The following is a 1,153,433-nucleotide window of genomic DNA, read 5'->3' on the forward strand; positions in this document are numbered from 1 at the left end:
AATCTCATTCCATTATTCACAATCTAATTTCACATCAAATCCAAATAATAATGCATCTTTAAATTCCAACATATTGAATTACATACAACCTAGAGAGATATATATACACACATACACACATACATATGTATATATACATATGGTATATATACATATATATATATCTCCAGAAACAAAGGACCAAGCACAATTAAAAGATCATATTCTTCCTATAGGATAGAGGGGCACAACGAACAACCAACCATATTGCCCATGTGTTTTCCGTAAATGACAGAAGGCATTGTTTTCCTATATGAAAACAAAATAATTTTTACTAAAAGATTAGTTCCTGTTTGTCTTTTATTTTAAAATTTACATGGGACCTCAATGCCCTCCCAAATCCTGTTTGAAAAAAGTGACAGGTCGATTATGCAATATACACCTTTCAGGATTAAGCTAATTTTAATTTTGATAGGCTTTGAATTATAACAGATTAGCTACAAAATGTTTCTGCCTTTTAATCTGTAACAGATGAAAATAAGGAAAACAGTATTTATGACATTGAGAAGTTCTCAATCTCTACATTATGGAAAGAAGGACTCTTACCAGAGTCCTTGGAAACCACAGAATTCAAAGTTTCGGGTCTTCCAATAAGATGTCTCAAAAATATTTAGTAAAGATGCCTTTAAAATATTTCATCAAATATATATTCACTTTCCTACTATCCAACTACTTACATATGTCTCTTCCAACCTATACGCCCTTCCCATCCTCCATATTGGCTTTTATCTCATTCTTGGTAAAATTAAAAAAAAACTTACGGAGTGACATCCTTCCCTTTCTACCACAAATATACCAACCTATCTGCACATTACACATTCTGCCTTCCTTTCATTGGAGTTCTATATTCCGGCACCTATCAAAAATTAACCTCCCTACTTATGCTTTAAATCGCAACCCCTCTATCTCTCAAGGCCTTTGTTACAATTATCATCTCTCTTGCATAATCAGTTTTCCCGTCTGCCAAGTCATTTTCATCAGTAGATAATATGCTGTAGCATCCTTAAAAAACAAAACAATTCCTTGACTTCCTTTCTCCAGCTATTATCCTATTTCTTTTGCTCCCTTTACATCAAAGCTTTTTGAGAGAGTTGTTTATAGATAGTGATTTCACCTCCTTCCTTTACATCTCTCCTTAATCCATGTCAGTTAGGATTTGACTCCACTATTTCATAGTTGATAGTTGACTCCACTATTTTCATAGTTGATGACCTTGTCAAGGTCATCAACAACAACAACTTCCATGTTGCTAAATCCCATGGACATTTCTTTGTTCTAATCTTGACTTCTTAAAAGCGTTTAATCCAGATGAGCAACTGCATTTCCTTTTTCTCTAGCTTACTTGATACTCCATTTCTTCTGTTTAATTCTAATTATCTGCCTATTAAACATTGGAATAGTATAGAGTGCAATCCTAGGCCTACCTCTACAGGCTTTTCCTAGGTGATTTCCAAACTTTAAATAGCATGTATATACTGATGCCTTCCAAATCTTGAAGTAGTGAATCCACCACGTTTTTGCTTGAATTACTCCAGTAGCCTCATGCGTATACCTTCTCCTCTTTTTGCCTCATTTCAGTGTACCAAGAACACTGTTCTCTACTCTCCAACACTCCAAATTTTCGTTCATTAACTATTCCCCTCTGCTTGTAATTTCATTCATTAAATTTTCTCTCTGCTTATAACGCTCTTCCCCCATATCTTCTCATGGATGCTTCCTTCATGCATTTCAGATATCAGTTTAAATGGCATGTCCTTGGGGAAGATTTCCTTTACCGCTTAAAGGAGTCACAGTCATGCTATGTGACATTTTTAATTATAAGCACAGCACATCACTATTTCTTCATTGTGTGTCTTTATCACTAGAAGGTCAATTCCATGAGACAGGGACTTTGCTTGTCTTGGTCACCATGTATCCTCAGTGCTTAGAAAAGGACACTGGTACATGGTAGTGTTCAATAAACAGTTGAATGGAGTGAATGGACTTACAGATAAATATATTTTAAAGGTATGTCAGTATATATATATGAAAATTTAGGAATTATACAATTTTGGACCAGTAAGGAGACATGATCTTCTTTAATTTGTTGTTGCTATGGTTATATTTGTTACATAGTTTAAAGAGGTAAACACTAAGCTTTGACTGATATTTTTTATTGTTATATTATAGATACCTTATTATTGCATTTAATGGTAGAGTGACCAAGCTTGTAAGGTGGAGAAAACGATTATTTTGTTTTCTCAAAGGTTTTTGGAAACTCTGAAGAAAATAAGCAGATTACATATAAATGGAGTAGCTTTTCACTCTTGTTTGAAGTATCCTACTTGGTAAGATTTTACAAACTGAATAAGCAGTAAGAAGTGAGAAGTAACTATAAAAAATATATGTTCTTTTTTTGAATTTATAACATCCAGTGGAGAATTTTCATTTTGTATTTCCATTCATGGGAAGAGTTTGCTTTCTCTAGCAAATTTTAGGGGATATCAGACTAACATTAAATAAAAGAAGAATAACTTCAAAAAGAATAACTTCTAGCCAGTGTGCTATGACACTTGGTTTCAACTTCTTTGAGAGTTGGAAACTTTCAAGCATAATGAGACCGAATGGAAATACAAAAAATACAATGGCTCTTTTTAAAAATACTTAAAACAACTGGAAAGAGAAGGCAATCTTCTTGAAAGAATATAAGCATTTAGAGATCAAAATATATTATATCACATAAAATTAATATGTAAGTACTATGTTTTTAAGCATTTAAGAGTATGTGTAAAATTAATATAACTGCTTAAAAAGACAAATTGATGCTAAAAGAAGATATCAAGTAAGTTCCTTTTTTATGCATCTTGATATATACTATTTTTATATTTAATGATGGCCGGAAAAAAATCTCTTTATTATCCATGGGATAATTTATTAATATGTTTAAAGTGCTATGGCAGTCCAATATTCAATGTATTATTATTTGAATTTTTTGGCAAATTCTTTGATTATATATGTCTTGGAAAACAAAGGATTAATAATATGGAAACGTTAAGAATTTTGATGACTTGTTCTATTACAAAACATTTTTAAAATTAACTTTTTCCTATTTTTGATATTTTGATGACATTTCTTTCTAATTTTATATATCAATACATATTTTAACAACTATTAGTGTACTCATTTATATTAGAGATTCCCCTCCTTGAAATACACTTTAGTTTCAAAATTACCAATAAGAGTACTGTGACATACTTTTTATTCACTCTTTTCTAACAGTTTTTAAAATGAGGTAAGTAACAACTTTAAAACAAACTCCTCTTTGTACTGTATTACCTTTTAGTGTTTTCCTTAATTTTGGTGGAACTTAGTCTGTTGCCATGTTCTGCATTCTTGCTTTGCCTCTGATTTTTTAAACAAATGAGGTTACTATAGCAGGTATACCATAATTAACATTTTAAGAAACAAAGACTGTTAAAAATTATTCCTTCAAAATTCAAAATTAAACTGTCAAAGTTTTCACTGTACACAAAATTAAAAATAAGTATAATTTATGTAAAATATCCCAAAGATATTTATATCCTGTATATATTCAATGTTTTTCAATGTCACAGTCCAGGGTGGAATGTGATTAACAAAATGAATAATAATGTATCCAAAATCAAGCACACACCATAATCTTTATATCAAGTGTTACTCATGTTCATATTTGTTAACACTGCTCAGATATTGTGTCCTGCTCCCTCCCCAAAATGCTCCCATTTCACATTTTGATTTTTTTTTACTCTAAGAGGCCTAAAAACCAAAAAATTTTATCAAAGCTACATTTTTTTGGTAAGAACAAAATGATATTTTTGCATAGCATGAATATATTAATACATTTTTCTTTGAAGACATATCTAGCATGGGAAGAAAGAGTATATTAAAATAAATTCCAAACTTCAATGACAAACATTTATACACATTAAACCTTACTTTCCATGCAGAGCAGCAATTTTGAAAAGCCCCAATCATTGTTTATTAACTGTATATGATATTCAGCATTGTCTTAAAGATACTTCGAGGTTATTGCAATAATAGCTCTTGATAATATACCAACGGATATTTAAACAAGTTATATTTAACAATGAGCATATCAATCACATTGACAGAAAAAAATAGCTTGTTCAGTTACAAGTTTGTTAGCAAGTTATTGGCCATTGATTTTTGTTATAGAGCTTCTAAAGGCTACAATTTTGAGCAGACTTATTCTGAAGACAAAAACAATATGGTAATAAATAAAGCATGCACAGTCAAAGAAAAACTTCCTCATGACTTTAATAATTATATTACTGGGTCGACGAGAATTCTAAAGATAGCAAAAGTTACTACTTTGAAAAATAAACGAATATGAAGAATTATATTATGGCTTCTCTAAGTGAATGAAGATGTGTTTAAATGTAAATTTAACAAAAGCAATTTCTATCTAAATGCATACAGTTCATCCTACAAATTACTAAAGGTAGAAAAGAGATTTTTAATTATAAAAGCAGTGGAAGAGGACATTTTACATACGGTAAAAATCTTAAAAGTGTAGTGTTTGCCTATCTTTACAAATTAGCATTCTTCTCCCTATCATGATTTTGAAAAATTAAATGATATTGAGTGTTTATAGAACAGAGCCAAATTAAGACTGTTCTAAGGATGAGCTACAAATGTGGAAAAACTTGTAGAGAAATGTTCACATCAATTTGCTTCTCATGTAAGCTCATATTTAACTCATGAAACAAAGATATCTATCCTCAGTTACTAATACCTAAATATACCAATTGAATGGAATATATGAAAAATGATTCTTATATCCTTGGAGTTTTCTCTACAATAATGTATTATTTTGGGATAAAGATAGTTCTCACTTCAGTGGGCGATAATGAGATGGAGACCCTGTTACTAACTAAATAGGAATCCTGAATTAGAGTTGTCCTCCTTTTATTATTTTGTAGAGCACCCTATCTATACTTGTATCTCAGTTGTTCTGATTTGTTGAGATTATAACTTATTATCTAACCAAAAATGAGTTTATTATGACAAATTAAAAATGGCCAGAGGTCACAAATAATGCAGAAAATACAAGTAAGAACAGTTTTACTTGAGGGAAGATTTTCACTAATTCTGATACTTTTCTAGTTTACAACTCCTGAGAAGATTGTGTTGTTAATTTATACCTTATTTTTTAATTAAATATAGGAGCCACATCTTTTTTTTTTTTTAACATTTAAGAGCTATTTTTCCTCCTCATCTGTCAAGTGATTTTTCTTTAATACCTTTTTTATTCTTAGGAATGAATTAGTTGTGTCTAGGGGTAATGGAATTCTTTGAGACTTTCTCTATAATGAAACAAATCAAAAGTTCTCTTAATGATGTAGAGATTTGTTACTTTGATTAATCAGTGTGAAGGTTCAAGCAAGAACTTTTCCATGTTTTGTTTAAAAGAAAACTTTGTGGCCGGGCGCGGCGGCTCAAGCCTGTAATCCCAGCACTTTGGGAGGCCGAGGCGGGTGGATCACGGGGTCAGGAGATCGAGACCATCCTGGCTAACACGGTGAAACTCTGTCTCTACTAAAAATATAAAAAATTAGCCGGGCGTGGTGGCGGGCGCCTGTAGTTCCAGCTACTCGGGAGACTGAGGCAGGAGAAGGGCGTGAACCCGGGAGGCGGAGTTAGCAGTGAGCCGAGATCGTGCCACTGCACTCCAGCCTGGGCGACAGAGCAAGACTCCGTCTCAAAAATAAATAAACAAATAAATAAAGGAAACTTTGCTTTCAATGGGACAGTGCAAAAATCACTTGATGTCACTGAGATATACAAACTTTGCAGTTGACAGATTCCTTTTTAAAAGGTAAAGTTTATTTATTTCCTAGTGCTTTGCCTGCCTTAGTAATTGAAAAGTTTTCTCTTTTTTTCATTTTAAAATGTAATTTTGGATTGCCACTGGCTACCTAAAGAAGTTCCAAATATACTGTAAAATCTCAAAAAGTAAATGCTAATAAAACAAAAACTCTTTCGAATTAAGAGCAAAGAATCCAAGTCTTTCCATTAAGCTATAAATCTTCTCCCTGAGCACAGTGGCTCACGCCTGTAATCCCACCACTTTGGGAGGCTGAGGCGGGCAGATCATCTGAGGTCGGGAGTTTGAGACCAGCCTAACCAACATGGAGAAACCCCGTCTCTACTAAAAATACAAAATAGGCTGGGGGTGGTGGCGCATGCCTGTAATCCTAGCTACTCGGGAGGCTGAGGCAGGAGAATTGCTTGAACCTGGGAAGCGGAGGTTGTGGTGAGCCAAGATTGCACCATTGCACTCCAGCCTGGGCAACAAGAGGGAAACTCCATCTCAAAAAAAAAAGATATAAATGTTATTTTTTATACATTTTCTACAAACTCATTGTTAATTTGAAGCTAATTTATTACTCGGAGAAAGATGATTTGTTAAAACTACATTTTGATGACCTGTATCTTTTTCTGGATCTTTTAATTTTTTTCCAAGAATACATGTATATTATGACACATCCACTTATAACAAAAAAAGTTAATTTTTATCCTGAGAAATCTTTGCTACATCTCATCAGTATTTTTTTTTTAACAGTAAGAAATAGATGGAGTGTTTACTTTTACACAATATAAGATATTTCTATCATTTCACTTAGTAATATGTTATAGTCAGGAGTAATCTTCTATTTCCCCTGTTAAATGGATGGAATTTAAAAGGATTTTATGCTACCATTGCAGGTCATACCTATTATTATGTTTACTAGAATGAGTGAATAAGCTTGAACAAGAGATTACTCCAGAATTGCTCTTGAAAAAAAAGCTAATGTTTTCTAACAGGAGGCACCTTTGAGGTAGTGAATCCATATACGAACTGATAGCTATGCTATCAGACAATAAAAATCTGTGACTCTTGAAGAGGATCAACTGTTAACGAGAGAAACTGTTTTAGAGAACCCAGGAAGTATGCTCCCCCCTGCCAGAGGGATTATGGAGTGTTTTGGAAGAATACTATGAGAATTTGAGGTCCAAAATATTTCTTTCCATTTGAATTGGAATTGCAAATCCAATTCACACTGGATGAAGATCCTATTTATTTCTTTATATTCTATGGAAAGTGCTATTCCCCGGTGACACGGCAACCATAGCAAACATAGCAAATAAAGCTCTAAATTTTAATAATGAGAGTTACTTGAAAGCAATGACAGCACAGCCAAACTTATCTTTGTAGTAAAATTTTGTGCATATAGGAGATATTCCATAGATATTTGTTAAGCTGAACTAGATAAAATCTATACTGTCTTTGCAGAACATTACAAAGATTGAAAAATTGTTGAAAATATTGCTTATAAAAACCAAAAGTTAGGTGACTTCAGTATCTTATATTCTGGTGGAAGAATACCATCCATTTAACCCAGTGAACTCTTCTACCTTTTGGAGTCTTCATATTAAAAAATATTAAAATATTTGTTGATTGAATGTAAAGTAATATGAATCTCTTCTACTTCACAGAATTTGAGATTGGAAAAGTTAAGATGCTCATACTAAAAGAAGTGATACATATGCTTCAAATCTCTTTGATATATAGAGACGTGGACACCAATTGTGAGTTTATAATAACAGATATTGATCTTAAAATACTAATTTTTAAAAATATTAATAATAAACTTCCTTAGTTAAAGCAATTGAAACGATCATCATCATCCATTTCAAAATTACTTTCCAAAAAACTTGATTTCAAGTTAAGGAAAAGCCAGAACCCATATCCTCTGTGATTACAAATGTTCTCAATTATGTGATAGAACCCAAAATATTATAGCTTTTGCAACATCCCCCTGCCCCAAGCCGCTTCTAAGGAAATCTACACAATCTTTTTAGATTTGTTGTGCTACCTTTTTTATGCTGATTGAGATAATGTGTGGCGTGATAGAAGCTGAGAAAGGAATAAAGAGAGAGGATGGGGGAATTAAAAACAGGGCTGAGAAAGTTTTAGAAAATTTAATAAAAGAGGAGAAAAGAAAGAACTAGTACAGTGAAAATTATGAAATGAGAGATTTAACTGACTGCCTTGTAGAGCAGAAATTTGGTAGGAAGAGACACCAAAACACATTTTTAAGAAATGTGGTTGGGTGATAAGTAAAATAATTCATTCTTTACCATCTCTTCTGAAGAGCTTCTTTAGAGCCTTTGCTTTTCAAGGATCGGATTTGGATTTGTTTTCCATTCATGGGCTGAGATAGGTTTTAAAGCTGTTGCTGGAAGGCAGTTTTATTCAGGTTATACTTTGATAGATTTTAAAGACGAATGCAGAGTGAAATAAGATGTCTTATTTTCATATGGAATGTAGAACATTTATCACCAGTTATAACTCATTGCAAAAGTGCTATAATTCTTGATTCGTGTTAAACCACAAAAATTTTGCAATTTGATTGCTTTTTAAAATGATTTAAATACTTTATCTCTCTCCTTGATTGTACATTGTTTTCACATTTTTTCCAAATATGCCTTCTACTATGAGATAATGAGTTCACCATAGACTGAAAATTGACCATCTAGAAATAAAATGAAAATGATTTTTTGACTGTCTGGTTTTAAAATCCAGAATACCCCCTCAGTAGCATAGATCAAGACGTTTAAAATAAAGTAGGTATATGAGTCTATATGCATATTTTAGGTATCAGAGATTATTCCTGAAGACTTGTGATTTATGGAAGTTACTTATTTTCTTTTTATAATTAAGTTTTATGCTTTGCATATTAAACAGATGTAATTACCTAAAATGTAAACTAGTAAGTCTCAAAATGTTTCATGTAAAATTTTCAGATGAATTTGGCATTTTAACTGTTAATATTCCTGAATATTATAATATTCCTGGGATCATGGGGTCCATGACTGGTAGGCAGTAAATAGATATCCTTATATTTTAATGTTTCTGTTTAATCTTGCACACATGTTTCAATCTTGCCATAACCATAATGAAGTTCAAAGTTACATTTAAGATTATCATGCTCACCATTCTGAAAAATAAAATTATAATTTAAAAGGAATTTTGAAGGAGACATGGGATGAGAGACAAAGCAAAAAGGTACTTTTATGATACTATAAAAAGATGTTAGGGAAAGAAAAAATAAGTACAAATTAACCAGATGTAGAATAGGATCATCAGACATTTTAAAAGAAAAAATTCTTAATCGACAACTTTAACCTTGTAATCACTGAATGCTCATCCCATAGAAGTTTAAATAACTTAATAGAATTTATTTCAAGGTACACAGATGGTGCCGACAGAGTCCTGTGGAAGACCATATTATTCTATTCCTTGTTTTCCTAAATACCTTTTTTGTATTATAAAAATAAATATATGATTAATAAATTTAATCTGTTTTACATCCGTTCTTATTTAATATATATTTGAAGATACGTAAATATGGAAATTTTATATTTCTTCTAAATGTATCCAGATTTGTGTAAATGTATCAAGCAAACTGCAGACAGTCTATGAGTGATGCACAACCATGCAGGTTGATGGCTGGAAAATGTAGCTAGCTATATCTGGCACACTTACTTAAAAAGTGATGATTTTCCCATCGCCCCCTACCTTTTTTTGTATATTTTAAGAAACATCTAAAGACTCTTCCTTCTAGCTTTGCTTTACACATTTGTTTTGAAATGAGAAGGATTAAGCTGTGGTAGGGAAAAATCAGGAGATAAGTCAGCAAAAGAAAATATGTAGAAGGGTCTAGTATAATGGGACAATCAACAAAATCTAAATATAAGAAAAAATGGCCAGGAGCAGTGGTTCACACCTGTAATCTCAGCACTTTGAGAGGCTGAGGCAGGCAGATCACCTGAGGCCAGGAGTTCGAGCAGCCTGGCCAACATGGTGAAACCCCGTCTCTACTAAAAATACAAAAATTAGCCGGGAGTGGTGGCAGGCACCTGTAATCCCAGCTACTCGGGTGGCTGAGGCAGGAGAATCGCTTGAACCCGGGAGGCAGAGGTTGCCGTGAGCCAAGATCGCGCCATTGCAGTCCAGCCTGGGCAACAAGAGCAAAACGCCTCCGTCTCAAAACCAAACAAACAACAAAAACAAAAGCAGTTTCCTTTATTTAAAAAAAAACAAACCACTACTATGACAAAAAATGAATTTAGATAGGAATTTGAGAATGTGGGTAGGTAGGGCACCATTATCACTGAGATCCAACAAAAGCTAATTTATTAAATCAGCATTTTTAGACAACCTACTCTGTGTTTTTCTCTCAACACATTTTACTTACTCTTCCACCTAAAACAGTCGTCATTTTTTTAGTTTTACAGGGAGCAGCTGATTTTATAATTTAATTTGTTCATAAGATATAGCACTATTTTGATAAGCCAACTCAGCTTCAATCACTTAAAATATATGTTTACCTTTGTTTTTTAAGCCTTTCAGAAGATTATGACAACAACACAGCTGTGTTCTCAATTTTATGTAACTGTACATTGGACCCAGGTTGACACACTATGCTCATGTGTAAGATCTGTTTATATGCTCTTTGGAGTATTCATACTTATTTCTTAGAAGGTGTGGAAAAGAGCTCAGCATGTTCATGTAACTATTTTTGCAAAGAAAACATAAGAACGCTTCAATTGCAAAATGCACCAATACCAAATGATCAGCTAAGTCTGTTTATTTTCTTGTGCCACCCTGTATCTATCATAAAGTTCTGTTTAAATTAAATTAATAATTTTACATTAAATCTAAGGGTATAATCTAACGTATTTTATTCAAAGCAATTCTACTGAGAATGACTAATTTTCTCAGTGCTTTGATAATTGCTTTTGCAAACTTGTGACAATGCACAAAGGAAATAGTCATGGATTTATCCCAAGCTTTTCTCTATGAAAGCCACTAGATCAATGAAGTCACCCTTGGTCTTTCCAGGAGCGGTCTTCATAAGGTAGTAGAGAAATATACTACAGTTAGTAAAAATAAATAAATAAATAAATAAATAAAAGTAGAGGTGAAAAGCCTTTAAACTACCACCTACTATGAAATATGTATGACATTATAAAGTTAATTTTTAAAAAATTGACAAACCCAGCCTCAGAAGATTTATAAACACAGTATTTTTTTCTCCCTCCCTAATAACCCCTTCTCACCATAGTCATACCTCACAAAAATTCATTACATGATATCACTGATCATTTCTGCAAATAATTCTAACAATATTAGGCACCAACAGTTAAAGTATTAAAAAATAAAGTAACAATACAACCAATAGAGCTGAATATAATTATCTAAAAATGAAACATTTGTGTCAGTTTGGAAGCTACTTGATCACAAAACATGAAAGAAAGGTCAACTAGTTCTTTCTCATCTACCATCACACTCTACATACATCACTAAGGAAGCCCCACCTGGATAAATTTCTTTAGGTTAAGTCCGTGAACACTTCCCATATACGGCTTATACAAAATTACACATCCATGCTGAGTTATTTACCATTGCGTAGCGATAATCTGCAGTGGGCCAGGGTTTTATTTGCAGGTTATTCAGAGCGGATTTATGTAGCATGATTTTAAAATCCTGGTTGGAAGTATAAACATAAGGTGTGTGCCTATAGTCTGAACAGAAGACTGCAGTTTGTGAAGTGATGTTTGGAGAATCAGAAGAGAGAGTAGTAGAGAGGATATCGTTCATTTTAGAAATGCTGAGGCACAAAACACAGGTGCTTGTGGTACTTTCATACATGAAATCCCTTCTCCTGTATGTGCATCATGTGTAAACGTAAAGTCTGTATGCTGCTGACTATTCGTCTCTGGTGTCCAATGAGTATGACTCCAATTCTTCTAATGTCACTGAGAGAAAGGAGAGAGCAAGAGTGAGAGCGAGAGCAAGAAAGAGAGAGAGAGAGAGAGAGATACAGAATATGAACATTTAGATCTGATAAGCATGCAAGATAAAATGAATACTCAAATATATTAAATAAGCACTCTGCCACAGTTGCCAAAAATAGTGTAGCTTACTTGTTAAGCAGAGATTTAAATGAGCAGCAAAAGTTTGTTTCTTTTTTTCCTTTTCTCTGGATCCACAGAATACATAATCTCAGATGTAATAATATATATTTTTCAATTTTATACACAGGTACTTATGTAATACTCAGATATTTCATAGGCATAAATGCTATATAATTTAGGTAATGATATACATTTGCAACAGCATTAGCAAAATGGTGATTATGTAGGATGGAAGGTATAATATGAACTCCATTTGATTTCTCATGGATTTTTGATATCTAGAAAAAATGCCCTTAGGTTGTACTGTATGAAATTGCCGTTACTGTCTTAAAACAATGGCAATTTAATATGGTTCAAACTAACAATTTAGTCTTTTAAGCACATGTTAAATATTTTCATTGCATGTAGGCAAAAGACAATCTTTGAGATAGTGGAAAATGGTTGACCATTATAATATCTAGAAGGAGCTCTGAAAATGACATGATAATATTGCATTATTTGATGAAGGTAATAGAAACTGATTATGCAATATTAATATATGTGAGTAATAATCTGCCAAGGTAAAATTAAGTTGACATAAAGTCTATGATTTGGATGAGAGTAACATGCATTTTAGAAAACATTTAAAAATTTTAAATAGCTATTTGAATTAAACATATTCTTTCAAAGAATAATAGCTAGAAGTGTAATGTCCAACTTCCACTAGAATGATAGTCAGAAATGGTGAGGAAAGACTTGAAAATTACCCACTAGCCTAAGGAAAGGTGTTCTTGATACAGCATTTGAACTTATAATCCCCAGCAGGACATCTCGTTACAGTAATAACCCTAGTATCACTTACTCAATGCTCATTCTTGAAATCAGGTCAAAAGTTGTAAACCCTGCTGCCACGAAGTTATTCTTGTATTGCCCCATCTTTATAGAATCTAGCCAGTCACCAACTGTGACAAACAAAGGATATTCCGGAACTTCACCAGGGGACTCTGGCATTCTGTAAGAAAACAAAACAAAACAAAACAAAACAAAACAAAACAAAACAAAACATGGAGAGCATTTAAAAGCCAAATAAAGCATAAATCATGGAACTTTATTTTTACTTTTACAATATTCTTACATCTAATGTTTTTATTCTCCGTTTAAAAGCCTCTGATTTTCCATCTTATTCAAATCAGTCACTTTAAAAAATAATTTATCAAATCAGTGACTTATCTGGTGGAACACTTTTGTCTTTTTGTGCTTTTTGCTATGACTGGGCCTTATATTGATCTTTTTTTTCTTTTTAATTTCTTTATGACGGATGTTGAGAGAACTCACATCTTGCTATCCCCCTTCTTCTTATACTTTTTTCTCTTGCATAAAATTTTGTTTTGAAACTTAAGGAATAGCCCATCTCTTATCCCCACAAGGAGAGTAGCCACAGGACGTTCATTCTTCCCCTGTCTGACCTACCGCTGAATCCATGTCCTTTTCTACATTTGCTGTGATAGTTCTCCTTCTTATGGTGAATTCATTGATCAAACTTCCATTTATCTGTTCTCAAACATTCAATAATAATTTATCATTTGTTAAAATGTAATTTTTATTGTCATAGAGTTCAGTTGCATGAATAAGATTTACACACATACAAGCTAGGGTAATGTCCCCAAAGCACAGATATTAATAAGGCACAAAACAACGCAAAATCAATGTTAGGTTGGGTTAACAAGAAAATGGATCTTAAAGGCAATGATATAGCAATCTTTATTTTTGTTTCTCAGATCTGATGCAAGGGACAGTATAAAGGTATTACTTTGGAAAGACTAGGGTATACATGTGCTTATATATACATTACATACACATATTTATATGCAATATATATGAAATAGTTATATATAATAGCTTAAGTCAGAGAGAATAAAAACAGAATTAATCTTATAAATTCTGGTAAAAGTAACTCAGAATTGTGTATTTAAGCCATTCTGACAATCAATTGTATTAGTTTCTTTACATAATTACATAAAAATACACATTAAAATATTTTGCATGTTTTAAAAAATACTTGGTGGTAAAAGTGCTTTTATAGTAATAAATGTGTTACGAAAGCTCTAGGGTAATAAATATATCATTTAAAGAATTTTTAGATCTGTAATTTATATTAACTAGTAAAGCATTAACAATCTTTAAAAAAAATTTAGTGTTTGAGTGAAATCGATATATTCTAAGTAATGAAAAACTTCCTTATTAGAAGTGAATCACTGAGTTATTTTTATTGGAATACTGAAGTTATTTCAACTTTCATTTACTTTGTTTTTAAAGTTTTATAAAGTTAAAGAATGAAAGAATCTACAAAGACAATTAGAGCCATAGATTTTAATGTTCATATTTGGACTATTTTATCAAAATGTTTTTGCCATTCACATTTGAACTACTTCAGCTTTAACTAGCAATTGATAAGCTATAAGCACACATGATTACACCATGTGAAGTAAGAATTCCCCTACTGTGAAGCAGAAGGGCATATATATGCTATATAACCCTGGTATTGTTCTACTAATAATATGGGAATTAGGTCCTAAGGTTGATACTTAAGGTAAAAACTGAAATTCCCTAACCATCAAAATTACCCTTAAAAATCCTTTAAATCACCCTAAAGTCACCAGGACCCAAGTCTTTTAGGAGCACAAGTTGTATATGGTACAACTCCTGAAGATTCTGAAAGATGCCCTTGGAAGGCCTAGGATTCATTTATTTGGTTTTCCTTTTTATTTCCCCCTTTTATGAAGTTTATTATTAATCTTGTCTTTTTTTTTTTTGGTTTTCCTTTTATTACTACATTGACCTACCTTTTTCTAAACTGAGGTCTAGCTGAAGGTGGAGGTGGGGTGAACAGAAATTACAGGGTGGGGTTGTACTCTTTATATACGATTGGAATTAACATAAATTAAATGCATATACCTTGTGATTGATTACACTGTAGTCAATATTGGGTCTGGTTATCTATAACAGTGACTTCTGTCCTTTTTAACACTACTCAATTCTATTGCATTTCATATTTGGAGGCTGTTAAGCTGCATTCTTTTTTCCTGTACTACAGATTGCAATGTTATTTTGATTGTGGGCTGTTTCATTTTAATTAACATCAAAATGATTCATGATTTGACCTAAAACAAAGATCAGTCATGTTCAAAGATTGGAAAACTATCATAGCATCTACCAACAAATACTTGAATTGTTGCTGTATATTCAAAGTTTCCTAGAGGTGTTTATGCTAATGAATATTGTCAAATAAAAATTCATATGTAAAATACAAAATAATAAAGGTCTTCATGGCAAAAACAGTGAAGCAGATTTTTAAGTTGTAGCATTTCTCAGAGTTTTCACTGCTCTAATGTGCATTGTAAATATGTAAGATAATTCAGAATAGCTTCTGCATCATTTTTCTAAATTATTTGACCAGTTTCAGGGGATATACCATACTTCACTGACCAAGTTTAAATATCAAAATGACCAGGATATCCTTGTTGCTTGTTAACGTAAATAAAACCGCATGTTAGAAAATTGAGTGTCCTATTTCAAAACAACATGACTCTCTTGTCTTTTAAATACTTGTCAAAGTAGTTCATTAAAACTGAACAAAATTAAAAGAATGTATTAAAGTGACTTTCCCTTCATACTCCTATGCCATTCTCGACGCACCGACATAGTCAGATGACTTCTACTTCTTTCTCCTGAGATAACACTGGAATCACTCTTGAAATTTCACAATTTCATATATTTGGTGAGTGGAAATGTAACTTGCTAATTTTATGTCCTTATTATAAAAGGTCATGGAAGGACATTCTGTATGTTAAATGACTTAAATAGCCTATTTCCCTTGTTGAAAAGCATCTGCTATTTGCTTCCAGAACGCTTTAATACCATAATTCCCTTTCTCTCCACGCATCTTCAGTGACCTAGTTACTCTTTGGCCTTTATACGACTGCCTTGGCAGTTGATTTAGTAAGGTCAGGGTCCCCTCATTGTTCACAGCCACTGTGCAATAACTTTTCTTTCACCTTATCTTCTAAGGAAGTTGAAAAATGTTGCTATTTTCTGGCTTCGAGGGCTTGGTACTATTATCCTCACATGAATTCTCTGGAATATTACCTAATAAACAATAAATGCCCTTTCTTATCCAACATGTACAATGATAAATTTAGTCTGCTATTTGCTAAGCATGTAGAAATTTGTGCTATTTGGTGATTAGTGAGTACTGCCCACCTGAAAAATATCTTTACAGCAAAACCTGCAGCTCACATTTTAAAAAATACTTATTGTAGAATAGAAGGTCAAGGATCAACTTTTTCCTCAGAAAAATGAGAATGGGGCTAGAATTAGGATATTTCAGGTAAAATTATGGTTAATTTAGATTATAGAAAGGGCTAGAGTATCGGTATTACAGGTAATGTTACAGTTTAGTAATAAATACAAAATTTCAATACAATAAAATATGTTTAAAAATGAGTAGCTCTGGTAAGAGTCCAGAAGTTTTTACTCTAATGAGCCCTTTGAGTTCACAATAGTACTAGCGTTTTAACTTAGAAATTCCTTAGGTAGGTCATCAATATGTATCAATACTACCATTAAAAAGCAAGAAGAAGTGTTTTATCCGCAAAGTTTTCCATGTTTTATATTCATCATATAAATATATAATAGTAATAGACATACTAAAATGATTCAAGAAAGGTTATATTTTGAGAAACACTATTGCAAGCTAAGATTCTGTTTTAACATGACACCCTCACATGCTTAAAGGCTTTTCTTCTCTTACACTCTAGCCCAATTTCTTGTTTCCCAGCTCATACATGTATATGTGATTAGCAAAAATGTACAGATAGGGTCCATTTTATTTTATATTGCCTTCATTTCACATATTCATGAATGTATCCCATGTTTCAACAGTCTTCATATTCAAATGGGTGCCTAATATTCTATATGTGGATGCTTAATAATTTGTTAATTCTCTAAAGTTAGACTCTTAGGTTGCTAAAAACATTCTTTTAGTAGACGTGAGTATGTGGTCTTAGAGCATGTTTCTTTTTGTTTCAATTGAATAACTTCTTTGGGAAAAATTCATAAGACAGAAGATTTTTTTTAAAGAATAAGTGAAAACTCCCTGATGGCAGGAACACATCTCTCTATTTTTGTGTAGGCACTCACATAATGCTGAAAACATTATAGGAGTTCATTAAATACGTGATGACTCAGACTTGAATATTAAATTATCTACAGAACAGTTTGGTCCATAACATGATGGCTGATTCATGATGAATATTTTCATTTAATTCCAATAAATAAAAAACCTAGAAGAGTAAGTACCTGTTGATATAGTGGTCAACTTATTAAATAATATGCTGTTTATTTAAATTATTCCTTGTATTGTGAAAATGTTTATTCTGTCTTTATAAGTTTTAGAGTGGAGAAAGAGGCAGTGATAGGTAGAGTTGGGTAGCATAGGGTTAAGGGTTCACCTGCAATTATAACCAGACCTAGAGCCACAACAGCACGTTGACTTAATGCAATACGGCTGCTTTTACATGAGTTCCTCATGGTGTGACTCAGGGACTGCACTTCACACTATTCACTTAATCCGTGAAATAATTTTGTCATGCATACACTATGTACATGCCATTTGAAGAAGAATTTACATAATCATATATTTTTAAAAAGTCATCTCTGCAATTAAGCCTAACATTCAATGTGAACACATTAAATTAATGAAAGAATTTTGATATTTAAAACATTTTTAAAGTGTAATTTTACTCAAAGGGCTATGAAACTTCAAATGCATAGAAATATACTATATAAATATAGATACAGATATTTTGTGCTTGTGGGTAATATATATTTGTTTCAAACAGTCTAACTCCACAGTGCTAAGGACATTAATTATCTTTTGTCAGTATTTTATCTTCAGTAAGTCTTCAATTGTTTTTTATTGATATGATTATTTAAACATAATAAGGCTGATAACTAGTGAAAAATATGAAGGAATGAAAATTAAAATTTCAAAGTAAAATTTAAAGTTGTAGATATGTTTGAACATTAAGAGGAACAGATGCAGAGTAGGGATAATACTTATAAAGAATTTCCCATAATTCCCAGTAGAGTACCCAGCACATGGTTCCTACAGCCAGAGTAATAGACCCCTGAACCTTAAGAAAAGCCTGCTTTTGTGAGGAAATAATCCAGGATCAGAAAATAGGTCTCATGTCACATGCCAACTGCAATTCATTGGCAGTGGTTGTCAAAATGTGGTCATGAGAAGGATACCAAGGCAGAATCTGGACTCAGCAGGAGAGTGTTGTGATGATTAGTAATATCTGCCATAGTGAGAAAAAGAAGCAAAACGTATTTATGCCCGCACCAGAAAAATTCAATCTACAGAAATTCCTGAGGATGTAATTCTGGAATTATGTGATGTTACTGCCATATTTTCCTCATTTCTCTATATTGTTGCTATTACTACTTTCCTTTTTCAAGTAATGTTCTTCAAGTGGCTGGGCATTGTGGGAGGGTGTTTGGGGGATATATGGACTACGTATTTTCTATTTATTCCCATGACTAGGTCATATTCTCTACATTCTAGTATTTGCCTACTGGGACATAAAATAATAGGCTGCTCTCCACTAAAAATTGTTTTTTGAATTTTAATAGACTCCATCTATGAAGTTTGACTAGTCCAGATAAAATCTATCTGGAAATGTGAAAATGTACCCCCTTTTCTTAGAATCATATTTTTGAAGCAGTGTTGTACTAGCAAACATCTTGCCTTTCTGTGTGATTCTATGTTGTATACTGGAAAGAGCAAGGACTTGGAGTCAGTGGCCTTCAGATTCCTGATCTACTCATTATTGCTGTGTACTCTTGGGAAAGTTAGCCTCTTTAAGTCTCTGTTTCCGTGTCTGAGGGATGGGAATAATAACAGTGAGGATTAAGTGACATAACCAATAAAAGCCCCTAGGACCACAACTGGCACATAGTAGGCTCTCAACAAATGGCAGTCATAGTTATTGTTGATAATATATATTAAGAGTTTGTATCAGTATTAATATGGATATTGACATTATATTATGAAGATCTTGTGCCAGCAGTTTATGGGAACTTTCTATTTTTCTTTTCTCTTTTTTTAGATACGGGGTCTCACTCTGTTGCCCAGGCTGGAGTGTAGTGGCATGATCATAGCGCACGGCAGACTTGAAGTCCTGGGCTCAAGTGATCCTCCCACCTTGGTCTCTCGAGTAGGTGGGACCACAGGCATGTGCCACCATGCCTGGCTAATTTTAGTTTTTAGTTTTTTGTAGAGATGGGGTCTCATTTTGTTGCTCAGGCTGGTGAACTCCTGGCTTCAGGTGATCCTGCCACCTTGGCCTCTCAAAGGGTCAGGATTACAGGTGTGAGCCACTGAGCCAGGCTGAATTTAGATTTTTCTAATGGGCAGGTAGAAGTTTCCAATCTCCTGATCCATCTTTCATATTCTGTCTTCCACAAAAGTTTGCTTATTATTCAATTTCAACATTGGTTTTGGCCAGCCAGTTATTTCTCTGTCATGAAAAGCATATTTAAAAGTGCTAGCAACAAGAATCAAAAAAAAAAACAAATAAACAAGTTGTCTATGACTTGGTGTATAGAGATAAACAATTTAGCAAATGCTGATTATGTATTGCCTATGTGGCATTGAACAAAATCTTCTCAAAATAAGTAGAAAAGTTTACATCAAAATGTTGGAAGTTATTGTCTTCAGAAGATAGCAGTGTTGGTGCATAATTCGCTAAATTGAGAGAGATAGTACTATTCAGTCTTACAGCATTATTCAGTTTTTTAAAGAAGAGGTTCTAAATAATGGTATTGGTATGGGCTTTTCCCTACCTTCGTGATTCACATATTACTGGAAACTAAGTGCTTTAAAGTTACAAGATAGATTAATATGTACTACAGAAGCTGGTAGTTGCAGTCGCTAAAGTCTTATAAGATCCCTAATTATGGCCTGGTGGGTAGTAACAATACACAGTACATAAGGCGCCTTGGCCTGGGCAAAGCATTATTTCTGAGGTAGCCAACATTGGACAACTGCTGCCCATCCCGGGATGCCACATTTGAGCTGATAATCAAGAAGCCCCTAATGTGTCAAATTCTTTGTCAGTGACATGCTGGGGACCTGGAGCAGGGATTAGAAGAAAGCATTATTTTCCCATTACATTGAAACTCTGTCCTAAAGGATACTGACCAGCTGACTACAGCCTGGTGCACTCAGTAGACTTCGGTGTGTGGAGTAATCAGGGACGAGGGTTGAAGACGATGCAGAACAAATGTGTAGGACAATGTGGGTGAGGGTGGGGGAGGTAGGACTGGGTGAAGGGTCACCGTGTAGTTACCAAGCCACAAAGTGGGAAAATACTTGGGGTTGGGAGCAGCTACAAGGTTGGTCCTGAGGGTTAGTGGAGAGGGAGAAAAAGGTGTTTTAAAGTGCATGGCCAGGCACTGCTCCAGATGCTGTTCTACACACAACCTTGGCCTTAAGCTGGGTCCTTTCTCCCAAGGGCTGTGCATGACATGACAGCTACAAATAATTATTTGAAAGGCGGTTATAAGGCATTACTGTAAAGTGAATGAATGTGAGGGTAGTTTGAAATTCACATTTATGAAAGGATAACTGCCTATATTAATAGAGTGGTTCTGCAGATTAGTTTTTTACTGTTAGTTGGATTTAGGGTTATACTTATAATACTGCCACATTCACTTATGTGGTATATCTACACTTTCTTGAGTAGGAGAGAAAGCAAGCATGTTGGGAACTGCACAGAGCTCTGAATATTTCCATGGGAGTGTGTCACACACAAGAATGTCTGCTGCACCAAATAATGAAAGCCTTCTATGACCAACATGTTTTCAATTTAGGTACTCTGACTTTTGAGAGGAACAATTGCAGATATAGGTTTGTGAAATTTCCAATATGTTAGTATAAAATTATTGCATTTTCAATATGTTGGTATAAAATTATTAAACTGGATTTCATGGTCTTCCTCATCCCTTTGTCACTTTGATTTCTTCCCCTCTTACTGCTCTATCAAGAGAAAGGATAACAGCTTCTCAGGTGAGTCTTGAGAAAAAAGCAATTAGAATGGAATAAAAACAATGGGGACCTAGCAGATGAGAGAGTAATATCAGCATATAAGTGTGAGAGAAATCTGGGGGTTGGGGATGCTACACAAAAGGAAAGTGCAGGAGAATTTAATAAGAGTTGCAGTGAATTATACACCTGGACTCCTTTTCAGGTTTGAGAGATACAGGAGAAAAGATGGAAATTCTACATATGTCATGTTTCGTTAATCCAACATCACTCTGGGGCAGACAACTGGGCTCTGCAATTTGGGAGATAGAGAAGGAGTGTCACAGTTTTATGAGCATAAAACAAACCAGACATTCTTTAGGTAATATTGCTATCCTTTAATCTACTGTGCCTCTTCTCCCTAAACAGTCTCAGTTCTCTGGAATCAGGAACAGAGTGGGTGGGTGGTATTGGAGGTAAGAGGGTGGAGCAGGAGAACCCATCCAGGCTGCTGTGAAAATGAGAACACAGATCAACGTTCAGACATGTGAACCTTAGAACACTGATTCTTTTTGTTTCTCAAACAAAAGTATATTAATGGCAAAAGCAGTATCATGTATGTCTTTGTCAGAAACAAGGATAGCAAATCAGTCACAAAAACTTCAATTTGGTTTCCCGGAGATCAGACTTTAGAATTGAATCAAGGTGCCAAGTTTATATAAAGCACCCAACTTTTGGCCTGCGTGCGGCAGTGCTGTCTCAGAGCTTGCCACTCATGGGGCTCTTCTGCTGGATTGCTGAACAGCCCACTAAATCACAGATCTCTGGCCCTCAGATACAGTCTCTCATCTTGACTTGACCTCTGGGTCCCTGTTACTTTTTGACACTTTCTCATCTTACATTCTTCATCAATATTTTCCAAATATGATGATCATTCATAATCTTGAAAAAGCAGAGAGGAAATTGTTTTATCTGCTTTTCTTTAAAAAGAAGGTTTTTACATGCCTGCTTCTATAGCTATAGCACAGTCAGACAGCTTTGTTGATGGGCGCTGATTGTGGTTTCTGTTAACCTTATACCACAACAAGGGGCCCAGATTAAAGGATTTCAGTTTATAGGTGCCAGTATCCTCTTCCATTAATGCAGACTCACTACTAGCTCTTTCTCCTCAATACTATAGCATGACCAAGTCACCTCAATAACTCATATAAAAACAAAAACCAAGAAACATTTCCTCTAACTACTTTCCTTTCTCATCAGAGACAGGTTTCTTGAAAAAAATAATGGTATTATGTATTGCTCCTTTCTCTGAGCTCATATTGACTCTTCCTCTATTGTAATCTGTCTTACACAACTGTATTGAAAATGCTGTATCAAAGGTTGTGCATGCACACCTGAATGTCTCATTGCTGAATCCAATGGAGACATTTCATGTTTTATTTTACTGCAATTTTGTGAAGGCTTGGACATTATACTCCTTGAAACTCTCTCCTCTTTTGGCTTCTACGATACTGCTCTTCCCTGTTTTCCTGATTACTTGTCTGGCTTCTCTTTTTCAGTTTCCTTTGGGTACTTTTTGTTCAGTTCATGTCTTAAATTAGAGGGTTTCATCCTTTCCACTATTTATTTGCATTCCTTATACTCTCTGTGGGCGATCTTAACTACAGTTAAAGCTTCAGCTATAATCTATATGCTGATGATCTTCAAATCTACATCTCTAGCCCAGATCTTTTTACCTGAGGTTCAACCTATAAATATAACTGTCTAGATGTCCCACAGGCATCTGCAACTCAGCATGTTCAAATGGTCTCATTTCTATTCCAAAAACTTGTCCCTCTCCCTCTCTCTGGGGTAATACCATCAGCCAGCTTGTATAAGAAAGAAACTTGACAAACATCTTCGATTCTTTTTCTCCTCCCTCCCTCCATATTCAATCAGCGACTAAGATGCATTGGCTTTCCTAATAATAAATGTTATTATTACATATTATTAGGAAATGATAATAATAATAAAATTCTCTTATCTTCTGACCCCCAAGCTCATTCCCATTTCAGAAGTCAAGCCCTGATCTTTTCTAGCTTTAGTTACTGAAAACATAAAACTGTTTCTGTTTCCAGTCCTGTTCCCTGTTTTGCACTCACAGTGTAAATCATCCCTAGAGTGATCTTTCAGAAATGCATATGTAATCATGCTATTCCCTTGCTTAAAATCCTTCCATGGCTGTCCATTGCTTTCATGATAAAATCCAAAGTTCCTTTCCTTCCTTTACTGCTTCCTGTGTTGGACTTCTTTAGGGAAGATGGGCTGGAGTAATAGTTTAATCTCTAGCTATTTCACGCTTGGCTTCACTTTACTGAGGCTGCCAATTAGTGATTTAGAGGTGAACTCTTAAGTGCTCTGCTGTGAACTGAGGTCTGTTTCAAATAGTCCTTGAAGAGCCTCGGCCTTACTGTCACTAAAAACCTGCACTGGCTTGAACCTGTGATCTGAAGTTGAATGTCTGAATAGCCCCCAGCCATCCCCTGAGTGAAGAAGGTGAGCTTTGGATATGCATTGGTTATTTCTAAGTCCAATTTTTTCTAAAAAAAGAAATATATTTTTAACTTAATGATATTTAAAATGTAATATTTTCAGAAATAGATGATAGTCTTTTTTTTTCTACTCTTCCTCTTATAATTGCTCTTCACAGGGAGGTGAGTAGATCTTCTCAAGTCTACTGACTTTTACAAAATGGTGTATGAGCGCCTCCATTTTCTTGTCTTGTTATCTGTTCTTTTCTGGTTTTAGGAATGGAGAGTGACATCTATTTAGGGATAGATGTGATCATATCAGCAGGAAATATTCTTCCTCTGGGCTGATTCACAAATTGCCCCTGTCTGGCTTGCCATTTCAAATTGAGGAACAGAACATAGAATAGGCAAGAAAATTAAAGGGGCTGCACACACACACACACACACACACGCACACACACACACTCTCTCTCTCTCTACTTCTAAAGCTAAGGAAGGATCAATCAATCTTAAAAGGCTATGTAAATATCAAAGACCCAAACAGGAAAAGATATAAACAAAATAATTCAGAAAGATTAGAGAGAGAGAAAAGGAAGGGGAATCTGTTATCTTTTTTTAAAAGAGTCCATTTTAACTTTAATGTTAATAATTCTTTTTTTCAGCTGATAAATGAAATATGGTTTCCACAAAGTCAACAACTAGACGGTTATCAAGGCATTTTTTTTCTTTCTACCTGTTATTATTATCTATAGCCTGAAAGAAACCATAATTGTCAAGAAGAAAAAAACTCAACATTATGCCTCTTACACAAGGATGTCCTCCACCAGGGTGTGAAGGGCACTGGGATTTCGGATCAGTTTGTCAAGGAAGCTGACAATGTCAGTAAATTTTGGTCTGTGATTTCTCTCCTTCTGCCAGCAATGGAGCATCAGTTGGTGTAGAGATGCTGGACAGCCCATGGGAGCTGGAAGTCTGTACCCTTCTTCAATGGACAGAATGACCTAAATGCAAACATATACAGATTACTCTCTTATTTTTAGGCAGTAATACATATGCTATGTTATAATTTCTTTTTATACAAGCAGAAGAAGCCAAAATAATGGTAAGCATGAAAACTACTTGTGAGTACAAGGACCTAAATAAGGATAAATACAAAAGCTGTGAACAAAAATTGCAAGTAGCTCCAAAGCATCTGCTCACCCCATGAGAGGAAAATATGTTTTAAAGATGTGCTACCAGTATAGAGGAGGTTAAGTTCCTTACAACCTTAAGAAATAATTTTTTGTGTGACTTAGCTGGAACATCTCAAAACCCAATTAAACATCAGAAAGTCAGCATTGTGATTGATGCATTTAGTGCAAATAACATATAACAAATGTCTTAAGTAAAAATTTTAAGAAAATTCTGCTGAAGCACTGATTTCTTGAGTCACTTTTTATCCTTTTATAATAATGTCAATGTGTACTCTGTTTCTAACCATCATCTGTTCTTTCTTCATCATTAATTTAATTACTATTCTCTTACATTTAGCTTTCCCTTAGTCTGACACTGACCTGATTATGAAGTCATAGTCCTATACCTCCTAAGGTCATTTAATCCTTAAAATGCTATCACTGGCTAGCTTAAGGCTATAGGGCAATAGGAGCATTAGCTTGAGTGTCCTCTGAGCTCGTGTGCTTCAGCAGAACTTCTGTGATGACAGAAATGTTCCCTCTCTACAACGTGGTAGCACACAGTCACATGTGGTTAGTGAGCACTTGAAATACAGCTACTAGAATGAAGAAACTGAATTTTCAACTTCAGTTACTTTTAATTAATTTAAATTTAAATGTACATAGCCACATGTGTCTAATGGCTACTCTATGGAACAGTGCAGCTCTCGGGAAAGGAATCTATATAAGATACCAAAGTTAAGAGTAACAAGATAACAATAACTATTTTTCTTGGTACTTAAGGAAATCACAAGATAAGGCAGGAAATTCATCTGTTTAGTGTATGATCCACCTTCCTAGCAATATGATAATACTGACCCTGAATTTATGTAGCCTAGGTTTTCATAAAATGTTCAAAAGTATTCATGTGAACATTTATTCTTATCTCCAGGGAAAAGATGAAAGAAAGTGTTTATTGTCACCATTGTTGAGTTTGGAAAACGGAGGAACAGACTAATATTTAAAGACAGGCAAAATTTAATTTCCCCTTCCTCTGTCCCTCTCAAAAAAACAGAAATATAAAAATGCGATTTGATTTATTTTAAAATTTACACTATTGGACATGACTAACACATTCTTAATTTATGTTAGAGGCTGTTTGTAAAAAAGGAAGAATATGTCTTCATGAACCTCTTTACTGCTAAGTTTTAGCTTTTTTAGTAACAGGGAATTTCTCATAATCCCATCATTGTCTCTTTGACCAGACCACTTTAGCCTGTCAGGATACTAGCATTTTTCTATTCACTTTATATTTTGTTACTGAACAGGATTTTTCTCATTTGCTTTCTGACTACTTTCACTACCAACTAGGCTTGGGTTTTAAGATTCTGTTACGTGTTTTATTAAAGCAGGATGTGTGTAAAACACTTGCAATGCATCAAAACTATTGTGGATAGCTCAGAGAAGCAACTAAGAAAAATAGCATAGAATTCCACTTTAAAACAACATTGAAATCCCACTCTAGGAGTGCTTGATAGTCAATTTTCCAGTTATCTAATTATAAATGCATGGAATAAAATAGGTGACAAGTGAGGTTATATTCTTAGAAAAAAATAGCTTCCTTTATTATCTACCATGTGCTATGCACTTTGCATATTTTATTCATTTACTGCTTAAAATAGCTCAATATGGTAGATATTATTATCCCCATTTCTTAAATGAGACAATTTAGACTCAGAGGAATAAGGAAACTTGCCTAAATTCACATAGCTAGTAAGTGGCAGGGTTGAAATTTGAACTAAATTCCTTTTAACTTACAACATCTTCCTCTGACCACTCCCCAGAAATGCTTTTTAGTCCTCATGATATAACATCTTCCTCTCCAATTTCTTATCACCCAATACAATTTTAGTAGTGATTACCATGCTATCTTTTGTCATGGCATCTGCTATTTGGACTTCAATGTTTTTACTTGGATCCTAAGTTTAATATTCTGGGTAAATAAAAATTATTTATTTCATAGTTTGCACAATATAATCTCAAACTGAACAGAGTCATTTCTTAATGCCTCTGAGTCTTGTGCATGTATGTATGATTGCATCCATAACATTATATTGTAATTTTTTCATCTGCCTTTCCTCTAAGGCTGCACATACCTGAAAGCAGGAATTATACTTCTAAATTTTCTATGCTTATCGTTTAGTACATTGCCTGACACATTAATAAATATTATTGACCTAAACAAATGCTATTAGAAGAAATTTTTGGATTTGTCTTGATAGAGGAGCAGATTCTTGGAAAACTTACTGTCTCAACCTATTCAAAATAGATTCAAAGTATAAGCATGATGGCATTTGAAGTCCTCTCTGAAGAAAGTGTTGATTTAAAAACTGCTGCATCAAGCAGCCTTGTCCAAAAATGATCTCATAATCTCACTCTGGCTTTCCTGGACAAGGAGCCAGATGAGACTGGAAGCTTGATCTTCCCTAAGAGGTAGGTACTTGACCTAAACCCAGCTTCTTGTAAGACTTGTGGCTTCTGCCTCCTGTCCAGAGGGTTACTATTTTCCATTGGCCCCAGGTCCTTAGCTTCAGACAACTCCTGTAGACAGTTGGCATCCAAATCTAGAATGCTTAGCATTAAGCAGGTTGCTTACGCCTCTTGACAAAGTTGCTCTCATGCATGCCTTGTAAGAGTGATGAGCGGGTAGGTTCCCTTGCCTGGAAATTTTACCCACAATGCATCCAGTAGAGCATGTGGTCCCGGCCTCTCTGTGGGGACAGTGGGAGGATCAGAAGACTCATGACTTTTCTTCTTGCTGACTTCTGGCTTATAAATTTCCTCAATTCTTGAATTTACAGCCTTGCAAAATCTGTCTTGAGCCCTGGCTCATGACAGCTGCCAAACACAAAGGGACCCATCTTATAGGAAAAGAGTAACAATAACAGCAAGAGTGACAGTGATAAAAACAGATTATTAGCAATTATTGAGAGCTCTTGAGTACTTTCAAGGCCAGTTCTAAGCGACGTTCATGTATTAACTCTTTTAATCTTCACAATAACTTTATGAGGTAGGTATAATTGTTATCTCCATTTTACAGACAAATAATCATAACAAGAGGTTTAACTTGCCCAAGATCACCCATCTGAAAATTGTCTTCAAAGGTAGTCAAAGAAGAAACTTATGTTTTTTAAGCAGTTCACAAAATTGCTTAAAAGATATATGTTTCTAACAGATTTTTAAGTTTATTCATCCAAATGGATAGATATTAAACACTTAATATGTACTATTGACCATTCTGTGTTCAAGGGATAACATAACAAGTCAGGTATATCTCTGTCTTTAAGAACTGTATTAACTATTGAGAGTGACCAGGGACTGTGAATATGAGAAGTGCCACATAGAACAGGCTGTTATGGGAGCATGTGGGAGAGGTACCTAACCCAGCCTCAGGAAGCCTTCTCCCAGGAGGTAACTGAACCTTAAGGGGTATGTGAAAGGGTGCAGGGCCAAGTGGGTGGGTTGAGGAAAGGAGATGTGATCTAGAATGCAAGTAGATTTAGGTGGCTATAATAGTCTTCAAAGAAAGGAATGGTGAGTTTTGAAGTTGGGAGTTTACATAAAATTACATTTCTTGAGATCATCAATGATTTGGCATGATATAAACTTAGATTTTATGCAAACGGGAAAAGGATTTTAGAAAGTAAACTATATTAGATTTCCCATTTAGAAAAGCTCACTGTGGCTGCAGTGCGGAGAGTGCACTGGGGAGTCAAAGGATCCAGGAAGGAGCTTTGCAGTGGTCCAGGCCTTAGTGGAGGCAATGGCTGTGGTGTTCAAGAAGTGAACTGTTTTGACAGGACTGGGCTGAGATTAGATATGCCAAGTAGAGGGAGGAGACAAACAACTTCTAGAATTTTGGCTTCGTCAGTTGGTAAAGAGAGAGGACAGAGGAGAAGAAGCAATCCTGGGGCTGGAGTGATGATGAGTTCAATTTTCTATGAACTTTCTGGTTTCAGATTCAACATGTATACCTTTGAGAGTTTATTACGTGTCAAGTTCTGAGCTAGGTGTTTTAACACAGTTTACCTAATTTAGGTCTCAAAATACTTTATTATTTGAGTATGATTATACACATAGGTAAGAAAACCAAAGCTCAAACTTATTAAAAGACTGGGTCAATATCACACAGCAAGTAGTTTCATGAATAATAGATTAATATTATCATCATGGTAGCCTCTCGATCACAGTAGTGGTAGAGAAATCTGTCCTGAGTCTTGCACCACATCTTGACTCATTCCCCCAGAATTAGATCTTGAGATCTCTTTGTGTGACTTATATACTCCGTGCTTTCACTATCACCTATCTGCTTATGGCCTCCATGTCTGCAGTTCTAGCTCAGCTTTCTCTCCAGATTTCTATATTTATCACCTATAGATGTATCACTTCATAAAGGTATCTTGGATTTATTTTGTGCAAAACTAAACTCGCTCCTCCTTTGGGATTTTTGTCCTTTAGGAAGGGTACTGCCATTCTTCCAGTGATTCAAGTTAGCGGTCAGGGAGTCATCTGGGCCTCTGCCTTTCCTGTTGCTCAAAATTAACTCATCATGCTGATTCTACCGCCTTCATAAAATTTAAATCTTTTTTCATTCTGTCTTCAAATGATTTATTTCCCATTTTGATCACTGCAAAGGTCCCCCTATTGGTCTCCTTGCTTCTCCTTTTCCTCCACCAATCATCCCCCACGATGCAATGAAAGTAATCCTACTGAAGTGGAACTGTGATCGTGTTCCTCCCACATCTGAAATTCTGCAATGGCTCACCATGTGCCTGGCTCTCAGTCCTCACCTTTGCTGTGTTCCATTTTACCCTTGGCTCCAGCCAATACAAAACATTTGTAGTCTCTTAGCTTGGGTGAACTGAGCTCCTCCAGAGCAGCAACTGTTTCTTTGTTCCACGTGTTCCCAGCATCTAGCACAATGCTTGTCAAGTCAAAGAATGGAGTGCCAACTGTCAGATATGTGATTTATGAAAGCTGAATTTTCGGAGAAGCTTGAGAAATCCTATATTAACCTTTATCTTCATAAACATTTTCTTTGTGGAAAGTTTTGCTTTAGAGGTATATTCTGATTCCCTAATTAAGGACTGACAGGGAGCAGCATATGGGGTGCTTTGTCTAAAGGACTAATTGAGGTTTGTTGTCTTAGGATACGAAGGGGTGATAATTAACTAGAGAGAATTTTTTAACAGTTCGGTTTTATGATATTTGTAGGCTGTCATCCTTTGGAAGAAGAGTTATACAAGGTTATAATGTAAGAAGAAAATTAAAATAATGTGAAAAATATGAAAATGACTGCAATGATAATTTTTATGAAAAGTTAGAAGGAATTAGATCCTGTCAGAAATTATTATCTTAAACCTGGTTGCTTATTCTAAATAGATCATACCGGTTTCCTGACAGTGACATCACAATTTTTAACAACCTAGAATCAACAGAAGGCTCAGTTGGGGCACGCAGCAGGCTGTTCTGCTCTTGCTGAATCTGATGAGTTTTCCAATTTTCTTGATGGTTTCTGAATCAAAGAAGGCAATGCACATCTTATATTAAGGAAAACAAGTATTAGACAGTCAATAAGAAGATATTGAGACATCTCTGAACAATACTATTGAGAAAGGGCTGCTTAGACTCTGCAGGGTATCACATTTTTATGTTATAAGGCTGCTAGGTATCTCCAAAAGAGAGGCACGTTGAATTTAGTTATTTATACAGTCTTTTAAAAAGAAACTGTCTCAAAATTTAACAAGGGCTGAAATGTACACTAGAAAATGGAATGTGAAATGATTTTATTTTTATCTTCCTTCTAAATATTCTTCACATCTTTGTGGAAAACCTATAATTTCAGGTAGAAGGGGCATTGCAAAGCAGAGAGTCACAGCCTATACTTACTTTTTGTGATAATGATTACTTATAAAGATTAGGATATTTATATTCATAATACAATAACACTGAAAACACTGGTAATGTATTTTCCTGGTGTGCAATATAAAGATTGTGTCTACATGAGCAAAAAAAAAAAAGGCAGAAGGAAAGTGGTTGTAAGTAAATAACACTTGTAATTTTAATTTTATACTTTCTGAAATGGCTTGGCCGTGTCCCTACCCAAATCTCATCTTGTACTGTAGCTCCGACAATCCCCACATGTCGTGGGAGGAACTCAGTGGCAGGTAATGGAATCATGGGGGTGTGTTTTTCCCGTGCTGTTCTCGTGATAGTGAGTAAGTCCCATGAGATCTGATGGTTTTATAAAGGGCAGTTCCCCTGCACATATTTTCTTGCCTACCACCACGTAAGACATGCCTTCACTCCTTTTTTGTCTTCTACCATGAATGTGAGGCCTCCCCAGCCATGAGAAACTGTGAGTTCATTAAGCCTCTTTCCTTTATAAATTACCCAGTCTCTGGTTATTTCTTCATAGCAGTGTGAAAATGGACTAATATACTTTCTCATTCAATATTTTTCAACATTCAGAATGTATAACTCAGTTAAAAGCAATCAAATGCCAAATGAAATTAGGTATACTATTAAAAAGAATTATAGAAAAAAGGGGTTACAGTGATGAAATATTTAGACACAGAAAACACTTTTTTCAGAGACTAATTTGTCATTTAGCCTAAGATTTTCTTTTTAAGATTTTCTTCTTAGCTTTAAGATTAAAAAAAAAAAAAAACTTTCTTAAAATCCTACACCTAAGACAATTCTCCATCCTTTCTTTTTGGAAGTCACAATAGCATGTCAAGGACCTATATAAAATGGAAAGTGTTGGTCCTTCAGGAGGTCTCCTTTTTTCGTATTGTTAAATGTGTGGACAAAGTGAGGAACAACATGTAGGACTCTCATATGTTAAAAAGTTGTTGATGACATGATTTATCATTTAAAAAATCTTTGTTCCTAACAGTTTAAAGTCTTATTCAGTTTAAGTCATGGAAACAACATTAGAGGAGTTGCCTGAAACTGCACTGAAGTCCTAAGCTGTCACTAACCAAGCTCTGCCTTTGGGCAAGTCTCTGACTCTTCATTGATAAAGGAAAGAGGACTGGACTCTGTCTGCAATAGTACATTTCGCCTCAAAAAATCTATGTTTCTGGTCATTGAAACCAAAGATTTAGTCTGTAGGAACTTTGGTAACATCTCTAGATCTGGAGTTTCTGTAAATTTAATTCTGGATTTGGCCTCCATTCTAAGGAATATTTCTCACAGAGTTCCAAGTGCTTAGATGGACCTCTATACTGAGACAAAAATACGGACAGAACCAGAGTATATCCTTGTAAAGTAAAGCTAGGAAGATTTGGGGCACCACGGTATTTCTTACTATGCCAGTTCCTGGACAACAAATTACATTTTTGAAAATATGAGGACACATTCCAAATCTACTTTTCTGAGACTATTTTTTTTTTTCTTTAAGAAGCTGATGCTCTTAAGACTTAGTGCCATTTCCCAAGCACTCTCTGGGAAAAAATGAGATTTCTTCACTGGTGGATCATTTTGATTTTAGAAAGATAGTAGACAACTCTAAATAATACATTTCCTGGCTCCACTAATAATATCTAAAAGCTATGGAAAAATAGATTATGACTACAAAGAAAAAGGGAATTTGAAAATGCTCTCTTTGTAAAGGCTCCAAAGAGCATGAAAATGAATAAAAATCATAAGTTCTAAAGCTAGTAAATATATTTCTTCCAAATAGAAATTAAAGGTATAATTAATTTTTTATGAAAATATTACCGGCATGTACACATTTTCCAGTTTTGTGGTCATTCAGTTAAAAAAATTTTCCCTTGAAAGTTATACTGTGGTAGTACCGTATTGGTTACTGGTTTCTTCTCCTTGAAACTTATTTGAATTATGATTGATTACATCTCGTAATATTCCCTATTATTCTTGCCTCTGTAACAGATGTACATCATACTCATGTAATCAGTATGTATTTAATTAAAATACTGCGATAACCTATTTATCAACAGTAGGAATTACTGAAAAGTTAGGAAAACGAAGGCCTTTTTGAAAATTCCTTTGGTAGAATACATATTCAAATAAATGTTAAAATTCCTCTGTAATATGGAAGGTTGAAATAATAGAAATGGGCTTTTAGCAATTTACTGTAGTGTCTTACACAGATCATTACACAAGGACCATTACATAATAAAGTAGAGTTTGGAAAATCTAATCAGAGACAAAAATTGGAAATGACTGGGATCTCTGAGTCATAAAATCATGCTGCATTTCAGGTAAGTGGATTCTACATATCCACTATTCTCGGCTGAAGGACTGACCCATAATTGAGAAAGGTTATAGAATTATGAGGACAAACAGGAAGTACAGTAAAAGGTTATTTTCTTCCTTCTTAAATTTGGAAAAAACAAATCAATTCAGCTAAGATCAAAAGTTTGTTTCTGACCATATCACCTATAAAAATAAAACTCTAATGATAAACTCCATATTTTCCCCCTCAGGTGAGTTTCAGAAAGCAATCTAAAGCAAAACTCATTATTATTTAAAAGCATTTGAAAAGCAAGGAGGGAAAAATAAATGAAAACAAAAACACCAAGGAAACATCCTGTTTTCTAGTAAACCTCAAATGAAATGCTCCCTGATAGCAGTTCTCTTTTTGAGAAACTGCACTAGTTTGGTAGCTAGCATATGCCTAAATGATACCATACCCAGGAGGCATTTGGGCTTCAAACTGCTTCAAGGTGATTTTTATTTTTTAACAGCATCATGTCAGGGGAAAGAAGCAAAACAAAACAAAACCCAAGACTGCAATCTTACATTTAGATCATTAGCTTGAGCTAAGTCACCTCTCATTTAAGTGTCACTACTTTTTTCCCTACATATGAGCTCTGTGGGGATTTGGTTATTTAATGTTGCCTGCTGTTCATGTTTTGCTTCCATTTTCTTCTGTTAAGTACATTACATGGTATAAGTGTTGGAGGGAAGAACCACAGTGCCCTTGGTATCATCTTTGGAGCGTGTGTAGCTCCAGCACTACAATGCACTTCCATTATGTAGTAAATAATAACTATTTTGAACTTGGATGAAAATAACATAAAACATTACCATGAAATACCTTATAAAAAAGAAGAAAAATCTTCATATGCTAGAAAACAGCAAGGGGCTATACACTTTCAAGGTACTTGTGAAATGTTTCTGGTAATAGGCTAAATATGTCAATCTTTAAAATTTGATTTTAAGCTACTGCCTTAAATATTTTTAAGACATATAGTAACGGTATGGTACATTTTATAAATTTTTAACATCAAGACAAAAATCCTGCAGAAAATATTTATATTTCCAAACAACTGGGAGTCAATCCACACTATTTTGCTAACAGGAAACAATAAAAATACTACTCTTGTGATAGAGCAGCATGCATAATTAAATGTGCTTTGATCTCATTTTGTAGAACCGTGATATGAAGATTCTTTTGAAAATTAGACTTCCACAGTAGAGCTTATTGGGTAAAAGCATGCATGTAGGAGTAAGCAGGGGGCCTGAACTTTGGTGTTATCACTAACCAGCTATGTAACCACGGGTAAGCTACTTGTGCTTTCTAAGCCTTAGTTATCTTATCTAGAAATGGGAGTAATAATGGTTACCTACATCAGAGAATAATCTTGAAAATTAAATGAGCTAATAATATAAAAATACTTGGCTCATAGTAAGACCAGAAAATGTAAGCTATTATACCATTGATTAAACACCTATGTACCAGATACTTTACATATATTATCTCTAATTCTTTCAAATTCCAGAGCTGGGTATTTTGGACCTCAGTATACCCAGTATCTCGGAAAGCTTAAACAACTTGCCTAAGGTTATATGACTAGTGAATTGTGGATCTGGGATTCGATCCCAGATCTTTCTGGCTAGAAAGCGGTGGCTCTTAACTGGGGGTGATTTTCCCCTCCATCTTATGTTGATGACGGGACAACATCTGGGACATTTTTGGTTGTCACAGTGTGGGAGGGTTTTACTGGCATCTGCTTCTTAGTGGCTGAGTATGCTGCTAAATGTGCTGCAAAGCATGTAACATATTTATCTGCAAAGAATTTTTTGGCCCCAAATGTCAATAGTGCTAAGGTTGAGAGATCTTGTTCTAAAGCCTGACTGGTCTTTTCAATATAATCTGCTGCCTCATTAGAATACAGTGATGCATAATGTTAATATTTTGCTATCATTTGATACTGCAGTAAATAAAGTTGCTCTTGAAAATGATGTATACCAAAAAAGTAATATACACCTTCTGATAGCATTGGGGAATTCCTCTCTCACTCGAGGTAATTATGGGGAAACTGCCAGTTACAATGCTCTGACCACCTCTAAGTGCACAGACTGGCATATAAACCTAGCTGGGTCAATCATAGTATCCATTTCCCTGGCATGGTTTTGGGTTAGTGTTGGGCAAGGTCCTAAGAAAGCCAGCCAGAATCTCCTCTGGGACTGGTGTATGAATTTGCCCAGAAAGGTCTCGTTTTGCTGGGGTTGCAAAGCTGGAATACTGAGCCCTGGAATGTAAAGAAGCAGACAGCGAAGAACTTAGCAGTAGGAGAGAATGAGGTCAATGCACCTAGCGAAGCACTAAAAATCCTGCATAAGCCTCTGGATTGAGCAATGCTGAACCACCTTCTTAGTTTCATGATGCAAAAATTTCCTAATTTTTGCTTATGTTACTTTGGGTTATGTTTCTTTCATTTGTAATCAAAAGAACCCTGAAAAATAGAGTCTGCAAGCTTTCTTGGCATATATATTTATTAAACAATAACTGTGTCTTCACACAGTATTGTTTCCATTTAAAAAACAAGTAGAAGGCACAGAATCTACCCTTGATGAGTCTACATTCTATTTGGGAGTGGGGATAAGACTTAAAAATACCAGAATTTTATCTCATTACCTACATAGTGGGTTCTTTGAGAGTGAAAACTGCATTTTCTTTTACTTTATTTCCCTTAAAAAAAAAAAAAAAAAGATACAGGACTTCACTCTGTCACCAGGCTGGAGTACAGTGGCACATCATGGCTCACTGTCACCTGGAGCTCTTGGGCTCAAGCCTTCTGAGTAACTATGACTGTAGGTGTGCGCCACCACACCCAGCTAATTTGTTCTATATTTTGTAGAGACAAGGTCTCGCTATATTCCCCACATTGGTCTGGAATTCTTGGGAAGTGATCTTCCTGCCTCAGCCTACCAAAGCATTGATTATATGTGTGAGCTACTATGCTTGGCCTACTGAGAACTGGATTTTCTAATTCCCCATCCCCACCCCGCATACACATTTGGTCTAATGACTGGCGCATGTTTAACTGCTGAATGGCTAAGCAGATGGCACCTGCTGTTATATTTTGTTAGGTCTTTTATGGACTAGTTCCGTGTACTCTTTTTTCCTCATTTCCTTTCCCTAAAGTATAATACCACTGACCTTTGGGAAACTCATTATATTATTCACTAAAACAGATTCTGCAGATTCAGAATTGTTCATTGTAATAAAATATACAACAGTCTGCAGAATGGAGAAACTCATAAAAACAATCTGAAATTTCTTAAACTAATTTAAAATCATAAAGCATGGTAACATTCCTTTTGATCTGTATGAATAGCCTTGTTAAACTCACCAAATTGTAGTAAAAATATAAAATATTCTCACAGAACATAGTCAAATTTGTATTGTCTATCACATTTTCATTTAAAAGAGGCCTTGCTTGGAAAAAGTCAAATGTAATACTGTATTTTGATCAAATAAATGAGAAATGCAGGACAGATAGGGAATAGCCAGTATTTGGAAAGAGCAGCTGGGAAGTTTTTGATTAAGCTATTTCTGCTTCCAAACAAAATCTTGGTTATAGGATCTGTCACAGTTATGCTGACTTCCAATATGTGACGCTAAACAGAATTTCAACTCTCTTTACTGCAGCAGCAAAAAATATTCACGAGATACATAAAAGATTTTAGCTCTTACTATTTTCCTGTAGTCTTGGATTGATGTGAGGACCTCAAGGTTTGGGTTTTTTTTCACCCCCCCAGGCCTCCATCCTCTTTTTTCCCCTTTTCCCAGATTCTTGCTTGAATATTCTTTGGTAATGCATGTCAAGACCATGACAATACAACAGCTTAAACCCTACCTGGTGGAAAAACAATCAAGCTCTGGGTGGAGGAAGAGTTCAGCCTTGTGCTGTGAGCATTGGCAATCCTGAACGAATGAGAATGAGCTTAATGTTGGAACTCTATTCCTGGCTGCAGCATCTTCTCCAGGTTCCAGATAGAGCCTCTGTGGCCAAATGAGGTTTAATAGACTAAAATCACTCTCTAAATGGTCGTCTTGGACACAGATCACCAATGTACATGGCCAGAATGGCTGGGCAAACTTTTGGGCAAGATCCAGGAAAGGATGGTGGGCAACAGGGTTTGGACTGCTTTAGGCTACAATTATTAAAAACAATTTACATTGTGGTCTATGTTGAAAACTACACATTTGGGCAAAAGCTGCTCTCCTAAAAAATCTATCTTGTGGTCTGGTATCTTCATTTGTCCTTCTGCTCTGTGGACATCCTATCTAATTCTTGGTACCTCTGCAGAGATTCGGGAAAGTCCTAAACATCAGAAAAGAATATTATGAATCATTTCTTATTCCATTTGCTGAGAAAAATATAATAACTATTTTTTCAGAGATTATGAAATCATAGCATGTTACTGTTAAAGTGAATATTAAAAATCATCTAACCCCTTTCTTGTACTTATTGAAAGTGAGGCATTTTTAAAGTTAAGTGTCTTTCATGGTTGAGTTATAGTCCACACAACTGTGGCCATGGTTACTAAATGGGTGGTGCCATAATCTGCGGGGCAGGAAATATCATGGAATTGCTTTTTATATTTATTTGTATCCTCCTATTATAAGAATGATTATTTATGAATGTCTAATTAGAATGATTATTACTTTTATGACCATAAAACAATGACTTTTATGAATATATTTTGCAATATATATATATTTAAATCAACACCCCAATATCTCTTATCCTCTTCTCTTGCTTTTTTCCGCCATAGCAGTGATTATCATGTTATATACTATGTCTCTAATTGATTTTGTTTATAGTCTGTCTCCCTCCCATTAGAAAGTAAGCTCCATGAGGGCAAGAAACCACTGGTCCTACGTGAGGAGCTACATGGACTGTAAACAAAACCACTATGAAAGATGCAATTATTCCCCTTCTGCTTGCCCATGACCTATTCTAGAAGTTTATTGGAATTATTTTCTAAGAGCATTAATAAGTCACCACTATGAGAGTTTAAGGAAATATGTCACTTCTCTATGCCTCAGTTTCATGATCAATAAAGGGATTGGCCTAGATAAACTTTACAGTCCCTTCCAAATGTAATATTTGTTCTCTGGTGAAAGCCTAGTTCCTAGAATGGAGAAGGCATTCACTAAATAGTTTTAACTGAATATATTAGTACAGTAGTACTTGTATATAATCTGCAAATAAATATACATATGCCACCTATGAATGCTCAAGAACTTCTTATTGATACCAGTATATTAGTAAAGTTTTGGGCCCTCTGATTTAAGTCTGCTGGGAACTGGTTAAGACAAGAACTAAATAGAATACCAATTAGGGAGGGTACTTGAGGTGCAGCCTCTTCTGTGCAGTGAAGACTGTAACTCATCTGGAGGAGAAGGACTTTTTATTCTGGGCATTTGCTTGAATGGCCTATTTTGGTTGTGTTAAAATAGGACAAGCAGGCAAGCATTATCTTGAGTTTAGGGCAGAAGAGGAATTATGGTGACTGAAACCAGGGCTTTTACTACCTAAGGTAACTGGTTAAAACAAACAAACAAACAAAATCTCCAAATATGGGTTCCTTTTGAAAGTGAAGGAACAAATTTATGCTTCTGGAATTCAGTTTTAGGAAAAACTAGAAAAGCAGTCAGGAACTGCCCCAAACAAAGCCCAGTGGCAGGGAAGAGCAAAGGGGTCCTTCAAATAAGATTCCCTGATGAATAGCAGACTGTAGATCCAAAAAATCTAAGTGTTGCAGGGGTGGAGCAAAGGTTGCTGGTTACGATGCACTTTGTCCTTAAGGCCAAATGCTCTGCAGGGCCCAGCCACACTGGCTTTGCAGTTCGATGTTGTGGATTGGAGAACAATGACTGAGCAGTGTGTTTGGCCTCAAACCTGCTGCTATGTTAGCTTCTGGACCTAGCATTTTCCACAGAGTCAGTAGACACCCACAGTACTAAGGAGTCAGTTTCAAAAGCAGTACTGTATGGCAGGGAGAAACACTAGCCATGGCCAGCCAACCAAAATCCAATCTTATCTATGCCTGACATTAGAAAAGGATAAATTTTCTCTGTGTTTAAGTCCTTAAGATACTCGGACAACTTGAGATTGGGATAGTATGAGGTATGGAGGTGTGTGTGGGTTGCTTAAGTTGTGTTAAAACTGGCAAAAATAAATGAGATGTGGCAATAGTGTTTAGGGATTATCTATAGTTACGTAGCCTTTGTTTTCACCTATGAACATTCAGAATCACATTATAGGTGATTTCTCATTACCATTGTATCAGAAACCATCATACAGTTTGAGAAGAACAGGTGAGTAGACAAAGCCTGAATTTTGAGATGAGAAAGTGGGAACTTAAAATATAATGTCAGCTCTGACAGCACACTTATTTGCATTGTAAGAGTACCTGCATCTTCTGAATACTGTCTCTATCACTGTGGATAGGTCACAGGGGTTAAATGTGTGAATTCTCCTGTTCTATAATATTATAGTATCAACCACCAAAGTAGTTTTACAGATAAAATAGAAACAAAACAGTTGGCATTAGGGGTCATGCATCTCAACAGAACCGAACTAGATGGCATATATTGATAATACATTGCCTGAAAGCATTCACTTTTTTCCCTCTAAGTGATATCTAGTCTAAATTAATTTGCTCTTTACAGTGCTGCATTGAATTGCCCTAAGGAAGAAACAAAAAGTAAACATTACTCTTTCTTTTGTCTTACTTGTAGGTCAAGGCTATTGCACAAACACAATCAAACTTCATTAGAACAAGCATGGAAATCTCAGATGTAACATGTGGATCAGGCACTCACATGGCACAGCCTGGCAGCTGTCCCTGAGGACACCAAATACAGCTCAGAGTGAAAGGTTACTCAGCTTCTCAAACTCAGCCATAGACCATGAGCAGCTCTCAGGAAGATAAAGGCCAATCTGAGTGAGGACAAAAGGCATATTTCCCCCTCAAGCTAATGTGTTTACATTCACAAAATGGCAGTTTAACTATCGGTAGCACTTACATCTTGGTTAGACATTTCCCAATAAGGTCTCTCTCCATAGGACATGACCTCCCACATGACAATGCCATAGCTCCATGCATCACTTGCTGAGGAGAATTTTCTGTAGGCAATGGCTTCTGGGGCTGTCCATCTTATGGGGATTTTTCCACCCTGGAAAACAAATTGGAGATTTCTTAGATGGCTTATCATTGTATTAAAAACAAAATGGTATTCCAATTAAATATTTTTTATTAGAAAGATCTAAATACTTCATAATAGCACTGGCATTTTAAATTAAAATCTAAAGAAAGCCAGAATAATGTTAAAACGTCAGAAATATTTCCTATAATTATTCAGTAAAAATAGCTTTAATGGGTAATAAGTCACACTTCAGAAATATTTTATTTCATTCATTAGAGAAATTTATTTTTACTTTAGATTCACACAATTAACCCCTCTATAATGCCATTTGAAGAAAGTTCCAGATTATAGGACATTAGAACTAAATATCATTCAACACTCATTAAACATTGTATTGCATTTATAAATAATAATGAGAATAATCCCTAACTTAATTGAAGACAAGTGCTTAAATACAGAATGGAAACATTCTCTACCTATTCAATACTTACCAGAATTTTATTCTGTTCCCTTTCTTTCCTTTACATCTGCTATGATTACATTTATTTTATATGAAAACATTCTTAACCAGTATATAAGCGCACCTTGAAAGGATAATCTTTCTTTCAAAAACTTTAATACAGTTTATATTTTTATTCTTCAATTTCAACTTAACATTTTAACATATTAAAGGAATTAAATTGTATGAATTTAATCTAAAGGTTCAAGAATTAAAGTCTGCCATTGTGTTACACTTAAATTTTATTAACATTTATTACCTTTTATCTCTTGAAACCCTCTATAAATCCCTTTTTACCGTAATGACAAGAATAAAACAATTCATCCATTTGATTTACAATTTTAAAATCCCTGCAGCTCCAAAGTGCGAGTTGAAGGGACGAAAGCAGCCCTAGCTCCACTAGATGGCGGAAGAGAACAATGAGCGGCTCCCAGATTGCTGTCTTAAACCGTGGAGATGGCTTAGGTTCATAACAAAAATTATTTTTGACAGTCAGAGCTCACCACAAAGGGATTGTTTCAACATTGTCCATGATCATGATCACATAATCTGATCACCCACTGTGTGCAAAGCCTGGTGCAAGTAGGGGTGGGAAGAAAAGTGTGTTCTTTGGCCCTTAAGGAATTTAAGTTAAATATCTTTAATGGTGAAACTATTAATTGAGTAATCTAAACATTACTTATTTAGTAACGTTTAGTAAACACTACTTATTTAGTAACGTTTAGTAAACACTACTTATTTAGTAACGTTTAGTAAACACTACTTATTTAGTAACGTTTAGTAAACACTACTTATGCGGGGGGGGGGGGGGGGGGGGAGGATTCATCCAAAATGGGAACAATTTAGGTTTTACAAGGCAAATGAGAGCATTAATGGAACACTCATCTCAAAGACTAGTAGCATGGAATTGTTAGAAGAAACCTTGGGGAAAACACCTTGAATCCACTCCCCTGATTTTGCAAGTGAGCAAACTGAGCCCAGGGCTTGGAAATTTCAAGGTTTAGAAATTTCTCACCATATTATTAAGTACCTTATGTATACTAATGCTGTCATATGATATAAAGATGTAATACTTAAGCACAGGGATTCTGTAACCACATATCAAAGTAGCCCAATAGAAGGAAGCCTGAAGCCTGAGGTTTTCATGCGTTGGGGCAGAGGTTAAAGGCAGCACCAAATTAAGACTGGGGAATTAAATTTACAAAGTTGGTGACAGTAGCTTAAGAGTGTTGGGGGGCAGGGAGTTGCAAGGGGAGAAAATTCATTCTTGAACCCAAAGTAGGGTAGCCAGACAAAATAAGGGACTCGTGGTTAAATTTGTATTTCAGATAAATAACAAATAATTTTTCATTATAAGTATGTTCCACAAGGGAATTTTTTGGTATAAGTACATCTCAAATATTATATGAGACATATTTATACTTAAAAAAAATCATTGTTTATCTGCAATTCAAACTTAACTGGGCACTCTATATTTTTATTTACTAAATCTATCTACCCTAATGCAAAGCACTAAAAAATTTCAGAAATGAGAACACTGCAAATGATCCAATTGGACATAAAGTCATGTTCTAAAAAATGGGTGTGATCTTCACAAGGGGGTAAGGATACCTCTACCTGTATTTGTGCACCAATACTAGAGTATTCTTGTTTTATTATGTTTGTGACTAAAGTGCCTCAGTCTTGTGGCTCTGCATATTGAGCTATTTAAGTAAGATTCAGGTTTGTTTCCAATATGGAAGCCACATTTTCAGAGAACAAAGACCAAATTTGTCAATTTGACCTGAGAACATATACAAGGGCAAGGGCAGCAGTCCCATCTGGCATTTCTCATGCTGGATCTTTCTTTGTTCCAGAAAACAATATGTAAAAGTATGACTTGCTAGCCTGCCTGGCTGTTCCTTTGCTAAATCTTTGTGGGTTCTATTAAGATAGGTCAAAAAGCAGAGTTAATGGTTATTTTATGTTCATTCACTCATTCACCTATAAATGATATTTCACATAAATTATTCACATATAAATTTATATTTTGAATAATTTGATATCACATATAAGTGACAACATTATCACTTTCCTTCATAAGGTTTTATTGTTTTCTTCAAGGGGAAGGTATTACAGAATATTTGATTAATGGCATTGCTCCCTGTTATGAACTGAATTGTGTTCCCCTAAAATTCATACATTGATGGCTTAACCCCCACTGAGACTATATTTTGAGATAGGGTCTTTAAAGAAGTAATTAAGATCAAATAAATTTATAAGGATGTGGCCCTCATCTAATATGACTGTGTCCTTTCCTTATAAGAAGATGAAAAGGTATCAGGCATGCAGGCACAGAGAAAAGGCCATTTGAGGCCATCCTCAAGAAGAAGTCATCTGTAAGCCAAAGAGTGAGGCCTTAGGAGAAGCCAAGGTTGTCAGCACCTTGATCCTGGACGTCCAGTCTCTAGAACTGTGAGAAATAAATTCCTATTGTTTAAGCCACCCAGTCTGTGGTGTTTTGTTATGGCAGCCCTAGCAGACTAATACACTACCACTATATAAAATTTTTTTTTCAAAACAATTTGTTAAAATGAACATTACAAAATGGACAGTGCAACTTTATTTCAAATTTTATTTCAACTGTTGCCTTTTTTTTTTTTTCTTTTTGAGATGGAGTTTCACTCTTGTTGCCCAGGCTGGAGTTCAACGGCGCAATCTTGGCTCACAGCAACTTCTGCCTCCTGGGTTCAAGAAATTCTCCTGCCTCAGCCTCCCGAGTAGCTGGGATTACAGGCACCTGCCACCATGCCCAGCTAATTTTTTTGTGTTTTTAGTAGAGACGGGGTTTCACCATGTCGGCCAGGCTGACCAACATGGTGATGATCCATGTTGAACTCCTGACCTCAAGTGATCCACCTGCCTTGGCCTCCCAAAGTGCTGGGATTACAGGCCACCACACCTGGCCAACAACTGTTGTCTTTAAATGGAAAGTATGAACTGGAATAAACCTTAAAATAAAACATGAAAAAATGGGACATAAGTTTAACGTAGGAAATAGAATTCTAATTAACAAAATGCATGATAATATGAACCTGATGGTATGCACAAACTGGAATAATTCTGAGCATACATGGAATAGGGATAGGGAAGCAGTCACACCTTTTGTTCCAATGGGAGGATATATACGGGATACAGTTTATATCTAATTGCAAGATGAGGCAGAAAGGAAGAAGCCCTTAAGGCACTGCATAGTCTCCATTCCTTACATTAGAGGAAACACAGAAGCACCTGGGTTTTTTCTTTTTCCTTTTTTAATTGAATGGATCAACTTAAACTTTCGTGGCTTGATCTCATCTACATATTTTTGCCTATGATCTTGAATCATATACAGAGGTAATGCACTAAGGTACTTTTTTTCTCAAAGCATTAACCACCAGATGTTTGCTTCAGGTTTCGAGAATGAACAAATAGTACTTTAGATTTGAAATCACAATTATTGGAACATTACATGTTGCTTTACCATATGTTTATGAGAGAGAAAAAAGTTACCAAAGATGCTAATCAAAATGACTGAATGTAACTCAAATGGCTTCTCATTTACTAATACTTCTCTTACAGAGCAAGCTTAATAACTTAGGGAACAAAAGAAAAAAAACCTTTTGTGTTTTTCCTGCTTTCCAAGTCATATTCAGAGATTGTTGTCTAATAAGTAGGTAGTTAGTTGTAGCTGAAAAAGTGCTGATGAGGGAACAAGGAGTACTGCATATTTGTATATCTTTGTCTACCCTATATCCCCAGAGTGGAGTTGTATTATAGGTGCATTTAACATCTGAGTATTACTACATAAGCCTCTAATCTTCAGAGGAAAGACCAATCAATTGAAATGTATTAAGGATACAGAGGCTTAATACTGGAACCAAATGGAAAAATTCTGTAGAGAAGCAAGAACACTTAAAATGTCTCTCTCCATTTCTCATTTACTGGATTTGATGGTTATCTTGAAGGTAAAGGTTTTGAATAGACAGTAATCTGTCTGTAGACTTTTCTTATGTTCTCAATCTATCTCTATAGTACTCAATTAGTGAGTATATATTATACTAAAGGATAATTTTAAAAATCCTTAAGAGCAATTTTGACTAAACGATATTTTTCCTTCTGAAATACAAATTGTAAGATGCAACTTTACTATAGTTCATTGTGTGACCTTGGGCAAGGCTTAATCCCTGGAGCCTTAGATTTCAGAACTGCAAAATGAAGGGATTTGAATTAATGACCATAAAATGGTAAACTATAATGAGTTTTGACATTTGCCCACAATTTCTCAGCTCCCATTAAATTGTAAAGAGATAGGCCACATGAGTTGGTACCCAGACCATGTGAGCAGACAGCCTGATGGCAGACAGAAAAGGAGGCAAGCACACTTTAGGTTACATCCTTGGCCAATAATTCATGGTTACAGTGGTGATCATGAGGGGTAAGCAAGAGGAAAAGTAACTTAAACACTGTGTTTAAGAAGGCAACAGCATGAATAATATATATTGGAAAGGTCTGAAACCAAGACTTTGACTTTTTCTTCCTTTTTATTTTTTAACTCTTAATGGGTAACCATTGGTTATTTGGAAATCTTATCATATCGAGTCTTACTGATGTCAGATAAAGAAGGCATTAATGTGCTTACTGGAGGATGACTTTAAGTCATAATTTCTTGTTGGTGGGATTATGTGTGGCAGAGGTGGTCTCGTTTCAGGAGCTTTTGTGGAGAGGTCAGCATTCTGGGGCCTTCTGCCTTAATTCACTATGGTGTCCCAAAAAGTCACAGCAAGTCACAGAATGATCTCAAATTCACTAGGTAGAACAGACAAACCTAACTAGGGGGATAGTCCTCTTACTCTTGAGAATCACTGATCTTGAGAAAGAAATCCATCTCTTGTACATCTCTTACTAGTTTCTATTCCCAAATCAACAAATTATTTTATTTGTTGTTTTGGCAATATTTATTGTTGTAAAACGGTATTATATTGTGCGTGTGTTTTAAAACTACGTGCCCAGCCTCTTTCAGAGAGGCATGTGTATTCCTCCTTTATTGAGATTTACAAATCTAGGGAAACTTTGGTACTCTGGAAAGTTTTGTCCTTTTCTGAAATATGGAGATAATATCTGTCTTTACTTGAAGAAAGTTTGAGGGCTAATAGTGGAATGAATTCATTTATAGTTACAAAGGAGAAACGTCTCATATTTTGGCTTCTAAATAACATTTACTAAGTGGATTAAATGAAATGGTATACACAAAGCACCTCTTAGCAGCCAGCACCCAGTGTACACTCAGTAAATGTTATCTGTTTCCTTAATTATGTATCCAAAATTTGTCTTTTTTTGGACTCATTTGGTTTCTAGCCCAGATCAGCATCTCAATTCCTTCATGTGCAATCACTGAACTCACCCCTACCATGCCCAGGCTTAGGTTTGATCTTCTCAAACAACAGATTTTAGGAGTCAGAGGTGCAAAGTCAATTCTGCTGATGGACAGTCTCTGACACAGTTCTAGTAATTTAGACCTTGTTTTGCCCAGTTCAAGGAAATCTGTGTGTCTTGGTCCAGTGAGTTTGGTCCCATGCTTAAACTCCTGCCATTGTCCTGCCAGTGCCCTTCCAAGACTGGAGACAAGTTTTATTCATCTTAATATTTCACAGGTAGAATTCTGTCATCATATAATATCATTTATGGTTGAATGCTGGCCGGCCAGACTTCTGTCTGCAGCTTGACTTGCCTGATAAGGATTGCGTCTGGATTGCTGGCTTTTCCTGTGTGTTTCTATTCTCTTTCTGAGGTCACGTCACACTGGGTAAGCTATGAAACGCTTGTCCTTGAAATACACATGTAGACACAGTCACATACGTACATGCATGCATACATGCATATGAGATTGTGCAGGTGCACACAATTTTGTTTCAATGTCTCAAGATTCACAGATGCCAGATTAAAAACACTCCTACCCTAAGCAAAAGAACCCTTTTTTGGCACAGTATTTTTAAAATATCGGTTCTTAATAACCAATTTGTATAAGCTGATAAGCACTGCAGAAATCGATGGTAAACAGCATTGTTTTAGGTAAAAAACATATGAAACTAACTTTTTAAAAAATCTTATATGAGATTTTTTATCCCTTGTTCCAGGTTTTCATTATGTGTGCTGAGGACCTTCATGAGGGTGTTCACTGAGTCTCAGGGTTTTATATTTCATGAACCCAGAGCTCACCAACTATTGGTCCTTGGGTTGAAAAAGGTCTGAATTTAGGCTTTTCATGGCTAAGTTATTTTTATTTTGTTTCCTTAAACTGAAACTAAATGTCTTTAGACAGGGCGTGGGCTCTCTAGAGCGTCTGCTCCACCCTCTCACCAAGTCTTTCATCAGACACACTTGACCTATTTCCATTATCTTCCTGGCCCTGTCGGTGTTGCTGCCCTATCCCTCCCCCACCCTAACTCTAACCCTACCCTTCCATCTGATTATGAAATACACAATTATCTACTTTTGAAATTTGTTTTACAGTGTATTTTTCATAGAGAATAGGGGCAGATGAGAAACAATTTCAAATAAACATGAATAGCTAAATCATCAGCTTTGTTTTCTACTTGCTAAAAAAATTCTTAACTATGGAAAGACTCTCCTCCTCCTCTCCTCATTTGGAATACTTAGAACTACACTGCATTTTTATTCATTGTTTAAATGTATAAGCAGCTCAGTGAATGCTAATTTTTTGTTGTTCCTATAATAAAACACTGCTTATCATGCTATTCAAACCCTGAAGAATTAGGATTCTTTTCACCTGCTTCCTCTTAAATTGCTCCTGAAAATAATTCATTGCCATCTATTTCTCAGTATTCTCTTTCACTGAGAACATAGGTGCTACATCACTAAGTGAGTAACACTATTCTGGGGGACATCCGTAAAATTGGATTTTCTATTTCATCCTATAAGGTAGATAATGTAGGACACAGTGCTACTGTAGTGTGGGAGAATAAATATGTACTTTATTATGAGAATTGTCATTGTATCTGAGTTTAGATAACTTAAACACTACTGACAGTACAGGCAATTTTTTCAAAACAACCTATCGCTTATTATGGTTTTGAAAATATACTACATGGTAAAGACTCAGGGGGATAGCTGACAATATGTTAAAATGAGTTAAAAATACTATTCCCACTCTTATCTGGACAGCAGTACTCTTCTCTAACATCTCTCTTGAGGTATTCTCTCTCTCCCTTTTTTAAACCCAGCTGTACAGAAGACTACCTACCCCAGCCCACCCTCCCCAGTGTATTTTAAATAATGATTTTTAAAGTTTCTTATTTGTAGTATTTATGGCAAAGAACTATGGAAATTAACACAAAAGTAATGGGTTTTCTTTTTAAAAAATGTACAACATAAATCATAAAGGGGAGTGAAAGATTAATTATTCCAGGCCATTGGCAATTGTTAATATTGAGATATTTAATACATTAAATTTTTAATGAAAATATAACTCTTCAGATATATAACATTTGACAGTTTTATAAAGCATTTTTATATCAGTGGTATCAATTTGATGTGTAACATTAAAGAGTGGGTACTTTGCTTTCTTATCAGACTGCACTGTAAGAATAATACTAATACAAAGCAATGATTAATCCCTATAGCATCTGTGATGATTAATTTTATGTGTCAACTTGACTGGCCTGAGGGATGACCAGATAGCTGGTAAAACATTATTTCTAGTGTGGTTGTGAGAGTGTTTCTGGAGGAAAACATTAGCATTTGAATCAGTAGATCAAGTACAGAAGCTTTCCTTGAGGACAGGCATCATCCAATCTACTGAGGGCCCAGATAGAACAAAAGAGTGGAGGAAGGGTGAGTTTGCTTTCTCTTCTGGAGCTGGGACATCCATCTTCCGCTGCTCTTGAACATCAGAACTCTAGGTTCTTAGAACTTTGGACTTTGGGACCTATGCAAGTTCTCCCCTGCCCCTGCCCCTTTCTCAGCCTTTGGGTTAAAACTGAATTATATCATCAGCTTTCCTGGTTCTCCAGCTTACAGATGGCATATCCTGGGACTTTTCAGCCTCCATAATCACAGGAATGAATCCCCATAAATATATATATATATATATATATCTCCTAATGGTTCTGTTTCTCTGGAGAATCCTGACTGTATTAGTCCATTTTCTTGCTTCTGATAAAGACATAACCAAGACTGGGCAATTTACAAAAGAAAGAGGTTTAGAGGACTCATGGTTCCACATGGCTGGGGAGGCCTCACAATCATGGTGGAAGGCAAGGAGGAGCAAGTTACGTCTTACATGGATGGCAGCAGGTAAAGAGAGAGAGAGAGAGCTTGTGAAGGGAAACTCCCATTTTTAAAACCATCAGATCTTGTGAGACCAATTCACCATCACAAGAACAGCACAGAAAAGACCTACTCCCACGATTCAACCACCTTCCACCAGGTCCCTCCCACAACACGTGGGAATTCAAGATGAAATTTGGGTGGAGACACAGCCAAACCATATCGCTGACTGATATACCATCTATCTCTATCCATGGTTGGATGATAATTATTTGAGGAAAAGATTTAGATCCTGTCATTAGGAAAATAAATTGCATAAAGTGAAGCATACCTATATTTATACTAGTAGTATTTGCAAACTCTGCTTAAAAACAAATATTCAAAAAGAATGGAAAACTTGTATAGTACTCCAAAGTATACACAAGGGTGATTCTCATAAATCCTGGGGTGCTTGTTTTGGACAAAGAGCATGCAATGTAGAGAGACAAAACAATGGTAGAGCTGAATCCTGGCTTCTTGGCCCTCTTTCTTCTCTAATCTGTTTTGTGATCTTAGGCAAGTTAGAGATTTTTCTGTAAATAGAGGGAACTGGACTTGTATCTTGTAGTTCATATGAAGGTCTAATATTCTATGATTTGTTAATATATGTAATACCCCAGTGAATTAAAACAGAGGGAACAACCTTCACTCCTGTCTAAGGAAACAGACAGAAAGTGTTAGTGCAGAGCTCAGTTGCTTCCTGTGCCATTGTTATGCCCACAGGCTCTTTATACATTAAGTTAGACTGTTCCTGACAGATCCACAGTTCTTGGAACATATCTGAGCAGCAGGTCTTCTTTTGTAGCTATTGCACGTAGTGTTGTGATATATTGGTTTAGAATGGAACAGTGACCTTAAATTACCATTGTCAGAAAGGCTAGCTCTGACTATCATCTGAGGAGGAGAGAAAAGATGAAGAATGACATCTTTAGAGGCAGTCTGTTTGGGGTCAGCTACTCAGTCTGAAGTACACTCAATAGGAAAGAGGGCACAGTCATCTGAAAGACTGAAGAACATCACTCTAGGGAAAGGATGGGGCTGAAGGGCTCACCCCCAAAGGTGGAGAACTTGGAAAAATGTCTGGAAGTCCCCGGAGCTGGATATACCAAAATATGTTTAATACAAATAAATCTATTTTAAAGGTAGACTTTGGCTGAAAGAATTATTAAAATGCTCATATTTTCTGTATTAGTCTGTTTTCATATTGCTATAAAGAACTACCTCAGACTGGGTAATTTGTAAACAAAAGGGGTTGAATTGACTCACAGTTCCACATGGCTGGAAAGGCCTCAGGAAACTTAACAATTACAGCAGTAGGTGAGGGGGAAGCAAGGCATGTCTTACATGGTGGCAGAAGAGAGTGAGAGTGAGGGAGCATCTGCCAAATACTTTTAAACCATCATATTTCATGAGAACTCACTATCACAAGAAGTGAAGCATGGGGCAGACTGCCCCCAAGATCCAATCACCTCCCACTAAATCCCTCCCTTGACATGTGGGGATTACAATTTGAGATGAAATTCATGTGTGGACACAGAGCCAAACCATATCAATCCACCCTGGCCCCTCCCACATCTCATGTCCTTTTCACATTTCAAAACCAATCATGCGTTCCCAATAGTCACTCGAAGTTGTAACTCATTCCAGCATTAACTGAAAAGTCCAAATCCAAAGTCTCATCTGGGACAAGCAAGTCCTTTCCACCTATGAGCCTGAAAATCAAAAACAAGCTAGTTACTTCCAAGATACAATGGAGGTGCAGGCATTGAGTAAATCTTCCACTTCCGAATGGGAGAAATTGGCCAAAACAAGGGGACCACAGGCCCCATGCAAGTCTGAAACCCAACAGGGCAGTCATTAAATTTTAAAGTTCCAAAATAATCTCCTTTGACTCCATGTCTCACATCCAGGCCACACTGATGCAAGAGGTGGACTCCCAAGGCCTTTGGCAGCTCGGCCCCTGTGACTCTGCAGGATACAGCCCCACTGGCTGCTTTCACAGGCTGGCGTTGAGTGCCTGTGGCTTTTTTTTTTTTTTTTGATTTGCACGGGGCCAGGTGTATGTAACACTCTGGGGTCTTGAGGATAGTGTCCCTCTTCTCACAGCTCCACCAGGCAGTGCCCCAGTAGGGACTATGGGTGGGGGCTCCAACCCCACATTTTCCCTCCACATTGCATAGTAGAGGTTCTCCATGAAGGCTCTGCTCCTGAAACAGACTTCTGCCTGGACATCCAGGCATTTCCATACATCTTCTGAAATCAAGGTAGATGCCCCCAAAGCTCAATTCTTGTCTTCTGCACACCTGCAGGCCCAATATCACATGGAAGCCACCAAGGCCTGATGCTTGCACCCTCTGAAGCAATGGCCCGAGCTGTACCTTGGCCTCTTTTAGCCATGACTGGAGCTGGCACAGCTGGGACACGGGGCACCAAGTCATTGGGCTGCACAGAGCAGTGGGGCCCTGGGACCAGCCAGTGAAACCACTTTTCACTCCTAGGCCTCCAGGCCTGTGATGGGAAGAACTGCCATGAAGATCTCTGAAATGACCTGAAGACATTTTCCCCATTGTCTTGGCAATTAACATTTGACCTCTCTTTACTTAAGCATATTTCTGCAGCTAGTAGCTTGAATTTCTCCCCGCAAAATGGGATTTTCTTTTCTACCACAAGGTCAGGCTCCAAATTTTACAAACTTTTACACTCTGTTTCCCTTTTAAACGTAAGTTCCAATTTCAGACCATCTCTTTGTGTACACATATAACTGTATTTGTTCAGAAAAAGCCAGGTCACATCTTTAATGCTTTGCTGCTTAGAAATTTCTTCTGCCAGGTACCCTAAATCATCTCTCTCAAGTTCAAAGTTACACAGATCTCTAGGGTAGGGGCAAAATGCCAGTGGTCTCTTTGCTAAAGCATAGCAAGAGTGACTTCAGTTCCCAATAAGTTCCTCATCTCCATCTGAGACCACCTGAGCTTGGATTTCATTGTCCATATCACTGTCAGCATTTTGGTCAAAACCATTCAACAAGTCTCTAGGAAGTTCCAAACTTTCCCACATCTTCCTGTCTCCTTCTGAGCCCTCCAAAGTGTTCCAACCTCTGCCCATTATTCAGTTCCAAAGTTGCTTTCACATTTTTAGGTATCTTTATAGCAGTACCCCACTGTTGGCACCAATTTTCTGTATTAGTCCATTTTCATTCTGCTATAAAGAACTACCTCAGACTGGGTAAAAACAAAAGAGGTTTAATTGACTTACAGTTCTACATGGCTGAGGAGGCCTCAGGAAACTTACAATCATGGTGGAAGGAGAAGAGAAAGCAGGGCACATCTTACATGGTGGCAGGAGAGAGAGAGAGGAACTGCCAAACACTTTTAAACCATCAGATCTCATGAGAACTCACTCACTATCATGAGAACAACATGGGGAAACTGGTCCCACGATCCAATCACCTCCCACCAGGTCCCTCCCTCAACATGTGGGGATAACAATTGGAGGTGGATTTGGGTGGGGACATATAGCCAAATCATATTGTATTTTAAGTAGGTTTTAAAGCTGGGGTAAATTGATTAAAAAATAGAAGACAGTTTACTTATCCTCAGGTTCATAGTTGAGAAAATTTATACAAACCTTTATTCTTCATTCCATTATTCCAACACAATATGCTGTATTTTCAACTTTTCTCATTTCTAAAACCAATGGAACCTTCAGATCCTTACTGGTTTATGATCAAAGTGATTATTCCTCTTATGCCTGCCTATAACACTTACTGTCTGCCTCACTCACTTTGCACCTAGCATCATGTAACCTCTATGTACTGTTATTTGAATTTTCAAAAGGTGAATGTACTGTCCTCCCAGAAAGTTTATAAAAGTTTTGGAGAGTCTTTTATTCTTCTTTTTACTAAATGCTACTTCACAGTATTTAGTATGGTGCTATGATTATAATGTAAATTTATTGATTATTTGCTGGGAGGATGACTTGGGATGAATTAGGAAAGTGGTGTAAAATGGAAGGCAGTCTCAGAACTATACTATATAAGTAGAAATCACATTTTGATTTTCAGTTCCTTTTTAGTCATCATTATGAATTTGATTAATGATAAGGAAAAAAAGAAAGCGGGGATTTCTCAGTCTAAATTTTCAATTTAAAAAGGGTACCACTAGAGAGGCACTGAAGGTCACTGGTGGCATTCATTCATTCATTCCCTTAGTCTTGAGTTTCTTGAACACATCTCACATGCCAGGTGCTAGAGTCACAAAGAAGACATGCTTCTTGTCCTCAGGGAGCTCATGTTACAGTAAGAGAAACATTGATGTAAATAAATAATAACAGCACAGAGGGTAAGTGATCTAACAAAAGTCTGTACCAGATTCAATTGGCAGCAAAAAAAAAAAAAAAAAAAAAAAAAAAAAAAAGGAGGGATCAGTTCTTTGGGATAGCTGCGTGAGGAGGCAAAAAACCTTCAGAATAGAGGTAATTTTTTAGGTAGAGCTGACAAAAAAAAAGTCAGAATTTGACTAGTAAGACAAAAAGACTAGGACACCCCTTCAGAAAAAACAGAAAGTTCACAGTAAGAGGCACAGAGGGGCGACACAGCATCTCATGTCCAAGAAATTGCAAGTTGTCTGAAATTGCTGCCACTAAGAGTCTAAGAAAAACTGATGATTGTGAAGTTGGAGACAGCAGCAATAGCCATGTCAGCGAAGGCTTGGTTAGACAACTAGAATAGCAGGCAGTGAGATTTCACAATGTTACCATCACTAGAAACGCATTCCTACAAAACAGATTTTATAATCTGGGTTGCATCTGTCACTTTTTTTATGTGCAAAATTATACAAAATTTGGTTTGATTTCTTTTTTGTTTGTTATTGTACTTTGTTTGTTGTGGCTTAAAGATTTGTATCTTGTGATCCAAAGTGGTGTAAATGAGTGTTTTTTTTCCTAACATAAAAGGATGACAGGGATCCTAAATCTCTCTTTTGACCTTTTGCACTAAATGTCTCATAAAAAGAATAAAATCACTTTAAATCTGGCAGAATCAACTACAGTAAATGTGTGCAATCATGCATCATACCAAGCAGGTTGAAAGGTCTAATTTTACTTGCATAATATATTCACTGTTTTATAGCAGATTTTTCCAGTGAATACATTTTGGCAAAGCAATGCGTTTTTAAACAAGCTTCCAGCTTGTTTTGCTCAGGTTTAAGTATATCATTTGGGTTCTGAAGCCTTGTTCATTGGGGACAGCAGATGGCTCTTGGAGGACATCACTGGAGCACTGCGTGGCATAACATGACAGTATGTGGATGTACTTGGCTGCAAGTAGAAAGAAGCGACAAATAATTTATATCATCTTCAAATGATATCACAAGCCAGTGGCAAAAGATGATTTAAAATAAAAGAGGGCTTATCCAATTGTGGAGTGAGGTCTTTTAAAAGATCAATCCAGATTTCTAAGAGCCCTTTCCATTTTTATCTTGAATGTCTCTTGGCTTTTTCTTATTTTAATCTATACTCTTCTTGATCTGTTCTTTTTCTTTTGTTCTCTACTGTCCTGTTTTCTTTCACTCACTTCTTGCTGCCAGATATTCAGTCTGTGTACAGAGTATAAATTCCCTGAGGCAGAGACTTTGTTTGCTTGGTTCTTTGATGTTTTCTCAGGGCTTAGAAATGAGCCCAAGCATAATAAGTGCTCAATTAATATTGGTTAAATGGATGTTAGAGATGTAGTGTACAATCACAACAGTGCTAATCATGTAACAGGCGATTCTAAACGATGCCATGAAATGTGGGAGGCCCCATGATAGTGGAGAGTCGGGGGAGCCTTCCAGAGAAAATGAAGACTAGGCTGGAATCTTATGAAAGATGAATAGAGTTAGATGAAAGAAAGAGGTGTGAGAGAGGAGGGGATGGGAAATGTGGGAGGGAAGACTGATCCAGGTAGAGAGGAGAATGTAAGATTTAGAGATACTGAGAGAAGTTGAGTTCAATCGGAGAAAAGAGGTGAGATAAAGGAGGAGGAGAGATGAGGCTAGAGAAGTAAGCAGGGGAGAGAGCATGAAGAGCTTCCTCGGGCATTAAAAACATTTGGACCTTGTTTTGTGGCAATGGAACACCATTGAGAGGCTTTAAGCAAGGGGATGATAAAATTTTTGTTTTTGTTTGGTTTTGTTATTTTTATTTTACATCACTTTGGCTACTCTGTGGATTGCTGATGGGGAAATAGAAGGAAAATAGGAGAGTAGATAAGAAAATCTTGCCGTGTCTAGAAAGTTAGTAGCATTACTTCATAATTCTGTAATATTCACACGACACCACATTTTTATACATTAAATATGTCTATTTCAGTCATGATTTAATATTTCCCATATTACAGATAAAAATGGGATGCCATTTACTCTGCTTTAAATAATCTAAATAGAGAGTCAAAGTTAGTCATGTAAAAGTTACAAGGAACATAATAAAAAAAATTAGAAAATTATCTTCTTGAAGACCATCACATACTATAGAAGCACCATTTACATTCACTTTAAATTTATGTATTAGGGAAAATACTCTATCAGTCAAGTTCTTCAGAGAAGGAGAACCAATAGGATATGGACAGATATATGAGGATATTTATTATGAGAAATGGCTCACATAATTACGGAGGCCTAGAAGTCCCATGATATGCCATCGGCAAGAGGGAAAACCAAGAAAGCTGATGATATAGTTCAGTCAGGGTTTGAAGGCCTGAGAATCAGGAGCTCTGTCGTCTGAGGAGGAAAAGATGGATATTCCAGGTCCAGAAGAGAAAGAGAATTCACCCTTCCTCTGCCTTTTTGTTCTATCCAAGGTCTCGATGGGTTGGGTGATACCCACCCATCACCCATGTTGATGAGGGCAGATCTTCTTTGCTGTCTGATGATTCAAATGCTAATTTCTTCCTGCAACATCCTCACGGTTGCACCCAGAAATGATGTTTTACCCGATGTCCAGGCATCCCTTAGGCTGATCAAGTTTACACATACAATTAATCATCACATCCTCTAAGGACTTGCTAATTAGACTATAAAGATTTTCATAGATATTTAAAATTAATAATGCCATATTTAAAAAACAATCCACTTTTTCCTACTTAATTCATATGTTTTATATAATTTTGTCTATATTAAAAATTCTAGTGTAAGTAGTTTACCTGAAGGGCAAGAAGGAAAAGTATTCAACTTTTGTTTTTGTTTTGTTTTGTTCATTTTGCTTTCTCACATATATATGTGTACTGGGCACGAGAAAGAAAGAAATTTCACTCAGAAAGGTTGTTTTTTAGTGTTCTCAGTTATGAAATTCTATATGACCAATTTTTACTATTTTCCCCCTGAAAACAAATTCGCTCAGGGCAAAGGACTTCACATGGGCTCAATGTTAAATGGACCCAAGGTCAAGTTGCTGAACCAATTCAAGGAATCAAAAACAGCAGTTACTGTTACCATGAACTTCATCCATTATTGAGGCACAAAACAAGATAATATATGTGATTGTGCTTTTGATATGGTGGTTTTCATCTATATACTTCAGCCTGATTTTTGTATTTTGTTTTGTTTTCTAGTTCACTGGTGATTTTACAGCCAATGTTGGCTGGAAAACTTTATATGATGTGTAAGTTGCTATTTATTCAATTCTGTTTGTCATATTATTGGTCTAAGTAAACAACTTTTACAGCATTAAACTTGTTCTCATACCTTTCTGGTAAACAAAAATGAACTTTAAGCAGAGCCCTGAGAATTCAAGAAGAAAAAAAATACCTACTTTTAGAAAAATACCTGAGGTGTTAAATCCAATATGCTGTTTTTAAAAATAACATCCTAATTTGCAGGAAAGCTCCTTTCATTTGAGGATAGCTATACTCCTATTTTTCACTTGAAACATGAGGTCAGTCATTTCCCATTAGTCTTGGGTAGACATTTGCTAGCAGTCCACAACCGGAACCGTTTGGCCCAGTTTTGCATTATCAACAGGCTCTTCCCAAATGGCTTCTTTTAGGAATCTAGAGGAAGTTTCATGTCAGCGCTGTAGTGCATTAGCGTAGCTGTCAGAAATGCTTCCCGAGGGCTGACTGCTTTCTGCCTGACTTCAGCCAGTGCCTGACTTACGAGCCCTAAAATGATCTCACCCTCCCTTCCCTGAGTACCTCTCAAAAAGAAAATATTAACTTGTATAATTTAAGGAAACAGAGACTTCTTACATTTAGTACAGTGGGTGTTCATGTTATTGATGATCAAATGGGGTCAATAGTCTAACTCTGTTCAAGTTGGGTTTCTTTATTTATGATTTTTGTTTGTTTTAAGATAACATCCTAGACATTTTAATAGTTCATTCTGTTAAATGATGGAGTTTACAATCTAACCTGTAAAAAAAATAAATAAATAAAAGTGATTCAATGAATCCATGGGTTGAAGCCGGAATGACCTGCATGCTACCTGCTAAAAGTACCAGTGGTTACGCTGGTATGATGATAATAAGAGAAATAGTGATTGACTTGCAGTACTGTTATATAACAGAAAAATGCAAACATTCATCATCATTAGGCATTATAATAAGCACAATTAGATTTAAAATGAATGGGGAAAAAGTTTCTCTCTGTGCTACATTTATGTCAGAAGTTTTAGTTTCTGTTTTTGCTGAAGAAGCATCAGGTTTCTAAGAAAATTCAAAGTTCCATATTTTTTATCCCTTTTCTAAGTGCTCCTCTATTTTGACCACATGCTTAGTTTCCAAAAGCATTATGGAATTTAAAGATTGCATCCATCCTTTACATAAAACTTTCTCATTTTGTCAAATGGGAACTTTCAATAAGTAATATAAAGGCTCATTAGTATTTCCCTTATACCAAATCACTTTGGCATTAAAGGAGAAAAAAGTTCTTTATTCTAACACATTGATCTTCACAAAAGTTGAAAGATAATAAAATACCTGATAAAAATGCATAGCTTTGACCCTCAAAATCCATGTAAGTGAAAGGGGAGTGAATATTTCTGAATGCTAAAATTTGTACCACAATCATATTTTCTTGGCAGACTGATTCAAAGAGCTTTATATGACAGGCAAGTTACACTAGCCTTGACGGTACAACTGGGTGAAAGATTCAGATCTGTTTTTATATTTAATGGGAGTGTAAGGGTCAGACTGTCAGAGCAGGATACTCTTGCCAGTTGTCAGGAATGGCTACCTTTGAGAACATTTAAATGGAAATGTAGATACCTGATATTATTTTCAACTTGGCACTCAATTTAGAAATTTGAGGAAATGGCTTAGAATCACTATACATTATTCCTATCACCTGTGATTTAAGGAATAGATTGCATTATATTTGGGGGGTTATGGAAAGGAAGAAAGAAAGGATTACAGATAAATCTGAATGTCAAACAACAAGTATAAATTATACTATACAATAGTCAAGAAGGTAGATATATATAAAAAAAGAAGGTAGGTATATAATTGTCAGACAAATGCAAATAGTACTCATATTACAGTTTACTATTTAAAATGAAATTATATATGTATATACATATATATGATCCATAATCCATGATGAAGATAAATATGTTAGACTATCAAAATATACAACAGAGTATAGAATTTTTATTAGTTGTTAATGCAAAATATGTATTAGATATCAGATATAGTAAGTGCTTAATACATTTTTTGCTGAAAGGATATAACTGTTAATGCACTCCAATTCAGGAAATTTAGTAATTAAATGATTCATCTGTCCCTTTAATCTGACTCCTTGCCCCCAAAGCCCTCTGATCCTCCCAAGATGGAACATTCAGCCAATACTAAGCTCTTTCTTAGGCTTTGGGACCCCTACTATCTCCAAACAGGGAGCCTGTAAAGCTGTAAGACTGAACACTGAATCACCATGTGGGTATCCTTTTGTCTATTAGCTCCTGCTTGGTTCTTTCAGACCAATCTCTGTCCATTTCTCATATACGGACATTTGTCCTCCTCTATCTGGTTTATAGGTTCCATTAGAATAAACTCATACTGGAATCCTTCACACTAAAATCCTTAGACTACGCGTAGTATAAAAATTGTTTGCATTCCTGAACAACCACTTATTACCCACTGACAGATGCTCCGGATACTGTGCTCTTCTCACCAACAGGGAAATCCTTCTCTTCACTCTCTGACACAACCTACCTACCTTCTGGCCTTTGGCCTGTGTGGAGTTGCCTAATGTTCTATTCCTTCCTAACGTCTTTCCCATTCTTTTCCCTGCTGTGTCAGGGTTGGCCTGCACTGGTCTACCAGTGATGGGAACGCTGGCTCTGAAAAACCACATCTAATTTGCAGAGAAAATTACATCTCTGTACATCTGTTGGCTGTGATTAGATTATAATATGCAGAACTGAATATTTTGTGATATCAAAGGCAATTTTATGTAATACATATGTATGCATATATTTTACATGTGTACTCTATGTGTGTGCGGTGTATTTCTTTTTCCTCCATATCCCACACTCTAGGTGGTGTTGTACCTTAAAAGAGATAGTTCTTTGTTAGTGGCCTCGACTTTAGATATTCTGTTCAGCTAAGCTAAAGATGATTTCCTAAAAGTTACACAAATATTAGGGAATAATGGGTCAGTTTACATTAGCTTTATCTGCTTCTTAGATAATACTTCCACCCTTGAGAGCTGATGGGCACTTGTCTTGGGAGTGCCAGGTTCACCTCTACCCAGCCAGGTCCAGCAGCTCAGAATTTGTGACTTCTACCACTTCTGGACTTCAGTGACACAGCCCTGAAGAATGTGATATCTGGCATCCCATATGGTCATCGAAGGAGACACTTCATTCAACTTGGAAGCGTGGGGGAATTAATTCATAATATGGCGAACTTTGGTCACTGGAGAACAGGAGACAGAAAAGAGTTCTACAGCAACATCTTTCTTGCTTCTTTCCATGAGTGGTTTTGAAGCACATTTTCTTCATACATGAAAGGTTTTGAAGCATGTTTTCTCCATACAGCCCATTTGGAGAAGTTCTTCATGGTTAGCGAACACATCTCTTAATTGCTGTGCTTTTTGTGGTCCACATGAAGAAGTAGCAAACATTGTAATATGTTGTGGCATTGCTTCACATTCTTTCTTGCTAAACTTCCATTTTCCCTCCATCCAGTTGCCCTGGTTTTGTACTTCCAAAATAAAGCACCACCATTTAAAATTCTGAAGTTCTGTTTTCCAGGGAACTTGGGCTGAGGCAATTGCCAAATAATCAATATTTCTGCCATCTCTTGAAAATTCAGGGAACTTATTCTAGTCATTAGGCAAGTTCGGACAAAGTAGATTTTGTTAAATGCTTATATGAACATGTGTTATAGAAAATTGTGGCATAAGGGAAATAGTGGTTAAAAAGGAGTTAATTTTCATAAGTTTTCTAGACGTTTCTTGGTCATTCTGTGAACACAGCTTATTCATACAGGCCTTATATTCTTGCTCAGTTTTAAGTTTTAATTTCTGTGTTGGACTTGGGAACTGTTCATCAGATTCCTGTTGCTGTGTCCTACGTTTCTCTACCCACCACACTGTGCAGTAAAGTACAGAAGTTAAGAGTTAAGATTCTTGAACCACACTGCTTACATCTGAATCCCAGCTCCACAACTTATGGGCTCTGAGGTTTTTAGCAAATTTCTTTACCTCTCAATACTTCAATTTTCTCATCTATGAAGTGAAGATAATGACAGTACCTATAGGATTGTTGGGTGGATTAAAGGAGAGAATGCACCTAAAGTGCTGGCAACAGTGTTGTGCTCATGTAAGAAGAATTATTAGTATTATTTCTTTTTCATATTAGTGTCTCTGCTGAACACTATGTAGAATATACTCATGAAAACATTTTTGAATTTCAAAATGAGAAACTATGTATTATACCTGTCCTATATTCTTTATCACCAAGAGGGGCTGCATCATAGTACTTGTTACTAATTGTCAGTATCTGCAGGAAGTGAAGAGGAGCAAACTAGTTATCGCAATGGAACAACCAGAAGTATGTGTTTCTGAACCCTGCTTGTCTATATGCATCTGGATATTCTCTTTTACAGTGATTAATGCTTCTGCTTTGGACTCCACATATGTCAGAATTTCCAGAATTTGATCCTGTTCTCACAGCTGATCATAGCATTTTCCTTACTGGTTGTGTAACACTGGGTCATTTAAACATCTTAAGCTTCAATCTGCTAATCTGTAAATGGGAGATAATAATTCTTCACAGACATATTTACTTGTCATGACAAATCTATTGGCAGGCACTGTTTCGCAGGCACCGTGCGAGGACTTGCAGATACAAAAATAAATAAGGCAGAGATCCTATACTCAGTTTACTTATGGTTAATAAAATAATTGTCACCATTTTCAGACAAGGAAAACGAAGGTCAGAAAGAGCAGGAAAATTGTCTAGGGCCACATGCCCGATAATTGCCATATTCAAGATTTAGATGCAGGCTTCAGAGTTCCAACTAGTACTTTTTCTTTATATAATACTGCTCTCCTTTTGTCAAAATGCAATAAAATACCGTGAATAAAAATGTTCTATAAATGTACAGAGCTTTACACATTAACTCTATTGTGTTATCCTGAAATTCTTTGTGTCACATTTTTAAGCACTAGAATTTCCTTTTTCAGCCTTCAGAGACAGAAGACAAGTTTAGGTAAACTTCCTTCCCACAAGGAAGAGGAATTTGTAGTTGGCAAAATATGGTTTTACAAAAAAAAAAAAACAACCCAACAAAAAAACCTTTAATTCAAGAAATAGATTGTGAAGCAGTTTGATTGCCACGCATTTCTTTCTTCTGAAGAAAATGTCTATTTCTTTATTAGTAAGTAGATGAAGAAAACATATTGGCTGCCAGTCACGATGGCTCACACCTGTAATCCCAGCACTTTGAGAGGCCAAGGCAGGCAGACCTGAGATCTGGAGTTCCAGACCAGCCTGACCAACATGGAGAAACCGCATCACTACTAAAAATACAAAATTAGCTGGGCGTGGTGGTGCATGCCTGTAATCCCAGGTACTCGGGAGGCTGAGGCAGGAGAATCGCTTGAACCCGGGAGGCGGAGGTTGCAGTGAGTCAAGATTGTGCCACTGCACTCCAGCCTGGGCAACAAGAGTGAAACTCCATCTCAAAAACAAACAAACAAACAAACAAAAAACATACATCGGCTATCTACTTTTAATGCCTTGCTTTTGTCTTTAAAAACCATTAATATTTTACTTCACTTCTCTTAACATGCCAATAAAACTAGGGCCAGGCACTGAGTATAAAACAAGTGTGAATAGTCAACCTATTTTGGGAGTCATCTTGGGAAGTTTTAGGTGGAAGCAGTTTGGGGAGGAAAGCCAGCAGCACCCTAACCTATGGGACAGATTGACATAAAATTATTGCTGGGACCCACAGTGTGCCACATCCTGTCAGCTCAGTCGAGTATATTAGATGCTTCAGAAATTGATAACACACCTCCAAGCCAAATTGAACAGTGACAGGTTGATGCCAACTTCATCATGATCTAACCAGCGGATCCCTGGAAGCACTCTAGCACAGGCTGCCCTGCTGAAATTGCACACATAAATCAACTGAAGTAAAAATGCCTTTCATGACCCTGAAACATTTCTTGAGGTCTGTGACACATTCATCTTTTAAGGTTTTCATGACGGACTAAGAAGCATCCCACTTGTTCCTAGAAGCCATACGTTCTCATTTCCTTGCCTTTTGGGTTACAGAAAATGTCCTTTATTTTTATTAAAGGATGCTAAAATAGTACTCTTTCTGTCTCAATTTTGGCAGAGGCTCCAAAAGGCCAAGGAGAGAAAAACTAATAATAAGCAAGTATTCTAAATTATAAACCTATCCTACATTATTCCAAGGCTTGAAAAGGAAATTTAAAAACAATGAAACTAATACACTGGTTTTGTTACCCATTGCTCCATACCCAGATCACTGTGGTAGAAAAGGCTGGGATATGAATAACTATTTTTGGAGAACACAGCTTGAGTGTTGTGGTGCCCCTCATCTCAAATTCAGTGAGGAGCTGTAATAGGACCACGGGGAGAAATTTCATTCACTGATGAAGTTTAGGAAAATACAATGAACTTGTTTTGAATCTATGCCTGGAAAAGCTTAAAGGTGAGGCACTGATTGATTAGTACCTGTTCTAATGATGAACAACCATATTTTGCTAGTTTTGAAACTAAATTTTGTATTGAGTGCTAATACTAAATTTACAATTATGTATCATAAAGAGCCTGCACACTGAAGCTGTGGTCAGCAATGGTTGAGGCTTGGCTTTCCCAACAGTGGGTCTTGTCACAGTGGGTAAATTAGTTTCTCTATGCCTCAGTTTCTTCACCTGTAAAATGAGGATAATATTACTACCCTCCTCTTTTGAGGAAGTTTAATAAGTTAATACATGTAGCAATGCTTGGACCATAGTACACACTCAGTAAAAGTTAGTTATTATAATTATTATTATGTTAGGATCTAGCTGTGTTTTTGCTAGAAGAATACATTCTTCTGTGCCAGAAGAATCTATTTTCTGTGAATCAGATATGGTTCTTATGAGTTGGGGCCAGCTTAGAGGTTTTTTTCAAAGGGATTTTGTCCAAAAGTATAAGATGCCTATTAGGGTAAGGTGATGCCAATACAGAAGGGAATAATAGCTGGAAAACAGAGATTAATGAGGTAAACATAAGTCATAAGCACTAAAAGGTACAGAATGTTATGACATCTTGAGGAAAAACTTGCATAATGATTGGGAGGAGGTCCTCAAAGAACCTGTGAAAGAATTCCATGAGAGAAAAAGTCAGTTTTAGTTACTCAGCAAGCTCAGAGGGCATCAACGCCAGATCAAGAGAGCACCAATGGAGTAAGATCTATCCTGCTCTCTGTTCTCCCTCTCATAGCCCCTCACACTATGAATGGGTCTGAGACCTTAGCTGGAAAGCAGCGGCAAGATGCAGAATGACTAGCTCATGAGACCGTGATGGAACAAGCAGTGCTGGGAAAAATGAAGTTGTTTTCTATTTGCAATCCATGGTGTCTGGCTATTCTAATTTAAGTTTGGTGTCAGACTTGTGATTTCTGTGATTTTGAATATAGAAAGTTATGTGAAAAATCATCAATTCAACTTGGCAAATATCTTTTCAGTGCCTAATGTGTACAAGGTTCTGTGCAAAAGAAGATGCTGTAAGAAAAGTGATCAGTTTATATCCTGAATAAATTAGCTGTCACTCAACAACAAAGTTTAGTGATCTGTCTGGTTTGGTTCAGTGATTTTGGGCATTAATGCATATCATTATAAAGTGTCACCTGGGCTGGGCGTGATGGCTTATGCCTGTAATCCCAGCACTTTGGGAGGCCGAAACAGGGGGATCACGAGGTCAAGAGATCGAGACCATCTTGGCCAACATGATAAAACCCCATCTCTACTAAAAATACAAAAATTAGCTGGGCATGGTGGCACATGCCTGTAGTCCCAGATACTCGGGAAGCTGAGGCAGGAGAATCTCCTGAACCTGGGAGGCAGAAATTGCAGTGAGCTGAGATCGCGCCACTGCATTCAGGCCTGGTGACAGAGCAAGACTCCGTCTTAAATAAATAAATGAAGTGTCACCTGTAGACTGTAGATTTATAGCATAACCGGTGGTCTTACAATAGATAGCTTCTTGAAAGAAGTTATCAGGCTTACAGATAATTAAGTAGAACTAAATCACTGTCAAACGTTTGAATAAAAGACAAGGGTGACTTTTGGTTTATACTTAACTGTACACTCTGTCTACAGTAATAGTATTTAAATTGACAGTGCTTTTACAACCTCACCTCATGGACTCATCTTTCTTTAACTTGTTTTCAGCTTCAAAGGACATTTTAATATACCACCATACATGAGTTCTGGCACTAGAATATCACTAACCCTATTAATCAAATGAACCTGCTTGTGGTTTTCCATGATGGTGTCATTTTTTGAGTAATACAAAATCAGATATTCTCTCACTGATGATGTATCTCACTAAATTATTCTCTGAGTGCTGATAACATAATGACAATAACATATTAGCATAATTCATCATCACATGTACCTTTGCTCTGGGGATGTTTTATTGTAATATGTAATACACTAGCTGTCATGCTGATGATGTATTACAGCAAGACTTCCTCAGGAAAAAAACACATTTTGATGGAATACCACTCATATCAGATGGTACTGCCCAGGGATAAACAGTTAAAAAAAGTTGATTCTATTTGCTATAGAATTCGCATGAAGGTCAAAGGCACTACAAATAGTAAAATCTAGTTTGAAGACAACAAGTATCTATGGCTCGGTTATAGAATAGCTTCTTAAAGTTCAATTTTAGTTCCAAGTAGGTTAAGCCACGTTTTTAATCCTTAGTAAATGTTTGATATCCACAACACTGACACTATACAATGGAAGTTTTTGCAGCCTGCAGTGCTACCCTTAAATGACACCCTTAAACAAGATGTGGATCTTGCTTGAGGCAGAAGTGAAGTGACTTCCAAGGACAGATTAAAAGTGAATGCAATATACTATAATGCTTTTTTCCTGAAATTTTGCCCCTTGAGCTACCCCATAGAATACTAGATATGAAAGGGACTCATAGGCTGGGTGCAGTGCCTCACGCCTGTAATCCCAGCACTCTGGGAGGCCAAGGCAGGTGGATCACCTGAGGTCAGGAGTTCAAGATCAGCCTGGCCAACATGGTGAAACCCCATCTCTACTAAAAATACAAAAATTAGCCGGCCATGGTGGCCGGTGCCTGTAATCTCAGCTACTCGGGAGGCTGAGGCAGGAGAATTGCTTGAACCTGGGAGGCAGAGGTTGCAGTGAGCCGAGATCAGGCCATTGCATTCCAGCCCAGGCCAACAACTGGGAGACTCCATCTCAAAAAAAAAAAAAAAAAAAAAAAAAGAAAGGAAAGGACTCATAGACATCTATTCTAACTGTGGCCCAGAAATAATAAGATTCTCTCTAGGTCATACAATAGTGAGTGGCAGAATAGAACTAGAAACTAGGTTTTCTGATGACTGTTCAAGTGTTTGCTATAAAATAATCAAAGTTAATAGGGGACCATTTGTGATTTAAATAGCTAAAATAAAGGGCAAGTATGGGGACAATATGCTGGATACAAAGGAGTTCTTTATTTCTATTACCTTTAATGAAGAGCTTCATGCAAATCAATCTAAACTTGACCAAGCACAATTACAACCATCAGCTGGAAGAAAACAATAATAATGATGATGATGATTATAATAATAGCTAACATTTATTGAGTGCTTACTGAAACCTTGCTAAACAATAGTCTTTTTTTTTTTTTTGAGACAGAGTCTCGCTCTATCACCCATGCTGGAGTGCAGTGGCACGATCTGGGCTCACTGCAAGCTCCGCCTCCCAGGTTCATGCCATTCTCCTGCCTCAGCCTCCCGAGTAGCTGGGATTAGGCGCCCGCCACCATGCCCGGCTAATTTTTTTGTATTTTTAGTAGAGCTGGGGTTTCACCGTGTCAGCCAGGATGGTCTCGATCTCCTGACCTCGTGATCTGCCTGCCTCAGCCTCCCAAAGTGCTGGGATTACATCATTTCTTCTTCCACACAAAATCCCAATTCGATAGTGAAACATACAAGGTTCATATGTTCTTGATGCAATCACTTTTGCTGATAATTACATTCATGAATCATCCTAATTATATTCTTCAAATACTAGAAACAATTGTCCTTCAGAAGAAGACTAAATATGATTTAATTTAATTTATTTCAGGCTTCTGATTGGAAAACTGTTTTATTTAAATATATACTGGCTCTGCTTAACCCACACATCTAAATTTCTCTGCCAACAATTTATGTGCCTCTCCCTGTTCAGGTGATGATCCTCAGCGTTTTTCCTGGTTGCCTAATTTAAATGATGAGGTACCCATCCTGCCAGGCCCTCTGCATCTCCTTATGTTCTTTGTAGGGCATAGTACTTCATATGTGCTCAATCTTCTTTACAGATGCCTATCTCACTGAACCAGATAGCATTTTCCTCATTTACTTTCTTTATTATTATCAGACCATCATGAGGACTTGTTAAGGGCCACTTACCAACGACACATGTCCTTCTCCGAGACACCAGCATAGCTGCAATGTAAACATTCCAGCTGACCCTAAGAAATGCTAATAATATTACAGCTTTTAATATCTCAATAGATGCTCATAATGCTCTCCTTAATTCTAAAGGTCAGGTAACCATTGGTAATGGCAGAGTGCACACAGGATAATGATCTATGGGTAATGTTATTTAACGTGTGACTTTGTCAAGAAACTGCCTATATGTATTTTTTAATTTGAAAAACAACAGAGCAGAAAATTGAGGTCACTGAAAACTGAGCCACGGTGATCTGAGTATGAATGAAAAACATAATGTTTCAGAAAAGTTTTTCAGCGAGTTTCCACTACTATGAAAAGATGTCACTATAAATTAAAAGCAAACGAGTCACACAGAGAGATGTTTCAGTGCTTTTTACAAGGCACTGTAAATCACATAAATTATTCAGAAATGGCAGTGAGGTCCAGTACAACTCCTGAGGTAGCTGAGGATTCGGCGCTGAAGGGTCAATTGGTTTGGGACAAGAATGGCCTTTTTGAGATTTATGACATTTCTGGCAACTGTACCATGAAAAGGCCTGAGTCAGAAAACATAAAAACAAAACCTTGTTTTTCAAATGCCCTCCAAGGATCGTCTTTAAAAATTCTGATCAAAGACTGATTATTTGCAAAAGGTTTATTACATATTCCAGAAGTCCTTCTTAAAAATCTATAATTGAAAAAGACTTACATAAGATTAGGGGAATTAATTATATTCACCCAGACAAACTTTGCATACCTATTAAGAACAGGAAAAGAAACGACAGATGAAAATAACCTGGCTTAACATATTTGCAGTGGGACACAATCTAAATAAAAAACAAATTATGCAACAAAAGAGATACTGAAAATAAATTCCATGTTTTATAGTGTAAATTCTCTAACTTTAAAGCTATAAATGTAAGTTTTTTAATTTCTTAGGGCCATGATCACTATGAAAGCTTCTCCATAGCACTTCTGTGCCAAAATAAACTCAGATCCAAGGAAAGACCATGATTGTTGGTCAAAGCATGAAAATAAGCAACTATTTCCCTAGTTTTGTGAATCCTTTCATGACTGTTATTCTCTCGTTTTAGGAGAATGGTTGCTTTTGCTAACAAAATAAGTTTTTGTATTTAAAAGTCCAAGGCAAGAATACTGGAAGGGGCCGAAAGTGAATTTTCTCCTTTTTCTGCTCAGGATGTCATGTGGTTTATGCTCTTCCAGACTTAATCATGTTTACATCAATGTTAATTTACAACTATTGCTTCAGTGGATATTTTAGTACAATCAGATGAATAAGTTGCTATATGAAATGGGTGTTAGGGTTATTAGAGTATGAAATTCAAAAATATACTTTTCCTTAAGCAAGAATTTTACGACAATATCTAAAGCTTGGAGGCTTGGAGATGTTTTAGTATGCAAATACATGTATATTTATAGAAGTCAATAACCCTTTCCCTAACCACACTCATTCAACTTATGAGATCAGTTACTAGGCTATGTGTAATTCAGGCAAAAAAAACCAACAACAGAAAAAAGGGGCTAGAAATAATTGTGTATTTTGATTTAAAAGTTAAGCGAAGATACAAGGGGCCCACAACAGCTAAAACAATCTTTAAAAAGAATAAAGCTAGTGAGCTCACACTAACAGACTTTAAAACTTGCTACAAAGACACAATAATCAAGACACTGTGGGACTGCATAAGAAAAGTCATACAAGTCAATGGAATAGAATTGAGAGTCTAAAACTTAATGGATATAAATAAATATTTATGGTCAATTGATTTTAGACAAAGGGGCCAAGATAATTCAATGGAGGAAATATAGTCTTTCAACAAATGGTGTGGGCCAACTGAATATCCATATGCAGTAGAAGAAAATTAGACTCCTAACTTATACCATATGCAATAATTAATTCAAAATGGATCATGGATCTAAACGTAAGAGCTAAAAACAATAAAAATCTTAGATGAAAACACAATAGTTAATTTTCGTGACCTTGGATTAGACAATGGTTTCTTAGACACAACACCGAAAGCACAAGTGGTAAAAGAAAAAATAAAATTGACTTTATAATAATTAAAACTGCTGTGTTTCAAATGGAACTGTCAAGAAAATAATAACCAATAGAATGGAAGATAATATTTACAAATCAGATACTATCTGATAAGAGACTTGTATCCAGAACATATAAAGAACTCTTACAACTCAATCATAAAAAGAAAATAGCTCAATTTAAAAAATGGGCAAGGCTGGGCATGGTGGCTCACACCTGTAATCCCAGCACTTTGGGAAATGGAGGTGGGCGGATCACCTGAGGTCAGGAATTCGAGACCGGCCTGGTCAACATGGCGAAACCTCGTCTCTACTAAAAAATTAGTCAGTCATGGTGGCGTGAGCCTGTAATCCCAGCTACTTGAGAGGCTGAGGCAGGAGAATCGTTTGAACCCAGGAGGTGGAAGTTGCAGTGAGCCTCGATTGTGCCACTGCACTCCAGCCTGGGCAACAAGAGTGAAACTCCGTCTCCAAAAAAAAAAAAAAAAAAAGGGCGAAAAGTAGACATTGTTCCAAAGAAGATAGATGAATGGCTAATAAGCACATACAATGTACAACATCATTAGTAATTAGGGAAATGCAAGTCAATATCATAATGAGATACCATTTCACACCCATTAGAAATGGTTATAATGAAAAAGATAGACAATAACAGGTGCTAGCCAGGATGTCCTGAAATTAGAACCCTCATCCCTTACCGGTGGGATGATAAAAATACTGCAGCCACTTTGGAAAATAATTTAGCAGCTTCTCAAAAAGTTAAACACAGAGTTATCCTGTTTAACTCTACCATGAGTCAGCAATTTCACTTCTAGGGATATACCCAAGATAAATAAAAACATGTGTCCACACAAAAATTTGCAAATGAAGATCAATAGCAAAATTATCCATAACAGCCAAAAAACAGAAACAACCCAAATGTTCATCACTGATGAATGAATAAACAAAATGTGGTATATTCATACAATGGAAGATTACTGGGCAAGAAAGAGGAATGAAGTATTGATACATGCTACAACACAGACAAACTTTGAAAACATTATGCGTAGCGAAAGAAGCAAGTCACAAAAGACCATGTGTTGGGTGATCCCATTTGTCCACCATTAGAAAACACATAGAAAGATTTGTAGTTGCCTAGGGATGGGAAAGAGTGGGAAGGGGATGGGGAATGACTGCTAATGGGTATGAGATTTTTAGGGGGGGTTTTGACAATGTTCTAAAATTAGAGTACAGTCATAGTTGCACAACTCTATAAATATACAAAAAATATCATCAAATGGTAACACTTTAAATGATTGACATTTCTGGTATGTAAATAATATCTTAATTGTCGTTAAAAACAAAATGCAGCAATGAGGAAGGTGGGCTCACTCAGCTTCTGGAGCTAGATCCTGGGTTCCCGGCCACTCAGCCATTGCAGGGAGTGGGAGCTAGGAAGAGCTAAAGAGGCTTCACTTTCAGGGCCATAGAGAGGCCTGCCTACCCCACTATAGGCAAGCCCATCCCCCAAAAAAATTACCCTTCTAAATAAAATCAATTTTTATATATCTAGCCAAAATCAAACTTAACATTTTTTTCCAGCACATTATCCATTTTGATGGAGTTGAACACACATGTTGCTCTTATACTCTATTATACTGGAAGGACAGATTATTGGCAGTACCACATCTCCTGGGACTCGTGAATGAGCCGAACATCACAGATGTTTGAATGAACACAAATTATTAGGCTGATCTCTAATATGAACATCGAAGTTTACTTATTATTCTGTGAACTTCCATATTACTTCACAAATTTCCTTAGGTGCAGATGGTATTATCTGGCAAAATGCATTTACTTCACATAATATCTGATATCTACAATATCTTTATAGCTGATATAATTCCAGCAAAATTGACAATGTGCTTGAAATATTACAGCAAATATGAGGCATGTCAAAGTTTATAGAGAGCAGAATTTTGAAGAAATAAAGGTAAAACTATATTGAGCATTTTAATGATAGGCATAATCTATACATTTGGTTTACTCAATGAATAATAATAAACTTAAAAATACAGAAAACATTTAAAAGGATTAGGGGGATAGCTCTTTTATGAATGAAAGGGGCTTTACTTTTTTAATGAAATAATTATTTCTTTCCTATATTTGGAAGTAGGCCAAGCACAAGTTAGTTTTTAAAAAAGTGTAATCCCATCTAGAAACAAAGTGGGTAGAAGTACGTTACTTTTTTTTTCTAGTTCTTTTTTTTTATTATACTTTAAGTTCTAGGGTACATGTGCACAACTTGCAGTTTGTTACATATGTATACATGTGCCATGTTGGTGTGCTACACCTGTTAACTCGTCATTTACATTAGGTATATCTCCCAATGCTATCCTTCCCCCCTCCCCCCACCCTATGACAGGCCCAGTGTGTGATGTTCCCCGCCCTGTGTCCATGTGTTCTCATTGTTCAGTTCCCACCTGTGAGTGAGAACATGCAGTGTTTGGTTTTCTGCGATAGTTTGCTTAGAATGATGGTTTCTAGCTTCATCCATGTCCCTACAAAGGACATGAACAAGTACATGTTACTTTTAACAAAAGTGATAATCTCATTTAGAAAGAATCATATTACTGGGTAGTTTTATATCAATTCTATTAAACTGTGCTAGAAACACAGTTTCTAGCACCTTTGATCTAGGTTGAAGGCATGAAAGACTAGTAGAAGTAGAAAATTACATACCAAATAACAGAAGAAATATACTCGAAGAAATAAATGTAGTTTTCTGGACATACACTGAAAGGCACAATCAGAAATTTCCACTGGCAATGATCACATCAGGGAAGACAGAGTTATAATTGATATTATGGTAGGTTGTATTATACACAATAATACACAATAATACTATCTACTTTTCTTCCCTGACTTGGCCATTGCTGCCTGGGAATGAAGCATATTTCCCCGCCTCACTGACTTGGAGCTTGGCAGGACACTTGGTTGGCCAATGGAATGTAAGGGAAGCAACACGTGTCACTTCCAACCAGGGCTTTAATGTGCTTGCATTGTTTGGCTAATCACTTTGGCATTCTTGCCTTGTACCTCCAGACAGGCATGCTGCAAGATACCTGCTGCTCCTGCAACCTGGGTCCCAAGATGAGAAATATGGAGCAAACCTGAACCTAAGTGACATTTTAAGTAGAGTTGCCATAGTGGACCTGCAGACTCACACATGAGAAATAAAGGCTTTGTATTTTCAGCCTCTGAGGATTTTGGGAGGTGGCCTGTTATGCAGCATTACTACACCAATAGCTTTAACAAATTATCTGTTTTGTTTACATTAATCATTTCAACAAAATTATATAGCATCTGTTGGAAAAGAAACTACGTGGAAAGTTGTACTTCATGCCCAGAAAGGAAAATACAGTATAAAAATAACTTAATTGATCCTTGATCTTTTGTCATAACTCCTCAGCGTCTCATTCTGAAATAGAGACTATGCTTATTATATTTCATCACATTACGATCTCTGACAATTTCCAATGGAAAAAAAACACCTTGCTTCCAGTTTGAACTTCTTGCAAAATGCTAGCATTTTTAATATGACATTATAGCCATGATGTCCAATAGTATGTTAAAAAATATATAACTACTTGTACTTCTATAGAAAAAACTGAAGACACAGATTGAGATAAAATAGACTCTAGACAGTTGCTGTAACATAGCACAAATGTTATCTTTGATTGTTTTTTTTATAGTGAAGGATCTACGGCAGACTAAAATATATAAAGCACTCGAAAAAGATGTAATTGGAAAAGAAACCAAAATAAGACTTCTGACACTGAGAATGGAGATAGGCTATCATGCCAGTAATTAAAGTTTGGAAAAGTAACTTTCATGAGCAGGAAAGACATTGCAGGGGAAAGGACTTTCATTTGTCCTCTTCATGCACCATAAGAGACAAAAAGCCTGACACACAAATCATTGCAGGTGAAGTGCAAGTAAGACTTTCTACCAGCTGGCTGTAAACAACTCTCAGAACTGTGAGACCCAGACAGAATTTTCCCCACAAAATATGGGAGATATTTTTTGCTGTGCCACCAGTAAACAATGTATACCCTAAAGCTGGTGAGGCTAGTAAGATATTTACTAACAGATGCCGAAGAACACAGGCTCCAAGATTCAGTGTTCCCTGATGGTTATAAATGCATCTCTTTACAATTATTCTGGGCGATTTCAGCGAAAACACTTGAAATCTTATCTAGGCATCAAGCTATAGCACCATGTGTCAGTGTAAACAAATGTGGGCACAAAAGCCAGGAAAGATAGTGCCTGTCTGCTGTAAACATACCAGTGAATGAAACCAAAAGGTCTTATGCAGTAGAGAAGATGTTAATAAATTCACAGGCTGAGAACTGTAATAAACATATCTTGGCAAATTACAGTCTGGTCCTGTGCTATAAAATCAGGCATATATGTAGAGTTTGAATTTCACAAGGTTTTGAGAGTGTCTCATTGACTCTTATATTGCATTTATGCATCTGATTTACTGCTCTGATTGTGGGTTCCCTAGGGATAGATCTTATTTCTGTTTATCTCTCCAATTCTTAATACCTGCCATCTACCAGGAATGCAATAAATTTTTGTGAAAGAGAAGATGGGAAGAAGTATGGGAAGAGGGAGAGAAGGAAGGAAGGAAAGGCAGACTATTGATCATTTGCAGTGAGTCATTCTAGCTTCTAGATGTCCAATAGCTGACCCTTTAATCTCTAGATAATTCCTAACTCCAGTTAGTATTAGAGAGTTCCTTTCTCTTATCTTTCTCTGTGAAATTGATGTAATAATGCATCACAAATGAAGTTATATTCATTTATAATTTCTAAATGTGCTTTAGAAACGTTTGATGAATGAATATAATGAATGAGAGTTTAAGCTACATTGCTCACTAAACTAGAAGATGTACAGATCTTGCTTGAGTTACTCATCATAATTTCTCACCAAGAATATAAGGCTTAGTGTAATGCCATTTGCCGTTCCAGGGCTCAGAGATTTACCAAAAAATTTACATTAAAGGAGGTAGAATAATAGTAAGATGCGGACTTGATCCTAGATATGAATCTTAGATTTGCATTTGATTATTGTGTAATCTTTGGCTAGTTACTTGGTTTTCTCCATGGTTCAGTTCTCCTATATATTCCCATGTGTTAAAAGTACCTGTAGTAATCATTGTTCGCCGTTTACAAATATATGTTCTTCTCTTTCTAAGTAAATGGAGGGATTGTTTTTGCCCACTACTTTGAAGTTAGGCATGGCCGTGTGACTTGCTTTGGTCGACAAAATATAGGTGAAAATGATGGGTGTCACTTCCAGTCAAAGTTTTTAAGAGTCAATGTGCTATCTGTCATTCACTTTCCTCCTGTTACAGTGACTGGAGATATTTCAGATGGTGGAGGCCTCTGTCATACTAAGTCTCTACGTTATGTCCACGTACAGTACAATTTCTAGCTACAAGATCTGAAGAACGAGCAAGAAATAAACCTTTACAAATATAGCGACTAAGGTTTGGAAGGTTATATGACACTGTAGTGTAATCTAGCTCATCCTGCTGATACAGTGACTTCTTCATGGAGTTGTGATAAATGTATTTAAAGAAATAAATAAATGCAAAGTCTTTAGAAAGCATTCAACAGGAATTAACTCTTATTCTTATCTTAGGTTCTTGCACTGAGACTACATTTTTGGATGCATAGACTTTGCTCACCTGTTCATTTGACAACAGTTTTATAGTATCATTTTCTATAACAAAATTGTTAGTCAAAATTTGGTTTTATTAATAGTAGTCTAGACAAATTTATTTCTGTTTTATTATTTTTTATGAGTGACATCATATAAATTTTTCTTGTGGTTGCTAAATTTGGGAAAACCTATCAAATTTCTTTATCAGCTGTCATAGGCAAACTTACTATAGCACTATCGCTATAGATTTGTGTCCTACACATAGAGGAATTCTGAGAAATTCCATTTCATATAACACCTAGTTTCGTGCAATACCTGTTGAAGGTGAAAACAAAGGTATGGGGTTTTTAAAACTGTACACGCTGTATTGTCACATTATCAAAAATATTTTTCACAGGAGAGATCTTCTGTTTTGACTGGATCTGTATATGAACTGAATCCTCTGCTTACAGTTTTACGTATCTGATGATTGAAAGAATTTTGTACAGACTGGTTTCTGACTCCCTCCCTTTCAATCTTTCTCTTTCGCTACTAACATTCTTTAATGACTAGATACTCTACGGCATATGCTCAATCACAACACCTCTGGCTCTTAAAAATCGCTTTGCCGTGATTCAGCATGGAGGGCAGATGGGTGTTTCTGGAAACCCTTCCTATACCAAGTGGTAGCGATAACATTATTAGACATGGAAGTGACTGAGAAATACACAAAAATGTCCCACTGAATTCCAAATAAATGTATCTCTAGCTCAGCTTTCTGGTCACTGAATTTCCAAAATGGTCACTTCAACACTTACAGAAATGTGGTGGAGGGTAAGTCAATCAGCATAGAGTCAGCAAATTTGGCCAGTTGTAGTTAAAATGTCTTATTTTTGTAAAATTTTTAATAGTAGATTATCATATGAGCACATTTCTAAAGCTTTTCCTAGGTCTTTCCAAAGGCCTTTAAATCTTAAGCTTTGTTAACTTCACTGTAAATTTGCTTCTTTTCTTATGATTATTTATTCTTATATTCATTAATTTACCCATTCATTAATTGAAAAATATTTGCTAAATATGAAACATGTGCTGAGCACGAAAAAGAATTAAGCACGTACAAATGTGGATATAAAGTAACATCCATTCTCAGTGAACGTATATTTTCATGGGGAGGTAGACATGTATATAACAAGCAGTACATAAACGGAGTAGCAGTTATTGTTTAATATCCATCTAATGGACATTCACCTATTATTTCTTCTTTTCAAGCAGAACCTAAGTGTGTTGAATAATCACCCTATTCCATACAGCCATAGTCACAAAATCCTTTGTGGTAATCCCATTCTCTTTGCCTATGATTGATTTAGGAATGGGCTTCAGCTAATGCAGCATGAGAAGTCAGCTGGGGTGCTTCTGGGACAGCTTAATGAACAATTCCTTTTCTTCCTCTGGAAATGTTAAGTCTGGGTGAGATGACTAGAAATTCAACGGTCATCTTGCAGCCAGAAAGAGAGCTAAACCGAATACAGAAGGGCAAAGGAGAAATATGGAAAGAAATACATGGGCCTTGTGTGGGGTTGGTGAGCAGCCGAATTTATCAACCCTCAAGCCACCCTGTCCCAAGACCTGCCATGCTTCAGGGAATCTAGAATTCAAAAAGAAAATTTTTAGTAAGCTAGAAAACTTCAAATTAAACCATGACAAGCTTATTTTTGCCAGCCACTCTCCTCTCTGTAAAATTGTAAGATTTCATTTTTCGTTACTTTAATTCTATTCCAAATATGAAAAGCAATTGAATACCTCAGAGGGTGATTTGATTATCCTTTTTATAGTTACTACATCTGTACTAATGTATAAGGGGTTATTATGCTGTTTATTTTCTGTAATTTTTCCCAATTAACAGTTATTACTAGAAACTATTTTTGTTAAATGAGTGGTACTGCATATATAAGAGGATGTGTAATGATATAAGGCAGACAACTACAGAAAAGACAACTCTTTTTTAATATAATGGTCAGGAAACTAAAATATCACTGTAATGCAATTAAAATTATACATATTTACAGGAGCATGGTGCCAATGAAGTCTGAGTTATCTGAAATTAGAATAATTTAGCTTAATTAAAAATTGTAATTCAAAAGCATTTTAAGACCTCTTTTTATTCTCAAAGGAGAAACAGTTTTCTAAGGTTTCTGACTGACAAATGCAGGTACATACAATAAAAATGATATCTAAGAAAGCATTATAAAATTTTCTGCAAATCTTAGAATGCGCTCAAAATAGAAAGGTTTTCGTTGTAGCTGGTATTTGTTATTAAGATGTAGTCAGGTTACAGCAAATTACTGACATTTGTTACATTTCAGCTGTAACTAGATGGGTCATCTCTCTGTTTATCAATTCTTATAGTCCAATATGGGAGAATGAATTTTGTTTTGAACAATTGAATAGTGACAGATAAGTTGTCCACAGAGTACACAGATGACAGATCAAGAGGAAAATAAGCTCTTAGCTAGTTTTTCAGTGCCCTTCACTGGAAAAATAGCCATGTGACATATACACTGTGCATGGTGGGCTTCTGTGTTAGTGTTCACACTGCTGGAAAATGTGTTGCTTGAACTAAACGCACCCTCTATTGAGCACAAATGATTCAACCACAATGTAATAGGGAGATCGTTACTTCTGCAAAAGGATTTTCAAGATGAGCAATGAAGGGTCATAGTCTATGGAGGAAATTGAGACATGACTTGCTCAGCATTGTAAAATTGTATGGCCTGATAGATATTGGTCTGTTCTTTATGTCAATAAGTAGAAGGGTCAATTATAAAAAAAAAAAAAAAAAAAAAAGGAATGTTTCAGGTGGGTTGTCGATACAATTCTAGATATCCTTATTAATCTCTAGGAATTATTTACTTCATTTAAATCATTTCATTTTTAGCTTCCAAGGGTGATTTGAAAAATGATCTATTGAGGGATCAGAGTTCTCTACTCATCTTCAACCTGTTTAAAGACATGACAGTTTTCATCACCTCATTCACTTTCCACTGATGATCAGAGTTTTACATGAAGTTTGGGTATACTGCCTCATAGCTTAACTGGTGATCCAAGCCACAGACTAGGCAAGAGGGAAAAGAGTAGACTTAATTAATTTTAATTACTTAATTAGATGGGCTTTCCATTCTTAAGGAACAATTTGGCTGCTTTTAGCTTCTAAAAGTCACTGTGTGATGCTGCTTATATCTCTTTAATCAGTTATAAATTTTCAGCTTGGCATATAAATATTAAGCTGAGCAGGCTTATATAATGGCTATAAGAAGCCGTCTGGTTACTAGAAGCAGACATCTTTCTAAAATTACATATGTAATACACTTTTGTTAACAGATTCAGATTATACAGAACTAAGTAGAGTAAAACATGTTAGCTCCCCTTCATCCCTCTCCCAATCAGTAGCAACTGTTGAGTTTAGTGAGTATCATGCCAGCTTCAGCATATCATGCTTCAGCATATGTAATGCTGCCTTTTTAAGGCACCATTTCTTCATTTATAATGAAGTATTGTATTAAAAAAGGATCAATGCACCACATATTTTGGTAGCTTAAAGAGCCTAAGTCACAGATTCGTTTATTCAATAAACATACATACATTTATATAGGTGGTATTATTCTCAAATTTTTAATTTCCAATATGCTTTTAATTTCTTCATTAAATAATATGTTTGGGAGATCTTTTAAAGTCAACCCACTGAAGCCTGCACTGTCCTTAATGGCTGCATAGTATCCATGCTATAAATGTATAATAATGAATTTAATATTCCTGATAGGAGGATATTTAATTTCCTTTTGATTTTTCTCTATCATTAATAATGCTTCTATCAATATCTGATACATAAGTCTTTATTCTCATGTGAAAGTATTTCTGTAGAAGAGAGTCCTTGTTGGCTAAAAGTTGCAAATTGAAAATTTGAGATACTGCCAGGTGTTCTTCAAAACAGGTTTATCAATTTATATTCTTACCAACAGTGTATGAAAGTGCTTATTTCCATTTATCCCTGCCAGCTCTGGATATTATAAATCTTTTTAATTTCTGCCAGTTTGATGGTTGAAAACACAGTTTTGTTTTAGTTTGCATTTTTCTGATTACTAGCAGGTTTGAACAGCTTTTCATATATTTATTGTCATTTGTATTTCCTCTTCTGTAAATTCCTCTTCCTATTTTTCACTATTTGGCTACTTGCTTTTTTCTTATTGTTCCACAAATCTAATGTCTTATCATTTTTGTCTTTACTTATTTGCCTTTTGTTAACCCTGATGTTAATTTTGTATATTTTCCTATGCTTGTGTGTGATAGAGCAGTTATAAAAAGTGCTTGATAGATTTTCATTACAAAAGTGAAACTCATGAAAGTACAAAGACTTTTTACTTGTTCACTTTTGTAAAAAGTACTTTTAATTTCATGTCCACTTTCATTTAAACACCTTGTGTGCTAAATATTTGAATGGCAAAGAGAGAATTTCCAAGTCCCAACATTCATTTGTTCTTCATTCATTTATTTAAAAAATGTTTGTGCCACAAGCTGGGTTTGACACTGGGGATATGATCTCTGCCATTAGTTTGGTCTTAGACAAAGGGACACTGATATGTAAAGTGTTCTTCAAAACATGACAATATGGTAAAAGTCATGTCTTGCCATTTTTATGTCAAATGTCTAAATCTGAAATTACTGAGAGGTTGGTAAACTCAACTGTTTTTCACTTTACACATTTGTTGAGTGATTCATTCATTTAGTCACACTTGAGTATCTATATTGCAAATAGTAGAGAAATATAAATAAAAGTGACATTAGATGTCTCCCTCAAGGAACTGAGAGTCTAATCGGAGAGACAGGCATGTACACACTTGTAGTGAGGTCCTAAAGAACATCAGCAATGGCTGGTGGTACGCTTGTGGGCTGGGCCTGACGTAAGTGTGTTTCCACATGGGAATCTCTCAGAGAGAGCATCGTAATAAGCCATGAGAGGATGAACATTAGGAGCCTGGCATGTTACCAAAGCCTTAGATATCAGAGAAGAGGAGTGATTCTGAGCACACATGCCTGTGGTTCCAATTTCTCAGTCCATTCCTACCACTACGTTTATATTTGAGTTGTTTGCAGATCTGAGCAGGATAGAAGGAAAGGGAAATCAAAGTCAAAATTGACAGAGATTTTCATTAAAACTCTATAAGACCTCAAAGACATAAGAAGTACTTTGGGAGTCCTGTAATAAAATGTAACTCTAAAGATGGGAAAGTGATTCCTTGAACTATTTTACAACAGAACACCGTGTAGCAGCATTTCCCAAAATACGTTCCACTGAAAATAAATTGCCTATGTAAGGCAAGCAAAAAGTTGCCTGGTCAAATCGCTTTGGGTCACAAAGGGTTAAACAGGTTTCTTCATGCTGGATCTTCTGAGAATCTTTAATAAGTTAACGTGTCTTTGTGAATCACCAAGAGTGTAATACTGAACAACTTAAATTCAAAACCCTTTCTAGGGTGTCCCAGGGAAGAATTTTTCCGGGAAATGTATTTTGGTATATTAAAGTGTTTGATCCTGCTATGTACATGCCACAGGTTTCCCTTTATTCACATTCAGGACAAGATGAAGGCAAAACCCAAAATACCTGAGGTTGTTTACTCTTAGGTGTATTTAAAAACAAACTATTGACTAGGGACTGAATTAAACATCTAATTATATTCCCCTTAATGATTCTTTCATTAAGCATGTGCCATATTATAGTACATTAATCAGGCATGAGATATTTAAAGATGCTTTTAAACAACTTCCTGCAACCTTGTTTTCATGCCTAGCAGTACCACAGAATGTACTTCACATATTATAAATAGAGATTTATTGGTTTAGGCACTTTGGAGGAACCCACACACTTCATATGCTACTCATTATGTTCCATGATTATTTTCCAGCTGAGGGAAACTACCTGACTGTGTGTGGGGACGCCCTCTGTGTTCCAAGTTCCCACTGAAATGAGGAAAGAGATTGAATAGATTCCAGATTATTTGCTAAACTCTTAGCAACTATGGGGAAAGAGAAGTAAAACCTGGGCAAATTCCATTCTCAGAGTGGGTAGGGATCAAAAATTCATCTAAAGAGCAATTGGAAGGAAATCATTAGTAGAAAAATTGCAATGTACAACTTAAGAATCACTAATAAATAATAAACAAGCAGAATTATTTTGACTAATATAACAAAACCAGGAACATAAAAACAAGAATTTGGAAAACTAAGATGGCAGAAATAACATTAAGCATATAGTTATCACAGTAAATAGAGATGGGTTAAAATCTTTATTAAAAGATAGACTTTCAGATTGGGTCTCATGCACAAACAAAAAAGGTACACACTAACTTAATTATGTTATTGGTAAGACATATATCTAGAACAACATGACTCATGCAGCATAAATATGCAAACCCATATAAAACTATTTCAGGACAATCAAAACAAAAGTGAAACCAGGGCTTGTATTATTCATATAAAAGTAATCATCATAATTTTTGTATATCAAATAGCCAATATCAAAATATATAAAGCAAAACTATTAGAGTTCTGACAGAAATTACAAAAACACAATCATATAGAAGACTTTACCTCTCTAGATTTAGATTCTAAACTTTCAGGTCAAGAGGCTAATAAAGTTATAATTAAATCACCTTTCTAGGATTCTCTGCTTTCACAGCAGGAGTGAAGAAGGGCTTCAGATACCCCTAATAGTCACAGCCTTGTCTCCACAATATGCATTAAGAACAGCAGGAACAGATCTTATTGGCCCTTTATCCCTGCTCTGTCATTCACCACAGGAAGCCCTCGTCTTCTGGGTCCATCCTCAACTTCTACTTTGTAGTCTTCAAATCTGAGAGCCTTCCAACTGCGCCCTCTGAACCTCATGGCCCATCATCAGTCTTTTCCCTAAAGTTTTGTTCATCTTACTGTTAACCAAAAATAAAGTTTTCTCTGAGAACACATCTTCCTCTGCACAATTTTCATGTCATGGCTGTTTTCTTTAGTCCTATATGCCATACACACTAGGCTGGGAGAGGTATTTCCCACATCCTATCTTAAAACATACTACTTTGAACCTCAAGGCACCAGATTTCCAGTCACTACCCTCTCTGTTATAGTCACCTATCAATACTCCAAGTCACCACCCCTCATTTCTTGAAGACTTTGCATCTGACTACAGTCCCTCCCTCCAGTAACTGAATACAGTCCCTCCCTCCAGGAATACAGTCCCTAAGAGTAAATAACCTCAGGTATTTTGGGTTTTGCCTTCATCTTGTCCTGAATGTGAACATTAATACGAATTAATGTCCCCTTAATTCATATTGCCATTATAATCTGTGTAATAACATTCCTGTTTAATTACAGTTCTTTTAACTCCTCTTCTTTTCTGCCTTATATTAGTCATTCACTTCCATGGTTATACTCTGGGCCTTGTCATTACCAAACTGCATTGCCTCCATAATCTCAGTTTCAAGAAGCCTACCCTCCAACAACCACATCTTTTTTTTTTAAGATGGAGTTTCGTTCTTGTTGCCCAGGCTGGAGTGCAATGTCACGGTCTTGGCTCACTGCAACCTCCACCTCCCAGATTCATGCAATCTCCTGCCTCAACCACCCAAACAGCTGGGATTACAGGTGCCTGCCACCATGCCTGGCTAATTTTTGTATTTTTAGTAGAGACAAGGTTTCGCCATGTTGGCTAGTCTGATCTTGAACTCCTGACCTCAGGTGATCCGCCCACCTTGGCCTCCCAAAATGCTGGGATTGCAGGCTTGAGCCACCATGCCTGGCCTCACATTTTGTCTTTATCTCTTATTCTAGTAGGATGTCCCCAATAATCCTTTAGCTCCACCAAATCCAGGAATCCATTGATCCTGTCAATTTTCTAGCAAGCACATTAAAAACAGAAAAAGGTAAAATTAAAATCAATGTTAACTTAATATATTTAAATATTATCATTTCAACATATAATGTAAACGTTAATCTGGTGTGTATTTTACACATGTAGCACTTCTCAATTTGGATATTAAATTTTCATTAAAAATGCTTGATCTGTATTTAGATTTTATAAAATTTGCAATTAAAAAACCAGAGTTACACACTGAAGCTTTTCCAAACATTCCTAAAGTTTTTTAAAAGTGAAAAATGAGTATCAATTTTAAAATCAAAATTAATTAAACTTAAATTAAAAAATCAGTTCCTCAGTTGCTCAAGTCACATTTCCAAGTGTTCAATAGATATATGTGGCTCATGGCTGCCACATTGTACGGCAAAATCCTAGATCACTTATTTTCCCACTCTTCTAGATGATTCTGTATCTTATCCTTTCTTCTAAACTGCAAACCTCTCCTTCTTCATCCTCGATTTTAGCTGATTACATCTCCGACATGATGGAGAAAATAAAAGTTATCTGAAGAGACTTTCAACAAAATGGTATGACTACATCTGGACCCAGAGACTCTATTTTCCTTCCAATACTAGAGATAAACAGTTATACTCCCATCTAAATCCAATCATTCCAACTGTGCACTATGCTCCAGCCTCTCTTCTCTACTTAAGGATATAATTTCAGTAAGATTGTCTTTCTTTTTCTGTGTCATCTATTTTTCCTTCCCCTGGACACAAGCCTTTCAGAAAGTTTTACTGATCTCATTTTTCAGGTGACCAGTGCTCCATTTCTCTGCTTACTTTCATAACAAAATTCTTATTTATCCTTCCTAGTTTCAGGGCGAATACACTCATTTTTCCATTCCAGTTAAACCTTTGTCTCTATTACTTCACCAAATCTATGCCTTCAAAGACATCAATGACCTACTTGTTGCTAAATTAAATGGTCAGTTCTCAGTCCCCATCTTCCTCAGTAACTCCTTCCTCTTTGAAATACTTCCTTCACTTGGATCCCATGACACCATTCATTTCTGGCTCTTTTTCTACCTCTTTGGTAATTCCTTCTCAGTATCCTCCTCCTCATATTCTCAGCCTCTCAGCTTGGTGTGCCCCAGCACTACTCTCCTCATTCTCTTGGCAATATCATTCAGTCTCATGGCTTTAAATATCACTGATGTGTCAGTGACTCCCAAATTCATATCTCTAGTGTGGATCCCTTCCTTGAACTCCAGCCTTTCTGCTCAATATTTTCACTTGGCACATCAAACTTAACACATCCGAAATTTAGCAATTTTTTCCCCCTCTATGACTGCTCCTCCCTGCATTCTTCCATTTCAGATTGCCCAGGAAGCCGTGGAATTTTCTGTCATGCCTATTTTCTCTCACTTCCAATGCAATAGGAATGCTGTTAGCTGTACCTTAAGAATATACCAAACATCACGTCACTTTTAATTCCTCCACTTTTTTTTAACTCCGCATACATTTTAGAATTTGCAAAAGGCAATCATTCTTTTACTTTTTGAAAGACTACAGGCTGACATCTATTATAGTCTATTTTTTGATGTAAGATTCAATTTATCTATGTAATTATTTTTGAAGTTAAATTAAAAGATCTGATGGAAAAATTAGTTTTGTTCTTATGAGATATATAAATATATATTCAGAGTTTATGGGGAACGACTGTTTCAGATCAAAGATTATTGCCACATGTATCATATAAGCAATTATAAAGTTAGGCTGATGAAGTTAGCTATTAGTCTTTTAAAGTCCAAAACAAGAATTATGTTATGTAGATTCTTTGGGATGTCACTTTCTATTTGGTTTTTATTTATTTACTTTTTTATATTAAGGTGGAGTCTCACTCTGTTGCCCAGGCTGGAGTGCAGTGTCAAGATCTCTGCTCACGGCAACCTCCACCTCCCAGGCTCAACTGATTCTCCTGCCTCAGCCTCCTGAGTAGCTGGGATTACAGACACCCACCACGCCGCCTGGCTAATTTTTTGTATTTTTAGTAGACATGGGGTTTCACCATGGTGGCCAGGTTGGTCTTGAGCTCCTGACCTCAAGTGATCCACCCGCCTCAGCCTCCCAAGTGCTGGAATTACAGGCGTGAGCTACCGCACCCGGCACTGTTTGGTTTCTGATACTTTAAATCATCATTCAAGTTCTGCGTGTTTTGTTTAACCATGAAACCAGAATTGATGCAGGTCTCTAATTGCTTTCTACATGTTTTGTTAGGTATAAACAGAATAATAATGTACTGTTGTTTCTTAGTTTGTTTCCTGCAAAGCATAGGCCCCTTAGATGTTATTTTCATCTGTTTGGGAGCAAAAATCACCCTAAGGCTGTGTGTCTTGATGTATTAGAATCTTGTACTGTTCAAATTGCTCATGTAACCTCACCCCAAATTCAGATGCACACTCCACCTCCTGGCTGAGAATTCCCGATGAAGTAAGTCAAAAATGGATATTTGTGCCACAGCCTCCAAATAGACAGAGAAGGGGAAAGATGTAGAGCCATTGGCTTACAAAGTTGTGATTTCAGAGATGCGCTTTAGATGATAGCAGTGAATAACAAGCACAATGCCTGCCTCAGCAAATGGTTTTCCTGTCTCCTTTAATTGAATCAGTCAGTTATTAGGCTCAAATAACCATTTCCTAAAGTGGTTGCAATAAGCAGAAGCCATTGTACTGTACTTTCAAAGACTTGATTCAAACTCAGTAATTGAATTGTCCTGATTCCTCTAAGTCACAGGGCTACAACACTGGCAGAAACCAGCAGAAGCTAGTACTGTCTAGAGAATATTTGTTTTCACCTCCTTTAGTCTGAAAAGGCAGACTATAGGTATAATTAATTAATAAAACAATTAGGTAAATTGTCCTATTTCCTAAATAGGAAAATTATTTTGTATGGCAAGAAGTACCCAAATATTCTTTAAAAAATGTATGTTCACGTGGATAAAACTGAATTGCTGAAAATAAGTACTTGCAACTGTTCTTGCCTGTTTTATGAAGCATTAGAAAATGAGCAGGTGTAACCAATGTAGCCTTATTAAAATCCTTAGGTGGGTAGTAGAATTCAGATAATATGTACACTTGGTCAGAATGTATTCCAGGTACTTAAAAAGGAAACACAAATACAGCCTTGTTAATATGCTTCCATAACCATTCACATAGATATTTCTGGGGCAATGAGTCACTACCTAATCATTTAGGTTTTTATTTTTCTTGGTATAGTGTTGTGCTTAGCTTTCAGGTTTCTTTCTGTCATTCTGCACATACATCATTTTAAGTACAGCTCTATCTTACAAAATGCATCTTTTTTCTTTGGAATCTTTTTAAAAGAGTTTTCCAGAAAACCTTTAATGCCATACTACTACAGAAGTTATGTCATCCAAATCAAGGATAAAATATAGTCCTGCTAATAGTAGCTACAACTAAAAAATTATTGAGAAAGCAAGAGGCAGTTTTTGTTAGACATTCAGATACATGACAGGCTAAAGCTGGCTAAGGAGGCCTTGGCCTGCCATACTGGGGCATGAGTCCTCCATTCCTCAATGCCCTCAGAAGCGCATCGAGTCCTGGACAAATAGGTTCTGACAAAGATGGACTTGGTCAATGGCCCGCTTTATAGTGGTCTTTGGAATAAAGTTTACCCTGATAGAGAGGGCTTCTTTTGGGGAAAGGTTGTTCGCTGTCCTCAAATTACAGTAAATCTGCTCTTACATATGACTCAGAGTAGAGTTAATAGCCTCATCTTACCCTTTTGGGCCTCTTCCACCACATCAGGTTAGGCTGCTGGCAGGAAACCTGAACCTTTGGCTGGATAATCACAAAGGAGGTTCATATTCTAACAACTGTGAATTCACCTCATCTTCCACAAGTGAAAAGTGAATGGGGATATATCTACTCAAAGCAATTATTTTATTTCCTCTTCTCATCTGTATTATGTCAGGAATTTGCTGGAATGTTCATGCCATCCCCTTCCTGAGAAACACCAGTTGCCTCTGCTTCTTCCTTTTTTAGTCTACCCTTTCCCATCTCTATGCCTCCCTTCTTTAAACTCTTTCACACAGAAGTTATCAAAATAATATCTCAGAATTGAATTTTTGCAAACCAAATACATTCAACTCCGACTTCAAGGAAAGGAAACAGAAACTGCTGGTGGGAAAGTAATGTAAGGATAATTATTGTTTAAAGAGGTTTCTTCATTTAAAAAGAGAATTCTCTACAGAGTTCTATTAATAGGCAGCCCTCCTAGGGATTTTAGGGCCAGATATACAGGCATTTGGCTTCAAAGAGGCTCAGTTCTACACACTTCTACTATGAGGTATGGAGAAGTTTTACCTGGTGAAGTTTCCATTTCCTTCTCACTACTAGAGATCATTTTCACTTTGGAGTGCTAATATATCAAAACTGAGATTTCAATATGAAAAACCTATTTCAGCAAAGGCAATTTTAAGAAAAAATACATAGTTCAACTTTTTAGAGCATGGAATAAACTTCTGCTCTCACATGATCTTGTGAGTACTCACTTATGCAAAATGGTCACAATAAAATCCATCTCACCAGCATTTAAGAAGAACTCATTCCAATATGTTCAAAGGGATTATTTCCTCTCCTTCCCTCCATTCCTCCCTCTCCCTTCTCTCTTTTTTTCTTTCCTTCTTCTCTGTCCTTCCACTTTGCCTTTATTTTAGAACTAAAGAAGAGTAGGGTAGAAATACATCAGGACACTTCCACTCTTCATCATGCATTTGGCTATTTTGACTCCACATGACCTTCACTGTTGTTCATTAATAGTGCAATTCTCCTTTTCACCTAAAGTTCCCCTAACTCCTCTCCCCACCTTCAACGCCCCCCACCCCCACCAACAAGTAAAAATAAACTCTTGGTCTTAAAAGCCAACAAAACCACTCATTTTTCAGAACTAATAATAGTTTGGAAAAAGGACCGGTCATAACAAAACACTGTTCGAAGAGAAGACAAAAGAAAGATAAGCATGGGATTATCATGATGAAGGCAAGAAATATGCAGGAGAAAGCAGCATTCTTTAGAGTTAGAAGCTGGAATATTATTTGGTAGCACTGTAAAAGCACTTTGGGTGATTTAATAGGTAAGAACCAGATCCTGAAATTGGAATTGAAAAAGACTTGTATAATTTAGTCCCTTTGGGCAGGAAAGGAATGACATAATTTTGGGTCTAAATTTATTTAGGATTTAACTAGATTCTTTGAAACTTTTTTGTTTTTCATCTGGAAAGCACAAAGTACTCATCCTTTCAGGAACAGTGATGGACTGCGCAATCCAGGAATGTATAGTGTATCCTAAATCAGGTTCTCGGCAGCCACAGTGGGGCAGTCAAAGGCATCAGACTGAAATGAGAATCTAAATAGCTTTGCAGTGTACATAGAGAAGTAGGTTAAACCTTTTGGCTAGAAAATGATCAACATCATAGCTTCTATTTCTGCTTTTTTTTTTTCTTTTTGACATTGAAAATCTATACTGGAATTTCATCTTTTGTCCCAAAACTTCTGCAGCTGTTTCTTAACAATTCTTGCTTACAAACAACACTTAAAACAAACAAACAAACAAACAAAGAGCATTAAATTATTTTGGCCTGAGTCTATCCAAGGCCACAGGTTTTTAAAAGTCAATCCTAAGCCAAAAGAACAAAGCTGGAGGCATCATGCTACCTGACTTCAAACTATACTACAAGGCTACAGTAACCAAAACAGCGTGGTACTGGTACCAAAACAGAGATATAGATCAATGGAACAGAACAGAGCTCTCAGAAATAATGCCGCATATCTACAACTATCTGATCTTTGACAAACCTGACAAAAACAAGAAATGGGGAAAGGATTCCCTATTTAACAAATGGTGCTGGGAAAACTGGCTAGCCATATGTAGAAAGCTGAAACTGGATCCCTTCCTTACACCTTATACAAAAATTAATTCAAGATGGATTAAAGACTTAAACTTTAGACCTAAAACCATAAAAACCATAGAAGAAAACCTAGGCAATACCATTCAGGACATAGGCATGGGCAAGGACTTCATGTGTAAAACACCAAAGGCAATGGCAACAAAAGCCAAAATTGACAAATGGGATTTAATTAAACTAAAGAGCTTCTGCACAACAAAAGAAACTACCATCAGAGTGAACAGGCAACCTACAAAATGGGAGAAAATTTTTGCAACCTACTCATCTGACAAAGGGCTAATATCCAGAATCTACAATGAACTCCAACAAATTTACAAGAAAATAACAACCCCATCAAAAAGTGGGCAAAGGATATGAACAGACACTTCTCAAAAGAAGACATTTATGCAGCCAAAAAACACGTGAAAAAATGCTAATCATCACTGGCCATCAGAGAAATGCAAATCAAAACCACAATGAGATACCATCTCACACCAGTTAGAATGGTGATCACTAAAAAGTCAGGAAACAACAGGTGCTGGAGAGGAAGTGGAGAAATAGGAACACTTTTACACTGTTGGTGGGACTGTAAACTAGTTCAACCCTTGTGGAAGTCAGTGTGGTGATTCCTCAGGGATCTAGAACTAGAAATATCATTTGACCCAGCCATCCCATTACTGGGTATATACCCAAAGGATTATAAATCATGTTGCTATAAAGACACATGCACACATATGTTTATAGCGGCACTATTCACAATAGCAAAGACTTGGAACCAACCTAAATGTCCAACAATGATAGACTGGATTAAGAAAATGTGGCACATATACACCATGGAATACTATGCAGCCATAAAAAATGATGAGTTCATGTACTTTGTAGGGACATGGATGAAGCTGGAAACCATCATTCTCAGCAAACTATCCCAAGGACAAAAAACCAAACACCACATGTTCTCACTCATAGGTGGGAATTGAACAATGAGAACACATGGGCACAGGAAGGGGAACATCACACACCGGGGACTGTTGTGGGGTGGGGGAGGGGGGAGGGATAGCATTAGGAGATATACCTAATGCTAAATGACGAGTTAATGGGTGCAGCATACCAGCATGGCACATGTATACATATGTAACAAACCTGCATGTCATGCACATGTACCCTAAAACTTAAAGTATAATAATAATAAAATTAAAAAAAAAATAAATAATCAAATAAAGAAAAAAAAAAGTACCATTTTCCATGCAAACAATAGCAAGATTACAGCAAGGAGATTTGATATTAAAGAATAATAAGGTAATATGTGAATTAAGCATATTATGTTTGACTTCTATCAAGGACTATGCTATTTGCATAATCTAATTGAATATGCTCTCACAAACCCATATTTTCCAACACACAGCTCTCATATGCTACTCTGCAATCAAACAAAAGACCCAACCAGGCTTGATTAAAAAGTATTACAGTGACTGGATAAGAATTTATCTCAATTACTACTTCCTTATGAACAGATTATAGAAGTCCTACGTCTTGTCATCTGTCATTATTCCCCTTCACTGTCCCCCACCCTTCATGAACTTGCTCCAGCCTTCCTGGGAATATAGAATTAAGAGAGAGAGGAGCAGGAGATGATTGGATAAAGTGACTGTTTGTGAACTTGTCATTATATCTCAAATCTCGTGGTCTGAGCCAATGTTATTTATGCTCACAGGGAGCTATTTGTGATACAGACTGGCCAAGTTTAGCATGAACCTCATCAGTGAGATGAAGGGTACAGTTACATTTTTACAGAAGGGATAACTGAGACTTTAGGAGATACACTAAAATACGTGTGGTCAGTGACTGACTTGACACCACATAGGAGCCACCAAGGATCCTGACAGAAGCTAATCTAGATTCTCTAGAAGATCCTCTATGATATTTTAAATATGATTGTTCGTGGAGGTCCTTAGCCATTCCACAGCTCCCAGATCCGATGAGTGAAATTCTCCTTTGTGGAAGGCCTTGGTGTCCTGTACAGATAATAGCAGCAGTCTAGTGAAAAAATTAGAGAAGCCAGCACAATATCTGTTTCAAAGAAAGATAAATAGAAGTGTGTGTGATGATGGTGATTTACAAAGGACCTATATGGATAGTAAACAGACTAGAGTGGAGTGCTATGCTGCCTGCAGAAAATTCATTAAAATATCAGACATCTTTCAAATCAGATTTTTGTTTCTGTTTGAAGGCATTATGAATTCCCATGCTTTGTCCATAATTACTTGACAGTGAGTGATCTGGGCCCTATGTGTTGCATAGCCAGACAGTTGCAGCTATGCAAGAGTCTTCCACTGAGTAAGAATAGTCCTAAAACATTAGTTCTACTGCATAAATTCAACAGGTTAGCCTGGGTTTGGCAATAATATCCTAGGAGACCTGAGAAAACTCTATGGAAAGAAAGATGTCAGAAGACATAAAAGAAAAAAAGTTGCAAAGTCCTTTTTGACCTGAGTACTAGAGATGGGCAAATGTATTTTCTACAACTGAGAAGAAAGGGTTGCTTTTGTCTATTTTTGTCAAATTTCTTCCCAATTTTGACTAAGGATACCAGTCAATGCTATTTTCAAACTCTTGTGGGAAGCCATTTTTTTAACCTGTGTTTAATCACTCCATAATCTAGCTATATTTATGGTGCTTTATGTGGACATTTAGAAACATGCCTTGTAACTTAAAAAGCTAATTTTGAGGTCTTTTATTTCCCAGCAAATGGGTCAAGTCAGTCTTTTACGCCCTTGTTTGGTTGGTGGATATTGTAGCTAAGTCTTCATTATCTATAGAAGAAATGATTCTTTTAGGTGGGGTATTTATTGAAGAGAAAATCCTCCAACCACATTTTAATATGCCTAGAATCTGATCTGGGTCTTTCATCAAACTTGCTAATAAGTTGCAAAAGATGAGTGATTTGTCCTCCACAGAAATAGGCAAATGCATTAAGGAAAAGGCAGAAGAAGCTGAGGGCCTGGATTATCCATCAGCTGTTAATTCACACCTGAATAATTGAGAGTTTCCTTTACAGTTGCTGAATATTTATGAAGGTTCCACAATGTGCTGAAAAGTAGATGTAACAAGTAAAAATAACTAAATACAACTAACTTGAACGATTTATGTTTAATAGGGTTCTTACTACTAGACTGGAACAAGCAAAATATAATTTGGTTTCAAACTTAAATGTGTATAAAAATCATGGGGTGGGGGGTGTCTGTTAAAAATTGCAGATTTCTAGATCAACCTCAGAAGTCTTCTTCTTTTTTTTTTTTTTTTTTAAGATGGGATATCACTATGTTGCCCAGGCTGGACCTGAACTCCTGAGCTCAAGCAATCCTCCCCTCTCAGCCTAAGCTAGGACTCCAGGTGAGTGCCACCGTGCCTGGCCATGGTCTGCATTTTTAACAATGTACCCTAGATTTTTCCTAAACGGGTGGTCTAGAGACTACTCTTGGAGAAAATATGATTCTAGATCATGACAAGAAAAGCTTATTTCCTGGGAGATGCAAGATAATTACTGATACACTGATCTACACAGTGAAAAAAGAGAAGAAGCCAAATGAGAATGCAAGGTAACATAAAGGATAACATGGGTATATATATTAAAAAAAAAAAAACAAAGTAAAAGAGGAGATCAACAATAGAATAATGGACACATATGAAAGATCTTAGTATTTTAGAGATTTGCTATAATGCTATGATGCCTATAATTTACTGAAAGTTACTTCAGAGCCTACAGTTAGTGTACCTTCAGGATCTCACAACTTGGACGACTCACTAACATTCTAAAAGGAAGCCCAGACCTTAGAAGGGAGTGATACAATGGAGTTGGCGATTTATACTGGATCAATACCAGAAGCTTTAATAATTAGCATAACGAATGTCAGAATGTTAGAAAAGGATTTTCATTGGCTGACTTAGTGAGACAGAGTCTCACTCTGTCACACAGGCTGGAGTGCAGTGGCACCATCTTGGCTCACTGCAACCTTTACCTCCCAGGTTCAAGTGATTCTCCTGCTTCAGCCTCCCGAGAGCTGGGACTACAGGCACTCTCCACCATGCCCAGCTAATTTTTGTATTTTTAGTAGAGACGGGTTTTTGCCATGTTGCCCAGGCTGGTCTCAAACTCCTGACCTCAAGCGATCTGCCCACCTCGGCCTCCCAAAGTGCTGGGATTACAGGTGTTAGCCACCAGGCCCAGCCAATTAGTGGATACTTAGTCAGCATAATGGGTATTAGAAGTAGGCCTTCACTGGTAGAATTAGTGGTATTCAAGACAACTGGCTAAAATATTTTAGAGATACTTCTTCCTCTTGCATAATCAGGGTATAGAAATCCACAAAAGCCTATGGTTAGCTGGTCATCTGAAGGAGGGATCCTGATCCCCAAATAATAACCAACGGTTCAAGCAGTGAATCTGAGGATTTCTGACATCTTGGACAGTAAGTCTACAGAATCTTGGCCCTGGGATGTTGTTTTGGCTTCTTTGATGCTTTTTCAGGCAAGATGTTTGAGGATCCCCTATAAAAAAAATCTGGGTGTCACAGGTTTTATTGAACAAATTATATGAAGGTTTTGTACTTGTTTGTTAATATTCATTTATTTATTTATTATTATTTGTTTAATAAATGTCGATATATGAGGCAGAATAGGTCTGATTTGCTCTTATTATACTTTGAAGCAAGATTATGAGGGCAGTTGGTAACTCTCAGCCATCTCAAGTATTTTGGTGGCTATAGTTACCTACCACAAAAACATTTTGTGAGTTGTCATAGACCAATTCCAAAAGCAAATGCAAAAAAATATAAAATAACACAAATTGAGGGAGAAATTTGGTGACCATTCTCTTGGTGATCTTTCTCTTGTGAGAAAAATTAACAAAGCAACTTATAGTTCATTTAGCGCTCTCTCTGTAAGGCAAGGGAATTTACTGTCTTGCTCTTTTAGTTCGAAGAAGTTATGAACGAGTCAACAGAGACTTGAACAGAATTAGCTTCCAAAAGGCAGGATGCTTCTGCTGGGTAACTCACTAGTCTAATTTGCTCCATGAAAAAGAGCAAATATGAGAAATGGGGATAGAATTTTGATCTGTCAGGCACTAGTCTGCTGCACTTTCCAATAGGCCATGCTTTCCAGGTTATTTAAGAGTTTGCCCAGGGTGTTCTCTACAAAGTACACTTTTTCTTATTTACATAAAGGCACTTAGATATAAAAATGTTCAAATGTATGATAATTTATTTTTCTACAGTTTAAATTAAATTGTAAATGGAAAAATGGAAATGTATCTATGTATTTTTAGCAACATCTTTCCTGAGGTGATATCGTATAACATAAATTCATAACGTGGAACCAAACACCCTTCCATGCTGAATGGCAAAAATATCTGTGAAGTCATTTCAAAATATTAAAGAATCAAATTATAGAGCATCAGATTAATTAAAACCATAGACATTGTAAATGCTTAAGAATCTTACTCTATAATGTCACATTTTCAATAAAAGTAACAGATTTAGTCTGGGTATTCAGTCACTTTTACAGTTATATGATTTATTAGACAATGTTAAGATGCAGAGAGAAAGTGGGAGATATCTATAAATAACTTTGTATATGTTTGCTACAACTTGCCAGCTAATTATCATCTTGAGATATGATGGTTCTGATTAATAAACCACAAGGGAAACTCAATTATGAATGCATGCAATCAAACTTCATGTGCAAGCCAAAATAAACCTGGCATTTGTAAGTCAAAAGAACCCATTAGGGAAACTAATATGGTGGTGTCCCAAGGCTACATTGTGTAGAAAATAATGCTCTCCAGTTTAATAAAAAGAGGTAGGTAAGAAAGTACTTAAAACACAAACTACTTAGAATAGGACATATGACAACAGTACACTAATGCAAATAAAGGGCTCAAGTCCAAAGAGAAATGACAATTCTTCAGTTGAGCTGAAGAAATATTTATTGAATTAAAAAACTAAAGCCTCTTCTCCAGAGGGCTGTGTTTAGATCAAGGAAAGACAACCTCTCATTGGTTCTGATCTCAGACATAGGGGGTTGTTATGGATTGAATTTTGCCCTCTCAAATTCTTATGTTAAAGTCCTTAACTCTTAGTGCCTCCGAATATGATTTGATTTAGAAATAGGATCATTGTAGAAGTAATTCACTAAAATGAGGTCATACTGAAGTAGGGTGGGCTTCTAATCCAATATCCCTGGTGTCCTTATGAAATGGGAAAATTTGGACAAAGAGACATGCACACAGGAGAATGCCATATAAAGGCATGCACACATAAAGGCAGAGATAGAGGTGATGCTTCTACTAGCCAAGGAACATCAAGGATTGCCAACAAACCACCAGAAACTAGGAGAGAGACAGAAAACAGATTATCTCTCACAACTCTCAGAGGAAACCAAGCCTGTAGAGGCCTTGATCTCAGACTTCTAGCCCTAAAACTTTGAGACAATAAATTCTGTTGATTAAGCCACTCAGTTTGTGGTGCTTTGTTATGGCAGCCTTGGCAAACTAACACAGTGATAGAAATAACAATAAAAGCACAATCTCTCTCCTCAAAGTGCTTACAAACAGTAGTTCTATTGTACAAGTTTGTAGATAATTCAAATTCATAGAGTTTTGCTACATAAACAGCAACATTCAGGAGTCTGGAAACAGAATCGGAAACAAAGGGGGAAAATGTGTTATCTAGGGCTGAATTTGGACAAAATTCAAGGCAATGCGTCAGATGATTCAAGGCATTAATGTGTATTCTTTTTTTTTTTTTTTTTTTGAGATGGAGTCTGGAACTGTCTCCCCAGCTGGAGTGTAATGGCGAGATCTCAGCTCACTGCAACCTCCGCCTCCCTGGTTCAAGCGATTCTCCTGCCTCAGCCTCCTGAGTAGCTGGGATTACAGGCACACACTACCACATCTGGCTAATTTTTTGTGTTTTTCATAGAGATGGAGTTTCACTATGTTGGCCAGACTGGTCTCAAACCCCTGACCTCGTGATCTGCCCACATTGGCCTCCCAAAGTGCTGGGATTACAGGCATGAGCCACCACGCCTGGCCAATGTGTATTCTTTAAATGGTGGACCATGTGACTCAGGCTGGGAAGACAGGTGAAGAAAGACATGTGGAAGGTGTGTGTATTGATGAGCTAGATCAAAACCAGGAAAAGTGAGCTCAGTGGGAGAAGTGGAATAATTGGTAGTTATGGAATTCTGTTTTAAGGGCTTTTCTTCGTTTGGCTCTAAATTTGGATACATGACCCTTCTATAAAGAACAATTGTGACAGGCTGGATCTTTTTTTTTTTTTTTAACATTTTTAATATGCTGATACATGTCTGAACTTTTAGTGACAAGCATATTGTTGCCTTATCAATCTTTCTAAAAATTTATTTTAAATAATATTATAAACTATTTGGACATGAAGTCCTTGCCCATGCCTATCTCCTGAATGGTATTGCCTAGGTTTTCTTCTACGGTTTCTATGGTTTTAGGTCTAACATTTAAGTCTTTAATCCATCTTGAATTACTTTTTTGTATAAGGTGTAAGGAAGGGATCCAGTTTCAGCTTTCTACATATGGCTAGCCAGTTTTCCCAGCACCATTTGTTAAATAGGGAATCCTTTCCCCATTTCTTGTTTTTGTCAGGTTTGTCAAAGATCAGATAGTTGTAGATGTGTGGTATTATTTCTGAGGGCTCTGTTCTATTCCATTGGTCTATATCTCTGTTTTGGTACCAGTACCATGCTGTTTTGGTTACTGTAGCCTTGTAGTATAGTTTGAAGTCAGGTAGCATAATGCCTCCAGCTTTGTTCTTTTGGCTGAGGATTGACTTGGCAATGAGGGCTCTTTTTTGGTTCCACATGAACTTTAAAGTAGTTTTTTCCAATTCTGTGAAGACAGTCATTGGTAGCTTGATGGGGATGACATTGAATCTATAAATTACCTTGGGCAGTATGGCCATGTTCACGATATTGATTCTTCCTATCCATGAGCATGGAATGTTCTTCCATTTGTTTGCATCCTCTTTTATTTCATTGAGCAGTGGTTTGTAGTTCTCCTTGAAGAGGTCCTTCACATCCCTTGTAAGTTGGATTGCTAGGTATTTTATTCTCTTTGAAGCAATTGTGAATGGGAGTTCACTCATGATTTGGCTCTCTGTCTGTTATTGGTGTATAAGAATGCTTGTGATTTTTGTACATTGATTTTGTATCCTGAGACTTTGCTGAAGTTGCTTATCAGCTTAAGGAGATTTTGGGCTGAGATGATGGGGTTTTCTAGATATACAATCATGTCATCTGCAAACAGGGACAATTTGACATCCCCTTTTCCTAACCGAATACCCTTTATTTCTTTCTTCTGCCTGATTGCCCTGGCCAGAACTTCCAACACTATGTTGAATAGGAGTGGTGAGAGAGGGCATCCCTGTCTTGTACCAGTTTTCAAAGGGAATGCTTCCAGTTTCAATGGCAACAAAAGCCAAAATTGACAAATGGGATTTAATTAAACTAAAGAGCTTCTGCACAACAAAAGAAACTACCATCAGAGTGAACAGGCAACCTACACAATGGGAGAAAATTTTTGCAATCTACTCATCTGACAAAGGGCTAATAGCCAGAATTTACAATGAACTCAAACAAATTTACAAGAAAAAAACAAACAACCCCATCAAAAAGTGGGCAAAGGATATGAACAGACACTTCTCAAAAGAAGACATTTATGCAGCCAAAAGACACATGAAAAAATGCTCATCATCACTGGCCATCAGAGAAATGCAAGTCAAAACCACAATGAGATACCATCTCACACCAGTTAGAATGGCGATCATTAAAAAGTCAGGAAACAACAGGTGCTGCAGAGGATGTGGAGAAATAGGAACACTTTTACACTGTTGGTGGGACTGTAAACTAGTTCAACCATTGTGGAAGACGGTGTGGTAATTCCTCAGGGATCTAGAACTAGAAATACCATTTGACCCAGCCATCCCATTACTGGCTATATACCCAAAGGATTATAAATCATGCTGCTATAAAGACACATGCACACGTATGTTTATTGTGACACTATTCACAAGAGCAAAGACTTGGAACCAACCCAAATGTCCAACAATGATAGACTGGATTAAGAAAATGTGGCACATATATACCATGGAATACTATGCAGCCATAAAAAATGATGAGTTCATGTCCTTTGTAGGGACATGGATGAAGCTGGAAACCATCATTCTCAGCAAACTATCTCAAGGACAAAAAACCAAACACCGCATGTTCTCACTCATAGATGGGAATTAAACAATGAGAACACTTGGATACAGGAAGGGGAACATCATACACCGGGGCCTGTTGTGGAGTAGGGGTAGGGGGGAGGGATAGCATTAGGAGATATGCCTAATGTAAATGACGAGTTAATGGGTGCAGCACACCAACATGGCACATATATACATATGTAACAAACCTGCACGTTGTGCACATGTACCCTAGAACTTAAAGTATAATAAAAATATATAAATATAAAAAAAAGGCTCCACAAAAAAAATTATAAACTATTTCAAACACACACAAGTCACATAAACACCAATCTGATGATAAACTATGTCTCCAACTCTTGGCTTTAAAAATATATATTTCTAATATAACTGAAGCCCCAGGGGTTCCTTCTCCAGATCTCTTTCCTTCCCCACGATCCCACCCCATGATACTTCCTACACTGAACTTAGTCTTTGTCATTCTCATGTATTTCTTTTTGCATTTCCCCTCAGAGTTGTTCAGAGGCAAGAGGGCTAAAGTCTTTGTACCTCATATCCTTAGTAGTAATTGGTCAAAGACTGACCCTGGTGAGATGTAAATTCCAAGTTGCTTCCCAGATCTTGTTGCCTGCAGGGAAAGTGAGTTCCAGCAGCCTTTAGGGTGGCCTCGACAAGGCCCTGGGTGCTGACTGTTGCAGTACATGCATATTGGAAGCCTGTGTACACAGAAATGGTAAAGGGATATGAAAAGCCCCAGGCAGCATACTGCCAGTGCCTGCTACATAGCTCGTCACTTGGATACAGCATACTTTATTTATCTATTTTTTTGTTGGTGGATATTTAGTTCAAGTAAATATTTGTTCCACTTGTTAACAGTAGGTGCTAGAGGTATGCCACAAAAATAGGCATCTTTAAATATTCCCTAAATATTATTTTATTTTGTGATTAAAGAAATAGTTCAAGTCTCCCACAAAATTCTTCTCTAAAGGGAAATTAGCTGAAGGAGGAGCGGAGAATATTTATTCTGGATTGTCAGAGATGAATTGAGCTGGGAGATGAGCCGAGATGCATTCTCTCAGAGGGTGGCTTGTTTTGTCGCCTTCAGTCTGAACGGTGCAGGTGAGAGGTCCTTACTGCAGTCTGGGACAGGGTCTGTGACTGGGCCTAAGATATTTTCACTAAAGAAGAATCCGTTTCTTCGGGCACCTCCAAGCCCTTTTTAATCTTCCAGTTTACACCTTGCTTAATCCTTAGTTATTTTGCATATTGTTTTAAAACGTGTTTCATCTTTATTGTCTTTTTCACGTGTTAAATTAGCATTTACTAAACATTTTAAAAGTGGGAATCAGGAGATATTCACATAAACGGATAGGCTGATTACCTAAGCCTAAAGCAAAGGAGGCTTGGTATTTATTCCTCCTTCCTCTTCCACCTTTTCTCTTTTCTCTTTTTTCCCTCAGCTCTTAGTTTTGACATACTGCTAAAAAGACCTCAATCTCTTATTTGAGCTACAAAGGGTCACCAGGACCTATAAGGAAGCCCTATCAGATAGGTTGGTGGCCTAAATCATACATAAACAATGCTTTTGACATTTCAGTATATACTGGGGGAAGAGGGATACTTTTTCACCAAGAGAGTGAAGCACTTTTTGCAAATTTGCTGAGCAGCAGTCTCAGAGCTGTGCTGATTTTGTATATGCCAATCATGCACTTTGTATACGAGGACTACCAGGACATCCATGAGAGGAAATCCAAAGGTATAACCCTCAAGCTTGTATACATTTGTGTAAGCCCCAAAGAGATATTCAGAAAGTTCTGACTGGGAAGGAATGCTTAAGGAGGACCACTGAAATGAAAATAAACCTCACTACAACTTTAATATCAGGATTCCTTTACTCAAGTAGGATTTTCCTTTTAATTATCTGGTTTAAGAATACCCACCTAAGATTCAATAATTACCATTGAAAGTAGAAACTGGTTTCACTTCAAGGCAGAATTTTACAATTCTCCCAGTTTTGTGTTCTTAAAAAGTTGCCTAGGTTAATGTAATTTCTACTAGGATTTTTAGTCTGAATGTCTGCAAAACCTGATTATTTTACTTAAAAATAGAAGAATTTGCATCTTGAAAACCATGATGTTTTATGAATTATAAGATGTCTCAGTAATAGTGCCCCACCCACATAAACGCTAATATTCTATAAAATTTCTGCAGTGTTCAAAGCCAGTAGAGGGGCTGTTGAACTACATTAATTTCTTTCTTAAGATAAACACAGGGACTTGAGACAACTCCAAGTAAGCTGACCAGCGTTAGGGAGTACAATCTTAGCTGCAATTCTTTTCACTCTGAAATTGCCTTGATAATGTAATACCAAAAATCCCTCTCAATATTTTCCATTTATATGAAAAATGCAGTGTATAATATGAGGACTCAGAAAGATACTGGAGGTGCTACAGCACCACACAAAGAGATGTTATTTCTGGATTTACAAAAAGAGCAGAGAAGTAATATTTTCCACTTTATTATAGGAAGTAATTCACCTTAGAAATTTCACCTTAGAAATTCAGTGGAAAATACTGTAACTGAAGTGTACTTTGAGCAAATGTATTTATAAAAATGACAAGCTATAGAAAAGAGACATTGAAAACTGGAAGAATTCAGATTAGAACAAAACAAGACTACTGTCTTAGATACATTTTACTAATTTTAATTAGAAGAAATTGGGATTTAATATTAGGATGTCTTTTTTTTGTATGTTGAGTAGGCCTATGGTTAATTTAATACATGGCAAAATGTTATTTCATTTTATCTTCATAACATAGGTTTAGGCTATTTTAAGTAATCCCTTTGTCATCACAATGAATCCAGAATTAAAGAATACTCTCCAGATATTGTCACCTGTCAATGTCTGTACTGGTGGGCCCTCTCTGGCTATGGCAGCTAAGATTCTGGGCACAATACAGGCAAATCAAGCGAGCTCACAGAATGATGTTTTAATGAGGCATATTTCTGTCAGAATGTGCCACATTTGTATTCCATTCTTGTTTGTCTCTTATAAATTGTGCCCCGCCTCACTTATCCTCTCTTTTATCTTGGATTGTTCCAGGCAAGCTAAATTCAAGCTACATACACTGAGGGACAGGAATTTTGCAATCTGGTCTCAACACCTTTCAAATTACACAGTTCAGATTCCTCTGCACTTCATTTCTTTCCAACGTGAATGGCAGGATGGCTACAATCTAGGGAGTAGCAAGACATGATGAGTTTTTAAAAACTTTCATTAGAAACTATATTGATGAAAATATGACCTAGATTAATCTCACAAATTGAAAGCTAGATAGGTAGTGAAAATGAATATACAGTGATATTAAAAAATCAAGAGAACAGTGCAAAATACTGAAGGGAGCGTAATGAATGCTATTATATATGGTTGTTACAATCCCCTTTCTGTCAATGTTTTATAGGGTTTCAAGAGTAGAAATTTTAAAAAAACGCACATAAGAATATGTAGCCAGAAACAGAATTTAAACGATCACAGAAAAGGTAATGTTCTGTTCTGGAGATTTCCTTATATTTCTCTATTTCAGAATAAGAACAATACTCTTTCCTGTATGATACTACTAGGTGCTAAAATGCCTTATATCTTTCTGCGCCATTTCTAGTACTTAAATAAACTGTAATGGTGGTGATAGAATGGGAGGCTCTTACTTGAACAAATGTGTTCTAAACTCTGTGATGATATATATTAAAGCATAATCTGTGGTAGTGCAGGAAAATAATTTATAATCATTTTATTCAAAATTCATTAATATATAAGCATAATAAGTACCACTTATTTTTCAAAGTAGTGCCTGCAATTGCTATTATGACCTCTGGTAACTTTCCCAATACAACAGAAAATCACTGTGGTACGTTATATTTTAATATTCTCTTCAGGTTTAACCTTTTACTGTTTTTCTCTTCCTTAATTAGAGTTCAATCAGGTTGTTGGGTTTGTATCTCTCTGTTTTTTCCCCCATGTGTATCAATTAGATTATGAAGTATAGGACATTTGATACAAGCTACTGAGCCAATATGTAGAAACTCTCACTGCCTCACACCTTGTTCTGAAATCATAGTTGCCCTCTTGCCCTGTGGGAGATTTTCATCATCTCTTCAATGTTCTCAAAAGCATAAATTTCATTCATATGCAAGATAACTTAGCATTGGCATTTAAAAATGTCACCGAAAAGCCTGCATGTTTTATTCTCTTTTCCACGTAAGTTTCTCTCTACTCCTTTCTTTCTTCTACCTGATTTGTTCTAAACACAAATTTTTTTCATTTTAATAATTCCTTTTACTAATTTTACATTTGATCTTTTTACTGGGATTTTGTTTCTAATTATATCTTAAATTTTATAGATGGAAACACTGACTAAATCAGTTTAAAATCCACTACTGGAATCCCAATTTAAGTCTGGGAAACTTCGCAGTTAAATACTAGCAGACAATTTCATTTTCTCCTTCCTCTCTGGGCAAATAGTTCAGGTTTATTAAGCTTTAATAAATATACATACTAAGTAAAATCCTGTTTTATCATGGCTTATTAATATGTACATTTTCTATCTCAGACAATATTAAACTAAGAAAGGAAAACCAAAATCAAAATTGCTCTTCCCTGATTTTCAGAACCCTTTCCAAATGTCCTGGGTTCCATTCATTCACCACAAGAGGGCACACCTATACAAATGTATCATGACCCTTTGGTAGCATGGTTTGATGATTTTGCAAAGGTGTTGTTTTCTCATGCTTTTGTCTTTTTTCCCCCTCAGCATGTGCAGTTTTAATAAAGTGATCTGGAGATTACTGTAGTTTCTAATGTTGAATGTGGAATATGAATTTCACCTTCGAACAAGGGGGATATTCTAGGTCAAAACTCTTGAAACTGCAATTCCCACAGTTTCTCCTATTTCCCATAAGGTATATTGGAGTTCAAGCAAAACCTAATCATTTCCAAGTGCCTTAAAACCCCATTGACTTTAGAGATATTAAAGTTTCAATGGCATAATCTGAAATAATACGTAATTGTTTTAAGACTCTGAGATAAAATTAAGCACCTGAGGCAACTGAATGACATTACTGTCTAAAAAAAGTTGTCTATGTTCTGGCCATAGGTTATAGTTATATCATAGTTTAAAGTATTTTCACAAAATTTTAAGGTCCTCAGTAAGTGCCATGGAAGGGACATACATTTCTACATTGGTCTATATTGGAGACAAGTAATTGTCATAGATACATTAAAGAGAAGAAAATTCAAGAAAAAGGTAGCAAAAGGGAAAATACTAAATTCAACAAAAGGAACACCAGAGAAAAAAATCAGGGCTCATAGTCTCAGTCTTCATTATAAAGCATGTTTTACATGAAAAACTATCTTATAATAGAAACTAAAAGTGTGTGGGTGAGATAGAATAAAATAATGCTAAGAATAATGCCAGGGAAATTATTAATTTATGTTGTACAGTATGCTTAGTGTAACCAGAACAGCTCTAACTTCCCATTGTTCACTCCCTTTCCTTCCTATTTCCGCCCCCTTTCCACTGTATTGACAATTATTTTACCTGCTTATGACTTCTGTCCTATGTAATGATGTGTAAGGCTGGAGGTGGAAATAATTGGATATGTCTAGATTGTAGTAGGGCAGTTAATCAAGATGGAACTCTTAGATAACCTGTTTCACAATCACCTGGGTGTTTATTAAAAATCTGAATTTCCAGATTGGAAATTCTTGCTATTCTTCCCTCAGACATACTGAATAAAAATGAATTTCGGGGGCTGAAACTGGAAATCTGCATTTTTCAATAAGTGTCTCTGGTGACTCCTATGCTGTTAGTCTCAACAGTGGCTAGGATCTATAATTTAGCTTATTTATTATCCTGTTGGTTCTTATAACATTCTGTAAAATAGAGTGGTCAGTTTTATTAATTCTGTTCAAGATGTGGAAACCGAGGTACAAGGATTTCAAATTAATGATCCGTGTCTGTTCACTGAATTATGGCCAAGCTGAGATTAAAATCACAGCTCTGACTTTATAACCTACTGTTTACTCTACCATATTATGTCTGTAATATTTCCATTTCTTAATGACTGCATATCCATATAGGGCTACTGAAATGCCTTCATTATGGAACCTATAGAGGGTAGGGTGGAGATGAGGGTGTAATAGTTTATTCCTTGACTTCTTTGTTAGTTTTTACTTTATATAAGAAACCAACTTGGTTCTATCAAATTTATCCTTTTCCCTTAGTGGCAATTATTTTAAAAGTAAATGTAGTTTCATCTTAACTAAGAAACACAGCCTGAAAATTTTCCTTAAAAAAAGAGCCTTTAGAAAAATACATGCTATAAACACAAATTTAAAATGTTGACTTCTCTTAAAAAGTTTACTTTTATAGCATACATGAAAAACAAACATTTGGACTACTAAAAGAACAAGGTAATGATTCAGCTTCCATAAAAAGAAAATTAAGGACCAGGACCTAAATTATGCAATATATACAGGCAGGCGTAATCTAGAAAGCATTACCTTTATGTATAATTCATTTAGCAGCTGCCTTTTTGTGACACATATTATACACTGATTAAGAGGATGGTTAAACAACTGAGTAATGTGTATGCTTCATATGATAATACCCTGTTCTTATTGCAAGTTTAAAGAAGCAAAACTAGGTACAGCGAAACTTTGTGTGTTTATGTTAATGTGAACAGGGAATGATATGAATATATGAAAATATTGATGGATCATAGATGCATTCAGAGCTGTTCCTTGAAGAGACAGAGAGGCCCAAGGGAGAGTTTGAGGAAAGCTCTTTGCAGTCATTTTTTCAGTGGCTTTCTTTTGCTTTCCTGCAATAAATCATGACTGCAAAGGTTTGACCTATATAAGCCTGATCAGTAAGTAGCTAGCACAGACCAATCAACGGATAGCCAGGTGGGAAAATACAGTAAATGAAAAAAAAAAAAGGCATTTATTTCTTAATAAGGATATGGATACATTTTTATAGTATTTAAAATTTTTTATCTTTAAAAAACACACTTTAAGATTCTGTAGCATTTTCTCTAGCTTCAGATCTCCTAATCATTATTTATAGGTTTGGAAAAGTTGATTCTAGGGCTCATGGTAGGCCCTATGGTGACATTGAGGAATAGGTATTAGATTTTAAACTCTGGGGAAGAATCTGAGGTTTCTTGGAATATTGCCCGGAATTCTATTTAAAAAATCAGTAGTAGTAATATTTATTTCCTTAATCTCTTTATCTTTCATTTAAAAATAAATGTTGCCTAGTGAAGTGACCTCCAGCCAAATTTTTGATTAAAGAAGTAGTATTAAAACAAACAAACATGTTGTTTAACGACTGACTAATACCAGAGAGAAGAAATTTTAATATACCAAACAGAAGGCTACCTTGGAACTCTGCCAGGAGCTATTTCTTTCTGTAGTTTTATAACATATATTGTTTTCTTTCCTTTACCATAAAAGTACAATACTCACTGTAGAATACTTTCCTTTACCATAAAAGTACAATACTCACTGTAGAATACTTTCCTTTACGATAAAAGTACAATACTGACTGTAGAATAATTTGAAAAGACTGGTAAGAAAAATAAAATAAAATAACATTTTGAGGTATGTTTGCATTTGTAACATCTATCACCAAAGACTAAGAGATCTTTCTCTTTTTTTTTTTTATTATACTTTAAGTTTTATGGTACATGTGCACAACGTGCAGGTTAGTTACATATGTATACATGTGCCATGTTGGTGTGCTGCACCCATTAACTCGTCATTTAACATTAGGTATATCTCCTAATGCTATCCCTCCCCCTCCCCCCACCCCACAACAGGCCCCGGTGTGTGATGTCCCACTTCCTGTGTCCATGTGTCCTCATTGTTCAATTCCTCAGGGATCTAGAACTAGAAATACCATTTGACCCAGCCATCCCATTACTGAGTATATACCCAAAGGATTATAAATCATGCTGCTATAAAGACACATGCACACGTATGTTTATTGAAGCACTATTCACAATAGCAAAGACTTGGAACCAACCCAGATGTCCAACAATGATAGACTGGATTAAGCAAATGTGGCACATATACACCATGGAATACTATGCAGCCATAAAAAATGATGAGATCTTTCACTTTTTTTCTCAACCTTCAAATACTTTCAACTGCCGATATCTATTGCCTTCTGCAAGAGTCTCAGAGGTGAGAGATTGAAGGGAGTTTGCATATGACAGAAGAGAATTTGCAGTGGAAACTACTGGGGAAGAAGGAGGATTTGATTGTGGGACAGGCACTTTCCCCAAACATTGTTACTGCAATGGCTAACTGACATAGTCTTCCATGGAATAGCCGTGTGACTTGTGTAAATCATTTCTTTGGGCCTCAATTTCCTCATCTAGAAAAACAAACAAACAAAAAACCCCCAAACATACACAAAAAACATATATATGTATGTGTGTATATATATATAAAATATATAATATATAATATATATATTTTCTCCAAGCAGATCTATTGCCACGAGATATCCCAAGTATCTTCACCACTCTTCATTATTTTCTTTACTGGCATACACCAAGGCACCATCATTTCCTAGGTTGTCTAGGGTTGTGCAAATGGATCTCTTTGCTGTCTCTCTCCCCTCCCCTCTGTAAATCAATCTCAACATACAGCCAGAATGAGCTCTTTAGAACACAAATCATATGTCACCCTCCACTTAAAATTTTCCAATGGCTTCCTTTTGTAGATAGAATATAATTTCTACTCTTTTCCATGACCTTTGAGTTCCTATAGCATCCGGCTCTTCTTTCTTTGTTTCCTTAACACTCTCCCCTACCTCTCAGAGTATCAACCATCCTGGCTTTATTCCTAGTTTTAAAATACGCCAAGCTTGTTCTCATCTTAGGAGCTATATTTGTTTTTCTCTCATCTTTGAAGATTCTGACTTCAAATCTTTTCCTGGCTGGTACCCTTACAATTTTCAGGTCTTACTTCAAAGGTGACAACCTTATTAAAGAAATATTTACTGGCCATGTCTTTCAAGGTAACTACTCACTTTTATTTTTTGTTATATATCCAATATTTATCACTATCTGAGATTATCTTTTAAAAATTATTTTTTATTTCTGCCATCCTCAAGACTGTAAACTGTATGAAGAAAGCTTACTTATTGGAATATGTCCAGTGACCAGAACAGTACCTACCAAAACAGTAGGTACTCCCAGATTTGTTGTACAGAATCTCCGATTGTAATTACTTATCCAATAGCATGATTATTTAATGTTTTCTCCCCAGCGCTTTTTAAGTTTTATTGAATATAATTGACAAAAAATTATCTATATATAAGGTATAAAATTTGATGTTTTTAATATGCATTGTGAAATCATAACCACAATCAAGCTAGGTAACATATTTATCACCTCACATATTTACCTTTATTTTTTAAAATTTCTGGTGAGAACACTTAAGATCTACCCTCTTAACAAATTTCTAGCATACAATATAGTATTGTTAACTTTAGTATTGTGTATTAGCTCTCCAGAAATATTCATCCAAACTAAAACTTAGTACCCTTTGGCCAACATCTTCCCATTTCCCTCTCCCTGCAGCTCTTGGCAACAACCATTCTACTCTGCTTCTATGAGACTGTTTTAGATTCTACATATAAATGAGATCATGTTGTATTTGTCTCTCTGATTCTGGATTATGTCATTTAGCATAATATCCTCTAGGTTCATCTATGTTTTGCAAATGGCAGGATTTTCTTCTTTTTGGGGGCTGAATGATAATTCACACACCACATTTTCTTTATCCATTCATTCATCAAGAAATATTCAGGTTGTTTTTGTATCTTGGCTATTTTGAATACTGATGCAGCACACACAGGAGCGCAGAATCTCTTCAAGATGCTGATTTCATTTCCTTTGATTATATACCTAGAAGTGGGATTACTGAATCATATGGTAATTCTATCTTTAATTTTCTGAGGAACTTCGAGACTGTTTTCCATGATAGCTGTACCAATTTACATTACCATGCACAATGTGCAAGGGTTCACTTTTCCCTGTATCTTCACCATCACTTGCTGTTTTTTGTCTTTTTGATAATCACCATTCTAACAGGTATGAAGTAATATCTTATTGCGCTTTTATTTGCATTTCCATGACGATTAGTGATGTTGACTGCCTTTTCATATACCTGTTGGCCATTTGCACGTCTTCTTCTGAGAAATACCTATTCAGGTCTTTTGCCCATGTTTAACCAGGTTATTATTATTATTGAGTTGTATGAGTTCCTTACATATTTTGCATATTAATTCCTTATCAGAAAACTATGGTTTGCAAGTGTTTTCTCTCATTCTGTAGGTTGTTTTTCATTTTGTTGATTGTTTCCTTTGTTATTCAGAAGCTTTTTAGTTTGATGCAATCATACTTGTCTCTTTTTCCTTTTGAGACTCTAAGCACTTTTATCCCCACTGCCTAACTTAGTGACTAATAATATTAAGAATATGTGTAAAATGAATAAATTATGATTATTGGGGCCCCAAACTAACTGTATGTTTATAGTATCCTTATACCTAGTTAGTTTGTGTGATTGTGGGGACACGTTAAACTCCTCATTTTATTATTTTTTTATTTATGTTATCTATTAATATGGAAGTTTTCATATTTGTTGATTACTATATCAGGTAGAATGTCTTCAGATACAAGTCATAGAGTCATAATACCCAATACTCAGATGCTTAAGCAAATAAAACAATTAAATTACAAATAAAAAACAGGAGTAAGTTTCTGTTTTGATGCAGAAATTCAGCAATTTCATCTGAGATCCAGGCTCTTTAGATCTTCCTACTTGGCCATCCTCAGCATTGGGTTTAAATCCTTAGGCTTGCTGCCTCATGCCTGCAAGAGGGCTATCACAGCTCCAAGCATTATGTCCTCCCAAATCCATATTCAAAGCAATAAAGAAAGTGAAAGGGCCAGTACTAGAAAGCTCCCCACTCAAACCTATTTTTGATAGATTTCAACTAGAAATTTTCCCAGAAATTCCTCATCTCACTTCTATTATATTTAAGTGACCGGGCAAAGTGTAAAACTTAAGTGTCCAAGGACAGTGGTATAACTATAACTGACATATAAATCCTGATTTATTTCTTGGATCTGAGCTCATTGTAAATATCCAAATTTCAAGGTTTCATCAGCCAGGAAGAAGTAACAAGAGAGGTTGAATGGGCAGCCGATAGGATCTGTTGCAAACAGCATAAATAACTGGTAATGTTTTCACTTTATTTGCCATTGATGTGAAGCTTTTTACACTGGGAATAAGTAAGCTTTCCCATGAAGATTTCATGTGGTTTGTCTGGTATTTATCATGTGTTTCTTCTTAGCTGTTTACTGTTGAAGGACAAAAGCATTCTTTTCACATCAGAGATGAAACTAGAGAGTAAGCATTAGTTATGACTTTATTTCCTCTGTTGGTATCTTTGAAACTCTAGATTTGACGTCAGTAGCTATGTTCTTTTAAGTGGGAGCAAAACAGGGACATAAAGAAAGGAAAAATAGACACCTGGGACTACTAGATGGGGGTGGGTTCAGGGTTGAAAACTACCTATTTGGTTCTGTGCTCACTACCTGGGTGGTGGGATCATTCACACACCAAACTTTAGCGACACTAGTGACACCCAATTTACCCATGTGACAAACCTGCACATGTATCCTCGGAACCTAAAAAAAAAGTTACCAAAAAAATAAAGTCAGCATGTTTGTGTACAGTTTTACTTTGTCTTTTTTTCTGTACAAGCAAGATGGGCCAATGACATTTTACTCTCTGCTTGCTGGACATGTGCTGATTGATCTCTCTCAGTAAATCAATATAGTCTGGGTTTGTTCTAAAATCATGGGAACAGGGAGAGTTTCTCTGAATTAGACAATGCTGAATGTTGCTAACACACGAACAAACAGCACTTGCCATTTCATGAGATTCTTAATCATCAAACTGTACGGAAAATATCTTGAGAACTGTGACTGGCATTTGATTATTCCTCACTGATTAGCACTTAGGCTAGAAGGACTAGATGTATTGCAGATATTTATAAATATTAAAATATTATGTATTCTGTGATTTTTATAAGTCATTTTTATTGGATCTTATCCAGGCTATAGATATCCTTTTGTGTTCAATATGCTTTTAGAGACTTTCCCCCTCTGCTTGTGAATTTTCTTGTCTGCTTGTGAATATCCTAACCCATCATTGTAAGTGCTTTAACATTTGCTACATTTGCTTCTTTCTATTGCAGATTTTTCATTGCTTTTGCAATATATTAAAGATTGTTTTAGGTTTACAGATTGGTGGGTTGTGATTAACAGTGATATCAGAGAAGAAATGAATGTAATTGTACTAAAGACAATGTTCTTATAATTTCAATCACTTTCTTTCTACCTATTTCTTATTGGTTTTATTATCAGCAATTAATAAAGAAGCCATTAAGTAGTATATTACTGTAGGTGTTGAGAAGCTTTCAAAAATGTAAAAGATAAAATTTCTTGCTCACCACAAATCTATAGGAAATGTTATCTTAGGACAAAATTGAAACAAAATAACCACTTGCAAGTGACACACCAAATCTTGAGTGCTGAAAAGAAAGTTGGAGTTTCTCAGTGTTCTCTTGTGTTAAATAATGATGACTTCCCAGGTCTATGTCTTAGAGTCATCTCCTTTTTTTTTTTTTTTTTTTTGAGATGGAGTCTTGAACTGTTGCCCAGGCTGGAATGCAGTGGCGCGATCTCAGCTCACTGCAACCTCTGCCTCCCAAGCAATTCTCCTGCCTCAGCCTCCCGAGTAGATCCTCTTCTTTAAAACACATATTGAAGAGACAAAAGGCTTACTACATGTAACAAGGACTTCTTGTTTTTGTTTTTTAGGTTCTTTTTTGTATGTGATTTGTACAAATAAAATACAGAGGTTTTCTCAAAGCTTGGCTTGCCTTCTTAATAGTACATATGACTGAGCCAGATGGATCCCTCTATTTTCAAAATTTTTGATGAAGCTACCATTTTATCAGTCATTTTTTCCTTTGTGTATGATAATCTTAAAATCTTTTTCATTTGTTTTACTAAAAATCACTCTGTAATGACCACAAACTGTTGTTTCTTAAGCTTCATAGATGAGGACTTTTCAGGAAATAATTCTTTATGCAGTAATTTCCTTTGGTATTGTATTAATCCCCATTTTCCATCATATGCTTAACATCTGCCATTGCACCTAAGCAGTATATTTCATAAGAGATTTGTGCCCTTCTGAAACTATCATCCCAGACAAGCACCATTAAGATATTAAGATTTTGGGTCTCTATGCCTATGATCCAAGCTGATGTTTATGGTGTTCACACCTCAAACAGTTATTGGAGAAGACTCTTACCACGCATTTAGCACATAGTCTCTCCCATTTGTTACGTGTGTTGCTCCTCCATCTCCATTGTTGTGGATTTGCTTTCTGACAAATGGGCTCAAGATGTGGAGACTACTAATTTTTAAGAATATATCTTTTGTATTAGATGATCAGAGTATCCTTTACAAAAAGTTTGTATTGAAAAAAGCATATAAAAACTGTCAAATTTTCTCTTCATGAATTAATCTATCAAACATTTGCTGGAGCAAGAGTACTGTTTTCCTGTGAATTTAGGAAACCTAGTATTGGCGCATCGATTTCTTCCTCATCAGCGAATTATAATGGTCAATACATTTGACTGGTTTTGATTGACTGCTAGCGTAGTATCTATCATAGAACTATTTCTTTGTGTGTGTGTGAATAGTCATTTTGTTGTTTTTTCCCAAGTGGCATAGCTCCTTTCTTAATAGATGAATTTGGTTTATCCAGCTTGGATTTTTATTGTTTTTCACTTTTCCAAGGTTTATTTACTTATCACCTTTTTTACTGAACAATAAGTTATTTAAATCTTCACATCATAGCGTTCAGATAATGCTGCTATTTTTCTCACTTTTCTTTATTCTTATGTGGCTGAATTGAGGTTTGCCTAAAAAAGTGCCATTTCTTTTATTTGAATTTCCCAGTGAATTCTCTGAAGGAGCTTGTTCTTATATTCTATTTATGCTGCTATATGTAGCTTTTTCTATGTTAGTAGATTATATGGTTTGGCTGTGTCCCCACCCAAATCTCACCTTGAGTTGTAATAATCCCCACATGTCAAGGGCGGGGCCAGGTGGAGATAATTGAATCATGGGGTGGTTTCCCCTATACTGTTGTCGTGGTAGTGACCATCACGAGGTGTGATGGTTTTATAAATGGGAGTTCCCCTGCAAATGCTCTCTCTTGCCTGTCACCATGTAAGACGTGACTTTGCTCCTCCATTTCTGCCATGATTGTGAGGCCTCCCCAGCCATATGGAACTGTGAGTCAATTAAACCTCTATCCTTTATAAATCACCCAGTCTCAGATATGTCTTTATTAGCAGCGAGAAAACAGACTAACACAGTTGGTTTCATGATTTTCTACCTAAGTGCCTGTTTTGTGCCTAAAGCAGTCAAACCCCCTCCATTTTTAGCTTGGTCAAGCCTTCAAGAAAAATTGAGTATAAGTAATTTTTCAGCTTAGGTCCAGTTGAACTAGGGTAGAGTTAGAGTAAAATGCATTTTACCACATATAGTATCTTAGCACAGTGTCAGCCCCACCACCAGTGACTTGATGACAGAGAATCCCGTGGTAGAATTTCAATGGATAAAGTTTTATTCTTTAGAATCCAAGAAATCAGTAATATTTTTCAGTGTGAGTCCTTTTATTCAGTGCATTGGTTATTATATAATTGTAATTGAAACCTTTAATTTTTTTTTCTGGCTGCAAACTTTTTACACCAACCCTTTAATTTAAGAGACAAAGTGAGTGAAAGTTCTGAGTATGTTTTACTAAAAGGTTGAGCATGATCTCCAGACAAATCTCATTTACTCATGTTAATGAAAGTACTTAAAGGCAGATCTCACTTGTGTTAAAATATTTATTCTTAAAGTTCTTAAAGTTGGACATGTTCAAGGCTTAAAAATTAACTTCAAAAAGTCAAGCCAATTCACAAACACCCAAATTAGGTGAAGGAGAATCTCTCCCAACTTTAAAATACACATTAAATACCTTCCCCTCATGCTGCTTCATTATTTTTTATAATTATCTCCATGTTGGGTGTAGGCTATGTCTTCTTAGATGGATAGAAAATTTGACTTTTCTCAGAATTTATGGAGAAAAGCAGAGGTTAAGTGTTAGAGTTTGGAAGAGGTCCTATGAATGCAAAGTAAACAGAATTAAGATGTTAACAGAACTGTAATTATGCAGATTATATATTGTCAATAATGAAGCTCTGTATTTCAACAAAGAAAGTATTTCTACTGAATTGCTGCTGTCAAAGAAACAAAACCAAAATTTGCTATGGATAACACAAAATCGATGCAATTGGAGGTTAAAATCAAGGACTCATAAAATTTTTAACGAGTATTGCAATAAATGATTCTTCTATTTTGCTTTGATCTTCAAAATCTAATAAAAGAAGTTTACTCATGAGAATTTTAAAAAAAATCTGAACATTTACTGCCATTATATTTTAAATGAAACTTATCTCTTAAAATGGATGAGTGTGCACCATAATATATCTTTTAATGTTCTTTTTAGGTAAATAGGATCTCATTCCCATAATTGAGAGCAAAGAGGCTTAGCATTTTCAATGTAAGTTTAAGACTGGGTTGCCTAGCAATATTCAAATGAGAGACTCCCTCCTCTGGAACTGGTTATAAAACAGTTGTCCATGTGAATGTGTGTCAAACTCAGAAAAGGCAGTGATTTCTTAGCACCTAAATTATAACCGGACAGGAGACCACGTAATCAGATGGAAACAATGTGAACTGTCAGTAACTTTTATGCAGATTAATTTAGCCATATAACACTAATTATACATGTATTGTTAGGTGCGGACCCTAATCATTCACTAATCTCTCATAAGTGCTTTGTAATCTCGTCATAGAATTGGCATGTAAAAACAAGGCCTCAGTTCTCATCTACATCCTATTTTTGTGCATTTATTTCCTTCTATCTTGGCCCACAATACACATTTCCTGGTTTTCATGCCATTATCAGATCTTCAAGTTCCTTTGAAAAAGGTTGATGTATTTTAGTTCAGGGCTTACATACTATACCAGAAAAATCTTCTGCTACAACTCTTGTTGCCTTTCGTGCTGTGCTGTCGACTCTTGGTGTCCATACAATATATGAGTTTTATTATATGCCTTATTTGTTTACCCTTGGTCTTATTCCTGTGTAGCCATGTATCTGTTTTCAATAATCCCTTTATTTTTGGTTAGTGGTGCAGTAGAGTTCTTTGAGTGGCCTTGGACCAACCCAGCTCTCTTTGCTTTCTTGCTTGTAGTTCTGAAGAATAACAGTAGAATGTGCTGGGAATGCAATATCCTCAGATAGGGAGGAACTGCCTGAAACCTGTCCCTCCTAGGAAATTGAATAGCTTGAGTTGGGAAGGAACTGCATGGGACAGACTGAGTTTTGTTCCTCTCTTCCCTGGAAGCCAGATGTCCTTTACAGCTTTGCCCAGTATGTCATGTGGCCCCTGAAGTACATAAGCCAGAGTGGACTGCCTTTCAGGGTCCCTCAGCTGTGAAAGTAAGAGCATTCACATCAAGACTACATCTTTCCTGTTCAGCTTTCTTCAGCCTTGGAGGAACCACACACAATGGATCCAAGACTTCTGTCCCTTGCTAATTATCTATAAGAAGTAAACCCATTTCACATAACTTGTGAATATGTTTTCTTTCACTGGATTTCGGCAAATAGGTAACCAGTGCATGGTGGACCTACACAGTAGCCCAGGATGCAGTGGGCATAAGTACACATGGACTCGTGTTTCTGGTGGTTGGCATAGTGATGATTGATCTTTTGCTGTTTTCCTCATGGAATGGGAGTCCTTTTTTGGGACTGATAATTAGCGAAGCTGTTTCACAATTGGCCCTCCAAAGAATAGTGCCTGAAATATGGTAGCTCTATAATAAACTGTGTAAAGCACACAGTGAATGAATATGTCAGACCTAGAGCACGGCATGCAAAACACTCAAGTTGAAGAAGAAAATATTAGAATTTCTACTTATATTTAGGTGTAAATCTCATTCTTCATTTACTTTAGTGTATTTTGAAATGTGGACAATACCGTCTTATATATTACATGTATATGATTTTTAAACGGGGCTCTGAAAGACTCACTGTTGGAGGGTAAACTCTCTTGTCACATTGCTTTCTGGTCCGGCCACTCTGGCTCCCATGGCCCTTCTGTTTCTCTTCCACATGAGGACCAGTCCAGTACCATAACCAGAGCTGGACTCGCACTGCTCACACAATCTTTCCAGACCATCTTCTTTAATCAGTTCTGATTGCTCTTTGCTGTGATTTGTGGGTCTCTAAATTGGCAAAGTCATTTTAATGGAAAATGCCTATTCTGCCCCTGATTAGAAAAGGATAGCTTCCATGTAGCATACTGTTCTAAGGATATTTTTTTTCTTGAAGATTACAAACCTCTCCCCAACAACTGCCCCACAAAACCCAAACTTTATCTATCGTGTCTTCTTGTTTTTAAGCCCTCACAGCCTCTCTTTCCTCCAAATCCTTCCTGACACAGATTATAAAAAACATTTACAAATAATGCGCAAATAGCAATTATAGTTACACAGCAAGAGAAAAAGTCAAAATCATCTAAGGTAAAATATATGTTCAAAGAAAGTTATATACAGATACAACTTAAAAAAACTGAATTATACATAAAATATATACATATCAAGGGAGTTTTCTCTTTAAAGTTATTTTCATGCATATGTTCTTATAAAACAAAGAATCCTTTTCATATAAATGACTATTCTTCCTCTGTATTTTATTATACAGGGTTTGCTTGAATTGACTTGTCTCTTCAGTAGGCAGGTTTCTAACTGTTTCATTCTTTTTAAGAGGAAATGTGAAAAGTATTTGGGGGCTAAGTACATTCATAGAAAGCTCTAAAATTTATAAACAAAGTTTCGACAGAATGCCAATGATCATTTGGCATTATCCTGCCTTTGAGACGAATATCTGTCTATTATAATTTTGTTACAATAGAATATCTTCTGTTATAATTTTGCTTTGTAATCTAATACCACTAGCCAGGTCATCTCTAATAGGGATTCTCTGTCTTGATTAACAGCATCTCCATTTAACCAGTTGTTCAATCTAGAAATATTAGTGCCATCTTTAAATCCTCCTTCTTCCTTACAATCACTATCCAATTAGTTATTGAATCATAATGAACATATAATGAACAACATATGTTAATTTATGTTATTTCTCTCCCCTCCTCTTTATTCCAACTGTCATTGCCCTAATTAAAGCCATATGACCATTCTGGTTTATTGCAATAATGCCTAACTGGTCTGTCTGCTACTAGTCCTCCTGTCCTTCAAACTCTCCTTCCTTTCTTCACACTGTTTCAATAATCTCTTTTATTTATTTATTTATTTATTTGGAAATGGAGTTTCACTCTTGTTGACCAGGCTGGAGTTCAATGGCATGATCTCGGTTCACTGCAACCTCTGCCTCCTGGGTTCAAGCGATTCTCCTGCCTCAGCCTCACCAGTAGCTGGGATTACAGGCATGTGCCACCATGCCTGGCTAATTTTTTTTTTTTTTTTTTGTATTTTCAGTAGAGATGGGGTTTCTCCATATTGCTCAGGCTGGTCTCTAGCTTCTGACCTCAGGTGATCTGCCCGCCTCAGCTTCCCAAAGTGCTGGGATAACAGGCGCAAGCCACCGCACCCGGCCCCAATGATATCTTCTAAGACATGCATCTATTTTTGTTATTTCCTGTTTAAATAAATCAGTGTCTGTCTCCTAGTGCTATACAAAAACCTTCAAATTTCTTGGAGTGCCACTCAGGTACCTTTACCATTATTCCAGGAAAATTGGCCCCTCCATTGCCCCTGGCCCCAAATTTTCATCGATAGGCCCATTCACTTTTTTGCATTTCCATGTCTTTTTACCTTCTTCTTCCTCCATCTGGACTACCTTCCCTCCACCTGTCAGCCTAATAAATTCTCCTAAGATTTGGTTCAAATTTTGACCTTTTGTGAAGCCTTCTTCAACCTCTGCTTTTTGGTACTTCTATACTTCTTTTTAAGACCCCCATGACAACACTTAATGTATTGAATTGCAAGGCAGCATGAGCCTTCTAACCTATCTAAGTATAAAGTCTTTAAAGGCAAGAGCTTTACTATTTTAAGTGCTGAATATCCATGTTCGTTATAAAGTCAGTCCTCTGAACAGTAAGTAGTTCTGAGACTTAAAAAAAAACACCTGATTTTATTACTTGCCATTTAATTGATACCTTCTAAATTCAGAGACTTATTTCTTAATCAAGACATAATCTACAGCTTTTCAAAGGCAGTTTTTAGAGTGTTAATATTCTGGTTACCTAATTTGCTATTTAAGTCTGGGGTCCAATCTAAATTTTAAACAGCACTGTTCTAGGACTAAGAGTCTTTAGAATCACATAAGACAGAAAATGCTTAGAGTCTGGTTGTTAAATTTGTTGTAACGAAACTTGCATATGCATAAAAATTTCAGCTATCTGCCAATTTCATCAGTATCTTACATTTAGTTATAAGCTTACTATCTTTAAAAAGCAGTTAAAATATTATTTTATTAAGTTTCAAGTCTATTTATATAGGCTTACTGCCACAAAGAGTCTAGTAATTTTCCATCATATTTTATTTTTTAGTAGATTGTATTTGTTGCAATTTTTATAAATATTACATTTTGAATATTTGTATAACACTTTTCAACATTATTCTTCAGCATTAGAAATAATGTGCTTAACGGAAAAATTTTATATTCATTGTTCTATAACTTCAAAAGTTGTTTTCAGTTATAAATTTGTAAAGATAAAAGAAAATAAAGGCCTTGAGAAAAATGAAAATAATTACGATATTTTCCAATTTAAAAATGGAGTTGAAAATACTGCTTTTTCTAAACTGCACAAATTGTTTTCAGAACTGATAGACTTTTATTTTTATGAAGCTTTTTGGTCAAATTAAAAGATCAATAGATACTGCTACACTGCTACTTTATCAGACAATGAGAGGTTAATTTATTTTCCTTAGAACTATATTTCTTTGTTGAAGAAACTGTGAAAAATATCATTGGTAAATTAATAGATAACATTTCTACAAAGCAAATATAGCAAGGCATAAAATATTCCATTCACAATATTAAACTTGCATTTTATTCTGGAGTAACTGAATACAGCAAAGTTTCAAAAAAACTCATAGAGCATGAAATAAAAAAGAACTCAATAATGAAGTCGCATCAAAAGCAATGGCAACAAAAGCCAAAATTGACAAATGGGATCTAATTAAACTAAAGAGCTTCTGCACGGCAAAAGAAACTACCATCAGAGTGAACCGGCAACCTACAAAATGGGAGAAAATTTTTGCAACCTACTCATCTGACAAAGGGCTAATATCCAGAATCTACAATGAACTCAAACAAATTTATAAGAAAAAAACAAACAACCCCATCAAAAAGTGGGCGAAGGATATGAACAGACACTTCTCAAAAGAAGACATTTATGCAGCCAAAAGACACATGAAAAAATGCTCATCATCATTGGCCATCAGAGAGATGCAAATCAAAACCACAATGAGATACCATCTCACACCAGTTAGAATGGCGATCATTAAAAAGTCAGGAAACAACAGGTGCTGGAGAGGATGTGGAGAAATAGGAACACTTTTACACTGTTGGTGGGACTGTAAACTAGTTCAACCATTGTGGAAGTCAGTGTGGCGATTCCTCAGGGACCTAGAACTAGAAATACCATTTGACCCAGCCATCCCATTACTGGGTATATACCCAAAGGACTATAAATCATGCTGCTATAAAGACACAGGCACGCGTATGTTTATTGTGGCATTATTCACAATAGCAAAGACTTGGAAACAACCCAAATGTCCAACAATGATCGACTGGATTAAGAAGATGTGGCACATATACACCATGGAATACTATGCAGCCACAAAAAATGAAGAGTTCATGTCCTCTGTAGGGAGATGGATGAAATTGGAAATCATCATTCTCAGTAAACTATCGCAGGGACAAAAAACCAAACACCACATGTTCTCACTCATAGATGGGAATTGAACAATGAGAACACATGGACACAGGAAGGGGAACATCACACTCTGGGGACTGTTGTGGGGTGGGGGGAGGGGGGAGGGATAGCATTAGGAGATATACCTAATGCTAAATGGTGAGTTAATGGGTGCAGCACACCAGCATGGCACATGTATACATATGTAACTAACCTGCACATTGTGCACATGTACCCTAAAACTTAGAGTATAATTAATAATATTAATAAACAAACACACAAAAATGTGTAAAGTGAGAAAATGAGAATATAATAAAAATCTTTTGAGTAGCTTTAATGACTTATTTTTCATTGAAACTGACTGCCAAATGAGTTAATGGTGAATGTTTGCTTAAAAAATAACAGAATATAACTTTATGAATTAGTAGCTTGAAGATAGCACAACAGAGACTTTGAGACCAAATTCCTCAAAACAATAACCAAAGAGATCAATGAAATGAATTGGTTTAGGACAGTCAGAAATATTTACACTATGAATAGTGTAAATATTCATAGGACAAATTGAACTGATATAATTTGTGGATGACAGTTTGGTTCTAAAGTTTTAAATTTGCATTTCTGCTCACATTTTCTCCAAGTATCATTTAGGAAAAGGTTTAGAGTGTATTTATATATCTCCAAAGAAACCCATCTTGTTCATTATAAGTATGATCAGATCATTCAAAACCATTTGGAAATAAAGTCATTTCAGAATCACTGGTTCCTCACTGTTACTGAGGTAGTAATTAATTGTACCATTTAGATACACAGAACTCTATTTAAAGAAAATTATTAAATCAACAAAGATACTTCAGCCCATGTTATAACATCCAGTCATGACATGGACGTTAAGCATGATATTAAAGTCCCAGGACAATGAAAGAAAGAAAACAGTCAGGCACGAAAGATTTGTGTTTTCTTTTTTGTTGTTGTTGTTATAAACTAGACACTCAAAGCAAATACTTCTCAATTAAATAATGATATCAAATTAGCAAAGGAATAAATACAAGCAGAAAATTAGGAAGGCAGAAACAGAATTACTCTAATAACATTAAAAACAATAAAAGTAAACAAACTATATCAGGAAAGGGCATATAAACTTACAGTTGTCGTATAAGCAGCTTCTGGATCATCTTCCAGCACTCTGGAGAGACCAAAATCAGAAACTTTGCATACTAAGTTGCTATTGACCAGTATATTCCGAGCCGCTAGGTCTCGATGAACATAACCCATATCAGAAAGATACTTCATGCCTGACGCAATGCCTCGGAGCATTCCGACCAACTGGATGACTGTGAAGTGGCCATCATGCTTCTGCAAGAGAATCACAATTGTGTAAATTGATTTATTTTAATGCAGTGTGTGTGTGTATTAAATAAGATCCTTACATTTATTTTATTGGATCAAATGAAGATAAGCATCAACTCTGGTGATCATTTACTATATTCATAAGGAAAAGTAATAATTTGTTTGACATTTAAAGAAAAGGGAAAATCTAACTGGAAGTAGTGAAGGACAACTAAACAAAGGACAGAAGGAAATCAACCAAATTGACTCTCAGAACAAAATTATTTCAAAATCTTAGGTAATAGGAGAGAACTAAAGTGAAATAAAGTAAGAGCAAAGGCTGCCAAAAAAAAGGCTACCAAACAAATAGAATCCACTTTCCATAGCTGTGAGCTTTGAACCAGCTGTACAGCTGGGTAGAAGGGCAGCAAAACCTAGGGCTGGGTAAAACCCGTGTGATAACCGGAGATACTGTGAAAAATAGTAGTCAGACCAGGTGACTCAGGAAAAAAAAAGTGATGGTATAAACAAGAAACAAGTATAGGAAAGCAGCAGAAGAATGAAAAAAAGCACAAGCAAACAGAAAAGAAATAGATTTTTCCATTTTTTTCATTATATAGGGAAGATAGAAAAGTTGTTAGCAATAGACAGAAAAACAAGACTATTTTAGCTCCTGATTGGAAGGATTAAATTAAATGATGTGGAGAATGAGTCAGGCATGGTATTAGTATCAATCCCATCTAAGTAATCAATCCCATCTTATTCCCTCCACCTTGATTTTAAAATAATGTTTTCATTTTAAAGAGTTAAAAAAATCCAATTGTTATGTGAGCAAAATGTATGCACCAACAAGACCAGATATAAATAGTATACAAATAGACCCTTGAAATTAGAGGAAATAAAAATAAAAATATTTTAAGTGTGAAAAATAATGCATATTATTCTGCCTAGTTATTTGGAGATTGTTGTCTTTAATGGAGTTACAGAGCAACATGAAAAATTCTTTTTTTATACATCAGGCAACATTTATTTATGAATGATGTTAAAAATGAAAATCTAGCAGTAGATTGTAGGGCTATATTGCTTTATGTTATATATTAGAAGCACAAATAAGAGAAATTTAAAAACTTTAAAAGTTAAAGCAGTTTTTATGAATACATATCTGATTTCAAACCATAGTGCAGCTTCAGGACAGAGATGATCTGACCCTAGCTGTCATGGTGACACAGTCTCTTATACAATGATGATTCATTGTTCAGGTAAATGAATAAGCTTATACTACAAATGAAATAAACTTTGTCTTGCTCTATCAACTTATCTCTCTGATAGCTCTCTGATAATATCTTCCAATTCAAGTGCAGAGTAAGGGAAAGAACCCTCTCTTAAAAAAACACACTTACAGCAAGAATATCCATTTAAGCCGGCACTTCTGTATAATTAATGTATAAAGGATGACCTGGCAAAGAAAATCTTTGGTGTTATTAGCTCTTTATGTTTCGAATCCATCTTCTTAGACAGTAAACTATTAGATGAAATCTGCCTCTTCTATCATGTATACTACCTACCACTCTTCTATTAGGAATCTTGAAACCTTTGAGTGGAATTGAAAGTATAAGTTCTTTCGACCTAAAATGAAGTACACTGAAGTTTAAAAGTTGGCTTTTTTACCTATTCAAAAATGGAGTTGCCTCCTATCATAATTCTTGTCAAGCAGAATTTCAAAGTAGTAGTGAATGTTAATGGGGCAGCTGAAAACTCGAGTGTCTGTTTCCTTATCTACATGATGAGAATAGAGTCATCTAACTCAGAATTGCAGGGAGAATCACATATAAAGCAGACAGCACAGCTACTCACTTAATTTAATAATAGTCCTTGTTATTATTGTTATTATATGTGTTTTTTTGGCAATTTTAATGAATCAGAAAATTCCCTTCTCACTTTCCTGAAAAATCACTTCTCAACATATGCTCCTACATATATGATGAGAAATAGTTACTTCAGACCAGGCTGAAATTTAATGTTCTATCTATGCTGAGTGCGTCACAAAGCACCAATTTGTTTTTTAATACTTTTATTGAAATATAATTTGTGTACCATACAATGTATCTTTTAAAGTGTACAATTCAGTTTTTACCTTATTCACTGAGTTGTACAACTATCACCAAAATCAATTCTAGAACATTTTCGTCATCCCCTCTGAAAAGGCCCATCTTTACTAACAATAACTCCTCACTTCTCCTAACTCCTCCCACCACCCTGGGCAACCAGTAATCTACTTCCTAGCTCTATATATTTGCCTATTCTGGATATCTCTTGAATGGAATCATACAATATGTGGTCTTTTGTGACTGTCTTCTTTCACCTAGTATGTTTTCAAGGTTCATCCACATCATAGCATGTATCAGTAATTTATTCATTTTATTGCTGGATAATTTCTACTCCTTTTGTGTATTCATCAGTTGATGGATATTTGACTTACTTCTACTTTTTGGCTATTATGCAAGTTATTTTAAAAATTAACCTTAAAATATTTTTGTCACCAACATTTGAAGATTTAGATTAACTGCTTTCATTTCAATCATCATGGTAATAACGGTTCTAATAATGGTAAATGGTATCATTTTAAAATTAAGATTTTGGTTGTGTTAAAAGAATCTAAACTACTTTCTTTATGTTCTTTTATAGAACTATAAATGTAGGGTATTTACTTCTAATCCATTGGCCAAGACATTCTCAGGGGTCCATGAAGTCAAAATTATTTTCATAACAGCACTAAGTACATGTTTTTGCCCTTTTTCACTAGGTTGATATTTGCACAAATGGTACAAAACTCTGATGGGTAAAATTGCAGGAGTCTTATCAGGAATCAAGTCAGTAGCACCAAACCAAGCTATACTAGTATTTTCATATTCTTCTCTGACACAGGCACTCACAGAAAGATTAAAAAAAAAAAAGCTAGTTTTTCTTAAGAATGTCGTTGGTGAAGCAGTAAATCTTATGAGTTTCATTAAATCATGATCTTTGATTACACACTCTCAGCATCAATACCTCTGAGGAAGAGAAGAAAGCAGGATTGGGCAGCAGCAGGTTACAGTTCAGTGCCTTCACCCAAAGGCCTTCATCTATTTTATGGGATGTTCTGGATAACTCCTCAGAGTTGGCTCAAACTGAGGAAAAAAAGACTGGGCCCCTGTTCTCCTACATCAATCACTGGATTCAGGATGCTCGTGTAAAGGGGCCATGGCCTTGGCTGAGGTAGCTTTCTTTGGCCAACAGCATTCCCTAGGGAGTGATTCGGTTAAGGGCTATCAGCTTCCAAAACTCTGGAAGCTATAGAAATAAGGAAGCTGATCCTGTGAGCCCTCCCAACAAAGTTCCTGCATGCACATCTTTTTATAATTTTCCCAGGGAACTCAACCTGTGTTATTTTATCTCTCTATCACTACAATCTTCTGTCTATTTATCCACGATCCACCTATCTATCCATTGGTCTATCTGCTGTTTATAAAATGTGGGCTTGATGAAAAAAAAGCTCTAAAAATAGTTCTATATGCTTTTGGGAATGCATATCTTAATTTCTTCCACATTATTATAGGAGAAAAATAGCTAATATTCATTGAACATGATAAGCCAGTGCCAGACTAAGGTTTTTACAGGTCTTATTTTATTTCATTCTCTCAATATTGATGTGATGGAAATGTAGTGTGATTATCTTCATCTTGTAGATGGTGAAACTGAAGGACAAAGAGATCTAATAACCTAGTAAGTGGTGGAGTCCGGATTTGAATCCAGGCAATGACAGAGCCTGTATTCTTATCTATTGGAGTTTTTGGAAAAACAACTGAACCAAATTTTACCTAATTCTGGGCTAGCTTGTGTAGCATAATTTGGCAAAATAAAGCAACGTGTAAAGACTTCTAAGGTCATTTAACGAAAAGCAAACAAACAAAAACACTCCAGATAAATCAATAAATGAGGATCTATTCACCTCTGTCTGGCTGAGAGGAATAGCCCCATTTATTCATACATGAGGTATATAGCACTAATCTATCTCTCTACAAATGACACAACTCTCGTATTCAAACAAAATCTATATTCCTTTTTCTGGTCTTCCTCAACATAGCCTCCTCAAGTTTGGTTTAGGACATATTGGTTTCCTTGAATATGGCAGATGGTTAATAAATGGTGACAGAATTAAATAACTTTTGATCCTATCTTGTGGTGCAATGGTTGTTATTGCTATATTGTTCCTATTGTCTTGTATAAAACAGACTGCTTCCTTTTCTTAAAGTAGGACATGAGTATTATCCCTTTATGTAGCAGTTCTATTACAGCATCCACTATATTGCCATGCATTGTGTTAGCACTCGATAAATATTAATTCAAATTGAATCGAATTGTTTATGAGGGGAGGAGAAAAATGTGAGAGCACTGAGATTTAATATTTTGGGGCTTCCTACTGAAGATTAATCTAAAATAAACTATGAATTTTTTTATGACATATGGTCTCTTCCCAGGAAGGCAGATTCAAATGAAAGAGAGTGAATATGGCATATTTATATACTGCATCTCAGAGATTAGTAGCTAGAATTCAGTTTGTCTTCATCCCTCTTTTTTTTGCTCTCTCAACGTGACTGCTGAGAAACATGGATTTTACCCTCTAACTGACAGAAAGGGTGAGCCTGACTGGAAGGGGTTTCTGAAAGCTATACATAATAATGCCTGCTGTTTCTAAAAGCTGCAGAGCTCCATCAGACTCTCTCAGACACCAGAACACAGCATCCCTAGATCTGAGCAGTAAATGACGTGTCGCATTGTCTATGTGGTAAACCAATCACTTCACGATGGTTGTCAAGGCCCTGCTTCATGGACTGTATCTACATACACTTCAAGCCTCTCAGTGTCCATTCATCTTAGGCTGAGCTCAAGTACTTAGACTGAGGTTATGACAAACATAGGATCTGAGTGCCAGGCTGTTCTGAAGCCATCACATTACTTTCTAACAAAGTTTTCTGTGAAAACACAAATCTTATGCTGTGACTTGCTTTAAACACTTCAATGATTTTCAATGACAATAAAGTGCAGTGTCTTAGTCATGAATACAAAGACCTGACCCTTGCTCATATCTTTAGTTGCATACCCTTATTCTGCTTTATTTATTTATTTTTTTTGCATGTGCTCAATTCACCCCTACAACATGCTGTTTTATATCTAATGTGTTTTGCTTATACAGTTTCCTCTTCCAGGAAGGTCATTCTAGTCTTTGTCACCTGAGTTTTTTTGTGACACGTATTATCTCTTCCAGGAGGCCCATGCTGAATCCTCCAGTTTATTCCTTCTAACAACACTCCCTGAGTATCCTATGGGCCAGTTACTGTAATTCTAGGTGCTAGGAGTCAATGTGGGAAGCAAAACAGGGTGATTTGAGAGCAATAGAGAGAGAAACTTGGTCCAACTTGGCTTTGTCTCTAAAATAGATCTCAAACCTTGGCTAAAACCAAATATGTATGTGTTTGTCTCTCCCACTGGATTGAACATGATCTTGAGAACAATGAGCATATCTTGTCTTGTTCACCCTTGTAATCCCAGGGCCTAGCACCTTGCCTGGCACAGTGGATATTTAATAGATATTCATTAAATTGAACTAAACTGAATTCATTTATTTTTCTCTTAAAGGAGTGAAGCTTTTCAAACTTTCAGTATGCGGTAAGATATTCTTTTGAAGTATTTTTAATGAAAAGTCATATTTACTGTAGGAGATTCTCTGCAAGGATCATGAATGAACAAGAAGTACTGAAGTGTTGACTACACTGGCAGCCATCTCCACTTTTGAGGACAAGACTCTGATTATGACTACTACAAAATTTTTATATTTTTGCTGAAGAGTGAGGAAAAGGGAACTAAATATCTTATATAGATATCTGCTATATTTCTTTCTAGATCTTCAATGGAGAATCACTGATGTCAAGCCCACCAACCAAATAGCTTAGAAACTGTCAAAGAACTATGGACCATAATATAAATCACTGCTCTCAAACTTTCTTGCTGAAAAATGTGCATTACTAAAGCAGATAACTCTGGTGATTCAGTGTCCTTAAAAGGTTAAATATGATGGTAGATGACACTATAACCGGTAGATGATAAGCTGCTATTCTTGAGGAGAATTAACAAAAATTGCATGTCACTGATTCTACAAACATTTAGAGGATACCCTTCACAATGTGGTGTCATGGGTACCTACAATAAACAAATTTCACAGATTCCTCACAAATCTGGTTCAATAAATACTATTGGATAATGACAATTTAAGCTAAAAAATGAAGTAATGGAAATTTGGTCCATATGTATTATCAAAAGCCTTTTTGGTTCACTAACTATGAATTATAACAAATGACACTAGCCTTTCAAAACAAAATGACAAAAAAAGAAGGCTAAGTGGAAGCCTTGTAAAATTATTAATTCCAAACCTTTAACTTGAGCTATAAAATGGCTACACAGGACATTTACCTTACTAGATGGTTTACAAAAGACCAAGGTACGCAAACACTGGACACTTCAAGCCTCTTGTTCCCATTTTTGTGTTGCTAGAGGTCATTCTCAAAAAACTGGATGTCAGAAATGCAAAGGGTTCTTAAGAGACAAAAGATGGGCATCTCTGAAGAGCCAGAACAACACAGAGAATCTGACTTTTGGGGTACTGATTGTCCTTTGGTACAAAAATATCCTCACCCATATTATCTGCCTATTTCCACTTATTTTTGTTTTGCTCTCTGAAATTCCTCTATTAAAATATTTTTTGGGGTTTACAAATGCAGTAAAAGATGAAAAATCATCTGGAGAAATTAGAATAGTATTTGTGAGTCACATACTCGCATAAATCAATCTAACTTTATATCCAGCTAAGATTTGTGCCAATGAGAAAATGGAAACTGAGATTAGGATGGGATGACAGTCCAGGTTACAGGTGATTTTATAAGGTGGAAAAAGACCTAAACTCAGGCAAGAGGGGATGAAGAAGTGCTACCACATGTGATTTCTCACAATAAAAGTTTTATATTTGAGGACTTGGAAGGAAGACATGAAGAAATAGGTAGAGACACATAGAAAAATTTCCTTAAAATTCTTGCCCAGGGCAAATCACGTAGAGGGAAGGGAAACACACTTTCCCCATTTTGAAGGAAACTTCCAGGCCTCTTTCCTATTGGATGTTTCATCTTTTAGCTATAGTCTGTGTTAAAGAGGCTTCTATAAGTCTGCCCAGGGACTTCAGCAATGTCTTTAAAAGAAATATTTATGGAAAAATGCATTTTAAGTTCTGAACAATTGATTTATAAATGACTTTGCAGAAAACAGTCCTTGGAGGATTACTTCTATAACTTAAGTTTAAAGTTAAATTTCAGTTTTTATATGTTTCTAAATCAAAAAGGTGACTATACTATGACTTTATAAAATAATGCTGAATTTGAAAAAGAAATGTCTGGGATTATTTATAGATTTGAAAACACCAAATCACTCTTGTTTTTAAAATAACCACCAAATAAATAAGTAACTATCTCCTTTTTATTGAAAATTGTCTTGGTTCTTGTGGTCTTCCCAGTTGAAAATCTTATTGTAATTTAACTTAACAAATCCTTCAAAGATCTTTCTCTTGTAGTCATCATACATTTTGAACTTCTGCTAGGCACAGTTATATTTTTAGTTGTAGTTGAGACAGGCCACCAAGAGTGAAATCAGTAATTTCAATAATAAGAAAACTAAAAATGTCATTTCTAATACACCTAAAAACCTAGGAAGAACACAAGTAGATATGGATTTGTGAAACATGGTGGTTGGATTTCAGAATTACATGTTAAGAGCTAAAAATGAATCTGAATATAATATAGCTTTCATTTACAAAGGTTACTACTGAATTTGCTTTGTTCAAAATAACTTCTGCTTAGATTTATATGAAAGTAATATATACTAGTTACTGTGTGCTATATTTATACAAAGTCAAAATTAAACTTAAACTTATTATTTGGGGCAGGGTGTCACAAAGTGCCATCATCTTGATGAAGCATCATTAGAGCATATCAGAATAATCCAGGAAAGCTTTTGCAGACCATATCTGTGTGTGTCTGTATATGTATCTGGTGAAGTCTCTCTAAGATGGTGATTCTGGTTATTGGGCATGGTTGAGAATTATAAATTTAGGGTTTAATATTCAGTTCTGTAAATCCAATATCTCATAAATGGTACAAACACAGGCACAGGAGTGACCATAGAGGAATTCAGGAAAAATACATAGAATTTCTTTATATATAAGTATAATTTTAAATTATATACAATCAAAAGATCAATGTCAAGTTTTGTATGCAAAAGAAGAATTAATGAGAATTATACATTATAATTTCATGGTATCAGTTAATACAATGTTTAAAGAGGTATACTCATGCTATTGAATATTGCTGCTGAAACTCCTAATTTACAAAAAAATGTTCACTCATCCATACCATATGCATGGTTCTAAGCACACCATGCTCTCATATATGTGCATGTCTGATGTCACATTATTTTTAGAATAGTATTTAGCATTAAGCTGACACAAGTGTAGTAAATGATAACATTCTACTGCATGAAGTTTAACCTATTTTTCTCTTAAAAATGTAATTAAAGTGTGTTTCAACTATAATTTTTATGGCTTAAAAACAGTTGGCCAGGCATGGTGGCTCACATCTCTAATCTCAGCATTTTGGGAGGCTGAAGCAGGAGGATCATTTGAGGCCAGGAGATTGAGACAAGCCTGGGCAACATAGTAAGACCCCATCTCTACAAAAATAAAAAAATTAGCTAGCACGGTGGTGTATGCCTGTGGTCCCAGCTATTCGAGAGGCTGAGTTGGGAGAATCTCCAGCCCAGGAGTTTGAGGTTGTGGTGAACTATGATCACGCCACTACACTCCAGCCTGGGCAACAAAGGCTCCAAATAAATAAATAAATAAACAGACAAACAGTTATTGGTGGGTAAATGCAATTTTCTTCTTTTCCACTGCTGAATATAAAATGAGTGTTATTTAGATTAATTTCACTCTTCTACCTCAGCACAAATATAACCACATGCACACAATTTACAAGAAAAGTGTGCTAATAAAATACAGTTCTCATTATTAATAAATAACTAGTATAAGGTGAAATGCCATCTTTACCAGATTTATAATTTGAGTACATAAATATTTAAAAGATCTCTTTAATTTTTAAATTAATATTTGCTTCGCATTTGCTCAAGGAAAATCTTCAGATGTCTCACATTGCTTTTGAAATGCTGATATGCACTTATATATGTTATTTCAATACTCATATTCCTGAAGTATATCTACATTTTTTAATGGTAAAAATTGAAACTATTTTTAGCCACCTGAAAAAACAGATCAGGAAGTAACAGACAATTTCATGACTCTTAGTGGTATCTTCTGAAATATAATAATAATAGATGACCTTATGAATACCTGATTATGTGGCAGACACTGTTCTAGGAGTTTTGTCTATTAGCCATTTAATACTATAGTGCAATAGCCTTAGGAAACAGTTATTGCCTATCATTGAACTTATTTTGTACGTAAATGTTGTCCTTGATTTTCTCTTTCTTTTATACACTTTATCCAATCCATCAGCAAATCCTATTGGCTCTACTTTTAACATACATCATAGACTTTGACCATTTCCCATAAACTCCACTGCAACGATCCTAGTTTAAAGCATCATTATCTCTTACCTGGATTATGGCAAAAGCCTCCTAATTTCCCTGCATCTATTTGTGCCACACTGTGGTCTCTTCTCAATACAGCAACAAGAGTGATCCTTATAAAATATAGTACTTAGGTCATCGTGCTATGCCTCTATTCCAAAGACTACACTGGCTTCCCATAGTACTCAGAGAAAAGTCAAAGTCATTATAGTGGCCTGCTATGCCTCATTTCAGTAGTTTTCCAACTTGGCTGCATATTGGACTCAACTGGGGGAACTTTTGACAAATATTGATGCATATGTCCCATCCCAAGAGATTTTGATTTCACTGGTCTGGGGTAAAGCCTGGAACTTGAGATTTTTAAAAGGTCTTCAAATTTAAATTATTGTAATATATAGCCAAATATGAGAATCATTGCTGTCCAAGAGATGTTTCCCTTTCTGTCTCCATCTGCTCTGACTTTATCTTTTACCATTCTTCTTACATAATCCTCTCTAGCCATAATGATAGGGTGACTATATATTGTATTATTCTAACTGCAGAGTAAAAGGCTCATGCAAATAATTGTGAAGGGACAACATGCATAATTTGGCATTGTTTTAGGAAAAACAGGCATTATGTTCATCAAGCATAAATACTTATTTGCAGTTCTATAGAAATAAAATGCCCCCTGCTTCAGAGAACTGGCACTTGCTATTACTCTTCCCTGAAATATTTTCCCTCAGGTATCCACTTTATTTGCTCCCTTACCTTCCTCTAATCTTTACTCAAATGCCATGTTTCAGTGAGACCTTCTCTGCCACTCAATGTAATCCTGAAACCCACTCTCAACTCCACTTGTCTTTTCCCTGCTTTATTTTTCTCCACAGTAATAATACCATCTGACTTACCATATATTTTGCTGAATTCTTATTTCTCTACCCCCTAAATTTTTTATTTCTCTTTTGCTTACTTCTGTATTCCAGGATCCAGAAAAGCACCTGGCCTACTGTAGTCTGTCAATACATATTTGCATAACAGATGAATAAATGATTTATCAGCTGTTTGACATTGGGCAAGTCACCTAACTTACCTTGCCTCAGTTTTGTCACTGGTAAAATGAGGGTAGTGGTAATAACTACTTCACAGTGCTGTTGTAAACAATAAGTGAGCTAATGCATGGGACTGGAATAATGCCTGACCCATAGAAAGCACATGTAAATGTTAGTTACATTAGTTTATTAGGTATATTAATCTCATCTTTACTTCAGCCACAGACTCCCAAATGGACATCTGGAAGTTGTCATTTCTAAAACTGCCTCACTTTAGAAATCTTAAACATCAACCTAGTATTACGGTGGTAAACCTGCTCTCTAGAGAAAAATAAGCCAGAAAGCCCTGATTTGTAGCATTTGCCAATTCCTGTGGTGTAAATACTCCCAACATAGCAAATTTTACGCTACTAACAGTTTATCAACCAGCTCTTGCAAACTGGTATGATCTGGCTTTAGCACACTACTGCCAGTACCCTACTTTCTGGCCACATTCTTCTTTCCCTTCCTCTCTTACCCTCATACAAAACTATACTTTCTCGTCTATGCAATAAAGACTTCTAGCCCATATACTTTCGATTATTTCTAGTCTATTAGACTCTTTATGTCCTTCTTTATCTAGCCTGGACTCATGGTCTGTTACCTGAATGATCCCTTCACTACCATCCTCAGCTCCCTTTTGGCATCCTTGTTTTTCTTTTGTACATGCTCTACAAACCATAGTGTCTATTATCTTCACTCTTACATTTGGGGAGTTGAGTGTTCATGTAGAAAATCACATAAGCATGCACATCACTGCCATAACACATTTATGTTCTTCAGCATCAGCTGAATGTTCAGCATGATTAGTTAATTATTTTTCTCCAGGACCAAGATGAGGGCTGGCAAGTTTGGGGAAAAAATATATACAACTAGCACATATAATTGGGCCAATAGGCCAAAAGATATCTCTCCTGGATACTTACATTGCATACAATTAATAACTTTGATAAAGATTTTTGGTTGGTTGCACCTGCTGGGGCCTTGAAAAAACAGTAGTAGAACTTGCTCTTCATGGTCCAGCATTTTCATGATCTACTACTTTTCTTTTTAATTTCAATAATTATTCCAAATATTCACCTTAAAGGAAAGTTTGTCCTCAAATTCCCATAAAAACTCTTCTACTACGTTGTGTAGAAATGCAATAGAATCAGGCATCATTTCCTTCAATTTATGCATGTTCCTCATAAAGCTATCTAGATTCACAACACTCCCGTCTTGGGAGATGTGGAGGCTTCTACTCTCCAAAGTCAATCCTCCACTAGGTTCCTTGATTTTATACCTTTTCATCTCCTTAAATCTTTTGTTTTATCAAGTTTTTAAATTCCCCCTTCTTCTTTTTCAGTGTATACATAGTCAAATTGTCATCTATTTTAAAAATACCCTTGATTTTAAGACACAACAATTACAAACATTAACATAACTAACAACAGACCATCAAAATATATGAAACAAAAATTGACAGAATTGAAGGGAGAAACAGACAAACATTTCAAAATCCCACTCTGAAAAATAGAACGACCAGAGAGAAGATAAGAATATAAAGGACTTGAACGGCACAATAAACCAACTAGATCTAACAGAAGTACACACTATACTCAAGAAAAATAGAACAAAATTTCATGTGGAATATTTTCTTTGATAAGCCATATGTTAGACAATAAATTTAAGTATCAAGAGATTTCAAATAGTAGATTTCATACAAAGTATGTTCTTTGACTACAACAGATAAAGTAAGAAGTAAATAACAGGAGAAAAACAGAAAAGTCCATAAATTTGTGTATAAACAATAAACTCTCAACCAACGGATCAAAGAAGAAATTACAAAGAAAATTAGAAAACACTTAGCGACTACTGAAAATGAAAGTACCTCATATTACAATTTGTAGGACACACATCCAAAGGAGAGCCAAGGAGGAAATGTGTGGCTATAAATGTCTGTATTGAAAAAGAGGAAGATTTCAAAACAACAACCTACCTTAACAACGTAAGGAACAAGAGAAGAACAAACTAAACCCAAGGGTAACAAAAATAAGGAAATAAAAATTAGAAGAAAGATAAATAAAATAGAGAATAGAAAAACAATAGAGAAAATCCACAAAATCAAAAGTTGGTTCTTCCAAAAGAACAACAAAATTAACAAACTTTTATCTAGATTGACCAAGAAAATGAAGAGAAGACTGAAATTACTAAAACCAGAATGAAGGTGCAATATTACTACCAATTCTACAGAAATAAAAAGGATTATGACAGTACTATAAATGATTATATGGGAACAATTAGATAACCTGAATAAAATGGAAAAATTCCTAGGAACACAAAACCTATCAAGACTAGATGATGAAGAAATAAAAAACATGAATAGACCTATAACTAGTAAGAAGATTAAATTAGTAATAAAAAATCTCTTGATAAAGAAAATCCTTGGACCTGATGATGATGGCTTTATGGGTGAAGTCTACCAAACATTTAAAGAATGAACACAAATCCTCCTCAAACTTCATCCTAAAAAATTGAAGAGGAGAGAGACATTTTGATTCATTCCATGAACTTTATCTTGATACTAAAGCCAGACAAAGACACTACAAAAAACCCCCACATTACTATAGACCAATATCCCTTAACCATTCATGAAAAAATCCCCAAGAAAATACTAGCAAATGGAATTCAGCAGCATATTAAAAGTATTATACACCATGGCCAAATGGAATTAATTCAAATTAATAATTTGAATGTCAGGATGGTTCAAATATGAAAGTCAGTCAATGTAATACACCATATTAACTGAATGAAGGGGGAAGAGCTCCACAATGATCTATATTGGTGAAGAAGAAAAAATTTGACAGAACTCATCACAGTTTCATGATAAAAACACTCAACAAGCTAGGAATAAAAGAAAATTACTTTGACATAATAAAAGCTATATGTATGTTTATATAACCCACAGTGAACGTCATACTCGACAGTTACAAATTGAAAGTTTTTCCTCTGAGATAATGAACAGGGCCAGGATGGCACTTTCACCACTTCGATTCAATATAACTAACAGAATTCCAACAACAACTTTTTTTTTTGGCAGAAACACAGAAGTCCACCCTAGAATTCACATTCACGTTATATTTCAAGGGACCTTAAATAACCAATAAAGAAGAGCAAAGCTGGAGGATTCACATTTCCTGATTTCAAAACTTAGTATAAAGCTACAATAATCAAAAATATTGTGGTATTTGCATAAAGACACATATATTGACCAATGGAATAGATTAGAGAGCCCAGAAATAAACCTTTTCATGTATGACTGCTATGGCTTGAATGTATGTGTCCTTTCCAAATTCATATGCTGGAATCTAATACCTAATGTGATAGTATTAAGAGTTGGGCTTTTGGTAAATGATTAAGTCATGAACACTCAATCCTCATGAATGGGATTAGTGCTATTGTAAAAGAGGGTGAAAGGAGGGTCCTAGCCCCTTTTTGCCCTTTTTGCTCTTCTGCTCTTCCACCATGTGAGGACACAGCTTTTGTCTGTTCTGTCATATGAGAATGCAGCAAGAAAATGCCATCTTGGAAGCAGATAGTAAGCCATTACCCTTACGCTTGGACTGCTCAGCTTCCAGAACTGTGAGAAATAAATTTCTATTATTTATGAATTATCCAATCTGTGTTATATTGTTATACAAGCAGGAAGGGACTAATACAATGGTCAAACAATTTTTGAAAAGGGTGCCAAGATTATTAAATTTGGAAAGTACAGTCTTTTCAATAAATGATGAAATATCAACATGCAAGCTGAATATCATGAAAGCTGAATATCAACATGCAAAATGATGAAGTTAAATCTTTACCTAAAACATATGTAAAAATTAACTCAAAATGCATCAAAGACCTAAATGTAAGACCTCCAATTATAAAACTCTTGGAAGAAAACATAGTGCAAAAGCTTCATAACATTAGATTTGGCAATGATTTCTTAGATATGATACCAAAGCCACAGGCAACAAAAGAAAAAACTGACAAACTGGGCTACATGAAACTTAAAAACTTTTGTGCATCAAAAAACATTATCTGCAGAGTAGAAAGGCAACTCACAGAATGGGAGAAAATGCTTGTAAATCATACATTCCTAAGGGAATAATATCCAACCTATATAGAGAACTCCTAAAATTCAACAAAAAAAAAATCAAGCAACCTGATTCAAAAACGGAAAATGGACTTGAATAGATACTTTTATAAAGTAGATATACAAATGGCCAATAAGCACTGAAAAGATCCTGAAAACCACAAATCATTACAGAAATTAAAACTTCATTGAGACACCACTTCACATCCATCAGGATGGCCATTATAACAACAAACATAAAACAAACAAAAACATCAGAAAATAACATGTGTTAGTGAGAATACAGAGGAATTGAAACTCTTGTACTCTGTTGGTAGGAATGTAAAATGACATAGCCACTACGGAAAACAGTATGGTGGTTCCCCTAAAAGTTAAAAATAGAATTAAAATATTATCCAGTAATCCCACTTCTGGATATATACTCAAATGAATGGAAAGTAGGGTGTCAAATTGCATCTATTCTCATAGTAGCATTCTTCACAATAGCTAAAGCATGAAAGCAATCCAAGTATCCATTAAGAGATGAATGGATAAGCAAAATGTGGCATGTACATACAATGGAATATCATTTATCCTTAAAAAGAAAGGAGATTCTGACATACACTTCAACATGACTGAACTTTGAGGTCATTATGCTAAGTGAAATAAGCCAATCACAAAAGACAAATACTATATGATTTCACTTATATGAGATACTAAAAGTAGTCAAACTCATAGAGACAGACAGCGGAATGCTGTTTTCCAGGGACTGGGGGAAGGGAGAAGTGGGGAGTTTAATGATTTTAAAGAAGTGGGAAAGTTTAATTACTTAATGAGTACAGCATTTCAGTTTTGCTAGATAGAGTTCTGCAGATGGATACTGGTGATATTTGCACAATGATATGAATGTACTTAATACCACTGAATTGTGCACTTAAAAATGGTTAAGATGGTAAATTTTATGTTATGTGTATTTTATCAAAATAAAAAAATTGAACAGAAATCCTTGATTTTTCTTATATTTTGGTCTACTAGCATACTAGCATTTGATTTATTGCTTGCCTTGACATCTCACCCACCTGTTCCCAAAGGAATCATCTCCACCTACAAATTCCTGTCAGTTGTTCATTCTCATTTTTGCTCTCTGCATTCTGGCTTCTGCTTGGGACCAGGCCATTGAAAGTGCTCTTGTTGAGAACACTGAGTCCCTCTTATGTGCTAAATCCTATAGATGTTTCTCTGTTTCTTTCAGAATTCCTCTCCTGAATTTGTCACAATTGGTTATATGCTTCTGACTTAAAAGCTGTATTCCCTTGGGTTTGGGGACTTCATGTTTTTCTCTCCTTCCTTGTTCCTCTTTGCCCACTCTTGCCTAGTTACCTTTGGGCATTCCATCCATGGGGCCTTTCAGATTGGTATGGCACAAAGTTCCACCCTGGTTCAACTTTCTTCTTAGGAAATATCATGGTTTGCATTTAGTAACTACCTTTATGCTACCAAGTTCCAGATGTTCAACTTTAGCCAAGATTTTTCCACTGAGCATCAGATTTGTATTTTAAATTGCTGTCTGGACATTTCCTTTTTTAAAAAAGAAATTCAAAACTTTTATTTTAAGTTCAGGGGTACATGTGCAGGATGTGCAGGTTTCTTAAATGGTTGTGTCATGGGGGCTTGTTGTACAGATTATTTCACCCTTCGGGTATTAAGTCTAGCATCCATTAGCTATTTTTCCTGATCCTCTCCCTCCCCCCACCCTCCACTCTCTGAGAGGCCCCAGTGTGTGTTGTTCCCTTCTATGTGTTGTCCTTGTGTTCTCACCATTTAGTTCTCACTTATAAATGATAACGTGCAGTGCTTGGTTTCTGTTCCCGTGTTAGTTTGCTAAGGATAACAGCCTCTAGTTCCATCCTTGTGCCTGCAAAGGACATGATCTCACTATTTTTCATGACTGCATAGTATTCCATGGTGTATATGTACCATATTTTCTTCATCCAGTCTATCATTGATGGGCATTTGGGTTGATTCCATGTCTTTGCAATTTCATATAGTGTTGCAATGAACATATGCATGCGTGTGTGTTTATAATAGAATGATTTCTATTCCTTTGGGTATATACTCAGTAATGGGATTGCTGGGTCAAATGTTATTTCTGTCTTTAGGTCTCTGAGGAATTGCCACACTGTCTTTTACAATGATTGAACTAATTTACACTGCTACCAACAGTGTATAGCCATTGCTTTTTCTCCACCACCTTGCCAGTATCTATTATTTTTTGACTTTTTAATAATAGCCATTCTGACTGGTGTGAGATGGTAACTCATTGTGGTTTTGATTTGCATTTCTCTAATGATCAGTGGTGCTGAGTTTTTTTCATATACTTCTTGGCCACATGTATGTCTCCTTTTACATGTCTGTTCATGTCCTTTGTCCAGTTTTTAATGGGGTTGTTTGCTTTTTTCTTGTAAATTTGTTTAAGTTCCTTATATATGCTGGATATTAGACCTCTGTCAGATGCATAGTTTGCAGAAGTTTTCTCCCATTCTGTAGGTTGTCCATTTACTCTGTTAATAGTTTCTTTTGCTATGTAGAAGCTCTTTAGTTTGATTAGATTCTATTTGTCAATTTTTGCTTTTGTTGCAATTATTTTGGTATCTTCATCGTAAAATTTTTTGCCGTGCCTATCTCCTGAATGGTATTACCTAGGTTGTCTTCCAGGGTTTTTAGTTTTAGGTTTTACACTTAACTCTTTAATCCTTCTTGAGTTAATTTCTGTATATGGTGTAAGAAAAGTGTCCAGTTTCAATTTTCTGCATATGGCTAGCCAGTTATACCTGTACCCTTTATTGAATAGAGAAATCTTTTCCTCATTGCTTGTTTTTGTCAGGTTTGTCAAGGATTAGATAGCTGTAGGTGTGTAGTCTTATTTCTGTGTTCTCTCTTCTGTTCCACTGGTCTATGTGTCTGTTCTTGTACCAGTACCACGCTATTTTGCTCACTGTAGTCCTGTAGTATAGTTTGAAGTTGAGTAGCATGATGCCTCCAGCTTTGGTCTTTTTGCTTAGGATTGCCTTGACTACTTGGGTTCTTTGTTGGTTCCATATGAATGTTAAAATAGTTCTTTCTAGTTCTGTGAAGAATGCCAATGGTAGTTTTAGGGAAATAGCTTTGAATCTATACATTGCTTTGGGCAGTATGGCCATTTTAACAATATTGATTCTTCCTATCCATGAGCATGGAAAGTTTTTCCATTTGTTTGTGTCATCTCTGATTTCTTTGTGTAGTGGTTTATAGTTTTCTTTGTAGAGATCTTTCACTTCCCTTGTTAGATGTATTCCTAGGTGTTTTATTCTTTTTGTGCAATTGTGAATTTGGTTCCTGTGTGATTTGGCTATTGGCCTGACTGTTGTTGGTGTACAGGAATGATCGTAATGTTTCCACATTGATTTTGTATCCTGAGAGTTTGCTGAAGTTGCTTATCAGCTTAAGAAAATTTTGGGCTGAGACAATGGGCTTTTGTAGATATAGGATCATGTAATCTACAAACAGGGATAAGTTTGACTTCCTCTCTTCCTATCCGGATGCCCCCCCTCTTTTTTCTATTGTCTGATTGCTCTGAATAGAATTTCCATACTATTTTGCATAAGAGTGGTGAGATAGGGCATCCTTGTCTTGTGCCCTTTTTCAAGGGCAATGTTTCCAGCTTTTGCCCATTCAGTATGATGTTGGCTATCAGTTTGTCACAAATGGCTCTTACTATTTTGAGGCATATTCCTTCAATACCTAGTTTATTGAGAGTTTTTAACATGAAGGAGTTGAATTTTATCAAAAGCCTTTTCTGCATCTATTGAGACAGTTATGTGGTTTTTGTTTTTAGTTCTGTTTATGTTATGAATCACATTTATTGATTTACATATGTTGAACCAATCTTGCGCCTTGGGGATGATCACCACTACTTGATCATGGTGGATAAGCTCTTTGATGTGCTGCTGGATTCAGTTTGCCAGTATTTTGTTGAGGATTTTTGCATTGATGTTTAGCAAGGATATTGGCCTGCAGTTTTCTTTTTTGTTGTATCTCTGCCAGGTTTTGGTATCAGGAAGATGCTGGCCTCATAGAATGAGTTATGGTGGAGTCCTTCCTTTTCAATTTTTTAGAATTGTTTCAGTAGGAATGGTACCAGCTTTTCTTAGTACATCTGGTAGAATTCAGCTGTGAATCCATCTGGTCCTGGGCTTTTATGGGTTGGAAAGCTATTTATTATTGCCTTAATTTCAGAACTTGTTATTGGTGTGTTAAGAGATTCAATTTCTTCCTGGTTCAGTCTTGGGAGGGTGCATGTGTCCAGGAATTTATCAATTTCTTCTAGATTTTCAAATTTATGTGAATAGAGGTGTTTATAGTATTCTCTGATTGTTGCTTATATTTCTGTGGGGTAATATCTCCCTTATCATTTCTGATTGTGTTATTTGAATCTTCTCTCTTTTCTTCTTTATTAGTCTAGCTAGCAGTCTATCTATTTTGTCAATTTTTAAATAAACCAGCACCTGGATTTGTTGAGCTTTTCAATCATTTTTCATTTCTCTCTAGCTCAGCTCTGATCTTAGTTATTTCTCATCCTCTGCTAGCTTTGGGATTTGTTTGCTCCTGGTTCTCTCATTCTTTTAGTTTTGATGTTAGGTTGATGACTTGAGTTCTTTCCAGATTTTTGAGGTGGGCATTTAGTGCTAAATATTTCCCTTTTAACATTGCCTTGGCTGTATCCCAGAGATTCTGGCACATTGTATATTTATTCTCATTAGTTTCAAGGAACTCCTTGATTTCTGCCTTAACTTCATTATTTACCCAAAAGTCATTCAGGAGCAGGTTATACAATTTCCATGTAATTGTATGGTTTTGAGTGTATTTCTTAGTCTTGAGTTCCAATTTGATTGTGCTGTGGTCTGAGAGAATGTTATGATATCAGTTCTTTTGCATTTGCTGAGGAGTGTTTTACTTCCAATTATGTGATCAATTTTAGAGTAAGTGCCATGTGGTGATGAGAAAAATGTATATGCTGTTGCATTGGAGTGGAGAGTTCTTTAGATATCTATCAAGTCCATTCAATCCAGAGCTGAGTTCAGGTCCTGAATATCTTTGTGAATTTTCTATTTTGATGATCTGTCTAATATTCACAGTGGGGTTTTAAAGTCTTCCACCATTATTGTGTGGGAGTCTAAGTCTCTTTCAAGGTCTCTGATAACTTGCTATATGAAACTAAGTGCTCCTGTGTTGGTGCATATATATTTAGGATAGTCAGCTCATCTTGTTGAATTGAACCCTTTACCATTATGTGATACCTTTCTTTGTCTTTTTTGATCTTTGTTGGTTTAAAGTCTGTTTTGTCAAAAACTGGGATGGCAACCCTGGTTTTTTCTGTTGTCCATTTGCTTGGTAAATATTCCTGCATCCCTTTATTTTGAGCCTACGTGTGTTACTGCATGTGAGATGGGTCTCTTGAAGACAGCATATCAATAGATCTTAGTTCTTCATCCAGCTTGCCATTTTGTATCTTTTAATTGAGGCACTTAGCCCATTTACATTTCAGATTAGTATTGTTATGTGTGGATTTGATCCTGACATCGTGATGCTAGCTAATTATTTTGCAGACTTGTTTATGTGGTTAATTTACAGTGTCACTGTTCTGTGTATTTCATTGCATTTTTTGTTGTGGCTGGTAATAGTTTTTCCTTTCTGCATTTAGTGCTTCCTTCAGGAGATCTTATAAGGCAGGTCCAGTGGTGATGAATTCCCTCAGCATTCACTTGTCTGAAAAGGACCTTATTTCCCTTTTCTTATGAAGCTTAGTTTGAATGGATATGAAATTCTGGGTTGGAATCTCTTTCCTTTAACAATGTTGAGTATTGGCCCCCAGTGTCTTGTGGCTTATAAGGTTTCTACTAAAAGGTTCTCTGTTAGTCTGATGGGCTCCCCTTTGTAGGTGATCTGGCCCTTCTCTCTGACTGCCATTAACATTTTTTCCTGTATTTTGACCTTGGAGAATCTGATGATTATGTGTCCTGAGGATAATCTTCTCATCAAGTATTTTACTGGGGTTCTCTGCCTTTCCTGTATTTGAATCTTGGCCTGTCTATCTTGGTTGGGTAAGTTCTCATGGATGATATTCTGAAATATGTTTTCTACATTGGTTCCATTCTCCTCATCTCTTTCAGGTACACCAATCGGTTGTAGATTTGGTCTTTTTACATAATCCTATATTTCTTGGAGGTTTTGTTTATTCATTTTCATTTTTTTTTCTCTATTCTTGTCTACCAGTGTTATTTCAGAAACCCAATCTTTAAGTTCTGAGATTCTTCCCTCTACCTGGTCTATTCTGCTATTAACACTTGTGATTACATTATGAAATTCTTTTATTGTGTTTTTCAGCTCTATCAATCAGTTCAGTTATGTTCTCTATACTGGCTATTTTGACTGTCAGCTCCTGCAATGTTTTATCATGATTTTTAGCTTCCTTGCATTGAGTTAGAACATGTTCCTTTAGCTCAGTGAAGATTTTCTTAGACACATTTGGAAGCCTAGTTCTGTCATCTCAGCCATCTCAGCCTCAGGCCAGTTCTGAACCCTTGCTGCAGAAGTAATGTGGTCATTTGGAGGCAAGAGGACACTCTGGCTTTTTGAGTTTTCAGTGTTCTTGCACTGATTCTTTCTCATCATTGTGGGCTTCTCCATTTTCAATCTTTGAGGTTGCTGACCTTTGGATTTATTTATTTTTTCCTTTTAATGGTCTGGCCACTTTCCTATAGGGCTGCTATAATTTTTGGGGGTCTGCTCCAGTGCCTGCTTGCCTTGGATTTTCCAGTACCTGAAGGTATCACCAGTGAAGGCTGTGAAACCGCAAAGATGGCCCTTCCTCTGTGAGCTCTGTCCCAGGGAGGTATGGATCTGTTGCCAGTTCCAACACACTTGTAGAAGGTGGCTGGAGACCCTGCTTGGGATATCTCACCCAGTCAGGAGGATTGGGATTAGGTACACTCTTAAAGAAGCAGTCCAGTCACTTTTTTGTAGAGTAGCTGTGTCCTGCTGGGGTACTGCTTCTGCTCCTGGTCAGCTTGGGCTCTCCAAAGCCCGGAAGCTAGAACCACTAAGTTGCAGGACAGCAAAGATGGCGGCCCACCCCTTTCTGGGCTCTCCATACCAGGGAGAATTCAAATCTCTGTTGGGCTGGAGAACACAGGAGGGGGTGGCTGGAGGCCCCAGTTGAGATGCCCCACCAGTGAGGAGGAATACATTGGTTAAAGAGGCAATCTGGACATGTTTTGGTAGAGCAGATGTGCTGCGTTGGGGGATCCCTTCTATCCCTGGTCAATTTGGACTCTCCAAAGCCCAGAGACTGAAATGGCTAAGTTGTCCAAAGAATAAAGATGGAGGCCTGCCCCTCCCTCCAGGAACTCTATCCTGTCCCAGGTAGGTACAACAATGTCACCAGGGGTTGGCTGGAATTCCAAGCCAGTAGGTCTTATCCTGTAGGGTACTGTGGAGGTGGGGCCTGCAGACCGATGCTGCTCTGCCCTCTGGATTCAGCTCCGTTTTCAGGGCTATGTATGGAAGTCCAACTTATCACCTTGCCTGAGTTGCTGTCACATTTGCCAGGGACCCCAGAGTCCATGTATATAAAGCTCCCAGGACTCTGTGAATCTGAAAAGCTTCTCTGCCAGGACTTCACACAGTTCTGTGTATCAGACTGAAGACCCTGGTGGAGTGGGTTCACAAGGGCATCTCCTGACCCAAGAGTTGCAAAAATCCATGGGAGAAGTGTGGTTTCCTGGGGTCACACATTCACTAACTACTTCCCAGGGTAGGGGAGGTTCCCGTTGCTCTGTGTTGCTCCTGGGTGGGTCATTGACCTTCTTTTCTCCATTCTCTGTAGGTCAAACTGTTTCCCTGATCAGTCCCAGTGCAAGTACTGGATGTTTCAGTTGAAGGTTCTGTATTATTCACCTCTTTCATTCCTCTCTGTAAGAGCCACACACCATAGCTTCTTCTAGTCAGCCATCTTGGTCCCCACCCACTGAACATTTTCAGTGGATGTTCCACAGACATCTCAAATGCAAAATGACCAAAATTAAACTTACCATTTCCTTCCAACTACCAGTCCATCCTGTTCTTCCTCTGTATATTTATTTCAATTGATAGCACCACCTTCTACTCACTTTTCTTGCTCCCAGCCCTCTTTCCCTGAGCATATTTTGAGCTGATTTCCTTACTTAATTAAATCCTTCTTGCTTTCTTTATTAATTTCTCCTAGATTTTTGGTTGATAGATGACCCCCTTTCTTATTTGCCTAAGTGGTTTGCATTGTAAAAAATATAAGTATAGGCCAGGCACAGTGGCTCACGCCTGTAATCCCAGCACTTTGGAAGGCCAAGGCAGGCGGATCATGAGATATGGAAATCGAGATCATCCTGGCCAACATGATGAAACCCCGTCTCTACTAAAATACCAAAAAAAAAAATTAGCTGGGTGTGGTGGTGCACACCTGTAGTTCCAGCTACTTGGGAGGCTGAGGCAGGGGAATCACTTGAACCCGGGAGGCAGAGGTTGCAGTGAGCCTAGATCGTGCCACTGCACTCCAGCCTGGCAACAGAGCAAGATGACTCTGTCTCAAAAAAAAAAAAAAGTAAGTATACCTTTTCTCTCATGAACACACCATCTTGCACTGAAACCAGTAGTATATTTAGTATTATATTTTGGTATAGCTGAATTTTGCAATATGATAAATTAACATTCAACAAATGTTATAAAACAAAGGAATGTTTTTGTGGTTGACATGTGGCATTTCAAAGTTAAAGTATTCTATAGCTGTACTTAGTTTAGATTGCTAATTAATATTGTTCTAAAAGATGGGAAGTTCTAATTGGAATGTTCTAAAATGGGAATTTCTAAAATTTAGAGGTAGGTGGTTTGCAGGTAAGTGCCACAAAAAGTATTTATGAAATCCAAATGTGTAGCTGGAAAAAGCCTGTATGGGGATAATGGTCAAGGTTATACTTAATTTGCACCAGTTGAATTTTAGTGAAATTAGAGAAAATACACTAGTGTGAATTAAGTGTAACCTTGACCACTATCCCCAAATGGGCTTAGAAAAGTTAAAAAATCTGCACACTGGGGAAGTTGTGCCTTCTGGGCAGCCAGGCTGCTGATGATTTGCTTGCTAAGTCAGAATGTATTCAATTTTAAAATTAAAAATACACATGGTTACACACACATCCCTTCTCTACACACACTTATATTTTCATACAGAAGCCCACACACACAGTTGACTACACTGCCCCTCTGCCGATATATATCTGGAAGAATGTCCACAAGGATCCCAAATTGTATGAGATTGATGAATCCAGTGCAATATGACAGCCAGCCAGCCACCAGCACTGACACTAGATGTAATCTTGTACTTAGTAGTGCTACCACTCCTTCATAATAAAATAACAAATTGAAGCAGTTTTCAAATAGTGTGGGAGACCAAAGGGAAATCATTTCTGCTTCCAGTAAGCACAGAAGGCTATTATGAGCCACGGATGGCTCCCCTACTACATAGTGCACTTAGCCACTTCCTCCTTCTTGTGCTCACATAAACTGTGATTATGTTCTAAAGTTGTAGTCTGAAAAATGGCTTTGCTTTTGAGAATGTATGGGCTATATATATTTATATATTTTATTTCTGCTTGTCATGGGGAGTTGAGTATCTGCTGTTGACATAAAGTTTGTAAAGCACTTTGAGCTTCTAAGAAGAGAGATGATTACAAAGAAGGGTAAGAACATTAAAGAAGAGTAAGTTGGAAGTATTGACCCTATTTTTCCATTCATTTGATTTTTTTTGCATTATAATAATGTGACTTTTAGAAACTCTATGTGCAAAGGGGACACAGACCACATGAGGAGACGGTAGTGGACTTACAAGGAAAAGTAGTAAGCAACCTAATAAAATGAATTCATAATGCATAAGAGCGTGGCTTTTTGAGTCATAGAGACTTGAGTTTGAATCCTTGCTCTGCCACCTGCAATATGTCACACACTATTCGACAAGCTTTACAACAATCAATCTTTGTAATAATTGTATGAGATGGATGAGTAAACAGAGGTACAGAGAATTTTATAGATGAGTAAACAGAGGTACAAAGAATTTGATACCATGCCCAAGGTCACATAGTCCATGACTAGAGCCAAAATTAGCTGAGATAGGTATTCAGAATCTCTGATAATGTCTTACATACATAGTGCATAATAAGAGCTGAAAAATATTAGTTTTTAAAATTTAAAGCATAAAATACACACTTCTAAACATGTAGTAAGATGTTTAGAAGTAAATCTTTTATTTATAACATATTATTGTTTCTTTATAACATTTAATTGATTCATTGTTCCACAGAATAAAATATATAAATTAGGTGAGAAGCTAATATTTCCCACCTTATTTGCTTGTGGTAGTCATTTGATCCATTTTTAGCAGCAATTCAGATTGAGTATCTGCTACATTGTTTGCCATTATATTCTGCTTTAGGATACAGCTGATACAAAAATAAAAAGAAGAAAATAAAAAGAAAACCAACCTAACCCAAGCATCATTAGATGATGAGTCATTTTGATATGTATCTGATAAAAATGAGTTTTTGAAGAAACATAATGGAAGGACATTAAGTATACAGCATTTCAAGTACTAAGTATACAGCATTTCAAGTACCACAGGTGGTCCTGATAAATTATTCTAAAATAATTTAGAACAGGATAAATGAACACAAGCTATAAAATAACACATTTTTAGAATGGCTACAGAGAAGAACAAACAGTTCATGTTCCCAAACACCTCTGAATTTCATTTTACCTTACAGAACACACTTGGTTGAGAGTATACACTGCACAAGCTGTATTGCTCTATAATAACTTGATGATTTTGCTGAATTCAGCTTCTAGGATTGAATCTGGACATCAAGCCCAGTCAGAGTATAAATATATCATCACTGCTAGCATTCAGAGCAGTTGGAAGAAGAAGGCCCAGAATCAAGAAAAATAAATGAAAATGAGATCAAGAGAGAAAGATGAAATGCAAACAGAACTTATTCACATAACATGGGGCAAAAAATGAAGTGAAGTGAATGCTTTATTTTCACATGAAAATGAAGAAGAAAAATAATGTAACATTCCAAGTGGCAAAGTCCAGACATTTTGTAAGTGAGAAAAACAGTTATATATAGATATATAGATAGACAGATAGGCAGATAGATAGATATTAAAAATACAGTGACATGCAAATATATGACCTTTGCTGGGGATGAAAAATATTTACTATAGCAGTTATTTTTTATATTTCACTTTTTTCACTATCAATTAATATTTTCATAGCACATGATGGTTTTTCAAATCTTAAATGTATTATAAATACACCTTGAAATATAACTTCCTGGTGCCTTCTCAGTTTATGTTTGTATCATTATCTATAATAAATTACTTTTTGTACATACTGCACTTTTAAAGACAAATAACTTTAAAAATAATGTTTTTGTAAAAGAAATCTCTGCTAAAGGAGTGTTATTCCTCCTCCTTTTGTTTTCTGAATAGTCAGCCAAATGAACTGAAGAAGGACAAAGTTGACAAAACATTTTCTGAAATGAACTTGAGTCATTGTTGGTAAATACAAATCAATTAAGGAGTTCAGCATTATAGATACTGCATGCAATATCATACTACATAGTTAAATGTGATAAAGCAAAATTAATGACTGTGAGGCAATTGAGTTTCATTTAATCTTTCCTCATGATAACATCATTTGGTATACACACACACATATATATACACACACATATAGCAAGTGAATTTATAGGAGAAATCAGTTACGTTATTGAGTGTACATCCTCCCCGCTTAGTAACACTCTAATGTATCACAGTATCAGGGAAATGCACCCTAGAGAAAACACTGCTATTCTTCACAGAAAATCCATGAATAACATTATGCAAAAATTAATTTATGATAAATGATTTAAATATAGAACTGAGAATAGCTTATTTAAATGCCATCAGAAAAAGAACACCTCACCCGCAAAAAGGAGTCTAGGGATCCATTCTCCATATATTCCACCACAATCATTACTGGTCTGCCTGCAAAAGAGCAAGAGAATACACATGGATTAGAGCAATTACAGAAATATGTGCTGCAGTTAAGAGATACCCAGCTGTGGCAACTAAATTATTTGTATTTTATTAATAGGAATTTCATTTTCCAGCCTGCCTCTATAAACGTGTTCATATTATACATAGGCACCTCTATATTTCTTTATAGCATTATTTCCTTTTGAGTTCATAAAAGGGACATGAATTACAATATAAATTACAAAGGAATTAGGTACTTCTTTTCCTAAAGCCCTGCAATCACTTGTTTAGATTATGTTCTTTTTGTCCTCTAGTTTTTCCTTAGAAAACAATCAACAAGCTGAAGTCAGGATTTAAGCCGTTATTATAGCTGCTTTTGCAGTTGTCGTACAACTTCTAAGGCAGTACAGCAATTTTGCCTGACTTATATTAGAGTGGGCATTTCTGAAATATTCCTAAGGCAAAGCAGAAAGGAGAAACTCATAAATTCTCTTGAAGAAATTATAAACCATCGGTCATAGTCTGATTTTAAGGGCCTTTAAGCAGAAAAATTTTAGATTGATGAATGCTACAGAGCTTGTAGGATTTGTAATAGTTCCTGATTATGTCTTCATTGGACATAGATTTAATCAACAGAGCAATGATGGCAGTACATGAAAAGTAAGTAACTCTGATTTTGTAGTCTGGTATAGAAGATAAGATCAGAAACTGAACATAATTTCTTTCCTTTTTTATCATATCAATTGGTACACTGTTACAGCTCCCAATACACCTCTATTAGGTAGAATATTCGACATAAATAACTGATTTATTTCAAAGAAGTGAATGCATTTGTTCTGCCCAATTGCCCAAGTTTAAAAAGATAAACTCATTTCAGATGCAGGGGAAATGGTATTCACCTGAAATAAGCATGTATGACATATTTAGTTTTTACTTCTGTATTTCTCACTTCTTGTTGGAATTTTTAGCTTTTCAATCTGCACTATGCACAGTGTTTCCTTACAAACACAAAGGAGATCTAGAAAGAACTGATGTGTACCAATGGTGGAAATATTAGATATTGTAATTCATGTTCCTTTTATGAACTCAAAGCCTTGTGGGTTAGAAAGGGTGACGGTGACTATTACGAATTAGTACAATGTATGTAAATGCTAGACTTTACATTTGAATCTATATTTTAAATAAAGATGTGCTAAAGGTTAAATGTATTAATAAAGCTCCCAATTTATCATGCATAAAATTAGAGCCCAAGGAAGTTTTCCATTTGTAGTGAATATTAACTTATATTCTATAATGTTCCTCAAAGTCATTAATTTTACCCAAATATGAATAAAGAACTTTATCAGCAATTATTGAGGTCACATGAACTGTCAGCACTCTTGTGGGCAGGGATCTAGAAAATTCAGGTTTTAAACCTTAAAGTGCATCATGAAATCTTTTATTTGGCTATAGTTTCAGAGAGCTTGGAGGTAGGAGACTGATAGAAACACTGAGGTAGCAAGGTGGGGAAAATAAAAGGTCATTTTTGTACTTAAATATAAAAATTCTGAGACCAAGATTCCATTTTGAGTGATGATGGATTTTGAATGTTAATGGGAAAAGTTGGGTTATTACAATGACTGGCTGATGTCTTCTTCCCCTGCCTGCGGAGTCACAACTTTTTAATCTGTCTTGACTGTTGCTGTCAGAGGAATACTTTTAGTTTTTATTTTCTTTAACAAACATTTATCCTTCCCTTAAGAATACCAGTCTTATTAGAATAAAAAGAGCTTGCAAGCATTTCACTTGTATTGCTACATGCCATAATTATTTTTCTTATGCAGATATGGAAATTGAGGGATAGAAAATTAAACTACTTGTCTAAAGTCAAATAGCTGGTAAGTGGCATATCAAGTAGTCTGTCTCAGAGTTTGAGATCTTAACCTTTATGCTATAGGTGCCTTTCAGACAGCACTTATAGATAAAAGCTCCAAGTCTCACCCTGTTAGTCAATTCTTTCCAGTGATGCACCTCATCTTTCCTAACTAGCCTTTGTATCCACGGCTTTAGCAGTTGTTATTAGTACTTGTATTTATTTAATCCTGTCTCCTTCTTCCTTTACTTTTGTAGTCACCTGCCAGGATAATCTCCCAATTTGCTTCTCTCTCTAATCTCACCGTCTCTCCCCACTCCCTTAGAATTTATACAACACACCTCTTGCCTAAAATTCTCTCACAGTGATATTTCTCATAGTTGCATTTCCATCACATCTGTTGTGTACACTATGAAATGTTGTGCCTGTTTTTATATTAAGTTGTTTTTCTTTCTTATTTTCCCATAATGCTTTGTATCCTCATTTACTGGGTTTCTCAAGGTCACTTGCCATAGAGTTAATCATAGTAGGTGCTTCATAAAAACAAGTTAACTTTTCTTGATTTCATAGTTCCTAAGAAAGTCACTCTGGAGTATTTCAGCAAGATCTGATCTATGTGAATATACAGTACTTCGAAATTAGTTCTACCTATAACTCTTTGGGAGATACTTTAGGTAATCTTAAAATTCATCAGTAACAAGTTCTATCTTCTCATTAAGAATAATAAAAAATCAAATGAAGACTTCCCTGGTTTCCTGTGAATTAGAAGTTTCACATTTGAACTCTTAATCTTTTGTATTTTGTGTAGTAGCATCAAATGAGAACAGCTGTTAATTGAACTAAGGAATTTTTTTTTTTTTTTTTTTTTTTTTTTACTATTGCTCCATCTAGCCTGTAATTTGTCTTGGTTTTCAACAGGGAAGAAACTAGTCATACTGTGACGATTATAAGCAACTTTACAATCCATTATTACATTTTATAATCAAGAAAATAGATAAGTACAGGGGAAACTATGAAAATTAGGATGTTAATCTTTAAATCTGTTTTAGGTGAGAGAAGTCTATTGGCAACAGTGTTTTTTGGTCTTTTCCAATATATAAAAATTATATACTGCATTATTGCTCTTGGAAGATATATTGGGAAGTAATTTATTATCTCTTTCTAAATTTTCAAAATGTTATACCTTATTTCTTTTTGTACAATTTTAGCCAGTCACCCCTTCTGCCTCATATCACAGAATCATCTTAGTATTTGCATCATACTAAAGTCAGTGGACAAACCAGGCTTCTTGAATTAGTCAATTCTTGAAATCCCCAGATCATTTTCAAGTCTCATGTATTTGATTTAAGAGACTTTCAAAGATACTTCTACAAGTCACACAAAGTGAATTTCTTAGGTTTTCCTTCATAAATATCCCAGAAATGGTTATGAATATTTTAAACTGCATTTGAATGAAGATCCTCTAAGAAATCAGTTACTGATATTCTGGAGACAATGGATTGCAAAAACCTCTTATCATCCTTTTCTGTTATAGACAAGAAAAATTATTTTCTTACATTAAGACTTTAAGGGAATATTGACCAATATATATTTTTCAAATGTTCCCTAATACTTATGATGATTTTGATAAAGGTGGTGTGGTAAACTATATAATCATAAGACTACACTTTTCTCATGCTGTTGTTAAAGAAAACAAAATAATTCTTTAAATGTTCCATAGATACCCTTGGTTAAAGTATTTTGCCAGTGAAATCTTTTTGTTTGTGTTTTTTTTTTTTTTTTTGCCTCAGAGAATATTTGTGAAAATAAGAGGATAACAGATATTTAACATTTTCATGTAATGAAATGAGTTTGTACTGGATGTAGTATTCTCTATTAGCTTGGCAATTTCTAATGTGCAGTCAGTAAAATGAAGAATCAAAACAAATCTCAACAACCTCAAAACTCTATTACAGATTTAAATCATTCAGTTATTTAACATACTATCAAGTTTATATTTTGTCTACCAGGCAATAAAATGTGTGGTGATAACTTAGACTGACAGTTAGAGTGCCTGTATTTTTTTCCCCCAGCTGCAATTCAGGACTCTTTGGACCAGTTATTTAATCTATTTCTACCTTCCATATTTCTGTTGTAGAGATAGTGAATTACAATTATAATCTCAAATGGGTTTGATAATAAATGAAATATTCTTATGCCTCTAAGGCACTCAGAAGATATGGATGATGCCATTTGAACACAGTTATATTATATTAAATCATTGTTTTTATTCACATAAGTACTCAAATTAAAGAACTGTTTTCCTCTTACGGTGTTGCCTGATGATTATCAGATCAGGTTTAAAATACATCTCATCCTCATTCAGTTCAAATCCAAACTTTTAACATTTCCCTTGAACTTTCTTTTCCTGTTATAATCCTTTGTTGTTAAAACATCACCATTCATCTAGTTACCCAGGTTTGAAACCCTTTTGTGACATTGGACTTCTCACTTTATTAAACCCTTTCTAGTTCATAAGTTATGAAGTTCTGTTGATTCTACATAAAATCTATTGCCACTGCCCATATTCTGCCTTTGCTTTCTCTTGCTCAATAATATTTTACTGCTTTCTTTGCTCCTATCTGGTTCCCCATTGTAAGCTAACTCTTGCAAAATCATTATTTTTGAACATTCAGTGATACGAAAAATTTTTTAAAAATGCCTACTAGGTAGCAAGTACTCTTCTGGGTTCTGGAGACATATCATCAATCAATATAAGATCTCTGCTCTCATGGGATGTATAATAGGAAGGGCACTAGAAATAGTTAAACAGTCAATTAGTATAAAGGGCTAATGCCTCATTCCCCTATTTTGAGACTGCATTGTTTATTGCAGAATTAAAGTCTAAATTGCTTGGTAATTAAGTTCATTTACAATCTCTTCTCTACCTTCATTTCTAGTTTTATCTTTTACTTCACCCTATTCCCATATCTCCTGTTTTTCAACTAATCAAGGAAGTGAAAGATGTCTACAAAGAGAACTACAAAACACTGCTGAAATAAATCAGAAATGAAATGAATAAATGGGAAAACATTCCAAGCTCACAAATTGGAAGAACTGATATCATTTAAATGGCCATACTGCCCAAAGCAATGTACAGATTCAATGTTATTCCCATCAAATTACCAACCTCATTTTTCACAGAATTAGAAATAAATTATTCTAAAACTCATATGGAACCATAAAGAACCCAGATAGCAAAGGCAATCGTAAGCAAAGAGAACAAAGCTGGAGGTATCTCATTACCCAACTTCAAACTATACTATAAAGCAACAGTAACCAAAACAGCAGGGTACTGGTACAAAAACAGGCACATAGACCAATGGAAAAGAATAGAGAATCCAGAAACAGCCACATACCCTAACCATCTGATCTCTGACAAAATTGACAAAAACAAGCAACAGTGAAAGGACTCCCTACTCAACAAATGGTGCTGGGATAACGGGCTAGCCATATGCAGAAGAATGAAACTGGACTCCTACTTTTCACCATACACAAAAATTAACCCAAGATGGATTAAAGATTTAAATGTAAGAACTCAAACTATAAAAATCCTGGAAGAAAACCTAGGAAATACCCTTCTTGACTTTAGCTTTGGCAAAGAAGTTATGGCTCCTTTTCAATTTCTCTCGGTGACTCATAATTTCCTGAATATTACTTTACTTGTACCTTCCTCTCTTCTTTGGAAGACTGCCTTCTTGTTACCTCTACTTGACAAAAATCGTGTACTTAAAAAAAAAAAGCAGCTTAAATATCATCTCCATTGTAAATTCTCCTATGAATTTCTCTGTTTTAGGAAGTCTCGATTGTTTACTTTCTCCTCCCTTTATATCTCAATCAATTTTAGAACACTTATGGTACAGTATTAACGTTAACAACATAGGTTTCTGTCTCCCATTCTAAAGTGGCCTTGAACTCAGGACTAAATGCCCCGTTCTTCTCTATAAGGTCACTATCTAAGCACAGAGCTAGGCACAGAGTAGGTATTCAATTTTATATTTTTTGAGTTGAATGTCAGAAGGAACACACACATAAGAATGTTCTCCAAGAACAATTCCAGACCTACAAAAGATTTACTGAAATAACAGAATGGCAAATTAATAATTTTTAATCCTAAATTAGTTATATTATCAAAACTATTGTTTTGAAGACAGAAAAATTCAAATTTCAGCTTCACTAACTAGTAGTTGCATGATCTTAGGGAAGTTATTTTAGCTCTTTCAGTTTTTGCATCTATAAAATAAGAATAATATCATGTTCTACATAAACTTTTTGAAATAATTGGATGAGAAAATATATAATTAGCACAATGTTTGTCACTAAAATGTTGATGTCCATCTACTTTCCTTTCCTTTTGTGCATAGGTATCTGCTTCTGTATTATTATGTTTGCACACTATGTCACGAAAAGTTTAAAAAAATAGAAAATTGTTATGTTTTATTGCAGATTAGTATTGACATGAAAATTATTTTATCATCTTTGGCTAAGTGAAAGTAAAATTATTGCTAGTTACATGTTTCATATGATGCAGTAAACTTCCAGTTTTAGCACTAAAATTCTTGTGTCCCAGGCAAACTAAGATGATTGGTTACTCTACATTTTGCTCACCCAGCACAGTACAGTTGAAGTTGTAAGATTAGAGTCACCTAGCCTGATATTGGAGAGGTTTTCCCCTTTGGACAAGTAACCTTTTATAACTCACTTTTCAACTCACTGTCTCTGTTTCCTCATTTGAATATTATATATTTCTCATTGGCATATTTTAATTCCCTCATTTGTACATTATTATTGATTTTATTATATATAGGTATATTATTATAGCCTCCTCCTTAGGGTGGTGAGATGAAAAGGATAATGTGTTTAAAACAGAGAATAGAACCAAATACTGAATATTGAGTCACCCAATTACAGCTAATTAAATGAATGGCTATATGTTGAGTATTACATGTTACCTGACTAGATGTTGAATCCTAAGCTAAGAAGTGGTTTGCAGAGCTAATAAGGTTCATTAGTAAAATGACTAGTGTTAGTAAATTTAGGAGCTCTCTAGATGGTCTCAAAGGTCCATTTAAATCGTATATGCCTGAAATTGACAGGTTTGAAATTGCTTTAATGAACAAGACAGTTTCTCTTAGGGTAGAGTAAAACAATTTATATGAGTATTTTCCTATTTTAAATAACATACTATAACATATAATTTCTTAACAATAACATCTGCTAAAAGTAGGTTCTTATTCCCGTTAACAATCTATGTTGCATCTTCTGCACTCTGTTTACAGATTTTTGCCTGTAACATGTTTTATGGTTAATCTAGAATTGACAGTTTTAATCTTAGAGCGATTTGAAAACCCTCAGTTTATATAGTCACTATGATGATTCGATTCCATTTTCCCCCTTAATTTATTTCATTTGCTTTTTAAAATTTAGTGGTAAGCCAAATACCCTTGGAAAAATGCTGAAAAAATACTTTATCTAGTGATAAAAGAGCTGAGCAAAAATTAGGAGAGGTGATCCGCATTTATGAAAATAGTAACATTTCTTAATCTAGATTTGTTAGAGTAAATGGAAGGTGTGAGGCTAGAGAAACAAAACATGATTTTCCTGCCGGTTCCAGAGAGCAGTGGCATGCCATCTGCATCAGTTGACCTCAGTAATATTCAGTGATGTCCTTCTTCCTACTAGAAATTACCATATAGGCAAAAAGGTTTCTTCTTAACTAAAAGTGTCTTGTTAACAATGAAAGTTACTGACAAATTTGCCTCATGTTGGACTGTTTTTACTATAAGATACTAACCATATTGAAAAATTTTAATAACAAATGAGTTTTTAAGAATGTCTTTCTTGATTTTGTATTACATTCACATTTAGAAAAGTAATGGTGATATAACAATCAAAAGCATATCTTTGGAAATTATTTGTGATTTTTGCTTCCCCAAAATTATGAAGGAAGTGGCTACGTAATAATTAATAGTTGAATTACTATTAGGAAGCAATAAAAAAAACACAGCAAGGAATTTTCACATCTTGAAATACTATATAATATCTAAGTTCAAAACTAAATTAAAGTACATGTCAAATAAATAATTACATGCTGCTTTAGTTCTTGGTTTTCTTCTTTAAAATCTATTTGTATAATTTAAAAATAGATACTACTCTAAATCAGCATGTAGGTAAGAATAATTTTTTATAAGTTCTTCCATGTGCTAGGCACTGTTCTATGAGCTTTACATGTTTAAACTCATTTAATCCTCATATTGACCCTTGTGGCAAGTGTAATTATTAGCTCAATTTAACAGGTAAGGTTACTGATGCACTGAGAGTTTAAGCAACTTGCCTAAGGACACACGGTGAGCAATTGGCAGCTCAGGGGCTTAAAGCCAGGCAATCTGGCTCCAGAGTCTGAATGCTTGGCCATCTCCTTATACCCCAAAGTAATGCTTGTCTCCACTAGTAATTTCAGGAGCATAAAGCATTACTCCAAATCTCCGTGTCTTATCCTAGAAACATCTGGAAGGGTATTATGAACTAGGCACTGTGTTGCTCCCTGGGATATTTTGTTGAGAAATTCCAGGATTTTAAAGGCCTACAAAGCTGTAAAACGTTCTATACAAACAGGAAATATGTACTAAGGACACTGGCTGAAAAAACCTTCAGATTTTGCTTTCTCAAACATCAGTTTATATTAATAATCTTAAGGTTCCATTAAAAATAAGTTTGTTTTATATTATATTAATATTCTCAAATTTGGCTTAAAAAGACAAGGCTTAGCAGTTGAAATTTCAGTTGTAAGAGGCATATATGGGAACATTTAAGAGCAGCAATGTTATATGCTTTTGCAAAAACTCTGGGGAAGACACTAGGGAAAGTGCTACATCCTGAATATTTTAAGAGAGTCCCTAAGCTTTTGGTAGAAAGCATCGTATTTTCCAGTGGTATTTCAAATGCTACGCTTTACTTCTGGCTTGAAAAATGTCTTATTATTAAATAAATGTTCAAATATTTTGCTTTCTGCTTTTCTGTATCATTCACTGTCAAAAGAAAATTATTAGAAAATTTAAAAATAAAATAAACCCCTAAACAGAGTATATTTCTTGTATTCTATGTAGGTAATTTACAGAGTGATTTTAATTATAATGGCAAAAACATTTGTTAAATAGTCATATATAGGACATAATTAAACCACTGACTACTTTCCTTCCCCACACCCCCAACGCACCAGGCAAGTAACTATTTATTTCTTAATGTTTTCTGCAACTCTTCCAAGATGTTTAATTTTTAAAAAGTTCAGCTTTGATAAATGCACTCTCTGTTAAGACCTCTGCGAATAGAAATATGAAAAGCCAACGTGGTGTCATAGGGCAGCTTCCACTGTGATTTGTCCTACAAAGCAAAACAATGAAGGCTGAGCCAACACATGTTTTACAGCAGGGCTGGTCTGTCTCCATGTTAGTTATATTTTTAAGTGGTCCAACATCCCATGAGGGCATGTAGGCTATCCTGTGCGGCTCAACATGGTTCTCTGGAGAGGAAGAGACAGCTGAGCAGCCTAGTTTCTTATTATCTTCCCAATTAAGGTGAAAACTCACTTACAGAAAAATACTAATCAGCACAAATAGTAAATACTGATTTACATGGAGACTCAGCTAACTTAGCAAGCCATGGAAAGATTTTCAGAATTTTTCTTTGTAAGAAGAAAATGATTTTGAATGCATCTTTTGAAAGTGCTGATAGTTTCTTTGAATAGGACCAAAATAAATGGCACAATCTGTAATAAGAAAACATGAAGATCTCTAGGGAGTAGGTATGTTCTCAATGGAGAATTTAAATAGCCATACATATATAGAGTATCTATTTTTAAGATTCAAACTTATTCAAATGATATTAAGATAAAAGAAACATTTATGCTAATAAGAAGGCTTAGTTAAGGCCAAAGGCTAGAACTATTTAAAAATTCTGAAAATAGAGAGGTGAAAAAGAACTACTAAAAAAATCTAGAGATTACTTAAAGGCTCTTTTAAGATTTTTCATGTCTTTCTTGCAAGAGAAAAATAGAAATTCTCTTTGTAATGCTCAAGAGCTTGATATCAAATGCATCATGCAGCTTTTTTTTTTTTTTAATGCACTGCTAGTCTTACACAAAGATGATGCTCACTTATGTCAGTTAAGCATGACTTTATATATAGAACATTGAATTCTTTAGAACCAGGGGTTCTTTGTGTGCAAACTTTCGGATGTCCAGAGACTTCCTAAAATTGTATGTAAACACTTACATACATGATCACATGTCCATTTTCTTGGGGAAGAGAGTAGAGCCTTCAATGCATTTTCAAAATCAGGGTTGGGGACGAAGGTTAAATAATGGCTGAGTTTTCACCTGGTTTATAATGAGGAGTCTCATTTTTGGCCAAGAAACAAAGTATAAAATCCAAAAAGAATCTGAGTTCATGACCTGTACCACAGTATCAGAATCATCAGTCCACAGGACTCTTTAAACTCATAAACTCTGCAATAAAGTTTTTATAAACTGAATGTTATTTGAAGGTTTAAATTATACCTTCCATTTTATATATGTTCCCATCCTGATTTTTCTTATTCCAATTGATATCTTGAACTTGCCTTCCTTAAACTCTGTATCATTTTGTAACATACCGTGTATTTCTCCTCAAGTAAGCCAAAGAACCAAAGGATGATGTACATGCTCTTTGGAACCCACTGACTTTAAGCAAGAGTGAGCCACCTGAATGCAACCTTGACATTATCCGGTTAGCTCCCTTTGCATTTGTTGTAGAGTATATCCTAAACAGACATTTTAAAATACTCCTCTAACCTAGCACCAACAGTGTTGCGAATATTTTAGAGGGGTTGAGTTGTGTAACTGGCACTCAATCACTGATGTCACCCTCCTTTGTGCTTTGGTTTGCCGATGTGTTCTGTTTGTCATTCCATCAGTGACCTTATCTTCTCTATCTTCTCCCCACTCCTGAAATAGCAATAATGTTGGTCTCTCACCCACACCTGGCTCAGAATCTCCATCCTAGTTTTATAACAGCTGCCATCTGCAATGTTTTCTTCTGAAGCCTGCAGCTGCGCAAATTTTAGAGGAGGAGAGCTCTCTAGGGAGAACTGTGCAGATGGGTATTAAATAGGGCCTGTATTGATGTTTTTGATATCATCTAAATGGCAAGGAATAAGGAAACTAGGAATTAGTAATCCAGATAAATATTTTATTTTTATTATATTTTATATTTTGAATGATTTAGTCAGGATTTTACTTTGCATATTTAATCTAGTTTTTCAGATTTCCTTTATAAGTAGTTTTGGTGTAAGTACGTACACACACTCACATATACCACATCCAGGGTAATTAGCAATATTCTCAACTGCAGAAATGTCTAAAATATGTACCCTTCAATTAAAAAAGAAAATTCCCCCCCTTAAAGATCTCTTGCTTAAAAAGTACGCCACTGGGGCCCGGTGCGGTGGCTCACGCCTGTAATCCCAGCACTTTGGGAGGCCAAGGCAGGCGGACCATGAGGTCAGAAGATTGAGACCATCCTGGCTAACATGGTGAAACCCCATCTCTACTAAAAATACAAAAAATTAGCCGGGCCAGGGGGCGGGCTCCTGTAGTCCCAGCTACTTGGGAGGCTGAGGTGACAGAATGGTGTGAAACCAAGAGGCGGAGCTTGCAGTGAGCTGAGGTGGTGCCACTGCACTCCGGCCTGGGTGATACAGCGAAACTGTCTCAAAAAAAAAAAAAAAAAAGTATGCCACTGTATCTTATGTTGTATAAACTTATTACAACAATATATTGTTAAATACAAAATATATGCTAAAGAAAAATACTTAAAAATAATTGGAAGAATTTAGTCAATAGAAATTGTTTTGTCATAAGTAAGTAATTTTGAAATGCCAAATTGTGAATTTAAAAATAGTACTGACTTTTTAAAGAATGTCTGAAAATATGAAGAAATAAAATGATCTACTTTGATTTTTCTGAAGTGCAATTTGATCATATTTAAAATGCATATACTTTTCCACTGTTGACTTTCCTTGGCATATTGAGTTTATGCCAATTTTCCTTAGCTTAGTGTACATTTCTCCAAAGTCTGCCACCTAGTCTCATATATTTGCATTACTACTTTTCTACAGTCCTCTATATGCATCAAAACTTGATAATATTATATCCACCAGATCCTAGATTTTCTAGAGCTTCAAACTTATTTATCATTCCTGGCTTACTTACATTCCATTTATAACATCTAAGCCATATACTTTCTGAATAAAAATATTTTTGACTGTATAATAGTGAATACAATATTTTCCCTGACTTTCAGATAAGATTTCACATGAAATATGGAAAGGAAAATATTGATAAACATTGTTAGTGGACTGTAAAGACATTTTAATGTTGGCTGAGGACTGTATGCCCTTTGCTATAGAAATGACATTATTGGATATGTGGTTTATAGAAATCTGGGTTGTTAAACCATTTTCTAACATGGCTACTCAGAGAATAGCAGTGAGGATGTCAAAATGTTTGGTATTTGAGTATAAGGCTCATCCAAATCTCTTTCCAAAGGATAAATAAATAAACAATATTAAACATTATTCTTCATTATATACTCAGTAATTGCAAATATAGTTTTGGAATACCCATGTGTTCATAATTTTCCTGTTATTTGATTCAGAGCAGCAGACAGGAAGTCTCATGCTATCTTTGCCATTTCCTTTGAACCTAACACAAGTCATAAAACAGAGAGAAGCTCAGAGTAAAAATGTCAAAAGAGGTATTATACGTATAGCATTGTACCTAAAGCACAGGCAGGCAAACAGAGAGGGCACCTCAGAAGAATATTCCTTCAATAACTAAAGAGCTTCTACGATTAACCACAAAGGAAATTTAGGGAGATATTCAACACTGATTTTATTCCCTCACAGCTTGTCTATTTCCAAGTCCCACATGCTGCCTGTTTCCTAGTTCTCTCTTTCATAGACTTCTCTTATAATTGACAAAACTTATTAGTTTAAGATATATATTTGAGTTTGGTCACCCAACTATTCCATATATATATATATATATATATATATATATTCCATATTTATATATATATATATTCCATATTTATCTATCTCTCTGTATGTATCTCTATATATCTATAATCCAATCTGGCATATATACACACATATATATATATATATATATATATATATATATATATATATTCCATAGATATATATGGAATTGTTGCTAGACCAAACTCAAATGTATAACTTAAACTAACATAATCCATATATATATATATGAGTTACTTCATTAGTAAAAAATATTATCAAGTCTCACAACTGATAGAAAACTGACAAAAAAAGTAAGCTAAAATTTTGTAGATACAAACACATTCAACCTTAAGATATGATTTGCTGAGTAATTAGCAGATAATAAACATGCCTTTACATCTTATAGGTAGGTCTAATTTTTGAGACACATTGTAATGGTTGCATTTTATGTAGATTTAAGATACTATACGATGTCAGATAGTTATTGCTGAGAAGTGACAGAGAAAAGTGAATTCATGAAATTTCTATATGTTACTCCATCACTGTTAATGCAGAATTTTATTTTTAATGCTTTATTATTCTCCTATTGTTTGTGTATGGCAAACATCAAACTGCCAAAAATATAGAGGATTTGAGTAGAGGTGAAATCTGTCATAATGTGATCCACTAGTCTAAGACTATGTATACTCAATACTCTATGGCATATAAAAATATTCTAAACCACTTTCGAATACTGTTTGACAACATAATTAAGTTAAAGAAATAATTACATGGAGCAAAGAGAGCAAGCTTATTATTTTAGAGAATATGTCTGATAACATATTTAAAAGAGGGACACATTCTTTTTAAGGAGGTAGAATTTGATTTAAATAGTAATAAATATAGTGGAGGAAGACTTTCCTTTAAAAAATAAAATTTTAGAGTTACATCATTTCTAATGTCTGTTCTCCTTCCCCATTCTCTTCTTTCCTTTATTCTCCCCTCTCTTTTCTCCTTCTCTTTCTCTCCTCTCCTCTCCTTTCGTCTCCTCTCCTTTCCACTCCTCTTCTCTGCTGTGATTTCCTTTTTCTTCTTTTTTGAGATGAAGTTTCGCTTTTGTTGCCCAGGCTGGAGTGCAGTTCCACCATCTCGGCTCACTGCAACCTCCACCTCCCAGGATAAAGTGATTCCTCTGCCTCAGCCTCCCAAGTAGCTGGGATTATAGGTGCCCGCCACCATGACCAGCTAATTTTTTTGTATTTTTAGTAGAGATGGCGATTCACCATGTTGGCCAGGCTGGTCTCTAACTCCTGACCTCAGGTGATCTACCTGCCTTGGCCTCCCAAAGTGCTGGGATTACAGGCGTGAGCCACCGCGCCCGGCCTTCTGTGATTTCTTCCTGTATCACTGACTACTGTACAAATGCATTCCGTTAACTGTATTGATAAACTTGCTATTCAATTTTCAGCGAATACTTCCTGGTGTTTTTCTCCATCTGAAACTAAGAATAATAACCCTTTATTATGACCTTTTTAGAATTGAGAAACTTATAAACAGTTGACAACTGTTGCATAAATACTAATTTCAGGCTTGTCTGCTTTCTGGGTCTCATGATTCAATGAATCTGTTATTATAGTTAGTGTAAAATTAAGTACTATAGAAATATTACTCTTTAATAGCACAGTGTGACGTGAAGCACAAAACTATTATATATAAGACATAGTCATGTATCTCTTTTAAATTTGATTATGATAAGTAATTGGGAACTAAATTAGCACTAGAACAGGTTTTTAAATTTCTTGACTGATACAGAAAATGTCTTATGTGACCCTTAAAGTACTGTGACCAATAATCAATTGGTAGAAAGTGAGTTTACTGCTGCCCAGCGGGCATCAACCTTCGCTGAGTGTTTAAAGTGTCATAGTATGGGCCATGGGAGAAACCACTCGCTGCCCTCAAGTTGATGTCTGAAATCTGAAGGGTATTAATTCAGCTATTAGATGGCAAAGAAATACTTTAGTTTTTTAAAAATATATAAAATAATAAAAACTTCTCATGATTACTGCTTCATTCCTCTTTACACAAAATATAAAAAAAAATTTTGGGAAATAAGCTATAGCTGAACAAGAAAGGATAAAAAAATTCTTTGAAATAGTAGCAGTCATTACCAAAAAGTATCACACAAAATGTACAGAGATGACTTATCAAAATGATATAAGCCAGGAAAAGTGTGTTGAGTTAATTTCAGTTTGTGGAAAAAGGGACAAGTTTAGATCTATACATTTTTTATGAAGCAATTTTGTTACACCTGATTTCTATGTAAGTCATGAAAACTGAACTGAGTTTTCTCTCCTATGAAAGCTTGAGGCAAATTTGGCTTAAAGCCTAGAAGAATAGTGCTAAAATGTTCTTTTAGATCCCTCTCTGGAAAGTTGTTTCTGTATGTGTTATAGAACAATCATCTTGCTTCTGTCATTTTCAGTAGCTAAATGACAAAGGTTTTTTGTTTTCTAACAGTGATGTTGAATAATTCAAGTCACTCTTAAACTTCATAATGTCATTTCTGCCAAACATATCTGACTTGACCAAGACTTGTCATTAAGAGTTAAGGGTGAGGCCATTAAACTCTACACAATCTGTTCATCTTCTAAATTCCAGTCACTGAGATATTAATTATATATGAAAGCTACATGTTTATATTTGCAGTTAACTCTGAGAGCTTGGCTTATATAGTTTTTCTTTCTAATCTTTTGCAACAACATCATCAACAACAAAATTTCTGTACAATTGGTATCATTTCTGTCTCTAAGGAGAAAAAGGGCAATATAACACCAAATAAAGTGAAAATTTATAATCTTTTAACTCATGTAATTTTGGTTTCTGCTCTTTCAGTGGTATTCTTGGCTACAAAGTATCTAACCACATCAATAAATTATCCAGTGATGAAGCTAAATGACATCAAAGCATATTTATATGTTTCAATTAAGTAGAAAAGAGTAATTGAAAAGCAAAGGAAAAGTATCAGTGTAGAATGGTCTTAAGACTTGTTGGTATAACTATGCTAACAAGGACAAGAAATGTGCATTGCTGGGATTTTTGTTTTTATTGGATTTCCCAGTCTTTTGAAGTGTTCCCATTACATTGCAGGCTGGGCCAGCTCTCCTGAATACATTGATGTCATAACAATAATTTTTTAGCATTATTATTAGTTACAATAAAAATCACAAGAATTATGATTTTAAAACTCCAAGAATCAATATTTGAATTCCGTTTTGCTAAGACACATATAAAATGTAAAGTAAGATTGCATCCTTTAGGTACAATGAAGGAAGGTAGCTGGATATTTTACTAAATGTCAGGGAAGAAACAAATTGTAATTACAATCATGCCATGGATAACCTGCAAAGTGTTTTAGTAAATTTGAAATTGCATTTTTAAATGTTCAATATCCTATGTTTTGTTTCTCTCAATAAAATATGGCTTTGGTCAGATTGGCATTTTTAGGGAAAAATGCATATTAATTTTTATTCTAAAATATGTCTTTCAGGTTGCTACTTTCTGGTTCTTCAAATCATTTTTTTTCCGTAATGAAAGGATACTTTAATTCTCTATCAACTCTATGAAATTACTCTTTCTGCCGAGAACACTTAGTTTTTAATTCACTTTTCTGGCCAATTCCAAGTGGCAAAGTGTCTGAAGTCCATCCTTGTTTATTCTTGAGTTACATATTTTGCATCTGAAGCTCTAATTCTTACTTAAGTAAAAATTTTCTCAGAAGAGGAGGCAGCGCTATGCGAATTAGTTGCTCAGAGTCCTTTCACTTCCTTTGTGCCATTTTCACAGCATTCAGTATTATAAATATGGTTTCTGCATTTAAGCAGTCACTTACATTTCTTTTCCACAATATATTTAAGCAATATTCATTTTGTATTTGGGGCCTGTCAACTATGAGCACAGTCCTACTGCTGTATATGGTGGCAGAAAACTTCACCTGAAATACCTACCAGCAGGAATCCTGGGGGGCAAAGATCCTCCCCCTGGCACTGGATGCGGGGCCTGGATGCTATTTAAAAACCCTGCCCTCAGGAAGCTGGGGCAAAACGCCTCCACCCCAATGGCCGGGAAGGATCCTTTTAAGAGATAAAAATTGACATTAATCAAAGTCTTCTTTATGGAAAAGCGTTGATCATTTACATGTAATAAAACCTAAAATCAACAAAGACATCAAATTTTACGAAGAAGTTATAAAATTAAAGGGATGGAATGCATTTTTTTACTCCATAAATTTATAAAATCCACTTAGTTTCTTGAAAAGAAAGCTACTCAACTAGTTACAATTAAAGCATCAGAGTGCTAGATACAATTTCTAAACCTACATTTAGAACATAAAGCTGTGCTATGGAATACCAAAATGGATATAATGCTAGTCATTGCTGTTGTTTATTTGCAGAATTCATGCCTACATGAGTTACAGGCACGCAGAAAATAGCCACGATAAGATCTGATATATGCTATATCAACAGGAGCAGTACTTTACTTTAGGTCTATCTCTAACAGTGCTTAAAATAAGGAAAACTTTTACATCATGCAGTAATTACACATTTTTGCAACAGGGACAAGAAAATTGATGTACACAATTATTAATTTGTTATACTTTTCCATTAGGGACAAGACATGAGAGTTTGCAAAGGTAAAACCACATGCTTTTTCATTTTTAAGAAGGATATTGTAAAGTAAAGAAAAAGTAAGCGGCTTGGAAATTTATCCATAAAATTATATAATGAATCATAGAATAAAAGAATGTCAGAACGAAATAACAGTGTAGAGATCATCTAGTTAAAAACACTCATTTTAGACCAACAAACTGAGACCTAAGGAGGGGAGTCACTGCCACGTGGTTGGCAGACTACCAGGACAAACTCTTCCCACCCTAGAATAAAAATAAATCACAAATACATTCTTATTTGGGAGATTGCTATCCTCTGAATATGAGTTAGAAACTCTGCATTTGGAATAGTAACATCATAATTTGGTGTCTTAATAACTTCAAGATCCTAAAATCACTCAGAAGAAAATTTAATACACTTGCACTATCAGTGAATGGGCATCACTGGTAACTGATATGGCCAATCAAAGGTAAATATTGCACTAGAACCCTCCCCGACCCACCAAAACAAAACAAAACAAAACAAGTTACACTGATGATTGTAAGGACTGTATTTCGCTCAAACACTCTGAAATGCCTCAGGCTGCATAGCTTCACATTTTGAATCCTGGGGTCTTTCCTTTCATGCTCAGATTTAGCAAGTTCTGTGTTTGTGAAGAGACCTCACTGTATCTTGACACAAATTCTCCACCAAAAATAAGTTAAAATTTGAGGCTTCTTTGAACTTGGGTCAGAATTAAAGGAACTGGGTACACTATATATATCTTGCTTCCATGGAGAAAGTTATTGGTAAAGAAAAGTTCACATCTCTTAGATCTTCAGAAATGTTTTCATGAAAGAGCAAAGTTACAATGTGTATTTTAACAGGTGAGGCCCATACAGTGTGCACTGGATTAAAGAAAGCTTAGAAAAAAAATTAAATACAGTGAATAAACTAGTTTTGTTGTTGATTTTATGGGGCCTTAGTGTAGGGTTCTGTCAGGAAGAGCTGGAGTCCCTTAAACATTAAGAGACAGGGCAAGAATGCCAAGTGGTAAGTCAGAAAGTGCTCCGAGGTAACTTACAAGGAGTAGTGAAACAAACTTCCTTGTGAATGCATGGAATATTTATCACTGAACACAAAGTTAATATGTGTCTGTGTGCAATGTTTCCCACACAAGGCATTTCCACATTGCAATGTTTCATCATTTTCTGAGATAGCACTCCTAATGAAGGTGCATCACTGAATACCAAGTGGGGTGATCATATATTTATACAGCAGTCTTACTTAAAGTTGCAAGAGTAATGGTATTGTTACAATAGGGAAAATAATGACAACAAATGCAGATTTTATTATATGCTGTGAAAAGCCAAAATAATGCAATTTTAGCTGATTATGGATTTATTGAAGCCAAGTAATAGGAAACTCAGTTCAAGAATATTAGATCATAAAGAAACATAATAGCATAGTCATGAAGAGCAAAGAAAAAATGATACAAATGAAATTAAAGGAAATTTGAAGAAAAACAAAAATATGTAGAGTAGTGGCTCTAGATAATGTTAATATGTTACACATTGAGATTTTTATCTGAGTTTTTCCTGTTTTTGCCAACATTATCCAAACTGTTAACTTAGAAAAGATGCCCATTATTTTAACTTTTTGAAAGAAACTAATACAAATATTATCTTATTGCTATGATTGCATTGATTACTGTTTTTGTTGTTGTGACAGCCTGTCATAGTTAATAGCAGCTTTCATTTTCCTAAGCTTCCTGCATCACTCATAATGTCTCTGCTGTGTTTCTTTACCATGGGTAAAAAAGGTCTTTCATCTATTGTGGCGTCTCTTCCTTAAGGAACTGTCATTTTTCACAGCTGAAAAAACAAATAAACAAAACAGAAGGACTGGTATACATGAATATATATTCAGGTGAGATATTATATGATAGTAATGCCTTATCATTTTTCTCCTTAAGGTCAGTTATATCAACAGAGATTGCATGAAACACTAAAGTAAGTTTTCACAATTTATTCAGGAGAAACAGCAATTCTTTGTTATAATTTCCTTGTTTCTTCATCCACCAGGTGTTAAGTTTTGGGGTTTGATATAAATTAGTTTTAGTCTGGTTTTCCCAATTGCTTAAGTTGCTAACTCTCTCTGCCTGTTTTCTTTTAACTGATTGTGGAATTTATTATTCAATGATATTGTAGCTAAAAAGTAAATGAAATCTAAAATGTGTAGCAGGAGCAATATCCACTTCCACGAATATTTTGTTTTTAGTTATGTTCCGTGGAGTATTTGTTAATATAAATTAGATTTTATATGTAATAAGAGTATTCCTCTAGCCGTTACAAGTTCAAGATATAAAATGTGTCATTTCACATACACTTTTCTAAAACCCTGATTTCCATTCTCTCCTTAGTGCAGTAGTTCTCCACTTTCGTGATAAATTTCCCAGTAGGGAGAGTCACAGATTAGGACTGAGGAAAGGCATTCCTAGTATTTAGTGAGTGGAAGACTAAAGTTGTTGAAATAACTGGTATAATCTCTCCAAAAAAAAAATTATTTCTCAAAATGCTAGTAGTACCCACTGAGAAACGCTGTACGTGAGTAAAGAATTACTATTATTATTATTATTTTAAAAAGGTTGCCAGTTAATAGGTCATGTAACAAGACAGTGGGAAAAAAGCAGAAGCTGACATGGCCTGCATGCTTCCCTCTGGCTTGATCAACCGAGGAAGCATTCTGATTACAGTAAACTGGCCCCTACAGCATGGTTATGCTGTAGTTTTGAAAACTGGTTACTTTTCAAATCATCCTAAAATATATATATTTAATCCGTAATAAGGGGTGTCCAATCTTTTGGCTTCTATGGGGCACATTAGAAGAAGAATTGTCTTGGGCCACACATAAAATACACTAACACAAATGAGAGATCATGAGCTAAAAAAAAAGAAAAAGAAAAAATCGCAATACAACCTCATAATATTTTAAGAAACTTTAGGAACTTGTGTTGGGTCACATTCAAAGCCACCCTGGGCCACATGAGGCTCCCAGGCCACAGGTTGGACAAGCTTGACTTAAACTCTGGGAAACAAAGTATCTTTTAAAATTTGATATTGTAGCAATCTCCCTTAAATATCTCTATGTTGTAAATTAAGGATCATTAAACATTTGTATATGAAACAAACCCGCACATGTATTCCTTAATCTAAAATAAAAGTTGAAATTATAAAAAAGAAAATAAATTTTCACATGTGCTTAACAAATCAGCTCTGAAGGCAAATTGTCAAAAAACATTTGTGTAAAAGATAGCAGACTAACAATGAGCTTAAACTATGCTTCAATTTCATCATCTGTAAATTGAAAATTATAACTGACTTTAGTGGGCTGTTCATGAGAATTAAATGAAGCAAATGATTATAAATATAAACCATTGTTATTATTTAGCAGTCTTAGTGTTTCTTTAAAAAGAAACCTTTAAGCATAAAATTGATAAAATTTCCTAATGCAGATTCCCCCACATACATATACAAACTCCTCATAGAAAAGATTCCCTTCTTTGAAGATTACATATTAATAATTTACTTTTGATGGCAAAAGTTTAATAGTAAGGATAATATCACTGTAATATAAGTGAGATATGACTTCTTCAAATTGTTTTCATTAGGTTGCATTTTTGTAAATACCCATTAAGATCTATAAGTAGACAATAGATACACTGACTTAATAAAAGACAGAAAATTTAGAATTGGAAATTTGAAATACATGCACACATATGTGTGTTTGAGGTGGTGCAGGAAGATTACTTGTTACTATATTTGGTCCTCTTCTGTTACACCTTGTACAGTAATGAGTTTACTTCATACTAGTGTTTTCCAGAATTGGGCAGGGGGGTATACCAACAGAGTGCATGTAAGATGGGCAGTAGAAAGAAAATCCTGAAAATTCCATTTATATTTATGCTTTTCCTCATCCTTTAGTAATTGCTATGTTTATTTTTTATAAATATATACAATATCATACTAATTGATACAAATAAATTATAAATAAAATATACTGATAATATCCCCTGTAAAACTTGCTTAAAAATTTTTATTGTTAGATGTGTGTGATCAGAGAATTTTGGTGATCACTTATCTAAGTAATAAAACAGTGAGAAAAATGCCAAAGGAAGAATGAAGTAAATAATTTACTTCAAGGGCTTGAACAATCAGGGCAAAGCTTTAATTTTACCTGGCCCAACACAGTGATCCGAGAAGACCATGTTTTTTCTTACATAGTGGTGTCCAACCTTGGATATTCATTAGAAAACACATAATAAAGGCCCAAGTAAGCAAATAGAATATGGAAAATCAATTTCTTCAACTCCTAAAATGAGTTATTCATCAACTACATTGTGAAAATAAGGATGGTATCTAAAAAGAGGAGGCCACAAAAAACCACTGGGAACACTATTAAAAGTACAGATTCCACCCATATCATAGCAAACTTGGCCATAAATATGTAGCATTTTATGTATGTTGTACCTGTTTGTAGTGTGATTATTACGTGAAATCAAGTATTGAAATAAAATGAACTTCCAGTCAGGCCTAAATTGTTAAATTTTGTACCAATAATATGTAAAGTGAATATTATTTGAAATATTTTTATTTTGTTCTTATTTTACATTTTGTATGTTTTATAATAAACATAAAACAATAATGAATAAGGCAGAACATATATATGATTTACAAATGAGTATTTATACAGTGGAGAGTTTGGGCCCAAAATATTTAATGATAGGAACATGAACAATAATTTGAAGAGCTGAGAATAGAGTGTATGCATTCAGAAGTAAGATGGTTTCTTTTTTTTTTTTGAGACAGAGTCTCATCCTGTTACCCAGGCTAAGGGGTGATCTTGGCTCACTGCATACTGCCATTCTGCTTCCTGGGTTCCAGCGATTCTCCTGCCTTAGCTTCCCGAGTAGCTGGGATTACAGGTGCCTGCCGCCATGTCCGGCTAATTTTTGTATTTTTAGTAGAGACAGGGTTTTACTATGTTGGCCAGGCTGGTCTCCAACTCCTGACCTCAGGTGATCCGCCCACCTCGGCTTTCCAAAGTGCTGGGATTGCAGGCATGTGCCACCACACCCTGCCCTTTCTTTATACTTGAGTATCCAGTATTGAGTTCTGTAACTGGCACATATAGTAGCCATTCCCTTACTGGTTTTTGGATGAACTATGGTACCTCTGAGCTACAGTAAGAATAACTTCAAAGTGCAAAGATAACTTAGTCTATTGAACCTAATGCAATGCCAAGGGCTACTTTCCCTGAAGAATGCTCATTCCTGAAACTTCAAACCTTATCTATCATCTGTCTGTCTATCTATCTATCTATCCATCCATCCATCCATCCATCATCTATCCATCCATCCATCCATCCATCCATCCATCCATCCATCCATCCAACTACTGACCTACCTACCATCTTTCTATCTTCTGTCTCCTATCTAATTTCATTTATCCTTACTTTGTCAGACTGTGTATTTCCCTCCATTCCTTGTGTAACTCGTATTTTGTTTCCTACATGCCTCTCTCTTTTTTTCCTAGTTATAGTAATTTATAACATTATACATTATTTCCTTCACTAACAGAACTAAGACCATAAATCTGTTTTGTTTGAGCAAATTCTTCTTTGTTTTCTGTGATGGCGGATGAGGCTAGAGATTCAATAAGTTTATGTCACCAGTGAGGAAGACCAATAACAATAAGAAACATTTAATGTAAAGCATTGGAAAAATGCATCTTTTACTCCATGAAGACCTTTATTTCGCATATCCTTAACTGATAACATGCAGTCTTGGGCAGACTATGCTGCTCTGCCTACTTTGGTAAAGAAAGGATTATTACTGCCTCATTGTGATGCATGAGGTGGGACGGCTGGGAGTTCGCTGTGGTCTCCTCTAATGTGACCAGAAGATGCACAGATTTGGGTTTCAATAAATGCAAGTTGAGTGAGTGGATACATAAATGATCAAATGAAAAGTGACAAATTGCTACTTAAGCAAATATTTTGCTAGGATCTAAGGAAGTACTCTGCCTGCTCAATTGCTTCCTAGGCCAAGAGCAACTTTCTACAGCTGGAAGGGAGCTAATTTTCAATTTCACTTAGAATGTGAAAATATAGCTATTCATGAATAACTTACTAATTTATGCTTTTATCCATTCACTGACTTAATTTATTCCATAAATATTTATTGCCACATCTTTTTTTAACCTATGACATACATTTTTAATATAAAAATAGAAAATCAAATAATTTTGATATGACAATATTATTTTCAGGGACTGAGTCTGACTAAACTAATCCAAAGATGCAATCACAGAACTTTGTCCATTATCTAAATTCTTGTAACTGGACATGCCCCGACAACTAAATTAGTATTTTCCTCTTTACCTGCACACTAACCCCAATCCAGAGTGTTCAGCACTAAATACAATTAAAGATAATATGACAATTACTGTTTTATTTTTAACTTAAAAAAATCCTTCAGGTAACTGTAATATGAATCCTATAGATATTTCATCCCCTTGTTGTTAAATAGGACACAATAAATGTATTGAAGCAAAAAGTGCAGTTTCATGGCTAGATTTTTATGAGGTATTTCTTTAGTCCTTTTACAAATAAATGTTCTATTTTTCCCCGAGTTATTTTTAAAACTTTGAATTTGTAGAATGCATATCAGAAAATTACAGTTGTTGTAAATTATATTTTAAAACTATAGCACTAGCAAGGAGAATTAAAATATTTTGGAGTTGATTAAGACTAAGACATATTGAAAGGTAGGTTTTAATTTGTATTTAAAATAGAAGTTCTTTGACTTTTTAAAAGCAAATATTTTAAATGCCTGAATTTTCTCACCTGCAAAATGCTGAACTTGGACTGTAACTTTCCTAAGTTTCCTTTAAGCTATAAAAGTCTATTTACATAATTTTTATTCCATTCGCTACACTGAGTGAAGCATGTATTTTCCCCAAGTGGAGGCTGTGACCAGTGGTTTTGCCTCTGTTTATATTCAGTGGAACTTGGACTCTTAATTACTGAAAAAACGTCCTGAATAAATCTACAATCTGCTAATACGTCCATCATGTTTAGTAATAAAAATGTCTAGGTTTGAGGTCAGGCAGAACTTTGAATTCTGACTCTACCGTTCACTAACTGATTAATCTTGGATAAGTTATTTACCTTCTCTTGCATTCAGTTTTCTCATTTGAAAAGTGGAGCTAATAATAAACATATTGGTTTATCATGAATCACATGAGAACTGCCTATTAGTGGTTGGCAATAAATGTTCAATACGTGGGGATAAATATTTTTCTCCTTCTCCTCCATGGAGACCATTTCATGTCTCCACGCCTTCGTGATGTTTCCTCTGTCTGGAAGTCCCTTCTGGTTTTGGCAGGTATCATCTCCCCTGTCAAAACGCGCTTGACACAGCTGGAGAGAACTTACTTGCTATTCTCTTCTCTGTTCCTCCATATAATTTTAGGTATTATAATAAAGGCAGAAGTCTGTCATAGCGGCAATATTTGTTTGTCTACAATTTCATGGTACCAAACTCAAATGCCTTTAAGGGTCCGTTCGGTGCAATAAGTAAATATATCTGGTTGATGACAAAGGCATTCTGTTGTACTGAAAGGTGAAAGCTCTGACTAATAACAATGAACTCAAATGTTTTTTAAAAACACTGCAGATATCAAATAAAATACATCTCTTGGATGATTTTAGCCTGTGGGCTGCCAGCTGGTGACTTTTAGCTTATACATTCATCTTTCTCACTAGGCTGTGAACTCTTAAGCATAAGGAATGAGTTGTGTATGTCTTATTCTCCTTGACATGCTCAGTCCCAGATCTTGTGCATGGTAGGAGCTCAAGGTAATATTTATTGAGTTGAATTAAAATCATCTTTATATGAACAATACAAAGGTAGTTTGACTTTGTAAAAATAACAGAGTTTTCTCAATGTCAGCGCTTTCAAAACAACGTACACTCAAATAATATAAATAGCATCAAAAATATATATAATTATTAATGTTCAACGAAATTGAGAACTTTCCACTTTATATGCTTATGATGACCCAGTGTTCAGAGACCAGGGGCAGACTAAATTTCCAAAACTTTTAAAATTCTAAAGTTCTTTTATCTAAGAAGTGATGGAAGGGTCGAGTGAACTTGAAAAAACATGTCCTTCCAATTAGCCACCATACAGGCTACCTTAGTTGGCAGATTCCTACCTAGCTGTTTTTTCCCTGAGGTCAGACTTTTAAACTACATGTTCTTTATAAACTTTCTCTATAAACTTTCTAGTCAGCTTGTTGATATCCACAAAGTAACTTGCTGGGATTTTGATTGACATTGCATTGAATCTGTTGATCAATTTGTGAAGAAGTGACATCTGAATAATATTGAGTCTTCTTATCCATGAACATGGAATATTTTTCTGTTTATTTGGTTCTTTGATTTGTTTCATCAGAGTTTTGTAGCTTTCCTCATACAGATCTTGTACATATTTTATTAGAGTTATACCAAAGCATTTCTTTTTTTTTTTTTTTTTTTTTGAGATGGAGTCTCACTCGGTCACCCAGGCTGGAGTGCAGTGGCACGATCTCGGCTCACTGCAAGCTCCGCCTCCTGGGTTCACACCATTCTCCTGCCTCAGCCTCCTGAGTAGCTGGGACTACAGGCGCCGCCACCACACTCAGCTAATTTTTTGTATTTTTAGTAGAGACTGGGTTTCACCGTGTTAGCCAGGATGGTCTTGATCTCCTGACTTTGTGATCTGCCCGCCTTGGCCTCCCAAAGTGCTGGGATGACAGGCGTGAGCCACCGCGCCCAGCCAACTATATGTTCTTTTAAAAAACTGTTTTACACCTCAGGTGCCAAGGAGTCAGCTAAGGCGTTGTTAAGCAGCATTTATCAACATGTGTGAGAGCTAGATCTATTTAGCTCTGCAGCCAAAGTGTGCTATGTATTTAATATTCATGAACTGTGGGTATATCTGTCACATTATTAAAGTGAGGTCTGCACTTTTAGCACACTAGATAAAGAGGTCATGAAGCAGGCTGCATCTGCCTGTTCGTAATTTTCCAAAGCTGCCTATAGACCAGACTGGCCATTCATTGCTAGTGTGAGTCTTGCTGTCACCTATATCACATTGTCACTTTCTCATAAACAAAGTTTAAAAGAGAATGTTCTGGATTTAGTTTTACTCACAGATATAATAACATCCTTGGCAGCACTATCTACGAACAAATGTTTTAATACATATCAAACATTTTTTATTTAAGGCTAAGATACCAGCTTTTTCAGGTCAAAATGGCATCTATATGGTGTGGATGAGATGGCAGGATAATTTGGTTAATTTCCATGTTACTATTTAATAATCACTACTTGATTAGTTTTGTAGATAATCAGGGAACACAATTAGTCTTGAAACAATTGAAAGCAGCCAAAGAAAATGAAACTAAACAAGGCCCTAATATGACTTTATATCCACTCTCATATGATAAATGTATGACATGTATGCAATGGTTACTGGTGGTAGGGTGGTGGTATGGCAAGATATGTCCACTTTTCCAGGTAGCTATTTTTTGCTTGAGGTAAGACATGAGATTTCCTTCCATGTCTCTACTTGCAAATGTGCATGGTGTAAACACTTCAGTGGATGCTTCCCTGAGTCCTCCCAGTTTAGATTATGTCACTCTTCAGTTAAAAAATTCCAAAATCTCCCTACCAGTGAGTATAAAACCAAGACATAAGAGTGGCTTCATGGCCAGGCGTGGTGGCTCACACCTGCAATGCTAGCACTTTGGGAGGCTGAGGCGGGCAGATCACCTCAGGTCAGGGGTTTGAGACCTGCCTGACCAATATGGAAAAACCCCATCTCTACTAAAAATACAAAATTATCCAGGCGTGGTGGCGCATGCCTGCAATCCCAGCTATTCAGGAGGCTGAGGCAGGAGAATTGCTTGATCCCGGGAGGTGGAGGTTGCAGTAAGCTGAGATCGTGCCATTGCACTCCAGCCTCAGCCTGGGCAACAAGAGCAAAACTCTGTCTCAAAAATAAAATAAAATAAAAATATAAAAAAGAATGCAAACATACAGGAAGATTCACTGTTATTTGAACGTGTTGTTCACTCCTTCTAGCACAAAGAAAGAATACCCCATATTGGCCTGACTCATTCTAAATACACTGCTCAAATGCCACCTCTTCTAAGAGGCTTTTTATTTGCCTGCTGCTGGAATCATCTTGCCCTTGTCTGTGCTCCTTCAGGAGGCAGCAAAGCTGCAATGGGAAGAGCACAGGTGTGGAGCCAGAGGGGATCCAGCTTCAAAACTTTGCTGTGCATAGCTTGCTGCATGACCTTATGCAAGTCACTTAAACTCCCTGAGCCTCAGTTCTCATTTTGGTAATGTGTGGGAAATTGGATGTTATGAGGACAATTATACAAAATAGTGTTTATAAAGTGCCTGGCACAAAATAGACCCAAGTAAGACCTTTCTCTGTGGCTCTTTTCTCTCTATCATGTGTAAAATTATCACATTTTTTACTTGTAGTATAGGTATTTCTTTTCATGTATCTTACAATAAATTATTTGAAGAAGCTTCTCATTTTAATACGTGCAATAGAACTTGGCATGGTATGTTGCATATAGGGGTTAATTGTAAAGGTAACATTTAAAAATGGGAATTACCACACGTACCCATGTTTTGCTTCTAAACTTCTTTTAAACTTCTAAAAGTAAAATGACAACATTCATGCAAGACAGTGAAAATATCACTTGAGTCCTAAAAATGTTCTGACCTGTCAAGTCCCTCTTGATATCTCATATATTCTTTCACTTGCAGACAGATTGGTGAACACTGAGTAATACAAACAGCCAGACATGGGCCACACATATCCTCCCCAACATTTATCCCAGGGTTGCATATGTGCCTTCTCATTTATGTATTTAAGAGACAGACAGAGAGACGATCTTGAGGGTGGAGCAATTTGGACTGCTTATGTAAGCATGAAAGACAAGGGAGGAACATAGCTAGGGATGCTATTCCATGAGGGGAGGGAAGAGACTGACTCAGCATTCATTCTCTGCAGGCCTAACTCTCCTATATAGGAGCCAGCCAATTTCACCTCAACTATGGCCTTGAAGCAAAGTAATAACAGTGTGTTGGGCTCTATTTTCAAATAAGATCATAAGTGTGAAATGGGTTTGAAAGAGGCAGGCATTATACACTTTCAAATAACTTCTAACTTTTAGTGAGGCTATTCCTTTTTGTAAGCTGGATGCCACTGAGGCCTATATTCACCTAATTTTCAAGTCTGATATGAGACAACACTCATTCCTGATAATAGGGAGAAAATGGAAACAGACTCAAAGAAGCCTGATTTTATGACTGTTTAGTCACATTAAAACTGGGCATGTTGAGACTGCCTGGAATAATATCTCCATTCACATCTTCCAGCCCCTTGCTGTGCCACCATTTTCAACTCTGTTTATCATTAGGCTATCCTTGAAAGGCCATTAAACTGAGTTCAAAATAAGGACCCAAATACATCCCGTCCCATAAGAATATTGTTGAAGGAGAGTCAAGAGAAAAAGTGAGGGATAAAAAGCAAGCAGGTGTTGTTCATTGTTGAAAATACCCCTACTAATGTATTCTTCAGAGCTAGTTCCAAGGCAATTTCAGACCCTTGTAGCATTAGATTATTGGTTCACTTAACATACACGCTTTTAATTTAATTTTAAACATTGGCTTGGATGTAAATTTGAGTAGTTTGCTAAAATGTTCCACTAGGGGTGGTGAATGATTATAGCTTCTTAGATACAGTGACAGTGTGAGAGAAACAGCAGCTTCTGACGTAATATATGTGGAGAGGAAAACATTTGGAAGCGGTTTGAGTGCATTTTATCTCTGCATGGACTCTTTGGGCACCCAGCCACTTTCAAAGTATTATTTAGCAAATTATGGCACCACAAAAACTACTTTATGCCCTAGATGTTAGTTTCCAAAACAGGATCCAATAAATGTCTGAAGTTTTAATATCCAAGAGAATAGGACTGAGTTAAAATTAAAAGAACATTTGTATTTGCAAGTGAAAAATAAAATCTTATTGCTTTCAAAGTATTATATTCAATTTTATTGCTATTTAAATAGCCATGTTTTATGTACATACTGTTGTCTTAATAGTTTTTTTTAAAGATGCTTGTTTATTGATATTTTTAAGGGGCTAAGCCATTTTACTATATGATGGTAAATTTACACTTGATCTTAGCCAAAAGGCTGAGAAGCAATATATGACAGTATATTTTACAGTTTCAGAATTTAGAGGATAGTGATGCTCTTTTGTTTATATTTGACTTGCAAAAAATCCAAACAAAATAACTTTCTCGTTTACCCTTTATATACTGGCGCATGTGTTCTTCAGTGGTGCAAATAATGGTGCAGTCTTATTGTCTGAGGCTGTGGGTAAATACTGAGTCATATGAATCACCCTATGACATCAATAAGGTAGGGCCAGTGGAGAATGAGGGGGAGGAAAGTACACCCTGGAAGGAAGCTGTTCACCCATGCGAGGCACATTTAGTGTGTTGGATGATGTAATTTACTAAATGGCACACTGGTGCCCTAGAAGACTTAATTCACCTCAGCTGAACGAGCAGTTGGCTCAGTCTCAATCATTGAGAGGTGCCCATTTATACTCAAAGTCATATAGATTTCAGATCGAATGTGTCTTAACTGAGTATATATACCTTCCAGGTAATCTGGGTATAAGGCTGGGAATATAAAAATAAGTGCAGCCTAATTAGAAAGCCCCATTTAAACTTACTTTTCAAATCACATCTTTACAGCACTAAGGGGCAGATACCTAAGGAGATTAGGTACTTTCAAGAAAGAAAAAAGCAAGTGACAATATTATTGCTTAATTACAAATCACAAACCTTAAGTTTGGAGAAAGTCCTAGAGAGTTTGTATTTATTTATTTATTTATTTAATTTTTTAATTATTATTATTATTATTATTATTATTATTATTATATTATACTTTAAGTTTTAGGGTACATGTGCACAATGTGCAGGTTAGTTACATATGTATACATGTGCCATGCTGGTGTGCTGCACCCATTAACTTGCCATTTAGCATTAGGTATATCTCCTAATGCTATCCCTCCCCGCTCCCCCCCGCCCCACAACAGTCCCCAGAGTGTGATGTTCCCCTTCCTGTGTCCAGGTGTTCTCATTGTTCAATTCCCATCTATGAGTGAGAACATGCAGTGTTTGGTTTTTTGTCCTTGCGATAGTTTACTGAGAATGATGATTTCCAATTTCATCCATGTCCCTACAAAGGACATGAACTCATCATTTTTTATGGCTGCATAGTATTCCATGGTGTATATGTGCCACATTTTCTTAATCCAGTCTATCATTGTTGGACATTTGGGTTTGTTCCAAGTCTTTGCTATTGTGAATAATGCCGCAGTAAACATGCGTGTGCATGTGTCTTTATAGCAGCATGATTTATGGTCCTTTGGGTATATACCCAGTAATGGGATGGCTGGGTCAAATGGTATTTCTAGTTCTAGATCCCTGAGGAATCGCCATACTGACTTCCACAATGGTTGAACTAGTTTACAGTCCCACTAACAGTGTAAAAGTGTTCCTATTTCTCCACATCCTCTCCAGCACCTGAGAGTTTGTATTTAAGTATAGATTTAGCTATAATCTAGCAAACTGTATTTATAGAAAAGAATTGCTGGCAAAGATAAATACTGGATAGTGGAACAGGCTTGTCAAGAAATAAACATGAAATAAAAGTGAAGAGGAGATAAATTTTTAGGTTAATGGCATATATTGATAGACCAAAGAAAAATGGTTGCATAAGGGCACGCATTCATGTGTGTATGTGTGACTGTATTTAAAACTATTGACTTGCCAAATTTTTAACACATTGATACACAAGAGATAAATGTATGACTGTTATAAAAATTCAGTTGAATGAAACAGAAGTTTTAGTTCCCTGAAATTTTTTAAATTTATGATGCATATCCAGTTAAAAAAGTAAGAATAATCTCCACTATTTGAAAATCTTCGCTCTGAAAAAATCTTTTTAAAAGGCCAAATCAGCCCCTAAAGTACATGGCAAGGTATCCTCCAAAAGGTAAAATCTCAGTTCATACTTGATGATTGAGGAAAGTCCTATACTTCTAGTCATGATCTGAACTCATGGTGGCAGAGACTGACAGTGGCCTTTCCATACCTGTTTCTTTCATCCCAGTTTCAAAACCCCTGATGTTAAGGGCCATATGGCTGGCCAGAATAAAGACCATATTTTTCCAGCTTTCTTACGCATCCAGATGAAGCTATGTGATCAGTGAGTGGAAATGGAAGTAGTGTTTGCAATTTCCAGGAAGTATCCGTGAAAGGAGGAAATGGGACTATATGTACCCCTTCCTCCTTCTTGAAAAATGCAACTTACACAACCATCCTGGGCAGTGTGCTGAAGACAGCTGTTCAGTATGTCGAAGGAACTTGGGTCTCAGAGGTTCATGAAGCTATCCTACTAGCTGTTGATTGCTTACCTCCGGATGTTGCTTATTTGTGAAAGGAATAATTTTTCTACTTTTTATTTGGGGTTTTCTGTCACTTACAACAGGATCTGACTCTATGCTGATAGTCTGGCTTTTCCTTTCTTAGCATTCCTGGTCCCTAAATTAACTGTGTCAATATCCTCTGATGACTCTATCTCATACTCAGATTTTGAAACAGACTTCATGGATGTAATTTTGGCTGTTCTAGCCTATTCTTTTTACTCTATCTGGGCAATTATTTCTGAGTCTATCCACCAACCCAGATGCCACTCATCTGCCTGGATTGTTCTCAGTCTGTCACTGCATCAGAAAATGAATGAGAAATGAAGTCACATTGAAACATAACTTCCAAAGACCCAAATATTACTCTACTTCCTTCTCTTCCACTAAAAAAAAAAAAAAAAAATGGGAAAAGATAAGATTAAGAGTGATATTTACATACAACTTCTTAATTTGCTTTTAAGAGAATTTGTACTTGATTTTTGCTTTTCCTATTATTTAGAAGTGAATAGCTAGAGATAAAAATTGTAACTGGTTATGTCATGAGGTACCTTGACAGTTAAGAGCATTGCCTTAATAGGTAATGAGTCCTGGAGAGTCACTGCCTCTGACTCCCTGGAGATAACATGAAAGAGCATAAAAATTGGGAACAATTTTTTGTCAGCTCTCTCAAGACAGGGGATTTTTTTTTTTTAATTCATAAGCTTAGCTCAATGCCTGATGCTTAGATGTATGATGAAAAGAAAGAGAAAGGAAGGAAAGAAAATTTCACAAATCAATGGCTTGTGTTCCTTCACTATTAAAAGAAAATTCCATCTTCAACAGTGAATAAATTTTTACTGTAGAAGACATTTCTCTCTATTTGTTTTTCTCTCAATATCTTTAGATTTGTTTACTTTGGATAAGTCTTATGCAAATTTTCTTTTCTTCCTTTGCAATTTTATTTTCTAGTTCCAGAACTTCCAACTCTACGTTTACAATTTCACTTTCAGTCAAGTTTTAAGAGTTTTAAAAGAAAAAAACAGGCTGGATGCAGTGGCTTTCAGCTGTAGTCCCGGCATTTTGGGAGGCTGAGGCAGGAGGATTGCTTGAGCCCAGAGTCTGCAGTAGGCCGTGATTGTACCACTGCAATCCAGCTTGGGAGACACAGTGAGATCTTGTCTCTAAATAAATGAATGGAAAAGAAAAAACAAAACAGTCCCCTCAATTTTGTCATCCTTCTACCAATGTGGGTGCCTTTGAGATGTGCTTCCACATTAGCCCACACTTTTGCTATCACAACCTCACCATTATTGTAATTTCCACAAAGGCCAATGTCATGTTATCTTGTTCATTATACCTTTCACACTTAAAAACTGATGAGTGACTGAGTTCATTTTTTTTGTCTTATACATCCTACCATTATGTAATAGAAAATTTTTTCTTTTTTCAAGGTTGAATTCTGATTAATAAGTGCAAACATTCCATGGGTCATCTCTAATCTAATTTTAATGTCACCGTTTTATACACAAATGAGGTTTAATTTTCATCTTTTAACAGTAAAACAAAGTCTATAGATTAAATAAAGATGGTATGGTTTGAACTTAGAAAAACAACTGGCATGCCTGGATGGAATCCTTCTTTCACTTAAGTTCTACAACCTTGAGACAACTTAAGGACAAAAAATAATCACTAACCCCCAAAATACAAGCTTGTCAAGACTTACATGCCAGTGTGCACTTAGACCATCCTGACAGAAAATATTCTCCCAGCTTTTGAGTGTCTGCCAGCCCAGTTGATGAGTGGGATGTAAGGGAGGTGGCAAGGGTGTAACTCTTTAGTGGACGACATTGATAAACCCTTTCTTTCACAATAGTAATATACCCATGACAAGTAGAAGTAGCTGCTCCCTGGACTAATCAAGGAAAAAAAAATGAATAAACAACTTTTTACAAAATCTGGAAATTTCTTGAAGCTTTATAGGATGTTTATATAGAGCTCATTTGCCATTAACCCCTTCTGTAGAGAAGAGGTAATTTTTCTTGGAAAAAAATATTTCACAGAAAAATTTTGAGATAACTTTCCTATTCAAAATCCCAAATTCCTTAGGGTAGCAAAGATCTAAGAATCCCACTTCCCTTAGCCTACCCCTTCACTCCCCACACTGTGTTTCTTATCTTCGTGAAAAGACTTGACCATTTAGCTAGCTGCTAAATTGGAAACTCGAGGTTCATTTAGACCAGTTCCTCAGAGTCATCTTCTAATCTCAGCTGGTGGTGTCCTGTGGTTTCTATGCAGTGAAAACTTGTCTTTCTTAGTCACTCTCTTTCTTCTGTCTTCACTACAATTACACAGCTTTATATAAGTCTACCTATATTTTTTACTCTGGATTATTGCCATCACTTTTTATTGACTTCCCTGTCTCCAATTTAATTTCCGTGCTTATATTTCCCCCTTATATTCAGCTGGCAGATAAATATTTCTAAAATGCGAATGTGCCTATGTGATTTCCCTGCTTAAAACCTTTCAAAGGCTCCCCACAGATTTAAAAATAATACTTATGATTTATATCACACTATAATACACAAACTATCATTATTAACATTTAAACAGCTTAGAACAATGACAATTCCCTTTGTCATTCATCTAATGCCAGCCCTCTGCTGTCATGATTTTGATGTGTAACCTCTCAGATGTTTTTTTACGCCAGGAATGGTTATATACATAGATATGAAATGAATAGTTTTGCTTTGTGAATTTTTAAAGTAAATGAGATTACTCTCTATATACTGCACTTAACTTGCTTTTGAATGTTTAAATTTGATTACATGTTTTGGAGACCTCTCATGATGTTAATCTACCTCTTTCTTTTCACTGCATCATAATGTTCACTAGTACATATGTACACACAAATTTATCCAACCATTTTCTTCCTGATGAGTATTAGGTTATTGCATATATATCTAGAATAGTTATATAGATATGGAGTTCCTGAGTTAAACAATATGTGCATTTAAAATATACTTCCAAATAGTGTACCACACGTCTATATCAATTTAAATGATTATCAAGAGTAAATGATAATGTTCTAATTTCCTATGCTCTTATTAACACAGATAGTATCACTCTCTTCAATTTTTACTAGATAGGTTAAAAAAGTGATCTAGTTTTGTTTTTTGTGTTTTATTTATTCATTAAATTAAATTTTAGATTCGGGGGTACATGTGTAGGTTGGTTAAATGGGTATATTGCATAATGTTGAGGTTTGGGCTTGCAGTGACCCTATCACCCAAATAGTGAATATAGTACCCAATAGGTAGCTTTTCAACCCTCTTCCCCTTCCCGTCCTCCAGTTTTTGGAGTCCTTAGTGTCTATTATTTCCAAAACTTCATTTAATTTTGGTTTTAATTAACATATCACTGGCTACTAGTGAAATTGAATATATATTTTCTTATTGTCATTAATCATTGTATTTGTTCTAAGAAAATTAGCTGCTCATATTTTTGTCTCACTTTTATATAGTGGGGTCTTTAAAAATGGTTTGTAAGAATTCATTATATAATTTCATAGTAGTCTTTGTTTAACAAATATTGCAGTATTTTTCCCTATCTTTTGCCTTTTCTCTATTGCTTGCATTTCAATTGTCAGTCTCTCTGGTCACATCTCTGAAAACTGGCTTCACACAGCTTTGACATCCACAGTAAGAAAATGCTAATAGGTCTATAAGCCTTTTCTCTTTCAAATCTGTGTAGCTTTTTCTTATATGTGTTTCCTGCCAATAATACACAGTTTCTTTGCCTTTCTAACCCACATTTTACTCATCCTTCAAGACTCTGCTTAAGTGTTACTCCCTCTAAGAAACTTTCTTTTATTCAAATAGATCCAGTGGGCCTGCCCTAAGCCTCATTCATTCATCTACCACATATTACTGCACTTACGGTATTAGCATTCTATTAGCTGCTCAATATATGTTTGCTGACTGAATGACTTTATAAATTCAGCCTTTAGGATAAGTTATCAAAACCATTTCTCTACTTGATAATAAAATTTAGATTTCTCCAAGAAGAAATTACAATTTTTTCTCAAACCAATGAAATAAAAACTTTCTTTTGAGTTGCTTAAAGAGAAAGAAGGTGAAAAGTGACTGGGTCCACATTACATGATAACAGATACATGTTAATAGATAAAATGGAAGAAGAATATCATAGCTATCATTCAAGCAAGGGATCTTAGAAATGGGAGGAGCCTGAACATCCCGGACATTTTGGAACTATTCTATTTGCATCCCTGTGATTAAGTTCTGTGCCTGTTTTATTCTGGGCTTTCTTGATTAATATTAAATCAATACAAAATTTGTCTTCAGGAAACAATTTATCTTCCATTCATTTGGTCTTAATTTTGCCCTCTGAATTTGCATGTGGCAATACAAATGATACTGAAGAGACCTATTCTTTTCCTTTCCATTTTCTACCTAAATTTTTGACTGTAGGCTAAACATGTATTGATCTATCAGACACTTATTTTAAAAATCTCATCATACTGGTTACCTTACTTTTGGACAAATTATACCTTAATAAAGCTAACCTTAAAATATATAATCTGGAACTGATCACTGTATACCAGATGTAAACTGCCCAAAGTAGACTATAAAATAACTCTTTAATTTTTTAAAAATGGTCTTCTTGTCAAATTGTAGCAACCTAAAATGCAGTTAGCCTTTTTGTATTAGCCAGGTCACACCACTGTCTATTATTGCACTTGTGGGCAACCAAAGCTTTACTCGACTTCATATAATCTAAAGGCACACTGCTTCGTATTTATTATTTTAGGTTCCTTTTGCTAACAGGCCCTCATCAGGCATAATGAATTCTTTGTACACAAGTAAGAAGCAGATTGAGAAACTCATTAACACCATACTTTAAATAATCCAACAATTACCAAATCAAGTCATTTGGAGACATAGTTATTCAACGCAGACACAGTTGTTACCAAAAAGCTGCAATAAGAGTTTAGCATTATTCTTTACTAAGAAACTTGACTGTTTTCCTGCCTTTTGCTTAATTCGAGAGTGTCACACATATAGTGATAAAATATGTTTTATATGGATTTTGTTAAGATGTATGTAGACAGAAAGTCAAAAATTCAACCAAATGTAATCAAAGAGCATGAGCTTTGGAGTCAGACAGACATGAATTCACCTCATGACTTTGCCACCTACAAGCTGTTTGATATTGAATAAGTTACTTAATATTTCTGATTTAAATTTCCTTATTTGGAGAATGAAAAAATTATAACAATTAGCCTGAGGATTAATAAAACTACATATAAAAAAGGTATAACATACTATCTGGCACATAGTAGGCATACAATGGGGAAACAAGGAAGACATCACCTCAGGAAAGTTGGTCTCTTCTGAGCCAGCTATACGACAGCACAGAGGAGTCCTAAAATAAAAATACGTTACACTTGTATACTTTTCTGAGACTTAAAATCTAAGAATCAGAAGGCCAAGAACCATGTGGAGTATCATTTACTATGATTATACTCTGTTACCTCACCAAGGGCTCATATTACCAAGAGTGACTTATAATCCAATAAACATGTTAAAATATCAGCATAAAACAAAGACAAAAAACAGGAAAAAGGAGCAACTAAGAGATCAGTGTATTGCCAGGCGCGGTGGCTTATGCCTGTAATCCCAGCACTTTGGGAGGCTGAGGCAGGCGGATCATGAGGTCAGGAGATTGAGACCATCCTGGCTAACACCATGAAACCCCGTCTCTAGTAAAAATACAAAAAATCAGCCGGGCGTGATGGTGGGTGCCTGTAGTCCTAGCTACTCGGGAGGCTGAGGCAGGAGAATGGCGTGAACCCGGGAGGCAGAGCTTGCAGTGAGCCGAGATAGTGCCACTGCACTCCAGCCTGGGCGACAGAGTGAGACTCCGTCTCAAAAAAAAAAAAAAAGAAAAGAAAAGAGATCAGTGTTTTAGTTGACACAGGCATTAATCAGAACAGTATAGATTTTTGGTCCATGAAAACTTCTACTTTAGATAAATTGCCAAGATAAAGAAGATAGCTTGCATATATACATACAATGCTGACTGAGGGAAAAAAGTAAAAATGGATCAAAACAACCTTATGGTTTTATAAACAGAAAGTGGCAGTAGAGGTATATGGAAAAGCTGATGGTGTGCTATACATTGCAATGATGGTTCTTGGCCAGCAAGTTTCATTGACCTTCCACATTTCACATTGACCTTGATGTTTATAAATGCTGCAAGCTTGGCAATTAGTCTTTTGTGAACTGAGAATTTGCTCTTTTGTAGGTTATTATTGTTTGATCTCAATTAAAAGCTATTTAATAGAAAATTCATGGTGAGTCTAATAACAGAAGAATTGAGGTCTAACGTGTGTCTGTTGTGTGGTATTTAACAAGAAAGAGGTTTCATTATGAGTTTCAAGGAAGATTTTCTTTTGGTCTTAGGGAAATAAGATTTATGACTTACATGTAATTTTGTCCTTTGAAGGTGACAATGTAATGAAACAATAAGAAAAAAATGGCATTTGAGATGATAATGCAACAACCAGGTCACTGAGAGAATGACTTTTCTAAAGGTACAAGAACTTCCTTGCAAGACAGCTTCAGAATCTATCAATTAGCACTTAAATTTTGGAGAAATTGCCTGACATATGCAATTGCTTCAAATGAAAGGGTTTTAACTTTAAAACTTTTTTTTTTTAAGGAGTGTTTTTCTCCTGAATCTTCTTTGTGTCAACCCCTACAATCTCTTTTCTACCATGCCACCTCTGGTCCTTATTACACTTAATTTTGACTACTGCAAGAGTCTGCTAATTGGTCCCTCTGCTTCTACTCTTTCCTGATTAGGGCTTATTGAGTTTCCAGGCCATCCTAGCAGCAGTATTTTTTAACAAGTGATATTACTGCCCTAAATGCTGACTCCTTGCCATGACATAGGTGATATGTTTATATGCAATAACAGCACCATACGCCCTCTTCTGTCCATCCCAGAATCCATTCCTGAATTTAGGCTTCCAGTTTCAGACTCCTCTTTTTCCTGACTCTAAATGTGAACTATTTTATTTTGAGCTTTCTCTTGCTGACCCTTTCACTCTCAACACACTCTGAAGATGACTTCCTATTGCTACATTCTGGTATCTAGACTCTACAGTGCTGGTGGAAGGGGATTATTTCCTTGAAGTCAGGCCTGAACTTAACCTCTAGTTTATCCAAGCAATTCTGCACACTACCTGCTTCAGGCAGCACTATTATCTTAAAAATCTTCAAAACTTTCTATTTCATTTTGTGTAGAGTTGTAATGTCATGGTTTAACATTTAAAGCTTCCATAATACTTTTTTTTTTTTTTTTTTTTGAAACAGAGTCTCACTCTGTCACCCTGGCTGGAGTGCAGTGGTGTGATCTCGGCTCACTGCAACCTCTGCCTCCTGGGTTCAAGCAATTTTCTGCCTCAGCTTCCAGAGTAGCTGGGATTACAGGTGCCTGCCACCATGCCTGGCTAATTTTTGTATTTTTAGTAGAGATGGGGTTTCACCATCTTGGCCAGCCTGGTGTTCAACTCCTGACCTCGTGATCCACCTGCCTCGGCTTCCCAAAGTGCTGGGATTACAGGCGTGAGCCACCGCGCCCAGCCCCATAGTACTTTTTAAATTTATATTCTGATTCCTCCCCCATATAAACCTAATGCTTAAGGCAGATTGAGGTGTTATCCACCTCCAAAATACAGGAATGCCTCTGCCCTTAGACTTGCTGACACCACTTCCCAGGCCTGGAGTGCCTTCCATACTGTCTTCTAGCCTGTTCCAATTCCCGGCATCTTCTGAATCCCAACTCATGTCTCTTTTTCTCCATAAAGTTTTCCTGGCCACTTGCTTCTATGAATCCCTCATATTTGGAATATTTTATTTTAATTATTTTTATTCTACTTACTATAAAACAAAATTGTACGTAGTTAGAATACAAAATCTCTGGTGGCAGCTGGGTAGTATAAAAATAAACATTCTTAGGGCAATAAAATTAAAAATAAAAATTAGTAGTACAACCTGGCAACAGTGTGAGTCGATTCTAAACATGAGAAATTTGTTTTTAGGCAAAATTCAACAAGGTTTGAATCAATAAGAACTATGGTGACTTACATAACCCCTCTCTGGGTCTTCATCCTATACACAGAGAGAAAAGCCATGGGTGTCAAAACTGATTGCAGCAAGCATTTGCCCAGCATGAACCAGGAAAAAAAGCACTTTGTTATTTTCAACAAATGCATGCATTTTTATGTGTACCTAGGAACTGAAGTACCAGAAACTACACAAATACTGTTCATAATTTAAGCTCAGAGTTTTCAATATATGCAGACACAAAGAATAAGAATCCCTTTCAATTAAAACAAAAGTTTTGCCTCTAATCTTTTGTCATTGAAAGTATTTTTGAAAATGTATATAGTAATAACCATATTCTCATTTACTCTTCACAATACAATTTTCATAATATAAATATATGTTCAGTTAGCTTTCCTAACAACCCAAATGAAGAAGGAACTATTACATACTGAGTTTTGCAGAGAAGTAATAATTTCCCAAAGTCACCTAAATAAGTAATTTAAGCTAGGAATCCAAGCAACTTGACCCTAGAGTCTGTTCTTTTAATCACTGCCAATGAATACAAAATCAAGCATTTCTTAACTTTTAAGTAAAATACTTCATTGGGAGACTGTTGGGCTCATTCACTATTTATTTTTAACATTTGATTATTCATTTATTACTTTATCTTTTTATTATTCATTAATTTAATAGGCTTTTATTGAACACTTATTATGTGCTATATGTTGAGATACATCACGGAGAATCTCTGCCTTTATGAGTACTTGGGAAGACAAATGCATATAAAATAATAGCAACACAGTGTTTTAGGAGCTATAGTGGTAACAAAGACTCACTCATTTGACCAGAACTTTAGTAGGCTCCCAAGCCCTTTCTGGCCTGACTTGATTTGGGGCCTTCATATCTATTCTTATAGAATGCAGTCTGAGCAAAAATCCTACTAGCCAGTTTAGCAAAAATCTCCTACCCTTGGTGTCTGACGGTTTTCAATATCTTATTACCCTGGTGTGTCTTCAGCAACAATCCTATCAAGTCAGTTTATCCAGAAACTTCTTAGCCTTGATGTTTCCTCTTAATAGTTTCCATCCAATGACATCCACTCTGCTCCTTGGCTATGTACATCCCCACTGTTCCTTGTTGGAGTTAAGTCAAATTTCTCTCCCCCACTGCAAGACCCCTGTGGAACTGGTCCCTATACCTACATTCATAACCCGCCTTGAATAAAATCCGCCTCACCATCTTAAACAAGTGTCATGAATAACTTTTCTTGTAACAGTAGATATTGGAGTAGACTACAGTGGGGAAAAAAAGGAGCTCATGATTCTACATAGAGGAGAAAAGTCTTGATTAAACCTAAAAGGGGCAATAGTTTACCACTGGGAAAGAAAAAAAGGGCATTGTAGGCATAAGGAGCTGCTCTGAAGAGCATGGTGCTCTCTGAGAGCTTTAAATGGTTTAATAGAACTGAAGCAGGCACAGCAATTAGCAAAAACGATCCCAGAAAGGAAGCAAGTGCCAGATCAATGGGGGCCTTGAATATTCTGCCAAAGAACTTGGACTCGTTCCATCAATCTGTGGGGAACCTTGAAGATGTATAAGCCAGGGTGTCATGTTATCTGTTTTGCATTTTATTAAGATCACTCCTACGGCAGTGCATAGGATGAATTGGAGGAGAGCAAAAATGGAGGTAGGAATAAAATGTGTGTCTCTGTAATTCTGGAAATGATGATTGATGTAATTTATTTAGCATATTATAAGTATTTTTAAATTTTTTGCATGTTATGATGATTTCACATGTTTTTTTTTTATTGTCTTATCATTATTTTTATTAGTTATAATTCTCATGTAAAATAGCCACAATTATACAAATCAGTATTTTTCACATGTGAAAAATCGTTCTCGCTATTGAGAGACTGACCCTCCAGGGCCTAGCCAAAACCTGGAGCTAGAAAAGGGCCCAGGCTTAGAGCAAGTCTTTGATATGTAAACTAACCAATCCAGACCCAAACCTCCTCTACCTAGATTATACACCCCAAATGATGACTTTTCTCCTCTTAATCATTCCAGGGCCAGGTCCCAGGCAACAAGGGACCACCCTTATAGCCCAAAGCCCACCAAAATCATTAAAAATGCCAATCCTAACCTGTTCACTGCTCTGCCATGAGTTTCCCACTCTGGCCTAAACCTTCTCCTTGCTCCTGTCTTCTGCCTCCTGAGCACCCTGGTGAGTTTCCCAGGAGGCCCTGCATAGCTTTCTGTGCCTCCTGTCTTCAGGACTCGTGAGTATAATAAAGTTTGTTTTCCTGAGCTGCCTCTTGTGGCTGCACGTTCATGGGTAGGAGGTAATCCTTAGTGTTCCTTGTATTGTGGATAAATCAGTCCAATCTCTGCCTCAATCTCTTCCCTATGTTTCTCCTGGTGCTCTCCTCCATATGTGTCTCTCTCCTTTATTTTTATTTGTACGCCAGTTATATTAGATTAATGTCCCACCTTACTCCAGTAGGACTTCATTTGTCATATTCTGGGGTATTGGGGAGGACATCAACATAACTTTTGGGGGCACACAATTAAATCCGTAACAGTGGCCAACACTGTGCTTGACACTCTCAAAATGTTTTCAGGCTAAATCTTTGTAAAAGAGCTATTATTAGCCCATTTTATAGATAACATTGCTGATTTTTTTTCCATTGTATTCTATGCGAATGATGTCCCCCGAAGTTGTGCAATGTGGCAGGCCTGGAGTTATTTTTTGACACACAAGCCTTTATTTGCCAAGTTTTTTTTTGTTCATCAAATCATTCATAGGATTGCAATGATGAACGTATTTTTAAAATGATTTACATATGAAGACAGTAGACTCAGAAAAGCTTAGCAGCTTACTCAAGGCCATAAAATTAGATCTTCTTGTTTCCATTCTCAGTGCTCTTTCTACACTACAATAATAAGTGTGTCAGATGTGAAATCATTTGTAGAATAAAAAATGAATGAACTGAAAATACTAGACATCTGCCTTTGCTGTGGTCTTGGAAGAGCACATTGATTTTCCTTAAAAATCACCTTTTCCCTTCTGTCAGTTCATGTGGTTTCTATTTCGTAGGGATGGAGTTTAAATCTACTCCTCCATTCCTGTTGAGTTCCAGAGGCGGACCTATGACATGCCAGGCCAATAAGGTTCAATTCTAGGACTTCGTTTCAACTATTAGGGAACAAAGACTATTATTCATTGGAATTGAATAGGGTAGATGGTTAGCCTCAAGATACAGAAGGCGTCCATATAGAAAAAGCTCACCCGATAGTAAAGCCATTATTGAAGAAAGCAGAGCCAATAGACTGAAAGCAACAAAGTCTTTTCAAAGAATCCTAGATCCAGCCATACCTGCAGCTAAATGATCCTGGATTTTTAGTGACAGGAGCCAAAACATTCTCTTTGAATTAAGAGAGCATGACTTGGGTTTCTGTCATTTCTCACTAACAGAGCCCTGACAAATTTATTTTGTAAATATACCTGGATAATAAGCACATAAAGTTGACTTCAAGTCAATATTTTCCAAGATTGGATCCCAAAGCAGCACTATTCATACAATTCTAGCATTAGCAACAAGTATATGATTTTTAGCAGAAACATTCTTTAGTCTCAGTTTTCTCAATGAAATTGAGGGATTTGACCAGATAGGTTGAGTACTGATATAGTCTGGATATTTGTTGCCTCCAAATCTCATGTCAAAATGTGATTCCCAATGTTGGAGGTGGGGCCTGATGGGAGAAGACTGGGTAATGGGGACATGTCCCTTGTGAATGGCTTAGCACCACCCCCTTGGTGATAACTGTGTTCTTGTTCAGTTAGTTCATGCAAGATCTGGTTGTTTAAAATTGTGGCACCTCCCCCATCTGTTGCTACCACTCTTGCCATATGATGCACCTGCTACCTTCCACCATGATTGTAAGCTTCCTGACACCCTCACCAGAAGCCAAACAGATGTTGGTGCCATGCTTGTGCAGTCACAGAACTGAGCCAATTAAATCTCTTTCCTTTTTTTTTTTTTGAGACGGTGTCTCGCTCTGCTGCCAGCCTGGAGTGCAGTGGCATAATCTCGGCTCACTGCAACCTCCACCTCCTCCCGGGTTCAAGCAATTGTCCTGCCTCAGCCTCCCAAGTAGCTGGGACTACAGGCAGGCGCCACCACACCCAGCTAATTTTTGTATTTTTAGTAGAGACGGGGTTTCACCGTGTTGCTCAGGATGGTCTTGATCTCTTGACCTTGTGATCCACCTGCCTCACCCTCCCAAAGTGCTGGGATTACTGGCATGAGCCACCACGCCTGGCCTAAATCTCTTTTCTTTATCAGTTACGTGTCTCAGGTATTCCTTTATAATAATGCAAAAAGCTGACTAATACAAGAGCTAACATTATCTTCTGGTATTTACTTGGTAGATTCTATCAAGACTCTTCCTGTCTTTGTGAGGTTTTTCAGTGGCAAGAACTTGAAATTTTAAAATGTTAATACATTTGAGAAAATATATATTTGTATTTATAATTTGTGAATTCCAATATTTTATCACACTAATATTTGATCCACTCAAGGTACATTTTGATATTCAGTTACCATTAGTGCTTCTTGACTACGATGTGTCACAGATCTAGAAAGCAGAATTTTAAAACTTTTTCTTCAGAATTTGTCATACACATAGTTATTCTAACATAGATTCCTCTTTTCAAAAACTGTAATCATAAATTATAATTATCATCTGTAATAACAGGGCTGTTATTACTACAAATGCACAATTGCTGTTTTTTTTTTCTTGGGGCTAATTTTCCTTGAATATTTATAGCATGTGTTTTACAAATCATGACATCTGGTTAATGTAGGAGCCTTGAAGGTGCTGTTCTGATGGCTCAGATTCCTTTTGATATTTATCCTTTTCTTTCTGTGCTTGTGAAACTAAATTCTCTTGTTTTTATTTATTTTGGCAGAAAACTCCTTAGATTTGATTCTGATCTTTATTACTTCTCTGTAAAGCATTTTCCCCTTGGTATATGGATTGAATATTGTGGATATCATCTCTGTGCTGGTGAGAGTTACTTCTATCCTTCATTTTCTATTCCCTTTTCTGACATTGGGAATAGAATGGTATATTTTTAAGTTTTTTCTGCTACTGAGGTGCTATATATGCCAGATATTTACTTGAAGCATGCCTAAGCTTTCATTCTCTTATGACCTCTGATTATGTAGCAATTGGCCTTAGAGTGTATAATAGCTGCTGACAACTTGTTTTTCAATTTAACATTAGCCTCAGAGATTTGCATGTTTAATAATAAATCTCCATATTTATCAAACCCAACAAAATGTTACAATTCACATCTTCTTTTCTTTTCCCATGTATACAATCCATTTGTATACATTGTTTACCTTTTAGGAAAAAAAATGTTGGATGGCAATTTGTATCATGATCTGTCATGGTTTTTAATACTCTGTGATTTCTAAATTTTGGTTATTTGTTGTTTCTTTAAAAGTCGACCCTTAATAAAGTCGACCCTTTAATTTAGCATCTAAAATGTGTATTTTGTCTATCAATTTAAATTTGATTGTGAGAAAAAAATAAGTGTAATGTTTACAATAGGATATCAACAATACAACATATTTTCTGTTTACAAGTTTTACATAACAGAATTATTATGACTATTATAAAGTATGGCAAGCACATACTTATAAATGCAATGCTTCAGAATGGTATTAAACAACAATGAAAAGGTCTACCAGCCCATGTAAACTTCTTGCTCCTTAAAGGTAAACTTTTTTGTACATTCATGATTTGTGCTTGTAAGAATTATTATAATAATAAATAATATGCTTTTACAAGTATTTCTTAATTTATCAGATTTAGATAGAATCAAATGACTCCCTATTAAGTTACTGACTTCTTCCTGAGTCTTATTAGTTTTATTAATTATTTTTAGTTTTCCCCCTACTAATTAACTTAATGCTTTTCATATTCACACTTTTTTAATTGCTCCATCAACATTTCACTATGTGAGATGAAAACATTTCATGTTCCTTTATTAGCCTCCACCTTCTGAATTATCAGCTATGTAATTACTTTTAAATGTGTATAAACTCATATTTGTAACTATTAAGTTGATTTTGTTCCATTCTTTGCTTATAGTGTGATTCTAAACGTTTGATACTAATAAACAGAATTTGTAATAGTTGGCTTAAATAAACATTATTTGTTGCAAAACTTATTATTATAATTAATTTGTAGAGAAGGAAGTACAAGTCTATCTCTAAACCTGTCCATTAAAGGAGAATGTTTCAGACCTCAAGGGTAAATAATGCTTAATTCTTATACTCCATTCACTGTAACTTTCAGTTTGTTCCATATTGGGACCAGGAACTTTCTGGTAAATATATTTACCTTTTCTAAAGCTGTTAAAGATAAATTTTACTTTGCTCTTGCACTCCTAAGATTAATTTGCCACAAAAACTGCTAAAGTGATGGTTTGAACGTATACATCTGATCATGTCACTCTCCATTCAAAAATTTCCCATCACCTCTGGGATAAAATTTTACATCCTAACCCTTGCTGGTATGTCCCTATGAGATTTAATTCCTGTTTACGTCTCTGACCTTATCTTCTGCAATGCTTCTTATTGGATGTTTCAGCCACGGTAGCCTTCTTGAAGTTCTGTGGGACATTCAGCATTTTTCCATCTCAGGGATGTTTTTACTTGACTTTCTGTTTACATGGAGTATACTTCCCACAGATTTTCACAGGTCATTCTACATCCCTCCAACATCACATTCTCCGGTAAGCCTTTCCTCACATCCGACTTCAAATAGTTTCCGGCCCTCACCTTCAACATACCTTTATACTTCTTTGTTTTTCCTTTTGGCAGCTGTCAATCCATTATATTATATTATGTATTACAAGAATACCTCAGAGATACTGTGGGTTTGGTTTCAGACCACTGCAATAAAGTAAATATTGCAATAAAGCAAGTTGAATGAATGTTTTTGGTTTCCAAGTGCATATAAAAGTTATGTTTGCAGTATACTGTAGTTTATTAAGTGTGCAACAGTATTATGCCTAAAAATACAAAATACGTATTTTGTATTTTGTTTAATTAAAAACACTTTATTGCTAAAAACTGCTAATGATCATATGAGCCCTCAGAAAGTTGTAATCTTTTTACTTGTGGAGGGTGTTGCCTTGATGTTGATGGCTGCTGATGTATCCAAACATTGGGGTGGCTGTGGCAATTTCTGAAAATAAGACAACAATAAAGCTAGCCACACTGATTGACTCTTCCTTTCATGATAGATTTCTTTGAACCATCAATGCTGTTTGACAGCATTTTGCCCACAGTAGAAAGAACTTCTTTCAAAACAGGAGTCACTCCTCTCAAACTCTGCCACTGTGTTAACAACTAAGTTGATGTTTGTTGCAGTGTAAACAATGTTCATAGCATCTTCACTAGGTGTAGATTTCATCCTCAAGAAACCACTTTCTTTGCTCATCCATAGAAGTAACTCCTTGTCCATTAAAGTTTTATCACGAGATTACAATAATTCAGCCCCATCTTCAGGCTCCACTTCTAATTCTAGTTCTCCTGCGATTTCCACCACATCTGCAGTTACTTTTTCCACTGAAGTCTTGAACCCCTCAAAAGCATCCATGACAGCTGGAATTAACTTCTTCCAAACTCCTGTTAACATTGAAATTTTGACCTCCTCCCATGAAATACAGATGTTCTTAATGGCATCTAAAAATAGTGAATCATTTCCAGAAGATTTTCAATTTACTTTATCCAGATCCATCAGAGAAATTACTACCTAAGGCAGCTATAGCTTTATGAAATGTAGTTTTCCTAAATAATAACATTGAAAGTCAAAACTTCCTCCTTGATCTATGGGCTGCAGAATGGATGTTTTCCAAGCAGGCATGAAAATAACATTAATCTCCTTGTATGTCTCCATCAGAGATCTTGGGTGACTAAGTGCATTGTCAATGAGCAGTACTATTTTGAAAAGAATCTTTTTTTCTGACCAGTAGGTCTCAATGGTAGCCTTAAAATATTTAGTAAACCATGCTATAAACAGATGTGCTGTCATGCAGGCTTTGTTGCTTCATTTAGAGAGCAAAGGCAAAGTAGATTTAGCATAATTCTCAAGGACCCTAGGATTTTCAGAATGGTAAATGAGAACTGGCTTCCTTTTAAAGTCACCAGCTGCATTAGCCCCTACAGGAAAGTCAGCCTGTACTTCAAAGCTTTGAAGGCAGACATTAACTTCTCTCTACTTATGAAATTCCTAGAAGAATCTTCTTCCAATAGAAGTATGTTCCAACTATATTGAAAATGTGTTGTTTAGTTTAGCTACCTTCATCAATTATCCTAGCTAGATCTTCTGGATAACTTGCTACAGTTCTATATCAACACTTGCTGCTTCGCCTTGCACTTTTATGTTACAGAGATGGTTTCATTCTTTAAACTTCATAAAGCAATCTCTGGTAGCTTTAAAATTTTCGACGGCAGTTTCTTCAGCTCTCTCAGCCCTCATAGAATTGAAGAGAGGGCCTTGTTCTCCATCAGACTTTGGCTTAAGGGAATGTTGTGGTTTGATCTATCCAGACCACTAAAACTTTATCCCTATCAGTAATAAGACTGCTTCACTTTCTTCTCATTGTGGAGTTCAATGGAGTAGCACTTTTATTTTTCTTCAAAATACCCCTTTGCATTCACAACTTGGCTGTTTGGCACAAGAGGCTTAGTTTACAGTCAATCTCAGCTTTTTACATGCCTTCCTCACTGAGCTTTATGGGCTAAATCATTTCTAGCTTTGATTTAAACGCGAGATATGCAACTCTTCCTTTCATTTGAACACTTAGAGACCATCGTAAGGTTATTAATTGACCTAACTTCAATCTTATTGCACCTTAAGGAATAGTGAGGCCTGAAGAGAGAGAAATGGGGGAATGGCTGATTGGTAGAACACTCAGAACACACACAACATTGATCAATTAAGTTTGCCATCTTACGTGGGCATTGTTCATGGCATCCCAAAACAATTATACTAGTAACATCAGAGATCGTCAGTCACAGATCAATATCAAAATGTAATAATAATAATACATTTAAATATTGCCAGAGTTACCAAAATGTGACACAGAGATATGAAGTCAGTGCATACTGTTGAAAAAATGGCACTGATAGATTTGATCAATGCAATGTTGCCACAAACCTTCAGTTTGTAAAAAACGCAATACCTGTGAAGAGCAGTAAAGCAGCATGCAATAAAAATGAGGTATCCCTGTATTTGTTTATTGTCTTTCTCTTAGATGTTAAGTCCTTAGAAGGACAAGGCCTTTACTCATTCATTATAGATGCTATATTCTCAGTTTGTCCTTTTCTTCAAAATGAACCTACTCAACGAATATTCTTTGAAGAATGAATGAAAGCAATAAGCTCACCATATCACCAAGATCAAAGCTGTTCACTCCAATTTTCAGCAATGATGAAAATATTCTATGTTTGTGTTGTCCAATACAGTAGCCACCAGCCACATGTGGCTATTGAGCACTGGAAATGTGGCTAGTGTGCCTGAGGAACCAAATTATAAATTGTATTTAAGTTTTATTAATTTCAATTTAAATCTCAATAAGCACATGTACCTAGTAGCTACCTTTAGATGCTCTAGTTCAACAATCACACTATCTGTTGAACAAAACCCACACTGTTCTTATATTTAAATACACTCTTGTGAAGGCCTAAGACTATATTTCTGATTTAAATCAATCGTTCTCAGGGCATTTTGCATGATTATCCTCCTGGAATTTCTTTTCTTTGTGCTTATGTACCACTTCTTTGAAAATCCAAATCTTTCTATTCCATGGATTCTTTTTTTTTTATTTCAATCATGATTTCGGAAAAACAGAGTTTCTTATTCCTGCACATGTTTAAACAGCTCTTCTTTGGTTTTTATTTTTTGACCCTCACTCTAGATAGTTTGGCTGGAATTTTTTTTGTTTTTTTCCTTTTAATGGCAATCTGTTCTTATTTTATGGATGCAGTATCTTTCCCCCTCTCTTTGAGAACATCAAATAGAATTTTTTAAAGGGGTTTTCTTACATTTTCTGAATAAATTTTATGGTGATTAGTTTTGTTTTTACTCCTTGTTACTTTTCGTTTGTGGCCTTGATTTTTATCAAAATCTGGTAAGCCTTATTGGCTCTTCACCATCTCTAGAGCTGCATCCCTTAATGAGATAGCTGACTAAGGGCTGTTGGCTGGCAGTTTTAACTTTAGGTTGCATTAATGGATTTGCACAGGCAAGTCTACCCACGCAAAAAATAAGGAAGCTTCACTCTTATGTGACAGCATACACATTAGCTCTATTGCTTTTCAGGTACCATGATTTACTTCTTTAGAAAGCCTGCTTCCCCTTTTGCCCTGGGGATATATGCCATCATTTCCAGTGGCTCTGAAATATGAGAAAGAAGTGAGTAGGTTAGGCAACACAGGTTTGGTAGAAATTCCTCCACTCAGTCACTCTGATTTCTTTGTGCCTTCTTAGCTCCACTCTGTCTGCTGATTCAGAATTTCTTTGTTCCTAGAAGAGTGGCTCCCAACTGTTTCTCTTGTGGATTTTTTGAGCTGTATGTCCTGCCTTTCTGGTTCATCAACCCATTCAAAACAATTCACTTTCTATTTGCACATATTCATCAAAATCTCTAGAGTTCTCTCCTGTTATTATCAATGCCGATTCATATGCATTGCCTTTCGTGCACCGTCACTATGATTTCAGTAGAATTATGGGAGTGAGGTAAGTTTTTGTCTTGCCCTTATTAATGGTTATGTATAGTTTGTAATTCTGGTTGTGTGTATTGTGAAATATTGGTAATACTAGCAGTTTCTTTTAATTCTACCTGTTTGGAAAAGTTCCTTTTGTCATCATTATACTATTTACTCTGAAGTCCTCAAAGTTTCTTATTCATCTTTATGCATGCTATGCATTAATTGAAAATAAATTCTGTTATTTCCAATATTTTTTAAATGATGACATATATTTTGTTCTTAACTGCATGCATGTCTCACACATATTGGTTACTTTACTGGCAATTTATATAAGTTATCAATAAGCACTATTTTAATTCTGTAAAACAAATGTTTTAAAGTGTATAAATAATATATTTTGGCTTATCATTAGTATGTGTAGAAATGTTCAATACAACAAAGACATTCATGTTCTAACTCTGGATTTTCTTTGTAAGTCCAGGGACAAAGTGGACCATGACACTTATTTTTAATTAACATATATCAAATATTACATGCAGATTGTCCATATATATTGACACCTTGTATTGCTTCCTAAAAGCACTTGAGTTTAAAGGCCTGGACATATTTTATCACATGCGTATTGCTTTACTTCTATTTTATTTTCTGAAACACATTAATATTTCCTTATACATGTGTATGCATGCATAGAGATAATTATGTATGTAGAGGGTGGAGGTGTAGCAGAAAGTTTAGAGAATGGGGTAAGGGGAAAAGACAAAACACTCACAGTGTTGGGAGAGATAGGAAATAACCATGAAGGGAAAACAGTCAATAATGTCTCAGAAGATTTACTCATTGACTGAATGGAAGGTAGCTAGGGGCCTGGTAGAAGGTTGACTCTTTTGGTAGAAACTGACATGAAAACTGTCAATCCTGAGACTGTCTTTGGAAGCCCAGTAGCTGAGTATATGATCATATCATAAGAGGGGAAGTTCTGTTTCAGCTAGCTGCCTGTGGATATGGGAATGCCTGACATTTCTGCTAGAGACAAATAGGCCTTCAGCTGGAAAAGGATCTTCCATCCACCTCACATGTGCAGAACCTAGGAATCAAATGGCCTGTCTTCCTCTACCCATGCCTATGTTTCAGTAGAAAGGTTCAACACTAGAAAAGAAAATCTTATTAATATGTTAGATTTATTAATCTTATTGATTGCCAGATCTACTTTACTTGTCCTGCCCCTGTACTTAGGGAACCCTCCATCTTGTGTCCACAAAGAAAAGTTAAGTGGAGTTGATCAAAGGAGACTGAGCTGAACCACCAGAGCAGGTGGCTCCTTGAAAGCAAATATAGCTAAAGAATAGATGAGTCATGAAAAATGTGTGATGAGAATTCTTAAAGGATTATAATGAGATATTAAGAAAGAAAAAGGAAAACATCCTAAAGAAAAATTTTTAAAACTCAATGCTCATTTTAAAACATATGCACAAGCTACCTTAAAATCACAGGAGAATGGAACCTCCTGTGTGAAGGTATGAAATATAAAGGGGATAGATTAAGGATATCTAGCATGCACACTCTGTGAGTTTCGGCAGGAAAGAAATAAAAATGAGGAGGAGTAATGTTCAAAGAAATAACTGAAGAAAACTACCCTGAAGTGGAGAAAAAGTGAGTTTTCTATTCTCAGGGATACATGGTAAGCTGGTCAGAATTAATATTAAAAAGACATATTCTTAGACATATATCGGGAACATATAAGATAAAAGAGACCATCTTATACATTTCCAGATAGAGATGGTAGGGTAATATTAATGTCCCTGGTTAATAATAGGTTCTATATCCCAGGCCAATAAAGAGCTAGGGACACAAACAGGCAATTGTCAGAAAAAGAGATGAAAATGGCTAATGAACATATAAAATAATGCCAGGCATCTCACATAGTCAAGTTATTAAAATTAAAACAATAATCAGGTACTTTTACAAATAATTGTATTGGAAAATATTAAAATGATATCCAGCAGATACAGCTAAGTAAAATCAATGGGCACTCTCATTCCTTCAGAAGAATTCTAAATTGCTACAACACTTTGGAAAGTAATTTTCAGTATTTAAAAAAAATCACATGACCTTTGTGATGTGAAATCACAAACTGATGTCAAATTATTTGACTCAAGAATTACACTTCTATGAATCTATCCTATGATAATAAAAGTATGATCTGGATATAAATTATAGCATAGTTTCAATAGATTGAAAGGTTAAGTAAAAGATAATACACTCATATAATAGAGGGCAGACACAAAAATAAAAGAGAAATATTTGTATGTACTATACTAGTCTGGAAAATGACACAGTTTTAGCAGAGGTTATCACCCCACAATATCCATTATTTAATTTTTATACTTTAGGAGAAATCATTGTTTTATTTAAAAATTTTAATTGAGATATAAATTCACACACCATAAACTTCCACTGTTTTAAAGGATATTTAGTTCTGTGATTTTTAGTACATTTACAAAGTTGTACAATGATCACTACCTAGTAATGTTTTAAAATGCACTCAGGATTTGGTTTGATCCTGTATAATAAGACACACTGATATTGTTTGGCTCTGTCCCCACCCAAATCTCATCTTGAATTGTAGTTCCCATAATCCCCATGTATCCTGGGAAGGACCTGGTGGAGGTAATTGAATCATGGAGGCAGTTACCCTCATGCTGTTCTCAAGATAGCGAGTGAGTTCTTAAAAGATCTGATGGTTTTATAATGGGCTTTTCCATACTGCTTCACTCTGCACTTCTCCTTGCTGTGCCATGTGAAGAAGGACATGTTTGCTTCCCCTTCCTGTCACGACTGTAAGTTTTCTGAGGCCTCCGCAGCCATGCTGAGCTGTGAATTAAACCTCTTTCCTATGTAAATTACCCAGTCTCAGGTATGTATTTATTAGCAGCATGGTAATAGACTAATGCACATACATACTTGAAAACGACAGTCGTGAAGGAAGTTTTTATATTCACAGATCTCTAGAAACAAAAGGGTCACATGAGGAAGCACCAGGGTTGATCAGAAGGCAGAGAGTGTGGGGAAAACTTGGACAAAATCCTCTCTTGCAGTTTTTTCCAGGAAGGAATGGGTAAAGCAGGGTGTAAGCAGGCTAAGTGGGTTTAGGGTTGGATAATTTGAATAATTTCAGTGGGCTTCACAGTGTAGGGGCTGGCCCTAGTTTTCCTATACCTGGGGTGATTAGGACAGGGTAATATTAGCTTGGTGTGTTAGAGCTCAGTAAAGGAGATGCTTGGGGACCTATTAGCTTTGGCGTGGGTGGTTTGCATATGAAAGGCACACTCACAGGTGAGCCCCTTGTTATCTCTTGAATTGTGTGATTCACAATTCACTGCCCCTCCCAGATAACCCCTGGGAGGGGCAGTCACTCCAAATTTAGCAAGTCTTAGATGTCAAAACATCAGAACATACAAAAAGCAAGAAACAGCAAACATGACCACCATGATACTGACTACATTTCCCAGCCTCCCTTGTACCTGTTCTCAAGCACAGCTTTCAGGAACTGTTCTTAATGTAACCTGCAAACAGTGTTCTATCTCCTGAGGCTGGAGGTTGGGCGGACAGGATAGATGGAGCTATGACAACATGTTGGACTATGAGTTTGAAGTTCTATGTTGAAAAGAGTGGGAAAATGACATAGAAGGAACCTGGCCACCCCCTGATTATGGACCCACCAAAAAGCTTTGTATTGCCATTTAGACTTTTATGTGAGCAAGAAACAAGTTTCTTTCTTATTTTAAGCCAGGATTCTAGTTGTTCAGTTACTCATAGTCAAACCTAAAAGAAATAGCTGTTAAATTAAAAAAAAAATGCAACTAACTTACATAGCATGATTCCATTTTTGTTCATAAAACAATATATAAGTGTAGATATAGATGTGTCTACATACCTTTATAGAAAATTTAGGAAGTCCATCTCTGAATTATTAACAAGGGTTAGCTCTAGGGAATAGAACTGGATGGCAGAAGGATAATCAGATTTTACCTTTAATAATAATTTTAACAGCAGGTTAATGATGTATTTTCACTTCTTATACTTTTTGTTTTGTTCAAATACAAGTTAAGAAAAAGAAAAAAAAATCCATTCATTTTCATAGCCCCATTTATAAGCAACTATTGAAAAAGAACTAAATTGTAGTTAATGAACAACCCAACCATGGTTACACTAAGTTGTTGCTGTTAATAATGTATTTTCTTTCATAAAATATTTGACTTATTTCCCATTCTCTTAGTTATTTCATGAATCATAAACAAGGCTGATAGTTTATATTATTGTTCTATATAGATTATGCATACAAACACAGAAGTAGTTATAACTATCAAAACCAAACAAATTGTTTTCCTAGAGATTTTTATGAAAGCCATACAGTAGACATCAATTACTTTCCTTTTGGGAAATGCCACATGATGATTCCAAGCTAGTCTTGTCAGTCTCTCCTTCCTTAGGGAGAGCAATGTAACAGCCTGACCAGAGCATCCCATCCATCAGAATACGATGTGATATGGTTTGGCTCTGTGTCCCCACCCAAATCTCATCTTAAATTGTAATCCCCACATGTTGAGGGAGGAACCTGATGGGAGGTGATTGGATCATGGGGGCGGTTTTCCCCATGCTGTTCTCTTGATAGTGAAGAGTTCTCATGATAGCTGATGGTTTTAAAGTGTGGCACTTCCTCACTCCCTCTCTCTCTCTCCTGCAGCCATGTAAGATGTGCCTTGCTTACCCTTAGCCTTCTGCCATGTTTGTAAGTTTCCTGAGGCCTCCCCAGTGACGCAGAACTGTGAGTCAATTAAATCTCTTTTCTTCATAAATTATCCAAAACATATAAAATAAGTAGTATCTGGGGTTGGGGAGGAGGGCTACTTTAGATTTAGGTAGGTTTTTAAAAGACAGCCTTGTGAGGACATGAGGGAAGGTCAGGGCAATCAACAAGAACACAGGAAAGCCCCAAAGCAACAGAGAGATTGGCTTGTACAAGGCACAAAGCTGGTCTGGGGCATTGTGGATTAGCAGGGGTGAATGGGAGATCACATCTGAAAGGTAAGCAGGATACAGATCATCTCATATGCCAAAGTGAAGACTAGATTTTTGTTGTTGTTTTTCCTAAGAAATTTGCAAAACATTTAGTATAAAGATTAATCTGGCTGCAAAAGTGAAGAATTGGTTGTGGTAGGGGCAAGACTGAAGGCAGGATGAGCAATTTTGAGGTAGTCGCATTTGTCTAGGAAATATTTCTTTAATCCAAGACACTAGTGAATCACAAAGTAGACACTAATATGTTCTCTAATCAGTTCATGTAATTGTATCTAATCTGACCATTGTGAGCAATGTTTTGTAAGACAAGGCTCAATTCAGAGAAGAAAAATATTGTTATGAAACATTTTCAAAAACTAATAAGTTATCACTTTACAAAATCAGAGTATCCACAATTTAAAACTAGATATTTGTATTTTATTATTTCTGTGTCAGTGAAGAGGTGCTTTATGGACAAAATTTGGAAATTACAAAACTAGTATTTACTGCAATTCCTTTCTTTAATGCTAACCACTGAGGTTACCATTTGAAGTAGGTTTGTTTTGTCTTTCCATGATTGGCTTATCAAGTTTCTAAACTGCAGCATGGCTTTTCTCATAATGTCCCTGAATAATACGTCCTTTTTTAAAAGAGAGAGTTGCCTATTTTAAGAGAGATATCTTTAACACATACAAAATACACTCCTCATTCCATTCCATTTGGAACTAGATTCTTTATAAGTCATTGCTGGGATTCAAACTTGATTTAGCAAGAGGTTTGCTCCCTTCAGGCCAACTTCCCTGCCAACCTGTGTTTCCTTTCTGTTTTCTTGGCTAGTTCTCAATTTCTTAATTAGGAAAAGAAGTAGATGCCTGTAATTAGACTGAAGGCTGGACCTCCTTAGCAATTAAGACTTTTTCTGTAGCAAAGATATGGAGACTATACCAAAGAACCAGTAGCATTATTTTGTTTCATCTTATAAAAATAGTACATTTACATGTTATGTAATTAAAACTTTCATCACTTGATAAACACAGTCTTCCACATTCTCTACGTGGAGGTAGCTTGTGTGAAATATTTTCTGACTCTGTCAGCAATCAACTCTATGACCTAGGAACACTGTTTCATTTAAGAAGAATAATTTGGAACATTACAGTTAACATGAGGAAAGCTTTTGTTTTTGTTTTAGCAACTTTATTTAACTGACATATAAGAAGTAATTATATTAATTATATATCCTCTTTTAGGGAAATAACTAGTTTCTCCATTTTGGAAACAAACCAAGAAATTTCAGTATACTCTCTCTTGATTCTTCTTCTCTTTAAGCAGCCTTTTTCTTTGCTCACGTCCCTCCAGTAGCTTTGTATTTCCTTTCCAGACCTGTATTCCCCAGAGAATGTCCTGGAATTTCTTGCAATGAGATATAGTCTATATTAAATAAATCATTAAATCACAGAAACTGTAGCTAATGGAAGGCATTTCTGTGTACTGTCATTTCAGTGTAATGGAATAGTTCAGCCATTAGTTATATAAAATAGTGACAAAGTCACAGAGGTGCTATAGCTCGTTGTATTTATGGAGAGCCATACTAAATACAACAGCATGTTATATATAATATATGGCTATGCTAGAATAAAAGCTGAACCTATTTCAAAAGAATCATGCTTGTCAATGTGTAGGGGAAAGGTCAATACATTATTTTCAGGGCTAAGAATCCTGAAACAGCAATTGCATGTAAATGAAAGGAGAAAAAAAATCACTGATATCTTTGTTTGACATTTGTGATGAGTGAAAAATGAATAAATATACCAACAGTATATTTATTGATATACTGTTGATATAACCTAATGAAAATGTCAATGAATTTATATCATTCTGTTGCTTTATCTCAATCACAAGTGGACTAAGGTTCTCAGGCCCAGAAAACAGAATACTGTGCTATATTTCTGTATTCATTTCACAACTAGGATTGAATGCCATAAAATACAAGATACAGACTAGATAATGTGGGGGAATATAAAGATGAATTAGCTGTGGTCTTACTTTCAAGTTGATTCTGGTCTATGTATAAAGGCATGTACCTAAATAATTATAATATAGAGAGTTAAAAGTTCAGAGGAGAAACACAGCTAAAATATGATTGCTGCACAGAGGTAGGAGAAATTGCAAAAGTATAGAGAAGCACAATTATGAGAAGAGCTTCTAATTTTATATAAATGTGACTGACATTAGAAAGTGTTAAAATTTAGAATTGAGCTTGAAGTCCTTGAAAAATTAGCTTCCTTCTTTCCTTTCCTTTCTTATTTCTTTCCTTTCCTTTCACTCTTTCCCTCTCCTTTCCTTCCTTTTTGTCTTTTATCGACATTTTCCTTCATCTATATATACTTACTGCTTAATGTGTGTTTAGCAATATGGTAGGGACCAAAATAAATAAAATAAAGTAGGTCTTCAACAGATCATGGTCTCACCATCTTAATATACCCCCATCTTAATATCACACAGGATTTCCCCCTCTATTCTTGAGTGTCTTCTTCCTGGTACCATTCATATACTTCTTGGTGACATCATCCCAAGCCCAAGCAAGGCTCTCGATGCAGTCAGAGATATTTTAATTCTTCCAGAATTGCATCAGTGTCTTCCCAGTGTTTTCCTTGGTTGCTGCAATAGCCTGAACAAAAATCCTTCATAGGTCGTAGGCCTTAAAAGCTATTAACTCCTTGAATCATTAGTTGGATTAAAGATTTGGTGTTCGGAGGAAGAGACACCACTTTAATATGAGGATGAAGATCACAAATAAAAAAAAGGATGTGCGGGAGCATTATCGACAATAAGCAACATCTTGAAAGGTATGTTATTTCCATACAGCATTTCTCCATTTTGCTGGAATAGCAATTCAGGAGGGCATCTTGGAAGAGAAACTGGGTCATCCACATATTCTTATTGTCCCTGTAGTAAAATGGATGTCTGTGCTTACTGATATGCTCAAGGCTTTAGGGTTCTCACTGTGACAGATCATAAAAAGTTTTGATTTTTAGCCTGCAACATTTCCCCCCAGCAAGACTGTTATCCTGCCCTTAAAAGCCTTGAAACCTGGAATTGACTTGGCCTCCTACAGATGAAAGTCCTTTCTGGCATCTGTTTCCAGAATAGAGAGGTTTCATCCATACTGGAGATTTGCTTTGGCAAATAATTTTCCTTCACAATCAGCTTATCTAGAGTTTTCAAAAATTATTCAGCTGCTTTTACATGAACACTCACAGACTCACCACTCACTCTCATTTTCACATATGTAATGAATAACGATTATTGAATTTTTAAGCCCCCAGAGCTAGCAGGAAATTCAACATAGGTGGGTCCAGACTTCACTTTATTTTATTTTATTTTATTTTAATTTATTTTATTATTTTGGAGACAGAGTCTCACCCTGTCACCCAGGCTGGAGTGCAGTGGCATGATTCTCGGCTCACTGCAACCTCTGCCTCCTGAGTTCAAGTGATTCTCCTTCCTCAGCCTCCTGAGTAGCTGGGACTACAGGTGTGTGCCACCATGCCCACCAGCCTTTTATTTCAACATTGTAAACAAACTTTTTGCTTTGGCCAAGATGATCAGGGTGCTGAGGGAGCTACATTTCTGTGTCTGGTGTTCAATCCAGAGTCATTAGAAGTTTCTTCACATCTGATATGGTCCTTCTTCAAGTTTTGTTAGTCTTGCTGCCTTCAATGAAGCAGATCCTTTAACAGATTCTGACATTTTGTTCTCATTCTTCAAGATCATAGCTATGGTGGAATGGGACATGCCTGATTGGTGGGCAACAATTATCAGTGATTTTCCAATTTTCTCATCTTTAATCACCTTTAGTGTTTGCAGGTCAATCACTTAATGTAGCCTCTTCCTGGCAACATTAGCAGTGGATTTTGCACATTTAGGGTCCATGATGAACAAAACCACACAAGATTAAATCAAGCACAAGAGAATATGATGTAAACAAGAGGCAGTAAACACATGATGCCTGAGGCTGCTGCTAGCATAAACCACAAAGTGTTTTATGGTAAACATTTTTTAATAAACAGGAGTACACTCTGAAATTAATGATAAAATATATAGTTAGTTAATACACAAACCAGTAACATAGTCGTTTATTATCAAGCATTATGTACAGTGCATAATTGTATATGCTAGACTTTTACATGCCTAGCAGTGCAGTATGTTTGTTTACACCAGTATCATCACCAACAAGTGAGTAATGCTTTGCACTATATTAGGATGGCTAGGATGTCACTGGGAGATAGGAGTTTTCCAGCTCCATTATAATCCGATGGCTTCACCATCATATATGCAGTCTATCATTGAAATAAAATAGTTATGGGGTGCATGATTATATATGTTTACATAAAAACCTGTATGTGATTGTTTAACAAGTTTTATCAATAATCACCCAAACTGGAAACATCCCAGGTGTCCTTCAACCACTGGATACAAAAACCAACTAGGGTGCTTGCGTACAACGGAATATTACACAACAACAAAAAATATGGATGAATTTCACATGTATTCTGCTAAGAGAATGAAGCCAAATCCAAAGGCTACATATCTCATAATTCCATTTATAGAACAATCTGAAATACAGCTCTTCTTTAGAGAAGAATTCTAATTGACAAATACTGAAGGCAAGAGAGAAATAGGAAAATCAACATTAGAATACAAAAGAAAATCATGGATGGATGATAAAATCAGTGCACAAAATTTGAGAAGAAATAGGATATTTGCAAAGCCTAAATTATCTCTCCCTGAAATATATATTTTTTACAAAAAGCGAAAAATAACTTTATAGTGTAGTAATCTAGAAGATACTCTCTTAGCCAAGTGCTCCATGCTAACATCCTCACGAATAAAGCATGTGGGCATCATGTGCCCCCTGATACAATGCACTGAGAACGGTGTATAATTTCTGTGATGTCCCTGCCAAAAATGCATAACCATAATCTAATCATTAGGAAACAAGACACACCCAAACTGAGGGACAGTCTACAAAATAACTGATTAGTGCATGTGAAAGCTTTCAAGGTCATAAAAGACAAGGAAAGGTTGAAGAATTGTCACAGATTTGAAAATACTAATGAGATGTGATAACAAAATGCAGTGTGGGATCCTGGACTGGATCCTGGAGCAGCGAAAAGGACATTAGTGAAAAACCTGACAAAACCTGAATGAAAGTCTATAGTTTAGTATCAGGTTGATGCAAAAGTTTTTGCAGTTTTAATGGCAAAGCCGTGATGACTTTTGCACCAACCTAATTAATACTACTGTACTAATATTTATTTATTGGTTTTGAAAATAATCTTATGATTATGCAAAATACTAAAATTACAGGGGAAACTTAGTGAAGGTTATATGGGAACTATAATATTTTTACAACTTTTTCTGTAAGACTGAAATTATACCGAAATGAAAATTTGAAAAATGGCACGGTAACACATTCTGACAACAGCAGCAGCAACCACAACAAAACTAGCATTAAAATGTCAGCATTGGATTAAATGAGGACCTTACCAGATTTTCATTTGTTAATTTCATGGATTTTTTTTAACTAGAAATTGCATTAAAAGGGGGTCTATTAAATTTTCAGTGATGAAGATTTTTACCGGTTTTTATCCAGCCCTATATAAGACCATTAGAAACTTGGTGAAGATTTCTCAGTGATGATTGATTGCCTTATCCTGCAGCCTGGCAGGTTGGTTCTTACTCTCCTGAATTCCTGGATGCAAATTCATGACTGTAATATGGGTTTATCTACAGCCCTTCCCAATTTGGATTCATCATACTCTTTATCTAGAACAAATCATATCATGAATGATTTGGGAGAAATTTTTTATTCTTTGAAAGTCAATAAGATTTCATCCTTTAGATGGCTTTATTCAATTTTATTCAGCAGTATAAAAGGAAACATTATGTATGTATAAAAGTGCATTTATATTCTCTTCTCTTTTTGGCTCTTATAGTTTATAATGATACCTTCACACTGAGAAACTTGTTACTAGATTTTTTTACAGCTGTTACTACACAGTGCAGTCTACCGGACAATTAGCAGCATAGTTTAGGGGCAGGAGAAAACCACAGAACTAGGGACTAGGTTACAGGTAATTCTAGGGAGGTGATTTGAATGAACGACCTTGAGAAAACCCAGATATTTAAACACTAGAAGGACAACCAATAAATTATTCCTGCATACAGAAAGAGTTTATTCTTTTCTTATAAGAAGGGAAGTGTGCTCTGGAAGAGAGAAAATAAGCTGGTGATTCCAATTATCCCTAGTCCTGCTTGAACAGAGTGTGATACACAGGGCCATCAGGCTATGTCGTCTTGTCACTGTGACAGTCACACTTAGCTCATTTTCTGTTTATCAATATGTGTACATTATAATTCCAAACGGCAAATAGTTCCCAGTAAATGTCCTAAGAATCCATCAAGCCTCTAGAAATTGCACAAGAATAATTTATTTTCTTGAACAACAGCAAAAAGTATTAAGGTTGGTAGAAGAGAGAAAGCACAGTAAATCACCATTTATTTTTTGAACAACAGCAAAAAGTACTAAGGTTGGTAGAAGAACACAGAAAGTACAGAAAATCACCATTTCTTCTCTTTCTGCTGCCTCCCAGTTTTCCCTTTTCCCTTGGATTTAATCTCTTCCCATTTTCATCCTATAACTCTTTCCCTAATTAATAACAGTGCTTTTTGGGGCAGCAGCTTCTGTCATGATTTCCAGGTTCCTGAATCCTCAGTGATGTCCTTAATCTTTCTATTATTTCCTGGTCAGCTTTCTTTCACATTCTTCACGGGAGCTACTTCAAACATTCACAAGCATCTCAGTCCTCAGTCCTGCTGTCCACAGCAAATGAGCTTGCTTCTCACATCATTGAAATAAAGGAAGACTGCTAACTCCAGTCTTAAAAGGAAGCTGAGTGGTATAGATGCCACAATCCTTTTCATATCAGAATCATTTACTTTTGTACCCATTTAGGATCAGCCTGGGACATTGTCTTCCAGCTCCTTGGAGATTTAGAAAAAGAAGAGAAACCTGGGAGAAATGAGGAGCAAGTTTGGAGACACCATTGTCATTCATCATGAATGCAATCTAGGATTCAAGAAGAATGGTGAACAGTGAAACCAGAGGAGGTAGACTCAGGGACCTGACCCAGGATGACAGGCACTTTGGCTTTCTTATTCACCACTGAACACCTAATGCTTAGAAAAGTGCCCAGAATGGCAGGTGTGGTGGCTCATGCCTGTAATCCTAGCACTTCTGGTGGCCAAGACAGGTGGATCACTTGAGGTCAGGAGTTTGAGACCAGTCTGGCCAACACGGTGAAACCCTATCTCTACCAAAAATACAAAAATTAGGCAGGCATGGTGGTATGTGCCTGTAGTCCCAGCTACTCAGGAGGCTGCCGCAGGAGAATCGCTTGAACCAGGGAGGCAGAGGTTGCAGTGAGCCCAGATCTTGCGACTGCCCTCCAGCCTAGGCAACAGAGGGAGGCTGTGTCTCAAAAAATAGGGAAAGAAAGAAAGAAAAAGAAAGAAAGAAAGAAAGAAAGAAAGTGTCCAGTATGTAGTAGCTAGGCAGTTCATAAATATTACTTAGATGAATGATTAACTGAAAAATGCTGAACATTTGGAATTTAAGTAAGGAATCAACCCAATCTAATCTGCATTTTAACATCTTTGAATCTGATTGCAGTGTGCACATATCTCACTCTAAATCCATTGCCATCTGGCCTCCACTCCCATGATATGCTTCATGAGCTGTGCCCTCTGCCCTATCCAATGGACGCTTCTCAATCCATCTAAGTTGGTTTCTCAGCTCATTTTATTCTATTGACCTCTCTCTCACTCTTAGAAACCTGTCCTTTGCTTTTCAGGTTGCTCCTCTGTCTTTTTCATACACTTCTCTTCTTCAGTTGGCCTCTTAATGCTAGTTCTCCTCAATCTTCTGGGTAATCTCATCCTCCCTATGACTTCAACTACCAACCATCAGCCATCTATCGAGTTCTCCTTATTTTGAACCTGCAGCCCACTCAGGCTCCAGGGACATTCTGGAAGTCTTTAAGTAAATGTCCCAGACACCTAAAACGTAGCATGTCCAAATAAGAATTCATTATTTTCCCTCTAGATCTGTTATTTCTCCAGAATTCCCTCTCCATCTTTTTACTTATAGAAACCATTCACTTGGAAGTCATTTGAAACTGTCCCATCATTCTCATTCCCCCTATACAATCAAGCAGTCACTAAAGTGTCTTAATTTCACCTAGGAAATAGATCTAGAATCTATCCCTTTCTTTTTCTCTTGACTTCTTTACTCTATTTTCTCCTTATTTTTTACTTGAATTACTACACTAGCCTCCTTATATTTTGTCTGCCCCTAGTTTCTCCTTTCACTATGTAATCCACACTTATTACTTTGCTTATTAAGTGCTCCTCTAACATGCCAAATTCTTTCTTAAAACAAAAGTATGGAACTAGTGGTTTCCTCTCTCTAGAATACTCTTCTATCACACCTAGGCATGGTTTGCTCCCTCCCCGCATTCAGGTTTTTGCTCTTTACCTAAAGTTACATTTAAATATTTAGATTTCTTTTTGTCTCCTCTAGCAGTTAGTTCTGTCTTTTTTCATTACTGTATTAACAGAGACAAGAGGCCAGGCGCTGTGGCTCATGCCTGTAATCCCAGCACTTTGGGAGGCCGAGGTAGGTGGATCACTTGAGGTTGGGAGTTCGAGACTAGCCTGGCCAATATGGTAAAACCCTGTCTCTACTAAAAATACAAAAATTAGCTGGACTTGGTGGCATACACCTGTGATCCCAGCTACTTGCTTGAACCTGGGAGGTGGAGGTTGCAGTGAGTCAAGATCGTGCCACTGCACTCCAACCTGGGTGACAGAGTGAAACTTCATCTCAAACAAACAAACAAACAAAAAAAAAGATGACTAGAAAAATGGACACTAAATAAATATTTGCTGAATGAATAAATTAAAAAATTATTGAATAATTATAGCCAAAACAGCACATGCCACACCATATTGGGAAATAATGACATACTTATTTGTTGCTTCCAGTGGACTGGCGCCAACAAATAAGCTACTCAAGAGCACTGAGTCTTCTTTTCTCTATCACTAGGTTTTAATCAGGAATAGGGCCTAATACCTGGTCATACTCAGTAAATGTTTCTTGGGTTTGGGGGAAGAACAAAAACCAATAGACTCTTAACCTACCTTAACTAGCAGAGGAGCTGAACCTCAGGGGTAAAAAAAATCTAATGTATATCAGTAAAATCAGACATACAGAATATTTTACCCCATATAATGTATATTATACATATCCCAACCTTGACTTTACTTACAGAAAAATTTTACCTACAACTTTTCTACTTTACAAATTATAAGTTGAAAACTTTATCAAAGGCACTGTTTTTTTCTTTGCTTGTTTCTTCCTGAACTTTTCTATTTTCTTATTGGGTCATCAATACGTACCTGAAGTTATAATAAAGTTGGAGGTGGAGTGATAAGTTATTACTGGCACAAATTTTCCTCACCAACATCTCATGACTCTTCTTTTAAAAACAAAATGGAATCACAAAATATTAAAGGTAAATGTGACCTTTAATGTTTTCTAGTCTAATTTGCACTTTTCATTTTTTTGTGTGTGGTGGTGAAAATTAAGGCCCAAAGTGGTTATAGGACCGGCCCAAATATAACCAGGTAGAGCAGCAGATGTCATAGCTAATACAGTAATACAGTAGCAGAAATTTTGGGGAATGCCTATTACTTAACAAGCAGAACAAAATTATGGAACCAGAGAAGCAGTTTTTGTGCAAGTACTAAAATGTATTTGGCTGGCTTGAATCTACTGTCTTACCCAGATCCCATGTGGACCCACTATGCCTCTCCAGAAGGAACCCACAATATTCTTGAGTACTAAAGGGGGTTTTGAGCAAGCGCAGCACTTTCTGTTATAACTTCAATCCTGTCTCATGGAATATTTAGGGAATATTTTTATGAAATGAAATTATGTTTGGGAATTTGTTTGCTACCCTGATTGGTTTCTATTGCTCTTTACTGGATTTAGGATTTATTTTAGATACAGTTGGCATATCTAAATTTAGTTGTTGCTGTCTAAGCTGGGAGGTAGGCACTTCATTTTTTCTCTTTTTGGTTCTTCCATCATCATAAATTCAAACTGCAGGGCCCAGTATTCTGAAGTGTGGTTACTGCACAGTATTTCTTCATCGTTAAACCACAGTTCTTGCCTTTTTGTAGAACTGTAGCTCTTTCTCTGTTGGTTATATAGTTAATGACACCGGTGTATGTGTTATCTGTTACAAATTGCTATTATCTGTGCTATTAATGGCTACAAGTCTGTCCTCTAACTTATGGCTTCTATTTGCTTCTTGGAGAAAAAGTATGTACTAAGCATATGGTTATAGGTCAATCAATCTCTTTTTATATCACTTGTATCTTAACAGGTTAATGAAATTGTGATGCATATCAAACAAATAGGTTCAACTCTTATCAAACACATTTTTTTGGATAATACAGCTTTTAATCATTTAACTTTTAAGTTTAAAATAATGCCCAAATATGAAAGAGAGCCAAAGTGTTCCCAAGAACTTTATAACACTTGTCTCTCAGAGATAAATCCTATATGAGATAAAAAATATGCATATTAAGAATTTGTAAAAGAATCTGATGAAGATTTTGGTCTAGATTTTGAATTACTTTCAACTGAGAGTCTATGAATTTATTTCTCAGAATCCCAGGATACTCTACAAACATGCCCTTATAAGCCTATACTGCATCTTTATCTTCATCAGTATTATCTTTTATGCAGTGGGTAGTCCTTTGGGAGCATTAATTGCTAGCCATCTCTTAGCTACTTAAGGGTAATCTTGGAATAATTACCATGAATTTATGGGAATGAGGCACTCATTTATTTATTGGCTTTCTTCTAACAGTCCCATAGCACTTGAGTCAAGATGATAACAATATAAACCTGCCCATTTATCTTTGTGAGGATTATTCCCTTCTCCATCTCTACAACCCACCTTGGTAGCTCCACACCACCCTATATGGGGCTCACTCTAACAAGTTAATGCTATAATGGTGATTGCCACTCAACAGTATACTGAATCTACCCTTTCTCAATCCGTTTTCCTATAACAGATATGAGATTTTTATTTTATTTCTTTTTTTTAAGAAATGGAACAAAAACCTTGACTTGTAGATCATATAAATGTGGCTAAGTAGAGGTCACTGGTCTCATTTCTAGATGAGATTCTTAGAGTTGTAAAGCAATCACTATGTTGGATGCTTATGTAAAATAAACCATTTCAAACTGGCAGGCAAGTACCACAGAATATCTTATTAAACATATTTAGTTGATGTAGGATAAATGATTCTCACTATTTCACAGGGATATACATCTTTTTTTCCTTTGTGTGTGTGTGTGTGTGTCTGTGATTGAGAAATGATATATGTGTAATGCACATATAAGAATATGTGAATAAAGCACATAGGAATATAGGAAAAAGGCATAATTTGATTTATTAAAGTAAGAAAATAAAGATATGACACTTTTTAAACCTTTTAATTTATTGTTGGACGCTCATTTCCAGATGTTTCATGCATAAACACACATCAGAGCACTTCAACATCATGCTTAAATTGTGATTTAAAATGTTCTGCAAGGGTTCATAACCCAACTTGAAAATTATCTTTTGCCTGACAGAGATATATAATACAGAAGGAATAACTTGAAATGTTCATGTTAAATTAATAACAAGGAAGTCAGAAAATATGAAAGAAATAATTAACATCTATTTCTTCTCTCTGTCTCTCTGTTTAAAGGTCATAATCTTTACCAGGTATTATGGCATAGTTGGCTCTTTCCAAATTTTATATTTTAGGGGCAATTAACATCACTCTACCCCAATATTTTTTTCCTATTCTGAAAGGCAGAATTATGTTATTTAATTCAGATTGTTATTTATTTAATGTTGTTCAATTCAAATAAGATAATTAAAGTATAAAACTCATTCAAAGGGATATACCAAAAGCAAAAAAAAAAAAGGGGGGGGGTGGGTTTTAAAGTGAGACAGACTTCATTTTGAACACCGGTCATGCCACATACTGTAGGTTAAAGGTCCTTATGTGGGTTAGTTAACCTGCCTGGGCCTTCGTTTCTCATCCATAAAATGTAGATAATGATATCAATTAGGGTTGCTGTGAGAATGAAATGGTAACATATACATATAAAGTGCTAGCACATATAGTCCCAATAAAGAATATCATTGAATGTGGTTTACAATGACGCACAAAGGGTGCTAAATGTATTACACATTGACAAATTTAATTCTTACAGCATTCCTGTCCCATTTTACAGATATGGAAGTAAAGGATAGAGATGTTAAATAATTTACCCATAGCTGCATAATTCTTAAGTGGCAGGAGCAGAATTCTAACTGGGGTCCATCTGTTTGGTTATCTATTGCTGTGCAACAAACCATCTGAAACTTAGTGGCTTAAAACAACAACCATTTAATCATCTTTTGTGATTTATGGGTTGATGGGATGGAGGTGCATGGTTCCTTTCCTGCACAAGGTATCAACCACAGCTATAGCTATCTAACAGCAGTGGTAGTGGAGTTGTAACATCAGAGATGGTTCACTCACAAGGCTGCATTCAGTGCTGACATTCTGCTTGGAGTTCACATGTGGATATTGGCTGGATCACCTCAGTTCTTTTCTTTGCAGTACTGCATGTGGCTTCATCTTATGGATTGCCTTCATTAGGCATAGAGACTGGGTTCCAGGAAAGAGTGTTGCAAGAGGACAAGCTCCAACGTACAAACATGTAAGATGCCTTCACTTGCATCACACTTGCTACTGTCCCATTGGCCAAAGTTCGTTACATAGAAAAGCCCAGAATCAACGTGGGAAAAAACTATACAATGACATGAACACTGAAAGGCTCCATTAAGGCCACTAAAGTAATAGTCCACTGCAACATCTGTCATCAGAAGCATTCTTTTCTGTCTTCCAAACTTTTATAGCTGTCAGTAATCTATTCATTTTGACTAGCATGTTGGACAATACCTTGTGAGAAGGACTTAGGGAGTTTCAGACACAGAGTCAATTGCATCTCTTTAGTAAGCTTTTATGCTTTCCTGCTTCCAAATATGACACAAAGTTTCAATTTTATTTAAAAGATTTTAAAATAAATGTATTTTTATGAAAGAAAAATGCCTCTCTCAAAGATTGAAGTTATTTTTAAAAGGCCAAATCTGTATTGGATTTTATATGTTATAATTCTTAGCGAACAAAGTAATGAGAAATATTGTCATATTTTATGCCCTATCATTATTCAAATGAAAGTGAATATATAGCAATCTGTTTCTTAGAGTATATTGCTAATTTTGGATTTTTGAAAATATTTCCTTTCAAAGGAATAAACTTGGTTCCATTATTTCTGTGAAAGAAGAATTTTTACTTGAGGAATTGTAAACTTTTTTCATTTTATATAAATTATAATAATTTACTTCTACTGCCATTTATATAGGTTCTATGCAGAATTTTTGTTTATAAGTTTTACTCCAGGTAAAGCATTTTATATTTGTATATGACATTTATTTCTAAACAGAAATATTTTACCTTAATGACCCAAAACACTGAAAGTGTTTGTTCTGTTACTATTGACATTTCAAAAAACAAAACAAAACAAAACAAAAACACATAACCCTTTACTCTTGATTCATTACTTCAAGTTATGTTAGGAATGATTTGCAGGTAATACCATGTCAAAGCTGTTTGGTGACCAATGCAAACTCTGATAATGTCACAGCCTAGGATCAAGACTCTGAGGGGGTGATGATATCTAAACTAAGTTATTCCTTTAATGACTGTGGTATTATTATGAAGATTTTTCCTTTTCTTAAAAAAAAACTGAGATAGGTGTGTGAAAGAAGTAATGAAGAAACTCAGTAACTTACTTTTTGTGACAACACCTTCTAGGCGAATGATATTTGGATGGTCAAACTGGCCCATGATACTAGCTTCCCTTAGAAAATCTCTTCTTTGCCGATCCATGTGGCCACCTTTCAAAGTTTTAATAGCAACTGGGATCTCTCTTTTCCCTGGTGTCTTCAAACGTCCACTACAGACTTCTCCAAATTCACCTTAAAATATGAACAAAAGCAGTTATTTGATTAACTTACATTTCAGAAGAGTCAAACTGTCATACATTGACATCCTTTTTTCACATAATGACTCTTAGGTATGTTATTTTCACATAAACATTTCTTTCTTAAAAAGTAAGTTTATAAGGATAATATGCTTGATCAGCAACACTTCTAATGAATAATGGAATGCATTTTCATGTGCTATATCACAGGAAATACTATTGATAGATATCCCCGATCTGCTGAGAAATTATGACTAGCAGAATGGGTAATGCTAATGTAATTCTATAGAAACGCAATCACAGCATAATGTCTCCTGTTCCTGTTCTCAATGCTGATATATGCCCCAAATGTTTACTCTATTCAGGGAATCCATCAGGCATGTGTAGTTAATTTGATCCCCTAGGTCATATGACTGGGCATCATTGACAGTTAGAAATTGTTAGGGTCAATTGATGTATGAACGTATTGAAGAAACCCACACTGAACTCCACCATAGTAAGTGATTATATAGGCTAAATTACAAGCCACATGGATGGAAATGCAGATAAGGAAGATGAGATATGTTTCGGCATTGTCTCCACTGGGTAATTAAACAATAACCAAATATTTAGCAAGCATTTATTATATCTATATCCAGTGCTAGAATGTTGTGAGTTTCAAAGAAGTATAAGACTCTGTCTCTGTTCTCAGGTGCTTATAATCTGGTAGGAGAATTTAGATGAACATAAATTAAACACTTAAGAACTTAATAAATTCCCATAAATGCTATATTTGTTAAGTAAGAACAGTGGGGGCTGGAAGACTTCCTGGAGGGGATGAAACTTATGCTAGACCTTGAGAGATGAGCAGGATTTAGGTATTTGAGAGAAGCAGGGACATTCAAGACAGGGTGCATAAAAGGAGTAAGGGAAGTGAAGAAAAACATTCAAAGTTCCAGAAACAGTAGAGAGAATGACATGGACACAGGGCAGCAAGGAGACAGGAGGGGTTATTGTGGATAAAAGGTAATGGGTTTTCTCAGTGCAATGCAATACATGCAACAAACTTTGAAATTCTAGACTTTTAATTTTTCTAGAGCTGATTACCTGCATTTCCTTAAGAATATGAAGATTGATTCCCAATTTATTAATATATAAAGTGAGAATAATAAAATCTTTCATAATTCTATAACCTCTCATTCCCATAAGGATATTGGGAAGATCAAAAGTGACAATTTATGTCAAAGTGCTTACAAACTGTAAAGTACTATTCATACAGTGTTTTAAGTTATCAAAATCTTTGGAAAGATGAAAGAAATTAAAATTAAAATATCTTCAGTTGGTCTATTAGCACTTATGGCCAACTGTAAGACACAATATAAGTTTAGGCACAGAATATTGAATTAGATTTGGCAGTACAATAGATTTCAATTATCCTTTCTTTTGACAATTTATCACAGTCAACTAAATGCTGACTATGCATGAATATTAACTATCTTTTGGTGTAGGTACTAAGATTTTTTTTAGGTAAAATAAATAACCAGGAGGGAAACAAGGTATAACTTTGCTTCCAAAAAATTATGTGTACACATGTCCATTAGAAATAGAAAGCAGTCTAACAAGATAATTTATTCTGTATGTGTTAAACAAACAAGCAAAGAAGCAAGCAAACAAAAACCACTGATAATTCAGTGCATATGATATTGGGGTTGTATAAATCTTGTATAAATTTGGCAACAAACACAAGAATAACTTCTTTTTTCTTAATGATGCTCTCAACCTCTTGGAGGATGAATTTCCTTACTTCACTGAAAAAAAAGAAGTTGTAGTTTTTCAGTTCTGCTTGTAATAATGCAGTGATTTAGGTAATACCATGTCAAAGCTGTTTGGTGACCAATGCAAACTCTGATAATGTCACAGCCTAGGATCAAGACTCTGAGGGGTGAGTATCAGAAGATGGTATTTGCACTAAGTTATTCCTTTAATGACCGTTGTATTATTATTACTAAGATTTTTCCTTTTCTTAAACAACTAAAGTAGGTTTGTGAAAGTAAAAGGTTTTCTCTTATGCATAAAAGTGCCAATTGATAGGAACTTTCAACATATTTCTATTGAGACCCTGAACTTTAAGAGAAGTGGGTATGTTTGTTTACACTAATGTCCAATACATCCAGGCCTATTAAGATACTTGAAATTTATCCTCAGATCACTCTGGTTTGTTCTAATGAATAGCCAGAACAAAACAGATATTTATTTTTTCCTTATTTTTTATTTTATTTTGTCTTAATAAATCTGATAGTATGGATAAAAATTCAGCAATATTTTAAAAACCCTCACCTGCCATGAGCCCATAATCCATATGATTTTTTCTGTTCACATTTCATAGAAATTCAAATAAACTTCTGAATGTCACGAAAATAATGAGAATTCTGTTGGTATTTTACCAAGATAGACAAAGTGGTAATTTTCTTTGGTTTTCTGTTGTCTGAAATTCATGTATCTTATTAACACCAGGCAGGTGTTTTCTTCATGTCAAGCTTTGCATGATCAAGCTGTTTTCACACTTATTTCAGTGGTACTAAATACGGTTGCCTCAATTAAAGATCTGAGACTCTTAGTGTATTCTTTAGGCAAAGTCCAAAAAGCTCAGTAACAGAATGTATTAAAATTGTTATCTACAGTAGGCTTGAATGAATCAGACATACCAAGCAGAAAGGAAAAAAATATTTTAAATTAAATGCATAGTTTCAGATTTTGCTAAAAACTGATTTATTATGTGATTGACATTGTAGGAAGAGGAGAGGCCCTGTATAGAACCATAAGTGATAGGAATTATTCCTCAATAAGATCTGTGAACATTTACATATACTGGTTAGTACATAATTAACTCATCAACTATAGGAATACTGTATTAATTACCTTTTTTTTCTTTTCCAATACATAGTTGTAATCATCATTACAAAGGTAGGTCTTACATAGTGTTATCCTGTGTCAGGTCTAAGAAATTACTATATATTTTATTCTTCCCAATAAACCTTTGAGGTAGGTACTAGTATTATCCCAATTTGTTGGTGAGAAAATTGAGGCATGTAAGCTAAGTAATGTACCTAACAGGGATACAACTAGAAAGTGGTAGTGTTGTCATTTGAACCTAGGCTGTCTGGCTTCAGAGTCCATGCTTGTAACCATTATTCTCTGCTGTCTGAGCTGTTTATCATCGTTAATATTTTCCTGTGTTGGCATATTAAATTCCCAGTTGGTAGCAATGGTGTCTTCAAACCAACTATTGTAATAGTGTTCAAATGCATGAACTGGATATGAACAGATGGTTGGAATGATAAAACTCATATCCTAGGAATACTTCACTATTAAATGGAAAGGCAGACCCTGCTCAAATATATGTTAGATGGTCTAGAAAAATCACTACAGTCTAGTTTCCAGAGAAAAAACAAACATATATAGGATAATTGATCTTCTGCCACTGACAGCACATTCACTAGCTAACAACCCCATCTATCTCCCTGGATGTTGGTAAAACATTCTTGGACAAGCAATTTTGTTGTATGTTATACAGGGTCATATTAAAGCATCAATTAGTATTCAGATTTTCATATAAGGTCCATATAATTGAACTAAATCTGTAAGGGAAGGGTACAGGCAGTGAGGGACAATCTGTCTTGGAGGACCACTGTATCAGGATCACTTTGATGCTTTCCAAAAGTTTACTTCCCATGTTCTGAGATTCTGGTACTTCCTCCGTATCCAACCCCTAGAGAGCACTGAAGCAAAGAGCCATGCTCTCGATGGTTTTTCTCACACCTCTTGGGTGTGATGAATTGTTTCATTGCTCATACTTGCTGTTTCCCTCAGACAGGAATGCTCTCCCACAGGTTGTCTCCCTTCCTCTCCTGTCTCTACTCTCCTCAGTTCTTCTCTATGTGTATGGCTCCTTATTAGTGATAAAAGCTGAGCTTTGATATCCCTCTTTCAGAAAACTTTCCTTGACCAACCCATCTGATTTAGTTTCCCAGCACCAACAGGCCCTTTTAACTGCAAAAAGAAAAACAAAATAGCAGCCTCTGAGATTTGGAATTTGGCCCAGCTCTCAGAGCTATGCTATTTTATTCCCCTATTGGAAATAGTACCAACTTCAGGCTACTTTGAAACCATGATAAAATGAGACAAAGTAGGGTCACTTAATAATTTTGTCTAAGTACAGACAAAGGCAAGGTCACTGTGCCACCCAAAAATACCAGAAATCCTGTCTCTTGTCTGAAATGAGTGCAACTTTTAAGAAACCAACTATAGCTTTATTCTCATATCTTTCCTTCCCTTCCTATAGCTAAGATTCATTAATATACTATGGTGCAAGTCCTAAGATTAAGGCCCAATATTATTGGCTTCTGTGATAGCTGAGGGCATCTGAAAGGGGTATAAATAGCCCTACAGTAAACATTATTCCCTACTCTGCTCCTGCAAATAAGGTTTCCTAGCCAAAGAATCTGCCTTATCAAATAGTTCAGGTCAAGTTCTTCCTCATCACTGAGAAGTAAGTTTCAGTTCCATGTCAGCCTGTGGAGCTATTCAAACAAGCCAATCACATCCTCCAGAGTATCAACGAGTACTCTGCCCTCTTGATATTACCAAACCTGCACCCCATACCCATGGTTGTTCACTTTTTTTCCCAAATGCAACCCCTATGTGGCCCTGCATGGTGTGTGGTGTCTCCCTCCTCTGGGCTGTAAGTGTATGTGATTAACAAATATGCATCAATCTCATCTGTCCAATGCAGGGTCTGTGTGTTTGGCTGTCTCCATAGGTATCTCTTGAGGTATGAAATCCTTCCCTCACCAAGAGGGTAAAGAGGAGGCAATTAAAACAGATATCTAGGGGATGAGATAAGATGGCAGAATAGGTGGTCACCCACTTGTATTACTCCACACACACACAAAAATAATGCTGCACCCATTCATGATCAAAAATTTCTTTGTGGGAGCCCTTGGATTAGGGTATGAGGTGAAACCCCAGTGGAGCCCAAGATCTGGGATTATTGTTTTGAGAGTACAGACCTGCACCTAAGTGGCAGACCCAGCAATTATGGACCCAGCTTCAGACCCATAAATAACCCATTTTCCAAAGGGTTTAGTTACAGCCCCGTTTGTCCTTGAGCCTGCTTCCAAAAGCATCCACCAAAGGGCTGGGAGGAATCATGCACATTAGTGCTTCACAGATAGACCCATCTGCTTCTTGCCATCCATTTTGTCTGTGAACCCAAAAGCTATCCTGTAACTTGGCTCCAGCTCCCTGTAGCTGTAATTCTAGCCTAGTATTTCTCACACAGGGACCTAGAGAGAGACTCACTCATCTATACCACCAGGACAGGCTTGCAGCCTCTGTCCTACAGCAGATCATGAAGGGGCCCTATCTCAGCTCTAGCCCCTCTCTGCCATAGCCTGGGAGTAATCCCATCCACAATAAGAACTGCTGGTAGACTCATCCATCTGTGCCACTAAAGACTGTCAGCCTCCATCCCACAGTAGGTCCTGAAGAGGCCCTGAATCTTGATGGTAGCCCTGCTTAACTACAGCCTGAGAATAATCCCAATGGCACAGGGCGACTAGCTCATCAGTGCTAATGGGCTTGACAACTTCCATCCCACAACAGATTCTGAAGGGACCCTTTCTAGGCGCCAGCCCTTCTGTCACAGCCCTGAAGTTATTCCACCATGCAAGGAACTGCTAGAGATGCACTTGGACAGTCTTTCTGGGCTTCATCCCATAGAACACCATAAATGGGCCCTGAATCTCAGCTCTAGCCCCTCTCAGATGCAGTCTATGAGCAATCCTGACCACACAGGGATCTGTTGGGGTTCCCACCCCCCACTGCCACTGGGTCAGGCTTGCCAACATCAGTTCCACAGCAGATTTAAAAATAGCCCTGAAGATTGGTTTCAGTCCCTCCCAGCTGTGGTGTTGAAGCAATTCTGCCCAGCTGGAATCCCACCAGGAGACATGTCTGTCTGTTTCCCTGACAGGCTTTGCCAACTTCTGTTCCACAATGGATCCTCAAATGGCACTGGATTTAGGTCCAGACCCCTTTTGTCTTCAGACTGAGAGAAGCTTGGCCTGCTTGGGCACTCACAAGAAGGCATGTCCCACAGTGCCCATTCAGGCTGAATCCTTCACCTCTGTCCCACTGAGGATCTTTAAATGGACCTATAAATTGGCTCCCACCTTTTTAAACTGCAGTCTGAAAGCAAGCTTGCTCACCCAAGAAACCACTGTACACATACCTATTCATGACCCCAGAGATAGGGCTAAAGATCTCAGCCTTGGCTGTATATCCTGAAACAATCTTATGTCTCAGTTTAAGCCCATCTCAGCCACCAACTTGTACAGTATGGCCAGGACAGGTACTCATTTAGTTATCCAACAGGAGTCCTGCCAGAGACCCAGTGGAAACCATATCCATCATTGCACATGGAAAAAGACCTGCAATCTGTGAATCCTGAAGCAGACCTTCATCATCCCAGAGCCAGACCCAAAGATCAAGGTCCTGGAGATAGTCCAGTCTGCCCAGAAACCAAATGGGACCCACACCAACCACAGCCTCTGGTAATAACCCTGCCAACTGCAGTTTCCACTGTAGACCCACTATCAGGCACAAGACCTGCATCCAATGTCACTCAATCATGAGCCCAGAGGTAATCTTATCAACCTGCAGACCCATTAGGAGAAAATTTTAGTTTGTCAAATCTATTCTATAAAGAGTGAAAGAGGAGTTAGCTCCTTCAAATGCAGACAGAAATGCAAGCCTACATGAATAACAAAGAATGAAGCAAACATGACACCATCAAAATAACCAAGGCTTTACTAACCAACCCCACCAAAATAGAGATGTACAAATTACTGGAAAAAGGATTCAAAATGCTCATCTTCAAGAAGCTCAAAGAAGTTCAATAAATACAGATAGACAACTAAAAGAAATAAGGAAAACAATGCATGAATGAAATGAGAAGTTTGATAAAATATAGAAACTGCGGAAAAGAACCAAACAGAAATCCTAGTGCTGAAGGATACAATGGCAGAATTGAAAAACTCTATAGTTTGAATAGCTGATGCAATCATGCAAAAAATTAGAAATTGTGAATTTGAAGAAAGATTATTTGAAATTAGCTAATTAGAGCAATTTAAAAAAGATAAAAAAAGAGTGAATAAAGTGTAGGGACATATGGGACACCATCAAATGTACAAATATAAAATGTATGAGATTATCCAAAGGAGAAGAGAGACAAAGAGACAGAAATCTTATTTAAATAAATACTGTTTGAAAAAATCCCAAATCTTGGGAGGGATATGAACATACAGATTCAGGAACCTCAAAGGACCCCAAGAAAGATAAACTCAATAGAGATAAACTCAATATTCTTGCTGCCTTAAAGCTTCTTTGTTTCTGACTTTAACATTATAATCAAATGATTAAAGTGAAAAACAAAGAAGCTTTATGGCAGCAAAAGAGAAGAAACTTAACACGTAAAAATGATCTCCCATAGGACTATACATGACTTCTCAACAGAAACCTTGCAAGCCAGGAGGGAGTGGCATGACATATTGAAAGTGCTAAAAAATAAGTTAACAAAACATACTACACCCAGCAACACAGTCCTTCACAAATGAAAAATGAGATCAAGACATTCTAAGACAAACAAAAGCTGAGGAAATCCATCATCATGGGACTGGCCTTACAAGAAATGCTTAAGGGAATTCTTTGAGTTGAAATAAAAGGAAAATAAGTAAAATATAAAAACATATGAAAGTAGAAAGCTTACTAGTAAAAGGTAAACATATACTCAAATTGAGAAAATATACTAAAACTGTAAAGGGGTTATGTAAATCACTTAGCATAATAGTTAAAAGACAAATGTATTTAAACAATTATAGCTATAAACTATGGGTTAGCATATACAATATAAATAGATATAAAGTATTGCATCAATAGCATAAAATGTGTAAGGGAAGAGAAATATAAGCATAGAGTCTTTGTATGCAATTGTAGTTAAGGCACTTTCAGCTTAAATTAGAATACTTTAACTATAAGATGTTTTATGTAAGCCTCATGATAACTATAAGGAAAAACCTCTGGCAGATATACAAAGTATGAAGAGAAAGGAATCAAAGCATATTACTACAAAAATACACAAATCACAAAGACCGTAAGATTGGAAGAAAGACACAAAATAACTACAAAACAGTCAGTAAAAAATTAACAAAATGCCTATAGTAAGCCCATATCTATCCATAATAATTTTAAATGTAAAGAGATTATATTCTACAGTTAAAAGAATGTTTAAATCGATTAAAAAACAAGATCCAACAATATTTTGCCTCCAAAAATCTTATTTTAGCTTTAGGGACACATATAGACTAACAGCAAAGGTATGGAATAAGAGGCAGATGGTAACCAATAGAGCATGGGAGTGATTATGCTTGTATTAGATTAGATCAGTACAGAGTGGGAGTGATTATGCTTATATAATCGTTATATTAGAATGACCTCCTTTTAGTCAAAATTGGGAAAAAGAGAAAAAGCAGGTCATTATATAATAACAAAAGGGTCAGTTCATTAAAAAGATAAGCATTTAAAATATATATGCATCTAACACTGGAGCACCTAAATATATAAAGCAAACATTAATAAATCTGAAGAGATAGACTATAATACAGTAATAGTATGGGACTTAAATACTGCACTTTCAACAATGGATAGTTCATTCAGACAAGAAATCAGCAGAGAAAGAATGGACTTCAACAACCCTTTATGCCAAATGGACCTAACAGGTATATACAGAATGTTTCATCCAACAGCACCATTATACACATTTTTCTCAAGTGCACACAGAACATTCTGCAGGATAGATGATAGGCCACAGAATAATTCTTAATAAATTTAAGAAGGCTGAAATCAATATCAAGTATATTTTCTGACCATAATGGAATTAAACTAGAAATTAATAAAGGAGAAATTCTGAAAAATTCACAAATATATGGAGATTAAACATCACACTGCTGTACAACCAATGGATCAAGGAAGAAATTAAGAATGAAAGTTAAAAATATCCTCAGACAAATAAAAACGAAAATGAAAATACAACATACTAAACTTATGGGATGCACCAAAGGCAGTTCTAAGAGGGAAGTTTATAGTAATAAATGCCTGCATTACAAAAGAGAAAAGTTCTTAAGTAAGCAACTTAATGTTATCTCAAGAAACTAAAAAACGAAGAACAAATGAAGCATGAAGTTAGCAGAAGGAGGGAAATAATACAGATCAGAATAGAAGTAAATAAAGTAGAGATTAGAAAGAATAGAAAAGATCAACTAGTTTTCTTTTGAAAAGATAAGGAAAATTGACAAACCCTTTGCCAGACCAGAGCAACTAAGAAAAAAAGAGATAAGACTCAAATAAATCACAAATGAAAGATGAGATATTCCAACAGATACCACAGAAACACAAAGGATCATAAGTGAATATTATGAACAACTTTATGCTTATAAATTGGATAATTTAGAAGAAATTGATAAATTCCTAGAAACATGGAATCTACCAGGATAAAGTTAAGAAAAATAAAAGAAAATTTGAACAGACCAGGAATCAAACTGAATCAACACTAAAAAATCTCCCATCAAAGAAAAGCCCAGACTTTATTACTTCACAGCAGAATTTTATCTAACATTTAAATAAGAAATAAATACCATTCTTTTTTAAAATCTCCCCTTGAAGAAGAGAGAATACTTCTAAACTCATTTTACAAGGCCAGCATTACCCTGATACTGAAGCCAGGCAAGAACAATATAAGAAAACAAAACTACAAGCCTATATCCTTGAAGGTAGATGCAAAAACACTCAACAAAATACTAGCAAATCAGATTCAACAGCACATAAAAATATTCAGTCACCATGGTCAAGTGGAATTTATCCCTGGGATGCAAAGATGGTTCAATTTACCAAAATCAATACATATGACACACGTATTAACTGAATAAAGAAACAGAAATCATCATCATCTCAATAGATACAGAAAAAGCATTTGACAAAATTCAGCATCCTTCCCACTACCGAAACGTTTGATCTTGGAGCAACAGCTAACACTTCCCAGCTGGGCATGGTGGCTCATGCCTGTAATCCTAGCTAATTGAGAGGCTGAGGTGGGAGGATCACTTGAGGAAAGGATGTTGAGACCAGACTGAGCAACATAGTAAGACCATCTTAAAAACAAAAAATAACTGGGTGTAGTGGCAAAGGTAGTCCCAGCTACTCAGAAGGCTGAGGTGAGAGGATTGCTTGGGCCCAGGAGTTTGAGGCTGCAGCGAGCTATGATCATGTCACTGCACTCCAGACCAGGGGACAGAGCAAAACCTTGTCTTTTTTTTTTTTTTTTTTTAAAAAAAAACGCTCCCCAGAGGACAGTTTGGTAGTCACTATCCTACACTTTCGCAGATCATATTGACCATTTCAGCTTTCAACTCCTTGTATCCAGGGGCATGAGACCTAAACTCACATCACCCAACCCTCTGAATTTGGATGCACTGTCACGCCCCATGGGGGAACGTGAGTACAAACCTACCCAACCTAATTCCACCACCACAGGGCCAGAGCTTGCCATCTGGAAGCCTGAATATTGGTTTGCTATGTCCAAATCCAAATCTCATCTTCAACTGTAGTTCCCATAATCCCCATGTGTCGTGGGAGGGACCCAGTGGGAGGTAACTGAATAATGGGGGTGGTTTTTCCTTGCTGTTCTCATGATAGTGAGTAAGTTCTCATGAGACCTGATGGTTGTACAAGAGGCTTCCCTTTTGGCTTGGTTCTCATTATTCTCTATCCTGCTGCCTTGCGAAGAAGGACATATTTACTTCCTCTTCCACCACAGTTGTAAGTTTCCTGAGGCCTCCCCAGTCATGCTGAACTGTGAGTCAATTAAACCACTTTCCTTTATAAATTACCCAGTCTCAGGTATGTCTTTATTAGCAGCATGATAACGAACTAATACAAATGGTTTTTATACAAGATGCAGAGATATAAATGTAAAGACACAAGAAACATGAAAAAGCAAAGAAATATGACACCTCCAAAGGAACACAATAATTCTCTAGCAACAAATTCCAACAAAAAAGAAATTTATAAAATCAGAGAAAAATAATGATATTAAAGAAGCTCAATGAGATACAATAGAACACAGATAAGTAATATAAAGAAATCAGAAAAACAATTCAGGATATGAAAAAGAAATTTACCAAAGAGATAGATATTATAAAAAAGAACCAAGCAGAAATCCTGGAACCAAAAAAAATCATTGAATGAAATAAAAAGATACATTCAAAAGGTTCGAGAACAGACTAGATCAAGAAGAAGAATTTTAGAACTTGAATATAGTTCTTTTGACAAAAACCAGTCTGACAAAAATAAAGATAAAACAATAAAAAATAATAAACAAATCTTATGTGACATATGGGACACCATACAGTGACCAAATATTCAAATTTTCAATGTTCCAGAAGGTGAAGACAATACTGAAGGGAGAGAAAACTATGTAATGAAATAATAACTTAATCCCAAGTTTAGCAAGAGATTTAGACAACCAGACATGGGATGCTTAGAGATCCCCAAATAGATGTAATGAAAACGGTCTTCTCCAAGGCACATTATAGTCAAACTGTCAAAAGTCATAGCAAAGAAGAAATTCTGAAAACAGCAAAAGAAAAGTGTCTAGTCACTTATAAGGGAAATCCCATCATACTAACAGCAGATTTCCAGCAGGAGTCTTACAGGCCAGAAGAGAATAGGATGATATATTCAAAGTTCTGAAACATAAAACTAGCAGCCAAAGATACTATACCTAGCAAAGTTATCCTTCATAAATGAAGGAGAAATACATTGTTTTCTCAGAGAAAGAAAAGCCGAGGGAATTAATTACTGTTACACTGGCCCTAGAAGCAATACCTAAGGAAGGTCTACACCTGGAAACGAAAGGATGATATCTACCATCAGAAAAACACTTGAACGTATACAACCCACTGATAGACGAAAATTGAGAAAGGTCTCAATTATTAGCACTACAGCTGGGCGTGGTGGCTCACACCTGTAATCCCAGCACTTTGGGAGTCCAAGGCAGGCGAATCATGAGGTCGGGAGATCGAGACCATCCTAGCTAACATGGTGAAACCTCATCTCTACTAAGAACACACAAAATTAGTCGGGCTTGGTGGTGGGTGCCTGTAGTCCCAGCTACTTGGGAGGCTGAGGCAGGAGAATGGCATGAACCTGGGAGGCAGAGCTTGCAGTGAAACGAGATCATACCACTGCACTCCAGCCTGGGCAACAGAGCAAGACTCTGTCTCAAAAAAAAAAAAAAAAAAAAATGCATCCAAACTGGAAAAAAGGAAATCAAATCATCTCTTTTTGCATATGATATAATCTTATATCCAAAAATACCCCAACCAAGATTTCATCAAAAAACTCTCAGATCAGATAAATAAATTAATAAAATTACAGGATACAAAATCAACATACAAAAATCAGCAGTGTTTCTGTACACCAATAATAAACTACCTGAAAAAAATCAACAAGGAAATGTAATTTCAAAAGCTAAAAAGTATAAAATAAAATATCTAGGTATAAATTTAACCAAGGAGATAAAAGATCTCTATGAGGAAAATCATAAAACACTGATGAACGAAATTTAGGAAGACAAAAACAAATGAAAAGACATCCCATGCTCATGGATTGTAATGATTAATATTGTTAAAATGACCGTACTACCAAAAGCAGTCTACAGATTCAGTGCAATTACTATCAAAATACTAATGTCATTTGTCACAGAAATAGAAAAAACAATTTTACGATTTGTACGGAATTAAAGAAGAGCTCAAATAGCCAAAGCAATCCTGAGCAAAAGAATAAAGCTGAAGGCATCACGCTACCTGACTTCAAAAGATACAACACTATTTTAAGCCAAACAGTATAGTATTGTTATAAAAACAGACCAATGGAACAGAATAGAGAATGTAGAAATACATCCACATATTTATAGCTGACGGAGTTTTGACAGATGCGCCAAGAACATACATTGGGGAAAAGATACCCTCTTCAATAAACGAGGCTATAAAATTGGATATCCATATGCAGAAGAAAGAAACTGGACCCCTATCTTTCACTATATACAAAAGTCAACTCTAGAGATATTAAAGATTTAAATGCAGGACGCACAGGTATAAAGCTAACAGAAGAAAACATAGGGAACACACTTCAGGATCCTGGTCTATGCACAGTTTGTATGGCTTAGTACTTAAAAGCATAGGCATCAAAAAGAAAAGTAGACAAATGGTACTATTTAAAATAAAAAGCTCTGCACTGCAAAGGAAACAATCAACAGAGTGAAGAGAAAACCTGTTGAATGGGAGAAAATATCTGAAAATTATGTACTTGACATGGGACCTATAGCCAGAATATACAAGGGACTCCAACAACCCAAAAAACAAAACAAATAATTTCATTAAAAAGTGGGCAAAGGATATGCATATACATTTTGCAAAGAAGACATACAAATAGCCAACAGCTATCAGAAAAATTGCTCAGTGTCACTAATTATCAGGAAAATGCAAATCAGAACCCCCAAAGAAATATCATCTTACTTCTGTTAGAATGGCTTTTATTATAAATACAAAAAATAATAGGTGTTGGTGAGGATGCAGAAAAACAGTTACACTTATACACTGTTGATGGGAATATAAATTAGTATAGCCACTATGGAAAACAGTATGGAGGATCTCTCAAAAAGAAAAAAAAAGCCAAACAAACAAAAGAACTACCATATGATCCAGCAATCACACTACTGGATATTTATCCAAAGGAAAAAAAAAATCGATATGTCTAAAGATACCTGAATCACCATGTTTATTGCAGCACTATTTACAATAGACACTTCTCAAAAGAAGACATACAAATGGCAGCAGATATATGAATAAAAAATGCTCATTATAACTAATTATCAGGAAAATGCAATTTAAAACCACAAGGAGATGTTACATGATATAATGGCCATTGTCAAAAACACAAAAGATAACAAATGTTCATGAGAGTGTGGAGAAAAGGAAAACCTTGTGCACTGTTGGCAGGAATGTACATGAATACAGCAATTATGGAAAATGATATGGAGGTTCCTCTAGACACTGAAAATAGAATTACTTTATGATCCATCAATCCCACTTCTTGGTATATACCCAAAGAAATAGAAATCAATATGCTGATGAGCTATCTGCACTCCAGTGTTCATTGTAGCATTATTCACAATAGCCAAGATATGGAAGCAACCTAGGTGTCTATTATTGGATGAATGGATCAATAAAACATGGTGTATATACACACATTGGAGTACTATTCTCCTTAAGAAAAAGGAAATTCTGTTACTTGTGCAACAGGGATGGAATGGAGGACATTATGGAAAGTGAAATAAGCCAGAAACAGTAAGACAAATAGCACATGATCTCCGATGTGGAATTTAAAAATATTGAACTAATAGAAGAAGAGAGGAGAATGGTGGTTACCAGATTCTGGCGGGGGGAGGGGGATGGGGAAAGGGAAGATGTTGATCAAAGTATATAAAGTTTCAGTCAGACAGTAGAAATAAGTTTTAATGATCTTTTTCCCAGAATGGTAACTGTAATAAATAATAATGATTGTATATTTTTAAATTGCTGAAAGAGTAGATTTTAAATGTTTTCACCATAAAAATAAGCGTGTGAAGTAACAAATTTTTTAATTAGTTTGATTTAATTATTCTACAATATGAACATCTACTACAACATCACACTGCATCCCATTAATATATACAATTATTGTTAATTAAAAATAACACTTATGAAAAAGAAAAAAAAAAACCCAGACATCTAACCATAGAATTGCCTTTGCTTTCTGATAGCATTCAATCTAGAGCAAACCCCTGCTTCCTTAGTCCCTCTTCCAAATCACCCATCAAAAGCCCAAATTCTATAATTGGTTCTTTCTAACACCCTCTTACTGACACACACTATAGTTCTTCCTGGTGTGTATTTTCTCCTGCTTCAGTAAGTGATAAACCCAATTTCTTCAACTGTAGTGTGTTCCTAGTGGACTCTGGCTTGACAGTATTAATATACTTACCACACAGCACTTTTTGGCTATTTGAAATTATCTTTGAATATCATTTTGAACTTGTCTATTTATTTATTAACTGTCTTCACATTTCATCACTTCCCCCGATCCCATCACATCTACTGTAATCTAAGTCATGAAGACATGACTAACCATGAAGACCTTCTAACATTGAAGACATGGTTTGTTCTGCCTTGAATGTCTCTATTTTCTGTTGTTTCCACAGCACCTAGTATATAATAAACATCTTTTTAATATTTGTTGCATGAATGAAATAAATGAATGAATGAGGGGGGAAACAACTCTTGACCCAAAGCTGGGATATTCTAGGAGAGATGTAGAAGTCAAGAAATTTTCCAATATGTTAACATTTTTAAAATTTGCATAGTATCTTTTGCATTCCTGTCTTCACTTTCATCTTTTTTATTTAATTTAACTGCACAAAATCCATTTTCCTATTGTGTAAAGGCAACAGAAAAAATATTTTAAAATGTCATATAAAGGAGTTATAAAAGAAGAGACGTAGAGAAAAAAAATACAACATTAGATTTTTAATTCAGTTCTAGACGGATGTGTATTAGTCTCTTGAAGTCTTAAAGTAAATTCCCTTATTATTAATGTTATCTGGATAGTCACCCATCCGACTGTATTTAGTGCTTGTCATTCAAGGATGAAATGCCGGTATTCTCATGATGAATTCTGTCTGATTTCTTCCTGATATATAGCATACCTTCTACATATGAAAGTGAACATTTTAAAGAAAACTTACAAGTTTCAAACATCAGCTGAATTGATATTTTAATGCTTCTGATTCAACTTCACAGAAAGGTTCAATATTATGCAAGATTTCTCATGCTTAACAAGGCTTGTTAGCAGGAGGAGTAGACTAACGCATTTGTCAGGACACGATCTTAGAAGTTAGGGCTTCTATTTCTGGTGTCACCCCTAACTGTTTTGTGGCATTAGAGGAAGTCGCTTTACATTTTCTTGCTTTAGTATCATTGTTAGTTGGTTAAATATCTACCACCTATCTACTTCTTGAGAGATACAGATTAATGTGTAAATATTTGCAAAGCTATGTGAGTCTTAGAAAAAGTTCCATGTAACCACTAAGTCTTTTAAAATTATACCGATACCATAAAGAACATGTTAAATATGCCACTCTGAATATCCTTTATTGCTAGGTCCGTAAGGTCTAGGCCAGGAAGCAGTATTTCTTTAAGACCTGAGAATGAGGTGTCTTTTTTTTTTTTTTTTTTAACTTTCTTATCATACAGTGGTTAAGGATTTCTTTAGTGAGGGAGTTAAGAAAAAACATCATTTTTTTTTCAAATTACACATATTTCAAACATTAGATAGCTTATTTTTCTTTTTGAACAAGTTTTTATTCTTTTCCACTAAAGCATGCCTCTAAATATAGCACTGTCCTCAAGGAGATTAAATTTTTCTCTTCACCTGAAATCATGAAGTCCGGTACATTACTCACTTATTGAATACTGTTATTCATAGAGTTTCAACTTTTCAAACTCACTGATACATCTAGCCCTAGAATGTTTTTGTGATCTAGTGTATCAGTCTCTACCAGATGGCCTCTCATACCACCTTGTTTCTTCCCTTGAGGTACATTGAAAGAGCTTCACTTTAGAGTAAAAAACATTCGCATTTCAAAACTAGCTCTGCTTAATGCACTGTTGAAATTGATTTTCCATTTCTTCCATCAGAAGAATCCTGTTAGAAATCAAATGTAATAAAATAATTTTTTGTGACCCTGGGAAACTTACTCAATGTCTTCGAATCTCAGTTTCCTTTATCTATAAAATATGACTATCTGATTAACAGAATGATAGGAAGTAAAGGCACATAAAACACCCAGCACTGTCTCTGGCAGCTTATGTTATTGCTACCGCCCACTTTCACTTGCCCTTTAGCCACACACACCCTGCAATTGAAATCTAAAACAAATTCAACCATCTGCTAGTCATTCCTCCCACAATCAGGCTACTGAGCACATTTGGAGAATTGGATAGTAGTAGTATTAGTGATGTATAGTTCTGTTCTCAGCTATATTCTATTTTCAGTCTACATACTATCTCAGGTTAATGTCTTTCATCACCACCAACTATTGTCTTTAGGCTGTGATATCCCAAATCTACATTTGTAGCTCGGACTTCTTCCTTGAATCCTGGAAGTCTTGTAAGGACCATCTCATTGTCATCTGCTGTATTAGTCTGCTCAGGCCGCCATAACAAAATACCACAGACTAGGTGGTTTAAACAACAGACATTTATTTTCTCAAGGTTCCGAAGATTGGGAAGTGCAAGATGGAGGTGCTGGCCAGTTCGGTTCCTGATAAGAGCTCTCTTCCTGGCTGGTAGGCAGCTGCCTTCTCACTGTGTCCTCACATGGCCTCTCCTAGGTGCATGAGTGTGGAGAGACAGGGATCTCTCTCTTCCTCTTCTATGAGGCTAACAGTCCTATCATCAGATTAGGATCCCACCCTTATGACCTCAGTTAACTTTAATTACTTCCTCAAAATCCTATCTCCAAACATAGTCACACTGTAAGTTAGAGCTTCAAAACATGAATTCTAGGGGGACACAATTCAGTCCAGAGAATCTCCGAAAACCCATTTTTCCTTCTTTATCCCTTAATTCATTATGGAGCTGTGGTTGGTTGGATAATGGCTTCCCCAAAGATGTCCACGTTGTAATCCACTAAATCTGTGAATATGTTATCATGTTTAGCAAAAAAGACTTTACAGATGTATAATAATCCTGAAATATGAAGATTATCATTAATTATCCAAGTAGGCTCAGTGAATCACAAGGGTACATATGAAAGGGAGGCAAGAAACACAGAGAAGGAGGTGGGAGGAGGAAAATAGAGGTAAGAGAGTCAGAGGGAAATTTGAAGATACTATACTGCTGACTTCAAAGACAGAGAAAGGCCATGAGCCAAGGAATGAAGGCCATCTTTAGAGGCTGGAAAAGAGGAGGAAACAGATTCTTGCCTGAAAACTTCGAAAGATATCAGTTTTGCCAACACCCTGATTTTAGCCAGTGGATCTGATTTTGGATTTCTGACTTTGAGAAATGCAAAATAATAAATTGTGTATTTTTTAAGGCCACTAACTTGTGGTAATTCATGGATGGCATAGGGCTAGGTGCAGAGTAAATTCTCAATATTAGTTTCCATTTTAGGCTGAATTATATCATTCTTTTAAGCACAATTTCTCAACACCCTCTGAAGCTCTCTTTTGCTGTTAATGGCATTTCTCTTAGCTGTAATTTTCTGTTCATTTTTCTCTCCCAGTGCATTGTGAAATTTTAAAATTTTATTTTTTATCTAATTGCTACATAATAATTGTACAAATTTATGGGGCATAGTATGATGTATATATATACATACGTGTGTATATATATATGTAGTATAGTGATCAAATCAGGGTAATTGGCACATGCACCATTCTCAACTTATTCCTCCTGTGTAACTGTAACATTGTACCCATTGGCCAACCTCTTCCCATCCCTCACCCCCTACCCACTCCCACCCCAACCCTCCCCAGTCTCTGGAAACCACTATTCTATGCTCTACTTCTACAAGATCAACTTTTTTAATTCCACATATGAGTGACATCATGTGGTATATACCCTTCTGTGCTTGGTTTATTTCACTTAACATAGTGTCCTTTAGATTCATCAATGTTGTCACAAATGACAGGATTTCCTTCTTTCTATGGCTGAATAGTATTCTATTGTGTATATATACCACATCACATTTTTAAAAATCCATTTATCTGTTGGTGGACACTTAAGTTGATTCAATATCTTGGTTGTCGTGAATAGTGAATAAACTATTGTGAATAGTGCTGTAATAAACATGAGAGTGCAGATATCTCTTTGACATACTGAAATCATTTCCTTTGGCTATATACCCCGTGGTGGGATTGATGGATCATATGGTAGTGGTATTTTTCATTTATTTAGGAACTTCCACACTGTTGTCTACCATGGCTGCACTGATTTACATTCCTACCAATATACACTGTGAAATTTTTGAGGACAAGGATTTTGTCTTATTTTTAATACCCTAGTGTTCATAATATTGAACACCATGGGTAGTAATATTACTTAATGAAAATATGTAACATTAGTGAAATATGGATTGATTGGACATATGTCCTCATGATAGACATCTGTGTCGGTATTTAACTCTCCATGTGAAAGTACACACTAGACATCTTCAATAGTTAATTGAGAAGGCAACCATGGGAGAATATCATCTACCCCAGTATGGGAGAATGTCTGCACTGGCAAAAATAAGACGTTTTGGAATTTAGTCAGGAAATAAAAATAATCAGTATTGGGCCGGGCGCGGCGGCTCACATCTGTAATCCCAGCACTTTCGGAGGCCGAGGCGGGCAGATCATCTGAGGTCAGGAGTTTGAGACCAGCCTGGCCAACATGGTAAAACCCTTTCTCTGCTAAAAATACAAAAATTAGCCGGGTGTGGTGGTGCAACGCCTGTAATCCCAGCTACTCCGGAGGCTGAGACAGGAGAATCGCTTGAACCTGGAGGCGGAGGTTGCAGTGAGCTGAGATGGTGCCACTGCGTTCTAGCCTGGGTGACAGAATGAGACTCTGTCTTAAAAAAATAATAATAATCAGCATTTGCATTGGAGGGCTTGTGTTTAGATAGCCACGTCTAAGAGGAGCTAGTGGACTGTCAGGTATAGTGTTCAAAGTGCTTCATAAAAAATAAGAGAAAAAGCATTTTTCCAAAAATTTTCAAATTATTTTGATTTAAAAATGAATGTCCTTAATTACTATTTATTATAAATGATATTATGCTAGTCCTTAATAGCAACAAATACTTTGCATAGTTTTAATATACTAAAAGTTTACAAATAAAACTATATTGTTAGATCATTTTATCTTAAATGAAAGAAAATACTCATAGATAATTACTAATACCTCTGTAAATTAAACCATGATTGAGAATTGTTGACATTTTAATGTGATCTTATTTATTCTCCAAGGACCATAACAGGCAGATGTCCTACTAGAAAAATAAATATGAAAAAGTTTGTTTTCATGTTAAAGCTCTGTTGTCACTAATGTAAACCTTATTATTTCAGGTAAAATCTCAGTTTGTTTGTCACAAGATATTCATCACACTTTAGAAAAGTTTATGCTTCATTATTTTATTTATTAAGATTATTGTGTTTCACCTAGTCCTAGATTGCAACGTATATCTTGAAGTATTATTATATATCCTTCTAGGAAGGAAATAATGCCATCAATTAAACTAAAAATGCTGGTAATTATAAGAAGCAATCCAAATTCAATGATGTTAAATGAGAAAAAAAAAATATGTTAGGACTAATGAAATATGTGCTGGGCATTTTTGTTAGGTTGGATATATCATTGAACACAATCATTTCATCACTTCTTTTGGTTTTGTTTCAATAAGAGCAATGAAAATGCTTATTGTTCATTACTATAATTGATTAAAATTTTTAACAAATTTTAGGTTGTAAAAATGTTATACCATAATTAGTCATATGGCATTCAATGCTAAAAGCAGGTTTATAGGGCTAGCAAGACGGCCTAATAGGAAGAGCTCCGGTCTGCAGCTCCCAGCAATATCAACGCAGAAGGCAGGTGATTTCTGCATTTCCAACTGAGGTACCCAGCTCATCTCACTGGGACAGGTTAGATAGTGGGTACAGCCCACGAAAGGTGAGCCAAAGCAGGGTGGGGTGTTGCCTGACCAGGGAAGCGCAAGGGGTCAAGGAACCCCCTCCCCTAGCCAAGGGAAGCTGTGAGGGACTGTGATGTGAGGAACACTGCATTCCGGCCCAGACACTACACTTTTCCCACGGTCTTCACAACCTGCAGAACAGGAGATTCCCTTGGGTGCCTATACCACCAGGGCCCTGGATTTCAAGCACAGAACTGGGCAGCTGTCTGGGCAGACACCGAGCTAGCTGCAGGAGTTTTTTTTCATATCCCAGTGGCACCTGGAATGCCAGTGAGACAGAACCATTCACTCCCCTGGAAAGGGGGCTGAAACCATGGAGCCAAGTGGTCTAGCTCAGTGGATCCCACCCCCACAGAGCCCAGCAAGCTAAGATCCACTGGCTTGAAATTCTCACTCCCAGGATAGCAGTCTGATGCTCCAGCTTGGTGGGGGAAGGGCTTCCACCATTACTAAGGCTTGAGTAGGTGGTTTTACCTTCACAATGTAAACAAAGCTGCTGGGAAGTGCAAACTAGGCAGAGCCCACCACAGCTCCGCAAAGCTGCGTAGCCAGACTGGCTCTCCGATTCCTCTTCTCTGGGCACGGCATCCCTGAAAGAAAGGAAGCAGCCCCAGTCAGGGGCTTATAGATAAAAATCCCCATCTCCCTGGGACAGAGCACCTGGGGGAAGGGGCAGCTGTGGGCACAGCTTCAGCAGACTTAAACATCCCTGCCTGCCAGCTCTGAAGAGAGCAGTTGATCTCCCAACACAGAGCTCAAGTTTTGCTAAGGGACAGACTGCCTCCTCAAGTGGGTCCCTAACCCCTGTGCCTCCTGACTGGGATACATCTCCCAGGAGGGGTCAACAGACACCTCATATAAGAGAGCTCCAGCTGGCATCGGGCAGGTGCCCCTCTGGGATGAAGCTTCCAGAGGAAGGAACAGACAGCAATGTTTGCTGTTCTGCAGCCTCTGCTGGTGATACCCAGGCAAACAGGCTCTGGAGTGGACCTCCAGCAAACTCCAGCAGAGCTGCAGCAGAGGGGCCTGACTGCTAGAAGGAAAACTAACAAACAGAAAGGAGTAGCATCAACATCAACAAAAAGGATGTCCACACAGAAACCCTATCAGAAGGTCACCAACATGAAAGACCAAAGGTAGATAAATCCATGATGAGGAAAAACCAGCATAAAAAGGCTGAAAATTCCAAAAACCAGAATGGGTCTTCTCTTCCAAAGGATTACAACTCATCACAAGCAAGGGAACAAAACTGCACAGAGAATGAGTTTGACAAATAGGCAGAAGCAGGCTTCAGAAGGTGGGTAATAACAAACTCCTCTGAGCTAAAGGAGCATGTTTTAACCCAATGCAAGGAAGCTAAGAACCTTGAAAAAAGGTTAGAGGAATTGCTAACTAGAATAACCAGTTTAGAGAAGATCATAAATGACCTGATGGAGTTGAAAAATATAGCACAAGAAGTTCATGAAGTGTACACAAGTAGCAACAGTCGAATTGATCAAGTGGAAGAAATGATATCAGAGATTAAAGATCAACTTAATGAAATACAGCGTGAAGACAAGATTAGAGAAAAAATAATGAAAAGGAATGAATAAAGCCTCCAAGAAATATGGGACTATGTGAAAAGACCAAACCTATGTTTAATTGGTGTACCTGAAAGTGATGGGGAGAATGGAACCAAGCTCGAAAACACTCGTCAGTTATTATCCAGGAGAACTTCCCCAACCTAGCAAGACAGGACAAAATTCAAATTCAGGAAACATAAAAAACACCACAAAGATACTCCTCAAGAAGAGCAACCCCAAGACACATAATCGTCAGATTCACCAAGGCTGAAATGAAGGAAAAAATGTTAAGGGCAGCCAGAGAGAAAGGTTGGGCTACTCACAAAAGGAAGCCCATCAGACTAACAGTGGATCTTTCTGCAGAAACTCTACAAGCCAGAATAGAGTGAGGGCCAATACTCAACATTCTTAAATAAATGAATTTTCAACCAAGAATTTCATATCCAGCCAAACTAAGCTTCAAAAGCAAAGGAGAAATAAAATCCTTTACAGACAAGCAAATGCTGAGAGATTTTGTCACCACCAGGCCTGCCTTACAAGAGCTCCTGAAGGAAGCACTAAACATGGAATGGAACAACCGGTACCAGCCACTGCAAAAACATACCAAATTGTAAAGACCATTGACACTATGAAGAAACTGCATCAACTAATGGAAAAAATAACCAGCTAGAATCATAATGACAGGATCAAATTCACACATAAAAATATTACCCTTAAATGTAAATTGTCTAAATGCCCCCAGTAAAAGACACAGACAGGCAAACAGAATAAAGAATCAAGACCCATCCATGTGCTGTATTCAGGAGACCCATCTCTTGTGCAAAGAAACACACAGGCTCAAAGTGAAGGGATGAAGAATATTTACCAAGCAAATGGAAAGAAAAAAAAAAAAAAAGCAAGCAAGCAAGGGTTGCAATCCTAGTCTCTGATAAAACAGACTTTAAACCAACAAAAATCAAAAAAGACAAAGAAGGGCATTAATAATAAAGGGATCAATGCAATAAGAAGAGCTAACTATCCTAAATATACACGCACCCAACACAGAAGCACCCAGATTCATAAAACAAGTTCTTGGAGACCTATGAAGAGACTCAGACTCCCACACAATAATAGAGAGAGATTCAATACCCCACTGTTCATGTTAGACAAATCAATTAGACAGAAAATTAACAAGGATATTCAGGACTTGAACTCAGCTCTAGACCAAGTGTACCTAACAGACATCTACAGAACTCTCCACCCCAAATCAATAGAATATACATTCTTCTCAGCACCACATTGCACTTACTCTAAAATTGACTACATAATTGGAAGTAAAACACTCCTCAGCAAATGCAAAAAATGGAAATTATAACTGTCTCTCAGACCACAGTGCAGTCAAATTAGAACTCAGGATTAAGAAACTCATGCAAAACCACACAACTACATGGAAACTGAGCAACCTGCTCCTGGATGACTACCGGGTAAATAACGAAATTAAGGCAGAAATAAATAAGTTCTTTGAAACCAATGAGAACAAAGACACAATGTACCAGAATCTCTGAGACACAGCTAAAGCAGTGTTTAGAGGGAAATTTATAGTGCTAAATGCCCACAGGAGAAAGCAGGAAAGATCTAAAATCGAAACACTAACACCACAATTAAAAGAACCAGAGAAGCAAGAGCAAACAAATTCAAAAGCTGGCAGAAGACAAGAAATAACTAAGATCAGAGCAGAACTGAAGGAGAAAGAGACATGAAAAACACTTCAAAAAATCAGTGAATCCAGGGGACAGTTTTTTGAAATGATTAACAAAATAGATAGACCACTAGCCAGACTAATAAGGAAGGAAAGAGAGAAGAATCAAATAGACACATAAAAAAATGATAAAGGAGATATCACCACTGAGCCCACAGAATACAAACTATCATCAGAGGACACTATAACACCAATAAACTAGAAAATCTAGAAGAAATGGATAAATTCCTAGACACATACACCCTCCCAAGGCTAAACCAGGAAGAATTCGAATCTCTGAAAAGATCAATAACAAGTTCTGAAATTGAGGCAGTAATTCATAGCCTACCAACCAAAAAAAGCCCAGGACCAGACAGATTCACAGCCAAATTCTACCAGAGATACAAAGAGGAGATGGTACCATTCCTTCTGAAGCTATTCCAAAAAACAGAAAAAGAGGGACTCCTCCCTAAGTGATTTTATGAGAGCAGCATCATCCTGATACCCAAACCTGGCGGAGACACAACAAAAAAAGAAAATTTCAGGCCAATATCTCTGACGAACATCGATGCAAAAATCCTCAATAAAATACAGGCAAAACAAATCTGCCAGCTCACTGAAAAGCCTGTCCATCACTATCAAGTCGGCTTCATCCCTGAGATGCAAGGCTGGTTCAATATATGCAAATCAAAAAACATAATCCATCCCATAAACAGAACCAATGAGAAAAACCACACGAATATCTCAATAGATGCAGAAAAGGCCTTTGATAAAATTTGACACCCCTTCATGCTAAAAACTCTCAATAAACTAGGTATTGATGGAACGTATCTCAAAATAATAAGAGCTATTTATGACAAACCCACAGCCAATATCATACTGAATAGGCAAAAGCTGGAAGCATTCCCTTTGATAACTGGCACAAGACAAGGATGCCCTCTCTCCACTCCTATTCAACATCATATTGGAAGTTCTGGCCAGGGCATTCAGGCAAGAGAAACAAATAAGGGTATTCAATAGGAAGAGAGGAAGTCAAGTTGTCTGTTTGCAGATGACATGATTGTATATTTAGAAAACCCTATCATCTCAGCTCAAAATCTCCTTAAGATGATAAGCAACTTCAGCAAAGTCCCAGGATACAAAATCAATGTGCAAAAATCACAAGCATTCCTATACACCAATAATAGACAAACAGAGAGTGAAATCATGAGTGAATTTCCATTTGCATGGCTACAAAGGGAATAAAATACCTAGGAATACAACTTACAAGGGACGTGAAGGACCTCTTCAAGGATAACTACAAACCACAGCTCAAGGAAATGAGAGGACACAAACAAATGGAAAAACATTCCATGCTCATGGATAAGAAGAATCAATATCGTGAAAATGGCCATAGTTCCCAAAGTAATTTATAGATTCAATGTTATCCCCATCAAGCTACCATTGACTTTCTTCACAGAATTAGAAACAACTATGTGGAATTAAAAAAGAGCCCGTATAGCCAAGAGAATCCTAACCAAAAAGAACAAAGCTGGAGGCACCATGCTACCTGACTTCAAAGTATACTACAAGGCTACAGTAACCAAAACAGCATGGTACTGGTACCAACACAGATATATAGACCAACGGAACAGAGCAGAGGCCTCAGAACTAACTCCACCCATCTCAACCATCTGTTCTTTGACAAACCTTACAAAAACAAGCAATGGGGAAAGGATTTCCTATTTAATAAATGGTGTTGGGAAAACTGGCTAGCCATATGCAGAAAACTGAAACTGGACCCCTTCCTTACACTTTATACAAAAATTAACTCAAGATGGACTAAAGACTTAAACGTAAGACCTAAAACCATAAAAACTCTAGAAGAAAACCTAGGCAATACCATTCAGGACGTGGGCATGCGCAAAGACTTCATGACTAAAACACCAAAAGCAAGGCAACAAAAGCCAAAATAGACAAATAGGATCTAATTAAATTAAAAGAGTGTCTGCACAGCAAAGAAACTATCATCAGAGTGAACAGGCAACCTACGGAATGGGAGAAAATTTTTGCAATCTATCCATCTGACAAAGAGATAATATCCAGAATCTACAAAGAACTTCAACAAATTTACGAGAAAAAAACAACCCCATCAAAACGTGGGCAAAGGATATGAACAGACACTTCTCAAAAGAAGACATTTATGTGGCCAAACACATGAAAAAAAGCTCATCATCACTGGCCATCAGAAAAGTGCAAATCAAAACCAAAATGAGATACTATCTCACGCCAGTTAGAATGGCGATCATTAAAAAGTCAGGAAACAACAGACGCTGGAGAGGATGTGGAGAAATAGGAACACTTTTACACTGTTGGTGGTGTAAATTAGTTCAACCATTGTGGAAGACAATGTGGTGATTTCTCAAGGATCTAGAACCAGAAATACCATTTGACCCAGCAATCCCGTTACTGGCTATATGCCCAAAGGATTATAAATCATGCTACTATAAAGACACATGCACACATATGTTTATTGCAGCACTGTTCACAATAGCAAAGACTTAAAACCAACCCAAATGCCCATCAGTGATAGACTGGATAAAGAAAATGTGGCACATATACACCATGAAATACTATGCAACCATAAAAAAGGATGAGTTCATGTCCTTTGCAGGGACATGGATGAAGCTGGAAACCATCATTCTCAGGAAACTAACACAGGAACAGAAAACCAAACACCACATGTTCTTACTCATAAGTGGCAGTTGAACAATGAGATCACATGGACACAGGGAGGCGAACACCACATATCAGGGCCTGTCAGGGAGTAGGGGGCTAGGGAAGGAATAGCATTAGGAGAAATACCTAATGTAGATGACAGGTTGATGGGTGCAGCAAACCACCACAGCACCTGTATACATATGTAGCAAACTTGCATGTTCTGCACATGTATCCCAGAACTTAAAGTATAATAATAATAAAACGAAAGAAATGAGAAACCTGAATTTCAAAGAGATTATATAACTTATCTAAACTCACTGATTTAGCAAGTCTACGCGCTTGCCACTCTACTTGGTGGACACACCTATGAGGATGCTGCCATTCAGACTGAATTGAACTTCCTCTATAAAATTCTGGGGATGACAAAGGTAACCTCATGTAACCAGATCAAATAAAATAATGTATGTATTAAAAAAAGAAAATATTTTTAAAAAGCAGGTTTATAAATAATAAAAAAATTGGGATTGATTTCAAGTTTTTACAAACAGATTTGTTCAGATAAGTTATATTACATGTAATAACATGGAAAATGTATATATTAGTAAGTGAATATAAAAGTGTGTTAAGTATATATGTAAAAATACTATAGGGTATAATTTCAACTTTATGAAAAGAAAAAATAAACTTTGTGCTTAGGAAATAGATTAGAAGGATATACACCAAAATGAGATTGTGAGAGAGGAGGAAGAAAAATATACCATCGGGCAGGCAGTTTAGGTGGGTCCTCAGTTGAATCCTTTCAAACAAAAGAACAGCCTGCAAGCACAGATGAGAGAACTTGCACAGTGTGGCTTGGCTAAAGAACGGCTACACAGGTGACTTGCTCAGACATGCCTGCAATGGAAAACTCTGTCCCCTGACACATATACAGTAAGGGAAACAAAGATATATAAAGTAACTCAAGCTAAGGGCCCACATGCACACTAGGAGGTTGGGGTGGAGCTAACAGAAATTCGCTTCTTATGCAAATGAGATGCTAGGCCTCATCATTTTCCTATAAAAGCCTTTGCATTCAACTGTAAAAACGGCAACCACTTCCACTTCTGGGCCCCCCATCCACTGCAGAGAGCTTTCTCCTCTCACTTATTAAAACTTTTGCTCCAACCTTAGCCTTTGTGTCCACACTCCTTAATTCTCTTGGTCCTGAGATAAAGAACTCCATCCAGCATGATACTTCACAATGAGAGACTGCTACATTGTGGTGCATTGGCAAGACTGTAACAATTGTATTAGTTATTTGGCCAGCAAGTGAGATCTTCTCTTCATTCTAGTTTTTGCTATTGTGAATTTTCTTTGCTATGTTAGAAAAAGATTAATCTTCTACTATTTTAATAGCTTATGACAAGTAAATAACACATTTTGGAAACAACTGTATAAAATATTTAAAATCTTGGAAATTGAAAGGATAACCCTAAATGCTCCACAGCATAGAATTGTTTTAGAGATTTCATTTCCCAGCATTCTGGAGAGTTGAAATTTTCCTTTACTTATCAAATTTAAGTCTTCCAATTGTTATAAAAAAGCAGTAATAACTAAAGAAGTAAAATTTTATAAAATTTAGAAATATATATGTAAACATAATGAAACTTTTGAATTTTTAAATAAGTATTTCCTAAAAGGACACGTTTTAAAATTCATACTTAACATAAAATGAGAATTTGGACAGTCATTAATGCCATCAGACTGTAAAACTCTAATATAGGGGAATGGCGACAAAATTAGTGACTTATCTCAATGTTTGAATGTGAAAGTGAAATATCTCCCAAATATGTCTCCAGTTTATTATGACACACTGAAATCTCATCATTAAAAGTTGATTTCCAGCAATAACAGCATTCTGACTGTTTAGTACCAGTTATTTCCCAAAGTGACTTCAAGCTTTAGTGCATGCTTTGTGTTTTGGTGCAGTGTAGAAGGAAAGGACTGGTTTCTAACTGAGCATAAAAAAATAAGAGGCTTAGGTAATATTAGATAAACAGTTTATGCTTTAGGAGGGAGAATGGTAAGTCAAACAAACTTTTTCAGCTCACAGTTTTACCTAGGGAGCAAAATTTTAATATTATTTGAATTTGTGTAAAATTGGATGTATCTGTTTTTTGGAACTATGTGTTCTGTAAAACTTTCAAAAAAACTCAAAATCTAGATCTGAAATTTCCTTTGCAGGGAAAAACACTGACACAATTTATGTAATGAATATAGGACAATTTAGTTTCCTATTTCTCCTGAGGTCAGTTTTTGTAATATATAATTTTCCAAAAACTTGTCTCTTTTATCTAATTTTTACATTTATTATAACAAAGATGTTTATAGTATTTTCCTATTGATTTTTAAATATTTTCATCAGCAGTTATATCTTCTTTTCCTTTTTCATCTGTAATATTGTTTACTTATACCTTATATTTTTCTTGATCTATTTTGTCAGAGTTTGAAAATTTTATTAGTGTTTTAAGGAAACAAATTTTAGTTTTCTTGTTATTTTGTTTTCTATTTGTGAAGGCTAAAGCAAATCCATCCTGTATAATAATCCACTATGTTGGCTTTTTTTTTTTTTTTTTTTTTTTTGAGACAGAGTCTTGCTCTCTCACCAGTCTGGAGCGTAATGACACAATCTCGGCTCACTGCAACCTCCACCTCGCTGGTTCAAGCGATTCCCCTGCCTCAGCCTCCCGTGTGGCTGGGACTACAGGTGCACGCCACCATGTCCAGCTAATTTTTTGTATTTTAGTAGAGATAGGGTTTCACCATGTTGGCCAGGATGGTCTCGATCTCCTGACCTTGTGATCCACCCACCTTGGCCTCCCAAAGTGCTAGGATTACAGGCATGAGCCACCACATCCAGCCCATATTGACTTTTGATTAATGTGTATTCTGGGAAGGCCACTAAAATTTCCAGTTTTATTGTTTCTTGTATAAGAGCAGGTACTTGCCTGGGCACGGTGGCTCATACCTGTAATCCCAACACTTTAGGAGGCCGAGGTGGGTGGATCACCTGAGGTCAGGAGTTTGAGACCAGCCTGCCCAACGTGGTAAAACCCCGTCTCTACTAAAAATACAAAAATTAACCGGATGTGATGGTGTGCGCCTGTAGTCTCAGCTACTTGGGAGGCTGAGGCAGGAGAAACACTTGAACCTAAGAGGCAGAGGTTGCAGTGAGCCGAGATTGCACCATTGCACTCCAGCGTGGGCGATAGAGCAAGACTCTGTCAAAAAAAAAAAAAAAAAAAAAAAAAGCAGGTAGTTACTGTAAATCTTGCTCTTAGGTCAAAACAGCCTCAATGTTATCATGCTCCAGTTGTCCTACATATCTCTTCCGAATCGCAAATAGCCTTTCTCTGTGGTACCTAAGCCCTGGGTATAGGGGGTAATGTCGTGAGGATCCATCATCTTGTCTTGTCTCCATGGAAGACACAGATATGGCCTCTATTTGTAAGTCTCCATTAAATATTCCTTTCTGAGAAACTGGACTTGCCAGCCTCTTTCTTCAGCCTCTCATCTCTCTCAGAATTTGGGGGTGGGTTTGCATAAGCCTGTGCACCCTGGACCACCATTTACTGTTTTTGATCTTATTTTTACCATTTCTTTCCTTCTACTTTCTTTTATTCCCTTTCTCTTTTTCTAAATTGTTAAGCTGGATTCTTAGCTCTTTAATATTCAGCATTTCTTTGTTTCTAAAATAAGCATTTTAAGGCTAGATATATTTACTTCTAAAGTCTCACATTAGTTGTGCCCTGTAAGTTTTAAGATGTAGTTTTTTTCACTATTATTTAGGTCTAGAAATTTTCTAAATTACATTAAAATAACCCATGAGTTATTTAAGTGAGTTATTTAATTACTTTGAAAACAATTCATGTGTTATTTTAAAATATTTTAAATTCTCTGTTTTTTAAAGTTACTGTTCTATTATTTATTTCTAACTTAATTTGGTTTAGAAATGTATTCTATAAAAATCTCAGCCTTAAAATTTGTTACAAATTTCTTTATGACCTGGGACATGATCAATTAAATTTTTTTGTCTGCTTAAAGGGAGTATTATTCTGCAAATTTGAGTTTATTATTCTTTCTATATATTCATAAGATAGAATTTTTAAATTGTATCATTCAGATCTTCCAGCTTTACTCAATCTCTATATATTCATCAGACAGCATTTTTTAAGTTGTATCATTCAGATCCTCCAGCTTTACTCAATTTATTCCTTGGGTAATAGAAGTTATTAAAGAAAGCACATCAAAACTTCTGCCTTATGGGCAGATTTCTCAATTTCTGGTTGTACTGTGACCATCAATTTTTCTTTTACATTTTTTGAATATGTTCTTATATACCTCATTTTTGAGAGGTACAGGAAGCTAAAGTCCAGAACTGTTATCCCAAATAGTAAGCGTTGGTTTCAAAATTATGAAAATATTACAAAGGGTAGGTAACCCTTTGAGCTTGGGCATAGCCACTTTAAAACTAGAAACAACATTGCTATTTGTTAATATACTTTTATTTATGGCCTCCTATTATATGAAAATAATAGTAGCTAAGAATTAGCTACCATTTTAAAGGTTTTACAGAAATTAATTTAACTATACTCCTTACTGAACTGATTAAGTATGAAACTAAAAAAGATACTAGGGGTTTCAAGCTTGTTTAAATGAGCCATTGATAATAATAGAATTAATTAATTCAGGTATATCCAGAAGATAGCTGTCATTTTGGAACCTTAGCAGGAGACAAACACACTCTTTTTCATAATATCTGCTACCATGATGTGGTTTGGATCTGTCTCTCCATCCAGATCTCATGGTGAATTATAATCCCCAATGTTGTAGGCGGGGCCTGGTGGAACCATGATTGGGTTATGTGGGTGGATTTCTCATGAATGGTTTAGCACTATCCCCCTGGTGCTATTCTCATAATAGTGAGATCTGGTTGTTTAAAAGTATGTAGCACCTGCCCCCCCCACTCTCTATTTTGCTCCTGTCCTGCCATGTGACATGCCTGCTCCCCCTTCCCCTTCCACCATGACTATATATTTCCTGAGTCTTCCCCAGAAGCCGAGCAGGTGTCAGCATCATACTTCCTGCACAACCTATTGAATTGTAACCCAATTCGACCTCTTTTTTTAAAAAAAAAATAAAATTACCCAGTCTCAGGTATTTATAGGAATGTAAGAATGAACTTACACATACCACATCCCGAAAGACCTTCCAGTGTGAGAAAAGATGTGGAGGTGGAAGACAGCAGTATTTGTGATCCTGATCTTGTGTAGATCTAAGCTCATGTGTATGTTTGTGTTTTCGTTTGTAACAAAAAAATTTAAAAATTAAAAACAAAATTTACAGAGAAAAAGCTTATAGAATAAAAACATAAATAAAGATAATATTGTTGTACGGCTGTACAATGTGTTCGTGCTTTATTCTGAGTGTTATAAAAGAGTCAAGAAGTTAAAAAAGTTAAAAAGTTTATAAAATAAAATTTATTAATTATTGGAGAAAAAAATTTGTATTTTATACATTTAGTGTAGTCTAAGTGTACAGTGTTTATAAAGTTTACATACAGTAGTGTACAGGAAGGTACTAGGCCTTCACTTTCACACATTACTCACTCACTGACTCAGCCAGAGCAACTTCTAGTCCTTCAAGCTTCATTCACGATAAGTGCCCTACACAGGTAGGGCACTTTTATACCACATTTTTATACTGCATTTTTACTATACCTTTTTGATGTTATTTTTAGATACACAAATACTTGCCATTGTGTTACAATTGCCTAAGGTATTCAGTGCAGTATGCTTTACAGCTTTGTAGCCTAGAAGGAATAGGCTATACCATATAGTTTCAGGGTACAATAGGCGCTGCCATCTCGGTTTGTGTTAAGTGCACTCTATGATGCTTGTACCACAATGAAGTAATCTAATAATGCATTTCTCAGAGCATACCCTTGTTCTTAAGTGGCACAAGACTGTATAATAATTTGAAAATATGCTGTCTGTATGTTTTGTATCTTGATTATAGGTAAGAAACTACCAAAGTATAAAACATAGTGCCTATATTTGTGGGAAGAAGATATACAGATTTTAATGTTTAAGTTATGAAGGTACCATCAATTATAAAGGCAACAATTATATTGAGAGGAAAGGAGATGTGGGTGCTGTAAGGAAGCTATATCTGTATCCATGATAACAGAAAATCAATAGGTAATGTCTAACTCAGAATTAAAAACAGAATCAGGTAAAAATCATTGCCACAGACAAACAAGAATTGAGGTTGGATGGGGAGTAAAGAGAAGGCATGGCATCCTTGTGCTTTCCATTATATGCCCTTTTAGTTTTTATATCTTTTCTAAAGATATATGTGTACATTATTTTAACTTAAAGCTTAAAAGTTTTAAAAAGACAGAAATAAATTAAAAGTTTCCATAATTGTAATGGAAGTCTGTCATCCTTCAATTCTTTTGATCACTGCTTTTGCAGAGTGCAGTTAGATCTTATAGAGTGGAGGTCCCCAACCTTTTTGGCATGAGCGACTGGTTTCACGGAAGACAATTTTTCCACAGATGAACGGTTGGGGGAGGATAGCTTCAGGATGAATCTGTTCTATTTCAGATCATCAGGCATTAGCTTCTCATAAGGAGCACGCAACGTAGGTCCCTCACATGCACATTCACAATAGGGTTTGTCCTCCTAAGAGAATCCAATGTCACCACTGATCTGACAGGAGGTGGGTGGAGCCCACAGCCTGGGGGTTGGGGACCACTGTTATAGAGTAAAGGAAAAAGGAACCACTGATCTCCAGCACTATAAACATTTGTTCCATCAACCAACTAGTGACCCTTACCAGGCCAATACATCAAATATAAGACAACATTCACACTAATTGTTCTTTCAAATTTACTGTTTTAAAAATAAAATTTAACTCTCTTCCCTACCCCTTTATTTTTTTCTCCTTAGTCAGGTAATGGCCCATTATTTCACTGGGCCCATGACCCAACAACGAGCTGAAAAAAGCCTCCTGGACTTGATGTACAACTCTGGCAAGCAAGACATTCCTGCCTGCTTTGGGACAGACTCCATTTTTTTTTTTGCTATTTTTTTTGCCACTTTTCATTGGCTATGCACATTCAGAAACTGGACAATTGTGTCTCTTGGATTTGCTTCTCACTAGGCAGAGCTGTACGTTACAACCAATCAGTTATAATCTAAGTTCATTCCTTGTCTTCATAGGAATTATAGATAATGGGGTAAAGAAGGGTTATTTAATACATCAAGAGCATAGTGATTTTTGTCAAACAAGAACAGAGACCAGACTTCCATTCTTGGCTTGAAAACCCTTGATTCTTCCACATTATCTGTCTGAACATGTCGAATATCCCAATACTCCTGTTTTTTTTTTTTTTTTTTTTTTTTTTACCTCAGTCATTCTGGTAAAAAACCTGAGACTTGTTCTGTTGCCTTGTTCTCATGAATCCCTGAATTCTTATGGGTTTATCTGCTGTCAATCACTGCTTATCTAAATCCTTCCTCCACACTGACATTATAGTGATCATTTTAATTGCAATCTATGTAATTCTCCTAAAATTCAATTAGACTTGCCTGCATTTTTTTTTCTGAGAGTCTGATGCATTCTTTTCAGCATTCCATCACAGCAATTAACCCCACACATGCATAAGAAGAATTATGATCCTGCTCCCTTCTCCTCAACCCTACACTAGGTTTTTGAGAATAAAGTCATTTAATAAATAAACACTTGTAAATTCTGTATCCATTAATTAAAATTTATATAGTGCCTACCACACGTCAAGTAGTGTTTAAAGGGCTTAGGGTACAGCAGTGAATTAGAAAGAGAAAGGGGAAGACAGACAATAGGAAAAACAAAACATATGTACATGTCAGTTGGTAATAATTACTGTGGAATAAAGGCAGGGTGAGAGGGAAGGAGAGTAAGGAAGGAGAATTGCTAGTTTATGAAGGACCTGAAAGGTCTCTGATAAATTTGCATTGTCATAGAAGTTGGACGAAGTGAGGGAGTGTGGACAGAGCCATGATGTTACTGGAGCTAAGAGCTTCCTAGTTAGACAGAATATCAGGTGCAAAGGTCTTGAGATAGGAGTGCATGTGGCAAGTTGAGGAAGAATGACACCATTGCTGCCAGAGCAATGAGTGAAGGAAAGGTTGGTGGAGATGCAATTGAAGAGGCAGCTCAGTAGGTGGCCAGGCTTTTACTTTGACCAGGACAGATCATGATTGGCAGGTTTTGAGCAGAGAGGGACACAATCTGGTTTACATTTCCAAGGGATCTTCCCATTCTAGGGTTCCATGTTAGGAGAACACACCACAGAGTGGTAGAAGAAGGGAGGCTAGGAGAGGTGTTGGTGGGTTGGCCAGGGAGGCTGTTGCAAAGTGGTAAAACGAGGTTGGATCCTGGGATATATTTGAAGGCAGGGCTGACAGGGTAAGATGATAAATTGACATGCCACATAGAACATGCAAATGATGCTACAAATGAGGGAAATTTGTAATCCTATCCTAAATAATGATTTCATGACAATAATCAATATTCACATTACTGTTGCTTCTGCTGAGGCAGTTGGTTTTCTTTTGGTGCATCAATGCACTTTGGTAATGGTAATTCACCTTCAGCCTAAAAATCACAGAGACTCAATCAGCAGCCAGAACACAGTCTATACATCATAGAGTTGGAAAGTGACTGCAGACAGAAAGACTGACAGATGGCCAGAATGAAAGCAAGGAACACAGCCAAATTCACCTAAGATAGGTGGAGATGGTTTCAGAATTATCAACTGTACAAACGCCAGAAGAAGATATTCTTATAGAAGTATGGTTTCATAAATATAAAGGGTTATTTGTAATGAAGTTGTGGTTAATAAAAGCATGAGCTATAACATAAGATTACTCTGGCTTCACTATTACAAGCTGGTTCACTTTGACCAAATAACTTAATCTCTTTAAATCTTAACTTTCATATCTGTAAAATGGACATATGTGATCCTTGTGATTTATAGAGTTGTGATGATAAAAGAAATAATAATGCATGTAAAGCTCATCCCAAGCAGATGAACGTTTAATAATTCTTGCCTGCTATTAACGGTAAAGACAGACTTTTTTTTTTCCTGATAGGCTGAAGCAAGGAGGAAACCATGGACAAAGATTTTGGCAGGAAGAGAATATCAGAGGTTTCCATGTGAACAAGGAACTGCATTAGACCACATGGAAAGTCCATGTGCTTCACACTTCAATCAATCCTCACAAAACACACTTTCTCATGCTGTGAATTCATTTACTCCACCATGAAAGCAATAAGAGAGAAGCTATAAAATCATAATTGCCTGCCTCGCTGCTGTGTCCATCTTTCAAAAAGTCAACAGAGCTGTTATTTTGATTTAGTTCTGAATAAAGACTGATGAAATGCAAGGGGTGGGGAAACTTGAGAAAAAATTGACCATTTTCACTTTAAGATATTTACAGTCCAGGGAAAAAGCACTGGCCATAACTATAGACATTAAACTTCAGAGTGGCAGTTAAAAAATGCACATGGATTGGGTACAATTTCTTGATCAGAGATTCTATAAAAAGTGAGAGATAGGCATCTAGAAAATACAGAATTCCAATAATGAAAAAACAATTGTCCCAATGAAGAAGAAAATTAGAGAGTATACGAAATGATTGCTGCACGGGGAGTGCTGAGCTCTTATGATAAGGGTACACAGCTAAATTGCAAGGCAGAACAAATCACAGATGTTACTGAGAAGGACAATAATTGTACCAGCTGATGTAATTGAGATGGAAAAAGACATGGACAGGTTGAGAAATTTTACTTACAGAAACATGATGAAATTTAATAGCAATATTTATGAAATGGGAATATGAAAAGCACATAATGTTTGTATAGACATGTAAACTATATATATCATATATTCTATATCATATATTTTATATATATACTAGAATTTGTATAGACAGGTAAAGAATATATCATGTATTCTAGTATATATTTCTAGAATATACATTCTTTACCTATCTACACAAATTTATATAGGTATTACATATCTAGATCATTTTTAACATATCTAGATCTATTCATATTTTTATATATGAATTATATGATATATATGGTTCATATTTATATATATGATTTACATATATATATAGTGTAGACCTATAAAAATATAATATTGCACTCAAAAGTAACAAAGTCAATTGACAAGTATAGAAATAGCCCTGGCTTAATAGAAACTCCTCTGAGAAAGACCGCTGGGGATAAGCTGGTGGTAAGCTCTCCCTATGCCAACAGTGCGTGGCAGCTGTTCAAAAAGCAAATGCAAACTCAGGATGCATTAATTGAGGCACAGCAGGAAATGTGCTATCCCTGTGTTCTCACATTGATTAGAAAATATTTGGAGTATTGGGTTTAATTCTGGAAAAGACTTAGAGAAAAACTCTAGATCTCCAGAGGAAGGTGGCCAGAATGATGATGTATCTAGACATCATGTCAGATGGAAATTGTTGAAAAGATTTAGACAATTCAGGCTGAACAAAGAAGATTTATGAGGTTTACATGTTGTTCTTTAAATATTTGAAGGGTAATGGTGTGGTGTGGAAGTAGGATTAGGTTTACTTTGTATAAGTTCAATTTTGCAGAACGAGTACCAGTAGGCAGTGTTGTAAGATCATGTACCAAGTTATAAGGAAGCACATTTTTTTTTTTTTTACTCACAAATAACCTGGATTTATTGGAACTGTTCCCAAGGGAACGGGCTATCATGGAGGAAGTGAACCCTTTCATTGGTGGTGTTCTGATAAATGCCGGATGGTCAGATAGAATCTACTTTATCTCATTTGCTTCTCACAACAATCATGAAGGAGCAAAGGTATTTTACTTTTATTTCACAGATAGGGAAATTACAGCTCACGAAGGTAAATTGGCTAGTTCTTGCTCTCAAAATTTAAACTGAATGTTCTCCCCCTGTGGATGAGATGTTTGAAGAACAAATATAAAATGACTCCAAATTTTAGGGACAAGATCAGGAAAAGATGAGACAGGTTAGAAAGTGTCACTTACTGTGAGGAAAATTTATAAGATTCTAACCAGAGATGGATTAACTGGTTATAAAAGGTGGAAATAACTTTTGGGGAAGAAATCCTCCTTATTTATGACACAAATATTATTTCCTGATAAGATTAAGGTACTTTTCCGTTGTAATCAGGGAACAGTGGATACACAAGTTATACTGATGTTAATAAAAGTTGTGATAAAATGTCAAATACTTGATTTTAAGAAAAGGTTCTAACATCTGTTGGAAGAACCTACTACAAAGATAACCCACAATAGGTACATCCTGGTCTAAGCACTTAGGCTTCAACTGCACATTTAACAGTTTGATTCTTAGCATTCAGATTAATTTTTTGATATCTTTCTTATAGTCTTAACAGCAATCACATCAGCATATTATCTGAAAAGTAACTGAAATTGTACCATCTTTATAGATTTTACTCTGGGAGACCTATTGCTCCTCTCTCTGTTTGCCTGTGCCTCCACCATCCTCTGTACACATGGTAACCATGAGACACTTTGCTTTAGCTCTCAGCCTAAACTCAGCTCTAAGTTCAGACAGAGCTCTCCCAGTAAGTCAAACCTAGCAGGCATATCCTTTATGAGTTTACAATTTTTATTCTTTCATTCAAAATTTACTCACGCAGACACTTGGATAACAGTGAGTAAATCTTTGATCAGGTAATATCTTGCTTTCTTCCTCACCCACCAGACACACACACACACACACACACACACACACACACACACACACAGAGGACTAAATTGTGTCCCCCAAAATTTATACATTGATGCTCTAACTCTCAATGTGACAGCATCTGGACATATGGTCTTTTGGAAGAAATTAAGGCTAAATGAGGTTTTCAGAGCAGGGCCCTAATCTGATAAAGACTGTGATCTTATACGAAGAGGAAGATACATCCCTTCTCTGCCATGTGAGGACAAGGAGGTGGATCTCTGCGATCCAGAAGACAGCTTCTCCAGAACCTGACCATGTAGGCACCCCATCTAAAACTCCAGCCTCCAGAACTGTGAGAAAATAAATTTGTGCCTTTTAAGCCACCCAATCTGTGATATTTTGTTATGACAGTGAAGCTAATACACACATACATACACACACACACATACAAACACAAACACATTTACATGTACATATGTATCCACGCACACACACATACAGATCCATACTCTTTTTTACTTTTCTTTGCCCAATAAAAGTAAAGTATCTTTCCTCTTTTCTTTAATCACTTTAAACTTTGTCATTAAAAAGTCAACAAACTAAAAAGTCACTAACCATTATTCATAGCCAAAAAGCAGGGCTAGAGTTACATTCACATCAAAAAAAAAAAGGAAAAGCTTATGTTTTGAAGAGAAATTAGATATAATAAAGATCCAGTGTCATCAAACTCTAAATACTTGAAAACGTCCTAAATTCCTCTTAATCTCCACACCATTTATTCTACCACTTATAATGCTTTTCCCATCTAAACTACCTTTTCTACAGCTTGACATTCCTTATCTTTAACAGTATATTTAAATGCCTAATTCAGTCTTTCTAATGAGATCTGATCTCCCAGTATACAGTGATCTTTACATTCTTTGAACAACAATTTATTTGCATGTTTTCTTCACTTATTATCTATCTTGTCCTTTCTTTCCTCCTTTCTACCTTATATATTATACTTTCCTTAGCTTCCTGCTTGAGTCTGAGATGCTCCATTATTCACGTTTTTTTTTGTTTTGTTTTGTTTTTGTTGTTGAGACTGAGTCTCACTCTCGCTCTGTCACCCAGGATGGAGTGCAGTGGCACTATCTCGGTTCACTGCAATCTCCACCTCCCTGGTTCTAGAGATTCTCCTGCCTCAGCCTTCTGATTAGCTGAGATTACAGGTGCCCACCACCATGCCTGGCTAATTTTTGTATTTTTAGTAGAGACTGGGTTTTACCACATTGGCCAGGCTGGTCTCAAACTCCTGACTTCAAATGATCTGCACGCCTCGGCCTCCCAAAGTGCTGGGATTACAGGTTTGAGCCACCATGCCCAGCTCATTATTCCTTTTTGTAAGCCTTTTAATACCTAACCCAAGGCTGATTAACTAATAGTATTAAGAAAACATTAATATCATTAATTAGCGGTGCAAAGCAAAAATAGTCTTAGAGACAAAATAGCAAATAAATTCATAATGTTATTCACATTAAGCTTGATAAAATAATGATTCGCTTAAAAAATCTATCAGCTATGTGGTAGATTGTAAAAAAATGGCCATGAATTCCTCCCTATCCTACATGTATGCCCCTTTGCAATGTAATTTTGCTGTTCCCATTGACTGGTAAAATCTATCTTTCTACCTTGTTAAATCGGTCTGGCTTTGTGACTTGCTTTGATCAACTGTAGGTGTCAGAATTAAGTTCAGAGACAGGACCTCCAGTGGCCTTACAACTCTTGCTCTCTACTGGAAACACTGCCTACGGACACACGGTGGCTGTGGGATTAATGGCAGTCCTATGGCCTACTCAAACTTCTCACAGGGCTGACATTAGGTGCCCTTAGGGGTATGATGCAAGTAGGCCTGGGGATGACTGGGTCTCTATGAAAATGAGACCTAAAAACCCTGGATACCCTATACACAAGGCCATCTCAGGACAGAATCTCAACTCTCATAAACCTTAAAAAAAAAAAATAAGCATACCCTTACAAGAAGAGACTAAACTCCCTTTATGAAAGAAACACGTAATAATTGACCCGCACTGAATACAGGTATAAGAAAGTGGGAGGAATTTCCTAAACTCTGAGAATAGTCTCCAGACAGAGACCCTCCTGGTCAGTTGATCATCTGACCCTCCAACTGTACCTGGCCCATGCCATTGGCCTGCTCCCCACTCTCCATTTTACAAGAACACTGCCAGAATAAACTGCTTGAGTATCAGAGAGTGTCTAAGACTCATCTTTGACATCTTTGATGTGAATTGGACTGAAGGGGAGAAATCACTCCTGGGAATGCTGGCTAATTAGGACCACCTGAGAGCCCCAAACATAATTAAACAATACTATACGTAGTAGGCAAACTTTTAAGATGGTCTCCAATGATCCCTGCATCCTGGTATTCCTGTCCTTGTGTGATCCCTTCCCTTCAGTGGGGGGAGGGTCTGGTATCATATTTATAGTCAATAGAATGTGCAAAGGTAATTTGCTGTCACTTCCATGATTAGGTTATAAAACACTGTGACTTCTGTCTTACTAGCAGACTCTGTTGTTGGCTTTGATGAAGCAAGCTGCCACGTTGGAGAAGCCCACATGGTAAGAATCTGAGCATGTTCTCCAGCCAACAGCAGTGAGGAATTAAGACTGTCTGTGCAACAACCCTCAAAGGACTGTATCCTGACAGCAGCTATATAAGTAAGTTTGGATGTGGATCCTTGCCCAGCTGAACCTTCAGGTGCGACCACAGTCCCAGCTAACACCATGATTGCAACCTTGTAAGCAACTGTGCAGGAGCTAAGCCATTCCTGAATCCTGAGCCACTGAAACTGTGAATAGTAATGTTCCTGTTTTAAGTTTTAGGGTAATTTGTTATGCAGCAAGAGATAACTAATATACTCTAGAAATATAAGGGCTAAAAGTTGTTGCTGTTGATATGTGGGTCTTTCTCATCTATTGTTTCTTAGCCATAAGAAAGAACATCATTCTAAGATGTACCCAGTCTTGCTTACATTCTTGGAGAACTCTTTTGAAAACAGGGATCAAATTTCCTTCATTTCACCTAATATTTTAGCAATACACAAACTAGAAGAAAAAAATAAAAACAAATTTGAAAAATCACTTCTTTGTAAGTTATAAACAACTCTTCAAAATTACTTCCCCTCTTACATAAACTCAATTCAAAATAAAATATCAATGTAATATTTTCTGTATAATTCTGTATTTTATTATATAAATGCAAAGGCATATAATAAATTCTATAATTTTGGTCTATCAGGTAAATTGTTAATATAAAGCAATGTAACAACTGTAATTCCCAAATGTCCTCTGTGAATTTGTTTTTCTTATTTTTATTTGCACATATTATGCAATTAATTTTATATTGTCATACTTCATTAAGATTTTTGTTGGCAACCAGATAAACAGTCATGTAAAATCATTACTTAGAATAATTCTATATCCTTTTGTCATTCGTTTATTTACTCATTATTTTTTAAATTAGTTTAAGAATTTTATTTATTTATTAAACAAGCATTTATCAAACAATGACTATGATGAGGCAACTTGCAAGTTTTGGAAATCTGTATATAAGATAGAAAATGTGTACTAAATGGTTCCAAATAAGATGTACGGTGTTGAAATGCAGGTAAACACACTCATGAAATTAACAAAAATTAATTGAAAGTCTATTAAATTGATATACAGTCCTGCTCCTGACAGTAAATCTACTAATTCCTTAGATGTACCAAGAATAAATTGATAGACTACTGTAGAATAGTTTTACGTTAAGATATTTAAATAATTTTTCCTTTGATTCTCATCTTAAGACTTGTTGAGTTTTTTAGCAAAAAATAAATTCCCTAACAAATATAACCTCCTAAATATAAAAAAATAAATTTTGAGTTTCTTTTTTTTTTTTTTTTAAGATGGAGTCTCGCTTTTTTGCCCAGGCTGGAGTGCAGTGGTGCGATCTGGGCTCACTGCAAGCTCCGCCTCCCGGGTTCACGCCATTCTCTTGCCTCAGCCTCCCGAGTAGCTGGGACTACAGGCGCCCGCCACAATGCCCTGCTAATTTTTCGTGTTTTTTAATAGAGACGGGGTTTCACAGTGTTAGCCAAGATTGTCTTGATCTCCTGACCTCGTGATCCACCCGCCTCGGCCTCCCAACGTGCTGGCATTACAGGCGTGAGCCACCGTGCCCCGCCTTGAGTTTCTTTAATTAAAAATAAAAAGAGTTTGTTGACATGGATATAACTCAACGTAGTAACAAAAATAAAATTTCATTTCAATTACTAATTTTCAATTAACTCTGAAAATCATAAATATTATTCCAGTTACCTAAGGCATTGACTATTGAATTCTGCATGGGCAGACATTCATACCACAAAGTATATTGAGGGTTGGGCAATAAGTGTTATTCATCTCAGCAGTCAAAACTGAATGTAAAAACTGTATTTATTTTTTAATCTAATAGTCATTTCTAATCCTTTTATTAATCCTGTAAGATAGCTGTTATTATAAATCTACTTTATACATGGAGTGACCCAAATTTCTGAACGATAACTGAATTGCTAAAGTTTACAGAATGAGCTAGTAGCAAAGCTGTGATTCATATCTGAGTCTGTCTTGCTTCATTCTTTGCTTTTTCATTCATATCATAATATAGATGGAGAATGGGTAAAGCTGATCTTTTCATTACATCATTTGATTTAGAAAGCTATGAAATTATTGAGTAAAAGGCACAAAGGCCTTGCCAAAATCTGTTGTTGATCTTATTCTCAGTCTACTCAACATGCAAAGTTTTCAAGAATACACAAGAAAATGAATCTGACCTCTACCATAAATCCTTTAAGTTGATGGACAAGAATGAATCTCATTTCTAAGGAGGTCATCTCATCTAAATATAGAGAAAATGAGTCATAAACACAAGATTTTAAAAAATATATATAAAGAGAATTGTGAAACCACATCTGAAATATTGCCTACATTTGTCACTGTTATGCTACAGGAGTGTATAACACAAATGTAAAAGACAAACAAAAATACAGTTTCTTTAAGATAACTAAAAAATAATATATTCTAGAGTAGAAAAGAGAGGTCTGCTGGGTTGAGGGTGGCAGGGGAATTAGGAGAGGCACATGAAGTGAACATTAGGCCTTGTATATCATCAAGGGGAAATGTGACTTCAAACAAGATGGAATAACAGAATCGAAATATTAAGCTTGACACTCACTTTTATATCCTTTTTGTTGTCCTTCTGACATTCTTTTACCTGCAGATAACTGCTGAGAAACCAACAGTTAAAACTTCCTGGACTATTCTAGGAAGAGAAAAAATTTGGTGACTCTAAGCCAGAAGAGAAGGCTGATAGTGGAGGCCATAATGAGTTTTGTATAGATAAAGGGATAGAATATGAATGACAGGAAGATATTATGTATTTCCATTAAGACTAGGGAAAGGGGGAAGGTCAAATTTAAGAAGGGTGCCCTATGGTCTTAGCGACACAAGAATCATTTTTTCAATGGAATACTGTTTCAAAATTATACTCTGCCAGGCAAGTTGTTCTTATACTGGTTTAGGTTTAGTAGTGCCCTGAAAGAGGGACAGCCTTTCAATGACCTTTTCAAGACCATGATTAAAATTGTTTACCATTTTCTCATATCTTGCAAGATATGTATAAAATAATGATTCTCCCCTAATCTGACTTGGCTATTTTAACCTGGGAATTTCTGTTTTACAGTCCTCTGTCCACAGAATTTCATTTTATAATGCAAAAAAGCCAAAGGAGATAGATGATCTTGATAGTCTCCTATGCAACAGAGCTGCTCACTTCATTTAAATGGAAATGTGCACTTTCATGGAAATTCAGGCCGTTATTGATGAACAAAGATAAGCTGCCAGTATTAAATAGAATAGTGATACACACACACAAAAAGTACCCTAGAAAACTTATAAAAAAAACCAGTGAAATTTATAGGGAAAGATGGAGAATGTTAAGAATATATGTACAGAAAAATTAAATTTTTATGGTTCAGTTGCACAGTATTTTGATGGTTACTAGTTGAAAATCTCAGGACAAAGATTGAGGAAGACAGCCTGAATACATATATCTGTAATGAGCATAGTGATTTAATAGGAAAAGATTAAGTGGCACATTATCTTTTACAAGTAAATATTAGCCACCTAACAAACATTGTTCAGTGAATGTGGTAAGAAATGTCACAGCTTAGGTGTGATATCATGCTTTTTGTGAAAATGTTAATGTGACTGTTTTACATTTATTTTTGATAACTCATTTAAGAAAGATTTAATGATTGCATATTGTGCTTTTCCAACTAGAAATCTGAAAAGTAATCTTAACTGTTGCTTTGCATGCAGGTCTTGCATCTATAAGAGGCGGAGGTCTCATATATTTTTCCTCAGCAATGAACTGTGAATCTAAGTACTCCTTGCCATTCCTACTGTCAATGCCTTAATTCTGCCTGAATATCCTGCACTTGACAATTGCCACAACCTGATATCTGGCCTCTCTCATCTTCTCTACCTCACTTCACCTCTGTCCAGCATCTAGACTACCACTTAAGTCACTTAATTTACATTTCCAAGGGGACTACCTAACGGACAAAGATGATGAAGAAATAGAGTCCCAGAAGAAACAATCAATAGCCGGGAAAGAAAATAAAGGATACAAAACAATCTAAGAAAGTATTTATAGTTACAAATTGGGAAAGTAACCAGTGGTACACAGATGTTACATAACGACTGGTTCTTCTTCAATTTGAGCAATGTTTTGTCCACACTGCTGCTATGGAATACATTCACACTTCACACATTCACAAAAGTAAAGTTTTAGAAACATGACTGCTATGGTTTGAATGTGTCCCCTCAACTGCACACACTGGAAACTTAATCCTTAATACAACCGTGTTTAGAGGTGGGACCTTAAAGAGGTAATTAGATCATGAGGGCTCAGCCCTCATGACTGGATTAATGCAGTAGCCTCATTATAAAAGGTGAAGTCAGCCCCCTTTTTCTCTCCCTCACCCATGTGATGCCTTCCACCATGTCTTGATGCAGCAGGAAGACCCTCACCAGATGTGGCCCCTCAATCTTGACTTCAGCCACCAGGACCTTGAGCCTAAAAACTCTGTTCATTATAAATTACCCCGTGTGAGGCATTCTATTAGAGCAGCATAAAAAGGATTATAACAATGATCTAAAGGAATAAATTAACAGAGCAGTATGGCCAGGGGCACAAAGAGGCAAGTTAGGTTATAATACTTTTGTCTCACATACCAGTTTTATTTTTGTTATTTTTCTGAATATGGACAGTAAAAGGACCCTTAGCATATTGTTTGAAAGCTGAAACAATCAAAGATCAATAAGGATTTAAAAAGAGACCCCAATCTATAGGAATAACTACATGGTTTAGATAGTCTGTCTTTGCCAAATGAGATAAACACCATTATGACTTATTAGAGTTCAGGGACAGCAGGTGGAAAAATGAAATTAAAATAATCTCTTTAGTAGTTATTTTTTGCTTTTGCAGTATCCATTATACTTTTTTAACAGAAAAATTTATATTTTAGTTGAAAAATATCTAAAAATAAAAGAAACATTTAATTTCTTTTTATTGTTTATACTTCAGATACTTAATTTTATCTCTCAACATTATGATTTCAGACACTGGCATTTTGTTATGCTGTAGCACAAAGGGCTGAAACAGAAAATGCTTCTCCTGTATCTATGTGAGTATTGAACAAGGCAGTATAAAAAGACATATCAGTTTTTCTCAGGTGCAAGAAGAAGAAAGCCAAACATCATGTACAATGGAGATTATCCAACCTCCTGTCTTCTCTATCCCTTTGCTGTCTTAAGAAAACAAACTCCAAAGCTAGATGAATATAAGTCAATCACTCTTCTCAATTATGCCTGCTGATGTGCTCTTTGTTCAGTGGAAGAAGACAGAGAATCTGGTTCCATTTCAGGTCCTTAATCTTTCTGATAAGGCAGCTTCTTTGGCTGAGAACATAAAGATTATGAACATAAAGGCCCTTGTGGCAGCTTTCAGAGGGAGACCCAGCCATGCAGGAGATGAGGTGATCTATGGTACATAGGGAATGGAGTGAAATCGGGAAGAACTCTGCAAATGTGCCTGGAATTCTTGAGGTAGTTCTACTTCTCTGTGTACCTGGGAAACAGGATTAGCTTCATGAGTATGTAACTTGTGCAGTCACACAGAGCCTTGATTTTAGGTGTGCCCTGTAGTTGGTTTAGTTCTCTGTTGTCATCTTCTTGAAATAACTAATAAATTTTTAACAAGGGATTCTGTATATTTCAGGGTATACTGGGCCCTGCAAATTATGTAGCTTGTCCTTCTGGAGGAAAAAGGACTTTGAAAGAAACAGAGGATCATCAGCTGCTTTCTTTTGGCCTTTGTAAAGACATGACACCTGGCTGGAATGGCCATGCTTGCATCTGTTCTGCTCTTTCCAAAGCATTAAACAAATCTCCAGCATCTAGAGGAGACCTATGTTCCTCATCAAGATCCAATATCCCTTGTCTATTTTAGGAAAACAGCCCCCCTGCATAAATGTATGCATTTTAGCTGCATACATGGCAGCCGTCAGCAATTCCATTTCCAAACTCTCTAGCAATTAAGTGTGTCCATGTTATTGTTATTTGGACCATTGAAATGTGAATACCGTGTTTCAAAGTTTCAGGTGATTGCCTTAAAAGCAAAACCAGAGAGACAGAACTATTTCCTTTTCCTTCTCACAGTCAGGAAGGCAGATGTACTGGTGACCCAGCTTTGGTCATTTAGAGGAGGATGGCATGCTAGGGGAAGGAAGAGCCAAGAACAGAAGGAACTTGGGCCTTGCAAGTCCCCCTGAATGAGAGCTCCTCTGCCAGCATGGACTATTCACCTTGGGTCAAGCATCTGAAAGAGGAATAAATCTGTATTCTGGAGTCTCTTTGTTACATTGGCTTAGCCTCTGCCTTAAGTAATGTACAGCATAAATTCCTGTGGGGTGATTTACAAGAAATTTGTATTTATTCAGGATAGTTGAATAATAAAATGTTCTAAGACTGGAAAATTCTACATAGGGAGAAATATTAATTTGCATTAAAATGACCTAAAACTACATTGAACCAAATTTTATCTTTGGTGATTCTCAGAACTTTTCTGTGTCTTGCAGAGGCTCATGGTCATCATTTTAAATACTATTATAATTATAGTGTATGTCTATAGATGTTGGTGCTCAAGTAAATCTATAACCTTATGACAAACCCCTAAAAACTCTAGTTTCATTGTAATTTATCTCTACTATAAAAAAAAGACTATAGAATGTTAAAAGTAACTTTTGTGAATGTTCTCATTGTTTGGAAACAAACGGACACTAAATGTACTTAAAAAAAATAACATATACAAGATCACGTCACTTCTCACTTGTTAAAACTTTTCAATGACCAAAACTGCCAAGATTTAAGATAGTATGTTGATAAACCAGTTACAAAGAAATTAAGGAATCTTTTGTTCAAAAGTGTAGATTTGACATTTACCTGCCCCAATGACTCTCTCAATACGAATTCTTGAGGGATCAATCTCCTTTGCAAATTCATGGACTGCTAGGGATGGGTCTTCATATGTATCTGGATCAATGTAAGTTTTAATTCCGGGGAAGCGTACTGCAACAACAACAAAACGATTGATTTAGTTTGAGTATCTCAGTGCTCTATATCTTGTGAACATTTAAAACCGGAAATGACATACAGAAGTAGTCAGTCTTGATAATGATTTAAAGTCTCTCTTTTCTTCCTGTCCCACTCTCTGCCCATATTAAAGCTTTGACTACGAGGAGGGTCAAAAATTTATTTACCTCACTGTTAATGTAGAATGACCTGGTGGATTTCTAGAAAGTGAGCTGACAGGTTCCAGAAAACACATGTCTCATATTTCTATAAAATGTTTAATCAGCTCACTCATTCACTATCCTTCCAAAACATTCCACATCTGCTCTAGCTTGGGGAATGGGGAAAATGAGGCATAAGCCTCCCTCCAAAGCAAGGAAGCCCATTAGGTTCCTCCTGGACTCTTTGTACTCTACGGCTGTAGGTTTCACGAACTCATGCCCTATTCCTGTGGTCTCCCCCTTTTCCAGAAAACCTCAAGCAGTAAAGAACTGACTTCATGGCATAGAAACAAGAAAGGCCAGTAGGGATAATGGCCATTTTCTGTATTCATGTAGTAGCTTCCATGGACTAACTGCATATAGTCCTGAATAGGATCAACTTGTCTATCCTGGTGGGAAAGACGGAAATCAAAGGGCAAAATCTGGTCATTGGTTGTGTATCTGTTGAGCTTCGTTGGTGAGAATGGAGCACTCACAGCCTACCGGCAGTTAGGATGATGAGAAAGGATGGCTAGAAAACATTAGTGTGTGGTTGTATGTCCATTTGTGAGTATCCGAAGAAGTCATAGACTGCCTCTGCCCATGAATATCCCTCTGTTTTTCTCATTTACTTATTTCTCTTCTTTTTTTAGAGAAATGGCAGTCTTGCTATGTTGTCCAGGCTGGCCTTGAATTCTTGAGCTCAAGTGATCCTCCTGCCTCCGCCTCCTGAGTAGCTGGGACTACAGGCACAAGCCACCAAGCTGGCTCATTCATTTCCATTTTCCATTTTAAATCTCTAGGCAGGAGGTCATTTCTTCTATATCTTTCTATTTTTCCAAATATCTTAGGTATGGTTTTACAGGCAATAATCACACAGAGAGCTTTTATTGAATACAAACTAGTAGGAATTAAAAGACCAATGTGAAATTTGTGGCAGAGTGGATGGTATTTGGTTTTGTTGCTTCTTAGATTTTGAAAGCCATATAATACCCAGCATTAACTGTTGTTTGACTCTCCTTGCAAAACAAACAAACAAAAAAATCAAAAGCAAACAAACAAAAGGTAATAAAGTTTAGAGGAGGTGCTGAAATGCCCAATATTAGCAGCAATTTGCTTCCTTAGTCCTTCTATGCCCATTGCCTTCATTTACACATTTTGTCTTCTGTCTTCTTAGTGCTGCATATGGACCATGAGAAAATTAATATTTCTCAAATTAGCACCAGAAAAGTATATTTCCAGGTATACCCAGACCTGATACTAATTTTAGCATGTCATGCTTTTCCTGACTTCTCAAAGTATACATTGAAGAAAATGAGAACAGATAGTCTGTACCTCTATTTTATATTCCATATGATATTTTTATAACAACTTAGTAGAATTTGTGATTTCAGACTGAGTTCTATAACCTCAAACCTAGTAGCCACTACTAATTATTAGTGGTATCTAATCAGATATGTGGTCATGTTGATAATATTATGCTAGGCACAGATAACAAGCATCATTTATTAACTCATACGTGGTTTTAACTATTAAACTATTCAATTATTTAAGGTGGTACACATTTCTATAGAATAAGATCAGTAAACATCACATTTTTTTCTTATAAACATATGTGTAGTAAAGAGGAAAATAAACAACCAAACTGAATTCCAATTTTGAATACCTGGTTACTAATTTAAACTTATCAACGTCGTCTTAAACATCAGTTGGTTAACTTTCTTCTACCTCCTTGGCTGTCTTGAGTTATTTTCATCGCTTCATGCTGGGCCCATCTGGTTTGGTTTATGCTAACCTGCCTCTTGGAAAACAGATAATAAATGCCTCAGGAGCACCTTTTCCCTCTGCATATCAGTACTAAATGCCCTGCAGTGAATCTTAAGGTTGCCCGGCGTAAGTCATCAGCCCAGGTGTCTGGATCCAGGTTTCTGCAATCTGTTTACAGCCTTTCCATGTTATCCCATGCCAGATATCAGTTCTCTCAGCTCTGCCAGTTCAGTAAGAGTCAGACTTACTGTATAAAAGTTCCTCACTTAAATCCTTTCCCTTTCCCGGAGGGTGGTACAGATTGAAACGTCCTTTATTATCTTTTGCTCAATTCGAAATAAAAGATAAAACAGTTAAGTTGCCTTGCATATTATCTCTACACTGTGGTTAATTAGAGAACATCCCTTTCTTGTTAATTCAGTGTCTCACAATAGAAAAACTGTCTTGCTGAAGTAGTTTGCAATTTGGAGGTGGAGGTGGAGGTGGATGTTGAGGAGGAGAAGTTGTCAATTATCAAACCAGCTATAGTGGTAATTATAGGTTGCTTGGGAATAGATCTCTCAAATGAATATAACCTTGTAGTCAGCCCAAGGATTTCATACATATTCTAAGAGTTAAAGAGCTGATATTCTTTTTTAGTATTAATGAATTGTAAATTGATTTGTTATATATTTAAAAGACAGTCCCTACAAGAAGGAATAAAGATTCCCTAATATTTATTTCTATGTCTAATGTTCCACTAGATAAAACCAACTCATGTTTTAGAGCCATTGTTAGTGGTAAATAACTTGATAAAATCAGTCAACTATTATTTTTAGCAAATTCAGTCTGTTGTGTTTTCCAGCAAACAGAATTGGGAACAAGGTAATGTTATTTAATGAGAAGCAGGTGCAACTTTCACCAACAAACCTGGAAACCAGATGAAAATTCTTAATGCTGAAAGGTTGGAAGTGATTTTTTTTTCTTTTTTTCTCAACTCAATAGATACAGTTTGAATGGACTCCTGAAGTGCTGGAACAGTACAAAATAATGAAAGAAAGTCACTGCGTTACTTACAATGCCCATTCTGTAAGTGGTTTCTTCTCTTCTCTTCTGACTTCATCTTGGCTTTTATGTACCACTGACATCTTTTAAAAAGATTAAAAAAAAACTTGTTTTAAGAAGTATGATGGATACAAAGCAAAACCAATTAAAATACATATAATCTATGAACAAAGTCTTGTCATAAAGACCACTTTTAAAATATCTTTATAACGTGAAAATATTCTATAGAAGGTTTTTTATGTACATTGAAATTAGCCCTAGAATAAAATACTGTCAAGTAGATGGATTCAAAAGACAGGAGTCTTAGAAAATATTTAATAATCTGCCATAACCATCCCTTATATGACTATTAATAGCTAGAGTCATATAAGTCAAATATAAGTCACATAAGTCAAATAGCTAGAGTCATATAAAAGTCAAAATAAAAAAAGTATTTTGAGTCAGAATTTCAGAAATGTATACAACTGTCTTCCATTTTCACTGCTAAACAGCAGGATGGTTCAGCAGTTTTATTTTTTAATGTGTGGAATTTGGTAGAGGCATGTTCTAGTCTCCCTCTGGATAACCACGCTCCCAAGATTTCTTCAATATGAGTAAATTCTTCAACGTCCATATGATTTGATGGTTTATCAAATTTCTAATGGCTAAACAAAGTATGTCTGTGTTACATAATTCAGTCTTTCCACGGGAATTTTGCCTCGAATTCTATGGCAAGTTGAGCATTTATTCAGAAATGTCTTACAGTTTTCATAGAATATTTTCCAATGACTGCTCCCCTACCAAAGTGCTTAAGCGATACTTCAAAATATTTTTTTTCTATTTTATGTAATTGAAATTGTTCTTTTCAGTGCATAGAATGTTAAAGCAATTTCTAATAAAATATAAATTGGCACACATAGAAACTGAAAGCTGAAAATAATTTAGCACAAATTTTTCTTCATCATTAAATTCTCTTTTTAAGTGCTATTTCTATTCTGCTCCAGGAATCCCAAATAAAGATAATATTTGAGCCCAACTCTCAAGTTTATTAGGCAATACTTATTTCACCTGCAAAGATTGAAATGTTTTCTTTTGTGTTTGTCATATTTATGTGTTAAGGAAATATTTTCTGATGCCTTAATGAAATGCTTTGCCACATGTGTATGTGCTATTTAAACCATTGTTTACTGAAATACTCTATGAAAAAATAAGGCCATAACTTATGTTCTACAAGATACATATAACTGTATCCAGTTTTGCAATATAGTGAATCATTATTAAATTTCTTTTAAACATCCAGAGGATTTTTTTCTATTGTAAATAATGCAATACTGATGTTAAATAAAATCACATTTAAGAAATTACTCCCTCCATAAACATATGTGTGCACAGGTACCAGAACTTAAGGTATAATAATAAAGAAAGGAAATTACTCCCTCCTTCAAAGTAACTTTGAAAATGGAAAACAAAAATATTTCTGAATCAAAATCAACCATCATACCTATTTTTTCACAGTATAGTTACATGATATAATTTGTGTCTTTGGAGTTAAGAACTCCTTAAAGTACAATGGAATGCCATTGTACTTTAATAACTAAATAAACTTTCTGGGCTCCAAAGCAGATTGTCTTTAAATTGTATATAACTTCATGATAATTAGAGTATTATAAAGATATCAGTGACCCCAGTTCAAAATGCATGGGCAGCATTAATGTTATAGAGGGTAAGGAATATACAGTAAGGTTTATTCTTCTATTTAACATTTTCCTAATAAAGTTTGCTAAACACGTAGCAATGCTAAAGTACTGGCAATTTGATTTTTTTAACTTAACCAAATTATCATTGTGACTTTACATACAACAAAATGCTTTTATTTTCTTTTTTCCTTTCTTTTTTAAACTTAAACCATTAACCCTCACTGAAACTTTCTCTCTCTGTCTCTCTTTCTCTCCTTCCTTTCCTCCCTCCCTTCCTTCCCTTCCTCCCCTCCCCTCCTCTCCCCTCCCCTCCCCTTCCCTTCCCTTCATCTCTTACTCTCTTTCTCTCTTTCTCTTTCTCTTTCCCTAACCATAACTCTCTTGTAATCCTTCTCTTTGCCAGATAGTCCAAAATAGTATGGGAATAATTTTAATCTTTCTCAGAAAACTTAGACCTCCACCAGGATGTTTAGGGGTTTTGTTTATTTTTTATAATCACTTTATTCTGGCTAGTGATTCAAGTTTTTGTAGGCCTTGTTTGATAAGCTGCAGTGTTGAACATTTTATCTTCAACCTAACGGTTAATTGGTTTAGAGATTCCAAAATTTGCTTTCTGTCCTCTATAAAAGATGAGCTATATCAAAGCTCTGATGATGGCAGATAGCTGTCAGAGGTTAGCCCTAAAAATAAAGGAAAATGGTTCTAAGAGGATGCTGGACAACAGTGCCTGATGGTGGCAACATGTTGTGCCCAAATGGGTGCTTGTATTAAGATGAATTTATCATTATTTCCTGCATTCTTTCATGTCTGTTTTTCCCTTGTTACTGTAGCTAGCATTATTCTATCAGCTAATCACCTCCCAAAACTAGAGACCCCCAAATACTCTCTCTTAATTCTAAGACCATTACTATATCTGTTTATATACATGAAAAACTTAAGTAAACATAGTTGTAAAGTTCTTTCTTTCCATTTAATTTCACAAATAAGTTATCATTTTTAACTCAACCACATTAGAATATTCACGCTGCTTTTTTCCTTGGTAAATTCTATAAAAGGAGGTTTATTACAACTATATCTAATACGCTGTTACTGAATAGCAGTTGTATATTTGTCAGGGACTCACACTTGATACATGCAAAGTACTTGTCAAGTTCTATACTTTTTGGTGTGCTGTCAAAATTGTAGACAATTTTTCATATGTGTATTAAAACTACCTCTGTAATCTTAAGTAGATTAAATTTTAATAAAATATTGGTCCCTAAGCAGAGTTTTAAAAACAAATAGTGTTTTGAGTTCACTGAAGGTGCTATTTATTATTTCTGCTCTTTCTGAGGTACCAATGTTTTCTGGCAGTGTTGGTGTACTTTAGCTGGAGTCAACGTGGGTGTGTACTGTTTGGCTGACATTCTTTTTGCAGTTTTAAATCATGATAGTGATATTTCGACTGCAATATTTTGCAGTAGATGTGTGTTTCAGATTATAAAAAATCTGTTGAGGTAGTCTTTTGTGCTCCTATTGATATCTAGATAGAATATTTTATCTTCTGGTTCTGATGGGTGGTTCTGATGGGTGGTTCTGAAGGTTCTGATAGGTGAAGCACTTGGACCAGCTAGTCAGGATTCAAATTTAGGTATTTTGTTATGTTAAATTTACTGTTAGTTTATATTTTATTCAAATTACTTTGAAGTATAGAAATATTGGATTTATAAAACCAATTAATATAATTCTAACAGACAGTTTCAATATTTAATTGAGAAAATGTTACATTTCTATAACACTAGGTTTATAAAGAGTTTTTCTATAAATTGTTCTGACTTTCCATTAAAATATTTTGTAAGAAAATTATTTTTTATGATGTAATTTGATTATAGTAAAGGAAAAACATGGAGTAACTTATTGACTATAAATTCATCATTCATAGCTTTCAAACAGCTTTAGTCATCTTCAGATCTTTCCATATTCAGGGACCTGTTGAAACAGAGAACTAATGATGGTTCACTGTCAGAGTGGATTCTTCTGGGATCCCTCTCGACCTCAGGTGTGCTTTGTTATATCTAAAAGCATTTGAATACGCAATGTATAAAAAGAGTGATTATTCATAAATCTTGGAAATAGTCTGGTATGTTTCAGTTACCTCCCAGTGATCAAGAAGAATAAAGTGAGGATGACGAGGAGAGTGAATCCGCCAACAGCGGCGGTGGCTATCACGAGAATCTGTCCTTGTTCTGCTGCCATGTCAGAAGCTGAAACAGAGATACAATATTAAAATTTCCCTGGGTGACATTTCACTATTAAAACCATTTTACAATTTAGTTTACACTAGAAAATACAATAACGGATGCCAAGCCCAGTATATTTGGCCTTTATTTCAGTATTTGACACGTATGAAGCAAACCCGAAATAAATGAGTTTTGACCCAGGGCTGAAGAGTTGGGGCCATAACCCACAACATAAACCTCTCCTCTTTCTTCAAAAAAGATCAATAAAGTAGATGAATTCTTAGTACCCCTTATTTTAAGATTACGTAAGTGCTGTAAAACTAAATCAGCAGATAGGCTAAAGAATTCTGTTTTATGTAATTGCTCACTGTATTTCCTCTTAAACACTGGCCAATAGACCAGGCTTTATAGACTGTTTTGACATCTCTTTTCACAAAGTAGAAAGACTACTGTATAATTCCTTTTAAGAATGATGTTCTTTATACTTCATAGAGCTTAATTCAAACACTAAAATTGTGGATTCTCACCTCCACAGCACGAGGATATACATAGTGGGTGCTTAGATGTTTAATCAGCAATAATTGGAAAAATGATATTTAAAGGCTTCCTTTTTTGAAGAAAAGACTAGATTATATACGGTAGCAACATGTTCCTTCTTTCACTGATAAAACTGTCTCTTAAAAGCACATGAGCTGCATGTTTTACTAATCTTCCAGGAATCTTTTAACATATATCATTTCAATTAATTTATTAGCACTTCTAATTTTTTGTATTAATAATGCTTTACTCAAATATAATTTTCAATGAGTGGAATAGGCAATTCCTTAATAATAGAGGTAAGAAAACAGAAGCACAGAAAAATTAAAGAAATTGCCCAAGCCCACATAGAACTATGACCAGAATTCAGTCTTTCAGGGTTTTGTCTCATTTCTCAATTTTTTTTACTATAACTTGTAGTAATAATTCAGTTAATCATCAATATTCTAAAAAACCAAATCAATCAGTCTCTTAATGTTCCTTAACTTAAATTAAACTTGTTTTTTATTTTGACTACTGAAAATAAATAACATCTATTAATCTCATCAGTTATTGGAAAAAATTGGATCAAATAAAGTGTATAACTGAGAAGCAAACTGCAGAAATCTCTTAACACAATAATTCATTAAACTTGAGTATTTTACAGCTTCCACAGAAGTAGATCTTTTTCTGGGAATTAAGTATGCAGTATACTATGTGTGAATTCATATCCAGAGTAATAGCATTCTCATAAAAATGACATATCTACAGCAGAATGTCTAAGCCTTAAACACTATTGTCAAGTCAGTAAGAAACCAGTCATAGCATTTTAGAGACTTTTACAAAAAATCTAAATGTAAATAAAAACAAAAGAGTAGAAGTCATTTATGTTCAGTTTTCAGTAAGGGAAATTTATTAAATCTTAGAATTAGAATTTAGTCACTATGATTCAATCAAGACATTTTCACGCAATGTACTACAATGTTAAGTTTTTCACTCATTATCTGTGCAGAGACAAGTTAAATAGTTGCACCTTATCCAATAAAAAATGTACTGAAGGTTTTTTATTAGGTCTTCACTGAATCTCCTAATCTTCAAAATAGCACTGATATCATGGGAATGAATGTTGTGCTCTAAAATGTCACATTTTCTCACTGAAAGTTATTGAATAACAAAAATGTAAGAAATAGTTGTTCCAGAAAACATTATCTTTTTGAAGATAAAGCAGATGGCATTTACCCAAAAAACATTATTTACTTAAAAACTGTTGTATCTGTAAAATATATAGAATAATTCAAGAATTTTGAATCAGGGGCATAAAGTTTCATAGTAGTTAGGTAGCTATAATTTGTTGAGTCCAAAATTCAGAGGGAGATTTTGTAATTGGGTACCTTTTGAAAATCAGATTACTTTGTTATAAAAAATGGTGTTGTTTGACATACATAATTACTGACTAAACTGCTAATTCTACAAATATGTCTCCTTCTGCACACTTGTTATTACATTTATAAACTTTGTTTTAATTAAAAATTTTAATTGGATAACAATCTTAAGTTATGACCCTTTGAAAAATGCATATTCCTGCATAATTGTTTCTTAAACTTAGGAACTGTAAACACTCCTCTGTGGAGTATAAAATATGTTAAATACTCTTATTAGAAAATAAATATGTTAAATACTCTTATTTTCTAATTAGAGTATTTAATGAAACACTATTTTACTGGGAGTAAAATGCTATAGATTATGAGGCTGGGATGATTATAAAAACCTCACCAACATTATCATCTTCAACAAGAACAGTCATTATTTATTTAATAGGAAACTATGAGCGTCAATTCATTATCAAAATTGTTTTCACAATGGTCTTGATAGGTACTATTATCATTCCTAGTTTAAACAGTTATATTACTTTCTCAAGGTTACATATCTTGTCAAGGGAAAGTCTGCAATCCAACCTCTTTTTGCCGATCTCCAAGCCCAAGCAATTGCCAGTACTTCAAACCATCATTTTTCCTAACAGAAGAACTAACTAGATCTAGAGGTTTTGGTTACCCTACAACAATCACAGCCTTGCTTGAACTTGATTTCATGTCTGTAAAATGATAATGTTGAATTAAACATTCTTGTCACAATCTTTCAGAGCAATTGTACTATGATATTGTGTTACCCATACAGGCTGCAACAAAATAGTGGAAAGAACAAGATTTGCCATATGGAAATAAAAACACTCAGGAGCTTGGTCCTGATAGGGATAATTTTTGCATTTTATCATATTAGTGTTGGTCCATCACAGAGCTCTGACTTCATCTCAGGATAAACTACAAGGCCCTTAACTTTGTTATCAAAGCTGTCTACAAATGGCTCTAGCATATGTCTTCAGATACATTTTATCATTCTCTAAGCATACTGAATTTCTTCCAAGTCCTTCAATGAGCCACACTCTTAATATCTGGTCAATTTCTAATCACTCCTCCATGAATATCTTATCATTTGGGAAGCATTTTTTTTTCTGGTTGTTTGGATTTGCGTAGGTCCCCAGACAGATGTTCCCCAAGATCCTTAAAAGATTTCTACCAATAAAACCATCACATTTTATTGAAATTACTTTTTATAATCTGTCTTTCTCATTTGATTTCAAATTCAGTGAGAGCAGGAACTATATTCACTATGATATCCATAGTGGGGTGAGTGGTGACAGCCTTTCCCCCTCCCCTCAAAAAAGGAACTTGCAGGTGTAATTAAGAAACTTGATTATCCTGGATTAAACAGGTTGTCCCATATCCAATGACAAGTGTCCTTATGAGAGACAAAAGCGGAGAAGACAAAGAGGAGAAGGCCATGTAAAGACAAAGGCAGAGATGAGTTATGCAAGCCACAAGTCAAAGAATAAGACACCAGAAGCAAGAAGAGAAAAGGAAGAAGTCTCCCTTAGAACCTTTGGAGGTAGCATGCTTTTGGTCTCCAGAGCTGTGATATATTGTTTTAAGCCACTGACTTAGTGATAATTTGTTTCAACAGTCCTAGGAAACCAATACAGTGTCCAGCCTACATGGTAGTAAATAGTCCTTTGAGTGAGTGGGTTGAATAATTATTTGCACTGGATGGTTCTGGTAAGAAAAGGTCAGGAGTAAGCCACATTCCCACCCTTCCCTTGATATGTGAGGAAGATTTACCATCAGTGTAGCTATACAATGTACGTGAAGAGAGTGTACCCAACATTAATCAGAAAAATCCAATTATTCTGTGTGCTTGGAGACAATGCTTTCTGGGAGGTAGAAGCTACTAGGGAATTCAGACTGCTACATTTTACCAAGTTGAGTGGATTAAAGCTCAGAAATATGAGTCTAAGGTTAAGAATTTGTTAGTTCATACAATTAATATTTATTGAGCAACTAGTATATGCTAGGCACTAACACAGACACAGGGTATACAGTGATGAACAAAACACAGTTACTGCGCTCATGGATTTTCAGTTCAGTGGGGAAGACAGACACTGAACAAGAAATTATAGAAGTAATTATTGTTACAAAAGGGAAACTGAACGGTGTTGGAAAAGAACAAGCAGCCTCTGGCAGTGAGTGAGCTGAGAGGGAATTTGGGAAAATGTAATGTGTTGGAAGAAGTAAGAGGAGGAACAGGATGATCACCTCCTTGGCTAGAGATCTCATTAGTTTGATTTATTTAAATAGACACTTAAAGAAACAAATAAGCAAACCATGAAATTATCTGCCAAATGGATTCCATGAAAATACAGTATAGCTACAAATGTCTCTGTTATGAAAACTTGTCTATGGCATTATCCATTCAGTTTTTTCAATCCTGAGCAGAAGTTTACTTCTCGTTAGTTTTGTAGGAGAAAAATGTATCATTTACTCACATAAGTAGCATCTGTTGAAAGCAAACTTGTCCCTAAAAAGAACCACACTGAAATCCATAGTGTAAAATAAAATTTATTTGTGACTCGCTGATTGGAAATGATCCTTTGTTTAATTGTGAGGTTGTATTCTTGGACAAAGATAGATATATTAAAATGATATATTTCATTCTACGATTTGGGAAGAAGTATACTTTCTTAAGAGGAAGCAATTATCCAAAAAGATTTGCAAAATTGTAACTGAGCAACAGCGCTTGGCATAAGTTGTGATGACATTATTAAGTGTGGTTTGTTTCCATCTAAAGAAAAAAAAAGTGAAATGCTTTACTTGGAATCTAAATACTTAAAAAAGAGATTTCATATCTTTAGGAAAGTGTTGAGAAAGGCAATTTGGCTATTTTTAACCAAAGAATTTTCTTCTATGGAGGCATATGATTTTGTCTCCCTGTAATCAAGATTATTCTAGTTTATATTTACATTTCAAAGTAAAATCTGTTATTTGTATTCTGTGTCATTTTCTGTGGAATAGATTTTTAAAGTTAACTCTTTTCTGTTATGAACATATTTTTAAAGTTATTGAAGACAGTAGTTAATACGAATTTTTAAATAAAGCATCTCACAAAAAATGCTGCTCAGTGAAATAAATTGTCTTCATCATTTCACCAGAATGATTTCTTTAAGCATAGCACAAATCTCAACAAAGCCATGAATTGATGATACCCAGTAAATTAGTTTTAAAGTTTATGGACAACCAATACAGGAAAATTCTCCTCTCAGATAATGTATAGAAATCAGAATTGGCTTAACTTTATGAGAATTTAGCAACACACAATGGAGATTAATTAATCTGCACATTCTCAACACCACATTCTCATGCAGACAGAAGAGTATGAGATACAAATGAAAGCTGGGGAAACATATCTTCTAGATGAACATAAACTTGTGACTTTGTAGATGATATTGTTATCATTTGGGCCACGTGGATTTGAAAGCATAGGGTTATCCTTGATTTTGCATTTTCCTACAACTCCAAGTCCAGAGTCAAGTTTTTCATCCTGCCTCTATTACCAGTGACACAGCCTACTGTGAGGCTTCAGCCCCGCAGGAATAGACTAGTTTCATCATTTGCTATTAGGTTGCCTTTCCACAGTATCTCTTCACAATCCATCCACATTATGTGGACAGATAATTATTCTTCACAATAACATTTTAAAATATTGAGAACATTCCCCATTGCCTAGAAGGTAAAATCATCCCTTTCCCATGTCCTATTCTCAGAGATGTTCAGGCAAGAAACCTTGGACTCAGCCCTCATCCAATTCTCTCCTTCGCCTTCCAAGTTTATCAGTCCTGTCCCTTATAATTTTAAAGTATTTCTTAGATTCTTTCTCATTCTCTCCAACTCCCACTGTATTTTCTTAGTTCAGGTACCCATATTATCACATGTATTTGAAATCAGCTAGACAGCAGGCTCAATTATGTGATTCAGTTGAATGATAGAAAGCAAGACAAAAAACAAATAAAAAAGATTCTCTAGAAAGGCATCTGACTGAGGTCCACATACTGTAATACAGCGTTGACACCTCACAGTTTTACTTCATATATATTTATTGATTTCCAAGTTCATAAAATAGTGTAGTAGGCAACAGATTAGAAGATAGGTTGGGGAGGCATCTACAAAGACAAAGTTGAATAGAATTGCACACTGCTAGTCAGACTGTTGGAAGAGGTGGAAAAAATGAAAATCTGACACAAGATTCCAAAGTGTACACTAGTCAGGAGCCAGGAGTTTAGGATCAAATAGCCCTATAAAATTCAAGGAGCATCAAATAATTCACTATGTTTTATAACTCAATACATACATATGATCATTCAATATTAATTAGAAAATACTGAGATAAGTCCAATATATTTTATTTGAAAGGACAAGAGTTTGGGGATGCATGATTAAAAAATATTTGCCTCCAAACTATTATAAAGTTATAAAAATAATACTTCTAAGATTAAACCCTGGCCAAAAACTGAAATTACCAAAATGATTCATTTCCTGAGAGTTTCAGTTTTTTGACTCATCTCTACTACAAGCCTCTTGAGGGCAGAATAATATGTTACAACTTTCTATATAACAAGGGATTAGCATAAGCCATACATAGTACAGGTATTAATACATGTGTATTGTTTGTGAAAAAGAGATAAAAATCACATTCTAAATATAAGGATAAAATGCCTTGGCTAAGGAACAGTTTTCTTACTTGATTTGTGTGTCAATAGTAATGCTTAAACACGTTGTAATTTTACATTACATTCCCTTACATATTTGTATTTTGTAAATCAGTATGTACAGAGGTAAATTAATAGAAAATAATGTGGGTAAATTTCTTTTTCCTAAATATCCCTGCCTAGGCTTTGAAAAAAAGTAAAAATAGTCAACATAGTATTATACTGATATCTTTCTTTTACATTCATTCAATATTTGATGCTATCTACTCAAAGGAAAATATATATAAGATCAGAAATAACAATTTATTCAGAAATAAATTAATAGAAAATAATGTGGGTCATTTTTTTCCTAAATATCCCTGTCTAGGCTTTGAAAAAAAGTAAATACAGTCAACATAGTATTATACTGACTTTTTTTTTACATTCATTCAATATTTGATGCTATCTACCCAAAGGAAAAGTATCTCTAAGATTAGAAATAAAAGAGAATAGCAAGAGATTCTTTTTTCTATTCAAGTAAGCTGATTACTGATTTCTCAGCTGGATGGAAACAAACCTCATGGATCATTTCTGTTGAAGCAGAGGCCCTTAGCAGGGATCATACTTTTTTTTTTTTTCAGAAAGTGATTTCACAGCTGTGCCTTCTTCTACTCCTCTGCCACTTCTCCAGAAACAATACAATTCAGTATATCAAACTGTGGCTACACTGAAACACCAAAGATTTTGAGATTCACTGTTCCTGATGACCTCAATTTACTTGTCAGTTAAAAATGCCAGATGACACAGGAATAATTGGAAAATGTGATTTGGGTACAATTTAATGGAGAGGCAGAAGCAGAGGCAAATAGCGCAGCGTAATGAAGTATTTTCTGACTTTTTTTTTTTTTAAGAGATTCTTGTGTTCATTAATGAATGGTCAAGATGCCTTACCATAGGTAGGCTTCATGTAACAAATTTCAAAGAACAAAGAAAATGATTGAGACATTTAAACACCTGAAACTACGGTCAACATCCTAAATGTCAAAGATGTAATTTGTAATTGTCTGTATTTCATATCGTTACTGGCAGTTGAGATAGGTCTTGAGAACTTTTTTCTCAAAGAATATTTATATCTTCATGCATATATCTTTCATCCTTTAAAAAGTCTTTTAAGATCCAGTGTAAAATAGGATTTCCATACAAATTTCACAACTTCCCTGGATCACTGACCTGGAACCAATGATGCTCAATTTTAAATACTATTCAGCATCTGCCATAATATTAATAGTAGATATTTGCACATTGGTGAGCATATCTATGCACTTGGGGTTATAGCTTCTTAATATAACAGTTACTGTGGTTTGAGATAAAGAGCTTTGTAATGAAATGGATAATCATTAGGGATCACAAATTTCATAAGTTGTATGAACTGTATAAACTTAGATTTATTTGGAGTCTATTTTTCAAAGAAAAAATATTTAAAGAAAATGATTTTAAAAACACAGAATTATTTAGAAAAAAATCTAAATAATTTCTTGAGGAAATTCTCATTCACCAACTCATTATTCACTCAATAACAACAAAAATACCATTTGCTAAGCACTGTGATATAGAGCTTGGGGAGATGAAGAAAACTGAAGTGTGATTTCCTCGTAGCATTTCTCTTTAGTAAGAAAGATAGAGATGCAGATCTTAGTTGTAACACAGAAACACTGGTGCTAGAATGGAGGTATGTGTGAAGGTCACAGGACAAGAAGGGGAGAGTGGTAATCTCCACAGAAAAAATCACAGGAAGGTTATAAAGAAGGTAATTCTTAAACTAAATCTGGAATGATTCGAAGAAATCTGCAAGTCACCAACATGGTGAGTAGATATTGGACACCGCAGCTTGAGGAAACATCACAAATACTACGAAGATACAAATAGCACAACATCTTCAGGAGTTTATATATACTTTGAGATGCCTGGAACACATACCAATATGCACAAGAGGAAGTTGGAGAGATAGGCAAGGAATAGGTCATAATAATTTAAACTGAAACTGACTCCAGTCAGCATGCTTGAGTTTTTCTCAAGTTACTACTAATATTCAGATTCTAGAATAGGGTATATGCAGATGTTAGTTTAATGAAAATTGCCATTTTTACCAGAGACATAAACTCTTGCAAATACATGAGAATACTGAAGACAAACCCATCAGAGAAGAAAACAGAACTGAGACTGAGACATCATTGAAGACATCGTTGGAGAGCCTGGATTTGGCCTGACCCTCACGCTACCCCTTTGACTTTTCAGTTACCTGAGGCAATAAAGTCCCACTTTTCATTAAGCCAGTACATTTTTGTCACTTGAAATGGAGAGTCCTATGGAATATAATGAACCAAGAGAAAATAATTAGACTGGATGTAAATGCTGATATGGGGCAGGGTGACGCAGGACTTTATATATCCAAACGAGGTATAGTTACTTCTCATTGTTTATTATGTTGTTTGAGCTGAATGTTTTCTATCTAACTTTACTATCGTCTTTTGATTTTGATGATAAACACAGCCTCCCAAGTCTGTTTGCCTGGTAACTGGATGGATAGGATTGGAAGCGTAGGGTGAAATGGAGTGGAAATGTGCTTACCTTTCTAAAACAACCTTTTTCTACAGAATGACTAACACATGTGCCAGGAGATATTCCAATTTATTTTTCTTTAATAGACGGATAGTTTTGGGGGGAAATCAGTCCTGTCTGTCCTATATCAATGGGTCTCATGTATCAATAAAAATTGCATGGATGCAAAAACAAAGAAAGAAAAAGAAAACAAATGGGCAGACAACATTTCTGGCAAGTTTAGCAAGACAGCATGTTAGAATGTGAAATAATTTGCTTAATTGAAACCTATTCTAATTATAAACTAATTATCACCAAAATACTGGAGCTAAATTCCTGTGGAAGGCTTTTAGTGAATTTTCACAGTTTATGATAACATGAATTTGAGGCTACAGTTGTCCTTTATTTGGCATCAGTAGAACTATTTATGGAAGCACAGCTAACCATCAATGCCAGCTGCCAATTTTTCTTAGCGTTATGGACCCAAGTATATTTCCTTTAGGACCTGCTATTGCTTTATGCCAAAACTCATTTAACCATCTCCTGAAAGTGAGTAAGTTCTAAGGGAAGCTTTTGGATCACTGTTTGAAGCCTGTTCTGAAGAACACCAAACTATTTACCTCAAACAACCTCTAATCAATCACCAGGATTAATTCTGGAGAGATTCAATGGGAGACTACTCTATTTTAAAAAGGCCAACCCCATGTTAGCACAAAACTATGGCTCCATCAATTTTTTCAGCATCTCTTCAATTATTTACACCCTGCTTCTCCTTAAGCCATGTGTGTGAGGTCTCCAAGTTAAATAATTTATATTAGCAGCAAGAAGGTTTTTGGCACAATATTGCCCTACTATTTACTACTATTATTTTGATGAAAATAAGACTGTTTACTTATGCATATTGATTTTTTCACAAAATTTTGACTTCATTGCCTAGGGAATTGAGTTAAGTAAAAAATGAAGCTTAATATTAGGATCTACAAATGTGGGAGTAAATATCTTTCTAAAACTGAAATGAAAGGGAACATTTCCTGACATATCCATTCACCTTGTCATGTAATATAAAAACAGTATTGTGTTTTATTTATTAATTTTTAACTAGTATCTTCACAATATGGCATTGATTTTAGACAACCTGGGTATTTGCTATCATGGCAGGTAGAAAGATAAGCATCTTCCTACATGCTGATGATATGGGTGTAATTTTCAACAACTAGAATTAACTTCAGGATACAAATAATTCTGCTAGCCTACTGCTGCCAGAAAGAATTGAGCATCGTCGACTTTATCAAAATGAAAATCATTTTCTTTGGCAGACAAAAGGCAATTGATCAAAACTTCACACAATGAGACAAGATATTTCCATTTTATACAAGCATATTTTTTTTCTATAGCTTATCCAGGAAAGCATAGTGCAGAGCTACGCAGTTCAATATAACTTTTTCCATGGGAGCATTACTCCTCGGGTTTCTTTTTGATGACTTGCAACAACACCTGCTTTGAAAAATTTCCAGGCCAGAATCATCTTTTTTCACAGTATCCTGTGGTGTGGGACTCTGAACTCTCAATCTAGACTATATCTAACAGTGGGGGCAGATTCATATCTGCTCCCTAAGGACAATCTTTGCTTTGCCTGCAGCCCATTTTAGTGTAAACGTGGAGAGGTTTTATTTTTACTTTTGCAAAAATACTGGTTGGGCTTCTCAACATTTATAGCGGAAGGACTTCTCTATTGCTTCACCGTATTTTTGTACCATTTGTATCATCTATTGATATGAAAGTAGAAAATTTACATTCTAAGCACTCATTAAAGACCAACCTCAAAATTCTTAGTAAACATCCTCTGAGGTATCTGTTCAGCCCCGTCTCTGAAAACTCCCTCCACCCACAGGGCAGGAGTTTGGAAGACTGTTCTCCCTGTCTCTGGCACCCAGTCATATGCATTGGATTACTGACAGAGATCTGACCCAAACTGGACCAACCACATTCCCTCTTGCAGGAGTTTGGGATTAGGATTCACAATCAGTTTGGCAATTTTCATGCATGGTTGACACTAAGGGAAATGTGACTTATAAGCCATAGACATATTTTCCTAAATGAACATAGACACAGGTAAAACTAGTCTTTAGAGCAAAAAACAGAGATGAGTGGCCGTGCGGATTACGAATAAAAGCTGTCTTTCTTTTGGAGAATTTTCCAGTTTCTTGTCTCAATCTTTCTTGAAGCCTAGTCTAGGACATTTCTTCATTCCTCTTTGCTTAACCTAGCTCATGGTTTATGTGATATCTGCAATCAAAGGGTCCTATTAGATTATTCTGATTTTAAGTTCCTGGCTAACAGACAAAATTTTTAGGAAACAAATTTAAAAGGTAACTCCTTTCATTTACTTCCTAGGTATAGTTTGTCTTTTAAAGTCTGTGTGCATGGAATGAATTAAGTAACCTTCCTTTCTCCCATCATGGAAAAATCATCTTCAATTAGTGAAACTTTACCTTGGCTGTATCAAAGGTTGTAGTCAGAAAATGTCATGTAAAAACAAAAAACTTTGGTATTTGTTGAAAAAGCTGCTTGAGGCCATTTTCCTCAATGGCCTCTATAAATCTTTCTTAGAACATTTGTGCTTCATGAGTGTATGATAACTTTTCTATTCTCTGGCTGTTACTGGAAATTTCAGAGGCAGAGATGGCACATACATGTGCATCTCTAGTAATGATTATCAGAATGACACTTTGTTCCCTCTTGTGTATATGGACCTAATTTTCTATTTTAGTTCTAATCTATTAAACATTTTGTGCATACATTTTAAACTGCCTCAAATGCTCTTAGGAGGAAGAGAAATGCAGATAAAAAATCACTATTCCTCTGTTTATTCCTCTGAGAAAGCATCCTTATAAAAATTAAAACCAATTTAGATATCTTATTATATATATGGGGAAAGTCATGCTACTTACTGCTTAAAAAAGCATTAGGAGCTATACCTAATGTAAATGACGAGTTAATGGGTGCAGCACACCAACATGGCACACGTATACATATGTAACAAACCTGCACGTTGTGCACATACACCCTAGAACTTAAAGTACAATAATAATTTTTTTAAAATTCATCTTTTTTTTGTTTAAAACATGAAATTTGGACTATTCTTATATCTCTCTTATCTCTATTGAGTGACATGAATAACTTAAATTAGTTATATATATGTTTGGGACTATTCTGTTAAACAATAAGTAGTTGTCAAAGATTCACAAGGATTCAAATGCATTCTGAGCTGCAGCACAGAACGTGACAGAAAAAAGAGGCACGTGCCAAAGGTAATTAGAAAGCCCCAAGTCTTTTTGGTGTGTTCCTACTTGGTGCTCTGTTTGTCAGATAACTTGGAATCACTTAGAAAAGAATGGAGTAGCCTTCTTTTCAGTTATTATGCTCAGTAAACAAAATGTGACTTTATTCAAGTTTAAATATTTTCATAACTGTCTATCCAATAATTTGAAAAGTGAAATCCTTCTTCAAGCAAGATATTCTGTGTTTATATTCAAGAAGTGATAACATACCTAATACCTATTCTGAGCCAAAAATATGATTTTCAATATATAGCTAAGCTTGTTTTCGGGTAAGTTGCTTATTTCTGTGCAAGGAAATTCACGAGATGGCTATTATTTTAATTTTAAAAAATTTATAGTGGAGTAGGTGGCTATGATACATAAGTCCTCTCATTTCCACTTGAAAACAGAGGAGGATTTCACAGAGGCTGTCCTACGAAAGGTCTTTTGCCAGAATTACATTCTTCTTCTTTTTTATTATTTCCTTTTTTCTTTACGTAGGTGAGTACCAGCTGATTCGCAGCAAGGATGGTCCAAAAAATCATACTGAACTCAGTGGAGTTTCCCTCACAAGAAGGGTGGTAGTTATCATATTAAAAAACACGTTTGAGAGCTCTTCTCTGTTCTCCATAATTCTAAACACTTATGTTAACTCATTTAGTCTTCAAAATAATCATATGAAATGGTAGTATTATTACCTACATTTAATAGATGGAGAAACTGAGGCACAAAAAGGCTAATTAATTTGCACATGGTCACATAATCAGAAAGGACAGAACCAGAATTTACTTAGATAGTCCAATTCTTGAGTTCGAGCTTCTAACCACTGTCCTATGTTGTCTGTTTGCCCTGAGACATTTGATGTGTTAAGTGTTTAAAAGAAAAGTAGGCCAACTTCTCAGTAATTTGATTACCATAGAAACAGTAGAGACAGTGGTTCTGGATCTACAAGGTGATATTGCTGGAATGGGCCTAATGGAGGCCCCCTGACTTGCCTACTGTGCTCACTAAGATTTGGTATCTCAGAAGTCAAAACGTGGAGTTTCTTTAGCTGAGTCAAATTGTCCAGAGCTTAAGCCCTGGGAGGTCAACATACCTTGGGGAATTCCACTCCTTCTTTTATGTCACCTACATAAATTAAACAAAAACTAACACCAAAACTAGCTAACTATCTTAATAGTAAATTCATGGGTATAAAAAATAAAATATCAGGAGAAGAATAAGAAAACGATTTGATTGCTTTTATATGGTATCCATATGCAAGAAGGTAAAGAACATTTTTAAACACTATTTTGAAGCTGTTAGAATGGAATTTAAGATTCAAAACTAGTAACAATAATATCAGTATTAATAATCATTTATTGAGCTCTAACCACGTGACAGCTGGATACTCTTCTGTTGTTAAGTACTTTACATGCATTGAATCACTGTATACCCACAGGAACCTTAGAAAGTAGGTGGTATCCTTACATCCATTTTTCCAGATGTGGAAACTGAGGCACAAAGTTGTTAACTGACTTATTCAAAGTCCCATATTTGAGATGTGATCAAGTCAAAATTTAAATCCAAGTTTAAGTAAGTACAAAGCTTGAACTTTTACACAAAATTCCTCTTTGCTAATTCTCTTTTGCAATTTACCTGCGAAATACCTGCCAAATTGAATTGCATCAATCAGTTGCTAACATAAAAATTTTCTTTCTTCTTCCTGCTTGTATAAGTTCTTCCTTTTCTTCAAGACCAAAGTAAGGCCATCCTCCCTGAAGTTTTTGCCAGTTGCCTAGTTTGGATTAGCAGTTAGGATTATGGTGATAGTTAACTTCGAACGATCACGTGTTACTTGTGTCAGATACTGCAGTGAGTACTTTTCTCACATTAGGAGGCAGATACTCCCTATCCTCCTTCTCAGCTTTACTCTTCACCAGAATATCTCTTATTGTCTGTCTTAGATGGGGTTTACTGGGACACAGATTCTGCAATGGAGCTCGGCTTGCAGCATGTTTTCTGGGGAGTGACCGCAGCATAAACATATGGGAGTACAGGAAGCCCATGGAAAGATGCAGTTGTTGACTTGACACGTGGTAGCTGCAAAGACCTCAGCGGACCCCAAGGAGTGCTGGAGCTGGGTTGGTCTTCTTCTGGGTTGTCTTTAATTGACACAATGGGCATGGGTCTTTGTACATCACATCGAGGAGTCTTGGATTCTGACTGTCCCCAGGCAGAGGGCATGACCCTGGGGCATGCAGCTTCTTTTGGCCAGGGGCAATGTCTGCAGCTATGAGCCTTCAACTATGAGCTTTCAGCAGGCAGAACTCCCACTAGTTGGGTCCTGAAGGGGAAATCTAGGCAACACACCACACCTCTGCATATAAAATGTTTTGCTTATTGTTTGTTGTCTTTCTCATCTCTCTAGAATATAAGCTCCAGGACAGCAGGGATTTTTGTCTATTTCTGCTATAGCCTGAGTATGTACAGAATGGGATCTCAAGAATATTTTTGAATGAATGACTCTACATACAAATGAATACATTTCTAGTTTTCCCATGAGGAAACCAAAACATAAATCAACTACATTGCCTTCCTTAGGTCCCAATACCTGGAGAGTTTCACATTTTTAGAGCAAAGGGAGATAATATGGCATGTTTGCTTTATTTCATTTATGGTTCTAAAGAGGAGAATTCTCATGAGCCAAGAAACCAAGTCCTATGATGCCTAATTGAATGTAGCATTTTTTCTTTCACCGATTAGAAATGTACAACTATGTTACTGAGCCTGAGACAAGTGCCTTTGCATGGCATGTTAGTTTTGTTGTCCAACTTTCCTTTGCTAACATATCACCATTACCCCTGTGCTATCTAGATTCACTAAGTTTCCCAGATAACTTAATGTCTGGATTTTCTTGAAAGGTTTGACTTAGGATGCCTTAGCTCCAGTTTTCTCAGAAGGTTCTGGTGAGCAGGTCATAAATTACTGCATCTTCAGAAAGTTCACAGACCAAACATGAACTGTCAGAGAGATATATGCAGGCTTAAATGCTGGCAGAGAGCAAACATGTATTAGAATTTAAACTGATGATTCCCAAGGTTCTAGCACCTTCAGTAAGTGAATTTTCTAAGGCTAAAATCGTCTCTAGGGAATTTGGAAGTTATGAGAGCTATAGGAGTGTCAATGAAAAAAGATATTTGGAAGGTTTTATTTTTAGCGTGGTAAAATGAAGGTGAGGAAATAATTAGATGTGTTCGCAGTGGTTTCAGGGAAGTCAGTTACGGGAAGCTCACTGTGACTGGATTGCCTGTCTCCAAAACTACATACAGCTGGAAGAAAAATAAAAACCTAGGAAATTTGAGCCTCAGTAGCAAGGTAAGGATGGCATTGCATGGTCCTCACTAGACACATATCTTGTGTTTCTTGTACTGAGATCATCATCCCCACATTCCTTGCTGCCAATCTTGTGCTATTTGAGGATGGCACCGGTTCTCTAACCAGAGCTTGCAGCCGAATAACCCAGAGGGCTTGTCAACACAGAATGCTGGGTCCCACCCCCAGAGTTTCTGATTTAGTGAGTCTAGTGGGAGGTCTGAAAAATGTGCATCTCTGGTGTGTTCCCAGGTGTTGCTGATGCCTTTGGCACAGGGCTCACTTTTTGAAAAGCACAGTTCTAGCTATACTGACATTCTTCCAGTTACTAGAAAGCTCCATGCTCTCTTTGATCTCTATACTTGCACACATACTGTTCTGTCTAAAGAGAGAAAAAGCTCCCCAATTCTCTCATCTGGTCCCTCCCTAAAGAGAGCAAAAGCTCCCCAATTCTCTCATCTGGTCCCTCCACCCTCACTGCACCCCTACCTACTTTCACAGCCAAGTTTGACTTAACCTTCAAGTTTCCTTTAAGACATTACCTTTTGGCAGCTTTCCTTGTCACGTTTGTTTGCATTTTTCTCCTTGTGCTCCCTTATACAATACACATTGCCTTCTACTGGAATCTTGTTTAATATTCTGAACTTCTCACTGGCTGTTGTGAAAGCAGGGAACTGGTTTATCCTTTTTTGTTTTTGAATCCCTAGTGCCTACATCTATATCTGGCCCATTTATTAATATGTTTTGATTGAATAAATGGGTGAATGAACAAGTTGAACAATTAAACATTCTTCTGCTTGCTTTAGCTTTTACTGCTTCCTCTCAAGTGCCCTTCTCTTTCTCCTTCATATTAAATTTAACACAAACTATATCAAATTTTAAAACAAATTATTTTTACTTCCAAGGGTAACAACTTATGTAACAATATTTAAAATAATGATAATTTCATTCTTTTATCTCAAAATGGGAATAGGAAGTGTATATGAATGCAGAATATATGTATTATGTATATGAATGTGTGTATATATGTACATATATACACACACTTATGTGTGCTAAATTCAGTAAGTAATATTGCCATGTTTATTGTTGATGGAATTGCCAAAATTATTTGTTGACAAAATTATTTAGTCTGCTCACTGATTATGCATCCAGCAAATATAAGATAACTAATTTAAAAAAACTATAGTGCAAGAGAATTTTTAAATGAATGCTGTTTTCCAGAAGCATAAGAGAATATGAAATTCTGTTTGATGTGAATCAGCTATTTTATATCTAGCAGTAAGATTGCCGTATTCTGCTCCTTTGCCTATCTTTATAGTACAGTAATGTGCTCACACATGTCATGCTTGGGTTTGTGCACACACAGCTAAATCTTTTAAGTGCTCCTGCAATTTTGCCAAGAATTCTTGTTACTCAATTTAAATTTCAAGGGAACTACTGTTTCCCTTGAAAAAGTAAAGTGTAACATGAATACTTAAACTGCTTCTTTTTTTTTTTTTTTTTTTTTGAGATGGAGTCTCGCACTGTCGCCCAGGCTGGAGTGTAGTGGCGCGATCTTGGCTCACTGCAAGCTCCGCCTCCCGGGTTCACGCCCTTCTCCTGCCTCAGCCTCCCGAGTAGCTGGGACTACAGGCGCCCGCCACCGCGCCCGGCTAATTTTTTTGTATTTTTAGTAGAGACGGGGTTTCACCGTGTTAGCCAGGATGGTCTCGATCTCCTGACCTCGTGATCCGCCCGCCTCGGCCTCCCAAAGTGCTGGGATTACAGGCGTGAGCCACCACGACCGGCCCTTAAGCTGCTTCTTAATTCTTCGTACAGGACTTTGTAGAACTGGCTGGGTTTATTTTATAAACATTTGTCCATTCAGTTTTGTGACTTTATGGTGAAAAAAGCACAAACAGCTGTTTTGCATTGGGCTAATACAAATTGAGAAGATGTTACATTAGATAATTTTAAATGATTTTTATTGAAGAGTGGCACCATGCAAATTAAATTCTTTCAAACTATGTTTTTATATTTTGACATAAACATATAATATTTAATATTCATATATTTTATATGAAATACTTTTAACCTGACTTGGACATTTTTACAACTCTTTCATTCAATTCTCAGATTTTTTTTCAGCTCTGAAAAATAATGGATTACCATGTGGATAGAGTTTGACCAGGACATAAAATTATAACAGGAACCAAAACCCCACGCTATGTCATCCTTCCAGTCTGTGACTTCCCAAAGGCCAACTTCGTCTCAGCATCATGTGTTTCTACCCTTTCCCCGTAAGAACCACATTTATATATCATCGCTATGATACTCTACAACCAGCTAGAGCTCCCGTAATGCTTTAAAACATCATTCTATCAGCACTTACTGAACAACACAATACTTGTATTCCCTACTTGAGCTTAGTGCATGACCATGCAACAGATGAGGGTGAGAGGTCAGCCACAGTTAAGAATCATACCAGCAGTTCTCGAAAGGCCTCCATATTGTTATTAATATAATGAGAAATTAGGTTTTCTTCGCTTTGCCCTTGATGTTTTTCTAACAACTAAAATACGACTTTTGAAAAGCCACATCAAAATACAAGTCAATAAAGCTGATTTGTGTAGTCTGAAGAATGGCTCTAACTCTTCAAGTGTTACATAGAGAATATATTTTTCACTAAATTTGGGGCAATTTGAAATACCTAAGGAACATTTTTGCTCTCTTTAAGAATTCAAGGTTGTAAAGTCAAACAGCTTGAAAGAAAAATTCAAGCAATTTATATGATGGCTGATAGAAAAAAAAAATCCATCTCAAATCAAGTCAAATTAAAATCAGACTTTGGGAATGACATAAATCAGGAACTCTCTTATCTCTAGTGTGGTTTAGTGATAAGCTTCCTGAAGACAGAGACCATATATTATCTCCTTTGTTTCCTTAGCATTCAGCAGACTGCTTGTTATTAATATATGTACGAAATAAACAAAAATAAAATACTAAAAATATATAGGTAGAATAATAAAATACATGTGTTTGAAGCAACATTGAGTATTTATAAATACTGAGTATTGTGTATTTATTGGATAATATTAATTCATATGAAATTCATTGAATGCCTTCTATTTGCCAGGTGCATGCAAAGCAATATAAGAGGTATAAAAATGAGAAAGAAATGGGGAAATATTAGTCAAAGACTACAAGTCTTCAGTTATAAGATGAATAAGTTCTAAGAATCTAATGTACAGCATGGTGACTATAGTTAATAATACTGTAGTGCCTACCTCAAATTTGCTAAGAGAACAAATTCACACGGCATACACAAATGAGAATCTTTTAAAAAAAGAAACAAAAGAAATGTTCCCTGATCTTGTAAAAACTTCCAGTCAAGGGATGATGGTTTATATACCAAAGAAATAATATTTTACATACGTTGCTATATGTTAGTGCCTTAAAAATAAGCTTACTTTCTGTATTAAGAAATAGATCTACTGTTGTTACTTTTCTTTTAAATATGAGCCACACTGTAACACTGCCCTTTGATATGCACATTTTACAAAATCTAAGTACCTGTTAATAGTTAATGATTTTCTTTCCAGCCCATTTAGCAAAGTTATGATCTTTAATATTTTTAATATTAAAGTCTTCAATCTGTCTTATGGTACATAAGCCTGGTTCCCATCATTTAAAATGCTAATTTGATCTAGGCATAATTGAAATAAAATATCTTTTTTTTTTTTTGTCAATTCAGTCTCTCTTAAAGGGAGACTTCCACTTTCTGTGCAAATAGTTACTCTTCATCAAGACCCTGCATATTTAAGTAAATCATACTAACTGCATTATTTTGCCTCTTTGGAGTGTTATACTTGGTCTACCATGTGTATATTAATCCAGAAATACGCATTAAAACACTGCACAGCTCTGTGAACTTGATGCACTGAGATTTATAAATAGTCTTCTGAAAATCCGCTTATATTCAAAGACATTATGCTAAGGCAAAATATAAGTAATTAAGGGAGGGTGATGAATTGGAGGTAATAATAAAAAATAATCATGTAGAAAATTATAAATTATGACTAAGGTGAAAAAGAAAAGTGAAAGTACCGAATGGGTAGAAAGGGAACTCAATTTTGGTTCTAAGCATTAGTATGAAAAGGGCCTAATGCCATAATAACCCCATTCCAATGCTTACTACCTGTGGGTAGTGTTAAGTTACTGTACTTCATTATGCTTTACTTTCTTGATCTGTAAAATTGGCATAATAGTATCTTCTGCAAAGGCTATACATGTTTTGGTAACCAGAAAAGATTTTTAAAAAGTGATTGGAACATAATTAGAACTCACAAATATGTTGCTATGAAATCTCAATGTTTGAACTTACATTAAACTTGTATCACAACCTCCTAAACAAAGCAGGGATTTCTTTTACCACATGCTAAACAGGCTCCCAATTAGCTTCAGCACAAATTCTTATTATGAGGGGCCTTCGCTACCTTATAGGACAGGCCACTTTATATTCAGACAACCTAACTGCTAGAAAACTCCCCTTTCCCACTGATGTTTGCATTTAGATGGCTACGGCTGCCAATGTTGAAAGTGTGCTATTGATTGGAGATTACTTCAAATTAAAGTCTTATATACTGGAATTTGTCCTCCTCCGGGTAGACTCATAAATATGAAGTCTGCCTCCTGCTTGATTAATTAACTTTTTTATTACTCCACCAGGGTCAGCTGGTCCTCTTTCTGCTTCATGTGCTACCATTAATAATCATTCCAAAATTTCTAGCTGGTGTTAATAATGATGCAGCTAATTTCATCCTAAGTAATTGAAGCAGTACAGATTGTGCTTCAACCAACAGACTGGATCAAACATAATGGAGGTTTTTAAAAAAGAGTTTAGGGAAGAAAATGTGTTAACAACAAAATCGTCATTTTACCCTACCTAAAATGCGCCCCCAAATTTAGAATTAACAATTAATTTGTAGTAAGACCTGCATATATTATGTTTTTACATGACTCAAGCCAGTTATAGCTTGTTACCCAAAATAAAGCAAGCAATATTGCTTACCTATGGCAAATAAAATTATCTGATTCTTTCTTTTTGAACTGGTAGGCAACATCCTATTCTTTCATATTTTAATATTAATATTTAGTATTTTAGTATTTCTTTTTCTTTTTGACCTGGTAGGCAACATACCATTCTTTAGTATTTTTGTAAATCATATTTTATTTATTTATTTGATTACACGTATATTGGAACCTAACTATGTGTAAAACATTTTCTGAGACACACAGCTATACAGACTATAGTTCTTTATCTCAATAAGTTTACAACTTAGTAAAGAATTACGCCTTTGAACAATAAAATATTTAGAAATTCCAAGGAAGAAGTGATGATTTCTCACTGGCAAGAACATTTCAGGAAAGTGGCATGTAAGCTAGAGTGACAATTTGTAACGTGATCATTTTCCGAATATTCCAGTTGGAAGTCATAGAAGAATCTTAGATATGATGAAGATACAGATTATTTTGTTCATGAAGCATCCAAATAATCTAATTTTTCCAGAGAATATGTTAACTTGCAGAAATCGATAGAAATGATATCAGTTTGGATTACATTTAGAGGAGTACCTAATATCTTGCTGAGAAATTCACGTTGTATTCAATACAACATAAGCAATGATTTAGAATTTTTAAGTGTGCAAATGGAATTTAGAAAAATTCATCAAATGGGGACATAAAAATGTATTGGGAGGAAGAAACTGAAACATAATCTTGCATCTTATTTTTTAGGATCATTTCCTATCTATAAATTGTTAAAACAAACCAAATTTCTTACATATCAACCATATGAAAACAGCTAAATCTTACAGATATTTTCAAAATAATTAAGTGGTTACATTTATTCATTTGTATCTACATACCACTTTTTGTAAAAATATATAAGGCATGACATAAGATTTTATTTTGAAATACCCACTATAATGTAGTTATTTATAGTTTGGTTTCCTAATGTTGATTATAATGATTTTTATATGATTATTTTATGTGCTATAAATTTAGTCCATCATTATTACTTTTGGTAAATAATACATTTTAAAATGCTGACAGATGTGGCTTTTGTGCTACAAAACTGATTTATGCAGCCTACAGGTGAAAACTTAAATTACATGTTGTTAAAATGTAAGCTGTAATTAATCTTTTCAGGAAAAAGGAATTCATTGCTTATATGTTGGCAATATATTAATTCTTGTGGGTCATTTAGATAATTATTAAGGCAATGGAAGAGGTACATTGCCAATTACTACATGTAAAATTCCAATTTTCTTTCAAAAATTGGCTTTAAGCTATGGATTCTGCTCCCTTTTGATAGCTCACAAGCTATTTTTTCAGTATTTAAGCAGAAGGTTCAAGCCGGCTACAATCTAGCAGAAGACATTTTATTTTGGTTTTAAAACTGCACATGCAAATTACTTACTGCTACTATAAAATGGAATTTAATGTTATATAAATCTTGCTAGTGTTTTTAATAAAAACAAGAGTTTGATTTCCTTATCTTTATTTTATTACTTTTTAAAATGTGTAAGTGTAATTTAACAGTATTATTGTTAAAATGTATCAAATATGTTTTTACCAAGCAATTTATAAGTTATGGCTAATATTACTGGTGATGTCAACAAATTTTTATTTTGATTCTCATTTTTTTCTGCAGTGAAAGGCCCAGAAAATAAGCTCAGAAATAATAAGAAATTCGAGCAGTTAAAATTTCCTATTACAGCTGTATAAGCCAAAAAGGACTGTATTTGACCAGTGTGTGTGTGTGGATATGTGTTATGGTTAATGCTTTGGGGCATAATATAGATTTTATTTTAATCTTGAGAAAATTCTTACTAGCTTCTAACACCTAATTTCCATCTATCTTCCAAGAAAATCCATATGAAGTATTTTTATATTCTTACTTTCTTACTACTGATTCTGTAATTTTATTGTAGTTTTGATAACTCTATTCTAAAAAAGGAAGGGGGCAATCAAGTACAGTACCTAATAATAAGGCCAGTAAACAGCAGGCACTCAATAAATGCTGTTAGTGGACATAATATTAACTGTACACTTAGCCCAGCGAGAAATCAGAAGATACATAAAATGCAAACATTAAAATACAAGGAAATAATTTTCTGACTATATATGAGTGAATATGTTCAGTCAATTTGATCCATCTATCAATCTGTCTATATCTCTACCTCCACATACATATATGCAATAAGGTTGTTTTATAGATTTAGGTAGAGGGGAAACCAATAGCTCTAGTTCAAGTAGACTAATTTTATGATGCTAACAATGATGATTAGTAATCTTAGCATTTGTCAGCCAGTTAGAGAATCTCCACTAGCATATTTTGATATTGAAAAAGAACCAAGCACTGGTCTCTAAGTGCAAGAGGGTCGCCATAATTTTTCTTCAGATGCCACTGTGTTTATAGCACAAGTAGCCAGTTAAGAGCATTATGATTTTCAAAAGGAATTATTTCATAATTATGTTATTGCCTTGATCATTAGCAAAGTCAAAGTTGAACAAAGTAAAATAGTATGGCTAAAAAGAACTGAATTATAAACTACTTAATTTTGCTTACTTTAAAAAATTTGAACCAGATCATCAAATGAGATCACTCCTTTCCAACCCATACCTCATCTCTATGAATGTATTATAAAGTTAGTTAATTAAGTGGAATACACAAGAGAGAACTTAATAATAAAGCTGACATCACAATAATTCCGGCACTACTTGAGAAACAAAGGCTATAAAAATTTAAAGAAGAGCCGGGAGGGTATGGAGAGAAAAAGATGGATGCCATCAACTGGGATTCACATCATCATATCCTTGATTTTATGGGAAACCTATCCATATGCTACTATGGCATTATTCATTGAAATTCTCTCCTGGGTATAAACAGCAGGCTTTGAAAATGCTATTTAAAGCTAACCAGGTTTTTTTGTTTTTGTTTTAACGATCCTTTAAATGAATTTCCCTTAGACTGTAAATTGACTTAGGAGCCATTCTATGTTCTCAAACATCAGGTTTACACAAATATATTATTTTCAGGTTCTTCTCAGACATTTTATCTCTTCAAGGTTTTAATCAAAGTCATTTTCGCGGCATTCATGAATCAGTTAATTCAGAACATAGTTTTCACCATCTTCTGCTGCCATTGTCAGATAGTTCTAGGGTTCTAATCTTGTACCTCCAATCACTAGGTATCAGATTCTGGTAAAGCTATACAAGTTTCTAAAATGAGGCATAATCTTGTCAGAATTAAATGAGGTAATATGTGTAAATTGCTCAGCATAGGGTCTTGCATGTATTACTAGTCATATTAATCCAGGATTTGAATTCACCAATGGATCCTGAATATTTTCTGGATACATGCAAATATCCTTAATATGGCTAAAAAGTGCTCTTGGTTTGGCCCCTGTGTAACTCTCCACCTTCATCTACCACCATTTTACCATTTGCATCTCCTCACCACAGCCACACCAAATTATTTGCTCTTTAAGTTTTTTATGTTGTTAGAGGCCTTTATGCTTTTTCTGTTCCATGACTATTCTTCTTCCAAGAAAGAACCTCAGCCTATCACCCTCCAGAAACCTTTCACCACCCATGTGTGCTGAACTAGTAGTCATCTTCCCTATGCTGTCACCATACCCTTTGTATATCTTTATGATAGTACACGTCACTAATCTTGTATTTTTGATTTAAATTTTTTATCTTCCCCCCAGAAATAGAGACTGAAACTTGTTTGAAGGCATAGGCTATTAGCTCTTAATATTATTTTTTATCCCCAGAGCCTCATACGAGTATGGCACATATTAAATATTCTATACATGTTGGTTGAATGAGTGAATTGTACTGAGTCACTTGTGAGTACGAGACCTTTCTTTTTATTCTACATAACGCCTGAAGAAATTGTCCTGAAAGTACAATGAGTTGAAATCTGAGGTTAAAACCAAATTAAACTGTTAATATTTAAATCAGAATTTTTGTTAGTATTACACCAAATGACCTTCTGTAGAAGTCCCAAATGAACACAAATGACTTATTTAGATTTAGCTCTATGAGTTTATCTGAGAGTGCATTTCTCACTTAAAAATGCAATACTCAACAATGTCAAACTTTAAAAGTTAGGTGAATTTTTTAAATCTGTGAAATAAAGTAAGAGAAATGCAAAAGCTAAACTTTTCCAGGCTGTGAAAAGAAACACAGCCTAGAAAAGACAATAATTCAACAATCTTGGACCAAACTTTCCTTGGACTGTATCCTTAGCTTTATACCTAGGCTAAGGTTTGATAAGTGGGCAGGGAAAAAAAAAAGTGAAAAAGACATAACAGGGACAAATCTTTTGATATTTTTATATGGATTTTATTGTGGATCTATGTTTTGTGATCATAATATTCTACTCCTAATAATTTTCTCTCTAGCTTAAAAAGTCAATAGTCTCCACCAGAAATTTAAATGACTATTACTGATATAAACACTCAGGTCACAAGTATTCTTTTTATTAATTAGTTTACTCATTCTCCCTAAGCTGGGGTCCTTCTTACTTAAATACATCAGCACTTTCTCCCTTTGTAGTTAGATATAATTGTAACAAAGAAGTTCTTGCATGTGAATACTGTTCATCAATGTAAAAACAACAAAATATTCCTTCTGTCATAGAATCTGAAACCCAAGTAGCTTCATTTTGAGGGAGTGATAAACTGAAAAACTATGACCTATTTTATGGTCTTACAAAAAACACTTCATAATAATACAAATGATAAGATTTAGTAGGATGGTGGAGTAGCTAAGAGCATAGGCCTTTGAATAAAATACACTTCCATTTCAAATTTTAGCTTAGCTTCTTACTAGTTGCTTAAATTTGGGCAAATTGTTCAACTCCTTTAGGTTTCTATTTTCTTATAGGTAAAATTACAAAAATAATACTTGTTTCACTGGATGTTGAAAGGTTTGAATGAACAATTCCATGTAAAATATTTCATGTCATTTTAGGCATTTTTAGGATCTCAATAAATGCTAGCTATTATTATTGTTATCCATAAGGAATTACTATAATAAATTTACTTTTATTGAATTATTATATTAATACAGTATTTTAACAATGATGGAAACAGATTTTTCTTATATATTTGGACACTTTTTCATAAAGATGTCTGGCAAAAGCAATCCCTACCATTCTCACAAAGAGAGCAGTAAGATGGATTTCTGAAGGCCAAAAAGAGTTCATTGGTAAAGCTGGGTTTAGAATGAATAAAAGATCTCAAAGTTGATGTTACATGACATTGGAATATCTCACTCCCTTCATCTCCCATTTTGGTTTTCAGCATGTTGAGGCCCCGAAATTAATGTGGGTTTCTGATGAAGCCCATACATCTGTATTTAAACTTATAATGTGCATGTCAGTGGTGTTCATCTCCTGACCACTGTTTTTATTGACCTGAGATAAAAGGCCAAAGCTCCACAATTCTGAATTGCTAAAACCATTTGTTCATGGCTTTATTCTCTCCCAACTTTTCATTAGGATCATATCATGATGCCAGGACTGGTGAACTATTAGGCATCCACAGAGACTCTGTGTAATAGCATAAAGGGCCACATTTTGGCCACATTACTTTTGTGGTAGAGTAAGGCATTTCATGAAAGCATTTAATGATAGCACCAAATATTAACTGAAATGACTGTATGAGTATTTACATGAACAAAATCTCATTTAAACAAGCTATTAAAAACTTGGCACACCTGGTTTTAAAATAGCAGGTCAAATTGGAATGATACTAAATTCACATCTTATGTTATATCCTTGTGTGAAACTTACTTTCATCTCCCGTTTCAAATTCAAATTTCTGACTGTAGCCACTGTATCCTGTCGCAGTTCTCACTCGGATGTGAAATACATACTTGGTGGCTGGCTTGAGACCTGTGATGATGACACTGGGGGCCTTGGACCTTGTGGAAGAGTAGGTCAGCTGCTCATGTTCCTGGGGGACAGAAAAAAAGGAGAAAGGAAATGAAGCAGAGTTATTCTACCTTTGTTTCCTAGAAACATTCCAAAGTTTAACTGAGGAATTATGCTCTGAATACCAGAAGTATTGATTACAAAACAGTGTTAGCATGGTTTTCCATAATTTGGCATTTAGCTGTTTATCATAACGATGCATATGATATGGTCCTATTTGGAAATTTATTAAGAAAGATGATTAGTCTTATATAAACGGCACTTGTATTTTTGGTGATTTAGATTCCTGACCCAACTCTAAGAAATGGTGGTGGTGTGAGAATATGTTTACACAGAATGGCAGCTGCATCTTGAGCAAAATGGGCACATCAGATCAGACCACACCAGCAGAGTGCAAGGAGCAAAGGTGGGGGAATTCAAGTACCAGCTACTCACTTCTACCCGCAGGTAGTGCCAAAATGCCGGCGCTATCCGTGGGTAGACCTGTGGGTGAAAGGAGAAATAAATTAACTGTTTTTTAAAGTTTGAAATCTTTTTATCCTGGAGTCAATTACTTTGTGCTGTAATTCAGTGTTTCCCCAGTAGTAAAACCTGAAGTTGAGTCAAATTTAGGAAATAAAATAATGAATTTTTTCCTGTAAGGGAGAATTGACTCTTCCCCTAAATATTATAGTTTATTTTTAAACATATACTAGTTACATAGTGTCTGTGAAGTAGATTTAAAAATTATCTGCCCATGAAAAAGCACTGGAGACACAGAAAGGCATGAAAGACTTACCATACCTGCAGAATCAGAGGCAGGGCTTGAGGCTTGGTTCTCAGTCTCTTGCATGAATTGTGAAATTATCTCACTTCACTAAATAGAAGTGAACTTGCCAGGGCATTCTGGATGATCTAGACAGTCAGGGTTTGTTACATGGTCTCTCTTGCCCACTATCTCAAAACAGGACAGTTCCTTTTACCTGTCCATGTAAGAGATTGTCCACAATATGCTGGTGGTGGGGACAAATTAAACCTACAGTGTTTTTGTATGGTGTTGTTATTCAATAATTTTACAATGATATTTTAATAGAGTATCTGGAAAAAAATGCATTTGTGTAAACAAGTCATAGGTCAAGCTAGGTCAACAGGCCCTCAAGTTAATTTCCACCATTCTCATAATAAACCTAGAGATTTTCAGAGATGAAAAATGACTTTCAAGGTCACTAGTTGAATCATTCATTTGATGCTTAAATTCTGTCTATAATATTCCCATCAAAATTTCATTTAGTGTTTGCCTGAAAACCAATGTTATTTAGGAGACCTTCCCAACTAACAAGACAAGTTATGAAAATGTACACATATGGAGAATATGTCAAACTTCATGTATTTGCTGGTGATGCTTTAAGATTTAGAACTATGAAAATCATTTCTCTTAAGCTACTTTTCAGAAAAAAGTCTTATCTTAAGGATCATTTTTAAACTTTATCACCTTCCTTGTCAGAACTTTATATGCTATTTGGTTATTCTGTGTGTAGCTAAAGAATTTGCCATTTATACCCCAAATAATAAAACTGCTTATTAAACATAAAGTACAAAGAAAAAAATTGAGTTAAGAACAGCAACATTTTAAATAAAAAAAGACAAAACCAAAAAACTGCAACTTATATTTATCTCTAGGTGATTTTAAGATTAGAAAGTAAATAAATATTCATCAACCTAGCATAAAATACAAGGAAATAAAGTCTATACATCATCGATGGTGACAGTGAGCTGTTAGGGATTAAATGTAGGAGCTTGCTCATATCAAGGCCTTTATAATTAGGTGGCTTAAAACACATATTGTGGAGAAAAAATACTTGTGAACTATTAGAAAAAAGATATTGTTTCTGGCAGGAATTTCTAGGACATTTGGATTTTTCAATCTCATATACAAGAGGAGAATATGTTACTTTTCACAGAATTTCTACAACATAAAAGTTATGGTGCATTTTGAGTGCTGTTTCACAATGCGAAATGATGACTGAGATAAGAACTTTAAAGCAATCAAAAAAAGCATTTAGTCTCACCCCAAAAGAGAGAAGATATGGTTCAAAAGTTTACTCTTAGAATGGCTCCAGGATAATTACACATCTTATCCTTGTTGCTTCCCCAAAACATAGCTAAATAGTAACTTCCTATTCAGTAAAGTTATAGAGAATAAAGGACACCTTTTGCAGGCAGCTTTTAGCATTTTTGTTGTTACCTACAAAAGTGTACCTGTAGCTAAATTCTTGGAATAAAAACCAAACAGTAGGAAGTGTACTTAAGGGGTTCTTCAGCCCGAATCACTCACCACCGGTGAGTGCTGCTGCCTTGTCTTACATCTTACAGCTTGCTGACATGATAAGGAAGAGGGTCCAGGAAGAAGCAGTCACAAGAATTCTTCACAGTACAAGGCAGACCTCTCTCCTCCTGGTGTTTTTAAGCTCTTGGGAAACCAAGTTAGCTTTTATCTATGATATGGATAGGTAGGACACTATCGTCCCAGAATTTTGGCCAGTTGCCTTTCTGCTGACGCATCAACTCCAGTTCAAAGGTGCTGTCACCAGGTAGCGACCAGGCTTTGCCACAGAGCAATTGAGATGTTTTCTTCATCCTGGCAGGTTGAATTTTGAATATGTTTAGATAGGGTATGTTGGCGTGCTTTTCTGGAGTTTGTACCATGATGGCATTGCTAGCTGTATGACACGTAAATCTTCAATTTAGCTAGGGAACACGTTCCATTGTTCATAAAGTTCTGTTTTTCATCTTTGCTGAATCTGTGATAAAATTCCTCTTCTCATTCTTAATATTATTTATTTTTATAATTTCTTTTTTTCATGATCAAGCTTTCCAGAGGTTTGAACACATTTTTGGCTTTTTCCCCTCTATTGTTTTTTTTAATCTATTACATTTGATATCTGTTCTTACTATAAATTTTCTTTCTTCTTTCTACTTTGTTAGATATGTTGTCTTCTAACTTCTTATGCTTCATGCTTAACTGATTATCAGCACATTCTTTCAAATATATAATTTAAGCTTAAAAATTTCATGCTAAGTACTGCCATAGTTATACTTCATAAGTTTTCATACAATGTATTATTAATTAGTTCTAAGTACTTATTAATATCTAAAAATATGATTTTAAAAATTCTTTGTGGCAGACCAAGAACTATTATTTGCACATTTTTGTGGACTAAGACATGGTATCAGGGAGTAAATAAATGGTATAAAGTGAACCTCCAAAGGCATAGTTGCATGGGTTGCAAAGCACACTCAACCGTGAATAGTGCAGTGGATGCTCATTGGCTGAGAGCACTGGCCATCTTGTGTACTAATGCTTGTTGGCTGAAAGTGAATCAGCTTGTTGCATGACCTCTCCTCGGATGAGCACAGAAAATAGCACCAATTGTGAGAAAAAATCATTGAGAAGCAATGAACTTTAACACATTTTTAGTTCTATCATTTTCTAAAATAAAACATATTTGTATCCAAATTTAAAAAAATAGTTCAGAACCAAATAATGTGAACATAGAGCACTGTCAAACAGGGCAGGCATATACTGTTCTCTAGAGATGTTGACTTTTACCTATGGTTCTCTTCCCATGGGAAGACCCTGGCACTTACATTTAGGCACTGCTCCTTCCAAGATGCTGAAAATCAGGGCTTTTCTGGGAATCATATTGTCACACTGAACCTTTCATTTACCTGAAATACTGAACTTAGCTTTATCTCTATAGGTGTCAACTTTTCATGGTAACTAAAAGGGATCCTCTTGCTAGAGTCTGGAACCTGTTAGCATTCAATCTGAAAACCATAACTTAGTGAAAACAAATAGGCTCAGGTGTTCAGACCCTATGGCTATATTTTTCTACAGTCAGAGATAACAGGGCCTGTATCAACAGAAGACAGCATGGAAAGAATTCTAGGTTAGAGTTCTCCTGTCTTGGATATTATCTTGATTCTGCTTCTATTATGTACCCTGGCAAATTACCTTTTAGGTTTTGATTTACTCCTCTAGAAGACTCATTCATTCTACAGACATTCATTGAATCTCATGGTATATATAAGGTTCTAGAGCACTTTGTTAGGTGTAGCTTACGTAATCACCAACATTCTACCTAGCAATTCAATTCGATATTTTTTTTAATGTCAGAAATGCAGGTGTTTTCCCTTCTGCCGTGAATCATTGTCATCACTCCTCATCTCCCTCTCTCGGGTTTACCATTTCCATTTATGGGAATAGATTCAATAGGCCAGCACAGTGGTCATCTTTTAGCTGGTTTGCTTTCTCCTAAAGTCTTTGGGCCTATTGGGATTTCTAAAAGGTGTCACCTCTTTGTTTTATTTTTAATTTTAAATTAATTGGATTAAATATATGATAAAAATTATATTTTAAGTTATTTTCTAGACATATCTATCTAAATATATAACAACAATCATAATAACAATGATTTATGTAGAGCTTTACAATTTACAAGGTGTTTTCATACACATCTAAAATCTAATCCTCATAATAGTCTTGTGAAATAAGAACTGGTAATATTTTTATTTCCATTTATCTATGATCAAACTAGTCCAGAAAGAACAAGTAAATTAGCAAAGCAAGTCACACAACTTGTCAGTGGCTTCCATCCAAGTTTTGCTTTTTCCACTACACCCCATTTAAGCAAATATGTCCAGAGTATGTATGTCTATGGATTAGACTGAGCCAAAGTAGTTTTTTCCACACTTTATGTTCTTAACTATCTATACACTAGAAGTAACTAACACAGCTTATGGACCACATAGTAATGATTTGTTGGCTAATCATTAGACTATGTTTATATGAACAACTAGTTCCTCAATTGGAAGAAAAAATTCTCAACACCAAATGTTTAAATACACATTTCAAAGGTAAAATTATTTTCTATTAAGGTTAACAAATCCATGCAGGCTGCCTTTATTTTTATTTTCTATTGATTTTATATCATATAGGCAGATATTAAGTAATATAGGAGGCAAATAAATCACCCAGTCTTGCATGGAATACATAGTATTCTCGTTCAAGCCCGGGAATAAAATTTGTTTAATAAAGTCCAGGAGATTCTTTTAGAAGTTTTGATGTATAAAGGTAACTTCTTGGCTTTAAGTCATACCCATTTGAAAATATAGGTGCAAGTGCAGGAATAGGTGCAAGTGCTATTAATATGTGGTACTCTACTATCCAAATCTTTTTTTTTTTTTTTTTTTTGCGATGTCTTAATTAAGACAGTGGTAAAGCTCTTGTTCTACTGGCTAGAGGACTGACGCTACAGATTGTTTGAGAAACAAAATAATATAAAAAAATGGATATTAATGGTTCTGCTAGAAGTCATCTAAGTCATCTACATCCTTTCTCTCTCTCCATTTCTGTTTGACTTCCTCACCCTGCCTCTCTGTCACACTCACAAATATACACACTCACATTCATCAAACTGTGGAGATGTTTCCAGGATAATCCTCTCAAAATAAACAAAAATAAACGAATTAAAACCACATTTAGAACATGATTTATTATCTGCAGAAAGATATTTTGCCTGGATAAATCAAGAATTGCAGGGCCTAGGAACCTAAAGTTAGAAAGGCTATCAAAAAATCTTATTGCCTAAACTATGGCATTAGCAAAGCTGAAAGTCTTTTACTTGAATGAAAGGAAGATATTTCACATGGCTCTGGGAAAAGAAAAGTTTGAATACTAGATTTGGCCAGCATTTAACAATTACTTTCCAAAGGAAATAGACACTGAACCCCGTGGACTTTATTTTGCTGGCCCTTTTAAAAATGAGTTCTACCTGGGTACACATAGTCATCACATTCTGACTGAAAGTGTCCTTAATATTTTTCATATCTCTACTTTGATGTTGCAATCTTCTGATTACTAATGTGGATTCTCAAGCTCTGTAGGGGCAAACATAAATATATTTGTTCTTGGAAAGGGCAGACTTCTGTATATTTAATACGTGAATATTCTGGTTTGTTCTTTGGTCTCTCTCTCTGAGGCAGAGTCTCGTTCTGTCAACCAGGCTGGAGTGCAGTGGTGTGATCTGAACCTCTGGGGTTCAAGCGATTCTTCTGCCTCAGCCTCCCAAGTAGCTGTGACTACAGGCACGTGCCACCACACTTGGCTAATTTTTGTATTTTTAGTAGAAACGGGGTTTCACCATGTTGGCCAGGCTGGTCTTGAACTCCTGGCCTCAAGTGATCCACCCGGCCTTGGCCTCCCAAAAGTGCTGCAATTACAGCTGTGAACCACTATGACCAGCCCTCTTCAGTCTCTTTTAGCATTTAGTTAGAACAAATCAATTCCTGAATAGTTATCAACTCTGAGTGCACCCCAGTTCAAGATTTACAAAATAGAGTACCAGAATAAGTTATGTGTGAACCCAGGAACTGAGTTATACCACTTCTGTAAAATAGGAATAATGATAAAAGAGCTTATAGTCATAAAAAGTCATCCATTTCTATTCTTGTTTCTAAGTTGCCTTGATTCATCCGAAGTTTTAATCTACTCCTTTTTTAAAGCTAGTTGGAGAAAATCTTATTCTACTCTAGCCAAATCATAAAGTATATGTTCTTTGTAAAATGTTCTTTGTAAAGCATAACTTAATTATCTTACAAAACTTAAAAATAACAGTTTTTAATATATGTAGAAAATGTCTCTCCTAAAGATTGAATGAAATAAATCATTTTCTCTCTGCTAGTTAGAAATGTTTACTTAGAAACTCCGAGAGAATTAACTTAAAAAAATTTTAGAATTAATCAAGAGAAGTCAGTTACATAGTCAACATGCAATTATCAGTGGTTTTCCTGTATACTAGCGATGACCAGTTACAATTACATTTTAAATATTTTAGTCACTATAGTAACAGAAACCTTATAATACCTAAATATATCACAAAAAGTATGTAAGACCTATATAACTTCATCTATAATATTTTACTGTGCAAACCAAAAAAAATTTCTTATGTATTTTTTTGTCTTCTGGCAACGCTTTAGCATAATATTGCAAAGTAATAGTAAAAGCAGAAACTTTTTCTTTTCTTCTTTAATCAAACAGCTTCTAATTGTGTTACGGTTAAATATAATTATGTCTGACTTACATTTTTGGCAGATGTCTAGTTGAGGATGTTTTCTTCTTCCATTGTAGTTTTGTTTGTCTGTATTTTGTTTTTAAAATGTGAAATGAATTATGGATGTTATAAAACAATTTATCTGTTGCAAAGTGAATTTGTTTTTCTCCTCAATAAAGTATATACTTAGGCAGAACGATCTTTGCATTCCTAAGATAAACCTTTCCTGTTAACACTTGTTCATAATATATTAGAATTTTTATTGTAATTTTGAATTCAATATGATAATATTTCAGGCTAAAATTTTTAAGCTTATACTTATAAGTTATCTCAGCCTACAGTTTTCTTTTTCAATCTGGCAATATTTGGGTTATACTGTATTTAGAGAATGGATTGTGAAACTTTCCACTTATTAATGTTCTGCAATAACTGACACAACATGGGAATTATCTGTTCTTTGAAAACTTAATTGAAATGGACCATGTTGGTAGCAGACACTTGACTATCATTTAAAATTATTTTGTGCTATATTCAGATCTTCTCCTTATTCAGTTTTGATAATTACCAGAAAATTATATTTCTTTTATATTTATTGATATATATTTACATCTAGTCTTGTCTTATTAAAAATCTCTTCCATACGTAAATAACATTTCCTGTTATTTTTAGGCAAGCTTGTTTATTTGATCAATCTTTTAAAAACACTGGCTTTTGATTTTCAAATCAAATATTAGTGATTCTATTTCATTAATTTTAGATTTTACACTTGCTCATTCCTTCTAATTACTTTATTTTCCTGCACTGGTCACATTTCACAGTTTTAGATATGTGAGGATCTTAATGTCTTTCATTTTAAATAGTTGATAATTTGTCTATCATGTTTTAATATATTATTTAATATAACATTAAAATTTTTTAAATAAATAGATTGGAGATGTGGGTTTTTTTTAATTTCTCTGATTTTGTTAATGGTTTGCAAATAATTATTTCTGCTACAGGAAATTTGTTGAAATTTTTTTGTCTTGATATAAGATCAATATGTATGAATGCTTTTAAGTGTTTAAAAATAATTAGTAAAATTTCGGAATTTTAGGAGCAATATGCTATATCAGTTGAGGAAACAAAACTCTTTAGAAAATTCTTCATTAGAGAGTGTCTGTAAGATGTTTTATAATCTTCTGGTATGACTATATATTTCTCAAATTTGCCTTATATTTCCAACAGATTAAAACTGTCCAAGGAAGTAAAAGACTGGCATTTGAATATTTTAAAGGTATTACACAGTAAGGAAATTAGATATCTTAAATAAAATAATCTTTAAATTCTTTGATTCTAACCAGAATTTAGCACTTAATTTTATACCATTTGGTCCCCTTCTCTACTTATTGGATGTGCGTCCATATATATCCTCAAGTGGGCTGCAATTTCCTGAAAAATGTAGTTTACGTTTCCCTCAAAAAACAAAACAAAATGAAACAAAGGCATGCTGGATGCATAGTCAGTATTTAGTAATGTCAATTGATTGATATCCACAAAAGAATCGCTAAACCATTTAACATAAGGTGTACCTACTGCAGCTCTGGTCACATATCATTGGGAATTGAACTACTAAAATTGCTGCTTTGACATAGGGACACACATTAGGATAGCTTTCAGCTCACACTGATTCTCCTATAACCAGATCTAACTATAGTCTACCAGTAACGTAAGATGGGCTGGCCAACTGTCCCAGAAACAAGAGCTAGCTAGAATAACTATAGAATTCTTTTCCTAAGTAAATGAACCCATGATGAGAAACTTCACTGAACCCATGACGAAGGAACGTCACTGAAGTTGAATAACCTTAGCGTTCCTGGTTTCTGCCTTTCTGAGGCTGGGAAGTTCCACTCTGCCTTGGATTCTGGATTGTGACAACATTAAATAGTAGTGGCAGCTGGGTTCTGTTGTTGGCAACCAACAGAGTTGTTTTCTTTTCTCGCATTCATTAAAATGTACAAGAAGAAATTTCTGATGGTGGAGGGTGAATAGAAAGGGTTAAGAAGTTCCTTGATGGTTTAAGCTAGTGGGTAGGGTGCTCTAAAATGTTTTTCTTAGGTAAAAATTAGCCACTGTTGTGGCAAAATTGCAAAATATGTATAAGTAAGAAAAATGTAGAAGTAGTTATTCCATGTACACAACTACTTTTTGACTGCATTTCTGGAGACGTATCATTAAGTATTCTACTACTATAATTTACTACAATCAACTCTTGATTATTCCCAGTAATCCAAAATTACAGATAACCCCAAATCACTTTGAAATGCATTCATGACTATTTTCATATATTCCTACCAATGTGTACCTTGTTTCACCTAAAATGAATATTTAATGCATTCCTGAACGTTAAATATTGAACAGTAGTAGGAGAAGGCACAGAAGTACACCGATGATAGAGGAATATTGATCTGGAATTAAACATTCGTAATTGATTTTAATAAAATAGATAACTTATATATAGATAATGAACTGCTTGAAATAGTGGTGATATTTACTGTTACAGAAAATGGCCTACTTATTAAAGTGTGATCTTTTGAAAATACTGGTGCTAGAATGAGACCAACAGAGTCCTAGGTGTAGTCAGTTCATCTATGAAAACTGGAAAGGTTATACCTATATCAAAGGGTCAAGCTTGTTGTAAGATAAACCAAAATAATATGTAAAACTGTTTTACAGGATCCAGCAGGTGTGTAATGTAGCATTGTTTCTTTCTTTTAAGAGTAACTATCAATAGGTGGTGCATTTATTCCAGGGCAATGATAGGCTTGTGCCTTAAGGTCATCTTGCAGATGCTGTGACAAGTCTTGAAAAATGTTGTGTTTACTTGCTTTTTAACCTTTATATTCCAACTGCTTAATATAGTATGCCTAGCATATTGTAGGCTCTCATGATATACTGTCCAATTGATTGAACTAAAAAATGAATTAATTGCTCCATAAGTTTAGCTTTTAAATTCTTAAATATTATTAGAGCAATTTAAAATTTGTTGGCATAAATTAATGACAATTCAAATGGGAGATGAGAAAAATTACTTTTGCTAGCATATAGTGCTTCTACAACCTAAATGTAATAATATCATGTCAGTATAGCGTGCTTGTTTTCTTAGGAACATTGTGGAGAATGTCCAAGATTTTACTTGCCAAAAATATTTTATGAAACAGTATGCTATACAGAAACTAAGATTTGTGCTGAAATATCTTTTAATACATAGTCTTGATATTTATTCAGTTTTAACTTTCCCATCTGTCTTCATGTAGCCTACCTGTAGACAGATGAGTACAGATTTTTCTTCTGTGCTTTACCACTCTATAAATATTTACAATGATGTTCAACTAAAAATTAAGTGTTTAAAGTTTTATACTTGGCCCTGAAGAAAGTGCCTTAATTCCAACATTTCTTAATAGTATTTGTTAAAAGTATATCATAGTCAAACAACGACTTTAAATTTGTCATTCATTCTTAAAGTTTTAGATCATCTACTAGAATTTTAAAATCATGTACAAATTTGGTAATAACAATATACAGATAGCAAAAACTCAGAAATATAAATAGCAGAGAGCAAAACATTTAAAGAATACATATTTATTGGAGTACTGAGGATAGATAAAATGACTTGAAAGGGGGAAAATGAAGAGGAACAAATATACTCATTATAAGAAAATTTGAGGCTGGGTGTGGTGGCTCACACCTGTAATCCCAGCACCTTGGGAGGTAGAGTCAGAAGAATCACTTGAGGCCAGGAGTTTGAGACCAGCCTTGGCAATATAGTGAGACCCTGTTTCTACAAAAACAAAAACAAAAACAACAACCAAAAAATTGAGTATTACATTTAGTTTAAGCATTTTTAGAAGAGTTCACTAATTCCTGCTGATGTCAGTAGTTTAGGTCAAGTATTAAAACAGCCACATAAATGCTAGATAAAAACAACTTTGATGATAAAATTTAGCACAACTTAGCAACAAATGCCACCAAGAGAAAATAACACGCTAAGTATCTTTGGAAACATTAATACACATATGTTGATTTATTCAAATATAAATGCTATTCCAAACGTCAAACTGAAGATTTTCAAAGTTAAATCATTATAACGACATGGCAGAATGGAGTGGCAGGAAACTAGAAAGGCAACACGTGCATGGTCCTTTGCTTAATTATATCTAATTTTGGGATGCGGATTGAAAAACAACAAAAGTGGGGGAAATAATATATGTTTCAAAAAGAAAAATCTAGATGATGGATATTTTAATTTGCTTCACTATAGTAACTTTCTAAAATCATGCATATTCTATAACATCATGTTGTATACCAGGGATGCCCAATCTTTTGGCTTCCCTGGCCACATTGGATGAAGAACTGTCTTGGGCCACACATAAAATACACCAACACTAATGATAGCTGATGTGCTAAAAAAAAGAAAAATCACACACACAAAAAAATCTCATAATGTTTAAGAAAGTTTACAAATTTGTATTGGGCTGCATTCAAAGCTGTCCTGGGCCACATGTGGGCCGCAGGTTGAACACACTTGTTGTATCTCTTAATTATACACAATAAAATTTATCTAAGAACTATAGTGCATTGAATTTTTTTACAGTAGTGCTAATTGGGTTATAGGATAGATTAAGAGTAATAAAAGGTAGCAGATAAAAATTCTTTGAAGACGAAATTACCAGAGTGCAAATGCTGGTTGACTGGCATCCAAAACTGTCTTTTGGTTGCTAGAGTTTCCAACAGAATTAAAGTAAACAGGAAAGATAAGAAGGGTAAATTTTCACTAGAGTGAAATTGCCTGTAAAACATGAAAAATTATTTTGCAAGAATGTCTTCACTGAAAAACAGTATCATTTGTGAATATATGTAAAGTCACACATTTGTCCAAATCAGCTACAAAACACAGTAATACAAGAGCTGCCTCTTGCATTGAAAATGCAGCAGAAATTCATTTAAATATATAAGCATGAGAATTCCTTACTCTCATTTAGGACAGGGGAAAAAACAATTTCTGATTATTTATTTTTCATTTTTTCCCATTTAAATGTATTTTGTCACCGTGGTGGAACTTTAAATTTTTTTTATATTTGTTTGTGAGCCTTAATTGTATTCTGATACCGATATATTTGTTTTGTTCAAAAACTAAAGCAGATATCTGTTAAGATTGATTTACAAAGCTACAAAGGATTCAAGAAATCCAGTTTCTCCTCCCCAAAATAAAGATTTTAACCTTCTTTATAAGTAAGTTATATAGTCTTGACTTGAAAATTATCCTATTATGCTCTAAATAACCCAATATTTTCAAATAATGATCTAACTTCATCACTGATTTTGAATTTCCTCAGAAGATATCAAATGTATGCCTCAAGATTTATAATAAAATATAGGCTTGTCAAGATACTATAACTGGGAACTAAATATCTCATCACTGAGCGACTGTAAGTAATATAATACTAATAAATACACTGTAATAATTGACGGCTTCCTGAAGTCCACACTTTCACACACAAAACGTTTTTGTAGTTCTAATAAGGTGTTTAAAATTAAACATTTGAATGTGAAAATATCTGCAGATAGTTTTAAATGCGAGTAGAGTAATTCAAGGCAAAGCAAGGTCATTTTACAGAAACATTATGTTAATCTGCATTATTATCAAAGAGTGAACAAATTTATCTACTCATAAACCTAAGCTGGTTTTAAAATCAAATTGGAAAGAAAGAAAAATACCTAGGATGAAGCCATAAGTTAAATTTAGAGTAAAAGATAACTCCATGGCAGTGAAGAGCCCTGTTCTGCAGAGGTCACACATGTTGCCCATGTTAAATATTCATGGAGCATGTATTTAGGGGTCTGGGGGTGAGTAATGGATGCTATTTCCTTGGTCAGGCAGAAATCTCATTTTCAAAGTTGGATAATTTCATCTGTATATATTGATTGTTGTAAATACATTGGCTCAACTCAATGCATGGTCCAGATTCAAATAACTGAAAAAACTCATTTGTGGAAGTTTTCTTCCCACAAGTTTGTTCTTTATTTTTTCTCTCACCTTTTGATTTGCTTTTATGAATTAACTGTTTTTTACTCTATAATATTTCCAGATACAAATACAACTACTAAGTAGACTTCAAGTTTTTAGGATGTCATGCATATTCAAAATTAACAAATTTGTTTTGATCCAGTACTGAAAACACATATTTTTAAATTATTACAAATGAGAAGCAAAGCAAATAATGTAATATTATGAAGGCCTACAATCAAGCAGCATGATAAAATAAAGATGGTTGTAAATTCTATTACATTCTTCTCATTGACAAGTCAAATCTGTGCTCTCTTTCCTTGAATCTGATCTAGTCTATGACTGATTTGACCAACCAAGTAGGGTAGAAGTGACGAGCTGCCAGTTCCTGGCCCAGCCTCAAAGAAAACTGGCAGTTTAAACTTTTGCCTTGGAGCTCTGTATGGCAATCTAAGATGCATGGCTGGTCTGAGACTGCCACGCTATGTGGAAGCCCAAGATAATCATGTGGAGGAGAAGCCTTAGAAAGACAGAGATGGCAAGGATAAGGGGTAGGGAGGGTGGGAAGAAGGGCAAGAAAGAGAGGTGAGAGAGAGAGAAAGAGTATGATGAGATGATGCCTAGCCATTCTGCAGGTGTTCCAGCCACTAGCCATTGTTTTTTTTACCCTCCCAGTTGAGGTCCAGATTGTGAAGCAGAGATGAGCTGCCTCTGCTCTGTCCTGTTTGAATACCTGACTAATAGATTCAAGAGGTACAACATTTATGAATTATAATTTTTAAGCCACTACATTTTGGCTTAAAAATTATGCAATAATAGATACCTGGAACAAGATTAAACATTAATCTGCATTTTGCAGTCCTCAATTCTAATATGGAACAGTTCACTGATCCTATTTTTTTGTCACTAGATTGGCTGATGCTATTTTGCCTTCACACACAAAACTTAATCAGAATAAACACCACAATTATCTGGTTCTTTGGAAGGATGTATGACTTTTTAGCCTGAAATGACATGTCAAATTCGTCAAAATAAATCAATTGAAAGTATAAACAGGACATACTGCAGTTAACTTTTTTTTTTAATGTGAACACTTTCATACTGCTTACTATGTTGTAGGCATGAAGAACTCTCAAAACCAAGAAAATTCTTAAAGCTACTATACGAATTAAGTCTTACAGATAACAAGCTCACTCAATAAATTACTGGTAGGGCTTGGATTTGAACCTAGGAAGTCTAGCTCTAAATTCTATGCTGTTATTTATTACACAGTGCAGCTTCCAATGTGAGGTATTGCAATACAGCTAAATGTCACTAAGTGATTTACATATTACCTATGTTAGATTTTATATTTTCTGTTTCAGTAATATATTGAGAAGCACAGATGTAAGACATAATATGGATTCTATATACAGAAATAAGTCACAATTCTAATCATAGTATAAGAACCTCTGAAGTTCAAAGTACTTAGTCTAACATAAAAAATTTAAGGTGTTTGATGGAAAGGATTTTCTCCATGGCCTGAATTAACACCATTAGAAAGCACCAAGCCTTGGGGGTAGTAACCATCTGATGACTGTTCTCATGTATCCCGTGTCCAGGGACATGGGGCGACGTGCCTCTTCCGTGTTAGAGGGTAGAACAGATGTGTTTGGTACTGCAGGGGATCTGGTGCTCTTCTTCTCCTGGATTCGCATCCCCACCCAGGGCCCACTTTTACTAAGTGTTCTGCCCTAGCCTGGTTCAAGGAGGTCATCCAACTGACTTTGTCAAATGGAATTGGGATATATTTGATATACATTTGTCTAACAACATGGTAAAGGGTTTTCCTCCTTCTTTCCCTGCAAGGTACATCCTACTGCTTTGAACTTCCAAGTATGCCTAGTCACCTTTTAAAATGTAAAACTTTTCAGAAAAATGAGGATTGCTTTCCTTGTATGCCCTTATTATCTCGACTACCTGAATTGCAAGGGATTTTTATACATTCATGTGTTCCAAAGACAGCAACTCTCCTGTTGATTCATTATTGACTGTGCTGTAAATGAAGTCTTTTGCAATTAAAATGAGATTTGTGTATGTCCAAAAAAAATTAAGGTTTAAAAAGATTATATTTTGTTAGTATTTCATGAGATTTTGAGTCTTCATCAAATAACACTAATGACCTCAAGACACATATTCACTTCTCTTTTTACTATGTAAGGTAAGAGACTCATTAGGAAGAATGAAACTGTTATTTCTTTTATCACAACAATTAACTTACATATCTGTGCTCATCTGTGAAGGCAAACTATAGAGAACAGGCAAATTGTAGAGAACAGGCCAAACCAGTTTTCCTTATTTGCATTTCCATTTCAGTTTTTACTACCATACTGAGTTTAGGAGGATATCTATGCTGTAGATGAAAAGACTATGAGCTTCACAGTGCTTTAAACTGAGGTTTCTAATTCTTTTATAGTTTCCAACAGGATCTTCTGTATTGCAAACTAAATGACTTTATGATGTGGTTTGGCTCTGTGGCCCCACCCAAATCTCATCTCCAGTTGTAATCCCTATAATCCCCACATGTCAAGGAAGAAACCCAGTGGGAGGTGATTGGGTCATGCGGGTGGTTTCCCACATGCGGTTCTCGTGATAGTGAGTGAGTTCTCACGACACAAGGTGGTTTTATAAGGGGCTCTTACCCCTTTGCTCCTGGCTCTTCTCTCTCTTCCCACCATAGGAAGAAGGTCCTTGCTTCTTCTTCGCCTTACACCATGATTGTAAGTTTCCTGAGGCCTCACCAGCCATTGTGGAACTATGAGTCAATTAAACCTCATTCCTTTATAAATTACCCAGTCTCAGGTAGCATCTTCATAGCAGTATGAGAACAGACTAATACACTTTATTAATAAAAGCACTGGATTGAAATTTGAAGAAACAGTGCTTCTTTCTGTGACTTACAAGACAGGTGAACATAAGCCCTTCATCTTATTACTGAGACACAGCATGCTTTGCTAAAAAGTAACATAAAACCTCAGTTCTATCCACCTTGCAATATTGTAATGGGTCGAATGTTAATGCATCTGAAGTGATTTCTAAGCTGGGACATCCTCATTAAATGTTAGAATGATTATCAGTGCTGTTGTGAATGTAATTAAATAGATATTTGTGTTGTTGCTGGAAACATTTGTCACTTTGAGTAAGAAGTAATATTTTAATAATAGACTATACCTTGAGTTAGAGGATGGAATTGCATTTGTTATTTAGTAAATTAATCTCCCAGAACAACAGCACCTTTTAATTCCATGTCAAGAAAATTGGTAGGATAAGTCAGTGAAATTCCCAGGGGTCTGGCACTTTAGGTAATTAAGGGGGCAGTTGAGATCTATATGTGGGAATAACATCAGTGTCTTGAGCTATCTTTATACAGCCAGTAACTTGAGTCTTAAGTCAGTTGCCTGTTTCTGTAGATAAGACCAGTTGACTAGTTGTTAATGTGGCCCTCATAGGTACAATTAAACCATTTGGACATTCAAGAGTAAAAAATAGTGATTTGGAATAATCATTGATTATTGCATGTTTTAGGAGCTTAGAAGGACTATACATCTGGCAGGTACCTCTATCTGTTTGCCATGTTGAAGGTGGACAGCAATAAAACCCTTCATTCCTGTACTAACCAACAATTGAACTAAGTCCATCTGATGGTCTTTTTAAAATACAAAAAGAACTATCTGGTGGTCTTTAAAAGTATAAACTTGTTAAACATGAGAAAGAAAAATGCTATGATGCATAATTCAATAAATAGGAGGAGAATTACCAAGGAGTTGTGGATAACAGGAGTTGTAATAGCTATATATATTCACGCATTACTAAATTAGATAGGATGGAAAGATTTCATCCACCTGCTGTGGTTTATCCATAAAAATCACAAGAATCAAGGGACATATGGAAATAATCATTGCATTGATTGCCTTCTTTAAATGTCCTTGTGTGAAATGGAAGGATCAAACACAGGTTCAGGAAACAATTTGCCTTTGCCAACTGAAACCTAGCCAAAAACAATTAATTTATATTGTATTCAACCATGACAAACTTTAGAATACTGCCTTAACTAAAATTTTACATTTTCTCATTATAGACTTATGATTTTTTTGACTGAAAGTTTTTAAAAGGTCTACATTAATTTCAATTTTTACTTTTTTCAATTATTCTGTGGAAATGTTGATATTTCTAATAGAATTTAAGCCATCAGTTTCTGATTAAAATATACACATATGTGAAAATAAACCTCTTTTTCAACTATATAAATTGAGATAACAAACTTTCAAAAATGAAAATAGAAACAATCTCAAATAGTGTAAAAAATTACCAAGAAATTTGAAACCATTATTGAAAACCAACTTTTCAAATATTAGAACCCTTACATTAATCAAATTATTTTATAATTTTCCATTAATATACTCAAATAAATGGACAACGTTCTTTATTGTTGTTTTTTCCCTAAAAATATAGAATCAGTAAGGATTCTACAAGGTCACTACAAATACACGATATTAAAACACAGCCAAATTCTGTAGCAACATAAATGTTTTTATGAGCAGCAGGTGTATTCTTTGAGAGACTGTAAAGCTATTAACAGCTCAGTAAGGAGTACATAATAATAGGTTGTTAACTCAGCCTCCCTTACAAGAGTTCTGAGAAAGGACATTTTGAAAGCATTAAGACAAATGCATTACAAAAATTATCCAATATGAATGCTTTATAAAAAGTGGTTCATTTAAAATTTATCTCATTAAAGTAATGAATTTAGTCTTCTTGATTTGAAAATGCCCATCAAAAAGAATTATTTAACTATTGTGAATGAAAATCAGATTATAGTTTTGAAGCTAAATACATTCTAGTCATAAGTATTTGAAAATGAATTCCAATGTAGGGTATGTTTTCAGGTTCCAGGATTTGAGGATTATTCCAATAAAAATCTATAGTACCTAGCAGAGGTATCTGTCATTTAAGACTTTAATAAGACCATTGTGTGAATAAATGATACTCTTAAGATATTTTATATTTTTTGAAATTTTAGTTGCTGACCTCGGAAAAATTATTACTGATTTTAGTCCCCTAAAATCACTTCTAGGTATTTAATTTAAAATTAGAAACTCTCATTTTATTAGTTTGTTGAATCTATTTTCTTCCATAGTTGCCATATTCATTAAATCACTTCAAATATTCTTTGAAATTGACAAAGAATGAGGGTGTCAAAAATGTTTCTGGTTATAAGTTATTCATGAGGCATAGAATATTTAGTAATGCCCAATGTAATATATCTACCCTGCCAATTTTTTCATCAGTTTGAATATGAAGGTTATTCATTCTTTAATTTCATTTAGAAATAAAACTATGTGATATCTAAAAATTAATTTAAAAAAATAAAGGTTTTATATCGAATTTCCATGTTGTTCTGCAAACATCACATTCTCTGTGGAAGCTTGTCTGGCTTAGTAAGCCCAGGGAGGACCATAGTGCCTAGAGCAGAGATTCTCATGGTAGCAAGACTCTGACTGGGGCCAATACTGCATCCACAGCAGCGTCTGTATGGTATATCCTTATCAAATAGGAAGAAACTAAAAATATATTGACAGCAACATTGCAGAGTCTGCAAACACATGAAAATTACAAATATCTACTAACTATACCTCTAAAGTGTCTCCTGTTTTATAAAAGTTATTCTATCTTTGGTTTGGTTTGAAGAATGGATTTGTTTAAAATTATAGAAGCTGCATTTAGTGTATTAAAGATTTGTACATCCAAGAAAGGAAAAAATAATTGGTAAAACTAAGGACTCTGAATAAACTTCATTTAAACTTTTGAATATGCTATAGGGGAAAAGAAACATCTTTCTTTTCTATCTCTAGGCTCATGGCTGAGGTCCTTATAAAAACCGATTAAGAACACATAAGAAATAAAACTATGTGATATTTAAAAAAGAACAAAATATATTTACTGTTATATTGTTTCTTCCTTAGAGTACTTGCTTCAAATACATACTTCAGTGAAATAAACAACACCACACATCGGAATGGTAAGATTATTTGGTAAAAGAAATTTAAGGGATTCACTCTGCCACTGGGGATTAATTTTCCATAACCCTCATTCTGAAGGAAAGGAATAAAGGAGTCAAAGGAAAAAAAGATACATGCATAATTTAAAAATGATATTTTCCTACTATAAAAGTATGGATGAACTAAAACCCACATTTATGTTTCTATAATTTCATCACTTGCCAGCAATCAAGTTTGGAAACTCAGAAAAGGTTTGGCTTAAATCATTTCCCAAAGGGTTTCCTTGGAACACTATTATCAAGAATTACGTGTTGTTATGGAAAAAAAAAATCATGGCTTGTGTAAGTTTGGGTTTTCTCGGGAGCAGACTCTAAAATGATGTCGAAAGAGAAGGTATTTATGGAAAGAAACACCTGTGCAAGTCAAAGGGGTGAGGAATCGAGAGGAAGCAAGGAAGCTCTTTCAGACCATAATACAGGCCGGATGCCTGTGAGAAGAGAGAGTTAAAGAAGGAGGATTGGGTAGAAAATGTCTCTGATGGCACTGCAAGCCTGAGAAAGTCTTGGCCAGGCATTTAGGAGTCCCAAGAGGAGACTGCTCTTTTGAGCATTTCTGTATTCAGCAAGAAAGGTCTGGTTCTAGTACCCGGATCTCAGGCAGAATGAGGGCTTTCTGGTGAACCCTCAGGTGAATCCTTGAAGGTGTGGTAGCTGAACACCCTCCTTGTAGCCCGTTCCCTCTTTCAAAGGAAGAACACTCTCCTCGTTGCCACTGAGTGAAAACGTATTTGGAAAACACCTAGTTAAATAAAATATGTAGGTTGCTTAGTTTAGGTTTTCTCTGTGCATTTAATATGCCCATGTAATCTGTGAAACTCTAGAAATAAAAATATATTCTACATTTTCCAAATCAATTTGACCATGTAACTATAGCGGTAAAACATCTAGTGAGACTAGATCCATGATATAATCTTCATGAAATATTAGTATAAAATATACTAAAGTGATATAAATTCTGAACTACCATAAACAATATTGTACATTAATATAGTAATTTAATAGTTTCCTTAACTTGTATTTCCGTGTTCCTTCCCTATCCAGTCTCCTCCCTCTTTCAAAGAGATATTTACCATCATGGATTTTGTTTATCATTTCCTTACTTACAAAAATAAGAGTTGTCACATCTTTAAAGGTACGTAAATAATATATTGTTTAGTTTTGTATGTTTTTGAGGTTTCTACAAATATTTTTATATTACGTGTAGTCTTCTGGGACTAAATTATATTTCTAAAGCTTACCATTTTGGGGCAATACCACCTGTTCATTCATTTCACTAATATACACTATTCATATTTTTTTTCTTTCCAACTTTTATTTTAGGTTCAGGAAATACATGCACAGGTTTGTTACATAGTTAAATTGTGTGTTGCAGGGATTTGGGGTATAGATTATTTTACCACCCAGGTAATAAGCATAGTACCCCACAGACAGCACCCTCCCCACCCTCAACCCTCAAGTAGGCCCCAGTGTCTATTGTTCCTTTCCTTGTGTCATGCATACTTAACATTTAACTACCACTTATAAGTGAGAACATGCAGTATTTGGTTTTCTCCTCCTGTATTAATTGGCTTAGGATAATGCCCTTGAGTTCCACCCCTGTTGCTGCAAAGGACATGGTTTTGTTGTTTTTTATGGCTGCCTCATATTCCATGGTGTGTATGTACCACATTTTCTTGTTTGTTTGTTTTTTTAATTTTACTTTAAGTTTAAGGACACGTGCAGTTTTGTTACACAGGTAAACCTGTGTCACGGGGTTCGTTGTACAGATTATTTAATCACTGAAGTATTAAGCCTAGTACCCATTAGTCACTTTCCCTGGCCCTCTTGCTCCTCCCACTCTCCACCCTCCAGTAGGTCCCAGTGTCTGTTATTCCCCTACGTGTCCATGTGTTCTCATCATTTAGCTCCCACTTATAAGTGAGAACATGCAATATTTGGTTTTCTGTTCCTGCATTAGTTTGCAAAGGATGATGGCCTCCAGTTGCAACCATGTTCCTGGAAAGGACATGATCTCATTCTTTTTTATGGCTGCATGGTGTTCCATGGTGTATATGTACGATAATTTTTTACTGACTCTACCATTAATGGTCATTTAGATTGATTCTATGACTTTGCTATTGTGAGTGGTTCTGCAGTGAACATAAGCATGCATGTGTCTTTATAATATAATGATTTATATTCCTTTGGGTATATATCCAATAATGGGATTGCTGGGTCAAATGGTAGCTGTTTTTAGCTCTTTGAGGAATCACCACACTGCTTTCCACAAGTGTAACTAATTTAATTACACTCCCACCAACAGTGCATAAGTGTTCCTTTTTCTCTGCAACCTCGCCAGTATCTGTTATTTTTTGTCTTTTTAATAGTAACCATTCTGACTGCTGTGAGATCGTATCTCATTGTAGCTTTGATTTGCATTTCTCCCAAAGATTAGTGATGTTGACTTATTTTATATAATTTTGGCCATGTGTATGTCTTCTTTTAAGAAGTATCTGTTCATGTCCTTTGGTCATTTTTTAATGAGGTTGCTTTTTGCCTGTTAATTTGTGTAAGTTCCTTATAGATTCTAGACATTAGACCTTTGTTGGATGCACAGTTTGCAAATATATTCTCCCATTCTGTAGGTTGTCTAGTTACTCTGTTGATAGTTTCTTTTGCTTGGCAGGAGCTCTTTAGTTTAATTATGTTCCACTTGACAATGTTTTTGTTGCAATTGCTATCGGAGGCTTCCTCATAAAATCTTTGCCAGGGTGTATGCCCAGAATGGTATTTCCTAGGTTTTCTTCTAGGAATATTATAGTTTTAGGTTTCATATTTAAGTCTTTAATTCATCTTGAGTTGATTTTTGTATATGGTATAAAGAAGGTGACATGGTTTGGCTGTGTCCCCACCCAAATCTCACCCTGAATAGTAATAGTCCCCACATGCCAATGACAGGGCCAGGTGGAGATAATTGAATTATGGGGGTGGTTTCCCCCATACTGTTCTTGTGGTAGTGAATTAGTCTCATGAGATTTGATGGTTACATAAATGGGAGCTCCCCTGCACAAGCTTGCTCTTGCCTGCTGCTGTGTAAGACATACTTTGGTTCTCCTTTGCCTTCCACCATGATTGTGAGGCCTCCCCACCTATATAGAACTGTGAGTTAATAAGTTTCCTTTATAAGTTACCCAATCTTGGCTATGTCTTTATTAGCAGCATGTGAACAGACTAATACAGTAAATTGGTATGGGGTAATGGGGCGATGGTGTAAAGATACTCGAAAATGTGGAAGCAACTTTGGAACTGGGTAACAGGCAGAGGCTGGAAAGTTTAGAGGGCTCAGAAGACAGGAAGATGTGGGAAAGTTTGGAACTTCCTAGAGGTTGGTTGAATGGCTTTGATCAAAATGTATGGTGATATGGACAATAAAGTCCAGGCTGAAGTGGTCTCAGATAGAGATGAGGAACGTGTTGGAAACTGGAGTAAAAGTCACTCTTGCTATACAAAGAAACTGGAGGCATTTTGCCCCTGCCCTAGAGATCTGTGGAGCTCTGAGCTTGAGAGAGATGATTTAGAGTATCTGGTAGAAGAAATTTCTAAGCAGCAAAGTGTTCAAGAGGAAGCAGAGCATAACAGTTTGGAAAATTTGTAGCCTGACAATGCAATAGAAAAGAAAAAACAATTTTCTGGGGAGAAAGTCAAGCCTCCTGCAGAAATTTGCATAAGTAATGAACAGCCCAATGTTAATCAGCAAGACAATGGGGAAAATGTCTCCAGGCCATGCCAGAGACCTTCCCGGCAGTCCCTCTCATCACAAGCCCAGAGCCCTAGGAGAAAAAAATGTTTTCACGGCTGGGCCCACGGCCCCTCTGCTGTGCGCAGCCTAGGGACTTGGTGCCCTACATCCCAGCCACTCCAGCCATGGCTAAAAGGGACCAATGTACAAGCTCGGGTTGTGGCTTCGTGGGGGTGCAAACCCCAAACCTTGGAAGCTTTCACGTAGTGTTGAGCCTGCAGGTGCACAGATGTCAAGAATTGAGGTTATAAATATCCGCCTATATTTCAGAGGATATATGGAAACACCTGGATGTCCGGGCAGAGCTGTGTTGCAGGAATGAAGCCTTCATGAAGAACCTCTGCTAAAGCAATGTGGTAGGGAAATGTGGGGTTGGTGCCCCCACACAGAGTTCCCACTGGGGCACTGCCTAGTGGAGCTGTGAGAATAGCGCCACTGTCCTCCAGACCCCAGAATGGCAGATGCACGGACAGCTTGCATCGTGCACCTGGAAAAGTCACATGCACTCAACGCCAGCCTGTGATAGCAGCCAGGAGGGGGCTGTACCCTGCAAAGCCACAGGGGCAGGGCTGCCTAAGGCCATGGGAGCCCACCTCTTGCACTGGTATAACATGGATATGAGACATGGAGTCAAAGGAGATTATTTGGGGGCTTTAAGATTTAATTACTGCCTCGTTCGATTTTGAACTTGCATTGGCCTGTAGCCTCTTCATTTTGGCCAATTTCTCCCATTTGAACAGGTGTATTTACCCAACACCTGTACTCCCATTGTATCTAGGAAGTGACTAACTTGCTTTTTTTTTTTTTTTTTGAGACAGAGTTTCATTCTTGTTGCCCAAGCTGGAGTGCAATGGCGTGGTCTCGGCTCACTGCAACCTCTGCCTCCTGGGTTCAAGTGATTCTCCTGCCTCAGCCTCCCAAGTATCTGGGATTACAGGTACCCACCACGATGCCTGGCTAATTTTTTTGTATTTTTAGTAGAGATGAGGTTTCACCATGTTGGCCAGGCTGGTCTTGATCTCCTGACCTCAGGTAATCTGCCTGCCTTGGCCTTCCAAAATGCTGGGATTACAGGTGTGACCACCAAGCCTGGCCACTAATTTTCTTTTGATTTTCACGCTCATAGGCGGAAGGGGCTTGCCTTTTCTCAGCTGAGACTTTGGACTGTGATCGTTATCGTTTGAGTTAATGCTAAAATGAGTTAAGATTTGTGGAACTGTAGGGAAGGCATGATTGGTTTTGATATGTGCGGATATGAGATTTGGGAATGGCCTGGGGTGAAAAGATATGGTTTGGCTGTGTCCCCACCAAAATCTCACCTTAACGTGTAATAATCCCCATGTGTCAAAGATGGGGCCAGGTGGAGATAATTTAATCATGGGGACAGTTTCCCCATACTGTTCTCATGGTACTGAATAAGTCTCAGGAGATCTGATGGTTTTATAAATGGAAGTTCCTATGCACAAACTTGCTCTTGCCTGCTGCCATGTAAGACATAACTTTGCTGCTCATTCACCTTCCACCATGATTGTGAGGCCTCACCAGCCATGTGGAACTGTGAGTCTATTAAAACTCTTTCCTTTATAAATTACCCAGTCTCAAGTATGTGTTTATTAGCAGCCTGAGAAGAGACTAATACAGAAGAGGTCTGGTTTCAATCTTCTGCGTATGACTAACCAGTTATTTCTGCATCATTGATTGAATAGGGAGTCCTTTCCCCATCACTTGATTTTGTTGGCTTTGTAGAAGATCAGATGGCCATAGGTGTGAGGCTTTATTTCTGGGTTCTCTAACCTGTTGCATTAGTCTAGGTATCTGTTTCTGTACCATGCTGTTTTGGTTATTGTAGCCTTGTAGTATAGTTTGAAGTCAGGTAATGTGATGCCTCCAGCTTTGTTCTTTTTTCTTAGGATTAGAATAGCTATGGCTATTTGGTCTCTTTTTTGGTTCCATATGAATTTTAGAAAGGTTTTTCCTAATTCTGTAAAAAACATCATAGGTAGATTGATAGGAATAGCATTGAATATGTAGATTGCTTTGGGTAGTATGGCAATTTTAATAATAAGAATTCCTTCTATCCATGTACATGAATAGTTTTTCCATTTGTATGTGTTGTCTGTGATTTTTTTGAGCAGTGTTTTATATTTATCATTGTAGAGATCTTTCACCTCCCTGGTTAGACGTATTCGTAGGAATTTTATTATTTTAGTGGCTATTGTGAATGGAATTGTATTCTTGATTTGACTCTCATTTTGGACAATGTTCATGTATAGAAATGTTACCAATTTTTTCACATTGATTTTGTATACTGAAACTTGTTGAAATTTTTTATCAGATCTAGGAGCTTTTGGGCAAAGATTATGGGGTTTTCTGGCTATAAAATCATATCATCTGTGAAGAGAGATAGTTTTTCTTCCTCTCTTTTTTTTTGAATGCCTTTTACTTCTTTCTCTTGCTTGATTACTCTAGCTACTACTTCCAGTACTATTTTGGATAGGCATGGTTAGAGTAGGCATCCTTGTCTTGTTCCAGTTCTCAAGGGGCATGCTTCCAGCTTTTGCCCATTCACTATGATGTTGACTGTGGTTTTGTCATAGATGACACTTATTATTTTCAGGTATGTTCCTTCAATGCCTTGTTTGTTGAGTGTTTTTAACTTGAAGTGATGTTGAATTTTACTGAAAGCCTTTTTTGCACCTACTGAGATGATCATGTGGTTTTTGTTTTTAGTTTTATTTACTGAATCACATTGATTTGTGTATGTTGAACCAACCTTGCATCCCATGAATAAAGCCTAATGGATCATGGTGGATTAGCTATTTGATGTGGTGCTTATTTGCTTTGCTAATGTTTTGTTGTGGAATCTTGCATCTATGTTCATCAGGGATATATGACTGAGTTTTCTTTTTTGATTTTGTAATTTGTTGAGAATTGCTTTATGGCTGAACTTCTGGTCGATTTTAGAGTATGTGCTACGTACAGCTGAGAATAATGTATGTTGTTCAGTGGATGCTCTGTAGATATCTGTTAGGTCCATTTCGTCAAGTGCTGATTTTACGTCTCAAACATCTTTGCAAGTTTTCTACCTCAATGATCACTCTAATACTGAAATCTCCCACTATTATGTGATTATCTAAGTCTCTTCAGAGGTCTCTAAAAACCTGTTTTATGAATCTGGGTACTCCAGTGTTGGGGTATATATATTTTGATACTTAAGTATTCTTGTTGAATTGCAGTTTCCCTATTACTAATGAAGTTGAGCACATTTTCTTACCTAGGTTAACATACAGATCTTACATAGGGTTTTCGATTGGCTTGTTGTTCTTTTTCTAATAGTTTTACAGGATTTCTTTATGTATTTTGGATACACCCCTTTACTAATTGTATGCATGGCAAATATCTTCTCCCAGTTTGTCTTGTCTTTTGACAATCTAAAGTTTTTTGAGAGAGTATTCTTAAAATGACTATAATGAAAATTATCGATTTTTCTTTTAAGGTAAGAACATGCATTTCATTTGTGAAATCTTTTCCTTGCAAGGAGAAAGGAGATTATTCTCTATTTTCCTTCCAAAAATTTTAAAGTTCTTTCCATCACATTTTGTCCTTAGAACACTTGGATTTAAATTTGTGAATGATATGAGGTGGGAATCTAGTTTCTTTTTTTTTCTACCAATATACATTACCCAGTACCTATTACCTAGTGAATAGCCCATACATTTTTAATGATCTGCAGTGCCACTTCTGCCATAGGTTCAAGGTCCACACATGTGCAAGTCTGTTTCTGAACATTCTGTTACGATACATTGGTCTTGCTGTCTCATTGTGCAGCAATGTTATGCACTATACTTTAGAGTAACTCTAAAGTATCTGCCAAGGCATGTGACTTCAACTTATTTTGTATCAAAAGTATCCTGGTTATTCATGGCTCCCTATTTTTCATTTCCTCATCAAGTTTAAAATCAGTTTTTCAATTTCCACAAAAAGATCTGCTAGAATTTTTATTAGACATTAGAGCTGCACATCATTTGGGGTAAAACTGATCTTTCTATGATAAGCTTTTCTTATTTACAAATGTGGACTGTATTTGAGTGTTTTTAATGTCTTTCTATAAAGTTTTATTATTGTTTTGTACATATTGAAAACTATTTTAGATTTATTCTCAAATACTTCACAGATTAAGTTGCTACTGTAAATTTAACTTCTTTAAAATGTGTTCTCTTTTGCTGCTGATGTATAGAAATGCATTGAAATTTGCAGAGCGAGACACCTTACTATAATCTTTTTAAATCTCAATGTACATGCAGGAAAAATTTTTATGTAGAGTCATACCATCTGGAATAATGTGGGTTTTTTTTAACAACATATATGCTTTTATTTTATTTTTATCCCATTGAAATGGCGAGATCCTCTAATATTTAGTAGAAACTATGATAATGGACATTTTTATGTAGTTCTTGTTTTGGGAGAAGTACTGTAATATTTCCTCACTAAGAAGGCTATTTGCTTGATCTGAATTATGTTAAAGAAGTTATCTCATATTACTAGATTTCTGAGAATAATACCCAAGAATAGACGGTATATATCAAATGCCTTTTCTGCATCTATTAAGGTGATTATTTGGACCTTTTCCTTTTATCTGCTGAATGTTAAGTTACATTGATAAATTATCTACTGTTAAAATACTCATACATTCCTGAAATAAATCCAGATTTGGCCCTATTTTTTTTTTTGTCTGTTTGTCTTTTTTTCTAAACTTAGCTGGTTTGGTTGGTTAACATTTAATTTAGGATTTTGTACCTATGCTTCTGAGTAAGATTTACCTGTAGTTATTATTTCTCCTACTGCCCTCATTCAGTTAAGAGGTTATTCTGGCCTTATGGAACACACTTCAGAAAATTCTTTTTTTCCCCATTCTTAGGAAAAGATCGAATATGTTTGAAATGATGGGTTCCTTGAAAGTTGGGGGAAAAAAATGACTTAAGAACCATCTAAGCAAGATGCTCTTAGTGTTGGGAACAATTTTTATCCACTGATTCCAATTATTTAGTAGTGAAGTAATTATGCAAGTTTTCTATTTCCTTTTTAGTCATATTTAGTAAATAACATATGTATGAAGTTTTTTCTAGTTTGTGTAAGTTTTCACATGTAATTTACATAAATTTGATCTTGGAAAATTCATTATATTTCCAATCTCTATAATATTTGTTACTGTATCTCCATTATTCTTCCTAGTTTTTAGTTTCTTGTTTCTTTTATTTTCATCAATTTTTATATTTTTTTTAAGAATCAAAGGATAAACAGTTTATTGAATGGAATGATGTATCAAAGGGTTCACAGGACAAGTGACATTATTATAACTTGAAGTATGATATATGAGAGATTTATGAATATTTATAATACCCAGATTGGCAGATAGATCTATCATACGCAGCAAATGAATACACAAACAAATGATTAACAAACTTAATATTTAGTGTTGATCAATTGACCCATGAAAAATGCATGCAAAGTTAACCAAAAAGACATTTTTCAGAAGGCTTTTCCTTTCCTTTTCCTCTGTATTCTAAAAATCAGGGTTTTTTTTGGTAATACAACCCAGGTTTTACTTTAATCTACAGAATTTTCTTGTCTCCATTTTGGTTATTTCATGTGTTGATTTCTAGCTGCTTCCAAGTTTCTTAGCCTTTAGAAACTTGAATTACTTCAATCATCTAAGTGTCTTCTTTCTTGAATTTAGAAACCTAAATTTTGATCAATCTTTCGAAAGGTTTATGTAATCAATCAGTTTTTTCAATTTTTGGTTTTGTTGATTTTCTCTATTTTGTCTTTGTTTTTTTATTTTCCCACTTTTGCTCTTGTGGTAATGATTTGTTTTCTCCTACTTTCCCTAGACTTACTTACTGTTTTTATTCCTTCTGTTAAATTCTTTTTATTTTTGTGTTTGTGTGTGTGTGTGACAGGGAGTCTCACTCTGTCGCCCAGGCTGGATTGTAGTGGCAAGATCTCGCCTCACTGCAACCTCCGCCTCCCAGGTTCAAGCAATTCTCCTGCCTCAGACTCCCAAGTAGCTGGGATTACAGGTGCCTGCCACCACACCAGGCTGATTTTTGCATTTTTAGTAGAGAAGCGGTTTCCACCATGTTGGCCAGGCTGGTCTCAAACTCCTGGCCTCAGGTGATCCACCCACCTCAGCCTCCCAAAGTGCTGGGATTACAGACGGGAGCCACCGTGCCTGACCCCTTCCGTTTTGTTTGTTTGTTTGTTGTGATGGAGTTTTGCTCTTATTGCCCAGGCTAGAGTGCAATGGCAGGATCTTGGCTCACCGCAACCTCCACCTCCTGGGTTCAAACAATTCTCCTGCTTCAGCCTCCTGAGTAGCTGGGATTACAGGTATGTGCCACCACGCCCCGCAATTTTGTATTTTTAGTAGAGATGGGGTTTCTCCATGTTGGTCAGGCAGGTGTCAAACTCCCGAACTCAGGTGATCCGCCTGCCTTGGCTTGCCAAAGTGCTGGGATTACAGGTGTGAGCCACAGCACCTGGCCCTGTTAAATTCTTAAGTAAGATACTTGGTTCATTAATTTTTTGACTTCATTATTTTCCAATAAGAGCATTTATTATACTTGTTCATTTATTACCTGCATATACTGGATGCCACACTCTATGCTATGTAATATTTTCATTATCATTCAATTAGAAGTACTTGAATTTCCTTTACAACTTATTCTTTGACTCATGCATGCTATTTTATCTTGTATTTGAGTTATTTTTTTTTGAAAGATACTATTTTATACAGATATTTTTTCAGATTTATGTACATGTTTACTGTTTTATTTATTCACATCTTGCTTCTTATACTATCGTTTTGGAATCATTTTCCTTCTTATTTATGCTCATTTCTTTATGGTAGGTCTTCGAGTGACAAAGTCTCTCTTTTTGTTTATCTCTAAACACCAATATTTTCCCCTTATTCTTGAAAAAATAGTTTGGTATATATCATTCTGGGTTGAAAAATGTGAGGGTACTATTTTCAACTGTCTATTTTCTGTTGTGGTAAGACACCTGCTTTAAGTCTGGTTGTCATGTTTTTTTGTCAGTGATTTCTTCTATATGCCTAATTTTTAAAATGTCCCCTTTCTCTATCCCCTTTATACTTTGCAGTTCTAATAAAGTTTCTAGATATGTGTTATTTTTCCCATTTTGAACATGCTATACTTGCTTCTAGAAAATTCACAGCCATTATTCATATAAGTATTGTATGCTCTCTGTTCTGTTTTCTTTTTCTTAGAATGTAGTCCAGTATTGTTAGTTTTTTTATGTCTTTTCATTAGTAATTATTAGTATCATTTATTAGTATATACTGATAAATATTAATATATATAGTATATGACTGTGTATCTATTTATTGAGTTTTTTCTTATAATTATATATATAATTTTATAAGTTTAATTTCCCCCAATCCGCTTATTCTTCTTATCTTTTTCTCAATCTCTTGACTGCATTTATTATTTTTTAAACTTTTCAAACATAGTTGTTTTATGTATGATTCTTTAATGCATCACAAGTGCTTGGGATCCTAAATCTGTTGCAGATCATTTCTCCTCATTCACTCATGTTTTGTTTTTTCCTGTAATTGGTAGTCTTTGATTGTGATATTATTGCCTGATCATAATCTGTGGTGTCTAAGTCTTATATTTTGAGAGCTTTTCTCTAGATAGGATTTACTTCTACGTCTGTAAGAAATCAGCGTATGCTGCTGGAATGGTACTACTTCAGTTTTCCTTCAGCACCTTGGCTCATCACCAAAGTCTCAGAATCAATTCTTCCTCCTGGCTAGTGGCCCAGGACTCTGATCCTGACAGTAGTGTTCTCAGAGCACTTTGAAATTTGCTCTCAGAGAAAACTCACTACACCAGACTGACAGCCATCTTTCTCCTCCACGCTCAGATTTTTTTTTTTTTTTTTTTTTTTTTTGGACAAGAGATGAGAAGGCAATTCCTTGAAATTCTCCCTTAAGTTTTGTAAGAACAAAATTACCATCAAGAGTATGCTTTACACATACCTACCTACTTTGTAAAGAAAGAGCCTTTCAAAATGCCTACTCTGGCATCATTGTAAAAGCCAATAAATCACTTTCTAGTTAGGCTATTGGACACGGCACTTTTTTTCCATTAAAAAAAAGAAAATGTAGGAGAGTTCAGGAGTAAGAAATTGTTCATTCATACAATCACTTATTCCCTAATTTTTATTGAGTGATTACACTGTGTCAGGAAAAGCGCTTTTCTCCAGGGAGGCCAAAGATACATCAGATATATTCCCAATAGGACTTACAACCCAACATGGTGAGACAAACATGGTCAGAGAAAGGTGTACAGTCACTTGCAATTCTCTTTTGTCCCTGCAAAATATTTACTTAGCAAATGGCATATATGTTTAAATGGAATGAAAGACATATCAGGCGTATAATCGTTTTAAGAAATACTTTTCATCAAGGACACATGCTGACTGGAATATTTTAACTTTTGAAATGGTGTTATATTTTGTTTTGGATTCATTCCAAACTAATATTTTGAGGAATAAAATTTATGAATCAAATGTATTATTTTATGATTATAAATATGTTAAAGATATTTGTAAATGCCTTATCTTGATCTGAGCATTTAAAAAAGGGAAAGAAGAGAGTAAAAGGTATAAAATAGTTAATTTTTCTAGATTAGTTTCCGGAATGATGGATTGGGGAAAAATAACTGAAAGTTAAAATGATATTGATGAAAGATATAAAGATATTTGTAATCATGAAAGAAAATAAATTTTCAGTAAGTTAATTATATCTTAAGCATATTTAAACAAATATGATACTGTTTAAAAATTTTAATATCATTCCTAATGTGAATCTTTAGTGCTAAACATTACACATGTAGGTGTACAATAAATATTTGTTAAATGTGGGAAAGAGGACAGAAATGGTGTACTTTGCTTTCCTCTGCTCACTGTTTCAGGCTCATCTCTCCTTCCTTACTATATTCAAACCACAGAACACTGTCTCTTCCTTCAACTTGCCAAGTTCCTTGCCTTGGACTTTCACACTTACGTTCCCTTTACCTAGAATCTTCTTATCCTCTCATTTTGTCACAGTTATTAATATTAAATACCACTCCATCATAGGTTAGTGCCTAATCCAAAAATGAAAATGTTTCATCTCTTTAATTATTTAAAATTTTATCCACAAAGGATTTTTATCATAGCATTTCATTTAACTCTAAATTCTAATATAACTTTAGATTGCCAAAAAGTCTTGGATTTAATTTTTAGGAAACAGCATGGTGTGAAGGAAATAATTATGGATCTGCTGTCAGGTTGACACAAAAATATGTAGCTCAGGAGCTGGCACATAGGGATATTTAATTCATTTTGGTTTCTTCTCTTTCTTTCCCTTTATTCTTTCTACTTTTTTCCTATATTAAAACAAAATATTAGTACAAGGTGAAGTGTAGATTTGTAATAATAAAGACAAGTAGGTGTTTTAGATTTTTGTATGCCACAGATTATAATACTTGGGCTAAAAACTGGTCCAAAAAATTCTGACAATTAGGTGAAATGGAGAAACATTTATTTTGACAACAAACTATATAACTCCATAATTACAAAATTAGATTTTTTTCTGAAGCAAAACTCAAGTAAAAAAAAACTCAAGTGCTTTTTAAAAGATGACTGACTAAATCAACAAACAAATTCAACCAATGTTTCTGAATGCAGAATGCAGGCACATTGTTGAGTTTTAATTCACTGGAGTAATTTTTTCAGGGAGCTTAATGTGTTACAGATACTTTGTTACTGATCATTTAATTTATCAAAGGAATAGAAATCAGACACGGTACATGAATTGTGATTTGAAATGTCCATTTTGTGATCTGCTTCAAACAGATGCCTGAATTCAAAGACAAGTGCTTTAACAAGCTCTTCTGATACAGACTTTAAAAAACTGGTAGTATTTTTAAATCAAAGGATATATATGGTCAAGTTTGTAACCATTACACAGGACCAGTTTGAGTTTGTTTTGTCCTTTCACAAATTCATACCCTCATCTCAACATGTATCTTGCCTGGGATATTCTCTGCCATTTTATAAAGTTTGTCTTCATTTCTAATTTTGCCTTCAACTATATCTTTTAGAAAATTTTACCAGCTTCAAGGTGTCAAAGGAATAGATAAGACAGAATTACAAACCATTACATCTCTTACAACTGGAGACTAATTAATATTGCATGATTATAAGAGGACACTGATCCACTAATGTTGAGAATAATGTTAAGAGAAGTAGAATGTGGCAAGTTAAAAACAAAAGAGGTGATAAATGCAGATGCACAAATCAAGCTCGCTTTTGATTACAGATAACTACTCCTAATGACTCTTTCAACTATTCTTTTTTTTTCTGTAATTTTTCAGTGAAAGGAAAGTCATCATACACTGTTTGCTTCATTGTATGAGAATCAATGTTTGCATGATAAACTGCCCTAATGGAAGAGGACTCTGAGTTACCTTTTTAGAGCAAAGCCACCTAGGTTACTCTGTTTTCCCCAGAGTGACCCCTCTGTTCTGCAAGTAAGTCAATCAGGAAATGCTCTCCAGGCCATTTTAATATGAAATACAAAAGCTTAGAAGTCCTCTCTAAATAATTGAAGGCAACCATTAGGAATACAGCCAACCAGTCTCTTAATGGAGAGGTCATGAGGGACAATAGGCATAGAATCTCTCTGAAAAGTCCAAGGAACATTTGGTGGTTTCTAATTGATTTTTCTGGGCAGATTTCCTTTTTTCAAATAGTAATTATATCAGTGTCATTAATAATGGCTGTTGCAAGGGGCTTTGCTTTACTCTCCAAGGCAAAAAATTATATCTGATCAAAGAAGCCTCATAATTTTTTCTAGGTATTTGAAGCAGAATACAGACTTAGGTTTTTTTCCCTTTCATTTGAGAATCTAAGACACTTAAGTCTACCCTTGAGGAATGAGGATAATAATAGTAGAGCCGGGAAATGAAGCAGCGTACTATACATCGCTTACTATGCGGGAATAAGCTACAACAGTTTCGTTGTAATAGTTTAAGTCCCAGAGCACTTTTGTAGTAATTATTTTTTCTCTAAATTTTAAAGGTTTGATGCATTTCTTGAGGGTGTTAAGTACCTATCTAAATTAAGAAAGTAAGGCATTTTCTAAAAGAAATTCCTTTTTAAAGAGGTGTACTGGTTAACAATTAGAAAAGATGAGCCAAATATCACAGAGTTGAGAGAATTGGTTGAAGCAGGGGAATGCCTCAGTGTTTAACCATGCCTTTATTAAGATATTTATTTGAATACATTAAGTAATACAAATCTATATAAAAAATTATTGGGAAATGGCCTTTCTCAATTTAATTTTCCTATTTCAAAACTCAACCCTATATCCGACCACTATTTTTAAAAAAGGCCAGGCACTATGGCTCATGCCTGTGATTCTAGCACTTTGAGAGGCCAAGGTGGGAAGGTTGTTTGAGCCCGGAAGTTCAGGACCAGCCTGGGCAACATAGTGAGGCCCCCCTGTCCCTACATAAAACTAAAAACTTAGCTGTGTGTGGTGGTATGTGCCTGTAGTTTCAGCTACTCAGGAAGCTGAGGTGGAAGAATCACTTGAGCTGGAGGTTGCAGTGAGCTGATATTGTGCCACAGCACTCCAGCCTGGGCAACAGTGCAAGACCCTGTCTCTTTAAAGAAAAAAAAAAAAAAAAAAAAGCTGAGACAGGAGAGTTTCTTAAGGCCAGGAATCTGAGACCAGCTCCCGAAACAAAGCAAGATTCTCTCTCTACAAAAAACAAACAAACAAACAAACAAAACTTAGCCGTGAGTAGTGGCACACACCTGTAGTCTTAGCCACTCTGGGAGGCTGAAGCAGGAGGATTGCTTGAGCCCAGGAGTTTGAGGCTACAGTGAGCCATGAGTGTGCCCCTACACTTCATCCTGGGTCACAGAGCCAAACCCTGACTTAAGAAAAAAAAGGAAAACTTGTGCTAGGATGCATATTCAAGATTTAAATCTCTCTTTCACTTTCTCTCTCACACACAAATTCATGCTCCTTTTGTGGCTAATTGTTCCATACTATGAGTTGATCTGTTTATCTTGCCATGGCTCCTTATACAGCTATGTGGCACATCATTTATTTGTTTTTGATACTATAACTAATATTGACTCAGGAAAAGTTTAAATATTTTATATTTTAATTACCTAAGAAGGCTCTCTGTTGGTTTATATAATCAAGTTTAATAATCTCTTTTACAAATTGAAGTTTTCAGTACTTACACAATATTAACTACTTTCCCATGTATCTTTAGTTTCTATGAATAATTATATAGGGAGAGAAGACTTCCATTGTTTACAAAGGTCGTTTCACCCTGTGTAAAACAGGAAGTTTGCTCTCATAGAATCTGGCCTACTTTACCTATCAAAAATTATTAAGGTGTTACGAGCGTCAAAACAACATAAATTCTTAGAGCTGAATATGAAGCCAAAGGGATAAGTTGTTCTGTTTATCTTTTATAATGGGAGTGTATACCCCCATAAGTTTGCTTACTTGAGAAATTAGTTAGGTTTTTAATTTTATTTTAGAGACAGAAAAATCCTACATTGGCTATTTAAATGATATGACCCAATTATTTGGAGATAAAAAAGATCTGTTGTGTGTATAAAGTTAACGTTAATATGGTGAATTTTGGGCAGCACAGTCCAGTCTTGCAGGGAAATTCTAAAAAAGGAAATTGTCATATCAATGAACTGTCTAGAGCATTGTTTAAAAACCGTGGGCATTTCAAAATAGGTGTATCTCATTTCTTCCCAGATAAATTTCTGTTGAAGTCAAACTAAAGCACACAGATGCTGCCAAGCCACTTGATAAGGTGGTCAGCCCTCACGACTGACCTCAATAGTTCCCACCTTCTGGTATTCACACCATTACACAGTCTCCTCTCATATTATCCTAGGGTTGGCCTGTGAGACCCATAGAAGCCTTGGTCACACAGCTAATTAGTGTCAAAGCCTGAATTCTAATGTAGGTCTGTCAAAATCCACGATGACTAGAGATTTACTTACTTTGAATCTCCAGTAGCTGAAAAGGAGCATAAAAATAAGTGGAAATTGAAGCAAAGAGAAGTTTAAGGGCTTGCCCAAGGTCTACAACTAGTTAGAGACAGAGCTGATAATAGAACTAGGCAGTTCAATTTGATTTAAATCAGTTTATGATTTTGAATTATAGTACATTTTTGTTCCTATTTAGCAGATACCTTATTTCAAAAATATCAATGTGAATCCATTAAAGAGCCACAAAATATTAAATGAGAAAAAGAAGAAAAATGAAATTGCAACAGTCTATCCACTTTTAGTGTTCCATCAATATTAAACTATATTTTTATTACAGTTTCTTATTAAATTGAAAGTTGGCTAAAATCTAATTGATAATGAAGTAGGTCAGCGTTTCTCAGTTGGTTAGCAGCTAATTAGCTTGTCTTAATGTGAGTCAACATCAATGAAATGCACTCAGTAAATATTAGTATTATTTTTGTCTTTTCATAATCCATTTGAAGTATTAAGATTTTGTTCTATACATTCAAGACCAAAAATTCATTTCAAGGATTAGAAATGTGCAAACATTTTATCGTCCAACTCATTTTTTATTCTATTTCTGATTTATTCAACAAAATCAGATCCTGGCCCTACAATAAACATGGGTTTCCTTTCTCCAAGAGGGCACACTTCCTAATGCTGAATCTACTACAAATCTTGGATGTTAGACTTCTCCTCTGGTAGTAACAATCTGCAAATCAAGTCAAATTAGCAGGAGAACAGAGCCGCTCAGATGTTTCTTAAGGAAAATTCCTGTTAAAAGATTGCATTTTCTTTATAATATAATATTTTGAAAGCTATAGAGCCTAATAAGAATTGTGCTTTAAAATGCACAGTTTAGACACACACACACACACACACAAACACACACACACACATATACATACACTTTTTACAGAAGCATTTCTTGGAGGAGAATATCTCTATAAGGAAACCCGACGAAATTTCTGATAGCTACTAAGGTAAGTTGCTACTCTGCCTTACCCTCTGTGGGGTATATGTTTCCTCTACTATGGTTCCTGAAGATAAATGGAGTCAAACAATGCAACTCAGTAAAAAGCTACCTCACCATTTTTAGGAAATTTCTTAATATAAACTTCACAATTTTTCATAGGTTCAATATCCTTGGAAGAAATAAATGCATCTTTGTTCAATATACAGATTTTCTTATTAAGATTTTCAGATTGAAGGGAGTAGCAGTAGAGCATCAGAAGTATCAGAAGCAAAAAAGTAAATGTATGATTTGGTAAGTATGTTTGTACTTGTAGCCCTAAGTAATGATTGTTTAAGGAATAGACACAAATATGGTATCATTTTTAATTGCATCTGAAATGAACAAATCTTGCATTTGTCTCCAGGGAATGTGACTCAGTCAACTCTTTGGTAAGGCCAGTTATCAAGGAAAAACTTGCTAAGGGTTAGACAACATAATCTAGTTGCAGCTCTTATCTTGAAATTTATATTTAAAAACTAGTAACATTTATCTTTAGGTATTTAGGTATTTAGTCCTTCATCATTTTGGGATAGTAAATTAGGTGCCTGCCTTGTACTTTTTGCTTGTGAAATAAAATATAATCTCAGGACCCCAAACTCACCGTGCCAAAGGGAAAGTAAAGCTTGGGAACTGAGCCATGCAAAAACTGCTTTCCTTTTAGTTCCCAGACAGAGAACTGTAATTTCACAACCTTGTATCGTAGCCTCATTTCCATTGCACTCTCTTTTCAAAGGCTTAGTTTATCTTATGTAAAATGTAGATTTACTAACCAAGGCAATGTATAATTGACTTTTTCCTTTACTCCCTGTTTTCACACATAAAATGTAGATTCATTGGAGCTAATCAGAGCCTCACACGAATGTAACTATCTGCCTCACTTCCTACCCTGCTTCCCCTTTTCTCCCTCCTGCTTGCTCTTTCCCCTGTAAATACTTAAGTTCCCAAAACCCCCTTTGGAAAAAACTCAGGTCACAGATGCTCCAATGGCTGTATTTTTTCCCCAGGCACATCCTCAACCTTGGCAAAATAAACCTCTATCAGTTGAGACCTGCTTCAGTCACTTTTTTTTTTTTACAGGCTTTCAAAAGTAGCAACATTATATTTACATTTTTCATTGCTGGAAGAGTAGTTTTTTGAAGGCTGACTGCACTTTGAATTCATGGCAATGCTACATTTTTTAAAAGTGGTGTCTGTGAGTTTTGTTTCTTTGATTTTCACCAAACTAGAACAGAAATTTAGAGGAATTTTGAATTTATGTCCTTGTTACTCCCCAGAAGGCATTTTCTTAAAAAAAAAAAAAAAGAAAAAGAAAGAAAAATACTAATAATCCCAAGCTACACTGATTCTTGGTGGGTATTAGCCCAAATGCTTAAAAGGGACATTGTGATCTCTGATAATTTACTATTGCAGATAATATAACCTCTGGACTCCCCAAGTATATCCCACATTGTATTATTTTATTTCCTCCAAACAGTACAGTTTCTTTAAGAGAAAGTGGACAGTTTTTAGAAGTAAATAATCACTTAAAAATAGCTTTATATTTTTTCTCTTTTCTTACAAATGCAAAACTTGATAGTATATGTAGATTTCCAGATTGCTGAGGAAATTGAATAACTGTTTCATCCTTATCTTTTTATGTACTTCTCTGTCATTTTTAATTTATATATATATCATATTTTCACTGAAAACCTCAAATGTCTCATTCATTCCTTAGTCTTATTTGATTTTTTCTATCACCTTGTATAGCAAGGCATAACAAAATGAAAATAAGCTTCTGCAGTCATGGAAGTTCAGAATTGGAAAACAACTTAGATTATTCATTCGAACCTCATCGAAAAAGAGATAAAGACATGGAATTCAGGAAAAGTGGTGAGGAAGCAAATTCAGAAATGTATGACTAGGAATATGGAAGCAACTGAATATGAGGTTAGAATGTGAAACTGAATTAAAAGGTGTAACTTGGAGCTGACTGAAATACGGCAATTTAGCAGAAGTGGGATTAATTATGTAGCCTTACCTAGTTGTACACAAGATCAGGCTGGGACTGAAATTCTACAATATGACTCTATACCACCAAAAGAATTCCAGCCCTCTGAGCAGTAGGAAAGAGAGTTTTGTTTTCTTGTAACCAGAACATAAACTTTTGATAGTCATAACCTTTATTTCAGTCTATAAATTTAGATATTGATGGGGTTCAAAACATTATATCCCCAAATACGGCACCTTGGAATTTGAGCAAACAGCAAAAGTAGAAAGATCACCCTTTGACTTTCTCCTGCCCTCCTCCTCTGAAATCAGGTCAAGAGCCCCTCATTTGAGAGGTGCTGTCCCTATGCCCAGAGGAAAGAACATCCTTATCTATAAAGACACAAATATATAAAAAACAAACTGAACAGTAGGTCTTGTTAAGTGACTCCCCCTGAGTTTATTACCATTGGATCATATCCCTTTGCTTAATCACACTTCTGTGCAACTGTTCACTTTTGTCCAAACCTAAGCATAAAAATACATAGGTTTGTCTATTTCTTTGGGTCTTTATATCTGAAGTCTCCTGGCTTATGTAAAACTCACATTGAGTAAATTTGTAGGCTTGTCTCTTCTTAATTGGTTTTTATAAGGACCTCAGTCATGAGCCTAGAGATAGAAAAGAAAGATGTTTCTTTTCCCCTATAGCATATTCAAAAGTTTAAATGAAGTTTATTCAGAGTCCTTAGTTTTACCAACTATTTTTTTCTTTCTTGGATGTACAAATCTTTAATACACTAAATGCAGCTTCTATAATTTTAAACAAATCCATTCTTCAAACCAAACCAAGATAGAATAACTTTTATAAAACAGGAGACACTTCAGAGGTATAGTTAGTAGATACTTGTAATTTTCATGTGTTTGCAGACTCTGCAATGTTGCTGTCAATATATTTTTAGTTTCTTCCTATTTGATAAGGATATACCATACAGACGCTGCTGTGGATGCAGTATTGGCCCCAGTCAGAGTCTTGCTACCATGAGAATCTCTGCTCTAGGCACTATGGTCCTCCCTGGGCTTACTAAGCCAGACAAGCTTCCACAGAGAATGTGATGTTTACTGAACAACATGGAAATTGGATATAAAACCTTTATAATGAGTGTTTGTATCAGTAAATTCCCTTGCTGTCCATTTTCTTTCAGGTAATGCTGTTTTAATTAGTACCAAATACTCACATCTAATTTCTCTGTAGTGGACACTGCAACAAATAATTATGGAAAAAAAAACAAACATAAAAACGTTAGTTACCAGTTCAGGAACTTCTGATTCCACTATATACACTGAATTGTATCCAGAATTGACTTGGTCCTTTATTTACTGCATTTTGCTTCAGATTAATACTTTTAGATCTGATGTCATGTAACATCTACAGATCAAAAACATCTACAAATCACGTAAAATCTACAGAGATGCTAGCCAGTTCTAGAGACATAGCATGTAAGTTCACGTCTATGTTGAGATCATTGTGATTATTTTCCCCTTTATCAACACTTGATTAAACGAGGTGAAGGAAAAGTAGGGCTTCTAGAGACTGACAACTCAGAGGAATGCTGGAATCACTTAGGAGTTTGCTAGGAATCCAAAATCTCATGTTACCACCCCTAACACTACTCATTAGCCCAGTCAAATATATTGCAATCTGCATTTCAGCAAGATCCCCATGTGATCCATATACACTTTCCTCAATCACGCTTTTCTTAGTTCCTTGTGTAATAACCACATTTAACTTTATATGATAGTTTACATTAAGGTTTACAAATGTATGAATTAGATGGTCACAGGGGAAGGGACAGGCAGAGGACAAAGATATGTTTCTGTACCTAAATAATGGATGGAGGTAAGAGTGGCTTTCCTGGAAGTAAAGATAAAATTATCTTCCTCCCTTGGGCAAACACTTAAGCAAAGGAAATACAACAAAAGAAAATGAGAAATGTATATTGAGCAGCATATAAGAAGGAAGGATTGTTTTTCTTTCTTATGTTGATTATTGCTACAATAATTGCTTCATGTATTTTTAAACAAAGATGCATGTTACTGATTATCCATCTTTAGAAAAATGAGGGATAATTATTAGGTTGTTATCTGTGGAAAAACTATACTAAGAAAGTAGAATAACAGGATTAGGGAGGAAGAACAAAGACTTATTGTGCAAAGTGTGATATTGAGGAGTATGCAACTTTCAGAAAAGACACCAAGACTTCCACCTACTTTTAAAAGAGGTTACTTTAAATCATCCCTGATTGATAAAAATATTTCCCATAATGAAAAGCTTTCCACAAATCTCCTTACGTTTTTTAAATAATACACTGTCCTCAGTGTCACAAAATTATTTATTTTTAATTAAAAAGCAAAGATAGTTTTTCTATAATCTGTGAACTAGGTGAAACACTGACAGGTTATATTAATTCATCATTTCATATAAATAATTATTGACCATCTGGATATAAGAAATGCTACCTTTTTCATGATGAGTTTTCAAAATCTAAAAACTGCTGACTGTGATAAAAATGAACAAGAGCACTTTGAGAAAAAGACTTTAACAGTCACAGTGTCTTAAAATACTGGATGTGAGAAGAATGAACTGTTATGAGGGGATTCATGTTTGCAAAATGAGCTACGAGTTGATAATTAGGGGAGCTGTACAACACCCTGGTGAGATACGTATATTTTATTCCTGCCATTTTGCAGATGCGAAATTGACATGAGAGAGTAATGAAGTGTTTGGCCTCAGGGAACCTAGAAAATCAGCATCAGCAGAAAGCACTGACTTTCTGAGACATCCGCTGTGATGTAAGGTATGATGGCCAGGTTTAACACCCACTTACTGGCTGTGTGATTGTGGTAAAGATACTTAACCTTCTTGTGCCTTAGCTTCTTCATCTGTAAAATGGGAGGAATAATAATATTTTCCGCAAACATTTGTTGTTAGGAGTAAATTAGCTAGTCCTTGCAAAACTCTTAAAAGATTACCTGGCATATAATTGGTCAACAATCGGTATCTATTAATTACCATCTATGTGCCTCTCTGAGCACTAAGGATAAGAAAGTGAACAAAGTAAATCCTTGCCCTCAAGAGCTTACATTCTTGTCCTTAACAGAATGTTCTCTCAGCTGATGGACATATGTGTATAGGTCTTTCTTATGAACAGGTAGAAACAGAAAGTCTTGCTGGCTTTCTTTCTTTCTTTTCTGCCTTTAAAAAAAATTGTTAGAGGTAATTTTACAGTGGCTGCATGATTTCTTAATTTCCTGGGAATGATCTGAACAAAGAGAGAATTTTACTAATTCAGCTAGAATGTTATTGAAAGAAAATAGCTGTGTTAGGCAAAGACTGAGGGTTGAAATCAACTCTTTTCTTCAGGGACTCATAAACGACTGGGGGAAGTCCAGATCCACAAATAAATAACTCTGATTAAGACTAATTTTGGTAAATATAACTGTTAGAGTCTGAATGTTTATGTCCTTCCAAAATTCATATGTTGAAATAATCACCTCCAAGGCCATGGTGTTAGGAGGTGAGGTGTTTGGGAGATGATTAGGTGATCGGGGGTGGAGCCCTCATGAATGGGATTACTGCGCTTATAAAAGAGACCCCAGAGAACTCCCACACCCTTCTGCCATGTGAGGACACAGTGAGAAAACCACTGTCTATGAACCTGAAAAGGACCTCACCCAATGCCAAAGCTTCTGGAGCCTTGGCCTTGAACTTCCCGCTTTCCAAAACTATGGGAAATAAATGTCTATTGTGTATAAGCCACATAGTTTATTAGTTTTTATCACAGTAGCCCAAACAGACTAAGAGAATAATGAAATAACAAAGAAGCAAGAGAAGGAAGTGTGCCTTGCTTGGGCAGAGAAAAAAAGGAGAGGAAAGAGGGAAAAGTAGGGAGGAGAAGAGAAAAGAGGGCACAAGAAGAAAAATTAAGAATGTGAACACAAAGGGTAAGGACAGAAGGGAACAGAGATAAGAGAAGGGTGCTATGGTTGGAATGTCCTCCCAAAGTGCTAGGATTACAGGCATGTGCCACCGTGCCCGGCCTCATTTTGAAATTTAATTGTCATTGTAACAGTATTAATAGGTGGAACCCTTAAGAGATCATTAGGCCACGAAGGCTACACCCTCTTGGGTGGGATTGGTGCTTTATGAAAAGTCAAGTATGGCCCTCTCCTTCCCCTCTCTTTGCTTTTCTCCTCTTCTGTTGCGTGAGGAATAGCATTTCTCCTCTGTGGAGGATATGGCATTCAAGGAGCCATCTTGGAAATGAGGAGGGGGCCCTCACCAGACACCAAACCTACTGGCACCTTGATCTTCCCAGCCTCTAGAACTGTAAGAAATAAATTTATGTTTCTTATAAATTACCCAGTCTCAGATATTATGTTATAGCATCACAAAACAAACAAAGACAAAGGGTATACTTGCTCTTCAATATGAATAGAAGAGGGTTTGGACTGTTTTGAAGGGGAAGACTGAGAAGTTGGGAGCAGATGATGTCTTAGTTCCCTCATTATAAGAATGGGCTCTACTGGAGAGCCTATTGGAGAAAAGCAGTATTAGTAAGTAAATAAAAAAATAAAAAATAATAAAAGTTTTGTAACTTATCTTGACTTCCCATGTTATTTTAAAGTGCCTTTCATAGTCAAGCTGTATTCACTTGAGTTAAAGGAAAATGAAAGACTGAGTATGAAAAAGAAAAGTGACTAAAAATTAGGGAATATAATTAACTGAATAAGGAATATCTAACTAATTATAACCCATAAAGCAATATGTTTTCTTTCTCACATATCACTCTTAATACACAAACACACACACACAAACACACTCAGACACATCACACACACAGAGAGAAAGAGAATAATGCTAGGGTCTTAATTTTTACATATAATTATGATGTTAAGAATACTGCTCTCTATGGTGAGGTATTTTTAAAAGGTGTGTGTGTGTGTGTGTGTGTGTGTGTTTAATTTCAGTAGATTTCAATGAAAAACCATAGTTATCTGAGGGATGGGATAACATTAAGATAATTTATCTATATAACAGTACATACACAAACATTAGCATTTGACAATAGCTAGAACTGTAAAAGATTACCTACATCTAGATCTTTCTAGGTCCTTATTTTACAAATGAGAAAATAGAACTAAAAAAGTTAAGATCTGAGCCAAACTCAAATATTTGAATACTCAGACCAGTGCTTTTTTTCTAATATATTACACTCTCTGAGCAACAGTGAGTGTTGATAACAGTGTTATCAGTGATAACAATAGTACGTTGTTTAACCTCAGGTATTTGTAGACACTTCACATTCCAAGCAGGTTAACTTCTTTCCTGATTTACAGAAAAATGCATTTGAAATAATAACTTAAAACAGCATTAATTCCTCAAAGACTTGTGTAAATATGGATATTTTGTGGATCAATTATGCGTATAGCAATATAAAATAACTGATTGAAATGAAATGCAATTTTTTAACAACATGGCACCAATATTAAAGACTGAAGAGTATATAAATAGTACAATGAGCCAAGCATTAATTCTCCAATAGTTCTTCAAGAATTTAGCTACCTTTTTTAATAGTGCTCCAGCAAATCAACTTGGATCACTTTTACCTGTTTCTGTTTCCATTTGCCAGCTTCTATGTGTTTTGCGTTTAAGAGCTTGTACCTGTAGCCTTCTTTAGAACCTAAACTCGGGCTACTGGAGCCACTGCAGAGAACCGGAAGTGCCTACGAATCTTTTTTGCACACCATATATGTACTTACACCAAAGGCTGTAGCCAATAACTGACTAAAGCCAGAGTAGAGAAGCCCAGATTTTTGTTTTCGTAAGATGAACTCTGAGATATAATTTAGAACCCAGAGCTTCCTTCATTGTCACTGAGTTTGATTGACACCTTCCTTTGCAGTATTGCTGGCCCCATTCTTTTGTCAGTTTCCCTGGGAGTTTGCTTAATCATTTGCATACAAATACTTGTCTCCGGATCTGCTTTTGGGAAGACAACTACTAAACACACAGATTAAAGCTATTTAGGATCCATCCATTCATCCACATTTTTCTATACTAGCTACCTCCCTCTGTTTTCCCTGCCTCTGTCCAAATACCTCATTCCCTCACTCTCCCAAATAGGCAAAACTTGAAACAGACTAGTGTGCATCTTATTCTATTCTATATTCCTCTATACCTACATCATAATATACAAATATAAACATCTGAGAGAATATTTGTGTCCCAAAAATGAAATATGTTTATATATATATTTCTTTTTATCTTGTTTTCCTTACTGAACAATATTTAGATTACTAATAAAGAAAGAAATTAGCACTTTAAACTGAATTCTATTGTAATTTTCCATAGTTATAAGTTATAAATCTTTGCTTGGAATGAGAAACCATGTCATAGATACAGATATGTAAAATGTACAGTTAGAATCTGAAGTCAAAGTAGGTAAAAAATTTCAATGCTATCATTTTATGTTCTCTCTGAAAGATTTTAGCATTCTAACATTTTTGATTGGTTGCTTATATATTGTCTATGTATAAAAGAATAATTATTTTATTTAGTTTGTACATAATTCCCATGCTATCATTTTCTGATTCTATGTTGTATTATTTGCTAAATATTTCCTTAATGCTTGCTTAAGTGATTTTTATACTAACTTAGAGTTATTCATCTTTAGGTCTATTTATACCTAATTTTTACAACCTGCCAAAAATGTTAATATCTTTATTTCCATTTTGTAAATATGAAATCTGAGGCATAGGGGGATTAATTGACTTTTTCCTGGCCATAAGCGTAATGAGAGGCAGAGCCAGAACATGAATTAGAAATCCTTGACTTCCAACTCCATGTTTAATCCATTAGTAGTGGGTTACTGCTATTTTCTTACAAAATAAACTCCTTTATAACATTACCTATTCCATCACTAAAATAAAACCTATGTAATAAAGCCAAATGTTGTACATATAAGAATGAATGTAAATATTATGTTAATTACTATCTTTTAGAATCATATTGATTTATAAAATTTTGATTGGATGAATGTGGTTCTCTTTCTATTACATCTGTATGATTTATCCTAACTTAGAAATATTGCAAGTCATTTTCATCCTCAAGCATATCAGGTATAAATGACTGTAAGATTAGACAGTGATTTTCTATGTGTAAAATATAACCCTTATAAAACACAGAGAAATATTTTGATTCTGAAAAGTTGCTTGTATATATATGCACATTGCTTGTTAAATAGTCAGAAATTTTGAGTGTATGAAAATATACTTAAACCAGTCAACAGAAAACATATGTTTTCTTGTGATACTGTGCTGTAGGCCATAACATTTGAAAGGCTAGCCCAGCAGATTTCTGACCACATATTGGCCAGGATAATTTGCAGAATCTGTATTCCAATTTAAACCCAGTAAATCTGTCCCTTCTTAGGCTATGGATTTATCTATGTCACTTAAAGATAATGATAGTTTTTATTGACTACATAATGCTGAAATTATTAGAGCAACAAAAAATGGATACAGCTATGCTACTAAGTTATCTCTCCCATTATCAAACCTAGATTAACTCTGAAGCAGTAGAATAGAGGAAGGTATGTGTTATGGTTTGAATGTCCCCGCCAAGCTTATGTTTTAATTTGATTGCTATTATAACAGAATCAAAAGATGGAACCTTTAAGAGGTGATTAGGCCATGAAGGCTATGGCTTCATTTGCGGGATTGGTGTCACCATGGGAGTGGCTTTCATATTGCAGAAATAAGCTCCTAATAAAAGGATGAGTTTGGCTTCCTTTTGCTTCTCTCTCACCCTGGCCTTGCCCTCCCACAGCGGGATCAATAACCAAGAAGTTCTTTTCCAGATGCTGAGTCCTCGATCTCGGACTTCTTCGTCTCCAGAACCATAAACCAATAAATTTCTGTTTATTATAAATTACTCCATCTGTGGTATTCTGTTATAGCAGCGCAAAACAAACTAAGAAAGTAGAGTTCTATTTCTCCTTTTGCCCTCTATTTCTTCAGAGGAAGACTAAATTCCTTTATGATTTCCTTTGCTTCTAGTAAGGAACAGAAATGCAAGATGTTCCTTCTCATTGTAATATACCACTGGATATTACATATAATTTTTACATTAAAATTTTTATTTAACATTCCCTTTGCATATTTCTAGAAGTAGTATTAAAATAATAAGACATTTCAGAATTGACTATGTGGTCTGCTGTAATATTGATGCCAAGAATATCATAATGGTGAGGAATGAAAGAAAAATGCACAAAGAACATACATATAATAAAGGGAATGAAGTATATAACGGGGAAATATACTAATGTATGACAAAAATGTAAATAAGGGTTCCATTATTATAAATAAGGATTTGTCAACTGAATTTATCTTGCTAGCTTATAAAATAAAATAGCTAACCTGAATGTAAAGAAAGCGTTTCATTTATATGCTATTTCCATTTATCCCTTAAATAATACTTTCCATATTATAGCCGACTGTAACTCTAAACTCACTGGCAAAGGATATGTGCTACAAAAACCCACTTCAGGTTATAGTAATTCAATATTAAAATTTCTTCCCAACTGAATTTTAGAAACAATCTTATAGCAACCAAACTATAAATTGAATAAATCGAAGAAGTTACTACTTCTTACAATATTACAAAACTCTCTAGAGTAGGTCATGACAGAAATGAATATCTTACATCTTCTACTTTAATCTGACACAAAACAAGATAAATTAATTAATAACTTACAAGCAGAATAGTAAGTTAGAGAGGATTCAAAGAAACAGAAGGTATGAGGTTAGGCCAAAGAAGAACAGGGTTTAAAATAAAATAATATAGTATAACGACATGCTCAATATATACATATATATGCATATATATGTAGTTTTATAGGAAGCACCAAATAAGACCTACTTTCTCATAGTACTTGATCTCGTAGTCCAGAATGGCTCCATTGGAAAAAGCAGGTGCTTGCCATGATAGGGCAATGCTATTTTGGGATGCCCAGTCCTTCCTTACCACACCTATCAGGGAAGGTGCTGAAAGGAAAGAAAATAACTAAGAATTAATTGGCAGGAATCATTTTCCATTATCCTTTCTTTAATATTTTCTCTTCCAAGGAAAATAAAATTCTTGTTGAAGAGGACACCATTTATTGAAGGCAGATTAATAAGATAGCCTTAGGATACGTTCTATTCAGTCCAAATAAGGCATTAAATATATTTAGGAACACTCTTAGGGAACACAGGAAAAACTCAAATATTCCAAGAGTAACGGCCAGAACTCATCATCTTTGGTATTATTAGGGGAGGATATTTTTCTTTAAAATGGTTTTGGTCTTGAGCTATAACATGAAATACGATACGCTTGGCTCGTATGTTTTATCAAATATTAATCTACTGTAGGAAAAAGCAAACTGCAATTACAAGATCATTTATAGGCTTCTCCCTTTCTTCTAGACATTTTAAGGCTTCAAAAAAGTTGATATTATAAGCTTTATAATTGCAATAAATGATTGTTTATTAATGTGAGGATTATTTCTTTTGCATAGTTTCTGTGACATTGGACAAAATTAAAATATTTAACTTTAGAAGTTATTTTCAGAATCATGTCTATTTTATTTTTCCATATAATTCTAAATTAAAATAATCTGTTAAGCTTCTAATATAAAACTAAGATATATATCTCTCAGATTCTTCTCTTTGCACCTTTTAGAAAATACTTTTTAAGTATTCTAATTTCTAAAAAAACAGCAGTTTTTGACATAAAAGTCAACAATCATTCAGAAAAAATAAAATCCAAATTAAAACACACTGATATGCCATTTCTCACACAACGGATTGGCACAAAAAAAGTACAAAAATTTGGTAAGACACTCTGTTGGCTAGGCTATAGGATACAACACTTTACCACATTGTTGGTGGCAATGCAAAACGATACAGCTCTTAAGAAGTGAAGCTTAAAGATTTAAGGCATAAATTATGTATTTATTTACACTGGCTTTTTGGAATCTCTCTCAGAGATACACTGCACAACACAAAGTGACATATTTACAATACTATTCCTGGAGATTTATTTCTAAAGATTGTAACAATCTAAATGCCCATCAATAAGGGAGTGGTTGAAAAACTATGCTACATCCACTAGAGAATTATGAAGTTATAAAAAGGAATTATGGCTATCTATAAACACTAGAATAGAGTTATATCAGAATATATTTTTAACTGAAGAAAGTAAGGTGAAGAAAAATGCATAAAAAAGCTGTAAGGATAAACCTAAGAATAACAAATAATTATAATGGTTGCCCTTAGGGGGTGAAAGGCAATAGGATAAACACTACAAGGTTAGAAACTGGACATCTGTGAATATATTTTGCCTTGCAAATTTACTGTGTAATGTAAAAATATTATAAAGGATTAAAAACAACTTGAAAAGGCCGGGCGCGGTGGCTCACGCCTGTAATCCCAGCACTTTGGGAGGCCAAGGCGGGCAGATCACGAGGTCAGGAGATCTAGACCATCCTAGCTAACACGGTGAAACCCCGTCTCTACTGAAAATACAAAAAAATTAGCCAGGCATGGTGGCGGGCACTTGTAATCCCAGCTACTCAGGCGGCTGAGGCAGGAGAATGGCGTGAACCCGGGAGGCAGAGTTTGCAGTGAGCAGAGAGAGCGCCACTGCACTCCAGCCTGGGCGACAGAGCGAGACTCCGTCTCAAAATAAATAAATAAATAACTTTAAGAACAATTATGAAAAATTAACAGAATCATAAAATGAAGAATACTGTATTGAATTGGAGACGTAACCTCCAAGAGTGAACTGTTAAACATAGCTTTAAACACAGTGATTTAACAAAAATATCAATGGGATGTGCTTTAAGAATTAAATAAAAACTTTTTTCTTATTTGAAAATTATTAAACTGTTTTAATAATGATATTGTTGATGTTAGTATTGGTATTGTAATTTTGAAGCTGTTTCATATTTATATATATGTATATATATATAAAGTTATAAAGCAAATGAGTAACTATGTTGTATTGAGAACTAGATTTTTTCCTCCTGAGGGAGAAAAAATATAAAAGACGTCAGATATATTAAGGTAAATAAAAACTCCAAGTTAGAAGTTACATTATAAACTCATTATATCTTTCCAATTCATTTTCAGAAATCTACTTAAAGGTACCAATCACAGGTAAGAATTAGATTTGAAAAATTGATTCTGTCATATTTCAATTTCTAAGAAAGACTTAAGTATTAAAAGTTTGGCATTTTATTTCTGAAGGTTGCTTTTGTGTTCTAAGGACAAAGTATTTTCTTAAATTTGTGAGAATGACAAGTTTGGCTTTTCTAAGGAAAAAAGGTCTTTAGAAACTACATTTAAAACTCTTTCTGGCTGTTCAATTGGAACATTATTTTTGGTCTAGAATATATTCTTAAAACGAGAGATAATTACAGAAGTTACTAGGAAATAAAAGTTTGTCATATGAGCTAAAACAGAAATGAATAATGTCGCATATAAGAAAAAGCACTCAGATAATTCACTATTTAAAATAAGTCCTAACTATAGACTGTAGAGACACAACAAGACTGCTTAAAGAAACAAGACCTAACTATGTACTGTTTACAAGAAACTCATTTCAATGTAAGGACACAAATAGACTGAAAGTGAAGGAATGGAAAAAGACATTCCATTCAAATGCAAGCCAAAAATAAGCAAGAATAGCTATACTTGAATCAAGTAAAATAGAGTTTATGTCAGAAACTTTAAAGAGACATTTATATAATGATAGAAGAATCAAGTTAGCAAGAGGATGTAACAATTGTAAATATATATGCACTCAACACTGCAGCAACCAGATATATAAAGCAAATATTAGATCTAAAGAGAAAGATAGACCCCAATACAATAGCAGTTGGGGACTTCAACACCCTACTCTCAGCATTAGACAGCTTATCAAGACAGAAAATCAAAAAAGTAATATCCAGAATAGACCACATGTTAGGCCACAAAACAAGTCTCAACAAGTTTATAAAAACTGAAATAATATCAAGTGTCTTTTCTGATCACAATAGAATAAAATTAGAAATCAGTAAGATGAATCTCAAAAAATACACAAACACGTGGAAATTAAACAAAATGCTTCTGAGTTACCAAATAGACAAATCAGGAAAGAAATTACACATTCTCTTGAAGCAAATGAAAATAGAAACAAAACATACCCAAACCTAAGAGATACAGAAAAGGCAGTACTAAGAGTGAGGTTTATAGCAATATGTTCCTATATTTAAAAAGTAGAAATATTACAAATAAAAAATCTAACGATGCATCTAAAGGAACTAGAAAAGCAAGAACAAATCAAGCCCAAAACTAGTAGACGAAAAGAAATAATAAAGATCAGAACAGAAATAAACAAAATGGAGATGAAATAATACAAAACATCAATGAAATTAATATTTTGAAAAAAGGAACAAAATTGACAAACCTTTAACTAGACTAAGAAAAAGAGAAAGAACACCCAAATAAATAAAAGCAGAAACAAAAAAGAAGACATTATAACTGATACCACAAGAATACAAAGGATCATTAGAGACTGTTATAAACCACAAAATGCCAACAAATTTGAAAACCTAGGGGAAATGAATACATTCTTCAACACATACAAACTACCAAGGTTGTACAGTGAAGAAATAGAAAATCTGAACAGACCAATAATGAGTAACATGATAGAACCAGTAATAAAAAGTCTCCCAACAGAGAAAAGACCAGGAACAATGGCTTCACTGGTGAATTGTACCACCCTGTTAAAGAAGAACTAATACCAATTTTTAACTATCACATCAACAGAATGAAGGACAAAAATATAATTATCTCAACAGATGCAAAAAAAAAGCATTTGATAAAAATCAACATATCTTCATTATATAGACTTTCTACAAATTAGGTATAGAAGGAATGTACCTCAACACAATAAAGGCCATATATGATAAACACACATCCAACATCATACTGAATGGGGAAAAGTTGAAAGATTTTCCTTTAAGAACTGAAATAATACCAGGACGTTTACTTTTACCACTCTTTTATTTATTATAGAACTGGAATTCCTAGCCAGAACAATTAAGCAAGAGAAAGAAAGAGAAGGTATCCAAATTGGAAAGGAGGAAGTAAAATTCTCCCTAATTGCAGATCTCATGATCTTATATACAGAAAAACCTACAGACTCTACCAAAAACTCTTAGAATTAATAAACAAATTCAGAAAAGTTGCAGGATAGAAAATCAACGTACAAAAATCAGTAGCATTTCTATACAACAGTCATAAATGTGCTGAAAAAATCAACAAGGCAATCCCACTTAAAATAGCTGCAACAATAAATAAATATCATATCTAGGAATACATTTAACCAAGGAGATGAAAAATCTCCATAATAAAAACTATAAAACAGTGATGAAAAACTTTAAGAGGAAACAAATAAATGTAAAGACATGCTATGCTCATGGATTCAAATAATTAGTATTGTTAAATCACCATACCACCCAAAGCAATCTAGATTCCATACCACCCCTATCAAAATAACAATTACATTCTTTACAGAAATAGAAAAATCAAATCACTGAAGCAGTTTTGAGGAAAAAACAAAACAAAACAAAAGCTGGAGACATCACACTGCCTGACTTCAAAATATATTACAAAGACAGAGTAACCAAAGCAGCATGGTTCTGTCATAGAAACACATTTCAATACCAATGTGACGGAATAGAGAACACAGAAATAAACCTATGTATTTGCAGCCAGCTGATTTTTGGCAAAGATGCCAAAAACATACATTCCTTTCCTCAATATATGTTTTTGGCATCTTTTCAATAAATGATGCTGGGAAAACTGTACGACCACATGAAGAAAACGAAACTAGATACCTATCTCTCACCGTATACAAAAATCAACATAAATGGATTAAAGAGTTAAATGTAAGACTCAAAAATATAAAACTATTTAAAGAAAACACTAGGGAAATGCCTCAGGACATTAGTCCAGGCAATCATTTTATGAATAGGTCTCAAAACCATAGGTAACAAAAACAAAAGCAAAAATACCCATGAGATTATATCAAACCAAAGCTTCTGAACAGCAAAGAAAATAATCAACAGAGTCAACAAACACCTGGAAAACAAGAGAAGATATTTGCAAACTACTATTCATTCAACAATGGATTAATATCAAGGACTATACAAGGAACTCAAACCACTCAACAACAAAAAACAAATAATCCTATTTAACAATGGGCAAAGGATCTAAATAGACATTTCTGAAAAGAAGACATACAAACGACTAACGATATGTGAAAAATGCTCATCATCACTAATCATCAGGAAAATGTAAATCAAAATTACAATAAACTACCATCTCACTCCGTTTGGATAGCTATTATCAAAAATAAAATAAATAACCAGTGCTGGTAAGGATACAGAGAAAATGGAACTCATCCACTGCCAGTGGGAATGTAAATTAGTGCAGTCATTATGAAAAATAGTTTGGAGGCTTTCAAAAACTAAAAATAGAACTACCATATAATCCAGATATCCTACTACTGGGTATATATCGAGAGGAAATGAAATTAGTATGTGGAAAATATTCCCCCAACCCTAAGCCCCCTACATCATAATTATTGCAGTAGTATTCACCATAGCCAAGATATAGAAGCAATCAAAGTATCCATCTACAGATGAATAAATAATGAAAATACATAACACACACAATGGAATACTATTCCACTGTTAAAAAGAATGAATTTCTGTCCTTTATGGCAACACGGATGAGCCTGGAGGCCATTATGTTAAATGAAATATGTAAGTCACAGAAAGATAAGTACTGCATGTTCTCACTCATCTGTGAAAGCTAAAATATTTGATCTTACTGTACAGCATAGAATAATGGTTACCAGAGACTGGGAAGGGGAGGGAAGTGGATAAAGAAAAGTTAACTAAACAATACCAAATGACAGCTAGGTAAGAGAAATAACTTCTAGTGTTCTACAGCACTGTAGGTGACTATAGCTAATAAGCTATTGCATATTTTTAAATAGCTAGAAGACAGGATTTTTGAATGTTTCCAACAAAAAAATTAATGTTTGAGGGGATGTATATGTTAATTACCTTGATTTCATCATTACACAGTGTATTCATGTATCAAAATATCACACTGTACCCTATAAATATATACCATTTTTATGCATCAATTAAAAATAAAAAAAGAATTCATGAGGCAAAAATATTATACTTTTATGATGACAAGGAATAAAATGAGTGGAAAAAGTATGTATTTAGGAAATTCATTCTCACTATTACATTAAACAGAGAAACTACTCTTGGGTAACCAAAGAACACAATTTAGTGATTCAAAAGAAAACAATTTAGTGATTCAAAAGAAAACATAAGTTTTTCAGATATGTTCTTTATGTAGCAACCATATGTACTATTTTTGGCATAACAAATGAAGAATATTTAAATGAAAATATGATTACATAAAGTTGTATCCAATTCAACTTTGGTAATTAAATCTCAATCAATTCATTAAAAAACGAACAGAAAAAGTGCTCAGATAATTTACCATTTGAATTAAGACACATTCACTCTTAATAAACCACCATTAATAAATTTGTCCCTGTTGGAAGCTGCATTAATATTCTTGAATTATAGTGTAATAATATATTAAATCATGCTCGATGGATAAATCATAACTTTAAAGAGAAATCATACGAATTAGAGGTTGATTTAAACATATCAATTTATTACAATTTTTGAAAATGTCATTTTCATATATACAATCTTATGGTTAATTTTCAGTTTAATGTACAATGTCTAAAGCAATATTACCAGTGTTTTACATTTTGCTTCATAATGATTTAGCACTCAAGGTCAGCACTATAATCCTTGCAAAACTTAAAAGAAATTCAATTATAGCCACAGCATAAAAGAATGACTACTGAGAAAAATATAGGTACTATTTTTCTATTTCCAATTCTCCAGTGGGCAATTAATAGTACACCTACATCACCTAAATTTTACGAGTTCCATCCTATACTTTTATAAAACAGTAACAAATAAAAATGGATTTCATGGTCCAAATGTCCTAAACCCTAAAATCTCTTTGCTTTTGCACATTCCTTTCATATGTTAATATACATATTTTACATAGTTATAAAATGTACATAATTTTACATAATTCTATTTATTTTTAACAATGCATACTAAATCCAATTCCATATTTTGAAATAGTATCTGTAATTATTATTTTAATTGCTAAAATACTCCATTCTGTATACTTTATGAAATCATTCCTCTAATGTTGAAATTTCCAATACTTTCCTATTAGAGTTTCTACAGTTCATGCACAAAGTTTTGATTTTGTTAAATTTTTATTAAGAAAACTGCTTAATATAACTTGGATATTCTGAGACATACTATGAAAGAACTGAATCAATATATATTAAGCACACACTTTAAATGGTTAATGAATTAAAGGAGAGGATGAGAGAAACAATTTACAGGTCAATATACACCCCCAAATGCTGGATTTTCTGTTTTCACAGAGGCCAACAATATATAGAATTTTATTTTAAAATGAGGCTTCCATATATGAAAGCTCAAGAGTTAGTTTTGAATATATTTAATGATTTTTTTCTTAATAATCCAGGATTATATGACATTTGAGTCTGATATATGGTGGTAACACCCTTGAAGTAATGAATAAAAAGCAGAAAATATAGCATATACATTTATTTTCCATATGAGAAAAACTGATTTTAGGACACAGAAGAGCAACTATTGATTTTTATCTCTGGTGCTAAAAAGTCAGGGGAAAAAAAAGCAGGAGAACAAAATCTAGAGTTTGTCAGATCAGAGGCTGATGGAATAACTTGAAGGCTCAAGCAATATTCCCTGAGTAAGAATTATGTATTCAGGATAGTCTTCAGCAGAATTTTATTTCTGATATACATCCTTATTTAAGTCTTCAAAATCTTAGCTTTGACCTTCAAGAAAAAGATTGTTGAATAGATAGCTGAAATGGTTTTAAATATAAACCTTTCTGATTACTACGTTTCCAATAGTTTCTCAAACACTATGTAACAAAAATTTGTAGAAAAAAAATGTACACGGGAATTAGTTAACAAAAGAGGCCTCATTTACAGTTAGATGAGTATTATTTTCTTATGCTTATGTGGAGATACCTGAAGAAATCCTAAATTAGTCTAGTTAACTATTTTTCTCTCAAGACAATATTTTTATTAAACATTTATTTTATACCATGTATATTTATCTTACTTCAATCTCATAAATCAATGGAATGGAGACGGTCTTTATTTTAAAGATAAGAATGCTAAACCTCACAGGAGTTGAGCAATTGTTTAATGAAAGATGTGAAGGTAAATTTTAATATTAAATCAAAGTGCCACAAAAGAATCGAAAAATTACATTTTTACTACATTTTCTCCTAAAATGAATTCCAATTTAGTGTAATAAGTTCAAAATTAAAATCTATGCTCAAAACTAAAGGCAAAAAATAAAATAATGCCACAAATATCCTTGTTGCCTTTGAAAATGTTATTTTTTAGTTTTCCTAATACTATTATTCAAATTCACACTATGGATAAATAGAAATATGCATTATTTTGAAAATTCAATACTTGTGATATGGGTTATAAAGTTATGTTTCTAAAACTGTATTAAATAATGCTAATTCTCAATCATCTATAAGCATACTACATATATTATGCTAAAAATTAGAACCTAGGACATAGTTGGAAGTCACAGGAAGACAGTGGTTTACCTATCAGGGTGTGTGCGTGTGCACGTGCTCATTGTGTGTGTGTGCATGCATGCGTATGTGAAAAAGTGAGATAGAGAGTGAGAGCACACTCATATACACATGCTTGTGACAATGAAAATCTTAATATTGAATGCTACACAATAGAATCTTAGTATGAAGATAGACCTTATAAGCCATTTAATATATTTTTTTCCAGCAACCAGAAAATCCCTTGACACTTCTTTGATAGCTTCTTATCCATTTTTTGCTTCAGCATTAATGAGTACCTTACTCCACAAGGCTATCCTTTCCTTTTTGTAAACCTCTAGTTGTTTAAAAAGCTTTCATATGGAACCACTGTCTTCCTGTGACTTCCAACTATGTCCTAGGTTCTAATTTTTAGCATAAATAGAATTAACTCTTCCACTTTCCCTCATCTATCATTCTTTTCTTTTCTCTCCTTTTTTCTCTTCTTTCTAAGATGCTCCTGCCTTCCTTCTTTACTCTTTTCTTTCTTCATTTACTTTTTAAAATGCTTTCTACTGCCTTATTTCTTTACATTTTTCTTTTATTTTCTTCCTTGTGCCTCTTTTAGGATAGGAATGTGTGTGTGTGTAGGTGTGTTTTAAGGGAAATATAATAAAAAACTCAATGAAATGTCAATAAAGAATAATACTGAAATAAAATAAATAATACAGACCAGAAAGTACAAATCAGAACAAAATTTTAAGACTATATAATTTTTTCCTTTCTCTTTACTAATGAACTAACGGGTATAATTGCAAAGCAAAAGCACACAACAGTGTTTCTTTCGTGTATGCTCACGAAGGAGACAGTATAATCAAACACGATAATTTTACCTGTGAAATTCTGTAGATGTGATACATGTTTATCATGTTAATTGACATTTTTTGAAACCTGAAAACATGCTTCAAAATACTTCTGACCTATATTTTGTTTTGGAAATGTTTCTTAAATGTTCTGTGCTTTAGATATCACAATAGTTCCTAAGAATATCTGTCTCCTGTGCTTTTGTTTTTATATGTTTTTTTCTTGTAATCAGAGTTTAATGGTAATATACATTGTTATCTATTTCCTGCATGTGGTTGAAACCTAGTTATGAGTTTGAAATATACATGTGAGACTTATATGCAGCAAGTTAGTACTTTATGTTCTTCCTTTTTTTTCTTTCTGAATTTGAAAATAACATTGTAGTATGTTAAACCAATATGACAGCTGTACTGTAATAAAATGAGTAACAGCCCTGAAATATCACATCTTAATTCCCAGAATCTGTGGATGTTCTTTTATGGCAGAGGCTTTGCGATTTTTATTAAGTTAAGAATTCAGAGGTGGGGAATTAGCCTGGATTATCTGGTGTGCCCAAAGTAAGCACAGATGACCTTATGCAAGAAAGCTATATGGTAGTTTTATTTTTAATTTTTTGAAAAATCTCCATACAGCTTTCCATAATGGCTGTACTAATTTACATTCCCACCAACAGTGTATAAGAGTTCCCCCTTTTCTATATCCTTGCAATCATTTGTCACTTTTTGTCTTTTTCATCATAGCCATTCTAACTTGGGTGAGGTAATATCTCATTGAGGTTTAGATTTGCATTTACCTGATGATTAATGATGTTTAAGATTTTTTCTTATACAGGTTGGCTATTTGTATGTCTTCTCTTCAGAAATATCTATTCAGATATTTTGCCCATTTAACAACTGCATTATTTGGGTCATTATCATTACAGTGTTGAGTTGAGCTCCTTATATATTCTGTATATTAATCCCTTTCACATTCATAGTTTACAAACATTTTCTCCCCTACTGCAGGTTTTTTCTACATTCTGTTGATTATTTCCTTTGCTGTGCAGAGCTTTTTAGTTTGACCTAATCCCAATTGTTTAGTTTTGTTTTTGTTGCCTGGGATTTTGCAATGTTATCCAAAAATTCCTTTCCTAGACCAATGTCTTGAAGTGTTTTCTCTATGTTCTCTTTTAGTAGTTTCATAGTTTCACATTTTACATTCATGTCTTTAATCCATTTTAAGTTGACTTTATTAAGTGGTGAGAGACAGGGATCTAGTTTCATTCTTCTGCATGTGGATATTTTGTTTACAGAGGTGAGACCAGACAAGTTATCTTTAAAGTTGTCAGGATAATCTGTGTCTTTTTAATTTCTCTTTGATAAGTCTTACAACTGTGATTTAACATGCTCACTGTTAAGCTTGTCTTTAGCTGCTGTTTTCAGTAATTTACACCATACACATCTACTGACTATTATTTAGTTCCAGAGGCATTTGAAAAACTGCTTATATAACAGATTCTATAAAATTCAGTTTCTTTGAAATGAGAGAAAAAAGTATCCTCAAATTGGACCACTCTGAGATTCTTCTGACCTTATTATTACTTGTCACGTTTCAGTAAAAAGAATATTTGTACCAGTACTTTCTAGGAATTTAACATAGGCTATTCTCCCAAATCTCAGAAAGTTGGCCTGGCCATAAAGAAAAATCAATCATTTGGCCTACCTCATCTGAACATTAAACAAATTCCTCATTTATAACATCTGTTTATATTAAAATCAAGAACATTGGTTTCTAGTAATTCTTCCAGGCAAAAGTATTATTATTTGATCTGTACAATTATACAAATTACATATGATAATTTAAAAATAGGTTTTAAATGTAGAAATATCCTAGGTATATTTGAATACGGTTTGTAACTTCTGGACCTCAGCTGATTTCTGATTTCTTCAACAAAAAGTTTGCATCATGTTCCAGGTACAGAAAAAAAAAGAGCTAATTGAAAAGCTATTTTAAAGGTAAAAATTAAAATAATATGACAAGTCATTAATAAGTAGATGACTAAAATCATTTTAACTAATATTACGGAAAGGAAGCAGCCAAGTAACAAAGCTTATACAGATATAAATCTTTAAAATATTTTAGTATGAGTGGATAAAGCTTTACATGCAAATTTTATTGTTGCATTTTGTAAAAAGTTTAGAAACAGAAGAAATTAATACATTTTAAAAAGTATGTATATATAGGCATAGAAAAATAAGCATAATATGTAAAGTGTCAAAAACAAGTTACAAAAAATATATATGACATGATTCTGTTTTTTTTGTAAATAGCAATACCCCCAAATCCTATATGTGATGGCATATATATATATATACACACACACAGACACACCCCCATATATATGTGAATGCATTAGCAATTTACCATGCTAGCTTAGTAAAACTAGATGTAAGAAGAGCAAAACAGAAGTATATCTTGAAATTGTGCAATAGCTAATGATTTTTAAATTACCTTAACAAGTAATTGTATTATTCATAATTTTTAAAACTGTTTAAAGGGAAAATAATTTTATTCCAAAGAGCCTACCTAAACCTAATCTTAACTCATGTCATATTCTGAATGTTTATTCTAAGATATAATTCAAAATGCTAATACTTTTCAAAATGTAAAGCCCAAACATGAATATATTTATTATAAGCTATAACTATAAAGTAATACATGTGGCTTATTCTTCAATTTGCGTGACGACACAAAATTGCGGTGGCAGCTAGCTGAAAGACCATTGGCTTCAAGAGTGTTTTAAACCATGAAGCTTTATGAAAATTAGACTATAAATTTTATAAATTTGCTTACTGGATGTCTCATGAAAGAAAAAAATCTTTTTCTGTTGGATCCCTAAGGTGCATAAACAGACAAGAAAATTTCAGTCATATTTTGGGGCTGCGAAACAACCCACGAATAACATTAGGCATTTTAGAAGACAGTCCCCATTTAAAGACTTTCATTCATAATATGAAATAAAATAGCAGCAATTACCATTTTTTCCCTTAAGATAGAACACCAGACTAGCTTAAGGCTTCTTTGATTACTTCAGATGGAATTGGTTTTTATGTCCGAATTCCTAGAACATTTACTCTCTATTCCTCATGAAATCCAGCAATTGACTGCCCTTATCTGAAGCTCTTCTATTCCTCCTTATATTATAGGATATACACAAATATATTGTGCTGCACTTTTCTACTTCCTACGCGCTCTTTCACATACATTGAATCACTTAATATACACTGTAACTTAGTAGGTACAGCACTTCTCATTTTAAAGGTGAAGAAATAGGATCAGCCTGGAAAAGACTTACCCAAAGTTATGTAACATGTAAAGAACAGACTTCTGACTGAAGTCTAGCACTTACGAACTGTACCGTACCAACGGTGCTAAATTTAAAGATAGGAACAGCCCACAGGACCTAGTATGGTGCCACACAAACACATTAGGTAGCTTTCATTTGACTATCTTTTATATTCAAAATGTTTAAAACTTGTTTAAGGTCTTACCAGACAATTGTCATGCCCTCTGAACTTTTGTTCTATAAATCCTCTATGACACAATATAAGCACAGTCCAATTGATTTACGTACTCCATGCATATGACCACCATTTTATGAAAGCAGAATTAATGTAAAAAAGTAAAAAAAAGATAACTATAATAATGATAATAGTAATGCCAGAAAACAAGGAAAGGTTATTTCAAAATGGTGAAAGTTTGAACATACAGTATTGATTTAAAAAATGAAATACATTATGCTGTGATTCTATTGTGTAATAGTAAAAGCTACCTTGGGTTCGTTTTTTGAATTATCAATATTTCCCATTATTTAACAGTTTCATTTTAAAAATTATTCGGATTGGGAAACAAAAGCAAAAATATTCCGAATGATTTGATTGTTGGTTGAAAATGCCCCAGTATCAATTGCCTTTTCACTAATTCTAAACCGATTCTTCCTCATCACCCTTGTAGGGCCTCCATCCCATGAACTGTCATCTCCTTTTCCTAGATACAGTTTAATAACACTTGATCAGTAAAATTCTAATTGGTGAAATTTTGCTGGGTTCCATAGATTTTGTAGGATATCACAGCTTACCCTAAGATTCTACATAATGTTTTCTGTATACTCCAGTTATAAAATATTTTTAAAATGTGCATTTTTGTGTTTTTACCTCTATTGCTTTTTGGGAGTGGAAGCTATACACATAATACAATATGTATATGTGTGTGTATGAATAATTATATTATGCATAATTTATGAAAATAGTTTAAAGGGAAAATAATTTATATATACACACGGTGTACATATATATTTTTTATATATTTTTTTTATATATATATATGAAATTCCTTCTGGAATATATATATCATTTATCTATGGGATATATATTACAGAAGGTACAGAAAGGGAGAACGTGCTCACACTGCTGGCTACTGAAGGGAATGCTGAATGATCTTGTCACAGTGGTTCAGGGAGATGCTGGTATTCCTGCCAGTTCACCAGAGTGGGGCTGAAAAACTGCTTTTGTTCTCTCATTAAAGGAATAATGCAATGCAACAGAAAATTCACTGCCATTGTTTCTGGTTCAAGTCCATAGAAATAAATGTTGAATCTTCCTTAATGGACGTAGTCTTTGTGTCAGACAAGTAGCCAGGTGCTTTCACAGCTGCCTTGAAACATTCATGGCTTCCTGAGGATGTAGGTCATTTTGTTCTCATCATTGATCAAACAGCAGAGTAAATCACGGAGGTAAAGCAACACCTGGCTGAGCCCTGTGTTTTCCCCTCATTTGCTCTAGTTAGTAACTGTTGTTCACAAATCGCTTACTACATGCAGAGAAGAAGCTTGTGTTTTCTCATGTTGGCTGCTAGCTCATAATTTCGACTTCATGTTCTCACAGTAGCTTCAAAAGCATTCAGGGCATATGTTTCATTTTTTTCCCCTGATTTTTGTGACATCTTTGTTAAACATAACATTGCTTCACATTTATTGCATAAGTTAATAGGATTACAAAGAATTTTAAAACCAAAAATGTGCTAATGATTATTCAAAATGAATAACATTGAAAATCTTTGCCACATTTTCATACTTTACTTAAAATGCAACATGTTGTGCTATATAATCTTGCTTTTTATGTTCTAAATGATATTTCTAAGGAAAAATACATAAAGTTCAATGTAATGTTCTTAAACCTTGTAAAACCTTTTAAACCTTGTACAAATATATGTACAGGGTTTGTTTATGCAATCAAGAAATATTTGTTTTCTTACAATTATGATAAATTATATAGTAGGTATGAAAAATAAATATAATGTAATATTAATTTCAAAAAATAAATACTATAATTCAGCAACATCTAACTCCAAACACTCAAGTTACATTAGGTCAGGTATAAGGGAGTTATTGAAAAATGAGATAATATGAATATCTGACATGTGCAATGCTGACCAGCACACAACATCATAGCATATCAACTATTTTCAGCCAGTACTGCTCCAACTGGCTAATGTCTATGCCATAAAGTTTTAAAGTATTTTGAGCGTCATTCTGAGTGTATGCACTACTACTGTCTTTAATAATTTTAGAATTGTATCATTTGCTTTAATTCTTATCATGTTTTTCTGCTTTGAATTGAGAGACCAATTTCAATCAATGGTCAGTTTTTTACTATTTATATACTAATTTGTATGAATTTGTCTTTGATTTGTACTTGTAGCCTGTTAGTTCCTTCCCCTGCTTCTTAAGGAAGCCAAATCTTTTCTTAAAGAGAAGTAACCTATCAGGCTCAAAATGGACCCACAACAGCTATCACTTAACAAATGGCCTCTGATTGCTGGACATTTTGTTTTTCAAATATCCACAATGATGGTGTTTCCTGGCCTAACACTGTGCTGCAGAAAAACCTCAGAATAGCTGTGCAGATCAGTTTCTTTACTTTAGTCACTATCTCCCTGCATTCTTGGTTGTCCTACTGCCTCTATACTTAATAGATGTCATTGTCCAGATTCATTTTGAAAGGCTCCATAATATATCTGTGATGAGGATCTTTTCCCCCCAAACTTCATTTATCTGCCTAAAAGCAGAGAATTTCCAAAGAATTCAGCTGTCATAAATCCCCTCCCCAGTTTAGTAGGCCAGGAAGATTGCCTCCCATTACCAAAGAGAAGAAGTCAGCAATAGGATAAGAAATCATCTAAACAGACATTATCACAAAACTATCATATCTCTCACCCATCCTCCTATGGGCCCATTTGTCTTTCTTAAAAGTCATTTTTTTCCCATAAGAATTGTTCTCTTCTCCTCTTTCCTTGTTAAGATTGTATATAAACCCCCAATTCTGACTTCCTAACTCTCTCCTTGAGTCCCATTTCTCTGTGAACACCTTTGTACATATATAAGTAAAAATCTATTTGCTCACTGACCTGTCTTTTGTCAGTTTAATTTGCAGCCCCCAAATCACTGAACTAAGATTTTAAAAAAAAGTTTTCTTCTCCAACAGTTTTAATGCAATAAGCATGGTTTCAATGCTAGTAGCATAAGCATGGATGGTTTTGTTGTCTCTGAAGTTTTCATGAGAAAGACTGACTGAAATACATGTATCAAAGAGCCATTTCATGATATGGATAAGGAAAGCTTAGTGATATGGTTTGGCTTTATGTACACATACAAATCTCATGTTGAATTCTAATCCTTGATATTGCAGGAGGGGCCTGGTAGGAAGTGATTGAATCATGGGGGCAGACTTCATTTGTGCTGTTCTCATGATTGTGCATGAGTTCTCATGAGATCTGGTTGTTTAACATTGTATAGCACTTCCCCCTCATTCTCTCTCTTCTGCCAGCCATGTGAAGATGTATGTGCTTCCCCTTCACCTTCTGCTATGACTGTAAGTTTCCTAGGGCCTCCCCAGAATCAGAGGCCTGAACATCCTGCAGAACTGTAAGCTGATTAAACCTCTTTTCTTCATAAATTACCTAATCTCAGATATGTCATTATAGGAGTGTGAGAATGGATTAATACAGAAAATTGGTAATGAGAGTGGTGAATTTCTATAAACATACGTGAAAATGTGGAAGTGGCTTTGGATCTGGGTAACTGGCAAATGTTGGAACAGTTTAGAGGGCTCAGAAGAAAACAGGAAGATGAGGGACAGTTTGGAACTTCCTAGAGACTTGTTAAATTGTTGTGACCAAAATGCTGATAGTGATATGTACAGTGAAAAGCAGGCTGATGTGGTTTCAGATGGAGATGAGCAACTTATTGGGAACTGGAGCAAAGGTCACTCTTGCTGTGCTTTGGCAAAGAAAATTGCAGCATTGTGCCCCAGCTCTAAAAATCTGTTGAACTTTGATCTTGAGAGAAATGATTTAGGGGTATTTGAAGAAGAAATTTCTAAGCTGCAAGGCATTCAAGGCGTTGCCTGGCTGCTTCTAAAAGCTTACACTCAACTGCATAAGCAAAAAAAAAAAAAAAAAAAAAAACTGAATTGTAACTATTATTTAAAAGGGAAGCAGAGCATAAAAGTTTGGAAAATTTGCAGCCCCATCATGTGGTAGAAAAGAAAAACTCATTTTCTGGGAAGTAATTCAAGCTAGCTGCAGAAATTTGCATAAGTAAATAGAAGCCAAATGTTAATAGTCAAGACAATAGGGAAAATCCCTTCAAGGCATTTCAGAGACCTTCTTGGCAGCCCCTTCCATTATAGGCCTGGAGGCCTAGGAGGGAAGAATGGTTTTGTGGGCCAGGTCCAGGGCCCCTCTGCTCTGTGCAGCCTCAAGACATGGTGCTCTGCATCATGACTGTTCCAGCCACGGCTAAAAGGGGGCCAAGGAACAACTTGGGCCATTGCTTCAGGGGGTACAAGCCCCAAGCCTTGGTGGCTTCCACATGGTGTTAAGACTGTGGATGCACAGAGGGCAAGAGTTGAGACTAGAGAGTGTCTGCCTAGATTTCAGAGGATGTATGGAAACACCTGGATGTCCAGGCAGAAAGTCTGTTGCAGGGGAAGAGCCATCAAGGAAAACCTCTACTACGGCAGTGCAAAGGGGAAATGTTGGGATGGAGCCCCAACACAGAGTCACAACTGGGGCACTGCATAGTGGAGCTGTGAGAAGAGGGCCACCATCTTCCAGACCCCAGAAGAGTAGACCCACTGACAGTTTGTACTGTGTGCCTGGAAAAGCTGCAGACACTCAATATCAGCTTGTGAAAGCAGTGAGGAGGGGGGCTGTACCTTGCAAAGCCACAGGGACAGAGCTGCCCAAGGCTGTAGGAGTCCACCTTTTGCATCAGTGTGCCCTGGATGTGAGACATGGAGTCAAAGGAGACCATTTTAGAACTTTAAGGTTTAATGACTGCCCTATTGGATTTTGAATTTCCATGGGGCCTGTAGCCCCTTTGTTTTGGCTAATTTCTCCCTCTTGGAATGGGTGTATTTACCCAATGTCTGTACCCTTATTGTTTCTTTTATGCCAATTTTCTGTATTAGTCCATTCTCACACTCCTATAATGACATATCTGAAATTAGGTAATTTATGAAGAAAAGAAGTTTAATCAGCTCACAGATCTTGAAAGTAACTAAGGTTTAATCAGCTCACAGTTCTGGAAAGTAACTAAGATTTTTTTTATTTCTCAGGCTCGTAGGTGGAAGGGAGCTACTTTGTCTCAAATGAGACTTTGGACTTGGACTTTTGAGTTAATGCTTGAATGAGGTTAGAACTTTGGGGGACTGTTGGAAAAACATGATTGTGTTTTGAAATGTGAGAAGGACATGAAATTTTTGAGGGGCCAAGGGTGGAATGATATGATTTGCCTCTCTGTCCCCACCCAAATCTCATGTCAAATTGTAATCTTAAATGTTGGTGAAGGGGCCTGGTAGGAGGTGATTGGATCATGAGGGCAGACTTCCCCCTTGCTGTTCTCGTGATAGTGCATGAGTTCTCACAAGATCTGGTTGTTTAACACTTTTGTTTAAAAGTGTGTAGCACTTCCCCCTTTGCTCTTTCTCTCCTGCCAGCCTTGTGAAGATGTCCCCACTTTCCCTTTGCATTCTGCCATGAATGTAAGTTTCCTGAGGCTTCCCCAGAAGCAGAAGCCTGTACAGCCCATAGAACTGTGGGCATATTAAACTTCTTTCCTTTGTAAACTACCCATTCCCAGGTATGTCTTTATAGTAGTTTGAGAATGGACTAACACACTTAGAAAAAGGAATGTTTAGAGGCATTACAAGGAACACCATAGGGTACACAATTTAAGAAGCAAAGCTCTATAGATAGTGAGTCTTTGAAACAAACCTGGGTCTAAACTTCTTACCTCTTTTCACCTTATGATTATCTCTGTGTAATTTTTCCCTAAGTACATACTATGTCCTTTTATTCTAGATTATGTTATATCTTTTTGTTATAAGAGTATACATTTAAATAGTTAGAGTTATTAGGATATAGATTATCTTGACATGCATTTAAAGTTAGAATTTCTGAAGAAGGTCTATAGGTTCATAAGTATATTGAGTGACTTGGTTCAAATGTGACTTTTCAATGTGTCCACATAAAGTAAAGATACTTTAAGACCCTTGAATATAATTCTTAAATATCTTTCTTGGTCTCTTATGTAAAATGGTCTCCACATCAAAAGACACTAATTTTTATGGTTATAAAAGGAGAAATTATAGATTTTGTCAAGATTGATAAAGATATGATGAGCTGGATCTAGTTCTCATCAGTTTGCCAGAACCTACTGTGTCCATCTTTTCCCTACTCTGTGTTCAGCAACTTAGTCTGGTAGCTTTAAATCAGCCATGATGAAGGTATTTATACTACAACTTGGTAGACACTGCAAATCAGGCCTTTAAAAAATTATTTTTACCCTGGGAGAGCTAGTTTTTAAACACTCATCAGCATATCAGTGCTCATAACTCAGTACTTTATTTACCAAACTTAGTGTGGGTTTAACAGAGTTCTTCAAGATGTCGATATATTTGCCATGAAGAAAGTATTCTATGCTAAAATATGTTTGGGAAATGCTGAGCCAAGCAAAATTGTAAATATCAAAAAAGGGGGAAACAGTACGATGTTTCTATTATTTCATGTTATCTAAAATAAAAAAATTACCATATTCATAAATTCTTTGTATATTGGAATACTACTTTGGGAAAAAATATTAGATTAATCTTTGAAAAGTTTATTCTGCTGACTCAGGCTCAAGAGTTTGAATTGACTACTGCTATGTTGGCATGTGTCAGGAGGACAGTAAAGTGTTTCAAACTTTTGAAATAATACTAGGTTTCCTCTTCATTGAAATATGTTAGTAACCATTGACAGGCTAAAGCTACAAATGAGTAAATGAGTGGGGATGGCAGGAGAATCAGAAGAGTCAGCCCAGGCTCTACTACATATGGCAGCACAGTGCTGTAATTAAGCATAGGGGCTTTGAAGCCAGGCTACTTGGGACTGAATCCCAGCATTGCTACTCACTGGTCATGAGACTGTCATCACTTTAGGTAACTTCTCTGTTTCCTTCATTTCTTCTTCTAAGAACTTGAAATAATAATATCACATCCAACATTCAGGTTGTGAGGAATATGTATATTATTTCGTTTAAAGTACTTAATGCCTGACACATGGCAAGCACTCAAAATAGTTGGCTTGTTATTATTGTTGTGGACAAAAGACAACATTTAATAAACATTATAATAGTCATAAAGGAGCCATTTCACTTAACCTTATAGATTTTCCAATAGTCAACATTATAAATCTAGAAAAAAACTTACATATTCTACATACCGAAATGCCATATAGAAAACAATTTATTTCTTCATATGTGAGAGAGTTTTGCCAAATATTTCCCAAAGATATTTTTCAAAATTGAATATCTCTGGTATATGCATTTGCTACCTTGGAAATCATTTTCCAGAAAATTAGATGTTTAGGATTTTAATAAATGTTATACAAGTAAAGGATTTTGTAGTTAAGTACCTTTTGGAGACACTAGATTGCAAAAAGCCAAACAAGTTTCCTTACTGAAGGAATTATCAGAGCTTTTAATGTTCTACTTTACTTTGTATGTGGTGAGGATAGTAATATACCGCACACATTTCCTTAACTTAATTGACCAAGGAATCACTTTTTGAAAAGCATTTTCCAGGACTAATCCTCTATAGAAATACTTTGGGGGAATGCTAATCTAGAAGATTAGTCTAGGAAGTTTAAACATTTATTCAAACTAATATACTTTCTCAGAATTCTCCAGATCATGTTAATTGTACATCAGTGAATAGACATAAAAATTTCATGTCATCCATTGGTACTTGATTAACTGAAAATACTTGGCTAGAAATCATGCCAATAAGCTGGAATTTCATTTTCAGGGCATGTTTTCAATGAATATTACCAATAATATGAATTTGGCATTTTACTTGTTTTAATTCTATAAATACTTGTTAGCCAAATATGGGTAATGCCCTTCATTCAGTGTTTCCGGATATGTTCAGTATACATCAGAGAGTTTTGGCAGAATATAGACATAATTCCCACAATCAGAATGCAATTACGCCTTTTCCAGGGATAGGCTATGTCAACGTCCCTATTAAAAACAGATTTTTATAGAGAGATCACTATAAAAAAATTAGTAAGTCCACAGCTTATTTTCCAAATCAACATATTGAGGTCCTAATTAGTCTTTCAATACTACAGAATCAGCTCCTAACTCTGAGTCAGGCCATTCAGTAAATTACTGATTAAATGCATCGGTGGTATCCTATGACTTCAAAAATTAATGTGGCACTTTTTTGGGGACCAGATGATACCTTATTTGCTAAAAGGGTATGGTTGAATAAATGGTCATCTTAGCAAACTTTTAAATCTTCAGGACATGAGTAGATGACATCTTGCTACCTTAGTTATTATTATTTTCTGTAGATACATTATCATTAGATACTACTTTCTTTTTTCTCAAGAATACAAGGACTGAAGCTAAAAGCATAAATACTAAAATTGAACCTAGACACCTTCTATATGGTTCATTTGGTTTAAAATTATCCAATTCATGTTTCCCTTTGTTTTGTTTTCAACATACTGAAAACTGTGGTATATTTGACTGATTGTATTTTCATAAAGTCTCTTTCTGTATATAACTGAATTGCTGATCCATCTGTGTAAGAGTCATCAGGTGGCAGACTATATGAGTAATGCAGATCACTAAAGTTAAAAATGCTTTAGTTATGTGAAAGAGCACATCAGTTGAGCACTACTGGGTATACCCAAGTTGGAGTGGATCCTAATTGCTTTGACAAATATTCTGCTGGGAAATTGATCTTCAAAAATTCCTTAATGCCTTTTGAAAAAACAACCCACTTACTTCATTTAAAACTTCAAAGTCTTCCTTTCTATTAATTATCACATATACTAGCAAACACAAAGAACAAAATGCTATGTTTTATTCATCTAAGCAGGGCATCCAAACACCAAGTTACAGCAAAGATGGGAACTTATTGAAGAAAAGGTCATCCTCTGTCAAACAAGACCATAAGAGGCTTTTCTTTTAGTAGAGAATTCATGAATATTTTATCTGAACATTTCCATGAACTTGCTATAAAAGCTAGGTTTCTTAGCATTTACTGGGGATGTCAAAATCAGTTACTGTAATTTAAATCTTTGGCTAATACTGTATACTTATCAGACTTTCATTTAAAACATGTTCATCATGCATACAATAGTTCATTTAAAATATACATTTCTAAATAGTTAACATTATAGATATTTAAACTTTGTAAAATCCCATTTGACATTATTTGTAAATCAATATTACCTTTGTTATAATACAAATCTGAGAGCCTACAGAAAATAAGAACAATAAAGTAATGCATAATTTAATTATCTATAACTGAATGAGAACAGAATAATTTCTTTATTAAGTGCTTCCCATGTTTAGGTTAAGTGCTAAGCAGTCTCTTGGACTCTGAATGGTGAAAGGATTGTAAGCTGCTCAACCAAAAAATAATCACAGCTCACAGCTGACTAAAAGTTTCTTTAATTTAATTAGGCATGATTATTTGATGCTCCAGGATACCTCTAACATTTTTAAGTCATCACAAAATGTTGCATTTGTATATGATGTACACATTGGCAAAACCTCTAAACCTGCTAGTAATTTCACTTGCTGAAAATCAAAAAATGCTTTTGAGTGTGCACATAATTGTCCTTATGAAGAAGACAGAGCAATCAAGAGAAGCAGGGTATTTGTCTCGTTTACTTGACTTTTCCGCATGTGATGTGGTTTACCTACTAGGGGTGTATAATGCAGGATTTAAAACAGTCAAATCTGGAGCTAAATTTTCTTTACTTTGAATTGCGGCTCGGCAGATTAACTCTTGGCAATTCACTCATTTTTTCTATGCCTAATTTTCTCATCTATAAACTGGAAATACTAATAGTGTCTATGTCACAGGGTTTTTAAAGGCAATTTAGTGACTTTAATGAAGTTAAGTGACTAGCTCAGTGCTTGGAATATAATAGGTATCAATAATAATTAAATAGGCTATTATTTCTCATTATTATGCTAATAAATATTTTCAGAAATTTTATATAATAGCTATATTTTGAGAAAATGTTTATTTTATGTATTTCTTTTAGCTCAAATGCTCTCAAGTGTATTTTCATTAAAATGTGTTTTGTTTCTTTTCAAATATAAGCCAACTCAAATATTTATACTACAAGCTTAAAAATTTTTGAAAATTAATAGAATTCCTATGGCATGTTAAAGCCAACTTACTCTAAAATTAATAATAAAGGTCAAGAAGAAAATGCTACTGTCTTGAAAGGAAAGTTGACTACATTTAAGAGAAAAAGCATCCATGTGAGAGAAAGTTGCCTTTACAATCATGAATAAAATAAAACTATGCTACAATAAAACTGATGCATTATAGATAATGCTCTTTGAAATTGTGACAAGTGATGAAGCAGATGTTGTTTTAATTATGGGAGATTTCAGACAGAATAATATATCTAAAAAGGAAATGAAAAGTATTTCACTATTACAATATTATTAAGATGGATATTTGGCTACATAAATCAACTGGAATTATTTCTTTATAATGGATTCTCAGACAAATTACATTTTTTAAATATGCTGTGATTAGCCAATTTGAGTATTAAAATCTGACCTCATCATAGCTGAAATGTGTCAGAAAGTACCTTTTTCCTTTAAGAGTAAATGGGTATCCATTGTATATCTCAGACTGTTTCCACTTTCTTCACGTAAGAAATGCAACTTGTCTAGACAAGAAAGTCTTATGGCACATTTTCCCCTCACCACCCCGTGTTCCTGAAGCCCAAAGGGATCCATGGGTAATGAGTTAGGCATTCTGTGAATTCCTCATCTTGTGTGCACTATATTGTACACATAGGTACATATATGTATACTCATTTCTTCAAGTGGTCAGTGACTTCCAGAAGGTAAAGAAGTCTATGTCCAGGGAACACCTTTTAGTTTCTATTCTACCCGAGTATAGATCTGATTATCTTTTCTTTTTTCAATAACTTTTTTTCTATCACAAAATCTGTAAGATATATTTTTTAATATCCTTGTGTTGAATAAATATACACTGAAACAAACAAAACATGTCTTCAGATCATGTCTAGGCAAACATTAATGCAGAAAATCTTTTAATTCTGCAGACAGATCAGGTATTAAAGGTCTGTTTTCAATTACAGTTTTGTCTCTACTCCTGGATTCTTCCTAAGGAGCACCAATATGCTAGAGTTGTTCTCTATCTCCCATGAGCTCCTGTTTCACTGCTTTAATACGTTTCCTATTTCTGAAAATCCTGGATGAGCTTTGCAAATTTGTCTGCCACATTATTAGTTTGATTTGTCATTTCTATGTGTTATTTCCTCTTATGCCAACTTTTAAAATTCTTTATCATGTATCATTTTTCTGATGTCTGTAATTAGTTCATCTATCTCTCATTTAATATCCAAAAAGCATAAAGTTTTTACTTTATGGTTTTTCTCCCTTAAGATCAAAGTACATCCTTTTTATTGTTTGTTTGTTTATTTATTTATTTATTTATTTATTTTGTGAGACGGAGTCTCACCCTCTTGCCCAGGCTGGAGTGGAATGGCACGATCTCGGCTCACTGCATCCTCTGCCTCCCAGATTCAAACAATTCCCCCATCTCAGCATCTCGAGTAGCTGGGATTACAGGTGTTTGCCACCCTGCCCAGCTAATTTTTGTATTTTTAGTAGAGATGAGGTTTCACCATGTTGGTCAGGCTGGTCTCAAACTCCTGACCTCATGATCCACCCACCTCGGCCTCCAAAGTGTTGGGATTACAGTCGTGAGCCACCATGCCCAGCCCTTTTTAAAATCTTAAACATCTTTAAATAATATTTGTTTCTAGATTCTATAGAAAAAAGATTTTCAGAGGTTTGAACTGCTTCAATTATCTATATTATGTTATTTCTCCTAGTTCTGAAGCATTTCTAATTGGTCATTGTATTAGTCTGTTTTCACACTGCTGATAAAGACATACACAAGACGGGGAAGAAAAAGAGGCTTACTTGGACTTACAGTTCCACATGGCTGGGGAGTCCTCAGAATCATGATGGGAGCTGAAAGGCACTTCAAGAGAAAATGAGGAAGATGCGAAAACCATCAGATAGTGTGAGACTTATTCACTACCTTGAGAATAATATGGGGGAAGCCACCCCCATGATTCAAATTATCTCCCACTGGGTCCCTCCACAATATGTGGCAATTATGGGAGTACAGCTGAAGATGAGATTTGGGTGAGGACACAGAGCCAAACCATAACATTCCACCCTGGCCCTTCCAGATCTCATGTCCTCCCATTTCAAAACCAATCATGCCTTCCTAACAGTCCCCCAAAGTCTTAACACATTTCAACATTAACCCAAAAGTACTCAGTCCAAAGTCTCATCTGAGACAAGGCAAGTCCTTTCCGCCTATGAGCCTGTAAAATCAAAAGCAAGCTAGTTACTTCCTAGATACAATGAGGGTACAAGTATTGGGCAAATACAGCCATTCTAAATGGGAGAAATTGGCCAAAACCAATGGGTTGCAAGGCCCATGAAAGTCTGAAATCCAATGGGGCAGTCAAATTTTAAAGCTCCAAAATGATCTCCTTTGATTCCAGGTCTGACATCCAGGTCACACAGATGCAAGCGGTGGGTTCCCATGGTCTTGGGCAGCTCTGCTCCTGTGGCTTTGAAGGGCAGTCTCCCTTCGGGCTGCTTTCACGGGCTGGCATTGAGTGTCTGAAGCTTTTCCAGGTGCACAGTGCAAGCTGTAGGTGGATCTACCATTCTGGTGTCTGGAGGATGGTGGCCCTCTTCTCACAGCTCCACTAGGTGGTGCCCCAGGAGGGACTCTGTGTGGGGGCTCCGACCCCACATTTCCCTTTTGCACTGCCCTAGTAGAGGTTCTCCACGAGAGCCCTCCCCTGCAAATGTACAATCCAGGCATTTCCATGTGTTTTCTTAAATCTAGGCAGAGATTCCCAAACCCCAATTCTTGACTCTGCACCTGCAGCCTCAGAACCATGTGGAAGGTGCCAAGGCTTGGGGCTTGCAGCCTCTGAAGCCACAGCCCGAGCTCTGTGGTGGCACCTTTCAGCCATGGCTGAAGGGGCTGGGACGCAGGGCAACAAGTCCCTAGACAGCACACAGAATGGGGACCCTGGGCCCTGCCCATAAAACCATTTTTTCCTTCTAGATCTCCAGGTCTGTGAAGGGAGAGGCTGCTGCAAAGGTCTCTGACATGCCCTGGAGACATTTTCCCCATTGTCTTGGGGATTAACGTTTGGCTCCTCATTACTTATGCAAATACTTCTGGCAGCTGGAATTTCTCCTCAGAAAATGGGATTTTCTTTTCTATCACATTGTCAGTCTGCAAATTTTCCAAACTTTCATGCTCTCTTTCCCTTTTAAAGTGAAGTGCTTTTAGCAGCACCCAAGTAACCTCTTGAAAGCTTTGGTGCTTAGAAATTTCTTCTGCCAGATACCCTAAATAATCTCTTCCAGGTTCAAAGTTCTACAAATCCGTAGTGCAAGGGCAAAATGCCGCCAGTCTCTTTGCTAAAACATAACAAGAGTTACCTTTGCTCCAGTTCCCAACAAGTTCCTCATCTCCATCTGAGACCAACTCAGCCTGAATTTCATTGTCCGTTCATTACCAGTATTTTTGTCAAAGCCATTTAACAAGTCTCTAGGAAGTTCCAAACTTTCCCATATTTTTATGTCTTCCTTGTCCTCCAAACTGTTCCAACCTCTGCTTGTTACCCAGTTCCGAAGTCACTTCCACATTTTCAGGTATCTTTTCAGCAACAGCCTACTCTACTGATACCAGTTTACTGTGTTAGTCTGGTGTTTTCATGCTACTGATAAAGAAATGCCTGAGACTGTGAAGGAAAAGAGGTTTAATTGGACTTACAGTTCCACACGGCTGGGGAGGTCTCAGAATCATGGTGGGAGGCAAAAGGCACTTCATACGTTGTGGTGCAAGAGAAAATGAGGAATATGCAGAAGCAGAAATCCCTGATAAAACTATCAGATCTCGTGAGATTTATTCACTACCACGAGAACAGTATGATTCAAATTATCTCCCATCGAGTCCCTCCCACAACACGTGGGAATTGTGGGAGCACAATTCAAGATGAGATTTGGGTGGGGACACAGAGTGAAACCGTATCAGTCACATAATGACTTTTGTTGTTGTTAACTTCCCAATTAATGGATTATCTCCAAGATTTGGCATTACACAGTGCAGGAGAATCATATTTGTTCCACTTTTGTCCATGTGAGTCGTGGTTTAATTTACTTAGACCCTGAGCTAACACAGGTGGATATGCCTGGATTTTCAGATTCCAGATGGTTTTTTATCAGATATAGTTCTACTAAATATTCTGATATTCCCATGACCTGTGTATTTGGCAGTCTGAAAATGTGGAATCTGCATCATGAAATCATGAACTATTACTTACGTTCTGTCTCCCTCACCTTGCCTTCAGCATAATCCATTATTTCTTGGCATTATTCTCTTACTTTCTAATTTTCTGTTGAGTATAAATCCCTCAATGAATGTAGAAAGTAATGACCTGGGCAGGAATCTTGCTGTCTCATTGAAGCAGCACCCACCAGTGCAGAAGTGAGTGTCCAGTGTTCTGGTTTAGAACTTGCATTTCTGAATCAAAATTAGACAGTGGGAAAAGCTGAAAGCTCTCTTTCAGAAAAAGAAGCCAATAATAAGATTAGTCAATCCATCTCTTTCTGCCTTAAAGATTTACAGAATTTTCCGATTCTGATAACATACTATTAGCCTAATAGACTGCATTCCTGTGTATGTTGTTTTTTTTTTTTTTTTTTTTGTATGTGATTTGTAGATAAAGAGAAACTGGAACATGTGGTCAGCCAGTTCTACTAGCCAGATGATCTTACAGTCAGAAGCCTGCCTATTTCATTTTTAATACTTCCACATATAGGTCAATTTACCTTTTAAAAGTAATTCTGTACTTTAGTTTTAACAAAATTGTACATTTGCAGGGAAAATTGGAATCACATTTATCATGAGATAACTCTCTACTATTAGGGTGAATTATTAAAATTTAGTGTTTCTTCCTTTAATTTAATCGAAGTAAAACTTACATATGATAAACTGTATAAATTTATTATTTATTTTTATTTGTGAAAATTTATGGAATACAAGTATAATTTTGTTAAATGCATAGATTGCATAGTGGTGTAGTAAGGGCTTTTATGGTACAACTGCATATGTTGGACAATTTGATGATCTTTCATAAAGGTTTTCATCTGTGAAATCATCTTGTACTCAAGATACTGGATATTTGTATTCCTGCAAAATATTAGGCTTGTCCCATTTGTAATCCATTCCTCCTCCACCACTTTCCCCAGACAAGCTTTCTTTCACTATAGGTTAGTTTGTGTTTTCTAGAATTCTATACAAATGAATCATAGAGTGTGTAGTCCTTTTTTCATGGGCTTTTTCTTTCAACATAATAAAATGGTATTCATCCATGCTGGGGCATGTATTAGTCATTAGTTCCTTTTAGTTGCTGAGTAGTATTCCATTATTAATAGTTTCAAGCATTAATGTTATATCTGTAGTAAGGATTCAAATATTCAAGACAGTTTTATTTATTTACATGATATATACATTTTCCTCAAAAAATTAAGCTGAGCTATATTGCCAAGGATATGCACTGACCATTTTTTTCATAAACTATGTTCTTAAGTCTCCTTTTCATAGTTAGAAAAAAATTAATTTGTCTGTGGCATAAATAAATAAAATTAAGCAGAAGATGTCACTTTATACAATACAACTGAAAATAAATAATGCTCAATAGCTTTTGCCATCTCAGTCCCTTTCCCCATCTCGCCTTGGTAAGAAGAGAATATGGTAAAATTACCATTTAGTTACAGAGTTTAAAACACTAATAATTATGGAATTTATGAAATTCTTCTTCCCGGTATTTTCTCAGTGATATGAAAGAGACTAATATTAGACACAACAGAAATAGGAGGGAGTGTTTTCATGATCCGTTTTATTTTGCAAGGAGAGAAAGAAAGCCCTTTGTAATAGGATGACCAGTGTATGTAGAAAACATAGTTCTGTTTTCTAAACTTCATGAGCTGGCAGGTTTTGTGCTGGGGAATGACAGAGAACCTTTAATTTGTGGAGAAATAGGAAAAATAGTGAGTAAAGAAGGTAGCACACTAAGAACCATTTTTGCCTTGTTAATTTTGTGTACCCAGTGCCAGTATGGGCTGGACACACAGTAGGTTTTCAATAAATATTTATCCCATAAAAGCATTAGGTCTAATAAGAAGTGTTGACCCAAACCATGCAAATTCTTCAAAGCCAACCAGAAATTGTATATATCATTAAATAATAGGAAAAATATTTAAATCTGGTAGTGAAAAATTTGGTAAAAAAAGTAGTAATGTGGTATCTGCTTTTCTGTTTAGGATAATGGCCTCCAGCTGTATCTGTGTTGTTGTAAAGGACATAATTTCATTCTTTTTTATAAGTAGAAGCTAAACTGGATACGCATGGGCATAAAGACGGGAATAATAGACATTGGGGACTATGGGACTAATATAAGGATGAGTGAGGGGCAGGACAAGGGTTGAAAAACTACCTATTGGGTACTGTGCTCACTACCTGGGTGATGCTGACTACCTGGGTGACAGGTTCAATCATACCCTAAACCTCAGCATTATGCAATATACCCTTATAACAAACCTACACAAGTACTCTCTGAATCTAAAATGAAAACTGAAAAAGGATATCAATGTGTAAGATGGCTTGTCAAGATGAAGAGAGAATGACATCATGGAGAATATTAAGATTAGTGCAGTAACCAAGGCTGTAGTCCACCGGGGCCTACGGAAGAATGATCATAAGAGGTACCAAAACAAGATGGTAATTTGGTAACTGATTCATGATTAGTAGGTAAAAGGGTGTGAGTGTTAAAGATGACAGAAGCAAAAGGGTAGGAGAGTAAAAGTTTTGAGACTCGCTGATTAGGGAAGTTAGGCTAGCAACTGTGGATGTGGGCAGCTGAAAGTAGAAATTAATTTAGAAATAGGTGTGGAGAGGTATATGAAGTTTGGAGCTTTGTCTTTATACTTTAGTCACTTAAAACATACAATAGGCTATATTCTAATATAGGAAGTATTGATAGAAACAGGAGTTCAGATAACTGTTATTTTCCTAAGTAAAGAAAAATAAAATTGGAGAACATATTTTGGTTTCTGAAAAAGCTTTGAAAAGTTTTGCTTCTAGTGAAAAACAAAAGTCATAGATCAAAAGTGAAAGACCACCTTTTTAAAGTATAATTTTCTTTTGTTATAAGAATTATATATCCAGCAAGTGCTTCATATAAACTATTTTTCAACAATTTTACATATCAAACCAAATGAAATTTTTGAAGGGAAAAAATTTATATTGCACAAGGGAATAGAATGAGATAGTTCAGGGCTTTAAAAATTTACTACAATATATGAATTCTTAGTAATATAAAGCAAGATAGCAATAAAAGATAAGCTCAGAATCATATGATATTTTCTTTAAAAATGATCACCTCTCTCTTTCAAATCACATTGTAATATCTCAAAAGCAGTATTTCTTATTACTGACACTACTTCCTAAAAGGCTGAATAGTTACTGACTTTATGGCTGATGAATTCAAATAACAAGCCATTCTTGTATCAATTTTCTGACTTCAAAAGTAAATGACTGTGGAATAATATTCTAATCTTACCTTATCTTTTAAAGCGACTTACTTTTCTTATTAGCAAAGAATTGAATGTAATCACAGTAGCTAGAAACTTAGACATTTTCAACCACTTGACTCAGTGGAAAAGAGGAATACCAGCAGCTTATTCTTACAGACTATTGTGATTGTGATCTCATGACTAAGCTGCCATCATAAGGCTGAATTTCAGAAATGTGAGATGATATATATGATAATTTTAAAAATTACAAAACGAATAGAAATGAAAAACTGTATCTCATCCAAAATGTTTGTACCTAATTTTATTACAGTTGCTTCATATAAAACATACATTTTTAGGAGGGATTGTGAATATACTTTTCATTCCAAAGTTACAATTCATAAATAGGAATTACTAACAAAAAATAGAGAAGCAAATTTGTTTTATAATATAAATCACAAAAATATTTCCAAGAAAAGAATTTCAAGTACCATCCTTCTGTTTATTATGAAATTTCATACACAAACAGAAAAGCACAATAATGTAATGGACCTCCATACATCATCACCTACTTTTAACAAGTGGGACCATTTGAAAAATTTGGTTTGCATCTGATTTTGTGTAATTAAAACACAAACTTTTCAGGAAAGAGTCCCTTTTGTAACCTCCTTGATCAAATTATCTCGTTTTTTATTCCCAAATTAACCATTTACCTGGAGTCCAGCTACGTTTGCTATCAGTGTACAGATAGATCACTTAAACAATGCATGTTATATATGATATGTAATAACATAACATATATTGTATTATGTAGTTTAGTATTGCTTGAAGTGTTTTTAAACTTAAAATGGATTATATTATGTATATTATGTCTTTAATTCAAAGTTATACTTCTAAATTCCCAAATGTACCTGTGTTAATGCATGCACATCTGGTTCATTCATTTTAATTGCTGTATAATAGTTTATTGCATGGCAATAACAGAGGTTATTTACATATTCCTATAAAAATATGTAAATAATTTGTAGGTCATTTTCAAATTATTAAGACCAATACTGGCTTGACCATTTCTGTCCACATCTCATACTTTGTTTAAAGTATGAATATGAAAGTAGAACTGATGGATAGTGTGGAGGATATGCACATCTTCGTATTGCTCACCAAAGGGACTGTACAAATTGACATGCTCCCCAATATCTGGGCAAATTCAGCCCCCAATATTCCACACGGGTCCTTTTATATTTTCCCTAAGTGTCAGCCGGTCTGAGAAACAAAGGCAAAGAGTACAAAAGAGACAAATTTTAAAGCTGGGTGTCCGGGGGAGACATCACATGTCGGCAGGTTCTGTGATGCCCCCCAAGCCGTAAAACCAGCAAGTTTTTATCAGTGATTTTGAAAAGGGGAGGGAGTGTACGAATAGGGCGTGGGTCACAGAGATCACATGCTTCACAAGGTAATAAGATATTACAAGGCAAAAGGAGGCAGGGCAAGATCACAGGACCGGGGCAAAATTAAAATTGCTAATGAAGTTTCGGGCATGCATTGTCATTGATAACATCTTCTCAGGAGAGAGGATTTGAGAGCAGACAACTGGTCTGACCAAAATTTATTAGGCCGGAATTTCCTCATCCTAATAAGCCTGGGAGCGCTACGGGAGACCAGGACTTATTTCATCCTTTATCTACGATGGTAAAAAAAAAAAAAAAAAAATAGACATCCCCAGAGCAACCATCTTAGAGGCCCACCCCTAGGCACGCATTCTCTTTCTCAGGGCTGTTCCTTGCTGAGAAAAAGAATTCAGCGATATTTCTCCTATTTGCTTTTGAAAGGAGAGAAATATGGCTCTGTTCCGCCTGGCCCACAGGCAGCCAGACTTTAAGGTTATCTCCCTTGTTCCCTGAACATCGCTGTTATCCTGTTCTTTTTTCAAGGTGCCCAGATTTCATATTGTTTAAACAATTTGTGCAGTTAACACAATCATCACAGCATCCTGAGGCGACATTTATCCTCAGCTTAAGAAGATGATGGGATTCAGAGATTAAAGTAAAGACAGGCATAGGAAATCACAAGAGTATTGACTGGGGAAGTGATAAGCGTCCATGAAATCTTCACAATTTATGTTCAGAGACTGCAGTAAAGACAGGCGTAAGAAACTATAAAAGTATTAATTTGGGGAACTAATAAATGTCCATGAAATCTTCACAATTTATGTTCTTCTGCCATGGCTTCAGCCAGTCCCTCTGTTTGGGGGTCCCTGACTTCCCGTAACACCCCAACAATGAATGAGCATTGACTTTCTCAACATCTTTGTCTATATCCTTACCTTTAAGAAGTAAATGTAAAAATTAACATAAAGATTGCATCTACTGTAATTTTAACATAAAACATATTAGCTAAAATGCCATGCTGAATTTTGTATTGGTAATGAAAAAGCTTTAGGAACAATGAATCCTTCAAAAAAAAAGTGGATCTTCTTGCACTAATTAAACATATTTAGCTACAGCAAAATTCAGTGCAGATAGGACCAGGCTCTTCATCTCCCACTCTTTTTTTATGAGTCCAGAAATCAACAAGTACCCAAGAGAAGAAATAAGTCAGAAGACTGATAATAGACTGGAGCCAGACATTCTTGCCTCATATCCTAGCTCTATCTCTCATTAGCTACATCATCCTGCAAAAACTCTTAATCTTATTCTACCTCTTTGAACTTTAGATTCTCCTTTGAAAAAATGGTGATTATAATTGCAGCCCTATAATATTGTTTTAAAGATATAAGTCAAATAACATTTATAATTCACATAGTACAAAGCTTAGCACAGATTAGGTGCTAGAAAATGTTCATTTGTCATCCTGTATGAAACTGGGCACACTGTCATGTTAAAGCCAATAAAATAGAATAAAATAAAAACCTTTAATATATTATAGCCACTACATGTTTTCCTCTTTTCCTTTAGATTCAATAGTTTTTAATCTAATACTGTTATTATTTGTCATTTAGTGAATATTGTCTAACAGGACCCTGAAATTCACTCTCATATATACTTTGACCTGATGTGGTGTGTATATTATAAAGCACAGCTAACTTGCTGGATATCTCCATAATATAGTAGTGCTATTTACAGGTGGGAAAAAAGTAGCACACAAACATGTTAAGCCATACTTTTTCCATGTTATACAAGAATTTTTTGTGGTCAAGGACTTTCCTTATTTATATTTATATTTCTATGGTTGGCATACAGTAAGCATGCTTATATGCTAGATGAATGAATGAATGAATGAATGAATGAACGAATGAATGAAGAATCAATTATTATTTCTTCTTGTGCTAATTTTCAGGAAAATGAGTTACTCTTGGAAGAATCAAATCATCTCCATTAATGGAAGCAGTAATGTCTCTGTTTGTGAACCATTCAGTTATCACAAGTAGTAAATTATAAACCCAAACCTCAATTTGCGTTGATTTTGCTACCATACCAGTTGTAAATGCTGCATGGCTAAAAACGTGAAGAGAAGGTGGAGATTGTAGGGCAGAGGTAGATCAATCACACTAATGCTTTTCTTTAAATTCCAAATCAATAAAAAAGTTATTTCTTATTCTGTAGGGACTAAAATGTTATATAAGAATTTTGCTTTTTAAAAGCTACTATCTTTATGGAAAGAATAAAAGACTGAAAACTTTGATTTTTTTGTATCTGGTAGATTGTTGTTATATATTAGCAGGCTGATAATAAAAGTAGTATACTCCTAAATTTGGTAAATAACTGGAGCTATAAGTCTAGATATTATTTACCACATACAAAATATAGGAAGGACATATATTGATGATCAGTATATAAATGTTATAAAGAAGCCAGATAAATTATATTACATCCATGAATTGTTTCATTGTATCAATCAGTGAAACTCAGGGATCACATAAGAGAAGGGAAGTCCCGTGAGCAAGGAATGGAAAACAAGATGAGAGCAATATCAGGTTAAAGGCAAGAAGCTCATACCAAACCAGTCATTTCTGAGGCTTCCACAGCTTTCCCCATGCCAGTAACTGGAACAACCATTTACCCAGTTGCTAAAGTCGAAAATTTGGAATTAACCAGGACTCCTCCGTTTTCTTTAACCTTACATATTCAAGCTATTGTCAACAAATCCTGTCAGGTCTACTAACAAAATATATCTGCCTCCACCCACTTCTCTATATCTCTACTGCCACCACTCCAGTCCAAGCCACCTTTCCGTCTTGACTGAACTTGTAACTGGTCCTTTCACACTTGACCCCTTCATATAGCTGCTAGACTCATCTCTAAAAAGTTAATGTAACTTCCCATTTGAAACTTTCAGTGTCTTCCAAAAAGAACTTAAAATATAATCCAAATCTATTACTTGCATGTTCTGGCCTCTAGGAGCCCAAAATTTCATTGTTATATCATGACACTTTGTTCCATCATTCACTGTAGTCAGACTATAAGTGTACTCTGTTAAGACATGGAAAACTCTTTTCCCAGCTCAGGGACATTGCATATGTTTCTTCTCGTTTTTGGAATGCTGTTCATATGGCCAGTTTATTCTCATTCTTCAGAAATAAACTTAGATATCAGATCTTTTTTCTTTAACCTTTGCATACAAAACAGGTCAACCTATACGTCATAGCAACCAGGTTATTTTCCTTATAATAGTAATCACAAGGAGTAAATACTTTATTTATTCATTATTCACTTTTTTATTGTATGTTTCCAACACTTGGGCATAGTGGTGATCATTGTCACAAGCACCTGGGACTGTGTGTGGCATATAATAAGCACCTAATACCTACATGTACAAATAATAAATGGATAAATGAAGTAATAAATGCTTACCAACATGCCTGTCTAGAGATTCTTAAAGAGGGTAATGGATGAATTTGGAATTTCAAAAAGGCTTTTAAATGTTATTTCATTAATTAATTCATTCTGAAGATATATCATCATTGAAACAGGTTAAATTCTTCAATAAGTAAGTGTAGCAAATTTAAGTACCATAAATATATTTTATTAGCTTTGACTCATATACATGGTTGTTATGATAGATAGGTTGACCTATTTTGTATACAGAGGTTAATAAGGAAAATCAATAGCTATGCAATATGGTTCATGAAAACAAAATGCTATATTTATTTTTGCATAAGCATTTATATTTTCAAATTCAATAAATTTATACATGATGAAGTATTGTTGACTTCTTTGTTATATTAATCATATATATTTATAAATAACTAAATATGTTTCAAAATTATTCACATAATGCCTTTTAAGAGAAAAAGAAATGACATAGTCTCTCATTTTAATGTCTGTGTAGACTAGCATATTTTCTTTTCTCAAATAATAAAACACAACTAAGACCACAGAAATTAAAAGCTTTTCCTGTTAAGATTAACTGACATTTGTCTCAGAACAAAAGATAGTTTCTGGCATTCAATTCTTTACAATATTACTAGGGAAAGGCTTGCAATATTCCAGATGGGTTCAGTGTTTACCAACATACGGTAATGTTGTCAAACAAAGAACATGTAAATTTTGAGCTTTGAAGTCAGCAGCTTGAACTTGTGAAAGCACAAATGAATTATTTAAGAAGCGTGAAAGTAGTGTTATGTTACATAAGGAAGGAAGATAGAAGAAGTCAGCCTGTGGTTATACAGACTATATTACTTTTTATTTTTGGCCTTCTATATTTTAAATGTATTGACTTTTTTTAGGACACTATGTCTTAAGTAGAGACAAACATTTCACTGGAATAGTTTGTTATTCTTCTTATTTAATATAGATAGTCTGGCTAGTTGTATCAACCTGATAATATAATCTGAAACTCCCCAAAATGCTTCCTAAGAGCAAGTATACCATACCGATTGGGTTACAAATATGAAATAGTATATTCAAATTGGGATAATTTAAGAAGAGTTTATAAAAGGGGCAGGTTACAAAGTTGTGAGCAAGTTGTAGGGAACCACAGGGCTTATTCCAAGCTAGAAACAGAAAACTACAAAAAAATAAAAATAAAAACAACCCCCCAGCACAACTGTTACCATCTTCGGACTTAGGAGAAGGGAGTAAGCAGTTAGGCAAAAAACCAAAAGAAGAGTGAGAGGGAGAAGCTGCCTTGAAAGGAGCAGTCACTGGCCACCCAGGGACATGACCAGCCAGAAATAACACGCAGGAGGTGAGCCAGGGAAATCGATACTGGGACCTTGCTCTCCTTGCTGCTCTCCAATATGGCTGCAGAGTGCGCTGGGGTTGAGCATGTGACCTGGTTTTAGCTGATGTAGGGGGCTACCTTAATCTCTGTTTACTTTAAAAATGGGTTCACATAAAAAAAAAGGAAAAAGTATTAATCGTTAACACATTAATACAATACTGTATTACTCTAGTGTATGTAACACAATAGATTTCAAAGCTATTTTATTTTTATCTCATGTGTATCCTCACAAAATCACTGACAGCTTAAGTACATGGGTCCTGGAGTAAGACACACTGAGTTCAAATCTCAGAGTCCTTCCTTATCAGCTATGTATCTTTGAACAAGTTCCTAATTTATTTACCACTATTTCTTCATCTGTCATAGGGGGATGGTAATATCTCCTCCTGCAGTGCTGTGAGAATTCAATGAATCAATACGTGTAAAGCGCTGAGAATAGTTCCTGGCATGTGGTAAGTGCTTAGTAAATGCAGCTCTTCTTACTTTCATTTCACAGGAACAGAAATGAAGTTCAATGAAATAAAGGAATTTAAGGCTGTGTCGTTTTCAAACAAGGACGAGAGGTAGCACTTACCAAAGTTTCTGGACTTAGAATCCAAGGTTTTGTATATTCTACGTAGGTACATAATCATAATCAATTGCTTTGTTTTTTTAAGGTTTTCCAAACATACACTTTTTCTTGGCTTTACTCACTATCATGTCTGATTATTACTTATCCTTGTTCTTTCCCCTCTTTTCACAGGGAAGTGAGGAAAAAAAACAGTAATTGTGTATTCCATGGTGATATGCTATTAATTCAGTCTAAAATTAGTGATTGTATTAACAATAAACCTACTCAGAGGTAGCATTTCCACACGTGTACATATGACCACAGTGGACCTCTATTAATTACTGAAATGATCTAATCTATTATGTAATTTTAAAAGAGGGTTTTACAACCTTAAATCTTCCATAGCTGAAAAATTTTAAACTGTTGCCTTCTGGATTGACTTAGGGCATTGTTGTCAGCACCACGAATGCTGCCTGATACACAGTAGATGCTGAATAAATATTTGCTGAAGTAATTAATTAAAGTGTTCCACCCAACATACTGCTTTTATTAGTATACAAGAACGTAAAACTGCACAGAATATGAAAAAGTCAGAAAAAACGTGAATATCTAGATTTAGATGGAAATACAGAGGATCAAAAAATCACAACGTGTAGGTTTCTTTAGTTAGAAAGACCTTAAATCTATGTGGTACCTCAACATAAGCGAAAACAACAATACCGTACACAATTTTCTCAGGCTGATATAGAGATAGTCTGCTTAATTGTGAGTATATTTCCCTAACTGTTGTGAGAGAGAAATTTTGATGGTGCAATATAAATTTTTAATCCGAATTGTAGCAGTTAAGAGTTTTACTCCATTGAGTGGCTGAATCTTACTCCTCACAAAGGGTAGGATTCTTTTTCATCTTGCAAAACAAAGTTGTTGAAAACCAAAGCAAACCCCTTAACCTAGGGATGATCAAAACAGACTAGTTCTAACTGAAAAAAATTAACCAAGGAAACAAACCTAAAGTTACCTTTCATTTAAATTCAGTCAGGAATTGTTTACATGAAAATCACAAAGATGGAGCTTTTGTCCATTTACCACAAATAGATGAGTGAAAAAATGTAATCTATAAAGACGTCTTGGCTGGGCACAGTGGCTGACACCTATAATCCCAGCACTTTAGGAGGCCAAGGCAGGTGGATCACGAGGTCAGGAGATCGAGACCATCCTGGCCAACATGGTGAAACTCTGTCTCTACTAAAAATACAAAAATACAAAAATTAGCTGGGTGTGGTGGCGTGTGCCAGCTACTCAGGAGGCTGAGGTAGAAGAATCCCTTGAACCAGGGAGTCAGAGGTTGCAGTGAGCTGAGATCACACCACAGCACTCCAGCCCGGCAACAGAATGAGACTCCCGTCTCAAAAAAAAAAAAAAAAAAAGTCTTTATGATTTTTCCTGTCATAATATTTTAAATATTTTGCTAATGATGTCTGTAGGGTAGTATTTGGAAGAAATAAAATAGAATATTATAGAACTTGAGGCTCATCTACTGCTTTAATCTCTTTGAAACATCTTTATTCCAAATTTTTTTAAAAGTCTTTAAAAATGTATCTAAGTAAAATCAACATCGTATTGTAGAAGTTCTAAACGAATATGATTATGATAATAGCTTCTTACACAAAATTTAAGAGATATTCATTTGCCTTTTGAATCATTATAGAGTGAATATATCTACATCTTTCATTTTCCGTGATTGCATTGTGTATATCAAGTAGAGCAGGTCTAGTTTCTAAGTTATTGATAATGTGTTTTGTTAACATGCAATTCTCCTATTCCTTTGGATTCAGCGGAGTCTTTTGGAAATTAAACATCTTAACTCTTCTGTTTAAAGCCTAAATCAACCTGAGAGAAGGTATGTTTTTAGAATGGAAAAGTTGCTTACAGTAGTTTTAAAAAGGTCTAGACACCTCAAGTTTAAGTCTTCAATTTGTGCTTCACTAATCTCTTCAAGTTATTGCCAAAAAATAATTTTCTAAATTTTAAGAAATCAGTAAGTTTTAAAAATGTACTTTTAAAAGTAAATTCCAAACATATTCTAAAATAAATCACACATTATTTAAATAGGACTTTTTAATTTTAGAAATTGGTACCTTTGATTTTGCTAAGGGCGAATAATTACAGTTACTATGTTAATTAATATTCATTTAAATTCAAGTCTCCGGAGTTGCATAGAAATAAATTATATTTTTATATTGTAACTGTTTTGCATACTCTTTTAAAACACGACTGTAATCATGAAGATTAGATTTTTTTCCTTGAAATTTTGCTAGCTGTGACATACTTCTAAGGAACTGTGTTACATAAAGAATATTGTCTGCCTTATTTTTATCTATACCTCAAATTTGCCCTGCTTTCTTGATGTCTCCTGAAATACTTATAACAGAATGGGGAGAAAATAACTGTTTATGTCAAATATATATTAAAAAAAAAGACAACTAAAACTCCAAAAAATTGGTTTGGGTAACACTAACAGGTTCTACCATATTAGCATAAAATCCCCTAAAAAATAATTGCTAAAATTAGACTCCCTTCTGGCTTTCTCTGTGTCCTCGTAATTTTTCTCAAAAATTTCCCACTAATTCAGAACTCTTTTTTATCATGGTAAAATATACACAACATAAATGTACCATTCAAATTATTTTTAAGCATACACTTCAGTAACACTAAGGACATTTATACTACTATGTAGCCATCACTATCATCTATCTCCAGAACATTGTTCATCTTCCCAAACTGAAACTTCATACCCATTAAACAGGAGCTCCCCATTTTGTCCTCTCCCAGCCCTTGGAAACCACTATTCTACTTTCTGTCTTTATGAATTTGACTATTCTAGGTACATCCTATAAGTGGAATCATAAATCATTTCTCCTTTCGTGAGTGACTTAATTCACTTAGCCTCCTGTCCTTAAGGATAATCTATGATGTAGCATGTGTAAGAATTTCCTTCTGTTTTAGGGATGTATATTTTTCAATCGTATGTATATACCACCTTTTGTTTATCCATTCATCTTTTAATGGACATTTGGGTGGCTTCCTTCTTTTGGCTACTGTTAATATTGGTGTTACAAACATTGGTACACAAATAACCATTCAAGTCTCTGCTTTCAATTATTTTGGGTATATATCTAGAAGTGGAATTACTAGATAATATGGTAATTATATTTTTAATGTTTCGAAGAGTTGCCATACTGTTTTCCATATGTAATTCAGAGGTTCTTTTTTAAACAGTAAAATATATAAAATTCAAAAATGAAAAAGCAAATTGGCATGCCACTGTGGATTACAACATTGATTTGCTAAAAGAGACTTGAGGTTAATTATTAACCTACCCCATTATTTTATAATGAGATAAGTAAACCAGGTGGAATTTGTGAGATGTCTAACCCTGGTATTCAAATTTGCAGGCCAGTGGTTGCCCCATAAGCCTGCATTTCAAATGGGTGCTTAAAACTTAGTTAGGATTTTAGAAAAAAAAATATTAATACATAAACTTGTAAAACTGTAGAAATAATTTACTTTAGTTTCTGCAGCACCTGAGATTTAGAGATATATATATATATATTGCAGGGGTAATGTGGCATAAGTATGGCTTTTGATATTTTCTATTAAAAACTCTTACATGTGGTGTTTAAGAACTGTTGTTGTATGTAGAGAATTCTTAACCTTATTAACACCTCCACATTATCTCTTATACTAAATAAATTACACTTCTAGAAAAAGCAAAATCTGCAAAGTATAACAATAATAAATTATCCTTAAATTCTATAAACAAGTAATTAAATTACTTCCATTTCAAACAGATTTTGTTCCCTTTCTTCAGGAGCATTACAGTAATCTTAATAAACTTAATACACTTAATAAACTTCCTAACTAGTTTATTAACTAGTAAATAAATTTACTAACTAGGACCATAAACACTTTCACAGATTGGACCATCTGATTAAAAGAAAAATAAAATTGACACCTTGACTCAGTAGTTTGAATACTTCAATAAACTTTCCTTCAAGTTAATTAATGTGTAAATGCTCAACTATGGATTCAATTAACCCACAGGGTACTTGTTGCTGTATTTTTTCAAAAAATAGCATGAATCAAAGTACACCTAAATGACATTAACACAATATGTTAAGGTTCCAACATTAAATAAAACAACCCGAAATAATAAAAGTTACACTTTCTCTCATTAGCCCATAAACATATACATATAACATTCTTAAATTACTATTTGGTCTAATGTATAAAGAGGCTAAATTTATAAATAAATAATAAATGTAAAATAATTAGATATTATAAAAACCTTAACGTTCTCATTTTCTAAATTTTAATTCTAAATATTGTATGTGAAGTGTTTTATCTTTAATAATAAAAATTGAGCTATAATGTATTGTGATTTTCATCACAGAACTATAATGTAAAATAATTCACATGTGGGCATGCTCATAAATAGGCTGACTGGCAATACTGAATATCAAAATTATATATATTAATCTCTATCAAACTCAATCATAAGTTATTTAGGGCCACTGATTTCTGTGAAAATGAGAAACATATGTAAATCTCTAAGTTACTCACTCTCATTCCACATTGACGTATTTTATTGTATCATAATGAAATGATTTGTATACTTAGTTGTTTTTCTCCTTTACCAAAATATACACTTCATAAAGGCAAAGATGAGGTCAAACTTATTTAGTACTTTTCCCTCAGTGGCTCACATAACCTGGTGCATCTTAGATCTTCATGAAATATTTTCTGAATGAATAAAAACAGGTTTTTAGGTAAACTTTCTGATTTCCTTTAGGTCCACTGCCTCATTTCTTTCAGATATAGGGTAATGACTTAAAAATCTGTTAGTGGATATAATCAAGCTGCTGTGGTTTTAATGTTTATTGCCTTCAAAACTCATGTTGAAATTTAATCCCCAAAGTGGCAGTATTGAGAAGTGGGGCATTTAAGAAGTGATTAGGTCATGAGAGCTCTTTCCTCATGAAGGGATTAATCCATTCACAGATTAACAAATTAATTAATTAATGGGTTGATGGATTAATGGGTTATCATGGGACTGGGGCTTTATAAAAAGAGCACCCTGCTCCACCTTGATACTCTGCAGAGTACCACCAGCAAGAATGCCCTCATGAACTGTGGCCCCTTGACCTTGTACTTTTCAGCCTCCATAACTATAAGAAATAAATTATTTTAAAATTACTCAGTTTCAGGTATTATGTTATAAGCAACAGAAAACAGACTAAGACACAAGCCAAACTGTGTGATTCATATTAAATTTCTGTTGCTATTCATGGCAACTGTTCCTGAACCTCGCATCCTGCACAGCACTGAAGTTTACCTCTGTGTGTTAAAAAGACTTGATCACTTGATCATTTTTGCAAAAGACTCAAACTGTCAGATCAAGATTAATTTTGGGATGCTATTAGAGCCTAGCAGGTGAAATAAACAAAGCTATTTATTAACACGGTTTCTTACTGATAGTTACAGCAACTCTAGGTGTATACATTAATGAGTCCGGCTGCCTAGTTTGTGCTATAAATGATGCATGCCTATGAAATTTTTGTGTTGTTTACACTACAAAGAATGAGGCTCCTACTAGATGTAGAAAAACAAAGCAGTCCTTCATCTCCATTGGATGGAGGACTCAGCAAGGTGCATAACAATCACAGTATTGGGAAAACAGCTCAAAAGGGCACATCCAATTGATGGAATTGAGCTGAGTAATGTCTCCTACAGAGATACTTCACTGAGCTAATAGAGCCAACATAAACATAGGTCAAAGCACTTTAGTGTCGACAGTAGCTGAGTAGTCATAGAATGCATGAGGGGAGGTAGTAAAAGTTGACAAGCAAAACAAATGTTTTTGTTTACTTACTTATTTTTCTCCTTATACTATATAAATATTATGTGAGATTATCTCCTATATAGTTGATTCCTTTGATTTCATTTAGAGTTACACACATTATCTTCTAAATGCATCTTATTTTCTCAAATTCTATTAACCAAACGTGGTTTAAGTTAAATAATGCAGAAGAAAATTCAGGTGGTCATAATCTTATTAGATGCCCAGTGTGAAACAATGATATATGATTTCATCCCTTCTCCAAACCACACACAAAATTAAAGAAAAAGAAAGGAATAAAATTTATCCTGATCACATAAAATTTCAAACAATATAAAGAAATGCTGCAAAATGTCTGACAATGTTCATTGACAATATTTGAATAAATTTTAAAATTAATATTCAAATTACATTTTCATCAAATCTGAAATAAAATACCAAATATCATTATAGAGAGAATTTTGTAAAGATAGTGGAGTAGAAAGAACCAGGAATCTGTCTTCCCATCTAGGCAACAATTGCACTGGCAGAGTCTGTCTGATGTAACTAATTTGGAAATCTGAAGTGTCCTGAAGAATTGCAATATTCAGTGGTAGGTTTAGATGATAAATTGAAGTTGATTTCAGATCTTAGCACAGTAGCAGCTAACCATCCCTCACTCTCAGCTCTGTGGCAGGCAGCTGTGCACTTGTTCCTGGTGCAGCTTGCACACAGCTTGTGGGAGCCAGGGTGGCCAAAAAAGACCTTGCCCTCCAAATATCAGGAACTGTGCTCTGATTGCTGGTTGCTGCTTCTGATCACAGAGGTACAGATAAAGACACCTCCCTCGGCTAAGATGACTTCCAGATATAAAGCGGTAGTACCTTTTATTCCTATTTATTTTTTTCTTTTTCCTCCTTTGGGAGCCGTACATGAAAGACAAGCAAAAAATTGAAAAGCACAAAAGAGAAAGACACAGGAAAAATTAGAAAGTGACCACACATGCTTAGAGAGAGGCACAAGCTTAGAAAAGCCCTGAGAAGACCTTAAGTTTATACCGCATGCTGATCTTTGGCACAGAGAAGGCCTATAGCAATAAAAAAAATAAAACCCAAACCAAAAAGCAGTAACAAAAACAGGAAACCCTAAAAGGAAGAATCTTATTTTCAGATTTACCTCACTATTAGATTCAAATGTCAAGTTCTGAACAAGAAACTCATAAGATATACAAAGAAGCAAGAAAATATGACCCACACAAAGCAGCAAGGAAATATGACCCATTCAAAAGATTAAAACAACAACAAAAACTGTCCCTGAAAAATAACTGTGGCACATCTATTAAACAAAGACTTAAACAAACAAACAAAAAACTGTTAAAAGATTTTCAAAGAACTAATAGAAAATACAGAGAATTAAAAAAAAAAAAGTCTGAACAAAATGGAAATATCAAGAAAGTAATTTTTAAAAAAAGCTAAAAATAAACCAAAAATAAATTCTGGAGCTAAAAATACAATAACTGAAATAAAAACTTAACTAAAGGGATTCAAAGGCAGATTTGAGGATGAAGAATCCATGAACTTGAAGATAGGGCGATGGAAATTATCAAGTCTGAGGAACAAAATGAAAAAAACGGTTGAGGAAATGTGAACAGAACCTAAGCAAACTATGACACCATGAAGCAGATCAATATATGCAATGTAGAAGTTTCAGAAGAAGAGACAGAGAAAAGAGCAGAGGGAATAATTAAAGAAATAAAGGCTGAAAATCTCCCAAATTTGATTAAAGACATGGACATAAATATCCAAGCTCAATACATCCAAATAAGATGAACTCAAAAAAAAAAAAAAAAAGCCATAGCAAGGCACATTATAATTATAATCAAAATTTCAAAAGAAAGAGAAAATCTTATAAATAGCAAAAGAGAAGGAACTCATCATATTGAAGTTATCCTCAATAAGATTATGAACAGATTTCTAATCAGAAACGTTGGAGGCCAGAAGTCAGTGGGATGATACATTCAAAGTCCTAAAACAAGCTGTCATCCAAAATTTCTATATCTGACGAAAGTGTCCTTCAAAAGTAAGGGAGAAATTAAATATTCTCAGATAAACAAACCTGAGTCAACTGATTATGAGTAGACTTCCCTGCAAGAAATGCTTAAAGGAGTTCTGCAAGGTAAAATGAAAAGACATTAGACAGTAAGTAACTTGAGGCCAAATGAAAAAAAAAATCTCAATAAAAGTAAATACATGTGCAAGTATAAAAGTAAGTATTGTACGAAGGTTTCTAACTCCACTTTTTGTTTTCTACTTGATTTAAGTACTAATACACTAAAAAAATAAATAATTACTCTAAAAGCTAGTACAATTGTAAGTTTGGTTTGCAATTGCAGATTTAGTTTTTTACGTAACTTTAAAAACTAATGCATTAAAATTATCACTTTGATTTTGGGAATATACAGTGTATAAAGATGTAATTTTGTGATATCAACAACCAAGAGGGCATGGGGCAAAGTTGTAAAGGGCAGAGATTTATATGTTATTGAAGGTAAGCTAGTATGAATTCAAATTAGAGTGTTGTAACTTCAGGATGTTAGATGTAATGCCCATAATAACCACCAAGAAAATAGTTACCAAATACACGAAAAAGGAAATGAAGAGGAAATTTAAATATTTCACTACAAAAAACAACACAAATAAGAAAATAATGCAGGAAATTAGGGAAAAATACTATACGGAAAATAGAAGACAAATAGAAAAGTGACAGAGGTACAGTTGACCCTTGAAAAACACGGGTTTGAACCGTTCAGGTTCACTCCTATGCAGATTTTTTTTCAAAGTTACACAAAATGTTTCTGCCTCTCTTGTCTCCTTTTCCACCTCATCCACATCTTCTGCGTCTGCCATGCCTAAGACAGCAAGACCATCCCCTCTTCTTCTTTCTTCTCCTCAGCCTACTCAATGTGAAATTGACCAAGATGAAGACCTTTATGATGTTCCACTTCCGTTTAAGGAACACTAAATATATTTTCACTTCCTTATGATTTGGTTAATAGCATTTTATTTTCTCTAGCTTACTTTATTATTAGAATATAGTATACAACACGTATAATATACAAAATATGTGTTAATTGCTTATGTTATTGGTAAAGCTCCCAGTCAACACTAAGCTATTAGTAGTTAAGGTTTTGTAGAGTCAAAATTATACAAAAATTTTCAACTGCATGGGGGGTTAGAGCCCATAACTCCAGTGTTGTTCAAGGGCCAACTAAAAATTCCTACTTATTACTAATTACTTTAAGTGTAAATAGATTTAATTCTCCAATAAAAAGACAGATTGGCAGAATGGATAAAAACATATTACCAACTATACATTGTCTAGTTGGGCACGGTGGCTCATGCCTATAATCCCAGCAATTTGGGAGGCTGAGGAGGGTGGATCACCCGAGGTCAGGAGTTCAAGACAAGCCTAGCCAACATGGTGAAACCCGGCCTCTACTAAAAAGAAACTAGCCGGGCATGGTGGCACATGCCTGTAATCCCAGCTACTTGAGAGTGTTAGGCACGAGAATTGCTTGAACCTGGGAGGTGAAGATTGCAGTGAGCCGAGATCACATCACTGCAATCCAGCCTAGGTGACAGAGCGAGACTCCATCTAAAAAGAAAACCAAAAAACACCAAACTATACCTTGTCTATAAGAGACTCCATTTAAATCCAAAGATATAGATTGAAAGTGAAAAGATGGAAAAAGATATTCCATGCAACTGTTACCCAAAAGAGAGCAAGGGTGGCTATATTAATTAGGCCAAATAGATTTTAAATTAAAACACATTACAAGAGACAAAGAAGGACATTATATACTCATGAAAATTTCAATACAGCAAGAAGACATAATAATTGTAAGTATTTACACACATACAACAGACCATCGAAATATATAAATCAACAACTGATAGAATTGAAGGGAGGAATAGTTCTACAATACTAGTTGGAGACATCAATACCCATTGTCAATAATGGAGACAAAAACCACACCAAAGGCAAGTAAGAACATAGGGCTTAAACCACAATGAACCTACTAGATCTAACAGATGTAAGCAACAACAGGAGCATATAAAATTGTCTCAAGTGCAGCTGGGACATTTTCCAGTGTAAACCAACATGTTAGGCCACAAATTAAGTTTCAACAGATCAGAAAACATTGTTATCATGCAAAGTATCTTCTGTGACCACAATAGGGTGAAGTTACACATCAATAACAATAGAAAAACTGGAAAATTCACAAATTTATGGAAATTAAACACCACATTCTTAAGTAATCAATGTATCAAGAAAGAAATTACAAGGGAAATTAGAAAAACTTAGAGAAGAATCAAAACAAAATACAACACACCAAAACTTATAAGACATAGTAAAACAGCGGTCCCCAACATCTTTCGCACCAAGGACTGGTTTTATGGAAGGCAATTTTTCCATGGAATGGGGATGAGGGGGATGGTTTTCAGATGATTCAAGCACATTACATTTATTTTGTACTTTATTTCTATTAATATTGCATTGTAATACATAATGAAATAATTATACAACTCATCATAATGTAGAACCAGTGGGAGCTCTGAACTTGTTTTCCTGCCAGTAGATGGCCCCATGTGGGGGTGATGGAAGACAGTGACAGATCATCAGGCTTAAATTCTCATAAGGAGCTTGTGACCTCGATCCCTTGTATGCAGTTCAAAATAGGGTTCACACTCCCATGAGAATCTGATTCTACCACTGATCTGACAGGAGGCAGAGCTCAGGCAGTAATGCTAGTGATGGGGAACAGCTGTAAATACAGATGAAGGTTTGCTCGCTCAACTGCTGCTCACCTGGCCCAGTGTTGGGTACACATATATTTACAATTGTTACATCCTTTTGCTGAATTGACCCTTTTATCATCATATAATGACCTTCTTTGTCTCTTTTTATAGTTTTTAATCTAGAAATCTATTTTGTCTGATATACGTATAGCTACTCCTGCCCTTTTTTGTGTTTCCATTTGCATGGAGTATCTTTCTCCATCCCTTTATTTTCAGTCTATGTGTGTCTTTATAGGCTAAGTGTTTTTCTTGTAGGCAATATAATCTTGGGTCTTGTTTTTAATCCATTCATTCAGCCAATCTATGTCTTCTGAGAGAAGAGATTAATCCGTTAACCTTCAATGTTGTTATTGGTAAGTAAGGACTTACTCCTACCATTTTGTTATTTGTTTTCTGGGTGTTTTGTGGTCTTTTCTTCCCTTTTCCTTTCCTTCCTATCTTCCTTTCTGTGAAGGTGATTTTCTCTAGCAGTATGTTTTAACTTCTTGCTTTTTATTTTTTTTCTGTTGTATGTTTTTTGACTTGAAGTTATCATGAGGCTTGCAAATAACATCTTATGACCCATTATTTTAAACTGATGACAACATAACCCTGATTGCCAAAACAAACAAATGGACTAACAAACGAAAAAAGAGACAACTAACAAACACTCTACACTTTATCTCTCCTGGTTTTGAACTGTTTCTTGTTTCTATTTATATCTTATTATATTGTCTATGTCTTCACATTTTTGTAATTATTGTATTTGATGGGTTCATCTTTTAGTCTTTCTAATCAAGATATGAGTAGTTTACACACCACAGTTAGAGTTATAATATTCTGTGTTTCTCTGTGTACCTACTATTACCGCTGAGTCTTGTACCTTCAGGTGATTTCTTACTGCTTCTTAATGTTCTCTTCTTTTAGATTGAAGAACTCTCTTTACCATCTTGTAAGACAGTTCTGGTGTTGATGAAACTCCTCAGCTTTTGCTTGTCTCAGAAAATCTTTATTTCTCCTTCATGTTTGAATGTTTGAAGGATATTTTTACTAGATTCCAGGATAAAAGGTTGTTTGTTTTCCTTCAGCACTTTAAATATGTCATCCACTCTTTCCTGATCTGTAAAGTTTCCACTGAGAAGTCTGCTGCCAGACATATTGGAGCACCTTTGTATGTTATTTATTTTCTCTTGCTGCTTTTAGAATCTGTTCTGTATCCTCGACCTTTGGGAGTTGGATTACTAAATGCCTTGTGATATTCTTATTTGGGTTAAACCTGCTTGGTGTTCTATAATCTTTTTGTACTTGAACATTGATATCTTTCTCTAGGTTTGGAAAGTTCTCCATTATTATTTGTTTGAATAAACTTTCTACCCCGATCTCTCTCTCTACTGCCTCTTTAAGGCCAATAACTCTTTGATTTTCCCTTTTTTGGCTATTTTCTAGATCCTGTAGGTGTGCTTCATTAAAATTTTTTTTTTATCCTCTGACTGTGTGTATTTTCAAATAGCCTGTCTTCAAGCTCATTCATTCTTTCTTCTGCTTAATCAATTCTGCTGTTGAGAGACTGATGCATTCTTTGTATGTCAATTATATTTTTCAGCTTCAGAATTTCCATTTTCAATCTTTTTGTTAAATTCATCTCACAGGATTCTGCATTTCTTCTCTGTCTTGTCTTGAATTTCATTGAGCTTCCTCAAAACAGCTATTTTGAATTATCTGTCTGAAAGGTCACAGATTGGTCACAGTTACCTTATTTAGTTTGTTTGGTGAGGTCATGTTTCCTGGATGGTCTTGACGCTTGTGGATGTTCATCAATGTTTGGGCACTGAAGAGTTAGGTATTATTATGGTCTTCACAGTTTGGGCTTGTTTGTACTCATCTTTCTTGGGTAGGTTTTCCAGGTATTCAAAGGGAATTCAGTGTTGTGATCTAAATCTTTGGTTACTGCAATTGTATGTGCATTAGGGGTCACCCCTAGCCTAGCAACGCTGTGACTCTTGCAGGTTCATAGAGGCATTGTGTTGTTGGTCTTGAGTAAGATATCAGAGAATTCCCTGGATTACCAGGCAGAGATTCTTGTTCTCTTCCCTTACTTTCCCTCAAACAAATGGAGTCTCTCTCTCTGAGCTGAACTGCCTGGATCTGGGGGAGGGGTAACATAAGCACCCCTGTGGCCACCACCACTGGGACTATGCTGAGTCTTACCCGAAGCTAGCACAGTATTGGGTCTTGCACAAGGTCTGCAGGTACCACTGCCTGGCTGACACTAATGCTCACTCAAGGTCTAGGGGCTCTTCAGTAAGCAGATGGTGAATCCAGCCAGGCTTGTTTCCCTCCTTTCAGGGGTGCAAGTTTTCCACTGGCCCATGGTAGGTCCAGAAATGCTGTCTGGGAGCCAGGGCCTGTAGTTGGAAACCTTAGGGATCTACTTGGGACTTTATTCTAGTTCAGCTACATTGGCATCCAAGCCCCAAGAAAAACTTCGCATTCTTCTCCCTTCTTTCCTTATGCAGGAGGATTCTCTTCCCATGGACCCCACCACTCTAGGTCTGTGACAAGTATTGCCTGACTACTGCTGATGTTCACTGAAGGGCCTAGGGCTCTTCAGTCAACTTGCGGTAAATGATTCCAGGCCTGGTTATGTCTCTTCATGGCAGCAGGGGTCTCTGGTGCAGGACAGATCCAGAAATGTGCCACAGGAGTCTGTGGCCCACTATGGCCTATCCTACTGTGGCCGAGCTGGTGTCCTAGCTGCAAGACAAAGTTTCTTTTACTCTTCCCTCTCCTTTCCTCAAGCAGAAGAAATCTCTTCCCATGGCCCCACCACTGGGAATGTGCTGGGTCACACCTGAAGCCAGCATGGCCCTGGCTCTCACCCAAGGTCTGTGGTGAGTACTGCCTTGGTACCACTGATGTTTATTCAAGGTCCAATGGCCCTTTAGTCAGGTGATGAATTCCACCAGGACTGGGTCCTTCCCTTCAAGGCAATGGGATCCCTTCTGGCAGAGTATGTCTAAAAATATCCAGGAACTAGGGCCTGGATGGGGGCCTTAGAAGTCTGCCTGGTGCCCTATTTTACTTTGCCTAAGCTGGTATCCAAGTTGCAAGACAACATCCTCTTTACTCTTTCCTCTCCTCAAGCTGAAGGAAGGAGTCTCTCCTGGACCTGTGAACTGCCCTGCCTTGGGATGGGGAAGGGGTGATGCAAGCACCTGCCGCTTCGCCACCCTGGCTGGTGTCATGTGCACTCCAAATCCACTGGCTTCTAGCCCAACACAGTGCCAAGACCTCACTAGGAATTGCAGGCCTCGTGGCCTAGCTATCTTTCAAGTTTATATGGGAATCTAGGGTATTCAGCCCATGGTGGTGGGGCTAGCTGGAACTCAGGTTCTGACTGCTGGGATGGACACCTCCCCTCTAGCTAGGGCTGATCTAAATGTTCCCTTTGTGGGCACCAACTGAATTCCACCCCATGTTTCTTTCCACTGTGACAAGGCAGCACTGAGTTCCAATGCAAAGCCCACAGTCACTGCACTCTCTCTCCTCCAAGCACACACTCTCTCTCTATGCCATGTGACTGTTGCTGATGGATGTGAGAAAGGTGGTGTTAGCAATTCAAGACTGTCTTTCCTACCCTCTTCACTGCCTCTTTCCTTGATGTGATGTTAAAACCAGGGACCGTAATCGCTCACCTGATTTTTGGTTCTTATGAAGGTGCTTTCTTGTACAGACAGTTGTTCAATTTGGTGCTCCTGTTGGGGGAACTATTGCTGGAATGTTCTATTTGGCCATCTTGTTCCACCCTTGAACCCAAATATATTTCCGATATTGTCTCATGATAAGTCCTGAGGCAACAGTCATTAAAAAAAACTATCCTTTTGTTCTCTGTTTTTCAAATTGAAAAAATATCTACTGGTCTACTTTTAAGTTCATTGACTCTTAGGTCATTTTCAATCTACTCTTAAGTCCATCCAGATCATTGTCTTAAGTATAGAATAAAATTCTAGACTGTGTATTCGTTTATATGGTTTCTTCTTGTCAATTTGTTTTCATGACCCATGCTATACATAGTTCCAGTAATAATGGGGGGTATGTTTATTAATAAACATTTCTTTCAAATGTGACTATCTGTCTTTAATTATAATGATAAACCAATAATATAATAGCTATACTATATTAGTAATGGTTAATATCTCCTCTCATCTTCCAAACTATACTCTCCACATCCCCAACTCCCAGATATTATGAACCAAAAGAAAAAGTTTTCTTTTATGACATATAAGTTAACATTCTTTTGAAGGAAAATTAAGTCCAGTTTTATCATATTTTCTAATCCTAGATAGCAACTTCAATTACCTCAAGTTAAAGATCCACTTCTATTTTTAATTTAAAATTCATCACAGTAGATTGCTTCTATTTGTTATTGAAAATTATGAGTTATTTCAGGAACAGAAGAAATGGTTTTATATAAATTTGTTCCTATTAATAATTTCCCTCGCCGTACAACATACAAAAATTGAATATGATAAAACTTAAGACCTCAATGTATTCCCAAATTGACAAAAATTGAAATATATCCTTCTGGGATTGCTAATAATTTTCTTCTGTAACAAACAAAAGAAAGCATAACAAAAATAACAGAATTTGTTTTAGTGGAACACTACATGCACATTGCTTAGGATTTGTCTGACGACATGTTTAGTCACTGTTTTATAAGCACTAAATAGCCTGATCCAAGTCACTTCAGAGTTGAAGGTTGGCCATGGTCTATTTTTAAAATTTGAGATGACTGTATAAGAGCTCTGTTGGCATGCCAAATGAGGTTTTCCAGCCCATTTCCACTGTATCAACTAATATCTTTCAATCGACAAATTGCACTTTGGCGTGAACACAAGGATGGATGTCTGCCATTTTTTTGGTCCCTTGTAAAATAGCTATGAACATATGGAGTGTGTTGTTCATTTTTACAGCTTGAGGATGGCAGGTTTAATAGTACCAAATATGCAAAGAATGGATGGCAAGTTGAAGACCAAATAGGCTGAGTAGGAGATGTACAAGGTCATTTAGCAAGAACTATTTATGCCACATTAGGATTTCCTGACATCTCATATTTCAATTTCATCCCACAGGTTATCTTTTCCTTCCTATTGTTAACCTTGACTAATTAGACCCTGTTAGCAAGAAAAAAGAGATTATATATATTTTTTTTCTTTAGGGCTTCAGATGTAGAAACAATGCAGGAGTAGCAATAGAGAGCCTGATTTGGAATGAACATGTGGCATATTTTCAAAACTGAAAGATATCCAAAAATGTAATGGGATGCCTTGGAAGTTGTTAAGTACTATATCATAGAAGTGCTCAGGCTGACACTGTCCCACTTGATTAGGCTGTTATATATAAAAAAGAAGCAAATGATGACAACTGGACTAGATGTGTGCTGAGGTGTTCCCTAGGGCATCCTTTAAGTTACATCTGCTCTACACAAAATACTATTTTCATGAACCCTTAAAATAAATAGTTTTAATTTACTTTCTTTTTATTGTGGACTTCCCACAATATTCTCCTTAGGACCATTATATTTGTGAAATTTCCTAAGAATGGAGTCTGCAAGAAAATATTCAACATAACAAAATGCATTGGGTAGGTCTTTTAAAATGTTCTGCATTGTGATACTCTGTAGTAGCTGAATATTTTGCTAATTAAACTGTAAACAATAACAACCTTTACAATCTTCCCAGCATGTTTCAGCAGTTCCACCATGTTTTTCAGGGCCTAGGATGTTTTATACTACTCTGTCATTCTTGGTGTGAGTGCCTTTTATGGTCAGGCTTTCTGCTTCAGTGTCACAAGATGACTGTTAATATTCCAGATATCTCATTCTTTCTCTACAATATCCAAAGCTGGAAGAGTGAAAAGGAGCAAGACAAAGCTCTTTCTCCAATGCTATGTCTTTCATTAGGAAATTAAAAATTTCCCAGAAGCAAACCATGGGATTTACCCTGACATATCATTCGTGAGAACTAGGTCATATTGGTCCTCTTAGACCAAAAACTGGCAAAAAGGAAAAAAAAAAACAAGATTAGCATGAATAGTTTAGACTATTGTTTCTCAACTAAGAGTGTTACTGCCCCCTAAAAGATATTCATAAACCCAACAGCATTTTTTAAAAATTGTTATCACGCCTGGAACATAATGTTGAACATTTGTGAGGGGCCAAGATTAATACATATGATGCTATGATCAGAAACTCCTGCTCAATGAAGACTTTGAAGCTTCCTAAGTCTCATGAAGATCACCAGTCTGGGCAAAACTGATACCTTTCCTTGGATCCAGGCACACTGCTGCTGAACAAAATTGGATTTATGATGATAAGAAAAAGAGAAGGCTGTGTGGTAGGCAAGCAATTATATTTGCCACAATTTTTATACTTCCTCTCTATGACTCCTTCTTTTATTTTTGTACAACTTTGAAACCACAAAGGGAATGCATACTTAAAATTCTAAATACCTTGGGGAAGATATTATGTATCATTTTGAGTTGCTATTGTTTTTCACAATGCTCCATATTTCTGTGTCAATAAATATGGGTTGATGATGCTGACAATGGAATGTGTGAGGAGTTGTTGATTAGCCTGAAGAGAAACATAAGTATACCTGGTGATTATAATTGTCAAAGCATACTCACATATTTGAAGTTGGCTGTACCCAAAAGCCTGAACTCTGATTTTCTTTTTTTACTTTTATATTAATGGAACTTGAATGCTTTTCAAAACTAAAATCCTGATCAAAAAATAAGACTAAAGGTAATATTGTTCACTTTTATTAAAAACCTTTATAAGACTAAAATTGAATTTTGATATAAAATGAATTTAAGGGAGATTTTAATAATGTGTGGAAATTGATACCAGATAAATTTTAAGGATACATGAAGCAGTGATAGGAAATATGTTTTTATATTCAGATAAGTACTTAATAAAAGTCAGGATATATAAACAATTTTTACAGGCAGTATAAAAGAACTCTTGTTAGGAAAGAACCATGAAAAGCTGCTGAAATATTGAACTCATTTGTTAAGGTATTTTAATTATTTCTGATAATTGTCTATTTGGTAAAATTATATTAGCAGTCTAACTAAACTCAAGAAGAGCCATCATGTCGACTCCCTCACTTCCATGATTACTACTCCCTGTTGCATGGAATAAAAACACCTATGATTACTCATCTGAGCCCCATCCCAATTGTCTATGCTCCCAGACTATCCTGCCACATGACCTACCTTGTGATACACTTAGTAGACAAATCTTCAATCAATGCATGATGAAAAACCTTCCTGATATTAATACATTTAATATTTTACCTAACTCAGTTTCCTGTATTTATGTAATTTCATTAATTACATTTTGTAACTGTGCTCACCTAGCCTAGTTATACGTAATTAGTTGCTTAATAAATGCTTTTTCAATATGATAGTGATAAATTACCTTTTCAAGTAATAATAACTATTCTCAAGTAACCTGAAAAAGTTACTACGTAATAAAAAAAAATCTACTCCATCTTATATGTGGAATCAAGATTGCTTTAAAATAACTTGGAAGGAAGTAAGATTAAATCTATAAAGATCTGATACTTATTTCTGCCAAGTTTTAATATGTATGCACATTCACTTGCTCTTAAACTTTTATATTAGACAAGAAAAAATAATTTTTAAACTCAAGAAATTAGCCCAGAGTCAGAATATGAGTATCATTGTCAACTGAATTTGCAACACAGTCTAAGAGTCATCTTTATTACTGGATTTATATTCGTCAAGAATAAAGGTAGAATTTTAGAAACATAATACTTGGCCTATGGCATTACATTCTTTATAGGGAATCATGTACTCCTCTATTCCCTGCAGTCGTTTTCACACAATTTTACTCTCTAATGTTAGCATAGAAAGCATGTATGTAAAATAATTTTATTTCATGTACAAACACAAAAAGAGGGTTGCCAAAAAATTAAGTTGGAAATGTTTATAAGTGCATTAAACAAAGGACAGTAGTTTCGCTGGCAATGTAAATTTTTAGAAAATCAGATAAGACTCTGTAGAGTAAATTAACTGTAGATGTTTGTGACCTGAGGCTTCTTTAATTAAAGATGTCTTGATATATGGCTATCAAAAGATTTATGTTGCACTTTAATTCTTATATGTGAAAATGTACTTGCCAGATAAATTCATTTTTGAAATGCTGAAGTTTATGGAAAGAGTCATTTCAATTGGCAAAATACTTCAGAAGGGCATGGAAAATTTCACTAAGAAAGTTGAGGCAACACTGAAGCTGGTCAAAGGGAATGACTAACAACTACATTTTCTCTAAGAATTATGGCTCTTTTATCTATTAGCTTAACTGATTTAACCATAACCCTTTCTCCCTCCAGATTTTTTTCTAGGAGAAATAGCCTCAAATTCATGTTCATTGGAGTCACTTTCAAATACTATATTATCTTTCCCAGAATTACCGTGTGAATACATGATTCTCTCCTGTACTCAAAGTCAAAAAATATTCATTGAATGATTTATTTATTAAATGTGCTTAGCAAATTTTTTTTGTACCTTTACTCTGTGATAGGTACAGGAGATGTAATAATGAACAAAACAAACACAGTTCTTATCCTAGTGGAGTTTGTATATTTTATATCTAAGAAAAGTTAGTATCAATTGATAAGGTGAATATATCTGAATACTGAAAAAATCACGTTCCTTGATAAATAGAGAATTAATTGTAAAGAAGCCAAAGTGGATAAAGTGAAGTAAATTATGAAGATATTTTAATAATTTAAAATAACTGAAGATGGAGAAAGAAGAAAGTGAAGTCTGGATGATAAAACCTACAGGATTTCGTGATGCCTTTAATCTCCAAGGAAGGGAAGAGGAGGTGTTAAATATGATGGTACATTTCAGAGACAACTGGTGGTCTCTCCAATTACCATTTTTCCTCTTTTCAACAGTAATAAAAATGTTGGTGAACATCATAGAATCCTTCCAATTTCTTGCTCCACATAAGCCCAACTAGAAGACTCAAGTTATCATCAGACTCTCCTTCATTCATTTATGGAGTTATTTTATGTGTCAGGCATTTTACAAAGGCACAAGAGAAGATATAAGGCAGGAATAAAAGCTTCTCGGAAAAATACCTCATATGTGTATGGAATCCCTCTTGCTGCTTCCCTACACTTGGATTGCATCTCAATTTCTCCATGATAATGTCCATGACTATGTCCTAAAATATAGACATTTGTTATCCCAGCTAAAGACTACATTTTCCAGCCTCATTTGAAGCTGTATAGCTATGTGACTAGGTTTTGACAAAAAAAAAAAAAAAAAAAATTGAACATCTGATGTATACACATTGGGTCATGTTTGTAAAACAGAAGAGTGTCCTGTAAACTTTCCTTCCTCCTTTCCCTTACTAATCAGTGGAATGGGGATGTGATGGTGGGAGCTGGAGTAGCCATTCTGCATCCAGAGAAGGAAGTCCTGAGGATGGCAGAGTAATGGGCCACTGGTACCCTGAAACCATCATATCATCTGTGGACTGCTGAGAAGGATAAAAGTCTACTTTGAAGACACTTATTACATCTGTTTGAAGACATTTATTATATCTGTTTCTTTTTAACAGTAAATCTTTGTACAATTAGCTTTCTTTTTATTTTGGTTTCCTGGCTAAGTGTTTCAGAATACACTTTTCTGTACCTATTTTCTTCAGTGCTAATGCCTCTCTTGAAATTAATTTTGTCCAGCCTCTAAATAAAAATTGTGCATCTCAAAAATTTTAACATATGGTTGCAGACTTTGAAGGGAAGAACACAAGGACTTTAGGAAGATTACAATTCATTAGCTGATGAACTGGATTATGCAAAGTAAAAGAACAGGATAGTAGACCCCAACCCCTCTGGAAAAAAAATATATATATCAGAAGCCTTGCTGGTTATCCACCAATGCAGTATAGACTTTTATGAGAGGACGGGTAGAATTTGTACAGTATATTAAGGGACAAAATTTTATCAATAAAATATTTGTGACAATTTTTTCAAGATAGTCTTGAAAAAGGTTATGACCTGCTGTCATAATGCCAGTGGGTATTAAGGCAGCAATAAAATCTATCAATACTTTGAGAAGCATACTAATCTCATCTTTTCTTGCAGTTACTCAAGATTTCAAGCAACTATAGCTACTAAAAGAATGATCCCTCAGCTGTGACAATGCTCACAATTTTTTCGTCTCAATTAAATTATAAATAATTTGTGAGTAAAGGTTATACAATATGTTTACATATATACATGTTTCTGGAATTCAGAATATAGTGTTAATCTCAAAATAGATATCCAATACCTTCTCTTAAAAATTATTAACTTGATGCATTCACAGGGATATTGAAATGTCATCTAGTCAATGTCTTGTCAACCACCAGTAATTTAGCATAGTTGACCAATACACTGTTGGTGAAAAGCATGGAATCCCTTATATTTCTTGCCCACTTAAGCCCACCTTAAGAATCACGTTGTCATCAAACTCTCCTTCATGCTTTTATGGAGTCCTTTTATGTATCAGGTATTTTATAAAGGCACAGGAGAAGATATAAGGCAGGAATAAAAGATTCTTAGCAAAGTATCTCATATCAGCATGGAGTTCCTCTTGCTGCCTTCCTTGCATTCTTGGCTTGCATCTCAATTTCTCCATGATTATATCCTGACCCATGATGTCAATTTCTAAGCAGTTTGTTTTGACCCCCAAATATTTATCAAAACATCTTCTAAGCAGTATTCTAAGTGACACACTGTCAGAATTTATGCAAATTACATTCACTAGATACTTTTACTTGCTTCACTTTTATTTGGACATACTCTCAATGTTACGTGCATGTGAAATAATTTACTAATAGTACATATGTTGGTTCCAACTTTTTTCCCCCCCTCATTTGCCTTCCCTCTACTTTGCCTCACTTTTTAATTTGACTTCTGTGAAGTAAGCAATCCAGAATTTACACTCTTGCTCAGGCTTCCAACATTTACTACAAAGTTACCATTTGGTTGTAACACAAAATCCAATCCTGTTCTTTCTCCTTCCTTCTTTTGTTCCTTCATTTCTTTCTTCCCTTCTTTTCTCTCTCTCTCTCCTTCTCTCTCTCTGTGTCTCAGATTCTATAGAATTGATGATATTCTTTCCAAGCTAATAAAAAAGGCCTGTATAACATTATTAGCAAATTAGAGTATGCAAATTAAATCCATAAGGAGATACCACTACGCACTTACTAGAATGTTTAAAATGAAAAGACAGACAATATCACGTACTGACAATGGCATGGAACAACTGGGAACTCATATACAGCAAATATGAATACAAACTGATAAAGCCACTCTGTAAAACAATTTGGCAGTTTATTTCTTACAGTTCTGGGGGGTATAAGTCTGAGGTCAAGGCATTGGCAGATCTGGTGTCCAGTAAGAACACTCTTCCTGGTTTGCATATGGCTACCTTCTCCTTGTATCCTCACATGGTAGAGAGGAGAGAGAGAAAAAGAGGGAGCAAGCTCTCGTGTGTCTCTACTTATAAGGGCACTAATCCCATTAGGAAGGTTCTACCCTCATGATATACTTACTTCCCAAAGGTCTCACCTCCAAATACCATCACATTAGGGATTAGGCTTCAATTTTATTATTATTATTATTTATTTTTTTGCAGGGGGACACAATTCAGTCCATAGCACTCCACCCTAGTCCCCTGTAATTCATGTCCTTCTCACATATAAAAAACACACGCATTTCGTCCCCAAATTTCATAAGTCTTAACTCGTTCCAGCATCAATCCTAACATATAAAGTCCAAAGTCTCATTTAAATATCATCTAAATCAGATATGGGTGAGACTCAAAGTAAAAGTCATTCTGAGTCAAAACTCCCCTCCAGCTGTGAACCTGTGAAACAAAACAAGTTATGTGCTTCAGAAACCTAATGATGGGAGAGGCATAGGATAGACATTCCCACTACAAAGGGGAAAAAATGAGAGAAAAGGGAAGGTAATAGGCCCCCAACAAGTCCAAAACATAGGACATCAAATCTCATGAGACTTTAAGGCTCAAGAACAATCCTCTTTGTCTCTCAATGCTTGGTCTTATGGGCCCACTGGTGTGGCATGGCTATGTCACTCCCTTTGCTCTGTAGGGCAGCCCTGCAGTAGCTCTTTCTATGCCCCAACCCTGCCCTCTTGACACCCAGGTGGTGTCTCTGATGATCTCCAAGTCACCTCTGAAGTCCTTCTTACCTTTTCTTCAATGATAGCATACATTCACAGTTTTCCTTCATTCGGTCTCACTTTCTCTGTTTCCTTTAGTCCCATCTGGTAGTCTTTCTGCTGGCTTATTTTCTCTCTATCCTTGGCTTCTGGTGAGATGGCCAGTTAAGTCCATGGTCACACCCACACTAACCTCCTTAACAAAGGTTGGTTTGCCATACCCTTAGTTTTCTCTTCTGAATATACTCTCTCACTTTTTTGTAATATAGACAGGCAGGTTTAGAATCTTTAAGTTCTAATTTATTTTTGCCTAACAATTCCATCTTCAATTCATTTCTCCCCTTTTTCATTTTACTATATGCAGTCAGAAAAAACCAAGATGCCGCTTCAACACTTGATTAGATATCTCAACTAAACACCCAACTTCGTCCCTCACAAGTTGTACCTACTACAGAACACCAGAACACAAACACAATTTAGCCAAGTTCTTTGCTACTTTATAACATTGCCTCTCCTCAAGTTTTTAATAACATGTTCTTCATTTCTGTTTGAGACTTCATCAGAATGGCCTCTGACAACCATATTTCAATCAACTTTCTATACATAATTATTTATGTATCCTCTAAGATGACAGAGGCTTTCTCTACAGCTTTCTTCTTTTTACCTTGAGCCAATACCAGAATTGCTTTTAAAATTCCCTTCACAGGAATATTGGCTTTTTCTAGCACATACCTCAAAACTTTTCTAACCAATACCCATTACCCAATTCCAAAGCTGCTTCCACAGTTTTACATATTTATTACACTATTTCTCCAATTCTCTGTACGAATTACTGTCTGAATCAGCTCAGGCTGCTGTCACAAAATACTATATACTGGGTGGCTTAAACAATAAACATTTATTTCTCACAGTTCTGGAGGCTGGACGTCTGAGATTAAGGTGCTCATAGATATGGAGACTGGGTTAGGGCCCTCTTTCTGGTTTGCAGGCAACTGTCTTCTTATTTTATCTTTCCATGGCATAGGACAAAGGGACAGAGAAAGAGAGAGAGAGGGCAAGGAGACAAGCTTTCTTATATCTCTTATCATAAGGGACTCCACTTCATGACCTAATTACCTCCTAAATGCTCTGTCTGGAAATACTACCACATTGAAGGTTAGGGCTTCAACATATGAATTTTGTGGGAACACAGACATTCAGCCCAAAGCAAATCTCAAAGGTATCATGTGGAAGCCTGAGGCTACACACCATATGATTCTATTTGTATGACCTTCTGGAAAAGGGAAAAGTATACAGGCAAAAATCAAATCACTGGCTGCCTGGACTAAGCTTGGGTAGGAGGTTGACTGTAAAGGGATAGAAGAAACTTGTTTGAATTGATGACAGTGTTCTGTTTCTTTACTATGATAGTGATTACATTTGTCAAAACTCATCACACTGTAAAATTTAAAAGGTGAACTTTATATAAATGATTCTTCAATTTTGTACTTAAAAATTGGAATCAGAGGTATTTTTTACTTAAAAATAAAAACACACAGCAGCCATATTTGCTATGAGTTCCAGTTCTGTGAAGACAGGGCTATGAAAATTCAAAAGTAAAAGGGAGAAAAAGACTGCTCTTTGCTTAATAATAATTTTAGGCAAATTTTTGAAAGAGCCACAGTTCCACAGTTATCTTTGTCTGTTTCTCTCTATATCCTGCTATTCCTCTTTCTGTGTTACAGAAAACTTAAAATAGCTTTGATGTATTCAGATCCAAAATGTGCCTTCTATATGTGTCTACATTTTTTTGTTCTACAATGCTTCATTCTTCACAATTGTCTTTCTCATCCTCTCCTCAAATGCAAATTTCTATCTGTCAATATACTTTTTCTTAGTAATGTATTTTGGAAAACTGATTTTGCTGGGGTAATATAAATATATGAAGGCATGGAACACAGAGAGGTACTTTGAGAAAGAGAATATACCTCCCTTAACTACTGTATCACCAAAGCAAGCCAAAGTTTTTGATTATATATGTAAAACATTGAATTATAAAGAACGAATTTTATATATATGATCTAATGTTTACAATAGGTTACACTTAATATATATTAAAATTGGCAGTGAAGGAGTAATCCCAGCTCTTTGGGAGCCCGAGGCAGGTGGATCACGAGGTCAGGAGATCGATAGCATCCTGGCCAACATGGTGAAACCCTGTCTCTACTAAAAATACAAAAATTAGCCAGGCATGGTGGCGGGCGCCTGTAATCCCAGCTACTCTGGAGGCTGAGGCAGGAGAATCGCTGGAACCCGGGAGGCTGAGCTTGCAGTGAGCCGAGATTGTGCCACTGCACTCCAGCCTGGCGACAGAGCAAGACTCTGTCTTTAAAAAAAAAAAAAAAAAAAAAAAAAAAAAAAAAAAAAAAAAGGAAAGAAAAGCATGAGCACAATACCATAAAATAACAAGAGACTCCAGCTATTGAGTCAGCTCTTCTAATTTGCTTTCTTTTTTTAGCCTCTTCTTTCCCTTTCCTTTAAAGTACTCAGAACCTCTTAAAGTTCCAAGTTGCATTTTTCTGACAGCCAATGTGCCCAATGCTTTCAGTTGCCTCCACACAAGCATTTTCTCCTTCCTTGCAAATGAAGGCAGATTCCATTCACTCCTTGGGTATTCAGGTACTTAAGAGGAAGCTGAACCTACTCTGCCTCTGGCCAGGAAACAGGTGTTGCCATTTTATTTCCCTTTCCAGTAAATGACTTAATGGAGGAGAAGATGGATTGAGACTTCTGGGAAAATTTTTTCTCACACTTTAAAAGGGATGTGAGTAAGGCATCATAGATTGAGTTGTGTCCCCAGCCCCAGATTCGTACATTGAAGCCCTAATCTCCAGCATGACTGTATTTGGAGAAATGATCTATAAAGAGGTAATAAGGGGTAAATGAGGTCATAGGGGTGGGGCCCTAATCCAGTAGAACTGATGTCCTTATAGGAAGAGGAAGCAACACCAGGGCTAGCTCTCTTGCCATGCTAACACAGAGGAAAGACCCAGTGAGAACACAATAAGAAGGTGGCTGTCTACAAGTCAGGAAAGAGAGGCCTTAACAGAAACCAAATTTGCTGCCACTTTAATCATGGACTTCTATCCTTCAGGATTGTGGGAAATTAAATGTTTTAGCTGCCCAGACTGGAGTATTTTGTTATGGTAGCCTGAGCAGACTAATACATAAGAGAAACACCCACTATCCCTTTCTTGGCTTTGGACTTGGCTATGTGAAAATGTGATGATTGACGCTTCTGTGCTTCTTTTGAGTTCATGAAGGAAAAAGCCTGAGAGTAAAAGCCAACAGGCTGAGAATATTAATTAGAGAACAAGAATTTCTGTCCTTCATGATTTTACTAAACTCTTATATAAACCAAACCTCCATCTCCTCACTCACCCTGCTCTTATCCCACCAACAGAGCTCCAATGATGGTGGCAGTGATGCCTCCAACCACTGGTGGTTGTGGGAGTACAAAAGCAACAGGAACTTCTACATATACAAAGGCCTTTGGTCAAGAACTGCCTGAAAAATATTTTTTACCACTGGAGAACTCAATATTTAGCCAGAATCCTTCATGCTACATTGTTTGAAATAAGAGTCTTACCTTCTGTAGCATCTGTCCTTAACAGACTATAAATATCCATCTCATAAATTTTTTATCTATTCTGAAATTTCATCTGGAAAAAATATTTAGGTTATCACTGTTTTTCATATATCCCAAGCCCTCTGGCAAGCCAGCTGGCTCTGGCCCAGCTTGTGACTTTTTTTTTGGCAGAAAGGAGGTTTTGTTCTTAAACATCTCAATGGGAGCTAAGCTACCAGAGCTCAATTCTGTTTTATGCCCTTCTGTGACATCACTGAAGGCCACCTGTACACTTCACAGTCCTTGTCGCTCAATTCAGGATGTGAGCTGCTTCTTTCAGTGAAGGGTTATAAACAGTGGAGTACCCAGGAGCTATTGTAAACTTCTATTTGCCTCGCATATGTGTTGTTTATTTTACTGCTTGGTGGCCTAGGCTCGTAGCAACATAGGTTTGATTTTTTCCCAAGTCTTGTGAAAAGCCTTTCTTATATATTTTAATTCTAACTATTATCCTAAGGTAGGTATTGGCATCCCTTTTTCACAGAGACACAAGGTAACTTTCCTGGGGTGATCAAAATAGTAAGTGGAAAAGACAAACTCAGATTATCCTGACACCAAAGCCCACGTTGTTAAAATACTTCAATCTACTGCCATTGTAAAATACGTTATGATGGAAGAAATGCTCAGATAATATTGAATTTCTTCACTCCAGTATAAGGTAAAAAGTAAATTAAAGATAAAAGAGGAAGGAGTGATGAAGAGACAGAAGCCTAAGGGATCAAAGACCAGGATGATGCAATCTTTGGTGATTCTAAGTGCTGGATTTTGAATAGGTTCAGCCATGAAGTGTGCTGGAACTTTAGAGATGTATTTGTTTACATCCGTCCTGCATACCTGTATCTGCTCCTCATATAACTGCACCCTCTATCTCTCTCCAAAGTCCATGTGATTCTGGTAGGCCTGCCCATTACATGACTCCATTCCCTTGACTAAGAGGTTTGTCTAAGAGTGGCTGTTACCTAAGTCAGGACAATCAAAGATCAATAAATCACTGAAGACGGTGAGAGGTCAGGCTTCTCCCTTCTCTAAGATCATTAAGCAGAGATGACTTAAGACAGGATCAGTAGATAGCCATGTTTCCAACTACTTGGAATGAGCCAATGTAGTAGTAGAGACTGGATGGGGAAGATGATAGAGGCAGAGATTGAGAAACAATCACGGTGGTGATTGAGTTCCTGGTTCCAATATGTGAGGTCCTTTTTCTGTGGGAAGCCTTTTGATCACATGAAATGTTTTGGCACTCCTCCATTAAGTCTTGTTCACCCTTTTGGCATCTCTATCACTTGCAACCAAAAGAATACTGACAATAGTAGACTTCGGGGGCTGAGTAATGCAACTAACACTCTCACTTCAAACAGTAGTTTCCTAAGTGATATGGTAAATTTGCAAACTGGGCAAGTGACAAATCTCAATTACGTGATATGATGTGTGTTTGCAAGCCTTCTGGAGCTTGTAGGCTGTGGGGCAATATTTGAAGTCAGCTATAATAGGGTTGGCAGCATCTTAGTTTCTGAGATTTACAGAATGATTCATTTGAGTTGAAACAGAAGTCTAGTGTCCTCAGAGCAAGACCACAGCTGAACATGTTTGGAATTCAAGCAAGAGCTCTAGGGGTAGATAATACAAAATAAACAAAAATGTAGCCATATGATCTGGTGATCTGGGTAGATGCTGAGAGAGAGTTAGGGTTAAGGATACATTTCAAAGACCCCCCAAGTATCAAAGGGCTTATCTTAGGGGCAATATACATTACCAGGCTTGTGACTGAGGAATTATACTTCATGTCTTCATTGATCAAGCTTTAATTGCATACCTACTGTGATCAGACACTGTGACTATGACCCAGGTTTGGTTGTAATTGGCATAGGATCTAGTCTGAGATGGATATATAGAACTGTACAATGTGGCAGGATTGCACGGGTAGAGGATTTTAAGGGGTAGACTCTCAAGGGCTAATAAGTTTTACTTGTTTGTGGAAAACATACACACACACACACACACACACACACAATCATTATCTGAAAGTTCTTCATACTACTCCAGTTCTAGTCTCTCCACTGACATCAAAACTCATATATACAAATGCACATTTGATATCATCACTTGGAAATCTGAGAGTTATCTCTAATTTATCATGGCCAAATAAAAGTTTCTCTGCTAGTCTTCCCTGGCTTAGTAAATTGCTACATCATCCACCCGCTGAGTTGCTCATCTTCAAAGGAGTGAGTGACTTGATAAATTTTCATGGTATAAATATGATTACTGTGATAAATCTAATAGTTTATCAATGAAACCCTTGAATTTTATTTCAATAAAACTTACATTTCTGAGCATTGTAGTTGTCATGCTATTAGAGGATACAGCTTTCGGGGCTCATGGACTCATTTTTCCAATTATAATCCAAGATTAGTAGACATATGGCATTCCTAAGGTTTCCCCCTTACTACCATAAGTGGGAAAGGTTTATAGCACAAATGTTGGATGAATACCAATAAAATATTTGTGGCAATGGATATTGCTTTGTCATATATCCTTTATACTATGTTTCTTGAAAATATCTCCTGGATGAATCCTGACATGGTAAAAGTAATATTCACTTTATTTCTTTTCATTCTTTAGCCTAGTGAAATGGGGAGTAAGGGAAAAGGTGAGAACGATTAAGAAGACAAATAGAATGATTTAGTAAATGGGTCAGGCCAATTAAAGTTTAGCACTCCACAAAATAATGAGTGCCTGGGACCAATGAAAAGAATTTTTAAGGTCACTTAGGTCTTTAAATATGTAATTTACTATTTGAAAATCTTCCTTTGAAATGAACAGTGACTTTGAAGAAGTTGCAAATTCACTTTACAATAAGTCAGAGATCAGGTACATCACCTGCTGGTAAAAGTGGAACACTGTAATTTGCCTATTTCATCCTCTGTGATAACAGTAAAATCCATCAATCTGTGATTCAAAACTCATACATGATATGGTTCTCTCTCTTCGTATTTTATAAAAGATTTTAAATGTTTAGATATTCTAGTATCTTTAAAGTACTATATGAGATGTAGAGAGAACATTGTATAATGGTAAGTTTTATGAAATACCTATTTTTTACTACTCTTTTTCATCCCAGAGTCTGGTTTCCTGTTACAGTAACTGTTCAACTTAGCTGCATCCCAGATAATCTGGGAGGGAGAAAAGCACCAGCCTATTTCCAAGACCTGAGTTAAATATATGGGCCTTTCCTCTCAAATGTGTGACAATGAAAGACATGATTCTTCTTTCTGCATTAATTTCTCTGCCTATAAAATAAATATTCCATGTAGCTCATGTAGTAAGACATCTCTGAGCTCTTTTAGACAAGTTTTGTAAAAATGCAATAGAATTATGATTCCTGGATCTCATTCTTGCTAAGAATGAAAATAAAACTTTTGTAAGCACTTCAGAACAGTAGAAGAAATAACAGTAAACTCCCCAACAGAGAGACTGCACTTGTCTTTCTGAATGTTAGAATCAAACAATTTATATAGGCATACATAAGTCCTATGCCAAATACAGAACTAAGGTCCAGCATGGATAAAATCTGAGACACATTTCATGATTGGCTCTACCACTTTCCTTCACAGAAATCAATGACTAAAACTTGGAGACATGTAGAGAACATTCCACATAATGACAGCAGAATGCTCTTTATTCAAGCATCCAGCTGAAACCACCTTGCAAAAATCATAACTGATAAAATTATTACAGTGAAAGAGATCTGACCTAACCAACTCCACATCTTGTTTCTAACCTCTAAGCTGTCCTTGTTCTTTCCTAGGCATAGGCCAAACTAACTTTGGGAGGAACTTAGCTTATAGTGTAGCTTTGAAACAAAGCTGATAACTGCTCTTTCTCAAACCAAACCCCCTTTCTGCCTGGGGACTAGACTGCCTTTGCAGGACTAACAAATTAGCCACAAGATTAGAAATTGTGCTTTAGGAGTCATGCAACTGGAGGCTGCAAGATTCTAAATCTCTCCAAGTTGTTCCTGGAGATAACATCATTATTGTAAAACCTAAGATAAGTGCTTGAGATATTTTGCAGACTTTGTACTCAATAGATCAGTTGGCATCACCCAGACTGATAAACTGGCTCATTTGGTCTTGTGGCTCCCATGCAGGAACTGGCTCAGCACAAGAGGACAGCTTCAACACCCTATGATTTCATCTCTGACCCCACCAAGCAGAACTCCTGATTCACTGGCCACTAAATTATCCTTAAAACTCCAATCCCTGAATTCTTGGGGAGACTGATTTGAGGAATAATAAAATTCTGGCTTCCTACACAGCTGGCTCTGCATAATGACTCTTTCTCTATTGCAATTCCCCTGTCTTAATAAATCGGCCCTGTCTAGGCAGTGGGCAAGGTGAAATATGTTGGGTGGTTTACACTGCTATGGACAAAATTGTGTCCCTCCCAGATTCACATTTGGAAGATTTAACCTTCAGTGTGATATTTGTGGCCTTACTTTAGATTAAGTCATGAGGATGGGGTCCTCATAATATAATTATGCTTCCATAAGAAGAGACCAGAAAGTTTTCTCTTCCTGTCTCCCTAGAACATGAAGATGTAGGTAAAAGGCAGCCATCTGCAAAGCAGGAAGAGAACCCTCACCAAAAACTGAATTTGCCAGCATCCTGATCTTGTACTTCCCAGCCTCCAGAAACACAATAAATTAAGCCACTCACTCTATGCTATTTTGTTACGGATGCCTGAGCTAATTAAGACAGTCATTGTACTAAGAAGTGGAGGGCTGTTGTAACAAAGAACTAAAACTATTGAAGCAGCTTTGAAACTGGGTAAGGGATGGAGGCTAGAAAAGTTTTGAGGTGCATGGTTGAAAAAGCCAATAGTGCCATAAAGGAACAGGTAATTCTGGCAAGGACTCAGAAAGAAAAGAGAAGAGCTGTGGAGAAGGCTTCTAGCCTCTTAGAGAATATGTTAATATTCATGAACAAAATATTGGTAGATGTCTTAGTTCCTTTGTGCTGCTGTAGCAAAATGCCTGAGATTGGCTAATTTATAAAAAACAGAATTTTTTGTTCCTCACTATTCTAGAGGCTAAGAAGTCCAATCTCAGGTTTATTCCAAATGCATTGCAAGTATTGCAGATGGCTGCCTTCTTCCTATAACCTTAAGTGGCAGAGAGATAGAGATATCTAGACACAGAAAGAAAAAAAGAGAAAGCACACTCTTTGTGGTTTCTCCTTTTATAAGGGCACTAATTGCATGATGAGTACCCCACACTCATGATCTCATAAAGCCTAATGACCTTCTGGAGACCCCATCTCAATGGGAATTAGGTCCTCAATATATGAATTTTGGGGAGACACAATTAAGCCCATGTAGAAACACATGTCTGTTGTTTAAGCCACTTGGTCTATGGTATTTTGTTATTACAGCCTGAACTGACTAATAAACATGCATAGACTATTCACAAAGATAGAGTATATAACAGGCCGTAAAACAAACCTTAACAGGTTTAAAAGAACTAAAATCATATAGAGCACATTCTGTAACCATAATGGAATCAAATGAGAAATCAATGGGAGAAAGACAACAGAAAACTGAAAAACAGTAGAGAAATCACTTAAACAAAAAGCTGTTTCTATGAAAAAAGTCAATAGAATTACATTTTCAACAACTTAAAGAAATGGACCAGTTCTTCAAAAACCACAAATTACCAAATCTCAACAAGGATGAAACAGACCATGTTGATAGCTATTTAACTATTAAAGAGGTTTAATTAATTATTTAAAATCTCCCTTTTATCTGGGCATGGTGACACACACCTGTAGTCCCAGCTACTTGAGAGGCTGAAGTGAGAGAACTGCTTGAGCACAGTATCTCAAGATTGCAGCGAGCTATGATTATGCCATTTCACCCCAGCCTGGGGGACAAAGAAAAGTTTTCTCTCATCAAAAAAAAAAAAAAAAAGAAAGAAAGAAAGAAAAGAAAAAGGAAGTTTCATTAAAAAGTTGTCCAGGCAAAGTGATTTCACTGGGGAATTCTACTAAACATTTTAACAACTATGTAAGAACAAGTTTATTCAAACTCTTCCAGAAAATCTCTTCTTTTAAGAGTAGAGAATGCTTCTTAACTCATTTATTGAGGTCAGCATTACCCTAATACAAAACTAGAAAAATATAGTTAAAAAAATAAAGAAGACCAATATTTCTTATAAATGCAAAGACCTTTAACCCAGTATTAAAAAAATTAATTAAGCAATCTATAACAAAGTTATATACTATGACCAGGTGGGATTTCTTCGATATATATAAAGCTGTTTCAACATTTGAAAATCAAACACTATAACCCAATATATCAACAGGCAAAAAAATAAAAACATATGATTACATCAATTGACACAGAAAAAATATTTGACAAAATCCAACACTCACTTATGATAAAAGCACTCAGCAAGTTAGAAATGGAGAGAAATTAACTGAACTTGATAAAGGGCATATAAGAAAGCATACAGATAACATCACACTTTGATGGTGCAAGACTGAATGCTTTCTCCATAAGTTCAGGAAAAAGGCCAGGATGTCTACTCTGCTACTATTATTCAATGTAGTACTGGAATTTCTAGCCACTGCAATGAGCAAAAAAAGAGGTAAAAAACATATAGAGTGGGCCAGGCACGATAGGTCAAGCCTGTAATACCACCACTTTGGGAGGCTGAGGAGGGACAACTGCTTGAGCCCAGGAGTTTAAGACCAGCCTAAGCAACTTAGTGAGTCTTCCATCTCTAAAGGCAAATATTAAAAATATTTAGCTGTGTGTGGTGGTGTGTGCCTATAGTTCCAGCTACTCGGAGGCTGAGGTGGGAGTATCACTTGAGCCTGGAAGATCAAGGGTACAGTGAGCCATGATTGCACCACTGCACTCCAGCCTGGGCAACAGAGTGTGACACTGTCTCAAAAAAAAAAAAAAAAAAAAAAAAAAAAGAAAAGCCATACAGAGTGTAAAGGAAGAAATAAAACTCTTTCTGGTTGCAGATGACATGACTGTCTTCACAAAAAACCTCAAGGGATATACAAAACACAAAAACAAAAATAAACCCCTAAAATGAATAAGTGAGTTCATCAAAGTGGCAGGATACACGATCAACACATAAAAATCAATTGCATATTTACATACTAACAATAAACATGTATAAACCAAAATTAGAAACTCAGTACCATATACAATTGCTCCAAGTAAAATTGAATACTTACATATACACTCAACAATACATGTACAGGATCTAGGTGCTGAAAATTATAAAATGTTGATAATAGAAATCAAAGAAAATCTAAATAAATACAGATATACTCTGTTCATAAACAGATAACTAGCAAGACTCAACATGGTAAATATGTTAATTTTCCCCAATTTAAGCCATAGGATTAATGCAATTTCCTACCGAAAACAAAGTTTTCTGTAGACATAGACAAGCTTTTTCTAAAATTCATATGGAAAGACAGACTCTGCAATAGTCAAAAAAATCTTGACCAAAAAAAAAAAAAAAGAATAAAATGGGAGGAATGATCTACATGATATTAAGCCTTACTTTGTAGTAAAGTAATCCAGACAGTGCAGTACTGAAGGGACTATAGATGTATAAATCAATGAAACAGAATAGAGAATCCAGAAATAGATCCACACAGATGTGCCTAAGTGATTTTTGACAAAAGTTTAAAAGTAATTCAGTGGAGTAAGTCTATATCTTTTTCTCCAAATAATGCTGGAACAAGTAAGCATCCAAAGGCAAAAAACTGAACCTTGACTCAAACCTAATATCAGCTCAAAATGAATTACAGACTGACATACATGTAAATATACTTAAATTTAGAACACAAAACCATAAAACTTTTAGAAAAATAGCACAGGAGTTGCCTATCAGCTTAAGGAGATTTTGGGCTGAGACGATGGGGTTTTCTAGATATACAATCATGTCATCTGCAAACAGGGACAATTTGACTTCCTCTTTTCCTAATTGAATACCTTTGATTTCCTTCTCCTGCCTGATTGCCCTGGCCAGAACTTCCAACAATATGTTGAATAGGAGTGGTGAGAGAGGGCATCCCTGTCTTGTGCCAGTTTTCAAAGGGAATGCTTCCAGTTTTTGCCATTCAGTATGATATTGGCTGTGGGTCTGTCATAGATAGCTCTTATTATTTTGAGATATGTCTCATCAATACCTAATTTATTGAGAGTTTTTAGCATGAAGGTTGTTGAATTTTGTCAAAGGCCTTTTCTGCATCTATTGAGATAATCATGTGGTTTTTGTCTTTGGTTCTGTTTATATGCTGGATTACATTTATTGATTTGCATATATTGAACCAGCCTTGCATCCCAGGGATGAAGCCCACTTGATCATGGTGGATAAGCTTTTTGATGTGCTGCTGGATTCGGTTTGCCAGTATTTTATTGAGGATTTTTGCATCGATGTTCATCAAGGATATTGGTCTAAAATTCTCTTTTTTTGTTGTGTCTCTGCCCGGCTTTGGTATCAGGATGATGCTGGCCTCATAAAATGAGTTAGGGAGGATTCCCTCTTTTTCTATTGATTGGAATAGTTTCAGAAGGAATGGTACCAGCTCCTCCTTGTACCTCTGGTAGAATTCAGCTGTGAATTCGGCTGTGAAACTGTCTGGTCCTGGATTTTTTTTGGTTGGTAAGCTATTAATTATTGCCTCAATTTCAGAGCCTGTTATTGGTCTATTCAGAGATTCAACTTCTTCCTGGTTTAGTCTTGGGAGGGGGTATGTGTCAAGGAATTTGTCCACTTCGTTTAGATTTTCTCGTTTATTTGCACAGAGGTGTTTATAGTATTCTCTGATGGTAGTTTGTATTTCTGTGAGATCAGTGATGATATCCCCTTTATCATTTTTTATTGCATCTATTTGATTCTTCTCTCTTTTCTTCTTTATTAGTCTTGCTAGCGGTCTATCAATTTTGTTGATCTTTTCAAAAAACCAGCTCCTGGATTCATTGATTTTTTGAAGGGTTTTTTGTGTCTCTATTTCCTTCAGTTCCGCTCTGATCATAGTTATTTCTTGCCTTCTGCTAGTTTTTGAATGTGTTTGCTCTTACTTCTCTAGTTCTTTTAATTGTGATGTTAGGGTGTCAATTTTAGATCTTTCCTGCTTTCTCTTGTGGGCATTTAGTGCTATAAATTTCCCTCTACACACTGCTTTGAATGTGTCTCCTACAGATTCTGGTATGTTGTGTCTTTGTTCTCATTGGTTTCAAAGAACATCTTTATTTCTGCCTTAATTTCATTATGTACCCAGTAGTCATTCAGGAGCAGGTTGTTCAGTTTCCATGTAGTTGAGTGGTTTTGAGTGAGTTTCTTAATCCTGAGTTCTAGTTTGATTGCACTGTGGTCTGAGAGACAGTTTGTCATAATTTCTGTTCTTTTTCATTTGCTGAGGAGAGCTTTACTTCCAACTATGTGGTCAGTTTTGGAATAGGTGTGGTGTGGTGCTGAAAAGAAAGTATATTCTGTTGATTTGGGGTGGAGAGTTCTGTAGATGTCTATTAGGTCCACTTGGTGCAGAGCTGAGTTCAATTCCTGGATATCCTTGTTAACTTTCTGTCTCATTGATCTGTCTAATGTTGACAGTGGGGTGTTAAAGTCTCCCATTATTATTGTTTGGGAATCTAAGTCACTTTGTAGGTCTCTAAGGAGTTGCTTTATGAATCTGGGTGCTCCTGTATTGGGTGCATGTATATTTAGGATAGTTAGCTCTGCTTGTTGAATTGATCCCTTTACCACTATGTAATGGCCTTCTTTGTCTCTTTTGACCTTTGTTGGTTTAAAGTCTGTTTTAGCAGAGACTAGGATTGCAAACCCTGCCTGCTTCAAAGAGAATTAAATACCTAGGAATCCAACTTACAATGAATGTGAAGGACCTCTTCAAGGAGAACTACAAACAACTGCTCAAAGAAATAAAAGAGGATACAAACAAATGGAAGAACATTCCATGCTCATGGGTAGGAAGACTCAATATCATGAAAATAGCCATACTGCCCAAGGTAATTTATAGATTCAATGCCATCCCCATCAAGCTACCAATGACTTTCTTCACAGAATTGGAAAAAACTACTTTAAAGTTCATATGGAACCACAAAAGAGCACGCATTGCCAAGTCAATCCTAAGCCTAAAGAACAAAGCTGGAGGCATCAGGCTACCTGACTTCAAACTATACTACAAGGCTACAGTAACCAAAACAGCATGGTACTGGTACCAAAACAGAGATATAGACCAATGGAACAGAACAGAGCCCTCAGAAATAATGTCACATATCTACGACTATCTGATCTTTGACAAACTTGACAAAAACAAGCAATGGGGAAAGGATTCCCTTTTTAATAAATTGTGCTGGGAAAACTGGCTAGCCATATGTAGAATGCTGAAACTGGATCCCTTCCTTACACCTTACACAAAAATTAATTCAAGATGGATTAAAGACTTAAATGTTAGACCTAAAACCAGAAAAACCCTAGAAGAAAACCTAGGCAATACCATTCAGGACATAGGCATGGGCAAGGACTTCATGTCTAAAACACCAAAAGCAATGGCAACAAAAGCCACAGTTGACAAATGAGATCTAATTAAACTAAAGAGCTTCTGCACAGCAAAATAAACTACCATCAGAGTGAACAGGCAACCTACAGAATGGGAGAAAATTTTTGCAATCTAGTCTTCTGACAAAGGGCCAATATCCAGAATCTACAATGAATTCCAACAAATTTACAAGAAAAAAACAAACAACCCCATCAAAAAGTGGGCAAAGGATATGAACAGACACTTCTCAAAAGAAGACATTTATGCAGCCAAAAGACACATGAAAAAATGCTCATCATCACTGGCCATCAGAGAAATGCAAATCAAAACCACAATGAGATACCATCTCACATCAGTTAGAATGGCGATCATTAAAAAGTCAGGAAACAACAGGTGCTGGAGAGGATGTGGAGAAATAGGAACACTTTTACACTGTTGGTGGGACTGTAAACTAGTTCAACCATTGTGGAAGTCAGTGTGGCGATTCCTCAGGGATCTAGAACTAGAAATACCATTTGACCCAGCCATCCCATTACTGGGTATATACCCAAAGGATTATAAAACATGCTGCTATAAAGATACATACACACGTATGTTTATTGCGGCACTATTCACAATAGCAAAGACTTGGAACCAACCCAAATGTCCAAAAATGATAGACTGGATTAAGAAAATGTGGTACATATACACCATGGAATACTATGCAGCCATAAAAAAGATGAGTTCAAGTCCTTTGTAGGGACATGAATGAAGCTGGAAACCATCATTCTCAGCAAACTATCGCAAGGACAAAAAAACCAAACACTGCATGTTCTCACTCATAGGTGGAAATTGAACAATGAGAACACATGGACACAGGAAGGGGAACATCACACACCGGGGCCTCTTGTGGGGTGGGGGAGAGGGGAGGGATAGCATTAGGAGACATACCTAATGTTAAACGACGAGTTACTGGGTACAGCACACCAACATGGCACATGTATACATATGTAACAAACCTGCACGTTGTGCACATGTACCCTAGAACTTAAAGTATAATAAAAAGAAAAAAGAAAAATAGCACAGTAGAAAAACTTCAGAATTTAGGAGTCAGCAATGAATTCTTTGACTTGACATCAGAGTACCATCCAGAAAAGTAAAACTGGTAAGTTAGACCACATGAAATTAAAACCATTTTCCTCTGTGAAAGGCGATGTAGTAAAGACGAAAAGAAAAGCTACAGGCTGGGAGAAAATATTTGCAAACTGTGTATTTGACAAACGAGTAGTACTTAGATTATACAAAGAACTCTCAAACCTCGGCAGTGAAAAAAATAAAAGACAATGAATTAGAGAATGTGAAAAGAATATGAAAAGACAATTCACTGAAGATGCATACGGAGGGTAAATAGGTACATGAAATTATGTCCAATATCATTAACCATGAGGAGAATGCAAGTTAAAACCACAAGGAGATATACTACCCACCTAATATAATGGCTAAAATAAAAAACAGTGATGATACCAAATTCTGGCAAGGATGCAGAAAAACTGAATCACACATACTTTGCTTGTGAGAATGTAAAATGATATAGGCACTCTGGAAATTAGTTTCACAGTTTCTTATATACCTAAACATGCAATTTCCATAAGGCCCAACAATTTCCTTCTGGGCGTTTATCCCAGAGAAATGATAACTTACGTTCACACAAAAACCTGTGTATAAATGTACATTGCTGTTTTTTGTTTAATAACTAACAAGTAGAAATAGCCAAGACATTCTTCAATGAATGATTATACAAAACAGGGTGTGTGTGTATATATATGTATATATATGTGTATATATATATATACACACACACACACACATATACATATATATACACATATACATATATATATACACATATACATATATATAGATATAGCAAGGAATATTATTCAGCAATAAAAAGGAATGTAGTACTGCTACAACTTCGATGAACCTCAAATTATGCTGAGTGAAAAAAGCAAATATCTGAAAGTTATATACTGTATGATTCCATTTACCTCATATCTTTAACATGATAAAGTTTTAGAAATGGAAGAGAATTTAATGTTTTCCAGTATTTAGTGACAGAAGAGAGGGGATGAAGAGAGGTGTGATTATTAAAAAGCAACATGGGGGGATCTTTGCAGTGTTGGTACTGTCTAGTATCTTGATACGCAAACATACATAGGTGATAAAATTTTATAAAGCTTTACACACACACACACACACACAAACACACACACATATAAATGAGGACAAGTAAACGAAGGGAAAGTTGAATAAAATTGATGGATTATATCAACGTCAATGTCCTGGTTGTAATATTTCACTACAGTTTTGCAAGATGTTACTATTGAGTGGAAAACTGGAGGACAAAGTACATGAAGGATCCCTGTATTATTTCTTATATTTGCATGTGAATCTACAATTATTTCAATAAAAATGTCAATTAAAAATAAGAATTGTACTCATGAAGACAATATATGGCATAGATTAGTAAATATATAAGAGAGGGTTGCTTGCATTATAAAGTACTTTTATATTTCATAATGTAATTTACTGTTTATTACTTTCAGCAGTAAACATTCCTGTTTAATTCAAAATAGAGCTGAATTTAAACATGACAAGGTTTAAAGGTTACTGGTTTCAGGCTTAACCTCCCTCATAAAACAGACTTGTGGTTTCATTGGCAAAAGATTTGTTCACAGTATTTGTAAGACTGAACTCTACAGTTACCACTGAGAAGCTACTGTATAATGGGAAAATCACTGATATAAGCTCCTTTTGGAATTCATAAAGCTTTGCTACACAACATGTGCTCAGGAGCATCAGTGGATTGGTTAGGCAGTTTTCATGCAAATTAAGACATTGTTCACATTTAATTTCAGAGGATCTGCAATGAGGCAAATCATACTTCTTAGAAACCTCATCATATTTCCCATGCCTTCTACTATTCCAGCAGTTCAATATTTTGTTTAGAATCATTTTGTTCTTTGTGGTGGGGAAGGTTTTTACTGTTTCATGATGTGTGCATCCGATTTCTACCAAGACCGTTTGCTCGACTGAAGCCTAAAACGCTGAAACTTCTGTAAAAAGCACATATTTCTGCTTCAAGTTATAAAAGTTTAAGCTCCTTAAGTTCCAAATGTTTTCCAAGGAAATGTTGTTAATTCAATTTTGCTTAAGAATGGACTATGGGTAGTTAAATCTCTGAAGATGGAGTGATTTTCTCTTCCTAGTCCGGTTATTTTCATGATTAAGTCATTTTCCCCCTTGCTTAATCACTACTAAGCTAGTTATTCAGAATAAAAACATAAGATTTATATTGTTTAATCCAGTATGCTGAAAGAAGAATAAGGGTAGCTGATTTAAAATTTCAAAGCTAAACTACTCTAATATTGCATGTAATGCTGCAAAATGTTACCAGGAGCAGCTGCTGTTGTCTATCTGTACATTAAAACTCAGTCACCCTACACTGGTATTATTAAATTAAGGGGATTCCATGAAAATATTTATAGATTATAATATGCCTATCAATTGATTTTTTTTTTATTTTTTGTGCCATCTGAAATTCCCTGAGAGTGACAAATTATTCTTAATATAGTGACTCAGGTAATATAACTTTCAGTATTTCACTATTACCTCATATCAGTAACAATCTTTCTCATACAATACATTGTGCATGTAATATATTTGAAATTTGATACACATTTCTATCAAACTACTTAAATCATATTTCAATCACTGCTATCTCTTGAATAACCCTATGGTAATGGAAAATGCTTCGCAACTTAAGTAACATGCAGTACCTTTTTAATAAGCAGAGTATAGAAAATAGGAGATTCCTAGAAGGTTAAAATTCCAGATAAACATAATGAAATATTTATAGATGTTAGATTAGCAGATAGCAAGTTGGTTTTAAGGTAACTAGGCATAGGATAGCTGCCCATAGAAGTATGAATTTGAAATTATTTTAGATTATAAGAAAAAGGAGATATTTGTTGACAAAAGTAGATGAAGATACCAAAAATTATCAGAAGCCAAAGGAAACAAGGCTGAAGTGAGAGAAATACCATCACCACTACCTCCAAGCTCACTGAGTGAGTATCATGCACCAGGTACAGTTTTATGTCCTTTACATGGATGCTAGGGGCTGAATTAGATCCCTTCAAAATTCAAATGTTGAAGCCTAGACCCCTGTACCTCAGAGTATTTCTAGATAAGGCCTTTAAAGAAGTGACTGAGTTAAAATGAGGCCATAAGAGTGAGCCCTAATCCAACGTCACTGCTGTCCTTATAAAAATAAGACATTTCTACATAGAGAGTGACTCCAGGGATGTGCACACACAGAGAAAAGACCAGTGAGGACACAGTGAAAAGAAGGCCATCTGCAAGCCAAGGTGAGGTGGCAGAAGAAACCAAACTTGCTCGCACCTCTATCGTGGAATTCCGACTTCCAAATAGGCAAGAAATACATTTCTGTTGTTTGAGCCACATAGTCGATGGTACTTGATTATGGCAACCCTAGCAAAGTAATGGATTAACCTATTTATTCCTCATGAAAGCCTTATATTATTATCCCCATTTTACAGGTGAAGAAATTGAGGCAGAGATGTTAAGTGAGATCTCTGCTTGAGATCACACACCAGTGAGTATAAAATCCTGGAATTAGGCCCAGCCAGCCTACCTCCAAAGTAGTGTGGAACCATGATTAACACTGTTCAGAATGGGATGGCTCTTTAGAAAGAGGTTAGAAAACACTGGAATATTAAAACTCATTGACTCACATTTATCTATTAAATATTTCCTGAATGTGCATGTGCAAAAGACATTTACACATCAGTGTAAATTCATCATATATTTTTCCTTTAAAAAACTTAGAATCTGGGCCATGCACAGTAGCTCACGTCTGTAATCCTAGCACTTTGGGAGGCCGAGACAGGTGGATCACCTGAGGTCAGGAGTTTGAGACCAGCCTGACCAACATGGTGAAACCCCATCTCTACTAAAAATGCAAAAATGAGCTGGTCGTGGTGGCAGATGTCTATAATCCCAGCTACTCAGGCGGCTGAGGCAGGAGAACTGCTTGAACCCAGGAGGTGGAGGTTGCAGTGAGCCAAGATCGTGCTATTGCACTCCAGCCTGGGCAACAAGAGCAAAGCTCCATCGAAAGAAAGAGAGAAAGAAAGAAGGAGAGAAAGAGAAAGAAAGAAAGAATGAGAGAGAGAGAGAGAGAGAGAGAAAGAAAGAAAGAAAGAGAGAGAAAGAAAGAGAGAGAGAAAGAAAGAAAGAAAAGAAAGAAAGAAAGAAAGAAAGAAGGAAAGAGAGGCAGAAAGCAAGCAAGCAAGCAAGCAAGCAAAGAAATCTCAGAATCTGGTAGCAGAGAAAAAATGATATGCATAAAGAAACAAGTTAGAAGAAAGAAATATGTCCCCAAAGACTAAAAATTTTCTAGATGTATTCAGAGGAAGGGAGATCCCCTTTGCTCTGAGAGGTTCAAGAGAGTCTTAGAATTGGAGGTGGCATTTGAGTTATCCCTCAAAATATCTGTTAAGCAGGAATCTTTGAAGAAGAGGAAAATGGAAATCTACATAAGCATAAAAGGAGGAAGCAATCATAGGAAAAGTGAAGGGTCTGTGAGGGACAGGGTGGGAAAATAAGGTTTCTAAGTATGCTTTGGAAGAGGATTAGAAATTCTTATAAACCCCTGGGGTTCTGTGCTTGCTATGGACGATCACTCAGTCAAAAGAAGCTGCATTTTTTTTTTAAGAGAAAAATTGCTTCAGTTCATAGACTAAGTACATGAGAACTGAATTCAGACTTACATTTCCATCAGTATCTTATTTAATCTGATTATTTTAATAAGTAATTTTCAGTTGCTACATTGTTTCTCAGCTCTATTTCAGCTTTTCATATTTCCACTAAAAATTACTATCTGTAATTTCTCTTTTGCCTTCAAACTGTGTTTCTCCCTGTGGCGCTATTATGGGGAAGATTTTATTTTCTTTCCAGTTTTATTCTGCTTAAAGTCAATAGAGACCATTTATGTTTTACAATTTTATCAGACCCCAAGTTTTTTTATGTGAGGATTTGAATATAGAATTAAATAGAATTAGATTTCTAGAGCTTTGTCTTCTGTAGAGTACAAAAGACTTTAAATATTTAACAAGTTTCATAAGCTTAGTGTTTTCCTTTTTAAACTCCCATGACTTAGAAACAGACCTGAGTACTAATTTATACAAACATGATCATTCGACATATTAATTAGACAAATGAGGTATCCACCCATCCCCCTAATATTCTTCCATCCCTCATTCTCAAGTATATATGCTTTATTCTATGAACTGATAACTCACATCGGTTTAATAGTTTTTCACCTATAAATTTATTTAGTTTTTTCTCTTATATGCATATACCTTTTTCCTACCTTGTATTTACTTCTTTTGTCAGAATAAAATTATTCTCAAAAAAGTAATAAACTAAAATATTTTCCTTATAATTTTATAGTCAAAATTACATTTCAGAATTTATGCAGAACTTTTAAAAAAAAACACATTCATTATGTCAGATGAAACATATGAAACATATATCTTGTCAGAGACATTCTCAGTAGCATGATTAAATGCTTAGAAAATGTATAATGACATGTGGTGTATTTTGTTCAAATTTAGATACAGTTTTTTTTTTTAACTACAAGGGAAGAGGATACCCTAAGGGGTCCAATTTTCTTTGTCATCCACCTGAATAACTTCAATTAACATTAATATACATGCTAGCATAAAAGCATCTGCTTTGAATATGTAAATGGAAGTAGTAAGTGCCGAAATTGAAGGAAAAATTTGATTAAATAATATACTAGGCAATGTCACTATATAGGTCAGCTCTCGTTAGGAGGATTGTTCCTCATTGAATCAAATACCATAATTAAAACATTATAGATTTTTTTAAAGTCTTAGTTTTTCCATTCAATTAAAAGGGAAAAAAGTATGCCACTAAAAATGTAATTGCATTTTAGTACAGTGACTTGGTTTTAAATCACTGCAAATATTTAGAATTCAAGAATCATACAGAATAAATCTTCTGGTTTTTTATAGCATGATATTTCCTAGGAATATTTTTTTCCAGCCAGTAGAAAAATGTTTCATTAATAAATGATATAAATCATATTGTAATGCTTTCTTTCCTTAAAATCAAATATTGCTGCTTTGATAACCAGTGCTTGAAAACATGAAACCCAGATCATAGTTTCTTATTTGCCATGGAAAGCAGTGTCATTTTGAGAATAGTGGGTAACTTCTAAAGGTCACCTTGTGTGTACTGCCATTTTCATTAGCAGTACTTTTCTCTGCACATCTGCTGACAGATGGAGAGATACTTGAAGCTTCTGAGTTTGCCTTCCATAAACAGGAAATGTGAGTATAGGAATGACGAAATGTAATTAACTGTCTTTTATTTCATTTTACTTTAGCTAGTGATACAAAATTTAAAATATTTCTCTAATTCAGAGGATTAAATAACAAATAGTCAAGCAAAATGTATTTTGCATAGCTTAGCATCTAAACATTTTTTGTTAATTTTACTTAACTAATGACATTTTAGTGATCTGTATATGGATCATCTCAGTTTAAAGTTGCTTTCTTTAGAAAGGAAAACCAGTAGTTTGAGAAAGTCTATTCTTCTTCATCAGCAAATAAAATTACAACGTTAAATTTTCATAGCTAGGACCTGGAAACAGGGCCAGATCCATGAACACGAAACCTGTGTAGTCACACCACACCTCATGCTTAGAAGTGCCTTGCACTTAAAGTTTGCGGTTGTCTTAACATTCTTAATAACATTTGAATAAAGGGCTCCGCCTTTTCATTTTGCGCTGAGGCTTGAAAATTAAGATAGCCTGTACTGCCTGGAAATATGATTTTTAACAGCTGTTGGCTGCTTTGAAGCTAGTCTGTAGTTAACAAGTAATTTGTTAACTCTTCTTCCAATTTTTATACTAATAAAAGTCAGTCCATTTACACTTAAATTATTCACAATTCAATAGAAGTCCCTGGATTATTTTTTTTTACACACGGTAAATGTCATTTTAAAAAAGCTAACCAAGCAAAAGAGAGAGAGATTTTCAGATGATATTTGGGTCACAGACCCATTGGGGGTTTTTAAAACTCTATTTGTCTCCCAAGATAGTAACGGTAGAGAGAAAGGAAAATAGGAAGACTCTAGCTTGAAAATTTGGACAAGATAATTTATTTAAATGCTAAAATTACATTAATAAATTGCATATTGACTTCAGAAAATATCCAGTAATTGATTTGAACGTGTGTATTATTGCTCCCATCACCTTCCCGAGTAGCAGAAACTAATTGAGATCATTGTATCACTCAGAGCCCAGGAAAACCTCAAATTAAAAGTATTCATGGGCTTAGTGTTTTACAGCCCACTTTAAGAATTATTGGCATCTAAAACCCAAAGTGACAACCTAATTTACTTCTCGGGGAAAAAAGAGCAATCTGGAAGCCTCTGGAAAAATAAGTATGATAACTTGATGCTGAATCATTTCAGCACTGATGAATCCAGCCTACTGCCTCAAATAGATAAGTAATAAACCATTTCTAAGATTGCTCTCCCCAAACAATAAAAGCATACCCTTAAACCTGACATTTCCACAGTGATGAATCTTAGATGAAATCATACGAAATGTCAAAATAAAGACAGAAAAAAATCAATAGTTGTGCAGATGAAGCTATGTAAGGTCAATAGTTTCATAATGTTTGTGACAGGCCACCCATGTTTTTTGTGTAACAATATTTTTTAATGTGCAGTAACTCCAAAGCACTGAAAATTAATTTTTGAGATGGAATTACCTCTTGACAAGGATGTAATTAAATTCATCCTGTTTTTTTTTTTGCCCCCAGAGAACACAGAATGATGTGGTAAATAAGCTGCCCCATCCAGGTCAGAAATAGGTTTCTAATGCCAGAAAATAAGAAGCATCTACTTTGGTCCAAAGGAGTGTCATTTCTCTGCCTATCCCAATTTTCTGCTATACCTCAGCAGAATCACAGACTGTGCTGGATCCTCTTCCAAACCTCCCACAAACATATGTCTTGGGGACCTATGCAGTCTAAAACATGATTTGGATGAGGAGACCTTTTATTTCTCTGTGGAAGGAGGAAGGGAAATGATAACAATGTTTCTCTGCAGCTATCATGTTCCTCATTCCCTCTCTCAAGAAAAAAGTTTGAACCTTTACTCCACTCCAGAGCATTCAGAAAAGATTTGCTATGAGGTTAGTCATCCGGTGTATTTCAGACCCCCAATTACATTTCTTCATGATTTGCCTTATATTTTATAAAAATAAGGTTTTACCACACAGAAAGAAAAAAAATAAAAGTACACATTTTTCATTCCTTAAAATGCATCTGTTTATAGCATAGCAGGATGTCACGGAAGGTAGAAAACCTTAACAATATTCCGGTTCGCCTAGAGAATTCGTTTACTAATAAAAATTTATTGTGTTATACTAACTGACTATTTCTGTGTTCTCTGGCTAAAATAAGATACAATTTTATATACTGAGAGTAATAGATACTGACAGTGTGTGGTTAAGTTTGTAAACCTATGCCAATACCGAAAGAGAATACTGAAAACAGAGGAGAAGAAATAGATAAAGAAAGAGGGAGAGGAGAGAACTAAGCAGGTCTTTAATTCTTGATTTTAGAGAGTTTTTAAAGTGAGATTTTGTGAAATGCATTGATATTCCACAGTCATCAAACATTTTCAGATAACTAATTGCTTGTCTGAATTCTAAAACTACCCCTATAGTTATGACATAAATAGTAGAGTTGCACTTGGTACTCAGTATTTGAAAGTTTTAATTGTGTCATCAATTTTACCTAAAAGATATACTTTAGACTAGCTCGGGATATAGAAGTACTTTCAGTAATATTAAGAAAAAATGGAGGCTTTATATATTTTTCCTGGTTTTTTAGGTTTTTTTTTTTGGTGTTTTTTTTGTTTTGTTTTGTTTTGTTTTTGTTTGTTTTTGTTTTTTTTGAGACAGAGTCTCGCTCTGTCGCTCAGGCTGGAGTGCAGTGACGCAATCTGGGCTCACTGCAACCTCTGCTTCCCAGGCTCAAGCGACTCTCCTGCCTCAGCCTCCCAAGTAGTTGGGATTACAGGCGTGGGACACCATACTTGGCTAATTTTTTTGTATTTTTAGTAGAGATGGGTTTTCACCATGTTGGTCAGGCTGGTCTCGAACTCCCGACCTCAAATGATCTGCCCACCTCAGCCTCTCAAAGTGCTGGGATTACAGGCATGAGCCACTGTGCCAGATCTTTTTTCTGTCTTTTAAAAAGTAAGGTAGTATACAAAATTTTTGATTCCACATTTGAAAGGAAAAACAATGCCATGTCAATGCTGAAAAGGTCTAAAATACTGAAATGATTAAATAATAAAAATTAGAATTATCTTAAAATTACCATTGAACTAAAATTTTACTGCAAGGAAAGAACTGAACCATTCTCTTCTTTCACAGAGGACACAACTAGATAAATGGTTTTAAACTGAAGCAAAAAATGAATAAATTATATATATGGAAGTATCTCTCACGATAAAAGTACAAGCGATATTGTAAGAGAATTTCTCTAAGAACTCTAAATATAAAGGAACAGATTGACATCAACCTTGGATCATTTAATTTTGTCAAGTTTGAAATCATACAACTTACTGAAGTCACTTCCCTTTTCTATTTATTATTCTTGAGAAACAAATTCTACTATTGGAATGTTGTTCATTTTTTTTTTACATAAATAACTTGCATAAGTAACAATAAATAGAAGGAATCTCAATAAATGTTCACTTGAAAGAAACCACTGAAGTTATCAAAACTGTGATATTTTATCAAAGGATTATAGTTACTCAATTTTGTTGGTTAACTTTAAAGCCATCTGTTAGTTATAATATTTATATAATACCATGGACAGCTCATGTTCTCATGAAGAATATTTCTTTATTCTTTAATAAAGAGTATTTCTTTATTCTTTAATAAAGAAATAGTGAGTTCAGAGAATTAAGGAGGATGTGAGAAATCCAGACTCTGCTGTGCACATCATTCCTTTTAAATTAGATTTTTGTTTCATGCAGCATGGTCAAATAAGGTAGTAACTGAAAAATATATATTAAATTAGCAAAAGAGTGGTAATAGGAGACCTTAACAAGAAGAGTTTCAGTTTCCTGAGAAGAAGAGAAGCCAGAATATCATCAAGAACTGGTAACAGTGATTAAAATCTACCTGTTCAAGAACACCAAGTGTGAAAAGAAACACAGAGTTCGATAGGTGGGTACCAGAGGCTAAGTTCCAACTAGAACTGAGACATTAGGAGAATATTTAGCTGGATCTCTGCCTTTATATTGCTAGATGGTTTTAAGCAAGTTCTTTAAATGATCTAAGCCTAAAATTCTTCATCAGTGAAGATTTCTGGTTAGGTTTTTTAGGAGTCTTCTAATTCCAGGTCACATGTCCTCCTATAGTTGTCATCTTTACATTTTCAGTTTTAAAATGATTCTGGACTTTGACATTATGATGTCTCATGATGGCTGAATTGTGTTTCAGTTACAGCCTGTGACCCCTCTATAGATTTACGTATTTCTCCCAAACAGACCTGAGCTCCTAATTGATTCTACATTCTCAATTATGCATCCATACACTGAAACCTAGTACTCTGGCTCTTAGGTCCTTTGCATGCAAGAAGAGGTAATTTTCAGAAAAACTTTCTAAAAGTCCTCAATTTAAGTCTCCTCACTGGCAAACCAAATGTAATCCTCTGGTCCCCTTTCCACTTAACACTCCTTATAACCAACAGTTCTTCTCCAGCTTCCGTGTGACTTGCTCTTTGGGATTCCATGTTGCCATTCTTTGGGAATCCCAAAGAAATCTGGGGTTTCTAGAATGCCCAGCACCATGCAGTTCTAGAAACCACAGAAGACCCAGAAATTTCTATGCTTAATTATCTCATTTCCCACTATTGGTCCTGAAGGATTCTTTGGATGAATGTCAGACTGCACATTAGCAATAGCTAACATCATTATAGAATTTAGTTTCACGAAGTCACAAATTAGAGAAAAAACCCATGCATAATAATGACTATAAAAAGAGCCCAAAGTTACAAGTTTGTAAAACAACCTACTATCAGTCCAATCTGAAGGGTGTATCGAAACAAAAAAGGAAATGGGAAAACAATCATAAAACTATAACTTCCAGGATAAATTTTGTTACTCTATTATCATGACTACCACGATAACAATGAGTTTAAAATAGTGTTTGCCATGGAATTGAAATTAAACACTTTTTTTGTAGTTTATTAAAACATCCCTGTGGTTGGGTTACACATCAGGGCAAAAGAGAACTTATAGTTATGTAGTATCTCTTATCATTGAACTCTTAGAAGAACTGAACGAGAGGAAAGTGCCGCAGTACTAGTCATCTCCAGTAGTCCCAACCATTGACATCATGGATTTTGTTGATATTCTTTTGGGAGATATACTTTTCCTGCAGAAAGCCATAACAGGGCTGACAGTGACACAGTTGGCCTTTCCATCATCACATTTTCTTTTTTTTTTTTCTCTTCCGATCCTGAGATGGCAACAATAAGTATATTCAAGTTTAAAAGACATATATGTGTTGTTGTAAGTAATTATAACTTGGTATTGTATTAAGTTAATTAAAAGCATATTGAGTCAAAGAGTATGTAGGTAAATATTATCTTTTTAAAATTTATTTATTAATATCTTTCATTTCATAGATGAAACAACTGAGGGCCAAAAAGTTTACCAAAATTTTCCAAGATCATACAGCTAATTAACAACATCTGGGCTATTCTTGTCTTTTGGAATCCAATAAGAATCTGTTTAGATTATAAATATTTTTACTTTAATGAAAGCTTTACTGATAACTTCCCAAAATGTTTGGGAAATTCTCATTTTTCTGGTATTTATCCAATTGTTAACATAAAACTACTTGTAAAATCAAACTAGAAACAAAGTTGATTTCACATTAGAGTTGGCATTTTAGCAGAAAAATGTGAATAGTTCTGATGTAAGTAAAGAAACCTGAATCTAAAAATAAATGACATAAATTTGCTAGGTCATTCCAATATTTATATACTTGAATCTGAATCATCAAACACGTTTTATAGCATCAGGGTATGGATTATAACACTATGCTCTTAAGGGGATCATCAGAATAAATAACACATGACACTTTAGAAAACGCAGCAATCCCTGGAAAGATGCCTTCTCTGTGAGGTTTCTCCTTGCATCTGGAATACTATTTATTTCATCTTCTTGATTGGTGTTCCTGGGCAGGGGGCACAATGTAACGCATATGAGCACATCTAATCAGAGAGTGTTTTCATCTTAAGACTTTTTATTTAATTTTCTAAAATAAAAGTTGCCAATTGCCAATATTATTATTTTTTCCTCAGCAAGCCTATAGTGATTTTGGTCCAATTATTGCGTAATTCTTGATCTGTCTGTTTTGGTTTAAGTGAAATAGCTAGCTAGGAAGACAGCTCATATTTTCCCATATCTTGAGGGAAATATATTTGATAAAACTTAGTCAATCGTTGCATTATTATTTCATTTTAAAATCATTTAATATGACACAATAATTTAAGGGTTCTAAATAATGTTTGAGAATCATTAATTATATACAACCCATTAGCTATATGTTTGAGCAAATAAATTTCCATAAGCCTTTTTATGTAGACCCAGCTCTAATAGGCCTGACTTTAATAAAAGACAGCTTTATGGGATAGCATTTTGATTGCAGTTTGTTTTGAAATTCTATACAAACTTATAGAAAGGTGCACATGATGGTGTGAAGAACACAGTGTGTGAAATAAGAAGATCTGAGTTAAATACTGGCTCTTGCGCTTTCCAGTGTGTGAACCTCAGTTTCCAAATCTGTGAAATGGTAACAACAAACATCTAATAGACTTGTTAAAGAATTAAATGGTGTAATTATATACTGAAGCTTTTTAATGGTTTGAATAGCTCTGTGCATATGACTTTACACCAATAAGAAAACTTCACTAAAAGTTTCTCCTTTTCCCCCAGTTTTCAAAGCCACTTTTAAGAAACATCATGTGTAAATCAGTTTGCTAAATTACGTCTAAATAACATGCCTCCTATATTTCAAATTATTTGATTCTACTTCTTCCCCTTGTCTATCATCCTTTCTCTTCATAGACAAGTTTTATGACAGAGTGGGCCACACTCACTGTTCACACTTCTTTTTCTGAGATCAGTGAAGATATTTAAAAGTCATCTTATTAGGGAGGGGCAAGAAATTTAAGTGTATAATTGTATCTTATGCTGTTATGCCATGACTTTATGCGAAACAATTAAATTCAACAGGCATATTGCTGTGCAGTCTTTTCTGTTCCTTTACACAAACTTTATTTCCCATGATCCCCATTTTTAAACCGCAAAAAAATGAAGTGGAAAGGGGATAGTGTGCTATATCTAGGTGTCAGTTTCTTAGATGGCAACCTATATTGTTTTTAAAATATCTGCATCTATAAGATTTCATCCACAACACTAGTAAAAGATCATTGGAATTATAATTTATCCCTATATTTGCAATCTTCTGCAGAAAGAACTTTTTTTTTCTTAAAATACAACCAGGCAGATCCATACTGATTTGTTTATTTCTGCTACGGTAAGTGTTCAACCAGAAGTTGAAAACACTCTGACTTTTGAAGTGGTGATTTTCATCATTGTAGAATGCTTTGTATCTATGAGGTATTTTGTTCTGTGCTGCCAATGAAACACCTCTTGCTAGATAAAGATGCAGCTGGTGATAGTGATTTGAAGACTTGGCATATATGATATGTGTGATATTGATGACTAGTATGTGTCAATAAGTTTAGGCTAGGGTTCCAAACTTTTCTCGTCAACCTTTCATTATCTAATTTTGACCATCTTCAACTTAACTTCTATCTTCCTTCCTACTCCTTCTACTTCCCTAATGTCTACTTGATTTCTTTCTTCTACTTAATTTGTTTCTTCCCATCAACTGTTTATAAACATTTTAGAATTTATTCTCTTGCTTATAAAAATGTTACCTGTCTTGTATTTGAGCTTGTGATTCAGAATGAAGATTTTTAGTGGATGCTGGTGGTTTCAGCTATTCAGCTTTTAGATACCTTAAACCAAGAAGTAAAATTCAGCATGAAAAATCCCTTGCTGAAAATCTAAGACATTGATTATAATCCTTAGCATGGTTTCTAGTGAATTTGATTATTCTTCTCAATTACTGAATTCTAACATTCCCCAACTTTCATGCAATACTCCTAGTTAGACAAAAGTAGCATCTTAAAATTCATATGGATCCAGAAGAGACTCCAAATAGCCAAAGCAATCCTAAGCAAAAAGAACAAAGCTGAGAACACCACACTCCCTGATTATAAAGCTACTGTAATCAAAACAGCAAGGTACTGGCCTAAAAACGATACACTGGCCAATAGGAAAGAATAGAAAGCCCAGAAATAAACACCAAGTTTACGGTCAATTAATTTTTGACAAAGGTGCCAAGAATACACAATGGAGAAAGGACAGTCTCTTCAATAAATGGTGTTGGCAAACTGGATATTTACGTGCATTAGAATGAAACTGAACCCTTACTAACATTATACAAAAACTGAACTCAAACTGGATAAAAGACTTACATGTAAGACCTGAAACTAATGGTACTAGAAGAAAACATAGGAAGAAAGCTCCATGACATTGGTCTGGGCAATGATTTCTTGAATAGGACTCCAAAAGCATAAGCAACAAAAGCAAAAAATAGGCAAGTCGAATTTCATCCTACTGAAAAGCTTTTTTTGCACAGCAAAGGAAATGATGGATAGAGTGAAGAGACAATCCAGTGATTAGAAGAAAATATTTGCAAACAATACCTCTGTTAAGGAGCTAATAGTCAAAATATTATAAGGAACATATCAACTCAAAAGCAAGAAAACAAACGATTTTAAAATGAGCAAAGGATCTCAACAGGCGTTTCTCAAAAGAAGACATACAAATGTCCAACAGATACATGAAAAATGCTCAAAACCTCTAATTGCCAAATTAATGCAAATTAAAGTCACAAAGAGATACCACCTCACACCTGTTAAAATGGCTAGTATCAAAAGCAGACTAAAGATAACAAGTGTTGGCAAAGATGTGGAAAAAAGGAACCCTTGTACACTGTTGGGGGGAATGAAAATTAGTACGGGTATTTTAGAAAATACTACGGAGGTTCCTCAAAACCTAAAAGTAGAATTACCCCAACAATCCCGCTTCTGAGCATATATCCAAAGGAACTGAAATCAGTTTGATGAAGAGGAGTCTGCACTCCCATGTTCATTTCAGCATTATTCATAATAACCAGGATATGGAAGGAACCTAAATATCCATCAACAGATGAATGGATAAAGAAAATGTGGTATATATACAATGGAATACTATGTAGCCTTAAAAAAGAAGATAATTAGAACTGGAGGGCATTAAACTAAGTGAAATAAGCCAGACAAAGAACACAAATACCATACAATCTCACTTATATGTAAAATGTAAAAATATTGATCTCATCAAAATAGAGAGTAGAGTTTGTAACCAGCAGCTGAGGGGAGACAGGGAAGGACGGAGAAGTAAGAGATGTTGATCAAAGGGTACAAAGTTTCAGATAGACTGGCAAGATAAGCCTTAGTAATCTATTATTAAGCATAGTGACCACAGTTAATAATAACGTATATGTAAACATTGCTAAAATAATAGATTTTTAATATTCTCACTACAAAGGAAATAAGTTGGTGAGATGATGGATTTGTTACATATCACAACTAACTGGGAGTTTCTTCCTGAAATAAAATGTTGGTTTAACATTCAAAAATCAGAAATGCCAGGTTAGGATTCAAAAAGCAAAAAAAATGTGACCACAGAATATTAGAGAAAAAAAAATTTGTATAATTATATCAATATATGCAGAAAAAGAAACTGATAAAATCCCACTCCATTTATTTTAAAAAAACTATGCATAAGAGGAAACTTCTTCAATCCAATTCGATAAAGGATATGTATAAAATATGTATATAGATTGATTATCCCTTATCCAAAATGATTGGGACCAGAAGTGTTTTGGATTTCAGACGTCTTTAGATTTTGAAATATTTGCAGATACTTAACTGGTTGAGCATCCCTAATATGAAAAACCTGAAATCCAAAATATTCCAGCGCATTTTCTTTGAGGATTATGTTGGAACTCAAAAAGTTTTGAATTTTGGATTTTAGATTTTCAGATTAAAAATGCTCAACCTGTATCATACTTAATCGTGTTCTCCACTCCATTCAAATCAGGACTATAACATGGATGTCCACTATCACCACATCTGTTCTCTATTTTATTGGAGGTCCTAGTCGGTATAATAGGGCATGAAAATAATAAGGCATAAAATTAGAAAGGAAGATATACACCCATCTTTATTTGCAGATGGCATAATTGTGTACATGGGAAAAAATAAAAGGATTTTATACATTTTAGAATTTATAAATGAATCTAGTAAAGTTGAAGGATACAAGGTTCATGTACAAAAATCTGTTGTATTTCTATATGCTAGCAACAAAGAATTGGAAATGAAATAATGGAATCATTAGGTAGAAACAAATTAAATAAAAATGAGTGAGATCTCAACATGAAATATATAAAACATTGCTAAGAAAAATTACACTCTAAGTATACGCAGAAATAAACTATAGTAATTGGAAGACTAAATATTGTTGATATATTAATTCTCCCTAAATTGAGTTATAAATCTGGTGTATTCTCATTCAAAATTCTAGTGGGTGTTTCTTTTGTTGTTTTGTTTATTTTTGTTTTGTTTTGAACAATATATTTTGTTTTGTTTTGAAAATCTTACTCTAAGACAAATAAAAAATTGTAAAGGACTTGGAATAGCCAAACAGATCTCGAAAAGAAGAACCAAGATTGTAGAAATATTCCTTTGGATTTCAAGACTTATAATAAAGTCACAGTAATAAAGTCAGTGTGGTATTGAATGAAGAAAGATAAAGGAATCAGTGGAATACAACAGATTCTAAATACAATCCAGTCATTTGAATTTTTAAATTTCTTTGAAGTTGCTAATGTAATTCAAAAAGGGAAAGAAAAGGTATATGGTGCTGGAGCAACTTGATATCTGCATACAAAAAACAAATCAAAATATTGACCCAGAGCAAACGTGTGTGTGTGTGTGTGTGTGTGTGTGTGTGTGAAAGCGTAATCCAAATGATGATTTGGTTCAGAGTGCAAGAGGCTGTGTATGGTCAAGCCTTTAGAGAGATTAGGTCAGCCAGAGACAATAGCTAGAGCTTGAGGAACTACAAACAAGGTTAGAGAGGGAACGTAACAGGATAATGACAGAACTTCAAAGATGTATTTGAACTTTTGCTTGGATTCATCCATTTTAACACCTTTATCCAAGAGAAGTGTTTTAGGTTGCGAGAGTTCCTGTCTTCAAGAAGTAGACTTTATGTACCGTCAATACTTCCATGTTTCAGCATGGAGAAGAGAAATAGAGGAAATATTTTTCAAGTTTTGGCACTTCAGCATCCAGACTTGCAAAAAACGCTAACTTACCAGAATTGGGAAGGCAGCTAGTTCCATGGCACCTAATACCACCTCTCCTTCTATGTTACTCATCAGGTTGATCAAGCTGTCTCCAGGTGGGAAAGGATAGCTAGGCACCTACCGTTTGTGTGTTAGGAAGTGGATACTTTACAAGAAAGATATCAGGGTTAGCTGTACATAGAACATGGATTTTTGTAATCTTCATTGTACCATACAAATGAATCTCAAAGAGTTTGGCAGATTCATTGCTTAAGCTATTTCAAGGAATAACAAACAGTTAATATTTATGGAATAACTTATATATTTAAAACACTTAATGGACACTTTAGATGCCAATAATTTAAGTTATAATCTAGTTGAGAGAGGATCCATTAAAAATTCATCTGAGGATCAGCACTTGTTGAGGACTTACTATGTTTAAGCTGGAAGAGTATGTCAATGCTTTTTCTCTCATTTGAGATAACTGACTTCAAATTTACCACCACTAGCAGTAACAACCAAGGTAGTGTGACCAGACTCTTTTTGTGCCTATAATCATATTTTTGAGTATCAATTTTGAGGGCAATAATGAAGATCAAAATCATACATGTTGTTCTCAAATTCCCCACAGGTGAAAATCAATCATGCTTACATTGAGCTTCCCCATTATTCAAGACTCAGGTATACTTCATGAAATTCATCTTCATCTTAGTCTCTTTCCCAAATATTTTAGTGGTTCTCAGTGGTCCGTAGAGGCTTGCCTTTTCCAGATTGAAAGGGCTTTTCCTTTTCAAGTTGATGTGTGTTCATTAATGTCTTTCACAACACTCATTGCCTGCCAGCAAATCCACTGTAAGAAAGTATTTCTTTTATTGAATAAACTTATTTGAGCTGGGTTTTTCTGACATTTGCAATACAAACACTTCTAACCAATATCGTATTGAAAATGTAGAAAGAGATAGAGTTCTCAGAGAGGAGTGGTGGGGGTGGGAGTGAGGGATAAAGATTTTGGCTTTATTTTGAAAAAAGCCACTGAAGTCTTTCAACCAGAAGAGTTATATAATCAACCTGTTTTTTTAAAGATTTATTAATGAATCTTTAGGATAAATAATAGTGTTCACAGATGTATTTGTGAAACTTCACAATATTATTGTTACTTATTATTTGATAATTCAAAGTTATTATAAAGTAGTTCAATGACTTATAGTGGTTACTGTAAATAGTTAAATCAATGACTTTGAAAAATGCTCATCTTTTAATTTTGTTTTATTGTTTATAAATTACAAAGGTGGTTACTAAAAACATTTTGTTTGTTCATCATAAATTTTATTAGACATTTTCCCCAGGGTCTCATTCGGTCAAAATGTATTTGCTGATTATACTTTTTTCTGAGTACTTACACTGAGTATTACAGAAATTATACTAAAACGTATCTTCTAATTAGTGGAGTAGCTTAGGGAATAAAGAAATAAAAAAGATAATTAAAGATGTAAGAAGTACTTAAATATGTTACCAGTAAACTACCAATTTTTAAATTAATTCTGTAACTATTATCAGTATATAGTTAACTTAAATATTTGATTTCTGTTATAAAAATATTTTCTAAGTATAATAAGCCATTTTCATATTAGAGTTTTATACTTCCTCATTTATATTTAAATACTTAACACATATTACTAAATAGTTGGTATTTAGTTTTGGAGGTATCCAATTATTTTAATGTCTATTACTAAATTTGAATCGTTAACAATTTCTTGTACAATATTGTACCAATTAAACGATTGGGAAACTAAGAATGCCTTGCCCTAGTTTTAATGGACAAGTAAACAGTAAATTGTCTAGTGTTCTTTCCAATAAATTAAGACAGTGTTGGGGGAAAATAACTTTAAATGTTATTTTTATGTGTCTAGAACACATAAAATAGTCAGACTGTGTTAGAAGTAATATTAAAAATTGTTTTACAATACATTTTATAAGTTAACTAAAATTTTACATCTTGCTTTCTTTATAATTTCTGAACTGAATTTAGAAAGCATATACAAAATAAAGACCACACCCATAAATCAATCATTCAAGGATATGTTGTCTTTGTTATTATGCAGTGGTTTTGTTTTTAATTCTCCTGTAGAAAATAACAAAAGCAAAACATCAAAAGGATAAGTGAGATATACTTTTATATAGTGATTTAAACTCACACATGCTGTGATTTATTTCACTGAAAGTTATGTCTGACCTCATGGGTCTGAAGGAGTCAAAGTACTGTGGTTTACAGTTCAGTTCAGATTAAGAATTATTCATTGAGTGCACATGATGTGCCATACTCGGGTAGAATGTAGTGCTCAAATAATGAATAATTGCTATGTATAACTTACTAATATTACAGTAGGTTTGTTAGACATTCAAACTACCAGTGATAAAATAGTGAAATAAATTCTGTAGCAGAGGTTAGTGTATGAAGTTTCTGTTGCAGAGTACAGAGAGGGGGTATTCATTTTATTTTTCTGTGTGGAACAATGAAGATATCACAGATGTTAAACTTCAGTTGGATTTTTGAAAGATAATTAGGAGTTAATAGAGGGATAAGATGGTGAAAGAAATTCTGCACAAAGAGAACAGATAGGTGAACTGGCAACAACAGCATAGTGCTAGAAGTAGCTACAAATTTACTCGGTATTACTAATTTGTAAAGTAGAAGGAATGGAAGAACATTAGGATTTGTCTACAGAGATAGAAAGGCAAGATTTCAGAGAAACTTGCTTGCTATGTTGAGTACTCCAATCTTTCTTTTATAGGTGGTGGGTTCCCCACGGAGAGATTTTAAAGAATATGATTACAGGATTATAATTTCACCTAGGCAGTTTGGGGAGAGATGAGTTTGAGGGGAGTAACAATGGAAAATGGGATTATAGCTGATTACTATAATCATACAGATGAGAAATAATCATGGCTTGAGTTAAAGAAATGAGTGGAATTAGAAAAGGGAAAGGCAGGGACATAATTTAAAACACAATTTGTAAAATTATCAAGAGGTGAAGACTGATGAGTTTTTAGAAGCATGAATGAATATAAGGAGTTAAAGATAGATCCCAGGTTGAGGGCTGTGTGTATAGTATTGACAGCAACACAGAAAAAGGATATGAAAGGAACAAAAAAAAAAAGGTTGGTGGGAGAGGAAAAGAGAATATCTTGAGTCAAATTTTGGAAATGCTGAGTTTATGTTGTCTATGATAAATATAGATTAGCATGTGCAGTTGAAAAATCTCAGTTTGCAACTTGGTAGAGAGAGATAGTTTGAAATGTAGAATAAAATAATTAGTGAAATTAGTAAAATTTTACAGATGTAAAATTCAAGCATGCCTTTTAACACTACCCATGTGGTATATATAAATATATTTTTTTGCCTGAAACACACAGACTATATTTTCAAATGAAACAAAATTATTGAAGATATGGAGAGTCATCTTAAATACAGAAAAAGTGCCATAAATCTGATTCTAAGAGTAGATATCACCTTTAAAGAAAAAAAAAAAGGCAAGAAAATGTAAAGACAAAACTAGTATTTCCTGGCATCTCCAAACTAAAACTAAAACATGTATCTCAGTTCTGTCAGAGCTCATATGACAGCTGAGATAAGTACAGGTAAATTTATGTATTATATTCTGATGGGGAATCTGACATGTACAACACACGATAAAAATAGCCCAATGACACATTCTCATTATCGTTGTCTTCCTCATAGTTAATACTATGACCCTCTGAGGCACGTTCAGGTTACATTTGTGCACAGTGCTTTTACAGGCCACTTACTAGTGAAGAGATTAGAATTTGAATCTGGGGCATCTGACCCCAGCTCTATTGTATGGAATTTCATGAATTGAGACCTCTTGAAGTCCCTGAAGTTTAAATTGACTTATCTCTAGAAGAGTGGGCGGGGCTGAGGAAAATGGCATCCAAACTGGTAGTGAAAAGATGTGCAGAAGCCATAGGTCCTTAAATAACTAGATATAACCAGATATTTCTAAAATAAAATGCATTGTTAGGAATATGCAGAGAAAGAGTTAATTAGATGAGCTCGGCTGCTAGAATAAATTTATAAGAAATACTTCATAGCTCAATTTGATGTTAGATTAGGCAACCGTCACCAACATTTTATTTACAAAATACACGGAGGGAAATGAAATCAATACATAAGGTAACAGCAAAATTTGACCTCAAAGCTTAAGGATAAGGCTTCTCTAAAATGTAAAAAAAAAAAAAAAAAAAAGTAGGTGACAAATGAGTAATTTGTGGAAATAAACTACTTCAAAAAAAATTTTTTTTTATATAGCTGGTAGGCTGTATTTTAGGGGGATGCCCACATTCCAAAAGGTAGTTCCTAGAGCTCAGGATATGAATGTGCCTAGTCCTATAAACCAATTCCTAGTATGCGATATTTGAATTTTTAATAGTAATATATTGAAAGGAACAGAAACTACTGTGAGAAACTTCCCTCTTGTTTCCTGTACATCCAGCATTTTAGGTTGTGTTTCCTGAGAAGCAGATACCTAGACGACGATTCTTGCTTCTGTGGTTCACTGGGAGGGACCCTGCAAAGGCATGGGAAAGTAAGAGGAAGGGGAAGGAAAGCAGAACAGGGTGTGTTAGAGACCACTGACTGCTGAGGTTAGGAAGCTGGGGATGCTTTCCTCGCACTTCCATTTCTCTCTGCTGGGGTCTTCCCAGAGTGCTAATGCCCTAGTACTTGTAGTGTGCCTTAAGGGCAGGCCTGGAAAGAAAACCCTCAAGCGGAGAATGCTCAGGTAATTTCAATAGATAACAAGAACACTATTAAAAAAAAAAAAAAAAAAAAAAAAGGGAGGGCCCTGACATAGTTGATTACATTGTTTCCCCTCTTCAAACAATGCACTGATAATTTATATAAATGTGTTTGACTGTCTTTCTGTATGTATTCTTCCTACACGATAGAGGAATAGGTACCAACCTATGACGTTGGTATCAATTCACATTGTCATCAGCAATGCATGGATGTCTATTTCCCTTGATTCTTAAAACCTTTTCAGATTTTAGGGAAATTTTAGCCTTTTTATTTTCTGAGTCTCATATATGTCATTGTATATCCATATATTCCCTTATACCTATATCATCTATATTTTAGTTTATCTTTGCCCTTAAACTTTGTTTGTGTTGGCTTATGTAAAATTTAAAATATTTTCCCTTTATTTCTTAAGGCAATTTTATAGTTTTATTTTCTGAAAATTTTAAAATTTAATTTAATTTAATTTTAAGTTCTGGGATACATGTGCAGGATGTGTAGATTTGTTACATAGGTAAATGTATGCCCTGATGGTTTACTGTACCTATCAACCCATCACTTAGGTATTAAACCCCACATGCATTAGCTATTTATTTCAATGCTCTCGCTCCCCCCATCCCCACCGACAGGCCCAGTGTGTGTTGTTCCCCTCCCTGTGTCCATGTGCTCTCATCGTTCAGTTCCCACTTATAAGCGAGAACATGTAGTATTTGGTTTTCTGTTGTTGTGTTAGTTTGCTGAGGATAAAGGCTTCCAGCTCCATCTATGTCCTTGGAAAGGACATGGTATCATTCCTTTTTACGGCTGCATAGTATTCCATGGTGTATACGTACCACATTTTCTTTATCCAGTCTATCATTGATGGGCATTTGGGTTGATTTTATGTCACTGCTATTGTGAATAGTGCTGTAATGAACATACATGTGCATGTATCTTTATAATAGAATAATTTATATTCCTTTGGATATATATCCAGTAATGGGATTGCTGGGTCAAGTAGTATTTCTGGTTCTAGGTCTTTGAGGAATTGCCACAATAGTTGAACTAATTTACATTCCTACCAACAGTATAAAACTCTTCCTATTTCTCCACAGCCTCACCAGCATGTTTTTTTCTTGACTTTTTAATAATCACCATGCTGACTGGCATGAGATGGTATCTCATTGTGGTTTTGATTTGAATTTCTCTAATGATCAGTGATGTTGAGCTTTTATTCAGATGTTTGTTGGCCAGATAAATGTCTTCTTTTGAGAAGTATCTGTTCATGTCTTTTGCCCAATTTTAATGGGGTTGTTTTTTTCTTTTAAATTTGTTTAAGTTCCTTTTAGATTCTAAATATTAGAACTTTGTCAGATGGATAGATTGCAAACATTTTCTCCCATTCTATAGCCTGTCTGTTCACTCTGATGATAGTTTCTTTTTCTGTGCAGAAGCTCTTTAGTTTAATTGGACCCCACTTGTCAATTTTTGCTTTTGTTGCAATTGCTTTTGATGTTTCTGTCATGAAATCTTTGCCTGTGCTTATGTCCTGAATGGTATTGCCTACATTTTCTTCTATGGCTTTTTTGGGTTTTACATTTAAGTCTTTAATCCATCTTGAGTTAATTTTTGTATAAGGCATGAGGAAGGGGTCCAGTTTCAATTTTCTCCATATTGATAGCCAGTTTTCCCAGCACCATTTATTAAATAGGGAATCCTTTCCCCATTGCTTCTTTTTGTCAGGTTTGTCAAAGATCAGATGGCTATAGATGTGTGGTCTTATTTCTGAGATCTCTATTCTGTTCCATTGGTTTTTTGTTTTTGTACCAGTACCATGCTGTTCTGGTTACTGTAGCCTGGTAGTATAGTTTGAAGTTGGAAAGCGTGACGCCTCCAGCTTTCTTCTTTTGCTTAGGATTTTCTTGGCTATATGAGCTCTTTTTTGGTTCCATATGAATTTTAAAGTAGTTTACCTAATTTTGTGAAGAACATCAATGGTAATTTAATGGGAATAGTATTGCCCCTTTCCTTGAAAACTGGCACAAGACAAGGATGTCCTTTCTCACTACTCTTATTCAATACAGTATTGGAAGTTCTGGCTGGAGCAATCAGGCAAGATAAAGAAATAAAGGGTATTCAAATAAGAAGAGAGGAAGTCAAATTGTCTCTGTTTGCAGATGACATTATCCTATGTCTAGAAATCCCCATTGTCTCAGCCCAAAAGCTCCTTAAGCTGATAAGAAACTTCAGCAAAGTCTCAGGATACAAAATCAATGTGGAAAAATCACAAGCATTTCTATACACCAACAATAGACAAGCAGCGAGCCAAATCATAAATGAACTCCCATTCACAACTGCTACAAAGACAGTAAAATACCTAGGAATACAGCTAACAAGGGAAGTGAAGGGCCTCTTCAAGAAGACCTATAAATCACTGCTCAAGGAAATAAGAGAGGACATAAACAAATGCAAAAACATTCCATGCTCATGGATAGGAAGAGTCAATATCGTAAAAATCGCCTTATATTTTCTGAAAATTTTAAACCCTGATTTATTTGTAATTTTGTCTGGGAAAAGCTGTGTCTTATGAATCCAAATTTATTTTTTTAATGGTTCCCCAGTTACCACAATATATAAAATAACTCATCTTTCATTCAATAAATTGAAAGGTCACCTTTTTCATACCTGAAATTCTCATATATATTAGCCCTGTTTTAAATTATTTCTGTGTTTCTTTCTGTAATCTTTCTATTTCTCTGTGCTGGTACCGACAAATATTTTGTTACCAGAAAGGTGCTACCAGCATTCCAAGGTGTTCAGCTTGCAGACAGCCTATTGTAGGACTTCTCAACCTCCATAATTGTGTAAGCCAAGTTCCCTAATTAATTCATAAATTCTCTCTCCTCTTGCTTGCTCTCGCTCTCCTGTTCATTATGTCTGGAAAACTCTGACTAATATACTATTTAATATCTTGTTTGAATTTCTCTATTATGTACTTAGTAACTGAAATGCTGAGTTTTTCCTTGAATCTTTCCCTTCTCAAAATTCTTTTAGCCTATTTTTTTTGTCCTTATATTATTCCAGAGAGATTTCACATTTTTGTCATATTTTAAATAATGTTTGCTTTGGATTTGGATTAAGATTGCATTAAGACTCTATATTTATAATATGTATCTTTCCAACATCAAAATCATTGAAATTATCTTTTTATAACTGTTTCAGTATGAAATGATTCTACTTTTTAGAGTTATCTAACACTTTTTAAAATTAGAAGAGTTTTCTTTAGTGTTTTGCAGGTAATTTCACTAATAATTAAATCTCTCTCTCTTCTCTTCATTCCTTGGTTTCATTACTTGAGTGAATATTCCATTTACCTCAACATTAAGTTATATGGAAGTCATTATTTTTATCACATAAAAATAACAACTTATTGCCTTATTCCTAGAAAAGTTGACTATATAAATTTGGTCATATAGCAGAAAAAAGCTATACTGAGTGAATTGCTTAATTTTTCTAACTGCATAGTATAATTTATACCAAAATGAGAAATATTTCCATTGAATATAGAAAATTCTAGAATATTACAATTAAGGAATTATCCTTTTTTCAGTGGGAAAGATAAAATATTATCTGAAAATAAGGTAATAGGTCTTGCTGTGCCTTTAACTTTCCAGGCAAAGATCAAACTGTCTACCAACCAGAAATATTAGAGAGGTAAACAGTGTTATTGCATTTCCAACAATTTATTTTTTAAATGTTTGCACTTATCATTAATGTAATAAGCCACCTGATATGGTGTTTTCCTATGCAAAGACAATATATACCACTTAAGGGTATATATTGTCACAGTCACTTTTGACTGTGACCAAAAAAACAATAATAATAATAAATTAAAAAAAAAAAACACCTGAGGTTAAAAGTATCATTGCCTAACAAAATCTCTGTGTAATGACATCAGGCTTTAGGAAAATCTCTATGGACAAAAATAATATACAGTGGTTTAGGAACAAGTTTTACTCTTTATTTTTAGTATTTTATTATGACAAGAGCCGTTCATTTTCCTACTTTCAAACTACTTTGTGCAGAATAAAACAGATTTAAAAATAAAACCATCATACTAAATTCTCTTTTTGCCTAAAGAATAATTAAATTGTATATGCAATTGAGAAAAACAGCCCAAATTATCAATAGTCCTTATTCTGAAACACTGTAGACAAAGGGAATATGATTTTAACTTGGCAGAAGTTTGATGCATGTGAGGTCAACAACCACATCAAATTTCAACATAAACGTGAAAGCAAGAAATGTAGTCAACAATTTCCTTTTAAAGTACATTAACTGGCAAACAGAAGTCAAAATTGGTAGTAAAAGAGTACTATGCATATGCAAGTTACTAGATATTCATTGCTACCACAAGCCTTTATTATACATTCTAAGCCCTTTCTCTGCTAGGTGATGTGGCTTCAAATATGATTAAAATAAGCTATGTGTTGCTCAATATACAGGTGAGTGATCTATAAGTATTATAGAAAAAAACAGATTCATAATTAAACATTAATCAAAATCAAAATGTAGCATTTATTTTGGCCAGTGTTTTTAAGTGAACTAGTTAATAGTCTAAATAAAGATATTCATATAAAAGCTTTAATTTAATTAATATTTGTTGGTCATGTCCTGAGTAGCAAGGAGAAATATGTGAGAAAACTGCCAGATTATGGCACAGCATAAGAGCACTGGATCAAATGGCTAACAGAATAGTCTAGGAGCCTGATGGTCTGGGTTTGAAACCTGGTTCCAATACTTACAAGCTGTTTGAACATGATGGACAAGCTATTTATTCTTTATCTGCTTCAATTTCCTTATCACTAATTTGGGAAAAATAATTATTTCATAGTTCTATTGTGAGAATAAATGAGTCTATATTGGTAAACCAATTTGAGTACGACCTGATACATAGTAAGAACTACGTGTTTGTTAAATGAATTGAATAATATTAAATAGGTAAAAAGGATCAAAGAGGTAATACTTAAATCTGCTTAGTCAGCATGCTGAATTCATAGTGATCCTTCAGTAAATTCTAGAAGACAATTTGACAAATAGCAGGGAAAAACATTCTGGATTGTGGAATAAGTAGAGAAAATAGAAAATATTTGAAGTCAAAATGTGTTTCCTACCTAGCATTTCTCATTCTCTCTTTTTTAAATACCCTGCCAAGATCAGATAAACTCAAAGTAATGGGAGAAGATACACAAGTGATCATTGCCAGGACTGAAGGCTGTTCCTAGGACTACTATTTGGATCAACAGAAGCTGGAAATGAGAATATCAAGGGCTGGGCAGATAGTTTCACTCACGGGCATTGATCAGGATGGCTGGAGGTCACCTGCTGCAAGAAGCACTGTGTTTTCTGTGCAGCTTAATGAGAGGGAGCATATCATTTCAGGATTCTCACAGGATGCAGTGCTACTGAGAATCTCATGAGGCAAATCCTAAATGCCAGGATGAATTTGCAGAGATAGAACTACTACTTTTTTTTTTAATTTCCTTTTGTTATGGCTTGAACGTATAAGGTCATGCTTCAAGCCTGGTATCCTATAGCTCTCAATTCTAAACTAGTTCCAAGTGTATTGGACTTCTTGCCCTGACCCCTGTCCCTTTGACAGGCCAGGTGAATCCAAATATGCCCGAGTGCATCTCACAGAATACGTCTGATTCTGGGATGGGACTAGAGGTCTCCTGGTATTTAGAACTGCAAAATAAGGTAGCAAAAACTCTAGTCATATGCCTACCATTTATTTGACATATCATCACAAACATGTCCATAATTTACCAAGGTTGATCCACTGCCTACTACATTTGTGTGTGAAAATGTGTCACGTTTTGTGGATAAAGTGAAAATAATTATCTGTATGGTGCACTTTGAGTGACTGGGGTGGGGTATGAGCACTGTCTTACACAAAAGTCAAGAATAATATCTGACAAAGATGCTGTCCTTTATCTTGGATACCAACAGATGTTCTTGTCTTCATTCAAAATTACAATTATCATTGAAGTGCACAGTGGCTTTTAATTGAGACAGATAAAATGTAACTTCAAGTACTGAAGTAATTTTTTTTTACTGTTTTTAAGACAACTGAAGATCTGAGGAATTCTTGGCATGACTTTTCTCCATTCAGTTTGGATTTTTGTGATAAAAGGCGATTATAATAAAGAGAATGGTAAAGGAAAATATCTAACATGGAACTTATACCTAATCTTCTTGAAAGGTATGGACACTTGTTAATCTTTAATTTCAACTCTTGAGATTTCATCTGATTTGAAATATACCTTTGAACATTCAGAGTATAAAATGTTTCATATGTGGTGAAGGAATCCTAATTTTCCTATTATACTGGAAGAATGAAACAGGTGGCAAATAAATTAAACAATGGTATGCAATCTATTATTCAGTAGGTTCAGTTAAACCACCCTATTCTCTAAAGGCCATGCATTCCTTGTGAAATATGTTGAATTAAAGGTTTCCTTACCAACTGAGGCACAACCTAAGAAAAGTTAATTTACAATTTTTATTCTGGGTTTCAAGGAACTTACATATGATTTGTCAATTTATAAGAAGAAAACAAATTCCCTGAAATACACTTCCTTTTTAACTAACAAAATTAAATCATAGGCATAATTTTGTAGCAAAATCATCAAATCTTACAAATATATTCTATATCATGGACGTCATCTTCTCTTTATAATGACTCTAATGCTGATGTACATTCAGTGTTCTTAAAACTTCCTTACACATAAAAATAAACAACAATAAGAAAGATACTCATCTATTCCTCTCAGATAGCTGCTTCGGAACTTCTAGGAAGCTTGGAAATATGAAAAAATCTTTCCAACTTAAAAGAAAGCAAACTCTCCCACATTTATTTCCTTTTGGACCAGTTTTAGACAAAGCGATGCTCTTTAATCCTTGGAGCATCTGGTGTCAACCTAAATTAATTTTTATCTTACCTGAGTTTCAAAAGGAATAGTTTACCTAAATGATTAAGAAATATGCTCTCATATGGCCATATATTGCTTACATAGGAAAATGATGGGGTCTAAAAAATACAACACACACACACACACACACACACACACCCCTATACACACACACACACATCCTGATCATCAGTGCAAAACCGTCCAGCCAAAAGGAGTTCAATTTTAAGAGAAACTGAAGTTTGGTAGACTATATCATTACAAATCCAGAAACATTCTATTTTGTAAACATTGAGAAAAAATTTATAAGATCATCAACTGGCAGTGTTTTAATAATGCATATTAAATAAATGAATATAATCACTTCAAAATCAGAAAATTTAGTAGGAAAAATGCAATGATTTTTTCAAGTTAAAGAAGAAGAATTTGATAAAGTTAGAATTTTAATTTCAAATTCCTAATCACATCCTATATATTAGAAGTAGATTAATGATTATTTTCTTTCTTGACATTTAGAAAATATATTTCAGTGGTTATACTTGTATTTATGGTGATTTGGTAGAGATTGGAATTTTTTAGAAGAAAATCAATCTAAAAACATTTCAATATATATGTGTGTGAATTACTGTGAATAATGGTTACATTTATTACTAAACAATACACTAAATAAGAAATAATAACTAAATAATATTTCTTTTTTTTAGGATTAACAGAAAATTTTCTTCTGTTTTATATATTTGGTAATTAAGATTGAATCATGCATTCCTATCACATTATAGACAATTTAGGTGTGGCTTAAGTTTAAGAAAACTATTTAAAGAAGGATCCAGGAGTATAGTTCCTTTTTTAAAAGTAATTATCAAGTAAGGGAGTAGCCTTCACACTGTAATTAATTATTTACTAAGTTGTTCCCATGTCCTAGTAACAGGCATCTAAGAGTGAAACGAAATGCTATGATTCCTTTGGTCTAGTAATCATTGTTATCTAACACATGCATATGCTTGGGGAAAAGTGCAATCATAGCCACATTGAGATGGATGTGTAGAAGTCCTAACTCTGTCATTTCTTACAGAAATTAACCAGAAAGCTTTACTGAAACTCACTCATCTCTAGGTTTGAAATTCCCATTACTGGGGAAAATACAACAGACAATAACAGGAATGGAAATATCATGTTTTGGTACAACATTAAACTCTTACATAAGGCAAATTTGGCATTGCATTTGATTTAAAATCTATCAAAGGATTTGGAAAAGGAGTAAAAATATAGTAGTATTTAAAATTTCTTTAAAATAATAACCCACCCAGGCCCGGTGGTTCATGCCTGTAATCCCAGCACTTTGGGAGGCCGAGGTGGGCAGATCACGAGGTCAAGAGATCGAGACCATTCTGGCCAACATGGTGAAACCCTGTCTCTACTAAAAATACAAAAATTAGCTGGGTGTGGTGGTGTGTGCCTGTAGTCCCAGCTACTTGGGAGGCTGAGGCAGGAGAATCACTTGAACCAGGGCAGTGGAGGTTGCAGTGAGCCAAGATCACGCAACTGCACTCCAGCCTGGGCGACAGAGCGAGACTCTGTCTCAAAAAAATAAAAAATAAATAAAATAATAATCCAAGTCGTTTATTAAGGTGTCAGAGAGGATGCAAGAAACATGAATACTTCAACATATCATTCCCATGGCAAGATATAGTATGCCATATATAATGCTTTATAGTTAATCCATCTTGAGATATGGACTTTACTGCTATTGTCTAGAAAAACCAACTTTATTGTTACTTTCTACCTTCTGGGACCTTCATATTAATACTACACAGACTGTCGTAAAGCACGTAAACTCCATGAGTTTTACACAATCACCATAAGCAAAGTCATATTTCTTTAATTCAATTTAGAGCTAGAGAAGAGATTCACCTAAAAATTGACATCAAACGTAAAAATCAAGGAAGGAGGCTTCAAGATGGCTGACTGAAGGCAGCAAGAACTAGTCTTTTCCATAAAGAACAATCAAAATAATGAATAGGTAAGCATACTTAAAATAGTGCATTTAAGAGAGAACACTGAAATTGAACAGAGACATGACAGGAAATACCTGAGGCATGGAAGGGGAGGGAAATGAGGCAGCTCACTCAGCTGGTGTTGGCTGGGAGCCAGGAGTGGCTCCCCAGTGTGTGAAATGTTGAGAGATCCCCAGAAGTCCACATTCCACTGTGAACTCCTACAACCCTAGTGACAGGAGAGTCTCTCAACCCTCACAGGGCCTCTGACTAGACTAGGGACCTGCCTGGAGACCACATGATGGGACTACTCCAAAGAGAGAGCTCATGCTGAGTCCCCAAACCTAAGCAGCTGCACTATGTTGCCATTTTAAGTACCCAGCCCTCACCAGACTGCATTCTTCTCTGGGGCCCAATAGACCCTGCTTTTCCGTATTCCTGGAGCCCAATGATATTCCCCTGTGTTCACCCAGAGGACTACAGTGGGATGATGCTGCTTGGGCCCAGTTGGATATTTAGCACTCTAGCATACAGTGTCCTGAACCCCAGAGAAAAGGCGGTGGAGTGCACTGAGTAGGCTGCCCCTGAGATAAAGAGAGACAAAGCATGTGCTCCCCATAAAACCTGCCTGTCTGTGACTGCTGCCATTGACAGCAATCCTGCTAACCCTCACAACAGGGCCATGGTACACTTGCACTCATCCCAAAGACTAGATTTCTTTGCTATTCCCACTGCCACTGCTGCTGCTGGGAATAAAAGTGTGCACTCCCCAGAGCCTGAGAGCCAACTGCTTATGTCTATTGCCACTAACAGCAACCCACCTCCACTCAGCAGGATGGCTACTAAGCACTTGCATGCTCCCTATAAACTGGCTTTCTCCACTGCTATCATTGCTGCTGCTACCTCAGCATTCTTCAAGGGGAATGAGGATCACTTTGCTCTTAGCCTGTACCCATCTGCATCAACAAGAAAACAGAACAGCCATACCTTCCCTTGCACTGCTCCCATCCCTGTCTAGTGTCCTGGGGATAGTGCTAGACTATCCAACACTGCTGGTATCTGCACACTTCTCCCAGGAGCCTGAGTACAGGCCTACCTGGTTTGCTGCTACCACTGGAGCCATCACCTAGTTGAATATGCCTCCTGGGGGTCTGGGGACTGGCCCACCCAGCCCACTGCAAACACCATTAATAACAGTATGAGTCACTAGGGAGCCCAAAGGTTGTCCTGTCACTGCTACTGCCACTGTCCATGCCACATACACTGTCTAGAGGACCTAGGACCCACACAGCTGCCTGGCCAACCACTTCCACTGCTGGCATCTGAGAAAGCTGCATGAATATCCAAGAATCAACTAGCTCAGACCTGCTAATACTGGTGCCCACATTCACCATCCAGGGTCCCAAGGATAGGCATGATTGGCCCACTGCTGCCACCACTGGGGCCTAAACATTGGCCCACCTGATATCCCCATCCCCAGCAAAACCTCACCACAGCCTCCAGTGAAAACCACAGACTAACACACTGAGGAAATCATGGACACCACTGACTCTGTGTATAGTTGAATAAATAAAAAACAAAGCTAAAATGAAGTGACCTATGCAGCCAATACCATCAACACATCTTCAGTAAAAAGTCTTCTCATATGAAAGCCAATCCAAAAACCTGGAAAAAGTGACTGTGGCACCAGATGCACAGATACAACATAAAGACAAGAAACATGAAAAAAAGGGAAATGTTTACAAGGATTACAATGAAAAATAAATTGATAAAATTAAAAAAAAAAGAATTCAAAATATTGATTTTAAGAAACCTCAGTGACATATAAGAAAAACACAAACAAACAATACAAATAAATCAGAATATCAATTAGGGATATGGATGATAAATTTACCAAAGAGACAGATATCATAAAAAAGAATCAAACAGAAATCTGGGAATTGAAGCATTCAATGAATGAAATAAAAAATACATTTGGAGCTTCAAAAATAGACTGGATCAAGCAGAAGAAAGAATTTCAGAACTGAAGACAAGCCTCTTGAAATTACTATGTCGGACAAAAAAGGAAGAAGAATAAAAAAGAATGAAAAAAGTCTATGTGACATATGGACCATGATGAAGTGAACAAATATCCAAATTTTGGGTGTTCCAGAAGGTAAGGAGGAGATCAAAGTCATAGAAAATCAATTTATTGAAATAACAGGTAAAAACTTCTGAGGTCTAGCAAAATATTTAATCATCCAGATGTAGAAACTCAGAGATCCCCAAATAGCTATTACCCAAAAAAGTCTACTACATGATACATTATAGTCAAACTGTCAACAAAGACAAAGAGAGAATTCCAAAAACAGTGAGAGAAAAGCATCTATTCATATTTAAGAACCCCCCCATCAGACTAACATCAGATTTCTCTAAAGAAACCTTATAGGCTATGTAAGAATGGAAAAATATATTCAATGTTCTGAAAGAATAATATACCCAGCAAAGTTATCCTTCATAAATGAAGGAGAAATAAAGTTTTTACCAGAGAAGCAAAGACTAAGGGAATTCACTACTACTAGACCAACCAGATAATAAATGCTTAAGTCCTACACTTGGAAACAAAAGGACAATATTATTATAAAAATACATGAATGTATAAAATGCACTGGTAGAGCAATCACACAAATGAAGATAAGGAGGGACTCAAATGTTACCGTAACAGAAAATCACCAAACTGCAATGATAAACAATGAGAGAAACAATGACAAAAACAACAAAAGAAATACAAAATAATGAAAGGCAATTAACAAAATAACAGAAATAACTAATTACATATCAATAATAACTTTAAATGTAAACAGATTAAATTTTCAACTGAAAAAATATAGACTGGTTGAAAGAATTTTAAAAATGACACAACTTTGTCATGCAAAGAAGACACTCACTTCCCTTGTAAAGACATATATAGACTGAATGTAGAGAAATGGAAAAAGATCTTAATTATACACAAATAGAAACCAAGCGAGCGAAAGGGACTGTACTTATGATAGCTGTCCATCTGGAGCGGCCACTGCAAAGATGCCGGCTGAAGTAGGGGAGGCATGGCTGGGGGCTGTGCACTCTGTGGATTCACTGAGGACTGAGAAAAGGTGGGAGCCCTGCCCACTATGAATTGGTGCAGCAGGAGCCCTGCGCTCCCACGTGCAGCTGCAGCTGCCCAGCTGTGGCTCCGACCTGAGCATCCCTGTGCTCTTGGGGCCCAGGAAGCCTCTCCTGCTCCCACAGGCTTGGAAGTACCAGCTCCTGCTCCCTGGCCTCCCTCTGCTCCTGGCACCACTACAATTTTGGAGCAATGTCGTAGCTGAACCTGGGTGCACCCCAGCTGGGTGGTTTGCACGCTTGAGTCAGCCCCATGCCACCTCAGTCCCTGACTCCCGTACTTTGGGCACTGATGAGCATGGGAGGGAGGCCGAGGAGGCCGAAGGTGGCTTGGCACAGGCTTGCAGGCACTCCTCGGCATGGACAGCCAGGGCACCATGGACATGTTGATGACAGCAGGAGGCAGTTGTGTTCCTGGGTGGGAAGGGGCAGGTCCCCAGTGAAACTCCTCCTGCGAGCCAGGAATTACCTGAAGCCTGGGGCCTGGGCTGCCCATTCCAAGTGGAGTCCACAGTCCAGAGTGGGAACTTATGGGCTTTTTCCAGGCCCACCCATGGCCAATCATGGATCAATCAGCACAGGCTTCCTCCCTTCTGAGCCCATAAAAACCCTGGAATCAGTCAGACTCACACAGATGTCACGACTACCTGCTGCATGAATGGAGCTACCTACTTTGGGTCTCGTTGACTCTTTGGGGTGACCTGCCTGTAGAAAGGAGCTCCCCACCATGGGTCTCCTCTCCACAGAGAGCTGGACACTCATTGGGATGACCTGCCTGCCAACAGAAAGGAGCTACCCATCATGGGTGTCTTTGCTGAGAGTTAGATGCTAGCCAGGATGACCTGCCTGCCAAAAGGAGCTACCTACCATGAGTCTCCTCTCCACTGAGAGCTGGACACTCACTGGGATGGCCTGCCTGCCAATGGAAAAGAACTACCCATCATGGATGTCCTCTTTGCTGAGAGTTGGACGCTAGCCAGGATGATCTGCCTGTGAAAAGGAGCTACTTACCACGGGTCTCCTCTCTGCTGAGAGCTGGACGCTCACTGGGATGAGCTGGCTGAGGAAAGGAGCTGCCCACCATGAGTCTCTGCTCCACTGAGAGCTGGACCCTCGCTGGCATGCCCTGCCTGTGAAAAGGAGCTACCCACCACAGATCTGCTCTCCACTGAGAGCTGGAAGCTCACCAGGATGACCTGCCTGAAGAAAGGAGCTAGCCACCATGGGTCTTCTCTTCACTGAGAACTGGATGCTCGGTGAGATGACCTGCCTGCAAAAAGGAGCTACCCACCACAGGTCTCCTCTCCACTGAGAGCTGGACACTCACTGAGATGACCTGCCTGCAAAAAGGAGCTACCCACCACAGGTCTCCTCTCCACTGAGAGCTGGACACTCACCGAGATGACCTGCCTGAGGGAAGGAGCTACCCACCACAGGTCTCCTCTCCACTGAGAGCTGGACACTCACTGAGATGACCTGCCTGAGGAAAGGAGCTACCCACCACAGGTCTCCTCTCTGCTGAGAGCTGGACGCTCACCCAGATGACCTGCCTGAGGGAAGGAGCTACCCACCACAGGTCTCCTCTCCACTGAGAGCTGGACACTCACTGAGATGACCTGCCTGAGGAAAGGAGCTACCCACCACAGGTCTCCTCTCTGCTGAGAGCTGGACGCTCACCCAGATGACCTGCCTGCAAAAAGGAACTACCTACCACGGGTGTCCTCTCCCCTAAGAGCTGGACGCTAGCTGGGATGACCTGCCTGTGAAAAGGAGCTACCCACCACAGGTCTCCTCTCCGTTGTGAGCTGGATGCTTGCTGGGACAACCTGCCTGTGGGAAGGAGCTATCCATCATAGGTCTCTTCTACTGAGAGCTGGACCCTCGTCAGGACGACCTGCTTGCGGAAAGGAGCTCCCTCAGGTCTCCTGAGAGCTGTTCTGACACTTAATGAGGCTCCTCTCTGCCTTGCTTCCCCTCCACTTATCCACATACCTCATTCCTTTTGAATGCGGGACAAGAACTTGGGACCCGCAAAATGGCGGGATTGAAAGAGCTGTAACACAAACAGGGCTGAAACGTCTCTCCCCAACTCACCACATTGTGGGTGACAAGGAGAGAAGAGCTGTGGTCCTTCTAGGAGCCCAGACCTTGGGGCTCTCTGAGCCAGGGCTCTGACACGCTGTAACACCCTCTTTGGGGCTCTGTGGTTCCTGGCATCTCCGAGCTTTCGGGCACCACCATGTTCCCCTTGTCTAGACACTGGTGCCCACAGTGGAAGCCGCTTGCGGTATGTCTGCTCCAGCCGCAACCTCACACAAAGCTGGTGCTTGTGCTGGTGCCTGGAGCTGCCCAACCTGCTGCAGCTGGTGCACCTGGCTGTGCACAGCGGCTGGACCCTGTGCTTGTTCGCTCACATGCCCCTCACTGCTCTGTGCCTGACTTGCCCTTGGCAGGTATGGGATCCACGCTGGTAGCTCAAGCTGAGTGCAACCTGCCAGGCACAACAAGCCCAGCAGGCACAAGCAAAATCTAAGCAGAGGCACAGCTGGCCACAGAGGTTTCCGGCTGGTGAACTGACACCCTAAAGATCCCATGACACTTATGTCAGATAAAACAGACTTTAAGTCAAAAACAGTAAAAAGAGACAAGGTCATTATAGAATAAAGGGATCAATACAACAAGAGAACATACCAATTCTAAATATATATGTACCCACACTGGAGGACTCAGATACATAAAACAAATATTAGATCTCAAATAAAAACATAAATTTAAGAACCTCAAAAATAGAATAGATTAAGCAGAAGAACATATTTCAGAACATGAAGACAGATCTTTTCAAATATTTATTTTAGACCAAAAATATAAGAAAAAGAATAAAAAAGAATGAACAAACTCTATGTAGTATACTGGAAACCCTAAAATAAATATCAAGTTGGCTCCAACACCATAACAGGTGGGGACCTCAACACCCACTCTCAGCATTAGGCAGATCATACTGACAGAAAATTAACAAAGAAACAATGACCAGAGGGATCTAACAGACACTTACAGTACCATTTTCTAACAGCTGTAGAATACACATCCGTCTCATCAGCACATGGAATATTCTCCATGACAGACTATATGTTAGGTAACAAAACAAGCTTCAACAATAATTTAAAAATTGAAATCTTCTCAACTATCTTATCAGACAACAATGAAATAAAACTAGAAATCATTAACAAGAGAAACTTTCAAAACAGTATGAACATACAGAAATTAAACAACATGCTCCCAATTAACCATTGGGTCAATAAAGAAATAAGGAAAGAAATTTAAAAAAAGCATCTTGAAACAAATGAAAGTCAAAACACAACATGCCAGCCAAAGCACAGCTAAGAGGAAAGTTTATAGCCACAAATGCATACATTAAAAGAGTAGAAAGACTTCAAGTGAACAATCCTAATCATGAACCTCAGGGAACTGAAAAAGTAAGACTACATTAAACCCTAAATGGTTAGAAGAAAAGCAATAAAGATCATAGCAGAAATAAAAAGAATGAGACTAAAAACACAATACAAAGGATCAACAAAACAAAAAGTTTTTTTTTGTAAAAAAAAAAAAAAAAAAAAGATGAGCAAAATCAATAAATCAACCACTACCTAGACTAACTAAAGGAAAAAGGACCCCAAAAACTAGAATGAGTGCGAAAAAGCAGTCATTACAACTGATACCTCAGAAATACAAAAGGTCATCAAAGACTATGATAAACAACTATACATGACCAAATCAGAAAACCTAGGATAAATAGGTAAATTTTTGATAACACAACCAACCAAGATTGAATTAGAAAGAAATAGAAAACCTAAACAGAGATGGAATCAGTTATAAAAAGTCTCCCCACACGGGCTTCAATACCCTACTAACAGAGTTAGATCACCAACGCAGAAAACTAACAATGAAATTCTGGATGTAAATTCAACACTTGACTAATCAGACCTAATAGACATTTAGAGAAAACTCCACCCATCAGCCACAGACTATACATTCTTCTCATTTGCACATGGAAAACACTCCAAGATCCACCACATACTTAGACACAAATCAGTGTCAATAAATTCAAAAAAATTGAAATCCTAACAACCAATTTCTACCAATAAAAATCAATACCAAGTAGATCTCTCAAAACCACACAATTACATGGAATTTAAACAACTTACTCCAGAATGACTTTTGGGTAAACAACAAAATTAACACAGAATTTGAAAAATTCTTTGAAATAAATGAAAACCGGGACCTATCATACCAAAATCTCTGGAATGCAGCAAAAGCATTGTTAAGGCGAAAGTTTGCAGTACTAAATGCCCAACTAAAATAGTTAGAAAGATCTCAAATTAACAATCTAACATCACACCTAGGAAAACTAGATAAAGAAGAAGAAATTAACTTCAAAGCTAGCAGAAGAAAAGAAATAACTAAAATCAGTGCAGAACTAAACAAAATTGAGATCCAAAAATTCATACAAAGAAGCAACAAAAATAAAAGTTGGTTCTTTGAAAGGATAAACAAGATCAATAGACCACTAGCAGAGAGCCAAATCAAGAACACAATCTGATTTACAGTAGCTGCATACACACAAAAAATAAAATACATAGGAATACATCTAACCAAGGAAGTGAAGGATCTCCACAAGCAGAACTACAAAAAACAGCTGAAAGAAATCAGAGATGACACAAACAAATGGAAAGAGATTCCATGCTCATGGATTGGAAGAATCAATATCATTAAAATGGCCATACTTCCCAAAGCAACTTACAGATTCAATGTTATTCCTACAAAAGTACCAAATTAGGAAAAACTATCATAAAATGCATATGGAACCAAAAAGAACTGAAATAGACAAAACAATCCTAAGCAAAAAGAATAAAGCCAGAAGCATCACATTACCCAACTTCAAACAATAATATAATACTACTGTAACCAAAAGCGTATGCTACTGGTACAAAAACAGACACAAAGACCAATGGAACAGAATACAGAACCCCTAATAAATTTGTACACTTCAGCCATCTGTTCTTTGATGAAGTCAATACAAATAAACAATGGGAAAAGGACTCACTATTCAATAAATAGTGCTGGGATGGGTGGCTAGCCATATGCAGAAGAATGAAATTGGATGCCTATCTTTCACCTTAAACAAAAATCAACTTAATATGGGTTAAAGATTTAAATGTAACACCTAAAACTAAAAGAATCCTAGAAGAAAACCTAGGAAATGGCATTCTGGACATGGCCTTGGGAAAGAAGTTATGACTAAGGCCTCCAAATCAATTGCAACAAAAACAAAAATTGACTTGTGACCTAATTAAACTAATGAGCATCTGCAGAGCAAAAGTAACTGTCAACAGAGTAGACAACATACAGAATGGGAGAAAATATTTGCAAATTATGTATCTGACAAAAGTCTAATATCCATAATCTATAGGAAACTTACACAAATCAACAAGCAAAAAAAAAAAATGCCCATTAAAAAGTGGGCAAAAGATATGGACAGACACTTCTCAAAAGAAGATGTAACAAGTGGCCCCACAAATATATGAAAAAATGCTCAACATCAGTAATCACCAGAAAAATGCAAATAAAAACCACAATGAGATACTATCTCACACCAGTCAGAATGGCCATTATAAAAGAGTCAAGAAACAACAGATGCTAGTGAGGCTGCATAGAACAGGAAATGCTTATACACTATTGTTGGGAATGCAAATTAGTTCAGCCACTGTGGAGAGAAATTTGGGGATTTCTTAACTTAGAACTACCATCTGACCCAGCAATCTCATTAACATGTATATATTCCCCCAAAATTCATTCTACTAAAAAGATACATGCACTCATATGTTCATTGCAGCACTATTCAAAACAGCAAGATAAGGTATCAACATAGGTGCTCATAAACAGTGGACTGGACAAAGAAAAATGTGATATATATGTAATGCAATACTAAGCAGTCATGAAAAAGAATGAAATCATCTCCTTTGCAGCAACATGGATGCAGCTGGAGGCCATTATCCTAAGTGAATTTACACAGGAAAAGAAAATTAAATATTGCATGTTCTCATTTTTAAGTGGGAGCTAAAAATTGAATACTTATGGACATAAAGATGGCAACAAAAGACATGGGACTACTACAGAGGGTGAGGAAGGAAAGGGAACAAGGATTGAAAAACTGCCTGTTGGGTACTATGCTCACTACCTGGGTGAAGGAATAATTTGTACCCCAAACCTCAGCATCACACAATATACCCGTGTAAGAAACCTGCACATGTACTCTTGCATTGAAAATTATATTTCTTTTTTTTTTTTTTTTTTTTTTGTTTACGTCTCCTAACAGAGAAAATCCCCAGACTGGATGGCTTCACTGCTATATTCTACCACATTTACAAGAATAACAAACACCAATTCTATTCAAAGTATTCCCAAAAATTGCAGAGGAGGGAATTCTTCCTAACTCATTACCCTGATACTACTACCCTGACACCAAAATCAGACAAGGATGCAACAAAAAATAAAACTACAGACCAATATTCATGATGAACATAGATGCAAAATTCTCAACAAAATACTAACAAACTGAATCCAACAGCCCATCAAAAAGGTAATACAGCATATTTAAGTGGGATTCATCCCAGGGATGCAAGGGTGGTTCAACATACACATATTAATAAACAAGATACATAACATCAGCAGAATGAAGGACAAATTACATGATCATCACAATAGATAGAAACAACATCTGACAAAATTTAACATCCCTTCATGATAAAAATTCTCAATAAACATAAAAGAACATGCCTCATAAACAACATACCTCAACATAATAAAGGATGTAGGCCCAAAGGCCATTATTATGTTAAGGTATGCTCCTTCTTTGCCTAGTTTTTTTTGTTTTGTTTTGTTTTTTTCTTTTTTTCTTTTTTGAGATGGAGTCTTGCTCTGTCGCCCAGGCTGGAGTGCAGCGGCGCCATCTCTGCTCACTGCAAGTTCTGCCTCCCAGGTTCACGCCATTGTTAAGAGTTTTTTATCATGAAGAGATGTTGTGACAAGCCTGCAGCTAACATCAAACTGAACTCGGAGAAGCTAAGCCGTTCCTCTAAGAACTGAAACAAGACAAGGATGCCAAGTCCTAGCCAGAGCAATCAGGCAAGAGAAAAAATTAAAGTCATCTAAATTGGAAAAAAAGAAGTCAAATGGTCTCCGTTTGTAGGTGACATAATTTTACATATAAAAAGACCTAAACACTCCACCAAAAGACTCTGAGACCTGATAAATTCAGTAAAGTTGCAGGATATAAAATCAACATACAAAAATCAGTAGCATGACTATTCACTATTAATGAACTAGCAGAAAAGGAAATGAAGAAGGCAATCCTTTTTTTTTTTTAACAGCTGCATAAAAACAAAAAACCTAGGAATAAATTTAATCAAGAATGTAAAAGACCTCTACAAGGAAAACTACAAAACACTGATGAAAGTGATTGAAAAAGATACAAACAAATGGAAAGACAACCGATGCTCATGGATTGGAAGAATTAATTTTGTTAAAATTACCATACTACCGAGAGCAATCTATAATTCAATTCAATTGCTATAAAATACCAATGTGATTTTTTTCACAGAACTAGGAAAAAAAAATTTAAAATTTGTTTGGAATTTAAAAAGAGCCCAAGTTACCAAAGCAATCTTGAGCAAAATCAAAAAAAAAAAAAAAAAGCTTGAGGCTTCACACCGACCTGACTTCAAAATGTAGTATATGGCTTTGGTACCAAAACACTATGGAATTGGTATAAGGACAAACACATAGACCAATGGAATGGAATAAAGAATCCAGAAGTAAGTTCACCTATTTGCAACCACCTGATTTTCAACAAAGGTGCCAGGAACATACATTGGGGAAAAGACAGCTTCTTTAATAAATAGTGCTGGGAAAACTGGATATCCTTATGCAAATCCCTATCTCTCACCATATACAAAAAATCAACTCAAAATGAATTAAGGACTTAAATGTAACACTTGAAAATATACAAATACTAGGAGAAAACATAAAGAACAAATTTCATTGCATTGGTCTAGCCAAAGGTTTTATGGTTAAGACTTTAAAACCACAGGCAGCAAAAGAAAAAATGGAGTAATAGAGTATATTAAGCTAAAAAGCTTCTGCACAGCAAAGGAAATAATCAATAGAGACAAACTGTTTAATGGGGGAAAATATTTTTGAACTAATCACCTGACTAGAAACTAATGAGCAGAAAGAACAAAGAATATACAGAGAACTGAAATAACTCAGTGGTAAGAAACCAAATTATCTCATTCAAAAGGGACCAAAGGGATAAACAGACATTTCTCAAATCAGGACATACAAATGGCTAACAGGTATATAAAAGAATGTTTAACATCACCTATCATTGAGAAAACGCAAATCAAAACCACAGTGAGATATCACCTTACCCTAGAATGACTATTTATGAAATCACAAAAAATAGTAGATGCTGGTGAGGATGTGGAGAAAAGGAAACTGTCATACACTGTTGGTGGGAATGTAAATTAATGCAGCCATTATAGAAAACAGTATAAAGATTTCTCAAAATAAAACCAAAAAACTAAAAGTAAGAATAGAACTACCATAGGATGTAGCAATCCCACTACTGGCTATTTATCAAAAGTAAAGGAGATCAGTATATCAAAAGGATATTTGCACCCCATGTTTACTGCAGCACTATTTGCAATAGCAAATATATGGAATCAACGTTAGTGTCTATCTATAGATGGATAAAGAAAATATGATATATACACAATGGAACACTATCTGGCCATAAAAAATAAAATTATGTGCAGCAATTACGCAGTAATATCAATAGAAATGATGGTCTTTATGTTAAATAAGATAAACCAGGAACAGAAAGACTAGTATTGCATGTTCTCACTCATATGTGGAAGTTTAAAAAATTGATCTCATGGAGGTAAAGAGTAGAATGATAGTGACCAAAGGATAGGAAGAGTGGGAGAGAGCAATGAAGAGAGGTTGGTTAATAGGTACAAACATACAGTCAAATAGAAGGATTAAGTTCTAATGTTTGATAGTTACATTTATCACATTGCAACTATGAATCATGACCAAAAACCACAAATACGCCAAACAAAATATCTTACAAATCCAATGTCTTCCACTTATTTAATTATATTCATCATTTTTCTAATTAAATATTTAACAAAATAACAATATTTAATCATCATCAATGGCTCTTAAATTTATCTTTAAAAGATGAAGAGTCGTGGTATTTGAAATTTCACAGTGTGTCTGGATCAATGCCTATCAGCAGAAGTTTATCAGATGGCGGTATCCCAGAGGCTAAACAAGTTTTTGACACATATATAGTCAAAATTTCCCAAAACTACTAGTTCCAATACCATTTAAATGCTAAACACATAAACCAGAAAAATGTTAAAATACAAGATGTCAGTTATATAGTGAATGTATATACCTATCCGTCTAGAACTAAATAATTCAATTTTTAATAATTTACTATTCCGATAGATATATGTAAATATTTTAATTATCGCACTGGTGTACAAATTAAAGATTTAATATATTTGTATTAATTGGGAGGAGAATCAAATGGCCTTGGGGAATTTTTTTGTCTCCCACCTTAATAGCAACTGTCATGAATCACTATTATAACAACAGTATGAAATCTGGGATAGTTCACTATTTTTAACGTCATGTTATTCAGTACTTCTACTCCATAGTGCTGAACTGGCACTTTAGAAATGAGTATACTCTTAGTGGATGAAATCAGCAGTCGCATGTTTGGAGACGATGTTTTTAGAAAAGCCAGTTGAGTAGAGGTAGTAACAAGCATACGGCTAAAAATTATAAACAGAAGAAATAGGAGTGGAGACACAAACTCGGACTCACAGGTAAATGAAACAAAAGTAAGTGTGAAGCTTTAAAGGAAGAAGTAAGATGTTCTCAGAATAAGATCGAAAATTGGAAGAGAAATGAGGGATTACTGTTCTTAAACTAACAAGCCTTTCTCTTTTTGCATAAAAAAGGAAAAAAGATAATAATTTAAAAATGAAACTTCCAGTAATTTTTAATTCAAAAGTAACAAAAGGGCACAGATTTAAAAGCTAGTAAAACAATAAGAATCAAATATATAGTTTAGAAAGAAGTATTGACCATACTTTTATGCAAAATAGGTTTATGATGTCACAGATGGGAAACTTTAAATAGATTTCCTTAAAAATTGTAGAAAAATACATTTTTGATATAGGAATGTATTTATTTAAACATGTATTATCTATTAATTGCTATGCATAGAGTTAAGCAAAAGGTAACAGAAATGTGTATAGCAGAATTTGTGAAAAAACTTTAAGCACTAGAAAATAGAATTATAATATAATGGAATTTATTATATTTCTAGGTAAAGATACAGTTGGGATTATAATCTTTAGAGATAAAGAAAATTGCTTTATTGTGTATCTCTTGTTGACTGAATTGAGGCCTAGTATTTTGCCATTCTTAACTTAGTCTCTATAACATATTTTAATTATCACAAGTAATGTACTTAAATGTCATTGCTTGATAATAATTTTCATTATTATTATTTTACTTTAAGTTATGAGATACATGTGCAGAACGTGCAGGTTTGTTACTTAGGTACACATGTGTCATGGTGGTTTGCTGCACCCATCAAGCCATCATCTAGGTTTTCAGCTCCTAATGCATTACCTATTTGTCCCAATGCTCTCCCTCCCCTTACCCCTCACCCCCCAAAAGGCTCCGGTGTGTGATGTGTAGATTGCTTAACAACATTTAATATTATAATCACCATTTAATATTATAATCAACATTTAATATTATAATCACCATATCTAGGCTAGTTTAGATAACTGTATCCTATCATTTTCCTTGCCAATGTAATCACAAAACAAAGTTCAAAAAATATATAAAAGAAATTTTTAAGATAAAATTGGCATAGTTACATGATCCAATGAATATTTATCATAATTTTTGAGATATTTATTCCCATTTATCTTACTGCATGCAAGATAATAATTTATATTTCAAATATTAAACTATAAAATGGAACTAAACAATTTCAAAATTCATTTTAACTTGTCACTTTACATAATGTACTATCACCTACCTTTATGCTTTTTTTAAAAAAAGTTGACAGTTTGAAAATTCACATACCAAGTCAATAAGAGAGAATAATGCAAAGAATCTAACAAAGCATTTTGATTTTGGTGGTATGTCTTAGTTTGTTATTAAAATATTAATTTTCCAGTACTATTCTTTGTTTATATAATTACTGACCTGTAGAGTACTTGCTGACATTGTCAGTCTTTTTTAAAATATTATTTTAAGCTCTGGGATACATGTGCAGGACGTGCAGGTTACATAGGTAAACGTGTGTCATGGTGGTTTGCTGCACCTATCAACCCATCACCTAGATATTAAGCCCGGCATGCATTAGCTATTTATCCTAATGCTCTCCCTTCCCCTGCCCTGCTGACAGGCCCCAGTGTGTATTGTTCCCCTCCCTGTGTCCATATGTTATCATTGTTCAGCTCCCAATTATGAGTGAGAACATGTGGTGTTTGGTTTCCTATTCCTGTGTTAGTTTGGTGAAGACAATGACTTCCAGCTTCATCCATTGTCCCTGCAAAAGACATAATCTTGTTCTTTTTTATGGCTACACAGTATTCCATGGTGTATATGGACCACATTTTTTTAATCTAGTCTGTCACTGATGGGTGTTTGGGTTGTTTCCATGTCTTTGCTATTGCAAATGGTGCTGCAATAAACATACGCATGCACGTATCTTTATAAAAGAATGATTTCTATTTCTTTGGGTATATACCCAGTAATGGGATTGCTGGGTCAAATGGTATCTCCGGTTCTAGATCCTTGAGGAATTGCCGCATTGTCTTCCACAATTATTGAACTAATTTACATTCCCACCAACAGAGTAAAAGCATTCCTATTTCTCCACAGCCTTGCCAGTATCTGTTGTTTCGACTTTTAATAATTGCCACTCTAAGTGGCATGAGATGGTATCTCATTGTGGTTTTGATTTACATTTCTCTGACATTGTCAGTCTTTCAATGTAAAAGCATTTACATTTCTCTGTACATATTGAACATACTTACATTTATCTGACATCATCAGTCTTTCCTATTGTAAAAAGCTTGATAAAAAAACTGGGCAATATGGATACTGTAAATATTATAAGGAATGTAATTTTAAAGGGCAATGTGTTCAGTTACTGAACACTCATTATGTGTGCCACATTATTAAAAATTTGGTGATATTTTCTAACATTTTCTGATTTATTTGTAAAAACTTTTAAATTATTGAAAAGGATTAAACTACAAACACTGTAAAAAAATTCAACCAAGTTTAAAGTTATAGACCCTGACTTATTAAAAACTCCCTTGTGTCTCAGCTCATTCACCTGTGAAATGAGGATAACAACTATTACTGTACCTGGGTATGTTGTGAGAATTACATATATTAATACATGTAAAGCCCTTAGAATAATACCTTGTCCATATAAAGCACTGAATAAATGTAACATACAGTAATAATGATGATGTTGAAAATATCATTATTATTACAACCTCAGTTGATTTCATGTGTGATTTGCATTGTGTTATAATCCCTTCAGGATTGTTTTTGAGTATTCTATGCAATTTTCTGTGGTTTGGTGTAAAAATGACTGGAATCACAGTGAGAGACTGTTTAGCGTAATAGGCACACTTGATTAGGAGATTGAGGGTTTGTGCTCCCTTAGCAGTATGAAAAATATCTAAATTTACTCATATAAGGAGAAATGCAAATTAAAATAAAAATAAAATGAATGCAAATAAAATACAAATTAAACTGAGATCCATCCTTCTCTTTGGCTTATGTGCTTCCTTTTCCCCCAGAGAAGTAATCAATTAACTGCATTTAAATGGGTTAATTCTAATAAAGCAGTGATCTTAAAACACCACACACACACATGCTCATGCACGCACACACACACACACACACACACAGACTCTTTGAATTAATGATTGCAATTCTGGTCATAGCTTTACAAAGTGTAAATCAAACTCTTTTCCTTTTTTATGACACCTCTCTAGTGTCATCTGATAACACTTCTCTCCCTCATTATAAATAATCATAACAAAGAAGTTTACTTAATTTAAAAATAGTACAGCAATGCCAAGTGACTGAACTATGTAGATAAAAATGCATTTATAAAAGATAAAACTTCACTATTATTCAGAGGGAGTAATTGCCAAATATAGACCACATCACCTGCTAGGTTTACTGTTTGAGATGGGGATACAGCGTCAAATTGCTTATCTTGTGGGACATGTTTAATATGCTCATAGTTACACATTAAAGGGTAATAGAGATTTAACTCAATACTCTGCCTTTAAGAGTTAATCCCAGAAGATTTTTGGTTATGGAATTTGCCCTTATGTTTGCACAATATATAAAATTCAGAACCTTATAAAGAGGTATATAAGGAAACTATAAATATGAAAATAGTTTAAAAAATGTATATATGCTAGGCAGCAACCCTATACAAATGTTCAAATTATTGACACACCAGGTTCTAAAAATTATAGGTGTGCTAGAAGAGACCACAGAGATAATCTAGTTCAACCTCAGTTTTATAAATGTTGATTAAAAAAAAAAGGCTCAGAAAAATGAAGTACTTTGAGAAAGATTACTCCGATGGCAGAGTAAAGGCTGAGACACAATAATTAGTGAGTCTTATGTTTCAACCTTTGTTTGCTTGCTGATCCTATGTATGTCTTTAAAATCTTCTTGGTTTTCTAAATACCAGCAATAATAATATTATTTGAGCACTTACCACATGCCAGGAACTGTTGTATGAAATTAATTTATATAATTGCATTTAATCTTTACAACAATCATTTAAGGAGAACACTATTATCAATCCTTACTTTACAGAGTGAGAAGGAAATCTAGCAGTTAAGCTACAGTTTTACAACTTCATCTGTCAGTTTTTTAAAAATGCTAGGGAGGTCAGGTGCAGTGGCTCACTCCTGTAATTCCCAGCACTTTGGGAGGCCAAGGCAGGTGGATCACTTTAGGTCAGGAGTTTGAGACCAGTATGCCACATGGCAAAACTCTGTCTCTACTAAAAATACAAAAATTAGATGAGACTGGTGGTAGGTGCCTGTAATCCTAGCTACTTGGGAGGCTAGGGCAGGACAATCGCTTGAAACTGGGAGGCAGAGATTGCAGTGAGCCAAGATCTCATCACTGTACTCCAGCCTGGGCAACAAGAGCAAGACTCTATCTCAAAAAAACAAAAACAGACAAACAACAAGAAAAAAGAAATGCTAAGGAGCATATAATTATTGGTAGTTATTTCTACTGTTTAATAAAATTAGCAGTATCTATGAATTGGACAGTGTTTGATCTAATATCTCTGACCTTTTTTCTAAAGAAAATTTGGAAGTGAAAATGTCATTCATGTCTTCAGTAAACATCAAGATTAAATATATAATCTTTTCTATATTTTTCCATCCTTGAATCCACCTTGATCATAACCAGGTTTGATTGATTCTCTGCTTGGCTTCCTGCCTATGATGTATTGTGTAACTAGATTTGGACTTTCTTATAAAATGCTCTTTCACATTGCTTAAGCCTTACCTGATTTTAATTTGCACATCCCTTGCTCTGACCTGCTTTTTTTTTTAAATAGATTTCCTATTCTCTTCACTTGAGCAGTCTGACAGCACTCAAAAGATGCTTATGATGGCTTATTTTAAAATTTTCATGTAGTCACAAGTTAGTCACCCTTGTTAGAGATATTTTCTTCTTATAAAATAGCACACTTTTCATGAAACGGGTTCTAATAAAGTATGTGATGGGTGGGTTGTAATTTATTTATTCTAATAGTCACAGAAAGAACACTTAATAAATCTATTGATTTTTTAATATCAATAGATTAAAAAATACCATGTTTCTCTTTCCAAACAAATATCTCTGGAATATATTGGAGGTAAAAGCAAAACTAGGAATGGATGTTCTGGCCCTTTTCATAGTTAGTGATTTGTATGTTCCCATTTTGTGACTTGACTAATTAAGAAACATCCTAAATTGCCTGTAAAGAATCCACTAGTAAATTATGTCAATGTAATACAGATTATAATTGTTGTGAAAAGCTGTCTCACGTGCACAGTCTTTCACCCCTTCTACCAAGAGATAAAGAGCCCACACAGCCTGTACTGGGCTTATTACCTTGTGTGGGAATATCCTGCCCTGTTTCAATCGTACGTATTTTTGTCCTGCTTAAGCATGTGTGTCAGCAGCCCTCAGACACACTCTCAGCTCCCATGGAGGAGGAGTGTGAGTCAAAGTCCTTCTGCTGCTGCCCATGAGGGGTGTGTGCAGGCCGATACCCCTAAATCAGGTGCCTAGAGAAACCTGCTGGCCACGGGGGACCTACACCCACTGCAGGAGCTGATCTTACTCTGTTATTCCTGTATTTGAGTAACACACTGCACCGTCTAGTGCTTAACTGTGTTGTGTTTTTCTTGGTGATTCTGATATGCAGTGGACAGAGTGTAGAGACTTCTATACTGAGTGGTTGAAATAGTGATGATCTTTGCTATCCTCCATGTTCAAGTTCTTTCCTGGAATTGACAACCTGTGCACAGTTTTTTGCTTGACAGTTTGGTGTAGCAAGCAGGGTCACCAAAGGACACATTATGGCTAGATGAAAACACAAAGGCTTATAATGTATAAGCCTGTTGTTCAATTTATAAACTTTAAAACACATTTTTAAGAAACCTTTATGCAAAAATGAAAGAACTGCCTGTATACAATTAGTTACCAATTAAAAGATCAGCATTTGGGAAACATCTTTAAGTATCAGCATAACATGACTAGTCCTAACTTCAAAGTAGTGTTATTTTTTTCATACAAATAGATTTATAATATTTACTAGAATAAAGGAAACTAGCAGTCATTGGGTCTAAACTCTGATTTTAATTTTCACCATATTTGCTTTAAAGAAACGTACGAGAAATCAAAATCAGAGACGAAATGAAAAACATGCTTAGTGAACATCCTTTAAGAAGTGGCCATTAGTAGCCAAGAGTTAGAAACAACTTAAGTATCTATCAACAGATGAACGGAAATTATAGTACAGTCATGTGCTGCATAATGATGTTTTGGTCAATGATAGACAGCATATGACAGTGGTCCTAGAAGATTATAATAGAGCTCAAATATTGCTGTCATCTGGTGACATCATAGCTGTTGTAGCATAATTACTGTATTTCTTTTTATAAATTTGGTGTAGCCTCAGCGTACAGTGTTTATAAAGTCATCAGTAGCATGTAATCATGTCCTAGGCCTTCACATTCACTCACTACTTACTCACTCACTGTCTTGGAGCAACTTCCAGTCCAAGCAAATTCCAGTTCTATAAGCTCCATTCATCGTAATTGCCCTATATAGGTGTACCATGTTATATCCTTTATACTGTATTTTTATTGTATCTTTTCTATGCTTAGATATATAAGTATTTACCATTGTGTTACAATAGCCTAAAGTACTAAGTACAGTAACAAGCTATACAGGTTTGTAGCCTAGGAGCAATAGGCTATACCATATAACCTATACAGAGTAGGCTATATCTGTCAGGCCTCTGAGCCCAAGCTAAGCCATCATATCCCCTGTGACCTGCATGTACACATCCAGATGGCCCATTCCTGCCTTAACTCATCACATTCCACCACAAAAGAAGTGAAAATGGCCTGTTGCTGCCTTAACTGATGACATTACCTTGCAAAATTCCTTTTCCTGGCTCATAAGCTCCCCCACTGAGCACCCTGTGACCCCCACCCCTGCCTGCCAGAGAACACCCCGCTTTCACTGTAATTTTCCTTTACCTACCCAAATCTTATAAAACGGCCCCACCCCTATCTCCCTTCGCTGACTCTTTTTGGACTCAGCCCACCTGCACCCAGGTGAAATAAATAGCCTTGTTGCCCACACAAAGCCTGTTTGGTGGTCTCTTCACAGGGACGCGAGTGAAATCTTGGTGCTGTGACTCGGATTGGGGGACCTCCCTTGGGAGATCAATCCCGTCATTCTGCTCTTCACTCCATGAGAAAGATCCACCTATGACCTCTGGTCCTCAGACCGACCAGCCCAAGGAACATCTCACCAATTTTAAATCGGGTAAGTGGCCTCTCTTTATTCTCTTCTCCAACCTCTCTCACTATCCCTCAACTTCTTTCTCCTTTCAATCTTGGTGCCACACTTCAATCTCTCCCTTCTCTTAATTTCAGTTCCTTTCCTTTTCTGGTAGAGACAAAGGAGATGCATTTTATCTGTGAACCCAAAACTCCTTCGCCGGTCACGGACTCGGGAAAACAGTCTTCGCCTGCCTGATTATTCACCCACGTTTCAGAGGTGTCTGACCCCACGGGGATGCCTGTCTTGGTCCTTCACCCTTAGCGGCAAGTACCGCTTTTCTGGGGGGGCAAGAAACCCCCCGACCCCTTCTCTCCGTGTCTCTACCCCTTCTTCACTTTTCTGGGTGGCAAGCACTCCCCACCCCTTCTCTCTGTGTCTCTACCCTCTGTTTTCTCTGGACTTGGCTTCTTCACTGCAGGCAACCTTCCACCCTCCATTCCTCCTCCTTCTCCCTTAGCCTGTGTTCTCAAGAACTTAAAACCTCTTCAACTCACACCTGACCTAAATCCTAAATGCCTTATTTTCTTCTACAATGCCGCTTGACCCCAATACAAACTCGACAGTGGTTCCCAATAGCCAGAAAACAGCGCTTTTCGATTTTTCCATCCTATAAGATCTAAATAATTCTTGTCGTAAAATGGGCAAACAGTCTGAGGTGCCTGACATCCAGGCATTCTTTTACACAGTGTTCCCTCCCTAGTCTCTGTTCCCAATGCGAATCGTCCCAAATCCTCCTTCTTTCCCTCTCGCCTGTCCCCTCAGTCCCAACCCCAAGGGTCGCTGAGTCTTTCTTCCTTTCCTACAGACCCATCTGACCTTTCGCCTCCTCCCCAGGCCGCTCCTCGCCAGGCCGAGCTAGGTTCCAGTTCTTCCTCAGCCTCTGCTCCTCCACCCTATAATCTTTTTATCACCTCCCCTCCTCACACCTGGTCCGGCTTACCGTTTTGTTCCGTGACTAGCCCTTCCCCACCTGCCCAGCAATTGGTGGCCGGAGCTAAAGGCATAGTCAATGTTAATGCTCCTTTTTCTTTATCTGACCTCTCCCAAATCAGTGTTTAGGCTCTTTTTCATCAAATATGAAAAACCCAGCCCAGTTCATGGCTCATTTGGCAGCAACCCTGAGACGCTTTATAGCCCTAGACCTAAAATGTCAAAAGGCAGTCTTATTCTCAATATACATTACCCAATCCGCTCCCAACTTTAAAGTTCCAAAAATTAAATTCCAGTCCTCAAACCCCACAACAGGACTTAGTTAACCTCACCTTCAAGGTGTACAATAATAGAAAAAAAGTTGCAATTCCTTGCCTCCACTATGAGACAAACTCCAGCCACATCTCCAGCACACAAAAACTTCCAAACGCCTGAACTGCAGCCGGCCAGGTGTTCCTCCAGAACCTCCTCCCCCAGGAGCTTGCTACAAGTACTGGAAATCTGGCCACCTGGCCAAGGAATGCCCACAGCCCGGGATTCCTCCTAAGCCGCGTCCTATCTGTGCGGGACCCCACTGAAAATCGGACTGTTCAACTCACCTGGCAGCCACTCCCAGAGCCCCTGGAACTCTGACCCAAGGCTCTCTGACTGACTCCTTCCCAGATTTTCTCCGCTTAGAGGCTGAAGACTGACACTGCCTGATCACCTCGGAAGCCCCCTAGACCATTATGGACGCCAGGCTTCGGGTAACTCTCACAGTGGAGGGTAAGTCCGTCACCTTCTTAATACGGAGGCTACCCATTCCACATTACCTTCTTTTCAAGGGCCTGTTTCCCTTGCCTCCGTAACTGCTGTGGGTATTGATGGCCAGGCTTTAAACCTCTTAAAACTCCCCAACTCTGGTGCCAACTTGGTTAACATTCTTTTATGCACTCTTTTTTAGTTATCCCCGCCTGCCCAGCTCCCTTATTAGGTCGAGACATTTTAATTAAATTATCTGCTTCCCTGACTATTCCTAGGCTATAGCCATACCTCACTGCCGCCTTTTCCCCCAGTTCAAAGCCTCCTTCGCATCCTCCTCTCATATCTCCCCAACCTTAACCCACAAGTATGGGATACCTCTACTCCCTCCTTAGCGACACATCATGCACCCCTTACCATGTCATTAAAACCTAATCACCCTTACCCCGCTCAATGTCAATATCCCATCCCACAGCTCGCTTTAAAAGGATTAAAGCCTGTTATCACTCGCCCGTTACAGCATGGACTTTTAAAGCCTATAAACTCGCCTTACAATTCCCCCATTTTACCTATCCTAGAACCAGACAAGCCTTACAGGTTAGTTCAGGATATGCACCTTATCAACCAAATTGTTTTGCCTATCCAGCCCGTCAGGCCAAACCCATATACTCTCCTATCCTCAATACCTCTCTCCACAACCCATTATTTCTGTTCTGGATCTCAAACATGCTTTCTTTACCATCCCTTTGCACCCTTCATCCCAGCCTCTCTTTGCTTTCACTTAGACTGACCCTGACACGCATCAGGCTCAGCAAATTACCTGGGCTGTACTGCCACGAGGCTTCACAGATAGCCACTGTTACTTCAGTCAAGCCCAAATTTCATTCTCATCTGTTACCTATCTCGGCATAATTCTCATAAAAACACACGTGCTCTCCCTGCTGATCATGTCTGACTAATCTCCCAAACCTCAATCCCTTCTACAAAACAATAACTCCTTTCCTTCTTAGGCATGGTTAGTGTGGTCAGAATTCTTACACAGGAGCCAGAACCACACCCTGTAGCCTTTCTGTCCAAACAACTTGACCTTACTGTTTTAGCCTAGCCCTCATGTTTGTGTGCAGCGGCTGCCGGTGCTTTAATACTTTTAGAGGCCCTAAAAATCACAAACTATGCTCAACTCACTCTCTACAGTTCTTATAACTTCCAAAATCTATTTTCTTCCTCATACCTGATGCATATACTTTCTGCTCCCCGGCTCCTTCAGCTGTACTCACTCTGTGTTGAGTCTCCCACAATTACCATTGTTCCTGGCCGGGACTTCAATCCAGCCTCCCACATTATTCTGGATACCACACCTGACCCTCATGACTGTATGTCTCTGATCCACCTGACATTCACCCCATTTCCCCATATTTCCTTCTTTCCTGTTCCTCACCCTGATCACATTTGGTTTATTAATGGCAGTTCCACCAGGCCTAATTGTCACTCACCAGCAAAGGCAGGCTATGCTATAGCATCTTCCACATCTATCATTGAGGCTACCGCTCTGCCCCCCTCCACTACCTCTCAGCAAGCTGAACTAGTTGCCTTAACTCAAGCCCTCACTCTTGCAAAAGGACTACGCATCAATATTTATACTGCCTCTAAATATGCTTTTCATATTCTGCACCACCATGCTGTTATATGGGCTGAAAGAGGTTTCCTCACTATGCGAGGGTCCTCCATCATTAATGCCTCTTTAATAAAGACTCTGTTCAAGGCCACTTTACTTCCAAAGGAAGCTGGAGTCATTCACTGCAAAGGCCATCAAAAGGCGTCAGATCCCATTGCTCTAGGCAACGCTTATGCTGATAAGGTGGCTAGACAAGCAGCTAGCTTTCCAACTTTCCAACTTTCCAACTTCTGTCCCTCATGGCCAATTTTTCTCCTTCACATCGGTCACTCCCGCCTACTCCCCCGCTGAAACTTCCACCTATCAATCTCTTCCCACACAAGGCAAATGGTTCTTAGACCAAGGAAAACATCTCCTTCCAGCCTCATAAGCCCATTCTATTCTGTGATTCTTATTCACAGATTCTTATTCATAGATTCTTAGATTTCGCCAATCTTATTCATACATTCTTATTCTGAATCTATGCCCATTTCATAACCTCTTCCATGTAGGTTACAAGCCGCTAGCCTGCCTCTTAGAACCTCTCATTTCCTTTCCATCGTGGAAATCTGTCCTCAAGGAAATCACTTCTCAGTGTTCCATCTGCTATTCTACTATCCTTCAGGGATTGTTCAGGCCTCCTCCCTTTCCTACACATCAAGCTCGGGGATTCTGACCCAGCAAAAATTGACTTTGCTCACATGCCCTGAGTCAGAAAACTAAACTACCTCTTAGTCTGGGTAGACAATTTCACTGGATGGGTAGACACCTTTCCTATAGGGTCTGAGAAGGCCACCGTGGTCATTTCTTCCCTTCTGTCAGACATAATTCCTTGGTTTGGCTTTCCCACCTCTATACAGTCCAATAGCAGACCGGCCTTTATTGGTCAAATCAGCCAAGCAGTTTTTCAGGCTCTTGGTATTCAGTGAAACCTTTATATCCCTTTTGGTCCTCAGTCTTCAGGAAAGGTAGAACGGACTAATGGTCTTTTAAAAGCACACCTCACCAAGCTCAGCCACCAACTTAAAAAGGACTGGACAATAATTTTACCACTTTCCCTTCTCAGAATTCAGGCCTGTGCTCAGAATGCTACAGGGTACAGAGCGTTTGAGCTCCTGTATGGACGCTCCTTTTTATTAGGCCCCAGCCTCATTCCAGACACCAGATCAACTTGGACTGTGCCCCAAAAAAATTGTCATCCCTACTATCTTCTGTCTAGTCATACTCCTATTCACCGTTCTCAACTGCTCATAAATGCCCTGCTCTTGTTTACACTGTCGGTTTATACTGATTCTCCAAGCCGTCACAGCTGATATCTCCTGGTGCTATCCCCAAACTGCCACTCTTAACTCTTAAAGTAAATAATCTTTGCTGGCAGGACTACGCTGAATCTCCTTAGGCACTCTCTTATTAGATGTCCTGGGTCCTCCCAATTCTTAGATCTTTAATACCTGTTTTTCTCCTCTTATTTTGTTTAGTTTTTCAATTCATACAAAACTGTATCCAGGCCATCACCAATAATTCTAAATGACAAATGTTTCTTCTAACAACCCCACAATATCACCCCTTACCACAAAATCTTCCTTCAGCTTAATCTCTCCCACTCTGGGTTCTCACACCGCCCCTAATCCCGCTAGAAGCAGCCCTGAGAAACATCACCCATTATCTCTCCATACCATCCCCCAAAATTTTCGCCGTCCCAACATTTTACCACTATTTCGTTTTACTTTTTTTATTAATATAAGAAGACAGGAATGTCAGGCCTCTGAACCCAAGCTAGGCCATCATATCCCCTGTGACTTGCATGTACACATCCAGATGGCCGATTCCTGCCTTAACTCATCACATTCCACCACAAAAGAAGTGAAAATGGCCTGTTCCTGCCTTAACTGATGACATTATCTTGTGAAATTCCTTTTCCTAGCTCATCCTGGCTCAAAAGCTCCCCCACTGAGCACCCTGTGACCCCCACCCCTGCCTGCCAGAGAACACCCCCCTTTCACTGTAATTTTCCTTTACCTACCCAAATCTTATAAAACGGCCCCACCCCTATCCCTTCGCTGACTCTCTTTTTGGACTCAGCCCACCTGCACCCAGGTGAAATAAATAGCCTTGTTGCTCACACAAAGCCTGTTTGGTGGTCTCTTCACACAGACGCAAGTGAAAATGTCATCTAGGTTTGTGTAAGTACACTAAATGATGATGTTCACACAATGATGAGATCGCCTTATGTTGCATTTCTCAGAGTGTATCCCTGTCATTCAGCAAAGCATGACTGTGTGCATATGTATGTACACACACACACTCACACACACACACATGAAATGGAGTATTATTCAGCCTTTGAAAAGAAAGAGATGCTTCCATTTGTGACAAAACGGAGTAGCTGAACCTGGAGGACATTATGCTAAATGAAATAAGGCAGACCCCTAAAGGAAAATGCTGTATGATCTCATTTATATGTGGAATCTTTTGAAAAAATGCCGAATAAATAGAAACAGAGAATGGAACAGGGATTACCAGGAGTGGAGAGACAGAGGAAAAAGAGAGAAGTAAGTAAAGGGATACAATTTGTAGTTACGTAGGAAAAATAAATCATTAGAATATTTAATACATAGCATGTGGACTATAGTTAATAATACTGTATACTGAAAATTTGCTAAGAATAGATTGAAGATGCTCTTAACCTTTCCCCCATCTACACATAAATGATAACCATGGAAGGGGATAGATGTAAATTTGTTTAAACTGTAGTAATCATTTCATATGCATATGTATATCAAAAATCATATTGTATACCTTACATACAATAAAAAATAAAAAGGAAGTGGCCATTAATTTTTGACTACCTATGAAAAACTGAAATTATTTATGACATTAATTGCTATAACTTAAATTGTATAAAAACTTAAAAATTGCATAAAGTGTAACACAAACTCCAACGTATATTTTTATCTTTAAATATTTTTAAGGCCGGGTGCAGTGGCTCACGCCTGTAATCCCAGCACTTTGGGAGGCCAAGGCAGGCAGATCACCTGAGGTCAGGAGTTCAAGACCAGCCTGATCAACATGCTGAAACCCCGTCTCTACTAAAAATACAAAAATTAGCCGGGTATGATGGTGCTTGCCTGTAATCACAATTATTCAGGAGGCTGAGGCAGGAGAATCGCTTGAACCCAGGAGCGGAGGTTGCAGTGAGCCGAGATCGTGCCACTGCACTCCAGCCTGGGTGACAGAGCGAGACTCTGTCTCAAAAAAAAAAAAAAATTAAAGGCATTTGAAGACAGAAGGCACACAAAAGGACAGTAAAATACCGTTTAATAATTATTTGTTTCAGTAAAGTGAGGAGAGAACTCATGGATTTAGTGAGTATGGGTGTATATTCAGAAATGTGAAAATTCAGAGGCTCATTCATTTCACCTGTGTATCAGGCTAATTATAAGTAAGTTTGCATAGGACAATCCAGGTTAACACCTGGTGTACTGATGTAATTACAGCATCCCCTTTTATTTCAGAAATGTCTGTTTGGATATAAATTACATTAGTCAATTTAGTCCTTGATCACTCATTAACCTCTAATTGTCACAGGTGAAGGGGTTAATGTGTGCCCAGATTCCCAAATATGAGATATACTCTGGAAGAGCTATATACTTCTTTTCTTCAATGGCCCCTATAGTTAGGCAACAGTAGGGTTTGGGCAACTGAAACCATAAGCCATAGACTACTTTCCGACTGGGAATTCAGGGAATTACTTCTAGGCTTTCAGTTGTACAATGATATCTACTCTTCATAATATTGTGCTTCTTGTCTACGAGTGAAGCTTAAAAAAGGAAAAATTATTCTGAGTTTGCACTGGAGACATCTTTTGTAGTTACTGTGCTGGAGAATATCATGAAGATCCTCTAAACTGGGCAACTTTGTTACTGAGTATAAATAGTTAAGAAACTGAATAAAAGCAGTCAGTCTTGATGCACTTCTGACTGGTTATGACTGTGGCAAGATGGCCTAATTCAGTTATGCTATGAAGCTTTGAAACCTTATCTGTCAAAAAGGCAGAATGGAGTTGCTCAGAAGACTGTATTGTTTTAGGCAAATCCGACTTGCTTAATAAGAGGAAGCATATTATCTTCTAGCATAAAAAAATTACAAATGCAATAACATACCCTATAGCAAGCTAAGATTACACATATCATTAATTTTTGGCAAGGCTGCTAACATGCTTTAAGCACAGAGAGAGGTCTTTGGAGGATAAAAAGATTTCTTAACCTACAAGGGAAAAAATGATGAAAGCAATACGCTGAAGGAGATTCTTTACCAACATATTATTGGACCCCTCTTTTATATTCTAGAACTTGAAAAGTAGAAAGTGTGTTAGGGTTTGTAGCAGAGTCAGTAGGGGTAAAGATTTTTGCAAAATATTTGCATTATTTAAAAAATTATTTTTGACAGTAACTTTGTTTTCTCTGTGAATTCAATCTAAATATTGACATTTTAAAATGTGATCATTATTTTTAGCTTTTTCTGAAAATTATACTCCTATTGACTACATCTAGGCAACAAAAACTCAAGATATGAAAGATATACTGTATTGTGAAATTAGTAGTGATTTTAAAGATCTACAAACTTTAATACCTGAGCATTTTAATTAAAGAAAATTACAAAAATAATTCAAAATTCAAAATGATATCATAAAAACAAATTGTTGGCTAAATTTATGAATTAACACCCATAGTTTAGTTTCTTCTATTACTTCAACCACATGAATAATTATTTGCCATTTTTTTTCTTGTATACTTTGTTTCATTCATCCAGCAGGATATGAATAATACAATGATACAAAATATATTGTTTCCATCCTTAACAAACTGGGACTTTGTTGGAAGAGAATGAGGGATATGCAAGTAAGTCTAGGTCATTGTGTAAAATTATATGATGTTTTCATCTGGGAAACAAAAAAATTCTGATGCTCAGGACATACTCCAGTTGTGTTACATCAGAATATCTGGGGTAGGGACCCAGGCATCAGTGCTAGTTTTTAAAGCTACCCAAGTGGTTCTTGTGTGTAGCCAAGGTTAAACATTGCAATAGAACTTTGCTACTCAAAGGGTAGCAGCATCAGAAACACCTGGGATTTTTGTTAGAAATGAAGATGCTCAGGCTCCACCCCAGGTGAAAGAAATCAGAATGTGCATTTTAAAGAGGTGTTCCAGGTGATTCATATGCATGTTAAAGGTTGAGAAACAGCCCATAGAAATTGTGAGAGAAGGGGAGGGACACTTTGATCTAGGGAAGCCATCAAGACATGGATACCTGGAGTAATTGACAAATGGGATAATGGAGAAGAAGTAAACAAGATAAAGAGCAAGGGGAACAATGAAGAGGAAAGTGAAAGAACAGAGGAAGAAACAGGGAAAAACAATTGAAATGATCAACAGTCCTCTGCAATACTTAGCTTGTGAATATCTTCGGACAATTGGTGTATGTGTAGTTAAAATCTGGGAATAACTGATGAAAATAGGGAGTGGTGGCTCCCTGGGTCACTAGCTTTCTCAGGGAATGCTGCTCTGAGTTTTGATTTCCTTACAAAACCATTTATTTAAAGCGAACTAGCCATGGCTGCTTCAGTAATATCCCAAAGGGAATGTTCTCCCACGCCATAAGTAACATGTAGTTAGAAACTCAAGAGTTCAATTTTATTTTCCTAGTTATAATAAAGTTATAACTGCTAATTTTTAGAAAAAATAGAGAAAATTTAAAGAAAACAAGAATCACTCATAATAGTATAAACTAAGAAACTATCAGTAATATTAGTATCCTTACATTAATATTTCTGTGACTATATTAAATATCTTCCCTCTAAAGATAGCGCTCTTCTTACACAGACTTGTGTACTTTTTAAATTCATCGTTGTATTAAACATTCAAGTACAAGGAAATCATATCACCAACATCATTTTTCTAGAAAATATATTCTTTGTTCTTTTAATAAACTATAGCATCTTATGGTAAAATATTTTAAAATACAAATAATACTTTTAAAAATCTATCATTCCACATCCCCAAGATAGCCATTCCTAAACTTTTGGTATTTAGGCTCCCAGCTGCTTTCTCCAACTTAGAAATAGAATTATGTTCTAAATATTGTTTTATAACTCATTTAAATATTCATATTGATAAATTTTCTCAGAATCTCTTTTTTAAATAGTTAAGTTAACAAACTTGCTAAAGATTATTGTGACAGGCACTATAGGTCAGCTTATTCAACACCCATTGTTGTTTTCTGTTGACCTTTTATCCTATAGTGATTGAAATGCACCAAACTTGATTTTCCAGCCTGCCTTGCAGTTAGAGATAGCTATGGGGCCAAATTCTAAAAAATAGAATCTAAGCAGAAGTTTGCTGGTTATAGTTTGATAAAACTTTTTCTTTTCTAATGAAAAGAGACAGAAGAACTGGTATTGCAGTTTAACTATGCATCCTTTTCTCTGTCTTGCAAACAGATATGCTGCCTGGAGGTGTAGCTGGCATCTTTGCAATCAGGAAAAAGGAATCCAACACTCTTTGTATGATGAATCAGATATATAGAAAGATCCCAAATCACTAAATTATCACTGAATAGTTCAACCACCTCCAGCAAGACCCTACCTTTGTTCTTGTTATAAGAGAAAAATAAACTCTTTTTTATTCAAGGAAGTCTTAATCAGGTTTTCTGTTACTTTCAGCCAATTGCATTGCTAACTGGTAGAAGGTTACTCATCTTTATCTCGTCGTGCATTTTCAGACATAATTCTGTGGAAATGTCGATTGCTCAGAAAACAAAGATAAGGATAGGATATTTGTTCTAGTTAAAAGAGTAAAGAGGAAATCCTTATACAACTCCTTCTTGGGCCTAGAATTTCCCCAACTTAACCCTATCCCACTGTGCTTTTATGTTAGGTGATTTTTTACACTTAAATCACTTTATCTTCCATTTCGGTCAGAGAGGAAAATAAGAACAAAACTTCCTAGGCTAAAGTAAGTGAACTTCAAATTTAAAATATAAAATGGAAAGAGATAGCAAATATAAACATAAGATTTTTTTCATTTATGCATTCATTCCTTTAGTCAGTCAACCAATATTTATTTGAAGGACTTTTACGTGACACATACTGCACCCTCAGGAAAGATGTGGTGAATAATATTTTTGTTTTATTTCCTTCCTTTCTATTGATCTTAAACTATTATTCTAATAGGGGTGGACTCTGACAAGCATTATGAAAGCAGATATTAAATTGGATTATAGTTTTCTATTTTAGTGGGTGCAAGAAAGTATCTCAGACCACGAAGGACTGATGCATCTGTGTTCATAAAAAGCATTAAGAGATTTCCCACCAAGATAGACCCATTGGAAAAAAATAAGAGAAATAAGAGAGAAAACATACCAGGTTTGTTTAAGTGGCTTTTGAACAGTTCGTTACTTTTTCAACTCAGCAGAATGTTCACAGGGGTAGAAATCCATATTCACAAGTTGAATAAGCAAGCCAATATAACAAAAAGTGTAGGCAACTAATTTTCACTTAAAAGCAGATTAAACTCACATTTCAACATTAAAATAACAAACTGGTATGGTTATAAAACATTGGCTACAGATCTCAATAGTTCCATCTCTGATTCTATTTGATGACTCTACCCCTTTATTCCTATTTATTTCTGATGGAGAGTAGAGCATAAACATACCTTATATATAAATTAGCTTATCTAAACGCAAATCATCTCATGGAAACTTCTAGTAAAAGGCCCACCTTTAAAAAAAAGCAAAATATCAAATTCCTAATTCTCACTTTTCTTTGTATTATATTTGTATCACCCTTTTAGCTCATCCTTTACTAGTTTTCCAGAGCTCTTTTTTTAAACATGAGATCCTCTTTAAATCATGCGCATATGAAAATAACTTAATTAGAAATATTAGCATTTTACTTGTCACCAATACATTTAATTCAGTTTGTATTGCTCATCCTAAAATGGAGATTAGAATACGGTGAACTGGAAAAATATAATAAATTATGACCTTTCCCCTGCTAGTTGGGAGAATTTTGTTTAGGTTATATTAAAATTTCTTTAAATCACGTTATTTTAATTTTATGTATGCATGTACATAAAAAAGGATCATACTTCCATTTTCACATTAATTAAGATTAACAATGCCTCACATTATTTTATGAAGTCTAAAAGCCTTAAATGCTCAGGTGTCTTTAAGATTGTTTAAAAGTAAAATTACCAGCTACTCATTTCAAAATGTTTATTTCTAAATGAAGAAAACATGTAGGTCTTTGGAGAATCTTTCCTTTTCTTTTCTTCAGATTTTAAGTTATGGGCATATTAACCAAAAGCATCCAATTACTTAAGAACATAAGCTGTTATCATCTAGGGCAGGCGGTGGTAAACTACAGTCCATGGGACAAATCCAGCCCAATGCCTGCTTTTATAAATAAAGCTTTATTGGAACACAGGCATGCTGACTCATTTATGTATTGTCTAGGGCTACCTTGATGGCAGCAGTGGGCCATCCGGAGCCGCTGCTGCCATTGCGCCGGCTGCAACAGGAAGGCACAAGTGGTGGTGGCAGGAGTGGCTACAGGAGCAGCAGTGGCAGCGGTGGGAACCCCACCACAGGCTGCGGGGAACCGCAGCTGGGGCTGCCTGCACACCTCACAAAGTGGATGGGAGCACCACCCTCCCAGGCAGAGGACCCGGGCTTCTCTGTGCTCTGCACCGTCGGGGTCCTGGGAAGGCCCCCCTGCCCCTGCAGGCTCGGGAGTGTCTGCTCCTGCTGCCTGGTATCTCCCTACTCCTGGTCCTCGCTCCCATCTCAGAGCAGGAGGGCTGGGGCTGAACCCAGGCGCTGTCACAGCCCTGCCGGATATGTGCCTGCTGGGGCAGTGCTGACACACCAGCCCCTTGCCACCTCGGACCCCTCTGGATTTTGGGCATCGACGAGTGATGAGAGAGAAGCCGATGGTGGGGGCGGTGACAGTGGCTACATGCTGGCCTGTAGGTTCCCCTTGGCGCTGGCAGCCTGGGAGCCATGGAGGACGGCAGGAGGCAGACAAGCTCCTGGGCAAAGGTTGAGGGTCCCCAGTGAGGCTCCACCTTCAGGCCAGGGAGGGCTTCCAGTCCCGTGGACCAGAGTGGGAACTTGTGGTACCTTTTCTGGGCCCACTCATGGCTGCCCATGGATGAATTGGTGCCCGCTTCCTTCCCTCTGAGGCCCATAAAAGCCCCAGGGTTAGCCAGAGCAGAGCAGACGACAGGATGACCAGCTGCAGAGAGGAACTAACCTCTCTGCTGATAGCTTGACAATTCTCAGGATGACCAGCTGCAGAGAGGAGCTACCCTCTCTGATGACAACTGAACGCTCATTGGGACAACATGCCTAGCAGAGAAGAGCTACGCTCTCTGCTGAGACCTGAACACTCTTTGGGATGACCTGCCTAGCAGAGAGTAGCAATCCTCCTCTCCATAGCCAGGGTGTCCCGATGAATGTTCAGCTCCTAGCCCTGCTAGGACAGGGGCACCTGGCTATGGGAACACCCTGGCTATGGAGGGAGCTTCCCACTGTGGGTCTCCTCAGAGCTGTTCTATTGCTCAATAAAGCTACTCTTTGCCTTGCTCATCCTCCATTTGTCTGTGTACCTCATTCTTCCTAGTTACAGGACAAGAACTTGGGACCCACCAAATGGCGAGGCTAAAACAGCTGTATCACAAACAGGGCTGAAACATGCTCCTTGATCACCATATTGTGGGCAAAGAGAAGGAAAGAAGAGCTATGGGCCTTTGAGGAGTCCAGACCTGGGAGCTCCCCAATCCAGAGCTGTGGCTCCCTCTTTGGGTCCCTGCAGTTTCTGATGTCTCCAAGTTTCCATGCACCACCACATTCCCTGCTGCCAGCTGGAGGAGCTACATGCAGTGCACCTGGTACAGTTCCAGCTTTGCAGAGAACTGGTGCCCATGCCGGCACCTGGAGCTGCCCTGTGGAAGCAGCCGGCATGTCCAACTGTGCGCAATGGCCGGATCCCATGCTCACACACACACTTCTTGCCACTCCACGCTTGATTTGCATTCTGCCTTGGAGGCATGGGATCCAGGCTGGTAGCATGAGCCAAGGGAAGCCAGCCAGGCTGAGTGGACGGAATGAGCCTAGCGGGCCTGAGCAAAACTTGGGCAAAGGCACCACAGGCCACAGAGGTTTCCAGCAAGGAAAGTGGCACCCCAAAGATCTTGTAACACTTTCATATTACAATGAAAGAGTTCAGTAGTCTGACAGAAAATGTATAACCTGCACAGCTGAAAATATTTACTATCTTGCTCTTTACAGAAAAAAGATTCTAGGGGGTCGCATAAAGAGATCTGGCATCTTTATCAAATCTTCATTATACTTATATGAAATTAATATTGAAACTGCTCTGTTTATGTCAATAAATAGCATTGGTACAGAAAACTACAATGATGTACAAATTCACCCAAATTTATGAACAGAATTAGAATAAAAACCAGGAGCCAGAGACCTTTGGTTTCATGTTTACCTGCCACACATTATACTCTCCTCTCTAACAACACACACCGCACCTTATCATTTTTCTTCTTTTAACTTTGCATATTACAATTATAACAAAAGATGGTATAACTTACAAAACAGCTTTGATATAAGCATACAAAATTCTGTGACTTAAAAATATTTTTATTCTAAACTTTTATAAGCATATTAATACATAAATTTAAATTCTTAGATTCTTTATTGAAACTATTTCCTAAGTACAACACCTTGCTTATATTATTATATATTTTTATTATATTATTGTAAGTTAAGAAAAGTAAGTAGTTGCATTGTGTGTTAGTTTGCAGACCTTATTTGCCTAGCAGGGGGTGTGTGTGTGTGTGTGTGTGTGTGTGTGTGTGTGTGTGTGTGTGTGTGTGTGTGTGTGTGTGTGTGTGTATCCCTTTACTTGGAAGGCACTGTGTAAAAAAATTCGTGAAAATTTAAAGTGCATTCCTTTATTTAATCATATATTCCTTTATTGAACAAATATATATGAATGCCTTTTGGGTACCAGGCACTATACTAGACCCTGAGAATATATCAATGAATTTATTTCTAATAAAAAAGTAAGAATTATTTAAATAGGCTATTATAACACTTTTAAACACTTCTTTAAAATAATGTCTTCCCCAGAAACACATTTATAAACCAGATTATACTGTAGGTATGGTTAATAAATATTGATTCTGCTTAGCAGTTAACATCACCTTTTATAAAAAATGCTAATTATACAGAGTATTTTAATAATTGACTACAGTAAAATGTCCAAAGAGATATTTGACATTTATAGCTAGTTTTACTATAGATTTTTATAAAGTCTAAATTATAGATATATTTAGATCAGCCAGTTAGCAAGTGGCTAATAAATTATTTTCATGAAACCATGACTTTCAAGGAATATTGACTTATTCAACTGTTCATGCATTCATACATTCAACAAATTGGTACTGGGTGCCTAGAATGAGCCAAGTTTTATTGTAGGCACAGGGAATATAGCAAGTAAACATGGCAGAAGTCCTTACATACATGGAGCACACATTAAAGTTGATGGGAGACAGAAAATAAACATATGAGTAAGTTGGCAGATAACGATATTTAAAAAAAAGGAAGGCAGAGAATGAAATTAGGAGTGGTAGATATGAAAAATTCTAATTTTTAATAAAATGGCCATGGAATGTTTATTTGCCAAAGTACGACTTTGAGCAAAGACCTGAAAGAAGTAACAAAAAGTCTTGTGGCAGAAATGTGTCTGGAGTGTTTGGGCAACTGCAAAAAACACCAGATTGACTGGGCATACATTTCTTTTGTAATTGAAAAAATATATGCATGTGTAGAGGTTCACCAGGGAATATATTCATTCTAAATTTGAAGTCTTCCTTGATTAAATATATCTTTTAACTTAACTTTCCCTTAACATTTGTAAAATGTGTCATATTATAAACATATGAATATTGATGAATAGCAAAAATACTTATTTCAAGATCAAGATCAAATATAATGAAAGAACAAAGGCCATTTTTTTCTTTATAAAGACAGAGGGTAATTTAGAGTTTCGATATCCTCCTTCAATTTATAGCCTGCTCCAATTTAGGCAAGACATTGTGGTGAGAGACATGAAAAGCTCATGCACTCCCAGGATAGCTCAGCAGCCACCTGTAGTCCATAAATTGACTGTGATGACTCATCATATTTTCTAGAGTCTGTTAAAAGCTATCTTAATCTTTTCATTATTTATTTTTTGATGAAAGTTTGTTCCTGGCTAGCAATAAGTAGAGAAGCAAGAAGAATAGTTTGAATAACTTATGACTAAATAACTAGGGTTTTATAACTAAGAACTGTGGCTCTCCCTAGGTCCAGGTCTCAAAATGTCCTAATGGTTAAGAGCTCACTCTTTGGACTCAGATTCCTTGCTAATAAATTCTAGTTTGTCCATGTATTAACTATGTAATCTTGACATTTTATTTAGTCTTGCTGTGTCTCAGTTTCCTCATGTGGAAAATATCAATAGTAGCATCTCATTGGGTTGGTTTGTTTAATGATTTAATATAAATAAATTATTGGAAGAGCATCTGACAATTAAGTGCTTTGTGACTTTACCCCACTGAATAAAGATTGCACCACATCTTTCTTTAAATTCATTTGCAACTCCAAAGAACAGGTTCTTTCTTGAAACATTCCCTCAAACACCACTAAAAATCATTAGGTCAAGTAGGAAGTCACTTAAAGAGAAAGCTGTTGTCCTAGAAATGTCTAAAGACAATAGAAGCCAGGAATGTAAATAGAGAAAAACAAATGAGAGACAAGTTAAAAATTTTGTGATGTATAACATCTCCAGGTTTTTAAGGTCACATTAACTTGATGTGTAATTGTTCATTTTAGCACATCTGCCATAAGTTCATGTGTAATTGTTCATTTTAGCACATCTGCCATAAGTTCATGCGTAATTGTTCATTTTAGCACATCTGCCATGGGAAGAGTTGACAGGCATTCTAACACTGGTCAACAGCAGTAGAGATATGGTGTATCTGACTCTCAAACCTCTCACCTCATCTACCATATAGGTACCAAGATTCTAATGAATCTGTCCATTTACTTCCTTGTTTTCTTAGACTAGAAAAGCTATCCTTAGAGAGAAGTCCTTTTTCATATACGTGGATTCATCCAACTAGTCATATAATAAATGCTGCCCACCCCCAGCCCTGCTTTGTTTTTAACCTGAACTAATCATTATTTGTACATCTCTATTTTCTAATATTTCCTCTGGGTATCCTGTTTAGGTAAAACACAGCTTTATGATGCCCTTCCCAATCAACATTAGACTATTTGTTTCAAGATAGTAATTAACTTCCTGCCTAATTTGTCACACTTAATTTGAAATTAGGCATGCAAAGCTATTCAACACTGTGGTTGTGGTGTTTGCATCTGGCTGAGGCAGTAGCCACTGGCAGCCTTGATTTATCACTCTTCATTTAAATTCCTGTGCCAATGATTTTAGTTCCTAAATGCTGTGACTGGCATTTATGGATTTCAAAATCAAAGTGAAACTAAGCTACAGTTAAGTTCTCAACAGCTGAGATCGATGAAAAACGGTTTTATAACTGAATGCCCTGCAGTTAAATACTAGGGGATTGACCAAAAAGTGCTTCATGCTCAGAGATGGTGCTGTGGGAAGACAACCGTATTGTACCCTAATGGCTGTTTATAAATCATGATCAAAACTGTGCATCTTGTAACACTGCCATGTAAATTTGCTCCCAGATGAAAACTATTTTTGCTAAGTCTTCCTTAAAAGAACAATCCCCAAAAGCAAACTTATCCTGCTGGGAAATCTCGTCTTTGATATTCAAAACTCTATCCAGCATTGCCCATATTTGAGGAAGCAGAATATAACACTGCTGCTAGACCTAGCCTATAATTCTGTGGGCAAATTGTCTCCTAAAGTGAATGAGCATGATTCTGTAACTTTCTTATTAAAGTCTGACTGTGGTGTAAATCTTCACTTAGTGAAGGCTTCTTCAGATATGGACATGAAGAATTTGGCTTTTCTATAACCCTGACAGAAACAAATGGTGAAAATTTGTTCTCCCTGCGTAGCTTTATGATCCCAAGTCTCCACACTCTGTTAGGGCAACCCAAATGCTATTCTTCCTTTAGGGTAAAGCTCCACCAGGAATTATTCCAGCTTAGTTAAGCTTTTCTTTCCTCCTCTAAACTAAAGCATTTACAATTTGTATCTTATAATTTAACATGTTACTTAAGATATACTTTCTGGCTGGGCGCGGTGGCTCACGCCTGTAATCCCAGCACTTTGGGCAGGCTGATCATCTGAGTTCGGGAGTTCCAGACCAGCCTGACCAATATGGTGAAACCCTGTCTCTACTGAAAATACAAAAATTAGCCGGGTGTGGTGGCACGTGCCTGTAATACCAGGTCCTGAGCAGGCTGAGGCGGAAGAATCGTTTGAACCCAGGAGGCAGAGGTTGCAGTGAGCTGAGATTGTGCCACTGCACTCCAGCCTTGGTAACAGAGGGAGACCCTGTCTCAAAAAAAAAAAAAAGGTATACTTTCTTTTATTTTTCACTAGCCTTTTTTGGTCTGCTAACCTTGTCTTCTCAATTAGAGTAAGTAAGGCATTTGAGTTAGACAACACTACCTCTTCCTTTCTTACTTCTACTGTATGACAGCACAGAGTACTCATGCATTATGACTTAAATGCTTGCTCCTCAGTTTATTAAACATTTACTGAGCACCCACTTTATATGTCATATTGTTCGAGGCTCCAGGAATAGAGTGAGCAAAACAATAAAATACATTGAGAAAAATCCATCCCTCATGGAAGCTTACATTATATTGTTGTAAGACAAAATTCTATTTGGAAAGTATTGCATCATAGAATTAAGTGATGAAATGAAGAATACACCTAAATCACTTTGAAGAAACTTCCTTAGGCATAATCTTGAGAAATACATTTATGATAAAAACAAATGGTAAACAGAAAAAAAGATAAGGTTGAAAGTGACAGAGTGGAGTGTGAAAAAAAATGCAGAGAAGATATTCTTATTGTTATGCCTAAAGAATTAAAATTATTTCTATTTACATAGATTTTTTTTCAAATGCCAACTTGAACCAGATATAGTGAGGTTTTTAATGTGGTGTATTTTTTATTTTTCAAAAACTATAAGGATTTTTATTTTCTTCTGAGTGAAAGGATACAAACTTTAATATGAGACGAAGCATTACTGAGATACTTCTTTACCATCTAAAAACAACTGCACAACTTTAAGTCACTATAGCAAAATTTCAAGAATACCTCAAAATATTACAATGTAGAGCCGCTAGCAGGACCTATATGTATGGAAAGTTAAAACAGTATTTTAAGAGAGGTGTCCTTTTAATGGAGGTGTAGAAGAGTTCTTGCATATTTATAAACTGTTATTTTCTTATTTCTGTTAGATAAAGTCTTTAGAATGATATAGAATGTTGATTGATTGCAAATATGAAAAGACTACACAGCTATTGAGTATTTGCTTTCTCATCATGTTATCTGATGCAAGATACTTATTTTGTAGATGCAGAATCTGAGGTCCGGAGAGATTAAATAACTGAATTTACACAGCCGGATAGTAACAGTTTAGGTACTAGAACACAGAGGTGATCAGATTTTGACCAGCTGTTTCCCACCTTTATACATGATGAAACCACTGGTCATTTCAACAGGAAAAAAATAATGTAATTATGAGTTTTAAATTCATGAGTATGCAGATGGTAAACAGCAGACTAAACTATGTACACAGGATATGAAATTTGGGGCCCAAGAGATTCATAAAAGCAAATAAACAATAATCTTTCCTGTATATTTTCAGGGCATTCATGCTTAGGTTTGCACAACTGAACACAATGCCTTCCGTAAGTCTGTTCCAGGATGGTGAATCTATAAACAGAATGCTTATTGTTGATGTCCTGAGTGAGCACTTTACCACCAAGGGGCAAAAGTATCATAACACTGAAATTTTAAAAGGTTCCACTGTGAGTATAATAGATACTCTGTGCATGTGTGTGTCCGTGTGTATGTTATGTGTGTGTGTGTGTGTGTGTGTGTATATATATATATATATATACTCATACACAATCACCGAATTTATCTAGCAAATATTTAATGCGTAGATTTTATGTGACAGGTGCTATGGTAGACCCTGGGGATATTAACATTTGCTGACTGTCTAATAGAAAATATTGACATGCAATTGAAATGCAGAGTATAGTTATGCACTGTGATAGGGTAAATATAAGGAGTTATGAAAGGACAAGCAAGACAAGATCATAAAGGACTTTGCAAATAATTTTACAGAAATAATCAACTATAAACACACCACACAGAGAAAAACATTGGTAACATTTCATAAATTTAATATTCATTTCCTTATGGCCATGTGTGTACATCAATTGTCACATAACTGGGGTAACAGTATATATAGGGTTTCTAATCCTGCTACACTTAACATAATATTGTAAACATTATTCTCATTCACTAGACTTGTCATTCCATTTCACAGACATAGTACACTTTATTTATTGTTTACTGTCGGTCATTTAGGATATTTATACGCTTCCCTATTATAAATGATATATTTTTCTATACACATACAGTTTTTCTACCCGTATTATCGTTCCTAAAAACTGACAATGCCTAGTAGTGGATTTAAAGAGTATAATAATTTTAAAGTGCTAGATACACAATACCATGTAATTTTATAGTTACTCCTGCAGTGATATGAAGATTTTGACCAAATCATACACTAAGCAGTCAGAGCATTACCATTTTCCAAAGAAAAATCAACGAGTCCAATTTGATGAGAAAAACATTGCCTACCATTACTGTTTTAATTTGCATTTCTCTGACTTGCAGCAAGAGTGAGGTTTTTTTGTAATGCATATTAGGTAATTGCCTTTTTTCTGAGAATTGATCGCTCTTGTCTTTTGCCAATTTTACCACGGTTTATTCATTACAAATATTTTCCCCAGCTTACTCTTTATTTTCATTTTGTTTATAATAAATTTTGATGTATGAAATTCCCATTAAAGCCACATGTTTTTTGCTTTGTAATTTTTTTATAACTTCTTTGATCATTATTTATATTCACACCTATATGCACCTCTTCTTAAGATTTTATTTTTACCATATCTGTTTGATCATTTAAAATTTGTTTTAGGGTATTTTCCTAGTTAATGATTTGATTTGGAATACTCTAAATAATAGTATTCCCTGAATAAATTTTATTCATTGATGAACTTTCTCATTAGTTTGAGATATATTCTTTATCCTATATTAAATCTCTTTGTGTGGTAAGGACTTCTTTCAAGACTATCTCTTCGGTTTCTTTAATCAGAAATTTTTTATGCTCTCATAGGAAACACAAATAATTTCTGATACATAAGCTAATTATTCACTAGTTGATTTTGATTAAATATACATTCCACGTTTTAAGAAGACATTCCTGGATGAGAATCCATGTTAAAAAGTTTCCATATCCAAATGGAGCAGCACTATAGTTCATATTTATGTAACAACTACATTATCCTAGCAACAAATGACATTTCACTATATAAACACAATACCCTGAATTTTTGTAGTATTATGGAAACCTGCCACCACATCTCCTAAGAAAACTTTTAAACAGAAAACTAAGTAAAATTTCAGTGAAGAAATGTAACCATGAGAAAAATTATTAGTTACTGAAAAATGAATATTAAAATTAAATAAAGCTCTTTTATACAAAATATCATATAGCAATACCATCTGCTTGCCATATCTGTGTTTAGACAGTGTACAATCTGAGTGTTTGGCTAGCTTAAATCCTAAACATAATTAGTCTTAGTTGTTGAATAAATAGGCAACAATGATTTTGCATTTTTTGACCTTAAAATTATACTTTTCCTGAAAATCAGGTCCCTATTGGACAAATTTAGGTTAAATAAAGGAAAACTCTTCCCATACTCTGCCTGTGGTGTTTCTTACACCTTGACGAACCATAATTGGTTAAAAAGTCACATGAAGGCGGATATATTAATTCATTCCTTCCACTTGAGGCAGAGAGGAATTGTGAGACACCAGAGAGGGAACATTTAAAAAAAATACGAAAATATAGAATAAAATTAAAATTAGTAGAGAAATAAAACATAGAAACATTCATCGTGAAAAGTTTAGAGAACGACATTCAGTTCTAGACTGCAGTAGAAGAATGAGGATCTCTGCTTTGACGGGTCATTAAAACTTCAACTCTTCATAAATGAGGAAAGAGACCATATCATAAGAAAAGGTCTTCAGAAACCTAATGCATTTTGATCGTTTTTGCATTTCATCCATTATTATGTATTCTTCTATTTTGAAAATGGATGACAAAAATTACATTATATTAAGTGTATTTTAAAAATTTTGTTTAAGAAAGAACTAAACGAGTTTTCATAAATTGGCTACATCTAATATCTACTTTTAGAACAGTGATAAATTACATGGCATGTCATTTACTGAAAATCTACTTTTATAGTTTTATTAATTCAACAGTTTAAGGCAATAGTGTCTAATGAGATTTTAACATTAACTGCTACAACTTTATCTTCACTATATGCTGTTAAAATTTGACATAAGCAAAAAATCTCTTTAATTTATGCTACATTTAAAGTGCTAATTATTTGAGTCTTTCAAAATGTGTTGTATGTTTTTAAGTATGTCTGCATTAGGTTCAGCTTAGTCATATAAAAGAAGCTATACCACCCTGTAGTATTTTACCATAGATTTCATTTTATGGATTTTACAAAAATAAATGTTTAAAAAGGCATAGATTTTATGGAATAAACACTTCCCTATTTTGAGGGTTTGAGTGGCAAATGTTAAGGGTTTGAATGATAAGAGAAAACTAAAACTCAAAGTTTATTCATCACCACTACCTGCACATTATTTGGGATAGTGGCTTTCTTTTTCCCTTTGCTGAACCAGTTCCCTGGAGGAACCATAACTGTTGCCAGAATGACCATGGTGAAAGCGCTCTGATTTTGAAGAAGTCTCCTTAATTTTGTGAATCTCATTCTTATTTTGGAGATGAGTCTTCTCCTCTGCAACCTAACGTTTTCATAGCACTCAGTTGAGAGAATAACTGAGAAGCTTTCAGGTTATTTTGAACATGCACACACACACACACACACACACACACACATCCAAGATGTACCTCTGGAAAAATTCTTAGTCTGATATATTGTCACTCCTTTGTGACCCCTTAAAGATTTGTGAACATTCATGAAGAACACTTCTTCATTCTACTAAAAATAAAGAATTGGAGAACAGTGAAAGAAGGTGGTTGGCGATGATAAACTGGCAAATTGGATATAAGTAGTAATGATCTAACTAGAATGTTCTACTGATGGTCTTCCTGTCTACAAAGAGTGACGACGCAGGGGATGATGACCATCTATCTCCTGAAGTGCAATTTATTTTTTCTCTTTTCCTCTTAAATAAACTAACATTTCTGCTGGTTGCAGGAAGGTTTTAGGTGAGATATTTTAGGAAGACAATCTTAAAAGAGTCAGTTAAAAGATACACGGGGATTAAAAATATTTCTTAGAGATCTTTGAAATAGGATAAAAATAATATTTATTTGAGAAGGGCATATGTGCGTCTTGCCTCATGACTAGTAGCTGAACTCTACATTCTCTTTAGGTTATTTCAAGCATGTGAAAACCATCACCTTATAATATAAGTGTAAAACTACTATGAGCTGGTAGGAATTTGGTTAATGCAATTCAGAAAGTGGAAAATAATTTATTTTAGGAAATAATTTTGCACTTCAGTTATAGTTTAAATTTAAATATAATTAAGGCCGGGTGCAATGGCTCACGCCTGTAATCCCAGCACTTTGGGAGGCCGAGGCAGGCGGATCACGAGGTCAGGAGATGGAGACCATCATGACTAACATGCTGAAACCCCGTCTCTATTAAAAATACAAAAAATTACCCTGGCTTGGTGGCACATGCCTATAGTCCCAGCTACTTGGGAGGCTAAGGCAAGAGAATCGCTTGAACCCAGGAGGCGGAAGTTGCAGTGAGCCGAGATCGTGCCACTGCACTCCAGCCTGGGCGACAGGGCAAGACTCTGCCTCAAAAACAAACAAACAAACAAAAAGGAAAAACATATATATGTATATATTTAAGTTGCATTTCAAATAGCATTTAATTGTTTACCTCTTAATACAAGTATCTTAGATTTTGTAAAACAGCTAAAGAAAAACAGCAGATAAAGATTTTAAATATTCAAAACTGCTCAGTACATTAACATTTATTATCATAAAAATAGAATGAGAAACCTATTCCAAATTTCTAGGAATCTAAATGTGCAATCCCTATCTAGAGCTGATCAATATATTTATGTTTATAAAAAATAATAAACTTAAAAATATCAAATTATGATACGGGGCATAACTACTAAATAAACAGGTCAAAATACAATCTGAACAACTCATAGATAAACAATGGCCAAACATCCACTATTTATATAAAGAAGCCTTGAAACAGGAAGTTAAAATAGGATGGTATCCATTCATATGAGCATTATAAAGTAAAAACTAATACCTATTTAAGATATTTAGTGTCAGCAGAAGATAAATAATTTTTGTAAAAAAACAAAATGAAAAAGAACATAAAGCACATTTCTATTTATATACTATAGATATATCTATCATCCTTGGAATAATATTTACTTGCTTTAATAAAAGATTACTTAGGAAATATGTAAGCTGAACTGCAATATAAAAGAATGAATACAAATAATTTCAATTTCTGTCATAATTATTTTGAGGGGAAAAACACTTTTATATTTTAGAACACATCTTGAAAGTGATTAAGTATAACAATATATAGCAAAGCATAAAAATATCGATAACTGAAATCCACCCTTAGGCCTAAAGAATGTCAAAATAACTAGAATAGCATTATTTAAATTATGGAACGCTCTTTCAATTTGTTTTTCTATTTTTAATCTTTCATTACTAAAAGCTTTGCTCACTGCCTAATAGAATAAATGTGTGGTCAAACAGGTAGGCTTTCTTTCACAAAAATAAGTAAAATGTCAACATTCACTGCCTGTCATATCACTATTTAATCATTTATTACTTCATACATATTTTAAGGGCTTCTGTACTAAGTAATATTTCAGGCAGTCAGTTCTTGAAAATGTATATTGAATCAGATATTATATATTTAATTTTTTTTCCATGTAGACAAACTTTCACTTCCAAATCTTAAAGAATAAAAGACTGTTAACTGCTCCACAGTAATCATCATGTCTCAAACACACAGGCATCTTTTTTTCCACTACATAACAGATAGCTCAATATTTAGTGTGTCAGAATCATTGATTATATTGGTTTGCTGAGTAACACAGACAGGTAAATTTGAAAAACAATGACATTACCATTTTATAAAATGTTTTCAGGGCTGGCTTCATGAATGCATGGCTTCTGCAGATGTGCAGCTCTCCCAGCTCTCTTAGGGTTTAATGCTCAGCTAATGCCATTGAAATTCTTAATAATTTTTATCTTTGCACTCATATTTTTAAAGTGAATACAAATGGGACAATGGAGCATGTGCTGGGAGCACGATGCCTGGGCTCTAGGATCTAGGTTCAGCCTCCCACTACGTCACCATATCCACAGGATGCGTTCTCCCTGGCACACTCCCCCACTCTCAGTCATGCAGTCTTCCAATCCCTACCCCTGCCCTGTGACTGCTGTCATAGTCCACCTGGGTTAGGTGAATATATTGACCTCAGTGAGGGCAGGCCCACATTCCTGGGTTGCCTATTCATTTTCCCCAGTGAGGGATCTGGACATCATGGAAAGGATCTAGGTTGGATCTGCTAACCCTGGAGCATCCTCTGTGTGTGTGTGTGTGTGTCTGTCTGTCTGTCTGTCTGTCTGTCTGTGTGTGACTGTGTGTGTGCAGCTGTTTCTGCTCTGCAGATTTCACGTCTTAATGCAGGCAGGTCTCTCACCCACCAGGGAGGAGGTTTGAAGACCTGGTGGTCTCCCATTGTGACAAAGGCAGCTGGAGTCCTGAGGCAGGGCCCTGGGAACCTGGGAGTGTCATCATTTTTCTGCTCAAGTATCCCTGGTACAGAGGGAGTCCTCTCTGGGCAGGCACCGTGTTTTAAGGGACCCTCTCTTTTACTTCCCGACCTTCCTGAGTCTGGCGGATATTTTTCTGTTCTGGCCTATTTGAGACACACTTGGGAACAGGAGGTGCATGTGGGGTCAACTACAGAAAAAAGACTTGTATATTTTGATGCTTTCGCATACGTTAAATGTTCTTGTATTTGCATTTAAAATAGTCACTGAGCAATATAAAGATGAATGTTAAATTTTAATGCAAATAATTTGAAATTTTACTTTTTCTTTACTTAGAGGGACATTAAATGGCAAACAAAAAACATTGTGCCAAGTTGAGAAAGAGAAATCACTGCAAGAAAGAGCATTGTATTTTAGTACCTTTTATGGCTCCCTTTTCCTACTTTTTGAACAAAGGGTCCCGCATTTTTATTTTTCACTGGACATCATAAATTATTTGTAGACGATTGACTGTTTTAGAATCTAAATGAAACAGAAAAGTGCAGAGGAATACATGGAAGAAAAAACACTCATCTAATGATGGTCTGTGGAATTTCCGTCTGATTAAAAAGTCAGCAATCAGTTTTTCAATCTTTGCAATGGAAATATTTTTAAGTATGAATAAAATCATATTTTTAATGATGATCAGAATAATCTGTCCACTTTGAAAATAATTTTGTTTTATTCTATTTATTTATTTATTTTTGAGACGGAGTCTCGCTCTGTTGCGGAGGCTGGAGTGCAGTGGCGTGATCTCGGCTCACTGCAAGCTCCGCCTCCGGGGTTCAGGCCATTCTCCTGCCTCAGCCTCCCGAGTAGCTGGGACTACAGGTGCCTGCCACCACGCCCGGCTAATTTTTTGTAGTTTTAGTAGAGACGGGGTTTCACTATGTTAGCCAAGACAGTCTCGATCTCCTGACCTTGTGATCCGCCTGCCGTGGCCTCCTGAAGTGCTGGGATTACAGGCATGAGCCACCGTGCCCGGCCTTTTGTTTTATTCTTACACATTAATGCTGTTTTAATCCTTACGGATATTTACTTCAAAGAGGCTTTTAGAAAATATCACAAATGGCTGGGTGCCGTGGCTCACGCCTGTAATCCCAACACTTTGGGAGGCCAAGGCGGGTGGATCATGAGGTCAGGAGTTCAAGATCAGCCTGGCCAACATGGTGAAACCCTGTCTCTACTAAAAATACAAAAAAATTAGCTAGGCATGGTGGCGGGCACCTGTAATCCCAGCTACTTGGGAGGCTGAGGCAGAGGTTGCAGTCAGCCGAGGTCATGCCACTGCACTCCAGCCTGGGAGACAAAGTAAGACTCTGTCTAAAAAAAAAAAAAAAAAAGAAAATATCAAATATCACAAATAAACCCAGTGTTAAATATTAACAACATAATGAATCAATTATCCAAATTATCTCATTTATTTTGTAGGCAGAGTTCAGTTAATTAAATCAAATTGGCATCCATTTTCAAACAAAGAACTATATTGAAAATGTGCCAGTTGGTTAGACATTTGCCTAACCATAAAGTAGAGCCTTATATCATATGATAGCTATAGATTATGTAGAATGTGATCATGCACACGCTTAATTTCAATTTAGTTAAATATCTGCTAATCTGGTTTAATTTTACAGGATTTAAAGCATTTTACTAAAGAATCGCTATGACTATTTTTTAATTCGTACAGATAAATGCCATTAAAATTGTTGATATAGTAGTAGAGGCACCAAAACAGCAATAAGGTCTTATTATTTTATGCTAAATAAAATACTTAGTCACCTTTCCTGCAAAATGTACAAATGAGAATTCCTCGGAGAAAACAGCTGACGACTCTAAAAGCCAACTGCTCAAAATCAAGTTTAGGATTAAACACATTTCTTTAGCAATGTATGATCATGGAGAAAAACTGCTATTAAAAGATGGTTTAGTGTTGATTAAATCCTTTGTTGAAAATGCAGGTATAGCACCAGAGGATTTAGTGAACATGAAATTTAGTATATGTTAAAGAATAAATATGCCATAATACTTTCTTGTTACTTTCCAGACGTATTCCTGCTTGAATTTAAGGCTTTGACCTTTTTATATCCATTGCCTGTAATAGTCTTCTTTTATATAGTTACAAGATTTTCTCTTCAGTTGACACTGCTCAAGTGTCAAGTTATAGAGGTGTTTTTGGTTTCCTTGCATAAAACTAACCATTTATTTTCAAATCACGTAATTCTGTTTAGTTCTTTCTCATGGGACCTATCACTTTTTAACACTAAAGTATAATGTCTGTAAAAGCAGGAACACTGTTAATTGTTTTTCTCTTTATTGCTATATTCCTAGAACACAGAACAGTTCTCGCCAGAAGCTAAACAGTCAATAAACATTTTTTAATGAATTCAGCAAATGAAAAATTAACTCACACCATCTTCAATCTCTATTAATGCAGTGGGTAGAGATTTATTGTTATAGGCAATGTAAATGGAGGATATTCTTAGTCAATAACACACCATCCATGCCCTCAAGAAGCTTATATATTGGTGGAAAGGCAAATTATTAAAAAATATGATTATTGTTCAGTGAGATAGTGACACTGTAGTGTTTTACACAACTGTCTGAGAACAGTTGTTCAATTCCTACAGCTGCTGATTGGGAGCAGAGTTGCTGACCAACTCTCAGCAAACGAATTTCTAACGTCTGAGGTCCTTTTCTAGTATTCAATTACTCGAAAGATGTGTGTCACAAAAAGATACTAGACTTGGAAGTAATTTGGTGTTTCTCAGGAGTGTAAACAAATTTTACAATCACCTAGATTATAGTTTAATATTTGGCTGGACTATAATCATTATGTAATCATTACTAATCACGATTTAGTAACGATTAGCTAGTTTGACATTTCTTCCATAAATAAAACTTTCAGTGCACTTTTCAGGGGAACAAGACTTTTGTTGAAGATAGAGATATTTTATACTTCAATATATCTAGCTTTTGAATATATAATTTGCCTATGTATAAGAAATATGGAAAATACAAATAATACAGCATCTTTCTTAGTTAAAGTCAGGGTTATTGCCTGTTTTAATAAACACAATAAAACTTATCATGCCTCTGGCTTGTATTTCATGTATATTTAGTAAGCATTTAAAACTTTCACACTGTTTTTTTTTTTTTACTTTGAATAGTATTGCATAGGTTTTTAAAAGAATATTTGCTGTGAGCATTTTTGAAAACACAGTGAGGACTGTGAGAGATGTTCAAAGATAAAATACATTAAGATGCAAATATAAAGACAAATGAATGTTTACACTATCCCTAATTACTTACTCCAGCAACATGTAAAAGGTTGGCATTTGAAATAGACTGTATTTCGAAAATCCAGTGAACTGTAAACCAAATAGACATCTCAAGTTTATAAATATATAGAGACTTTTGTTGATTTAAACATATTTTCAATGTCAGTTTAATTAGTTATTCCTGCTACAGCATGTACATGAAATCTGCAATCACAGTGTGAGCCTAAGGCAGGCCTATACAGAATGGTCACTTAAGGGCAGAGATAGAGTGCTGAGTGTATTTTTTAAGATGCCAATGAATTGGACAACTTGCTTCTGACAATAATTGCTGTAAAGACCCTTTAGCAAATATCAGCAGAATTGGTTTGTAATTTACCATGTCTTTCACTTTGAACATGGTCCCTAAAGGTTTTTGCACATGTCAGGATATCTACAAACACAATTTGTTTTGGGTTGACTATCCATGATTAACGTTTTCCTTTACTGTCTAAAACCTGAATAATTACTTTTTACTGAACTACACACCTTCGTTTTCCTATCATGCACTGAAGATTAAAATCAAATGTCTTCTGCATGTTGCTTTCTTGTTTTGCTCTCTAAATGAAACACCTTTCAAGACCATTTACATAAACTACGAAAACAGAAGGTTGCAAATATAGATCTTAGGAATTGTAGAAGTCAGTTAATTAAGATTTATTGCAAAGATTCTTTATTATGAAAGTCATAGTTTTAACTTCATAATCTTATTTCTCAAACTAGACTCAGAATAATCAAGGAATGTTTCTCCTAACTACATCTAAGTGGTTCTAAGTGATTTCAAACTTTTTTTTTTTACATTTGTTTAATTATAAACAGAGCAAACAATTAAGCCAGGTTTGTTTAATGTGGTTTTCTTAGTATTTCTTAAATATGAGAAAAAATATATACATACAGTCAACTACATGAAAGAAAAAGCAAACCAATGCCAATTTATTTCATATCTATCTTCATGTTCCACAATGTGCATACATAGAGTAGGAAAAAATAATATAACTGTCTATATTTTTTGGTCTCCAATATTTTTTCCATACTCATGTAAGTATGACCTCATGAGCAATGTTATTAGTCTGACTTCTTTTCCCTATTTGTGGCCCTGGAAAAATTCCAGCATCTTCTGACAGGTGGCTGATTCTTTAACTTGTTTCAGCTATTAGCAGATACCCATTCATTTTTCCAAATTTTAGTTGAACTCTTTGGCTCCTTGCCCAAATCCTGCTGTACTTCTATGATATGCTATCTTACATATGATCAGCCTCTAATTCCTCCATTATCCAACTTTTGCTTGGTTCCTTCTACTCAGAATTATTTCCCTTATATCAGCCTCATTTTACCTAATCACTTTCTATTCATCCCTCAGAACAGAACTTAATTTAAATGTTCCTTCCTCGGTAAGATGGCCCCCCACCTTATCCTCCAGATTTGGAGAATATATACCTTCAGAGCATCCTAGGCTTCTCCTTAGCAGTACTTACTAGAGTACTAACTACATATTTATGAAATTACCTGCTTATTAACTGCCTCCCACCAGATGTTAAGGTACATGAGGGCTCACTATCATACACAAGGAATACACTAAAAATATGTTAAATAAATTGAAAGTTTATGAATAACACTTATCACTTTTGCATTTTTGTACAAAAACAATATGTAACCTACAGAGAAGGTAAATCATTTTACTCTTGTCCTCTCAGTCCAATGAAATCGTAGTGTTATCAGATAGTTTTTGCAATTGCCTCTTAAATCAGTTAAAAGAGAATTCCCAAAGATCCTCCAAGTGGAGTGATGGGAAATTATTTCCTGTATTTGAAGCAATACAAATATTTTATTTAAGGCTGGAACAAAATGGCATCAGTTGAAAGTTTGTTCTGAAATGTTCAGTTTGTATAAATTCTTTTTAAATTCAACACTACATTCTGACTCCTTTGGATATGGAAAGGATATCTGATAGATTCACAGATTGAATAGGTCATAACATTACTCTTACCTGGAGTATCTGCATTTTCACAGATGTGATTCTCTAACTTCAGAATTTCAGGCACAAGAAGAGGGGGTCTTCTTGGTATCTCTCAAAATTATGACATGGAGGTAGATGCTTATATTTAAGGCTGGTCATAATATTTTATTAGTATATACATGACAATATTTTAGTTGGTTTAGGACCTTTATGTACTTTCAGATAAAATATAAATATATTTTGATTATTTTAACATTTATATCTAAAACAAAATCAAATTAAATTAACAATAATCATTTCTTAATATTCAAAAAAGATAAATTATTGGAACAAATTGCTTAATGATATTGTCCTTCCAGAATATATAGTTTCAATATATGTATACCACCTCTTAGTTCATGTTTGATATATATCTTTTTTCCATATAACAACATACTTTTAATGAACTATCCCATTTTAAAAGTGAAAAACAACTTATATTTTATCCTTTTGATAAGCAGAGACGTGAACTAAATATACTCTTTTGTAATCCTAGAATGAAAGGCTGCTGTATGTATGAAATTATGTAAGCATATTTACATATTTATTTTACTTAAAGTGACATCTTGGTTTTGTCCAGAAATTAAATTTTTTTCCCTATAGCTAAAAATCGTTGTACTAGATTGTATTTTTTGATAAGGTTGTGGCAATAAAAACCTTCGAAATCACCTGCTAAAGCAGAGAGGAACAGAAAACCCTCATCTACTTTATATTGAAGGTATATTTGACAAGATTTTGTTGATACTAAAGGAAAGAGGAAAAGAGAAAATGAGAATTCTATTTTGAATAACCATAAAGCAAATTCTATGATGTGGAACTATGCTAAATGAAGAGGAAAATTACATAGTAAATACAAAGACTATGACTGTACAATATTATATGGCTGTGCTTTATTTATTAGAGGTATTTCCGAAGATTATCAGCAAAGTGAATTTATGTATAATATCTTGGAACACTAGGAAATTGACATTGGTCCAATCCACAGGGCTTGTGTGTGTGTGTGTGTGTGCATGACATTTGTCAGTACATGTCAATTTATCACGTATGTAGTGTCAGGTAACTATCACCACAATCAAGATATACAACTATCATCACAGTCCTCCCTCCTTTTACCATTTCATAGCCACACTGCCCTCCTCCAAATCTCTAAGCCCTGGCAACCACTAATGTGTTTTCCATATCTGTAATTATATTGTATTAGGAATATTATATGAGTGGAATCATACAGAATGCATCCTTTTGAAATACGCTTTTCACTGTGCATAGTGCCACTTTTTTCATTTTTATTGCTGAGTATTATTACAACACATTCAAATCAATGTATTTTATTTTAAATATGCTGCCATTGTGTATATTACGCGGAATTGTCTTTCTACATATTCATATGTTGAAGTCACAACCCCTAGGACCTCAGAATGAGATTGCATTTAGAAATGGGGTCTTTAAAGAGTAATTAAGGTAAAATGAGATCATATGAGTGGGTCCTAATTCAATATGACTAATGTCCTTATAAGAAGAGAAGATTAGGAGATTAGACATAAGGAGGACAGACCTTGTGAAAACAAGGGAAAAGATGGCCACCTACAAACCAAGGACACAGGCCTCAGAATGAAATCAACAAGCTGACAACTTGATTCTTCTAGCCCGCAAAGCTATGAGAAAATAAATTGTCTGTTGCTTAAGCCACACAGCCTGTCTTATTTGTTATGGCTGCCTTAGCAAACAAATGCAGTGTATAAAAATAGTTTTATCTTTATAAATTTTTCTCATATATGTGTTCCTTTACAGTACTTTCTACTATAAGGCAATAACTTGTGTGCCCATATAATTTATGAACACTTCTCAAAAGGAGTTTTTAAAAATCTCTGAAGCTTTTCCTGTTTCCTGGTCTGCAATATAATTATGTTATGAAGGAATTAAAGAGAGTATATACTTGTAAAAATCATAGGAGTGTTTGCGCCTGACCATATTATAGTAAAAATTTATGTTATAAAGAGAACATTAAGCTGAATTCATCAGATTTCTGAACAGTTTAACTACTTTTCACAAACTTCACATAGATGACGACATTTGAACACATTTCTAAATTTTTCTGCTACTTAGAGTGGAACACAATTAAGTATATTAGTTGGAATGCTTTCATAATATAGACATGAATTATAATTTAAAAAATTCTTACTATTTGCTTTATCTGACATGCAAAAAGGATGGCAGCATAAGTGGGGCAATTGAAATTCAATTCATTTAATAATATTTTATTGATTTCTGACTTCTATTGGTAAGTAATATGGACTTACTCATTAAGATATATTGTTATATGATTATATAAAATACATGAGTACATAAACAGTGGAGGGAAGCATTTCATCTTATTATTCATACTACTGAGAAGTAATATAAAAATATCTTTCTGAGTTTTAGGAAAGAACAAGAACAACAACCAGTGCATTACCTCTGCAGTGTATAACGTATATGACTGCATAGCACCTGCAGTAAACATAGGCCCATGAGGGATATTTATGCATCAAAAGAAATTATGGGTCTGTTTTGAGAGAACAGCAGTGGAACTTACCATCCTGATCCGTGGTCACTGTAATAGCTGTGAATGGCTTGGGAGAAAAACTCAACTCAGAAACTCCATTCATTGCTTCTATTTCAAAGGTGTAATTCACGTGAGACACAAAGTCAAGTACTATCACGGAATTGTTGATCAGGCCCGTATGTCTTGGGATGAAGCGGAGTCCTCCACCACAGTCCTCACACTGGCTGGTGTCTAAGCCACATTTCTTACAGATTACACTGTATGTGAGGTCTTTTCTCCCTCCTGTGTCACTTGGTGGGCTCCATTCCAAAATAAGGGCTGTTTCATTGATGTTAAAAACCACATTCCTAGGAGCTGAAGGTGGCCCTAGAGAAAAGCAATTAAAAAACAAATGTACATGTATAGGACAATGAATTTTGGTGCTAAAATGAAAACTTCATTAATAAACACTTGTTGCTCTTTTATGTTAGTTTGAACTCTTTTTCTAATGGGATCTATAATGATCACATGGTTAAAATAGCTCATTAGGTCTAGTAAAGAAGGAGTCTTGAGGAGTGAAGATCTATATCATATATTTTTGGAGTATGAATTTCAATATTTAATATAAAAATCAGGATATCTGTAAAACATATGGTAATTACACCTTTTAAACTTGACTAAAATATATAACAAAAATTATTTTAAATTATGTGATGGCTTTAATTACATCTTATTAATTATATCACCATTTTCAAAATTTGAAAAAAAAGGTAACATACATATACAAAACACACTGTCGTAAGTTTTTCAGTCTTCCTACTATAATTCATATGTAGATAAAATCCCCATTCATCACTTCTGAAAATCACTGAAAATCTGTTTCCCAAAGGTTGAGATTAAATGACCATAAATGTAGGGTGAACAGATGATTTGGAAAATGGAAAATGAAATGAAAATTGAAGGCAACAAAAAACCTTTTATTAAGTTCTTGTCAATTTGATGTGATAAAAGCATTATATGGAAGGGATAAAAAGGGGCCACTGACAAGAAATGATGGCAGGACTTTCATTTAGATTAAGTTTACTAAACACAAGTAAGTGTGTCCTTTAAACTAAGTGTGGCCCTAAAAGAGACCCACACTATTCTCCTATTTGTCATAAAGACCTTGAAAACCAAGTCAGTCCTAAGGAGGGGATGAGAATCTTCTTATTATTTTCCACAAAGATCACACTGTGTAGAGTGCTTAATAGCAGCTAATTACTCCAGCCTTTCCTTAAAATTGTGTGAATAATCCTATATACTTATCTGAGTCCTTCAAGCCTCATTTTTATAATGTTCACTGAATACATATTACCTGAATGTCTTCTAGGAGCCAGACACTGCGCTAAGTACTATATGTGAATTCGTACATATACAGAATTCATACGCTGTGAGAGGCTATACTTATGAGAGATATTTAGAAAAATAATATACTGTATAAATGACTGGTGAAACAACATTCACACCATATTTTAGACGGCTTCATTTTTAAAAAAATCTAAACCAATTCTCTGATTTCTGTTACCAAGAAAATCTGCTTAGAGAGTGGAAAGGAATGTCTCCCTAACATTCGCTCCTAGAAATAAATTCAAGTTTTGATATAGGCTCCTTCTGGATTTCAAGCTATGGCCATTCATTCATTAAATATTTTATTTAGTGTCCACTATGTGGCAGATACTCTATTAGATCTTGGGCTTACAGAGATAAGACATGGTAGACATTATTCCTTCTCTCGTTATTTACATTTTGGTGGAGTGACTAGATATATGTAAGCAGATGAATAAAATTCAAATCATAATGTTTGCAATTACAAAAATTAGAAGGACAGGTGCTGAAATAAAAGCAATCAGGGAGACCCCTGTTTTAGGTAACATTCTGAGAAAGCCTCATGGAGGTGGTGAGGAGAATATGCAGAGGGGTGGGAAAAATATTAGGAATAGAAAGTATGCCATTCTTGTTCAGAAAGATCTTGAAACAACCATGGAACTGGCAGAAAGTCACTGTGGCTAGACTGCAAAGGGAGAATGCATGAAGTAAGATTTAAGGAACAGGAAGAAGCTATATAGTGTAGGACTGCTAGGCTCATTGGAATGAGTCTGGATAGTTTTCTATGTACAACAGGAAGGGACCTCAGCTACTTACAGGTATATCACCTAGAAATGCAATGAATCATTTTTTCTAAAAGGTTGCTGGGTGCCTTGCTTTATGCCATTTCATGTTCCATAGGGTTTACAGAAATGTCTACCTTCAGAAAGGCAAACATGAAGCGGATTATACACTAGAGAACAGGGATAAATGTAGCTTTTTACCTCCAACCTAGACTTATGTCTAGGAGATAAAGATTCATTATCATTATCATAATAATGTTTTCCTACAGAATGACATATTCATATGGTTGCTCTTTTCTCTTATTTATAATGGAAAACATGAATTATTATTCACTTATATTTTCATTCTTGGAAGAATGTTATCAATTATGTTATGGGTGTCTACAGGTATATAACTGTCTGCCTGGAGATACTTAAAATAAAAAACAAAAAAAAAAAAACAAGAAGGCTGACACCCTTCTTACTCAAGAGCCCTCATACCAATTTGCATGACGATTAAATAGCTTTTTAATTGCTGTTAAATTATGCCAGCTAAACTGTGATTTCATGCAAATATTAAGCTGTAATGACATGCAGTGAATCGTTTACTAAGATTTAGAACTTGGAACAAAGAGAGACAATTAATTCTAATCCTCAGATTCAACTAAATTATGTGTCACTGGGCTTTTATGAACGTGGCCTGATTGCTTTGTTATTATTTATAAATTATACAAACATTATGTGACACATTGAAAAAATAACATGGCAGCAATAACACTTTTGGAGACATCTGTATTGAAAACTCTCAGGTATTTCCTTATGTTGATTTTGTTTCTTTAAAAGAAACAAGTAATTCACATAGAAAGAAAGCAATCTCCAGTCTTCACCCTCCAGTCTAACTTCATAAGAAAAAGGCAATTATTCTGATTTGAAACTAGCTGCTTTTCAAGTCCATCATATAATAAACTACCTAAAAACTACAACTTAATTTATATTAGTTATGCTACAATTTGATTTTCCACTAGCTTTTTTTTAACTAGAAAACACTTTTCTTTTGCTTCAATTTGAATTTCTACTTTATAATTTTAAAGAATAAAGGAACAGTGCTCTACCAGTAAAACTTATGAGATACTTATGGCAAGGCTGACTCTCCCTTACCAGAAAAACATCTGTCCCGGTAGGTCCCAATCTTCCTCTCAGAGTAGCAGAGGCCAGGTGTGCTATGATTTTTGTTTTGTTTTATTTTATTTAAGTTTTTAATGTAAATTGTTTTTAAACATAACTGTGTTTCTCAAAATATGTCCTATGCAATACTTCTAGTCCCATGAAATATCACACAAAAATCAGTTTGTTGCTCAAATAAGACTCTTTTGGTGGACTGATGCGGAAACAAAATTAACACTATTTGCTTCACTTTGTTGAATCCAACATTTCCCAAAAATTTGTTCATAGAATCTTGTTTTCCAAGGATCATCTAGAGGAATACTAGCATTCTGCAGAACATGCTTAAATAAAGGCTGACACAGAAGAACAAGCTGAAGGGCCATATTTCAGTTGTCGCATCAATCAGTACAGGTTTATGTTTCATGTTTATAATCATAAAAATATGTTAAACCTATAAACAAATAGGGGGATTTTTCATATGGGCTGAAAAGTGACTGTTCACCAATTAAGTCAATAATTAATTATAGTTTGCAGAGGTACTTTTTAAAATCTTAAGAATAATAAAAATTTCACTGAAATATCTGAAGATACCAAGTCATGAAAGACAATTGCCTATTAAGCTATATTTAATCAGTTCTTAAGTTACTACCTTTGTTAATTTAATGACTGCCAAGAATGTAGTAGTTTGGTTTATTAACAAAAACAAATTTATTCATATTTCTGAGTTTACAAATGAGAGAAAAATAGTTCTATGCTAATCTGGGTTAAAGACAAGATTAAAAGAACACACTGAACCATTTAAAGGTGCTTAGGTAAATGGTTTTACCTATCAGTGAGACTGCAGAATTAACTACAGAAAAATAAGTACATAGGTAGAGATGAAAAAGCATATCCCCAGACATTGATATTGTACTGAAAATATAAGTTGTCAGCTCTCTCTATATATATATACAAAATTTTAAACTCTAAAAGTCATTTCATCCTTTGTATCTTCACTGTTCATTTTATCTTTAATCTACATCTATATTATACTGTTAATCTCATCTCCGTCCTATATAATCTTTAAAAAATGTATTTAATAGGAGCATCTGTAAATAAATTTCGTATTCTCTTTCTCTAAATCACTTCTTTATCTGTAGGTTTTGTTTATTAAATATTTTCTATTTGGAAATGAACGGCAATCACAAAACTGGAGCTCCAATCTTAGCACAGGAAGGAACCATATCAGTATATTCAGATGAAGAAACGAGGTTCAGAAAAGGACAATGATTACATTAAGGTTATGCAGTCCATTAGCGGTAGAATGACACCCAGTATTTATCTGTTTAGATTATTAAAAACTCTATTATATCATATTCAGCCTATAGATAGAAAATCTGACAAATAAATATGAAAATGTACAGTTGACCCTTGAACAACATGGATTTTGAACTGCATGGGTCTACTTATATTGTGGAATCTTTTTCAATAAAAGTTAAACCAAGTGTGCCTGCTTCTCCTGCCTCCCCTTTCACCTCCTCCACTTTTTCTGCCTCTGCCACCCTTGAGACAGAAAGAACAAGCCGTTCTTTCTCTCCTCCTCCTCAGCTTACTCAACCTGAAGACAATGAGGGCGAAGACCTTCATCATGATCCACTTTCACTTAATAAATAGTGAATACATTTTATCTTCCTTTATGATTTTCTTAGTAACATTTTCTTTTCTCTTGCTTACTTTATTGTAATAATACAATATATAATATGTAACATATAAAATGTATTAATCAACTGTTTATATTCTCATTACACCTTCTGTTCAACAGTAGGCTATTAGTAGTTAAGCTTGGGGTGAGCCAAAATCTAGATGCAGGTTTGCAACAGCAAGTGGGGAGTGGATTGGTGCCCCTAACCCCTACATTGTTCAAGGGTCCACTGTATTCATATACAGTTTTTTTGTTTTCAAAGTATTGTCAAATACACATTTTCAAAACATACAAATTAATAACTGATTATTGCCTTCCTATAAGAGACTCCCTTAAATAATGCTATTAGAGGGTTTAAATAATTTTATATACAGAAGAGCAACTGAAACTTAAGTTTTCGAAGTAAATATTACTCAAAATTCAGGGGTATGCACACTTCAAATCTTTTGCATTCCATATAGCAAAACGGATTGCTTCTGATTGATTATCTTTGATATGCTTGCACTTACTTTCAGTAATTAAATTGATGTCTAAAACAAAACTTGTTATGCATTAATGTTTTCATAGTCCCATCAATCAGGACTTAGATAACTTTTAGAAGTTATTTTATTTTTAAAATTAATAGTTAAAGAAAACAAGCAAACAAAAAATCTCATAGACCAAATACCATTCATTTCCAGAATAAAACCTAAACTTCTCAGCTTTGTCTACAAGTGTCTTCATACCAGGCCCCCATCCATTCTTTAGCCTCTTGCTCCCTTTTGCCTTTGTACATACTGTTCCTGAATTGCCTTTACCGCCTTTTGCTCTCTGAAAAATTCCTACTCACCCTTCATATTCTGATTTAGTTTTTATCTCCTTTGTGACAACTCCTTGCTATCGTCTGTCAGAACTGATCACTTTTATACCTGGCAAGCATGTATTGAAAAAAATATAGCTAACTGTAAGGGGTGTACTTAATATTTCACATAATTTGTTTCACTCAATCATCACAATAACCCTGTAAAATGGTTATTAATATCCCCATTTTATAGAAGAGATGATTGACACTTAGCAAATAATGCACATATTACACTGAAGTAATTTTTTTCTTAGGCACAAGTCTGCTAATGTAGCTTGAACTAAAGGTAACGTGTTTTAACTAAAGAAATGAATGCAATGCATGGTTTTGTGCAATTCTCTAAGAATTATATTTCACATAGTACAAATTTTGACAAGTATTGTAAACCAGATAATTCAAGGTTATAATTTTTATAAGAGCCCAGTGCTACTAAGAACAGATCTATATTACATGGAAATTATTTGAAGTAGAAGGGAATGTTTATATCATGAGCACTGAGATTAACTAATAAAGACCCATAAGAGAATAAGGTGCCACTATCTCTTTACCCATTAGTAGAGAATAAAAATTTCTCAAAATACAGTTCTCCAGACACTTGAAAACCTGAAAAGTAAGCATTTGCATCTTCAAGTTTCTATGCCATAGCGCATGTACATAATTTTAGCTTCAGAAATTTCCAAAATGGTAGCTATCAACTATCCTTATCAATGCAGGAAGAAAACCTCAATATTAGTCCATAGAATAACTAATTGTAATAATTACAGAAATGTATTATAGATATGCAGATCAATAGTAAAAGTAAACATAATCATATGAATGAGAAAAAGAGCACTTAAATATAAATAAAATAATGAGGACCTGGCCTTAGATTTTTTGAGATAAACATTATCCAGTTTCCCTAATACCATGGAAAAAATCATGCTCACTGACATATGGCCTTTTTCATGTTTGAGTAAATTACTTTTAGACAAGCATCCATTAGAAATGGAAAGAGAAATATGAAGAGTCCGAGCACTGTCATAATTTCAGAGGGAAAAGCAAAACAATGAATGAATAAATTCAAGCAAATTAATAAACTTTCCTCAAAATGCATAACATTGTAGCAATAATTATGGATGTTCTGTTTCAAATTATGGATGATTTCTTGATAATGATCTGTTTTGTACAAACAGATGATATTGAGTGGGACAATTCTTTCTGAGATACAACTGCAGAGGTCAGGAATAAAGTCATACTGGCAACAAGTGGTAACTCGATTCTCCAACATCGGCAAAATGGCCACTTAATAATTCCTCTTATAGAGGAAACTCTCCCAGATTATTTGATAAAAGAACCTCTGCTGAAATATAAATTAAAGTATATGTGTTTAGGCAACTCCATCAAACTCAAGTGATATCTATCAGTAATCTATAATTGGGGAAACGAGGATTCATTACATATAAGTGTCTATTCAGTAGTGTAAGGGTCATTTTAATTTTAAAAATACAGCATTGCAATATACGAAGTGAATATTTAAGTTATTTTTATGATAAGTCAAGTCTAAAATAGAACAGCATGCTTGAGGTAAAAAAAAAAAAAAACAAAAAAACAATTAGCGTTGCAATTTCTCCCTTTCTAGGCTCTGCAAAATTGTGAATGCTGCATTGTCTGTACAATGAGTCACCTAAACAATCAGCTGTACTTTTGAATTTCAGTTGTGAGTTGGAAAAGCAAGTGGGCCAAAATGGTTTTCTTCATGCAAAACTTACATTTAAGAAAAAGAGAAAAAAAGTAAAGAGATGGCAGGGGAAGAAGAGATAACAAGCAGAACAGGGATACTTGGATTGTGAGCATCCTGAGCATACCCAGGAGCGGCGATGTGGCTAGAGCAGCTGAAAAGAGGAAAGAATACTTTTCCATCTACATCTCAACCACTATTTGCTCTACGCAGAGTAAGAGTGAGAGAATAATAATTTTCTCAAGTGGCCAATTATTCCAGCACTAAAGAAACCATGCTTTACACTGTTAGCCTTAGAGCAAATGTAAATTCAAGTTTTATGCTTTCTTCCCAATCATTGTCACTGTATATCAAACACAAAGACTTGATATTTGCCTGTGTATTAAGAATGAAGTTGTAGCAAAATGTTTTCACTCATAGGTATTTGTTTGATTGCATATTTAGATAAAACAATACAAAACAAAATCCTAAGGGTATGCATTAGAATTACCCATGTGTATGACTTACATTTTATGTTTGAACTTTTCTAAGTAGGTAACATAAATGTTTGTTAAATGCGTTAATCTTCCAGCACCTGTTTAATAGTTTTAAAAGACAATTTCTCTATTGATTTAAATACATGAAAAACATCAAAGTAAAAGTGCTAAGACCATGGGATTTTGTTTTTTCTAACATCTCACTCACCCACCTATTAGACTCTTACTTCATTCCTCTCCATCTTCTACTTTGTGTTTTCTGCTTGACAAGTACTTTTAAAATAACTCTCATTTGCCTACTTTGTTTCTCCAACCTCAGTGACTATTTTTCCCTTTTGGCCTGGAAAAGCCTTGGACAGTTATTTTGATAACAGACTTCTTGGCAGATAGCAGGATCTCCTGTACTCCAAACTGCTCCCAGAGGCAGCCCTAATTGACCAAGACCTAATAGTGTGGAGTGTCCTCCACAGCTCATTCTTTAAAGTACAGAGCATACATTTAATGAGTCACCTGAGAAAGAAAGTTAAGAGGATACGAAATAGATTAAAATATTAGATAAAACATTCAGCTTTCTTTTTAAATTTCTTATTCCTAATTTTTAAAACATATTTTTCAGTTAATGCAAAAGAAACAAAATGAATTTTTATAAAGAAAACAACAACGACAACAATAAAAAGAAAAACAAGGAAACCCAAACCTGCAGGTATGTAACTTGTGTAACTGGAATAACTGGATTAAGATCCAGACTGTTTGAGAAATCCTGGTAAAGTTAAAGTTGGTTAGGGAGAGACAGACCAAGCCTGGGCCTTGGATGTCCTTAGATTGACTTATAATTTTGGCAAAGAAGGGTTGTAGATGTGAAAGGCTATAAGCAGCAGTGGGGATATGATCAAAGTTTTTCATTGTTATTGTTGTTCTTTTAGAAATAATACTTTCTAATAATTTGGAAGATATTTAGGAAGGATGGAAGACTAAAGGAAGGAGAGTTGCTAGGAGATTGTTAAATTAGCCCAAAGGAAAGTTGAGAGTCTTAACTAAAAGAATAAGGCCAGGAATTTACAAGAAGGAATGGATAGAAGAAATGCTAAAAAGTAGAACCGAAAGGCTATTTCGAGGTCAGGGGTAGGGGTTATGACTTCAGCTTCATGGCTTAGATGGGTGGATTGATGATGATTCATCAGGACACAGACACAAAAGCTAGGCTTGATAAGCAGTCTGAGAGAGAAAGCAATAATACTGGCTACCTCAGGTTGAGCTTGAAATTATTAGTTATTCATTCATCAGGTTCTTAGTGTCTACTATATGCCAGGTACCTTGTAGTCTCTTGTGGACAGAATGACAATAAATGAGGAAGCAAGTATATAAATAAACCAAGTATTTTCAAAGATGATATAATCTATAAAAAAGAAAGCACAATGACATAAAAAGGAGTAACTGCGAATAATTTTATTTTGAGGGGGCAGTCAGGAAATGCCTGCCCTAAAAGCTGATATTTGATTCTGAATAGCAAAAATAAAACCTAAGGAAGGAGCATTTCAAGTGGAGGAAACTGCTGGCACTGAGAATGAAAACAAGTTCAGCATCTTTGAAGTCCAGGAGTTTGGTAATCAAGGGGAGTATGCTATAATATAAGGTCAGAGATGCGGGCAGGTTTCCATAGGACATACAGGTTGTCAGATCCCACAATCAGTTGTCTAGAAGACTTTGCACCTCAGGAGAGAAGACTGAGATATGGATAAAAATATGGGCATCATCTATCTACAGGTGACATTTGAAATTATGGGAGATAAGGAGAACATATGAAAAGATAAAAGGGCAATAAAAAGAACATGGGAAAATTTAATATTTAACAGGTGAGCAAAAGAAGAAGAATCATCAATGGTGATAAACAAAATGATCAGAAAATTAGGAGGGTGAAACGGAGATTGCAATGTCTTAGATTAAAAGGGAACAGGAAACTGCAAGAAAAACAGAATGATCAACAGGGTAAGTGTCATGAATAACAGGACAAAAAATGTTTCTAATACAAAATGTCAATGAAGATCATTGGTGAATTTACTAGAAGTAGTAGTTTACTAGAAGTAGTAGAAACAAAATCTTCTTGCAGTAGAGTGAATGGGAACATCTAAATGCAATAGAGTAAAAAGCAAATTAAAAGTGAAAAGTAGACATAGCCAATGACGATGATTTTTCCAAGGTATTTGTTTTAGTGAAGAGAAAAATTGGACTGGGCACAGTTTTTTTGATAATATAAATTTGAATATATACTATAAGTTCTAAGGAAGGAGTTAGCAGAAACAAAAATTCAGTAGAGGAGATAAACAAAAACAGCCAGGCCCAACAGAAAATTGAAAGATCAGATCATCCCCCAACAATTGGAAGGATTAGCTTTGAATGTGAGACATAATTTTCTTTAGACTGTAGCCATTTGAGACACCCAATAATCTTTATGTGAATAAATTGGGATTATAAAATAAAAAGACACCATCTCTACAAACCCAAAGAAATATGTAAAACTCTTAATGGTAAAATCTCATGCTGGGTTGTACTAGAAAAATTTTAGGTTTGTTGCTGTTGTTTTGAGAAAATCACTAAGGAACCGGGCTTCTTAGCATCCTTAAAATCTTATCATTTATATGATTACCTCCTATACCTATCTATGAAATTTTCACCTACTAGGCCATTTACTGGCCAAATATTTTGTTTACTCATTTCCACAATTTTAGTTCTTCATTTTATTAATCATACATTCAAAATGGTTTCATCACACACTTGAAATTTTTAGTTACTTTTCTCTCTACTCCTGAAACCAAAAAATGCTTCCTTTTAAATCCCTGGAAGGTTCTCTGAAAGCACCGTTTTAAATGCTAAGATTGACCAAGACACCAGATAGTGATGGGAATGACTGATGATCTAAATTCCAACCCTATCTAAATACACCATAAGAATAAAGGAAATAAATAATGGCAAATTCATAGAAATACAATATCTAGCAGGGAGAGAATGTATATCTATTAAAATATTGCTACTCTTTGTGGTTAATGAAAAACAGGAAAGAGTGACTGCTTGTTTGATTCCTGGCCCCAAAAGTTCTATATCTTGCTGGACTTACCATGAACCTCTTAAGTGTAATTGTTCAACAACCTCTTAACTTGTCATTTTTCTGATCTTCTTCCCCAACAATCTCATCTTTTAAGTTTTAGAAGACATAATATTTTGAAGTTTATGGTACTTGCTTTTTTTTTTGCATATATTGTAATAACTGCTAGGGTCACTCCATACTAATCAAAGTATGATTCAGACTACTTCACTGATATTGCTGGAGTAGGCAGCTAGGCAGACATGAACAGGGTAGGAGAGGGCCCTCCACCCCAGGAATGTCAGGCAATGACCAGGTGATGGTCAGGTGGCTGTTAAACTATCTCTCTAAAATAATAATTGGTGGCAGCTGGTGCCAGGGAACAGCAGGCTCCCAACAGATAGAAAACACCTGAAGCTGGTGATCAGCCGCTTACCAATAAGATCTCAGGAACTGGACGCGTGGGCTCAAGCAGGTGCCTAAGAGGTAAAATTGCAGAGTTTGACCGGTATATGACCTTCCCCTAGGAACACTCAGAAAAAATGACTCCAGTGAACATGTGCACAACTTCAGTAAACACACTGTGCACACGGCCCCTCCCGAGTGCCGGCAGGTCACTGTGCGTGAAGACAGCCGGCCCCAAAGGAAGAATCAGGAGACAGGAAACAGAAACCCCGGAACCATGCCAATGTATATAACCTCAAGTAAAGGGCCAAATGAGGCAGCTGGATCTGTCAAGGTGCCTGCTTAGCCCTCTTCCAAGTGTACTTTCTTTTGTTCCTGTTTTAAAACATTTTAATAAACTTTCACTCCTGTTCTAAAACTTGCCTTGGTCTCATACTGACTTATGCCCCTCGGCCAAATTCTTTCCTATGAGGAGGCGGGAATCAAGTCGCTGCAGGCCTGTTAGATTTGCCACTGCTAACAATATCTGATGATAGGCTTAGAGGTGCAGGACTTAATATATTTTGTGAAAAGGTCTTAGGCATTCAGTATATTATTATTATTGTTTTTAGTTTGCAGGAATACAAATGATGGAAGCTGTGAACCTGACAAAATAGCATCAACATAAAATTTCTAATAGTTTGAATTTTAACTTACCAGACACTCTTTCAAAATGAATTGTAAGAGAACAGCTTTCTTTTTAATTTAACAAGCATTTATGTAGCACCCATTATGTGCAAGGTACTGTTTTTAGCACTTTTCAAATATTAACTCATTTAAATCATTGTGACAACAGTATGAGGTATGTATTGTTATCAATACAGATGGTACCACTGGAGTTAAGAGAAGTTAAATAATTTGCCCAACCTTACATATCTAATAAATGCTTTTGGGGTTCAGAAAATCACACCCTAAAATATGGTCCTTTGGCATATGGAGTTCTTTGAATTAGAGGAAACTGCAAGGCCTCAGAAATAAACCTCAAAACCAAAATCTCTCTCTGACCTTTCCCGTCAACCTCTCTGATCTTTCATTCCCATGGCACAAATGGGGGATTTCTCTGAAGCTTCTTTATTCGTTTAAGGGAACTTCATCCAGAAGGAATGCATTGTCTTAAAAGCCCTTCCCTAGGAATCTTGTCAAACAACCAGCAAAAATTAACCACTGGAAAAAAGAAACGACTATAAGTCACCCCCAAGCCCAGAAAGACATTTCATCTATTCTTCTGAGGGCAGCTCCTAGGGATTACCTGAGATACTTTATCTGCATAATAACACTATTTTTCTTCATACTAAATTTCCACCCTTCATCTTCTTCACCACCTCCCTCAGACCTCAGAGGAATTTTCTCCCAGGCCATTGTTCCTTGGGTGCAATCATTTCTCCTAAAAATCACTTACTATCCCTCCAATTGTCTACATGCCCCATTTTCTTTCCCCTACAAAGAGGGTATATAAACCTCACCATCTGGACCTTCTACAAGTCTCATGTTTTATATGCCCCCCCACCATGCTTATGCACATTAATTTCTACACATTTTTCTCCTATTAATCTGGCTATTGTCAGTTCATATCAGTAAACATTCGGAGAGGGTGAAAGAGTAGCTTTCCCTTTGCCCCTACATCACCAAGATTCGCTCTGAGAAAATCTGGCTTTAAAAGACAGTGAACTCAGCACTAAGCTGAGTCTTTGCCAAACAAAGTAAGTAAGCTCTTAAAGAAGTAGCAGAGAGAAGCCTTGAGAAGAAAGCTTCCTGGGTCTGGACTAGGAAAACTTGACTAAAGCTCTATATTTCACTTTTCTTTGGGGGTTCTCTCTTTGGATCACTGATAACAATGTAGGAGATCAAATTATGCCCTCCAAAATATGACTGGAGGAGACCAGAATATGTCACCCTAAAATATGGCTACAGGAGACCGGAATACGTCACTCAAAAATATGCACCTTTGGCGTAAGGATTAGTTTGAGTCATTTTATTTGAGAAACTGCAGACACAGTAGCAGCTCTGAAAACAAAGTAGAAATCACCCTTTTCTATGGAAAATTTATATCTACAAAGGAAATCTCCATTTGTAAGTGTATCTCTCTGTCTTCTCAGGAAGAGAAGGATCACTAAGTCACTAGAAACACTTATCCATGAAGAAGGCACTGACTTAAATCAACATAACAAATCCTATCCTGGTTTACTGTGATTTCACCTCCCCATTAGTGCTCCGCTACCCAAAACTCTTCTTTCTTTGCTGCAGCTGAAGATGGTATTTAAACCTAAACTCAAAGCTACCTCATTGAGATTTACTCATTCCCTAGGTATGTCCAATGTATACACGAGGTACATGTTAGTAAATTACTGTTTGCTTTTCTCTTGCTAATCTCTTTTGTTACTGGAGTCTGTTTCAACTAAGAACAACGAAGCATAGAAGGAAAATTATTTTTCCTGTCCTATAGCAACAATGGCATGCTGTTCCCTGTCTAAAATTCTGCCCAGCCATGACAGAATTAAACCTTTCTTTGCTTCTACTTTGTATAAACTAGGTAGGCTAGCATTTCTGAAATATAATTTATAATATTAAGCATTAAAAAAGGAAATTAGAAATGATAGCAAATTCAAGTGACATAAAATAAGTGGAAAAATACACATATCTGATTCAAAAATGACTGACAAGCTTATCACATTCATAGACCTTGTTGTAGCCCATATTTATTTTTCTTTGACTAGTTTGTCATGCTGAATAACTCTAACTAAGCCTTCTCAATTATTGACTATACTACTTTACTAAAGGGTATAGTCAATGGGAACTTATTTCCTCAATTTACCAATTTTCTATTTATAGCCTCCTAAGAAAATAAAAAGATATTTTCCTCTAACACTTAGAAAGCTCCATTCAGTTTCCTACATAGGTTTTGAGGGATACATGCCTGACAGGACCGTAACTATTTGAAATATCACAAACTACCTAAGCTGTAGTATGTTGTCCATAATATATATAATACTATTCAGTAACCATGCAAGAAATATTGCATGTATAGTAATAGGAAGATTTGTCTGCTAAAAACTCTTTTCCATAAGTGAGAAATTATATTCAGAAGTTTTATTTTGCTATTTATAAATTTAAAATATGTTCACAGGAAAAAAAAATACCCAAGTAGTAATTTTCTAGGCTGTAATTTTCTGAAGAAAGCAGTCACTTAGCATGTACAATCAGAAAGCCAAAATTACATCTACTAATGAATAGCAACAATGAATGTATTACATTTTTATTAAATGTGTTCCATAAAAATATTTTATAAGGAAGTCTATAGTAATACAGACAAATCTATGAGCTGCATTAGTTAAGTTTAAAAAATTGGGACATCTCTAAGAAATGCCTCTAAGAAATATGTGACATTATGTAAGTCTAGTTTTGCTTCTATGGAAGTAAATAAAATAAGCAAAATTTTGGTACCAATTCATCACCAGGAAGGGCAAATGTTCACCTTAATATCTGACTTATGTAACTGATAAATAAAAATAAAAGCAAACAAAAACATAAAGTGGAGAAAGGACACCCTATTCAACAAATGGTGCTGGGACAATTGGCAAGCCACATGGAGAAGAATGAGACTGGATCCTCATCTCTCACCTTATACAAAAATCAAATCAATATAGATCAAAGACTTAAATCTAAGTTCTGAAACCATAAAAATTCTAGAAGATAACATTAGAAAAACTCTTCTCGACATTGGCCTATGCAAAGAGTTCAAGACCAAGAACCCAAAGCAAATGCAACGAAAACCAAAGACAAATAGATAGGACCTAATTAAACTAAAAAGCTTTCACACAGCAAAAGAAATAATCAGCAGAGTTAATGGACAACCCACAGAGCGGGAGGAAATATTTGCAAACTATGCATCCAACAAAGGAATTCAATCTGCAAGGAACTCAAACAAATCAGCAAGAAAAAAACCAAATAATCCCATCAAAAAGTTGGCAAAGGACATGGATAGACAATTCTCAAAAGAAGATATACAAACTGCCAACAGACATGAAAAAATGCTCAACATCACTAATTATCAAGAAAATGCAAATCAAAACCACAATGCAATACCACCTTACTCCTGCAAGAATGGCCATAATTAAGAAATCAAACAATCATAAATGTTGATGTGGATATGGTGAAAAGCAAACACTTACACTGCTGGTGGGAATGTAAACTAGTACAACTACCATGGATAACAGTATGGAGATTCTTTAAAGAACTAAAAGGAGAACTATCATTTCATCCAGCAATCCCCCCTATTAGGTATCTATCTACCCAGAGGAAAATATGTCATTATTTGACACTTGCACATGCATGTTTATAGGAGCACAATTTGCAATTGCAAAAAAATATGGAACCAGTCCAAATGCCCATCAGCTAATAAGTGGATAAAGAAAATGTGACATATGTATATATATATGTAACATTTATATCACATTTACATTATATATATATACATATACACACACCCACACACACACCATAGAATGCTACTCAGCAATAAAAAGGAACAAAATAATGGTATTTGCAGCAACCTGGAGTTGGAGACCATTATTCTAAGTGAAGTAATTCAGGAATGGAAAACCAAACATCATATGTTCTCACATAACTGGTGGCTAAGGTATGAGGAGGAACAACATAAGAATGATATACTGGAATTTGGGAACTCAGTGGGGAAGGATGGGAGGGTAGTGAGTGATAAAAGACTACACATTGAGTACAGTGTACACTGCTCAAGTGATGGATGCACCAAAATCTCAGAAATCACCACTAAAGAACTTCCCCCATGCAACCAAACACCACCCGTTCCCCAAAAACAATTGTTATAAAAATAAAAATTAAATAAAATCAGAGTTCCACAACCGACTGAACAGACCCCCTCATGGCCAAGCTTACCCCAGAGAAACCTTAAAACTGAGACTATGATGATGAGATGAGAGGCTGGACACACCTCCCTCCTTCACTACCATTAAGCTTTCTTCCTTAAGGGTTAAACAGAAGCCAGCCCTTTTTAAGGACCCACTGCACCGCTGATATCAACTATCTGATGCTGCCCCTCCCTTTTTGTGGTTTAGACATAACAACTAACCAGCATTCCTTCCTGATAAGAGACCACCAACCACGGAGTAGTTCTGGCCAGTCCAGAGCATGCTCAGTGAGGGTTTCTATGTCCTCTGCTTCACCTTTTGACATCAGAGGGCTGAAAACTCCACCCTTGGGTTGTGCTAACATGGCCATTTTTTGTACATGGGTCCCATGCTGAGGCATGAAGCTCAATTGCGCATGTGCACGTTTCTGCTTTCATAAATTTCATGAGTCCTATAGCGTATTTCATATGTGTCTTTGACCACCTCATTCAGCATAAATCCCTGTCATTCTTACCACCCTCAAAGTGCATGTCTTGGTCAGAGACTATATTTCCCAGCCTGCAGGATGGTCACCTTGCAAGCTGTAACTCTTCATAAAAAATAGTTTCGGCCAGGGGCAGTGGCTCATGCCTGTAATCCCAGCACTTTGGGAGGCCAAGGCAGGTGGATCACCTGAGGTCAGGAGTTTGAGACCAGGCTGGCCAACATGGTGAAACCCCATCTCTACTAAAAATATGAAAATTAGCCAGGCGTGGGGGTGTATGCCTGTAGTCCCAGCTACTCAGGAGGCTGAGGCAGGAGAATCACTTGAACCCAGGAGGTGGAGGCTGCAGTGAGCCGGGATCATGCCACTGCACTCCAGCCTGGACTACAAGAGCAAAACTCTGTCTCGAAAAAAAAAAAAGTCTCCTCTACCTTTTTCTAAATTTATATATTATGCTTTTGTTTTTATGTTAACATATTAAACAAGACTTTAAAAAAAATCTAAGGGGTGATATTTTACTTTTGCATAACTTAGCAATGTATTAATATATTCACTTTTATTTTTTAAATGTACTGATATTTTACAATATTTTAATAATGGAAGAATACAACTCATTTAAAATTCTTGGTGTATGCATTAAAATGACCCTCACATTTAGATTTAACATTCCATTGCTTCTAACCAAAAATATTGGAGAGAAAGTAAGAGGTGAAATGTGGAAAAACTCAAAAATATCTGCCTTTAAAGATAAATGTCAAGGAAACTTGAACTTTTCTACATAACAATAACACAATGACTTTTAAAGTTTCCTCTGGAATCTCCCTCACACGTTAACTATATGGTCCTAAATTGATGTGCTTTAAAAATGGTCAAGGGTTGAAGCAAAGAACGGAAGTTTTGTTCATAACTTCTCATGCAGCCTTCAACTGCTATAATTTCCTAAGGACAAATTATGGATAAGGAAAACTTGTAGGGCCTCAAACCAGTGCTGGCATTTGTACATCATGAATCAAAACAAATTTTGAGGAGTAAACACATTCTTTACAAAGAGTTGAAAAGCAACTATGCTGAGAAGAGAGAGAAGCTTTTTCCTTGACTGTTATCACAGACAAATAGCATTGATAATGCAAGATTTTGTACATTTACTTATTTTTTAAATTTAGAATGAAAAGACCAAAAGGGTTGGAAACAGAATTTCCAAATCCAAAATGTATAGACTTACTGGTACATGCCATAGAAGGTGGGTCTTTTGCAGCTCGGAAATAACCCTTTTCACACTGACAGACAGAAGTTGCTTCCATGTATGTTAAACTGTGTGGAGGGCATTTAGAACATTTTGTGTTCCCAGCAAAAGCTTTATAGAATCCTGGTCTGCAAGCTGTAAAAAGAGAAAAAAACATTTTTTTAGTTATTATTGCTAGGATTATTTTATTTGTACATGTACAACATACTTTAATTTATACACACATTGGATCTCAGAGTGCAGTGTTACACATACATAGAGAAGACATATATATTAAGATTAACAAATGAAATTAGTTATTGAGAGTTAATAAAACCACAATGCAATCATATTTTAGCTGAGGCTGCTAATTTTTAAAATCATACCTCAAGCATACACACATACACACACACACACCCACACGGGCACATGCACACATGCACACAAAATATCAGTGCTTACCTAAGAATGGGGATGCCCACAACTAGCAGTAAGGAAAATGATTTTGTGTCGTTCTCAGAGATGGCATTAAATAACATTAAATCACACTGTTCAAAATGTATTTACATTCTATTTTCCCTTCAGTTCTTCTGAGTAGTCAAGAAGAAAATTCTCTTCCTGTGTTGTGGGGTGGGGGGAGGGGGGAGGGATAGCATTAGGAGATATACCTAATGCTAAATGACGAGTTAATGGGTGCAGCACACCAGCATGGCACATGTATACATATGTAACTAACCTGCACATTGCGCACATGTACCCTAAAACTTAAAGTATAATAATAATAAAATAAAAAAATAAAAAAAAAGAAGAAAATTCTAATTTGGTGAAAGTATGTCTTTGACACCTTTCTTAGTGGCTAAATTTTCTTTTGTATATGCTGTAACTCTATTTTTTGATAGTTTATGTTTGCTTTCATAATAATATTTTTATAAATGATCTAGTAATTCAAAAGAAGCAAAATTATCAATTCCACACAGTAAAATTACTATCAAGAGGTTGGTTATTCAATATCAACGATGAGTGGTGGTACACATATATACAACAACAGTCTCTTCAATAACTTGTTAATAAATAAATAGTATATAGTCAATCAAAAAAAGGTTATTAAAATATTGTTCTAAAATTTTGAAAATTCAGAATACATAAATAATACATGAGAAACATCGCTAACATTTTCATAATTGAAGTATTGTTTAAAAATATTTAATTACTAAATGTGATCTTATGACAGCAGTTATGACAATGTATCATAAAATATTCAATAAATCTACCTTATACAGTTTGCCAATAAAATAATTGTTTTCTACTAAAATATGCAGTTTAAAATAACTGAATATATTCGACAGGATAGGTCTGTTAATAATTAGCCCAAAATTGCCGGGCGCGGTGGCTCACGCCTGTAATCCCAGCACTTCGGGAGGCCGAGGCGGGCTGATCACAAGGTCAGGAGATCGAGACCATTCTGGCTAACACGGTAAAACCCCCTCTCTACTAAAAATACAAAAAATCAGCTGGGCGTGGTGGCGGGCGCCTGTAGTCCCAGCTACTCGGGAGGCTGAGGCAGGAGAATGGCGTGAACCCAGGAGGCGGAGCTTGCAGTGAGCCGATATCGCGCCACTGCAGTCCAGCCTGGGTGACAGAGTGAGACTCCATCTCAAAACAAACAAACAAACAAACAAAATTAGCCAAAAATTAAAAAGTTGGACCTGAAATTTAAATAATACCTTTAATCTATAACAATATTTAAAATTCTAACATACTAGTCAATTTATAGAGAATATATAAATCTAAATGGGGAGTTTACATTCTAAATATTGCAATGGTATTTAAAATATTATTTTAAGATAAAGTAATATTTAAAACATTTTAAATATTATTTAAAAGGTTTTTAATGTTATTCTGTAGAATAAGACCGTTTAAAATTAATTAGGAATATGTATGCCATAGAACCACAATATAAAAGATATATATTACATGTACATATGTAGAACCTATAAGACACATAAAGAAGAATTATAAGCATATTATTTTCTTCTTTTAATCAGCCATGCAAATTTCAGCCAAAAACATTGTTCAGAATATAAAGTAGCTTGCTTATAACTTAATTTTGTGCAGCAAGACATTGTTACCTTTTATTTATTTTCTTTGGTAGCTAAAACAAGAATTTAAATAATTTCTTATCTGATGCGTTTTCTGTGAATTTTCTACTTCTTAGAATCTTTTCAGAATGCTTAGAACACCTCCTAAGATATTTAGAATAGGCTAGTGATATTCGAACTGTTCTTGAGAACAGTCTAATAACTAGCCTCTCAGCAACTATTCTTGCCCACTTTAATCCATTCTTCAGAGTGATCTTCTAAATATACTGTGTCTAACAGCAATATAAGGTGAGACACATATAAATAATTTTAAATTTTGTAGTAGCCACATTAAAATACTAAAAAGAAACAGGTGGAATTATATTTTAATAATATATTTTATTTAACCCAATATATCCAAAATATTATCATTTTAACATTATATCAACCATTGAAATATTTTACATTCCTTGGATTTTAAATTTTTTTTTTCTCAAAGTATTTGAAATCCTGTATGTACTTTAGCAGATTTCAATTTAAACTAACTGCATTTCAAGTGCCCAATAACCTCACATGGCTAGTGAATACCATACTGGATAGCCAAATTTTAACACAGAAATCTATTCATTACATCCTTCTATTTAAAAAATGCTTATAATTTTCCACCATATTAATGTTGAAGTTTAAAATATTTAACTTGGATTACAATGTTGCCCATGATTTGGCCCTGCCTACTTCTCCAACCACATCAGATGAAAATACTCCCTTCCTGCACCTTCTCCGTTAAGGCTTTGCCCTTCTACAGTTTATGGTCAACCCAGTAGCTGATGATCTCCTTAAAACATGTATAAGACTGTATTATGACTGGACTTAGAGCCTTCCATTGGCTTTCTCTTCCTCGGAGAGTAAAAGTTGTTGCCTTGATAACTGCCTCCCAAGCACTGCATGGTTTTGCTTCCCACCCCCTGTGACTCTGCTTTTCATTTCCTACCTTTTGTTCCTTCAGATACTTCGCTCTAGCCACACTGGCCTTTTCCAGAATCTTGCACACCCAAAGCTCCTTCCCACAACAGGGCTTTTTTTAACACTTGCTCTTACTCAGCTATCTGCATGCTTTAACCCTTCCTTTATATCAGGTCTTTGTTCAAATATCACCAGATTAATGAAGTCTTCCCTGCTTCCTGCTACACCCTGCTGCAATATTTCATATTATACTCCCCTCTCCAAAGAACTTCACATCTGATACATGATGCATTTAATTTTTAAATCATTCCACAGTAAAATGTATGCTCCAATAAAGAAGATATTTTTCTTTGTTTTGTTTTCTAAAATGCATTTCCAGGGTCTAGAACAGTGCTAGGCATTATTAGACCCTCAAATGAGGTATATTTGGCAAATAAAGGAATGAATTGCCAAAGATCTCCTTTAATTTCTATGGTTTTACAATGCTCTTTCTCCTGCTTTAAGACTTCTTCTCTGTTGAAAAGTCTCTTCATTGTATCTCTACCTCATGACCCACGTATGTTGCCAATTCCTCATAACCCCAATGACTCTGTGATTCACTTATCTTTCAGCTCACACTTCTTTAAGAGGGCCATTCTGACTTCTTAGGCCAAATTTAGTTTCTCAAAGGACCTGGGCCTTTTCCGCATTAGTTAGACCTTGGTAATTACCTGTTTAATGGCTGTAAGCACCACAAGAGCAGGTTTGTCTGGTGCTTAGTGCTTGTCATAATGTAGGTCCTCAATACATACTTGTTTAATTGAACTGGATAGTGTGTGAGTACTCTGCTAATTAAATTCCTGTAGAAGATTATGCATATCTACTTAATGCATGGTCTGATAATGGCACAATTCATCTTTCTTAGATTTATATGTTTTCTGCTTAATGTATTATAGGTAAGGGATGAAAACAGACAGTAAATATCTTGAAAGTGATTTAACTGTGTCTGAAAAATGATTATTCTAATATTGCAAAATGACCTAGCTATTAACAACTTTCTATTTGAAATTATTATTAATGTGAACTTGGATATTACTCCTAATGCAAAAAAGACACATACAAATTGGATATAAGAGCTGCAACTTTCAACTATCCCTGATTTCAAATGTTTTTGTACATCAACTTGCCTTTGAAATCCTAAAAATTTTGAACTCATAAAATATATTTGGATTACTTCAATATTTCTCTATTTCAATATTAACATTTAGTATAATATTTCATTTAAAAATAAAGAATTCTGTTGTTAGAAAATTACTATTGAGGCACTCACATTCTCTTATATAGCACACATTAATAGTATACAGCATATAACTCTCAGATCATATCATATTAGATTACAACTATTGTGTCAGGTGTTATCTCAGCTTTATGTAACTGCCACAAGCCAGAGATGGGCCTCAATATCACACATCACAGTATGCACAATGTCTACCATATTTCAGGCATATTTAGGTTTTAGAGTTTTTTGTTTGTTTGTTTGTTTGTTTTTGAGAAGGGGTCTGGCTCTGTTGTCCAGGCTGGAGTGCAGTGGTGCGATCTCGGCTCACTGCAACCTCTGCTCCCAGATCAAGCAATTCTCCTGCCTCAGCCTCCTGACTAGCTGGGATTATAGGCACCCATCACCACGTCCGCCTAATTTTTGTATTTCAGTAGAGATGGGGTTTCACCATGTTGGCAGGCTGGTCTCCAACTCCTGACCTCGAGTGATCCACCCGCCTCGGCCTCCCAAAGTGCTGGGATTACAGGCATGAGCCACTGCACCCAGCCTTTTACACTGTAAAAATGGAATGAAGGTAAATAAATGGTGAATGCTAATACCAAACATGAGATAATTGCACAAGTATTCTGTGTATCTATTCAATTAGTGGTCTTAGGTTTTGTTAGAATTGGGTTATAAATGGGATATCAGTACTTATGTCTTGAGAACTTTTAAATTTCTTTCTTATATATTCTTTCCTTCTCTACTACTTCCTTATTTTTCTGTTTATATTATAGGATGTATAAACTTCTTGCTTTCAAGAAACAAGCAAGTGAAGATAAGAATGTTTTCCAACATATGTCTATATTCTACAGAATCATGTTGGAAAGTTACAGGTTATCTAACAAAGTGGTTTCTATTATTTTTTCCTTTAGAAAAATCTATTTGGGAACAGACCATCGTTACTTTTTTTTTTTTTTTTTTGAGACAGAGTCTTGCTCTGTCACCAGGCTGGAGTGCAGTGGCAGGATCTCGGCTCACCACAACCTCCAAGTCCCTGGTTCAAGCGATTCTCCTGTCTCAGCCTCCCGAGTTGGGTTCATAGGCATGCACCATCATGCCCATCTAATTTTTGTATTTTTAGTAGAGTCCAGGTTTCACTGTGTTGGCCAGATGGTCTCCATCTCGTGACTTTGTGATCCGCCTGCCTTGGCCTCCCAAAGTGCTGGGATTACAGGCATGAGCCACCGTAGCCAGCCTGCATTACCTTTTTAATTTCTACTTTTAAGTTTTCCCCCATAATAATAAAGATTTATTATTTAAATCACTACATCTTTTGGAATAGTGCATTCATCTCAGGTCTGCCTGTCTCTGCTTTCTCCCTGCTCATAACCACTCCACAGTTTCTGCAAGTTACATTTCTAAATAGTAGATATGGCTATGCTATTCTCTATTGTCTATAGTAAGAGTTTAGCCTTTTTGCAAAACCAGACCACTGCATAGATTTGTACAGACTGATTTGGTTAGGCTTTGTGTCCCCACCCAAATCTCATTTTGAATTATAATCCTCATAATCCCCATGTGTCAAGGGAGAGACCAGGTGGATATAATTGAATCATGGGGGTGGTTTCCCCCATGCTGTCTTTGTGATATTGAGTGAGTTCTCACAAGATCAGATGGTTTTATAAGGGGCTCTTCCCCTTTCTCTAGGCAATTCTCCTTCCTCTTGCCTTGTGAAGAAGGTCCCTTGCTTCCCCTTTGCCTTCTGCCATGATTGTAAATTTCCTGAGGCTTCTCCAGACATGTTAAACTGGTGGTCAATTACACCTCTTTCCTTTATAAATTACCCAATCTTGGGCATACTACTTTATAGTAGTATGAAAATGGAATAATACAGTAAATTGGTACCAAAGAGAGTGGGGTACTGCTATAAAGATACCAAAAGTGTGGAAGCGTCTTTGGAAATGGGTAACAGGCAAAAGTTGGAAAGTTTGGAGGGCTCAGAAGAAGATAGGAAGATGTGGGAAAGTTTGGAACTTTCTAGAGACCTGGAGGGCTCAGAAGAAGACAGGAAGATGTGGGAAAGTTTGGAACTTCCTAGAGGCTTGTTGAATGACTCAGAACAAAATGCTGATAGTGATATGGACAATTAAGTCAAGGCTGAGGTGGGCTCAGATGGAGATAAGGAGCTTGTTGTGCACTGGAATAAAGGTGACTCTTGCTATGCTTTAGCAAAGAGACTGGTGGCATTTTGCTTCTGTCGCAGAGATCTGTGGAACTTTGAACTCATGAGAGATGATTTAGGGTAACTGGCAGAAGAAATTTCTAAGCAGCAAAGCATTCAAGATGTTACTTGGGTGCTCTTAAAACCATTCAGTTTTATACATTCACAAAGAGATGGTTTGAAATTAGAACTTATGTTTAAAAGGGAAATAGAGCATAAAATTTTTGAAAATTTGCAACCTGATGATACAATAGAAAAGAAAAACCCATTTTCTGGGGAGAAATTAAAGCTGGCTGCAGGAATTTGCATAACTAACAAGGAGCTGAATGCTAATTGCCAAGACAATGGAGAAAATATTTCTAGGGCATTTCAGAGATATTCACGGCAGCACTTCCCATCACAAACCTAGAGGCCTAGGAGGGAAAAAAGGTTTCATGGGCTGGGCCCAGGGCCCAGCTGCCCTGTGCAGCCTTGGGACATGGCACCCTGCACCCCAGTCACTCCAGCTTCAGCCATGGCTAAAAGGGGCCAAGGTACAGCTTGGGCCATTGCTTCAGAGGTTGCAATCCCCAAGCATTGGTGGCTTCCATGTGCTGTTGGGCCTTTAGGTACACAGAAGACAAGAATTGAGCCTTGGGAGTTTCTACCCAGATTTCAGAGGATGTATGGAAATGCCTAGATTAACATTTAGTATAATATTTCATTATATGGCAAAAGTCTGATGCAGGGGTGGAGCCCTCATGGGGAACCTCATGGGCAATGAAGAGGGAAAATGTAGGGTTTAAACACCCACACAGAGTCCCCACTTGGGTACTGCCTAGTGGCACTGTGAGAAGAGGGCCACCATCCACTAAACCCCAGAATGGTAGACCACCGACAGCCTGCACCATGTGCCTGGAAAAGCCACAGACACTCAATGCCAGCCCATAAAAGCAGCCAGGAGTGGAGCTGTACCCTGCAAAGCCACAGGGGTAGAGCTGTCCAAGACTGTGGGATCCCACCTCTTGCATCAGGGTGACCTGAAAGTGAGACAAGAAGTCAAAGGAGATCATTCTGCAGCTTGAAGATTTGACTGCCACACTAGATTTCAGACTTACACAAGGCCTGGAGCCCTTTTGTTCTGGTCAATTTCTCCCATTTGGAATGGGTGTATTTACCCAATGCCTGTACCCCTATTGTATCTAGAAACTAATTCACTTGCTTTTGATTTTACAGGCTCATAGGTTGAAGGGACTTGCCTTTTCTCAGATGAGACTTTGGACTTGGAATTTTGGGTTAATGCTGGAATGAATTATGACTTTGGGGGACAGTTGGGAAGGCATGATTGGTATCATAATGTGAAAAGGATATGATATTTGGGTAGGGCCAGGGACAGAATGATTTGGTTAGGCTTTTTATCCCCAACCAAGTCTCATCTTGAATTATAATCCCTATAATCCCTATGTGTCAAGGGAGAGACCAGGTGGATGTAATTGAATCATGGGGGTGGTTTCCCTCATGCTATTCTCATGATAGTGAGTGACTTCTTACAAGATCTGATGGTTTTATAAGGGGCTCTTCCTACTTTGCTAGGCACTTCTCCTTCCGTCTTGTGAAAAAGGTGCCTTGCTTCCTTTTCGCCTTCCGCCACAATTGTAAGTTTCCTAAGGCTTCCCCAGCCATACTGAATTGTGAGCCAATTAAACCTCTATTTTTTATAAATTACCTTGTCTCAGGCAGTTCTTTATAGCACTATGAAAATGGACTAATACACAGACTGAAAGCTAAGAATGGTTTTACATTTTTTTTTTAAGATAGGGTCTCACTCTTTCATCCAGGCTAGAGTGCAATGGCATGATTACAGCTTACTGCAGCCTCCATCTCCCAAGCTCAGGTGGTCCTCCCACATCAGCCTCCCAAGTAGCTGGGACTACAGGCATGCACCACCATGCCAGCTAATTTTTGTGTTTTTTGTAGAGAGGGGTTTTTGCCATATTGTTCAGGCTGGTCCCATTCTTCTGTGCTTCAGTGATCTGCCTTGCCTCAGCCTGCCAAAGTGCTGAGACTATAGGCATGAGCATCTGCACCCAGCCTTTATATTTTTAAATGATTATATAAGTATATGATATTATAGATTTTTGACTCAGACTTCAAAGTCTAAAGTACATACTCTATGGCTTTTCACAGAAAAAATATGACAATACCTGGTTTCTAGAATAAAGTCCAAACTGAGATTAGCATTTAATTTCCTCCAGAGATGGACTCACATCTATTTTTCCAAACTCACCTTCCACTGCTACAGAAATTTTATACTTCTTGCCACTCCCTACATGGACCATATTATTTTCTCACAGCTTTACTGAAGTATAATTGGCATACAGAAAACTTCAAATAAAGCATACGATTGGGTATTGTGATAAATCTACACAACTGTGAAAACTTTGCACAATCAAGATAGCAAATATATCTGTCAATCCCAGAAGTTTTCTTATACCTCTTCATTTTAGGGTATTTTCATTTTTATATTTAAAGTATGTTTCTCTGAAGCAGCACATACCTGGGTCTTGTAAAAAAATACTATTTGACAATCTATGCCATTTAATTGGGGTATTTAGATCATTTATATTTAATGTGATTACTGATATTCTTAGGTTTAATTCTACCTTGCTATTTGCTTTGCATCTGTCCCATGTCTTTGTTATTTTCCTCTTTTCCTATGTTATTTTAGAAAAGTAACATACTTTTTACGATCTGTTTTATCTTCTTTGTTGAATTTTTTTATTAGTAAAATTTAAGTGAGCACTCACAGAGAACCTCTGCACCTCTCTGGAGTTGTCTTTTGGAAAGCCCTTTTCTCTGTCGTACTGACGTTGTGAAATCTTGCTACCTTGATTTCCCTGAACTCTCAGATCTGTCTTCTCAATTAATAGTGCATTAAGGAGTTTATAAGGTTTTATCAGGGTCCTCTCTCCCTGTGCCAGGGCCTAAAAATTTACCCTAAATAGTAAGTTGGGGAAATTGTAGGGCTTTCCTCTTTTAATTACTATCTCTTGGTTATCTGATGTCTCATATCTTAAATATGTTTTTTCCACATATTTTAAATGAGTTTTCTTATCTCAGATAGTAGAAGTTACTCCATCTTGACCAAAAGTAAAAATCAGACTGCTTGAGTCATCCTAAATTCTTATTTTTCTGTCTTCATATTTCACTGTCTTCTATAATGTCCTTTTCCTATCTACTATATCTAGTTTCTCAAAGACATATTTAAATAACTTATTTTAAAGTGCAATGTAATACTACCACCTGTACCAGAATACTTAAGATGAAATAAACACACAATACCAAATGTTTCTGAGAATATGGAGCAATATGAACTGTAAAATATCACTGGAGGAGTTTAAGTTGGTGCTACCACTTTAGAGGACTGTTTGGCAGTACTTACTATAGATGAACATAGGCCTACGATTTGATATAACAATTCCACTGCTTGCTATATGCCCAAAAGAAAAGCATGAGATGAAAGGGGCCTATCCCCCTGCAGTAGTCACACTAATTTCCATTGCTACATGAGTTATTGATCCTCCACTTGATTTTCATTTTCTGAAATTTGTTGACATTGATGTGGTTTGGATATTTGTCTTCTTGAAATCTCATGTTGAAATGTGATTCTCAGTGTTGGAGGTGGGGCCTGGTGGGAGATGACGGAATCATGGAGGTGGATTCCTCATGAATGGTTTAGAAGCATCCCCTGTTTATAAGTGAGTTGTTGCTCAGTTAGTTCATGCGAGATAAGGTTGTTTAAAAGTCTAGGACCACAACTTCCCCACCCCTTGCTCCTGCTCACACCATGTGATGTACAGGCTCCCCTTCTCCTCCTACCATAATTAGAAGCTTCCTGAGCCCCTCACCAGAAGCAGAAGCTGGAGCCATGCTTGTACTGCCAGAAGAATCATGAGCCAATTAAACCTCTTTTCATTACAAATTACCCATCTCAGGTTCTTCTTTATAGCAATAAAGACATGACCTAATACAGACATTGACTTTTCTCACCTGATGTAGTTTCTTTTCCCTTTCTCTTTTGCTTTCTTCTTGTTAGAGTAAACATTCTATATACCCTTATTCCTGTTAGTGAATTGTCAAAAAGGCATAGAGGTAAACTAATATGTTCAATAAACTATGTTTAACAAAAAGCTTTTACCTTCCTAAATTTCAGATCATATAATTGGAGGAAGTATATTCAGTTAAGAATAATCAAATTACAAACATATCCTTATTTCTGAAATATGTTTTGAAATTTTTATTTCAAAATATGTTTATAATTTCAGAAACTTTATGTGATTGCTTAAAATAACAATGAAAATGTCATACATATGGCAAAAGTCAATTTTTAGAGAAGACATATTAAACGCAAACTAAATATGGATACTGTGATTGAAATATCACTAATTTTCTTTTTCTTTTCTTTTTTTTTTTTTGAGACGAAGTTTTGCTCTTGTTGCCCAGACTGAAGTGCAGTGGCACGATCTCAGCTCACTGCAACCTCCGCCTCCTGGGTTCAAGCAGTTCTCCTGCCTCAGCCTCCTGAGTAGCTGGAATTACAGATGCCTGCCACCATGCCTGACTATGCTAATTATCTTATAAAACAATTTCCCTTATAGACGTTTGAAATTTCATTACCCACAGAAAATTGAAATCAGAATATTGAAGTATTGATTGAAACACAGCTGAAGACTGTGACTTTCAGTCACATACACACACACACAAAGTATGTCTCTAATAAAACAAAAAATAAGAAATGAATAATATGTTCTACTCATACCTTCACAATTGAGTGGTTAGACTATATATTGTTAGCAGTGTTTTTAGGCTTATCCTTATTATCAGAGAACTGGAAGACAAAAAAATAACATGAGAAATCCTAGCTAGCATATCATGCTGTGTGGTTGTCATTGTTTGATGAAATATTGAATTGCATCTTGTGTGTCAGGAACTGATATTAATATAACTGACTGCTTTTCCTTCATGGTGTTCAATAGCCTGTAAGTTTAGATAAACCTGTATGACTTATCAGTAAAATATATGATCTGCATCATTTCTCAAAATAATAGGATTCTTGAAAGAACTTTAAGAAACTGGCAAAAACAGTATCATTTATGTTTTCCTAGATGCTGCTGTACAATAAATATTGTTGTCAAGTGATTGGCAAAAGCAAGGAAGATTAAGGAATTTAAACGTAAGAAAACTGCAAAACGTAAGGGTGAATAAACACACATCTGTTGCTTCTTCTGAATAACCTCATAGCATCCACTGAAATTCTCAAATTCACCAAATCCAAGCCTATAAATAATAAACTTGTATATTCAGTTAAGAATAACCAAATTACAAACATATCCTTATTTCTGAAATATGTTTTGAAATTTTTATTTCAAAATATGCTTATAATTTGAGAAACTTCATGTGATTGCTTAAAATAACAATGAAAATGTTATACATATGGCAAAAGTCAAAGTAAATTTTTAGAGAAAGATATATATTAAAGGCAAACTAAATATGAATACAGTGATTGAAATATCACTAATTTTCTTTTCATTTTTTTTTTTTTGAGACAAAGTTTCGCTCTTGTTGCCCAGGCTGGAGTGCAGTGGCACTCCATGTTTTTCTGTTGGGCAAATAGCAATAGTATTGTGCTTCAAAATATTCAATCCAACTTTCTTCAGAGGATGGGAACTATAAAGAATACATGAAGCCAGGTGAGGTGGCTCAAGACTGTAATCCCTATCACTTTAGGAAGCTAAGGTGGGTGAATCACTTGTGGTCTGGAGTTTCAGACCAGCCTGGCCAACATGGTGAAACCCTGTCTCTACTAAAAATACAAAAATTAGCCAGGCATAGTGGCAAGCACCTGGAATTCCAGCTCCTTGGGAGGCTGAGGCATGAGAATCACTTGAACCTGGGAGGCGGAGGTTGCAGTGAGCTGAGACTGCACCACTGCACTCCAGCCTGGGCAATAGAGTGAGACTCCCTCTCTCTCTCTCTCTCTCTCTCACACACACACACACACACACACACACGGACACACAAAGAACACGTGAGATTATAATTAGGTAATGTATGTAAAGGAGTACTGGTACTAATTTCAATTTCTTACTGTCATCAGATAAATGCTTTAATGAACTTCCCATTGAATAAAAAAATAGAAAAACCATTAGACCTACATAAATATACTGCAAGTTACATCAATTTAATCCCAACGAATCAGAGTAAAATGCTCTTGTTCCAGAAAGGATAGAGCAAACACATGGCATACTCTTTCTCCCGCTTAACTATAAAATCTAGGAAGAATACACAAAGCAGCAATTTGAGGACTCGAAGTAGAAGTAGGCATATTGGAGAAGACCAAAATGTGAAGTATTGCTGGGCTGATGATAAGTTTACCATTGTTCTCATTCATCTTTCTAATTCCCACTGAACTGTCTTCTGGCCTGAATGAACTGGAAACTTGGAAGTGGACACCAGGCCATAGACAGCTCCAGGACAAGCTTGCTCATTTTAGCTTTAGGAGTGGGAATCAGAATTCATAATGCTCAGAGGGAATGTGGCAATTCCCCGCCCATTTTTTCTTTTCTTCCTTAACTCTTGCCTAGTCCTCAAGCAATCACAAAGTGATGGTGGTGGTGGTGGCCAGAAATGGGAAACACAGGAGTCGAAATTCTAAGAAAGTAAACTTTCTTGTTTGTTCATTGAAGCTGTGGTTCCAAGAGGGTGGGTCAACCTCCATTGTGTTTCTTTTTCTCTCTGTCCTCCTCTCACACGGCTCTGGAAGTGAACGTGGTTGCAGAACGGCACAGCAGAGTGGACGAAATAAAGCCTCAGCCTTCTTGCCAAGGCATCTTATAGAGAAACCACAGGAAACCAGAAAGCACCCGGAGAACATGCAGAGAGAGAGAAGTTTAGAAAAGCAATCCATAAACTTGTTTATGAACTCTTGAGCTTACTCCCAAATGCACACATGTGGATTCTATTCTATTTAACATGCCAAAGACTTAAGAACTAGGCCAAGACCAGCACACAGGTATCAGACAAGCAGTCAGGTTTTTAAACTTCTGGTTATGTAAAGAAGAGGACATCAACATAGAAATCACATACTGTTGTGGAGGAGGAGCCAAGATGGCCGAATAGGAAGAGCTCCGGTCTACAGCTCCCAGTGTGAGCGACGCACAAGACGGGTGATTTCTGCATTTCCATCTCAGGTACCGGGTTCATCACACTAGGGAGTGCCAGACAGTGGGCGCAGGACAGTGGGTGCAGCGCACCGTGTGCCAGCCGAAGCAGGGCGAGGCATTGCCTCACTCGGGAGATGCAAGGGGTCAGGGAGTTCCCTTTTCTGGTCAAGGAAAGGGGTGACAGACGGCACCTGGAAAATCGGGCCACTCCCACCCGAATACTGCGCTTTTCCGACGGGCTTAGGAAACAGCGCACCAGGAGATTATATCTCGCACCTGGCTCGGAGGGTCCTACGCCCACGGAGTCTTGCTGATTGCTAGCACAGCAGTCTGAGATCAAACTGCAAGGCAGCACCGAGGCTGGGGGAGGGGCGCCCGCCATTGCCCAGGCTCGCTTAGGTAAACAAAGCAACTGGGAAGCTCGAACTGGGTGGAGCCCACCACAGCTCAAGGAGGCCTGCCTGCCTCTGTAGGCTCCACCTCTGGGGGCAGGGCACAGACAAACAAAAAGACAACAGTAACCTCTGCAGACTTAAATGTCCCCCCTGTCTGACAGCTTTGAGGAGAGCAGTGGTTCTCCCAGCACACAGCTGGAGATCTGAGAATGGGAAGACTGCCTCCTCAAGTGGGTCCCTGACCCCTGATCCCTGAGCAGCCTAACTGGGAGGCACCCCCAAGTAGGGGCAGACTGACACCTCACATGCCCAGGTACTCCTCTGAGACAAAACTTCCAGAGGAACGATCAGACAGCAGCATTCGCGGATCACGAAAATCCGCGGTTCTGCAGACACCGCTGCTGATACCCAGGCAAACAGGGTCTGGAGTGGACCTCTAGCAAACTCCAATAGATCTGCAGTGGAGGGTACTGTCTGTTAGAAGGAAAACTAACAAACAGAAAGGACATCCACACCAAAAACCCATCTGTACATCATCATCATCAAAGACCAAAAGTAGATAAAACCACAAAGATGGGGAAAAAACAAAGCAGAAAAACTGGAAACTCTAAAAAGCAGAGTGCCTCTCCTCCTCCAAAGGAATGCAGTTCCTCACCAGCAACGGAACAAAGTTGGATGGAGAATGACTTTGACGAGTTGAGAGAAGAAGGCTTCAGACGATCAAACTACTCTGAGCTACAGGAGGAAATTCAAACTAAAGGCAAAGAAGTTGAAAACTTTGAAAAAAATTTAGACGAATGTATAACTAGAATAACCAATACAGAGAAGTGCTTAAAGGAACTGATGGAGCTGAAAGCCAAGGCTCGAGAACTACGTGAAAAATGCAGAAGCCTCAGGAGCTGACGCGATCAACTGGAAGAAAGGGTATCAGTGATGGAAGATGAAATGAATGAAATGAAGCGAGAAGGGAAGTTTAGAGAAAAAAGAATAAAAAGAAACGAACAAAGCCTCCAAGAAATATGGGACTATGTGAAAAGACCAAATCTGTATCTGATTGGTGTACCTGAAAGTGACGGGGAGAATGGAACCAAGATGGAAAACACTCTGCAGGATATTATTCAGGAGAACTTCCCCAGTCTAGCAAGGTGGGCCAACATTCAGATTCAGGAAATACAGAGAATGCCACAAAGATACTCCTCGAGAAGAGCAACTCCAAGACACATAATAGTCAGATTTACCAAAGTTGAAATGAAGGAAAAAATGTTAAGGGCAGCCAGAGAGAAAGGTCGGGTTACCCACAAAGGGAATCCCATCAGATTAACAGTGGATCTCTCAGCAGAAACTCTACAAGCCAGAAGAGAGTGGGGGCCAATATTCAACATTCTTAAAGAAAAGAATTTTCAATCCAGAATTTCATATGCAGCCAAACTAAGCTTCATAAGTGAAGGAGAAATAAAATACTTTACAGACAAGCAAATGCTGAGAGATTTTGTCACCACCAGGCCTGCCCTAAAAGAGCTCCTGAAGGAAGCACTAAACATGGAAAGGCACAACCGGTACCAGCCGCTGCAAAATCATGCCAAAATGTAAAGACCATCGAGACTAGGAAGAAACTGCATCAACTAATGAGCAAAATAACCAGGTAACATCATAATGACAGGATCAAATTCACCCATAACAATATTAACTTTAAATGTAAATGGACTAAATGCTCCAATTAAAAGACACAGACTGGCAAATTGGATAAAGAGTCAAGACCCATCAGTGTGCTGTATTCAGGAAAACCATCTCACGTGCAGAGACACACATAGGCTCAAAATAAAAGGATGGAGGAAGATCTACCAAGCAAATGGAAAACAAAAAAAGGCAGAGGTTGCAATCCTAGTCTCTGATAAAACAGGCTTTAAACCAACAAAGATCAAAAGAGACAAAGAAGGCCATTACATAATGGTAAAGGGATCAATTCAACAAGAAAAGCTAACTATCCTAAATATACATGCACCTAATAAAGGAGCACCCAGATTCATGAAGCAAGTCTTGAGTGACCTACAAACAGACTTAGACTTCCACACAATAATAATGGGAGACTTTAACACCCCACGGTCAACATTAGACAGATCAACGAGACAGAAAGTTAACAAGGATATCCAGGAATTGAACTCAGCTCTGCACCAAGTGGACCTAATAGACATCTACAGAACTCTCCACCCCAAATCAACAGAATATACTTTCTTTTCAGCACCACACCACACCTATTCCAAAATTGACCACATAGTTGGAAGTAAAGCTCTCCTCAGCAAATGTAAAAGAACAGAAATTAACAAACTGTCTCTCAGACCACAGTGCAATCAAACTAGAACTCAGGATCAAGAAACTCACTCAAAACCGCTCAACTACATGGAAACTGAACAACCTGCTCCTGAATGACTACTGGGTACATAACGAAATGAAGGCAGAAATAAAGACGTTCTTTGTAACCAACGAGAACAAAGACACAACATACCAGAATCTCTGGGACACATTCAAAGCAGTGTGTAGGGGGAAATTTATAGCACTAAATGCCCACAACAGAAAGCAGGAAAGATCCAAAATTGACACCCTAACATCACAATTAAAAGAACTAGAAAAGCAAGAGCAAACACATTCAACAGCTAGCAGAAGGCAAGAAATAACTAAAATCAGAGCAGAACTAAAGGAAATAGAGACACAAAAAACCCTTCAAAAAATTAATGAATCCAGGAGCTGCTTTTTTGAAAGGATCAACAAAATTGATATACCACTGGCAAGACTAATAAAGAAGAAAAGAGAGAACAATCAAATAGATGCAATAAAAAATGATAAAGGGGATATCACCACTGATCCCACAGACATACAAACTACCATCAGAGAATAATACAAACACCTCTATGCAAATAAACTAGAAAATCTAGAAGACATGGATAAATTCCTCGACACATACACTCTCCCAAGACTAAACCAGGAAGAACTTGAATCTCTGAATAGACCAATAAGAGGATCTGACATTGTGGCAATATCAATAGCTTACCAACCAAAAAGAGTCCAGGACCAGATGCATTCACAGCCGAATTCTATCAGAGGTACAAGGAGGAACTGGTACCATTCCTTCTGAAACTATTCCAATCAATAGAAAAAGAGGGAATCCTCCCTAACTCATTTTATGAGGCCAGCATCATCCTGATACCAAAGCCGGGCAGAGACACAACAAAAAAAGAGAATTTTAGACCAATATCCTTGATGAACATTGATGCAAAAATCCTCAATAAAATACTGGCAAACCGAATCCAGCAGCACATCAAAAAGCTTATCCACCATGATCAAGTGGGCTTCATCCCTGGGATGCAAGGCTGGTTCAATATACTCAAATCAATAAATGTAATCCAGCATATAAACAGAACCAAAGACAAAAACCACATGATTATCTCAATAGATGCAGAAAAGGTCTTTGACAAAATTCAACAAATCTTCATGCTAAAAACTCTCAATAAATTAGGTATTGATGGGACGTATCTCAAAATAATAAGAGCTATCTATGACAGACCCACAGCCAATATCATACTGAATGGGCAAAAACCGGAAGCATTCCCTTTGAAAACTCACACAAGACAGGGATGCCCTCTCTCACCACTCCTATTCAACATAGTGTTGGAAGTTCTGGCTAGGGCAATCAGGCAGGAGAAGGACATAAAGGGTATTCAATTAGGAAAAGAGGAAGTCAAATTGTCCCTGTTTGCAGATGACATGATTGTATATCTAGAAAACCCCATTGACTCAGCCCAAAATCTCCTTAAGCTGATAAGCAACTTCAGCAAAGTCTCAGGACACAAAATCAATGTACAAAAATCCAAGCATTCTTATACACCAATAACAGACAAACACAGAGCCAAATCATGAGTGAACTCCCATTCACAATTGCTTCAAAGAGAATAAAATGCCTAGGAATCCAACTTACAAGGGATGTGAAGGACCTCTTCAAGGAGAACTACAAACCACTGCTCAATGAAATAAAAGAGGATACAAACAAATGGAAGAACATTCCATGCTCACGGGTAGGAAGAATCAATATCGTGAAAATGGCCATACTGCCCAAGGTAATTTATAGATTCAATGCCATCCCCATCAAGCTACCAATGACTTTCTTCACAGAATTGGAAAAAAACTACTTTAAACTTCATATGTAACCAAAAAAGAGCCCACATCACCAAGTCAATCCTAAGCCAAAAGAACAAAACTGGAGGCATCACGCTACCTGACCTCAAAATATACTACAAGGCCACAGTAACCAAAACAGCATGGTACTGATACCAAAACAGAGATATAGATCAATGGAACAGAACAGAGCCCTCAGAAATAATGCTGCTTGTCTACAACTATGTGATCTTTGACAAACCTGAGAAAAACACGCAATGGGGAAAGGATTCCCTATTTAATAAATGGTGCTGGGAAAACTGGCTAGCCATATGTAGAAAGCTGAAACTGGATCCCTTCCTTACACCTTATACAAAAATTAATTCAAGATGGATTAAAGACTTAAATGTTAGACATAAAACCATAAAAACCCTAGAAGAAAACCTAGGCATTACCATTCAGGACATAGGCATGGGCAAGGACTTCATGTCTAAAACACCAAAAGCAATGGCAACAAAAGCCAAAATTGACAAATGGGATCTAATTAAACTAAAGAGCTTCTGCACAGCAAAAGAAACTACCATCAGAGTGAACAGGCAACCTACAGAATGGGAGAAAATTTTTGCAATCTAGTCATCTGACAAAGGGCCAATATCCAGAATCTACAATGAACTCCAACAAATTTACAAGAAAAAAACAAACAACCCCATCAAAAAGTGGGCACAGGATATGAACAGACACTTCTCAAAAGAAGACATTTATGCAGCCAAAAGACACATGAAAAAATGCTCATCATCACTGGCCATCAGAGAAATGCAAATCAAAACCACAATGAGATACCATCTCACACCAGTTAGAATGGCAATCATTAAAAAGTCAGGAAACAATAGGTGCTGGAGAGGATGTGGAGAAATAGGAACACTTTTACACTGTTGGTGGGACTGTAAACTAGTTCAACCATTGTGGAAGTCAGTGTGGTGATTCCTCAGGGATCTAGAACTAGAAATACCATTTGACCCAGCGATCCCATTACTGGGTATATACCCAAAGGACTATAAATCATGCTGCTATAAAGACACATGCACACATATGCTTATTGCGGCACTATTCACAATAGCAAAGACTTGGAACCAACCCAAATGTCCAACAATGATAGACTGGATTAAGAAAATGTGGCACATATACACCATGGAATACTAGGCAGCCATAAAAAATGATGAGTTCATGTCCTTTGTAGGGACATGGATGAAATTGGAAATCATCATTCTCAGTAAACTATCACAAGGACAAAAAACCAAATACCGCATGTTCTCACTCATAGGTGGGAATTGAACAATGAGAACACATGGACACAGGAAGGGGAACATCACACTCTGGGGACTGTTGTGGGGTGGGGGGAGGGGGGAGGGATAGCATTGGGAGATATACCTAATGCTAAATGACGAGTTAATGGGTGCAGCACACCAGCATGGCACATGTATACATATGTAACTAACCTGCACATTGTGCACACGTACACTAAAATTTAAAGTATAATAATAAAAAAAAAAAAGAAATCATATACTGTTGTTTTCAGTTAGTTTTTTTCTTGATGTGGGCATTTTGACACATGAACTTAGAAACAGGGGTTATATACACACACACAGGAAAACTATCACCATATTCCCAAATATCCTGAAATGAATATATATTTCCATACTGGCAAACTCATGTAAGTTGCCATTAATAAGCATAAAGTGAAAGTGTTATACTTCAATTTATCTTTTATCATCTTTTCTCATTCATAGATTTATAATTTATATGTTAAAGATGATTTGAAAAAAGCACATACACTTAAGAGATGGACAAGTGTCAAGGTTACAGCATTATTTGGAAAAGACTCAGAAATAGTCTAGTAGTCTGGGGCTAGTGACGAGCAAAGTTACAATTCTATAGCTGTTTCTAGTGTGAGAATAAGGTAAGCATTTCTATTCTGGAAGTTAAGATAAGATACGTAGACCAAAAGACTTACATCAACAGTTTTTAGGATTAGGCTAAATTTTTATTACCATTTTGAATATAATCTGGTAATAATACTCATACAACACAGAAGCTACTATGCTGTTTCTATAAATATTGATCACCCTTTAAATGTTCCAACATTTATCTCCTAACGTGATTTTTACTTAATTTTACATTCCCAGATATGTTTTAGTCAACCATACTTAATCCCACATCAATATTACTTTCTTCATATTTGGTTTTAAAAAATGTGCTCAGGGAATCTATACTATTTAGTATTTTTATCCCCTAGTCAGAGATTCTTATTTTTGTTTCACTATTTTGTGTAGACCATCTAGTTATGACAGTTTGTCACCTTTTCTTTCAATATTGCTTCATTGCATACTCTTTAAGTCAGACTGAATTGGCTTTTATGAATAAAGAAAAATGTCTTCAAAAAGAATGCATCCAGTAACTTACTATAAGATATATTAGTAATAATAGCTGCAACAAAACCATTTATAATTATTGAACATTCAGAATGAGCCAGGCACTTTGATAAGCACTTTGCATATAATATTTTGGTTATTCTTACAAAAATTAACTACAAAGTAAATAAAGAACGAACGTGGCCTTTGAAACTAGATCACATGGGTTTGAGTTCTGTTTCTTTAGTTTACTTGCTCTGTCATTTAAGGTGACTTATTTTTATGTGCATTGGTTTTCTCTTCTGTAGAACAGGTGTTATTGACTGAGTGTGTGTATGCCCCCCAAAATTTGTATGTTGAAGCCTAAAATCCCCAATGCAATCATATTTGAAGATGGGGACTTTGGGAAGTGATTAGGTCATGAGGATGGAAGTCTAAGTGGGATTAGTGCCCTTATAAGGGAATGAAGAAACCAGACCTCTCTCCTCTCTTACATGTGAGGACAGCAGAAGATAGCCATCTGCAAATAAAGAAGAGGGTACTCACCAGACACCAGATCTTCTGGTGCCTTCATCTTCGACTTTCAGCCTTATGAACTGTGAGAAATACATCTCTGCTGTTTAAGCCACACAGTCTATGATATTTTGTTACAGAAGCCCAAACTGACTAAGACTATGGGAATAAAAGATAGCACTTAACTCACGGGTGGTTGTGAGGGATTAATAAATGTCATATGTATAAAATGATCAGAAGGGTGAATACCATTTTATTATTAAGATGAGGAACCTGAAGCTAAGTAATATCAAATAAGGTACTGTGGCAGATGGTTTTCCAAAAAAATGCCCCAACAATATCTTTCAAAACATATGTTCTTTTGACAATTTCTTATAGACACTCATTGCACAAAACTGTTAGGCCTCCGTTCTCTTCTCTTGAAATTAGTGTGCTTGTGACTATAGTAGAAGTGACTTTATATGATTTCCTAGGCTAGGTCATAAAAGGTAATAGAGCTTTCACCTGATTCTTCAGGATGCTTACTTTTAGAAACTACCCATGTGGCAGGAGGAAGACCAAGCAGCCATGGAGATGGCCATGTGGAGAAGAATTTAGGTTCTTTGCTCATAGCTCTGGCTGAGCTCATGGTTGAAAACCAGCACCAATTTGCCGGACAAGTGAGGGGCCCATCTAAAATGTAGATCCGCCAGTCCCCACTCCTGCCAATCCAGCTGATGCTGCATGGGGCAGAGATGAGCTGCCCTTGCCAATCCTGGCTCACATTACAGATTTGTGAGCAAAATAGATGATCAGTGTTGTCTTAAGTCATTAAATTTGGGGGTGTTTTTTTATGTAGCACTGAGTAACTGGAAGATTTGCTCAAGGCCATATGGAAAAAGCCAAAAGTTAGACAGAGGTCCATTCTAACCTATAATCCGAGTTCTCATCATTAGTTACCCATTATATTTGGAACACTGTGCTTATTTTGCAATCTAGGGAAGTGATGGAGTGAATCACACTTTTAAAGAATAATTGGTGAGTGATACGGTTTGGCTCCGTGTCCTCACCCAAATCCCATCTCAAACTGTAATCCCCATCATCCCCACGTGTCAAGGGAGGGGCCTGGTGGGAGGTGATAGGATCATGGAGGCGGTTTCCCTCATGCTGTTCTTGTGATGGTGAGTGAGTTCTCATGAGATCTGAAGGTTGCATAAGGGGCTCTTTCCTCTTCACTTCACTCTCATTTTTCCCGCCACCTTGTGAAGAAGGTACTTGCCTCTCCTTTCCCTTCCTCCATGATTGTAAGTTTTCTGAGACCTCTCCAGCCATGCAGACTGTGAGTCAATTAAACATTTTTTCTTTATAAATTACTCATTCTCTGGCAGTTCTTTATATTAGTAACAGTGTAAGAACAAACTAATATAATAAGGATATTCAGATTATAAATAACTACTATAACAAAACAGTCTTTAGTAAGATTTAATTGGCATATATGGTTTTAACTAATTGTTTTATATTATCTTAACCATATTTCTTTTTTGTAAGAGGTGAAACTAATATTGCTTTATTCAAAACTTAGAAATAAAAATGTATCACACAACTTTATTTCGTTAAAATGTTTTATGTGGTCACCTCATTTTTGTAAAAAATAAGTAAGATATTCGTCTTTCAACCTAGAATTGAATTGTATTCAATTCAATTGAATGAATTGTATGTGTGATTTGACATTTTGACCAAACTCACTCATCACTGCTCAAAGTATCACATACTCTGACACCTCAGTAAAGTTTGACAACCCTATCTTCTGCTGCCTTAGCAACAAATTTACAATCTATTTTTCAATCTGACAATTTTGAATGTCCCACTGTCACACATTTTGTGTCATTTCTGTAGTTGAATAGGACAGGAAAATAATGTAAAAATTATTGAATTATAACTATACAATTTTTACTAAGCAAGGAAAGCATACATTTTTATAGAAAGTTATTAATCATGTTGGCAATCAATATAATAATCACAATTTTCATCCAGTACAAATTGATGTTTTATATATTTATTCTATTTAAGTCTTACAAAAACCCAATGATGTGAGTATTAATGTCCTCATTTTACAAAAAGGGAGATGAAAGCTCAGGCAGTTGCTCAAGGTCACAGAGATGATACGTAAGCAAGCCAGGCTCTCAAAGCCAGGTCTCTCTGATTCTTATGCTGAATCTTTGGTACATCTTTTCATTATACAAATACGTGTGTGTGTTTGTGTGTGTGTGTGACGTGAGACATTCTTGGTAATAATTACCACATTTATCTTTTCCTCTGTAGCCTACCATTGCAATTATCATATGCATCCTCATCTAAATACCTATTTCTCATTTCATATAAAGAGGCATCTCTTAATACTAAGTATTCTGTGTGTGCTAATTCACTGGAACAATACTGCAGACAAAGCAGAGGTGCAAATATGAATGTATCATTGCTTGTACACATAGTTAATGTACACTTATTAGTCAAAATTACATGAGAATATTATAGAATAACAGCAAAGCAGACATTCAAAATATTCACTATCTGCTGTCTTCAAAATTGTAAAGATAATATACTACAATATTACTTAAAATTTCTAAACTTTTTAATCTAATCCATCTTCCCCATGGGTAAGTTTTCACATAATATGTGTTTGTATTTATCATACAAGGTTTAAATGATTATTTGTATCATTGAACCATTGGTTGAAAACTAGATGGATGTTTCCAATGTATTTCCACCATATGTAGCCCTCCATTTTTTTTTTTTTTTTAATTGAGACAGAGTCTTCCTCTGTCACCCAGGCTGGAGTACAGTGGTGTGATCTCGGCTCACTGCAACATCTGCCTCCAGGGTTCAAGCAAATCTCGTGCCTCAGCCTGCCAAGTAACTGGGGCTACAGGCATGCACCACCATGTCCAGCTAATTTTTTTGTATTTTAGTAGAGACAGGGTTTCACCATGTTGCCCAGGCTGGTCTAGAACTCCTGAGCTCAGGCAATCCACCCACCATGGCCTTCCAAAGTGCTAGGATTACAGGCATGAGCTAGTGCACCCAGCCTGCAGCCCTCCATTTTTACAGTACAGCTGTAGTGCTTGAACTTCATAATGATACTTTGAGTTTTATTTTGTATTATTTATTGCAATTAGGGTTTTATATTGAATAACAACTATTCATGTAATTAAATAGTTGATTTACCACCTTTCCATTAATATTTTAAAATAGTTTGCCAAAACTTTGATCAACATTTCATTGGAATGTTGAATTGAAGACAACTGGAACAGCATCTTCTATCCAGTACAAGTAGAATACCTATATTGATTCAGCATGGTTTGGATACGACAGATTCTCATGGATTACAAGGGCACATTCAAGGATGACATGCTATATGCAGCAACAGCAGACACTCAAGATTCAGAACTTCTAATGCCTTGCTTACAATAGCTCTATGTGGCTGTGTAATCACCATAGACTAGGGCATGTCAATTTTACAGATGTGATGGGTCTGATTGGAATACGGTTCCTTGATTTGGCTCATACTAAATCCCCCTATATAGCCATTCCATATATTAATGCTGTTGGCCTGAGCCTGAGTTTCCCAATGACTATTTCTCACCCAGGCAGATCATCTGAAAGCTGGTGCTTGGATAATCCAATTTTCATGGCAAGCAGGAGCTCTTCTGTAAAAGCAGTTACAGCATTTCATGAACCTATAACAAGTGTTTCTATTGGAAAACCTGGAACCATAAGGACAGTCTTCTATTATAAAGCTATAAATCCATTCCATTAATCAAAAGTTGTACACACATAAAATTTTGTGTAAATCATTTTTTACACATGTTCATCCATGTATAAATATTTTAAACATAGCAGAAAAATTCTTAGCAGGCCTTCTTTGATGCAACACAAACCCTCCAGTTAATCAATTTTATACATATGCATATCAAATTTCCATAAATTGGAACATATTATAATATGTTCCATAATATAATATAGTCACTGAGGTAAAATAATCTACTGGACCAGACAAATGCATTATCAACATACACAAACTTGTCTCTCCTCTCTGTTCCTGTTGCATATCACATGTGCTGCTATTACACAAGTATTTGATTGTTTTGCAGTGGTTTGATTCCTTGACCATCTTAACATCAGAGTGTGGGCACTTGTGAGAATAAACTATCTTTCTATTAAAATTTTCATACTCTAAGACCGTACTTTGCAAATACTAGGTGTTCAATAAGTATCTGATAAATGACTAACTAAATAAAAAAGTGACCCTTGATATTCTTTGACTTATACAACCAAGTTTTTTATATTCAGTCAACATTGCTACATTATATTCTGATACAGATTCTTTAAGGGGGAAAGAACACTTGCAAAAGACACCTGGAATTAACATAACATTTTACTGTATCCATTATCAAAGAAATACCATATTCAAGAACTGACTATTTAGAGTTATTTGCAAATTGTAATATACACTTTTATGTTGAAGCCTGCAATTTTAGTACTTTTGTCTCAAATTGCTATATTGATGAATATATTCAGCTCTCATGTTTGACTACATATTTTAATTTGAAAGCATATGTAATTTTCATTTTTGCACTTTTACAAACTACAGAATTAATATAAAAATAACAGTTATCGCAAGAACTGTTTGGCTAATACCGCATTATCAAGTACAATCATCTTTGATTATTCTGAAGTGGAATAACTTTGATAAATGTATAATAAGTTGTAGTTACTATTCATTCAGGATTTAATAGAGAAGTAGGGGGGTATAGGTTGAATAAAACCTGGTCCCTGAAGAGATAATGAGTATAAACCTCAACTTATAATATAATATTAGACACTGAGATTAAATAACTAATTGGCGGTATATTAATAAACACCTGGAGTTTCAACAAGGTAAAAAATTAGTATCAAGTAGAGTCAGCTTCTTAGCTGAATCAGCGAAGCTTCTTAGCTCGAATCAGCTTCTTAGCCTGGAGATGAGGCATTTTGGACCTTTTCTATGGAAAGGTAGAATGAGAAGAATGAGCAAATAGATGTAAGCATGGAAATGAGTATCACAAAATTCTATATAAAGAGAGGAAACTAACTCAAATAAAACAAAAAGTGAATGGTATAAAGATGGAATATATAAGGTAGTTAATAGGGTATGGTTATCAAGAGTCTTATAAGGCAGCCTAAAGGATTCCATAGTTATACTAAACACAGAAGTTTTTGAACTAAGGATAAAGAGTTTACATACATGGATTCTGTTGGCAGTATACCAAATTTATTAAAGAAGCGTGAGAAAAGAAGCAATGAGACCAGGTAGGAGACAAAGTCATTGACCCAGACAAGAAATATTTATCAGTAAACAAAGGCGACGAAGGTGAGAACAGAAAATAGTGGCATTGTAAAGATAAACAATTTTAAAAATAGTCTTAAAATAGACTGAGGGCAAAAAACAAGATAAACTTTAAGTGTGGCTTAGATATAACTATTAGATATATTTAATATTCTTAATAACATTGACCATATCATTGTGGACAGGATGTGTGCCTCTTTTAATGCAGAAGCCTTACATTCAAATCCTATTGGCTGAAATATATTGCCTTATGTAAGTTATTTAACTCCTGTAAATCTGAATTTATTCTTTTATAAAATGGAGACAAGAATAGTATTATAACTCTCTGTTGAGATGATGCATAATGTAATTTATGTAACATGTTTAGCATGGTGTCTGGATCATTATGAGCAATGATTAAAAGTTAAGTACCTAAGGTCAATCAGCCCACAAAAATTTTCATTGCTAAGAAAGAAACTCTCCCATACGCAAAATAGTCAGGAAAATAGCTGTAATGTAACCAAATATTCCAGTCATGTATAGTCCTCCCTCAGTATAAGTGGGGTATTGATTCCAAGACCCCTAGGTATACCATCTTCCCATACTCAAGCCTCACTGTCAGCCATGTGAAACCCGTGCATATGAAAAGTCAACCTTCTGTTTACATAGGTTTCCCATTCCATGAATACTGTGCTTTGGATCTGTGTTTGGTTGAAAAAAATCCACGTCTAAGTGGAGCCATGCAGTTCAAACACATATTGTTCAAGGATAATCTGTACATAGTAAATGAATTGCCATTTCCCAAAAAATAGAATTTAAAATGTATAGTATAATACTATAATTATATTTAATAAATATGTTCTATCTCATGTAATTGAAAAGGCACTTTATAATTCAACAAACATGTTTAAGTTTTTCAACGTCTGTTCTTATCTAAAATTTCATACTCAATATTTTAAACTTTTCTATTCAGATCTTATCTAAAATTTCATACTCAATATTTTAAACTTTTCTATTTAGATCTTATCTAAAATTTCATGCTCAACATTCTATTCCCTGATAGAAATCAAACCAAAGAAAAACAAGCAAAAGCAATAGGTTATGTTTGCTTTGTGGCATAAAGGTAATCCAGAAGAAACAAGACTTTCTACATTTTCCAACTGATTGGAATAAGAGTGTTTTTGTAAAACAAGTGAATTTAATTTTGTGGTAACCTAGTTGATGGTTTGAAGTAAGTCCAAGATTTACAACAGTTACAAACTTATAATTGCCCAATTTTTCTATGTATTTTTAATGGAAAATATAAGTTCTAAAATATATCCAAAAACATTTCTCCCCTTCTCCCTTTATCCCTTAGGAAGATCATATCTTCTAAACTACTCTACTCAGCTGATTGTAAAGATTAGTAGGCAAAATGCCTGTTGTAAATGAATCCACTTGGAACTTACTCTACTGTGGATTCTGTAAACTAATCTGTATTGTATGTTCTATTTATTCAATCAACTCTGCTGAATGCATAAAAGGTCTTTGACTTATAAATTTTCCTTTTTACTTCATAATTCCTTTCCATGGATTTAAGTGTCTTTGTTTTTTCCCAAAATGATGAAGAATAATTTATAAAAATATAGAAACTTCTTCTCTGCGTTAAATTCTCATAGAAAGAACACAGTCTTTCATTTATAAATCTGAGATATAATATAGCATTTAGGGGCAGAGACCTTAGAATCAGAAATTCTGGATCCAAATCTTGGCCCATCCACTTATTAACTTTGTGACCTTAGACAAGTTAGTTAATTTCTCTGAGTCTCATTTTTCTCATCTGTGGAACGGAAGAAAACAATACTCGTCTTGTACAACTATCTTGAGAATTAATTAATAATTCTAAAGTGCTCAGGCCTTAGTACATGGTAAGTGCTATGTAATGATTCATTTATATATGATTTTATCTAACCATGTAAAAATGTTTATATTTCTGGAGCCTAGTACATAGGAAATTGATTAACTATTTGGAGAATGGATAACTGTGTCAATACTTAAGGCAAATATTCCACAATTTCACTATTCCTTAAGTAAAACACTGCTGCATTTCATATGGATAAAATTTGCTCTTTTCTAAGTTCTTAACTCTTCTAAGTTTAAAATATATTGTCATTTAGCAAAAAAAAGTTGTTTAGAACACATAATTATATAACCTTTCATCATGCATCTTTCAGCCCTTATTTTTCTAAAGCAAAAGACTAATAGGGGTAATGAACATTTTAAGCTATTAGTGACTATAGAGACAATCTTCTTCCACATCACTCTTTTACGAATAAGGAGACAGGACTTTCAAAAGATAAAGCTCATTTCTCAGAATTATACCTTGGATTAGTACTTGAGATGGATTCCGAGTTCAAGACTCCTGACTCCCGACTCCCAAACTGTTTTTTTGTTTTTTCCCTCCACACCACAATCATCTCACAGACTTCTGACCCTTAAATATTTCATTAGTTTTTTTCTGCATTTATCTCCCATGTCTTTTCTTATCCTTTATGTATTATAATCTGCACTACCTATACTATTTCTGTAGCAGAGGCACTACATGGTTTTGTTAAAAATTGGGTATGATGCTTTGTTTTGTGGCAACTTCTCTACCCTTACAAACAATCTGTATTCACATCAAAAGTCTTATGTGGTCTCCTAATTGCCTCAAGCAGACAAATCGCTATGTGAGTTCCTGTGGCTCTAACCCCTAAATACATGTTAAATCTGTCCCTTTATCTCCATCTCCATGGCTAATATCCAACTCCACATTACCTTGATTTCTTGCTTGAATTATCCCAATGACTGTTTCTACTTTTGCCTCTACCACCTTACAACATAGTTTTGAAACTATGATCAGAGTGATCTTGTAAATACGTCAATGAACCTTAGAAGCAGAGACTCTAGAGTCTACATTTACTTACCCTGCTTAATAAAGCCTCTAATTGATGGCATTAAACTTAGAATAAAATTCAAACTCCTCACATTGTCAAAGGGCAGTTCTGTAAGAGCTGTCCCCTGCCTACCTCTCCAACTCCTCTCTTCTATGATCATATCTTCATATGATCATATGATCTTCTATGATAAGTCACACTGGTGTTCTTGCTCTTTCTGGATTACCCCAAAGATATCCATGCTTTCAGACTGATCCTCTAGCCAGTAAGTTCCTATCATATCACATGTTCCTATATTCAGCATAATACTATAAGTTGACTTTGTTTACTTTACTTTTTACCGCTATTCTCAAGAGCAGAAAACATCATTGTTGTTTATGATTTCTCCCTAGTACATAAAACAGTATTTGGCAATAGGAGTTTGCTCAGAAAGCGTTTGTTGAATTGGTGGGTATGACCCCTATAGTCAACACAGGTTCAACTATCTTCCAGCCCAATTATAGGTAAATTGTTATTACTATTCACTAAAGAAGACATATATCTGGCCAAGCATGGTGGCTTACGCCTGTAATCCCAGCAATTTGGGAGGCCGAGGTGGGTGGATCACTTGAGGTCAGGCGTTCAAGATAAGTCTGGCCAACATGGCAAAACCCTGTCTCCACTAAAAATACAAAAAAATTAGCCAGGCATGGAAGCAGGTACCTATAACCTCAGGTACCATGGAGACTTGAGTCCAGGAAGTAGGGGTTGCAGTGAGCCAAGATGGTGCCTGTACTCTAGCCTGAGTGACAGAGTGAGACTCCATCTCTCAAAAAAAAAAAAGATTTTAATATACCTTAATATTCTTTCTCCAAGATACCCTTAGGATGCCCCTACCAAAGCATTGACCTCAAGCTTCCTCAGAGTGTTATCAATTTTAATATCTTCCTCCTAGCTCTACTATAAATATTATCTTTGTTCACAGAAAGAGAGCCTACCTTTTGAGTATCAAAAAGGAGTTTCTGGTATGAAGAGTATATATGAGTTCTATCTGAGGGGCAATATTCATTTATGTCTCTAGTCTTTCAGTAATTTTCCTTAGTTCATAAAATGCCATGTTCAGCATTACTCTGGTATCTCCTCAAGGCTTCTTTTGCTCACACAGAACCCTCAGATGTAAGAAACAGCATCATCAGCATGTTTGGTTATGTGTGTGCCCATTAGAGTGACTAGTTAGAGTACTTTGCCAACGATGAGCAATCAAAAATTATGAGCTGGTGATGAAGATTCTGGTCCTTATGTGCCTGTGTGCCAGCATTAATTCAGGCAGTGAGGAATTTACGTCTTCACTGGGCATTGGGAAATGCAAGGCCTATGTGTTGCTGCATATAACAGCACTTTCTTAATTAAGGTTGGAAGCAAGATTTAGCTTTACTCAATATGTATTACTGCATTACAGATGAGAACACTAAGGCAGTGCAGTATGATGGAGATACAAACACTGCAATTACAATATCTTAATGTTATACTTGAATTTAACTTGAAATTCAATTTAACTTGAAATTTAACTTGAAAACAAATGTTAATAAATGGATAAAAAGGACTTAATATTTGCTTTCGGAGGGATTTGTAGTCATTAATATTATTTTGTAGAGATGTTCACTTTAATAAATAATGTTCGTATGTTTAATTTTCTCTAGGAGATTAGCTAATGTGAATCAGGTGACCTGCAAAAATTGCTTACAGGATAAAAGCATCCCAATTAAGAATTCAAGTTTTGGTACAAACTGTTAACAGATTTTAGGCTTCTGGTAACTTTCAATTTTCCTATATTGACTGTAACTATGAAAAATAATTATATAAAATTGAAGAAACAAACAAAAACCAATGCTAATCAAAAGACTACCCAAGACAATTTTCCAGGATTGCCATTTTTGTAGATGTGTTTAGTGAGTAAATACATCAGTGATTTGAAGTTAAGACACGTTAGAGAAACTGACAAGACTTACTGTTTGATAATTTATTGGAGGAAATAAATTTTTCTTTACCGAATTCTGTAACATATTTTGATATGCTGGACATAGTAGAAATGCAGAACTATTGTCAAGCTAATACATTGGCTTTTATTTTGCATGGTTGTTGAAAGATAGATACAATTCACAAACTGAGCATTTAGACATGTTTTCCTCTATTTTCTAATATGCAGTTTGATTATAATTCATCTGTAATTTCTGAACCAAAGTACCTCAGGCTTTTTGTCAAATGTTTACAACTTAAACCAAACATTTTACTTAGGCCTAATTAAAAAATAAACTACAAAGAACTATCAGATTTTCACATCTGCCCTTTCTCTGCCTCCAGCAGGCAATCAAAGCTATGTCCACATTGGCCTTGTATTAAATATTTATGACTATATCTATTTTCACTACTGGATTGCAGGCTCCCGGAATGAAGACAGTATGCCATATTCATTTTTGCATCCTGTTATACCTAATACACAGCCATCTACATGGTCTGCTGAGCACTAGCAAGATTTTAGTAACTATTGAATTAAATTGAATGAGAGGACTGAGAAATTATACTAAGAATCTGGGTAATGGAGGCTGTCAATCACGATGTAACTAAGCAGTACAGGTAAAAATGCTGAGTCTGCATGCTTTCATTGCTGGAGGGAACACAGGTACAGAGTCTCCCAGGTTGAAACCACCATACGACAGAAATATATAATTTACTGAGCACGTAATATGTATCAAGCATGCAGTAAAATATGCATGCACTATCTCAGTCAATCACAGCAAAGTTATAAGGTAGAAAGGATTTTTCTCATTATAGTATACATGAAAAGCCTGAGGCCGTATGGTCTGATGGTTAAGAAGGACCTCATGGATTTTGTGTTCAGACTTGAGTTTGATTCCCGGACTTGCCAATTAAAGCCTCCCTGCAGCACTGACCCAGGAAGGAGCCTGGAGGGCAACTGGGAAATATTTCTCAAAATGTAAAATGCAAAGCTCTTTAATATCACTATCAAACTTTTACTATTTCTCTTATACTTGAATGAGTGCCTGAGTTTAAGACCATTCACAATCTGGTCCAGGGAAGCCTTCATAACTTCTTGTCTATAGGATCAATCAATGTGGCCACCCTTAACTATTTGTTCCCAAAACATTTTCTGCACTCTCCAGAGCCGTTGCAAATGCTGCTCTATAACCTGCAACATCCCTATTTGAGAGTAAGCTCAAATCATACTTTCTTCGTGAGATTAAGACTTCTCTGTTTAAAAGACAATTGATTGCTGCCATTATTTTGCATGATTTACCTGTATTAATGAAACCCTATTAAAGTTAACTCATTGTCACCCCCCCAGCATCCCACGATAGCCAGTGAATAACCAAAGGTCAAAGACAATATCTGATTCATATTTATATTTCTTACATTTTAAACAATATGTTAATATCTGTAATTAAACATTAGTTGTTTTTTTTTTTTTTTCTGGAAGGAGATAATTAGAATCCCAGGTTCTTAGAGCAGAATGAATTTGAGAGCTTGGTTACAACAATTACTATGTTTTCTTAAAGAACTTATATAATTTCACAGAGGTTAAGACTGCTCAAGTTGGCGAAGCCAGGACTAGAATACAATTTCAAGGCTCTATCAGTCAGGAAATGCTGTCTTCAGGAATGCGGGTGGTTCTCATGCCCACAGGCAAATCAGAATTACCTGAAGAACTTTAGCAACTACTGATGCCCTGGTTGTTTGTCAGGCCAATTAAATCAGAATCTCTGAAACAGGTAGGGGGTAGTTCTCCAGTGCTCCCCAAGTTATTTTAATGTACAGCCAGAGATGAGAAGTATTATTACATTACATGAATGTGTCCTATAAGCGCATTCTTACCTTTATGAATAAAATTAAGAAAAATCATGCCCAGGAAATTGCCTAACCTCATTTCCTTCCCCAATACCCTATTTTACAAAATGGCAGCCATGACCTCCAACTGTGGCTCATCACAAATTTAATAACATTAATCAAAACCAAATGCATGTTGTTATTATTTTCAGAAAAGATATTTGCCACTGGCTAAGGTGGAAGAGATGCTAGGAGAATTCTCCGTCTCTGACTTTCTCATCTCATATATGCCTGTGCCAACACAAGTACATTCAAGGTACTTGGTGTTCTATTTGGCCAGTTCACCCTGTTCAAGTGCAATTAAGCAAACTAATTTCAAAAATAAAAGCCCTATACTAACTTGGGAAACTGGAGAGAAAGAATGCCATGAGAACATGTTGAGTAAATGCTACACCCTTCTGAATCAGTCATCATCATGGAAGGCAATTATATATATACAAACATCAAACTTTAAGCCAGTGAAAACTGTTTTGTTTTCTGAATTTTTATTTAACTCTTACATAAAGCATGTTCAGACACTAGCATGTTCAATGTTGAATTTTTGCTTTAATGATTTTTCATTACAAATGGCTTTGTTTTTTCTAGAACACAGTTAGGCAAAAGAAAGAAATAATAAGATAATTTTTATTATGTTACATTTAGCTTTTATCACTATGTACACTTAGGTTTTAGTTCCCAAAGAAAAATGAAAATCTCAAGAATTAAAGGGGCCAAACCAAGGGGCTCACTAATTGTACCTTATCCTCATAGATCCTTTTACAAGCTGCTGAGCAATCCAGAGTGCTATGTATGCCATAGTCTGCGCGGACTCAACAAAAGTGGAGTCTGTAGTAACTGGGAGGGACCTAAACTTCAGAAGCAGGAAGTGAGAACTGGAAGCATTTCAGAATATGGAGCTAACCTGAATCTAAAATCAAAGGTATGTTAGGAATAAATATCAGCACAAGGAGGATTCAGTCACACACATTTTTTTTTTTGCATGGGTCATAACCACTCCAGCGATGTTTTCAAATACCACAATGCCTTAAAAGTGCCTTTTGGTGAAGAGGCAGAGCAAGATAGCCAGACAGAACCCTATAGTGATTGTCTCCACTGCAGGAACAGGAAATTGAACAACGACTCACACAAGAAAACATCTTTGGAGGAACAAAAATCAGGTGAGTGACCACAGTACCTGGTTTTAACATCATAAGGAAAGAGGCATGAACAGTGTAGAAAAGATAGTCTTGAGTTCCTGACAGCCACTCCCATCTCCTGGCAGGGGGCTCATGGTGCTAAGAGAGAATCTGCATTTGGGAAAGGGAGAGCACAGTGATTGTGGGACTTTGCAGTGGAACTCAGTGCTGCCTGTCACAGTAGAAAGCAACGCAGGAGATAATTCAGCTGGTGCCCACAGAGGAAGTTATTTAGACCTACTCTAGCCAGAAGGGAATTGTCCATTCTGGGAGTCAGAGCCTGAGTTCCTGGTAGCCCCACCACCATGGGCTAAAATGCTGTGGGGTTCTACATAAACTTGAAAGGCAGTCTACACCACAAGGACTGCAATTTCTGGGTAAGTCTTGGCGCTGTGCTGGGCTAGAAGCCAGTGGACTTGGGGTGCATGTGACCTAGTGAGACACAAGTCAGAGTGGCCAAGAAAGTATTTGTGTCATCCATCCCCCAACCCCAGGCAGCATAGCTCAGAGTTCTGAGAGACTCCTTCTTTCTGCTTGAGAAAAAGAAAGGGGAAAGGAGAGAACATTGTTTTCCAACTTGGATACCAGCTCAGCCACAGTAAAATAGGGCACTAGGCAGAGTCCTGAGGCACCCATTCCAGGCCCTAGCTCCCAGATGACATTTCTAGACACACCCTTGGACAGAAGAGAACCCACCACCTTGAAGTGAAGGACCCAGTTTTGGCAGGATCCACCATGTGATGACTAAAGAGCCCTTGGACCTTGAGTAAACATCAATGGTAGACAGGCAGTATTTGCTGCAGGCATTGGGTGAGACCCAGGGCCACGCTGACTTCAGATGTGACCCAGTACCTTCCTAGCTGTGGCAGCCATGAGGAGAGATTTTCTGTTTGAGGAAAGGAGAGGGAAGAGTAAAGGGAACTTTATCTTGCAGCTTGGGTAGCAGCTCAGTCACAGTGGTGTAGAACACTAAGCGGCCTCCTGGGGTCCCTGATTCCAAATGTTGCCTCCTGGGCAGAATTTCTGGATCTGCTGGGCTCAGGGGAAGCTTGCAGCCCTGAAGGGAAGAATATAGGCCTGGCTGGATTTGTCACCTGCTAAGTGAAGCGCCCTTGGACTGAGTGAATATTGGTGGTAGCCAGGCAATAGTCACTGCAAGCCTTGGTGAGACCCTGCTATGCTGGATTCAGGTCTGACTGGATGCAGTTCCAGCGGTGGAGGCTACAGGGGTGCTTGTGTCACCCCTTCCCCAGCTCCAGGAAACTCATCATGAAGAGAAAGATTCCATTTGTTTGGGGTAAGGGAAAGAAGCAAGAATCTCTGCCTGGTAATACAGAGAATTCATTCGGACCTTACCAAAGACCACCAAGACAGGACTTCTACAATTCTGAAAGAGTCACACTATTATTGGGCTTGGTGTGCCTCATAATGTAGATATGGCTGCAGTACCAAAGACAGATCACAATACTCAATTCCCGTTGAATTCTTAGATAGCCTTCACAAGAATGTTGGGTACAAACAAGCCCAGACTGAAATGTCTGTAATAAATACCCAACTCTTCAATGCCTGGACATTGACAAGCATCAGGACCATCCGGGAAAACATGACCTCACAAAATGAACTAAATAAGGCACCAGTGATCAACCACAGAGTGACAGAGAAATGTGATCTTTCAGACAGACAATTCAAAATGGCTGTTTTGAGGAAGATTGACAAAAGTTAGGATAACACAGGGACAGAATTCAGAATCCTGTCAGATAAGTTTATTGAAAAGAGTGAAATAATTTTTAAAAATCAAGCAGAAATTCTTGAGGTGAAAGTTTCAATTGAAATATTGAAGAATGTATGAGTCTCTCAACATCAGAACTGATCAAACAGAAGAAAGAATTAGTGAGCTTGAAGGCAGACTATTTGAAAATACACAGTAAATGGAGACAAAAGAAAAAAAAAAAAAGGAAGAATGCCTACAAGATCTAGAAAATAGCCTCAAAAGGGCAAATCTAAGAGTTACTGGCCTTTAAGAAGGGACAGAGAGAGAAATCTGGGTAGAAAGTTTATTTAAAGGGATACTAACAGAGAACTTTCCAAAACTAGAGAAAGGTATCAATACACAAGAAGGGTATAGAACACCAACCATATGTAACTCATATAAGAATAACTCGGGACATTTAATAATCAAACTCATAAAAGTCAAGGATAAAGAAAAGATCCTAAAAGCATCAAGAAAAAAGACACAAATAACATAAAGAAAACTCCAATACATTTGGCACCAGACTTCCCAGTGGAAACTTTACAGGCCAAGAGAGACTGCCATGACATATTTAAAGTGCTAAAGAAAAAACTTTTACCCTAAAATAGTATATCTAGTGAAAATATCATTCAAATATGGAGAGAAATAAAAGACTTTCCCAGGCAAACAAAAGCTGAGGTATTTCATCAACACCAGACATGTCTTACTAAGAAATGCTAAAGGGAGTTCTTCAATCTGAAAGAAAATAATGTTAACAAGCAACAATCATCTGAAGGTACAAAAATCACTGGTAATGGTAAGTACATAGACAAACACAGAATATTATAACACTGTAACTGTGATGTATAAACTACTCATATCTTGACTAGAAAGACTAAAAGATAATATAAACCTATCAAAAATAACAACTACCACTTTCAAGACATTAACAATAAAATAAGATATATACACAAACAACAAAAAGGTAAAAGGGCCGGGGATGAAGTTAAAATAAAGGGTCTTTATTAATCTTCTCTTTGCTTGTTTGCTTGTTTTTGCAAAAAATGTTAGGTTGTCATCAGTTTAAAATAATGAGTTATGCTATTTGCAAGCCTCGTGGCTATCTCAAATCAAAAACCTTACAACAGTTACACAAAAAGTAAAAAGCAAGAATATATTCCACCAGAGAAAATCATCTCTATAAAAAGGAAGACAGAAAGAAGGAAAGAAAGGGAGAAAGAGAAGACCACAAAACAAGCTGTAAACAAATAACAAAATGGCAGAAGTAAGTCCTTACTTATTAATAATAACATTGAATGTAAATTGACTAAACTTTCCAATCAAAAGACATAAGATGCCTGAATGGATTAAAAAACAAAACAAAAAAAATGAGACCCAATCATATCTTGCCTAAAAGAAACACACTTCACGTGTAAAGCCACACATAGACTGAAAATAAAGGGATGGTAAAACATATTCCATGCTAATGGAAACCAAAAATGTTGCTATACTTAAGTCAGACAAAATAGATTTCAAAACAAAGGCTATGAAAAGAAACAAAGATAGTCATTGTACAATGATAAAGGGGTCAATTCAGTAAGAGGATATAACAGTTGTAAATATATATGAACCCAACACTGGAGCACCCAGATAAATAAAGCAAATATTATTAGAGCTAAAGAGAGGGAAAAACACCAATACAATAATTGATGGCAACTTCAACACACCACTTTCAGCATTGGACGAAAAAGCATTGGATAAAATACAATATCCCTTCGTGATAAAAACTCTCAAATAACTGGGGTTAGAAGAAACATACCTAAATATAATAAAAGCTGTATATGACAGACCTATAGCTAGAGTCATACTGTGGGTATGGGAAAAATACTGAAGGCCTCTGCTTTAAGATTGGGAACAAGACAAGGATGCCCACTGTCACCATTGTTACTCAACATAATACTGCAAGTCCTACCTAGAGCAATCAGATAAGAGAAAGATATAAAGGAAAACCAAATCAGAAAAAAAACGTCAAGTTATCCTTGTTTGCAGATATTATAATCTTATATTGGGAAAAACTTAAGGACTCACCAAAAAAACACTATTAGAACTGATAAACTCAGTAAAGTTGCAGAATACATAGTCAACATACAAAAATCAGCAGTATTCTTATATGTCAATAGCAAACAATCTGAAAAAGAAATCAAGAAATTAATCCCATTTACAATAGCTACAAATAAAATAAAGTACCTAAAAAAAAACTTAACCAAACAAATGAAAAATCTCTACAATGAAAATTGTAAAATGTTGATGCAAAAAAACTCAAGAGGTCACAGAAAATGAAAAGATATTCCATGTTCATAGGTTGGAAGAATAAATATTGTTAAAATGTTTATAGTACCCAAAGCAATCTACAGATTTAATGCAATCCCTATCAAAATACCAATGACATTCTTCACAGAAATAGAAAAAATAAGCCTAAAATGTATATGAAAGCACAAAAGACCTAGAATAGCAAGAGCTATCCTGAGCAAAAAGAATAAAACTGGAGGAATCACATTACCCGACTCCAAGTTATACTACAGAACTATTGTAACCAAAACAGCATAGTGTCGGCATAAAAACAGACACGAAGACCAGTGGAACAGAATAGAGAACCCAGAAATAAATTCGTACTGCTACAGTGAACTCATTTTCAACAAAGGTGCCAAGAACCCATATTGGGGAAAGGACAGTCTTCAATAATTGATGCTGCGAAAACTGGATATCCATATACAGAAGAATGAAACTACACCCCTATCTCTTGCCATATACAAAAATCAAATAAAAATTGATTAAAAATGTAAATCTAAGATCTGAAACTATGAAGCTACTAAAAGAAAACACTGGGGAAACTCCAAGACTTTGGCCTGGGCAAAATTTCTTGAGTAATACCCCATAAGCACAGACAACTGAAACAAAAATGGGCAAATGAAATCACATCGAGTTAAAAAGCTTCTGCACAGTAAAGGAAACAATCAACAAAGTGAAGAGACAACCCACAGAATAGAAGAAAATATATGCAAACCACCATTGATAAAGGATTAATAACCAGTATATATAAGGAGTTCAAACAACTCTATAGGAGAAAATTTGATAACCCAGTTTAAAAATGGGCAAAATATCTAAGTAGACGTTTCTCAAAAGAAGACGGTCAGGCACCTGTAATCCTAGCACTTCGTAGGCCGAGGCAAGTGGATCACTTGAGGCCAGGAGTTCGAGAACAGCCTGGCCAACATGGCAAAACCCCGTCTCTACTAAACAAATAATTAGCCCTGTGTCATGACTGTGCCTGTAATCCCTGCTACTCAGGAGGCTGAGGCACCAGAATCGCTTGAACCTGGGAGGCAGAAGTTGCAGTGAGCTGAGATCATGCCACTGCACTCCAGCCTGGGCAACATAGCAAGACTCAGTCAGAAACAAAACAAAATAAAAAACAAAAAAACTCGTAGAGTGGCAAATAGTTATATAAAAAGGTGCTCAACATCATTGATTATCACAGAAATGCAAATCAAAAATACAATAAGATATCATCTCACCCCAGTTAAAATAACTTTTATCCAAAAGACAGGCAATAACAAATACTAGTCAGGGTGGAGAGAAAAGGGAATCTTCATATGCTCTTGCAGGAATGTAAATTAGCACAGTGACTATGGAGAACTGTTTGGAAGTTCCTCAAAAAACTAAAAAATGGAACAGCCATATGATCCAGCAATCCCACTTCTAGATATATACCCAAAAGAAGGGAAATCAGTATATCTAAGACATATCTGCACTCCCATATTTATCGCAGCACTACTCGCAATCTCCACAATTTGGAAGCAACCTAAGTGTTCATCTGTTAATGGTAACAGATGAATAGATAAAGGAAATGTGGTACATATACACAGTGGAATACTAGTTAGCCGTGAAAGAAAATGAGATTCTGTCACTGGCAACAACATAGATGGAACTGCAGGACATTATGTTAAATGAGATAAGCCAGACACAGAGAGTCAAATTTGGCATATTCTCACACATTTGTAGAAGCTAGAAATTAAAACCATTGAACTCACAAAAATAGAGAGTAGAATGATCATTACCAGAGGCTGGGAAGGTACTGCGGGAGAGGGAAGGGGTGATGGTTAATGGGTAGAAAAATATTGTTAGCTAGAATGAATAAGATCTAGTATTTGATAGCACAACAGGGTCATTATGGTCGATAATAATTTATTGTATATTTAAAAATAACTAAAAGAGTATAATTGGAACGTTTGTAACAAAAGAAATGATAAATACATGAGGTGATGGATACTCCATTTACCCTGATGTAATTATTAGGCATTGTATGCCTGAATCAAAATATCTCATGCACCCCAAAAATATATATACCTACTATGTACCCATGAAAATAAAAAATATGGTGCCATTTAACTGAAGGGTTTCTTTGTCTCAGTTTGGACTGCAGTCAAATCCTTTACAAATTATTCTAAGCAGTTAAGTTAGGATACAGAAGACAACAAGTACAATGGCAGTTACCAGAGGAAGGGAAGCGAGGAGACTGGAGATATGTTGGTCAAGGGACATGAAATTTCAGTTAGACAGGAAAAATACATTCAAGAGATATATTGTATATCATAGTAACTATAATAATTATTCTCATCCTTGTTCTTACACCTTTTGCAATATATTACACACTTGAAAATTGCTAATAGACTTTTAAGTGTTCACACCACAAAAAATAAGTATGTGAGATAATGGATATATTAATTAGCTTATTCAGTCATTCCACAATGTATACATATATCAAAACATTGCATATCATAAATATATATAATTTATATTTGTCAATTAAAACATATATAATAAAATCATAAAAATGAAGGCAATAATGCTATTTTAATTTGGGTTCCTCCAGATACGAAGGCAGCACATAAAGGGGATGTTTTCATGCCAGCTACCTATATGAGTAACTGCAGTTTAATCCAGCTGGGGAAACTATGACAGTAAGAGTGGCATGCACCTCAGAATTATCCCACTTAAGGGGTAAAGAAGTTGGGGTGCTTTTACACCAGCTTCTCATCGGTCATTCATTGAGGGCTGTTCCTAAGGAACACTAATTGTCCACAAACTGGAATCCAGCTGCAAGATAAAGTCTTCATGCAAAAAATAAATATATTGGTAGTTAAATATGCTGACAATTGGAAGTCAGGCCAATGAATTCTTAAGTGGTAACAGTGAAAAGATGGACATGATAGCATCACTACAAGTAAAGGGTCGTTGCTGTATACTGTTCCTTTCAAAGTGTAGTATGTTCTCACACCCTACGGATATTTGGATTACCCAAACTCTCATGGCCGTTTCTACTGACCCTGTCTACTGTATCCACTATCTTTAAGTATCCATGGCTTATAGATAGTGCTGAGTCAGCTTATGTGAGATTCTGTTATTTCCATTCAGGGGGACTCAGATCCTCATCCATCTCCAATACACTGTTACCAACTAGAAGGGAGATCTAAATGGGATTCTGTAGCATGGGATTCTGAGCTCACAGAATAGCACGTAAAAATTTTGGGCAATCATAATGCATTTAAATATATCTATATATATTCATTTTTATTTTTGTTAGACAAGTAGAAATGGTTTATTTGGTAGAAGATACAGTTTCTGAACTAAGTCATAGTCACATAATGACCTACAATTTGAAATGAAGAAAAGTAGACCTAGTATGTTTCTAAGCCTCCCTTGAATAAAAACCTAATAATGTATAATCTCCAAAGTGGAGAGAAAACAAATGCTGCAATTAAAGGACCCTGTGGTGAAAAGTATGAGAAGAGATAGAGGACATTTCTAAGGCTACATAAATCTTTCTAAAGAGATATAAGTAGAACTCTGTTGCACTGCACTTTACCCATTTATAGCCTAAATAATGGCATGAAAATACTCCAAACATTTTTAAAGCATTAAAATTTTGTTTGGAGAAAATGACAAAAAAATACAGTAGGCTTGTTTTTAATCTTACTGCTCCTTGTTCTCTATAAGCAAAAATAATTTTATTTCAGAAAACCCTCAGCTGAACTAACTTTCTAGGAACTGCATGATTCTACGTTCTTCAAAAATGCTCATGTTTCCAAGGGCTATTTCTCAAACAATTTAAAATAAGTATTTAAAGAACACCTTTCTTGATATTGATTATCCTTACTCATACTTGTTGGCACATCTCATATCATAAAGTTTCAATGAAGCCTGAAAATGTAGATAATATTATTTATTTTTTAAAGACAGAAATTGTACTTGATGATGTTATATTTACATTTCCAGATTTTATGGGCACCTTGTAAAGTTTCCAGAATCATCTTCAGCAAAATGAAATGTAATAATGTCATGGTGGCAGATAACTATCACCATTACTGAGCTTTCAATGATCAACTCTTTCAATTTTTATCACAAAGATAATATAAAAATATAAAATATAATAATAGTATTTTTTAAATTCAGACAATATAACTAAAGGAAATGTCACCTGCCTCTTTCCCTAATCCCAAACTGCTCATCTTCAGTAGCCTCTGTTAATGATTTAGTCTATGTTCTTCTAGATTTTTTTATATGCTTTTATAAACATATGTATATCCACTTGGAAACACATAATTTCATGTTTAATTCTTTTAGCAATACTATAACTCTGTACATATTTTTCCTCTAAATGATTTTTTTACTTAACATAAAATGGAGCTGTTTTTATTTGCATAATGTAGATTAAATTTATAGTACAAATTTACCATTAGTTATGTAACTTATTCTTTATTTTTTATTTAAGAAATATTTCAAACATATGATACATGTGACACACACCAGATGTAATAAATGAAAACATTTCTCCATAATAATAGTTTGCTGTATTTATTTCTTTCTAAAGCAAATAAAATCTTAAAGATATACTTGAAGCCTTTCTTCTTATTCCATTTCCTCTTCTTTCTTTTGCTACTTCTTCTCCCTAGTTTGATTTGTTTCCTTCTTGTCCTTGTTATTATATCTTTTGCAATATAGAAACATGTAAATAAATAATATATAGTATGCTTCTGTGTGTTTTAAAATTTAATGTCTACTTTAAATATATTTTTTAAATTTATTTTTTACATTAATCCTTGAGTTATCCATGCTGGTACATGTAGATGCAGTTTATTCATTATAACTGATGTTTAGCATCCCATCATAAGTAAATGCCATAATTTGTAAAATTTGCTGATTGGGGAGGGGGGAGGGATAGCTTTAGGAGATATACCTAATGCTAAATGATGAGTTAATGGGTGCAGCACACCAGCATGGCACATGTATACATATGTAACTAACCTGCATATTGTGTACATGTACCCTAAAACTTAAAGTATAATAATAATAAAATAAGAAAAAAACTTGCTGATCCATTTAGCTGCTGAACACTATTTGTAATTAAAAATAATGCTGTGATGAGCTGCCTTGCACATGCCATCAGGAATACATGTGGGAATATTTTCCTGGAAAAATAAGAAATTTCTGGATCATAAACTCCACAGCTTTACTAAACATTCCCAATTTTTTTTTCTAAAGAGATTATGTCAATTTATAGTTTCAACAGCAGAGAATGAGAGTTCTGATTTTGGCATGATCAACATACTGGATTTTTGCCAATCAGATATGTGTCAAATGGTGTCTCATTCTTGTTTTAATTTGCATTCCTCCTATATTTAGGGAGAGTGTAAAAGATTATATAATTATTCCTAGTCACTTCTTGCCCAAACTAAGAGGACTGCACCTCCCCTTCTGTACTCATTGATTAACATTAGGCTTGATTCTGTGTCTTGCCAATGTAATGAGGACAGAAATTCTATATGGCATTTTTCTTTCTTTCTTTCCTTTCTTTCTTTCTCTTTTCTTTTTTTTTTTTTTTTTTTTTTTTTGACGTTTTGAGACGAAGTCTCACTCAGTCAGTCGCACAGGCTGGAGTGCAGTGTTGCAATCTTGGCTCACTGCAACCTCTGCCCTCCGGGCTCAAGCGATTCTCCTGCCTCAGCCTCCTAAGTAGCTGGGACTACAGGTGCCTGCCACCACACCCAGCTAATTTTTGTATTTTTAGTAGAGATGGGGTTTCACCTTATTGACTAGGTTGGTCTTCAACTCCTGACGTCAAGTGACCTCAGCCTCCCAACGTGCTGGGAATACAGGCGTGAGCCACCGTGCCCAGCTTATATATGGCATTCCTAAGTAGAAGTATCAAGAGCCATCACATTGTTCTAATTTTTCTGTTTTTCTTTTGCCTCAGAAAAACACATTTCAGAAAAGAACTGATCCTTAAATCTGTAGTACATAATTAAAAAGAGCCACAGGACTAAACCCCACAGCTAACACATAATGTGAACGAGAAATAAAATTTGGTTGTTGTAAGCCACCACTGAGATTTTGGGTCATTTCTTATGACAACATATCTTAGTTAATGCAAGACTTATGACAGAAATTGGTTATAAAAGTATGGTGTTGCTATAACAATTTTTTAAGGTGTGATATTGTCTTCTAGGCCAGGCAAGACAATAATTATTAGAGCTGGAAAAATGGCAACCCATATTATACAGTGTTGAAACATTTGGTAAATTGGTAATGTGGCAAATCAGCTTGTAGTTACAGGTGAAAAGAGTGGGAAACATAATGTTATTAATGTGTCTTGAATGCTATTGGCTGTATTTGACAAACTTGTAAGAAGTCATGAGGTCAGAAAAATAAAATGGCTATTTTTGCAAAGGAAAACAAAAATGAATGATCCTCAAGATTCATGATTTGTAGGGTAGAAAGAACCAACTGCTTTTCATCTCTTTTCACTGAGAAATGTTTTGAGTAGCAAAGGTTGACAAACTTACTCAAGGGCTGAGCTACCACAGACTTTATTAAAAACTTTGAATCGATCCATTTGGCACCCAGTAAATCCTTTTCATTGGACAAAATGTTCAGCGAAAAGATATTAAAAGCATGGCTTTCCCAAGAAGCTTGATAAGATCAAGGTACTGGCAGTCAAGTTAAGAGAGGGGCATATCTCAACAAGATTAAGAGTTTGGATACTGGTACATGGAACACATTAGTTTTAACAAATGAAAAAACTATTATGTTTTTGAGAGTTATGAGCTGTACTTCTGAGAATAGTACCAGTAAAGCTACCAGTCTGCATTAGATTAGTCAGGAACTTAAAAAAAACTTGGGGCCCCAAATTCTATAGCTAGGAAGCAAGGCTGAGAGGGCTGCTTAGTTCTTGAGGATGGCATATTTTTTTTTATTATACCTTAAGTTTTAGGGTACATGTGCACAATGTGCAGGTTAGTTACATACATGTACATGTGCACAATGTGCAGGTTAGTTACATACATATACATGTGCCATGTTGGTGTGCTGCACCCAGTAACGTGTCATTTAACATTAGGTATATCTACAAATGCTATCTCTCCCCCCTCCCCCCACCCCACAACAGGCTCCAGTGTGTGATGTTCCCCTCCTGTGTCCATGTGTTCTCATTGTTCAATTCCCACCTATGAGTTAGAACATGCAGTGTTTGGTTTTTTGTCCTTACAATAGTTTGCTGAGAATGATGGTTTCCAGCTTCATCCATGTCCCTACAAAGGACATGAATTCATCCTTATTTATGGCTGCATAGTATTCCATGGTGTATATGTGCCACATTTTCTTAACCCAGTCTATCATTGTTGGACATTTGGGTTGGTTCCAAGTCTTTGCTATTGTGAATAGTGCCGCAATAAACATCCGTGTGCATGTGTCTTTATAGCAGCATGATTTATAATCATTTGGGTGCATACCTAGTAATGGGATTGCTGGGTCAAATCGTATTTCTAGTTCTAGATCTCTGAGGAATCGCCACACTGACTTCCACAATGGTTGAACTAGTTTACAGTCCCACCAACAGTGTAAAAGTGTTCCTATTTCTCCACATCCTCTCCAGCACCTGTTATTTCCTGACTTTTTGATGATCACCATTCTAACTGGTGTGAGATGGTATCTCATTGTGGTTTCGATTTGCATTTCTCTGATGGCCAGTGATGATGAGCATTTTTTCATGTGTCTTTTGGTTGCATAAATGTCTTCTTTTGAGAAGCGTCTGTTCATATCCTTTGCCCACTTTTTGATGGGGTTGTTTGTTTTTTTCTTGTAAATTTGTTGGAGTTCATTGTAGATTCTGGATATTGGCCCTTTGTCAGATGACTAGATTGCAAAAATTTTCTCCCATTCTGTAGGTTGCCTGTTCACTCTGATGGTAGTTTCTTTTGCTGTGCAGAAGCTCTTTAGTTTAATTAGATCCCATTTGTCAATTTTGGCTTTTGTTGCCATTGCTTTTGGTGTTTTAGACATGAAGTCCTTGCCCATGCCTATGTCCTGAATGGTATTGCCTAGGTTTTCTTCTAGGGTTTTTATGGTTTTAGGTCTAACATTTAAGTCTTTAATCCATCTTGAATTAATTTTTGTATAAGGTGTAAGGAAGGGATCCAGTTTCAGCTTTCTACATATGGCTAGCCAGTTTTCCCAGCACCATTTATTAAATAGGGAATCCTTTCCCCATTGTTTGTTTTTCTCAGGTTTGTCAAAGATCAGATGGTTGTAGATATGTGGCATTATTTCTGAGGGCTCTGTTCTGTTCCATTGATCTATATCTCTGTTTTGGTACCAGTACCATGCTGTTTTGGTTATTGTAGCCTTGTAGTATACTTTGAAGTCAGGTAGCCTGATGCCTCCAGCTTTGTTCTTTTGGCTTAGGATTGACTTGGCAATGAGGGCTCTTTTTTGGTTCCATATGAACTTTAAAGTAGTTTTTTCCAATTCTGTGAAGAAAGTCATTGTTAGCTTGATGGGGATGGCATTGAATCTATAAATTACTTTGGGCACTATGGCCATTTTCACGATATTGAGTCTTCCTACCCATGAGCATGGAATGTTCTTCCATTTGTTTGTATCCTCTTTTATTTCATTGAGCAGTGGTTTGCAGTTCTTCTTGAAGAGGTCCTTCACGTCCCTTGTAAGTTGGATTCCTAGGTATTTTATTCTCTTTGAAGCAATTGTGAATGGGAGTTCACTCATGATTTGGCTCTCTGTTTGTCTGTTATTGGTGTATAAGAATGCTTGTGATTTTTGCACATTGATTTTGTAGAGGATGGCATATTTTAAATTTGACTTTCACATATGGCTAGGGAGCATCTAGGGAAAGGAAGAATCCCTTAGAAGATGAAACCATGAACCATGAAAACTGTTGATTGGAAAGTTGCTTCCAGGATGCAGAATGTAAGTCTCAAGGAAAATCTTTTATTTCTAATCATGTATTAGTTGTCATTGCTTTAAAATAAAACTTGATAACCTCTCATAAGAATAATTCTCTTATTCTCAAGAAATTGTTTTAAAGCCATTAGAGTGGTTTTAAAAATACATGGCAAAGGTACAATTCCAAAAATAATGTTATACAAACTTATTTCAGGTATATGATTTTATAATTCTATCTATAAAACTATGTATATCAAATCAAACTTTAAATGATGATTTTAAAATTTTCAGTGAAACAATGAAGCCATTATTATTTTGGAAGATCAGCTAATGAAATTTAAAGTGTAACACAGAACTAAGGAAGTGAGCAAATCTTGTTGCTGAACTGCTGCGAAAAGCATGTCAGCTTCTGCAGAATCCACTGATTGCCTTAGACATCGATTGGTTAATTTAATGAAAAAGGAAGGTCTGGAGTCTGAACAAATTTACAATGCTGACATGACAAGATCTTACCTGAAGTTACGGCCAGGAAAACACGAACATCTATGAGTGTGCACACCCACACACCACACACACACAAAATCAAGACTGCCAATAATGACTAACATCTTTAAGATTATAAAGTGAGGCCATTACGTTTAATTTAATTAAAGAAGACATGAGATATTGACAAAGAAAAATCTAACTAGAATAAACTATTTCTTCTTACATAAATTAGTTTAGAATGTGAATAACTTTTATGAGATGTTCCTTTACTTTCAAAATGTATAGCTGAGAGTTAAAGTTATGACACTAAGTCATAAAATATAGTTGTGCCAGAAAATGTAGATGTACAATAGCATAATTTAATAAAATCTCATTTTTGTCCAATCTATCACATTATCTAATATTGTGGAATTTATAATTGTACATCATCATTTTAATTTGTATTTATTTCACATCTAGTGATAATTAACATTTTTTTCAGGGTTATGGAATTGTACTTAATTTTTACTTTAGACCTGAGTCAGGGAGAGTGATGATATTTGGAAAAGTACATTGACTTTACTCAATTGTACCTTCTCATCACAAAATGGGCTTTTAAAATATTCACTACTTAGGGCACATGAAAATTAGAGATATATATTTGAAAGCCCTTATGAATTACAATTGCACAGTGTTATTAAATAAAATTAAGCTAAACAATTAAATGAGATGTACACTAAAAATAAAAAGCATTTTCAAATAATCTTGAAAATAAAGTAAAACCCAAGAGAAGAAAAAAATACAGTAGAGTTAAAATCTCTGTTTTCTTCTTCCATAAAAAACAAAGAAGAGATTGGCCAGGTTTAAACATTTTTATTACAAATTTTTGTCTTTATCTATTCTTGGTTTTAGAGTTCCAGGCAACCACCTACTTTTCAGTAAAACATAGGCTGTGGCCTTATGTTTACCACTCACATAATTCCAGTTTTCTTATTTAAAACATACTGAACTAGTTATACACTACTTTCTTTTATGAAACTATGTGTGAAGACTTTTTTTAAATATCAATTAAGAAAACATCATCTGTCTTAAAGGTATTCACTTTCTTTGAAGAGACTTCCTGGAGTCACTTTATTCTGCACAAAATCATCAGGACTGATTGAAACTAGACTGATTTCTTGATGTTTCCCACAAGACTAGGATGCAGTTCTGTCACCTTCATTAATCCTCCTTAAAGACAAAATACTGATTATGTTCCAGTTGAAAAACCATGATATGCTAACAATAAAAAATTTATGGTTTCTGAAGACTCAATTGCAAAGAACCAATCTGTAAAGACTGTCATTGTAAAACTAAAAATTCTGTGTATTTCTTAAATTTTTCAATACTGTTGCCCTTTAAATAAGCAAGTGTATTAGTATAATAATATATTATGAAACAAACATATTTATTATGATAATTATATATAATATTATTATAATAAATTTGTGGATAAAAGTCAACATTCTGATGGAATGTCAGCAGGAAACAATTATTTTTCTCAGAAATTTTTAAAATTATTGTTTTATGAGAACAAATTAGAAATAATAGTTAATATTATTTTAGTTATAGGAAATAGAAGCCAAACTGACAGAATGAGAAAAATAAATGTAGTGCATACTTTTTTGAAAAACCAGTGGGACATAATAAAAAGCTTCTGGAACAGCAAGCACCAAGTTTGTTCATCTTTTCTCTGGGGTATGGCCACCAGAATGATTCATCTGCAACAACCTTTGGCAGTTATACTTCTCCATTCCAAGTTTAAATTAAAGAAGATGGGATCTAATTGGCTCAGCTGTTCCAAGTGTCTGCTCCTGGATGAATCATAATGTTCGGAGGTCAAGGTCAAAAAAGCACAGTGACAGTCCCTGGAGTACCCACCGTGCAGTGAAGCCATCGAAAAGAAGGTGACACACAAGAGAAAAAGCTTCAGCTTGCCTTAAATAGAATTGATATCCATGCTATAAACCTAGTGTTCCCATTTGCTTTTTTAAAAAAGGTCATCAACCATTGTGTGTCTACTGCTGAACTCAGTGTGAAAATCAACTGGCCAAATCCTCTAATAATTATAAATAAGCTATTTTAGATAACTTCAAATTTATTAAATTTACATTTTCCTGGTTAAAAGTTTTATATATATGCACACACACACACACACATATATATACATATATATATACACACACATATATATACACACTTCTGCTATTTGATATCCTTTAGAACTAACACATCAAAGCAAAATAAGAATTATTGTGCACCGTTCATGCATGACTTACTTTGCATACTAGGGAACGTCAACAAACAAGGAAAGGGAGGAGGGCAGAGAAAGATGCGAAATAGAAAACTCCAGTGATCATTCCCCGCAATGAGAACACCAAGATAACAACTATCTACAGAGAAAAAACACCCCCATAAGAACCAAAAATCAGGTGACCACTCATAGTACCTGGTTTTAAATTCATATTGCTGAAAGAGGCACTTAAGAGATGAAAAAACCCTTCTGAATGGCCAAAACCACCCTTCTCCACCCCGTGCAGCAGCAATGTAGTTGGGAGAGCATCTCTGGACACTAGGGGAGAAAGGACATAGCAATTCTGAGACAATGAACTCAGTGCTATCTTGTTAGGGCAGAAGGGAAAACCAGACCAAATGCGCCTGGTGCCCATCCACAAAAAGATCATTTAAACCAACCCCAGCCAGAGGTAAATCGCAGATCTCAGTGGTCTAAACTTGAGTACCTGCAAACCTCATCACAGAGGGCTACATCACTCTGTGTCTCCAAGTAAACTTGAAAGGTAATCTAGGCCATATGGACTATAACTCTTAGGTGAGTCCTAGTGCTGAAATAGGTCCAGAGACAGTTGCCTGGTGGGGTTGGGGGGCGGGGTTCCTAATATACTGAGACGCTAGCTAGGACAGCCAAGGGAGGGCTGGCATCAAGCCTCCCCTAACCCCAGGCTGCACAAATCACAGTTCCAAAAGAGACCCCTTCCTTCTTCTTAAGGAGAGGAGAGGGAAGTGTAAAGAGGACTTTATCTTGTATCTAGGATTCCAGCTCAGCCATAGCAGGATAGGGCACCAGTCAGAGTTGTGAGTCTCCCATTCCAGGCCCTAGCTCCCAGATGACATTTCTAGACACACCCTAGGTCAGAGGGAAACCTGCTACCTTGAAGGAAAAGACCCAGTCTTGGCAGCATTCATCATCTGCTAACTGAAGAGCTCTTGGACCCTGAATAACCAGCAGTGAGCCTCTGAAACCTGGTGGTTTCAGGTGAGACTGAGCACGTAACAAGTGGTGGTGGCTATAGGGCAAAATTCCATCTGCCTGGGAAAGCAGAAAGAAAAGTAAAGGGGTCTTTGCCTTGTACCTTAGGTACCAGTATGACCATGGCAGGGTATAGCACCAAGTGATTTCTTGGGGCCCCATATTCCAGGACTTGACTATTGGATGGTATTTCTGGACATGCCCTGGGCCAGAGGAGTGCCCAATGCCCTGAAGGGTGAGTACCAGGTCAGGCAGTATTCATGACAAGCAAGAGACCTTGGGCCTTAAGGGAACATTGGTGGTAGTCTGGTGGTACTCCTTGTGGCCTGAACTGGTGGTGGCTACAAGCTAATGCTCCTCTGCCTTTGAAAAGGGGAGGGAAGAGTGGTAAGAATTGCATTTTGTGATTTAAGTGCCAGCTTAGATGCACTTATAGAACACCAAGTAGACTTCTTGGTTTTTGGCTCTTGTCCCTGATTCCAAGACAGCACATCTGGACCAACCCAGAATTTGGGGGACCTTGCCAACCTTAAGGGAAGGAAACAGACCTGGCTGACTTTGCCACCTGCTGATTATAAAGCTCCAGGGTCTTGAGTGAACATATGCAGTAGCCAAGGAGTGGTTACAGCATGCCTTGTGTGAGACCTAGTGCTGTGCTGGCTTCAAGTCTGACCCAGTGCAGTTACAATGGTGGTGGCCATAGAAGCAATTGTAACACCCCACCTCCAGCTTTAAGTGGTTCAGGAGAGAGAGAGAGAGAGAGAGAGAGAGAGAGAGAGACTAGGTTTGGCAGAAAGTAAAAGAGAATAAGAGTCTCTGCCTAGCAATCCAGAGAATTCTCCTGGACCTTGTCCAAGATCATCAAGGCAGTACCTCTAAAAGTCTGTAAGAACCACAGCATTACTGGGCCTGAGGTCCCCACTAAAGCAGGTACTAGTTAGATAACAACACCCAAGTCTTTTCAAATATCTGGAAAGCCTTCCCAAAAAGACTGACTACAAATAAGCCCAAACAGTGAAGACCACAATAAATACCTAACCATTCAGTGTCCAGACACTGAAGAACAGCTACTAGCATTAGCATCAACCAGGAAATCATGACCTGGTTTATTCATCAAATGAATTAAATAAGGCACCTGAGAGAAATAGAGATATGTGACTTTTCAGACAGAGAATTCAAAATAGCTGTGTTGAGGAAACTCAAAAAAATACAACATAACACAGAGAAGGAATTCAGAATTCTACCAGATAAATTTAATAAAGAGATTGAAATAATTAAAAAATCAAGCAGAAATTCTGGAGCTGAAACATGTAATTGGTATACTGAAGAATGTGTCTGAGTCCTTTAATAGCAGAATGGATCAAGCAGATGAAAGAATTAGTGAGCTTGGAGACAGGTTATTTGAAAATACATAGTTAAAGAAGACAAAAAAGAAAAAGAAAAGAATAACAAACCATGAAGACCATCTACAGAATCTAGAAAATAGCCTCTAGATTCTACAGAATCTAGAAAAGAGCAATTCAGAGTTACTGGCCTTAAAGAAGAGGTAAAAAAGAGATAGGGGTAGAAAGTTTATTCAAAGGAATAATAACAGAGAACTTCCAAACTTTAGAGAAAGATATCAATATCCATGTACAAGAAGGTCACAGAAGACAAAGCAGATTTAACCCAAAGAAGACTACCTCAAGGCATTTAATAATCAAACTCTCAAAGATCAAAGATAAAGAAAGTTTCCTAAACGCAGCAAGAGAAAAGAAACAACATACAATGGAGCTCCAATATGTCTGGCAGTCGACTTCTTTGTGGAAAGCATAGAGGACAGGAGGGAGTGGCAAGACATATGAAGAGTGCTGAAGGAAAAAACTTTAATCATAGAATAGTATACCCGGTGAAAATATCCTTCAAACATAAAGGAGAAATAAAGACTCTGACAAACAAAAGCTGAGGAATTTAATGGACATTAGACCTGTCCTACAAGAAATGCTAAAGGGAGCACTGCAATCAGAAAGAAAATGACATCAATGAGCAATAAATAATCAACTGAAGGTACAAAACTCACTGGTAATATTAAGTACACAAAAAAACAAAGAATGTTATAACACTGCAATGGTGGTGTGTAAACTATTCTTATCTATGTAGAAAGACTAAATGATAAACTAATCAAAAACAATAACTATTACAACTTTTCAGGACATAGTGAATACAGTAAGATATAAATAGAAACAACAAAAAATTAAAAAGCAGTGTGATAAAAGTTAAGGCATAGAATTTTTATTAGTTTTCTTTGTGTTTGTTTATGCAAATAGTGTTAAATTGATCTCAGGTTAAAATAATGGGTTATGAGATAGTATTTGCAAGCCTAATGGTAACTTCAAAACATAAAAACAAAAAGCAGGAAACTAAGTCATATCACCGGTAAAAACATCTTCACTTGAGGAAGACAGGAAGGAAAGAAACAAAGAAGAGAAGATGACAAAACAGTCAGAAAACGAACAACAAAATGGCAGGACTAAGTCCTTACTTATCAATAATAACATTGAATGTAAATGGACTAAACTCTCCAAACAAAAGATATAGACTGGCTAAATGGATGAAAAAACAAGACCCACTGATCTGTTGTCTACAAGAAACACACTTCACTTATAAAGACACATATAGACTGATAATAAAGAGATGGTAAGAGATATTCCATGCCAATAGAAACCAAAAAGGAGCAACAATAGCTATACTTATCTCAGAAAAAAATAGATTTCAAGACAAAAACTATAAGAAGAGACAGAGTTCCTATATGATAATAAAGGGGTTGATTAAGCAAAAAGATATCATAATTGTAAATATATATGAACCAAACACTGGAGCACCCAGATGTATAAAGGGGTTGAATCAGCAAAAAGATAACATAATTGTAAATATATATGAACTAAACACTGGAGCATGCATATATATAAAGGAAATATTATTAGAGCTAAAGACAGAGATAGGTCCCAATATAATAATAACTGTAGATTTCAACACCTCACTTTCAGCATTGGACAGATCTTCTGGACAGAAAATCAACAAAGAAACATCAGACTTAATCTGCTCTATAGATCAAATGCACATAATTGATATTTACAGAACATTTCATCCAAGAGCTTCAGAATACGGATTCTTTTCCTTAGCACATGGATCATTCTCAAGGATAGACCATATGTTAGGTCACAAAACAAGTCTTTCAACCTTCAAAAAACTGAAATCATATCAAGCATCTTCTCTGACCACAATGTAATAAAACTAAAAATTAATAGCAAGAAGAATTTTGGAAACTATACAAATACATGAAAATTAAACTATATGCTCCAGAATGAACAGTGGGTTAATGAAGAAATTAATAAGAAAACTGAAAAATTTCTTTTATCAAATGATAATGGAAACATAAAATACCTATGGGATAAAGCAAAAGCAGTACTCAGAAGAAAATTTATAGCTATAAGTGCCTACATCAAAAAAGAGGGAAAACTCCAAATAAACAATCTGATGATGCATCTTAAAGAACTAGAAATGCAAGAGCAAACCAAACCCAAACTAGTAGAAGAAAAGAAACAGTAAAGATCACAGCTGAAATAAATTAAATTGAAATGAAAAAAATACAAAAGATCAATGAAACAGAAAGCTCATTTTTTGAAAAGTTAAACAAAATTGACAAACCTTTGGCCACACTAAGAAAAAAAGAGAAGATCCAAATAAATAAAATCAGAAATGAAAGAGGAGACATTACAACTAATACTGCAAAAATTCAAATGATAATTAGTGGCTACTATGAGCAACTATATGCCAATAAATTGAAAAACCTGGAAGAAATGAACAGATTCCTAGATACATGCAACCTACCAAGATTGAACCAGGAAGAAATACAAAACCTCAACAAACCAATAAAAAGTAACAAAAATCAAAGCTATTAAATAAGTCTCCCAGTAAAGAAAAGCCTGGGACCCAATGAGTCCACTGCTGAACCCTACCAGTCTTAAGGAAACTAATACCAATCCTACTCAAACTATTCTGAAGAGCAGAGAAGGAGGGAATAATTCCAAACTCATTCTATGAGCCCAGTATTACCCCAATACCAAAACCAGACTAAGACACATCAAGAAACGAAAACTACAGGCCAATATCTCTGACAAATATTGATGAAGAAATCCTCAACTAAACATTAGCAAACTGAATTCAACAATATATTAGAAAGATCATTCATCATGACCAAGTGGGATTATCCCTGCAATGCAAAGGTGGTTCAATATATGCAAATAAATCAACATGATACATCACATCAGCAGAATGAAAAATAATCATAATCATTTCTATTGATTCTGAAAAAAATTGATAAAATTCAACATGACTTCATGATAAAAATCCTCAAAAAACTGGGTATTGAAAGAACACACCTCTTCATAATAAAAGCCATATATGACAGACCCAAAGCTAGTATCATATTGAATGGGCAGAAAGTGAAATCCTCTCCTCTAAGATCTGGAACATGGCAAGGATGCCTACTGTCACCTCTATTATTCAGCATAGTACTGGAAGGCCTATCTAGAGCAATCAGAAAAGAGAAGGTTATAAAGGGCATCTAAAGTGAAAATAAAGAAATTAAATTGTCCTTGTTTGCTGATGATATGATCTTCTATTTGGAAAAACCTAATATAAAAACTTTTAGAAAAGAAACACAAGAAAACTATTAGAAGTGATAAATTCAGTAAAGTTGCAGGATAGAAATTCAACAGACAAAAATCAATAGCATTCCTATATGCCAACAGTGAATAATGTGAAAAAGAAATTTTTGAAAAGTAATTACATTTACAATAGCCACACATAAAATTAAATACATAGGCATTAACCAAAGAAATGAAGGAGATCTATAATGAAAACTATAAAACACTGATGAAGGAAAATGAAGACTACAACAAAAAACGGAAAAATATTCCATGTTCATGGGTTAGAAGAATCAATATTGTTAAAATGTCCATACTACACAAAACAATCCACAGATCTAACACAATTCCTATCAAACTACCAATGACCTTCAGAGATAGAAAAAGCCTAAAATTTCTGTGGAATCTCAAAAGACCCAGAAAATCTAAAACTATCCTAAGCATAAAGAACAAATCTGGAGGAATCACATTACCTGACTTCAAGTTATGCTACAGAGCTATAGTAACCAAAACAGCATGGTACTGGCATGAAAATGGAAACATAGACCAGTGGAAAATAATACAGAACCCAGAAACAAATCCACACACCTACAGTTAACTCATTTTTTGACAAAGATGCTAAGAACATACACTGGGGGAAAGACAGTCCTTCAACAAATGGTGCTGGGAATACTGAATATCCATATGCAAAATAATGAAACTAGACCCCTATTTCTCACCATATACCAAAGTTAAAACAAAGCAAATTAAATACTTAAATCTAAGACCTCAAAGTATGAAACCACTACAAGAAAACTTTGGGGGAGACTCTCCAGGATATTGGTCTGGGCAAAAATATCTTGAGCAATACCCCACAGGTACAGGCAACCAAAGCAAAAATGGACAAATGAAATCACACCAAGTTGAAAGGCTCTTCACAGCAAAGATACAATCAACAAAGTTAGACAACCCACTGAATGGGAGAAAATATTTGCAAACTACCTATCTGACAAGGAATTGATAACCAGAATATATAAAGAGCTTAAACAACTCTATGGGAAAAAATATAATAATCTGATCAAAACATGGGCAAAATATTTGAATAGACATTTCTTAGAAGACATACACATGGCAAACAGGTATAGACACTGGTGCTCAATACCACTGATCATTACAGAAATGCAAATCAAAACTACTATGAGATATCATCTCACCTCAGTTAAAATGGCTTACATCTAAAAGACAAGCAGTAACAAATGCTGGCAAGGATGTGGAGAAAAGGGAACCCTTGTATACTGTGTGGGAATGTAAATTAGTGCAAGCACTATGGAGAACAGTTTAGAGGGTCCTCAAAAATCTAAAAATTGAGCTGCCACATGATCCAGCAATCCTAATGCTAAGAATATACCCAAAAGAAAGGAAATCAGTATATTAAAAAGATACCCGCACTCCCATGTTTGTTGCAGCACTGCTCACCATAGCTAAGATTTGGAAGCAACCTAAATGTCCATCACCAGATGAATGGATAAAGAAAATGTAGTACATATACACAATGAAGTACTATTCAGCCATAAAAAAGAATGAGATCTAATGGTTTGCAATAACATGGATAAAACTGGAGATCATTATGTTAAGTGAAATAAGCCAGGCACATAAAGACAAAAGACAAACATCACATGTTCTCACTTATCTGTGGGATCTAAAAATTTAAAAAAAAATTGAACTCATGAACATACAGAGTAGAAAGATGGGTTATCAGAGGCTGGGAAGGGTAGTCGGGGGCTGGGGGGAAGGTAGAAGGCGATGGTTAATGCGTAAAAAAAAATAGAATGAATAAGACATAATGTTTGATGGTACAATAGGGTGACTGTAGTTAATAATAATTGAATATTTAAAAATAAATAATGTAATTGGATTGTTTGTAACTCAAAGGATAAATGCTTGAGTAAATAGATACCCCATTCTCCATGATGGGCTTATTTTACATTGCATCCCTGTGTCAAAACATCTCATGTACTTTATAACTATATACATCTCTCACATGTTTACACTTAAACGTGTCATTTGTTACTTTGGCAGGATAGTTAATAATTATAAATCTATACATTTAAATCAAAGTACTTTTATTTTCACCTATTGTATACATTACAGATTCCACTTACCTAAAAGAGAAGCAGACTGATTATTTCATAAAGGTAAGTACAACAGGAAACTTGTTGAAAATACTTGTAGAATTAAGACTGTAGTTAATGTTCTGTTTCCTGATACATAGTAATTAGTATAGTTTTCAAAAAATGTTCCCACTCTGCTGCTATCCTGGCATATTTTAGGACTAGAATCTAAATGATCTGGTTGCAAGTCCAGTGGTCTCTTTATTTACCGACCATGATGTACTTAATACATACATACTTCATAAAATTTTAAATATTTTTTCCACATCCATCTGGCATTGGGAAATGTTTTGTATGAACAGAAATTTCCACTAGTTCTTTAGCTCATATTTGTTTAAATGTCTTAAAATAATATTTTAAGACATTTAATGTAAATCATATTTCTAAAATATGCTAGCATGCCATTTGACATTTAAGCTTTAATACATTTCAAAAGCACTTTATGACATTTTACATTTACATTTATTACTGTTGGTATGTTATCTAACTTGTCCAAGTGTAAGCCGAGATCCAGTCAAAACATCTAAGATAGCTCAAAAAGTTTAATATATTTACACAGTATATGGCATGGGAGGTAATAAAAAAATGACAAAACATGGCAAGTCAACTAAAGCATAAAATCACATCCCATGGAAATCTATAAGCTCCTGAAATAAATTTGTTGTTGCTGACCATTAATCACTTTTCAGATCATCAGTAACCCCTGGTCAAAGCAATGAATAGCATTCTGTTTGCTCAATAAAAGTGTAAATATTGTTGATTTCCTAAAACTACAACAGTTTGGTTGTGCTTTGTAACTGGTCATTTGAGCAACAGAAAAATAGATTGATGATGCTATTACTCAAAGCAAGCCAGTTGAGATACTGATAGAATACAACAGTAAGTACATCTCTAAGTTTTAGAGCAATTCTTTTACTTTAGGATATGACACTTTTGGAATGTTATGATCAAAGCAGATGTACACAAACCTACAGATACATATTCATGGGCCAGAAGCGACACTTAAAAAGGAATCTAATTCAGTCCCCCCGAAAAAACTATTTGGCATTGTGTCTAACTGTATGACTAGTTTTCATTTGCTTAAAGTTGTGTTTCAGCATTTCATATTTCCTCTATGTACAAGTACCAATAATAGATTTTAGAATGAGTAAGAATCACAGTGCAATTAGATAGTTTTGCTTGAACTATCTATTCCTGAAATAGTTGCAAGGGATGAGAGTTTTAGCATTCTGGATAGAAAAGTAAATAGCTTCCCAGCTGGCCTTCTTGCTCATTTCTGCATTAATTCAACAAATATGTTAAGAAACTTCTTTGTATGTCAGAAACTGTGCAAAACTCAACAAGAGATATAAAATAGTTATATATCCAGAGGAGACAGAAAATAGGTAAGATATAGTTATTATTTCTACATATTTCACATCTCTTGATCCTAACCCCATTTAGGTCACTATACGCTCTTTTAAACCAATGTCTCACTGTAAACTTTGAAAACATCAGTCTATACATGCCATGTTCAAGACAGCACCCATCACCTTTTTAGCCCATTACAACCTGGCTTCCCCTCATCATTTCATTAAAACCATATTCTTAAAGGTAACCAGTAAATCAGATATCAACTGCCTTTCTCAATACTCTGCCTCAGTATTGAATTGAGCAAAGTTGAATGCACTTCCTCCTTGATATTGCTGCTTTGATTTGCATGATAGTATAGCCTTATTGTTCTTCTTCAGTAATTACTCCATAATTTTAACCTATAGTTTACCAAGGTTTCTGGTTATCCCTAAACTCATTCTACTCCAGATTGGCTCTTGGTGATTCCTGTTTTCTGCCTTTCACAAATGACATAGGCTTTTTTTCAAATTATTTTCTGGGCGTCTTAATTGACAGGTATTTAAGCTTATTATGTCTCTAATAGAACTAATCATTTTCTTCCTCCCCACTAACTGCATCCTAAATCCGTTCATCCTCTAGTTTGCTATAATTCTGGTAATTGTACTGTCATTCTCCCAATAACTTACAGGTGAATTTTGGGGCTAGCTGTGGTTCCAAACTCACCCAGAAATCATATTACTTCTAAGATGGTTCTATCTTTGAACATATTGGTTGTATCTTTATAATACCTGTTGCATGTTTGTCTTCTTCTCCATTCTTATTAATTCTATGTTCATTATTTCTTGCTTCCTATAAATATAGGTGATTCAATTCCTGTCCATCTTCCTCCCCCCAGATTCTACCTAATGATATTATTACTCTCCTACACATAAATTTTCCTATTTTCTTATTCCATTATTCAGAAAAGTTTAAGCTTTGTCTTCTTCTCACACTTTTCATTCATTAGATAGTAGTTAATTTCTTTCTATGCATTTGGAATAAATGCTTATACTTAATGTTTTTCATTCATTCATTCACTTGAACATTTGAAAAACACTGATTTAACATGTTTTGTCTCAACTCCATGGGAAATCAATGCCGTCCATCTCTCACAAATCTGTAGCTGGTACTAACCATCTTTGTTCTAATTGTCTCATTTTCTCTAAGACAATTTTTTCCTGGTTAGTTCCTACACTTAATGGTGAGTTTCTCACTCCTTTTCAGTCCACTATTTATAGTGGTTCAAGTTACATTTTTTGAATTTATGGTGATACATGTTTTGACTTCATAGTGATACACATTCAGTATGCAAAAATACACTTTTGGCTTACAATATCCTCAGCATACGATAGGTTTACCAGGATGCAACCCCATCTTAACTTGAGGAACACCTGTATTCTCAAAAAAGTAAAAGTATATCAATATGAAGAGTGCATACGTATAACGCCTTGGAATTTATTTCTCTATCTCCTCTCAGACCTGGTCCTATATTTCTTTTTTTTCTTTTATTTTTCTTTTTTGAGACACTGGCTCACTCTGTTGCTCAGGTGGAAGGGCAGTGGTAAGATCTCAGCTCACTGCAAACTCAGCCTCCTGGGCTCAGGCAATTCTCCTGCCTCAGCCTCCTGAGTAGCTGGGACTAGAGGCATGCACCATGATGCCTGGGTAATTTTTGTATTTTTAGTAGAGATGAGGTTTTGCCACAGTAGCCATGCTGGTCTCGAGCTTCTGACCTCAGGTGGTCTGCCCACCTTGGCCTCCCAAAGTGCTGGGATTACAGATGTGAGCCACCACGCCTGGCCCCATATTTCTTAATCTCTTTTCAGCATAAGCCTTAAACTTGCCAACTTTATCCAGTCTTTCACATTCATCATGGGCTCATTCCTGCAGATTACGCCCCAGGTATTAAAAGCAGCTTCATAGCAGTGGTCTTTCAGTCATAAAACATGGATTTCTTGATTCAATTTTGTGTACAAATAAAGTTGCACTAATAGTAACAATTTTAACTTGCTCATTGCCTTCAACCATAAAACCTAAAATTTAAGTTCCCCTCCTCAATTCCCTTCCATATAGAACTCCTTCACTTATTCTTAGAGCAGTGATTGTTTTCTTCTACTTTGGCTTTTTTTTTTCTTTAAGTTCTGGGATACATGTGCTAAATGTGCAGGTTTGTCACATAGGCATACATGTGCCATGATGGTTTGCTGCATCTATCAACCCGTCATCTAGGTTGTAAGCCCCACATGCATTAGGTATTTGTCCTAATGCGCTCCCTCCCTTTTCCCAAACCCCCCGACAAGCACCACTGTGTGATGTTCCCCTCCCTGTGTCCATGCATTCTCATTGTTGAACCCCCACTTATTACTTTGGCTTGTTCACATCCAAATTTTGCATTGCGTATGAAATCTACTTAAAGTAAAAACATATAAAGTTAAAATCTTTACAAATTTTACTTTTAGTAGCGGGAAAAGCAATTCATTTATTCAAATGAAAAAACTAAGGTGAGGTAAAATGAGAAAAAGAGGAAAAATAAGACAAGAATCAATATATAAATGGCTGCATTTTATGAAGCACTAGTGTGCAAATATGTATCTATGAATTTATATTAGTTTGACAATAATTCTTTTCATCTGCAAATGAAATGGGAAGACATATCAGAAAATGAGCCTGTAGAAGAGAGGCTTTAATAAGCCTCTAAAGAAGTTTACAATGGAACCACATCATACATACAAGATACTAATAATACTTTAACTAGATAGGGAGAGGCAGATGATCAGGAAGGCAGAAGGATAAGAAGAGAGTAAAAAGAATGCCTAAATAATTAGGCATTGAAGGTAATTCTACTATCCATTGCACTGAATGAATGTGTATTCCAGATTGAACAGGAAATCAAAGTGGAGAACCTGCTACTGTATCTTGTGTCTTAGGTAAACTACCATGACCTTCACACGTCTAGCCTCAGCACATGTGATTCTACATTGAATGTGATTTGAGTGCTTAAAAATGTGTGCATTTAATCCAACTAAACACTAAACTAGTGGTTTAATGGCCATTAAACACAGGCAAACAACTTCACCTAGATCTCAAATGAAGAAACAACAACCTCTTTCAATGCTGAAGGAAAAATTGACTACGTTGAACATTCTGAGAGCATAAGACAGTCTCCAATGTGACACATAAGTGTTGCTAAGTATAATAATCCTACACCAATATAAGATGCCACTCTACTAGTACTAGAAAAAAGAGTGTATATTAGTCCATTCTCACACTGCTATAAATAACTCTCTAGTTCCAAACTTTTCCTCATCTTCCTGTCTTTTCTGATCCCTCCAAGCTCTTCCAACCCCTGCCCGTTGCTTACTTCCGAAGTTGCTTCCATATTTTCAGGTATCTTTATAGCAATAACCCACTCCTGGCACCAATTTTCCATATCAGCCCATTCTCCCACTGCTATAGAGAACTACCTGAAACTGGGTATAATGAAAAGGGTCTTAATGAGCTGACCATTCTTTGGGGCTGTACAGGCTTCTGTTTCTAGGGAGGCCTCAGGAAACTTATAATCATAGTAGAAGGCAAAGGGGAAGCAAGCACATATTCACATGGCCAGCAGGAGAGAGAAAGAGAGAGAGAGAGACAGAGACAGAGAGAGACACACACAGAGAGAGAGAAACAGAGAAAAAGAGAGAGAAAGAGAAAGAAAGAGAGAGAGAGAGAAACACACAGAGAAACACACAGAGAGAAAAAGAGAACATGGACATGTGCAAGGGGAAGGTGCTACACACTTTTAAACAACCAGATCTCGTGAGAACTCTATCATGAGACAGCACTAGGGGGGTGGTCCTCCACCACTAGAAACCACCCCCACGATCTAATCACCTCCCACCAGGCCCCACCTCCAAAATTGGGAATTACAATTCACCATGAGATTTGGGTGGGAACACAGAGCCAAACCATATCAAAATGTTATAGAATAAATAACTAGAGTTAGAATGTTTGCTGAGAATTTAAAAGCAGGGGTCAGAATTTACAAATAACATTTCAGTCACAGTAAAAAAATTAATTATTTTATAATAACCTTATAACAATTGATATTTTCCATTATGTCAGCAAAACTACAAACAGAATTATTTTAAAATTCATGACATCATGTGAAAAGGATGAAATTAATAATATTTACTTTCTTAAGAAAAATATCTTAAGTGAATTCTCTTTACTAAATACATCCAAAATGAAATTATATTGAAATCTTTATTACTTTAAATCTTGATTAGTCATGGAATCAAAGAGAAAGGTAAAGTCTAAAATCTTAATTTGTGTAATACTGAAATAATTAAAACTTCAGAGTATTAAAATGGATGCTATGGTACTAATAATAAAAATGGTGAGCTATCTATTTATTTTAAGAATATCTGGCTTCCAAATATTAGTTTTGAAAACCTATTATCCATTAGAATTAATCAATACTAAAGATACTGTTTATTTTAAATAGGCTACATAAAAATATGACTTGGATAAATTAGGTTGTTCCTCATGCAAAGTGTCTCTATGAACACTATTCTTTAGAGTTTGATAATTTTTTTTTTATGATTATGATTATTATTATTATTATTATACTTTAGGTTTTATGGTACATGTGCGCAATGTGCAGGTAAGTTACATATGTATACATGTGCCATGCTGGTACGCTGCACCCACCAACTCGTCATCTAGCATTAGGTATATCTCCCAATGCTATCCCTCCCCCCTCCCCCCCACCCCACAACAGTCCCCAGAGTGTGATGTTCCCCTTCCTGTGTCCATGTGTTCTCATTGTTCAATTCCCACCTATGAGTGAGAATATGCGGTGTTTGGATTTTTGTTCTTGCGATAGTTTACTGAGAATGATGATTTCCAATTTCATCCATGTCCCTACAAAGGACATGAACTCATCATTTTTTATGGCTGCATAGTATTCCATGGTGTATATGTGCCACATTTTCTTAATCCAGTCTATCATTGTTGGACATTTGGGTTGGTTCCAAGTCTTTGCTATTGTGAATAATGCCGCAACAGACAGTTCTCAAAAGAAGACATTTATGCAGCCAAAAGACACATGAAAAAATGCTCACCATCACTGGCCATCAGAGAAATGCAAATCAAAACCACAATGAGATACCATCTCACACCAGTTAGAATGGAAATCATTAAAAAGTCAGGAAACAACAGGTGCTGGAGAGGATGTGGAGAAATAGGAACACTTTTACACTGTTGGTGGGACTGTAAACTAGTTCAACCCTTGTGGAAGTCAGTGTGGCGATTCCTCAGGGATCTAGAACTAGAAATTCCATTCGACCCAGCCATCCCATTACTGGGTATATACCCAAAGGACTATAAATCATGCTGCTATAAAGACACATGCACACGTATGTTTATTGCGGCATTATTCACAATAGCAAAGACTTGGAGTTTGATAATATTAAAAAGAACCTACATAATGTTTTATGACACCTTATATCTTAAAGCACAGAGAGTTATCAGCTAGTTAGCTTTGTTATTAATACTCAGGGTTTTGAACTTCAAAATTAATGACATGTCTAAGTCAATTCTCTAATTAACTTAGATTGGGATTATTTCAAAATAAAAGTTAACATGAATATCCACACCTAAACATACAGTAGAGTAAAAAAAAAAACGAAAATAAATATTTATGGAGGCTGAAAACATAGAAATTCAGGGTCTAAGTTGAAACAGAAATCATTGAGATTTCATTATGAGGAAGCTGGAACTATGTAGAATTTCTGAGGTAGAGGAAAGCTGGGCACCATCTGAGGCATCTGTTTCCCTTTGTGTTTTACTTTTAGGTTGGTGGTAGATGAAAAGATAAGTGATCCTCAGAAGTATTAAAGAAGGGAATACATGCTTTTGATTTCTTATCAAACCCATATTTTCCATCTGTCTGAATTTTTCTTTCTTTTTAATTCAAACAGATAATATATTGTATTGCTTTAATATAAATAAACAGAAAAGATGCTTCCTGGCACAACAGCATTTTGCATACATGAGTGATGTCATTTGTGTCTTATTGTATATGAATGGTGCCTCTGGTAGATCACATTAATGTCTGCCAATATTTTACGGTGTATCCTGTAGGAAGATTATATGTCCCTGCCTTGGTGAATTGTGGTCATTTGAATTCCTTTGTCCAATAAAATATAAGCTGAATTTCCTGTATTATTTCTGGTTAAAAGCTTTAGGAGTCTGGTTATGTTTCACTGTTCCCTTTTCCCTGTTTTCCTGACCAGAAATTGATAACAGGAGATACTTCTTTAGCCTAGAAGTATGGCATGAAGGTGACATGTAGCAGAGCAGTAGTTGGTCAGCAGTACTCACACAGCATGAGAAAGAAACAAAAAATTGTTACGATAATCTGCCCTGATTTAGGGTGCATTTGTCACCGCGGAATTATCTGGTTCATCCTGAGGAATGTGGGGCCTTTGGAGTTATGCAGTCCACAAACTAAACAACTGTGTATGGTAGCCCAGGCACTGTATTTAACATTCTTCCAACGTTTCTTCAAAAACGCTAAAATATCTGCCAAATATGAATAAATATGGATTTTTGTCAACCATGAGAGAAAACTGTTTTGATTTCTATTTTAATTTGACTTTCCAACCTAACTTAATAAATCACCTACTCATGATACGTAAGATCACAGGCAGGGTCTCCCCACCCCACAACATCATAGAAGCCATTATACACACATTTGTCATTTTTTTTTTTTTAAACAAGTACATACTTTCAGCTTTTCTTTCCTGACTACAAAGGATGAAAGCATAGATGTTTTGTTAATCATTGTAAGGTCTTTTTAAAAACTATAAAGGTATTTTCATATCAAACTAATTGTTTCAAGTGTGTAAGTATTTGGAACTGAGAACAATATCTAGTGTCCTTCATAGCAGCACTTACATATTTGCACATAATAACAAGATTACCGAATGCTTGTTCCATTAAATTTAAAACTTCCTTTGGAAGAGTAATTGCTTCTACAATAAAACAATCACCCAAATTCAATATTAAAAAACATAGTGGTCCATTAAATATTCTAAGCCTATTCCAAATGAGATATGAAAATATGAAAATTTATCATATCTTCATAGGTACACAGAAATCTAGTCATGTAGTTCTTTTCAAAATTGAAACTAAAAGTGTCTGTATTTGTCAGACTGCATTGCAAACTTGATTTGTAGGGACAAGACACAATGCAATTTTTTATTGAATACTTAACACTAGACTTTCAAAGAAATCATTAATTACCAAAATATAATACCATTTCAATTTCCAATAAGAATTTATTTACTTCTACTTCCCATATGGAGAAGCTCCTTATCTCTTCTACCTTCTAGATAATTTGTCCTACACAGTGGAGCTCACTCATGCTAGCAAAATCTTTATTTCCTTCTGCAGAAAACTTAACCAGTAGAGTCAGAGTGATAATGATCCTAGGCTATAACAATCACTTCTAGTCTGTCCCACTTTAGTCCAGAGTTGTCTCTGCTCATTACACTCTAACTCTTTTCTGCTCTTTACCAGGCTCAGACATTTTTCACTCTTAGAACCAGACACTGTAGATATATTTGCTCTGATTTCCACTGCCCCATGATCTTAATGCCACCTGCAGCTCACCAAATAGTGATATCAATTAAGTAAATTTTAAAAATGCTTATTATATACTTTGCAAGTGTAAGTCATTACACTTTACAGAAGGTATACTGTTTATAATAATTTATGAAAAATATATATAATCTGATGTTGAAAATATTATATATGTTACAAGTCCCTGAAGTGGAATTTCAGAGAATAGCAAGGTTGCATTTTGTTGGAGAGTGAGAAGACATTTGAGGTAATCTTGGAGTATAGGTGGTATCTCCAAGGAAAAGATTACAGGAAAGGAGTAAAGAAGTCCAGTCAGGGATGACAGCACAAGGAAAGGAATGCAAATGCAAAAACAAAAACACATTTTAACTAACAATAAAGTGACCGGTTTTTCTCTACCTCTATAGGTAGGAGACTAGTAACAAAAATGTTTGAAATGGTAGCATTAGGCCCTGATGTGGAGGGTCTTACATACTAAGCTGTGAATTTCATATTCAATTTAGTTGGCAGTGGTGAGAAATAAAGATTATTGATAAGAATTCTGTTCTTACAGTATTAAATTGGCCTCATAATGGATCAGTGGCAGAAATGATTAAAGAGAAAGAGTCCATTAAATAAAGGTTCCAGAAAGAGTTAATAAGACCCTCAAATAGGATGCTGGTGGTAGCAATAAAGATAAGTAAGTGACCTCATGAAAGCAGAGCCAATAAAAGCTGACAATTAATTGGTTATGAAGAGAGAGAAAGTAAAGTAAGACTTAATCATGAAAAAAAGATTGTCTCCCAAAATATCATTTGCCCACTGGGAACCATATATGCCATGTGAATATAATATAGCTTCAAATAACACCAGTTATTTGAAGATATAATTGAATTACTCAGTTATATCTGAGTAATACTGAAGTACTCAGTATTTCCAAGTCACAATTTTAAATAATATTTAAACCAAGCCTCTACTCATTTTTGCAATTTTAAAGGACATAATAACACTAAAAAGTAGCAGAGGAGAGAAAAATAAGCAACATGAGAGGTTTAAACTTGCAGAAATCAAACAGTCTACATAAAACACGTAAGAAATAAAATGAGATATGTAAGAGATACTATTATTTTAATCATTTACTAATGCCTGAATATATGTCCAAATTAGCCATCTGTGGTTATGTGGAGGCATATAATATGGTAGGATTAGATTTAAAGATGCTAATAACACTATTCCAACAGCAAAGAGAGCAGTGATAGATAGTCCCTAGCACAATCTGGCAATACAAATATGCAAAATATCTCTATGTGATACTCCTAATTCCACTACTTATAAGAAGCAAGGATCTGAGTGAAAGTGCATAGGATATTTTTGGGCATGTATGTCAAATATATATGAACAAATATAATGAGACTGGCTGTTTACCTCCTATTGTCACTGGAAGAAGTGGAGAAAGAAAAGCTCAAGAATTGGAATTCCTGGTTTATGCACCACAAAAATAACCTGAAGGCATCTGTGTGTACCCACAAGAAGACTTTTATTTCCAGTAGCTGCAGAATTGAAATTGTTAAAAATCAAATGCAGACAATCTTCCTTCAACTGGCTTAATGATAATACAAGTGTACTCCCAGCTTTTTCAGGGTGTCTACTATTACAGTGAGGGCACTGACTGGGAAGAAATGGAATTCTGTAAATTGGGGTCATGTGGGAATGGCCTGATGCAGCCAGGGTCACTGAGTTCTTAAATTCTGATGAGTCTTCTTTGCCAGTGGCAGATGCCTCCCTGCCATGAAAGCTGCCTCTCCATCCCCATCTGAGGGAATTAGCCCTACACTGCCTGTGGAGACTGTAATGGTCTCCCATGGGACAGCTGCCTTGCAAGTTTATGCCAAGCCTCCTCAGGACCCATCGCCACTATCCCTCTTTACTTCTAGACCTATAACTAGACAAGGTACAAATAGTGACTCCTAAGGAGGTGTCCTATATTCCAAAAGACCTACTGAGTTTTCTAAATGTATACAGACAGAAATCCTGGAAACATGTGTGGGAATGAATAGTAAGAGTATAATATAATTTTGAATATAAAGTTAAGTCAAGCTGAATTTGTTGATATGAGCTGAATAAGCAGAGATTTTGTACTAAATTTTGTAGTTTGGGGAGTTGGAAAAGGGTTCTAATGGTTTGTTTGCTTAGTTGGTTGAAATACAGATCAAAAGATGACCCATCATGAGTGAGTTGGTAATGCCAGACCTGCCTTGGTTTAATGGACAGAAGATGATTTAAAAACTTAGAGAAATTGGAATATTAGAGTGAATTTGTCATTTAAGTCTTAATGTCATTTAAGTAGAACCCACAATGGGAGAGTCCAGAAGACATATCTTTCATAAATAATTTGAAAAGTAAATATGTGAGGGGAGTCCCAGCATCCTTCAAAGCTCGTTGATTTCACTTATCTGTAAGCCAGACCTTATAGTGGAAACTGTGGCTACTGAATTAGGAAACCTGAATGCAATGGAAGTAATCAGTTCCAGGGCAGCGGGGGCTGATACACAGCACTCAACTACCAAAGGCAAAGTGGGAAGGGTTATGGTAATGCACAGCAGAGTTGAAGCAGCCATCAAGATAATCTGAGTCGAGAAGGACTATGACATTGGCTAGTTGATAGTGTTTCTAAAAGTAAAATAGATATCTAACACTAAGTTTCAAGTCAAGTAAACAGAAGTCAAGCCTGAATCATATAAACAGAGAGTCATGCTCTCTCAATCAATTCCCAGACTTGAGCCAGTAAATAGACCCAGAACCCCTTAAATGAGGGGAGGCTGGGTACCCTTGAGGAAGGACCTCAAAACGCTGCCAAAAATTTACAGTTAATCTTTCTTTCACCCTTCCTGAAAGGAATCTCTATCTTTTTACCAGGGTAAGAGTGCATTGGGAAAAATGAATAATCCGATCTTCCAGGGACTACTGGATACTGGCTTTGAATTGATACTAATTCCAGGACACCACACGGCTATGGTCTACCAGTCAGAGTAGGGGCTTATGGATATAAGCAAATAGAGTTCCCACTCAGTTTTGTCCCATAGTTGGTCCACTGGATCCCTGATCCCATCCTTTGGTTATTTCCACAGTTCAGGAATACATAATTGCAACAGATATATTCAGCTGGTGGCAGAATCCCAGTAGTTCCCTTATCTGTTGAGTGAGATCTATTACAGTGGGAAAGGGCAAATGGAAGCTACTAGAATTGTCTCTACCTAGGAAAATTGTAAACCAGAAGCAATACTACATTCCCAGAGGGACTGCAGCAGTCAGTGCCATCATTGAGAACTTGAAAGATGCAGGGATGGTGATTCCAACCACATCTGCAACCAACTTGACTATTTGACCTGTGCAGGAGAGAGACAGATCCTAGAGAAAGACAGTAGATTATCATATGCTTATTCAGGTAGTGACTCCAATTGCAGCTGCTGCAGATGTGGTTTCATTTTGTACCTGATATGCAGCTATTGATTTGTCAAATGCCTTTGTCTAAATCCCTATCAATAAGGGCCACCAGAAGCAATGTGCTTTCAGCTGGCAAGGCTAGCAATATACCTTCACTGTCCTACTGCAGAGATACATCATCTCTCCAGCCTTATGTAATAATTTAGTTCACAAGGATTTAATTCCTTTCCACAACATACCACTTTGGTCCATTACATTGATGACACTATGCTGACTGGACCTAGTGAGCAAGAAGTAGCAACTACTTTAGACTTATTGGTAAGACATTTCTGTGTCAGAGTGATAAATAAATATGACAAAAATTCAGGGGCCTTTTTTTTCTGCCAGTGGTTTAGAGCATATCAAGATATCCCTTCTAAGGTGAAGGGTAAGTTGTTGCATCTGACCCCACCTGCCACCAGGAAAAAAAAAAAGGCACAGTGCCTTCTGGGCTTCTTTGGATTTTGAAGACAACATACTCCTCATTTGTGTTACTCTCACCCATTTACCAAGTGACCAGAAAAACACTAATTTTGAGTGGAGCCAAGAATAAAAGAAGGCTCTACAACAGATCCAGATTGCTGTGCAAGCTGGTCTTCCACTATGAGCCATACAATTAAGCAGATTCAATGGTGCTTAAAGTGTCAGTGGTAGTGGTAGTGGAAGCTGTTTAGAGCCTTTGGCAAGTTCCTACAGGTGAAGGGTAGCACAGGTCCCTAAAGGTCTGTAGTACAGGTCCTTTGGATTTTGGAGCAAAACCATTGCATCATCTAAAAATAATTAGTCCCCTTTGAGAAACAGCTCTTGGCCTAATATTGGGACTTAGTAGAGACAGAACACTTAAACACAGGCCACCAAGTTCCCATGCAATTTGAGATGCTCATAATACACTTGGTGTTAACTAACCTATGAAGCCATAAAGTTAGGCACGCAAACAACACTCCATCATCAAATGGAAGTAGTAAATACGTTATCCAGCCCAAGCAGGCCCTGAATGCGTAAGTAAGTTCCATAAAGAAATGGCTCAAATACCCATGATCCCCACTCCTGCTCCATGGCCTTCTCTCTCCTGTCTGCACCTATGGCCTCATGGGTAGCGAGACCCTACATTTGCTTGAAACAAAAGAAAAGCCTGTACCTGATTTATAGATGGTCCTGTATGCAAGCACCACTCAAAAGTAGACAGCTACAGAACTGAAGCTCCTTTCTGAAACAGCCCTGAAACACTGGTGAAGGGGAATCCTCTCAGTGAGCAGAACTCTGGGCAGTGAACCTGATTATTCACTTTGCTTGAAAGGAGAAATGACCAGACTTGCAATTCTGTAGCACAATGTATGGGCTACAGCCAATGGTGGCTAGATGATTAGGAACTTGGAAGGAAGATAACAGGGAAATTGGTGACAGGGAAATCTAAGGAAGATGCATGTGGATAGACCTCTCTTAATGGGTAAAAATATGTAAAGACAGGCCAGACATGGGGGCTCATGCCTGTAATCCTAGCACTTTGGGAGGCTGAGACAGGCAGATCACTTGAGGTCAGGAGTTCAAAACCAGCCTGGCCAACATGATGAAACCCTGTCTCTACTAAAAATAAAAAAAAATTAGCCAGGCATGGTGGGGGGCACCTGTAATCCCAGCTACTCGGGAGGCTGAGGCAGGAGAATTGCTTGAACCTGGGAGGCGAGATTGTAGTGAGCCGAGATCGCTCCGCTGTGCAGCACTGGGTGACAGAGCGAGATTCTGTCTAAAAAAAGAAAAAAAAGTGAAGATATTTGTGTCCTAGGTGAATGCACACCAAAGAATGACCTTCACAGAGGAGGATTTTAATAATCAAATGGATAGGATGACCTATTCTGTAGATACCAGTCAGACTTTTTTCCCAGCCACCTTGTCATTACCCAATGAGCTCAAGAACAAAGCAACCACGATGGCAGGATGGAGGTTATACATGGATTCAGCAACATGGACTTCTATTCACCAAAGCATACTTGGCTATCGTCACCCTTGAGTTCCCAATATTCCAGCAGTTGAGACAAACACTGAGTCCCCAATATGGCACCATTCCTCAGGGTGATCAGCTAGTTACCTGGTGTCAGGTTGATTACATTGCATCACTTCTATCATAGAAGAGGAAGAATTTTGTTCTCACAGGAATAACACACTGTAGATACATATTTGCATTCCTTACATGCAATACTTCTGCCAAAACTTCTGTGGATTTACAGAATGCCTCATCCACCATCATAGTGTTCTACACAGCATTGCTTCTGACCAAAAACTCACTCAGCAAAGGAGGTATGGCAATGGGTCTATGCTCAGGAAATTCACTGGTCTTAACATGTTCCCCATCATCCAGAGGCAGCTGGCTTGACAGAATAGTGGCAGGGCATATTGAAGACCCAGTTACAGTGCCAGCAAGTTAGCAATATCTTACAGGGTTGGGGAAGGTTTTCCCGAGGCTGTATATATTCTGAATCAGTGTCCAATATAAGGTATGGCTTCTCCAGCAGCCATAATTCACAGGCCTAGGAATCAAGGGATGAAAATAGAAGTAGCACCATTCACTATTTTCCCAGTGACCCAGTAGGAAAATATTTGTTTCCGGTTCCTGCAACCTTATGCTCTTCTGGCCTAGCGGTCTTAATTCCAAAGAGAGGAATACTTCCACCAATATACGTAATGATGATTCCATTGAACTGGAAGTTAAGACTACCACCTGGCCACTTTGTGCTTCTCATGCCTCTGACTCAAAAAATAAGTGAGTTACTGTGCTAGCTGGAGGGATTGATCCTGACTACCAAGAGAAAACTGAAACACTACTCCACAATGAAGGTAAGGAAATGTATATCTGGAATACAGGAGATCCTTTAGGGTGTCTCTTAGTATTACCATGCCCTATGATTAAGGTCATTAGAAAACAACATTAACCTAATCCAGGCAGGACTAATAATGGTCCAGGCAATTCATGAATGAAGGTTTGTATCACCCTACCATGTGTGAAAGGAAATTAAATTTTGGGACCCCAAACTCATTTAGCCAAAGGGAAAAGTCAAGCTGGGAACTGGGTCACACAAACCTGCCTCCCCCTTTAAATTCCTAAATAAGATGGATACAACATAAAAAGCTACACGCCGCCCCCATATTTTGCCCACAAAGAAATTCCTAGCAAGCTGTTAGAATTTCACCATGGCAATGCAAATTGATAGCTTATCTTTAGAGGTGCAGTCACCTCCAGCCCTCCAGACACAAATGCATATCTGATTGTTCCCCTGGTCCAATTTGTCTATGTTATCTTATGTAAAATGCAGATTCCCTGCATTTTCCTCTACGCTATTGGTTTATGTCATCCTATGTAAAAAATGCAGATTCACCGAGCCAGACAAAGACATAAGTGACTATTTTTCCCCAACTCCTTCTTACATGAAAATTGTGTACTTCTCAATATCCCACCCTTTCCCCTTTAAATTTGGAGCCTTCAAAATCATCTCCAGAAAAAGGTATAGACCTGTCTCCCTGGTGCCCATCCTTAACTTTGGCAAATAAATCTCCTAAAATGATTAAGACTTGTCTCATCATTTTTCTCGACTGACACTTGTAAAGAACCATGACCACTTGAGGTGCCTGCTAAAGACAAAGGGAGTACAGAATAGGTAGTAGAAGAAGGTAGTTGTAAACACCAGCTATGGCCATGTGGCCAGTTACAGAGAAATGAGGACTAGTTGTCATGAGTGTTTTCGCCTTATTTTGTAATAAATTTGTGTGTGTCTGTGTGTGTGTGTGTGTACAGACAGATGGATAAAGCAAATATTTTCATTTTCTTCCCTCCCTTACTCCCTTATCATGTAAAGTAAGATGTGTTAACTTTACCTCATATTGTGTAAGTTACATGACATCAAGAAGAGTTAACATCATTCCAGGACCTTATCTCCACTTCTAACATATTAGTGTGTTTTTGGTTGTACACAGGGTAACTGTATCATGTTAGGAGGAAACATGACCTTGTTATTGTCTTTTTTTGGAGAAGTATGGTTTAGGGAGATGCATATGGATGCCAAGTTGACAAGGGGTAGATTTGTGATGGTTAATTTTTTGTGTCAACTTGACTGAGCCATGGAATACCTAGACATTTGACCAAATATTAGTCTGGGTGTGTTTGTGAATGTGTTTCTCAATGAGATAAACGTTTGAATCAGTAGACTGAGTAAAGATACCCCTCCCTAATGTAGGTGGGGTGATTTAATCAATTGAAGATCTGAACCAACAAAAAGTCTGAGTAAGAAGGAACTCCTCCTGCCTTACTACTGATTGAGCTGGGACACTGGTCTTTTCTCACTTTTGGGCTCAGGCTGAAATATCAGCTCCTCTTGGGTCTTGAGCCTTCTGGCTTTCAGACTGGAATTTACACTATAGGCTGTCCTGGGTCTCCAGCTTGCTGATTGCAGATTTTACATTTCTCAGCATCTGTAATTACATGAGCCAATCAATATATTATAATCACTCTCTGTCTCTGTCTCTGTCTCTCTCTCTCAACAGAAGGTATATTAAACATGGACTTAGGAAATTCAGGGGTTGAAATACATAATTGAATATTTATGTGTACTGCTAAGTAGAAATGTTATTTCAGGTATATATTGACTCTTCTAGCAAATTATGCCAAAAGAAAACAATAATCACAAAAATAACCTCTGGAAATTCATTGTATAATAGTGCTTAAAACAGATAATATCTGGAAGCAATAGAATTTACTATTTCCCAACATTTGGAAACTTTAATAAGAATATAAGTTATTTCATAAAGACAAATGTTCAGGATAACAATAAAACAAACTTCTTAATCTTCATGGTGACAGGTTTGTGGCAAAGTTAAGCTAAACTTACTAAGATTGAAGCACTTAATGAAAACACTAAAACTTAATCCTTTCTCTATAAATTAAAGGTTACTTCACAGATGCTGAGGCATTCAGATCCCCTACAACAGATATATGACTTTTTATACCTCAAAAATAAGCTCTACTCTTCTTCAATATGAAACTCTACTTCTTAAGCAAGAATGGTGGTAACTCTAAAAGTTGCTGTGCTAAATAATAACCACATAGTTGGCTTTCTTCTTAAATTCAATTACTAATTTTTTCATTTAATATAAATTCTTCACCTTTAACCAAAAAAGTACGTTTCAAATGTGTGTGAGAATAGGGATACATTTTCAAACACTGGAATACCTATATTGAAATGGTCCCCTATTTAGTCCCTTCCTCAAATAGAAGAAAATATTAAACTGACATTAAAAAGAAGTTAAGATCACAACAAGCAATGTTCTTAAATTGTAAAAAGTGCAGATGACCTTTTCTCCATCATGTAACTTGAAATATCAAGCATACAGCATTTATATTAATGCCAGAGTAACTAAAAACTACATGGAAGCAAATTTGCCTGTGTCATAACTGCATAAATGTAGTTTCAGCTATAACATTTATCTGCTAATGAATAAATTTTATTGATATATTTTTTTCGTTGTATCTCTGATATTCTGCACTAAACAATCTACTGACCAATCTAATCAGGGTTGTTTTAAGTTGAGATCAATAGCTCTGTTAATCAAGGTAAATTATTACAGATAAGATATAGCACGTTCATATTAATCTGCCTAACATTGATTTTATTAAATTTCATTTTTGGAGAAATTTTGTTAAGTATATTTATTTGTATCTAAAATTTTAATATGAAATCTGCTTCAGGTATGGCCATTTACCACACAGGTCCCTTTCCTTCCTGCATTCTGATCAGATTCTGGATCAAACCCACATCTGATTTAAAAGACTATTTAGTCACTCCAGTCTTAACATGAATACTCCCTTGACTCTGACCAGTATTATTTTAATTTCCCAAGTTCATTCTTCTATATCCATTTACAGAGCTGATAAAATAACTTCACATTTGTATTACGGTATGAGGTTGGAACCTGTGAAAACATTACCTTATATGGCAAAAGGGACTTTGCAGATATAATTAATATAGGGAGATTATTCTGGATTATCCATCTTGGTTGGCCTAGTCTATTCACATGCGCCCTTATGAGCAGAGAACTGTTTCTAACCAGAAGCAGAAGAGAGATGGAATAGAAGAGGTGGCTTCATTTACCTCTTGAAGGGAGAGGTGGCTGCAGGGGCAGTTGAGAAACTCCAAGTTTGAAAAGGATATGTGTGGTGTTGCTGGCTCTGAGATGTAGGAACCCACATGCAAGGGCCTGGGAGTCCTCGAGGAGCTAAAATTGGTCCCTGGATGACAGCCAGCAGGTTCACAGGACCTCATTCCTACAACCACAGGGAAGTAATTCTACCAACAACTCAAATGAGCTTGGAAGCAGATTCTCCCCAGAGCTTCCTAGTAAAACCCAAGACAGATGACCCTTAAGTTTCAGCCTTATAAAACTCAGAACAATGATGTCAGTCAAGTCAACCTGGATCTGGGGTAAAAAGACTGTGGGTTAATAAATTTGTATTTCAAGTTGCTAAATTGGTGATTATCTGTTATGCAACTGTAACAAACTAATATACAGAATTACCATATTTTTGTATTTAGCAATATTCATTATTTGTCATGAAGTTTACTGACAAACGTTCAGATATTTGGGAAGAGCATAACTGTACTCTTTTTCAATGAGTAAGATGGGTCTCAGAGAAACTGAATGACTTCTGGAAGATTCTGTACAGCTACGGCAAAGGAACAGAATCCATTTTTTGGGGGGTTTTGGTTTGAGGTTCTTTCACTCTAACAGAAAAGATAACCTCATTTAGTATTGTAAAATAGAACATTAAATGTTGGAATTTTCTTTTCTTTCCTCAATATTGCCTTTCTCGACATTTTAAAAGAATAATTACTTAATGTTTACATATTCTATTTTTAAGATAATAAAAAAATTGATCTTCTAATTATCTCTTAGCTATTGCAAAAAAACCCCACATAATATAGAAGCTTCAAAGTGTTGGAATTCCCGAGAAAATGTATAGAAAAGTGTGATACAATATAATCTTTATTTTACCTAAATCATATAAACAGCTAGGTTCGTTTCTTTGCATAACCATCTAATTTATATATTCAGATGAATGTGGTCTAAAATGTGAATAAAGTATGCATATTTTAGTCAATTAAACTAATTGAGATGGCTCTGGCATCTTTCATCTGATATAATTTCATCACTGTGTCTTGAACAGACAGTCTAGAGGGCACAAATGAGGGTTTTGAAGGTGTAACCAGCCTTTTCAAAAAAATAGAGCGAGTTAAATATTCACAAAATCTGACTAAACAGATGCATAACAGTAGTCAATATCGTACTATAAATGTTATAGTATTATTATACAAGCAATAAAATGTTTTTAGAGGTGTGGGAAGGGGAAAATGCTGGACAAAGGGTACAAAGTTTCAGTTACACACAGGGAATACATTTTTGAGATCTCTTGCACAGCACGGTGACTACAGTTACTAATAATGTAATGTATAACATTTCTAAGAGAGATTTGAAATGTTTGAATCATAAAAATATGGTAATTATGTGAGGTGATGGATATGTTAATGAACTTGATTTAATCATTTCATAATGTGGAAATACACCAAAACATCTCTTTGTACCTCACAAGTATATATAATTATTATTTGCCAATTTAAAAAGAAAATAAACAAATTTTAAAGGGTACATAGTAGAAATATACATAGGAGAAGAAAATGAAAATAAAAATTCATTAATTATTGTTTAAGGAAAAAGACGAGACATATTTTCCCAATATATGAAAATTTGGATGTATCAGTGCTCCAATAGTTTCCATCAAAGCCTGATTTTTTTTTTTTTTTTTTTTTTTGAGACAGAGTTTAGCTCTTGTTGCCTAGACTGGGGTGCAATGGCAAGATCTCAGCTCGCTGCAACCTCTGCCTACTGTATTTGAGCGATTCTCCTGCCTCAGCCTCCCGAGTAGCTGGGATTACAGGCAGGCGCCACCACACTGGGCTAATTTTGTATTTTCAGTAGAGACGGGATTTCACCATGTTGGGCAGGCTGGTTTCGAACTCCTGACATCAGGTGATCCTCCTGCCTCAGCCTCCCAACGTGCTGGGATTATAGGAGTGAGCCACTGCGCCCGGCCGAAGTTTGCCATGTTTTTAGGAAGTATCAGTGTTCACTGTAATTGACCATATTGGAATTTCTGATAGGGCCAGGAGTGGAAGTTTTATTTTGATCACATGCAGTATTGCTTCATATAAAAGTTGCTCTCATAGTAGGAAGGGTCCATACAATCTAATGAAATTCCACATGGCACAATCAATTACATTTAGGTGTAAATAAATACCATTTTATTAGATATCAATTATTCCCAGAAGTTTTAAGGAAAAAAATGTTAGGTAACTATTTTTTTTAGTCCTTGGAGCTCTATTACTGAGATTTGTATTCAACAAACATTCATCAAATACCAATTATGCTTGAAAGTTGGATCCTATGTAGATTACTTATTTAAAATATGCATATTGTAATTTTTTAGAAAGTGATTCATGTTGTGTTCAGAAAATGTTTCAAAGGCATCACTTTGCTTCTATATTAAAACTGTTTTGAAAATACAAGGTTGAATGATGACAAGGAGTAATTTCATTATAGTGGGTAAAATGGAAGGAATGGATTTTTTTTGGATAAACTATTATCGAATCATAATTTGATGGACCAGAACTACATTTCTAATCAGTTATTTAATGCTTCTCAAGCACTTTGAAAAAAACTGTGATATACCAAAGCTATATATTGATGTCGATCTTATCAGAAGTTATAAGCATTGACTTTTCATGAAGAATAGTGTACATAAGAGATATTTAAACCAGCTGTCTGACTGACAGAGTTATAGGTATACCATATGTACAATATATTAATTAAACTCAGTCTTTCTTTTTGTATGCTATAGTTCACTAGTTTAACATTTTTACTAGGTATAACAGAGGTGACCCTTTATTACCTGTGCCTATTTAGGTTCTCAGAATGATAATTAGATGATAATGACCCTTTTAACTAGTCCAATCTCTAAAGCCACCAGGAAAGCATCCCGATAGCATCATGAAATACAAGGCAGATAATGTTTTAATAGAAGAGAATTCATAGGATAAGAGTAATTAAAGAAAATGCTGCTCAAGGATGGTTTTAATTATCAATCCTAGAATTCCCTGTCTTTGTCTCACATGAGAAGAAAAAGACATTGAGTTGGCTTTCCTTCTTATCGCCCTCTTACTGTAGAGGGACAAAAATGGGCAATGAAAAGAAGTAATCATGAAGACCATTCTCATTGTTGGCTTTAAGAATCCTTTAGTTGCGCAGCCAAACTGAAGTAAAGGATAGTAAATATTAAGTAAATGTTGAATCCTCGGTCAAAGCAAGATGGAAAGTCTAATTCTGCATATTACTGAACACAAAGAATCTTCCCGTAGTAGAAACCAAAGATAATAACAATAATTTAATTTTGCTCCTCTATGCATTTCAGTGTTAGTTCTGTATATTTTTCTTTTCTGTTCAAGTATCTAAAATTACTCATATAAAATATTTAATATATATATTATTAAGAATAATATTAGTTTACACTTGCAATGGTTTTACTGTAATTAACTTTTTCACATAAATAATTTTTATTATAAAATGCTAAAGGGACAGAGCTGTTGCAGAAGTGAATTTTATCTCCACCTGTTAATATAAACTCTATTATTATTTTTATTCCCTGATTCTAAAATCCTTGGGAGAAACAACCCTAAACAATGTATTAGCATAACTTTTCTCTGCTCTTCTTGTCAGACATTGCACTTAGTGAAACACAAACTTTGTACAGGAGTATAATCTCCAACTAAAGCCTGATTTTTGGCATCCTGCTTCTCAGTCATTATGGCCATTAATTTTATTTTATTTTTTATTATTATACTTTAAGTTTTAGGGTACATGTGCACAATGTGCAGGTTAGTTACATATGTATACATGTGCCATGCTGGTGTGCTGCACCCATTAACTCATCCTTCAGCATTAGGTATATCCCCTAATGCAATCCCTCCCCCCTCCCCCCACCCCACAACAGTCCCCAGAGTGTGATGTTCCCCTTCCTGTGTCCATGTGTTCTCATTGTTCAATTCCCATCTATGAGTGAGAACACGCTGTGTTTGGTTTTTTGTCCTTGCGATAGTTTACTGAGAATAATGATTTCCAATTTCATCCATGTCCCTACAAAGGACATGAACTCATCATTTTTATGGCTGCATAGTATTCCATGGTGTATATGTGCCACATTTTCTTAATCCAGTCTATCATTGTTGGACATTTGGCTTGGTTCCAAGTCTTTGCTATTGTGAATAATGCCGCAATAAACATACGTGTGCATGTGTCTTTATAGCAGCATGATTTACAGTCCTTTGGGTATATACCCAGTAATGGGATGGCTGGGTCAAATGGTATTTCTAGTTCTAGATCCCTGAGGAATCGCCACACTGACTTCCACAATGGTTGAACTAGTTTACAGTCCCACCAACGGTGTAAAAGTGTTCCTATTTCTCCACATCCTCTCCAGCACCTGTTGTTTCCTGACTTTTTAATGATCACCATTCTAACTGGTGTGAGATGGTATCTCATTGTGGTTTTGATTTGCATTTCTCTGATGGCCAGTGATGGTGAGCATTTTTTCATGTGTTTTTTGGCTGCATAAATGTCTTCTTTTGAGAAGTGTCTGTTCATGTCCTTCGCCCACTTTTTGATGGGGTTGTTTGTTTTTTTCTTGTAAATTTGTTGGAGTTCATTGTAGATTCTGGATATTAGCCCTTTGTCAGATGAGTAGGTTGCGAAAATTTTCTCCCATTTTGTAGGTTGCCTGTTCACTCTGATGGTAGTTTCTTTTGCTGTGCAGAAGCTCTTTAGTTTAATTAGATCCCATTTGTCAATTTTGGCTTTTGTTGCCATTGCTTTTGGTGTTTTAGACATGAAGTCCTTGCCATGCCTATGTCCTGAATGGTAATGCCTAGGTTTTCTTCTAGGGTTTTTATGGTTTTAGGTCTAACGTTTAAGTCTTTAATCCATCTTGAATTAATTTTTGTATAAGGTGTAAGGAAGGGATCCACTTTCAGCTTTCTCCATATGGCTAGCCAGTTTTCCCGGCACCATTTATTAAATAGGGAATCCTTTCCCCATTGCTTATTTTTCTCAGGTTTGCCAAAGATCAGATAGTTGTAGATACACAGCGTTATTTTTTAAAGGTTACTTATGTCCCCAGGCATGTTACTTAACATTTCTTGACTTTAATTTCTCTTCCCACATCACACGTGGAAATAATAATATCTACCTCTTGAAGTTACTGTATGTAAACCATTAAGCATAATGCATGACACATAATAAGCACTCAATAAATTCCATTTATTAATAAAAACGCTAAATATGATTATATAAAAGTACTATATAATTACTATGATGCATACTTAATACCGATTTAAAATAATATAATCATATTTTATTACCAGTATAAATTATAGAAATTTTCATGATGCCACAAAGTTAGATTTATTGTATTAATTAAAGTGAAATTAAAATAATTATTTTATTTTTAGCGTAAAATTTTCATGTAATAATAATTTCATTTTCTAGATTTCTGTTTCAGGTTATTTATTATTTGTCAGGAACTCTGAAGCATCTCACAGTATGGCACAAAATATAATTATAATCTTTACCTAGTTATTAAAAATGGGGTCACTAAGACCCAGATAGTGTTAAACTCAGACCATCAGACCTTATGTTGATGGTGTGTGCTGATGCTCAAATGGCCAGCTCTGAAGGAAGAAAGAAACTCTATCAATTGCATTTGGTTGACTTGGCTTGGCTTTGGGTGCCCCTCATATCTGTATTTACTGTCTTATTCTCGTTTTATTGATTACCTACTATGTATAAGGCACTGTAAAACCTAAAAAGTATGCAAAATATTTTATATTTCCTCAAGTTGACACTGTTTGGTACAGAATTAAGGAATGCATTCAATGATTACAATATATGTGAGTATCATATGAAAGGAGATAAAAGATCACTTCTAAGTGGAGTTAAAAAGGAAAAACTACAAAGAAATCATAATTAAAATGAAGCTATAATGCACAGACTCATTTTTAATTGATGGAGATCCAGAAGCAGAGTATTTTAGGAATAGATAAAGGTACAGGCTTGGAGAACAACAGGGCCTATTTCGAGGCTCAATCAAGTTTGCTGGGGCATAGGTTCTTTGAAGGCAATATTATAAGATGAGACAAGGAATGTACAGAAAGCCAATACTGGAGAGTTCCATGTAGTATTCCATGACTAACTTCTTCACCATTTATCTCAAGTTCCTAAGTAGTAAATAGTAAATACTTTAAAAAATCTGATAAATGAGTGAATTAGTGAATTAATTAAAGTTTAAACTTTAATCAAGAAAAAACTGGTAGCCATGAGATTTGGCTCAGAAGTGAACATTAGAATGAATAACCAGACAGTGGCATATTATGAAGAATTAAAGAGGTTAGAAATTAGAGGAGAGGCTAAAAAGAAAACACTTTCTATGAATAAGGAAAAGGGAGGTGAGCACCAAGAACTGTGAAGGAACTGAGATTTATACCGCTTTCAAGCTTACATATTAGGCTATTGCAGTCTCATGAACATTGGGAGAAGACATGAGATCCCTGGATCAGAGACAAATAACTTCATTACTCACAGTTATAAAGGGAACCAGAGTATCAGCACCTATGTTGTTTTCCCAAGTCCCAATTACCACAGAGACAGGCACATACTTAGTGGACTGAGGAACAGGGGCGGAACCCTGAGCTTGCGGAATTTGAATCTTTTGTAACAGGTCAAAGCTAAGGTTAAAAAGGTAAGGTAGCCTAAATTTTGCTGCAGAGTAAGACATTAATTTTATTTTACTGTACTGTAAGCAAACATGTCCTTTACTCTAGAGGAAGACACTATCTCTTTTGTAAAAGGCTGTTAGCTATACAAATATCTTCAAAAAAGCCCAAAACAAAGGAAACTTAGATGATATATAGAAACATTATCAATAGAGAATTGTCTCCCAATAGAGATGGCCTGACCTAGGAGGTGGTAGTGAAAATTCCTCTCAAATAATCACTGTATTCATGGCAGGTTTCTGCGCTTTAATTTAGTCTGAAGATCAATTTTTTAACTAGAACAGGATTTTTTGCTATATTACATCTTCTCAACACAAACAGAAAGAATAATTACTTTATTGCATCTACACCAAAGCTCATCATAACTTAGGAAGGAAATGTTGACTTCCTACAAGAATGAACTATAAGTCAGAATGTAACACTTCTGGACTTTTCTCAAGGATGGGAGTTAAATTCATGGAATTCAGTAAGCTAAATTAAAAAAGCTTAAAACCTTTCTAGAGAGAATTTCTAGTATCCTGACAAAATCTGTTTTTTTTATATATACATATATATAATATATATATCAGAATTAAAAATATTTAAGAAAAAAGGACGAATCTATGATTCTATTAATAAACTAAAATATCAGAGTTGTGTTTTGTTCTGAGTTGTGAATACTGTAGGAGCTTTTCTCCTTATTTCATAGATAATTTGAGATATAACTGACCTTTTTAAAAAGCAAAACAGAAAGAACTTGGCCACACACTCCTTAGGTCCTGTGTAGTAAAGAATTTAACCTTATCCAAAATATGATCTGACCTTTGCCCTTGGCTTCTGGGAGGTAATCTCTTAGTCCTTGTAATGTCATGCATGATAGGAATATCTTTGGTGGTCTTGGATCAGCCAGACACTTACAATGTGATTTAGGAGACGGGCTCTGAGCCATGCCAACAATGTAATTTAGGGTGGGCTTTGGGTCACCAATACACCTGGAAGTGCTAGAGACCAAGATCAGTTACAGAGAAAATCAATCACGCCTATGTGATGGAGCCACAGTGAAAACTCTGGACACTGAACTTGGGTGAGCTCCCTTAGTTGGCAATACTCATGAGTATACTGTCACCCACTGATGCTGGGAAAGTTATGCTGTCCTAACTCCATGGGGAGAAAACAAGTGGAAGCTCCACATTTGGAACTCTGCTGGACTCTATCCGTCTTAGTCAGTTCAGGCTGCTATAATAGAATACCATAGACTGGGTGGCTTAAATAACAAACATATTTGTCACACTTCTGGAGGCTGGGAAATATAAGATCAAGATGCTGGCAGATTTGATGTCTGGCGAGGGCACTCTTCCTGGTTTCTAGATGGCTATCATCTTCTCATTCTATCCCTACATGGTGAAAAGAAAGCAAAATAACTCTCTGGGGTTTCTTTTCTAAACACACTTAGAATCCCATTCATGAGGGCTCTAACCATATGACCTAATTATCTCCCAAAAGCCACACATCCTAATACCATCCAAATAACACCAGGAATTAGGATTTCAAAATATGATTATGTGGGGAACAAATACTCACTTCATAATACTATCCTATATATTTATTCTCTTGTCTGATTTTAATCTGCATCCTTTAGCTATAATAAACTATAACCATGAGTATAATAGCTTTCAGAGAATCCTGTGAATCCTAGTAAATCTATGAACCTGAGAATGTCTTTGGAAATCTCCAACTTGCAATTGGTATCAGAAGTGAGTGTGGTCTTGTGTAGGTTGTGCTCCCTCTAACTTTGCACAGGTCTTCAAAAAAATTATATTCAGGAGATATTTTATCCTTTTGTGGTGCACAGTTTACATTTTCATAATTTCATTTTTTGATTTGCATATGATAATATGTAAATGACAACATCCCATGTTATTTTTATAATATACCTTTAAATAAATATGAATGTATGCATATGTAATATCATTAAATTCTACAATCTGTTTTCCAAATATATTTTTAAACTTTTTAATAAAAAAATTAACAAAACTGACCAAATGTCAGGTGAAAGAAAGCATATTAATCTTAAATACATATAATTATTATGGAACTCTTTAAAAATTAGGCATATCATACCTAAAAATAAGTTTGTACTTAAAATGATAATAAATTTGACCATCTTACAACCATCACAGGTTGATTCTTCCTTATTTCTAATCTAAGTGATTTTACTTTCACGTATTTCTTAAGATTTGTTATAAACATATAGAATTCCATGTTTTAAATTTTTTCACATGCGATTTTTGAGTTTCTCAATTAGAAATATTATTAACTATTGCATAGCCCTAAGGATTCTCATTAGTGGAAATCTAATCCCTTGCTGCCTAACAAAGACTTGGAGACACCTTTCTACAAAAAAATAATGTCACATTCAGCACACTGATTCATCATTACTTTAAGGAATATATTCTTTATATATACTATACAGTGGAGACAGACAAACTGACAGATGATAGATTCTTGCTGCAATAGCATGAAAGGCAAATTTACATGTCATTATTATTAATAAATGCTTATTATATGTCAATTGTGTAAAACTGTACAAAGACGATTGACAAGCATCCTTCTCAGCCATGTGGTTTTGGATCCTGCCACAGCAATTTTTAGCCTCAGAGTTTCAGATTGACTTGGGCAGGCCATGTGCATCAAAGTCCTCTAGGTATCTGCATGAAAATATGTTCTCATTACTTCTTCTTAGCACTGTAACCTAGTGACAGTTCTTTTAGTCATGGGCCAGAGAAAGCAAGCCAAAAAAACCTGTCATCTTCTAAATTCACAGCATGAAGCTATAACATTTCTTTAAGCCTTCTTCTTTTATTTCTGTATCCTACTGCCAGTCTGACTGTCAAAGACACAGCATGAGATAAAAATGAAAAGAACCATCAAAGAAACCCATGTGCAGAATTTCCCTACAGGAGTTTCAGCAAGAGGGGCCAAAATATGAAAGTGGCTACTCTGACACTTGCCCTCTGGCAAAACGTTAATGAAAGGAAGAAACAAACGTATGCTTGCCCACCCCTCAAATGTGTCCCCTGATATAAGGAAATGGAATGTTTCATTTTTGTAAGAGATAAAAGATCAATTGCTAGAACATATTTTGCTGTGAGGGGTTTTTAAATATAAAAATTGAAAATGGTCCATAATATCCAGACAGACAAAAGTGAGTTTAATTTTTTATTGATTTCAAGGTCAGAGTTCTATGCAAAATTTTTGGCAAAATCATTTTAAATATAATTTCTTTAAATTTTGATATAAAATAGAGAATTAACACAGTAGTGTGATCATAAAAGCATTCACATCATCTCAAATCAAAACCAATATTACAGCAAGTAGCATATATTAAAAGGAAATGTGCATTTTTAAACAATTATTCTAACTTTCCCTCAAATTTTTGAAAAAGATATGCATTTTTTTCAAGACAAGGTCTCACTCTGATTGCCCAGGCTGGAATACAGTGGCATAATTGTAGCTGCAGCCTCGAATTCCCGGGCTTAATGATCCTCCCTCTTCAGCCTCCTGAGTAGCTAGGACTACAGGTGCATGCCACCATACCCAACCAATTTTTAATTTTTATTTTGTAAAAATGGAGTCTTGCTGTGTTGTCCAGGCTGGTCTTGAACTCCTGGCCTCAAGCAATCCTTCTGCCTCAGCCTCCCAACGTGCTGGGATTACATGCATAAGCCATGTGACCAACCTAAGATGTGCATTTTAAAGATATGAAGTATGCTTTCATAACAAGTGTCTCTGGGTGCATATGGTTTAAAAAACCTGTATATTGTGCTGTGTTAACAATAAAATTTTCGTTAAGTCATAAATGCATTTTTATAAATAAACTTTAGATTTGAATAATTTTAGACATACAAAAAATATGCAAAGATTAGAGTTCTTATATACCCCTCACCTAGTTTCCCATATTGTTAACATCGTACATTATCATATTACATTTGTCAAAACTAAAAAATGGATATTATCACATTACCATTATCTAAATTTTAAACTTTATTTGCATTTCACCGGTTTTCCAGTTTCTTTTCTAGTACTGAATCCAGAATACCACAATGCTTTAGTTGTTACCACCCCGAGTCTGTGACAGTTACTGTCTTTCCTTGATTTTTATGACCTTGACAGTCTTAGGGAGTACTGACCAGATATGCTGTAGAACATCTCCCAGTCTGGGTTTGCACAATTTGCTTTTTAATACTACCAATTTAATGAATGTTTTTATAGTTTTTCCTATGTATAACTGTTGCACCACTAATCACTCAATTAAATAAATAAACATTATATTTATTTACTAAAAGGAGGACGTTGTACTTCCAGAAAGACTTAATACAATTTTCTCCACTAGTTAAACACCTTTATAACAAGAAAAGTAATCAAGATGAGATTCATTTATTAAATCAGTAAGTAGTGCCACTTTGTGACTGGCATTGTGCTTTGCAGAAAAAAAAATGTGGTTCCTTTCCTCTCAGGAGGACAGAGTTAAGAAAGGAAAAAAGTCAAGTAAACATAAAATTATCATACAGAGCACAGTGAACTGCATGGGGGGTTAATGTCTGAGACATGTCTTGACCATAAGGCCTCCAAAGGCCGACATTCATGACTATACAAAATTAGATGTGCCCAAATGAATCTCGTTATTTTTAGAAATATTAGCTGCATTTCATTCTATCAGAAAGCTGTGTAAAATATATCTGCTCAGGCAGAAGAGGTAACATCCAATATAAATTCTGTAGAAAGAGTTATGTTTCACTGGGGGAGAAGTGGGCAAAGGAAAACTTAGGTAAAGGAGGAAAATGCTATAGTGTGGTTTGAGCATATGATGCTAGCATGCTTTGCCAACATCTTTTCAATTTTTGAATTGAGGATGGGAAGTTAAAAGAGGATTGTTTTCCCTACTGATTTCAAGGAAGAGCATGACAAATAAGATTTGCATTTTAAAATTTATTTTTTTAATTAAAAGAGCAATTTACATCACTCCACACATTGTAATTATTTTTCTTTTCATTTCTTTTTAAACATCTTTGCATTTTAGAGAGTATTCTGGCAGTAGCGCAGAGAATGAACTGGAGGTAAAAGGAATCAGAAGTAGGAAACAATTAGAAAACTGTTAGTATAATCAAGACAAAATAACAAGATTATCAACTAAAGATAAAGAAGAGTTTTCAAAGAAAGGTAGAATCTAAAGGACATGCATAAAACTGAACATTAAAAATTTTTAAAAAAAGAAGAGGAGGCATCATTTTAAAATTTCTGCTTAGTTGATAAGGTAACTATTGGTGTGAGTTACCTAATATAGAGAGTACAAGAGTCATGGATTAAGAAGGTTGGAAGCCGTGAAAATCTTTCAGTTTTGAAGAGGTTGGGTTGAGATGCCTGAGTCTGAGGAAATAATGTAGAGATGCCCAGTAGTCTTATGATTATTGGAAACAGTTAAGGAGAGAGATGCTGGGGATATGGTTTGGGAGACATTATCATATAGAGAGTATTGGAAATAATAAAACTAAGTGATATTCTCCAGCAGCAAAGAGAATGAGAAAACAGGCTGTTTTTGGAACTCTCAGAAACATTCACATTTAATTAATGAGTGCAGGTAAACTACAGAGAAAACTATACTAAGAAAGAATGGCAAGGAAGGATAGAATAAAATCAAGAAAACTTTGCCATGGAAACCAGGATGCAGGCTTCAATATTCAAGGACGGAGGTTATAAAATGCGAGAAAGATCAACACTGCTAAAGCTACAGAGAAGTCAGCTAAAATTAGTACTTTATTCTAAAATAATTTTTCATAGGACGTCAATATTGTATAATTTAAAAGGAGCAATCAAATAATATGCTAAATCATTTAGTTTCAAATAAAAATATGGCAGTGTGTATGTCATTTGGGGATAAATTTGCTAATATATGAGAATGGACCGATTTAAAAATATTAAGAATACCCTATGAAAAAATTCATAGAGTAAATATGAATACTAGATATTTTGTCTGGTGACAAGAATTTTATAACCAATACATTCTTGAAGTTGGAAAGTGCTCAACTCATTATATGATGCATTTTGCTATCTCTTAAACTACATGTTGCACCCAAAACACTTTGTAAAAATAAAAAATAATTTTTCTCTATTTTAGCTAATAAAAAAACTTCATATTTAAAAATAAATCTTTCAATAAATGTGGTATGACACAAAATAAAAAACCTATGTAGTAGAATTTCAAGACTCATTGAGAATTGTCAAATTCTTCCAATGACAAATGATTTAAAACATTTTCCCGTTGTAAAAATAAGTAGTAAAATAACCATAAAATAGGATGTTAGCACAATGCATTAAAATGTTTTTTTTAACTGCTGTCATTTCCTAAAGCTAAATAAGCTATTTTAAAATTTAAACTAGGCAAATCAAGATAAATGAAAATTTAAAAAAGTATGTGAGGAAAAAAAGAAACTAAATAAAGTTTAAAGATACATTTTGGATATTAAAAAAATTCCTGATTTAAAGGAAGAAAAATACAGCCCATTTGGGTCAAGCAGAAAATCAAATCTGAAAGTATAGAATATATAAAAAATATTGACCTTAATATAAAGGATGATAAACAGATGTAGAAAAATTAGAGTAAATTCTCTTGTGTTAAAACTTTAGAAAGAGTTACATTTCATTGTACATCTGTCAATATAGTTTTATTTGCCATGTATAATTAATATACATAGTAAAATAAAATTTAAGGAAAAAAATTACCTTAATATGAAGTTAAAGGGATTTTTTACTCTATATTAGATATACAATTGTATATATACACAGACACGGATATTCAAAGACTTTAAGTACTTATATTCTATACCATTTTTCTGAAGAGCTCAAGAAGCTTTGAGGAGATGTAGTCCATAAAATAGGAGAGCATTGATAGAAAATAATTACTAAATGAGGTCTGGAAATGGGATTTTGCATAAGAAAAAGGCAGAAGAAATTCAAGAATAAGCAAAAGGAAGTCTCAGGACAAAAACTGTGCAGCAGACATTAAGAAAGAAACAAAACCAAAGATAAGATGAGAACCACAGAAGAAAAGTGTACAGAAGAGAAAAAGAAGATACAAATCATATGAGACATTTAGCTGTATGAAAAAATATATTAAAATATAGAGTATAAGATATATTAGAAAAGTTACTCTTATGTTTTAAAGAAAATTAAGCACACTAAAAAAGATGTAAGGAAGATTATTAATTTCAAGATAAAATCACTGTAGAAGAAAAAACATTTTTATATCCTTGTACATTTTATTTCCCAGCAGTGAACAATATTTACAGTGTTGTAGCAACAGAAATATTGAATAGGGGCATGGAAGTTAGCTAAATATATTAATCTACCAATAAATATAATGTCTAAAATAAAATTATGAATTTTATTTAGATATGAACAGATGAAAAACTGAAAAAAAAAAGTGAAAAAAGAGAAACTAATTGCCTCAGGAATATGGTAAAAAATGAGCTGGGGTGCATAGGAATTTCTTTCTTTTTGTTATAAGCCCTATTGATCCATATAATTGTAAAGTTCTAAATATAAATAAATTTTAAATGTGTAAATTATATTAACAGAAAATATAGAGATAAACAATTCCAAAAGGAAAAGATACTCAAACTTCTTTTTGGTGAAGGAAATTTAAATTAAAGCAATAATTAGTATACCTATACTAACCCTGCTGACAAAAATGGAAAGTTCTGTGAAAGTTGTCAAAATCAAAATAGAGTCACTTATGTTAAAGATCCTCACAAACAGAGCTACGGAAGGCCATGAAATTAAGGGAAGGTTGTTATACACAAATGCTTGATAAAAATAACTATCACAAAGACTGCAAAAACCACAACCTTGCACAAAGGTCATCACAACCTTACACAAACTATGCATCTGCCAGGACATCTGTCTAGCAACCCCCTAGACAGTTGAGAATTATCTCAAAACAATTATGTAATCCTCATTTTTCCTTTAAAAACTTTTGTTTTCTTTTACCTCCCTGAATACACACATAGCTTATGATGGTACTCATATTCTCACTGCAATGCCTATTCCTCCTAAAAAATCATTCTCTCTTAAAAAGGAGTCTCCCCCTCTGTTTGTTATTTAGTTGACAGTTCTACAAAACTTATTGGTGATGGGATACAAGAAAACTCTGGAATCATACAAAATGAAGGAAGCCATTGACCCTGGGGAACAACAATAATACTATATATTGCTTCTTGATTATACCAGCTTTTGATGAGCTTATTGAAACAATTACTTTACTATCTCATGTTTAGCAAGATTGAGGTAGTTGTATAAGCATTCATAACACCCACTCCAGATGATGTATTAGTTTCTGACCAAAATTTGGAAAATGACAGAAGGAAAACCTCCTACTTTTGCTGGATCAACATAAGAGAATACAGATATGGTACAATCTATAACCAACTTTAGGTAGCATCTAAAAATTGACTTTGTAAATACAGCATTTCATGTTTTTAAGGAAGTTATCAGATGGTTACTAACAATTGTGAGAACACAACAATGAATATAGTTTTCTATTATTATTATTTTTATAGATTCAGGGGGTGTAGGCACAGGCTTGTTACATGGATATATGGCATAATGGTGAAGTTTGGGGTTCTAGGTACCCATCACCCTAACAGTGAACATTGTAGAGATCTTTGACTTCCTTTGTTAAATATATTCCTAGGTATTTGGTGTGTGTGTGTGTGTGTTTGTGTGCGTGTGTGTGTGTGTGTGTGGCTATTTTTAATGAGATTGTGTTGTTTTGGTTCTCAGCTTGAAAATTATTGATGTATGGAAATCTTACTAATTTTTGTACATTGATACTGAAGCCATTTTTCACGTAATTGATGAGCATAGAAAGTTGGACTTCCTCTTTTCCAATTTGGCTGCCTTTTCTTACTTTCTCTTGCCTAACTTCTCTGGCTGGGAATCCAGTACTGTGTTGAACAGGAGTGGTGACAGTGGACACCCTTGTCTTCTTCTGGTTCTCAGAGGAAATTATTTCAGCTTTTCTCAATTCAGTATGATGTTCTCTGTGAGTTCATCATAGATGGCTTTTATTATTTTGAAGGCTATTCCTTCAATGTCTACTTTGTTGAGGGTTTTTATCATAAAGAGATTTTGAATTTTATTGAATGCTTTTTCTGTGTCTATTGAGATAATCAGATGGTCTGGTAAGACTGGGCTGTGAATCCATTTGGTCTGGGGCTTTTCTTTTGTTGGAAGATGTTTTATTACTGACTCAATTTCATTACTTATTATTGGTCTGTTCAGGATTTCTATTTCTTAATGGTTCAACCTTGGAAAGTTGTATGTTTCCAGAAATTTACTCATTTCCTCTAGGTTCTCTAGTTTACACGCAAAGACATACTAGTAGTAGTCTCTGATGATGTTTTATATTTCTGTGTAACGTCACTTTTATCATTTGTTATTGTGCTTATTTAAATCTCTCTTATTTTCTTGGCTAATTGAGCTAGCAGTCTATCAATTTTGCTTATGGTTTCCTAAGAGCCAACCTTTTATTTCATTAACCCAAAAGCACAGCTTGCTGCCAGTGCTCATTAAATTTTACATAAACACACTCTTTGAGCCTGAAGCAAATCTGACAGATTTTTAATGTGAAAATAAAATATAAAAACTGTTCTTGTTGTTATTTCTAAGCAGAACTAACATCAGAATCATCTGAATTATCAGAATTGTCTATTTTGGAAAAATTGTATTCAACAAATGAATCTTTGATCAACAACTGTTCAAGAATGATGTTAACATCATGGAAAGGAATGCTGTTTTTTAGGATTTGACATTTTTAGCCATCAAGACTTACTATCGTTTGTAAATGGAAATACCACCACTAAAAACAGAACACTATAAATAGAATGATGTCTTGTCAAGGTCAATATAGTAGAGTGATGCAAAAATAATATATGTGAGATATTTCACGGCAAAGTTATCTTGGGGCAAACACTGCAGCTGCAAGCACCACCAGCAAGTATTCGTGGGGCAAATCAGAAAAGGGTTAATCCTTTGTATCTTTTTTTTGTTTTTGTCTCAATCTCATTTATTTGTGCTCTGATCTTTGTTATTTCTGTTCTTCTGCTAGTGTTGGGTTTGATTTGTTCTTGTTTTTCTAGTTCCTTGAGTTACGATATTAGGTTAATTTCAGTTCTTTGTATTTTTTTTTTGATGTAGGCATTTTACACTATAAACCTTCCTCTTAGCTCTGCTTTTGCCATTTCCCAGAGGTTTTGATATGTTGTATCTCTATTTTCCCTCGAGTTTTTGATTTGTTATTTAATTTCATCATTTACCAAAAAGTCATTCAGAAGCAATTTGTTTAGTTTCCATGTTTTTGTGTAGTTTTGAGTGTTCTCCTCGTGCACTGATGTCTAATTTTATTCTACCATGCTCTGAGATCTTAAGATATTTGATATTATTTTTATTTTTTTGATTTTATTGAGGCTTGCTTTATGACTAAGCATATTGTCAATTTTGGAGAATCTTCCATGCACAGGCGAGAAAAATGTATATTCTGTGGCTGATAGGTAAAACGTTCTGTAAATGTCTATTAAATCCACTTAGCCTACAGTCCAGTTTAAGTCCAGAGTCCCTTTGCTAATTTTCTGCTTTGAGGATATCTCTAGTGCTGTCAGTGGGGTGTTAAAATCCCCCACTATTATTGTATGGCTATATATCTCTTTTCTTAAGTCTAGTACTTGTTTTATAAATCTGTGTGCGCCAGTGTTGGATACATATATACTTAGGATAGATATATCTTCTTGTTGAATTGAACCCTTTATCATTATTTAATGACCATCATTCTCTTTGTCTTTTCTTTTTTACTGTTGTTGATTTAATGTCTGTTTGATCTGATATATGTATAGCTACTCCTGGTCATCATTGTTTTTTGCTTGCATGGTATGTCTTTTTCCATCCCTTTACTTTGAATTTGTGGGTGTCCTTACCTGTTAGGTAGATCTCCTGTAGGTAGCAAACGATTGGATCTTATGTTTTTAATCCAATTTGCCAGTCTGTATGTTTTAAGTGGGGCATCTTGGCCATTTATTTTCAAGGTTAATATTGATATGTGAGGTTTTGTACCTATCATAATGTTGTTACCTAGTTGCTTTGTAGTCTCACTTGTGTAACTGCTTTATAGGATGTGAGCTTTGTACTTATGTGTGCTTTTATCATGACCAGTATTGTCTTTTTGTTTCCATGCTTAGAATTCCTTTGAGCTCTTCTTGTAGTGCCAGTCTAGTAGTGACAAATTCCAGTAGCATTTGCTTGTCTAGGAAATACTTTGTTTCTCTTCCATTTATGAAGCTCATTTTGGCAGAATATAAAACTCTGGGCTTGCATTTTTTGTCTTTAAGAAGCCTGAAGATAGGCCTCGATCTCTGGCTTACAAGGTTTCTCCTGAGACGTCTGCTGTTAATCTGATGTGATTTCTATTATAGGTGTTTTGATGCTTCTCTTTGTTTTTAAAATTTTTCCTCTCATGTTGACTTTGGATAGTCTGATAATCATATGCCTTGGTGATGTTCATCTTATAAAGTATCTTCCATATGCTCTCTGGGCTTTTTGTATCAGGATTTCTACATCTCTGGCAAGACCAGGGAAATTATCCTGAATTTTTCCTCAAATACTTTTCCAAACCTTTTACTTTTAATTTCTTATTATTCATAGGTTTGGTTGCTTTACATAATCCCATATTTCTTGAAGGTTGTTTTTTTTTAAGATATATTTTTTTCTAATATTTATCTGACTAGGTTAATTCAAAAGATTTGCCTTCAAGTTCTGAAAACCTCTTTTGTCTTTTATAGTTTATTATTAGAGCTTTCAATTAAAGTAATTTGAAGTTCCCTCAGTGAATTTTTCATTTCCAGAAACTCTCTTTTTTTTAACAGCTATCTCATCTTTCATATCCTAAATCATTTTTTCTTATTTCTTTGTATTGGTTTTCAACATTTGTGGAAATTTTTCTTATTTCTTTGTGTTGGTTTTCTTGGATCTCATTGAGCTTCCTTACAATTCATATTTGGAATTCTTTTTCATTTTAGAATTGTACTTTTGTTAGGATCCACTGCTACAGAGCTAATGTGATCCTTTGGGGGTGTTGCAACACTGATTTTTCTAAGTGCCAGAGTTCTTATATTGTTTTCTTCTCATCTGGAGAAGCTGCCACTTTTACTTCTGAATTTTCTTTTGTTTGGGAGGGATTTGTTTCCCCCCTGAGGATGGGACTGTTGCACATGTTGGGTAGGGTCCTTTGGCTTTGCCTCTTTGTGCTGTTAGTGGGCCAAGTCTCTGTACGAATTCCTTGGTTATAGATATCCTTAGTATAGTGGCTTTCTCAAATGCTGGTTATTTGTAGGTTTTAGTACTTGTGTACTGTGAGTGTGTGCAGGCTCATTTTCTGCTAAAGAGATGGGGAGGTGAAGGTCTTGGGAGGCTTATCTTGTTCCCTGCACTTCTGTCAGCAGGAATTATATTGGGTTGTGCAGTTCACTCTACAAGCCCATATGTGGTACTTGTGAGTAAGAGCTGGCTTAGTGCTATACAATGGTGTCAGAAGTTGTAATGGGACGTGCAGGTTGGCTTCCCCACCAGTAGGTGGTGCTTGTAGGAGAGAGGCAGCTGTGTAGGTGGCAGTGAAATTTTTATTTGCCCTTTGTTAATCAGGAGAATTTCTGGGGTGTCCCTGGTAATGGGCAGGGCCATGGTGCTCTCTGAGGTCCTTGTACAATGTTCCACCAAGGTGCCTGAAGGTGACAAAGCTGAGTGGGCTGGGTCAGGCAAGCCTGTGACCTGGTGAATGCAAATGCTGATTACAGTGGGGTTAGGACAACAGCCAGGCCACTTGGGCAACCCTCCAGGGAGGGGCAGAGGCACCTGTCTTGCACCAAGAGTCCACTCAGAGAAGAGCAGTGACCCAGAGTTTTCAGCATATCAGGTGGCATTGGGACACACCTAGTTTTCACACCCCAAATCCAGAGGGTCTCCCTGTGGTATCCAGCCACTGGCAGTAGCCAGAACAGTTAGGCTAGTTCCCAAGCAGTCTACGTTTTGATCCCCGAGCTGTTCCAGGCTGCAAGAATCCCTGTCTGTGATAGATAGCATGACTATCAGGCCACACCCTTCTCAGTCCATTCTCGTGAATGGAAGGGCACTCAGCCCCCATGCCACAACAGGGACCCACACCATGATATTTTCTGTATTCTGAGAGTGGAGGCTCCTCCTTGGTTTGAGATCAGATCACAAATCTGATCTCCATGCCCCTGGACTGGGGCCAGGCCCACAGACTTGTTCTCTGGCTTGTTGGACTTAAGCTTTGGCTGTGATAGGGAGGGGTGAATTACTCCTAGGCCACCACTAAAACATGCAGATGAAGCAATGGTGGCTATGCTGTGGGTCCCCCACTGCAGTAATGACCAGGCAGGCATTGGGAGGGATAGGCAAGCATGGGTTATGTGGTTCTAACGCACTTGGCTCTGCAACTATGGGAGTAGAAGCTGTCTTTGAGGTGCATGAGAGTGTTGGGCCCCTGCTCACTCCTCATCCTGGCAGATAGCAGCAGCAGCTTAGGGCAGGATGCAGTGCCTTGGGGGATGGGCTCCCAGAACTGTGCTTTGCTGCAGTTGCTCAGCGGGGTCTGTGTGAGTTCAAGCAGTGGCTCTGCACGGTCACCAGCAGCTTCCTTAGACAGTCTAGAAGTCTAGGGTGGTCGCAAAACTCTTCTGTAGTTAGAAGAAGTCTGCAGCTAGAATATGAAGTCCTGGGGTTCCTTCACTCACCTACTCCTTGGATCTGGGTCCAGAGAATGGTCCTGGTGTCCAAGCAGGAAGCTCTGCTTCCTCCCTTTTCATCCCTGGTGCCTCCTGTCATCTCTCTGCTAAATTTCAGTGTTATCTCTTGGAAGATCTATTTGATTGTGTAGATTTATGTGATATTTTGGTTCCTTTCTGTGAAAGAGGCACGTCATAGCTGCATCTAGTCAGCCATCTTGAACCTTTTCTCTCACATTTTTTTCTAGTTTTTTAAAAATTATTTTTATTTATTTTTATTTTTATTATACTTTAAGTTCTAGGGTACATGTGCACAATGTGCAGGTTTGTTACATATGTATACATGTAACATTATTAAATTATTAATGAAGACACAGATAAAGGACTGAAAGTTGGTAAAACCAATTTCTAGACCTACTCTATTCGCATTTGGCAAATGCTGTAATTTTTTTTCAAAACAATAGCAATATAGTTTTATAAAGATTTTGCTAACTTAATTTCTTTGTCTTAAAGGCATCAATAAATTACTTGATGGTCTAAAGAAAATAATATTGAGTACTTGTCATACTCCTGTTATGAGGTCCTGTTATGAGCATTAGCATGTACTACCTCACTTAATCCTCAAAACAGCTTCAGTTTTGTAGGCTCAATTATAATATCCATTTTACAGGTCTGTTAACTGAGATAAAGGCAAAGTAATTTGTTCAAGTTCAAAGCTCAAATCTAGACTTGAATCCAAGCTGTTTGACTCTAGCGTATACTCCTGGCAAGTAAAATCAAAATCTATGGAACATGTGGTAAGCAATCTGGGGCAGGAGGAGTACAAGAATTGGCAGACTCTAAGGTCCAAACAAGGAGAATAAGATGCAGGAACTCTGTAAACATATACCATAGGCAGTGAGGATTGCATTTCAAATTGCAGCCATCCAAATAATTTGTAAAATGGCAAGTCTTTGCTACCTGTCCCCCAACTGAATTTATAAATGTGATTTGTATATTATCAGATATAACATTTAATTACTTTTACATATTAATATTTCTATGTTTTAAATTTTTTTTAATATTAAAGGATCTTATAATCTGGATGTGATTCTTTTCCGGTGATGCAGAAATTCTTTTGATGGTAGGTTATTATATACAATCATGAGTGAGACTGAGATTTGCATATTTTTATGTTATTTTCTTTTAGGGTGTCCTTCTTTCCAATATGATAGACCATCTTCTTGAAGAACACTATGACGAATTTTGTTAGTGAAGAAATATTGGTGTTAAAATTTATATTTTTATATGAAGGTATCTTTAACCATCATACTTTAAAGATCGTTTTGCTGGATAATTAAAACTAGATTGACAGTTATTTTCTCTTAGCACTTTAAAGACACTATTCTATGCATGTATGACTTGCATTCAAACTTTGTGAAGTTTTCTGTCAATAGTAATCATGGCTCACTGTAGCCTCCATTTCCTAGGCTCAACCATTCCTCCCACCTCAACCTCTTGAGTTGCTGGGATTACAGGTACATGCCACCACATTTGAGTACTACTTTTTTACTTTTAATTGTTTTTGTAGAGACAGGGTCTCACTGTGTTGCCTAGGCTGCTCTCCAGCTCCTGGGCTTAAGCAATCCTCCTACCTTGGTCTCCCAAAGTGCTGGGATTACAGGTGTGAGCCACCATGCCTAGCCCCATTTCACTTCCTTATTCAGCCTTTTCTAATACACTATTAAACATAGCAGTTGAGTTTTATCTTTTTATTTTTAAAAGGATTTTACTGTCTTATTGTGATAGTCTCTACCATGCTTTTTAAAATTACATCTCTCATTTAGTTCTTCAGATATTTTATATAACATCCAAGGTATTAGCACCTCTAGATTTGCTGATTTTTGCTTTTGCTGACTCATAATAGGTTAGTTCCATTAATTCTTGTTACTTGTAATTTAGGAGCTCATCTTTCATTGCATGTCATCTGTGGGAGTCCTAAAGGCATAAGTGGGGATGCTTTCTTAGAAAGAGAACGTGCAAATGATTCTCTGTGGAGTACTTTCAAATTGAGATCACTTTAACCTCCTTTGAGGGTTCCTGTTTCAATGTAGAACTTTCAGGTTTAGATCCAATACCTTAGTAAAAGTCCAAGGCTCTGTCTATATAATGCAGCGTGGATATTGGCTTCAATCTCAGGACAACATCATTTTATTCTTACCACTCATAGCTTGCTTGCTGCTGTAGTTTTAACTTGCTGGTGCGTGCGCGTGTGTGTGTGTTTTGCATTTAATCCAGTGTCTAGTTGAGTTTTATCCTGAATTTCCTTCAAAGTGTCTACTTACTTAACTTACTTACATAGCCAAATCTGTGAGCCTTTTTTGGCTTTTTTTTTTTTTTATCTTGCCATTCAAATAAGATGCAAGAACCAGCAGTAGCAGGAACCAGCAGTATGGGCATCACCCGGAAACTTGTTCGCACTGTAGAATTACAGGTTACAGAGGAAATACTCCAAATCAGAATCTGCATTTATTCCTGGGTGACTTGAATACACTTTAAAGTTTGAGAGTCATAGCTCTAATAGACTCTTACAATGTGTATTAAATATTTTAAGAATGTCTGAATGAAAATTGAGGTAGACTTCTTGCAACATATTCTTAGTAGTCATTTCTACTTTCAGTATAATTTTTTATTGTGTGTCAACAAAATTTTTTGAAGTGAAAATGGTTTTCCAGTTTTTCAGATGGAGATGGTTCAAAGAAAAACAACAGGAGCAATGTTTAAATACAATCAGTAAGGTTTGGGGCTCTAGAATTAGAAAGCTCAACTGGAGCCGAAATTTATGAGCTTGCAGAAATTAAGTGATTTTTCTCAAGTTCACGCAGCTTGTAACTCAAAAGCCAAGTTCTGAATGTTGGTATTCTAACTTTAAAAGTGAGCATTGTGCCACTGTGTCATGTCCTGCCAGTTGGGCATAACTGAAATACGTGTATTTTCAAGTTTTTATGTATTATCTAGGTATCATCTCTCAAGGAAACAAAATATGCCATCTCAATATGCCACTTTGGTATACTAATTATTCTGAGCTGAAAGTACCTGAAAGACAGCAAACACAGGGAAAGGCTTTCACTGAATTCCTCTTATCTGCCTAAAGACAGATCCTCTGAAAGGAACTCAATTGTCATAAATCCCCTCCTGGGGAGTTTCATCAAGCAGGGAAGATTGACTCTTATCAGAGGAGAGAAAATTAGAAGTTCACACCACACCTAGACAAACTTCCTCACAAGCTATCATATCTTCCATCTATTCTTCTAAGGGCCCATTCATCTTTCCTAAAAATCACTTACTCTCTCCTAGATGACCTACATTCCTTTCCCTTTTCTCTATTAAGATGAATATGCGATCTCATATCTTACCACATTTTGGGTATTCACTTCTTCCTGTGATGCTACTGTGCACACAGTAATAGTTAAGAAATTTTTATATTTTTCTTGTTGATCACCCTTGTGGTCAGTTTCTTTCATAGACCCAGCTTTCAAACCTAGGAGGATAGAGGGGAAAGTCTTTCCTGCCCTTCACCTCTCTGCACTCTGCTGACTTTAGGGAAAAGCAATTAAAAAAAAAAAAAGAAAAAAGAAACGCCAATTTTATTCCTAATTTCTTATTAAATACAAAAACAAAAGTCGACATTTATATTTTCCTATATTTTTGTATAGAGTTCAAAAATGTATGTTTTGGACCAATTAAACTTAGTCCACATGAGATTAAAATGAATTAATCATTTCTATTTTGGTGACACAGTTAAAAGCCAGAAAGACTGACATATTCATTTTTATCTCATATGCTATGATATAATGCTAAACACTTGGAAAAGTCAGTAAACATAATGTCTTTCAACTTTTATTTTTTTCTTAGCTGTCTGGTTAAACATTTTAAATTGGTAATTTATAAAATAATAAATATAAATATTTTAAAATTTTGATTCATGTGCTCAGTTATGTTAAAAACTTTAAAATAAACATCTCTAAATTTAGATGCTTGAGCCATAATAATTTGTTCCATGCTATTACTTGAAATTTCTGTTGTCATTCATTTTGGTAGTACTCTATTCGTTGATTTTTTTAATCTGTAAATTTGAAAATTAAAAAAATCATAACGATGCATTTTTCTTACAATGCATAGTTTTTTCTCTAATGAGATATAGTTACTGCTTTTTCCATCTTTAATAATAAAGCATAAGCATAATAGTATTATTTAGGGGAATTATTTTAATAATCATGATTTTACCTGGTTAGTTCTTCAAAATCAAATCCAACATGAAGATCTTGAAAGTACTTTCTCATATTTCAGAATAGATGACCCTTGATTTCTCTCAATTGTTCTCAACCCTGATTGCACTCAAGGATCACCTGGGCAGATTTGCACATATACCAGTAGCCAAAACACTTATTAAAATCAATTACTTCCGAATCTCTTGAGTGTGGGTCATAGATATCAGTACTTTTTAAAGGCTCCCTATATGATTCTCACATTTACCTAGAACTAGGAGCTACTAATTTGCCTTATTAAAGTTTCAAAAGCAATTATACTAAAAATAAATGAAAGAAGCAATCTAAATATATAGCTTCAGAAATAGTATATTGAAAGAGTTGCTATTTTCATATGTTGATATTTTATTAAGTGGGAGAATCTCATTTGGATACTAAATACAATGCATATGAAATATAAACTTTACATCAAATCTCTTCATTTGTTTTTAACTGACCTCTGACTCTGTAGTCATATTTTGCAGCATGTTACATTTATGTAGGCTCTTTTTTTAAAATTTCATGAGAACAAACAGTGGCAAAAAGAATTTCCTTTAGTTCCAATACGTTTACTTTTCTAAAATCACCCTCTGAGCTGCTAATATAATTTTATATATCATACTCATATCATTAACCTACTATGCAATCAACAGCTTGAATTATGTTGATAAACTTAAAACGATAAAATTTAGAATTCCCTATTAAGAACAAATTAAACTAATTACCGGAGAAGACACTTTTGACTTCTCTTATCTCCTAGGTGGTATAGGGAGTCATATGATATTCTCATCATTTTGTACTGTTAACATATCAATTATTAACACAAATATTTTAATACAAGTTACAAAAGGGAACACCATTATGCCACTCCAGAATAGAAAACATCAAGAAAGATATTTCTGATTTCCTGGTCTATATATTCAGATATATTTTACAAAACATATTGTAACTTCATGTTTGCACGTTAGCATTAGACATAGGGATATTTTATGATAATTTTAACTCTGCCTCTTAGCACTTGAAAGTAAGCTTTTATGGCCTCTAGAGTCATTCTAAATGTTTGTGTCAACTGTACATTTTTCTAATAAGTATTTATTGAAAATTCTGATTAATTATTTTTTTGTAGGAAAACAGAAGACAAAGTATATGTGAACAAAATACATTTGAAAAATCTGGCTATAAGTCTTTTACATCAACTTACTTTTTCAATGGTTTTTAATTGATTTACATATCTTAAAAAACCTTGTTGCTTAAGCTTTGAGCAACTTTTTTTTTTTTGTCAAACATTGACTGCACCAAATATAGATGGCTTAACCCAGTATTTCAGGCCAAACATAAATTACTTTCCTACTTTGTCTGCCTCTCTATTTCAGTCACATGACTCTGGCTGCTTACTCTCATAGGATGTCATGCGCCTATGATCTATGTCTCCTATCTCATCAGAAAATTCTCAACCTTTACCAACCGCTGGAAGCTCTTAAGAACACCAGTTATCCTTTACTTTCCATTCTGTCATTTATGGACTCATTTAAAATTCTTTTTTAAAATTGTATATATGCATATGACATTTTTTAGCACTGTTATGCTGTAACAGGAGAGTAAAATGTTACCTTGAGTGGCTAGAGTTCAATATCCTCAAAGGCAAAGACTGTTTTCTCTATTTTATTAATTTATATAGATCGAATTTAGTAGCAAGCTTAGCCCTAGGTGAATGCATACTTCGATTAGTTTTTGTAAATTTACTTTGGTTGCCTACATTCTACTTTACTACAGGACAATATTCTTCTACTGAGAGCCACACTTTTTAGGGGATGTGGAATATTCTATAATTGTCCCTTTGTTCAGCTTTGTATTCTCAATTGAGTAAACTAATTAGATAAATTAATATTTTAGGATTGTAAAATAAAACTGGTAATAGCTTAATGTGTTAAGCCCTGAAAGGTGTGCTGTGATGTTAGAGGACATTTTTTCATAATGTCCTTTCAGGCAGGAACACAAGCATCTGGCAAATAGCTAAGAGCAAGAAAACATGTCAATAACTCCTTAAATATCATCACGTAAGGAGCCATCTACTTTACTAACACAGGACTTCTTAATACAGGAGTAGAGTAAGATATTTAAAAAGACTAAGTTGAATGAATGGTTTTACAGTTTTTCACCTCCCATAAGTTAGGATTCTACCCATATCAAATAATTCAAATATGAGAAGAACTTTAAAAATAACATTTGATATTCAACACTTTAATCAACCCTGAGCGCCTCTCTTGGAAAGTACGGTATGTGTCTACAAGACCTTGAAACAGTCCCTGACACATTGCAAGTGCTCATTAAATACCTGCTTTATGAATCAATAAATATATGCATTGATTTTAAACTAGATAAGTGCTCTGTAAAGCAAAGGATCTGAATGCTGTAATTTTAAAATATATATGTATATATTTGTTGTTTTTATTATCAAACTAATTTGAGGGCTGGCTTCTTTGAATAGTACAATGACATTCACAGGTTTTTCACACATGGGTAATATTACATTATTCTAGTGCCATATATACAACTTAAAAGTTTATACACTTTAAATTTACCTAATCTGTTTTTTTCATCCTTAGTGGAAGACATACTATGTTTGGTTTGGTTTTGTTTTTAACATGGCAGGTCATTTAGGTTATGACTGAAACCATATAAGGTTGTTTGCCTGCTATGGCTGACTTGCTAACATACAACCTGTATAATAATGTATAGACAGCCAAACACTTTGATCAAGATCAAAATTTCCTAGCTTATTATTTTTAGCAATAACAGTAGGGCAAGATGAAAATGTTTATTACTCTGCATGTCTGGACTGAGTGGGCACTTTCTGAGCCTTTCTGCTGTGGCCAATTTCCTAGCAGATTGCCTAGATAATACACAAGGCATCTGTTTCGGTCATTTTTAGCCATCCACTTCTAAATAAGGTCATGTGTACATAATTATCCTTTCTTGGAAGAATGAAGTAACTGTGATAAATATTATGCAATAAATAAATATAATAAAAATTCACAGATTTTTCTAAAACCTGATACTTACTTGTTTATTATTTTACTAACAAATCTGGGACCGAAAAACTCCTATTACAATTGTTTTACATTTGTTACTGCTATAGTTCAATTTAACCATTATTATGACTAAGGAATATTCTAAGTACGCCTTGATCTGTTCCTATTTTTTATACAGTACTTTGGGGGATATTGACAAGGGTGTATCAGGTATCTATCTCTCTATCTTCTATCATCTATCCATTTATTTCTATATGAACCCGTGCATATATTACTACGATTTATATTTCGAAAATCTCCATACATACCACTGTATACATTCATATAATGTAGGCTTCTGTATATTTTACATTATATATCTAAAAACTAAGCAAAGCATGAATTTGTGGAATTAATTTAGATGATTTTCCTTTCCTAAATATGAGTTCTTTTTCTTCTCTGCTATGGCAATTTTAATCTGCCACTGAAGTATCAGAGTTTCTACAGACATAAATCAACTGCGCTATTGATTTTTCCTGATGGAATAACGAAAGAATTAACTGCTGAATGATTAAAGATCACTTTGTGTCAATTAAATGGCACAGGAGTGGTTACAATACAATAATTATAACTATAATAATTTCTTCAGCAACATATCATCCAAAATACAAATTTGGCTCTTCTCACTAGGATATAGTTTGTTTATAATAAGGGTGAATTACGGTAGAATAAGAGAAATACTTTTCACTTTTAACAGATCTAGAAAAGTACACATAGCCTAGAGCATAGTCTTGTTAGAAGTTTTATGTAATCAAATTATTCAAGTCTACATTCCTTAATATTCCCCTAATGTCAGACGAATTAATGTGCATATTGGCACGAGAATAGCTAAATAACTTGTCTAACTGGAAAGATGTATCAATAAGCTAGGAAACAAATTAGGATGTGGATAAGTGGAAATTTTGTAATTCAGGTTGTAAAGTCTGTTTAAGGAAATGGATATATTTTAACAGGTGCAGAAAAATGACAAAAATAGCATTCAGGACGGTCATAAAATGTGTCAATTAGAAATATTTGTATAATTAAATAGAACACAGATATTAAAAAACAAAATCATTAACATGATCCTATAAAAACTGGATTAAACCTGAATTATGACCAAACCAATTTACAATAAAAGCAAACTGGATTTAACTACCATATGCAGAAGAATTGAGAAATCCAGTTTGACAGATATCCAGTTTGACAGATGGTAACTAGAGAAAAAATGAAGAAAAAGAGAAAAAAACAACCCCGAGATGGTAAGAGAATGTAGGAAGGATACCCAGAATACTGTAGACATGGGCATAATCCAAGAGAGAAAATATCAAAGGCTGATATCAGAAATGAGTGATAGTTCCATGTACTGTCACTACCACCACCCGAGAAAAAGAGAAATAATTTTACCAACAAAATGCACTTTGACAGATACTTAATAGTATTTATTTTGATCATATGAGAGACCTTGAAGTTCCATTTTAGTTTGTACTGACAAAGACTATTCCTTGACCTAACTCTAGTTAATCTCCTTGAGCTCCACTAGGGCATTTTCTCAAGAACCCAATTGTAGCAAGAATGCTATATCAGTTTAGCCAGAATGCCCCACCCTCAATATCTGATAGTCTTCAATATCTGACCAAATCCCTCATCTCTCACTATCTCTCAGGTAATGTCTGATCACCCTGACCTGCCTTTTGTGGAAATCCTGATAGGTCAGTTCAGCAAGAATAACTCTACTTGATCAGCCATTTTACATGTACCAACTCCCCAACCCTGCTGCTCCTTGGCTATGAATTCCCTTATTTCTTGTCTACAAAGTTGAGCCCAGTCTCTCTCTCCTACTGCAAAACTCCACTGCAGTATTCCTTCACCTATTACTATAATCCTGAATAAAGTCTGCCTTACTGTTTTAACAAGTGTCAGAAAAAATTGTTTTTAACAGTAATGCATATAATTAACACCGAATTTACCACTATACCTCCTTGTTTTTTTGTTTTTTTGTTTTTTTGAGATGGAGTCTGTTGCCCAGGCTGGAGAGCAGTGGCACGATCTCGGCTCACTGCAAGCTCTGCATCCTGGGTTCACACCATTCTCCTGCCTCAGCCTCCTGAGTAGCTGGGACTACAGGCACCCGCCACCACGCCTGGCTAATTTTTTTGTGTGTTTGGTAGAGACAGGGTTTCACCGTGTTAGCCAGGATGGTCTCGATCTCCTGACCTCGTGATCTGCCCACCTCCGCCTCCCAAAGTGCTGGGATTACAGGCATGAGCCACTGCACCTGGCCCCATCACTGTGCCTTTTTACACAAAGGAAGTGATGTCTGTGTTACTATAGACAGGTGATTCTAATGAGGACTAGGCCGGGTACAGTGGCTCACTCCTATAATCCCAGCACTTTCAGAGGCCAAGATGGGCAGTTCTAAACCAGCCTGGACAACATGATGAAATCCCATCTCTACAAAAAATATATAAATAAGCTGGGTGTGGTGGTGCACACCTGTAGTCACAGCTATTTGGGAGGCTGAGGTGGGAGGATCACTAGGGTCTAGGAGGCAGAGGATGCAGAGAGCTGAGGTCGCACCACTGCACTTCTGCCTGGGTGACAAAGGGAGACCTTGTCTCAAAAAAAAAAAAAAGACATAAAAATTCAGGTAGTAGAAGAAAGAAAAGTGTAAAAATACCTAAAAATGGGGTCAGGCACCAGCGGTAGCCTGTAATCCTACCACTTTGGGAGGCCAAGGCGGGCAGATCACTTGAGGCCAGGAGTTCGAGACTAGCCTGGCTAAAATACATAGCAAAACTCTGTCTCTACTAAAAATACCAAAACTAGCCAGGCATGGTGGCTCTGTGCCTGTGGTTCCAGCTACTCAAGAGGTTGACACATGAGAATCACTTGAACCCGGGAGGTAGAGGTTGCAGTGAGCCGAGATCATGCTACTGCACTCCAGCATAGGCGACAGGGCAACAGAGTGAGACACTGTCTCCAAAAACAACCCCAAAAATGTACATTTTTCAGTGTCTAGAGTTTAGAATGTTTCTATGCCCAACAAGCTAAATATCAAGTATTATAATCCAACAGATAGGCCTAAGAGCAAATTAAAAGCTAAAAGTAGATCCAACATTTGACCCAGCAATCCCACTACTGGTACCTACCCAAAGGAAAAGAAGTCACAATGTCAAGAAGACACTAGCATGTTTATAACAGCATAATTTACAAGTGCAAACATATGGATTCAGTCTAATTGCCCACCAACTGATGAATAAAGAAAATATGGTACATATATACCATAGAATTCTACTCAGCCACAAAAAAGAATAAAATCATGCCTTTTGCAGCAACTTGGGTGGTACTGGAGAGCATTATTTTAAGTGAAGTAACTCAGGAATCAAAAACCAAATACTGCATGCTCTCACTTGTAAGTAGGAGCTGAGCTATGGGTATGCAAAGACATATAGAGTGGTGTAATGGACACTGGAGACTCAGAAGTGGGGAGGTTGAGAGGGGGATAAAAGATGACTACTGGGTACAGTGCACACTACTCAGGTGCTGGGTGCACTAAAATCTTAGACTTCACCTCTGTTCATCTATGTAACTAAAAATCATTTGTACTCCTAAAGCCAGTAAAATAAAAAAAACTAAAAAATATTGAATTTCACAGCTCTTTCATCCAGATCACCATAGAATGGTCCTGATGGGATTCAGGATACACTATGTCCAAATATGGCATGCTGGAAGCTAAAGAATTTGAGAAAAACAGGAGAAGCAGATAGTTCTTTTTTTTTTTTTTTTTTTTAAGACATGGTCTCGCTCTGTCGCCCAGGCCGGAGTGCAGTGGCGCAATCTCGGCTCACCTCTGCCTCCCAGGTTCAAAGGAGTCTCCCGTGTCAGCCTCATAAGTAGCTAGAACTACAGGCATGCACCACTGCGGCCAGCTAATTTTTGTATTTTTAGTAGAGACGGGGTTTTGCCATGTTGGCCAGGCTGGTCTCGGAACTCCTGACCTCAGATGATCTGCCCGCCTCGGCCTCCCAAAGTGATGAGATTACAGGCGTGAGCCACAGTGCCCAGCCAGGAAGTTCATTCTCTTGCCCCAGCCCTTCTCCCATGAAGCAGGTTATAAAACCTAGGACGAATTTCCTGATCATTCCTTGAAGAAGATCATAAGGGTTTCATTTGAGAGGTGCCCACCCTATACCTGGAGGAAAGGAACATCCTTATCAGTGAAGACACAGAAATACAGAGCAAAGCAGGTCTTGCAAAGTTCCTTACCAGTTTATTACCATTAGATCATATCCCTTTGTACAATTACATTTCTCCTTGACTGCTGTCCACTCTTAGCAAACCTAACATAAAAACACACAAGTTTAACTATTGCTTGGGTCTTCATTTCCTTAAGAAGGCTTTTGTGTCACGTAAAACTTATTAAATGAATTTGTATGTTTTTCTCTTCTTAATCTGTTTTTCATTCTAGGGACCTCAGCCATGAATCTAGGATGGGTGAGAAAAAGTTATTTCTGCCTACCCTGCAGTCTTTTTCCTTGTTTGTTATTGTATTCTTAAGTTTTAATTTTTTCTTTCATTTCCCAATTAGATCTAAGTGTTCTTTTTTTTTTTTTTTTTTTTTGCCTTCTCCCTTTGCCTCCTTCCATTGGTCCATCTTCTTTATGCTTTTACTGTAGTGGTTTTTAATAAACTAATATTGACATTTAAACATCTGCAGAACTGAATTAATATGCTAGTTTTAGTTCAAATGGATTTAATTTGGTTCTCCTGTATTATTACTTCAAATCCTTTTTTTTTTTTAACACAGGTGAAGGCTCTGAGTTTCCATCATTCCTTAGTGCAGAGTACAAAGGAGAACAAATGTAACATTCATAAGAACCTAGTAGAACTTATTTGAGTGTAATGGGAATTAATTTGTCATCTTTTGGTTTGGCATATCTAAATTCCTAGGAGAAATCTAGTAGTGACACGTTAATAAATTGTTTCTTACTATGCTTCTTCATGTAATTATTTGGAAGTAGTTTTGTGGAGTTATATTGTCATTTGTACTAAATGCCAAGAATAAAGCAGTCTTGGATAAATTTTACTTTTTCATTTTGCTTTTTGGATTGAAACTGCTGTTCAGAAAAGTGGGAAAATTACTGTTTTCTTCTGTACTGGGAGAATGCGGGCTGAAGCCTTACACCTGGAGTTAGCTTTCCTGGGCTGTGCTCCAAGCTGCCAGTGCATGTTGTGGATTCTGAGACAAGAGAACTACAATCCCCTGGCCATTAGAATCAGGTGGGGGTAATAACTTGTTAATATGGCCAGTAGGTCTAAATCAATAAATCCCAAGCCTAGGTCAAGGAAAGAAACTGCAGTAACTTTCCAAATGTTTAAGAGCCCAGCAATACTGTGAAAGCTAAAAAAATTGCCTTCTAAAGTAGCAGCAAATCGCATACCTGCATCAAGATAGGCTTTTGTCTTGTAATCACAGACTTGAATACTTGCCTCCTTGCCATTTGATCGTGAATAAGTCTCATTTTGTAATCTATTCACTAAACCAAAGCACAGTGGGATGTGTGCCTCTGACTGAAGCCATTTCTCAGTCTTCTACAAAGACAAACTACATCAATGGTCTTTACTTATGTCCTTATTACAATAAAAAGAATACTCTAAAACAATCTGAAAGCATTTAAAACTAGGTTTGAAATTCAGTGAAAGAGGCGTGTTGTGTGTGTTTGAGACTATCTCCTGGGCTATTTAGTCAGCAACCTGTAATTTAACTAATAATTAAACACGTTTGAGTACTATTGTCTGAAAATATTTATTTTATTTCAATCATTTATTTATCCACATAATTATAAGAATTTTTAGTCATTTTTCAATTTCTCTTGGAAGAAGGAGAGAATAACCTGGTAACTATATTCTATATTTAGAAAAATTAGGATACCAAAAAATAATCTGTTTTAATTGTTACAAGCCAGAGACAAATCAAACAGCTCCATGTTTCCTCTCAGTAAATATCTGCACTTATTCTTCCATTCAAGGGAAAAAGAAATCCAAAATATGTATACTGATAACAGATGTGATCTTAAATTTTATAGAAATATTCCTATCTATTTATATGGTAGTAGAATATTTCAATTTCCTATTAGCATAACTGGAAAAAAACAGCCTTGTTGAACTGAGTGAGCTGCTTCTATAGAAATATTCTGTACTTAATGCAATATGCCAGAAACAATCAATAGAAGTGTGTTTCAATATATATCCTAAATAAATTCTTTCTTAGCTGAAGGTTAATGCTTGTCCTGAAACAGCTTCAGACATTTAGTTCAAAGAGGAAAATAACGGTCCCTTCTGGTGGCATTTCCTAAATAACACAAAACAAGCAGGGCATTAGTTTCTTCTACCTTTAAATCTGATAGCCCAAAGGCACGTATGTTTGTAAGAGTCCTTTATGATATCCTGCATTTCTCTAAGTAATATTGCTTGACTTTTTCCTATGAGGTAAAATCATTCCTTCGGTACTTGGAGGGTCAAGCTGCTCCCAATTAAAATTTGTGAGGCCTTAAAAAAGTGGGCCAGTCACTGTATTTTAGTAATTATGCTTCCAGCAAGTCAAAAGATAGATCTGGAACTGCTCATGCCCCTTGCTGGCATTTGATACCTAACCTTGAAATTTCTGAGGTCAACAATGACAGGCAGAAGCATCCCCTGTGGGTGTTACTAGGCTTTAGTAACTCTTGGGGTAGAGCACACATTTCTGCATTTGTCTTGCCAAGATGAGTGGGACTGTCTCAGAACGACTGAATTTTGCATTTTTCTATATCTAGAAGCTCTGCTGAGGTTGGGATGGGATAGACACAAGGAAGAGTGGTGGCCTCTCCTCAAAATAACATCCACCAGCGAGTCTGTTTAAGGTAATTTCTGAAAAGGTATTTATTAACCTCGCTCTAATCTAAAAGATATTAGAGGAAGTGGTGAGAGCAAGACTAGGAAAAAAATGGAGAAAGGTAATCCAGGTTAACATCTTACTTTCTTTCTTTCTTTCTTTCTTTTTTCTTTAAACAGGATGCCTCTCTAATCATTCAGAGCAAACTTTTCTATATGCCTGTGATGGCCAAAATTGATCACAACTCTATATTTAAAAATGCAAAATCCTTAATAAAACACTCAAATATCTTTTAAGATACTGAATTTATTGTCTTTATTCCTCCCTAAGTTTCCTCTTGGTGATGATCAGATCAACACTGAAATGCATATGGAAAAAGATGTCTCACTATGGAGTCAACATAGTTGGCATTAAATGTTATTTGGGATTGATTCTAAACTATATGGGGTCAATAAAGAAACAAACTTCAGCATATACATATAAGGCATTTCACATGAATATAAGTTACCATCCTGTTTCCTTGCTTCCAATTATACTGATTAGAATTGTAGCAATTAATTTTTTGTGGGAACTAAATGAGCAGAACATAAATGTTGGTTTATTAACAGGATACTAATGCATTCCATAGAAATAAAGCATTGCTGGTTCTCATGGATTTAGAGCTGGGAACTGGGAAGCTGTCAAGGATCAGATAAACTACTCAGGAGATCTCTCTCTCTCTCTCTCTCTCTCTCTTTCTCTCTTTCTCTCTCCCTCTCTGTGGCAATGTATGCTGCTAAATGTTTAACAACTCTCAGGGACAGGAAGCCCTGATTTGGAGCATAAGTTCCATGGTGTAAGTACATCACTATGGCTGATGTCAAATCACTTGTCCACTTGAAGCCACCCCAGATGCAAAAATTCCTGAAAATTTAGTAATTGGTTTCTGTGAAGTGAAACAAACTGATTTCAGTACCATTGTTTCTCTAGTCCACAATGGTCTATTGACCCTTTCTCTCTATGAATTCAAACTATCCTTTCGATTCTCTTTGATGACTGTTTTCTCTATTAACTCAACATTTATATGCTTTCATGAAATGTTTTCCAGCTCCACCTCTACATGATTTAACATTTCCAGGACCCACACATATATTGCCAAAGTTTCTATGCTCCTAATTTCAAAATTCTACGGGAGTAGCTTATTGGCTTAAATTCCCTAAATTTAAGGGAAAGACAGGTGTTGATGCCAATAATCCTAGTATTACACAGCCCAAACTGGAATGCTGCTTAAGGCAGAAAAATCCTTACTTGTAGTATTAATATACAATGCACAACAAAGGCGAGAAACTAGGCTATCGTATACATGACTAATTAACCACGGAAATATATTGTGGCAGCACATGTACATTTTTAAATACATTACTGAATTTTTAAAGAAAATAATGCTTCAGTTCAACTCAAGTTTAACACAAATAATAGTACCACTACATGTGCTATTATTTTACATTTTTAAACTGACAAAAATATTGTAGATTGTACCTAATTTGTGATTTTCATTTACCTTTGGATAAGTGATGAAATGAAAATCACATATATTAGCATTCTCTTTGATAAACCTAAAAACAGCATAGGTTATAACTATATATAAATCAGATAAAATAATATTCTGAGAAGAAATTAGCATATGCATAAGGACAAGCTTTGTATACAGAGATCTAAACAAAATAGTGTTATTATAAATATTTTTTCAAACACTCCAACATTAAATAACCTCATGACCACTTTTATTTTTCATAAAATAGCAGGATTTGCCTTATCAACATATCATACATATATTTTATACACATACGTGTTTATATTTGATATTTTAATCACATAATTAGGTTATGGATTTTCTATGTTCATTGGCTTGTATATAAAGAATTCTATATGATTAACACCTTCAGAAGTGACTTTTAAGGCTCTTGGTGACAAAAACACATTCTCTATCTGGATGATACAATCTTTTGTATTCTTTCAGATTTTTATCATTAATAAGTATTCAGCAATGAAATATGTACAAGCTTGGAATGAATCACTCAATTTCCCTGATACCAAGAGAATTTTATCGGCCCAAAGATATTTGTAGTGTTTTTTTCTTTCTATTAAAATACATTTTGATTTATAAAAGGATTATCTACTCAGTAGAAAACTGGAACATATAAAATCAATAGATTTCCATGCTTACCAAACCAACATGATGTATAACAGGTGATTCTGATATCCATTAAAACAATCTTATATCTAAAAAATACATGTAATTCAATAGAAAACTGTAGGAATTTTATGACTATGAGTCATTGAGATGATATTGTTAATGTACAGAGACATGCAAAATTCAAGCTGATGTCTTCCTCAAGCACAACGATTGTTGATACCATAGAAGCAACTGAGATTAGCTCAAATGAGAGCGGACCAAACTGAAGTTTCTAATTCTTTGTGTTTTTTTCAAAATATGTATCATGGCTTTGTGTGAATTTTATAGTAATTCTAGATTTTAACCAAAATCTAATATTATCAAATATGGTAATCATTCTACTGTATTTGTTATTGAGGGCACATATGTAAACAAGTTTAATTTCTGGCATAGTATGTTCTCATTGAATAATTAATGAAGACATATACAATAACATCTATAAGCATCAAGTGGTTATAAATTCCCTGAAAATGTGTAGAAAATATGTGATGAATATGGGGGACCAGACCAAGACACCTAAGCATCCCATTCAGTTTGAAAAGCAGTGTAGGCTGGTGACTTGGTGTTCCTCAATACATTCTCAATATGTCTGTCCAGCATTGTTTTTAGAACTGGAGCAGATCACTTTGCTTTAGGAAAAGTAAAGAAATGGGACACTGGGAGCAACAGTCATCCTTTATCATTTATTCTGGATTACAGCCCTACACTAGCATACTCCTTTCAGTAAAAATTAAATCTTGCAGTTAACTGGATGGAACCTCTTGGGAAAGCAGTTATATAGCCCTATAGTGCTCCATGAGTGTCTGCCTTTGAGCAAGGTCTCCATCACATGGTAACAATGGCACCCAGCCAAGTGGACAAGTGGTTTTGCAAAAACAGTTTGTATTTGGAATCTGAAGCAGTCCAATATGTTCAACTGGATCCACCAGAAAGTAGGAATGTACACCAAAGTGACATGTGAGTGAGAGGAAACCCTAATTTTTGAGTTCGCCTCTTCCATCCCAAGAGGTTTTTGAAAATAAAACTTCCACCTACATATAAGATTATCTCTAAGAATTCCTGTAAGACAATCTCTTCTATCTCAACATATTTCTAGTGTCATTTTAGTGCTACTCTTACATTAGCATTTTAGACAACTGCCCAGCTGGTTACTACTTAAATGTGGCTTGGGAATGGGCATTCGTAAATTTTTCTGAAGAAAGGGTACACAGTTTTTGTAACCAGATTCTCTAAAGGATTCTGATCTCAAAATAATTGGAAACTACTTTCTTAAAGTAATGAGTTTGGGTGGTATTGACAGGTTTCATACTTTAGGAAACAGTGGGAAGAGAGAAACTGGTATATCTTCCATTTGAAGCACTTAATTATATTGAAAAGGATATGGATTTTATTTAATTCTGTTTTCTCTGAATAGCTGTGTGATCTTGGAAGGACATAACATTTCTGAATCTGTTTCACCAATAAACATTAAAAAGAAGTATTTGTCATCTAATATTAAATTGTTTTCATATATTAAATGTTATTTAGAAGCCAGTGTTTATTTTTACTTACACTATAACATTATTTTATTTACACTATAACATTATTTATGTTTACACCTTTTAATATAGCATGAATGCCCAAAAACCTTATTTGGTTGGCTCAAGGGAAAGAAACACACTCATCGTTGTATTCACATATCCCACCAGACCATAGAGTCATGGTATTATGATCTAGAAAATAACATTCTTTTTAACACATTTGAATTATTTTGGTCAGCTTAAGGATAAGCTATGAGACAAACGTAAAAGAGAACTAGGAATTTTTAAAAACATACACATGACAGTAAGTAATACTCTTTTAAGTAACCCATTTTTTTAACTAAGAAATTTAATTTTTTAAACCTACTCCTCATGTTAGCAGTTGCCTAGAAGAAGTGGTGACTCAGTCCATTATCAACTTGTCTTTCTACATTACCAAGGAAGTGGTTAACTTTTAAGCTTCTGTACTTCCCTAATCATGCAAATGTCGGTTACTCTAAGTACAATCAATAGCCACACAAAGTTTTATAAACTTTTAAATTAAAAAAAAATTGCACATCAAGTTTTATAAAACTTACCTGTACTGAGTTTCTAAGAATTACTGTTTCTAGAAGAGAAAGAATTTTGTTATGATTTATCTTAAAAATATACAGATGATAAATTTGAAATAGGGTATGTACACATCACCAAAGTATTAATTTTTATGAAATTAAAAAGAAGTGAAGCATCTAAATTCATATTTGGTTAATCAGTAGAAAGAATAATTTTTGAGCCAAAGAGATACTTTGACCCAAAAGGAATCTCAGCTTCAAATGAGTAAGGAATCATAAGAAGATAACTAACTACTTTAGTTCAAGTTTTCTCACACAAACTATATTCCAGTGTTACAAGGAAAATTTCATGTGATTTTATCAATGACTTTTGGGAAATAATGAGACAAGGCTGCAACTCCGGAATTCAGCAAATGAGTCTCAGCATTCAAAAGGAGGGCAAAGGTGAATTTTTAAAACTGGGTTTATACTGATCCTGAATGAAATTACATAGTACATATGAATATTTCAGAGCTTCTGCAGAAGAAGAGTACAAAAACAAGCATCCAACAGTTTAACATAAACCATTTGACAGATTAAAGTAAATAACTAAAATAATACAAAAACATGAGTAACAGTTATATGTTCATTCTGTGCCTGCCTTTTCCGTAAGTTCAGACAACTCCATTTACAAGGGCAAAAAAAAAGCTATTAATACTTCCATTTCTTCGTTCATAGTAATCACTCAGAATCCTCCAGCTTTTCTGTCTCATCTTCTCCAATTCCATTTCTTTTTAAGCTACTGATTTGCCCTTTGATTTTAGCCCTCTTCCTGTAAGTGGTACCTGAAGTTTCTGCGGCTTTGATTTTTGAGGCTGCATTGAGACTGCTCTGTGCTCAGCTTTTTATTGCTTCTGGTCTTCACGGAGACACTGCCTCCTATCCCACTAGTTGATGGACCTGACCAACCTGCGCCCAGAGGCATAAACAGGTAGAATCATTTTGTCTATTTCATCAAGACATTTGATAGTGTTCCTCATAATAATTTTGTAGGCAACACGCACCTAGAGAAATATCCATTAGATCCTGGTAAAGTAAGATGAATTGGAAGCAGTTGTATGAATGAAGTGTGCAGAGTAATGAGTTAGTGCATAGTTTCTTAGTAGCCTGGCTTGGGTCTGCTCCTGTCCTGCTTTGTTTCAGTGTTTTGTCACTGATTAATGGGAACTGATAATCAAGTTGGCAAAAGACAAATTTGGGAGCCTGGCTAACACACTGGCTGACTAAATAAATTTCTAAGACATGGCTTAACCAGCTGGGCCCAAATATATATATGGTATTGATATGAAGGCTAGCATTTCTTGTACAAAAATGACTTAAATTTTTCTTGATAGAGCCTTGTGAGTAAATAGGCCAAAAAACTGCCAGAAAGCTGATGCAATCTTCATATTACTTAGTAGAATCTAGAACATTTGAAGAGATGGTATCGATCTGCTTGTAAACATAGGAAGTCAGAGGAGGAAATGAAAATATGTTAAACTACGAGAGTATTTTACAGAATATTTTAGCCACTTTCTAACTTAATCTTCACAATAGCCTCTATATTTGTTGCTAGTACCATTTACAGATGCAAAAATTGAATATTAGGGAAGTTAAGCAATTTTCCCAAGATCATGGGTACTATAGACTGGAAATAGGACTTTAGCCATGTTTGTGTGATTCTTAAATATACAGGTTCTACCCCATACAAATGGATCCTAGTAGGTACTCAAACTGAAATGAATATGGTGAGGAAACTGGAAACTACTTAGCAAAAAACAGAAAAGGAACTAATGCGTTAAGACTAGGCAAGAGAAGATGTATGTTAGGTAAGATCTTTATATTGAGATATTTCAAAAAAAGTGGGAATTATCAGTCTCCAAAAGTTTAAGTACAGATTGAAGGAACATTTGTCAAATATACTGTACACATTAGACAGTTGACGAGATAGGTAGTTTTTAAGGTGTTTTCCAAATAAAATAAATTCTGATTATAGAATATTTATGAATGAAAGGCTCCAAAACTGAACCAGAAAGAAAAGTATGAAAAAAAAAGACAAATAATATTCAATCACATGTCTTGGTAACATGCACACAGATTATATAGCATTCTGAATCAGAAGTTGGCAGATGCTCTGAAATAAGGTCCAAAGCACCAGGAGACTTTGAAATAACCTTTTGTATATAAAGTTGCTCTGGCTTCAGTAAAAATAAAATCTTAATGAAATATAATCATTTAATGATTTTATTCAAATTAATGAATTTCAACTCTTAGTAGGCTAGTTATTTCAAATAGTATTTGAAGATCAAAAAGTTTACAAAATATAATTCTCTTTTCAGTGGATGATTTTAAAGAGATATTCATTGCACTATTACACTGTGCCAAACACTAAAGGAACTGAATATAGCAAAAAATAATACAGAGTTCTTTGTATATGAACTACCACATATAAGAAATATATTTTGATTTGTTTTTTAAGAATAAAATAATTATGCTGCACCATTCATACTTGGTTTCTTCTTATGACCAAATTCATTTCTAGTGTAAGAAATCTTGTGAGATTTAGATGCACAGTTGCTCGCAAACAAATACAGCTAAGATCACAACCTTGATTCAAAGATAAAGTAATCAAAACAGCATGGTACTGGCATTAAAACAGACATATAGACCAAAGAAACACAACAGCGAACTCAGAAATAAATCCATTCATTAACAGTTAATCAATCTTTGACAAAGGTGCCAAGAACACACAATGAGGAAAAGACAATCTCTCTAACAAATGGTGCTGGGAAAACTGAAAATTAACATGCAGAAGAATGAAATTAGTCCCTTATCTCACTCAATATACAAATATCGACTCAAAGTGAAATAAAGATGTAAACATACTGAAACTGTAAAACTACTAGAAGGAAACAGAGAGGAAATTTTTTAGGACATTGGTCTACGCAAATATTTTATAGCTAAGACCTCAAAAACACAAAAGACAAAAGCAAAAATAGACAAATGGGATTACCTCATACTAATAATCTTGCACACTGCAAAGGAAGCAACCAACAGAATAAAGAAAAAATCTATAGAATGGAGAAAAATTTTGCAAACCATACATCTTATAAGAGGTTAATATCCAAAATATCTAACGAACTTAAACAACTCAATAGTAAGAAAACAAATGACTCAATTAAAAATGGGCAAAAGATCTCAGAAGATATTTTTTCCAAGAAGACATACAAATGGCCAGTAGGTATATGAAACATGTTCAACATCACTGATCATCAGGAAGAAACAATTAAAACTATAGTGAGATATTACTTCATATGGTTAAAAGGGCTATTACCAAAAAGACAAAAGATAAGTGCTGGGAAGGATGTGGAGAAAAGGTAACTGTTGAACACTTTGGTAGAAATGTAAATTAATAAATAATTATGAAAAATGGTAAGGAAATCCTTCAAAATATTAAAAATAAAACTACCATATGATCCAGCAATCCCACTTCTAAATATATGTCCAAAGGAAATAATATCAATATGTCCAAGAGATAATTGCACTCCCTTGTTCATCACAGCACTATTCACAATATCCAAGATATGGAATCAACCTAAGTGTTCATTGACAGATAAATGTATAAAATGGTATATATACATAATGGAAAAATATTCAGTCTATAAAAAGAAAGAAATCTTGTCATCTGCACAACATGAATGAACCCGGAGGACATTATGCTAAGTAAAATAAGTAGGCACAGAAAAACAAGACCTGCATGATGATCTCACTTACATGTGTAATATCTTTTAAATGCACAGAAGCAGAGAATATAATGTGGTTCCCAGTGGTAGTGGAAGAAAGAGAGATGTAGATAAAGAGTACAAAGTTTTTGTTAGGATGAATAAGTTCCAGAGATCTACTGTAAAGTATGATGACTATAGTTAATAATATTGTATTGTATACCTGCAAATTGCTTAGAGTAGATCTTAAGTATTCTTTCATATACACACACAGATATAACTATGTGAAGTTATAGATATGTTCATTTACTGTGGTCATCATTTCAAAATGTATACTAATATCAAAACATCACATTGTATACCATTAAAAATATACATATTTTACTTGTGAACTATACCTCAATAAAGATAGAGGAAGTAAACAAGGATCACGACACTCTAATTGAAAACCAAATATTTAGGATTAGCCAGTGTTTTAAAAGAAGATACATGCAAACAATTTGCTTCTTCGTTTTTGTTTCCCTTTATCATTCATGCTCTCACTGAAGAAGAAAATCTTCTTAGGTATTAAAGGAAATTAAAAAGAAATGTCTCAGTGCTAAATTATCTTCAGTTTGCCTTTGGGACAAAAATCAAAAGCTTTTCGTATAATTATCACCTGTTGAAACTACACTCCAAGTATTATGATTTGTTTTTAGGCAGTTAGGCAATATAAGCGTGATTTTGTTTAAAAGTGCTTTTCACATGATGATATGTTTGAATAACGTATCATATATGTTATTTTGCCCCACAATATTCTTAACTCTGACATCCTAAAAGCCTTCTCATTCTATAACAATAGGGAGTAAAGAATTTAGGGCATAATATTAAATGAGCGTATGCAATGACTGCAATTACATAAAGGGACATACATCCACAAAACATAAAATATAACGGATTCCCAACTCTTTTTCTCTCTATTCTCATTCTCTCCATTCTCTCCCTCTCTTGCTCTGGGCATTCTCATCCTTTCAATTATTGGAGCTGAAGCCTCCATATTTATGATGCTGAGTTACAGATGCAAATTTCCAACTTCATATAGAATAAACAGATCTGGTTGTGCCAAAGTCACATGGAAGGTGACAACATTTTTAAAGTGAATTAACATTTCCTACCACTCTCAGTTCCTTCCCCTGCAAACCTTACATTAGTTACACTATCACCATTCACTCCAGTAATTCCCCACTTCTCCTCTTCTACATTTTTTTTCTTTCAACTGGTAATAATTATATCTCATAGTTTTCCTTACCTTTCTTCTTAATTCAACAGTCTCATATTTGGTTTATTTATATTCCCTCCCATTTAGGCTCCCACTGATCATCTGTTCTATGTAATATGACCCAAAATTCTTTTCTGAAATAAAGATGTATTTAAGTTGCCCTCTTTCTCAAAAACAGAACAAAACAAAACAAAAATCCCTACATAGCCATCCATTAAATACAGACTAAAGTTATTTTAAGGCCTTTTGATAGCTGACTTAAATTTTTGTCCTATCACAGTCTGCTACACACCATGCAGCCTATTTTCCAACTATATTGGAAGTCTTTTTCATGTACACTCATGATGCAGATACAAAATCAGGCTTGTCTATCTAGGATCTGCTCAAATATGACTCCTTCAATAACTTTATTTTCCAGTAAATCCACTCTTAAGAGTTAGTTCTGTTTTTACTGCTGCCAATAGCACTGTTCACAGTACTAGAGAACATTTGTACAATTGTATTAGATCAGCTTACATATAATTATCATTGATCACACTTGTGAGAATGTCGAGAGAAAAAACAACGCAACTTATTCATCTTTGTCCCTCCTATGTACACAACAGAAGCTACAAAATAGTTGTTGAGTGAATTAGTCGACTCACAGCAAAAAAGACATTTTTCCTTTAATATGACCTTAATGAAGGAAATTATGATAAGCTATACAGCTCTAAGTAAGAACGCTATATATGTCTTAAATGGGAAGCTCTAGGAGACTGATTATCCTCTTTTATATTTACTGAAAGAAGAGACAATTTAAAAATAAAATTATATAAAATCTGGAAACATCAAAATAAAATCATGAAATAATAAAAAAGCACTGATGATTATATAATCAGGTGTTCTTGAGTGCGGTAAGATTTTGTTGTGGCATAACCATGGGAAGAGATATTAATCAGGTAATGCTAATGTATAACTTAACCAAGTAACTCTAACGATACAGTAAATTTAGCCATATTTGCTGGTGAAATTAAAAGTCCTTAAATATAAGAAATTGTTACAATTTATAAAGCAGTAATTTGTTGTTACTAAATTTCTATAAAAATATTCAGTTGTATTTTTATGTAAACAAAACTTAAATATTATTAGAAGTCTTTCACGTGGAAAGCTCTCCTAAATGTGGTTAGGATTTAAAAGGGCATGATCGGAAGTATAAAGAAGAAGAGGTCTTGTTCACCAAGGGGCTCCTCTGGGATAATACTACTTCTGCTAAATCCAATTTTTACTTTTGTATTCTGAATGAATAGCATAATAGCAGCAGATGTTATGGTAGAGGTAGTAACCATCTCCTCATCATGATCAGGAACTGGCCATCTATCCCAAGATACCCCAAGCAAAGCTAGTAATATTTCTGCTATAATTCAGGACAGGAAATGACTAGACTTAATCTATAAAAGTGATCAAATTCCTCATTATATCTCTCATAACACTAGATATGCATAAAATATTGTTTTCATTTTTCTTTTCTTTATAACTGAGTTATAAGAAAAAAGTCTGTGGGACATTCTTGCTACTAGGCAATTTTTGAAAGAACTCTTTACATGACAATGACAAATGCAATCAATATAGCCTTTATGGGGAAGGAAGGCAGAGAGAGAGAAGGAGGGAGAGAGAGTGAAAAAAAATGTTACTTCTGGGTGAAAAAAGGAAAAAGGCAAGAAAGACATTTTTTTGTGGGTGCTCTGGTATGCCACCCAGTTCTCCCCTTGGGGATGCAGGCCTTCATTATTTCAGCTGCAAAGAGTGTTCCTGCTGATAACACAAAGCTGAGTATTTCCTTAGGCCTTGCCCTTGACCAAAGTGATGGCTGTTCACACAATGTGGAGCCTGTAGCCCACAACTATGACTTGTCGATGAAAGGAGCCAGTGAGGCTCCTTCCTTGCCTCAGTTAGGAACATTTCTGAACTGCCATTTAGCTTCAGAGCAATCTGTGGAGGTTGGGTAAAGTCTTTTTTTGCAATTGCATCTCAATTCTGCATCTCACTCTGCTCAGTTACATGGCTTTTACTCCCTCACAGATGTTATTCACTAGAGGATTTCCCAGTAAGTTTCTTGAATGCAAATCCTGGTTAAGGGTCTATTTCCCAAGGAATCTGATCTAAAACAGTATAAATCACAGTGAAGACAATGGTAATATAGGTAATTTTCAGAATGTAATAACTCAGAAATATGACCAGTCAGGGAAATGATTATCTACAGGACAAGGTTGAGCCTGAGGGAAGCTGAAGCAGTTGAGTTGAGGGCCTGACACATAGCAGAGACTCCAACTAATATCTGTTTGTGAAATGAGTAACTAAAAACAAGTCAAGTATGCTAGAAGTATAAGGACAATAAACTAGAAAAAACAAGTGAGTGTTGAACTCTTAGGTTCACAAACATGACCTGATAGAAAAACAATGATTCTGAGTTATTAAGGAAATACCTGAGTTATTAAGGAAATACCTGAGTTATTAAGGAAATTTAGAGACTATCCTATCAGTTACTGGTAATAATAATGATTTAGGGGAGACAGTGATACCAGCTGTGTGGTACAAAGTTCAAGAGGAGGAAAAAACTAAAAGGAGTATACATTAAGAAGCCTATTAGCAATAGACACAGATCCATACATGAATCCTCTGAACAAAGACCTAAGAAATATTGCTTGGGCAAAAAATAGTCTAAAATTTTCATTAAATCATACTAGGCTAGAAAAAAAAAACACCCATGGTGTATCATTTCAGCCAGAAACTTAGGCTATGCTGATTAAACTTCACATACAAAATTGACTTTCTTCATGCACTTATGATACAACAGAAACTATCACCTTTGAAACAACAAAATTTTTAAACCTAAGTAAACTCTAGAAAAATAGCACTTGGCTTTTCTTCCCCTCTCTAATGTTCTCAAGTTTGTGATTGGTTAGATAAGCCAAAATATTGTAGTAATAATCACCAGAGATAGAATCTTTAATTGCAAATAACATCATCAAAGTCTAAAGTGGAATTAGATTTACTCAGAGTATCACAGAACTCCTGAATAGTTGTACTGTTTTAATAAGTGACAGCTTTCACATAAATTACTATCCCATGCTAACCTTATGAAAGTCTCAAAATAAAGGCATGTCAGCACATAAAATACCAAATTATCACTTACATACAAGCAAATTGAGAGCAGAAGAAACAGAGATGAAAATTTTGTCTTTCTGTTTTTATTTATGCAAATCATTAAATGAATACTATATCTTTATGAACCTCATATTACTACATGAATCATTGTTAAGATAATTTTAAGTTGTAGGCAGCAACACAATTTGGAAACACAGTGAATGCATTCATGCTATCTTGGAGATGGGCAAATGTCTTACAATTAGTGGCAAAATCTACAATTACCAAATGAAAAAAGAGATAAATAATATTTCTCATTTCTTTGAAATTTAGTAAAAATATTGCACGTTAAAAATACTGAGCCCAAGGCTGTAACCTTTCTGCATTCAAGGTGAGCATGAGAATGTTCCTTAAGTGGCAATCAATGTAGGGCTTTAATTCCTTCAGTGCCAGTCAAATGAATGTGGAAGAGTACTGAACAATGTCCTTCAGGAATAAATTTACGTAAATATCACAAAGCTTTATTAAGATATAAGTGTACATTGCTTGAATGGAGGAAAGTAACAAAAATGAAAAAAATCCAAAGGATCTTGAGAAAGTTGTAAATTGTGAGAAAATATGTTACAATAATATAAATAAGGGCTTTCAGTGTGCATCTAAGCAGAAAAGCAATTACATTTTGTTTTCAGGGAAAAATATAATTTTAATGATTCATTTAAATGATGGTGACCTGCCCACCCAGAAGCTGTTTTTCCTTCCTTCCAATTTATCCGTAGATGAAAATATGCGTTAAATATTGCCACACAGCTGTCACTCTCTACTTGGCAGGAAAATTGAAGCTATGATAGCACGTATTGCTTATTATGCTAAAAGCTGAAAACAAGTACTTAACCAGGTACATGTCAAATACAATTGCAAAAAAAATTCACACAATAAATGAACACCACAATAATAGATCTTAAAAACTCAATTCAGTGGATATATTTTATAACATGCAATGAAGAAATTCATGAATAAAAACCAAATTTTTTATAAGAAAATTCCACATTTGTAAGTGAATTATTGTTGTTGTTGAAAATAACCTCTAAGTCTGTACATGATGAAAACATCTAGGTGTGTAAGTCAGAGCCTTTAATCCCTGGCTGAGTTTGGGAGAGTTTTGCTGAGTTCAGGATGCTCACTAGGCAGTATCATTTTCATATGTAAAGCTCTTTTTAAACCTTTTCCTAAAGCCCTATGGTGAAAAAATTTCTAAGAAAAATATTGCCTTTTACTAGGATATAAACTATTTAAATATTAGTATAGGTAATAATCATATATTTTGTAGTACTTCCTGCAAATTTTGACAACTTGGGTCTAATTTCTGTAAAATTCTGAGCAAGTCACATTAACTCTCTGAATTCCAATTTTTTCCTTTTTAAAATGAAAGATGGCCAGGCATGGTGGCTCACACCTATAACCCCAGCACTTTGGGAGACCAAGGCAGGTGGATTACTTGAGGTGAGGAGCTTGAGACCAGCCTGGCCAACATGGTGAAACCCCATCTCTACTAAAAAAAAATACAAAAATCATCTGGGTATGGTGGCACATGCTTGTAATCCCAGCTACTTGGGAGGCTGAAGAGGGAGGATCGCTTGAACCCTGGAGACAGAGGCTGCAGTGAACAGAGACTGCACCACTGCACTCCAGCCTGGGCAACAGAGTGAGACTCTGTCTCTAAATAAATAAATAAATAACATAATAAAATGAAGGAGTTATACTGGCAATCTAACATTTCTGAGTTCCTAAATTAAAACAATAACAAAAATAATCATAATAAATGAAATCTAGAACAATGTGATTTGGCAAGAAAAATAGTTTTTAAAATGAAAGTGAATCAGACACAACAATCAAACAGAGCTGAGTTTGATTTCTGACTGCCATTTAGCTGTATGACTCTGGGCTGGTACCTGAAATTTCTCCTAAAAGAGAGTTATGTAAATGGTAAATTACCATTATGGAGGCCCTATCATTACCATGTTTAAGTAATTTGTGCCCATCATCCACCCCCATCTACAAGTATTTTAGTCACTTTATCCCTATGAATGAAAATAATTTCATCTTTTTCACAGAATGGTGTTAAAATGCAATGAATATGCAAAGTATCTAAACCATATAGCTGAAGATTTTTTTGAAAAGTTAATTTACCCTTTTATTCTCCAAGTGGCAAGAAATGTAGAAAAGAGTATTTCAATGTTATTTAATACTTCTTTTCATTCTCATTTCTATTGATTTCCTTAAATCAATAGAAAATGAAATGCTTCTTGATATGATGCCTCCCATATAACCCAGCCCTTCCAATCCCGGTGATTATTTTGGTGGAAATTGTTAGGTTAGCATATGATCACTTCTGAACATGTCACAATTACCATTAGTGATTTGAATAAGTGTAACTTTCTGTCTATCCTCTGCTAGGCCATATCTTCATAAGGTCAGGAGCCTCTGTCCATCTTGTTTACTGCTGTCAGCATCTGTCATAGTACATTGTTGTTGGTCAATAAATATTCTGCAGTTAATGAATAAATGAATGCTGCACATCTTCTTGACATCTCCATCTTGGAGTTTTGTGCTTCTCACCATGCTGCTCCTAGCTTCCTGCTTCCAGCACAAAAACAACTCTGTAATTTATAAAAGCTGAAAAAGTAGCAGCTCTTAGCATCTTCACTTTTCACTCCAAGCAACAGTTCCTGACAGTTGCTTTATTCAAGTTTCTTTAAAATTTAACTTGAAAGTCTTCATGAAGTTGAAATCCCTAACACAACTCTCCTTCCCATGCAAGTAGAGAAGATTTATTCTATTTAGTTCCACTGGGCTGAACTACGCCCCTGAGAGACAGTTGTGTTTCATAACAACACTAACTTACGAATCCAGCAAGTATTGCACCTTAAGCCTAAACAGTCTTCACCCTAAATTTGGATCATGCATGTCTATAAAAAGTTAGACTGTGAGAGGTCCATTTATATGTTTTACAAGGCAGTCTTCTCTAGGAAAAGAACTCACTGAAAGGAAAGTGATTATTGCATAGTTTGGGCTGTGGATGAATGCTTAAAATCACTCATTCATTCAAAAATATTTATAACCCGAATCAAATAAATCATGTTTCTTGCCCTCAAGCATCTTACATTAATAGGAAAAACTTGGCAATAAATCAATAATATCAAAACATTGTTGCAAGTGCAATAGAATACAGAGGTGGTTATGAGTATAGCCTGCCATCTGTCACTCTGGCTGCCCTCTGCTCAGTCCTTGGAGTGTTGTACATGCCACTGGAATGGCTCCAACATTTGATGACCACCATAGCTTTGAACATCTACATGGAAAGCTGGAGCAAGAATGGTAAATGTTGACTGCAACACTGTAGCTGTAAACTATAATCATTAGAACACACGTTAGCCCCTGAAAATTCTCAAGAATAACTGGAAGTATTTGGAAGTGAGGTCAAGGTCCCAAAGAGAATGACAGCAGTGCCAGAAATTTCCTAGCTTGTTAATGTTTACCTTGTCCACCAGAATAAAGCTATTAAAAATGAGACAGGCTACCTTGTAAGATGATGAATTTTCTGCCTGTATCTTCTCAAGCAGTAGCTTCTGCCAGAAGCATATGGATTGGGTCACTAAAAAATCGTCCCTTCATCTCTTAGATCTCATGACTCTGTAATGTCATATAATGAAGCATTACACATACATTTTGACGTAAGTATTGTGTTCTTTTCTTATGTACTTTCCTTGGCAATGCCTTGTACTTTGGCCTCATTTAAAACATAGCAGGATACCTTTTCTTATCTTATAGGGTATATAATGCAATAAAGATTGTGCCATTTGCTGCAGCTCATTCTGTGTTGTTTTCTGTCCAATCCCATACCAGGGTTGGAATGAATGAAATCTGCAAATATAAATGGTTCATGCTGACTAAGCTATTTTGGCATCCATTGATTGATTTTAAATGGGAACACTTGCTATCCAGTTGGTTTTAACTATTGATAATAACCAGCATATTGTTTTCATGTGTTCCTTTTCTTACTGAGCTTTCCACTGACTTTCCACTAACACTCTTTCTCTACTAGTTCCTGTGGTGGGTAACATCCTGACAGCTTTTACCTAGTATGCAATTTACCGATGTTGGCACTGCATGACTTAGAAAGTACCAGCTAGAATTATAAAGGTTTCAGAGACAAGAAAAGGTTTCCTGCTATGTTTTAAATGAGGCCAAACTTAGTGAGAGTAACTTAGGTCCCTTATGTACAATAACAATTCTAGCACTTAGAATAGTATCATGTAGTTTCATTTGAAAACCCAAGAATATATGCTTTAAAATATTTAAGCTATATAACACATCATTTCACTTTAAAACTACAATGAGATCCTTAGGCTGAAATAACTTAAAAATCTATTTGAGGAAATAAAATACAGAAAAACAATGAGGCATGACAAAATGTAACATTTACAAAAATGATAAATAATGTGGCATATGCTATATTTATTCTCTAGAAATTCAGCCTCCCTAATACATCAGAATCAAGTAAATTCTAACAGAAGACATGGACATGAAATAAGACTCTGAAAAAGATTGGAGATGTGCATTACAAATAGAAACAACATTAAAAACATGCAAACAAGGGATAAAACAATTTGTATAGGGGACAAGCATGAAGTTAGAAATAACTTAGAAGTTATAAATTAGTCAGTTACAAATAACTGTCTTCATGGAAGTTAGAGAAAACAGGCTTAGCTTATGAAAGACTTTTTAATAAAAGTAGATAAGTACAGACTCAGTCCGGTAAGCAACAGGAAACAACATATGGTCTTCAACCAAGGAATGAAATGAGGAAAGTGACGTATAACAGAAGTATAAACAGACATTGTCATCCAGGATGACTCGGTTATGAAAGGCAGTAGGAATAAAAGCAGGGACCCCAGGTATAAAGCTAGTTTAAGAAGGCGGATGAAAATGCAAACAGCTCTTCTCACTACTATTTACTTCTTGAATATTCAGGCAGATTTTTCTCCCAGTATAAAATACTGCTCAATGAAAATGCCACTTATTGTAAATGACCATATATAAAATTAAAATATTAATCCATATAGAAACCTGCAAAGTAGTAATAGTAGGAGACTAGTGCTTTTATTCAACCATTCATTCAACCTTTAAATACCTATAATGATCAAGGATCCTGGCCGATTGGAAGATACAAGAATGGTGAATTTTCTGTATTTGTTTCTTCGGTAACCCCACCATCACCAAGTCAAACTGGAACACTCTGATCCCAGATACCTGAATAGTTGTTGTTCCTTTCTCTATACACTTGGTAAGTTATTGAAACGAGAAAAATTTCCTTATCCTCCTCGCACGGCATGTGATGGGAGTGTAGCTTGCCTTCAGTGCCCCACTGCTCAAAACCCCTAGGGGGGCACAGGCATACAGGCAGGTTTTGGGGTTCCGACTCCTCGGCAGTAAGCCTTAGTGAGCCTGTGTTACAGGGTGCTCTTTTAGTTTAGCCATCAGTAGATGGCTTGTCTTAGTCAGCTCAGTTAGACCCCCTGCCTTATCACAAGGACCAAGGGCTTTCTGTATCCTGGGGTTTCTCGCCTTGGCGTACCAGAAGAATCAGATCACAAGTGGGCTTGGAAAATGAGTACAACGTTTTATTGAGTAAAAGTAGCTCTCAGCAGATGGTGAAGCCAGAAGGGGGATGGAGCAGGAAGGTTGTTTTCCCCTGGAGTCAGGCTGCTCAGCGGCCTGGGCTCTCCTCCAACCACCCCCACCAATATTTGCTCACTATTATTTTTGGAGATATTATAATAAAATTTGCAATATTAATATAAGGATGTGCTTGTAAATCTGGAATTGAGATTGGGGGATACTCTGAGGGTTTGGAAACCATAGAAAAAAAAGTTGAATCAGTTTGAGTTTGCCTTAATCTGAGGGAGTTTCCTCAGTATCATTGGATAAACTGAGACAGTGTAGTATACCTTCAATATACTAAGCCAGTTAGCATCATGCCAATGACAATAATTATGATGACTAAACAAATTAATATTTCTATTAATCTTTCCAAGCATTTTCATATCTATTGCAGGCAAAAATTTGCTTTTAATATACACACTTTAGTAAAATCCTAGTTCCCAATGGTATCCTGTCTTCAAAAGACCCATCTCAAATGCAGTAACACCCTTAGGCTCAAAACAAAGGAATCATGGAAAATCTGCCAAGCAAACGGAAATCAGAAAAAAGCAGGGGTTGCAATCCTAATTTTAGACAAAACAGACTTTAAACCAACAAAGATGAAAAGAGACAAAGAAAGGCATCACATAATGGTAAAAGGTACAATTCAACAAGACTTAACTATCCTAAATACATATGCACCCAACACAGAAGCACCCAGATTCATAAAACAAGTTCTTAGAGACCTACAAAGGGACTTTGACTCCCACACAATAATAGTGAGAGACTTCAACATTCCACTGGTAGTATTTAGAAAGATCATCACGGCAGAAAATTAATGAAAATATTCAGGAGCTGAACTCAACATAGGATGAAGTGGATCTGATGGACCTCTACAGAACTCTCCACCCAAAACCAACAGAATATACATTCTTCTCATTGTCACATGGCACATACTCTAAAACTGATCACACAATCAGACAGAAAATAATCCTCAGCAAGTGCAAAAGAACTGAAATTGTACCAAACACACTATAGGACAACAGTCCAATAGAAACAGAAATCAAGACTTAAAAAATTGCTCAAAACCATGCAATTACATGGAAATTAAACAACTTGCTCCTGAATGACATTTGGATAAATAATGAAATTAAATCAGAAATAAAGAAGTTCTTTGAGACTAATGAGAACAAAGATACAACATACCAGAATCCCTGGGACACAACTAAGACAGTGTTAAGAGGGACATTTATAGCAATAAATGCCCACATCAAAGAGTTAGAAAGAACTCAAATTAACCACCTAACATAACCACTAAAGGAACTAGATAAGCAAGAGCAAACCAAATCTAAAGAGAGCAAAAGATAATAAACAAATTCAGAGTGGAACTGTAGACTGAGACACAAAAAAACATACAAAGGCAAAGAAATCGAGGAGGTTTTTTTTAAATGAATAAGATAAATAGGCTGCTAGCCAGACTAGTAAAGAAGAAAAGAGAGAAGATCCATATAAACACAATTAGAAATGGCAAAGGGGATGTTAACACTGACCCCACAGAAATACAAGCAAGCATCAGAGACTACTACCAACGCGTTTATGCACACAAACAGGAAAACCTAGATGAGATAGATGAATTCCTGGACACATACACCCTGTCAAGACTGAAGCAGGAAGCAACTGATTCCCTAAACAGATCAATAACAGATCTCTGAAACTGAATTTGTAAAAATTAGCTACCAACCAAAAAAGCCCAAGACCAAACAGATTCACAGCTGGATTCTACCTGATGTACAAAGAAGAGCTGATACCATTCCTACTGAAATTGTTACCAAAAATTGAGGCGGAAGGATTTCTCAACTAATTCAATGAGGCCAGCATCATCCTACTATCAAAACCTAGCAGAGACATGATGAAAACCAAAAGCTTCAGGCCAATATCCTTGATAAACATTGACGCAAAAATCCTCGACTAAATACTTGCAAACTGAATCCAGTAGCACATCAAAAAGCTTATCCACCATGATCAAGTAGTCTTCATCCCTGGGATGCAAGTTTGGTACAACATATGAAAATAAATAAATATGATTAATCATATAAACAAAACTAAAGAAAAAAACCACATGATTATCTCAATAGATGCAGAAAAGGCTTTTGATAAAATTAAACATCTCTTCTTGTTAAAACTCTCAGTAAACTAGGTATTGAAGAAACATATCATGAAATAGTAAGAGCCTTCTATGACAAACTTGCAGCCAACATCCTATGGAATGGGTAAACGCTGGAAGCATTACACTTGAAAAGGGCGTAAGACAGGGATGCCCTCTCTCACCACTCCTATTCAACACAGTATTGTAAGTCCTGGCTAGAGCAATCAGGCAAGAGAAAGAAATAAAGGGCAACCAAATAGGAAGAGAGGAGGTTAAAATATACCTGTTTTCAGATGACATGATTCTATATCTAGAAAACCCCATAGCCTTGGCCCCAAAGTTCCTTCAACTGATAAACAACTTCAGCAAAGTTTCAGGATACAAAATCAATGTATTAAAGTGACAAGCATTCCTGTATATCAATAATAGCCAAGCTGAGAGCCAAATCAGGAATTCAAACACATTCACAATTACCCTCAAAAGAAAAAAATACCTAGGCATACAGCTAACCAGGGAGATGAAAGAGCTCTACAAGGAGAACTACAAAACACTGCTCAAAGAAACCAGAGATGAAACAAACAAATGGAAAATATTCCATGATCATGTATAGGAGAAATCAAAATTGTTAAAATGCCCATACTGCTCAAAGCAATTTACAGATTCAGTGCGATTCCTATCAAACTACCAATGACATTTTCACAGAACAACAACAACAACAAAACTATTTTAATATTTATATGGCACCAAAAAAGAGCCCAAATAGCCAAGGAAATTCTAAGCAAAAAGAACAAAGCTGGAGGCATCACATAACCCGACTTCAATCTATACTACAGGGCTACATTAACCAAAACAGCATGGTACTGGTACAACAACAGACACATAGACCAATGGAATAGGATAAACAAACCAGAAATAATGTCACATGCAACCATCTGATCTTTGACAAAGGTGACAGAAACACGCAATGGGGAAAGAACTCCCTATTCAGTAAATGGTGCTGGGATAACTGGCTAGCCATAGGCATAAGATTGAAACTGGATCCCTTCATTACACTATATACAAAAATCAACTCGGATTAAAGACTTTAATTTAAAACCTCGAACTATGAAAACTGTGAAAGGCAACCTAGGAAATACCATTCTGGATGGTAAATACCATAGGAATGGGCAAAGATTCAATGACAAATATGCCAAAAGCAATCACAAAAAAGCAAAGATTGACAAATGGGACCAAATTAAACTAAGGAGCTTCTGCACAGCAAAAGAAACTATCAATAGAGTAAACAGACAACCTATAGAATGGAAGAAAATTTCTGCACACTGTGCATATGACAAAGATGTAATATCTAGCATCTATAAGAAATGTAAATAAATTTACAAGACAAAAAGATTCTATTAAAAATTAAGTAAAGGACATACACGAACAGATACTTTTCAAAGGAAGACATATATGTGGCCACAAAGCAAATGAATAAAAGCTCAATATCATGGATAATTAGAGAAATGCAAACCAAAACCACAATAAGATACCATCTCACATGAGTCAGAATAGCTATTACTAAGAAGCCAAAAAAAAAATAACAGATGCTGGCGAGGTTGTGGAGAAAAGGAAATGCTTATACTTTGCTGGTGGGGGTGTAAATTGGTTCAACTATTGAGGAAAGCAGCATGGTGATTCCTCAAAAAGCTAAAAACAGAACTACCATTTAACCCAGCAATCCCATTACTGGGTATATACCCAAAAGAGCATAAATCATTCTACTATGAAGGCACATGCACGTATATTTTCATTGCAGCACTATTCACAATAGCAAAAGCATAGAAGTTTAATTGTATTTGTACATAATTGGATGTTTGTATCCTTTAACAGCTCTTCATTAAATTTACACTATATTGGGCCTTAGGAATACTTTTTCGACCTAAATGTTGTGGTCATACACCATCCCCCTACCCACATTTAATGGCTTAAAATAACAATAATTTTATTGTATCTCACAGTTCTGTAGGTCAGGAGTTTGGTTAGGACTCAGCTGAACAATGCTTTGCTCCATGTAGCATTTACTAAGATCACTCTGTGCCTGATATGGACAGTCTGGGATAGAGAATCCAAGATTGCTTCACTCATATGTTTGGTGTCTTCCTGAGGACGGTTGGAAGAAAGGACTCATCTGATACTGCAGACAGATAACCTAAATGTGGCTCTCCAACATGCAGCTCACAAGCTATGAGGGTTTCTTATATGGCAGCTCAGTGCCTCCAGAGAGTGTCTGAGTACCAAGAAGTCCAGAGAAAAGGGGCAAGGCTTCTGATGACGTAGCCATCAAAGTCCCAGATGTCACCTCTGGCACGTTTTACTGATCGAGCAAGTTGATAGGCCAAACAATTTGGATAAAGAGTTCTAACAGGGAGATGTTTCCTTATCATTTGGGAGGAAACTGAAATTTAGAGTAGTTAAGATATTTGTCAATGAATAGTCAAAATAGTAAGTGGTAGAGTTGAAACTGAATACAGATCTGTCTGATTAAAGAACTACAATCCAACAAAAATAAAATTAAAATAAGAATAAGATATTTAATCAGTCTTTTGCATTAAACTCAGGAAGATTTTGTAAATATCAAGGTGTCATGTTGTAAAGAATTTTAGAGTTTGATAATCCACATATTTCCAAAAAGTAAAATGCCTATTTAGATTTTACTAAACAGAAACCTAAAAGTAAAGTTACACCTTCAAGAAGTTTCTCAGTGCTCAGGTGTATCCCTGACATTGGAGGCTAGAATCTGGCCTAGACAGAAAAACCTGCTTAAATGAATCAGAGATGAACAGGAACTCCAAATGGGCATTTGGAGGAGACATACTGGGCCTTTTGGGTTATTCCCACATGAACAACATGACACCCAGTCAAATATCCATTATAACTTATTTGGAAATTAAATAAAGTCACTCAAAAGGTATGCGGGGGCCACACAGACCCACAAACAACAAATTGGAGAGAGCGGGCATATCATGGGGACAAAGGAACTAGATTTTGTAGTTGATTTCATCCTATCAGTGACATTTTAGGAAAGCCCCTCAATGTCTCTGAATCTTCCTTTGTAAAATGAAGTGGTTAGAATAGATATCTGCAAAGCTCACTTCTAATACGTTCTAATTAATTCATTTTTATTTCTGAGTATTGGATTCATTTTCCCTATTCCTGTATTAAATAATTTATGTGTTCAAAATTCACTGTAAAAGCTTGAATTGACCAAAAATATAGTTATGATAATTTACTCATCACAGTAAAAAATGACAAATCAGAGACAATGTGCCTTAAGTTGAAAATTTGAATCATAATACATTATAAAATGGTTTTACATTCACAGATACTAAACTTCATTATCAAATAATTGTAGGCTTTATTGATAATCTTTATTTTATTCTATAATAGAGATGCTGTTTTAAACATTTATCTTATTTCCATTTATGATTATTTTAAAATCTCACTACCTTCTCCAGCACAATATTCAGGGAGTGGTTAATATTAGGATAGAATATGTAGAAAAAATTACAACAATAATGTCAAAAATATACAGACATTTTAGCCCAAACAAGTGAAAATGGGAAATAATAGGAAACACTTGGTATATCACTTTGATAATGTTCAGAGTAACTGAAATTTATTTCAACTTTTTAAAATAAAGGAAAAATATTTGGAACATGCACCTTCAGTTATCCCAGTTATCCTGTCTTGTTCCTACTTACTAACTCCATTCTCTGCTCACACAATGAACAGTATATTATCTCTGAAAGAGGCTGGGCCTAGGGATGAATCTCAGCCTTAGTACTAAAGAGGTACATGATGTGGGCAAATTAGCCTCTCTGATTTTGTTTAATATCTCTAAAATCAGTTAGTAGCCATTAAGTAGAATAATGTATATAATAGGTTGCAACCATATACATCCAAATTATGGTTGCACCTGAGAAGCACTCAAAATATGATTGTCATTATTATGTCTCTTTGTTAATCTGTCTGCCTGATAATCAGAAAGAAATATATAGTATTGCATTAAAAACTGATCTCTTTACTATTGTGTCATCAAAACTGCTTAGAGAATGTTAAGCTCCACATATCTATATATATAAAACATACAGATATATATAAACTACATTTATTGTGTGCTTTGATCTCTAGGTGACTGCATTTCTTATTCTATTATGATTAGAGACATGAAATTAAATTTTAAAGTGAAGAACAGCTTCTCTTTATTAACTTTGTTTTGCTAGTTCCTCCTGCATTCATAGTAGAGCTGCTTTGGCCAATACAATAGTACCCAAATAAACTATGGCCTTGTATAGTGACTTTTAACTTGCTATCTACAAAAATACACATACACATGGTGGAGACACTTCTTTGTTTTTAATTTTCTCCAACTTCCAATTTTGTGCTAAGCACAAATATATTGGTCAAGGTAGACTAACAGCAATAACAAAAACTCAGAAAGTCCCATTAGTGTAAACACTACAGTTTTATTTCTCACTCACTTCATAATCCAATGTAGTCAGTGGTGGAACTTTGCTCCATATGATCATTCAGGATCTAGGTTACTTCCGTCTTACACTTCAACATATCTTCAGGGCTTTGGGGTCCTCCACTAGATTTTCATCATCAGGATGTGAGAAGAAAGATGGAGAGAGCTTGGCAGATAATAAGGAAGGCCTTTTAATGAGCAAGACCAGAAAGTGGCATATTCTACTTTAATCAACATTCCAGTATCCAGAAACAAGTCACATGATCCCACTCAGCTATAAGATATGCTGGGAAATTTCATTAGGATGAGTCACAAAGCAAAAAAGCAGGGTTTGGTAAACACATAATATTGTTTCTGACATAATACACTATCAATTAGTAAGAGGTACTTATGAAGAAATATCTAATCCTTTAATAACTGAACATGCTTATAAATATTGTGAAAATATTAATGAATATCAAAAGACAAATTATATGCAATATTTAACAGATTTCTGACCCACAAAATCAGTTCTTAAAGACAAACAAGTGTTTAGGATTTTAAAGAGTCACAAAACATTTCCTAATTAGAAATTAGAAAGTTGACAGGAAAAAAATATTTAGATTTTATGGTTGGCAAACCTTGATGGGAAAGTTCTGGATAAGTCCGCTGAAAATAGACACCTCAACTGTGATTAACAGTAAGGAAGCTTAAACTAAATTAATCAACATACATGTTGACTTTCAGCTTCAATTAACTGGAATAATTACTTCACATTAACATATCAACAAGCCAGTCATCAACAGTCTAAAGTCTCAGGTCACCGACTACTACAAATATATTTTTAAAGTTTTCATTATTATACAGCCTTCTGCAAATTTTCTGTCCACACTGTTACATGCTTAATTGCATAGAATCTCATAAATTCCTATAGAAAGTGTTTTCTTAATGTTAATTTTATCATTATGTTAATGAGAATCTAATAGAACGGTACTCTGAGCAGTGCTGACAGCAGAACCCACCAATTTGTTAGCAACCATCAAATAGCAACAAACATTCATCAGCTGTGGACAGAGCAGCATAACAATTACATCCCTTTTTGCTTGATTGACATAGTGGATTGTAGTGTTATAATACAGACTACAAAGTGTTCAAGATACCCCTATTTTTGTTGATTCATAACAAAAAGTGTTACCTTTTTCCACTTTACTGACTTCTTTGTCATAAGGATTTTGAAAAAGTCTTAGAGGTTCAACTACTTTTTCATCATAAGTTAGGTAAAGATAATCACATACTATAAGTTAACATTTCATAAATCTTAGTCACATAACATAATCACATTCATATTTAAAATGTACTCAAATCCTTCTGTTTTAATTTATTTTTCCATATCTTCCCTCGAATGGTTTTGGTTCTCCCATAAATTCTGTTGCCTATTCAGATCTAATACATAAGAAAGCTTACATAAAAAAGCAAGCAGAGTTCAGTAATTCTACATATCAAAAGTTAAATTAAATTTATTACTTCCAATAGTCCTGGAAATTGAATAATATGCAAATAATTTAAAATAATCAGATACAAAAAATAAAGTGAATTGTTTGGATGTTTTAGAAGTATAGAATAAAAGCCTGATTAGAGCATACACTCACGCATCAGACTTGGTCCAATCCCTGGGTCCAGCACTTGCTAGCTACATGACCTTGGGTTTAATATGCTGCATTGCTATTCACAAAATGAGAGCATTAATGATACCACCCAAAAAGTCATTGTGAGAACTTTGTTAATTCCAACATATGAGGCACTGGAAGAGTTCTTGGTATGTTGTAAATATTATGTGAGTGCCATTATTGTTCATTTATCTCATAACTTAAGTTTCCTAAATTCAAATTCTTAAATGGAAGATTCATTTTCTACGATTTTTGCAAAATTTTAATTTGATAGGAGTAGAACTGTGGCATTATAAATCATATTATTCTCACCCACATCATTACTCACATCCAGAAATGTGATTTAATAACCACTGCCTACTTGACTTCTCTTTTTGGATACATTAGCTGCATACATTCTTCTGATTTATCTGCTATGTGATTAAAATACCAGGAAACATTTCTTAGCATTAAATTCTGCTATTTCATCAATTACTAAAAAACATTTATTGTACCTATTATGGATACAGGCTTGACATAAGACATATATGACACTTGATATGGCATGCATTTCCATACAAAAGGTCTTCCAATCTGGCAGTGAAGATATAAATTTTAATCAACTATCTTTTACATAAAGCTACACACTGAAAGTGTCATATGATTATTTCATTTAAAAAAAAAAGAACCAATGTGATTTTATCTTCACTGAAAGGGTGATTCAGCTACAACTTATATTTTCAGATTCACAATATGTTTTTCCTATTTTAAAAATTCAACGCTTTCAATGTAAAACCTTGTGTTTTGTTTTGTTTTGTTTACAAGGTAGTATATTTCCTCCATCTCTGAGAAAAGGAAGAATAAATTAAATAACTGGTTATGTCTGTTAGCTCTGACTGCCAGGAAGCAAAATATAGCAATGTTGTCAATCCTGATGGCTCAATTATTTAAATTTTTCTTCATATCATTTCTTAAAAAAATACTTTTCTTTATATTTTCCATTTACATATTTTTGTTTCTCTTTTATTAATGATATTGCATATATATGTCATTTTTATAAATCAGCTAATACTCTACTAAATACTTATCATTTCTTTGTGTTTGGAACATTCAAATTCTTTTAGCCTAAACTATATATTTTCTTTTTTTCATAATACGATAATATCATAATATTACTGCTTTAATGATAAACATTAATGAAATGACCCCCAATTGGATTTTTTTGTTTTGGAATTTGAATTTTTATTTAAGTAAATGTCTATGAACTCATAAACTATGTAGGGAACTAAAACAGAGGAAACATTAGGAGACGTGGGCATTTAACACTGAGTTACTTATAATTTAGAAAGTTTTTTAACAGATGATAGACTTTATTTGACATATGTCTTTTGCTCTCTATAGATCTAAATTTGAATATAAAAAAAGATTATACTATATCCCTTATATTGTATTAAGCACTAACTTTTGGTTTTTAACTTTAATTAAAATTGACATTTTTATTATTAAAACCACTCCTTATTATTCAAAACTTAAGAAAATTTAAGAATCATATAAAATAGGCAAAAGTTTACCAATGACTTTAGCTTTGAGTAAAAGATACCTGAATATACTGACTTTTTTCTCCCATGTCTCACTGAGATTTTAAATGCCCAGGCTGGCATAACCCATGACAGGTTATATTCTTCTTTTGAGTTACATTCAGTGGTTTAGAAAAGTCATAAGGCATGAGTTTGAAAGCCAAGTACTCTCAATACTTATGAAGTCAGTAAATCTCATTATTAATCATTACCCTTGAACAAGTTTATGTAGTTCTGTGAAATGTTCATAGATTTAAAATATATAGCTACACAATAATATACTTCTAAACTACTCTAAATATTTAAACTAATCATATTTCCTATGAAAAGCTCAGCACTCAACTATATAGATATAGATATAGACATGCATATATATGTGTGTGTGTGTGTGGGTGTGTATGTATATATATATGTATTTCCTTAGGTTAAAACACACACATACACATTTTGCAAATACATTTTCCTCCATATATGTGGATACGTATAAAATAGCTTTGTTAGACCAAAGTTAAAAGTTACAGCATTATGAAATCAAAATCCACTGCTTCCAGCTCAAAAAACCTTAATCACTATTAATGAATTTCATATTAGGTCCTCAGTCCTATGTGTCTTATCCACCATCCCTAGGACAGGGTCCTTAAACTTTTGGTTCTAGAATCTTCCTGAGCCATCACATTTATGTTCTGCACATTAGAGTGGAAGAAAAACAAAACAAGAAAGCAGAGGTTTTCAAAGTATAATATCATTAAGCTGCAGCATCAGCATCATTTAGGAACTTACTAGAAATGAAAATTCTCAAGCTCCTCTCCAGACTTACTGATCTAAAACTCCAGGATGGAATTCAACCATATGTTTTTTTGTTTGCTTGTTTTTTTTTTTTTTTGTTTTTTTTTTAAACAAGTCCTTCAAGTGATGATGATACACAACAAAGTTTGTGAACTACTGCTCTAAGGATATATCCCAGAGTTACACACACCACTTTCCCTCACTACTTAGTCATATGGCCACACATCACTTAAAAGCAGGGTAGGAAATGTGGTCATTATTTTTAAGTAGCCATAAGCCCAGGTAAAAATCAGGAATTTCATTAGTCTGATGAGTGTTTGAATAATGGTAAGCATTATCAGCCCGTGCCACATAATTTTGAAAAGGAAGGTGGGGGGTGTGGTCACAACAATAGAAAGCAGGATGCTTTTTTTTTTTATTATTATACTTTAAGTCCTAGGGTACATGTGCACAATGTGCAGGTTTGTTACTTATGTATACATGTGCCATGCTGGTGTGCTGCACCCATTAACTCGTCATTTACATTAGGTATATCTCCTAATGCTATCCCTCTCTTTTCCCCCTACCCCATGACAGGCCCCGGTGTGTGATGTTCCCCTTCCTGGGTCCAAGTGTTCTCATTGTTCAATTCCAAAACCACAATGAGATACCATCTCATACCAGTTAAAATGGCGATCATTAAAAAGTCAGGATGCTTTTTAACAATATTATGCTTCTTTCATTAAAATTTTTACTTTTGTTGAAAATAATTTCAATTAAAAACAGATTGCCAGTTTTCTGTATTTACTAGTTTTAATGGCAGCCCTTTTCTCTTATTCAATTTTTAAATCTTACACTAATCATAGGCGATGGGGATCATTTTTCTCTCCATCTTAAAGATAAGAAAACTAAAACTTCCAAATTATAGGTTACCTTACTCAAGATATCATACACCTAGTAGGCAAGTCAGACCTAGAAATCAGGTTTCCTTGCCCAAAGTCCTTTACACATTTTGTTACATCACATTTATTTAATAAAGGCTACATTCTTTATCTTTAACATTTCAGCACTTTAGTTTTCCTCTTTTCTTTTCTTGTCCCCCAAAGTATTGTTTTCCTGCAGATGTTCCCTGAGAAAATGTTGAAGCCTTTTAAAATGTGAAGGCTAAAATAATAGTTTATGTAGCAAGACTAAAAGAACTTTACAATTATAATACTAATCAGAATGAGATACACTTGACATTTCACCTCTTTCTTGTTTATATTTCAATCATTGAAACCTCAAAGAAATAACCAGATTTTAATAACTGAGAAATGTTAATAACTCAAGATAAATAGCTGCCTAGCACTAATATTTCTACACTTTGATTTGAAGTTAAACTAATGCGACAACACAATCTTTAAGAGACGATGACAACTGACGTTAAATTGTTGCTTGCTTGTTCTTCCAGTTAAAAACTGAGAAAATACTTGTTATGACAGGAGCTATAATGAGACTAGAAAGTGATTAAAAGTTACTGTTTACTTTTGATATCATGACCAGAATATTAAATTCTACTCAAGTCACTCTTTAATGGTTTGGAAATATTTATTGTTAAGGGGGTCTAATAAGAGAAACTGATTATTTGCTCTAGCATTTCATAATTTCCACGTGAAAACAAAAACAGCTATGTGGTTTACAAATATGAAACTAAATATAACATAATCAACGTAACACATGTTAACAGTAACCATATATTTCAGAACAGGGAATAAAAGAAACTTTATTGAAAGGCCATATGAGTTTGACGCTACATAGCAGAGAGTGAACTCCTTATATTGTGACTAGCATAGGTTTTCTAATGCTGTAAGGGTCAGTAGCATGGAAGATCATCTGGCCATGACTTAGCCAATCCCAGAGGTAACCCCTTTGCTCTATGCATGCTGTATCTGAAGCGATATAGTTACTGATCCAAAAGAGCCATTTTCAATCTCAGAATTGAAATTTTTCCCTGACAGAGGTCCTAGATACAAAAAGGAAGTATTTGGTCTTACTACTACTGTGGGAAAGAATGTTCATTAAAAAAGGTCATAAATAGCTGTAATTTTATAAAATGATAAGATTAATCAGGATTCGGGAGGAATGGAATAAAACTATTACATCACCCTAAAGAGACGGAGAAGGAAGTGATCATTCCATTTATACAGAGCATGGATCACATGATGATAATAATTACACCATGTTAACATATATTGAGAATTCATATTATGATTAGATTGTATGTCAAGTATTATGCACACTATCTCAGTTAATCTTCATTACCTATCATTCAGGCGTATTATTCTCTTTTTATCTTTATTCCTTTTTTTTGAGATGGAGTCTTGCTGTGTCACCCAGGCTGGAGTGCAGTTACACGATCTCAGCCCACTGCAAACTCTGCCTCCCGGGTTCAAGCAACTCTCATGCCTCAGCCTCCCGGATAGCTGGGATTACAGGCGCATGCCACCATGACTGGCTAATTTTTGTATTTTTTGGTAGAGAAGGGGTTTCGCCATGTTGGCCAGGCTGGTCTTGAACTCCTGACCTCAAGCGATCCACCCGCCTCAGCCTCCCAAGGTGCTGGGATTCCAGGAGTGAGCCACTGCATCCAGCTTTACTCCCCTTTTAAATCGGGAATCAGAATGATAGAATTTCAGTTTTTAAAGTCATATAGTTAGCTTGATAAGATGGCTAGATATCCACCAAAAGTTATAGACTTACAGCAAGGGAGTAGCTGTATAAACAAGGATTATATTTCTCAGCTCCCATTTCTATCCAAATAAGTTTGTTGGTAGGTTCTCACCAATGAATAAAGGTGACTGTGTCACTTCCAGGTCATGATATTTAATAAGCTAGTCAGCCTTCTCCAGGTTCTCTTATTCTACTCACCAAGTGGATTTGAGACCCTATACAAGGCTGGAGCTACGAGATGGCAGAGGCCTAGCTCCCTGAATCATGTTGTGTTGGAGAGCTGCTTTGCATTTTTATTAGTTAAGCCATAGATATATTTGGGATTTTTTTTTTTCTTTTTTTTTTTTTTGCAATTGTGTAACTCTAACTAAAACAGCCAATAAATAGTGAAACATGGAAGAAATCTAAGTTTGTCTAATTCTTGGACCCATGTTGACTCATATGTTCTCCTGATGTACCTGGATGGGTCTAAATAGAATTGTTCAATATTATAATATGGCTTCTTCCATCAAGGAGTCACACTTCAAGTTGAAAAGAGTACCAATAACATTGGTAGGTTTTTTATACCCTAAGAAGAGAATGCTAGTAACTCATCAAATCATGATAATGATAATAATAATAGACCTGCTGAGTTAATTCACTCAGCCAGATTTATAGATATACTTTTGTCTTCCACATTCATTGAAAGAAACAAACCTCAAAACTGGTATTTGAGGGAAAACTCAAACACCTTATTTTCACTCAGGCCTAAGCCTAGTCCTCCAAGACAATTTATAGAAGCCGTGCATTTGGAGTTTAGGGAGGGGTATCCATACACTGACAGGACTAAAACTGTGATCTCTATTTGATTAACATTTTGTCTATAACTGTCCCTCCTGTTGTCACTCTCTTTCCAACCTTCTCTATGATATCCCCATTTCTCAGCACAATGACAGGTGCAGAATGAGATCTGAGTATACACACACGCTGTTAAATAAAAGAGTAAAGATGGTAAGAATTTGTAAAATCAAAGCTGTGCTTTCCCAGGGAAAACGTTCTATCTTTTGTTTACTTTGTTACATGTGGTGATAATATGTTAATTTTTTTCTTTTTTTTTTTTTTAAAAAAAAACCTTGTTAACCAAAATATAGCATTTAAAAAAACACAAAATTTTAACTGAGGATATTCCAGTACACCAAGTTCCCTATCACATTGGTTCTCAACCCATCAGAAAGCAAGTGGGCCTCATCACCCTCCACAACGCCAACCCCTCCACCAAGAAGCAAATGTTCAGACCAGATATTACAACTCTAACTTAGAAGATACAGACATGAAGCCTGAGTATTTCTCTTTTTCAAAGGTTTACATTTCTTTTTCTTAAAGTACTACAATGATAAGATACAACCAGACTGAGAGTCATCTTCACAGCAACAAAAATACATGGCCTTTACGATAAATATATTCATATAATAACAAACAGCTAACATTCAATGAATGTATAGTGAGTCCACACTAAATAGAATGTGGTCATTCTCCCTTTAATCACCACAAATATTATTTAACATAGATATTAGCCTAATCTTACAGAATAGAAAATAGAAGGTTTGAAATATTGAGTGTATTTTTCAGGGTCACAAAGTTATTAAATGATGACCCCTACATTCAACTTTTTTCTCTTGGACACAGAATCTATGCCTTTGAACTTCTGTATACACTTCCTATGCAAAAAATCTCCACAAATAGTTTTACATAAACAGTTTTTCCACTTAGTCTAATTTACTCAGATTCTTAGGATTACATTTGTTTGGAATGTACTCCTCTTAAAAACAGCGATCCAGTGTACATTGATCTCCAGATATTTTTGTTTTTATGGTTATTGATACTCTGATCCATAGTAGGTCTTAATATTGTTTCCAGTTAGTTTGGGGGGATCCCTTTTGAGCTAATGTATGGCATAGAAAATGGCAAAGACTTCTGAGACTATGGAATTTTCCATATCATATAGAGAACATCAAAGGAAAACCTATTTTGCAAAATGCTCTACTGTCTGAAAATTGATCAGGATGGGAAATCACATAACATAATTTTCTTGGGACAGTGTTGGTTTGTGCCTGTTGTCTTAGGAAAATGGAAGAGGGAAGAGTAATATCTTAACTACAAGGCTTTTGTGAAAATTAATACACATAGAATTTTTGGTAAATGGCTGCACCTGCTAAATACACTATAAATGTTCAATATTATTACTGTAATTATTAGTGTAAACAGGTGTTAAAACATCTAACTCTTTTATTCACTGCAACATATATTTGTAAATTTTTCTTGGTTCTAAAGGTACATGCTTTCAAATTTTCCTGAGTATTATTCCTCATTCCATCTAAAAAAAGCAATTTAAAAAATAAATCTCAACTCTCTAAGTTTCTAGAAATCGTTTTTACTTGTGGTGATTTTGCTCAGCCAATGAGTCCATTATAAATCCCAATTTCAGGTTACAGAATGTTTAAAATTGAGGTAATGACTCCATTACCCAAGCTGAAACACAATATTTCAGCTTTATATGTACTATATCAAAAAGAACACTGTAAATAGGTGTTTCTCTTGTGAAATGTAAGCAAATTAAATTCAGATCATATGAGGCAATGAATTAGAATTTGTTTTTTAGTTACTGTAGATTGCCTTTTCCTGTCCATTTCTTGAATTTTCAAATCTTATGTGCTATAATTTACAAACTTATTGAGCTGAATATATTGTAATGCATTATAAATTTAGAGCAAAAAACTACAATGTCTAACCACCTTTTTATTTATACTGTAATGCCCGCAGGAGAAAAAAAGATGTGAATTAATAGTGTGATCTACAAGTAAATGTATAAAATGTATAAAGCCATAATTTATGTACAAACAATCCATGCTATTTCTATTTTATAATTTCAAAGGGTTGCCAGCATTTGTTATAAAACATCCTTGTCAAAATAACCTAATAAAAAAGATAAAAATTAGTAACTTAATCCATTTTGAAACAGTTTGAAATACATGAGGAAATAAATAGCTTATTACAACTAAATTAAGGTAAATTTTCTATTCTGTTTTCTAGCATGAAGGGAATATAGTAATTTTGTGAAAAAGGCCCTCGATATGATATGTCTCTATTAGAACATAATATATGAATAGCAATTATAATAATTAAATATAATTACATTAAGAATAATTAGTACTTAATGTATAAATTGCAGTACACTACTCAGTAATTAAATACAGACAAAATTTCATCATGATTTATATTGCTTTATCCCTTATTCAGGAAGTGGTGAAAATAATCTCCCTGTTTGTTTTCAATTCAACCAGCATCACATCAGTTTTCCATGTTTTTAAAGCTAGATAGGTCATAAAACTAATGACTCACTCAACTTTCAAAGTGGTTAGAGTTTGATGGGCTTAGCAAATGCTCTAGGGAAGTCACTTCCTACTTCTAGAGACTCCTAGGGTGAAAGCTGGCTCTGCTGTGGAAACACGTGAATAGCAACGTCAAGATTTTATTATGATTTACATATAATAGGATTTGAAGCTACTGATACACAAATCCAGAGGAGAACTGGCATAGATTGTTTTGATTTCTATTTGTTTGAGTAGCTCCTTTTGAAAACAATGTGTGGAATTGGAAAATGACAGATTTCTGAGATTTTGGAATTCTCCACATTTTGAGGGCAACATCAAGGGGGAAGATAATTTGCAGTAATTTCAGATTGTTGATATACCACCATCAGAAAGATTATAGAAAGAATACAGAAAGATACACCATCAGAAAAAATGAGTAAAGAAAAATAAGCCTATAGACTTTTGACTCAAGTATGGTTTTAATTTCTAAAAATTAAGTTATGTCATCAAATGTTAAAAAAGCAAACTGTGAAAAGGTCATGTAATATTCAGCATCTTAACAAGTTTGATATTAGTTAACTATTTTTCCATAGTAATTTATTAAGTTTTTTGTCTGTTTTTCAGACATGTAAGAGTTATACCTTATATTCAGCCAGTTCTTACTGGTACAGCTTCACAAATTGTTAAAGTATGAAATACTTTTCTACCAATTGGTAAAACCTGGTTTCCAAACTTCCTGAGTGACCACTCTGCCACATTAGTATCTCTCCTGGCTTTCTCTGTCCTATCCTCTTTAAGATTTGGCAAATAACCTTGGCATAGGAGATAGTAAGAACTCTGCTCCAGCCCTAAAGCCAGTTTCTATTTAGTGTCTTAATGGTGATAAAACATACTGAATGCTGTCCTTAGAAAGATGCTCTTTTCCCAATCTTTTCCCAAACTTCCTTAGCATCTCGAGTATCACACCTAGATGTTGCTTTTAGCTGGGACCCTTTCCATATGGAATGTTGAGCAGTAAAGCCAACCAAGCACTGGTAGAGTGACCAACATTTATTAGCATTTGAGGGAATCAAGGGACACAGACACTGGGAGGAAATCATAGAGGCTGACGATCAAAGTACAAAGGAATGAAGAAAACCAGCTCTCTCCCAGGCAGGCACTGAGATCTAAAGTGGAGAATAATCCAGAAGAAGAGGAGGAACAGAAGACAGTGGAAACAAAGTAGAGGCAGGGGAAATGAAAACATCAAACACAAAAGTATGTCTCAGGAAATCTGTGTCTTCAGGTGCAGGAAGGTAAGAAACAAGACTAAGAGAAGTGAATCATGAAAGTCCTTCTGGCTGTATAGCTGGAGTTCAGACATGCTTCTCCAGAGAACCCACAGACTTGAGGGACCAAACAGCTCTAGGTATCTAAGAATGGAGACAGAATGAGTCCCTAGAAGGCAGACTGACCTTCTCACATGAATAATCCTTGCTCAGTATTTGCCAAAAAGTTGATAAGATTAATTCATTGTCCATCAATTTATAATGATTGAAATTCCAGTATGGACATTACAGTCACATAACCCTTCCATTCAATCCCTGGGAGCCTGCTTACTAATACTGTATCTTTAGCAAGTGATTTAACCCCCCTTAACATGTTTCTTCTATTGAATTAATTAATTAATTAATTTTTTAGATGGAGTCTTGCTCTGTCACCAGGCTGGAGTGTAGTGGCACAATCTTGGCTCACTGCAACCTCTGCCTCCCGGGTTCAAGCAATTATCCTGTCCCAGCCTCCTGAGTAGCTGGGACTACAGGTGCACGCCGCCACACCTGGCTAATTTTTGTATTTTTAGTAGAGACAGGGTTTTACCATGTTGGCCAGATGGTCTCGATCTCTTGACCTTGTGATCTGCCCTCCTCGGCCTCCCAAAGTGTTAGGATTACAGGCATGAGCCACTGTGCCCGGCCGAAAAATATTTTAATGCTAAATGAAGGTACAAATATTTTTAAATTGCTTTGGACTGATCAGTACTCAATAAATGAGAACTGTGTTGTAATGATCACATTGAACAGTAAGGAGACTTCATTAGCAGAGTGCCTGATATTCTGCCAGTGAGATCTTCTTTGGTCTCAGGAATGGACAGAGGAAAGTAGTTACTACTGTCATTTCAGAAGACAATCTCTCTGAGGAAGCTGTTAACACATTCCACTTTATCAAGGCCCTTTCAATGCGTAGAAATTTGCTCTACATTACTCAAGTGAAAAATAATGTGCACCTTTTGTATTTTCCATTTTCTATCTGTTTCATGTGGTTTTGAACACCCACCTGCCTAGCTAGTGGCCCTTTCCCTTTTGTTAAGGGCAAAAAGTGCCTCTGGCTTCTTATGCAGTAAATAAATCTGGGGAAAAAGAAATCAGCTTTCAGTTCAAGGAAGGTTCTCATCAGCCATGTCTTTTTGGTTTGATCATCATGTCTACTCTCCCATGCTAAATTTAGCCAATGGGACCCTTGCTGCTCTTCCAAAGGTACTGAACTTGAGGTTCAGTCTTGAGACACACAACCCCATCAGAAGTCTAGACACAACATCCCCATCAAGGTCCTCTAGTGACTGTTGCAGTCTGGGAGAACAGAGGAGGCTCCATGCACAGAAGCTTCTCCACAGCTGTCTGTAAATTCCAGGAACCCACTTCACCCATGGCAGCAGAATCCTTGCTCTTCTAGGCCATCTGTATCTTTTCCTTCCCATGGGCTAGCTTTCTTGAACAAAAGCAGTTTAACTTCTGTCTGGCAGGAGTAGTGTCCAGGCTCAAGGCAAGGCTGCTTTGTGACATGCCCACAGGAAAACAAAACTTACGTGTTTTTCCATCTGACCATATTCAACATGCTTTGCAGGGATACTAAAAGCAATGAATCTTATTCCTTCACTGATAATTGCATATGATTTAATTACTCAAAATAATTTTAATAATATGCAATTCAATAATGGGAAAAAACTTTTAAAAAATCTATAAATTATAGATTAGTACATTCTTTAGATATGTAAATTGATACTTCATTAAAATATATTCATCAGAATAATAAATTCCCATGTACAAAATCTTTTGATTTCTCCTCGTGGTATAAATTTATTCAATAAATGTTATGTAAATATCTATTTTAACATTTAGGATGTGCAAAATGTTAAACAATAAAATATAACCAATGAATGTTAAAAATTACTATTAACATATGTATGCATATAGGTATGTATATGTGCTTATGTGTATATTTATATTTATATTTCATTGAAAACCATGTAACATAACATCCTTTCCATTTTCTAAGTTTATTACTGCGAAGTGGGAAAATAATAATTTTAATATTGTAAAACTTATTAAAAACTTGATATGTGAAATATATTTAATATTTCTGCTGTTTTAAAATTCCATATTTCATAAAATTAATGAATTTTAAATGTAAGTCCAGTAAAGGTAAACTATAATTTGAGGAATGCTTGATCAGTACATATCTAACCTATAATGAAATGTAAATACTGAAGGAGCTGAGGTCTTTGTTAGACTCAAAAGTTTTAAATTTCAGCATGAGGACAATATTATAGCTCAAGACTTTGACAGCTGTTACATGAATGATATTGCATTAATCCAATAATTTTCAGAAAAGGTCAAAATAATATTAATTTATAGTGACATCCTGAGGTCAGGAGTTCCAGACCAGCCTGACCAACATGGTGAAACCCCATCTCTACTAAAAATACAAAAATTAGCCAGGTATGGTGGCCGGGGTGGGTAATCCTAGCTACTTGGGAGGCCGAGGCAAGAGAGTCGCTTGAACCCGGGAGGTAGAGGTAGCAGTGAGCTGAGATCACGCCACTGCACTCCAGCCTGAGTGACAAGAGACTCCATCTCAGTATATATATATATATATAATGACATCATATACATAAAAGCTCACAAATCTGAATTTTCCATTTTATCTCATCAATTTCTATGAAAGAACTTCTTATTTTACTGACATTAGAAAAACATACTCAGGTATTAACTGAAAAGAGATGAAAAGTAGTTTAAGAAGTAAAAACAAAAATCCAACCAAAGCTCAGTTTCATTTCTCAGCCCTAAGATAAATAGTACAGTGTATGTGAAACAACAACAAATCTAATTATGCAGCAAAATTTACCTCATACTATTACTCTATTTTATCTGAGTACTTGTAGTAAATTCTTTTGGATAAAATGTTTAAGGTCTGTAAGTTAAAGGTGAATCTGTGAAATGCAATATATTAGGATATATTAAGCTACTGTGACGTCTAATTCATATAAAGCATATATGACATATGACAGAACAGTCGATATTCTCTAGTACCCCCAAAGTAACTTGTTTAAGGTCACATCCAGCCATTACATAGGATAATCATTGTGCATGGGCATGTTGGCCATATGCTGTCACTTTGTTTATTACAGCATTATTACTTCAAGTTTGATATTATGACTCAGTTTTGTTAGAATTCTTCAACCTCTTCACTCAAGCAATGATTTTCTGAGAGAAAAAGGTAGAGCTGGCAAGAAGAGGACATACATTTCCTAACACTGAGTTCATGAAATGATGTTTAAAGGTAGAAATAAGTTTTGTATTATGACTGTGCATCTAACTTGTATAAGGTACCTTCTGATAAATAAAAATTTCCTTATAACATTTTTATTTAATTGACGATATTAAGCTAAGCACAGTATCCGGTTAGAAATTGTCATTTGATGTAATTTCAAAGTAGAATATTTTGAAGCAATCATGTGTCTTGTGATCTTAAAATATTTTAATGGTAAACTTCAACTATTCATACAATTTTGAAGTACTGAAAGTATTTCTGTGTAATCAAATTACGTAATAAATATTTTGCTAAGAAATTCTAAGACCTTTTAAAAATATTATTTTTGATTCACAAGTAGTTTTTGGAATGTTTAGATAACTGAAGTTTTAAAATAAGAATGTTTTTGTACCAGTATCATGCTGTTTCGGTTATTGTAGCCTTTGGGCAGTACGGCCATTTTAATGATGTTGAGTCTTCCAGTCCATGAGCCTGGGATGTTTTTCTATTTGTTTGTGTCGTCTCTGATATCTTTCAGCAGTGTTTTGTAACTATCCTTGTAGAAATCCTTCACCTCCTCAGTTAGCTGTATTTCTAGGTATTTTACTCTTTTTGTGGCTATTGTAAATAGGATTGTGTTCTAGATTTGGCTCTCAGCTTGAATGTTATTGGTGCAAATAAATGTCACTGATTTTTGTACATTGATTTTGTATCCTGAAACAATGATTGGTACTGTCTGGATAAAGTTAAAGTTTTGCCTGTTGTTGCATTTGGCCCAGTGAGAAAGAAATTTGAGCAGTGTGCAAAACGCAAAGTACTCTATAGAACAGCATTTCTAGTATGATATTAAAGCAAAGTTATAGAGAGGAGTCTGTGTTATTCCAAGGTAGTAGAGGTATGGGTATTTGTGTGCATGTGTGTATGTCTGTGTGTGTTATAAGGGCTATACGATTGGCTGGACAAAGTCAAGGATATTTGGCTCTAACTTTTGTTGTATATGACACAAATACACTTAGCAAGTGATAATTTGTACATAAAAATAACCAAGATTTCTGTGAAATTTTGCAATGGATGAAAAGTAGGATAAAAGTTCTTCCATGGGGATATTGTGTGTGTATACACACACACACACACACACACACACACACACACTTTAAGAAATAAACGTACCACCCCTATCCAAACCTTTGAAGAAGCATTTTAAGAGTCTGACATGCATCTGCTAACTCACTGTACTGTTTGTTATGTTACCCATTTTTTTCATTTTGCCTCATATCATTGACAACTTTCTAGCTCAGATTTACCTTGTCATTTTTCCTAGTGAATAGAATTTCATGTATGTATATACAATAACCTCATTTACTCATTTTTCCATTAATGAACTTTCAGATTTTTTCATTACTTATTACAAATAATGATCCAGTGATTATCTTTGTGTATATATGCCTGCAAATTTGTGCAATCTGTGTGTTGAATAAATTTCTGAAAGTGAAAATGCTGGAAATTTATATTTTAAGAAAGATTTGAAGTAGTGGTAAACATTCCTTTGTAGGTAATGATGAATACAAGAAGTACAGATTTGGGTAGAAGAAACAAGATTCGGAGTAGAAAAAAAGACCTGGGAATCATTTATCAACATAGTTTGATAAAAACGCTATAGAGAAAGGTAGGTGGAAGTAGAAAGCTAAAGAAGCTCAGGATCAGTCTTGGTCTGCCATATGTCAGAGGTTTTGCAGAAGTGGTGTAAACAATGAGTACAATAAGCATGTGATATAAAAAAGAAAGGACTGTCCAGAAAGCAAATACCAAAGAGCATCAAAGCTAATGAGTGGTCAGTAATCTTCAATTATTAATAATAAGTAGTCTTAATCCTAAAACAAAAAGGGATATTGGAATCATCCATGAGATCGCTGTCACACTAAAGAATGGTTTTGTAAAATACTTATGATGAAGATACAAATGAAGAATGCCAGGTACAGGCAGAGAAGTGGAAGCAGAAACATGTTTCACAAAGATGTATGGCAGGGGCAGGAAAAGTGAATTTGACGCAGCATCTGTCTTAACAAAAGACACTTGTTAAAATAAGTTGAAGGAGATTAAGCACAATTGTTAATTCTTATGGCAAATTAGTTGGGGTTACATAATTTGCTCTCGTGGTAGATCTGAGTTATAGATAGAATATTAAGTTAGAATGGACAAATTTAGGGACTCAAAGATATTTTATTATATATCATAAAGCCAAAGCATTTTCTAATTGAAATATCTGTGGCATAAGAAAAAAAAGTGAGGCTATAAATTTAGTCAGACTGCTTTCAAAATGATTATAGTAAACTTTAATGCTTACATTTTAAAAAGTAAGAAAAATGTTGTTGGTCAATACTGAATATATTTAATCGTATTTACTGGCAGTTTTGTCAAATAAAAGAAAAAAGAAACATGCAGTACTGATTGTGCCACAAGCCATAGAAAAGACTAAATACTTGTGGGTATTTTTATTTTACAGGCGTTACATGCATATCACTGATTCTTCTAAGTGATTGGCAGACCCTAAATAAAATTAATAGCATAAATAGTAGAATTTTATACTAATGTGAAAGTCAACAAATAAACTGCCCTCGAATTGATTAAAAGTTTCTTAAGTGAAAACTTTAAAGGGAGTGTATGCATGGGCAAAATCCAAAGAACACATAATATGGATGTATAAAAGCAGGGGGAAAATTGAGCATAGCTGACCCTGACATGCTAAACAATTTTTAAAAAAGATACAGGGTAATTTAAGATATTTATGAAAAATTATCAAGTGAACATATATTTTTACACATTTCTGATCTTATATAATACAAAAATCAAATGAAATAAATAACAGGCTATTTAGCACATTTTTCTGCTTTCTTCATGTGTGAATTCCATATCTGATTCAGAAACAATTTTTGTAATAGTTTTATGTTTTTCCAACATTAAAAGTAATACACGCTCATTTTTGAAAATTGCAAATAAAGTACAAAATGTGAAATCATAACTGCAAAAGCGATTTTAAGTGTTCTTACCACAAAAATGATAAATGTGAGGTGATGCATATGCTAATTAGCTCGATGTAGCCATTCTACAATATATACATATTTCAAAACAACATGTTATACATGATAAACATATATAATTTTTACTTTTCAATCAAAAAGTAATTAAAAAACAAAGACAATTTTTAAAATGATATATGCTTATTTTATAATTGCAAAAAAACTTCTCAATTTACAAAGATTAACACATAATATTTGGATAAATTTTCTTTCAAAATTTGTATGCAAGTTGAAAAAAATTTTAAGTTGGTATATAAATTTTGCTCCTCAAATTTTATAAAAATGTAATCAGCATTTTCTAACATTATTTTTAAAATATAATAATATTTTAAATATTATTTTAATTGATGCATGAAAATTGTATTATTGTTATGGTATATCATAATGTTGATAATCTCATATTTGGACATCTAGATTATTTTATCTTTTCTTTTTAAATAATACTATAGTGAATGCAAGTTCTGATTTTTATGTGTGCATATATCCTTAGAATAGAAATGTAATCACATGGTTAAAGTGTATTGACATTGAAGGCCTACTGATATGCTGGCTAAAATATATACTTACACCAGAAATGTGTAAGTGCGTCAATCTAACCTGGAAAGTTTGTTTCAATCTAACCTGGAAAGAAAAAATACACATAATCATCTGTAAAGGATGTATTAGTTTAATAGAGATAAACAGCTATCTCCTTGAGTATTAACTTACATTTGATTTTGAACACTTTCATGGTGCACATTAGCTTTCTGTAGTTTTTAAAAAATGTTTATTTGAACTGCTGTTTTTGTCCTTTACCTGATTTTCTATTGAGAGAGTGGCATTTTAAAATAATTTATAGGGGAAGGAGCCAAGATGGCCGAATAGGAACAGCTCCGGTCTACAGCTCCCAGCACGAGCGACACACAAGACTGGTGATTTCTGCATTTCCATCTGAGGTACCGTGTTCATCTCACTAGGGAGTGCCAGACAGTGGGCGCAGGTCAGTGGGTGAGTGCACCGTGCGCCAGCTGAAGCAGGGGCGAGGCATTGCCTCACTCGGGAAGCGCAGGGGGTCAGGGAGTTCCCCTTCCAGGGGTGACAGACGGCACCCGGAAAATCGGGCCACTCCCACCCGAATACTGTGCTTTTCCGACGGGCTTAGGAAACGGTGCCCCAGGAGAGTATAGCCCGCACCTGGCTCAGAGGGTCCTACGCCCACGGAGTCTCGCTGATTGCTAGCACAGCAGTCTGAGATCAAACAGCAAGTCAGCAGCGAGGCTGGGGAAGGGGTGCCCGCCATTGCCCAGGCTCACTTAGGTAAACAAAGCAGCCTGGAAGCTTGAACTGGGTGGAGCCCACCACAGCTCAAGGAGGCCTGCCTGCCTCTGTAGGCTCCACCTCTGGGGGCAGGGCACAGACAAACAAAAAGACAGCAGTAACCTCTGCAGACTTAAATGTCCCTGTCTGACAGCTGTGAGGAGAGCAGTGGTTCTCCCAGAACACAGCTGGAGATCTGAGAACGGGCTGACTGCCTCCTCAAGTGGGCCCCTGACCCCTGACCCCCGAGCAGCCTAACTGGGAGGCACCCCCCAGCAGGGGCAGACTGACACCTCACATGGCCGGCCAGGTACTCCAACAGACCTGCAGCTGAGGGTCCTGTCTGTTAGAAGGAAAACTAACAGAAAGGACATCCACACCAAAAACCCATCTGTACGTCACCATCATCAAGACCAAAAGTAGATAAAACCACAAAGATGGGGAAAAAACAGAGCAGAAAAACTGGAAACTCTAAAAAGCAGAGTGCCTCTCCTCCTCCAAAGGAACGCAGTTCCTCACCAGCAACGGAACAAAGCTGGATGGAGAATGACTTTGACGAGCTGAGAGAAGAAGGCTTCAGACGATCAAATTACTCCGAGCTACGGGAGGATATTCAAACCAAAGGCAAAGAAGTTGAAAACTTTGAAAAAAATTTAGAAGAATGTATAACTAGAATAACCAATACAGAGAAGTGCTTAAAGGAGCTGATGGAGCTGAAAACCAAGGCTCAAGAACTACGTGAAGAATGCAGAAGCCTCAGGAGCCGATGCGATCAAATGGAAGAAAGGGTATCCGCCCTGGAAGATGAAATGAATGAAATGAAGCGAGAAGGGAAGTTTAGAGGAAAAAGAATAAAAAGAAACGAGCAAAGCCTCCAAGAAATGTGGGACTATGTGAAAAGACCAAATCTACGTCTGATTGGTGTACCTGAAAGTGACGGGGAGAGTGGAAACAAGTTGGAAAACACTCTGCAAGATACTATCCAGGAGAACTTTCCCAATCTAGCAAGGCAGGCCAACATTCAGATTCAGGAAATACAGAGAACGCCACAAAGATACTCCTCGAGAAGAGCAACTCCAAGACACATAATTGTCAGATTCACCAAAGTTGAAATGAAGGAAAAAATGTTAAGGGCAGCCAGAGAGAAAGGTCGGGTTACCATCAAAGGGAAGCCCATCAGACTAACAGCAGATCTCTTGGCAGAAACCCTACAAGCCAGAAGAGAGTGGGGGCCAATATTCAACATTCTTAAAGAAAAGAATTTTCAACCAAGAATTTCATATCCTGCCAAACTAAGCTTCATAAGTGAAGGAGAAATAAAATACTTTACAGACAAGCAAATGCTGAGAGATTTTGTCACCACCAGGCCTGCCCTAAAAGAGCTCCTGAAGGAAGTGCTAAACATGGAAAGGCACAACCGGTATCAGCCACTGCAAAATCATACCGAAATGTAAAGACCATCGAGACTAGGAAGAGACTGCATCAACTAACGAGCAAAATAACCAGCTAACATCATAATGACAGGATCAGATTCACACATAACAATATTAACTTTAAATGTAAATGGACTAAATGCTCCAATTAAAAGACACAGACTGGCAAATTGGATGAAGACTCAAGACCCATCAGTGTGCTGTATTCAGGAAACCCATCTCACGTGCAGAGACACACATAGGCTCAAAATAAAAGGATGGAGGAAGATCTACCAAGCAAATGGAAAACAAAAAAAGGCAGGGGTTGCAATCCTAGTCTCTGATAAAACAGACTTTAAACCAACAAAGATCAAAAGAGACAAAGAAGGCCATTACATAATGGTAAAGGGATTAATTCAACAAGAAGAGCTAACTATCCTAAATATATATGCACCCAATACAGGAGCACCCAGATTCATAAAGCAAGTCCTGAGTGACCTACAAAGAGACTTAGACTCCCACACATTAATAATGGGAAACTTTAACACCCCACTGTCAACATTAGACAGATCAACGAAACAGAAAATCAACAAGGATACCCAGGAATTGAACTCAGCTCTGCACCAAGCAGACCTAATAGACATCTACAGAACTCTCTACCCCAAATCAACAGAATATACATTTTTTTCAGCACCACACCACACCTATTCCAAAATTGACCATATACTTGGAAGTAAAGCTCTCCTTAATAAATGTAAAAGAACAGAAATTATAACAAACTGTCTCTCAGATCACAGTGCAATCAAGCTAGAACTCAGGATTAAGAATCTCACTCAAAACCGCTCAACTACGTGGAAACTGAACAAGCTGCTCCTGAATGACTACTGGGTACATAACGAAATGAAAGCAGAAATAAAGATGTTCTTTGAAACCAACGAGAACCAAGACACAACATACCAGAATCTCTGGGATGCATTCAAAGCAGTGTGTAGAGGGAAATTTATAGCACTAAATGCCCACAAGAGAAAGCAGGAAAGATCCAAAATTGACACCCTAACATCACAATTAAAAGAACTAGAAAAGCAAGAGCAAACACATTCAAAAGCTAGCAGAAGGCAAGAAATAACTAAAATCAGAGCAGAACTGAAGGAAATAGAGACACAAAAAACCCTTCAAAAAATAAATGAATCCAGGAGCTGGTTTTTTGAAAGGATCAACAAAATTGATAGACCCCTAGCAAGATTAATAAAGAAAAAAAGAGAGAAGAATCAAATAGATGCAATAAAAAATGATAAAGGGGATATCACCACCGATCCCACAGAAATACAAACTACCATCAGAGAATATTACAAACACCTCTACGCAAATAAACTACAAAATCTAGAAGAAATGGATAAATTTCTCAACACATACACCCTCCCAAGACTAAACCAGGAAGAAGTTGAATCTCTGAATAGACCAATAACAGGAGCTGAAATTGTGGCAATAATCAATAGCTTACCAACCAAAAAAAGTCCAGGACCAGATGGGTTCACAGCCGAATTCTACCAGAGGTACAAGGAGGAGCTGGTACCATTCCTTCTGAAACTATTCCAATCAATAGAAAAAGAGGGAATCCTCCCTAACTCATTTTATGAGGCCAGCATCATCCTGATACCAAAGCCTGGCAGAGACACAACAAAAAAAGAGAATTTTAGACCAATATCCTTGATGAACATTGATGCAAAAATCCTCAATAAAATACTGGCAAACAGAATCCAGCAGCACATCAAAAAGCTTATCCACCATGATCAAGTGGGCTTCATCCCTGGGATGCAAGGCTGGTTCAATATACACAAATCAATAAATGTAATCCAGCATATAAACAGAACCAAAGTCAAAAACCACATGATTATCTCAACAGATGAAGAAAAGGCCTTTGACAAAATTCAACAACCCTTCATGCTAAAAACTCTCAATAAATTAGGTATTGATGGGTCGTATCTCAAAATAATAAGAGCTATTTATGACAAACCCACAGCCAATAACATACTGAATGGGCAAAAACTGGAAGCATTCCCTTTGAAAACTGGCACAAGACAGGGATGCCCTCTCTCACCACTTCTATTCAACATAGTGTTGGAAGTTCTGGCCAGGGCAATTAGGCAAGAGAAGGAAATCAAGGGTATTCAATTAGGAAAAGAGGAAGTCAAATTGTCCCTGTTTGTAGATGACATGATAGTATATCTAGAAAACCCCATTGTCTCAGCCCAAAATCTCCTTAAGCTGATAAGCAACTTCAGCAAAGTCTCAGGATACAAAATCAATGTACAAAAATCACAAGCATTCTTATACACCAATAACAGACAAACAGAGAGCCAAATCATGAGTGAACTCGCATTCACAATTGCTTCAAAGAGAATAAAATACCTAGGAATTCAACTTACAAGGGATGTGAAGGACCTCTTCAAGGAGAACTACAAACCACTGCTCAAGGAAATAAAAGAGGATACAAACAAATGGAAGAACATTCCATGCTCATGGGTAGGAAGAATCAATATCAAGAAAATGGCCATCTTTCCCAAGGTAATTTACAGATTCAATGCCATCCCCATCAAGTTACCAATGACTTTCTTCACAGAATTGGAAAAAACTACTTTAAAGTTCATATGGAACCAAAAAAGAGCCTGCATCGCCAAGTCAATCCTAAGCCAAAAGAACAAAGCTGGAGGCATCACGCTACCTGACTTCAAACTATACTACAAGGCTACAATAACCAAAACAGCATGGTACTGGTACCAAAACAGAGATATAGATCAATGGAACAGAACAGAGCCATCAGAAATAATGCCACATATCTACAACTATCTGATCTTTGACAAACCTGACAAAAACAAGAAATGGGGAAAGGATTCCCTATTTAATAAATGGTGCTGGGAAAACTGGCTAGCCATATGTAGAAAGCTGAAACTGGATCCCTTCCTTACACCTTATACAAAAATCAATTGAAGATGGATTAAAGACTTAAATGTTAGACCTAAAACCATAAAAACCCTAGAAGAAAACCTAGGCAATACCATTCAGGACATAGGCATGGGCAAGGACTTCATGTCTAAAACACCAAAAGCAATGGCAACCAAAGCCAAAATTGACAAATGGGATCTAATTAAACTAAAGAGCTTCTGCACAGCAAAGGAAACTACCATCAGAGTGAACAGGCAGCCTACAAAATGGGAGAAAATTTTTGCAACCTACTCATCTGACAAAGGGCTAACATCCAGAATCTACAATGAACTCCAACAAATTTACAATAAAAAAACAAACAACCCCATCAAAAAGTGGGCGAAGGACATGAACAGACACTTCTCAAAAGAAGACATTTATGCAGCCAAAAAACACATGAAAAAATGCTCACCATCACTGGCCATCAGAGAAATGCAAATCAAAACCACAATGAGATACCATCTCACACCAGTTAGAATGGCAATCATTAAAAAGTCAGGAAACAACAGGTGCTGGAGAGGATGTGGAGAAATAGGAACACTTTTACACTGTTGGTGGGACTGTAAACTAGTTCAACCCTTGTGGAAGTCAGTGTGGCGATTCCTCAGGGATCTAGAACTAGAAATTCCATTTGACCCAGTCATCCCATTACTGGGTATATACCCAAAGGACTATAAATCATGCTGCTATAAAGACACATGCACACGTATGTTTATTGCGGCGTTATTCACAATAGCAAAGACTTGGAACCAACCCAAATGTCCAACAATGATAGACTGGATTAAGAAAATGTGGCACATATACACCATGGAATACTATGCAGCCATAAAAAATGATGAGTTCACGTCCTTTGTAGGGACATGGATGAAATTGGAAATCATCATTCTCAGTAAACTATCGCAAGAACAAAAAACCAAACACCGCATATTCTCACTCATAGGTGGGAATTGAAGAACGAGAACACATGGACACAGGAAGGGGAACATCACACTTCGGGGACTGTTGTGGGGTGGGGGGAGGGGGGAGGGATAGCATTGGGAGATATACCTAATGCTAGATGACGAGTTGGTGGGTGCAGCGCACCAGCATGGCACATGTATACATATGTAACTGACCTGCACGTTGCGCACATGTACCATAGAGCCTAAAGTATAATAATAAGAAGAAGAAGAAGAAGAAGAAGAAAAAATAAATAAATAAATAAAATAATTTATAAAATCCTTTTACATGTTAAAATCTTTAAGCCTTCATATGTAATGTTATAGTTTATTTGTAATTTTTCCTAAAATTTTGGAAGATATTTTAAAATTTTCATCAGTTCCTGCCTAATTTCAATAGAGCCGTTAATTCTGCATTCTTATCTGTGTAAACTCCTGAGACCAAGAATATTCTGAATTCTGCTTGTTACATCTTTTTAGTGCCAATTTGACAAAAATCTTTTTCTTTCCATATATGAATATGGCATTATGTTGAGGAAAACAAAACTAAACAAAACTGTAGCAAGTCATCTCCACATTTAATAAAATCAGTAGGTGTAAAACTATACAAAAGCACTTCCAGTTTTTGTAAAAGTGTGAGTCATTACTTTTTAAAATCTGTTTCTCGCCTTATGGTGTAAATACAACTATTAAAGTATATTAGCATACATCTATGTGCTTTGTCTCAAATGCTCAAATCAATCCTATATATTCCAAAAAAACTGAAACATGTGATGTATAATTACTCAGTTTTGCTAACATTTATATCAATATGTATGTTATCTTTATTTTTAAATGAACAAGAAATTGAAACAAGCCAAAAAACCACATACATATGAAACATTGTATGTGTCATAAACATGTATACTTTACATATAAAGCACTATGTTCTTAAACTGACAGTGTGAGAATATTCATTTCTCACTGTAAGCTGCTTTTTTTTTGTAGTTTAATTTGTGTAGTCATCAACTATATTTCTTCATATACAGTAATTTCTGTTCTTATAAGTGTTACACATTTTATACATTCCTGAGTTTAGGTTCATTATATACTCTTTGAATATTCTCTTCCAGATGCCTCCCGCAAAAATAGTTAGAGAAAATGCTAATTATGTCATATAAGCACTTTTGGAGAGTTCTCCAGCTTTTGATGAGAAAAACTACTTATTTCTGAGGTAAGTTTTCTTTGGAAAATAGTTTCATTACAAAGAAAAAAACCAATATATGAAATGGCTGCCATATCCTGCCATTAACTCCCTCCCCCACACTTCCAAACTGAGTTGTTGCAGCTTGATTTGAAAGTTATTTCCAATACCATAGTATTTTGCAATCCATTTTATAACCAGGTCTGGGAAGGTTATATTATTTCAGTTAGTGCAGTGCTAATACAGATATTCATTGGAACATTGTTATTATCTTTCAAAATGTAGTATATAAGCAGCATTGGTAAATTACAGGCATACCATGGAGATATCGTGGGTTCAGTAACAAACCACCCCAATAAACTGCATTTCACAATAAAGCAAGTCACACAGACCCTTTGGTTTCTAAGTGCTTATTAACGTTATGTTTACACTATAGTGCATTCTATTAAATATGCAATAGCATCATGTTGAAAACAATTTACATACCTTAATTTTAAAATATTGCAAAAAAAAAAAAACAACTAACAATCATGTGAGCCTTCAGGAAGTCATAATTTTTTTGCTGGTGGAGAGCCTTGCCTCAATGTTGATGGTTGCTGACAGATCAGGACGGTAGCTGCTGAAGGTTGGGGTGGCTGTGGCAATTTCTTAAAATAAGACAATAAAGTTTGCTGCATCAATGGACTCTTCCTTTCATGAACAATTTCTTTGTAGTATTCAATGTTATTTGACAGCATTTTACCCACAGTATAACTTTTTCCAAAACTGAAGTCAACCCTCTCAAACCCTGTGGCTGCTTTTTTTTTTGAACTTTTAATTTAAATTCAGGGGTACATGTGAAGGATTGTTAAACAGGTAAACTTGAGTCATAGGGGTCTGTTGTACAGATCACTTCATCACCCAGGTATTAAGGCTAGCATCGATTAGTTGTTTTTCCTGATCCTCTCCCTCCTCCCACCTTCCACCCTCTGATAGGCCCAAGTGTGTTTTGGTCCCCTCAATGTGTCCGTGTGTTCTCATCATTTAGTTCCCACTTTTAAGAGAGAACATGTGGTATTTGGTTTACTGTTCCTGTGTTAGTTTGCTAAGGATAATGGTCTCCCACTCCATCCATGTCCCTGAAAAAGACATGATCTCATTCTTTCTTATGGCTGTACACTATCCCATGGTGTATATCTACCACATTGTCTTTATCCTAACATTGATGGGCATTTAGGTTGATTCCATGTCTTTGCTATTGTAAATAGTGTTGCAATGAACATATGTATGCATGTGTCTTTGTAATAGAATGATTTATATTCCTTTGGGTATATACCCAGTAATGGGACTGCTGGTTCCAATGGTGTTCCTGTCTTTAAGTCTTTGAGGAATCACCACACTGTCTTCACAATGGCTGCTGCTATGTCAACTAAGTTGATGCAACATTCTAAATTCCTTGTTGTCGTTTCAACAGTGATCACAGAAGCCTCACCAGTAGTAGATTCCATCTCAAGAAACCACTTTCTTTGTTCATCCATAAGAACTCCTCATCCATTCAAGTTTTATCACAAGATTGTGTCTGTTTAAGATATAGACCAATGGAGCAGAACAGAGGCCTCAGAAATAGCACCAGACATCTACAACCATCTGATCTTTGACAAACCCGACAAAAACAAGAAATGGGGAAAGGATTCCCTATTTAATAAATGGTGCTGGGAAAGCTGGCTAGCCACATGTAGAAAGCTGAAACTGGATCCCTTCCTTACACCTTATACAAAAATTAATTCAAGATGGACTAAAGACTTAAATGTTAGACCTAAAACCATAAAAACCCTAGAAGAAAACCTAAGCAATACCATTCAGGACATAGGCATGGGCAAGGACTTCATGACTAAAATACCAAAAGCAATGGCAACAAAAGCCAAAATAGACAAATGGGATCAAATTAAACAAAAGAGCTTCTGTACAGCAAAAGAAACTACCATCAGAGTGAACAGGTAACCTACAGAATGGGAGAAATTTTTTGCAATCTACCCATCTGAAAAAAGGCTAACATCCAGAATCTACAAATAACTTAAACAAATTTACAAGAAAAAAAACAAACAACCACATCAAAAAATGGGCAAAGGATATGAACAGACACTTCTCAAAAGAAGACATTTATGCAGCCAACAGACATGTGAAAAAATGCTCATCATCACTGTTCATCAGAGAAATGCAAATCAAAACCACAATGAGATACCATCTCACACCAGTTAGAATGGCAATCATTAAAAAGTCAGGAAACAATAGTTGCTGGAGAGGATGTGGAGAAACAGGAACACTATTACACTGTTGGTTGGAGTGTAAACTTGTTCAACCATTGTGGAAGACAGTGTGGCGATTCCTCAAGGATCCAGAGGTAGAAATACCATTTGACCCAGCAATCCCATTACTGGGTATATACCCAAAGGATTATAAATCATGCTACTATAAATACACATGCACACATATGTTTATTGCAACACTATTCACAATAGCAAAGACTTGGAACCAATCCAAATGTCCAACAATGATAGATTGGATTAAGAAAATGTGGCACATACATACCATGGAATACTAGGCAGCCATAAAAAAGGATGAGTTCATGTCCTTTGCAGGGACATGGATGAAGCTGGAAACCATCATTCTGAGCAAACTATCACAAGAACAGAAAACCAAACAGACTCGTAGGTGGGAATTGAACAATGAGAACACTCAGACAAAGGGTGGGGAACATCACACACTGGGGCCTGTTGGGGGAGGGGGATGGGGGGGCGGGGGCAGGGATAGTATTGGGAGAAATACCTAATGTAAATGATGGGTTGATGGGTACAGCGGGCCAGCATGGCACATGTATACCTATGTAATGAGCCCGCACATTGTGCACATGTACCCTAGAACTTAAAGTATATATATATATATAAAGATTGCTGATTACATTTTTATAAAATTTGGGGAACAAAATTTATATACCAACTTAAAATTTTTTTTTTCAACTTGCGTACAAATTTTGAAAGAAAATTTATCCAAATATTATGTGTTAATCTTTGTAAATTGAGAAGCTTTTTTGCAATTATAAAATAAGCATATATCATTTTAAAAATTGTTTTTTTATTACTTTTTGATTGAAAAGTAAAAATTATATATGTTTATCATGTATAACATGTTGTTTTGAAATATGTATATATTGTAGAATGGCTACATCGAGCTAATTAGCATATGCATCACCTCACATTTATCATTTTCAAGCTCCACTTGAATTGTAGTTCTCTTGCTATTTCCACAACATCTGCAGTTACTTTCTCCACTGAAGTCTTGAACCCCACAAATTCATCCAAGAGGCTTGGAATCAACTTCTTCCAACTTCTATTAATGTTTATATTTTCACCTCCCATAAATTACAAATATTCTTAGTGGCATGTAAAATGGTGAGCTTTTTCCAGAAGGTTTTCGATTTATTTTGCCAGATTCGTCAGAAGAATCACTATCCAGGGCAGCAATAGCCTTGCAAAAATGTATTCTTAAATGATAAGATTAAAAGTTAAAATCCCTCCTTGATCTATGGGCTATAGTATAGATGTTGTATACATGAATACAACACTAATCTTGTACATCTCCATCAGAACTCTTGGGTGACTAGATACATTGTCAATTAGCAGTAGTATTTTAAGAGGAATCATTTTTTCTGGGCTGTAGCTCTCCACAATGTTTGGTAAACCATGCTATAAATAGATGTGCTGTCATCAAGGCTTTGTTGCTCCATTTACAGAGCACAGGCAGAGAAGATTTACCATAATTCTTAAGAGTCCTAAAATTTTTGGAATAGTAAATGAGCACTGGCTCCCACTTAACATTACAAGCTGCATTAGCCCCTAACAGCAGTGTCAAGTCTGTCCTTTGAAGCTTCAAAGTCAGGCATTGACTTCTCTCTAGCTGTAAAAGTTCTAGAGAGCATCCTCTTCCAATACAATGCTGTTCTGTCTAAAATTAAAATATGTTGTTAGTGTAGCTACCTTCATCCATTATATTAGCTAGATCTTCTGGATAACTTGCTGCAGTTTTTACATCAGCACTTGCTGCTTCACCTTGCATTATTATGCTATGAACATGACTTTCATCCTTAAACCTGATGAACCAATCTCTGTCAACTTCCAACTTTTCTTCTGTCACCTCCTTACCTCTCTCAGCCTTCACAGAATTAAAGAGAATTAGTGTCTTTCTCTGAATTAGGTTTTGGCTTAATGGAATGTTGTGGCTGGTTTGGTCTTTTATCCAGACCATTAAAACTGTCTCCATATTGGCAATAAGGCTGTTTTACTTTCTTAACATTTGTGTGTTTAATGGAGTAGCACTTTTAATTTTCTTTAATAACTTTACCTCTGTACCCACAATTTGGCTATCTGGCACAAGAAGACTAGCTTTGAGCCTTTTTTGGTTTTTGACATGCCTTCCTCATTAAGCCTAATCATTTATAGCTTTTTATTTAAACTGAGAGATGTGACACTCTTCCTTTCACTTGAACACTTAAAGGCCACTGTAGGGTAATTAATTGGCCTAATTTCAATAGTGTTGTGTCTCAGGGAATAGGCAACCCCAAGGAGAGGAAGAGAGAAAGGTGAACAGCCAGATGGTAGAGTAGTCAGAATACACACAACAGTTATGGATTAAGTTTACCATCTTTGATGAAAACGGTTCATAACACCCCAAACAATTACAACATAATTTCAAAGATCACTGATCACAGATCACCTAACAGATATAATAATAATAAAATTTTTTAAACATTGCAAGAATTACACCAAGTAAACACATTCTATTGAAAAATTGAGCCAACGCACTGGCTCTATGCAAGATTGCCACAACCTTCAATTTGTAAAAAAAAAAAAAAAAAAATGCAGTATCTGAGCAGCACAATTAAGTGAGCACAATGAAATGAGATATGTCTATAATTAATATACTTGTTGCAATAAAAAGGGGAGACATGTCCAGCATGTTTCCATTATACATGTATCCTCTATACATGGTGTCATGTAAACTATGTTTCCCATAATGATACATATCAAGCTGAAAAATCTTTAGTATTTACTCTGAAATAGAAAAATTTAAGTTACAGTGCTTTAGAGGTTTTCTAGAAGCTAAACATATCATTATTGCCTATAAAAGTATGGCACCACACCCAGAAGCCCCAGAACAAATCAAATTATTTCAGTAGTAAAAATATGACAAAAGTCAAAGTTTAAACACAAAATTGGAAAAATTCTGGAACATGAGACATCTAGTTATCCAGTTTGCCTAATACATTAATTGATATGAACATTATCTTTATTTTTGAATGAGTAAAAAATTCAAATTGACAAAAACAATCTAGATATGAAACATTCTATATGTCATTCTACATGTCTTAAAATTCACCTTTGCTGATCTCTTTTCTACTCTGTATAACTTAAGCCTCTCAGAATTTCTTTCACTCCCTTTTTTTCTCTTCTAACTAATACATTTCCATTGTTTTGCATGAAGCTGCAAGTAGTCCTAATTGCTGGTAAAAAAAGTACCAGAAAATCAATTTTTCTCCCTACAATGGTAGAAAAGCAGACACTATTCTACATCATAAAACTAGTTCTGATAACATGGTACCATTGAGAACTTTTCCAAAGTTATCAGTTTTACTCTCTAGTCCATCACGGAGACATGTATGAGAAAGCATAACTCTGATCTGTTTCCATTTACTAAATGGTAATTGGAAGTTTCCTTTGATATGAGTAACTGTTTTTAGATATCCAGAGTTCAGAGAACAATGCTGAGAGTTGTGAAAAGAATAATTTCTAAAATTTTGCAGCTCTGCTTTATTGTTTCCATTATTTGTTGACTTAGCAATAATATTAATCTCTGTTTCTTAATGGTGTCAGAACAAAAAATATCCTTGGAATTTTGTTTTGCTTTTATGTATAAAATTAAAATCAAAATTTTATGTATAAAATTAAAATGTTTCTATTGGATTCATTTTTCAAATGAGGAGTTTGAGAATCTTTGTTGCATTAAAAGTAACAACAGAAAAAAACAAAAATATCTCAAGATCAATCTTACTCATACTTAAAAAAATTAAAACATTGCTAATTAAACCACCATTTTAAAATGAACACATTATCCAAGGATATATTATTTAATACTCCCTGAGTGTTGCTTAAGGTATGGGAAAAGAAAAACTCTTCTACACTGCTGGTACAAGTGTAAACTGCTGCCAAATTTTGAAGAAGAGTAAATTAAAAATATGTATCAAAAATCTAAAATATATGTGCTGATTGACATACTAACTTTAATTGTATTAATATTCTACATAAGTACTCAAATATGTACACAAATATGTCAGTGTCAATGCAAGTATGTTGATTTTCTATTTGCAATAGACTAAAAAAGGAAACAATTTAAATGCCCATCAAGAACACCAAGACAGGGACTGGCAAAATAACTGATAGCACACCCATAAATGCAACGTGGCATGTGTAACTATATGAAAGGGGATCCAACTTTAAAATGTATACATTTACAGTATGCTTCAATTTGCATGGAAATAGCATATATAATCAGTAGTAGGCAAATGAATAAACGGTATGAATAGGCAATTCATAAAAAATTTTTTAAAAATGGCCAATAAACACGTTAAAAATATACAACTTTTCTAGGATTCAAATAAATGTAAATTATCCCAACAGTGAAACAGTGATTTTCCTTGTTGAAGCTAGCATACATATTTTGTTTTAAAACAATAATTTACAGTTTTAACAAAGGAGAGACTAATACACTTAATATAAATGGGTTATAAATAATCTGTAATATACTGTATATACTTATAAATGCATAGGCTATTCTGCAAAAAATTATGAAAAAAAATCTTAGCAATTTACATCATAAGCTTTACAATCATACGAAGATTGAAGAGAAATTTTTGAAATATATATCCTGTTGAATTGTTTGAATCTTGTTTTATAAAAAGAGTATGTTATTGATGTTTTAACAAATTTAGTTTTAAATAACTGATTGCCACAGTATTAACATAAATTATTAGATTTAGCTTTCCCTGTGCAGTCTAAGTAGTATTATTCTAACACAAGTTGTGTGAATGCAGTTAAAGCAAAATCCACGATGTGACAAAATCTCTGAATTTTCTTTGTAGAAATAAGAAGTGGATACTGTCTCTCTTGGCTCACTTGCTTTAGATTATATTTATTCAGATTATATAAAAATTAGAAAGGAGGTTATGACACTGCTTAATAAGGAAATCCTTTTCATTTCACATGGCATTGATCAGAAAGAAACAAGGAGTGGCATGAAGGAAAGGGTTTGATGAAAGATACACAATTTGGATCCCATGGATTCCTTGTCCTGATTGATTTTTAAAAATCTCATAAGGCAGATGTACACACATATATCTGTAATTTCTTATTTGGACTGTAAATCTAAGTCACATGTGGTGTAGAGTGCCACAGGTAAAGGAGAAAGCAGTCTCTCGTCATAAAAAGGATAACAGCAGAAAGGGTAACTAGAAGAGGGCACTTTGCCGTGCTGTGCTGCAAGCAGTTACAGAGCTTGTTAGGTCAAATTAATCTGAGGCCTGGAGTGGAAGACCCACATGCTGTGAGCAAAACACACCTCTCAGTAAGCTCCTGAAACTTAGAAAAACTCATATTTAATTTAATTGCTGACTGGTACCATCCCAATGGGAAAATCTAAGGTTAGATTAAGAAGGAACTGATAACAGTCAACATGGCAGGCAAAAAGTTAACCTATGGTAATGGGCAAATTATATTTCCTGAAATTCTTTTCAACTTTGTCTAGAGTGATTTATATAAAAACAAGTGATTTGCAAATTAATCATTAATGAAGATCTTTTTCTATTTGAAGCCCTAATACCAACTGGACATGTTTAAATTGCTCAAATCAGTTATTATTATCTAACTCATGATTCTCAGTTAGTTTTTGCCCTGTATTAGTTTTGTAGGGCTGCCATATAAACCATCATACACTGTAAGTCAATAAATTTATTTAAGTAGTTTACAGTTGGAAATTAGAAGTCCAATATCAAGATGTAGGCAGGGTTGGTGCCTTCTAACGGCTGTGATAAAGAATCTGTTCTGTGCCTCCCTCCTAGTTTCTTAGTTATAGATGATGTTCTTCATGTGTCTTCACATTGTCTTCCCTGTAATATGCATCTGTGTCTACGTTCAAATTTCCCTCTTTCATAAGGACACCAGTCATACTGGATTGGGGTCCACCTTAAGAACCTCATCTTAACCTCATTATTGGCAAAGACTCTATTTCTAAATAAGTTCACATTCATAGGTACTAAAAATGAGGATTTCAAATGCCATTATTTCATTCCTTTTTATGCATAGAATGCCATCCCATGGTATATATATTTCTTTATCCACTTATGTATTGATGGGCATTTGGGCTGGTTCCGTATGTTTGCAATTGCAAATTGTGCTGCTATAAACATGCATGTGCAAGTATCTTTTTTGTATAATGACTTCTTTTCCTCTGGGTAGAGAGCCAGTAGTGGAACTGCTGAATCAAATTGGAGACCATTATTTTAAGTGAAGTAACTCAGGAACGCAAAACCAAACACCATATATTCTTACTCATAAGTGGGAACTAAGCTATGAGGGTGCAAAGGCATAAGAATGACACAACAGACATGGGGGACTTGGGGGAAAATGCGGGACGGGTGAGGAATAAAAGGCTAAAATTGGGTACAGGGTATAGAGCTCGGGTGATGGGTGCACCAAAATCTCACGAAATCATCATTAAAGAACTTATGTAACCAAACACCACCTGTTCTCCTCAAAACCTATGGAAATAAAAAATATAACCTGATATGGTTTGGCTGTGTCCCCACCCAAATCTCAACTTGAATTATATCTCCCAGAATTCTCACATGTCGTGGGAGGGACCCAGGGAGAGGTAATTGAATCATGGGGGCCAGTCTTTCTCAAGCTATTCTCCTGATAGTGAATAAGTCTCATGAGATCTGCTGGGTTTATCAGGGGTTTCTGCTTTTGCTTCTTCCTCATTTTCTCTTGCCACCAGCACGTAAGTGCCTTTCACCTCCCGCCATGATTCTGAGGCCTCCCCAGCCATGTGGAACTGTAAGTCCAATTAAACCTCTTTTTCTTCCCAGTCGATAAAGATATGTTATGTCTTTATCAGCAGCATAAAAACGGACTAACACAAAATTAAAATAAAATTTTTAAAAAAGAATTAGGACTTCAACATCTTTATGGTAAACACAAGTCAACCCATGTAATCTTTATGTGTTGGAAGGAAAAAACATATCCTACAAATAACATCAGTTAATTCAGTTATTTTTATCTTAGGACAAAAGAATAGCAAGCTGAAGAAGAAATAGTGGTAGATATGTGAAGTTTGCAAAGAATGGCCTAAGTTGTGAAAAACCACGACGTTGGCTTAAGAAAGTCTCTTCACCTTTTTGGAATTACTGACAAACAAGGGATCTAGTCCTATTTTTCTCATGGGAGATGCCTACATTATTGATGGGATACTTTGGGGAAAATGATCACCATGATCACCCTATAAAATGGCAAACATTACATAGGGCCTTGTTAGGCCAGTTACATAATACCATTTATCTGCTTTATTAATTAATTTTAAAATTTGATAGAAAATTTTGAGATCAGATTCACTATATCAGGCACTGACAATGCACTGTGGACATAAAGACACATTGATCATCTTCTCTTCCCTCAACAAATTATAGCTTTGGTTATTCAGCCTACCTAGAACACCTGTTTTCCTACAAACAAAGGTAACTTTGAGCACTAGCTCTCAAAATATTCTGTACATTGGCACATATACAAGGTGCTCCTAGCATGCACAGAACACTGCCATGAATGTGTACAAGTTATTTACAAATTGTAAAAAGAAAAATATTAGGGTAAGAACACTACATAATTCAAAATCATTACTGAGTATAATGAGAACTACATTGCTTTTAATATGTCTTATAGCTGATGTGGACAAACCAGTATATCAAGATGTCAAGGCTGAGTTACTCTGGTTCAGAGAATGTGAGTGCTATTAGTAGCCCTCATGGCCTCCCATCTCCAATTCCCTGTGTTAGGGAAAATCTGCATATGTTAATTCATTTAGCCAACTAAACAAATATTTTTATAATTTCCAACTATAAAATACAGAATACATATGTTATTTTATTTTGGTCATTCATTAATCAAGCAATATTTATTTAGGGCTGACTATGTTCCAGGCACTCAGTACCTGCCCTTACAGAATTATAGGTTAGGAATACAAATAATAAACTAACAAATAAAACACAAATAGATGACAAAGATAATCTTGGTTGGTAACAAAAGCTCTGAAGAAAACCAAGAGATATTATTGAGCAACTGAGTAGTCAAATGGAAGAAAAGCTGTTTTAGATCAGAGCGTCAAGGAAGCTTTTCCTGACATGTGCTCTGAGATAAGAATGACAACAGAATCAGTCATGCTGCAGCTATGGCAGAGCTTCCCAGGAAAAGGAAACAGAAGAGCAAGACCACACAGCTTGAAAGAGCTAGGGATGTCAGAGAAACAGAAGCCAGTCCCACTGCTTAAACACACCTTTGCTATTAATATATATAGAAAACGTATTTTTAATATGCACTTTATTTTTCCTATTTTCCCTTTTAATCACATGTTGAATTATAATATTTAATAACCATAAAGCATAGCCTATTAGTAACTGCTTTAAATGTTCAAACTTAAGAATGAGCATCTAATATAAGCATATTTATTTAAAAACATTTTTGATACAGTATTTAATTCAAAATATATGTTTATTTTGCCAGAAACACTTTATTGTGTTTACAGCTGTTATATGCTACATCATTAGACTGCCATACAGATGCTCTTTGGGTGAATCTTTAAATGGAATTATTTCTTAATGACGAGTTAGAGCTACTTTCCTAAGCAAGGTTGTAAAATTTCTAGAAGTAAATTTCTCCTCACATTTTTGAATTGTAATGACTTATCTAAATAACAATATGCAACACCCTTAGGGTTTCAGTAAAGAATACAGTTGGCCCTTGAACAATACAAGTTTGAACTGCGCAGGCCAACTTATGTGCAGATATCCTTCCAACTCTATCACCTCTGAGACAGAAAAACCAACCCTTCCCCTTCTTCCTCCTTCTCAGCCTATCAATGGAGGACAATGAGGATGAAGAACTTTATGCTGATCCACTTCCGCTTAATGAATAGTAAATCTAGTTTGCTTATGATTTTCTTAATAACATTGTCTCTTCTCTAGCTTACTTTACTGTAAGAATATAGCATATAATAAATTTATCATACAAAATACGTGTTAATCGACTTTATATTATTGGTAAGGCTTTTGGTCAAGAGTAGGCTATTAGTAGTTAAACTGGGGGGGAGTCACAAGTTGCATGTGAATTTTCAACTGTGCAGGCAACAGCACCTCTAACCCCAGTGTCGTTCAAGGGTCAACTATAAGTGTGTGTATGTGTGCGTGTGTGTGTGCGTGTGTATATGCACGTGCACCTTACTCAGTGTGGGCTGCTGTAACAAATTTCCACGTACTGGGTGACTTATAAACAACAGAAATTTATTTCTCACATTTCTGGAGGCTGGAAGTCTGAAATCAGGGTGTCAATACAGTCAGGTTCTGGTGAAGGACCTTTTCCAGGTTGTGGACTGGAGATCTCTCCTTATGTCCACACATGGTAGAAAGAGAGTGGGGCCTCTTACTCTTTTATAAGGACACTAGTCCTGTCATGAGTGTTCTACCCGCATGATCTAATTCCCTCGCAAGGCCTCCTTTCCTATCACGCTGGGGTTAGGGTTTCAACATATGAATTGTGGGGTAGGGGTACAACATTCAGTCCATTGCAACGTGTGTGTGTGTGTGTGTGTGTGTACATGTTCCTCAAAACTCTCTCTTATTTTCAGTCAAGAAGTATTTCTTTTTATACACAACAATTAATACTGGGAATGCATATACCCATGTTCTGGGTGCTCTGGACAAAGGCAATTATTCATCTGTCGCTTGCTGACTATTCTCTTCTTACAGCTATATTTCAGCCCTTCAGCTTCTTTCTGTAAGCCTCCATTATCATAGTCCTATCTCAGAGAAAGGCGCTCAAGTTTCCTTTCATACCAAACACCTCTGCTTATACTCTGGATCCTGTCCCAACCCTCACTGATCCTTGTTCTGTCTTTTACTTTTAGAATTTTCCACTTTCTTGTTTCAGTTGGCTTCTGCCTATCAGCTCATATAAAAATACTTCAGTAAAATTTTTCCACCATTAAACAAACCAAAAACCAAAACGATTCTTTATCCTTTTTTTTTTTTTTTTTTTTGAGACGGAGTCTTGCTCTGTCACCCAGGCTGGAGTGCAGTGTCATGAACTCTACTCACTGAAGCCTCCACCTCCCAGGTTCAAGAGATTCTCTGCCTCAGCCACCTGAGTAACTGGGATTACGGGTGTGTGCCATGGCGCCCAGCTAATTTTTGTATTTTTATTAGAGATGGAGTTTTGTCATGTTGGCTAGGCTGGTCTCGAACTCCTGGCCTCAAGTGATCCTCACCTGCCTCAGCCTCTCAAAGTGTTGGGATTACAGGAATGAGCCACCGTGCCTGGCCTATCCCTGAGTCTTTATTGAACTAGTGCTACTTACCTCTCTCTTCTTGACACATTTCAGTAATCAGCCTGCCTTCTTCCCACAACCCATTCCCCTTACTATAGAAATGGTTGTCTCCAGTGTTAATTTAATCAGGTCAAGTTGTCAGTGTCTTATTCTTGGTCCTCATTCTACACCTCTGCTTCTTGAAAATCACTCCTCTTGTAATGCTACTACATGCCATCTTCTCTGAGTTCGCTTATGCCACTTGGCTTGGGTTCTCTTCCATTCCCTCCTTGGCTCCCTATTGTATCCTACTATTGCTTCTCTTTGGTATATATATATATATATTTTCCTGATAATTTCAGTCTCAATCATTTCTTCCATAATCGCCTAGATTCTACTTACTTCACTCTTCTCTTTTCAGCATCAGATCCAAATGTCTAGCTTTCATGTTTCAATTACAATCTTTATACATCTCTCATTTCAAAACTAAAATATAGAAGTTTGAAAATACTAGTTTCCCTCTCCTAAATTTGAAGATCCTAGAACACAGATTGTTTTTTACTCACCTGTGTACTACTGATATAACACAGTATTATCCAGTCCATGGTAAACATATATTAAACAAATTTAATATTCAAGAGATTATAGGATGTGAATTTATGATGTAAAGTATGCAATTTAAATTTTTGCCTAAGGCAGATGGACACTGGCAGGCAACAAAAACTAAATAATGAACACTTTGGAAATTTACCATTATTTACTTAAAATAACTGAGGACAAAAGGAAAAGGCTTACAAAATAAAAGATATACTAAGAAGAAGAAAAAGTCTTCTCTCTGGTGAACCACATTACATTAAATACCATTCTTAGAGATCTCAGATTAAAAAAAGAGAGAGAGACTTCCCTCTTGACCTATTAAATTGTTCAACTAGGAGTCTGCCTCTATATTCTGCCTCCCCTGTTAGATCACTTTGATTTATCATCATAATTCTTTTCTTTTTAATTATCTCTGGATATGTCCTGTCTGCTATTGCACTCATTTGAGCATACTCAAGGAACATTTAGTGCTCAGGCATGTAAAATTTGGCTTTTGAGTTAGCATCATTAAAACAACAACAATAAAAAAAATGAAAACAGATACCTGTAAATAATCTCTGTCCTGAAATCTCTACAGTTCCTAAATAGCCGACTGAGTGTTTACTGTGCTGAGAAGACCCCAGTGAGGCTGCTTGTTGCAAAATATTGGAAAAGGTAGTAGCCACTGACATCTGTTTTGGTAAGATAAACCTCTCCTTCTCTTGGGTCTTATCAGCAGAAACTCATCCCATTTGGAACACTGGTGTGTCTTCTGCAGGACTTACCTGGAAATATTTTATGAAACCTTTCCCTTCTCTAGCTTTCCTAAAACCTTAAAACCTCAGGACATATGACCTATTTAATAACTGAAGTCAATAGTATAAATGACATTTTCATATTCAAATATATAAAAAGTACCTTTAATTAATACATTGTGTAATCCCTATATCTAGTATTTACTGCAGAAATTTTCACTTTTGTTATTGCTTTGTAAATGTTTTATTATATTCTGTGTAGTTTCTGTTGAGGAGATCCTATTGGGAAAATAGGCATAGAAGTTCCTGGAAAAATAGGCATTGTCAAATATTCTATCAGGCCTATGGTAGAAGAAACACTCTTAATTCAAAACAAATTACCAAGATCTAACTAAAAATTAAATGCACTAGGTGTACCCCCTCCTTGATTTTATTAGAAATATAAATTTCTAAAAACACATTATTCATTAATTCATTCATTCAACAAATATTTATTGAACACCCATCATAAGCTTCTAAAATCACTGACATGAAGGTATTATTAATATTAAAAGGAGTGCTAGTAAACTTGTATTAAAAAGAGTTTTTAGCGCTGTTTCTTAATCACCATTCATTAATCATTTTATAGTTGTGAGCATCTGCATAGGATTTTTTTAAAAAAATCAAGTTGCTTTTACAAATATTTCTTTAAAAATTAAACTTTATAGAGTTACTAAAAATAAATAGTATCATATGATTGGAAGACAGTTAATACAAAATTAAAAATGAATTAAAATTATAACATGTTGGCTCATGTATGACATAAACTCATTTAATGTGACAACAAAGTTATCAGTACCACACTTTGGGAAGTTTGATCTTGGAAAATATTTGTGATATGTAACACTTCCTAGAAATAGTGCGTTTTCCCAATACTATCAGAGGCTAAGTATCTTGATATCAGAAATCGAGTCTTACCAGTTTTCAGTTCACTTTTTCACAAACAATGGATATGCAATGAGTTGAATTGTAGAATAAACATTGCACAAACCCCTTGAGTTCTACACACAGGTTTTCTTTGAAGAGTAAGTGCATCTTCCTATTAAGAGATAGTTTTATTTTAAAATAAAAGGCATCTAATATTTTATCTAAATAAAAATCATGTAATCTGAAGAAAGACTCTTTGCCTTGATTTGGTAACATGCATATTTCATGGACTCTGAACATTCAACCAAGAGATTCGATGTGATTACTTCAGTAACAATTCAATTTGAAATGTCAACTATGTTCACCATTTAAAAATTAATAGCCAAATCCCTTTAAAGATCAGGGAAATTCTGTTCTGGCTTAGAATAATTTTACAGCTTTATGAGTCTCCTCGTGCATTGTTTGCATCTTTTAAATAATTCTAAATAATGCACTCTCTGTAAAGGCCCATTAGTTCAAAGAATTTTGACAGTCACAGCTTAAGGTATTAATTTTCATAGCAGATATATATTTTCTATTGGCAGCAAATTTTTCAAAACCCAAATATTCTTCACCTAAATTGAGTATATACGTTTTAAATAGGTTAGAGCAGTAAACAACCATGAAAAAAATTGAGAATTTAATCAAGTCTTTTCTCCTTCCCATTTATTTGCTTTCTGAGAACAGTCAGTGAAGGAAGAATCCTGAAGCAGCAGTCACGATGAAGCAAATGTGGTCTGTGAAGTGCAGGAGCTTTCTCCAGAGGCAGCAATTGTGAGAAAAACGGGAGTGGACCCTCATATGTAATTAACACATATAAATAGGAAAAGCACTGACCAGTATCACTTGGTATCAGAAGTACTTCCGACTTAAAGGACATTAATGTAAATGTCATTACCTCTAAACGGCACTAATAAGAAAAGACAGGTTTTCTGGGTTATCAAGATCATCTCAGCAAAACCTAAATGATTTGTTCAGTTATTCATTCAAGAAATGGATATTATTGACATACTACTATGTGTCAGGCACTGGGCCATATATTCAGAAAATTACAGAGAACAAAAATAGTCTCTGATCTCTTGAAGCTTGCAATTTAGTGAGGAATACAGGCTTTATCAAACACTGTGCATTAATATGTTATTATGAATTGAAGTAAATATTAGGAAGAAAGAGAAGTTGGCTCTTTAGAGCATTCTGCAAGGATATAATCTTGCTAGGATCTTTGGGTGAGGGTGAGCCTCTCTGAAAATTTGACAGGAGCATACGCGTAATCATTGATCACTTTATATTATTTACCTCAAATAATGATAAAACTTGATATTCATATTGTCACACATGGTTCTAATAAATTGAGGATTCTATATGAAATGAGAGTTAAAGAAAAACTGAGCTAACTCCATGACAAATTCAGTACACAAGTTTTCTTCCTTAGATTTAGCTGTACAGTCTAAGTGTATGCAAACATTTAGCAAGTAGATACCTATTTTTATAAGATGGTGGATCCAGAACCAAGATTCTCTTATACATCACAGAATGTGGACTACGAAATTTCCTGAGCCCTTGTCTCTTCTGTGTCCACAACCATCTGAACTTGACTTCTCTCCTACACCATTTGTAATATTTCCAAGAACCTTTTAATCCATTGTGCCAGTTATCAATTCATTGCCCCTGAACTCCAAAATCATTCTTCATTGCTTGTTTTGTAAAAATTGAGCTTGGGCATTCAATTATATTTTTTACTTACCAGCTGACATGATTTTAAGCTCTGTCAGAAGTGTATGCTGGAGAGACACTAGAAGATGAAGGGTTTTCTTTTTTTAATTATTTAACTATTTTTTATGCTTCTCCTGTCCTTTCTATTTTTAAATTTTATTTTAAATTCCAGAGTACATGTACAGAATGTGAAGGTTTGTTTCATAGGTAAACGTATGCCATGGTGACTTGCTGCACTACCAAGCCATCACCTAGGTACTAAGCCCAGCATGCACTAACTATTTCTCCTGATGCTCTCCCTCCCCTCTTCCCCACCATAGGCCTAAGTGTGTGTTGTTCCCCTCCCTGTGTCTATGGTCTCATTGTTCAGCTCCCACTTATAAGTGAGAACATGCAGTGTTTGGTTTTCTGCTCCTGCATTTGTTTGCTGGGGATAATGGATTCCAGCTCCATCCATGTTCCTCCAAAGGACACTATCTTGTTCCTTTTTATGGCTGCATAGTATTCCATGGTGTATATGTACCACATTTTCTTTATTCAGTCTATCATTGATGGGGATTTGGGTTAATTCCATGTCTTTGCTATTGTGAATAGTGCTGCAATGAACATACACATGCATGCATCTTTATAACAGAATGATTTATATTCCATTGGGTATATACTCAATAATGGGATTGCTGAGTCAAATGATATTTCTGTCTCTAGGTCTTTGAGGAATTGCCACACTGTCTTCCACAATGGTTGAGCTAATTTACACTCCCACCAACAGTGTATAGGCATTCCTTTTTCTCCACAACTTTGCCAGCATCTGTTGCTTTTGACTTTTTAGTAATAGCCATTCTGACTGGTATGAGAGTGTATTTAATTGTGGTTTTGATTTGCATTTACCTAATGATCAGTGATGTTAGGCTTTTTTTTCATATAATTGTGGGCCACATGTATATCTTCTTTTGAGAAGTGTCTGTTCACATCTGTATTAGTCCGTTTTCACACTGCTGATAAAGACATACCCGAAACTGTGTAATTTACAAAGAAAAAGAGATTTAATGGACTCACAGTTCCATGTGGCTGGGGAGGCCTCACAATCATGGCGGAAGGTGAAAGGCACACCTTACATGGTGGCAGGCAAGAGAAAATGAGAACCAAGCAAGAGGAGTTTCCCCTTATAAAACCATCAGATCTCGTGAGACTTATTCACCACCACGAGAACAGTATGGGGGAACCGCCCACATGATTCAATTATCTCCCATTGGGTCCCTCCCACAACACATGGGAATTATAGAAGCTACAATTCTAGGTGATATTTGCGTTGGGGCAGAGCCAAACCATATCAGTGTTCCTTTGTCTCCTTCTTAACAGGGTTATTGGTTTTTTTCTTGTAAATTTGTTTAAGTGCCTTGTAGATGCCAGGTGTTAGACCTTGGTCAGATATTCAGATTACAAAATTTTTTCCCATTCTATCTCGGGAACCCTATCTCAGCCTTAGGGGTGGTGGCTCTGCCTTCTGCTATTTAGTCATCCTTTATAGTTCTCTTTACTTCTTATTAGCCAATCTCTTCTTACTCAAATCCTGTTATAATTAATTTTTATATAAACATTTCCTGTCCAATTTACTATGTGGTTTCTGTCTCCTTATTAGACCCTGACTGATACATCCATCAGTGTGATACTTTCAATTCCTAAACATGTTATATTACATCACAACTATAGGCTGAATAATGTGTCACTCTGTATTCCTATAATACTCATTCTCCATTACACACTTGTACGATTGTGTAATCCCTGTTCATTCTTCAAGACACAATGAAGCTATATAGTCACTGGGAATCTTCACCTCCTTTCCCTCTTCTACTCCCCAAGGACTAAGGCTAAACTAGTGTCTCCTATCTTCTCACATTCATACTATAAATATTTCTGTAATATAATTTTTGTTTTCTTTCTTTACAAATCTACCTCCCCAACTAAATTGGGAGCCTCTTGAAGGTATATAGTATGCCTTTTTATGTCTGTATTTCCAGCACCCAGGACATACTATAGTATAATAGCACATACTACAGTATGCGTTTCAGCAGTTGTTAAATGAATGAATGAATGAATGAATGAACAAACTCTCTTCTTTCCTATTCCCTGCCTTATCTTGGCTTCTTACAGGGCACCATTGTTTAAGTGACTTTCAGAGATAGCCACTTTCAGAGATAGGACATCCAAAGCACAGTCTTATTTCTTTTTACCTTCTCATCCTCCTCTATTTCCCGAGTTTATTTTCCCATCCTATCTTACCATAAACATATAGTGGTAGTGTTATTTACATTTTAAACCAAACATTATTTTCTATGATTTCCAATTCTATAATTATTGAAGAAATACAGGGCTGATCCTTGCAATTGCTTAAGCTGATCAACATCTACTTGACGTACAAGAACAAGAGGAAAAAGGCTCTGGGCCCAAAGTATAGAATGTGGCTTTTTGTATACTTGGATATGACCACTTTCTCTGGCAGTAACACCTTCACCTGGCTCTCCAGTTCAATGTTGCCCCATTTCCCCGTATGTACCTCTGTCTCAACTACATTCTGACTTTAGTCCTAAGCTTAAAGGAAAACTTTCATAGTTCTCATTCCTGCCTAGTTCTTCTTAAGCATACAATTCATGTCCACCTCCAGATGTAACTCCACCTCTCATAAAATCTATATACCACATACAATTCCTGTCACCTCATTTCTTGGTGTTTGGGTCCTATAAGAAAACCTTTCGCTACCTCTTCTTTACCTAATTTTGTAATGTCTGTTACCAAGATTCAGCAAGTCTTTATTCTACTGACATTTCTGAACTACCCATGCCACCATTACCTGTTTCTCTATGCTAAGCTTTTTATCCTTGGGTTTATTAACTAGGTTCTTGGGCTGAGTGTTAGCTGACTTTCTTTAATAATGTAGCATATTAATTAATGAATCATTTTAAATGTGTAATTCTTTGTTTGTTACAAGAAAATTTGTAAACAAAACAAGAAATTCATGGCACTTTTCTCAGCTGATATTTGGGTCATTCAAATCAGCCACAAACTAGTGTTTCTAAATTTCAGAGAGGTAGCATGGTTGTTAATTAAAAGTAAGTTCTCACTGTAATATATATGTTCATTTGATAAAATGATGAAATTACTTTTTATTCTGTATATGTATTCTGTAATACCTTAGTTTCCTTCAATTATAGCTCAGAGTATAATAAGGCATTTAATATTATTAATTCAAATGTTACTCTCTATACCATATTGATTATTTAACTTCAGTTTTCTTGTGTATGGTAAGAGCATACAATCTAACAAAAGATTAAATGATAAAAAGAAAGTATTGGATTTAATGTTTTGAACATAGGAAGTGCTCAATAAATATTAAGCTTTTGGTTTGTTTTGTTTTTTGTTTGTTTGAGACGCAGTCTTGCTCTGTCACCCAGGCTTGAGGGCAGTGGCGCAATCTCGGCTCACTGCAACCTCTGCCTCCTGGGTTCAAGTGATTCTTCTGCCTCAGCCTCCCAAGTAGCTGGGACTACAGGCGCATGCCACCGTACCCGGCTAATTTTTGTATTTTTAGTAGAGACGGGGTTTCACCATATTGGCCAGGCTGATCTTGAACTCCTGACCTCATGATCCGCCCACCTCGGCCTCTAATCCCTAAGTGCTGGGATTACAGGCATGAGCCACTGCACCCAGCCATTAGCTCTTATTTTACTATGGATATGCTCAACACATTTGTACTTGAGAAATAAATTTGAATAATTATGAATATTTATTATAAATTCTTTTGAAAGTTACACTTACTATTATATTTATTATATTATGTATATCTAGGATGAATCTGGTGCCAAATTCTTGATCAGGAATAAAAATAAAATTCACAACAACAAAATTGTGTGGGTGAAAATATGAGCTGATTTATGATGATCTAACTTGTTTTTTAGCCCTCAGGAATGCATAGGTGAAAAGTGAATTTTTCCTGTGTCCTCACATTACAATACCTTTGATGATACTATATTTGAAATAATTTATTCATTCTAATGACTGAAAACATGAAATTCTATACTAGTCAAACATCTTGCAGGAATTTCAATGTGTCTTACACTTATCAAATCGTAAAATGATAATCATCCCCAAGAGACAGGAATGCCCTAAGGGGTCTGAGATTTCCTTTCCAATCAAAGCATTAGGAATGCAAGGAAAGATGTGTGTTTTCCTTTGAGGTAGCTGGTTTTATTTTGGATAGGCATTATTACAAAGAAAAATCATTTGAGAAGAAAAATTTGATTCTCAGAGACCTAGTTCAATGACTCTGAAAATCAGATACTAAGAGGCATATATTTGCTTTCCTCTCTTCTGGGGTCCCTCTCTTTGCTCCTATATCCAAGAAAACAATAGTTTTCTTATTCTCCAGCTGCTTTGCTTTTGTATATTTTACTTAAGGCTTGTCTTTTTCCTCATCTCCTATTTTTGGTGTTTGATCTAAAGACTCCGCTGTTCAGGCAGAGATAATCTGCGTCCTCCCCACTCCTCCACTGCTGCCCCAGTTGTAGAATGAATAACCCAAGCTCTTGAGGTTAACCTGAGATCAGAAAGACATTTTCCCTCCAGGATTTGTCTGAGTCTTTTGTGTTTCTGATAAATCACTTTGCATATAAAATATAAAAACAATCTTACTGACATAAGATAAATCACTAAGAAGTCTTGTTCCAGCTACCTCTCTTAGAACACTCTTTAAATCAGTGGAATTAATTCACGGATCTTTATATATTTTTCAAAGTACAGTTGTAGGCAAAAAGTGATTAAGGAGAAATTCACTTTAATAAGAGAATTTAAGCTACTGAGTAATTGAAAATCATTTCTTGATCATTTGAATACCTATATTGAAAGTAACAATAAAAGAACTTGATTAAAAACTCCTTACTCCAGGTCGGGCATGGTGGCTCACACCTGTAATCCCAGCACTTTGGGAGGCCAAGGCGGGCGGATAATCTGAGGTCAGGAGTTGAAGACCAGCCTGGCCAACATGGTGAAATTCCGTCTCCACTAAAAATACAAAAATTAGCTGGGGCCAGGGGGTGGTGCCTGCCTGTAGTCCCAGATTCTTGAGAGGCTGAGGCAGGAGAATCTCTTGAACCTGGGAGGCAGAGGTTGCAGTGGGCTGAGATCACGCCATTGCACTTCAGCCTGGGTAACAAGAGCAAAACTTGTCTCAACAACAACAACAACAACAACAACAAACTCCTTACTCTTAGATTATAGTAGCTACTCTAGGTTTCAGGTAAAAAGCACTGGTTAGCTTTATATATATATATTTTTTTTTCACATATTTATATATAAACATGCATACCTTTGTATATGTAAACATGTGGTAATGTTTATAAAAACAAATACAGATTATTAAATTTTAGAATGACAGTTAAATTGATTACCTATTTCTCTCCGCAATGCTCTTAAATACTATAAATTATTTTCACTTTTTACAACTAAAAACTGTGGTGAAAATGTTGTTTAAATTAAAATAGGAAATCCATATAAAAGTCAATATTATTATTTAGGAAAAAAATGAGAATGCAACATATAATTAGGCCCAAGAACAGAATAAAAGCAGATGATTCATCTTACTCTCTGTACAGAGATGGAAACTTTAGTTCCTGCCCATGATAAAGGATAAGGGTCTAAATGAAAGCTTCATTACAAGAATGCTCAATTCTCCCCTCTGTTCTTAGAAATAACACAGGAAGTTCTTTCATGCGGAAGTAGAAGAATTAATATCTAGCTCAGCTATAAAGCCTGGTCAAAATATCCCACTCTTATATACATATTAGGAGTATATCCTTTCTATCAAAAATAATAACTGTGATGATGATAGTTATAGTAGGTGCATTTATTGACGTCTCTCAATAAGACAACTCTCCTGATACTTTTACTCTGTGTATTCGCCTCACACAATGACTATGGCTTTGGTCACGTGATTTGCTTTGGCTGATGTGACATCATCAAACATGACCCAAGCAGAGGTTTGACTGTCCTTTCATTCTGGGGCTTGACCTCTTGAAACATTGCTATCACCAAGCAAAGTCTCTTTTGAGGACAGAAGACCACATGAAGAGGGAGACTTAACCATCATAGCATCCTCAGCTAAGCCAAATCCCCAGGCAACCTGTGTGCTGTATGCAGCTACATGAGTAAGCCTGGAAGAGGCCAGCAGTGTATAGCTGTTACAAAGAATTTTTCCTAATATCTCCTCCATTTGGCAGGATGGAATAAGGTTTAGTTATCAAAGTCATCAATTTTAAATATTGATATTTATAGGGAAAGTGTGTGGGATGATGGTTAAAATTAATTGTGATGAAATATCCCCGGCAACCAAAGTAAAATCACACACATGCCACTATTCTTTTCTTTAGATTCTTTCTAGACCTAACCAGTATGTATTTGCTGACTGAATGCAAGAATGGATTATGTAACTCTGCAATTTATCCTGAACAAGGCAACAGATAGGAATAATGACCACATATATCCTTTTAAACTAAAACTATTTCTCAAATTTTCTTACGGGAAGTGTATAATTTATTTAAAAGGAGCAAGAGTCTTGGTAGCAACAATTGTGGTGGTGGCAGTAGCCGTCAAAATAATAGGTACTGTGTGTAATGTATTATGAAAAATTTCCTATCTCAATAATACCTCACAATAGACCTACGAGAAATGAAGAAATGACTTTTAATATTCCCACTTTATAGAGAAATGAAAGATTAAATGAAGATGCCAGGTTGCAAACCCAGGTCTGTTTAACTCCAGAGGCTAAGATCTCAACCACTATGTTAAAACACTTCTACCATCTTATATTCATATGCACTACTGATAAGGGGCTCTGTGAAGTCTGGGTCCAGATCCAAGCAATACATCTTTTACCCAGATGCCAGGAGCACAGATGAATCTGGACATTTTTCTACTTCTGGCGTTATACAATACGTGAGGCCAAGAGCCAACAAGAGGTAATGTGACTTGTGAGTGCAAACATTTCCAAACTGAGGGAGAAGGTCAAACTAGAAGACCAGTTTCCTCCCTTCTCTTGTGACTGTGATTTTGCTACCTATCATGGGATGCTGATAAAAGAAGATTTGTGAAAATGTTTAGATAGGAGAAGGGACTTGTAATTCCAAGTACGTAAGGATGTCAAATTTAGGGTGGGCATATAATTTATCTAAATCAGGATACTTGAGAGCAAAGGGGGCAGTATGAATAAGTATGTTCACATAGCAAGTGTAAATTGTGACTTTCGGACACAGTAGATTATATAGTAGCGCAAATAGATGTAAGGTAGGTTTGCGATGCTGTATTGTCTACTCCAGCAATGATATCAGCTGTCACGAGATGAATAACATATTCTAATATTCTGTGTAAAGCATTAATCTCGATTTTCTCTAAATCATCAAGGTACTGGAACGACGGTATTATGGTTACAGTAATATTAAACATCTTTTGTAGAAGAAAGTTTTAATAATATTAGGCAAATCATAAGTATAGAATATGTAAGTTTAGAATATATTTTAAGTGTACAAAATTAAATACATTTGGAAATTAAAATACCATATTTTATTACGTCAGATCAAAATCTTCCCAAGTTAAAAATGCAAAACTGAGTTTCTAAAGTGCCTATGCTTGCCCTTTGCTATATTTTTTAGGTACTAAGCTTTTCATTATTGTCATCCCCTAGGAAATACATTATTTTTACTTAAAAATAAAGAAATCAAAGGAGTGCTGCTAAAGGAAAAATATGAAAATGCTGTTTAATATAATTATAGTCTTGAAAAACTGTATACATGATTTGCCATTAGAAAAATCATTTTCACGTGTCTTATAAGGAAATAGATGCCTGGAGGACAGCTTTTCCTCAACATTACATTTTATCTAACAAGCATTCTGTTTTCTTAATGTCTCCTACCACACTCAAGCACTCAGCTGTTCATTTTAGTGTCAGTCTGCAAACCCTTGTGTATTTCCATATGAATCTAACACCTAAAAGATTATAAGCCTTCCTAAAAATTAATGACCCAGGCAAAATCTTTCTATAAACAAACCATTTCTACTCATGAATCTTAATTGGTAGAGGTTTTTAAGCTAAGATTTCCCAAGTTCCCCCTATGGATGAGGAGCATTCTTTTATTCTTTGCAGCTATATCATAATACATTTGCAACACTCCTAGGACTTAAATGAGGTAGGCTATATATAAGCTTGTGTTCTCAGACTTTAATGTGAATAAGAATCACTTGGGAAGTTTGTTTGTTAAAAATACATGTCCCTAATCTACATCCTCAGAGGGTCAGGTTCAATAGGTTTTTGGCTAGAACACAGTAACTTTCATATTTAACAGGTAACCCAGGTCATTCTGATGCAAGTTGCCTCAAATATATCTCTGATTTGGTGCTTTTTTAAGAGTTAGTCTGCAACATTTTCTAGGAGAAATGCAAATTAAATGTGTTGGCCCAGTTCCCATTCCACTACTACAAATCAGGAGTCTACACAATTTAGACTCAGTTTTTCAAAAACACAGCTAAGCAGAATCATCCTCATTATTTCCCAAAGGGAGGAAATTTTTAAGAAAGTAACAAAAATTTTAAATGGTAGATAAGGCAATGGGAGAAAGTGAAGGTATCATTACCCTTGGAAAGGTTTATAAAGAAAAACAAAAGTACCCATGATAATCACTCAGTTACAATGAAACCTAGAATCTTTAAGTACATACAGAAATACATAATTGACATATAAAACAGGCTAAATAAAATTTAGTATCAGGTAAAAATTAGAAAAGGATTTCATTTTACTGAGCATACCTTTTTGAAGCAATAATTATAAGAAATATTTCTTCTTATTGTTGATTATTGTCATATTCAAGATGTTTTTCAAAACTAAATGTAAAGATTTTCTTCTCATTCCAGTGCATAATGACATAATGACTTAGACAGTGGACATTTATTCCTCTCCTTATTTAAGCAGTTACACAAATCAGTTTAGTGATTTTTTTGTCATATTTTATGCCATTCTGTAATGATGCATTTATTAAAGTCTTTTAAAGGGGAAAATAAATTGGAGTAGTAGAGGAATGCCCCTTCTTCACAAGTTACAACTCCATCTTCTTTTCTCTAATAACTAATATTCATTTTCAGTAGTCTCACAGCAATCATGTTTGTGAATTGCAGTCTGGTGTTTGTGAATACCAGAGCAAATATGAAACCTATTTTTAGCCATTCATGTACTAAATCATTCGAAAGAAATATTAAATTTGTAAATCTTGATAAAGTATCTCTTTTTAGGGATTCAGGTGGTTTTCTTAATCTGTGTGTGTGTGTGTGTGTGTGTGTGTGTGTGTTAGATAGTTATGTCAGAATCTGCTGCTTTCCTTGTAACATGCTTTTTGCACTTGCTGGCTGCTTTGAATTTTGTCATCTCATATGTAGTAAGCCCCCTAGGTGTTGGTTACCACCTAGGCCATGAATGACGCCAAAGGCAGAGAGTGGACACTGTGTTATAACAGAAAGAACCCTGGTTCTGATGTTACAGACCCACCCAATGCCATCTAGGTTAGGTGAAACACAAGGGAAGATCAAGATTGTGTTTGTCCTGAAATTACATAATTTGAGGGTTTCTCTAAGATAGAGATACAGGGCTTTGAAAGAGACACATGCAAATGAGGTACTCTGAAGGTTAAGCTTTGTTAGCTACATGGTAAATTTCCCTCTGAGAAGATACTCATGATCCCTCATTCTGATAAATGTAAAATGGAAGGCATAATGTCTGCTTAAACTACATTATCAGATTTCTGTAAGAAATATAAATAAAATAACATGTGAAACTGCATTTAGTGTCTTACAAATGCAAGTTGTATAGGACTCAGTGGCTCATATTAAGGCTGACTGAGGTTACTCCCCTGAACCTAGGCTGTTTGAGATAGGCCCATTCTTGCGTAACATTTCTTGGTTCTTAGGACCTTACTCTCTATAGTTTACCTGGATTTAAAGGTCACTTGATTCTTCTGTCAGTTCCAGTCTAGTTAATTTAGTAATCATTTTTAAGTGTCTACTGTGGTCAGGAGAGGAATTTATATACTTTCTTTAATTCTTTCCAATTCTGGATCATCCATTGGTTCTCTCAGTACCAGCACATGTTCCCAACTACTACATCTGATCTCACAGCTCTGCTCGAATTGAACTTACTAGTCCTTCTCTAGACCAGGCTAACCCTGTGAGTACTCTACAGAACCTCTACCCTTACTATAACCCTTCACCCTTCTTTATGCTCTATACTCCCAGTCGTTTATTCTGAGATAACATTAACTTTGATAGATTCAATTTTAAAAGGCTCCATGATAAAATACCTTTATTACCTCATTCATACCTTCATTACTTCATATAGATTGTAATATCCTACATAAGTCTCCTAATTAATCCCTATGCTTTTAACATTTCCAGTCAGTCACACTTCTGTAAAGGGCCAGATAATATGCTATGCTTTGCAGGACATTTGCAACTAATTTTATATATACCTCACCTCTTGGAACTGGGCTTAGCACCACTCCTTCATCCCTCACATTTTGCTCATTTCTGTCCACACCACAGTTCACAATGTGTATTCAGTTAGATGGAGGTAGGCCTCCCCTGATAAGAGATGGCATTGTATCCAAGATGGCTTGGGATGTTTAAGGCTTGTCTACAGGATTTCGTAGCTGGTCCCCTGGGTTTATCAAGTGTTATTGGTAGAAACAGGGTATATTATCTGACTCCCTTACTTAAAATCCTCAATAGTCCCCTACTATCTGAAAATGAAATCCAAACCCCAGTCAGGAACTAAAGCAGCTTGGTAATGGCTTCTGAAATATTTTTGGCTTTACTTCTTAATAAACCAGTTCAATTAACTTACTTAAAAGACCAAAACACACCTTTACTTTCCCATACATTCGATGATGCATTCCTCCATTAAATTATTTACTTAGTCAACAAATATTGAGTGACGACTATGTTGCAGATATTGTTAAGGGAGCTACAAAAATATATGTAGCATAGTCTCTTTCTTCAAGGAACTCACACAGTAATGTGGACAGACAAAAAAAAAAATTAAAGTCTTTGGCAACTAACTGCAATAGAAGCATCACTCCTCAGAGTAGGAAGTAGGGAAAAATTCCTGTAGGGAAGTCGCATTAAACTATGAACTGAAAATAGGTAAACAGTCATCATGCAAGAGGTTAGAGGAAGATATCTCAAGTCAATATAAACACATATGACAGAGTTCAATCATATGAGGCAGGCATGGGGGAGATAGAGTATACGCATGAGTGGCATAATGTAACAGCGTGCACTGTAGAACCAGAATGCTTGGGTTCAAATCCCAGTTTGGTCACCTATTAACCATGTAGACATAGCCAAGTCACTTTGTCTCTGTTCCTCATCTATAAAATGGTAATAATAATAGCATTCATATCAAAGAGGTTTCATGAAGATAAACAAATTTATAGTTGGCACATAATGATAACGAAATACATATTGAATATTACTATTATTTTAATTGTCATCATTATCACGACTTTGAAGTCTTCAAGTAGTTCAATATGTTTTGTGGATCGAGTATTAGATGTATGATATCATGAATGGTCTTATACACAGACTATAACATTTGGAATTTGGAATATATCATCTACTATGTTTGGTTGTGAATAATCAGTGTCCAGGCTGCAATCTGGAACAATTATATCAGAATCTCTGAGGGTGAGACCTAAGCATCAGTGAAGCTTTCCAACTAATTCCTGTGTGAAGCCAAGATTGAGAACCACAGAATTAACTGGAAGCAATCTTCCTCCTGAAAACCACTGCAACACTTATCATGTAACTTTGGGGGTACATATCTAATATCAAATGAGTTTTAAAAATACACATTCCTAATTTCCACACAGTTTTTGGTTCCATGGATGTGGATTGAATAAAGTCAAGAGATATTTTTAAAAAGTATTCCAGGTTATTCTGATGTAGGTGACATGACTATGAGACTCTGCATAACACTGTATATCATATGGCACAGAGCATATAGTGCCTGGTTTTGTAATTATTTTGTATATTTTTACCTTCTCTACAAAACAGCCATTTCCTAGACAGCAGGGGTCAAGTCTTAAGCACCAGAAATTCTGGGCCACACATAAACATACATACTATATCTCCTTACGGAGGAGATTTAATAAGTATTCCTTTGTTCCATTTATTAGAGAAAAAGGCAGTTCTCCAGTGACATTTTCCAAATCCTAATGTCCCAGTGGTTGTTTACAAGATGTTTTGTCAGCAGATAAAACTACTGAGACTATTTAGTGTTAAACAAATGAGTGATGGATGGCTTATTAATTGTTTCATAGATTGCCTCCAGTATGTATTGCCATTCTCAATTTTCACAATTCTCTAAGGGTCCTGACAAGCCTGTCTAAAATATTATCATTGGACATGTTTCCTGGGTAAACTTATTCTTTCTGACAACATCCATATTTTCATTCAATAGAAGCCTCATTCAAAAGAATTCTTCATACCAGGACTAAGTAAATTCAAGTTCGATATTAGTATATAAATTTAATGACTGAATTCCAAGGTTATGCTGAGAATCACATTTTTATCTCTACTTTATTCCTAAATAATCAGCCTGAAATACAGAATTTCATAATTTCATGGTAAACTTCTCTACCTGGGTAGTACTCAACAAAAGAACAGAAATTATTTAGTTTCTCCTGTTTAAGTCTACGAAAAAGTAAAAAATAAACAAATAAATAATCATAAAAGGCAGCAGCTACCACAAGCAATCTTTGTGCTCAATATAAGATACAGAAGTCTCACAGTCATGTATTTTTAGAATTGGAGAATAACATGGAAATCATGAACTCTATTTCCTCATCTCTGTTGAAATACCCATTTAAAAATTATTTCTGATAGGCAGCCCTCCATTTTAGTTTATCAGTATTTTTAATGCTCTCAAAGCAACACAGTCTATTTATGGGAAACATATTTTTGAAATACAACTGAAATTTTATCTTTCACATTCTCTTCTAAGCTTACTTACCGGCTGTGCCTTTTAACCTTCTGACACACATCCCAGCCCGAGTCACATGTAGCTCGAGTCTACAAAAAGCTACTACTGAGTCTGTCTGCTAACTGTTAGATGAATTACTTCTGGCATGTCTGCTTCTTACCTCTTTTGTCAAATCTTCTTCCTAGTCAAGCCTTCTTGGGCACAATTTGCTTTGTATCCAGAGTGTCTCTCTTTTCCTGATCTCATTTGGATCTAATGCTTATTTGGAGGGTTCCCACCATGAACTTTTCAGAGATGCTGTGATCCTAACCTGCCCAAGGCTGTCTGAATAATACATCACCTTGGTCTGAGTCCAGAGCCTCAGATCACTTGTCAATGAAAGAGAGATTAGCAGAAGAAAATATTTAACTTGTCTTCTGTCTGACAGCTTTCAAATGGTTTAAAAACAGTTATTTTTCTTACCCGTTAACACTCTTTTCTTTGAAGTTTCAACAGTTTTTCGCTAAACACATTGCTATAGTTTGGATGTTTGTTTCTGCCAAACCTCATGTTGAAATTTGATCCCCAATGTTGGTGGTGGGCCTAATGGAGGGTATTTGAGCCAAGAAGATACATCCCTCATGAATAGAATAATGTCTCCCCTCAAGGGTGAGTGAGTTCTCATTCTATCAGTTCTCAAAAGATCTGGTTGTTAAAAAGAGCCTAGCATCTCCCCAGTCCGCCTGTGCCTTGCATCAGGAGTGGAAATAGCCTGAGGCCCTCACCAGATGCCCAGTCTTGAAATTCCTAGCCATCAGAATCCTGAGCCAAATAAACCATTTTTTTCTTTGTAAATTACCCAGTCTCAGGTATTCATTCCCTTATGGTGACCCAAAATTCACTAAGACTTACATTTCCACATAATTTGTGTACTGATCAGTAGGCTCTGGGTGAAGATGACTTGTAAAACGGGATTACTAAATCCACCCGAAAGCTCTATCTGCACTATCTGCACTTACAACTCAACATGACCCAACACCAGCATTATTATCTTTACCACAAATCTGTTATTCTTCCTAATATTTCTATGAGATTCACCAAATTAACAGTCATATATGCTCCAAATTAAATTGCCAGGATAACGTTCACTGTTCTCAGGTGCTTCCTCTAGTAAGGTCCTAACTGTTCTCACTGCTTCCTCTTTGTTCCATTCAATCTATTTCCAAAACAGTAGCCAGAGAGATGCTGTTAACAAACAAGTCAGACCATAACATTTATCTGATCAAATTTCTCCAATGTATCTTATGTGCCATGAAGTAAAAACCAAAGCCTTTACATTTCACTGGCCTTACATAGGAGGTACACTCCAGTACCTCTCTGACTTTGTCGTCCACTCACTCAATCCCCCAAGCCCCACTGGCCCTGATGTTCTTCCGACATGCTTCTGTCTCAGGACATTTGTTCTTGCCATTCCTTCAAACAAGAAAGACTATTTCCAAAATATCCCAGGGGACTCCCTCACCTCCTTCATGTCTTTACTTAAATATCATCTTCAGAATGAGGCCTTTTCTGATCAGTTTACATAAAATTGCACATCCCCCTGCTCCCCAAATTTCACACTTCCTATTCTCTCTTCATTGCTTCACGTTTTTCTGTAACATTTGTTTTTTAATGTATTATAGGTTGTATTTGTGGGTTTTGTTAATTATCTTTCTCTCCTCCTCATTTAAATAAGGTCTTTAAAAGCAGGGATTTTGCACAGTTTTGTTCACTATTTTATCTCCATTACTTGCCAATCAACGGATATTGGTTAAATTAATAATTTTTCCATGTACAAATATTAGAGATCTAATGACCCCTGAGGTTTTTCTCACATCAATCCCACCCATCACTAATGTCACAGCTCAGAATGAAATTCTATTTTGTTAGAATTATTGTCTTCCTTACAATGTCTCTCACTAATCTAATACATCATACATTCTCCTGCAAGAATAATCTTTACGTTGAATTACATTCAATTCCATTGTTTAATAAATGAAGCCCCAAATCTGTAACATGGCATTCAAGATACTTTTAATTTGATCCCTAGATGTCACATTTAAGCCATTTGTGATGATGTATCTCAATTTCTCACCTCTATGCCTTTGTTCACATGCAGTGTCTTCACCTGCAACCATTTTCACTCTACTCCCTGTTTACTAAACCCTACCCTTCCAACGAGCCACTGCCCAACTACTATATTCTTAGTGAATTATTCTCCCAGTCAAAAATAATTCTCTCAAAAGATTCAGCCTTAGCATGATTTGATATGCTTGTCATAGCTTTTCTATTAGTTTTCAAGAACTTTATCTAAAGCAACAAAATAAATCTTCATCTTGGGCAGATGTTATGTTTGTCTTATTGAATTATTTACATGTTCCATATTTGAATTCTTCTTGATTTTAACAAAATTGTTTTATATGTTTATCAACTGTATTGATCAAACTAAAACATGATATTTCTATGAGTAGAGCTCTATAATATATATTTGAGAATTCTATTAAAGTAGACATTGATCCATTATTGAACAATCCTGGAACTTCATTTGTCAATAATGCCATTATGAATGACTGCCAAATGTCTTGCTCAAATTGACATCAACTATAGCATTTCTCCAGTATTTCCTTCAGAAGGAAAATAACCCATGCCTTGATATGGTTTTCAGTGCAATTATTACCCCAATGCTCATTGCTTCTTTCATTCCAACTGAAGTTATACAATCCACTTATTTAGTACTCTGTACTACTATTTTACAAATATTAATATTTTACAAATATTAGATTTCAAGCAAATTTCACTGCAGATTTAATTTTTAAAAGATAATCTGTACAAAGTTTTCCTATTTCCAGACTTCAGGCACATAATATAAACTACCCATCCCTTATACAAGATGTAGATAGTATTTCCACTTCTCTTCTGGTTTTTTTTTTTGAGACAGAGTCTCACTCTGTCACCCAGGCTGGAGTGCAGTGGTGTGATCTCTGCTCACTGAAAGCTCCGCCTGCCGGGTTCACGCCATTCTCCTGCCTCAGCCTCCCTAGTAGCTGGGACTACAGGTGCCCACCACCACGCCCGGCTAATTTTTTGTATTTTTAGTAGAGACAGGGTTTCACCATGTTAGCCAGGATGGTCTTGATCTCCTGACCTCGTGATCCACCCACCTTGGCCTCCCAAAGTGCTGGGATTACAGGCATGAGCCACTGCGCCCAGCCCCTGGTTTCTTATTCTTACAGAAATTTAATATTAAATAAATCAATATGTTTAGTATTTTTTAATAGCTTATCTTGCCAGGTTTCAGAAATCCATATACATCCTATCATTATACCATATACAAATTCAAATTCAGGTTGATAAAAAAACGAATATAAAAATCAAATACTTAAAAACATTTAAAAGAATATACTATCTATGATGATAGGGTACATACGGATTTCCTAAACAAGACTGAGAAAAACACATTATCAATAAAAATTTTAAACTGAATTATTCATTTAGAAAATTCATGTATTAGTTTTTTATTAATTATATACATTCATCCATTTTAGTATTGAAGCTTTTCATCTATGTAAATGGTAATTTAAGTTTTAGTTTTTGATTTTTAATAAAGTTTTGTGATTATTTTCTACAATTTTTGCAGGACATTTTTCCTAGGCCCCTATGCTTTTTAATGATATTATTAAATGGAATTTTCTTTCAATTATAATTTTCAATTGTTTCTTGTTGGTAGATAGAATTGCTACTGGCCTTTGTAAATTGGTTGTGTTCAGTGATATGCTGAATTCTACTATTGATTTGGATAGCTTATTGCTTATCTTGGATTTTCTATACAGATAATAATATCTCTAAATAACAATTTTATTTCCTTTCCATTCTTAAATGTTTTCCATCTGTAGAATGAGGGCATCAAACAAATTGCTGAACAAAGTAGTGGTAGTGGGCATCTTGTCATGTCTTTCAATTCTCCTAAACTTTCACAATGAAGTATGTTTTCTGAATACATCCTTTACTGTTTTAAGGACATTGTGTTCTATTTTTACTTTGCCAACAGTTTTTACCTTGGGTAGGTGTTAAAATCTATGAAAGGAATTTTCTGCATCTATTGAGATGATCGTATTTCTCCTTTAATCGGCTAAGGTGATGAATTATATAAAAAGATTTTATGTTAAAATATCCTTCAATCCATGGGATAAATCCAAACAGGTCATGCTGCATTAGTTTTTGCACATCATTGTGCTTAAGCTTCTGTTTTCTTTAGGACTATGATGTCTTTGTTCAAATATAAAAATGGCTTGATTTTTCCTTTTTATACTACCCTTGTGTAGATTAGGTGTTAAGGTTATTAGCTTTATAAGTTAGGAAGAATCTCTCTTTTTCTAATCAATAGAGGAATTTGCATAAAATAGAGATTTTCTGTGTCTTGAGGACTTTAATACCTCCCTAGAACATTCATTTCCAGACTCCTGGCTATCTGTTTTACACTATGTTTTCAAATCTTCAATATTTCCACCTTCCAACACTCTCAGCTAGTTACTTTGCTTCTTATTACATTGTGAAAATGAAATAAATAAAAAAGAATGGCGACAAAATCTCACCATGATATGTACCCACATACCTACATATGTACCCACCATTTCAAGAAGGGCAGTGGTCAAACATTGCTGACAAACACGTGATCATTTTAAAATCACTACTTTTCAAAAAACATACAAAGTATGTTGTCTCTGTGTAATGGGACTATGAGGAATTGGTAGTTTTCACTATATTTTATAAAATTTCCAAAGCAATGAAATGACTTATATCAGTTTCTGAGATTTATCTATTTTTGTGTAACTTATGATGATTTCTTTTGAGTATCTAACTAGCTTTCTTTTTATTTAGAAAAGGAACAATCAATCTTTCTTTCTTTTTATTGAAAGAAAGAACAATTTTCTTTCTTTCCCAGGAAGGAAAGAAAAAAAAATGAAATGAGTAAAGCAGTTTAGAGCTTTGTACACTTCATAAAAAGACTATGTCAGATAAGTGTTGATTATGTGATTTTTGCTCTATGCTATTTATGGCACTTTATCATTTTGTGACATACCGATCCTTCTTAATCATATTGCAATTAGCTTTGCATGTGGCCATCTGTCAGGGAGATAATCTTGACTGAACTACATAATGATACAAAATACCAGTATCAGATATTTTCTTTAACATGCTAGATTTGAGAAAGAGAAACTATGTTTTTTAACTATACATTACTGAATTTTATCTTTACTAGATGATATTTTAGATCACCAAATATCACTTAAAGTCTCAAAAACAGCATAGTTTATTAAAATATTTGCATCCATATTTAACTACAGACTAAGTTCAAAGTGTCTCATAGAATACCAGATATTAAAATATATCAATAACTACATATTTGAATTTAAACATTCAAATTGATATAATACTTCACAATAAAGTTTCCTTCTACTAATTTATCCATATGAGAAGAGTTCTTTTCCTTAGACTTTCTAAAGATGGATTTTTATTTGAGTAAGACAAAGTTCTTTGTATTTATCTTAATGCATATACTTTAAGTTACAAAAAAAGTTGAGGTGACCAAGTTTTTATAGTTTACCACCACTTTTTTCATTCCATTTACTATATCTCTGTATTCTAATGTACAGTTCAACCATTATTTGAAAGTCAGAAGCCAATTGAGTCAGTGTCCTCCATACAAATCCAGAGATTTTTTTTTCCTAGAATGTAGTTGTTTGGTTAATTGATCCCTTTCTTTTTTATCCTCTCCTTCAATGTTTCCTTTCTTCCCTTTGTTATTTTGTTCCTTCCCTCTTTTATTTGTTAAACATTTTGATGGGTATCTTTATGTTAGGCCGGGTTTTAAAGAACCAGGTAAATGAGAAGGACATGGTTGGTAAAATCTGAGAACATTAACAGCAATTCATTCCTCATCACTTATCAAATGTTTCACCTTAAGAAAGTTGTAGGATAATTCTAACTATCATTTTCTTATGCAAAAATGGTTTTGAGCCTTCCTGCCTTACACAACATAGAGGGTTAAATGCAATCATGTCTGTAAAAGCACAAAGCATCATACCTGGCATATAGAGGTTGATTAATCAAAAGTTAATTTCATTTTCTTGCTTGGAGTGTTTGATTAATGAAGAAATAATGACATCCAATGTGAAATATTATAAAGCTGTGTTATAAACAAGATGCTGAAGAAACACAGAAGAAAGAATGCCTAAATCTTTCTGCAAAAATAGATTATAATATTTGGCTGAATCCTAAAACATAAAAAGGACTTTGTCACATGTAGAAAGCCTGAGCAGGTATTCTAGGTTTGGAAAGCATCATCTGCAAATGTACGAAGGAAAAAACTTTACTGACTGTATGGAGATCATCCATTGGCTGAAAGGCCATACATTGGAGAAATAGAGAGAGATGACGTAGGAAAATAGTCTATGAAGAACCATGAGTGCCCTGCTAAACATTTTAGTTCTGCATATATCTGGGATTTCCAAGCAGTGTTGGATAAATTCCTTCAGCCATCAGGGCTTTTGGGCAGGGTCTGGGGCAGCCCTGGAGGTCAATCACTTCTAGCAACAAATAGAGGCATGAGGACCTCAGTGTGCTGAACAGATATATTTCTTTGTATGACAATATATTCAAAACCCTGGGAAATATCTCTATAGATCTTAAAATAAATATTTTGGTTTCTATACTTGCTAAATTTTAGATGCTTCCTATCTTGACTAGTATTAGAAAAGGCAATGATCACTGAGGAATCAGACAAGCAAAAGCCCTAACTAAAGATTACGCAGCTCACCCAGGGTGGGAGGGTGGAAGTGAAGTGATCCAGCTGTGGAGCCTGCTTTGAAAAGGTCTGTAACACTGCAGCTTCTGCAGTTTGGTACAAGATCCGTTAGTGTTCTCTTAGTATTTCCTAAAGAGCATCAGCATAGAAAATGCCGTTATTCTTGGCAAGGTTTTCCAGGGTTCTTGATACATGAAGTGACCCACTGATGTTTTCCAAGTGTCCATTATATTCCTGCTCAGAGGATTAAGGTACCTTTCTGGGACATGTGGCCTTATAAAGTTCCAGAAGGAGAGAATGGGCAGCTCAGGTTTGGATATATACAGCTGACTACCTGTCCCTATCAAGGGAGAGTTGGTCTGTGTGTGGAGCTACCACTGAGATATTACATCTTCTCTCTGGTCTTACATTAGGACTGAGGCCTTAGCTTATCTTTCCTTTGGTTCAGGAAATACAGAAGGGAAGACCGCTGAGTCAGTTTCCACATATTTAGGGATTTCAAAAACAAAGCATAAAAGTTCAGACTTTGTTTCCTGGGGGAAAAAAGGAATGATAGGATTAAACAAAAAAGATAAAATACAAGATCAGAGAATTACTTATATGAGTCAGTGGTTTGCAGTAAGAGAGTTGCTTCACTTTGCCACTCTGTTATTAAAGCTATCTTTCTGCTACCTAGTCTGCTCTAAGGGCTCACCTGCTGAGATCAAGCTGGCAGGGAGCTACAGTGCTAGGCCAAGTCACCACAACAGGCTCTAGACTGCCTGCTGCAGAGAATGTGAGTGGTTAGGTGGTGGTCAAGATTTTATTTTGAACTGTTTATACAAGGGGTAGTATGTCTGATCTTCTTGCTCCGATATGGATGGAGCTAAGTGTATGCTCTTCTACTCATAGCCTAGTGAGAGATTCAAAAAGTCCACAGCCCCTCTTGCTGAGTAACCTTGCCTGCTAGAAAGCAGGGGAGTTCTCTAATGGTTGGAACCATGGCTAGATCTACAGGGAGGTGAGCACCGAGCATTATTGAGTCCTAAGAGAGTTCTGAAACATGGAGATGTGTAACAAATATTAGCAATAGGCACAATCCTCTTCAATGAGTTAGGTGCTCAAAATTTCAATAATTTGGGCAAAGAACCACATTGTATGAGGGCATTTTTGCATTGCTAGAAAGAAATACCCGAGACTGGGTAATTTATAAAGAAAATAAATTGAATTGGCTAACAGTTCTGTAGGCTGTACAGGAAGCATGATGCTGGGCATCTGCTCAGCTTCTGATGAGGCCTCTGGAAGCTTAAAATCACAGTGGAAGGTGCAGGGGAAGCAGGCATGTAACAGCAAAAGCAGGAAAAAGGAAGAGAGCGCGAGTGGGAGAGGGTGCCACATACTTTTAAACGACCAGATCTCATAAGAACTATCATGGAGTCGTCATTAAGCCATTAATAAGGGATCCACCCCCAGGACCCAATCACCTCCTACCAGGCCCCAGTTCTAACACTGAGGATTACAATTCAACATGAGATTTGGGCAGAGACAAACATGCAAACATTATCACACACTACCTCAGGAATGGGATCCAGATCTTTGATATTATACCCTGGATAACTATGACCTATCTCTAGGACCAAGGCCATTAAGGTTTGTCTCACTGAGGTATCACATACTGACATGGTTTAGATTTGTGTCCCTACCCAAATCTTATGTTGAATTGTAATTTGTAGTGTTGGAAGAGAGGCCCAAGGGGAGGTGATTAGATCACTGGGGAGGATTTTCCCCTTGCTGTTCGCATGATAGTGAGTGAGTTCTCAGGAGATGCGGTTGTTTAAAAGATCCCTTCACTCTTTCTCCCTTTTTCTCTGGCCATATAAGACTTTCCTGCTTCCCCTTCACCTTCTGCCATGACTGTAAGTTTCCTAAGGCCTCCCAGCTACGCTTCCTGAGGAACTGTGAGTAAATCAACCCTCTTTTCTTTATAAATTACCCAGTCTCAGGTAGTCTTTTAACAGCGATGTGAGAATAGACTACAGGTTGGTATAGGTACCAACTCAGTAATTAAAAAGGCAAACATCTGGATTGAAATACAGTCAAACATAAATAAGTGGATTTTGGAGCAGGCAGTCATAGAAAGGACACCCTTTTATAGGAGGTTTATATCTGAGTTATAACAGGGCAAAATCCTCCTAAATGACACAATTCACCTTACAGTATTACAAGAGAGCAGTCAGTGCTTCCAGGAATAATGTCCAATAGACCCCAAATTTTCAGTTCCATCTATACACTCCAGGCTTCAAATCAGAGGGACAAGGACTGGCAAAACCAGGAAAGATATCTGATTTCAAGGGATAAATAAATGGTCAAGTGGCAATTACATATGAAAGTAGGGGATAAATGCTCTAAAAAAACGTGTATCTGTAATGCTGTGAGAATGCACAGGAAGACTGAGAAAATTGACCCCACAGAGTTGGAACAATTGATTTCTTTGTTTTTGACTAGGACTCTTAGTACAGAGGAAAGAAAACAAAAGAAAAACGAAAACTACAAACAGTATGCTAATTCATCGCAAACTTTTATAAACAAGCAAAAGTAGAAATAAGTACCTAGGGAGGAAGAAAATAAATGAAAAAGATTGTCTGGATAAGGGTAAAGATTATTATAATTTTTGAGTAAATAGGTCCTTTGGTGTTACATTCCTTTTAAAAGTGTCAGTATTAAATTCTAAACATCAGAATTAACAATGTTTTTACCACTGATATGTAAAATTTTGAATCCATGGGCATACATAGTAAAAGGAGAGGGTGAATGGTTAATTCCCTCACTCCATGGTAAAAGCTGCATCATTGCTTTGCTGTTGCAGATTATGAAATAAATTATCTCTGAAGAATTTGACATAGCCAAAGAATAAAACTATTTTATTTCAGGAATCATCTCTAGGGAGAATGTGAATGCTTGGATCATTATAGCTATGTTAAAATCAATTTGGATTGATCAGAGAAAGAGAGTTGAAATAATAATATAGAAAACACTCCAAGGAATTCAAGTTCCCACAGCATGAAGAATTCATAATAAGCTTTTCTATCGTTAAGACCAAAGGCCATGATAAATTGAAAATGGCTTGCACACCTTAATAAAGACCTATTATCTTTTGTTTGTTTCTTACTTTTAAAACCGATTTTGATATGAAATCTCAGATATAATGAAGTTGTTTTATGTTATGAAACATGATCTATATTTAGGATATTAATTCAAAGTCCTTCTCAGAAAACCCATTTTATAATACTAATTCTTTTATGCTGAATATATTTCAGTGTCTCTCCATACTTGAGACTTAAGACACACAGGGAAAGTATCTAAAATTTATTTAAAATAAAGGCAATAAGAGTTAAGAATGCTTAAATCCAGGATTCCAAGTGGACATCAAGAATTGAGTGCTGATAAATATAAGTATTTGTAATAAATAGCAAAATTATTAGCATTATAATTAATCATAATAATTATCATTATTATAATTAGCAGGTATGGTTCTCACTCAATTTAACTACCAATTTTCTTACTGGAGTCAATAGTATGTCTCAAACAACAGGATGATAGGTCCAGTTTTAAGTTGTTCAGTTATTTTTCTCAGTTCTGAGTCACGTTTCTTCTTCATTGTCTTCTGCACTTTTATTGAACTTAGTAATATAAAGGTTACAAGGGCTGGCTTTGAGACTGCAATTTGCTCAGTGTCCAATTATATTACAAGGACTTACTGCCTAACAACTTACTTCAAAGTGGCCCCTTGCTGCAACAAAACATCAGGATTAAAAGCTGTAAACTTGTAGCAAACAATTGTCAGTTTTCAAACTCTTTACTGCTGAATACATGTAAATTTTACATAAACATTCATTGAAAAACCATCTTATTTCTCCAGAATATTTGAAATTACAAGCTAAAAGTAAAATGCCCCAAATTAAGATATTTTAAAAATAAAACTACATATACCCATAATATTCCACTTTCTCCCAATTAAAAAAAAAAGTTCCATGACTCTCATAATCTGTTCCAACTAACTATATCTCTTCTACATAATTTTTCTATGGATGCTAATTTACTTCTTCATTTCCCATTCATTCTTCAATCTACTCCAACAGGCTTGTGTCTACCACTCTCCACATTATATTTTAAAGTCATCTGAATTCTATAAATTGAAATTCCGATGAACCACTCTCAAATTTCATTTTAACTCACATTTTTTGCAGCATTCAATGTAGTTGAACATGTTTAAATTGTTTTTCTCCCTTCATACTTCCCACACTATCATTTTCTCTCCTTTATTAACTTCTTTCTAGTCTCCTTCTTCCTAAATGCTTACAGTTTACCAACTTATATGTTGAGTCTTAGGCCTTCTTGTTTTCCTGCCCTCCCTAACTGAGCACATCCATTGCCATATTTTGTCTATGTTGTTGATAATAAGATAAACATTTCCAGCCCATTTAGGCTGTTAGGTACAACTCATTTAAATGTCTCACTGCAGAAGTTTTCCAGTTTCAAAACGGCAGCAAGAAAGCAAGTTGGCTTCAATCCCCTGCACAGAAAACCAAAACCTAATATACAGTGCCTAGATTATCACCAGAAATATCTGAGAGTCAAATTTGAAGAAGAGAGTTCCTGGGGCTACAGAAAAGTGAAAAAACTCTGAACACACAGGAAGGAAATCAGACTTCCATATCTGTGATGCCCTTCCCTCCAATCTGCCTGACACCTAGCAGGTGGAACATTTCCCCCCAACTCACAATTTCCACACTGGAAAAAAAGTAAGACTGAAGTAGACAACCAGCTTCCCCACTGGGCTCCCTGACAGGAGTTTGGTCCCTGCCTACACCCAAAGAAAGCACTGCAAGTGTCTGAAGAGACAAATATTCCTGAGGACAGCCAGAGACAAAGGTGGATGATGGGACTACCACACTTAGTCCTGAAAACTCTGCTCTTTAAATCAGATATGGAAGCAACCTCATTAGCCTATCAGTGAATGAATGGATAAAGAAAATGTGTCACATATACACAATAGACAATTATTCAGCCATAAAAATACATAAAATCATGTCATTTGCCGCAACATGGATGGAACTGTAGGTCACTATGGTAAGTGAAATAAGCCAAGCACAGATAGACAAATATTGCATGTTCTCACTAATAATCTGAAGTGTAAAAATTGCACTTCATGAAGACAGAGAATGGACTGGTGGTTACCATAGCCCAGGAAGAGAGGATGAAGAGGGATTGATAATCTACAACAACAAACACTGTGATAAAAGAAATAAGACTTAGTGTTCAAAAGAGCAGCAGGATTATTACAGTTAACAATAATATATTATGCATTTCAACATAGCTAGATGAGAATAATTTGAATGTTCCTAGCATAATGAAAAGATAAATATTTAACATGAAGGATATTCCAATTACCCTGAGTTGGTATTTGTACATTATATGAATGTATAAACATATTTCATGTACTCTCAAAATATATACATTATGTATCAATAAAAAATTGCAATCCTTAAACATGTTCGGTACTCTCCATGAATAAATAAATAAACAAATGCCTCACTACAATTTCATATTTAACATGCTCACAATGAAACTCATTTTTTCCTAGTTTTTCACTATCTTTTGTCATCATATCCTTGTTTCATCACACTTTCTCCTCTTACCTAACATTCAATGCTTCTGCAAACATTATTTTCCATGCCCTGAATTACCACATTGAATCATCTACAAATATTGTCTTAGAAATATATCCTCTTGTATGTCACTGCCTTTATTCTGTCCAGTATGATGTGTCAACCAGTATGTGACAATGTATTAACTTGTTTCCTGCTTCCTTTCTTTCCTCTTATGATCCGCTGTCCTCTTTTCAAATTATATCACCTTCCACTCTCAGCATTTATGATCCTTTAGTGTTTTCCCACTGCATGTAGAGCAAAACTCAAACTCTCTACTATGGCATTTAATCTTGTGTGATCTTACCTTCTTTTCAACTTTATCTCTTCCCTCAATCACCTTTACTCACTATACTGCTGACACATCAGTATTCTCTTGCAAATGTCAAACATATCCTGCCTAAAAGACTGCATATGATGATATTCTCTCTGCTGTTGTACTTTATTAGTAGCCCTTTCATTATTTGTTCAGGTTTCAGTCAAACCGCCATCTACTTAAAGAAGTCTTTCTTGACTACCCTAAGTTTAGACCTCTAGTTATCCTCTGTTTTGTAAGTCATAGAAATTTCCAAGAGTTAATGTGATTTGTATATGTTTGTATTTGTGTGTATGTGTATACTTCCCACATTGAAATATAAGGTCCTTGAAGGCAAGGGCCATGTTTGTATTATCATTTTGTTCTTAGTAAATAGCATAGATATGAATGATAGTAACTGCTTTAATAAATTTGGTTAAGAAATTTACCATCTAGTTTGTTCAAATACACCTTTTAAGTCAACGGTAGTTTTAATTTTTTTTAATAAACAAACAAACATTTTGCCTCATTAGTATACTTAAAAAGGAAGGGGTCTGATCTTTTGAACCTCTCATATTAGTCCATCAATGGCCATGGAATTCTCCAGGGGTCGGCAAGTCACATAACTGACCTAGTGGCTCCCAGTCAATGGCAACTTTTAGAGAAGGGAGCAGCTGTGAGCTATTAGCAGCCAACAATCAGCACTGAGGGATGGGTACAATTGCTCAGTAATGAAATACAGGAAGAGGATCTAAAGTGCCCACTGCATATACCTTTTCATTTAAAGATTGTTACAATCATCTAGGAAGATTATTAACCATATTTTATGGTGATGAAAGTAAATGTAAAATGTTAAGTGATTAGTTCAAGGGAAAACTCCAGCAAAGGGTACTGCCTAGAACAGAGCTCAAGAACGTCACTTGAAAACTAGGACTCTTCTCCCTTGAATTGAATCCTTCTTTGTGCATACAAAGGGACTCAAATAGAAGAACGTCCAAGTTAGGAGAAAAAGACAATTGACTTAGCTGCCAGCGTCATCTTTTTAAGCTAGGTAAGAAAATTGCCAGAAAGATTGAAATGCAAAAAACACTCACATCTCAGTTTTTAATAATGATTTTGCTCTGCTCATCATGAAGAAAATAACAACATTAATAATGGGGATAATAATAGTTATTATACTATTTGGTGTTTATTATATGCCTTTCTTTGAAACATTTGAAAGCCTTTTCATATTTAGTCCTCTCTTTGGCCTAATACTATTTCTATAAAATAGGAATTGACCAAAAATGGAACAAGACAGTAACTGATTTAAAGAATCAAAGACATAATTCACACTTTATTTTTCAAATCACTCTTTACCTTAGTCTGTTTTAGCTATAATAAAAATATCATAGGCTGAGTGGCTTATAAACAACAAAAATGTATACTTCACAGTTCTGGAGGCTGAGAAGCACAAGATCAAGGCACTGGCATATTCAGTATTTGGTGAGGGTCTGCTTCCTTGTTCATAAATGGCTACCTTCTTGTATCCTCACAAGGCAGATGGGACAAGGAAGCATTCTGGAGCCTCTTTTATGAGGGCACTAATCCCATTCATGAGAGTTCATTTCTTCATGACCTAATTACCTCTTAAAGGCCCCACCTCCAAATATCATCACACTGAGAATCCGATTTCCACATAGGAAGTTTTGGGGAAATACATTCCGTCCACAACACCCTAATTAATAAAATACAATAAATATTAAATGAAAACACTATCATATATTTTACCATAGCAAAGAAACATTCAGATACATTATAAATGACCAACATATCAAGATATATTATCAAGTCAAGGTAACTCAAGAAGCAGAGATCTCTGACAATAAATGAAGAACCATCATTCTTTACATGTAAGAAGTTGAAAATATAAAGAAAATTATTTTCAAATATGGAGTATGCTACAAAAATCCTATAATGTTGAAGGCCAAAATCTCAAAAATAGAACTCTAAGTAGGGAAGAATTTTATCATTAAGGAAATACTCAATAGCAAAGAATCAAAGAACAAGCAATACTTACAATACTAGAAGGAGCATATCACTGTTTCAAAATATGGTTGAGGAGATATTGAAAAAAAGAAGAATGATAAGAGGGCACTATGTAAAAAGTCCTAATGTCTATTAAAGTTATGTACCACCAAAACCTACTTCTCATCTGTCCCATTTTACACAAAAGGGAAATTTTATCTGCAAAGCATCCTGGTGAGAGACTTGCAGAAAAGGTAAGGTACTTAATATAGCATAAGAAAAAAGAAGACAGGGGAAAAGGGAGCTGAGAGGAGTTAGATAAAATAACAGTGGAAATTGCTGGAGTGCTTGTGCACTTCTTTGCAGGAAAACTGGGTGGTTTTGACCTATAATAATGACCCTATATAAATATTTCACATGCTTCTAATAGGATTTCACTTATTTCTAAAAGGAGTTTTGGAGAAACTCTAAAATCTTAATTGAGAGCAAAACAAAGTCAGGGTGTTAAAAAGAAGGAATAGAATTTAAATCTACTTTTAAATTATTCTTAGAAGTTTGGCAGAATATTCTGGAACTATTGCATGTAAAAATATGGCTACCATTTTATTTCTTTCAAAAGAATTTTTACCAAACAGTATAATGATAAAGGAAGTTTTCAAACTGTTGTGTGAGGAACCTTAATTGCTCTGAGGTCTCAGAAAAGTTCAAAAGGAAGTACAAGAGGACCTCTCCCATGATTTATACATTGTAGTTCCATGAACAATTCAACCTGGAACATAGAAACAGTACTCTGTATGTGTATGTGGGTGTGTGCACATATTCATTTCAGTAGACTGCTTATGCTAATTTGAAAACAACTGGTATAGGCAATATGCTAAAAATAATACCTAAACCTGTGTGATGTTAAGCAATCAGGTAAAGGAAAATCCAAAAAGCCATCTGTCAGACACAACTGAATTCTTGATGTTTTAAAAAATAATTTATAGTTGCAGGTGACTTTAAGCAAGGTATACAACCTTCAAAAGAACATATTTGTCAATACAGAAATTGAAAGAGATTCATTAGATGAACAAACTGCTCACAATGGTGTTTTCATGGACAGTAAAAAATTTATATATTAAGTCTATAACACTGAAAATATTGAGATTGTGATAATGTACAGCCATGGCACTGATAATTGCAAAGATTGTAAAACTCTCCCCAAGGAACAGAAGCAGAATTTAGTTTGCCCAGATCTGTTCACATTAACATCACACTGGAGGTCAGAACGTACAAAATTCATCACTAAGATCAAACTGTTTTTCATAGAAACATGAAACTATAATCCAAAAATTACTATATTTTCATTTTTATCAGTTAAAATAATTTGATTATGTCAGTTGAGTAAAGAATGCTTAAATACAACCTTGTCAAGAAAGTTTCTTTTTCCCTAAAGTTCCCATGTTCCTAAAGTTATATTCCCAATTAGACTGCAGACTTAGAATATATTTTATAATGTGACACAGATGGGCAGATTGTGGTCAGCAATAAGTTTAAAAAATAAATTAAACAGACTACTAAGGTAAACCCCTTCAAATCCAAAGTCTGAGGTTTTGTTATTGTTGTTGTTGTTTTAGCTCAGAACAATTCTCAGAAAATATTGTTTGATTTCTAAAACCACAACGGCCTGATGTATCCTTTTCTATATCAAGCTTTCATTACTTGACAAAAGAGGTATTATAATTTGGGGGGTGATTAGACATAACAGCATTTTATAGTCTTGAACTATACAGCTTTAATTTGGGGCTCTTATCAAATACATAGTCTACTTGAATCTCAATTTCATTTCCATAGAATGAACATTAATTTATTATTTGTCTCTCACTTTAGGAAGTAAGGATTCATTTTTAAATCTGAGTTGACATTCCTCATCATCTTTTATTCTGTTATTAGGTTAAGAATATGTGCAATTTTCTACAGAGGATGTTCAGCATTCTAATACTCTTATCAGCCAAACACTATCATATAGCTACCACTTTTTATGAGTAAAACCAGAATGTTTTCATTTGTTTGCTCACTAGTGATCTTTAAATAATTTGTTTTGAATATCTCTACGTGAATTTTCTTAAAGATCCATGATATATGTGGATAAATTCAGAGTGTTACTTCATTGTTTACTTGTGCTGACCAACTGACCAGCTTCTCATCTATACCACTAAAATTAGTTTGGAAATTTTCCTAGGTTCAATTTTGTCTACATTATTTTCTACAAGTTTTTTACAACTTAGAATAATTTGATTAATATCAGTACACACTTAGAATGCTTTAATAATTTGATTAATATCAGTACACACTTAGAATGCTTTAACTACAATCATTGTGATTAAAAATGCAATTTCAATAAAGTGGTACACATAGTAAAGCTTAAATTGTTATACCCTAAGCCATCTCATAACAACCTTTCCAAGAGTACCGAGTCTCCAGCAGCCTCCTCCTAATACCGCTTGCTCAGGATTGCCTGTATTCCTTGGTTGTGGTACTGGTATACTTCTTTTTTTTTTTTCTTCTTTTTTTCCACATTTGGGAAGGTTTCATATTGCCTAGTCCAGCACTCAGTTAATGTGACTCTAATTCCCATACCCTACCTGAAGAGTGCATTGTGACATGATTTTGGCACAATATTTAAGTGGTGTTAACTCCCTGCCTAGTTTTTGCTCACAAACAAGACTATGACATATACTTTAGTTCAGTTCACAGGCATGATTGTCCATCTTATATTGCGATTCAGCCATTAAAAAATATTTTGCCTTTTATCGCTAGGCTTAGGGCAATAAGTAAGGTCTGTGGTTGAATATTTGTACCAAGCTCACAGAACTTTACAACAGTACCTCATAGTGTGTAAACTCCTTGGGTGGTACAGAGAGTTTCATGACAAGAATCAGCAAGAAGTTCAGATTAGAATTCTCGATTACACACACAGGTGAAAGTAAATATTTTTATCACCTCGTATTTCAAAAGCCCACTCTTAAGGTACTGAGCATAACAAGTAAATACACAAAATTGGAATTGTGACCTTCATATGTGGATCTGGCCACAGTTAAGATAGTGACTCATATTTGGATCTAGCTCACAAGCAAAATAATGGGTCTCATCCTTTTTTTTAATTCTTTTAATTTTATTTTATTATTATTATACTTAAAGTTTTAGGGTACATGTGCACAATGTGCAGGTTTGTTACATATGTATACATGTGCCATGTTGGTGTGCTGCACCCAGTAACTCGTCGTTTAGCATTAGGTATATCTCCTAATGCTTTCCCTCCCCACTTCTCCCACCCCACAACAGTCCCCGGTGTGTGATGTTTCCCTTCCTGTGTCCAAGTGTTTTCTCATTGTTCAATTCCCACCTATGAGTGAGAACATGAGGTGTTTGGTTTTTTGTCCTTGCGATAGTTTGCTGAGAATGATGGTTTCCAGCTTCATCCATGTCCCTACAAAGGACATGAACTCATCCTTTTTATGGCTGCATAGTATTCCATGGTATATATGTGCCACATTTTCTTAATCCAGTCTATCATTGTTGGACATTTGGCTTGGTTCTAAGTCTTTGCTATTGTGAATAGTGCTGCAATAAACATACGTGTGCATGTGTCTTTATAGCAGCATGATTTATAATCCTTTGGGTATAAACCCAGTAATGGGATGGCTGGGTCAAATGGTATTTCTAGTTCTAGATTCCTGAGGAATCGCAAGACTGTCTTCCACAATGGCTGAACTAGTTTACAGTCCCACCAACAGTGTAAAAGTGTTCCTATTTCTCCACATCCTCTCCAGCACCTGTTGTTTCCTGACTTTTTAATGATCGCCATTCTAACTGGTGTGAGATGGTATCTCACTGTGGTTTTGATTTGCATTTCTCTGATGGCCAGTGATGACGAGCATTTTTTCGTGCATTTTTTTGGCTGCATAAATGTCTTCTTTTGAGAAGTGTCTGTTCATATCCTTTGCCCACTTTTTGATGGGGTTGTTTGTTTTTTTCTTGTAAATTTGTTGGAGTTCATTGTAGATTCTGGATATCAGCCCTTTGTCAGATGAGTAGGTTGAAAAAATTTTCTCCCATTCTGTAGGTTGCCTGTTCACTCTGATGGTGGTTTCTTTTGCTGTGCAGAAGCTCTTTAGTTTAATTAGATCCCATTTGTCAATTTTGGCTTTTGTTGCCATTGCTTTTGGTGTTTTAGACGTGAAGTCCTTGCTCATGCCTATGTCCTGAATGGTATTGCCTAGGTTTTCTTCCAGGGTTTTTATGGTTTTAGGTCTAGCATGTAAGTCTTTAATCCATCTTGAATGAATTTTTGTATAAGGTGTAAGGAAGGGATCCAGTTTCAGCTTTCTACATATGGCTAGCCAGTTTTCCCAGCACCATTTATTAAATAGGGAATCCTTTCCCCATTTCTTGTTTTTGTCAAGTGTGTCAAAGATCAGATAGTTGTAGATATGTGGCATTATTTCTCAGGGCTCTGTTCTATTCCATTGGTCTATATCTCTGTTTTGGTACAGGTACTGGTACACTTCTAAGAAATTTTTAACTTTTCTTCAAAGTTTCCCAGTCACTCCTCCCCTGAATAACTTACATAATAAGGATGACCTCATAATTATGATCAATCAGTATTCTTTAACTCTTTGAATTTAAATTGGCCAACTCATACATTAGTATGTTAAATATTACACATGTATTTTTCTTAAGAAATTACACACACACCCACACAACTTTATAGTTTATGGCGATGGAAAAACTCTCATAATTTGTCTCATCATAACAAATAGTATACATGATTCTTAAGACATCATATTCATAGTAAATATAAATTTGCATTCTGCTTCTATTCTTCAATTTTAGCAATAATATTTCATCCACTAGATACTTGTCTAATTAATTCCTTGCATTTACAAATTCCTCATTAAAACAAATTTAGCAGGGTAATTTATGAGGTAATAATTATGCACCACACACATCTCTACACCCAAGTTCTAAGGAGTAGCCAAGCTCACTAAAAAGATTATGCTAGGTATTCTGGAAGGGGAAGAGAGGTTAGGAGAACTTTAGTGGCTAAGGAAGAGGAGGAGAAAAAAGTTAGAGACTAAAGGGGTTACAGAAGTAGTGGAGACATAAGCCGTGCTCTGTGTCTCTAACTCTGGGTGATGGCAAGATATCAAAGGAATTGCTACCTGGAACACCAAATAGGCTAGCTTCTAGGTAGAGTGTACCTCATGTCCTCCAAAGATCGCCTTTCTCAGAGAGTGGTAGGAACATAGCAGATCTCTGAATGCTATAGGCTGGAATGGGGTCCAGTGTGAACTAATGGCAAATGATTTGACGTGTGTCCCTGATTCATAGGTATTAAGTTAGGCTTCAGCAACTTGGCACAATTTGGTGAAGTCAGTAGTAATAACTCAAGTTAAATTTGTACCTTCTCAGCAAATACGTAAAAAATAGATTCAACTGATTTGGAGAAAGGAAAGATTTTTTTTGCACAGCTGAATATCTGGACTAAGATTCAAAACTACTAGAATAACCTACTCAGAAAAGAAAGTCTTTTTGCATGTCACTTTATCCTTCTGGATCATTCTGCTGACAATTTTATGAGAGCAAAACTGGTATGTCAAAGGGTAAGGATATTTTTGTTGAACCTGGAGATGCATTACCAAATTGCTTATCCAAAAGTCTGACCAACTGATACTGCCACCATCTTCATAGATTTCAATGATACCAGCATTGTTAATTTTTTGGTTTTCATTTTATTTTTTAATCCATTGGTTAATAAAAATAGTGCCTTCACATTTTCTTTATTTACTTCAAAACTAAAGAAGTGATACTATCATTCTTGTTCTTTAAATAAAATTTGATGAGATATGATTGTTGCAAAATGCAGCCAATTTGATGAATACACAATTCAATAAATTTTGATGAAACCACCACTACAGCAGAGTTACAAAATATTACTATCACCCCCATTAATTTCTTTTCCTCTTTGCAATTCATCTGTCCCTACATACTCTGCTCCAGTTAACTACTGGTCTGCTTTCTGTCAGAATAGATTAGTTTACATTTTCTAAATATTCATGTATCATTCATTATGTATTATTTTGTGCTTCAGTATGTATTTTTTTCTAGCTTTTTTCTTTCAGCATAATTCTTATTGAGAATTAGTATTTCTCTTACATAAATTATTTTAGGCCTTTTCCTCATTTATCTTCAAATAAATTTAAAAATGGTCTTTATTAAAATAAATTTATTAAAAACATCACAGGGGATTTAAACTTTTAAAATTTTTATGTAATTTATATGTAATTATATAATAATTTTTACTTTTATAATTTGATCTTACTAGAAGCTGTAATAAAACTGGAATTTAGAAAATAATTTTTACCAAATTACTCTGTTTATATCTAGGTAACTCAATATTTTAACAAAGAAAATAATATTTACTAACTTTTGTTTCTACGTTTAGTCAAAATGTGGAGTAGGCTATTCCATGCATATTAGAATTTTATTGTTATTTTGCAAGAACTGTTAACTTTAATTCCAATTTTGATATACTTAAGTCGATGTTCTAACTTTTGTTTTTATTTTATGAAATTCCAATATTTCATTTCCTTCTTGTTTATAAATGTATGAAGCTATTAACTGTAACTTCCCATTTTGATATTCATGGTGATCATACCACCTATTAAAGAAGACAAAAGAAAGGAAGACACTTTTATTGAGCTCCTACTATTACCACTCACTATATTCAATTATTTAATCTATATTGTCTCATTTAATCCTCCCCAAACAGTCATAAAGCAGAAATATTATCTTCATCTTGCAAATGGGGAAGCTGTTATTTAAAGTGGTTAAATTCTACAAATTCACCAGGGAAATTAAAGCAGCAATTTAGTTCTGCCCTCTATATAGCTAGTTACTAAATCAGTCTTTGGGTTTCTCCTCTCTATATAAACAATACCAGTTTCTTCAGTCACTTCTAGATGGTCCAATCAAGTATTGTTAATCCTACCTTCCACATGCTTTTATTTTCCACTTTTGGAACTTCAAAATAAAACAACAAAATTCTTAAATGATGCCAAAGTTGTTTAAAGTGCCAGACAGTAACAAAGGAAAATTCGGCTATTGACAGTTTTAAAGGGAATTCTAGATACGCAATTCCACCTTGGGGACCAGGATACGGGAAATTGGAGTAAGTCTGAAGGAAGAAAATTTGTGTCCCAACTGCATATCATTCTTGATTAAGAACTAATAGAAACAGAAATAGGTCATCAGTAAGATAATTTACTCCAACTACCTAATAGTAGTTACGGCCACAAAGGGATGTTAATAAAAATAGACATTTTTTTTAAAGGCAGTATGCCTCTGGGAAAGAAACTATTTCCTCGCAGTTATAAAAGGAACTGAGACTATTACAAAGCATTAAAAGTTTGAGTTTGGGACATTAAACAAGCAACTGGATTCACTTATTTTCAGAGACTTCATTAAACTGTTAATGTTTATTCATGCCAATTCTTAGCAGACTAAAAATAGCTAAAATCCTACTGAGACTAGTATTCTTCAAGAAGAATCAACACATTCTATTGTAAAAAGTACATTTTGTTTCCTTTTTTTCTCTTGGAGGTGGCTTATCTTCTAGTGGCTACTCTTTTTTTGACATTTTAATTTTAGGGTTACAGGTACAGTTTTATTACATAGGTAAACTTGTGTCGTGGGGGTTTGTTGTACAGATTATTTCATCACCGAGGTGTTAAGCCTAGTACTCATTACTTGTGATTCCTGATCCTCTCCCTCCTCTAACCCTCCACCCTCTGAGAGGCCCCAGTGTGTGTTGTTCCCCTGTATGTGTCCATGTGTTCTCATAATTTAGCTCCCACTTATAAGTGAGAACATGGCGGTATTTAGTTTTCTGTTCCTGTGTTAGTTTGCTAAGGATAATGGCCTCCAGCTCCATCCAAATCCTTGCAAAGAACATAATTGCATTCCTTTTTATGGCTACATTGTATTCCATGGTGTACATGTACCACGTTTTCTTTATCCAGTCTATCACTGATGGGCATTTAAATTGATTCCATGTCTTTGCTATTGTGAACAGTGCTGTAATGAACATACATATTCATGTGACTTTATAATAGAATGATTGATATTCCTTTGAGTATATACCCAGTAATGAGATTACTGGGTTGAATGGTATTTTTGTCTTTAGGTCTTTGAAGAATCACCACGGGTCTTCCACAATGGTTGAACTAATTTACACTCTCACCAGCAGTGTATAAATACGATTTCCTTTTTCTCCAAAACCTCGCTAGCATCTGTTATTTTTGACTTCTTAATAGTAGCCATTCTGACTGGTGATAGGTGGTATCTCCTTGTAGTTTTGATTTGCATTTCTCTAACTACTGGTGATGTTGAGCTTTCTTTCTACTGGCCACATGTATGTCTTCTTTTGAAAAGTGTCTATTCATGTCCTTTGCCAAATTTTTTATGGGGTTGTTGTTTTCTTGTAAATTTCTTTAAGTTCTTTACAGATGCTGGATATTAGACTTACAGCCAAGTCACAGACAATTTGCCACTCACAACTACCACACAAAAAAAGATAAAAATACTTAGGAATACAGCTAAGTAAAAAGGTGAAAGATCTCTACAAGAACTACAAACCACTGCTCAAAGAAATAAGAGATGACACAAACATTCCATGCTCATGGATAGGAAGAATCAATTCGTAAAATGGCCACATTGCCCAAAGCAATTTATAGATTCAATGCTATTCCCATTAAACTACCATTAACATTCTTCAAAGAACTAGAAAAAACGATTCTAAAATTCATCTGGAACCAAAAAGAGCCTGATTGGCCAAGGCAATCCGAAGCAAAAAGAACAAAGGTGGAGGCATCACACTACCCCACTTCAAACTATACTACAGTGCTCCAATAACCAAAACAGCATGGTACTGGTAAAAAAAAAAAAACCAGACACACAGACCAATGGGACAGAATAGAGAACCCATAAATAAAACCACACACTTAAAACTATCTGAACTTCAACAAACCTGATAAAAACAAGAAAAGCAACAAGGCAAGCATTTCCTATTCAATAAATGGTGCTGGGAGAACTGGCTAGCCATAGGCAGAAGATTGAAACTGCACCCCTACCTTACACCACATACAAAAATTAACTCAAGATGGATAAAGACTTAAATGTAGGCCAGGTGCGGTGGCTCAGACCTGAAACCCCAGCACTTTGGGAGGCTGAGGAGGGCAGATCACAAGGTCAGGGAGATCGAGACCATCCTGGCCAACATGGTGAAACCCCATCTCTACTAAAAATACAAAGATTAGCTGGGTGTGGTGGTGTGCACCTGTAGTCCCAGCTACTCAGGAGGCTGAGGCAGAAGAATTGCTTGAACCTGGGAGGTGGAGGTTGCAGTGAGCAGAGATCGCGCCACTGCACACTAGCCTGGCGAAACAGTGAGACTCTTTCTAAAAAATAAAAAAGACTTAAATGTAAAACCCCAAACCATAAATACCATTGAGGACATAGGCACGGGCAAAGATTTCATGAAGACACTGAAAGCAATCACAACAAAAGCAAAAACTAGGATATAATTAACCTAAAGAGCTTCTGCATAACAAAAGAAACTGTTAACAGAATGAAGAGACAACCTACAGAATTTTTACTAACTATGCATCTGGCAAAAGACTAATATAAAATTTTTCTACCCAAAGTACTAACATCAGAGACTTTTTTAAATCAACTCTTTCATTAATCCTATTTACTCATTCTCTCTCTCTCTCTTTTTCTCTTCCTGTCTCTCTCTTCCCTAATAGTTTTAAATTACTTTTTATTAAAAAAGTGTTGAAATGTTGCATAATAATGGTGAGTGCTTACGAAGTGAGAGGTGCTTTACTAAATCCCTAAGTACATTATCTCATTTAATCCTCACAAAAATCTCATGACATAGGTATTGCTCTCTCTCCTATATTGTAGTGGTTGAACAGCTTGCCCTGTGAGTGGCAAAACTGAGCTTAGAACTCAGTCAATCTGAAATCCAGAGCCTGCATGCCTCATCAATAAATTACATTGCCCCCTCTTTACATTACATATACAGAGGCAGCATTTCCATTAAATCATAACTAACTTCTTAAATGGGTTTATTATTATACAAAAATTATTTTAATTTTTCAGGTTTTTGGAAATCAGATAGTTTGTCACTAAATGGTAGTTTGTTTTTGTTTTGTTTTTCCATATTTTTTCAAGTAAAAAAATAAGAATCAAGAGTCACTTAAAATAATCTAACACTAAAATGGGAAGAAAAAAATTTCCAGGAAGTAATAAGGGAACAGCTTTGCAAATGTTAACTCTTTGCAGGAAGAAACTGTGTCCAATATGTTCAATGCAATGTCTTTAAATACAACACTTGGCTTACAGAAAATGTGAGTTAAAAAAACCATGTAAACATGATTCTTGATTTCTTGATTTTGAAAACTGGGACATTTTCTTCTGTGCTTTAGATTCTAAGTTTTAGCTTCTCGAAGAATAAAGTAAACAACAAATAGCTCTCTGTTCCTTTCATGCTTTATTCAAATTCTTCATGTTTGGGAGCCTAAAGTGTTTAACTCTCTTTAGAATTTCTTTCAGATCAATTAGATATAAAATGTCAGGGTATGTGCATTAATTCTAAAGCTAAAAATTTACTTATTCATTACACTAGTGAGAGTCATAAAATGGCATGTTCTTTATATGAAATCACAGCAAGCTACAATAAAGACATATTAATCCTATCTTACCACCTCTTCCCATGACTGAGATCAATGTATTATTTGGGCATTAGTGGAATAAAAGTAAAAATTTAAACATATGAGAAATATTTATATATTTTGCCATTTGAAAAAAAGATATAGTTGAGAAATAAGACTGTATTCCATTTACTGCTCTACTCTTATACTAGGTCTCAATAGAGTAAGAATAACAGATGGGAACATAGGGTATATTTATTTGTATTAGGACTTTAATGTGCAAATTATTGTTCTAAAAGAATGAGAAATGAACTGACCACCAGATCATCTCATAACAATTCCTCTAAGTAAAAAGAGAAAAAAATACAGAAACGGAAACGGAGATTGTGAACTCTGTGAGGAATAAGCCTTGACATTTTATTTTCCTATGTAATGTACTCAAATGCAAAATATTGCTTCCATTAAAATGCATAAAAATCAATTTCAGAGTATGAAGTGTAAATGTTGCAGCAGATTCATTCCGCTAATCTTACGGATGATTCTTTACTCAGGGTGATGTTTGTCTTTATGCATAATTGAATTTTACAACTCTTCAGCAAAGAAAATAAGTTATTTCCTTATTGGAGGATTTTAAATCTAAATGAATATAAATAGGAAATAGTTTTAAAAGAAACATTGTAAAATAGTAAAAAAAAAATCTAACATTTTACTTCTAAAGGTCATATACTATAAAGTTGAAAACCTATTTTCCCTGATAATAGATATTAGTCTTGTTTGCTAATATTATATCTAACATATCACTAAGTAAATATATATAGTAGCAAAATAAGAACATGAAAAAAATCTTAGAAGGTAAATTATAAAGATAAAAATAAATAAGAATAAAGTACTTGAAATTGAAATAATATTCTGGTTAGGGACAATCTCTCATGAGAAATAATTTCAAATTTGAAAAAGAGATGTAAAGACAAAACAAATGGCTGAGAGCGGTGGCTCATGCCTGTAATCCCAGCACTTTGGGAGGCCAAGACAGGCGGATCATGAGGTCAGGAGATCGAGACCATCCTGGCTAACTCAGTGAAACCCTGTCTCTACTAAAAATACAAAAAAATTAGCCAGGTGTGGTGGCATGTGCCTGTAGTCCCAGGTACCCAGGAGGCTGAGGCAGGAGAATTGCTTGAAAACAGGAGGCGGAGCTTTCAGTGAGCCAAGATCGCGCCACTGCACTCCAGCCTGGGCAACAGAATGAGACTCCATCTCAGAAACAAAAAAGTTAGTGAGGCATTGGATCCACAGATACTTTATTGCTGCCCAGGCATGAAAGCAATGACCAACAGAGAGATGGAGGTGCTAAGATAAGGAATTCTGGTAAATAACTTGTCCTCCTATTTGATGAAGCAAGGATATGAACTACTCTTGGGCATGATGGATGTAAATAATGCTGCTGTGCTCAAGCTGGCCTGCTAATACTCATTCAGGCAGAAAACAAAGAAAAGGTATGCTAAGATCCGTCTTTGTTGGATTTTAACGAAGAATAAAGTGATTAAATAAGTGCATTTGAATCTTGACCAACCTCTTTCAGTGACCCAAGAAGTGGAACACCTCTTAGGTGATTCTAAAAGAAAGTACATGGAGACCATTCAGAATTACAGGAATTAGGAGCCCAACCATGCGGAGGACATCTGGAGTAAGTGTCAGCCTGAGAAGCGACAACAACCAAGGAAAAGAAGACTGCAATCTGATTGAGTCAAGTAAGAAGATATTTACCCGCTCTTGTCACATCACAGATGGACCTGGCATCTAGAAGTGGGAGTGAAAAGAGATGTCTTGAAGCCCACCCACAACCTAGTACTCTTAAAGCTATAAGAGCTGTCATCACAGATGGGAAATGTAGAAAAACCTTTGAGTATAATTTGAGATTGGCATTTTAAAATCAATAAATAATGAAATAAACTAATAAGTAGTTGAAAAGTTATAGCATCTGTCCAAGAAACAGTCAAGAAAGATGCTTCCTAGAGACAAAAAGGGGAGAAGTTTCATTTTAATATAGCTGGGGTGATTACTGGAAAAAATATGATAACCTATTTAAATAATGACATGTTGTAACTCCTCAAGACACCAATTTCTATATTCAGTGGTATACTTAATATAATAAAATTGTGTTCTGTTTTTTAGGATAACACCATGGATCATAAAGCTCAAGTGTCTACCTTTGAGAAAGGACACATTCAGAAATAGTTATGCCCATAAACCAGTATTAGAAGAAAACATTTATTCAACAAATGTTTTCTCAATGCTTCATTATATGTGCCAAGCACAATTCTGGTTGTATATAGTAATTTTAGTGATGAGTGAACAGGGTCAGACATGTCCTGTAGAGTCACAATACACTGTGATTAAGCAATAGTTGAGGGAGAACTCTCCAAGGAAATGATATTAGAAATAACACCTGAGTAATGAAAAGGCATTGACCATGTGATGATCTGAGTGGCAAGGGATAAGCCATGGTGATATAGACTACATTGTGTCCCCAAAATGCATAGGTTGAAACTCTAACCCCCAATGTGATATATTATGAGATAGGGCTTTTACAAAGGTTATTAACATTAAATAAGGTTATAAGGCTCAGGCCTGAAACCAATAGGATTGTTGTCCTGATAAGAAGAAGAGACGTGACTAGTGCACAAGCACAGAGGAAAAACCATGTGATGACACAGCAAGAATGTGGCCTTCTGCAAGTAAGGAACAGCATCCCCACCAGAAACTAACCCTGCCATAACCCTGATCTTTGACTTTCCACCTCCAGAAATGTGAAAACATAAATTTGTGGCATTCTGCTAGGGCAGCCCTAGAAGACTCATACAGAAGAGGTGATACTTAAGACAGAGGAAGCAACAAATGCAAAGGCCCTAAAGGAAGAAATTTCGAGAGTCCTAAACAATGAGTGATGTGAGTAACAGCGTAGTCACAGGAAGTGAGGCCAATGTTGGAGATGAAGGTGTAGTGGCAGGCAAGGGCTAGATCCTGGAAGGAGAAGAGGTCATCCTGAGCCATGACCCTGAGTTTGGATATTATTTTAAAGATAAAACGAAGCAAAAGACAGATAAAAGAAATGACCAGCTGCTTCTTAGAAAATGAATAGTTGGGGCACAAATGTGGAACTGTCAGGCTATACAGTTCAAGTTTAACCTATGAAATTAATAGTGATCAAGAGGAAGGAACACATTGGCAGTATATTTTAAACTTGCTGATGAATTATGAGAAAGTAGTGTTACCTGTTTGGCCACTCTGGCTGCAAGTCTTTTCATTCTAAGAGTAATATAAGGACCACAATATTTAGATACCTATGCTGAAGGTTTTTTATAAGTTGTAATTCATTAAAATGAAGAAAACACTTTATCAACAATGATTTAACCCATTTATGCCAGAGGTTGCCTTTTTTTAAAAAAAAATCAAACCTTGGTGATGACTTTGAGCAGTAGGATATAAATAACTCCCACAAGCTTAGCGTTCCAATAACGGATCACTAGGCATAATAAATGGGTTAAGAACAGACTCTTAAGGGGAATATATGCAAATTATATAAAAACAATTTTAAAAAATTGTCTATATTTGAGATCCCCTTTAGCAAGTAAATTTTTATTCAAATGGCTAGGAGAAGTTACTGTACTGGACCAGTGGGAATCTCTTCCTGTGAAACCTTTTTTGGGTAACTCACAGAGACTGTGCTCCAGTCTGGATAATAGCATTTGTCACATCATGACCCCTATTGCTGACCACAAAACTACAATTCTCAGTGTTCTATTCTTGTTAGCATTGCTATAGCTCTGTCTCTCCATCCTGCATTTTCTTGACTCTTCATCTATGCTCCAACAGACTTAGGTACTCTGCAGGTCCATTTCAGTATTTTGTAAACTGGACTGCCCTAGAAATATTATTTTTCTTACTTGTCCAAAGTTACATGACATGTTTTCCTATTATTTTGCTATAATGACCTGATCTGTGAAATTTCTGCATGCATTATTCATCTTATTGTCAGTGAATCCACACATATCTATATTTTTCATCTCTATCATTTATTCTGGGGATTCGCTGAGGTCATCTGATCTAGCCTGCACATTGCAGGAAACTGCTTCAGTCTGTGGATCTTGGCTGGTTTCAATCTTCAATGTAGTTGGGGCTCTCAGTCTGCACCAGAAAACACTAGGAAAGCTCGTGGTATTGACAGAGGTATAATAGAGCAAGCAAAAACAAGCTAGGCCACTTGAGGCGTAGGCTCAGAACTGGCATACTACAACTTAGACTCATATTCCATTGGCCCAAACAAATGTTATTGCTAAGGCCAAAGTCAAGGAATCTGGAAAAGCACTTGTGCTTAAGTGGAAAGAACTTCAAAGCTGTATGGGAAAAAGCATGAATACAAGGAGAAATGAAAAACTGGGACCAATGATTCAAATGATGACACCTATATACAAGTATCACACACTAAACATCATAGACACAAACTTACAAAGAAAAGCAAAAATATAATAATTATGTATATGTTTTATATATACATAATATATATGTATATATTGTGTGTATATACATGTTCTTGAGTTTATTAAAAATCTGATAAACTAAATCTGTTCTACCAGGACTTCTGGCCACAGAGATATTACAGAGAATAAATATATACTTACTGGTGAAACAACTAAAAAAAAAAGGAGAAAAACATATAATCCCCAAGAGAAAGGAATAAAATGAAGTCAGCCTCAACATTGCTCCAACTTATGCCTAAAGAAAGTGTCCAGGGTCCAACACAGTGGGGAGGAAACAAGGTAGAGACAGGCAGTCTTTTTGTGTTGAGAAGACATAGCTGGAGTCACAGCTCCAGCTGTGAACTGAAAGAGTTCACAGGAGATAGATTACTAGAGAGGAGAGTGATGGCAAAAGAAAAAAACTGAATTTGTAGAGTGCCTCCTCAAATACTTGACCAAGTGATGATTAGCACATATGTGTGAGAAAATTACCCAAGGCCACAGAAAGAAGCACTCAGAAGATTAGAAAAGTCTTGTATCAATACTAAGAAAAATGATCAGAGCATTAATAAAATATAAAAGAACATAAATGTGGGCGGCAAGCCACCCAGGTGCCGAGGCAAGAGACCAAGGACACGAGCTGTTCCAGTATAATAAAATATAAAATAAGAATAGTTATACCAGATATAGATCTTAGATATGATTATATATGAATATCATTAATCATTAGTTTGTAACAATTACTCTTTATTCCAATATTATAATAATCCTCGCTCTATAATCATAACCTAGGAAAAACCAGGCCATACAGAGATAGGAGCTGAGGGGACATAGTGAGGAGTGACCAGAAGACAAGAGTGTGAGCCTTCTGTTATGCCCAGACAGGGCCACCAGAGGGCTCCTTGGCCTAGCGTTAACGCCAGCGTCTGGGAAGACGCCCACTGCCAGGCGGACCGTGGTCTAGGGGTAGCGTAAGTGTCAAGGAACAACACCCGCTACTTAGCAGACGTGGAAAGGGAGTCTCCCTTTCCCCGGGGGGAATTTAGAGAAGACTCTACTTCACCTCTTCTGGAGGACCTGACATTAGTCAGGCTCGCCTGCAGTTATCTGGAGGCCTAACCGTCTCCCTGTGATGCTGTGCTTCAGTGGTCATGCTCCTAGTCCACCTCGTATTCCATCCTGTACACCTGGCTCTGTCTTCTAGTAGCAGTAGAAAATTAGTGAAAGTACTAAAAGTCTCTAATAATGGTGTAAGTTGTTTCTCTCTTTGTCTCCTCTCCCTCTCTGCCTCGGTTGCCAGGCAGGGAAGGGCCCCCTGTCCAGTGGACACGGCCCACATGGCCTTACCAATCATTGGAGATGGCTCACTCTCCTTATCCTGCCCCTTTGTCTTATATCCAATAAATATCAGTGCAGCCTGGCATTTGGGGCCACTACCGGTCTCTGCAACTTGGTGGTAGTGGTCCCCCGGGCTCAGCTGTCTTTTCTTTTATCTCTTTGCCTTGTGTCTTTATTTCTACACTCTCTCATCTCTGCACACGGGGAGAGACCCACCGACCCTGTGGGGCTGGTCCCTATACATAAAGCGGTAAAAATGCATGCAAATAAAGACCCCAAAATAAATGGGAGACAGAAAAAGAGAAGAAATTCAGAATTCTATCAGGTAAATTTAACAAGTAGATTGAAGTAATTTAAAAGAACCAAGCAGAAATTTTGGAGCTGAAAAATGTGATGGACAAATGGAGAATGTATTAGAGTCTTTCAATAGCAGACTTGATCAAACAGAAGAATTAGTGAGCTTGAAGGTAGGCTATTTGAAAATACATAGAGGAGACCAAAAAAAAGAATAAGAAACAGTAAAGCATGCCTACAGGATCTAGAAAATAGCCTCAGAAGAATAAATCTAATAGTTACTTGCCTTAAAGAAGAGGTAGAGAAATAGATAGGTGTAGAAAGTTTATTCAAAGGGATAACAACAAAGAACATCCCCAACCTAGAAAAAGATGTCCATATCCAAATACAATAAAGTTATAGAACACCAAGCAGATTAACCCAAAGACGACTACCTAAAGGCATTTAACAATCGAACTCCCAAAGATCAAGGATAAAGGATCCTAAAAGCAGCAAGAGAAAAGTTACAAATAACATACATTGGAGCTCCAATACATCTAGCAGCATGAGCATTCCCTTCACTACCCTAAATGGTGTCTGTGTAGGTCACTTGCCCCATAAGTCCACTGGCTGTGAGTCCAGTTCAGCCCTAGGTTTACCTAGAAGTTTCAGTCATTGGGGCCTAGACTGCCTTTCCTGTTTATTTGGGGCCCCCAAGCACTTTAGCATGTGGGGGTAAGACTTGCCAGAACTCAATTTTTTGACTGCCGGGATGGACAATTCCCTTCTAACTGAGGCTGATTTAAATACTCCTTCTGAGGGCTGGCATCAGCTGTGTTCAGCCTGGTTTTGCTTTCTGCTATTACAAAGGACTACTGAGTTCAATGCAATGTCTCACAGTTGCTGCACTGTCCCTCTCCCAGGCACAGATTCTCACTCTGAGCCACGCAGCCACTTCCAGGGAATGGAAGAGGTGTGCCATCAGTAAATCAGGACTATATCCTACCCTCTTCCAGTGCCTCTTTCAGTGATATGAAATTAAGTCTAGGTACTGTGAATGCTCACCTGATTTTTGGTTCTTATGAAGGTGCTTATTTTGGGTAGATAGTTGTTAAATTGGTGTCCTTGTGGTAGTGGGATGATTGGAGGCTTCTATTTGGCCATCTTGCTCTGCCCCTCCATAAATGTTCTTAACAAATTTATTTGTAACAGCCACAAACAAGACACTACCAAAATGTCCATCAGCAAATGAATGGATAAACAACTAGTGGTATATCCAAATAATGCTCTACTACTCAGCATTAAAAGTAATGAACTTTTAATACTGAATACTGATATATCCAGTTACACGAACAAATGGCAAAATAATCATATTGAATTAAAGAGCAGGCAAAAGATTGGATACTGCAGATGCCTGTGATAATTCTAGAAAAAGTTAACCAACATAAAGAGACAAATGTATAGAGCCATAGTTATTGGCTGTACTAAAGGAAAGGAGAGAGGAATTACATAGGTGCGTAAGGAAAAATTTGGGAATGAAAGATACGCTTATTGCTTAGTTGTGATGGGGGGTTCATGGCTCTAGACATATGTCAAAACTTACCAAACTGCACACTTTAAAGTACAGTCTATTTTATGTCATTATTACTTAATAGAGCTACTATAAATAAGTCTCATTTGGCCTCTTGATTTTAACTGAATTGTATACATTTTAAAGTAAATACATATTTTATAATGTAAATAACTATTTCTTATTAGAACTTTTTACATTTAATTTACTTTTTTCTGAAATTGGAATGTTCACATTATTATAGTTAAGTTTAACAGAGTGGGGGGAAATTTAAAGTGGAGATTCTGTGAAAAATTTTGAAATTCAGAGAAAAAGCTTTGAATCATTGCCAAAAATTCAGATTTTTTTCATTCAAAATCAGAATTGTTGATTTTATTGTTGGAAGATACATTAATTGTTTAAAGTCATTACCAGAAGCTTGTAGAATTTAACTTCTATATAAATAACTATCTGAATATACAAAGTATCAAACAAAAAATGCAGCCCATACCTACAGCAAGCTGCTTTAGTAAGACACATATCTTCAATGTTTCATTCACCACTTTGGGATTTTCTTTTTATATTTTAAGATTAATGAAGCCTCTTGATTTTTTTTTTTTAGGAAGAATGAAGAATGGAAGAATGAACCAACTGCAGGTTAGCCAAATAGTGCAAGTAAACAAGGACAGACAATAAACAAATAGCCAAAGCAATTCTGAAATGGAATGTAAAAGCACTGATTTTCCTTAAATGTTTTCTCATAATTAAAAAAAGTCACCACCCAGAGATTGTCAGCTATTAGTGAAGTTTTTGTTTCTAATTTTTAAATAAATTATCTGTTTCTGTGAGCCCAGTGAACTTGATAATGCTCTCAGAGTCTGGGAGCCTTGTCAAATACGTGGGGAGCTGCGTCTTCTGGATGTGGAATCACGCTCTCCAGTGCTATTCTCACCAGCAGTGTTCACTCCTCTCCTGATCCCCTTCCACTCTGTTATATTTGTATTTTAATGTGTCCCTTTTGATTATCATTGTGAACTCAGAGCCTTTCCCAAACATAATTTATTTTAATTAATCATGTATATATATTCTTTTTAACATTAAAATTGGAGATGGGAATAGTTTTAATGGGTTTTTCCCCTTACAACACTTATTCTTTTATTCTAAAAGCATATTTAGTTTGACATTGAAAAGACAGTTCAGACAGAGCCTCATAATTTTCCTGTATTAAGAAATGAAACTGGCTGTAACCCAAACACTCCTGGATCTTTCTGGAAAAGAAAACACACACATATGTTTCTGGGGTAAAGTTCCCCTACTGCTTATAGGCCCTACTTAATGACAGAGCTGGACAAAATCATTTTAAGTTGTTACTTTATACTGATTTTACCAACTGAACATCTATTTCCCTTGCTTTTTCTTACAGTATAAGGTTTCAGCAACTAGTAAGATTTTCTTCTACAATACTTTATTGTATAATGTTACTTCTTTTTTCACACAGGCCCTTACTCCTAATTTCAATTTACAATTTTCTATGACAAGACAGTTAAACTTGATCAAGAGGAGACAATGATTTTGGTAATTATTTTCTTCTCCAACGATAAAACTTGTGTCAATAATTTTCAGTTTAATTTACTTGTTGGTGGAGGGTTCATTAAATCTACTAAAGGAACCATTTCAATTAGAATTAACACTTTTATCTAGCTTACAAATATACATAGAAGACAAACCTTGATATGCTAATCTTCTGGGAAACTAGGCTGTCACAGCAAATTTAAGACATTTTTTTCATGAAATACCACTACCCCATGGCCATCAGACAGCAAATAAACATGCATTGTTATGTTAAGGAAAATTATCTCAAAAAAGAATTTCTGATCCTTTAGGAATTCTTAAATACTTTGATCATCATCCCTTTGAAGTAATACTCATTTAAAGAAACATTCCACATGCAATGCTGGACTCTTCAATGTTTCATTAGCAGGTACAGAATTATTACATGATATATCTGCAAGCATTGCCAATTTATGTTTCAACATCACAGTCCTTTCCTAAGAATGCCAAGTATACACATACAGAAAGAACTTTAATGGAAGAAGAGATGTGTTAAGCAATAATTTTCTCCATTTCCTCCAAACAAGTTTTGCATATTTATGCCATAACAGAAAGGAAGGAAAGAAGGAAAGGAAAGGAAGAAGGAAGGTGGGAGGGAAGGAAGGAAGGAGGTGAAGGGAGAGAGGAAAGAAAAAGGGAGAAATGAAGGAAGGGAGGGAGGGAGAGAGGTAGGGAGGAAGGGAGGGACGGAGGGAAGGCGGGAGAAAGGAAGGAAAGGAAGGAAGGAAGTGAAATTCTAAAAAATCATTTTAATATTTAATGGTAAATAATTTTTCCAAATCCTTACTTTTGATGAATTAGAATGAATGGGTTGAATATCTATCTATTGATCTATCTATCTCTCTTTTTATCTCTTTCTATCTGTTTATCTCTATCTTAAAAGACAAGAGGTATAAAATGGGAAAATATAGTCACATTTTACAGGAAAGTTTAATCAAGTACACAGTATAAGAAAGTTCAAATATAAATAAACATAATGATAAAATATTCACCATTCAGCATAAATTCAGTTCTTTAAAGCGCAAAAAATGAGACAGATTGGGTGGTGGAGAGGGCAGAGAGAAAGAGAAGTACAAAAATAATGACAATATACAATGACGAGTTTGCAGGAGGCATTACTGAAGACCCATGCCAAAAACAAAAACGTAAAACTCCTATGCAAAAACATGCTTCATAATTTGAATATAACTATTATTTTGGTTGAAAACAAAGGTTCTTCTTTATATCTTAAGCAGATAAAATATATTACTTATTTTAGAAATATCTTCATAAAAAGATTCTTATTCAAGATTATCAACTTTGGGAAAATTTCAAAGAACACCCATTTTAAACATATTTCATAACATAATAAGCTAAGTATACAAAGTGTATATATACTTATGGCCTCCATGTGAGTGTACATCCCTTCATATAAGCAACAGCACAATTATAAATAGTACTGTGTTCCAAGGATTTGTGTATTGTTTGACACAGACTGTGATAATTAATGGCAATTCATGGTTTTTCAGGATGTAGTGGGTACACAGTAAATATTAGGCCTCCATCACACCTTAATAAACATATATCTAGGGCTGCTAAAAGCACAGTATAATATAGATGTAGAGAGAAAAAAATGAGAACCTACTGGAAATTTAGTCTATGGTTCACAGAAAATCTTTTTTTTATCATTTCTAAGTAAAATATAATTTAAATTTTATTTATAATCTGATGCTGTGTATACTTTTACACAAAGAATATAAATAATTAACTCACACTTTTTTAAACAAGCGCGTTTATATAAGACCTCACACTACAACAATCGTAGAAGAAAATCTAAGAAATACCATTCTGAATACTGGGCTCGAGAAAGAATTTATGATGAAGTCCTCAAAAGCAATTGCAACAAAAACAAAAATTGACAAGTGAGGCCTAATTAAGCTAAAGAGCTTCTACATAGCAAAAGAAATTATCAATAGGCTAAACAGACAACCTACAGAATGGGAGAGTATATTTGCAAACTATGCATCTGAAAAAGGTCTAATATTCAGAATCTGTAAAGAACTAAAACAATTCAACAAGTATAAATAAATAAATAAATAAACAAACAAGCCCATTAAAGTGGGCAAATATACTAACAGATACTTCTCAAAAGACATATAAGTAGCCAAGAAACATACGAAAAATGTTCCACATCATTAATCATGAGAGAAATGTAAATCAAAACTATAACGAGATACCATTTGAAATCAGTCAGAAGGGCTATTATTAAAAAGTCAAAAAAAAAAAACAAGTCCAGTGTGGTGGCTCATGCCTGTAATCCCAATATTTGAGAGGCCAAGGGGAGCTGATTGCTTAAACCCAGGAGTTTGAGACAAGCCTGGGAAACAAGACAAAACCCAGTTTCTTAAAAAAAAAAAAAAAAAAAATATATATATATATATACACACACACATATATAAATTTTATGTATATATATTTTAGTTTTATATATATTCATATATAAAATATATATGAATATACATATATATGAATATACATATATAAATATACATATATATGAATATACATATATATATGAATATACATAATTAGTTGGGCAGGTGGCACACACTTGTAGTTCCAGCTACCATGGAGGCTGAGATGGGAGGATCATCTGAGCCCAGAGTCAGGGATGTCAATGCTACTGTGAGCTGTGATCATGCCAATGCACTCCAGCCTGGGTGACAGAGTCAGACCCTGTCTCAAAAAAAAAAGCAAAAACAGACGCTGATGAGGCTGCAAAGATAAGAGAAAACTTATATACTGTTGTGGGAATGTAAATTAGTTCAGCCACCGTGGAAAGCAGTTTGTAGGTTTCTCAAAGAACTTAAAACAAAACTACCATTTGATCCAACAATCCCATTACCGGGTGTGTGTGTATATATATATATATATTTATATATATATATATATATATATATACACATATATATATATTTTTTAAATCAATCACTCTACCAAAAAGACATCACAGCATTATTGTAAGTTCATCACGGCATTATTCACAATATCAAACACATTGAATCAACCTAGGTGCCCACCAATTGTGTAGCAGATAAAGAAAATATGGTATATATGTACCATGGAGTACTATGCAGCCATAAAAAAGAGAAAGAAATAATGTTCTTTGCTGCAACATGGATAAGGCAGCAAGCCATTATCCCAAGTAAATTAACGCACAAACAGAAAACCATACTTACTTATAAGTAACTATGTCCTCACTTATAAGTGGGAGTTAAATCTTAGGTACTCATGTAGATAAAGATGGCAACAATGGACACTGAAAACTACTAGAGGAAGGAGCGGGGTGGGGGATAAGGGTTGAAAAACTATTGAGTACTATGCTCACTACCTGGGTGATGGGATCATTTGTATCACAAACCTTAGTGTCACACAATATACCCATAAAACCAACCTGTACACGTATCCCTTAAATCTAAAATACAAGTTGAAAAAGAAATAAAAGTTAAACAAATCACAAATACATTTTTAGTGTCTGTCATGGCAATTAGTCAAAATGCAAAATGAGAGAATTAGCTAGTATTAAAAAGAGTCCTTGAGAAATGTCTCCTAATGTAACCAGTATAGCCAGTTTGCTAGCTTACTCTAAAGATAATCTCTCCCTTGTTTGTTTCCTGATACACATATATCTAACTACCTGTTTGCTTGAAATGTCCAAAGGCTAATCTTACAACAATCCAGACATGAGGCAGAGATGGCAGTTTCAATTTTCTCCCTTTCAAGATGAAACAGTTGTGCAGTTAATCCCTAACCTGACCTCTACTGAGATGATGCCAGCCAGGCCTCTGGATAGTCTGTTACTCAAACTAGCAGTGGAAAACAACAAGCAGACCTGCACCATGCACGCTCCTGTACAGTTTCCATGCAACCTTCCCCCTTAAAATCCCCTTATACCGCCTGAGAATTTAAGATGGCTTTTTGAGACTTGAGTCTGGCCGTCTCCCAAGGTGTCACCACTTGAATAAAGCTGCTTTCCTTCCATGAAACCTTACTTCTTATCTTTTCAGGTGGCATGCAGCCAAACCTTAGTTTGGTCAGAAGTCAGTAGCAAGCACTTGACTAACACTCCTTTATGAAAATACACACACACATGCACACATACCACATACACATCCCTACATTTTTTACTAACATAATCTCTCTCAGATATTTCTGCATCTTAATAAAAACCAAATTCTTTCCGAAGACAAATAAATATGAAATCCTCTATTGAATGTTTTTGAATGTATATTCCTTAGCATAGATGCTTTGATAAATAACTCAGCATGGTGGCATGTGCCTGTAGTCCCAGCTACTTGGAGGCTGAGGCCGGAGAATCGCTTGAACCCGGGAGGTGGAGGTTGCAGTGAGCCGAGATCACCACTGCACTCCAGCCTGGGCAACAGAGTGAGACACTGCCTCAAAATAAATAAATAAATAAAAATAATTTTTTTAAAAAAGATAAATGACTGAATAAAAAGATGGTTACCTTTTGAGGGAAATATTTCCAGTAGAGGTTTTATTCTATGTTTAATTACAAAAATGCTATCCACTAATATATGGCTAAAAAATAACAAGTTTGATAACTTTATATTTCTAAGATATGCATTAATTTGCTTATAGGGCAGAGGTATGCAAATATTATCCATAAATGACTAGATAGTAAATATTTTAAGCTTTTAAGCTTTGTAGGCCATATGGTGTCTGACACAGCTACTCAACCCTGCTACTATAGCTTGAAAGCAGACACAGAAAATATGTAAATGAATGAACTTGGCTGTATTCCAAAACATTTTATTTACAAAAATGGGTTGGGGTTGGCAATCATGCTATGGTCTGCCAATTCCTGCTGTAAGTTATTACATGATATTACAAATAATCTAGAATTTCCCTTTGATTGACCAGAACCCACATTTCATACCAACACAATGCCTTCTTAATGAAAACACACACACACAAAAACAAATTTTGGCTGTAAATGTAACCGTTTAATATTTTAGTAATGCTTCTCTTCTGCTTTTTCTTTTATTCTTCAAAAGTTACTGTTTTGGGGTGGGGCCAAGATGGCCAACTAGAAGCAGCAGCCTTTGGAGGCTCCTATCAAAAAAAAAAAAAAAAAAAAAAAAAAAACCAATGATAAGCATGTGAATCCTTAAACGGCAACCAAGGTAACCAGGTTCTCTTATCAAAACTGACTAGAAGGCTAGCATGACCCATGGAGAGAAGGAAGAGCAGAGTGGTGCGGTGCCCTACCTGAGAGCCACAAGGGGAAGGGGAGTCCGTTCCCTCCAGCCAAGTGAGGTGGTGAGTGACCATGCTACCCAGCCAGGGTAAGTGCTTTTTCCGTGGAACTGTGTAACCCATGGATCGAAAGATCCCACTCATGAAACCATGTCACCGGGGCGTAGCCTCCCAACCCTGGAATGTGCAGATTCTTACAGCCTCTCAGCTGGAATCTGCTTAAGCCAACCAAACTCCTTGGGGGAAGGGCGACCAGCACCAGCTGCAGCTGCCTGCTGTCTAAGCCCTTTGAGCTCCTTGGCAGAGAGGCAGCAACCAGCACTAGGACTGGCAACTGCCTACCACACTAAGCTCCCTGGATTGGGGAAGGGCAGCACCCATTTCTATAGCTCTAGGCTGCTCTTTTCCCCTGCCAGAGCCAGGGAGGCTGGATGGTTTGGCCCCAAGACTTGTCCCCACAGCCCAACACGCTGGCTGTGGCAGTATGCAGCCAGAATGCCTCTTAAGGTCTAACCCAGACCCATCCTTCCTCAGTGGGCAGGACTTCCCTGCAGGATCTCCAATAACTCCAGCCAGAGGATCAGGGACAGAATTTGGATCTCCCTGGGCCTTAGCCCCTAGGGGAAGGAGTGGTCGCGGTCTCTCAGAGCAGCAGACTTAGCCTTTCCTCTTGGTAGTTCTGAGGAATCCAAGCAGCCCAGACTAGTGGGTTTCCCTCCAGCAAAACACACCTTCTCCACCAAGGGACAAAGTGCTTCATTAAACGAGTCCTGTTCCCCGTGCCACTCAATTGGGTTGTCAGACACCCTATACAGAAGTGATCCTACTGATATCAGGTTGGTGACCTTCAAGGTCAGAGGTGCCAAAAGAAGGAGAAGGCATCCATCTTTGCTGCTCTCCAGCCTCCCTGAATGGTATCTCCAGGCAGGGGAGCGAATCAGATGAATAAGGCATGAAGTGAATCCCCAACAAACTGCAGCAGCCCTACAGAAGAGGGACCTGACTATTGAAAGAAAACCAAACAAGCAGAAAGGGACAACAACAGCGTCATCATCAACAACAACAACAACAAAAGGGCCCCCATAAAAAACCCATCCAAGGGTCAGCAGCCTCAAAGACCAAAACTACACAAACTCACAAAGATGAGAATCAATGAAAAAATGCTGAAAACCCAAAAGGCCAGACTGCCTCTTCTCAATCAAATGATTACAGCATCTCTCCATCAAGGGCACAGAACTAGATGGAGGATAAGATGGATAAATTGACAGAAGTAGGGCTTTAGGAGATGGGTAATAAAAAACTATGATGAGCTAAAAGAGCATGTTCTAACCCAACTCAAAGAAGCTAAGAACCTTGACAAAAGGTTAGAGGAACTGCTAACTACAATAACCAGTTTATGTAGCTTGAACATAAAACAACCTGATGGGGCTGAAAAACACAGCACAAGAACTTCATGAAGCATACACAAGTATCAACAGCCAAATCGACCAAGCGGAAGAAAGGTTATCAGAGTTTGAAGCCTACCTTACTGAAATAAGACATGCAGACAAGAATAGAGAAAAAAGAATGAAAAAGAATGAACAAAGCCTCCAAAAAACATGTGACTTCATAAAAAGACCGAACCTATGATTGATTGGAGTACCAGAAGGAGACAGGGAGAATGGAAATGATGGAAAACACACTTCAGGATATTATCCAGGAGAACTTCCTCAACCCAGCAAGACAGACCAACATGCAAATTCAGAAAATATAGAGAACACCATTAAGATACTCCACAAGAACATAATCTGCAAGACACATAATCATCAGATTCTCCAAGGTCGAAATGAAGAAAAAACTGTTAAGGGCAGCCAGAGAGAAAGGCCAGGTTACCTACAAAGGGAAGCCCATCAGACTGACAGCAGACTTCTCAGCAGAAACCCTACAAGCAAGAAGAGAGTGGGGGGCCAATATTCAACATTCTTAAAGAAAAGAATTTTCAGTGAAGAATTTAATATCCAGCCAAACTAAGTTTCTTAAGCAAAGGAGAACTAAAATCCTTTACAGACAAACAAATGCTCAGGGACTTTGTTACCACCAGGTCTGCCCTGCAAGAGCTCCTGAAAGAAGCACTAAATATGGAAAGGAAAAACTGGTACCAGCCACTGCAAAAACATACCAAAATATAAAGACCAAAGACACTGTGAAGAAACTACATCAACTAGTATGCAAAATAACCAAATAGCATCATGACGACAGGATCAAATTCACACATAATGATACTAACCTTAAATGTAACTGGGCTAAATGCCCCAATTAAAAGATACAGACTGGCAATTTGGATAAGAAGTCAAGACCCATCGGTGTTCTGTATTCAGGAGACCCATCTTGTGTGCAAAGACACGCACAGGCTCAAAATAAAGGGATGGAGGAAAATTTACCAAGCAAATGGAAAGAAAAAAAAAAACAGGGATTGCAATTCTAATCTCTGATAAAACAGACTTTAAACCAACAAAGATCAAAAAAGACAAAGAAGGGCGTTACATAATGGTAAAGGCAATAATTCAACAAGAAGAGCTAACTATTCTGAATATATATGCAACCAATACAGGAGGACACAGATTCATAAAGCAAGTTCTTAGACACCTACAAAGACACCTAGACTCCCATGCAATAACAGTGGAAAACTTTAACACCCCACTCTCGGTACTAGACAGATGAACAAGACAGAAAATTAACAAGGATATTTAGGACTTGAACTCAGCTCTGGATCAAGTGGACCTAACAGACATCTACAGAACTCTCCACCCCAAAACAACAGAATATATATTCTTCTCAGTGCCACATGGCACTTATTCTAAAACTGACCACATAATTGGAAGTAAAACACTCCTCAGCAAATACAAAAGAACTGAAATAATAGCAAACAGTCTTTCAGATCACAGTGCAATCAAATTAGAACTCAGGATTAAGAAACTCACTCAAAACCACACAATTTAATGGAAATTGAACAACTTGCTCCTGAATGACTCCTGGGTAAATGATGAAATTAAGGCAGAAATCAAGTTCTTTGAAACCAATGAGAACAAAGAGATGACATACCAGAATCTCTGGGACACAGGTAAGGCAGTGTTAAGAGGGAAATTTATAGCACTAAATGCCCACATCAGAAAGCTAGAAGGATCTTGAATCGACACCCTAAAATCAAAATTAAAAGAGCTAGAGAGGCAAGAGCAAACTAATCCAAAGGTTAACAGAAGACAAGAAATAACTAAGATCAGAGAAGAATTGTAGGAGATAGAGACACGAACAACATTCCAAAAAATCAACGAATCCAGGAGCTGTTTTTTTGAAAAAATTAAAAAAATAGATAGACTGCTAGCCAGACTAACAAAGAAGAAGACAGAGAAGAATCAAATGGACACAATAAAAAATGATACAGGGGATATCACCATTGACCCCACAGAAATACAAACTACCATCGGAGAATACTATAAAAACATCTCTATGCACATAAACTAGAAAATCTAGTAGAAATGGAGAACTTCCTGGACGCATACACCCTACCAAGACTAAAACAGGAAGAAGGTGAATCTCTGAATAGACTAATAACAAGCTCTTAAATTGAGGCAGTAATTAATAGCCTACCAACCAAAAAAAGCCCAGGACTAGACGGATTCACAGCTGAACTCTACCAGAAATACAAAGAGGAGCTGGGATCATTCCTTCTGAAATTATTCCAAACAATTAAAAAGGAGGAACTCCTCTGTAACTCATTTTATGAAGCCAACATCATCCTGATACCAAAACCAGGAAGAGACACAACAAAAAAAGAAAACTTCAGGCCAATATCCCTGATGAACATTGATGCAAAAATCCTCAATAAAATACTGGCAAACCGAATCCAGCAGCACATCAACAAACTTATCCACCACAATCAAGTCAGCTTCATCCCTGAGATGCAAGGCTGGCAAACTGAATACTGGCAAATAAAATACTGGCAAACCGAATCCAGCAGCACATCAACAAACTTATCCACCACGATCAAGTCAGCTTCATCCCTGAGATGCAAGGCTGGTTCAACATACCCAAATCGATAAATGTAATCTATCACATAAATAGAACCAAAGACAAAAACCAAATGATTATCTCAATAGATGCAGAAAAGGCCTTCGGTAAAATTCAATATCCCTTCATGTTAAAAACTCTTAATAAACTAGGTATTGATGGAACACATCTCAAAATAATAAGAGCTATTTATGACAAACTCATAGCCATTATCACATTAAATGGGCAAAAAGCTGGAAGCATTCCCTTTGAAAACTGGCACAAGACAAGGATGCCCTCTCTCACCACACCTATTCAACATAGTATTGGAAGTTCTGGCCAGCGCAATCAGGTAAGGGAAAGAAATAAAGAGTATTCAAATAGGAAGGGAGGAAGTCAAGTTGTCTCTGTTTGTAGATGACATGATTTTATATTTAGAAAACCCCATCATTTCAGCCCAAAAACCTCTTGAACTGATAAGTAACTCCAGCAAAGTCTCAGAATATAAAATCAATGTGCAAAACTCACAAGCATTCCTTTACATCAACAATAGGCAAGCACAGTCAAATCATGAATGAACTCCCATTCACAATCGCTACAAAGAGAATAATATACCTAGGAATACAGGTAACAAGGGATATGAAGGACCTCTTCAAGGAGAACTACAAACCACTGCTCAAGGAAATAAGAGAGAACGTAAACAAATGGGAAAACATTCCATCCTCATGGATACAAAGATTCAGTAATGTGAAAATGGCCATACTGCCCAAAGTAATTTATAGATTCAATGCTATTCCCATCAGACTACCATTGACATTCTTCACAAAATTAGAAAAAAACATTTTAAATTTCATATGGAATCAAAGAAGATCTGGTATAGCCAAGACAATCCTAAGCAAAAAGAACAAAGCTAGAGGCATCACATTACCTGACATCAAACTGTACTACAAGACTACAGCAACCAAAACCACATGGTACTGATGCCAAAACCAAAGGATCAGAACAGAGACCTCGGAAATACACCACACATCTACAACCATCTATCTGATCCTTTACAAACCTGACAAAAACAAGCAATGGGGAAAGGATCTCCTATTCATTAAATGGTGCTGGAAAAACTAGACACTTTCCTTATAGCTTATACAAAAATTAACTCAAGATAGATTAACTACTTAAATGTAAAACCCAAAACCATAAAAACCCTATAAGAAAACCTAGGCAATACCATTCAGGACATAGGCATGGGCAAAGACTTCATGACAAAAATGCCAAAAGCAATTGCAACAAAAGCCATAATTGATAAATGGGATCTAATTAGTCTAAAGAGCTTCTGAACATCAAAATTAACTATCATCAGAGTGAATGGGAAACCTACAGAATGGGAGAAAATTTTGGCAGTTTACTCATCTCACAAATGTCTAATATCCAGAATTTACAAGGAACTTAAACATATTTACAAGAAAAAGACAAACAACCCCATCAAAGAGTGGGCATAGGACATAAACAGACACTTCTCAAAAGAAGAAATGTATGTGGTCAATAAAAATATGAAAAAAAGCTCAACAGCACTGATCATCAAAGAAATGTACATCAAAACCACAATAAGATACCTTATCATGCCAGTCGGAATGGCGATTATTAAAAAGTCAAGAAACAATAGTTGCTGGTGAGGCTGTGGAGAAATAGGAATGCCTTTACATTGTTGGTGTGAATGTAAATTAGTTCAACCATTATGGAAGACATATAGCGATTCCTCAAGGATCTAGAACCAGAAATACCATTTGACTCAGTAATGCCATTACTGGGTATATACCCACGGGAATATGGATCGTTCTACTATAAAGACACATGCATGCATATGTTTATTGCAGCACTATTTACAATAGCAAAGACATGGAACCAAACCAAATGCCCATCAATGACAGACTGGATAACAGAAACGTGGTACCTATACACACCATAGAATACTATGCAGCCATAAAAAGGAATGAGACCATGTCCTTTGCAGGCACACGAATGCAGCTGGAAGCCCTCATCCTCAGCAAACTAACACAGGAACAGAAAACCAAACACTGCATGTTCTCACTCATAAGTGGGGGATAACATTCATTAAGAACACATAGACACAGGGAGGGGAACATCACACACTGCGGCCTGTTGTGGGGCGGGGGGTGAGGGGAAGGAATTTAGAGGACGGTTCAATAGGTGCAGCAAACCACCATGGCACAAACATACCTGTGTAACAAATCTGCATGTTCTGCACTTTATCTCCTCTTTTCTTTTTGAAGAAGAAGAAATAAAGAAAAAAAGAAATAAATAAGAAAGCAAATCATTTTAAAAAAGTTATTGCTTCATTACAGTTATAAATTTTCATGAAAATCCTTATTTGTATCCTACAAGTAAGCCTCATTTTATTATAACTTTGCCTTAGGCTTCATTTTAAAGCAACAAGAAACTGTGGGAATTATCTTTTCCCCAAATAGATCTCTCCACTAAGGTACAATGGCTGCTAATTTCCAACATTCAACTCACATTTAACTGTGAGAGTGACTCTTTCGGGGCTTAGTTAAGAAACTGGCCTATAATCCCAGCACTTTGGGAGGCCGAGGTGGGAGGATCACCTGAAGTCAGGAGTTCAAGACCAGCCTGGCCAACATGGCGGAACCCGTCTCCACTAAAAATACAAAAATTAGCTGGGCATGGTGGTGTGCACCTGCAATCCCAGCTACTTGGGAGGCTGAGGCAGGAGAATCTCTTGAACCCAGGAGGCAGAGATTGCAGTGAACCGAGATTTCACTATTGCACTCCAGCCTGGGCGACAAGAGTGAAACTGTCTCAAAAAAAAAAAAAGAAAAGAAATTGCAATACTCACCCTATGTCCAAATGATCATTGTTTCTCCTCCCCAATATCAACCCCTACAACATAACAACCATGGCATTAAACAATCTGTCTATTCTTCTCATTAATTAATAAACTCAATTTCACCATTGTTTTACTACTTCATGTAATTTAGTCTATTTTTAACCTCTTTTCTCGGTAACATTGATGAATATTTATCTTTGGAAGTTAATACTATATATTTTAAATATATTCCTTTAAACACATTTTAATATCTGCCAGGAATACTCTTCTAGTTTATTGTTCTTTTTAAATATTCCTTTATATTGCAATGCATTTGTTATTTTATACAAAAATTAGCACCGTTTTTGCTGAATTCAAAGTAGCAAAAACAGTAAGAATTTTGAGTCTGACTTGTTTACAACTCCTATCCAAGAACATAGTATATATAACTATTATATTCTTTATGTCACTCAAAACATATTTATACTTCATAGCATTCAACAGAATCTCCTCATCCCAATTTTTAATAAATTAAAGAAAATACATAGAATTCAACATTAAGGTAACAATCCATCAAGGCCAAATAACTTAACTTCATTAAACCATAGATTGGTCATCTAAGGAAATATATATCATTATAACATATCTCATGAATAGATAAATAGAAAAATTTTATGGTCACCTCAATAAATGAAAGAGAATTTCTGAAAAAAAAAAACAACCCTCATGAATAAAAAATATTTACATAAGTAAGGTATGCTATTTATTTTATAGGCTAATTTAAGAAGTTATATACATATAATATTAATACTTCATCTCCATCGTGAATTAGTTCATAATAGCAATCTATATATAAATGCACCCACATAAAATTAGGCTTCAAGAGGAAAGTCCTCCTGGTCATAATGCAATTATTAAATTAATAGAGAATCTTCAATGTTTTACAAATTAACACAATTTTTACATTTAATTTTATTAAAAATATTTAATTGTAAACATAGAGATAAAGAATATAGGCTCCTTAACTATGAGGTGGTAAAAAATAACCAATCCTGAAGAGTAGTTTACTTTTAAAAAAGAATAGAAATAAAACAGAGAAATTAGAATATTAGTCATTTATTTTAAAAAAGACCAAATATACCATAATCCTAGTTAAAGAATTCTATCCAAGACAACAGTTGTTTATCTCTGTCCAACAGAACAGCGTTTCCATCTTTCAAGAGGTTTTCATCACTTTTTATGGCAGTCACTTTTGATACTATCCAATAATGGGAATAAATCATGCTTTTTTCTGTCCATTGCTGCAGAAAAGTAGAGCTTGTTTTCACAGTCCCAAAGTTCCCATCTATTGTTGGTATAGCATGCTTCTTTTCATGCTGATAGTCCTTGTATAGAGTGACTTGAAACTGAACATCTCCATCTCTTTAAATTTACCACTACTCTACAGTTCCCTGTAAAACTGAGACTACCATTTCCAGTAATAATATTTACTTATTTATTGATACTCATTCTAAAAAAATAGTTTGTAGTAATTCCAGATTGAAAATGATAACTTGTTACTAGAAGTTTTCATAATATCATAATGGAGAACTATTTATAAAAGTCAAATTTTCAATTGATAGTATCACATGTCAAAAGGAAGAAAAAACTGAGTACAAAAAGTATTATTTCCTAAAAAGGCCACATGAATAACTGGGAACACCAGTAATTTCTTAAGTTTTGTAAAGTTATTGTCTCAAAGGACTCAAAAATATTAAGAATATCCTCCAATATCACCATAAGTTATATCCAAGTTTATGTCCACATCCGGGATGATTTTCTTACAAGAGACAAGATATCTTAAAAACAATTTGAATGTACTTATGTAAAATACATTATTCTTCAAATAATGTATGAATTGTTATTGCAGAAGGTTTACCACAAATGTTTCCTGTTGCTATTTTTAGTTTCTATATGAAAATAATCACACTTTCTTCAAAATAGTTGAATACTATTTATTTCTATATAAAGAGAATAAGGTTTGAATTTATAAAAATAACTTTAATTTGGCATACTTAGTTTGGCTTATATCTAGTTTTATGAAACACACACACACACATATATATACAAACACACATGCATATATATATATATATATATATATATATATATATATATGGAAATTTCTGACTGGGCTGGAGAGTTTACAGAAAAAAAAAGTAACAAGCTTTGGGCTTTAATCTTTCAGATCAAAATATCCTCAGAGAACCAGAGATTTAGGAAGGCTGTAAAGAAATGTCTTGCCTTTTGTAGCCAGAGAAAACACAGCTAAAAATCTAAAAATCAGGCCCCAAATTTAATCTACATTGCTAAGATATATACACTATATGTATATAACTTAGCTTACTACCTGCCTACTGTTCAAAAAAGAAAAATCCTGATTACCCTGATTACTTGACATGACAATATTTAACCTTACACTAAAAACCTTTACCTTGTTGATTACATACATGTCATTTCTATGGCAAGTTTTTTAAGAAGTACTTGTATACTATATATGCTCTCTTTCTTGGATACATATATGCTCTACTCATTGGATACAGGTAACAACAAATCCACAGGTGATAACAGAGCTAGAGAAAGAAAAATGCACAGTTCTCTTATTTTGTGTATGATGGAAAGCCGTCAACAACAAGCAAACCTTAGACTGCAACGTTAATGAGAAACTAACTTCTACATTGTAAGGCTCTGGACTTTGAAATTTTTATCTGTTACCTCAGCTTTTAAATAATATTTTAACTCCAACATATACATATATATATATGCGTGCGTGTGTGTGTGTGTATGTGTGTGTATACATATATATGGGTATATATGAGTGGCTATATATATGTGTGGCTATATATATATATATATGTGTGTGTGTGTGTGTGTTCATACATACACACATGGTAATTGGAATAGACCCATAACAAAACTCTAAAATAAGTGACATTAACTTAGCAATCAGGGGACAGGTGATGTGTAACAGGAGGCCTTGGATAGATGAAAATCTGTATTACACAATAGTAATAGCTTTGGTAAAACTTTAATATGCAACAATTTGGAAGGCTGGCCAACAGCTATGATTTCTTTGTCTTGGTTGCTACTTGACACATTTAACAATATATTAATATTTCCAGGAACAGATGGGTTCAGTCAATAATTAGCTGGGTTGAGAGCTGGAAGGAAAAGAAATAGGAAAATCTTTTTGGGTAGGTAGTATGAAGCTCTCCAAAAGATATGGACACTGATTAAATGGTGTGTGTCATTGTTCTCAATGACCTTCAACTCCACTATCTGTGAGATTCTTCTGTCATCCATGACCATTTCTGATGTAGTTACTGGTGGCTAATCAGCTCTGACAGCCTGTGTTATGCTTATTCATTTTAGGGGTTCAAGGATTATTTGAGCCTGATGGAGAAAACTGTGCATTATCAGATACATGAGGATCAATATCTATATTTTGTTGGTGAAGTGACAGACTGTTGCAGAGATGACCAAATGTCCATAAAAATTTGGTCTTCCTCTTCCATGGCAGAGAATTGTTTGTGGAAAGTGACTACTGAGCTAGGAACAACATTTAATAGCAACTCCCTTTATTTGTGTTATGTGTGGCCACATACTGCAGTCACTGTTGGTATGTGATAGGAAATGATATGTGACTCTTCAAATATGAGTTGACTAAGAAGGACATAAATCTGCTCTAATCTCTGAGCTGGATACAGACAACTACAAGGCTTTAAGAGATGTCTGCTTTACTAAAGGCAAGAAGTCTGGATCCCTGAATTACTGCATGAAGCAGAACTACCTGTCAACCAGGAATACTAACTTGAATTCTTTGGGAAATTTATTAGGCCCCTTAAATTTTCTCTATTTAAGGCCTAGGGAACTGGGTTGGTATAATCACAAACTTTTCAAATAAAAAAACTAATGACACAGTAACAGAAATCAGACAGCAATATATGAAATTTCCAGAAAGTCAGCCTACTGCAATTCCAAAGTACATGATAGACCCAAATGCTTAAAAATGTAGGCAACACACTAAATAACCAGATTAATTTGATCCAAATCAATTAGAATGGGACCTTAAAATACATCCAGAATAAAATAACCATAAAAGAGGAAGAGAATTATGTAACAAAGTAGGCAGAAATGAAACAAAAAGTAAGAACGAAAAAGTTAACAACTAAAACTAGTGAAGATAAAGATATCTCAACAGATGAGGTAAACTCTTAACTAGGCATAGTCAAAGTGAAAATTCTAAACCTGGAAATTATTGCTGAGATTTAAATATTCAAAAAATTATTTCAAAGACAGAGAGGATAAATTGAAAGTTTCCAACAAACATATTTAATAAAAATTCTAGAAATACAGAATAAAAGAAAGCAATCTTTCTCTTTCTCTTTCTCTGTCTCTCTCTTTCTCAGGTTAAAAACACAGAATGAAAAGCAGGAAAAAAATAAATCCACACCCAGACACACCAGATATAACTAAAAACCAAAAATATAGAACCTATACATAATCTCTCAAGAAATGACAATTAAATTGTCGGCAGATCATTACCAATAATAGATTCTCATAGACAGGGAAATAACATTTTCAGAATGTTGAAGAAAAATCATCATCATCTTGTATTCTACATCTAAATAAACAATCATTGAAGAGGGAGAGAAAAAAATAAAGCTATTCTTAAATGTCCATTAAATACAAATCTTAACTGCTCATAGAACGTTATCAAAAGAACTACCAAAAGACATACTTTTGAACCCAAAAGAAAGGAGATAATGATAAACAAAATGAAAGGTACAAAAACTGTTACTATATATTGATGTATCCAACTATTGCATATATATACATATTAATTTCACTTGTTTAAAAGGTAGAACTAAAATTCTAGGCAGAATTCACATGAAAAGGAGCCATTTCAGTGGGTGACATGGGTAACATGGTAAGTCATGTCTGGAAAGAGTACAGAGATAGTGAATAAATTTATGCTCCCATAGAAATGTGTGTAAATGTATTTACATAAATTTGACTTTTTAAATTAAGGACAGCCCTATAGCCCTATAGGAATATGACTTCAATATAGTCTTCAAGTTAACAGAATAAAATATGGACTAAACTTGGTATTAAATATGTGTAAAATAATTTGCTAAAATTATAATTTCAAGTAGGTTTGCACTTTAACCTATTTTATAAATCATGACAAAGAACAAACTATAATATACAGGCATGTCTTGTTTTATTGAACTTTATTGCACTTTGCAGATATTGCATTTTCTAAACATAGAAGGTTTGTGGCAACCTTGCATCAAGCAAGGCTATTGGTGCCATTTTTCCAAAAGTGTGTGCTCATTTTATGTCTCTGTATCACATTTTGGTAATTTTGGTAATTCCAGCAATATTTCAAACTTTTACATCCTTATTACATGTAATGTAGATCCTATATCATAGGTCACCATAACAGATATTATCAATGATTTTTTATGTTACTTTTATATGATTGGTGATTTTCAATGTCCCTACCCTATTTTGGGGGTGTACCATAAACCATACTCACATAAGCCAGAAAATTTAATAAATAAATATGGTGTGTTTCAGCTGCTCCACTCACTGGCCATTCTCCCTTCTCTCTCTGTCTCCTTGGGTCTCTGAGACACAGCAATATTGAAATTAAGCCAATAATCCTACAATGACCTCTAAATGGTCAAGTGAAAAGAAGAGATACACTTCTCTTGCTTAAAATCAAAAGCTACAAATGATTAAACTTAGTGAGGAAGGCCTTGAAAGCTGAGACACGTGAAAACTAAGCTTCTTGCACCACAATTAGCCAAGTTGTGATTGCAAATAACAAGTTATTTAAGGAATAAAAAGTGCTACTCCAGTGAACACATGAATAAAAAAGCAAAGCAGCCTTATTGTTGATAAGGAGTTTTAGTGATCTGGACAGAAGGTCAAAGCAGCCATAACATCCCCTTAAGCCACAGCCTAATCCAGAATAAGACCCTAACTCTCTTTAATTCTATGAAGGCTGAGTGAGGGGAGGAAGCTGCAAAATAAAAATTGGAAGCCAACAGCAGTTGGTTCATAAGGTTTAAGGACAAAAGCCATCTCTGTAAGATAATAATGCAAGGTAAAGCAGCAAGTGCTGATGATGTAGAAGCTGCAGTAAGTTATCCAGAAGACTGAGCTAAAATCATTGATGAAGGTGGCCACATTTAGGGTTTCAATGTAGATGTAACAATCCTATAGTGGAAGAAGATGCCATCTACTACTTTTGTAACTAGAAAGGAGAAGTCATTGCCTGGCATCAAAGCTTCAAAGGACAGGCTGGATCTCTTGTTAGGACCTAATGCAGCTTGTGAGTTTAAGTGGAAGTCAATGCCCATTTACATTCTGAAAATCCTAAACCCAGTAAGAATTATGATAAATCTACTCTGCCCATGCTCTACAAATGGAACAACAAAGGCTGATGACAGTACATCTGTTGACAGCATGGTTTATGAAGAATTTTAAGCCTGCTGTTGAGACCTACTGCTCAGAAAATAAGATTGATTTCAAAATAGTACTGATCACTGATGATGCACCTGGTCACCCAAAAGCTCTGATGGAGATACACAGGAAGAGTAATGTTGTTTTCATATCTGCTAGCACAACATCCATTCTGCAGTCCATCAATCACAGAGAAATGTCAACTTTCAAGTCTTATGACTTAAGAAATATATTTTCTAAGGCTATAGCTGCCATAGTGATTCCTCCAATGGATCCAGGCAAAGTAAACTGAAAATACTCTGCCAAGAACTCAACACTCTAGAAACCATTAAGAACATCCGCGATTCATGGGAGGAGGTAAAAAAAATCAACAATCACAGGAGTTTTGAAGAAATTAACACCTACCCTCAAGGATAACGTTGAGGGGTTCAAGACTTTAATGCAGAAAAATAACTGCAGAAGTTGTGGATATAGCAAGAGAAAAAGCAGAAGTAGAGACAAGATATGAATGAATTGCTGCAATGTCATGATAAAACTTGAAAACATCAGGAGTCGCCCTTCATGGATAAGCAAATAAAGTGGTTTCTTGGGACAGAATCTAATCCCAGTAAAGACACTGTGAATATCGCCGAAATGACAGCAAAATGTTTACAATATTATTTCAACTTAGTTGATAAAGCAGCAGCAGGGTTTGAGAGGACCGACTCCAATTCTGAAAGTTCTACTCTGGGCAAAATGATATTAAGCACCTAGCATGCTACAGAGACATCTTTCATGAAAGAGTCAACTGATGTGGCTAACTTCACTGTTGGGTTATCTTAAGAAATTGCCACAGATACCAAAACCTTCAGCAACTGCCACCCTAATCTGTCAGCAACCATCAATATCCAGGCAAGATTCTCCACCAGCAAAATGATTATGACTTACTGAAGGCTCAGATGATCGTTAACCATTTTTTAGCAATAAGGTGTTTTTAAATTAAGCATGCACATTGTTTTTAGATACAATGCTATTGTAAACCTAATAGACAATAATACAGTGTAAATATAACTTTTATATTCACAGGGAAATCAAAATATTCATGTGACTTGCATTACTGCGATATTTGCTTTATTGCTGTGGTCTGGAACTGAACGTGAAATATGTCCGAGGTATGCCTGTAATTATTCAACTTTATCCTTTCTTGCTTGGAAATAATACCTTCTATTTTTATACTTCTCAGGTTTCTTGATTTCATATTCTTCTCAAGATAGATGAAAGTCTGGAATTGCTTCATGAAAAAGCTGCTTTGTTTGGAATTGAAGGTTATAATATAAGAGTTTAGTGTGTGAGAATCTTTAGAAAGTGAAAATACTACCTGGGCCAATAAATCTGCCCTTTTTTTCTGATCCCAATCTTACCTTTCAGCTTTTCATCATATCCTCAAACTCCGTTATTTAATGCCAGCAAATCCTGGTATCTCAAATTTCTTTATGCTCTCTGCTTGCACAGTCATCTCTGATAACATGATTAGACAGAAGATCATAAACACACAGCATAAATGTTTCTGAACTGCAGCAGAGGATTGTGCCATGAAGCCTTAATAACAACACTCTTCAAGAGATCAAATCAATACAATGTCACTAAAGGCCCTGTATATCCCATTCACCTCTGTGAACAATAATGCAATGGTCCGAGAATTGCCACCATCCTTTCCTTCTGAATTTTAATGCACTACTAGAAAAAAGTTTTAAAGCATATTTCTAGGCAGAAGAAAGGTTTTCAATTATGCCTAGTGTTTCACAATTTTAATTTTCATAGACAAATAGTATTTTGTTAAGTTATACTGAGTGATACCTACAGGCTCAAAGAAGGCATTATTGATATATATATATATATATGTGTGTATATATATATATGTGTGTGTGTATATATATATATATTCTCAGCAGGTCTAAAATTTTAAACACAAACTAATATCTCTAAGTACAAGTACCACTACCTTAATGAGATTTATCCTAAATTAATGTTTAAGAGGAGCTTATTAGGGATTCATGCCACTTCAGAACTCGTATAACTAAACAAAAATTGAGTTCAATTTTGCATGTTAATTGTTTCCAATTATTTCTTCCATAGTGCTAAAATAGTCCTAGACATATAAACTGAAAGACCATTTTATGTAAATTAGCATAATACTTTGCAAATCAATGTTATTTTTAAATTCAAAACCTTAGAAAAGTCTGACATTAAGTAGAATAAATTAAAACAATGTTAAATCTGTAACATCAACATGCCCAATATGACAGTCTTAATTATGAATCTATGAAATAAAATTAAAATAGTTATGAAATATCAGCTGAGATTTGAAAGAAGACTAAAATACTGCTTACTATGTATAATAAAGCAACACAATTTATTTGTGTTTGCTTTTAAATTTTAGCAAACATGCTTAATATAATCTTCTATCTATTTAAGCCTGGTTCATACAACAAGATTAAAAGTCTACTGCTCTCTTTTGTGCTTCTAGAATTTGGATATAAGTATGCCTTAACAATATGCAAAAAGGAATCACAAATTCAAACATTCAGTAGTACAACTTTCAGGATAAAATATCATAACAAGTTATTTAAATGCAATTTAAATATACATCAATTTAAATATACATCATTCATTAGATATGGAGTATGACTAGATACAGATTTATTCTATTTTAAATCAGCTTATTGTGTCTTAGTTGCATAGCTGACCAAGAGGTCTCAAATTCATTCAAGCAAATTACGAAAATCCCTAAAGCTCACTGTAATTTTTCCTGTTTATCATCTCTAAAAGCAAAGTTCCAGATGAATCCATATCCATATATATTTTCATCATTCTCAGCAGCATGAATTTCAAAAGTGATGCTTAAATCCTGCTCCAACAGTGTCCACATTAGGCTCCTGAAGAGAAATAGAAGGCAGAGCAGGCCTAATTAATAATGAGAAACTTAGGGCTCCTGTGCTTTGGGTCTGGCAGGCAGGAAACATTAAAGCATCAAAGTGAGGGCATGGATGTCTGGAATGAGGAAATGAAAGTGAGAAAGAATAGGGGGGGCCAGGAGCAGTGGCTCATTCCTGTAATCCCAGCAGTTTGGGAGGCTGAGGCAGGCAGATCAGGAGGTCAGGAGATTGAGACTATCCTGTTCAACAAATCTCAGTTACTCGGGAGGCTGAGGCTTGAGAATCGCTTGAACCCAGGAGGCGGAAGTTGCAGTGAGGCAAGATCGCGCCACTGTACTCTAGCCTGATGACAGAGAGAGCCTATGTCTCATTAAAAAAAAAAAAAAAAAAAAAAAAAGAATGGGGGATAGGTGGATGGGAAACACAACACAAAGGCCAGATTGAGACATATCTGGGCTTCGTTCTCAATCTAACATTAGTTACTACTGTGTGGCCCCAGGAAATTAAATTCTGTTCTCAGTAATTTAGTGTCCTGATTCATAAAATGATGGATAAAAATATTTTCTAAGGCCTTCCAGATCTAAAATACTACAACTCTCCCTCAAGAAAATTTACCTATTTCACAGACATGAGAAGAAACAGAGCATTCCACAGGGGCATCAACAGGCTGCACTTTTAACTACTCAGTGTTTTGTGATCATTCACATCGTGTGATTTTTAAGTACACTTCTTTTATCTGACAGCCCTAGTGAAACAGATACACAAATAATTGGCACAAATTGTAGCACAGAGAGAGTGGTAATAACTTTCTTTGTGAAGACCCAGAGGCATGACTTTTGTGTTAGGTCTTGAAGAATAAATACAATTTCATCACAGAAAAAGAAGAAAAGGGTACAAAAGCAGCTAGGTAAAATATGAAAAAAGGTTAAGAGATACAAAAACACACGGATTGTTCAAAAGTTATAAAAAACAGAATAGTGGACAGAATTTGCTGAGGTTACAAAAGAACAGGACAAGGTCAAAATGTACAATTCCTTGAATGCTAAGGTGAGTAACTCCTTAGAATCGATATATCAGAAAGAAAAAAAACACTAGAATAATTTCCTGAAATAAAACATACTAAAATTGTTACCAGGATTTAGACAGTATACAACGTTACCTCAAACACAACAGATGAAGCATTACACATGAGTGAAGCCATCTTAGACATGCAGCTCTGTTAAACCTACAAATAACTGCAGTTGCATGAGTGACCTCAGATAAGATAGGAAAAGAATGACCCAGTGAACCTCATCCAGATTTCCAGATTGTAGAAACTGTAAGCAAATAATTGGGTGTTGCCATAACAAAAAGTTAAAACTTGTGATATTTGCTTTGGGATTGAACAGATGGTAGAGGCTGAAGAATAGCATGGAGACTGTGAGTAGAGGCTGGAAGATCAGTAAAGAAATTGTTAATGGGGATACTAAAAGGTCAACACATGTTATGTACTGAGCAATTGGCAATAATCCTGCCTGTGATAGCTTGGAAGAGAGAAAAACCACTTCATAACGTTGTTGTTCAAATTAAAGAGGTTTCCAGACAGCTGTTGAAACTAGCAACTAGCACGTAGGCAATTCTTATAAACAGAGTGAATGACTAAGAGTGCAGCGGCAAGATACTAGTAAGAAAGCCAAAAGACACGGGGAATCAATCACAGGGAGCAGAACTGGGCTCTAATCAGAAAACATCCTCTGCCCCTGCAGTCAGGGACCTTGAAAACACCAGCTGCACTTCACAATCACAATGGACCAGTGACTGTTGTGTTCCCTGCCTTTTGGAATGGGAGAAAATTTTCCAATTATCCTGCCCCTGTTCCATGTGTGTTGTGTGTGTAGGGAACAATAACTTATTTTTACGTTCTTAGTTCTGCAGATCAACAGGGATTTTAGCAACAAAACTTCATTTGAATCTGGAACTGATTTCAACATGCTATTTTGGACTTCAACATGATGTCTTAATGAGATAAACCTTTGGGAGGGTGTGGGATTTTGCACATGACGAAGGGACATTAATCAGGAGAATCCAGAGAGAAGACTGTAAAATAATATATTGTCATGGTGGCAGTCCCCTATAAATAAACTTTCAGGTATTCACTCTTGTGCTATCTCCTCGGATACTCATTTTACAGATGGTTATGTGAATAAACTCCCTCTTAAGCCAGCAACTACGCTCCAGGAAAGCTTGGGATAGATACTAAATGATGAGAGGCCACATAGAGAAAGACTCTGGAAGATGAGGGGCTATCTTGGACATTCCACCTCAAGTCAAGCTCCCAGTGGAATTCAGCTACACGAGTGATGGCTGTTTATTTTACATTAAGCAGAACTATCTAGCTGAGCCCTGAAAAATAATAAATCATTGTGGTTTTAAGCCAATAAATTTTGGGCTGTTTTGTCTCATAGCAATGGATAACAGAAACATATGCCTTATTTATGTTTATCTCTACCACTTAAGAAAGTTATTAAGAAATCGTAAATGCTCAAAAATATCAAGAGTTTGGGGCTGGAAGCAGTGGCTCACCCCTGCAATCACAGCACTTTGGGAGGCTAAGGCAGGAGAACAGCTTGAACCTAGGAGTTCAAGGTTGGAATAAGCTATGGTCGCACCATTGCACTCCAGCCAGGGTGACAGAATAAGGCCCTGTCTCTAAAAAAAAATCAATAGTGTAGATTAATTAATTGTTTACACAGAATAGACGAGAAGAAAAATAGTGATATACTCATTTTTTCTTTATTATATATGTGGTCACTTTTCTACTTGTACTATAGTTTTTTCATATAAGTTTGAATTACTTTGACCTTTTGATTATATGTAATTCAGAGATTTTTTGTGAGAAAAGTTATGAATAGATAGCAATAAAAGCAATGATAAAATTCTCATCAGAGGAAAGAAAGGGGCAACATGCAACATCAAGAAAACACATAAAAGTAAGTACTCTGTGACAGGGAGAATGGAACCAAGTTGGAAAACACTCTGCAGGATATTATCCAGGAGAACGTCCCCAATCTAGCAAGGCAGGCCAACATTCAGATTCAGGAAATACAGAGAATGCCACAAAGATACTCCTTGAGAAGAGCAACTCCAAGAAACATAATTGTCAGATTCACCAAAGTTGAAATGAAGGAAAAAATGTTAAGGGAAGCCAGAGAAAAAGGTCGGGTTACCATCAAAGGGAAGCCCATCAGACTAACAGTGGATCTCTCGGCAGAAACTCTACAAGCCAGAAGAGAGTGGGAGCCAATATTCAACATTCTTAAAGAAAAGAATTCTCAACACAGAATTTCATATCCAGCCAAACTAAGCTTCATAAGTGAAGAAGAAATAAAATCCCTTACAGACAAGCAAATGCTGAGAGATTTTGTCACCACCAGGCCTGCCCTAAAAGAGCTCCTGAAGGAAGTGCTAAACATGGAAAGGAACAACCAGTACCAGCCACTGCGAAATCATGCCAAATTGTAAAGACCGTCGAGGCTAGGAAGAAACTGCATCAACTAATGAGCAAAATAAGCACCTAACATCATAATGACAGGATCAAATTCACACACAACAATATTAACTTTAAATGTAAATGGACTAAATGCTCCAATTAAAAGACACAGACTGGCAAATTGGATAAAGAGTCAAGACCCATCAGTGTGCTGTACTCAGGAAACCCATCTCACCTACAGAGACACACATAGGCTCAAAACAAAAGGATGGAGGAAGATCTACCAAGCAAATGGAAAACAAAAAAAGGCAGGTGTTACAATCCTAGTCTCTGATAAAACAGACTTTAAACCAACAAAGATCAAAAGAGACAAAGAAGGCCATTAAATAATGGTAAAGGGATCAATTTAACAAGAAGAGCTAACTATCTTAAATATATATGCACCCAATACAGGAGCACCCAGATTCATAAAGCAAGTCCTGAGTGACCTACAAAGAGACTTAGACTCCCACACAATAATAATGGGAAACTTTAACACCCCACTGTCAACATTAGACAGATCAACGAGACATAAAGTTAACAAGGATACCCAGGAATTGAACTCAGCTCTGCACCAAGTGGATCTAATAGACATCTACAGAACTCTCCACCCCAAATCAACAGAATATACATTTTTTTCAGCACCACACATATTCCAAAACTGACCACATATTGGAAGTAAAGCTCTCCTCAGCAAATGTAAAAGAACAGAAATTATAACAAACTGTCTCTCAGACCACAGTGCAATGAAACTAGAACTCAGGATTAAGAAACTCACTCAAAACCACTCAACTACATGGAAACTGAACAACCTGCTCCTGAATGACTACTGGGTACATAACGAAATGAAGGCAGAAATAAAGATGTTCTTTGAAACCAACGAGAACAAAGACACAACATACCAGAATCTCTGGGACACATTCAAAGCAGTGTGTAGAGGGAAATTTATAGCACTAAATGCCCACAAGAGAAAGCAGGAAAGATCCAAAATTGACACCCTAACATCACAATTAAAAGAACTAGAAAAGCAAGAGCAAACATATTCAAAAGCTAGCAGAAGGCAAGAAATAACTAAAATCAGAGCAGAACTGAAGGAAATAGAGACACAAAAAAACCCTTCAAAAAATTAATGAATCCAGGAGCTGGTTTTTTGAAAGGATCAACAAAATTGACAGACCGCTAGCAAGATTAATAAAGAAGAAAAGAGAGAGGAATCAAATAGACGCAATAAAAAATGATAAAGGGGATATCACCACCGATCCCACAGAAATACAAACTACCATCAGAGAATACTACAAACACCTCTACGCAAATAAACTAGAAAATCTAGAAGAAATGGATAAATTCCTCCTCACATACACCCTCCCAAGACTAAACCAGGAAGAAGTTGAATCTCTGAATAGACCAATAACAGGCTCTGAAATTGTGGCAATAATCAATAGTTTACCAAACAAAAAGAGTCCAGGACCAGATGGATTCACAGCCGAATTCTACCAGAGGTACAAGGAGGAACTGGTACCATTCCTTCTGAAACTATTCCAATCAATAGAAAAAGAGGGAATCCTCCCTAACTCATTTTATGAGGCCAGCATCATCCTGATACCAAAGCCGGGCAGAGACACAACCAAAAAAGAGAATCTTAGACCAATATCCTTGATGAACATTGATGCAAAAATCCTCAATAAAATACTGGCAAACCAAATCCAGCAGCACATCAAAAAGCTTATCCACCATGATCAACTGGGCTTCATCCCTGGGATGCAAGGCTGGTTCAATATATGCAAATCAATAAATGTAATCCAGCATATAAACAGAACCAAAGACAACAACCACATGATTATCTCAATAGATGCAGAAAAGGCCTTTGACAAAATTCAACAATCCTTCATGCTAAAAACTCTGAATAAATTCGGTATTGATGGATTGTATCTCAAAATAATAAGAGCTATGTATGACAAACCCACAGCCAATATCATACTGAACGGGCAAAAACTGGAAGCATTCCCTTTGAAAACTGGCACAAGACAGGGATGCCCTCTCTCACCACTCCTATTCAACATAGTGTTGGAAGTTCTGGCCAGGGCAATCAGGCAGGAGAAGGAAATAAAGGGTATTCAATTAGGAAAAGAGGAAGTCAAATTGTCCTTGTTTGCAGATGACATGATTGTATATCTAGAAAACCCCATTGTCTCAGCCCAAAATCTCCTTAAGCTGATAAGCAACTTCAGCAAAGTCTCAGGATACAAAATCGATGTACAAAAATCACAAGCATTCTTATACACCAATAACAGACAATCAGAGAACCAAATCATGAGTGAACTCCCATTCACAATTGCTTCAAAGAGAATACAATACCTAGGAATCCAACTTACAAGGGAAGTGAAGGACCTCTTCAAGGAGAACTACAAACCACTGCTAAATGAAATAAAAGAGGACACAAACAAATGGAAAAACATTCCATGCTCATGGGTAGGAAGAATCAATATCATGAAAATGGCCATACTGCCCAAAGTAATTTATAGATTCAATGCCATCCCCATCAAGCTACCAATGACTTTCTTCACAGAATTGGAAATAACTACTTTAAAGTTCATATGGAACCAAAAAACAGCCCACATTGCCAAGTCAATCCTAAGCCAAAAGAACAAAGCTGGAGGCATCAGGCTACCTGACTTCAAACTATACTACAAGGCTACAGTAACCAAAACAGCATGGTACTGGTACCAAAACAGAGATATAGATCAATGGAACAGAACAGAGCCATCAGAATTAACGCCGCATATCTACAACTATCTGATCTTTGACAAATCTGAGAAAAACAAGCAATGGGGAAAGGATTCCCTATTTAATAAATGGTGCTGGGAAAACTGGCTATCCATATGTAGAAAGCTGAAACTGGATCTCTTCCTTACACCTTATACAAAAATTAATTCAAGATGGATTAAAGACTTAAACGTTAGACCTAAAACCATAAAAACCCTAGAAGAAAACCTAGGCATTACCATTCAGAACATAGGCATGGGCAAGGATTGTCTAAAACACCAAAAGCAATAGCAACAGAAGCCAAAATTGACAAGTGGGATCTAATTAAACTAAAGAGCTTCTGCACAGCAAAAGAAACCACCATCAGAGTGAACAGGCAACCTACAAAATGGGAGAAAATTTTTGCAACCTACTCATCTGACAAAGGGCTAATATCCAGAATCTACAATGAACTCAAATTTACAAGAAAAAAACAAATAACCCCATCAAAAAGTGGGCAAAGGACATGAACAGACACTTCTCAAAAGAAGACATTTATGCAGCCAAAAAACACATGAAAAAATGCTCACCAACACTGGCCATCAGAGAAATGCAAATCAAAACCACAATGAGATACCATCTCACACCAGTTAGAATGGCGATCATTAAAAAGTCAGGAAACAACAGGTGCTAGAGAGGATGTGGAGAAATAGGAACACTTTTATACTGTTGGTGGGACTGTAAACTAGTTCAACCATTGTGGAAGTCAGTGTGGCGATTCCTCAGGTATCTAGAACTAGAAATACCATTTGACCCAGCCATCCCATTACTGGGTATATACCCAAAGGACTATATATCAGGTTGCTATAAAGACACATGCACACATATGTTTATTGTGGCACTATTCACAATAGCAAAGACTTGGAACCAAGCCAAATGTCCAACAATGATAGACTGGATTAAGAAAATGTGGCACATAAACACCATGGAATACTATGCAGCCATAAAAAATGATGAGTTCATGCCCTTTGTAGGGAGATGGATGAAATTGGAAATCATCATTCTCAGTAAACTATCACAAGGACAAAAAATCAAACACCGCATGTTCTCACTCATAGGTGGGAATTGAACAATGAGAACACTTGGACACAGGGCGGATAACATCACACACTGGGGCTGGTCAGGGCGTGAGGGGCGGGGGGAGGGATAGCATTAGGAGAAATACCTAATGTAAATGATGAGTTAATGGGTGCAGCACACCAACATGGCACATGTATACATATGTAACTAACCTGCACATGGTGCACATGTACCCTAAAACTTAAAGTATAATAATAATAAAATAAAATAAAAAAGAAATTTAAAAAAATAAATAAATAAAAATAAATAAAATGAACACTGGTGGTAGTGCACTATATATATCTTTAAAATAATGTAGTCTCCACATCCACTCTGGCATTTCTTTTGTTTTTAAATAGCAATTCATTATATTTAATTGGAATCAGGCATGTTTGCTTGTTGTTAATAGTTTTATATGTATTTCATCTTTAGGTGATTACAACCACTACTTTATAAATTTTAAAAAAACACCTGATTTTGAGGTTTATAAGCCATAGATATAGAATTCAAACTTAATTCTCCCAATTTCTGCCATCCACTACAAGGTGATGAACAATTGTTCTGTACTGACCCCCTTATGTTTCTGCAATCAGATAAAGGATAATAAAGATAACAAGCCATAAAAACACACAAGTAGAAGCTCTAGATAAACAGATGCTGCTTATCATTTGCCCAAAACTATCTTTGCCAAATCATAGAAGAAATTCTCAGGCATACAAATAAGAATAAAATTTCACAGCAAGCATATTAAGTAAAAAAATATCTAGACATCACAGTTGGTTACTTTAATTTTGTGGTAAATGCCATAAAGAAATACAAATATTTAGTAATAGCAAATCACATAAATTATTAGATTAAATAATTCTTCAAATATTTAAAAAACTGTATTATTTTTACCAAGTAATGGCTTTCTACCTAATTTAAAATATGGTAAAACTGATGTGATTATTACACATATTACATGTCTGTACCAAAAAAACTACATGGTTACTCTGTGTAATACATTTTATCCTTAGATCTTATTGTCTTCTCCACTTAACTGGATAATTATTCGTATGTATAAATTTTTCTTTAGTGCACTGATATGGTTTGTCCGTGTCCCCACCCAAATCTCATCTTGAAATTCTGGAGGAGGGGCCTCGTGGGAAGTGATTCAATCATGGGGGTGGACTTCCTTTTTGCTGTTCTCATGATAGTGAGTTCTCATGAGATCTGGTTGCTCGAAAGTGTGTGGCACTTCCCCCTTTCTCTCTCTCTCTCCTCTGCTGCCAGGGTAAGGCATACATGCTTCCCCTTCACCTTCTGCCATGATTGTAAGTTTCCTGAGGTGTTCCAGTAGTGCTTCCTGTTAAGCCTGTGGAACTGTGAGCCATTTAAAACTCTTTCCTTCATAAATTACCCAGTCTCAGGAAGTTCTTATAGCAGTATGAGAACAAACTAATACATGCACTTTCCAATGTAAAATATCTTTAGATTCTAACTCCAGGATAATTTACGGTTTAATTTTTCTCCATTATAAATCCTTGTTATAAGTGAATAAAATTTTTGATAAACTATATTGATAATCTATATTACTAAACTTGAATGAAACATAATTTAATGATTAAAAGCACAGGAAAGCTGATTCATGCTTTGTAAAATATATACTATGGACTTCTCATGCAAATATTAATATTCTCCAGTTACAAAACATAATCATCACTGGCAGCTTGAGTGAACTTCTCAAGAGTCAAGAACCCAAGTGTAAACAGATAAAACCTTTAAAACTTCACATATATTATCCATGACCCTTATATGCATACAGATATGTTTTTCTTATCTATTCTCATCCTTTTTAATGAATGTGAATATAACATCAACAAAGAAATCAATAAACTCAAGCTTGTGCTATAGAAAACACCCTCTTAAGAAGTTATTATTGAGAGGGAAGTATCCCCAGTATATTACTATTTACCATGAAATAATTTTTTTTCTATATTTGTGTTTTGATTATGAGTCCTATATCTAAATATAATCAAATGTATGCTCTTTATTGTGGGGTATATAAAATTTTTGAATGTATATACTTATTAGGTAAATAAACTTTCATAAAATGAATTACATAAAAAGTGAAAAATGTTTCATCATGAAAATTATAGGTATTTCATTGTTATAACAATGCGAAAGGTATAGTTCTAAACTTAATTAGCATTTTGTGATGTTAATATTTCCTGACAATTAGATGTCACACAAATACTACTATTAAAATGAAAAGCTAATGTGTTATATGGTGAAAAATTCTATGTAATAATAGCAAAAGATTAATTAAGCTCTGATCAGGTCAATATTGAACCACCAAACGTCATACATAATACCCATATAAACTAGCTTATACATTTTTGAAATAAAATATACATGAATCCCTCATTTATTTAAATATAATTCTATTTAAGTACTATTCAAGTATTATAATTCAATATGATAGAAATAATTATTGCTAACTGTCTTTAAATGTCGTATTTCTATAAACTGTAAAAATGTGAACACCAGGGAAATCGCTATTTTGAATCTCATTGCTTTTTGTTGCTGTTGTTGATGCTGCTTTCCTTTACAAAAATTAGGCGGATACAGCAATTCATATTGTTTAACTACTTTAATGAAAGCATTTTGGCACACTTTCATACACCTTTCCCAGGAGAAAAATGACAGCAATTTTCTTATAGTTAATATGAATCAATTGCTTTCACAATTAATTATCAAGTATACCACTCAAAAATGTATTATTTGAAATAAATGTATAACATTTACTTTTAATAAATCATCATTTTTAAAAGATCAGTGTTTGAGATGATGGATATATTAACTTCTTTGATCTGATCAGTATACATTATATGTATCAAAACATTACTACACACCTATGAATATGTACAATTACTATTTGTCAATTTAAAAAATAAAACTTTTTAAAATCATTTAAATGCAAGATAAATTATTTAAACGTTTGTTTCTTACCATGGCAAGAACCCTCAATTTCTTCATATCCTGTACTGCAGATGCACCTTCCAAGAGGAACCAGCCAATCTCCATCAGCTCCACAATACAGTTTAGGAGTGTCACGCTCTTCAGCACTCTTCACACAAGAACCCCGTACTTCAACCAAAGAGGAGGAATCAACCCTTGGAATGGTATCAGGAAACATGGCCAAGTTACGAACAGTGAAGGGGCACTTCTTGTAGAAAACACGGACTGAAACCAGGGCAATGCATGCCCCAATGTCCTGAAAAGCCAGATAAAATCCTTTCCTTTCTATAGGCCCCACCTCACGAATTTCAGTGTTGAGTTTGAGGATGCGATCACCCAAATCCATCTGGGTAAAACTCTCATCAGCAGCAATTGTGTCGATCTTTATATACTGGTTTGGCTTGAATTTAATTCCATGGGACTCATCTGATTCCGTATAAAACAGATTAAATGTTTCTTTGCAAGTCCCCAAGACCCATGGGATGCTGTTACAATCCCTTAGTGTGAATTTCATTTCCACATAAATTTTCTGAGCTGCATCACGGGAGATCCAGTTTGTACGAAGCCAGTTGTTTTGGTTTGGTTCCATTACATTACATACCTGGTATGTGTGAATGGGCCTATTATGTTCATCCATTTCAGTGATGGCATCCCACTGCAAAAAGGGAAAAAAGTAATTAAGTGATTTTAAACCACAGTGATTAAACAGAAATGATTACTTACAATTTTTTTGTTTCACCGAAATAAAAATGAATTAAAAGGATACAAATGAAGCAATTCAAAGCATCAATGGAACAGCATTTTAACCGTGAGCCTTTAGTTAAAAGTACAGGTTCTAGAATCAGCTGTCCTGTCTTGCCTTCCTATACATTAATTGCATGACAACTTTATTTAATCCCTAGTTTCCTCAACTGTAAAGGAGCTGATAATAGTATCTGTTTCACAGGGTTGTTGTAAGGTGTAAATTAGATAAATGCATGTACAGCACTTCAGATAGTTCCTGGCATACTATAAGAACATTAAATAGCATCCATTATCTTATCAGAACAACTAAATATATAAAAAATGCACTTCGGGTTTCCCATCTTTCCTCATATCCAATTTTCCACAAATTGTAGTGTGTTTTCTTTGCCAATATTCAATTAAATATTTATATGACTACTTCAACAGAAAACAGACATGGATAAGGCCTTAGGCTTATTTGATAAATATTTATCAGGCATTCCCATACCCTGGACACTGGAAATATAGCAGTTAACAAGCTGAACAAAAACTCTCTGCCTTTATAAAGCTTACTTTAGAGGGAAGAGAGACAATTAAAAAGTAGAAATGAGTAAAACCAAATAATATGGTAGAAAGTACAATGGGGAAAAATGGAGAAAGGAGATTAAGAAGAGGGTTATAATTTTAAGTAGGTGGCTAGAAAAGGCCTTACTGAGGTAGTGACATTTAAGCATTGCCTTAGAGATGAGATAGTGAAACTTGCAAAGAGGAAGCAGTAAATACAAATAACCTGAGGCAAGAGTAAACAGGTATATTTGAGGAACAGCATAAGTGGGCACTGAAAGCACATTAGGTGATAAGAACAGAGGGTCAGAGAGCAGCCAAACCAAAAGTATTAAGCATTTTAAGCCCATTGGCTTTCACTCTGAGCTAGATCACTGGATTATTTTCACTTCTGTATGTTTATGTACAAGCAGTTTGCCCCTTGATTGCATAGAAAGACTTTGTCCATTTTTAAGGGATTTAATGAAAATATTTGGGTACCCTGAAAGCACTTTATATTATCAATACTTATTCATTTAATATTGCATACTTCTATACTGTAAATTTAGATTATAACCCCATTTTATTTGTATAGTTATAATTCATCATTTTCAATACAAGAAAAACATTCAGGTAACCTTACAGCATTTTTGGGAAAACATGCTAGGCATCATAGTTTATAAAACGACAAACGGTTTGCTATAGTGAATAAGGGTTCCATTGGTTGATAACATACTTCAGTTATTTATAATAAGATTATTTAACACATTCTGTTTGCAGTTTCTTATTTTAACTGGCTACAGAGAGTTACTAAATCAAGGCTGGTTGTATTTCATTAGTATAGTTTCTAACAGAATGCCTATTTTCCTCAGTATATAGGACTATTATGACACAAAGTACTTTTAATTATCTACTGTAAATTTCCAGAATAATTTATATTATCCATCATGCAAACTTAAACACAATCTTTATCCAAAAAATATTTTCTGCAAATTTCTTGCTTGAAATCCAGAGGGCATTTTCCAGAGAAAACAATGAGTTCCTTTGAATTGTATATTTAATTTTACAAAATACACACATTTTTTATCAGGGGTGATTCAAAAATCTCATGGGAATATACATGAAATTTCCCATCTAAATGCCTTTCATCCTAATGTATAATGGGTCTTATGTTACTCTGAGGACACTTAAAGGCAAACCAGCACTATCACAGCTCATTGGAACCACAATATAATCATTCTAAATATAACTGTGAACCAAGATAATAGTAAAAAATATGATATAATTTTAAACCGTCAAAATCAAAGTCTAAAAATCTAGGTATTTTACTCATAGGAAAGCATCTAAAGTACTCATCCAATGATGATTTTTATTTTGAATACATGTATAAATAGAATTGATTTCACTTCTCAGGGAATGCATATACATTATTATTAATGTCTATACTACATCCTTCACTCTCCCATATAAGAGTAAAGAATTATATTCCAGGGGGTGCTTCCAAGATGGCCGAATAGGAACAGCTCTGTCTACAGCTCCCAGCGTGAGCGACGCAGAAGATGGGTGATGTCTGCCTTTCCAACTGAGGTACTGGGTTCATCTCACTGGGGCTCGTCAGACAGTGGGGGCAGGACAGTGGGTGCAGCCCACCGAGTGTGAGCCAAAGCAGGGCGAAGCATCTCCTCACCCGGGAAGCGCAAGGGGTCAGGGAACTCCCTTTCATAGCCAAGCAAAGCTGTGACAGATGACAAATGGAAAATCGGGTCACTCCCACCCTAATACTGTGCTTTTCCAATGGTTTTAGCAAACGGCACACCAGGAGATTATATCCCGCGCCTAGCTTGGAGGGTCCCACACCCATGGAACCTCGCTCATTGCTAGTACAGCAGTCTGAGATCGAACTGCAAGGCGGCAGCAAGGCTGGGGGAGGGACGCCCACCATTGCTGAGGCTTCAGTAGGTAAACAAAGCAGCTGGGAAGCTGGAACTGGGTGGAGCACACCCCAGCTCAAGGAGGCCTGCCTGCCTCTGTAGACTCCATATGTGGGGGCAGGGCATAGCCAAACAAAAGACAGCAGAAACCTCTGCAGACTTAAATGTCCCTGTCTGACAGCTTTGAAGAGAGTAGCGGTTCTCCCAGCACGGAGTTTGAGATCTGAGAATGGACAGACTGCCTCCTCAAGTGGGTCCCATACCCCCGAGTAGCCAAACTGGGAGGCACCCCCCAATAGGGGCAGACTGACACCTCACACGGCCAGGTACCCCTCTGAGACGAAGCTTCCAGAGGAACAATCAGGCAGCAACATTTGATGTTCAGCAATATTCGCTGTTCTGCAGCCTCCACTGCTGATACCCAGGCAAACAGGGTCTGGGGTGAACCTCCAGCAAACTCCAACAGACCTGCAGCTGAGGGTCCTGACTGTTGGAAGGAAAACTAACAAACAGAAAGGACATCCACACCAAAGCCCCATCTGTACGTCACCGTCATCAAAGACCAAAGGTAGATAAAACCACAGAGATGGGGAAAAACGGAGGAGAAAAGCTGAAAATTCTAAAAATCAGAGCACCTCTACCCCTCCAAAGGAACGCAGCTTCTCACCAGCAACGGAATAATGCTGGAAGGAGAATGACGTTGACAAGTTGAGAGAAGAAGGCTTCAGACAATTAAACTTCTCCGAGCTAAAGAAGGAAGTTAGAACCCATCGCTAAGAAGCTAAAAACCTTGAAAAAAGATTAAATGCATGGCTAACTAGAATACCCGTGCAGAGAAGTCCTTAAATGACCTGATGAAGCTGAAAACCATGGCGCGAGAACTACGAGATGAATGCACAAGCTTCAGTAGCCGATTCGATCAACTGGAAGAAAGGGTATCAGTGATTGAAGATTAAATGAATGAAAAGAAGTGAGAAGAGAAGTTTAGAGAAAAAAGAGTAAAAAGAAATGAACAAAGCCTCCCAGAAATATGGGACTATGTGAAAAGACCAAATCTATATCTGATTGGTGTACCTGAAAGTGATGGGGAGAATGGAACCAAGTTGGAAAACACTCTTCAGGATATTATCCAGGAGAACTTCCTCAACCTAGCAAGGCAGGCCAACATTCAAATTCAGGAAATACAGAGAATGCCATAAAGATACTCCTCGAGAAGAGCAACTCCAAGAAACATAACTGTCAGATTCATCAAAGTGGAAATGGAGGAAAAAATGTTAAGGGCCGCCAGAGAGAAAAGTCGGGCTACCCACAAAGGGAAACCCATCAGACTAACAGCTGATCTCTTGGCAGAAACTCTACAAGCCAGAAGAGAGTGGGGGCCAATATTCAACATTCTTTAAAGGAAAGAATTTTCAACCCAGAATTTCATATCCAGCCAAACTAAGCTTCAAAAGTGAAGGAGAAATAAAATGCTTTACAGACAAGCAAATGCTGAGAGATTTTGTCAACACCAGGCCTGCCCTAAAAGACCTCCTGAAGGAAGCACTAAACATGGAAAGGAACAACTGGTACCAGCCATTGCAAAAACATGCCAAATTGTAAAGACCATTGATGCCAGGAAGAAACTGCATCAACTAACGAGCAAAATAACCAGCTAACATCATAATGACAGGATCAAATTCACACATAACAATATTAACCTTAAATGTAAATGGGCTAAATGCTCCAATTAAAAGACACAGACTGGCAAATTGGATAAAGAGTCAAGACCCATCAGTGTGCTGTATTCAGGAGACCCATCACATGTGCAGAGACACACATAGGCTCAAAATAAAGGGATGGAGGAAGATCTACCAAGCAAATGGAAAACAAAAAAAGGCAGGGGTTGCAATACTAGTCTCTGATAAAACAGACTTTAAACCAACAAAGATCAAAAGAGACAAAGAAGGCCATTACATAATGGTAAAGGGATCAATTCAACAAGAAGAGCTAACTATCTTAAATATATATGCACCTAATACAGGAGCACACAGATTCATAAAGCAAGTCCTTAGAGATCTGCAAAGATACTTAGACTCCCACATAATAATAATGGGAAACTTTAACATCCCATTGTCAACATTAGAAAGATCAATGAGACAGAAAGTTAACAAGGATATACAGGAATTGAACTCAGCTCTGCACCAAGCGGACCTAATAGATGTCTACAGAAGTCTCCAACCCAAATCAATAGAATATACATTTTTCTCAGCACCACATCACACTTATTCCAAAATTGACCACATAGTTGGAAGTAAAACTCTCCTCAGCAAATGTAAAAGAACAGAAATTATAACAAACTGTCTCTCAGACCACAGTGAATTGAAACTAGAGGTCAGGATTAAGAAACTCACTCAAAACCACTCAACTACATGGAAACTGAACAACCTGCTCCTGAATGACTACTGGGTACATAATGAAATGAAGGCAGAAATAAAGGTGTTCTTTGAAACCAATGAGAACAAAGACACATCATACCAGAATCTCTGGGACACATTCAAAGCAGTGTGTAGAGGGAAATTTATAGCACTAAATGCCCACAAAAGAAAGCAGGAAAGATCTAAAATTGACACCCTAACATCACAATTAAAAGAACTAGAGAAGCAAGAGCAAACACATTCAAAAGCTAGCAGAAGGCAAGAAATAACTAAGATTAGAGAAGAACTAAAGGAGACAGAGAAAAAACCCTTCAAAAAATCAGTGAGTCCAGTGGCTGGTTTTTTGAAAAGATCAACAAAATTGATACACCACTAGCAAGACTAATAAAGAAGAAAAGAGAGAAGAATCAAATAGATGCAATAAAAAATGATAAAGGGATATTACCATTGATCCCACAGAAATACAAACCACCATCAGAGAATACTATAAACAGCTCTACACAAATAAACTAGAAAATCTAGAAGAAATGGATAAATTCCTGGATACATACACCCTCCTGAGACTAAACCAGGAAGAAGTTGAATCTCTGAATAGACCAATAACAAGCTCTGAAATTGAAGCAATAATTAATAACCTAGCAACCAAAAAAAGTCCAGGACCAGATGGATTCACAGCAGAATTCTATCAGAGGTACAAGGAGGAGCTGGTACCATTCCTTCTGAAACTATTCCAATCAATAGAAAAAGAGGGAATCCTCCCTAACTTATTTTATGAGGCCAGCATCATTTTGATACCAAAGCCTGGCACAGACACAACAAAAAAAGAGAATTTTAGACCAATATCCCTGATGAACATCGATGCAAAAATCCTCCATAAAATCCTGGCAAAACAAATCCAGCAGCACATCAAAAAGCTTATCCACCATGATCAAGTGGGCTTCATCCCTGGGATGCAAGGCTGGTTCAACATACACAAATCAATAAATAACATCCAGAACATAAATAGAAACAAAGACAAAAACCACATGATTATCTCAATAGATGCAGAAAAGGCCTTTGACAAAATTCAACAGCCCTTCACGCTAAAAACTCTCAATAAATTAGGTATTGATGGGACGTATCTCAAAATAATAAGAGCTATTTATGACAAACCCACAGCCAATATCATACTGAATGGGCAAAACTGGAAGCATTCCCTTTGAAAACTGGCACAAGACAGGGATGCCATCTCTCACCACTCCTATTCAACATAGTGTTGGAAGTTCTGGCCAGGGCAATCAGGCAGGAGAAAGAAATAAAGAGTATGCAATTAGGAAAAGAAGAAGTCAAATTGTCCCTGTTTGCAGATGACATGATTGTATATCTAGAAAACTCCATTGTCTCAGCCCAAAATCTCCTTAAGCTGATAAGCAACTTCAGCAAAGTCTCAGGATATAAAATCAATGAGCAAAAATCACAAGCATTCTTATACACCAATAACAGACAAACAGAGTGCCAAATCATGAGTGAACTCCCATTAACAATTGCTTCAAAGAGAATAAAATACCTAGGAATCCAACTTACAAGGGATGTGAAGAACCTCTTCAAAGAGAACTACAAACCACTGCTCAATGAAATAAGAGGATACAAATGGAAGAACATTCCATGCTCATGGGTAGGAAGAATCAATATCATGAAAATGGCCATACTGCCCAAGGTAATTTATAGATTCAATGCCATCCCCATCAAGCTACCAATGACTTTCTTCACAGAATTGGAAAAAACTAATTTAAAGTTCATATGGAACCAAAAAAGAGCCCGCATTTCCAAGACAATCCTAAGCCAAAAGAACCAAGCTGGAGGCATCATGCTACCTGACTTCAAACTATACTACAAGGCTACAGTAACCAAAACAGCATGGTACTGGTACCAAAACAGACATATAGACCAATGGAACAGAACAGAGCCTTCAGAAATAATACCACACATCTACAACCATCTGATCTTTGACAAACCTGACATAAACAAGAAATGGGAAAAGGATTCCCTGTTTAATAACTGGTGCTGAGAAAACTGGCTATCCATATGTAGAAAGCTGAAACTGGATCCCTTCCTTATGCCTTATACAAAAATTAATTCAAGATGGATTAAAGACTTAAATGTTTGACCTAAAGCCATAAAAACCCTGGAAGATAACCTAGGCAATACCATTCAGGACATAGGCATGGGCAAGGACTTCTTGTCTAAAACACCAAAAGCAATGGCAACAAAAGCCAAAACTGACAAGTGGGATCTAATTAAACTAAAGAGCTTCTGCAAAGCAAAGGAAACTACTATCAGAGTGAACAGGCAACCTACAGAATGGGAGAAAATTTTGCAATCTACTCATCTGACAAAGGGCTAATAGCCAGAATCTACAAAGAACTCAAACAAATTTACAAGAAAAAAGCAAACAACCCCATCAACAAGTGGGCGAAGGATATGAACAGACACTTCTCAAGAAGATATTTATGCAGCCAAAAGACACATGAAAAAATGCTCATCATCACTGGCCATCAGAGAAATGCAAATCAAAACCACAATGAGATACCATCTCACACCAGTTAGAATGGCGATCATTAAAAAGTCAGGAAACAACAGGTGCTGGAGAGGATGTGGAGAAATAGGAACACTTTTACACTGTTGGTGGGACTGTAAACTAGTTCACCCATTGTGGAAGACAGTGTGGCGATCCCTTAAGGATCTAGAACTAGAAATACCATTTGACCCAGCCATCCCATTACTGGGTATATACCCAAAGGATTATAAATCATGCTGCTATAAAGGCACATGCACATGTATGTTTATTGTGGCACTATTCATAATAGCAAAGACTTGGAACCAACCCAAATGTCCATCAGTGATAGACTGGATTAAGAAAATGTGGCACATAAACGCCATGGAATACCATGCAGCCATAAAAAACGATGTGTTCATGTCCTTTGTAGGGACATGGATGAAGCTGGAAACCATCATTCTCAGCAAACTATTGCAAGGACAAAAAACCAAACACCACATGTTGTCACTCACAGGTGGGAAATGAACAATGATAACACTTGGACACTGGAAGGGAACATCACACACTGGGGCCTGTGGTGGGGTGGGGGGAGGGGAGAGGGAAAGCATTAGGAGATATGCCTAATGTAAATGACAAGTTAATGGGTGCAGCACACCAACATGGCACATATATACATATGTAACAAACCTGCACGTTGTGCACATGTACCCTAGAACTTTATGTATAAAAAAAAAAGAATTTTATTCCCAGTAAATTCTGTTTTAGTTAGTATATTCATCGCTTCATATTAATAAAGAGCATTAACCATCTTCAACAAAAAATTAACTCTCTGAAAATATGAGATTAACTTTAACTCAAATATGAAGAAGTGTTTGAAAATATCATTTATGAAATTATAACATTTCCTTGTTTACAAATACATTCGGTTGCGGAGATGTTCAGAATGAGAGAAGGGTCTGAAGTGAAATAATATATGTATTCTCTAATCACAACCGATATAAACCAAGAAATATAGAAGTACCAAAATATACACAGATAATCGGAAATGTGATTCTTCTCAAATACAGTGCATAAGGATACATAACAAAATGATGCATATTTTTTTACACTGAGTTTGTGATGTTTGATGAAAAATAATGTTTCTTTTTTTACTTAAAATACAATAGACTTAGGTACCAAAACACTCAAAACAGACATAATTGGTAAATTTCATCTTATTCAAGAATATAGAAAGTAATATATATTAGACATACAAATTTGGATCTGATTCTACACATTCAAGATTGATATAGATCTAAAAGCCTATGAAATTTGCCATAAAATATAACATTAGTAGATATAGAAATTATATCACATTTCAGGCATACTTTTCCTTTTGGAAATACTGCATTTGTATATAAAGATGAACCCTGAACACAGGTTTAAGTTATGCAGGTCCACTTACAATGAATTTTCTTCAGCCTCTGCCACCTCTGAGACAGCAAGACCAACCCTTCCACTTTACCCTTCTCTGCAGCCTACTCAACATAAAGACAACAAGGATGAAGTCCACTTCATGATCATCCACTTCCATTTAATGAATAGTCAATATATTTTCTCTTCCTTATCATTTTCTTTTCTTTTTCTGAAATAGGGTCTCACTCTGTTACCCAGGTTGGAGCAAAGTGGCGCAATTTTTGGTCACTGCAACCTCCACATCCCAGGCTCAAGAAATCCTTCCACCTCAGCTTCCAAAGTAACCGGGACTACAGGCATGCACCACTATGCCCAGCTAATTTTTTGTGTTTTGGGTAGAGATGGGATTTTGCCATGTTGCCCAGGCTGGTCTCAAACTCCTGAGCTCAGGTGATACACCTGCCTTGGCCTCTCAAATTTCTGGGATTACAGGCCTGAGGCAGCATGCCCAGCTATGATTAATAACATTTTCTTTTCTCTAGCTTACTTTATTGTAAGAATACGGTATGTGTAATATATAACATAGAAACTATGTGTTAATCAACTGTTTATGTTATCAACAAGGCTTCTGATCAACAGTAGGCTATTAGTAGTTAACTTTTCTGGACAGTCAAATGTTATACATGGATTTTCAATAACACAGAGGTCAATCTCCATGCTGTTCAAGGGGTCAATTTTAACCTTTTAGTTATTATTTCAAGTATTAAATTAAATAGGGTCTCTAAAAAGTATGGGTCCCAAGGCAAGAATATGAGTATGGCAGCTCACATACCACATGCCTTAATATTTTTAAATGATAAATCTTTTGTTACTTGTATAAATGTATAGAATACAAGTATAATTTTGTTACACTAATATATTGCATATTGGTGAAGTCAGGGCTTTAGTGTACTCATCATGGGAATAATGCACATTGCACCATTAAGTAATTTCTCATCATCCACCCACCTTTTACCCTTTCACCTTTCCAAGTCTCCATTGTCTATCATTCCACAGTGTACATCTATGTGTACACATTATTTAGCTCCCACTTATAAATGAGAACATGCAGTATTTGTCTTTCTGTGTCTCAGCTGTTTCATTTAAGATAATAGCCTGCAGTTCCATTCTTTAAATTACACCCAACTTAAAATATACAGTATTAGTCTACTTTGTAAAGATACTTCCGTAACAACCTGACAATCCAGGTTCATATTTTAAATACTTGAACTCCTAAGACCCTAGGCAGCATGTAGTGGCCTATAGAAAGCCAGCTCTTAACCTCAGTTAATCCTACTTCTTTGCCCTTACCTGACTCTAGCTCTATCTCACACCCTGAGAGACTTCACATATGCGCATATATGAGTATCTCATACACAAGCTGTGTCTTTTCCCTGTTTCAAAAAGCTGCCAACTTTAGTCCTCCAGTCAACTTAGGCTGAGCACACCAGTGTCACAGTACGTCCTTTGGAGGATGAATCCCAGCAAGAATCTGTGAAGCTCCTAAAAGTAGACTTGAGGCCATTTGAGCAAGAAAGTCTAGGGTCTTGAATACCTGTGCTATGGTATAGAAAGAAACCATAAGATCTAAGTGGCATATCTTCTTATCCCTCAAGGTCATATCTTCATGAAGAGGAATGTAGCCAGAGGAGTGAACGGGCAAGACCATCTAAAGCTCTAGCATGGAGTAGAGGCTTCCCTTCCTGGGTCTAAAGATGATCATAATTCTTTTTAAAATCCAATTTGGACTGTAAGATTACTGGAATTATTCTTTAATAGCAAAAAGAGTTAAAAACCTATGTTTTACTTCATTATTAGGTAGTTAGTGTAAACATTTACTTTAAAAGCCTTTTTTTGACTTCATAAAGTACTTTTTCAACTCTACACATCATGTGTTAATAAGCATTAATTCAAATGTTGTTAATTGTTAATTAACAACATTTTAGTGCAGGTTTAAGTGTAACCATCTAATAGTTTATACAGTAAAATATTTTAAGTGTTCAAAGGACAGCAACATTCATGAACTGGAGTTGTTGTTTGGAAGGCTCAGACAAGAAGCATGCACTGGACTTGAACAATAAAGAATTATAAAATTCAATAAGCCAGAGGGAGGAAAGTGAATAGAAATTAATTTATAAAACTAAGCTATATGCATACACTTTTAGACAACTTTAGTTCTGTCCCACTTAAAGTTCCTACCCCTATTTAAAACATATAATTTATTATCCAACTGTGAAATACTTAGACATGCATAAACCTAGTAAATGTACAAATTACAGGATAAAGTATATTATCAAACCTGTCATTAATTTTGCTATTAATTTTGCACTTCTGTCAGCTGCTAGCTTTTACATAATAGGTAATGAATACAAAACATTACAACTCCTCAATCACATGTATGCTTTTTAAGAAAAATTTTATGTAGAACTTACAATAAAATACTAATATATAATGTAGAAAAGAGTTAAATAAATCAAATTAAATCATACATGTTTCTGCAGGGAAGAAAATCTCGCAAATAATTTCTGTTTTCATGACCTATATGAGTAGAACAAGGAACTTCTGTCTATAGTCATTTTGTGAATTCTTTTTTGGATCAAGGAGTGGACAGATGGATGACAAAGAGATGGATGGAAAAGTTTTGTAATTAAGTGTCCTGCTCAATGAGAAGTTTTGGTTAAGCAAGAATCATTTGTACTCCAAGGAATTCTTTCTTTCATGTACTACAAGGTTACCTTGGATGTAATGATCCTTAAGGCCACTATTTATATACTGAATTTATATTCATCAACACTTTTTCACAAATGTTAACTCGTTTGGTCTTCATTGGTCCAATAAAGCAAGACAGGTATTTTTATTTTCATAATAACAATAAGGAATCCAATACCCAAGAATAAAATTAATTACCCAGTGTTTCATGGACTAGAATTAAAACTAGGTCTTCTAACTTCATATATTGTGTGACATTAAGACTTCTTAAAAAGCTTGCTGGGAGGAGATGGTATAGGTGGAGAAACTGCACTTCTCATTGCTAGCCAATTATTAGATATAGCAAAGGGCTGGGCCCGGAGCTTCATATGCAAGCCTGCCCCTCCCAAGTGTACAGCCCCAAACTCTTCCTTATGATGTGTTACTCTCACACATCAAGCCAATATTTCCCCTGCCCTAGATGATCGATCAGAGGGCAAGTATCAGGTACTTATAGACCACCCCTAATGCCCAAATTCCACAGGAATTATTCAAACTAAGCAAACAAGTTTGCTTCGCTCCGCCCTGTCTTTCCCTCAGAACCCCTAGTAAAGGCTCTAGCCTAGATTGCCCCTCACTCCTGTCTTCTACCACCTGACCAAAACATAGAGCTTCCTGTGTGGCCCTGAATGGCATGCACTGACCCCCTCTCTGGGACTTACGAGTATAATAAACTTCTTTCCGGGCCTTGTTCTCATTTCCTCCTATGGCCACATTGACGTTATCACACTGTATTCAACATGTACGTCTTAGAATGAATAAATTGTTACATGTATCTTAAGACATTCCTCCTGGCATCCTGTCAAAGGACAGCTGATTCTTGCTTAACCAAAAGCTTTCATTGAACAAGAGACTCTGGCAAAATTTCCTCATATAGTCATTCCTTGATCCAAAAAAAAAAGGATTCATAAAATGACCATAAGACAAAATGAGTCTCTCTGTTCTATCTATCCAGGACATAAGAACAGATGTAGTTTGCACGATATTCTATTCTGTAGAAGCATGTATAATTCGATTTTTGCTTTACTGAGCTCTTTTCTACTTTCTATATTGGTGAGTTATTTTATATATTGATATTTTAAATATTACATGAAAAACATAAATTAAAAAAAAAAGAGAGGAACTGGGATATTTTAGTTCAGTGCCTATTATGTAAAAGCAAGCACCTGACCAAACTGACCAATTTAGTACAGATTTAATAACAAAAGTATTTATAATGACATACATAATTTACAGATTCTTATATATTAGGGTTCTCTAAAAACCCTTCCCCATCAACATATAAATTTTCATTTCCATAGCAAGCTAAATAAACTAGGCCAAAAAGCCAGGTTTTAAAATTTTGTTATAATAATAATTTAATAATATATCAATAATTAATAATATAATAATTTAAATATTATATTATTTGTAATTCCTATAAATATAATACAATTTTAATACATTATTTATAATTATAAGTATAATAAAGCTTTATATTATAAATACAATTTCATTATTTATAATTATTAATCATACCACAAATATATAATTTTACTATATATATTGATTGTATTATTAATAAATAATATATTTTATATATTTTATTAAATATACATAGTATATTATATATAATAAAGATTCTGTTAATATGTATATTTATTATGTATACACTATATTATATATAATATACAGAATCTATTATATCATATATTATAAAATATACAGAATCTATAATATTATATATTATATAATATACAGGTTCTTTTTCTTTTTTTTTTTTGATATGGAGTCTCACTTTGTCACCCAGGCTGGAGTGCAGTGGCGTGATCTCGGCTCACTGCAGCCCCCACGCCCGGGTTCAGGCAATTTCCCTGCCTCAGCCTCCCAAGTAGCTGGGATTACAGGTACATGCCACCACGCCTGGCTAATTTTTTTGTATTTTTAGTAGAGACAGGGTTTCACCATGTTGGCCAGACTGGTCTCGAACTCCTGAACCCTCAGGCAATCCGCCCCCCTCAGCCTCCCAAAGTGCTGGGATTATAGGCATAAGCTACTGTGCCCAGCAATATAGAGAGTCTTAATAGTACAGATTTAATGACAGATTTATTTATAATGATATAGATATTTATAATAATGACAGATTGAATTATTTTAAACCTGTAATAGCTACAATTACCAAACTTATGTACATCTAAACATTTCACAGCTAAAGAATAAGTTATATGTATATTTGTTTTACTTCCTGGATATACATGGTGCAGGACTAAAATTGCCAATAGTGTGTGCATATAGCTTAGTGGTTTTTGGGCTGTATCATCTGAAGTGAATATTTGTTAGAAGTGATAGGAAATGTGAATAGCTATGAACGATAATTAATCTATTTAATATTTATGCCTGAGGATTGTCTATAAACCCTTCTCCATCCACATATGAATTTTTGTTTCTATAACAAGCTAAATAAACTAGGCCAAAAAACAGGATTCCTTTTGGGTATAGAAAGTCAGAAGAAGGAAATTAATTCTTAAAGCAACTGGCAGTCATTGAGGAATCAGATAGCTTTCTTTTCTTGGAAAACAAAATAAGGCAATCAAACGGCCTTTCTAGGCAAAGAATATTCAGATAATATGCTGGCAAATGGACACATACATCCAAAGTTCTTACATAAATCTCTCAAATTTATATCTTCTTCCCTCTGAAAATCTTCAGAATTCAACAGGAATATAAACTTTTATTTCCAAAATCAATTTTGAAATTTTAAAATAGGAGCAGATAGTTTGTTTCTTAGCACAGAATGGACTATTGGAAAGCTAATTATATTTTCAAAAGGCAAGGGTATGTCGTGATAAAATACTCAAAACACACAGCAAAAGAAAAGGGCAGTTACCTTCAGACCAATGTGCTCGCCTCTGTATCCCAGAGAGAAAAGGGAGGGGGAAGTCATACCCTAGATGCCTTAGGGCCTTAAACAGCTGCAAGGCTGGTCTGATTTAAGGAAATGAAATATCAGTTAAAACCAATCTTAAATATGCTGATAGTAGGTAACAGAAAAGGAAGTATTGTAATAACACGGAAGACTGGGACTGCTGGGGAAACGCATTTTCGTCTTTACCTGTGCTTCCTAAATATGTGTGTGTGCATGTGTGTGTGTGTGTGTGTGTGTTTCTGAAATCTCTTTCCTCTCTTCCCTTTTCTGCGTCGATTTTTGTTAATTACATGCTGTAAGACCATGTCCTCTAATACCAAAACTATTAAGGCGTAAATTTATTTCCTCCTCAATTTCTAACAGACCCCAGATATAGACTAAAAAGGACATAAATACTTGGAGATAATATTTTTCTTGATTATTTTTCTTCAAAATGTATTTATAATAAATATATAAAGGGGGAATAGTCATGGAAAATAGAAAATAACAAGTGACTATTTGAAAGACACAGAATCCAAAAGACCAAATGCATTTTTAAATTAGCTAGCATTACATTGGTAGATGATTAATTAATATGGAAATGATACAGCATATTATTATTCAGATTTTTTTTCCCAAAAGTAAAAGACAATTTAAAGATAGATTAAAACAATATACAACAACAAAATCATAATAAATCTATAATTTCTAGCCAGGTTTTTTATATAATATGTTCTCAATGTTTTGTAGTATATGCCAATAACTATTCCTCCAAATCAACTAAATTTAAATGGGAAAGAGAGCCAAAAAGGGAAATAAAATCTTCAACTTCATTCTAAGATTAAGAATGCAGAATGGCTGAGAATGAAAAGTTGCAAAATGGCCCATATGTGATTTGTTCCAAACATTCTTCATCTTACCTTGCATAAGCCAAATAAACTAAGGTTGTTGAATGTACACGGGTATCTCATTGTGTAATTCTGCAGTGGCTTAATTTTTAAACATATGTATCTAATATTCTGTATCAAAGTAAAGCTTGTTAAAGAAGTCTTCTTATTCTAATATTACATTTTCCTCAGAACTACTTAAATATTCACTTTGTATCAATATACTGACATAAACTTAGAAAATTAGTGCTCTGAATTCTGCTGCTAGGCATGTAGTTAATAACATAAATCTGTTTTTGCAGCAGAAAAGTGAAGGCTCTGCATTTAAATGATAACCAGCTTTGGAGAATAAAACAAGAAGCAAAATGCGTCACATGCAGATACATTTCTATTTCACTTTGGGCAAACTTAAAACTTTTTTATTAACACTACAAAGATATTTAATAACAAAGGTAAGAATTCAGTGGGGTATCTGGAAGACAACTGCTGAGTCTAAGTATGTTTTACAATTAAATTTTTTACTTTTGGTGGATTTTTCCTATTAACAGGATTAAAATATTATGGCAATAAAGATAATTTCTACTAAGAAGGAATAGATTATCCCATAAAACTGTCACATATTCTGAAGATTAAATTTATTAAACAGTTCATCTTCTGTATGTCCAAAAGGCCTTAAATGGTTTACAAAGTTGAGATTCTTACTTAAACGATAAATAAAATATTGCAAATATTATCTTTGAAGATTTATACGATTTATAAATAAAGGGATTGCAAATATTTATCTTAATTACCATGTCTTATGTTCAACAATATATGAATACTATGCTAGTTACATAGGACCTCCAAATATAGCAAGCACAGAAAAATAATCTCACAAACCACATTTAATTTGATTCTTGTAAGTTATAGAGAATGAAGCATATTATCCTGGTTTATGGATGAGGAGGTTGATTTAAAGGAGGGAATTGACTCATCTGAGTTTACAAAGAAAACAGAAGAATCAACACCAAAAGTATGTGAAAAGTTATGTTGGACCACATGAAGGCTTTGAATCAAGATAAATTTACGTAGAATGTAAGCTCTGTTAGGACAAGGACGTTGTCTTTTCATCATAGAGCTTCCCACACAAGCCTCCCATAGGATGTTCCCACACCAGGGATTGCAGTCGGTTCTTAATATTTGTTAAATATACAAATGAATAATAAGAAAGCTTAAATTATAACTAAAACAACTGTGAATGCTTCCACTAATGGGAGAGCTACTCCTGCTCAAGTCATGATTCTATATATCACATGAGATGGAAAATACGTAAACTTTCAGCAATCTCCTAACCTAGCCATAGCATTTTAAAGACACCAGGATGACTCAGGTGAACAGAGACATACCATATGACTTAGGTGAAGCGTGCAAACATCACATGACTCACTGGACATTATGCTAGTGCACACAATTATAAGTTAGGATGAAAACTCAGGTTTATAACTAAGAGGTACTTTCTCCCTCTCTCTTGCTCGGGGTGTGTGTGTGTGTGTGTGTGTGTGTGTGTGTGTGTGTGTGTGTGTGTGTGTGTGTGTGTATGAAGAGGCAGAGAAGAGGAAAACGGTATTTAGAATATGTGTCTGTGTCAGGAGAGAGGTTGAATTGAACAGGTGAAGTAATATTCAGGCTGCTTAGGAAGTATCCTTTAATGGAGAAGAACTTTAATAAAAAGAGGCTATTTACAGATCCAATAAAATCACTTATCTTTGCTGTAATTACTAATAAAGTCTATAGCCCTGATTCTGAGTAACATTCTACTTAACTAAAAGGTATAATATTTAAGTGTATTAACCTATGAATTGATAATTCTTATAAACATCACATACGAAATAAATGAAATGAATATTCAAACTGGACATATTAATGTACATTGATAGACAAATCTCCTGAGAGTGTGATGTCCTGTACACATTATAGAAGGACATTATTAATGAAGGAGAAAGTATTTAGCATATTAAATGACACTGAAAGATCCACTAAGATAAAGACCACTCAATGTATACTAGATTTTTAATAGAAAATTTATCAGTGACCATGACAAGAAAATATTTTGTGGAGTGTTGGTTTGTACAGAAGCACAATCTTCACACAGAAATCTGGAGAAGAGTTATTTCTTATTAAAGATAAGTAACATGGAAATAAAATTTGCAGAGAACCATTTAAGTTAAGATTATGATTCTGTACACACCTTATTAGGTTATATTTTGGACCATTAATGTTGCTTTAACACTTCACAATGATATATGTTTTGACCTGGTTTTTCCAAATATATTAGACCTTCATATTTCAATTAAAATTATAGCTCTATTTAGGATTTCAGTTGTATAGGAATGGTTCTTGGAAGGTCAAAGCTTGCTTGACATCAGAATCCTACATGTGAAATTATATCCATGATCATCAGCCATTCCAATGGCTTCAAATGAGGTTTATCTGCATTAATTGACTTAACAATAGAAATTATAGGGTGCCATATATGAAAATCTGACTTCAATAAAATTACAATTGGTTATATTATTTTTGTATAGCATATTTCTATTTAGTGATTCTTAAACACAACATGTAAGTACATATATAATGGGAAAATTCTCAAAGTGGAGGCATTATTCTTTTATAATAATTCCATGGTGCTGATTTCCAATTGTTAAAAATTATCTTAGAATATCAAATTAGTAGAAGTTAGAAGAGTTGTTTTAAACTGCTGACCCAGGTTGGGAATTTCTTCTACATTCTGTTTTTTAATTTCACAAATTATTAATTACCCAAAGTGTAATTTAGATTTACTATATTCTTTCTGTAAAACTGCTTATAAAGAACCATATGCATTAATGTAGATTTGGTGCAATCACTACTGTGTAATATGCCAAAGACAGCGTAATAAACTTACCCTATCATTTCAAACAACCTTTAGAAAAAGTTTCATTAATCTTTTCTTAAGGAAAAGAAAGAAAAAGAATATTTGAGGCTAACTAAATAACAATGCTTAATAGTCATTAGCTTAGCAAACTTCAAGGAAAAAAATCTATCCCTGAATATTGCACATTATATTCCACAGAACAGTAAACTAAAATTGCTGTTAGCACAGCAGTAAAGAACCTTATGATGCATCACACAGAGTTTTAAGGTCACATTGGGAATATAAATCTTTCAGCTCTGAAATACATTACATGGATCCAATGTACTTAGGTACTTTTGTACTTAGGTTCATTGTAAGTACCTAAGTACTTGACAAAAATGATTAAATGTTAATTCTCATATATACTTCTGATTAACCCAATATTCTTAAGAGACAGAAATGAGAATTTTATCAAAAAAATTTATGAAATATTTTTTGAAGCTACTCTCAAAATACACAGAAGTGTGTGTGTGTGTGTGTGTGTGTGTGTGTGTGTGTGCTTTTACCATTTTCTCTATGGAAGTTTACAATTTAAATCCAATTTAAAGTTTACAGTTAAATCCAATAAGCAAAGCAATACACATTTCCTAAGTGGTCAAACATTAAAAGGACACAGAATTAAGCTAAAAGCTACACATAATTGGATATGGTTACCACATGCAAGAAGTCTATATCCAAAGTCAGTACACTTAAATGACCTAACATATACCTAACACAGTCAATATTAGAACAAAAATTAAATGTAATAGTTTATAAGTTAATAGAAAATAAATAATTATATAAACCCGATATAATAGAAAAACTACATTGTAAACTACAGAAAATATTACAGAATGAGTCATAGAGAGAAGAGAAAAAAATAGTAAGCATATAAATAGAAGGTATACAATAGCTCATAACAGAAGACAAAGGATACATGTCAATTATCAAACAATAATTGCTAAATATCCACTTTTAAAAGATAAAGACTCCCAGATCTTATAATAAACAAAATCCAACTGCAGTCTACATGTTAGCTGCAGATCCATTCTCCTTCCAAAGTTCCTTCAAGAATATCAAGTTCAACTTACTAATCAGAGTACTCAGTAGCACTCAGTCTCCTGTGTCCAAACTTGATCACAAAAATCAAAGTGCTTAACAAAGGAACTTCCAATAATTAAAACAGACACACACACACAAATGTTACTCAATTCTATGTTGTTAAAAAGATAACAACTAAAACAAAATGATCCAAAACAGTTAAAATGGATTTCTAGAAAAAGATATTGGTACATGATAATCAATCATGAAAAACTTGGCAACATATGTAAACATTCTAAGAAGTTATTTAAGACACTGATCTAGTAATTCTGCTTCTAGAATTTTATCATGAGATAATAAAGTTTGAAAAATAATTGTGGAAAAGTGAAATGATAGAATATCATACAGTCAGTAAAATTCAGTGTGAAAAAGACATTCAATGACTTGGAAAAGTATTCATCATATACCAGTAAATGAAAAATTTAATTATAAAACAATAAGTAAACTGTAATAATTTTTAAAACATACAGTAATATATCGTATTTTATATAATGTAATATATTAAGTTGTATATAATATATATCATCTAAAATTATGCACCATATAATTTCTTATTATATAACCTATGTTACATAAAATGTGTGTGTGTGTGTGTGTGTGTGTGTGTGTTTGTGTGTGTGTATTCATAGCATAGAAGCACACTCACAAAGCTGGGAAAGTTCTCTTCAAAACCTGAAACAAAAGTAATTATTTTTCAAAGAGGGGATTATCAATGAATTTTCTTTCTTCTTCATGACTTACGAATGTTTAGATTTTTCATAAATTTTATGCTTACACAAGGAAAATGTTATTTTCCTAAGTGGTTAAAAATTAGAATGACACAGAATTAAGCTAAATGCTACACATAATTAAATATGGTTCCCACAGGCAAGAAGCTAAGGTTAGAAGTCGGTATACTTAAAGGATCTAACATACTTAACACAGTAAATATTAGGACAAAATTTAAAGTAAATGCAATAGTTTATAAGTTAATAGAAAAATAAATAATTATATACACCTGAGAAAGTAGAAAAATCGCACTGTAAAAGAGAATGTTATTTTCCTTGTGTGAGCATAAAAATATGTCATTTTCCTTGTGTCAGCATAAATCTCATCAGAAAAACAGTTTCCAAGCATAGAAAACTAAAATATCCTTAATCAATTCTGGAAAATTCATATAATTGTGACAATAAATACATAACAACCTTATTTACTACAAAAAATCCACACATCTCTCCCCTATAAAAAGTAATAACAATAACAACAAAAACATTGCTTAAACTACTTTGGGAGCAGATACATAATTACGCCAAATCTCTAGGCTAGTTAACTTAAATAAATTCAACCAAATTTTTAAGAAACAGTAAATTCCTATCTGAGTAATCATTAAGTCATCGTCTCTCAGCTTCAGAGGCATTTTTCTGTACTCCGCTCTATGGCACTAGGACTGAACCCTGTCAACCCACATTTCTGCTTTGCCAGCTGGCTCCCTATAAGGGTCTCACAAGACTTTCTAAATAAATGTAAGCACATTTGATGCCCTTGGATGGGTTACTGTAATCCGTATTAATGATGGGATACTTTAATGCTGTAAATAACAATTTCCCCCAGTTTTATCTATAAATTCAATTCACCTCTAATCAAAATACCAGTTTGACATTTTTTAAAAACTCAGTAAACGTATTCTAAAACTCACAGAAAGAATAACATTTCAAGAATACCTAATTCATTCAATAAAATGATCCTAAATTAATGACTGTCTTACTGATATATAATATACTACAATTCCATAGTAATAAAATGAAATAAATAAAACACTAACACAATAACAGAGAAATAGATCATGAAACAGAATACAGAGCTAAAACAAGACCATGTTTACATGAGAAGTAAGTATCAAATAAATTACACATACAAAATCACAGTGCAACTATGCTGGCTGTTCAGTAGCAAACTGGCTTACTATATGAAGAAAAATAAAACTGCCTCTCTACACAAACCCTTTATAAGAAGGTTGATCCTCAAAAAATATTGATTTAAATATGAAAGGTAAAATTATACATTAATACACAGTATAAACAAATGTCGCTGAACGAGGGCTGGATAAAACTCCTTAAATAAAAATCTGAAGTACAAAATATAAAGAGAAAAATTGGTAAATTTCATTATGTAAAAAGTAAGGATTTCTACTCAACACCATACATAAAATTGGTAGATGACAGGTTTATATATGTTATTTGCAGCATTAATATCTGTAAGAAAAAATACAAACTACATAAAGAATTTTTGCAAATGGATAATAACAAGATAGCTTCTCCAATTTTTTAAAACACTCAGATGTTATAAGGACATTTTCCAGAAGTAAGTCAAAATAACAAGTATATGAGAAGATTCAGAAACTCATTAAAATATAAAGATACTGAAACAGCACTAGAATAACATTTTAGGCTCATTAGATAGGTAAAAATGAAAAAGCAATTTTTTCAAGTATTGTTAGGGAGGTAGGTAAGTAAGAAGCCTTATACGGTGTTAAAGCAAACTAAATATGGCCTGAGAAAAACACATTACTTCTATATTTGAGTCCTTGTAGATGAACTGTAACCTAGCTTAATAGGCAGACAAGATTGAAAACTAACTTAGGAATATGTGCCTGTAACAATAACTGAGTCTAGGCCAATCCCAGAGGCCATACTTCAACCACTCAGAGGCTGCTAAGTGTTCAAACTGTGTTCAAATAAGGCAAATGCCAACCTGCAACCAATCTAGCTGTTTCTGAACCTCACTTCTGATTTCTGTACATCATTTCTCTTACTTGTCTATATTTTTTTTCTGACCACAAGGCATCCCTGGAGTCTCTCTGAATTTTCTGTGATTCTGGGGGCTGCCCGATTCATGAATTGTTCATTGCTCAATTAAACTCCTTTAAATATAATTCAGCTGAAGTTTTTCTTTTGACAATACTATTGATGAAGACAGTAGACTTTTGCAGCCATTACAGAGAGCAATTTGCTAGCACTTGAGTATGCATATACTCTACCATGTGCACATGCATACACACACTCACAAATACACATATCCCAGGGAAATAATTAGCAAGTCTATAACTGGAAACGGATACGTACATTCATCAAAGCATGTTTTGTAGTAACTGGAAATTGGAGATAATCATTAGGGATAAATAAAATATAGTGGATCTAAACAGTGAAACATATGCATCAATCAGTGCTAAAACAGTCAATGTACTCCTAGCAACAAACACAGATCGTATAACAAAGAGATGATGAAAAAAATAGTAAGGATCAAAATCAGATCTATGGTACAATGTTATTTATAAAAACAAAAATAACACAGTCACAAAACAATTCACATTGTTTAATAATACACACAAATTAAAGTTTACCCCTCAAACAAAATAGAACAGTTGTCTAAGATGAACAAAGAGGAATGTGAGTAGGAAACAGTATTAAATAATAAATAAAGGCAAGAGAGGACTTGCATAGACCGATGATGATAATGTGGCACTGAAATAATCAACCAGTTTTAACAGGCTGCTGTGATTGGGCCTTCCAGCCTCAGGGGCCACCTCTTTTCCACAGAATGGTAAGACTACTGGATCTTCAATAATAATTGTACATCTTAAAATAACGAATGAGCATACTTGGATTGCTTGAAACACAAAAGACAAATGCCTGAGTGGGTGGATGGATACCCCATCTACCATGATGTGATTACTATGCATTACATACCCGTGTCAAAGTATCTCATGTACCCATAATATATAAACCTACTAGGACCCACAAATATTAAAAATATATTATTTTTAATTTTAAAATATATATTTTTAATTTTAAAAAGACTACTGGATCTTACTTCTTATACGTAAATAAACCATTCTAGAGATTTGGATGTCTGGGATAAAGGCACATGAAAAGACTGAACTTCCTTCTCATTGTGGCAAATTGAAGAATAGGTTTATAGTATCTTTGAAATATGATTGTTATTTTACTCAAAGCCAGAGTTTTATAAAAACTGATTACCACAGATGTTATTTACTTTATATAAACATGTGTAGCAGAGATCACAACTGAAACCACAGTATTTATTCCCACCACTTTGTATTCTGGCATATCTGTTCACTTTTGTTTAAGGAGCAGGAGACAACAGAGCTCCACTGCATGACAGATGATGAGTTTTCTGGAAATGGACTCAAGTTGCCTCCACTGTAGATATGGAAATACCCAGCCATATATTGTAAATTGGTAAACCCTACAGAAGTCTTTTCATTGAATAATGTAACAATAAAAAGCATACATTTATAGAGAATTTCTCCAAAATAAAGAAGAAAGGCTATTGACAGTTGACCCAGTAACAAAGTCCTCAACATTGGAAAGGTGAAAAGGACAGGGGTTTTGACAGTAAGTCCCAGAAATATGGCTAAAGATCTGTAGCGGATTAAATTTGTGCATGAGGGGATGGAAATCCAAGTTAGCCTAATTTGTTTTGGTTTATTGGTGTTCTATGTGAAAATGACAAATTAATACACTATTACTAGATTAGTGCTGAGCAAATGAAAACGTTTTCTTTGCCTAGTTTTTACTCCTTTAAGTTGGTTTGGGATTATTCAGAAAAGTGCTCTCTTTAGTGCCCCTCTTTTTTTTTTTTTGGACGCAGTTTCACTCTGTCATCCAGGCTGGAGTGCAATGGCACTATCACAGCTCACTGCAACCTCTGCATCCTGAGCTCAAGCAATTCTCCAGTCCTCCTGTCTCAGCCTCCCAAGTAGCTGGGACTACAGGCACATGCCACTATGCCCAGCTAATTTTTGTATTTTTTGTAGAGACAGGGTTTTACCATGTTTCCCATGCTGGTCTCAAACTCCTGGGCTCAAGTGATCCGCGGGCCTCAGACTCCCAAGGTGCTGAGATTACAGGTGTTGAGCCACCGTGCCTGGCATGCTCCCTCCTTTTCATTTGTTTTTCTCTTACTCAGCTAATTTCTATTCCTTTGTCTGTGGTAAACTACTACCAAGAATGAGGAATTACTAAATGGGATTCAAAGGGCACTTAGAGGTGAATAAACAAGTATGGTAAATTAGCAAGCACAGGCAAGGTCAATGCTGGTTCTCTTTATATAATAAGGCTGTTTCTGAGAAAATAAGACTAATTTGTTTTAGCTTAAAAAAACAAAAAAAAATATTTAAGCTTAAAAGGGACAGTGCAAATTTTCTGACTCTATGACTAAATTCTCAATTCTTTTGAAAATGGAATCTCTTTATCTGAAATTCTCTTGATGGAGTGGGCTCAGAATGTTACCTGGTTAAGCCGTCTAAAAGTGGGTTTAGTATTAGAACTGGGAGCAATTCCCAGTGAGAACTGGAAACAGGATGAAGATCATCACTGTTATTCCTCCTCCATGACACTCTCAACTCCAGCTTCTCTTCTCTAATCCATTCTACACACTACTTCGGGGTAACTATCCTAAAGCACAATCCTTATCATGTTACATTTCTGCTTTAGAGAATATCAGGTCTAAATATTTCCTTGAATGGCATTCAATGCTCTCCATGGTCTGACACCAACTAACTTTCATTTCACTGTTCTGTGGGAGATGCCATCAAAGCTCTGCCCATTTCCTTAGACCTTTCAGGATGCTCTAACATCAGCTCTGTGTGAAGGCTGGGTTTTTTTCTCCAACAAGACTGCAGAAGGCTTCTCTGTCTGTGTACACATCAGGTCAGAAAGTGCTGAGGAATCAACATCCCTAGAGAAAAAGCCCTCAGCAAATAATTCATAGAATTTAGTACATGAGACGTGTTTTATGTGATTTCCTCAAATGTCCTGGTAGGATTAGGCTCCACTTATCAATGGTGTTAAGTAGCTTAATAAAGCACCCTTTATTGCAGTCATCCTTTTTCTGTATCACTTCCCCTCCCCAACCCATGCTCCCTGAATCTCCCAAATAAACTACCTGCACTTAAAATTCCTATCTCAGCATCAGCTATGGGGAAACTGCAACTAAAACGATTGGTATGAAAATTATTCTAGGAAGCAAATATCTTAGTGCTTGTATTATTCACTGGCCAAATGATAACAAGGACTCCACTGCTGGTGGTAAGTAGGATGGTGGATAACGGCTAACATCCTGAAGTATCTCAATTGCCAACATTCTTACCTGTGGTAAACTGAAATATCACACAGGTAGAAGGGCTGTGCTAGTTTATGCAAAATATCTAGGATTGGAGAAAGTTATTCTTCTATAGAAAAGGAAATTATAAAGACAGTGGTTATTGTTAAGTGCCATCAATTTATTAAGCGAAGTAAAAAATAACACACTCAATTTAGCCAACCTCCAACTCAGAGTATGGTGTGAAATATAAAGCTTTCATAATAGCATCTATAAAGACACTTTTCTCCTGCACCCAAAAGACAAATAGGAATGCAAACCAAGACCAGGATCTGACTGTGCAATGAACCAAACTGCAAAGAAGAATGAATCTGCAGTATCATTGTATCTCTTAAGTAAGTGACAGATGGATAAGGTTCTAAGTTATAGAATAGAGATGAATAGATATATTTGAGAACTTGAGCCCCAGATTTCCCTAAAACCTGTCTATGGGCCTACAAAAGTGGCTCAATCACTCTTGCTAAAGGACAGTAGCCTCCCTTTGCCTGAGGGGCATTCAGAGGCCTTACCTCAGATGTCTGGCAAGATGAAACCTGCCCTCTTCAAGCTCTTCCTTCCCTCTCAAGACTTCTAGGCCAACCATTAGAGTCAATTCTCAGTTTAATCCAGCTATAGAAGTTTTCTCCCTTCATTGTAAGGGATGGGATTATTCATCAAAAGACCTGCAAGGCCTGGCTAATATGAACTGGCAAGAACTGTGAAACCATGCTTGGGAATGGATCTCAAGACTAGTGGAAAGGGAGAGAAGGATAGAAGGTGGGTAAGACAGAGTCAATTGATATGAGATTATTCACCTATGACTCAGAATTTAACAGCAGAAGAAATCAGCTATGACATGCTATTAGCATGCTTCTTGGAAGTATGTAGATAAAATAATGACCTAGAATAGAAGAGTTAAAAAATACCTGTATAAAGTTTTGATGACGGTGTCAAAAGATTCAAAGACATAGTGACATGGATTTATTAAACAACACTAGAGAATCCACCAGCTGGCTATGTTCCTGTGATGGTCCTAAAGACAAACTCTTCCTTAAATCAAAAGATAAATGTGCTAATGAGAACACTCCATCATGAAAACTCAGTCTTTTTTGTACTTTGTAGACTATATTTGAAGATTGGGGTAGGATCTGCTTATGAGATCGTTCCCTAGTTTCAGTAGAAATGATGAGGTTTAAGAATAGCAGAGGCCAGATGGCAACACTTAACTATAAGAGGGAAGGTTGATGCAATTGCCAAAAGTGGCAAAATGGGAAGCCAAGTTTGGGTGGCAACCAGGGAGTACTAAGGCACAGAGATCTCTGGAACTGGCTAACAGATCATGATGTGCCTAGAAATAAGATAGGAAGATGAGGACACTGACTACAAACCCATCAATGGCTCTCACGTCCAATAAAGAAAAAATCATTCTCCAAGACCACTTTCCACTCTGCATCAGATCTCAGACCCTGAGCACATCAACTAAATGTAGGCCACAAACCTCAAAATAGTCCTTACCAAAGTACTCTAAAGAACTGGTTCACAAATACACCAGCTCATTTGCCTCCAGGGTAAAATAACTCTGAGGCACTCCTCAAAGACATTACTCGTACTTGTATCACTTTCTCAGGGTGTGTTTATGGTTAGGTTCCAGGTTCTCTGTAAAGTGTATTATTGCCAAAATGAAATAGTTATTTTAACTTTTTGGCACTTTCTCTTTTCCAGCTATGCCTATAATTTTCTTGCCCTCATATTTTTCTCTACTCATCCCAATTCTATTCACATTTTGGGAAACTTTCAAATACTTCAAATACTACATATTAAGTAAATTTTCTCTATTCTCTCCAAGCAGAAGTGGTTCACCTTTTTGTCTTTTTCTATGTTTCATTTTGATTTTTTTTTGTTTTTCTGTTTCATGAGCAATGTATTTATTACTGAAAAACAAAACAGGACAGCTGGATATCCACATGCAGAAAAATGAGTCAGACCCCTTCCTTATACAATACACAAAAATTAATGAAAAATGGTTCATAGACTTAAATATAAAAGCTAAACTATAAAAATCTTAAAAGAATTTATGGGAGTAAATCTTTGTCACTTGGGATTAGTCAATGATTTCTTAGATATGACATCAAAAGGAAAAAACTATAATAAAAAGAGATTAATTACACTTTAAAAGTAAAAATATCTGTGCTTCAAATTATACCATGAAGAAAGTAACAACCTACAGAATAGAAAAAAAAATTGTTATTCATATATTTGATAAAGGACTTGTAACCAGAATATATAAGTATTCTGCCAACTAGACAAAAAAAATAAAAATAACCCAATTTTAAAATGGGCAAATAATTTGAATAGCTATTTCTCTAAAGAAAATAGACAAATGGCTAATTAGCATATGAAAAGCTATCAACACCATTAGCCATTAGGGAAACACAAATCAAAACCAAAATACAAAACCACTCCACACTTACTAGGATGCCTACAAACAAACACTAGACAATAACAAGTATTGGTGAAAATGTGGAGCAATTGGAACACTCAAGCATTTCTGGTGAGAATGTAAACTGGCACAGTCACTTTAGAAAACAGTGGAAAATTTTTCAGATGTTGAACACAGAGTTACCAAATGACCCAGCATTCCATTCTTAGGTATGTACTCAAGAGAATTTAAAACATACGCTTTACAAAAACTTGTACATGAATGTTCACAGCGGCATTACTCATACTAGAAAAAAGTGAAAACAACTCAATGTCATCAACTGATGAATGCATAAATAAAATGTGATATATTCATATAATTGAATAGTATTTGGGAATAAAAAGGAATACTAAACAATAAAAAGAATCACTCAATAACATGAGTGAGTCCTAAGTAAAAAGAATCACTCATCAACATGGGTGAGTTCCACGCTAAGTGGAAGAGCCAGACTCAAAAGACCACATATATTGCATGACTCCATTTATACAAAATGCCAAGAATAGGTAAATCTATACAAACAGAAAGTAGATTACCGTTTGTCCAGTTCTCGAGATGGGAGGAATGAAGGACTGTTAATGGGTACAGAGGTTCTGTGGGGTGATATAAAAGCTCTAACAATAAGAATACCATGCAAATAACCAGTGCAAGTAAATGAAAATCATTGAATGTTATTGTAATCAATATTATTAATAGTATTTATTGAATGAATAAAACCACTGTATTAGAGATTTAAATGCAACATAACCTTTAGCTCTCACAAAAATCCTATGAGGTAGGTAATATTATTATTCACATTTTACATATAAGGAGACTGAGTTTTACGGAAGTTGAGCTAACTTCCCAAAGTCAGAGATAGCAAATGGCAGAACTGAAAGTCAAGTTCTTTTTTTTTTTTTTTCTTTAGGGACAGAATTTCGCTTTTGTCATCCAGGCTGGAATGCAATGGCGGGGTATCAGCTCACTGCAATCTCTGCCTCCCGGGTTCAAGTGATTCTACTGCCTCAGCCACCCAAGTAGCTGGGAATACAGGCATGCGCCACCACACCTGGCTAATTTTGTATTTTTAGTAGAGATGGGGTTTCACCATGTTGACCAGGCTGGTCAAGACACAACAGTAGAGCATGGAGAAAGAATCTAATATTCAATGAGTAGTTGAGTCACGTTTCTGGAAAATACAAAGTACAGCCCAACAAACTCCCACTGCTGAGATTTCAGGAACTCTTTTAAGCTAGTTACTATGAGGCGCAACTTTACCAAATTTTCTCTATGTCTTTTGGTCAAATATTTCAGTTTCCACGTGTAGTGAAAACAACCCAATATCATCACCTGATGAATGCATAAATAAAATGTAATACAGTCATATAATTGAATAGTATTTGGCAATAAAAAAGCAATGCCAAATAAGTAAAAACAAACATATAACAACATGTTTTCAATACATGTGGGTCATGGGTCATTAGAATCTCTCTCTTTATTCAAGCTAACTAAAAATTAACAGAATTAAATTATGACTTTTCCTAGCCCACTTGTTTTCTTAACTTCTGAGAACTCCAATGTGAGTTGATTATTTACTCTCAAGGATTCCATTATTTTCACAACACCAATCAGGGCTAAGTTGACAGAAATTAACAGCTGATTGAAATTTAATAACTTCTAGTATACTTGTCAGTTACAAGATTTTCTGAGTCTCTGATATATTCCCAGTTACAAATTATCTACATTGTGAAATTGAAAAGTTTTCTTAAAACTAAGTAAAGCTTGCTTCTGCATATATAAAAAGGTTTCCAGATATGAGAAGTCCCATTTTGTGTCTTTATTTTGTCCAAATTTTAAAAATTAAATTGAGAACCTCTGTCTACCATAGTTATATCTTTAGCCATGCAACACTGTCAACACTTATTTTTCTCCTTTTCATCTTCAAATTCTCAGAAACTTTGTAGATATCCCTCTTCTTTGGATCTCGTATTTTGATTCACTAATACCATTACTCTTATCCAAATTTTCTTCAATGATTCCTTGTAAACACTTATTTTAAAAGTCTCTGAATCACTCAGCACATTCCTGCTTTGTTCAATATACTTTCAGTTAAGTCTGTAAATATTTTAGGTCATCCAATTTTAATTTTTCTCATCACTGTGGTTCAGATTTTTTATTTATTTATTTTTGAGACAAGTTTCACTTTTGTCACCCAGGCTGGAGTGCAGTGGTGGAATCTTGGCTCACTGCAACCTCCATCTCCTGGGTTCAAGCGATTCTCCTGCCTCAGCCTCCCGAGTAGCTGGGACTACAGGCACGTATCACCACGCCCAACTAATTTTTGTATTTTAAGTAGAGACGGGGTTTCACCATCTTGGCCAGGCTGGTCTCGAACTCCGGACCTCATGATCCACCCGTCTCAGCCCCACAAAGTCCTGGGATTACAGGCGTGAGCCACTGCACCCAGCCTAGATTTTTTATATATTTTATTTTTCTCTTCTGTCTCAGGATTTGTGTATTGGGACAACTTTTTCTCTTTTTATTAAATTTTATTTTAATGCCTTTCTGATCAACTTCTCTTGCCAAATAAATGCTTCCTGATCTTTGTAAAATGTCTCTCCTAGTTTGACAGGAGCCTCTCTTTAAGGAATTTGAAGCTCTGTAGCATGCTGTTCACTTCACATATCATCTTTTTATTCCAAAGTCATAACCTTTAATTAGATGGAATGAAAATACCAGCTGAGTCCATCAGTTCTCCACTCAGAAGCTCAAAAACCTGACAATTGTATTCCAGCTTTGGGGGTAAGTGTGTTATTGTTTCCATATGAATTCTGCTGGATTAACAGTATCTTAGTCAATTCAATGGATCATAGCTATCTGGGTACACTTAAACTTTCTAATTCATCCATCAGGATTAGTTAATATGACCTATGTGTCCCTTATGAGTGCTTTCTCTACAACTTACTGGAAGAGGGGAGAATATGAAGGGAGAATTTTCTTTTAATTACCAATCTCTATGTGTATGGACTGTTACTTTTTCAGAAAGCTTAGGAATATACTTATGAAGAGATTCATACTTACTTACTAAATGATGCTCTAAAATTTCATCTCATGTTCTTTTTACACTATGGAACATTTTTCAATTAAGCAACCTTTTGACACTGATCTGCTGAAATATTTACTCAGGAATTCAGAGAGCATGTTTATTCCATTTCGTACTGAATATAAATTCACATAACTATAAAAAAGGATGTGTTCTAAACATTTTTTATCCCTCAGAGCTACCAACAAATGATTTCTCAGTTGATTTCTTCAAATCATTTTTCATATCACAAAAAACACAGTTTGTATTTGTTCCTACTTGTGAGTAATGCTTTTCAACTGACAACTGTTTTTAATTAAAATGCATTCATCTGAAAAGTTATTAGCATAATGTGTTAGAAGATAGGAAATATTAGGCTTACTGACATGGATAATGAGTTTTTGTTCATTATATATTTTTAAATCATTGAATTCCATCCGTGAAGTTTAAAATAAAGATTATTCAATAAACAGTACCAACCTCAACCTTTATGTTTAAATTTCTGTCTGCTTTTGCAAATGCATCAGCACAGTATCTTTTTTTAATATCGTATTTTTTGCCATTAGTCTTGAAATTTACCAAAAATGAATTAAGAAAACACTAGGAGTACAAATATTAAACAGAAACAAACCTAATTTCTGTAACTTTAGTGGAAATTCTTCACACACCAAAAACTGTTTCCCTCTGCTTCCTTAGAAGACATCCATTAATGAAAACCATAAATATCCCTCGCATGGATACTGAAAAGCTATAGCATGAATAAATATCAAGTCTATGAACATATACAAATAAAATTCATGTTAAACTATATGGAAATCCAAATAAATGAAAAGACATATAATATGTCCATAGACAAAAAATACCAGTAATGTAAAGACACATGTGATGTGTCTTTTTGGAGGACATCATGTCAGCACATATCAAATTTAAAATTTTCATATTCTTTGATACAGCATTTCTACTATTAGAAACATGTTCTACATAAATACATCACAAGAATGTTCACTGAGCACTGTTCTAGCTCTGTAAAGCTCAGTGAAATATTAGAGACAAAGATCTCCAATAAATAAATAGATAAATTATGTCTTATCTATACTTTGAAATATATTACAGATGTTAATGTAGCTCATTAGTCAAATCATTCAATAATTCACTCAATAAATATTAAGAACCTGTTATGTGCCAGATAGCATTCTAGATGTAGAAGGCATATTAGTAAAAATTTAAGAGTAATTCCTGTTTTCACAAACTTGTATTTGGTTATAGCTTGTTTGTAAAGAAAAGGATTTTTAAAACTTATAAAAATATCATTGGTGAAAAGTGCTCTAAAGAAATATAAAGTGAGGTTAGGTAAAAGAGCCATGAGTAAATGAGGGAGTTGTTCTTTATGTGAGATAATCAGGAAGCACTTCTCCCTGTGTAGTGATATTTGAAACCTGACTGAGGTGCAAGCCACAAAAAAATCTGGGGTAAGAGCATGAAAGGAAGAGGAAAGAGGATCAAAAAACATAAGTTGGGAGCAAGCACAGCTTATATGATAAACAGCAAGGGGCCAGTGTGACAAGGGCTCAGTGTGCAAGAGAGGAAGTGGTTAAGAACTGAGTTCAAAGAGATATTGGGGAAGATCACCAAAGCTGTGGCAGGCTTTTGAGAATATTTTGGCTTTTATTCTTAATAAGACGTTGAACCACTGTAGAGTTTTTGCCATGAGGAATGGCAAGATCTGGCTTACAATTTAGGTGGGTCATTCTGCTGGCTGTCTTGAGGCAAGTGAGGAAGGGACAGCAGTTAAGATGCTACTGAAGGCTGGGTGTGGTGGCTCATGCCTGTAATCCCAGCACTTTGGGAGGTAGAGGCAGGTGGATTACTTGAGCCCAGGAGTTTGAGACCAGCCTAGGCAACATGGCAAGACTTCGTCTTTACAAAAAATAAAAAAAATAAGCCAGGTGTGGTGGCACATGCCTGTAGTCCCAGCTACACAGGAGGCTGAGGTGGGAGTATCCCTTAAGTGCAGGAGGCAGAGGTTGCAGTGAGCTGAGATTGTGCCACTGCACTCCAGCCTGAGTGATAGAGTCAGACCATGTCTCAAAAAAAAAAAAAAAAAAGTTAGTGAAATAGTCCAGGGGAAAGGAAACAAAGCCTGGATTTGAAGAGCAGCAGTACATATAACAATTCTATTTTAAGATTCACTGGACAGGATTTGCTAATGGTTTGAATATGGGGTATTAAGAGAAAGAAGAAATGTCAAACATGGATAGATCAGCATACGGTGATATAGATGGTGGTCTCTCAGGTGAGATAAAAGCAATATGCAGAAAAATGTGTAGAAATGGCCCATTTTTATTTTTTAAAAAGGGCCTGAAAGACAGATACCAAACTTTAACACCAGAAGAGTGTAGAATTGGCTTACTTTTGTTTATTGGAAAGAGAAAAGTCAAGTTTCTTCTATAAATGTATGCAGGAGCCATAAACTTTAACACTTTACTTCACGGATTTTTTGTATTATTGGAGTATTTTTGTGCTACAATGTACTATTTGTGTAATTTTAAAATTCCAGGCAATTTTAAACGCCTGGAAAAAGGAAAGGTGATAATATGTATATTGGGTTTTTAAACTAGAAACAAATACAATTCTGGCAATTGACTTGCCACTTCCAATAATACAAATGTTAAGTGAATTTCCAAATAAAACATCAATAGACAGTGATCACATAATCAGAAATGTACATTTTTCATCTTTATTTTTTAACAATATAAATACTAAATTGAATTACCAAATTAACTTCTCATTGAAAAAATAAACTCTTTGGTTAGCATACTATACAGGATGGAAAACCTAACTTAACATCATGATATATGAGAAAAACATAGGCTATGAAAAACCCAGGAAATCTTGAATTCAAATATTGTTCTTTTTTGGTTATTTCTTTAGTTAAATGTTTTAATTTTTTAAAAACTTTTATTTTAAATTTAGGGGTACTTGTGCAGGTTTGTTACACAGGTAAACTTGTGTCACGGGGGTTTGTTGAACAGATTATTTCATCACCCAGGTATTAAGCCTAGTACCCTTTACTTATTTTTCCTAATCCTCTCCCTCCTCCCACCCCCCACAGAGAGACACTGTGGCATACTACAGTGTTGTTCCCCTCTATGTGTCCATGTGTTCTTATCATTTTGCTCCCAATTGTAAGTGACAACATGCAGTATTTGATTTTCTGTCAAAAGAAACTATCAACCAAGTAAATAGACAACCTACAAAATGGGAGAAAATGTTTGCAAACTATGCATCTGGCAAAGGTCAAATATTGTTAACACTGGGTAAGAGAAAGTCCATTTTCAGTTGCTATAACAATATTGAGACAGGATAAATTTATAAGAAAATAACTTTATTTTGCTCACAATTTTGGAGCATGGAAGCAACATCTGGTAAAGTATTTCATACTGAGTTATAACATGGCAGAAAGGCAAGAAGCACAAGCAAAAGAGAAACGAAGAGGGCCAAACCTCTTTATAATAACCTACTCTCACAAGAACTAACTCAGCACCACAAGAACTAACCTAGCCCTGTGAGAACTGCACTAATCCCTTCATGAGGGTAGAGCCTTCATGATCCAAACACCTCTTAAAGGCCCTACCACCTCACAATACCATTACATTGGCAATTACATTTCAATATGAGTTTCAGTGGGAACAAGACACATCCAAACTATAGCAGAAAGTAAGTTTATAGCAGAAAGCTATTTAACACGCGTCAGACCACAAGTAGCTCACCTTCTTGTCTGGATGGGTGTAGTGAGGAATGCTTAAGGATGATGGTCTCTTCCTAGTACAATGGAGAACAAGAGGACAAGTACCCAGGCTGAGTGATGAGAAATAATTAAATTTTCCAAGAACCTTGACTGTCAAGATTAAGTATACCCACCTAGTCTGTCCTTACATCAAACCAAGTACACCATAGTTTCCTAGGTTGCTGAGAAACAGTAAGTCAACTCCTTAACTCCTATCTTTCTTCCTTCCTGGAGGCCATGCTAATTTTCATGACTACTGCAGGCCATAGAGATAGCTTCTTTCTCTCAACTGCTATAATATATGACCTACGATATTCAGTTTGCATAAATAACATACTCTATAGTGTATCGTCCTCTGGTTTTATAAATAAAGAAAAACTGCATAATATAACTTGGACATTTCAATCAAAAGATATGATTTAATCCACAGCCTCGGCACTCTGATTTGAATAAAAATCAGATTAGTTGCTTAAATTTATCTGCCTTTCAGATCTATATTGGACCATAAAGGACATAATATGGCTCCCTCAAGTTATTATGAAGATGTTATGACATATCTCCACAAGTGAAGATAATTAATAAACTATAAAATAAGATACTAGTAAACCAGAATTATGATGATGATGATGATTTATAGAGTTTATATTCTTAATAGAAAATACATCATAAGCATCTTGATGTCAAATATTGTCTCTCAAATACCTGAATTCTCTTAGCAAAGAGTTATGTGCCTTTTTACTTAGGAGGCAATAATAATTGAGTTGTTAGTAATGATTACTTTGTAAATGCTACTGATTGATTAAATAACTTTATCTTCAATTAATACAAAAATAAAAAACTCAACAAAGTCATATTTTGATTTCTTTACGTCACTAATACGGTATAAAGTATGTTGGAACATAGAATTAAATCAAGTAATAGGTAAAAAGTAATACAGTATAAAAAAGTATAGACTATGGGCTAGTCTTTTGTTGGCAGACTATTACTGACCATGCTGGAGAAAACCTACTTTCTACTAGACAGTTTCTCAATTATTCTTTTCTTGAAAATAAAATCTATAACAGTGAAGCAACTAAAAAATAAGAATTACTTTTACTATCATAATTCCACTGCCAATGCTGAATATCAGTTCTTAACTGAGTTAAAAAAAAAAAAAAGCAAAGAAGTCAACACTAAATATAATTCATAAACAATAAACAGAAAAAGAATAACAGAAAAAGCTGGGTTAAATGAGAAGAAAATTATGATTAGCCATCACTAATTCTCTTAAATAACAAATTCCAATAAAAAATATTTAAATGTTTAATAATGAAGATCTAGATAGACATAATAGACACTAGTAAAAAACTGGCATATCAACATGGAAAAGGCAATTATGATGTGTATATAGCAATATAAATACATACAGTAATGAAAAGTGGATGAAGTTGGACATACACACTAAAATAGCAATACTCAAAAATAATTTTATAGAATCAGGAGGCTCAAGAGTTAACAGATAATTAGATATTAAGCAAAAGATTATCTCTGGAAGATTACCACCCATGAATAATGATGATTTATTTCTCTTCAACTTCCATTGCTTAATTGTTTCATTGGTTCAACTTTAAAAATCCAATACTCACAGTGATTTTTCCATGAACTAGTATACTACAACTGAGAAAAAGACACAGTTCCTGACTTCACAAAGCTGCAACCTCATGAGAGAGAGAAATGCAACTCAGTATCTTTCAGAACATCAAGGGCAAAGAGGCTTACACCAGTATACCAGTATTGTGCAAAGGGTGTTACAGGGGCACAGAGTCTCTGCCTAAGACGTCCCAGACTTTATAGGTGAGGTCATGGCATTAGTATTTGAACTAGGGCATGAGTAGTCTTGGACAATCCAAGAACTAGAGAATGAGAAAACCTCCAATAGGTATACAGAAGCACATGAGAAACTACGAGATGCTAAGATGGGCATTGTGGTTGGAACATTAGGCTAATGGAGAAAGATGCAATATGAAGCTGGGAAAGTGACACACACCAGGTTTCCAAGATCCTTTAATGTCTGCTAAACACAGTAATTTGAGATAATGACAAGTTAACGTAAGTTTTAAAAGTGAGATGTCCCTGAACAGAACTTTATTTGTTAGAAGACACTGCACAGAAGGATAAATTTTAAGGAAAAGTAAGGACACAAAGACTTCAAAGCTATGAATGTTGAATTTGTGAACACAAAAGGTTTAATGTTAAGACTTTAATTTTCAGTAGTCAATTAGGAAAATGGTGCTGGTCCTCAGGAAAAAGTCTGGGCTACAGAAAACATTTTGATAAGTATTTAACCTTCTAAGGTCATGGTAGCCATAAATGGGATGTCCTAGAGAGAGTAAGTTTAAGCAGTAGAGGAAAAGCAGAGAAGAAAGTGGTAAAAATACTGACATTTAAATAGAAGTTAGAGAAATAAATATGATTTTAAAATGTATTTGCATTTAGTCAAGTATTTAAGGAATAAAATAAATTCCCCACACACATTGCCCACCTTTTAATATTAGTCATTTATTACCCATTGTAACGCTACATCAATCCTTACAATCCTTATTATTTAGAGAGATTTAATTTCATGTGCTAATAGATAACTTTACAAAGCAATGTTATATATATACTTTTTATAAAAATCTCACTTTATTCTCAAAAAGTCCCATCATGTCATTATTATTAACCTAACTTTACAAATAAAGAAACTGAGGCATAGAGTGGTTAGGTAATATGGCCCAAATCACACAGCTAATAAGTAATATTGCAAAAATTTGAATCCACCGCCCATCTTTCAACAGCTAGATCTATACTGCCTTTTTATATGCTGCACACCTTTTGCTACTAATAGCGATTTTTGTTTCATGTAATATTTTTTGTATTTATGATTTAAGTTAAATTTTGTATTAGAATTAAATTCAAAACAAGTGAAAAAAAACTTACAATTTTTTCTCCTTCTATCAATCAGTAACTGGGCCAGATTCTCATTTACCTTGGACCCGATGTACACTTGTAAAACTGCAGCCATGTTCTTGGGTTTGATTTAGCAATCAAGTGCAACAGACAATAGGATTCATCTAACACCAATTTTATTGAGCATTATGAAAAGGGATACACGGCATACAACAAAATGCCATACATGGTGATGGTCAACAGCATAGTAGGACTCCACGGCATAGCCTCCAAATGTCCCAGTCACTCACAACGTAGGATGCACACAGTCAAAAGACACATTGCAGGGTGAGTAAAGCCAATCTCAGTTCAAGCAAACCATCTTCTCTGGTGCCCTTTAGTCTTTTGTACCTTATTCCAATTCTCTGGTACATCAATACAGATTAACTTTTACTTAGCAAACAATCTTGACAATTAGGTATAGGTGCTTTGTTTGATAAATAGAACTTCGACCAGATTTTCATTTGTCTTAGATCTGCTATATACCTACAAATTTCTTGAGTCTTGAGTTTGTGGTGAAAGGAGGCATATCTGAAGATAGAGGAAACATTACTAATCAAATATAAAGACTTTCCTTTTACCATGAATCTATATAATAAGATTTTATTCATTTATTTTTATCAAAGTGTAATTACATTTTAAATACTCAGCATTTTTTTACATAAAGCTGGCTTATTCAAAAACATATCTAATATTCCTTCTCCTGACTTTCAGGGAAAGAAGATGTAACATCAGAGGGCAGCCAAGATGGCCAAATAGGAAAAGCTCGGATCTACAGCTCCTAGCGTGAGCGACGAAGAAGACGGGTGATTTCTGCATTTCCATCTGAGGTAACGGGTTCATCTCACTAGGGAGTGCCAGAAAGTGGGTGCAGGACAGCGGATGCACCACACTGTGCGCCAGCTGAAGCAGGGCAATGCACTGCCTCACTCGGGAAGCGCAAGGGGTCAGGGGAGTTCCCTTTCCTAGTCAAATAAAGGGGTGACAGATGGCACCTGGAAAATCGGGTCACTCCCACCCTAATACTGCGCTTTTCCAACGGGCTTAAAAAACGGTGAACCAGGAGATTATATCCCACACCTGGCTCCGAGGGTCCTACGCCCACAGAGCCTCGCTGATTGCTAGCACAGCAGTCTGAGATCAAACTGCAAGGCGGCAGCATGGCTGGGGGAGGGGCACCCGCCATTGCCAAGGCTTGCTTAGGTAAACAAAGCAGCCAGGAAGCTCGAACTGGGTGGAGCCCACCACAGCTCAAGGAGGTCTGCCTGCCTCTGTAGGCTCCACCTCTGGGGGCAGGGCACAGACAAACAAAAAGACAGCAGTAACCTCTGCATACTTAAATGTCCCTGTCTGACAGCTTTGAAGAGAGCAGCAGTTCTCCCAGCACGCAGCTGGAGATCTGAGAACGGGCAGACTGCCTCCTCAAGTGGGTCCCTGACCCCTGACCCCCGAACAGCCTAACTGGGAGGCACCCCCCAGTAGGGGCAGACTGACACCTCACACGGCCTGGTACTCCTCTGAGACAAAACTTCCAGAGGAACGATCAGACAGCAGCATTCGCGGTTCACAAAAATCCGCTGTTCAGCAGCCACCGCTGCTGTTACCCAGGCAAACAGGGTCTGGAGTGGACCTCTAGCAAACTACAACAAACCTGCAGCTGAGGGTCGTGTCTGTTAGAAGGAAAACTAATAAACAGAAAGGACATCCACACCAAAAACCCATCTGTACATCACCATCATCAAAGACGAAAAGTAGATAAAGCCACAAAGATGGGGAAAAAAAAGAGCAGAAAAACTGGAAACTAAAAAGCAGAGCGCCACTCCTCCTCCAAAGGAATGCAGTTCCTCACCAGCAATGGAACAAAGCTGGACAGAGAATGACTTTGACGAGTTGAGAGGAGGCTTCAGACGATCAATCTACTGCGAGCTACAGGAGGAAATTCAAACCAAAGGCAAAGAAGTTAAAAACTTTGAAAAAAATTGAGACGAATGTATAACTAGAATAACCAATACAGAGAAGTGCTTAAAGGAACTGATGAAGCTGAAAGCAAGGCTCGAGAACTACGTGAAGAATGCAGAAGCCTCAGGAGCTGATGCAATCAACTGGAAGAAAGGGTATCAGTGATGGAAGATGAAATGAATGAAATGAAGCGAGAAGGGAAGTTTAGAGAAAAAAGAATAAAAAGAAACGAACAAAGCCTCCAAAAATATGGGACTATGTGAAAAGACCAAATCTGCATCTGATTGGTGTACCTGAAAGTTACGGGGAGAATGGAACCAAGTTGGAAAACACTCTGCAGGATATTATCCAGGAGAACTTCCCCAATCTAGCAAGGCAGGCCAACATTCAGATTCAGGAAATACAGAGAACGCCACAAAGATAGTCCTCGAGAAGAGCAACTCCAAGACACATAATAGTCAGATTCACCAAAGTTGAAATGAAGGAAAAAATGTTAAGGGCAGCCAGAGAGAAAGGTTGGGTTACCCACAAAGGGAAGCCCATCAGACTAACAGCAGATCTCTGGGCAGAAACTCTACAAGCCAGAAGAGAGTGGGGGCCAATATTCAACATTCTTAAAGAAAAGAATTTTCAACCCTGAGTTTCATATCCAGCCAAATTAAGCTTCATAAGTGAAGGAGAAATAAAATCCTTTACAGACAAGCAAATGCTGAAAGATTTTGTCACCACCAGGCCTGCCCTAAAAGAGCTCTTGAAGGAAGCACTAAACATGGAAAGGAAAAACAGGTACCAGCCACTGCAAAATCATGCCAAATTGTAAGACCATCGAGGCTAGGAAGAAACTGCATCAACTAATGAGCAAAATAACCACCTAACATCATAATGACAGGATCAAATTCACACATAACAATATTAACTTTAAATGTAAATGGACTAAGTGCTCCTATTAAAAGACACAGACTGGCAAATTGGATAAAGAGTCAAGACCCATCAGTGTGCTGTATTCAGGAAACCTATCTCACGTGCAGAGACACACATTGGCTCATAACAAAAGGATGGAGGAAGATCTACCAAGCAAATGGAAAACAAAAAAAGGCAGGGGTTGCAATCCTAGTCTCTGAGAAAACAGACTTTAAACCAACAAAGATCAAAAGAGACAAAGAAAGCCATTACATAATGGTAAAGGGATCAATTCAACAAGAAGAGCTAACTATCCTAAATATATATGCACCCAATACAGGAGCACCCAGATTCAGGAAGCAAGTCCTGAGTGACCTACAAACAGACTTAGACTCGCACACAATAATAATGGGAGACTTTAACACGCCACTGTCAACATTAGACAGATCAGTGAGACAGAAAGTTAACAAGGATACCCAGGAATTGAACTCAGCTCTGCACCAAGCGGACCTAATAGACATCTACAGAACTCTCCACCCCAAATCAACAGAATATACATTTTTTTCAGCACCACACCACACCTATTCCAAAATGGACCACATAGTTGGAAGTAAAGCTCTCCTCAGTAAATGTAAAAGAACAAATTGTAACAAACTGTCTCTCAGACCACAGTGCAAACAAACTAGAACTCAGGATTAAGAAACTCACTCAAAACTGCTCAACTACATGGAAACTGAACAACTTGCGCCTGAATGACTACTGGGTACATAATGAAATGAAGGCAGAAATAAAGATGCTGTTTGAAACCAACGAGAACAAAGACACAACATACCAGAATCTCTGGGACACATTCAAAGCAGTGTGTAGAGGGAAATTTATAGCCCTAAATGCCCACAAGAGAAAGCAGGAAAGATCCAAAATTGACACCCTAACATCACAATTAAAAGAACTAGAAAAGTAAGAGCAAACACATTCAAAAGCTAGCAGAAGGCAAGAAATAACTAAAATCAGAGCAGAACTGAAGGAAATAGAGACACAAAAAACCCTTCAAAAAATTAATGAATCCAGGAGCTGCTTTTTTGAAAGGATAAACAAATTTGCCAGACCAGTAGCAAGACTAATAAAGAGCAAAAGAGAGAAGAATCAAATAGACGCAATAAAAAATGATAAAGGGGATATCACCACCGATCCCACAGAAATACAAACTACCATCAGAGAATACTACAAACACCTCTATGCAAATAAACTAGAAAATCTAGAAGAAATGGATAAATTCCTCCTCACATACACCCTCCCAAGACTAAACCAGGAAGAAGTTGAATCTCTGAATAGACCAATAACAGGCTCTGAAATTGTGGCAATAATCAATAGCTTACCAACCAAAAAGAGTCCAGGACCAGATGGATTCACAGCAGAATTCTACCAGAGGTACAAGGAGGAACTGGTACCATTCCTCCTGAAACTATTCCAATGAATAGAAAAAGAAGGAATCCTCCCTAACTCATTTTATGAGGCCAGCATCATCCTGATACCAAAGCTAGGCAGAGACACAACAAAAAAAGAGAATTTTAGACCAATATCCTTGATGAACATTGATGCAAAAATCCTCAATAAAATACTGGCAAACCGAATCCAGCAGCACATCAAAAAGCTTATCCACCATGATCAAGTGGGCTTCATCCCTGGGATGCAAGGCTGGTTCAATATATGCAAATCAATAAATGTTATCCAGCATATAAACAGAACCAAAGACAAAAACCACATGATTATCTCAATAGATGCAGAAAAGGCCTTTGACAAAATTCAACAACCCTTCATGCTAAAAACTCTGAATAAATTCGGTATTGATGGGATGTATCTCAAAATAATAAGAGCTCTTTATGACAAACCCAAAGCCAATATCATACTGAATGAGCAAAAACTGGAAGCATTCCCTTTGAAAACTGGCACAAGACAGGGATGCCCTCTATCACCACTCCTATTCAACATAGTGTTGGAAGTTCTGGCCAGGGCAATTAGGCAGGAGAAGGAAATAAAGGGTATTCAATTAGGAAAAGAGGAAGTCAAATTGTCCCTGTTTGCAGATGATAAGATTGTATATCTAGAAAACCCCATTGTCTCAGCCCAAAATCTCCTTAAGCTGATAAGCAACTTCAGCAAAGTCTCAGGATACAAAATCAATGTGCAAAAATCACAAGCATTCTTATACACCAATAACAGACAAACAGAGAGCCAAATCATGAGTGAACTCTCATTCAGAATTGCTTCAAAGAGAATAAAATACCTGGGAATCCAACTTACAAAGGATGTGAAGGACCTCTTCAAGGAGAACTACAAACCACTGCTCAAGGAAATAAAGGAGGATACAAACAAATGGAAGAACATTCCATGCTCATGGGTAGGAAGAATCAATATCTTGAAAATGGCCATAGTGCACAAGGTAATTTATAGATTCAATTCCATTCCCATCAAGCTACCAATGGCTTTCTTCAGAGAATTGGAAAAAACTACTTTAAAGTTCATATGGAACCAAAAAAGAGCCCACATAGCCATGTCAATCCTAAGCCAAAAGAACAAAGCTGGAGGCATCACGCTACCTGACTTCAAACTATACTACAAGGCTACAGTAACCAAAACAGCATGGTACTGGTACCAAAACAGAGATATAGATCAATGGAACAGAACAGAGCCATCAGAATTAACGCTGCATATCTACAACTATCTGATCTTTGACAAACCTGAGAAAAACAAGCAATGGGGAAAGGATTCCCTATTTAATAAATGGTGCTGGGAAAACTGGCTAGCCATATGTAGAAAGCTGAAACTGGATCCCTTCCTTACACCTCATACAAAAATTAATTCAAGATGGATTAAAGACCTAAATGTTAGACCCAAAACCATAAAAACCCTAGAAGAAAACCTAGGCATTTCCATTCAGGACATAGGCATGGGCAAGGACTTCATGTCTAAAACACCAAAAGCAATGGCAACAAAAGTCAAAATTGACAAATGGGACCTAATTAAACTAAAGAGCTTCTGCACAGCAAAAGAAACTACCACCAGAGTAAACAGGCAACCTAAAAAATGGGAGAAAATTTTCACAACCTACTCATCTGACAAAGGGCTAATATCCAGAATCTACAATGAACTCAAACAAATTTACAAGAAAAAAAACAAACAACCCCATCAAAAAGTGGGCGAAGGACATGAACAGACATTTCTCAAAAGAAGACATTTATGCAGCCAAAAGACACATGAAAAAATGCTCACCATCACTGGCCATCAGACAAATGCAAATCAAAACCACAATGAGATATCATCTCACACCAGTTAGAATGGCAATCATTAAAAAGTCAGGAAACAACAGGTGCTGGAGAGGATGTGGAGAAATAGGAACACTTTTACACTGTTGGCGGGACTGTAAACTAGTTCAACCCTTGTGGAAGTCAGTGTGGTGATTCCTCAGGGATCTAGAACTAGAAATACCGTTTGACCCAGCCATCCCATTACTGGGTATATACCCAAAGGACTACGAATCATGCTGCTATAAAGACACGTGCACACGTATGTTTATTGCGGCATTATTCACAATAGCAAAGACTTGGAACCAAGCCAAATATCCAACAATGATAGACTGGATTAAGAAAATGTGGCACATATGCACCATGGAATACTATGCAGCCATAAAAAATGATGAGTTCATGTCCTTTGTAGGGAGATGGATGAAATTGGAAATCATCATTCTCAGTAAACTATCACAAGGACAAAAAAAACAAACACTACATGTTCTCACTCATAGATGGGAATTGAACAATGAGAACACATGGACACAGGAAGGGGAACATCACACTCTGGGGACTGTCGTGGGGTGGGGGGAGGGGGGAGGGATAGCATTAGGATATATACCTAATGCTAAATGGCGAGTTAATGGGTGCAGCACACCAGCATGGTACATGTATACATATGTAACTAACCTGCACATTGTGCACATGTACCCTAAAACTTAAAGTGTAATAAAAATAAAGTTAAAAAAAAGAAAAAGTAATGTCAATAAGAATTACTAAGATATCTGCCTACAGCTTAAACAATGCACCAATTCCTAAGTTTCAAAACAGCAAAAATTATGCCAAGGTTACACATGAACTGTAAGGGAATATGGGTGGAGGAATCACAATCAACTTTATGTGGTAGTTAACAAGAAATGATAGAAATTTTCTTCAATGACACATAGAACATACAGAAACAAACAAAGTATATATGAAAACAACTGATCTATAAGACACTCCAAGTTTTAGATGACTATATCCATTTTAAGAGTCTTGCAAAGATGAAGTTTGCCAAAGTGCAATTAAAAAAACATTTCTTGCCTTCACACTTATTTAAAAATAGTTGGGGAAAATATCCAAAATATGTACAGGAGGGCATTTTCAAAAATCCCAGGTACATCCACAACGGAATATTATTCAGCACTAAAAAGAAATGTTATCGTAGCCCTGTAGTATAGTTTGAAGTCAGGTAGCGTGATGCCTCCAGCTTTGTTCTTTTGGCTTAGGATTGTCTTGGCAATGCGGGCTCTTTTTTGATTCTATATGAACTTTAAAGTAGTTTTTTCCAATTCTGTGGAGAAAGTCATTGGTAGCTTGATGGGGATGGCACTGAATCTATAAATTACCTTGGGCAGTATGGCCATTTTCATGATATTGATTCTTTGTATCCATGAGCAAGGAATGTTCTTCCATTTGTTTGTATCCTCTTTTATTTCATTGAGCAGTGGTTTGTAGTTCTCCTTGAAGAAGTCCTTCACATCCCTTGTAAGTTAGATTCCCACGTATTTCATTCTCTTTGAAGTAATTGTGAACGGGAGTTCACGATGATTTGGCTCTCTGTTTGTCTGTTATTGGTGTATAAGAATGCTTGTGATTTTTGCACATTGCATGGTTCTGGTACCAAAACAGAGATATAGACAAATGGAACAGAACAGAGCCCTCAGAAATAATACCACACATCTACAACCATCTGATCTTTGACAAACCTGACAAAAACAAGAAATGGGGAAAGGATTCCCTATTTAAGAAATAGTACTGGGAAAACTGGCTAGCCATATGTAGAAAGCTGAAATGGATCCCTTCCTTACACCTTATACAAAAATTAATTCAAGATGGATTAACGACTTAAATGTTAGACCTAAAACCATAAAAACCCTAGAATAAAACCTAGGCAATACCGTTCAAGACATAAGCATGGGCAAGGACTTCATGTCTAAAACACCAAAAGCAATGGCAATAAAAGCCAAATCTGACAAATGGGATCTAATTAAACTCAAGAGCTTCTGCACAGCAAAAGAAACTACCATCAGAGTGAACAGGCAACCTACAGAATGGGAGAAAATTTTTGCAATCTAATCATCTGACAAAGGGCTAATATCCAGAATCTACAAAGAACTCAAACAAATCTACAAAAAAAAAAACAAACAACCCCATCAACAAGTGGGCGAAGGCTATGAACAGTCACTTCTCAAAAGAAGACATTTATGCAGCCAACAGACGCATGAAAAAATGCTCATCATCACTGGCCATCAGAGAAATGCAAATCAAAACCACAATGAGATATCATCTCACACCAGTTGGAATGGCGATCATTAAAAAGTCAGGAAACAACAGTTGCTGGAGAGGATGTGGAGAAATAGGAACACTTTTACACTGTTGGTGGGTCTGTAAACTAGTTCAACCACTGTGGAAGTCAGTGTGGCGATTCCTCAAGGATCTAGAACTAGAAATACCATTTGACCCAGCCATCCCATTACTGGGTATATACCCAAAGGATTATAAATCATATTGCTATAAAGACACATGCACACGTATGTGTGTTGTGGCACTATTCACAATAGCAAAGACTTGAAACCAACCCAATTGTGCAACAATGATAGACTGGATTAAGAAAATGTGGCACATATACACCATGGAATACTATGCAGCCATAAAAAAGGATGAGTTCATGTCCTTTGTAGGGACATGGATGAAGCTGGAAACCATCATTCTCAGCAAACTATCGCAAGGACAAAAAACCAAACACCGCATGTTCTCACTGATAGGTGGGAATTGAACAATGAGAACACTTGGACACAGGAAGGGGAACATCACACACCAGGGCTTGTCGTGGCATGGGGGAAGGGGGGAGGGATAGCATTAGGAGATATGCCTAATGTAAATGACAAGTTAATGGGTGCAGCACACCAACATGGCACATGTATACTTATGTAACAAACCTGCATGTAGTGCACATGTACCCTAGAACTTAAAGTATAATAATAAAAAAAAAATGAGGTATCATATAGGGAAAAGATATGGAAGAAACTTAAAATCATATAACTAAATGAAAGAAGCCAATCTTAAGAGGCTATATTTTGTATGACTGAAACTACATAATGTTCTAGAAAATGAAAAACTGTGGTACAGAAAAAGATTAGTGGTTGCCAAGGGTTAGGCAGTAGTGAAGGATGAACAAGCAGAGCTTGGAGAATTTTTAGGGCAAGGAATATACTCTGTAGATACTATAATGTTAGACACATGGTATTTTAAATTTATCTCAATCCATAGAATGTACAACAAAAAGTGTGAATCCTAATGTAAATGATGAACTCTGGTTGATAACAATGTATCAATGTAGGTTCATCAACTGTAACAAGATCATATATTTATTCTTTTTCACCTTTCTTTAGGCTTTAAGATAAATTTCACAACTTTAATGTACTAATTTTATTGGTATTTACAGATATATATATATATTTTTCATCATTTAATTATAATGTAAATCTGTAATTAATGTGCTGCACTAAATGCTTTAAAATTATCATTTTACTTAACCCTCAAAAAACCTAGAAAAATAGGTAATATTGAGTTATTTTACAGATGAGAAAACTACATATGGAATTGTTAAGTGACCTGACCAAAGTAACACAGGTCTATGATTTTATTTTGTAGGGTTAGCAACACATGCAACATATTTGAGTAAGCTGCTAATCAATTATAACTTGAATGCTTGGCTTACACAACTTTCCTTAGCCTTGATCATGTATGAGTCAGCTGATGATGGAATTTGCCTGGCTTTGCAGTTCAGACAACACAGGGTGAGTGCAGACTACTTCATTTCAAAGAATCCATCAACTCTGGAGTTCCGTATTGAACAGCACAGGTCTGTACAGGAAAACAGACTACTGGGCATGGTGGTGAATATGGAATCAGAAAATCCACTTAGAATATGATTTTATTAATCTAGGGGAAAGATGATGGTATCATGGACCAGACCGGTTGCAATACTGGTGGTAAAAGTCAATCAAATTCTGGATATATTTTTAAGATAAAATCACAGATATCTGTTGCTCAACTGAAAATACAGTTTCAGAAAAAGTAAAATTAAGTAGAACTCCAAATTTTTATCTAGAATAACTGAAATGCTGAAATTATAAAACAATGAAAACTGTAGAAGAAACAGACCGAGGTGGGGAGATAAAGTGTTCAGTTTTTGTTTTTGTTGTTTGTTTTTGAGACAGAGTCTCGCTCTGTTGCCTAGGCTGGAGTGCAGTGGCGCGATATTGGCTCACTGCAACCTCTGCCTCCCGGGTTCAAGCGATTCTCCTGCCTCAGCCTCCTGAGTAGCTGGGACTACAGACATGCGCCACCACGCTCAGCTAATTTTTGTATTTTTAGTAGAGACGGGGTTTCACCATGTTGGCCAGGATGGTCTCAATCTCTTGATCTCTTGATCTTACCATTTTACTTAACACTCCAAAAAACCTAGAAAGATAGGTAATATCGAGTTATTTTACAGATGAGAAAACTGCATATCTCTTGATCCACCCACCTTGGCCGCCCAAAGTGCTGGGATTACAGGCGTGAGCCGCTGTGTCCAGCCAAGGTGTTCAGTTTTAGATATGTTGGATAAAATGCCTGATAGACATGCCAACTGAATAGGTACAGTACTAAATAAAGAAGTTGGAGTTCAGAGTAGAAGTCAAGGCTTGAAATACAAATTCAGGATTCATTAACATATTTAAAGCCTTGAAACTAAATAAGATCATATGGACCATATATTGTAATACCTGAATCAAAGTTCTGATCAATGGAAGAGAAACGAGCCAGAGAAATTTAAAAGGTAAAAAGAAAAAAAATAAAGTGAAATATATAAGTGATACAATTGTTTTAAAAAAGAGGTAGCTATTACGTATGATAAAAGTTGCTGATAAGTCATGTAAGATGAGGGTTTAACATTAAGTTTTAAAGTAGACAATGTGAGTGTTATAAATGATCTGGAGTTGAGTTGTTTTGGTGGAGTGGTGGGACAAAAGTCTAACTAGCATGGTTTTGTGAGAGAAGATGGTGAGTACATACCATTCTTTCATGGAGAGTTAACCAAGACAACATATAGATAACGTTGCAAGGAATTTTATAGAAAAATGTGTAGTAGCTTAAAAGGGATAAATATATTACAGCATGTTTATTCGCTGATGGATATAATACAATTTATGATCTATTAGAACATTATTGATATATCATATATATCATAAATTGCAAAACTCACCTTACATTTCAATAATTTCCAACATCTCAAATTCATTCCTTTCTTATCTCCTTAAATTTCATTTTACAGATACTTTTTCCAATTTATTTTTCAGCATAACATAGGCTGCTAGCCTCACTGCAGCCTCAACCTCCCAGGCTCAAGCAATCCTCCCACCTCAGCCTGCTGAGTAGCTGGGACTACAATAATCAACACCATACTCTATCATACAACAGTCAACTTTGCTTTCATTACAAAAGTGAAAGAACCCTACCTTATTATTTACTTTATGTTTGAGTAAGTTTTGATAACTAGACAGTTTAGTCTCACTAACACTGTTAACTGCTTATGTTTTTAAATACATCATTTGCACTTGTAATCATTATGTGCATCTTCTATTCACAGAGCGGCTATCACCCCAGCACATTTCAATATTCTGAACAGAGTCACTACACTTTCAAAAGAATTTAATATATAAAATCTGAAATTTAGGATATTAAAAATCTTTGTGTTTTTGTTTTGTCTTTAATTGACACATAATTGTATATATTTTGGGGCACAGTATAATGTTTTGATATATGTATACACTGTATAATAATCAAATCAGAGTATTTAGCATATACATTACTTCAAAAATTTATCATTTCTTTTCAGTGAGAACATTCAAAATCCTCTCTTCTAGCTATTTTGAAATATAGAATACAATAGGTAGCACGTGAATGGATAAAGAAAAAAATATATATATACAAAAAAGAATATTATTCAGATATAAAAAGAATGAAATCCTGTCATTTGCTGCAACACGGATGAACCTGGAGGACATGAAATAAGTGAGGAACAGAAAGACAAATATTGCATGATCTCACACATATGTGGACTCTAGAGTTGATCTTATAAAAGTAGAAAAGAGAATAGTAGTTACCAGAGGCTGGTGGTGGATAGTGAGAGACTGGTCAATGGATAGAAAGTTACAGTTAGGAGGAATAAGTTCTGGTGTGCTATTGCACAGTAAGTTGACTATGAAATTTAGGTCTCGAAATTAGTTTCAGTTAAAAAAAAATGTCCCTTCAAGGTCATTTTGGAATACCCTGGTTTGTATCCCAGAGTTCTCCTAGGCTTAGGAAATGAACGTATGAATACTTATGACTTTTAAACTTGAACCTAAAACCAAGAGCAATATTATACATTTCCTTGAGCTTGAAGTACAGAAAAAAAAGAATTACAGAAATTATCCACTGCCAGTTATATAATATACACAAAATAGCTTGAAAATTTTGATATAAATTTTATAATTTAACTTCATACTCTATCATTATAATGGATTCATAACAGCTTGATTTTTTTTTAGGTTTATGTAAAGCAGATACATGACTTTTTTAATTACCTAATTTTGCATGCTTTAAAACCATTACATTTCAAACATATTTTTGAAAAGCCAAATGTTTTTTATTGAGTTTTAAAAAACATTTAAGAAATAAATGTTGAGTGGAAACTAAAATGTGAACTTTAATGTACTTAACTCTGGGGCCTAAAATGACATATTTCCATACAAAAATATCTTTCCATTTAAAAAAATATATGTTATAAATGAATATGTTGTTTTCCTAGAAACTTTTCCAACCTGGCTCCTATGGAGCTGCAGCATGTACATCCAGAGGAGAAGTAACATCAGGTTCTGGTGAGGTGGTCTCTTCAGTGCCTTCTTGAATTTTGCCCCCTTTTAGCAGTGTTGAAAATAGGTCTGGAAAAGCATAGGAAAGCTATATCAAATTTTCCTTAGGAGGTTTCTTCCATACTGTTTTAGCAACTCTGCACAATGAAGATGCTATATGGTATGACACTAAATATTCATTTTCACTAATGAGTCCTCTCGTGTCATATTAATAATATCCTCAATATAAATACATTGAATTAACTCAACTTAGGATATATTTGAAAATATGCATGTGTAAATTAGATCAGAAACATCCTTAGGACTACACATACATATATATATATAATGTGTATATATATAATGTATATATATAGTGTGTATATATAATGTATATAATGCATATATATAATTTGTATATATATAATGTTTAAGGCAAGTTGAACTGTTATAAATATATACAATATTTAGGATGGTATCCTTTACATAAAATGAAATATGATGCTTCACAACAATCTGGAAATTTTTATATGCTATCTTTATATATTATATTTTCAAAAATGTTTAAATATAATATGGTCTTTTAAAATCTAGAATATATGAAATGAATTATGTAAGAGAAAGTATGCCCATGTAGAATACCTATAATAGTTTTATATATGTCATATACATATATTCATATAATAGTTAAAATATGTGTAAATGTTTAACCAAAATTAAATATCACAAGTTATATTTTTAACCTTGAATGGAAAAGATAATGTTGTATCCTGGAATAATATATAATTCTTAATTTGTTCAAATAATCAGAGTAGTTAATTGGAAAATAAAAACATATTTTGATTTTATTTTTCCCCAGTATGAACTATTCCTCAGGTAGTTAACCTACTGATAATTTAGTTATAGTTTATTTCTAAAATACATAAAAATGTTGTTAATGTGAGTATTGTCTTCAGGTTTAGTGAAAACGAACACAGTAAGTATTTGAAGAAGAGAGGTTGCTAAAACAGTAACCATTAATCTAAATGCTCTTAGTGTTACTGGATCATTTAAAATTGTACAAGGGTTGGGTAGACATTAGAGAACCAATATTTGAATCTTTATATTATGATTGAAAGTTAATATAAAAAATAAATTATATATTCCCATTTCTTTATGATGTTAGTATATTAAAAACAAGTAATGGAGAAGATAATTTTATAATGTTAGGAGCAAAGATAATATTTAAAGCTATCATACTTAAAGGATGTTTTTTCTAACCTCTATTTTCATATTTAGGATTGATAGTTCTTCAGGAAAAGGACATTTGAATTATGTGATCATTTTATGGTACTTTAATTTGTGAATTTTATTTAAATTTCATTGGCCTTTCTAACTATTCCCCTTAATTTATAATTTTATATAAACCATTAATATTTGAAAATAATGTAAATAATGTAACAATATAAAATAATTTTTACAAATATTCCTGTATCCAATTACCATATTATTATAACATAGTTATACATAGGGTAAAATTATACTCAATAGGTAGTTTAACACAACAAAAAAACAGTAAAAATAGCTATTTCTGCTTACTATATTTTGTCTAATAATTCTAGAAATTTGTATTTGATTATTTTAAAACCATGGTTAATAAAATAATAAGGTATGCAGAAAAAATAGTTCTAGAAACAAATGATCACTTATAGAAGTGGTAATTCACAACTAAAATTAGAAATATCAAATGTGCTAATGTATTTAATAATAATTGTATAAGATAAAATAAAAAATGGATCATAAAGAATAAACTCTAAAAACAGAAATGAAGATTAAATCTGCAAGGAATAAAAATCTGATAGAAATTGTTACTGCCTCCTAGGACATTTAAGTTAAAATAAAATGGCCTACTCAATCAAAGTGAAGTATTCTATTTATAAACACCCTTCCTTTGTGGCTTAAGTATGTGTAAATTTACTTGCCCCTGCAAATAGAACCCATTAAAATAGAAAAATGTATTTCATATTTTTAAAATGAAGATATTAACAAACAGCTTATTTTAGCATGAACAATATGAACCAATTATTTTGGTTGTAATAAATATCAAATATGTTTATTTGGTACATTAAATAATAATATCACCTCAAATCACTTCAGAGCCTTTTTCATCAATTGTTATAAAAATTGATTAATAAAATACCAAAGCCATTTCTTCCAAATAATGACAACTATCATCTGGTCATTTCCTGTTACACAACAGGATAATCTTCGTGTTCTTTATGTTACCCAAAACACATTAAATATCCACACTCTCTCTCTTCTCTGATTCCTCAGTTCACAACTATTTGTGTCACATATTTAACTTTCCTATTTCACTTTAAAATTTATAATAATAAACTTCCTCTGTGTCCTTAAAATTCATAACTAAATTCTTCTTCTAAGAAACTCTCAAATCCTAAACTGTTTTGTACTTTCATAGCGATTTGCAATTTGATCATAAATCTTTCTTACTTTCCCACTTCTTACAAGGTGTTAATGAAACTGTACAATTACAAGAGAATTCTGTTATAACTAATTTCACTTGTAGAACTTTGGAAATCAAAGTAGAGTTAGGAAAATTCTAAGAAACTTAACTATTTGCTGTCCATATATTTGCCTGTGTCAAAGTCTACATTCCAAAATCATGAAAATAGTTAAAGTTTTTATAAACATATTTAGCTAAAAAATTAATTAGGTAAGTAACAAAAACCTGCAATTTTAGAAACTTGGAAATACAATAATTAAATATATTGTTAGAGGAATGTAACCACGACCTCATTTTTAAAAACATATTTTAATCACCTACTTTCTTCTTCTTTCCCTCCCATTTCACCCCTTCATCCTTTGTCCCTCGCTAGACACTTCCCTCTGGCAATATGTACTTATCAGTTATGTCCTTGCTTAGGAAATTCCAGAGGCTAATCTCGAAACAAACCAGGAATGGAGCCCTGATTGAGGAATCCTCCTGCTTAAGGGGGGCTGCAAAGAATTAGTCTACCACCAAGGGGCTGAAGTCAAAATAATGCCATCCTGACATCCAGATGGATGATTACCCAAGATAAGCCATTGGAACAAAGACACATAGACTTTGCACCCTGTACTACTCCTGTATCTTTTCCATACCAAGCTTCCCTTTAAAAATCCTATAGTAAATTAAAAATTTTTTTTCAGATCATACATAGAGAAGCATATGTTAACCAAATAAATCATTTTGCATGTTTTTATGACATTAATATTTTTAAAATACATATATGTTTGATTAAAATATTTTTAAAACTTTTAAAACAGCCAAAAAACAAAAACACTATTTTTTACAATTATGCATTTTAGAGATGGTGGTGAACTAATCTGTGTTTATAGTCCACCATCTGCTCAGTTTGCTAACCCTCTGGCTTTCCAAATAAACCTGCTTTCCTTCCTACTAACCCTTGTCTCTCCTGTCTGGCTTTCAAGCAGTGGGGAGGTGAACCTGGTTTTGGTTACGGGAGGACATACTAAGGCAATTCAATGTCTTCTAAATCATGCAGATAAATTCTACTGAACATTCATAATTATTTTTTATTATTTCTAATTTTTATGATTTAAGTAATGTGAATATATGTTAAATAATAGAAAACCAGTTCTCTCTTTTTAAAGGATTTTGGTAACGTAAATGTAAAAGGTAAGCTGAATAACTGAAGTACATTCTGTGTTTTTTAAATATTTATTTTGAAAATTTTCTCCCAAAAGAGTAAAGGATAAATAAAGGATATAAAGTCGAATGAATTGCATGGAGGGGCCAACATGGCCAATTAAAAGCAGCTGCAGTCCACAGCACTCACACAGAGGAATGACAGGTGTGAATGAATATAGCACCTTTAACCGTAATATCCAGGTTCTCACACTGGGACTGATTAGGCAAACAACTCAATCCACAGAGAATGAAGAAAAGCAGGGTGGGGTGACGGCCCACGCTGGAACACAGCCAAGGAACCCCCACCCCCAACCAAGGGAGGCAGTGAAAGATTGTGTGACCCTGCCCGGAAACCAATCTCCTCCCATGGATCTTTGCAACCCATAGATCAGGAGATCCCCTCATGAGCCCACAGCATCAGGGCCTAGGGTCCAACACACAGAACTGTGTGGAGTGCCAGCAGAGCGGCCGCTCAGGCACACACAGAGACCCAGGAGCTTTACATACTCTGGCTCTAGGATCCTCAACAAGGGTGTGTGCAACTCTGGTAAGGCAAGAGGTCCATGCATATCCCTAGGAAGCGGGCTGAATCCAGGGAGCCAAGCAGCGGTATTCTGAGGGCCCCACTTCCATGATACCTCACAAGATAAGACTCACTGGTTTGAAATTCCAGCCAGCCAATGGTGACAGGGTGGAGCCTGTCTGAGAGGGGAAGGAGCTCCCAGGGGAAAAGGCAGCTACTATCTCTGCAGTTCTGTTGACTCAGCCATTCCAGCCTGCTGTCTTTGGAGAGTGCAAACAGTCTGGATGAAAGGGTCCCCTTAGTGCAGCATAGCTGCTTTGCTACACCATGGCCAGACTGCTGATTTAAGTGGGACCCCGATCTATTCCTTCTCACTAAATAGGGGCTCCCAGCCAGGCTTCAGCCACCCCAGCCAGTTTTCTACAGACAGAGCTCTGATCTCTACCTAAAATGGAGTCCCTGGGGGGAGGTGAGGCCACCATCTCTGTGGTTAGGTAGACTCAGCCATCTCAGCCTGCTGGCTTTTGAGAGTCCAAACAGTCCAGACAAGAAAGGGCTCCCCCAGCGCAGCACAGCTGCTTTGCCAGATGGCAGCTGCTTCTTAAAGCAGGACCCTGATCCATTCCTCCTCACTGGGTGGGACCTCCCAGCCAGGGCTTCAGCTGGGACTCAGACAGTTTTCTATGAACAGAGCTCTAATTTCCATCTAAGACAAAGTGGCTGGGAGGTGGGGCAGGCCACCACCTTGGTTGTTTGGGCACCTCAGTCAGTCCAGTCTGTGGGCCCTGGAAAACCCATAACAATCAGGGCTGAAGGGATCCCCAAAATGGCACACTTGCTCTACCAAAAAGCAGCCAGAAAGCTTTTCTTTCTTTCTTTTTTTTTTTTTCTGAGACAGAGTCTCACTCTGTCACCCAGGCTGTAGTGCAATGGCATGATCTCGGCTCACCGCAACCTCCGCCTCCCGGGTTCAAGTGATTCTCCTGTCTCAGTCCACTGAATAGCTGGGATTACAGGTGCATGCCACCATGCCTGGCTAATTTTTGTATTTTTAGTAGAGATGGGTTTTCACCATGTTGTCCAGGCTGGTCTAGAATGCCTGACCTTAGGTGATCTGCCCACCTCAGCCTCCCAAAGTTCTGGGATTACAGTCATGAGCCACCAGGCCCAGCTACACAGCTTATTTTAAGCAGGTTACTGACCCTGTTCCCTTTGACTGGATGAGGCCTCCCAATTCGGGTCTCCAGCCACCTCCTACAGGCATGTTCAGGCTGGAAATGAATTAGTACTCCCCTGGGATGGAGCTTCCAGAAGGAGGAGGCTACAATGTTTGCTGTTTCACAGCCTTCAATTATGATACCTGCAGGTACTGGAAAATCTAAGGCAACCTGGGTATAGAGGGGACCCCCAGCAACCGGCAGCAGCCCTACAGAAGGGTGTTCTGACTGTTAAAAGAAAAACAAATAAACAGAAAACAACATCAACACAAAAGACCCCCAAAAAACCCCATTCAAAGGTCAGCAACCTTAAAGACCCCACAAAGATAGAAAAAATCAATATAAAAATAGTAAAACTCAAAAATATAGAGTGCCCCTTCTCCAAATGACTGCAACACCTCTCCAGTAAGGGCTTAGAACTGAGCTGAGGCTAGGATCGCTGAAATGACAGAAATAGCCTTCAGAAGGTAGGTAATAACAAACTTTGCTGAGCTAAAGTAACATATTGTAACCCAATGCAAAGCAGCTAAGAATTATGATGAAACAATAAAGGAGCAGACAACCAAAATAGCCAATTTAGAGAGAAGTACAATTAACCTGTTAGACCTGAAAAACACACTATAAGAACTTCACAATGCAATCACAAGTATTAAAAGCAGAATTGGCTAAGCTGTGGAAAGAATCTCAGCCTGAGAATATCTTTCTAAAATAAGAGAAGCAGCCAAGAACAGAGAAAAAAGAATGAATAAATAAAACCTCTGAGACATACGGGATTATGTAAAGAGACCAAACCTATGACTGCTTGGGGTACCTGAAAGAGACAAGGAGAATGGAATCAACTTGGAAAACACACTTCAGAATACCATCCAGGAGAACTTCCCCAGCCTAATAAGAGAGGCCAACATTCAAATTCAGGAAATGAAGAGAACCCCAGTAAAATACTCCACAAGAAGATCGACCCCAACACATATAATCATCACAGTCTCCAAGGTTGAAATGAAAGAAAAAATGTTAAAAGCAGCCAGAAAGAAAGGCCAGGTTACTTACAAAGGGAAGCCCAACAGACTAACGGCAGACCTCTCAGGAGAAACCCTACAAGCCAGAAGAGACTGGGGGCCAATATTTAAAAAAGAAAACTGCCAACCCAAAATTTCATATCAGTCCAAACTAAGCTTCATAAGTGAAGGAGAAATACAATCCTTTTCAGATAAGCAAATGCTGAGGGAATTCGTCATCATGAGACCTGCCTTGCAAGGGCTCCTGAAGGAAGCACTAAATATGGAAAGGAAAAACCATTAGCAGCCAATATTAAAACACACTGAGGTACACAAAGCAGCAACACTCTGAAGCAACCATGTAAACAAGTCTGCAAAATAACTAGCTAGTATCACGATGGCAGTATTGAATCCACATATAACAATACTAATCTTAAAAGAAAATGGGTTAAATGTCCCAATTAAAAGACACAGAATGGCTGTGGGACTTGGTGTCCTAAATTCTAACCACTTCAGCTCCAGTCGTGGCTAAAGGAGGCCAAGGTACAGCTCGGGCTGTTGGATAAAAGGCCAAGACCCATTGGTATGTCATCTTCAAGCTGGATAAAAAGCCAAGACCCATTGATATGTTGTCTTCAAGAGACCCATCTCACATGCAAAGACACACAAAGGCTCAAAATATTGAGACTGAGGATAATTAACCAAGCAAATGGAAAATAGAAAAAAGCAGGGGTTATAATCCTAGTTTTTGACAAAACAGACTTTAAACCAACAAAGATAAAAAAAGACAAAGAAGGGTATTACATAATGGTAAAGAGTTAAATCCAATAAGAAGTGCTAACTATTCTAAATATATATGTACCCAACAGAGGAGCACCCAGATTCATAAAGCAAGTTCTTAGAGACCTTCAAAGAGACTTAGACTCCCACATAATAATAGTGGGAGACTTTACCACCCCACTGACAATATTAAACAAGTCATCAAGAGAGGAAATTAACAAAAATATTCAGGACCTGAACTCAGCTCTGAGTCAAGTGGACCTGTTAGATACCTACAGAACTCTCCACCAAAAAATAACAGAATATACATTCTTCTCATCACCACATGGCACTTACTCTAAAATTGACACACAATCAGAAGTAAAATACTCCAAAGCAAATGCAAAATAACTAAAATCATAACAAACTGTCTCTCAGGTCACAGTGTAATCAAATTAGAACTAAAGATTAAACTCACTCAAAACCACACAACTACATGGAAATTGAACAACGTGCTCCTTAATGACTTTCACATAAATAATGAAATTAATGCAAAAATCAAGTTCTTTGAAACTAATGATAACAAACAGTTAATATACCAGAATCTCTGGGATGCAGCTAAAGCAGTGTTAAGAGGTAAATTTATAGCACTAAATGCTCATATCAAAAAGCTAGAAAGATCTCAAGCTAACAACCTAATATCACAACTAAAAGAACTTGAGAACTAATATGGTCTGGCTCTGTGTCCCCACACAAATCTCATCTGAATTACAATCTGTATAATCTCCACATGTCCAGGGAAGGACCTGGGGAGAGGTGATTGGGTCATGGGGGTGGTTCGCCCTATGCTGTTCTGCTGATAGTGACTGAGTTCTCATGGGATCTGATAGTTTTGCAAATGTTTCATAGTTCCTCCTTCACACACTCGCTTTCTTGCCTGCCACCATGTAAGACGTAACTGTTTCTCCTTCTGCCATGAGTTAAATGTTTCTGAGGCCTGCCCAGCCCTGCAGAACTGTGAGTAAATTAAACTTGCTTGGTTTATAAATTACCCGGTCTAAGGTAGTGTCTTTATAGCAGTGTGAAAATGGACGAATACAGGAAATTGGTACCCAGAGTGGGGCACTTCTATAAAGATAACCTGAAAATGTGGAAGTGACTTTGGAACAGGGTAACAGGGAGATGAGGGAAAATTTGGAACCTCCTAGAGACTTACTGAATGGTTTTGACCAAAACGCTGATAATGGCATGGACGATGAAGTCCAGGCTGAGGTGGTCTCAGATTGAGATGAGAAAATTATTGGGAACTGGAGCAAAGGTCACTCTTACTACGCTTTAGCAAAGAGACTGGCAGCATTTTGCCCCCACCCTAGAGGTCCGTGGAACTTTGAAGTGGAGAGAGATTATCTGAAACTGGAACTTATGTTTAAAAAGAAAAGAGTAAAAACGTTTGGAAAATTTGCAGCCTGACAATGTGATAGAAAAGAAAACCCCATTTTCTGCAGAAATTTGCATAAGTAACAAGGAGCTGAATGTTAACATCCAAGACAATGGAGAAAATGTCTCCAGGGCATGCCAGAGACCTTCACAGCAGTCTCTCCCATCATAGGCTCTAAGGCCTAGAAGGGAAAAATGGTTTCATGGGCCAGGCCCAGGGCTCAGCTGTTTTGTGCCGCTATGGGACTTGGAGCCCTGCATCCTAACTGTTCCAGCTCCAGTTGTGGCTAAAAGAGGCCAAGGTACAGCTCGGGCTGTTGCTTCAGTGGGTGCAAGCCCCAAGCCTTGCTGGCCTACATGTGGTGTTGGGCCTATGGGTGCACAGAAGTCAAGAATTAAGGTTCAGGAACCTCCGCCTTCATTTCAGAGGATGTATGGAAATGCTCAGATGTCCAGTATAAAGTCTGCTGCAGGGGCTGAGCCTTCATGGAGAACCTTTGCTAGGGTAGTACAGTAGGAAAATGTGGGGTTGATACCCCACACAGAGTCCCTACTGGGGCACTGCCTAGTGCAGCTGTGACAATAGGGCCACTGTTCTTTAGACCCCAGAATGGTAGATCCACTGACAGTTTGCATGGTGCACCCAGAAAAGCTGCAGACACTCAGGGCCAGCCATAAAACCAGCTGGGGGGCTGTACCCTGCAAAGCCAAGGCCATGGGAGCCCACCCCTTGCATCAGCATGTCCTGGATGTGAGACGTAAAGTCAAAGAAGATCATTTCAGAGCTTTAAGATTTAAGAACTGCCATGCTAATTTTTGGACTTGCATGGGGCCTGTAAGCCCCTCTGTTTTGGCCAATTTCTCCCATTTAGAGTAAGAGCATTTATCCAATACCTGTGCACCCACTGTATCTTGAAAGTAACTGTTTTTTATTTTACAAGCTCCTAGGCAGAAGGAACTTGTCTTGTCTCAGATGAGACTTCGGAATTGGACATTTAGGTTAATGCTGAAATGAGTTAAGCCTTCGGAAGACTGTTGGGAATGCATAATTGGTTTTGAAATGCAAGAAGATGTGAGATTTGCGGGGGGCGGGGGGGACAGGGATGGAATGATATCATCTGGTTCTGTGTCCCCACCCAAATATATCTCTAATTGTAATCCCCATGTGTCGAGGAAGGGACCTGGTGGGAGGTGACTGGATCATGGGGTTGGTTTCATCATGCTGTTCTTGTAATAGTGACTTTCACAAGATCTGATGGTTTTATAAGTGTTTGACAGTTCCTCCTTCAAACAATCACTCTCTTGCCTGCTGCCATGTAAGACATGCTTGCTTCCCCTTCTGCCATGACTATAAGTTTCCTGAGGCCTCCCTACCCATGCGGAACTGTGAGTCAATTAAATCTCTTTTGTTTATAAATTACCTAGTCTCAAGAAGTATTTTTATAGCAGTGTGAAAATGAACTACTACAAGAACCAAGAGCAAACAAACCCCAAAGCTGGTAGAAAACAAGAAATAACCAAGGTCAGAGCTGAAATGAAGGAGACAGAGATGTGAAAAACCCTTCCAAATAATCAAGAAATTGGCTGGGCACGATGGCTCACACCTGTAATCTCAGCACTTTGGGAAGCCAAGGCGGGTGGATCACCTGAGGTCAGAAGTTAGAGACCAACCTGGCCAACATGGTGAAACCCCACCTCTACTAAAATTACAAAAATTAGCTGGGCATGGTGGCGGGTGCTCATAATCCCAGCTACTCAGAAGACTGAGGCAGGAGAATCACTTGAACTCAGGAGGCAGAAGTTGCAGTGAGCCAAGATCGTGTCACTGCACTCCAGCTTGGGCAATGAGAGCAAAACTCTGTCTTGGGGGGGAAAAAAAACCCAGCAAATCAAGGAGCTTGTTTTTTGAAAAAAAAACGATAAAATTGAATGACCACTAGCTAGACTAATAAAGAAGACTAAAGAGAAGATTCAAATAATCACAAATGATAAAGGAAATAACACCACTGACTCCACAGAAATGCAAACAATCATCAGAAAATACTATAAACATCTCTATGCAAATAAACTAGAAAATCTAGAAGAAATGGATAAATTCTGGACACATACACTCTCCCAAGACTGAACCAGGAAGAAATTGAATCCCTCAATAGACTGATAACGAGTTTCAAAATTGAGAGAGTAATAAATGGCCTACCAAACAAAAAAAGCCCAGTGTCAGACAGAATCACAGCTGAATTTAACCAGAGGCACAGAAAAGAGCTGTAACATTTCTAATGAAACTATTCAAAAAAATTAAAAAGGAGGGACTCCTCCCTGACTCATTCTATGAGGCCAGCATCATCTTGATACCAAAACATATATATCTGTCAGAGACACAACAAAAAAAGAAAACTTCAGGCCAATATCCTTGATGAACATTGATGCAAAAATCCTCAGTAAAATACTGGCAAACTGAATCCAAACCAGCACATCAAAACAATTATTCATCACAATTAAGTTGGCTTCAGGAGGTTGGTTCAACATATGCAAATCAGTAAAGGTGATTTGCATATGTTGCATAGTAACATAAACATAACTAAAGATAAAAACCCTGATTATCTCAATAGATGCAGAAAAGGCCTTCGATAAAATTCAATATTCCTTCATGTTAAAATCTCTCAATAAACTAGGTATTAAAGGAACATATTGCAAATAATAAGAGCCATATATGACAAGCCCACAGCCAATATCACACTGAATGGGCAAAAGTTGGAAGCATTTCCCTTGAATACCATCACAAGACAAGGATGCCCTCTCTCACCACTCCTATTCTACATAGTACTGGAAGTTCTGGCCAGGGCATTCAAGCAAGAGAAAAAAATAAAGGGTATTCAGAGAGGAAGTCAAACTATCTTTGTTTGCAGATGGCATGATCCCTTATCCAGAAAACCCCATTGGTCAGCCAAAAAGCTTCTTAAGCTGATAAACAACTTCAGCAAAATCTCAGGATCCAAAATCAATATGCAAAAATCACTAGCATTCCTATACACCAACAACAGGCAAGCAGAGAGCCAAATCATGAATGAACTCCCATTCACAACTGGGAAAATAAGAATAAAACTAGGAATGCAGCTAATAAGGGAAGTGAAGGACCTCTTCAGGGAGAACTACAAAATACTGCTCAAAGAAATCAGAGACGACACATACAAATGGAAAACATTCCATGCTCATAGAGAAGAAGAAACAATATTGTGAAAATGGCCATACCTCCCAAAGCAATTTATAGATTCAAGGCTATTTCCATTAGACTACCATTGACATTCTTCACAGATTTAGAAAAACTATTTAAAAACTATTTTTTAAAAATACTTTAAAAAGAGCCCAAATGGCCGAACAATCCCAAGGAAAAAGAAAAAATCTAGAGGTATCACACTACCTGACTTCAAACTATACTACTAGGCTAGAGTAACAAAAACAGCATGGTACTGGTAAAAGAACAGACACATAGACCAATGTAACCAAGTAAAGAACCCAGACATAAGATCACACAACTAAGCCATCGAATCTTCAACAAACCTGACTAAAACAAGCAACGGGGAAAGATTCCTTATTTAATAAATGGTGTTGGGGGAACTGGCTAGCCATATACAGAAAACTGAAACTGGACCCCTTCCTTACAAACCATACACAAAAATCAACTCAAGATGGATTAAAGGCTTAAATGCAAAACCCACAACTATAAAATCTCTAGAAGAAAATCTAGGCAATACCATTCAGGACACAGGCTCAAGCAAATATTTCCTGATGAAGATGCCAAAAGTAACTGCAACAGAAGAAAAAATTGAGCTCTAATTAAACTTAAGAGCTTCTGCATGGCAAAAGAAACTATTAGCAGTGTGAACACACAACCTACAAGATGGGAGAAAAATTTCACAATCTATCCATCTGACAAAGGTCTAACATCCAGCATCTACAGGGTATTTAAAGAAATTAAAGGAAAAAAAAACCATTAAATAGTAGGCAAAGGACATGAAGAGACACTTCTCAAAAGAAGACATGCATGCAGTCAACAATTATATGTAAAAAACTTTTCAACATCAATGATCATTAGGGAAATGCAGATCAAAACCACAATGAGATACCACTCATGCCAGTCAGAATGGCAATTATTTAAAAAATTAAAAAATAGCAGATGCTGGTTAGGTTGTGGAGGAAAAATGTTTTTTTCATTGTTGGTGGGAGTGTAAATTAGTTCAACCATTGTGGAAGACAGTGTAGCAATTCCTCAATGATCTAGAGGCAGAAATACCATTTGATCCAGCAATCCCATTACTGGGTATACACCCAAAGGAATGTAAGTCATTCTATTATAAAGATATATGCATGCGTATGTTCACTGCAGCACTATTCACAATAGCAAAGACATGGAATCAACCTAAATGCTCATCAATGATAGCTGGGATAAAGAAAATTTGACTTATATTCACCATGGAATACTATGCAGCCATAAAAAAGAATGAGATCATGTCCTTTGCAAAGACACGAATGGAATTGGAAGCAAACTAACACACAAACGGAAAACCAAATACTGCATGTTCTTACTTAAAAGTGAGACACGAATGATAGGAACACATGGAAACTTGGGGTGAAACAACACATACTGGGGCCTGTGGGACGGGGCTTGGTGGGATAGAGAGCATCAGGAAGAATAGCTAATGGATGCTGGGCTTAATATATAGGTGATGGGATAATCTGTGCAGTAAACCGCATGGCACATGTTTATCTATGTAACAAACCTGCACATCCTGCACACATACCCCTGAACTTAAAAGTTGGAAAAAAAAAAAAAGTGGAATGAATTGCATTGCTTTAATGATTACAAATATCATACATTTTTATCATTTGTTAAAGTAAATTTTAGATATCATAACATTTTAATTCTAAACACTTGAATCAGGCCCTTTGAAAAATACAGTTTCTTATATAAATTTTCACATGTAATAAAACTGACAATTTTTTAATGCCATCTGAAAAATGTAGTCTATTTTCAAATTTACCTATCCAGTCAAGGTCTACATCTCGCATTTGGTAATGTTTCTTCCTTTTTCATCTGAACAGTTCTTTTCCTCAATCATTTCACTTAGTGATTTTACCATTCTTTGACAATCTTTGCTGAATTAATTATTCTTTTAAGTTTTGAAAAACGGTGGTTTCTAATTCTATCATTACTTCCTTATTTAGCAGGAGGCATTTTTTGTAATGAATGCTGTCTCTCATCAACTGGAACCATCTGGCTAACCAGAAATAGAGTTCCTACTAGAAAATGAACATACATGTTTTTAATTCTTTCCTTAATTACAAATTGTTCGTACAATAGTTAATATTTTTCTGAAAAGGCTTTTCTTAAAAAGGCTTTCTGTTTTGGCATTCTCTTTTTCTTTCTCTCTCTCTCTCTAGACATTAAGGTAGACTCATTTATTTTAATATAATTAATGTGTTTCAATCAACTTCAGTTGATTCACATTATTCTAGATATTTAAATTGTCACATCAGCCCCATTAAGCTGGCTTCTATGTTATCACAAATACACACATCATGCATCAAAAGTTCGGTTTTTTAGGCTGGGCGCAGTGGCTCATGCTTGTCATCACAGCATTTTGGGAGGCAAAGGTGGGCAGGTCACCTGAGGTCAGGAGTTCAAGACCAGCCTGGCCAACATGGTGAAACCCCATCTCTACTAAAAATACAAAAATTAGCCAGGCATGGTGGCATGTGCCTGTAGTACCAGCTAGTTGGGAGGCTGAGGCAGGAGGATTGCTTAAATCCAGAGGCAGAGGTTGCAGTGAGCTGGAATCACACAACCGTACTCCAGCCTGGATGACAGAGCCTTGAAAAAAAAAAAAAAAAAAAGTTGTGTATTTAAAAAAAATTCAAAACTATCTCTGAAAATTAATTCATGTCATAATCTTCAGTCATTTAAGTTGAACAGAGTTTTATGAAGGCACTGAGATATTATCCATTCCCAATTTATGATAATCAGGAATATTTTAACAACATACTTTGGGAGAAAAGCAATCATCTTTAAAATGCATGATTTAAATGTTTATGTTTAAGTTTTCTGGATACTTTTAAAGTTTTAAAAAATGTTTTATCAAACATATTTGAAAAATATTAATATCATAATTAAAAATATAAAAGGATTTATGTAGCTAATTAATATGCCCTTCTATTTATGTATGATCTGAAAAAAAATAAGTACTTACTGATTTTCATTTAGTGACTTTCAGAAAGTAACACTATACTGCCTATCATGAAGGAAAATTAAAATCACATATACCACTACCATAATTGGGTTTTTGCTATATGTATTTTCCTAAATATTTTTTGAGATATAGTTATACGCATAGTCCTTAGTCTTAAAGTATAACATAATTGGTCTAAACAAAGACATTATTATTAGATATCTGCATGAGAATTAACTCTTTTCTTACACAGGTAATTAACAGTCTTAAAGAATTCTGGGCAAAGATAACTTGTAGGGTTCTCTGATAATCCATACAATTTTGGATTAAATAAAATTTTGTTCTTCTTAAAGGCTATATAAACCGCTGTTTCAAATTCTATTTAAAACTAGAACAAACTATTTCTATTCTATGATGTCTGTGAATTCCAATTATCTAAATTTTCATCGCAGTGAACAAGAAATTTTATTTAAGTTCAAGCCATTTAATGGAGTTACTTAAATAAGTGGGGGAATTCTCCAAAACACACAAATATACCGATTGACATATATACATCCTAAAATGTATATACATATTAAAATATAGTGAGTTATAGGTATACATACACACACACACCATCCTTACAGGTTTCTGTAATATGGGTAATTAAATGACGAAAGAAAGAGTTACATATCAATAAAAGGATCTAAATACAAATATGTTTACTGGTTGATTTGTTTTTGTAAATAGAACTTAATTGACCCAGAGAATTTTGACATCACCTTTTAAGAACCCCTGAAGAGGGGTCTTTGGCACTAAAGTAAACATTCAGTAAATACATTGTGCACTGAATAAATTAATGCAGGTTTTCATTTTATTTAATATTTTTTGCTACTTTCCCTAAATTGTAGCATAATATAAGGGCATTTTTCTAATAGACAGATGAATGTTATGCCCTTAAATCTGCTGTACCTTTTCTTTTTCCATAATTAGTCCCATTTTCTATCAATTAATTTGATCTTACTTAAGTTTAAATTCAAATATCTTTGTAGGAAGAGAGGTCACTAAAAATGAAAGTTCACAGAAGCAAAAAATAGCTTCACTAAAGGTTATTAATGTTTTCCTTTACCAATCATTTATTATGATTAAATAAAATTGACTTCTCTTGCCTTTTCCCTTATCTCCCTAACATGATTTGTAATGCAAGTATTTTCAGTAGTCTTTAAGAAATCTCGGCCTACTCCAAAGTCATTTACTTGCCTGTTGTTTGTCCTAGAAGCATATGGTTTTAGGTTTTATTAATACTTACAATTATTTTAAATTGATTATTTGAATAAAATAACTGGGTAATTAGCAAAGGAGGACTTCAATCTTTTGAGATATGCTCTAAAAAATGTACTATGATTTTTATGCACTCCTTTTCTCCTCCTGTAAAGTTAAATAATACTTGGAACTAACAGAATGAAAAATAAAGAAAAAAATCCAGCTGTACTTAATAGCACAAAAAGCTTGCAGCAAAGTGATTTGTCAAATGAAGAAATATTAAGAAAAGCATTATTAGAGATGGACACACATTTCTACTTTGGCCAAAGGCATAGATTTCTATATCTATGAAACTTTAAATAGTATCTGATACCTACAAGTTATTACAGTCAATTATAATCCCTGCCTCAATAGACTTAAAAAAGATGGTTTCTCCTATTGAAATAGACATAAATATAAAACATATTCCCTAAAGCTAAATTAAATGAAGTAACTAAATGAGTCATTTTTAAGCAAGAGACAACACTCCTTTGTAGATAATATTAATGTATTTTTATGAATTTCTATGGAATCTATTATCCTGTCACAAACTTTAATTGAATTCTAAAACTTCTTTTATTTTACATTTTATGTATATGTGTGTACATTTAATCCATGCTCTCAAACTTAAATCTATGTGATTTTGTCATTCTTGAAAGTCTTTCTAATTTTGAAGTTCATGATACTTTATATTTTCCCTGGTTTTCAGTGTAGTACACTAACAGATGATCTAATTATTACTCTTGATATTAACATAAAAATACAACATATCATTCAACATAACAAAAAGTAGGCTTTTTTCCATTACATACTTATTAAAAGCGGCTACGTTCCACAGTTGCCCATATTTTATTTATGAATAATACAGTACAGTCAATAAGGAGTAACATTTGCTTTTATGTTAACTACAAAATTTGTCTTAAAGAAATCGTGACAACATATGCTTAACTATAAAATACTCAATTATGATTGAAGATTTCAAAATAATGAACTTTCTAATTTCTCTGCTATTGACTGTACAAAATATTAGTGTCAGTGATATAATAAGTAATTTAAGTTTTATGGCTACAAACATTTTCTTAGTAGAACTGAAATTGTGTTTTTCTGATCACTTATTTACTTTTAAGCTCAAACATTAATTTTCCTTATGACAGCCTGTACAAAATGCTGTGTATCAAAATCCCTTTGCAAAGAGTTTCTAGCACATACCTCAAGCATCTATTTAAAAAAAATAGAGTTATACCTTCCTATATGTTTTGTACATACTTAAAGCCCAAGTTTGAAATGCATATTTTCCCATAAAATAACATTAAAACCAACTATAAATTACCTTAAATAAATTATTAAAACTCGATTTCAAAAAGCCGTATGAAAGTTCCCAAAGTATACAATTGCACTGTATTTGATTTCTAATGCATTCCCTACCCCTATCTCTTTGCCACCTTGCACACTGCCTTCCATCACTGAATGATCAAGGAATTCTAAAATATAAAGAAATTTTATCCAATATGTAACGCCTTTATATATTAACTGTCACTAACAGTACAACTCCTCTTAATATAACACAACTATTTAAATCATAAAGCAATGGTTTTAAAAGTATACATTTTCATGTGTTAATAACATTAGACTATAAAAGTTTAATATGTAAACTTAGAATATAATTTTATCCATTTGGAAAATATGCCATTAGTTGCTTTTTCCCTTCAAAAATTTACTTCAATCTCTAGCATATGAGTAAATCTCTAACATATAGTTATTACTATCTATGATTTATAATCCTTTTTTGTGTTCCAATCTCTATGCAATGAAAATCTCAATCATGATTAGGTTAATAAAATAACTTACTTCATCATGATTGTCAAGGTGGGATGGGGGTAGAGGGAGGATGCTAAAAATATATAAAGTAGTAAGGATAAGTAATTTTTCATGATTTTTTAGACATAAGTGTTGGTGGTTTTCAACTTTCTCTTGGATTTTACTGAGCTTCCTTAGAGCCCATCTTTTGAAATCCTTATCTGTCACTTCAGAATTTTCATTTTGGTTAGGATCCATTGCTATGGAGCTTCTGTTATCCTTTGGGGGTGTCATAACACTATTTTTTCATGAAGCCAGAGTTCTTACACTGGTTCCTTCTCATCCGGGGAGGCTGTCACTTTTATTTTTGAATTTACTTTTGTTTGGCGAGACTTTTTTTTTCCCCTTTCAGGGTGTTAGTGTAATGAATGTTGGGTGGATTCTCTGCCTTTGCTTCTGGGTGCTTTTAGGGGTCCAAGTCTCTGTATGAATTCCTTGGTTATAGATAACCTTAGTGCAGTGGTTTTTCTCAAATGGTGGTTTGTAGGTGGTAGCAGTGGTGTACTGTGCATGGGAGCAGGCTCACTGCCTCCTGCAAAGATGGGAAAGTGGAGGTACTCAGGAAGCTTATTTTTTTCCACAGCATTGTGCACTTCTATTAGGAATTGTACTGGAGAGAAAAATAAAAACTAGAACGAAAAAAATTCTTTTTTTTTTTTTTTTTTTTTTTGAGATGGAGTCTCACTCCATCACCCAGGCTGGAGTGTAGTGGCACAATCTTGGCTCACTGCAACCTCTGCCTCCTGGGTTCAAGCAATTCTTGTCTCAGCCTCCCGAGTAGCTGGGACTAAAGGTGCCTGGCACCTTGCCCGACTAATTTTTGCATTTTTAGTAGAGATGGGGTTTCACCTTGTTGGTCAGGCTGGTCTCAAACTCTTAACCTCAGGTGATCCATCTGCCTCGGCCTCTCAAAGTGCTGGGATTACAGGTGTGAGCCACCACGCCCGGCCAAAAAATGTGTGTTTGTTAGTGTGTAAACTGGGTTGCAATATGAACAATATTCTGGCTATGGAAAAAAAATGTTAGAAGATACCATGTAGGAAAATTAATGGAGATCTGTAGGAAAGCAAATTCTTTAGCTGCAATTAGAAAACTACAGCCCACTGAAAGCACAGCAATGATTCACAAATAGTAAATCTTTCACACTTTGGAGATTACCAGGCATTAGACTACTTAAGTCAATGAAAAAAACATTTAATTTGATTTCTCATCTTGCAAATTTTATTGGTTATTCAAATTAGGTCTTTGTCATTTGCTTGGGCTTCTTATATTTCCTGATTGACTAGTATTTTGAACTCATTGGCACTCTGTTCTGAAGACCTATAAAAATGATATCCTCAAGCGCTAATAAGTCATTTTAATCAAAAGAATAACCTTTGACATAATCTATGATATTAGGCCCAACTTACTTCCTACCCTTTGAGGACAGCTGTTTCAATCTACTCATTACTCACTCCACACTGGGCCCTGTCTCTTCTGTTTCTCTCCCCCTAGCTCCTTGTTTTTTTCTATGAGTCTCTTCAAAACTATTAGACTGGTGCAAAAAGTAATTGTGGATTTGCCATTACTTTCAATGGTAAAAACCACAATAACTTCTGCACCAACCTATATTACACGTATTTTTCTCCAGATGTTCAGTAAGTACATTAGGATCTTTATTAATCTGCCAGCTAATGCTAACAATAGTGCTATATTAACAAAAATAGTAAAGATGTTACCAAAAAAAGAGATTCCCCAAAGGAAATAATTATGAGAACTGTCAATTATGCTATTACTCCTTTCTGTTTTATATAGATCAGTATCTCCAGTTAGACATGCATTTACAATGTTGATCACTTTCCAAAGGCTCTGTCCCAAGATCCTAAATCAAAAGGTAAATTTAATTACTCCTTTTATGTGTCCCTGGTACCAAGAAGCTCAAATATTTCCACAACATTCTTTAATCATCCATAAATATGGATTGGTCTATCCTCCATCTTCTCTTTCTTTAGGACTTAAATACTTTGTAATCTTTTTAGCACTTGATGAACAGCATTTTAAATAATAAATTACTTAAAGGATGATATATATTTAAAACCATATTGAAATAGAAAGCATCTTTAACATTTTAGTTTATCAAAGACCTGCATTTTACCACTTTGCATCTCTAGAATCAATACAACACATTCAATGATGGTTATTCCTATTTCCCAGATGTTTTCTTCTCATGTATAAAACTGGCATAAAACAGTACCTATTTCATAGGGTTATTTTTCAAACTAAATAGAATGAATTTATACAAAGTGCTCGGAACAATGCCTGGAACAATGAGCACAGTAAGTATGTGCTATCTCTAACTATTACTACTGCTGCTGCAATTGCTATGATTATCAACCTCTTGTGAAAGGTCTATAGCATAAAGGGAAAGGCATGTATTAGAATGACACATATTTTTATTTAAACCCTGACTCACTGAAGAGAGATATTGATGTTATGGAAGATACTGTCTTATACTTTATGAGCTTCAGTTTCCTTATCTATAAAAGGAGAATAACAATAAATAACTGTCAGAATTATTAGAATTCAATTTGAAAATATAGGTAAAATAGTAGGTAAACAATATGTGTTCCTTGAATTTATTCTGCTCATCACCTCCCATTCAAGCCAAATAATAGCAGTCTGTAATCATTCCTGTGCACTATGCCAGTAATTCCATAATTCCCACTAGGGAACAATGGTTTACTTTAGGTAAAGAAAAATAGCCTAAATTACTTTACGTACCACTTACAGAAATGAACCCTCTTATTAACATTAAAATACAAATAGTTAATACATATAAAGAAATGTACAACTTAAGAGTAAAGAAACAGAGATTTGAATATTTGTGACATTTTCCTTACATTGGATTTTAAATGTTCTTTGCCATTTACTTTAACTTTCTTTTCCCATGTTTCCCTTTAAAATGACATACCCTTATTTCATCACCATTTTAGCTTTTAAAAATCCATCCCTTGATATGCCCATAATTTTAATAAACTAGTAGATTCTATCATGGTACTATTTAATAATAATATTAAATAATAATATCATAGTAGTATTTAATATTTAATTACTACTGACAAAAGATTTAACTAACTTACCTGTATAAAAGTTTTTTTATCACTAGCATTTTCTCCATATTTTAATAACTAATCTGAATGTCATTTTGCTAAAGTAAATTTTTATTTTATTACCTCATAGTTTTCTCCTTTTCTCACAAAATAATGTAGATGATTTTCTTCAACACACTTTTAATTTCTGTCTCAGCAACAGAAAGAGTATGAAAAAAATCAAAATATACAACTTTACTCTAGATTATGTATGTATTTTCATACTTTGCTAGCAAACAAGAAGATTCTCTCAGTTTTCTTTTCTTTCTTAATAATACCTTATTTCCTTTAATAGGATTTTCTCTACTAAACTCTGCCATGTTGTCACTGGCCTTTGCCAAAGATTATGAAGCGGTATCCTCAAACCCTATGTGAAATTTAAGTTGGACTATTCGGAACTCTTCGTCTCTATTAAACACAAACTATAACTTCAAGAGCTGGCATTAATTTTGTCTTTTTGAAAACCAAAATACTAAGTAGATTCCATTTGAATGCAGGTGCTTTTATAAGTACATTTGTGGGTGCTATTCATAAAGGAATGGTATATTTAACAATGATAATATTTACTAATGGTTGTCTAAAATCATATTTTTTACTTAAAAATATTTTTACATGACTTAAAACTTTACCAAATAAGCTTTCACTTGTCATTAATCAAGACAATTCAGTAGATATTTAAGAAAAGCAAAAAGGTATCTACGATTCATCAATATCCCCTGATATTTTGGATAGTGTTTTATCATTGTTAACAAATTATAAACAGCAGGTGTGCAACTATACTTTAAAAAAAACTGTATTTATGCAATTCTTTTGTGCCAGCATGAAAATAATTTGAAAGTTGAAATGCAGCTTCTGGAGTACAAGAGATCCATATATGATGAAAAATATTTTTAAGGTGTAATAAGAGAAATTCATATCGTTAGGTGCATATTTAACATTGTTGATCATATCTCCATTACAAACCTTGCTTGAAATATAGACATTATTTTTTAAATTAACTATTAGTCACATACCACATCACTTATCTTCCTTAGGTTCAATTATAATTCTTGGCACAGACAGGCCCTCAATAAATGTTTTTTAAATGCATTCAGTAAGGAAAGAATGAGAAGAAAAGAGGTTAAAATCAATAGTGATTTTTTGTTATCTTTAGCTAAATTATTAATCTGGAAAACTGTCTTGTTCATGCTGCTTAGATCCCTATAGATTACTAATTCATTACATACTTACTGAGTACTACTACATGAAAGACAAGAAGAGTACAGCAATAAACCAGACACTTTGATCTTACTGTCTTATGATGCAGGTGGTAGAATCAGACACTGAGCATCTCAGCTCACAATTTATTATTTCATTGTAATTAAAAATGTGCTCCGAAGGTTGAGTCAAAGTGTTAGGAAAACTATATAAGGCGGGTATGACTAGGTTTAGAAAATTAGAGAGCTTCTCTATGGAAAAAAATTAAAGTAAATAACACAAAGTAAGATGAAGCAGGATTTGCAGCCACAGACATCTTTCTTAAATGTGATTGGATTATGTCATTCTCTTAGAATTCAATCCACATTCTTTATTTTTTTTTGAGACAGGGTCTCACTCTGTCACCCAAGCTGGAGTACAGCAGCACAATCATAGTTCGCTGCATTCTTCACCTTCCAAGCTCAAGCAATCCTCCCACCTTAGCCTCTTGAGTAGCTAGTTAGGACTACAGGCATGTGTCACCATGCCCGTATGTGTGTGTGTGTGTGTGTGTGTGTGTGTGTGTAGACGGGGTCTCACTATGTTGCCCAGCCTGGTCTTGAACTCCTGGCCTCAAGTGATCCTCTTGCCTTAACCTCCCAAAGTACTGTGATTACAGGTATGAGTCACCACACCCTGCCTTAAAATCCACATTCTTTAATGGAGACTCTTCTAATTCTACCTTACACTGCTTCTCCCTCAAAAACCATGCCACTAGCATATTAAACAATATTTCATTTTTTTAAGTTACTATGTTCTCTCTCTTGCTTATGGACTTGTGAATATGTCTACAGAAGGCCAGGTACAGTGGCTCAGGCCTGGAATCCCAACATTTTGGAAGGCCAAGGCAGGAGGATCACTTGAGTTCAGAAGTTGAAATCCAGCCTGTGCAACATAGTGAGACCTCATCACTATAAAATTTTTCTGAAAAAATTAGCTGGGCATGGTGGCACACACCTGTAGTCCTAGCTACTTGGAAGGCTAAGGCAGGAAGACTGCTTAAACCCAGGATTAGGGTGATCTACGATCGTGACACTCTATTCCAGCCTGGACAAGAGAGTGAACCCCTTTTTCAAAACAAAGAAAATAAAACATCTTTGCCTTTCCACTTTTTGCCTGACTAAATCCTACCTTTCCTTTAGCTCCCCAATTAGATGCTAATTATCCTAAGAAAGCTTTCTTAAACTCTATGTTTGAGATAGGCACCTCCTCTATTATTTCACAGTCTCAGTATTTTTCACAGCACTGCATTTATCTCACAATATTGAAATCTCCTGTTTTCTTTTCAATATCTCCTGCTGGAGTATAACTTTCATGATGGCATACTTGTTGTTTCACTATAGATTGGCAATTAGTTCCTGACTTACTCAGAATGTTCACCCCAGTCATTTTATTCACTTCAACATGACAGGACTTTCTATGTTGGCTATTGAAATTCAACCACATTTACAGCATTACAAAACGGTTACATTATATATATATTTATTTATTGACCGATTGAATAGGATTATAAATAGAGTTTAATCAAGAAAAAAAAGAGAAGATTTATGCAACTGACAGACAGTAAGGGCAAATTTAAAATGAACAGAACCTTTGAAAAGTGAATCTTGTCTTTTTTCTCTTTAAGTGTATTTCATTTATTTATGCCCCATCTCAATCAAAACGATTTGAATTTATTTAAGATGCATATTTTCTGTTTCAGATTTCATGTTTTTTCTAGTTCTTAGACACTTAAATTGAGACATTCTGTGTTCAGTTGTGAAAAGGTAATAGAAGGTTAAAAAAAGCAAATAATTTTAGAAAAATAGTATCAAAAATGTGTGAAAAGTACTTAAATACATATACTGAAATAGCTAGATTAAAATATATTTAAAGTTTTTAAAAAAGTACTATCTTTAACAGAAAGCTTATTCAAGTTATACAGAGAGCCAATCATTACTAGGCTATAGATTAATTTAAATGACAAAGTATTACCAATTTTCTTTTTTTTAAATATTCCATTTTATTAAAAATATTTAAAACATATCAAAAGTTATAATAATATGAGACAGACAAGAATTTGCCCAGCACCATGTATGAACAAATGTTAAACTTTGACTTTATTAATTTCATATTTTTTTGCTTTAAAATTACATTTTTACAAATACCACTAAAGGTCACATTCCCTACTGTATTCCATGGGCATGCTCAAATGTAACTGCTATCTTAAAGCTTGCCTGCATTTTTCGTATTTTACTATATCTACCTAAACTTTTTGTATTAAAATAAGTTGTTCTTAAGAAGTTAAAGCTTTCCACAATAAAAACATAACCGTATTCTTACATTAAAGTGAGATTAAATTGATAAAGGTTAAGATGGGGCATTATTGTTCTTGAATATTAAAAAATTAATTTGAATGAATAGAAATAGAATCAACTTTCTGACCTATACTCACAAAATATGTTTTCAATAAAATATTTAACTTATTCCTGATGTGTTAATTTTTCTGATGATAATATATGCTCATCAGATTAAACAGAAAACTTGTAAAACTGTAGCTAATTATTAATTCCAACTATATGTGTTGAATGTTTATAAGGCTAATATTTTAATATAATAGCCATCAGCATTTTCCCCCTAAATACAGCTTGATTTTCATACAAAAGTCAAAATGTCACCAATATATTTCAAGCAAATATATCAAAGTAAACAATTTCATAAGGCATTCAGAAGCACAAAATATAAATGCAATAGGAATAAAGATTATTTATGAGAAAAACAATGGTCTTTCAGTTGGCAATAATTATTGTACTCCTAACTATGGGACAGAAATTATACATACAGTGGTAAACAAGATAGACTTCATGGAACCCACACTGTTATGGGGAAACATACAACTAACTAATGCTAGTAAGAAAAGAATGGAGGTTAAGGGGATATAACATGATGAATTGGGAAGACTATTTTGGACAGGTTGAGTAAAGCCTCTTCCCATACCATTCAATCCTTCGCTCACCATTCAACCCTTTGCTCAAATGGCATTTGAGAAAGATTTAAGAAAAGAAAAGAGAAGAAGAAGTTTAAAGGCCAGGTTCAAGGAATAGGAAAAAAGCCAGAACAGTTGGGAGCCAAGAGAAAAACAGAGGGTTTAACTGATGACTGGGTTAGAGAGGTAGGCTGGGCTTAGTCACTTGGAACCTTCCAAGAAATAGTAAGTCCTCTGAATTTTGATCCAAGAGATAAATAAAGCTATTGCAGGTTTTGAGCAAAACAGTGATATAATCTAATTTTAAGGCATCATTATGGCTACTACTGGGAGTAATGGGTAAGAAACAGAAGAGAGATCAATTATCAGGCAACTGCCAGGCGAGAACTAAAATAGTTGTGGTTAAGTTGTTAGGAAGTGGTAGAAAGGGATCAAGACTGACTCCTACATTTGCTGCCTCAGAAATTGGATGGATTATTTTTGTTGCTGCTGTTAAAAAATTTAACCATAATACAATGCCCTGTCTTGTCTTATATAACTATTTCCATCAATAATTTCTATGAATATGTTGAAGCCACACCTAGCATATTTATGAACGATGTACAACTTAGACAGAATTTTAGCTAAATATAAGAAAGACTTTATTGGCATTCAGAGTTTTCCAGAGAATGGGCATCCTCAGTAATTAACAAGCTATTTATGCGACTGTGCAAGCACAAATGGCCAGTCACACCACCAAATAGAAAAGCAGAAGCTTAGATTACATCTAGGCCAACTCCCACATTGTATAATTGAAGAAATATATGCTCAGAGATACACAGAACCTTGCTTAAGGTCAAGCATAAAGTCAGATGCCGAGCCAACATTTATAATTCTGGTCCAGAGTTTCTGGTTAAGAAAGTTGAGGTTTTAGACCAAGACGTTCCACTTGCTCACTTAATATGTCTTTTGGCTTTACTCACTCATTTATATAACAAATATATACTGAACACCTTAAGGCACTATAAGGGTTCCTCATAAGATGTACTATTTCGAATATCTTTAGTTTCAAAGTTATAAATATATTTACACAGAAAGCACAGTGTAATGATCAGTTGATCCCTATCCTTTTGGCAAAAGGTAAAGTATAAATAAATTCAGTAAGTGAACTCCAGATATATACTTTTATTTTTATTATAATCATACATACATTGTATAGTCAATTTAAAATCTCATACATGCATATTGTCATTCCCAAATGCCAATGATAAGGAATTACTAGAAAATTTAAAAAATCAAACTAGTATTAGAAGATTTTTATGAAAGGTAACTCACATATTTTTCTTTATTTATGCCAGAACTTTTTGCTGGTATTTATTTTTGAAAACTGTTTCAAAGATTATAGATCTACTGGACTAGCTTAAGAAATTAAAACACAAGTGTTGTTTGCTTACTTATCTAAGAGGTATGCCCAAATAATCTTCATCTACACTAATTAGTACATAGTTTAAAAACAAATTCTCTAGGAAGTTAATATGACTCTTAGCTCATCTTTAAAAAATCTTTCCAAACTATATGATTTTTAATATAAGGAGAAAGCCAAAATAACTAGTTATATTAGCATGAAAAATATCATATGGATCTATTTGTCTACATCCCTATATATCTATCATTAAAACCCTAAAGATTATATTTCTCACTAATTGAATCAATATAAAGCAAAAGAAACCTTTGGCTCCTGTTCTCTAACTTTCGCAACTGCTTCAATTACTTTACAAATCTCTGAAAACTGTATTTCTGGCTCATAGCAGGTTAACTCCAGCGAAGCTATTCCCTTGAAACCAGATTAGGCTGATCCTTTCATCTTACAGTGCCTCCGAATAAGTCCAGATAGCTTTGGCTTTCAAACTCATCAACAGTTTACACTAATAGGAACACAGAGAAAATTGTTTTCTTTATTGAAACAGTTTAAGAGGAATGCAAATATCTACTTCCCCTTCTTTCAAAAAATCCTCTCATCCAACAACTCCCCCACTCAGTTGCCTCTAAATTCCATTGCAATTAATTAACCCACTCAGTTAACAACGGCTAGATATTGTTCAGCACATAGAGCATATCCTGGAAGATAAAATGAAAACCACTGAAATTGGCATGGGAACATATGAAAACATATAATTTTACCCTACTGGCCTCAAACAAGAACTAATAATAAGCTATCCAAGCACAAAAAAAGATGAGAAGTATATGACATAAAATTCAGGCTTATAAACAAGCTATACAGATCAGTACTTTGTCATATTCTATCACTGGTGAGAGGGCATGGCAAATCTCTGGTAAAATATATAAAACATTTTGCAAAGCTCTGTGGTTATTCAGTTTTATTCCTATAATATATATGGAAAAAAATAGTAGTTAGTTAAATGAATAAGTAAGTCTAAATGGACCTTGGAATGAAATTACAGTCATGTTCCACATAATGATGTTTCAGTTAATGACTGACTGCATATATAGAGGTGGTCCCATACTAGTATAAAGGAGCTTCCCTGTGCAGGTATACCATTTTACATTGTGCATATCACATGCCTTAGTGTACCCTTTCTATGTTTAGATACACAAATACCACTGTGTTACAACTGCCTATAATATTCCATACAGTAACATGCTACACAGGTTTGCAGCCTACAAGCAAAAAGATATATCATATAGCCTAGATGTGCACCAGCTATACCATCTAGGTTTGTGTAAGTACACTCCATGGTCTTCGCACAATAATAAAATTGCTAACGATAAATTTCTCAAAACATATCCCGTCACTAAGCAATGCATGAATGTTTATTATAAACATATATATGAACTCATACAGAAAGAACAGAAAAGCTAATCTTAACCTATTTATTTGAAGGGTACTATGAACTTTTGACAATTTCCCAAGGTTGTATAACTCAAGGTGTGTTGTAAATTATTTTTTCAAATTACACAAAATATATATATGAGTTTGGGGAGACGCTACTAAATAGCTTAAGTTCCATAATAAAATAATAATTAAGTACCAAACATTGACTTAAAAACATGAAATACACCTATATCTTTTCTAAAACTTGACATCTCTTACTAAATATTAAAAATATTTAAAATTAAGAGTACCAATGCAAACATAAGATGCATACAAAAGATGCAATATCAATGTAAATAAAACTAAGGCAATGATAAAATAACAGGAGAGAAATATCAAAATGAATTTTTTTTCCCTAGTAAACAACAATAAGAAAAAGTCTAGAAATAGTTGCAAGACACCAGAAGGTAATAAATCCTAGTTTTTAAGTTTTCTATAATCATAATGAACAGATAATCAGAATAATCAAAAGAAATGAAAGTGAACATTCTTTTCAGTGGGGTATATAATAAATGACACCTTTAACAGCCCCTTGAACATAATAAATACACAATAAATATTAATAAATAAATAAATAAATGACTACTCTTAAAATACTTAGATTCAAGGAAATAATTTACTTGTGTTTAAGTAAAATCTTCAAGAAAGTGCTAAACACATCTTAAAAAATGATATAATAGAAATCAAAGACATGTCCATTGTATATTTTTTTTAAATTTCTGCAGATCCTTTCATTATGACATTCCAGAATAGTTCATCAGGAGAGTAGGACAAGTGGCAGAAGTCCTCTTTTATAAATGTCAATTTAGGGGCTCTACTTTTGTCCATTAATATCTCCTTAGAACCCAATTCCCTTCTCCTTCATTATTCTCCACTCCCACTGAAATTCCAGATATCATTTATCTGGAAATCAGTGTTTTACAAACCTAAACCCAATAAGCATATCCTTACAGAAACCTGTGTCCTCTCTTCATCCTTCCCCTCTACCCTTGGTCTGGTTTCTCCTGTACCTCTAGGGACCAAATTCTGTACTACCTTCTCAAATTCTAGGCCTTTTCTAGAGAAAAGGTGATCTTAAAAACTCTACCTATTAACCCAATGGCTGTCCTAAGCCACCTACTATAGGATTCTGCTGCTGCTATGTAGTCTCATTGACCACACTGAGCAACACAGAAAAATATGACAAAGAACAAATTATGTGGTTGAAAATTGTGGACAAAGGTGCAGAGACACAAATATATTCCAAATAAGATACAACAGAGCACAGGGGCACATGACATGTCAGAAGGTCTGAATCTGCCATATCTGTAATACAATGAGTTCACTTGTTGGAAGAGTGTTGAAGATGCTCAACTGATAAATAAGTGACACAAGAGGTCTTGATGCATTGCGGAGTAGGTGTTAGAGCATGAAGAATAGGGTTCCAAGAGCAAAGAAACTGAGAACCAGGGAAGACAAAAGCCTGAACTTAAGTGAACTTACCAAAGATGGATGACACTTGACCCATTTCACATAACAGTGTTGGTCTCAGAACAGAGTGGAAATCTGAGACTGCAGGATCTGCAGAAAGAAAAGTAAAAACAGAGAGAGAGAGAGAGAGAGAGAAAGTAGGGGGAATGGAAGTTACCTTGTCTCCTACTTCTCTCTCTTGCAACCTGCTTAGCAATTTCTTGATAAAAGAATATGGATAATTCAGTTTTTTAAAATAGGAAAAGAATAAGAACATATTTAGTAATTTACTAGGTTTCTCACTGATTTCTCAATATTATCTGTACTCAGCAGACTTATATTCAGATTTAATAGGTTTAACACAATTTTTAGAGAAAAAGTTGTTGCCATAGTTTTGAGATTCGACGTACAAATCCATATACATGAGTACACATGAGCACATGCACATACACATACCTGCATTGTTTATGATGTACTTACAATGTTATTTCAATTTAAAAATCTTAAATTACGAGATTCTGAAAAGCGTAGGTAATCTACGCTAAAATTCATTATTCTTATAGCCAACAAGTTTACTATAGTTAAAAGATCTACAAACTGTATATTAACACCGACTTCTCTTGTATCTGCAGATATTGTCACTCTTGGTGATTCCTAAAATAGTTAAAAAAAAAACCTAATGAGAATAATTAATAGTCTCCATAAGTTTCAATCTTTTTAAAGTTACAAGCTTTTCCACAAGTGACAAAACACATGAGATATTTCAGTTCAGGCACATTTACTATTCTAGAATCTAGTGCTATAGAATTGTGAGATACTTAATTTGGTCTAGATAAGATTTATAATTTTAGCTTAATTTCATATCAATTGTCTTTGCATAAAGACATAATAATATTCCACATGATTTTTAAAAATCTGTATTTTCATAATCAGAGGAATTCAGGATGCTAGATGATTAAGCCAAGTGCCACGGAGTGAAAAATTCCATAATAAGACTAATAATTCTGAATATTAAAATTATAAGAACAAAAAGAATAAAAAAGTAACATTTTATATTCTATTAAAAAGAACTTTAAAACAAAATATTTCTATAATTTCAGACCTTTTTCATAGAGAAGAAAGATCTTAAGAACTCAGTTTTTAACAGACCCAAGTCATCACAAAATATCTATAATTTCATGAAATTCTATTTGCAGTAGCATAAGTATATTCACTGAAGAATGCACTTTGAATTCTAAAGCCATTTTTCTTAGTTCTCTTAGAAATTTTAAATAACTAGGCAATTAACATTTTAAAACACATGTCACATGTACTCTTTTTGCATTCCTTTGGCAAAAGTCTCATAAATAGTTAATAACAGGAAAGAATATATGGTTACCATTTTTGGATTTATGGTTTCAGGAATGTATTTGCTTTTCAATGCATATGATGGGTATCAGCATAAACAAGGGTACTAGCTTCAAGGTCCTTTACCAGTGTTGTCCGTTTACAATTTTAATTTGACAGGTGAAATATAGTTTTAATTTATTTGATAGCTAATTTTCTTATTTACCAGAAGCTTATGCATATCATCATCCTGTACATCAAATTTAGAAATATTACCATTGTCAATATTGTGACAAATATCTGTACATATCTGCTGTACATTTTGAACGATGTTTTTCAAAGAGAAGTCCATAGACTACCTACATCAAAAGAGTTGTTAATGCAGTCTCCTTGAGAATTTTCAATAAAATGAACTTCAACAAAAACATTTATTGTGAAGAGTTTTTTTTAAATTATACTTTAAGTTTTAGGGTACATGTGCACAACATGTATGTTTGTTACATATGTATACATGTGCCATGTTGGTGTGCTGCACCCAGTAACTCGTCATTTAACATTAGGTATATCTCCAAATTCTATCCCTCCCCCCTCCCCCTACTCCACAACAGACCCCGGTGTGTGACGTTCCCCTTCCTGTGTCCAGGTGTTCTCATTGTTCAGTTCCCACCTGTGAGTGAGAACATGCGGTGTTTGGTTTTTTGTCCTTGCAATAGTTTGCTGAGAGTGATGGTTTCCAGCTTCATCCATGTCCCTATAAAGGACATGAACTCATCACTTTTTATGGCTGCCTAGTATTCCATGGTGTATATGTGCCACATTTTCTTAATCCAGTCTATCATTGTTGGACATTTGGCTTGGTTCCAAGTCTCTGCTATTGTGAATAGTGCCACAATAAACATACGTGTGCATGTGTCTTTATAGCAGCATGATTTTTAATCATTTGGGTATATATCCAGTAATGGGATGGCTGGGTCAAATGGTATTTCTAGTTCTAGATCCCTGAGGAATCACCACACTGACTTCCACAATGGTTGAACTAGTTTACAGTCCCAACAACAGTGTAAAAGTGTTCCTATTTCTCCACATCCTCTCCAGCACCTGTTGTTTCCTGACTTTTTAATGATCGCCATTCTAACTGGTGTGAGATGGTATCTCATTGTGGTTTTGATTTGCATTTCTCTGATGGCCAGTGATGATAAGCATTTTTTCATGTGTCTGTTGGCTGCATAAATATCTTCTTTTGAGAAGTGTCTGTTCATTTCCTTCGCCCACTTTTTGATGGGGTTGTTTTTTTCTTGTAAATTTGTTTGAGTTCATTGTAGATTCTGGATATTAGCCCTTTGTCAGATGAGTAGATTGCAAAACTATTTCTCTAAAATTGTTTTAAAAAATTATTAAAATACTATGAAGTTATGATGATAATTTGGGGTAAAAACTTCTTAACGAGCATTTTTAAAGTTTATAGTAACAAACTTTATAGTAAAGTTTAAAGTAACAAAAACTCAACTGTCCCATAAAAATACGAATAGTCTTCTGACATTTAAATTAACATCAACTACCCCATTCCCCATTTTGTTTGTTAATAGAAAAATTACACATTTTAAGGGTGATTTTCCAAGAAAATATAACATATGAGCCCCGATCTGTAGACAAAGTGGCACATAAGAAATTCAAATTACTTCCCAGAGCAGGGGAAGGAGAATGACACCTCTTTGTCCTCAACTCCTACAACTCTTGCCTTTGCCCCTCTGCACCAGCCATGCTGGCTTCCATGTTTTGGTCTCATACTTGCCAATCATCCAAGCTTGAAGGGCTTTGTACTAGATTACACCTCTCCCAAGAACACTCTTCTGCAGATACCCAGATGGCTCAGAATCCATTTTCTTTAGAAGTTTGCTCAAATACTACTTTATCAGGTAGACTGCCTCAACTCTGGCACCACTTCACCATAAGTCTATAACTTTTATATCAGTATTTTATTTATTTGTTTCTTCTTAGTCCTTATCATCATATTACATTACAGTCATTTATATATGTGATTATTTTCTTGCTCATTGCTAAAGTGTGAGCACCATAGAGGCAGACTTCTGTCTCCTCTATTCACTTTGGAGTCTCCAATGCTTAAAAACATATCTAGCACACTGTACATATTCAATATATGCTTGTTGAATAAATTAATACAATTTGTAGCTGGAATTCTGCAGAATCCAATGCTGTGTGACCTCCAGTAGATCTTGTCAATGAGAGATCCTGGTAGGAAATTAAAAGGAAGAGGAGAAAAGGCATTTTTCCCCTCTTCTGCTTCTGGCTCTGGCAACAGAAGCAGAGCTAGTTCAGCAGACTCAGCAGCACAGTGCTCACTGGCTCTGACTCCAACAACAGACAATGCAGTAGTAACAACTGAAATGTGGATTCCATCAATAGCTTAGATGAGTCCAGGAGCTTCATTCAGCCTATGGGCTCCAAGGTTCCTGTAGCATCAGGAGGTGTGTGACTCAAGGGTTGCTGAAATATGGAAAGTCAGTAATTTGAAGAGCCGAAGTGGCCACAGCAGCCTGCCATAATAGGGCTCTGGGTCACTGCTTTCCCTTTTGCCCCTCCAGCCAAGGAGGTAATAGTAGTTTCCAGTGGTAAGTGATAATTACATATATTCTCTCCCCCTTTTACTCCTCCATCATTCTAATACTTTGGGAAAAAATTTCATGTTTTAAATACCTTCTGTTTGAATTAACTAGGATGTTTCTGTTGTCCTGAGTAGATAAGACTGATGATACATTGCTTTAAAATTAATTTTCTGCCAAATATCTGCTCTTTTTAACAAGTATACCTGCTCTTCACAATGCAGCAATTTCATAAGATGTTAAATAATGCCAGCAGTCTCCATCGTCCTCGTCCTTTCCATGGCCTTGTCTCACCTTTCCCTTATCTTTCTTATTAGCAACATAATAGGCTGACACTGTACATTAGTAATAAGTTTTGTGAAATTGGTGTAATTACTCATATCCTCTGTAGTAAGCCAGAATGCTATATTTAAGTTCCTGTGATTTACTTGTAAGCACAATAGTTAAAAAGTACTTTCAGGAAAATATTTAAGCTTTCTACTGGTACTATATATCTCACATATTTCATAGATGTTTGGCAGAATTGGCACATTAATGCATAATATCAATCATATGCAAATAGTCGATAATAACATCATTTCTGTGACTTGTCTGAAGGAGAGTAGTGGCAACCTGAAAAGTCTTCAGAAACATAATTACACTTGCAGGGTCTGGCCCAGAAAATGAAGCTGGGATCCTCTTTGTTCTCGGCAACAGTAATTTTGTTACACGTCCCTCTTTCCTTTTTTGCCTAAGGACCAACACACCATTCTCAGCCTTTTGGCAACAAAGAAGACTGTTGTTCCTTCATTTTGAATGTTATGCATTACGTAATTTTATTTTTTATCATATCTGTTATGACAAGTAAGATTTTAATAATTCTGTCCCTTTCTGGAAGTTCAAACATCTTCTACAGAATATCAAGTAAAAAAAAACAATCTTTTCCCAGACTTTCCCATCTTTTCTCAATCCAGTCCTGAATCCAATAAGTCATAGATTACTACAGTATAACCAGTTGGAAGGCATTGACAAAATATATTTCTATGATTGTATGTATATTACACATACATGTATAGTCCCAAAAATTTTGTAGGTATTGTTGTTACAAAAATCAGGTTATTTTACACATATAGTCCAACATAGATTTTTTTTTCATTTATCCATGTTAATTTAAGGTACCCATGGCATAGAGCTTCAAAATCTCTTGACTAATGAGAGTCTCATAAATTAATAAAAACTATTGTATATTACTGAAGGCCTCATTCTCCATGAGTTTTAGTCTCTATTAACAGATTGCCCCCAAAGACCACATGTCATAATTTATGCAATAGAAATAATATTAGCCCTTTTCTGTTCCCAGCAAAATGTGTAGATAGAACCAACACTGATCACCACTTCCTATCTAGCCATGAAATCAAGTTTAGTTTCAATATGTGGCTTGTTAGGTTAATGTATTTTTAGGTCAAAGATTCAGAATGAAGAAATCCATGGATATTCCCGTTGTTTCCATGTTTTCATACAAACACTGTAGGTTTTGCATAAGAACTACAAGACTCAGTAACGATGCCATTAATCATTTGTTCTTTCAAATGTTTCCTCCTGTCCTCCTCCTCATAACAAGCAATTCTTTGAAATCAGTCTTTGAAGGGCCATGACTGACAGAGATGAATAGGGTGCTTAATCGCATTGGCACATGCCAGAACCTATTTCTGTGGCAAAAACACTCCATGTAAATCTTCTTATTCAGGAACACTCTGTAGATAATAGGGGATTTCCAAAATCAAATGTCTCTTTCCATGCTTGCTGTCACAGCCATATTCTCTGTTCCTCAAAAGCTCCCTCTGTTTCCTTTAGTATTTCCTATACAGGTGGCCCTCCCTATCCATGGGTGTCAGAGTATTTTCAACGATATTCTGATGATTTTCAGTACCACTTAATTTTATTTTCAGTAATCCATGCAATTGGGAAAAAAGATATGTATGCAAAAATAATGTTTAATTCATTATATGTGAATTTTAAATTAAAGACAGTAGCTTTTACATTTTCTTCCAAATTACATATGTAGTTTCTTCCCTCTGTGGGATTTCACAAAACAGGTAATACCATTTTGCAGTCATCCCACTGCATTCGTACCTTTCTTCTCACTAGTTCAATGGCTATGAAACATTAACCATGACTAAGAGAAGTCATGTCTGATCATTACTTTATTCTGTGATGAGGCATGTGAGAGAAACAATTATTCAAATTAGCAATAAAAAGATCAGTAGGTTTATAAATAGCTAGGAAGCTCAAGTGTCCTCTTTATACCTATTGTCCCAGGGTAATTATTAATAATTCCCATTTCAACCTTAAAAGGAAACAGCCTGTATAATACTTTACTTTCCCATGGTTCATAGTGCAGAATAAATCAAAGCCTCCCAGTAGGGAGCACCCGTAAGATCAACAGAAATTCACAAAAAATCATTACATGTTTTCATCACTTCACAAACTTTCTAAGATCTATATAAGGCTGTTAAAGGTCACATCTAAAGTGTGAATTAAGATTATTTCCTGAAATTGGAAAAAAAAAAGTGTGCAGATTTCCAAAATCCCTATGTTTTTATTCTTCTCTGTGTTGTATTTAACAGTATTCCTCAGATTTCACTAAAGACAGCACCCTCCATGCAACAGGACTACTGCTTATAAATGAAATACTAAAAACAGAAGACAAAATAGTTAATTGTTTTACCAATATATAACTATTACATATTTTTTACTAGTGCTATGTGTTTAAATCTACTTAGATTTCCAAATACTTCTTGATGAGAATGAGTTTACCCAGATGTCAGGTGTTAACCTTGAAGAAAGGGACACACACTGATCAAAATTAATGACTTCATATTGAATTAGTCTACATATTTGATTGTCACATGGCTCTGCTTTAAATCATAAGTAGAAATTTTATATCATTATAAAAATTAATATGCTGACTTGTAGTAGTTTTTCCAAAAACTTCATGTTCCCCCTAGAACTGGTAAAAATATGATCTTATTTTGAAATAAAGTCTTTGCATATGTAATTAAGTTAAGATAATAATGAATTAGGGTACTCCCCAAGTCCAATGACTGATGTCCTTATAAGAAGGCTGTGTGAAGACACAGATATACATAGGGGGAAGATGGACATGTAAAGATGGAGGCAGAAGGTAGAGTGATGCACTTATAAACCAAGGGATGCCAAGGATTACAGGCAAACACTAGAAGCTTAAAAGGGGCAAGAAAAAATTTTTTCCTAAACCTTCAAAGGGAGCTTGGTCTTGCCAATACCTTCTTTCAGACTCTTGGCCTCTAGAACTGTGAGGCAATAAATTCCTGTTATTTTAAGCCAATCAGTCTGTGATTATTTGTCACGACAGCCCTAGGACACTAATACATAACAAAATATATATGATATATAATAATTCCTGATTGGGTTATACTTTTAACCAGTCATAATGGGTTACTGAAATTATCTACAAATTATATTTCTTGCATATATACATAAAGATGTATTAGTCATATACATTATTTAAGTAATTTATGAATGGGTAAGCACTGAAAATAAAAGCATCTTTTACAATTTTGAATGATAATTTTGACTCCCAGGTAAGACAAGCGGTAGCTGGAATGAGGAAATGAGGGCAGGAAGGTATTGCTGAGGTCGTAAAGCTATCCTTCTCCGTTGTTTATGCTAAGACATATTTCTTCTATTCGCTATGTTTTCCCCATTTCAATGAAAATCTATTTCTGATCCTTAGCATGGTTCCTCATAACAATATTTAAGTCACACTGCAAATACTAGAAAGCAATTACATAGGCAGAGTTCACTGCTTTAATATTTTTCAAACAGTTTGGATAATGAGACAACATATGTAAATGTTGCCTTTCATTCCTAGACATTGTCTTAGTTAAGGGTTAACTTTCAACTGTACATCACAGTTTTATTAGGTGTTTTCCATGTTCAGTAATATTTGCAACAAAACAGACAACTGCAACATTGATTTCTTAAAACCGAAGCAAATAGTATAAAATCAATATTTTCTTTTTTCATTTTTAGGTTTTAAAATATTTAAGATTTAAAATTACGCAATGAGGGATAAAATATTTTGCCTTGATAACTCTCTGGCACTAAATAGCAGCGTTAACTAGTTCACCAATGAGGACTACTTCATTCCCTTATATTATACTTTCCATAATAAAAGGAAGGAATTGCCAAATTCATATATCCTGATAGGCCAAGATGTGCTGAAAATGTCTGTTACATCATTCACATTGTCAATCAACATACTCACAGATATTTATGAATTTTGCAATGCATCTAGAAAAAAATTTTATGTAAAGAAAGTCACTAAATTGCACTTTAATTTTAGTTAGCACCTCTCCCTTTTTATTTTGCTGTTCTCTCTATATATGTAGCTGCATTCGACTTTCTGTTTATACTTGTTAACATCTGCTCAGGGACAAATGACACAATTTAGTTTTATACAGAAGGAAGAGGCTGCAAAAGAGCATATTTTGAGGACATTAGATGAAGACTGCATTTCTAAACAGAGAGTGAATCTCTGAACAGACAACTCAGCCTAGGAATGAGAATACATAAAGATACATTTATGATTCAATAACAACCTCTCTTCTTCCTAAATGTAAACCTGAAAAAGCCAGAAGAAAAGTATAGCTTGCTTCCTGACTTTATCCACTATGGTCAGGTGTTAGCACCTACCAAGATTTGCTTGCAAATAAATAAGAAAATGGGTTATACTTGTCATAAGAAGAAATTTGGTTTGCTAATAGACACATGGCAAGATCACTATATAGCATGAAGAGCCTTGATAAACAGTGTGTGTGTGTGTGTGTGTGTGTGTGTGTGTGTGTATACACAGATATATAGATATATATGTGCATATGTATGTGTTTACCTGAAAAGTAGTATAAAATACATAAAATAAAAAGATAATTGGCATGAAATTCCAATTGATGTTTGTATGAACACTTTGTTAAAAGATGTATTAGCATGTATAGACTCCTTATAGGGAATTATAATAAAATATATTTCTAAAGATCATACTATTTTTATTACAATAACGCCAAACTATGTTTTTTTCCTGAAATACTATAATATTATTTGGGAAAATAGCTGTTTTAATTTTGTGGTAACTTTTTTAAGAATTAAGGGCAGAAGTTTCTAAAAATTTAAACACATGGCTTACACTATTCAACTTGAATGGATAAATGAAAAATTTGCAAAACCTAACAGGCATGTAAAAGGCTCTCTATCCAATAGGTAAGTGAAGAGTCTTGCTTTTTGTTATGTTGAATTTCCCATTAAGGTGATATCATAATTCCTTGCTTTGATGGCCCTTCTTTCCCAAGATAGGAAAATAATAAAATGTAGTAGAACTCAAAAATCAAAATTACATAGCCAGGATAAAAACAACATAAGAGCTCCTTAGAAGAAAAGTAACACCAATGCAATGTGATGGAGACCTGATGCCACAGGCTTGCTGAGACTTGTGGCTGGTGGTTTTAACTCTTACAGCAGGGCAAAGAACTAAAAATCATTAATGTGAGACTGAAGACAGGGACCAGGCTTACTGCCTGAATCCAGACTTTTTACACCATTTCATTCTCCACTTTAACAGAAGAAATGAAGTTAAAAAACAAGTAAACAAAGAAGGGTGCTGTGCAGTCTGCAAACTTAGTTTGGCAATAAGGAATCAAACAGGCTGAAGAAATCCAGGTGAGGAAAGTAAGCAGATAAAACCAACATCAGAAACATAAAGTAAGCATAAATGAAAATAACATCCCTATGTAGTCTAAAAGGATTCACAAGTGTATTTAAGATGTTAATGATATAAATGAAAGGAAAACCTCATTTATAAGAAGAATAACATAAAGGCAGAGGACAGAGTAAAAAAGGCAAAAAGGAGTGGATAGCAAAAAATATTAGAAATGTATATATATATACTGTCATGCATTGCTTAACAACGGGGATACATTCTGAGAAATGCATTGATAGGTGATTTCATCATTGTGCAAACATCATAAGAGTATACTTACACAAACCCGGATGATAAAGCCTACTTCACACATAGGCTACATGTACAGCTTATTGCACCTAGGCTAAAAATAGGTACGTGGTCTTACTGTAAGATAAGATCATAATGAATTAGGTTACTCCTCAAATCCAATGATTGGTGTCCCTATAAGAAGCCTGTGTGAAGACACAGATATACACAGAGGAAAGATGGACATGTAAAGATGGCGGATCAAAGTAGAGTGATGCATCTATAAACCAGGGGATGCCCAGGATTACAGGCAAATACTAGAAGCTGTAATACTCTGGGCTATTGTAACACAATGGTAAATATTTTTGTACCTAAACATAGAAATGGTACAACAAAAACAACAAAAAAAAACAGTATAAAAGATAAAAAGTGGCACACGTGTATAGGTCACTTACCATGAAGAGAGCTTGCAGAGCTGCAAATTGCTCTGAGTGAGTCAGTGACTGAGTGGTGAGTGAATGTGAAGGCCTAAGACATTCCTGTAAGGTACTGTAGACTTTATAAACTCTGTACACTTAGGCTACACTAAATTTATTTTAATTTTTTTCTTTCTTCAATAATAAATTAACTTTAGCTTGCTGTAACATTTTTTGATTTACAAACTTTTAATTTTTTAAATGTTGGCTCTTTTATAAAAATAGTACTTAAAATACAAACATGCTATAGCTGTTCAAAAATACTTTTTTCTTTACATCTTTATTCTACAACCTTTATTTATTTTTTTTTTACTTCTTAATTTTTTGTGAAAAACTAAGAAAAAAAAACAAGATTAGCTTAAGTCTGCACAGATTCAAGATCATCTATATCACTGTCTTCCACCTCCTTATCCTGTCCCACTGAAAAGTCTTCAGGGGCAAAAGCAGGCATGAAGCTGCCATTTCATATGATAGCAATGCCTTCTGGGATACTTTCTGAAGAACCTGCCTGAGGCTTTTCCAGAGGAGGTGTCACAGTTTTCAGAAATGGTCCATGGTGGTTTGCTTGGTTTGTTTCTTCTATTCATCATAGATTTGCTTGTAAGTAGATAATACACCATGAACATTCTTCTCTACTAATGAAAACATTTTGGTGTTGGGGGTCCATGTTTCCAAATTTTTAGGAAGCTTGTTGAGGTCTGCAAAAGCTTCTACTAAACACTTGTGAATTTTCTGAGGGTTCTTCTTTTTCTTTTCCCGCACTTTCCTTTACTTTTGTTTCTTGTTCATCTATGCATTCCTATTCCACTCATCCTTAAGCAATTTCTCAGGAACCACCTATGGTGGTCCTCAATGTCATCCTCATCCACGTCCACATTAAAGTTGTTTGCCATCTCAACCACAACCTTGTTGATTTTTGCATCATATATATTCTCGGTATGTCTTTTGAAATCACGGACAAACTCTTGATTGTCTTCTTCCCTATGCCATTCATACCTTCTTTGCTGACATTATCTCAAGCCCAAGCAAGGTTCTTCATGCAGTCATCCTTCCAGAATTGCAACAGTGTTTTCTCGGTGTATTCCTTGGTTGTAGCAATAGCATGGACAAAGATCCTCCTAAATTGCAGGCCTTAAAAACTGCTGTAATCCATGATCCATTGGTTGGATCAGAAAGTTGTCTGGAGGGAGACACATGATTTTGTTATTGAAATGAAGATCACCAATAAAAGGAGGATACGCAGGAGCATTATCAATAATAAGCAAAAATTTAAAAGTATGTTATTCTTCAAACAGTACTTCTCCATTTCACTGGCATAGCAGCAACTCAGAAGGGCATCTTGAAAGAGAAGGTGGGTCATCCATGAGTTCTTATTGTTCTTGTAACACACTGGCAGTGTGTTCTTACTGACATACTTGAAGACCCTGAGGTGTTTTCTGTGCCAAATCACAAATGAATTCAATCTGTAGCCCATAACACTGCCCCTAAGCAAGACTGTTGTTCTGTCCTTAAAAGTCTTGAAACTTAGCATTGACTTGACCTCATTTTGGATGAAAGTCCTTCCAGGCATCTGTTTCCAGAATAGAGAGGTTTCATCCATATTGGAGATTTTCTATGACAAGTAATTTTCCTCCACAATCTGCTTATCTAGAGTTTCTAAAAATTCTTCAGCTGTCTTCACATCAGCATTCATAGACTTACCACTCACTTTTACATCATGTAATGAATAACAGTTCTTGAATCATTTAAACAACCCAGAGCTAGCAGTAAATTCAGCATCATAGACAGGTCAAGCCTTTGCTTTCAATATAGCAAACAATCTTTTTGCTTTAATCATAACTGTCATTGTGCTGAGAAGGCTAGACTTCTGTGTCTGGTCTTCATGCTAGATCACTGCAAGTTTCTCCATATCTGATACAGGCCCTTCTACATTTTTATTAGTTTTGTTGCTTTCAATGAGCAGATACTTTAGCAATTCCTATTACCTTGTTCTTGTCATTCAGGATCATAGCTATGGTGGAATGGGACATGCCTGACTGGTGGGCAATAATCATCATTAATTTCCCACCTAAATAATCCTTAATCACTTTGACTTTGTTTCCAGGTTGGTCACTCCACATGGCCTCTTACTGAGAATATTAGGTATGGATTTTGTATGGTTAGGGATCATAATAAAACAACACAAAATTAAATCGATGTAAGATAAAATGATGTAATCAAGAGACACAATAAACATAAGATGCAAGGCATCTGCCCACATAACATGATACACCGTTTTACAGTAAACTTTTTTATAAGTAGAAATAATGATGAAAAGTGTAGTACAGTAAATACATAAACCAGTAACAGTCATTTATAATGTTCAAGTATTATGTGCTGTACATAATAATATGTACTATATTTTATATGACTAGCAGCGTAGTAAGTTTGTTTATATCAGTGTCACCACAAATAAAGGAGTAGTGCATTGTGCTATGACGTTATGATAGCTACAACGTCACAGGCAAGAGGAATTTTTCAGCTCGATTATAATCTTACGGGACCATCATCACATATATGTGGTTCTGTGGCACATGACTTTGCGCACACACACACACACACGAACACACACACACACACACACACATATATATATATATAAAAGTTGGAATCAGGCTAGGCTAAACACTAGACTAGATAAAAAGTGACAAATAAACTGCAATATACATTGATATATGTTACTGATAATTTATCCTTATTTACCTACAAGAAACAAGATAATTAAAAATTATGAAAGACTTGTTAAGAAATTCAGGGAACAGGTTAAAAGGTTTCAAACTTTATCTCGTCCCATGAGAGAATGGAATACATGAGCAGAAAATATTTATGAATTTCCTTGAAGAGAAAAAAAGCAACTACCAAGAAAACCTCATGAGTTCTAAAATTAAAAGTAGATTCCAATATTTGGGCAGTCATTACACAGACAATAATACTCACCAATTATTCCTTGAATTTCCCTCAGTATCTGAATCCCGATGATCTCACTAGTTCTGGTCAATGCAACAATAAGAAGCAATCTTTTGGCCAGGCGCAGTGATTCATGCCTGTAATCCCAGCACTTTGGGGGCCGAGGCAGGTCGATCACTTGAAGTCATGAGTTTGAGACCAGCCTGGCCAATATGGTGAAACCCTATCTCTACAAAAAGTACAAAAAAATTCGCCAGGAGTGGTGGTGGACACCTGTAGTCCCAGCGACTCAGGAGGCTGAGGCAGGAGGATCTCTTGAACCCAGGAGGCAGAGGTTGCAGTGAGCCGAGATCACACCACTGTACTCCAGCCTGGGCGACAGAGCAAGACTCTGTCTCAAAACAAACAAACAAACAAACAAACAAACAAACAAAAAACCAAATAATGTTTCATATTTGGGCCCAAGCACAGAGAGGTGTGTGTGTATTCTCTGCCTCCTATGATGTGATATCTCTCTATATGAAGTCAATGGCTGTAGTTTCTCAAGTCAAACATGAAACCGACCAAAGCCTACCAAGCTTTTAAAGAAAATGTTATTTCCAAATAAATCTTATATCTGCAATGAGTAAGTCTTTCCAACTCTAAAGCTGTCTGTGGGCCTCCAAAACTGCACCAATAGGCAATGTAACCTGTTCAACTGACAAGAATAACTCTCCAAGGACCACTTCAGCTGTGGTTATGGATGAGAAAAATATTTTCTCAAAAGCATAACCAGAAGACACAGACACAATTCAAAAGGGAGTTTCTCCCAGGGAACAGAACAAAGTATATGGCTAAATGTACAGATCGATAAATTTTTCTCAAATGGAACAGACCCATGTAGCTATCATCTATGTCAAAACAGCATATTACCAGCATTTATTTTTATTTTTATTTATTTATTTTTTTTGAGACAGTTCTGCTCTTGTTGCCCATGCTGGAGTGCAGTGGTGCGATCTTGGCTCACTGAAACCTCTGCCTCCCAGGTTCAAGCAATTCTCTTGCCTCAGCCTCCCGAGTAGCTGGGATTACAGGAACCCGCCACCATACCCAGATAATTTTTGTATTTTTAGTACAGACAGGGTTTCACCATGTTGAAGGCTGGTCTCGAACTCCTGACCTCAAGTGATCTGCCCATCTCGGTCTCCCAGAGTGTTTTACCAGCATTTTAAAAGCCTGATTTCTGGCCCCTTCCAGTCACCTCTATCGTGACCTCTAAGATTATAGATTAATTTTGCCTGTTTTGAATTTTACATACATAGAATCACACTGTATGTGCTCTTTGGTTTCCAGTTTCTTTTGTTCAACAATATTTGTGGCATTCATCTACAGTGCTGTATAAAAACAGAATTTTTTTCAGTTTCTTTGCTTTATAGTATTTTTATGCCTAGACAACCATTTATTTATATATTTTACTGCTGATTGGCAGTTACGTCCATGTTTCTTTGTAAAGATGTACATACATTTCTACTGTGCATATATCTAGAGGTAAAATAGCCAGGTTGTAGCTATTGTTTGTTTGTTTGTTTGTTTGAGATGGAGTCTCTTTAACTCTGTCGCCCAGGCTGGAGTGCAGTGGCACAAGTTCTCAGCTCACTGCAACCTCCACATCCCAGGAATAAGCAATTCTCCTGCCTCAACCTCTCAAGTAGCTGGGATTATAGGCATGTGCCACCATGCCTCACTGATTTTTTCTATTTTTTGTAGAGACAGGGTTTCACCATGTTGGCCAGGCTGGCCTTGCACTCCTGACCTCAAGTGATCCACCTGCCTTGGCTTCCCAAAGTGCTGGGATTACAGGCATGAGCCACCACATCTAACTGGGAATGTGTGTATTAAGACTTAATAGACATTGTCAAATAGTTTCCCAAAGTAGTTATACTAATATTCACACTCACTAGTGGTATATGAGAGCTCTACTTGCTCCATATCCTCTTCGGAAATTGACATTTATTTTGTTTTCAGTTTAGGCATTTTGTTATGTTCATATTGAAAATTCATTCTGTTCTGAATATTATTCCAATATGTTCGTGATAACAATTTTTGAACCAAAAAAAGAATAAAGAATTTTACAATGACAACCTTATATGTTCCACATAAATATTATATGTACCACATAAATATTATACTATTCTAGTATACATTTTTAAATCACATATCTATCAATCCTTCTAATCTTCAAGTTTTAATGCATTTTAAAGATTAAGCTCCTTTTCATATGTCTATTGACTATTTGGCCATTCTCACTTCTCAAATACATAAGACTTTGGGCCTATTTTTTCTACTGTGTCATCTTCATCTGTCTTCTTGTTGGTTTGTGGGAGTTCTTTAAATATTCTGAATATAAATCCTTTTTAAAATAACTGTACTGCAAATATAGTCTTCCAACCTGTGTGTTGCCTTTTGCTGTTTTTACTGGTTTCTTTTAATGAATAAAAGCCTTTAATATTAATATAGTTCAATATGTAATATCGTTTATATTTTTATGTCTTTTTTTCTTTTGGGGGTTCTGTTTAATAAATATCTACCATTCAAAACTCATGAAATTTTTTTAGCTTTATAATTGCATCCTTCAGATTTAGAGCTCTAGTTCATTTGGCATTGACTTTTGTGTATAAGCTATAAGAGGTGAAGATATATATGTATTCCAATGTGGATATCCTACAGGCCCCAGATTAATTTATTGAAAAATATTTTTCTCATATCATTGCAATATCATCTTATAAATCAGGTCACTTAACACATGGTGGGTCTGCTTTTAAATTTTCTAGTATTTCCTACTATTAAATTTGTCTATCCCTGCACCAATATTGTACTGGGGTATATACTATAGCATTATAAAAAGTTTTCATATTTTGTGGTGTAAATACCTCAGTATTCTTCTTCTTTCAGATTTCATTGGCTATTCTTTGAATTTGCATAAAATTTTGGAAGTGACTGATATTGTTTGCCTCTGAGTCCTCACCCAAATCTCATCTTGAATTGTACTCGCATAATTCCTACATGTTGTGGGAGGAACCTGGTGGGAGATAACTGAATCATGGGGGTGGTTCCCCCATATTGTTCTCATGGTAGTGAACAATTCTCAGAAGATCTGATGGTTTTATCAGGGGTTTCTGCTTTGGTCTCTCTCTCACTCTCTCTTCCCACCACCATGTAAGAAGTGCCTTTCATGTTCCGCCATGATTGTGAGGCCTCCTGAGCCACACGGAACTGTGACTCCAATAAATCTCTTTTTCTTCCCAGTCTCGGAGATGTCTTTATCAGCAGTGGGAAAATGGACTAATACAGTAAATTGGTACCTGTAGAGTGGGGTATTGCTGAAAAGATACCCGAAAATGTGGAAGTGACTTTGGAACTGGGTAACAGGCATAGGTTGGAACAGTTTGGAGGGCTCAGAAGACAGGAAAATGTGGGAAACTTTGGAACTTCCTAGAGACTTGTTGAAAGGCTTTGTCCAAAATGCTGATAGTGATATGGACAATAAAGTCCAGGTTGAGGTGGTCTCAGATGGAAATGAGGAACTTGTTGGGAACTATAGCAAAGGTGATTCTTGTTATGTTTTAGCAAAGAGACTGGCCGCATTTTGCCCCTGGATTTGTGGAACTTTGAACATGAGAGAGATGATTTAGGGTATCTGGTGGAAGAAATTTCCAAGCAGCAAAGCATTCAAGATGCAACTTGGGTGCTGTTAAAGACATTCAGTTTTATCTGGGAAGCAGAGCATAAAAGTTCAAAAAATTTTTAGCCTGACAATGTGATAGAAAAGAAAATCCAATTTTCTGAGGAGAAATCCAAGCCAGCTGTAGAAATTTGCATAAGTAACAAGGAGCCAAATATTAATCCCCAACACAACAGGGAAAATATCTCCAGACCATGTCAGGGGTCTTTACAGCAGCTCCTCCCATCACAGGCCCAGAGGCCTAGAAGAAAAAAGTGGTTTCCTGGGCCAGGCCCAGGGTCCCTGTGCTGTGTGCAGCCTATGGACCTGGTGCCCTGCATCCCAGCCACTCCAGGCATGGCTGAAAGAGGCCAACATAGAGCTCAGGCCGTGGCTTCAGAGGATGCAAGCCCCAAGCCTTGGCAGCTTCCACATGGTGTTGAGCCTGCCAGTGCACAGAAGTCAAGAATCCGGGTTTGGCCAGTAACCCTGAGAGGACCCACAGACCCTCTGAAGGAAGCAGATTGCTCCTGCAGGACCCAGGTGACCCTCCCAAAACTGTGAGTGCCCCAACTGTGGAAGTGGAAAAGGGAGACCCTCCTCCCCTGAACATAGACCCCAACTGGTAAAGCTGAAGGTCTGTTTGCAGGAGAAGTTTCTGACTTTTTCTGGAGCTGAGTCAATTTGGAGAGCCAAGCGAAACACAGTGGTAGAGGAAGCAGCAGAAAGGCCCTGTGAGCTCACTGGGTCCCCAAGCAGGCCATTCCTGCCTGGCAACACAGGGATTCAATGGGAGAGGAGCAGGGGGTAAAATTCCACAGGGAGAAGGAAAATGCTAGCTGAACTTTCTAGCAATCTGAACGGGGTGAGAAGCTTCCTGGCCAGAACTTGGGGGAGGGCGTAAATCTAGTGTGCAGACTCCACAGGTGGGGGAAGAGTCAAACCCTTTTCTTTCACAGCTGGGAGGTGGATAGCCTGGGGCAGGTTTTCAAGCCCACATCACTCTCCATCTAGAAACAGACTGCGAGTTGTTGTGGGGGCACAGTGGGAGTGAGACAGGGGCCATTCGGTTTGCGTGGGAGCTGAGTGAGGCTTGTGGCTGCTGGCTTTCCCCCACTTCTCTGATAACCTTCATGACTCAGCAGAGGCAGCCATAATCCTCCTAGGTAAACAACCCCAGGGACCTGGAAATCTCACCCCCATCCCCAACAGTAGCCACAGCAAGACCCGCCCAAGGAGAGTCTGAGCTCAATACACCTAGCCCCGCCCCCACCTGATGGTCCTTCCCTACCTACCCTGGTAGCAGAAAACAAACGGCATATAATCTTGGGAGTTCTAGGGCCCTGCCCACCCCTGGTTCCTCCTGATACCACCACAGCTGGTGCTCTCTGGAGAGTATAACCTCCTGGCAGGAGGCCAACCAGCACAAAAACAGAACATTAAACCACCAAAGCTAGGAACCTTCACAGAATCCTGTTGCACCTCCTCTCCCCAGCCACTTCCACTGGAACAGGCACTGGTATCCACAGCTGAGAGACCCATAAATGGTTCACATCACAGGACCCTATACAGGCAACACCACTACCAGCCTGGAGCCGGGTAGACTCACTGAGTGGCCAGACCCAGAAGAGAGACAACAATCACTGCAGATCGGCTCACAGGAAGCCACATCAAGGGAACACCCCATGGGACAAAAGAATCTGAACAACAGCCTTCAGCCCTAGACCCTCCCTCTGATACAGCCTACCCAAATGAGAAGGAACCAGAAAACCAACCCTAGTAGTATGAAAAAACAAGGCTCTTCAACCCCACCACCGCAACCAAATCACACTAGCTCAGCAGCAAGGGATCCAAACCAAGAAGAAATCCCTGATTTACCTGAAAAAGCATTTGGGAGGTTAGTCATTAAGCTGATCAGGGAGGGACCAGAGAAAGGTGAACCCCAATGCAATGAAATCCAAAATATGCTACAAGAAGTTGAGGTAGAAATATTCAAGAAAATAGATAGCTTAAAGAAAAAAGAAACAAAAATTCAGGAAACTTTGGACACACTTTTAGAAATGCAAAATGCTCTGGAAAGTCTCAGCAATAGAATTGAACAAGTAGAAGAAACAAATTCAGAGCTTGTAGACAAGATCATCAAACTAATCCAATCCAACAAAGACAAAGAAAAAAGAATAAGGAAGTATGAACAAACCCTCCAAGAAGTCTGGGATTATGTTAAATGACCAAACCTAAAAATAATCAGTATTCCTGAGGAAGAAGAGAATTCTAAAAGCTTGGAAAACATATTTGGGGGAATAAACGATGAAAACTTCCCCAGCCTTGCTAGAGACATAGACATACATATACAAGAAGTACAAAGAACACCTGGGAAATTCCCTGCAAAAAGATCTTCACCTAGGCACACTATCATCAGGTTATCCAAAGTTAAGATGAAGGAAAGAATCTTAAGAGCTGTGAGACAGAAGCACCAGGTAACCTATAAAGGAAAAACTATCAGATTAACAGCAGATTTCTCAGCAGAAACCCCACAAGCTAGAAGGGACTGGGACTCTATCTTCAGCCTCCTCAAACATAACAATTATCAGCCAAGAATTTTGTATCCAGCAAAAGTAAGCAGCATATATGAGGAAAAGATAAGTCTTTTTCAAACAAACAAATGCTGAAAGAATTTGCCATTAGCAAGCCACCACTACCAAGAACTGGTAAAAGGAGCTCTAAATCTTGAAACAAATCCCAAAAACACACCAAAACAGGACACCTTTAAAGCATAAATCACACAGGACCTACAAAGCAAAAATACAAGTTAAAAAACAGAAACAAAAAACAAACAAAAAAACAACAAAGAACATGAACACAATGGATCCTCACATCTCAATATTAACATGGAATGTAAATGGCCTAAATGCTCCATTTATAAGATACAGAACCACAGAATGGATAAGAACTCAGCAACCAAATATCTGCTGCCTTCAGGAGACTCACCTAGCAAATAAGAACTCACACAAACTTAAAGTATAAGGAGCAGAAAAATGTATTTCATACAAATGGCCACCAGAAGTGAGTGGTAGTTATTTTTGTATCAGACAGAACAAACTTTAAATCAACAGCAGTTAAAAGAGAGAAAGAGGGACATTATATAATGGTAAAAGGCCTTGTCCAAGAGGAAAATATCACAATCTTAAATATATACACACCTAACACTAGAGCTCCCAAATTTATAAAACAATTACTAATAGACCTAAGAAATGAGACAGACAGCAACACAATAATAGTGGGAGACTTCAATACTCCACTGACAGCGCTAAACAGGTCATCAAAACAGAAAGTCAACAAAGAAACAATGGACTTAAACTATGCCTTGGAACAAATGGATTTAGCAGATACATACGGAACATTTCATCCAACAACTGCAGAATACACATTCTATTCAACAGCACGTGGAACTTTCTCCAAAACAGACTATATCAAGCACTCTCTCAAACCACAGTGGAATAAAACTGGAAATCAACTCCAAAAGGAACCATCAAAAACATGCAAATACACAGAAATTAAATAACCTACTCCTGAATGATCACTGGGTCAAAAAAGAAATCAAGATGGAAATTTAAAAATTCTTCAAACTGAACAACAATAATGAGACAACCTATCAAAACCTCTGGGATACAGCAAGGTGGTGCTAAGAGGAAAGTTCATAGCCCTAAATGCCTATATCAAAAAGACTGAAGGAACACAAACTGACACTCTAAGGTTACACCTCTAAGAACTAGAGAAACAAGAACAAAACAAACCCAAACTCAGTGGAAAAAGGGAAGTAACAAAGATCAGAGCAGAACTAAATGAAATTGAAATTTAAAAAATTACAAAAGATAATGAAAAAAAACCTGGTTCTTTGTAAAGATAAATAAAATTGATAGAGCACTGGCAAGATTAACCAAGAAAAGAAGAGAGAAAATCCAAATAACCTCACTAATAAATGAAACAGGAGATATTACAACAGACACCACAGAAATGCAAAAGATATTCAAGGCTATTATGAACACCATTACACACATAAAGTAGAAAACCTAGAAGAGATGGATAAATTCCTGAAAAAATACAACCCTCCTAGTTTAAATCAGGAAGAATTAGATACCATGAACAGACCAATAATAAGTAGCGAGATTGAAATGGTAATTTAAAAAATACCAACAAAAAAAAGTTCAAGACAAGAGGGATTTACAGCAGAATTCTACCAGACATTCAAAGAAGAATTGGTACCAATCCTTTTGACACTATCTTTGACAAGACAGAGAAAGAAGCAACCCTCCCTAATTCATTCGATGAAGCCAGCATCACCCTAATACCAAAACCAGGAAAGGACATAACCAAAAACGAAAACTACAGACTGACATCCTTGATGAACATAGATGCTAAAATCCTTAACAAACTACTAGTTAACCAAATCCAACAACATATCAAAAAGATAATCCACCATGATCATGTGGGTTTCATACCAGTGGTGGAGGGATGGTTTAACATACACAAGTCAATAAATGTGATACACCACATAAACAGAATTAAAAACAAAAACCACATGATCATTTCAATAGATGCAGACAAAGCATTAGATAAAATCCAGCATCGCTTTATGATTAAAACTTTCAGCAAAATTGGCATACATGCAACATACCTTAACATGACAAAAGCCATCTACGACAAACCCACAGCCAACATAATACTGAATGGAGAAAAGTTGAAAGCATTCCCTCTGAGAACTGGAACAAGATAAGGATGCCCACTCTCACCACTCCTCTTCAACACAGTACTGGAACTCCTAGCCAGAGCAATCAGACAAGAAGGAAGAAATAAAGGGCATCCAAATCGGAAAAGAAGAAGTGAAACTGTCACTGTTTGCTGACAATATGATCATTTACCTTGAAAACCCTAAGGACTCCTCCAGAAAGCTCCTAGAACTGATAAAATAATTCAGCAAAGTTCCTGGATACAAGATTAATGTACACAAATTAGTAGCTCTTCCATATACCAACAGCGACTAAACAGAGAATCAAATCAAGAACTCAACTCCTTGCACAATAGCTGCAAAAAATAATAATAATAAAATACTCAGGAATATACCTAACCAAGGAGTCAAAAGACCTCTGCAAGGAAAGCTATAAAATGATGCTGAAAAACATCACAGATGACACAAACGAATGGAAACACATTCCATGCTCATGGATGGGTAGAATCAATATTGTGAAAATGACCAAGTTGCCAAAAGCAATCTACAAATTCAATGCAATTCCCATCAAAATACCACCATCATTCTTCAAAAAATTAGAAAAAACAATTCTAAAATTCATATGGAACCAAAAAAGAGCCCACATAGCCAAAGCAAGACTAAGCAAAAAGAACAAATCTAGAGGCATCACACTACCTAATTTCAAACTATACTGTAAGGCCACAGTCACCAAAACAACGTGGTACTGGCACAAAAACAGGCACATAGACCAATGGAACAGAATAGAGAATCCAGAAATAAACCCAAATACCTAAAGCCAACTGATCTTCAAAAAGCAAACAAAAACATAAAGTGGGGAAAGGACACCCTTTTCACAAATGGTGCTGGGCCTATAATCCTAGCACTTTGGGGAGGACAAGGCAGGTGGATCACCTGAAGTCAGGAGTTCAAGACCAGCCCGGCCAACATGGTGAAACCCTGTCTCTACTAAAAAAACACAAAAAAAATTAGCCAGGCATGGTGGCGGGTGCCTGTAATCTCAGCTATTTGGGAGGCTGAGGCAGGGAGAATTACTTCAGCCCAGGAGGTGGAGGTTGCAGTGAGCCAAGATCATGCCACTTTACTCCAGCCTGGGTGACAGAGTGAGACTCTGTCTCAAAAACAAAACAAAACAAAACAAAATGGTGCTGGGATAATTGGCTAGCCACATGTAGGAGAATGAAACTATATCCTCATCTCTCACCTTATACAAAAATCAACTCAAGATGCATTAAGGACTTAAACCTAAGACCTGAAACTATAAAAATTCTAGAAGATAACATTGGAAAAACCCTTCTAGACATTGGCTTAAGCAAGGATTTCATGACCATGAACCCAAAAGCAAATGCAATAAAAACAAAGATAAATAAGCTGGGACCTAATTAAACTAAAGAGCTTTTGCATGGTAAAAGGAACAGTCAGCAGAGTAAACAGACAACCTACAGACTGGAAGAAAATCTTCACAATCTATACATCTAACAAAAGACTAATATCCAGAATCTACAACAAACTTAAATCGGTAAGATAAAAACAAACAATCCCATCAAAAAGTGGGCTAAGGACATGAACAGACAATTCTCAAAAGAAGATATACAAATGGCCAACAAACATATGAAAAAATGCTCAACATTACTAATGACCAGGGAAATGCAAATCAAAACCACAATGCGATACCACCTTACTCCTGCAAGTATGGCCATAATCAAAAACTCGAAAAACAATAGATGTTGCCATGGATGCGGTGAACAGGGAACACTTCTACACTGCTGGTGGGAATATAAACTAGTACAGTTGCTATGGAAAACAGTGTGGAGATTCTTTAAGAACTAAAAGTAGAACTATCGTTTGATCCAGCAATCCCACTACGGGGTATCTACCCAGAGGAAAATAAGTCATTATTCAAAAAACTACTTGCACACACATGTTTATGCAGCACAATTCACAGCTGCAAACTCGCACTATCAACCCAAATACCCATTAATCAATGAGTGGATAAAGAAACTGTGATATATATATATATATATATATACACACACACCACAGATTGATGATTGAATATATATATATACACACACACAATGGAATACTACACATCCATAAAAAGGAATGAATAAACAGCATTATCAGTGACCTGGATGAGATTGGAGACTATTATTCTAAGTGAAGTAATGCAGGAATGGGAAACCAAACATCATATGTTCTCACTGATACAAGGGAGCAAAGCTATGAGGACACAAAGGCATAAGAATGACACAATGGATTTTGGGGACCTGGGGCGACGAGTGGGAGCGGTGAGAGGTGAGGAAGGGATAAAAGACTACAAATATGGTGTAGTGTATACTGCTCAGGTGATAGATGCACCAAAATCTCACAAATCACCACTAAAGAACTTACTCATGCATGTAACCAAATACCACCTGTATCCCAATAATTTATGGAAAAATAAAAAAAATGGAATTAGGACTTGGGAACCTCTGCCTAGATTTCAGAAGATGTATGGAAACACCTGGATGTCCAGGCAGAAGTTTGCTGCAGGGGCAGGGCTCTCATGGAGAACCTCTGCTAAGGCAGTTGCGGAAGGGAATCCAGCAGTGCAGTCAAATCTTAAAGTGCGGAAGGGAAATGTGGGGTCAGAGCCTCCACACAGAGTCCCTACAGGGGCACTGCCTAATGGAGCTGTGAGAAGAGGGGCACCATCCTCCAGACCTCAGAATGGTAGATCCACAGTAGAAAGACCATACATCTGGAAAAGCTGCAGACACTCAATGCCAGCCCATGAAAGCAGCCAAGAGGGAGGCTGTACCCTGCAAAGCCACAGGGGCAGAGCTGCCCAAGACCATGGGAACCCATCTCTTACATAACCATGACCTGGATGTGAGACATGGAGGCAAAGGAGATCATTTTGGAGCTTTAAGATTTGACTGCCCTGCTGGATTTCGGATTTGCGTGGGGCCCGTAGCCCCTTTGTTTTGGCCAATTTCTCCCATTTGGAATGACTGTATTTACCCAATGCCTGTACCCAGGAAGTAACTAACTTGTTTTTTATTTTACAGGCACATAGGCAGAAGGGATTTGCCTTGTCTTGGATGAGACTTTGGACTCTGGACTTTTGAGTTAATGCTGAAATGAGTTAAGACTTTGGAAGACTTTTGGGAAGGTGTGATTGGTTTTGAAGTGTGAAGACATGAGATTTGACAGGGCCAGGGGCAGAATGATACGGTTTGGCTCCTTGTCCCAACACAAATCTCACTGAATTGTACTCCCATAATGCCCACATGTTGTGAGAGGGACCTGGTGGGAGATAACTGAATCATGGGGTCAGTTTCCCCCATACGGTTCTCATGGTAGTGAATAAGTCTTAGGAGACCTGATAGTTTTATAAGTGGTTTCTGCTTTGGCTTCTCTCTCATTCTCTGTTGTCATCACCACGTAAGAAGTGCCTTTCATCTTCCATCATGATTGTGAGGCTTCCCCAGCCAAGTGGAACTTTGACTCCAATAAACCTATTTTTCTGCCTAGTCTTGGGTACGTCTTTAACAGCAGTGTGAAAATGGACTAATACAGTGACTCATCAATTTCTACATACATTAAAAAGAGAATAACCAAATGGAAAATAACAAGCATTCGTGAGGTTGGGGAGGAAATGGAACCCTCACACACTGCTGGTGAGAACATAAAAATGGTTTAGCCACTATGGAAAACAGTTTGGTGGTTCCATGTAAAGCTAAACATAGAACTGGGATATGACCCAGAAATTCCTCTCCTAAGTATATATCCGAAATAACTGAAAGCAGGAACTCAAACAAATAATGTACACACATGTTCACAGCAATACAATTAACAGTAACTAAAATGTGCAAAAAGCCCAAATGTTCATTAATATACAAATGGATAAACAAACTGATATATATATATTTACAATGTAATATTATTCAACCATAAAAAGGAAGTACTGACACATTATACAATGCAAATGAAACACAAAACCATGCTAAGTAAAAGAAGCCAGACACAAAAAGGTCATATATTGTTCGATTCAATTTATATGAAATACACAGAATAGGTGAATCCACAGAGATAAAAAACAGATTAGTGTTTGCCAGCACATGAGGTGGGGGAGGAAGAATGGGGTGCAACAGATTAATGGATATGGGGTGATGAAATATTTTGACTCTAGATAGAGGCAGTGGTTGTACAATATTGTGAATGTGCTAAATGATACTGAATTGTTCACTTTAAAATGGTCAATTTTGTGATATGTTAATTTCAAATCAATTTTTTTAAAAAGGGGGAAAATATTAGCTGAGGTGTTTCCTTTCATTACATTTAGAGCGTACTGAGAAATCTGACTTGTATTTGATACTGATTCTTCCAATACTTGAACAGGTATATCTTTCAATTCCTATATGTCTTTATTTTCTTCAAAGGTTATTTGTAGTTTTCAATGCAATGTTCTTGCACATCTTTTCTTAGATTTGTGATACTTTAAGTATTTGTGGGTTTTTAAATTAACTTTATTTTGTTTTAAATTGACACAAAATTATACATTATTTGTGGGGTACAGTGTGATGTTTTGATACATGTATACATTATGTAATAGACAAATCAGGGTATTTAGTAAATCCAATACTTCAAACATTTATCTTTTCTTTGAGGTGAGAACATTCAAAATTCTCTCTTATTGTTATTTTCTTTAATTTTTTCTTATAATAGCTTTAGAAGTATAGGTGGTTATTGGTTACATGGATGAACTACATAGTGGTGAAGTCTAGGCTTTTAGTGTAGAGGTCACCCAAATAGTGTACATTGTACCCAATAGGTAGTTTTTCATCCTTCACTGCCCCTCCTATCCTCCCCGCTTCTGATGATATCATCTTATACCTAGAAAACCCTAAAGACTCCTCCAAAAGACTCTTGTATTTGATAAATGAATTCAGTAAAGTCTCAGGTTACAAAATCAAGTACACAAATTCGTAGCACTGCTATGCACCAACAATGACTAAGCTGAGAATCAAATCAAGAACTCAATCCCTTTTATAATAGCTACAAAAATGAAACAAAATTCCTAGGAATATACTTAACAAAGGAGGTGAAAGATCTCTACAAGAAGAACTACGAAATGCTGATGAAAGAAATCACAGATGACACAAACAAATGGAAAACATTCCATGCTCATGGATGGGAAGAACCAATATCATAAAAATAACCATACTGCCAAAAGCAATTCTAGTTCTTTTGAAATAAACGATTTTATTGTAACCATAGTCACTCCACTGTGTAATAGGACACCAGAACTCTTTTCTCCTAACTCTAACTTTGTCCACATTGACCAATGTCTCTTTTTCCCTCCCCTCTACCTTCCCTATCCCCCACTAACTGCTATCCTACTCACTAATTCTATGAAATCAAATTCTCTAGACTCTGCACGAGTGAGTTTATGCATTAAAAGTCTATGTTTTTGATGTGTTGAAAATGATATGTTATACATTTTTATTTTTTGTTTGTTTATAGTAGATAGAAATAAATTTGAATTTATATATTGACCTTGTATTCAGCATTATGTTCACAAATTTTATCCAAATTACATTTATAAACAAAGGCAAAATGCTGGAAATGGATCTTTAATGAAATAAAGAAATACAGTAACATTCATAGTTTCCCTCTGAAGTGTTTTATCTTCTTTTCAGATTTTCAGTGAAATAATGAAAACATAATACTACAAAGTCTTAAACCCAATAATAGACAATATGTCGATTAAATTAGACAATGTGAACACCATATTAAGTGTTCTGTATATTGCGTGAAATATATTTTTCTATAATAATTCTAATACTCGAAATAATTCTAATATTCAAAATAATAATCAATTTATTCAGTTTTCACTTGAGTGATATTTATTGATGGCAAACTTCGTGCTATCAATTAATGTTAAATACTGCGGATAAATTAGTAAAAATGTAGACAATATTTGTGAATATTCACTTTATATGTTTTTCACCATTCAAATTTTATACCTTCTCTATGATAAAAGAATTAAAGTTGGAGGCTTGGAGATTTCAAATCTTAAAAACCTATTCAAAACCATCAGATAAATAGCAATTTGTAAGAAAGACGGCCTTGTTGGAATGATATAAATTGTATATCTAGATAGACATAACATAGCTGGGGGCTATGTGATAATATTTAATGACATTAGCTCATAATAGCTTTTGTTGTCGAATGTACAATATTATATTTGAATATTCAACTTAATAGCCTGCATCTAGACTATTAAGTTCCTTGTGCTTGGGTTGAATTTTTCTAACTATCCTATCAGCATTCAATTAGAGTAATCTTTTCAAAATGTTAATTTGCTTACTACTCTCTAATAAATTACACTGAAATTAGGATAATAATGGCATGCCTTAGCATCACTTACACGGTCCTTTTATCTGTTTTTCCTTGACACCTCTCTTCCTTTCTCTTGCTTGCTCCCTCTTTCGCCCTCTCTCAATCTTTCTGTATCCTTCTCTCTCTCTTTCTCTCTCTCATTCTCTTTCTATTTTCCAGGCATATGGGCCTCCATTCATGTCTTCTAATGTGCCTTGCCAATTCTGTTCCCACTAGGGCTTATGGTCATCCAAACGATTAGTATAATGCTTATCAACAGAAAGAATACAAATTAACTATAATATGGTGGCTGTACATATTTATTTACTATGATATTTATAATGAATATGAGAATTTCTTATTTTCACTAGTAACCATAAAGAAATCCCTTCTAATGTGCACCAGAAAGCATTGCATTTAAGGTAAGCCTACAATTTGTTTAACTAATCACATTATTAAATCGAACTCTCTAAATCAAGAGAACAAATTTCATTTTATCTTCCCAAACATGGCCTTTAGGATGCATGAAACAATGCATCCTAAATATATATATTTAGGAAAAAAATATATATATACACACAAAGGAAGAAATATATATATATATACACGCATACTATATACACACACAAATCCTAATTCCATGCTTTCAAAGAAAGACTTCTTTAATCTCATTGAAGTATTTGCATATACATTGCTAATTATGGGGAAGAAGAAGACTAAATTAAGCATTATATTTATTAGCACAACAGGTTTTGCTTTGCTAAAATAAAACCAAGTCAATTCATTTTAAGAATCTATTTTGCTGACTATGGTTCATTAATTCAACATACTAATTGCATGGATACAGATTACAAAAACCTATCCTATTTAACATTTAACACGGACTTATGTTTTTTGAAAGCTTCACTAGCTAGTATTAATTCTCTAAAATTTGCGGTACATCTATCAGTCATTAAAAATTCATATGTTTCTATTTTTTATTCTCATCTTAATTACAAGGTGCAGGATTAATAACTACCTGGGGTTAATAATTCCCAGATGTGATTCAGATCACCAACTGTTCTAAACCGGTCATTAATTCTTTGAAAGTGTATTATTAAGTCTTGATAGATATTACTTAAATGGCTTATAGGCTACTTTGTAGTCTTTTTATTTTGTAGGTAAATATCTTTCCATTCCACCTTTAAACTTCTATTATAGTGAGAGAATAGTGAGAAAATGGATTGTCTAAAATACAAAAATAAGAGCAAATGTATAAACTTTCGACCTGTACTTAAGACCAATGATGAACAAGAACACAGTTCAATTTTCACAACCATTTAGTGTTTTTTCCACAACTGATTCTGCCCAGTTAGTATCAAATTATTCCAGCTCCAATGAGAGTTGCAAAATACAGGCTTTAAACAATATCTTATTTAAAATAATTTGTTACATGTACATCAACTTAGCTATCCAGCCAACTTTTATTGAGCATCCCTCATATAGCACTTACTATGCCATCTACCTGACCCAGAGATACAATATCCAATCCATTACTGCAAGAGTTTACAATATGGTAAAAGATAGACATTTAAGTATTGTGAGATAAATGCTATGATATGCACTGAGTTTCAGGTGGTCCCAGAAAAGGAGTTTCCTAATTCAACCTTTGGCAATATAAGTCTTCCAGAAAAGGCAGAAAATTTCTGTCTTAAGAGACCAATAGGAAAAAGTGAGATAGAGAAAGTGGGGGTTGGAGTGAAGAGAGATAAAAGGGAACATTCCAGATAGACAAAAGCATGGTCCTATATCCACAGACAAGAGAAAGCAAGTCACATGGAAGAAACTACCAAAAAGGTCTTTTTTGAAAAAGCTGGAAAGTGGAGGTGGCTGAAGGTCAGGAAACGTTAAAGATGAAGATCAGAAGACGCAGCTATTGGCCGCAGGTTAAATGGTAGGAAAGGAGAGGAAGAGTTTAGTAGAGTAGGGACATGGACATAAATTGATCTTCAGTTTAGAAAATCAGTTCTGGCAACAGGATGAGGGATGGGTTGGACAGGTCGGAGGAAGGGGCTGGAGAAAGACCCAAAGCAGGTAAACAATCTAGGATGCAACTATGGTAACTTGGAGAGGAAATGATGAAGAGTCAAACAGTCAAACGGATGATGGAGTGATAGATGAAGCTGATGATACAGGCTGATTTGAAAGAGCTTTTGAAGGTTGAATCAATAGGATTTGGTAGTTGCCTGTAGAAAATAAGAGTAAATTTATCACTTAAAATAGAAAATAATTAAATTTATAAAAATGTCTAGGCCAGGCATGGTGGCTCATGGAGGATCACTTGAGCCCAAGAGTTTGAGACAAGTCTGCACAACATAGGAAGACCTCCCCATCTCTACAAAAAAAAAAAAAAAGAAAATCTGTATTTTATTAATAATATCTTAGGGTTTCCTAAGATAATTTAGCATTTGTATGTGCTTGCTCTGGATTTAGATACAGATTATTTTATTTATAAATAAAATAGTTTATAAATATTTTAGTGACTCTAAGTAAAACAATTAGAACTTGCGGATAAAATCAGAATCTTAGTTTATATTTTACAATATAGGAATTTATTTTAAAAGAAATAACCAGAAACTTCTCTTGGAAGTAAAGACTGACGTAAAAGCTTTATAAGTAACAATGCAAAAAATAAAGATAAAATGAATAAAAATAAGAACAAATAAAAGACTGTATTATGTAAGTCAAGAAGATTTGGCTTAATGAAACCCATACCTTTTAAAGATGTGTGTGTGTGTGTGTGTATGTGTGTGTTTGTGTGTATGTGTGTGTGTCTGTAATGTGTATTATATACCTACATATTTTTACAGAAAGACATCATCATGGCTATTCATTAAAGAACAGTGGGGATACTGAAAAATGAATTCCATACATACTTATTTTTCAGCTGCCTAGAGAATACAAGGGTGATTACATATTCAGCAACATCAATAAATACTTCACATCTGATTTATTAAATCATTGTTACCTGCTTTTCTGTTACTTTTCTTCCTCACCATAGAATTTCATCATTCTCCAAAACATGCTCTTTCAACTAGTGAAAAATGAGGCAGTAATCCATTTTCTTTTGCAGAGGTTGCTGTACAGAAAGGAATATTCTGAGATAGTGGAGAAAGAAGTGACACAAATCATAGTTGCTCGAGTATTAAATATTTAAAAATTTATGGACTCTATAATAAATGATGCATATTCCTTCACCTGTTTCTCTGCACTACCTGGATGCAGGGGAGGTCATTTACCCATGCATGAGCTGATAGAAGAAAGCCATCAGCTTTGGATGATTCATGTGCCTGAGTTCTCCTCAAGGAAATTCTACCTTCCACAATCTTTCGTGTTTCCTATTCTGTCTGAAAATGGTGCTGGTGTTTCACTATCATGATGATGATGATGATGATGACGATGCTGATGATGATGATGATGATGCTGATGATGATGATGATGATGATGATGATGCTGATGATGATGATGATGACGATGCTGATGATGATGATGCTGATGATGCTGATGATGATGATGATGATGATGATGATGCTGATGATGACGATGCTGATGATGCTGATGATGATGATGATGATGATGACGATGATGATGATGACGATGCTGATGATGATGATGATGATGATGATGATGATGATGCTGATGATGATGATGATGATGATGATGACGATGCTGATGATGATGATGATTATTATTATTATTAGTGCAATCTGTATTTACAATCTGGCAGCCCAGATAAAAGGAATTTAAGAAAAACTAAGAATTGGACCTGAAGATTCAGCAGAAACTTGGTCATCTCTACAGGTGCTAACTACCTTAATCTTTCCTTTCTTCATGGCTTTTTCTCTGCATCTTCTATGTTCTCCTCCTACTACTGAATGGCTTCCCTTTAGTCACTGGACTTTTTTCCTGCTCTCCTAGAACTGTTACTTGCACATGACTTCAGGTCATCAAGTACCCCTACTCCAACCCTTCTGCATGTATCTTTCAATGTATCTTTATGGCAGATGTTTCTGGCTGCTATTTCTCCTGAACTCTTAACATAGAAATCTTAAATTCCTAAAAGAGGAGTCTGATTGGCTTAGTCATTTATGGAAATCCCCATGAGAGGTGACAGGAACTGGTTAGTCAATGAACTAGTTGTCTTTAGATTATGTGTCCATCTTTGTCTCAATAACATATGGGCAAGGGAGTAGGGCACTGTGTCACTAACTATAACTGGTATCCCTCAGCAAGCCCCTTGCCTGGACAATTTACTTTAGAAGACATTTTGAGAATGGCAAGTACTCATCATTTCAAATATAATTATTTCTATAAGTTTTTTTGGACTGGACTAGCCCATATTTTACACTTAATTAGCCTACAGTCAATAGCAGACATGTAAAAGACACAATTATTGAGGCACAAATAAATGAAAACAATGTCTCTAAAAGAGACACACTAAAGGAATATTTCTTTAGTTCCTTTCTAAGATAATTAAATATAAAAACAATCTAAAACATGCACCAGATATTCTTAGGCTTAACTAAACATTTGTGAATAATTAAGCATCCTTAGTTTGATTATTAAGCTTCAAAGGAGAATTAATCTTTACAGTACTTTTCAATAACTATGTATCCTTTTAAACAAAATTGGTCTTTCTAACAACACTGTAACTAGATTAAGTCTGCACTTGGTCAGCCTTAGAGAGTTCTTTTACCCTTCATTGCAGTCATCACAATGTTGAAAATCAATTTGTGGTTATAGCTACACCATAATGACTAAAGTCTTGGCTTTGGGATTGACATGACCTGTTTTAATACCAGCTTCTTTGGTCATCACAACCATGGGTAGGTTCTGAAACTTTTCTCAGGTCCAGTTTATTCATATATAACATGGTAACAAAAATATTTACTTCACATAAATATTATTGAGATCACGAAAAGTACGTAAAATGCTGAAATGCTTAATTGCAGTTCTTTTACAGACTCATGACACATCAATAATCTGAATATTCAGGGACAGAAATGTACATGGTTATTCTTATGAAGTCAAGACATACAGAATTAAATCTCTAAGAGCGCCTGGGAATTTCATCATCTACAAATATAAAGAAACAACCTTGAAAGAAGCCAGAAGACTCAAACACCTTAAGTATAGAGGAGCAAGGATAAGAATTACATACAATTCATTCCCAGAAACCACGTAAGCAATAACAGTGGAGTGAAATATTTAAAGTATTCAGAGATTTGTTAAAGCCCACCAACCTGGAATTCTGTACTTTGTAAAATTTTCCCTTAAAAGTGAGGAAGATATAAAGACTTTCTTGAACAAAATTCAGAGAATGTCTTGCCAGCAGACCTACCTGGCAAGAACAAGAAATGTTAAAAGACATTCTTTGGAGAGAAGAAAAATGAAATAGGTCAGAAATTTAAATCTACATAAAGCAAGGAAGAGGAGAGGAGACAGCAACTTTGGAAGCCACCCTCCATAAACACAGGAGGCTTCTATCCTACAATGCCATGTGTTCCTTTCTGCTTGTCCCAGGAACCACAAGGAGATCCCCAGGCAATCATAAGCTCACCTGTGCTGACATGTGCTTCAACAGGGACAAGCCCCTGAAAGGAATGGTCTCAAGAAACAAACGCTGGCTTTGCAGATTGTGTTCCTCCAACTGCAAATGATTATAAGAGAAAGTCTGGGTACTTAACATGACCATCTTCAAATATGCTCAGCTATCACATAAGATTTTGTGCAGGAGGCTGTTCATTTACAGGCTGCTCTTTTAAAATATTTGACTCATCAAACCAAAGGAAGAAATGTAAGAATTATGTCTCATGTATCTCTCTCTTCCAAGTGGGTATCCAGGTTTACTTTTCTTTTCTAGAGAAATGCTTTCAAGGAACATAATACATTGGCCTTCAAATTCTATCTCCTGGTTAATTCAATTCAGCATCTTTTAAGAGGCCGTTACCACACTGAAATCTCACATCTAGGGTCAATGAGTCTTTCTATTATTACTGCTCATATTTGCTTTGAGTCTTTCTATTATTACTGCCCATATTTGCTTTGGCAATTCTTGGTTATGAAGCAAACTTAATAAAATATAACATATGTATTGATTATATATCAAACAAACCTGAATATAGTATTCACAGCTAAAGATCATAGCTAGTTCTACATCCTAAGAGGGTTCATATATTTTTGTAATGACTGACCATGTCCACCACCACTTCCAGTACACAAAATAGCACTTTTCACATAATGTGCGGTGAAAGATTAAATAAATGAGTGTACAGGTGTATTTTATTTATATTTAAATGAAAAAAGTACTCATTCTATATTTTTGTCTTATTTGTTAAACAAAGGCACAAAAATATAATTGTGGTTCAGAAGAAAAAAATATTTGATACATGATAAAACATGATTCTGGTAAAAGCAAAGAAACAAACGGTCTATATAGAAGTCTAGATTTTTCATTTCTTTAAAATACTTGGGGTTCCGGCAGTACTCCTAACGATAATATTTATGTAATGTTTATTATGAACCAGACATTGTTTTAACTTCTTTACATATATTACATAATTTCATCCTTCTAATAATCTAACGATATGAGTACTATTATCAAGTCCTTTCCCTTATGTGGATGGCAATTAACACCTCACAGCTATAAAATGTCTTATAAACATGGATATTAAAGAAATGCACACTGATAGAACTGATTAATTAACAAAACCTAATGCATTTCTTCGAAATATGGAACAATATAATTGAAATTAACATGATGGGTGTTTAGAACATTGCCATATATGTTGTGAAGTTTCTAAGAAGAAAAAATATTTAAATATCAGTTTGAAAACAGTAACTATTAACAATCCATATTCACCAACAGAAATTATCACCAAAATTTACATTTTCAGAATTTGAATATGTACATGGTATAGTTTTGGATAATTTCAATTTTAGGATGAATCAAAATGTAATACTGAAATCTTGTACTATGATGAATTACTTCTTACTATATGAAATATATAAATTGCATTATAAAAACAAATGTTTATTGGTAGATACTCCATTCTCTATCATAGTACATCCAATCTTTGATTTTCACCTTTGGAAAAATTGTATTAGGAAATGATGGGCTCTGATTAATGGAATAAAGTATCTTTCTACAGAGGTTAATTGTAATCTATGCTTCTTTTATTATAAAAATAAAAATCATTAGTTGTTAGGTTTACTTACAGCTTTTATTTACACATGAATGACATGTTTTCTTATTTTCCTGTGATGGTTAATTTTATGTATCAACATGACTAGGCTAAAGATAACTGCTGAAACATTATTTCCAGATAACTGCTAAAACATTATTTTCAGGTGTGTGTGTAAGGATGTTTCTGAAAGAGCTTAGTATTTGAATCAACAGATAAATTAAAGAATATCTGCCCTTCCTCACTAATGTAACTTGACCTCATCCAATCCTCTGAAGTGGAGATAGAATGAGAAAGATGTAGAAAGGACAAATTTGCTCCTTCTTCTTAAGCTGGGACATCTGCCTTCTCCTGCCTTTAGAAATCAGAGCCCCTTGTTCTTGGGTCTTCAGACTTGGGAACTGACATCAGTACCCACTCCCTGGGCCTTTGGACTAGGACTAAATTACACCACCAACTTTCCTCGTTCTTCAGTTTGTAGATCACGGGACTTCATGTCCTCCATAATCATGTGAGCCAATTCCCAAAATAAATCTAAATATCTCTCTCATTAGGTAGAAAAATAGATATAGATATGTGTAACAGATACAGATATATCTCCTATTGGTTCTTTTTCTCTAAAGAACCATGACCAATACATGAAGTATTTCAGGGTAAGTTTCCTAATACCAATTCACTATGTCCAACAGATAAGATCACATGTCTTGTACTACATTGCATTGCTGAAGCCCCAGTGATCATCTAAGTCAGAACACCCAAAAATTATCTATAAAATATTATATTCAAAACCAATATTCAGCATTAGAGAAACACAAAGATTTCTAATCTCCAACTGTCATTAAAATAAAATGTGATGTAATATCCAACAGCACTTTTGTTTTCCTAACATCAATTTTTTCTTAATGTTTAATTAACAGGTACTCCACTGTTGAAAATGATATTTGATTTTATATACTATAGTGGCTATATCTAAGTCCAATGCAACTATGTAACAAAGATCTCATCCACCACGTACACATTAAACATAGGTTTTAAAAGTTAACTTACTGATGCAGAGATATGCACTATCTACCTCAACTTAGTGAAATTCTAAGTCTTGCAAAATGTGGTTTAGCCTATGATTACAGGTCCTATTTCTCACTGTATACCTCCACTCCAGCCAAATGATTATTTCCACTGCATCCCTACAGGCCAAATGATTCTCAACATTCCTAAAACCTGATACATACATGAAATAATTCTGTGCCTTTGCTCAAGCCACTCCCTTCGCCTAGAAGTTGCCTTCTCCCTTTTTTTTCAAGGCCAATTCCTTCACCTTTTTTTTTTTTTTTTTTTTGAAAGAGCTGACATGCCACTTCTTATTCCCAATTCTCCCTGACCAGAATTAACCTCTCTTTTTATTATTCTTTCACAAAACATTACTCAGAACAACCTGAAGACACATTCTTTGGCCTAGTGATTCTGTATAATTATCGCTGTGCTTCGATACCTCTTGAGGGTAGAAAAATCTGTCTTAGGCACAATAACAGGGTATTTGGCATAGAGCAGCATATAACAGAAGTTTGTTAAATTGAATTCAGGACAATGCTTAAAAGAAAAAGTATATTTTAAATGTTGACACAAATGAATTGATAAGCAAGTGTTTTAGAAAATTCATAATTCTCTTTTCATTTCTGTAAGCCTAAAACATTATTTGTTCAGACTATTCATCCTTTTTCCATAATTACTAACCAGGGATGCTCGATTTCCTACTGAAATAACTATTTATTGGTCTGTTCACAGGCACACTCTGAATGCCTAATTCTGTAACTATATCAGCATGATATTACTAGTGGAATGATGATTTTAAGTAAAAAGAAAAATCTATGGAATCAATGATTAAATTTCCTATATTTTATGTAGCACATTACACAATTTCAAAAATGTCAATTCTTTATAGGAAGAGTTTTTTTTTCAATTAAAAAGTTATTCCTGAGAAATACATTATTTATAATACCAAATACACTTTACCTCGTATATTGCCAATTATATTGTCTACATGTCTCTTCCACCCATGACATATTTGTAAAATCAACTGAATTAGTGTCTATGTAAAAACGTAATTGTTAAAATGGTCAATCAAATTAGCATGCTTCAGTGAAACTGAGTACCTGAAAAATTTGTATGATTTCAATTAGATATAATTACAATTTTAATGTACGGATATAAATGCTGGTTTACATGTTATAAACTGATTAATGGTTCTGGTGGATTTTAAATACTGTAACCTATATTGATATCTAGATTATTTTCATTCTTGGCATTTTCAGTAGCCTCTTTCCAAAGTTCTTCATCCTTACTGAATAGTTCCTTATTTTAACCTATAAATAGCATTAAGTAAAGCTCCATTAGTACCAGTAACCTATCCTCTTCATTAAAAAAGAAAAAATAAATAAATTGCATATTTTTAAAATCTTATTTATACCATCTATCCATTCTACTGTTCATAAGATTAGACACACATATGTACAGTCTCTCTCACACACACACACACACACACACGAAAGGTATTTTATAAAAGTTTCATTTATGTCTTAAAAGTAATAAACATGACCCACTTAATATACTCCACAATACTAATGTTTATTCATTTTAATAGAAATAAGACAATGAAGATAAAACCATAATCCTAGTTTAAGATATATGCCTCAGAAACAGTTTGATAAGAGCTCTAGTAGAATAAACAAAAATTTCAGAAAAATAAACTCGCAGTATATAAAACTTACAAATTTAAAGAAGCAAATGGGCTGTTAAAGAGAGGAAGATTTAACTCTTCATAGGATATTTTAGTTGAAAATACACACTTAGTGAATAACTGTTGTTGTAAAATGTCAAATTCAAGCAGCAATATGTGAAAGATTCTAAAAGAATAAAACATATTTAGATCAATTTCTCATTTGAGATTTAAATTTGAAGATAGAAGAAGCAATGTGAAAATGTCAACTAAGAATGTGATTAATAAGAAAATTACTATTTCTAAGGAAAAAAAAGGAAAGCTAACCCAAGTGTATCTGAAAACACGTAACTGCCTCTATTATTCAATATTTTGATTAACTAGACAAAAATCAAAGCAAAATGATTTACAAACCACCCTTTTATTTTAGCTTAGTGTGAAAATGAGAAGTAGACATACATTTTAATATGAAAATGATGCAAAATACATAAAAATATATAAAAAGTCAAGTACAACCATAGCTAAAATGTTGGTCCATGAAAAACTATATTTTGCAAATTACACATCCTTAACAAGCCTTTAAATACAACTATTTCAGTTAACAAAAACCTAATCACCTTGTATATTTTCACCAAGTTCAAAAATGCATAATATTTTAGTAGACTTATATTCTGTATTAAAAACCTAATTGTTAATATTTGCACAATCCATTTATACTACAGTAAAGTTTATTTATGTACAAATACTCATTGAGGGTATCAAATTTAACATAAATATAACATATATAAACTTACACATAGAAATTTATATTTAAGGAAAATATTTATATGGGAGATATTCTAATGTCACTATGTATAAACACAGTATTAAAGAATAATTACTAATTTAGGAGAAAGGATCTTTACATATTATTCCCACTGATTACCAGTTCTAATAGTATTTTAACCTTTTCTATGGGATGTAAGTTATATGTCAAAATTCATAACAAGTAGGGCCCAAAATTCACTGTTCCATCAACTATTAGATCTTAAAAATCTAACAAAGATGGTGATTTTTCAAAGATATTTAAACTTACCCCATTTAATGGATATGTTTTCCATCCTAGCTCTCCCAGCACAGTTGTTGTATCAAGCAACACAACTGGAATTAAATAGAAAATAAAAATTCCATGAATTTCTCAACTAATGCAAAAATATATTAAATTATTAAAGTTATTTAAATCATTAATGTCAATTACACTTATTATTCACTGAATTAAGTTTAATGAGTTATCTTACTTCAGAAATTTACATATTAAATATTAATATAAAACAGTATTAAGTAATGATAAAATGCATAAAGTATTTAGAAATTAAAGTATGTATATTTTCGTTAAACAATGCTAAATGAAATTATTAAACAGAATTAATTCATTTTTAATAGATGTTTAAAACTGATAAAATAACTACCTTTGCTTTTCCCCCACTTTCATTTACAGTATTTTTAGACCACATTCAGGAAGAAAATCCTGTATTAAAGCAGATTTCTTTATTCTTTTTGTGTTATTAAATGTCCTTATATATAATCTGCCAAGTATTAAAAAAACTCATTTCAAAAAATCTTACAATCTTTAAAGCATTGACTACATTATTATTATATACACTAGGTAGTTTACTTATGGCTAAAGGATGCGAAACCAAACGTAAAAACCATCCATTTCTTTTCCTGACCAAAAGTAATTCATAATCTGGTCAAAAAAGCTGACATGTAAACACATAATAACATTTTCTGTTAAATTATAAAAGTGAAGATTATATTAACATCCCAGCAATTAAGTTAAGTTAAAGTTGGGTTGGCAGTTCTGGGAGAACTTCGCAAAGGGGATCCAATTTCAACTGGTCTAGGATGAGGGGGTTTCAATCAGATATGATAAGATTTTTTTTTATTTTAGAATACTTTCAATAAACTAACTGAAATATGACTAAATCAGTTCTCAGTTGTAGGGGTGGAGACTACTTGGGGAAAGTTAGATAATAGAAACGATTGGGAAAGACAGATGGAGATCAACTAAGGAGGGTTTTTGTAGTGTTTCTGGCAGGTAAATGTGGAGAGCTCATGATTCAGCAGATATTTATTTTTACCTACTACCTCCTAGGCCTCCAGATGTCAGTAAGCCATGAACCTCATTCTGAGAAACAATGCTTTGGTACCACATCATTAATTTTGGTTTTTCATCTTGTTAAGGAAGTGGGAGTTCTTTTTCCTTTTTTTTTGGTTTGTTTTTTAGAGACAGGTCTTGCTCTGTTGCCCAGGATGGAGTTCACTGGCACGATCATACTCACTGAAGCTTTGAACTCCTAGACTCAAGGTGATCCTCCTGCCTCAGCCTTCTGAGTAGCTGGGACTACAGGCACGCACCACTGTGCCCAGCTAATTTTTTCATTTGTTGTAGAGACAAGGTCTTACTATGCTATGCAGACGGGTCTCGAACTCCTGGCCTCAAGTGATCCTCCCAGCTTGACCTCCCAAAGTGCTGGGATTACAGGCGTGAGCCAAGGCACCTGGCTGGGGGTTTCTCATCTATAATTTTTTAAAATGCAATTGTGAGTATGTTATTTGGCACCTGCTGTTTGGTGTCTAAAGCTTCCGAGGTTTTACTTAGGCGAACCACTGTGATAAATTTTATTGATACATTTTTCAAACATGAAAGTATCCTTAAATTCCTGGGTTAAACTCTACTTACTCATTGCAGAATATTCCTTTAGTATTATTAAAATCTATTCACTAAACATACATTTGTAAAACTAAGCCATAATTTTTAATTAATTTTTATTGTGAAAAATTTTCAAATACTTTTTGAAGTAGAAAAAAATAGTACAATGAACCCTCACATACTCATTACTCAGGTTCAATAATTACCAATTAATGTCCAATCTTGTTTCTTCTATACATTTTTACCTACTTCCCCACTACAAGATTTATTTGAAGTAAATTTCAGGAATCTTATCATTTCACCTGTATAAAAATTCAACATGTATTTCTAAAATACTCTTTTAATATACCTAGAATATCTTAATTCATTAATACAAAAAGTAATTCCTTAATGCAATGAAATATCCAGACAGTGTTCAATATTCTTTATTGTCTCATTTGAAAAGAAGCTGAGATTCAAATAAGTGCTAATAAGTTAGCTGGCATTCCTAAAGGTTTTTTTTTTAAATCTATAAATTTCCCCATTTCTTATCGGTTAGATTTATTAAAATTTGTTTGACTCACAACAAATCCACCCTCTTTAAATGTACATTTTTGTAAATCATGACAAACTCCTACATCCATGGAACCATGGCTACAATCAAGCTAGAGAATATGTCCATTACCCTTCCAAAATTTCTTGTGGCCCTTTATAAGAAATCCCTTTCCTACCCCATCCTCTGGCAACCACTAATCTGATTTCTTTCCCTGTAGCTTTGCCTTTTCCAGAGTGTCAAATAAATGAAATCATATAGCATGTAGCCTTTTGAGCCTGGTTTCTTCACTTCGCATAGGCATTTGAGATCCATCTATGTCACTGCATGTTTCAACTGTTCCTTTTTGTTGCTGAAACCTATTCCACTGTATGGAATTCCCTAGTTGATGGATATCTGAGCTATTTCCAGTTAAGAACATTATATATAGGCCACTCTAAGCTTTCCTATACAGATTTTTTATATGAACCTATGCTTTTATTTCTCCAGGGTTAATAACTAGGAGTAAGATTAGTGGGTTATACAGAAAATGTTTGTTTCTTAAATAAACTATCCATCTGGATTCCAAAACTGACTGCTGTGAATTTTAGATTCTCAATAGGGAAATATATGGTTTTCCCATTCCTGTACATACCAGGACTTGGTTTTGTCCAGTTTTTTAAAGTCATTCTATCAGGTGTGCAACAGTATCTCATTATTGTTTTAATACGTACTTCACTTAATGGAGAGAAACATCAGTATTTCTTATGGTGATTTTTAAATGTTCATAAGTTTTATTCTAATTTTCTCATCAAAGATTTCTGCAGAAAATTCACTGGTACTACCTACAAATCACAACATTCAAATCAAGGCTTTCATTAGAGCTAAGTGTCTGAAATCTCTAATGCGTATTGAAATCTATCAACAGCTATTTCCTTTTTATAAGTTTTATATAGGAATTATGACCAAAAGTTAATTCATTAATTCATTTAATTATTATTGTTTCTAAAACATATTAAGCCTGCTTTGTTCTCAGTATTCATAATTGTAAACTGTGAAGTATATTCACTTCAAAACAAATAAAAAAGGAAAATATGTATGCACCTATTATAGTGCAAATGCTTAGAAAACATTTTTTGTTGTTTCTTAGTATCTTCCAGAAACAAGATTTACCTAACTGCTTTATTTCATTAAATTGCAGTCATACCTCTTAAAAATTCTTAAAAGTAATAAGATTCCAAATTTGCATTTCAGACAGGTGAATTATACTTCAATATTAAAATAAAATTTAGAATTTTAGAGATATGTAGTAAATATTTTAATTTTATCATTTGTTTCACATACAAAACCCCCACAAATTCAGGTTTTTCAGGCACACTAATTACGTTGAAGCCAGCAAGGTGAGAGCTCCTCCTGCTGGCTCCAAACAAAAGTTATCTAGTCCCTACCGGAGAGCAAAAACACTGTAAACTCAGTAGGAAAAAAAAAAAATTACATCAGCATTAACATCAGTAAAAAAGCCAATACTTTTCCATTTTTAATATAATAGCAATGTTTAAATAGGAATATTAACACCTATTATTTATGTAAAGAGTACAAATGAAAATACAATTATTCATAGCATAAATTGAGAAATTGAATAAAACAAAAAAAATAGCCTGGGGGCATCAAAATAAAGTTCTAAAAATGCACTTTTGTTTTGTAAGCAACATAATGCATAGAATGTGTCTATAACTGCCTACAATTTTCCTATTAACTTTTAGAAAAAAATTTCCAGCATATTATATTTCTTTCTGAACATGTCTTTTTATTAGAGTTGCCTTTATTCATGCTTTTGGAAATTAAAAGAAAATTTCATTGTGTTTTAAAAGACAATATCAAATGATAAACACAAATCTAATAGTACTGGATTAAATGTGAAAGTTATGATTACCTAAGAATAAAAAGCTAAATATTAACATCTTGCCTTTAAATATTTTATCAAGTCTTTATCTACATCATTTTAGTAAATCTAAAAGGTATTAGTTTAAAAACAATTAGCATATTGATTTATAGTATATAATAGAAGATCATCTTTATTCAAATAGCACAGTAAGAAAAGGATGAGATTTTATTCATATATCACTTTGAAAAATTACACAAGGAAGAGATAAATCAAGCCACTAAGAAAGTAGCTATTCTTTTAGGATAATTTTGTTGTATAAATTTAAGTCAATGTCATGTAAATTGAGTCTAAAGATTTATCAATATGTTTTAAAGTTCAGACAATCAAAAATACATGTTTGAGAACTTTCTCTAACAAACCTTATGAAAAAAAATAAGGGGTTTCTTCCTAGAATCATTCAATTTAGAAACTTTAAGGCCCAGCTTAAGGTTCTAAGTTACTAAGTAAAGTTACTAAGTCACTCAGTAACAACACATCAGTAGAGGTTTATGATGGTTCTATGTTCCACTAACTGTAACACTCTACTACCTCCAATAGCTCTAAAAAAACACCAATAAACAAAGACAATACTTCTAACATCATGACCAGATACAATCAGAGAATACTTCAAATTATAGGTATATAAACAAACATGCACCTTTATACATTACATTTTAGAAGCAGTCCATTTGAATATAAAACTGTTTAAATGCTTTAAATTGACATTTAGATTATCAAATTAATCGAGTTTTAACATCACTGTATATTTCTGAAAGGTAAGAACCAAAAATTTTTACTTTCAGATATATATAATATGGGTATCTACCCTCACATAGAGTTGCAACCATATTTAATTCTGAAAAAAATCTAACATAGATTGCTTTAAATCAACACTGAATTATGTTGACTCCTGGTATGGTCCTCTCTGTACTGGGAATATTTTAAGGTAAAATCTTCTAAAGAGGATCATACTTTCTTAAAAACAACAAAGCTACTTTTATCTAGAACCCGAGATCAATTATTTGTTCAGTAGGTGTACTTATAGCATTTTGTTTTGTTGTGGTGGTTATTCTTATTTTTTGTTGTTTTTGCTTGTTTCCTTGTTTTTAACATAGAGGGTGTTCATTATTTTAATTTTATCTATCCCTTCAGTTACATCTGAGATTGGAAATTCTATTTGTAAGTATAAGGTAATATGAACATAGTGATGTTAGCTTTTTCTAATTAGAGAATAAAATCAAGTCTAGAACTTTTGAAATTACACCTTTCAGTTTTCCAATCTGCTAGAGTATCTTTTTCAGAAAACATTCAAATATCTCTGTCCCTTCTTAAAAATAGATGATTCCCTTAGTTACTAAAATAAGCTATAAAAATCAAACATTACTTTTCTTCACTGTTATCTTAAATAGAAAAAAAAAAGGGCAAAACACTCAAGCTATATAATTTTCTATCTAACTAAACTACTTTCAGGATAAATCAAGTGAAGCAGTTTGCTATTACTTAGAAAGCAAGTTATACTGCAGAGCAAGAACTATCACTGAAAACCTTATCCAAATAATGAACGGTTAATAGTTGATTAAAATATTACTAGAAATGTTCATCTTGACTTTCATACCTTCTTATTTCACTTATTCCAAGAACCTTCAGATCCTTATCCTGACTGACAGAGCTATATTTGCTTCAGCCTTATAATCATTCCGAAAACCTGCTATTACCAGCACTTACCACAGAGACCAAAGGATAACTTGGGTGTGGATGTGATCTATCACAAGGTCACCAACCTACAAGTTCCCTCCTGGGCTCCTGAGCAAGGTCACTGAGATTTATTAATGAGTTACCTCAAAAGATGTGCTTTCCTATAAAATTGTTCTGTTATCTCTGTGGTTAAAAATGAGTAAAGGAAAATTTGGCATGTCCCTAAATAGCAATTAGATGCTTCCTCTATTTTGACATCTTCAGCACTTTGTAAGTAAACTCAGTTGAGACCTATATTATTTACATTTGTCTCAATTACTCAGGGATTAAATAGGTAGAAAAGACTATTTGGCTATAGCCTTAGATTTTCTAATCTTAAATGTTGTGAGTCTCTCATCTCTCACAAAGAAGTGCCCCATTTAGCTCAAACCATTGAACATGTTCCCCATTGCTTACACAGCATCAAACATGTGTCTTGCCTTTCTAGTTCTAACCTTTCTTACGTTCCCACTAGTCTTTTATGGGCTTTGGACATTTTCCAATTTTTTGAAGAATATTATGAAATTTACGGTCTGAAATACACTTAAATCATTGGTTTAACGGTCCTGATAAAAGAGATTATAACTACTTACTTGAAAGTTATATCTACAATATAATGGCCATCTCAATGCAAAACCATTTCCATATAATGGAAGAAAGGTCTAAAAGAAACTACTGAAACCCTTACTTTAAAAAAAATAACAGTGGCTTTATATTGAAAATGAAAAAAATAACTTTGAATCTATGAAAAAAATTATGAGAATGAAAGTTTAGTCTTTTTTCTTGAAGATGGAAAAATTTTTCTTCCTGCAGTTTTGTTTGTTCCCTCCATTACATTTACATGGACATAATGAAAATAGATGTTAACTTCCCTAACTAGGACCTAAGCAGTCAAGAAATGTTACCTGATTTTACATTATACATTTTGATGTTATTTCAACAAACATTTCTTGAGTCTCTGTTATATTTAAGACTCTATATATTGGACACTATAGGATATAGAAAGTCTGTAAGTTACAATACCTACCTTCAAGGTATACCAGTTTTCTACTTTAACTTTCACTACTAGGATTTTTGTGTCAACTCACATGCCATAGTTTATTCAAACACATATATAGCAGAACAGATTAAAATTCCCTCATTTAGAAGGTGCAGACAAAAAATGACTGCAGCTATTTAGTAGACTGTGTAGAATTGAATTGCTCTTCTAAAAGGGCAGACATCCCATATCACATCTTCAAAATCACCATCAAAATTGTCAGTAATTGTACCACTTATCGCACTTTTCATAGATATGCCAAGGACTAAATGCATCCCAGTAGACAACAGAAAGGGAAATAATTTCCTACATGTAGGATACTCTCCAAAACAATCCCAAATACAGGAAATGTCTGCTAAATTTGTCCAAAGAGATACTGTTTTACATAGAATGGGAGATGTTTTAAAAATGAATTAAACAAGCCTAGGCAACATACCAAGACCCTATCTCTATAAATTAAAAATTAAAAAATTAAAATTAGCCAGGTGTGGTTGTGTGTGCCTGTAATCTCAGTTACTCAGGAGGCTGAGATGAGAGTATCGCTTGAGCCCAGGAGTTCTAGGCTGCAGCAAGCCATGATTGCACCACTACACTCCAGTCTGAGTGACAGAACAAGACCCTGTCTCAAAAAAAAAAAAAAAAAAGAATTAAGCATTATCAGAGGTAAACACGTTTGTAATCTAACCTTTAGTCATCAGAAATAAGAAATTATTAAATAAAAATTTTAATTGTGCTGCCATAATTTTGAAACAAATACATATTAAACAACTTAAAATTAAAGAATTCTTTTGTCCATTGACATTATAGCCAAATCAAGACAGCACAATTATAACTATTACTTTAACATGTGTGTGAGTGTGTGTGTTGGGGGTGTGTTTGTGGGTGTGTATCTGTTGAAGAAAATGAATGAATGAATGAGGTAATCGAAAGGGATCATGGGCAGGAAATGCATGTCTTAGAAAAGAACATTCTTAACCAACTACTGGAAAAGCAGTATAGTGTAAGCAGGAAGGCAGGTGCTGGATAAAATTTAAATGGCTACTGTACTTGGTTTGTGATGGAAAAAGTCAAGGCCTATTTACATATGATCTTCTGAGATGCAGTTAAGAGGCAAAGTGGTCTCTAGAAAAAATAAAATCAAAGTGGACATTTGTTTTGAGCACAGAATGGGTTGTGAGAAAACACACATTTGTATCTTCTGGAGTCGTCTTCTCTGCTCCAGCTTGGCCCCAACCCCTGAAGCACTGACTGCCCTCAGACTGCTCACTCTCAGTCCAAACCCTGGACATCTATCCCCATCTCTGACTGTGTACAGTGTTCAAATTATCCCCCCTACTATCTGATAACCAACACCAATCATACGAAGAAAACAATTTAACTAAAATAGCATACAAATATGCTTATGAGTAATCATTTCTTCTCCCCCCTTTTGCATTATTTATTTACCCAAGTTAAATTTGAATTGATTATAGCGCCTTTCAGGTAACACTGACTCGGGACTTTTTCATGGCATACCTAAAATCACGATACACAAGCAATTTTTCACAGAAATATATTGAAAGAGACTTCCTAAATCTCCAACTTCTATCATGTCCCAAGAAACTTCCCACTGTTTAGATTACATCTTTTCCTATCTACTTCCTGAGTTCTATACTTTGCTTTAATACTGTATGCTTGGTCAAGTCATATTTCTTATTCTACTAATTGTTGGGTGTTGCTCTACCCTAAACCATGTAATTCTCTAAGCGTAGTATCAACCCTAACTCAGCTCTCAATAGACTCTGATCTTCTTAGCCACTCTACTAGGGTAGCATGGCTACCCTCTATATGACAAGAAGAGTAACACAAAAAAAGTTTGCTTGCTGTATCATGGGTCATGATTGCCTTTTCTTCAACTTTTGAGTCTCTCTTGCTAATTAATCCACTTGACGAGTATTCAAGAGAGATCTAAGAACAATGGTGTTTTTTTCCTTAGATTCCCCCACCCTCTTCCTCCAGCTGATTCCTGAAATATTATCTATACTCTAGTTCCTTTAGACGCTAAAAAGGCAGAGCTGAACTGCCAATATTCTTCAAGCAGCCAACTAAATTCTATTCATGAACATTCAGATTTCACAGTCACCTGCTCACAAAACATGGTTATTGGGTCATTAAACCAGACACAATAATATACATTCTGGGGAGATGCTACAAAAATAATTTAAATGAAAATGTTATTTTCTAATCATTTTACCATAATTTCAACATCTTTGACTGCCTAAAAATTATGTGTTGTCATCTGTATAGCTAAATTGGATTGTAGTAGTTTAGTAAGTAATATTGCCTGTAGAACAGAGTAGTCTATAATGAGAGAAATGGGCAGGAAAAATGTGAAGACTTAAAAAAAATATTAAGACAACCAATTGTCATATCATTTACACATTACACAGCTCTTAGCACAATTATTTGATAAATAAAATCATGAGAATTATGTAGGACAAGTTCCTACTGGAAACTACTGAGGAAATGTCACAGTGAATGTGATGTCAAATTTAGAGACACATGAACTGTAAGGCAGCTAATCTTTTTTGGCATATTTCTGTATTGCAGAGGAGTCAGGAGGAGGAATGGTTCATAAATGAAACATTTACAAATGTGACCCATGCCAAGAACAGCATGGCTTCAATACAGAGAAAAGAATGACAGATGGAAGCTTTATGGTTGGCATAAAATATAAAATACAATAAATGCATTATTATCATTACCCTGTAGGGAAGCAAATCACTAAGTACTATTGTCAAATTGTTTATCATCAGAACTTTCTGCAATAAAGTAAATGCAAAAGAAATGATAATGACATTTTAACATCTAGGCAAATGGAAAATATTTTATTCAACATGGGTTCCCTAAGTATAATTAAGCATAAGAAAGCAAATGTAGGTTTGATAAGACATTGATCAGTTTTCTTAACTTATTGATTACCCAAGATACAGATTATGGCAAAGAAATCTATAATGTTCCAAAACTATTAATATTTTGATGACAAAGTGAAATAATCAGGTTCAAAATTCTATCCTTAGCGTTTGTGACTGAGAAGATTAATATTTATCCTTCCAAAGAGGCATAGTCATATTTTAGGAGACTGGTTCTTGTTAATCAGGCATACAGGAGACTCATTTATAAATGAGATTGACTTATTCACTGATGATTTGTCTCCCCAGGGAACCTCCTTCTCTGCAGGTAAATCCATTCAAAAGACCAAATTACAGATAAAGATTTCTTAAAGAGTACTAAATTACTAGAAAGGAGTGACCCTGTTTTACTTTTTAAAAATCCTCTAGATCTATTTCCACTTAATAAATGAATGATTGTATCTACCCATTTTAAAGCTCTTAAATTTTGATTGTATCTACCTATTTTAAAGCTCTTAAATTTGAACAGTGCTGAAGAAACACAGATAACTTTTCTATTTACAGGAATTAATTTTCGAATACAGGTACTGCCAACTATAACATTAGTATTTCAGACACTATTTGCAAAATATGTTATAGTTCCCATAGTTATTGCCTATCCTTTATTGGCTAAATTTTAGAAGGCCTAGTTTTAATTTTTTGGAAAGAAAAATAGTTCTATCTGTAGATTCGCTTGATTTATAAACCAATATTTTTTTTCCCAAGGTTTCTTACATGTGAGTAAAATTCTGATTCTATAGATTGATTTTATTTTCAAATAAGGACAATGACATTGGCTGATCATGACCCATGATTTGAGGAAGAAGGTAAAATTTTAGGCATAGAGTCCAATATTAGGTGGCCAGGTTGCTTCTGTCATAAACTGCCCTTTTTTTTTTTAATTTATGAGACAGGGTCTCCTCTGTCACCCAGGCTGATGTGCAGTGGCATGATCTCCGCTCACTGCAACCTCCACCTCCCCTGCTCAAGTGATTCTCCTGCCTCAGCTTCCCGAGTAGCTGGGACTACAGATGTGTACCACCACGCCCGGCTAATTTTTGTACTTTTTTCTAGAGATGGGGTTTCCCCATGTTACACAGGCTAATCTCGAATTCCTAGGCTCAAGTGATCTTGAGCCACCTTGTCCTTGACCTTATGCAACCCTGGCCTCCCAAAGTGCTGTGATTACAGGTGAGAGCCACCCAGGCCCAGCCTTAAGTTACCTTTTACAGAGGTAAATATACTGCAGTTCTAATTTTTACTGATGAAGAATAATAAGAGTTGTATAGACTTACAACCATTGATTTATCAATGAAAATAGTTTCTGTGTAAATTATCTTAATATTTTTATTCTACTTCAGTTGCTCATATTTCATCATATTCCATAAAACTGCCATATTTTGAAAAATGCAAAATGTTATGTTCTTCAGGAATCTCTTCTGTATTTTCTCTGTTTTTTTTTCCTTTTCAAAGAAAATTTATCAGTTTAGGGATTTCAACTATGATTTTAATGCTGTCAACCTCCAAAATAGTATCTCCAGCATAAATTTCCCTCTATGCTTCAGACACAATTTGAAGGCCTCTCAAATGTAACATGTTCACATCTGAACTCACTGTTTTCCCATTAAATGGGCACCACCTCCTGATTTCTCTGTTTCAGTAACTGTTACCCAGCATCTGCCCAAGTACACAAATTGTGAACCAATATCCTATCCTTGACTCATCCCTCAATATTAACAACAAATCTATCAGTTTGCAAACTGGATGTTGTAAGCAGAATAATATGCCTGTCTCCCAGGTTGTCCATATCCTGATCCTAGGAACCTATGAATATGTTGTTACGTGGAGAAGGAAAATTAAGGTTGCAGATGGAATTAAGGTTGCTAATCCACTAAGGTTTCTAATCGCCCTTAAAATAGGGGGATACTTTATATTATTTGTGTGGGTCCGATGTAATAACAAAGGTCCTTAAAAGTAAAAGAGAGAGCCAGAGAACTACAGGAAGATGTGACTCCAGAAGAAAGGCAGAGATGCAATATTGCTGGCTCCGAAGAGAGAGGAAGGCAGCCAAGGAACATGGGTAGTCTCCAGACATTAAAAAGGGCAAGAAAATGGATTATCTCCTAGAACCTCCAGAATGGAATGCAGTCGCACTAACACCTTGATTTTAGCCTAGGGATATCCATGTCAGACCTCTAGCCTACAAAACTGTGCAAATAAATGTGTGTTATTTAAACCACTGAATATGTAGTAATTTGTTACAGCAGTAATAGAGAACAAATAGAGTAAGGTTTTTAAATCACCTTCAAATATATGACTTTCTAACCCCTACCAATTCCATTTAACTCAACTAGGGTCTCTTCATCTTGTTCCTTTCATTGAATTCAATGTAGCCTCAGTGGTCTGTCTGAAATGAAAATCTGATTTATCCATTTTCTGTTCAAAACTCATTTTCTCTTCAAATTTCTTCTTCTCATTTACAAAACTCCTAAAATATTTGCTATGTGTATTTCTTTTTTACACACACACATATACATATATAAAAACAGTCCACTAGGTTCTCTGTATAAAGTTGGATCAAAATAAACATAGGCTTTGCCTTCAGGGTGATTACAATCTCATGTGAAAAACAGAAAATAACAGAAAGTATAAAATAAATATATAATTATATATTATGATAAGTGCTATAAATCTAATTTAGATTTCAGGCTCATAAAAAAATCTCTTAATAAAGTCAACGGATTGAGACCATCCTGGCCAGCATGGTGAAATCTCGACTTTACTAAAAATACAAAAATTAGCTGGGTGTGATGGCATGCACCTGTAGTCCCAGCTACTTGGGAGGCTGAGGCAGGATAATCGCTTGAATCCAGGAGGCAGAGGTTGCAGTGAGCTGAGATTGTGCCACTGCACTCCAGCCTGGGAGACACAGCGAGACTCCATCTCAAAAAAAAAAAAAAAAAGTCATGATTAAACAGAGTTGAAGTATTCTATACATCAACTTTTTTAGATTCATGATGTAAATTATATAATAATGAATTGGAAAATATATAAAATATCACAATTATGAGGTGAGGAATTTATAACAACTAGATACACATAACTGAGAGAACACAAACAAAAAGCACAGAATACTTTAAGCAGTTGCAAAATACTGAGAAGAGTACATTGGAGAGGGAATAGCTAAGTCCCTGTGATTTTATAAATCCAATGTTCTAAAAACAATAAATAGTAAGATAAACTTCATGCTTTTGTATCATATTGTGTCAAAGGAAGTGACTAGAGTAGGGTGAAAGCACTGACAAAGCCACAATAATAAACTTGAATTCCTGATCATAAAGGGAAGGAAAAAGAACAGAAAAAAAATTGATTAAAAGGAAATTATAATGATTCAGGAGTTTAAACTAAAGCAAAATAAATTTTATTAATTTTAGAATTTAACGTATTCAGATTAGTTTTCTTTATATATATGTATATATACCTACATATAACTAATCTGAAAGAATCCACTCAAGACTATTTCAATTATTTTTTTAAAAATCTATGAAAAAGAAGCACTATCTATTCAGAATAAAACAAATCAGATGGTGCTCTCCACACAGAAACAGTCAATGCATTATGGCCACTGAGTTTGGAGAATGAAGGGGAAAAAAACACCAAATGGCATTTAAAAGCATTTAAAAAGAGCTATAGATGTGGCCATAACATCTCTGAAGTTAAATATAGGGATCCCACTGATTTGACACTTACATCTTGAAGGGGCTAGAACGATACCTTCTACAGACCTCCTATTTGGTTGGGTTTTCATATAAATTCAATATTTCTGTAAAGTTTCTGTTCTATTAGATACTAGATATACTGAAACCTCAGAAAATAAAACAAAATATTGAAAAATGTTTACACCTATTATTGCTCTCAAGTTGTAATTATACATTTTGATAATATGCCTTTATGCCTTAGAGGAGCAAACTGTGAATATATGGAGGTATGGAAGCCTCTATAGGCCAAGACTGCACATTACTGCTCCTGAAGAGTCCTCTCTTTTCTGAATGCGGAAGTCAAAATGACATGAACAAGACGTAGGTTACTCTGACCATGGGGTAAGTAGCAATTATCTGGTATATCCTCTAATATAAGGACAAGTTATATCCTAGTCACCTTATTTACAAAGAAATGGCTGATATTATCTTAAAAAGTTTGGGAGCTCAAAGAAAATGTATAAAGCAACTATAAGAAAATCTTATTAGCTGAATACTTCTGTCTAAGGTCCCAATCCCAGGTGAGGAAGCTACTTATGTGCGAAACACCAACAGATGCAGTTATTATCTGCATCTGCATCTCCTCATCACCAATCATCTGTTAAGTACTCTACACCCAAGAACTGAAGGAGACACTCAAATAAATATGGAGTGGATGGCAACAGGTTGAAGGGGAGCAAGCCATTTTTACACCAGGAAGTTATTGGTTTTTTTTTTGGATACTTCAAAAACTTAGTAAGATACTGTACTATGTACAATTCTGAAAACCAAGGTAACTGAGAACACTTAGCAAACTGATCTAAACTTATAGAGGAACTTATGGAGACAATTTTGACCTTATCCTGTCCAGAAGATTAAACTTCACTTTTTTTATTATTATTATTATTTTCTGAGACAGAGTCTCGCTTTTGTCACCCAGGCTGGAGTGCAATGGTGCCATCTCAGCTCACTGCAACCCCTGCCTCCTGGGCTCAAGTGATTCTCATGCCTCAGCCTCTGGGGTTTTGCCATGTTGGCCAGGCTAGTCTTGAACTCCTGGCCTTAAGTGATCCACCCAGGTCAGCCTCCCAAAATGTTGGGAATATAGACATGAGCCACTGCACCTGGCCCAAACACCCTCTTGATGTAGCACTGGACTCACCTTAAGAAAAACTGGCATTTCCATTTTTTTTTAGAAATTTAAAACTCCAGTTGCTCCAGATCAACTCCAAAATATCACACATTATACTGAAATGGTCCTACCATATCACCGTTAATAATGATGAAACTGAGCTAAAACATCTGGTCAATTCAAAAAAACAAAACACAATTTGCAAATATGTACTTGTATTTATTCATTAAGCCTTTCCCTACATTTCTCTTAAAGATGATATTTCTCCAGTATTACCTAAAATCAACAACTACTCTGAGCAACTCTCAAGTGACCAACATGATGCTTCTGTGTCCCTGCAAGATCTTGGTTTTCAGCCTGCAAGTGTTTTTTTTTTTTTCTCACCATTCTATCCCTCAAGCGCAGCACTCCAGGCTGTACTGAATTTATTTCAAGTTATGAAAAACATCAAATTCTTTGGGCCTTTCCATAAGCTAGTATCTTCTCATCTCAGTGACTATCTACTCACCCTCGGGCTCAGCTTAAATGACAGTGCCTGTTAGAAGCATCTTCTGATATCCTTCACCTAAAGGTGGGGAAGTGGCAAGTTTAACGGGTCTCCTTAAACTAATGCACATTCCACCATCACAAGGCATGACTTTATTGTAACTATTGATTTATCTCCCAGAAAAGACTGTTTCATATGTTTAGGGACCTTAGTCACCTAGTTCACCAACTTTTTCTAGAACCTAGCACAGTATCTTATCAGAAAGCTATTCTAAGAGTCCAGATGAGAAATGATGGTAGCCTTGGCGTAAAAAATTATACTAACCAATCAAGGCCACTGCGAATTCTCATCCTCTAAATATATTTAACCTCTTTAAATCTAGTTTTGCTTCTAATTGGAAACTTTGCATACATTTGTTTATATTCCCTTTACATTTCTTTATTATTGGAGTTTATAGTCACTCAGATCCGTACTGTTACTTTCTGAATAATATAAAATAACTTTCTTTTAAACATAAGGAATAGGGAACCCTGGAAAGATTAGGAAACTTACTAAAGATCACTCAGGTAATTAGCATTAGCACCAGATTAAGATCTGCTAAATTGTCCCCAGGCATACTGCCCTTCCATCCATGGCATAATAATTCCATATTCTTAATTAGCACTCATGCTGGTAGGGGGAAACAAGACATAGAATATATCTCCTCTAACTACATCACATAGTTGTTAATGGCATATTTGATTATACTAAGTGATAATTATTTTTAAAATAGTTGAATAGTTGAATTGTAATATTATTTTAATATATGTTTTGCATTTTCATGTTTTATTTATGTATATTTTTATTTAATTTTATTTTCTGCCACTTATACTTACAAAAATCTCTGTGAGCTAGTTTTATCCCATCTTCCAATGAAATCTCAGATGGTAACATTAATTTTCCATGCCTTCTTCGTCATAAAATGTCCTCTTTCAAAAATTTAGACTATTTAGCTCTAGAATAAAACAAAATTCTAAATTCGTACAACTCCACTCTTCTTTTCTCCATTAATTTGCTTTTGCTTAAAACCTGAAACCTGGCAGTGTGAAAGAATACGTCTTCAGATTCTGTTCATAATCTGCCACTCACCAAAGTCAAGCCAGTGAGATGAGTGAACTGGAAGATGGTCAAAACTGACTCTCTCTTATGTGACCACCTTAAGAAAATTCTGCTGGAAAATTCCAGTTTTGTGCCTCTTCCAATTAGTTATTTTCAATTTCTTCCTCACTTCTTAAGATCACATCATGCCACCAGGAAGCCATCTGAGCATTTGAGACAGTACCGTTTCTAAAGGCTTCTAGGACAGTTCCTTTCTTAATGGCGCACTTCCAGGCGATGAAATATGCACCTCCGACCCCTAGGCACTAATTATTGGGCCATCTCCTGGTGCAGCCCAGCTTGTGACTCTGCTCTCCTGTCTCAGGCCACGTAGCCACAAACTCTCACATCCTCATGCTCCCCAAATTACAGCAAACATGAATTAATCTTTGAATTCATCCCCTTAATGTCCCCTGCACTAAAGTAGCCCTTCTCCACTCCAAACCACAGCTCCTTCCAATCTCCCCAAAATAAATCACTTACAATAGTTGAAACTGGACATCTCTAATGCTGGAAAGATAGGTTTTTAAAAACTTTTAACTATGAGCTGCACAGGAACAGTCTAGTGACTCACTTTAAAATTTGTAAGTACTGGCACTCATATATTGTTCTTGAGCTTGGAATTTCAGCTCAGTTTATGAATCTCATTCTAAAATCCTGTAACATAATATAATTATTTTAGCTGGCAATTCTTGAATGATTCCTGTATGTCAGGCACTCTGCTAAGCATGCTCTAAGTGCATTACCTCATTTATTATTTATTTCAAATTTATTTTTTTAACGGCCTTATTACAAATCCCACTTTACCAGTTGAGAAATCAAAGTCCTGAAGAGGTAAAGAACCTCCAGGCAGCACAGCTAGTGAGAGGCAGGACCATTTAAATTTAAGTCCAGCCAGCTGGATCTTAAAGCCCAAGTTCCTAACCACTATGCCTAAGGCCTCTCTGATCTTGTGAATGACAAAAGAATAGGAAAGTTTAAGAATAAGAGAAATAAGAGCAGCTTATAGTGCTAGAAGCGTGAAAGAAAAGTAATTTCTAAGATTTGACATTTTGAAGGGATCCTGCATTCTCCTGGTTTCCCACTAAAGGATTCTAACAAGCAACTATAAAAAATTAACCAGCAAGACTTAAAAGTTAACATGACGTTATATGGAAGTTTTCCTGACACAAAGCCCAAAAATAATTCTCTTCATATTTATTTAGAATTCTAGAAATAAAATACTGTAAAACTTGATTTTAAATTAAATTGATTTTATAAGAGTCCTATCTTACTGCCCAAACTCCCACAGTGTGAATGAATAAATACCAAGTCAGAATCATCCACATTTCTATTGATCAATAAAATATTTAAACTGGCACTTTTTAATGCTATTACCTTTGAGTTTTATAATATTTAAGACCTAATCAGCTCAACTGGACCAAAGTAATGAACAAATCTTATGATAAAAGGCTATGGACATTTTTATTTGGTCAGCAATTTCTAAATTAAAGCCTGCTTGGAAGCTAAACTTCATGTCTTATTTACTTCAGCTTTGAAGGCTGTTCAAGAAGACAGCTCTAACTTTTGATAAGCATGTATTTTCCCCTAGGAAATTGCCACTTTTTTCAAATTGTACTGGAAAAAAAGCAGTTACTGTGTTAAGTTACGTAGACCAAAAAGCCAAATTACATCTATGACTGTAATTTTGTATGACTGAACCTCGATGTTTTCATATGTGTTTAAACAAGATTACAAACCTTAGAAAATTTTATAAGAAATATAAGCATAAAGATATTCAGATGACCTAAGAATAAGGAAAATGAGTAAACTGTAGTCTGGAATGAAAAACATCTTATTTTTTAAGCATATAAACATGACACATTTACCCTGTCTCAAAGGATTCTAAAACACTCCTAAATTATTTAGCATTTTATAGCATAATAAAGTATATAATCAAATTTTCAAATAAACGTTTAAAATATGAAGATTTAATTTTTTTAAATAGACGGAGTCGCACTCTGTGACCCAAGCTGGGGTGCAGTGGTGAGATCTCAGCCCACTATAACCTCCATCTCCTGGGTTCAAGAAATTCTCTTGCTTCAGTCTCTCAAGTAGCTAGGATTACAGGCACACCAACACACCCAGCTAATTTTCGTATTTTTGGTATAGACGCGGTTGCACCGTGTTGGTCTGGCTGGTCTCAAACTCCTGACCTCAAGTGATCCACCCGCCTCAGCCTCCCAAAGTGCTAGGATTACAGTAAATATTTTTATAACAATTGATTTGGTAACTAATAATTTTCACAAATCTTTATTTCAACATATTTTCTTGCATTTTCTTAGACTTGGACTTGACCAAATTTTTATTAAAGTAGAAATATTAAAAATAATTAAAAACTTAATCTAGAGTTGTTATCACATTTAGAACTTTAATATACACTGGTATAATTTCACTAAGTAAAACAAGTGTATTAAAATTAATAGTAAAATCTAATTTGTAAGATACATTTAATGAAATATATGTATAAATACGACTGTCAACTTATACCCATGCAAACATTAAATGATTTTGAAACTTTTTTTAATTTCAAGCCTATGTAGAATGAATGAACACATTTCCTACAGCTAACAGTACTGCAAGTGACTATTACTTGCTATGTCCAACAAAACTGTGAACATTATAAAACACGTCCCACCAAACTTTTCCATCTTAACATTGGCTTTTGATACAATGACTATCTAATAAGCTACTGATAATGTGTACTGAATAAATGAACATGATCCTTTCTACTCTACCTACCCCTAGATTACTTGCCCAAATTGTGAGTGACCTGCAATAACTTTACTTCATACCTTTAGAGGGGAAACTGAATTTTGGCTTCCTATAAAATTGCACCGTTCCAAAGTATGCAAAAATACATAAATATTTTTTCATACAATTTATTCCCTATTTAGCAAAAATAGCTTCTTGGATAATTCTCTTAAAGATTACAACCCTAGAATCTAAAGAATCTTTTTAAATGTTTCGTTTCATGAATTATAATTCATACTGATATACCTGTTTATTTAAGCATAGCATGACCTATCGATTCTATAATAATACATTTTCTTTTTTTTTTTATTCTTATTATACTTTAAGTTTTAGGATATATGTGCACAATGCGCAGGTTAGTTACATATGTATACATGTGCCATGCTGGAGTGCTGCACCCATTAACTCGTCATTTAGCATTAGGTATATCTCCTAATGCTATCCCTCCCGCCTCCCCTCACCCCACAACAGTCCCCAGAGTGTGATGTTCCCCTTCCTGTGTCCATGTGTTCTCATTGTTCAATTCCCATCTATGAGTGAGAACATGCGGTGTTTGGTTTTTTGTCCTTGCGATAGTTTCCTGAGAATGATGATTTCCAGTTTCATCCATGTCCCTACAAAGGACATGAACTCATCATTTTTTATGGCTGCATAGTATTCCAGGGTGTATATGTGCCATATTTTCTTAATCCAGTCTATCATTGTTGGACATTTGGCTTGGTTCCAAGTCTTTGTTATTGTGAATAGTGCCACAATAAACATATGTGTTCATGTGTCTTTATAGCAGCATGATTTATAGTCCTTTGGGTATATACCCAGTAATGGGATGGCTGGGTCAAATGGTATTTCTAGTTCTAGATCCCTGAGGAATCGCCACACTGACTTCCACAAGGGTTGAACTAGTTTACAGTCCCACCAACAGTGTAAAAGTGTTCCTATTTCTCCACATCCTCTCCAGCACCTGTTGTTTCCTGACTTTTTAATGATTGCCATTCTAACTGGTGTGAGATGGTATCTCATTGTGGTTTTGATTTGCATTTCTCTGATGGTCAGTGATGATGAGCATTTTTTCATGTGTCTTTTGGCTGCATAAATGTCTTCTTTTGAGAAGTGTCTGTTCATGTCCTTTACCCACTTTTTGATGGGGTTGTTTGTTTTTTTCTTGTAAATTTGTTGGAGCTCATTGTAGATTCTGGATATTAGCCCTTTGTCAGATGAGTGGGTTGCAAAAATTTTCTCCCATTTTGTAGGTTGCCTGTTCACTCTGATGGTAGTTTCTTTTGCTGTGCAGAAGCTCTTTAGTTTAATTAGATCCCATTTGTCAATTTTGGCTTTGGTTGCCATTGCTTTTGGTGTTTTAGACATGAAGTCCTTGCCCATGCCTATGTCCTGAATGGTAATGCCTAGGTTTTCTTCTAGGGTTTTTATGGTTTTAGGTCTAACATTTAAGTCTTTAATCCATTTTTAATTAATTTTTGTATAAGGTGTAAGGAAGGGATCCAGTTTCAGCTTTCTATATACGGCTAGCCAGTTTTCCCAGCACCATTTATTAAATAGGGAATCCTTTCCCCATTGCTTGTTTTTCTCAGGTTTGTCAAAGATCAGATAGTTGTAGATATGCTGCGTTATTTCTTAGGGCTCTGTTCTGTTCCATTGATCTATATCTCTGTTTTGGTACCAGTACCATGCTGCTTTGGTTACTGTAGCCTTGTAGTATAGTTTGAAGTCAGGTAGCATGATGCCTCCAGCTTTGTTCTTTTGGCTTAGGATTGACTTGGCGATGCAGGCTCTTTTTTTGGTTCCATATGAATTTTAAAGTAGTTTTTTCCAATTCTGTGAAGAAAGTCATTGGTAGCTTGATGGGGAAGAGAAACATTACTTTATTTTGACAACAGCAATGAAGAAACATTAAAATATGGCTTGAATGTAGGGGATTCCTTAGAGTTCTCTTTGGATCATCCTACCATTTTGGAATAGAAAAAAAATGAATGTGTCAGTCTATGTTTTGATAAATATCCAAAATTATTTAACAATTATTATATCTTCCTTCAGGAGCAGGGCTGAGAAATGTAAGAAATTACTGACTACTTAGGGTTAATTCATCAGCATTTTGGTTAAAATTTTACCAAGAATTATATATAATATTTTATTAAAGGGACCTAGTTATAATGATATTTTTGATTTGTATACAGTAGCAAATGCTGTTTTCTTATTAAATATAAAAAAATTGAAGCAAAAATAAATAGACTTTCACTCTACTGGATTTAGAATAAAAATGAGAAATAAACCAGGTTTCTAAAAGATACCATTTGCCATTTTCTGATGGACAGGCACCAAGGCTAGGGTCCACCCTAATAGAGCTCAACGAGCATCCAGGAAGACAGACAGTTACAATTGCTACCACAAAGATGAGAAATAAAACCCAATATACTCCCACTGAAACCTTGATAACTAAAAGTCAAACAACCAAACATGAGACTCCAGCAGCAGTCTGGACATGGTCTAAGAAAAGTTACCAAGATTATTTTCCTTTCCAGCTACAGTAATGGTAAGGAACAATAAATCTCTCTCAAGACAAGATAGGGTAAATGGTGACTGGAGATACTCCCATAGTTTCTTTCATAGGAAACTATGGGTTTCTGGTAAATAGTAAATACACCCAGTAAATAGTCCTCTCTTAGTTTATTCTAAGTTCATTTTTTTCACTGAACCAAATGGGAAGTCTAGATGGATTAGTTAATTGGAATTTCTCAAGCTATTAAAAAAGCTATTGCGCATCTATTCCACATATCAAATATACAAAATTACTTAACAATTTAATTCTATCTTATTTTTCCAAGTATGTTTGGCTGATTATAACAATTAGAACAGAGATTCTCCACTATTTTCACAAGTACATGGATTTTCAAAGTGTAACATAAAGATTACCTTCTTTAGCGTCATTTGGGATATCTGTTAATAAAGCATATTCACTGGACTCACTTCAATCCGAGTGGGTCAGAATCTTACACGGTGGAGACACGTAATCTGCATGTTTCATACATTTTATCTTATTTATCTATTTATTTATAAACAAGCTTCTCAGGAAATTATTATGCATTATGTGGTGAATTCTTAATTCACTACATTTTGAGAATTACCGCTATGGGACAGTGGCTTTCAATCTTCCTGGCTACTCACAATCAAAATACAGTTTACATTAGGGACAAGGATATACATAAAAGAAGCAAAATTTCACAAAATACTTGCCTTTGATGTAATTTTATATTTTCTATTCCCTCGTTTTATTTTTGTGTTTATCTTATTCATTAACCCATTGGCTCACAACAGGCATATTGAAAAACACTGTTTAACAGATGTAAGCATTGTGATTTTGTATTCTTCAAGTATTCATAAATCTGTAACTTTCTATAATTCTATTCTAAAATATGAGTGGACTCATCATATTCTAAATATGGGTGGATTCATCCCCCATATTTTAAATAGATGTTCTAATATATCATCACTACTCATGACAAGATTAGCTAACCATTCCTAGATTTCACAATATATCCCGGACCTATAATTGCAAAGTTGAGCCAGTTCTGAATCAGGGGAACAGATGCTCCACAATTCAATGAATCCAGTAGAATCTTACCCTTCATATCAACAAATTCCTTCAAGGATATACAGAAATGTGCTAGGTTCCCCTCTTTCAGTAATTCAAATCAAGAAAAACATGATAAAGTGATAATATAATTAACACATTAGTTTTCCTAGCAAATAAAGATTAAAAATACATCATTTAAATTCATTGATGGGTGTCAGGAAGTTAAGACAGGCAGAACAAACAAGGAACTAAGACGAAACCAACCAACCAACCAAAAAACCTCAGTAATCCATGGAGAGCAATTACCGAAACATGGAGACCGATATCAGCAGCGAGGCATCATCAAAGTTACCGATGTGAGGACTTTACTACATTTCTAGCTGGATAGGATAGTAAGTCTTTGTATGACAGCATATGAGCCACAATGCTGAATAAAAGTTAATTGGGCACAGCATGAGACTAACCCCAGCACAACTGCTCACCAAATTAATAAGTCTCCTTTAAGGCTCCACCTCGAATTCTTACAGACTGATTGTATTTGAAGAAATGCAACTTACATTTTTTACATGCTGTCACTTAATTATACTAACTAAAGAGAAGAAATCCATTAAAATCTGGAAATTAATTTTCTTCTTTGATCATAAAACCTGCTTTCCTAAAGTCATTCTTTCCTCGTTTAAAAAAAGAACTCATTAATCAAAAAAAATTTACCTTATCTTTGGGCTAATATCTATGTACTTGGAAGATAGTAGTGAACATGACAAAATAAATACACTTTCATGGGATGTACAGGATATCTTATTTTTATTTCTTTTATCTACACATGTTCAAACTTGGTCTAAATAATTTTACAATTTATATACAAATAATCATTTGTTCTCACAAAGTCTACATGAATTGAGGATCAGCTTCTTTTAGAATACAATTATGCCTGCTGGGATCATCCTGGTTGACTTTTTATTTCAGCTGTATTTCCTTTCTTGACATCTGTCTTGATCACACACTTTCTACCTCTTCCCTCCCAGTACTATCATATATTTTTCTCTTATTCTTTCAAAAGTCAAGTTCAGTTGGAATTAACATCATGTATACCCAACCACTGATTACAGAAGGTATTCATCTTTATTTAGTCCCCATGAGATGTTCTGGCATGATTATATTTCATCATAATTTCACTGTTTTCTGATCAAAATCATGCTACACGTCTATACTACCTCATCATAACTCAGATATTCCATATTTACCCTCTTATCATATTTAACATCTCTATAAGATAAACCAGATATAGCAAGACCTTTATTTTTGAGAGGTGGAAGCAGTGAAAGAGCATAATTATTAGAGAAAGTAACATATGTCCAGAGGCTATTTTCATTTTAAATGTGACTAACTTAGAAGGGCAAAGAAAGAACGCAAAACATACATTTTTGTATGTTGTCACAGAGTCAGTCAGGGTTAGTTTAACTAATAGTACACAGGGAAAACCACAATCACTGAAACTTGAGGTACACAATAACTTCAACAGGGCAGGTGACTGAGGTTCAAGTTTACAGACAGACACATAGTTTGAGGAAATCACTAGAATTTGTTCTTAGTAAAAAGACAAAGACACTTAAAGATTAGAATGAACATATAAGATTAACCTCACCTGTAATGAACTACAGGCGAGCTGATACTCCTTGTGGCAGTTTTAACGTACACACCCCAGAATCTTTTCTACTAAGTAAACCTACTCCTCTCCTCCAGCCTAGATGGGAACTGTGTTAAGACAAGGGACTTAAACGGGTCTAGGTTCAAAGAAAGAAAGATTTAGTGGGAAATAATTGTACGGTACCAATATACTTTGTACATTTTACATAAATGTAAATATATTCAAATAAAGTATATCTACTGAGTAATACTGGGTTTTTTTCAAATAATAAAAAGTACAAGTTAGAGAAAGGGAAAGTTAAAAAAAGAATATTTCTTATTATTGTTATGTATTGTCATTGTTAAGGCATACTTTTCTTTAAGGCGTCATACAAACAAAGGCTGTTCCATGATATATTCACAGGGATAATCCATATACCCACAAGTTAGCTCATTTTTCGCTGGCTGCCAATTCAAGTGATAATTGTACTTAGAGCATTCCCTGCTCCTCGCTCCAACACGTTCCTTTTATTCCGTGTATCTGCAGCCAAATTTCTCTTGCTAGGAAAAAGAATTCTGCAGGCTCACATCCAACTTCATTACTCCTATCGCTACCTGTTCACTGCCACCTTGCTGACTGAATTCCCTCACAAAATTGACAAACATGCTCTTCCTAACTAACCTAAGCTAAATATCACTTCCTTAAAGAAAGGGTTCTGTAAATGTTCCAAATCTATAATTTAAGAGTCTTATTTAAGTAAACACATATTTAAAACAACATATATCATACAGATACTCCATACTCCCTCAACTATCAAGTCCCAAAATAATTTCATTAATTTTCATTTCTAGCCAAAAACCAAACCCTGAGTCCTTACTCTTACAAGATTAAAACAAAGCAAACACCTCTTTGGTTAATAGGTAAAGTAACAGCAACAGCTTGATCAAGAAAATTCTATCCAAGTCAACCTCTTCACACTGTATTTTTATTAACAAATATATAAGAGCAGTAATAACCCCATGTACAAATATCTTTGCTTGGACAAGCTGAAAACGAGATGACGTTTTCAACTTGCAGAAAGGAAATTCTACACATAGACACAGATGCACATTAGAAATTAAATATGAATTCTGCTTTGAAGAAAATACATTATCTGTTTTTTTTAATTGCGGTTATCATAGAGTACCACTTTAAATTTTCTGACTGTACCAAATTTTAAAGACACTGAGTTGAAAACTGCAGCTGGGAGAAAAGCTGGCATAGATATTTAAAAATATACATCAAGAGTAAACAGCCATCACATGCAAACCAAAATACCCTCTATCCAAGGTGTTAATAGATTTTAGAGCTGTAACATTCTGATCTGGACAAAATGATGCTGCTGATTTTATTTTTCTGGGGGAATTTTCTCTGCTTATATGGAAAATGGATAGAGTAGGAAGGTAGATCTTGAATAAAATTAAAGAGTTCTTAAGGGAAGAAATTAAAACCAGTTAAAGTGTAATTAACCCTTAAAGGTATTAATACCCATCACCATATGTAATAGATTAATTACTGGGAGAATGTCAGCATAAAGCTGAAATTTAGGGTGTACCGCTCTTTTAATCTAAATTCAATCTGAGCCTGTTTATAAGATTAGAGTTTAAATGTAGTGCTAAAGAAATAATTAGAGGTTACGGTGGGAAGTGATACTTTGCAGGAACCTAACCTCTCGGATATAATCTGGAGAGGAACATCACTTTGTATTTTCTTCTCTCATCATAGAATACAGCTGTAACCCTTGCCCTCCCACACCAATTAGAGAATTTAAAAGACCAGATAAAGGGCAGTTAACAGCTATCCTTGTTTTAGTAGAAACCATCTTGGTTCTTGCAAGTATAAACCTTATTAATTGATGCTGAGGGCTAGGATGAGATTTTCCATGTTATTGTATGAAATTGAAAGCATTTCTAGTTCTGTCATGATTTGACTAAGATTTTCAGAGATGACATTTTCATACCGGCTAACTCAGACCTAGAGTATTGCTCTTGCCTGAATCAGATCTTCCTTTTAGGAAGAAATCTCAAGATGGATGGGAGGCTGCCTCTCACCAAAGAATCTGAAGAAGGGTAGGTATTTCCTCTCCTGGCTTCTTGGCAGCTGCAACACAGGTGCATGATATAAGAGTACTCAATACAATGTTCCATCCCGGGACTTTGAATCTGGAGTGGATGATGGTAAGAGGAATAGACAGAATTAATTTCAACAGTGGTGGCAAGAGCAGCAGCTTTACTGTTTGCATGGCAGTGTTGCCAGAATCTGGTATTAAACCTTCCTCAAAAGAAATGCAAATTAATACACTGTGATGCTTGAATCACTTTTACTCAACATTTTAGAAAGATAAAAATTTTTATGTATACTTTTGTTAAATACATAAAAATAGGCTAGGTATGTTATAGAAAAAAATGACAAAAGTTCAACAGGCTTAAAACAATAGATCTTGATTTCTCTCTCAAACTACATCTCTGTTATGGGCTGACAGGTAGTGACTCAGAAACCAAAGCTGAATGAGAAGCCACCAATCTGATTGCTGCTTGTCATTATGGAAGAGGGAAAGCGAGCCTTTAGAGAGGGTCACACTGGCACTTAATGTAACACACTCATTTCTTCTGATCTACATTCATTGGACAAACTAGTCACATGGCCTTTCCCAACCACAAAGCCGACTAGAAAATTTGATCCTAACTCGTGTTTGGAAATCAAAAGATGGAAATCTTATACAACCTGTGAAAGGAAAATTAATCTTGGGGCCCCAATACCACTAAGTTAAAAGGAGAATTCAAGCGGGAAACTGCTTAGGGCAAACCTGCCCCCATTCTGTTCAAAGTCACCCCTCTATGCACTGAGATAAATGCATATCTGATTGCCTCATTTGGAAAGGCTAATCAGAAACTTAAAAGAATATAATCATTTGTCTCTTTCTACCTATTACCTGGAAGTCCCCTCTCCAAGTTGACCAGCCTTCACCTCCAGTTGTCCCACCTTTCTGGACTGAGCCAACGTACATCTTACACATATTGATTGATGTCTCACATCTCCTTAGAATGTATAAAACCAAACGTTCGCCTACCACCTCGGGCACACGTCATCAGGACCTCCTGAGACTGTATCACAGGCACACGTCCTCAACCTTGGCAAAATTAACTGAGACCTGTCTCAGATTTTGAGGGTTCACAAAACAACATTAAGTACTACCATAATTTTTGTTTGTACTTTTAAAGCTCTGGTGGGTTCCCTTGAAACTTTAAAACAAAAAGGAACTGATTTTTTTAAATTCAGTTTTGTCAACTCCATTGCCACAGTAAGGCCAAAGGAAGTCACTGTAATGACTCAACTTTACTAAAGTCGGAGTTCTGTCCCACCTCAAGACATCAGCCAGTAATCAGGACTCAGTACCTTCTTTGGTTTGAATTGGCAGTGTTCTTGCCAACTGCAGAATTGTACCTTCACCCAGTGTGTCAGCTCTGAGTTAGGCAGAGAAATCACACTGACATCCTATACATAGGCAGTGGTCAGACAGCAAGTCATTCATCTCCTCATCTTTTGCTCAGATCTCTAAAACTGCTGCTATCACTCTTGCTCACGATAACAGGCCCAAGGTCCAGAATAACGAAGGCATTTTAAACTTCCTGTGAGAGTGGTTTGGACTACTGACAGACTTGCTGAGCCAATAAAGATGAAAACAATGGCACCTGTGTGAAATCTCTCTTGACTTCATAGAAATCAAGAGTCAAGAGAAAAATAAATAATTCTGAGTAAATCAAGAGTACAGATAAATAATAGATATCCCAAACCCCCACCCCCAAGAGGTGTGTATATTTTGCCAACAAAAGGCAGAATTAGTTGGGTATCTGGTTACCAGAAGGGCAACCTGAGAAAATCACTATTGTTGCTCACAAAATCTCCAACTTTCAGGTACATGGTACAGCTGCACTTCTTGTGCCCTGATGATTGGGACCAGACATATGATTAGCTGTAGCCAGTGAGTTGTGAGCTAAATGTCACTCATTACCTGTGAACTGGAGCACTTATCAGCCAGCACATGTTCCTCTGAAACCCATCAACTCTTTCAATACTCTTTGGCACTACTGTAGTCTAAATTGCGATAATTTCTTCCCTGAACAATAACAATAGTGTTCTAAATGGTCTCCCATTACCAATTCCTGCCCTCTCCAACCACCATTCATCCTGGGGCCAGAATTATTATTTTTTTAACTGGATTACTTAATCATCCTTCCCCTAAAACATACTAATAATATAATAGCTTTACTGCTGTGCTAACAAATGCCTAGTAAGTGTCTACAACATCAACAACCTGCCCAACAATTAGGACCAAACTACCAAATTTTAAGAAAGCTTACATAATATAATAAGAAGAAGAAGAAGAAAAAGAAAAAAAAAAGAAAAAAAAAGAGATATGATTGACATACGAAAATTATATATATTTAAGGTGAAAAAAAAAAAAAAGAAAACTTACATCTAATTAACTATTATTGCCCTTAGAAAGGAATTTAAGAATGATCCATTTAAACTTGTCATTTTAATGGATAAGTTAGAAGCTCAAGTTAAATTAAATACATTAAAGCATTGGAATCGTAAAAAAAAAAAAAAAAAAGAAAGCTTATAAGGTTTCTCAGAAATCTTTTTTTCACATTCCTAGTCTATCAAAACTATTTTTTAACTAACACTTCTGACTCTAGTCTCCATAGCATTCCTCATTTCCAGGGTAAGCATTCTAAAATATTAATTCTTATTAATATTAATATTATTTCTCATTTCTTAATACCTATTAATGGATTGTAATCAACTACAATAATAGTTCCCAACTAAAGTCTTCCAAAACCCTTAGGTCTTTAGGGCAGCAGTCCTCAAACTTTTTGGCACCAGGGACCAGTTTCATGGAAGACAATTTTCCCATGGATGACAGGTGTGGGGCTGGAAGCAGGGGAATGGTTCCAGGATGAAACTGTCCCACCTCAGATCATCAGGCATTAGTTGGATTCTCATATGGAGCGCACAACCTAGATCCCTCACATGTGTAGTTCACAATAGGGTTCACGCTCCTATGAGAATCTAGTGCCACCACTGATCTAACGGGAGGCGGAGTTCAGGCGGTAATGCTTGCCTGCCCAATGCTCACCTCCTGCTATGCAGCTCAGTTCCTAAAAAGCCATGAACTAGTACCAGTCTGCACCCCAGGGCTGGGGACCTCTGCTCTAGGGGATACTAAGTTTAAATGTACAAATAAAAAAACTTTTACCTTTGAATTTCCAATTTATAGTTTTTAAATCACTACATAAAAACTCAAATAGTTTTGCTTTAAAATGGAAGCCATAAAGATACAGACTAATGTCAGTGTAGATGAAGAGAACTAGCCTCTTTCTCAGCTGGGAACCACTTGCTAGGTAAAATTGTTCATTCCAAGTCACATAGTATTAAATATCTACCAAGAAATGACCACTAGTTAAAGTGAAAAGCATGAAAAATACTGATGTAGAGCTACAATAAAAATATAAAATATAGTAAACATTATATTTATTGGGGGAGGGGCTTTCAACACACAAAATTCACCATTCACATATAAGTACTTGAAACTGCAGTGTGACTTCTTCTTTATTTTGTTATTTAGAACTAGGATATGATCACTATATAAATGAACCACTAAGAATTTTACTGCAAATTTGTTAAATTTCGAATATTGAAATACTAAGAAGTTTTTATGTCATATTAAGCAGAGGTCTTTTCATTGATATATTAAAATATATATTTGAATTATAGAAAATTATAATTATTCTGGGTACTATTAAAAAGTCAAAAAACACAGATGCTGCTGATGTTATAGAGAAAAAGAAACAATTTTACACTGTTTGTGGGAAAGTAAATTAGTTCAACCATTCTGGAAGACAATGTGGTGATTCCTCAAACACCTAGAGGCAGAAATACTATTCAACCCAGCAATGCCATTACTGGGTAAATGCCCAAAGGAATATAAATCATTCTACTATAAAGACACATGCATGCGTATGTTCCCTGAAGCACTATTCACAATGGCAAAGACAGGGAATCAACCTAAATGTCCATCAATGATAGACTGGATAAAGAAAATGTTGCACATATACACCATGGAATACTATGCAACCATAAAAAGGAAGGAGATAATGTACTTTGCATGGACATGGATGGAGGAGGAAACCATTATCCTCAGCAAACAAACACAGGAAAAGAAAGTTCAGCACTGCATGTTCTCACTTATAAGTGGGAGCTGAATGATGTAAACATATGGACACGTTGGGTGGGGGGTAGGGGGGCGCAGAACAACACACACTGGGGCCTGTCGGAGGGCCATAGGTGGAAGGAGGTAAAGGACTAGGAAGAATAGCTAATGGATGCTGGGATTAACACCTGGGTGATGGGATGATCTGTGCAGCAAAACACCATGGCACATGTTTACCTGTGTAACAAACCTGCACATCCTGCATATGTACCCTTGAACTTAAAGTAAAATTTGGAAATTAAAATAAAAAACTCCAAGATACATTAAGTAAAAAAAAAAAAAACTTGAAAAGAAAAATTATTCTTTAAAGTATGCATTAATTCTCAAATAAAAAGACGAAATATTGCCTCATATTTTGTCTTAATTTTAAATTAATTTTGTTATACTTAATAATATAATCAAAACGTCTCTGCCCAAAGTTGTCGCAATACACCAAAAATGATTAAATGAGCTATTATTTAAAGGTATTAAAGACATCGTAGTGAAAATGGTCCAAAAGTAAGATATTATGGAAATATGTTGACCTGGTAAACAGTTTAGGATTGCCTCATTTTTCAATTGCTCCCCTGTCTCCAATCTGTCCTGACCCTCTAAATGACACCTATACCAAATTAGTTGCACTTTCATAGACATACAAAATTCCTTCCTTGTCTTTGAATGATCTCTGCCCTTTACTGCTGATTCTCCCTCATCACAAACAATGTTGTTCAATACTCTGAACAAACATTATGTCCTGTGAGAAGCCTTGCTGACTCCTCTATGCAGAGTAAGTCACGCCACACTTCCTCATCCCCCAGGAAATCCTGTGCACATTACTACCAGAGAGCAATTACCACACAGAATTATGATAACTAGTTTATGTATTTCTGTACTCTGTGCTTGTGATATCTAAGCTTTTCAGTTACAGAAGCTATGTCCATCTGTTTCTAGGATATAACTTGAGAATGCAGGGCACACTTCTATTTGCTATACAATAGCCAATATGAAAAGTCACCTCCACCCCCTGACCTTTGTATCAAGGAATTTCTCTTGGCCTCCCTATCTTATCACTCAGTCTAGATGCTCTCACATAGTGCCATTTTCTTTCTAAGTTCTCATCCTATCTGAGTGTTTTTGGGTAAGTTACTTAATCTCTGGGTGTCTCACTTTGCTCATTTATAAAAAGAGGAATAATAATGGTATCTACCTCGTAGGCGTGAAAGGAGGATTAAGTGTGTTTATCTATGCAGAATGGTAGACTTACTTTCCCTTTTTACCCCATTTCAATCTAATAACCCAAGACAAGACTACGTGTGTTGGCAGCACACAATAAGACGCACTGTCAGATGCTGCTGCAGGGCTGAAGTGTGCACAGGCACAATAATGGTGACACTTAGATACAACTGGCTTGTCTGCCCTTCCTTTTACTGTTCTCTTCTTTTTCACTCAAAAGGGAGGTAGAATGGCTCATCTGTTTAATGCCAACATGAATCACAGTTTTTGGAATTCAATTAATGTTTGTTCAGTAAATGTGGAATGAATGATTAAATGACTTGATCGGCAATGTTTAAAGATGTCAGCATTGCTGTAAAACAGTATGTGAAAGAATACAGTTGTTGAACACTTCACAATTTTCAAAACGTTTTGACAAACAGTATTCCATTGCTACAACAACCCTGTAAAATAGAACCTTCAAGGATTATCAGCACTTTACCAAGGAGGAAACTGACTGAAAGAGATTAAAATAGTTGTCCAAGGCCACAAAAAGACCAGTGTTAGCCAAGCTAGTTAATCTGTCTGGTGCCAACTTAGGAAAAAGGTTATTATTTTTTTAAGCTTCTTCATATGTTCCCCCATGGTAGCAATAAATTAGCAAACTTCAGGTTAAATATTAATGGCCTAAATGATTTTGCCAGATAGTTATTCATGCACTAGTATGATGCCAAGAAAAGTGATTTTGTGATTTGAAGGAAGGAGAAAAGAGAATACTGTTTATGAAAAAATTCACAGAGATGAAAGCTACTTGTCAAGTGCTGCATACCTCATGTAGTAGCCAAGTATTATCTCTGGATTATATTTCAGAGTTTCTTCCTACATAAACCAAATAGAACCTAAGATGAATTTTATAAAAGTAATGTGAAAAATAATCATCATCAATGCTTATTTCCCCTTAATACTGTGACATTCTTGGCAATATTTTTGCATAATTTTTCTTGCCAAAGTTTACTATGCATCTCCATTTAGAAATGACAAGATTTATTCCACCACATTTGTTAAGGAAATAACCAATACCTACGTGGATCTACTACATACTTGATAGTTAACAGTCTTCACAAGAGTAAGAAGAAAGGTATCCAAAATTCATTGCAAGTCTTGTTTACAGAGATAAATCTCGGTGGGACTCAAATATGGGTGTTTTTTCAAAAATCCCCATAATGATTTTGATATGCAGCCGGGGTTAAGAACTTTCGGCTTCTCGATAAAGCAAAAACCACTTAGCATAGCATTCAAGGCTCTTCTTATCCTCAACCATGCATGTGTATTTTCCTTCATTATTTGCCTCATTCCCCCTCACAGACTTTATCTATTCCCAACTATTTGCCAGTCACCTCTCACCCTGCCCCATATGTATTTTCCATCCCCTTGCACTTGATACTCCCTCTGCCTGGAATGATTTGTTACTATTAACTATCTGATGAGCACCCACTCATGTTTCAACCTGTATCTCAAGCTTCACGTCCTATACAAAGTCTTTCTTGAAACTTGAAAGTAGATGTGACCGCCACTTCCTTTGAAGCCTTTGATAAGCTGTACACACTTTCATCACCACATCTATAACACTTTTCTCTACACATTCAACTGTCTCTTTGTATTAAACAGTAAATTCACAGAGGACTAAGACAAAATTTACTCATATCTGTATCTCCAATACAGGGCCAAGTTATATATTTAATAAATGCTGGTTGTGTTTGTGAATTCCAAAGGTAGGGATCTAGGTTTGATTTCCAAATCTACAACTTACTATCTTTTGACCTTGAGCAAATTACTCAAACTCATTACGTCAGTTTTCGAAGTGTTGTTGAATTAAAATAACATGAGCTATTTCTTAGTTCAGATGTGATGACTGAATGAAATAAAGACTAAATTGCTTAAAACATGGTAATAACTTGATTAAGGTTGGCTATTACACCATTATCATTATAATTGTTGTGTGGCCAGACACCTGCTCATAAATTCCATCTATAAATCTTCAAAACAAAAATAGTGTCTTTTTTGCTATTCGATAGATAATTAAAGGAAAGCCAAGATATTAAGCCATTTTCCAATAAATTCATTGTTAATAAGGGACGGAACTGAGATTCATTTCCAGGCCTATTTGATTATGCAGCCTTGAATAGAGTAAAAAACTAAAGAAATATAAGGAGATACAAATCAAGTACCTTACTGACCAAACTTTAACAGTAAGCTATCTCTGCTTTATAAATCACCATCTCCTCTATTGAATCCAAGAAAACTCCCCTTAACTCATTTTTAATCACTTCTTAGAGTTGGAAGGAAAAAAAAACAACAACAGGGCTTCCAGGCTTTTATCTATCCACCCTTAGCAATTCAGAGCAACTCTGACGTCTTGAGCTTTTCATCACTGCTAATATTTCAGAGCTGTGGTATCAATACGCCTTCAAAATACTTCCTACTTACTTCTAATTCTTCTTTCAGTTTTTGCCTTTTATTCCATTCTTTTTTTTAAGAGGAAAACCTAGGTTACACATGACTTTTCCTTAATTCTCCAGCTACCTATTTTAATGAGAAAAGGCATGGGCAGACCATGCAGATTCTCCATTACGGTCACTATGTATTGAGAATCACATTTTTCTTTCATTTTTTCCTGTTTAATGCACTGGTACTCAAAGCCTGGGTTTATGCAAACGTTACATACTCTGCAAACTGAGGTATATGTAAATGGTCATCATCCACAAAGGAGCTGCCAAGATCTTCCTTATGGTTTTCTTTTTGTCTTCTTCCAGAAATTTATCAAGGGAGATGCTTTTTTTGACATTTAAATCAACTCGGATTAATTTATACAAATGTATAATTGATAGTCAAAATCTTAGATTATTTTTCCAAGCATATTTAGTCATAGTTATTACTGTTTCTTTTGTTGCTGTCAGTTAGCTTTGGGAAATTATTTTTAATTTTTAATTTTATTAGGGGTACATAATACTTGTATATATTTATGAATTAGAATGAATAAGATCTAGCACAATAGGATGACTATAGTTAACAATAACTTATTGCATATTTTAAAATAACTAACAGTGGAATTGCAATGTTCTTAATGCAACAAAATGATAAATGCAGTTAGTTTTGAAGGAAAGCAGTACCTTAGGCTCCTTTCTCACACAACACTCTTACAATGAGGCACTTCAAGTTTCAGGAAAATGTTATTAGCTCTCTTACTCTGGTTTAGCTTTCTTCAGCTAGATCTCTTTTATATTCTAAGAGATGATATATCCACTCCATCTCTTACCATTACACAGACACCATAGTTTACTCCTTAAGAAGGCAAGCTTTGGAGCCACAATGCCTAGCTATAAATCCTTACTCTGTAAACTAGTTTGCTAGAGCTGCTATGGCAAAGTACCACAAACTGGGTGACACAGAACACAGACATTTATTGTCTTACAGTTCTAAAGGTGAGAAGTCTGAGGATGAGGTTTCACAGAGTTGGTTTCCTCTGAAGGCTATGAGGGAGAATCCATTCCATGCCTCTTTCCTAGTTTTTTTGTGGCTTTCTGGCAATTTGTATATTCCTTAGCTTGTAAGTGCATAACACCAATACCTGTCTTCATCTTCACAGGTCATTCCACTTGTGTACATGTCTGTGAACAAATTTTCCCTTTTATAAAGACACTAGTCATACTAGATTAGGGGTCCACCCTAAAACAGTAAGACCTCATCTTAACCATTTACATCTGCAATAAAACTATTTACAAAGAAGGTCACATTCTGAGGCACTGGGAGTTAAGACTTCAACATATGAATTTTGAGAGGACATAATTCAACGCAGAAGATACTGTAACTAATAATCTTTAACACTGGGCCAAGTTACTTATTCTGTATTCCAATTTTCACACCTCTAAAATGAATATAATAATGATAATATAACTTTAAAGGGTTGTTGTGAGGATTACATAAATATACTAAACTACTTGGTATAGTATCCAACAAAGAGTAAGCACTCAAAAACTCATAGTTTATACTACTGCATGTGAGAAGGCAGCCCATGGAAAAGTAATCTTCTCCTTAAATTTTTCTTAGATGAAACACTGGCAGTCTTAAAATCCAAGTCGCTTAAAATGTCAGTTAGCGGTTATTGAAAAAATATTAGACTTAGAAGTATATTGATTTTGTTATGGAGTTTAGGAATCAATTTATTTTTAAAAGCATAATAATTGTGTATGGAAGCCAAATCAATATTAGGCACAATATGTGTGGCACAAGTTTTCTCATATTAACCAGGCCAATGGCAATAATCAAAATATTATACAATATTTTGAATGTACTGAAGTTGTGGACTTAGCACAAGCCATTTGCTAAAAGTCAAATTTCTTGTAAAAGAAAGGTTAGAAGTTCAGGTCACCTACACATTTCCTTATTGTCTATACTGCAGAATAAGAGTTTTATCAGGACAAAGGATGTTACAAATTACACTTGGGGAAAAGAAAATATATGCTTTCCTATTGGGACTTTAGCTTCATGATTCTATTATACTATGCATTCTATATTGTTAATATTCTATCGATGGTAGTAGTAAAATTACACCTAACCATCCTAGGCTGAAGTGTTAAACTCTATAGACTCTTAGATAAAGTCATATTCACTTCTAAATCGAGTTTTTAAAATAAGGGCTAAAATCTGAAAGAAGTTATTTGGATAATTACATGAGCAGTGAAGTGATTAGATATATGCTGAGTTTTGGCCATCCATTATCCATTCCACTTGTTTTAGTCACAGCATTTTTAAGGAATTAGTTTTTCCACATAGCGTCCAGTCATGGTAAGGTTGTCAATCAAAAGACTCTACTCTTTCTATGATTCAGGGGCTTGACCCAGTCAAGGCCAATCAGATTTCCTCTTGCAGCATTGAGAGTTTTCAGCTGAGTTACGCAAGAAGAGGAAGCAGAGTTGAAATCAATTAAACAAACCCAAGGGGACTGACGGGTAATTCCTGATGCCCACATTCCAGGTGTTGCACTGGTTGCCATCATTTTCTAAAGTTGTTTTCTAAGATATTCTTCGATTCTATGGGCTATCTAATATCTTATAAGTAATCTATTTTCTGTTTATGTTAGCTAGCTTCAATTCCTATTGCTTGCAAAGAACTTGAATGATACAGATAAGGATGTCCAAGTCAGGGTTTCTCAAACCACCTGCAAATAAATCATATAAGTATGCCTATTAAAAATAAATATACCTATATGACAAGCCTGTACATTGTGCACATGTATCCTAGAACTTAAAGTATAATAATAATAATAAAATACATTACAGGAATGGATCATCTTTATTCTTAATAAAAATGTCACTTGGCAAAAAAAAATGAACAATCACAAACACTGTCTCATAGACACTAAATCCAACTCATTGGAGTGGGCTCAGCAGAATAAGTTCCGCAACAATTCTTACAGACACTAAGACTTGACAGGTGCTGTAATAGATCCGAATTGGAAGAAAATCAAAAGTAGCCCACGTGGAGGAGGATCAGGGGCTGACGACTCAAACTGTGTGGCTTCTCAGTAGGTACTTAAGTTTTCATTACTGCTCATTAATCAAGACAGCTTATATAGTGTTTAGCACACAGTTTAAACATGCAGGACAAATTAATAAACAGGTGATAAACGAAGAAGCAAAATCACATAGTAAATGGTCTTATACCCACAAAAATAATATACATAAATAAAATGAGAGTAAAAATGACAATATTACTTAAAATCATAACTATTAGCTTCTGGTTTTAAAAATATCGAAGAAATATAAAATACAGGGAAAGCAATTATTTTTCTTAAATCGGCAGATAAAATTGTATTTATCATGTACAACATTATTTTTTGAAGCATATATGTGTGTGTGTGTGTGTATATATATATATACATAAAATGGAATGGTTAAATGTAGCTAATTAACAAATGCATTACCTTCCATAGTTATCACTTGTGCAGTGAGAACACTTAACATCTACTTTATCATCATTAACTATGCTCACCATGCTGTACAACAAATCTCTTGAACTTACTTCTCTTGTCTAACTGTAACTATATATCCTGTGATCAATGTACCCCCATTTCCCCTTACCCCTAAGAGTTGTTCTCCAAATAATCTTTCTATTATTTTTAAAACAGATTATTTATAAAAGATATAGATTCAATGTGCTTATTTTCAAGACTTAAAGATAAACAATATTTAAATGTAATATATTTACATTTTAATATTCTAGAAGTTTTCCTGAAATTCTCTCTCCCATTTATTAATAGAAAGTACATGGATCAAAAAGGCTTAAAATCTTCTTTCTTTTTCCTTTGTAGTTACCAATTTGCCCCATCAGCTTTGCCAAGTAACTTAACGTCCATATAAATTCCATTAGTAAAATAAGTACAGTAATTTATACTACTTACTTACCTTAGAGAAGTGGAATAAAAATGAAAAAGTGGTAGAATTAATATGCACAGTTGAAAAGTATTTGGTATATTCTTTTTTTCTGGTATGTCAAATCCTCTATCAACTGGAGATACATTTTTATATGCATATTAGTGAGAAAGACTGCTGAATATTAAACATGTCAAGTTTTTCAGGGAAATATCCTCTGTAAGCACAAAGACCTGATGTTATCCATTTGTTTTGAACCTAAATTAGAATTGATATTCCTAATAACTACAGTCTCAAGCAAGTTATATTCGGAATACTTAATATAATATAACCTGAATTATAGTAGAAAAAATAAAAATGTATATACTTTAAATTTATAGTTCTTTTCATTATAGCACTAAAATGAGATACTTAGGATTATGTGAACCACTGCACTCTAGTGAAAAAGAACTTAAGTTTATGGAGCAAATAGCATACCATTTCTCTCTGTGTGTGTGTGCACACATGTGTGTGCGTGTGTGTGCACGCATGCACAGTATTAGGTCAGAGTATAAGTAACTGCCTGAAAGTTTATAAGAACTACAGTAATAGCTAGGTAAGCTATTTTGAAATTTTAAGCAAAATTCAGTAACCCAATATATTTCCATTTCCTATGTATTAATAAGATACTCATCAGCATTTAATACAGAATTTCAGTCTTCAAGTCAGAGTGTTGAAAAGAACAAGGTGATAGGCAGCAGATGCTACATCTAATGCTAAATCTGTTTCCACTTGAGACTGAAAGAGAGCTCCTATACCGCCATAAATTGCTGCATATATAAAGAAGCACTAATTGTTGAATACCAAAATGTTTTAAAATAATCAGTAATTCCCAAGAAGAGGAGGGCAAGGAAATGACCACACCTCTTTTCCTCTGGGTACTTATGAAGAGCACATATTCCTCCTAATCCAGTGATTTCTATACAATCTTATTTGAAAAGGAGCATCCTGTAGTAAGGGAGAGCACATATTTTTTGACAGGAACTAAACTGTCTGGAGTTCAAATCCTGGGTCTGCTTCTGGTTATGTGGCCCCATAGTAATTATTTATCCTCCCTAGGCTTCAGTTTTCTCATCTGTAAAGTGAGATGATTATGTATTTAACTGTACTCCTTACCTTCTGGACTATGTGGGGTAATTTTTTCCCTTTTAAGTTTCCAAACATAAAACGAATGATTCTCCTCTACTCCCATCAAATTTCTTTTTAAAAAGTAACTTTCATATATTTTAAGCAAAAGTTCTTGATAAACAGATGATCCTTATCAGTCTAAGATAAAGTATGAGGTGCTTGTTCTTCATACCTCAGTGTGCCCTTTCACAACCATTATAAAGTTGGGCTGAGACAGCTTCCAACCTCCAAAACACAGCCAATAAATACGAGTCTGGAGCTTAGTCTATACGTAGAAATCTATTTCCTGACCCTAGGCACCCCAATTTTGTATAAGTCATTATTTTTTACATTATCTCTAGATCTGCAAGTACTGCCATTCAAAAATGGAAATTCATTTGTCAGTAAGAGCATGTGATAAAATTAATTCTCTCTAGTTGCTAAAAATCAAGAAGGATGTGTAGTCAGCTCTTGGCTGGATATCAGGCAGCAAGGACAGTTTAGACTGGTGGCTGTGCAAAACCACCAAAACGTATTAGGAAGCTCAGAATGATGGAGCTGTGGAGGTGTTGGGAATGGAACAGTGTTGATCATCCAGGAAAATGGAGATGGAGACAGACACAGCCTATCTCTTTCACCTTTGCTAAAATACTTCCCAATTTTAATTTGGCCAGAAACCACCGTCGAATATCTGATTCCAGGGTTTATTTCCAAGAACAAAGGACAGGTGGACAAGCCATTCCTAAGCACTCATAAAAACGAAGGTGGAGCTGGTGTGTCTAAAGCATATGAAAGTGGATTCCATATCCTTAAGGTTACTTTAAGATTTCTTTTCAATCCCTAAACACCACCTCTCATACTCTTGACATGAGTTTCCTGATAAGAGAAAGAGCACACATCGTGGACACATAGGTAGTTTTTTTTAATTTTCTTTCATTTCTTTGCTCTTTGTAAATTCTGTGGGAATGCTGTCATGTTAGATAGGTCCATGTTATCTCCTCTGAAGGAATTAGGAACTCATTTTAGTATCAGATGGAAATAAAATTCCTGACCCAGCTGCTGTTCTGAACAGCCTAAAAGGATAGGGCAAAAGTTTAGTAGAACCCCAATTAACTAAACTCTGTTATGTTTAGGAGATTTTTTTCTTTTTTCTTTCTGCAGGGATGGGGGCAACTGATTTTCTTTTCTCGAAGAATTTTTATTACTCTCTTCTATATTCTTATTTTTCCAGAGTATAACAGACTGGTGAAAGTTTCAAAGTAAAGAAGTTGGGATGAAGAGAGAGTTAACATCCTAGCCACAAAGACAACCCGAAATAGAACAATAATCACGAATTTTTAACTGTCTTCTTAGCCACTCTAAAGTAACCCCTGACTCTCCATTAGACTGTTCTTGCAAGCCGTCTTTCCTTATTCTTCTGTCACTTCTCTTATGTTCTCTCTTAGCAGCCAAACAAGTCTATCCATTTAATTCATGCAAAGGAATTTGGGACTCCTGTTGATGCACATGCCCTTGTTGAAAAATCTTTTTTTCAAATAAAGAAAGTTATCTCTGTAAAAATATTTTCCTATTTCGGGACATTTGATTCCAATTCTCCCATTTTATAAATAAGGTTGAGATGAAAATCCTTGTATATAATTATTGGCCTGCCTTTTCCTTGTCATTTCTCTTGAATTTAAATTCATAAAACTGGAATTAATTGATCCGAGTATATGAACAGTTTTCACTATTCTGTTTAATTGCTTTGTAGCACACTTTATATCTTCAGAAGAAATACTTGCCATCATAACATCCTCTGAGGCATGATATATTAACCTGAAGCCATAACATATCTAGAAAATGAAGTTAAATAGGATGGGCTGGTGTTCTCTACACATTTTTTTAACTCAAAAAATTAACAAAAAAGAATAATATGCATTGTTCCATAAAAATCATAAACTCCTCCAAAAATATTCAATGTTAAGGAATGAGGGCTGGAAAAGAAAACTTCTTTGCTTTCACATGGAGAGTCATCCTGGTTCTTACTCAAATTCTCAACTTTCTTTCAACTGCTTTCTAGCTTTTCCCACTCAAGAAAAACTTTCTCAGAGCTGGACAAATGAGAAGACTATAATGTGCGTGAGGCTTTAAAATCAGTGCACACATGCAGTAAAGCCAGATATGCCCATGCTTTTGTGTCAGCCTCCATCCATGTAAATGCTCCTCCTAAGCCTGAGTTTACCTTCCCCACCCTCTGGCATCCACCTACACCCAGGCAGGTGTCAAACACACTTCTTCATATGTATATTAGGTGACTGAATTTAGGCTGATTTAAATTGGAAGATAAGGAACCCCACTTAGGAATAAGTTCCATCAGTCGTAATTGTACAACTGACCTATTGTCAGGGAGCTTATCACTAGTATATGAAGTACTTATTCAGCTATTGGTAAACGGGTATTTTATTTCACAATTGCCTACTGACCAATGTGTGCATGAGTCTTCAGAAGCAAATCTCAAAAGGAAAAGAAAAGTGAAAAAACTTGAGGGCTGAAGCAAATTTTGTTTTTGAAACTGTAATAAATATAATTAAAAGACAGCTTGGGAAAAATATTTGGAAATAACGTGAGATATATAAGGACTATATAAAGAACTTAGACATAAAAGCATAAACTATAATCATTCCAATTTAAGAACAGCTAATAGAAAGACACGGAAAATAGTCAATGCACATAAAATATTCCCTACTTTAGCACGGGAACACAGCAAGTTCATATTTTAAACCAGAAGTTGAAAGCAACTGCACTGAACAGGACAACGTTAGACTGAGAGAGTAAATAGATCATTTACTAACATACTAAAGTGGAAACTGGTGGTTTTCCCTTAGTTTTACAGGTACCATTTAAGTCTCTTATATTCTAATGCCATATCTAGAGTGGAATTTCCAACCAAGCTAGAGATGCATTTGAAAAAATGGGATCTATATCACGAGTGTCTTGTGTGTGTAGTACAGGCTATCTAAAATATTTTAGAATTAAGGTACCAAAACTTTGGAAATATGTCCAATTCAGTAAAGTCTGGTTACAAGTCAGATTCTGACAGCCTAAGTAAATAATCTACTATCAGAGAAAACACATCAAAGACTTATGATATATAATCTGGCATAGAATTAAAATAACTTTTATGACAGCAATAAATAACTATATGCTAGATACTGTATAAAGATTATAGAAGAAATATATTAATCTAACCTTATAAAAATATGCATTTTCACAATTTAAATATGATGCCTGCACTAGGGTGTTGTAATTATAACAAAAAAACCTAGATGTATTCAAAGTGAGGGATAATCTACTAGTGTTATCAGTAGACCTCTAATTTTTGACTAATTATTAAAGGTCATCATTTTTATCAAAATATCTTTAATTATTATAATTAATTATTTCCAAAAGGCTATATCACATATATGGGAAGAAGGACCATAAAATGTTTAATTTAAAAATAGGAGTACAATTATAATACAGAAACTAGATTGATAGTTTTCACTGCTTTTTGACATTCTAAAAGTACAAATCTAAATGTCAACAGCTAATCACCGGTAATCTGCTATTGATTTTTCTCTGTTTAAAAACACCAAGTTCTGGCAGCAATTTCTAATTCTATGTGCTTCTCAAATATAAAAATAAAGGCTCTATCAAACAGAAATTTACCTAATTTCTAAAGATAAATATTAAAGAACACCAGCAATTCCAAAGTTCTGCAATACTACTAAAAACAAATATTTAATACAGTTAGGAAAGAGAAAATAACAATAAAAATATTTAACATGATAGGGGATGACAAGTAACTATAGGTATTTGAAGAAATATTTTAAATTGGATATATCGTAAACCATACATGTATTGTCAATTTTACGTTCATCTAAAGGTAAAATAACCAATAAACAAAAGCATACAGAATCTAGTAAAATTTAGATTTTGTGTTGTTATATTTTAAAGCTCTCATCACTAAATATAACATTTTTAAAGGGTAAGATAAAGCTTTAAAAAAAAAAGCCAAGTCACATCACTTACTTAAAAGTTCTATGCTCAATCTAAAACATTATTCACTTGGATATTAATTTTTTATCCTTAAATGCATAAGTTTTACTCTTTAAACACATAAAAACTAATTCAGTTACTTTAAAATGGAGGTCTCTGGAGGAGTCATTCATCTTAATTCTCTAATTATTTTCATATATTCATGATGATAAATCCTGATAAATGTGAGACTCATTTTCATTTCCCATATATAACTCAAGCTTCTCAAGTTCTCAGGCTTATTTGTATGTAAAGTTTATATCATTTCTCTTCATCTTATCCATCTTATATTGTATTTTAATTTCAGCTATACCTCTTCAATTTTATAACACTGTCCTTTGCGGGAGGGAAGGGGCGGGGGAGCTGGCAGATCTTATTTCATTTTAAGGAGTCACACAAATCATGGCTAACATATGGTCATGACCAATATACTAAATGAATATTTATTCTCAATGTCTCTGTATATTAATTCCTAAATCCTTGAGAACAGTACTTTTCATTTCTGTAAACAATAGTTTGTAGATGGTAACTTACCAACTATACAGCTGAATATATGTAACTTTGATATTTAAAAATTGTTTTAATTATTTACTGACGTCATTAGCTAAACTGTAAACTCTCACAAGTTGGGGCAGTGGCCCGCCTTTGTGTTTCCTGTTTCTCAACACACCAAACATAATAGGTGTCAAAATATTTCATTTAAAAATTGGATGAGTATTTGCTTATTGCAGAACTAGTTTGAGAATTCTAGAAAAAATGTATATTATATATAAAACCTATGAGATTAAGAACCTAAATGTTTATATAAAAGGAAAAAAACTAAAATGAATAAATTTTAAAAACCCAAAGATAACTAGATATATTGCAATGACGAAATATTTGAGAAATTTACAATAGAAATATGTTTAAAATTTTATCTGATTTTAAGGCTTGGTAGCATTTAAAATATATATATACCATTTAGCTTTAATAAACCTATTAACACTTTAGATTACTAACCTTAAAATAAATTATTAAATTTAATTCCACATTTCTGGTTAATAGGGTTCTTGAAAAATCTAAGAAAATAAATAGATTGCTGGTCATAAAGTAGCCAATATTATACAGGTTCTTACATGTGTAATTTTTATTAAACAAACTAGCAAGCTGTTATTTTAATAACCTAGGTGAACTACATTTTTTCTAACCTATAAAATGAAGTTATTATACCATAACACAGTAAGACAATAAGTTATCATACTATAAGTACCTTTTTGCTCTACAACAGTATCGTAAAAATAACGATAAAATTGGAGCATGCTAATTTCTACTCATTTTCTAACCATGTTAAGCAATGTGCTACACCAACAGTACACATTTCCAAAGTTGTTCTGTTTCTTTTTCAGATGAAAATGAAGATCTCCTTCTGACTGCTCCCTCATTAAATTGAACACATGAAATAGCCTAGGTGACAATGAACTTCTCTCATTAAATGTTCTAGCATTCTACAATTTTCCAAGATATTCCAGTCTTTATTTTTTGATGAGGCATTAATGCTGATTGCTAGCAAGTGGACCAATACATAGATTTCATTTTATTTCAAAAACTGATACAATTCTTTTATGACTTTGTACAATGGAATCTGCTGCTCGACTATTTCTTATCACACTTCATGGCAACTACTAATTATTTTCACTTGCCTTCACAAGATAAATACTATTTAAGTATGCTTTAACTCAAGAAAAAGAAAAGAAGAGATTTTTAATATTAAAAAAAGTTTTAGCTAAGATTGTTTGTCATCAATGGACACCTGTATACTGGAATAAATCAAGAGACCTAGGCCAGAGTATGGTTCAATACATACAGCCAGAGAGAATCCTTAACAAATAGAATCATTTAAACAATACTGCCATGGATCAGCTTTTCTCCTGACTTTATTTTTCTTTAATCATTGGTATGTTTATAACTACTTAGCTACTGCACTGTATTTAAAAATCAATTTTATTTGTGTGAGATATCAATTCTCAGAATAACTAAGTTATTGGCCTCTACATACTTAAATTCTCTATTTACTCATTTAATTACAATTATGTTTTGCAATATTAGTGTCATTTTATATCAACATATGGAACACTATGCCTCTTTTTAAAAATAAAAATTAAGGTGCTACCAAGACTAATTCCACTCAAATTTGGGGGCAATCATATTAACTTTTCTTAGATAATTCTTACTTAGAATATATATTAATGCAATTTTTTTATTTCCTGGTACACAACACTTATCTTTATTAACTTGCTTTAAATACATCTAAATATAATTACCACAAGTAGGCAAGTTTCTATACTTTTTAAAAAGTTATGGATTTTTTTAATATTAAAAGTTAGTGCTTTTCCTGTTTCTAGGTGTTATACTCTATACACTATCTAAGAATGTGCTTCTCTTTGCAACACTCATGTAGCTCAAAATACAAGTATCATATTATAGTACAGTCACCTGAAAGAACACATACTTTACTGTTATTAGTGAATTAACATAATAAATTATATATAAAATTATTTAAAATATACTTTTAAATTATATATAAAGTATCTTACTTTTTATCCAGATAGCCACAAAGATGCCTAACATTACAAGAGTAAAATAATAAATTAAATATTTCTATCTCCTTAACATCCATTTTCTAAGGCAATGTTATTTCATATTTCCTCTGATCAAAAAGTACGCCTTTTACACTTGAAGTTACAAAGTAAAATAGCAGGAAGCACAATGAGTTGTCAATTACATCTATCAAGCACAGGTCACCAAATAGGCCAAAAGCTGGAGGACTCAGAATCCTGGGAAACTAGCTTAATATATTTTTCAGGAACTGGAGTGAAAATACATACTTTCATCCCAATTTTCACAAAGCTCAGTTAAAACATACAATTGCTACGATTTGAATTGGAAACTTAGCATCTTCAACATGAATTACAGTTTTTAATAACTAACCCACCAAAAATAAGCACACCAGAATAGGCCAATCTAACATATTTTGAACAAAAGCTCAACTCACACATCAGTCCATGATAAGTCATTAAATGTATGAAATATTTATTTTTTGTACATATGAACATGTTTGTAAAACGCATATTTATACATTTTTATGTAATTAAGTAGAGTATCTGCCAATCCATACAACTAACATCAGAAGAGTCTTGTGAAGCAATTTACAAATAAAACACACATGGTACACAGCAATTCTTTACTCTCTTCCCTTTCTCCCATGCAACATCATTTACTGTAAAATTCTTCATCTTATAGAAACCATCAAGTAATTGAAAAATCAATATCAATTACTCAAAATATAAAATGCCAGTAAGCAAACTGAGATTCAAGAGAACAGAATATGAAGATAATCTTTTTGTAACCTCAATACTTAGCATAATGCCTGATATTAAATCTATGGTTGCTGAGTGATTTATTAACTTTAAAATAAAATGTAATAAAATAAGATATTTTTAAATAAATCTTTACATAAATCTTCTTTATTGGGGTTAATTGGTATATACTGTCATATAACAAATATGTTTTTAAAGCTTTTATACTTGATTATTAATCTGATTTTGAGAAAACAAATTTTTCCTATCAGATCTGGAAACAGACTGTAAACTCTTTACTGGATCATATATTCTGGGAGAAAAAAGTTCTCTTTTAACCTTTATGTATGGCAAATACACCACCTAGCCATATAGCAGGCAATAAATATCTGCTTAAATAATCATTTTGTTTTAGAGAATTTATAATTGAAAACTGAAACTGTATAGCCCATAAGAAGTTATATAGTTTATTTAAATGAAATAACTATAAAAATAGGATTTTCCAGAACAGTCTAAAGCACTAAAGTAAAATGTAAGATTTACTGCATTTGGATATATATTTAAATACATTTAGAAACATTTAAATGAAGTACCTCCAGAATGTGAATTTTCTAAAATACAGTGTGTAAGAGTGCTAAGAATATTTATGTTCTCTACATTTAATAATTATTTTCACGTAGTAGTATTAAAAGGTAACTCAAAATAATCAGTAATTAACTGGTCATATAAAATTTTTAATTGCATAAAATTTACTGTTGTTTACTTAAAAGTATAACAGTTTCTTCCCTCACTCCATCCCCAAAAATATCACATATCCTGAAATCTCATTTTCTAGGTCTTGCTGAACATTTCTTCTTCATTTAAACAAAATAGATAAGTATAATTGGAAGTATCTGAAAACACATTATTTTATATCCAGTATCACTTAGAATTTGTGTTTTCAATAACAGTAATTTGATCATAATAGAGATGAATAAAACTGGTACATATGTAAAATCCTCAAATATTGCTCTTTATTAGCCAAAACCTAGACTGTTGGCTTACTATATTGCCTTATGAAGATGTCCCTACATACTTGTACAGTCATCCACTGACAAAAAATAACTACATATAAAAAGTTACCATGTCAGAAATGAATCAAATTGCATTTGTTGATCCAAATGAGTTTACCTTATGTACAATGGTTTGAAATAACAAAACTGTCCTATTAAAATTATATTTTAAATTATTGTTTGAACTGAATAAAGTGGAAAATACACATCTCAGCCTTGCTACATATTTTTGTTCTACTACATCTTCCTTGTCCCTTGACAATTATCAATATTTAGTAAGGTAATTTCAATGGGGAATAATGAAAAATTTATCTGGGCTTCTTGCATTTATTTTTCTATAAAGACAAGATGTTCCCATAAATTCTATTTACAAAACATATTTCAAACCCATCTTCTTCTCTCCAACTCCACTGACATCACTCTATGCCAGGCCACCATACACCTTGCCTGGACAACTGCAACTGACTCCCAATTCTACTCTTGTCATCTCCCAATTAAGTTTTTGCTCACTAGTCATGGTGCTACTAAAATGTAAATTGGTTCATTTTACTCAACTGGTCAAAACCTCCCTATAGATTCATGCTTTATCTGGGATAATATAAAAACTCAGTTTCTTAACATCAATCTTATTCTACTCTGAGGACTCTGGTTCCCGACTATCTTTCAGACCTCACTTTCTGCAACTCTCTTCCTTGCAAAGTAAGTTCCAGTCCACCCTGGACTCAGTTTTTCAAATGTGTCAAGCTCATTTCTCTTCAAGGCCCTTGCTCAGTCAGTTTCCACTATATGTTACGCACTTCTTCCCACTCTGCAGAATGAGCTCTTTCTCTTCCCTGAGAATGAGGTTTCAATGTCACCTTCAAAGACAAGTCTTTCCAACTGTCCCATTTCAAATAGCACATCTCTCCTGTTACTTTCTTAGTGTCTTTTTTGCTTCATCCATATATAATTCTTACAATCTTTATTATTTTATTTACTTACCCAAATGTCATGAGTGCACAACTTATCTTTCTTTTTAAATCCATAATCCAAATTTTAGATTACAGAAAACAAGACTCAATAAAATAATGCAAGAACAGAATATATCTTCAGTTTGTTTAAATGTCAGTCTGATTAAATTACAAGTTGAACAGAACACTGTAGAGATACGCAATTTGATCCTGTATTAAATTAGTTTGATTACAATGTATGTTGGACAAAGTCAAACCTTTTTGATCACCTAACTATATATATTGATTTCCAGCACGTTTGTAAACCCAAAATGGTGAGTCAAGGGTACAATGAAAAAATTTCTATTACTGTTGGGATTTGGTTGATGAACAGTGTGAAGTGGGATCTATTCTTTCACCATTGAGAACAAATGGAGCATGTAGTCAGAAGCATTTGTGTATGTGAGGTGGGAGAGGGAAAGAGAGTTACTGAAATTGTGATGGGAAAAAGGGTTGGTAGAGGGAAATTTATATCTTTGGTACTTAAGTCGTTCATACTAACAATGATTAGTGAAGAAACAAAGAAACAAAAGGCTTTCTACTCTAATATTTTTTAATACTTATTTTGTGATGTAAAAGTAACAAAAAAGTAAAAGGATGTAATTTAATCATTAATTTCCCCTGTACCAATAGATACATACTTTTCCCTTAGGAAATTCATATAAAAGTGCTATACTCGAGAATACTAAATTAACTTCAACTATATTCATCTAAGTTATTTTTTGTTTGAAGAAGAGTTCCTTAAGGATTATGTATAATTTTTGTGCAAGAAATTTTCTTTTAGATATAGTATTATCCCAAGACCAGAAAAAACAACAATTAGATGATCACTGCTGGAACTGCATAAAAACATTTTATCTTTGTACTTTGGATGCTAATCAATAATGACTAATTATACAATTACTTATTTTATATTGTAAATGTATAATAAAATTATATTCTAAGTTGTATTTATACTTATGTCTAACAAGAAGTGATGTGATAACCATCTCTGGAACCCTTACAACTATAAATAGTTTATCCTCAAAAACTAATTTCTTCTAAATGAATGGGCTTTCAGAAACATTCTTTCTAAGTAATCCAGTGTTCCTAATTTAACAAAATTTTTAATATTTTCAGTATTTTAACGTTCACTTTTGAACATTCTTTAAAAATTTCCTCAATGGCTCCATTTCTATAAGAACAATATCAATCAGAGTTTGTGAATAAAACATATGGATAAAACTAATTTTAGGCCATGAATCTTGTTAAGCAGATGTTTTTCTGCTTAGATATATTTACTTGTATTTATATACAACTCAGTGGATTATGCAGTTGATTCGCTCAAATTAATAAATTTAATGAAATCAACCAATGACACTACTGTTTTGCTTGTTTATTTTGTTTGTCACTGAATTGCCTGGGGGGAAAATCGATTCACAAAGTATTGCTAATAAAATAAGTTCACTAGACTAATATACCCATACCATATTTTGACTTAATTGAATTATTTGAGTATGCAATTGATTATTTTTAAAAGCATGAGCCACACCCTTAGATATGCATCAACTCATTTAGGCTATAAAGTAGTATTTGCTGCAGAATAATCTTTGAATAAATGGATCCCTGGTGTCTACTGGCCACTGTGATATACGGTAAATGGTTAGCTTATACATGAAGCAAGATTGTGTTTTATATTCATATAAGTGTATAGTACAGAAATGAAAGGCTATATTCCTTGAAAAGATAAAATCTTTTTAAAATAAAAATTACCAACACTTAATCAATACTGTGGTTTTAAATACAGGGAAAATTAATTGACTATGAGAGAGATTTAAACACAATTCATGTTTCCACTTACTTAATCAGATGAAGTGATCTAGGAAGAACCTTTTCTTTCTGATCAATTCAAGGAGGTTTGGTTCATAGGAAGAGAGAGTCAAATTGATTTATTTCATCTTTACAGTCAGCTTCACACTCAGTTAAAAGACAAGAGAAGAGATCCTTTCTACAGTCAAGTTACTGTTTGTACCACGTTAAAAGAATGAGGTAGTTTACTTTTTTGTCATTATCATCATCATTTTATCTTGCTTATATATGGAAAAATGGGGATTGGGGTGGGGGTTGTGGGAAAGGTGAATCCATTCTTTTCAGCCATGAAGGATGCCATATAATTTGGGAAAACAGATAATATAACATTAAAATTTTATTTTGTGAATATCTTTAATCAGGAAGAAGTTACATATAAATGTAACTTTACCCTCTATAAAATAACAAATTTCAAAATTAAAACATTAATTCCATTAGCCTTTAAAGTGAAAATTATTGGACAATTAAAACTACGTTCTCAAAACTAAATATGAATTATATTACTGTTTATTTTTATGTGTATAATAAATCAAATTTATATTTTACATTTATCTTTCCATGTTGAATACATACGATAATTCTATAATGTCCCATTTTCCATGTTTAAAAATAGATGCTTTGATTTATTTTATCTATTATGAAACTACAAAATAAGGAAAATATCCCTAAAATGTTATTAAGAATAACATTTAGAAACCTAGCATTTTATTAACCATTAGTGTGATGATTTCAATATTTGAATGTTATCTCAACTTATTATCAGGAAAAATTTCTACTCACTAAGACTTTAGGCTGTAAAAAGCATCACTTTATAAGTAATAATTTGTGTCTGATAAAAATTCTGATTATAATGTTCTTTTGAAGAAGTCACCTAAATTTTATCCAATTTAACCTTCAGGTACTATTTTGCCCACTGTACTCTTATGCACAGCCTGTGTTATCGGTATACCAACACAAATTCAAATTAAGAGTTTAAGTAGACAATCTTTAATGCTTCTATTTAACTGACGGGAAAATTGGATAATACTCATTCACTAAGTTTAGCTAATTAACAAAAATAAATAAATTACATACGTTTGGCATATATTCTAGGTCAAACATCTGTAAATACTATGAGAAAGTCATTAAAATAGATAAGCAAATAAAAATTACTGGAAGAGGTTAATAAATAACATCTCGATGCTTTTAAATTTACTATGAATGTCTGAAAGGTCATGCTTTAACAGGCCATATTTTGGCAGAATGGCACTTTAGGGTCATTTGTAGATTCAGATATCTGTTTTATTTATGTTAGTATCCCCTGGGCCTAGGGTAGTTACTGATGTATCATAGGTATTTAAATAAATAAACATTGTTTGGGGAAATTATTGCGTGGGAACAACTGTTACAAACTTCTAGTACACTTGACTCTCAAAGTATTCATCTCTAGTATCCTTACTATTATAAAGTACAGTATCAATGTGACTTTCCAATTATTAAAAATTGTTTTCTGTCATAATAAAAAAGGGTAATCGCTACACGTTTTTTTAACAATCTTCTATCTTCACAGAAATGAAGTTAACTACCTATTCAATATTTTATACCCATAGTCTTTGAAAACAAATGAGGGATGTAGTGTGATGGTATATACCATCACAGCAAAACAGGACACTGTAACTGATATTATGTGATCTATCTTCAAAGCCATGAGGGTTATGTATGGTTTCCAAATTCACCTACACATTTGTGACTGCATTCTGTCAGTTTAAAATAACTGTAATAATTAGGAAAATATGCCAAAGTACCACTGTATAAATGAGAACAATTTAATAATTATATTTTATTCTGATTCTGAATAATATTTCTAAGTAAAATGGCCATATATGTTGATGACAAAAAAGAATGCTGTGTTGTTTATCTTCTCCCTTAACCTTCTCCTGACACAAAGTGAACACTTTCAAGCCATCTGACCTCCATTTTTATACCTGCAAATTACTTCGAGACTCTGAAACATATGCCTTATATGTTAAATGATAACTATAACTGAGCACCACACATAATATTTGAAGGGACATATCGGATGGTCATTACAGCACGAGTGAGAGAATATCTAGCCAGATACATGCTGGAAAACTTTTATGGTTGTTTCATGCTTAGTCTGAAAGGACTTAGAATATGCAGGTGGTACTTTTTATAGATCTTTATGCACAGCAGAAATACAATGAGATATAGTTCATGAAGATTGTATGAATAGAAAAAGGGAAAATGCTCAAATATTCTAAGGGCTTTCCATCACTTTTTATCCACTATTCACCTTCACTTTACCACTTTACCCACCGAAACAAAGTCCTCCAAGAAATCTGTCAGTGACTTGACTTCATGAATAGGGTATTCACAACTTGGAAATTCACCCTAAACGCTTTTCTACTCCCCGCCCGCAAAAATATGAAACCCCAACACAGATCTGGAGCATCTGGTCTAGGAAGAATTTCGAGTAAGTCTACTTCGGTGGCCTGGATGGTAGATGAAGCATGGGGACTGAGGCTGGGCGAGGGCGGCAGAGTTACCGGAGGGGTGGGGAAGGGCTGAGAACTGGTCACGGGGTACAGCGGGAGCACCCTGCCTTTCAAGAAGGCATGTGGGAGAACCACACGTTCCCCTGAGAAGAGCGACCACCAAAGAGCCAGAAGTCTCCATTAAGTCTGTGCCACGGAGCCTGACCTCCAGTGGAGACAGCGCAGCGGGGAGCGGTCCCACGGCCGCCAGCGGTGGGACCCAACTGCAGCTGATGTTCACGCTACCGTTTAAAGACATTTAGAAGCACAACGGATCCTAGCCCGTGGGGCCACCGTCCCGGGCGGTGTAAACAGGGCGCTAGGGGAAGGGGACATCCTCGACCCCCTCGTGGGGCGAGCCAGGAGACTCTGACCCCTGTACAAAGTTACCTGCAGGAGGCAACCAGTACCCTGGTTCTCCAAGCACCCTCCTCCTCCCACCCACTCCCGTTCCTCCGCCCCGTCCCTTACCTTGGTTGTTGGAGACCTGACTGCAGTCGCCTGGCCACGCTGTCAGCAGAGGCAAGAAGAAACCAAATTGCAAAAGAAATTCCCGGACTTCGCAGCCCCCCATGGTTCTCCTAGGCTCTCTTTTCCTCTCCCTTAAAGAGAAGTGGCGGCAGCGCGGGCAGGTGTTCTGGGTAGGATGGGGGTCCTTGTCCACGTCTTCTTCCTCCTCCTCCTCTTCCTCCTCCACCCGGCCCGCAGGGGGTGTCCCGGGGCGCCCCCCGCGCGAGGTCCCGGGAACAGGGCACGAGGGTCCAGGCTGCCCAGGTGCAGGTGCAGCTGCTTCGGAGGAGGACGCTGCCTGCGGCGCCGGGGAGCTCCTCGCGGCTGGAGGCGAGCGGAATTGCATCCACCACAGTGTCCCGCTCGCGCGAGGACTATTCACTTGGGCCCGAGAGAGCGCGCGCGCAAGAGCGAGCTCGGGCTGTGGTTTGGGGGCGGGGAACGAGGGGGCGGGGAGGGGCTGCCAGGTGGGGCGGGCAGTCGGGGCGGCCTGAGGACCTCTCCCGACTCAAGTGGGCACTTGCGGAGCCAAAAGCAGGGGAGGCGCAGCAGCTGTGAAGAGGCGTGGGGGCCGCGGGAACTTTCCTCTGGCCGGAGCGACGAAAGCCGGGCGGACGAGTGGTTCGGCCGAGGCGCGACTGAGCCCTCAGCACCTGGCCTGAGCCGCGTGGGCAGCAGCCCGCACCGCGGACGCCTCCAACTCGGCCGCGTCTGCGCCGCGCACGGGCCGTGGCAGCGGTTTTCCGGGCATCTCTCAGGCCGCCCTTAGTCCCACAAGCACTGAGCCGCCCATTTCAGAGCAGCGGCGCCGACCGTTTTAAGAGGAGTCAGCTCCCGACACCGCCTCCCACTTACTGCTCCCCATTTCCGCCGCTGGAGGGGGTGAGTGCCGGGGACAGGCGCTCCCGTCCGGGGACAGCTCCGCGGCGGCAGTGAGCCCGACCCTCCTCCGCGCGGGTCGCCCAGACTTGACCGCCAGAGCGAGCGCCTCCGCGGCTTCCGGTTCCAGAAAAGCAAACAGCGGGGAGGAAGCAGCGGAGGGGGGTCACATCGGGCTGGAAAGTGCCGGGTGTACGGCGCCCGGGCTCGCCGAGGTCCTTGCGTCGCCTTGCGGAGGTGACTTCGCGGTGGAGGTCACGGGCATCGTCGCAGCCTTGACTCTGGGATTCAGGGGTCCCCGAGCGTCCCCGGCGTGTGGTGGCGTCGGGCCGCGCTCTCCTAGCAGTCCGAGGGCCGAGTGGCGCGTGGCCACATCCACAGCAGCGCCGGGGCGCCGTGGGCTGACGGCTCTTCCCGCGCGAGCCGACCCCTCGCGGCACCCACTCCCTCCCCGCGCTCGGGTCTCCCGGAAGCCGAGGTGCGGGCCGCTTGGTGGGACTCCGCGGCCCCCGCCCCAGGGCCGGGGCAAGGCGGCGTGCTGACTGGGAGGACCCTCGGCGTCCGCGGTCCCCGCCACCTCGTCCCGCGGCCGAGGCGGGCGCCCAGGGCGGGGACGGAGCCGGGAGCGCTGCAGAGCCCGGCCCAGCCCAGCCTTCTCCCGGCTTGGCAGCCGCGGCTCGGATGCCCCCAGTTCGGCGCTAGAGGGGGTTAGTGGACAACAAAAATGCCTGCTCCGCTCGCAGGTGGAGGCGGCTCATCAGGCCAGGAACCAAAAGGAGGGAGCGATGCTGTCAGGCTAAACTTAACGCCTTGCTTAAGGGCGCGTCAACGAAACCGTATCGCTTGGCTGGGGATTTCCGTGATACTTTATTTGTTACTAGTATTTCCAACATCATTTTTCTTTCTTGAAGGGACTTCGGCTATCACAGTCGAGGGAGGTTGAAAACCCCACTTCAAAACCCGTCGGAATGTTTTGTGAAAATGTTGATGGCAATGGAGAAATGTGAACAGAGGAGAGAAAGTAGCGGTATTGTCAAGGATATACGATATTTTCCAAGTGGGCAGAAAGCACAGGAGGGAAATGGCACAGTGACAAGAGATCAGGGGAGCAGGAGATGGAGCCAAGGGTCGGCGTTGGACGCTTACAGAGTTCTGGAAAGGAAAGGACCCTTCTATTCCATGCATTTCTGCGCTGCGATGTTTTTGTGCCACACACCATAGCTGAAGAAGTTTCACTTAATGCCTTACAGTAAATTGGAAGGAAAGAGAAGGAGAGCAAGAAATGTCCCACGTCAAAAATTCTGCTGCTTGGAGAGAAATGGTGAAATACAAGCCATTAGGAGAATGTGAGGAAGGGTTCTGATTGGTGACTATACTCTCATCCTCATTAGGAATTCATACACCTCTGCCTCTCTTTGAAGGTGTCCACGCCAACTTAAATGTATGCAAATCATTTCTAAAAAGATACCATGTGTGGAGTTTATATATCGGCACTTAAAAGAGTAAAATCTGATTTTGATACTCATTTTGCCACTGTTACTGATATTGATTGACCACATGGGCATTTGCAAACTCATTTTAGAGTTTATAAACTCAGTTATAAAATAAAAAGACTACATTATGACCATTATAATATAAATCATTGTGTCTAAATAATGTTCTTAGAAATGTTTAATGATTCATTTTCTGATAATTTTATTCAAAATCTCTTTATATACTGTCAAAAATATATTTCCATGACCTTTTATAATTAATTTTTCATTTTTAAATGTTGGCTTACAGTAAATCTATAAACTTCATTAGTAATTCACTAAAAGAAAAATCGTTCAAGACAGTCCTTATAAATTGAAGGAATGTATAATATTATTATCTTAAAAATATAAACCATGTGAATCTATTTCTATACTTTCACTTTTGAAATTAACTAGATTTGCAAGGGAAACATTTTTAATGGAACATCACCAAAAAGAAGTCACTTCAGTATAATTCCTAACATAAAATATTTTAAAATCAAAGTTTAAAATCAAGTTCTGATGTTTTACTTGAGTGTTGCATTTTAGAGAATATCTTATAAAACACCAAGAAGCTTCACTTAAAATTAGACTAGAAGGCAGTACTTTTAGTGGAAGGAAGGGGAAAAGGCAGAAAAAAAAAGGAGAAAGAAATAGAGAGGAAACTTAGGTTCATTTCTAGGATTCACGCTTAGTTAGAAATCATAGCACAGTGCCTGAAACATAAACTGTTACTTCAAAGTAACAATAATCTGCTTGATTAACCAGAATATCTAGTCCCCCCTGCACTGTACTTACAGTTCAGCTACAGTTCATACTTTGTTTAAATGAGCCAAAGTCAAGCTTGACATATATACCTGGTTAGATAATTGATAGTCATATTCTTGTCTTGGCTTTTAAGAAAAAAAAATTACAAGATTTTTCTCAATATTAAAACATACTTCACATGTTTATGTATGTTTGGATGCTGTCTATTGCATGTCTAGAAGATAATGACATCTTAAGTAAAAACTCATCTAAAAAATGAGTTAAAATATGATTATCATCGTCTTTGACGATAGCAAGATTCCATGAGTTTGACATGATTATTAATGTTAAAACATGATTGTAAAAAAGAATTACCATGACCGTTTGACCATTTATATGTTTTATATATATGTGTGTGATATATATATCTGCATATATATATATATATAGACAAAGATGCACAAATGTGTATGTGCATGTCTCTCTAAAATATTTGTTTAGTTCTTTTTATGTGCTAAATTCTCTTCACTCGGGGAAGAATTAATGGTAAAGTACTTTGTGTAACAATAATTTCTTTTATTAAGCTAACATTTTATTTAAAATATAGTCATGGTTATCTATGTAAGCTAGATGCAATTGCGCTTAGAAATGTACTTCCTTTTTGATTTTCTAGTAGTGTTGATACATTTGCTGACATGTGACAGTTTCAAAATTATAAGCTACTCAATGAACCAGATGCAATATTCATGTAGATTTATCTGCACTTGTCTGTTTGAATCATACCCATACTCAGAAAAGCATTCATGTCTCATTTTTCAGAACTATATTGTTCAGAATTCTTTTGTATTCTCTCAGACAATTGTTCTTCACGATATATGTGGTCTGGATTCAGGTAAGAAATGATGAAATTTTTTATTGAATAAAGGATATATGACATTAAAAACTGGTGTGCTTTTATTTATAGTAGAAATAATAGTATTCATAAATACTATTTGCTTTTTAAAATGATTAAAAGAGGAGAGACTTAACCTGCAATTACTTCCTTTGAGAAAAAAAGAAGGATTATAATGTTTAATACTCAGCATGTTTCAAGACTTGAGAAAGTCTTAAGTATATTATTCTGGTAGAAAAGTAAATTAATCCATTCACAGCAGCAATTTGCATTCTCTAAGGTCAAGGTAGAAGAAACATAAATAAAAAGAATGTTCATCCTCGAATATGACAAAATATCAGGTCTTAAAAGATTAAGTATGTACTTTGAAAAGAACAAATTGCATAAATCTTTTTTGATAATATAAAATGTAAAGACATGCTGTAGGCAATAATATTATTATATTCATACCATCAACTTTAAAATATAAGTTAGTTACAAGATTGTATTGTATGTGTTTCAGCATTGAAACAGCTAAAGTAAAAACAAAATCCACAATGTCAAATAGAGTTAATTTGAGTCTCTTTGCATTTAGAAAGTATGTAATTAGGGGAAAACATACACATTGTTTACTTCAGAAATTTTGCTTTGGTGTTAGGAAGTAAATAATAATTTTCTGAAAAAGAACATTCAAAGCAGTGAATTTTACTTTATTCTAAGCATATCACATCTTACAAACCTTACAGAAAAAAAATGCAACTTGAAGTTACATAAAATGTACTATTGTCGATTCTGCTGTGATAATTGAATTTTGGTTCTTGTGTTACACGCAGTGAAAGAAAAATATATGCACATATGTCATATACATATCATATTACCTGTGTTTGTGCATGAAATTCAATAAAAACATTCTCTCTAGTACTTTTCTAATTCAGTAACCATTTGCCAAGCAAGATTTTCACATCCATTTGTGCTGAGCATCGTAAAGTACAAAGATTACTTGGATTTAGTTCTTACCTCTCAGAAGTTTATATTGTATTACAGTACAAAAAACAAACAAAAAAAACTATTCTAATTAAAGTCAATCTCTGTGTTCCTACAGTGGAGTTCCAAATTATTATACTTATGTAAGAGGGAAAGAATCATACCATCATCTTCTAAGGCATGGATTTCTTAGTTATTTTCTTGAGCTAAACTCACTCTTGGTATGCCTTGGTCCATCTTCTAAAGGCTAGTACAAGAACTTTTACTAACATTAAAAACAATACTAAAGGTTATGTACAATGACCTAATAATTTAACTAGATTCAAATAACTTGCAATATAATGAAGTTGACTTAACAGTCTGTGTGTCATCAGGTATCCACAAAAAGTAATTTTACTAAATTATGTAGAGACTTTTAAAGTTATAAATTTAAATTTATTTCAGTTTTACAAGTTGTATATTAGTTTATCTTTCGTTCCTCAAAATGACCAGCTGGGTCAAAACAACTGTTTTCATTGATTTGTAATAAATACCATTAAAGAGCATATTCTAAATATCAAGTAGGTAACAACTGATGATAGAAGTAAAACTGCCTCTAAAAACCCCTATAAATATTGAAATATGTGTGATTATGTCCATCATAACAAATACCACAGGAATATTGCTATTAATTTTATTCAAATATTCAAAATAAAAATCTAGTCCAAATATATTTGGTATTTTATCTTGAACTATTCCTGCATCATGACACTTTGTGCCTTGTTTGACAAATGTGAAAAACAAGAAGACACTTGGGCATGTCAAATACTTAAATGTTAAATTTACTAATAATATTAACCATATGAATAACAATTATGCACTAAACATTTCAATTATTTGATACCAATAATCCAAAACATGCTTTTTTTACTGCATTCAAACTGGGGTAAATTAAAAGTGTCAGATGAAGATAAGTGGCTACTTAATGCATCACTTAAGCTGGACTTTATGGGTAAAGTTTTTTCATAAAAATGTTTTTTACATTATTTCAGTTCAGTTTGCAAGCATGTACCACTTTGGCATTTTTGAAATTCTAGTTTTTGTGTTTTTAAGTTAAAAAATATTAAAGGACAAGTTTTGAGAGAATGACAACCAAATAAAAATTTAATATGCCCAGTGATTACATTTTATGTAAGGAGTTCTATATCATCATAGTCATAGTGGTTTTTTTTTTTTTTTTGCTGTGCCTATTAAAATGTTTTCATGGAATATAAATATTTTTAATATCATCTTCTAATTTAATAATGATTAATAAGTACATGGAACTGACACCAATCATTTGACAATTAGCATATGGTTATTCATCTACTTGCCTAATTTTGAAACACATATCTAATCTTTTCAAGGACCCTGAAAAGTCTTCAAAGAACAGAGAATGTCTCCTTCACATCTCTACAAAAAGCATTTACTGAATAATTATGTATTTAATATTTATATTTAAATTTTGGTCAAAATTTTCCATCATCATTAATTTTTTCCATAAAGAATAATTTAATACCTACATAATTAACTGTAAAAAGTACCTAACTTCCCCTTTTGTTTAAGATCATTAAATATTTATATTGCTAATATTTGAGTCAATATAATTTTATAATTATTATATGTGAATAATATATATTATTACATGTATGTATGTTGCATGCATATTGAGCCTATGTGGAATTGTTATGAAAATGGTCTTTTGGCTACATGGGAACTAAACCTGCTGTAGAGTCCATGTGACACTCTGTTGATATTTCAGTGTTAAATTCAATATATGGTCTATAGTATTAGAAGTATACTGAAATTCATAGTACTTGGAATTAGATTGTGATATATTTGCTATTTTTATGGGTTAAAAAATTCTAAATTAATGAAAAAAGCAGGAAAGCAAACACTAGGTTGACTTAGATTGGTATTAATTTATGATCATCCTACTTTACATTTAATTGCTCCTGAGTTATTTTGCATCATGACTTAAAATATGTAAGTAATGGGAAGTATACCCATGCTTATTTTTGAATTTTATCCAATGTGAAAAAATAAGAAAGTTCCTTACTCATTGAAAATATGTGGAATTTTTAAAAATGTTTCAAATTATTTATCTAAAATAAATGCTACTGATATATTAACATTGCCTAATAGAACTTTTTGCAGTGTTACACATGGCCTGTATCTCTGCTGTCTGATATAGTAGCCACTAGCTATATGTAACTTTTGAGGGTTTGAATGTATCCAGCATAACTGAGAAACTGAATTTTTAGTTTGAGTTAATTTTAATAAATTTACATTTAAATAGCCATATTTGGCAGTGACTACCGCACTGGTGAGCGCATATCACCACTTTTCAATACCTTCACATTGATAATATAGAAATTTTACCTTACACAGTCATGTTTAGCAGTCTTGTTTATCATCAACAAAAATGAAGCTCACCTTGGACAATAACTCTGTTATGACATGTGTTCACACTGTTTTCAAAACTAACCTGATTTGACATGTTTTTTGCATATTACACTGAGTTTGTCAGAAGCCATTAAACAGGCACTGATAGAAACTCACATATTTTTAAGAATTAATTCAATTATCAATAGACTTACCTAATGTGCCTAATTTTGGATGCTACTATTTAAAAAATGGTTTGGAGCCATTTGTCATCTTAGCTCTGCCCACTACGTCTGCTACACTGTCCTGGGTCTCACAAAATTATAGTGACATAAGGAGCTCAATAACGGTAGTGGAGGTTCCAAAATTAATACTGTCTCCTAGAGACTAGACAAAGAGGCAGTAGGATTTTTCCATTTAGATGCTAGCATTTGCATTTGTATTTTGTTCCGTTTCTTGTTTTGTTTTGTTTTTCCCCTTTTTGACTTTTTGATTTACATGTCAAAACATTGTTAGGAACCCTTTTTCATGTCCATAGATTTTTTTTTTAATATAAGGATACACATAAAAGCCAGAGAACCTATTCACCACTGTTCCATTTATATTATCTTAAATAGTCACTTGATGGTATCTTTCTATAGCTTTAGTTTATCACAAACACCAAAGTAAAAAACAAATCTAATAAATATATTATCTTCTACAGAAATCTTGAAATATGATTAAAGAAAAAATTTTAATATTTATACTACTTGGCAAACACACAGTGTTTACACTATCCCAAGTACTAATATTAACTTCAGCTAATAATTACAAATACTAATTACAAACATGGATTCAATTAATCTTCAAAACAACACTCTAAAGTAGGTACTATTATTATCTTCATTTTATAGATTAGAAAGCTGAAGCACAGAACTTTCCCACCGTCTCCCAGCCAGTAAAGTGGTAAAACAGGGATGGATGGGAGCCCAGGCAGTCTGGCTCCAGAAGCTGTGCTTTTTATCACTATGCTGCTTCACTTGTATCCCTGAATGTTCACCCAAATATACACAAGCATGCACATTTATAGTTTGCATGTATCTGTGTATTCATTCATATAAATTTTATCTAATTAAATTAAGCTCAAATCACGAAATATTATCAGTGAATCTCCTTCCCAATTGTGATGAAGTTCCCGAATGACCACATTCTTTTTTCTCACTGTCCAATATTTTGCACACTTCTGACTCTCGCAAGATCCACTTTCTCTTTTTTCTTAAAAATCTTTCTCTTAAATGACACCTGTCTCCAAAGCTACTAGCTTGTATTTATTCAGCTATTATGTTTTGTGCTCCATCTGGAGAGTCTTTGCAAGGCATTCAGTATTAAAGTGATGAATAAAACAGATAAAGGCTTGCTCACACAGAATCTACATTCTAGGGTTAATATGTATTCAGTGCTTACCATGCGTTTCACATTGTTCTATGTGCATTAAACATCCTAGCGCATTTAATATTTACAGCCCTGTAAGATAGATACTGTTATTGTACCCATTTTACAAATGATGAAGCCAAAGTATATACAGTATATACTAATTAGAAGAAAAGCAGTTATTCTTAGGTTTAAAAAAGTCACTGTCTTCTCTTTGTAATACAGGTAATGGTATAATCAGAGAGATTATTGGAATTTATTGGGATGCTGACTTTCTGTTTACGAGGATAAAGGCTACTTCACAAATATACTACATGTGACAGAGAAGCTTTTAAGAAAAGAAAACCTTGAGGCTATAGCACCTATCCGTATTTTACTTCCTTGCCATTATGAAAATGATAACACATTTATACCAAAAATCTAAAGAATGTTTGAATAGGTTGGTATCCTTTGTTGCAAATTGAGAATATATTTTTCTGTTTAAATTGCTTGTTTACATTGTAAAAGTCATGTAACAATATCATAAAATACGTGGAAAATTGAAAAGAAAAATAATACCTTTTTATTTTGCTACTCTGATTACTCTTAATGTTTTAGTGTATTTTATTTCAGACATCATAACCTGCCCCTCCCTAATATATAGTCTAGATGCTTGAAACTATATCATGCATTCAGATGTATATTGCATTTCTATTTCTCCACTAGCTACTTGACTTTAAAGCATTGTGGGTTTATTTATATAGAGATGCCCTTATGATATAAATTTGGTAAAATGATACAAAAACAACTAGTAAAGACAGGCATTGCTATGTGATGATGATGATGCAAATTTGATAAATTAAGTAGGATTTTTATAATTCTTATAATTTTCAGAAAACTATATGATACTATAAACATATATGATAGCATCAATTCAGAATTTCAAAGTGTTGAAATGAGTTTTGCTGTTGTTGCTATTTTTTTACAAAAAGTTTTTACAATATTATCTCGTGTGGGGAAAAGACAATGCAATGCTTTTCTTAAAGAAAGAGTCTTAACGTGCTACTACAACAAGAATAAGAGGATGATTCCCTGAATTGTATATTCTAGACAAAATTGCAAAATAATTTAAGCCAGTGCATTTCTTTTACTTTGTCTTTAAATATTTCCTTTGTGTACCATTCCTCCTTTTAGTTACACAATCTGATAATCCAATTTTATCTGTTTTCCTTATAAAAAGAAAAAATGTAAAGGAATTATCTAATGATACATGAAATGAAAGCAATTGAAGCCATGCCATTTTAGACAGCACTGTTTCATCAATGGCTTACAATAGAATAACAATAGTAACAATATACATTTGAAAATGTGAAGCTCGAAGAATAAACTGCCGAAAATCACATGGGCAGTAAATGTCTCAGCATTTGCTTATACTCTTTGCATTTAATCTGATTTTTGGCTGACAATAAATACTTTCTAAATAATTATATTTATCATTACCCATTCATGTGGGTTTTTCTTAATTGCCTGTAATGTAATGGCATAAAACCAGAATTTCATTATAATCAAGGTATCTGTGGGGTAGAAATTCTGATAGGGCACAGAAGAAAACAAAGCTTGTCTCTCATCTACAATGTCTGCTTAGAAAATTCAAGGGCTGTGGAAAACTCAAGGATCTCCACTTAGATGTTTGTAAATTGATACTGGCTATGACCTCAGCTAGGAATTCCAATCAGAACTTCCACACCAGATTTCTCCATGTGGTCTGAGTTTCCTTGGAGAACATATGGCCCAGATCTCAAAGGGAGGAGTATAAATATCATGTTGTAAGAAGAGTAAATGTGATGGAAGATCTTTTCATTGCAATTTTGGAAAATATAACCTATCATGCCTGAGAAAGCCTAAGTCTGTGAAAATAAGATAGGTGTGTCTGTAATGAAAGCAGCCAGAACCTCCATTTGTTGGGCAAGAAATGAGGGAGACATATGAAAGAGAATATTCCACCAGGTCATCTTGAATTCAGTTTCAGTTTCTTAGGGATACTCATGGGCTAAGGAATCCCAGCAACACAAAACAGGACAAAAACATCAGTCTGTAGGGAATGTGGAATAAGTTATAAAGGTCCGATTGAAATGAAGATGTATCTTCTCAGCTCAAAGGAAATAACTGCATGAGAAAGACTGACAGAGATGAAAATCTCTAAAAAGTTACAATAAGAGCTTATGAGAAAGGAAAAGGTAATTGATAAACCCCAGAACTAGAAATAGAGAAACCAACATCCACATAAAATTTTCTTTTTTTCAGGGTTAACCATGAAAGTTGAGTTGGAGGAGGAAATAAATATTTAGGAACCCATACCTTTGAAATATTTAATGCTTAATTAATATTTGATGGATATTATTTATTCTAAATTGAGTCTGTGACTATTAGGTTAAGTGACTATCCATTGTCTAAAACAGTGTACTCATGGGATATGCACGATTTTTTTTTTTTTTTTTGAAATTGAGTCTCACTCTGTCACCCATTCTGGAGTGCAGTGGTGCGATCTCGGCTCACTGCAACCTCCGCCTCCTGGGTTCAAGTGATTCTCCTGCCTTAGCCTCCTGAGTAGCTGGGATTACGAGTGCACTACCACGGCCGGCTATTTTTTTTTTTTTTTTTTAGTAGAGACGGGGTTTCACCATGTTGGGTCAGGCTGGTCTCAAACTCCTGACCTCATGATCTGCCCTCCTCGGGCTCCCAAAGTGCTGGGATTACAGGCGTGAGCCGTTGTGCCCGGCAGGATGTGTACAAATTTATACTTAGTGCTGGGGAAGATTTGGTTCCTAAAGGGGTAGGAGGAAATCAAAATAGATTTTTTGTTTCGATGATGTTCCTTGAGTCATATGTTTAAGACACCAGTAATGTGTGGCTTGGTTTGTTCTGGTCTATGCATCCGTCTTCCAGAAATCCATCCACATTCCTATCTAGCAAATGGCCTGACTCTGGTACTGCTGTTAAATTGCACACTTTTATGCTTTATTACTAGCAAGGAGAGAAAACAGGAATTTTCCATTGAATCTAAATCCCAGACAAAGGAAAATCTATAGTAAGTCTGGTATTGAAATTGAGCACCAGATTTGCCAACCATTTTTGTCTCAAGTTGTTATAATTTCTTTTTTAAAAATAAGATTTCTGTTACCATCCTGCTGATTTTCTGTTGAAATTTTTGCCTTGCCCATCTCCTTTCAAGAAAGGTAATTCTTTTTAGGACAAAAGTAACTCATTCTATATGATAACTGGTTCACATGTATTGAAGATATCACTTTATACTAGAGTTGATTTAGGAATTATGGAATGAACTATGGGCTAAGGAACCCCAGCAATACAAAACAATAAGCTCCTGTCACTTCAACTGAGGCTATTTGACCTATGCACTGCTGTTCAAATTTCAGGTTCACAGGTCTGATCTTACCCTGAAGAACTGGAACAGTATTAATCAGGTGATAACTTGACAACAATAGAGCATTAGAAGCACATACAAAGCAATCTGAAAGTTATCACTTTCTGGAGAGTCACTCAACTGGTTTGACAAATGAAACTTTCTAACTGCTGAAGTGAGCTGTCTAGCATTGTGGGAATGCTTTGCATTTAATAGTTAAAAAACAAAAACTCTATTAATATTATACCAACAAAATAATAAGATAAAGTATTAACTTAATAATCCTATAAACAAATTGTAATTGCAGTGCTAATTTGCATTTTAAGGGTAGATAAATTTGTTGATATTTAGCAAGAGGAAGGATATTAGCGTGAATAAGAGAATATTTGTAGGTATGGGACACAGTAAGCATGTTGAAAATATGCTTGAAAAGGAACTTTAATAGGATTGCTTATTTAAAAAAAAATTTTCACATAGAGAGATTTTCACTATTCTTAATAATAACTGATAAGACCTTTGGACTGAAATAATGTGACCCATAAGTTATTGTGATTTTCTATCAGTGCTTGAAAGATAAAAACATTAATATGAACAGCAGATCTTCAAGATAACTAGGCAAAGGAAGTATTGATATAACTGAGGGTATTGCTGCGTGCTGCGGAGCTGTATGAAATTTGATGGAGTTGTTCTTAAAATACTAATGGAACAAAAATTCTGTGAAATAAAACAACACAACTATTTTTTATGTTATTTTTAGCTTTCTACAAGAGAAAGCACTGAAATAAACTCATCAGAATATGGTGAATAAAAACCATATATGCAGAAAGGGATATTCATCTATGTTTTTAGCATCTATATGTGTAGAATAAATGCTTAAAATATGTTTATTTAATGAAAATTTTATGTTAACTAATAATTATCTTGATAATCCTGTTTTAATTGAAAGTAATTGGCCAATGGTTAAAGTAATAAGGTAGTTGAGAAAAATATGACAAAGAAAATCATAACGGGAATTGGGCCAAGATGGCCGATTAGAAACAGCTACTGTCTGAGGCACTCACAGAGAGGAATAGAAGGGGCGAGTGAATACACCACCTTCAACTGAAATATCCGGGTACTCCCACTGGGACTGATCAAGGAAACAACTCGACCCACAGAGAATGCAGAAAAGCAGGGTGGGGTGATGGCCTTCCTGGGAGCAACATGGAGCCAAGGGAACCACTCCCAGCTAAGGGAAGCAGTGAGTGATTGTGCAACTCCGGGAAACCATGCTTCTCCCATGGATCTTTGCAACCTGCAGATCGGGAAGTCCCCTCATGGGTCCACTCCCTAGAGCCTTGGGTGAAACACACAGAGCTGTGTGGAATCCTGGCAGAGCAGCTGCTAAGGCAGGCACAGAGACCCAGGAGTTTTACATACTCCATCCCAGGATCCCCAGCAAGAGTGTCTGCAGCTTAGGCAAGGCAGGAGGTCTGTGCATACCCACAGGAAGGGGACCGAATCCAGAGAGCTGAGCAGCATCAGTCTGTGGGTCTCACTCCCATGACACTTCACAAGATAAGACCCACTTCCTTGGAATCTGGAGAGTCCAAATGGTTGGGACGAGGAAGGGTTTCCCCAGCACAGCACAGCTGCTTTGCCAGAATGTGACTAGACTGCTTCTTTAAGTGGGACCCCGATCCATTCTTCCTCACTGGGCAGGACCTCCCAGCCTAGGCCTCCAGCCACCCCTGCCCCCGTTCTACAGCCAGCAGAGTTCTAATTTCTCCCTGAAATGGAGTGCCCAGGACGCGGGACAGGCTGCCGTTTTGGCTGTTCAGGTGCCTCAGCCAGTTCAATCTGTGAGCCTCGGAGAGCCCAAACCGATAAAGGGCTGAAGGGATCTCCAAGCAGCACAGCTGCTCTACCATAAAGCAGCCACAGTGCTTCTTAAAGCAGGTCCCTGGTTCCATTCTTTCTGAATGGGTGAGAGCTGCAAACTGGTGTCTCCAACCACCTCCTGCAAGTGCATTCAGGCCAGCAACAGGTCAGTACCCACCTAGAATGGAGCTTCCAGAGGATGGACAAGGCTGCCATCTTTGCAGTTTTGCAGACTTCACTGGTGATACCTCCAGGTATGGGAAAAACCAAGGCAACTAGGGTCTGGAGTGAACTCCCAGCAAAATGCAGCAGCCCTACAGAAAAAAGGCCAGACTATTAAAAGAAAAACAAACAATCAGAAAACAATAACAGCAAAACCCACAAGAAACCCATCCAAATAGGAGCAACCTTAAATATTGAAGGTAGATAAGCCCACAAAGATGAGAATGAATCAGTGCAAAAACGCTGAAAATTCAAAAAGCCAGAGTGCTCCTTTTCCTCCAAATGATTGCGACACCTCTCCAGCAAAGGAAAGAATTCCCTGTTTAATAAATGGTGCTGGAATAACTGGCTAGCCATATGCCGAACACTGAAACTGCACCACTTTCTTATACCATATACAAAAATCAACTCAATATGGATTAAATACTTAAATGAAAACCCAAAACTATAAAAGCCCTAGAAGAAAACCTAGGCAATACCATTCAGGACATAGCCATGGGCAAAGATTTCAAGATGAAGACATCAATAGGAATTGCAACAAAAGCAAAAATAGACAAATGGGATCTAATTAAAGAGCTTCTGCAAAGAAAAAGAAGAAATCAACAAGAGTAAACAGACAACCTACAGAATAGGAGAAAAATTTTGCAATCTCTTCATCTCACAAAGGTCTAATATCCAGCATTTATAAGGAACTTAAACAAATTTACAAAAAAAAAACAACAATCCCATTAAAAAGTGGGCAAAGGACATGAATGGACACTTCTCAAAAGAAAACATGCATGCAGCCAACAAACATATGATAAAAAGCACTACATCACTGATTATTAGATATATGCAAATTAAAACCACAATGAGATACCATCTCACATCATTCAGAATGACTATTACTAAAAAGTCAAAAAATAACAGATGCTGATGAGGTTGCAGAGAAAAGAGAATGCTTAGACACAGCTGGTGAGAGTGAAAATTAGTTCAACCATTGTGGAAGATAGTGTGGCAAGTCCTCAAAGACCTATAAACAGAAATATCATTAGACCCAGCAATCCCATTACTCAATATATGACTAAAGGAATATAAATAATTCTACTATAAATACACCTGCATGCATATGTTAATTACAGCACTGTTCACAATAGTAAAAACTTGGAATCAACCCAAATGCCCATCAATGGCAGACTGGATAAAGAAAATATGGTACATATACACAGAATACTAGGCAGCCATAAAACAGAGCCACATCTTGTCCTTTGCAGGGACATGGATGGAGCTGGAGGCCATTATCCTTAGGAAACTAATGCAAGAACAGAAAAGCAAATACCACATTTTCTCATTTATAAGTGGGAGGTGAATGATGACAGCAGACAGACACATGGGGGAAAACAACACACACTGGGGCCTGTTGGAGGGTGGAAGGAGGGAGATCGTCAGGAAGAATAGCTACTGGATGCTGGGTTTAATACCTGGGAGATGGGATGATCTGTGCAGTAAACCACCATGGCACATGTTTACCTGTGTAACAAACCTGCACATCCTACACATGTACCCTTGAACTTAACATAAAAGTTGGAAATTTAAAAAAAAATCATAATAATTGATTGATTTTTTCACTTCTATAGTTGAATAAAAACAATATTAAGTTTCTTTAAAGTGAAAGTAAACAGATTGTAACAATTCATTTTCAAAATATAAAGGGTAAATGCATTGTTACTGCATTTGATAGAAAGAAACTTATTAGTGGTGATTAATCTAAGTTACAATTCTATTTGCAAACTTCAGCAGACCCAAAATTACTTATTTAAGAATGTTTTGGATTGATGTTTCCCCCTTAGCCCATATCCATGCAGTTGTGGGATTAGTTTTTATCTTTGCGAGAATATGGGTAGACCTTTCAGAACATAGTATCTACTGAGATATGCCATTAATTTCTTCTTCCTGGAATGCACATGCTTTTCCTCATATCACAAAGTGGAGTTTAATTCCTCATCCCCTTGAATCTAGACCGGCATTAGCACTTGTTCGGACTAGCAGAATTCTGTGGAAAGGATATTCCAGGACATCAAAACATAAGGTCATAAGAAGTCTTTCAAGTTCTTCCTGGGTCTCTTGGACTGATTAGGATTCTGCCTGTTGGGACATGGTCACCATGCTACAAGAAGGTCAAGCCACATGGGGAGGCCATTGTAGGTATGCTGGTTGACAGCTCTAGGTGAGCTCTGAACGAACAGCATCAACCAACAGCCATGTGAGTGAGCCATGTTAGTTGATCAGTCAGTTGATCTGATTCCAGCCTCAGCCACATGAGAGGTCCTAGAACAAATTACCCAATAGAGCCCACTCAACCCATAGAAACACAGGTAAAAACAAACTGTTGTTTCAATAATTTGAAAGAATAATACACTGTTGTTTCAAGTTTCTAATTTCTGAATGGTTTGCTGTGCAGCATTAGAAAACTGCAACAATTCTCAATGAGCATAGTTTGGTATCCAACACATAGAATTTTTCCTTCAAACACTGACAGATATAACATTGAGTCAGTCTATGTTGGTCAAACAAATATGACATATGTAGTAGGTTTAACGTTAGTTAATTTTAAGCCAATGATGCTGCTTCCCTAACTTTACAAATCATAGGCACAAAAATACAATAATATGTTTATAAGTTTATACATATTTTAGGGAGAAATTAAAATTATATTTATTGATAAAGTTTTCTCCTCATAAATTAAGAACCCATCCTGAGCTAGATGTTAACAGGGCTACTAGTGTATAGGCCTCAACTGTAAGGTTAGCATTTACATCTTAAAACATCAATCTATTTTAGGAAATGATATGGTTTGGTTCTGTGTCCCCACCCAAATCTCACCTTGAATTGGAATCCCCATGATCCCCATGTGTCAAGGGTGGGACCAGGTGGAGATAACTGGATCAGGTGGGCAGTTTCCCACATGCTGTTCTTGTGGTAATGAGTGAGTCTCATGAGGTCTGATGGTTTTATAAGCATCTGGCATTTCTCCTGTTTGCACTCATTCTCTCTCCTGCATCCCTGTGAAGAGGTGCCTTCTGCCATGATTGTAAGTTTCCTGAGGCCTCTCCAGCCATGCAGCACTATGAGCTAATTAAACCTCTTTCATTTATAAATTACCCAATCTTAGGCAACGCTTTATAACAGCATAAGAAAGGACTAATACAGGAAACATAACAAAAGAGGCAAGAATTATTTTCATTATTTTTCAAGTGTCTGAACAAACAGACTTGTTCATGTTTACAACTTAAAACACAATTATTGCTAATGATCCTGAAGAAAGATACATGTGCTGTTGCATTTTAACATTTTACATGCATTTGGGTGTGTTTATTTACTTCCCCAATTGCCAAGAGAATAGTATTTTCACTTTAAGGTGAGGATTTTACCATTACGTTCCTTAAAAATTTATATCTAAGTTTTGGAAAAGTAAAATTTGGAACCCTTCCTATTTTTCTACCTTGTTTATTTCCCCTTCTTTTTGTTTCCTTTTTTGCCTCCGTTTCTTCATTTGTTTTTCTGATTTGTCACTCTTTCCATTTCATCTTTTAGTAAGGTGGGGTAAGTAAAGCACAGTATTGAGAATCAGATGACCCGATTTCAAATCTAAATTCTGTAAGTAACTATATCTTGGTCAGATCACTTACAATCTTGAGCCCTAAATTAATTCCTCTGAAACTTTAGAGGATTAAAATAGATTAATTTTTCTAGCTCTTGCTGCTTTAAAATTACACAATTTCAAAAACATGTGGAAAACAAGGCAGTTAAAGGTAAACACCAGAAACTAATTTGGAGATGATATAACAATATATCAGGCACTTATTATGAGCTACCCCAATGAACTAACATCAGAATGAAAAGATAAATTACTTTGGGCTACATAGTTCTCATAATACAATAAAAGAAAGCATAAAGTTTCTCTATGAAATAAATTTCTATTCAATGACTCCTAGGAGAAATAAACATAATTCCCATGTACATATAAGGAATATTGGGTAACATAATTGAAACTGTATTCAGTTATGGTATTAAAAGTAAATCTTCTTTGTACTTCCATAGTATCAGGGACAGACATTCCACAACTATGAATATAGCAGAATATATATTTATATATTTTAAAATGTATGTGTCTATTTATAGAATATATTGAAGCTCTATAGGAGTAACCGACCTTGTCTTTTTCTTTTTTTTTATTCCTAGCACCTGCACAGTGTATGGACTACTCAATAGGCCCTCATTAACTTTTTTAGAATGAAGAGGCATAGCTGGCATGGTGGCTCAGTTCTGTAATGCCAGCACTTTGGGAGGCCAAGGTGGGAGGATGGCTTGAGACCGGAAGTTATAGACAAGCCTGGGCAACATAGCAAGACCCTGTCTCTATAAGCAGTTGAAAAATTAGCCAGACATAATGATATGTGCCTGTAGTATTAGTTATACAGGAAGTGGAGGTAGAAGGATCACGTTAGTCCAGGAGGTCGAGGCTGTAGCTAGCAGTTGTGATAGCATCACTGCACTCAAAGCCTGGATGACAGAATGAGATCACGGTTAAAAAAATAAAAGTACAGAATCCATCTTCAAATGGATATTTCTGATGCAGTTACTTGAATGATAACAAAGACACATAGTTACCTTGTAATTTAGGAAAGATATGGCTGTATAACTCTAATACAGTCAGGTAAGCAGCTTTGTGTTGACATGATTAAGTATATGTATAAAAATTCTAGCAAAATGCAAAAAAAAAAAGAAAAAACGAGACCCTTAAAGAGCATTTTCCCAATAATAAATATCTCATTTGAGTTTATGACAAGTACCAGTTTTCACTTTTCAGTAGATTCAATAGTATAATTGACAGTAGTAACTGGAGTCCCATATTTTACATTGTTGACTATCACTATGATTTAAAATTAGATGGTAGAGGTAACATCTTCCATGGCAATTTACAATTCTGACATATGTTATCTCTCAAGTGGAGGCTTGTCTTATTCTTTATCAGGTTGGATCAAAAGGATTCTTGAAGTGAGATTTTTTCCTCAGAAAATTGTTTAAAACTTTCCCAAGAATAATTCAAAGGGATGGGCTTCAACACGGCTGACTAGACGCATCTGTTATTTACCTCCTCCACTAAGAAGAACAAAGTAATGAATAGATAAGTGCACCTTGAACAGCTCATCCAAGAGAGAACACTGGAATTTGAGAGAAAAGTGACAGGGAACATCTAAGGCAAGGAAGGACAGGGAAGTGAGGCAGCCTTTTTGGATGGGAGCTGGGAGAAACTCCCAAGTGCAGACAAAGGGTAAGGGAGAGATCCCCAGCAGTCCATATTCCCTCTGTAGACTCCTGAAATCCTAGCCACAGGAGAGCCCGTCAACCCTCAGGGGCCCTGAAACTAACATAGGGGGTTACTAGGAAACCGTGTGATGGCACTGCTCAAAGGAAAGAGCTTGTGTGTGGTCCAACACACTCCCTAAGACCTAAGCAGCTACAGCAAGGCACCATTTTAGAGCCCAGCCCCAAACAGATGCTCACTGTCATGGGGTCCAGCAGTGCCAGGGTTAAAACATGAGCACAGCACGGGCTGCTGCTGCTGCATGGACTAAAGCACAAGAGAGGCACAGGTTACCCTTGCTGTGCTGAGGCACGAGTATGGCAAGCGTTCCCCACCTGCTGGCCTATGCAGCCACCACTGATGATAGGCCTACCCTCCCCTATGGCAGGGTTGTAGCCAGGCTGCTACAGCTCTTACCCAAACATTCCATTGCAGGCCTGTGGATGGATTGCCTGGCCCCTGCCTACCATGGCTGGCACCTCCCTATCTGAGGGGGGCCTGAGGACAAGCCTACCATCCCGGCTTTGTCCCTTACTGCTGTTGTGCCAGAGCATACAATTTGGTGAATTGGGGATTGGCCAGTGCAGTCCACCACTGTTGGCACCTGAGCACTTCTCCCAGAGGCCTGAGATTGGGCCTACCCACCCGGCCACCACCACCATGGCTGGCACCTACCTGCACATGCCACCTGAGAGCCTGGAAACTGGTCCACCCAGTCCATCACAGCCACTACCAATACCAGCACACACTTCTCAGGACACAGAGGATTGTCCTGCTAATGCTGTTGCCATTGCCTATACCATGTTGGCTGTACAGGGGATGGAGAACGTATCTACTTGCTAAGCCCAACTTTGCCACTACTGGCATTCCAGCAAGCTATGTAGAGGCCCAAGAATCAGCCTGCCTGGACCTGCTAACACTAGTGCAAGTGTATACCATGCTGGAGCCCTAGAATAGCCACACTCAACCCACTTCCACCACCACTGGGGCCTTAAAACTGACTCATCCAGCATCCTAGTCCCCAAGAATATTTCACCACAGCATCCATTAATAACCAAACCCTAAGCCACCTAGGAAATCACAGACACCACGGACATTGTTTATAGCCAAAGAAATCACACAGACATTGCACCACTACATGCACTCAGATTCAAAGCCAAAGTGCCCTACCCAACCAATAACATGGATACATCTTCAGGAGAAAATCCTTCCTTATGAAAGCAAACTCAACAAAAATAGACGAAGTGACATTACAGCAGATGTGCAGATATCAACATAAGTATAAGGGAAACATCAAAAAGCAAGAAAATATATGACACCTACAAAGGAATGCATCAATTCTCTAGCAACAGATCTCAATCAAAAACAAATCTGTAAAGTCCCAGAAAAAGAATTCAAAATGCTAATTTTAAATAAACTCAGCAAAATACAAGAGAATACTGAACAACAGTACAAAGAAATCCGAAAAACAATTCAGCACATGAATGAGAAATTTGCCAAACAGCTATCACAACAAGGAACCAAACACACTTCAGGAAATTAATAATTTAAATGAAATGCAAAACACATTTGAAAGCTCAACAATAGACTGGATCAAGCAGAAGAATCTCTGTATTTGAATACAGTTCTTTTGAAATAACTCAGTCAGACAAAAATCGACAAAAATGAAAAAAAATGACCAAAGTCTACATGACACATTGGATACCATAAAGTGACCAAACATTCAAATTTTCAGTATCCCAGGAGGCAAAAAGAAAATGAAAGATTTGGAAAACCTATTTAACAAAATAATAAGTTAAAACTTTCCAAGTCTAGCAAGAGATTTAGAAATCCATATACAGGAGCCTCAGTGACCCCCAAACAGATTCAATACAAAAAGGGCTCCCTATAGTACATTATACTTAACCTGCCAAAAGTAAGACACAAAAAGAAAATACTTAAACATCAAGAGAAAAGCATCTAGTCACCTATAAAGGATCCCTCATCACACTAACAACAGAAGCAGCTATACTTATATCAGAAAAAAATATATAACTTCTATCAAAAGCAGTGAAAAAAAAGACAAAGAAGATCATTACATGATGATAAAGGAACCAATTCAACAAGAGGATTTAACAATACTAAACATATATGCATCCAACACCAGAGTACTCAGGTATATAAAGCAAATGTTATTAGATTTAAAGGGAGAGATAGGCTTCCATACAATAATAGCTGGGGACTTCAACACTCCAATCTCAGCATTAGATATATCATTGAGACCGAAAGTTAACAAAGAAACATTGGCTTTATATATTTAGATCAAATGGACCTAAGAGGCATTTATATAACATTTCATCCAATAGCTACAGAATACACAATTTTTTCATTGGCACATGGAACACTCTCCAGGATAGATGATATGTCAGGACACATAAATCTCAAAAAATTTTAAAAAACCAAAATTATATCAACTATCTTCTTGGGCCATGGTGAAATAAAACTAGAAATAAATAATAAGAGAAACTTTAAAAACTGTAGAAATACATGAAAATCAAACATGCTTCTAAGTGACCTTTGAGTCAAGGAAGATATTAAGAAGGAAATCACAAAATTTCTTGGAACAAATGAAAATCAAAACATAACATACCACTGGGAGCAGTGGCTCATGCCTGTAATCTCAGCACTTTGGGAGGCCAGCCAAGGTGGGCAGATCACATGAGGCCAGGAGTTCGATACCAGCCTGGCCAACATGGTGAAACCCTGTCTCTACTAAAATTACAAAAATTAGCCAGGTATGGTGCTGCGTGCCTGTAATTCCAGCTACTAGGGTGGCAGAGGCACGAGAATCGCTTGAACCCGGGAGGCGGAGGTTGCCGTGAGCTGAGATTGCACCACTGCACTCCAGCCTGGGTGACAGAGTGAAACGCTGTCTACAAAAAACAACAACAAAAACAAAAACCCATAATGTACAAAATCTAACAATACATTAAGGGACTAGAATAGCAAGAAAAAGCCAAACCAAAAATTAGTAGAAGGAAAAAAATACTAAAAGATCAGAGCAGAACTAAGTGAAATTGAGACTGAAAAAATACAAGATATCAAAAAGATAAAAAGTGTTTTTGAGAAAACAAACAAAACTGACAATCTTTGAGCTAGACTAAGAAAAAAATAGAAAAGAACCAGATAAATAAAATCAAAGACAACAAATAAGACATTATAACTGATATCACAGAATTAAAAAAGATCACTAAAGATTATTGTAACTATGCATCAACTAATTGGAAAACCTAGAAGAAATAGATAAATTTCTGAACATTTATCTGTTTCTATACAACCTACCTAGATTGAATCAGGAAGAAATAGAAAACCTGAAAAGACCAAGAACAAATAATGAGATCAAATAAATTAAAAAAAAAAAAGTTTCCTGACAGAGAAAAGAGGACTGGATGACTTTACCGTCAAATACTACCAAACTTTCAAAGAATAATTAACATCAGTTTTCCTCACATTATTCTAAAAAAAAAAATAGAGGAGAGCGTTTCCTCAGACATTCTATGAGCCCAGCATTAGCCTAATATCAAAACCAGATAAGGATACAACACAAAAAGAAAACTGCATATCAATATCTCTGGTAAACCTAGACACAAAAATTCACAAAAATTCTCAACAAAGTAATAGGAAACAAAATCCAACAGCATATTTAAAAAATACACACCATGATTAAGTGGGATTAATCTCAGGGATACAAGTACCGTTCAACATATGTAAATCAATAAACATGATATATCACATAATGTATCACTATGATATATCATAGTACTAGGAGTCCTAACCAGAGCAATCAGGCAAGAGAAGGAAATAAAAGGCATCCAAATTGGAAAACAGGAAGTCAGATGGTCACTCTTTGCTGATTATATTCTTTTAGAACCACCTAAGGACTCCACCAAAAAAAAAAAAAGTTAGATCTGATAAATTGAATAGCATTTTTATACACCAACAATGAACTGGTTGAGAAATAAATCAAGAAGGCAATCACATTTACAATAGCCACCAAAAAAAAAAGTGCCTAGGAATAAATTTAACCATGGACATAAAACATTTCTGCAAAGAAAACTACAAATACTGTTAGAAGAAACTGAAGAGGACTGAAACAAATGGAAAGACATCCCATTTTGACATTCATTCTTTTGATCCGTGAGCATAGGAAAGATATCTCATGCACATGAATCAAAAGAATTAATATTGTTAAAATGACCATACTGCTCAAAGCAATATTCAGATTCAATGCAACCCCTATCAAAATACCAATGTCATTTTTCATGGAATTAGAAAAATCAATCCCAAAATTTAAATGGAACAAAAATGAGCCCAAATAGCCAAAGCAATTTTGAGCAAATGAAACAAAACTCGAAGTACCACATTATCTGACTCAAAAATATATTAAATGGCTATAGCAACCAAAGCAGCACAGTATATATATATATATTTTTTTATTTTATTTTATTTTATTTTATTTTTTTTTTTGAGACAGAGTCTCGCTGTTGTCACCCAGGCTGGAGTGCAATGGCACAATCTCAGCTCACTGCAACCTCCATCTCCCGGGTTCAAATGATTCTCCTGTCTCAGCCTCCTAAGTAGCTGGAATTACAGTCGCCCGCCACCACACCCAGCTAATTATTGTACTTTTAGTAGAGATGGGGTTTCACCACTTTGGCCAGGCTGGTCTCGAACTCCTGACCTCGTGATCTGCCTGCCTTTGCCTCCCAAAGTGCTGGGATTACAGGCGTGAGCCATTGTGCCCGGCCAACAGCATGATATTAATACAAAAATAGATATATAGACCGATGGAAAAAAATAGAGTCCAGAAATAAATTCATGTATTTACAGCAAACCGATTTTTGCAAAGACACCGAAAAAAAAAATGCACTGCAGAAATGACACAGTCTTAAATAAATGGTGCTGGAAAAATTAGATTTCCACATGTAGAAGAATGAAAATTGACCCCTACCTCTCACCATTTATAAACATCAACCTAAGATAGATTAAAGACTTAAACATAAGGCCTGTAAATATAAAACTACTGGAAGAAAACATAGGAAAAACAATCCAGGATATTGGTTTGGACAAAGATTTCATGAATAAGACCTACATATAAGGCCTGCATTAACCTAAAAAGCTTCTGCTTAGCAAAGGAAATAATCAACAGAGTGAAAAGACAATCTGTCAAATGCGAGAAAACATTTGCATACCATTCATCCAACAAGGTACTAATATAAAAAAAATACGAGAAACTTAATCAACTCAACAGTAAAAAAGCAAATAATCTCATTTAAAAGTACGCAAAGGATATAAACAGACATTTCTCCAAAAAAGTCATATAAATGGGCAACAGATATATGAAAAAAATGGTCAGTATTACTAATCATCAGAGAAACAAATCAAAATCATGATGAAATATCATCTTACTGCAGTTAGAATGGCTATTATTAAAAATACAAAAATAACAGATGCTGGTGAGGATGTGGAAAAAATGTCTCTCTTGTATACTATGGGTGGGAAAGTAAATTGGTCCAACCATTATGTAAAACACTATGGAGATTCCCCCAAAAATATAAAATAGAATTGTCATACAATCCAGCAATCCCACTGCTGGAATTTGCCCAAAGGAAAATAAATCAGTATATCAAAGGATAAATGCACTACCATGTTTATCATTGGTTTATCATTGGTTTATCATTAGCAGCACTATTCACAATGGCAATGATGAAATCAACCAACATGTCCATCAATGAATGAATGAATAAAGCAAATGTAGAATACATACACCATGGAATACTATTTGGCCATAAAAAGCATAAAATTATGTCATTTGCAGCAACGTGGATGGAACTGGACGTCATTATATTAAGTTAAATAAGCCAGGCACAAAAAGGCAAGAAAAATAAACTACTGCATGTTCTCACTTTTAGTAGGAGATAAAGTACTTGATCTCATGGAGATGGAGAATAGAATGATAGATACCAGAGGCTGGAAAGGTGGTGTGGATAAGATGGGGATGAAGAGAGATTGTTTAATGAGTACAACATACAGTTAGATAGAAGAAATAAGTTCTAAAAATTAATGGCAGGCTAGAGTGACTATAGTTAGTAACAATATATTGTATATTTCAAAGCAGGTAAAAGAGAGGACTTAAAATGTAACCAACATACTTAAATAATAAATACTCATAGTGAGGGATAATCCAAATACTCTAACTTGATCATCACACATTCTATGCTTGTAAATACTCCCACATAACCCATAAATATGTAAAATATTATGTATTAAAACAACAAAAAAGTCTCCCAAAGCAGAAAACAAATTACAGGTTAAGTTTGGATCAGAAGCAGAAAATTAAGGGTCGATGGCATCAATTGGCCATAGCTTGATAAACTGTGGATTCCATAGAGAATGTAATTATGATAAGGCCTACAAAGCTGTAATCTGCAATATTTATTCTCTGCCTCAGTCTCTAAAAGAGCTGATACACACATTTAAAATTTGATATATTAAGTTTAAGAATGTTGGCAAAATTTAAATATGTGTAACTATGATACTGATGATTCTATGTGAATATTTCAGGTAGTGCTTAACCAATATTTTAAGCTGATTTTAGGGAGAAACATTGTACGGCAATATGATCTTCCAATTCTAGGTTTCCTATGGATGAAGCATTGGCAGAATTCTGACATTTAAGTTTCTAAAAATTATTTTCAACTAATGGCTTCTTGGATTATGGATATAAAGTTTAGCAGCTGCCAAATTGGTTCTAGACATCTGCTGACTTTCTGTGCTCATTAGTGGAATAAACAACTCTCTTATAGATAATGGTATAGAATATATAACCAGGAAGATTTTTCAGCAAGTTTCTTAATGCTTCAGAAATATATGTCTTCATTATTTAAGCCAAATATTTTAGAATTTGACTTTTAATGACAACTAAAATTAGTATAATTACCTTTATATTTGGCCCTGATTTCTAAAAGTGGGATGTAAATAATATATTAACTCTCTATATATTAGCTCTAATATATTAACTCTAATATATTAACACATAGAAAAGTTAATATTATAAAGAATTAGTTATATAGACAGAGCTTGTGAAAGCATTAATGGAATTTTAGAAGCTTGGGTGATTTTTTTACTCTGGGTTTATCATTGTTCTGAGTTCTAGGAAAGGAGCTTGACTTTGATAAGTTTAGTAAAAAATAAACCCCTCAGAATCATAAAATTCAATAGTTTCTCTTGATTCTTTAGGTTGTGTGGTCTAACAGTGATTTCTTATTAATATTGCTGGGGTAGGGCAAGCTTAACTTATAAAGATAATGATTGAGATTAGTTGTTCTTCTAATAGAGGTAAAAAAAAAATCGAGCCTTTATAATACACTTGAAAAATTGTGTACCACAAGATTGGATGCCGCAGAGATGAAGAAAACGATGATGATTCATGAATGGTGACATTAGGATCAGATGAAGTGAGGATTAACAACAGACTGCATTAGGAGGCATTGGGATGAATGAGGGAGAAGGTATTAAAATAAACCTCACTGAGTTAGGGAAGTGACTACTGTCAATGTTAGTTCTTTAATTTTCATAGAGAAAAGTATACATTCATGGTTGGGTAATCAAGTAAAAGTTGAACAGAATGGTCCTGCAAATTGTGAAGTCTTGAAGGTTAAATTGTCAATAAATTTCAAAATGCTTTGGACTAAAGTTAAAATCTATCATGTCACTCAGTATTTTTTTTTCAAATTTTGTCCAGGTTGATACCAGTGCGATGCTGTTTATCCCTACAAAGCTATACAATATAGTCTTAAATATTGTGCTCAACTATACTTCATACTTCAGGTATTCCTTTGTTATGAGGCAGAAATGTAAAATAAGCAGAGTGATTTCCAGGAGATTATAGAATTCTCGTCAGGGCATGGTTATTATTAAAGGTGACAATGATATTTGCTATTCAAAGTCAGCAAATATATATCTTTCATTCCACAAACTTAGGTGCAGGACATACAATATTTTTTAAAACTCAGTTTTGATTTCAGGTTTCTATTTTGTCAGAAATATTATCTTCTTTTTAATTTCAGCAATGTCCCCACTCTTCCCCAGGGTTATGGCTCTGCTTGTAATAAGATTTTGTTATTGTTGGTGATGGTGGAGGTGATGTTAGGGATATTTAATCTCAGTGTTGTGATCAGGGAGATCTGGTCTCAATGTTGTCTGTTAACACTAGCTTCAGCAGAGACGTATCTCATCTTGTGTTCAACTGTCTATTCATTCTCATTGTAACCAATCCGTCCTTTATTCTTTATAAAGGTATGATGACTCTCTAAGCTATGTCCCTATTACTCCTAGTTGCATGGAACTCATTCGGCTACTCCAAGTCCACACTGGGACATGAAAAACTTTATGAATGTCTAAGGAAATGTATCTGTTGCATCTGCTGGGTCCTTTCAATTCGGCTAGGTCTCCAGTCAGACTATAGGTGAGATAGCTATACAGCTTTGTGTAGCTTTTGCATTATCCAGAAGTGCTCAGTCAAGAGAGTGGATGGATGCCGAAATTCACTCTGAGTAGTCTACTTGCCAAGCCTTTCTGGCACAGGGGAAGATATTCCCTTTACTTTGTAGAAAAGCATTGTGTTTACCCTAAGATAGCTGTCTTCATATTCCTAGAGAAAGCAGTTTTCTAATTCACATGAAGTTGACATGTGGTAGCAGTGGCTCTGCATTCAGGTTTCCTTTGCCCTTGCAACTCAAACCATCTGAAAGACTTGATACTTCCCATCCTTTAACCCTATTACTAAGCCTTGGGAGCTATCTGCAAAACTGGGCTCTTTTCAGGACCCTATTTGCTTTTAGAAGCTTATCGCTTTCCCCATGTTATTTTTGCCACATTCTAAGAGACTATTTTTTCTGGAAAAGTAAGAAAAATAACAGATATAACATTTTATACTCCTACTATTTATTATATATGGGTATAAATCTCTAGGATCTGAGGACATTTTCTCCATGAGGTTTGAGACACAAAACTAAAACCAGGCTCATTTTTATTTTTATGTCATATTAATTTCCAAAGCAGTAAGTAGAGATAGGGTAATTTGAATGTACTAGGGGTGGAGTTGGTATACAAATAGTCAACAAAGAATGAAACAAGGGAATCAACAGTTTATACAAGTATTCTAACATATTTTCTTACTATAAAAGTAAGTATACTGTTACCTGGTTATTTTGGAGACTCAATGGGCTCTCCCTGGGTTGCTTTTTCAGTATAAATGTTTCATATATATATATATATATATATATTCTCGAAAATAAATCATGCATATATATATGCATGATTTATTTTCTTATTAGAGATAAGGTCTCACTCTGTCTCCCAAACTGGAGGGCTGGAGTGCAATGATGTGATCACAACTCTCTGCACATTGACTTTTCAAGCGCAGGTGTTCCTCCCACGTCAATCTCCTGATTAGTAGAACTACAGGCATAAACAACCACACATGGTTACTTTTTGCTTTTTTGTAGAGACGGGGTTTTATTTACCATGTTGCCCGGGCTGGTCTTGAATTTATGGGCTCAAGCGCTCTGCCTGCCTTGGTCTCCCTAAGTGCTGAGATTACAGGCCTGAGCCACTGTGTCTGGCCTCGCCTGTATTTTATTTCAAAATTCAGAATGTATATTTTATGGCTTGTATTTTTTCTCTTAATATAACATGGGCACATATTTAGGTCAGGAGATACTGGGAAATAGCATCTTTAATGATTTCACATTATTCTAAGACATGGATATAAACTCATTTAATTAATCCTTTGCCTTTTGAAGAACATTTGTATAGGTTCTTAATTTTTATTTACCAATAATCTTATGGTGAACATTCATATAAAGTAGATCTTAGTAAACTTTTCATAAGAAAAGAACTTGGGTTGTGCAGTTCCTAAGACCTTCCTTATTGAGAATATAGGTATGTTGCTAAACAAGAAGGCCAACAGGCATATAAAAAATGTTCAACATCATTAATCATCAAGGAAATGCAAATGAAAAACACATTGAGATATCATTTCATTACAGTTAAAATGGTTATTATCCAAAAGACTGAAAATAACAAATGTTGGCATGGATGTAGAGAAAGGGGAATGCTTGTATCCCAAATCAATTGGTGGGAATGCAAAGTAGTAAAACCATTATGGAAAAAAATAAACTAAAAATAGAACTACCATATGATCCAGCAATCCCACTCCTGGGTATATATCCAAAATAAAAGAAATTGGTATTAGTATATCTACATGTTTATTGTAGCACTATTCATTGTAGTCAATACATAAAATCAACCTAAGTATCCATTAATGAATGAGTGATTTTAAAATGTGGTATAGATACACAATAAAATATAATTCCTTCATAAAAGAATGAAATATTGTAATTTCCAGCAATGTGGAAGGAACAAGAAATCATTATGTTAAATGAAATAAGACAAGTACAGAAAGACAAATGTCACACATTCTCACTAATGTGTGGAAGCTAGAAATGTGGAACTTATGGAGTTAGACAGTAGAATTACCAGGAGCTGGGAAGGAAAGGGAGGAGAGGGGATGAAAAGAAGTTGGTAAATGGGTACAAAAATATAGTTAAAATGGGTAAGTTCTAGTATTCCAATGGTAAAGTAGGAAAATTATAGTTAACAGTAATTTATTGTATATTTCAAAATAGCTAGAAGAATTTTAATGTTCCCAACACTAAGAAAAGATCAATGTTTGAAGCAATGGCTATCCCAGTTAATGCTGGTTTGATCATTATACATTATATACATACATCAAAATGTCACATGTACTCCCAAAATATGTACAGGTATTTTATATCAATAAAAAAATTTTAATAAAAATGTTTCAAAATTGATTGTGGTAATGGTTGTAGAGCTCTGAGTATATATGGAAAACTACTGAATTGCATAATATAAGTGGATACATTGTACGACGTGTTTTATTTCAATAAAACTGTAATATAAAAATAAAAAATGTATCTATGTAAAAAAATTATATGATGATGAAAGAAAAAAATGAGTTTGCATTGCATGAGAAGAATTTATTTAACATTGGTTACATTTATGTCATGAAAATACAATTTTTTTTAATTTTGCACTTTTAAAATTGTACTGTATACAGCCAGACACAGTGGCTCAGGACTGTAATCCCAGCACTTTGGGAGGCCGAAGTGGGCGGATCACCTGAGGTCAGGAGATTGAGACTAGCCTGGCCAACATGCCAGAAGCCCATCTCTACTGAAAATACAAAAATTAGCTGGGCACAGTGGTGCACACCTGTAATCCCAGCTGCTTGGGAGGCTGAGGCAGGAGAATCACTTGAGCCCAGGAGACGGAGGTTGCAGTGAGCTGAGATTGCACCACTGCACTCCAGCCTGGGCAACAGAGTGAGACTCCATCTCAAAAAAGAAAAAGAATATATGTGTATATATATAAAAAATATATATGTACACACTATATACAAATATAGAAGTCTTAATTGTGACTGAAGTAGAATGTAAATTTTGTCATACTTGAAAATGTAAAATAACTTTACAGATAAGAGAGAATGTAAGGTTGAAAAGGCAGAGATAAAATGTGAAAGAAAATGTCAAGGATCAAGATATATTTTCTAGTTGATGGAATTACAAATAATCTTATTATATTATTTAAGTATATCATAGAGAATTATGCATCAAAGGAAATAAAATATTAATCTAATTATGTTTAAAATATGGAAAATGAAACATGAGTGGGAGAAGAGGGTAAGAAATGCATAGTTTAAATGAAAGAAGATATACCACCATCTTTCAGATCAAGGAGAAAATAGATAAAAGCAGAAGTTCATGATAAAAAATAGCATTATAAGCATATGTTTCAGAGATGTGGAAATAAATAATAGAAGAACCAAGAACAGAAACAGTTTAAAATATCTGATAAAAGACAAGGGATAGGAAAGAGTGAAATATATTGCTTTTTTATTATAAGCTCCTAATATAGTATTTTAAATTTTGTAAGCAAGGGACATTTATTGCAAATGAAAAAATAAGATCACAAAGAAAATTCCTCCAGCTCCTCACTTTCTTTAAAATAGTACTAAAGAACTACCATTATTGAGTTCTAAAGGTGAAATTATATGCATCATCAAGAATTTTGAATTCAACTATACTATGTCTTCATGGAAAACTCTATTGCCTTCTTTTGAGAAATACCTATTCAAGGCTTTTGCCCATTTGTGAATTTTTTTTGTTTGTTTGTTTGTTTTGCTACTGAGTTGTTTGAATTTCTTGCGTATTCTGATTATTGATTCTTTGTTGGATGAATACTTTGAAATATTTTCGCTCATTCTGCAGGTCATCTCCTCACTTTGTTGAGCATGTCTTTTGCTTTACAGAAGTGTTTTAGCTCGATGTAATCCAGTTTTTCTAGTTTTGCTTTTATTGTCTGTGCTTTTGAGGTATCATTCAAAATATATTTGCCCAGGCCAATGTCGTCAAGCATTTCTTCAGTGTTTTCTTCTAGGACTTTCATAGTTTCAGGTCTTATATTTAAATCATTAATCAATTTTGATTTGATTTTATTATATAGTAGAAGATAGGGGTATCTCCTATCTCCCACCATATAAAATGGATAGGGATATCTATTCTGCATATAGATATCCAGGTTTTCTTTATGGAAGAGACAGTTCTTTTCCCAATGTATGTCATTTGTACCTTTGTCGAAATGAGTTGGGTTGGTTATAAATGTGTGGATTTATGTCTGGCATTGGTATATCTATTTTTTTGTTTTGTTTTGTTTTTACCAGTATCATGTTGTCTTGGTTACTACAGCTTTGTCACAAAATACTTTTATCTTGACTTCTTTTTCAGATTATTCACTGTTCATGTGTAGAAATACTACTGATATTTATATGTTAAATTTGTATTTTACAGCATACTGAATTCATTTATCAGTTCTAACAGATTTTTTGTTAGTCTAGGTTTTTCTTAGCAAAAGATCATGATATCTGTGATTGAGGCTAATCTGACTTCTTCCTTTCTAATTTGGATGCCTTTTATTTCTTTCTCTTACTTAATTGCTCTGGCCAGGACTTTAAGTGTTATGTTGAATAACAGTGGTGGAAGTGGGGCATCCTTGTCTTATTTCAGATCTTAGAGGAAAAGCTTTCGAATTCTCCCTGTTCAGTACAATGCTTGCTATGCGTTTGTCTTATATGGTCTTTATGATGTTGAGGTATGTTTCTTCTATGCCCAGTTTACTGAGGGTTTTTCTCATAAGGAAATGTTGACTTTTATCAAATGCTTTTTCAGCATCTCTTAAAATAATGTTGTTTTGTTTTGTTTTGTTTCTGAGACAGAGTCTTGCCCATGCCAGAGTGCAGTGGCGTGATCTCGGCTCACTGCAACCTCCGCCTCCTGGGTTCAAGCAACTCTCTTGCCTCAGCCTCCCGAGTAGCTGGGATTACAGGTGCATGCCACCATGCCCAGCTAATTTTTGTATTTTCAGTAGAGGCGGGGTTTTGCCACATTGGGCAGGCTGGTCTGAAACTCCTGAACTCATGATCTGCCCACCTCGGCCTCCCAAAGTGCTGGGATTACAGGCATAAGCCACTGCATCCGGCCGATCATACGGTTTTTGTTCTTGGTTCTTGTATTAGTCCGTTTTCATACTGCTGATAAAGATACACCTGAGACTGGGCAATTTACAGAAGAAAGAGATTTAATGGACCTACAGTTCGATGTGGCTGGCTGGGGAGGCTTTGCAATCATGATGGAAGGTGAAAGGTGCATCTCACATGGTGGCAGACAAGAGAAGATATATTTTGCAGGGAAATCCCTGTTTTTTAAACCATCAGATTTCGTGAGACTTATTCCCTGTCACTAGAACAGCACAGGAAAGACCTGCCCCCATGATTCAATCACCTCTAACCAGGTTCTTCCCAGGACACATGGGAATTGCGGGAGTTAAAATTAAAAATGAGATTTGGGTGGTGACACAGCCAAACCAATCCTTTTGCCCATAGCCCCTTTCAAATGTCATGTCCTCAAATTTCAAAACCATTCATGCCTTCCCAACAGTCCCCCAAAGTCTTAACTCATTTCAGCCTTAAATCAAAAGTCCACAGTCCAAAGTCTCATCTCAGACAAAGTAAGTCCCTTCCACCTATGAGCCTGTAAAATCAAAAGCAAATTAGTTACTTTCACGATACAATGTGGGTACAGGCATTGGGTAAATAACAACCATTCCAAATGAGAGAAATTGGCCAAAACAAATGGGCTACAGGCCCCATGCAAGTCTGAAATCCAGTGGGGCAGTCTAATCTTAAAGCTTCAAAATGATCTCCTTTGACTCCATGCCTCACATTTAGGTCACGTGGATGCAAGAGGTGCGTTCCCATGGTCTTGAGCCACTCTGCTTTGTGACTTTGCAGCCGGCTGCTTTCAACGGCTGTCATTGAGTGTCTGGGACTTTTCCAGGCGCGCCCTGCAAGCTGTCAGTGGATCTACAATTCTGGGGTTTGGAGGACAGTGGCTCTCTTCTCACAGCTCCACTAGGGGGCGCCCCAGTAGGGACTCTGGAGGGGGGCTCCAATCTCACATTTCTCTTCTGCACTGTCCTAGCAGAGGTTCTCCATGACAGCCCCCCCAACCTGCAGCAAACTTCTGGCTGGACATCCAGGTGTTTCCATACATCCTCTGAAATCTAGGTGGAACTTCCCAAACCTCAATTCTTGATGTCTGTGCGCACACAGGCTCAACACCATGTGGAAGCTGCCAAGGCTCTGAAGTCACAGCCCAAGCTCTATGCTGGCCCCTTTCAGCCATGGGTGGAGCGGCTGGGAAACAGGCAGCAAGTTCCTAGGCTGCACAGAGCATGGAGATCTGGGCCCAGCCACTTTTTTCCCCTAGGCCTCCAGGCCTGCCATAGGCGGGGCTGCCATGAAGACCTCTGACATGCCCTGGAGACATTTTCCCCATTGTTTTGGGGATTAACATTCAGTTCCTCGTTAGTTATGCAAATTTCTGCAGTTGGCTTGAATTTCTCCTCAGAAAATGGGATTTTCTTTTCTATCACATTCTCAGGCTGCAAGTGTTCTGAACTGTTATGCTCTGCTTCCCTTATAAAACTGAATGTCTTTAACAGCACCCATGTCCCCTCTTGAATACTGCTGCTTAGACATTTCTTATGCCAGATAGATACCTTCAATCATCTCTCTGAAGTTCAAAGTTCCACAAATGTCTAGTGCAGGGGCAAAATGCTGCCAGTCTCTTTGCTAAAACATATCAAGAGTCACCTTTGCTCCAGTTCCCAACAAATTTCTCATTTCCATCTGACACCACCTCAGCCTGCACTTTATTGTCCATATCGCTATCAGCATTTTGGGCAAAGCCATTCAATAAGTCTCTAGGAAGTTCCAAACTTTCCCACATTTTCCTGTCTTCTTTGAGGCCTCCAAAATGTTCCAACCTCTGCCTGTTACCTAGTTCCAAAGTCACTTCCACATTTTTCAGTATTTACAGTAGCGTCCCATTCAGCGGGTACCAATTCACTGTATTAGTCCATTTTCATGCTGCTGATAAAGACATACCTGCAACTTGGCAATTTACAGAATAAAGAGATTTAATGGACTTACAGTTCCACGTGGCTGGGGAGGCCTCACAATCATGGCAGAATGTGAAAGGCACCTCTTACATGGTGGCAGACCAAAGAAGAGAACTTGTGCAGGGAAACTCCTGTTTTAAAAACCATCAGCTCTCATGAGACTTACTCACTACCATGAGAACAGTACAGGAAAGACCCACCTCCATGATTCAATCACCTCCCACCAGGTTCCCACCATGACCCATGGGAATTGTGGGAGTTACAATTCAAGATGAGATTTCGGTAGTGATACGGTTTGGCTGTGTCCCCACCCAAATCTCATGTTAAATTCCCACATGTTGTGGGAGGGACCCAGTGGGAGGTAATTGAATCATATGGGGGCAAGTCTTTCCCAAGCTGTTCTCATGATGGTGACTGAGTCTCATGAGATCTGATGATTTAAAAAGAGGAGTTCCAAAAACAACAAAAAGGCACTATTCAAATAAAAAGTTAACAACAACAACAACAAAAAAACAAGATTACTGTCTCCCTCACCCCTTCCCCAACTTGGTGGACCCCAGTTTATGGTTGAATTTATTTTGTGGTTACCTCAGAATACAACTAAAAGTTTAAATTACAAATCACAGCCCTACACAGATGATCTGAACACATCAGTTCTTTTTGGCGGTGTGTTCCAGGAAGTCTAATATAGCCACAGCCTACTACAGACAGTATTCCATAAGGGTAGGGTACAGGACAGGTTAATTAAGGGCACTTAAGTCTTCATCTTTTACATCGGATCAGAGCCCAGATGGCTGACTTTTTATGCAGGATTTCTGATAAGAATCCAGAAGAGCTGGTTTCAAGGTTCACATCGACACTTAATAACTGTAACCTTCTTATCAAGAAGTTGTGATCCACATGAAGTCCACAATGAATGCAGCAAATCTGAGGTAGTCAACCCTTACAAAGGCTCAGTATCTGCACATAAAATGATTTTGAAATGATCACTGGCTACAGGTTTGGTTTTGTATTTGCAGAGCAAATATGAAGGAACACTGTTGAAACTAGTTCACACATTTATATAACAATGAAAATTCCCCTAAATCCAATATGCATAAAGCAGTCATAACACTTTAACTTCCACGGTGAAATAGGGCTGGTCATGAAATCGACTGATCTGCATGGGTGTACGTAGATCCAGCAGAGATCAGATCATGAATGGCTATTCGTGGTGGTTAGCTGTAGTCTAGTTATCTCAGAAGGGTTAGCAAAGCCCATTCCTTCATTGTATTGTGAGTGGCTCCTTTTCTGATTTTCAGGCACAGCATACTGGTTGTCTAGCTGAAGTTTAAGGGCTTGGTTTTTTGAAACTTCATCCTTACCTCTATTTTTGTGTCTTATTACTTGAAAGCTCTTCTCCATTTCTTTATCCTTCCAGCTTTCTATGTGCTTGGCAGTTGACTGCAGGGATGGGAACTGTGTATTGCTGTAGATTTCTGGTGGTCCTTGTGGTGTTTTCCTTGTTGTGGTTAACCTGGCCCCAGGAGGCCTACACACACACACACCACTAGTCATTGCCAGTTCTGGGGTTTCTGTAACATTTACTGGAGCAAGAGGTGCTTGTACCGGAGCTGTTTTATTCCAGGGACCTGAAGATTTTTCTGTATCACCACCACCTCCACCTTCTTCCCAGTTATCACCTGGATCTTGTCTCTTCAATATCTTCTTCCTTTTCACTTATTTGCATTGCCTGAACCCCGAGGCCTCTGTAATCAACCTCTTTTTACTCCAAGCCTTTCCATTCACCTTCGTCCTTCACAGCCTTGGTGGCGGCCCCTGCAGGGCCCGCAGCCTCCGCGCTCGCGGTCCCGCCTTGGCCCAGCCAGGCCCCTGCGCCCCCTCCGCCGCCCTCTAGAATGCGGAGCTCCACTGCTCCCGCCGCCCCGTTGGTCTGCTCCTTCTTCTTCTTGTCCCGATTGGCAAAGAAGTTGTGCAGGCTCCGCTCCTCTGTCGCGGCCATGGCCTCGGCCTCCTGGACCCGGATGGGTGGAGCCGGCGGCGGGCGCGGTCCGCGGGGCTCCCAGCTCCGAGTCGAGGCCGGTTCTGGCGACGCCTCAGCCCCGCGGGGTCTCCCCGGCGTGCGCGGCGGGGCGGGTGGCTCCCCCTGCGGGCTGGCTGGCGATTTTTGTTCTACATTAAGGCCCTTTTTACTTTAACTCGAAAGAAGTTCTTTGACAGAGTATGTTGCCTGGTGAAGTAAGTAACTTGAAGTATGCGTTAGGATTGTGAAATGTCTCGTGAGTATGCCAATCCTGAAGGTGGAACCAAAAAGCCTTTGATGTAAAGGGCAGTGGATGCTGGAGGCTCTACGTCAGGTGCTGCTAATGCCTCATCTAATTAGCTCTAAATTGTATAGTAAACTGCAGTGGGAAGAATATGTTTTCTGGTGAGGCTGAGGGGTTCACTGATCTATCCTTACAAATTCAGAGCAACATGAACAAAACCTCAGCTAAAACCCATTTAAGTGTCATGGATTGTGCATGATGTTTAAGAATTCCTTATATACTTCTGCCCAAATTTTCAAGGTATTGGCTGCTCTATAGATGCAGTGATTGTCCCAGCCAGCTTTGTTTTCAACCTTTTGGTGTGTCTTTATGTTCACTTAGAGAGTCAGGGCGAAAGACAGGTGATGTCGCACTTCTGTTTTTAATGATTACAGCTTAAAATACCTATTAATAGTAGTTTTTGGTCCTTTAAAGGGACTTGAAGAGCTACGCAGGATTACAGAAGACTGTCCACCTAGTGAGATGGTCTGGCAGTTTCCTAGTTTTGTATCTTTGGTTCAATAGAAATATCTGAAAGTGGTAATGTGACCACTTGATGCAGAGTCCGGGTTTCTCTGTAATAAACCCCTTTGCCAAATGCATGAGTTGCAGACTTGCTACTGGCAAGAGTGAAGCAAGTGGGCGAGTAAAACTATTTTGATGTGGGAGCATTTTCGGATAGGAGTTTAGTCTTGATGAAAGTGTCCGTGCAGGAATTGGACTCCGAGGAGGGTTACAGTATCTCCTGATGGGACCTGCCACCCACGTCTGGGCAATAATGTTGATATTTGAGGTGGCAGGTACAATGTCTGCCTTCTGATGTATTTGGGTGAGTAGCTGAGCCAGCCAAGGGGAGGTTGAATGATTAAATCAGAAATGAGATTCTTGGTAAGCTGAAGACTTTATTTGGGAACCAAAAACCTTAAAAAATAGTCTCTTCATTGTTGAACTGCGTATTTTCCATGAAAAGTATGCATTTTTTCTCAGCAAAATTTTATTGGCGGTTATGTTACTGAAGAATGAACAGAGATGAATAAGTGGAGGTCTTATGTAAAGGCAATACTGTACTCAAAATCTGAAGACTTGCAGCAGATTTAAACTTCAACTCTTGTTACAACTTTTTAAAAGATTGTGAAAATATCAAAATGTTCATGAATTGAGTTTTAATATCCTGTATGATAGGTGGATCAAGCTGTCCATTGTACCATTTGTTTGAATTCTCAGGTATGGTTTGGTAGTGCAAGAACTCTGTAACATTAATAAATTCAATAAAAAGTAAATGTATGGAAATAAAAAAGAGGAGTTCCTCTGCACAAGCTCTCTCTCTTTGCCTGCTGCCATCTGTGTAAGATGTGACTTGCTCCTCCTTGCCTTCCACCATGATTGTGAGGCTTCCCCAGACACGTGGAACTGTAAGTCCAGTTAAACCTCTTTCTTTTGTAAATTGCCCAGCCGGCAGTATGTCTTTATGAAAACGGACTAATACAGGTGGGGACACAGCCAAACCATATCAGTTCTGTTAATGAAATGTATGTTTATTGGTATGCATATATTCAACTATCATTGCATCCCTGCGATGAATCCCACTTGTTCATGGTGAATAATTTTTAAAAAATGTATTGGTGAATTTAATTTGCTAGTATTTTGCTGATAATTTTTTTGCACCTATGTTCATCAGGCTATTAGGACCTGTAGTCTTATTTTGTTGTTGATGTTGTTTACTTGTCTGCTTTTGATATCGCAGTCATGCTGGTCTTGTAGAATGAGTTTGGAAGTACTAACTCCTCTTCAATTTTTGGAAGAGTTTGAGTAGAATTGATAATATCTCTTCTATAAGTTTTTAGTGTCATCCAGCAGCAAAGCCATCAGGTCCTAGGATTTGCTTTGCTTGGAGGCCTTTTATTCCTGTTTCAGTCTTTCATCATTATTATTATTTTTATTTTCATTTTTTTAGACAGGATCTTGCTCTGTTGCCCATGCTGGAGTACAGTGGCATAATCATAGTTCACTGCAGCCTTGAACTCCTGGGATTACAAAGTCTTCCTCAGCCTTTGGAGTTGCTGGGATTACAGGCATGTGCCACCATGCACAGCTAATTTTTTATTTTTTATAGAGACAGGGCTTTGCTATGTTGCCCATGCTGGTCTGAACTGTTGGCCTCAAGCCATCTTCCTGCCTTGGCCTCCCAAGTGTCAGGATTACAGGCATAAGCCACCACACCAGATCCCTATTTCAGTCTTACTACTCATTTATGATTTGTTCAGATTTTCTGTTTCTTTATGGTTGAATTTTGGTAGTTTCTATGTGTCCAGAAGTTTTATCTTCTAGGTTTTCCAATTTGTTGGGGTATAGTTCTGCACATTAGTCTCTCATGATCATTTGTATTTCATTTTTGATGTCTCCTTTCTTGTCTTCAATTTTATTTAGTTGGTTCTTCTCTCTCCTTTTTTATGTCGAGCTCAAGAATTGTCATTTTGTTATCTTTTGAAAAAACTAACTCTTTGGTTTTTTATTTTGTGTTATTATTTAAGTCTCAATTTCATCTAGTCCTGCTCTTATTTTTATTACTTCTTTCCTTATGTTAATTTAGGCTAGTTTGTTCTTGTTTTTCTAGTTCCTTAAGGTGTATGGATAGGTTGTTCATTTGAAGTCTTTCTACTTTTTGAGGTAGGCATTTATTGCTATAAATTTCCCTCTTAGAACTGTTTTTGCTGTATCCCATAGGTTTGGTATATTGCAATTTCCTTTTCATTTGTCTCAAGGTATTTTTAAATTCCCTGTGTAATTTCTTCATTGATCTATTTACTGTTCAGGGACATGTTGCTTAATTTCCATAAATTTGTACAGTTTCCAATGTTCATTTTGTTATTGATTTCTAGTTCTATTCCATTGTGGTCAGAAAAGATACTTGATATGATTTAGTCTTTTAAAAAATTGTTGACTTGTTTTGTAACATAACATAAGGCTTGTTTTGGAGAATATTCCATGTGCTGATGAGAAAAATGTGTATTCTGGAGCTGTTGGATTAAATGTTCTATAAATTTCGGTTATGTTCATTTGGTCTAGAGTGCAGTTTAACTCCAAAATTTGTTGATTTTCTGCCTAGGTGATCTGTTCATTGCTGAAAGTGGGGTGTTGAAGTCCCCTAATGTTATTATATTGCAGCCAATCTACCTCCTTAGGTCTATCAGTATTTATTTTATATATTTGGATGCTCCAGTGTTAGATGCTAATTTATTTACAATTGTTATACCCTCTTACACCATTGTTTCCTTTTTCATTATATAATGGCCTCTTTGTTCTAATTACCATTCCTTATTAAAGTCCATTTTATCTGACGTAAGTGTAGCTACTCATGTTGTTTTAAAAATTTCTATTTGCATGATATATCTTTTTTAATCTCTTCTGTTTTAGTCTGTGCATATCTTTATAGGTGAAGTGGGTTTCTTGTTGACTGCATATAGTTAAGTCTTTTAATCAATTCAGCCACTCTATGTCTTTAAATGAGAAAATTTAATGTATTTACATTCAAGATTATTATTGATAGGTGCACGTTTACTACTGCTATTTGTTACTTTTTTTTGGTTATTTTGCAGATCCTTTCTTTCTGTCTTACTATTTTCCTTTGTGGTTAAGTACTTTTGTGGTATGATTTGATTTTGCACTATTTATTTTTAGTGTATCTGTTTTAGGTTTTTGCTTTGTGCATATCATGAGGTTTACATTATTATCTCATTGTTTTATCAAGTTAAACAGATAATAACTCAACTTTAATTGTAAAGAAAAAAAGTAAAAAATACAAACTATATACCTTGACACCACCTCCCCACTTTGACTTTTTGATGTTTTCATTTGTATCTTTTTATTTTGCCTATCTCTTCTTATTCAATTTTTATAATTATTTTTGTTTCAATAGTTTTGTATTTTACTCTTCATATTTAAGATGTAAGTGCTTTACTTACCCTATTTACATTATTAAAGTATTCTAAATTTGTCTATTTTCTTTCTTTTACCAGTAAATTTAATTTCTCTAGATTTTGTCCTTGTTGTTACATGTTAGCCTTCTTTTTTTGTGAGGAGGTTGAATAATTACCTTTGGCATTGTTTATAATACAGGTTTGATGTTGATGTTGTGAAAGGAAAATATCTTGGGGCCCAAAATCACTGAGAAAAACTCAAGTTGGAAACTGCTTAAGGCAAACCTGCCTTCCATTCTATTCAAATTTATCCCTCTGCTCACTGGGATAGATGCATATCTGATTGCCTCCTTGGAAAGACTAACCAGAAACTCAAAAGAATGCAACTGTTTGTATCTCACCAATCCGTGACCTGGAAGCTCCCTCCCACTTCGAGTCTTCCTGCCTTTGCTTCAAGTTGTCCTGCCTTTCCAGACCCAACCAGTGTACTTCTTACATATATTGATTAATGTCGCATGTCTCCCTAAAATATACAAAACGAAGTTGTGCCCTGACCACCTTGGGCACATGTCATCAGGACTTCCTGAGGCTGTGTCACAGGTATGTCCTCAACCTTGGTAAAACAAACTTTCTAAATTAACTGAGACCTGTCTCAGATTTTCTGGGTTCACAATGTTTTCCCTCATTTAAAAAAAAGAATTTGAGCAAGTCTTCGTCTCTCCTGTTTGAAAGAAAACTTTGCTAGATACAATATTTTTGGTAGACAGCTTTTTTTCTTCAGCATCTTGAACATAGCATCCTAACGTGCAATGTTTCTGCTGAGAAATCTGCTGAAAGCCATCTTGAGGCTCTTTTGAATGTGATATGTTTCCTTCTCTCTCTGCTTTAAGTATTCTTTTTTGTCTTTGAATTTTGCTAATTGAATTCTGATATGCTTTAGGAAATCCCTCTTTGAGTTGAATTTGATTGGTGATCTCTGAGCTTCCTATATCTGGATGCTGTTATCTTTCTCCAGTTTTTAGAAATTATCCAACATGAGTTTTAAAAATATGCTCTCTAGGCCTTTCAGTCTCTTGTCTCCTTTGGGGATCTCTATTATACTGAGGTTAGTTTGCTTGATGGTGTTCCATAATTCTCACAGATCTTTTTCATCCTTTTTAATTCTTTTTTATTTTTGATCCTCTGATTGGTTAATTTCATTTGTTCTATTTTCAAGCTGGCTATTTCTTTTCTCTGTTTGATTATGTCTTCTATCAAAGTTTTCTAATGAGTTTTGTTCAGTTTGGTAATTGCATTGTTTATTAATGCAATTTATGTCTTTAAAAAATTCAATTTTTTATCAAATTTGTCATTTTGTTCCTGGGTTGTTCTCCACATTTTTAGATTTTTATTTGTATTTTCTTGTGTTTCTCTGAGTTTTTAAAAGCGAATTACTCTGAACTTTGTCGGAAATTGTATGGGTCTTCAACTCTTCTGGACCTATTGCTGGAGTTTTATCAATTTCTGTTGGTGGTGTCATATTTTCCAGAGTTTTCACAATCCTTGTGTTTTTACATTTATGCCACTACATTTGAGAAGGCGGCCACATCTTTCAGGTTTTGTAGGCATTTTTTGGTCATCCTAGAACTTTATTACTTAGTGTTGCAATTTAAATGCTAGCCTGTTGTCATAGCTCATTCAGGGGGTGAAGTGGGGGACACTTATAATGAGTTCTGGAGGTAAAATCCTGCACTAGAGCTAATTATCTTGCCATTGTTTCCCCATCTGCCTTGCCATTGTTTCCCCATCACTTACAGTGAATATTGGAACTTCAGCACTGCTCTGGAGCTACATCACTGCCCTGCCATTTTTTTCCCCAGCATCAGAAAGACTTATAATGAACACTGGAAAATAAATGCCACATTAAAACTAAATTACTGCCCTTCCATTGTTTTCTGGTCTGAGGAAGACTTAAGTGGGCACTTGAACTTAATCCCAAGTATTTAGTTTTCTACAGACCAAAGGAACACTCCACACAAACCCCTGGGTTTTGTGGAAAATTTGGCCAGGGATTTGAGCTTTCTTGTGGTCTCTTCCACATGGTGGAAGTGCAGAGCAGCTGCCAAGATCCACATGCCAGTCACTGTGTCCCCAATATACTTCAGGTAGTTCAGCCCTTCTATCACTTCCAATGGTTCCCATGGGATGCAACTAGTGTGGTATTCCTGTGAAAATTCTCATACTAGTAGGAAGATAAACCTCCACCTCCAATTCTCTCCTCTCACCTCAGAAACAATAGATCTAGCGAAATTCTGTTAATGGCATATGCCAGCTTGAGGGAGGAAGTAACACAGCCTGAAAGTACAGTTTCTCTTAAGGGTCATTGTTTCTCTTGATTCTGAGCCCAGAAGATTTCTCCATTACTCTCCTGAGTTCATCTGAATTCAGAGTAGTATTCTTGTCTTTGAATCATTTCTAGTTGTGTTTTTGTGGGGAAAATGATGCCAGAGAAACTTCTATTCCAAAATCTTGGTGATTTCATTTCAGAAATGTTGTTAATTCTTCTTTGAATGTTTGGTAGAGTCCACCAGCAAAGTCATCTGTACTTGGGCTTCTCTTCCTGGGAAGTTTTAAAGTCATTTATTTGATCTCTTCTTTTGTTATAGCCTATTAAGCTACTTATTTTAACCCTTCTTTTATTATAGCCTATTCAGATTGTTTATTTCTTTTTGTGTCAGTTTATGTAGTTTGTGTCTTTCTAGTAACTTGCTCACTTCATCTATGATAATTAATTTGTTAGCATACAGTAGTTTATATTATTTCCTTATCATGTATTGCATTTCTATAAGCTTGATCCCAATGTCCATCCCTGCCTTAAAAATTTCAATGTTATTTCTTTTTTCTTGCCCAATCTAGATAAAGATTTGTTAATTATGTTGATCTTTGAAAATAACGAACTTTTGTTTTTATACTTTTTATATGCGGTTTTCTATTCTCGATTTCATTAATATCTCCTCTAATTTTTATAATTTCCTTCTACCTTATTGTTTCAGATTTAGTTTGCTCTTATTTTTTCAGTGTGTTTAATGGGAAATTTTTTGTTGTTCTTATTTAATAGGAGTGTTTCATCTATAATTTTCCTCTCTAAGCACTGTGTTATCCATGTCTCATAAATTTTGATGTGTTGTATAGATTTTTATTCATCTCAGTGCATTTTCATTTTTCTTTTTTTTTTTTTTCATTTTTCTTTTTTTTTCTTTGGAGACAGAGTCTCACTCTGTCACCCAGGCTGGAGTGCAGTGGCGTGATCTTGGCTCACTGCAACCTTCGCCTCCTGGGTTCAAGCGATTCTCCTGCCTCAGCCTACTGAGTAGCTGGGATTACAGGCCCTTGCCACCATGCCCAGCTAATTTTTGTATTTTTAGTAAAGATGGGGTTTTGCCATGTTTGCCAGGCTGGTCTCAAGCTCCTGACCTCAGGTCATCTGCCCACCTCGGCCTCCCAAAGTGCTGGGATTACAGGCATGAGCCATCATGCCCAGCCATCATCTCAGTGCTTTTTCTAAAGACCCTTTTGAATTCATCATGGACACATTGGTTATTTTGAGTGTGTTTAATTTTGAGATATTTAAAATTTCCCAAATATTTGTCTGTTATTGATTTTTTTATGTTTAATTTTGAGGTATTTAAAATTTCCCAAATATTTGTCTGTTATTGATTTTTTTATGTTTAATTTTGAGATATTTAAAATTTCCCAAATATTTGTCTGTTATTGATTTTTTTTAACTTAGCCACATTGTGGTTAGACAGCATATTTTATGTGCCTTCAATTCTTTTACACTTATTGAGGCATATTTTATGGCCTAGAATATTGTCTAGCCCGGAAAATGTTCTTTTTACTTGAGAATAATGTGTAGTCACCTTTGGTTGTTATTAGATGTCTGTTAGGTCTAGTTAGTTTATAGAGTTTTTCAAATATTCTATTTTCTTCTTGACCAGATGCAGTTTTACTGTTCATTATTTAAAGTGGGGCACTGGAGTCTCCAATAGTTATTGCTGGATCATCTATATCCTCCTACATTACTGTCAGTTTTTGATTCTTGCTTCATGTATTTTGGTGCTCTGTTATTAGGTATATATATGTTTATCATTGTTATGGATTCCTGCTAGATTGATACTGTTGACATTGTGAGATGTCATTTTTTTTATTTCTAGTGACACTTTTTGACTTAAAGTCTATTTTGTCTGATATTAGTATAGCCATTTTGGCTTTGCTGTAATTATTGTTTGCATGATACATCTTTCCCAACTTTTTACTTACAACTATTTTTAGCTTTAAATCTAAAATGTCTCTCTTGTAGACAGCATTAGTTGGAACTTTCTTTTTATAATACAGTTTGACAATCTCTGAATTTTATTGGATTGTTTAATTCCTTCACATTTAATGTTATTGATATTGTTGGCTTTACATCAAACATTTATTTTACTTAATGTTTTCTATATATCTTATGTCTTTTTTTGTTCCTCTGTTGTTCTTTTACTGCCTTCTTTGGCGTGAATTGAATGTATTCTGGTGTAACATTTGTATTTCCTTAATAATTTTTTGAAATGTTTTAAAGTTTTTTTTAGTTGTTACTGTAGGGCTTACAATATATGTATTAACTTACTAGACTCTACTATATTTATAACTTAATTCAATTAGATACAGAATCATTATTGCCATATATACTTCTTCCTTTTATACGTTTTATGCTATTATTTTATAAATATTATGCTATTATTTTATGAATATTATACCTATGTATGTTAAAAATCCGTAATACATTGCTATAACTATTACATTGTACCATTTTAAAAAATAGCTGAGGATAATAGGATAAAAAATATTTATTTATAGAATTTGTTAATTTAGTAGTCTTATTCTGGGTCTCTTCATTTGTTCCTGTGTATTCAAATTATAATCTGGTATCATTTCCTCACCCTGTTATAGCTTTATTTGCACCTGCCTCCTTTGTGTTATTATTGTCAAATTTATCACATTTCTATGTTTTATAGACCCAAAAATGCTCATAATGATTTATATAATTGCACTTTAAATCAATAGAGTGAAGAAAGGAGAAGAAATATGCATTAATGTCACCTATATAATTACATAATTACTTTTAGAGGTGTTCTTTGTTATCTGGTGTGTCGATTCAAATTCTGTCTGGCATCACTCACTTTGTGAAGAATTTCCTTTAATATTTCTTGAAAAGAATGTTTTCTAGTAATAAAGTCTAAGCTTTTATTGATCTAAATGTCTTTATTTTACCTCCATTTTTTGAAAAATACTTTTGCTCTATGTAAGAATTATAGTTGACTGTTTTTCTTTTAGCATTTTCATGTCATCCTACTGCCTCTGGCTGCCCTTATTTGTGATAAGAAGTCAACTGTTGATCTTATTGTGATTCTCTTGTTTGTATTGAACTGTTTTTCTCTTGCCACTTTCAAGGTTTTACTCTTTGTCTACCAACATTTTTACTACAATGTTTCTGGATGCGGCTCTATTTGTAGTTGTGGGTGTTGATTCTACTTGGAGTTCATTGTGTTTCCTGGATATATACATTAATGATTTTCATAAAATTTAGGAAATATTGGTCATTGTTTCTTTGAATTTTTTTTCAGCTCTTTTCTGCTCATTTTTCTCTCTCCTCTGATGCTTTCATTAGGGGCGTGTTGGCACAGTTAATGGTTCTCTACATATCTGCATGGCTCTGTTCATTTTTCTTCATTCTTTTTTTTTCCTGTTCTTAATCTCTGTCAATCTGTTCAAGTAGGCAGATAGCCAGATATGAGCAGGAGAAAAAAGTCCCTGAGAAAGGAAAAGTCTCGGAAGGCTGATGCCCAAGGGACCACCCAAAATTTGAATATTACTAGCATCTCTAATGCTGGAGTGGGTGGAGACTTAGTCAAATGTGGGTAGGAAGGAGAGGAGGTACCTATGCAGAAAGAAATGACCCAAAACACCTCATTCATTCTGCAGTTAAGATGTCAGAATATTACCAGCTACATGCTTTTGCTGATAAGAAGGACAAAAGCGACATTCCTAAGAAAAACCTGGCACCATAAGTACAGATTAAGTCAGAGAAGGAAATTCTAAAAGAGATCTGCAGGTGCAATAGGTATAGATTTAACCACTATACAACCTTCCTGGGGTGGCAATAATGAGCAGGGTCACCATCAGGTAGAATTCATCTTGATCACTGGCTCTTGCATGTGCATTAACCAACAGTAAAGAAGGGTCCCACAAGCCTAGGTGGGGGCAAAGGTAGGGACTTAAGACAGGAACTGGAAAAGCTAGACAAAGAAATAAGACAGAGACTTGAGACGAGTCAGGAATTTGAAGAAGTCCAACACGATAAAATTCCCTGTGCAAACACCCTTGGGGCAGTTTTCCTATAGGATCAGCCTGATCCTCCCTTGAGGCATACCTATTTTTACAATAAGCTCTTTACACTATATTTCCTTTCAATAAAGCTATCTTTGTTCTGTTTCTTGGTTGAAATCTTTCTTCCAAGTTAAGACAGGAACTGGGACACCTGCTGTCTCTGGTAACAAATCTATTTGCACATCGGTGATTCTTTTCTTAGAATTCAAATCTATTGTTGACCTTTCTAGTAAATTTTATTTAAATTGTTTTACTTTTCAATGGTGGAATTTTAATTTGGTTCCTTTTTAAAATGTCTGTCTTCGTATGTTTATTCTGTCCTTAATGAGATAGTATCATCATATCTTTATTCTGTAAGCATGGTTTTCTTTAATTTTTTAACACAATTTTATTAGCTGCTTTGAAATTTTGTCACCTAACTTTATCTTTCTTCCTTTCTCGGGCAGTTTCTTTTGCCTGTGTTTTTCCTGTATATGAGCCACATGCTTGTCTATGTCTTTTCTCATTTCATAACATATTTGCTAAAACATGAACATTTTAGATAATATATTTTAACAGCTCCAGTTACTGATTCCCCTACTTCATGGCTTTTTTTTCTAGTAACTTGGCTGCAATATTCATTGAAGTCTTTTTTTGTTCCGTGTGAAATTTCTGATATTACTTCTCATAGGGTCCCATCCTTGAGTATGTAGCAAGTCACACTGAGATGACAGTGGTTTTAGCAGTGCTGTCTTTGTTCCTTTCTCTGATCTCTCTGTTAAGCTGTCTGCCTCAGTTGGTATTCACTCTTGCTGTAAGGTTATATTAATTGGTTTTGATTGATTTATCATTTTGGACAATGTCCTGGTGCATATAATTTTCTGAAGTGTGATCCAATTAAATATGGGACACTTTATTGGGGGTAGTTCTGAACACAGCATTTTGGGGTTTGTTTTGACATCGGGAGAAATCTCTGATTCTTTCTTACGACGTAGCTGGCCAACAGTGTAGCTTGTTGCTCTCATGGAGCTAGTAGCCTCTTCTTTGTTGCTTACTACCACAATATTCTTTGATTTCTACAGTGCCATTAGGCTTGAATTTCCCCCACAGTTTGTTCCAAATAAAATCAGTTCCCTTGGGGAGACATGTAAGCTCCCATTATTATGGTTAGCCGTTCTCATTATGCAAAATTTTCATGCCACTGCTCTGGAGCTTTGGACAGAGGCAGTGGCTCACTTCTTAAAGAGTGATTTTTAAGACATACTATAAATCAAAAGAGTGGAATATTGACATATATATAGACAAAGATCAATGGAGCAAAATGTAGAGAACCGAAATAGACTCATAACCACATGGTCAATTGAATTTTGACAAAGGTATCAAGGTAAATTAATGAGAAAAGATAGCTTTGTTCTTTTCAAAAATAATAGTGCTGAACAATGGGAGAATACTTATATGAAAATAAATAAACCTAGTCCTTTACTTTATATACAAAAATTAACTCAAAAGATTATAGTTGTAAAAATAAAATCTAAACCTATAAAACTTCTAGATATCATAAAGGTTAGATGTCTGGGGACACCATAATGATTTTAAAAGTTAAATATTTTTATTGCAGGCACAACAAGCAATAGTATAAAAGAGAAAAAAACTGATAAGTTGTATATCATTAAAAAACTCACTTATGAAGTGATGTCCCTGAACATAAATTTGAAATGAAAATTAGAAATAACTTGATATTGATTATTGCATTAGTTTGTTCTCACACTGCTAATAAAGACACATCTGTGACTGGGTAATTTATAAAGAAAATAAGTTTAATTGACTCACAGTTCTGCATGACTGGGGAAGCCTCAGGAAACTTACAATCGTGGAAGAAGGGGAAGCAAACACGTCCTTCTTCAATGATGGCTGTAAGGAGAAGTGCTGAGCAAAGGGGAGAAAGCTTCTTGTAAAACCATCAGATCTCATGAGAATGGATTCACTATCATAAGAACAGCATGGGGGTAAACATCCCATGATTCAATTACCTCCCACTGACACGTGGGGATTATGGGAACTACAATTCCAGATGAGATTTGTGGGGACACAGCCAAACCATATCATTCTAACCCTGGGCCCTCTCAAACCTCACGTCCTCACATTTGAAAACACAATCATGCCTTTCCGATGGTCCCTCAAAATCTTAGCTCATTCCAGCATTAACCCAAAAGTCTTAAGTCCGAAGTCTCATCTGAGGCAAGGCAAGTCCCTTCCATCTATAAGCCTGTAAAATCAACAGCAAGTTAGTTACTTTCTAGATACAATGGGGCACAGGCATTGGGTAAATACAGCCATTCCAAATGGGAGAAATTGGCCAAAACAAAGGGGTTACAGGCCCCATGCTAGTCTGAAATCCAGTAGGGCAGTCATTAAAACTTAAAGTTCTAAAATGATCTCCTTTGACTCCATGTCTCACATCCAAGTAATGCTGATACAAGAGGTAGGCTCCCATGGCCTTGGGCAGCTCCAGTCCTGTGGCTCTGCAGGGTACAGCTCCCCTCCCACTGCTTTCATTGGCTCACATTGAATGTCTGCAGATTTTCAACGCTCATGCTGCAAGCTGTTGGTGGATCTACCATTCTGGGGTCTGGAGGATGGTGGCCCTCTTCTCACAGCTACACTAGTAGTGCCCTAGTGGGGAGTCTGTGTGGGGGTTCCAATCCCACATTTCCCTTCTGCACTCCTCTAGCAGCAGTTCTCCATGAGGGCTCAACCCCATAGCAAACTTCTGCCTGGACATTCAGGCATTTCCATACTCCTCTGAAATGTAGGTGGAGTTTGTCAAACCTCAATTCTTGACTTCTGTGTATCCACAGGCTCAACACCACGTGAAGACGCCAAGGCTTGGGGCTTGCACCCTCTGAAGCAATGGCCTGAGTTGTACCTTGGCCCCTTTTAGCTATGGCTAGAGCTTAAACAACTGGGACTCAGGCCACTAGGTCCTGAGGTTGCACAGAACAGGAGGGCCTGGGGCATGGTCCGGGAAACTGTTTTTCCTGGCCGGTGATAGGAAGGGCTGCCATGAAGTTCTCTGACATGTCTTAGAGACATTTTCCCCATTGTCTCGGTGATTAACATTTGGCTCCTCATTACTTATGCAAATTTCTACAGCCAGCTGGATTTTCTTCCTAGAAAATGTGTTTTTCTTTTCTACTGCACTGTCACGCTGCAAATTTGCCAAACTTTTTATGCTCTGTCACCTCTTGAATGCTTTACTACTTAGAAATTTCTTCCATCAGATACTCTAAATTATCCCTCTTGAGGTCAAAGTTCCACAGATCTCTAAGGCAGGGGCAAAATGCCACCAGTATCTTTGCTAAAGCATAGCAAGAGTCACCTTTGCTCCAGTTCCCAAGAAGTTCCACTTCTCCATGTGAGACCACCTCAGCCTGGACTTTATTGTGCAGATCACTATCAGCATTTTGGTCAAAGCCATTCAACAAGTCTCTAGGAAGTTCCAAACTTTCCCACATTTTCCTGTCTTTCGAACCCTACAAACTGTACCAACCTCTGCCTGTTACTCAGTTCCAAAGTCACTTTCACATTTTCAGGTATCCTTATAGTAGTTCCCCTTTCCCTTGGTACCAATTTACTGTATCAGTCCATTCTCATGCTGCTAATAAAGACGTTTGTGAGACTGGGTAATTTTTAAAGAAGTGAGGTTTAATTGACTCACAGTTTAGCATGTCTGGGGAGGCCTCAGTAAACTTACAATCATGGTGGGAGGGGAAGCAAACACATCCTTCTTCACATAGCATCAAGAAAGAGAAGTGCTGAGAAAAGGGGAAAAGCCCTTTATGAAACCATGAGATCTCATGAGAACTCACTCACTATCACAAGACCAGCCTAGAGGTAACTGCCTCCATGATTCAATTATCTCCCAAAGGATCCCCTCCCATGACACATGGAAATTATGGGAACTACAATTCAAGATGAGATTTGGGTTCGGATACAGTCAAACCATATCAATCATAAATTGTATCTTCCCAGGGGAAAAGTTCCCTCAATGAAAAAAATCAAATGAAAGGGAGAATAAGAGCAGGATGTCAGAGAATAAAGAAAAGGAAGAAGAAAACAATATAAATAAAGGAAGCCTAATGGTAAAAAAAAAAAAAGGCTTCAAAGAACCCACTGTTCTTTGAAATGCATCCTCAAGAAATAACAAGGCAAATCAAAAAGTGAGATAAAATATTTGCAATCATATTTGAAATCATGTGTATGTCAAAGGAACTGAATTCATTATATATGAAGAACTCAGTAATAAGAAGACAATACAATAATAAAATGTGAAAAAAAATTGAACAGATGTTTCTGAGAAGATATATGTGTGAATGATAAGCTCCGAATGATATTCAAAATCTTTAAAATTTATCAAATGTTCTTTTTTTCCCCTAGCTTGGGCTGAGGTTAGAGAGAGATAGTTTTTACTTACTCAGTTTCTACAGTCCCTAGCCATTACTAGCAAATACAAGTAAGGGCTTTTAACACATGCAGTTTGGGGAATAAAAGGAGAAAATAGTAAGGGTTTTCATTATTGCATTCTGTTGAATGTATCGTTTCTCTCTCTTTCAAGCAATTAGAATTGGCTTCAAAAATGGGGAAATTTGATGATCTTGTTGGAAACAATACCCTAGTGTCTTTAGGCTGGGAGGTTTACTGAAGCATCCAGAGTCATTACAATCCAGGCTGAGATTGAAAAATTTCTGTACTCTTAGTGGCTAACTATGAGTATTTTCCATAGATCAAATATGGGCTAAGGAGACAAAAACAACTAGATTTTGTCTTAGATTTTATTTAAAATGACCACCTGGATGGTCTGAGAAATGACTGCTGAAACAAGTTGGAGTTACCAGCTCAAAGTCCAAAGGGATTGTTTGCAAACAGCCAGCGAAGATGTATACCAGATCAAGAACACTTCATATGTAGTAGTCTTATAAATAAAAGGAAAATGGTCAGTTTTAAACATCTGCCACATCCAGGGACAATGTACCCCAGACCTATTCCCATCGACTGAGAATGTTTCTGTGAGCGGCAACTAACTCCAGATCTTATTTGTGATGTAAACCAAAAAGTATCTGAGACAAGTCTCAATCAGTTTAGAATTGTGTTTTGCCAGGATTATGAATCATAACCCGTGGCACAGCCTCAGGAGGTTCTGAGAAGATGCGCCCAATGTGCTTGGATTACAGCTTGCTTTTATATGTTTTCGTAAGACATAAAACATCAATCAATACATGTGAAGTAGACATTGGTTTGGTCCAGAAAGGCAGGACAACTCCAAATAGAGGCTTAGAGGTCTTAAGTGGATTCAAAGCTTTTGTGATTGGCGATTGGATGAAAAAGTTAAGTTATTACCTAAAGACCTGGAATCAATAGAAAGGAGTGTCTAGGTTAAGATAAGGGGTTGTGGAGACCAAAGTTCTTATTATTTTGATGAAGTCTCATAGATGGTCACCCCCAGAGGCAATAGCAAATGTTTCCTATTAAGACTTTAAAATGTGCTAGACTCTCAGCCAATCTTTTCAGGATCAGAAAGAGACCTGGAAAGGGAAGGGATTCTGCAGAATGTAAATTTCCCCCACAAGAGTCAACTTTGCAGAATCATTTTAAAATATGTCAAAGAAACATATTTTGTGGTAAAATATTTTGAATTCCTTAAGGGCCCTGTTGTCTGTCATGTGATGCTATACTATAGCCAGGTTGGAATTTGGTATCTTATTGCTACAAAGAGTCTGTTCTACCAGTTGTAGGATCTCTGTTTTAAAGTTAATGCTGGTTAGTTATGTGCCGGAACTCCCAAAGGGAGGAGAGTTTATGAGCATGTCTGATCCCTCCTTCACCTCATGGTCAGAAGTGCTTTCTCAGGTTTAGTTGGGCTCCCTTGGCTGATAAGAGGGTCCATTTAGTGAACTGGGGGTTTAGAATTTTATTTTTGCTTTACAAAGATTTTACCTCCCAGCACAGAGAAAGATCTGGCATCACAAGGATAGTTTTAAAATAAGTGATACTATGAAAATGTTAAAAATAAGCAATACTATGAAAATATTATTTTTTCATTGCTTCAAGGACTGTCAGTTTTGGGGCATATTGTTAATGAGTAAATATTAAATCTACCTTTTTTTTTTTTTTTTGAGACGGAGTCTCGCTCTGTCGCCCTGGCTGGAGTGCAGTGGCGCAATCTTGGCTCACTGCAAGCTCCGCCTCCCAGGTTCACGCCATTCTCCTGCCTCAGCCTCCCAAGTAGCTGGGACTACAGGCGCCTGCCACCATGCCCGGCTAATTTTTTTGTATTTTTAGTAGAGATGGGGTTTCACCATGTAAGCCAGGATAAATCTACTTTTAAAAAGGCATTATACTAAAATATTACTCAGACCTAGTAATGTGAATAATAAAATAATAATTCAGAGGTTACACCTTAAATAAAATATAAATAAAGTAGAATTGTAAACAATTTGATATTTTGTACTTCTTTCTAGGAAAATTAGGGAAAAATTTTCAAAATTGGTGTCTCACATCTCCCATGCAACGATACTTCTTTTTGTTGGCTTCTTAAACTAAAAATCAAGATTATGATAAGAAATGTCCTATTAAATTTTGTATGTTGGCATCTGGACATGGAGTGATATTGCTTACCATGAGGTATCACTTATATCATTTCAACTGAAATCAGAGTGTGAATAATATAAGTACAGTAAACTAGCTGATCAAATTCAAAATTTCATTTAAAAATGAAACAAAATACTTATCCATTTACCTTTCAGTAAGATATAGTTTGGTTAAGAAGAAAAATGTGTGAGAGAGTGAGAGAGAGCTAATTTAGGTACATCAAAATTCCTGAGATTTAAAAACCTCTTTTTGAACCATTCACCTTCTTACAGCTTAGTATTGCCCTTCTACTTGTCGGTTTAGAATTAGCTGTCAAATTTTTCTGGTTATATGCCAGTCTTTGTTTTCATTTTTAAACAGTTATATTTTAAGTGAAATGTGGAGTAAAAAATGGCTTAGACAAATCTGCACCTGAGCTCTTTGCTCTGTCACTAATTAGACAGATGAATTATAGAGTTTTATTATTTTCTGAGTTTTATTTTCTTTAAAGTGGAAATGACAAAATCTGCTCTATAACCTAGTTGTTGATCAAATTTAATGAGTTAATAGATAAAGCACATAGCACAGACTAGGTGCTCAATAAGTACATTTCCCTCTATCGAACTGTCCCTTTTAAGTAAGAAAATGCAATATTCTTATTTATCAATTTTAAAATTAATTTAACACAAGAAATATATGTTACATATCAGAGCGAATAAATATTACAACAAATTAATGACTGATAGTACTATCATTTCTAAATTTAATAAATTTTTAAATGTCTTAATGTGTTTTCTAAGCACTAAAAAAAACACTTTTTGTATGTATTACAATGTTCATATCAGATGCCACTAGAGGGACTTGTATTATCAAAAGTGTCTTTCAGAAGCATCAATTGAAAATGTAGAGGAAAATTTAGTAAAGTGGAAATGCCAGATAGTGATTTCTATATTTAAGATTTCAACATGTTATGAAAAATGAAACTATTTTCTGCATTAATTCATTTCACTTTTAAACACTTTATTTCAGAATAAATAATATTTTCTGTATTATTGAGTAAAATATTTTTCACTTAATTTAAGCCATTTAAAATAATGATTTTTTTGGACATGACACTGAAAGCACAAGCAACAAAACTAAAACCAATGAGACTATATCAAACTAAAAATTTTCTGCCCAATAAAGGAAACAACTAAGAAAATGAAAAGGCAGTCTATGGAATGGGAGGAAATATTTTCAAATAATTTCTCTCATAAAGGTTCATCAAAATATGTAGGAAACTCATACAACTCAACAGCAAATAACTAAAAAACCCAATTAAATAATGTGCAAATGACTCCAAAAGAAATTTTTCTAATGAAAACATACAGAGGACCAGTAGGCATATGAAAAGCTACTCAACTAATTATCATTGAAGTACAAATTAAAATCACAAAGAGATATCAGCTTACACATGTAAGGATGGCTATTATCAGTGCAATGAAAAATAAGTGTTGGTGAGGATGAGGAGAAAAGGGAACGCTTACACATGTTGGTGGGAATGTAAATTAATACAGCCATTATGGAAAGCATTATGGAGGTCCTTCAAAAAACTAAAAATAGAAACACCATATATATGATCTAGCAATCCCACTATGGGTTATATGTCAAAAGGATATGAAATCAGTATGTTAAGATATGATTTCATTCCCATGTTCATTGCAGCATTATTCACAGTGACCAAGGTGTGGAATCAATCTAAGTGTTCATCACTGGATAAGTGGCTAAAGAAAAAATGGTATGTACACACAATGGAATATTCTGCAGCCTTCAAAAAGAAGAAAATCCTACCATTTAGGATTATATGAATGAAGCTGGAAGATGTTATGCTAAGTGAAAAAAGCCAGACACAGAAAGACAAATACCATCTGATCTCACTTATATGTGGAGTCTAAAAAAGTCCTCTTAATAGAAACAGAGTAGAAGGGTGAATATAACGGGCTGGGGGTTTTGGGTTGGAGGTGGGGGTGGTAGGATGGGAAGATGTTATTCAAAGGGAACAAACTTTTGGTCATAAAATAAGTTCTGGAGACCTAATATATAGCATGGTGCCTTTAGTTAATAATGTATACTTGGAATATACAAAGAGAATAGATGTCAAATATTCTCATCATACACACATGGAATTAACAATATGAGGTGAAGGATGTGTTAACTGGCTTTCTGGTAGTAATCATTTCACAATGTATATACATTTCAAAACATCACATTTTACACCTTAAATACATATAATTTTTATTTGTTAATTATACCTCTAAAAAGCTGGAAAAGATAATGTATTAAGAAACAATATTTCAATAGTTTGTGTTTGTATTGTTACAAAAGGAACTCTTTAAAGTGTCTTAGGTAGCTTTGCCTTATTTTGTCAGTTTTGTGGCATTGCATTGTCAAAATAAACTCTTCACATGTTTGCACAGTTGCTTAAATGAGGACTAAATCAGTAGGTCTCTTAAAATTACATTTAATGCATGGCATTCCCAGTACTATTTTGATCTCAAGTTGTTATCCAATGCAATTGTTTACATATTTATTAAGCATCTACTACATTGAAGGGACTCTGCTCTAGATACAAAGATGAGGAGAGGCACAAGATATGGTCTGTGTTATTATAAAAATGACAATTTCCTACATAAGCATATCACTTGGGATACAAGAAGGAGATGGCACACTCAAATTAGGATAAACTAATGTTTAATTCACAAAGCTGCTTATTAGAAAGTAGTGGGCTAATATAGGGGAATCTCAGAGTGAGTAACTCAAGATTACAGTGAGGAATAAGGGAAGCAACTACAGTAAGTTTTGGTAGAGGCTTATGGAGGGGACTGTCTGGAGAGTAGCAGTGACCTCAGGTCAAAGAAGACAGCCAGCCTGAGATGACCTCACACGGCAGAAACTAGGAGGATAAATACCTTACTTTGATTTCTTTTCTTTCCTTATCTGCCAGCACTCCCCATGAGGGAGATCATCGATGGAAAGTTTCAGTACGGAGATCAATGAAACCACAGGGACAAAGAGAAAGTGTTAGGCAAGGAAATAAAGACCAAACTGCTGTACAAAACAATATTTTGAATTCTAAGCATAGGTGTAAGTAACTTTATATGAGAGTTTAGATTTTTAAGAAAATCAATTAATTATGTATTTGGAAGAGCTAAGAAAACTTGAAGGAGGAAATGGCATGGCATGTGAGACAGCTGAGTGGTAAGGTATAAATTGTTCAGAATAAACGGAAGTGATGTAAAAAGTGTAGTTTTGTTTGTTGGGAAAATATTTTGGAATGAGAAAACAGCTGGGCTTATTACATGTTTTCTACAAAAATGTGTGTGTATGTGTTTTACTTTTTCAATGTAATTAAAAAGGGAAAAACAAATAATCTTACTATCATGAACTTAATTTTTTTGTTAATTTCTTTTTCAGTTTGTGTTTTTGTATAGTCACACACACAAAAAGAGAAAGGACATTAAAATAAGACATAGGGCCCACATGAAGAGTATTTGATTTTCCTTTTAAACTATCTTTGTTTTTTTAAACAATGTTTATTCAAAAGTTTACTCCAAGAAAAAAAATATATATATGAAAATTACAGCATTAAACCCAGCACCTTAGACCAAATCACAATCCTGTCTTCAACTCCCCTTCACTCTAAGCCTCTTTCAGATCCTCTTTCCTGACTAGAAGATGAGTCAAATGCTCATGGGGTCAGCACCATGCCGTATTCCCAGCAGAGCCACTGTATACCTTTCTTTAAGAGTGCATGCCGCCCCTCCCCCCACCCCAACTCCTTGTTCTAAAGGATTTAACACATCAGGAAGTTCATTTCGAAATATCAGCCAAAAGGAATGGGGCAGGGGCGAGCCAGTCTTCACTTGAAAGATCCTTTTCCTGCTCCAGTCCTTGGCAAGGGTTATAGAAAAGGCTAGCTGCCAGCTTTCCATGAGTCCACTGGAAGCTCTAAGCCCAGCCCTGCCCAGGGCAGCTCCTGCAAAGGCAGGGTGCTTGGTGCTGCCTCCTCAACCTTCTTGGTGACTACACAACAAAGGAGACCTCCAGGGTACAAGAAACACAGATCCCTGAGCCACGTTCCAGGAAAGAGATATGTTCAGGGAAGCCAATTAGGCCTTCACATGGAAGCTTGAGTCAGAGATGGTGGTTTTGTGGTGATTTGGACAAATTAGGTTAGTTTAGCAAAGCTCTGAAGTTGCAGAAGCTTCTCCCATGACTCCTGATTAAACACAGGACAATAGAGATGAGTACATAGTCAGATTAAGTCTTAGAGAGATGCAGGCTGCTTTCCTGCCACAAGGCCTTGGGACTGGCCCAGACAGATACTGCTAAGTCCCCTGCAAGGGAAGAAGTCACCATAAGGAGGGACTGGGTGGAAAATAGAGAAAAAAGCAACAACCAAGTCGTTTTTGGCATTTTAACATGAAGACAATGACAAGTGGTAACAAAAAAGCAATAAATAACTTGAAAAGACCAATATTTAACTTGCCCATCCACCCAAGTCTCACACTTAAGTTCTATTCTCATCTCCCCCCAAAGCACCACTGAATTAATTACCTTAAAGCACCCAAAGCAGTCCAAATTCTCTGGAAACAAGGACCCTCCCGCCAGAGGTGTTGCCTCTCTTGAGCTCAAGTGAGTGGAGGGTTCCGGGAAGGGCACCTTGTAACTAATGCTGCACAGCATGCACTGTGCCAAGCTCCAGCACAGGGCACTTGACTGGGACACAGGTAGTGGTCACAGCATCAGTGCTGACAAGCGAGGAAAGGGACTCTTCAGTAATCCCAACTATTTGGTACCAGAGCCAAGCAAAGGAGACTAAAGAGAGCTGAGTGAAGAGCACTACTCCCAGTCTCAGAAACAGGACGGCCAGTACTAGTCAGTGTCTGGGTTGCGGGAGAGAGAGACTGAAACCTAAAGGCAATAAAGACTGATACATAAAGCACTGATCCTTCTTGTAAGGACCAGAGAATGCACTTGACAGCTGGCAAATCTCTTAACTGGCAACTGCTGTGACAAGGCTCTGGCTGGACAGGGAACTACAAAGAGTTTGGTTTCTGGTCCCTGCAGGCCAGTTGCCCAAATGTTGGCAACAGGGCCCCAGCTGGTGATGCTCTTATGCAATGATGCTGCTCTTGTCACAAGCCAGGCTCCAGATTCTCCAGCCACAGGGGTTCTGCCCTGCTTTGGGGTACATGGTAGACTCACAGGAGGTGTTGGTGGCCCCTCAGATAAACAGACCACCCACTTCACTGACAGCAAAGGAGCAGGTGTAACCGTCATAACCAGCATAGATCTGGGGGCACCCCACGCCCAGGGAAGTCAAACAGCTTCTCCTGGCGAGGGGGAACAGTCTCAACTTTCTGCTCCACATGGCCCAGTCAGCCATAGCCAATGAAGCCCTGAGAAGACTTGCTTCTGGGAGTCCAGAACCAGTGTGTAGTTAGTGCCACAGGCTGTGTCTCATTCAACCGTTTGGTACAGGCAGAATCTGTCCATCTTTTGTTTTCTGGATGAAGACAGCCAATCACAAGTTTGCAGTAATACTCTAATGGCTGCATCAGAGTGATGAACTTCCCGTCCAATTGTGTCCCAGCTGTCCATATTCAGGGCACCCAAAGGAAAAGAGGTTTCCTTTGCAGTCCATTTTCACACTGAATTCAGCTCCACAGGCCATTTTGGTAATGGGCTGGCCTTTATGCCTCGTCTGTGCCAAGCTGTGGACAGCATCTGTCTGGTTACCAAGGCCCAGCTATGCCATCTTGTTCTCCCCAAATGTGAACAAGGAGCTGGTTTCTGTCAAGGTCGGTGTGTGGTTCTGCCCACATGCTGCTGGCAGGATCACTTCGTGGCTAAGACCTTTGATGAGTCTGGGAGCTTCCACTCTCTTGGTGTTGTCATGTCCCAGATGCCCCTTCTCTTGTCCACAGCAGCTCCACAGCTTCTCTTCCATGGTGATGAGGAGGCTGTGAGCAGCACACTAACCAGAAACCACTGTCCACACCTGGGCATTACCAGGTACCCACATGTCTGAGGCCCCTCACAAATTCTGACCGAGATTGCCGTAAGCAGCTTTTGGTGTGTAGGCACTTGCATTCAACCAATCAAGTCCCAGTTGGCTGCCCTCCAAATCAAAAGTTGACCGTTGTACTTCGACCCTTCAAGTTTGATGTGTTCCTTGGTGTACTCAGGCTGAGTGATGACCACAGCCACGCTGCCCCCCCTTGCCCGCCACTGCTGGTCTTGCTGCATGCCTGATCCTGTCCCCACTGGGGCCCAGTGGAGCTCCAGACCGTCCTCAAGGTTGTTGCTGCTGTCCTTGCCGCTGCTGCTAGTGCAGTGCTTCCGCCGCTTGCGCCTCTTGCTGGAGGTGCCTGCTTCATTTCCCGGGCCCAGCGTAGGCAGAGCTGTTGCCCTAGGGTGGCTCCTGACAGGCCGCAGCCCCCGCCTTCTTCCTGGATATGGTCATGGCTGGAGGGAGAAATCTAAACTATTTTGTATTAATTTTCTCAAAAGAATACATGTAATTTAAAATGTCAAATAACACTGAAGGCTAACAATGAAAATAAGAGTAAAAACAAACAGCAATGATCTGATCATGCTCTATCATGTTCCATCCCAAAGGCACATAGTCATCACTTAGGAAACTTCTCACAATATTTACCTACATATACTTATGCTATGAAGAAACTATATCTTTTATGTTCAATGCTTGCAAATTACATGAAAGGAATTATATACATGCTGCTTTATGTTTTGATGTCATCTTTCTTTTATTTTTGTATTTTCTGTATCTCCATTTCTTTTTTTCCCTTAAAATTTTTTTTACCTCCCCTAACATCTTCCACCTACTCCAGTAAAAACCCCTGTCCTTCCCTCCTTAACTTCTCCCCATCCCATGACCAAGCTCTAACCCATGCTAAAGAACGAAGGTTTGTTCCTTCCTTTTCTTCTTTTGAGTTATGTAACTCTCTACATGTTTGTATGCATTTATATGGTATATATATATGTGGAATGTTTTGGTCGTGTTTTGACTTTTTTAAAACATTAAGATAATATTTCACACTTTAACCTGTATCTTTCTATTTTCACTCAATAACACCTGATGGAATTACTTCAAATCATTTGGAATAATCTTTCATTTAAATGGCTTAATAATGTTGCATTTTTGAGATATGTCATTGTTTATTTAACCATTCTCTCATTGAAGGACATTCACTTTGCAATTTTTGTCAGTATGAAAATTTCTGCTCTCTATGTCTTTACATATATATCCAGATGTACTGCTGGTTTTATAGCTAAATAGTCGTTTACATTTATATAATATATATAGAGTTTGAACAAGATTGTCATTAACCTTTTGGTGAAAAAGTCTACTGCTATCTTGTTTAGGTGTTTACTACACATATTTTCAGCATAATCAACTGTCATTTTGGCATTGTCAATGTAATCATATGTGTTTTCTCTTAATTTGTTGATGAAATAAATCTATTGATAAATTGCCTACCATTTAAAGATATTTGAATTACTATTATAAACAGCTCATCTCAGTCACAATTCTTCCTTGCAAGTAGCAGATCTACTTCTGAAAAGTTTAAGCAGAAAGAAAATAAATTTATTGTAGTGTATTAGCAATTCAGTAAGTCTCCAGTAGAGTTCAGAGCCTTTCAGATTGAAAAATGCACAAATTTCATCAACATTCTGCTTGCAGGTGTGGGTCCAATGAAGCTGGGCACAGATATGGAAGAAAATAAACAATATTCTGATGACGCTGAACAAAGGGACTTTCTTTCAGGAGTTTAGCCACTTTAGGTTTTACAACTTGTAGTCTCTTTCTCCTCCCACAACCAAGTGAAATTTGTATGCTTACGCCTTCTCTTATGAATCAAAGATTCCTATAGGTGGAGGCCAGGGAGGCTGGTAGGTAAGCTCTGCTTTCTAAATGGAAATTTGAGCTATTGACTCTGTGAAGTTACCAGAATAGAAGACAAGTGTGCCAAAGGTGTTGGCTGCTACTGCTATGACAATTGTCTGTGAGAGTTTTAGAATGATATTATTATTTAGAATTCAGTAAACTGAATTACTATATTCAGTTTACTGATATTTTACTTGATATTTTTCGACTAACTGATGAGATTAGTAGTTTTATTTTTATACCATTATAATCTAGTTTTGGAATTGGAGTCATACTAGTTTGGAATTAAAGTAATATGGGCTTGTTAAAGTGGTATTGTTCTCACACATGTAATCCCAGCACTTTGGGAGGCTGAGGTGGGCGGATCAACTGAGATCAGGAGTTTGAGATCAGCCTGGCCAACATAGTGAAACCCCATCTCTACTAAAAATACAAAAATTAGCTGGGCATGGTGGTGGGCACCTGTAATCCCAGCTACTTGGGAAGCTGAGGCAGGAGAATCACTTGAACCTAGGACACAGAGGTTGCAGTGAGCCGAGATTGTGCCATTGCACTCCAGCCTCCTGGGTGACAGAGTGAGACTCTGTCTTTAAAAAAAAAAAAAGTGATATTATCACGGAATCTTTGGGGTGTCACTTTTCTGGCCACAAACCTCTGTGGCCAGTGGCACCTCTGCCCAAGTTCTTGTCCTGCATCCAGGAAGAATGAGGTATGCAGACAAGTGAAGGGTGAGCAAAATGAAGAGGAGACTTATTGAGTGTTAGAAGAGCTAGGAGGAGACCCACTGTAGTTAGCTCTTCTCTGTAGTCAGGTCATCCTGATGTCTGCAGCTTTCAGCAGAGAGGAGGCCTGGAGAGGGTGGCTCCTCTCTGTAGGCAGGTTGTCCAGATGTTTGCAGCTCTCAGCAGAGAGGAAGCCCTGAAGAGGGTGGCTCCTCTCTGCTGCTGATCATTCCAATGTCTTCCTAGCTTCTAGCAGAGAGGAGGCCCTGGAGTGGGTTGCTCTTCTCTGTAGCTGGTAGTCCTGACATCTCTGCAGGTCTCTGAAGCTCTCAGCAGGGAGGGTAGCTCCTCTCTGCAGCTGGTCCTCCTGTCATCTGCTGAGCTCTGGCTGAACCTAGGGCTTTTATGGGCCTCAGATGGGAGGAATTGCATGCCGATTGGTCCATGGGAGGCAATGGGCTGGTAGCAAAGGCACCACAAGTTCCCACTCTGGTCGTGGGACTGGCAGTCTGCCCCCAGCCTTCAGGCCCTCGTTGGCCTGAAAGTGGGGCCTCACCAGGGACCCTCCCCCTTCTGCCCAGGAATCTGCTTCCTGCTGCCTTTATGGTGCCAAGGTTCACCAGACTTTGCTCCCAGATTAGAGCACGCACTTGAGCAAGCACTTCTGAGCCTGCAAAGGCAGGGTGAGGGAGGCAGTCCTGGCTCCTGTCTGCTCTGTGGAGCAGGAGGCTCAAGTCTGCAGCCATGGTTTGGGCAGCTGCAGCTGGGCCAATGAGGGCAGGGTTCTGCCTGCTCTTGGTCCCCCAGTAGCACAGGGAGGTTTGGATCTGCAGCCACAACTTGGGTGGCTGTAGCCCTGCCCAGATGGATGGGGGTCCTGCCTGCTCTGTGGAGTGCGAGGCCTGGGTATGCAGCCAGGGTTTGGGTCTGCAGCAGCACCCATCCCCTGGGGAGCTGCTTCCACCTCAGCTTGGAAGAGGTGGGGCTTCTGCTTGTCCCCAGCTCCCACTGGTTCCATGGAGTGTGCAGCCCTGGCCTCCCTGCTGCAGCTGCTGTGATGGCAGCGGCAGGTCATCTGGAGCCATCCCTGCCGTCAGTATTTAGAATAACATAGAGATATTTGTTATAGAAGTTTAGAGAGATATCAACAATTCAAACTTTCTTTTTCAAAAAGAAGTTTGAATTTCTGTCTGTGTGTGTTTCGTACTTGAATCTTCTTAAGAATTACTGTTAAATTTTTGTTCAAGTGTCTCTATCTTTTCAATAGTTTTATTTTATTGTCATTATATTTGGAATGATCCTAATGGATATTTTTTTCCTCTGGATGTTGGACCTTCTTGTGTGTGATGCTGTTTCACAGTAATTTCTGATTTTATTTTTCTATCAAATTTTAGGCTAAAATTTTCAGTGTACTATCTTAAGTAAGGGAATAATTTAGGCAGTTTTGAGTACTTCCTCTATTCTTTCAGCCATTAGAGACCTTTTTTATTATATACCCTCATATTTTATTAGAAAGTTCCATATAAAATGATTTTTAACAGATTTGTGGTTTTCTATTGATGCACTTGTTTGCAAAAATATTTTCATAGTGAATTTCTATGCCACTCACTTAAATTTAAGCCCTCTTTCTGATATCTGCTCTGCAGAACAAATTCAATGAAAGGGATATTCTTGACCGGCCTTTAAAAAAATTAAATGTCTTCATTCCTCAGTTTTCACCACTAAGAACTGCAACAGATTCAATAGGATGTTGTTATATGTTTAGTCATATTAAGATTCGAATACAAGTACCAGTGCATTGTAAGAAGATGTTGTATCTACACTTACGGATAATTTAGAAATAAATTCTATTTATTTATTTGCCAGAGACATCAAAATTTATAAGAAAAAATTATTTGCATGCACAATAGCTGAGCTAACTTTCATTTAATAGTAAGAAGATCAATTAATTCTCAGTGACACAAGTGTTTGTGTGAAGAATGCTCTAGTACAAAACAAATTTGAGATTTAATAGGTTTGATCTTCAAAGACAAGATCAACATAGATCCGAGTCCACCAGTCCTCCTAAGAATACTAATGTATGTCTACTACTATAAACTTTAATATTCCAAAGGAAAGACTAATTTAAGGAATAAATTAAAAAAATAAAACTACTGGAAAATCAGTCAAAATTATTAAATATGAACTGTTATAGCCAAAAGGAACCTGAAGAGAAAAGACAACTAAATGTAGTGAAGGCATCCTGGATGGGATCCTGGGATAGAAAAAAGACAATAGGTAAAAACTAAGAATACCTGAATAATGCATAGACTTTAATAATAATGTAACAATATTGGTTTCTTAATTGTAATAAATGTACTACACTAATATAAGTTGTTTATGATAGGGAAAACTGTTACAATAATTTTTTAAAATCTAAAACTGTTCTAAAGTTTGAAAATATGAAAAATGAATTGACCAGCTTTGAAACTTCAATAATACAACTTTTTCTTCCAATATTTACTGTGATATTAAGTTAAAAACTTTTGGAAATTGGGTTTAGTCTTTTTAGGATTTAGAGTTCTACAAGATAAGTTACAATTTCATTGTATTGAATTGTCCAGAATCTGAGAAAATTAGTAGAGAATCATTTTACCATTGCCTTACTAGAAGAAAGTCAATGCCGATGATTAAAATTATGCAGACATTACAGTTTTGGAAGACATTCTTATGAGAGGACTAACATAACAGATTTATGGAAATATACTTGAATTTAAAGAGATTCCCTTAGAAAATAAATTCAAATATATGAATCCCTCTTTAATACTTGAACTGTTAACAAGCTAAGTGTAAATGAATTTTCTGTATATACTCTCCTGTCTTACGGAGTTCATTATAAAATTTTACTCTAGGGAAATTAAAAATTGTTCACTTAAAAGGCTGAATTAGAATAATAAAGCAAAATAAACATTTGACTAGAAATTTTAAGAGGAGTTATAATTCATCAATGAATGCTGAGTTCCTGATACTATTTCTATGTTTGATAGAGCATCTCTAAGATTCACAAGAAACATAAAGTATATTGAATAAAGTACAACTCTATCCATCAAACATCTAGCTATGGGTTTAAAATATGCTTATCTATTGTTTTCATTGGTTATGTTTTTCGCTTCATTACACTGGCTAATGAGATTTCAAATATCTAATACCTTAGAAAATGTACAGCTAAATCCATTTTAGACATTAAATATGGAAATAGATAGATAAATAATAAATTTCTGTCATATAGAAAGTGTTTACCTGGTGTTAGACATCATGCTAAGTGCCTTGTATGCAAGACGTATTTAATCCTTAAAACTCCTGTAAAACAGTGACTATTATTAACCCTCTTTTAGAGGTAAAGGAAGTTGCAGTTTTGGGGATTACAGTAATCAGGAATCATTGATTAACAGTAGGAATCTGTGAGGGGTCCCTAAGGCAAGACAGTATAGAGTCACTTCTGAGATCACAAGGATGTTTATAAGAATTACAGTTACATGTGCATTTACCTCAGGGGCAGACTTTTGACAAATACATTTCAGTGTATGCATTCTGTCATTGACAGAGATATGTGGCTACACCATTGTTCATTCATCTTATTGTGCATTGTATCTGTAGAATAAGATATATAAGTACATAATGTACTGAATTATAAATGAACAAATAGTGTACTTTATATTATATAAACAATTATTATTATCTATTAAACAGCAGTATTTTATGTACAGATGATTTGATGGAAACTTATTTTGGCTTTCTTGACACAATACTGATATCATCAGTTGAAAAGCAAAAATATCAGTTAATCAGTTTATCTCAACCTGCAATCTAACAGTAAACTTTACCAAGATTTTCTTTCTTTTCCTCCTCTTCTTCCTCCTCTTTTGCCCCTCCCCTCTCCCTTTGTGTTTTAGTCTTCTTGGGCTGCTATAGCAAAATGCTGTAGACTGGGTGGCTAAAATAACAAATATTTATTTCTCACAGTTCTAGATGTCAGGAATCCTAAGATCAAGACATTGGCAGATTCAGTGTCTGCTGGAGTCTCTTACCTGGCTTGTAGATGGCAGCCTTCTTTCTGTGTTCTCATATGGCATAGAGGGAGAGAGAGCACTGGTTTCTTCCTCTTCTCATAACAACACTAGTCTTATCACGGAGGCTCCACCCTCATAACTTCATCTAGGGCTAATTACCCACCCAGAGGCCCCACCTCCAAATACAATCGCATTAGAGATTAGGGCTTCAACACACAAATTTTGGGTAACATAAACATTGAGTCCCTAACACTCCCCTTTCCTCTTCCTTATTCTTCCTCTTCTTCTCTCAGATCGGTTTTGTTGTTTGGTTCTTATATTCTATAGATGGAGTCTCAGCATGTATCTAACTCCAAATGTAATACTCAGTAGTAAGGCATTATGTAATTAATTGTTTAAATTTATTTCTAAAATTTTTCAAAGTATACTGTATTATAAAAAGTAATATGCTTATTTAGGCTTTAGCATATACATTTATTTCTAATAAAGAATCTCTTTAATGATGTCTCAGGACATACTGACTATAATAAACAATGTAGCCAATAAAATAACACAAAGGTAAAACCAATTCAAATATTTGGACATTTCTGACTATACCAATGTAGCCAATAAAATAACATGAAGTTAAAACAAACTCCAATATTCATCACTTTTGGGAGATGTCATTTTGAAAGATTAAATTTTTTAATGGTCCAGATGCTTTAAGGTTTGCACAAAAGTTTCACAATCAACTTTATATTATTTAATTTAAAATTGACCATCAAATTTAACTTTCAGCTATATTTATTAAACATATATATATTTTGACATTCCAAAAATATTATTAATATAATGCTGAAGGTACTGGTTATGAGGATATTTAATTATTTACAGCAATTATCTTCCAATGGGTTTAGCATTCCTTCAAAAGCATTTGTTATTGAAATGTTTACATTTTTATTCTGCCATAGTGAAATATAAAACAAGTCAATGAAACAACATTTTAATCTAGGAAATAAGACATTTCATTAAGCATAAAGAATTAATAAATGCTATAGACATTTTATATGGAATATACATTTACTCATGAATAATCATTTTCTAAATACATGATGTTATCAAGACAAATGCAATATTTTACTTAACATTAATATTACACATTGGACCAATTTTGGGATATATATGTTGTTTAAATGTTTTGTCATCTATACTTAATTTTCTATGAAATTAAAATAACTTGTAAAATTTAATATTTCTTAGCATGTAAATAGACTTTTTTTGAACTGAAAGATAGTGAACTAAGCTTGCCATGTTAGCATCTTTTAGGATATAAGTTAACTATTATATAAGAGTAAAACCTTTTGAAAAAAATAACAGAGTAAAATAATTCTCTAATCAAACCCCTTAGACACCAAGTAGCACTAATGTGTTAAAATGAGTTTTCCCAATGTGTTCAAAAAAAGTCTGCTTTATACGACTATATATTTAGAGATATTATTTAACATTAATTAGTGTTATGACCTTGTACAAATCACTGATTTATTCTACTTTCTTCTGCTGATTTGTAAAGGGAACCCATTTACTTGAACAACTGCCAATCTCTTTCCAATAACAAAACTCTGAAATTCTAGGTACTGTACTTACTGACAGAAGAGATCAATAGCAGGATAATCAAAAGCAAAGTGCTTGATGAGATAATTTTTTTGTTTTATTCAAACCTTCTATATAGTTAACTTTATATTTTATCACAGTTTAATTATGATTTTAAATTTTATGATTAAAATATTTATTTGCTTAGCCATTAATGGAATTCTAACATATAATGGCAATTACAAATTTTAATTGATGTGTTAAGTAAAAATGAAAAGTCTTAGGTACATTTAAAGTTGTATGATTTATAATATATTCAATCAAATTATACTTAGGCATGTAATTCATATGATTAAGGTGGCTTTCAGTGTTATTCATAATTTAAGAGTGGAGATTTTATACTTAATTTACATTTGTCATAGTTTATTATCTTTTTCTTTTATTACATACAATAATCAGAAAATATTCTGAACTAGTTTCTTTTCCTCTTCATTTTTTGAAATTGTATAAATATATTAGTTTTTTAAAGTTGCTACTAGATAAGCTCTTTTGCTGTTGTTTTAGAGCTGAAAACATTGCCCTAACTCTGTATCTTGACTCATCTGTATCTTGAGTACAAAATGTTCATATTTACGGTTTAGTAGGAAAATGTTAGTAGATTTATTAAGAATTTTCAGCCAATGGACATTATAGTACTGATGCGATGTGGTGGTTAATAACTGTAGTAAGTAGCCACTAGCCCTCCAAAGATGTTTGCATCCTTATGTTTGGATCCTTTGGATGTATTAACTTCTGTGGCAAAAAGTACTTTGCAGTTGTGATTTAGTTAAGGACCTTGAGATGTGGAGATTATTCTGGATTATATGGGTGGTCCCAATGTAATCACAAGGGTTATTAAAGTGAGACAGGAGGATTAAAGTATGATGTTGTATCACTCAGAACCAGAGGTTGGAGTGATACACTTTCAAAATGGAGGAAGGGGCTATGAGCCAAAGGATGCATGGGGCCTCTAGAAGCAGAAAATAGCCTGAAGACTCTAGAAGGAATGTAACTTTGATTTTAGACTTCTGATCTCCAGTAATGTAAAAGAAAACATTTGTATTGTTTTAAAACAATAACTTTATAGTGCTTTGTCCCTCTAGCAATAGAAAACTAATACAGTACCATCTTAAGTGTTGTTCCTTGATGTCTCTATTTTATCCCTAGATCTCTTGTCCATTGTTTGGATTCAATCTAATGAAATTACAGTGAAATTAAATGTAATGAATGTAATGAAAACCCAATATTTCTATTATTAAGCATAATATTGCTATTTGATATTTAAAAACAAAATGAAGTAAACTAGTTACTTCCCTAATATAATTCTGTAAACTACTTTCCCCACATAATATTATATCATGGATATTATGGATAGTAATTTTCTAAATACATGGTGTTATCAAGACAAATGAAATATTTAACTTAATATTGATGTCTTACACACTGAAGTATTTTGGGGCTATATATGTTGTTTAAATGTTTTGTCATGTGTAATTACTTTTCTATGAAATTAAAATAGCTTTTGTAAAATTTAATATTACTTATCCTAGATGTGAAAGGTAAGTGCTTTTACTCCTTTTCCATTCCTCATAGTTTCAAGGCCCTGGATTTCATTGAAACCTGTTTTTAAGCTTTTCCTGAGTTTGTCTAATTTTTAAAGAAACTTTATCTTAAAGCACTGTTACAATTTCCCAGTCATAATAGCATTATCCATTTAGAGTCAATTACATAAATTGCAGAGACATTACCACCATATCTCCACTATGATTTTAATCTTTTACGATGTCTCAGTTCTGATTTAATTGTTGTTTGGTTATTGTATTTTCATGATTATTCTCAGAACACATTGCTGATACAGTTTCTGAATCCATGTATTTCTGAAAACGTCATTCCTTTGCTCTGATGGGTGAATAGTAACTTGGATCTCTCTCCTTTTGTCTCAGTAGATAATATTTCATTAACTGGCTAAGTTTTAATATTATAAAGAAGACAGATATGAGCCAGATTTACTTTCCTTTGGAAATTACTTCCTTATAGAAGCTTATAAGACTTTCTATTTACTGTTGGAATTCAAAATGTTCACAAGGATATGTCTAAGTAAATGACCTTTTTTATTAATCCTCTCTGGGACTCAGGGAACCTTTTCAATCTTCAGGCATACATCTTTCTTCAAACAAAAGAAATTTTCTTTATTTGTTTAAATATTACCTCTCTCTATCACTTTTTAATTTTATTTCAGGATTTCCTTTTATACACATTAAAATTCTTCTGTCTCTGCTTTCAATAGCTCATCTCTTCACTAGTGATTGCCGTCATTTATGCTGTTTCTACATGTTTCGGAATTCTTTCACTCGATCTTCCTGGTCAACTTTTAATCATAACTATTATTTTTAATTTATGGAAACACTTAAGTTGAAAAGTTTTTTTCTTGTTTTTGTTCCACAAATTGTTTTATACCTGATATACTTGACAGATCATATTTCTTTATTTATCTCATCTGGCATTTCCATTAAGTTCTACTTCTTGTGAAATTGCTCTTCTTTGTTTTCTTCTTTGTTTTTTCCATCTTCTGGCTTTCTTTGATTGCTCTTGCTTTCAAACACGATGATATCACAAGCAATAATAATTCCTGCTAGGACACATTAGACACTACAGGAACTGGGAGTAACTCAGCCCACCATGGCAGATAACATTAATGGCTCTCCAGGATTTTTAAGCATCTCACTCATGATAACAAGTCAGTTGGAAACTTTTCCTTGTGACACTCAAAATTCCCCATTAGTTTAATCATATAAGAAAAGTGCAGGCCCTAAAGGTCAAATCAAACCTATTGCAGATTGCTTGAGAGATATCTTGACCTGTGATACATAGCATTCACCCTATTTCTGGTAAGAACCCATGTTCTTTTGCTTGTTTGCTGTCTCTCTCCTTAAAAAAAAAAATAGAAAATCTTCTTTCCACTTTTGAGTCTATGTGGTCTGGAAGAAAATGACCCCACATCAACTTTCACGTGAGGTGTTTGACTGAATCCATAGTCCTCCGCACATTCTCTTCTAGGTGGCTCTATCGAGTGATTCAAATAATGATTACCAAGCTGAATATAGTCTGATGAGGAAGAAGACATTTACAGAAGGAGAAATTTAGTCTCTTTTGAATTTATATTTGAAAGGAAAGATCTACAATGCCTGGAAGTATTCTTTGCACTACACATAGCTTTGTAAATCAGCACAGAGGAGAAAAGAGCTGAAACACAAGCAGAGTTTGCGTTCCTGAGAAGCAGGTTGTCTGCAGCCTTGTACATAAAATGAATTTTTCAATTATGTGAAAAAATAAATGTATCTCTTTGCTAAGAAGTTTAAAACATAATTTTTGAAATATCACAAATACTGAATTTTTATAATCTGAATAAACTTGCATAACTCAAATGTAGATCAAGAAAGAGAACATTACCGTCACCTCAGAAACTCCTTTCATGCTCCCTTCCAGTCAATCAGTGACATTCAAGGGAAACCACTGTCCTGTTGTCTAACACTATACATTAGTTTTGCATTTTTCAATTATATATGAATGGAATATATGACCTTTTTGTTCTGAATTCTTTAGTTCAACATCTTGTTTTTGCAATGCATTAATGTCATGTGTGGTTACAGCTTGTTTTTTCTTATTGATATAATGGAATCTATTTGTAAATATAACACAATTTATCCATTTTTCTGCTGATAAGCTTTTTTTTTAGTGAACATATGTATGCATTGCTGTTGGTGTATACCTGAGCATGTAACTACCAGGTCAAAGGGTAGGCATATTTTCAGCTTTAGAGTATGCTGACAATTTTCCATAACATTTAAAATAATCCACTCTTATCAGCAATACATGAGAGTTCTATTTCTTCCACATATTTGCCAACATTGGTATTTTCATTACAGACTTTTAAAATGTTCAGTTTTCTGTTACTTGTAATCATTTTTCTTTTTATTAAAAGCCTTCCTGTTTTATTAGCTTTCCTGCCCTGGCTGTTATTTTATGTTACAGAGGAAATTGAGAGGGAAGATAGCTCATTTATGTTAAACTCAAACCTCTGCCTTTTTGGGGAAATTGAAGTACTCTATTCTTTTCAATATAAACATAGAGAATACATATGTATATATACACACACGTATATACATAATATTTAAACAATATACATATATACGTATATGTGTATATATACACACACAGATGTGTGTATCAAATACACACATATAAACACTAAAATACACATACACACACACACACACATATTCACTGTATCTAATACTTTTCTCTAATTCCAAAGTTAAAGTAAATATATAGAGTTTAGGTACCTATTTTTATTTTAGTTCTTAACCTGAAGTAATTCATCAAGTTGCAGAGTTACATGGTCAATTGATGAAGTGGGCTTGTTTCATCAGTCATACATTGATCCTGTCCTGTCTTTGATTAGGAATAAATTTAGACTATATACTAATTCTGTTTTTTAAATAAGAAATTAAAAAGAAAAAATTATGTCATAATTGTCTGTTTCAGAAGCATGTGATACTAAAAATATTTTTTTCTTTGGTTCTTGAAAATCAATGATATTATTCTAGTGTAATTTTTATTTCTTAAATTAAAGTGGCGTTAATTATGTAACTATTATAAAATAACATGCATAGTATTATTGTTAAACATGTAAATAGGAAAGTAAATTCTAAATGTGTTGCCTACAACTGAGGTTAAAGGAATTTTTTGGTAACTCTGTCCCCAGATCACTTTGGGACTTGGAAAACTTTTTAAAAGATATTCTGAATAAACAATGAACGTAACATTGAAATGGAAACTTCTTGAGTCTTTAGCCTTCTTATCTACTTCTGCAGAACAATTAAAGTTGGAACTGTACTCAGAAGAAATACTTCCTCAGTCATGGTTGTTGCTAAGTGCACATTTGAGATCAACAGATAGAAGAGTTACTAATTATCCCCTAAGGACTTAGATGCCAAGGAGATGCCAAGGACTTTTTCTCCTGGCCTTTTCAAGTGCTGCTTATTCCTGTATCTCAGTTATAATATATACCAAGCATCCTTACCACATCTTGGACTTAACTGATTTAATCTGTGGTGTTGATCACTTCCCAGAGATTTTCTAGTAAAAGATAAAATTTTATCACATATTATAAGCTTAGAGGTTTTTTTTTTTAAATTTTATTATTATTATACTTTAAGTTTTAGGGTACATGTGCACAACCTGCAGGTTTGTTACATATGTATACATGTGCCATGTCGGTCTGCTGCACCCATTAACTCGTCATTTAGCATTAGGTATATCTCCTAATGCTATCCCTCCTCCCTCCCCCGACCCCACAACAGGCCCCAGTGTGTGATGTTCCCCTTCTTGTGTCCCTGTGTTCTCATTGTTCAATTCTCACCTATGAGTGAGAACATACGGTGTTTGGTTTTTCATCCTTGCGATAGTTTGCTCAGAATGACGGTTTCCAGTTTCAGCCATGTCCCTGCAAAGGACATGAACTCATCATTTTTTATGGCTGCATAGTATTCCATGGTGTATATGTGCCACATTTTCTTAATCCAGTCTATCATTGTTGGACATTTGGGTTGGTTCCAAGTCTTTGCTATTGTGAATAGTGCCCCAATAAACATACGTGTGCATGTGTCTTTATAGCAGAATGATTTATAATCCTTTGGGTATATACCCAGTAATGGGATGGCTGGGTCAAATGGTATTTCTAGTTCTGGATCCCTGAGGAGTCACCACACTGACTTCCACAATGGTTGAACTAGTTTACAGTCCCACCAACAGTGTTAAACTGTTCCTATTTCTCCACATCCTCTCCAACACCTGTTGTTTCCTGACTTTTTAATGATGGCCATTCTAACTGGTGTGAGATGGTATCTCATTGTGGTTTTGATTTGCATTTCTCTGATGGCGAGTGACGATGACCATTTTTTCATGTGTTTTTCGGCTGCATAAATGTCTTCTTTTGAGAAGTGTCTGTTCATATCCTTTGCCCACTTTTTGATGGGGTTGTTTGTTTTTTTCTTGCAAATTTGTTGAAGTTCATTGTAGATTCTGGATATTAGCCCTTTGTCAGGTGAGTAGGTTGCAAAAATTTTCTCCCATTCTGTAGGTTGCCTGTTCACTGTGATGGTAGTTTCTTTTGCTGTGCAGAAGCTCTTTAGTTTAATTAGATCCCATTTGTCAATTTTGGCTTTTGTTGCCATTGCTTTTGGTGTTTTAGACATGAAGCCCTTGCCCATGCCTATGTCCTGAATGGTATTGCCTAGGTTTTCTTCTAGGGTTTTTATGGTTTTAGGTCTAACATTTAAGTCTTTAATCCATCTTGAATTAATTTTTGTATAAGGTGTAAGGAAGGGATCCAGTTTCAGCTTTCTACATATGGCTAGCCAGTTTTCCCAGGACCATTTATTAAATAGGGAATCCTTTCCCCATTGCTTGTTTTTCTCAGGTTTGTCAAAGATCAGATAATTGTAGATATGTGGCATTATTTCTGAGGGCTCTGTCCTGTTCCATTGGTCTGTATCTCTGTTTTGGTCCCAGTACCATGCTGTTTTGGTTACTGTAGCCTTGTAGTATAGTTTGAAGTCAGGTAGCGTGATGCCTCCAGTTTTGTTCTTTTGGCTTAGGATTGACTTGGCGATGCGGGCTCTTTTTTGGTTCCATATGAACTTTAAAGTAGTTTTTTCCAATTCTGTGAAGAAAGTCATTGCTAGCTTCATGGGGATGGCATTGAATCTATAAATTACCTTGGGCAATATGGCCATTTTCACGATATTGATTCTTCCTACCCATGAGCATGGAATGTTCTTCCATTTGTTTGCGTCCTCTTTTATTTCATTGAGCAGTGGTTTGTAGTTCTCCTTGAAGAGGTCCTTCACATTCATTGTAAGTTGGATTCCTAGGTATTTTATTCTCTTTAAAGCAATTGTGAATGGAAGTTCACTCATGAAGAAAACCTGTTTGTGCAAGAAATATGAGAATTGAGAGACTATAAAGCAATTTTTAAAATGTAATCAAAAAGCTTTCAAGGGGGAAGAAATATTAGCAAATTCCTAAATAATAGAGATTACAATCTAGATAACTAAGCTCAGACCTCCTTCATGGCAAATTATGATATTTTCAGATAGAGTATTATTTATTTATATTTATTTTAATCATGTTTGATATATAATTTTTGAACTATAAGCTTTTTATTTTAATGTATAATGTTGCATTTTCATTTGAAATTACAAACAATTGCCTTTGCATTTTTAAAATTATGATAGCTGCTTTATATAGTTTGGAATCCTGTCCCCTCCAAATCTCATGTTGAAGTGTAATCCCCATTGTAGGAGGTGGGACCTAGTGGGAGGTGTTTGGGTCACGAGGGCTGATCCCTCATGAATGCCTTAGTGCTGTTCTTGTGATAGGAAGTGAGTTTTCATGAGATCTGGTTGTTTAAAAGTGTGTGGCACCTCCCCTCTCTCTTTTGCTCTCACTCTTGCCACATGAAGCACATGGCACCTCCCCTTGCCTTCCCCCATGATTGTAAGATTCCTAAAGCCCTCACCAGAAGCAGATGCTGGAGCTATGCTGGTAGAGCCTGCAGAACCACGAGCCACTTAAACCTCTTTTCTTTATGAATTACCCAGCCTCAGGTATTTCTTTATAGCAATATAAGAATGGCCTAACACAGTGTTACTAGTGCTTGAAACCAGCCCATTATCCTTCCTTTCCCTGGCATGTTGGGAGCCTATATTTCCTCAGTACCTTGCTGTTAGACAGGATCATATGCCTAATTATGGGCAAAGGAATAAAAGCAGAAGTGACACTTCTCCAATTTTTCTCTTTCCTCACTCTAATTAGTGTGCCGGTCTCATGTTGAAATGCTGCAGCTATTAAATAAAAACAAACGAAGTCTTTTTGTGCAACTGATCTAGAGAGTTGTCTGGACTAGTAAAAACTTGTTGAAAATTCAAGAATTTAATTTTTGGTTATTTTAACTAATGAGATTTTGAGATTGTTTCAAGCTACAATATACCCCATCCTGTCCTAACATGTAAGTCAATGCAAGTACAGAATAACTAATAACTTTTTGAGGGTTCATTTTTTTCCTTATATTGAGATTGTTATGTGAAGTACACCACTTCTTCTAATTATTATTAATATATCATTGTATTATTGATGATATGGCAGTCAAGCTAAGGAAAACTTTACTGTATTACATTTCTTTAGTGGTTTATTAAATTTTGTTTATTGTAGTTGAAATTTTGGAATATTTGAATTGACACCTATTTTAGCATTTTTAATTGAATGAATAAAAGAAATATCTTATGCTCCTGAAGTGTAGAGGTACAAATAAAAGTTTCTAATATAAACCTGATGTCAAAATTTTATTTCTGATTAATCAAAAACAATAAAAATCATAATGGCTAAAATTTATTGAGTATGCTATATGCTGGTCCCTATTAATACTTTACACATACTATCTCATTTAACTCTACCCTGTGAGGTAGGTACCATTACCCTGATCATATACATGGGGAAGCCGAGGCACACACATATTACTTTATTTACCCAAGGTCAACCACTAAACAGCAAAGGCAGAATTTCCACCCAGATTCCAGAGACTAAGATCTTATGTGCTATGTTAAGTCTCTAAAGATAACTACTAAAAGCTTAATTATGTGAGAAATATCTAAGTAGCTTCTTACTTGTATTTTAAAAATCAGTTAATATGCTTTATATGTCAAGGTATGGGAAACAAGACTCAGATTTATTGATTCAGGTTACTTAAAAATCTAGGAAGACCTCTGACTTTAGGTAAAGCTTTTAAATTCAAACTGAAGAAGTATGACTGGGCCTCAGATGTTCTCTCTTCAGTTCTTGACTCTGTTGTCTCTCAGTTCCATTTTCAGGCAGGTTTTTCCTGGGATCAAAAAGTGATACTCCAGGCCCCATGCTGTTTCCTATGAAATGAATGTCTATTCCAATGGCTTTCTCAGAAGAGGAAGGAAATTTTTCTCTCCTGGAAGCAACACTAAGGATGTTCTTTGTTGCTGTTGTACTGTGATCTGCTAATAGGCTTAACCCCTTCCTTCCCATCAGTCTCTAGAGCTGAGGGTGGAGACAATCTCATTCAAACTTTCTGGATGAGAACTGAAGAAGGGTGAATTTGTCAATAGGAAATTTGAATATCAAGGATGGGACAGGAGAGAAGCTGCTATCGGAAGAACTAACAATTGTCTATCCCAGTATCTTGCTTGTATTTTAAATTTTATTTTATCTTTCAACATGTCAACACTAAAAAAAAGTGAAATTAATGGATAACCACTTTTTTAGTGTACTTCTAGACCCCTAGCTAGAATTTCCACTTCAATTTTATATTCATTGTTTACTCAAAATGTATTTTAAAACATTAAAAATGAATGAATATTTCAAAATTTAAAGTGCCAGAAAAAATGCAAAACTTCAAAATAAACACCCATATGTGCATTTCTACAATGCTGCCGTGTTGGCATTTAAATACAAGGATGGTGTTCTTGTATTTTAAGGATCTTGATTTCCCAAATTATTCAAACATATAAAACAATCCAGCATAACCATGCCTAAAATAAATCTGGACAAGTGTAACAAAAATTAAGCTACAGGTATCAAAACAACTAGGTATGTTCTGTCTCTTCTCATAAGAACACAGTTTATAGAGGTAGTTATGATACAAATATCAATTTCCAGTGTTATGTGTCTTTAAATATAGTGATGAGGGAATAAGGGACAAAAAATAACAGAATAGTAACATTGATTGAATATCTGCTGTCTTTCAGAACCTGCACTATGTAATATGATAGGCAAATTCACATATATTATTTAATTATATCTTCACACGCGCTCTTCAGAAGTTGATATGTCTTAGAGAGTTACACTGCCTGCCAAAATGAACAAAACTGGACAGTTGTAGATCAAACATCTAAAAGCAAGTCTGTAGAAAACCGAAGTTCTTTTCAAGGCAGTTTATATGTTTAGCTAGCCATCTATTTGTATGCTTATTAACTGTTTGGTTATTTGCTTTGTTATTTGAACATAATCTAAAGAAAGTTAGGAAAAAGAATTACTGAACTCTCATTCCTTTGAAATATATGGTAGTTGAGCTAAAATTAATTTTTATGTTACTAATACTTGTAAACAATGAATACACATATTGTGTTCAGGATGTACAGATGCATTAGTTTGACAAATATTAGAAAAGGATATCACAAGACTCTTGGGAAAAAATTATGAAATTATATATGCTAATTTTATGGTTCATTTTCTAAAATGAATACTATTCTGTAGCAGTCAGCTCTTGTAACAATATTCCTGCATGACTAGCTATTCAAAAACTCAGAGGATTTGAATAATAAACATTTAATTTTACACACAGGACTCTGTGAGTTGGTTTCAACTGTTACTATCTAGGCTTGACTAGCTCAGCTCCAAGCTGTCAGTTGGCCTCATGTCTGTTCCATGTGTGTCTAATTCCTCTGAGACCAATACAACTTGCGATATGTATGAGAGGAATGAATGGAAGTTTAATGCTGCCTAAGGTGTGGGATCACAAATCTTTGCTTGTTAGAGAAAATATGCTGCTCATTGATTAAATATCAATCAAAATCTTCACAAGAAATTGATGCCTTATGTGATGATGCTTGTGCTCCTCATAATTTCCTTCAAACTGTCTTCATTGCTTTCAGTACAATAAGCAGATTAAATCTTTGTAAGGCCCAAAGAGGAAATACCTATCCTTGCTGCAGAAAGAAAGTGATTGTTCAGTGAAAGAGCTGTTGCCTCTGGCTAACACACAATGGCAATAACTAATATACCATGTTTGGGAGTATGGCTTATGGATGCTTGACCAGGGAGGAATGAATATATGACTGGATAAGAAAGATATCTTGTAAATTTGAGTACTCTCTTATAACCCTGGCAAAGGAATCTGTTTATAAGCTATTGAAGTGAGGCAATTGAAAATTTGAAGTGAAAAAATGAAGGCCTATGGTAAAAGAGGTAGACTTGCCAGAACTGCTTTGGAACAATATCAAAGAAGAGCTCAAAAGGTCAGAAAGGTAGGTTTGTTAGAATTGATTGATTACATATGACCAAAGAATAAGCCAGTTGACCAAGTTTGTTTCCTAAGTCTGCCCAGAGAACACTCCTCTGGCTGAAATGATAAAGAATGTGCTAATCGAAGGGGAAACACTTGCATCATTGTGTAGGTCAGTGGTTTCTTCTGTGGGCCAAGTCCAATGATAGGGAATGCTGTTATGAAACTAGTCTCTCCATTGTCATTGTGGATTATAAGTTTCCAAAATAGCAGAGGGCAGATGGCAGCATTTAATTCAGTGGCAAGGTGAACATAACTGTATAATAGACTGTAAGGTCAGAAAGACTTTGACAGTAGCTAATAGACCTATGACAATAACTAATAGACTACAATGTTCCTAAGGACAAAACAGATGAGCTGCCAAGAATTACATTGCTTGACTTGTATAACCCAAAATAATCAAGAGCATGCAAACAGAAAGCTGAAGTCAGATATCACAATGGAGAATAAGCCCTTCTCAGTTTTCAGACCTAATTCAATTCACAGACATAAAAACCACTAATTGAAAGGGAAACCATGACCATTGTGGGAGAAGCCTGACATGCAATACAAACATATTCAATAACTATTCATCCAATGTTTGGCTAAATGGACCAAATATATTTCCAAACAATACACAATAGGGGAAAGAGAAATACCAGTATCATTTCACAGCCTTTGGATATTGGCTGGTAGCTGACGTTGACACCAGAGAACACAAAATGCCATCATAGCCCCTTGTTAAAAGTGAGTTCGTACAATAATAAATGGCAACATGGCCTCCATTCATCTTATGGTGGGTTCAGTAGGTCCATAGGTTTATATTGTGGTCATTTTCCTAGTTCATGAGTACAAAATCAGGATGAATATAATTATTGGCTGGAAAGATACTCATTTTGGCTGCCTGCTGTATAGAGTTTGAGCCATTATAGAAGAAAAGTCTGAGAGGGAGCATATGAAACTACCACCACTGGACAGGTTAGTAAATAATAACCAACACTCCAAGCCAAGTAGAAGCAGAAAACTATATGACACACTCAAATCTTTGAAAAATTCGGATGCTTCCCTCAATTATTTAAAAATGTAGAGTCTTTAAAAATTCCAATTCATTGTTATGACTCTTGTAAAAACCAGAAAGACTGGCTGCTGCTAATGGACTATCAGAAACTGAACGACATGCATCCCAGTCACAGCTTCTGTGTGAATGTAGTATCTTTATTAGAGCAGACGAACACAAACACTGGTACTTGGTTTGCTCTGTTGATCTGCATAATGTGTTCCTTTTGATTTCAGTCAAGGAAGAGCCAAAGCATTTATATTTACTTTAGAAAGACAGCAATGCACAGTCAACACATACCCTCTAAGACTATGCTCTGCCCTTATTTCTCAGCATAACAGGCAAACAATTAGAATAGATTATTTACTGTACGTAAAGTTGAATACTTTATATCCCTTACACTCTAAAAGGACAGCATCTTAATGAAGATAAATATGATTATCTTGACTCTCCAGAGAGCACCATGCAGGTATACCATATTGGCGACAGCACTTTAATTGGACCTATAGAGCAGGAAATGGCAAATCCTTCAGGTGGCCTGATATGTTACAGGCATGCCAGAGTAGAGGTGTAATCCCTAAGCAGATTCCAGGGCTTGAAATATTAGAAAAGTTTTATAGTTCAATTATCTGGACATGAGAGAATATTCTATTTGTCCTAGCTGGGGAAGTTCTACTTCTTGCTATTATTTGGCTGGGTTTGACTACTGGCCTTATTTTACTCTTTTTGTCTTACTTGGTGTGTCCAAAGCTGAAGGAAAAAGTAGTAGCTGGGTATTTTCTTTTCTTTTCAGAGTTTGGAGGTTCCCAGTGAGGTGAGCAGAAATAACCTATGCCATTTAAGTCTTTGATATGGCACAGTGTAATCTCCACCTATATTCCATTGACCAAAGCAAGTCATATGGATAAGCCTATTATCACTGGGGTAGAGGAAGGGGTGCTGGGGTCTACAGCTCCAGTGGAAGTTGAAGAGAGGAAATAAGTATTTGCTAAACAATTTATACCACATTCTCCAAAGTAAAGAAATTATGGCATCACACACCTTCTACTACTTAAAAAAAAAGGTGTCTTTGGTATTCTACTTAAGGAAAAAAAAAGGTATCTTTTACTTCTATATATCTGTGTGCATGGGGGCATAGCATATGCCATAATTGAAAATACTGCTTTGCTTCTTTTATTGAGTATTTTAGAAAGTTAGCAGTTTTCAGTGGGGCCCAGAACATGAAAGAAATCTGTGGTAGGTTTAAGCAGCACCTGAGTCAGAAGACCTGCCAAATATAATGTAGGTGAAGATGCCATATGAAATCTCTAGCAAGCTCCAATAGGAGAACAGCAACGCAGATACTTTGGGTTGTGGAGTAAGACAGTACCATCTGTAGCAGAGAATTATTCACAAATAACAAATTAACAAATCAGCTTTTGTTTCATTATATTGCCTAGTAGAGATTGGATGCCTGAATGTGGGATATGAAGTGGCGTGTTATCAGAGCTGTGCATTCAGAAGTATTGTCAGCTCCACCAAGTCATATGGTTTTGTGGCACAACAGCAATACATTTTCTGCAATGGTACATTAAGTTGGGACATCAGTAAGTACAGGGTTTAAAAGAAGGTACAGTAACAGATGGCCTGCACCCAATATCACACAAATTTATTGCACGAATGCATTTTCTCAGTGTCTACCACAGGCATCATAAGACCTTCCCTGTGACCACATGATATAGGTGAAAACAAACAAAATCAAGCTGATTCCTAGGTGTGTCAGTGCTATTTGCTGTTGAAAGATAAACATGGATTTCTGCTGCACTACACGTCAATCAGAATTAGTTCTGAGATATGGTAGTGAGAGAAAAATTCTTCAAGTTGGCAGATCTTTGAGCAGTATACTTGGCCATCAATTGTGGAAGAAGGAAGAATTGTTTGTAGATAAGCATTTCCAGATCATTGGGCAGTGGTGATTGATTTAGTTGGTTGGTCAGGAGCCTGGAATGATTATGATGGGAAGATCAAAGAAAGAAGGTCTTAATAAGAAGCATATGATTGAACCTACGGGAGAAAACAGGAAGAGTGTAAGTATTTGTGTCTCTAGTCAACATGTGTGGAGCACATTCACTGAAGGAAATGAACCAAACTGACTGATGAATAGGGTAATTTGTCCAGTGTACATCAGCCAGTCTCTGTCCTTGGCCACCTGATGCTTGCAAAATGACCCACATCATTGTGGCAGATGTAGAGATTATAAATGGATATAATTACGTGAGATCCTTCTCACCAAGCATGGTTTAGCTATTGCCAATGACAGACGTTTAAACTGACAGTAGCAAAGACAGAAGCTGATTCCTCCATATGATACAAACCCTGGAAAGACCAATAAGCCATACATTGGCAAGTTGAATACTTTATATCCCCTATACCCTAAAGGACAGCATTTCACCCTTACTGTAATTGATACATATTTCTGATAAGAGTTTCCCTTTTCTGCCTACTGCCTCAGCCTGGACTACTATCTGAGAGTTCACAGGATGTCTTATTTACCTAATGGGATCTTGTACAACATCACTTCAAAACAGGAAACCCATTATATGATGAAGGGCACATAAAAGTGGGCTCCGGTAGTCTTATAGTGTACCACATCATCACCCAGAAACTGCCAGCCTGATAAAAAAGTTGAAATGGCACTTTTAAAGGTGTCACCCCGGTGCCAGTTTGGGCCTGGCTTCCTATGAATTTAGAGTGCAAGTTTTCAAGATGTAGAATACACTTTGAATTAACAGCCATTATATAGTGTTATGTTGCTGATAGCTAGAATTTGAGACTACTGCTCTGCCTTGTTCATAGGGGAGGAAAAGAAAAGATGCAAGCCTGTACAATAAATGCTCAGAATATGTGGCTCAGCCTATTAAGTAGGCTAGAACATAATTTTATTCACATCTATATGGAAGGCTAGTTGCTCTAGATCAAAATATGGGCAGTGAACCATTGATGGTGGCTATTAATAATAATGATAATAAGAATTATGTACTAGTAATAACTAAAAGGTATGGTAACAATGGCATCACCTGAGATATAGAACTTGAGAAGTGGAGGAAGCAGGGTAAATGATATTGAGTATTGCTCCCTTAACAGCTGTGCTATCTTGCCAGGGCAAATTACTTATTATTTCTACTTCTCAGTTTCCTTTTTTCAAGAAAGGAAGGAAATAACTCTAATTCACGTGTGATTATTTTCAGAATTAAATGCCTGTAAAATACTTAGCACCGTGCCCACCCTGTAGCAGCATTTTGTATATTTTATCTCTCCATGCATGTATGAATCTATTATCATATTACTATTTTTGAGCAATATGGCCTTTGCTTTATTAAATTATATTGAAATAATTTTAAAAGGGGGATGGTAGTATGTTTTATAAAATTCCAGTGTTGTTGCTGTAGATTTGGGATATTTAACTCAAAGTGTTCAGCTTTTTAAAAAATGTGTAAATTACTTCTCACTGTGAGTTGTGTCATATCATATTTCTTTAAAATACAGTAGCTATATCATGACTACATCTACATGATTATAATTAAATATCTTTACTCTCCTAATGGGTCAGTATAAAATCATTAAAAAGTCATTGTGGCCATATTTTACAGACATATCTGTATTCTGGGATGAAGCAATTCCAACAAAATACCATTTTTTTTTAGCCAATCTGTGCTCTCCTCTCCTTCTAATGACCCACAGGTATTTTTTTTCTAGGAGTTGGGTTTCCAAGCAATCTGCATGCTCTGCAAGGTTTGGATTGATGTTTTACTTTCTTCTGCATAATGTTCAGAGTTAACATTACTCACATAGATAATGTGGACCTTTGATCTAGTAAGTGTTTTAATATAGTGTAGAATTTTGGACATCACTCAAGGTAAAGCACTCTTCATGATAATTATTTATATTGATTTGAATTCACATTTAACCTATACAAATATGTGCATTATTATTTTACTTAAGCCAGATGTTATAAATTACTGGTAAATAATGTTATTTGTTATATGGTTGGAAAAAATGCACCATTTGTCATTTGTCCATGTAACTTAACCAGTCGAACCTGGTTAAGTTACAGACATAAAATGAATAGCAACTTTTTGAATAAAATTGTGCAAAATAATACATGGGGGCATGGTATACCTTAAACATGCCATGCTTTTATGTAGTTGTCAGATAGTGAATTCAAAATAGAAATGCAATTAGGCTTTTAGGATTGAAGAGGCAGAAGCATCCCTTGGAGAAATCTTTCAGCATTTCAGCAAATATTGACCATTAGCATATTTCCCCCCTCTAAAATTTTACTATGACTATTCAAGACATTGTTATAAAGCTATATAGTTATTAGAGCCACATTGCAAATATGTCCCAGTAAATAAAAATATCTTGCTAATATAATGATCATTGCTTCAATGTGCTTGTTTCATGCAGAGTTCTTAGTTGAGAACAATAGAAACCAATTCTGTCTCAATTAAACAAAAATAAATTTATTGAAGGGATATCAAGTAGTTCAAGTAATCAATGGAAAGGCAAAAGAATTAGGCTCTGGAAACCACCAGGATCTAAGAATCTAGTCTTTACAACCAGCCAAGGAAACCTGTGTTTAGGATGCTTAGCTGCTCAGCCAATACTGCTGAACTCTCGACTACACTACAGCCAGACTCCTGCCATGACCACCACATTGAGTCATTCTTTAACCATATCTTTTGCCTTTGCATTATTTCTTCAGTATGTAAATTCCAGGGATGTTTATCTAAATTGCCTCATCATGCTTTGGCTGTCACAAAGTGGGAAGATGGAATACCTGGCTAGAAGAATTTTAGCACCATCAAATCTTTTCAAAGCCTGGGCTGAGATGGCATGGAAATAACAGAGGTTCCCTTGATTTCCAATGTATCTGAGGATACATATAAAGGAGGATTGTACAACTTAAATAATTCAAGATTATTTATGTTGTGTTCTGAATGCCACCATTTTATATATGTCTAGAAGTATCTTCTTTACACTAAATACCATTTGTGTTGTGGCACACAAGAGCTGGTTATATTCATGAGGTCTGATTACTTATCTGGATATTGAAACAAAAAACAGTGATAATTTATAATAATAATAATATAATTTTATAAGTGAGCATACCTGGTTATACTTATAAAGGTATGGTTACTGATAAAGCATACCTTTATAAGGTATAACCAGGTATGCTCACTTATGGAATTATATTATATGCTTACTTATAAGGCATACTTTTATAAGTAAGCATAATGGTTTACCACTTAATTATATTGTCTATTTTTATAAGCACTATTGGTTTTGACTTAATAACTAATAATACTCTTGTGAATATTTAAATCTTATGAGTCAATATTAAATTATTAGCCTATATATACTTCTTAATAAGAGATAGGTATTACAGTGATGATTTACATCTAGATTTACATTAATAAAATTGTTTATAGAGAGAATTACAAAAGTAACAAGTTACCATGATATTTGAAGTTTGTCTATATAGAAATATAAGCCATTTATTCTGCACCTAATTAATAAGCATAAATTTTGCACAATCCTGTGATACAGTGGGCTGAGATCAAACACATACAGCAATACATCTATCAGCACAGGTGGTGTACCAGCTGTTGGTGGAGCCCAAGGCTATCACATATGGTTGTGCAGTTTGTTCATAGCACAAAGGAACCTTGCTGAGGGAACTAGCAAAGGCTGACATCTATCCCCACTGCTCACCAAGCCATGTCCCTCTGGGGAACATTCATCTACTTTGAACAAGAGGCGGTGGTCGAGGGGCCAGTGTTGAAGTCATTCCAGGGTCTTGTATACATCAGTGATGGACTAATAACTTTAGCCCCTTTCCAATGTGCACACTGTTCCATTTGTGTTGTGGCTGGACAAATCAGTGTGTCAGGATTTGCTCCTTGTTTGCATAGTGTGGAGGTTTGGCAGAAAATCCAGGTTAAAAATTTCATCCTAAGTGACTCCACTGACATTGAGTAAGAGTCCTCCTACAGTTGATCCTTTCCAAATGAGACATTGATAGAATGATATTGATTTATGTAAATGAAAACATTTATGTTTTCCCTAGAGTGGTATTTTTTATTTGACTCCTTGCCTCTGCTCCAGGACATAGGGACATTTTTTCCCCTTTCATGGATTTCCTAAAAGCAAAGTATGGATTCTAAACTTGTCACTTAAAAAAGAGAGAATTGTTATTTTTTTAATGGAAAAGATCTTGCTTCAGCAAAAATAACTTTACATGTCAATAAATACCCATTTTTTTTTTTTTTTTGGCCTCTGCAGACCAGTCCTATGGAGTTCTTCCTTTTTCAGCACCGTTGCACGGCTTTCTGTGGTCTGACATCTGGCCTCTATAGTAGAATCAGGAGATAAATCACTCTCTAATTGTAAGTTGAAACCCAAATCTATAGTCTCAGACACTGGTAGTGCCAACAATTTCTTTGCAAATAGAAAGTCTACCACCCAGATGATTTTCAAAATGAGTTATATTTTATCCTCTACTTGTTAACAAGCTGAGAGTGGAGCAGTGATGAAATCATCTGTTGGCCAGTCTTCCAGAAGAAGGAAGAGGTTGATAGTAGACAGAGTTCTTGGAGATAAACACTATGAGGAAAAACATTCTTAGAAAACAATTATTTCATGATTTCACCTCTTGTTGGGATAGCTAAAAAGTGTCTATTTTGTCACCGTAAACCAGGGGTTTTTTTCCTTAGTAGGGTAAATAGCAGGGTGACAATACCATGCAATGATGCTCTGTGTATGTCGGGAAAGAGTTTTAAGCATTTGGAATATGACTTATAGATCACTCCAAGAAATCCACTTGTTCTGAAAAACGTTTTTTCCTTATGTTGGACTGGCAATCATACTAATAAATGTCTCTTAATTTTGGCAATAAAATGAGGTAAAGAAGTAAATTTGGAACTTTAAATGTCTAACTCAACACGAAGCACATATGGAGGTAAAGACATGGTATTTGTGGGACACAACTTTCTATAAGTGCAAATTTGGGCATGGATATCTTTAACTGAGAATGAATATGTTAACCCACACAACTGTCACAGGTTTTCAAAATTATAATATGCTTTGAACAGGCTCAAAATTTAAGGGACTCAATATCAAAGATCTTGACTTCCTAGAATTTACAATCTTAATCAGACAACTAAGATAGTATAAATAGATAAAAAAGAGTTTAGGTTTTAGAATTATGAAAATATTAATGTATTAGCAGACTATAAGGTTTCTATTTATGCCACTTTCAGTTGGTGTTTCACAGTAATTATTTTTAACTGTTTAATATTAGAATACTTATATGAGAGTGAATACCTTCTCACTTCCTTTGAAAATAATCTAGAAAAATCATTTTTCTCTATACTTTTTCCTTATCTGGCAATATAAATCTGTTTTATTTTTGGTTTTGTTTTATCTTGGAATTTTGATAGCAACAGTTTCTTTAAACAAAGATTATATTTCTCTTTTTAGGAAGGGTCAAAATTAAATGGTTAAGTCAAAAACAGCTGCTGATAAAAGATTGAGGATATGTTTCTTGATCTGACCTGAGGACCTTCATATCCCTCATTTTTCCCCCAACAAATTAATCCTTACCCCTTATCTTTTTGTCTTTCTACCTCTCAGGCAATACATTACATCTAATCTTGAAAGCAAATTCCGCGAATATGAATTCTTACCAAACTTACTACGATCACTGGCTATTACAGAGGAATGCAGGATCCCTATACTGTGGGTTCTTGATTTTCATTTACCCTCTTTTTTATCTCCTCAGTTTATTATCACACACTTTGTTTCATGAATGTAATCATTTTGAATGAATATCAGAACTAACAGGACTGGAGAAAGAAAGAAGCAGGATATTGTGGCTGCAGGGATGAAAAGGTGTGGAGGCTGTCTGCTTTGCCTCTGTGGCAATGAAGATGGGTACATATTTTAAAATAGTCAATAATTTTTTTTTAGTATCATCATACTGTCTTCTTTCCTTTTAATGCAGACTTGAGTCACCGTTCCTCTTGCTTCTTGTTCCAGCATTGCATTTGGTAGGGAAACAAGGAGAAGTGTTGCAAATATTTATGAACTGAATTGAATATATTGAAAATGGGGACCAGGGCATTCTTTACTTGAGTCTCTGTTTCTCTTATCTCTGAAATTAAAACTTAGTGGTTTAATATTCTTACTATTGAAATTTGAAGGAAGCAAAGAGAATCTTACATTAAATCACATTTAATCAGTTCCAAAAATTTGCTCTGTTCTATTTTTTCCCCATAATAAACAAGGCACTACTTTTTAAAAGTCCACATATATTCAGAAGAAATGAAAAATTGTGGAAGATTCAGATTCAGTGTTGAAACATTAAAATTCTGATTTTTATCTTTCAAAAGAAGGTGAAAAAAATTAATGAAGGAAACCATGGATATCAGCTGGTTGGTCTCATCTGTTCATATATTAGCAAGTTATATCCTCTTAACCATTGGGCATGGCTATAGATTATTTTTCTGCTAAAATAATTCCTTGCAGGTATATGAATACATAAAAGGGCTTGTAAACTGTTGAATTCTGGCTCCCCATATATCACTAACATAATCTGTCCATAAGACAGATGTTTATTATCTACCACAGTAAGACAGAAGACCGCCACAACAGAACTTTGGAAGTGTCTCCTAGGGGATGGGCAGGATTTGTTTTTATTGAGAAGTGGCAGTTTGATATAATGTGGGTATTTCATTGTTGGAAGTGAGGAAGATCAATTAGAATTGGGTAATAATCATGATGGAGAACTTGGGGACTGTTAGAAACGACAAAGCAAGGTTTTGGGGCTAGGGGATCAAAGACTCTTAGGATGTAAACTGTTGATGCTGTATACTGAAGAGGTGATGCATCTGTGTCTTTCATGAAGTTTTTAAAATAATCTACAAGTTTGTTTGCTTGGGCAAGAGGTTTTCAGAATAGTAAAGTTATGTTAATGAAGGCAATGAAATAAAATTATTTTATTTAGAAAATAACTATTTGAAAGAGCGGATGGTTTAAATCCTCAGTGCTCAAGCTATAATTGTACCTACTATTTATTTACAAACATTTCGTTATTTTCTTGCTATGACTCGATTATTGTTATAGTTGAAGCTGGCTTTGACCTCATATTATAGGGCCCAAAGTGATATAATTTTGTGAGCTCTCTTATAGAAAAGGAATACAAAATTATGGAATATAATTAGGTACATGGCTATGAACAATTCCTTTTTCAATAATACTTTATTACTGTCAGGGTAAATTCATTTTTGAGTAGAATTATATTAGAATACAACAATTAGAATTGCCCCCCTGGGTTGCAACTTCACAGATGTAGAGTCAGGAGCCTCATCTGGGGAGAATGAGGTATGTCTGGAAAAACAAGACCTGTATTAGTCTTGTGAGAAAATTAATCCAAGGAAAACAAAGACATAGACAAATTACGGTAAAGCTAAATTTCAGTAGCAAATTAGAGTGTACTGGTCCCAGGGTCAGTACTGAAAGAGGATTAAAAACCAGTGTGACAACCGAAAGCAAAAAGGCGACAGGCAGGTGAAACTGGACTGCCAATCAGGATTAGAAAATCTTAAAAAAAAAAAGGTGAAGACAATGAATTTGTTATTTGGATAAGCAGTATGGAGCTGTGAAGATGAGGAAGAGGACAGAAATTTCTTCTAGGATAATCTCTCTTTGTGGTCTTCATATACCATTATCAATAAGCCCTTGATCTTAAGGGAGTCTTGCCAAGCTCTAGGTTTGATATCTGCATTATGTATCACGACAAATAATGAACAACTTTGTCTCCTTGGATTTTCAGTGGAATTTCTCAAATTTTATTCTCTTTCACACCACTTTTACAGTTTTGTACACGTCCAGGCATTTCCTATAAGACTGTTCAGCTTTGATTAAATCAAAATTTTAAGATATATATTACTTTGAAAATTTTGCATTAAAGAACACTATCACAATAAATAGACAATAACTGTGCATAAATTAAAAAAAGGTAAGGTTTTAAAATTTGAGCTAAATACTGTTTTCTAACAAAGATGCTAATAACAAAGCCCTTTGTCTTTCACAAAATCAGATTAGCAGGTATTAGTGGCATGTAAAAGGCATAATAACAGCGTGTTGACATTATCTTTGATTTAATCAGAAGATTTGAATATGCTTGAATAATTTTTGACTGTGTATTTTAATGTTATTTCATGCATGTCAATTGTATGCCCATGTCCCTCCTTGCAGAAAACACTTTAACAGGTAACCTTCATTACTAGGCAATAATGACATGGTGAGATTTTAACCTTAACCTAAAATGGTGTATTTCCTTTCATGCTTTTAGCCCACAGGCTGCTAGAGCTGTAATTTTCCATGGGCTAACAAAATAAGTGGTGTTAAATCACAGACATTAATTTTGATTTTATACTTCAATGATCCATTTCTCTGAACACAGCATTGCCAGTGTTTCAGTACACTCAGGCTAGTATAACAAAATGCCATGAAGTTGGTAGCTTATAAACCAGAAAATTTATTTCTCAAACTTCTAGAAGCTGGGAAGTCCAAGGTCAAAAGGCTTGTAAATTCAGTTTGTTGAGAGATTGCTTCCTCACAGATGGCACTGTCTCCCTGTGTCTTCACATGGAAGGGGAAAACAAGTTCTCTGGGATCTCTTTTATAATGGCACAAATCCCATTCATAGGGCAGATCCCAGGATGCACCAAGCCCAGGTGCCCATATGAATCTCTCTCCCTTCAGCTAGGTGAAGGTGCAGAAGGTGCAGAAGCCAGAGTATGAAATGTAATGAATGTTCCTGTTCTGGGAAGCACACTTGTTGTAATTGCATCTGTTGGAATCTTTTGTCTTTTTTGCAAGGGGTAGGGATTTATGTATTTTATTTCAAAGATTCTGTAGCCAGGGGAGGAGCCAAGATGGCCGAATAGGAACAGCTCTGGTCTACAGCTCCCAGCGTGAGTGACGCAGAAGACAGGTGATTTCTGCATTTCCATCTGAGGTACCGGGTTCATCTCACTAGGGAGTGCCAGACAGTGGGCGCAAGACAGTGGGTGCAGCACACCGTGTGCCAGCCGAAGCAGGGAGAGGCATTTCCTCACTCGGGAAGCACAAGGGGTCAGGGAGTTCCCTTTCCTAGTCAAGGAAAGGGGTGACAGACGGCACCTGGAAAATCAGGCCACTCCCACCCGAATACTGCGCTTTTCCAATGGGCTTAGGAAAGGGCACACCAGGAGATTATATCCTGCACCTGGCTCGGTGGGGCCTACACCCACAGAGTCTCGCTGATTGCTAGCACAGCAGTCTGAGATTAAACTGCAAGGCAGCAGTGAGGCTGGGGGAGGGTCGCCTGCCCACCATTGCCCAGGCTCGCTTAGGTAAACAAAGCAGCCCAGAAGATGGAACTGGGTGGAGACCACCACAGCTCAAGGAGGCATGCCTGCTTCTGTAGGCTCCACCTCTGGGGGCAGAGCACAGACAAACAAAAAGACAACAGTAACCTCTGCAGACTTAAATGTCCCTGTCTGACAGCATTGAGGAGAGCAGTGGTTCTTCCAGCATGCAGCTGGAAATCTGAGAATGGGCAGACTGCCTCCTCAAGTGGGTCCCTGACCCCTGACCCCCGAGCAGCCTAACTGGGAGGCACTCCCCAGCAGTGGCAGACTGACACCTCACACGGCTGGGTACTCCTCTGAGACAAAACTTCCAGAGGAACCATCAGACAGCAGCATTCGCGGATCACGAAAATCCGTGGTTCTGCAGACACCGCTGCTGATACCTAGGCAAACAGGGTCTGGAGTGGACCTCTAGCAAACTGCAACAGACCTGCAGCTAAGGGTCCTGTCTTTTAGAAGGAAAAGTAAAAAACAGAAAGGACATCCACACCAAAAACCCATCTGTACATCACCATCATCAAAGACCAAAAGTAGATAAAACCACACAGATGAGGAAAAAACAGAGCAGAAAAACTGGAAACTCTAAAAAGCAGAGCACCTCTCCTCCTCCAAAGGAACGCAGTTCCTCACCAGCAACGGAACAAAGCTGAATGGAGAATGACTTTGACGATTTGAGAGAAGAAGACTTCAGACAATCAAACTACTCTGAGCTACAGGAGGAAATTCAAACCAAAGGCAAAGAAGTTGAAAACTTTGAAAAAAATTTAGACGAAAGTATAGCTACAATAACCAATACAGGGAAGTGCTTACAGGAGCTGATGGAGCTGAAAGCCAAGGCTTGAGAACTACGTGAAGAATGCAGAAGCCTCAGGAGCCAATGCGATCAACTGGAAGAAAGGGTGTCAGTGATGGAAGATGAAATGAGTGAAACGAAGTGAGAAGGGAAGTTTAGAGAAAAAAGAATAGCAAGAAATGAACAAAGCCTCCAAGAAATATGGGACTATGTGAAAAGACCAAATCTACGTCTGATTGTTGTACCTGAAAGTGATGGGGAGAATGGAACCAAGTTGGAAAACACTCTTCAGGATATCATCCAGGAGAACTTCCCCAATCTAGCAAGGCAGGCCAACATTCAGATTCAGGAAATACAGAGAACGCCACAAAGATACTCCTCGAGAAGAGCAACTCCAAGACACATAATTGTCAGATTCACCAAAGTTGAAATGAAGGAAAAAATGTTAAGGGCAGCCAGAGAGAAAGGTCGGGTTACCCTCAAAGGGAAGCCCATCAGACTAACAGTGGATCTCTCGGCAGAAACTCTACAAGCCAGAAGAGAGTGGGGGCCGATATTCAACATTCTTAAAGAAAAGAATTTTCAACCCAGAATTTCATATCCAGCCAAGCTAAGCTTCATAAGTGAAGAAGAAATAAAATCCTTTACAGACAAGCAAATGCTGAGAGATTTTGTCACCACCAGGCCTGCCCTAAAAGAGCTCCTGAAGGAAGCACTAAACATGGAAAGGAACAACCGGTACCAGCCGCTGCAAAATCATGCCAAATTGTAAAGACCATCGAGGCTAGGAAGAAACTGCATCAACTAACGAGCAAAATAACCAGCTAACATCATAATGACAGGATCAAATTCACACATAACAATATTAACTTTAAATGTAAATGGACTAAATGCTCCAATTAAAAGACACAGACTGGCAAATTGGGTAAAGAGTCAAGACCCATCAGTGTGCTGTATTCAGGAAACCCATCTCATGTGCAGAGACACACATAGGCTCAAAAGAAAAGGATGGAGGAAGATCTACCAAGCAAATGGAAAACAAAAAAAGGCAGGGGTTGTAATCCTAGTCTCCAATAAAACAGACTTTAAACCAGCAAAGATCAAAAGAGACAAGGCCATTACATAATGGTAAAGGGATCAATTGAACAAGAAGAGCTAACTATCCTAAATATATATGCACCCAATACAGGAGCACCCAGATTCATAAAGCAAGTCCTGAGTGACCTACAAAGAGACTTAGACTCCCACACAATAATAATGGGAGACTTTAATACCCCACTGTCAACATTAGACAGATCAATGAGACAGAAAGTTAACAAGGATACCCAGGAATTGAACTCGGCTCTGCAACAAGCAGACCTAATAGACATCTACAGAACTCTCTACCCCAAATCAACAGAATATACATTTTTTTCAGCACCACACCACACCTATTCCAAAATTGACCACATAGTTGGAAGTAAAGCTCTCCTCAGCAAATGTAAAAGAACAGAAATTATAACAAACTGTCTCTCAGACCACAGTGCAATCAAACTAAAACTCAGGATTAAGAAACTCACTCAAAACTGCTCAACTACATGGAAACTGAACAACCTGCTCCTGAATGACTACTGGGTACATAACGAAATGAAGGCAGAAATAAAGATGTTCTTTGAAACCAACGAGAACAAAGACACAACATACCAGAATCTCTGGGACACATTCAAAGCAGTGTGTAGAGGGAAATTTATAGCACTAAATGCCCACAAGAGAAAGCAGGAAAGATTCAAAATTGACACCCTAACATCACAATTAAAAGAACTAGAAAAGCAAGAGCAAACACATTCAAAAGCTAGCAGAAGGCAAGAAATAACTAAAATCAGAGCAGAACTGAAGGAAATAGAGACACAAAAAACCCTTCAAAAAATTAATGAATCCAGGAGCTGGCTTTTTGAAAGGATCAACAAAATTGATGGACTGCTAGCAAGACTAATAAAGAAAAAAAGAGAAGAATCAAATAGATGCAATAAAAAATGATAAAGGGGATATCACAGATCCCACAGAAATACAAACTACCATCAGAGAATACTATAAACACCTCTACGCAAATAAACTAGAAAATCTAGAAGAAATGGATAAATTCCTCGACACATACATTCTCCCAAGACTAAACCAGGAAGAAGTTGAATCTCTGAATAGACCAATAGCAGGATCCGAAATTGTGGCATTAATCAATATCTTACCAACCAAAAAGAGTCCAGGACCAGATGGATTCACAGCCAAATTCTACCAGAGGTACAAGGAGGAACTGGTATCATTCCTTCTGAAACTATTCCAATCAATAGAAAAAGAGGGAATCCTCCCTAACTCATTTTATGAGGCCAGCATCATCCTGATACCAAAGCTGGGCAGAGACACAACCAAAAAAGAGAATTTTAGACCAATATCCTTGATGAACATTGATGCAAAAATCCTCAATAAAATACCGGCAAACCAAATCCACCAGCACATTAAAAAGCTTATCCACCATGATCAAGTGGGCTTCATCCCTGGGATGCAAGGCTGGTTCAATATATGCAAATCAATAAATGTAATCCAGCCTATAAACAGAACCAAAGACCAAAACCACATGATTATCTCAATACATGCAGAAAAGTTCTTTGACAAAATCAACAACCCTTCATGATAAAAACTCTCATTAAATTAGGTATTGATGGGACATATCTCAAAATAATAAGAGTTATGTATGACAAACCCACAGCCAATATCATACTGAATGGGCAAAAACTGGAAGCATTCCCTTTGAAAACTGGCACAAGACAGGGATGCCCTCTCTTACCACTCCTATTCAACATAGTGTTGGAAGTTCTGGCCAGGGCAATTAGGCAGGAGAAGGAAATAAAGGGTATTCAATTAGGAAAAGAGGAAGTCAAATTGTCCCTGTTTGCTGATGACAAGGTTGTATATCTAGAAAACCCCATTGTCTCAGCCCCAAATCTCCTTAAGCTGATAAGCAACTTCAGCAAAGTCTCAGGACACAAACTCAATGTACAAAAATCACAAGCATTCTTATACACAAATAACAGACAAACAGACAGCCAAATCATGAGTGAACTCCCATTCACAATTGCTTCAAAGAGAATAAAATACCTAGGAATCCAGCTTACAATGGATGTGAAGGACCTGTTCAAGGAGAACTACAAACCACTGCTCAATGAAATAAAAGAGGATACAAACAAATGGAAGAACATTCCATGCTCATGGGCAGGAAGAATCAATATCGTGAAAATGACCATACTGCCCAAGGTAATTTATAGATTCAATGCCATCCTCATGAAGCTAGCAATGACTTTCTTCACAGAATTGGAAAAAACTACTTTAAAGTTCATATGGTACCAAAAAAGAGCCTGCATCACCAAGTCAATCCTAAGCCAAAAGAACAAAACTGGAGGCATCACGCTACCTGACTTCAAACTATACTACAAGGCTACAGTAACCAAAACAGCATGGTACTGGGACCAAAGCAGAGATATAGATCAATAGAACAGAACAGAGCCCTCAGAAATAACGCCACTTATCTACAACTATCTGATCTTTGACAAACCTGAGAAAAACAAGCAATGGGGAAAGGATTCCCTATTTAATAAATGGTGCTGGGAAAACTGGCTAGCCATATGTAGAAAGCTGAAACTGGCTCCCTTCCTTACACCTTATACAAAAATCAATTCAAGATGGATTAAAGACTTAAATATTAGACCTAAAACCATAAAAACCCTAGAAGAAAACCTAGGCATTACCATTCAGGACATAGGCATGGGCAAGGACTTCATGTCTAAAACACCAAAAGCAATGGCAACAAAAGCCAAAATTGACAAATGGGATCTAATTAAACTCAAGAGCTTCTGCACAGCAAAAGAAACCACCATCAGAGTGAACAGGAAACCTACACAATGGGAGAAAATTTTTGCAACCTACTCATCTGACAAAGGGCTAATATCCAGAATCTACAATGAGCTCCAACAAACTTACAAGAAAAAAACAAACAACCCCATCAAAATGTGGGCAAAGGATATGAACAGACACTTCTCAAAAGAAGACATTTATGCAGCCAAAAGACACATGAAAAAATGCTCATCATCACTGGCCATCAGAGAAATGCAAATCAAAACCACAATGAGATACCATCTCACACCAGTTAGAATGGCAATCATTAAAAAGTCAGGAGACAACAGGTGTTGGAGAGGATGTGGAGAAATAGGAACACTTTTACACCGTTGTTGGGACTGTAAACTAGTTCAACCATTGTGGAAGTCAGTGTGGCGATTCCTCAGGGATCTAGAACTAGAAATACCATTTGACCCAGCCATCCCATTACTGGGTATATACCCAAAGGACTATAAATCATGCTGCTATAAAGACACATGCACACATATGTTTATTGAGGCACTATTCACAATAGCAAAGACTTGGAACCAACCCAAATGTGCAACAATGATAGACTGGATTAAGAAAATGTGGCACATATACACCATGGAATACTATGCAGCCATAAAAAATGATGAGTTCATGTCCTTTGTAGGGACATGGATGAAATCGGAAATCATCATTCTCAGTAAACTATCTCAAGGACAAAAAACCAAACACCGCATGTTCTCACTCATAGATGGGAATTGAACAATGAGAACACATGGACACAGGAAGGGGAACATCACACTCTGGGGACTGTTGTGGGGTCGGGGGAGTGGGGTGGGATAGCATTAGGAGATATACCTAATGCTGAAGGATGAGTTATTGGGTGCAGCACACCAGCATGGCACATGTATACATATGTAACTAACCTGCACATTGTGCACATGTACCCTAAAACTTAAAGTATAATAAAAAAAAAAAACAGAAAGAAAGATTCTCTAGCCACAAGTTTTCCCCAGGGAAATTCTGAGAAATCCACAATTTCTTAACAGATAAAACATGAAAAGTTTGCCATTAGTCCCACTCCCCTCCCCTCCCTCTTTTTAGTTTTAATTTATTGGTTAAACTGATGGTGGCAATCCATGAGGTGTGTCAAAGAGTGTACATATGTATGTGTGTATATTGAATGCTAAACATATTACCAAGAGACACATTTTAATAAAGATTTCTGTCATAATTTAAAAAAGAATACCTCCCAAGTTTGCATCTCTGGATACCATTGCCTTGGGGGTTAAGATATCAACATATGAATTTTGAAGGGACATAAACACTCAGTCCATTGTAGTCAGAGAGGTTAAGACTAATCTGATAATAGAGCCCTACTTCTGCCTTCATATGACACAAGAGTCAGCAAATAGTTATTACGCACCTATTATATTGCAGGCTCTGTTCTATCAATAGGAATATAGATAGCAAAAGAAAAAACTAACATTAGGAGATATACCTAATGTAAATGACGAGTTAATGGGTGCAGCACACTAACATGGCACATGTATACATATGTAGCAAACCTGCACATTGTGTACATGTACCCTAGAACTTAAAGTATAATTTAAAAAATAAAAGAGACCATTCCTGTGCTCTATATGACATTGAAAAACTTATACCCACTACACAAATTTATTATAAGAAATATAAATTAGATAAATAAAACACATCATAAAAATATAAAGATAATACACACAAATATAAAAACATTTATACATATAAGTACACAAATATATATAATAAATAAGTACAAAATAAAAAAGAAAATAAACAGAAATACAAAGGTATATATCACCCCAGATACTACACAATATCATTATCATTTACTGCCATGGTGAAGATAGATATCTACCTACATTTTGTCTGATCTACAATATTTTGACCATTATCTTCTGTTAGCCCCATCCCTAGTATTCTTACATGCTGATTGACACAATTTGCAAAACACATCTGCTGGTACAAGGTTAGGCACATTGACCAATGATAGAAAGACAATTAAATGCTTAAGCCTGTATCTCAGTACACTAAAAAATTGATGGTAGAATCTTCTGCTCCTACCTTTCTCCATCTCTGAAGATTTCATAGAATCTAAGCTCTTAAAGCCAGGAACTCTTTCTTACTCATACTTGCATTCCCAATAAATAGAAGATAAAGCTCTTGTCACATTGTAGGTCATCAATAATTGTCTTTTAATAGAGGAGTGAAGGTAAGACAAACATCTGTATCACTTACATGAAGTGTAAACTCACTATGGCCAATAGAATAAACTATTTAGGCCTTGTTAAATTCCTAATGCTCAAGAATTTAGAAAACTGAATAATTTTTAGATGCAAATGTCCACTTCAGAATCTCCAAACTATAGAGACATTGTCCTTGAACATCAAATATTGCACCTCTCTAGGTCAAAGTGTTACCAAAGTAGTTGGTAACCATAGCATACTTTTATTTTTATATGCTATATTTTATAATCTGTTTTTAACTTAAGAGAGAGTAAGCCAAATGGTATAAAGCCTAGGCCTTCAGAAGAGTCCTGCCATGGAAATATACATGCTCTAGGATTTCTAACATTGTAGCTTGGTCTAATTGCTCAGTACCTAAGCTTTGGTCAAGATGCTTTGCTTTCTTGTCCCAGGATTGTATGGTTTAGCATTTGAACTGAAAGTTATTCACTCCAGTTGAATCATGTTGTTCTAAACTTTGCCTGTTTCCATCTGATTGTGAACTGAGATATAATTTCTCACTCTGATCTTATCTTGAAAGTGATGCTCTGATTCACTTCCTGATTCCTGTATTTTATTACCTAGTTGCTTCTCTCCCAACTTCATATCTGTAAGTATATTATAACAGGCATACATGGCTATAGGATTAATGATAGCCATAAGGCCCACACAAGTATCTTGCAGAGCTGACACTACGTGTCACTTAGCAGTATGATGCAACTTGGTCCGGGGTTTTCCTGGAGACAAGACCATCTCAGCACAGATGAAACTCTCATAAACCTTAAAACAAAGCTCACTCTTACACAATAGTTTAAACTGCTTTAGTAAAGGAAACACCTGGTAACAACAGTAAAGTTTGCCACATTGATTAACTAGTCCTTTCACAAAATATTTCTCTGTAGCATGTGATGCGTTGGATAGCATTTTATGCAGGGTTGAACTCCTTTCAAAATTGAAGTCAATCCTTTCAAACTCTGCCACTGCTTTTTAAACTAAGTTCATGTTATATTCTAAATCCTATTTATGATTTCAATGATGTTCACTGTATCTGCACCATGGGTATTTTCCATCTCAAGAAACCACTTTCTTTGCTGATCCATAAGAAGCAATTCCTCATCCATTAAAGGTTTATCCTGAGATAGCAGCAGTCTTCAGTCATAACTTCAGGCTCCACTTCTAATTCTAATTTTGATATTTCCACAACTTCCTCCACTGAACTCTTGAACACCTCAAAGTCTCAAAGGTCGAGAGCTGGAATCAACTTCTTTCAAACTCCTGTTAATGTTGATATTTTGACCTCCTTTCAAAAATCACAAATGTTCTTAATGTTATCTAGAATGGTAAATCTTTTACAGAAGATTTTCAATTTATTTTGCCCAGATCCATTGGAGGAATCTCTATCCATGGCAGCTATAGCCTTACCATAAGTATTTCTTAAATAATAAGACTTGAAAGTTAAAATACTTCTTTATCTCTGAGCTGTAAAAAGAATACTGCATTAGCAGCCATGAAAACATTAATTTCCTTGCATATCTTCATCAGAGCTCCTGGGTGACCAGATGTATTGCCAGTGAGCAGTGATATTCTGAGGAGAAGTTCTCAACGGTGGGCTTAAAATATTCAATAAATCATACTAAAACAGATGTGCTGTCATCCATGCTTTGTTGTGCCACTGGAGCATAGGCACAGTAGATTTAACACAATACCTAAGAACCCTAAAATTTTTGGAATGGTAAATGAGCATTGGTTTCAACTTAATGTCACTAACTGCATTTGACCCTAACAAGAGAGTCAGTCTGTAGTTTGATGCCTTGAAGCCAGGCAATGATTTTTTATATCTAGCTGTGAAAGTCTTAGATGGCATCTTCTTCCAGTGTAAGGCTGTGTTTTGTCTATACTGTTGTTTAGTGTAGCCATCATCATCAATGATCTTATCTTGCTCCTCTCTACAACTTGCTTCAGCTTCTACATCAGCACTTGCTGCTTCATCTTGCACTTTTATGTTATAGAGACGACCTCTCTCCTTAAATCTCATCAACCAGCCTCTGCTAGCTTCAGACATTTCTTCCGCAGCTTCCTCATCTCTCTCTTAGGTCCTCATCCAGGATTAGGCTTTGGCTTATGGGGATGTTGTGGCTGATTTGGCCTTCTACCCAGACCAGTCCAATTTAGTTCACATAAGCAATAAGGCTGGGTTTGCATTTTTATCATTGTGTATTCACTGGAGTATCACTTTTAATTTTCTTCAATAGCTTTTCCTTTGCATGCACATCTTGGCTGTTTGGCATGAAAGACTTAACTTTCAACCTGTCTCGGCTTTTGAAATGCCTTCCTCAGTAAGGTTAAACATTTCTGGCTTTGGGCTTTAAACGAGAGATGAGTGACTCTTCCATTTACTTGAACACTTATTGGCCACTGTGAGGTTGTAATTGGCCTGACTTCAATATTGCATCTCTGGGAATAAGAAGGCCTGAGGAGAGGAAGAAACAGGGGAATGGCCTGTTAGTGGAGCAGTCAGAACACATCCAACATTGATAGATTAAGTTTACTGTCTCATATAGGCACAGTACATTGTGCCCCAAAACAATTACTATAGTAACATCAATGATCACATATCACATATCACCATAACATATATGGTGATCATAACGAAAATGTTTAGAAATATTGTGAGAATTACCAAAAAGTGACACACAGACACGAGTGAGGACATGCTATTGGAAAAAGGGCACTGATATACGTGCTCAATGCAGGGTTGCCACAAACCCTCCATTTGTAAAAATCACAATATCTGCAAAGGACAATAAAGGGAAGTGCAATAAAATGAGGTACACTTTTAGTGTTTTTTTTTTCTTGGTTCTAATCTCCTTGATGTTTTCCCACTGTATAGAAAGATATAATTTGATGTTAACTGTTGACTTCAGAATGTGTTTGCTTCATAATCCTATCCTCAGAGACGTCCTTTGTATATTTGAATCCTGACATTTACAAAAATCTTTGAACTCTGGTAATGTCAGATAAAAGAATTTAGCATTAGATTCCAACTACTGAGATTAAGTATTTTAGGGCTTTCTTTTCTCATAGAGCATCATTACAAAATTTTGGTAGCTTGTTTTTAAGAAAAAAGAGACATTTAAGATATCCATGGTTTTGGGGATATCTTGTTTTTCTCCTATTAAAAGTTTTATTTCTTTTTAAGAACATTATCTTATCCTTTGTAAATTCAGCATATACATTCAATTATATATATTTTAGGTGGCTTTTACTTATGCTTTTAATGTGCAATCAGACACATATAACACTGAATTCATTTGGATAGTGTTTTCTTTGTTTGAAGAATTGCTTTATTCAAGTACTTTTATTAATATTATTTTAAATTGACAACAATTTTATATATTAATGGCATACAATGTGATATTTTGAAATGTGAATACAATGTAGAATGATTAAATCAAGCTAATTAACATATCCACCCTCTTGCTTACCTATCATTATTTTATGGGGAGACATTTAAAATTCACTCTATTATTCTCTTATTTTGAAGTACACAGTACACTGTTGTTTGACTATAGTAACCCTTCAGTACAATATATCTCAAAAGTTATTCCTCTTGTCTATCTGAAACTTTGTACCCTTTGATCAACAATTTCCCATTTCCCCTCTCTTCTGGAAGCCATCATTTTACTTGCTACTTTTATGAGTTCAAATTTTTAGATTCCACATGAAAGTGAGATCATGTGGTGTTTCTTTTTCTGTGCTTGGATTCTTTCACTTGCATCATGTACTCCAGGTTCATCTATTTTGTAACAAATGACAGGATATCTTTCTTTTTTGAGACTGAACAGTATTCCATTGTGTATTTTTATTAAATTTTCTTTATCTCTTTATCCTTTGATGGACACTTAGGTTGATTCCATAGCTTGAATATTGTGAATAATGCTGTCATAAATATGGGAGTATAGATATCACTTGGATATACTGATTTCAATTCCTATGGATATATACCCAGAAGTGGGATTACTGAATCATATGGTTGTTCTATTTATAGTTTTTTGAGCATCTGAATATTGTTTTCCGTAATGACTATACCAATTTACATTCTCATTAACAATGTACAAATGTTCCATTTTCTCTGCATCCTTGCCAACATGAGTCTTTCATCTTTTTTTGAAAATAGCCATTCTAACAGGTGTAAGATAATATCTTATTATGGTTTTAATTTGCATTTCTCTAATGATTACTGATGCTGAGCTTTCTTTTTATATACCTGTTAGTCATTTGTATTTTTTCTTTTGGGAAATGTCTGCTCAAGTTCTTTGCCTGTTTTTAAATCAGCTTGTTTCCTTGATATTGAGTTGTTTGTATTTCTTATGTAACTTAGATATTAACCCTTATCAAATGTATGATATGCAAACATTTTCTTCCATCCTGTGTGTTGTCTTTTCACTTTGTTAGTTGCTTCTTTTGCTGTGCAGAAGCATTTCAATTTAATGTCATTCCATTAGTTTGTTTTTGCTTCTGTTGCCTGTGCTTTTGGGGTCATATCCAAAAAATTTTTTCTCAGACCCATATTCTGGCATTTTCCCATATATTTTGTTTTAGTGATTTTATGGTTTCAGGTTTTATGTATAATCTTTAAACCATTTTGATTTTATTTTGTGTATGGTGTGAGATAAGGGTCCAATTTATGTCTACTGCATGTGGATAGCCAGTTTTCCCAACAGGATTTATTGAAAGACTGTCCTTTTCTCATTGTGTGCTCTTACCCTTGTCAAAACTCAATTGACTATAAATGTGTGGGTTTATTTTTGGATTATCTGTCCTGTTCTATTGGCCAATGTGTCTGTTTATGCCAATAACATACTGTTTTTATTATAATCACTTTTGAATATGTTTTGAAATCAGGGAGTGTGATGCCTCTACTTTTTTTCTTTTTCCACAAGATGTTTTGACTATTCGGAATCTTTTGTAATTTCATACTAATTTAAGGATTTTTTTAATTTTTACGAAAAAAAACATTGGAATTTTGATAGGGATTGCTTTGAATTTGTAGATCATTTTGGATAGTATGGATGTTTTTATAATATTAATTATTTGTTTCTTCATTTTCTTTCATCAGAACTTTATAGTTTTCAGTATGCAACTCTGTTACACTTTTTTTTTTTTTTTTTTTTGAGACAGAGTCGTGCCCTGTCACCCAGGCTGGAGTGCAGGGGTGCGATCTCTGCTCACTGCAAGCTCCACCTCCCAGGTTCACGCCATTCTCCTACCTCAGCCTCCTGAGTAGCTGGGACTACAGATGCCTGCCACCACGCTCGGCTAATTTTTTTTTTTTTTTTTTTTTTTTTAGTAGAGATAGGGTTTCACTGTGTTAGCCAGGACGGTCTCCATCTCCTGACCTCATGATCCACCCGCCTCGGCCTCCCAAAGTGCTGGGATTACAGGCATGAGCCACTGTACCCAGACTCTTTTAGCTTCTTGGTTAAATTTATACTTTGGCATTGTCATTTTGTTGTTGTTGCTATTGAAAATGGGATTGATTTCTTAATTTCCCTTTTGAATAATTTATTAGAATATAGAAACACCACTTATTTTGTACGTTGATTATATACCCTCTGACTTCACCAAATTCATTTATCAGTTCCAACAGTTTTTTGGTAGAGTCTTTAGGTTTTCTGTATATAAGCTCATGTTGTCACCAAATGGAGACAATTTAACTTCTTCCTTTCCTATTAAAATGTATTTTATTTCTTTTTCTTGCCTAATTACTCTAGCCAGGACTTCTGGCACTATGTTAAAAAGAAGCAGTGAGAGTGGGCATTCTTGTTTTGTCCCTGATATTAGAGGAAAAGCTTTCAACTTTTCATCTTTGAAGCTGATGCTGGCTACAGGTTTGCCATATATACTCTTCATTGTGTTGAGAAACATTCCCTCTATACTTAATCTGTTGAGAATTCTTATCAGGAAGCAATGTTGAATTATGTTCATTTTGTTAATGTAGTGTATCATACTTATTGATTTGCATATTTTGAACTATCCTTGCATCCCAGAGACAAATCCCACTTGATTGCAGTGAATGATTCTTTTAATGTATTGTTTTAATGTGAACATTTTAAGTTCTCTCAAATCATTTATTTTTTTCTCCATGGAAGGAAAATGAATTGAGAAATGAAATGCACATGAAGTGTGGTTGCATATAATGTGAACATATTACTCACATAAAATTTGAGAAAATCATTAGAATTTTAAAATAGAGAACCCATATGACAGAGTGGAAAGGTATTAGGTAAGAAAGACTTTTGTGTAGGAGGAATGAGTGTGATTTCTATAGGACTAAAAGTGCAAGATGGTATGATGGAATAGACATTTGTCATGCTCAGTAATTATGGATATTGACAATATTAATGGACATGAAGTGGTAGAGTCATAGTCTAACTGTTTTGTAGGGGGAAAGTAGAAGCACTGTTTGGCTAATATTTATTGAGAGTTTAATGAACTCAAATTTCCAGTTGAATGCTGGTCTCTATAAAGTTATTTTTTTCTGTGTTGTGTTCTCTTGCTGATGGCAAAATCTAACATAATATAGGATTTAAAAAGTAGTGGGGAATTCAGAATTTCTGTATAAAATAGGCTTCTGCGTATCAACCTGGTTGGGACAAGTGGGACATTGGTCTTGAAGCTCAGTTTACATGAAGCTTGCTACTTTTATTTATTGTCTATATTTACTTGGATGCTGGTATGTGTTTGGGGGTTCTTATGAAGCCTATGGCAGAAGCTAAATCTTCAGCAGGTTACCCTTCCTTATTAACCATGCTGAGGTACCTGATTGGTCAATGAAGAAAACATTTATTGCCAACTAAATTTAACATCTGGCCTAATTCTTGTTACAACATAAAAGACAGTCCTTTCTTTGTATGGTTCTGATATGAACAGATTTTATTTACCATGATTTATTTAACTTACCCTAGTCCTCTACAACCACAGTTCAAATTTCAATACCCCTTTATATTTACTGTGAGAAATTGCATAATGTACACACTTTCTACTTCTTCAGTCCATACATCACTATGTAAAAAACAGACACACATTATGATCAGTGAGGAATCTTGTCACTTCTTTCAAGATCTGTTGGTGACTGGCCACTATGCATTTGTTATTCACTTCACACTAAAAAAGCAATGCTACCATTGTATTGCCTCCTTCTCTCCCTTGATAAATTCAGGAGCTATTTTACAAAGATAGATAGTCAGAAGACGCAATTGACCAATAAAGATGAAAATGCAGCAAAGAAACAAAAAGTGATCGTGCTGGATATAGAATTAGAATCTTATGTAAATTGAGTTCTAGAAGAAATAGCTTAAGGGACTCTAGAGGAGCTGAGTCAAGGCAAACTTATCGACCTAAATTAGTACGGTGGTTGTGGTGAAAGGATGAAAATATCTCAGAAGAATTGATGCTGGCAAAGAACCTTCACTTTAAAGGAACTTTGGAGATATTTCCTGACATTGAAAGTGAAAAGGATAAAATGTTGGAAGCTGATCAAAACTTAGGAGTATAACAATGTTCCAAAACAGAGAAATACTCCATATTGTCAGTTATACTATGAGAAGGCAAACCTTGTTTACACTATTCTTTACATACATTTTACAAAAAAAAACCTACTTTTATTATTAAAGTTTCTAATGTTTTAAATTACAGAGTATAAAATAAATATTAATTTTACTATTTTTTCCATTTCTTTATATATCTGTAGATAAGAGAGTTTTTAATATTTTGACAAATATTTTCATGGGCCATGTCTCATTTATAATGTTTACCACGTTTTGGTAAGATTACTTGGCACTGTTTACTTACACAGTCATTTTTACGATACTGCATTACTGTTTACAGTGATTACTGCCTGTACTTTTAAAATCTATAAATATTGGCTAATATCAAGTTTATATTATATTACAAATTAAGGCTTTTGCTTTCAAATCAAATATTAATAGCTGATGTTAATGAGTTGGAGATTGGCAGATAAATATCTTGAAGAAAACCTATTATTAATACCCCTATGTATTACAAGTAGTGAAACAAATTACTAGGCTTTACCTTGTAGAATACATTAAACAAAACATAATTATGTTCTTTTTATCCTCGCTGTTTCCCAACATATTTTGGTTGAATAATTTGCTTTTACTTATGCACAGTTTGAAAACACTGATGAGCTTTCATAAACAAGGGCAACAAATATATGCAATTGGTAATATTTTTCCATGTGTTCTGTAACACAAGCTTTAGTGGCAAAATGTAATTAAGGGATGAATACAAAAGATAGCAATTTTTGCTGCCCTCTGAAAATCATCCTGTTCTACCACTTTTACTGATAACCACTGTTCTCTAGACCATTTCTTTAGTTGCTCTTTCTCTCTCTCTTTCTATAAATATGATTCTGACAGGCATACTGAAACAACCATCAAACAGAAAAAAAAGCAGAGCAAATCTTCTTCAACAGCACACATTTGGATTGTTTAGTATTTTTTAGATTTGTTTGGATAGTCAATGAAGCAAAGACTAAGTCTCAAACTTCATTCACTTTGAAATCCTGAGTTCCCCCTTTTTCTGCAGAGGAAAGGGACTGAGATCAGCAATGTAACCCCTTGTTTATCAGCGCTAGGCAATGCTTTTCATTCTCCCTAATTCTAAGCTTGATTCCCAAGATGGAAAAACACGAAAACCTAGAATTAGGGTAATAATTCTGTAGTCAACTAGAGCAACCTCTCTGCAGAAGGGGAATTGGTTTCTTCCTATGTAATTGTCCCTGGCCTTTGGACCCCATCTTACAAAGCTTGTAAACAGTAATGGGAGCCCTTCAGTGAAGTTTCCACACATCTTTTTCAGGATCCATGGTGAAACTTTAAGGTATTTATGGGTTTACAGTTATAAAAGAAAATTGAATTTAAATTTTCAATATAAGTATATTTTGTTAAATATCTGGGACATAATATATTTTGTTAAATATCTGGGACATATTTCTACACAGCCTTCAGGTTTCTTTTTACCATGCCCTAGATTATTTGAGTAAAACAGAAATACATTCTCTAATCAACTTATACTAATTCTTTCACTTGCTCATTTGAAAACACAAACAAACAATGGATGGTGAACTTGAGATGCAATAAACGTATAAGGTCTCTCTCTATATATATACACATATACATAATACGTATATAATGAATATTATAAAATATATATTATATATAAACTAAAAGTATAGTCTTAAAATGTAAGCAAGTGAACATTGTATTTAATATTTATTTATAAAAATGAATCATGTTACTTAAAAAAATTAAAATAGTTGAACTTTTCATTTTTAAGTTCACTTTAATTAATTTAAATTAAGTTTACTGAATTGAAAATAAATGAGGCATTCACTTAAAAAACAAAGTTTAAATGCATAATTATCTCATACTTTAAAAATAAATTAAACCCTATAATCATAAGCTTTATGATTGAAGGTTAGTATGAAATAAGCTTTAGGAAATATTCTCATTTAAAATCAAGATCTGAGAAAAGTAATTTTAGAAAACTGGATCTATATTTGCAACTTTTGAATTCAAATTTTGAATTGCTTTTGCCATGATTATGACAGCCAGGTCAAAACTACTTTTTCTACTATTTTTCAGAGTCAAAAGAAAGTTGAGACCATTTTAAATTCACTTTAGGACTTTGGACTACAATAAACATTTGATTTCTTGCTCTGTTTTTGAAAAATTTTGTGCCTTTTTGATTATTTGAGAATTAGTGGTATTCATACTTTTGGTTTTTCTATGTCCCTGTTAAATTTCCCATTCTTTATTTTGCTGACCTCATTTCTCAGGTTCTGAAAAGCTTTGTGATAGATTGCTTGTAGTCCATCAATATTCAGTCTTCTTTTTTTCCATAATAACACTTGTAATTGGCCACATGGTTGCTTAAACTAAACACTTCATTTCTCAGTCTCCCATGCATCTGGATATGGATATTTGATTAAGCTATTATCACTAGAAAGCAACAGAAGTGCTTTGAGCCATCATTAGGTCCTTTCTTTAAAAGGAATGAGCATGTGCTTCTTAATTGCTTTCTTTCTTCTCCCTGTCTGGCAGGTGATATTAAAAGGCATAGCTTGCTTGGACCCCAAAAAGGAAATTACATGTTCGAGCATGATAGTGCCACTCTACTATGCCTGGGCCACTTATTGCTAGGCTTTAACATAAGAAAGAAATAAACTTCTATTTAGTTTAAATAATTAGTATATCACCTCTGTTTAAAGCAGCTTAACCAGTATCCTAATATATGTACCAAATATTTGACTATAACATTACTTCAGCACTTGGGTAGAACCTCATAGGCATACCTTCTTGGAATTCATCAGATCTGAGATCTATAGAAAGGATATTCTTTTTCTGTAAACACTACCTTTTTAAATTCTTGCTTTTGGTCTGAATATGGAAAAATTGGTCAGTTAATTGGCCACCACAATTTTCACTGCCATTTAGGATAACTTCTTGGGGTTTGCTTTTTCTTCCCTTGATAAACATTCATAGTTCCTCTTGCAGATACATGTGTTAATGTGACCCAGCCCCTGATTTATAACAAAATGACCCAGTAGATAACTTCTGCTACAACCTCCTTCAGATTCTTCCCTGGAAAGTAGAAATTTTGAACAGAGTATCTAAAAGAGAAAGGTGTTGAAGCTTGGTTTGTGCATTATTTCCTTGGACTGGTGAGTTTCCGTTGTCATCTCCCACTAATTACTTGGTTTTGGGGACTTACAACTAAATCAGAATGAACATATTAAGACCAAATTCAATGTTTTGTGATGCGTAGGAAATCTTAGCCCTCTTTGCACTATGTGTGTTTCCTTTAACAGTGGTGATGCTCCTCTAATGTGCTCTCAGATACCATCTCCTAAGAGAAAAGGGCTTTCTGGACAAGTACCCATGTACCTTTACATTCTGCTATATTTTTTCTCAGAAAGATGACTGTGCTGTTCTTGATCTCTTTGTTCCCATCTCACTTCTCTTACAGGAGTCTTCTATTTTATATATCTTACATGATTTTAAAAAGTAGACTTTGAAATTTCATTGAAAAATAGTTTGAAATAAGAGATATTTTCAACTTTCAGAATAAGTTTCATGACATCAGATTTAACATATTTTAAATCAGGTGATAAATTAGCATGTGTAAAATGAACATGTGAAGAAATAGAAATGAACTCAAATATAATCCTCTTATGTTGACAATTTTTTAAAAAGGAAATGAAATACCTGTCGTACAAGTGGGACTATTTTTAATATTATTCTTATAATAAAAGGATGGAAAAATATTTTGTGGGTTCGTATTTAATTTTTCTTTCAATTATGGGCCCTGCTATGTTTGAGCATTATTATAAGATTAGAATAAATTAAAAGGGATGTGATGTGAAAAGATTCCAAAGCCATATGCAGTAATGAGCAACATTAGTCAAAAATACTTTGTGCTATCTCAGATAAGAACAGGGCTTCCTATTTCATATTGTCTAATGATTCACATATAAAATGTATTACTTTTTTGGTTAGCTCCTACTTTAATTTTAGTTTAAATGCTTACCAATCTTTTACCTTTTTGTAGTATGGAAATTTAAAACTATAAAGTAGCAGTAAATCTGTATATTTTATTCCAAATTAATGGCAGTATGGAGGATCAGAGTAATCATTATATTGGAATTGGCCACTGTATTTCTGGATTCTTATTTTGTATCAATTATTAAAAACATAAAAGTATTAGACTAGTGTCTTTGTAATCTATACATATTTCATCTAATCCTCAAACCCTATATGTTAAATGATATCATAGCTATTTAAAAGCAAAGGATGCTAATTTTTTTATTTTTTATTTTTTTTTGAGACAGAGTTTTGCTCTGCCGCCCAGGCTGGAGTGCAATGGTCCAAGCGATTCTCCTGCCTCAGCCCCCTGAGTAGCTGGGATTACAGACATGCGCCACCACGTCCTGCTAATTTTGTATTTTCAGTAGAGATGGAGTTTCACCGTGTCGGTCAGGCTGGTCTCGAACTCCTGACTTCAGATGACCCTCCCACCTTGGCCTCCTGAAGTACTGGGATTACAGGCGTCAGCCACCATGAATGGCCCAGAGGATGCTCATTTATTGGAAGAGAGAGCTAGAGTTTAGATGTTCAAGTAACTTAACTACATAATTAAGAAATGGCTAGGTCAGGATTTGAACACAAGTTGTTCTTTCTCCAATGATTCCAGGTTAGTATGAAATGATACACCACAGGATTTTAACCCAAGTGTTATGTTTCTTTGTCTTCCACATTGAGTTCAGAAGAACAATTGCTGTCTATCATTCATCTCTTCCTTTTTTTTTAAACCCAAGGCATAGTGAAATACCTAGTACTTTACTCAATAAATGTTTTAATTGAATGTATGCATGAAAACTTGAATGCACAGATGAATGATAAGTATGTTGTACATAAATAAGAATGAATCATTCATTTCAGATTTGAAAATTGTTTTTAAAATCATTGTTAGATATCTGGTCATATTTCAATAGTGATAGCAGCTAAACTCATTTATCTTGTTTAAGGCATTTCTACTTTTGAGATTAGCCAAGCTCACTTTAAAATCAACATCTGTCATCTAGATTGTGAGACCTAACAAGATTGCAAAACTTTTAACTCTGTTTATGCAAGTTCTATTGAGTGCAAAATATGAATGGGGGTTATGATTGTTAACTCTCTGTAAAATACATGGAATGCAAAACATGTTATAAACTCAGACAGGAATCAATTCAAGATAATTTTATGGAGATGGTACAGATAAAGTTGAGTGTTCTTATAAAATAAAACCTCCAGTTACTGTAGTAAGAGAAGGTGAAAAGCGTTGTGAAGAACATTTTATACTCAGGGAAACTGCCAGTCCCTTGCAAAATGTTCAGATGATTTAGATAAGCAGTCCAAATTTATGAAATTGTATGCATTTTCAATGATTAAAAGTATTCCTTAGAAAAATGGTCTTTCTCAAATTGTGCTTACTAGATGCCAGGCTTCTCAACTTCTGGGATAATAAAAAATGTATTTATGAATTGCACTAGGTAAATATTACAGGCTTTATTTTTTAGCTACATGAGTGCTATAAAAATGTCACTAAAGTGTCCCTTACCAGAATATTTTAATAAATACTTAGCAGATGATTCCACAGCACTAGCCTTAGAGATTTATACAAGAGATGATTATAGTTATGGTCTGGACACTATCTGTCATGCTGCTGCCATCAACATTGGTGTTTTGATTTTGGCTGAACTCATATCACACTACTCCAAGATCAGAAGCTTCACTGTATGGTTTCTGCCTGCTTAGTGTCAATTACACTGGGTATAAGTTGTTTTTACTCTTGTGCCAGACATGAAATGGGCATCATAACTACTCATTTCTTTTTCCCCAGTTACTAGCTCTCAGTGCAGGGTTGTGACCACACCTAGTTTTTTTTTTTTCTGTCATTAAAGTCAAAACCCAAAGAGTTTCATGCTGATCCACTGTTCTTACTTCTTTTCGATTTGTGTCTGCATCAATCAGGGAAACAGTTCAAACTTTATCCATATAAAGATTATACTCTTGCTCCGTTATAAACTCTTTGCAGGTTTAAAATATTTTCTTCTGAAAATATAGCAAATCTTTTGGAGAATAATATGTAGTTGAATAGTCTTTTAACAGAAAATGTATACTATCTCTTTAATATGGGATGAGTCATGTTTGTGTGTGTGTGTGTGTTTGTGTGTGTGTGTATGTGTCTGTGTATCTAAAACCTTCCCCAGAAATATCTGGGCATTATAAATGAGTTTGTTGTAGGACGGATTTCATTTATTTCCTCTTTGCTGGTCTCATACCACTCTATGGGAACTGGCCCTTTGTCAATAGTCATCAGAGAAATATGACAATCTTTTATGTTATAATCCCTTATTTATAAAGGTAGTATAAGTAAGAGCTCAGTCTCTTTTGAGCTTTCGGTATACTTCCATGATTTCTAGTACTACCCCTCAGCTTCTTACTCACTACTTAACTCTGATTCAGAAATGTGATCAGAAGTGTGTCTTTTTTATCTGGATGAATATGTTTAAGTTTTTATTTGATGTCTGCCATGAGCTCAAGTGCAGAGGGACAGAGTTTTTCCAATCATTCCATGAGCAATAGAATATTTTGGAGAATCAATTTGTCTGCCTAGGTCTTCACTATGTTTCAAGCACATACAGCAGTACCTGGCTTAATAGGCATTGAATATTAAATTAACGAATAAATGAATTAATGGAATTAGAGTTAAGAGAAGGAATTACATGATTCAAATATTTATTAGTATCTTGTGATAACCCAGTGTTATGCTCCATTAAAGAGCCATATGGCAGGTAGAGTCTAAAAGCCATGAAATCTGCCCCACTGTGAAATTCTGAGAACTAATTATTAATCTTTCCTCTGACTATGTTCTCACCCCCTACTCCTTCCTTATTTACCAGTTTCCCCTTCTGTTGATAAAATCTTTGTTTAAGGTTATTATCGCTTTATACTAGACTAGTTTCACACACACATATTTTTGAACAAGCACCTCTTTCTGTGTCTGTCTGTCATCTATTTCAGCTGACTCTTTTTCATCTATTTTTAAATAATCTATTGAATCTACATGTTATTGAGCTATAGTTAGATGGGCAGCATGTGATAGAAGTAAAGAGCACAGTTGGGGCAAGATGGCAGAATAGAAGCTGATACCATTCATCCCCATGGCTGGAATACCAAATTTTAACATCTATCTGCACACAGTAAAGCACTGTCACAAGAACCAAAAATCAAGAACAATCTCGGCCACAGTGGGTAGAGCAACAGGCAGGCTCTTGGGATCCCCAAGTCCAGGTCTAGGCCCTTGAACAGCATTTATGGAAGCTGCCCTGGGCCAGAGGGGAGCCCACTGGACTGAAGAGTTAGTACAAGGCCTGGCAGGATTCACCAAAAGCAGATGGAAGAGCCTTGGGCTTTAAGCAAACATCAGAGGTGGTTTTGGAACAGGAAAGGTTCCCTTGTCTCCCTCGCAGGGCATGTGATGAGGGTGTGGCTCACTTTTTCAGTGCCCTGTTGCTGAAACCTCTAGGGGAGCATACACAGAGGGGCAGGCTGTGGGGCTCTGACCCCACTGCAGTGTCTAGGGGTGAATGTTGACAGCCCCTGAAGCCCCAGTGTGGGTGTGTCACAGGGTGCTCTGTTAGTTTGCCGTCTATAGGCAGCTTGTGTTAACCAGGTCAATTAGACCCTCTACCTTGTCACAAGGACAGAGGGCTTCATGTATCCCAAGTTCTTGCCTTGGTGTACTGGAAGAATTGGATCACACATGGGCTTGGAGAATGAGTGCAAAGTTTTATGAAGTGGAAGTGGCTCTCCATCAATGGAGGGGAGCCTGAAGGGAGATGGTTTTCCCCCGGATTTGGGCCCCTTGGTGGCCCTGGCTCTTCTCTGACTGCCCTGGCCAAACTCCGCCTTGTACCACTGGTTGTTGGGCTGCTGGTGTGCTGATGTCTGTAAGCGTGCTCTTCCACCAGCGTGCTCCCTCTACGTCCTCTCGCCTTTAGCCACTTGTGTCTTCTTCCACTGATGTGGTCCTCTCCATGTCTGGGCACCTATGTGTTTGCCCACTAGGATCTCGGGGTTTTATAGGTCCATGGAGGTGAAGCCCTCACAAGGGACTATCCCTTTCTCTACCCAGCAATTCCCTGAGCCCTCCCCTATCATTCCCCACTCTGAAGAGGTATATCTAACTGCCATTAGAATATGAACGATGACCGATCTTAGCTGCTTCCTGCTGAGAAGGGTCATTGTTTTGGGGAAAACAGCAGTCAGACTCCTCTCAGAGGTCGGTCTAAATGTTCTTAGCAAAGGGGTGCCATCTCTGAAGCTCCGGTGGCCTGACCATTTGGAGTTTGGTGGCTTCTAGGCCATGAGAGAAAAAAACAAGTTTTATAAGGTTAAGATTGCATGAGTTAAACGTGTATTATTAAAAAAAAAAGAAAAAAAAAGGCCAGGCGCGGTGGCTTACGCCTGTAATCCCAGCACTTTGGGAGGCCAAGGCAGGGGGATCATGAGGTCAGGGGATCGAAACCATCCTGGCTAACATGGTGAAAATCCGTCTCTACTAAAAATACAAAAAATTAGCTGGGCATGGTGGCGGGCGCCTGTAGTCCCAGCTACCCGGAGGCTGAGGCAGTAGAATGGCGTGGACCCAGGAGGGGGAGCTTGCAGTGAGCCGAGATTGCGCCATTGCACTCCAGCCTGGGCGACAGAGCGAGACTCCATATCAAAACAAAACAACAACAACAACAAAAAGAATTTAGTGTCAAAGATTACAGAGGTAAGAAGTGAAATATACTAATGACAACATTGTACTCCAAGCTGTTTCACCCTGGTGAAAGAAATTAAACTTTGTATGGAGCGGATAAACTGTAGAAGAGAGATTAACTGTTCTTGCCATATCTTTAACAGTTAATAGCCCACGGGGAATACCTGTATTTCCTCTCTCTTTCCCAGTCCTCCCTGTTTCTATTATAAAAGTCCGAGGTAGCCACTTTCAGGAAGTCCTCTAATGTACTTTCTTGTCCCAGGGCCCATTTCTGCAACTTCCTCCTGATATCAGCAGAAGACTGAGTAATAAATTTATCCTTTAGGATTAGCTGTCCCTCGACTGAATCAGGAGATAGAGAGTTGTGCTTTACCAAGTCCTCTCACCTTTCAAGGAAGGCAGTGGGATTTGCATCAAATCCCTGGTCCGTCATGGACAACTTAGTATAATTGAGAGGCTTGGCTTGGTCTTAGTCCTATGTAAGCCCTCCATTATGCACAACTAAAAGTGTCTCCTTTTCCAGTCTTCCACTTCATCATTGAGATCCCATTTAGGGCCACCCATTGGTACTGCTTCTCTTCTGGTTGGATAATATTTGTCCCCTTCCCTGATGCTATATGTGATAAAATCCTCATCCCCAAATCTCTGTGCCACTTGCAGAGCAGGCTGTTTCTCAGTGTCTGTCAGGGTCTGATTGAAAAGTAACATAATGTCTCTCAAGGAGAGTTCAAATATTTGGGAGAAATTCTGGAAAGTCTCTATATATCTATCAGGGTCATCTGAGAACTTGCCAAGGTCCCCCTTAATTTGTTTTAAGTCCTGTAGGGAAAAGGGGACCTGGACCTTACTGGGCCCAAATTCACTGGGCATCTGTTGGAGGGGGAAGAGTGAGACTGGGGCTTATTTGGAGTGAGGATTTCTACGAGGGGGAAGTAAGAGGCTGAAGCTGGACAGGGTGTTCAGGGTCGACCCAGAGGAGCAGGGCAGGAGGGAGCTATCTCCTCTGCTGAGGGTGTCTCTGGGACTCGTATCTTTAATTCCCTGGGCTTGCCCCTTGTAGCCTTCCCTGAGATGGCAAACAGAAGGGCTGGATCAATCCCACATTGTCGGCAAAGGTCTGAATTGCCTTGCAAGGTATAGAAAGCCTGCACATATGGGGCCTCAGACCATCTGTCCTCACATCTACAGAAAAGTTCCAACTGCCGGATGGTATCAAAATGAATGGTTCCCTCCTGGGGCCAACTCAGTCCCTCATGCAAATCATAATTTGGCCAAACCTTTGTGCAGAGGGCTATGAGGCATTTTTCCTCCAGATTCTGTGGGTCAAAGTAGTCCCAGTAGTTCAGGATACGCTCCAAAAGAGTATATGCTGGGGGTGGTAAAGAGAACTGGTTGCCTATTCTGAAAGACAGGGAATAGAGGTATTCCTCATTCCCTTCCTTCTTTCAATGAAAACTCAGGGTGTGATGTAGAGAGAAAGCAGGCAACCTCCTTTCACTCTCCACCCCTTATGCCCTGAGCCCTGGTGACCTTGGCAGGTGCTGGCCATGGGTACCAGTGTGGTATGTACCCATGCGGCAAGGAAAACCTGGAGAATAGTAATTAACCGCCCTCAGCTACACCTCCATTTCTCCCTATTGTTGGCAAACTTTGAGTTTTCTTGGCCAGTTTATGCCTTGCAGCATGGCCTCTTTCCGTGAGGTGGGAGGTTTAGTCAGCAGGAAGTGGTCTTGCTTATTTACGTTGGGCCTGTTGCCTGGCTTTGGATCCCTCAAACTTGGTTTTTCCTTTTAGGGCCTCTGTCTGAAGCTTGGAATCAAGTTTGGGACTCAAAAGGCCTTTTAGACCCTGTTTGTATCTGTTTAGAGTGTTTCAAATGTGCCCTGTGGAATCTGCAGTTATGAGCCAGCAGGGGTCACTCCTCTGTTAATTTCCCTATCAGAAACAGAGTGGGCAGGGGGAGCCCTCTCACTTGGAAAAGGAAAAAAGAGAAAAACAGTTTAAGAGGAAAAGGGGAAGATTCTGGAGGAAGAATCCCTTGCTTAGTGCAACTGGGCCTTTCTAATCCTTATATCTTTTCCCCAGTTCAGACCAGATTGAATTCCTCAGCCTGGGAAGGAAAGGGTTCATTGGTGCACAGGCAAGAAGTGCCCATCATTTGGCCCTGTGGGGTCATGGCTACAACTGCAACTTTCTGCTGCCCCCACTTATGGCTGTTGGGCTTGGCCTTTGCCTGCTCAGGCACACCCAGGTGCTCGGGCTGGGAGGGGCACCTCTAAGAACAATTGGTCTGATTTGCACCTTTGGCAGCTGAGCCTAATGCTCATTTTACTTAGTAACATTGCTGCAGCCTGTAGCAAAACTCTTAACATTATGAAGGAAGAGATAAGAGCCATTTGGAACTGTGTGAGAGAGAGAAAAGAGACAAAGTCTGGGGGTTTTTACTGGCAGGCTAAGACAGAGCTTTTGAAGGGAAACAGAACCTCTTACCCACAGGAAAGAGAAAGAGGTGGCAGGGTTTCAGCAGAGAGACAGACCCGACAGTTTCACATTTGTTCACATTCACCTTCCAGGATCGCTGATGAGCCCCCAGTTGAAATGGGTTAAGTTCCCTTGTCCCCCTCTCAGGGCATGCTATGGGGGTGTGACTTGCATCTTCAGTGCCCTGATGCTTAAACCTCTAGGGGAACATAAAGACAGGCAGGCTGTGGGGCTCCAACTCCACAGCAATGTCTAGGGGCGAATGTTTACAGCTCCTGAAGCCCCAGTGGACGTGTGTTACAGGGTGCTCTCTTAGTTTGCTGTCTATAGGCAGCTTGTGTTAACCAGCTCAATTAGACCCTCTACCTTGTCACAAGGACAAAGGGCTTTCTGTATCTCAGGTTCTTGCCTTGTTGTACCAGAAGGATCAGATCACATGTGGGCTTGGAGAATGAGTGCAAAGTTTTATTGAGTGGCAGTAGCTCTCAGCAGATGGGGAGTCAGAAGGGATATGGTTTTCTGCTGGCGTTGGGCAGCTCGGTGGCCCCAGCTCTCCTCTGAGTGCCCTGGCCAAACTCTGCCTCATCCCGCGGGTTGATGAACTGCTGGTATGCCAACGTCTGTTGGTGTGCTTTTCTACCAGTGTGCTCCCTTGACGTCCTCTCGCTGTTCAGCTGCTTGTGTCTTCTTCCGCTGATGTGATCCTCTCAATGTCTGGCCAACTGTGTGTCTGCCCACTAGGGTCTTGGGTTTTTGTAGGCCCAAGATGATGTTGTGGTGGGCCAGGGTGGTCTTGGAAAATGCAACATTTGGGTGCAAAGGCAGGAGTGCCTGTCCTCATCTAGATCTATAGGAGTGGAGCCCTAGCAAGAGACCACACCTTTCTCTACCCAGCATTTCCCTGCCCTACTCCTGTATCAGTTTGACAGAATACCCCATGGACCATTGGTGGTAGTGGCTACAGGGAAAATCTTCTCTGACTATGGAAAGAGGAGGGAAGATTGGTAGGGACTTCATATTGTGGCTCAAGTGCCATCTTAGCCTCAGTAGAATAGAACATCAGGTAAATTGCTATGTTTTTTTTTAATTTACTTTATTTTTTTATTTCAAGCCCTGGATCCCAGACAGCATCTCTGGATATGTCCAGGGCCTGAGGGAACTCATTACCATGAGAGAAAGGTCCTTGGCCAAGGCTCAGTGCTGTGCAAGCTTCAAGTCTGGCCCAGTGCAGTCTCATTGGTGGTGGCCTGAGGGGTGCTTGCATCACCACACCCCCCCACTTTGAGGCATGTCAGAATAGAGAGAGACACTCTACATTTGGGAGAAAGAAAGGGAAAAGAACAAAAGTCTCTGCCTGGTAATATAGAGAATTCTTCTGGATCTTATCCAAGGCCACCAATGAGTCTGCAAAAATCACTGCATTATTAAGGTTGGGGCCCAAGTCCCTTTGAACACCTGGAAAGCCTTCCCAAGAAGGACAGGCACAAACAAGCCCAGACTGTGAAGACTACAATAAATACCTAAGTCTTCAATGCTCAGATACTGACAAACATCTATAAGCATCAACATCCTCCAAGAAAACCTAATCTCACCAAATGAACTATGTACAACACCAGGGACTAATCCTGGAGAAACAAATAATTCAAAATACCTATGTTGTGTTAACTCAAAGAAATTCAAGATAACAGAGAAAGAATTCAGATAAATTTATCTACCAGATAAATTTAACAAAGAGAATGAAATAACTAAAAAATTGTAGAATTGAGAGATTCAATTGACATGCTGCAGAATGCTTAAGGGGCTCTTAATAGCAGAATGTATCAAGCAGAAGAAAGAATTATTGAGCTTGAAGACAGCTTACTTGAAAACACACAAGCAAAGGAGTCAAAAGAAACAAGAATTAAAAACAATGAAGCATACCTAGAAGATCTAGAACATAGACTCAAAGGGGAAATTCTAAGAGTTATTGGCCTTCCAGAGGAGGTAGAGAAAGAGAGAGGGGTAAAAACTTTATTCAAATGGATAAAATCAGAAAACTTCTCAAATGTAGAGAAATATATCCACATTCAAGTACAAGGAGGTTATAGAGCACCAAGCAGTTATTAACCCAAAGAAGACTACCTCAAGACGTATAATAACTAAACTCCCAAAGGTCAAGGATAAAGAAAGAATCCTAAAAGAAGCAAGAGAAAAAAAGCAAATAACATATAATGGAGCTCCAATATGTCTGGCATCAGATTTTTCAGTGGGAACTTTACAGACCAGAAGTGAGTGGCATGACATGTGTAAAGGGCTGGAATAAAATTACCCTTGAATAACATATCCGCTGAAAACATCTTTTAAGTATTAAGGAGAAATAAAGATATTCCCAGACAATTGAAAGCTGAAAGATTTCATCCATACCAGATCTGTCCAACAAGAAATGCTAAAAGGAGTTCTTCAATTTGAATGAGAAGGATGTTAATGAGCAAAAAGCAATCATCTGAAGGTGCAAAACTCATTGATAATAGTAAGTATGCAGAAAAACACAGAATACTATAGTACTATAATTGTGATGTTATGCAGTCAGTTTTAAGTTGTCATCTGTTTAAAATAATGGGTTATAAGATAGCATTGGAAAGTCTCATGATAACCTCAAATCAAGAAAGATACAATGGATACACAAAAAATAAGATGCAAGAAATTAAAGCATACCACCAATGAAAATCACTGTCACTAAAAGAAAGACAGGAAATAAGGAAAGAAGGAAAAAAAGACTGAAAAGCAATCAGAAAACAAATAAGAAAGTGACAGGAGTAATTATCTACTTATCCATAAAACTCTCCAATCAAAAGACATAGTGTCTGAATGGAGCAAAACAAAACCCAATGATTTGTTGTGTACAAGAAACACACTTCTGGGCACAGTGGCTCATGTCTGTAATCCCAGCACTTTGGAAGGCCGAGGTGGGCGGATCACAAGGTCAGGAGATTGAGACCATCCTGGCTAACATGGTGAAACCCCTTTTCTACTAAAAATACAAAAAAATTAGCTGGGCGTGGTGGCAGGCACCTCTAATCCCAGCTACTTTGGAGGCTGAGGCAGGAGAATGGCATGAACCCAGGAGGCGGAGCTTGCAGTCAGCCGAGATCATGTCACTGCACTCCAGCCTGGGCTACAGAGTGAGAATCCATCTCCAAAAAAAAAAAAAAAAAAAAAGAAGAAGCACACACCTGTAATATACATATAGACTGAAAATAAAGACATGAAAAAAGATATTCCATGCTAATGGAAATCAAAAAGAGCAAGAGTTGCTACACTTATATTAGACAAAATCAATTTCAAGGCAAAAACTCTAATAAAATAAAAATAAGGTCATTATCTAATGATAAAAGGGTCAATTTAGCAAGAGGATTGTATTAGTCTGCTCTCGCACTGCTAATAAAGACATACCCAAGACTGTGTGATTTGTAAAGGAAAGGGATGTTTAATTGACTCATAGTTCAGCATGGCTGGTGAGGCCTTAGGAAACTTACAGTCATGGTGGAAGGGACAGCAAACATGGTCTTCTTCACATGGTGGTGGCAGGAAGGAAAAGTGCCAAAAGCAAAAGGCAGAAACCCCTTATAAAACCATCGTATCTTGTGATAACTCACTAACATGGGACACAGCATGGGGGAACTGCCTCCATGACCTAATTACCTCCCATGAGGTCCCTCCCCCAACACGTGGAGATTACAATTTGGATTACAATTTAAGGTGAGATTTGGGTGAGGACACAGCCAGACCATATAAAGGATATAACAATTGTAAATATATATACATTGAACACTGGAGCAATCAGATATATAAGCAAATATTATTAGTGCTAGAGAGAGGGGGACCCCAATAAAATAATAGCTGGAGATTTCAACACCCAACTTTCAGCATTGGACAGACCTCCCAGACAGAAAATAAACAAAGAAATATTGGACTTAATCTACACTATAGAACAAATGGACCAATTAGATATTTACAGAACATTTCATCCAATGGCTGCAGAATACACATTTTCTTCCTCAGTGCATGAATCATTCTCAAGCATAGACCATATATTTGGTCACAAAACAAGTCCTAAAATATTGAAAAAGATTGAAATAATATCAAGCATCTTCTCTGAATACACCAAAATAAAACTAGAAATTAATAAAAGAGAGATTTTCAGAACTATACAAATATATAGAAATTAAACAATATGCTCCTAAATGACCAGTGAGTCAATGAAGAAATTAAGAAGGATACTGAAAAATGTTTTGAAAAAAATGACAATGGAAACACAACATACCAAAACCTATGAGATACAGCAAAAGCAGTATTCAGAGGGAAACTTACAGCTGTAACTGCCTACTTCAAAAAAGAAGAGAAACTTCACATAAACAACTTAACAATGCATCTTAAAGAATTAGAAAAGCAAGAGCAAACTGTATCCAAAATTAGTAGAAGAAAAGAAATAAAGATCAGAGAAGAAATAAACAAAATTGAAATAAAAAAATACAAAAGATCAATGAAATAAAAAGTTCGTTTTTTGAAATGATAAACAAAATTGACAAAGCTTTAGCCAGACTAACAGAAAAAAAGATGGAAGACCAAAATAAATAAAATCAGAGATTAAAATAGAGACAATACCACAGAAATTAAAAGGATCATTAGTGGCTGCTATGAACAAATATATGCCAATAAATTGGAAAATCTAAAAGAAATGAATAAGTTCCTAGACACAAACAACCTGTCAAGTTTGAATCATGATGAAATCCAAAGTATGAACAGACCAATAACAAGTAATGAGATTCAAACTGTAATAAAAAGTCTCCCGGTAGTGAAAAGCCCTGAACCCAATGGCTTCACTGCTGAATTCTACTAAACATTTAAGAAAAACAATAACAATCCTACTCACATTTCCAAAAAATAGAGATGAGCGAATACTTCCAAAATCATTCTATTAAGGCCAGTATTACCCTGACACCAAAACCAGATGAAGACACACCAAAAAAAAAAAAAAAAAAAAAAAAGAAAAAAGAAAACTCCACGCCCATGTCTCTGATGAATACTGATGCAAAGATCCTCAATAAGACAGTAGCCAACTGAATTTAACAATACATTAAAAAGATTATTTATTATATGCAAATGGGATTTAGCCCAGTGATGCAAGGATGGTACAACATATGCAAATCAAACAATATGATATAGCATATCAACATAATGGAGGACAAAAACCATATGATCATTTCAAGTGATTCAGAAAAAGCATGTGGTGAAGTTCAATATCTCTTCATGATAGAAACTCTCAAAAAACTGGGTATACAAGGAATATATTTCAACATAATAAAAGCCATATATGACAGAGCCACAGATAATGTAACACTGAATGGGGAAAAACTGAAGGCCTTTCCTCTAAGATCTGGAATATGACAAGGATCCCTCCCTTTCACTGCTGTTATTCAACATAGTACTAGTAGTCTTAGCTAGAGCAATCAGACAAGAGAAGAAAATAAAGGACATCCAAAATGGAAAAGAAGAAGTCAAATTATCCTTGTCTATAGGTGATATGATTTTTTATTTGGAAAAACCTAAAGACTCCACCAAAAAACTATTAGAACTAATAAATTCTGTAAAGTTGTAGGATACAAAATCAATATACAAAAATCAGTAACATTTCTCTATACCAAGAACAACCAATCTGAAAATGAAATCAAGAAAGTAATCGCATTTACAATAGCCACAGATAAAATTAATTACCTAGGAATTAACCAAAGAAGTAAAAGACCTCTGCAATGAAAACTATGAAAGACTGATGAAAGAAATTGAAGAGGACACCAAAATAAAAGGAAAGATATTTCATGTTGATTGATTGGAAGAATCAATATTGTTAAAATGCCCATAGTATGGAAAGCAGTCTACAGATTCATTGCAATCCTTATCAAAATATCAATGACATATTTTGCAGAAACAAAAGAAATAATTTTAAAATTTCTATGGAATTACAAAAGACCCAGAATAACCAAAGATATCCTGAACAAAATGAACAAAACTAAAGAAATCACATTACCTGACTTTAAATTATACTGTAGAGCTATAATAACCAAAACATCATGGTACTGGCATTAAAAAGGACACATAGACCATTGGAACAGAATACAGAACCCAGAAACAAATCTGAACACCTACAGTGAACTCATTCTCATCAAAGATGCCAAGAAAATACATTGAGGAAAGGACAGTCCCTTCAATAAATGGTGCTGAGAAAACTGGATTTCCATATACAGAAGAATGACACTTGATCACTCTCTTTATCATATACAAAAATCAAATCAAAATTAATTTAAGACTTTAATTTAAGAACTCAAACTATAAAATTACTACAAAAAAATTAGGAAATTCTCTAGGGCATTGGCCTGGGCAAAAAATTTCTTGAACAATACCCCACAAGCACAGGTAACCAGAGCAGAAATAGACAAAAGGGATCAAATTAAGTTATAAAGCTTCTGCTCAGAAAACAAAACAGTCAACAAAGTGAAGAGACAACCCACAGGATGGGAGAAAATATTTGCAAACTATCCCTCTGACAAGAGATTAATAACCGGAATATATAAGAAGTTCAAACAAACAACTCCATAGGAAAATAATAATAATAATCCAATTTAAAATGGGCAAAAATTTAAATAGACATTTCTCAAAAGAAGATATACAAATTGCAAACAGGCATATAAAAAAGTGCTTAACATTATTGATCACCAGAGAAATGCAAATCAAAACTACAGTGAGATGTCATCTTATCCCATTTAAAATGGCTTTTATTCAAAAGTTAGGCGATAACAAATGCTGGCGAGGAAGTGGAGAAAAGAGAACAGTCCTACACTGTTGATGGGAATGTAAATTAGTACAAGTACTGTGGAGAACAGTTTGAAGGTTCCTCAGCACACTGAAAATAGAGCTATGATATGATCCAGCAATCACATGACTGTGTACATACCCAAAAGAAAGGAAATCGGTATATCTAGGAGATATCTGCACTCCCGTCTTTGTTGCTGCACTACAATATCCGAGATTTGGAAGCAACCTAACTGTCCATCAACAGATAAATGGATAAAGAGAATGTGGTACATATATACTATGGAGTACTATTCAGCCCTAAAAAAATAAGATTCTGTCATCTGCAACAACATAAATAGAACTGCAGATCTTTATGTTAAATTAAATAAGCCAGGCACAGAAAGACAAACAAATATTACATGTTCTTCCTTATTTGTGAGATCTAAATATCAAAACAATTGAACTCATGGAAATAGAGAATAGAAGAATGGTTACCAGAGGCTGAGAAGGGTAGTGTGGAGTACGGGGGAAGGTGGGAATGGTTAATGGATACAAAAACATAGTTAGAAAGAATGACTAAGACCTGGTATTTGATAGCATAATAGAGGGACTACAGTCAATAATAATTTAATCGCACATTAAAAATAAAGAGTATAATTGTATTGCTTGTAACACAAAGAATAAATGCTTGCAGGAATTGATACTCAATTTTCCATGTTGGGATTATTACACATTGCATGCCTGTATCAAAATATCTCCTGTACCCAATAAACATATACACCAAGTATGTAGCCACAAAACTTAAAAAGAAACAAAAAAGGAAATAAAGATCAGATATCTTGGAGCCTAATTTCTTCTGGTTCAATTCCCAGGACTGCCATTTACTAGCTGTTTGAAATTTGACAGTATCTCTGTGCCTCAGTTTTCTCATGGATAAATGGGGTGACAATAGTACATACATTATGTAATAATTAAATGGGTTAATATGCACAAACCCCTTTGGATATGACATAAGACTATAAATGAATGATGTTAGCTACTTCTGTTTTTATGTATTCATTGTAAATTGTTTTTTGAATCTAATTTTAGAGATTTGGGCAGATTGTCAAAAACTATATATATATACAGCCCTAACGTTTTTTAGAAATGCGAATACCAGTCCTAATAATATTAAATTTATGTGAAACTTTGTGTAAAATTCTGAACATTCTGCCATTAGCCCTTTACTCCTAAAAAAACCCTATAAATTAGATAATATTATTTATATTTGACTAAGGAAACTGATAGTTCCATAATGTATATGAAATTTAAGCTTAGATCTGTTTATTAAAAGTGCACTTAAGTATATTGATATATGCTTAACATAATTTATTTTTATGATAAAGAGTATGTTTAATCATATGTTAGAGATATTATAAGGATCATTGCTGCATTTCAAAAAGTTTTCCCAAAATTATGTTTTAATGTTCTCAACCCAATTTATATAGAGTTTCATTCATACTATAGATCAAGTTATGCATTATTTTCAAAATATAAATTTACAGAATACATGTTATATTACAAGTTTTATTAACATATGTTTATCATTCATTAACATGAACTTCATGGTATTAATAATCAATGTATCATCTATTCAAAATTGTTTTAAAAATCAGCATATCTATGTGTCTATATCAATATCATCTATATCTATGTATCTCTAGCTATCTAATCTATCTATACTTTGATTTTGTAATTATTTATAGTTGAGTATTAGTATGGTCTATAGGTAAATATTTTGATACATTAACTTCCTCTTGTTCATTGGTTATTGCAATTTTGCTTTAGTAATATGCTTACACAATACATGTAAGCAACAGTATATATTTAGAGAAGTTTTTTTCCCCTGAAGTATGTGCTAAAAATCTCATGCAAATAAATAGCAAAAAAAGTCAGGTTCAAAAAGAACATTACCATGCTGAAAACATTGAGAACTCATCTGTCCCTTAATTTTCAACCATTTTTCATCTAAATACTATTTCAGAGTTTCACAAGCAATAGCCTATGGAATCCACAGAGAATTTTGGTTCAGATGTTTGTTACCAGGGATATATTGTTATCATAAATTGACTTTAATATTATTGATATGTTAAGAACCTGATCAGGTTAGAATCATGATTTTGAGTTTTAATAATATAATTTTAAGGTTGATTTTTACTCTTCACTATATGAAAATATAGTAAAGTGTGAGGTATTTGAATCAAGTTTAAAAAATCATAGAAGGATCACACTTTTCAGAATGTAAAATGTCAAATCATTAAAATACAGAAGTTGTGACAATGTAACAATAAATTATTAATATTTTGTCTACTCAAAAAACAGTTGCTGAGCTTAGAATTTATAAACAGGACATAAAAACATTTTAAGGTAAAATCAATGATTTCTTGAAGCTCAGTTTATGAATGATATTATGTATTAAAGAGATCTCACAGCTATCAATTTTGGTAGACCTGCTGTTTCACAGGTACTGATTTTATTTTATTTGGGAGATACTTTATATATTCACCAGATACTGTTTATAGCAATGCTTTGAGGATATTAACCCTCCCTTGTTGAAGACCTTATAGTAACTTCAACTCAGGCAGTATCTTAGAAAGGAGAATGCATATTTTTCTTCAAACCAACCACCTTTTATGGTCATTTGACTCATAACTGGGGTGAAATCTCAGAATGCTTCAGGATTAGAAGTATAAATATTCACCCAGGAGGATAAGGCTTAAACTCCAAAATAATTGCAAATATTATCATATTTAGCTCCATAATGTTAAGTACCATCTAAAAGCATATTATCCCAAAGTTTTTGTTTTCACTAGGACCTCTCTCTTCAGATCCAACTATGTGCTCATCATCTTTACTTGTACTTTACTAAGTGTGTCAAATTTCTCAAACAGAACATGTCCAGAACCAAACTACTTATTTTCTCCACCAAACCTTTTCCTCCTGTAATCTTTCTCATCTCAGTATATGGAAACTCCCTTCTTCCAGTTGGCAAAGGGAGAAAAACACTTATATACATCCTTGGGTCCTTTTCTTTCATACCTAACCATTAAAGGGTATTGTTTATGATTTAATGGTTTAATAAAGGTATGCTAAAGGTAGCATACCCTGTCTACATTCTGTTCAAAATAAATCCACAATCACACCGTTCAGCACTAACACTGCTACAATTCTACTACATCACCGGCATTTATTGTTTGAATTGTTATTCAAAAATTTCCATGTGGTTTAAAAAATCTTGATGTTGTACAAATAAAAGATCAAACATGTTTAAAAGCTATTTTGAATACTATCTTTGATGGGGTTATGCATATATATAACAGTGGCTATTAGTAGGATGTGAAAAGCATGATCAGTGTGTTTTATAAATCATATAATCCTATATTGAGCAGGACTCTCAGAATCAGAATATTAGGGTCCAAAGCAACTGTATTCAGACTTCAGTGAAGTGCTAAATGAAGAGATATATTTAGCTTCACACAAAAAACAGTATTTTGTAACATCACTAAGAGAGTATTCTCTGAGGACTGCAATCACCAATGGCTGCAAGCCCGGAACTCCGGAGTTAAGTATAGAGTTGGACCAGCTTAAGTCTCTGCCCCAAACACATAAATTGAAGTAAAAGCATGGAGACATAGAAGTGGCCAAAGTTATAATTTGGGGTAGGGTACAATCTTCTACACCTATCCAAATGATTGTACTTTCCTTACAATTTTCAACACAGGTTAAAATGAGTGTAAGAGAGATTGTCAAAATGCTGAAATTTGCTACTAGGATATTTAGAAACTATATATCATATGAGCTTTGAATTTGGTTAGGGCATAATGACACAGAAGTGATACCTAATGCTACCAAATTTTGAAGTAAATATATCAATCAGCTTTATCTAAAATAATGTGGTGTCACAGACTGCCCCAAATTTATGTGGCACACAAAAATTCACCCAATTTCTTGCCTGAAGAAGACAAACTTTGAAATGCTGATTTATACACAAAAAGTTTCCCATGGCTTCAGGCTGATTCTGAGGCTTAAAATTACACTGTGCTCAGTTTTATCTACTTTCTTATCCTACTTCCTACATTCCCTTGCTGTTCCCTCCCAGAAGTACTTCCTTCATAAATCACTTATACCTAAATGCTTGACTCATAGTCTGCTTCTGGGAGAAAAAGATCCAAGAAGCATCACCTTGATTCTTTTGGAGGTGATGGCCACACCACCTTTGATTTGATCTATGCCTCCAATTGCATTTATTGGACATGCCCTTGACTTGTTTGGCCCCCAGTACTTGTATTAAATTTAATCTTTTATTGAAGTTGGAGAGCACTTTTACTTTCCAAACAAGTTCTAGATTTTTCTGAGCTTTCTATATTATCTTCCAATTATTGTTTTCAAAACAAATTTTCTGTTTTCCTCTGAGTTTGTTCTTTTTAAAAAAATTATTAAAAAATTATTCTTTTTCAAATGCAGCTAGTAGAAGCCAGCTGATGCATTCAACAAGATCATTAGGCATATTTCATATTTCCCAGTTTATTAGAGGTGATACTTTTAACAAATGTTTGACCATTACATAAGACATGTCTCTGCTTTTTTCAATATCCTTTAATAAGGTTTAATCTAAGTTTTTGGTCTTTTATAATGGTTACTTCATTGGTTGGCTCTAGGCCGTGGGTTTCCAACTTAATTATTCTTTGGTGGCCAATGGACTTTCTGGGGCATGATCCTCTCCTGATAGTGGCACATGCACTGAACACAAGCTCAAATACATGTGCACATTTCAATCCTCTGCCAAGTCATGTCTACTGTCATGCCATTGGCCAAGCAAGTCATACGACAATACCAAATATGTTGCCTCTTGTAGGAGGAAATGCAAAATAAAATGACACAGGGCATGGAGAAAGAATACGGTAAATAAATGGGAAAAATAATTTCATCTAACATAGAAGACTACATTGCTAACATATCTTCAAGTAGAAATGATAGAAACTGGATGATAATTCAGTCCCTTGGACTCCAGAACTCTCTCAATAGAATTACTTAATTGATCCTGTTCCAGAAAGACGTCTTGCCTATGTCTATCCCAGCTATGGATGGCCGTGGAAGACAGTGAACAAGGGCTATTCTTCCAGACAGCAAAGGTGGAAGTTTCCAGATTGACTGACCAAATAATTCACTATACCGCCAGGGCAAAGAGTCTCTGCATTGCTGTCCATTAATGTGTGCTGTGGTCAATGGGCTTTATCTATTCTGTTCATTCCTTCCTATTTCCCCAATGTGAGCTATTACTGACGTGATTATTACCATGGAATAGTGTAAAAATTGTAAGAAGATGAATGTACATTTAACCAAATACCACTAGGCCATAAAGAGGCTCAGGAAGAAGTTTGACAAAGAAAACTGAGTATTTCTGAGCACTGTAGACATGAGCATATAGATATAAATGTTTAAAATTTTGAATTGTCTCCTTTTTGGGAGAAATGCTTGGTTTTATAATAGCTCAGGTACTTCTAAGGGCTAATATATCTTCCAGTGGATTCTGCATACCTTTGTAACTTCACAAACTTTCATATGTTTATGAGGTGTGTAAGATGTCGACTAGACAGAGTTGAGTATAGCTCTCTCAGTGACATCCATTCTATCCTAATACATTAGTTCCATGATCTGAGTAGAGTTAACACCACTGTCAATTTCAGGATTGGGTCCTTATTGGTCTACATCAATTAGGTTAATTGCAACCCACTTTATCTCATTGCTAAATTCAGAATAGGTGTTTAATCTATGCAGTCTATGAGAAAAAAATTTAAGAGTCTTGTTCAAAGGTTATGGGTAGAGGTGCATTCTTTTCCTGGTAGCAGATGAGAAAACATTTAAATCCAGATTGTTTCAGGAACCCCAGATGAAGAAAATGTTAATATGGGAAGAACTCAAAGTCAACATCTTCAGAGAGAATTGAAGGTGGACTTCAGATCAAACTTTGTCTGAAACCTGACCTTTACCAGGTCTTTTTAGTTAGAAAAATCTGTATATACCTTTTATTGTTTAAGGTATTTTTAAAATTTATTTGTATTTCAAAACAACTCAAAACAGTACACACATAAATATGATTAAAAATAAATACTTATGTTTTATGAGTTATAAAAATAAAATTGTTTCTATTTGTGAAGTAGTCCAGTACATCAAGGCAATGTAGAAACAATATCAAGGGCAGGAAAAAATAATATGCAGTGGGTAGTCACATGAAATACAGAAAGAAAGTCCAAAACTACATTTTAAATTCATGCATAGGCTAAAATCTCAAGTGAAAAGCTGACTACATAATATGTTTATTTGTGTCCTGAGAGATGTAGCCTCTGAGCAATGTTAGTAAATTGTGATGAGATGTTGATATGGAAAGAAGAAGTGAATAGCAAATTCAGTCACACATCAGGTGACCAATAATTGCAAGGCGTGGGGAAATATCAGAGAAGTTTTGTAGAGACCTTATATCTCCATTATACATGAGGCAGACTCTCTACTCTCTACTGAGTCATAAATCAGGGCCAATTGGCAGCTTGGAGGAGAGGCAGAGCAAGATGACAGAATAGAATACTCCACCAATAGTCCCCCACCTCGCTGCCACAAGAACACCAACTTACAACTATCTACACAGAAAACACACACACACACACACACACACACACACACACACACACATCCCTTTATAAGAACCAAAAACCAGATGAGGCCTAATAGTACCTGATTTATCTTTGTATTGCTCAAAATGGCTCTGAAGAGATATAAAAAACAGGCTTGAATCACTGACACCATCCCTTCTCCACCCCTGGCAGTGGACACATGGTGCAGAAAGCGTCTCTGGACATTGAGAACACAGCAATTGTGAGGCCTTGAATTCAGTGCATCCTGTTAGAGCAGAAAGGAACACTGGATCAAACTCAGCTGATGCCTGTCCATGGACGGAGCATTTAAACCAGCCCAAGACAGAGGGGAATTACCAGTCCTAGTGGTCTGAACTTGCTGCAAATCTCATCACTGTGGGCTACAGTGCTCTGTGTCTCTGAAGGAACTTTAAAGGCAGTCTAGGTCATAAGGACTCTAACTCTTAAATGAGTCCCGTGCTGAACTACTGAAAGACAGTGGACTGTAGGGGCAGGTGACATACTGAGACACCAACCAGGGCAGCTAAGAGAGTGCTGGCATCACCTCTCCCCTAACCTAAGGCTGTACAGCTCACAGCTCCAAAAAAGACCCCTTCCTTCCACTTGAGGAGAGAAGAGGGAAGAGTGGGGTGGACTTTTTCTTGCATCTTGGATCCCAGCTCAGCCACAGCAGAATAGGGCAGTGGCAAGAGTTGTGATGCCCCCATTCCAGGCCCTAGCTCCCAGATGACATTCCTAGACACAACTTGGGCCAGAAGGGAATCCACTGCCTTAAAGAAAAGGACTCAGTCCTGGCAGCATTTGTCACCTACTAACTGAAGAGTCTCGTGGGTATGAATAACTAGCAGCTATATGCAAATACTATGCTGAGTGCCTTGGGTGAGCCTCTGAGACTCAGCACATTACCAGCTATGATGGTCATGGGGCAAAACTCCTTCTGCTTGAGAAAAGCACAGGCTAAGGTAAAGAGGACTTTGTCTTGCACCTTAGGTACCAGCACAGCCACAGAGGGATTGAGCACCAAGCAGGCTCCTGGGGTCCCTGATTCCAGGACTTGAATTTTGGTTAGCATTTCTGGAGCTGCTCTGGGCCAGAGGGAGTTCACTGCCCTGAAGGGTGGGTCCCTAGCCAGGCAGCATTCACTACAAGTTGACTTAAGAGCCCTTGGGTCTTGAGGCCTCAAGGAAACATTGACAGTAGTCTGGTAGTACTCCTCATGACCTGTACTGGCAGTGGCTATGGAGTAAGGCTCCTCTGCCTTTGGAAAAAGGAGGGAAAGGTGTGAAGCACTGTTTCTTGTGGTTTGAATGCCAGCTGAGATGCAGCACAATAGAACACCAGGTAGACTCCTAAGATTTTTGGCCCTAATCACTAACTCCCAGACAGCATTTCTGGACCCACCTGGAGCCTGGGGCACCTCACTGCCCTGAAGGCAATGACACAGCCCTGGCAGGCTTTGCCACAGGTTGATTGTAGAGCCCCAGGGCCTTGAGAAAACATAGGCAGTAACCATGTAGTGGTTGCATTGGACCTTGGGTGAGAACTGGTGCTGTGCTACCTTTAGGTCTGACTCAGCTCAGTTATACTGGTGGTGCCCACAAGGGTACTTGTGTCACTCCATGCAATCTTTAGGTGGCTCAGAACAAAGAGAGAGAGAGAGAGAGACTTTGCTTGGGAGAAAGTAAGGGAAGACAATAAGAGTCTCTGCATGGTAATCCAGAGAATTCTCCTGGACTTTGTCCAAGACCATAAAGACAGTACCTCTATAAAGGTGCAAAAACCACAGCACCTCTAGAACAGACACAGATTAGATGACAACACCCTATTCCTTTCAAATACTGGAAAAGCATTCCCAAGAATGAGTACAAATAAGCCCAGACTGTGAAAGGTGAAAACTTCAATGCCCAGACAGCAAAGAATGTATACTAGCATCAACACCATCCAGGAAAATATGACCTCATCAGTGAACTAAATAAGACACTAGAGACCAATTTGGGAGAATCAGAGATTTGTCATCTTTCAGATGGGTAATTTAAAATAGCTGTGTTGAGGAAACTCAAAGAAATTCAAGATAATACAGAAAAGAATTTCAGAATTCTGTCAGATAAACTTAACAAAGACATTGAAATAATTTTAAAAACTCAAAAAGAAATTCTGGAGCTGAAAAATACAATTGGCACACCAAACAATGCATCAGAGTCTTTTAATAACAGAGTTGATGAAGTAGAAGAAAGAATTAGTGAGCTTGAAGACAGCCTATTCAAAAATATGCAGTCAAAGAAAACAAAAGAAAGAATTAAAAAAAAAAGTAAGCATGCCAACAGGATCTAGAAAATAGCCTCAAAAGGGGAAATCTAAGAGTTATTGGCCTTCAAGAGGGTAGAGAAAGACATGGGGTAGAAAGTTTATTCAAAGGGATAATATTAGAGGGCTTCCCAAACCTAAAGAAAGATATGGATATCCAAGTACAAGGTTATAGAACACCAAGAAGATTTAACCCAAAGAAGACTAACCTCAAGGAATTTGATAATTAAATTACCAAGGGTCAAGGATAAAGAAAGGGTCCTAAAAGTACTATGAGACAAGATAAAAATAATATTCAATGGAGCTCCAATACATCTGGTAGTAGATGTATCATCAGAAACCTTACATGCCAGGAGAGAGTGGCATGACATATTTAAAGTGCTGAAAGAAAAATATCTTTTACCCTAAAATAATATATCTGGTGAAAATATCCTTCAAACATGAAGAAAAAATAAAGATATTCCCAGACTAACAAAAGCTGAGGGGTTTTTTCAACACCAGACCTATCCTACAAGAAATGCTAAAGGGAGTGCTTCAATCAGAAAGCAAAGGATGTTCATGAGCCATATGTAATCACCTGAAGGTACAAAATGCACTGTCAATAGTAAGTACACTGAAAAGTGCAGAATATTAGAACACTCTAAATGTGATGTGTAAACTACTTTTATCCTAAATAGAAAGACTAAACAATAAATCAATCAAAAATAATAACTTCAACAACTTTTCAAGGCATAGTAACTACAATAAGATTAAATAAAAGAACAAAAAGATTAAAAGCAGGGAGATGAAGTTAAGGTATAAAATTTTTATTTGCTTTGTTTTTGCTTGTTTATGGTTTGTTTGTTTATGCAAACAGTGTTAAGCTGTAACCAGGTTAAATTAATGAGTTATAAGGTAACATTTGCAAGCCTTATGGTAGCCTCAAACCAAAATCATGGAGACACAAAAAATAAAAAGCAAGAAACTAAATCATAGCACCAGAGAAAATCACCTTCACTAGAGGAAGACAGGAAGGAAAGAGAAAAGGAAGACCACAAAACAACCAGAAAACAAGTAACAAAATGGCAGGAATAAATCCTTACATATCAATACCAATATTAAATGTTAATGGACTAACTCTTCAGTCAAAAGACACAGACTTGATGAATAGATGAAGAAAACCACTGATCTGTTGCATACAAGAAACATTTCACCTATAAAAACATACGTAGACTGAAAATAAAGGGATGGAAAAAGGTATTTCAAGCCAGTGGAAACCAAAAAGGAGCAGGAGTCACTATACTTACATCAGACAAAATAGATTTCAAAGCAAAAACTATAAGAGACAAAGAAGGTCACTATAGAATGACAAAAGGGTTGATTTAGCAAGATAATTTAACAATTTTAAATATATATGCACCCAACACTAGAACACCCAGATATATAAATCAAATATAATTAGAGCTAAAGAGAGAGATAAGACTCAATACAATAATAGCTCTAGATTTCAATTTCTACATACAGTATTGGACAGATATCCCAGACAGAAAATCAACAAAAAACATCAGACTTAATCTGCACTAAAGACTGACTGGGTCTAACATTTATTTACAGAACTTTTCATCCAAGAGCTACAGAATACACACTCTTTTCTTCAGCACATGGAGCATTCTCAAGGACAGACCATATGTTAGTTCACAAAGCAAGTTTTAAAACATTTCTTAAAACCTTGAAATAATATCAAGTATCTCCTCCAACCACAACAGAATAAAACTAGTTAATATCAAGAGGAATTTTGGAAGCTATACTAATACATGGAAATAAAACAATATGCTCCAGAATGACCAGTGGGCCAATGAAGAAATTAAGAAAGAAATTGAAAAATTTATTGAAATAAATAATAATGGAAAACAAAATATTAAAACCTAAGGGATATGGCAAAGCAGTACTAAGAGGGAAGTTTATAGCTATAAATGCCTACATCAAAAAAGAGGAAAACTTTTAAATGAACAATCTAATGATGCATCTTAGGGAACTAGAAAAGTAAGAGCAAGTCAAACTCAAAATTAGTAGAACAAAGAGATAATAAAGATCACAGCAGAAATAAATTAAATTTAAATGAAAAAATACAAAAGATCAATGAAACAGATATTTGGTTTTTTGAAAAGTTAAACAAAATTGACAAAACTTTAGCCACACTAACAAAAAAGAGAGAAGATCCAAATAAAAATAAATCAGAAAAAATGAAATCAGAAAAAAGGAGGCATGACAACTGATACTGCAGAAATTAAAAAGATCATTTGTGGCTATTATAAGCTACTATATCCAATAAATTAGAAAATCTAGAAGAAATGGACAAATTCCTGGATACACACAACTTACCAAGATTGAACCACAAAGAAATCTAATCCTGAACAGACCATGAATAAGTAATAAGATCAAAGTCATACCTGATGGATTCACTGATGAATTCTACCAAATATTTAAAGAGGAATTAATACCAATCCTCCTCAAACTATTCTGAAAAATCGAGGCAGGAATACTTCCAACCTATTCTACAAGGATAGTATTACCCAGATACCAAAACCAGACAAAGACATAGCAACAGAAGAAAACTACAGGCCGTGCTGGGCACCAAAACCAAACAAAGACACATCAATGAAAGAAAACTACAGGCCAGGTTGGGTGCAGTGGCTCATGTCTGTAATCCCAGCACTTTAGAAGATTGAGATGGAGAGATCACTTGAAGCCAGGCTTTCAAAAGTAGCCTGGCCAACACAGCAAAAACTCATCTCTACTAAAAATACAAAAAATATTAGCCAGGCATGGTGGCAGGTGCCTGTAATCCCAACTACTTGGGAGACTGAGGCAGGAGAGTCACTTGAACCCAAGAGGCTGGAGTTGCAATGAGCAGAGCTCTCACTGCTGCATTTCAGTCTGGACAACAGAGCAAGACTCTGTCTCAAAACATAGCAAAACAAAAATCTACAGGCCAATATCTCTGATGAATATTGATGCAAAAATCCTCAACAAAATACTATCAAACCAAATACAATACATTAGGAAGATCATTCATCATGACCAAATGGTATTTATCCCTGGGATGCAAGGATGGCTCAACATATGTAAATAAGTGTGATACATAATATCAACAAAATGAAGAATAGAAATCATATGATAATTTCAACTGATGCTGAAAAAGCATTTGATGTAATTTGACTTTCCTTCATGATAAAAACCCTAAAAAAAATTGGAGATAGAAGGAACATACCTCAACATAATAAAACCCTTATGCAACAGACCCACAGCTAGTATCATACTGAATGGGGAAAAACTGAAAGCCTTTCCTCTAAGATCTGGAACACAACAAAGATGCCCCCTCTCACCACTGTTATTCAATATAGTACTGGAAGTCCTAGCTAGAAAATTAGACAAGAGAAAGATATACAGATTATCCAAATTGGAATGCAAGAAGTCAAATTATCCTTGTTTGTAGATATGATCTTACGTTTGGAAAAACTTAAAGACCCCACAAGAAAATTATTAGAGCTAATAAATAAATTCAGTAAAGTTGTAGGATACAAAATCAACACACAAAAATCAGTAGCATTTCCATATGCCATCAATGAACAATCTGAACAAGAAATAAAAAGGTAATCACATTTACAATAACCATACATAAAATTAAATACCTAGGAATTAACTTAAAGAATTGAAAGATCTCTATAATGAAAATTTTAAAACATTGATGAAAGAAATTGAGGACAGTAAAAAAGTGGAAAAATATTCCATGTTCATGGATTGAAAGAATCAATATTAGGAAAATGCTTATACTACGCAGAGCAATCTATAGATTCAATGTAATCCTTCTTAAAATATCAATGATATTCTTTATATAAATAGAAAAAAATCTTTAAATTTATGTGGAATTACAAAAGATTCAGAATAGCCAAAGCTATCCTAAGCAAAAGGAACAACAACAACAACAACAACAACAACAAAAAACTGGAGGAATCACATTATGTGACTTCAAATTATACTACAGAGTTATAGTAGCCAAAACAGCATGGTACTGGAATTTAAACAAACACATAAACCAATAGAACAGGCTAGAGAACCTAGAAAAAATCCATATACCTACAGTGAACTCATTTTCTACAATAATGTCAAGAACATACACTGGGTGAAGGACGGTCTCTTCAATAAGTGGTGCTGGAAAAAATGGATAGACATGTGCAGAATGATGAAATTAGACCCCATGTCTCATCATATACAAAAATCAAATCAAAATGGATTAAAGACATCAAACTATGAAACTACTGCAGAAAAACTTTTGGGAACATCTCCAGGATATTGGTCTGGGCAAAAATTTCTTAAACAATGTACCAAAAACATAGGCAACCAAAGCAAAATGGACAAACAGGATCACATCAAGTCATAATACTTCTGCACAGCAAATAATACAGTCAACAAATTGAAGAGACAACCCATAGAATGGGACAAAATATTTGCAAACTACGCATCTGACAAGGGATTAGTAACCAGAGTATATGAGGAACTGAAATAACTCCATAGGAAAAAAATCTAATAATCCCATCAAAACATAGGCAAAATATTTTAATAGTTTTTAAGAGAAGACATACAAATTACAAACGGGCATATAAAAAGGTGTTCAAAGTCATTGATCACCAGAGAAATCCAAATCAAAACTATCATGAAATATCATCTCATCCCAGTGAAAATGGCCTGTATCCAAAAGGCAGGCAATAAAAATGCTGGTGAGGACGTGGATGTGTTCACTGTTTTTGGGAACATAAATTAGTAAAACCAATATGGAGGAAAGTTTGGAGGTTCCTCAGAAAACTAAAAATCGAGCTACCATGTGATTTAGCAATCTCACTGCTGGGTATATACCCAAAAGAAATGAAATCAGTATATCACAGAGATATCTGCACTCTTATGTTTGTTGCAGCACTGTTTTCAACAGCTAAGATTTGGAAGCAACCTCAGTGTCCATCAACAGATGAACGGATAAAGGAAATGTGGTACATATACACAATGGACTACTATTCAGCAATAAAATGAGTAAGACTCTGTTATTTGCAACAACATGGATGGAACTGGAGATCATTATGTTAAGTGAAATAAGTCAGGCACAGAAAGACAAACATCTGTTCTCACTTATTTGTGAGACCTAAAAATCAAAAGAACTGTACTCATGAACACAGAGAGTAGAAGTTATGGTTACCAGAGCCTGGGAAGGACAGTAGGTGGGGAGGCCTACAGTGGTGGTGGGGATGGCTAATGGGTACACAAACATATTGGTAGTTAGAAAGAATGAATAAGATCTGCTATTTGATAGCACAATAGGGTGACTATAGTCAATCATAACTTAATTGTACATTTTAAAATAATTTAAAATGGATTGTTTATAGCTCAAAGGATAAATGCTTGAGTGGATGGATACCCCATTCTCCATGATATGCTTATTTCACATTGTATACCTGTATCACAACATCTCAGGTACTCCATAAATATATACTTCCACCATGTACCTGCAAAAATTTTTGGAGAAAGTTAACAAAATGTCAGCTGGTTACAGACATACATTGTTAAGTATAATTTATTATTAGAAAAAATTAATAATTGGAAATAAATTAGTTTTTCCAATTGTCTAATCACTATGCGGCAACTAGTACATAATTTTTGTGATATAATTTGATGTGTTACTAGTTATTCAGTCATTGAAGCAACATACTGTTTTTCATTAATATTTAGTAGATTGAGTTCAAGTCTGAGCAGAGTCAACCCTTGAAATGTATTGCAGGTATTATACATTCCTTATCATATACTTCAACTTCCAACTATTTAACTGATGATAAATTTGTCTAACTCACAAATCAGTAACATAGAATTTGAATGTAGTACAGGTGAGTATCTCTAAATCAGAAAATCTGAAATTCAGCCTCTTCAAGTCTGAAACTTTTTGAACATTGATATGATGTCATAAGTGCAAAAATTCATACCTGACCTTATGTAACTGTCACAGTCAGAATGCAGTCAAAAGTTTCTTTCATGAACAAAATTATTTAAAATATTGTATAAAATTACCTTCAGGTGATGTATTATATCTAAAGTATATATGATAAATAAATGGGTTTTGTTTTTGGACTTGGATTTCATCCCCAAGATATCACATTATGGACTGTATATGCAAATATTTCAAAATCTGAAAAAAATCCAAAATCTAGAATCTAATCTGAAATATTTTATATAGGAAATACTCAACCTGTACTTATAGTTAGCATAATTGCCAAAGGCAAGTGAGACAATTAAATATGGGGCTTATTTATTTTAGCAATTTATGTATTTTCTTAGGTTTTTTTAATTAAAAATATTTTTCCAGTTGCAAGATTTACATAAAAGGAAACAAAATAATTTAAATGTATCAACTCTAACCACAGATCTTTTCAAGTTAGTTAATTTTATGTTATAAGAAGCTGTCGCTATAGTTTGGTGTAAGTCATCTTACCTTTGCTATGACATGATTGAAAATATAATTTTTTAATCCTGACACAACCTGTGCCTGTATATTATTGCAGGGACCAATCAGTGCTTTGTTACTTAATCACAGTGCTAAATGTGATGTTAGATTGCTTTCTTAATAGCCATTTGTTGTATCTAAATAGGATCCTTGTAAAAATTTCTGCTTCTGCTTTAAAAACAAGCTTTATTGGACTTCTGACATGACAATTAATTAATAAGAAGAATAATAACGATAACTTAGTGTCCTAGATTCAAAATCACAGGCCAAAAATGTCAGGGATGTAAAATAGTGACTTAGTGTTTTTAGGGAAACTACCTAATTTTAGTCAATTCTGGGTAAACCTGGTCATTTCAGATTTATATTGTGTCACCTTAGTGTATTTTCGTTTAGTTTCTACACCCAGATAGGTTTTTAAGGTCTGTTGGTCTAAGACAGATTTATGGCATTATGCTGGTAAGAAGTTTAATTATTAGCCATTCATACAACTCCAGTTAGCATGCTTTGAGATACTTCTGTTCACTACCAGCCTCTGGGTATATGGCCCAGATGGACTTGGTTGTTTCCCTTGCCATAATTGTGAGATGCCTCTAGGCTATAGGCACTTTCTTCCTTTTAACTTACTTCCTATACTTCCCTCCAGAAATTGGGGAAGTTTGATTGTTCTCTAAAACTACTCTGTGCCCCCAGGGTATTCAGTGGGACAACCCCTCCTCCTCCTGTCCCCAGTTTTCCAAACAGCTTTTCCAGGAGGCACTTTGCTTTACTGCTTCCTGTGATAATAACACTGGGACCACAGTGAAACTGCTGCTTCCCAAACCTCCAGAGGTGAAGCAGGCACTCATTCCCTTTAATCTCAGGTTTCTAAAGACTTTGATTGACCACTGACAGTTTGCTTGCCCTCTAAATTCTTTTCCTACTCAATCTCAATGTAAGAAACACTCTCTCAGGTGAGATATACTAGTACAGTAAGCATTCTTCCAAAACTGTCTGTCTGATATCAGGTTGCAATTTTATTAGTTCACGTTGCAGTCCAATAATGTGATGTCTTTGCTTGGTCAACTACGCCAAGTTCTCCTTAGGACAATATTTACCACAGCATGAATGGTGAATGGGAAATTGTTAGGAATAAAGCAATAGGTGCTTCTAAAAAAGATCTGATGCCTAGTGATTCCTGTGTGCAAGGCATTGTGCTACTGCATTTGTTCCCTTACTTACTCTTCACAACCACACTATGTACACTTAGTGTGCACAGTAATTAGTTTTGTAGATTTCTGCTTCCTCTATCAAACTTTTAACCTTACAAATGTAGGAAGGCTTAATTTATTTACCTTTGGACCTCAGAAACTTACACCCAGGTCTGGCAGTTTGAAGATGCAAAATACATGTTAAATGAGCAAAAAACTACCAAAGTTAGCTCTCAAGACTAAAAATTGGATGTTAATGTCAACAGAGCTTATGAGCATTTGTTTAAGAACAATGACTAGGCCATATTTTTTTTTCATATAAGGTAAAAAGGAAAAGGTTTATTTTTTAATTGGAAAAAGAGGGAAAAACAGATAACCTGCTTTTAGTTTATGCTGCATTAATTTACAACTCTCTCTGAGTTTCAGTTTGATGTTAAAACATTTACATATTATGATTATATGTGTGTATTGTTTCCCTCACTAGATGAAAATAAATTAAATCTTTAACTAAACTCCATTAAAAACACTATTAGACACTTGAGAATATATAAATATCAATTGGGCATATGTCTTGTCCTTTCAATTGTAGTGTCTTCTGATTTATTCAAATCAGAATTTTAATTCAGTTACAAGTAGATCCTATAACTACATTATTCTAATGAGGTTAATAAGAAATGGACTTCAGCAGAATACCGAAAATACTAAAAGTGATGTCTGCTAGTGACTTTTGAGAGTATGTTATCCAACATGATCTGAAACACCCAGTAGGACTTATTGAGAAATTCTTCTGAATGTAATGAGAAAACTGTTACTAAACGCCAGCACTCCTGGCTTTTTCCAGGACCTACTCTTCTATACCAGAAGCTTTCAAACTTTTTTTCTCTTTCTAGGGAGAAGATCACATTTAAAAACAGGTAAAATTATACTGGTTTGGGTTGAAAAGGAAAAGAGAGGGCTGTTTCCAGAGGGAGGAGGCTCAAAATGTCCTAGGACATCCACTGAATCACTTCTGAAGAGCCACATTTTGAAAACTGCTCTTGACTAAGCCATTCCTTATGAAGTAGAATGAAATGGCAAGTATGTGGAATTCACTGGGACAAATAGATAACATATGCTACTTTAACTGTTATTTCCCATAATTTCAGTCAGGAAATATATTCTGGAGCCTCTCAATGGTAGGAGGAAATGAATGAAGTAAAGAAAATAACATTCTTTTAATTTTTTGTTAATGACATAACCAGGAGTGGAGTTCATTACCAGCTAATTGGCAATTTTTTGAGAAAAAATATTTCTTGCAAATTTTGATATTTCCTCTACTGATTGCTTTAACCATGATGAGAGACAGGACTAGCTGGATTTCCTAGGCTGACTAAGAATCCCAAAGCCTAGCTGGGAAGGTGACTGCATCCATCTTTAAACACGGGGCTTGCAAGTTAGCTCACACCTGACCAATCAGGGAGTAAAGAGAGCTCACTAAAATGCTAATTAGGCAAAAACAGGAGGTAAAGAAATAGCCAATCATCTATTGCCTGAGAGCACAGTGGGACAATGATCGGGATATAAAACCAGACATTTGAGCCAGCAATGGCTACCCTCTTTGGGTCCCCTCCCTTTGTATGGGAGCTCTGTTTTCGCTCTATTAAATCGTGCAACTGCACTCTCTTCTGGTCTGTGTTTGTTATGGTTTGAGCTGAGCTTTTGATTGCTGTCCACCACTGCTGTTTGCCACCATTGCAGACCAGCTGCTGACTTCCATCCCTCTGGATCTGGCAGGGTGTCCCCTGTGCTCCTTATTCAGTGAGGCACCCATTGCCACTCCCAATCAGGCTAAAGGCTTGCCATTGTTCCTGCATGGCTAAGTGACCAGGTTTGTCCTAATCGAGCTGAACACTAGTCACTGGGTTCCACGGTTCTCTTCTGTGACCCACAGCTTCTAATAGAGCTATAACACCCACCTCATGGTCAAGATTCCATTCCTTGGAATCCATGAGGCCAAGAACCCCAGGTCAGAGAACACTAGGCTTGCCACCATCTTGGAAGCAGCCCGCCACCATCTTGGGACCTCTGGGAGCAAGGACACCCCCCGCCCCGCCACTGGTAACATTTTGACAACCACGAAGGGACCTCCAAAGCAGTGAGTAATGTTGGACCACTTTCACTTGCTATTCTGTCCTAACCTTCCTTGGAATTGGAGGAAAATACTGGGCACCTGTTGGCCCTTTAAAAACAATTAGCGTGGCTGCCAGACTTAAGAATCAGGTGTGTGGCTATCTGTGGAAGCGCTTTCTAATAACCCCCAACCCTTCTGGGTTGGGGATGTTGGTCTGCCTGAAGCCAGCTTCCACTTTCAATTTTCTTGGGGAAGCCAAGGGCTGGCTAGAGGCAGAAAGCTGTCATCCTGAACTCCTGGCATTAGCTGGTTGAGATCATGGCGCAGCCAGAAGTCCCTACTCAACAGTCGCCTATGTGTGCACCCCTACCTTACCTTCTGACCCATACCTCCTGGGTCCTGACCATGACTTTCTTGAAAGTGTAGCCCCAAAATTCTCCTTATGTCTGAATCTACTTCCTGTGATCCCTGCCTCCTAGGTACTAATGGTTCAGACTTTCATTTCCTCTAGCAAGTTGTATCTCCAAAGGGATCTAAGGAAGCTCTACGCTGAATCCTTAGGCATCTAGGCTGTAAACCCAGGGAGTCTTATCCCTGGTGTCCCTCCTGATTTAAGTATGCAGCTCTCAACATGGGCAGTTATGTGGGACCCATTCCCCACCACCCTTTCCAGGGCCCCAAGTTTGTAATGGCTAAAAGAAAGAGAGAGAGAGACAGAGGAAAGAAAGTGAGATGGAGGAGAGAGATAGAGAGATGGAGGAGAGAGAAAGAGAGATGGAGGGGAGAGAGAGAGATGGAGGTGAGAGAGAGAGATGGAGGTGAGAGAGAGAGATGGAGGAGAGAGAGAGATGGAGGAGAGAGAGAGATGGAGGAGAGATAGAGAGAGATGGAGGAGAGAAAGAGATGGAGGAGAGATAGAGAGATGGAGGAGAGAGAGAGATGGAGAGAGACAGGAGACAGAGAGATAGATGGAGGAGACAGAGAGAGAAACGGAGGAGAGAGAGAGATGGAGGAGAGAGAGAATGGAGGAGAGAGAGATGGAGGAGAGAGAGAGAGATGGAGAAGAGTGATGGAGGAGAGAGAGAGAGATGGAGAAGAGAGATGGAGGAGAGAGAGAGAGATGGAGGAGAGAGAGAGAGGAGAGAGAGATGGAGGAGAGAGAGAGAGGGGGAAGAGAGAGAGATGGAGGGGAGAGAGAGAGAGACATGGAGGAGAGAGAGAGACAAATAGGGAGTCAAAGAGAAAAAGAAAGAGAAAGATATAAATAGAAAAAAAAAACCAGTGTGCCCTATTCCTTTAAAAGCCAGGGTAAATTTAAAACCTGTAATTGATAATTGAAGGTCTTCTGCATGACCCTATAACACTCCAATACTACCTTGTTGTCAGTGTAAACAAGGGCGTAGCCTGAAAACACTGAGACCACTGACAACCTGTAGCCTTCCTATCAAAAATCCTTAACCCAGTAACCCACGGACATCCCAAATGCATTCAATCTGTAGCAGCAACTGCTTTGCTAACAGAAGAAAGTAGAAAAGTAACTTTTAGAGGAAACCTCATTGTGAGCACACCTCACCAGTTCAGAATTATTCTAAGTCAAAAAAGCAAAAAGGTAGCTTACTAACTCAAAAATCTTAAAGTATGGGGCTATTCTTTTAGTAAAAGGTAATTTAACACTAACCACTGATAATTCTCTTAACCCAGCAGATTTCCTTACAGGGAATTTAAATCTTAATTACCATACAAAGCTCCAACCAGACCTAGGAGGAACTCCCTTCAGGACAGGAGATAGATGGTTCCTCCTAGGTGATTGAGGAAAAAACCACAATGGGTATTCAGTAATTGATAGGGAGACTCTTGTGGAAGCAGAGTTAGAAAAATTGCCTAATTGGTCTCCTCAAATTAGTGAGCTGTTTGCACTCAGCCAAGCCTAAAGTACTTACAGAATCAAAAAAGACTGTCTCAATCCTGACACAAAAGTTTACCTACACCCTGTCTGAAATGAATTTGCGTAAGAACTGTTGTTTATGAGAATGCATCTTGATGAGGCAGCTGGGGTTGTTATGAAATACTCAGGAACTCAGCCCAGCTCTAGGACTCACCCCTGAGCACAAAGGCAATATTGGGCATGCTGGTAAAGGACCACTAGAATCCAGCAGCCCAGACCCCTTTCTTTGTGGTAAAGAAAGGTGGGAAAAGGGGTGCAGGACTGCTACATTGGTGAGCATAACTAATCCAATAAGCAGAGGTCCATGGGTGTTTACACACCCTGGAAAGGAATAACCATTAGGACCTTAGAGGACACTGTATGACTAATGCTCATCGGAAAATGACCAGGGGTGCTGGCATCCCTATGTTCTTTTTTCAGATGAGAAATGTTCCCCTCAAGGCAAAAGTGCTCCTAAGATATATTCTGGAGAATTGGGACCAATTTGACCCTCAGACGCTAAGAAAAAAATGACTTATATTCTTCAGCAGTACCACCTGGCCACGATATGCTCTTCAAGGAGGAGAAACCTGGCCTCTTGAGGGAACTATAAATTATAACACCATCTTACAGCTATACCTCTTTTGCAAAAGAAGGCAAATGGAGTGAAGTGCCATATGTACAAACTTTCTTTTCATTAACAGACAACTCACAATTATGTAAAAAGTGTGATTTATGCCCTACAGGAAGCCCTCAGAGTATACATCCCTATCCTGGTGTCTCCCCAATCCTTCCCCAACTAATAAGGATCACCCCTTCAACCCAAATGGTCCAAAAGGAGATAGACAAAGGGGTAAACTGTGAAACAAAGTATGCCAATTTTCCCTGATTAGGCCCTCTCCAAGCAGTGGGAGGAGGAGAATGTGGCCCAGCCAGAGTGCATGTACCTTTTTCTCTCTCAGACTTAAAGCAAATTAAAATAGACCTAGGTAAATTCTCAGATAAACCTGATGGCTATATTGATATTTTACAAGGGTTAGGACAATCCTTTGATCTGACATGGAGAGATATAATGTTACTGGTAAATCAGACACTAACCCCAAATGAGAAGTGCCGCCATAACTGCAGCCCGAGAGTTTGGCAATCTCTGGTATCTCAGTTAGGTCAACAATAGGATGACAACAGAGCAAAGAATGATTCCCCAAAGGCCAGCAGGCAGTTCCCAGTGTAGACCCTCACTGGGACACAGAATCAGAACATGGAGATAGGTGCTGCAGACATTTGCTAACTTGCCTGCTAGAAGGACTAAGGAAAACTAGGAAGAAGCCTATGAATTATTCAATGATATCCAGTATAACATAGGGAAAGGAAGAAAATCTTACTGCCTTTCTGGAGAGACTAAGGGAGGCATTGAGGAAACATACCTGCCTGTCACCTGACTCTATTGAAGGCCAACTAATCTTAAAGGATAAGTTTATCACTCAGTCAGCTGCAGACATTAGAAAAAAACTTCAAAAGTCTGCCTTAGGCCTGGAGCAAAACTTAGAAACCCTATTGAATTTGGCAACCTTGGTTTTTTATAATAGAGATCAAGAGGAGCAGGTGGAATGGGACAAACAGGATAAAAAAAAAAACACCACTTTAATCATGGCCCTCAGGGAAGCAGACTTTGGAGGCTCTGGAAAAAGGAAAAGCTGGGCAAATCGAATGCCTAATAGGGCTTGCTTCCAGTGCGGTCTACAAGGACACTTTAAAAAAGATTGTCCAAGTAGAAATAAGCTGCCTCCTCATCCATGCCCCTTATGTCAAGGGAATCACTGGAAGGCCCACTTCCCCAGGGGATGAAGGTCCTCTGAGTCAGAAGCCACTAACCAGATGATCCAGCAGCAGGACTGAGGGTGCCTGGAGCAAGCACCAGCCCACGCCAACACCCTCACAGGTCCTCGTGTATGCTTGACCATTGAGGGCCAGGAGGTTAATTGTCTCTGGGACACTGGCGGAGCCTTCTCAGTCTTACTCTCCTGTCCTGGACAACTGTCCTCCAGATCTGTCACTATCCAAGGGGTCCTAGGACAGCCAGTCACTACATACTTCTCCCAGCCACTAAGTTGTGACTGGGGAACTTTACTCTTTTCACATGCTTTTCTAATTATGCCCGAAAGCCCCACTCCCTTGTTAGGGAGAGACATTCTAGTAAAAGCAGGGGCCATTATACACCTGAACACAAGAGAAGGAATACCCGTTTGTTGTCCCCTGCTTGAGGAAGGAATTAATCCTGAAGTCTGGGCAACAGAAAGACAATATGGGTAAGCAAAGAATGCTCATCCTGTTCAAGTTAAACTAAAGGATTCCACCTCCTTTCCCTACCAAAGGCAGTACCCCCTTAGACCCGAGGCCCAACAAGGACTCCAAAAGATTGTTAAGGACCTAAAAGCCCAAGGCCTAGTAAAACCATGCAATAGCCCCTGCAATACTCCAATTTTAGGAGTACAGAAACCCAACGGACAGTGGAGGTTGGTGAAGATCTCAGGATTATCAATGAGGCCATTGTCTCTCTATACCCAGCTCTACCTAACCCTTATAGTCTGCTTTTCCAAATACCAGAGGAAGCAGAGTGGTTTATAGTCTTGGACCTTAAGGATGCTTTTTCTGCACCCCTGTACATCCTGACTCTCAATTCTTGTTTGCCTTTGAAGATCCTTGGAACCCAGGTGAGTTGGAACATCTCAAATCACCTGGACTATTTTACCCCAAGGGTTCAGGGATAGCCCCCATATATTTGGCCAGGCATTAGCCCAAGACTTGAGCCAGTTCTCATAGCTGGATACTCTTGTCCTTCAGTATGTGGATGATTTACTTTTAGCCACCCATTCAGAAACCTTGTGCCATCAAGCCACCCAAGTGCACTTAAATTTCCTCGCTACCCATGGCTGCAAGGTTTCTAAACCAAAGGCTCAGCTCTGCTCACAGCAGGTTAAATACTTAGGGCTAAAATTATTCAAAGGCACCAGGGACCTCAGTGAGGAATGTATCCAGCCTATACTGGCTTATCTTCATCCCCAAACCCTAAAGCAACTAAGAGGGTTCCTTGGCATAACAGGTTTCTGACGAATATGGATTCCCAGGTACAGTGAAATAGCCAGTCCATTATATACACTAATTAAGGAAACTCAGAAAGCCAATACCTACTTAGTAAGATGGACACCTGAAGCAGAAGCAGCTTTCCAGGCCCTAAAGCAAGCCCTAACCCAAGCCCCAGTGTTAAACTTGCCAACAGGGCAAGAATTTTCTTTATATGTCACAGAAAAAAAGAGGAATAGCTCTAGGAGTCCTCACACAGGTCTGAGGGACGAACTTGCATTCCATGGCATACCTGAGTAAGGAAATTGATGTAGTGGCAAAGGGTTGGCCTCATTGTTTACGGGTAGTGGTGGCAGTAGCAGTCTTAGTATCTGAAGCAGTTAAAATATTACAGGGAAGAGATCTTACTGTGTGGACATCTCACAATGTGAATGGCATACTCACTGCTAAAGGAGACTTGTGGCTGTCAGACATCCATGAGGAAAGTAACTAAAATCATAAATCCCCATGGCCCTCCCTTATCATATTTTTCTCTTTACCATTCTCTTATCCCCTTTCACTCTTACTGTACCACCTCCATGCCACTGTACGACCAGTAGCTCCCCTTACCATGAGTTTCTTGGAGAATGCAGCTTCCTGGAAGTATTGATTCCCCATCGTATAGGAGTTTATCTAAGGGAAATCCCACCTTCACTGCCCACACCCATATGTCCCGCAACTGCTATAACTCTGCTACTCTTTGCATGCATGCAAATACTCATTATTGTTCAGGGAAAATGATTAATCCTTGTTGTCCTGGAGGACTTGGAGCTACTGTCTGTTGGACTTACTTCACCCATACCAGTATGTCTGATGGGGGTGGAGTTCAAGATCAGGCAAGAGAAAAACACGTAAAGGAAGTAATCTCCCATCTGACCTGGGTACTTAGCACCCCTAGACCCTACAAGGGCTAGATCTCTCAAAACTACATGAAACCCTCAGTACCCATACTCACCTGGTAAGCCTATTTAATACCACCTTCACTGGGCTCCATGAGGTCTTGGCCCAAAACCCTACTAACTGTTGGATGTGCCTCCCCCTGCACTTCAGGCCATACATTTCAATCCCTGTACCTGAACAATGGAACAACTTCAGCACAGAAATAAACATCACTTCTGTTTTAGTAGGATCTCTTGTTTCCAATCTGGAAATAACTCATACCTCAAAACCTCACCTGTGTAAAATTTAGCAATAGACACAACCAACTCCCAATGCATCAGGTGGGTAACTCCTCCCACACGAATAGTCTGCCTGCCCTCAGGAGTACTTTTTGTCTGTGGTACCTCAGCCTATCATTGTTTGAATGGCCCTTCAGAATCTATGTGCTTCCTCTCATTCTTAGTGCCCCCTATGACCATCTACACTGAACAAGATTTGTACAATTATGTCATACCTATGCCACGCAACAAAAGAGTACCCATTCTTCCTTTTGTTATTGGAGCAGAAGTGCTAGGCGGACTAGGTACTGGCATTGGTGGTATCACAACCTCTACTCAGTTCTACTACAAACTGTCTCAATAACTAAATGGTGACATGGAACAGGTTGCCAACTCCCTTGTCAACTTGCAAGATCATCTTAACTCCCTAGCAGCAAAATCGAAGAGCTTTCGACTTGCTAACTGCTAAAAGAGGGGGAACCTGTTTATTTTTAGGGGAAGAATGCTGTTATTATGTTAATCAATCTGGAATTGTCACCAAGAAAGTTAAAGAAATTCAAGATCGAATACAACATAGAGCAGAGGAGCTTCAAAACACCAGACCCTGGGGCCTCCTCAGCCAATGGATGCCCTGGATTCTCCCCTTCTTAGGACCTCTAGCAGCTATAATATTGTTACTCCTCTTTGGACCCTGTATATTTAACCTCTTTGTTAAGTTTTTCTTTTCCAGAATTGAAGCTGTAAAGCTACAAATAGTTCTTCAAATGGAGCCCCAGTTGCAGCCCATGACTAAAATCCACTGTGGATCCCTGGACTGGCCTGCTAGCCCATGCTCCAATGTTAATGACATTGAAGGCACCCCTCCCAAGGAAATCTCAACTGCACAACCCTTACTATGCCCCAATTCAGCAGGAAGCAGTTAGAGCAGTCATCAGCCAACCTCCCCAACAGCACTTGGGGTTTCCTGTTGAGAGGGGGGACTGAGAGACAGGACTATCTGGATTTCCTTAGCTCACACCCGACCAATCAGGGAGTAAAGAGAGCTCACTAAAAATGCTAATTAGGCAAAAACAGGAGGTAAAGAAATAGCCTGAGAGCACAGTGGGAGGGACAATGATCAGGATATAAACCCAGGCATTTGAGTTGGCAACGGCTACCCTCTTTGGGTCCCCTCCCTTTTATAGCAGCTCTGTTTTCACTCTATTAAATCTTGCAGCTGCACTCTCTTCTGGTCTGTGTTTGTTATGGCTCGAGCTGAGCTTTCGATCACTGTCCACCACTACTGTTTTCCGCCATTGCAGACCTGCTGCTGACTTCCATCCCTCCAGATCTGGCAGGGTGTCTGCTGTGCTCCTGATCCAGTGAGGCACCCATTGCCACTCCCAATCAGGCTAAAGGCTTGCCATTGTTCCTGCATGGCTAAGTGCCGGGGTTCATCCTAATCAAGCTGAACACTAGTCACTGGGTTCCACGGTTCTCTTCCATGACCCATGGCTTCTAATAGAGCTATAACAGTCACTGCATGGCCGAAGATTCCATTCCTTGGAAACCATGAGGTCAAGAACCCCAGGTCAGAGAACATGAGGCTTGTCACCATCCTGGAAGCGGCCCACCACCATCTTAGGAGCTCTGGGTGCAAGGACCACCCCCTCCCCACCCTGGTAACAATGACATGTGCTATTATTTACACTGGGGCAGCTTTGATTCATCAGTGAGAATTACTTTCGGCATTTAGGTACATGAAAACCACCTCTACTCCATGCATTCAAAAACTCACAATTATTTCTGAAAGAATGTAATATTGTATGTAGTGGGGTGTGTGTGTGCATGTGTTTTACTGTGAATATTAGGTTGGTGCAAAAGTAATTGCGGTTTTTGCCATTACATTCAGTGGCAAAAACCACAATTACTTTTGCAGCAACCCAATCGTAATCTTGGGTAATAACTCTTGGAATGGGGAGAATGGGGTCAGCAGATGAACTAAGAGGCATGAGATCATTTATTAGTCATTAGACTCAGATTTAAATCATAAACATACATATCTGAACCAAATGAATCTTAATTATATTAATAATCAATATTAACAATATTAGCATTAATGATAATTAATAATATTTTAAAAACCCACTGACTTTGGGCACCTTTATAGGTAAGCTTGTGCTGCTCTTTCTCTTCCATGTTTTCCTGCCATTAAACTTTATGTATGAAGCTGAAGTCAAGGAGAAAAACTTACCCCTTTTATTCTAATATATTATGGGGAGAAGAAAGATGTCACCGAAAAGAAATGAAGGCTTCAGACATATGTAATAAGTAATTTGAGGGGAACATGGCAGGTGAGCTTTACCCTTATTCACATTTCAGACTCTTGGAAGACACGGCATTTTGAGTCTCCCTGCCAATACCTCTTACCCCAATTCAACCTAAGGAGTGTCTGCGCCAAATTTTTCGGCTTTGAACCATGGGTAGGCAGGGAGAAAAAAGGAGTTTAATGTTACCAGATTTCTCTGGAGTATTGTTAAGTGTGAGAAGGAAGTAGACTTAGATGCCTGCAAGCTGTTCTTTAGGCCTTCCAGGGCAAAGAGTGAGGTGACTCCGATGCAGAGGCTGTAAAACGGTTTAGTAGTGAGCCTTGGTCTAGAGCGGAACTGAACCTGAGTCAGGCACAGAACAACTCCAGGCTCTGTACAAGTTTAGGAAGAACACATTGTCGATTAAACCGGCTACTACCTGGGCCATGGATATGAGCAGAGCAAGATGAGCACAGGTGGAAAAGCTGTTACTTCAAATATTTTTTTTTTTTCATTTTCATTGTCTCTGTCTTCTGGTACTCTGATAATTTGTAGTTACATATTTTGAAATTGTTCTACAGTTCTTGTATATTTTTTCTTTATATTTCAGTTTGGAAAGTTTCTATTCATCTATCTTCAAGCTCAGTGGTACTTTTCTGGTGAACCCATCAAAAGCACTCTTCATTTGTTATTATGTTTTTTATTTCTAGTTTTACTTTTGATTCTTTCTTAGTATTTTCCTTTCTCAGCCTTTGTAACTCATCTGTTCTTGCAAGTTGTCTGATTTTTCCAGTAGAGTCCTTAGCATTTAATCATACTTATTTGTTTATTTTTTTTTTTTGAGACGTAGTCTCGCTCTGTTGCCCAGGCTGGAGTGCAGTGGCACGATCTTGGCTCACTGCAAGCTCCGCCTCCTGGGTTCACGCCAATCTCCTGCCTCAGCCTCCTGAGCAGCTGGGACTAGACCTGCCCGCCACCATGCCCGGCTAATTTTTTGTATTTTTAATAGAGATGGGGTTTCACCGTGTTAGCCAGGATAGTCTGGATCTCCTGACCTCATGATCCACCTGCCTCTGCCTCCCAAAGTGCTGGGATTACAGGTGTGAGCCACTGCGCCCGGCCAATCATACTTATTTTAAATGTCAGATTTGATAGAGCCAATATCTTTGCCATATATAAATCTACTTCTGATTTTTGCTTTGCCCCTTCACATGTTTTTATTTTTTTTTTCTTGCCTTTAGCATGCTCTGCGGTTTTTTGTTGAAAGCCAGTTATGATATATCAGGTAATAGGAACTGTGGCAAATAGGTGTTTAGTGTCAGGTTTTATGTTAATCTTGCTAGAAGTTGGGCTATTTTAACGGTTGCTGTGGTTTTAGGTATCAGAGGTCTCAGTTTCCTCTAGTGACTTTTTTGTTTTCTTAATTTCTCTTGTAATTTTTTTGAGATTCTCTTGGAGTCTGAGCCTTCTGGCTCTTTCAGCTGTAACCTACTGATGTTATACTGGTTCTGTGTTGAGGTGATAAGGTGTAGTTATTTTAGTGAGTTATTTTATTGAGTTATTTTAGTTATTTTAGTGAGTTATTTTAGTGAGTCTGTGACCTTATAACTGTTTCACAGCTTGATTTCCCCTCCCCTTAGGTAATACAGGACATTCTAGAGTGGCTATAGTTGGCTAATTTCCTTTCCCCCATGTCAGCTAAGGCTCTGGTTAAGTTTTTCCTCTTGCTGGGGAGGCCTTTGTTATGACTGATATACTCTGGGCATTTTTTCATCCTTGCCCCAACAAAAAAGGGTTTTTTTTTTTGCCTCTTTATTATAAGAATGCAGTGGGGTTACTGGATGTTAAAATTATTAAAATGTGAGGGCTCCCTAAGGATGTGAACCCCAGAGGATTCTCATTGTCACATAAGTCTCCACATGCCTCTAGCAATTTGTCAAAGTTACTGTTTAAGTGTTTCTACTAGTTTATGGTTCTGATGGCTTCTGGTTCTTATAAGCCATTGCTTATAAGCTGTGATTCACTGTATTTGTCTATCTCTAAAGGTGTTGGGTTGGGGTTTACACTGTGACCTCAGTTCCCTGATGAGTCCAATTTAAGTGGCTGATTTTGTTTCTTCAGCCTTTTACTTGATATAAGAAGGGAATGATGACTACCAATATCTTTACATGTTGGAGCTAAAACCAGAATTCAATGCTACTTGTTTTTGCAAAAAATAAAAGTCTATATTCTGCTAAGGCATTTAGTTTGGTATTACTGTTTAATATTACTCTAAATAATATTTTGTTCTACTAATATTATTAAAGAATGAAAATGCAGCTGGGACTGTGTAAATCTAAGGCCTAGTCTGCAAACACCTTTGGTTATAGGTTGCTCAAAAGCAATTATAAAATGCCTATATAATAAGTCATCTAAGATTTATATACACTTTTAGATTGAATTTAAATCTGATGTGTCTAATATCTTCAAAAAATTACAACAAATCCTACATTTAACTGAATCATTCATTGATCATATTGCTGTTATTGTTTTCTATTAGTAAACCTACCAAAATGTCAAACTCATTTATTTTTTCCATTTTGAAAGAAAATAGATAATTGAAAACATAGATTGACCTGAATTTTAAAGTCAACACATTGAACTATTAAATAATAATATAAATAATTTTTATTTGTTTTAAATTACTATATAAATGCCTGTATATAATCATATGACTATGCTTATTAATCCAATTAGAATATTTAAACAAACATCTCTTCAAAAAGCTCATTTTTTTCTTATTTTTATTATTAAATCACTAATTCAATTGTATAGATTTTTACATGCTATCTCTGAAAAATCTTACTATGCCTATAAATAGTCTAGTATTAGAGTTTTTAACTTAAGACATTTGAAGAAGTAGTCTTGGCAAAATGGTAGAAAAATAACTGACATAAATTGAATTTAAAGTGCTTAGTAAGTCATTTGAAACTATACTTTTTAAAGCTTTGAAATTCAAGCAACTATAATTAGTTAACATTTCTAAATACTAAAATATATCATTGTTTTATCTGAGAAAGAATTCAGCTTGATGTATTTTCATTGTATAGCTGATATATCCAAGTTACTTAGATGCCCAGAGATAATTATTGGTGTGAGGTGTATTGTCCACACAGTGCTTTCCTGGCCTAGATTGCGTCATGCAGTAGATCAGGTATGACACTGTGTAAGTTGATGTTTTTATGCTTATGATTTATAATGCATTGAAGTTTTCCTACTGCTTTTATGTAAGTTCTCTTAAAACAGGATTTCCTTTATTATTGTTGAACAAATACAATATGAACAATGATATTCATTGCAATACTGTTTATATATAGTTCTTGAAATGGTTTTTTAAATCAAGGTTAAGAAGATTATAACAGTAAGCATAATGTAAGAAAGGGAATATTTTGTTTATTATATTCATTTGAATGAAATCTAAAATAAGGGAATTACTATTTTAACAACATTTTAAAATAAGGCATAAAAGTCTACTTTATTACAATATAAAAGGCACTACAGTAAAAGAGTCTAGATTGATTGAAGAGAAAAAACCTTCACAGATTTGTGGTAGCTTCCTGTTTTTGATTAAGTCAAAAGCAGGAGGAGATGGAGAGAAAGAAAAGAGAGGTTTACATTGAACACATACAAGATACACATTCATCTTCACCCTGCAATAATGTGACCATGACTATTACATGAAGTAATATAAACCAGCACATGGCTGTGACATTTTGAGTTTAGTAGTAGAGTCTTTAGATTACAGAATTCTAGTGGGGGTACAGCTTCAGTATCAGTACAGGAGAATGCAAACAGAATGCTCATGCAGTCCATTATCATAATTATGGGGGTAATCTTTTATACACACATACACACACATTCACATGTAAAAGTGTATATATAAGGAATTCCATATACTTATGAACACACGTTCATATTGTTAATTAATTTGAGGAGTTTATTCAATACGTAATTATCCAGTAGAACTATATTCTAATTCATATTCTGCCTTCATAGTACTTATATTTTAGTGAGAGAACAGTTAATACACAAAAATACACGGAATTATTTCAGTGCTTTAAGGCAAATAGAAAAGACAATGGATTGGAGAGTTGGGTCTCTTCTAATTTCCGATTTTCCTTTTTTTTTAAGAAAGGGGAGACATGATGTAGGTGGGTTAATGGCAGCATATTTTAGGATCAGTGCCTTGGTATTCCTCTCTTTGAGTTAAACCCATTTTGGGATTCTTTTATCTTTACATACAAGAAGGGTTTAGATAATCATGGTTTGTGTCAGTTCACAGGATTCTCTTGATGTAGAAAGAAGTGATTGTACACATTTGGCCACTTATGCACTAAGTTTTAGAGAAATATTCTTTGTGGCACATTTGCTTTCATTTCCCTCACACTGCTTTTCCTTTCTCTCACATAACTTTGTCATTTGTGAAGTAATGAATGTGGACCTGGGTAGAAAGTGTAGGATATAATCAGTCATGTTCGGCCTTGGCAAAAAATGTTCCACAAATATTCTAGAAATAATATCAATGACTTTGGGAGAAAAATACCCTTTGCTAGACTATGATACATTGCCATTTGGGCATAGAGTTTTCCACCTGTAATTGTGGACTAATTGAATGTCTTGGTATCCTAGGTACCAGATATTATCTCAATTCATCTCAATTTCAGATGTTTGACAAACAAAAAATATAGTAACACATTTTTATGGTATCCAATATTTCATTTAAAAATTTTTAGATTGTATTAGAGAATTAAATCATGCTTTTTTGTCTTTTAATTTATTAGAGCACATTTTTTCTTATTGTAAAGGTAATACTTGCCCCTTGTAGAAACTATAAAAGTATCACTACACCAGAGGACTAAAAAATGTGACACATACCTCTACTTTCCAATATTAATCTTGGTTAAATTTTAGAAAATATTTAGATCTCTCTACCTATCTGGCCATCAGGTTGTCATTGGAATATTATTATTTTGTAATACAATTTTGTAAGGAAAAATTAGGAATGCCTATTTCCTTTTAAATATTCAACAATTCCCCTTTATTTCTTCTTGGCCTTTCCACCCATTTTACAGGCAAATGTCCTGAGGAAAATTATTGTTTGTTATTTAACAAAATGTTTATCAAGAATTTAATAAATACAGAAATGGTCAGAAATATTGGAGATATAACAATGATCAAAAGTCTCTGCTCTTATAAAATGCACATTATATTGGAAGAAGACATACATTGAATCGATAAATATATGCATATGGAAATTACTAGAAAATAACATGAAAGTAAAATTAGTATTTTGTTATCATCTGGAGTTTTGGCACCAAGCAACAATATTATTAAATTAAGGTGAATCATTGGAGAACTGTGAACTGTCTGATACAGTTAGCCCTAACTAATCCTCTTTGTTAGTAATGAAACAACCACATTTATTGAGTATTTACAATATGCCATTATTTTAAGGATTTTGCTGCGTTGAAGTCTCACAATAATTCAGTGAGGTGGGTCAGTAGAGAAGTTAGACTGTTTGCTTTCAAGATCCCTGCTTAAACACCATGCCTCAGGCTCTCTGGATAGTCCACTGTGTTGAATAATACTATTCAGAAGTAATCTATTTGTATTGGAAGAAAAATTGTCAAAAGTTTAATTAATAGAAATGTAATAGAAATTTTGATAGGAATACTACTGAAGCTTAAATACAATAAAGCAAAATGGGGTGAGTATGATGTGGTCAACAAGATTTTTCTAGTAAATAAGATTCAAAAGAAGCCTATATTATTTCTATATGTCTGTTTCTTTTAGAGTGGGGTTAGTGAGCTGAGTAGATTTGGGAGTAAAGAGCTATGGCAAACACTTCAGCAAAGATTGAGCTGCAGTGCACCATGACCACAGTGACAACTTTCCTTGGTTTAGTGGTGGAAGCAAGTGCAGCGTTCAGTTTCATGAGACTATCTTTAAGGGTAACACACTTATAGACTTAATCCTTTAAATCATTAATACTTCCAGACATAGAATAGATTAAAATATTTGCTCCTAAAGTCTGTACGGTATATTTCTTAAATTCCATTATCTTTCCAGAAATGTAAGGGTATTTCTCAAAGATCATATAAAACACTGAATATAATATGAATACAGTATGAAGGTCTAAGCATTTCTTAAGTTATTTCAGAATGAATGATTTAGTCATATTTGGTATTTATTTATCTAACAGTAAAACATCTATGTCTAGAATTCGAATACATTTAAAGCATCCCAAAGCCTGTAGCCATGTCAGATTCATATCATTACTTTGTAGTGCAAATACTGAGGTAGATTTTTGCAGAAACATTCATGTTAAGAAAAGATTCAATGATCATCTAGCTGTATTGCTTCCAATCATTTCCTAACTTAGACACCGAGTAAGGAAGTGGATATCAAATTTCTCTATGATCCCTTGTTACCAGGCAAACAAGACATTGGATGTACCAAGGCGTTACTTAATGTAAGAATACTGTTAGAAAAATGTGCAGGAATAGAGAGCTCCCTTTCTTGGTTGTTCTAGTTTTTAGAAAGTTCTTTACCTTCTCACATTTCTTTATAAGTTTAAGTTAAGCATAAGTCAGATAAATAATAATGTTAGGTTGGTTGAATGATATAAGTATTCCCTTTCTTTTAAAATATTATATTGAATGAAAGCTGAAATGTTAAATTGAATGAAAGCTGAAATATCTTAATGGCTATGAAGGTCAATTACTTCATAATTTCTTAAACTTTTAAAATATTAGGCATGTTTATGCATGTCCATACCCAATTAGAAGTAAGCTTTGTTGAGACATAATTCAGATGTTAATGAAAACATAGTTGAGATATAATTCAGATGTTAATGAAAGTAAAGTCTCCATTATCAAATAGGTTTGGGAAATAAACATAATCTTGTCAATGCTTAATAAAGCACATGAGTATGTAAAAGGCTTTGAGAGTTCGTATGGACCTGAAGCCTATCTAAATTGTTTAACCCAAGATTCCAAAATGCATGTGACCAGAAAACATTGTTAAAGATACACATAGCAATTAGCAATTGGAGAGGCATCCATTACAGTCTGGGAAATGCTGCTTTAACTATCAAAGCTTACTTCATTATTTGGTGTGCCCACTCTAGGTACCAGTATTTTGACTTCAGTTGTCAGTTCTACTCAACGAGTTCAGAAATATAAACATACTATTTGAAGATATTGCTTTAATTGGAAATTTCTACATTAAAAAATAGTTAAGAATGATTGGTGATTCAAAGTAGATGGAGAACAATGTCTAATTTTTGTTTTGTTAATATTATACTGGGCCAAGGTACTAAGACTGTAATCAAATTAAAAACAAGCCTTAGTAAGAAATTAATGAAATCTATAGCTACAAGTAAGTGAATTATTTTTGCTATATGCAGTCTATTTTTGTTTTTGTTTCTAGTCTTTAGGCTATTTGACCAGCAATGTGCAAGCAATTGTCTAACACAGGCATTTGCTTCCCTTTTGATTTCTTTAGTCTATCAAGTTAGATGAAAAATCCCTCATTTTTGTAACTGTAATAATCTGCACTTAATAAGAGCATTTATCATATATTCTTTATTTACTTTTGTGAATTTACAAATAATATGCCTCTGATGAGTGGAGGAACACCAGAGCTCTTGTCTCACATTGAATTAGATAAAACAACACGGACACGAGTGGAGTGGTTTTAAGGAGTGGAGAGTTTAATAGGCAAGAAAGAAGGAAAAAGGCAGAAGGAAGAAGCTCCCGGTACAGACACAGAGGGAGGGGGCTCCAAAGACAAAAGAGGAGACTGCATTTGGAGGATAGCAGCCAGTTTTACCTGATGGCTGGAGGAGGCGGTGTCTGATTTCAGTTCCATGGCTCAGAGGATTAGTTTGACCTGGCATGTCATTCACGTAGGCTGTGAAAAAACTGGCCCTCCCACAGTCTTTTAATATGCAAATGCAGGGCTCCATAATGTTCTACACACACTTGGGGATACGTGGGCCTGGCCATGTTGTCAGGCACACGTTGGGGCAAGAGCAAGAGGACAAGGGTGGGAATCGCCATGTTGGGTGGACCCAGTTTCTAATGGTCAGTATTTGCATATCACAGGTTGCCAGTCTGGGTCTAAGAGCCAGGGCTTTCATGCTAGACAAGAAATGTTTTTGGAGCTGCGAAAAAAACCTTTAAAGGACCTCTTTTCCTCTCTATCTGTCTAAAATAATTTTTTTCTTTTTCTTTTTTTTTTTTTTTTTGAGACGGGGTCTCTCTCTGTCGCCCAGGCTGGAGTGCAGTGGCGCAATCTTAGCTCACTGCAAGCTCCGCCTCCTGGGTTCTCACCATTCTCCTGCCTCAGCTTCCCGAGTAACTGGGACTACAGGTGCCTGCCAGCGCGCCTGCCACCATGCCTGGCCAATTTTTTGTACTTTTAGTAGACACGGGGTTTCACCGTGTTAGCCAGGATGGTCTCGATCTCCTGACCTCGTGATCTGCCTGCCTCGGTCTCTCAAAGTGTTGGGATTACAGGCATGAGCCACCGCGCCCAGCCTCTAAAATAATTTCTTAATAACTACTACCACACAATTCCTCTTTTCTGACTGGATTATAAATTATTTTATTCTTTAATTAAACAATTACAGGACTTTTGTTTTCCATACAACTTATAATAATTTAGTGAGATGCATCACAATGTTTGCTTTTTGATGGTTATGCCTTCCAATAGACAAGTTATTACTTTTTCAGTTTATATACAATATTATAATATTTGCATTTTAAATTTAAGTGTGGATTGTTTATATTATAAAAGAATATGTCCATCTTTTTTCTTAATAATACAATTTTCAATCACAGTTTAGTGCTTCTGTATCCATTCGTGAACACGTTTGCTTCTCTCTCACCCAGAGATAGCTAAGATCATAGATTTGCTGTTTATGATTCAGATTCACTTCTTCATAGTGTAACTGCCCAATAGGTTATACTTGCTCACTGCACAGATACAACTGATTTATTAAGACAGGGAAATTACAATAGAGAAAGAGCTTAATACACATAGAACTGGCTAAAGGGGAGATCTGGAGTTTTATTATGACTTAAATCAGCCTCCTGAAAAATGTGGAGGCTAGGATTTTTCAAAGACAGTTTGGCGGGCAGGGGATTAGGGTATGGGAGCTGCTGATTGGTTGGGGATGCTGTCATAGGGATGTGGAAAATGGTCCTCCTGTGCTTAGTAGGCTTCTGGGTGGAGACCAACGAGGAGTTGCTGGTCCAGGTGGGGTCATCTGGTTTTCAGGAATGCACGCAAAAGTCAGAAAAGACATCTCAAAAGGCCTATGTGTGTATATATATATATATATATATTTTTTTTTTTTTTCTTAGACGGAGTCTCGCTCTGTCCCCCAGGCTGCAGTGCAGTGGCGTTGAAAAGGCCAATCTTAAGTTCTACAATAGTGATGTTATCTACAGGAGTAACTGGGGAAGTTACAAATCTTGTGACTTCTAGAATAATGGCTGGCAATCCTTTAACTATGTATTCAGGCTCCTCTCATCCTCCTAAACTTGTGGTCTTTCATTAGTTTTACAATAAATTCCTCTTAAAATTAGCTTGACCTGCATCCAGGAATGATGAAAGGTAGTTTGGAGGTTAAAGGCAAGATGGAGTTGGTTGGATCTCCCTTACACTGTCATAATCTTCTCACTGTTAGGATTTTTGCAAAGGTGGTTTCAATAGTTTTCTATATAGGTATGGTTTTCTTAATCATTATGCAAAATTAAATATGTTTTATATAAATAGAATATACTGATGCATTTTTCTTCCATTTGCTGTTAGCACAATATTATACTTGTGAGGTTTATTTGTTTTTATGTATAGTTCTAGTTCATTGGCTTTTACTATTATATAGTATTAAGTAGCATACATATGCTAAAATGTGTTTAACTCCTCTTGATAAACAGTAACTTTAAGCTTCTTTGTCCTTTTATTTTTTTATTTGTGTATACATATATTCTTTTGCTATTTACGAACAGTGCTTCTCTAATGCTGTTGCACATATCTCCTTATATACATTTATGGGTTCTCTTGTTTATGTAACTACTCAACAAGTTCATCTTGCCTGCCGCCTAGACAGAGCCGATTTATCAAGACAGCAGAATTGCAATAGAGAAAGATTAATTCATGCAAAGCTGGCTGTGTGGGAGACTGGAGTTTTGCTATTACTCAAATCAGTCTCCCTGAGAATCTGGGGACAGAGTTTCTAAAGATAATTTGGTGGGTGTGGTGCCAGCGAGCCAGAGTGCTGATTGGTTGCATTGGAGATGAAATCATAGGGAAATCAATCTATCCTCTTGTGCTGAGTCAGTTCCTGGGTGGGGACCACAGGGGAGTCGCTGGTCTAGGAGGGGCCATCCCGTCTTCAGAAAGGCAAAAGCCTGAAAAGACATCTCAAAAGGCCAATCTTAGGTTCTACAATGGTGATCCTATTTGCAGGAGAAATTGGGGAAGTTGCACATCTTGCGACTTCTGGGGTAATGGCTGGCAGTCTGGATGAGATGAGCTAGTTTATCAAATCAGATGAGCCAGTTCATTGATCTGGGTGGTGCCAGCTGATCCATTAAGTGCAGGGTCTGCAAAATATCTCAAACACTCATCTTAGGTTTTACAATAATGATGTTTTCCCCAGGAGCAATTTGGGGAGGGTCAGAATCTTGTAGCCTTGAGCTGCATGACTCCTAAATCATATGTTCTCATCTTTCAGCTAATTTGTTAGTTCTACAAAGGAAGTCTAGTCCCCAGGGAAGAAGAGAGTTTGTTTTGGGAAAGGGCTGTTATCATTTTTGTTTTAGACTATAAACTAAGTTCCTCCCAAAGTTCGTTTGATCTATGCCCAGGAATGAACAAGGACAGCTTGGAGGTTAGAAACAAGATGGGGTTGGTTAGGTCAGATCTCTTTCATTGTCTCAGTTATAATTTTGCAATGGTAGTTTCATTTGTGGAGTGAAATTGTCACGATTGTGAAGTATATATTCAATTGTACAACATATGTTTAATTTGAGATATTGTTGTTATTTCCTGTGTGGTTATGTTTTATATTCCAAATCTAAAATCTGTATTTGTTTTAGAAGGAAAGCATTCACAGTAGACCAAATTCAGTCCTTCCCTACTTGGGTGTACAGAGGGGAATAAATGGCATTGACCAAACGATCTTACAAATTGCCCATGATTTTGACCAGAAAATTTTAAAAGCAATTTAATAATATTTATTAGCTGAAATATATGGGGAGTTCCTAATAGATTATATTAGCAGTATATATTTAATCTGTATTTTTTATTATAAATAAAATAAAGATGTATGGATTTGGAGGTTATGAATAGTCAAATTATTAATTGTATATCAGACAAAGAGTAAAGCAAAGGAGACTCCAAACCAAAATGACTTCATTTGAGATAATTTTTCAGATATATTATTCAAAACTGCCTGATAATCTAAAATCAAAATACAATCTAATTCAGGAGGAAGAGTACATTTTTGGAAGCTGCATCTAACAGTTCAATGTGCCTTCAAAAAGGAGTTCTGGCTGTACCTGGTTCTTGCCTGTACTGAGTTTTTTGTAAAGTTAGGTACTGGGTAAAATCCATGATTAGTGTAGTCTGCTTTGACTATTCAGTCTTTAATGTTAACACAAACCTATTTCTGCTTTTTATTTTTATTCTGGTATCTTCTGCTTATAGTAGCTTATGCTTTCTTGTATGTTATGGAATTTTTTTATTGTGAAATCAGAATTGGCTAAAGTTTATATGTAAGAAACCTAGAAAATCTGAATAGTCCTGTATGTTTTACATAAATTAATAATTAAATCCATTTGATTAAATCCATAATTAAAACTATGAATAAACTAATGCAAGAATAAAATACAGGCCTAGATAGATTCCCCTATGAATTGTCCATAATATTTTAGCAAGAAAAAATACCAATCTTGAAACCTCGTAAGTTATAGGGAATTTAATCAAGTATTTATGAAGCAGCATCATTTGTCTGGGGTAATACTCCAGAAAAATGTTGTTGCTTCATGCCAAGGAAATCAAGGACGCAGACACACAAGGAGTGAGTTTGAGAGCAAAGGTTTAATAGGTGAGAGAAAAAAGAAAATTCTCTTTCCTGAAGAGAGAGAGGGGCTCCTGATTGCGTCTTCTGGTCCCTGGTGAAGCGAGGAGTTTTTACAGATGAGCTTGAGCAAGTGGTATGTGATTTACATAGGGCTCGGAGGATTGGTTCGGCCAGGTGTGTTATTTGCATAGTGTACGAAGAGACTGTCCATCCCACCCTAATCTTTTATTATGCAGATGGTGTCTCTATCTGGCTGGCACCATGTTGCCTGCTTTTTTAATGCACCCATAGCGACAATAAAAAGAGAAGAGGGATTCCCTCCATGTTGAACATACCTGGCCCTCAGCTAGCCTTTTCCTAGTGGCACGGCTTTCAGCATTTACCTATGCAAGCTTCCAGCTTGCTTATTTATGTCTGTAGCTCGATTTTACAAGCTGGTCTTTGTTAGAAAAGAAATAATTTGGAGGCTGCTTTTGGCTAAAAGGGAAGCTTTATTGAGGACTCTCTTACCCTCACTAACTGCCTAAAGAATTTCCTTTTAACTCCTGTATCATTTAGAATAATCTGGCATCAGTAGTGGTGAATAACTAGCACTCATGTACATCCTGTTTAGGTCCTGATTAACAAATCTTAGAGGCAAGACCCAAATAGATAAAAATGATTTCAAATAACTTACCTACAACACAGAAAAAATCTGAAGGATATTTAAAGGAATACAAAAATATTCTATAGACAACAAGGTAAGATTCTCTCTATTGTATCCAATGAAAATTACCAGAAATACAAAGCAGCAGTAAAATACAACACATAATCAGCCCTAAATCAGTTGAAACCAATGCAGAACTGAAGATATTAGAAGTAGCTGACAAGGACATTTAAACTTAACATAATTATATTCTATATATTCACAAAGTTAAGTACATCTAGGGAAGACTGAAATGAAACTCCATCCTCTAGAGATGAAAAATCAATGTGTGAGATAAAAATACACTGGATAGAATTAATGACAGATATGTTACCATACCATAAAATATTAGTAGAGTTGAAGACATACTAGCAGAAACTATTTGAGTTTAAATACGTAGAGAAAAGCAGAATTTTTTAAAATGAAGACCTTTAGTGAGTTTTGACTGACCTAATATTTGTGTAATTGGGAGAGAAGAGAGTGATAGGAGGGAATAGGAAAAATGTTTAAATAAATAATACTTAAATATTTCCAAAGTGGTGAGAACCATAAATCCATTGAGCTAAGAAACTAATGAAGTCAAGCACAAGAAAATGGAATCAAACTACACAAGACACATCTTAATCAAATTGCTTAAAACCCATGATTAAAAAAAAACAAAAACTTAAAAGTAGCTGAAGAGGCATGTTATACAAAGAGAATAAAAATGGCAGTGATTTCTCATAAAAATGCAAGTCAGAAGATACTTACTTAAAATGCTGAAAGAAAAAAAAACAGCCACATATTCTATACAGCAAAAATATTTTTCAAAAACAAAGGTGAAATAAAGACCACAAAAACTGAAAAAATTCATCACCAATAGATTGCCCTGTAATAAATGTTGAGAAAAATCCCTCAGGCAGAAGGAAAATAATCTCAGATGGAAATACGGCTGTATAAAAACAATTGAAGTGCACTGCCTGTGGTAACTATGTGGGAGAATATATAAGATTTTTTCAAATTACTTAAGTATTTTTAAAAGATAATCAACAGTAATAAAAATGTATTGTGGGGCTTATAACATGCATAATGCATGATATCAACATCATAAAGACTGATAGGGAAAAGTGGAAATTAAATTTTATAAGGTTTTCATACTATATGTAAAATAGTATAATAGCACATTGATATAGACCATGGTAAGTAAAAGATAAATGCAATAAACCCTAAAGCAGCCAACAAAATGACAAAATAGTGACATAGCTAATAAACCAACAAAGGAGATAAAATGTGATCATTAAAAAAATGCAAAAAAAATGAAAACAGATGGGACAAATAGAAAACAAATAAAATATAAATATTCTAAAGATCCCAATTATAAGACATGCACTTTAAATATAATGATACAAACACATTAGATGTAAATGGAGGGATAAAGGCATACCATCCAAACACTAATGAAAAATAAGTTGGAAGGATTGTGATAACAGACAGAGTAGATTTTAACACAAAGGTTATTATCAGGGATTTAAAAGAGCTTTCATAACAGATCCATCAAGAGGACATAATAATTCTAAACATGCACTTAATAATAGAAATACTTGAAGTGAATATTACAACTTCTTGCCATAGAATTTCTTGTCCATAAATCAAGTATCAATACATTTAAATGTATTCAAGTCATACAAAGTATGTTCTCTGAATATTATGGAATTAAATTAGAAATCACTATCAGATATATGTAAATTCTCAAATATTTAGAATTCAGGTAATACACTTGTAAACAACCAAGGGCCAAAGAAAACTCAAAAGGACAGTAAATAATTTTAAATCAATGAAAATGAAAACACAGCATATCAAAATTTGTGAGCTTTCACCATAGTGATACTTAGCATAAAAGATGAAGTACTTAGGGATAAATCTGACAAAGAATGTGGAAGTCCTGCACATTCAAACCTATAAAACATTTCTAAGAGAAAATCAGACTTAAAGGGTTTAAAAGTTTCAATATTGTTAAGATATCAGTTCTTCCTAAACTGATCTCTAGATTCAATACAATCTCAGTCAAAATCCCAGGAGGCTTTTGTTTAAAAAATGTTTTGAGAAATTGAAAAGTGATTAAAAAATTTGTATGGAAATGCAAAAAACCTACAATGCCAAAACTACTTTTATTTTTTAAAAAGGACCATTATGAAAGATTAACACTCTCTGACTTTGAGGCAGGAGAATAGGGTCTGGAGGCAGGGAACATAAGTCTCATTCATGCTGACTTCCTAGAACTAAATCAAATGGAAACACTTCAGCTATGACAGGAAATACCATCTCCATTTACATAGCGCATACAACAAGTAAATGACCTTGTAATTTCACTCCATCCTTTTCATTTACATACGGCATAGACCAGGTAACCAGTGGAATCCTCCAGAGGGGATTCAAACCCCAGAAAATTGTGTAACAGGGCTGCTAAGCCTCTATGCTTGGGCCCGCCTCCCACCCAGTGGAGTATACTTTCGTTTTCAATAAATCTCTGCTTTTGTTGCTTCATTCTTTCCTTGCTTTGTTTGTGTGATTTGTCCACGTCTTTGTTCAAGACACCAAGAACCTGGACACCATACAACCAGTAACAACTTCTATATCTATTATAAAGCTACCCTAATCAAGAAATCAGGATAGCCAAATAGATTAATGGAACAGAATAGAGATTCCAGAAATAGACACACACACTTATCAATGACTGGTTTTGACAAAGATGCATAGACAATTGACTGGAGAAAGGTACAAAGGGCCACAAAGAAAACTTGGGAGTAGTAGATATTGTCACTATTTTATTGTGATATTTTCATTGGTGCATACATATGTCAAAACATCAAATTTTTACTTTTGATTGAGGTTAAGTGACTATCAATTTAAAAAAATAATGATGACTTTACAACAGAACAATGAAACCAGTGTATGTGGTGGGTTAAAGACAACTGACAATTCTTTTTCACTCACCTTATTGCATTGTAAAGTTTTTCATTCCTCTCCTGGAAAATGGGCTCATCTTGGAACTTTATATCAAGTAGACTATGTCAGAAGTGATGCTCTGCCTAGTCCAAGCATAGCTTTTAGGAGAACTAGCAACCTCCACGTCACGTGGAGGACATGTGCCCTGGGAGAAGACAGCAACTGCATAGGTACTGCAAATTCCCTGAGGCAGACATTCAGAGAAGGGCAAACTATCCACATGGAGACGCTGCATAAAAGGCGGAAATACAGAAAGAGAAAATGAGTATCCAGACCCCATCTCTTCTAGTCATCTTTGAAAAACAAAACTTAAAAAATTAACACCCACATGGGATAAAACATTCCTAACACCTGTATCTGATAAAAGTCTTTTAATAGATTATATAAAGAATTCCTACAAATCAACAAGAAAACAAAAACTGAATAATAAAAATGGGAGCTAGAATCTTAAACAAAAACAATACACAAAAGAATATACAAATGGCTATTCAACATATTAAAATGTACTTAATTTCATTAGTCATCAGGGAAATACCAGGAATACCACATTGTGATAGAACTGTACATTCAGCATAATGGCTAAAATAATGGAGAGAGATTCCAAGTGTTGGGAGAGGACATGGAACAACTGAAAATCTCATACACTGCAGATGGGAGTAAAAATTGGTATGTCTATTTTGGAAATATATTTGGCATTATTCACTAAAGCTGTGTGTATGTATATACAATTAGCACAGACAGATACACAACAGAAATGTGTCCTTACGTCGACTATCTTTAATGTGTTAGAATGTTTATAGCAGCAATATTCTCTATGATATTATAATGGAATTCAACAAATACCCATTTAAAATAGTATGAATAAATAGATTGTGGTATATACCACTATGAAATATTGTACTAAGATGAAAATAAACGATTTACAACTACTAACAGTAATGTAAATCTCAGAAATAAAATATGGAATTACGAAGCAGAACAGTGAATATTCTAAAGGATTTAGAAATGTTGACAAAAATGAGGCACAAGGTGAGTTCTTGTCGTGGTCTTGGGATTTCTTGATCTCTTAAATAATTTGCATTGCTAACCAAAGATCGGTGAGCTCTGCAGAGGCAAAGGAGAACTTTATTTTCCAAAAAAGCAACCTGCAGATTAGGGAGCTGCAGCCCTGGGTGCATAACAAAAGTGCACTCTGAAGAACAAAGGGAACGTCTGCCTTAACTAAACAAGGACAGTTGTCACCCAGGTTCTCAATCAGATTCATTTTTGCAAATGAAAGTTCAAACTTGTTCAGTTCTGATGGGTCAAAATAGTCAAGCCTTGCTTGGGTGGTTTCCAAGCTCAAAACCAGAGGTCTCCGTCAGATGTTTCTTTCCAATGGCTGGTGGTGGGTTGGGGGTTCCCGCTGCAGTTTGTCTGGATTCTGTTCATAGGGAACTGTTCTAGTGCAGGGATGTAAAGCAAGATGCTTGTCAAGAGCTGCTTTTCCCAAGAACCCAGGATGTAACTGCTGTTTCTCACCCTGCTATGACTGCCTGTTTGTGCTTTTAAATTTAGAGCATTTCTATTAGCCACAGGGAGTCTATCTCATCTGGAAAGGTTGAGGTCTTATTTTACTTTTTATTTCATAGCATACATTAAGGTTCACTCTTTGTGCTGTGAAGTCCTGTGGGTTTTGACAAATGCATAGGGTCATGTATCCACAATTACAGTATCATACAGAATTGTTTCGCCACTGTAAGCACCCTGCCCCCTGCACTCCTGAAATCACTGATCTATTTACAGTCTCTATAATTTTGCCTTTTCAGAATGTCAGATAATTGGAATCATACAATATATAGCCCTTTCAGATTGGGATCTTACACTTAGCAATAGAAATTTAAGATTAATCTATTATGTTGCATAGATTGATAGATAATTCTTTTTATTGCTGAATAGTAGTACAGTGTATGGATATAACAAGTTTGTTTATCAATTTACCTGTTGAAAGATATTTTTGTTGCTTACAGATTTTGGAGGTTATGAATAAAGCGTCATTCAATTGCAGGTTTTGGTGTGGACATAAATCTTCAAACGAGGTAGAGACTTACCCAAGAGTGCAATTGCTGGATCATATAAGATTATGTTTAAGTTTATAAGAACCACCAAACTATCTTCCAATGTGGCTATGCCATTTGCATTTCACCAGTGATGAAGAACAGTTTTGTTGCTTCTAATTTTTACCAGCAATTGGTATTGTCACTTTTGGAATTTTAGCTATTCGAATAGGTTTGTAGTGGTATGCCGTTGTTTTAATTTAAATTTCCCTAATGACAAATGATATTCAGCACCTTTTTATGTTGCTTATTTGGCACTTGTGTAGCTTCTTAAATTAGATATTTATTCTGATCTTTTGCCCAATTTTTAATTGGGTTGTTTTCTTATTGTTGATTTTTAAAAGTTCTTTGTTTATTTTGAATACAGTTTTCATTTTCAGGTATGCAGTTTGCAAATATTTTCTACAAGTCTGTGTCTTGTCTTTTTATTCTCTTAATGATGCCTTTTCCAGAGTAAATATTTTTAATTTTAATAAAGTCTAATTTACCAATTTTCAATTTCATAGATTATGCTTTCTGTGTTGTGTCTATATAGTCATCACTAAACACAAGGCCACACAGATTTTCTCCTATATATTCTCCTTGATGTTTTGTAGTTTTTCATTTAACATTTAGGTAAATGATACACATTAATTTAACTTTTGTATTAGATATGAGGTTCATTTTTTTCCATATCGACTTCCATTCTTCCCAGCATCATTTATTGAAAATATTATTGTTTCATCTGTATGCATTTTATACTTCAATGGATTTCCTAAAAAGCAGTTCAAACCGTAAGCAAATTGGAATTGATTTATTTAAAGTTACAAATTTTTATTTAACAAAGTGAATCATGCTCATCATGGAAAATGTTAATAGATGATGAAAAGTAGATATTTATATTGCCCCAAACTGTCAAGGGATTAATATCTGTAATGTAAATGAAATTCTTACAAATTAGAAACGTCAGCAGCTACAATAGAAAAACTGCCAACAGTTATATGCAGAATACATAAAAGTGGGATCTGATCTCAAACTTCTGAGTGTAATGATGAGAGGTGACACTTGAGAGGTGACAACGCGCTAGCAGCCCTCGCTCACTCTCGGCGCCTCCTCAGCCTTGGCGTCCGCTCTGGCCGTGCTTGAGGAGCCCTTCAGCCCGCTGCTGCGCTGTGGGGGCCCCTCTCTGGGGCTGGCGGAGGCTGACTCCCTCTGCTTGCGGGAAGGTATGGAGGGAGAGGCACAGGCGGGCGCCGGGCTGCGGAGCTTGCGGTCGGGCATGGGTTCCAGGTGGGCACGGGCTCCGCGGACCCTGAACTCACAGGGGCTAGCTGTTGCCTAGTGGGCTTGATGTGGGGACGAGCTCTGGGCTGCCGGAATGCCCGGGCTAGGTGCTGCAAAGTCCCACAGTGAGTGCCAGTGAGAAGTGAAGCTGGCTGGGCTTCTAGGATGGGTGGGGACTTGGAGAAGTTTTCTGTCTACCCAAAGGATTGTAAACGCACCAATCAGCACTTGGTATCTAGCTAAAGGATTGAAAATGCACCAGTCAGCACTCTGTGTCTAGCTAAAGGTTTGTAAACACACGGATCAGCGCTCTGTGTCTAGCTAATCCCTTAGGGAGCTTGGAGAACATTTGTGGGTAGCTGAAGGATTGTAAATGCACCAATCAGCACTTGGTGTCTAGCTAAAGGCTTGTAAATGCACCAATCAGCACTCTGTCAAAATGGACCAATCAGCAGGATGTGGGTGGGGCCAAATAAGGGAATAAAAGCAGGCCACCAGAGCAGGCAGGGGTAACCAGCTCTGGTCACCTTCCATGCTGTGGAAGCTTTATTCTTTCACTCTTCACAATAAATCTTGCTGCTGCTCACCCTTTGGGTCTGCACTGCATTTAAGAGCTGTAACACTCATGGCGAAGGTCTGCAACTTCACTCCTGAGGCCAGCGAGACCACGAACCCACTGCAAGGAATGAACAACTCTGTGCCGCCTTTAAGAGCTGTAACACTCACTGGGAAGGTCTGCAGCTTCACTCTTGAAGACAGCAAGACCACAAACCCACTGGGAGGAACGAACAACTCTGGATAGGAAGAATGAACAACTCTGGACACACCATCTTTAAGAACTCTAACACTCACCACAAGGTCCGTGTCTTCATTCTTGAAGTCAGTGAGACCAAGAACCCACAAATTCTGGACACAATAAGGGAAATGATCATTAAAACAGTCATGAGATATAACTTTACTAAGTCTGAAAAACAAAAAAGTTAGAGTATGCCAAATGTGTGGGGATATGGCGTTATAAATATTCCCTGGTACTGCAAGTTGCATCCCACTCTGAAGCAAACTCTGGTAAACCAAGTAAAATTGACTTATACCTATCCTCATTAGGACTTAACAGTTCTAGGTATTATGTGATGGAAATTCTAACACAGCACTGGCAGTGGGCACATGTGAGGATGTTCAAGGTTCTATTATTTGTAGTTTTAGCAAGTTAAAAGGCAACCTGCATGACTCTTGAGTGGAAAAATATGCTGTTTTCAAGACTTAGAGTATTATTCAGAGGTTTAAAATAACCAATTAAGTGTTATCTTGATTGTATAGAAAGACACATAGGCTTTAATTAAAATAGCAAGAAAAAGAATCAGATGCATAACACAATATTATTTATGTAAGTTCAATTTTATGCTCAAAATACAACACTTATTTTGTGAGAACACGTGCAAGCCGGAAGATACATATTAAACTATTAGAGTTTTTGCTTAGGTGGAGAAAGGAAGGACTGAGACTGGGATATGATAAAAAAAAATAAATAAATAACTACAAATAATAGGTAGGGGAAAGTAGAAAAAATGAGATTCTCCGTGAAGCAATGTATGAGTGTGTGCAGGCACATGTGTATGTGCATACGGGTATTTATGGAGTTGCAGAATCTTTTTTGGTGTTAATACTAAATGTAAGGCTCTTCTGAACTTCAGGTCAATTTTATGCTTTGAGATGTTCAACATAAATAGAATTGATTACTTGAGGGCTGCAAAGACAAATACAATGGGAAAGGAAACCATGTCCTTTTGTTCAGTGGCTCTTTTACTTTACCGTATGGTAACACCATTTTTTATTAAGCCAAACTCTTTTTACAGAATATTTTCCAAAGCTGTATTAGCCCTTAAGATGAAACCTGTTTGCTCAAGGATGTATTCGCCCTTTCAAATCTATATCATTCAATAGCTATACAAAGATTGCTATCATTTTAACTTATCAATCTGCTTTTTATGTTTGGATAAATATGTTAACACAATTAAAGGTTGCAGTGTAAAAGAGCATAGGTGTCTTAGTTGGATTTGAGTCAACATTTCAGCATCCCAACATTTAGTAACTTCATGGAAGAAATAATAAGACTTAAGCTTTCTCAGCCTGTTTTATTTTCTGTCAAATTCTGCACAAATAAACGGGAAAGTACATGTTAAGGTTGCAAACCACGATAAATGTTAATTCTTGCCCTTTGTCCTCAAATGGAATGGTCTAGTTACATTTATTTATTTATTTATTTATTTTGAGACAGAGTTTCACTCTTGTTGCCCAAGCTGGAGTGCAATGGTGCAATCTTGGCTCACCGCAACCTCCCGGATTCAAGCGATTCTCCTGCCTCAGTCTCCCAAGTAGCTGGGATTATAGGTGCGTACCACCATGCCCAGGTAATTTTTTTTTTTTTTTTGAGATGGAGACTCGCTTCGTCAGTCTCAACCCCAGGTTGGAGTGCAGTGGCGCGATCTCTGCTCACTGCAAGCTCCACCTCCCGGGTTCACGCCATTCTGCTTCAGCCTCCTGAGTAGCTGGGACTATAGGCGCCCGCCACCACGCCTGGCTAATTTTTTGTATTTTTAGTAGAGATGGGCTTTCACCATGTTAGCCAGGATGGTCTCAATCTCCTGACCTCATGATCCGCCCGCCTGCGCCTCTCAAAGTGTTAGGATTACAGGCATGAGTCACTGCACCCAGCCACCCAGCTAATTTTTTTGTATTTTTAGTAGAGATGGAGTTTCTCCAAGTTGATCAGGCTGGTCTTGAGCTCCCGACCTCAGGTGATCCGCCTGCCTCAGCCTCTCAAAATGCTGGGATTACAGGCATGAGCCACCGCACCTGGTCTACCATTATTTTTAAAAAAATTTATATAAAGTTGTAGCTAACATTTTGTATATTCCAAGTTATGATGTGGTAAAAATTAAAATTCATATGAATATCTTAGTGGAAAACAGCAATTACAAAGACTTTCTTAAGGTCAAGGATAACTCATCTTTTAAATTTAACCTTTTATTTTCTTGTGTTAGGTTTAAAGTTATCATCTCAGCAAAAAAATTTTATAGACTACAGTCTAGTAGACTAATGTTTCATACTTCAACACCTCAAGAAATTTACATTGGTGTCATATAAATATCTTTAATATATTTTTGCTAGTTAGCTGCAAGCTGTTTTTATCTAAAGAACATATGGAAAAGTGATAAAAGTAAATTATCTAATGTTTTACTGTTACTTTGTAAGTAAGTTCCCAAAAAACTGCAAAGAACGTTTATCAGTTTTCAATTTATCAATAGCATAGACTACATTTATCATTATCATGTTTTTGGTAAAAGCTCTTCGTTTATTCAAAAGATTTTTATTAGCAGATAAAAACTCTTCATTTTTATAAGTTTTAGATTTATAGAAAAATGCAACAACTGGCACAGAGTTCCTATATGCTCCTCCCCCTGCAGTTCTCCCCATTATTAACATCTTATGTAATATTTGTTATAAAAAATTTATTTGTAATGTTATTTGTTACAAATAATAAACCAGTATTGATATATTAATAACATTAGCTAACATATATCATTTATTCAGATTGCCTTATTTAATGTTCTTTTTCTATTCCAAGATTTCATTCAGGTTACCATATTGAATTTAGTTGTCATATGTCCTTAGGCACCTCTTGGCTATGACAATTTCTCAAACTTTCCTGGTTTTTAATAGCCCTGACAGTTTTGAGAGTGCAGGTATATTGTAACATGTCCTTCCATTGGAATTTATTTTATGTTTTTCTCATGATTAGACTGGGGTTATTGGTTGGTGGGAGGAAGAGCACAGAGATATTTAATACATTGTCATTTTCATCACATCGTCAATGGTACATACTATCAACACGATTTATCACTGTCCATGTTAACCTTGACCACACACTTGAAGTAGTGTTTGTCAGGTTTCTTTACAGTGACTCTATGTTACCTCTCTCTGTACTGTAGTTCCTCTTTGGAAGGCAGTTACTATGGACAACACACTTGGAGTGGGGAGTCGTGCTCACTCACCATTAGAATGGAACCATTTTTATTTTTAAAGCATTTATTAGAAACTTACAACACATAAAGTTTTTACATGTGTTTCAGAAAAACAATATAAATAGCATTTAAGGTGAAGTAAACAAGGGCCAAAGAAACAACCGTTCTTTTAAGGATTTTAATTTTATTTTGTCTTTACTTCAGTTTCTTGGATCACATCTTCCTATCTCCATTTTCATCAACAACCTTCAGACTAGTCCTTAACCCAAGTTTTCTCAATTTTAGCAGTATGCATATTTTGAATATGCTATATAATGGTTTGTTGTTGGAGAATGCCTCGCATATCATAGGATGTTTATCAACATCCCTGGTGTCTACCTGCTGGATGCCTGCAGCATGCCTCCTATACTTTGCCCGAGCTGTGACAATCCAAATTTCCTTCAGACATTTCCAAATGGACTAATGAGACATTTGGCAAAATCAATCCACTTGAGAGCCACTGCTGTAAACTTTTACCCACCTTCTGAATTAGTGTCTTTTTCTTTAACTTATACATTTAACAAATCTATTTAGATGTCAATAAATATCCCAACTTAAACTTTTCCTATATTATGTATACTCTCCAGTTATTTGTCATATTTGAAGATCTTGCTACTCCCTAGAATGGAGAATTCTGCTCTGTGTCCCCATATCCTGAATGAAACATATTAAAACTAACCTTCTGGTCTTTCACAACACTTTCCCACCTGTTCCATTTTTCCTTTATAAAATACCTCCAATTTGCAGGTTAACAAGTTATCATTATACCTCTCTCTCACTACCTCCTAATTTCAAAATCACTTCTTTGCATTCATTGAGGGATTTGACACTTGGCTCTCCACCTCAATCTTTGCCTGGTCTAATGGAATGCCAATAACACAGTTGTTATGTCTCAACATAAACCAAACATGTAACAATTTTATGGTGTATATATATTCCATGGTGTGTATGTAGCATATTTTCTTTATCTAACTCACTGTTGATGGGCATTTAGGTTGATTTCATGTATTTTCTATTGTGAATAGTGCTGCAATGAACATATGCTTGTATGTGTCTTTTTGGTAGAATGATTTATTTTCCTTTGGGTATACACAAATAATGAAATTCCTGGGTAGAGACATAGTTCCATTTTAAGTCATTTGAGAAATCTCCAGACTGGTTTCCACAGTGGCTAAACTATTTTACATTCCTACCATCAGCATATAAGTGTTTTGTTTTCTTTGCTACCTTGCCAGTACCTGTTTATTTTTTATTTGTTTTAATAATATCCATTGTCACTGGTGTGAAATGGTATCATATTGTGGTTTTGATTTACATTTCCTGAATGATTAGTGATATTGAGCATTTGTAAAATATGTTTGCTGGCTGCTTGTATATCTTCTTTTGAAAAGTGTCTATTCATGTCCTTTCCCCATTTTCCAATGGAGTTTTTGCTTTTTGCTTGTTAATTTAAGTTCCTTATAGATTCAGAATATTAGACTGTTGTCAGATGCATAGTTTGCAATCATTTTTCACATTCTGTAGGTTGTCTATTTATTCTGTTGATTGTTTCTTGTGCTGTGCAGAAGCCTTTATTTTAATTAGGTTTCACTTGCTAAGTTTTGCTTTTGGTGCAATTGCTTTTGGGGTTTTTGTCATGAAATCTTTGCCAGGGCCAATGTCCAGAATGGAATTTGCTGGTTTTTCTTCAAGGTTTTTTATTGTTTTAAGTTTTAAATTTAAATCTTTTCTCTATCTTGAGTTGATTTTTACATATGGTGAAAGGTAAGGGTTCAGTTTTCTGCATATGGCTAACCAGTTATCCCAGCACCATTTATTGAATAGGCATTCATTTCCCCATTGTTTGCTATTGTTGGCTTTATGGAAGATCACATGGTTGAAGGTGTGGAACTTTATTTCTGGGTTATGTAACCTGTTCCATTGGTCTATGTTTCTGGTTTTGTACCAGTACCATGCTGTGTTAGTTACTGTAGCCTTGTAGTGTATTTTGACATCAAATAGCATGCTGCCTTCAGCTTTGTTCTTTTTGCTCAGGATTGCTTTGGCTATTCAGGCTCTTTTTTGGCTCTAAAGAATTTTAGAATTTTTTTTTCTAATTCTTTGAAAAATGTCATTGGTTGTTTGACTGGAATAGCATTGAATATGTATATTGTTTTGGGCAGTATGGTCATTTTAACAACACTGATTCTACCTATCCAAGAGCGTGGAATGTTTTTCTATTTTTTTTGTGTCATCTCTAATTTCCATTAGCAGTGTTTTGTAATTCTCATTGTAGAGATCTTTCACCTCTCTGGTTAGCTATATTCCTAGGTATTTTATTCTTTTTTATGGCTGTTGTGAATGAGATTGCATTCTTGATTTGGCTTTTAGCTTGGTTGTTATTGATGTATAGAAATGCTACTGATTTTTGTACATTGATTTTGTCTCCTGAAACTTTGCTGAAGTTGTTTATCAGATCTGTGAGTACTGGGCAGAGACTATGGGGTTTTCTAGTTATAGAATCATATAGTCTGTGAAGCTAGATAGTTTGACTTCCTCTCTTTGTATTTGCATGCCTTTTATTTTATGGAATAGTATGCAGTCATAAGAAACAACAAGATCATGTCCCTCGTGGCAACTGAGATGAAGCTGAAGGTCAATATCCTAAGTACATTAAAACAGGAACAGAAAATCAAATGCTACATGTTTTCTATTATAAGTGGAATATAAACATTGAGTGCACATGGGCACAAACAAGAGAACAATAGACTCCAGGGCCTACACGATGGTGGAAGGTGAGAGGAGGGTGAGGTGAGTATTATGCTGTTTACCTGGGTGACAAAATTATCTGCACATCAAACCCCCTTTAACAAACCTGCACATGTGTTCCTTGAACTACACAATAAAAGTTAGAAAGTAAAAACAGAAAATGTAGTAATTGGATTTCTGACTGGGCAGGTGTTTTCTCATATAACCACATCTATTTATTCAATTATTCTGTGAAATCTTCTCCCTTTATTTATTTAAACTTATCTCTTCCCACATCCTCATGCTTTAGTCCTTATCTCAAACTCTTTCAATGAACAGTTTCAACAATGACATTCCCAATCTTTGTCCCTAGCTTTTACACTCCTTAATTTATTTACTACTATTCTACTATTCATTAAACTTAATTTATTTACTACTATTCTGCTGGAGTAATATTTTAAGTTTGATTGGATTTTTACTACAATAAAAGTCTTCTACTGCTTCCCAATGCTTGAAAAGTGAGACCTAATATGGCCATGGCCATTCGGAAGCTTTTGTAATTTGATTATTATGTAACTGTAACTGTGAGTTCATCTTGTACATATGCTCTCTGACAAATAGAAACCTGGCACTGCAGTTTTATTTATTTATTGTTCTCTGAGCTGCTTTCCAGTGGTTCTTTGCACTTTAATAATACTGTTTTGTTGCATAAAATAAAACTGAACCTTCAGTAAACTGTAACTGTAAATATTTATTTCTAACATATGAATTTGTGGGTTGACTTGGCATCTCTACCCTAGGTTATACCTTTTTAAATCTGGGTCTGCTCTGCCTCTCTCCATCTTCTTTCAAGCAATGGGCTAGCCAGAGTACATTCTTCTCATGGAAAGGGTAGAAGCTTATGACAGTGATAAAAATATATGAATCATCTTTTGCCATAAGCATTATTGTTTTATCCTGTATTTTGTTAGTTAAATCAAGTTGCATGGTTATGGCCCATAGTCATAGATTAGAGAAGCACCTGCTGCCAAAGATGAGGCCATAGCAAGCATATACCTCAGGGAGGAATGAAGAATCTGGTCAATGTTTCCATCTATCCCAAATTCCATGCACTTTTATACCTCAGTTTCTTTGCATTTGCTGTATCGTTTGCCCCAATAATGTTTCATTGCTACCTTCGCAATCATCATTCAGTATGCAGTTAAATAACATCTGTGAAACTACCCTTTTCAAGTAGGCAGACTAAGTTTCTGCTTTTACTGTGCTACCATAGATAGCACTTTATACATTCTTCTTTGACAGATGTTTTATTAAATCATTTTAAATGTAGAAAATATTTTATTATCCATGTACCTGACTTGTTCACAGAGAAAACAGGGGATCCTTTAAGTTAGGGGCTAGATAGTCCCTTTGTTGAACCCATGGTATGTATCCATCAAAAACTGCTGAAATACTAGAAAAATTTAACTCCATCTGTTTGGATGGATGGATTTCTGGTCAGATCTGTGAGATATCAAAATCATTATGGATAAGGAGGTAACAGGAAAAATAGGAACTATTTTGCATTTTTTCTACTATAAGACCCAAATTAATCATATCATTCTGTATGACTTCTAAGGAAAGAAAAGGCCAAATATACAGAGATAGAGAATATACAGAGATGGATAATGAAACATTAGTTAGTCATCGGGGTGGTGAGGAAATGGGGAGGGAAAGGAAGGTCAAAAGATACAAAGTAGCAGTCATAAAGAATGAACAAGTCTAGAAATCTAATATACCACATGAAGACTACAGGAGATACAATTTTATTTTATTAGGGATTTTTTCTTGTTAAATACGTAGATTTTAGCTGTTCTTGTCATACACACAAAATAGTAACTGAGATGATAAGTTATTTTAATTTGCTTCACTATAGTAACTATTTTACTATCCCTGTTTGTTCTATAACATTGTGTTGTAAACTTCAAATATACACAAGAAAATTTATTTTTTTAAAAAAGTGTATACTAGTGGCTGTAAGCTTGCCTTCAAATTGATAGATCAATCTCTAAGAAGAGGGCACTTTGTACAAATGCAAAAAGAGAGGTTTTGTAATTATAGAAGCTGTCCAGATAGAGATAGGCTACTGAACAGAAACACATGTTAAAATACAAAGAGAGAGATAATTGCTGAAGCTGACCTTGAAACTACATCCTGAAATTCATTATTTAATAAGATAATAACAACTCTTCTTAATTATCTCTAAACTTTATTAAGGCTAAGATGGCCAGAAAACAATCACATGCATTTGACATTCAAAATAAAATGCAAAAACAACCAGACAAACTCAGAGAGAAGCTGTGAAACATTATGATATTTAGAAATTTTATCACACATCTGTTAAAACAGAGAACTGGACTTTATTGGTTTCCCTTGGGAAGACGATTTCATCTATGATACTGGAGATAAGAGATGAAAGTGAGATGTGGTGCAATTACATTTATCAGTGAGATAATCAACTTGGCCTATAATTAAGGTGAATAGCTAGTTAGATTAATGAAAGAAAAACACTATTAAATTAGTATGCTGTGTACTTATGTACAGTGGGTTTTATTTTATCATTTTAAGACATAATTTAGTCTCATGACTCAAAAACTCCACACTCACGTGAAAGTGTCTTTTTTAAAAAGTAACCAAGCTTCCAGAGAGTCTCATTAGCAGTATTGGCACTAAAGAGTATGTGAAATATTTTAAGATTATTCATTATTTTTACATCATTTTACTCTGTTGAATTTTCTATGATGGTAACAAAAATTTCTTTCTATTTTCGTGTTTTAGATAATAAAACAACATTTGCATTAAATAAGTAGTTTTACTTGAATACTGAATCTGTGCCTACAACTAAATAGATTACAGTCAGGTTGTAAATCTATCAGTAAGTTAAATCAATAAGAACCATGAAATTACTAGATTTATGGTTCTAGCTAATTTATAATGGTACACAGGTGACTTGCTGCTATGGTAAGGTATTATATTTACTTCATTATAGGATGAATATAGTACAATTAGTTATTGATTTCAGCAAACTTTCATACATTATTTTCTTTTGTTATAAATGAGACTTATTTTGATCTTCCTCTCTTCCCCAAACCTATATATTATATTCTTAATCTTCAATCTATTGTTCCCTAGACAAATTTTAGAATATAATGAACTATATGTGAAGCAAATATTTTTTCAATAATAAAATGCTAAAAATTTGTAACTCATCAAAACTACCAAAAAAACCCTTTATTTTTTAAAGATAAGTAAAGAAATGATACAAATTAGAAGCATCTCATTAAACTTAATTCTGAGGTTAGACATGTGCTATAATAGTTTCTTTTATAATCATCATTATGATTCCATGGGCAAAATTCTCTAATTCAATGAGAACTAAGAGAACAGTCTAAGATGTTGCATATTTAAATGTAAATGTGAAACAAAAGAGGCACACTGTCTTAACATGTTTGGACTATAACAAAACACCATAAGCTGACTGCCTTATAAACAACAAAAATTTATTTCTCACAGTTCTGGAGGCTAGGAAGTCCACGGTCAAGGATCCAGCAGATTTGGTGTCTAGGTGAGCGCCTGCTTCTTTGTTCATCACTGTCTATGTCTTTTCTCATGTGGTAGAAGGGGCAAGGCAGTCCTCTGGGGCCTCATTTATATGGGCACCAATTCCATTCACAAAGTCTCCCCTCTTATCACCTAATCAACTCTCAAAGGCACCACCTCCTAATGTCATCACATTGGGGATTGGGTTTCAAAACATACATCTTATGGGGACACGAACATTTCGACCATAGAATATGGGGTGAGTAAGACTATCACAGTGATCATCAGTCTTGAAGTTTCATCAAACCTCACAGACAATTATTTTACCACAAAATAAAAGACATTGCTTCAAATAAACCATGAAGTTTTATATATATTACTTCAACTTTATTGTGATTGAATAAATTGAAAGGGAAAATGTCCTTGTAATAGAAAAAAAGTTGGCTATTACTTCTTGACACGTATGATTTCCATAATGATCTACTCTGGATAGATCATTTTTACTCAACCTTTCTACAACTATACTTGCTATTCAGACTTAGTTTTAGTTAGCCAAGACTTTACAAAGCATATCTTTGTCAAATTATGTGTAGTTCATTTGAGCATATTATATACATCTGATCAACGCATCAAAATCTAAAAAAAGTTTTTGTGGTTATTGTTACTTTCGAATTTATATTCATTAGTTTCCTTTTTACTTTTAATATTCTTATAAATATTTATATATATTTTAAAATGTTTGCAACTGCTTTTCAAAAATATATATATATATATTGCAACTGCTTTTTAAAAAAATATATGTATACACACATATATATCTTAATCTTGGTATTAATCAACATTCATAAGCGAATTAATAGAATTTCCTAAGACCTATTGAAGTATAATTTCCTGGCCGAGATGGTGGCTCATGCCTGTAATCCCAGAATTTTGGGAGGCCGAGGCAGGTGAATCACCTGTAGTCAGGAGTTTCAGACCAGCCTGGCCAACATGGTGAAACCCCGTCTCTATTAAAAATACAACAATTAGCGGGACATGGTGGTGTACACTTGTAATCCCAGCTACTCGGGAAGCTGAGGCAGGAGAATCGCTTGAACACGGGAGGTGGACGTTGCAGTGAGTCGAGATCATGCCATTCCACTCCAGCCTGGGTGACAAGAGTGAAACTCCATCTAAAACAAACAAACAAACAAACAAAAAAAACCAGAAATATAATTTCCCAAGGAAGATACACATATATTCCTGGGGAAACCAGTAATACCTTCATAATAATTTAGAAGCCCATCATTGCAGGAATTCTTAAATGTTACAGAGTGAAGCATTGAGAATATGAGCAGATTTTGAGGTACTGACTCCAGTAAATCAAAGAGTTTACAGTTTTTAGTTAATTTAGGAGGTCATCTGATATAGCCCAACACCTCTAAACAGGCCTGTATTCAAATAACACAGTTAATTATTTGTACTACTCTTTTTAATCCTAGGATTTCTGCCAGCACCTCAATTAGGATCATGATGCCTCTGAGCGTAATAAGATATCCTGTTTCCTAGAATTACTTACTTCACTTAGTTCACTCTCTGCCTCCATTATGGCCAATGTGAGGCCAGATTACCAGTTGAAATAAGACTTAATTCAGACCCATGATGATGGGCTAGATAAATACTTCAAATGCCTGAATATCCCAGAATCATCATCTCATAGAGGGTTCAGGCACAGAACTCAATGACTCTCCTTCACCATTTTCTCCCCCCACCAAACTCAGAAGACTTTGTCCAGCCTGAGAGAGGGATCTGGGATGGATGGCTACGTGGTCTTGTTGGCCATCAGTATTACATGTTCTGTCTGTAAAAAATGTGTAGATGTATATTTCACAGGCTCAACTGGATGGAGATGACACCACAGAGCACAGCATAGTCCTGTGACAATTAGTGACTGGTATAATGATCACATGTAGTCTTAAGCATTTGCTTATTTAATATTTGAAAAGGTAGTCTAATTTTTTTGCTGGTGTGTAGTATGTAGGCTAAATTGTGTTTCATGTATTTATTCACATAAATAAAAAGAGAAATAAACCAGATTATGTAATGACTCTTACAACTTTTGATCATGTGTTGAGTCAGGCCCTATTCACTGTGTCTACAAATAATTCCACCATGACAAGCCAAAAAAGTCTCTCATGGCGCTACGGTTTGCATATGGTTTGTCCCCACCAAAGCTCATGTAGAAATTTAGTTTCCAATCTAATGGTGTTGGGAGGTGAGGCCTTTAAGAGGTGATTAGCTTGTTAAGATTGATTGATGTCTTTCTCATGAGACTGGGTTAGTATGCTTGAGACTTTTGTGAGATCAGGTTGTTTTAAAGTGAGTTGGCCTCCTTTGCCCCTATCTCTTTTGCAGGCACTGATTCGCTGCTCTTGCAAGTGCTGCCACCCATGTGATGCCAGCCATATGACACAGCATGTCATGGTCCTTTCCAGAGGTGACTGCACAATCTTGAAGTTACTAGTGTCTAGAACTGTGAGCTAGATAAACTTCTGTTCTTTATAAACTACCCAGTCTCAGATATTCTGTTATAGCAACAGAAAATGGGCTAAAATACACATTTATGCTTTGAAACTAAGTAAGTAGAAAAGTACAATCATAATATATTCTTAGAATAAGAGAACTGGACATTTTGAATAGACCAAAAATTATTATATAGTATTTGAGTTGGCAGCTTAAACTTTTTGTTAGAAACAATAGTTGCAATTGTTGTTTAGAAATAATCCTACCTTAGAAAAGAATTTAAGTCACATAGTTTTATAGATTAGCACCAAATTTGGACTTTAATTTTTTGTGGCAATATGACTATTTAAAATCATCAGGAAATATAATAACTTAGGAGTTTCATACAATTAACTGTGGATTGAAAAGTGTGTCCAAAGCTTATCTCATTTGTTGAAATATTAAAACTTATTAATCACTAATGGATCTTTTTTATATATTTGCAGTTATATAAGCTTTGAAATTATGCAATATTTTCTTCTTTGATAGTAGTTGTGACAGACATCATTGGTTAGATGATCTAAGAGTGAGCTATTCCCAACATCTTCTTAATTGCTAATCTTCAAATATTAATAAAAGATAATAGATGAAACATATTTCCATCTGAGTCTCACCTAAGATTGGCCATAGCCGGCTAGATAAATTAAGAAGTCTGCTTGAGAGTTTATGGTTATTTTTCTCTCTTATTCATAAAAATAACATTTCTGGAGAAGAAGCCCTGTTTACTTCTGGCCACTGTTTACTGCTGCCTCTGAATGTCTTCATTAGTTATGATGGTAGGATCTGAAGTCTACTTGCAACCACCAAATGAACACTTTGGAAATGAAGACAGAGAAAAATCTGGACTCCCGTTGATATTTTTAATAGCTGAATGAATGCTCAGTAAAGCCTACCTCTGACTTGCTTTTCAAGTGAGAAAAAATACATCTCCTCCCATCTTGTTTAAATCTCTTGTTACTTTTATCCACAAACATTGGTATTGCATACACTGTTCTCTGGAACAATCAAAATTAAAACTCTCTCTGTAAGCATTTGGCTATTTTGCTGAAACAGAATCATGATTTTCACTAATTTCTAAGAAATGTAACCAGTTTGATTTCCACGAATCAATGTCTTCTTTGGGGATTTCAGTTTTATTGCAAATTTTCATATATATATAATGTATGTAATATATAAGTAATAGTCATTATTATATTACATAGATAATAGGGAGTTAATATTAAAATATCAATATAAATTATATTCATTGAAAATGCTATTTTTTCTTACTAGTTTTATAGACTAAACTAGATATGCATTTCTCTTCTAGAGAAATTGATCTACATGAATATAAGCACTACTTTTTAGTTGCCCCTGGCATAATATATAATTGCATTGGTTATATTAAAATACTGAGTCAATCCACAAATACTTGATTTAGAGCTTATTGATCTAGTGCTTCTTCAAATATCATTATTTTCTTTGCCTGTAGTGATGTACAAATTGTGTCTTTTAAAAAAGAATAATATTGTTTATGATACAGAAAACAGCCTCCTTTATTCCTGCCACTTGTCTGGATTAGGCTGGCTTTATAGCAAAGCAAAGGATAAACTGGAAAAATCTGGGTTCTTAGTTTGAGCTCCCCAAACATTTTAACTTAAAAATTTTAAAAGCATTTTGTATTTCTTTAGGACATTTATTGTTTTCTAAAGGCTTTTACATATATTACCACATTGAATGTAAGAAGAATTTCATGTTTGTTTGAAATATGAACTTTATTTTTCAGGTTAGGAAATTAGAATTCAGAGATGCCAAAAAATTGCTGAAGTTCATCTAATTAATAAATGGCAGACCTAGAGTTGAATTTAGAACTTTTGACTCCTAGGCTTTTTTGATTATTTCCAAAGCAAAAATGGTTTTATGAATAAATGACCTGTAGCATTTTAAGATTTTCTTTTTGTCTTTGACTCTCAGCATTTTTACTGTGGCATGTTGGTTTGTGGGTCTCCTAATGTTTACCCTGTTTGAAGTTTTTCAAGCTTCCTATATGTGAACATAATGCTTTTTCACTAAATTTGGGGATTTCTCAGCCATTATTTTTTTGAAATTATTTTTTCTTCTCTTTCTCTCCTTCTAGTGGTCCCATTATGAGTTTGTTGTTGTGCTTAATTGTGTCCCACATTACTCTGGGGCTCTCGCTTCTTCCTTGGGTTGCCAAATCTCTATTGCTCTATCTTTAAATTTGCTTATTTTTTTCTTCTGTAAATTCAAATTTCCTGAATAGCCCCTCTAGTGCATTTTTAATTTTCATTGTTACAACTTTTTAACTCCATAATTTTCATTTGTTAGTCTTCTGTAATTCTTAATTCTTTATTGATAGTCTTTATTGGATGCCACATTGTTCTCATATATTTCTTTTCTTCATTTTAGCTCTGTGAACATGTTTGTAATGGCCACTTTAAAGTCTTTCCCTGATAAAATTGACATCTGGTATTTCTCACAGGCAGTTTTGTTGGCTGCATTTTTTTCTTCAATGTACACGTCTTTTTATCTTTACATGTCTTAGAATTTCTTATTGGGAACTGGACATTTTAGACAGTACATTACAGCAACTCTGGGTACTGGTATCCCCCTCCTCCTCTGGGCTATTATGGTTTGCTTATCTATTTGTTTAGTGACTGAATGGATTATTTTCGTGAAATTCATCCTAACTTCCCCACCTCCCACTCCAGTGTTCAGCTTCTGCCGTTGTTTCTCAGGAAGATGCACACAGGAAGGACAGTGCCATTGGCAGGACTGAATTTTTCTCTGAACATACCAACCCATTAAACTCCACTAATTGCTGGCTGATTGCTACATTGTTTTTGACAATATTCTTGGGCATAAATTGCTCTGCACACTAATTCATTTAATTCTGGCTCCTTTGAAGAAATAGTTTCTGAAGTCAGTGTTTGATTTTTGGTCTGACTCAAGGAGGACTCCTCTCAGATGTCATTACCTGGCTCTCTCCTACAACTTATCTAGAGTTTAGCCTGTATTCTGAATCTCCTCAAAATTGCCTTTTACAACAACTCTACAACCCTCGGTTTTTGTTGTTGTTGTTTGTTTGTTTTTAGAGACAGGGTCTTACTCTTTTGCCCAGGTTGGTATGCAGTGGTGCAATTATGGAAATTGATTTGAAATCTTGAGTTCAAGCAATCCTCCAATCTTAGCCTCCTGAAGTGGTGGGATTACAGGTGTGAGCCACCATGCCGGGCCTCTGCTGTTCTTCAGAGTACCTTTAGGCTTGAACTTCTCCATTCTCTGTTGCAAATACAGTCACTTTAAAAAAAAATTTTCCTGGGGAGGAGATTAAGAGCAGTCTGTTTTTTATTTATCTAACTATTTATTTATTTATTTTTATTATACTTTAAGTTGTAGGGTACATGTGCACAATGTGCAGGTTTTTTACATATGTATACATGTGCTATGTTGGTGTGCTGCACCCATTAACTCGTCATTTACATTAGGTATATCTACTAATGCTATCCCTCCCTGCTCCCACTAACCCATGACAGGCCTCAGTGTGTGATGTTCCCCTTCCTGTGTCCAAGTGTTCTCATTGTTCAGTTCCCACCTATGAGTGACAACATGCAGTGCTTGGTTTTTTGTTCTTGCGATAGTTTGCTGAGAATGTTGGTTTCCAGCTTCATCCATGTCCCTAAAAGGACATGAACTCATCCTTTTTTATGGCTGCATAGTATTCCATGGTGTATATGTGCCACATTTTCTTAATCCAGTCTATCGCTGATGGACATTTGGGTTGGTTCCAAGTCTTTGCTATTGTGAATAGTGCCGCAATAAGCATACGTGTTCATGCGTCTTTATAGCAGCATGATTTATAATCCTTTGGGTATATACCCAGTAATGGGATCGCTGGGTCAAATGGTATTTCTCGTTCTAGATCCTTGAGGAATTGCCACACTGTCTTCCACAATGGTTGAACAAGTTACAGTCCCACCAACAGTGTAAAAGTGTTTCTATCTCTCCACATCCTTTCCAGCACCTGTTGTTTCCTGACTTTTTAATGATCGCCATTCTAACTGGTTTGAGATGGTATCTCAGTATGGTTTTGATTTTCATTTCTCTGATAGCCGGTGATGATGAGCATTTTTTCGTGTGTCTCTTGGTTGCATAAATATCTTCTTTTGAGAAGTGTCTGTTCATATCCTTTGCCCACTTTTTGATGGGGTTGTTTTTTTTTTTTCTTGTAAATTTGTTTGAGTTCTTTATAGATTCTGGATATTAGCGCTTTGTCAGATGAGTAGATTGCAAAAATTTTCTCCCATTCTGTAGGTTGCTTGTTCACTCTGATGGTAGTTTCTTTTGCTGTGCAGAAGCTCTTGAGTTTAATTAGATCCCATTTGTCAACTTTGGCTTTGGTTGCCCTTGCTTTTGGTGTTTTACACATGAAGTCCTTGCCCATGCCTATGTCCTGAATGGTAATGCTTAGGTTTTCTTCTAGGGTTTTTATGGTTTTAGGTCTAACATTTAAGTCTTTAATCCATCTTGAATTAATTTTTGTATAAGGTGTAAGGAAGGGATCCAATTTCAGCTTTCTACATATGGCTAGCCAGTTTTCCCAGCACCATTTATTAAATAGGGAATCCTTTCCCCATTGCTTGTTTTTGTCAGGTTTGTCAAAGATCAGATGGTTGTAGATGTGTGGTATTATTTCTGAGGGCTCTGTTCTGTTCCATTGGTCTATATCTCTGTTTTGGTACCAGTACCATGCTGTTTTAGTTACTGTAGCCTTGTAATATAGTTTGAAGTCAGGTAGTGTGATGCCTCCAGCTTTGTTCTTTTGGCTTAGGATTGTCTTGGCAATGTGGACTCTTTTTTGGTTCCATATGAACTTTAAAGTAGTTTTTTCCAATTCCGTGAAGAAAGTCGTTTGTACATTGATGGAGATGGCATTGAATCTATCAATTACCTTGGGCAGTATGGCCATTTTCACGATATTGGTGCTTCCTATCCATGAGCATGGAATGTTCTTCCATTTGTTTGTGTCCTCTTTTATTTCATTGAGCAGTGGTTTATAGTTCTCTTTAAAAGAGGTCCTTCACATCCCTTGTAAGTTGGATTCCTAGGTATTTTATTCTCTTTGAAGCAATTGTGAATGGGAGTTCACTCATGATTTGGCTCTCTGTTTGTTTGTTATTGGTGTATAAGAATGCTTGTGATTTTTGCACATTGATTTTGTATCCTGAGACTTTGCTGAAGTTGCTTATCAGCTTAAGGAGATTTTGGGCTGAGATGATGGTGTTTTCTAAATATACAATCATGTCTTCTGCAAAGAGGGACAATTTGACTTCCTCTTTTCCTAATTGAATACCCTTTATTTCTTTCTCCAGCCTGATTGCCCTGGCCAGAACTTCCAACACTATGTTGAATAGGAGTGGTGAGAGAGGGCATCCCTGTCTTCAAAGGGATGTTTTCAAAGGGAATGCTTCCAGTTTTCACCCATTCAGTATGATATTGGCTGTGGGTTTAGGGGTTGCAATCCTAGTCTCTGATAAAACCGACTTTAAGCCAAGAAAGATCAAAAGAGACAAAGAAGGCCATTACATAATGGTAAAGGGATCAATTCAACAAGAAGAGCTAACTCTCCTAAACATATATGCACCTAATACAGGAGCACCCAGATTCATAAAGCAAATCCTTGGAGACCTATAAAGAGCCTTAGACTCCCACACAATGATAATAGGAGATTTTAACATCCCACTGTCAGCATTAGACAGATCAACGAGACAGAAAGCTAACAAGGATATCCAGGACTTGAACTCAGCTGTGCAGCAAGCAGGCCTAATAGACATCTACAGAACTCTCCACCCCAAATCAGCAGAATATACATTCTTCTCATCCACATATCACACTTATTCTAAAATTGACCACATAGTTGGAAGTAAAGCACTCCTCAGCAAATGTAAAAGAACAAAAATTATAACAAACTGTCTCTCAGACAACAGTGCAATCAAACTAGAACTCAGGATTAAGAAACTCACTCAAAACCGCTCAACTACATGGAAACTGAACAATCTGCTCCTGAATGACTACTGGGTACACAATGAAATGAAGGCAGAAATAAAGATGTTCTTTGAAACCAACGAGAACAAAGACACAATATACCAGAATCTCTGGGACACATAGAAAGCAGTGTGTAGAGGGAAATTTATAGCACTAAATGCCCAAAAGAGAAAGCAGGAAAGATCTAAAATTGACACCCTAACATCACAATTAAAAGAACTAGAGAAACAGGAGCAAAGAAATTCAAAAGCTAGCAGAAGGCAAGAAATAACTAAGATCAGAGCACATCTGAAGGAGATAGACACACAAAATACCCTTCAAAAAATCAGTGAATCCAGGAGCTGGTTTTTTGAAAGGATCAACAAAATTGATAGACTGCTAGCAAGACTAACAAAGAAGAAAAGAGAGAAGAATCCAATAGACGCAATAAAAAATGATAAAGGGGATATCACCACCGATCCCACAGAAATACAAACTACCATCAGAGAATACTATAACACCTCTATGCAAATAAACTAGAAAATCTAGGAGAAATGGATAAATTCCTGGACACATACACCCTCTCAAGACTAAATCAGGAAGACATTGAATCCCTGACTAGACCAATAACAGGCTCTGAAATTGAGGCAATAATTAATAGCCTACCAACCGAAAAAAGTCCAGGTCCAGATGGATTCACAGCCGAATTCTACCAGAGGTATAAGGAGGAGCTGGTACCATTCTTTCTGAAACTATTCCAATCAATCGAAAAAGAGGGAATCCTCCCTAACGCATTTTATGAGGCCAGCATCATCCTGATACCAAAGCCTGGCAGAGACACAACAATAAAAGAGAATTGTAGGCCAATATCCCTGATGAACATCGATAAAAAAATCCTCCATAAAATACTGGCAAACTGAATCCAGCAGCACATCAAAAAGCTTATCCACCATGATTAAGTGGGCTTCATCCCTGGGATGCAAGGATGGTTCAACATATGCAAATCAGTAAACATAATTCAGCATATAAACAGAACCAAAGGCAACAACCCCATGATTATCTCCATAGATGCAGAAGAGGCCTTTGACAAAATTCAACAGCCCTTTATGTTAAAACCTCTCAATAAATTAGGTATTGATAGGACATATTTCAAAATAATAAGAGCTATTTATGACAAGAGCAGTCTGTTTTATGTTCTGTTTCTCCCTACAGGTGAAAATCTCTGAGCTACAGTTCTGGAACTAGAGAACAATGGCAAGCTTCTCTCTGAGTGACACAGCTGCTCTAGAAGCTCAGCAATGGGATTGGAAGGAATAAGAGCATAGGTTCCCTTGTCTTGCCTCTCTGGCATGAAACAAGCACACCATGAGCACAGCACAGGTGGTATGGCCCCAGTATTTTTACCATGCCACACACAAATAAATGAGACCGTCTGTTCTATACAAGTGTTCCACTTCACAATCCCACTTGCTTAGGACTTAGTCTCAGCAACAGATAGCTGGGGGCAGGATAAGAAATCCTGGCATCCAACTCCTCCCAGTAAGAAAGCCCTCTATCTGGGCACTGGGAATAGAGGAAACCTGTGTTCTTGGTTGCAGCAGTCTGAAGTGGGGTCTTTGGCTCACAGAGTTGGGAGAGGTGGGAGAGTGAATGCTCTTGGTTCAAATACCACAAACTCCTGCATTTCTTTAAAATTTTTGTAGATGTTATTAAATAGATGTTGCTTCATTTGCTGACTGCCCCTAAGACCATTTCCAGTTGCTTTAAGTAGTTGTAATGTTGTTGTTGTTGTTAGTTTCTTCACTTTCACTAGGGGGCATATCAACCAACAGAGCTCCTCACACTTTTAAGCAAGAAGCTGGTTCCTTCTTTCTGTTTATTTGCAGATAGGGCTAAAGTGAAATGAGAAATAATAATTTGATTAGAGGTTAAAATAAAAGCACTCTAATGAACTAGAGTTTTGCATATATTTGTGGTGTGAATGATGTAATTTGTTAACTTAGATATACTTTTATGCTCTCAGTGCAAGTGAAAATACATGAAAATATAAATAGAGCTGGAATATCTGATTATAAATATAAGTATGCAAATTTCAACCTATTTGTGGAAGTTGAAATATCCTGTAATATTTTTGACAAATAATGACTAAGGTAGGATAAATCAATTTCAAATAAAAATTTATCTTAAATGATAATAGATATGTAAAACTAGTGTATTATGTATAAATTTGATTTTTTTCTCTAAACTTCTGCCCACTTTTTATCTTTCACTGTGATACCTGTAATACTTTTTATCTTTAACTGTGATACCCATAATACTGAAGTACAATCACCAGAAGAAATTATTGAAAGTCAGATTAAGAATTTGGGGGGAAAATATATATATAAAATATATATAAGTATATATTTTATATATACATATTTTATATATAATTATTATATATAATATATAAAAGATAAATATTTGTATAATATATAAATATTATATGATATATAAATATATATCTTTTATATATATTATATTATGTATCTTTTATATATTTATATTATATATTATATAAAATATATAATATATGAAATATATTATAACATGTAATATATGAAATATATTAAATATATAATATATGAAATATATTAAATATATAATATATGAAATATATTATATATATTATATGAAATATATTATATATATTATATGAAATATATTATATATATAATATATGAAATATATTATATATATAATATATGAAATATATTATATATAATATA

The 1,153,433-nt window shown here is 35.6% G+C and overlaps 1 protein-coding gene, 1 long non-coding RNA gene and 3 pseudogenes across 5 annotated transcripts; 2 read left to right on the forward strand and 3 right to left on the reverse strand.

Annotated features, from left to right (window-relative positions):
- Positions 1-2,438: 2,438 nt before the first annotated feature.
- Positions 2,439-961,510, reverse strand: EPHA6 (EPH receptor A6). Of its 4 annotated transcripts, XM_063661446.1 has the most exons (19): positions 960,086-961,510; positions 906,463-906,527; positions 785,992-786,655; positions 527,719-527,874; positions 509,653-509,988; positions 348,366-348,490; positions 300,707-300,754; positions 300,131-300,293; positions 273,333-273,441; positions 269,535-269,605; positions 266,383-266,508; positions 217,906-218,091; positions 164,631-164,756; positions 147,646-147,707; positions 120,486-120,695; positions 40,132-40,281; positions 24,430-24,623; positions 12,887-13,036; positions 11,160-11,886 (listed from the first exon to the last, which is right to left on the reverse strand). In XM_063661446.1, the coding sequence occupies exons 1-19, from the start codon at positions 960,468-960,470 to the stop codon at positions 11,772-11,774; spliced, it is 3,441 nt and encodes a 1,146-aa protein (XP_063517516.1). In that variant the 5' UTR covers positions 960,471-961,510; the 3' UTR covers positions 11,160-11,771. The 4 variants fall into 4 exon arrangements, with proteins under 4 accessions (XP_054337272.1, XP_063517516.1, XP_063517517.1 ...); XM_054481297.2 differs by lacking the exon at positions 300,707-300,754 and having other exon boundaries at positions 2,439-11,886; XM_063661447.1 differs by lacking the exons at positions 11,160-11,886; positions 12,887-13,036; positions 24,430-24,623; ... (9 more) ...; positions 300,707-300,754; positions 348,366-348,490 and adding an exon at positions 442,781-442,885.
- LOC134739144 (uncharacterized) lies at positions 678,551-694,369 on the forward strand. Its single transcript, XR_010125657.1, has 5 exons — positions 678,551-678,643; positions 680,166-680,279; positions 682,529-682,625; positions 689,431-689,531; positions 690,955-694,369. It is a non-coding gene; the product is annotated as an uncharacterized LOC134739144 (long non-coding RNA).
- A 35,084-nt stretch (positions 961,511-996,594) lies between the features above and the next one.
- Positions 996,595-997,402, reverse strand: LOC129034231 (protein CDV3 homolog; annotated as a pseudogene).
- Positions 997,403-1,019,712: 22,310 nt separating this feature from the next.
- LOC129034232 (protein RCC2-like) lies at positions 1,019,713-1,021,142 on the reverse strand (annotated as a pseudogene).
- An 85,302-nt stretch (positions 1,021,143-1,106,444) lies between these two features.
- On the forward strand, positions 1,106,445-1,107,531 carry LOC129033089 (uncharacterized; annotated as a pseudogene).
- Positions 1,107,532-1,153,433: the final 45,902 nt, after the last annotated feature.

Source organism: Pongo pygmaeus, chromosome 2, assembly GCF_028885625.2.
Source record: "Pongo pygmaeus isolate AG05252 chromosome 2, NHGRI_mPonPyg2-v2.0_pri, whole genome shotgun sequence".
In the NCBI taxonomy this organism is placed as follows: Eukaryota; Metazoa; Chordata; class Mammalia; order Primates; family Hominidae; genus Pongo; species Pongo pygmaeus.

What these genes read in the sequence shown, in the direction of transcription:
- EPHA6 (XM_063661446.1), bottom strand. Translation starts at nt 960,470, where the DNA reads ATGCAATTCCGCTCGCCTCCAGCCGCGAGGAGCTCCCCGGCGCCGCAG. An exon ending in CCACTTACAGAATGGGCATT is followed by an intron (nt 266,509 to 269,534) that starts GTAAGTAACGCA and finishes TTGTTGTTGCAG; the next exon opens with TACGCTTCCCCGGAATTAAA. An exon ending in CTGGTGGAGGACATCCTTGT is followed by an intron (nt 13,037 to 24,429) that starts GTAAGAGGCATA and finishes GTTTTCTTACAG; the next exon opens with AATGCCAGAGTCCCCTGGTG.